The 1153433-nt window shown below is 43.2% G+C and overlaps 2 protein-coding genes and 1 long non-coding RNA gene across 10 annotated transcripts; 2 read left to right on the forward strand and 1 right to left on the reverse strand.

Moving 5' to 3' along the window:
- Positions 1 to 9762: 9762 nt before the first annotated feature.
- Positions 9763 to 10152, forward strand: LOC130276338 (uncharacterized). The gene is made up of 3 exons (XR_008845088.1): positions 9763 to 9812; positions 9888 to 9957; positions 10082 to 10152. It is a non-coding gene; the product is annotated as an uncharacterized LOC130276338 (long non-coding RNA).
- A 36521-nt stretch (positions 10153 to 46673) lies between these two features.
- CA5A (carbonic anhydrase 5A) lies at positions 46674 to 172285 on the reverse strand. Of its 3 annotated transcripts, none has more exons than XM_056525554.1 (7): positions 172083 to 172285; positions 66077 to 66274; positions 60337 to 60455; positions 57529 to 57624; positions 57387 to 57449; positions 55807 to 55962; positions 46674 to 46894 (listed from the first exon to the last, which is right to left on the reverse strand). In XM_056525554.1, exons 1-7 carry the CDS (start codon positions 172207 to 172209, stop codon positions 46727 to 46729), a joined length of 927 nt encoding a protein of 308 aa, XP_056381529.1. In that variant the 5' UTR covers positions 172210 to 172285; the 3' UTR covers positions 46674 to 46726. The 3 variants fall into 3 exon arrangements, with proteins under 3 accessions (XP_056381529.1, XP_056381528.1, XP_056381527.1); XM_056525553.1 differs by lacking the exon at positions 172083 to 172285 and adding an exon at positions 97130 to 97373; XM_056525552.1 differs by lacking the exon at positions 172083 to 172285 and adding an exon at positions 91562 to 91812.
- Positions 172286 to 231880: 59595 nt separating this feature from the next.
- BANP (BTG3 associated nuclear protein) lies at positions 231881 to 942267 on the forward strand. Of its 6 annotated transcripts, XR_008845087.1 has the most exons (16): positions 231881 to 232089; positions 295135 to 295254; positions 312258 to 312352; positions 313371 to 313570; positions 402874 to 402948; positions 416224 to 416346; positions 416743 to 416912; positions 558439 to 558678; positions 634446 to 634613; positions 685150 to 685280; positions 708082 to 708144; positions 709406 to 709450; positions 725976 to 726071; positions 733049 to 733220; positions 841419 to 841495; positions 929087 to 929168. XR_008845087.1 is itself a non-coding variant. In XM_056525545.1 (14 exons), exons 2-14 carry the CDS (start codon positions 295182 to 295184, stop codon positions 941724 to 941726), a joined length of 1602 nt encoding a protein of 533 aa, XP_056381520.1. In that variant the 5' UTR covers positions 231881 to 232089; positions 295135 to 295181; the 3' UTR covers positions 941727 to 942267. The 6 variants fall into 6 exon arrangements, 5 of the variants coding, with proteins under 5 accessions (XP_056381520.1, XP_056381523.1, XP_056381525.1 ...); XM_056525545.1 differs by lacking the exons at positions 725976 to 726071; positions 733049 to 733220; positions 841419 to 841495 and adding an exon at positions 941652 to 942267 and having other exon boundaries at positions 929087 to 929230; XM_056525548.1 differs by lacking the exons at positions 725976 to 726071; positions 733049 to 733220; positions 841419 to 841495 and adding an exon at positions 941652 to 942267 and having other exon boundaries at positions 685150 to 685277; positions 929087 to 929230.
- The last annotated feature ends 211166 nt before the right edge of the window (positions 942268 to 1153433 follow it).

The following is a 1153433-nucleotide window of genomic DNA, read 5'->3' on the forward strand; positions in this document are numbered from 1 at the left end:
TGAGGAAAAGCATTGTACCAACATATACAGCTGAATAAGAGAATATACCTGTTAGGGTGCACGAACACCACGTTTTTGCTATACATTTCAAGTTAAAAACCGTGCAGAACCGTATAGCAAACTGTATGCATTGACTTAACATTGTAAACCGTATGTCAAACGCTGGGTTCACATCACATTTTCAGCCATACCGGGCCGCATGTATGTAATGAAACGTGTGAAACGCTGACTCCGGTCGGCTCATTTTTGCCCCGTATGGGATTTTCCCACTGGACCTAAAACCGTGGTCAACCATGGTTTTAGTTCCGGTTGAAAACCGCATACGGGGCAAAAATGAGCCGACCAAAGTCAGCGTTTCACTCCGATCGGCTCATTGAAATGAATTACATACGGGTGGCATACGGCAGAGATACGCGAGTGCCCGGTTTTAGCTCCCCCCAGCCAAACTTTATTTAAAGGGTAGCTCCCACCATCCTATTTTTTTTTTTGTTAGCCCGAACTGTATTGCAAAAATGTAGTGTGCATGCACCCTCATTCTGTATCGACCTGAATCAGGGGCGGACTGACAGTTGGGGCTGGGGTCTTCCTGTCTCTCAAGATCATGGAGTATACAAGCTGGATATATACAGACCTACAGCATGCATGCTCCCTGATCTTCAAACATCTAATGCAGGAGGAAAGCAAGGGGATGGGGACATGTTCCCAGGGGTAGTTCATTATATCTTACTTCACTGCAGGAACTCCTCCCCTTCATGATCCGTGTAGGAGAGTGCTTAAAGGGGTTGTGCACTGCCCTGAATTTCAGAGCTCCGCTCACAGAGTCCGGAAGTTCATTACTCCGAATGTTGTGTGTGGGCTTCCGTGTTCACGGCCTCCAGGCGTGACGTCACGCCCGGCCCCTAGTGATGTCTCACCCGCCCCCTCTACCAAAGTCTATGGGAAGGTGGCGTGACAGCGGTCGTGACCCCTTCCCATAGACTTTCGTTGAGGGGGCGGGCGAGACGTCACGAGGGGGCGGGCGAGACGTCACGCCTGGAGGCCGCGAACATGGAAGCCCGCACACAGTGTTCGGAGTAATGAACTTCCGGACGCTGTGAGCGGAGTTCCGAAATTCAGGGCTGCGCACAACCCCTTTAATGGGGTTTATAGGATAGGGCATAAGATGTCTGATCACGGGGGTCTGCTTTTGTATTATACCTTATGCTCTTGTCACCTCCAGAGCTGCACTCACTATTCTGCTTTTGCATCATATCTTATCCTCCTGCTACCTCTAGAGCTGCACTCACTATTCTGCTGTCTTATACTGCAGTCAACTCCAGAGCTGCAACGGCTGTCTGGGAGTAATAGTAATGTGATTGCTGTATTCACACTCCTATCACTATCAGCTGTCCACCCCAGGTGCCATCTTACAATCCACAGCTTTGTAACTTACAGGCTGTAAGTGTAAGTTTCACTGTACAGAATAGGGACATCACACTTACAGCCTGTACTCACTGCAGTGCTGCCTACACTTACAGCCTGTACTCACTGCAGTGCTGCCTACACTTACAGCCTGTACTCACTGCAGTGCTGCCTACACTTACAGCCTGTACTCACTGCTGTGCTGCCTACACTTACAGCCTGTACTCACTGCTGTGCTGCCTACACTTACAGCCTGTACTCACTGCTGTGCTGCCTACACTTACAGCCTGTACTCACTGCTGTGCTGCCTACACTTACAGCCTGTACTCACTGCTGTGCTGCCTACACTTACAGCCTGTACTCACTGCTGTGCTGCCTACACTTACAGCCTGTACTCACTGCTGTGCTGCCTACACTTACAGCCTGTACTCACTGCTGTGCTGCCTACACTTACAGCCTGTACTCACTGCTGTGCTGCCTACACTTACAGCCTGTACTCACTGCTGTGCTGCCTACACTTACAGCCTGTACTCACTGCTGTGCTGCCTACACTTACAGCCTGTACTCACTGCTGTGCTGCCTACACTTACAGCCTGTACTCACTGCTGTGCTGCCTACACTTACAGCCTGTACTCACTGCTGTGCTGCCTACACTTACAGCCTGTACTCACTGCTGTGCTGCCTACACTTACAGCCTGTACTCACTGCTGTGCTGCCTACACTTACAGCCTGTTCTCACTGCTGTGGTGGTGGTGGTGGTGGAATGAGCATTGCCAAACTTCAGGTATTGGAGAATGCCTTTCTCTCTAGTGCCCGAAGCCAGGCTGCGCTGATTCCACCTCCCCGTAAGTGTACATCAGTGAGGCAGGCAGTTCCAGCATTGCGACTTCTTACTGGCCGTCAATTAGCACATTCCTATCACTGTAAGATCTCAGCATGTACAGTCTGCCTAAGAGTGACAGGAGTCTGGACTGAAGAACCACGGTACTATCACCCCCAGCAGTCTGTATAGGAGAAGAAATAAATTATATTTTATGTTGGCAGGGTGTTTATAAAGGGTGGGCAAATAGGGGGCCCATGAACTTCTATTTCCTGGGGTCCCATGAGGTGTAAGTCCACCCTGCCCACTGCTGTAGACCAAGTATACCCTTCATTGTAGTGGTATTCCTTAACGGCAGTCCCCCTTTTCTGCAGGATAATGCACCTGCTACATGCAAAAACTGTAGAGGAATGATTTGAGGGACAGGACCAAGAGTTCCAGGTGTTGGCACCTGATTCCTTAGATTTCCATATGGGATGAATAAACAAGTACGATCCATGAAGGTGCCACCTCACCATTTACATGATATAAAGGATCTTCTAATAACATCTTAGTGCCAGATACCACACAACACTATCATAGTTCTTTTGGCCTCCATGGGGAATCTACTTTTCATTAGGCATGTGGTTAAAGCAATGACTATTCGGTGTATACAGCAATGACATACCTCCTTTGGAACCACAGGGGTTAATCAGCAAGTTCTGGGAATAAGAGGCTATTGGATGATGTCCAAACAACTTGACTGATTATACAAGGGACACTGTTCAAATAATTGTATCTTAATAACCTGTGACTATGCTGGGAGCTAAACTTGTAAATGGTACTGAACATGACAAGGCACGCCATCTGCTGGTAATGAGTTGTACAGCCTTGTACATGGAGCCAAAACTGCAAGAATAAGGCTGGGTTCACACTACGTTTTCTCCCATACGGGAGCGCATACGGCAGGGGGGAGCTAAAACCTCACGCTCCCGTATGCGCTCCCGTATGTAATTCATTTCAATGAGCCGGCCGGAGTGAAACGTTCGGTCCGGTCGGCTCATTTTTGTGCCGTATGCGCTTTTACAACCGGACCTAAAACTGTGGTCAACCACGGTTTGAGGTCTGGTCGTAAAAGCGCATACGGCGCAAAAATGAGCCGACCGAACGTTTCACTCCGGCCGGCTCATTGAAATGAATTACATACGGGAGCGCGAGGTTTTAGCTCCCCCCTGCCGTATGCGCTCCCGTATGGGAGAAAACGTAGTGTGAACCCACCCTAAGCTACATTTTAAAACAGCATAGTGTATTATAACTATTTAAAGGGGTAGTCCAGGGAACTGAACTTATCAGACACTAATCCCCTATTTACGCAATTGAACCCCCCGCGAGTCAGATCCCAGCTGTCAGACCCCCACAATCTCCTGTATGGGGCCTCTTCTATTTACCTGTCCTCAGCGCACTCTGACCCCAACTTCCAGGACAAGTGCAAGTGACGGCCCACTCTGCCAATCACCGGCCGCCGTGATGTTCCGCCGCAGCCAGTGATTGGCTGAACGGGTCATCGCTTGCACTTGTCCAGGAAGGTGGGGGCTGGAGCACACTGAGGACAGGTAAGTAGACGGGGCCCCAGTGGTTGGACCCCCCTGCGGTCAGACACTTATCCTCTATCCTTTGTATAGGGGATAAGCAGCTGACAAGTTTTGTTCCCCGGACCACCCCTTTAATGAGGACACAGTGTATTATAATTAAAGGGAGCACAATGTATGGTATCTCAATAAGAGGGCACAGTATATTATATTTTAAATTATCTCTCATTAAGGGAGCACACATTAAGGGGGAACAGTGCATTATGACTTATTAAAAGGGAACGCGTTACCAATTTTTTTTTATTGCATAATAAATAAGAAAATTGTATTTAGTCAGCTACCAATTGTGCAAGTTCTCCCACTTAAAAAGATGAGAGGCTTGTAATTTTCATCATAGGTATACCTCAACTATGAGAGACATAAGGAGAAAAAAAAATCCATAATATCACATTGTCTGATTTTTTAAGAATTTATTTGCAAATTATGGTGGAAAATAAGAATTTGGTCAATAACAAAAGTTCATCTCAATACTTTGTTATATACCCTTTGGTATATAAAGTTTACCATTATCATTGTTGCTGGTATTTTGGAGCAATTCCTCCATGCAAATCTCCTCTAGAGCAGTGATGTTTTTGGGCCATCGCTGGGCAACATGGACTTTCAACTCTCTCCAAAGGTTTTCTATGGGATTGAGATCTGTAGAATGGCTAGGCCAGTCCAGGACCTTGAAATGCTTCTTACGAAGCCACTCCTTTGTTGCCCGGGCGGTGTGTTTGGGATCATTGTCATGCTGAAAGACCCAGCCATGTTTCATCTTTGATGCCCTTGCTGATGGAAGGAGGTTTTCACTCAAAATCTCACAATACATGACCCCATTCGTTCTTTCCTTTACATGGATCAGTTGTCCTGGTCCTTTTGCAGAAAAACAGCCCCAAAGCATGATGTTTCCACCCCTGTGCTTCAAAGTAGGTATGGTGTTTTTTGGATGCAACTCAGCATTCTTTCTCCTCCAAACATGACGAGTTGAATTTTTACCAAAAAGTTCTACTTTGGTTTCATCTGACCATATGACATTCTCCCAATCCTCTTCTGGATCATCCAAATGCCAGATGGCTATTATCAATGTATACACACGGAGGTAATTTAAATCTAAGTAGCACAGTTGAGCTGATATGCAAACTGTATTGATAAATTATAGTTTATTAATTTATACCACTATATTTTCCTTAAGTTAAAAGGGGCCATCGTTGAGGAAGAAAATAATTGTATTTATTAGCCCACTTCATATCATATGGGCATTCCTTGCTGTATTTTGATATTCAGGTACTTTTCATAATTATTCTATTCTTTGTGCCTAACTGTTTGTGTATTTGTATCTTGCCATTTGATATTCTTTGTTGTATGTGCTTGATGTGCTTGAGCAATATGTGTGCTTATTATTTTTTATTTGCTTTCTTCAGTTTGTCTGGTCTTAGTCCGTTTATTTTATTTTTTAACGGCTATATGTCTTGATGTCACTTTCCTGCTAGTTTGCTTTTTTGCTTTTCAGGAAGTGGAACTAAATCTGGAGGTCATATCAAGGACCTTGGCTCTATTGTTTATCAAATACATCTTTGGAGACTAGATACGAAGAGGAATCCCACAGAAACTATATTACACACTAACTAACCCTGCTTGCTATATGCTATATGTTTTATGTGCCTATCCTGTCTGTTACACATTTGAATAGAATAAGGTATATTTCTCCACTGTGTATCCGGGGTTTAAGTATAACCCCTGATGAACCGTGGACTTATCTAACCCACGGGGAAACGCGTCGGGTTTTGACAAGGGTGTTAAATAGGGGATTGACCCTGGAGGGAATTTACCCTGTTTTGAGTCTTTATATACTGTAGACCGATGACTCTGTATCCATTTTATAGTAAATATAGGTTTTAACTGGATTAAATAAAAGTTGTTAAATTTTAGCTATTTTGGTTGGTTTTGAGTTAATAATTAGCTAAATTGGATTCATGTTCCATATATCAGTGATTTGTTGAGTGATATGGCAAGCTTTCTCACGGGGTCTGTGGACTTTCAAAAATGGACAGCGGATGCTGTAGACGTATTCTCGGAACAAGAGACAGATACTGAGGATGGTTCTGTTATATCATTGAAGGCCTTATTTAAAGAACTGTATGAGGCCTACAAGGATAATTTGAAGTCATTTTGGGAAGTTCAATCCCTTGAGAATTACCTAAAAAATAACATAATACCTAAAGGTCTTAGAATTAATATTCTACCCGCTGAGAGGTCCCGGTCAGCGAATTTGCTTACAAAGTGGGAACAGGAGTCTATGATAGGCTCCTTCAGGTTTATGAATCTCCTGTTAGAGGAGGAAAAAATTACATTGGAAAAAACCAGTAAACGCTTGAGTGATCTGATTGAGGAGACTATTAAACATAAGTCAGATTCTGATTATACAAGGAGGGAGGCGATATTAGAATCATCAGTAGACAGATTCTACACTTCCTTAAAAACCCGTAAGCATAAACAATTTGTACGGGACCTAGCGGAATTTAGGGAGAAAAGGGCCTTTCACTTCCAAGATAAACCAGTCAGAGAGAGAACAGCGGGGGAGGTCTCCACCTCGGACATTGAATCTTCGGATTCAGAGAGAAGGGATTTTGGTCATCCACCAGCATCCCCACGGGACCGAAGGAACCGCGGTCGAGGTAGGGGCAGAGGGAGATGGGCAAATCGAAGGGGGAGGGGAGGTTATCCCTCCTCGCCCTCTTCTTCTTCAGTCCCATCATCCTCTACTTCATCTTTTTTAGAGGGGAGAGGAACCCCATACGGCTTACGGGAGAAACCATATCCCACGGTCACACAGAAAACCAAGTCCTAAATCTATCCTCAAAGACTCTGTCTTCCTCAGAGCTATCAGTCCTTACTAAAGGACTGGGGTTTGTGCCTACCACACAATATAAAGCATTCGAGTGGATCAAGGACATCAACTTGTTCATTCGGAAGCTTAAATGGAAAAAATTCTTTAGAAAGAATGATCGTGAGAAATGTGAGGAATTTGGTATCTCTGAGGAAGATATGACTGAAGTTATGACTTTGGTTGATCTACTAGAGGAAGGTGAGAGGGTGAGTGGACGAGGTCCGTTCACCGATCTAAAAGTCAAAAGTACAAAGACTCCACCTCAGATGGAGACATCCAATTTGGATGTATTCCTTGATATAGTGACGAGTGAGCTGGAGAAAATACCCCCTTGGAATCACAAGGTGAAATCCAATCTGACAGAAGTTGAAATGTCTGCGTTACAAACCCTGGAAAAGAATTCCAGCATAACCATCAAGCCCTCCGATAAAGGGGGGAATTTGGTGGTTATGGATACATCAAGATATCGGGAAATGACCCTCTCCTTACTCAAGGATAGAGCCTCCTATAGGATTATTCCAAGAGACCCTACAGAAATATTTAAATCTAAACTAGTACATCTACTTGATTGGGGTCTAAATGAGGGACTTATCTCTTGCCATGAGCATAAATTCATGCTCCCAGAGGAACCACAAATTCCTACCTTCTACTCTCTCCCCAAAGTTCACAAAGGGCTGTCCCCATTGAAGGGACGCCCAATTGTGTCCGGGGTGGACTCCATAACACATCATGTTGGTATCTATCTGGATCGGGTATTGCGGGGCCATGTGTCCTCTTTACCGTCATATATACGTGACACCAGCGACTTGCTCAGAAAGATCGATGGCATCCAATTGGATGCTGATATGCTTCTGGCATCGATAGATGTGGAAGCTTTGTATAGTTCCATCCATCATGAGAATGGCATCAGAGCAGTCGCATCATTCCTGCAGACCAGAGGTGTCCAGTTCCGGGCACACAATGAATACGTCATCCAACTCCTCGATTTTTTGTTAAAACATAATTATTTTTTGTTTGATTCAAAGTACTACCACCAGCTCAGGGGTACTGCAATGGGGAGCCCAGTGGCTCCCTCATATGCAAACCTCACCGTGGGCTGGTGGGAGAGTACCATCGTTTTTTCTGAGGAGGAGAGTAGCTGGTCCCCACATATCATCTATTGGGGACGCTACATAGATGACGTGTTCATTGTGTGGTCCGGAACTGAGGACCTCTTTAAGAGGTTCGTTAGACATCTCAATGATAATCCTCTGGATTTGAAGTTTACCTTCGAGATCCATAGAGATGAATTGCCATTCCTGGATGTATACATCAGGAGGGGCAATTTGGGTTTTCTCGAGACCTCCACACATAGAAAATCCACAGCGACGAACAGCTTGCTCCGTTGGGAAAGTTATCATCCACATCCCCTGAAGAAGGGTATCCCAACGGGGCAATATTTACGAGTTCGTCGTAATTGTTCGTCGCTGGCCTCATTTAGATCTCAATCTAGAGACCTACGTGATAGATTTCTGCAGAGAGGTTACCCTATCCGGACATTATCTTCAGCGTATAAAAGAGCTCTATTCACGGAGAGACAAGATCTTCTTACTCCTAAACAGAAGGAGGAGGGAAATAATCAAATACGTTTGATTGGGACGTTTGACAACCAAGTTGATAGGGTTCAGGCGATTCTACAGAGACACTGGCCCATCCTCTTACACGACGAGGACATCAGTGACGTGCTACCTACATACCCCTCCATTACGTTTAGAAAGGGAAGATCATTGAGAGAAAGACTAGTACGCAGCCACTTCCAAGGTATCAAGAGGGAGGGTACCTGGCTTGAAAGACGCCCTTTGGGAACGTTCCGCTGCGGGAAATGTAAGGCATGTGCCTCTGTGTTACAAACTAAAACTTTCTTCAGTGCAGTAACAAATAAGACCTACCAGATCCGGGATTTTGCTAACTGTGACACTGAGGGGGTAGTTTATTTGTGCACATGCACATGCCCAAGACAATATGTAGGGAAGACCAGGAGAGCATTCAAGAAACGTGTGAGGGAGCATATTTGTGACATTGAAAATCAAAGAGATACCCCACTTGCCGTACATGTTCTTGATAAACATGGGGGTAATGTGGGGGAGATCTCGTTTTGTGTGATGGAAGTGGTCCTGAAATCCCCGAGGAAGGGAAAATGGGATAGGAGGATATTACAAAAGGAAGCAGAGTGGATTCATAGGTTAAAATCAGTGACACCACAAGGACTAAATGAGCAATTGTCGTTTAGTTGTTTTATTTGAATACGTCTTCAGCATTCAAGTTAATGTATCTTGTTCATTGTGTATATATTTGAAGACCTTAGGGATACTTAGAGTATCGATATTTGGCAACAGTATCATACACAGACCCATGCTCTCTGATGTAGTGAGTGAGTGGTAATAATTGGCTCAAATGAGCGTTAATCAGAGTTATAGTTTAAAATGTATCGTTACCAATGAGGGTGGGGAAATTTACACCCCAGTATATCCTAATATTATATCAATGCCTATTTATAAGTCGATTAAAAGGTTGGTGGGGAGAGGAGCAATTAGATCTGAGAGTCCTCTCACTTCCACATGTACAGTATTTAGTTGTGTATTTTGATCAGTTAATGTCACTAGTTATGTTTCATTTGTAATCATCAATGGCCCCTGTATCTAAATTATTAATCCCTCCGTGTGTCTATAATGATATAGTGAAATCAGTACTTATACCATACTTAACCATTCAGTTTATCCGTGGTGGGGAAGTACAGACGAGTGAGGTGTAGAACACACTTAGATCATCTGACACGCAAACATTGACGAGAGGGAGTTGTGGAACGCATTAGTTCATTCTGATGCGGAAACCGGAAATAGAGGCCTAAATAGGAGTGAGGTGTGGAACGCATGCAATCCAGCTAGTGATATTCAATCATGATACACGACCGGAAGTGACGCAGTTGGCGTCCTGATCCGGTGCGTGTATCAACACATGGAAGGAGGCATATATAAGGAGCAGGTGAGCTCCGCATAGATGCCGCCAGCCTGGATCGGAGTCTGGTATGGTCATTATCTGCACCCGGATCATAGTGGAGGTGAGGATTATTTTGGCCGTCTTACTATACAGGTTTCATACCATCTGGTTTCATTATAGCATATGTTTTATTCAGACAGGGTAGACCCCAAGTAAGCAGGGGAGTTTGATCTGTGTGGATTTGTGGCAGTCAGGGATATATTGAGGTAAGATTGAATTCTTCTGTGGCATCATGGTATATGTCTTGGTAGAGATTACTAGTAATAATACAGTTGTGGATCTTTCCCCCCCCCCCACTCCCCTCCCCTTCTTTCATTAGCCTTTCTGCAGTGAAGGATAGGAAGTGTGAGAATTATTATGGGCTATTTAGTCCCTCACATGGAGGAAACCTATCTTTAAAGGTAATGTTATATTATCATATTGTCACATTACTTGGTATTTAATGGGGTCTTACTGACGAGTGGTTTATTTATTATTTTTAGTGTGGATTTTGTGGGAACCATAACATTACCATGGCTATTATCAATGTATACACACGGAGGTAATTTAAATCTAAGTAGCACAGTTGAGCTGATATGCAAACTGAATTGATAAATTATAGTTTATTAATTTATACCACTATATTTTCCTTAAGTTAAAAGGGGCCATCGTTGAGGAAGAAAATAATTGTATTTATTAGCCCACTTCATATCATATGGGCATTCCTTGCTGTATTTTGATATTCAGGTACTTTTCATAATTATTCTATTCTTTGTGCCTAACTGTTTGTGTATTTGTATCTTGCCATTTGATATTCTTTGTTGTATGTGCTTGATGTGCTTGAGCAATATGTGTGCTTATTATTTTTTATTTGCTTTCTTCAGTTTGTCTGGTCTTAGTCCGTTTATTTTATTTTTTAACGGCTATATGTCTTGATGTCACTTTCCTGCTAGTTTGCTTTTTTGCTTTTCAGGAAGTGGAACTAAATCTGGAGGTCATATCAAGGACCTTGGCTCTATTGTTTATCAAATACATCTTTGGAGACTAGATACGAAGAGGAATCCCACAGAAACTATATTACACACTAACTAACCCTGCTTGCTATATGCTATATGTTTTATGTGCCTATCCTGTCTGTTACACATTTGAATAGAATAAGGTATATTTCTCCACTGTGTATCCGGGGTTTAAGTATAACCCCTGATGAACCGTGGACTTATCTAACCCACGGGGAAACGCGTCGGGTTTTGACAAGGGTGTTAAATAGGGGATTGACCCTGGAGGGAATTTACCGTTTTGAGTCTTTATATACTGTAGACCGATGACTCTGTATCCATGTTATAGTAAATATAGGTTTTAACTGGATTAAATAAAAGTTGTTAAATTTTAGCTATTTTGGTTGGTTTTGAATCATCCAAATGCTCTCTATCAAACTTCAGATGGGCCAGACATGTACTGGCTTAAGCAGGGGGACACGTCTGGCACTGCATGATTTGAGTCCCTGGCAGCATAGTGTGTTACTGATGGTAGCATTTGTTATTTTGGTCGCAGCTCTCTGTAGATCATTCACTAGGTCCCCCCCTGTGGTTCTGGGATTTTTTCTCACCATTCTTGTGATAATTTTGACACCACGGGATGAAATTTTGCGTGGAGCCCCAGATCGAGTGGTCTTGTATGTCTTCCATTTTCTAATAATTGCTCCCACAGTTGATTTCTTCACACCAAGCTGCTTACCTATTGCAGATTCAGTCTTCCCAGCCTTGTGCAGGTCTACAATTTTGTTTCTGGTGTCCTTTGACAGCTCTTTGGTCTTGGCCATAGTGTAGTTTGGAGTGTGAACTTAATCAGTATAAAAGACACCTGTCCACATCCTCAAACAGTCAAACAGGTGCTATTAATACAGGTAACAAGTGAAGAACAGAGGAGACTCTTAAAGAAGAAGTTACAGGTCTGTGAGAGACAGAAATCTTGCTTGTTTGTAGGTGACCAAATACTTATTTTCCACCATAATTTGCAAATAAATTCCTAAAAAATCAGACAGTGATTTTTATGGATTTTTTTTTTATTATGTCTCTCATAGTTGAGGTATACCTATGATGAAAATTACAGGCCTCTCATCTTTTTAAGTAAGAGAACTTGCACAATTGGTGGCTGGCTAAATACTTTTTTTTTGCCCCACTGTGTGTGTGTGTGTGTGTGTGTGTGTGTGTGTATATATATATATATATATATATATATATATATATATACACACATACATATATATATATATATATATAAACAAATGTAGTATGATCACAGCAGGAAACCAAAAAGGTCTGGTATTTTTAAATCAGCTAAAGATTTATTGCACCATAACACAAGTAATGCAATGTTTTGGCAGCAGCAGGGGCGTAGCTATAGAGGTAGCAGAGTTAGTAGTCGCACCTGGACCCTGGTGCCTAAGGGGGCCCCCAAAGCACATCTGCCCCATTAGAGACCAGTAATATAATGTGGCATAGGGACCCTGTTGAAGATTTTGCATCGGGGCCAAGAAGCTATAAGCTACGCCTCTGGGCAGTAGTGTCTTTTTAAAGCTTAGTAAACAATAGAGTTATATCTACAAAAAGAATAAAATGATTAAACATTTGTATTCCATTCATTTTATTGGTAAAACCTCCTCCTACACACAATTAGCTAAAATTGAATTAATCGCATGATTCAGATTTATAGGCATTAAGTATATGCTTATAACAACTCCACATGAAAACGGAAAGAAAAGTTAAAAAAAAAAAAAAAAAAAAAAAAGAGTTTTAAGAGGAAAAAAAAAACATGAAGCAAGAAGAGATATAACAATGTAACAAGGGTAACTTACATATTCGGTTTTAAAGGGGTACTCCGCCCCTAGACATCTTATCCCCTATTCAAGGATTGGGGATAAGATTTCTGATCGCGGGGGTCCCGCCGCTGATGACCCCCACGATCTCTCCTACAGTCCCCTAGTCATCTGCAGCACGAAGCCAAAGTTTGCTCCGTGCCCGATGACTCACGATACAGGGGGTGGCGCTTCGTGATGTCATAGCACCGCCCCCTCATTACGTCCCACGCCGCCCCCGTAATGCAAGTCCATGGGAGGGGGCGTGGTCGCTCCCTGAGATCAGACATCTTATCCCGTATCCTAGGATGGGGGATAAGATATCTAGGGGCGGAGTACCCCTTCAAGCTTAAGTCCACATTCAAGCCAGTCGGCTGTAGAGTAATTAACGTGTATCCACTTAAGTTCCTCCTTTGTTAACAATTTTTCCCGCTCACCTCCTCTCTCAGTATCAGGACAAGGTCAATAATTCTAAACCTTAACTGACTAAAATGTCCTGCCTCTAGAAAATGTTTTGAGATGGGAAGGTCAACCTTGGCCTTTCTAATAGAGGGACTTGTGGCTATTTAGATTAAGGCTACTTTCACACTGCCATTGCGCCCTGTCAAGAACAGCCATCAAACTCTTTTTTTTTTTTAGTTTGACGGGGCACAACTGGCAACAGCGGGTCCTCAATTGGGTCCATCGGGTGCCGCTGTTTTTCAGCGGGAGTATCGGGAGAAAAAGACTGTGCAAGCAGTATTTTTTCTCCTGCTATTCTCACCGACGGCCGTCACACTACTATATGACAACTATAGTGTGAAAGTAGCCTTAGGGTAGGTTCACACTACGATTTCACTCTACCGCTGCCGGACTGTATCTAATCCGTTTCAATGAGCCAACCAGAGTAAAACAGTGACTTCGGTCGCCTCATTTTTGCCCCATACCTGGTTTGGTGACCGGACCTAAAACCGTGGCATACCACAATTTTAGGTCCGGTCAGAAAACCGAATACGGGGCAATAATGAGCTGACTGGAGTCACCGTTTGACTTCGGTCGGCTCATTGAAATGAATTAGATATGGGCCAGGTCTGGCTGTGATACGGGAGCATCTGGTTTTCACTCCCCCAGCCGTGAAATCGTAGTGTGAACCCACCCTAATTCTGCACTCATTGGTAGTTTTGCCAAAGTAATACAGTCTGCAATGGCAATACAGCAAATATATAATGTAAGATGACCTACAGGTGTATCTTCCTTTTATTTTAAACATACATCCAGTTTGTGGTTGATAAAATGTGTTACATTTCCTATACTGTTGCATATGGATATGCATATACTGTTGCATATGTATTACGGCAGAGGTGAAGTGGATCCGCTGAACCTGTGTGGATGATGGCGTGGGCTGTACCAGGGAGCGGAGTCTAAGGTGCCGCTGGTGTTTACCAGAGCCGCCGCAAAGCGGGATGGACTTGCTGCGGCAGGCGGCACTCAGGTCGCTACCCCTGATATGATTCATCCACACAAGCGGCCGGGTGTAACGTGGCACAGGAAGGATGAGGCAACTTGAAGTCAGAACAGGCAGGAGGTCAGGACTGGCGGCACAGAAGCAAGGTCAGGTCACGTAGCTAGAGGTCAGAAGGCAGGCGGCACAGGAGCAAGGTCAGGAAGCAAAGCAATAGGGTCAGATACACAGCAAGGCAAGACACAAACTGAATGCTTTCTCTAAGGCAATAATGGCACAAAGATCAGGCAAGGGTCAAAAAGAAGTGCTTATACTTCTAGGGTCTTGGACCAGCAAGAACCAATTAAGTGAGTCAAATGTGAAAGACAGAGCGCTCGGCACAGCTCCAGTAAACCCGCAAATGGCTGATATGACGCCCAAGGACACCTGGTCTGTATACACTTCAGCGGGGTGATAATTCCGGAATTCAGAGCAAGATACACACAAAAGAATGGAGATGGCACTCACCACAGTTGAAGTAACGGCTGTTCTTTATTCGGTGACCGGCAGACTTACAGCATGGGGAGGAGGAATGCCAAGAGTGTGATAGCTATTTCGTGCAACAAGTGCACTTCTTCAGACCTCTCCCCCACTGTAGTCAGTGCCTGTGTAAAATACCTGGCAGTGATGTCAGTGGGCGTATGCCTTCAAAAATACACCAATAAGTGAAAACAGTGTAATAAAGGTTAAAAACATACATACAGACCAACACAATGCGAAACATAGTGTAACTTCATAAAAATATACTTAGATCCACTTTATCATTCAGGCCAGCTGGACCCTGCGCACGCATGTGCAGAATCCACATTGCCTCCTTCTGCAGTAACAGCCTCCTTCTGTCTCTCCCAGCAACGGGGAGGACTCTTAATTCCAAAGAACTTTAACACGGAGGTATCACCTTTATGTTCATTATTAATATGCTCAATAATTCTGGGACAGCCCTTTAAAGTTTTTACTGAACGCACGTGTTCACGGAAGCGAGTGTGAATGGGACGTATAGTGCTCCCTATATAGAAGCGGCTGCATGCACACTCTATTCCATAAACTATGTGATCAGTGCGGCATGTGATAAGGTCTTTCACGAATACCTCGATCCACCTAGTATGAAGCTTTTTTCCTTTTTTCAAGCTTGGACACCATTTACAGCTCTCACAACAATGATTCCTCATGGGTGCTGTGCCACTCAGCCAATCTAGATCTCTTTTCTTTGCTGACACATAATGGCTTCGTGTAAGGAGATTACCGATGTTCTTCACTTTCTGAAAGGCTATTATGGGTCTTGGGTGTTGGAAAGGGGGCTAAAGTAGAACACAATAGAGAATTTTTTCATGTTTTCTCCTTATTCTCAATAAAGCATTACAATCCTGTGAGGCTGCTCTAGTGAAGGTGGCATCTATAATATTCTGGGGATAACCTCTAAGGGTTAATCTTTGCTCAAGATCTTTCGCCTGTATTAAGAAGCCATCATCCAAGCTGTTAATCCGCCGTAGGCGCAAGAATTGGCAATAAAGTAAAGCGGTTTTAATGTGGCTCAGATGATAGCTCTGAAAATGGAGAAGGGCATTCCCAGCAGTGGGCTTCCTGTAACCCCTTGTGTGGAGTACACCATTTACTGGTTTAACTACCACGTCAAGAAATTCCACTGTGCTGGTTTTATGTGTGAATTTAAAATTAATGTTGTTACTATTGATGTGGTTGACAAAATCTGTGAAGCCCTCGCTCGTGCCCCGCCAGACGATAAAAATATCGTCCACGAATCTGTGGTAACTATCAATCCACTTATGGTATGGGTTAGTTGCGGAAAAAAAGTTTCTCAAAAACCGCAACAAACAGATTAGCCAGAGTACAGGCCACGGGAGAACCATGGCCACTCCGCTAATCTGTTTATACCATACCTGGTCAAACTGAAAAGATTTACTGGTGAGGATTAGAGAGATGGCGTCACAGATAAAGTCAACACACAGAGGAGTATTATTAGATTTTGATAAAATCTCACGGATACATTGAATACTGAGGGATTGTACAATGTTGGTGTAAAGACTTTCTATATCTATTGCTGCCAGCAGATAACCTTCCTGCCACTTACATTCTTGGATCTTAGATAAGAAATCGTTGGCATCCTTTACCAGTGCATGTATATCATTCAGAAGTGGATGGAGTAGCCAATCCACATATTTGGATAAAGGCTCAAGGATGGACCCCATCTCGGACACAATAGGGCGTCCGGGAGGGAAGTCCAGCGTCTTTAGGCAAAAAGTACCAACAAGGATAATTAGGATGTTTAGGGAACAATTTGCCAACTGTTTTATTGCTTAACCTCTTAAGGACGTAGGGCGTACCTACGCCCGGTCCAGGTATTTAAAACGGGGTCACGCCGTGTCCTCGCGTCATACCGGGTCGGTCCCGGCGGCTAATGATAGCTGGGACCCTGGGCTAATAGCGTGTGGCACCGATCGTAAGGTCTCACTACCTTGCTCCGTCGCGTCCGATCGGCGTTTGATTGCTCAATCGACCGCCTATAAACAATGATCCATGCAAATCTATGGTTAAAGGTAATTTAACCCCTTCCCTAATAAAAGTTTGAATCACCCACCTTTTTCCATAAAAAAAGACTGTGTAAATAAAAAGAAACACATGTGGTATCGCCACGTGCGGAAATGTCCGAATTATAAAAAATATATCGTTAATTAAACCGCACAGTCAATGGCGTACGCGCAAAAAAGTCCAAAATAACGTATTTTTGGTCACTTTTTATACAAAAATGGTACCGATAAAAACCTCAGATTACGGCACAAAAAATGAGCCCTCATAGTTATAGGGATCAGAAGATGAGAATTTTTAACGTATACATTTTCCTGCATGTAGTTATGCTTTTTTTCAGATGTACGACAAAATCAAACCTATATAAGTAGGGTATCATTTTAACCGTATGGACCTAGAAAATAAAGATAAGGTGTAATTTTTTAACGAAAAAATGCACTGCGTAGAAACGGAAACCCCCAAAAGTTAGAAAATGGAATTTTTTCTTCAATTTTATCCCACAGTGAATTTTTGTTTTCCGTTTCGCTGTGGATTTTTTGGTAAAATGACTAATTTCACTGCAAAGTAGAATTAGTGGCGCAAAATATAAGCCATCATATGGAATTTTATGTGCAAAATTTTAAGCGTTCTGATTTTTAGAAGGCGATGAGGAAAAAATGAAAATGCAAAAACGGAAAAACCCTGCGTCCTTAAGGGGTTAAGATGCCTTTTTCCACATACATTCTCAGAAGGGTCTGGAGTCTGGAACTGTATTTTTGAGTAGGATTTTCTTTCAGAACCTCGTAGTTATTGGGATTTCTTAATTGGCGAAGTGCCTCAGCTACATAGTATGTTTCACTCATCATAACTACGTTTCCCACGTTATCAGATTTCTTAAAAACAACCACTTTTAATGCTCTTAATTGTTTCAGGGCTGTCATTTCCTCTGGAGATAAGTTTGGGGGGTCTGTCGGATAGCACAGAGCTCGGACCCCGTCCAGCACTTTGTGCTGGAAAAAGTCCAAGCTACTGCCCGGGGCCCTTTAAATGTCACAGAGCCAGCGTGCCCTAGGAGGTGGGGGCGTGCGTGTTGGCAAGCAGGCAGAACAGAGGAGACATGGGGGCGATGGGGGAGGTTAGGAGCAGTGTGCTGAATGCAATCGCATCGCGAGATGCGAATCACAGTGCGGACCGCGCCAGGCAGCGGAGAAGGAGTGCGTCTGCAGCCAGCATATCTGACCACGGCACGACTCCTGACAGTATCCCCCCCCCTTAGGTCTCCCCCTCTTTTTAGGCCTGAGCACCAGATCTCGGTCTAGGATGTTCTCCTCCAGTTCCCAGGACCTCTCCTCAGGACCAAAACCCTTCCAATCAACCAGGAAGTAGAGTTTTTCCCTGATGGTCTTGGTGGCGAGAATCTCCTTTACTTCAAACACATCAGAGGCCCGGAAACAGGGGTAGGAGAGAGATACTTCTGAGAAAAACAGTTAAGGACCAACAGCTTCTGGAGGGAGACGTGGAAGGAGTTTGGGATGCGGAAAGAAGGGGGAAGATGTAACTTGTACACAACCAGATTAATGAGACGTAGGACTTTAAAAGGACCCAAGAACCATGGGCCCAGTTTGTAACTAGGTTGCTTCAGATGAAAATACTTCACAGAGAGCCAAACCTTGTCCCCGGGGGGGGGGGGGGGGGGGGGATGGTGGAGACCTCCTCTTCTTGTCAGCCTGGGACTTCATGCAGAAGTAGGCAAAAGCTAAAGAACACCGGGTTTCCTGCCAAATAGTTTGAAAGTCCGGAACCAAAACATCAACTGCTGTTACTCCAGAGGAAGGGTGCAGAGGTAGAGGAGGACGAAGATGATGACCGTAAACAATAAGGAATGGAGAGGTACTTGTAGAGTCAGAGTCATGATGATTGTAAGAGAACTCTGCCCAGGGTAGTAGATTAGACCAGTCGTCCTGCCAGGCAGAAATGAAATGGCGAAGATACTCTCCGAGAATTTGGTTCACCCGCTCTACCTGTCCGTTGGTTTGTGGGTGGTATGCTGATGTAAAATCCATTTTGACTTTGAGGTGAGAGCAGAGGGCCCGCCAAAACTTGGAAACGAACTGAACCCCTCTGTCAGAAACGATGTGAAGCGGTAGTCAATGCGGGCGGAAAATGTCGGAAAAATTGATCTGCCAACTGAGGAGCTGAAGGAAGTCCAGGCAGAGGTACGAAATGAGTCATCTTATAGAAACGGTCAACAACCACCCAAATTACCGTGCAATTGGAGGAGGACAGTTAATCAGTGATAAAATCCATGGCAATGTGGGTCCACCGAAACTCAGGGACGGGTAAAGGCTGTAAGAGACCCACCGGTTTGCTATGAGGAGTCTTGTCACGAGCACAAATTATGCAGGTATGGACAAAATCAGCAACATCGCGCTCCAGATGAGCAAAGTTGACTTCCGTATTTCAGGGTAACTGGCCAATAAGAATGTCCACAGTTAAGCACCTTAATCCTAAGGCAAGTTGGCACAAAAGTCTTTCCTGGGGGAACTTGCTGAAGATTGACCGGAGCTTCCGTAACCAATCGATCTGGAGGCACAATATGAAGAAGTATAGGTTCCTAGCCCACCACATCGGAAGCTCGAGAGAGGGCATCGGCTCTGACGTTCTTGTGTGCAGGTCGAAAATGAATGAGAAAATTAAACCGGGAAAAGAAAAACTGACCACCTGACCCCCGGTTCAGACGTTGTGCGGACTGTAAGTATGGTCCGTATAGATATTGATAGGATGAGTAGCTCCCTCTAGCAAGTGACGCCATTCTTCCAGAGCGAGCTTAATGGCGAAGAGTTCCCGATCACCGATGGTGTAATTCCTCTCAGCAGGAGAGAATGTTTTAGAGAAGCCGCAAGTCACAGTTTTGCACTTGGAAGACTTCTGAGTCAAAACTGCTCTGGCTCCTACAGAAGAGGCATCCACTTAAAGGTAGAACGGCTGGTCCAGGTCAGGTGTCGTCAGAACAGGTGCGGAGGCAAATGCTGACTTCAAACAAAAAAAAGCCTCCTCCACAGTAGGCGGCCAGGACTTGGGATTGGCAGCTTTCTTGGTAAGAGCCACAATCTGAGCAACCAGGGTGTAGAAGTGCAGAATAAACTGTCGATAAAAGATGGCAAAGTCAAGGAAGTGTTGAATAGCCCCCAGACCAGAAGGTCGTGGCCAGGTTAGAACCGAAGACAGTCGACTTCTCAAAGAGACATTTCTTGAGCTTGGCATAGAGGCGGTTGCTCTGAAGGCATCGCAGGACCTGTCGCACATGAGTGCGATGAACTTCCAAGTTGGGTGTGAAGATCAAAGATATTGTCTAGATACACCACAACGCAAGTGTAAAGGGGAGCTCGGAAAATGTCATTGACAAATTCTTGAAAAATGGCCGGGGCGTTACAGAGACCAAACAGAATCACAAGGTACTCATAATGCCCATCAAGGGTATAAAAGCCATCTTCCACTCGTCTCCTTCCCGGATTCTGATAAGGTTATACGACCCTCGCAAGTCCAACTTGGTGAAAATCTTGGCTCCCGTAGGCAATCAAATAGGGACGATGAGGAGGAAGACTCTCTGCTTGCTTCTTGCAAAACATGTCAGCGAAATCTTGGTACAGGGTAGGCAGACCCGGCAGAGAGGAGCTAGGAATTGGATGCTTCAGTTGAATTGTCTCCAGGCAGCGGTTCAGACAATCCTGACCCCAACGAGAGACTTCTACGGAGCGCCAATCTAGAACCGGTGCATGGCATTGCAGCCATGACAGACCAAGGAGAACTGAGGAAGAACAGTAAGGGAGCACATAAAACTTGATCCACTCCTTGTGCACAGCACCCACTAGCATCTTCAGAGGTTCAGGGATATTCTTCACTGCAGATATCAGGCACTCCCCATTGATAGTAGAGATGTACAAAGGCTCAGCGAGCTGTGAGACTGGGCGATTATATTTATGGACCAGAGAGGCATCCATAAAGTTCCCTGCTGAACCAGAGTCCACAAAAGCAGAAACAAGGAACGAGAAACCGGGAGAGGAAAAAACCCGGACTGGCATATATAAGCGAGGAGAGGGAGTATTCACACCTAGAGACGTCTCTCCAACGTGCTCTAGGTGTGTGCGTTTCCCGGTCACTGAGGCCAAAGAAGGCAGTTATTGTGAAAATGCTCCAGGATGGCACAGTACAGGCACAGATTCTCTTCCCGTCGGCATGATCTCTCTTGCGGAGACAGCTGAGCTCTTCGGCAGAAGTCAAAGAAGTAGGCAGGGGCGGCAGCTGAAACACCGGAGCCAAATGGGGAAGACGACGTGAACGAGCAGGTTCGCGTTCTTGACGGAGCTCCTCTTGCCTCTCGGCAAAACGCACATCAATGCGGGTAGCCAGCGAATCAATTCAGGCAGGGAAGATGGTGGGTCCCGTGTGGCCAGGGCATCCTTTACCCTGCTAGAAAGTCCCTTCTTGAAGGTGGCACATAGGGCTGCATCATTCCAATCCAATTCAGAAGCAAGAGTACGGAATTGGACCGCATAGTCGCCTACAGAGGAATCATCTTGAAGGAGGTTCAGGAGCATGGTTTCAGCCAAAGAAGAACGTGCTGGCTCCACAAAGACACTGCAGAATTCCGAAAGGAAAGCTTGCAGATCGGTCGTCACTGGATCACCTTTGTCCCAGAGTGAAGTAGCCCAGGCCAGCGCCTTACCGGAAAGAAGGCTCACCACAAAAGCCACTTAAGCACATTCAGATGGGAACTGGTCTGACAGGAGTTCCACGTGCATTGAGCTCTGGATGACTAACATTCTGCACAATTTAGGGTCCCCTTCATACTTGGTTGGCAGAGACAAGCGAAGTTTGGGTCCAAGGGATGCCCCGGAAGTTGCTGTCCCTGAAGGAGCCGCAGGAGCGGGTGGCCGCTGTTGCTGCTAATCAGAAAGGAGCTGTTGCATCATGGTGGACAGCTGATTCAGTTGCTGGCCCTTTGAGCTAGCTGTTGTGAATACTGAGCCACAATTGAGGAGAGATCCTCAACACTAGGCACCTTGGCGGGATCCATGGCCGGATCTTACTGTTACGGCAGAGGTGAAGTGGATCTGCGGAATCTGTGTGGATGATGGCGTGGGCCACACCAGGGAGTGGGAGTCTAAGGTGCCACTGGTTTTCACCAGAGCCTGCCGCAAAGCGGGATGGACTTGCGGCGGCAGGCGGCACCCAGGTCGCTATCCGATATGACTCGCCCATACAAGTGGCCGAGGTGTAACGTGGCACAGGAAGGATGAGGCAACACAAAATCACAACAGGCAGAAGTTCAGGGTTGGTCAGGTCACGTAGCTAGAGGTCAGAAGGCAGGCGGCACAGGAGCAAGGTAAGGATACGAAGCAATGGGGGTCAGATACACGGCAAGGCAAGACACAAATTGAATGCTGTCTCTAAGGCAATAATGGCACAAGGATCCTGCAAGGGTCAAAAGGAAGTGCTTATAGGGTCATGGAGCAACAAGAACCAATTAAGTGAGTACTGGCCCTTTAAATTTCAGAGCCGGTGCGCACGCACCAGCAGGTAGGCAGGGCAGAGGAGACACAGGGATGATGGGGGAGGTAAGGAGCAGTGTGCTGAATGCGTTCGCATTGCGGGATGCGAATCGCAGTGCAGAACGCGCCGGGCAGCGGAGAAAGAGTGCTCCGCGGCCAGAATGTCTGACCGCGGCATGACTTCTGACAATATGGATATGGACATGGATATGCATGTTGAATAGTCTACAGCTAGCTGGTTTGAATGTATCCACATTTTCTTACCATTGGAAGATAACATAAATCAAGTTCATTGCACATTTGACATATATTTATCTGGTCTATGCACTTTATTCAATTGAATTCAATTTATTTAATTGAATTACTTAACCGATAGATTGCCCGCCATTAAGCATAGATTATGATCATAATTGTAACTAGATACAGGCGCAGGGGGCCATCACAGAGACGTTCCATATATTACAACGAGGGTAAGGTCATTGAGTGGATAGGCTCACGGAGTGTGGAGGTGGAACCAGTGATGCCAATGCTCCAAAGCAAGCGCACTGGGTATGTTTCATGTCGATAGCAACAGAAGGCTTTTATTATATAGGACAGAATGGGAATGATTGGAGGACTAATCGGACATCCTGAGGTAATGTGGATCCCTCAAGCTCAATGCACTTTATAACATACTGGGCCTAATTTACTAATAGTGTCAGTTTTTTTTCTAGTGGGAAATGTTGTTTGAGACTTGCAGGTTTCCACCCTATTTACTATGGGGATCACAGATTTACAAGTCGGGAAAGTTTTCTGACCAGCTTTTGCTAGGTGGAAATTTTCAGCCATTTATTCACAGGATTTTTTGTGAATTCAATAGTAAATAGGTTGGGTTGTGAAACCACGCCCTTTTTGGGACGACCACGCCCCTTTTTCGGCTCGTCACAAGGCAATATCAGGTTAGTTGGATTTTCCTGGTGCACACTGTCGCACGGTGTCTCAGATAGTCTCAGACATGTCTCAGACACTATGCACCAAAATAACTTGTGGTCAGGACTTTGAACCGTGCATGGGCTTACCTGTTAACTCCTGCCAAGGCCACCTGCAAGAAACTAGATTTACCAAGAACTAACCCAAAACTCTACTTATAACATAGAACAGCGGTTGAGGTGTGCCTGAAAACCGCGTCGAGGGTCAGCCTATAGAGGGCATTCCCTTATGTATGGTGATGAAGAAAAGGGTGAGGAGGGTGGGTTTCGCCAACCCAGCATACGCCCAGAGGGAGGGGCCGATGGATGTTAAATAGCCAAAGCCCCTCCCACAAATTCAGCCTGATAGGCTTCCCACTTGTGGTCAGGACTTTGAACCGTGCATGGGCTTACCTGTTAACTCCTGCCAAGGCCACCTGCAAGAAACTAGATTTACCAAGAACTAACCAAAAAACTCTACTTATAACATAGAACAGCGGTTGAGGTGTGCCTGAAAACCGCGTCGAGGGTCAGCCTATAGAGGGCAAAAATACACCACCAGTTAGGGTAATTAAGTATCATTTATTTATAGTGCCAAAAATTGAAATGCCTCTGCCATTTCCCTTGAGGGATCTGGGACATAAGTGGTATATGCATCAGACCGCCACCTCCCCAACTTCTGGATGACATGTACAGGCACTTTGTGCCTGGAGGCCGCCGATGCTGCTCCTATGCGGAATGAGTGACCTGAGAACTCTCTGGGGTTGTGTCCTAAATTACCAAGCAGCGTGCGGACATGCGATGTGAAAAGAGAAGTGGTAAGAGCACCCCCACCGAAAGGCAACAGTGGCGACTCCGGAGGCTTATCATGGAGGAACTCAACCAGTTGTGCCAACACCGCCACCGGGCACCAGTTATTGTCTGAAGGAAAATACTTAACCACCGCCCCCCACCTACAAGTTTTTGTGACAGACAGTGAAACTTCGAACCAAGAACCCTGCCACCTTAAATGAGCCTTCTGTGGATGTGTCGCTCCCCGCCTGACACATGAAAATTCACCCGGCCGGAGGAAGCCATAGAAGGCTAGATAAATGGCAGATTTGATTATCAGACTGCGCTCGAAGCCAAACGGGTTATTGGCTAATGCGTCAGACATGGCTCGGAACAGCTCGCCGCTGATCGGTTTCCTGAGAGTTGGCGCTGTGGCGCTACGAGCCACCACCCCTCTGAGCGCAGCCTTGACAGCCTGAGATGATAAGATAGATAGCCTGTCTGGGTGGGATAAAGAAATGAAATGCTGAATGCCCGAAAGGTAAGATTTGATAGTGCTATGAGACAGGTGCAGAGAAGAGTGGCAGAAACCGATGAAAGATAGAATGATAGTGGTGTCGTAAGAAAAGGGGATGCTATGTTGCGACAGATATGCCCTGAAGGTGTCGTGTGCTGCATGATAGGCCTTCCTGGTATTGGGGGCTCAGGCGTCCGACATTAACTCCCGGGCCACCTGTGTGTAATAATTCAGTCCAAGATTAATTGTGCCAGGCAAGGAGGTTGTGTCCCTACTGCGTCTGCTTGCGGAGCCACCTGTGAAAAGAGATGGAAATTAGCCCTGGACAGAGCATCTGCGGCCGTGTTGTCTACCCCCGGTATGTGTCTGGCTACAAAATTGAAGTTATGTTGTAAGGACACCCAGACTAGTCTGCGCATGAATGACATGACAGTAGCATGCCCGGAACTGCCCTTGTTGACTATGGCAACTGTCGCCTGATTGTCACACTGAAACTCCACCGTCTGCCCTGACCACTTGTCGCCCCATGTCACTGCAGCTGCTACAATGGGGAAAACCTCAAAAGTGCCGAAGTGCTGCTGAAGCCTGCCAGAGCCAATACCTGCTTGGACCATTGGCCCGCCATCCACCTGCTGCCCCACACTGCACCATAACCGATGGAAGATGACGCATCGGTGCAGATCTTGGGGAACAACTCGGAGGCTGGCGGGACAAACATAGCCCTCCCATTCCATTGTGCCATGAACCTGTCCCACATGTTCAGGTCAGCCAGGGCTTGGCAATCTAACCAAACCCTACTGTGTTGATGAGGGACACCATGCAGCAAAGACAATATTCTGGATACGAACGCTCTGCCCTGCGGGACTGCTCGCATAGCAAATGCCAGCATTCCCAGCAAGCTCTGCAACTCGCCCTTGGTCGTGACCTGGGAGACCGTGTACTTGTGGATAGTGTCTCTGATACGGTTGAGTTTGTCAGTGGGCAAGCTGACTTGCATTGCGACTGAATCTAGGATTACTCCCAGAAAGGTGAGACACTTAGTTGGACCGACCGTTTTCTTGGGAGACACTGGCACCCCAATATCAGTGAACAGTTTCAGCAATCTGACCAACTGGTCCGGCTCTTCCCTCGGGCGACTGAGCAGAAGAAAGTCATCCAAGTAATGGATGACCTGGCTGCATCCAGAGACATTAACCAGCAGCCAGTGCAATGCCTGGGCCAGTTGGTCAAACAGCCACGGGCTGCTCTTGCATCCGAAAGTCAACTTGGAAGCAAAGTAATATGCCCCTTGCCATTTGAGCCCAAACCATTGCCACTGGTCCCTGTGCAATGGCAGCAACTTGAAGGCGTCAGTGATATCCGCCTTCGCCATCCAAGTCCCTGGGCCGAGCGCCAAGATGACCTGAATAGCCTGGTCTATGGAAGAATAATGCATGCTAAACTCCTCGGATGGAATGAGAGAGTTGATACTGGGGACAATTGACCCATGAGGAGCCGACAAGTCACATATCAGTCTCTTTTTCCCATTGAACTTGCCTGTTACCACCCCTACCGGACTGACCCTCCAAGACCTGAATGGAGAAACTAACAAGGGGCCAATCATATAACCTTTCATTAGCTCAGCATTTATTAATTCAGTGACAACAGCGGGATCGTTTACGGCAGACAGCAGATTGTCGCATTCAAATGTGGCCTGCGGCAGTGTGACCATGCCGGCGTGGAAGCCTCTATCAAAACTATTGATCAACCATTGGACCCAATCTGGGTCCGGGTGATCCGCGAGCAGAGCGGCCAGGACTGGGGTACGTACCCCGCCTAGTCATGCTGGCCCTTTCTGCCTACATGCAGAGCCCGGATGTGCCCTGAAGCAGTAGAAGCAGACGTGTAATAACCTGCAATTGCTGAAGTTGCACGAAGACATGTTATAGTTGTTACAAATTTGTGAGCCTCCGAGGTAGTGTACTGGACGGCCCAACTTATCCACGGAAGGTGCGGACCTGCTGAAACTGTCCGTGGAAGTGGACGGTCTGGTAGCGCCTTGCTCGCCCTGTTGAGCCAGCCCTACACACCACGCCGTAGTATGCGTGATTGATTGACAGGCGGCACATGCGGGGAATTTGAGATTTGCGAAGTGGCTGCAGAACATCTGTGAATCTTCGATGCTCCAGTCCGTGAGGTACCCATCTTGGCTGAAGGCCGCCGCTGCCATGGCTGAGAAACTTCTATGATAATCGTAGAAATGGGTACCACCGTATTTGTATGCGTATTCAGTAACCCTCAGCAAATACAGGTCGAGCTCCTCTCTGCGCTCCGGCCTGGCTGAGCATATCACCTCCCTGTATTTGCTGAAGGCAATCACAAACTCATGGATATTTACCTTCCGTTTCAGCCTGGTGTCCTTACTCTTAAGGACAACAGATAAGTCAGCGCATGCTACCGTTCTAATGTCCTCAACGTCGAAGGCGGATAGCAACAGGGCCGCCAAATTGATGTCCTTCCCTTCCAGTATGTCTTTTCTCAGGGCCGCTGGGACAAAATGGACTGGTGACACCCTTGGTGGCCCAGAGCGCCTACCTGGGTTGCCTACCGGAACAGGGGCAGACATCTGTGTAGGCGTTGGCGCCTGCAATGCTGCTGGAGGCCCCTGAATGCCCCTTCTCTCCAGAGAATCCAGCCTGCCCAACATGGAAGTCATCATTGCATGCAGTTCAGAGAGGGTGGACTGGCTCGAGGTCCCCTCCTGACTGTCGCCAGCCCCCTGATCCACCATGAGGAGTTTGTACAACTCTGCTTTTCGGGCGGTTGCTGGAAACGGAATTGCTCTCTTGCGCAACTCCTCCATCAATTAGGGGATCGTCCAAGCCCTGTAAGCTGCAGAGGAGGGCGTCCCTCGCACGGAGCTTCTAGCTGGTGTATCAGGGATGGACATCGGGTCCTCTATGTCTGACACGTGAGACATGACCTGTCCGGGCCGTAACGGGTGCCGGGGAAACAAAACGGTAATCGTGAGTCACCAGATATGAGAAACGTGTACCCCCCTTGCTGAGTACTGACTGACCTTACCACCACTGTAACACAACAGTAAGACGTCTGATGAACAGCAAATCGACTGTAACCCTGCAAACAACCGAATACATACTTAATGTTAACTTACAGCTGCAGACTGCCCGTACAATGTGGCCGAACCCAAGAGTGCTGACCGTAGTGCCAGTGCGACCCAGAGTACCACCTGAATAGTTTGAAACGAGGCCTGACCGTGTGTCTGACCGAGAACGTGTGCATGACGCGTATAGTCATGAATAATTAAACCGTGAACACCTCCTGACTGCGAGTCAAGATTACAGTGTGCACCGTTTCTAACTAACTAACTAGCGATGGCTCTGAAGACGTGTCAGCAACCACCGCAGGCGAGTGGTCACCCTTGAAGAAGAGTCAAGATCGCAGTGACCACTACCCGTGTAAACGAAATGCTCTGTATGCGTGACAGTAGCAATGACGCCTTGAACCCTATCTGACATGTCGAGTCAGATATACAGTGATTCAGGGCCTATGTGTAACGGCGGTAGTGCGTAACATTAACTAATGTAACTGGAGTATTAAGCATTTGACGTGAACTAGCGTCTGCTAGCGAAAGTGATGACCACCGCGAAACGTGCATAAATAACATGAACAACCGCCGTACGGTTGGTACTGACCGTAGCCAAATTTGCAATGACCAGGAACGTAACGACCACCTAACTGGATACAGCCCACCTAAACTGCAAGAGAAACCAACAGTGTACTAACCATATGGTTTACGCGCCACCTACCACCTCTGACCCATACATGCTGACCCCCCTTACCCCCCCCCCCTATGCCTGAAACTACCCCAACCCCACTAATTACTTGACTACCCCAAGCTTCTGACCCGGTACCCCGATATGCATGACCACCCCCCCCCCCCCCCTAAACCGAAGATACAGTGATATGGATTATCGTATTATTAACTTTACAAGCTGCCCCTTGTCTGCAACAGTGCATGTGTCAGGAACTGTGGCCTGACACCGGTGCACCATGGGCCAGCCCCTATTACTGCATGGTACCAATAACATTTCCTCACACACACATTTTTTTTTTTTTTTCAGCGCCACCTGTTGGCCATCCGTGGAGCTATACCGCCGGCTCACTGGCATGCTGTGACTCCGCCCGTTCAGAGCCCCGTGTTTGCACGTGAGACGCCGGCACAGGGAGACCCACGTGGGTCGCGTCTCCCCGCGCCTGCCATGCCGCCAGCTGTCGCTGGATCCAGAGGCCGTGTTCACTGCGGCCAGCCCGGGCATGCGCTGCACCGACGGACCGCCGCCTACATAACACGCTGGGTGCCGGAGCCTGCCCGCCAAACGAGGGGAGCAATAGCAACAGACCAGGGCCCCAGTAAAAGAAACCTGCCGGTCACCCGGCACTTACCTGCACCACCACACACCTGACCCAGCGTACGCAACGAAAGAACCCCCGCAATTTCGCCAACCCAGCATACGCCCAGAGGGAGGGGCCGATGGATGTTAAATAGCCAAAGCCCCTCCCACAAATTCAGCCTGATAAGCTTCCCACTTAGAAAAAAAACGACAAAAACTTGTGGGTTTTAGCTTAGTAAATGAGGCACATTATGTTATAAACATATATTTGAGAAATTTAAGAAGTGACATATGCTAATGAAAGGGGGTCATGTGACTAAAACACTTTTAGCCAATTATGTTTATAGGGAAGTTTTACCAATAATATGGATATTTTTGTAGATATAACTCTTTTGTTTACTATGCTTGAGAAAGGCACTGCTGCTGAATGTTGCATTACTTGTGCTATAATGCAATAAATCTGTAGCTGTTGTGAAAATACTCGACCTCTGGTTTCTGTAAAATTCCCTACAATTTTATTTCCACGGTATTCACTAAGGTTTCCCTATATTTTTTTTTTTTTTTTTTTTTTTTTTTTTTTTTACACATGCTCTGACCTGTCGGGTTTTCCTCAGCTCAAATCCACTACATTTTCTGTGGAAACCTTAGTAAATATGTTGGGTTTTTGTGAAAATTATTGGGTTTTTTGGTGGCCACGCCCACTTTCCCCAGTGGCCGTGCGCCTTTTTCTCAGTAAAATGGAGAGATAGTCGGGTTTTTTATTTATTTATTTCAATTCTGGCACACATTCTGGCACAGAAAAGCATTTCCTCTGTAGCATACAGATGCTAATAAGTACTGGAAGGATGAAAACATTTAAAAAAAAAAAGTAATTTACAAATCTGTTTAACTTTCAGTTGATTTAAAAAAAAAAAAAAAAAAGTTTTCCACCAGAGTACCCCTTTTAGAAGATGCTTCCAGTTTGATGCAGAGTGTGGCATATGGTCTGAACACTGAAAAGCTGCCCCCCCCCCCCCCCATTTAACCTCTGCAGCAATGCTGGCAGCACTCATACATCTATTTCTCAAAGACAATTTCTGGATATGATGCTGGGCATGTGCACTCAACTTTCTTGGTTGACCATGGCGAGCCCTGTTCTGAGTGAAACCTGTCCTGTGAAGCCTCTCTATGATTATTGTCCACCGTGCTCTAGCTCAGTGTCAGGGTCATGGAAATCTTCTTATAGCATAGACCATCTTTTTTTTTATTTTTTTATTTTTTTTTAAACACCAATTTATATCAAGCAGATCAATTCCTTAACCTCCTCCCCTGCATGCCCCCCACCACAAAAAAAAAAAAAAAAAGTCTAGACCATCTTTATGTAGATCCTCAGAGTTCTTTACCATGTTGAATTTACAGTGACCAGTATTAGAGTGTGGGAGAGAGAGATAAAACCAAATTTAAGGCAAATGCTATCCATTCACACCTGAGACCTTGTAACATTCACAGGGCGGGGATAACAGGGAGAGAAAATAGCTAACTGGGCCCAATTTGGACATTTCCGCTTAGGGGTATTCACTTTTGTTAACAAGGTTTAGACATTAAAAAGGATATTCAGGGATAGAAACACAGAGCTAATTTCTTCCAACACAGCACCATTTCTGTCCTCAGGTTCTGTGTGGTACAATGTAATAGAGCTAAAATACCACACACAACCTAAGGACAGGAGTGGTGCTGTTTTTGGTAGGAATTAGCTCTGTGTTTCTATCCCTGAATAACCCCTTTATTGGCTGTGTGTTGAGTTATTTTGAGGAGACATAACATTAAACACTGACATACAGGCTGTGCACTCACTACTTTACATTGTAGCAGTGTGTCATCTCTTCAATGTTGCCACATGAAAAAATAAAATATTATAATATTTACAAAAATGGTAGGAGTGTACTCACTTATGAGATTATATTATATACACACACACACACACACACACAAACAGACACACACAATTCCCTTTAGCAGGAATCCTGCAGGATCAGCCCTTGAATGGAAATCTTAGTTGAGTTCCCACACTTCTTTTTCCAGGACTTGACCCCCTGTATACAGTCATGTCCGTAAATGTTGGCACCCCTGAAGTTTTTCTAGAGAATTAAGTATTTCTCACAGAAAAGGATTGCAGTAGCACGTGTTTTACTATACACATGTTTATTCCCTTTGTGTGTATTGGAACTAAACAGAAAAAAGCTAATTGGACATAATGTCACACCAAACTCAAAAAATGGGCTGGACAAAATTATTGGCACCCTTTTAAAATTGTGGAAAAATAAGATTGTTTCAAGCATGTGATGCTCCTTTAAACTCACCTGGGGCAAGTAACAGGTGTGGGTAATATAAAAAAAATCACACCTGAAAGCAGATAAAAAGGAGAGAAGTTCTTAGTCTTTGCATTGTGTGTCTGTATGTGTGGCACACTAATTGTGGGAAAACATGAACAATCTCAAGGTTACAAGTCCATCTCCAGAGATCTAGATTTGCCTTGGTCCACAGTGCGCAACATTATCAAAAAGTTTGCAACCCATGGCACAGTAGCTAATCTCCGTGAGCGTGGACGGAAGAGAAAATTTTATGAAAAGGTGTCAACGCAGGATAGCCCGGATATTTTTTTCTAGAGAATTAAGTATTTCTCACAGAAAAGGATTGCAGTAGCACGTGTTTTACTATACATATGTTTATTCCCGTTGTGTGTATTGGAACTAAACAAAAAAAAAAAAAAAAAAAAAAAATGGATAAGCAGCCCAAAACAAGTTCCAAAGATATTCAAGCTGTACTGCAGGCTCAGGGAGCATCAGTGTCAGTGTGAAGTATCCATAGACATTTAAATGAAATGAAACGCTATGGCAGAAGACTCAGGAGGACCCCACTGCTGACACAGAGACATTAAAAAGCAAGACTACATTTTGCCAAAATGAACCTGAGTAAGCCAAAATCCTTCTGGGTTAAATGTCTTGTGGACAGATGAGACCAAGATAGAGGTTTTTGGTAAAGCACATCATTCTACTGTTTCCCGAAAATGAAATGAGGCCTACAAAGAAAAGAACACAGTAACTACAGTGAAATATGGTGGAGGTTCAATGATGTTTTGGGGTTGTTTTGCTGCCTCTGGCACTGGGTGCCTTGAATGTGTGCAAGGCATCATGAAATCTGAGGATTACCAATGGATTTTGGGTCCCGCCGTACAGCCCAGTGTCAGAAAGCTGGGTTTGTGTCCGAGATCTTGGGTCTTCCAACAGGACAATGACTTCAAACAAACGTCAAAAAGCACCCAGAAATGGATGGCAACAAAGCGCTGGAGAGTTTTGAAATGGCCAGCAATGAGTCTGAATCTAAATCCCATTGAACACCTGTGGAGGTATCTTAAAATTGTTGTTGGGATAAGGCGCCCTACTAATAAGAGAGACCTGGAGCAGTTTGCAAAGGAAGAGTCATCCAACATTCCGGCTGAGAGGTGTAAGAGGATTATTGATGGTTATAGGAAGCGACTGATTTTGTCGTTTTTTTCCAAAGGGTATGAAACCAAATATTAAAGTTAAGGGTGCAAATAATTTTGTCCAGACCATTTTTGGAGTTTGGTGTGACATAATGTCTAATTAGCTTTTTTTCCTCCCTTTTTTGGTTTAGTTCCAATACACACAAATGGAATAAACATGTGTATAGCAAAATGTGTCACTGCAATTCTTTTCTGTGAGAAATACTTCATTTTCATGAAAAATGTCAGGGGCGCCAACATTTACGGCCATGACTGTATATATGTTTTTTTTTCCCTTCACATTTTTAATTTACATGTTGACCTCACATTGATCACACTCTGCTGTAGACCTGGCTGCTGCATACCTCCTCTTATGACCCACCAGTATTTCAACCATACACTGCTTCAGAAGAGAGGTGTTAGCCAATCCCTGCACCTGTTTCACTGTTTGCTGATAAAGAATGTATCTTCACTAGCAGCAGAGGCAACATTTAGATCATGTCTAATCTTAGATGTCACCATCAGCTTTAGGGGAGTAATAAACCACTTTGCTGAAACTGAGCTGGGTGCACATAGTATTACTTGACAACACAGTAGTGTCGCAAGGCCTGTGTAAGTCTGCTCTACAGCTGTTGTGGCAAATTGATTTGTATGAGTTTTATAGTATTTTACTCTTGTCACTTATGCACAGTTCAATGTGGAAGTTTTTGTATGCCTTTTGCTTACCTCTTTTTGCTGATATGGCATAGGCTCCATTTGATTTACAAATACACAATGTGGGTTCTGTAATGCAGCCTACATTAAAGAATACAAATGAACGTAAAAAAAATAGTACCTAATTTTGATTAAAGTTGCATTCCTTTTTTATTGTATGCATCACGCATATTAGTATAGGTTTTGCATAGGTTCTAAACATACCAAAAGACTATAGAAAAACAATATAGCAGCTGAACCAAGCAGGATTGACGCCACCCCAACGATCGTTTCGTTGATACCTTCGTCCTGGGGGCCACTCCCAGGATGAAGGTATCGCCGAAACGATCGTTGGGGTGGCGTCACTCCTGCTTGGTTCAGCTGCTATATTGTTTTTCTATAGTCTTTTGGTATGTATGCTGGTTCTTAGACATGATCATGCACTCTATGGAAGCTGTAATAGCCCCTATTATGCACTTTATCCTTGTGTTAATGTATTATGCGCAAGCAGGTAGTGTCGCCCCTTTTGTCTAGTCTCCCCCAGTAGCTGCAATCCTCCCCCTCTTTTATGTCTCATGAACTATACGTTTTTAATACAATCAATAAAATCATGTATATTTTATATTCTACTTAAATGACTCCTTTTGTATTTGTGGTATAACTAATTTTATGGAGATCATATATGAAGCCGCAGTCACTTTAGTCCTATCAATTTTTAGATATCTATGATATCCCAATTATATAACACAGGCACTATTGTATGTATGCTGCTGATTGCGTTTACATAGGTTCTAAACGTATACATTTATTTTTTATGTAGTCATGTCATACAGGATGGGGTAGTTTGCAAAGGGAGTGGTTAATGTACAGAGAGGTCCGCAGTTCCCCATATATATTGTGTTGAAAATGGCTTCTAAAGCCTCTGATGCCCTTTGTGCAGCTTCTAGATTGAAAGAAAGTTCCTGCTATGCAACTTCACAGGAGCCTACTGCAAAATGTAGCTGAAAATGTTTGCTTTTTTATTGTATTTCACACGTATGCCAATATGACAACATAATTCACTAATACATTTTAATAGGAAAACCTTTGTAAACAACCTTCTTGTGGTACAGTAAAGCATAGGAATGTGCATGTATCTTAATCAATTTAAAGCCTACAAGGACAAGTAAGAATGCCCAAAATTTACAGCACTATTACTCATTTAGTGTACTGACAGATGAAACCAGTGAGTGCAAAATGTTGGGTGGTGCTGGTTCACTATACTACTCTATACCACTTGGTAATATGTTAAAGGGGTACTCCGGCCCTAAGATATCTTATCCCCTATCCAAAGGATAGGGGATAAGATGTCTGACCGCGGGGGTCCCGCCGCTGGGGACCCACGCAATCTTGCATTCGGCACCCACCTCTTTGAGCTGCACGCCACGCTGCCAGCTCACAAACTGCGGGGTGCCGACCACAGGGCCGGAGTCGTGAAGTCACAATACTCCGGCCCCGTGGTCGGCACCCGGCAGTTTGTGAGCTGGCACCACGGCGTGCAGCTCAAAGAGGTCGGTGCCGAATGCAATATTGCGGGGGTCTCCAGCAGTCAGACATTTTATCCCAAAGGGGAAAGGGGATAAGATGTCTTAGAGCCGGAGAACCCCTTTAATTATACATTTTTTTTGTTTTTTTCCAAAAATGTATTGATCTTTCAGCATTTGTGTTTATTGCAACACCTTTTTAGGACTTAGCTATTTATTTTTTCCGTGCCATAATTTTTGGGCTAGGCATAGGTCTTTAGAGTGCGCATTACTATTCAATTTTCATTTATTTATTTTTTCAACAAATATTCATTCATTTGTTTTGTCATACTCCCCTTTTGAATTGCGCCACCACCATATTTTGTCTCTGTAGCCATATGGGTTCTCTCTCTGCTTTATATTTGTGATTTTACTTTATTTGAAATGTTCGTCATTTTTTCAGTATCTATGTCAATAAACTACTTTTGATCTTACATGATAAGCTTTTACTTTTCTTTGGGAATATCATTTACTGTACTGTAATGCATCTTACATTGGATAACGTGTCTAGGGAAAAGCAGAGATTAGTATTTTATTTTATTTTTTTTTTATTTTTTTTTAGGGTTAGCAATAGGAGGGTTGATCTGGTTTAGGGTGGAACATTGGGATATGATTGCACATTTATGCACTTTTCTTAGCAACCCAGGCTGAGGTGGATTATGGATAAAGAAACTATAGTTGGGAAGTCCCAGAGCGATCAGGTCTAGGTAGATACAGGAACTGTGGAGAATATTAAAGTGAAGCATTGCTCTTGGAATGAGAAGACTAACCCTGACCCTTGTGCAGCATTGGTCTTGTATAGCCAGGGCTGCCATCAGAATTTTTGGGGCACCTTATACAGCTTGTAGTCTGGGTCCCCTCTCATCCTTGTCCTCATATATAGTAATGCCCCCTCACATTGCCCCCATATATAATAATGTCCCTGTACACATCCCCCATACATAATAATGGCTCCTCACATTGCCCCCATATATATAGTAATGCCCTCCCAGACCCAAGTCATAATATATATATTTATATATTATTTTCTCAAATTTATGACTCCAGTCTCCAAGCTCAAGCTCGTTTGCTGCTGCCACCACTCACCTCTTTGTTAGGCAGCCAGCAGCACCGCACAGTAGCAGCAGAGCAACTCTCCCCTGCTCCGCCACAGCGCTACTGTGTGTGAGGGGCAGGGCCGGCGTGCTGTATCAATGCGCAGTGGCCGTGCATGCATGAGAAAGTATTACCTCGCGCCGGCCACTGCAGATTTAAAGAGGAAGCGGCACGCTGCTGCATTCTGTCTGATTGACTGACTACATACAGTCAGTCAGCGAGCAGTGTACAGTGGCGGGCCCACAGCAGTCAGTGAGTGACAAACAGTCACTGACAAGCAAAAAATAAAAAAGGGACAGGGCCGACCGGTCCCCCCTGAAGCTTCGGGCCACTTACAGGAGTATGGGTTGCCTGATGGTGGCAAAAAAAAATTAATTACTTTTTTTTTCTTACAATTTCCATAACCCAGTATTGTGAACTCTGGAGTAATACTAGGCTTTACCTCTAGTCACAGAGTAGAGATATGTGTTACAGGGAATGTGAGTGACCACTTTAAAGCTCACAATGTGGAACACAGAGAAACATTTGGGAGGGTGGGATGTCTCCGAGTCATGTGACTGAATACTTGAGACACAATCCTTAGGAGGTACTTTACTAAGCTGTAAGGCCCCTTCACGTTGGTAATCAGCAGATCCCAATGTTATAAGATAAGGTAGTACACTCACCACTGCCTTTAACAAGGAAATTTGTAAATATCCACATGAAAAGGTTTGGGTTATACTGTAAGCATTCAGTTAGTTACTTTTGTAATATGTTACATAGCTATAGATTACTTGTCAGTTATGGAGTCAATGCAGTGTCAGACAAATCCTGGCCATAAAAGGTACACAGATAGATTTTTTGCTTAATGAGGTTAGGTGGAACCTCTCTTGTGCCAGGAACATTACTCTACCAGTAATGTACATAGGTACAGCTTAGTGGGGGAGATTTATCAAAGCCTACCCAGAGGAAAAGTTGATGAGTTGCCCATCACAACCAATCAGATTTATTGCTCCATTTTTCAAAAGGCCTCTGAAAAATTAAAGAAGCGATCTGATTGGTTGCTATGGGCAACTCAACAACTTTTTCTCTGGACAGGTTTTGATAAATCTCCCCTTGTGTTCTTTTTGTGGGGAAAGATAGGGCTGAATTTTTTTCATGCCACATCAATGAAAAGCAGCATCACCTGTCTAACGGTGGCAATACACATTGTATAGAAGTAGGTTAATATTTTAATTAACCATTGAACAAACAATCGTTATGCCATTTAAGTTCATATTGGCTGAAACAGTTGCTCAAAACGGACCGTATATGTTCAGGGACACCCAGTGCAGAATGAATGATCTTACTGGGAACACTGGCCCAGATTTATTAAAATAAGTGTTTGATTTTTGTCTTTGACAGATAGCAACCAATCATGGCTCATCTTGATGAAAGATGAACTGTAATTTGGCTGCTATCTGTCAGAGACAAAATCGGTCCATGAAAGAATGGCCTTATCATGAAAGAATGGATTTATCAATCTTTCTGAAAAAAAAATAAATAAATAAAAAATATTTCCAGACAAAAATTTCAAAACATGGGCAACACAATGATCCACCTTTCTCACTCACCGCCAGTATGAAAGCGCTCTGGTTCCTGCTGTGCAGCACTTCTCAGTTTGGTGACATCAAACACCCATTTAGACAATCTGCGGTGGCAGTAAGGTCCAACCTCAGTCACTGGTTGGCTGAGTGGGTGTGTGACATCACGTCCCCGAACCAGGAAGTACAGCTCAGGGTGAACCCTCATACTGGCGGTAGTGCAGGAGTGAGGAAGGTAAACGTGGGTTCTTTTTTTATTCACCCCCCTCCATGGCCAAATGTGTAAAGAGGAAAACTCTGCCTGATCAATTCCATTAAATATTCAGCTGTGCGTTTGTGTTGCATTTCTAACATACAGTCATGGCCGTAAATGTTGGCAACCCTGAAATTTTTCAAGCAAATGAAGGATTTCTCACAGACAAGGATTGCAGTAACATGTTTTGCTATAAATATGTTTATTCCCTTTGTGTGTATTGGAACTAAACCAAAAAAAGGAGGGGAAAAAAAAAAAAGCAAAAATTGGACATAATGTCACACTAAATGGTCTGGACAAAATTATTGGCACCCTTTCAAAATTGTGGAACAATAAAATTATTTCAAGCATGTGATGCTCCTTTAAACTCACCTGGGGCAAGTAACAGGTGTGGGCAATATAAAAATCACACCTGAAAGCAGATAAAAAGCTGAGAAGTTCACTTAGTCTTTGCATTGTGTGTCTGTGTGTGCCACACTAAGCATGGACAACAGAAAGAGGAGAAGAGAACTGTCTGAGGACTTGAGAACCAAAATTGTGGAAAAAGATCAACAACCTCAAGGTTACAAGTCCGTCTCCAGAGATCTAGATTTGCCTTTGTCCACAGTGTGCAACATTATCAAGAAGTTTGCAACCCGTGGCACTGTAGCTAATCTCCCTGGGCGTGGACAGAAGAGAAACATTTATTAAAAGGTGTCAACGCAGGATAGTTCGGATGGTAGATAAGCAGCCCCAAACAAGTTCCAAAGATATTCAAGCTGTCCTGCAGGCTCAGGGAGCATCAGTGTCAATGCGAACTATCCATCAACATTTAAATGAAATGAAACGCTATGGCAGGAAACCCAGGAGGACCCCACTGCTGACACAAGAGACATAAAAAAGCAAGACTACATTTTGCCAAAATGAACTTGAGTAAGCCAAAATTCTTCTGGGGAAATGTCTTGCGGACAGATGAGACCAAGATAGAGCTTTTTGGTAAAGCACATCATTCTACTGTTTACTGAAAACAGAATGAGTCCTACAAAGAAAAGAACACAGTATCTACAGTGAAATATGGTCGAGGTTTCAATGATGTTTTGGGGTTGTTTTGCTGCCTCTGGCACTGGGTGCCTTGAATGTGTGCAAGGCATCATGAATCTGAGGATTACCAACGGATTTTGGGTCCCACTGTACAGCCCAGTGTCAGAAAGCTGGGTTTGCGTACGAGATCTTTGGTCTTCCAGCAGGACAATGACCCCAAACATACGTCAAAAAGCACCCAGAAATGGATGGCAACAAAGCGCTGGAGAATTCTGAAGTGGCCAGCAATGAGTCCAGATCCAAATCCCATTGAACACCTGAGGAGAGATCTTAAAATTGCTGTTGGGAAAAGGCGCCCTTCCAATAAGAGAGACCTGGAGCAGTTAGCAAAGGAAGAGTGGTCCAACATTCTGGCTGAGAAGTGTAAGAAGCTTATTGATGGTTATAGTAAGTGACTGATTTCAGTTATTCTTTCCAAAGGGTGTTCAACCAAATATTAAGTTTTTTATATTTTTTATGTTTCTTAAAATTTTTTCCAAATTTATAAACATTAACAAATAAAAATCGTGATTACAGTAAAAGCACTTCAACATTTTACAATATAAATATATAGGACCCCATATACAGTGACCCCCCGACTTATGATGGCCCCGACATATGATCATTTCAACATATGATGGCCTCTCAGAGCCCATCGTATGTTGAAGGCAGCATCGACATATGATGCTGCTGTGTGTCGGGGCCATCGTACAAACAGCTATCTGACAGCGCTGACAACTTCAGCAACTGACAGATAGTTGTTTAATGTGCCCCCTGTGCCCCGTTCTGCCTCCTGTTACTCACATGCTGTCCTGCTAACTCACGGAGGTTTCCACTGTGAGCTCTGTGTAAGCCCCCCCCCCCCCCAGTGCAGCCATAGCCAATAGCCTGTAGCATCTTGCTGCAGGCATCCAATGAGCTGCTGGCTGCCCTCCCCTTCCTTTCCTATAGAGCTGTAGTCGGCAGGATCGTAATGGAGGACATTCTGTCCCCCCTGAAGGTATTTAAAGAACTGTACAGTACTGTATGCAATGTCACACATCACATACAATACATATACACACTATACATCAATGTTTCCCTATCAGTGTGCCTCCAGCTGTTGCAAAACTATAACTCCCAGCATGCCCAGACAGTCAATGGCTGTACATGCATGCTGGGAGTTGTAGTTGTGCAACAGCTGGAGGCACCCTGGTTTGTTAAACACTCCCCATACACTCCACATACAATGGTCATCCCAGAACCAATTGTCAGTTTCCCATAGAGATATGTATTCAACATACAATTGTTCCGAGGCCCCAGAACCAATTACCATTTTTACATAGACATATGTACTCGACATATGATGGTTTCAACATATGATGGTTATCCTGGAACCAATTAATATCATATGTTGAAGGACCACTGTATTAAAATCTCAGATCCTCCTTCTCCAACACAATTTCTTAAATCTCCCAACAACAATAATTCAATGCCATCCCAACCTAGAAAAAAATAGTTTATGTTGAGTTTCCTCTCTAATAAATTCACTATATTTTTGATGATTCTCTCTTAATAACGAGAAACTGCTCTCAGTGGAGTTTTTACTATAATGCTTTTTGTTGTAATTCCACCTCCCTCCTAGGTATATCCTCTTTTTCATTCCATTCCTTCTTTTTCCTACTAATTTTTTTAAGATTTACCCCTCTCCTATAAGCTTTTAAAGTATCCCATAACACCAATCCATCCGTTGTACCTAGGTTAATTGCCCAAAACTCTTTAAGGGGATAAGAGGTCTGATCGTGGGGGTCCCACCACTGGGGACCCCCGCAATATAGCACGCAGCACCCACCTGTTACTGCTCCGGAAGCGCTGGAGGGTCTGGCTCCCGACCACGGAGACGGAAGATCGTGACGTCACGACTCCGCCCCCGTGTGACGTCATGCCCCGCCCCCTCAATGCAAGTCTATGGGAGGGGGTGTGACTGCTGTTCTTCTCACATTCTTTCCTCAACACTGCATCTCTGTCATTTGAACAGAGTATTTTAATCAACAGGGTACGTGGTGGTGTACTCGGTATAAGGAGTTTTGCAGGGACTCTATGCACTCTCTCTAGACCAAGGAGGGGTGATAGTGTCTCAGGGCAAAGAGTTTCTCTGATCACATTCTGTATGAACTGAATGGGATTTAATCTCCCTCCATGCCCAACTATCCTAACATTGCACCTGCAGGCCCGATCTTCTAGGTCAACCTTAATTCCATTTTAGGTAATTGTTTTTCCAAAGCTAATACTCTGTCCTTCGTTTCCTTACAGTCCTGTCATATTAAGGATATATCAGAGGAGATGCTGCCAACTTGCATATTTAACCCATTTTTAGCCTTATTGGATTCCATCACTTCCACTAAGATGTCATTCCATAACGGTATCAGCAAATTTATTTGATCCCACTGTTTACCAAGGGCTGAAGATGATTCTAAAGTATTTTTATCTAGTAGAGGTGGAAGAATTAAAAAACGTATCAATTTTATTACCAAAGTTTTTTTTCCCCTTAGGGGACCCACCTCCCGCCGATCTTCTATTTTGCGGTTTAGGGGGCATACTCAGGGACTATATAACCCTAGGAAATGATATATCAACAGATATTAAAGCAGTTCTATATGCATATACTTTGATTATAATAGCAGTTTCATATCAAAAAGATATACAACTATTTACTAGAGCATGAGGTATCACAGTGCCAATACGTAATGTCAGATTTTCCCGAATTTGATAAGTAGGTTTATTCCTAGTGATAGATCCAGCATTATTTTCAATAAGGAGGGAGATGATTCCCTTTATGTTAAAGTTAGTTTAATGCATTGTCCCAGGGGGACATACAACAAGGTATAGAACAAAGTTTCATGCATACCTCAGGTTATTAAAGTTCTGTTCAGAACTTGGGTGGTAGACCAAACAGACAAAAGTGCTGAAAACAACCTATTTTCCCCGCTTAGAGTTTCCAGGTTAATTTGTCCCCAGTAATTCTCCGATTTAGCCGCATATATTCAATATTCAGTGGCTGACCACAGAAAGCATGACCACTTGAGGACACTAATCTTACATGCCGCTTTAATTCATTGCAAAGAAAGACGAGACTTCATGCATACCTTGTTTTAGTTCTGCAACTTTATGCATTCATTATTCAGTAGCTGCGAGACATGAACATTACAGCATTATATACAGCACTTTCAAACTCTCAGAACGTGTCTTACTTCACAAGTTAGGAGTAGTTCTACACCAGAGTAGCGAAACAATCAGGGTATCCATCAGTCCCAGCCTGGCTGGCCTTCTCCTGGCATCCCTCAGGGCTTTCTGTGTGGGATCCGCCATTTTCTGGCATACCACATGTGTTTTTATACCCTCTAGCTGCCCTGCCCCCACCAGCATTCTACAGTCTCTCTTTCTTCTTCCCCCGATCCCGTGATCCACTTAAACAGGGGCCGGGACCTTCGGCACGGGTAATGTAAAGACCCGGCAAGGAAGCGGGGACCAGGGATCTTCACCGGTCCCGCTTCCCACGGCAAACTGCCGGATCTGTCCCACGGGGCTCCCGAAGCTGGTGGGGGGCAGCTCCCTCACATCACTCCCACGATACCTCCGGGCAGCAATACTTCCGGTCCTCCAGCACGTCGCTCCTCCGTGCATCACCACCTCCACCATCGCTCACTCCGAGCCACGCATGCCAGTGACGACGCCCAGACACCCGGCTCCATGGCACTCAATCCCGCCAGCATGAAGAGCGGGCAGGGCACCCAGAGCGTAGAGGACCAATGCAGCAGCAGGAACACTGATCACATCCTGCCGTACGCTCCGCCCCTATGTCTGACCAAATATTAAGATAAGGGTGCCAATCAATCATTTTGTCCAGCCCATTTTTGGAGTTTGGAGTGACATTATGTGCTTTTTTTTCCCTCCCTTTTTTGGTTTAGTTCCAATACACACAAAGGGAATAAACATCTGTATAGCAAAACATGTGTTACTGCAATCCTTTTCTGTGAGAAATACTTCATTTCCTTCAAAAACTTCAGGGGTGCCAACATTAACGGCCATGACTGTTTTTTATTTCGACTGGTGAAGTCCTTGAGAGACATGGACAATCAAAACAAAAATATACAGTAAGAACACAACTTAAAGACCTCTTCCACATATGGGGGCTGCAACACAAACAATTATTAGAATAATGAGGAGAAATTTACTAATAATGTCTAATTCTATTCTTCTTTAGATTCATCAATGTGTCAGGCTGTTTGAAAAACCTGGTGTTTCTGAAGAATGTCCAAGTTTTGACTAAGCATAGTGGGCTTTCTTAAAGTTGATTTATCAGAACCGTTGTTGCTATGGGCCACTTTTCCACTTTTCCGCTACTAATCAGATCGTTTGTTCTATTTCCGAGTGGCAATCTGATTGGTTGCTAGAGGCAACTTGTCAACTTTTCCACTGCACAGGTTTTTGTAAATCTCCCCAATTGTGTGCATTTTTAGACTCATTTAGTTTACAAAAAAAAATAAAAAATAAAAAATCGAATTTGAAGCTAGTCATGTAAGGCTATGTTTACAGGAAGCTTTTGGTCCAGTATTTTACCCACATTATGTAAACATAAATAAATATATATTTTATTTATTTATTTTTTAGCTTTATGTCTTTCGAACTGTAAATTGAACATAACCCCAGCTCTTTTTGGTGCAAAAGATGACAAAAAAAAAATTTTGTTAGTTAAATAAAATCATATGTGAACATAGTCCAAGACAGTTTTCTGCCACATTTGCAATCTGGGGCTACATTATTTTGGTCAAAAGATTAGTATTTTTTTTTCCAGTGTTTTGGGGCCACTTTTGGTTTTGGCTGCAGATACTGACCAAAATACTATTTATGAAAGTAGTATGACAGCTGTTATTTCAGTAGAAGGACTGAGATAAGGACCATCTTATGTGTAAGGCCACATAATAAGACCCTGGCAGGGAAAGGGTTACAGATTATGCAGATGACTGGAGCAGCCAGCATTACAAGGGGAGAGAACCACTCTTCATACAACATATGCTTTCCTCTCAGACACTGTTCTATTCTGCGAAAAAGGTCCACATGGTCAGTCATACAAGTTTGGACTCTATCTCTACTTCTGTAATTTTTCCCAATGCTCCCACGCTGGTTCCCAGAATACAGGCTGCCTATTTATTACAATCAGTGCTGAAATTGCAGATAGTAATCTGCAAGGTTCAGCTGACAGAATTTTTCAGATAAGTTTGTACAACAGAACGTCCTCAACAATGCCAATTGTAACACCCCACTCTACGCTCAAAAATAAAATCCCTATTATATCTGAGTACTTCAGTTACCCTCTTCTGTTTAAACATATATAAAAATCTGAGAAACTGTTAATGCCCTCAGTTACAGTTCCTGGAGGTGTCATTACCCAGCTTTCCTAGGCTTCTGCACACAAATTTATCAAGATATAGGCTCTGCAGCAGCATTGATATTTATTGTTAACTATACCACTGGGACTAGCGTTCCTACAGCGGAAAAAGTAAATCATTTTTATATGGTGGTAAAGTTTATATGATGGGGAGAGCGTTTCAGCTCTTCATCACCCTTTCCAGTCTCCTGAATAGAAAGTCTACCTGGACCTGGACTACAACACTGCAGGGGACAAGCAACGGTGAACAACTCCTATGGGTTTTCCCTTTATTCTTCTGTTAGGAGACGTTCTTAAGGGAAAGCATAGGCAAGATATGACAAAGAAATGTTTCCCTATGCTGCATCCATGTTTACAATACATAATGTGCCATTAAACAACCCCCCTTATCTTAATGGCTTTTCCTGGTTGTGTCCTATGCCAAAGCTAGAAGTAAGATTACACAATGCAGGACTTGATTGCTGGCATTTATAATCTGCATTGAATTAACCCCATCCTTCTCTGACTTTCCCGGCCTTCTAGCCATGAAAAAAAAAATACCACTAATTGGATTATACATGACTGGCAGAATTAAGTCTTTACACTTTGTAGGATCGACCTATATTTGGCAGCCAAAGAGCAGACATGTCCAGCGTGGCCTCCATCTGAGGCTGAATAGAGTCCCCTCTAATTATCTCCTCTTATAAAAAAAAGATCCAGTTTCCCACAAAGCTGGAGGAAGCACAGTTAATCCACACAGAAAATGTTCAATGGCTGAATTGTTGCAAGAAACAAATAGGTCGGATTGTCTTATGTATGAGAATCGGAGCTCGCTCTTTGTGGGATTGTGAGCTGAAAACACAACTTAAAGAGACAGTATACTTCAATTACCCTTGTAGTCAGCTCAGCCAGGTATATTCCTGTTCCTTGGGGATAAGTGTCTGCCAAACAACTCTGAGCCACTGATCTCTAAGAATGTGTCCTAATGTTACTGAATTAAAGGAGTAGTTATACTCCCTATCCCTCCATTCAATGTCAGGATCAGCTCTAAAAATAAAACAATGATCTGTATACATATTGTGACATATCAGAAGTTGAAGCGTGAGCCTTCACAATTATTCTGCTCATCATCAACAGGTTCAAGAAATATTCCCACCTCTCCATTCAAGGAAATGGGACACTTATCACTCAGACATCATGGCATATGCTGTTGACATGTCATAATGTGGGAATAAAAGTCAGACTACAAAATACGAATTCAAGTAAAAAAATTACACATTTATTTAAAGTGATTATTTTTAGATCATGAGACTAACAAAAAAAAGAAATCCATTCATTATTGTGCACCTTAGCTCCTGGACCCATGTAAACCACATTATTCATAATATCCTCTATTAAATCACTATTATCATAAACTTTACAGAAAAGACACTGTTTAAACTAAACCCATCTTCTGTACCTAAGAGATATACAGCATTGACAGCTCTATGCAGTTTGCAACAAGTGGCTGTGGACCTACAGCAAGACTAAGGCTATGTTCACATGGTCAGAAAACATGTGGAATGTCCGCAAAGAAAACACGTGCAGACATTCCGCACATTTGACTAACCGGCAAGCGCTAGGACTGCTCGGAAATACGCTTATGGATAGAAATGCATTTCCTTGATGAATCCGCAGAAAGAATAGACTGGTCTATTCTTTCTGCAGACACTGGAATCAGATTTTTCATGCCAGAAATTCTGCCGTGTGAACAATGCAGCAGAATCCTATTGAAATCAATGGGACTCTGCAGCAAGGGAAGGTCAGTGCAGAATATTCGGTGCAGACATTCAACATTTTTCGCCCATGTGAACCTGACCTTAGTAGTTCAGCAGCAGCTGGTAATGGACAGGTCTCAGCACTAAAGCCAGACTAAGAAAAGGCTCCCCGCAGTGCCTCTTACAGAAGTGAGCTTACAGAGATATCTTACAAATATCATTAAATGCATCTATCATGTAAATATAACTACAACACCCTGTGGAAAACATGCTCTATAGGAGGTATATCATTTACTATAACCAGATGAACATTTTCAAACAGATCTCTCTCTATATATAAACATAAAATTCAAGATGGAAATCATCAACTAGGACTAATGCCTACTGCACACCAAAACAACTTAGACACAATGAATGTCCATCATATAAAAATGTAAAATTACACCACAGGTTGGACGTGTGTGTGTGTGTGTGTTTGTGTGTCAGAACTGCACTGTGCATATTATAGAAGCACCATTACGGATTCTAGGCACAACATAATGGTCCAGCACACCATGGTCCATCAGTCCTCAAGTCTAACAAGAATATTTATGGCCAGCCCATGCGGTCTGGGTTTAGGACACCTGATGTTATTCTAAGGTCACTTAAAATCAGTTATTTCTCTCTAAAAACTGCAGAAAAAAAAATAATTCCTCAAAGTAATATAAAATAAGGCACCAATGTTGAGCTCAGACGTGCCTGTAAACGTAACTGTAAGCTATAAAAAGACAGAAAAGTATAGAAACAGCATTGCAGTGTGAACATTAGAGGCAGTATCGGTTCTATACTAATGCAGAAAGAGGTCACGTACAGTATCACTATGTCATGTAGAATGCGCACATGGCTGTTGTAGATTGTGACATTATCTAGAGCAGTGGTCTTCAACCTGTGGACCTCCAGATGTCGCAAAACTACAACTCCCAGCATGCCCGGACAGCCAACGGCTGTCCGGGCATACTGGGAGTTGTAGTTTTGCAACATCTGGAGGTCCGCAGGTTGAAGACCACTTATCAAGAGCAAAAGATACACACTTTAGCCAGCCTGAACATCAGTCTTTTTGAAGTCAGACATCTTTATGGCTGGTTTGAAGGTGGAATGGACTGTGCGGTTCATGAGAGGCTGCAGAGGACGGAAGTTGTCCACCATGTACTTCTCTTCTTCGCCCACAGCAGTGTATAGCAGACTGCGAAAAACTGCCAACTAAAAAGGAAGAAAGAAATGCTGGCATAAATAAATCTGTCAAACCTGTCATGATAGTATATGTTATCTCTAATCCTCACTTTATATACTGGTACACAGGCTAGATCTCCATAAGGACTATTGTCACAGACTCTATTCACAGCGTGCATGGCACCTGGCAGGCTCCTATTCTACTTTAACCTCGGCAACAGTCTGGTATTATTCTGATAAAAAGGTCCAGATGGGACCGAAACATACATTTTTGTACATAAGGACTGCACACAAAAAAATTACTCTGCATTGCAAACTGTTTGCAAAAAGTTTATTTTGAAGCTATTACAAGGAGAGGGATTCCTACTTGAGCACCAATCAGGGAGGGCCATATATATTCTCTTCACTTACATCTGCAAACTTGCCAGCTGCGACACTCAAAGGGGGCGTGGCCTCCAGATTTATCACAATATCAGACAAAGAACTGCCGTAAATTTTAGCTGTAATCTATGACTGTAGATTTCAGTAAGGAACACTAGGCAGCCACAGATGTGTCCAAATAAATCTGACAACGTACACTAGCAGGATTTTACCTCAGACCAGTGTATGAAATGATAGTCTTTGTAAATCCCTCCCTAAAATATGAATCCCTGTGTACATACACTACTTCTCTCTTATTAATTCTTAGTTACAGCCTGTATTACACTTCGGAGCTGCACTCCCTATTCTGCAGTTTCAGTGCTTAAATCTCCCAACACTAATTCAGCAGGGACTTAGATTTATCAAAACCTGTTCAGAGGAAAAGTTGCTGAATTGCCCTAGCTACCAATGAGATCGCTTCTTTCATTTTTAAGTAATTAAAGAAGCGATTTGATTGATTGCTATGGGCAACTCAACTTTTCCTCTTGACAGGTTTTGATCAATCTCCCCCTTAAATTTTGAGAATTGTTGTCTTTACACCAAGTGCTTTGCAGTCATTTGAGAGGACAAATGAACTTCCCCCTCCCTGCACTATAGGAGCTCAACTAAACTGGCAGCAAACTTAAAATGGGTACTCCGCTGAAAAACTTTTTTTTTTTTTTTTTTTTATCAGAAATTTAGCCAGAAAGTTAAACAGATTTGTAAATTTCTTTTATTTAAAAATCTTAATCCTTCCATTACTTATCAGCTGCTATTTGCACCACAGGAAGTTCTTTTCTTTTTGGATTTCCTTTCTGTCTGACCACAGTGCTTTCTGCTGACAACGCTGTCCATTTCAGGAACTGTCCAGAGCAGGATAGGTTTGTTATGGGGATTTTCTTCTACTCTGGACAGAGGTGTCAGCAAAGAGCACTGTGGTCAGACGGAAAGGAAATCCAAAAAGAAAAGAACTTCCTGTGGAGGAAATAGCAGCTGATTAGTAGTGGAAGGATTAAGATTTTTAAACAAAAGAGATTTTTTAGACTTATCGTAAAATCTCTTTCTCGAAGGATCCATTGGGGGACACAGACTCTGGGTATATGCTGCTGTCTCTAGGAGGTCGACACTATGGTAACCAAAAAGTCGGCTCCTCCCAGCAGGATATACCCACCTCCAAGCCACTGAGCAATTCAGTTTAGTCTCAGAGCAATAGGAGGAGACCGACAGGTCAAAGGAAAAAAAAACATGAACTGTCCGAGAACCCGAAGAAACAATAACTGAACACTCCCTCGGACAGATAACCGAAAAAGGAACCCCAGAAAAGGGCGGGAGCTGTGTCCCCCAATGGATCCTTCGAGAAAGAGATTTTACGGTAAGTCTAAAAAATCTCCTTTTCTCTATCGGCTCCATTGGGGGACACAGACTCTGGTATGTACAAAATCCGTCCCTTGGGTGGGCAGAGAATAAAAAAGGTCAGGCAGGAAAGCGGAATGGCAGGAGAGAGCTGCCAGTTCAGAAACTCTCCTAATGAAGGTAATAGCTATAAAAAAAAGCCACTTTCCAGGAAAGGAGGCGAAGGGGAACCACCCTAAGGGTGCGCCCTGGAGAGCGCCTAGAACTAAGTTCACAGGGGGAGAAGGGGACCGGTAAGGAGGGGCCGCATGTGCCACTCCTTGGAGAAAGGTCCGGACATGAGAATTGGAAGCCAGAGGACGCTGAAAAAGAATAGAAAGGGCCGAAACCTGACCCTTAAGGGAACTGAGAGCCAGCCCTAGTTCCAACCCTGACTGTAAAAAGCAAAGGAGAAGGGGCACGGAAAAGGTAACTGGAGAAAAAGATTGCGCTTCGCACCAACGAAAGTAAGACCACCAGGTATGGTGGTAAATTTTCGCAGAGGAGGGCTTGCGAGCCCTAAGCATGGTGCAAATTACCTGGGAGGAGAAGCCGCGGGCCCTTAGAACCCCGGTCTCAACCGCCATGCCGTCAAATGGAGAGACTGTAAATTGGGGTGGCAAAGGGGACCCTGTGACAGTAGGTCTGGACAAAGGGGAAGGCGGAACGGAACGTCATCCAGAAGCCAGACCACGTCTGCGTACGATGCCCTTCAAGGCCAGTCTGGAGCCACCAGAATGGCGGGGACTCCTGCTGCCTTGAGCTTCCTCAGAACCCTGGGAAGGAGAGTGAAAGGAGGGAACAGGTAGGGTAGGACAAAGCCCAACCACGGAATTACTAAAGGCATCCGCAGCTAGAGCCAGGGGGTCCTCTGTCTTTGACAAACTTCGGAACTTTCCGGTTGTGTCGAGACACGAAGAGATCCACGTCCGGGGTCCCCCAGAGGTCGCAGATCTGCGCGAACACCTCCAGAAAAAGAGACCACTCTCCGGGGTCGGCTGAGGACCGACTGAGGAAATCCGCTTCCCAATTGAGAACTCCGGGAATGTGAATTGCCGAAATGGCTGGAACCACTCGTTCCGCCCAGAGGAGGATCTTTGACACCTCGGACATGGCCGCTGAGCTGAGAGTGCCGCCCTGCCAATTGATGTATGCAACAGCCGTGGCATTGTCCGACTGGACAAGGACAGGGTGACCCAGAAGCAGGGACTCCCAAAGCTTCAGACACAGATAAATTGCCCTCAGTACCAGAATGTTTATGGAAAGAAGGGCTACTTGGGGAGGCCAGAGACCCTGAACCGTCTGATTCCTGAAAATACCCCCCCAGCCCGACAGGCTGGCGTCCGTCGTGACCACCTGCCAGTGGAGGGGGAGGAACAAACTCCCCTGAAGAAGAATAGGGGAGCAGAGCCTCCAGCGCAGAGACTGCCGAGTCCGGAACGGGAGAAGAATCCTACGATCGAGAGAGGGGACCTGTCCCATCGTGCAAGAATCGCCAGCTGAAGAGGACGGTAATGAAACTGGGCAAAGAGTATGGCCTCCATGGCTGCCACCATCCGACCCAGGACTTCCATGCAAGTATGGATGGAGACCAGGGATGGTGTCTGGAGGGAGCGGACTCCCGACAAGAGGGCCAAACGTTTGTCCGGCGGAAAGCGAATCCGAGCCGAGGCAGAGTCGAACTGAAGCCCCAAGAAGACCAGAGACTGGGTGGAGGAGAGAACTGACTTGACCATCCACCCAAAGCGACATAAGGTCTGAAGAGTGAGGCTCACATTCTCCAGAGCTTGGGCTCTGGTGGGGGCTTTGATGAGAAGGTCGTCTAAGTAGGGTATCACTGAGACCCCTCTTAACCGTAACAGAGCTACCACCGGCGCCAGAATCTTGGAAAAGACTCGTGGCGCTGTGGCCAGACTGAAAGGGAGAGCCGCAAATTGATAATGACCTTCCGGAACCGCAAAGCGGAGGTACCGCTGGTGTCCAGTAAAAATTGGAACGTGGAGGTAGGCATCCTTGATGTCCACCGAGGAAAGAAACTCCCCTTGATCCATAGATGCCACCACTGAACGGAGAGAGATTCCATTCGGAAATGGCGGATCAGAATATGTTGGTTGAGACGTTTGAGATCCAGGATTGGCCGCACAGACCCGCCTTTCTTAGGAACCATGAAAAGATTGGAATAAAACCCTGAAAGCATTCCCTTGAAGGAACTGGGATATTGACACCCTGGACGAGAAGGGACTGAAGAGCCTCCCGAAATCCCCTCGCAAGCGAGGGAGATCTGGGAGCATGGGACTGGAAAAAACGATCCCTTGGAAGGGAGGCAAATTCTATCCGGTATCCATAGGACACCACGTCCCTGACCCAGAGTCCTGAATGTGCGTGGTCCAAACGTCCCGAAAAAACAAGAGTCGACCTCCCACCCAAAAAAAAGGCTGCGGGTGGGGGCGTCCCTTCATGCAGAAGTGGGCTTGCGGTTGCCCGCTTTGGCCGCAAAACGGTCGGGCCGGTTGGTGTCCGACTTCCACGATGGAGGCGCATGGTTGGACCCTTTAGAGGGGCCAGACGTCCGAAAGGAAGAAGCGCTAGATTTGTTTTGAGGTAATAAAGAGCTCTTGCCCCCTGTCGTCTCAGAGATAATCTCATCCAGGCGCTTGCCAAAAAGACGGGAACCAGTAAAAGGAATCTCGGTGAGAGACTTCTTAGATGCAGCGTCCGCGTTCCAAGTTTTAAGCCAAATGGAACGTCAGAGGGCCACTAAATTACCGGTGGCATAGACAGCGCAGCGAGCTGAGTGCAAGGAAGCAGAACACAGGAAATCTCCAGCTTTGGAACATTGGAGGGCCAGAGCAGACAGGGCATTCTTTCAGCTTCTCCTCCGGAAGAACTGACGGAGTTGGGCAGGGAGCAGGGAAGAACCCGCTGCTTCAAAGGCATAATTCGCCAACAACTCAACCTTTTCGTCTGCAGGATCCTTGAAGGCCGCTGCATCCGCCAGCGGCAAAGTAGTAGCTTTAGAAAGGCGGGAAATGGGAGGATCCACCGACGGAGAGGAAGTCACTTTGGAAACAAAGTCCTTGGCGAAAGGATATCGCGCTTGGATTCGCTTCAGTCCCTGAAACTTCTTCTCAGGGTGCTTCCAGGCAGATTCTAGAATGGCCTCAAATTCAGAGTGAGAGCTGAAGACTTTGGGTCCCGGACGGGCACGATGAAAGGATACTTCTGGAGCTGTGTCCGAAGTTCCTGGGTCCTCTAGGTTAAAGGTGTCTCTTATGGCCATAACCAATGAGTTCACCGTGTCAACTGAGTCCGAACGGTCCTCCAAATCGGAACCCTCGGCCGCTAGCTCTCCAGGAGAGTGCGAACGAGTGGAGGCGGCCCTGGAAGAGGGGGACTCCGACCTGGTACGAGGTTCAGGAGAGCCAGAGCGGCGACCACAGGAATGTCCTCTAGAAAAGTGACGCGTGTGGCCTGAAGCAGTGGTCAAGCGAGACTTGCGAGAGGAAAGCCCCTGCCTACCAGTAGACTCTTGGGAAGAGTCAGAGGAGACACCCCTATTACGCTTATGCGAAGCGTAAGGTGAAGGGGAACGGGACCTTCTAGAGGGCCGGTGAAGGGTAGACCTCTCCAAGGCAGTCACCACAGAACGGGAGACTTGTGCCAAGTCGGACATAGACTGGGAGAGGGAGGAAACCCAGGCTGGAGGGGCGGCCACACCCACCAGGTCTGAAGGGGCACCTGGGTTAGAAATAGCAGGGGGGTCTGGGGGAGCAGTGGAGCAGGCAGGACAAGTGGGTTCAGCAGAACCTGACATTTTTGCAGGCAGCTTTTACAAGCGTAATGGGTAACTAATATTCCTGGAATCTGCTTGGAAGGAGGAACAGTTCTGGGCACGGACATAGTCAAAAAATTTACATTCTCACCCAGAGTCTGTGTCCCGAGGCAGCTGCTGTGAGGAGAACTCTGCACCGTGCTGAGGGAGAGAAAAAAGAAACAAAAAAAACTCCAGCCAATAGGAGGTAGAGGCTGGGTCAGAGCCAGGAGCTCTGTGATTGGCCCCTGCACGGCCCCAACAAGCGCACAGCCCTGATTGGTGGCTCTTTTCGAGCTGCTGAGGCGCTTATGCGGCCAGGTGGGCGGAGCTAACATCCGCCGGGCCGAGAAGATATACGGCAAAGTGCCGTCGGCAGCCGCGGCTGCCGAAGTGAAAGTAAGGGGCGCAAGCCGCCCGCAGCGTGTACAGTTACACACACGCCTCTAATAAAGTGCCCATGTAGACAAAACACTGCCCCAAGCTGCACTGCCCCCCATATAATAAAAAATTACTTTCCCTGCAGGGAAAAGTATCCCCCGGCCAGTCCAGCCTCTGTAGGATAGGGCCAAAAAAACAGAGGGTCTCCAGCTGTTGCAAGACCTAGGGAGAAAAAGATACTCACCTATGCTGAAGAACTTACCTAAGGAAGTCTTCAGACTGTAGTCTTCAGACTGTAGTCTTCAGACTGTAGTCTTCAGACTGTAGTCTTCAGACTGTAGTCTTCAGACTGTAGTCTTCAGACTGTAGTCTTCAGACTGTAGTCTTCAGACTGTAGTCTTCAGTCAGCATTTTCACCTGCGGCAAGCCAAGCTCATAGCGAGGCGAACAGGGAGGTGGGGGACCCGGACCCATGATGTACAACCCCAAGCGCTGACCGTTGGCGAGAGGGGGTTAACAGTACATCCAAGATGCCTGCCACCTCTCACAATGGGGAAACAGTGAACATTGCGTTCCTGAGTCCCCACCTGAAAACAGAAATAAAAAGGAATAAAGAACTAAAACAGTCCCTAAACCTAATAAAAAAAAATATGAGACTTGGTCTGGAGAAAACCAGACCATGTCCACCTCCTTAAGACACTAAGCAAAAACTGAATTGCTCAGTGGCCTGGAGGCGGGTATATCCTGCTGGGAACTTTTTGGTTACCATAGTGTCAACCTCCTAGAGACAGCAGCATATACCCAGAGTCTGTGTCCCCCAATGGAGCCGATAAAGTAATTTACAAATCTGTTTAACTGGCACCAGTTGATTTAAAGAAAAATGTTTTCCTGCACAGTACCCCCTTTAAAGCATACCTGTCAGAGCCCACAAAGAAGAAAAAAAAAAAAAAAACTGTTATATGTTACTCAGTACCTCATCCTGAACATGTACATTAGAGCTGGGCGGTATGACCAAAGATGTGTATCACGGTATTTTTGTAACTTATGGCGGTTCCACGGTATATAGCCGGCCGGCATCTTAAATGACAGTGCGCTCAACCTATCACCGGCCGAGGCAGAACATTGCTGCGGCCGGTGATAGGCTGACGGCTCTCTGACGTTCCCATCCCCAGGAAGAAGGTCTGGATCGACGGGGGAAGGAGAGTTAAAATCTACTTTGTTTATCTTTTGCAGCCTGGGCATAGGGACACAGCGTACAGTATAGAGTGTCAGCGCCGGCGGCCCACAACAAACAGGAGGACGAGAAGGGCAGCGCTTGCGGGTGACGTTGAGTAGTACCCCGATGGGAATAGCGCAGCGCTGGCCTGATAATTGAGGGGGGGGGGGGGGGGGGGGAGAAGCAGAACAGCACTCGCAGGTCACATATGATTAGTTCCCCGATGTGGTGACAGCGCAGCACTGGGTTGACAATTCATTCATTCCAGAGGGGGAGAGGCCCAACCGGTATTGCGGTATGGGAAAAATTAATATCATGCAGCACAAAAATTTCGGTATTCGGTATGAACCGGTATACCATCCAGCACTAATGTACATATTTTTATTTGTCTACGACCTATATTTCTCTCAGAATTACCCTCACTGTGATGACTCCTACCACTCCCACTGGTCTCAGGAGAGAGTATGGCAGCCAGCCAATCACTGCACCGTTTCCTCTCTGGTTTTATGCTGTAGACACACACACACACACCTGAAATGTTGGCAATTGAAAACTACAACTCTCAGCATGCCCAAACATCCTTGGAGTTGTAGTTTTGCAACAGCTGGAGGCACGATTGGTATAACTGAGTTACAAAAATGTTGCTGCAAGCTGGGTCCCTCCTGCTGTTGCAAAACTACAACTCCCAGCATGCCTGCACATCATTTGGCTGTCCAGGGATGCTGGAAGGTGTAGTATTGCAACAGCTGGAGTCACATGTGGTAAAAAAGCAGTATTGACAGTCATCCCCAATCTGTCACTCTCATGCTGTTATACAGGCTATAAGGGCATGATGGAAGTTGTAGTTTTATAAAAGCAGGAGAGCGACAGGTTGGGAATGACTGACATGCAGGCTGTCAGGGCATGATGGGAGATGGTTTTATATGAATCCTCGGCAAACAGTCACATCCCATCCGTTATAAAACTACAACTCCTATCAGGCCCTGACAGAGTGTATATCACTCTCCTGCTGTTATAAAAGTACAACTCCCATCATGCCCTCATAGCCCGTATAACAGATGGGGGATGACTGTATGGGGAGGACTCCTATAAAACTACAACTCCTATCAAGCCCTTTATACCAGTCATCCCCAACATGTCACTCTTCTGCTGTTATAAAGGCTATCAAGGCATTATGGGAGTTGTAGTTTTGGAAAAACTAGAGAGAGTGACAGGTTAGGGCAGTGTTTTCCAAACTATGTGCCTCCAGCTGTAGCAAAACTACAACTTCCAGCATGCTGGGAGTTGTAGTGGGAACACTGTTTGGAAAACACTAGGTTAGGGAGAGAACATTAGATAAATGTGAGTAGAGTGGTATATTTTTGTAGCAGGGGTGGTAGCTTGTGCTGCTCACAGCCAATCAACTGAATAAAAAGTTTTTTTTTATCTGTCAGTGCCCATTTAAACAGGTTATCCAACATTAGAAAAAAAATAGCTGCTTTCTTCCAAAAACAGTGCCACTATTATCTACAGGTTATGCGTAGTACTACAGCTATGCTCCCTAGATAACCCCTTTAAACCTAAAATGCAGAAAAGCATATTGTTTTACCTACATCCAAATGCTAGATACCCACTTGGGACATAAACTATTGTACAGAGGGGTCTTTAACATAATTTTGACCCTGTACTGTCACATATCTAGGGGTTAGAGGTTGGGTCACTGCATGGAATTTAACTAAAAAAAAATTGATGCAGACAAGTCACCTGACTGTGGTCGACTTCAATCGGCTTTTTCATTATAATCCAAGTCACGGACTCTGTCAGCGGTGGCGTGGTCAGCGAGCCAGAGTATGTCCAGTAATCATTGCAGGTTGGCAAAAGGCAGGAGGCGTCGAAATAATTAAACTCAGTAAGAGAATCCTTAAAAAAAGAAAATATACAAAAACAGTGTGTCATTACAGTTTTATCGTTTCAATAAAGAAATATTAAAATACAATAAAAAAAAATATTTAAAAAACTGTTCTAAAGAATGAGAGGCTTTCGGCTTTATTGCCATTTAGTTATACACTCTGTTGTATGCATGCTTTTTGCATTACTTGTAAACCGGGTTTATTTCTTTGCTTAATTCTCACTGTTTGGATATCTATTTCATAACCTACTTGCTAACATCTACCTAATGTAATGCCACTGTATTAGTTTTATCTCACTCTCTCTGCATTCCATTTTTAATATGAATTACAATAAGCAGTTTGAATGTCTCATGCATTTTATACCACTCTGTTCATGATCCTACGTGACAGACTTTTCCACCTATGACTCTTAATGCTTTTTTTTCCATAAAAATGGATTACATAAAAAACTGAATTAATAAATAAGGGAGGCATGAAAAATATCCTACAATTTTTTTGTGCAGGACGGAATATTTTTTTTTAAATGCAAGCTACCAGAAATGCAAGCTGGCCAGAATTGGGAATGACATACTTCTAGTAACAAGGTGCTAAATATTGTCCAAGAGACTTCAAAACTAACATTACTAGGAAAAAAAATAATCCCTTCTTATTTTCATGTAATTACATAAACAAGCTTTTAAATTAGTGGATTGCAATTTGCATTGCCCATCAATACTGCATATACATGCGTTCTACAAAATTATATACGTATACACACACACACGCTTTATCTAGTAATATGGTATGGTGTTATGGTGCCTCCTTGTGGCCAAATCAACAGGCTACAGACAATTGGTATTTAAACGGTCTAATCGCTAACAGCATCCACAATTTTTTTTTTTTTTTTTAAAGACATAGCTTCTCCTATTTTATTTAACAGCAAACATGAATACAGCCTGCACACTCAAAATACAAAATAAATTCCCACTAGTCCAAGTGCTAACTATACAATAATCCAAAGAGGATAGGGGATAAGGGGTCTGATTGCAGGGGTCCGACCCCTGCCCCCCCCCCCCCCCCCATGTTCTCCTTGCAGTCACCTGGCATTCTGACCCCCGCGTCCAGACATCTTATCATCTATCCTTTTTACGGGATAAGATGTCTAGGGGCAGAGTACCCCTTTATAACCCTTTACCCAGCTTTCTTCAGCATCGGGACTGGCCACAAAGTGACTGGAAGGCCCCCGCTTACGAACCTGCCTTTCATTCCATAAAAATCTAGCCTTGAAAACAGACTTAATTGACGTTATGAGCAGCTATGGTCTGCTAGGGATTCAACCAAACTCTTCCTGAAACCTGGTAGCTACAAATATAGTGATCCCCGACTACCATTTTTGTCACTGCCTCACAAATTATATATGTAGATAAACATGCACACACTACAACAACAACTTACCTTATATCGAACAGAAGGCAATATGTCTACCAGCTTTTGCAGCTTTTCATTGTGCCTTCCAAGCTGTTGGAAACAAAATATATCTGTGTCACACAACAGAGAAAAATTCATTGTAAGTTTTTCCACACAAACCAAGAATTACCTTTAGAAAGATGCCAATAACAGCCAAGCCGTTCTCCTCCATGATGGCTTCCTCGAAACTCTGATACTTTGAGCAATTCCAATGGACCAGGTGGAGCTAAAAATAGTAGAAGGTTCAAATTTTAAAATACAAATAGAGCCATATGTGGCATTGCAGGTTTTCTGCAAAGGACTTCAATGCATAGAAAACAGCGTTTACAATTAAATTTGAAGAAATCTTATCCATGTGCTGTGGAAAAAAAATCCACAACATGGAAACTGACCTGTTGTGTGGATTTGAACTCTGTTGAAGATACACTGCAGATTTGTTGTAGATTTTCCCTAACTTAACAATTGAAGTCAAAGCAGATTTATTACATTTGTGTTTCCTGCACACAAAAAATCCACCATATGATGCAGACCTTACCTTACACGGGGTAATAAGACAACGTTATGTTAGGTCACTGGTGCAATATGAGACATACTACTGCGCTAGTCTCCTTCTGACTGACTGGCTATTTTTTCAATCATGGCAATAGACTACACAAAGCAAGAGGCAATACTGGAAATAATGTTATTACTTTTCTACTGCACAGTATAAAAGTGAACAAATAGGGGATTTATCAAAACCTGTGTAATAGAACAGTGGAGCAGTTACCCATAGCAGCCTTTTTTTAAAATAGAAGAAGCAATCTGGTTGGTTGTTATGGGCAACTGTTCCACTTTTCCTCTTCACGGGTTTTGAATCTCCCCAAAGTGACAGCTGACTGCTTATGATCCCTCAACATGTGCAATAGTGGTGGGGGAACGTTGACACATTGAATTCCACCTGGACTCCATGATTAAGTTGTAACCATCAGTTTATGTATTGGATAATGTATTATGGTTTAAGGCAACTGCTCTATATTAAACATTTGTATGTATTTACTATAAAAATCAGGAAGTATTATGCATACTTCCTGATTATAGATATTGAGATTTTTATATGGAGTGTATACTGTATATATTGATGCAATTGAAGGAGGGGGAGAGAAGACTGAATGACGTATTCCGCCCCCCCCCCCTTCACTGCCAAGAGTTGTCTGTATACACCATCGAGCTGCTGGACAAAGGGGGAGGGAATCTGAGAGCAGGAGAGTAAAGTGACAGCATGTAAGAGGGGAGTGAAAAGCTGCTCTTCAGTGCTTGTGTCAGGCAAACTGACAGAACATGACAGGGAATAGGAAAACCAACTGAGCATGCATGACCTAGACTTCTCAGGAGCGATGTGAGACATAAGAAACAACAACGACATACACAACAAGGCAATACAGGTTGGGGAATTACTTGAACAAGGCAATAGATAAAAATGGAAGTAGTGGGTAATATTGTTGTCTCAACAAGCACTATATAATTACATATATTACATTTGGTAGGACAACCCTAATAATTCTTCCCTATGTTTATAGGGGAGATCAACATGCCTTGAAGAAGCTGAAGTGTTAAAGGGGTTCTACGGTGCTTACACATCTTATCCCCTATCCAAAGGATAGGGGATAAGATGCCTGATAGCGGGAGTCCTGCCGCTGGGGACGCCCGTGATCATGCACGCGACACCCCGTTTGTAATCAGTCCCCCTCCTGTAGGCTTGCATTGAGGGGCGGAGCGTGACGTCACACGGGGATTTTTTTCTGCCGACCCCATTGTTCTGGGAGGGATTACAGCGCTCTCTCTCTCTCTGCCTCTAGTGAAAGCAGAAGCAGCGCATCAAGAGAAGAAAGAAGAGGAGAACGGGCACTGTATTTCATATATCATAAAGGTGCACATAATATGTATAGGCTCAGTGGAGTCACACCGGACTGCACATCATGGACATCAAGGGGTGGGGACCTGTGTGTCAATCATACAATGGTCCCAGCACTCACAGGGGATAAGCGTGGCGGAGGTGGGGCATTACGATCCCCAGCCACGCCTATCCGACAGTTGCTGACCGCATGATAAAACTATTTTCCTGCTGATAAAGAGCAGCCAAAAGGTATAGGTGCATTATAAGTGTCATCATCTATACTATCATGCTATTAGTCTGGGGGGGGGGGGGGGGTAAAATATCCATGACAGTTGCGCTTTAAGCTGGCAGTTATTGAAAGTGTATGGCTAGTTTTAGAGAAACAGTCATTGCTTACGCATCTATGACCCTATTTTATTAAAAGACAAATGCTCTGAATCAGCGAGTGCTGCAGCCTTTTGTCACTAACTGTGATTGTGATGAAACATACCACCCCTCACACCTATAAGTACAACAGCAAACAAAGTTTTGTATCAATATATCAAGATAGTACTTATTACAATCAACCTATTGTGTACTCCTACACAAATATCGCAGCAGAAAGAGAATGGAGACACTTATAATATAAAAATTAAATAATTTTATTGAGTATGCATTAAAAAGTTCATTTAAAATCACATATGGGGAGAAGCATCCACAAAGTGGAGCGACAAAGGCATTGCTCACAGACAGATCCACATTAATAAGTTGCATAAGGAAAAGTAACATGGTGCATAGTCACACATGTGTGCATTAACAGCGCATATATAGGCAAAACAATGCTCTAACTATCATACAGTACAATGCACACAGTGAAGACAATAGGCATACCAAACTGTAACATCCAGTTTCTATCAGGGTCTGCTGGAGCAACGCCACCCCAACGCACGTTTCGGCGAGTCCTAATGCATACTCAATAAAATTATGTAATTTTTATATTATAGGTGTCTCCATTCTCTTTTTCTGCTGTGACACCCCTCACACCTGAATACTGCACCAGCCCATAATAATTAACCACAATCTTACCTCTGCAGGAAACACTTTGCTGTCCACTGTGTGCTCAGAGCCCCAGTCATTATTTATCCCCCAATGGAAATGGAACTGTTTAAGTCTGAAGGGGTTCTCCAGGGGACCGCCACTCACCACTGTGACCAACGAGAGAAACACAATGACATGTCAGAATTAGGCACACGCTGTTTCATTTTTTCTTTAGGCTAAAAATACAGACCAAAAAACAAAACATGAGAAATATGAAACTATGAAAAGAATGTAAAATAAATAGTGATATTGGCTATTTTGTGGTCTGTTATTTACTTTGCCTTACAGAGAAGTCATAGTTTATAAAAGCCGCTGATACTCAGCTAAGTCACAGAAAGTAGTCCCTGCAGCTGCTCCTCACACCGCTGGCCCAATTAAAAAGGGTTTCTTCCTGTCTGTGTGCAGAGAGACATGTCGCTTAGGGCCAGCAAGAGGGGCCATGGCCCAATGAATAAATAGTGTCCAAGAGGACACACCCCAATGACTGAATACTGGGGTCCAGGTGGCTTTTTTTTTTTTTTACTATAATTTTTCTGAAATGCTCGAACCCAACCTCGCTCCATGCCCCCGTTTTATGCTACCCAAAGATTCCCTTTAATGTTCTGGCTAATCTGTGCAGGTGACACATTGACTTGAATTCTCCATTAACTAGTTGCATGGAGGAGGTTGAATAGGTTTTATCAACAATAAATGGTGTGAACACAATCTCTGAGTTCCTACTGATAACTTTCATACAGCACGTGCAGGGACATTACATATCAACGACACAAGTGCATTACATCTGTACACAGTCAACAGGCTGCAGTAAATATTAGAGCAGCGAGTCACATGAGTCCCAGTCATTTACAATGGGGGGTATGTAAAGATTTAATTTATTTACCAGGATATAGAAGTAGGAATCAGCATTGTGAAGTTCGACAGTGACACAACAAGCTAACCAGACAAGTGCCTGAGACTTGAGAACACATCTCTAGAGATTACAACAGGCTCCTGGTCACAAGCTGATCAGAAAAAAAGGATTGGAAAATAAAAATGTTAATGACCCTCACAGGTTATAGCGCAACTTCACCTAAATATGAGGACTCATCCTCAATAACAACCTCCCATGCACAAAGGAAGCTGAGATAGGAGGAGCTGTTTGTATGTGATGGGAGACGACAGGTAGTCACGAGTTTGTTTTCCCCGAAAATAAATAAAAATTTAATTTAAAAAAATGAAGAGATGAATTGGCCACATAGGCACATGTAAATAGCCCCTGTTCAAGACAGCCCCAGTCACTGACCCAAAAAAAACGCACAATAATAATGAAAGCAATGTATATGATCTCATTGAACCAATGACAGCTGCCCTTTAACAATTCAGAAGCTGTAAGGTCCAATGACAATCCAAATGAAAGGTTTCTAGTGTAGACGATTAGAGATTTTGTCCAGGGCTGATGGAGCGGAATGTACTGGCCAAAGGCCAAAAGGAAAATCTGCTTATTAGACCTCAAATGTCACAAAAGCTCCCAATATTAGAGCTGGAAGAAGATGTGGGAGAAAGAAGCAGTGACCTGTAGAATATGGCATGGAGAAGTGTGTACACAACATTTTACCAACCAAGTCACTTCAAAGCCAAATCAGGAGGGCAAGAAGAAAATTTAACCAGATGTTGTTCCTCAATAAAAGGAATTGAAGGACATGGAGATACCTTGCTGTCCCCATGAACACCACTTTCTGTCACATATCTCCAGTGCCAGGAACCTCTAGAGACTGTTACAATACATGGGTGACCAATACACAATATTACAATGCATTCATAAAGTTTTCAGATCCCTTCACTTTTTACACATTGTGTTGTTATGTTGTAACTAGAATTTTAGAAAAAGGAAATAAAATTTCTCATAGCCATAAGTATTCATACCTTTGGAAATTTAGCTTTGTGGTCTCCCTTTTCTCTTGATCATCTTTTAGATGTTTCTACACCTTGACTGGAGGAGAATTAGGGGATGGGAGAGCTGCCTGTACAGCTCAGGATTGTATGAAGGCACGGATCTGCAGAAGGGTCCAGTAAAAAATAAAAATAAATGATGCACTGAAAGGTTGGATATGGGGGCGGGGGAGGGCCCTGGTAAGAGAAGTGACACAGAACCCAACAGTCACTCTGGCTGAGCTTTACATGATTCTGTGCGCAGATGGCAGAAATTCTGAGTAATTCAACCATCTCTGCAGCACTCCACAAATTTGGGCTTTATGGCCGAGATGCCAGAAAAAAGCCCCACCTTGGCAAAAAGTACATGAAAGTTGCCTGGAGTTGCCAAGAAAAAAATTAAATAAAAATAATAAAGGCACTAATGAAGGACACGGTGTACTCTCTGGTCAAAGCAAGGTTAAAGTTTTCACGATTTTGGCCTCAATTCTAAGAGTCATGCCTAAAGCAAATCAGGTGATGGTGGCAGAATCATGCTGTGCAGGCGCTTTTATGCAGCTAGGACAGCGAGACTGATCAGGGTTAAGGGAAAGCTGAATGCAGCAAAGTACAGAGATATTTCTAATGAAAATCCGATCCAGAGTCCTTTGAACCTCAGACTGGGCAGAAGATTCCCTTTCCAACAAGACAACAGGGAAGTTTTATTTAAATCTTGTTTAATTTTTAAAAAGGCCTCTGAAATATGAAAGAAATCTGATTAGTTGCTAAAGGCAACTGTACTACTATTCTCTGCACAAGTCTTGATAAATCTCCAAATTATTCTAAGCACACAGCCAAAACAACAAAGCAGTGGCTTAAAGACAACTAAATGTCCCTGAGTGATTCAGCAAGAGCCCTGATTTGAACATCTCTGGAAAAAAATGAAAATGGGGTCCACCGACGGTCCTCATGCAACCTGATAGTGCTTGAGAGGATCTGCAGTGAAAAAATAGCAGAAAATCCCAGTGTGAAAACCTTGTGGCATTATACCCAAGAACACTGGAGACTGTAATCGTTGCGAAAGGTGCTTCAACTAAGCACTGGATAAAGGGTCTGAATACTTATGTCAATGCAATATTTTAGTTTTTTTCTTTTCAATAACAGAGAATTCTAATATTCTTTTTTCACTATTATGGGTATTGAGTGCCGAATGATAGAGGAAAACGTATTAGTTTCTTTAAGCACAAGGGTGCAATAAATGTGAAAACATTTGAAAGGGTCTGAAGACTTTCCGAATGTACTGTATGACTGCAGCGGTTCTATTGCTCCAGCACTGTTATAACCTGCTGACTTTCAGGTAGTGGCCTTTATATAATGCAGCAAGAATCCTTGTGCAAATATTTACTCTATTAAAGTGAATGCCTCTGGGGCACATTAGGCTTAGTACGTCTATACATTGTCCAATGCACAAAATAAAGAAAGATTTAGTAATTTCACAACCAGCAAATTTCAAAGTACAGGCTTAAAGGACTGTCTCACTATTACCCTACTCAGGCACATGAACAGCATACAGGGTTTTACCACTGGTGGACTTCGGTCACCCATGAATGGCAGAAATGGCAATTCATCTGCAATGCTACATTTTCATTTCAAAATCAGAATGTTGTAAATTCTTGTAATGTCCTTATTGCATTTCTATCACTGGACTAATACAGCAACTCCAAACTACTGCACATTTTTCTTGCAAGAGATCTGCTGGCCACAACTATCTCTACATAAAGCAGCAGTTGACCAGGGATCTTCACATCAAACCAGTGGCAACCAGCAGATCTCACATTAAAAAGGGTTCTAGCAAGCCAAAATACAGCTTCACAAAAGTCTTGATGAGATTATATACAGTCATGGACGTAAATGTTGGCACTAGAGATGAGCGAACTTACAGTAAATTCGATTCGTCACGAACTTCTCAGCTCGGCAGTTGATGACTTAGCCTGCATAAATTAGTTCAGCTTTCAGGTGCTCCGGTGGGCTGGAAAAGGTGGATACACAGTCCAAGGAGACTCTTTCCTAAGACTGTATCCACCTTTTCCAGCCCACCGGAGCACCTGAAAGCTGAACTAATTTAAGCCATCAACTGCCGAGCCGAGAAGTTTGTGACGAATCGAATTTACTGTAAGTTCGCTCATCTCTAGTTGGCACCCCTGACATTTTTTAAGAAAATGAAGTATTTCTCACAGAAAAGGATTGCAGTAACACATGTTTTGCTATACACATGTTTTCCCCTTTGTGTGTATTAGAACTAAACCAAAAAAGGGAGGAAAAAAGCAAATTGGACATAATGTCATACCAAACTCCAAAAATGGTCTGGACAAAATTATTGGCACCCTTAACTTAATATTTGGTTGCACACCCTTTGGAAAAAATAACTGAAATCAGTTATAACTTCCTATAACCATCAATAGGCTACTTACACCCCTCAGCCGGAATGTTGGACCACTCTTCCTTTGCAAGGTGCTCCAGATCTCCCTTATTGGAAGGGAGCCTTTTCCCAACAGCAATTTTAGGATCTCTCCACAGGTGTTCAATAGTATTTAGATCTGGACTCATTGCTGGCCACTTCAGAATTCTCCAGCGCTTTGTTGCCATCCATTTCTGGGTGCTTTTTGACATATGTTTGGGGTCATTGTCCTGCTGGAAGACTTAAGATCTCAGACCCAAACCCAGCTTTCTGACACAGGCTGTACAGTGCGACCCAAAATCCGTTGGTAATCCTCAGATTTCATGATGCCTTGCACACATTCAAGGCACCCAGTGCCAGCAAAACAACCCCGAAACATCATTGAACCTCCACCATATTTCACTGTAGGTACTGTGTTCTTTTCTTTGTAGGACTCATTCCGTTTTCGGTAAACAGAAGAATGATGTGCTTTACCAAAAAGCTCCATCTTGGTCTCATCTGTCCACAAGACGTTTTCCTAGAAGGATTTTTGCTTACTCAAGTTCATTTTGGCAAAATGTAGTCTTGCTTTTTTATGTATCTGCATCAGCAGTGGGGTCCTCCTGGGTCTCCTGCCATAGCGTTTCATTTCATTTAAATGTTGACAGTTCGCGCTAACCCTGATTCTCCCTGAGCCTGCAGCACAGCTTGAATATCTTTGGAACTTGTTTGGGGCTGCTTATTCACCATCCAGACTATCCTGCGTTGTCACCTTTCATCAATTTGGGTTGCAAACTTCTTGATAATGTTGTGCACTGTGGATAAAGGCAAATCTAGATCTGGGGAGATGGACATGTAACCTTGAGATTGTTGATATTTTTCCATAATTTTGGTTCTCAAGTCTTCAGACCATACTCTTCTCCTCTTTCTGTTGTCCATGCTTAGTGTGGTACACACAGACACACAATGCAAAGACTAAGTGAACTTCTCTCCTTTTTATCTGCTTTCAGGTGTGATTTTTATATTGCCCACACCTGTTACTTGCCCCAGGTGAGTTTAAAGGAGCATCACATGCTTGAAACAATCTTATTTATCCACAATTTTGAAAGGGTGCCAATAATTTTGTCCAGCCCATGTTTGGTGCAACATTATGTCCAATTTGCTTTTTTGCCTCCCTTTTTTGGTTTAGTTCCAATGCACACAAAGTGAATAAACATGGGTATAGCAAAACATGTGTTACTGCAATCCTTTTCTGTGAGAAAAACGTAATTTTCTTGAAAAATTTCAGGGGTGCCAACATTTACGGCCATGACTGTATATGAATGGAAAGCAGAAACCTTAGTCAAATCTAAAAGGACCTGCTTATTATTAAAGACAGATAAATAAATTAGGAGTTCTTTTTACCTGACTTGTTAGTACTGTCATCATACTCCACCAGGAAGGAATATCCGTTGTTCCAAACGTGAAGACATGTATTCGGGTCATACTGGGTAGAGATAGGCGCAAGATTTGGATGAAAAACACTATCCCGTACACGAATGTCAATAGGGGACTGGCGCGATCCTCCGGGGATATCTAGAGGTCCTTTCCATAGTGGGTGCACTGTAAAAATGTAATTACTGGATTAATCACTGGATCCTTTTTGCCATTACATTAGCTTATTTAACATCTGTACCTAAGCGCAACAAAGAAAGGAGTTATCCAAGCTTGCAAAATTAAGGATACATAATTCGGATTGGCCATCCATATTACATCAGTAGATGTCACACAGTCATGTCAAAAATTTTGATTAAAGGGAGGGTCTCAACACTGAGATCCTGACCAAACGTTAAATACAGTGTCTTGCACAAGTACTCAACCTCATGGACTTTTTGCTTATTTTTCTACGGTTAAAAAGTGGAATTTAAAAGGGAAAATTCTGGCCAATTATTTTATTCTATCAAGGGCATTAACAAGGTGAGGCTATACTGCTGCACTGCTCACAGTCTCACTGCACTTTCTCTGCAATTCACCCGGCTCTGGTCCCACCGTGCTGCTTTGTGCCCTCCATTCATGTCTATGGAGGGGGGCGTGATGGCTGTCCGATAGACATGAATGGGGGGGGGGGGGGGGGCATGGCGTGATGTCACATCTCCAGTCCCTGAAACACAGAGGTTTCCAAGACTGGCCCTGCAGCCCCGCACAGAATGCTGTGCTGCACAGAGATCGCATGGGGTCACAGAGGCAGGCCCCCTGTGATCAGACATCTTATCCTCTATTCTTTGGGGAGGTCTGTCCAGAATACCCCTTTAAATTCCACTTTGTAAGAGTGGCATAATGGGCAAAAAGTCCAAGAGGGGGAGTACTTATACAAATCACACTAACAATTAAAAGGGGGTTTCATCAATGAGACCCGAACAAATCTAATATAGTCACATGTATGTACAAAGTGCCATAAATGAATTTAATTGACAGTAACACTTTATATTCAGATTGATAATGCTGAGGAATGCATAAATACATGTATTAGAAAGTTGCTGAATTTTTCATTACTCAAGAATCAAACTGACATGAAAACCAGATAAGAGATTTGGAATTTCAGATAGGCTATTGAGCTGCGGTGTAAACTAGTTTAACTAGATCCCCAAGAAATAACCCCTGGGGTCACTTGTCCTGTTTCTTGTTTTTTACCCCGTGTATAATATAGAACGGTCACTCCAACTTGAGAACACCTTGTCCTGTAACCTGTAGCACATAACAAGGATAATAAACATCTTGTTTACAAGAGAAGCTGCAAACCCCAGCAGATCATCTCAGTGCCTATCCCTTGTGTGACAGCATTCGGGATGGTTATAGCATCACAGGGACTCCAGGCAGTGTCATGCAATGATCTTAGGTGCACAGTAAAAGGTTGTATAAGTTCAATTACAAGAACACAATAGGAAGGCTATCGTACATAAAACAAAGAGGTGCTCAGAATCCACACATACAAATATATACCGTATATACTCGAGTATAGGCAGAGTTTTTCAGCACGATTTTTCGTGCTGAAAACACCCCCCTCGGCTTATACTCGAGTGAACTCCCCCACCCGCAGTGGTCTTCAACCTGCGGACCTCCAGAGGTTTCAAAACTACAACTCCCAGCAAGCCCGGGCAGCCATCGGCTGTCCGGGCTTGCTGGGAGTTGTAGTTTTGAAACCTCCGGAGGTCCGCAGGTTGAAGACCACTGCGGCCTTCAACATCATCCAGCCCCCTCTCACCCCCTTTAGTTCTGAGTACTCACCTCCGCTCGGCGCTGGTCCGGTCCTGCAGGACTGTCCGGTGAGGAGGTGGTCCGGTGGGATAGTGTTCCGGGCTGCTATCTTCACCGGGGAGGCCTCTTCTAAGCGCTTCGGGCCCGGCCTCAGAATAGTCACGTTGCCGTGACAACGACGCAGAGGTGCGTTCATTGCCAACGTAATTCTGCGTCATTGTCAAGGCAACGCCTCTATTCCGGGCCGGAAGCGCGGAGAAGAGGCGCCCCCGGTGAAGATAGCAGCCCGGACCACCTCCTCACCGGACAGCCCTGCAGGACCGGACCAGCGCCGAGCGGAGGTGAGTACTCAGAACTAAAGGGGGTGAGAGGGGGCTGGATGATGTTGAAGGCCGCAGTGGTCTTCAACCTGCGGACCTCCGGAGCGGAGGTTTCAAAACTACAACTCCCAGCAAGCCCGGACAGCCGATGGCTGCCCGGGCTTGCTGGGAGTTGTAGTTTTGAAACCTCTGGAGGTCCGCAGGTTGAAGACCACTGAGGGCGAATGATGAGAAGAGGATGATGAAGGGGGGGTGTGGGGATGATGAAGGGGGGTGGGGATGATGAAGGGGGGGGGTGTGGGATGATAAGGGGATGATGAAGGGGGGATGTGTGGGATGATGACAAGGGGATGATGAAGGGGGGATGTGTGGGATGATAAGGGGATGATGAAGGGGGGATGTGTGGGATGATAAGAGGATGATGAAGGGGGGATGTGTGGGATGATGACAAGGGGATGATGATGAGGATGTTAATGACGGGTCTGGATGATGACAGGGGGGGATGAGGTATTTCCCACCCTAGGCTTATACTCGAGTCAATAACTTTTCCTGGGATTTTGGGTTGAAATTAGGGGTCTCGGCTTATACTCGGGTCGGCTTATACTCGAGTATATACGGTAAGCTAAAGAGACAAGTAAATACTGTACCAGTCCCTACGCCAAGCCAAGTCTTTCTTTGCCATTTGGCTATGATAAACATTTATATGGTTTCAAAGTAGAGATGAGGGCGAGTTCACACTGCATCTTTGTCTCAGTTTCACTGTTTCTGCTAGAATGTGTGTACATCAAGGAATATCCGCCTGGACATTCAGAGTGCAGCAGGTGCTGCCGAATTTATCTGTGCTAACACAGCGAGGACCTATGCCGTCCCTACTGACTGTAATGCTCTCCAGGTAGCATTCTGCTGAGAGATTTAACATGTTCATTCTTTTGTTGGAGTTGGAATTTGAAATTCTGCCACAGAAATTTGGCAGTATTCTTAGTGCAGCGAAATTCCATTGTAGACAATATGAGGCTACTGTACCCAACTCTTCGCCTGGAGAAATACAGTAGTGTGCAAGGGTCCTTAGGGTATGTTTACATGTGCGTATTTTGCTGCAGACTTTCTGCTGATAAGACAATGATAAAATATGCAGCAGAAATTCCATTGATGGGGCCATGTTTTCTCTCTAATGGCCAAGTCCACAGCGCAGCAAGGTCTGTAAATCAATTCCATTTTAAAGAGGTACTCCTGTGGAAAAGTATTTTTTTCTCTTTAACATCAACTGGTGCCAGAAAGTTAAATTTGTAAATTACTTCTATTCAAACATCTCAATCCTTCCAGTACTTATCAGCTGCTGAATACTAGAGGAAGTGCTTTTCTTTTTGATTTCTTTTCTGTCTGACCACAGTGCTCTCTGCTGGCACATCTGTCCATGTCAGGAACTGTCCAGAGCAGGACAGGTTTGCTATGGAGATTTGCTCTTGCTCTGGACAGAGGTGTCAGCAGAGAGCACTGTGGTCATATAGAAAATAAATTTGAAAAGAACTTCCTCTGGAGCATACAGCAGCTGATAAGTACTGGAAGGATTAAGATTTTTAAATAGAAGTAATTTACAAATCTGTTTAACTTTCTGGCACCAGTTGATTTAAAAAACAAAAAATGAACGGTCTTCCACCGGAGTACCCCTATAAATGCCAGACTAGCATTTAAGACTTTGCAAAATAGAAATATGAAAGCTTCTACATTTCAAAAATACAGCCAATGCCATGGCATGTCCCTAGCGGAATTCACGTCGAATGACACTTCGAGCAAGCATTTGTGAACACAGACCACAAGCGCAGCACTGATGAACCAGGCTGACCCAGCAGTAAAAACCTCCCGGCTTCTCAAAGATGTGGCCTTCATCGCACTTGCACACATCCAGTGTTCTGCTGTAAAAGCCAAAAGTACCCCACATCTTTGCAGCAGTGGCTTCTCAGCATTCTTAGTTTACTTCTACCAATGTGGATGTAAACTTACACTGCTGCAGAGAAGAAGAAAAAAAAATACTAAATAAGTCAGCTAATACCATAAATTCCATGCAAACCATTTATTCCATCAATTAGCATATTTTTCCACCAAATAGTTGCACTACTGAAAAGCTCAGTTGTCAGGAACGATCAGCTTCACTTACAATTGCTAGGTGTTCACAAGGACCGGCTCTTCTGTGTCTTGGGAGATCAGTCCAACTCAACTCTTTCCTGTCCGCCCATTAGGATTGCATCCTGCAGAAGCTTCCCCAAGAGGGTAACAATCTTCCCAAACCTTCATGGCCCAATGTAAAAAAGTAACTGCCCCTAAACCTAATAACTGGTTGTGCTACCCTCAGTATCAACGACAAATCAAGTGTTTGCCATAACTGTGCAGGAGTCTTTCACATTACTGTGGAGGAACTCTAAATTAAAAAAAAATTATCAATAAACAAAACCTCTACTTTTACCCAGTCTTCTGCACTGGTCCCTGACTGCAATCTTCTTCATGACAAAAAGCTTGGGCACAAAGTAACATTGGTGCCTAGAGTGTCATACAGCCTCTCAGCCAATCACTGGCTGAGGCAGGACATCGCTGTGGCCAGTGACTGGCTTTCTATCAGAAAGGTGATCACAGTGAGGCACTGGACGAAAATAGAGGTTTGATGGTATTGATTTATTTCACACTGTAGAATGGGCATTCTTTAAATTAAAAAATAAATAAAAGGGGGGCGTGGCTAGCCATGTAGGAAGACAGTCGCACGCTGCCTGAGCTCCGACCCACGGCCGCAATAACGGGTGATATCTTGCCTTCTACATGGGCACCAGGAGATCTGGACGGAACCGCCATTCCAGAGGGACACCACAGCACTCAGTGGTCCCGATTTCGAACTTCTTTGCCGCCATTGCATGGAACTGCCTGAGGGCCAGAGCGCCATGCCCGGACTCTCCAAGATGGCGCGGGACCAGCCGGAGGGCTCCACTCCCACCCCCTCCTTGCCCGCCAAGAAACAGAAGAAGAAGGAGGAAGAGGCTGCCCGGGGATCGGGAGGCCACCTGGCTGCGCTGCAGGACCTACCTATGAGACTGCCTGGGAGTGAAGGATCGACGGGTCCGCGCGCTTCCCCACATGTGCCGACAGCAGTAAGAGCGCCGGAAAGCGCGCGGTCCTCGCTGCCGCTTGCTGAGCGCAGCTCTTCGCCCCGGGAACCGCAGACACCCCCGGATCTGTCTGCTGCAGGACACCACTCCGTTCGGTGTGAGAGGGAGGTGAGTGCTGACAGGGAGTCTGCTGTGCTCTCTGACCCCGGGGGCGCTGTACTGGAGTCGGCCATGCTGTTTGTGGGGGGTAGGCCCTCCCCCTCCCAGAGCGTCCCCTCACTGTTCCGGAGCCCTTCAGGCTCCCCCACATCCTGCCAGCACTCACTGTCATCCGAGGGGGGTATGGGGAGAGAGGACCTGGACTTTGCGTATAAAGGAGGCCCCAGAGAAGAACCACCTATGAAGCGACCCCCTGACCACTTGGGGGCCCCGACCGTACACCCAGTGACTGTCCACCATGGAGGTCCTCCACCTCACCCTTATGGGCTGCAGCCTCCGGCCACCAGTTTGCCAGCCCTGGAGACTAGAGGTGACCTCCTTTCCTCCTCTCTGCCACAACCAGCCCAGGCGGTCGCCCTACTAAAGGGACACCCAGAACTCAACCCACAAAATCTGACATGTCCGCATTAGCCTCGGATTTGAAATTTGCTTGGGGCAGGAGTTGCAGCCTGTTAAAAATGATGTTGCAGAGCTCCAGGGGAAAGTTAGGGCGCGTGAGGACATCCAGGGGACTGTTATGGACTGTGAAAGAGATGCAGGCGACATTGCAGCTCCATGACTCGAGGAACCAGGCGCTGGCTAACCACCTAGATGATATCGAGAACAGAAGTCACCGGAACAATGTCCGGATCAGAGGGCTCCCTGAGGCAACCCGTACCCGACCTTTTGCTCACTGTCACAGGTATCTTCAATATGCTACTAGGCCGCCCTCTGGATACACACAGAGATTGACCGGGTGCATCAGGGCACCCAGCAACGACCCCACAAATCCACGTGATGTCATCTGCAGAATCCATCGCTATTCTTCGAAAGAACAGATCATGCAAAAAATGCGCCAAAGAGACGATCTGGACTTTGATGGGGCCACAATACAGATTTACCCTGACTTGTCAAGTACACTCCGGCAATGGGCCTTATTGAAACCTCTCTTAAGACTCTTGCAGGAGAGGAGCATGCCATATAGGTGGGGATTCCCCTTTTCCCTTCTTGTCACCGCTGGAGATACGACGACATCGCTCCGGTCTCCTGAGGACTTACCACAGTTTTTGTCAGCCCTTAATCTCCCAGAGCTATCTCTCCCTGACTGGCAGGCGTACCTGCGTGATCCTTACGCAGCCCCGCCGGGGCCGCGGGCCTCTCAGCGTTCCCCAAACAGGAGACGAGGTCCTGAACCTCTCCCGCAGAGACAGCAGCGCCTCCCTCAACGCTCACCGAGGCCGCTGTTCAAACCCTGAATTCTGCTGTGACCTGATTTAGCCTTGAACTGGAACTGATAATGTGGAGCTTTTCTGGCAACCGACTGGGCGCTGTATTAAGGGTCCCTAATTTCAGTTGGACGTACGATGAAAGGGACTCTGACCCATCACTGTGTTGACCCAGAACTCATCCTCTATTGCTGGTCTGTTGTCCTCTCATGGTTTCTCTGCACTGACCTTGATACTCCCCCCTCCCCCTCCTCCCAATTGTCCCTCTCCTTGCATCTTCCACCTGCCCCCCCCCCCCCTCCTGCCCTCCCGGGTGCCTGCCGCCCCCCCCCCCCTCTAACTGTGCTCATCGTTGTTAGGTCTCCTTCCCCTCCTGTCACCCCTCCACTCAGTAGGCCCCTGCTCCCGCTTCCCTTTATCTATAGCACACTTGTTTTCAGTTTTTTTCTCCCTACTTGAGGGGGGCCATCCTGACCCCTTGCTCCTCTCTCCTCTTCTTCTGCCTTCTTACTAATACTCTGGCTTTCTCCCCTCCCCCCCCCCCCATTTGTTTCCCTCCTGCTGGTCCATACTCTTTGTTCTGCCCCCTATTGTCTGCCTGTGTGGACTCCCCCCTCTTTCTCCCAATCCCCTTCTGCTGCCCCACTACGCCCTCTCCACTGCCCTTCTCCTCCCTCCCCCCCTTGTACCACGCCTGGATACTTTTCCCAGTCCTAACCCTTTCTACTAGCCCTCATTGGTCTGCCGGAACCCTCTGGTCTTCTTCCGTTACCCTCCCAATATTTCCCAACCCCCTTGTGATAGCTTATCTGACTCCCTTATGGAGGTCTGGAATTATTAACTGCCCATGGGTGGACCAGTGCACCTGTACTTTGAGATTATAACCTTACTGGCTCATACCTGAGGTGATTTGCCTCTGATTCACCCGACACATAGGTAGGGTGCGCATTTAGTGCACCTGTTGGACAGCAGATTGGACGCTGTCAGTAGTCCCCTTGCAAAACTACTTGTTTTTGCTTTATTGTTTTGCTAGTTCTTGTCTTTGCCTTATTTATTTGTTCTTGTTTTTTACGCTTTTACTTTATACACAGGACCTGTTTCCGGCGGGCCGTGGGCCACACCCTTCGTAGTCGCCTGGGTCGGTGACTCCACTGCTTCCTCCCCGGGACCATGGATGCTGTTAAGATCACTTCCTTGAATGTCCAGGGATTCAATGTTCCGGAGAAGAGGTCCAAGATCCTTTATCATATGCATAAACTGAAGGTTAGCATGATTTGTTTACAGGAGACACACTTTAAAGTAGGGCATATCCCCGACCGCATCAGCAGATACTTCCCCACTTGGTATTATAGTCCCAATCCTGACTCACGCACTAATAGGGCATACACAGAACTCTTCCCTTTACAATACAGGACGTGAAGACTGACAGGGAGGCTAGGTACTTATTCATTAAGGATAAAATTCTAGATCAGGTGGTGACAATAGCGACAGTCTATGCTCCCAATACTGCGCAGGTCCCCTTTATGCTACATGTCCTTGAAGAATTGACGTCTTTGGCCCAGGGTATGCCACGCCTCACGGGAGACTTCAATCTTGCCCTCCATTCGATGCTGGACTCCTCCACGCAGCGCTCAGTTGTTTCCTACTGCCAGCTCAGTCGTCTCAGACGTCAACGTCATGCTCTACAGTTGTGCGATGTGTGGCGCCTCCAGCATCTGGAAGATAGAGACTACACCCACTACTCCAGCCCCCATGGTACCTATTCTAGATTCACCATCACTTACCACGTCTGTCCTCGTCCCAGATAGGAAATCTCTTTCTCTCTGATCATGCTCCAGTACATTGTACGCCAAGTATTCCCTCGCTCAGCACTCCGAAGTTTTCGTGGAAACTTAATGAGTCTCTCCTTCTGGATGTGCTTTGCATGACGGACCTGATAAAGGCCATAGCAGACTTCCGGACTGATCATGAGCAGGACATGACCTCTGGGCCGGTCCAGTGGGAAGCCCTGAAATGCGTGCCGAGAGGTGTCCTCATCAGTCACAGATCCCGCCTCAAAGCTGCCAAATTGAAGTCACTATTGGGACAGCTCAATGAGCTGGAGGCCCAACACAAGCGATCCCACTTGGATGCCACTTTACGAGAACTCATCAAGGTCCGACATGAGGTCTGAACTCTGCTGAACGACAAGTATAAATTTTTTTAGACAGCGTTGCTCTAAAGCCTTCTACGAGTGGGGAAACAAACCTGGTAGGCTATTGGCCCGGGCTCTGCGAGACCAGCGCGCTGCCCTATACATCCCTTCCATCTCAACACCGGGAGGGGGGAAAATCGCACCTTACCTCAGACATTTTGGAGGAGTTTGTGAAGTACTTTACAGACCTCTACAATCTTCCTGTCCCGACCTCCACTCCCCAAGCCCCACTCCCGCAGGTCACCCTAGCAGACTACATACACCACACGTCCCTCCCCCGACTGTCGGAGTCTGCCATTGAACTCCTGGAAGCTCCTTTCACGGTAGAGGAGGTTGCTGAAGCAATAACGAACCTACCCTCTGTGAAGAGCCCGGGCCCCAACGGCTATACTGCCAAATTCTTTAAATCGCTGAAGGCAGAGCTCCTCCCTGTCCTTTGCATCGCATTTAATAGCATTTCCCCTGATACAGGGTTTCCCTCAGCCGCGCTCTCAGCCTTTATCACAGTCATTCCCAAGGAGGGTAAGGACCCCAACCTTTGTGCCAGCTACCGCCCCATCTCCCTCCTCAATACAGACACCAAGCTGTTTGCCAAGTTACTGGCGGACCGCCTGGCGGCGGTCCTTGGGCCTTTGGTCCACCCGGATCAATCGGGTTTCATACGCACAAGGGAGGCGAGGGATAACACGGTCCAAGCCTTTTACGTTATCCACAGAGCCCTTTCTGATCGAACCCCCTTGATGCTACTGTCATTAGACGCCGAAAAGGCATTTGATCGGGTGGACTGGAGGTTCATGGAGAGCTCGCTGGCTCAGATCGGTCTAGGACCCTCCATGTTGAGCCGAGTAGCGGCCCTCTACAGAGACCCCCAGGCCAGGGTGAGAGTCAACGGCTCGCTCTCCTCGGTCATTAGAATACGCAATGGCACGCGCCAGGGTTGCCCTCTCTCCCCCTTGCTATACACCATTTGCATGGAACACCTTTTGATTGCGCTCCGCCGCGACCCAGATATCAGGAGCTTTTCTGGGGGGGGGGGGGGGGGTGCGCAAGATGCACCTATGCTCGGCCTTTGCAGACGACTTGCTCATGTATGTATCATCACCACACACCTCCCTACCGGCCAGCTCCCGGACACTTCAATTGTATTCCCACTTTAGTAACCATAAAATTAATGTATCTAAGAGTATGGCCCTCAACATCTCCCTATCGCAGTCTGATGTCACCCGTTTGCAACGTGAATAACCCTTCTAATGGGCTCAGCAGTCGTTCCGATATTTGGGGATCCAGGTCCCGAATAAACTAACGGATCCCTTTTCCCTCAACTTTCTCCCCTTGCTTGCCACTCTGGAAAGGGACCTAGATAAGTGGAGTAGGGGTACGTTTTCCTGGGTGGGCAGGATCAATATCCTCAAGATGAATGCGCTCCCTAGATTACTGTATCTCTTCCAAGCTGTCCCGATTGATATCCCCCCTATTTATTTCCGGAAATTAGACAGACTTCGGCCGCTTTGTCTGGGCGGGGAGGCCGTCGAGGATCTCCAGGAAGGTGCTGACTAGAAGGAAGCAGACGGGTGGGTTGGCGGTCCCCGACTGCAGGGCCTACTATATCGCTGCCACTCTGACTCGGTTCCTGGACTTCCTCCACGGCCGGTCGGCCAGACCATGGGTTGGTGTAGAACTGGCTGCCTCAGGACCCTTAGTTCAGGCTTTTCCGTGGCTGTCTCCCCGACTCTGCTTACTTCCCTACCTTGGGTTTCCAAGGAGCTTCTCACTGCACTTGGGCACCACCTACACTCATCGGGACTCTTAACACCAGACGGCCCTCTCACCCCTGTTCTGGGCAATCCTGCTTTCGCCCCGGGACTGACTGCCACCTCCTTTCTGGGCATGACTGATCCTCAGACCCTTCCCCTCAGGACCTTTTTAAGTGGAACTTAACTGTGCTCTTATGAAGACATAGTGCCAGAAAACACTAGAACACCAGCTAGATATGTGCAATATCTACAACTTAAACATTTTGTAGACACACAGGGCCGTGCTCTCAAACTAGAGAGACCTCTCCACCCATTCGAGGAGTTGTGCTCTTCCTCCTCCCCAGTACCTAGAGCTGTATCACAGATATACGGCCTACTGCTTGAAGCGATGGCCCAGGAATTACCCACATTTGCGAGGTCTTGGGAGGAAGAGTTACACGCCATTTTTGCTGGAACAGATTGGTCAACTGCATTCTCACTATGCCATAAGATGTCCATCTCCTGTAGAGCACTTCTTTCCAGATGGTATAGGACCCCAGCTATTCTTCACAGAATGTACCCAGAGGTGTCAGAACAATGTTGGAGATGTGGGAGAGAGATGAGCACGATGTCCCACATATGGTGGTCATGCACATTCTTGAGCTCTTTCTGGACTTCAGTGACCTCCCATATACACTATCACTGGGGTGTCCTTTTCCAATGAATCTAAGGTGTTACGCCTGTCAATTCTGCCGTCCACTAGACGGATGCCAGCCAAGAAATTAGCGCATTTCCTATTAGTGACATCCAGAGCAGTGATCCCCAGACGATGGAAGGTTATAGACTCCCTCCCCCCCCCCCCCCCGACTGTCGGATTGGTTTAAGGAGGTCCTCTTCATTAACCATATGGAGGAGTTGATGGCTGATTCCCACGGGGCAACTGATAGGTATACTGCCGTTTGGGGCCCCTGGCTCACCTTCCTTGAGTCTCCTCAGTACAGGACAGCGTGAGCGATATTCCATAATAGATAAGGGATCTCCTCTCGGACCATATCCCTGGACTATTCGTAACTTGTCATGTCCTCCTTTGGGGTGGCTGCGCGGCTCGGTCGGACACAGGTCAGTAGTTTGGAAGTGTATTTTCCGTTTTTTCTTTCCTTCCCCTTATGACCCACACTCTGTTATGTTCCCCTCATGTACGTGACCTGTTGAAACCACTGGACCTGATATGCTTTACATATTGCATGCAACCTTTGATGTATGTTTATTCTGGAGAGATTACCTGTTTGGTTGTCTGTTGTTGCTGATTTTTCTCAATTGGAATAAAAAGTTTAAAAAATAAATAAATAAATAAAAACAGCCTCCTGCCGGCTAACCTCCTTAACTGGCAAGTGAGCTCTGCAGTTCATTAGATGTTGTGGGTTCTTTGTGACCATTTGGATGAGTCTTCACTGCGCTCTTGGGGTAATTTTGGTAGGCCAACTGCTGGGAAGGTTCACCACTGTTTCTCATCTGTTCTCCTCCGAGCGGTCCCATGTCTTTTCTGTGCTTCCATCTTTTGAGACAAGCAGCAGGTTGCAGGACCTTCCTGCTTAGTCAATCACTGTCCAAGACTGGGCACGTCATTTTGTATGTGATGTATTGTTGTGAACTTTGAGGTTGGCTTTACTACCACAATTACTCTATTTACTTACTGCATGTGGAATAGATGATCATCCATTCACTAAAGGATTAGAAAAAAGTGGGGGAGATCGCAAAACCTGTCCAGAGGAAAAGTTGTTATGTTTTTAATAATTGCCGAGATCAGAAAATGTTTCCTCTATCCTGTGGTTAGGAGATATGCTTTAAAGTGCTGGATTGATTATACTTTTAACTTACATCTCATAGACATCCTATTAATTTCTACACAGGAAAAAGGACAATGAGCGACGAGCAGTAAAGGTAGTAGCACACATTATAATACACATACATCCACGGGCTTACATAAGGATGGTTACAGCTGCAACTTTATGACCGAGCTTTAAAACACACAAATAAGGCAGTACAAATTAAAAATATGGATCAGAGTTGAGATCAGGCCAGTCACATATTACCTTGAAGGTGTACTCACACATTCTGCAAAATAGTGCTTTATTGCTCTGGTTCACGTGAGAACACAACCTTTAACAAAAGGGCAAAATGATCGACTAGTGAAAGATAGGGGGAGATTTATAAAACCATTTGAAAAGGTACTAAGGGGTATCTGCCCAAACATATCACAATGATCTGCAACAAGGGGTTCTGAAGACACCAAGGAAATATAAGCTACGAACAGACAAATTTTGTTTGGCTTTTTTAGGTCTTAAAAAAAAAAAAAAAAAAAAAGGCCTCACTTTTTTCTCCTCCTGCAATTTTTGTGACTTTCTTTAAAAAAAAAAAAATAAAAAAAATAAAAAAAAATAGTGTGTATTAGTATAGGTGTTTTTAAGCCTTTGTTTTTAAAGGGGTTCACCGGTGCCTACACATCTTATCCCCTATCCAAAGGATAGGGGATAAGATGCCTGATCGCGGGTGTCCCGCTGCTGGGGACGCCCGCGATCAAGCACGCTGCACCCAGTTTGTAATCAGTCCCGGAGCGTGTTCGCTCCGAGTCTGATAACGGACGACTACAGGGTCAGCAGGGTGTAACACGCCTCCGCCGCTCAATGCAAGCCTACGGGAGGGGGCGTGATAGCTATCACACCCCCTCCCGTAGGCTTGCATTGAGGGGCGGCACGTGATGTCACACGGCGCCGGCCCTGTAGTCGCCCGTAATCAGACCCAGAGCGAACACGCTCCGGGGACTGATTACAAACGGGGTGCCACGTACATGACCACGGGCGTCCCCAGCTGCGGGACTCCCGCGATCAGGCATCTTATCCCCTATCCTTTAGATAGGGGATAAGATGTGTAAGCACCGGAGAACCCCTTTAAGCCTTTTCCCACTTTGTTTTCCTCATTACAAGCCATATGATTTTTAAATCATGGGAGAAAAAAAAACTCCAAGCTAGCATCTGGCTGCAGGATCTTTTGGCCCAAAAAATAAAATAAAATAAAAAAAGCCAATAAATATTCTATATTGCAGAATATTTGACACAGTCCTGACCTCAGTATCTGAGGAAAGGGATTTAGGAGTAATTATTTCAGAAGATTTAAAGGTAGGAAGACAATGTAATAGAGCAGCAGGAAACGCTAGCAGAATGTTTGGATGTATAGAGAGAGGTATAAGCACTAGAAAGAGAGAAGTGCTCATGCTGCTGTACAGAACACTGGTGAGACCTCACTTGGATCATTGTGCACAGTACAGAACACTGGTGAGGCCTCACTTGGAGTATTGTGCGCAGTACTGGAGGCCATATCTCCAGAAGGATATAGATACTCTAGAAGGGGTTCAGAGAAGAGTTACTAAACTAGTACATGGATTGCAGGACAAAAAAAAAAACTTACCAGGAAAGGTTAAAGGACCTTAATATGACATTTAATTTTTTTTTCTGTCCCTGCCTATTCCCTAACCCCCTCCCTGCCTTTTTTTTTTTACTATATTAAAATCTCTGCTCACTACTAGGCAGACTTCCCCAGCAAGCACCACGTCACTGATGCCTGCTGGCGCCGACACTTCCGCCCTTAGTTCACTATACAGAGTGCCTCCAGCTGTTTCACCAGCTTGCCCTGACATCTACTGGCTGTCAGGGCATGCTGGGAGTTGTAGTGGTAAAACAGCTGGAGGCACCCTGTGGTGAAAACAATAACTTTGTGCAGAGCGGCGGCATGTAGATGCTGGGAGGCAGGGCGGGCATGTCAAGCAGCGGCGGTGTGAGGTGAAACCCCTCGCATCGGCGCTCCCCCAAACCCCCCCCCCCCCCCCAATACCTCTAGTGCAGAGCGGCGGCGGCGTGTAGAGGCTGGGCCGGCGTGTCAAGCCAGGGAGCCAATGCGCTCTCAGCACTCGCCCCCCCTGTCTGATTGACAGGCAGGGAGCGAGCACAGGCAGAATGAATTAGGACTGATGCCCGGCCAGCATCAGTCCGAATTCAGGCGTGATGTCACGCCAGCCTGCAGCTGGCGTGACATCAGTATTACTTTACTGAGAGAGTAGTGGATGCATGGAATAGCCTTCCTGCAAAAAAGAAAGGACCAGGAACTATTGATAGTATTTAGATTATTGGGCAGACAAGATGGGCCAAATGGTTCTCATCTGTCGACACATTCTATGCTTCTAGGTCAGGTGGAGAGTATGCAGTTTTCGCTTTCTGTGTCTGTTTCCAGCCTTTGGAAACAAACAAAAAGAAAGCCGACAGCCATAAAGTGATTTTTTAATCAATACAATATATAAAAAAAAAAAAGGGAGCATACAAAAGATTAAAAACAATGTATCTGGCGGAGGAGCATAGTCATAGTCAACGCCCACCCCTTACTGAAAGGGGAAATGTAGCCCCACAAAATATGACAGGCTAGCCTGACCATATACCAACACCCAAAATCATGTACCAGACTCCCCTATAAAATACCTATATTTATATGCACCCTAATACAAGAAACTATATATTACTGATGCAAGAAAAAAAAAAATGATTTGCGCGATTATCACGTTTTTTTGTTCCGCGATACTGAATCGATTTTAAAATTCTGAGAATCGATTTTTTTTTTATAAATTATTATAATTATTATTTACTGTATTTCACTCACTGAGTCACAGTCCTATTTGTCTGTCTTATTTTTTTTATAACACTTAACAGGACTGCTAACTAGTGGTCAGGAGTTTATCAGCTCTGTCCCACTCGCAGGCTGCTACCGCGAGACTACAGACTCAGAACAAACAGGAAGGAGAACGTACGCACTCACAGGACAACTCTCGTGGGATCTTGTTCTTTCTCAGCTGCGAGTCGCAGCTGAGAAAGAACAAGATCCCGCGAGAGTTGTCCTGTGAGTGCGTGCGTTCTCCTTCCTGTTTGGTCTGAGTCTGTAGTCTCGCGGTAGCTGCTGCAGAGTGAACGCTGAATCAACATAACTGGCAATGAAAAAGAGATCCGGGACGCGCCAGGGAGTTATAAGGCGGGCATTTGGACTCATTTTGGATTCTACAATAAACCAGGGAGTAAGGAGTATGACAAGAGCCACGCAGTGTGCAAAATAGGTCATGCCAGAATCAAATACTGCGGGAATACGACAAACCTACGTGCCCACATGGCCAGGCATCATGGCAACATAGAGGTAAACTTAAAGCTAGTACCACTACCTCCGCTTCTCAGATTACTCTTGACCAAGCTAATACTGCCAAGTTTCCACCAGGCTCAATTCGTGCAACAAGAATAACGCAATCTGTGCTCTATTTCATTTGCAAAAACCTGCGCTCTCTTAGTGTGGCGGAGAACGAGTGCTTTCAGATTATGGTGAATGAGATGGAGCCCCGCTTTGCCATACCCTCCTGACAACACATCACAGACATCGCCTTACCCAAGATGTACAAAGATGTAAAGAAGGTTGTGCTGGAAGAACTGAGTTCTGCCAGGAGAGTGGCTTTGACATTTGATGCTTGGACTTCCAGATGCACCGAGTCGTACGTGACCATAACAGCTCATCACACTACAGGCGAGTGGAAGTTAGTCTCACACGTGCTGCAAACGTGAGCCATATATGACAGCCACACTGGCGAAAACATTGCAGGTTTGCTCCGTGGTGCTCTTGATGAATGGGGCTTGACTACTAAAGATCCCGTTGTAGTCACAGATAATGCTGCCAATATGGCTGTGGCTGCTAGACTTGCACAGGTTAGCCACATTCAGTGTTTTGCTCACAGCCTAAACCTAGCCTCACAGAAAGCACTTAAACTACCATCAGTGGCCAGACTGCTTGGAATAATTAGGCGTGTCACTGGCTTTTTTAGGCGCAGTGCAATAGCCAGTCACCAGCTAAATCTCAAACAGGACCAACTCCAGCTACCGAAGTACAGGCTCATTACAGATGTCATTACACGCTGGAATAGCTCCTATGACATGACTGAGAGGTTTTTAGAACAGCAACCAGCAATATATGCAGCACTTCTTTCCAATGAGGTCAGGAGAAATTAAAAAAGGACATCTTCACATTGACTAAGTTAGACATCACATGTGCAGAAGAGGTCCTCAAAGCACTAAAGAGTATGAAAGATGAGGCTGATGACATCTACGCACGACTGACTGAAGCTGTGGAGGTTGAGATACAAAAGCTAACTACTACTTCTACTATGGTATTGGTAGGTGAGTGAAAGCATCAAAGCAATATTGAGTTTGACATTATGCTATTTATATCTTAAGTTTCAATTACTAATGATTGATTACCGCTTGTTTTTGTTTTTCAGCAGCAAGAAGAGGAGGACAAAGAAGACAATCAACCAGCAACCAACATCCAGACACCCATGAAGAAACCCAGAGCATCATGTGCATTGGCTGAGCTGCTTGGACAAACTTTTTCCTTTGACAAACACAATCGAGCACAAAAATCTGCACATGATGTTGCAGCAACTGAAGTTAGAATGTTTAGAGATGAAACCCCCTTGCCTCTCAATGATGACCCTCTTGACTGGTGGAGGAAGCACATTGCAGAGTATCCTCACATAGGTAGAGTAGCAAAGTGTTTCCTCTCAGTAGCTCACATGTTCCATCCTTTTAGTCATAGCCATGGGAGCTATTCCAGGCGTTGGCGTTTGTTATACTGCAAACATGTTTTGCTGACGTTGCACTTTTAACTTAGTGTAGGGTTTATAATAGTTGTCTAACTTGTCTTACTACCGGTACGTCTACTACAGATGTACATATTCTGCAGAAACACTTGTACCAGGGATGCAGACAAAACACTTTGTAGTGTACTCTACCTTTTTGAGGAGGATACTCTACTATTCCAGACGTTGGCCTTTGTTTTATACTGCACAGATGTTTTGCGGTGCCTGTTGCACTTTTAAGTGTAGAGTTTATAATTGTTGTGTTACTGTTATTAATAACAGTAAGACAACTATAATAAACTCTACACTTAAAAGTGTAACAGCTAAACATCTGAGCATTATAAAAAAAATGTCCTGGAATAGCAGAGTATCCTCCTCACATAGGATTACAATATTGCGCATAATGGCCCAGATTTATCAAACTGTGTGACAGAAAAAATTGAGAAATTTTACCCCAGCAACCAATCACAGCTCAGCTAACGAGCTCTGGTAAAGTGAAAGCTGAGCTGTGATTGGTTGCTGTGGGGAAATCTCTCCACTTTCTCTCACACAGTTTGATAAATCTGGGCCAATGAGTTTTCTCCACTGCAGGAGACATTGGGGGAGATTTATCAAAACCTGTGCAGAGGAAAAGTTGCCCAGTTGCCGATAGCAACCAATCAGATCGCTTCTTTCATTTTTATGAAGGCCTGTGAAAAATGAAAGAAGCGATCTGATCGGTTGCTATGGCCAACTGGGCAAGTTTTCCTCTGCACAGGTTTTGATAAATCTCCCCCATTGTGTCTGCACAAAGAAGTGTCTTTATAGCTGGGCATGTAGATCAGCTTGTGTTCCTCAACAAGAATCTTAGTAGATTACATAACATTACAATGCAAAAAAAAAACCCTCACACGTTCCATCCTTTTATACTTTCTTATAGTCATAGGAGCTATTCCAGGCGATGGCCTTATACTCCTAGTACTGCACAAATGTTTTGCTGTTGCACTTCTAAGTTTAGGGTTTCATAATAGTTGTCCAACTTGTACCACGTCTAGTATGTACTTATTCTGCAGAGACACTTGTAGCGGGGATGCAGACAAAACACTTTGCTAGTACTGTGAGGAGGATAGTCTACTATTCCAGACGTTGGCCTTTCTAAGGCTGGGTCCACACTACGTTTTGTCCCATACGGGAGCGCATACGGCAGGAGGGAGCTAAAACCTCGCGCTCCCGTATGGGACCGTATGCGCTCCCGTATGCCATTCACTTCAATGAGCCGACCGGAGTGAAACGTTCGGTCCGGTCGGCTCATTTTTGCGCCGTATGCGCTTTTACAACCGGACCTAAAACTGTGGTCAACCACGGTTTTAGGTCCGGTTGTAAAAGCGCATACGGCGCAAAAATGAGCCGACCGGACCGAACGTTTCACTCCGGTCGGCTCATTGAAGTGAATGGCATACGGGAGCGCATACGGTCACATACGGGAGCGCGAGGTTTTAGCTCCCTCCTGCCGTATGCGCTCCCGTATGGGACAAAACGTAGTGTGGACCCAGCCTTATACTGCAACTGCACAGATGTTCAGCTGTTGCACTTTTCAAAACATCTGTGCAGTTGCAGTATAAGAAAGGCCAACGTCTGGAATAGCAGCCTATCCTCCTCACATGGGATTAGAATATTGCAGGAGACATTGTGTCTTCACAAAGTGTCCTTATAGCGGGGCATGTAGATCAGCTTGTGTTCCTCATCAAGAACCAGCATCAATGCATAAAAACCCCTCACACGTTCCATACGTTTATGTTCATAGTGATGTCATGTCATAGGAGCTATTCCAGGCGTTGGCCTTTCTGCAAACATGTTTTGCTGTTGCACTTTTATGTTTAGGGTAAATAGTTGTCTAACTTGTACTACGTCAACTACTGTACTTAATCCACAGAAACACTTGGAGCAGGGATGCAGACAAAACACTTTGCTAGAACTCTCTTACTCTGTGAGGAGGAAGATACTCTGCTATTCTAGGCATTGGCCTTTTTTGTGTTAATGCTCTCCCCGCTGTTTTCCTATTACACTAGTGTAGAGTTTATATAGTTGTCTCCACTCTTACTGTGCTTGTAGTACAGTAAGGCAACTATAAAAAAAATTCTACACCAGTGCAACAGCAAAACAGCTGTGCAGTATAACAAAGGCCAACGCCTGGAATAGCAGAGTCGTATGTGTGAGGACTAGGATTATGGATACTCTGCTATTCCAGGCGTTGGCCTTTTGTGTTACTGAACAGATATTTTGCTGTTGCACCTTTAAGTGTAGAGTTTGTCTACTGTTATATATTGCACCTTAAATTCGTAGCCTTTTTTGTTAACTCTGTAAATGCATTAAAGCAGGATTGCACTTTATTTTATTTCTTTGTAAAAAGCATACTGGAAAGAATAACCTTATTGATAAGGCACATGCCTTGGTATTTTATTTATGTTATACAGAATTGTATTTATTTGTGAAATCTAGTATCAAACCTCAGCTAAGCTGTCAAAAAGTATTAGGTTTGTTATAAAAAATAAATCCTGCAAGCACAAGAGTTTATTGCTTAAACATTTGTTTGACTCTGTAAGTCCTCATTGTTCTTAAGAAAAAATAAATGTATATTTAATACAGTACATCTTTGTGTGAATGTAGTATTGATGTGTAGAATAACCCAAGCTTTTAATAGGGAATATCGCGATATATATCGTGATATATCGCCAACTAGACAGTATCGCGATATATCGAATCGCCACCCTGGTATCGCGATTCGAACCAAATGGCCAAATTATTGGCGATTCACACCCCTACTATATATGCACTCTGATTCAAGCAAATAACCTAGTGCTGAAAACGTACCATGTCACAGAATTGTAACAATATCCACTAATAATAACAGCAATAAGCAAACACCAATGTGTAGAATTATGTATATATAACCTAAACCCAAGAAATTAAAGATAGATATGAAGTGCTATATACAACAGGTCAGTCAGGCACATATAAGGAGATATAAAGTATCATACAAAACAGGTCAGTCAGGTACATGTAGGGAGATATCACCAATAAAAAGCGGCATCTAAGTCAGGGCCAGGGCATCTTGTGTCTCAGTACGGGGGAAATCTGACCCCACACGTTCCGCCTCCAGCAACGGAGGCTTCCTCAGGTTTCCAGCCTTTGGCATGCCCACATTTATTATCTGTATAAGGCTTGTTTCACACTACAAAATTACCCAATTTTAAAGATCCGTAAGAAGTGCAATCTGAAAATCAGCTGAAAACGGCAGTTACAAAATTCTATACGGCCATTAGATAAATTCCATAGACTATAATGGGATTTTCTAATAGCGGTTTGAACCAGTTATTGATAATGGACGTTATTTTATGATGGATGATAGTAACAGGAGAAATAGTGCATGTACTGGAATACTGACAAAAAAAAGGCTACATCTAATCTGCTTCACACACACACATATACATATATATTTATTTATATTTATATTACACATATACACACACACATATACATACACACACTGTATATATAAAACAAAAAATAGTTCCAGCTGGCCGTCTGGTCCGACTTCAGCCGACTGTTACTTACAACTGTAGCAGGTCTCAGGACAGAGACCCAAAGCAATCTAAACGTTTGATATGTCTGGATAACATGTCAAAGTTTATATCAATGTCACTAATCCTTTAACCCTATGGACATAGAAATACCTTTAGACAGTATGCCAACGTCTACCACCGACGCAGGCCTTATCCTAAGGATATGCTAAGACTAGAAGTTTCACAACAGTTAATAGATCAGTGCTCAGACTTATGAACTACCTGCTATAAGCTTTTCCTCTTTCAGCGAAGGCTGTAGCGATGTACAGAGCCCTGTGCTACTGTCCTAATAAAATGTGTACCAAAATCCTACCAAGTCATCCAGTCCTGCTCGTTGCCCATCATTGTCTTTTCTTCTCAATGGGAGAGATTTATCAAACCTGTGCGGTCACGCCCGCGCCCACAGACTTGCATTGAGGGGGGCGGGGTGTGACATCACATGGGGGCGGAGTTGTGACGTCACGATACTCCGGCCCGGTAGTCGTGACCCTGCAGACTCGGAGGCTGAAGCGCTGCATGCAGCTCCCACAGGTGGTTGCTGCATGTGACATACGGGGACCCCCGCCATCAGGCATCTTATAAGATGTCTTAGGGCCGGAGTACCCCTTTAAGATTTCTGGCAAATATTGAAAACAAAGCCAGGAACAGATCATAAATGGAGGACATGTGTAAAGGAAAGGCTGAGGGGGGAGATTTATTCATTTTTCAATGGGATTCTCCTGCGGAAACTCAAAATCCAATGTCCGCAGAAAGAATAGATATGTCTATTCCTTCTGTGGACAATGCATGGAATGTATTGCCATCTATGAGATGGTGCATTCCCAAGCGTCCTATCGCCACATTGTCTGCATGAATACTCTTTGTGCAAACATTTCCCTGTATGAACATATCCTTACAGTAAGGGTCTCTGTTACCCATACCAACCAATCACAGCTCAGCTTTTATTTCTCATATTGCTCTTGTAAAATGAAAGCTGAGCTGTAATTGGTTGCTATAGGCAAAGGATCTTACTGTAAGAAAGATTGATTAATCTTCCCAAGACTTCACCACTTTTCAAATCCATTCCTCGTTTTGTATTTAGTAGCTGCAATTAAAAACATGAATGTGTGAACACACCCTTACACCCCCTTACAGTGGCAGCAATGTCTTACATGTTGTAGCAGTTACAGGTGGTGGCTATACCTCCCTGCAGACACCCAAATCGGGGATTAGGGAATAGATTTCTGTGGGGCTTGGCTTGTCTTATTTTGGTTAAACCTGTTCTCCTCACGCAAGGTTCTAGTCTTATTGCAAGTGACACTTTGTTAACAGCCACAAGTAGAAAATAAATGTTATTCTACTGAATGGATACATAGAATCAAAATGTAAAGATCTGAAGTGTCTTAATGGAGAAGTATCATGGACAAAATCGTATCCTCTATCTGCAGGATAGGTGATAAGTTCTAGATCAGTGGTCTTCAACCTGCGGACCTCCAGATGTTGCAAAACTACAACTCCCAGCATGCCCAGACAGCCAACGGCTGTCCGGGCATGCTGGGAGTGGTAGTTTTGCAACATCTGGAGGTCCCCCCCCCCCCTCCCCCCCGTGATCTCCTGTACAGGGCTCCAGCTCTCCCCGGGAACGTTATGTGATGACCCCCACAAGAAGCGGTGGCTGACAAGCCCCCTCCATATATCTCTGTGGGAGAGCTGAAGATAACCAAATGTCTGTCCCCACACAGGTGATCGCAGGTGGTCCCAGCGGTCGAGCCCCCTGCGATCTAATACTTATCCCCTATCCTGCGGATAGGATATGAGTTTTTGTGCAGGATATATCTCCTTTAAGATTTTGTGATTCAATTCCCACCTACTTTCAGTGAATGGAATCCTCCTTATTTACATCCAGAAGCTGAACGGTTCTCAAACAAGTTGAGTTTTTTTTTCCCCCTTTAACCCATTAAGGACTCAGGGTTTTCCGTTTTTTGCACTTTCGTTTTTTCCTCCTTACCTTTTAAAAATCATAACCCTTTCAATTTTCCACCTAAAAATCCATATTATGGCTTATTTTTTGCGTCGCCAATTCTACTTTGCATTGACATTAGTCATTTTACCCAAAAATGCACGGCGAAACGGAAAAAAAAAATCATTGTGCGACAAAATCGAAGAAAAAAAATGCCATTTTGTAACTTTTGGGGGCTTCCGTTTCTACGCAGTGCATATTTCGGCAAAAATTACACCTTATTATTCTGTAGGTCCATACGGTTAAAATGATACCCTACTTATATAGGTTTGATTTTGTCGCACTTCTGGAAAAAATCATAACTACATGCAGGAAAATTTATACGTTTAAAAATGTTCTCTTCTGACCCCTATAACTTTTTTATTTTTCCACGTACAGGGCGGTATGAGGACTCATTTTTTGCGCCGTGATCTGAAGTTTTTATCGGTATGATTTTTGTTTTGATTGGACTTTTTGATCACTTTTTATTCATTTTTTAATGGTATAAGAAGTGACCAAAATACGCTTTTTTGGACTTTTGAATTTTTTTGCGCGTACGCCATTGACCGTGCGGTTTAATTAATGATATATTTTTATAGTTCGGACATTTACGCACGCGGCGATACCACATATGTTTATTTTTTTTACACGGTTTTATTTTTTTTATGGGAAAAGGGGGGTGATTCAAACTTTTATTAGGGAAGGGGTTAAATGACCTTTATTAACACTTTTTTTTTACTTTTTTTTTTGCAGTGTTACAGCCCACATAGGGACCTATAACACTGCACACACTGATCTCTCATCCTGATCACAGGCGTGTATTAACACGCCTGTGATCAGTGTTATCGGCGCTTGACTGCTCCTGCCTGGATCTCAGGCACGGAGCAGTCATTCGCCGATCGGATACCGAGGAGGCAGGTAAGGGCCCTCCCGGTGTCCGGTCAGCTGTTCGGGACGCCGCGATTTCACCGCGGTGGTCCCGAACAGCCCGACTGAGCAGCCGCGTCACTTTCACTTTCGCAGCGGCGGTCAGCTTTGACCGCCGCTTCTAAAGGGTTAATACCGCACATCGCCGATGTGTGGTATTAGCCGCGGGTCCCAGCCGTTGATGGGCGCCGGGACCGACGCGATATGATGCGGGGTCGCAGCACGACCCCGCTTCATATCGCGGGAGCCGGCGCAGGACGTAAATATATGTCCTGCGTCGTTAAGGGGTTAAAAACCGACCACTAGGGTTCTCCCTCCTATTGGCCGGCTGCAGCCTGGCGTGACGTCACGCTTGAATTCGGACCAATGCCAGCCGAAAGCCGGCGCAGGACGTAAATATACGTCCTGCGTCGTTAAGGGGTTAAAGGGGTTATCCAGGAAAACATTTTTTTTTTTTATATATATATATATATATATATATCTCAACTGGTTCTAGAAAGTTAAACAGATTTGTAAATTACTTCTATTAAAAAATCTTAATCCTTTCAGTACTTATGAGCTTCTGAAATTAAAGTTGTTCTTTTCTGTCTAAGTCCTCTCTGATGGCACCTGTCTCGGGAAGCAAATCCCCATAGCAAACCTCTTCTAAACTGGGCGGTTCCCGAGACACGTGTCATCAGAGAACACTTAGACAGAAAAGAACAACCTTAATCCTTTCAGTACTCATGAGCTTCTGAAGTTAAGATTTTTTAATAGAAGTAATTTACAAATCTGTTTAAATTTCTGGAACCAGTTGATATATAAAAAAAAGTTTTTCCCTGGATAACCCCTATAAGTTACAGTTATATCCAGTATAGAGAATACTTTGAGACCACGATCTGTGCCTCCGAGTCAAGGACACTTCGGGTCAAAATGACATATCTGATCTCCGATAGGTACGGGCCCCATTTATTTTACTGGTCTAAGTTTGTGTCATTTTCCGAAAGTATCCGCGCATGCCACGTTTCTCAAATCTGAGCCAAACCTTGTACACGCTCGGTGAATTACCCAAACGTAGTCACTAGCTGACTCCGCTCGAGCCATTGAAATGAATGGGGCCCCATACTTCTCCGAGCACAGAAATGCCAACATGTCATTTCGACAGTTCCCTGACGTACCCGTGCGTCTGAGGCACAGATCGTGTGTGAACGGAGCCTTACTCACACTTTTACTACGTAAATCAGAATAAAAGATATTTTGTTGCCAACATGTGCTGCTCTTCTGATGCCAAACTTCTCTGGAGCAGTGTTTTCCAAGCAGTATGTCTTCAGCTGTTTCAAATCAACAATTCCCACCATGTTTTGCTAACGGCTGTCCGGGCATGCTGGGAGTTGTAGTTTTGCAACATCTGGAGGTCCGCAGGTTGAAGACCACTGCTCTACCAGATAAGGGCTGTAGTATATAATGCTTTGGAGAGATTATAGCATTACACAATACCCACAATGACCCTACATGGGTTGCACCAAGTTCTTCAGTGCAAAGGAATGGGCAGCAGCTCCAATGAGAAGAGGGGGAGGGGCAGGAACCCCAATCTACATGGTTGTCCTAAGTGCCCCCCTTTAAACCATCATCCCAGTACAGCAGTGAAATCTGCCCCCACCCTGCCACACCGCACAGCAGCTGTCACTCACAGTCCACGTTTCGCAGCTTGTAGGAGCAGGCAGAGATGTTACAAGCCCTGGAGGGCACCCTGCCCGGGTGTCTGAGGACCCTTCCCGTCCAGCCGGGGTTCAGCAGCGGTAAGAGAAGCCTCCTGCAGCCGTGCGTCATCATGTCAACAGCCCGCTCCTTACTAAAGCATTAGCTCTGCAATAACCATAGAAATAAACAACACAGAACACCTACGACCACACCTGACCCGCCCACCAGAGTTTAGGCTCCACCCAGCAACAGATAACCGAGGCTTCCTAGCCAATCACGGCCAGGAAATGGCTGCGAGGTTTGGAATGCATGCTTCCGGGTTGTAGTGAACTGAGAATTTACTAGCCAATGAGCGCTAGCGAACCGAGAGTGTACTAGCCTATCAGCGCTGGTGTTTACCCTCCTCATTCTGAGCCGTTTTATAAGTCACATGTAGTTGTGGTTATTAACCCCTTAAGGACTGGGCCATTTTTCATTTTTGCACTTTCGTTTTTTTCCTCCTCACCTTCTAAAAATCGTAAGGCTAGGAATCACACTGCGGAATGTACAGGCAGATAATTTCCGCCCAGAGATTCAGAGTGCGGCCAGCGCCGACTGAATCAGTCGGCACTAGGACCGCATGGACACTGCAGTCTCCAATAGACTGCAATGTGTTCCGCGAGTATTTCTGTCTAAGGCCCCGTTCACACTACAGAATCTCCGCTCGCTGAATTCTGCGAGCAGAGATTCCGCCTGGCGGCCGCCGCCGGAGAAGCTTCAGCGCTAGGGCCGCGGGGCACTGAGCCATCACCATTGACGGCTATGGAGTGCTCGCAGAATCCGCGCAAAGAATTAACATGTTCTTTCTTTGCGCAGAACAATTTCAGAGGCGGAATTGTCTGCCGCGGAAATTCTGCAGTGTGAACGGGTCTCGCGGAGACCCATTCACACTAATGTTAAGTTCACACCGTGGAATTCAGCTCGCGGAGTTCCGCTCGTGGAATGCCGCGAGAATTCCGTAGTGTGAACATAGCCTGAACAATGAGCAAAGCCATTCTTCAGGCGGAAATTTCCAAGCGGATTTTCCGGTCACAAATTCCGAAGTGTGAATTTGTGAACGGAAACCCATTCACTGTACTATACATTTTAGCAAGTGGAATTTCCACCTGAAATTTCAAAGAGGAATTGCAGGCAGAAATTCCATAGTCTGAACCTAGCCTAACGTTTTAAATTTTCCACCTACAAATCCATATGAGGGCTTTTTTTTTTTTTTTTTTTTTGTGCCACCAATTTTACTTTGTAATGACATCAATCCTTTCACCACCAAATCAAAGGCGAAACCCGAAAAAAATATTTGTGAGGCAAAATTGAAAAACAAAATGCAATTTTGTAACTTTTGGGGGCTTCCCATTCTACGCAGTGCATTTTTTCGGTAAAAATGACACCATGGGGGGGGATTTATCAAAGGATTTAGACTGGTTTTTCCTGTACAAAATTGTCGCACAAAAAGTCGCAGTCTAAATACGTGCGACTTTTACGCAACTTTTTCTATAGAGGATTTTTAGTACATGATGCATTCTTGTCTATTTTAGATTGAAAACTGCATTGGTGCTGAATTTATCAATTGCGACTTTTCGGCAAAAATTCACATCAGGCTAAAATATGCTGAAATGTCAGACCATGCTGAAGCAGGTGTAAATACAGTCTAAACTGTAGATCCTAAGTCCGTGCGCAGAATTTATCAATAGCCGTGTGACTTTGGTAAATTAGGCGCACAATAGACCAGCCTAGCGCTCTGTAGATTGGTCTATAATAATGCGGGAAATAGACAGCTTTAATAAATCCACCCCCCATATCTTTATTCTGTAGGTCCATACGGTCACAAGGATACCTAATTTATATACCGTATATACTTGAGTATAAGCCGAGTTTTTCAGCTGAAAAAACCCCCCTCGGCTTAAACTCGAGTGAACTCTCCGCCCTCAGTGGTCTTCAACCTGCGGACCTCCAGATGTTTCAAAACTACAACTACCAGCATGCCCGGACAGCCATCGGGCAGGGTGTGACATCACATGGGGGCGGAGTTGTGATGTCACGATACTCCGGCCCGGTAGTCGTGACCCTGCAGACTCGGAGGCTGAAGCGCTGCATGCAGCTCCCACAGGTGGTTGCTGCATGTGACATTGCGGGGACCCCCGCCATCAGGCATCTTATAAGAGGTCTTAGGGCCGGAGTACCCCTTTAAGATTTCTAGCAAATATTGAAAACAAAGCCAGGAACAGATCATAAATGGAGGAAATGTGTAAAGGAAAGGCTGAGGGGGGAGATTTATTCATTTTTCAATGGGATTCTGCTGCGGAAACTCAAAATCCAATGTCCGCAGAAAGAATAGATATGTCTATTCCTTCTGTGGACAATGCATGGAATGTATTGCCATCTATGAGATGGTGCATTCCCAAGCGTCCTATCGCCACATTGTCTGCATGGATACTCTTTGTGCAAACATTTCCCTGTGTGAACATATCCTTACAGTAAGGGTCTCTGTTACCCATACCAACCAATCAAAGCTCAGCTTTTATTTCTCATATTGCTCTTGTAAAATGAAAGCTGAGCTGTAATTGGTTGCTATTAGAGATGAGCGAACTTACAGTAAATTCGATTCGTCACGAACTTCTCGGCTCGGCAGTTGATGTCTTTTCCTGCATAAATTAGTTCAGCTTTCAGGTGCTCCCGTGGGCAGGAAAAGGTGGATACAGTCCTAGGAGACTCTTTCTTAGGACTCTAACCGCCTTTTCCAGCCCACTGGAACACTGGAAAGCTGAACTAATTTATGCAGGAAAAGGCATCAACTGCCAAGCCGAGAAGTTCGTGATGAATCGAATTTACTGTAAGTTCGCTCATCTCTAGTTGCTCTGGGCAAAGGATCTTACTGTAAGAAAGATTGATTAATCTTCCCAAGACTTCACCACTTTTCAAATCCATTCCTCGTTTTGTATTTAGTAGCTACAATTAAAAAACATGAATGTGTGAACACACCCTTACACCCCCTTACAGTGGCAGCAATGTCTTACATGTTGTAGCAGTTACAGGTGGTGGCTATACCTCCCTGCAGACACCCAAATCGGGGATTAGGGAATAGATTTCTGTGGGGCTTGGCTTGTCTTATTTTGGTTAAACCTGTTCTCCTCACGCAAGGTTCTAGTCTTATTGCAAGTGACACTTTGTTAACAGCCACAAGTAGAAAATAAATGTTATTCTACTGAATGGATACATAGAATCAAAATGTAAAGATCTGAAGTGTCTTAATGGAGAAGTATCATGGACAAAATCGTATCCTCTATCTGCAGGATAGGTGATAAGTTCTAGATCAGTGGTCTTCAACCTGCGGACCTCCAGATGTTGCAAAACTACAACTCCCAGCATGCCCGGACAGCCAACGGCTGTCCGGGCATGCTGGGAGTTGTAGTTTTGCAACATCTGGAGGTCCACAGGTTGAAGACCACTGTTCTAGATCGTGGGAGATCCGACCACTGGGACCCCCCCCAGGGACCCCTCCCTCCCCCCGTGATCTCCTGTACAGGGCTCCAGCTCTCCCCGGGAACGTTATGTGATGACCCCCACAAGAAGCTGTGGCTGACAAGCCCCCTCCATAAATCTCTGTGGGAGAGCTGAAGATAACCAAATGTCTGTCCCCACACAGGTGATCGCAGGTGGTCCCAGCGGTCGAGCCCCCTGCGATCTAATACTTATCCCCTATCCTGCGGATAGGGTATGAGTTTTATGCAGGATATATCTCCTTTAAGATTTTGTGATTCAATTCCCACCTACTTTCAGTGAATGGAATCCTCCTTATTTACATCCAGAAGCTGAACCTTACCTTGGGGCCTCATCAAACAAGTTGTTTCCCCCCCCCCACCTTTAAAAAGGGGTTATCCAGGGAAAAACTTTTTTTTATATATATCAACTGGTTCCAGAAAGTTAAACAGATTTGTAAATTACTTCTATTAAAAAAATCTTAATCCTTTCAGTACTTATGAGCTTCTGAAATTAAAGTTGTTCTTTTCTGTCTAAATCCTCTCTAATGATACCTGTCTCGGGAACCGCCCAGTTTAGAAGCAAATCCCCATAGCAAACCTTTTCTAAACTGGGCGTTTCCCGAGACAGGTGTCATCAGAGAGCACTTAGACAGAAAAGAACAACCTTAACTTCAGAAGCTCATAAGTACTGAAAGGATTAAGATTTTTTCATAGAAGTAATTTACAAATCTGTTTAACTTTCTGGAACCAGTTGATATATAAAAAAAAGTTTTTCCCTGGATAACCCCTATAAGTTACAGTTATATCCAGTATAGAGAATACTTTGAGACCACGATCTGTGCCTCAGAGTCAAGGACACTTCGGGTCAAAATGACATATCTGATCTCTGATAGGTACGGGCCCCATTTATTTTACTGGTCTAAGTTTGTGTCATTTTCCGAAAGTATCCGCGCAAGCCACGTTTCTCAAGTCTGAGCCAAACCTTGTACACGCTCGGTGAATTACCCAAACGTAGTCACTATCTGACTCCACTCGCGCCATTGAAATGAATGGGGCCCCATACTTCTCCGAGCACAGAAATGCCAACATGTCATTTCGACAGTTCCCTGACAGTTCTCTGAGGCACAGATCGTGGTGTGAACGGAGCCTTACTCACACTTTTACTACGTAAATCAGGATAAAAGAGATTTTGTTGCCAACATGTGCTGCTCTTCTGATGCCAAACTTCTCTGGAGCAGTGTTTTCCAAGCAGTATGTCTTCAGCTGTTTCAAATCAACAATTCCCACCATGTTTTGCCAACGGCTGTCCGGGCATGCTGGGAGTTGTAGTTTTGCAACAGGTGGAGGCACACTGTTTAGAAAGCACTGCTCTAGAGTACCATCTGTTGCAAGACTACAACTCCCAGCATGCCCTGACAACCTTCAGCTGTGGGGCATGCTGAGAGCTGTAGTTTTGCAATATCTGGGGAGACTACTATTTTAGACACAGAATAGCGCAATACCGATCGATCTGCTGTATGGGGACCTCAAAATTACATTAGTCCCTCATGACCAGGATGTGTTCACACTACCGAACAGTAAAAAATTATTAATTATAACAAAACTTCTCTTTTTCCCCTCATTCACCCAAAACAAACCCAAGCCTCTACCACAGTGGTCTTCAACCTGCGGACCTCCAGATGTTGCAAAACTACAACTCCCAGCATGCCCGGACAGCCGTTGGCTGTCCGGGCATGATGGGAGTTGTAGTTTTGCAACATCTGGAGGTCTGCAGGTTGAAGACCACTGCTCTACCAGATAAGGGCTGTAGTATATAATGCTTTGGAGAGATTATAGCATTACACAATACCCACAATGACCCTACATGGGTTGCACCAAGTTCTTCAGTGCAAAGGAATGGGCAGCAGCTCCAATGAGAAGAGGGGGAGGGGCAGGAACCCCAATCTACATGGTTGTCCTAAGTGCCCCCCTTTAAACCATCATCCCAGTACAGCAGTGAAAGCTGCCCCCACCCTGCCACACCGCACAGCAGCTGTCACTCACAGTCCACGTTTCGCAGCTTGTAGGAGCAGGCAGAGATGTTACAAGCCCGGGAGGGCACCCTGCCCGGGTGTCTGAGGACCCTTCCCGTCCAGCCGGGGTTCAGCAGCGGTAAGAGAAGCCTCCTGCAGCCGTGCGTCATCATGTCAACAGCCCGCTCCTTACTAAAGCATTAGCTCTGCAATAACCATAGAAATAAGCAACACAGAACACCTACGACCACACCTGACCCGCCCACCAGAGTTTAGGCTCCACCCAGCAACAGATAACCGAGGCTTCCTAGCCAATCACGGCCAGGAAATGGCTGTGAGGTTTGGAATGCATGCTTCCGGGTTGTAGTGAACTGAGAATTTACTAGCCAATGAGCGCTAGCGAACCGAGAGTGTACTAGCCTATCAGCGCTGGTGTTTACCCTCCTCATTCTGAGCCGTTTTTATAAGTCACATGTAGTTGTGGTTATTAACCCCTTAAGGACCGGGCCATTTTTGCACTTTCGTTTTTTTCCTCCTCACCTTCTAAAAATCGTAAGGCTAGGAATCACACTGCGGAATGTACAGGCAGAAAATTTCCGCCCAGAGATTCTGAGTGCAGACTGAATCAGTCGGCACTAGGACCGCATGGACACTGCAGTCTCCAATAGACTGCAATGTGTTCCGCGAGTATTTCTGTCTAAGGCCCCGTTCACACTACAGAATCTCCGCTCGCTGAATTTCGCGAGCAGAGATTCCGCCTGGCAGACGCCGCCGAAGAAGCTTCAGCGCTAGGGCCGCGGGGCACTGAGCCATCACCATTGACGGCTATGCAGTGCTCGCAGAATCCGTGCAAAGAATGAACATGTTCTTTCTTTGCGCGGAACAATTTCACTGGCGAATTGTCTGCCGCGGAAATTCCGCAGTGTGAACGGGTCTCGCGGAGACCCATTCACACTAATGTTAAGTTCACACCGCGAGAATTCCGTAGTGTGAACATAGCCTGAAGAATGAGCAAAGCCATTCTTCAGGAGGAAATTTCCAAGCGGATTTTCCGTTCACAAATTCCGCTTCACAAATTCCGAAGTGTGAATTTGTGAACGGAAACAAATTCACTACACTATGCATTTTAGTAAGCGGAATTTCTGCCTGCAATTTCAAAGCGGAATTGCAGGCGGAAATTCCGTAGTGTGAACCTAGCATTAGGCTAGGTTCACACTGTGGAATCTCCGGGAAGAAAATTTCCACCCGGAGATTCCGAGTGCGGCCAGCACCGACTGAATCAGTCGGTGCTAGGACCACGCGGACATTGCAGTCTCCAATAGACTGCAATGTGTTCCTCGCGGATTTCCGCCTGAAGAAAGAGCAACCCCTTTCTTCAGGCGGAAATTTCCAAGCGGATTTTCCGTTCACAAATTCCGCTTCACAAATTCCGAAGTGTGAATTTGTGAACGGAAACTTATTCACTATACTATACATTTTAGCAAGTGGAATTTCCGCCTGAAATTTCAAAGAGGAATTGCAGGTGGAAATTCCATAGTCTGAACCTAGCCTAACGTTTTAAATTTTCCACCTACAAATCCATATGAGGGCTTTTTTTTTTGTTTTGTTTTTTTTGTGCCACCAATTTTACTTTGTAATGACATCTATCATTTCACCACCAAAAAGGCAAAACCCGAAAAAAATATTTGTGAGGCAAAATTGAAAAACAAAATGCAATTTTGTAACTTTTGGGGGCTTCCCATTCTACGCAGTGCATTTTTTCAGTAAAAATGACACCATGGGGGGGATTTATCAAATGATTTAGACTGTTTTTTCCTGTCTAAAATTGTCGCACAGAAAGTCGCAGTCTAAATACGTGCGACTTTTTCTATAGAGGCTTTTTAGTACATGATGCATTCTAGGCTATTTTAGATTGAAAAATGCATTGGTGCTGAATTTATCAATTGCGACTTTTCGGCAAAAATTCACATCAGGCTCAAATATGCTGAAATGTCAGACCATGCTGAAGCAGGTGTAAATACAGTCTAAACTGTAGATCCTAAGTCCGTGCGCAGAATTTATCAATAGCCGTGTGACTTTGGTAAATTAGGCGCACAATAGACCAGCCTAGCGCTCTGTAGATTGGTCTATATTAATGCGGGAAATAGACAGCTTTGATAAATACCCCCCCCCCCCCCATATCTTTATTCTGTAGGTCCATACGGTCACAAGGATACCTAATTTATATACCGTATATACTCGAGTATAAGCCGAGTGAACTCTCAGCCCTCAGTGGTCTTCAACCTGCGGACCTCCAGATGTTTCAAAACTACAACTACCAGCATGCCCGGAGTTATAGTGTTGAAACATCTGGAGGTCCGCAGGTTGAAGACCACTGCCCTGGCCTTCGTCATCATCCACCCCCCCCCCCTCCCCCCTTTAGTTTTGTACTCACCTCCGCTCGGCGGGACGTTCGGGTGAGCTGGTCCGGGCCATCTGTGCTGCAGGACCGTCCGGTGCGGAGGGATATTCGTTCCGGGCTGTCCATCTTCAGCGGGTGGGCCTCTTCTCCGTGCTTCACGCCCGGCCCCGGAGTAATAACGTTGCCTTGACGACGGCGCACAGGGACGCAACGTCACTATCCCGGGGCCGGGCGCGAAGCGCGGAGAAGAGGCCCACCCAGTGAAGATGGACAGCCCGGAACGAATATCCCTCCCCACCGGACGGTCCTACAGCACAGATGGCCCGGACCAGCTCACCCGAATGTCCCGCCGAGCGGAGGTGAGTACAAAACTAAAGGGGGGAGGGGTGGCTGGATGATGACGAAGGCCCGGGCAGTGGTCTTCAACCTGCGGACCTCCAGATGTTTCAAAACTAAAACTCCCAGCATGCCCGGACAGCCGATGGCTGTCCGAGCATGCTGGGAGTTGTAGTTTTGGAACATCTGGAGGTCCGCAGGTTGAAGACCACAGTTAAATCAGACATTGACAAGCGGTGATGATGAAGGGGGTGGTGTGGGATGATGACAGGGTAATGATGAAGGGGGGATGATGACAGGGTAATGATGAAGGGGGGAATGATGAAGGGGGGATGATGACAGGGTAATGATGAAGGGGGGATGATGACAGGACATCCCTCCCCACCGGACGGTCCTAAAGCACAGATGGCCCGGACCAGCTTACCCGAACGTCCCGCCGAGCGGAGGTGAGTACAAAACTAAAGGGGGGAGGGGGGGGCTGGATGATGACGAAGGCCCGGGCAGTGGTCTTCAACCTGCGGACCTCCAGATGTTTCAAAACTAAAACTCCCAGCATGCCCGGACAGCCAATGGCCAATGATGACAGGGTAATGATGAAGGGGGGAATGATGAAGGGGGATGATGACAGGGTAATGATGAAGGGGGGATGATGACAGGGTAATGATGAAGGGGGGGATGATGAAGGGGGGGATGATGACAGGGTAATGATGAAGGGGGGAATGATGAAGGGGGGATGATGACACGGTAATGATGAAGGGGGGATGATGACAGGTTAATGATGAAGGGGGGATGATGACAGGGTAATGATGAAGGGGGGATGATGACAGGTGATGATGAAGGGGGGATGATGACAGGGTGATGATGAAGGGGTAATGATGAAGGGGGGATGATGAAGGGGAGGATGATGACAGGGTAATGATCAAGGGGGATGATGACAGGGTAATGATGAAGGGGGGATGATGACAGGGTAATGATGAAGGGGGGATGATGACAGGTGATGATGATGAAGGGGGGATGATGACAGGGTGATGATGAAGGGGTAATGATGAAGGGGGGATGATGAAGGGGGGATGATGACAGGGTAATGATGAAAGGGGGAATGATGACAGGGTAATGATGAAAGGGGGGATGATGAAGGGGGGATGATGACAGGGTAATGATGAAGGGGGGGATGATGACAGGGTAATGATGAAGGTGGGGATGATGAAGGGGGGATGATGACAGGGTAATGATGAAGGGGGGATGATGACAGGTGATGATGATGAAGGGGGGATGATGACAGGGTGATGATGATGAGGGTGTTAATGACGGGGGTCTGGATGATGACAGGGGGGATGATGTATTTCCCACCCTAGGCTTATAGTCGAGTCAATAACTTTTCCTGGGTTATTGGGGTGAAATTAGGGGCCTCGGTTTATATTCGGGTCGGCTTATACTCGAGTATATACGGTAGGTTTTATTTAATTTTACTACTTAAAACAAATTCTAACTAAAATTAATATGTTTAAAATTGTCATTTTCTGACCCCTATAACTTATTTATTTTTCCGCACACATGTATGAGGGCTAATTTTTTGCGCCGTGATCAGAAGCTTTTATGTGTGCCATTTTTGTTTTTATAGGACTTTTTGATTACTTTTTATTAGTTTTTTAGGGTATACAAAATTACCAAAAATACGCAAGTTCGGACATTTACGCACGCGACGATACCACATATGTTAAAGTTTATTTTTATAAAAAAAAAAATTTTAAATGGGAAAATGGGGGTGATTCAAACTTTTATTAGGAAAGGGGTTAAATCACATTTGTTAATTTTTTTTTTACTTTGTTTACACCATTTTTTAGTCCCCATAGGGGACTATTACATACAATCTTCTGATTGCATACACTGTACATTACTATGCCATAGCATAGGATTGATCAATGTTATCGGCGCTCTCAGCTGTTCGGGACGCCTCTCAGTTGTTTGGGATGCCGCAATTTCACCACAGCGGTCCCAAACAGCCCGACTGACCTGCTGGGAACTGTTTACTTTAATTTTAGATGCGTCTAAGGGGTTGATGCCGGGCATCACCGCAATCAGTGATGTCCGGCATTAGACACAGGTCCTGGTGGCTGATAGCCGCTGGGACCACCCAGCTATGACGCGGGATCAGCCCGTGACCCTACGTCATAGCAGGGGAGCGGGACCAGGGCGTACAGGTACACCCTTGGTTCTTAAGGTGTTAAGTCATTTTTTTTGCATTTGCGTTTTTTGTTGCGGTTCTTTATTTACATAATTAAAGCCTAAAGGGTATACATAGGCGATTAGCATTATCAGATTGTTTATGATAAGAAAAACTCCTTTCCACATGGTTAAGGCGAGACAGTAAATTTAGACAACAAAGTCAATTAGATTGGGATGTAAAAAAAAAAAAACACGCAGCAAATACACAAATGTGGTTGCACTGCCTAAGTCCTGACCTCATTAATTGTATCCTGCCATAAACGGGATGTCGATGTTTACTGTTAACAGGAGCAGCGGACCCTGTTGACTTCGTCACCTATTAGCAATAATGCAGCTAATTACTGCTTGGGTTTTTGCCACAAATTATCAAAGTTTTGGTAAAAATGGGGTATAATAAGCATAATTGTGATAAATGAATCATTTTTACAGGTAGTGTGAACCTGCATGTTCACAAGGGCTCTGTGACCTACCAGTTAATTGTACATATTATTATTTATAATACATTTTTACTAGTTGTTCTCATATCATATTGTCCTAGGGCGCTAACCTTACAAAACTGGCACTCTTGTAGGGTGGGTTCAGGTATGCTTTTATAATTGAAAAGATAAAAACATATATGTTAAAAAAAAAAGTATGCAATGTATGTATACTTTTGTAACAGAAACAGTGGATCAGAGACAAAAACGCCGTGTGAACCCCCCCCCCCCCCCCCCCTTGGAAAGCTTATCAGCTGTGTGAGAAGTATAAGGCCAGAAAGGATTTTCAGCATTTGGATGTCATCAAGTAAGTTTTCATACGCTGACAGAAACACTATGCAAAAAAGGAAATGTCCAGCGCTGCAAACTTCTTTAAGAACAATGCTTCTTTATTGTATAAAAACTCACAAGGTACAACAAATCAATGAAGTGTGGTAATGGCGGGGTGTGTAGTGCAGGGCAGATATTGTTGCCCTAGGGGCAGATGGTATTAACCCCTTGTGTTCGTGATGCCAGGGCGTGGTGTAACCTTAACCACACGAAGGTATAACGCTGGATCCTGGGCTAGGCATGGGGGCAATGAAGACACCGATGCCAAATTACGTACAACGGTAGCTTTACTGAGGGTAAACAGTTGTTACAGTCTATGCAGAACAGCTAGGGCCCAAGGAGGTGACCAGAGACACAGAGACCTTGAGGTTGCTGGGACTTGCAGTAGACAGGAGAATTTAGTGCAGGCGACGCTGGATAGACAGAAGACTTGACTGACAGGACTGTGACTTTAGCTTACTTTGCACTTGACTTGTGGCTTCAGGGCTTGACTTAAGGCCTTCAATGTTCTGGACACACACACTAAGACGACTTGACTGCACAGGACCTCAGGAACAAGAGAGCGAGCTAGCTCCACCCAGGGTTCATATGGGGAAGATAAGCAGGGAGGCCATAGGTCACCTTTGGGGTCAGCTGGTCACTAGTACCTCCTGGGTAACAATCACATGGTACATGTATTAAAGATGCAACACACAATATAATACACAACATATTTACATGGGGGAAACAATGACAGGGGGCACTGGGGACACTGAGGGACACTGAGGGACACTGCCTGACAGGGCAGGAAAGGAACGGGAAACACCATCCTGTATTGGGCCAACACAGAAGTGACGCGTTTCAGCCGAAAAGCTTCACTTCCATTTGATCTGTTGTACCTTGGGAGTTTTTTATACAATAAAGAAGCATTGTTCTCAAACAAGTTTGCACCACTGGACATTTTCTTTTTTGCACAGTGCAATTACAGTGAATCCACACCTGTCCGTGCAGCTGCAGGATGGAGGGGTGAGCTGGTTTACACAACTTGGACTTGTTGACGAAACAGATATCTTATAAATGGGGAGGAACAGAAGTCAAAGGTATTCATACTATGGGGTGGATTTATCAAAACCTGTACAGAGGAAAAGTTGACCAGGTATCCAAAGTAACCAATCAGATCGCTTTTTTTTTTTTTTTTTCATTTTTCAGAGGACTTTTCAAAAACAAAAGAAGCAATCTGATTGGTTGCTATGGGCAACTGGTCAACTTTTCCTCTGCACAGGTTTTGAAAAATCTCCCCTATATGTGTAGTCTGCCAGAGCAAGAACTGTCCTTTGCAACAGCTCTACTGTCTTAGAGGACCTCAAGGACCTCAGCAGAGCACCACTTTTATAAGGCTAGGATACCACTTGGTTTCACAGAAATAAATGCCAGAAAAAACGCCAGTGCAATTTCCTGCGTCTCACGTTTTTTCTGGCGTTTTTGCATTTGAGTGGAAATTGCATTTTTGGCCCCTTTGGCGTTTTTTTTTTATTTATTTGTTGGATACCAAAAAAAGGATGCAGTAGGGATGGGAAAAAATGTATTTAACAATGTGTTTCACATTTTTTTCTCTATTTTTTACATCTTTTAGGTAGTACTACTACTCTCAGCATTTAACAGACTGTTCTATAATGGGAGTAGTAGCACCTGTACTAATAGACATATCGCCCCGGGCGTCACTCTTGACACCCAATGCGATTGTCCTATCTATTGCAGAGATGCGGAGCAGCTCTATACAGCGCTCGCATATCTGCTCTGTACTCCGGGCCGGTCAGTGATGTGAATAGAAATTCACATCACTCATTCATACTTTCCGCCCAGGGTGGGGATTGGCCGGATGAGTGCAGCCATTCCCCGCTCTCAGAAGAAAAGCCGCTCCGCATCTCTGCAATAGATAGGACGATCGCATCGGGTGTCAGGAGTGATACCCACTGTGATCTGTCCTTAACTGCAGGTACTACTACTCCCAACATGGAGCACACTCTGCTCCATGCTGGGAGCTGTAGTACCTGTATTAATAGACAGATCGTAGCGAGTGTAACTTCTGAAACCTGTTTTAATCTGTCTATTAATGCAGGTACTACAGCTCCCTGCATGGAACAGAGTGTGCTCCATGTTGGGAGCAGTAGTACCTGCAGTTAAGGAAAGATTACAGCGGATTTTACTCCTGTATAATGTATAGATGCGGCCGGCCGCTCTTCTATGGTCCCCTGCACTGACGTATATATACACCTATTCATATTTCCCACAGAGAGTTGTGATTGGTTGGAACCATCTGGCCAATCACAGCTCTATGTGGGAAATATGAATAGGTGTATATATACAGCAGTGCAGGGGACCATAGAAGAGCAGCCGGCCGCATCTTTACATTTATACAGGAGGATTGAAACTGACCCGGGTGATCTGTCAATTAGTACAGGTACTGCTACTCCCATCATGGAACAGTGTGTTCCATGCTGGGAGTAGTAGTACTACCTAAAAATTGTGAAAAACCTAAAAAGTTAAAAACACACACACACTACATTTTTATTATTGTCGGCAAAATTTTTAGTGCCCTACCGGCCCACATAAATTGATCCCTGTTTAAAAATTAATAAAAATGTTGTTATAAAAAGATACATTTAGTTAAATACAATTTTTTCCATCACTACTGTATCTTTTTTTTTATAATTTTTATTAAAAAAAGGTATCTCCATCACTTTTTTGGATTGCTAAAGTCCAAAAAAGAATGAAAACCGCCTGCAAAAAAGTTAAAATCGACATGGCGTTTTTCTTGACGTTTTTTTTTTTACTCTCATAGATTTCTATGAGAGAAAAACATCACGATTTCAGGGATAAAAACTCCATAGGCTCAACATGCTGTAATTTAGCAAAACCGCCAAGGAGCTGAAAAAGAGTGAATAAACACCAAAAGGATAAAAAAAAATAAAACGCCCAACTGAAAAATGCTAAGTGGAAAAGAATTAGCGTTTTTTCATTGGCCGAAAAAATGCGGCAGAATTGGCATTTTCCTTGGCGTTTTTCCCAAACAGAAAACCAAGCGGAATTTCAGCCTAATGCTTATGTTCTCAAATACGGCCAATAGAATGGGGTCTGAGATGTGACCTAAAGTAATGCTAAGGCTCCACAGTGATCATACATGTATGTTAAGTGCACTGTGCTGGAGGAACTGACAAAGTCACCTCCAGTTATTATAATATATCCAAAACAATTAAAGATAGATTTTTATGTTGGTGCATTTTATAATTTCACCACTAGAGGATAGCATGGCCTTTATTTACATGAGGACAAGTCTAATAGAACTGTCGTTGTAAGACTATGTCAGACATTCCGCAGACTGCACAGGATCACACAGGAATGTGCTGTCTCATAGACGGCAATTTATTCCATGCAGAGTCCGCAGAAAGAATGGACAGGTTCATTCTTTCTGCAGACACCAGAATCAAAAATTCTGAGGTGTGAACATAGTCTAAGCCTTAATAAACAACAAACTTGCCTACAAATAAATGGTGAAGTCCTCTTTCTATAACATTTTATCCAGTGTTTCAGAAAACTGCTGCAAGCCCTAAACACATTACAAAACTGTCAGGGGGGAAAACCAGGCTTATTATCCGTAGCAACCAGTTAGAGCACTGCTTTACATTTTTTTCACAGCAGTTTAATCCCCTTACACTTTAAAAACGTTTTACATGTTCTAAAGACAAAAGTTTTGATTGGTCATTACATACATCCAGGAGAAGTGCTTGCTTGAGTACTTCTCTCCCTGGCTCACTGGAATCTCCATCCCACTGCAGGAAACAGGCTCTATAGACTTACAATGGAACCCATCTTCTATAGTGAGAAAAAAATGGCACCAAGAGTAAAGTGCTTCTAACAATCATAGGAGGTCTCAGCACTGAGACCCTGATCGAACAAACTTTTGACAAATCTCAAAAGTGTAAGGAGGTTAATTGCTATGGAAAAATGTAAGCTGTGGTTAAAAAAAAAAAAGATTTTAAATATATATCCCATGGAAATCTAGTTGGTGTACATATGACTACTTACAGTTAACTAGACTGTCTTCTCATTTATACATATCCATTCAAATCTAGCACAGGCATCATGTAATTACTCAACGTATCTCCTTCTGCACACGGATGAGGACTAGGCTAGGACATTCCTCACTCAGTCTGTCCTGGACTACACATACTGTATAATGAGGCTGGACTGAACTCCTTTCAGTAGAGAGGCTGCACTCCCACTGAACTATCTCTCTTTTCTTCTCAATAGAGAGGCTGGATCAGAGGATGATCTTATTCCCCTTCTGGAAGGTTCCTAGCTGTGTGAGTGTGTGTAGGTTAAGAGTTACATAGCTCTCAGCCTTGCTTATGACGCTTATGCACGCTTATGACTGGCGGCGCAGGGGGGAAGGGAAGCCCTGCGTCCCACTACGTCCCCTACTTCCAACTGCGTCTGCCCCCCCCCCCTGGGTCCCCCTCCCCCCTGCGTTCCCCTCCCCCTTCTACCTTGCGGTGCAGTGAGCCGAAAATGCTGCGGGCCGGCTTGCTTAAGGTACTGTACCCTTTCCACTCCTCTGTTACCCCTTCTCAACCCTGTCCAAACTCCCCCCACCACCGTCACCCAGGTCCACCCTCTACCCCCCCGTCACTCATGTCCACCCCCCTGTCATCCATGTCCGCCTTGTCCACCTCCCTGTCCATCCCTGTCACCCATGTCCACCCCCCTGTCACCCATGTCCACCCCCCCTGTCACCCATGTCCACCCTCCTCTACACCCCTCTGTCACCCATGTTCACTCCTCTACACCCCTCTGTCACCCATGTTCACTCCTCTAAACCCCCATCACTCATGTACACTCCTCTACACCCCTCTGTACACTCCTCTACACCCCTCTGTCACCCATGTACACTCCTCTACACCCCTCTGTCACTCATGTCCACTCCTCTACACCCCTCTGTACACTCCTCTAAACCCCTCTGTACACTCCTCTACACCCTTCTGTCACCCATGTACACTCCTCTACACCCCTCTGTCACCCATGTACACTCCTCTACACCCCTCTGTCACCCATGTACACTCCTCTACACCCCTCTGTCACCCATGTACACTCCTCTACACCCCTCTGTCACTCATGTACACTCCTCTAAACCCCACTGTACACTCCTCTACACCCCTCTGTACACTCCTCTACACCCCTCTGTCACCCATGTACACTCCTCTACACCCCTCTGTCACTCATGTACACTCCTCTACACCCCTCTGTACACTCCTCTACACCCCTCTGTACACTCCTCTACACCCTTCTGTCACCCATGTACACACCTCTACACCCGTCACCCATGTACACTCCTCTACACCCCTCTGTCACCCATGTACACTCCTCTACACTCCTCTGTCACTCATGTACACTCCTCTACACCCCACTGTACACTCCTCTACACCCCTCTGTACACTCCTCTACACCCCTCTGTCACCCATGTACACTCCTCTACACCCCTCTGTCACCCATGTACACTCCTCTACACCCCTCTGTCACCCATGTACACTCCTCTATACCCCTCTGTCACCCATGTACACTCCTCTATACCCCTCTGTCACCCATGTACACTCCTCTACACCCCTCTGTCACCCATGTACACTCCTCTACACCTCTCTGTCACCCATGTACACTCCTCTATACCCCTCTGTCATCCATGTACACTCCTCTACACCCCTCTGTCACCCATATCCACTCCTCTACACCCCTCTGTACACTCCTCTACACCCCTCTTTCACCCATGTATACTCCTCTACACCCCTCTGTCACCCATGTACACTCCTCTACACCCCTCTTTCACCCATGTACACTCCTCTACACCCCTCTTTCATCCATGTACACTCCTCTACACCTCTTTCATCCATGTACACTCCTCTACATCCATCTGTCACCCATGTACACTCCTCTACACCCCTCTGTCACCCATGTACACTCCTCTACACCCCTCTGAACCCATGTACACTCCTCTACACCCCTCTGAACCCATGTAAACTCCTCTACACCCCTCTGTCACCCATGTACACTCCTCTACACCCCTCTGTCACCCATGTACACTCCTCTACACTCCTCTGTCACCCATGTACACTCCTCTATACCCCTCTGTCACCCATGTATAAAAAGAAAAGAAAAAAAGCACGGAGCCTAATAGGTTTGTTTTGCAGGTTTAACGGTGGAGAATTGTGTGTGGAAGAAATTGTGATGATGGCCCAGACCAGATGGAGAAGAGAAGGCAACGATGCAAATTAGAGAAGACGTCATTGGTGAGTTGCTGTATAAAGCAGCACTTTAAACTACATACCCACTGATCAATAGATATAGTGCAGTGCGTTTTTTTTTCCTTTTTTTTTTTTTTGCTCGTCAACCTTGGTAGCGGTGCCCCGCGGAATTTTTTTTTTCCAAGCTGTGCTCCGACCCGAAAAAGGTTGGGAAACACTGGTCTATGTCATGCACCGGATTCAGCTATTAACTAAGTACTAAGCAGAGTTCTATGCAAATTACTGCTTAATGAAGAGGAGCATAAAGCTAAGTTTCCATTTGTTTTTTTTTCTGCCAGTTTTTGGAAAACTGCCACTGCAGTTTTTGAGCCAAAGCCAGAAGTGGATCCATAAGGAATAGGAAATATAAAGGAAGGACTTATACTTCTCCTTTCTTATGGACCCACTTCTGACTTTGGCTCAAAAACTGCTGGGGCAGTTTTCCAAAAACTGCCAGAAAAAAAAACAAGTGGAAACTTAGCCTAACACCTGTCAGAATGATAGGTGTTTGGTCCCCCTATAGGGGGGGACCTTTAACCCTTACCAACTCGAGCTGGGTTCAGGATGACATCTTCAGCTGCACACCAGTCTATGGACATCACCTGATGGTCACTAGAGACTGCAGTGAAGAGGAGGCAAGGACAAGGAAGGGGTGAATATTTGTCTGTGTTCGCACATTGTGTTTGTGTTGTGTTTAGCATGCTATTTCTCAGAAAATGCATGTTAAATACATACTTTTTGTCCAATCTGCGGCTACCGTGTTCAGTTCTGTAATGCAGGAGGGACCTGGACTTGCCACTGTTTAAATCGGCAAGTCCAGATCCTGCATGCATTTAACAACTGCATGTACTAGCTGTGACTACTGGCGCAGCAGAAGAGTGCCCTTCATTTACTAATGTTTTACTTTTTTTTCTTTTTGTTAAGAGGGACCTTTACTTTCTAAAAATTTTTCTTTCAGATTACCACATGCAGAGGACTATGTTGGATTCCACGGATGTGGATGACAGGCAGTTTTTGATTTTTTTAAATAAAATGCTCAACAAGCTTAGTAGTGGAGCTACCTGCCTACTTTATTGCTAAGCTGGGGCTTAATTAGCTCGTAAAGGTTAGCACTAAGAACCCATTGTTACCCCAGTACTCAATTCTACAGGGGTACTGGGAAGAGATGAGTACCATTTGGCCCGGAGTGTCAAAAAAAATGTAGCTTTATCATTTTAAGGTACTGCCTAGATGGTACCTGTGCCCAGAACATTTACATGAGATGTTCCCGATGGCCCCTGTAACTTGTTGGAGCTGTGATTAGGCGGTAGGTATTTATTAACATACTTAGTGGGACTGTCCGCTCCTTCTGCGCTTCTGGATTGCAATGTTTGAACTTTATAAAAAGGTGTTCTCTGACTCGATTACGCCCTCTCCTAAAATTTCTCTTCTTTCCATCTTTACAAGCTCGCCTATGCAGGCGAAGAAAGGTATCCTGTGACATTTTCTTGGTGCCGCTAGAGCTGTCATTCCTCGGCACTAAAAATCTTCTGTGATGCTGCCCAGTGTAGAATTTGAGGAGACTTTAAATCAGTTTTGTAGAATGGAGGAGCTAGTAGCATTTGATACTGACAAATCTGACACCTTTGTTGGCCTATGGTTGCCTTGGGACACTTTTCGGGAGTCTTCTGAATTTATCTCCTGGGTCAGTTGATTTTAGTTGGTGTGTCTAGTTCTGTAGGATTGTCCCCTTCATCCCTTAGCCCCCTGCCCCCTCACTCCCTTTTCCCTCCTTCTTTTTAAGTTCTTCTCTGTTGTTTCTCCTTTCTCTTGTCCTTTTCTTGTTCTACCTGTAACCAGGGGTTTCTTCACTCTGCCTTTGACGCTGGTCCACAGCCATACTGGTGCACTGACCATTGGGGGCTGCAACTGTCATCCATGATTCCTAACCTGCCTGTTACCTGGGGTTGCTGGGTGTGGTGTATTCTTTCTCTGCAATTGATTCAGATGGATCTTCCACCTTTTGTCATTTTGTATTCTACATGTTTTTACTGTTTTTATTTGTTGAAACTTTCAATAAATATAGATTTGCCACTGGCATTTGCAGGCCAGTATTATTAGACCAGGAAGGGTCATTTCATTTGGCCCTTCTCATCCTGATAGTACCAGGCTGATGCTGTTGTTTTGTTTTTTTTTTTTCTTTACCAGCTTGGTTATGGAATAGAGGTGAAACTCCCTTCCCAGCTTAATCATACCAGCCTGCCACCACCTGAGACCTGGGGTCATCTGTGCCTGATGATATCCAGCTCTTCCTAGTATCCCTGTGGCAGTGCATACTGGGGTAATATGCAGTTAGCTTCAGCCATTTTATGGGCAAAAACTAAGCACCAGCTTAGTTATGGATGCTATCAGATGGTTCTATTACTTAAAGGGGAACTCCAGTGGGAAAAAAAATGTTTCCAAATCAACTGGTGCCAGAAAGTTAAACAGATTGGTAAATTATGGAAAAAACTGGTATTGTGCAGCTCACAAATAATTAGTCGAGGCTAAATGGGGAAGGATTCACAATAATAAGAATAAATTGGATAGAACTGTACTTCACTTTGATGATGAAAAAATATTTTTTATTTTAAAATATATAAAAATATAATAATAATAACAACCTCCTTACACAGGGCCCTTGTGGGGAGGTGAAATATATACCATACAAAGATATGCAATAAGAAAAAAAATAAAAAAACGCTATATAGATGTAAAATTCCACTAATCCGACACTTGAAGGACCGGCATACTTTACTGTCCGTGATAGATAGAATACAGTCCGTATAAATATCTGATGGGTATCCAAATTTAAGCAGAAATCACCATTTATAGTTACCAGCTATTGATAGAGAAGGGAATTCGTGATATATACCGTGATGCTAGACTTTCAGGAGTTAGTTGGTATGCAGAGGCCGGAAGAAGCACACATACACATGTGAAACAGCCAGCGTTGCCTCCGAGCGCCTATCTACCTGCACTGATGCTGTGACCCAGCCTTTCGTGGACCGGACTTCCAAGCCGAACTGTCTCCGTTGAGCGGTGAGTGCACACACCTGTCTTTGTTGTTATAATTTACAAATCTGTTTAACTTTCTGGCACCAGTTGATTTGAAAGCATTTGTTTTCCACTTGTTTCCGCCAGAGTTCCCCTTTAAGCCTGTAAAGTGAATTTAACCATAGATAACAGTTAATTTTTTTTAAATTGAAATAAAAAATAGTTCCACACTCCACATTTTTATTGAGAATAAAGTATGTAGGTCATACAGGAATCTGACAAGAAAACAAAAAGAAAAACATGTTGTACATGAAGGGTACCTTGACTTGCTAATATAAACAGTGGCAAGTCCAGGTCTGTCCTGCAGTCCACAAAATACAGTGGCAGCTAGCACAACGGGGAAGAGCGGCCAATAGCTGCTGGAAGGCTGTGTTCCCATACTGTGTATTTAACATGCGTTTTCTGAAAAATGCATGTTAAAAACAACATAAATGCTGACATCTCTGTCCATTTTAGGAACTGTCCAAAGTAGGATAAAATCCTCATAGCAAACATATGCTGCTCTGGACAGTTCCTAAAATGGACAGAGATCTCAGTGTGATAAGGTGAACTCCTCAGTACAGGTCACCGGTCTAACCCAGGAAGAAGTACAGTGCCGCCTACAAAAATCAAAACAGACAAATCACCAGGTCCAGATGGCATTCACCCCCCGTGTTCTAAAGGAATTAAGTAATGTTATAGACAGACCCCTATTTTTTATATTCCGGGACTCTATAGCAACAGGGACTGTTCCCCAGGACTGGCGCATAGCAAATGTGGTAACAATATTTAAAAAGGGAACAAAAGGTGACCCAGGGAATTATAGGCCTGTTAGTTTAACCTCCGTTGTATGTAAATCGTTTGAGGGTTTTCTAAGAGATGCTATTTTGGAGTATCTTAATAAAAATAAACGTATGACCCCATATCAACATGGCTTTATGAGGGATCGGTCCTGCCAGACTAACCTGATCAGCTTCTATGAGGAGGTGAGCTCCAGACTGGACCAGGGGGAATCGCTGGATGTCGTATATCTGGATTTTTCCAAAGCATTTGATACGGTGCCACATAAAAGGTTGGTGCACAAAATGAGAAGGATGGGGCTGGGGGAGAATGTGTGTAAGTGGGTAAGTAACTGGCTCAGTGATTGGAAACAGAGGGTGGTTATTAATGGTACTTATTCTGATTGGTTGACTGTTACTAGTGGGGTACCACAGGGGTTCGTCTTGGGTCCTGTTCTGTTTAATATATTTATTAATGACCTTGTAGAGGGGTTGAATAGTAAAGTAACAATCTTTGCAGATGATACTAAGCTCTGTAAACACTATAGAGGACAGTGCACTGTTACAAATGGATCTGGATAGGTTGGAGGTTTGGGCTGGGAAGTGGCAAATGAGGTTCAACACTGATAAATGTAAGGTAATTCACATGGGGAGGAAAAATCTGGGCTGGGGTTATGTATTAAATGGGAGAACACTTGGGACGACTGACATGGAAAAGGACTTAGGAGTCTTAGTTAACAGTAAATTTAGCTGTAGTGACCAGTGTCGGGCAGCTGCTGCCAAGGCTAATAAAATCATAGGGTGCATCAATAGGGGCATAGATGCCCACCACAAGGAAATAATTCTACCGTTGTACAAATCACTAGTCAGACCTCACATGGAATACAGTACTGGGCACCAGTGTACAAGAAAGATATAGTGGAGCTGGAGAGGGTTCAAAGATGTGCAACCAGGGTAATACGGGGAATGGGAGGACTACAGTACCCAGAAAGATTATCAGAATTAGGGTTATTTAGTTTAGAAAAAAGAAGGCTTAGGGGTGACCTAATAACTATGTATAAATATATCAGGGGACAGTACAGAGATCTCTCCCATGATCTATTTATACCCAGGACTGTATCTATAACAAGGGGGCATCCTCTACGTTTAGAGGAAGGAAGGTTTCTACACCAGCACAGATGGGGATTCTTTACTGTAAGAGCAATGAGACTGTGGAATTCTCTGCCTGAGGAGGTGGTCATGGTGAACTCTGTAAAAGAGTTCAAAGCGGGTCTGGATGCATTCTTGGAGAATAATAACATCGCTGGTTATGTATACTAGATTTATAGGGACAGAACGTTGATCCAGGGATTTATTCTGATGCCATATTTGGAGTCGGGAAGGAATTTTTACCTCTAGTATGAGGGTTTTTTGCCTTTCTCTGGATCAACTCAGTAGGGACTCATTAGGGATATAGGTTGAACTTAATGGACTCTGGTCTTTTTTTCAACCTCATGAACTATGTTTCTATATCATGAACTATGTCAACAGATAGCACTGTACTCATGATGTCAGCAGAGAGCTCTGTGTTCCAAAAAGAAAAGAATTTCCTCTGTAGTATTCAGCAGCTAATAAGTACTGGAAGGATGAATTAATTTTTTTAATAGAAGTAATTTCCAAATCTGTTTAACTTTCTGGCACCAGTTGATTAAAAAAAAAAAAAAAGTTTTACACCGGAGTACCCCTTTAACACCCCACAGGTGTTTTGACGAATATTTCAATAACTTTGGACGTGAAAATGAAAATTTTAATTTTTTTCACTAAAATGCTGATGTTACCCCAAATGTTTCATTTTCACAAGGGGTAATAGGTGAAAATGTCCCCCAAAATTTTAAACCGCATTTCTCTCGAGTAAGGAAATACCTCATATGTGGATGTAAAGTGATCTGCGGGTGCACTAGAGGGCTCAGAAGGGAAGGAGCGACATTGGAAAGCGAATTTTGCTGAAACAGTTTTTGGGGGGCATGTCTCATTTAGGAAGCCCCCATGGTGCCAGAACAGCAAATAACCCCACATGGCACATTATTTTGGTAAACTACACCCCTCAAGGAATGTAACAAGGGGTACAATGAGCCTTAACAACCCACAGGTCTTTGACGACTTTGCGTTGAAGTTGGATGTGAAAATAAATTTTTTTTTTTTTTTTACAAAAATGTTGATGTTGCCCCAAATTTTTCATTTTCACAAAGGGCTTTTGGAAAGCGAATTTTGCTAAAATGGGTTTGGGGGGCATGTCTCATTTAGGAAGCCTCTATGGTGAGAGAACAGCAAAAAACACCCCACATGGCACAATATTTGGGAAACGAAACCCCTCAAGGAACATAACAAGGGGTACAGTGAGCCTTAACACCCCACAGGTGTGTGACTAATTTGCATTGAATTTGGACGTGAAAATGTAAAATTAGATTTTTTTTTTACTAAAATGCTGATGTTCATTTTTACAAGGGGTAATAGGTGAAATGTCCCCCAAAATTTGTAACCCCATTTTTCTTGAGTGAGAAAATACCTCATATGTGGATGTAAAGTGCTTGTGGGTGCTGTGGCAGTGTGGCAAGGAAAGGGTGTATTTCCTTGGCTCACCCTGCAGAAGCTCTCACCTGCTTCTTAAGTAATGAGGCAGGAGGGAAGGGAGGTGTATATGAGATGGAGACTCAGTGTAATTGGGGCTCTTCCTAGGAGACAGCTTGTGGGCTGTAGGGAAGAGACAGAGCCTGCTGAGGAGTACAAAGCCCGAGCTATGAGGGGCTCAAAGAAAGTGATAAGAAATGTGAGTAGAAGGTTGCAGGGGACATCTGTTTAACCGGCTGAGGGAAGCTCAGCGGTTGTTAGTCAGGACAAGCTGATCTGTTTAGTCAGTGACCAGACGGCCTAGGATTTTGTTTGTTCCTGTTTTTTTTGTTTATTTCTTACCCTGCAACCTGTCTAATAAAACTGGCAAGGTGCCAGATTTGCATTATAAGCGTTTGTTTGCTGGTTTATTGAGAAGAAACGCATCCTGTGGCGTGGTCCAGGACGATCCCAGAGCTAATACCCAAGACGGATCGTCACATTATTGGTGGACGATGCGGGCAAACACGTTGCTAGGAGCAACCAGTGGTCGAGTTGCAGTGAAGTTGTTGCCAAGAGCAGGACTGAGCCTGTGGTGAAGTTGTTGCTAAGGGCAACAGATCGCATCAAGCGAGTGGGCGCTCTTTCTCAAGTAAGGAGACAGGTGGACGGGCCACCTGCAGAGTGCAGATTACGTTTTGAGACTGTGTATAAAGGCGTTGCTAGGGGCAATGGACAATTTTGTTGGCAAGTGGCTGACATTTTGGCAGAGGACTGTACTGTGTTTGCAAGGTTTGAAGTGTTGCAAGATGGATGTCCTGATAAGTGCTTTGTTGCAGACGGCTGCAGCGCAAGAGGAAGCAAGCTTTGCAGAGTTTGAAAGGATTGCTACACATGAGGCATGGCCCAAGACACACTGGGGAAACTTGGTGTTTGGATTCATTGGAGGAGATGCCCAAAAAGTTCATTGTGAACTGGATCCAAAGATATTACGGGACTATGAGAAAGTCAAGACAGAGATCCTGACTAAAGTGGGAGTAAGCCAAGCTGCAAGACTACAGTGTGCACTGCAGCCTAACAGTGACGCTGGGTTTAAGGTTGCAGAGCTACTTAAAGAACAAGTGGAGCGATGTTCTGCAGCAGAGAAGCTGGTGAGAGGTGTCCAGCACCAGCCCTTAACTGACTGGACGGCAAGAGATTCTGGTAAGACTGTTCCAGGGGTTATGGGGGCCATGTTTAGTCACTATGAGACTGTGCATAAAAATGATGGGACTGTGCATAAAAAGGCTGAGTCGGAGGGTGGTGTTTCCCTAGTTGACTGTGTGAACAGTGTTCAAGGTGGTACCAACCTATGTCCAGTTGCAAAATCATGTGAGGGTGGAGAACCCCTCATGGAGACTGATGGGACTGTTCACACTGTGCAGATCGGATTGAAAAAATCTGGTGAACAGAAAATGTTAAATGCAGGACTGGGAGAAAATGTAACAAAACACACTTTGCCTGAGTTAGGTCCTAGTGCTATGAACTGTCCTGTAAATTTTGAACATGTGCAATCTGATAATGGTTTTTGTTGAAAAACTTATGTTGATGTGTTCAGATGTAAAGAGAACTGCTGCCACCTCTGACAGGACAAAAGAAAACCTGTGTGAGCTGGAAATAGAAGGTAAAAAGATGACGGTTTTGTTAGACCCTAGATGTGTAATAAGTCTGGTAAAGTCCAGCAGGAGAAAGCCAGACCCCGCTATAGTGTCTATGCAGGCTGGTATTTGGGGTTGTAAAATGGTTAATGTCTGTATTTCTACTCCCTATGGTACTATAGATCACAAGGTTGCAATAGAGCCCTCCTTGGAGTATGATGCAGTACTGGGGACGGATTTTCAATTTTTTTCAGCAGTTGTGGGAAGATAGTCAGGTGACTAGAGCAGGAACACGTGATAGGCTCACAACACTTGGTTTTCACCACATAGCAGGGGACAGTAACTCAGCTGAGGACAGGGAGTGTCAGCAGACCCTAGGTATATGTCAGGTGGGAGTGTGCCAGACCACTAGGGGAGCTGAAGAACAGTCCGCGAGTCAAGTTAAAGTGGTGACTGGAATAGAAGCTCCAGAGATGGCTGTGGAAAAACCAAAACTCCAGAAAAGAGTACCAGTGGAGCTGGGGGCTGCACTTACGGTCACAGACAGAGTCCTAAGTGAAGGAGACTGTGACAAGACAAAAGAAAAGTCTGCCAAGAAGCCGAGAGACAGTTCAGAGGAACTGATCAGGAATCTCCCTGACTCGCTGGTGCCAAGAGCCATTGAAGTTGTTGCTAGGGGCAACAAACTTACCGCCAAGGGATTGCCGGTCCGACGGGAGTGTTTAGCGAGAGTCTCCAGAGTTGCCAACGTGGTGGGAGAGGAAGAGTGCCAGGTGTCAGTGGCACCTGTTGTGGATGATAATAATGAGGCACAAGTGGCCGCAACCCCGGAAAAGGGGGAGACTTCATCTAGAGATGGAGAAGAGCTGGTTCGAGTGTCTGACAGAGGACCAGAGGATGTCTCAAGGTCTAACAGCGAGAGTGAGGAGACCGCTGTCAGTAAAAGGTCTCGGAAAAGACGAGCTGGCCTTGGGAAAAAACTGGAGCAGATCCAGAATCTGGAAGAAACCTTGCAGATGGTTTCTGTGAAGTTGTTGGAGAAAGAAAAAGAGGTACATCGCTTGACAGAGGAGAGGGACAAATCACTTGCTGACTTTAAAAAAGAGCAAGAAGTGAGGCTTCAGCTGGAAAAAGTCATGGAGCATCACAGAAGTGAGTTTGTGGCTCTGCAGGATGAACTGTCCCGCTCCCAGGGTCTTGTGACCAGCAAGGAGAGTGAAGTGCAGAGTCTGGCCAAGCAGATGTCCTTCCAGGAAGAAGTGAGTCTTCTACATGGTGCATATCATGTTCTGCAGAGTGATCACAAGGCTAGCCTGGTAGCCATGGAAAAAATAGAAAAAGAGAAGAATGAAATGAAGATGGAAGCTGAAGCTCTTGCCAGCAATCTGGAGAGTGTCTCTAAAGCTAAGAGACAACTTGAGGAGGAAGTCAAGGTGAAGAATGCCCTTGCACATGCTCTTCAATCTGCTCGTCATGACAATGTCTTGCTCCGTGAGCAGTATGAGGAGGCCCTGGAACAAGTTGAGACTCTGCAACATGAAAACAAGAACTTGCAACAGGAGATCTCAGATCTGTCTCAACACATTGGTGAGAGTGGAAAATCTATCAATGAGTTAGTGAAGTCCAAGAAACAGTTGCTGGACAGTGAGAAGGTGATCTCCGCACAACTCAAGAGTGAGCAGCTGAGATATATAAAGCTGGAAGATGACATGAAGATCTTAAAAGAGAGCCTGGAAGCACAGAACGAAACGCGCAGAAGGTCCCACGTAGCTGCTTTGGTTTTGCTGGGAGCGCAACTCTACGAGCAGGTGGCTGTGCTGGCGGACAATGAACAATTGAGGAAACGATTGCTGTCTTCGGAAGATACTGTCAGGGACTTGACAGAGTTACTTGACAGTGAGAGGATGAAGTCCGCTAAGCTCCAGTGTAAGCTGCGAAAATGTGAGAAAAAGGAAGAGGACCAGGAAGTCCTAAAAGTGAGCAGAGACCAAGATATGGCGGAATTGGCTCAAGAAAGGCTTCTGGGGCCGAAGTTACAGGATACAGTTATGCTTTCTCTGATTGCGAAAAAGTCCTCTAAAGCTAAGATTGAGGTGAAGTCCTGTAAGAAGTCTCCTGAAGCTAGGACTGAGCTGAAACCTGGTGGGAAATCCTCTGAAGTGAAGACTAAGGAGAAGAGGTGGGAAATCCTCTGAACCTGAGCAGACCAAAAATTCTGAAGGTAATGCTGAGGCAGAGAAATCCTCTGAAGCAGAAGCTAAACCAGAGTCAACCTCAAAAGCTGTGAGTAAAGAGAATCGCACAACTGAAGCTAAAGGTGAAGAGAAGAGTAAGCCTGAAGAAGCTGCAGTAGTAGAAGCTGATTCTAGACAAGAATCTGAAGGAGCCAAAGACTCTGAAGCCAAACCTGAGGAAGCTGGTGCCCCTGAAGAGAAAGCTGGAAGGGATGAGGTGAAACCACGTGAGAAATCCACTGAAGTCAAGACTAAGTTGAAACCAGGTGGGAAGTCCTCTAAAGTTGAAACTGAGATGGACCCGTGTCAGAGGTCCTCTGACGGTACAGAGAACAAGACAGTGGTTGGTGAAGCCTCTGAGGCCGAAAGATTCTCTAAAGCAGAGGCAGAGGTCCGGCAAGCCAGAGGTTAGAAGCATCGGTCCTCTCACTCCTTAATTTCAAGAACCCTGCCCACACCAGGGTGAAGAACCTGGTACTGGAGAGGTGTGACCGAGTGACTTGCAATTGGTGGCTGGTAAAAGTCCAGAAGAAAAAAGTCAAGGACTTCAGAGACTGTGGGACAAAAGTTGTCCAAGAGAAAGGAAAGGCAGATGGTTTCTGCCTTTCAAATACATGTGCTCCTTCCCGGTGGTCTGAGCAAGGGGGGGGGGGGGGGAAATGTGGCAGTGTGGCAAGGAAAGGGTGTATTTCCTTGGCTCACCCTGCAGAAGCTCTCACCTGCTTCTTAAGTAATGAGGCAGGAGGGAAGGGAGGTGTATATGAGATGGAGACTCAGTGTAATGGGGGCTCTTCCTAGGAGACAGCTTGTGGGCTGTAGGGAAGAGACAGAGCCTGCTGAGGAGTACAAAGCCCGAGCTATGAGGGGCTCAAAGAAAGTGATAAGAAATGTGAGTAGAAGGTTGCAGGGGACATCTGTTTAACCGGCTGAGGGAAGCTCAGCGGTTGTTAGTCAGGACAAGCTGATCTGTTTAGTCAGTGACCAGACGGCCTAGGATTTTGTTTGTTCCTGTTTTTTTTGTTTATTTCTTACCCTGCAACCTGTCTAATAAAACTGGCAAGGTGCCAGATTTGCATTATAAGCGTTTGTTTGCTGGTTTATTGAGAAGAAACGCATCCTGTGGCGTGGTCCAGGACGATCCCAGAGCTAATCCCCAAGACGGATCGTCACAGTGCACTACAATGCTCAGAAGAGAAGGAGCGACAATGGAATTTTGGAGAGAGTATTTGGTTGCATTAGAAGTCTGGGGCCATGTGTGTTTACAAAGCCCTCGTTGTGCCAGAAGAGTGGACCCCCCCCCCCCCCCTCATGTGACCCCATTTCGGAAACTACACCCCTGACGAAACGTAACAAGGGGTGCAGTGAGCATTTTCACCTCACTAGCGTTTGACAGATCTTTATAACAGTGGGCTGTGCAAATGAAAAATTTAATTTTTCATTTTCACGGACCACTGTTCCAAAAATCTGTCAGACACCTGTGTGGTGTAAATGCTCACTGAACCCCTTGTTACGTTCCATGAGGGGTGTAGTTTGCGAAATGTGGTCAAATTTTTTTCCCATTTATTTCAGAACCACTGTAATCAGCAGCCACCCCTGTGCAAATCACCAATTTAGGCCTCAAATGGACATAGTGCACTGAGCCATGTTGTTCACCCGCAGAGCACTTTACGTCCACATATGGGGTATTTTGGTACTTAGGAGAAATTGTGTTACAAATTTTTGCGGTCTTTTTTTCCTTTTACCTCTTATGAAAATGAAAAGTATGGGGCAACACCAGCATGTTAGTGTAAAAAAAATAAAAAATAAATTTACACTAACATGCTGGTGTAGACCCCAACTTTACCTTTTCATAAGGGGTAAAAGGAGAAAAAGCCCCTAGAAATTTGTTATGCAATTTCTCCCAAGTACGGAGATACCGCATATGTGGCTCTAAACTGTTGCCTTGAAATACGACAGGGCTCCGAAGTGAGAGAGCGCCATGCGCATTTAAGGCCTAAATTAGTGATTTTCATAGGGGTGGACCCGGATGTAACTTTTACATTTGCCTCCTCCACCAAAAATACTGTATGTCAGTTTTCCCAAAACATGGTGTCTCCAACTGTTGCAAAACTCCCAACATGCCTGGATAGTCAACGGCTGTCCGGCAATACTGGGAGTTGTTCTTTTGCAACAGCTGGAGGTTCTGTTTTGGAAACACTGCCGTACAAGACGTTTTTATTGGGGGGGGGCAACAGTATAACAGTATAAGGGTGTAGCGTGTATGTAGTGTTTCACTCTAGGCAAACCTTCAGCTGTTGCAAAACTACAAGTACCTGCATGCATTGGCAGACCATGCATGCTGGGAGTTGTAGTTGTGCAACAGCTAGCGGCATATTGGTCTGGTTAGGAAACATTGGGTTATGTAACAGACTACCGCAGTGTTTCTGCACCACTGTCTGTTTCCTAACTCAGCAGGGAGCTCATAGGTTACTCTTGGGATCACCTGGTCACTGGTACTTCCTGTGTAACAGTCACATGACATAACTCTTTAAGATACAACACATTTTATAATACAATACACTGCAGAACATAAGTACAGGGGGTAAACAGGTGCAAGGTGCCCTGGGGACACTGAAGGAGGCTGCTTGACAGGGCAGCAAGGGTACGGGGCAACATCTCCTGTACTGGGCCACCACAAACTCCCCCTCTAAAATATAATTGTCCTGGAGGGAGGAGGACTGAAGTGGCCACTGGGGCCTAGTGACAGCTCCTGGGGCATTATGCAAAATGTCCTTCACAGGTCTGGTTATAGAAAACGGTAGAAACAAGTCCATGTAGCACTTTTTAAATGTCCATACATGCATTATAGGACTTTAAATATCCATACAAAGTTTGGTAAACATGTGGGATTAACGAGCTTTGCAACTGCTCTAGGAACACATTTTAGACCAAAATACACACATGTATGAAGATTGGGCTGCCTGAGACTATCTACCCAAGGCTTTGGCTACTGGGGCTCCTTCGGTTCTTAACACTTCTCCCCAGAAATCAACAAGTAGTGTGATACTATATAACCATTTTACTTCTGCATAATGTACTCTGCCTCTATACATGTCTTACTTGGTTAGTTTAGTTTCAGGGGAACCCTCTGGCCAGTAGAGTACCCTGTACACGAGGACATAAAAATGTTAGACATATATACATTGGACATTTGTGGACTGGGACTACAAGTAATGTTACAGTCCTAACTTAAGTATTTACATATGAACTGACTATGTGTGGTACATAACCTTGTACACTTTATTGTGAGCTAATCATTGTACCTTGCAGGAATTTGTCCTTGTGTTGAGGTAGTGGCCAGGCTTTTCCTGACCGGGTCAGGATACCTCCTGTATAAATTGCCATGCACAACAGACACTGTACACCTTGACATTTTGTACAAACACATTCTATACATTGCATTACAATACACAATAACCATTATAGTACACTAACATAAGTATTTACTTGTGCTAAGAGAATGAGCAAAAATATATTACTTTAACGGTATATACAGTCATGGCCGTAAATGTTGGCACCCCTGTAATTTTTCTATACACATGTTTATTCCCTTTGTGTGTATTGGAACTAAACCAACAAAGGAAGGAAAAAATGCAAATTGGGCATAATGTCACACCAAACTCCAAAAATGGGCTGGACAAAATTATTGGCTCCCTTGACTTAATATTTGGTTGCACACCCTTTGGAAAAAAAAGCTGAAATCAGTCACTTCCTATAACCATCAATAAGTTTCTTACACCTCTCAGCCGGAATGTTGGACTACTCTTCCTTTGCAAACTGCTCCAGGTCTCTCTTATTGGAAGGGCGCCTTTTCCCAACAGCAATTTTAAGATCTCTCCACAGGTGTTCAATGGCATTTAGATCTGGACTCATTGCTGGCCACTTCAGAACTCTCCAGCGCTTTGTTGCCATCCATTTCTGGTGCTTTTTGATGTATGTTTGAGGTCATTGTCCTGCTGGAAGACCCAAGATCTCGGACACAAACCCAGCTTTCTGACACTGGGATGTACAGTGCGACCCAAAATCTGTTGGTAATTCTCAGTTTTCATGATGCCTTGCACACATTCAAGGCACCCAGTGCCAGAGGCAGCAAAACAACCCCAAAACATCATTGAACCTCCACCATATTTCACTGTAGGTACTGTGTTCTTTTCTTTGTGCCTCATTCTGTTTTAGGTAAACAGTAGAATGACGTGATTTACCAAAAAGCTCTGCCTTGGTCTCATATGTCCACAAGACGTTTTCCCAGAAGGATTTTGGCTTACTCAAGTTCATTTTGGCAAAATGTAGTCGTCTTCCTTTTTTGTGTCTCTTGTGTCAGCAATAGGGCCATCCTGGGTGTCCTGCCATAGCATTTCATTTAAGTGTCGACGGATAGTTCGCGCTGACACTGATGCTCGCTGAGCCTGCAGGACAGCTTGAATATCTTTGGAACTTGTTTAGGGCTGCTTATCCACCATCCGGACTATCCTGCGTTGACATCTTTTATAAATTTTTCTCTTCCGTCCACGCCCATGGAGATTAGCTACAAAGCCATGGGTTGTAAACTTCTTGATAATGTTGCGCACTGTGGACAAAGGCAAATGTAGATCTCTGGAGATGGACTTGTAACCTTCAGATTGTTGATATTTTTCCACAGACAGTTCTCCTCTCCTCTTTCTGTTGCCCATGCTTAGTGTGGCACACACAGACACACAATGCAAAGACTAAGTGAACTTATCTCCTTTTTTATCTGCTTACAGGTGTGATTGTCACGATTCGGCTAGCTGGTTGTGGATCCTCTGTGACAGCGAGGGATTGGCGTGGACCATGCCGGTGGACCGGTTCTAAGATGCTACTGGTATTCACCAGAGCCCGCCGCAAAGCGGGATGGTCTTGCTGCGGCAGTAGCAACCAGGTCGTATCCACTGGCAACGGCTCAACCTCGCTGACTGCTGAGAAGGCGTGGGACAGAAGGACTAGGCAGAGACAAGGTCAGACGTAGCAGAAGGTCGGGGCAGGCGGCAAGGTTCGTAGTCAATATGGATAGCAGAAGATCTGGAAACACAGGCTTTGGACAACACTAAACGCTTTCACTGGCACAAGGCAACAAGATCCGGCAAGGGAGTGCAGGGGAAGTGAGGTATTATAGCCAGGGAGCAGGTGGAAGCTAATTAAGCTGATTGGGCCAGGCACCAATCATTGGTGCACTGGCCCTTTAAATCTTAGAGAGCTGGCGCGCGCGCGCCCTAGAGAGCGGAGCCGCGCGCACCAGCACATGACAGCCGGGGACCGGGACGGGTAAGTGACTTGGGATGCGATTCGCGAGCAGGCGCGTCCCGCTATGCGAATCGCATCACCACCGGCAAAGTCAGTGCAGCGCTCCCGGTCAGCGGGTCTGACCGGGGCGCTGCAGAGAGAGGAACACCGCGAGCGCTCCGGGGAGGAACAGGGACCTGGAGCGCTCGGCGTAACAGTGATTTTTATATTTACCACACCTGCTACTTGCCCCAGGTTAGTTTATAGGAGCATTACATGCTTGAAACCATCTCATATTTCCACAATTTTTTTTCCTACCTTTTTTGGTTTAGTTACATTACACACAAAGAGAATAAACATAGCAAAACATGTGTTACTGCAATCCTTTTCTGTGAGAAATACTTTTTCAGGAGTGCCAAAAACTCAGGGGTGCCAACATTTATGGCCATGACTGTACATATTTTCATTGTACCATATTTTCCTGGTACACTTTGGGAGTTCTTAGTAAGCAATCACAGCTAAAAGCCGGGCACATACACTTATGCAAATGGTTACAAATAAACTTCTTGACAAGTTTGTCAGGCACTTCATCTTAAACATTGTATACCCTGTGGAGAACAAAAGTACTTCACAAGGAAAGTTAGTGATATACAGTAGAATTTTCACGGGTAGACTCCTTTAACTTGGGAACTTGCCATCCCAGCCTCGCTGGTCGTACTGCTTCCGAAGCTGGGACATGTAACAGGGTCCACGGGCCTGTGTTCCCTCTAATGGACTCACTCTGGTGTTCCAATTCACCTGGGACAACGTGGACTCTGTAATGATGGGGCTGATGGTGACCACCATTTGTACTGCTGCGGCTTTTGCCACTGGGGGAACAGCAGTTCGTGCCTGTTGGGCCAGCCAAACCTCCTCTGCGGGAGTAGGCCGAGGCACTTCAGTATGTGCCCACTGGTTAGGCCAAACCTCCTTGACCACAGGAGTAGGCCTGGGCACAGTCACAGATGACTTTTGAAGGTACTTCGGTGCCATAACAGGCACCTCGGGCATGTAAACCTCCTCCTCCTGGATGGTACCTCTGACTTTAGGCGGCAGCAACCCAAAGGGATCGGCGTCCCAGTTGTACGATGGCAAATGGAATCTGAGTTGGATTCTTCGGACAGGTCCCCACAGCTGCCCACTCTCCTCATGATCTCCCTGCTCTCTAAAGAATGCAATGATGGAGGGAGATAGTCTCTCTGCATTGCCTGACGATCAACCAAGATGGTCCCACCATGTCGACAGTCCATGAGGGTGCCGAACCCCATCACTTTGTCATCACTTTGTCAAATTTTATGACTGTGGCTCTGCAATGTTACAGGGGCTCTCCCTCTCGGGGATGTTGTAGCTTCCTAATGTACAGGGCCTCCAATGTTTTTGTGTCCTGTTGCTGCGCTTGTCGCACCTCATATGACAGCAGCATTAGCCCATATGTTCCCATTCTTTGTGCCCTCAGCCCCTCTACAATCTCGGCCACCTGGGCTTCTCTTTTGGCCCTCTCAGACTGGGCCAGTGGGACTGGGGGATGGGACTTCCCTGGCAAGCGAAAAAGGTGCTCCCTTATGTATTGTATTAGTCCAGGCTCATCGCCAAACAACCACTTTGGTAAAGGTGGGGACCGGGGACGTGCTGCAGACTTCTGGGCCTGGGAGGTTTTCTCTGGGCTAAGGGTAGAAGGAGGGGTAGAGAACGCAACCTCAGACGGGGTACTCACTTCTAACTCCTCAGTGTGAATTTCGGCCCAGGACCCCTAAGTCCGGTGGTGAGGAGAAAGCCTCACCGGCAATGATGCACAAGAAGATGCCGGCTTTCCCTCCTCCAGTTTTCATCATCCTCGGGCAGCGGGACTTGGTAGTAGGCCTCTTCGGCCCCCCGGCCCCCCTAGGGAGATGCACTGTAAATGATCTGCCAGCTCCTGAAACATTTTTGCCGCGGCCATGGCAACTTTCCAGGCCTCCGGCACCATCTTGGGACTCTCTGCACATGTGGTTGCCTCTTTCACCATGTTGCTCCTCTGACTAACTTCTGGCAAACTGAGAGGATCCAGAAGCGCTGCACCTTTTATACAGGGCTTCAGGAAAATGGCTGCCAGCCAGAAGTGCGGCCCCCGCCAACAAAGGGGGGATCTTCACAGTTCCACTTCGGCATGGATACAGCACTGTGGCTTCCACGCCCAAGGGCGGGAGGCTGACCAGCGCGGGAAATTTTTGCACGCTTCTGCGGCCATTCTTTAACCCTTGCAGGTACAGAATATACTTGGCAAAGTAACATAGCTTTAGACCTAATCTTGCACATGGTTGACACAGTACTTTTCTTCACCTCCCCCTCTATTTCACAAGCAACACAAGTAAACCACTTTTCATTTGCAAAGTCCCATAGACTTTCTGATGCAGACTTAAACCAGATCGGCATGCGGTTTTTGCAGACAATATTGGACACAGTTCAGACTAGGGGAGGACTTGTGGTATGAGGCGCACACCCATATCCTGTTCATAGGATGCCAAAAGTTGTGGTAGCAGATGGTATTAACCCCTTGTATTCAGGAAGACAGGGCGTGGTTTAACATAAAACCACCAGAAGGTATACTGCTGGATCCTGAGCTAGGCACGGGGGCAATAAAGACTCCAACGCCAAGTTACGGACAATGGTAGCTTTACCGAGGCTAGACAGTCCGTAAAGTCTATAAAGTTGACCCAAGGAGGTGACCAGTGATGCAGAGACCTTAACCCCTTAAGGACTCAGCCCATTTTGGGCTTAAGGACTCAATAGAATTTTTACGTTTTCATTTTTTCCTCCTCGCCTTCTAAAAATCATAACTTTTATATTTTCATCCACAGACTAGTATGAGGGCTTGTTTTTGCGCGACCAGTTGTCCTTTGTAATGACATCACTCATTATATCATAAAATGTATGGCGCAACCAAAAAACACTATTTTTGTGGGGAAATTAAAACAAAAAACGCAATTTTGCTAATTTTGAAAGGTTTCGTTTTCACGCCGTACAATTTATGGTAAAAATGACATGTGTTCTTTATTCTGAGGGTCAATACGATTAAAATGATACCCATTATTACATACTTTTATATTATTGTTGCGCTTAAAAAAAATCACAAACTTTTTAATCAAATTAGTACGTTTATAATCCCTTTATTTTGATGACCTCTAACTTTTTTATTTTTCGGTATAAGCGGCGGTATGGGGGCTCATTTTTTTTGCCATGATCTGTACTTTTTTTTGATACCACATTTGCATATGAAAAACTTTTAATTAATTTTTTATAATTTTTTTTTAAATAAAATGTATTACAAAAGTAGGAATTTTGGACTTTTTTTTTTTCGTTCACGTCGTTCACCGTACGGGATCATTAACATTTTATCTTAATAGTTCGGACATTTATGCACGCGGCGATACCAAATATATCTATAAAAAAATGTTTTACGCTTTTTGGGGGTAAAATAGGAAAAAACTGACGTTTTACTTTTTTATTGGGGGAGGGGATTTTTCACTTTTTTTTTTTTTTTACTTTAACTTTTACATTTTTTTTTACACTTGAATAGTCCCCATAGGGGACTATTCATAGTAATACCATGATTGCTAATACTGATCTGTTCTATGTATAGGACATAGAACAGATCAGTATTATCGGTCATCTTCTGCTCTGGTCTGCTCGATCACAGACCAGAGCAGGAGACGCCGGGAGCCGGACGGAGGCAGGAGAGGGGACCTCCGTGCGGTGTTATGAATGATCGGATCCCCGCAGCAACGCTGTGGGCGATCCGATCATTCATTCAAATCGCGAACTGCCGCAGATGCCGGGATCTGTATTGATCCCGGCACCTGAGGGGTTAATGGCGGACGCCCGCGAGATCGCGGGCGTCGGCCATTGCCGGTGGGTCCCTGGCTGCGATCAGCAGCCGGGATCAGCCGCGCATGACACGGGCATCGCTCCGATGCCCGCGGTTATGCATAGGACGTAAATGTACGTCCTGGTGCGTTAAGTACCACCTCACCAGGACGTACATTTACGTCCTGCGTCCTTAAGGGGTTAAGGGCTTGCTGGGACTTGTAGTAGGACTGGACAACTGAATGCAAACCACGCTGACTTGACAGATGACAGGGACTGACTTGACTCATAGAGCTGCGACTTTAGCTTACTTGAATTGATGGTGGCTGCAGGACTTGACTTTGTGGCCTCCAACACTCTGGACACACACACTAGGCACGACTGCACTGGACCTCAGCAGGAAGCAAGAGAGAGAAGCTAACTCCACCCAGGGCTTATATGGGGGAGACTAGCAGGGAGCCCATAGGTCACTCTTGGGATCACCTGGTCACTGGTACCTCCTGGGTAACAGTCACATGACATAACTCTTAAAGATACAACACATTTTATAATACAATACACTGCAGAACAGATGTACAGGGGGGGAAACAGGTGCAAGGGGCCCTGGGGACATTGAAGGAGGCTGCCTGACAGGGCAGCAAGGGTATGGGGCAACATCTCCCGTACTGAGCCACCACAGTTTTACTTTGTTATATACTGAAATTTCATTTGTCCCAGGCATGGCTAGGAGCTGAAGAGTTGTCATGCACACTTACACATAGCTAAGAACCCTCAAGAGGGAAGGAAATAGTTTATTCTCAGCCAGCCTCTCTACTGAGAGGGACAGGAAGGTAAGGGAGTGTAGATGCTCCTAGTAAGAGGTGGTATAATGCAGCCTTTCTCTCCTGGGAGGACTGCAGGTTAGCCTCTTCACATAGTTGGGAGAAGATTTCAGCTGAGAATTCCTTTTTTTTTTTTTTTTTTTCTACACCTTAATCCCTTAGGGGACTTTTAGGAGGAATCATTAGATTCCTCATACAGATCAATGCAGTTCTATTGAACTCTATTGATCTGTGTGCTCTGTGCTCCACTGATAAATCCTGGTCCAGCCATCAATAACAGAGCTCTGTTCCCTAGGGAAGCAGAGGTAAGCCCTCTGGCTACCTCTACAGTGGATCGCCCCCCAACATTCTCGCTGCAAGGGAGGGCTCCACCCCACTAGACCACCAGGGTGCACTTTCATGTCCCTTTAGATGCCGCTGTCAGCTTTGACAGTCGCAATCTAAAGGGTTAATAGCCATCCGCCGCAATCGCTGCATGCTGGCTATTAGCGGCGACCCCCAGCTACTGAAATCAGCTTTGGGCTGCCGGGTATGTAGCAGGCTTGATTCAGGAGCCTGCTCCATACACCCTGAACGCTACCGTACTTGTCGGGGGCTTTCAGGTCCGGCCCTGCTTGCCTGAAGCAGGGCTAAAGGCCTGAAAAATTCACTTGCCTGGTGCCCGGAACTGCATGTCCCGGGAGCTGGGTGATATGATTTTCACATCCCTGCTCCTTTGTGAAAACATAGAAAGATATAAAGTCTTGAAAGATAAGAATCATGCGGCCCATCTAGTCTGAATATTCTGAATAGTATCAATAGTTCTCTACCTTATCTTATATGCAGGATAACCTCATGCATATGCCATGCATGCTTAAACTCCTTCACTTAAACTCCTTTACTTGCAGCGACCACTTCAACAGAAAGCTATTCCATGCATCCACTAGGTCCTTTAAAGGGGTACTCCAGTGAAAACTTTTTTTCTTTTAACCCCTTAAGGACCGGAGGTTTTTCCGTTTTTGCATTTTCGTTTTTTGCTCCTTGCCTTTAAAAAAATCATAACTCTTTCAAATTTATACCTAAAAATCCATATGATGGCTTATTTTTTGCGCCACCAATTCTACTTTGTAATGACGTCAGTCATTTTGCCCAAAAATCTATGGTGAAGCGGGAAAAAAAATCATTGTGCGACAAAATTGAAGAAAAAACGCCATTTTGTAACTTTTGGGGGCTTCCGTTTCTACGTAGTACATTTTTCGGTAAAAATGACACCTGATATGTATTCTGTAGGTCCATACGATTAAAATGATACCCTACTTATATAGGTTTGATTTTGTCGGACTTCAGGAAAAAATCATAACTACATGCAGGAAAATTAATACGTTTAAAATTGTCATCTTCTGACCCCTATAACTTTTTTATTTTTCCGTGTATGGGGCGGTATGAGGGCTCAATTTTTGCGCCGTGATCTGAAGTTTTTAACGGTACCATTTTTGCATTGATAGGACTTATTGATCATTTTTAAATGATATAAAAAGTGACACAAAATGCACTATTTTGGACTTTGGAATTTTTTTGCGCGCACGCCATTGACCGAGCGGTTTCATTAATGATATATTTTTATAATTCGGACATTTCCGCACGCGGTGATACCACATATGTTTATTTTTATTTTTATTTACACTGTTTTTTTTTTTATTGGAAAAGGGGGGTGATTCAAACTTTTAATAGGGGAGGAGTTAAATGATCTTTATTCACTTTTTTTTTTCACTTTTTTTTTGCAGTGTTATAGGTCCCATAGGGACCTATAACACTGCACACACTGATCTTCTATGTTGATCACTGGTTTCTCATAAGAAACCAGTGATCAACGATTCTGCCGCATGACTGCTCATGCCTGGATCTCAGGCACTGAGCAGTCATTCGGCGATCGGACAGCGAGGAGGCAGGAAGGGGCCCTCCCGCTGTCCTGTCAGCTGTTCGGGATGCCGCGATTAGCCGCGGCTATCCCGAACAGCCCGACTGAGCTAGCCGGGAACTTTCACTTTCACTTTTAGCCGCGCGGCTCAGCTTTGAGCGCGCGGCTAAAGGGTTAATAGCGCGCGGCGCCGCGATCGGCGCTGCGCGCTATTAGAGGCGGGTCCCGGCTTCACTATGACGCCGGGCCCGCCACGATATGACGCGGGGTTACTGTGTAACCCCGTGTTATATCAGAAGAGCAGGACCAAGGACGTACCGGTACGTCCTTGGTCCTTAAGGGGTTAAATCAACTGGTGCCAGAAAGTTAAACATATTTGTAAATTACTTCTATTAAAAAAAATCTTAATCCTTCCAGTACTTATTAGCTGCTGAATGCTACAGAGGAAATTCCTTTCTTTTTGGAACATTGATGACATCACGAGCACAGTGCTCTCTGCTGACATCTCTGTCTATTTTAGCAACTGTGCATAGCAGATGTATGCTAAGGGCAGCATGGTGGCTTAGTGATTAGCACTGCTGCCTTGCAGTGCTGGGGCCTTGGGTTCAAATCCCACTAAGGACAACAATAAATAAATAAAGACTTATTATTATTATTATAACGTCAGCAGAGAGCACTGTGCTCGTGATGTCATCAGAGAGCATTCCAAAAAGAAAAGAATTTCCTCTGTAGTATTCAGCAGCTAATAAGTACAGGAAGGATTAAGATTTTTTAATAGAAGTAATGTAAAAATATGTTATCTTTCCGGAGCCAGTTGATTTAAAAGAAAAAAGGTTTTCACCGGAGTACCCCTTTAACCTTTTGTGGTCAGTTTCATCCTGCAATCCATCTACTACTTAGTAGCTTTTCTCTGAACCCTCTAAAGTATCTATATCCTTCTGGTGATACGATGTCCAGTACTGCGCTCAATACTCCAAGGGAGGTCTCACCAGTGCTATGTACAGCGGCATGTGCACTTCCCTATTTCTACTGCTAATACCTCTCCCTATACACCCAAGCATTCTGCTAGCATTTCCTGCTGCTCTGTTACATTGCCTACTTTTAAAGGGAAATTGACTGGTTTACCCGCACTAAACCCAATACACAAAGTTATAGTGAGGGTGAACTGGATTAAAATGATGTAATAAATACCAATTAAGGCTGGAGGCGGTGATCCGAGCCTCCCTACCTTCATCCTCTTTGCTACGATATGCTCACCCACCTCATAAATATTCATGGAGCTTAAGAAGGGGGATTATTAATTGAGGCAGTCAGCTGACCCCTTATCATCTTCTTTGTACCTTCCTTTTTTTTATTTAAATATTAGTTGTTTTGATTTTTTGGGGGAAGAACCTGTTATTTTCAGTAAAGAACAATGAGTTTGTTCAAGTTGCACCTGACCATCACAGGCACCCTAAACAACCTCACCAACATCAAACAACCCCCTGATCATTGTGCCAGCCTGGTGAACTGAGAGTACTAGATTTAGTCATCTTAAAAAAAAATACCATTCAGACTTTACGGTCCCTGTGGACATCTGTAAACAGGGTATCAAGGTATAACAGATAAGAAAGGACACCCAATTGAATAGATTTTTCTGAAGTATAGTCAGCTGACCACACTACCGGGCAATGCAGAATATTGTGCATCCCCACGCAGCTTGTGTCACTCACCAGGGGCGCACACAGGATTTTCACATTGACTAATATCATCATGCTGTTATTAAATAAAAGACACTATACACTGATCATTACTATACAAAGGACAAATCATTGCACCACACCATGACCACAACCCTTACTACCATATAGTGACGGGATAATACTAATACTGACTAAAACCACTAAACACAGACCAGTATCACCAATAACAGCACTATACACAGGACAAATAATACCGCCACACCATGACCACTACCATTACCACCATAAAATGACGGGATAATATTACCATACTGATACTGAATAAAACCACCATAGACAGACTGAAATCCCCCATACAGTGACCATATAGAGGGACATTTATCAATTTTTGCTTATGTATTCTTTTTTTTAGTAATTTTTTCCTTACTTTTTTTTTTTTTTGCTTATGTGTGACTTATTTATCAACTGGTTTCAGCCTGTTGATAATTTTCTTTCACGTAAGCAATTTTTCATTTTTTACTTTGGTAGTAGCTTTTTCTGCTCCATGTTTGAGCTGGAGTAAATTTAGTAAATTTTTAACCCTGTTGCGACTTTTTTTTGCGCAGTTGCGACTGTCGCAGTTAATAAATACCTGACTACCCGTAGTCCATTTTAAAATTATTACTACGTAGTAAATTTTTGGAAAACTTGCTTTTCTCATTTTCCAGTCAAAATGTTGCACGAAAAATCGCGTAGTCGCAGTTGCGACAATTTTGCGACAATTATAGTAAATAAAACCTGACTAAACCCGTTGATAAATGTCCATAATAGTGACCCAGGCTCTGTAAAGGCTCTGCAGACTATATTACGTAAAGATACACCAGGTGGCGTCTTCTCTGATCAGACTCGTTCACTTTGCTTTTTCTTCTCCATCTGGCCCAGACCGTCATATTTATCCTTCCATCCACAACTCATCCACGGAATCTGCCAGACAAATATTTTAGGATCCGCACTCTTTAACCCCTTAATGACCAAGCCCATTTTCACCTCAAGGACCAGGCCAATTTTATTTTAGCATTTTCGTTTTTTCCTCCTCACCTTCTAAAATCCATAACTCCTTTATATTTCCATGTACAGACCCATATAAGGGCTTGTTTTTTGCATGACCAATTGTACTTTGTAATGAAACCTTTCATTTTACCATCAAATGTACGGTGAACCCCCCCAAAAAAATTTTTAGGGAGGAAATTTAAATGAAAACCAAAATTTGGCACATTTTGGAGGGTTTTGTTTTCACACTGTAAAAATGACATGTGTTCTTTATTCTGTGGGTCAATACAATTAAAATGGTACCCATGGCTAGATACTTTTATATTTTTGTACCGCTTAAAAAAAATCTAAAACTTTTTGTACAAAATCAGTAATCTAAAATCGCCCTATATTGACCACCTATAACTTTTTCGTTTTTCCGTATATAGGGCGGTATGAGGGCTCATTTTTTGCACCGTCATCTGTACTTTTATACCACATTTGCATATATAAAAGTTTTAGATCATTTTTAATAAACTTTTTAAAATAAAATGTGACAAAAAAGCAGCATTTGTGGACTTTTTAAATTTTTAACATTTACGCCATTCATCATACAGGATCATTAACATTATATTTTGATAGGTCGGACATTTACGCACACGGCGATACCAAATATGTTTATTAAAAAAAATGTTTTACGCTTTTTGGGGGTAAAATGGGAAAAACTGACAATTTTCATTTTTATTGGGGGAGGGGATTTTTCACTTTTTTTTTCACTTTTTTTAAAAAAAATTTTCAACTTTTTTTTAACACTTTTTATGTCCCCAAAGGGGAATATCTATAGCAATCGTTTGATTGCTAATACTGTGCAGTGCTATGCATAGGACACAGCACTGCTCAGTATTATCGGTGATCTTCTGCTCTGGTCTGCTCAATCTCAGACCAGAGCAGAAGACCCCGGGAGACGGCCGGAACAAGGTAAGGGGACCTCCGGCTGTCATGATGGATGATCGGATCCCCGCGGCAGCACTGCGGGCGATCCGATCATCCAATCAAATTGCCGCAATGCCGCAGATGCCGTGATCACGGCATCGGAGGGGTTAATGGCGGACATCCGCGCGATGGCGGATGTTGGCCATTACGGGCGGGTCCCCGGCTGCTGCTAGCAGCCGGAACCTGCCGTGTATGACGCGAGCACCCTTCCGATGCTCGCGGTCATACACAGGACGTAAATGTACATCCTGGTGCGGGAAGTCCCGCCAAAAAAAAAAAATTCAGTCTGACAACAGTGCTCTCTGCTGACACTTCTGCCTATGTCAGGAACTTTTGTAGAAGTAGAAAAAGACCCAGATTCGACGCCTCGTGCGTTACCCTAATACAAAGGAAGAAAGAAAAAAGAACTCCACATATGGGGGGGGGGGGGGGGGGAGTCTAAGACTCTATAGAATGGCCGCTCACCTTCAGCTTAACAGTATATATGCATGTAACCTCTTGCAGGTACAACTGATGGATGTGGGTCCTGTGCAAGCTCAGAGGTCTCAGAAGATATCCAAGGGAAGTCCTGTATCAATACTTTATAGGCAGGAGTAAAAGTGACCTTATACCAGGCGCTCAAACATGCAGGAAAATAGCACAACCAGATCAGGATGTGAAGATAAAGTTTCTTGTTTATTGTATACGGCAATAACGCATTATGGGGTAACACACCTCTTCTTCAGATTGAAAGGGTACATAAAATACAACAGAGATGTGGCCTTTATATATGCTTACTCATAAAAAACAAAAAGGTGGCAGGGTCAGGGGTCAAAGTTACAAAACAGGAGAAAAGGGATATATAAAACCATATTTCAATATATGATAGATAGATACTGGCTAAAATGAGACAGAGAGCATTGCATTTATAAAGAACAACATATATAAATATATAAAATCAAGATTAGCAGTAATCTAACATGCTCTGTGTCCGGTGGAGATGAGAGAGAGAGGCTTGATAAGCAGATGACACCGAACTCCGTGCGGTCCATGGAGTGTAAACAGTTCCGACGTGACGAAACTCTGTAGTAAGAGAAGCGGAGTAAATGGTTGTGAGGGTCGCATTGCTAAGAAGTGGATTCCGTTATCCTAAAAAGCCAATAGATATAGTCTTGCTCCGTTCTTATATCACTCCTAGTGATCAAGCATCAAACATACACACACATAATACATGCACACATAATACACGCATATACATTCACGCATAATACATACACATCATACATGTACCCACATCATACATACATCCGTCTAGCTTACACACATCTATCATACATACACATCTTACACACACATAATACATACTTGTACACATTATCCATACATACTTCTAGCTTACACGCATCTATCATACATACACACATCATACATACACCTCACATCATACACGCAATAAAAATGCTTTTATTGGGTTTAAATAACACTTTGGGGACGGAGGGTTTTCCCGTTTTTGCACTTTAGTTTTTTTCCTCCTTACCTTTTAAAAATCATAACCCTTTCAATTTTGCACCTAAAAATCCATATGATAGCTTATTTTTGGCACCACCAATTCTACTTTGTAATGACATTAGTAATTTTACCCAAAAATCTACGGCAAAACGAAAAAGAAAATCATTGTGCGCCAAAATTGAAGAAAAAAATGCCATTTTGTAATTTTTTGTGATATGGAAGATGGGAAAAAGACCTCTAAAGGCGCTGCAGACTCCAACGGAATAAAACCGAAGCCAGAGATGTAGCAATGGTACAAAACACTGGGAGGTTTATTGCAATAGATAAAACAATAAAGTGGATTACGCGTTTCGGGGGAGCCACCCCCTTCTTCAGATCAGAATACATGCAGTAAGATATGCAGAGTTTAAATATGTACAAAATGGGCGCCAACCACTTAAGTGGGAGGAGCCAAACATGTTTATGTCACATGATGCAAAAAACAAAATATAATAAATGAGTCTAAGAGAAACATCCAGTATACATTTAACAATTGTATCGGACCGTTGTGAATATAAAATTACAAAAGCCATCTTAATAATACAGTAAGGAATGTAAAACAAGCATACAGAACATAGATCTCCGTTGGCAGTGTCCGGACCGTCAAAGGTAAACATCCGGCGCATGCTGGATGAGCCGATGCTAATACCAGATGTAAACATCCGGACAATGCCGCGGTCCGGATGCTGTCACAGACGCCACCCCCTTACACGCACCAGTATTGTTGATAAACAAATACTATGGTCACGGGCATCGGGCCGGACGTCATAGGACCAAAAACAGCCAACGAATACAAGGGCCACAGATGCGTTACTATGAGACGATCGTCACGTGACCGGAATGAACAAATAGGCGTTCAGAGACAACGGAATTGACCGATGTTGAGCTGTCAGAGGTAATTTGGAAGAAGGTAAGATAATGTAGTGAAACTGATGGAAGTGCAAAGATGCATAAAGTCAATATATAATGAATGGAAGAAAATAGGCTACTAGACATATATGCCATATCAATGGGGAAATTGAAAAATTCACTACATAAAAGAGCTCATCTATTCAAGACTTTAGTTACAACGGATCCTTTGGATTGCAATAGGGACAATGACATCCCTGTTGTGGAAGGTACTAATACGGCTTTAGACTTTGATAAAATGAAGTCACTTTTCTTTGAATTGGAAAGATTGCTATTTGATGAAACACAACACCAACTCGATGGTGCCTTTATTGACATTTACAAGATGGAAGACATCATCCCGAGAGGCTTGAGGTTACATCCTCTGGCTACGTTTACTAATGATAATGACTTCTACAATGATTGGGAGAAAGCTCTCAAACTTTGCTCCAATACATTGTTGGATCTACTTTCCAAAAAACGTAACACTTTGGTTAATGATATCTCAGACAAAATCGACATATGTCTAAACTCACTCTCTGATTTTCGACATATGCCTGATTATAACAATTGGCTATCTACTCTTTCCAATAAGGTACACAAGTGGGAGAGAGATGTGATCTCTAAAAAAAATACATAAACTATCTAGAGACCGAGCTGACTACCAATCAGGTAATATTAAATATTGGCTCAAGCCCTCTTTACCACCCAAATCCACTATTCAGGAACCTATTATTTCCACACAAAGTAACATACAGAGTTCACATACACACTCGGCTAGACACCAGAAGAGGGCTCCACTCCAGAGACGTGGCCCACAGAAACGTACCTCCTATAAAGACTCCAACATTGTGAACAATAATCCCAATGGCAATACACACTACCAACCACCCAGGACTTTTATTGCCTCCAAATCACACAATAAAACACAACAGTCCTCTGTCCTCACTACGGACAATATACCTACTGTTAGAATGCAACCAATTTGCACTATCACGACAGCTAACCTATCTACCTCTACCCTACCAGGTACACATTTACCATCCGTGTCTTCATCCAATGCTGTTCGACCGCCCAACATATTACCACCCACTCGGTCTCCCACCTTATTGAACAATGGCGCATCACCCTCAACTGGTACATTGTCCACACATTCATCTTGTTCTCCACCTCCTGGTCCCTCCACATCCTTTGGTTTAGTACATCTTACATCCATTACTCATACACACTCTGGTCTAATACATTCCACAGACGTCCCTTCTTCTGGTGTATCTTCACCCCATCAACACGTTTCTGGTCTAGCTCCTAACATCAAATCCATCTCTCACTCTACTAATCCCAATTCCGTCTCATCATCCTTTTCTCAAGATATTGCCACACAAGATCTACTGGATCTTATGGGTCACATCAACAACTCACAATCCAACCTGCCTTCGGGCAGATACTGTAATGATTCCGATACCACTTTAGATGATTCCCTCAGCATCAACGCTCACTTAGATACCACTTCTAGACGAGCCTCCACACAGCTATTTTTCACTCCCACTGGTACTACTCACAGTCCAGTTTACAATACTACACATAACTCAGTATCATCAGATGGTTCCCCCAGTAATAACACCACGGTTTTTTTAGGTCTACCATCTCTCATCAAGACCCCACCACTGGTAGTGAACCCGGTGGATTTCCCCCCCCTGGAGCACGTCCACATTGCACTCCCTTTGGGTACAAAAAGGAAAAACCGAGAAAGAGGGGATGCAGAGGAGGACGTGCAGTCAGGGAGAGAAAAGAAACTAAAAGAACATATACTAAGAAAAACATGAACCTAGTCAAAATATTTAACCTCTCCACTTATGCGTTGGATGAGGTACAACAAAGGGTCCTTGAAAAAGGGCTCTCTTTTTGCCCCACTTCGAAATCAAACAACTTCGACCTGTTCATGGATCTAAATAATTTCATACGCAAAATCACTATTAAGAGATTTTTCTCTCTTAAAGAGCATGATGGCTATTCATCAGCCATCACTGCCAGTCAGGACTCTGACATGACACCTCCACCTATACATACAGAGCTTCGTCCTAAATCTTCTTTTTATCCCGTTCATGCGAAGGGCCACTTTATAGACACTTTCTCTAATCTAGTCCAAACAGACTTTGATAGACTAACCAAGGACACCACAAAGAAATATTCTTCTAATCTTACACATGTCGAAAGTATAGCGATAAAATCGCTTTCTGATAACAAATCTATCATTATCCGCCCTGCCGATAAGGGGGGCGGGATAGTCATACTCAATAGGGATGACTATATCACAGAGGCTCACAGACTCCTGTCAGATAGCATGTACTATCGCCCCATCTCACACAATCCTACGAAGCAATTTTGTAAGGAATTGTTACTATTGGTTGAGTCGGGTGTCTCCCAAGGCATTCTATCCAAGTCTGAGAGGGACTTCATACTCATTGAGGAACCTGCCCTGCCATTATTCTACTATCTACCTAAAATCCACAAAAACATCACTAACCCCCCTGGCAGACCCATAATTTCAGGAATCAATTCCCTGTCCTCTAACCTTGCTCACTATATTGACCTACTTCTACAGAACCATGTCACCAATCTCAAATCGCATCTTAAAGACACCACAGAGTTCATCAAATCCATTTTGGAAGTTCCATGGTCTACAGATTATCTTTTTGTTACAATGGATATTGCATCTTTATACACAGTGATTGAACACCAAGCAGGTATCAAAGCCGTTGCACATTTCATCTCCAATGACCCCAATATGCCCGCAGCCCAGGTAGATTTTATTCTACAAGGGCTCAATTTCATTTTAACACACAATTATTTTGAATTTCTGGGCCAACTGTACATGCAACATACAGGCACTGCCATGGGGTCAAAGGTAGCCCCTAGCTTCGCAAATTTATTTGTGGGGCTATTCGAGGAACTTTTTGTTTACACACACCCTTTGTTCATTAACTGTATATACTATCGGAGATACATCGACGATATATTCATAATCTGGAAGGGCGATAGGTCTGCACTGGATGAGTATCTTTCATATCTTAATACCAATGATTGGTCTCTACGGTTTACACAGTCAGTTTACACCAATCATGCTGAGTTTCTAGACGTTTTGGTTTCCCATGATGACACGTCAATTTTTACAAAAACATACTTCAAGCCGGTTGACAGTAATAGTTACCTCAATTTTGATAGTAGCCATTTCAAAAAGTGGCTGGTTAATGTACCTTTTGGGCAATTTAAAAGAATAAGGAGAAATTGCACAAGGGAGGAGGATTTTATTTCTCAGAGTAATATCCTAAAAGCCAGGTTCAAAGCGAAAGGCTATCCTACCTCCCTTGTGCAATCTTCTTTCAGTAGAGCTCTCTCTCTCGACCAAGCTAAATGTCTACTTCCCAAGGCGGATGTTGCATCTACTAGCATCATTAATCGTTCTACAAATTTCATAACTACTTACAGTAGAGAACACCAAGACATCAGAAAGATTCTAACCAAGCATTGGTCCATCTTAACCGCAGACCCCCATCTCAACAGCCTTCTTCCATCTAAACCTCCCATCACATTTCGTAGAGCTCGTACCTTGCGTAATCTGGTAGCTCCCAGTAAGCTGAAATCTCAGATTACATTTTCTTCCACCTTTCTTGACACTATAGGGAGCTATCGTTGCGGTTTGGCACGGTGTAAATGCTGTTCCAATATTGCACATAAATGCAAAACCTTTACCTCCACTACTACGGGGGATACTTTCCCCATAAAATCATTGTTGAACTGTGGATCTCAATACATTGTATATGTATTGCAGTGCCCTTGTGGCTTGCAATACGTGGGAAGGACGATCAGATGTTTTAGGGAACGCCTCAACAAACATCGGAGCAATACAGCTCATGGTTTTCTCCTACACAGTGTTTCTCGACATCTGACTGAGAAACACAGTGGGGATTTCAATTGTATTTTGGCTACCCCCATTGAACAGATTACAAAGAGTGTGAACCAGAGATTCAATACGTTAAGGAGGAGGGAAAATTTCTGGATTCACACCCTGGGCACTCTAACTCCCAGAGGTCTGAATGAAATGATAGAATGTAATCTGTAATACGCTAAATTAAGAATATTACTATTACTATTTTTAAAAAAATTTTTTGAATATTTTAAACATTTAACATATCTTATAAATATATATTTTCTTCATACACCTTCTTATCCCAGATCGGACATGTTCTGTTTTACATATCACCTTGTGTTTTTAGCTTATAATAATCCGCACTAAGGGATATTATATATCTATATATTTTTATATATATTTCTCTATTATAGTTTTAGAACGCTAGGACATATATCATCCATACGTAGGGATATATGTTGGTCTCTATTTGGCTTTAATCTTTTACCTTGTTTAACATATTTCTTTTTAATTGGGCCTTTTTGCTTATTCTAACCCTATGAGTACCACAGTCTAATATTCCATGTGGGCGCTACACCAGAAAAATCGGTGTGAGCACTACATGATCCATTCATTCATACATGTATGTTTATATGCTAAATTTGCGCATACTTTGAATTTTTCAATTTCCCCATTGATATGGCATATATGTCTAGTAGCCTATTTTCTTCCATTCATTATATATTGACTTTATGCATCTTTGCACTTCCATCAGTTTCACTACATTATCTTACCTTCTTCCAAATTACCTCTGACAGCTCAACATCGGTCAATTCCGTTGTCTCTGAACGCCTATTTGTTCATTCCGGTCACGTGACGATCGTCTCATAGTAACGCATCTGTGGCCCTTGTATTCGTTGGCTGTTTTTGGTCCTATGACGTCCGGCCCGATGCCCGTGACCATAGTATTTGTTTATCAACAATACTGGTGCGTGTAAGGGGGTGGCGTCTGTGACAGCATCCGGACCGCGGCATTGTCCGGATGTTTACATCTGGTATTAGCATCGGCTCATCCAGCATGCGCCGGATGTTTACCTTTGACGGTCCGGACACTGCCAACGGAGATCTATGTTCTGTATGCTTGTTTTACATTCCTTACTGTATTATTAAGATGGCTTTTGTAATTTTATATTCACAACGGTCCGATACAATTGTTAAATGTATACTGGATGTTTCTCTTAGACTCATTTATTATATTTTGTTTTTTGCATCATGTGACATAAACATGTTTGGCTCCTCCCACTTAAGTGGTTGGCGCCCATTTTGTACATATTTAAACTCTGCATATCTTACTGCATGTATTCTGATCTGAAGAAGGGGGTGGCTCCCCCGAAACGCGTAATCCACTTTATTGTTTTATCTATTGCAATAAACCTCCCAGTGTTTTGTACCATTGCTACATCTCTGGCTTCGGTTTTATTCCGTTGGAGTCTGCAGCGCCTTTAGAGGTCTTTTTCCCATCTTCCATATCACAAGCTTTATCAGGATTGGTCTTCCTCCTTTTCCTGTGACCTCCGGCTTAGCAGCGGTTCCAGTACTCCGTGAATTTTTGTAACCCCACTGTGGGTTGATATGCAAGTTCTGACTTGCTCTCAGGTGAGCAGCCACTACCTAGGGGTCATTCATTTTGACCACAAACTGCTGTAATATTCCATTCCCATACGGTATCACACGAGGCGCCTCCCTCTGGTCTCCCCTTTTTTCTTTCTACAGGTCATTTTGTAATTTTGGGGGCTTCCATTTCTATGCAGTGCATTTTTCGGTAAAAATTACACCTTATCGTTATTCTGTAGGTCCATACAATTAAAATGATACCCTACTTATATAGGTTTGATTTTGTCTTACACCTGGAAAAAAATCATAACTACATGCAGGAAAATTTATATGTTTAAAATTGTAATTTTCTGACCCCAATAACTTTTCTAATTTTCCGCGTACGGGGTGGTATGAGGGCTCATTTTTTGCGCTGTGATCTGGAGTTTTTAGGGGTTCTATTTATGTATTGATTGGAGTTTTTGATCACTTTTTATAAATTTTTTCATGAGATGAAAAGTGACCAAAAATACGCTATTTTGGACTTTGGATTTTTTTTGCGCGTACGCCATTGACCGGGCATTTAATTAATGATATATTTTTTAAATTCATAAATTTCTGCACGTGGCAATACCACATATGTTTATTTTTATTTTCACAGGTTTTTTTTTTAAATGGGAAAAGGGGGTGATTCAAACTTTTTAGTGAAGGGGTTAAATGATCTTTTACACTGCACACACTGATCTTTTACATTGATCAATGGTTTCTCATAGGAAACCATTGATCAATGATTCTGCCGTTTGATTGCTCATGCCTTGATCTCAGGCACTGAGCAGTCATTCAGCGGTCGGACAGTGAGGAGGAAGGTAGGGACCCTCCTGCTGTCCTGTAAGTTGTTCAGGATGCCGCGATTTCATCACGGCGATCCCGAACAGCCTTCTGATCTAACCGGCAATGTCTTATTTTCACTTTAGACGCATTCAAGTTTGAACGCCGCCTCTAAAGGGTTAATAGCACGTGACACCGCAATCAGTGGCGCGCCCTGTTGTTAGAGGCCGGGCCCGACCCGCTATGACGCGGGGCCAAGGCATGGCCCCGCATTAAAGAAAGGGAGTGGGCGAAGGGCGTATAGGTACGCCCTCCGTCCCCAACAGGTTAAAATTAAATTGAATTAAAATACACCCCAAAACACTGTGTTAATTATAGATATTAAAATTACTCCACATACAAAAGTACAAAAAGTCTTAAATATACAATTGCATTGCACAGACCGTGGGCCAAAAATTCACAATATTATACACAGGCAGCCACCACAATCATAAACTACCTGGTAGCATGAAATATTTCAAAATGTAATTATATAATGTATGTGTAATCTCTCAACGTGTTTCTGCCAGTTGTTAAATTGGCTTCCTTAGGAAAGATAATAGAGAGGGACTTAATAACCATAATATTACAACCATGCCCTTGTATCAAGATACGGTTGTCACCCACAAGGACATAGAGATCTCTATCCAAGACGGAATAAGAGAAACTTAAATGGCCACTATCATCAAAACTATATTTCTAAAAACAATAGAGCCATAGAAAATAAGTATCTCTAATACTTTTTCATATCTTTCCCCACTGTTTCCCTTAGAAAACTGCTCCTATAAAAGTGGCCACTAGAGGTCCTGATAAAATGCCCCACACCTGTTACTATGGTCTTTCCGATGTTAACAACATCAGCGTCTCAGTCGGAATACAGGAAGTGAGGGGGAGGCTTTATAAGCCTGTGTGCGCTCCCTGTGTGAGGATCTCCAAACACAGAGAGCAGGGGAGAGCTGCAGTGAGTGAGCTGCTGTCATTGGCTGAGAGGAGGCCACACCCCCTCACAACTCCCAAGCTCTCTGCAGCATCCGGAAGGATAATGATTCAGTGCAGAACTCCGTCCATAGCATAGAGGAGAAGAGGGAGCAAGTGTGACAGCATGTTCACCCTCATACAGCAACATGTACCTCAGTAGTAAAAAAAAAGAGAACGTTTGTTACAGTGTGCCAGCCTAGTAGTAAGGAGATGGGATAAGGAAGGGGGTGTTACTGTGTGTTATCAGTGTGTGATCCAATTAGTAATGAGATTACATGGGGAGGAGGTTTGTTACAGTGTGTCAAACCAGTAGTAATGAGATTGCAGGAGGAGAATAGGGAGCACAAGTGTGACAGCATGTTCACCCTCATACAGCAACATGTACCCAGTAGTAAGGAGATGGGAGGGGGTTTGTTACAGTGTGCCAGCCCAGTAGTAAGGAGATGGCAAGGGGAAGGGATTTGCTACAGTGTGTACCTCAGTAGTAAAAAAAGATGTAATGAGGAGGAGGTTGGTTACAGTGTGTCACCCCAGTAGTAGTGAGATTACCATGGTAGCCTCAATATAAGTCAGACTCAGTGACAATCTCACAGTGCTCCTCCCAGTCCTCAGTGTCAGCATTGGTGCCATAGCGTTTCATTTCATTTAAATTTACATGGATAGTTTGCGCGGACACTGATGCTCCCTGAGCCTGTAGGACAGCTTGAATATCTTTGGAACTTGTTTGGGGCTGCTTATCCACCATCCGCACTATCCTGCGTTGACACCTTTCATGAATTTTTCTCTTCTGTCCACGCTCAGAGAGATTAGCTACAGTGCCATGGGTTGCGAACTTCTTGATAATGTTGCGCACTGTGGACAAAGGCAAATTTAGATCTCTGGAGATGGATTTGTAACCTTGAGATTGTTGATATTTTTCCACAATTTTGGTTCTGAAGTCCTCAGACAGTTCTCTTCTCCTCTTTTTGTTGTCCATGCTTAGGGTGTGGCACACACAGACACACAATGCAAATACTAATTGAACTTCTCTCCTTATTAATCTGCTTTCAGGTGTGATTTTTATATTGCCCACACCTGCTACTTGTCCCAGGTGAGTTTAAAGGAGCATCACATGCTTGAAACGGTGTTATTTTTCCACAATTTTGAAAGGTTGCCAATAATTTTCCCAGCCCATTTTTGTAGTTTGGTGTGACATTATGTCCAATTAGCTTTTTTCCTCCCTTTTTTGGTTTAGTTCCAATACACACAAAGGGAATAAACATGTGTATAGCAAAATATGTATTATGTCTCCAGTTCACTTATGAGCGCCTGCTAGAGCGGCATCTGACATCATGGGGACCCACCCAGAGCTCCTGGCGCATAGTATCATCACCTGCCCACTCCAATGCTCTGATAATTAAGTCCCAGCTTTTGCAGTGAGCAAAGGATGCCACACCCCCTACCGCCCCGGGGGTGCCCTGGCAGCGATTGTAAACACACTGCTGTCAGTAGCTCAGTGCTCATCCAAAGTTATTTAGGGTGGTAAGGCATCCAGTGTTATAATACATACACGCATAATACATACGGTACTTGCACATATCATACATACATCTAGCTTACACACATCTATCATACATACACACATCATACATCCATACACATCTTACACACATCCTACAAACACACACATCATACAATCATACATATACACATTATACGTACACACACATCATACATACACCTGCAGCCGTCCCCCCCACATCATACATTGCATACATACACACATTCTGCACACATCATACATACACTGACATCATACATACATACCTGACACCACAGGGGCTAGGAGCAGACGTGCATGCCTACACGGGGCACATCTGCACGTCGTAGGCAGACGGCTTGTGCCACAGCAGTGCCACACGGGGTGGTGGGGGGCATGCGGATGCGGAGGCCTGGAAGGGGGGGCTTTGCGGATTGACAGTGCAGCTTTAGCGGTGGCTGCGGTCAGGGTGTTGTGTTGTGGGGAGGTGGCTTGCTGTAGTCAGTGTTAAAGTTGCAATGGTGGGCCTGTGATCTGGATCCCTTGCCAGTGGCTAGGAATTCGGATTTTTAGTATTTTTAGTATAATGTTTCCTACCCTTATGACATGATAAACTTCGAGTCAATAGAACACTGACAAAGATGCTGCACTATTACTGCCAAGCTTTCTATTAAGGTACAATTCTGTACAGTAATAATAAGGCAATGTTATGAAGTACACAATCTTGTGTGCACCAGCTTGTTGAAAACAGTTGGTGCAAATTTTCACAAATAAAAAAAAAGACAAAATAACTGTCAATATAACAACCTTGGGGATATGAGTCCCCTCAGGGAAACCCTGAATAAAGACCCTCTCTAGTCTAAAACTTAACTTTTAATCTTTTTGCAATTAATAATTAAGGGTGCTCATATCCCCAAGGATGCTATATTGCTTTAGTAGCCCATAGATCCCTCAGGGGGTATTTTGGTTAGTTAAAATAACTGTCAATCTCAATCGGTCGGGGCTCTATGCAAGATCTCACCTTGTGAAGTTTCAGTGATCATGATGGTGAGGAATCAGCCCAGCCCAGAAATACACCATAAGATCTTGTCAATGATTTCAAGGCAGCTGGGTCCATAGTTACCAAGAAAACTATTGGCAACACATTACTCGACACAGGACTGAAATCCTGAGGTGCACACAAGGTCCCCCTTCTCAATAAAGCACCAGTACAGGCCTGTCTGAAGTTTGCCAATAAAAACCTGAATGATTCAGATGTTCGTTGGCAAACTTCAGACAGGCCTGTACATGAGCTTTCCTGAGCAGGGGGACATTGCAGGCCCGGCAGGATTTCAGTCCTTCACGGCGTAGTGTGTTACCAATTGTTTTCTTGGTGACTATGATCCCAGCTGCACTGACAAGATCATCCAGTGTAGTACTGGACTGATTCCTCACCGTTCTCATGATTATTAAAACGCTATGAGATGAGACCTTGCATAAAGGCTTTGCAGGCACGGCAAGATTTCATTCCTTCACGGCGTAGTGTGTTACCAATTGTTTTCTTGGTGACTATGGGGGAGATTTATCAAAACCTGTGCAGAGGAAGAGAGATGCAGTTGCCCATAGCAACCAATCAGATCGCTTCTTTCATTTTTCAGAGGCCTTTTAAAAAAAAAGAAAGAAACAATCTGATTGGTTGCTATGGGCAACTGCACCACTCTTACTCTGCACAGGTTTTGATAAATCTCCCCCTATGTTCCCAGCTGCATTGACAAAATCATCCAGTGGAGTTCTGGACTAATTCTTCACCGTTCTAATGATTATTAAAACGCTATGAGATGAGATCTTGCATAAAGCCCTCGACTGAAGGAGACTGACAGTTATCTTGTCTTTCTTCCATTTGTGAACAATCGCACCAACTGTTGTTAACTTTTCTCCAAGCTGCTTAACAATGGTCTTGTAGCCCGTTTCAGTCTTGCGTAGATCTACAATGTTGTCATTGACATCCTTGGACAGCTCCTTGGTTTAATCTGATTGTTTAATTGCCTCTGTGAACAGATGTGTAACACTCACGTTTCAGAAGACAGGAACTCCGGTGGATGTGGATCCGCTGGACCTGTGTGGCAGATGACTCGGACCGTACCAGGGAGTGGAGTCTAAGGTGCCGCAGGTTTTCACCAGAGCCCGCCGCAAAGCGGGATGGACTTGCTGCAGCAGGCGGCACCCAGGTTGCTACCCCTGGCACGGCTTGACCACACAGATAGCTGAGGAGATGCGAGGCACAGGAGGGATAAGGAGCTCATAGTCAGGATAGCAGAACGTCAAGGCAGGTGGCAAAGTAGCGTAGTCAGGACATAGCAGGAGGTCAGTAGGCAGGCGGCAGAGGAGCAAGGTCAGGTCACAGAGCAAAGGATCAGATACACGGTAAGGCAACTTTAAGGAATGCTTTCTCTCAGGCACAAGGCAACAAAGATCCGGCAGGGAAGTGAGGAGGGTGGAGGAATTAATCAATGAGCCACAGGTGAATTACACTAATGAGTGCACTGGCCCTTTAAATCTTAAAGCTCCGGCGTGCATGCCCTAGGGGACGGGGACACGTGCGCCGGAGCAGAGAGGCAGAGGCTGGGGCAGGAGAAGCACCAGGTGAGTGACAGCCTGGGGCTCGCATGCGGGCGTGTCCCGCTCCGCCGGCAGCAGCCGGTAACGGGACCATGCGCTCAGGGCCAGCGTGTGCGGCCGGAGCGCATAACGTAATAAGATGTATTTTATACAAGTAAAAAGCTGAGATTAGTAGCATTCCCTTTAACCCCTTAAGGACCAAGGACGTACCGGTACGTCCTTGGTCCTGCTCTCCTGATATAACGCGGGGTTACACAGTAACCCCGCATCATATCACAGTGGGCCCGGCGTCATAGTGAAGCCGGGACCCACCTCTAATAGCGTGCAGCGCTGATCACGGCGCCGCGCGCTATTAACCCTAAAAGCGAAAGTTGCCGGCTAGCTCAGTGGGCTGTTCGGGATAGCCGCGGCGAAATCGCGGCATCCTGAACAGCTAACAGGATCGCCGAATGACTGCTCAGTGCCTGAGATCCAGGCATGAGCAATCATGCGGTAGAATCGTCGATCACTGGTTTCCTATGAGAAACCAGTGATCAATGATGATCAGTGTGTGCAGTGTTATAGGTCCCTATGGGACCTATAACACTGCAAAAAAAAAAGTGAAAAAAAAAAAAGTGAATAAAGATCATTTAACTCCTCCCCTATTAAAAGTTTGAATCACCCCCCTTTTTCAATAAAAAAAAAAAAAAAGTGTAAATAAAAATAAACATATATGGTATCACCGCGTGCAGAAATGTCCGAATTATAAAAATATATCATTAACCCCTACAGGACCCATGACGTAACGGTACGTCCCGACACCCTGGGTCTTAAGGACCAAGGACGTACATTTACGTCATGGGCAGTTTTAGTCCCCGCCGGGCGGGGATCGGAGCGGGATGCCTGCTGAAATCATTCAGCAGGCATCCCGTGCAAATGCCCAGGGGGGGTCATCAGACCCCCCCATGTCGGCGATCGCGGCAAATCGCAAGTGAATTCACACTTGAGATTTGCGCGATTCCGGGTCATTACGGGTCTATAGTGACCCGGTGACCCGGAATGTAAGGGGGATCGCGGGTGTCTAAGACACCCACGATCCCCATGAAGCGATAGGAGTGAGGTGGCAGGGTTGCCACCCCTCCTATCCCTGCTAATGGTGGTCTAGACGCGACCACCAATAGCAGATCGGAGGCGGGGGGGGTTTACTTTCGTTTTCCCCGTCCTGCCCTCCCACAATAGGCGGAGCAGGACGGGGAAACGACGGGGACCGGCGCCGAAGATCCACTTACCGATACAGGCGGGCGTTGGAGGCTGCAGGCGACTGAGATCGGCGGGCGGCGATGACGTGCGGCTGGATCCGACGGAAGCCGGTGAGTTGCCTAGCAACATCTGGAGGGTACAGTTTGAGACCATTATACAGTGGTCTCTAACTGTAGCCCTCCAGATGTTGCAAAACTACAACTCCCAGCATGCCCAGACAGCTGTTTGGGCATGCTGGAATATGTAGTTTTGCAACAGCTGGAGGGCTACAGTTTGAGACCACTATATAGTGGTCCCTAAACTGTAGCCCTCCAGATCTTGCAAAACTACAACTCCTAGCATGCTCAAACAACTGTTTGCTGTCAGGGCATGCTGGGAATTGTAGTTTTGCAACAGCTGGAGGTCCACAGTTTGGAGATCGCTTTGCAGTGTTCTCTAAAACTGTAGCCCTCCAGATGTTGCAAAACTGCAAATCCCAGCATGTCCAAACAGCAATCAGCTGTCTCGGCATGCTGGGAGTTGTAGTTGCGTACCTCCAGCTATTGCATAACTACATCTCCCAGCATGCCCTTCGGCGATCAGTACATGCTGGGAGTTGTAGTTTTGCAACAGCTGGAGGCACACTGGTTAGAAAATACTGAGTTAGGTAACAGAACCTAACTGAAGGTTTTCCAACCAGTGTGCCTCCAGCTGTTGCAAAAGTACAACTCCCAGCATGCACGGTCTGTCAGTACATGCTGGGAGTTGTAGTTTTGAAACAGCTGGAGGTTTGCCCCCCCATGTGAACGTACAGGGTACATTCACACGGGCAGGCTTACAGTAAGTTTCCTGCTTCAAGTTTGGGCTGTGGCAAATTTTTCGCCGCAGCTCAAACTTCTAGCGAGAAACTCACCGTAACCCGCCAGTGCGAATGTACCCTAAAAACACTACACTACACTAACACATAATAAAGGGTAAAACACTACATATACACCCCCTTACACTGTCCCCCCAATAAAAATGAAAAACTTATTGTATGGCAGTGTTTCCAAAACGGAGCCTCCAGCTGTTGCAAAACAACAACTCCCAGCATTTCCGGACAGCCACTGACTGTCCAGGCATGCTGGGAATTTAGCAACAGCTGGAGGCACCCTGTTTGGGAATCACTGGCATAGAATACCCCTATGTCCACCCCTGTGCAATCCCTAATTTAGTCCTCAAATGCGCATGGTGCTCTCTCACTTCGGAGCCCTGTCGTATTTCAAGGAAACAGTTTAGGGCCACATATGGGGTATCTCCGTACTCGGGAGAAATTGCACTACAAATTTTGGGGGTCTTTTTCTCCTTTTACCCCTTATGAAAAGGAAAAGTTGGGGCTACACCAGCTTGTTAGTGTAAAAAAATAAAAACATTTACACTAACATGCCGGTGTTGCCCTTTACTTTTTATTTTCACAAGCGTTAAAAGGAAAAAAAGACCCCCAAAATTTGTAACGCAATTTCTCCTGAGTACGGAAATACCCCACATGTGGGCGTAAAATGCTCTGCGGACACACAACAAGGCTCAGGAGTGAGAGGGGTGGCTGATTTTACAGCGGTTCTGACATAAACCCCCCCCAAAAAAATACCCACATGTGACCCCATTTTGGAAACTACACCCCTCACGTAATGTAATAAGGGGTACAGTGAGCATTTACGCCCCACAGGTGTCTGACAGATTTTTGGAACAGTGGTCCGTGAAAATGAAAAATTTTATTTTTCATTTGCACAGCCCACTGTTCCAAAGATCTGTCAAACGCCAGTGGGGTGTAAATACTCACTGCACCCCTTATTAAATTCTGTGAGGGGTGTAGTTTCCAAAATAGGGTCACATGTGGGGGGTTCCACTGTTCTGGCACCACGGGGGGCTTTGTAAACGCACATGGCCCCTGACTTCCATTCCAAACAATTTTTTTCCCAAAATCTCAATGGCGCTCCTTCTCTTCTGAGCATTTTAGTGCGCCAGCAGAGCACTTGACGTTCACACATGGGGTATTTCCATACTCAGAAGAGATGGGGTTACAAATTTTGGGGGGTCTTTTCTGCTATTAACCCTTGCAAAAATGTGAAATTTGGGGGGAAACACACATTTTTGTGAATTTTTTTTATTTTTTTTACATATGCAAAAGTCGTGAAACACCTGTGGGGTATTAAGGCTCACTTAATTCCTTGTTACGTTCCTCAAGGGGTCTAGTTTCCAAAATAGTATGGCATGTGTTTTTTTTGCTGTTCTGGCACCATAGGGGCTTCCTAAATGCAACATGCCCCCCAAAAACGATTTCAGAAAAACGTACTCTCCAAAATCCCCTTGTCGCTCCTTCGCTTCTGAGGCCTCTACTGCGCCCGCCGAACAATTTACATAGACATTGTTACGCCTAGCGCTCCGGGTCCCTGCTCCTCCCTGGAGCGCTCACGGCGTCTCTCTCCCCGCAGCGCCCCGGTCAGTCCCGCTGACCGGGAGCGCTGCACTGTCATGGCCGTTGGGGATGCGATTCGCACAGCGGGACGCGCCCGCTCGCGAATCGCATCCCAGGTCACTTACCCGTCCCGGTCCCCTGCTGTCATGTGCTGGCGCGCGCGGCTGCGCTCTCTAGGGCACGCGCGCGCCAGCTCTCTGAGACTTAAAGGGCCAGTGCACCAATGATTGGTGCCTGGCCCAATTAGCTTAATTGGCTCCCACCTGCTCCCAGACTATATCTGCTCACTGCCCCTGCACTCCCTTGCCGGATCTTGTTGCCTTGTGCCAGTGAAAGCGATTAGTGTGTCCAAAGCCTGTGTTACCTGAACTTCTGCTATCCATCTTGACTACGAACCTTGCCGCCTGCCCCGACCTTCTGCTACGTCTGACCTTGCCTCTGCCTAGTCCTTCTGTCCCACGCCTTCTCAGCAGTCAGCGAGGTTGAGCCGTTGCTAGTGGATACGACCTGGTTGCTACTGCCGCAGCAAGACCATCCCGCTTTGCGGCGGGCTCTGGTGAACACCAGTAGCCGCTTAGAACCGGTCCACTAGCACGGTCCACACCAATCCCTCGCTGACACAGAGGATCCACTACCTGCGAGCCGAATCGTGACAGACATGAGGTATGTGTTTACTCGAGAGAAATTGGGCTACAAATATAAGTATAAATTTTCTCCTTTTACCCCTTGTAAAAATAAAAAATTGGGTCTACAAGAACATGCGAGTGTAAAAATTGAAGATTGTGAATTTTCTCCTTCACTTTGCTGCTATTCCTGTGAAACACCTAAAGGGTTAAAACACTGACTGAATGTCATTTTGAATACTTTGGGGGGTGCAGTTTTTATAATGGGGTCATTTGTGGGGTATTTCTAATATGAAGACCCTTCAAATCCACTTCAAATCTGAACTGGTCCCTGAAAAATAGTGAGTTTGAAAATTTTGTGAAAAATTGGAAAATTGCTGCTGAACTTTGAAGCCCTCTGGTGTCTTCCAAAAGTAAAAACTCATAAATTTTATGATGCAAACATAAAGTAGACATATTGTATATGTGAATCAAATTTTTTTATTTGGAATATCCATTTTCCTTACAAGCAGAGAGCTTCAAAGTTAGAAAAATGCAAATAGAATATGTCACGAAAAAACAATCTCGGAATCAGAATGATAACTAAAAGCATTCCAGAGTTATTAATGTTTAAAGTGACAGTGGTCAGATGTGCAAAAAACGCTCTTGTCCTGAGGTGTAAAATGGCCTGGCCCTTAAGGGGTTAATTAAACTGCTCGGTCAATGGCGTGCGCGCAAAAAAATTCCAAAGTCCAAAATAGTGCATTTTTGGTCACTTTTTATATCATTTAAAAATGAATAAAAAGATCAATAAGTCCTATCAATGCAAAAATGGTACCGTTAAAAACTTCAGATCACTGCGCAAAAAATTAGCCCTCATACCGCCCCATACACGGAAAAATAAAAAAGTTATAGGGGTCAGAAGATATGTGTATATATATATATATATATATATATATACGTCAGTGCAGGGGACCATAGAAGAGCGGCCGCCGCATCTATATATTATACACAAAGATCGCAGCGGGCAATCTGTCTATTAGTACAGGTAGTACTACTCCCATCATGGAACAGTGTGTTCCATGCTGGGAGTAGTAGTACTAACAAAAATTTTTTTTTTAAAATAAAGCAAAAAAGTGAAAAACACACACACAATACATTTTTATAATTGTCGGCTACATTTGTATTTCCCCGCACACATAAATTGATCCCTGTTTAAAAAGTAATTTATTTTTTCCAATAATATACATTTCGTTAGATACAATTTTTTCCTTCACTACTGTATATTTTTGATAAGCATTTTTTAATGGTACCCTACGAAGTTTTATTAAAAACAGCTATCTACATCACTTTTTTGGATCGCTAAAGTCCAAGAAAGATTAAAAACCGCCTGCAAAAACGCCAAAGTTAAAATCCACATAGCGTTTTTCTTGGTGTTTTCTCACTCCCATAGACTTCTATTGGAGCAAAATGCCACAATTTTGACAAAAAACACCGGTTTGAGGGAACTACAGTGTTTTTTTCAAAACGCCAAAGAGCAGGGAAAAAAACACAGAAAAAGTGAAAAAACGCCAAAAGGATTAAAAAAACGCCAAAGTGAAAAAACGCAAAGTGGAATTCGAAATTTGCGATTTCTCATTGACTTACAGCTAACATCTGGCCGCAGCGTTTTCTGACCAAAAAAACGCCATGCGGCAGAACTTAAGTTTTTCTTTGCGTTTTGCAAGTGGAGACTTAGCCTAAAAAGAACAAAAAAGTTTAGCATATTGAAAACAAACATGTCAGCAGAAAAACAGGGTGTACATAAGCCCATGGCTTGATAGGGCTTCTCATCAGAATGCTAGGCATACCAAGGATTCTTCACAATCCATTCAATTGGTGAGATATAAGTCTTTTTTATTAATATGTAAAAGTGGCCCGTGTGTGCAGGTGGGCTGCCCTAGCATGGCAAGTGCCCAGGTAAGTCCAACCCACCTCTCTTTATCTATTGGCCGTCAGTCAAACAGAGAAAATGGATGCAAGCAGGCCAGGGGGTTGTGATAAATAGGCTGGACTTGTCCCGCATCCCCCCCCCCCCCCCCAACCGCCCCCCCCCCCCCCCCCCCGGGCACGTAAGCCTTGTGTACACATTGACAGAACGGTTTATAATTCGGAGATGGAGAGGACTACTGAAATAAAAAGGTATGCCAGCTCTATCTAGCCATGGACTTATTTACACCCCAGTTTTCCTGATGACAGGTCTGCTTTAAGGTTTGCTTTAATAAAAAGTTTAACATTGTATCCTTAAGCTGCTTGCCTTGTGTGAGTAAAATGCAGTGGAGCAGCTTCAACCCCCCTTCTTCCGTTCTATCCAGTACATAATGTTCCTAGCGTCCTGAGTTCAAAAGCTCCAACAGAATAAATGCCAAGAACATCAAAAAAACCACACCCAAATCCACATTTTACCATCAGGCCTATCAGGGCTGCTTACAAAAACAATTCAAAATTTTCATACAAAGTAAGGAAACTAGATGCGGGGGACCTGGAGAGGAGGAAAAGGAGGAGAAACAAGAACTTTACATTTAATTATTATTGATCTACTTTACAATTTAACACCTGTAAATACCGTACTAATTGTCCATGTAAAGAAGCTTTACTTATCTATTTGAGAAATGCATAAATACTCATTCAGGGTTGTCGCATTAACAAAACCCCTGTTCATTTGTCATTTTGGGGCATATTGCTCCTACAGGGGGTAGAATCACATGATCAAGTATCTGCTTGTTCACAGGGTGCTGTTTGTGGCAGCCTGTATTCTGTCTAAAGCAGCAGATTCACAGCCTTTGTCTGTTAAACAGAAAAGACATACAGTCTTTACATGGCCGTAAATGTTGGCACCCCTGAAATTTTTCTAGAAAATGAAGTATTTCTCACAGAAAAGGATTGCAGTAACACATATTTTGCTATACACATGTTTATTCCCTTTGTGTGTATTGGAACTAAACCAAAAAATGGAGGGAAAAAAGCTAATTGGGCATAATGTCACACCAAACTCCAAAAATGGGCTGGACAAAATTATTGGCAACCTTTCAAAATTGAGGAAAAATAAGATTGTTTCAAGCATGTGATGCTCCTTTAAACTCACCTGTGGCAAGTAACAGGTATGGGCAATATAAAAATCACACCTTAAAGCAGATAAAAAGGAGAGAAGTTCACTTAGTCTTTGCATTGTGTGTCTGTGTGTGTGGCACACTAAGCATGGACAACAGAAAGAGGAGAAGAGAACTGTCTGAGGACTTGAGAACCAAAATTGTGGAAAAAAATCAACAATCTCAAGATTACAAGTCCATCTCCAGAAATCTCGATTTTCCATTTTCCACAGTGCGCAACATTATCAAGAAGTTTGCAACCCATGACACTGTAGCTAATCTACCTGGGTGTGGACGGAAGAGAAAAATTTATGAAAGGTGTCAACGCAGGATTGTCTGGATGGTGGATAAGCAGCCTCAAACAAGTTCCAAAGAAATTCAAGCTGTCCTGCAGGCTCAAGGAGCATCAGTGTCAGTGCAAGCTATCCTTCGACATTTAAAGGGGTATTCCAGGATTTCTTTTATTTGACTATGCTACAGGGGCTGTGAAGTTAGCGTAGTTCATAATATAGTCTCTGTACCTTTGTGTGACGGCTTTCTCACAATTCTTCTGTGATTTTATCTCCAATATTTATTTTCACCAGCATACAAAATTACTGTTGTTTCAGATTTTTCCCAGCTTGCAATGCGGCCGAGACCTGACCCACTAGTCAGCTGATGACAGGGAGCCTGTCTGCTTCAATGGATGGAGGGATCAATCTGCAACTAATGCAACAGCTGTAGGCACCCTGATTGAAAACCACATGGATTTGAATGGATGCAGCTCATTTATGTTTCAATGGGTGGTGTGGGAGGGAGGAAGATGGAATTGTGGGATTTGTAGTCAAAAAAAGAAAAGTCAAACAGGAAATACTGGTTCACAAACAGCTAGCCACAGTGTTAAGGTAATCTCATAACATAGCCATTTAGCCTAAGCATGTCCATTACGGTCTGCCAGGTACGTACTAAAATCACCTTATGTTGGATAACCCCTTTAAATGAAATAAAACACTATGGCAGGAGACCCAGGAGGACCCCAGTGCTGAAACGGAGACATAGAAAAGCAAGACTACATTTTGCCAAAATGAACTTGAGTAAGCCAAAATCCTTCTGGGAAAAGGTCTTGTGGACACATGAGACCAAGATAGAGCTATCTGGTAAAGCACATCATTCTACTGTTTACCAAAAACGGAATGAGGCCTACAAAGAAAAGAACACAGTACCTGCATTCAATGATGTTTTGCTGCCTCTGGCACTGGGTGCCTTGAATGTGTGCAAGGCATCATGAAATCTGAGGATTACCAACAGATTTTGGGTCGCACTGTACAGCCCAGTGTCAGAAAGCTGAGTTTGTGTCCGAAATCTTGGGTCTTCCAGCAGGACAATGACCCCAAACATACATCAAAAAGCACCCAGAAATTGATGACAACAAAGCGCTGGAGAGTTCTGAAGTGGCCAGCAATGAGTCCAGATCTAAATCCCATTGGACACCTGTGGAGAAATCTTAAAATTGCTGTTGGGAAAAGGCGCCCTTCCAATAAGAGAGACCTGGAGGTGTAAGAAGCTTATTCATGGCTATAGGAAGCGACTGATTTCAGTTATTTTTTCCAAAGGGTGTGCAACCAAAGGGGTACTCCGGTGGAAAACTTTTTTTTTTTAAATCAACTGGTGCCAGAAAGTTAAACAGATTTGTAAAATACTTCTATTAAAAAATCTTACTCCTTCCAGTACTTATTAGCTGCTGAATACTACAGAGGAAATTATTTTCTTTTGGAACACAGTGTTTTCTACTGACATCATGACCACAGTGCTCTCTGCTGACATCTCTGTCCATTTAAGGAACTGTCCAGAGCAGCATATGTTTTCTATGGGGATTTTCTACTGCTCTGGACAGTTCTTAAAATGGACAGAGGTGTCAGCAGAGAGCACTGTGGTCATGATGTCACCAGAGAGCTCAGCTAATAAGTATTGGAAGGATTAAGATTTTTTTTAATAGAAGTAATTTACAAATCTGTTTAACTTTGTGGTACCAGTTGATAAAAAAAAAAAAGAAAGTTTTCCACCGGAGTACCCCCTTAATTTAAGGGTGCCAATAATTTTGTCCAGCCCATTTTTGGAGTTTGTTGTGACAGTATGTCCAAATTTGATTTTTCCCCTCCCTTTTTTGGTTTAGTTCCAAAGTGAATAAACATGTGTATAGCAAAACATGCGTTACTGCAAACCTTTTCTGTGAGAAATACTTCATATTCTAGAAAAATTTCAGGGGTGCCAACATTTATGGCCATGACTGTATGAAAACCCTTAGGCTAGGTTTCCACTTGGTTTTATTTCTGTTAACATTGTCCGTTTTGGATTATGTGAACAGACCCTTTTTCCAGTGTCTACCCAGACAGGGAGACTCCAGCTGTTGCTAAACTACAACTCCCAGCATTCCCAGACAGCCAAACACTTTCTGGGCATGCTGGGAGTAGTAGTTTTGCACGAATTGGAGGCTCCCTGTTTAAGTAGACATTGTTTTATGGGCGCTCTCCCCTGCAGAGAGTGCAAAAATTGTCCTAACCCATTTTTTTGTGTATGTTTTTTTTCTTCTCGTTTCGGATCCATATATGCATAGGATTACGGCGGATTTGATGTGTCACGATTCGGCTTCCAGGTAGTGGATCCTCTGTGCCAGAGAGGGATTGGCGTGGACCGTGCTAGTGGACCGGTTCTAAGCCACTACTGGTTTTCACCAGAGCCCGCCGCAAAGCGGGATGGTCTTGCTGCGGCGGTAGTGACCAGGTCGTATCCACTAGCAACGGCTCACCTCTCTGGCTGCTGAAGATAGGCGCGGTACAAGGGAGTAGGCAGAAGCAAGGTCAGACGTAGCAGAAGGTCGGGGGCAGGCGGCAAGGTTCGTAGTCAGGATGGGTAGCAGAAGTTCAGGTACACAGGCTTTGGACACACTAAACGCTTTCACTGGCACAAGGCAACAAGATCCGGCAAGGGAGTGCAAGGGAGGAGACTAGATAAAGGCAGGGAGCAGGTGGGAGCCAATTAAGCTAATTGGGCCAGGCACCAATCATTGGTGCACTGGCCCTTTAAGTCTCAGAGAGCTGGCGCGCGCGCGCCCTAGAGAGCGGAGCCGCGCGCGCCAGCACATGACAGCAGGGGACCGGGACGGGTAAGTGACCTGGGATGCGATTCGCGAGCGGGCGCGTCCCGCTGTGCGAATCGCATCCCCAACGGCCAGAACAGTGCAGCGCTCCCGGTCAGCGGGACTGACCGGGGCGCTGCAGGGAGAAAGACGCCGTGAGCGCTCCGGGGAGGAGCGGGGACCCGGAGCGCTAGGCGTAACAGTACCCCCCCCCTTAGGTCTCCCCTTCTCTTTGTCCGGTAACTGCCTCCCCTGGGATGAGGACACCGGGAAAGAATGGAGGGTTTCCTCAACGGCAGGCAGTACAGCAGGAGTGGGAATGGGGAGGGAGGGCAGAGGGCGAGGCCTGGCACGGGGCAGTGTGACACCAGGACGGGGGCCATGGGGAGGCACAGAGGCTTGCCTGATGGGACTGGGAGGGGGGGAGAGGCACTTCCTGTGGCAGGCAGAGTCCCAGTTCCTGATCTCCCCGGTGGTCCAATCAATGGTGGGGGAATGAAGCCGGAGCCAAGGCAGACCGAGGAGGACCTCAGAGGTACAGTTGGGGAGAATGAAGAACTCAATCCTTTCGTGGTGGGGTCCGATAGACATCAGGAGGGGTTCTGTGCGGTAACGCACGGTGCAGTCCAATCTGGCTCCGTTGACCGCGGAAATGTAGAGCGGTTTGACGAGACGGGTCACCGGGATGCTGAATCTATTAACAAAGGACTCCAACATAAAATTCCCGGAGGCACCAGAGTCCAAGCAGGCCACGGCTGAGATGGAGGAGTTGGCTGTAGGGGAAATCCGCACGGGCACCGTGAGACGTGGAGAAGAAGACTTAGAAGCAAAAGATGCCACACCCACGTGAGCTGGGTGCGTGCGTGCGTTTCCCAGGCGTGGAGGACGGATAGGGCAATCCACCAAGAAATGCTCAGTACTGGCACAGTACAGACAGAGATTTTCTTCTCTACGGCGATTCCTCTCTTCCTGGGTCAGGCGAGACCGATCCACTTGCATGGCCTCCTCGGCGGGAGGCCCAGGCGAAGACTGCAAAGGATGCTGTGGGAGAGGTGCCCAGAGATCTAAGTCTTTTTCCTGGCGGAGCTCTTGGTGTCGCTCAGAAAAACGCATGTCAATGCGGGTAGCCAAATGGATGAGTTCTTGGAGGTTGGCAGGAATCTCTCGTGCGGCCAGCACATCCTTGATGCGACTGGATAGGCCTTTTTTAAAGGTCGCGCAGAGAGCCTCATTATTCCAGGATAGTTCAGAAGCAAAAGTACGGAATTGTATGGCGTACTCGCCAACGGAAGAATTACCCTGGACCAGGTTCAGCAAGGCAGTCTCAGCAGAAGAGGCTCGGGCAGGTTCCTCAAAGACACTTCGGACTTCAGCAAAGAAGGACTGGACTGTGGCTGTGGCAGGATCATTGCGGTCCCAGAGCGGTGTGGCCCAAGACAAGGCCTTTCCTGAAAGAAGGCTTACTACGAACGCCACCTTAGACCGTTCTGTAGGAAACAAGTCTGACAACATCTCCATATGCAGGGAACACTGAGACAAAAATCCACGGCAGAGTCTGGAGTCCCCATCAAATTTGTCCGGCAGGGACAAGCGGAGGTTAGGAGCGGCCACTCGCTGCGGAGGAGGTGCAGGAGCTGGCGGAGGAGATGGTTGCTGCTGTAGCAGAGGCAGAATTTGCTGTAACATGGCGGTCAACTGCGACAGCTGCTGTCCTTGTTGGGCAATCTGCTGCGATTGCTGAGCGACCACCGTGGGAAGATCAGCGAGACTTGGCAGCGGCACCTCAGCGGGATCCATGGCCGGATCTACTGTCACGATTCGGCTTCCAGGTAGTGGATCCTCTGTGCCAGAGAGGGATTGGCGTGGACCGTGCTAGTGGACCGGTTCTAAGCCACTACTGGTTTTCACCAGAGCCCGCCGCAAAGCGGGATGGTCTTGCTGCGGCGGTAGTGACCAGGTCGTATCCACTAGCAACGGCTCACCTCTCTGGCTGCTGAAGATAGGCGCGGTACAAGGGAGTAGGCAGAAGCAAGGTCAGACGTAGCAGAAGGTCGGGGGCAGGCGGCAAGGTTCGTAGTCAGGATGGGTAGCAGAAGTTCAGGTACACAGGCTTTGGACACACTAAACGCTTTCACTGGCACAAGGCAACAAGATCCGGCAAGGGAGTGCAAGGGAGGAGACTAGATAAAGGCAGGGAGCAGGTGGGAGCCAATTAAGCTAATTGGGCCAGGCACCAATCATTGGTGCACTGGCCCTTTAAGTCTCAGAGAGCTGGCGCGCGCGCGCCCTAGAGAGCGGAGCCGCGCGCGCCAGCACATGACAGCAGGGGACCGGGACGGGTAAGTGACCTGGGATGCGATTCGCGAGCGGGCGCGTCCCGCTGTGCGAATCGCATCCCCAACGGCCAGAACAGTGCAGCGCTCCCGGTCAGCGGGACTGACCGGGGCGCTGCAGGGAGAAAGACGCCGTGAGCGCTCCGGGGAGGAGCGGGGACCCGGAGCGCTAGGCGTAACATGATGGATTATGACGTATTAACTGGATTTTTTTATTTTAATAAAATGGTTAATGAGGGCTGTGGGGGAGTGTTTTTTAAAATAAAATAATTTTTCCAATGTGTTGCGTTTTTTTTAAATAGAATTTTCAGGCTTAGTAATGGAGGCTGTCTAATAGACGGAATCCATTACTAAGCCGGGGCTTAGCTTTAGCCCCAAAAACAGCTAGTGCTTATTACCCCGGTACCCACCGCCACAGGGGTTCTGGGAAGAGCCGGTACCAACAGGCCCGGAGTGTCAGAAATGGCGCTCCTGGGCCTAGGCAGTAACAGGCTGTCGTTATTTAGGCTGGGGAGGGCAAGTAACAATGGTCCTCGCCCACCCTGGTAATGTCAGGCTGTTGCTGCTTTGTTGGTATATGGCTGATACTAAAAATAGGTGGAACCCAATGCTTTCTTTTTTGTTTTTTTATTAATTTATTTATGAAAAAAAAAACGCATAGGGTTCCCTGTATATTCAGTATCAGCCAGATACCAACAAAGCAGCAACAGCCTGAGGTTACCAGGGTGGGCGAGGACCATTGTTACTGGCCCTCCTCAGCCTAAATAATGCCAGCTGTTACAGCCTAGGCCCAGGAGCGCCATTTTTTATGCTCAGGGCCTGTTGGTACAGGCTCTTTTCCGCACCCCTGTGGCGGTGGGTACCAGGGTAATAATTGGGGGTTAGCGCTAGCTGTTTTTGGGGCTAACGCTAAGCCCCAGCTTAGTAATGGATTCCGTCTATTAGACAGCCTCCATTACTGAGCCTGAAAATTCAATAAAAAAAAAAAAACAACACATTGGAAAAATTATTTTATTTAAAAAAACACTCCCACACAGCCCTCCTTAACCATTTTATTAAAATAAAAAAAATCCAGTTAATCTGTCGTAATCCATCGAATCCGCCGTAATCCTCTGCATACATAGATCTGAAACGAGAAGAAAAAAACGCAAAAAAATGGGTTAGGACATTTTTTGCGCTCTCCGCAGGGGAGAGCGCCCATAATACAATGTCTCCCCAAACAGGGAGCCTCCAATTGGTGCAAAACTACAACTCCAAGTACGCCCAGACAGCCTTTGGCTGTCTGGGCATGCTGGGAGTTGTAGTTTAGCAACAGCTGGAGTTTCCCTGTCTGGGTAGACACTGGCAGAAGGGTCTGTTCACATTATCCAAAGCGGACAATGTTAACAGAGCTTCAGACTTACTAGCCTGGATCCCGTCTGTAGCTTCGCCCTCTAATGACATCATCACTAGGTGGTGGAGCTACACGGACCCGCGGGGACTGGACGGAGGTAAGGGGACTTCATCTTCTGTATACACTATATACAGCTATCTATATATAGCTGTATATAGTGTATACCGCCCAAAGGGTTAACCTACACTGTCCAGCAGTGTAAGTTAACTCTTTCCTTACCGGGCTGGCTTAGCGCACAGCTCAGCAAGGGGTTAAGTGAGCCAGCAATGTGAATCCTGTATACACATTGCAGGCTCACTGTAAGTTCTTGCTGGGCATCAGCTGTTCACCCTGCTCTGTACCCTTGAGAACAGCTGATCCCAACATTCACTTCAGGAGGATCGCAGCGGGTGTCAGGAGAAGTGACATCCGCTGTGATCTGTCCCTTACTGCAGGTACTACTACTCCCAACATGGAGCACACTCTGCTCCATGCTGGGAGCTGTAGTACCTGCATAAATAGACAGATCGCAGCGAGTGTAACTTCTAACACCCGCTGTGATCCTCCTGTATAATGTATAGATGCGGCCGCTCTTCTATGGTCCCCTGCACTGCCGTATATATACACATTCACCAATTTTCTACAGGAGTTGTGATCTCCATCACGTTTTTGGATCGCTAAAGTCCAAAAGAGAATAAAAAACGCCTGAAAAAACGCCAAAGTTAAAACCCACATGGTGTTTTTCTTGGTGTTTTTTCACTCCCATAGACTTCTATGGGAGAAAAACGCCAAGATTTTCCCGAAAAAACGCCAAAGTCTCGACAAGAGGTCGTTTCTTAAAAACTGCCAAGGAGACCAAAAACGCCAAAAGGATTAAAAAAAACACAAAACTGAAATCGCCAAGTGGATTTGGCATTTTGCAGTTTACTATTGACTTGCAGCTAACATCTGGCCGCAGCGTTTTTTCACAAAAAAACGCCATGCGGCAGAATGGGCGTTTTTATTGGTGTTTTTGTAAAAAAAAAAAAAAAAACACGTGGAAACGTGGAAACCTAGCCTTAGTCTCAAGGGTTGTACCTGAGCCTGTATTATTGCTATCATACATCTACTTACTAGCTGCTATAGCTTACTCTGCTTGGGCTGTGCAATAACACCTAGGTCACATAACATGTTTCAGGTCAGCACGAGGGGACAGAGGACAGGTGAACATTCAAGGCTGCAAGTGCAACCACTGCACATGAACTTTTTCCCAATTACTCATAAACTCTCTGAACTGACACAATGATAACCAAATCCTGAAACAGGACATTTTCCTTCTAAAAATCGATAGGGTAAGTTGGTAATACTGAATACTGGTCTATGTACAAAAAAGAACTACTATAATACCACTTATAATTATGAATATAACTACTATAATACAACCCCTTTGTGCAAGTATCTAATTGCTACAACACTGTGCTATATAACCAAGTATATAACTATAATACAGCCCCTGTGTAGAAGAGTAAAACCGCTATCTTACACAAACCCCCTTTGTACAAGAATTTAACTACTAAACAAGAATATGACTACTTTACGATTGCTGTCAGGGGCACTGCAAGGAAATATATATATATATATATATATATATATATATATATATATATGGATATATATATATATATATATGGATATATATATATATAATATGGATATAGATGTCACGACATAGTGTGGGTTGGAAGCACCCAGGCAAGTCAGAGTATTGTTCTTCCCCCTGGTTTGTGATTGTACGAGAATGGTGGTACATACCATTCATTGCCGCTTACCAGGATTTTCTTACAGGTTGGAATTTAGAGACATGAAATAATACCTCGTCACCAAAACAACATATTACTCCTGCAGTGACTAATACCATCATATTGTTATCAAATAAAAAAACACTTTACAGAGACCAATATCAATATACAATACAGAGAATAAGCTTGCACTCACCGTTCCAGTAGTATAATCTTCAGACGGTCATTCCGTTCGGTGAAGCTTCCGTTTGAAGCTTTGCACCCTTCCGAAGTGAGTTATATGAGGATACCTGCCGCTGTCCTGCTCTCAGCTGATTCACCCAATTACCTGACAGGTGTGTAGCCAGACAATTGTGCTCTTTGGTTTCTATATCTCGTTTATATATGTCAATATCAATATACAATAGACAAATAATTGCACCACATCTTGACTACCATATAGAGCCTGGATAATACCACCATACTGATACTGAATAAACCCACTATACACAGACTAGTATTACCAATAACACCACTATACAAGGGACAAGAAATTGCTCCACATCAAGATTACACATTACTCCACATAGTGACTGAATAATACCACCATACTGATTCTAAATAAAAACCACTGACCACAGACTAGTATCTACCATACAGTGACCATATAGCGGTGACCACAGCTCTTCACAGGCTTTGCAGACCATAAAACAGATTTCAGTACAGTTATATGTAGTGACTCAGAGGGGAGCGTCTTAGTGACTTTGTGGAGTCGTTAAATAGATACTACAAGTATATAGGTAGGGAATCTCAATGGTAGATAGGGAATTAGGTAATCACCCCTGGTGGGTAGGCAATGCCCCACTTGTAGGAGGTAATGCCCCCAGTAGGTAGGTAGGTAGCCATTAAAATTTACCAAACACAGTCCTTTAAGTTATAATATATAAATGTATTTCATTGTACAGATAAAAGAATAATAATCATACTAGTAAACCACATGGCCCTTGTGGACAAAACCAGTGAAGATTTTTACCATAGAATATAGCCATTAATAGAAATAATAAAATGCTCCTATAATTCCAACATATAGTCACATACTATACAAAGTTACAATATTTTGCTATATTATGCTATATTAAGTTGCAACGTGTTGGATGTTGGAATTATAGGAGCATTTTATTATTATTATTATTATTATTATATATGTAATGCCCCCCTGGTAGGTAGATAGCTAATGGCACCTGGTAGGTAAATAGGTAATGTTCCTGGTAAGTAAAAATGTAATGCCCCCCCCCCCCCAATAAGTGGGTAGCTAATGCCCACAGGTAAGTAGGTATTGCCCCTTTGTAAGTAGGTAATGTGCCCCGCTAGGTAATGTTCCCTAGTAGATAGATGATTAATGCCCCTTGGTGGGTAGATAGGTATTGCCCCCTGGTAGATAGGTAATGTCCCCTCGCAGATAGCAAATGGCCCAGTAGTTAGGTAGTGCACCCTGATAGATAGGCAATGCCCTCTGGCAGGTAGGTAGTGCCCCCTGGTAGGTAGATAGTAATTCAAGGAGGGTAAATATTGCCCCCTGGTAAGTAGGCAATGCCCCCTGGTACATAGGTAGGGCCATCCTGGTTGATAGGTGGTGCCCGCTGGTAGTTAGTGCCCCTGGTTTGTAGGTAGTGGCCCCTGGTAAGTATATAGTGCCCCCTGGTAGGTATATAATGCCCCTGGTTGGTTGGTAGGGATTCCACTCTCTCCCCACCCCCTCCCCTTAAATAAAAATCCCACTCACCTTCCCTTCATTCCTGCGCGAACGCCAGAGTCTCCTCTTCCTCCTTTATGATGCACCACATTCTGCTTAGCCTGCATACGGCACATGATGATGTCATACAGTCACGGCCGTAAATGTTAGCACCCCTGAAATTGTTCAAGAAAATGAAGTATTTCTCACAGAAAAGGATTGCAGTGACACGTTTTGCTAAACACATGTTTATTCCCTTTGTGTATATTGGAACTAAACCAAAAAAGGAAGGAAAAAAAGCAAATTGGACATAGTGTCACACCAAACTCCATTATATGGACTAAATTATTGGCACCCTTAACTTAATATTTGGTTGCACACCCTTTGGAAAAAATAACTGAAATCAGTCGCTTCCTATAACCATCAATAAGCTTCTTACACCTCTCAGCCGGAATGTTGGACCACTCTTCCTTTGCAAACTGCTCCAGGTTTCTCTTATTTCCCAACAGCAACTTTAAAATCTCTCCACAGGTGTTTAATGGGATTTAGATCTGGACTCATTGCCGGTCACTTCAGAACTCTCCAGCGTTTTGTTGCCATTTTTGACTTTTTGACGTATGTTTGGGGTCATTGTCCTGCTGGAAGACTCAAGATCACGGACGCAAACCCAGCTTTCTGACACTGGGCTGTACAGTGCGACCCAAAATCCATTGGTAATCCTCAGATTTCATGATGCCTTGCACACATTCAAGGCACCCAGTGCCAGAGGATGCAAAACAACCCTAAAACATCATTGAACCTCCACCATATTTCACTGTAGGTACTGTGTTCTTTTCTTTGTAGGTCTCATTCCATTTTCGGTAAACAGTAGAATGATGTGCTTTACCAAAAAGCTCTATCTTGGTCTCATCTGTCCACAAGACATTTAACCCAGAAGGATTTTGGCATACTCAAGTTCATTTTGGCAAAATGTAGTCTTGCTTTTTTATGTCTCTGTGTCAGCAGTGGGGTCCCCCTGGGTCTCCTGCCATAGCGTTTCATTTCATTTAATGTCGGATGACACTGGTGCTCCCTGAGCCTGCAGTACAGTGCCATGGGTTGCAAACTTCTTGATAATGTTGCGCACTGTGGACAAAGGCAAATCTAGATCTCTGGAGACGGACTTGTAACCTTGAGGTTGTTGATATGTTTCCACAATTTTGGTTCTCAAGTCCTCAGACAGTTCTCATCTCCTCTTTCTGTTGTCCATGCTTAGTGTGGCACACACAGACACACAATGCAAAGACTAAGTGAACTTCTCTCCTTTTTATCTGCTTTCAGGTGTGATTTGTATATTGCCCACACCTTTTACTTGCCCCAGGTGAGTTTAAAGGAGCATCACATGCTGGAAACAATCTTATTTTTCCACAATTTTGAAAGGGTGCCAATAATTTTGCCCAGCCCATTTTTGGAGTTTGGTGTGACATTATGTCCAATTTTCTTTTTTTCCTCCTTTTTTTTGTTTAGTTTCAATACACAAAAAGGGAATAAACATGTGTATAGACAAAACATGTGTTACTACAATCCTTTTCTGAGAGAAATACTTCATTTTCTTGAACAATTTCAGGGGTGTCAGCATTTACGGCCATGACTGTATCATTGAACATGTCATGCAGGGTAAGCAGAACACTGCCAGGATACAGTACTGGAGCAGGGATTCATGTTCCCTGCTCCTGTACAGTATTGAGTGGCGATTCGTACATGGTGGTGCCCCTTCTGATCCGAATCTCCTGCCACTGGCTGGGGATTCAGATTCCCCCCCCCCCCACCAATGGTGACCCAAGGCAGCTGCCTTGTCCTAGCGCCAGCCCTGACTGTTGCCTATGTACAAGCACAACTTTGAAATTGCCTTCAATGGACAAATATAACCACCATAATACTGCAGTTAATATGTTAAAATCAGTGCTTAAGGGCTCTCAAAGACAGTATTACTGAAATAGCTTTAATTTTAATTAAAATACAATAAAATTACTATCTGCTGGATTTTATACTACTAAGTGCTGGATTTTATATTTGAGTCTCTGGATGTATGATGCCCTTATGCTGAGATATATGGATAGATAGATATATAGATAGATAGGAACTGCTATGATATCACCTAACACTACCTATTATGTACAAGAACCTAACTACTATAACATTGTGTGCAACAGTATATACAAGATTATAAAAGCTATAATATTATTGTTTACTCATTATATTACAATATAAATGCTTAAGTATGGTCTCAGTAGGTTGAATAACTTTTATACTTCACTTCCTTAAGATACTAAGTGCATTTATATTTCCTAATTTGTTCCTTGAAGCCTTATGAAGAAGAACATTCAGCAACACAAATATTCAGTAAACACGATGAATCATAAAACCTACAAAATGAGTCACAGAGAGAAAGTTGATTCTATTTAAGGGAAATAAGTTTTTCCTATTAGAGTTCTCTAGTTGAGGAATTTGAAGACCGGTCTAGTAGCGGTAACACCAAAGGACAATGCAGACTATGCCATCTTTTTAGGATGTGAACATATTGACTGAGACACAAAACACTATAAAACCGGTAAAGAAGCCAGAAAAGTTCTCCAAGTAAAAATTGAAGAGAGAAGGAAGCGTTTTCTTCGCTGCTAGGGGTGATATCACTGTTATCTATGACTACTATTCTATATGAATACCTTTATTAGTTTTTCATGTATGCTTGAACCAGGTCGGGTTTCCAATAGTAAATCAGGGCCTATGAGTTTGCTCATGGAACAGCCAGAACAAGAAGACTGCATGAAAGTCATGAGCATCAATTATGTCTAATGTATATGGGGCCTTCCATCTTTCCCCACAGATAATGTTGAAGGACAGAAGGATTGGACATGTTGAATTTACACTGTCCAATCTTATTGTTCTCAGAAAGATAAGCCACAGCAAAAAAAAAAAAAAAAAGTCTGTCAGCAGCTTACAACACATTCGAAATACATACATACAATCATATGTGTGTGGGGAGAGATAGCCATTGGATGGGCCAGCACTTATCGCATGTGTATGGGTGCCACCTCTTTGAGAAGAACACTCCTTTATACAGGCCAAATATTTTATAATAGGTTTTCAGTCTGCATTATGCATCCGGCCATTTTTTTTTTTTTTTGAGAATACCACCTTCATAGAGGACCACCTCCATTTTAAGTGCAATTTTGAGCTGCCTTCTGAAAGAGATTTCAGTTGAGGTCCATGTATACATAGCAATATCTGCATACTGACACTCAGTGTCCTGATGGTTCTGCTCTACTGAGCCAAAGACACCCTGGCAATATCTCCAGCATGTAATGGAGCATGCCCACCCACTTTTTTTTTACACCCACAGATTCTGTGCAATATCATAAATACAGTATAGAACCGTAGAACTGGATTGCTGCAGTATTACAGGTCTGGATTGCAGGCATCTGTATGCATTCACACGACGTTTTGGACATACAGGTGCCGGATCCGGCGGGGGGAGGGGCAAACCGGGCGCTCCCGTACCAAAGCCGGATCAGCCTGTGACTCCATTTACTTTCATGATCCGACCGGAGTGAAACGGTGACTGCGGTCGTCTCAGTTTTGACCCGTATGCGGTTTTAGACCGGACCTAAAACCATAGTATACTACGGTTTTAGGTCTGGTCAGGAAACCGGATATGGGTCAAAACTGAGCCGACCGGAGTCACCGTTTGACTCCAATCGGGTCATTAAAGTAAATGGAGTCACGGGCTGATCCGCCCGGGGTACGGGAGCGCCCGGTTTGCCCCTCCCCCCGCCGGATCCGGCACCTGTATGTCCAAAACCAAAACATGGTGTGAATGCACCCCAATACATCCATGGGCACGAGCCCTTATACATTGTAACACTGTCATGTATCAATGTCATCACATACAACTGAATGCAGCTAGGTGGAACCAAAAAGCTGCTGGATGCTAAGAACATATTGTTATATAGATGTATTTTGTTACATTGTTTTATACATTAACATCTGATAGTCTTTGTAGGGAAAATGGTTAAAGGGGTACTCTGGTGGAAAACTTTTTTTTTATTTTTTAAATGAACTGGTGCCAGAAAGTCAAACAGATTAAATAACTTCTATTAAAAAAATCTTAATCCTTTTAGTACTTTTTAGCAGCTGTATGCTACAGAGGAAATTCTTAACTTTTTGAATTTCTTTTTTGTCCACAGTGCTCTCTGCTGACACCTCTGTCTGTGTCAGGAACTGACCAGAGCAGCATAGGTTTGTTATGGGGATTTTCTCCTGCTCTGGACAGTTCCTGATACGGGCATCAGGTGTCAATAGAGAGCACTGTGGACAACACAAAAAAGAAATTAAAAAAATAAAGATTTTCCTCTGTAGCAAACAGCTGCTAAAAAGTACTGAAAGGATTAAGATTTTTTATATAGAAGCAATTTATAAATCTGTTTAAAGGGGTACTCCGGTGAAAACCTTTTTTTTTTTTTTAAATCAACTGGTGGCAGAAAGTTAAACATATTTGTAAATTACTTCTATTAAAAAATCGTAATCCTTCCAGTACTTATTAGCTGCTGAATGCTACAGAGGAAATTCCTTTCTTTTTGGAACACTGATGACATCACGAACACAGTGCTCTCTGCTGACATCTCTGTCCATTTTAGCAACCATGCATAGCAGATGTATGCATAGCAGATGTATGCATTGCGGATGTATGCTAAGGGCAGCATGGTAGCTCAGTGGTTAGCACTGCCGCCTTGCAGTGTGGGGGACTTGGGTTCAAATCCCACTAAGGACAACAATAAATAAAGTGTTATTATTATTATTATTATTACATCAGCAGAGAGAACTGTGTTCGTGATGTCATCAGAGAGCATTCCAAAACGAAAAGAATTCCCTCTGTAGTATTCAGCAGCTAATAAGTACAGGAAGGATTAAGATTTTTTAATAGAAGTAATTTACAAATATGTTTAACTTTCTGCCACCAGTTGATTTAAAAGAAAAAAGGTTTTCACCGGAGTACCCCTTTAACTTTCTGGCACCAGTTCATTTAAAAAAAAAACAGCACTACCCTGCATTACACAGATACCCACTGACTTCAATGGGTGCTGGTTAGACATAACAGCTAGTTTCTAGGGTTCAATTTTAGAAGTACGCAATCACTTTAACCTGAAAAAAATTAACTTAAATCACTATAACCTTAAAATCAAAAATTAAATTGCCAGGATGGACGTACAAAAATGAACAGAACTAAGGGGGTAAGGGGTGTTTGTCTTAAAGGGACCCTCCAGTTGCGTTACTTTCAGGTATCAGAACATTGGTTGTCAGATGATTAGTTTTACATTTAGGACCACTTTAGAATCCTGTTGGTGCATATGATACATCTGTATTTCCTAGGTTACAATCATACCCCTGGCCATAGCATAGCATACTCACTAGTACTCATAGTTACTCACAGTTTGCATCCTTGTGCTGGAGGGAACATGCAGCCAGGTTGCAGTGTCTGACTTGTAGCTTCTTTTGAGGATAGAGAATACATTTTGCCAGCTGTCTGCTTAGAGTCAGGATAGAGCTGGTCCTCATCACTGTGTTCTACCTGGAGCTGGGTTATCAGATGCAGGAGGGAATGCCTCTGACACATGAGTGCTACTCTGATATCTACTCAGATGCTGAGTGTCTGTTCTGAGCAGCACAGCTAATATTCCACCCAGGTCTCCTCATTGGCTCCAAGTTTCCCTGGGTGGAGACATATGTGAGACTGTTTTCCTTTCATTAAGTCTTAGGTTTGAATGTAATTCAGAATATCACTGCAGTCTACTATGAAATCTATATAATATCACATTAACTCTTCACACAGAAAACCTAGTAATGCATTGGACATACCTTGGCCATTAGTACTGCTGCAAATTATTGTGGCATAGATTCTATTAGATGTTAAAATTATTCAGCAAAAATAATGAACCATGTGGACAGGATAGCTTCCTACAGTTGCCACACATTAGGTAAGCATCCTGACATACTCTGGACAGCCTGTCGTACCTCATCCGAGAGATGCTCTATAAGATCAAGGGCCATTCACAGGTACCACAGATGTGCCAAGAGAATATTCCCCACACCATTACAGTAGATACAGCACCCTAAACTGTTGACACCTAACAGAGAGGATTCATCAATTCATGCTGCTTGCACCCAATTCTGACCCTCTCATCAGCTCGGTGCAACAGACATCTAGATTCAACTGACCAACACGTTTTTTTCTACAGTTCACTTTTGTCGTAAGTATTATATTAATTAAATCCATAGGGTGCAGTATTATGTCATTTTCATTTTTGTACATAGTGGGCGTTATTATAGTTGATGAATTCTTGTGCGTAGGAGACAGTATTGTAGTAATTGCAGTCTTGTACATGAAGGCAGTATTATAGCAATAATATTTTGTAAATAGGTAATTATTATAAAATATATAGTATTGTAAATAGGAAACATTAAATTTTTTTTAACTTAGTGGGTAGTATTGATATTGCTGGTGAAGTATAGTTTGATTTGGCAGGATAATAGTTTGATATCATTTTTGGGTTTGTTTGCATGGTCTGTGCAGTCACATGGTCATCTAAAACATTTTTTTTACATTTTATTCCTTAGGGTAGGGTCACACACAGCACATGCACAGCTCTGTGACTGCCGACATCGCATCCGCAGTGTCAAATACGCTTCAAATGCGTTGTGTGTAATCCTACTGTAAAACTCTCTGTTTGTCCAGTCCACCCTGCTTAACAACATCTACATCATGAGAAAACAGAATGATGGGTTATATTTTGGACATGTACCTAGACATGTACTTAGATCAATTTTAACTGATCAAATTCGACTGCATTATAGACATCTGAAAGCAGCCTTGCAGCTCATTCACAGAGCTAATATGGATGTGCAATATTTGTTACATTTTGTTCCCATATTTTGTTTTGAGTTGTCTATTTCTGATCCATGTTTTATCTGTTTATTCTTCAACCCCTTGAGGACGCAGTGATTTTTCATTTTTGGACTTTTGCTTTTTTTTGTCCTTGCCTTCTAGAGCGGTAATGCTTTTAATTTTCCAACTACAGCCCCATATGAGGGATTGATTTTTTTTTTGCTTTTTCCTTTGGGTTGAAGTTGAATGTTGAATGTCTTACATGCTTTATTTTACGAGTATTCCCGGTCTGTTTTATTTGATTTTGATTTTACAATCTGTTTTATTTGATGCTTGTCAAATAATTGTATTTTTCTATTTTAAAACTCTTTAAAAATAAACAAATAAAGGCGAGGACAAAAAAAAAGCAAAAGTCCAAAAATGAAAAATTTTAGTCAGCTGATGTCAGGGAGCCTGGCTGCTTCAATGGGTGAAGGGATCAATCTGCAACTAATGCAACAGCTGGAGGCACCCTGATTGAAAACCACAGGTCTGCAGCTCATTTATGTTTCAATGGGTGGGGTGGCTGATGTGTGGGGAGGAGGAAAATAGAATTGTGGTATTTTTAGTCAAAAAAAGAAAAGTCAAACAGGAAATACAAGTTCACAAAAAGCTAGCCACAGTGTTATGGTAATCTCACAACATAGCCATTTAGCCCCAAGACAAGCGCAGATCCTTCCTAAGCATGTCCATTACTGTCTGCCAGGTACGTACTAAAATCACCTTATGGTGGATGTTACGCCGAGCGCTCCAGGTCCCCGCTCCTCCCCGGAGCGCTCGCAGCATCCTCTCATTCGCAGCGCCCCGGTCAGACCTGCTGACCGGGTGCGCTGCAATATCCCTCCCAGCCGGGATGCGATTCGCGATGCGGGAGGCGCCCGCTCGCGATGCGCATCCCGGCTCCCGTACCTGACCCGTTCCCCGTCTGTCTTGTCTCGGCGCGCGCGGCCCCGCTCCTTAGGGCGCGCGTGCGCCGGGTCTCTGCAATTTAAAGGGCCACTGCGCCACTGATTGGTGCAGCAGGCTTAATCAGTATGTTCACCTGTGCACTCCCTACTTATACCTCACTTCCCCTGCACTCCCTCGCCGGATCTTGTTGCCATTGTGCCAGTGAAAGCGTTTCCTTGTGTGTTCCTAGCCTGTGTTCCAGACCTCCTGCCGTTGCCCCTGACTACGATCCTTGCTGCCTGCCCTGACCTTCTGCTACGTACGACCTTGCTCTTGTCTACTCCCTTGTACCGCGCTTATCTTCAGCAGTCAGAGAGGTTGAGCCGTTGCTGGTGGATACGACCTGGTTGCTACCGCCGCTGTAAGACCATCCCGCTTTGCGGCGGGCTCTGGTGAATACCAGTAGCAACTTAGAACCGGTCCACCAACACGGTCCACGCCAATCCCTCTCTGGCACAGAGGATCCACCTCCAGCCAGCCGAATCGTGACATTGGATAACCCCTTTAACTGTTTGTGCTTTGTATTAATGTTGCAGATCTTAGTGTATTATATATTATGTTTCAGTGTGGTTTGCTCTTGGACGCAATAGGACTGAAGGTAGTAACTAGCAGAAAATAGCATCGGGAGCCTACTTTGTGACTGGGATCGTTAAATTTCGATGTCACCATTACATGGGCCAGGATTGGGTGGTTTCCCACTAGAGTTAGTAAATTGGTTGTAGCTGAAGTGTGCTGATGGTTTGCTGAACTTGAGTGGACAGTGTGAGGGAAATGAGAAGTGACAAGAGAAGGTTCTCAGCTCATGAGCCCTAGTAGCAACCATCGCTGGTACAGTGGTGTTTGCTACAAACAGCCAAAACTGGGGCTGCTGGAACTCACATGGGATTTGCAGCACTACATAAATGAAAGCACATAGGCCCAAATTTATCATTGTCTTTAGACTGTTTTTTGTGTCTAAAAAAGGGGCAAAAAAGGTGCAAGCAGGTTTTTTTGCGCCTTTTTTTGCCCCTTTTTGTTTACACATTTCTGCTGATTTTGAGTTGCAATCCACTGATTTTGAGTTGCAATCCACTGATTTTGGCAATAGACATGATATGGAAGGGATTTATCATTTATCTTTTTGTAAAAAGGAGCAAAAAAAGGCACAAAGCCACTGAAAAGTCTAAAACTACACCAGCCCAGACAAGGTGTAGCTTTTTGGTGTATGTGTAGACAGAAATTTCAGAAAATGTGGACCTGCACAAAATTTATCAAAACTCTTTTGCCTTTTAATAAATTTGGTGCTCCTACACATTATCAGCACACACAAAAAAAAAGGTGTAAAAAAATGCTTCACTTGCACTGCAATGATAAATGTGGGCCAAAGTACGCATTTTGCTCTCACTCAGCAGAGGATTTTTCATAGTTCCGTCCAGATGTCCAGGCCAGGGACATGCACAGACATTTTAAAGGGCAGAGGCTCAAGTTTAAAAAAAAAAAAAGGAGCACTTCACTGTGTTTATTATCCCTGTACTGTGACATCACTGTGCGCATTATCTTTTGCACTGTGACATCACTGTTAATTAAATCTGTACTGTGACATCACTGTATTTATTACCTCTGCACTGTAACATCACTGTTTATTATCCCTGTATGGTGACATCACTGTGTGCATTGTCCATGCACTGTGACTTCACTGTATGCATTATTCCTGTACTGTGACATCACTGTTAATTATCCCTGCACTGTGACACCACTGTGTTTATTATCCTTGTACTGTGACATCACTGTGTGTATTATACCTGTACTGGGACATCACTGGGCACATTATGCCTGTACTGTAACATCACTGTTTACTATGCCTGTACTGTGATATCACTGTATGTATAATGCCTTTACTGTGACATCACTGTGTTTATTGTCTCTGTACTGTGACATCACTGTTTATTATCCCTGTAAAGTGACATAACTGTGTGTATTAAAGGAGTAGTCCAGTCCTGAAAAACTTATCCCCTATCCTAAGAATAGGAAATAAGTTTCAGATAGCGGGGGGTCCAACGGCTGGGACCCCCCGCGATCTCTCGTACGAGGCCCGGCTCTTTGACCCGATAGCATGTGTCGACCAACGCACGAAGCAGCGGCCGAAACACCACCTCAATACCGTGCTATGGCAGAGCCGGAGATTGCTGAAGGCAGCACTCTGGCTCTGCCATAGAGTTGTATTAAGGGGGGTGTGTCAGCCGCCGCTTTGTGTGGTGGTCGACACGCCCCCTTCCTGTGAGCTGCCGGGGCCCCGTATGGTCCCTGCGATCTGACCCCCCACTATCTAAAATGTATCCCCTATCCTTAGGATAGGGGATACGTTTTTCAGGACTGGACTACCCCTTTAACCGTGTACTGTGACTTCACTGTTTATTAGCCCTGTACTGTGACATCACTGTATATTATCCCTGTACTGTGACATTATTTATTATCTGTGTACTGTAATGTTTCTGTGTGTATTTTCCCTGCACTGTGACGTCACTATGCATATTAACCCTGTACTGTGACATCTCTGTACTTTACAGGGGATAATGTGTACAGTGACAATACAGTACAGGGTTAATATGCATAGTGACATCACTGTATGGGGTTAATATATGCACCCCATACTAAGAATAGGAAATAACATTACAGGGTTAATATATGCACAGTAATATCACAGTACAGTTATAATACACAATGATATCACAGTACAGGGATAATACATAGTGATGTCACAGAATCGGGAAAATACACACAGTGATGTCCCATTACAGAGATAATATACACAGTGATTTTACAGTACAGAAATAATATACAGTGATGTCACAGTACAGAGATAATACACAATTATGTCACAGTACAGGAATAATACACATTGATGTGACAGAACAGGACAGGGATAATACACACAGTGATGTCATAGTACAGGGATAATACACAGTGATATCACAGTACAGAGATAATACACAGTGATGTCATATTACAGAGATAATGCACACAGTGATGTCACAGTATAGGGATAATATACACAGTGATGTCACAGTACAGAGGAAATACACACGGTGATGTTATACTGCAGGAATAATAAACATTGATATAACAGTACTGGGATAATATAAACAGTGATGCCACATTACACAGAAAATACACACAGTGATGTCACAGAACCGGGATAATATACACAGTGATGACACAGTCCATTGATAATACAGAGTGATGTCCCAATACAGGGATATTACACACAGTGATGTCACAGTACAGGGATAATATGCACAGTACAGGGATAATACACACAGTGATATCAGAGTGCAGGAATAATAAACACAGTGATGTCACAGTACAGGGATAATGGCTCACAGTGATGTCACAGTACGGGGATAATATACACAGTAATGTCACAGTATAGGGATAATGCTCACAGTGATGTCAGAAGAAATTAATAAAAAGTGGTGCAAAAATAAAATAAAATGGTAGCAATAAAAATAAAAGATAATAATAGATAATAAAAAAAAGAAAAAAAATGACCCCATTCATAGATAAATTAGAAAGATATAGGGTTCAGAATAGGGCAATTTTAAACATAGTTGTTTTGTTTGAAAAGTTTGAGTATTTTTAAAAGCAGAACAATAATAGAAAAGCATGTAATCATGGGTATCATTATAATCGAATTGACCCACAGAATAAAGAGGACCTGTCAGGTTAACCATAAAGTGCCCTGCACCCCCCCCCCCTCCCCAAATTAGCAAAATTGTGGTTTTCTTTTCGATTTCTCCCCAGTTATAATATTGTTGTTGCTATGCCACACATTTTATGGTAAAATGAAAGGTGTAACTACAAAGTACAATTTGTTTAGCAAAAAACAATAAGCCTTGTATGGGTCTAGAGATGGGAAAAAAAGAGTTATGGCTTTTAGCTGGTGAAGAGGAAAAATGGAAATTGGCTGTGTCCTTACAGGGTTAATCTTGGTGGGACCTTAATCTTTGTACAGCCCAAACAGCTATAGGAAAAAAATCATTTTATTGCAACTTGCCGCTTTTGCAAAAATCACAGCAAAATGCAATAAAATTTTGCCACAATTCCTATCAGTAGGGAATCAAAGGGCAGGTGCATAAAAAAGGACAGGGCTTCAAGCCTCCTTTGATGCCTTTGTGTGCAAGTCCCTAGTCCAAGCTGTATTACATAGCACACATTCACTTATTTATCCATTGTTGTCACTGTGCCATGTTTTGTGGTCGTTTGTCCACTTGTTTGTATTGGTTAGAGTGCGGTAGCCCTTCTGCGTGTCTTTCCTGCCAGTCTAGGGAAGGTGCGTGTGGCCATCAGGTTCCTCACCTCCTTGAAATCCCCAGGTGTTCCTGCTTCGGCAGGGATGCCAACCGTTTTTTTACGGCTCCCCCGTTAAAATCCGGGCTAATGCTTAGGTGGATGCCAAGAGCACTTTTAGTCCCCTAGTAGCTTTGGCGAAAAGGGACTTTGAACCTGGAACCTTGAAGGGGCCCTTTGGAGATGAGGCAAAGGGTGGGTTTGTTGGGGGGGGTGCCTCTCTCATGTCAGAGAAGAACGTGCGAAAGACCACATCCACATTAGCATTTTTTCATGCACTTGGGTGATTAAGCACTTTCCCTGGCTTTAATATATATATATATATATATATATATATATATATATATATATATATATATTTTTTTTTAATAAGCCAAAACTGAGGCTGGGCTGACACAGAGACTGAAAGAGCTTGGTCATACAAAGAGAATACTGAGCCTTGTAAACAGTTACTGAAAAGGCAGTGGCAATAGTGAGCGATGATTACATTGGCATGCAGCTGGAGGAACAGCTTGGTAAGAGTACTCCTGGTACAGGAATGGAACATGCGTGACATCAGTACCATCAGTGGCATCCAAGTGAGTAGCTTTGGTATAGCACTTGACTGCAGAGTATTTTGCCCTGAAGTCACAGGAGGCCGGAACAGCAATGTGTGGCGGGTGGTAAGCAAAGGTTTGCATTTTTAATAGTATAGTATGTACAAAATAATGGATCAGCTCACCATTCCCTCCATGCATCGATATCTCCAGCACATGTGACAAGATCAAGCATTATATACCTATTAATTCTCAGGACATCATCAATACCTATACACGCCTACCTTGGGGCATTCCCAAAGGGCATGGAATCCACATAATATAAAGCATAAATACATACGTAATTATGTATTTATGCTTTATATTCTGTGGATTTTATCGTTGGGAGCCGGAAGTGTACCTTCATTGTTACTGATTTCACTTTTAATGCATTCAGCCTGAGCTTATTGAAAAAAATTAGTTTTCCCCAGAGTACCCCTTTAAGGTCCTGACCTTTAACAGTATAGTACATATAATTAAAGGGTAATCAAACTATACTAAAACATCCCTTCTTTATGACGGTTCCCGCCTTATCCACAGATGTTTATTAGAAGCAGATAATATTCAGCATGAATGAATATGTTCCAGCTGCACACAGCTGATGACAGGGTGATTGGTTAATATTTATCTAGTATATCTCTGCTGGCCTCATGATTTTGGGAGATAATGGAGTGATATGTACAGCATCAAACATATGACTGTGCTGAGCAATAGGTGTCCAAGTGGCATTTAACCAAGACAAATAAGCTATGACACAACAAGGACACAGCTAGCCCCAAAAACAACATGATATGGAAACTGATGGCCAGAAAACACAATCAGCAGAAAGAGATTTGGTATCATTAACCAATCTGTAACACTATGACAGCTCTAAAACACAGCTGGCTCCCTTAGGGCACATATACTGCACAAAAAGGCTCGGTTTCCACTACAGCATTTCGGAGTGGAATTCCGCTGTAATATTCTGCTCGGAAATTCTGATGATGTCAATAGGATTCTGCTGCACAGTGCACACAACAGAATATCAGGTGCGGAAAGCCAAAATAATTTACTTGGTCATGGAGACAGCAATGTCCACATGGTCCGCGTGAACCCAGCTTTAATGTCTCCCAGATAGCCAGTGTGGTGTCCCGGTACAGTATTGCATACGGTACCTAGTGTAGAGGTCCCCAAGGTCAGAGTAACTATGTTCAGGTAGGGTTCCTCAGGTGGAACAGCCCCTAGTCACCTCTCCTAAAGTTTATCTTTAATAATAATAAATGTATATGTTTAATAATTATATATGTTCTATAGTAATGTATAGTACTTACCTTGTTCAGCGTCGCAGGACCTTCGGTCATGTGACCATGCTAGTAACCTCTATGGTATGTTGCAGAACCTTAGGAGGTCCTTGGGTGACGTGTTACCCACAAATCTCTGTAATGGGGATTGACATCAGTATGGACCAATTAGCATTAGTCCAGCCCCTGCCCATATAAGGGAGCTGCGTCCAATTATCGTTCTCTTGGGTTGCTGCTCTCGTGAATGCCGGACTAACAGGACGGTGTGCTACGCAACTTTCAAAGACATGTTAGGCCTCAAAACCTACGGCCTCAGCAGAACCAAAAATAGTGAGTTTTACTCTAATTCCTGCTAATGCTAGCGTGACTGCTGGACCGCAACTAACTCCCCTAAATCCAGTGGAACAGCGCAATAGACTAAAAGACTCTTAATGCTAAAGTCCCAACCATTGTCAATCTCCAAAGGAAGCTGTTGTTATGCTAAGAGACTGTTATGTTAATGAAGTGTACAGGAAATCTTCAGTAAAATTTAACTCTGTTTACAGAAGCTTTCCGGTTGTGGACAATCCATTATTATTAGCTACCTTAAACCTATTATCATCTACCTCCATATCGTTCCTGGGAAGGGCGGCGGTAGGAAAAGCTTTATTGAGTAGCCCTCACCCTGGCATCACGAATAGTAAGGGTTAACAAGCACCCTTTAATTACTGCACAGCTATACTCCCCATACCCTACACCGCCTAAGGTATCACACCAGATTTTGCACAACACACCAAAATAAACATGTCAGTGCAGCACAAAGCTGCAGCACAATGCTGCACTCAAAGCACTTACTGGCTCAAAGCCCCTCCTCCATTCTTAGCTAGGGATTGTACCTCAGATTCCTGGATGTGTGCCCCGAACCATGACACCATCATTATTATTAATATTCCAGTAAAAGAAGCCACCCCTTTCCTGACAGTTGATGACATGATGGCTGCATTAAAGGAGATAGGTTTCACGATTCGGCTAGCTGGATGTGGATCCTCTGTGTCAGCGAGGGATTGGCGTGGACTGTGTCGGTGGACCGGTTCTAAGATGCTACTGGTATTCACCAGAGCCCGCCGCAAAGCGGGATGGTCTTGCTGCGGCGGTAGCAACCAGGTCGTATCCACCGGCAACGGCTCAACCTCGCTGACTGCTGAGAAGGAGTGGGACAGAAGGACTAGGCAGAGGCAAGGTCAGACGTGGCAGAAGGTCGGGGCAGGCGGCAAGGTTCGTAGTCAAATGGAATAGCAGAAGATCTGGAACACAGGCTTGGGACAACACTAAACGCTTTCACTGGCACAAGGCAACAAGATCCGGCAAGGAAGTGCAGGGGAAGTGAGGTAATATAGCCAGGGAGCAGGTGGAAGCTAATTAGGCTGATTGGGCCAGGCACCAATCATTGGTGCACTGGCCCTTTAAATCTTAGAGAGCTGGCGCGCGCGCACCCTAAGGAACGGAGCCGCACGTGCCAGGACATGACAGCCGGGGGCTGGGACAGGTGAGTGACTTGGGATGCGATTCGCGAGCGGGCGCGTCCCGCTATGCGAATCGCATCCCCGCCGACAGTGTCAGTGCAGCGCTCCCGGTCAGCGGGTCTGACCAGGGCGCTGCAGAGAGAGAAACGCCCCGAGCGCTCCGGAGAGGAGCAGGGACCCGGAGCGCTCGGCGTAACAGTACCCCCCCCCCTTAGGTCTCCCCCTTTTTTTGTCCGGCAATTGCTTCACGTGGGACGAGGACACTGGGAGTGATTGTAGGGTTACCTCATCAAATGCAGGCAGTTCAGCAGGAGTGGGAATGGGGAGGGAGGGCAGAGGGTGAAGCTTGGCACGGGGCAGAGTGTTACCAGGACAGGGGCTATGAGGAGGCAAAGCATAGTCCTGATAGGCTTTGGGGAGACCAGGTGTATGAGGAGGCACCGAGGCTTGCCTGACGGGACTGGGAGGAGACGTGAGGCATTTCTTGCGGCAAGCAGGGCCCCAATTCTTCATCTCCCCGGTGGTCCAGTCAAGGGTGGGAGAATGATGCTGGAGCCATGGCAGACCGAGGAGGACTTCAGAGGTACAGTTGGGAAGGACGAACAATTCAATCTTTTCGTGATGGGGTCCAATGCACATTAAGAGGGGTTCTGTGCGGTAACGCACGGTGCAGTCCAATTTAACTTCGTTGACCGAGGAAATGTAGAGCGGCTTGACGAGACGAGTCACCGGGATGCAGTACTTATTCACCAAAGAGTCCAGAATAAAATTTCCAGAGGCACCAGAGTCCAAGCAGGCCACGGCTGAGAGGGAGGAGTTGGCAGAAGGAGAAATCTGCACGGGCACCGTGAGACGTGGAGAAGCAGACTTCGTACCGAGAGATGCCACACCCACGTGAGCTGGGTGCGTGCGTGCGTTTCCCAGACGTGGAGGACGAATAGGGCAATCCACCAAGAAATGTTCGGTACTAGCGCAGTACAGACAAAGATTTTTTTCCCTACGGCGAGTCCTCTCTTCCTGGGTCAGGCGAGACCGATCCACTTGCATAGCCTCCTCGGCGGGAGGCACAGGCGTAGATTGCAAAGGATACTGTAGGAGAGGTGCCCAGAGATCAAGGTCTTTTTCCTGGCGGAGCTCCTGGTGTCTCTCAGAAAAACGCATGTCAATGCGGGTGGCCAAATGGATAAGTTCTTGCAGGTTGGCAGGAATCTCTCGTGCGGCCAGCACATCCTTGATGTTACTGGATAGGCCTTTTTTAAAGGTCGCGCAGAGAGACTCGTTATTCCAAGATAATTCGGAAGCGAGAGTACGAAATTGGATGGCGTATTCGCCTACTGAAGAATTACCCTGGACCAGGTTCAGCAGGGCAGTCTCGGCAGAAGAAGCTCGGGCTGGTTCCTCGAAGACACTACGGACTTCAGCGAAGAAGGACTGGACTGTGGCTGTGGCAGGATCATTGCGGTCCCAGAGCGGTGTGGCCCAAGACAAGGCCTTTCCAGAAAGAAGACTCACTACGAACGCCACCTTAGACCGTTCTGTGGGAAATTGGTCCGACAACATCTCCATATGTAGGGAACATTGAGACAGAAAGCCACGACAGAGTCTAGAGTCCCCATCAAATTTGTCCGGCAGGGACAAGCGGAGGCTAGGAGCGGCCACTCGCTACGGGGGAGGTGCAGGAGCTGGCGGAGGAGATGGTTGCTGCTGTAGCAGTGGCAGAAGTTGCTGTAACGTGGCGGTCAACTGCGACAGCTGCTGTCCTTGTTGGGCAATTTGCTGCGATTGCTGAGCGACCACCGTGGATAGGCACCTCAGCGGGATCCATGGCCGGATCTACTGTCACGATTCGGCTAGCTGGATGTGGATCCTCTGTGTCAGCGAGGGATTGGCGTGGACCGTGTCGGTGGACCGGTTCTAAGATGCTACTGGTATTCACCAGAGCCCGCCGCAAAGCGGGTCGTATCCACCGCAACCAGGTCGTATCCACCGGCAACGGCTCAACCTCGCTGACTGCTGAGAAGGCGTGGGACAGATGGACTAGGCAGAGGCAAGGTCAGACATGGCAGAAGGTCGGGGCAGGCGGCAAGGTTCGTAGTCAAATGGAATAGCAGAAGCTCTGGAACACAGGCTTTGCACAACACTAAATGCTTTCACTGGCACAAGGCAACAAGATCCGGCAAGGAAGTGCAGGGGAAGTGAGGTAATATAGCCAGGGAGCAGGTGGAAGCTAATTAGGCTGATTGGGCCAGGCACCAATCATTGGTGCACTGGACCTTTAAATCTTAGAGAGCTGGCGCGCGCACGCCCTAAGGAACGGAGCCGCGCGTGCCAGGACATGACAGCCGGGGGCTGGGACAGGTGAGTGATTTGGGATGCGATTCGCGAGCGGGCGCGTCCCGCTATGGAAATCGCATCCCCGCCGACAGTGTCAGTGCAGCGCTCCCGGTCAGCGGGTCTGACCAGGGCGCTGCAGAGAGAGAAACGCCGCGAGCGCTCCGGGGAGGAGCAGGGACCCGGAGCGCTCGGCGTAACAATAGGGGATAAGTTTTAGATTGCAGGGGTCCGACTGCTGCGACCCCCTGTGATCTCCTGTACAGCGTCCCGACTCTCCCCTGGAATGGGGTGTGGCAACCCCCACATGAAGAGATGGTTGACATGCATAAATCCATCTATCTCTATGGAAGAGCTGTTCGCCTATCTTTGGCTCTCCCATACAGCCGTATCTTCGTGCAGGGGTTGACAAGCTCCATTCCTAGGAAGAGGTTGGGCCCCATAAGGAGATCACAGGGGTCCCGGCGATCTATCTTAAACTTATCCCCTATCCGCAGGAGATAAGTTATAAGACATGATACATACTTATCCTTTAAAATCACAACATAGTGAATGGCGGTTCAATGGGTAAATGAGAAGCAAAATTACTCAATTACTGTAGCACTCTGATGACTGGGAACTTCATACACCTAAGACTGAAGTGTGCTGGTCCCTAATTCAGAACTGGACACTCAAATAAAGAGGGAGTTAAGAACACAATTGGGTGTCACCAATCTAATTCGTATAGAAAATTGGGGGTTACGTTAAAAATATATTTTAAAAATAGAGTACTGCTATTCATATCCATTCAAACCAAACATCAAGAACAAAATACAAGAGGACAATGAAACATATAAATCACATACCCAAATCAGATGAAGCAAAAATGTCACACTTTATTGAATAAAAAGCATAACATCAAAAGACACTAAATTGATTAAAATCACTTAAAAAGCTCACATAGAGCTGAACACAACATCATGAGAGGGCTCACAATCCTAAAGGGATACATGGCAAGAACCCAAAGTAACACCCAAGATCAAAGAGCTGTCCAAAAATTCATGCATATATACACATCAAATCTGTAACTATATATGCAATATAAATAAAGCGCAAAAGTAATATATATATATATATATATACACAATTAATGAGTGCAGTATAGCAAAGTCAGTCTAACAGCCATGTAAGATTCCCTCCTGTCTGGGATCACTATCCTCAGAATATGCCTTTGTGTTGGCCAATGTAATAAAATGTGCCCATTTAATAACTCATCCCTATTATGACTTGTGGGTGCAGCACATGTTTATTATAGAATATTGAGATATAAAGCGGAGGGTAACATTATTAATCAGTATATACTGTAGTAGTTTACAGACAGGACCTCATCTGGACCTGCCTTGTACCTGTCATTACTCTGCACTAAGCACAGCTACATGGTGCCCCCTGCTAACACCAACCACCACACTCCTAATAGCCTGTCCCAGAAGCACTTGATGCTTGTCTGTACCTTTATCTCTTTTATATAGGATTAACTCTATTCAATCCTGTTTAATAACACTATAGGGCTTGTACCTCTGCTCAGTTTTTCATCAGAATAAGGTAAGCGGCCGCCCTGATTTGGGCTCAGTCTATCTAGAGTCCCCATAATGGCCAGATAGCCTGTCTTTCTAGTACATATGCCATTTTCTTGAACTCTTCAACTGAGAATCAAGGGAGACGAACAGCCATATAATAAAAAAAATTCTCAGTTTATCTCTTTACTGCGTGCACAATTATGTGTGACCGTACCATTAAGATTAATTTTATAATTGAACAACTACAGGGGTCTCCATCAAGCCAAAATGTTAATAAACTGAATGAAAAAGGAAAATTTTCCCATCTTACTTGTTTATTTTCATCTGTTAACCCCTTCTAACTATAGGACGTATGCAAACGTCCTATCTTCCAACAGGTTAGCGAAATATGACATATGCATACGTCCCATTGATTTCCTGCTCTGCGCTGCAGGAGATCAGTAGCAGGACCCAGCTGTCAATCACACCCAGACAGCAAATGGCCTCCAGTCTGCCAAGTACGGCAACCTGTGAGGTCCAGACATATGTATGTCTGGTGCCACTAGATGGCTCTGTAGCTGAGAGGTTCACAAGTAGTGTAACAATGTAGTATAATGTCAATTATGTTTGTCCCATATGTAAATATCTCTTTGGTTTTCTTGTTCAGTCTCCATTTTGTTTGTCCAGTAAAAGACATAAACCAATGCTGTCGCATCGTATAAATTATCAACAATAATTAAGTACAAGACATAACACCACAATCCAGCATAACCTTTATCTGTCAATTACCAACAACTCATTTTATCTACCTACAAAGGAAATCGCAACATAAATTTCAATATATGATCCTTTATTATACCAAAATGACATAGTTAGTATGGTTGAAAAAAGACATACGTCCATCAAGTCCAACCAGGGAATTGAAGTGAAGGGTGTAAGGGGATAAGGGGAAGGGATGTAGTTTTATAATTCTGCATAAGCATTAATGTTATTTTGTTCCAGGAATGTATCGAACCCTGTTTTAAAGCTGTTAATTGTTCCTGCTGTGACCAGTTCCTGAGGTAGACCGTTCCATAAATTCACAGTCCTCACGGTAAAGAAGGCGTGTCTCCCCTTTAGACTAAACCTTTTCCTCTCCAGATGGAGGGGGTGCCCCTCGTCCTTTGGGGGGGTTTAACCTGGAACAGTTTTTCTCCATATTTTTTGTATGGGCCATTTATATACATATATACGTTTATCATATCCCCCCTTAAACGTCTCTTCTCAAGACTAAACAATTGTAACTCCTTTAATCGCTCCTCATAGCTAAGATGTTCCATGCCTGTCAGGATCCGGATACTGTGAGGATGCTGGTGGTGGATCCTCTATGTCAGTGGGGTAATGACGTGGGCCGTACCAGGGGAACGGAGTCTAAGGGGTTATTGGTTTTCACCAGAGCCCGCCGCAAAGCGGGATGGACTTGCTGCGGCAGGTAGCCCCAGGTCGTTCCACCCGATAGCGACTCAACCCCAACTGACGGCTGAGATAGGCGCGGTACAAGGGATTAGGCAAGAGCAAGGTCGGACGTAGCAGAAGGTCAGGGCAGGCAGCAAGGATCGTAGTCAGGGGCAATGGCAGAGGGTCTGGAACACTGGCTTGGGACATACAAGGAACGCTTTCACTGGCACAAGGGCAACAAGATCCGGCAATGCTGGGAAGGGGAAGTGAGTTTAAATAGAGAGGGCACAGGTGTGATCACTAATTGGGCCAGGCGCCAATCAGAGGCACACTGGCCCTTTAAATCGCAGAGAGCCTGCGCGTGCGCACCCTAGGGAGCGGTGCCATGCGCGCCGGGACTGAGCCGTCGGAGGACTGGACGCGTAAGGAGACTGGGATGCGAGCCGGCGCGTCCCGCTACGCGGGTCGTATCCCCGCCGGTGACATTAATGCAGCGCTCCCGGTCAGCGGGTTTGACCGGGGCGCTGCGAGAAGGCGAACTCCGCGGGTGCTCCGGGGAGGAGTGGGGACCCGGAGCGCTCGGCGTAACAGTACCCCCCCCCTTGGGTCTCCCTCTCTTTGTTATCCTCGGGTTCCCAAGACCTCTCTTCAGGTCCACAATTCTCCCAATCTACGAGAATTTTTTTTTTTTTTTACCTCTGACTGTTTTGAATGCGAGAATTTCCTTAACAGCGAAGACATCGGAGGAGCCAGAGACAGGAGCTGGAGCGACAACCTTGGGAGAGAAGCGGTTAAGGACAAGAGGTTTGAGAAGAGAAACATGAAAAGAGTTAGGAATACGGAGAGAAGGGGAAGAAGAAGTTTGTAGGAGACAGGATTGATTAGACTCTTGATTTTAAAAGGTCCAAGATAACGTGGGGACACGGAAGCGGATATACTTGGCAGAGAGCCACAATTTATCCCCAGGAGCGAAGACAGGAGGAGTTCTTCTTTTTTCATCGGCATGTCTCTTCATGCGAGACGAGGCCAGTAGGAGGGACTTTTGAGTTTCCTTCCAGATGATGGAGAAGTCCCGGGTAACTTCATCAACAGCAGGCAATCCAGAAGAAGTGGGAATGGGGAGGGGGGGCAGAGGGTGACGGCCGTACACCACAAAGAACGGGGATTTGGCGGAGGATTCAGCGTTCTTGAAATTGTACGAGAATTCAGCCCAGGGTAGAAGATCGACCCAATCGTCTTGGCGGGAGGAAACAAAATGTCGCACATAGTCACCAAGGATCTGGTTAACTCTCTCTACTTGCCCATTGGATTGGGGATGATAGGAGGACGAGAAATTTAATTTGATTTTTAATTGATTACAGAGAGCTCTCCAAAATTTTGATACAAATTGAACGCCTCTATCCGAGACGATATGCGTGGGAAGCCCGTGAAGGCGAAAAATGTGCACAAAAAATTGTTTCGCCAACTGTGGTGCTGAAGGTAGACCTGGGAGGGAAATAAAATGTGCCATCTTGGAGAAACGATCAACGACCACCCAGATGACTGTGTTGCCATGGGATAAAGGCAAATCCGTAATAAAATCCATGGCAATTTGAGACCATGGTAGCTCAGGAACAGGTAAAGGAAGGAGGAGTCCAGCAGGCTTCTGGCGAGGAGTCTTGTCCTGGGCACAAACTGTACAGGCCTGAATGAATTCCGCGACATCAGCCTCCAGGGTAGGCCACCAATGTAAACGAGAAATGAGTTGGATGGACTTTTTGACACCAGCATGGCGAGCGAGGTGCGAGGAGTGACCCCACTTGAGGATCTTGAGGCGCTGGCGTGGAGGGACGAAGGTCTTCCCAGGAGGAATTTGTCTGATAGAAGCTGGAGCAGAGGAGATCAGGCGCTCAGGAGGTATAATGTGTTGCAGAGGGGCTTCAGATTCGGTAGAATCAGAGGAACGTGAAAGGGCGTCAGCCCTGACGTTTTTGTCAGCAGGACGAAAATGAATCTCGAAGTTAAAGCGGGCAAAAAACAACGACCACCTAGCCTGGCGTGGGTTCAGACGTTGGGCAGACTGGAGATACGAGAGATTCTTGTGATCAGTATAGATGACAATTGGATGTTTGGAACCTTCCAGTAGGTGCCTCCATTCTTCGAGAGCTAGTTTAATGGCCAGAAGTTCACGATCACCAATAGAGTAATTTTTCTCCGCCGGAGAGAAGGTTTTAGAAAAGAAACCACAAGTAATATTATGTCCGGTAGAGTTTTTTTTGGAGGAGTACGGCTCCGGCTCCGACCGAGGAGGCGTCCACTTCCAGCAAGAAGGGTTTTGATGGATCAGGTCTGGAAAGTACTGGTGCAGAAGCGAAGGCAGTTTTGAGGCGATTGAAGGCCTCATCCGCTTGGGTAGGCCAGGACTTAGGGTTGGCATTCTTCCTGGTTAGAGCCACAACTGGAGCCACTATGGTGGAAAAATTAGGAATAAACTGTCGGTAGTAATTGGCAAATCCTAAGAGGCTTTGGATAGCCCGGAGTCCAGAAGGGCGTGGCAAATCTAAAACGGCTGACAGTTTGTCTGGGTCCATTTGAAGTCCCTGGCCAGAGACTAGGTAACCTAGGAAGGGAAGAGATTGGCATTCAAAGAGATATTTCTCCATCTTGGCATATAGCTGATTTTCACAGAGTCTCTGTAGCACTAGGCGGACATGGCGACGGTGTTCTTCAAGGCTAGAGGAAAAAATCAGGATGTCATCCAGGTAAACCACAACACAGGTATATAACAAATCTCGAAATATTTCATTAACGAAATCCTGGAAGACAGCAGGGGCATTGCAGAGCCCAAAGGGCATAACGAGATATTCAAAATGGCCGTCTCTGGTATTAAATGCGGTTTTCCACTCCTCCCCTTCTCTGATGCGAATGAGATTATATGCGCCTCTTAAGTCCAATTTAGTGAAGATGTTAGCGCCACGAAGGCGGTCAAAGAGTTCCGAGATAAGAGGCAGGGGATAGCGGTTTTTGATAGTAATTTTATTTAAACCGCAATAGTCAATACACGGCCGTAAGGTACCATCTTTTTTAGAAACAAAGAAGAACCCCGCTCCGGCAGGGGATGAGGACTTGCGAATGAATCCCCTCTTTAAATTTTCCTGGATGTAATCCGACATGGCTTGAGTCTCAGGAGCGGATAGGGGATAGATCCTGCCCTGGGGTGGAGTAGTACCAGGGAGGAGGTCAATTGGGCAGTCATAAGGCCTATGAGGTGGCAAAGTCTCTGCTTGTTTTTTGCAAAAAACATCGGCATAGTCCTGGTAGGCCTTGGGAAGACCTGGTATAGGAGGAGCCACAGGAGTTTGACTGACGGAGGCGGGAGCAGACGTGAGGCATTTTTTGAGGCAAGAAGAACCCCAGCTCTTGATCTCCCCAGTGGTCCAGTAAAGGGTAGGAGAATGACGTTGGAGCCAAGGCAAGCCGAGGAGAATTTCAGAAGTGCAGTTGGGTAGGACCAGAAATTAAATTTTTTCGTGATGAAGTCCAATGCACATTAACAGGGGTTCTGTGCGGTAACGCACAGTGCAGTCCAATTTTTCTCCATTAACTGAAGAGATGTAGAGTGGTCTGACGAGACTGGTCACTGGAATGTTGAACCTATTAACGAAAGAGGCCAAAATAAAATTTCCTGCAGAGCCTGAATCCAAGAAGGCCACAGCTGAGAAGGAGGAGTTAACAGAAGAAGAAATCCGCACAGGCACAGTAAGACGTGGAGAAGCAGAGTTCACACCTAGAGCTCTCTCACCTTTGTGCGAAATCGGGGTGCGTCTTTCCTGACGCGGAGAACGGATAGGACAATCCTTCAGGAAGTGTTCGGTACTAGCACAGTACAGGCATAGATTCTCATTGTGGCGGCGAGTCCTCTCTTGTAGGGTCAGGCGAGACCGGTCTACTTGCATAGCCTCCACGGCAGAAGGCACAGGAACAGATTGCAGTGGACTTGAGAAGAGAGGAGCCGGGGAGAGAAATCGCCTGATGCGAACAAAGTCCATATCCTGACGGAGCTCCTGGCGTCTTTCAGAAAAACGCATGTCAATGCGGGTGGCCAAATGGATAAGTTCATGCAGGTTGGCAGGAATTTCTTGTGCGGCCAGCACATCCTTGATGTTACTGGATAGGCCTTTTTTGAACGTCGCGCAGAGGGCCTCATTGTTCCAAGATAATTCAGAGGCGAGGGTCCGAAATTGGATGGCGTTTTCGCCCACAGAAGAATTTCCCTGGACAAGGTTCAACAAGGCAGTCTCGGCAGAAGAGGCTCGGGCTGGTTCCTCGAAGACACTACGAACCTCAGCGAAGAAGGACTGGACAGTGGCAGGATCATTGCAGTCCCAGAGTGGTGTGTGGCCCATGACAAGGCCTTCCCAGACAGGAGACTAACCATGAAAGCCACTTTAGACCGTTCTGTGGGAAATTGGTCCGACATCATCTCCAAATGTAGAGAACATTGTGACAGGAAACCACAGCATAGTCTAGAGTCTCCATCAAATTTGTCCGGCAGGGACAAGCAGAGACTGGAAGCGGCCACTCGCTGCGGAGGAGGTGCAGGAGCTGGCGGAGGAGATGGTTGCTGAAGTTGTGGCAAAAGTTGTTGCAGCATGACTGTCAGTTGGGACAGCTGATGTCCTTGTTGCGCTATCTGTTGAGATTGCTGGGCGACCACCGTGGTAAGGTCAGTGACAACTGGCAGCGGGACCTCAGCGGAATCCATGGCCGGATCTACTGTCAGGATCCGGGTACTGTGAGGATACTGGTGGTGGATCCTCTGTGTCAGTGGGGTGATGACGTGGGCCGTACCAGGGGAACGGAGTCTAAGGGGTTACTGGTTTTCACCAGAGCCCGCCGCAAAGCGGGATGGACTTGCTGCGGCAGGTAACCCCCAGGTCGTTCCACCTGATAGCGACTAAACCCCAACTGACGGCTGAGATAGGCGCGGTACAAGGGATTAGGCAAGAGCAAGGTCGGACGTAGCAGAAGGTCAGGGCAGGCAACAAGGATCCTAGTCAGGGGCAAAGGCAGAGGGTCTGGAACACTGGCTTGGGACAAACACAGGAACGCTTTCACTGGCACAAGGGCAACAAGATCCGGCGATGCTGGGAAGGGGAAGTGAGGTTTTATACTGAGGCCACAGGTGAGAGCACTGATTGAGCCATGCACCAATCAGTGGCGCACTGGCCCTTTAAATCGGAGAGAGCCGGCGCGCGCGCGCGCCCTAGGGAGCGGGGCCGCGCGTGCCTGAGCCGACGGGGAACAGGAGAGGTGAGGTGACTGGGACGCGCCGGGCCTGAGCCGACGGGGAACAGGAGAGGTGAGGTGACTGGGACGCTACGCGGGTCGCGTCCCCACCGGTCACATAGATGCAGCGCTCCCGGTCAGCGGGTCTGACCGGGGCGCTGCGAGAAGGTGAAAGCCGCGAGCACTCCGGGGAGGAGCGGGGACCCGGAGTGCTCGGCGTAACATCAGTCACCCATCGTTTTCTCGGACGCAGCCTCTACAGTGAGTTTCGCAGGAATATGGGGCATTCATTGGTTTTCCAGTCCTTGGCCACCAGAAATCTTGCAGTTGGAAGGTTTCAGACAAAACTCTGCATTATTTGAATTGTACCCCATAGTGGCTGCAGCTCAGTTGTGGGGTCAAGCCTGGCAGAAATCTACAGTACTATTTGTTTCTGATAACATGGCTACCGTAGAAATTCTTTTAAAAGGTAGATCTAGGTGCCCGATAATCATGTCACTAGCGAGATGCTTAGTGTGGATATCACTACGATATTCCTTTAATTTCACATGTGCCCATATCAGTGGAATTCAAAATATTGCTTCCGACGCATTATCTAGACAAAACTTTTCACGTTTCTTTCAGATCATCCCAGAGGCCGATATCACGGGAGCTCAGCTTCCCCCATACCATTCTCTGATCCTGAACTAAATGAACACTTCCATGTGGCACAACATCTGATCACTAACTCATTATCGATTTAATACCCGGAGAATTTATGATGTAGCTTGGAATTCATTCAAAAAATTTCAAGCTAATCATCCTGAAGGGAAGAGGCATTCAATTTCTTTCATACTGGCATATATAGGGTTTTGCCACTCTACAATGCACCTTACTTACAATACCATAAAGAGTTACTTATCAGGCATTCAGCATAAGTTATCCTTAACTATGCCTAACAGTCATTCATTGTTTTCTTCTCATCTAATTAAGGCAGCATTGAAGGGTGTTCAGAAAGGTGAGGTTCCACAAAACACGGCAAGGCAACCTATTTCAGGGGAACATTTTAGGAAATTATCAGACATTCTAGACACATCCCCATTTGGCTTCCACGATAGTCTATCTTTGAAGGTAGCCATATATCTGGCATATTATGGTTTCTTACGACCGGGGGAATTTACTGCCAGAACCATTAATGGACCTTACCTGAAGGTTAAACAATTAACGAAGGTAGCACAGTATTATGAATTATCGTTGATTAATACGAAAACATCTCGGCCAGGACAGATTGTGACCGTACGGTATTTTGCTACATCTCATAAGTGGTGTCCAGTTAAAGTGTTTGATACATTGATGAATGTAGGTTCAGGTCGTAGCCCTGAGGCACCTCTATTAATTTTCAAGCACGAAGCATTAACCACATCACTGTTTATTAAATATCTTCGTATTCTCATTAGACCTTTAGGAGGTGATCCATCTGCCCTTTCAGGGCACTCTTTCAGAATTGGTGCCGCTATGGGCCGCTTCCCAGAACGGAGTCTCAGCACATGTTATCAAGAAAATGGGACGATGGAAATCTGGGTGCTACATGAGATATATTCCGAACCCTCACAAAGAGATGGCAAATGCATTTCAATCCTTAGTTATGTAAAATGTTGTAATAAACAAATCTTTGTTTACATACGGGTTTTGCCCTCTTTTTTCAGGTATATCCTATACATGGCAGTTATGGCACAATTCCGAATGCATAGTTAGGATAAGGGGTTTGGTAATTATGGTTTGCTATAGGGGAGGTAGGTACGCACAACGAGTCATGAGCTCTGACCACAAGTGGTAAGGCAGACGTAGTCTGCCTGAGCTTGTGGGAGGAGCGGGATGACTATAAGAACCCGCGGCAGCTACCACCATGACGCTGCGGGTGTTTGCTATGGGGATTTGTTCCTACTCTGGGCAGTTCCTGACATGGACAGAGGTGTCAGCAGAGAGCACTGTGGTCAGACAGAAAATTATTCCTGTGGACAATACAGCAGCTGATAAGTACTAGAAGGATCAAGATTTTTAAACAGAACTAATTTACAAATGTTTTTAACTTTCTGGCACCAGTTGATTTAAAAAAAATATATACATAGTTTTCCACCGGAGTACCCCTTTAAGGCAAAAATTTAATATATCCTTAAGGCATTAAACACTCCTCCACCCTTCTAACCATCTTCTTCCCAAACACAGCTGCACCCTCCCCATTGAGGTGCAACCCGTCCCTACAGAGGAGTCTGTATGCGACAGCGAAGTCGGCCCAGTTCTCCATGAACCCAAACCCCTCCTTTCTACACCAGTTTCTAAGCCACATGCTTACCTCCCTAATCTCCCACTGCCTCTCTGGTGTGGCATGTGGTACAGGAAATATTTCCGAGAATACTACCCTGGAGGCCCTTGCTTTAACTCCTTAAGGACGTAGGGCATACCTGTACGCCCTTCGCCCGGTCCCGGTGTTTAAAACGGGGTCACGCTGTGACCCCGCATCACACCGGGTCGGTCCCGGCTGCTAATCATAGCCGGGATCCTGGGCTAACAGCGCGCGGCAACGATCGTTGTGCCGCGCACTGTTAACCCTTCAGACGTGGCGATCAAAGTTAACCTCCGCGTCTGAAAACGAAAGTAAACGCTTCGCGCCAGCTCAGTCGGGCTGATCAGGACATCGTGATAAAATCGCGATGTTCCGATCAGCTGGGATGCAGGCGGAGGTCTCCTTACCTGACTCCGCGGCTTCCGATCGTCAATTGATTGCTCCAAGACAGGCTTGAGCAATCAAGCCCCTATCTGACTGATCCGTGCAAAGCTATGGTTTTGTAGGGATCAGCATAGAAGATCAGTGTGTGCAGTGTTATAGCTCCCATAGGGAGAGTGAAAAGAGTGAAAAAAAAGTTAACAAAGGTCATTTAACCCCTTCCCTAATAAAAGTTTGAATCACCACGTTTTCCCATAAAAAAAACTGTGTAAATAAAAAAAAACATATGTGGTATCGCCGCGTGCGAAAATGTCCGAACTATAAAAATATATCGTTAATTAAATCGCACGGTCAATGGCGTGCGCGCAAAAAAATTCCAAAGTACAAAATAGTGTCTTTTTGGTAACTTTTTATATCATGAAAAAATGAATAAAAAGTGACCAAAAAGTCTGATCAATACAAAAAATGATACCGATAAAAACTTCAGAACACGGCACAAAAAATTAGCCCTCATAGGTGGAAAAATAAAAAAGTTATAGGGGTTAGAAGATGAGGATTTTTAACATAGAAATTTTCCTGCATGTAGTTATGATTTTTTTCCGAAGTACGACAATATCTAACCTATATAAGTAGGGGATTATTTTAACTGTATGGACCTACAGAATAAACATAAGGTGTTATTTTTACCGAAAAATGTACTGCTTAGAAACGGAAGCCCCCAAAAGTTACAAAATGACATTTTTTCTTCAATTTTGTCGCACAATGCATTTTTTTTTCTGTTTTGCCGTTTTGCTGGGGATTGTTGGGTAAAATGACTAATGTCACTGCAAAGTAGAATTGGTGGCACAAAAAATAAGCCATCATATGGAATTTTAGGTGCAAAATTTGAAAGCGTTATGATTTTTAGAAGGTGATGAGGAAAAAAGGAAAATGCAAAAACTTAAAAACCCTGCGTCCTTAAGGGGTTAAGCTTACTGCCTAAATCCTTGAAATCATTTCTAAGGACACTCCACCTATCATGACAATTTTAAAGGAGTAGTCCAGTGGTGACCCAGTGGTGAACAACTTATCCCCTATCCTAAGGATAGGGGATAAGTTGCAGATCGCGGGGGGTCCGACTGCTGGGGCCCCCTGCCTTCTCCTGTACGGAGCCCCGACAGCCGCGGGAAGGGGGCGTGTCGACCTCCGCACGAAGCGGTGGCCGACACGCCCCCTCAATACAACTCTATGGCAGAGCCGAAGCGCTGCCTTCGGCAATCTCCGTCTCTGCCATAGAGATGTATTGAGGGGGCGTGTCGGCCGCCGATTCATGCGGGGGTCGACACCCGCTATCTGGCCGGAGAGCCGGGGCCCCGTACAGAGAGATCGCAGGGGGCCCCAGCGGTCGGACCACCCGCGATCTCAAACTTATCCCCTATCCTTAGGATAGGGGATACGTTTTTCACCACTGGACTACCCCTTTAAAGTTTACGGTATTAAAACAAAACCCTCCAAAAGCTGCAAAAAAGTTTTCTTTTCAATTTCCCCACACAAATAATCAGGGGTATTTATGAAACGTTTTACTCCTTTATTTTGGCTGTGTTTTGTCTCTTTATTTTGGCACAGTTGTTTTTTGCAACAAAGTATTGCTACAATACAAATGGAAAAATTTTGAAAACCGATATTACATGTCGTGATTTCAGTTGATATCATGCAGTAATCAGGAATTTATGATGTGCAACTTTTCAGTTTGTCGCATCGTTTGGCACAACCGCAGTAACTGAGGCGCCAGACCTGACTAGGCTTAGAATCGACAGTGGACAGCATTAATAAATTTGCATGTAATACATTTGGTGCAGGAATACAGTTTCCACCAGTTGAATTAATGAAGTAAAAAGACATTCACCTACACCACTTTTCATGAATATCCCCAAAATGTTTTCGTTTTCGACATACATTTATGTTAAAATGAACAAAGTCTTTACAGAGTACAATTGGTCACGAAAAAAGCACACCCTCATATGGGTCTGTAAATGGAAAAATTTAAAATGTATGGCTCTTTGAAGGCGAGTAGGAAAAATGAAAACACAAAAACTTAATTTTAATGTATCCCAAAACCAAAATGGACTGCTCCACGGCAGAAGGCACAGGAACAGATTGCAGTGGACTTGAGAAGAGAGGAGCCGGGGAGAGAAATCGCCTGATGCGAACAAAGTCCATATCCTGACGGAGCTCCTGGCGTCTTTCAGAAAAACGCATGTCAATGCGGGTGGCCAAATGGATAAGTTCATGCAGGTTGGCAGGAATTTCTTGTGCGGCCAGCACATCCTTGATGTTACTGGATAGGCCTTTTTTGAACGTCGCGCAGAGGGCCTCATTGTTCCAAGATAATTCAGAGGCGAGGGTCCGAAATTGGATGGCGTTTTCGCCCACAGAAGAATTTCCCTGGACAAGGTTCAACAAGGCAGTCTCGGCAGAAGAGGCTCGGGCTGGTTCCTCGAAGACACTACGAACCTCAGCGAAGAAGGACTGGACAGTGGCAGGATCATTGCAGTCCCAGAGTGGTGTGTGGCCCATGACAAGGCCTTCCCAGACAGGAGACTAACCATGAAAGCCACTTTAGACCGTTCTGTGGGAAATTGGTCCGACATCATCTCCAAATGTAGAGAACATTGTGACAGGAAACCACAGCATAGTCTAGAGTCTCCATCAAATTTGTCCGGCAGGGACAAGCAGAGACTGGAAGCGGCCACTCGCTGCGGAGGAGGTGCAGGAGCTGGCGGAGGAGATGGTTGCTGAAGTTGTGGCAAAAGTTGTTGCAGCATGACTGTCAGTTGGGACAGCTGATGTCCTTGTTGCGCTATCTGTTGAGATTGCTGGGCGACCACCGTGGTAAGGTCAGTGACAACTGGCAGCGGGACCTCAGCGGAATCCATGGCCGGATCTACTGTCAGGATCCGGGTACTGTGAGGATACTGGTGGTGGATCCTCTGTGTCAGTGGGGTGATGACGTGGGCCGTACCAGGGGAACGGAGTCTAAGGGGTTACTGGTTTTCACCAGAGCCCGCCGCAAAGCGGGATGGACTTGCTGCGGCAGGTAACCCCCAGGTCGTTCCACCTGATAGCGACTAAACCCCAACTGACGGCTGAGATAGGCGCGGTACAAGGGATTAGGCAAGAGCAAGGTCGGACGTAGCAGAAGGTCAGGGCAGGCAACAAGGATCCTAGTCAGGGGCAAAGGCAGAGGGTCTGGAACACTGGCTTGGGACAAACACAGGAACGCTTTCACTGGCACAAGGGCAACAAGATCCGGCGATGCTGGGAAGGGGAAGTGAGGTTTTATACTGAGGCCACAGGTGAGAGCACTGATTGAGCCATGCACCAATCAGTGGCGCACTGGCCCTTTAAATCGGAGAGAGCCGGCGCGCGCGCGCGCCCTAGGGAGCGGGGCCCGCGCGTGCCTGAGCCGACGGGGAACAGGAGAGGTGAGGTGACTGGGACGCGCCGGGCCTGAGCCGACGGGGAACAGGAGAGGTGAGGTGACTGGGACGCTACGCGGGTCGCGTCCCCACCGGTCACATAGATGCAGCGCTCCCGGTCAGCGGGTCTGACCGGGGCGCTGCGAGAAGGTGAAAGCCGCGAGCACTCCGGGGAGGAGCGGGGACCCGGAGTGCTCGGCGTAACATCAGTCACCCATCGTTTTCTCGGACGCAGCCTCTACAGTGAGTTTCGCAGGAATATGGGGCATTCATTGGTTTTCCAGTCCTTGGCCACCAGAAATCTTGCAGTTGGAAGGTTTCAGACAAAACTCTGCATTATTTGAATTGTACCCCATAGTGGCTGCAGCTCAGTTGTGGGGTCAAGCCTGGCAGAAATCTACAGTACTATTTGTTTCTGATAACATGGCTACCGTAGAAATTCTTTTAAAAGGTAGATCTAGGTGCCCGATAATCATGTCACTAGCGAGATGCTTAGTGTGGATATCACTACGATATTCCTTTAATTTCACATGTGCCCATATCAGTGGAATTCAAAATATTGCTTCCGACGCATTATCTAGACAAAACTTTTCACGTTTCTTTCAGATCATCCCAGAGGCCGATATCACGGGAGCTCAGCTTCCCCCATACCATTCTCTGATCCTGAACTAAATGAACACTTCCATGTGGCACAACATCTGATCACTAACTCATTATCGATTTAATACCCGGAGAATTTATGATGTAGCTTGGAATTCATTCAAAAAATTTCAAGCTAATCATCCTGAAGGGAAGAGGCATTCAATTTCTTTCATACTGGCATATATAGGGTTTTGCCACTCTACAATGCACCTTACTTACAATACCATAAAGAGTTACTTATCAGGCATTCAGCATAAGTTATCCTTAACTATGCCTAACAGTCATTCATTGTTTTCTTCTCATCTAATTAAGGCAGCATTGAAGGGTGTTCAGAAAGGTGAGGTTCCACAAAACACGGCAAGGCAACCTATTTCAGGGGAACATTTTAGGAAATTATCAGACATTCTAGACACATCCCCATTTGGCTTCCACGATAGTCTATCTTTGAAGGTAGCCATATATCTGGCATATTATGGTTTCTTACGACCGGGGGAATTTACTGCCAGAACCATTAATGGACCTTACCTGAAGGTTAAACAATTAACGAAGGTAGCACAGTATTATGAATTATCGTTGATTAATACGAAAACATCTCGGCCAGGACAGATTGTGACCGTACGGTATTTTGCTACATCTCATAAGTGGTGTCCAGTTAAAGTGTTTGATACATTGATGAATGTAGGTTCAGGTCGTAGCCCTGAGGCACCTCTATTAATTTTCAAGCACGAAGCATTAACCACATCACTGTTTATTAAATATCTTCGTATTCTCATTAGACCTTTAGGAGGTGATCCATCTGCCCTTTCAGGGCACTCTTTCAGAATTGGTGCCGCTATGGGCCGCTTCCCAGAACGGAGTCTCAGCACATGTTATCAAGAAAATGGGACGATGGAAATCTGGGTGCTACATGAGATATATTCCGAACCCTCACAAAGAGATGGCAAATGCATTTCAATCCTTAGTTATGTAAAATGTTGTAATAAACAAATCTTTGTTTACATACGGGTTTTGCCCTCTTTTTTCAGGTATATCCTATACATGGCAGTTATGGCACAATTCCGAATGCATAGTTAGGATAAGGGGTTTGGTAATTATGGTTTGCTATAGGGGAGGTAGGTACGCACAACGAGTCATGAGCTCTGACCACAAGTGGTAAGGCAGACGTAGTCTGCCTGAGCTTGTGGGAGGAGCGGGATGACTATAAGAACCCGCGGCAGCTACCACCATGACGCTGCGGGTGTTTGCTATGGGGATTTGTTCCTACTCTGGGCAGTTCCTGACATGGACAGAGGTGTCAGCAGAGAGCACTGTGGTCAGACAGAAAATTATTCCTGTGGACAATACAGCAGCTGATAAGTACTAGAAGGATCAAGATTTTTAAACAGAACTAATTTACAAATGTTTTTAACTTTCTGGCACCAGTTGATTTAAAAAAAATATATACATAGTTTTCCACCGGAGTACCCCTTTAAGGCAAAAATTTAATATATCCTTAAGGCATTAAACACTCCTCCACCCTTCTAACCATCTTCTTCCCAAACACAGCTGCACCCTCCCCATTGAGGTGCAACCCGTCCCTACAGAGGAGTCTGTATGCGACAGCGAAGTCGGCCCAGTTCTCCATGAACCCAAACCCCTCCTTTCTACACCAGTTTCTAAGCCACATGCTTACCTCCCTAATCTCCCACTGCCTCTCTGGTGTGGCATGTGGTACAGGAAATATTTCCGAGAATACTACCCTGGAGGCCCTTGCTTTAACTCCTTAAGGACGTAGGGCATACCTGTACGCCCTTCGCCCGGTCCCGGTGTTTAAAACGGGGTCACGCTGTGACCCCGCATCACACCGGGTCGGTCCCGGCTGCTAATCATAGCCGGGATCCTGGGCTAACAGCGCGCGGCAACGATCGTTGTGCCGCGCACTGTTAACCCTTCAGACGTGGCGATCAAAGTTAACCTCCGCGTCTGAAAACGAAAGTAAACGCTTCGCGCCAGCTCAGTCGGGCTGATCAGGACATCGTGATAAAATCGCGATGTTCCGATCAGCTGGGATGCAGGCGGAGGTCTCCTTACCTGACTCCGCGGCTTCCGATCGTCAATTGATTGCTCCAAGACAGGCTTGAGCAATCAAGCCCCTATCTGACTGATCCGTGCAAAGCTATGGTTTTGTAGGGATCAGCATAGAAGATCAGTGTGTGCAGTGTTATAGCTCCCATAGGGAGAGTGAAAAGAGTGAAAAAAAAGTTAACAAAGGTCATTTAACCCCTTCCCTAATAAAAGTTTGAATCACCACGTTTTCCCATAAAAAAAACTGTGTAAATAAAAAAAAACATATGTGGTATCGCCGCGTGCGAAAATGTCCGAACTATAAAAATATATCGTTAATTAAATCGCACGGTCAATGGCGTGCGCGCAAAAAAATTCCAAAGTACAAAATAGTGTCTTTTTGGTAACTTTTTATATCATGAAAAAATGAATAAAAAGTGACCAAAAAGTCTGATCAATACAAAAAATGATACCGATAAAAACTTCAGAACACGGCACAAAAAATTAGCCCTCATAGGTGGAAAAATAAAAAAGTTATAGGGGTTAGAAGATGAGGATTTTTAACATAGAAATTTTCCTGCATGTAGTTATGATTTTTTTCCGAAGTACGACAATATCTAACCTATATAAGTAGGGGATTATTTTAACTGTATGGACCTACAGAATAAACATAAGGTGTTATTTTTACCGAAAAATGTACTGCTTAGAAACGGAAGCCCCCAAAAGTTACAAAATGACATTTTTTCTTCAATTTTGTCGCACAATGCATTTTTTTTTCTGTTTTGCCGTTTTGCTGGGGATTGTTGGGTAAAATGACTAATGTCACTGCAAAGTAGAATTGGTGGCACAAAAAATAAGCCATCATATGGAATTTTAGGTGCAAAATTTGAAAGCGTTATGATTTTTAGAAGGTGATGAGGAAAAAAGGAAAATGCAAAAACTTAAAAACCCTGCGTCCTTAAGGGGTTAAGCTTACTGCCTAAATCCTTGAAATCATTTCTAAGGACACTCCACCTATCATGACAATTTTAAAGGAGTAGTCCAGTGGTGACCCAGTGGTGAACAACTTATCCCCTATCCTAAGGATAGGGGATAAGTTGCAGATCGCGGGGGGTCCGACTGCTGGGGCCCCCTGCCTTCTCCTGTACGGAGCCCCGACAGCCGCGGGAAGGGGGCGTGTCGACCTCCGCACGAAGCGGTGGCCGACACGCCCCCTCAATACAACTCTATGGCAGAGCCGAAGCGCTGCCTTCGGCAATCTCCGTCTCTGCCATAGAGATGTATTGAGGGGGCGTGTCGGCCGCCGATTCATGCGGGGGTCGACACCCGCTATCTGGCCGGAGAGCCGGGGCCCCGTACAGAGAGATCGCAGGGGGCCCCAGCGGTCGGACCACCCGCGATCTCAAACTTATCCCCTATCCTTAGGATAGGGGATACGTTTTTCACCACTGGACTACCCCTTTAAAGTTTACGGTATTAAAACAAAACCCTCCAAAAGCTGCAAAAAAGTTTTCTTTTCAATTTCCCCACACAAATAATCAGGGGTATTTATGAAACGTTTTACTCCTTTATTTTGGCTGTGTTTTGTCTCTTTATTTTGGCACAGTTGTTTTTTGCAACAAAGTATTGCTACAATACAAATGGAAAAATTTTGAAAACCGATATTACATGTCGTGATTTCAGTTGATATCATGCAGTAATCAGGAATTTATGATGTGCAACTTTTCAGTTTGTCGCATCGTTTGGCACAACCGCAGTAACTGAGGCGCCAGACCTGACTAGGCTTAGAATCGACAGTGGACAGCATTAATAAATTTGCATGTAATACATTTGGTGCAGGAATACAGTTTCCACCAGTTGAATTAATGAAGTAAAAAGACATTCACCTACACCACTTTTCATGAATATCCCCAAAATGTTTTCGTTTTCGACATACATTTATGTTAAAATGAACAAAGTCTTTACAGAGTACAATTGGTCACGAAAAAAGCACACCCTCATATGGGTCTGTAAATGGAAAAATTTAAAATGTATGGCTCTTTGAAGGCGAGTAGGAAAAATGAAAACACAAAAACTTAATTTTAATGTATCCCAAAACCAAAATGGACTGGGTCCTTAGGGGGTTAAGATATATGTAAACAAGCTGCAAAAATGTTTAGAATAAAGGGTGCACTGTGGACTGTGAACTAATGGTTACTATTTATTTTTATATTTTCTTTCTAATGCTGCCATCTAGTGTCCCCAGTACGTATTAAACCTGTCAAAAATGTTTTTATTGTAGTCTTAATTGTTGTTTTACCAACAAGTTGCCAACAATAATGACAGAGTCTGGTAAGTTTTAAAAACGTGTGTAGCTAAACACACAGTGGTAAATCTCCCCCAGTGTGCTTGTATATATCCTGTATCTATCTATGCACTTTATATGAATAAAAGTATTTGAACACCTATATATTGGACCTTCAGTAGCTTTTACAATATCCATAGATATTTTCCTTTAAATCCATAAATATTTACACTGGGTGAAATAAGTATTAATATGGCAATACATAAAAAAGCTAATAAATGCTGCACTCACCATTGATAGCAGCTTTTTCTTCTTTTATTGAAGCATGTAGAAGATAAAATACATTCCACAGTAGGAAGGCATAAGCGGGAAGTGAGAGACGCCACTCTCAGGTGCAAAGGGGGCGTACCATAGAGACTAGTTTTGCGTCATGATGATGCTTCTTCCCTTCAGGTGTACGTCCTCCTGTATCAAGACACTTATTTATATACATAGACAATGACTTGTAACCATAGTGACGATGAATGCCAAACTAAGAAACATAAATTAATAAATAAGAAAGTATCACTATACAGGATCAGTGACTTGAATAAACGAGGAGAGGTAATTCCGTTCATTGATCCCAAAAGGGCCCAAGGCACAAAGTTTCATTAACAAATAGGCTTCTTTGGGAAGCAAAAACAGATTATGATCCTCTCCTTGTAAAGAGACTTCAACTCTCTCCAAATAGGCAAACCTTAAAGGGGTAGTCCAGTGGTGAAAAACTTATCCCCTATCCTAAGGATAGGGGATAAGTTTGAGATCGCGGGGGGGTCCGACCGCTGGGGCCCCCTGCGATCTCTCTGTACGGGGCCCCAGCTCTCCGGCCAGATAGCGGGTGTCGACCCCCGCATGAAGCGGCGGCCGACAAGCCCCCTCAATACATCTCTATGGCAGAGACGGAGATTGCCGAAGGCAGCGCTTCGGCTCTGCCATAGAGTTGTATTGAGGGGGCGTGTCGGCCGCCGCTTCGTGCGGAGGTTGACACGCCCCCTTCCCGCGGGCTGTCGGGGCTCCGTACAGGAGATCGCAGGGGGCCCCAGCGGTCGGACCCCCCGCGATCTCAAACTTATCCCACTGGGTCACCACTGGACTACTCCTTTAATTACTCAGCAAAAAATACAGAAAGTGTATGCCAGTCCTCTAGGGATAGCAGAAAAATAGAAAAAAGGTAAAAAAAAAAAAAAGGAGAAAAAAGGAGAAAGGAAAGAGAGAAGAAGATAAAATGGTACAAAGAAATGGTAAAAAGATAAAGAGAGAAGAGAAAAAGGTGATAAAGGGGTGAATAGAGAATGAATAGATATATATGTGTATAAGTTAAAGGTTGAATGACAACCTGAGTTTATGGGAGGGGCCTGGGTGGTATAAATACCAGTACGTGCAGGTTCAGGTGCACGTTAGACCTCACGCTGTAGGGGATCAGCTGACACGCGAGTCAGCTGATGCACAGGAGTTCCGGTTTTCAGGGTAATGGTAAGCGGCCGGGGCCAGCCGGGGTGCCGACATCCGTGGCAGCCCACTCTCCGGAGGTAAGCCGGAGCACGGAGGGCGCCCTCGGTCAGCCCCGGCCCCGGTTTCAGCACCTCCAGTCCTTTAATTATGTTCCCACGCACCGGGTTCCCGCACTCCGTCCCCAGTTCCCCCGTCCCGGACTCTCCTCCGCTCTCTTCGCGGTGGCCCCTGAACCCCCCCCCGTTTTAGCTCTGCTGGGCGGTGCATGGGGGGGGCCTTGGCGGCGACTGGGCTGCCGGAGCGGCGGAGGAGATTCTGGCCTCTGCGGGTGGGCGCGAATCCCTTGCCTGGGAGTTTCCCCAGGGTCCCCGCCCCTCTCGCCCTCCGTGGCCGAGTGGCAAGATCGGCTTACCCCCCCCACCTTGCTCACCGGAGCGGTGCCGCCGGGTCACGTGGTGTGCAGAGGGGTGGGGCCCACTGCCGTCTTGGTGCCCGGCTGGTCCCTCACCTGAATTTCTGCACCGGGTCACCTCTGTCACGATGCCGGCTGGCAGGTAGTGGACCCTCTGTGCCAGAGAGGGATGGCGTGGACCGTGCTAGGGGACCGGTTCTAAGCCACTACTGGTTTTCACCAGAGCCCGCCGCAAAGCGGGATGGTCTTGCTGCGGCGGTAGTGACCAGGTCGTATCCACTAGCAACGGCTCACCTCTCTGGCTGCTGAAGATAGGCGCGGTACAAGGGAGTAGGCAGAAGCAAGGTCGGACGTAGCAGAAGGTCGGGGCAGGCAGCAAGGATCGTAGTCAGGGGCAACGGCAGAAGGTCTGGAAACACTGGCAAAGAACACACAAGGAACGCTTTCACTGGCACTAAGGCAACAAGATCCGGCAAGGGAGTGCAAGGGAAGTGAGGTAATATAGGGAAGTGCACAGGTGATAATCCTAATTGGAACCACTGCGCCAATCAGCGGCGCAGTGGCCCTTTAAATCGCAGAGACCCGGCGCGCGCGCGCCCTAGGGAGCGGGGCCGCGCGCGCCGGGACAGAACAGACGGGGAGCGAGTCAGGTAGGGGAGCCGGGGTGCGCATCGCGAGCGGGCGCTACCCGCATCGCGAATCGCATCCCGGCTGGCAGCAGGATCGCAGCGCCCCGAGTCAGAGGACGTGACCGGAGCGCTGCAGCGGAGGGGGAGAAGCGAGCGCTCCGGGGAGGAGCGGGAACCCGGAGCGCTCGGCGTAACAGTACCCCCCCCCTTGGGTCTCCCCCTCTTCTTGGAGCCTGAGAACCTGAGGAGCAGACTTTTGTCAAGGATGTTGTCCTCAGGTTCCCAGGATCTCTCTTCAGGACCACAACCCTCCCAGTCTACTAAAAAAAAATTTTTTCCTCTGACCTTTTTGGCAGCCAAAATCTCCTTGACCGAGAAGACGTCCGAGGAGCCGGAAACAGGAGTGGGAGGAACAGATTTGGGAGAAAAACGGTTGAGGATGAGTGGTTTGAGAAGAGAGACGTGAAAGGCATTAGGGATACGAAGAGAAGGAGGAAGAAGAAGTTTATAAGAGACAGGATTAATTTGACACAAAATTTTGAAAGGACCAAGATAGCGTGGTCCCAACTTGTAGCTAGGGACACGGAAGCGGACATATTTAGCGGAGAGCCATACCTTGTCTCCAGGGGAAAAAACGGGGGGAGCTCTTCTTTTCTTATCCGCGAATCTCTTCATGCGTGAAGAAGCCTGTAAGAGAGAATTTTGGGTCTCTCTCCATATAATGGAAAGGTCACGAGAAATTTCATCCACAGCGGGCAGACCAGAGGGCAAGGGGGTAGGGAGGGGGGGAAGAGGGTGACGGCCGTACACCACGAAAAATGGGGATTTGGAGGAAGATTCAGAGACCCTGAAGTTATACGAGAATTCGGCCCATGGAAGGAGATCTGCCCAGTCATCCTGGCGGGAGGAAACAAAATGTCGCAAATAATCACCCAGGATCTGGTTAATTCTTTCTACTTGTCCATTGGACTGGGGATGATATGCAGAGGAAAAATTTAATTTAATCTTAAGTTGTTTACAGAGAGCTCTCCAGAATTTAGACACGAATTGGACCCCTCTATCCGAGACAATCTGCGTAGGCAACCCGTGAAGACGAAAAATGTGTACAAAAAATTGTTTAGCCAACTGAGGCGCAGAAGGAAGACCAGGAAGAGGGATGAAATGTGCCATTTTGGAGAATCGATCAACGACCACCCAAATAACGGTGTTGCCACGGGAAGGGGGTAAATCAGTAATAAAATCCATACCAATCAGAGACCAAGGCTGTTCGGGGACAGGCAGAGGATGAAGAAGACCAGCGGGCTTCTGGCGGGGAGTCTTATCCCGGGCACAGATAGTGCAGGCTCGCACAAAGTCCCCAACATCCGTCTCCAGAGTCGGCCACCAATAGAAGCGGGAGATGAGTTGCACAGATTTCTTGATGCCCGCATGACCTGCGAGATGGGAGGAGTGACCCCATTTGAGGATTCCGAGGCGTTGGCGTGGAGAAACAAAGGTCTTTCCTGGAGGAGTCTGCCTGATGGAGGCAGGAGAAGTGGAGATCAGGCAGTCAGGTGGAATGATGTGTTGCGGAGGGAGATCAACTTCTGAGGCATCCGAGGAACGAGAGAGAGCATCGGCCCTAATGTTCTTATCGGCAGGACGAAAGTGAATCTCAAAATTAAATCGGGCAAAGAACAGAGACCACCGGGCCTGGCGAGGATTCAGCCGTTGGGCCGACTGGAGGTAGGAGAGGTTCTTGTGGTCGGTGTAGATGATAACAGGAAATCTTGATCCCTCCAGCAGATGCCTCCATTCCTCAAGTGCTAATTTAATGGCTAGAAGCTCTCGATCCCCGATGGAGTAGTTCCTCTCCGCTGGAGAGAAGGTCCTAGAGAAAAAACCACAAGTGACAGCATGCCCGGAAGAATTTTTTTGTAGAAGAACAGCTCCAGCTCCTACTGAGGAGGCATCAACCTCCAATAGGAAGGGTTTGGAAGGGTCAGGTCTGGAGAGCACGGGAGCCGAAGAAAAGGCAGACTTGAGTCGTTTAAAGGAGTCTTCTGCTTGAGGAGGCCAGGACTTGGGATCAGCATTTTTTTTGGTTAAAGCCACGATAGGAGCCACAATGGTAGAAAAATGTGGAATAAATTGCCTGTAATAATTGGCGAACCCCAAAAAGCGTTGGATAGCACGGAGTCCGGAGGGGCGTGGCCAATTTAAGACGGCAGAGAGTTTGTCAGGATCCATCTGTAGTCCCTGGCCAGAGACCAAATATCCTAGAAAAGGAAGAGATTGGCATTCGAACAGACATTTCTCAATTTTGGCATAGAGTTGGTTGTCACGAAGTCTCTGAAGAACCATACGGACATGCTGGCGGTGTTCTTCTAGATTGGCAGAAAAAATTAGGATATCGTCCAGATATACCACAACACAGGAGTATAACAGATCACGAAAAATTTCATTGACAAAGTCTTGGAAGACGGCAGGGGCATTGCACAGTCCAAAGGGCATGACCAGATATTCAAAGTGTCCATCTCTGGTGTTAAATGCCGTTTTCCACTCGTCCCCCTCTCTGATGCGGATGAGGTTATAGGCGCCTCTTAAGTCCAATTTAGTGAAGATGTGGGCACCTTGGAGGCGATCAAAGAGTTCAGAGATGAGGGGTAAGGGGTAGCGGTTCTTAACCGTGATTTTATTAAGACCGCGGTAGTCAATGCAAGGACGTAGGGAGCCATCTTTTTTGGACACGAAGAAAAATCCGGCTCCGGCAGGAGAGGAAGATTTACGGATAAAGCCCTTTTTTAGACTCTCCTGGACGTATTCGGACATGGCAAGAGTCTCTGGGGCAGAGAGAGGATAAATTCTGCCCCGGGGTGGAGTAGTACCCGGGAGGAGGTCGATAGGGCAATCATAAGGCCTGTGAGGAGGTAGAGTCTCAGCTTGCTTTTTGCAGAAAACATCCGCGAAGTCCATATAGGCCTTAGGGAGACCGGTTACTGGAGGAACCACAGAGTTACGGCAAGGGTTACTGGGAACCGGTTTTAGACAGTTCTTGGAACAAGAGGACCCCCAACTCTTGATCTCCCCAGTGGACCAATCCAGGGTTGGGGAATGAAGTTGAAGCCAGGGTAGTCCAAGGAGAATCTCCGAGGTGCAATTGGGGAGGACCAAAAGTTCAATCCTCTCATGATGAGATCCGATGCTCATAAGAAGGGGCTCCGTACGGAAACGTATGGTACAGTCCAATCTTTCATTATTTACACAATTGATGTAGAGGGGTCTGGCGAGACTGGTCACTGGGATGTTGAACCTGTTGACGAGAGAGGCCAAAATAAAATTTCCTGCAGATCCAGAGTCCAAGAAGGCCACTGTAGAGAAGGAGAAGGCAGAGGCAGACATCCGCACAGGCACAGTAAGACGTGGAGAAGCAGAGTAGACATCAAGGACTGTCTCACCTTTGTGCGGAGTCAGCGTACGTCTTTCCAGGCGAGGAGGACGGATAGGACAATCCCTCAGGAAGTGTTCGGTACTAGCACAGTACAGGCAGAGGTTCTCCATACGGCGTCGTGTCCTCTCTTGAGGTGTCAGGCGAGACCGGTCGACCTGCATAGCCTCCACGGCGGGAGGCACAGGAACAGATTGCAGGGGACCAGAGGAGAGAGGAGCCGAGGAGACGAAACGCCTCGTGCGAACAGAGTCCATATCTTGGCGGAGTTCCTGACGCCTTTCAGAAAAACGCATGTCAATGCGAGTGGCTAGGTGAATAAGTTCATGTAGATTAGCAGGAATTTCTCGTGCGGCCAGAACATCTTTAATGTTGCTGGATAGGCCTTTTTTGAAGGTCGCGCAGAGGGCCTCATTATTCCAGGACAGTTCTGAAGCAAGTGTACGGAATTGTACGGCATACTCGCCAACGGAAGAATTACCCTGGACCAGGTTCAACAGGGCAGTCTCAGCAGAAGAGGCTCGGGCAGGTTCCTCAAAGACACTTCGGATTTCCGAGAAGAAGGAGTGTACAGAGGCAGTGACGGGGTCATTGCGGTCCCAGAGCGGTGTGGCCCATGACAGGGCTTTTCCGGACAGAAGACTGACTACGAAAGCCACCTTAGACCTTTCAGTGGGAAACAGGTCCGACATCATCTCCAGATGCAGGGAACATTGGGAAAGAAAGCCACGGCAAAACTTAGAGTCCCCATCAAATTTATCCGGCAAGGATAAACGTATCCCAGGAGCGGCCACTCGCTGCGGAGGAGGTGCAGGAGCTGGCGGAGGAGATGACTGCTGAAGCTGTGGTAGCAACTGTTGTAGCATAACGGTCAGTTGAGACAGCTGTTGGCCTTGTTGCGCAATCTGTTGTGACTGCTGGGCGACCACCGTGGTGAGGTCAGCGACAACTGGCAGAGGAACTTCAGCGGGATCCATGGCCGGATCTACTGTCACGATGCCGGCTGGCAGGTAGTGGACCCTCTGTGCCAGAGAGGGATGGCGTGGACCGTGCTAGGGGACCGGTTCTAAGCCACTACTGGTTTTCACCAGAGCCCGCCGCAAAGCGGGATGGTCTTGCTGCGGCGGTAGTGACCAGGTCGTATCCACTAGCAACGGCTCACCTCTCTGGCTGCTGAAGATAGGCGCGGTACAAGGGAGTAGGCAGAAGCAAGGTCGGACGTAGCAGAAGGTCGGGGCAGGCAGCAAGGATCGTAGTCAGGGGCAACGGCAGAAGGTCTGGAAACACTGGCAAAGAACACACAAGGAACGCTTTCACTGGCACTAAGGCAACAAGATCCGGCAAGGGAGTGCAAGGGAAGTGAGGTAATATAGGGAAGTGCACAGGTGATAATCCTAATTGGAACCACTGCGCCAATCAGCGGCGCAGTGGCCCTTTAAATCGCAGAGACCCGGCGCGCGCGCGCCCTAGGGAGCGGGGCCGCGCGCGCCGGGACAGAACAGACGGGGAGCGAGTCAGGTAGGGGAGCCGGGGTGCGCATCGCGAGCGGGCGCTACCCGCATCGCGAATCGCATCCCGGCTGGCAGCAGGATCGCAGCGCCCCGAGTCAGAGGACGTGACCGGAGCGCTGCAGCGGAGGGGGAGAAGCGAGCGCTCCGGGGAGGAGCGGGAACCCGGAGCGCTCGGCGTAACAACCTCCTCCTTGCTCGGCCTCGTTTCGGTTGCACGGCCGAGTGGTGCGGGGGGGGGGGGGCGGAGCCCACGGCCGTCACGGTGCCCGGCCTGGTTCTTGCGCTGGGCCCTCCTCCTCCTCGCTCCCCGTGGCCACGTGGTGTGCAAGGGGGCAGAGCTAAAACTTGCAAACAACCGGGCGGCCGGGTCAGTACACCGGCTTCCCTATAGACGGGGGACTCATCTAAGGGCTTGGCTACCCGCGACCACCGGGCCGCGGGTGTGGCAAGGGGGAAGTCTCCAGTGCAATTCCCCTCCTCCAGTTCTCACACCCGAGATTTCCCTGCTGGACTCAGGGTCACCACGGACCACGTTTAGTGGTGGCTGACGGTTCACGTAGCGGCTATGCCACGCAGCTGCTCACAACGTTGTGCCGTACAGTCACTCATAACAGTTATATCGCACAGTCACTCACAGAATTTCATTTCGTACAGTCATTTGGCATTCATATCTGGCAGTCACCTAGCATTTATACCGTCCAGTCACTCATAGCTTTCACTCCGTGCAGTCACCTATAGCATTCACACCATGCAGTCACTACATGTTACCATACAGTATACACGCATATATTTTCATTCAGTATACACTTACATTTACCATACAGTATACACACCTGCATTTACCATATAGCATACACACTTGCATTTTCCACACAGTATACACGCTTGTATTTTCCATACAGTATACACGCTGGTATTTTCCATACAGTATATACGCTTGTTTTTTCCATACAGTATACACGCTTGTATTTTCCATACAGTATACACGCTTGTATTTTCCATACAGTATACACGCTTGTATTTTCTATACAGTATACACGCTTGTATTTTCCATACAGTATACACGCTTGTATTTTCCATACAGTATACATGCTTATATTTACATACAGTATACACGCTTGTATTGACCATACAGTATACACGCTCGTATTGTCCTTACAGTACATGTTTGTATTTTCATACAATAGAACACGCTTGTATTTTCATACAATAGAACACGCTTGTATTTTCATACAATAGAACACGCTTGTATTTTCATTCAATAGAACACGCTTGTATTTTCATACAATAGAACACGCTTGTATTTTCGTACAAGAGAACACGCTTGTATTTTTGTACAATAGAACACGCTGGTATTTTCATACAATAGAACACGCTGGTATTTTCATACAGTAGGACACGTTCGTATTTCCATACAGTTTGACACACTTGTATTTTCATACAGTAGGACACACTTGTATTTTCATACAGTAGGACACGCTTGGGTTTTCATACAATGACACGCCCGTATTGTCATACAGTATGACACGCTTGTATTTTCAAGAACACGCTTGGATTTTCATACAGGGTACACGCTTGGATTTTCATACAGTGTATACGCTGTGTTTTCTACAGTGTAGGTGCTTTTATCATCCAGGTAGAATGCTCGCTTGTCTTGCATACAGTATATATGCTTGTATTTGCATACAGTATACACGCTTGTTTTTCTCATAGAACATGGGATTGTATTTGCATACAAATATGCGATTGTATATTCACACAGTATATGCGCTTGTAAGGTAGGCACGCTTGCATTTTCCATATAGATTACACGCTTGGGTTTCTTACGATATACACGCTCGTGTTTCTCATGCAATATTTACACTGGTGTTTCATACGGTACACATGACTGTATTTCCGGACAGTATGAACGCTTACTCTTTCACACAGTGTACATGCTCGTATTTCCAGTACAGTGTACATGCTCGTATTTCCAGTACAGTATGCACGTTTATATTTTCATACAGTATACACGCTCGTATTTCCAGTACAGGGTAAGTGAACTCGGGATGCGGCGTGTGTGCGGGGACCGGTCACCACACTAACCGCATGCCCGACAGAGGAAACACTGCAGGGAAGTCGCAGACTGGGACAGAGGCAGTGAGCACTCCCATCCAGAGAATGGGACCGGAGTGCTCACTGTAACAGTACCCCCCCCCCCTTAGGTCTCCCCTCCTTTTGGAACCAAGAAAGCTGGGGATGAGGCTGTGGTCCAAGATGTTCTCCTCAGGCTCCCAAGATCTCTCCTCAGGACAGCAGCCCTCCCAGTCGACCAAAAAAAATCTTCCCCGGATGAGCTTGGACGAAAAAATTTCCTTGACAGAGAACACATCCGTAGTGCCGGACACAGGGATAGGAGTAGAGACCTTGGGGGAGAAGCGATTAAAAATGGCAGGCTTTAGGAGGGAGACATGGAAGGAATTGGGAATCCTGAGGGAGGGAGATGGAGTTGGTAGGACACCGTATTGATTCGCTTCTTGATTCTATAGGGTCCCAAGTAGCGGGGACCCAATTTGTAGCTTGGGACCCTAAAACGTATATATTTGGAGGAGAGCCACACCGGGGAAAAACCCTAGAGGAGCTCTGCGTTTCTTGTCCGCCTGAGACTTCATGCGGGCAGAGGCTTTGAGGAGAGCGGTGCAAGTCTCTCATCAGACAGAAGAGAAATCCTGGACAAGGTCGTCAACTGCAGGTACGAGAGAAGGGGAAGTCAGCGGCAGCGGTGGAAGAGGATGGCGACCAAAGACTACAAAAAATGGAGACTTGTAATTATAGGAAAAATCTGCCCAGGGAAGCAGATTGGACCAGTCATTGTGGCGTGAGGAGAGGAAGTGGCGTAGGTGTTCTCCCAAAATTTGATTCACCCGTTCCACTTAGCCATTGGACTGAGGGTAATGGGAAGATGAAAAGTCCAACTTGACTCCGAGCTGACCGCATAGCGCCCTCCAGAATTTAGAAACAAACTGTACCCCTCGTTCAGAGACAATGTGCTTGGGGAGGCCATGGAGGCGGAAGAAGTGTTGGAAAAACTGTTTGGCCAACACTGGCGCAGACGGAAGACCAGGCAGAGGTACAAAGTGGGCCATCTTCGAGAAGCGATCTACTACGACCCAAATGACCGTCATTCCGTTGGAGGAGGGAAGGTCGGTAACAAAGTCCATGGGGATATGAGACCATGGAGTCTCAGGAATAGGGAGGGGCAAGAGAAAACCAGCCGGCTTCAGGCGAGGTGACTTGTCCCGAGCACAAATCATACAGGCTTGGACGTAGTCCGAGACATCTTTTTCCATAGTAGGCCACCAGTATCTTTGGGAGATAAGCTGGAGAAACTTCTGTACCCCAGGATGACCTGCAAATAAAGAGGCATGGCCCCACTTGAGGACAGGTAGCCGCTGCCGTGGAGGCACATAGGACTTGCCTGGAGGGAGAGCGCAGATCCACAGGAGCAACTGCAATTATGCCCTCAGTTTCGTCGCCCGCCACATCGGAAGAGTGGGAAAGGGCGTCCGCCCTGATATTCTTGCTGGACGAAAATGAATCAGAAAATTAAAGCGAGCAAAGAACAACGACCAGCGAGCCTGACGTGGATTCAGCCTTTGAGCGGATTGGAGGTAGGCAAGGTTCTTGTGGTCCGTGAAAATACACACAGGGTGGATGGAACCCTCGAGAAGATGCCTCCACTCCTCGAGTGCCAATTTTATGGCCAAGAGTTCCCTGTCACCAGGCGGGAGTGAAGATCTTGGAGTAGAAGCCGCAAGTGAGAGTCTTGCCCCTGGGTGACTTTTGGGTGAGTACAGCTCCAGCTCCCACAGAGGAGAGGTCTGGAGAGTACAGGTGCTGTGGCAAAAGAGGCTTTCAAAGACTGGAAAGCTTGAGAAGGCCATGATTTAGGATTAGCCCCTTTCTTGGTCAAAGCTACTATGGGAGACACCAGAGTGGAATAATGGGGAATGAATTGCCTAAAATAATTGGCAAAACCCAAAAATCTTTGAATGGCACGGAGTCCAGAGGGGCGTGGCCAGTCCAGTACGGCTGAGAGCTTGGCTGGGTCCATCTGTAGACCCCGGGCTGAAATGATGTACCCTAAGAAGGGCAAGCTGGGCCACTCGAACAGGCACTTCTTGAGCTTAGCATACAGTCGATTCTTTCTTAGGCGCGAAAGAACAAGACGGACATGGACCCGATGTTGGTCCAGGTTGGTGGAGAAGATGAGGATGTCGTCAAGGTATACAACCACGCAGGTGTAGAGCAAGTCTCTAAAAATGTCATTGACAAATTCCTGAAACACAGCTGGCGCTTTGCAAAGACCGAATGGCATCACTAGGTATTCAAAGTGCCCATCCCGTGTGTTGAAAGCGGTCTTCCATTCATCCCCCTCACGGATTCGGATCAGGTTATAAGCTCCTCGCAGATCCAATTTGGTGAAGATCCTAGCCCCTCGGAGTCAAATAGCTCGGTCAAATAGCTCGGAGAACAAAGGGAGAGGGAAACGATTCTTGACCGTAATCTTGTTTAGTCCTCTGTAGTCAATGCAAGGACGGAGGGATCCGTCCTTTTTGGAAACAAAGAAAAAACCAGCCCAAGCAGGAGAGGAGGATTTTCTTATAAAACCTCTTTGTAGATTTTCACGAATGTACTCCGACATGGCGAGAGTCTCTGGTGGTGAGAGTGGGTAGATTCTACCTCGGGGTGGGGTAGTCCCAGGCACCAAGTCGATAGGACAATCGTATGGTCTATGAGGTGGAAGAACTTCGGCTTGTTTCTTGCAAAAAACATCAGCAAAGCAGTGGTAAGGCTCCGGAAGACCAGGTGGTGGAGGAACAGTGGGGTGTTGCTTGACAAAAACAGACTTGAGACAACGGCCAGAACAAGAGGAATCCCACTTCAGGATCTCTCCGGAGAACCAATCCAGGATGGGACAGTGACGCTGAAGCCATGGCAAGCCCAAGAGGAGTTCAGAGGAGCAGTATGGAAGAACCAAGAACTCCAAAGTCTCTGTATGCGAAAACCCGATATTCATCTGTAAAGGCAAAGTACGGTACTGCACAGTGGCAGAAGTCTCTCACCGTTGACAGTAGAAATGAAGAGTTGCTTGGGCAAACGGACCACAGGTATCTGGAACGTATCAACCAGAGAGGCGTGGATGAAGTTGCCGGCAGATCCATAATCCAGGAATGCGGTAGCAGTGAAGGTAGACTTGGCAGGCACAGTGAGCTGTACAGATAATGTAAGACGTGGAGAGGAGGAATCCACACCTAGCAACGCCTCTCTCACGTTCACTAGGTGCGTGCGTTTCCCGAACGCGGAGGACGGAGAGGACAATCTTTAAGGAAGTGCTCGGTACTGGCGCAGTACAGACACAGATTCTCATTTCTACGACGACTCCGTTCTTGGGGGATCAAGCGAGACCGACCCACCTGCATGGCCTCCACGGCGGGAGGCCCAGAGAAGGGTTGCGGTGGACACTGAAAAACCGAAGCCAGCTGAGGATAGCGTCTTGGACTAGCTTTCTCCTTTACTTGCTGCAGTTCCTCTTTTCTCTCCAGGAAACGCTTGTCAATACTAGTGGCCAGCAGTATAAGCTCACTAAGGGTAGTTAGCATCTCACGTGCCGCCAGGACGTCCTTGATTTCACTGCATAGTCCCTTCTTAAACGTGGCACATAGAGCATCATCATTCCAATTCAAATCTGAGGCAAGGGTGCGGAATTGGATGGCGTAATCACCCACGGTAGAACCTCCTTGGGTCAGGTTCAGCAAAGCAGTCTCAGCAGAGGACACCCGGGCAGGTTCCTCGAATACGCTGCGGAACTCTTGGCAAAAATTCTGGACGGAGGTAGTGGCTGGATCAGAGCGGTCCGACAAAGGTGTAGCCCAGGCCAGGGCCTTCCCAGTTAACAGACTGAGAATGAAGGCCACCTTGGCACGTTCAGACGGAAACTGGTCGGCCATTAATTCAAGGTGGAGTGAGCACTACGACAGGAACCCACGGCACTGCTTCGGATCTCCGCCATACTTGTCTGGCAGGGACAAGCGGATTCTGGAAGAGTAGACGGCTGCTGGCTGAGGCGGAGCAACCGGCACAGGTGGAGGAGACGGCTGTTGCTGGACAGGCAGGAGCTGCTGCACCATGGCGGTCAACTGGGCCAGCTGTTGACCTTGCTGGGCGATCTGCTGCGTCTGCTGAGCCACTACGGTAGTGAGATCCGCAAGGCTAGGAAGAGGTACCTCAGCGGGATCCATGGCCGGATCTTACTGTAACGGTCCGGACAGGTGACTGGAGGTGGATCCACTGGACCAGAGGAGTGATGGTGTGGGCCGTACCCAGGGAACGGAATCTAAGGAGCTACTGGTCTTTACCAGAGCCCGCAGCAAAGCGGGATGGTCTTGCTGCGGCAGGTAGCCCCCAGGTCGTTCCACCAGATAGCGACTCAACCCCTCTGGTTGCTGAGATAGGCGCGGTACAGGAGGAACGGACAGAAGCGTAGTCAGACGTAGCAAAGGTCAGGGCAGGCGGCACAGGTTCAGAAGCGGTAGTCACTAGCAACAGGTCTAGGCAGGCAGCAAAGGTTCAGAGGCGGTGGTCACGGGCAATGGTCGGCAACAGGCAGGGAACACTATAATAATGGGAACGCTTTCTCTGAGGCACGAGGCACAAAGATCCGGCGAGGGCAGAAAGGGGCTGGAGACTTTTATAGACAGTAAGGGCCAGGCACCAATCAATTGTGCGCTGGCCCTTTAAATTTCATGAAGCCGGCACACGCGCGCCCTAAGGAGCGGGGCCGCGCGTGCCGGGAGGAAGAGGCAGCGCAATGGGACAGGACCGCGGGTAAGTGGACTCGGGATGCGGCGTGTGTGCGTGGACCGGCCGCCACACTAACCGCATCCCCGATGGAGGAAACCCTGCGCTCCCGGTCAGCGTGTCTGACCGGGACGCGCAGGGAAGCTGCAGACTGGGGCAGAGGCAGTGAGCGCTCCGATCCAGAGGAGGGGACTGGAGCGCTCACTGCAACAGTGCTTACTTTCATGGTAACCACAGTGCACGAATCTTACACGTGATGGTCATTTGCATCATGCACATAGGCGCATTATCAACCATTTTGGATCAGGTTACGTTTACAGGTTATGGATATTCTCAGACTGCCTGCCACGTCTGCAGGGGAATACATAATTTGGGCTATTGTTTTGGACACGTTTTCCCGAGCAGTAGCAGCAGGACACATAGAGGAGTATATACCTGACATGCCTAACACGTTCTCAGGTGGGATATACTACTTGGTTATTGTTGCTGACACGTTTTCAGAGCAATAACGGCACTACACATAGGCAGCTGTATACCCGTCATGCCTGTCACGTTCTCAGGTGGGATGCACTGCATAGTTGTATGTTCTGACACGTTTGCAGCATCCGACTGCTATACCGGTATTAAGTGATCATTTACAGGTGACCTATGCACACATGGTAACATGGTTCAGTTAGTTGTTTTCTCCCATAGTTATGGTCGTTGATTTAGGGAATAGTTCGTGGTTTCGACAGTATACGTCTGTAATGTTCTGTGCCTCATGACACTTGGGTTTCTTTCTAGGGTTTCCCTATGGTTTGTCAGGTTTGGCCATAATCCTGGAAACTACATTCTAGGTTTTACGGATAGTGGGTCATGTGGTACAGTAGGATAGGGAGCGGGTTGGTCAGTCCATTCAGCAAGTTCAGGTGGCGAATATGCACGCGGTGTCTAGATGGTAGCTATGACTTCTGGTGAGGTAGGTGTCATTATAGGGATGTCCGCAGTAATATCGGATACTCGCTGAGGGGGTTGGGAACATGGCCTGAAGGCTGGGTCGGCAGCTCAGGCTCTGGTATCACAAGGGCATATTATATACCACTCTCCTAGGCATGCTGTTTTTGCCCCCTTAAGGTGTACCCCCGATGGCGGCCCGGGCACACCTCTGCCGCAGATTAGGTAAGGTAGGTTATATCTGGTATTCTTGTTACAGGATAGGAAATAGGGTTAAAGTTATCATGGTATGTTAGGTTAGGTAGGCGTACGTTCCATACGCACTGAAAGGCCCTGACCATAAGTTAAAGGTTGAATGACAACCTGAGTTTATGGGAGGGGCCTGGGTGGTATAAATACCAGTACGTGCAGGTTCAGGTGCACGTTGGACGTCACGCTGTCCCACCCATCAGCCCTCCCTCTTTTTTCAGGTCTTCCTTCAGCCTCATTCAGGGTATGCCCCCTTAAGGTGTACCCCCGACGGCGGCCCAGGCACACCTCTCCCGCAGATTAGGTAAGGTAGGTTATGTCTCTTCTAACCAACCTAGGTTTTCTCATCAATCACAAAAAATCCATTCTTCAACCTTCTCAAGAGGTAGAATACCTGGGGTTTGTGATCAACACTCGATCGTCCTCTTTGAGTCTCCACCCCCCCCCCCCCCCAGAAGATTAAAAACCATACGGAAAGAGATTCGCCAAATTCTTCACAAGGATCTCATTTCTCTGAGAGCTATTGCTCGGATTGTGGGCCTTCTTTCAGCTTCCATTAAAGCTGTTTTTCCAGCTCCTCTCCATTATCGAGCCCTACAACGTTTGAAAATCCGACATCTGAGAGAATGTCTGGGATATTCAGACGAAGTTCGTCTATCCTCAGACGCCAAAGAGGAACTTCTTTGGTGGTTATCTCACATCCAAACATGGAACAGCAAGAGGCAAGTCTTGTTGGATGGGAAACTCGCTGCGATTCCCTCTCTACTGGAAGGAAATGGTCTCCTTCCGAATCCAGACTACACATCAACTGTCTGGAGCTTTTGGCTGGGTCCTTTGCACTAAAAAGCTTTGTGAAGGATTTTTCTCATTGTTGTGTCTCACTACGCATGGACAACATCTCTGCGGTCCAGTAGATAAATCATCTTGGTGGCACAACATCCAAAGCCCTTGTTGACATTGCTAAAGATATTTGGCATTTCTGTCTGGACAGACATATCACTCTGAAGGCAGAATGCCTTTCGGGAATTTCCAATTCAATCGCAGATTGGAATTCCAGATTCCTGACGGACTTCAGCGATTGGAAGCTCCGTCCCAAAGTTTTCCAATATATATCAACGAACTATGGGGCCTGGTACATCTCGACATTTTAGCTTCTCGTCTGAACTGTCAAATTCAACAGTTCTTCAGCTGGACACCAGGCCCAGAAGCCTTAGGAGTAGATGCCTTCCTCCAATTTTGGCCTCAAGAAACTTTATACGCGTTTCCTCCTTTCAATCTTGTTCCACGTCTACTACTTCAAACCTCACTTCAGAAATCAACTATAGTTCTCATCACCCCTTGTTGGCCATCTCAGTCTTTGTTCCCTCAACTACTTCATCTATTAATAGATTATCCTTGAATTCTCCCTTCCATTCTGGATTTACTCCAGGACCCTCTTGGCAACTTTCATCCATTAATCTTGTCAGAACAACTAGTTCTATTCGCCTGGTTGATTTCGGGTCTTCCAGACCACCCTCTCCATTTTCTCTCACAACTAGAGAACTCCTCTCCGATGCTTCGTCTCCAGGTACCAGATCTGCTTACAGATCAGCCTGGAAAATTTGGCTTCATTGGTGCTCTCAACGGGATTTGGACCCCTTACAAACATCTATCTCTAACATTTAAAATTTTCTCTCAGCATCTATTGATGATGGTAAAGCCTATAGAATCATCAATCTATATCGTTCTGCTATTTCGGCCAGACATTCTCTTATTGATTCCATACCAATAGGCAAACACCCTCTTGTATTTAAACTTTTGAAAGGCATACGTTTTCAATGCCCTCCCTTACCTAAATAAAATTACCGATGTCAGAGCCTTAGATATATCTAGAAAACAATACTCACCTTAAGGTGTTATCTTTACTGTTTATCGCCGTACAAAAACCAACCTACATTCTGTATTTTATCCAGCCTTTCCTCACCAACACAAATATTGCGTAGTACGTTGTCTACGTTCTTATGAATCTAGGACTGAATCTTTAAAGAGTAGCTCCCACCATCCCTTTTTTTTTTGTCCCTGCCTATTGGCCATCTATCCCTAACCACCTCACTGCCTTTAACATTTTTTTTAACTATATTCAAAATGCCTTTTTTGTCTGCCTGGTAGTGTGCTCACTTACCAGGCAGACTTCCCCAGCAGGCACAACGTCACTGATGCCTGCTGGGGGGCCGATTTCCGCCCTTAGTTCACCTATATAATGTACCTCCAGCTGTTTCCCCACTACAACTTCCAGCTTGCCCTGACATCTATTGGCTGTCAGGGCATACTGGGAGTTGTAGTGGGGAAACAACTGGAGGCACACTGTGGTGAAAACAGTATCTGTGATGGCCGCAGCTGCCGCACATCCCGCTCCCCAGAACCCTGCCGCGCAACCCGCTCCCCCCCTCCGCCCGCCCAAAAAAGAAAAAAGTGCAGGGCAGTCCTAGTGCAGCAATGCGTAGCAGCAGCGGCGCATGAAGTTTTACCTGATACCGGGAGCCGGGGCTGGTGTGCAGGACCAGGGAGCCTGTTCAAAGCGCTTGCTTCCGCCTGTCTGATTGACAGGCAGGGAGCAAGCGCAGGCTGAATGAATTAGGACCGATTTCCCGGCTGGCATCGGTCCGAATTCAAGCGTGACGTCACGCCAGGCTGCAGCCGGCCAATAGGAGGGAGAACCCTAGTGGTCGGTTTTTAACCCCTTAACGACGCAGGACAAATATTTACGTCCTGCGCCGGCTCCCGCGATATGAAGCGGGGTCGCGCTGCGACCCCGCATCACATCGCGTCGGTCCCGGCGCTCATCAATGGCCGGGACCCGCGGCTAATACCGCCGATCGCGGCAATGTGTGGTATCAACCCTTTAGAAGTGGCGGTCAAAGCTGACCACCGCTTCTAAAGTGAAAGTGAAAGTATCCCGGGTAGTCAGTCAGGCTGTTCGGGACCACTGCGGTGAAATCGCGGCGTCCCGAACAGCTTACAGGACACTGGGGGGGCCCTTACCTGCCTCCCCGATCGACGAATGACTGCTCCGTGCCTGAGATCCAGGCAGGAGTAGTCAAGCGCCAATAACACTGATCACAGGCGTGTTAATACACGCCAGTGATCAGCATGACTACAGGTGACATCTTCTCTATACTGTGCCCCTGAATATAATACTGCCACATACTATACTCTCTGAATATAATACCACCACACACTGTGCCTCTGAATATAATAATGCTACACTAATACGGGCATAGATGCTCACGACAAGGAAATAATTCTACCGCTGTACAAATCACTAGTCAGACCACACATAGAATACTGTGTACAGTACTGGGCACCAGTGTACAAGAAAGATATAGTGGAGCTGGAGAGGGTTCAAAGACGGGCAATAAGAGTAATACAGTGAATGTGAGGACTACAGTGCCCAAAAAGATTATCAGAATTAGGGTTATTTAATTTAGAAAAAAGAAGGCTTAATGGTGACCTAATAACTATGTATACATATATCAGGGGACAGGACAGAGATGTCTTCCATTATGTATTTATACCCAGGACTGTATCTATAACAAGGGGCATCCTCTATGTCTTGAGGAAAGAAGGTTTCTACATCAGCACAGACAAGTGTTCTTTACTGGAACTCTCTGCCAGAGAAGGTGGTCATGGTGAACTCTGTAAAAGAGTTCAAAAGGGGTCTGGATGCATTTTTGCAGAGTAATAGCACTGTACCCTCTGAATATAATGCTACCACACACTGTATCCTCTGAATATAATACTACTATACACTGTACCCTCTGAATATAATACTTCCACACACTACTAGTGATGTCCCGAATAGTTTGCCGGCGAATAGTTGCCGGCGAACATAGCAATGTTCGGTTCACCCCCTATTCACCGCGTGGTGGATGGGGGGGGGACACGTTTTGATCAAAAAGTGCGCTAAGAGCCTTCATTTTGTTGACCAAGTGTGCTGCTGTCATTTTCTCTTTTTTGCATGTTTTGTACTTGCCACAGCAGCGTGCACCCGTGTATTGGGTTTAGGTGCTGGTTACATTTTTTTTTTTTTTTGTTTTTGCTGTGCAATTTGGGGTGAGTGGCTCCCTCTGTAGCCGTGCATCACCTCCCCTAATTTCACAGGAGGTGGTTTTAGGTTGTTAGTGGATCCAGCATGTCACCCAGCCTGAGGTTAGTGAATGTTAGGGTCCCATCCGATATGAGGCCACCTTCGCGTGGTGGATGGGGGAACACATTTTGATCAAAAAGTGCGCTAAGAGCCTCCATTTTGTTGACCAAGTGTGCTGCTGCCATTTTTTCTTTTTTTTTTTTACATGTTTTGTACTTGGCACAGCAGCGTGCACCCGTGTATTGGGTTTAGGTGCTGGCTACATTTTAGTTTTTTTTTGTTTTTGCTGTGCAAGTTGACACATGTGCCGTGCATGGCACATGTGTGTAATCTGATCATACAACGCTTTGTGCATAAAAGGGGTGTGTTAAGTAGTACTATTCTTATCAGTTTAATCCCTGTTACTTCGCCTATCAGGGGACATGTATATGGCATCGATTTTAGGAACCGGGAGAAAGATGCTTGGTCCGACCTCCTACTTCAAATTTGGGGCACTGCGTGTGCAATCTATTGTGCCACCAGATAGGAATAGTACTACTTTACACACCACTCCTATCTGGTGGAACATGCGCAGTGCCCCAAATTTGAAGTAGGAGGTCGGACCAAGCATCTTTTTCCATCTTTATCTCCCGGTTCCTAAAATCAATGCCATATAAACATCCCCTGATAGGGGACATAACAGGGATTATACTGATAAGAATAGTACTACTTAACACACCACTCCTATCTGGTGGCACATTAGATTGCACGCACAGTGCCCCAAATTTGAAGTAGGAGGACCAACCAAGCATCTTTTTCCATCTCCCAGTTCCTAAAATCGATGCCATATACACGTCCCCTGAAAGGGAACGTAACAGGGATTAAACTGATAGGAATAGTACTACTTAACACACCTTATAATAACGCAGAGAGAGGCAAAGCAGAGAGAGGAGTCTGAAGAAGAGGAGTCAGAGGAGGAAGGTGGCTTTGAGGAGGTGGAAGACCAAACACAGCAGGTGTCCCAGGGGGCTTGTTGTCACCTTTCGGGGGGGACCATTGGTGTTGTACGTGGCTGGGTGGAGGAAGAGACCTTCAATGACATCAGTGAGGACAAGGAACGGGACATGGCTAACTTGGTATCCAACCTTGTGCAAATGGGGAGTTTACGGTTGTGCAAATGGACTGTTTGAGGTTGTTTGCGGTGCGTTAAACGGGGAGTTTGGTCTGTCACTGCGAAGCTGGCGTAACCCTTAAACTACCTGATCGATACAACATCATACCTGATGTTTTAAAGCATGTTATTCCAAACTATTTAGGAATGTTAGGTGATTTATGCCCTTTATGGATTAAAACCAGACTCTGCATCAACTATGCAATATTCCATGGGAGTTTTGCCATGGATCCCCCTACGGCACGCCACAGTCCAGGTGTTAGTCCCCTTGAAACAACTTTTCTATCACTATTGTGGCCAGAAAGAGTCCCTGTTGGTTTTAAAATTCGCCTGCCTATTTAACGCCTTCCCGACCTATGACATACCTGTACGTCATGAGTGGCAAGGTGTTCCCGACCCATGACATACAGGTACGTCATGAACATTTTTGCCGCTACTCGCGGCATCCCGCAGCGCCCGGTAAGATGGTGGCTATCACTGATAGCCAGCCATCTTACCATGCGACCACAGGGGATTTCATCCCCCCCCCCCCCCCCCCCAGCTATCGCTGCTATCAGCTAGTCAAATCTGACTAGCTGATAGCAGCGTTTCGCTATGAGAATACTTAGCAGCGCGGTGTGTGAGTCCCGATCACGGGGATCGAGACACACACCGCTCTGCTAAGTGTCCCTTACCCGTCCCCCGGCATCACTTACCCGGCCATGCGGTGTCCCGAGTGGTCCCGGAGGTGGTGCGTCCCGGCGGTGAGTTTGCAGCAGCAGGGCGGCATCTTCATTGGCAGCAGTGAGATCACCGTAAAGCGATCTCACCGCTGCCTCTGGGAGTTTCAAAACTGCAACTCCCAGCATGCCCAGACAGCCTTTGGCTTTCTGTGCATGCTGGGAGTGGTAGTTTTGCAACATCTGGAGGTCCACAGTTTGGAGACCACTGTATAATGGTCTCCAATCTGTGATATTCCAGATGTTGCAAAACTACAAATCTCAGCATGCTCAGTCTGTCCAGGCATGCTGGGAGTTGTAGTTCTGTAACATCTGGAAGAGAACAGAATGGAGACCATTATACAGTGGTCTCCAAACTGTGGACCTCCAGATGTTGCAAAACTACAACTCCCAGCATACCAGACTGCCCAAGCATGCTGGAAGTTGTAGTTCGACAACATCTGATCCTTCAGATATTGCCGAACTACAACTTCCAGCATGCCTGGGCAGTCTGGGCATGCTGGGAGTTGTAGTTTTGCAACAACTGGAGGCACAATAGTTGGGAAACATTGTCCGTTTCCTACCTCAGTTCCTGTTGCAATTGTTGCAAAACTATAACTCCCAGCATGCACTGACAGACCATGCATGCTGGGAGTTGTAGTTTTGCAACAGCTGGAGGCACACTGGTTTGGAAACCCTAAGTTAAGTAATAAACTTTCAAGTGTTTTGCAACCAGTGTGCCTTCAGCTGTTAGATAACTACAACCCCCAGCATGCACGGACAGCCAAAGGGCATGCTGGGAGTTGTAGCAGTATGCCTCTAGCTTTTGCATAACTACAAGTCCGAGCATGCCCTTCTGCTGTAACTGCATGCTGAGATTTGTAGTTTTTGCAACAGCTGAAGGCACACTGGTGGCGAAACACCAGTTTGCTATCTAACTCCATGTTTTGCAACCAGTGTGCCTCCAGCTGTTGCAAAACTACAACTCCAGTACCAGCATGCAAAACCAAAGGGCATGCTCGGAGTTGTAGTTTTGCAACAGCTGGATGTTTGCCCCCCCTCCCCCCAATGTGAATGTACAGGGTACACTCACATGGGCGGAGGTTTACAGTGAGTGCTGCAAGTTTGAGATGGCGCAAATTTTGCACTGCAGCTCAAATTCCCAGCTGCAAACTTGCTGTGAACCTCTGCCCATGTGACTGTACCCTAAAAACACTACACTTACACTAACCTAAAATAAAAAGTAAAAAACACTACATATACACATACCCCTACACAGCCCCCCTCCCCTCCCCAATAAAAATGAAAAACATCTGGTACGCTACTGTTTCCAAAACGGAGCCTCCAGCTGTTGCAAAACAACAACTTTCAGTATTGCCGGATAGCCATTGACTGTCCAGGCAGGCTGGGAGTTTTGCAACAGCTGGAGGCACCCTGTTTGGGAATCACTGGCATAGAATACCCCTATGTCCACCCCTATGCAAATCCCCAATTTAGGTCTCAAATGCGCATGGCGCTCTCTCACTTTGGAGCCCTGTCGTATTTCAGGGCAACAGTTTTGGGACACATATGGGGTATCTCCATACTCAGGAGAAATTGCCTTACAAATTTTCTTCTTTAACCCCTATGAAAAGGTGAAGTTGGGGTCTACACCAGCATGTTAGTGTATAAAAATTTAATTTTTTACACTGACATGCTGGTGTAGCCGCATGCTTTTCATTTTCACAAGAGGTAAAAGGTAAAAAAAGACCCTCAAAATTTGTAATGCAATTTCTCCCGAGTACGGAGATACCTCATATGTGGGCGCAAAGTGCTCTGGGGGCACACAACAAAGCTCAGAAGGGAGACTGCGCCATGTACATTTGAGGTGATTTGCACAGGGGTGGCTGATTTTTCATTTGCACAGTCCACTGTTTCAAATATCTGTCAAACGCCAGTGGGGTGTAAATGCTCACTGCACCCCTTATTAAATTCCATGAGGGGTGTAGTTTCGAAAATGGGGTCACATGTAGGGGGGTCCACTGTTCTGGCACCGTAATGATAATAACAATATTATTAATATTATTATTAACACCTTAAGGACCAAGGGCGTACAGCGTGAAAACGAAACCTTCCAAAATTGTGGTTTTCTTTTCAATTTCCCCAAACAAATAGTATTTTTTTTATTTCAAAAATAGAAAGTAGAAGAATGGAGAGGTTCTCAAGGACTGTGAATGGGTCTGTGTATAGTATATGAGAATTATTACATAGGGATAAGACTTAGATGGTGGTGTTGATTGTGAAAAAATGGTAGTATTATTGTAATAGGATGTTCAAATATAAAGCAAGTGTTGTGTAGAATGTGTAATGTAGCTGTGGGATATGAAATGTAACTGTATCAAACTGAGCAGAATGTGTCAAGTGTATTGATAGCTGTGTGTTGTAGCTAGTGACAATATATCTAAAATAAAAATGTAACTAAATGACACAAAAACTAAAGGTCCAAGGTACAAGAATATTTATTCAATTAAAGGGTAGCTCCCACCATCCTCTTTTTTTTTTCTTCTGTCCCTGTCTATTGCCCATCTATCCCTAACCCCCTCCCTGCCTTTATTTATTTTTTTATTATGCTAAAAATGGCATTTTTTCTGCCTGGTAGTGTGCTCACTACCAGGCAGACTTCCCCAGCAGGCACCACGTCACTGATGCCTGCTGGGGGCCGACTTCCGCCCTTAGTTCTCCTGACAGGATGCCTCCAGCTGTTTCACCACTACAACTCCCAGCATGCCCTGACATCTATTTGCTGTCAGGGCATGCTGGGAGTTGTAGTGGTGAAACAACTGGAGGCACCCTGTGTTGGAAGACAACCAGCCCCTGACCAATATCGCCCCTCCCCCCCCCCCCCCTCACCTGTGCCGGACCATGAGCGGGGGTCCGTAGCAAGCAACAAGCGTGTGCCCGGCTTCCTGTCATGCCCGTACACTCTGGAAACTGTCTCTATGCTTCTGGAGGATTGAAAGTCCTCCAGAAACATAGAGAGAGTTACCAGAGTGTAGGAGCATGACAGGAGGCCGGGCACACGCTTGTTGCTCAGTGTGTGATGGGCCCTCCTGTAAATGGTGCTCCCCTCTCCGTATAACGCGCTCCCCCTGGTAATGACAGGACAAAGCTGCGAGGAGCAGTGAGGAGGCGGCGTATCCCCACTGGAGCCGCGGCTGTAAGGAGAGGTAAGAGCCATGTGCCTCCCTGCTGCAGGGAGAATATGCAGCAGGGAGGCGGCCAGTGTGTGAGTCCAGGGAGCCAATGCGCAGCCCTGGATTTCACTGTGCTCGCTCTCGCCTGTTTGATTGACAGGCGGGAGCGAGCACCGCAGTGACTGAATTTCGACTAGTTGCCAGGCTCAAATGAGATGAAATTCTGTAGTGACGTCACTGTCGAATGCATTCGGACACTAGGAGGGCGACCCCTACTGGCCGAAATTAAAAGTGATTTTAAACTTTTTTTTATTAAACTATATTAGGCTGGGTCCACACTACGTTTTGTCCCATACGGGAGCGCATACGGCAGGGGGGAGCTAAAAGCTCGCGCTCCCGTATGTGACCGTATGCGCTCCCGTATGTCATTCATTTCAATGAGCCGACCGGAGTGAAACGTTCGGTCCGGTCGGCTCATTTTTGCGCCGTATGCGCTTTTACAACCGGACCTAAAACTGTGGTCAACCACGGTTTTAGGTCCGGTTGTAAATGCGCATACGGCGCAAAAATGAGCCGACCGGACCGAACGTTTCACTCCGGTTGGCTCATTGAAATGAATGACATACGGGAGCGCATACGGTAACATACGGGAGCGCAAGCTTTTAGCTCCCCCCTGCCGTATGCGCTCCCGTATGGGACAAAACGTAGTGTGGACCCAGCCTAAGAGATATGTTGTAGTACTTAAGTACTACAACATATCAATTTTTTGATTTCATGACAGTTACCATTTAAATAATCAAAAGACAGTGTGGAGAGGGAGATGCAGGGCCCTTGCACTCCTCTCCTATACACACAATACAAATAATTAAGATAATAAAGGAAATATAGTAAATACAGATGACAAAATTGTGAATAATGCCACAAAAAATAATCAATGGGTATGGTATGCCACAGTTCTTATGTGAGAATGGCTTAAAGTCTTGATTACAGAACAACAGTTTACAACCTCTGGAGCTACATGAAAAATAGCCCACTGTTTCCAGAGTATCGCACGGCAGCAATAGAACAATAGAAAAATAGGACAGACAAATCCTTCAATGCTGTTACTAAGTTCAATGATAGTGCAGTGGTACTTCCCCTTATGGTGGCACAGCGGTCACACAAGTCAGGTGGGGGAAAGTGCCAGGACAGCTGCAAGGCGGCTCGGCGGCCGGTCTATGTAGGGCGGCTCGGTGGCCTCAATCTAATTTGTAAGCCTCATGGTACAATGTACCGCTTACCTGACCATAGAGGGACTGGGGTCCTCGGTGTCCTGATGGCTGCGGCGGAGTGGGATCCAGCGGCGGGGTCTGTCTTCCAACAGACCGGTCATTGGCTGAGCTCGCCGCCTCCAAGGTTGATTCACCGGTCTCCCTTCCTTGTGGTGGTATCGGTCTACGTTGTGAGAGGTCAGCGTTGTCAGAGGTCAGATGGTTGTAGGTAAGTTGGTTGCCTGATAGCAATGTAGTTCTTTCCAAATGGTAGATGTAGTTCTTTTTATGATGTGTGTCTGTGGCAATAAGATCAGATGTGTTTCGGACCTACGTGATGATCACTGAGGATGGACCACTTAGGTCCGAAACGCGTCTTATCCCTATGTAATAATTCTTATATACTATACACAGACCCATTCACAGTCCTTGAGAACCTCTCAATTCTTCTACTTTCTATTTTTTCAATATTTAAGGTGGGTTGAGGATACAACCAGGCGAAAGTTCTCGGACCATCACACAGATTGAGTACATCCACATCAAAAAAAAATTTTCACCATACAATTTATGGTATAATGATTGATGTCATTACAAAGGACAACTGGTCACACAAAAAACAAGCCTTCATACTCGTCTGTGGATGGAAATATAAAAGAGTTATGCTTTTTAGAAGGAAAAAATGAAAATGCAAAAATAAAATTGTCTGTGTCCTTAAGGCCAAAAATGGTCTGTGTCATTAACCTGTTGGGGACGTAGGGCATATGTGTACGCCCTTGCGTACCGGTACTTAAGGACGGAGGGCGTACCTGTATGCACTGAGTCCCGTTACCAGGGTTTGAAGCATTCTCACGAGCAAAGTACACGTCAAACCTGGTGGGTCCCGATCGCTATCAGCAGCTAGGAACCAGGGTTAATGTCGGGCACCGCCGATCGGGCCGATGCCCGGCATTAACCCTTTAGACGCAGCGATCAAAGTTGATTGCGGCGCCTAAAAATTAAGGAAAATGTCCTGGCAGCTCAGCGGAGCTGATCGGGACCATCGTGGTGAAACCGCGATGTCCTGATCAGCTATCTGGACAGCAGGAGGTTCCTCACCTGCCTCCTCACTGTCCGATCTGTGATCTGCTGCTCCATGCCTGCTCAGCAGGCTGAAATAGCAGAGCGCCAATAACACTGATCAATGCTATTTTATGGCATAGCATTGATCAGTATATGCAATCAAAAGATTGCTAAAAATAAATAAATTAAGTGTTAAAAAAAGTTTATAATAGTTTATTAACCCCTTCCTAATAAAAGTTTGAATCCCCCCCACCGTTTCCCATTTTGTAAAAATAAAATAAAAAAAATAAAAATAATCATATCAGGTACTGCTGCATGCGTAAATGTCCGAATTATTAAAATATAAGGGTAAACTGCACAATCGATGGCGTACACGAAAAAAATAAATACAAGTCCAAAATTGTGCATTTTTGGTCACTTCCCATACCATAAATTTTTTTATAAAAAGTGATCAAAATGTCCAATCAAAACAAAAATGGAACTGATAAAGACTACAGACCACGGTGCAAAAAATGAGCCCTCATATAGCATCATATACGGAAAAAAAAGTTATAGGGGTCAGAAGAAAACAATTTTAAACATATCAATTTTGGTGCATGTAATTATTATTTTTTTAAGTAGTAAAATAAAATAAAACCTACATAAATTGGGTATCTTTGTAACTGTATGGACCTACAAAATAAAGAAAAGGTGTTGTTACTTTTACCAAAAAGTGCACTGCGTAGAAACGGAAGCCCCCATAAGTTACAAAATGGCGGTTTTTTTTTTTTACTCCACCCCACAAATACTTTTTTTTTGTTTGTTTGACCACAGATTATGTTATAAAATAAGTGATGTCAGGTGTGATGTCTGTAGGTGGAAAATTGAAAGCATTATGATTTTTAGAAGGGGAGGAGGAAAAAATGAAAGTGCAAACACGACAATTGGCCTCGTCCTTAAGGTCAAAATGGGCTTCATCCCCAAGGGGTTAATAATAAAAATATTAATAATAATAATGTCAAGTGATCGGACTCCTTACGTGCTCACAAACGTTCCTGGAGTTGCACTTCCACGTTTTGACCATTAGGTGGCATGCGTCGCCCAATGTGGAATTGCGCTTGCGTTCCCCACCGCAGGCCGAGCAGGCGCAGTCTGGTAACCGCGGCAGCGAGGAGTAGAGGAGGTGCTGGATTCTCTCGCGAGGAAGGACGCCATTATCGCCCACAAAACACCACGAGAACTCGCCCCCAAACGGTAACTGGTGACGAGCGGTGGAGTTGCGGGTTCTTAGGGATATCGGGGCCTACTCGCCGTTCTCCCCGGCTCCCCAGAGATCGTCCGTTCTTCCCGGGGATAAGGAGAGAGCGGGGAGGAGGGCGGGAAGGGAGGCCTGATGCAGACTGAGGCAGACTGAGGGAAATTGTCGCTGAGGCCTAGTGTACACCCGGCACTGCCTCCTCCGAGGCCTAACTAAGAAATTATTGTCATGTAAAGCTGCAATGGCCTCGTCAAGTGACCTTGTGAATAGGAGTGTGAGGGGTTAATACCTACTGGTGATGGATATTTGTGTGGAGTGGTATCGTGTGGTAATTTCATATATGTCTTGAGTTGTGGAGAAGTTTTAGCGCAGTAAATTGCGACGGTGGTGAGGCGGTGGTCTGCGTGGTTGCTATGGGTAACCCTGCCATCTGCTTCACAATAGTCGTCTTCTAAAGATAAAGGGCAGGTCTGCAGCAGTTTATGTGCTGGAGTAGGAGTGCTTCTTATGCATATATTACTTCAACTTTGCATATGTATTCAGAAGAGATTTGTATTGTATTTGATTCACATAAACATACTGGTGGAGATATATCAAAACCTGTGCAAAGGAAAAGTTGCCCATAGCAACCAGTCAGATTGCTTCTTTCATTTTACAGAGGCCTTGTTAAAAATGCAATTAGTGATCTGATTGGTTGCTTTGGCCAACGTTTCCTCTGGACAGGTTTTGATCTCCCCCACTACGTTTTGGTCCTGAACAGGCATACCTTCCGCAGACAGATTGCTGTCCTGGAGCTTACTCCACATAGAGAAAACAGGCTGCGGAAGGTTACTGCCCTGTTGGCTATTGGGTATGCGTATAAACTAGAACACTTGTGTGCACTCAGGACACCAAATCATTTAAACTGATGACTTAAAGGGGTACTCTAGTATGAAGCAATTTCTTTTTAAAGGAGTACTCCGGTGCACACTTTTTTCCTTTTATCCCGTCCGGGCTGCAAAATAAAAGAAAACACACTTTCTCTTACCTGCCAACGAGCCCCCGGAGCTCCGGTACAGGTGTTCAGTCCCCGGGCTGTATTCTTCTTACTTCCTGTTAGGCCGGCACGTCACACGGAGCTTCAGCCTATCACCGGCCGCAGCGATATCCCGCCTCGGCCGGTGATAGGCTGAAGCTCCGTTTGACGTGCTGGCCTAACAGGAAGTAAGAAGAATACAGCCCGGGGACTGAACACCTGTACCGGAGTGTACCGGAGCTCCGGGGGCTCGTTGGCAGGTAAGAGAAAGTGTGTTTTCTTTTATTTTGCAGCCCGGACGAGATAAAATGAAAAAAGTGTACACCGGAGTACTCCTTTAACCCCTTAAGGACTCAGCGTTTTTCAGTTTTTGCATTCATTTTTTCCTCATCACCTTCTAAAAATCATAACGCTTTCATTTTTGCACATAAAATTCCATATGATGGCTTATTTTTTTGTGCCACCAATTCTACTTTGCAGTGACATTAGTCATTTTACCTGAAAATCTACGGCAAAACGGAAACATTTTTTATTGAGCGACAAAATTGAAGAAAAAATGTCATTTTTTAACTTTCGTTTCTACCCAGTGCATTTTTCTGTAAAAATTACACCTTATCTTTATTCTGTAGGTCCATACAGTTAAAATGATACCCGGTATGAGGGCTCATTTTTTGCGCCTTGTTCTGAAGTTATCGGTACTATTTTTGCATTGATAGGACTTTTTGATCGCTTTTTATTCATTTTTTTTAATGATGTAAAAAGTGACCAAAAATAAGCTATTTTGGACTTTGGAATTTTTTTGCGCGTACGCCATTGACCGTGTGGTTTAATTATATATTTTTATAGTTCGAAAATTTATTCACGCAGCGATACCATGTTTTTATTTACAGGTTTTTTTTTTTTTATGGGAAAAGAGGGGGTGATTGAAACTTTTATTAGGGAAGTGGTTAAATTACCTTTTATTTTTTATTTTTGCAGTGTTATAGCTCCCATGGGGGGCTATAACACTGCACACACTAATTTTTTTACCCTGATCCCTGCAAAGCCATAGCTTTGCATGGATCAGCGTAATAGGGGGTTGATTGCTCAAGCCTGTAGCTCAGGTGATTTTATTGCAATAGTCCCGATCAGCCCGAAGGGTTGAAGGGTTAATAGTGGGCGGCACAACAATCTGTGCCGCGCGCTATTAGCCCAGGGCCCCCGCTATCAATAGCAGCCGGGACTGACACGGCGTGATGCGGGATAACAGCGTGACCCAGTTTTAAGCGCAGGGCGTATAGGTACGCCCTGCGTCCTTAATCAACTGGTGCCAGAAAGGTAAAAGGATTTGTATTTTACTTATATAAAAAAAATCTTAATCCTTCCAGTACTTATCAGCTGCTGTATGATCTAGAGGAAGTTGAGTTGTTCTTTTCAGTCTGACCACAGTGCTCTCTGCTAACACCTCCACCCATGTCAGGAACTGACCAGAATAGGAGCAAATCCCCATAGCAAACATCTCCTGCTCTGCACAGTTCCTGACATGGACAGAGGTGTCAGCAGAGAGCACTGTGGTCAGATGGAAAAGAACAACTCTAATTCCTCTATAGTAAAACAGCAGCTAAGTACTTAACAAGTAATATACAAATCTGTTTCACTTTCTGGAGGCAGTTTACATATACATACATACACACACACACACACACACACACACACACACACACAACAAAAAAGTTTTTCACTTGGAGTACACCTTTTAAGCCACACATGCCCTTTAACAACTACTGAAATATCAGTATGTCTTAGTATTGTTAGGGCATGTTCACACGCTCAGGTTTTTTGAACGTAAATTTTTCAACAGAAAGCCAGGAATTAAAAGGACAAATCTCTTTCCTTTTATATGTTCCTGTATCATTTCAGGACGTACATGCATGTCCTTCTCCCTCCATATTAAGCGTACTCAGCAGCTATATCATGCATTAACCCTTTAGACGCTGCAATCAGTTATTTTGTCTAAATGTGGTAAACTTTGTTTCCTATCTCGGAGCTCATGGAAACCACCAAAACCAAATCGTGGGGTCCCAATCAGCTGAGGGGATGGCAGCAGGGCCGATACCTGCCTCCTCATGCTCTTATGCTGCAGGAAGCCATAGCAGCCTAAAGCAATGGCGCGCTGATAACACTGATCAATGCTGAACAGCATTGAACAGTGTATGCAGTCTAAAGAAAGTCTCCTATGGTGAAAAAAAAGTTAATAAATATGAAGTAACCTGTTCCAAAAAATAGTTTGAATCACCCCCATTTTGCAAATAAAATAATGTGAACAAATATAAGGGTACATTCACACTGCGGAATTTCTGGCAGCTGCCGCAAAATACTTAATTGGTAAGACCGTGCAGCACTGCACCGTCACCGTTGACGGCTATGCAGTGCTTGTGGACTTTCGAGCTAAGAATGAACATGTTCTTTCTTTGCACAGAACAATTTCAGCTGTGAAATTGTCCTCTGCTTAAATTCCTCAGTGTGAAAGGGTTTCGCGGAAGACCCATTCACACTGATGCTAATGTTCACTGCATGTAATTCCGCTTGTGGAATTTCGCAGTGTGAACATACCCTAAACGTGGAATTGACACATTTGTAAATGTATTATGGACGCAGGGCGTACCTGTACTCCTTGCGCCCGCTCACTTTTTATGACTGGGGCTCAGGAGCTGAGCCCGCGTCATAGAGTGGGACCTGTGTCTAATGACGGACATCTCCGATTGCGGTGATGCATGGCATTAAGCCCTTAGATGCCGCAATCAAAGTTGACTGCGGCATCTAAGTAGAGAAAAAAAATCAATTCCCGGAGCTCATCGGAGCTGATCAGGACCACCACTTTAAAAACGCAGTGTCCGCTGAGCTGATAGGACTTGAAAAGGCACTTACCTGCCTCGTCACCATCCGATCATTGACTCGATGCTCCAGGAATCCTCAGCAGCCTGGAGCAATTGAGCACCAATAACACTGATCTATGTTATGGCATAGCATTGAACAGTGTTTGCAATTCATGGATTGCATGTAATAGTCCCCTTTGGGGACTAAAAAATGATGTTAAGAAAATGTTAATAAATGTGAATTAACCCCTTCCCTCATAAAAATTTGAATATCCCCCTTTTCCCATTTAAAAAAAAATTGTAAACGAAAATAAACATGTGGTATCGCTGCATGCGTAAATGTCCTTAAGGACCCGGGGTTTTTCCGTTTTTGCATTTTCGTTTTTTCCTCCTTACCTTTAAAAAATCATAACTCTTTCAATTTTGCACCTAAAAATCCATATGATGGCTTATTTTTTGCGCCACCAATTCTTCTTTGTAAAGACATCAGTCATTTTACCCAAAAATGTACGGCGAAATGGAAAAAAAAGTAATTGTGAGACAAAATTGGAAAAAAAACACGCCATTTTGTACATTTTGGGGGCTTCCGTTTCTAAACAGTACATTTTTCGGAAAAAATGAGACCTTCTCTTTATTCTGTAGGTCCATATGATTAAAATGATACCCAACTTATTAGGGATCGACCGATATCGTTTTTTTTAGGGCCGATAATCAGTGGAGGTTAGGGCAGATGGCCGATAACTTATACCGATATTCCGGTATAAGTTATCGGCTATTTATCCCCCCGCGACACCGCTGCAGATCATTGATTTAAAGCGGGCGCTTTAAATCAATGCACTGCAGTGGCTTTTGCGGTGCCATAGGCCGCTGCCGCCACCCGCTTCTCTCCCCTGCCTGTCCGGGGGTCCTGAGACCTATCACCGCTCCCCACACCGTGACCGCCCCACCGATCCGCGACCGACCCCCGCACCGCACCGGCCCCATTGCCTCCGCCATCCCCGGTTTTATAATTACCTGTTCCCGGGGTCCACTCCACATCTGGCTCCGGTGGCGTCCTCCTGAACTGTCACTGTGCGCACTGATGGTCACGTCGCGCACGTCACGTCACTGGTAATTGCGCACAGCGTAACGCAGGACGCAGCAGGAGCAAGAAGTAGCGTGGGCTCCGGGAACAGGTAATTATAAAACTGGTGGTGGGGGCGGGGCAATATCGGCTTATCGGCAAGGTAATTGCCGATACGGATAATGCCCCAAATCGTGATTATCGGCCGATAATATTGGCCATACCGATAATCGTTCGATTCCTACTACTTATGTAGATTTAATTTTGTCGTACTTCTGGAAAAAATCATAACTACATGCAGGAAAATGTATACGTTTAAAATTGTCATCTTCTTCTGACCCATATAACTTTTTTATTTATATGCGTATGGGGCGGTATGAGGGCTCATTTTTTTATCTGAATTTTATAGCTGTACCATTTTTGCTTTGATAGGACTTATTGATCGCTTTTTATTAATTTTTTCATGATATAAAAAGTGACCAAAATGCACTAATTTTTTTGGCATACGCCATTGACCGTGTGGTTTAATTAATGATATATTTTTATAATTCGGACATTTTTTTTTTTTTTTATGGGAAAAGGGGGGTGATTCAAACTTTTATTAGGGGAGGGGTTAAATGATCTTTATTCACTTTTTTTTTTTTTTTTTGCAGTGTCATAGCTCCCATAGGGAATCCACGTTGAGGAAAAAATAGAGGAGGCACTGGATTGCAGTTACTTGGTACTTTATTCCTCAGGTCACGGATACATACATGGCCGGTCCCCATAGGGACCTATAACACTGCACACACTGATCTTTTACATTGATCACTGGTTTCTCATAAGAAACCAGTGATCGATGATTCTGCCGCTTGACTGCTCATGCCTGGATCTCAGGCACTGAGCAGTCATTCGGCTATCGGACACCAGGAGACAAGGTAGGAGACCCTCCTCGTGTCCTACAGCTGTTCGGGATGCCATGATTTCGCCGCAGTGATCCCGAACAGCCCCTGAGCTAACGGGCAGTGATTTTGTTTCACTTTAGAAGCAGCATTCAACTTTGAACGCCGCGTCTAAAGGGTTAATAGCACGCGTGATCAATGCCGCGTGCTATATTAGCCACGGGTCCTGGCCGTTGTTAGAGGCCGGGCCCGACCCGCTATGACGCGGGGCCACGCCGTGGTCCCGTGTTATAGAACGGGAGCGGACTCAGGACGTACAGGTACGCTCTTGGACCGTAACAGGTTAAGGGGCTACTCTGGAAAACATATCTTTTTTTTTTTTTTTATAAACTGATGACATTACTTCTATTTAAAAATCTTAACCCTTCTAGTACATATCAGCTGCTATATGTTCCACAGAAAGTTCTTTTTGAGTTTCCTTTCTGTCTGACCACAGTGCTCTTTGCTGACACCTTTGTCCATGTCGGGAACTGTTCGGAGCAGGATAGGTTTTCTATGGGGATTTGCTCCTACTCTGGACAGCTCATATCTTTTATATTTTCATCCACAAACTAGTATGAGGGCTTCTTTTTTGCACAACCAGTTGTCCGTCGTAATGCCATCACTCACTTTACCATAAAATGTATGGCGCAACCAAAAAAAATACTATTTTTGTGTGAAAATTAAAAAGATTTAGCAAATTTTGGAAGGTTTCGTTTTCACGCCGTACAATTTACGGTAAAAATTACATGTGTTCTTTATTCTTTGGGTCAATACGATTAAAATTTATACCCCTGATTACATACTGTTCTATTAATGTTGCGCTTAAAAAAAAAAAAAAGGCGCAAAATTAGTACGTTTAAAATCCCCCTATTTTGAAGACCTATAACTTTTTCATTTTTCCGTATAAGCGGCGGTATGAGGGCTCATTTATTGCGCCGTTATCTGTACTTTTTATTGATACCATATTTGTATATATAAAACTGGAATAAAATGTTATAAAAAGCAGCAATTTGGGGAGTTTTTATATATTTTTTACGGTCTCACTGTACGGTATCAGGAACATATGTATTTTAATCGGATATTTGCGAGCGTAGCGATACCAAATATGTTTATACATTTTTTTTTTTTTTAACACTTATTGGGGGTGAAATGGGGAAAATGGTACAATTTACGTTTTTATTGGGGGAGGGGGAATTTTTCAAAAATTTTTTTTTACACACATATATATATATATATATATATATATCTCTTTTACACTTTAATAGACTCCATAAAAGTCATTCGATTGTTAATACTGTTCAGTGCTATGCATAGGGCATAGCACTGATCATTGTTATGGGTCATCTTCTGCTCTGGTCTGCTCGATCTCAGACAAGCGCAGAAGACCCTTGGAAGGCAGCTGAGGCAGGAGAGGGGATCTCTGTCTGCCGTTCCAGATTATCGGATCGCTGCGGCAGCGCTGTGGGCGATCCGTTCATCCATTTTAGTCACCGCACTGCCGCAGATGCCGTGATATGTATTGATCACGGCACCTGAGGGGTTAATGGCGGACATCTGCGCGAATGTCCGCTATTACCGGCGGGACCTGCCGCGCATGACCTGAGCATCGCTCTGATGCTCGCAGTTATGTATAGGACGTAAATGTACGTCCTGGTGCGTTAAGTACCACTTCACCAGGACATACATTTACGTCCTGCCTCGTTAAGGGGTTAAAGGGTTACTCCACTCTTAAAATCTTATCCCTTATCCAAAGGATAGGGGATAAGATGTTAGATCGCAGGGATCTTGTTGCTGGGACCCCCGCAATATCTGGGCTGGCGCCTGTGGTGTCCGGAACACGGAAGCGCGTAGCTTCCGCGTTCATGACTCCTTGCCATGCTTCCTCCATTCATGTGTATGGAAGGGGGCGTGGCGGCTAGTACGTAGCCGTCACGCCTCCTCCCATAGAGGTGAATGGAGGGGGCGTGGGGGTGGCATGTCCAGTCATCGGGCACGGAACGGAGTTTGCTCTGTGCACCGAATGACGTGTGCTGCAGCAGTGATCGATGGGGTGCCCAGCGGCCTGACCCCCACAGTAGGGATAAGATGTTTACAACGGAGGACACAAGGGCATATCTGTACAGCCTTCATCCTTTTACAGGTTAAAATTAATGTTATTTTGTAACTTCTAACACTAGAAAGAAAATAAATTTAAAGATCAATCAAAGCAAATATGGTACCAATTAAATATGCAGATCATGTGCTTAGTTTACATTGAAATCTGCAGCAGAAAATCATGTGCATAAAATCCTGCGCATCAAATCTGTGTACGTGTGAACGTCCCTTAAGTGTTCCCTTAATTTTTTTGAGCAGTGTACAATTGGTGGTGTAGAAAACTAGCCCTCAAATGGGTCTGTAGATGGAAAATTGAAAAAGCATTATGGTTCTTAGAAGGCGAGGAGGAAAAAACCATAGTGAAAAAGCAAAAAATCACCTAAAGGGTTTAATTTATTATCTGTTACTGGTTTTGTTTTTAGTGATTGCATTTAAAAGCCTGAATGTGTGAACTGTCAGAGAAACTTTTCACATGTTTCCAACATGTCAGAATTTTTTTTTTTATCTTATTGCGTCTCACTTTGGGACCCTCTGGGATCTCTAGTTATAATCTGGGGCATTGAGCTGCAGCGTGCTCCAATCCCCGGCTGGCCCGCAGATCTGACCTTTTAGGCTAGGTTTATACTGAAGAATCTTGGAAAAAATTCTGGAGACATTAGATGACAATGTATTCTGTGCAGATTGCATTTAAAGACCAAGATCATTCTTTTGGCTGTGGAAATTCAGCAGTAGAAGTTCCGCAGTGTCTACTCTGTGTGTTGCGGAATCCCTTTGACAGCAATGGGACTCTTCTGCATCAGAATTTCTGAGCGTAATAATGCTTGGAAATTCTTCAGTCCGAACCTACCCTTACAAGTCTGCATAGACTTGAAGTGAGAAAAGGTTGGATTTGATTGACAGCTTGGGAGTGAGCGGCACGTTGCTGCTTCCTTCCCCAGCTAATAATTAGTGATCACAACGGGTCTCAGGAGTGATACCGGGTGTGTTCAGACTTTTGACATGTGTGGTCAACATGTCATAGTTGTTTTTATTTATTTATTTTTTTTTTTTCCTAGTGTCAATAACCCTTAGGCTAGGTTCAGACTACGGAATTTCCGAAAGAAATTCAGTCGTAAAATTTTCGTCAGAAATTCCGCTTGCTAAAAGGTCTAGTGTAGTGAATGGGTTTCCGTTCACAAATTCACACTTTGGAATTTGTGAAGCCGAAAATCCGCTTGGAAAATCCGCTTAGAAATTACCACCTGAAGAAAGACGTTGCTCCTCCTTCAGGCGGAAATCCGCGCGGAACACATTGCAGTCTATTGGAGACCGCAGTGTCCGCGCAGTCCTAGCGCCGACTGATTCAGCCGGCACTGGCCGCACTCGGAATCTCCGGGCGGAAATTTTCTGCCTGGAGATTCCGTAGTCTGAACCTAGCCTTAAAGCGGTATTCCGCTCCTAACATTTGATAAATGTTCCCAAAAATCTCCAAGCTTCCGCATTCGAAAATCTGTGGTGCCGGCCCAGAGATCCTTTGGATAGGGGATAAGATGCCTAGAGGCAGAGTACCCCTTTAACCCCTTAAGGACTCAGCCCATTTTGGCCTTAAGGACTCAGACAATTTAATTTTTACGTTTTCATTTTTTCCTCCTCGCCTTCTAAAAATCATAACTTTTATATTTTCATCCACAGACTAGTATGAAGGCTTGTTTTTTGCGCGACCAGTTGTCCTTTGTAATGACATCACTCATTATATCATAAAATGTATGGCGCAACCAAAAAACACTATTTTTGTGGGGAAATTAAAACGAAAAACGCAATTTTGCTAATTTTGGAATGTTTCGTTTTCACGCCGTACAATTTATGGTAAAAATGACATGTGTTCTTTATTCTGAGGGTCAATACGATTAAAATCATACCCATTATTACATACTTTTATATTATTGTTGCGCTTAAAAAAAATCACAAACTTTTTAACCAAATTAGTACGTTTATAATCCCTTTATTTTTATGACCTCCAACTTTTTTATTTTTCCGTATAAGTGGCGGTATGGGGGCTCATTTTTTTGCGCCATGATCTGTACTTTTTTTGATACCACATTTGCATATAAAAAACTTTTAATACATTTTTTATAATTTTTTTTTTAATAAAATGTATTAAAAAAGTAGGAATTTTGGACTTTTTTTTATTTTTTTTCGTTCACGCCGTTCACCGTACGGGATCATTAACATTTTATTTTAATAGTTCGGACATTTACGCACGCGGCGATACCAAATATGTCTATAAAAATGTTTTTTTACACTTTTTGGGGGTAAAATAGGAAAAACGGACGTTTTACTTTTTTATTGGGGGAGGGGGTTTTTCACTTTTTTTTTACTTTTACTTTAACATTTTTTTACATTTTTTTTTTACACTTGAATAGTCCCCATAGGAGACTATTCATAGCAATACCATGATTGCTAATACTGATCTGTTCTATGTATAGGACATAGAACAGATCAGTATTATCGGTCATCTCCTGCTCTGGTCTGCTCGATCACAGACCAGAGCAGGAGACGCCGGGAGCCGCACGGAGGAAGGAGAGGGGACCTCCGTGCGGCGTTATGAATGATCGGATCCCCGCAGCAGCGCTGCGGGCGATCCGATCGTTCATTTAAATCGCGAACTGCCGCAGATGCTGGGATCTGTATTGATCCCGGCACCTGAGGGGTTAATGGCGGACGCCCGCGAGATCACGGGCGTCGGCCATTGCCGGCGGGTCCCTGGCTGCGATCAGCAGCCGGGATCAGCCGCGCATGACACGGGCATCGCTCCGATGCCCGCGGTTATGCTTAGGACGTAAATGTACGTCCTGGTGCGTTAAGTACCACCTCACCAGGACGTACATTTACGTCCTGCGTCCTTAAGGGGTTAAAGGTGTTATCTAACAGGAGGTTTTTATTTACCCAAACTATGGCCATTGTGTGGGATATGTAAAAAAAAAAAGTAAACCTTTTACTTACTTCCAGCGATGTCCCAGGTGTACTGCACTGATCATCATGCACGTGTCGTTGCTGTAAAGCACCGAGGCCCAATGTGTCACACTGCAGCTACAATATGAAACATTGGGCCCGGGTGCTCCTCCGGGACGACAGTCGCGCTTCCGCTCAGAAAGAAGATTGCATAGTGGTAGAGCATCAGGTGAACAAATGTTTCTTTTTATTAATTTTTTTTTTTATATCCTGCACAATGGCCATAGTTTGAACAACCCCTATCCTGCTAGATAACGTCTTTTAGGGCAAGGTCACGTGTAAAATATGCCTGCAATTCGTTGACTACAGATGGACTGCACAGCAGGCGCCTGGCCACAGCCGGGAGCTCGCTCTGCAGTCTCTGGGATTACCGTCGGTGCATCCACTGAGTGAAATACACTGCAGATGCACCTCGTGTTACCTTGCCCTAAGGGTGTATTTACACGTACAGTATCCTGCGCATATTTGATGCTCAGGATTTGAAGCTGCAGATTTATTGCTGTATTCAGTCATTTTGTTTACATTTAACTCTGCAGCTTCAAATCCTGCACATTAAATTTGTGCAGGATACTGTACGTGTGAATACACCCTAAAGATAATATGGGGATGGTTTAGTAGCAGATCCCTCCTCATACACAGTGGCTGACAGTAGCATCCTAGGTGGTTAGAAACTGTTCAGGGTCCGATCGGCTACCCTGTAATGCAATGGAAAAGTTATCGTTGCAGCCTGAGGCCTTCTCATGGTTTTCATAGCTGTCATGACAGGTCTATTAGAGCCTGCCATGCCATAGGCAAGCTGTACTAGTAGATCACCTATCTCACATTTCACTGTAGTACATGTGTTTAAGTATAATACATATGTTTGACCTGTGTAAGCAATTGCATAATAAAGTCTCTTAAAATAACTAAACAAGTAAAAAAAGCTTATTTTTTTTTTTTTATTATTATTGAAAAAAAAAACAAACCCATAGTAAAATCTCAAAAAAAAAGTAAGCACATTTGGTGTAGCTGTGTAAATGTCTAAACTATAAAAATATAAAGTTATTGATCCTACACTGTAATGGCATAAGGGGGGAAAAAAGATACCAAGTACCAGATTTGTGGATTTTTTTTTTGACATCCTAGAAAAAAACAAACTAAAATGGTCAAACAGCTCCATATATGCTCAAATGATAGATTTAAAAAACACCAATCGCAGTACAAAAAAAGAGCCTTTAACCCTTTAAAGGGGTATTCCAGGAAAAAACTTTTTATATATATATCAACTGGCTCCAGAAAGTTAAACAGATTTGTAAATTACTTCTATTAAAAAATCTTAATCCTCTCAGTACTTATGAGCTTCTGAAGTTAAGGTTGTTCTTTTCTGTCTAAGTCCTCTCTGATGGCACCTGTCTCGGGAAATGCCCAGTTTAGAAGAGGTTTGCTATGGGGATTTGCTTCTAAACTGGGCGGTTCCCGAGACAGGTGTCATCAGAGAGGACTTAGCCAGAAAAGAACAACCTTAACTTCAGAAGCTCATAAGTACTGAAAGGATTAAGATTTTTTAATAGAAGTAATTTGCAAATCTGTTTAACTTTCTGGAGCCAGTTGATATATATAGAAAAGTTTTTTCCTGGAATACCCCTTTAAGGACCAAGCGTTTTTGCACTTTCGTTTTTTCCTCCTTATTTAAAAAAAAAAAAAATCATAACCCTTTCAGTTTTTCTCCTAAAAATCCATATTATGGCTTTTTTTTTGCGCCACTAATTCTACTTTGTATTGACATCAGTCATTTTATCCAAAAATCTATGGCGAAACGGAAAAAAAAATCATGGTGCAACAAAATTGAAGAATAAACACCATTTTGTAACTTTTGGGGGCTTCTGTGTCTACGCAGTGCATTTTTCGGTAAAAATGCAACCTTATGTTTATTCTGTAGGTCCTTACGATTAAAATTATATCCTACTTATATAGGTTTGATTTTGTCGTACTTCTGGAAAAAATCACAACTACATGCACGAAAATGAATACGTTTACAATTGTAATCTTCTGACCCCTATTACTTTTTTATTTTTCCGTGTATGGGGTGGTATGAGGGCTCATATTACGCACGCGGTGATACCACATATGTTTATTTTTAGGTTTTTTTAAATGGTAAAAGTTTGAATCCCCCCTTTTTTTAGGGAAGGGGTTAAATCACATTTATTAACTCTTTTTTTTTTTTTTGTTTTTTTTTTTGCAATGTTATAGCTCCCATAGGGGGCTATAACATGCTTTACACTGATTGCAGGCACTGATGGCATTGATCAGTGTTATCTGCACTTGATTACTCAAGCCTGGATCTCAGGCTTGGAGAAATCAAATGCCGAACGGACAGCGTGGAGCCAGGATCTGAGAGTCCTCTCAGCTGTTCGGAATGCCGTGATTTCACCGTGGTGGTCCCGAACAGCTCCACTGAGCTAACCAGCAGCATAGTCTCCCGTTTTAGACACCACGATCAACTTTGATCGCTGCGTCTAAAGGGTTAATCCCGGACATCAGCCCGATTGGCTATAACCGGGATCCTGCAGATACGAAGCGCGCTTCACAGATCGGGAACCGGCCCTGGGCGTAAATATACAGCATGCAAGGAGTTTTCATGTCGGATGAGCAAGTGAGCAGGGAAACCCCACCGGTACATTACTTTGAGTGGAGAGCTGCAGTGATAAGAAGGGCCTTGCGTGCCTGCAGGGTGGCGGCAGACATGTCAGCATATACTGTAAATCTGTCATGGAGCCGGTAAGCCATTATTGCGACGTCCATATTCCATCAATTTCTCCAGGTGCTTAGGTCTGGGGATCATGTGAGCCCTGTCCATAATGAGGTCAGTTGCTAGGCAATCAGCTAATGTAGTTTTTAATCAAGGAGAGGACAAAGTCCGGTATGTCAGATACGCAACTTAACATTATTGCGACGGCTCCTATTTTCTGGGTCTGCCACTTTTAGTTTTAAAGCGAGAACTTCGTCCTCCAGTTCATCATTTTTATCAATAAGAGAGTTAAAAGATGTGGCGAATTCACCAAACTTCTGTTCAACCTGGTCCGTTCTGTCCCCTATAGCCTGGACTGAAGCTTGGATAGGGTTAACTAGCTTGTGCATATCTTGCATAAACGTGGTGCGTAATATCAGCAACATGTCCCTGAGGGTAGTATCTATAAGAGACTGATTAAAAACTGTCATGTTTGCCAGGGGGTCATCTGTTCTAGGGTCCCCAAGTGAAGGAGTTTCCCAAATTCCTACCTCGATGCCAGCAGCAGAAGATAGCAGTCGAGAGCGCCTGGACTCTGAGCTGTGCAGAGGCGAGTCACCAGCAGGGGAGGCCGTGGATCTCTGTGAAGGAGCCTGGCCCTTGTAATTTGCTGCATCACTGCAGCTGGGGTCCCTCACCCATGGCGATTCTGTCCTCACCACAACCGGAGCTGAAGCATCAGTGGCAGTGTGCAGGGTCGGGTCTGAGGAGGTTCTGCGGTGGAGCAACGGAGACAGGTGGGCTTTATCTCCCGTTCTCGGCGGAGTCCTCGTCACTGAGGCAACAGGGCCATAGTTGCCATCTTACGGGATACAAAGTGAAATTGAAGGGTGCAGATCTACGCCTGCCTTCTACGCTACACAGGCATGGCAGCTGATGTTCCGGAGTCAGTAGGTAGCAATTTGGAGTGGTGTCTTGTGGTATCTTAGCCGCTAGAGCTGGGCGGTATGACCAAATATGTGTATCACGGTATTTTTGTAACTTATGGCAGTTCCACGGTATATAACGGTATTTCTTTCACCCCCCCCCCCCCAATCATGTTACCCGCCAGCGCTGTTCTGCTCCCCCCCCCACCCCAATAAATTATCAGCCCAGCGGAGTTCTACTCACATATGCCACCCGCAAGCACTGCCCTCCTCCTCTTTGTTGCGGGCCGCCAGTGGTTACTAACTTGCGGAACTCCAAATGTTGCAAAACTACAACTCCCAGCATGCCCGGACATGCTGGGAGTTGTAGTTCTGCAACAGCTGGAGGTCCGCAGGTTTGAGACCACTGCTGTACGCTGTATCCCTATTCCCGGGCTGCAAAAGATAAGAAAAATAAGCTTTAACTTACCTACGTCGGCCTCACGCTGTTCCTTGGGACTGGAACGTTAGACAGCCGTCAGCCTATCACCGGCCGCAGCGATGTCCCGCCCCGGCCAGTGATAGGTTAAACGCACTGTCATGTAAGAAGCCGGCCAGAGCTCCTTATATGACAGTGGGCTCAGCCTTTCATTGGCCGGGGCGGGACATCGCTGCGGTCGGTGATAGGCTGATGGCTGTCCGATGTTCCCGTCCCCAGCGTAAGGCCGATGTAGGTAAGTTAAAGTTAATTTTCTTTATCTTTTGCAGCCCGGGCATAGGGATACAGCGCAAAGCAGTGGTCTCAAACCTGCGGACCTCCAGCTGTTGCAAAACTACAACTCCCAGCTGGCTGTCCGGGCATGCTGGGAGTTGTAGTTTTTCAACATTTGGAGGTCCGCAAGTTGGAGGCCACTGGCGTACAGTATAGAGTTCCATCGCCGCCGGCCCGCAACAAAGAGGAGGAGGGCAGTGCTTGCGGGTGACATATGTGAGTAGTACCCTGCTGGGCTGATAGTTAATTGGGGGGGAGCAGAACAGCGCTGGGGGGGGGGGGGGGAGTAGAACAGCGTTGGCGGGTAACATGATTTGGTGGTGGGGGGGAGGAGCTGAACAGCGCTGGCAGATAACATGATTTGGGGGGAAGCAGAACAGCGCTGGCGGGTCACATATGATTAGTTCCCCGATGTGGAGACAGCGCTGCTAATTCATTCACAAGGGGGAGGGGCCCAACCGGTATTGCGGTATGGGAAAAATTCATATCGTGCAGCCCAAAAATTTCGGTATTCGGTATGAACCGGTATACAGCCCAGCACTATTAGTCACTATAGCGGGCTTTAGTGCGGAGCTCTCTGTCTGCGACCATGCCCCCCCTCTGTGCGACTTTTGAGTCAGGGTATGTGCGACTTTTGAGTCAGGGTATATGCGACTTTTCACACGAAATCTGCAACTTTTTTAGAAGTTGCATAAGCAAAATTTATCAATGTCCGTCCACAACTATTACAGCAACTTTTGTGCTCTTAAATAGTAAAAAATTCACAACACTCTTTGTAAATGCCCCCCACAGTGTTTACAAATACGCTCTTATGTCCTGGTATTTAAGGACCAATGGAGTTTGGAGCAAGTGCTTGAGCTGTGCTCGCTTCAAACAGTAATTGTCGGCTACTTTGAGTAGCCCGACACACTGCTAATAACAGGTAGCAGTAATCCCATCAGTGCCCACCATTTAACTCTTTAGATGCTGTGATCAATGCTGATCACGGTGTCTAAAATTAAAGCTGCTGGTAGCTCAGCTGAGCTCACCGGAAACCCTGGGACATGATCCAGGGGTATCAGTAAGGAAATATGCAGCGGATGTGTGCTATGTAAGGAGGACCTGTGGGCCAACCCCCAAAAAGCTTAGGATGCCCTAATCACACACACTTTTACAGTCTCTTAATACACTTTTCCATTCATGAGACTTATTGGTTTATAGTTTGGAAATCAGTCATTTGGGTATGAATGTAATTTTAATTATGAGTAAAAATCAGGTGGAATTATACAGTCAGGGGGTGTGTACTAGGCAATGTACAAAATTTACACCCCCTGACTATACAATCAGACCCATCACACATATTAAAGCTAAGTTTGCGTCCATCTGATGGACTTTTAAATCCTCATATCTCAGGAACGGAAGGGTGTATAAAGGAAATGTGAAAGGTTTTTGATCGGGGCACCCTAAGCTATTTTTTGGGTTTGGCCACAGGTCCCCTTTAAAAAGGAGGAGTTTTAGTTTTAATGTGGACTTCACATTTAGTCTTGTTTTACCCATTACATATGTAAGGGCGGTGCAAGATATTTGGCTTAAATCTAAACTGCAAGTTTTATGTATCCAGCTGTGATAATCAAAACCCTTTATACGGTTTCGATTCATCGACCATCAACACTACATGTTTGAAGTACGAACTGTCCTCCCAAGCTCTGATGTTTCTGTGTAACTTTATATACAGGGCCAGATGGCTCTTTCCAAAATCATTTTTTCATCTCTAAGCTCTCATGGGTTGTCTGTCATAAGTCTTGTAGAGCTTTCAAAAGTACCGTCTTCCAGAGATATTTGCTGTTGTGAACCGGTTTATGGATGGGTTTTTCCCAATGAGACATCTTTGCAGAATGGTGTAGGAATGTGTTTGTCCATCTACAAGTTATAGTTGCAAGCTTTTAGACATTGATCATCAGACATACTTACTTTTATTTTTGCAATACATTAGACCGAGTTCACACTATGGAATTTCCAATCAGAATTCTGTTTTGAAATTCCGTTGGAAATTCCGTAGCAGCAGAATCCCATTGCTGGCAGTGAGATTCCGCTACACAGTGCAGACTACGGAAATTTAGCGGCGGATATTCTGCTGCTCAAATTCCACCTCCAAAAGAATAGACTTGTCCGTTCTTTGGGCAGAATATTCTCCGTAGATATTGCCATCTATGAAGACAGCAATGTCTGATTTAGCCGGCACTGGTCACACTTGGAAGCTTTGCACAGAAGTTTTCTCTCCTTCCATGGCTGCCCCCTTGGATCTGTATTTGATTGAGCCTGCCTTGAGCAGGCTCAACTAAATGAACACAGATCAATGGAGTTCAATAGAATTGATATGTATGAGGAATCCAATAATTTATCCTAATGAAGTGTATTAAAAAAAAAAAAAAAAGTTTAATGAATGCAACCCCTTCCATATTAAAAGTTCATATCACCCCTCTTTTTCCATTTTACATGTAACCTCTTAAGGACCCAGGGCATACCTGTACGCCCTGAGTCCGCTCCCGTTCTATAACGCGGGGCCACAGCATCATAGTGGGTCGGGCCCGGCTAATAGCGCACAGCACTGATCGCGGTGCCGCGCGCTATTAACCTTTTAGACGCGGCATTCAAAGTTGAACGCTGCGTCTAAAGTGAAAGTAAATCATTGCCGGTTAGCTCAGGTGGCTGTTCGGGATTGCTGCGGCGAAATCGCGACATCCCGAACAGCTGAGACACAGTCCCTTACCTTGCCTCCTGGTGTCTGATCACCGAATGACTGCTCAGTGCCTGAGATCCAGGCATGAGCAGTCAAGCGGCAGAATCATTGATCAATGGTTTCCTATGAGAAACAATTGAACAATGTAAAAGATCATTGTGTGCAGTGTTATAGACCCATGTGGGAGCTATAACATTGCAAAAAAACAGTGAAAACAAAAGTGAATAAAGATTTAACCCCTCCCCTAATAAAAGTTTGAATCACCCCCCTTTTCCCATAAAAAAAAAAAAAAAAACTGTGTAAATAAACATATGTGGTAGGGCTGCACGATATATCGCAAAAGCAATCGAATCGCGATTTTTGCTTTTTGCGATAAAGCGATACGGCCCCCCGGGAAAACATGCAATTATATGCTCGGGTCGGCTCGAGCAGGTAAAAGCAAATGTAAATACCTGTATTTATCGGCGTATGACACGCACCCCTGCCTGCGTGTTATATGCCGATAAATCTTCTGGTCACTGATTTAAAGCGGCCGCAGTAGCGGCTGCTTGTGAAATATTAGCAGCCCTGCCATGGCCACTTTAAATCAGTGACCAGCGGCGGCTCCTCCCCGCTGTGCTTTTAATTTTCCTTACCTCCCCCCTCCCTCATCATTCTCCCTTTTCCCCTGCTTTTTTCCCTATACCTGACTGCGGTTTGGCAGGCCAGGCCAGGCCAGACGGCGGGTCTTGCGGCCTGTGTAATCATGAAGCAGATGAATGACGTCCTCCCCGGCTCCTCTGCGCGGCATCAGTGATGTAACTTTTCATTTCCTGCAGCTGCCGCGAGTCAGAGTTCGGAGTGCAGCGACTGCAGGAAATGAAAAGGGACGTCACTGATGTCGCGCAGAGAAGCCGGCAGAGGACGTCACTCATCTGTTTCACTGACCACACAGCCCGCAAGACCTGCCGCGGGAGGGGGGAAGTGATGAGGGAGGGGGAGGTAAGGAAAATAAAAATATAAAAAGCAGGGGGGGAAGTGATAAACGAGGGGGAGGTAGGGAAAAAAAATAAATATATATATATATATATATATATATATATAATCCCAAAATAAAGCAGCACTACTTATCCAGTCCAACCAAAAAATTGGTGCCAGCGTCCCAAAGGACTTGATCAGAGTCCATCCAAGATAAAAACCAGATACAGGCGCAGCACTCCAACAAAATAAGTGATTTAATGTCTCATGTCAGCATTACAACGTTTCAGCTCCTCCTGGAGCCTTTTTCAAGCATAGTGATACACAAACCTATGAGGGCTTTTATGGCCATTTATGCCGCGGGAGGGGGGAAGTGATGAGGGAGGGGGGAGGTAAGGAAAATAAAAATATAAAAAGCAGGGGGGGGAAGTGATAAACGAGGGGGAGGTAGGGAAAAAAAAAAAAAAAAAAAAAAAAAAAATATATATATATATATATATATATATATATATATATATATATTAAAAACGGGGGGGTAGGGAAAATAAAAATAAAAAATATATAAAAAGCAGGTTAAAAGGGGGAATGATGAATCATGGGGTGGGAATGATGAGGCATGGGAAGAATGGCATAGGAGGAACATGATTGGGGGATGATGACACGGGGAAATGATGAGGGGGGGGGATTATAAGACATGGGAGGAGGCAATGAGAGGGGTAAATGTGGCACAAGGACTGATAGGTAGGTGTGAAATGTGGGCGATTGGACATGAAATGGGGGGGATTTCACCCCCTTTTTTTTATTATATCCCATATTGAAATCGCTATTTTTAGGCCCAAAATGGTCAAGCATACGCGCAAAAAAATTCCAATGTCCAAAATAGTGCATTTTTGGTCACTTTTTATATCATGAAAAAATGAATAAAAAGCCATCAATAAGTCCTATCAATGCAAAAATGGTACAGCTAAAAACTTCAGATCACGGCGCAAAAAATGAGCTTTGATACCGCCCCATACGTGGAAAAAAAACAGTTATAGGGGTCAGAACAGATGACAATTTTAAACGTATAAATTTTCCTGCGTGTAGTTATGATTTTTTTTTTCCAGAAGTACGACAAAATAAAACCTATATAAGTAGGGTATCATTTTTAATCGTATGGACCTACAGAATAAAGAGAAGGTGTAATTTTTACCGAAAAATTTACTGTGTAGAAACGTAAGCCCCCAAAAGTTACAAAATTGCATGTTTTTTTTTTCTTTCAATTTTGTCTCGCAATGATTTTTTTTTTCCGTTTCACCGTAAATTTTTGGGTAAAATGACTGATGTCATTACAAAGCAGAATTGGTTCTGTAAAAAATAAGCCATCATATGGATTTTTAGGTGCAAATTTGAAAGAGTTATGATTTTTAAAGGTAAATGGAAAATCCCTGGGGTTACCCAGGGGTTAAAAAATATGTAAACTTAATAAAAACAAACAAATTTGGTATTGGTGTGTGTGTAATTGTCCGAACTATTAAAATATAACATTATATATCTCATACAGTCAATGGCGTTAACGTAAACAAAAATACCAAATCATAGAATTGATTTTTTTTTATGCTTATTGCATCCTATCAAAAATTAGGTAAAAAGTGTTTAAAAAAAAAAAAAAGCCTGATCAATACCAAAACAACAGATTACGGCCCAAAAAATGAGCCATCGTACAGCCTGGTATACGGATAAATTTTAATGTTATAGGGGTCAGGATTTTTTCTTATTTTTATTAAAAAGTTAAAAAAAATAATAAAAAATTGTAAAACATGACTGAGACTAAACAAATTTGGTATTGCTGTAATCAGACTGACCTAAAGTATCAAAATAACATTTAAGTTTGACCATAAGGAGAATTGTGAAAAAAAGAACCTCAAATTTGCGTTTTTGGTTTTCAATTTCAACTGATAAATATTATTTTAGTTTTTTTTTTGTTTCCGAGCATAAGTTATGGGAAAATGAAAGGTGTCATTACAAAGTACAATTGGTCCTGCAAAAAACAAGCGTCATATGGGTCTGTAGATGGAAAAATTTTCATGGCTATTATAGAGCAAGGAGGAAAAAATAAAAGAGCGAAAATTATTAAAACTAATAAAGACCTTATTTACTACTATTTTGGTTGAAATTATTTTGTCTACTAGGGCATGTGGATTTTCATGAGGGACAAGTAGATTGTGTTACTTTTTAGATTCCCCCCCCCCCCCCCACACCCCTTTTCACACCAGAGCACTCTGGCCCCCCGCTTGTGAGATGCTCTGGTGCTGAATCACCAGCTGAGGCAGAACCCTGTCTCAGCCATTGATTGGCTAAGTGGTCCATCCCTGCTGTTTAGTAGCAGCGCTTCTCCGAAGGGGGGTAGAGCGCTCTTGTGAGAAGAAGCAGCTGCCATCATTCATTTCGAAGGTCAGAGCCGGGCCACATTCAGAGACTAGACCGTTTAAGTCTCTGTAGTAACTGAATGGAAAGTAACCTACAGTAGAACCTCCAAAAAAAACCTGGGGGAGATTTATCAAAACCCGTGGAGAGGCAAAGTTGCCCAGAGCAACCAATCAGCTTGCATCTTACATACGGCCACTGAAAAATGAAAGAAGCAAACTGATTGGTTGCTATGGGCAACATTGCCTCTCCACAGGTTTTGATAAATCTCTCCCCCTGTCTTTTTGCTTGAGATTCTGAAGGACCAATGATTAATCCCACCACTGTGTTTTGAAAGCTACCACTGACAGAAGTGAAGAATAACAGCATGAAATAAAGCATTGTAGGCATAGTGGGGGAGATTTATTATAACCAGTGCAAAGGAAAAGTTGCCCAGTTGCCCATAGCAACCAATCAGATCGCTTCTTTCATTTTGCAGAGGCCTTGTTTAAAATGAAAGAAGCGAGCTGATTGGTTGCTATGGGCAACTCAGCAACTTTCCCTCTGCACAGGTTTTGATAAATCTTCCCCAGTGTTATTGGTTTTATAATATACTTTTTTAAGGAGTGGCAGAAATGTTTTTTTTTTTTTTTTATATAAAAATTTTAATCATCCAAGTTAAATATGCACAATGCCAAAGTGTACTGTACAGGTATCCAGAGCATTAAAACTTCTCAAGGATTCAATTAAAGCTGTTTCTTCTAGACTTTGTAATCCTCATACACTCTACATAGAAAGGAGTTTTCATGATGTAAAATGTAAGTTGGGACCAGTTTCTGGCCAGCCAAGAGTCTCCTATTTCACTTGCACTCTTCCACCTCCCTGATTTGCATGTATACAAGCTAAATAGAAAAATGAAATAATATATTCTGTAAGGGTGAATGCACACTACATTTCTTAAGATTCGGGACCGTATACGGCTGGAGAGTCGGGGGCGGAGCAACTGCACGCTGCCATATGTGGTCCCGTATCTAATGTATTTCAATGAGCGACCGGAGTGAAACGCTGCCTCCGGTCGGCTCCGTTTTGGCCCGTATACGGTTTCCCGACCGGACCTAAAAACGTAGTCAACAGCGTTTTTACGTCCGGTCGGGAAACCATATACAGGGCAAAACGGAGCCAACCGGAGGCAGCGTTTCACTCCGGTCGCTCATTGAAATACATTAGATACGGGACCTCATACAGCAGTGTGCGGTTGCCCTGCCCCCCTCTCCCCAGCCGTAGTCCTTGTACAAAATAATTTAGATGTTTCTCTGATAACTAAGCTTGGGGAGGAGTGGGCATTTACTATTACAGAAGGTTGCTTTGTGCACACACAGCTGATTAAGTCAACACTGAAATCTATGATTACTGAATAATTTAATTTTGACTTCATATATTGCCAAATATGTTAATAATTCTAGATTGCAATACATTGTTTGTAGATGACATGGTTAGAAGTTACAATAGATTGTAGATTAATTGTGCCATTAATTCAGGTAATGAGTGGTGGACCGAGGAGAATCTTAACCCCTTAAGGACCAGGCCATTTTATACCTTAAGGACGGAGCGTTTTTTTCAATTCTGACCACTGTCACTTTAAACATTAATAACTCTGGAATGCTTTTAGTTATCATTCTGATTCAGAGATTTTTTTCGTGACATATTCTTCTTTAACTTAGTGGTAAAATTTTATGGTAACTTGCATCCTTTCTTGGTGAAAAATCCCAAAATTGAAAAAATGAAAATTTTGCATTTTTCTAACTTTGAAGCTCTCTGCTTGTAAGGAAAATGGATATTCAAAATATATTTTTTTTGGGTTCACATATACAATATGTCTACTTTATGTTTGCATCATAAAATTTATGAGTTTTTACTTTTGGAAGACACCAGAGGGCTTCAAAGTTCAGCAGCAATTTTGAAAATTTTCACAAAATTTTCACACTCACTATTTTTCAGGGACCAGTTCAGTTTTGAAGTGGATTTGAAGGGTCTTCATATTAGAAATACCCCATAAAAGACCCCATTATAAAAACTACACCCCCTAAAGTATTCAAAATGACATTCAGTAAGTGTATTTACCCTTGAGGTGTTTCACAGGAATAGCAGCAAAGTGAAGGAGAAAATTCAAAATCTTCATTTTTTACACTCGCATGTTCTTGTAGACCCAATTTTTGAATTTTTGCAAGGGGTAAAAAGGAGAAAATTTTTACTTGTATTTGAAACCCAATTTCTCTTGAGTAAGCACATACCTCATATGTCTATATTAATTGTTCGGCGGGCGCAGTAGAGGGCTCAGAAGGGAAGGAGCGACAAATGGTTTTTGGGGGGCATGCCGCATTTAGGAAGCCCCATGGTGCCAGGACAGCAAAAAAAAACACATGGCATACCATTTTGGAAACTAGACCCCTCAGGGAACGTAACAAGGGGTAAAGTGAACCTTAATACCCTACAGGTGATTCACGACTTTTGCATATGTAAAAAAATATATATATATTTTTTACCTAAAATGTTTGGTTTCCCAAAATGTTTACATTTTTAAAAAGGGTAATAGCGGAAAATACCCCCCAAAATTTGAAGCCCAATTTCTCCCGATTCAGAAAACATCCCATATGGGGGTGAAAAGTGCTCTGCTGGCGCACTACAGGTCTCAGAAGAGGAGTCACATTTGGCTTTTTGAAAGCGAATTTTGCTCTGGGGGCATGCCGCATTTAGGAAGCCCCTATGGTGCCAGGACAGCAAAAAAAAAACACATGGCATACCATTTTGGAAACTAGACCCCTCGGGGAACGTAACAAGGGATAATTTGAACCTTAATACCCTACAGGTGTTTCACGACTTTTGCATATGTAAAAAAATATATATTTTTTTTACCTAAAATGCTTGTTTTCCCAAAAATTTTACATTTTTTAAAAGGGTAATAGCAGAAAATACCCCCCAAAATTTTTGAGCCAATTTCTCCCGAGTACGGCGATACCCCATATGTGGCCCTAAACTGTTGCCATGAAATACGACAGGGCTCCAAAGTGAGAGCGCCGTGCGCATTTGAGGCCTAAATTAGGGACTTGCATAGGGGTGGACATAGGGGTATTCTACGCCAGGGATTCCCAAACAGGGTGCCTCCAGCTGTTGTAAAACTCCCAGCATGCCTAGAAAGTCAACGGCTATCTGGCAATACTGGGAGTAGTTGTTTTGCAACAGCTGGAGGCTCCGTTTTGGAAACAGTGGCGTACCAGACGTTTTTCATTTTTATTGGGGAGGGGGGCTGTGTAGGGGAATGTGTATACATAGTGTTTTTTACTTTTTATTTTATTGTGTGTTAGTGTAGTGTAGTGTTTTTAGGGTACAGTCGCACGGGCGGGGGTTCACAGTACTTTCTCGCTGGCAGTTTGAGCTGCGGCAGAAACTCAAACTTGCAGCCGGATACTTACTGTAATCCTCCGCCCATGTGAGTGTACCCTGTACATTCACATTGGGGGGGGGGGGGGGGGGGAACATCCAGCTGTTGCAAAACTACAACTCCCAGCATGTACGGTCTATCAGTGCATGCTGGGAGTTGTAGTTTTGCAACAGCTGGAGGCACACTGGTTGTGAAACACCGAGTTTGGTAACAAACTCAGTGTTTTGCAACCAGTGTGCCTTTGTGCCTTCAGCTGTTGCAAAAGCTACAACCCCCAGCATGTACGGACAGCGGAAGGGCATGCTGGGTGTTGTAGTTATGCAACAGCTGGAGGCATACTACTTTGGCTGGGGATGCTGGGGATTGTAGTTATGCAACAGCTGGAGACACACTGGTTTGCTACTTAACTCAGTGTGCCTTCAGCTGTTGCAAAACTACAACTCTCAGCAGTCAGCGACTGCCAACGGGCATGCTGGGAGTTGTAGTTATGCAACCACCAGATGCACCACTACAACTCCCAGCATGCACTTTTAGCTGATTGTGCAAGCTGGGAGTTGTAGTTATACAACAGCTGAAGGTACACTTTTCCATAGAAAGAATGTGCCTCCAGCTGTTGCAAAACTACAAGTCCCAGCATGCCCATAAGGGAATGCTGGGAGTTGTGGTGGTCTGCCTCCTGCTGTTGCATAACTACAGCTCCCAGCATGCCCTTTTTGCATGCTGGGAGCTGTTGCTAAGCAACAGCAGGAGGCTGTCACTCACCTCCAACGATCCTCGCCGCACAGGTCAGTCCCTCGTCGTCGCCGCCGCCGCCGCTGCTCCTGGGGCCCCGATCCCAACATTGACGCCGGGGATCGGGGTCCCCAGCACCTGGGGTGCACGTCCCGCACCCGCTCACGTCCTCCGGAAGAGGGGCGGAGCGGGTTGCGGGAGTGACACCCGCAGCAGGCGCCCTAATTGGTCGTCCGGTAATCCGGCCGACGAATCAGGGCGATCGTGAGGTGGCACCAGTGCCACCTCACCCCTGCTGGGTCTGGCTGTTCGGGGCCGTCTCTGATCAGCCAATAATTCCGGGTCACTGGAGACCCGATTGACCCGGAATCCGCCGCAGATCGCTGGACTGAATTGTCCAGCGATCTGCGGCCATCGCCGACATGGGGGGGGGGGGTCATAATGACCCTCCAGGGCGATATGCCCCGATGCCTGCTGAACGATTTCACCAAGCATCGGGCACCGGCTCCGCTCCAGATGGTTGCGGGGGGCCGGTAAAAAACATGACGTTCTCATACGTCATGTGTCCTTAAGGACTCGGAAATGGAGACGTATGAGAACGTCATGTGTCCTTAAGGGGTTAAAGGGGTACTCCGGTGAAAATTTTTTTTTTTTTTTTTTTAAATCAACTGTTGCCAGAAAGTTAAAAAAATTTGTAAATGATTTCTATTAAAAAATCTTTACCCTTCCAGTACTTTTTAGCAGCTGTATTTCCTACAGAGGAAATTATTTTCTTTTTTAATTTCTTTTTTTTTTGTCTTGTCCACAGTGCTCTCTGCTGACACCTGATGCCCGTATCAGGAACTGTCCAGAGCAGGAGAAAATCCCCATTGCAAACCTATTCTGCTCCGGACAGTTCCTGACATGGACAGAGGTGTCAGCAGAAGTCATATATAAATCTGTTTTAATTTCTGGCACCAGTTGATTTAAAAAATAAATAAATAAATAAATTCCACCGGAGTACCGGAGGTTTTCCCATCCTATCACGTACATGTACTTCATGCAGATATTGGCCGCTACTCGCGGCATCCTGCCACACCAGGTAAGATGGTGGCTATCACTGATAGCCAGCCATCTTGCCTCGGGACCTGGGGGGTTTCGTGCCCCCCTCACAGCGATCGCTCCTGTCAGCTAGTCAAATCTGACTAGCTGATGGCAGCATTTCGCACAGAAAAATCCTGAGCAGCGCAGTGTGTGTCTCCTGATCACAGGGATTGGGACATACACACTGCTCTGCTAGGAGACCCCAGTGCCCCTTACCTGTCCCCCCCCCTTACCCGTCCTGAGCTGCCGACGCTGTGCCCGCCGTCATGCTTTAGTTTTACTTTGACTTTCCTTTCCTTACTTTTTTTCTTTTTTTTTGTAAAGGGGCCTAAACCTGTTACTGCATGTTTTGTGCACTAGACACTAGGGAGGAGCTGTTCACAGAAGTAAAAAAATAAAAATAAATGTGTGTGTGTGTGTGTATATATATATATATATATATATATATATATATATATATATACTCGTATATACTGTGTGTGTGTGTGTGTGTGTGTGTATATGTATATATATATATATATATATATATATATATATATATATATTAATAATCCGTATATACTCAAGTATAAGCCGAGTTTTTCATTAGCATTTTTTGTGCTGAAAACGTCCCCCTCGGCTTATACTCGAGTGATGGGAAAAATAAAAATAAATCGCAGGCATACCGTGGGGGTGGCGAGGTAATGGGGCGGGGCGACGATGGACGCCCCGCCCCATTCCATCGCCACCCCCACGGTATGCCTCTTCTCCGCTCTGGTCCGGCCCTGGACTAGATGACGCTGCATTGATGCCGCCGTGCAGGGACGTCCGTGCGCAGCAGATATCTGTGACGTCGGGGGAGTCCCTACGCGGCGTCAATGCAGTGTCACTAGTCCGGGGCCAGCCCACAGTGGAGGAGAGGGCCTCAGTCAAGATGGATGGCCCACCCTCCCCACTAGAAGCCGGACGGTCCCTGCAGTGACATTGAATGGCTACTAGGGAAGGACCAACAGAGCTGCAACTGGGGAGGTGAGTAGAGAACAAGAGAAGGGGGTCTGGATGATGACAGGGGGTATGAGGGGGATCTGGATAATGATATGGGGGGGCAAGGGGGATCTGGATGATGGGGGATGAGGGGGGTCTGGATGATGACAGGAGGGCTGGGGGGGGGGGGGTCTGGATGATGACCAGGGGAATGATGACGGGTGATGGGGGGGGGGGGGGGATAGATGATGTATTTTCCACTCTGGGCTTATACTCGAGTCAATAGGTTTTCCTGGGTTTTTGGGGTGAAATTAGGGGCCTCGGCTTATATTCGGAACGGCTAATACTCGAGTATATATGTTGTGTGTGTGTGTGTGTGTGTGTGTATATATATGTATGTATATATATATATATATATATATATATATATATATATTAAATGTTATTCCCCCAAATAATGTGATTTTAAACTTTTGTAGAAAATTTTAAAAAATGCTCATAATAATATAAGCCTTCTAATGTCGTAAAAAAGTTAAAGAATGTATAACAAATGATGCCAACATAAAGTAGACATGTTGTGAATTAATAACTACATTTATTTGGCATGACTATTTCTCAAGTATTTTACAAAAATCACTTCATGTATCAACAAAAATTTACAGCTAATATAAAGTACAATATGTCTCGAAAAAACACTCTGAATCACTTTGCCAGGTAAAAGCAGTTCAAAGTTATTACCACTTAAAGAGACACATGTCAGATTTGAAAAAATGGACTGGGTCACGAAGGCCAAACCTAGCTGGGTCATGAAGGGGTTAACCATGACCCAGCTAGTTTTAAGGTCCGGTCAGAAAACCGTATACGGGGCAAAAATGAGACAACCAGAGTCAGCGTTTGACTCAGGTCGGCTCATTGAAATGAATGGGGTTCGGGCCGAATCCGGCTGGGATATGGGAGCGGACGGACGGTTTTTGCGCCTCCCAATCGGATCCAGCACCCGTACACTACAAATGTAGTGTGAACGCACCTTAACACAGTTGTTTAAGGCTGCGTTCTTTCCTCATATATTTAAGATTTCTGGTCATCATCTACTTGTAGACTTGAACTCACTGCTAGGGATCGACCGATTATCTGTTTGGCCCGGACCCCAGGACAGGCAGGGGGAGAGAAGCAGGTGGCAGCGGCGGTCTCTGGCAGCTGCGGTGGTTGCACTCAGGACCCTAGGACAGGCAGGGGGAGAGAAGCGGGCGGCGGCCTCTTGCCCCGCAAAAGCCGCTGTAGTTCATTGATTTAAAGCGCCCGGTGGGGGGGGGGGGGGGGGGGGAATGTTGATTAAAATGCACGGAAGATCGGTTTAAGTTATCGACCTGAAAGTTCACAGGTTATCGGCTCTAAGAAATCAATATCGGTCGATCCCTACTCACTGCTGTCAAAGCATTCACTGAAACTCTAGAACTTGATTATGTATTTTTTTGTCAATGTCACCATAGAAAACAATGCAAATTTAGTTTTGATGGTGAAGATATAAAAGTTGAAGCTTCATTGCGAATTAGAAGTGCACCTATCATTACATACGTTCCGTCATAAGTGCCTGGCATATGGGAAAATAATCCATCTCTTAATGTGATGCACTAAGTTACAGATCACACAAGGCAAAAAAAATAATTAGAGGTGGCCACAACTAGAGAAATCTGTGTGTGCAGGAATAAGCTGCTGTAATTAGTAGAAATAAAGCTCAAGCTTTTGTTAAGAAATATATGCTTCATGTATAATTTGCCATAAATACATGGAAAATAGGCAATGAATGGTACAGGCACAGGTATATTCTTTGGCTCTTAAATATGTATGCTTAACAATCGTAAAGCAGGACGGGTCTACTACTTGGCTGTGTTGCATCTTTACATCTAGAACAAAATATACTGTATAAAGAGGTATAAAAAGTGGACTTAAAAAAAAAAAAAAAAAAAAAAAATTTTTTTTTTTTAAATAAAATTGTGTGCCCAAGGTCATAACAGTATTTCAACAAGGTGCAGTAATAATTGTGTTAGCTTGAAGTTTCCTCCTTACCTCATCCTCTAATCACTTTGACTTGGAAACAATGCATTCTGTTTTATGTTCTATAGTTCATTTTTGGTACAAGAAAAAGTTGAAGAGAATGTTAAGCTGTGAATGTTGAACTTAATGTTAGAAATATATAGGCTGAACTGGATCTAATTTTAATGACTAAGACATATTGTTAAAGACAATAAATGAAGGATCACATACTGCAAGTGGTTTATTTGATTGTGCATCCCAGAACAATATGTATATGTTCGAAATTTTTGCTGTTTACGTGTATTACAGAACATCCACTACCAGTGAATTAAGTGAGGAAACGCCTTTTTATATTCTCTTTGCTACCAGGGCAGACTTTGCTGGAGCCCCTGTATTACTTTTATAGCCTGTGATATTGGGGATTGATAAATTTATCTTTTGATCTGAAGGCAATTGTGAACATGTTTTTCCACATCTATTAGCATTGTCATACAGTAATATCTGCCACATAAACAGAAAGATAGGAGGGGGCAGATAAAGTGTAGTTAAGGCTGCATTCACATCACAATTTCTCCAATTTCTCCATCCGACCTGAGTACACGATTTTTATAACTTAAAATCGTATGAAATCGTATATAAAGTCGGATCCATTGTCCTCTATTAAAAAATCTGATCCATTACACACATCCGATTTGATCCGCATCCGATTTCACACAATTTTTGTTCAGGTCTGAAATTGTGGTCAACCCCTATTTCAGACCCGAACAAAAATTGTGTGAAAATCGGATGCGGATCAAATTGGATGGTTCTAATGGATCCGATTTTTTAATGGAGGTCAATGGATCCAACTTTATATACGATTTCATTCAATTTTAAGTTATAAAAATCGTGTACTCAGGTCAGATGGAGAAATCGTGATGTGAATGTAGCCTAACACTTGACTGTATCAGAATACAGGGGTTGTTTGTTGTTAATTTGCTGGGAGGAGCTCCTTGGTCATATAGTTCTGCTTCAGTACTGTATGCACAGAATGGTAGGAATTTTTTTAGTCTATGTGGCTAGCTTTTTAAATGTCTTTCAGTGTGTTTCCAACATCGTATTTACAGAGCAAATGTGTGTTTTATAGGATGACCTACAAAAAAAAAACTAAAAACTTAACCCAGTAACATGTGATTTGATCAAAAGAAAAATCATCCTATACACTGTACTGTAATACAAAAACTAATAAAGCTGATTTGGTTTCCTGGGTGTTTGGTGCTGGCCAATTCCACTCCTCATCGGCTCTTCTCTATTAACACCTTAACGACACAGGGCATATATGTACACCCTGGTCGCTCTCCAGGTGTATGAAGCGTTTTTGTTCTGTGTAGTTCTTTTCAGTCTGACCACAGTGCTCTCTGCTGACACCCATGTCCGTATCAAGAACTGTCCAGAGTAGGAGCAAATCCACATATCAAACCTCTCCTGCTCCGGACAGTTCCTGACATGGACAGCAGACAGCACTGTTGTCAGACTGAAAATAACTCAACTTTCTGTAGTATACTGGAAGGATTAAGATGAGAGATGAGCGAACTTACAGTAAATTCGATTCGTCATGAACTTCTTGGCTCGGCAGTTGATGACTTTTCCTGCATAAATTAGTTCAGCTTTCTGGTGCTCCGGTGGGCTGGAAAAGGTGGATACAGTCCTAGGAGACTCTTTCCTAGGAATGTATCCACCTTTTCCAGCCCACCGGAGCACCTGAAAGCTGAACTAATTTACGCAGGAAAAGTCATCAACTGCCGAGCCGAGAAGTTCATGACGAATCGAATTTACTGTAAGTTCGCTCATCTATAATTAAGATCTTTTAATAGAAGTAATTTACAAATCTATAACTATCTGGAGCCAGTTGATATGAAAAAAAAGAAGCATTTTAACCGGAGTACCCCTTTAACCCTTCAGATGCCGTGATCAGAGTCGAGAAAGTCATCTAAAAGTGTTCAAATATTGGTCCCGTTCTCTTAGGGAAGCTGATCAGGACCTCTGCAGCCTAATCACAGGGTTCTGATCAGTTAAGACAGGCGAAGGTCACTTGCCCTCCTCCCTGACATCGGATCGGCTTATACAGGCTGCTTCAGCAGGATCTATATAAGGCAGAGCACTGATAACTCTGTTATGCTGTAGCATTGAACTGTGTTTTTAATCAAAAGATTGCATGTAATAGACCCCTATGGTGACTTAACCCCTAGAGGTCAGCCAATTTTAATTTAGCAATTTTGTATTTTTTGCCTCCTTGCATTTTATTAGCCAGAAGTCTTATAATTTTCCATCTATGATGAGGGCCAAAATTGTAAACCCCCTCAAATGTTGCAAATTTTGGGCATTTAAATTTCTATGCAGTTTGCTTTATGGTTAAAATGACATGTTATCTTTATTATGTAGGTCAATATGATTATAACTACACCAAATTAATATAGGTTTTGTTTAAAGGAAAACGGTCAGATATTTTCTCCCACACTATCCTGGTGGATAGTGTGGGAGACGCTAATTCCAACGAGCCCTATCTTGCCTGGATCCGCTTGGCCGTTTGCCCGCAATTGTATTTTTATTCTATGTCTATATCTTGCTGTAACTGGCACGGTTGGGGCTTCTGCAGCTAACTGGCACTGACGTTAGTAGTGCACTTTTCGGTAAACATTACACCTTATATTTATTCTGTAGGTCCATACGGTTACAAGGATACACAATTTATGTAGGTTTTATTTTGAGTTTAAAAAAATTATAACTACATGCACCAAAATGACTGTACAGTAACCCCCCGACATGCGATGGCCCCGACATATGATCAAATCGACATACGATGGCCTCTCAGAGGCCATCGCATGTCGATGTCAGCATCAACATACAATGCTTTTGTATGTCGGGGCCATCGCATTAACTGCTATCCGACAGCGCAAAATGCTTAAGCTGCTGTCGGATAGCAGTTTAAGCATCCCAGACAGGTTCACTTACCTATCCCCGCTGCTCCGGGTCCACTTCGCGATCCTCCGGAGGATCCTTCATCTTCTCCGGGGTCCGGGCCTCGCTTTCCGGCGTCGTTATTACGTCGCTACACACGCCGTCCCGGCACACCAACGTAATAACGTCACCAGAAAGCGAGGCCCGGACACTGGAGAAGATGCCCCTGGGACAGCATCGGGAGTGGTGAGGACCCGGTCCGGAGCAGCGGGGACAGGTGAGTATTAAATGCACATTTTACATTGCATGGATCCCTCAACATACGATGGATTGCCATCGTATGTTGAGGGACCACTGTATTATGTTTAAAATCGCCATTTTCTAACCCCCCTATAACTTTTTTTTTTTTCAACATACGGGGCTATATGAGGCCTCATTGTTTGCGATGTGGTCTGCAGTTTTTATCAGTACCATTTTTGTTTTGATGGGATTTATTGATCGCTTTTTATTATAATTTTTTTTTCTAGGGTAAACAAAATTAACAAAAATACACAATTTTGGACTTTGGAAATTTTTACGTGTTCGCCATTGACCGGGCGGTTTAATTAACATTATATTTTTATAGTTCGTACACTTACGCATGCGGCAATATCTCATATCTTTATTTTTATTATGTTAACATATTTTTTATATGGGATTTGGGAAAAGGAGGGTGATTTAAGGTTTTAGGAGGGAAGGGGTTAATTCACATTTATTAACATTTTATGTTTTTTACACTATTTTTAGTCCCCATAGGGGACTATTTCATGCAATCTTCTGATTGCATACTCTGTTCAGGGCTATCCATCGCATAGCCTTGATCAGTGTTATCTGCGCTTGATTGCTTTAGCCTGGTGAGCCAGGCTGGAGCATCGCAGAGGAGGCAGGTAAGGACCCTCCCGCAGCAAAGTGGAGGAGACAAGTCAAAATCTTCATTTTGGAGATATTCCGGTTTTATAAAATTTTCTTCCTAACACAACAGCTGTTCTCCGTAACGTTAACCTGTTAAGGACCAAGGGCTTAAACTTACGCCCCTAGTCCCGCTCCCGTGATATAACGCGGGGGTACATCATATCACGGCGGGCCCGGCGTCATAGCGCGGCTAAAAGTGAAAGTAAAATGTGTTGGTTGGCTCAGGGAGCTGTTCGGGATCGCCGGGTATAATCGCGGCATCCCGAACAGCTGTACTTCAGGAGGAAGGTCTCTTACCTTCCTTCCTGCAGTCCGATCGCCGAATGAATGCTTCAAGCCTGAGATCCAGGCTTGAGCATTCAATCGCCGAAAACACTGATTGATGCATTCCTATGGAGATGCATCAATCAGTGGTAAAGATCAGTACATGCAATGTTATAGCCCCCCCTGGGGGCTATAATATGACGTAAGAAAAGTGTAAAAAAATCATTAAGTCTTTCAATGATCCCTTCCCCTAATAAAAGTTTGAATCACCTGGCATTTCCAAGAATAAAAAAATGAGTAAATAAAAATAAACACATGCGGTATCGCGGCGTGCGTAAATGTCCGAATTATAAAAAATATACCGCTTGTTAAACCGCATGTTCAATGACGTACGCGCAAAAAAATTCCAAAGTCCAAAATAGCGTATTTTTGTTCACTTTTTATATCATGAAAAGATGAATAAAAAGCGATCAAAAAGTCCGATCAAGGGGAAAAGGGGGGTGATTTGGACTTTTATAGGGGAGGGGTTAAATGATTTTACTTTTTTTATGCAGTGTTATAGCCCCCTCTAGGGGCTATAACACTGCACACACTGATCTCTTACACTGATCATTGTTATCCCATAGGATAACATTGATCAGTGATTCTGCCTCTGGATCTCAGGCACGGAGCAGTCATTCGGCGATCGGATGCACAGGAGGGCAGGTAAGGGACCCTCCAGATGTGTCCTAGCTGATCGGGACATCGCAGTTTCACCGCAGTGGTCCCGATCAGCCCCCGACTAAGCTTCCGGGGGTGCATTTTTACAACTTCAGATGTGGCGATCAACTTTGAACGCTGCGTCTAAAGGGTTAATTGCACGCGGCACCACTATTGATGACGCGCACTATTAGCCACGGGTCCCGGCCGTTGTTAGATACCAGGCCCGACCCGCTATGACACTGGGTCATGGCGTGACCCCACATTATAGAAAGGGAACGGACTCAGGGCGAACATGTACGCCCTTTGTCCTTAAGGGGTTAACACAAAAATGCAGCTCAATATTTATTACTCTAATTCTGCAGTTTTTATAAATAGCCCATATGTGGCCTTAGTGCGCTACTTAGCCATAGGCCTCAGACATGAAAAAGAACTAAGTGGATTTTGAGGCCTCCTCTTAAATTGGGTATTTTTTGCAGTACATGCTTTTACAGGTCATGTTAGCAGAGACCTAAGTAAATATCCCATATGCTGACGTAAAGGTCTGTGTAGGCAATGGCAAGCTCAGAAGGGAAGCAGCACCATTTGGCTCCTGGAGAAAGAATTTGGCTGGAATTGTTTTTGGGAGCCATGTAGCCTATTTGGAAAGTAGACCCCTCAAGGAATATAATACAATACACAGGTATTTGACACAATTTTAGAACAGTGGACAATAAAAATTTCAAATTACTTTTTTTCTACACTAAAATGCTGCTGTAACCCTATTTTATTTTCGCCAGGGATGAAAGGAAAAAGAGCCCCACACATTTTGTAAGCTATTTATCCTGACTCCTGAAATACTCTATAAATGGAGTATGGAGTAAATTGCTGTGCAGGCACATGTCAAAGCTTAGGCTGCTTTCACACTATGAGCATTCATCCGTTATTAAATGTCAGTTTTCTGTGTAAAAACGGACGTTTAATAACGGATTAAATAAAGGGTGCTAATGGCTGAATAAATATTCATCCGTTAAGACCCGTTATCCCTCATGTATGGCCAAACACCTCTGCCTACAGACTCCCACAGCCGGGACTACTACTACTCCCATCATGGAACAGACTTGTTTCCATGATGGGAGTAGAAATTCCCTGGCTGCAGGAGTCTGCAGACAGCTGGAGAGGCTACATTAGTGCTCTTTTAGGACTCTGTTCCATGATGGGGGTTGTAGTACAGGGGCTGAGGGATTGATCGCACTGGGTTTCACTTCTGAGACCCAATGCGATCAAGTTATTAAGCAGGGGAGCAGGCGGCATGCTGTGCAACCCTGCGATGTATAGTGTGTTTTTTAACTTCCATTTTTGAATTCCCCCGCGGGGAGCCCTGAATGGCCGGTACTGAGGAGCCAATCAGGGCTCTCAGCGGGAGATTTAAAAATGAACTTTGGGATTAGCAGGGGCCATATGTATATTAAAAGCTTTGTGGGGGGGGGGGGCAAGATATATAGCGCTGCAGAGGGGGCAGACATATAGCCTATATATCTAGCCCCCCAGCAGTGCATTGGATAGAACCCCCGCCTGCGCATTAAATATATACCCCCCTGCCGGTGCATTAAATATATGCCCCCGCAGCGCATGTGTATGCTTCACATGCAGCGCATGTGTATGCCACTGCAACGCTATATGTGAAAAGCATTGTAGCAGCAGCATCGGCCGCACGATGCTGCTGATAGAAATACTTTTCATACATAGTGCTGTAGTGGCATATGCATATCGAAACGCTGTGGGGGGCAGATAACGCTATTTGTCTTCCCCCCCCCCCCCCCCCACAGCTCTTCTATATACATATACCCGTGACGCCGTATGAATGAAAAATACTTCTATTAGCAGCGCATAGAGCCGGCTCCCGGCACTATGCGCTGCTAATAGAAATACATTTCATTCATACGGCGGCAGGGGTATATGTATATAGAAGCACTGGGGGAGGGGGTGGGGGCAGACATATAGCGTTATCTGCCCCCCCCCCCCAGTGCTTCTATATACATATAGACCTGCTGCCATATGAATGAAAGGTATTTCTATTAGCGGCGCATAGTGCCGGGAGCTGGCTCTATGCGCTGCTAATAGAAATACTTTTCATTCATACGGCGGTAGGGGCATATGTATATAGAAGAGCTGCGAGGGCACATATACATGCGCTGCGGGGGTATATATTTAATGCGCTGGCGGGGGGTATATATTTAATGCGCCAGCGGGTATATATTTAATGCACAGGCGGGGGTCATATCTAATTCGCTGCTTGGGGGCTAGATATATAGGCTATATGTCTGCCACATTTCCCCCCCCCCCCCTCTGCAGCGCTATATATCTTGCCCCCCACAGTACTCTTAGGCCCCTGCTACTCTTAAAGTTCATTTTTCAATCTCTCGCTGAGAGCCCTGATCGGCCATTCAGGGCTCCCCGCGGGGATTCAAAAATGGAAGCTAAAACACACTGATACATCGCAGGGTTGCAGACCATGCCGCCCGCTCCCCTGCTTAATAACTTTTGATCGCAGCGGGTCTCAGAAGTGAAACCCAGTGCAATCAATCCCTCAGCCCCTGTACTACAACCCCCATCATGGAACAGACTCTGTCCCATGATGGGGGTTGTAGTACAAACACTAATCTAGACTCCCCAGGTGTCTGCAGACTCCAGCAGCTGGGGAAATACTACTCCCATCATGGAAACAAGTCTGTTCCATGATGGGAGTAGTAGTAGTCCCTCAGCACTGCAGGAGTCTGCTGTTGTCACCTCTTCTGAGCTCAGAAGTTATAACGGATATTATAAACCAGGTGCAAACGGATGGCATAAAGGCTCATCCGTTTGCCATAGACTTCAATGTTAAAAATAATGGCCGTTAATTTACCCGTTTCTTGTGACGGAAGAAAAATTAGTGCATGTGCGGTTATTTCTTCTGTCACAACTAGCGGCCGTTATTCATGACGGACTATAACGGGTCATATGGGATAATCAAAAAATCCTATAGACTTTAATGGGATTGTTTAACAGCCGTTTACCAGGGATTTTCAGACGGACGTTTGTAACGGATGGATATTTATAGTGTGAAAGCAGCCTTAGAAGGGAAGAAGCAACATTTTGGAGAGAGGATTTGACTTTAATGGAGGCTAGAGGCGCCTTGTTGCATTTACAAAATCCCCTTGGTACCAGAACAGTGGAAACCTCCCATGTGACACCATTTTCAAAACTTCACCCCTAAAGTAATGTAACAAGGAGTACAGTGAGCATTTACACCTCACTGGTGTTTGACAGACAGACTTTTGGAAAAAAAAATTTTTCATTTTTACGGCCTGCTGTTCAAAAAAATCTAATGCTCGCTGCCTCCCTTGTTACATTCGGGGGGTGTAGTTTCCAAAAGGGGCTCAGGAGTTAGAGAGCTCCATGCATATTTGAGGCCTACATGTTGGACCTGCATGAGGTGGCTGACAGTTGCAGATATTGCCCTTCCCACATGTGACTTCAGGACCAACTTGCGACATCTAATGTTGCATAAATATATACCACTTCTATAGGTGGTGTATATTTCTGAGCCCTACAGAAGACAGCTATAGAGCCGCTGGTTTTAATAAGAAATGTGTGTCTCTTAGTAAATCTAGCGTACCGAAAATGGTCAGAGCGTTACTTATGTGCGTCAAACCAAAACACAGCATCCCCCCACCTTTTCTTCACTTTGTTAATCCAGAAGACAAAGAACGCTAATGAGGCTGATGCCAGTTGCCCCATTCCAGATGGAAAAATTCCATCTCAATTCCTAATATGGCAATCAGAATAAATCCTTGGATCAACATTCTTGGGCCTTTTATTTTTACTTCCAGGGACTGAAGGAATATCCCTGCGTTGACAGCGTGTTGGAAAAGCGTTGTACAATGCTGCATATCACAAATTTATTAATTTATGACTGACTTTATTTTGAACAGGTGATCATGTGTAGAATAATCTTGGCAGGGAGTGTGCATGTTTAATTATCAGCGTAATTCAAACCTTTTCGGATCACTTCAAAACTACCCCTTTCATGGCCATACGGTAATGCAAGGTGTTGTAAACAACATCCCCACTCTATTTTTGCCTGATCTTTGTTTTGTTTTTGTGTTTTAACTAGGCCTATATGCAAGACAAGGCCCCAATGTGTCCTCATCTCGGCTGCATTAACGGGGTCCATCTATAGAGCCTAACCAAAAAAGCATCGGGGAAGTCCTCACTGAATGAAAAAAACTTAGAATACCTCTTATGATCTTGTTAAATTTTATAATCCTCCCAGTTCCCTGCCCCCATCATGATAAACCACCCCCTGCCCTTATTTATTTTTGTTTTCTACCTTGATATTGCTTTGTATTTTCTGCTCAGTCTCAGTCAGATTCACAGACTGGGAAGGGGCATTACCCACCAATTGTGACCGTCTGAAGCCATACAGGGGAGAACTTTCTCCCTCACTCTGTTACACATAGCCCACAGCAGTTCAGTGTGTATGATGAGCTATGATTGGCTAATGCTGCACCCCCCCCCCCTCAGCACTCCAGACTGCATTTCCTGATTTTGGACTTCTCCCAGGCCAACAGGAGTCCAAAGTCCGTGCAAGAGATAGGGGGAAATGTGTTCTGGACAAGTAGGGAGACACATAGTGGCAGCTTTTTTAAGCACAAATAAAACTTCATTTAAAAAAAAAATTTAGTACATTAGAATTTTTTTTTATTTACCATAAGGAGCGCAATAAATTTTTTTAATGAGTGCCCATTTAAAGGGGTACTCCACTGGAAAAATTTTTTTTAAATCAACACAGACTTCCAGTACTTATCAGCTGCTATATTCTTCACAGGAAGTTATTTTCTTTTTTTGAATTTCCTTTCTGTCTGACCACAGTTCTAGGGGTGTGAATCGCCAAGAATTTGGCGATACGATTCGAATCGCGATACCAGTGTGGCGATTCGATATATCGCGATTCCGTCTGGGTGACGATACATCGCAATATATCCCGATTCTGTCTAAAAAAACAATGTCTTTTACACTTTTATTAAAACTTTATTTTTATTTTATTTTTTTATACACTTTATTAGTCTTTTAGGAATCATTAGATTCCTCAGACAGATGAATAGAGTTCTATTGAACTCCATTGATCTGCGATCCATTGATAGAGCCTGGTCCAGCCAGGCTCTATCAATAACAGAGCCACGGAGAGCAGGGAAGCTGAGGTAAGCCCTCCGGCTACCTCCACTGTGGATCGCCCGCGATCACGCTGCTGGGGGGCGATCTAGCCCACCAGGGAGCATTCACAGATCCCTTTAGACGCCGCTGTCAGCTTTGACAGCGGCTATCTAAAGGGTTAATAGCCAGCCACGGCGATCGCCAAATGCTGGCTATTAGCATCAGCCCCCGGCTACTGAGAACAGCCGGGGGTTGCAGAGTATGGAGTGGGCACCACTCGGGAGCCCGCTCCATACACACTGCAGAGCACCGCATGCTGGATATTAGCGGCGGTGATGCATCAGTGGCCCCCGACTACTGAAATCAGCTGGGGGCCGCAGAGTATGGAGCGGGCACGAGTCGGAGCCCGCTCCATACACCCAGAGCGACGCCGCGTCAGATCCGGCTGACAAAATGAGGAACTTGTATCTCCTGATGCCCGGGACATGCTGTTCCGGGCGTGAGGAGATACAAATTCCACATCACTAAAAGAATCGATTCAAAAATATTTTGAATCGATTCAGTATCGGCAAATGAAAAATCGCGATAATCGCGCAAATCTATTTTTTCTTACATCCCTACACAGTTCTCTTTGCTGACACCTCTGTCCATTTTAGGAACTGTCGATAGTAGGAGCTAATCCCCATAGCAAACCTATCCTACTCTGGACAGTTCCTGACATGGACAGAGGTGTCAACAGAGAGCACTGTGGTCAGACAGAAAGGAAATTTATTAAGATTTTTTTTTTAATAGAAGTAATTTACAAATCTGTTTAACTTTCTGGCACTAGTTGACTGTTCCCGTTTTTGCACTTTCGTCTTTTCATCCTTACCTTTTTAAAAATCATTACCCTTTCAATTTTGCACCTAAAATTCCATATTATGGATTGTGTTTTGCGCCACCAATTCTACTTTGCAGGTGACATGAGTAATTTTACCAAAAATTCCACGCGAAATGAAGAAGAAAAAAAAATAATTGTGCGACAAAATTGAAGAAAAAAATTCAATTTTGTAACTTTTGGGGCTTCCTTTTCTATGCAGTAAATTTTTTGGTAAAAATTACACCTTTTCTTTATACTGTAGGTCCATACGATTAAAATTATACCCTACTTATAAACAGTCATGGCCTTAAATGTTTGTACCCCTGAAATTTTTCAAGAAAATGAAGTATTTCTCACAGAGAAGGATTGCAGTAATACATGTTTTGCTATACACATGTTTATTCCCTTTGTGTGTATTGGAAATAAACCAAAAAAGGGAGGAAAAAAAGAACATTGGACATAATGTCACACCAAACTCCAAAAATGGGTGGACAAAATTATTGTCATCCTTTGAAAATTGTGGAAAAATAAGATTGTTTCAAGCATGGGATGCTCCTTTAAGTTTTTTAGGGGGCAGCATGTTTCATAGGGTTGGTGCTCTCCTGTAGGTTATGTTGGGTTTTTCTTGAAGAATGGGATTTTAGCACTTGGTCTGCTACACAAATTATAATGCATACTTGAATGGGAAATCTTACTCAATGAATGTTCTAATCTTATGAAGCAGCACATATTCTAAAAAAGAACTGCAATTCCCGACCAGATGAACAGTGAAATATCACTAGTCATTACACAGCTTATTTCACATCTAATAGTGAATATGTCACAAAGGTTAATGCAATAGGAATATCAGTAATTGGTAATAGGAATACTGTACCTAAGTCAAAATGGAGTTCCTTGCTTCATCATAAGTTATAAGAAATAGCATATTAAAATGTAACTTTTATTTGACCAGTTAAAATGTCCTTTGGATCAAAGATAAACATCAAGGAGAAAACCAAAGGTGATATTTTTGTAAAACAAAAATACTCAATGACATTTAAGTGGTCAGGGCCGGTGGCGGAGCCAGTGTAGGTTGGGCAAATGGCGGGCGGTCAGGTGCTAAACTTACCCTATATGACTAGCCCTGGAACACTCTTCTTATCAAGTGTTGCATCGCACTGAAAAGGGCGGCCCCACAGAGGAAACTGACCCTGATGCACACTATTCCTCAGAGGAATAGTCAGGGATATAAAATAGAAAATGGTATAGCATATACAAAGCATAAATTGACACACAGGTGAAACGTACTATATGGTCCAAACAATTGACATCTGAGCATGAGTATATGTGTGTGTGCGTGTGTGTGTGTGTGTGTGTATGTATGTGTGTATATATATATATATATATATATATATATATATATATATATATATATGCCGAGTATCAGTAATGTGGTAGTATAAATGTCACTTTCCATATCATAATATCAAGTATTGTCTCTCCTAGTGGCTACAAAGCATGCACAGTATTCCTATAGTAAAAATAGTAATATCAAATGGCAAACTGCATAAACACCATGCTTAAGCACAATTGCTAGATCAAGAGAAATCCCCTTGGGATACTCACAGTACCAAGCTGTGGGACTTAGAGTACTCCGCCCCTAGCATCAGATCGCCGGGGTCTCTCTCCTGGGGACCCCCGGGATCACCGCTGCGGCACCCCACTATCATTACTTCACAGAGCAAACTCTTGATGCAAGTCCATGGGAGAAGGTGTGGCGGCGTGACGTCATGAGGGGGTGGAACCGTGACATCACAATGCTCCGGTCCCTGTATCGCCGGTCATTACGCACAGAGCGATCATGCTCCGTGCAGTAATGATAGCTGGGTGCCACAGCCGAGATCCCGGGGGTCCCCAGCAGCGGGACACCGGCGATCTGACATCTTATCCCCTATCCTAGAGGATAAGATGTCTAGGGGCAGAGTATCCTTTTAAACCCACAGACCCGGGAGGTGAGCCTTAATGCCATGGTCTCAGTGTACTCTAGAGCACAGTGGTGCTCACAGGAGGAGAGATCCCCACTCTCCCTGATCAGTGGTATTTGCTATTACTATCTTGACTACTGTGCATCATGCTTTGTAGCCACTAGGAGAGATGACACTTGATATTAACCCCTTGGGGACGGAGCCCATTTGGACCCTAAGGACGGGAGCATTTTTTGCAAATCTGACATGTCACTTTAAAGGGGTACTCTGCCCCTAGCATCTTATCCCCTATCCAAAGGATAGGGGATAAAATGTCAGATCGCGGGGGCCCGCCGTCAGGGACCCCCGGGATCTCTGCTGCAGCACCCCGCTATCATGGCCGCCATGCCCCATCCCATAGACTTGCATTGAGGGCGCGGGCCGTGACGTCACGAGGGGGCGGGTCCGTGATATAACGATGCCCTGGCCCCTGTATCGCCGGTCATTACACACAGAGCGAGTTTGCTCTGTGCAGTAATGATAGCGGGGTGCTACAGCGGAGATCCCGGCGGCGGTGGTTGGGAGGACCCCCGGACAGGGAGGGGGAGAGAAGCGGGTGGTGGCGGTGGTCTCTGATTCAGCCAAAGCCGCTGCAGTTCATTGATTTAAAGTGCCCGCTTTAAATCCATGATCTGCAGCGGCTTCTTGGGGGGTGGAGAAATAGCCGATATATACCCGAATATCGGTATAAGTTATCGGCTATCGGCCTGAAAGGCCACAGATTATCGGTATCAGCCCTAAAAAAACGATATCGGTCGATCCCTATTTGAAACTCTCTGCTTGTAAGGAAAATGGTCATACCAAATAAATTATATATTGATTCACAATATTTTCTTGAAAAATTCAAAATCAGAATTTTTCATGGCCCAGTTCAGTTGGATGAAATCCCCCATAATTGACCCCAATATGAAAACAGCACCCCTGAAAGTATTCAAAATGACATTCAGAAAATTTGTTAACCATTTAGGTGTTGCACAGGAATTGCAGCAATGTGGAGGAGAAAACTCAATATCTCCAATTTTTACATTAACATATTCTTTTATTTTTACATGGGGTAAAAGGAGAAAAATCACCCCAAAATTTGATTTGTAACCCGATTTCTCTAGAGTATGGCAATACCTTTATGTGCATGTAAAGTGCTATGGGAGCTCACAACATAGTTCAGGAGGGAAGGAGCAACTTTTGGATTTTGGAGAACGAATATTGCACTTTTGGGGGGCATGTTGCATTAAGGAAGTCCCCAGGGTGCCAGAGCAGCAAAAAAAAAAAATAAAATAAACACACATGGCACACTATTTGTTGAACTACACCCCTCAAGGCTCATAACAAGGGGTATAGCGAGCCTTAACACTAATGCTGCAACGATTAATCGATTACAATCGATAACTGGATTCGTTGTCGACGAATCCCGTTATCGAATAATCGCCCAATTCGTTGTCTGCCTTCAGTGGCGGCAGTGAATGAATGAAGCCAACATGTCTCCGCCGCTGCCCTGCTCCTAGTGCAATCAGCGCACCGCCGGGACATGTATATTCTCTGCTGCTCATCACCGTCGGGTACAGAAATGAGCAGCAGAGAATAGACATGTCCCGGCGGTGCGCTAGGAGCAAGGCAGCAGTGGGGACATGTCGGGCGGCATAAGCAGGGCCCCCCTTTAGACCGCAGCCCCAACCTTGTAGACAGCTCACCTACAGCTGTCCTCTGTCGGGTGCTGCCGCTGCGCTGCTCCGTTCTCCCGTCCGCATCACATGGTCCTCCATAGCACAACGTGATGCGGATGGGAGAACTGTGCAGCGGAGCGACAGCCTCTGACAGAGGACAGCTGTAGGTGAGCTGTCTACAAGGGGGGGGGCTCTGCGGTCTAAAGGGGGGGCCGCTGCTGTCTAAAGGGGGGGGGGGCCCTGCTGTCTAAAGGGGTCTGTAAAAGAAATGGTCTGCAGTCTGCACATACACGTGTGTGTATAGGAGTGATATATATATATATAAAAGAAGAAAAGATTTAAATTTACTGCTCCCCCAATAAAAATTAGCTCCCGCTTTTCCTATTGCTATACAAAAAAAGTTAAATAATTTTTTCTTTTACATATTTGATACTACCGCATGGCTGAACTATTAAAATCTTAGTGAATCATTTTTTTTAAATAGTTCAGACAGTTACCCATGCGACAGTATCCAATTTACGCTGGTTTCTGTACAGGATCATTAATAATGATCCTGTACAGCAACCGGCTTAAACTTAAAAAAAAAAAAAAATTAATAAAATTGCTGCTGTTTGGTCACATCACAGGCTAGAAACTTTTAATAATTGAATATGAATAATTGTATTTTTAACACTAAAATACTGGTGTTACCCCAAATTTTTCATTTTCACATGAGGTAATAGGAGAAAATGCCCCCCAAAATTTAAAACTTAATTTCTCCCAAGTAAGGAAATACCCCATATATGGTTGTAAATTGCTCTGCTGGAGCACTACAGGTCTCAGAAGAGAAGGAGCGCCATTGGGCTGTGGGAGAGAGAATTTGGCTGGAATTGAAGTCGGGGTCCTTGTGCGTTTACAAAGCTCCCATTGTGCCAGAATAGTGGACCCCCCCCCACACACACACACATGTGACACCATTTTGGAAACTACACCAGTCACAGAATTTAATAAGGGGTGCAGTGAGCATTTACACCCCACTGGCATTTGACAGATCTTTGGAACAGTGGGTTGTGCATTTTCTCCTTTTACCTTTTGTGAAAATGAAAAGTATGGGGCAACACCAGCATGTTGGTGTAAAAATAAAACATTTTTGCACAAACATGCTGGTGAAGCCCCCAACTTTTCCTTTTCTTAAGTGGTAAAAGGAGAAAAAGCCTTCCAAATTTTTTAACGCAATTGCTCCCGAGTACGGAAATACCCCATATGTAGCCCTAAACTGTTGCCTTTAAATAAGACAGGGCTCAGGAGTGAGAGAGCCCAATGCCCATTTGAGGCCTACATTAGGGATTTGCATGTGGGCGGACCCAGATGCAAGCCTCCTGCAGCACAAATACCGTACGGCAGTGTTTCCCAAACAGGGTGCCTCCAGCTGTTGCAAAACTCCCAGCATGCCTGGACAGTCAATGGCTGTCTGGCAATACTGAGAGTTCTTGTTTTGCAACAGCTGGAGGCTCCGTTTCGGATACAGTGGCGTACAAGGCATTTTTTAATTTTTATATTTTTTGGTTGGGGCTGTGTAAGGGTGTGAATATGTAATGTTTTACTCTTTATTTCATGTAAGTGTAGTGTAGTGTTTTAAGCTTACATTCTCACGGACAGGGGTTTACAACTAGTTTCCCGCTGGGAGTTTGAGCAGCAGCGGTAAATTTTCTGCAGCTCAAACTCACACCTGGAAACTCACTGTAAACCCCCATCCGTGTGAATGTACCCTGTACATTCACATGGGGGGAGGCGTGTGCAAACCTCCAGCTGTTGGAAAGCTACAACTCCCAGCCTGCACTGACAGACCATGCATGCTGGGAGTTGTACTTTTGCCACAGCTGGAGGCACACTGGTGGGGAAACAACAAATTAGGTAACAGACTAACTCAGTTCCTTCCCAGTGTCCCTCCAGCTGTGGCAAAATTGAACTCCCAGCATGCACGGTCTGTAGTTCGGCATCATCTGAAGGGCCAGATTTTGCAGAACTGCAATGCCCAGAATGCCTGACAGTTTGGACATGCTGGGAGTTGTAGTTTTGCAATATCTGGAGGTCTACAGTTTGGAGACAACTGTATAGCGGTCTCCAAACTGTGCCTCTCCAGATGTTGCAAAACTACTACTCCCAGTATGCCAAGACTGTCCAGGCATGCTGGGAGTTGTTGTTTTTTCTGCAAAATCTGAAGGGCCAGATGTTACAGAACTACAACTCCCAGCATGCCGGGACTGTCTGGGCATGCTGAGAGTTGTGGTTTTGCAACTTATTGAGGGCCACAGTTAAAGATCACTTACCAGAGATCTTCATACTATGGCCCCCCCAGGCCAATCGTCCCCGCCGCCGGTCACGCGATCGTCGTTCCACCGCTGACATCCTGCTGCTGTTGCCGCCGGCGGTGAGTGACGCCGCATCATTCTTCAGTTACCCCTGCTCTCCCCGGACTTCCATTGGTGGGCAGAGCGGGGGATCTTGTCTTTTGACCCCCCGCTCCCTACTGTCATTGGTCAGTCAGTCCTGGCAGGGGATAGCCACCTCACTCCTATCCTTGAGATTGATCTATGCTGTCTTGGACAGCATCGATCATCCTTATCTTCCGGGCAATCGGGTCACCAGAGACCCAATCAGCCCTGAAAAGCTGTTATTGAACAGTCAAGAACCAGGACGTGAGGGCGTACCTGTACGCCCTTCATCCCCAACAGGTTAATTGGACAGTGACATTTATACTGCCCATTACTGATTACTGTCCCATTACTGATACTGCCCCATTACTGATACTTATATATACTCATGCTCAAATGTCAATTGTTTAGACCATATACGTTTCACCTGTGTATCCATTTATACTTTGTGTATGCTATACCACTTTCTATTTTATATCCCTGACTATTCCTCTGAGGACTCTGCAGTTACAGGCAGAAGAAACGCGTAGGGAGGTCATGTAGGGTGAAAAAGGGTGCATCAGGGTCAGGTTCCTCTGTGGGGCCACCCTTTTCAGGGCGAAGCAACACTTGCCTAAGAGCACCCTATAAAGAATAGATCTAAATTCTACCCCATACACAGTGAAGGTCACCTCCATGATCTTATTGCCAAGGAGTTGAAACATATACTGACAACAGCCACCAAAACCCAGAAAGAAGGAATAATCACAAGATTAAAACAATGTGCCCTCAAAGAACAAAGAGAATGAAAATATAGTAATTAGACCCGCAGATAAGGGTGGGGGACTTGTAATTCAAGACTACAAAGAAGCATTGAATATCCTCAATGATCCAGAGAACTACAGTAAACTAGACTTTAATTATTTTCCGCCATTACAAGAAAAACTACATTACATGTTGAACTAGGCTCTTAGCCTTAACATCATCAGCAAAAATAAAAAACACTATTCATCAATAATCCATCTATATCATACTACTACCACCTACCGAAAATTCAAAAGAACACCAAAAATCCTACCCGGATGACGGATCATTGCAGGTATAAACAGCCCTGCGTCGCAAATATCACACACTCTGGACTTCATTCTCAAAGAATATGTCAAACTACTCCCCAGCTACTTGAAGAGCTCTGATGACTTGATCAAACTACTGTACTACATCCCCTGAAATGGGAAGAAGACTACAGATTCATCACGATGGATGTCACTGCACTCTACTCTAATATTAAGCATAACATTGGCCTCAATTGCATCAGAAGTACTCTGGATAACGACACCATGTTACCCTCTAATCAAAAAGCGTTTCTTCTCAACTGCCTCCGGATTATCTTAACTAACAACTACTTCCACTATGACAGCACCACCTAGCACCTGACACACGGCACCGCTTTGGGAACTCCGGTGGCACCATCATCTGCTAATCTGGTGATGGGGTCCTTCGAACAGAAGTTCATAATATCTGACACTGTATAAGGGCAATGTGATCGTCTATCGACGACCTTTTCCTGACATGGAAAGGGCCCTCACACCTCATCCAACTTTTTACTGAAAATATTAACCATAATGACTGGGGGATCAAGCTTACATTAAATCATTCCAATGAGAAAATAGAATTTCTAGATCTGGTAATCCGCAATGAGAGTGGAGAAATAATCACTGCAACTCATTTTAAGCAAGTGGATTCTAACAGCTATTTGGCATTTGACTGCGGTCATTTCAAAAAGTGGCATACTTACATCCCATTTAGTCAGCACAAGAGAATTCGCAAAGAACTGTACCAGGGATGAAACCTTAAAACAACAAGCTAACCCTACAGTAGAAATTTAAAGCAAAAGGATACCCGGAACCACTCCTGAAAGAAGCCTACGAAAAACCAAGAGACTCACCCAAGAAGAATGCCTCAAACTTAAAGAACCCCACACTACTATCACTGATGCGTCAGTAAACGCCAGTCTAAACTTTATTACCACATACAACTGTGACATAATGCCGTCGGCACAGCACTCAGGAGAGATTGGCACGTACTGATAGCCGACCCAGTGCTTAAACCCATTCTTCCAGAGAAACCCAACATAACCTACAAGAAAGCGCCAACACTATGAAACAAGCTGGCTCCTAGCAAACTTAAACAACATAAACCCAAGAAGATTACCAGCACTCAATCTATAAAAGGAGCATATGAATGCGGGAGCACCAAATGTCTATGTTGCAACAGCATAGCACATAACCAGAAAACTTTCAGAAGCACCTCTAGTGGGGAAGAATTCCCAATCAAAACCTTTTTCAACTGCAGATCCAGCTTCATTATCTAATCACCTGCAAATGCCATAAGCAGTATGTTGGAAGGACGACACAAGAACTCCAACCCCGCCCCGACAAGCATGAGTCCAAAGTCTGTGCAAGAGATAGGGGGAAATGTGCTTTGGACAAGTCGGGAGACACCTAGTGGCAACTTTTAGTTTTTTTTTAAACACAAAACATAGAAAACGTAATTTTTTTTAAACAAAAGTACATTAGAAAGATTTTTTATTTGCCATAAGGAGTGCAATAGCAAAAATTTGTTTTAGTCAGAGTGCCCATTTAAGCTGAATTTTCCTGTTATCTCACCAATTGGTCTGCACTTTTATGATGACTCTGCTTTGGCTTCCTAGACAAGGGTCTGTATCCTATGGATATGCTATAATTGTCAGTATCTTTACTAACTTTATACCCCATGTTACACTACTGATGTACTAAATTCACAGTGTAACTATTCCTACAACTTTGTTCTTTTTTTTCTTTACATCATATACCCTAGGGACAGAAACATTTTGTGAGCTATAAATCTGATTGTCTTATACTTCCAGGCTGGAAGGGTTTATATGTGTATTTTTGTCTCTTTTCTATCCCTATGAGATACACAACAAGCTTAGACTTTCCTCAGAGCGTTTGATGTCTGCTGATTTATGCAACAGCTTTAGTGAAATCTATTACTTGTTACATTTATTATACCAGTATTCTTTTTTAAATTAATCCCTAATGTGGAATAAAATAACAACAAAAAGATTCTGTCTCTGTGTCTGTTTTCAGTTAAGTAACACTATGTCTGTGGTATCTGGACAGTGTATGGTAAATACAGCTTCATTGAGTAAGTCAAGGGAATTTCTAAAGGGCTGCTGCAAATTTCTGTGACTCAAGTAGCATTGCAGACCTTTCCATGGTGGGAGTACCTGGGACACCTGTTAACACTCTGCAACCATTTGCATATGCTCTTGTTGTTTCATCAAATTGCACACTCCAGGACAGTCATCAGTTTCAAATATGATGAACCACTTTGAGCTGCGGGATCTTATGTTAAATAGGGTAGTGTCAGAATTAAGTTGACTTATCAGTTTAAAATGTCATTTTTGGAATTGGGTATTTAATAACATCATGAAGATATACATGGGATGCCTCTCATTGGATGTACGGTAACAGGGAATGAAAAGCTTTCTGCCTTAATAAATGTAGCACACCATACACTGGAATGCAATGGTGGCCAAGTGTGCACATTTCCACTCCATTTACTTGGACGAACAACTATAGAGGTAGCCGGAGGACTTACCTCTTCTTCCATGGCTGCTGTGCATCTACATTTGATTAAGCCTGCTTAGAGCTTGTTCTGCCAAGTGAGCACAGATAACACATATCAATGCAGTTCAATAGAACTGCATTGATCTCTATGAGGAATCTAATGTAAAAAAGAAAAAAAAAAGGTTTAATAAAAGTTTTAAAAAAAAATCAACCCCTTCCATATTAAAAGGTCAAATCACCCTCCTTTTCCCATTTTCCTTATAAAAAACATGTAAATTTAAACATTTGGTATTGTCGCATATGTAATTGTCCGAACTATTAAAATATAACATTATACATCCTGTACGGTAAATGGCTAAAAGTTCAAAAATACCAAACCCCAGAAAAAGCGATAAAAAAATCAGATCAGTGCCAAAAAGGTACTGATAAAAATAAGATTATAGAAGTTTTTTTTAAATAAAAAAAATGATGGGAACTGTACAAATTTGGTATTGCTGTAATCAGACTGACCTAAAGTACCAAAATAACATGGTTTAACCCCAAGATGAATTTGCTAAATTCCTTTTTTTTTTCTTTCAATATCACCTCACAAATAATTATTATTTTTTTGTTTCAGAGCATAAGTAATGGAAAAATAAAAGGTGTCATTACAACGTACAAGTGGTCCCCCAAAGCACTCATATGGGTCTGTAGATGGAAAAATAGGAGTTATGGCTGTTATGGGCGGAGAGGAAACTATTGATAAACTCCTTATTTACATACTATTTTGGTTTCAAATATTTTGTGCACCAGGGCAAGTGGATTGTCATGAGGGACAAGTAGATTGTGCTCCTATTTCCGTGCCCTAGAAAAGTTTTTTTTCCACAACCCTGCATTTACTTTGTTTTGCAATAACTTTCTCATTTATCTGACAATTCAGTTAAAAGTACAGATAGTTAATCAAATAGTAAAACCATTATACCATTATAACTAGGGAGCATAGCAAGAACATTAAATGGGTACTTTGGTGAAAACCTTTTTTCTTTTAAATCAACTGGTGCCAGAAAGTTATACAGATTTGTAAATTACTTCTATTAAAAAATCTTAATCCTTCCTGTACTTATTAGCTGCTGAATACTACAGAGGAAATTCTTTTCTTTTTGGAATTCTCTCTGATGACATCACGAGCACAGTTCTCTCTGCTGACGTTATTATAATAATAATAACGCTTTATTTATTGTTGTCCTCAGTGGGATTTGATCCCAAGGCCCCAGCACTGCATGGCAGCAGTGCTAACCACTGAGCCACCATGCTGCCCTTCGCATACATCTGCTATGCATGGTTGCTAAAATTGACAGAGATGTCAGCAGAGAGCACTGTGCTCGTGATGTCATCAGTGTTCCAAAAAGAAAGGAATTTCCTCTGTAGCATTCAGCAGCTAATAAGTACTGGAAGGATTAAGATTTTTTAATAGAAGTAATTTACAAATATGTTTAACTTTCTGCCACCAGTTGATTTAAATGAAAAAAGGTTTTCACCGGAGTACCCCTTTAAAATCAGGGCACTCAAGGCTATATTGTGGGGGAATATGGCTATCCGAGCTGGACCACTGGTGCTTTTTAAAGGACAGAATATGAAAGGGGTACTCCAGGGACCTGATGAGTGTATGATTGCGAGGTTCCAACCCTTGGGGCCCCCCGGCAATCTACTGTACTGGGCCCTTCCTCAGCCTGCTCTGGCCCCCACCTTCCTAAACATGGGCAAGTGATGGCCCGCTCATTCAATCACTGGCTGAAGAAATGTCCCACCTTAGCTGGGGATTGGCTGAGCAGGCTGTCACTTGCCTAAATTCAGAAAGGTCTATCTGATGCTGTACTGTAAGCGTTGTTGCTAGTTTGGAATGTTATGTGAAAATGGGGGAAGCTGCCATAAAGTGTTATAGGATGGAACCCACTGTGGCTGTGAGTCTAGAATGACTTTACAGGTGAATTGTAGAGAAACTAATAATGATACAGTTTATAAAGTTGCATGTTAAGGTTTGTAATTGTCTGGTGTAACATGCTGAATAATGCAAATATTTCACCAGATGTTTATGCATTTCATTATAGGCAATGTTTCTCCACATAATTTGATTGACTCCATCTGAAATCAATCCCAGACGTTCCAAGGGGCTAACACCCACCTTAAAACGTTCTTCCCTGTCCTGATTGATATCCAGGGAATTAAATTCCTTTTTGTTGTTTCATATCAGAGCCCTGTGTTTAGACTTTCCTATTTTTGGGGTCTGTGGAAAATAACAGATTGTACCATTTTATCTAGCTAATTTGTGCATTATTGACGAAACAAAGCCATCATTATGATGGAAACATTACAGTCATTTGAGGTTCAGCCCTTTAAAAAAAAAATCCCCTTGGCTTGTGATTTGGCGCTTTGTTTTGTGTGCAAGACAGCTGTTCAGAAGTTGTCAGTGAGTGCACCCTAGCAGAACGCTGGTAATCTCTCTCCCTTTACAGAAGAGGAACTTGCATTAAACATCAGAGCCAATTCTCTTAATTCTTTTACTTTATCTCCCGATGCCAGCTTCTTGTTGCCAATGTAAGGTGGCTGAACTCATTGTCCTGGAAGCTATTAACTCACTATTGCCAACAACCAATTGGACTGGAATTTGTTAGTGAAAACCTTTCTGTTGTCTAATACTTGACATAGAAACACATTTGTTATTCATTCTGGTAAACAAATAGTACGAATGGAAAGTTATGATGATTAGTGTCTTCTACAGGGGTGTGGAAATAAAAAAAAAACAAAAAAAAAACAAAACACTTGTCCAAGGGACTAAAACAAAGCACAATCTATTTGTCCCTCATCACAATCCACTTGTCCAGGCCAATTTGTTTTTTGCTCTCGTTTTTTTCTTCCTTGCCCTATAACAGCCATAACTCTTATTTTTCACCCTACAGACCCATATTAGGGCTTGTTTATTTGTGGGACCAATTGTAATTTGTAATGACACCTTTCATTTTTCCATAACATATGCTCCGAATTTTTTTTTACTGGTGAGGTGAAATTGAAATAAAAAAATTATAATTTAGCAAATTTGGTGGTTTTCCTTTTACGTAATTTACCTTGTGGTCAAAATAACATGTTATTTTGTTACTTTAGGTCAGCCTGATTACAGCAATACCACATTTATATAGTTTCCATCACGTTTTACTAATTTACTTTTTTTTTTTTTTTTATTATTATTTTTTTTGTATACCAGGCTGTATGATGGCTCATGTTTTTGCTCCATAATATTGGTACCATTTTATTGTTCTGACTTTTTAATAGCTTTTTACTTTATTTTGTCTAGGATCTGATTTTTACTGTAGAAGATATGTTATATTTTAATAGTTAGGAAAACTGTGCACGATACCACATGTTTGTTTTTATTATGTTTACATGTTTTTATATAGGAAAAGGGGAGTGATTTGAACTTTTAATATGTAAGGGGTTATGTGTGTCTTAAAATTTTTTATCAAACTTTTTTTACACTTTATTAGTCCAATTAAGGGAATTTTAGGAGGAATCGTTAGATTCCTCATACAGGTCAATGCAGTTCTATTGAACTCTATTGATCTGTGTGCTTTGCGCTCCATTGATAAAGCCTTGTCCAGCCAGTTTCTATTAATGACAGATTCATGGTCCCTATTAAGCAAAGGTAAGCCCTCTGGCTACCACCCCACTAGACCACTAGGGAGCATTTACTTGTCCCTTTAGATGATCTAAAAGATTAATAGCTGGCCGCAGCTATTAGTGGCGGCCCCCAGCTACAGGAATCAGCTTGGGGTCGCAGGGTATGGAGCGGACTTGAGTCAGGAGCCCGTTCCATACACCCTGAGCACCGCCATACTCATCGAGGGCCTTCAGGTCCGCCCCTGCTTGCCCAAAGCAGGGCTAAAGGCCTGAAAAATTCGCTTGCCCAGTCCCCAGAACTGCATGTTCTGGGGGTCTGGCAGTAGGATTTCCACATCCCTGCTTTTATTATTATTATTATTATTATTATTATATGATGCATATTACATCCCAGTATCTTGAAGGCAAGGAACTGTAACCATTGAACCACTTTTAGCACTTCCCTTATGCAAACATACTCAGTAGTATAGAAATGTAAAATCATACTGCAATTAATCTGTGCTATTTGCTGTTCATAGCTGCAGACACTGTTTGGTAGCTGTCAGGATAGGTTCATGCTAAAGCAAAATTTCACTTTGAATTTCCACTCCAATTCTAATTCAGGTGCAGCAGAATTGCATTGCTGTTTTTTCATCTGTTGCTATTGCGCTCCTGTGAGCAGTGAAAGCAGGGAGCCAGCTTGTCAAGCTCCCCTCCCTCATCAATATTCAGTGCCTGTAATGAATATGCAAATGCTTCACTTTTTATGCCACTAGGATGTGAGAGCCTGCATAGGGGCAAGAACGGGGGTGAGTGATCGCTCTGTTCCTTGAGCAGAGTCCATTATTGTTCATATGCACATATCTTTACAACGTACATGCTCCAGGGGAAATGCTCCTCTGAAGCCTTTGTATACCCGACTTCCTGCTCCCTGAGCAGGGTGCTAACCCCCACCCCCGCATGCTCTCATGTGTTAGTGACAGGAGAGTGAACCGGTTGCATATCCTTTACGGGCAGTGAATGTTGATGAGGAGCACAGGAGCGCAATAGCAACAGAGGAAAAAATGGCCATAACTTGTGAAATAAGACACCAACTCTGGTAAGTGATGACTGTTTTTAAAGCTGTTAAGCCACACTATAACTCAGTATTGTTGGGTTTAGTGCAGATGAACAACTTGTCAGTTTCTTTTAACCCCTTAAGGACCCGGCCATTTTTTTGCACCACTGTCACTTTAAGCATTAATAACTTTTGGATGCTTTTACCTTTTCATTCTGATTGTGATATAGTTTTTTCGTGACATATTCTACTTTATGTTAGTGGTAAAATTTCATCGATACTTGCATCATTTCTTGGTGAAAAATTCCAAAATTTGATGAAAAAATTGAAAATTTAGCATTTTTTTTTTTTAACTTTTGAAGTTCTCTGCTTATAAGGAAATGGATATTCCAAATAAATTTTATATTGATTCACATATACAATATGTCTACTTTATGTTGGCATCATAAAGTTGACATGTGTTTACTTTTGGAAGACATCAGAGGGCTTCAAAGTTCAGCAGCAATTTTCCAATTTTTCACAAAATTTTCAAAATTGAAATTTTTCAGGGATCAGTCCAGTTTTGAAGTGGATTTGATGGGCCTTCTTATTAGGAATACCCCATAAATGATGCCATTATAAAAACTGCACCCCTCAAAGTATTCAAAATGGCATTCAAAAAGTTTAACGCTTTAAGTGTTTCACAGGAATAGCTGCAAATTGAAGGAGAAACTTCAAAATCTTTATTTTTTACTCTGGCATGTTCCTGTAGACTTAGTTTTTGAATTTTTACAAGAGGTGAAAGGTGAGAAATCTTCCTAAAATTTCTAAACCAATTTCTCTCGAGTAAGGAAATGCCTCACATGTGTACGTCAAGTGCTCTGTGGGTGCATTAGAGGGCTCAAAAGGGAAGGAGCTACATTGGAATTTTGGAGAGTGAGTTTGTCTGAATTGTTTTTTTGGGGGGGGGGGGGGCACGTCACATTTAAGAAGCCCCTATGGTGCCAGAACAGCAACCCCCCCCCCCTATGGCATACTATTTAGGAAACTACACCCCTCAAGAAACGTAACAAGGGGTACAGTGAGCCTTAAAGGGGTATTCCAGGGAAAAAACTTTTTTTTTTATATATCAACTGGCTCCAGAAAGTTAAACAGATTTGTAAATTACTTCTATTAAAAAATCTTAATACTTTCAGTAATTATGAGCTTCTGAAGTTAAGGTTGTTCTTTTCTGTCTAAGTAATCTCTGATGTCACGTGTCTCAGGAACCGCCCAGTTTAGAAGCAAATTCCCATAGCAAACCTCTTCTAAACTGGGCGGTTCCTGAGACAAGTGTCATCAGAGAGCACTTAGACAGAAAAGAACAACCTAAACTTCAGAAGCTCATAAGTACTGAAAGGATTAAGATTTTTTTAATAGAAGTAATTTACAAATCTGTTTAACTTTCTGGAGCCAGTTGATATATAAAAAAAAGTTTTTCCCTGGATAACCCCTTTAACACCCCCAGGTGTTTGAAGACTTTGTTGAATGTGTAAATTATTATTATTATTTTTTTCACTAAAATGCTTGTTTTCCCCCAAATTTAAAATTTTTACAAGTGGTAATAGGAGAAAATGCCCCCCAAAATTTGTAACCCCATCTCTTGAGTATGGAAATACCCATTGTGTAGATGTCAAGTGCTCTGCTGGTGCACTACAACGCTCAGAAGAGAATGAGTCACATTTGGCTTTTGGAAAGCAAATTTTGCTGAAATGGTTTTTGAGGGCATGTTGCATTTAAGAAGCCCCTATGGTGCCAGAACAGCAAAAAAAAAAAAAAAAAAAACACACACATGGCATACTATTTTGGAAACTACACCCCTCAAGGATTGTAACAAGGGGTACAGTGAGCATTAACACCCCACAGGTGTTTGACAAATTTCCGCTAAAGTTGGACGTGAAAATGAAAAATTAGATTTTTTTCACTAAAATGCTGTTGTTACCCCAAATTTTTCATTTTCACAAGGGGTAATAGGAGAAAAAAACTCCCAAAATGTGTAACCCCATTTCTTCTGAGTATGGAAATACCCCATATGTTGATGTAAAGTGCTCTGTGGGCGAACTACAATGCTCAGAAGAGAAGGAGCGCCATTGAACTTTTGGAGAGAGAATTTATTTGGAATAGAAGTCGGGGGCAATGTGCGTTTACAAAGCCCCCCGTGATGCCAGAACAGTGGACCCCCCCCACATGTGACCCCATTTTGGAAACTACACCCTTCACAGAATTTAATAAGCAGTGAGCACTTACACCCCACTGGCATTTGACAGATCTTTGGAACAGTGGGCTGTGCAAATGAAAAATTGAATTTTTCATTTTCATGGACCACTGTTCCAAAAATCTGTCAGACATCTACGGGCTCACTATACCCCTTATTAAATTCTGTGAGGGGTGTAGTTTCCAAAATTGGGTCACGTGGGGGGGTTGAAAATCCACTGTTCTGGCACCATGTGGGCTTTGTAAACACACATGGCCTTCAATTTCGGACACATTCTCTCTCCAAAATCCCAATGGCACGCCCACTTTTCTGAGTATTGTAGTCTGCCCGCAGGGCACTTTACATCCGCATATGGGGTATGTTCTTACTAAGAAGAAATGGGGTAACAAATTTTGGGGGGATTTTTCCTATTCTCCCTTGTGAAAATGAAAAATTTAGGGTAACACCAGCATTTTATTGAAATTTTTTATTTTTTTTATTTTCACATCCAACTTTAACAAAAATTCGTCAAACACCTGTGGGTTGTTAAAGGGGTATTCCAGGCAAAAACTTTTTTATATATATCAACTGGCTCCAGAAAGTTAAACAGATTTGTAAATTACTTCTATTAAAAAATCTTAAACCTTTCAGTACTTATGAGCTTCTGAAGTTAAGGTTGTTCTTTTCTGTCTAAGTAATCTCTGATGACACGTGTCTCAGGAACCGCCCAGTTTAGAAGCAAATTCCCATGGGAATATGCTTCTAAACTGGGCGGTTCCCGAGACACGTGTCATCAGAGAGCACTTAGACAAGGGCCCGACCGCAGCTGAAGATCTACTCACCTGTTGCCGCCGCCGCCATCTTCCTCGCCGGGATCCGGGTCTTCAGGGACGAGGTAAGTACCGGGGCTGGTCCCCAGCACTCCTCCGTCCCCCGCTGCGTCCTCCGGTCTTCCTCCCGTCCTCTCCGGACTTCCAGGGGCCGGGCAGGGCGGGAGGAAGTAACCCCCCCCCCTTGCGATTGGTCGGTTAGTTAACCGACGGATCGCCGGAGATCGGAGGAGGTGGCAGGCTTGCCACCTCGCTCCGATACTTCAGCATGGTCCTGGCTGTCTGTGACAGCCGGGATCATGCGAAATTACCGGGCGGTCGGGTCCCAGAGACCCCATCAGCCCGGTATCGCCGCAGATCGCAAGGTTGATTTCCCTTGCGATTTGCGGCGATCGCCGACATGGGGGGCCTACATGGCCCCCCTCGGCGTTTGCCCTGGATGCCTGCTGAAGGATTTCAGCAGGCATCCAGTTCCGATCTCTGCCCGGCGAGCGGCAGAGATCGGAAATACAACAGGACGTTCTCTAACGTCCCCACTACCTGGGCTTTAATGCCCAAGGACGTTAGAGAACGTCCTATGTCCTTAACAGGTTAAGGCTCACTATACCCCTTGTTACATTTCGTGTGGGGTGTAGTTTCCAAAATGGGGTCACATGTGGGTATTTATTATTTTGCGTTTATGTCAGAACCGCTGTAATATCAGCCGCCCCTGTGCAAATCACCAATTTAGACCTCAAATGTACATAGTGCACTCTCACTCCTGAGCCTTGTTATGCGCCCGCAGATCACTTTACGCCCACATATTTCCATACTCAGGAGAAATTGCATTACAAATTTTGGGGTCTTTTTTTCCTTTTACTGTTTGTGAAAATTTTAAGTATGGGGCAACACCAGTATGTTAGTGTAAAAAATACAAAAATGTTACACTAACATGCTGGTGTAGACCCCAACTTTTCCTAAGGGGTAAAAGGAGAAAAAGACCCCCAAAATTTGTAGTGCAATTTCTCCCAAGTATGGAAATACCCCATATGTGGCCCTAAACAATTTTACTTGAAATACAACGGGGCTCCTAAACGAGAGAACGTCATGCGCATTTTAGGCCTATTTTGGGGATTTGCATCCGCCACCAAAGTATCCTACGGCAGTGATACCCAAACAGTGTCTCCAGCCGTTGCAAAACTCCCAGCATGCCTTGACAGTCAGTGGCTGGCTGGCAATACTGGGAGTTGTAGTTTTTCAACAGCTGGAGGCTCCGTTTTGGAAACAGTGCCGTACAAGACGTTTGTTTTCTTTTTATTGGGTGAGGGGGGGGGAAGAGACTGTGTAGGGGTGTATGTAGTGTTTTACTTTCTATTTAGTGTAGCGTACTGTTTTTTGTTTTTAGAGTACATTCACACGAGCGGGTTTACAGTGAGTTTCTCGCTGGGAGATTGAGCTGCAGCGGAAAATTTGCCACATCTCAAACTTGCAGCAGAAAAATCGCTGTAAACCCGCCCATGTGTATGTACCCTGTACATTCACAAGGGGGTGGGATAGCAAACCTCCAGCTCTTGCAAAACTACAATTCCCAGCATGCACTGATGGACCATACATGCTGGGAGTTGTAGTTATGCAACAGCTGGAGGCATATTGGTTGCACAGCACTGAGAGTTTGTTACTTAACTCAGTGTTTTGCAACCAGTGTGCTACCAGCTGTTGCAAAACTAGAACTCCCAGCATGTACAGTCTCTCAGTGCATGCTGCGAGTTGTATTTTTGACACAGCTGGAGGCACACTGGTTGCGAAATACTGAGTTAGGACTCAAACTCTGTTTTACAACCAATATGTCTCCAGCTGTTGCAAAACTGCAAAACTCAGCATGCATTGACAGTCGAAGGGCATGCTGAGAGTTGTAGTTTTGCAACAGCTGGAAGCACACTGTTACAACTCCCAGCATGCCCTTTGGTAGTCTGTACATGCTGGGAGTTGTAATTATGCAACAGCTGGATGCACATTTTTCATAGAAAAAATGTGCCTCCAGCTGTTGCATAACTACAACCCCCAGCATGCCCTTCGGTAGTCTGTGCATGCTGGGGGTTGTAGTTATGCAACAGCTGGAGGCACATTTTTTCTATGAAAAATGTGCCTCCAGCTGTTGCATAATTACAACTCCCAGCTCGTACAGACTACCAAAGGGCATGCTGGGAGTTTTAGTTGGAACTCCAGCTGTTGTAAAACTACAACTCCCAGCATGCCTTTTGGCTGTGCATGCTGAGAGTTGTTGCTAAGCAACAGCAGGAGTTGAACAGGCCTCACCTCCTACTGTATCCTGTACCGCTGCTGCCACCGCTCCTGCCGCCATGACCGCCGCCGCTTCTGAGGGGACCCCTGCCTGACCAGGGAAAGGTAGGAGACCCCTGCCGGCCCTGATCGCCGCCCCAATAGCCGCCCAGCAGGACCGACCGTTCCGACCGATCAATCACGTGATCATGAGGTGGCACCCGTGCCACCTCACTCCTGCTGGGTAAGGGTGAATGGGGCAGCCCCATTCACTTTTTTTTTTTTCCGGGTCACCAGAGACCCGACTAACCCGGAATCGCTGATCTGTATTGACCGGCAATTTGCGGCGATTGCAGACCTTGGGGGGCGGAGGGATCAGGACCCCCCCTGGGCATTTGCACGTGATGCCTGCTGGTCCGGTCCCCGCCTGGTACGCCCTGGGTCCTTAAGGGGTTAAAATATACTCTCCTCCTTTACAGTGTTGATTCCCTTTATATATTTAGAAGTCTCTCATATCTCCTCTGTCTCGTCTTTGTTCCAAGCTATACATTTTAAGGTCCTGTAACCTTTCCTGGTAGGGTTTATCCAGCAGTCCATATACTAGTTTATTAGCTCTTCTCTGAAGTATCTATATCCTTCTGGTGATACAGTCTACAGTACTGTGCACAATTCTCCTAATGATGTCTCACCAGTAGGGTTGGGCGCGAATATTCGAATTTCGAATTTTTATTGCGAATTCACGAATATTGTGAATATATGTGAATTCCAAATTATGAATATTCGTTTTTTTCCGAATATGCGCATATTCGCATATGCCTTCTTTTAACTTGTGGGTCAATTAGAATTATGCAAATACACTTGTCAGAGGTTATCAACGACATCCCTAGCAACCAATAGTAAAGTTGTCCACCCCCTCACTGTTTTTTTTCTCGAATATAACGAATACGCGAAATTCGCGAATATAGGTCGAATATTCGTCTATTTGCGAAATATTGCGAATTCGAATATGGCCAATGCCGCTCATCACTACTCACCACCACTCTGTATAACGTCTTAAGCACTTCCTGCTTTCTACTGCTAATAACTCTTCCTATACCCTAAAGAAAGTGAACTTAATCTGGCTTTCATATTATAAATGGATCTGAGATACCAAAATTGATTGATTTAACTTAATAATCACTTCAGAGATTTCTCATTATACCCTGCCCCCCATTTCATGTCAAATACCCTAATTTCATATAGCCAACCCCCGTCCCAATTTTATGTTCATTAACTAAACACAAAATTGAGGGGATTGAATATGAAATGGGAAGAAATTAGCCTAATTCCTTCTCCGCGTTTTATATGGCTGGTATAGTATAGTCTGGACACTCTCCGGTGTTATTGTTTTGCTCTATGGTGCAGCAAAGCTGCTGAAAGGGGGGGGGGGGGATTAATTTTTTCCTTCGCGCCTTCCTATTTTTCCACAGAATCTATAGCAAAACAAAAAAAAATGTCTTTTGGAGAAATTGAAAAAAAAAAAAAAGTTTGTGTGTGTGACTCTACACAGTGCACTTTTTGGTAACTATAACACATTATCTTTTTTCTGGAGGTCCATGTGATTACAATTATATTCAATTTATAGTTTTTTTTTTATTTTTATATATTCCTACATTAAAAAAATCTACTTTTTGTGCAAACATTTGTATGCTTAATTGTCCTCTTCTGACCCCTATAACCTTCTTATTTTTCCGAATACTGGGATGTATGAGGGTTTATCTTTTGTGCCATGATCTTAATTTTTTTTTTCAGTTCCCTTCTTGTTTTGATGGGACTTTTTGATTACTTTTTATTAAAAAGGAAAAGTCCCCGTAGAGCAGGGTTTTCCAAATAGTGTGTTTCCAGTCATTGCAATACTACAACTCCCAGCATGCCTGGATAGCCAAGGGCTGTCCATGCATGCTGTTAGTTGTAGTTTTTCAACCGCTTTAGACACCCTGTTAGGAAAAAAACTGCCATGGGGACTATTACTTGCAATTTTTTTTATTGCATACACTGATTAATGCTGTGCCCATAGCACATTATTGGTCATTGTTATCGGTGCTCCATTACTACAGGCTGCTAAGGCTGCCAGTATTATTGGAGTGCCGATCGAACAGGAAGGAGGCAGGTAGGGACTCCTTTTTAGCTGAAAGGTACCCAGCAGCATTTTGCTGCGTGTGTCTCGATTAGCTCCATTGAGCTGACGGCAGTTGCTTCAGCATTTTAGAGGCTGCAATCAACTTTGATTGCAGCGTCTAAAGGGTTAGTGCCGGACATCACCTGGATCCGTGATGTTCGTCATTAGCCAGCATGAAGCAAGCTCCGCTCCTGAGCTCTCTTCATAGGCCCGCTGCTTGGCTGTTCCATTTATTAACTGTGGTGGGGTTAACCTCCACCCAGCGTTTGGCTCTGCTGCGAGGAGAAACAGTGGGTTGTCACACACTGAAGGTGTCCTAGGCCGCACTGCACGGGAGCTAAGGCTAGGCTCTGTTCCAGTGTCTCACCTGGTTGTTGGCTCCTGTGCGGCACGGCCTGGCCCCTCCATTGTGCGTTTCACCTTTCAGAAGTCCTTAGATAATAAAAATGTGTTAATGGTTAAATCGACATATTGCAATCCGCAGTTATTTTGTTATTGTGATATATCGTGCATCACAAATTCATATGTTGTCTAGATACTGTCAACACATGGCCACAAAAAGTTATCTGCCTGTTTAAGCTTTGTCATTTCCTTGATGATCATTTTGGTGTTATGATAGTTGCATTAGGTATAACTTGCTACATGTTCAGTGTTTTTGGTTTTATTGTAAGTTAAAAAGGATTCAACTCTATTTCTTTCTTGCAGAAACATCAAAAACTGTGTGCCGTACAGAACCTAGAAACAATTTATAAATGATGTCAGGACAGGAGCTGGCAGAAGTTGTTCAGATAGCAGTAGAAGACCTACATCCTGATCATCACCCTGGTGAGTTTTTATTTTCTCTTGGTACCTGAGCCAAATACAGATTTACTATTGTAAACCCGACCTGTTTTGTCGGGATGTGTGCATAACGTATGGAAACAGTAAATACCGTGGAAACATATCTGTAGGGGATTAAAACCCACAAAGAAAACATCACTCCAGTCTTAGTAAATCAGGGCCATTGTCTGAGATATATGGATCTCCTTTCTACTGGAATAGTAATCGGGCATCCGTCAGAAAGTGTAGGTTAAATTAGGTGTTGGGGAGTACAAGTTTGTGTCTATATAATTTTCACTAAAATACATAGACACTGAACAGATCAAGAAATGCAGGTTGATTGACTCATGATTATACAACAGTGTGAACTACCACATGTTTATAAGGCAACAAGCTAGGCCATCAACACACAGCACCCCCACAGATCAGCTGTTCAGTGCCCTGCACTACTCAGTAATTGGGGCCAGAAGCCTTACGCCTCTCATTGGTGACATCAGGTAATTGCAGTTCAGCTCCCATTCCTTCCGTGGGAACTGTGCTGGTGTTACTCAGTGCCACTACTATACAATGAACAGCACAGGGATTTCTGCCCCGTTCAGTGTGGAATGAGGGGTGCTGAACAGCTGATCTCTGGTGAATACACCACTAATCATATAGGGGGAGATTTATTATTGCTGTCTTTGGAAAGTGAGTTTTGAAGTCTTTTTTTGCTTTGGTTTTGCTTATATAGTACATATTTATCATTCTAGGGGGTTAATAATTGTATTAAGGGGGTTGATAAATTTGGCACACATAAGCAAAAAACAATAAATCGCTTCAGAACACCACTTTGATTCCTCTCCTCTATGATTTTTCTGCACAAAAAGTCTTAGTTGCGATTTTTTGTGAGACTTTTCAAAAGTGCTCTCAAATGGCAGTTTTGTAAGCCAGGTCTGACCAAGCTTTGACTTGTAGCTTTTTGGAAGGATTTGTGACTTTTCATTAAAACTGAAATTTGCTTAGTTAACCTGTTAAGGAAGAAGGGTGTACCTGCATGCCCTGAATCCTTAAGTGAGTTTGAAGCAAGCACAGGAGCTGCACTTGCTTCAGAGCAGTGTCAGTGGATCCCCTTACCTGCCTCCTGCCACCCGATAACCAGTTCAATGATGTAGCCTGTCTTAGCCTGGCTATATCAGTGGATTTCTGATGTTACTGTGTAAATCTTTGCCATAGGTAAAGCATTTTACAGTAAGTGCAATATAAAATCATATACAAGTCCTTAAAAAGGGGACATAAAAAGTGTAAAATAAAAATTCTAAAATTATATAAAACTCCCTCCCCTAATAAAAAGTAAAATCCCCCTCATTTACCCATTTTACAAAAAAAGAAAAAATTTACATATTTGGGATCGCCACGAGCGTAAATGTCCTATCTATTAAAATATAATCTTCACACGAGCATTAAAGTCTTGCACCACTAATGTAAATGGTTATATGAGAGCATCGATGTGAGAAATAAAACACAGCTAGTGAATATGTCTGTCCGGGCAGTGGTTGCTGTGGGTAACGGTGGTGCTATTATCAAAGAAAGTCCAGAAATGCAGCACATTCATCAAATGTGGAAAGAATGAAGATAAAGCACTCACCGCAGCCGGAGTTGCAACAGCAAAATGTAGATTTATTCCAGTGCTTGGATACATATAGCAGGACAGACACACAGGGAGGAATGGAAGGAACAGGTGAGGCGGGGTGGAATGAATAAAAGTTTTAGAGAATGACAATTTAGTCAAAGTCAAAGCTGTCTATGTCCCGTCTCAATATAGACCAAACTACAGAGGGTTAGGCGGTCTATTGTGCGCCTAATTTATCAAAAGGAGCACGGCTCTTGATAACTTCTGTGCATGGACTTCGATATCTATGCTTTAGACTGTATTTAAACCTGCTCCAACATGGGCTGACATTTTTGCGTACTTTTAGCCAATGCGAGTTGTCGCACTTGATAAATTCAGCACCAATGCATTTTCCAATGCATTTCCGTCTAAAATAGACTAGCATGCATCATGTTCTAAAAATCCTCAGAGCAAAAGTCGCAGAAAAGTCACACATATTTAGACTGCGACTTTCTGTGCGACAAATTTAGACAGGAAAAACCAGTCTAAATCCTTTGATAAATATCCCCCAATGTATAATTTTTGCCATAAAGTTCACTACGTAAAAAACAAAACCCCCAAAAGTTGCAAAATTGTAGTTTTCTTTTTCTATTTTTTTGGGATGCGCCATACATTTTATGGTAAAATGAAAGATGTCATTACAAAGTACAATTGTTTGCAAAAAACAAGCCCCATATGGGTCTGTAGGTGAAAAAAAAAAGAAATTTGGATTTTGAAAGGAAAGGAGAAAAAAAACAAAAAAAAGCAAAAATGAAAATTAGCCTGGTCCTTAAGGGATTAAGGCTGTTTGCTACTTTATCCCCTTCCCGACCCATGACATACATGTACGTCATGGGTTCGGTAAGCGGACAGGACGCGGGTCGGGTCAGCGTCCTAACTGGGAGATTCCCGCAGCGATCTGCAGCTGACATCTGCCGCTAATGACGGATGTAGTAGATTGCTCCGATGTCCGTCATTTAACTGGTTAAATGCCATGATCTATACAGATGACCACATTTAAACATTAAATACCGCTATGCCTGGTCCTCGGGCATCTTCACTGGCACTGTGAGTGCTTAAAGGGGTACTCCACTCCCCAGCATTGAGAACATTTAGTTCCAAATGCTGGTGCGGGCTTCGGAGGTCGCCATGCTCCCTTGTGATGTCACGCTCTGCCCCTCATGATGTCACGGCCATGCCCCCTCAATGCAAATCTATGGGAAGGGGCCATTGACTTACATTGAGGGACGTGGCCATGATGTCATGAGTGGTGTGGACGACCCCCGCAGCACAAAAACAGCGTTTGGAACATTTAGTTACGAATGCTGGCCAGTGGAGTACCCCTTTAATCCCTTAAGGACTCGGTGTTTTTCAGTTTTTGCATTTTCGTTTTTTTACTCCTTACCTTTTAAAAATCATAACCCTTTAAATTTTCCACCTAAAAATCCATGTGATCCTTATTTTTTGTGCCACCTATTATACTTTGTAATGGCATCAGTCATTTTACCCAAAAATCTGCGGCAAACCCCCCCCCCCCCCAAAAAAAAATTGGGGTTAAATCACATTAATTAACTTTTTTTTTTACACTTTTTTATTTTTATTTGCAGTGTTATAGCCCCCATAGGGGACTATAGCATGCAGTACATTGACTGCAGGCACTGATCAATGCTATGCCATAGCATTGCATTGATCAGTGTTATCGGCAATCAATTGCTCAAACCTGGATCTCAGGTTTTGAGCAATCAATAGCCGATCAGATGCACAGGAGGCAGGTAACAGACCCTCCTTGTGCATCCTAGCCAATCGGGACACCGTGGTTGTCCTGATAAGCCCAACTGAGCAGCCGGGAATGCTTTTTTCTTACGCGACTATCAACTTTGACATCAACATGGGTTACCTATTACCCCTTGTGAAAATGTAAAATTTGGGGTAACACCAGCATTTTTGTGATAAAAATCAAATTTTTCATTTTCACGTCCAACTTTAGTGAAAATTCGTCAAACACCTGTGGAGTGTTAAGGCTCACTCTACCCCTTGTTACGGTCTTTGAGGGGTGTAGTTTCCCAAACAGTGTGCCATGTGTTTTTTTTTGTTTTTTGTTTTTTTGTTTTTTTTGCTGTTCTGGCACCATGGGGACTTCCTAAATGAGACATGCCCCCAAAAACCATTTCAGCAAAATTCACTCTCCAAAATCCCAATGTTGCTCCTTCCCTTCTGAGCCCTCTAGTGTACCCGCAGATCACTTTACATTCACATATCAGATATTTCCTTACTCAAGAGAAATAGGGTTACAAATTTTGGGGGACATTTTTACATATTACCCCTTGTAAAAAGGGAAAAAATGGGTCTACAAGAACATGCTAGTGTATAACAAACTTTCTGAATGTCATTTTGAATACTTTAAAGGGTTCAGTTTTCATAATGGGGTCCATTTATAGGGTATTTCTAACATAGAGACCCTCAAATTCACTTTGAAAGTGAACTGGTCCCTGAAAAATCCCGATTTTGAAACAAAAATTATTCAAGTAGTGTGTAATAAAATCGTACTGACCCATAGAATTAAAGGGGTATTCCAGGATTTTTTTTTCATTTGACTATGCTACAGGGGCTGTAAAGTTAGTGCAGTTCATAAAATAGTGTCTGTACCTGTGTGTGATGGATTTCTCACAATTCTTCTGTGATTTTCACTTCAATATTTATTTTTTATCAGCATACAAAATGACTGTTGTCTAAGATTTTTCCCAGCTTGCAATGCGGCCGAGACCTGACTCACCAGTCAGCTGATGACAGGGAGCCGGTCTGCTTCAATGGGTGGAGGGATCGCTTGGTGGGAGAGGGATCAATCTGCAACAGCTGTAGGCATCCTGATTGAAAACCACACTGATTTGAATGGATGCAGCTCATTTATGTTTCAATGGGTGGGGTGGCTGATGTGTGGGAGGGAGCAAAATGGAATTATGGGATTTGTAGTCAAAAAAAGAAAAGTCAAACAGGAAATACAAGTTCACAAAAAGCTATCCACAGTGTTATGTAATCTCACAACATAGCCATTTAGCCCCAAGACAAGTGCAGATCATTCCTAATCATGTCCATTACTGTCTGCCAGGTAAGTACTAAAATCACCTTATGGTGGATAACCCCTTTAAGATAGCATGTCAGTTTTACCGTATCTTGAACACCGAAAACAATTATTGCCCCACATAATTGTGCAATTCCTTTATTTTGAAATGTTTCCCTACATATAATTTTTTTCTGGCTGCGTAATACATTGTATGATAAAATAAAAATGTATCGATGGAAAGTACAATTTGTCACGCAGAATATTAGCCCTATTACAACTTTGTCAGTCGAAAAATAAAAAAGGTATGGATCTGAGAATGTAAGGTGGAAAAAAATGTGAGCCAGAATTTTTTTTTTTTTGCTGGGTCATGAAGGGGGTTAAGCCACCCACAAAAGTTGCAAAAAGTGCTTAGGTGCTCGTACCACATTTTATGCGCCCGGTGTAAGCAAAAAAGAAGCTCTAAATGCAATTATAAATCTCCCCCATAGTCCCTGGAAATCACTTTTAAATGTCTGGTAAGAATAGGTCTCTACTGGGGGAACAGGATTACATTGACACCCATTTGCAGTTTTTTCTTTTTATACAATGCATGCTCCATTGAGTTCAGAACACAAGTGCCTGTGCTTGTGCAGGAGATATGTGATGCTTGCATGGTGTGTTTTAGTACACTTTTTAAATCTCTGCCCAAGGCAGGAAATATTAGATGGATGGGAAGAATACTTATACCTAACACTACTCTATGTAAAAGTTCTTGGTAGCTGTTATTAAATATACTGCATTAACAGTTTAATGCTATTATACATTGTTTGAGAAGTAGCTGCATGCACTTTTGTATTAAGCACCGAGATATAACTTGTAATGGTTCTCTTAGTTTATTTTTATTGGCTAATAAAACATTTTTCAAAATAATTGTTATTAACCACTAAACTGAGTTTTTTCATTTGCAGTTTATTTGTGAGCTAATTAAATTACTTGTATGCCATGCAGATCGCTCATTGTAGTCTTTGCTGCGTCCTGAGTAGACTTAGATGGCCTTGTCTTGTTTCCCTGCCTGCTTTTAAGGTGTCTTAAAGATTTGTGATGCAAGTCCTTATCTCCTTTTTAAGCAACCATTTCAATTTTATTTTAATATAAACATTATCTACTTGTGCAGCTGTAACTAAGAAAGAGCACATGAGAGGAAGAGTTTATTATTATTATTTTTTTATTATAAAGGGTTTTAATCACTCCACTTTAATAGGAAGTATCCTTGTTTTTATTTGTTGGAGACAAAACGATACAGTGCATTCGGATAGTTTTCATACACTTTCCATTTTTTAACCTTTTTGTTATATTGCGGACTTGTGCTTTCAAGTTTTCTCCCATCATTCTGCACTAAATATCCATAATGACAAGGTGTACAAAATTCTCAGATCGGCTGAGCATTTATGTGTTCTGCATAGTTTATTCCAATGCCAGACACCTGGCATCCATCCTGTCAGATCAGTGTAAGTCAGCTGGATGGGATTGTTGGTTCCTGTCAAAATCCTTAAAGGGGTACTCCCACCCTAGACATCTTATCCCCTATCCAAAGGATTATCCAAACATTATTGCATGCGGCACTCACCTGTTTTTTCCCCGGAACCGCTGGAGGGTTTGAGTCGCGACTACAGGAACGGAAGTCCGTGACGTCAGGACTCTGCCCATAGACTTGCATTGAGGGGACGGGCGTGACATCACACGGGGGCAGAGTCCTGACGTCACGGACTTACGTAGTCGCGACTCAGACCCTCCAGCGGTTCCGGTGAAAAAACAGGTGAGTACCGCATGCAATAATGCGGGGGTCCCCAGCGGTGGGACCCCCGCGATTAGACATCTTATCCCCTATCCTTTGGATAGGAAATAAGATGTCTAGGGTGGGAGTACCCATTTAAGATTTAAATCTAGAAACTCTGTTTTATGAGCCACTTAAAGGGGTACTCCAGTTGTAAACTTTTTTTTTTTTTAATGATCTGATGTCAGAAAGATAAACAGATTTGTAAATTACTTATATCAAAAAAATATTTTTAGCAGCTGTATGCTACAGAGGACATTTTTTTTTTTTTTTTGTCTTGTCCACAGTGCTCTCTGCTGTCACCTCTGTCCAGTGCAGCATAAGTTTGCTATGGGGATTTTCTCCTGCTCTGGACAGTTCCTGATATGGGCATCAGGTGTCAGCAGAGAACACTGTGGACAAGACAAAAAACAAATTCAAAAGGAGAAGAATTTCCTCTGTAGCATACAGCTGCTATAAAGTACTGGAAGGGTAAAGATTTTTTAACCCCTTAACAACACAGGATGTAAATGCCCGTCTTGGTGAGCTGGTACTTAACGCACCAGGACGTACATTTACACCCTATACATAACCGTGAGCATCGGAGCCTTGCTCGGGTCATGCATGGCAGGTCCTGGCTGTTGATAGCAGCCAGGGACCCACCGGTAATGGCGAACATCTGCGATCACGCGGATGTCTGCCATTAACCCCTCAGATGCCGTGATATGCAATCACGGCACCTGCGGCAGTGTGGTCACTAAAATGGATGATCGGATCACCCGCAGCACTGCCGCGGCGATCCGATCATCCAGAACGGCAGACGGAGGTCCCCTCACCTGCCTCTGCTGCCTTCCACGGGTCTTCTGCTCTGGTCTGTGATCGAGCAGACCAGAGCAGAAGATGACCGATACTACTGATCAGTGCTATGTCTATGCATAGCACTGAACAGTATTAGCAATCGAATGATTGCTGTAAAAAGTCCCCTATGGGGACTATTAACCCCTTAAGGACGCGGGGCGTATCCATACGCCCCCATTTTAAAGTCCTTAAGGACTGAGGGCATATAAGTACACCCGTGGGAATTCCGGTCCCCACCGCTCGCTGGGCAGGCACTGGCCCGGGGTGACTGCTGATATCTATCAGCAGGCAACCCGTGCAAACCCCTGGGGGGGTCCTGAGACCCGCCTATGTCGGCGATTTGCGGCTATTCTGGGTCAATCGGGTGAACCGGTAACCAACAAAAAAAAAAAAAAAAGGAGAATGGGGCTGTCCAGGACAGCCCCATTCACCCTTACCCAGCAGGAGTGAGGTGGCAAGAGTGCCGCCTCACGATCACGTGATTGATCGGTCGGAACGACCGACCAATCACTACCCTGCTGGGTGGCGATCAGGACGGTGAAGATAGTGGACGATCGGGGCCAGCGGGGGTCTCCTACCTTGGCGGGGGTCCCCTCGGGACCGTTGGCTGCAACAGGAGCAGCAGGATCGGCGGCAGGATACAACAGGAGGTGATGCCTGTTAACCTCATGCTGTTGCTTAGCAGCAAATCGCAGCATGCACAGCCAAAGGGCAACAGCAACAGCTGGAGCTCCAACTACAACTCCCAGCATGCCCTTTGGTAGTCTGTGCATGCTGGGGGTTGTAGTTATGCAACAGATGGAGGCACATTTTTTCTATGAAAAAGTGTGCATCCAGCTGTTGCAAAACTACAACTCTTAGCATGCCCTTCGACTGTCAATGCATTCTGATTGTTGCGGTTTTGGAGACATAGTTTATGAAACAGAGTTTGTTACCTAACTCAGTGTTTTACAATCAGTGTGCCTCCAGCTGTTGCAAAAGTACAGCTCCCAGCATGTACTGAGAGACTGTACATGCTGGGAGTTCGGTTTTTGCAACAGCTGGAGGCACACTGGTTGCGAAACACTGAGTTAAGTAACAAACTCTCACTGTTTTGTAACCAATGTACCTCCAGCTGTTGCATAACTACAACTCCTAGCATGTATGGTCTTTCAGTGCATGCTGTGAGTTGTAGTTTTGCAACAGCTGGAGGTTTTCCCTCCACAATATGTGAATGTACATGGGCGGGTTTACATAGAGTTCTGCTACAAGGTTGAGATGCGGCACATTTTCCGCTGCAGCTCAAACTCCCAGCGAGAAACTCACTGTAAACCTGACCTTGTGTATGTACCCTAAAAACACTACACTACACCTACACAAAATAAAAAGTAAAACGCTACATATACACTAGGGATCGACCGATTATCGGTATGGCCGATATTATCGGCCGATAATCACGATTTTGGGCATTATTGGTATCGGCAATTATCTTGCCGATAATGCCACGCCCCCGCACCGCGACCGCCACCCCCCGACCCGCCGCACCGCACTCCCGCTATACCGGTCGGGCCCCTCCCCCACCCTCCGAGTCAATAAAAAAATTTAACTTACCCGTAATGGGGGTGGTCCGGGCCATCCATCCTTCCTGTAGTGTCCGGGGGCGTTCCGGGTGGAGGGTGAACCGTTCCGGGCTGTCCTTCTTCTCCGGCGGTCATCTTCTCCACTCCGGGCAGGCTCCGGCCTAGTACACTGCATAGACGCCGCTACGCCGTGACGTCAGGTGCGTCGCTGCGCACAAGCGTCACTGCGCAGCGGCGTCTATGCAGCGTACTAGGCCGGAGCCTGCCCGGAGTGGAGAAGATGACCGCCGGAGAAGGACAGCCCGGACCGATTCACCCTCCACCCGGAACGCCCCCGGACACTACAGAAACGATGAATGGATGGCCCGGACCACCCTGACAGGTAGGGGGAGAGAAGCGGGTGGCGGCGGCCTATGGCCCCGCAAAAGCCACTGCAGATCATTGATTTAAAGCGCCCGCTTTAAATCAATGATCTGCAGCGGTGTCGCAGGGGGTTAAATAGCCGATAACTTATACCGGAATATCGGTATAAGTTATCGGCTATCGGCCCTAACCTGCACCCATTATCGGTATCGGCCCTAAAAAAACGATATCGGTCGATCCCTAATATACACATACCCCTACATAGTCCCCCCCCCCCCCACACCAATTAAAAAATAAATAAATAAATAAAGTCTTGTACGGCACTGTTTCCAAAACGGAGCCTCCAGCTTTTGAAAAACAACAACTCACAGTATTGCTGGACAGCCACTGACTGTCAAGGCATGCTGGGAGTTTTGCAACAGCTGGAGGCACCCTGTTTGATAAACTCTGCCATAGGGTATTTTTGTGCCGGATTCCAATTTAGTCCTCCAATGCGCATGGTGCTCTCTCACTTCGGAGCCCTGTCGTATTTCAAGGGAAACAGTTTAGGGCCACATATGGGGTATCTCCAGCATGTTAGTTTAAAAAAAAAATTTTTTTTTACACTAACATGCTGGTGTTGCCCCATACTTTTAATTTTCACAAGCCGTAAAAGGGAAAAAAGACCCCCAAAATTTGTAACGCAATTTCTCCTGAGTACAGAACTACCCCATATGTGGGCATAAAGTGCTCTGCGGGCGCACAACATGGCTCAGAAGGGAGAGCGTGCCATGTACATTTGAGGTCTAAATTTGAACAAGGGTGGCTGATTTTACAGCGGTTCTGACATAAACGCAAAACAATAAATACCCATATGTGACCACATTTTGGAAACTGCACCCCTCACGGAATGTAACAAGGGGTATAGTGAGCCTCAACACCCCACAGGTGTTTGTCAAATTTCTGTTAAAGTTGGATGTGAAAAAAAAAAAAAAAAAAAAAAAATATTTCACTTAACCCCTTAAGGACTCAGCCCATTTTGGCCTTAAGGACTCAGACAATTTAATTTTTACATTTTCATTTTTTCCTCCTCGCCTTCTAAAAATCATAACTCTTTTATATTTTCATCCACAGACTAGTATGAGGGCTTGTTTTTTGCGCGACCAGTTGTCCTTTGTAATGACATAACTCATTATATCATAAAATGTATGGCGCAACCAAAAAACACTATTTTTGTGGGGAAATTAAAACGAAAAACGCAATTTTGCAAATTTTGTAAGGTTTTGTTTTCACGCCGTACAATTTATGGTAAAAATGACGTGTGTTCTTTATTCTGAGGGTCAATACGATTAAAATGATACCCATTATTACATACTTTTCTATTATTATTGCGCTTAAAAAAAATCACAAACTTTTTAACCAAATTAGTACGTTTATATTCCCTTTATTTTGATGACCTATAACTTTTTAATTTTTCCGTATAAGCGGCGGTATGGGGGCTCATTTTTTGCGCCATGATCTGTACTTTTTTTTGATACCACATTTGCATATAAAAAACTTTTAATACATTTTTTATAATTTTTTTTTTTAATAAAATGCATTAAAAAAGTAGGAATTTTGGACTTTTTAATATTTTTTTTCGTTCACGCCGTTCACCGTACGGGATCATTAACATTTTATTTTAATAGTTCGGACATTTACGCACGCGGCAATACCAAATATGTCTATTAAAAAAAAAATTTTACGCTTTTTGGGGGTAAAATAGGAAAAAACGGACGTTTAACTTTTTTATTGGGGGAGGGGATTTTTCACTTTTTTTTTAACTTTTACATTTTTTAACATTTTTTTTTACACTTGAATAGTCCCCATAGGGGACTATTCATAGCAATACCATGATTGCTAATACTGATCTGTTCTATGTATAGGACATAGAACAGATCAGTGTTTTCGGTCATCTTCTGCTCTGGTCTGCTCGATCACAGACCAGAGCAGGAGACGCCGGGAGCCGCACGGAGGAAGGAGAGGGGACCTCCGTGCGGCGTTATGAATGATCGGATCCCCGCAGCAGCGCTGCGGGCGATCCGATCATTCATTCAAATCGCGCACTGCCGCAGATGCCAGGGATCTGTATTGATCCCGGCACCTGAGGGGTTAATGGCGGACGCCCGCGAGATCAGCAGCCGGGATCAGCCGCGCATGACACGGGCATCGCTCCGATGCCCGCGGTTATGCTTAGGACGTAAATGTACGTCCTGGTGCGTTAAGTACCACCGCACCAGGACGTACATTTACGTCCTGCGTCCTTAAGGGGTTAAATGCTGGTGTTACACTACATTTTTCATTTTCACAAGGGAGAATAAGAAAAAAAAAATGTGTAGCCCCATTTCCTCTGAGTAAGAACATAGCCCATATGTGGATGTAAAGTGCTCTGCGGGCGAACTACAATCCTCAGAAGAGAAGGAGCACCATTGGGCTTCTGGAGAGAGAATGTGTCCGAAATTGTGTTTACAAAGCCCCCATAGTGCCAGAACAATGGACCCCCCCCCCCCCACATGTGACCCCATTTTGCAAACTACACCCCTCACGTATTGTAATAAGGGGTACAGTGAGCATTTACACCCCACAGCTGTCTTACAGATTTTTGGAACAGTGGTCCGTGAAAATTTAAATGTGAATTTTTCCTTTGCACAGCCCACTGTTCCAAAGATCTGTCAAAAGCCGGTGTGGTGTAAATGTTCACTGCACCCCTTATTAAATTCTGTGAGAGGTTTAGTTTCCAAAATGGGGTCACATGTGGGAGGGTCCACTGTTCTGGCACCACGGGGGGCTTTGTAAACACACATGGCCCCTGACTTCTATTCCAACCAAATTCTCTCACCTACAGCTCAATGGCACTCCTTCTCTTCTGAGCATTGTAGTGTGCCCGTAGAGCACTTTACATCCACATATGGGGTATTTCCATACTCAGAAGAAATGGGATTACAAATTTTAGGGGCTTTTTCTCCAATTACCCCTTGTGAAAATGAAAAATTTGGGGTAAAACCAGCATTTTAGTGAAAAAAATCAAATTTTTCATTTTCACGTCCAACTTTAGCGGAAATTTGTCAAGCACCTGTGGGGTGTTAAGGCTCACTGTACCCCTTGTTACGTTACTTGAGGGGTGTCATTAACAAAATAGTATGCCATATGTTTTTTTTTTTTTTTTTTTTTGCTGTTCTGGCACCATAGGGGCTACCTAAATGTGACATGCCCCCCAGAAAACCAAATTTGCTTTACAAAAGCCAAATGTGACTTCTTCTCTTCTAAGCATTGTAGTGCGCCCGCAGTGCACTTGACGTCCACTTGTGTGGTTACAAATAATTTTGGGGGGCATTTTTCTCCTATAACCCCTTGTAAAAAATTTTAATTTTGGGGAAAACCAACATTTTAGTGAAAAAAAAAAATTTCATTTACACATCCAACTTTAACGAAAATTTTTCAAACACCTGTGGGGTGTTAAGGCTCAGCAGACCCCTTTTTAAGTTCCTTGAGGGGTGTAGTTTCCAAAATAGTATGCCATTTTGTTGTTTTTTTGCTGTTCTGGCACCATAGGGGCTTCCTAAATGGGACATGCCCCCAAAAAGCCACTTCGGAAAAACTCATACTCTAAAATCCCATTGTTGCTCCTTCCCTTCTGAGGCCTCTAATGCACCCACAGAGGACTTGACATACACATATGAGGTATTTCCTTACTCGAGAGAAATTGGGTTACTCATTTTGGGGGGCTTTTTCTCCTTTTACCCCTTGTCAAATTTAAAAAACTGGGTCTACAAGAACATTTGAGTGTAAAAAATGAAGATTTTGAATTTTCTCCTTTACCTTGCTGTTATTCCTGTGAAACACCAAAAGGGTTAACACACACTTTCTGAATGTCATTTTGAATACTTTGGGGGGGTGCAGTTTTTATAATGGGGTAATTTATGGGGTATTTCTAATATGAAGACCCATCAAATCCACTTCAAAACTCAATTAGTCCCTGAAAAATTCCAATTTAGAAAATTTTGTAAAAAATTTTAAAGATGCTGCTGAACTTTGAAAGCCCTCTGATGTCTTCCAAAAGTAAAAACATGTCAACTTTATGATGTAAATATAAAGTAGACATATTGTATATGTGAATCAATACATAATTTATTTGGAATATCCATTTTCCTCACAAGAGAGTTTCAAAGTTAGAAAAATGCAACATTTTCAAAATTTTTATGAAATTTTGGGATTTTTCATCAAGAAAGGATGCAAGTAACGACGAAAAATTTCCACTGTGTTAAAGTAGAATATGTCACAAAAAACTATCTCTGAATCAGAATAATCGGTAAAGCATCCCAGAGTTATTAATGCATAAAGTGACAGTGGTCAGAATTGCAAAAAAGGGCTCAGTCCTTAAGGGGTTAAAGCGTAAAAATAAAAGTAAAGTTTTTTTTGAAAAAAAGTGAAAAACCCCCTCGCCTAATAAAAACGTAAATTGTCCCATTTTCCCTATTTCACCCCCCAAAAGTGTGAAAAAAAATATTTTATATACATATTTGGTATCGCCGTGTGCGTAAATATCCGGTCTATTAAAATAAAATGTTAATAATACCGTACCGTGAACATTAAAAAAAAAGTCCAAAATAGCTGCTTTTTTTTTTTTCAAAAAAATTTGATAAAAAGTGTATTCAAAGTTTTATATAAGCAAATATGGTGTACAAAAAAAAAAAAAAGTACAGATCACGGCACCAAAAAATTAGCCCTCATACCGCCGCTTATACGGAGAAATGAAAGTTTTAGGTCTTCAAAATAGGGGGGATTTTAAACGTACTAATTTGGTAAAAAAGTTTGCGATTTTTCTTAAGCGCAACAGTAATGGAAAAGTATGTTATCATGGGTATCATTTTAATCTCTTAAGGATGCAGGGCGTACCTGTACGCCCTGCGCCCATTCTTGGTGTTTAAAACGGGGTCACGTCGTGACCCTGCATCACACCGGGTCGGTCCTGGCTGCTATTGATAGCCAGACCCTGGGCTAATAGCATGCGGCACAGATCGTTGTGCCGCATGCTATTAACCCTTCATACGCGACGATCAAAGTTGATCGCCGCTTTGAAGACGAAAGTAAAAGCTTCCTGGCAGCTCAGTCGGGCTGATCGGGACTATTGCAAAAATCGGGCTGATCGGGACTATCTGAAGCGTGGCTGCGTCTGCTTTTTCTGAAAGCTCCGGGCTTCCTAGACTGGGACGTGACGTCACGCCACGTTGCGGCCTCAGCGCCCTCTCCCATAGAAATGAATGGAGGGGGCGTTGCGTGACGTAACGTCCCCGACTTGGAAGCCCGGAGCTTTCAGAAAAAGCAGACGCAGCCACGCATAGAAGCCACGCATAGAATGCGAGCTGCTGCAGGGAGATCGCAGGGGTTCCCAGCGGAGAGCCACCCCGCGATCAGACATCTTATCACCTACCCTTTGGATAGGGGATAAGATGTTTTTGGCCGGAGTACCCCTTTTAAGTCCAAATGGGCTGAGTCCTTAAGCGGTTAATTGAAGTAATTTACAAATCTGTTTAACTTTTTGGCACCAGTTAATTTAAAAAAAAAATTGTTTTCTACCGGAGCACCCCTTTAACCTCTTTGGGACGCAGGGCATATGCACACGACCTGCTTCCCCGATCCTTAAGGACTGAGGGCATACCTGTACGCCCTGTTCCCGTTTACCGGATTTAAACTGTTCTCACCAGGAGAGAACGGGTTAAACCCGGTGGGTCCTGGTTGCTAGGGGCAGCCAGGACCCATGGCTAATGCCGTGCACAGCCGATCGGGTCGATGCCCGACATAAACCCTTTAGACGCCGCGATCAAACGAAAGTAAAAGAATCCCGGCAGCTCAGCTGACAAAATCGGGATGTCCTGATCAGCTTACTGGACGACAGGACGGTCCTCACCTGCCTCTCCATTGTCCGACCGGCGATCTATTGCTCCATGACCCCTTCCCTATTAGAAGTTTAAATCACCCCCCTTTTCCCTTTTTTTAAATAAAATAATGTAATAAAGAATAAAAATAATCATATGAGGTACCGCCGTGTGCATAAATGTCCGAACTATTAAAATATTAGGTTAGCTTAACCACACGGTCGTTGGCGTAGACGTAAAAAAGAAACCAAAGTCAAAAAGTGTGCATTTTTTGTCACTTCATACACCATAAAATATCAATACAAAGCGATCAGAAAGTCCCATCAAAACAAAAATGGCACCGATAAAAACTACAGATGACGGCACAAAAAATTAGCCCTCATACCGCCCCGTACACGGAAAAATTAAAAAGTTATAGAGGTCATAAGGTGCCAATTTTAAACATACTTATTTTGGTGCATTTACCGTATATACTCGAGTATAAGCCGACCCGAATATAAGCGGAGGCCCCTAATTTCACCCCAAAAACCCAGGAAAAGTTATTGACTCGACTATAAGCTTAGGGTGGGAAATACATCATCCCCCCATGTCATCATCATCATCATCATCCACCCCTTCATCATCCACCCCTTCATCATCCCCCCCCTTCATCATCCACCCCTTCATCATCCCCCCCCCTTCATCATCACCGCCTGTCATCATCCCCCCCCTGTCATCATCCCGTCATCATCCCACACCCCCCCCCTCCATCATCACTGCCTGTCATCATTACCCTGTCATCATCCCACACCCCCCCTTCATCTTCACCGCCTGTCATCATCTGGATGATGTCGAAGGCCGCAGTGGTCTTCAACCTGCGGACCTCCAGTTGTTTCAAAACTACAACTACCAGCATGTCCGGACAGCCGATGACTGTCCGGGCTTGCTGGGAGTTGTAGTTTTAAAACATCTGGAGGTCCGCAGGTTGAAGACCACTGAGGGCGGAGAGTTCACTCGAATATAAGCCGAGGGGGGGTGTTTTCTGCACAAAAAATCGTGCTGAAAAACTCTGCTTATACTCGAGTATATACGGTAGTTTAATTTTTTTTTAAGTATTAAAATAAAATCTATATAAATTGGGTGGACCTAAAGACTAAAGATAAGGTGTCATTTTTAACAAATCTTTCACTGCGTAGAAACGGGAGCCCCCAAAAGTTATTTCACCACACAAATAATTTTTTTTGTTTCGCCGCAGGTTATATTATAAGATAAGTGATGTCATTGCAAAGTACAATTGTTGACGCAAAAAACAAGCCCTTAAATGGGTCTGTAGGTGCACAATTGAAAGCTTTATAAATTTTAGAAAGGAAGGAGGAAAAAGCGAAAATGCGAAAATTAGCTGAGTCCTTATGTTAAGAGCCTGTCTGCCAATACATTTATATTAACCACTATTTGATCTTCACATGCAGATACTGACTATCTGATTGCATGGTCTTCACTTATAAATGAGCTTAGTGGCTAAGGGCCAGATGTGTGGTCACTTGAGGGGGGAAAAAACCACTTGGATTTTGAACAGATGCTTGCAAGAATAATTTATTCTTTCTAGGTTTTACAAACTGTTTACTTATTGATCAGTTGTAGCCAACAGAGGTTTGGACTTGTGTAGAGCCAGAAGAACGTCTTATCGCCTGCCATCACCACACCCATTGTTTGTCATCTGTAAGACGTGTGTGTTTACAAGCTGACTTAGGACACAGGGTCAGAGAGTGTACACTGCAGGCAAGTTGCCAACTGACCTGCACATCATACAGGATAATAAACTTCTCTCCTTATAAATGATTTGTTTTCATTTTTTTTTTAAATCTTTTTTTTACAGTTGTCTTAGAGAATCATGAAGTCACGGAGGATGACATGACTCCCTCACTGAAACGACAGCGCATAGAAATCAACTGTCAGGATCCATCCATAAAGGTTTGTGTTTGCCATATTTCACCTTCTCTTACCCTTATTTGTTTACTGAAAATGTCTTCCTGGAAGATAAAATGAGATGAGTTTAGATACTTCATGGACACATCTGAATGATCATCATGTAATACGTAATTTCTCCTCCATACCACTGCTTTTTTTTTTTTTTGTAGAGGAGGGAGGTGTGATTCTAGTAAATTAAAATGCATTAGTGTGGAAAAGTGTTCACAAGTGCTGTCATTTCTTTCTGTTGTGGCTAGAAATCCAACCTAAGTTTTAATGTTAATACATTTTTTTTAACTTTTTTTTTCCTAATGTTTGCCACTAGATGGCAAACTTGCTGTTTCTGATGGTTATGCCTGAAGATTGTATTTTTAATTGAAATTATTTGTATGCAAGGTCAGAGATTAAATTCTTTTCTTTACCTACATTTTTCGGTCAGCAAGTCTGAAAAAAAAAATGAGTTATGCCCCAGCCTAATCTCAAAACTGGATGTATTTCTAAAAATTCTAAATCTTAATATAGGTTATGATTTTTACAGCATTGCAGGAAACATAATATGACTAACACTTGTAAATATTCTTAATCTGGGCATTAAAATGTTCAGTTCCTATGTTATAAATAATACTTTCTGCAAAGGGTCAGCAAGAATCAGCAGCTAGGCCATTTAGGGAGTGATATAGAGATATACAGTATATGTAGCTATACTAACAGATTTTGCTTATTTTTTTTTATTATTACTCAGCAACTTCTTAAACCTTTGTTAATGTTTTATTAATAGGGGTTCTTTAGCACCTGTATGTTTAGGAGTATGCATTGAAAGCTATCCAAAAGACCACTTCTTTGAATAGACCACCCTTGTGTAGATCAGATTTATTTTTAAGTGAATTTTCAGTTCTGTCTTTTGTGTATACTGCCACTACCTCAACATAATTTTTCATTGTAATTTTGGGAGGATCAAAGTACCTTTATTTTGTGTCCACTGAAGGCTCATGTTCTAGTACTTTTTTTTTTTTTTTTCTAGTCCTTCTTGTTCTCCATCAACCAAACAATTTGCCTGCGGCTGGACAGCATTGAGTCTAAGTTACAAGTTCTAGAGGCAACTTGTAAGTCTTTAGAGGAGAAGCTGGACCTGATCATGAACAAACAACCTACACCAATCCAAGTGCCCATGGTGGCTGGGTCCCCACTTGGAGCTACTCAGACATGGAACAAAGTCCGATGGTAGGTGAACTATTATAAAATCCTTTGCCCGTGTAATGTTATTGAATATATTTAGTATGTATTGGTTTATAATTTACATTACCATTAACATGACCAGAGCCTACAGGAGTCTGGTTGTATACTATATTTTACTTATACACTAAAACTAAGGAATTTGCCCACCAATATTTATCACTTATCTACATGATAGGTGGCAAATGTAAGATTGCTAGGAGTCCACCCACTTGGACCTTCACTGGTCAAAAGAATGATACCCTACTTATATAGGTTTGATTTTGTCGTACTTCTAGAAAAAATCCTAACTACATGCAGGAAAATGTATATGTTTAAAATTGTCATCTTCTGACCCCTATAACTTTTTTATTTTTCCACATACGGGCCGGTGTGAGGGCTAATTTATTCCACCGAGATCTCAAGTTGTTAGTTAGTTGTATTGATCGGACTTTTTGATCACTTTTTATTCATTTTTTCATGATATAAAAAGTGACCAAAAATACGCTATTTTGGACTTTGGAATTTTTTTTGCGCGTATGCCATTGATTGTGTGGTTTAATTAATTATAGATTTTTATAATTCGAACATTTCTGCACGCGGCCATATCACATATGTTTATTTTTATTTACACAGTTTGTTTTTTTAATATGAAAAAGGGGGTGATTCAAACTTTTATTAGGGAAGGGGTTAAATGATCTTTGTTAACTTTTTTTTCACTTTTTTTTTGCAATGTCATAGCTCCCATAGGGGACTATAATACTGCACACACTGATCTTTTACATTGATCAATGTTTTCTTATAGGAAACCATTGATCAATAATTCTGCCGCTTGACTGCTCATGCCTGGATCTCAGGCACTGAGCAGTCATTCGGCGATTGGACAGCGAGGAAGAAGGTAGGGGACACCCCCTGAGCTAACCGGCATTAGTTTACTTTCACTTTAGATGCGGCGTTCAACTTTGAACACCGCGTCTAAAGGGTTAATAGCGCGCGGCACTGCGATCAATGCCACACGCTGTTAGCCACAGGTCCCGCACGTTGTTAGAGGCCGGGTCCGACCCGCTATGATGCGGGGCACGGCATGGCCCCGCGTTATAGGAAGGGAGTGGGCGGAGGGCGGACAGGTATACCCTTCGTCCCCAACAGGTTAAAGGGGTTATCCACCATAAAGGCGATTTTAGTACGTACCTGCCATATAGTAATGGACATGCTTAGGATGGCTCTGTGCTTGTCTTTGGGCTAAATGGCTATGTTGTCAGATTACCATAACACTGTGGCTAGCTTTTTGTGAACTTGTATTTCCTGTTTGATTTTTCTTTTTTTTTATACTACAAATCCCATAATTCCATTTTCCTCCCTCCCACACATCAGCCACTCCACCCATTGAAACATAAATGAGCTGCATCCATTCAAAAGACCTGTGGTTTTCAATTAAGGTTGCCTACAGCTGTTGCATTAGTTGCAGATTGATCTCTCTCCCACCAAGCAATCGCTCCACCCATTGAAGCAGACAGGCTCCCTGTCATCAGCTGACTAGGGAGTCAGGTCTCGGCTGCATTGCAACCTCGGAAAAATCTGAGACAACAGTAATTTTGTATGCTGTTAAAAATAAATATTGGGGTGAAAATCCCAAACGAATTGTGAGAAAACCATCACACAAGTACAGACTCTATATTATGAACTACACTAACTTTACAGCACCTGTAGCATAGTCAAATAAAAAAAAAAATCCTGGAATACTCCTTTAACCCCTTGAGGGCCAGGCCATTTTTCATTTTTGCACTTTAGTTTCCCCCCCCCTTTAAAAATCATAACGCTTTCAATTTTCCACCTACAGACCCATATGAGGGCTTTTGTTTTGCGCCACCAATTTTACTCTTATACTATAGACAGGGGAAAACACAAGACAGAGCTTCCCATTGGGCAGTATGTTTGGTACCGTTGGTATTACAGGTGAGTAATGTAATAAAACTCACTCATCTTGTTAGGTTGTGTTTGGCACACAGCAATCTTAAAAGCATTTAAGCATATTGGGGTAATGGTGCAGCCGTCCGGATTTTTCGAGTGGATCCTCTTCACACTCGATGGATAAATATGGCAGTGGAAAAAAAATTGTCCGGAAAGTCTGCCCAAGACGTTTTGCTTGTACAAACTTCAGAAATAGACTTGTTAATAATCCAAATATTCCTTTATTTGCCTTCTCAGACATGTTTTGAGGTTTCAAACCTCTTTTTCAATGACCACAGCAGTTATAAACACAATTTTACTTTCTTAATAAAATCAATCCTTTCACCACAAAATCTATGGCGAAACCAAAATAAAATTATTTGTGTGGCAAAATAAAATAAAATAAAAAAAAACAAAAATTTTTGGGAGTTTTTTGGAGCTTTCAATTCCACGCAGTGCACAAAAATGGTTTCTTATATTTTTTCTGTAGGTCCATATGATTAAAATGATGCCCAACTTATATAGGTTTAATTTTGTTTAACTTCTTTTTAAAAAATTATAACTTTTTATATGAAAATTTGCATGTTTAAAAATGTCCTCTTCCGACCCCTATAACTATAAATTTTTCCGTATACGGGGATGTGTGAGGTGGGGCTGGGCGGTATACCGGTTCATACCGAATACCGAAATTTTTTCCCTGCACGATATGAATTTTTCCCGTACCGCAATATCGGTCGTGCCCCTCCCCCTCAAATAAGTGAATTATCAGCCGCAGCGGCTGTCCCCACATCGGGGGAATCATCATCATAATAGTCCTGTGAACCGCCCGCGCTTTAAATTAATGAGATGCAGGCCGCGGTGCTATAAATGGTTAAGATGCCGGCCATGGTGCCATAACTGGTTAAGATGCCGTCCGCATTCGCAATGAATGGTTAAGATGCCGTCCGCATGCGCTATAAATGGTTAAGATGTCAGCTGCGGTGCTATAAATGGTTAAGATGCCAGCCGCGGTGCTTTAAATGTTTAAGATTCCGGCCGCCTGTGCTATAAATGAATAAGATGCGGCCACGGCAAGCTGTCACCTCCCCCTGCAAGCGCTAAAAGCCGGGCTTTTAGCACTTACATGGGGAGCTGACAGCTTTCCGCTCGCAACTTATCAGCAGGTTGCAAGCAGGACGTAAATTTACATTCTTGGTTGTTAAGGGGATAAAGGTGAATTACTGTAACTCTCAATGATAGTTTCCTTAAGGGTCCTTAAAGAAATTAATGTGCATATGCTCATTGGGGGAGATTTATCAAAACCTGAAAAAGTTGCTGAATTGCCCATAGCAACCAATCAGATCGCTTCTTTCATTTTGAAAAGGCCTCTGAAAAATATAAGAAGCGATCTGATTGGTTGCTATGGGCAACTCAACAACTTTTCCTCTGGACGGGTTTTGATAAATCTGCCCCATGGTCTTCATCCACCATTGTTGATTTGAGTCTATTATGAACAGCTTTGTGTAGATGTGTAGAAATGATGCAGGAAGTGCACATATCACTGCCATTTTGTGACCGATTTAGTTTTTTGTTTTACTGTCGGGGATGGTCAGTAGGCATGTATAGCTACATGCATTGAAACCAAGTGGAAGCACTTCTATAACATTTGTTGGAGGAATAGGGAGGAAATATTACACCCTATTGATTAGATCATTAAAATTGTAGTTTATATGTTGATAAATGCCCCAAAACAGACACATATGCTTTGATTGTTGTTTGGGTTGAGTTACAAAGCCCACTAATACTGAACGTGATCCTTGAAGGGAATTTGTCAGCATGAAAATTCTTTAAGTCAGTAGTTTTTAATAACATTTTGTAAATGTAACAAACAACTACAAAAATACTCGGCAAACACAGAAATTTTTTTTTTTTTTTACACAAAACTCACATATTCACGTGTGAAGCAGCACAAGGAAAACTTCAGCAGACAATAGAGGTACTTTCCAGCACAAAGATAAAAAAAGGCACATGTACAATACATGAAAATGCTTTTGTGGTGTCCCACTACAGGTACATAGTCTTGTATTACATGTAGGCCCTGTCAGGTTAAGTCCCTCAGTGACCTGGGGGCTCCCCTGCAGTGACTCCTTGTGTTATCTTGCTGATTTATTAAATGTGGTGTATGTTACCTTAAGAACATAGATAGGATTCTAATGTATAGATAGTATATAGGACTCCAGGACCTGTGTGAGTAAGCCTGATCACATGTTATGTTATACTGTTATATGATTTGTTGCAATATGTAATCCCAGAGATCACCAGGTTTAACCTATGACCCACAGCTTGACCAATGGGCAATAGTCCAGCCCCCTCACTATATAAGGGGTAGCCATCTTTAACTCAGTCTTTCTCTTTGAGGTATGTGCTCATAGCTACAACATCAAAGCCTTTGCTGAAGCAGCTACCAGAGAATCTCAGGACAGTGTTCAGCATCTGGAGTTCCACAAAGCTACAACTCTCCAGTAAGTCAAGTCTATGTCTGCTGTCACTGCATCTAGTCAAGTCTTGCACATAGTCAAGTCCAGTCCAATAACAGTGAAGTCTAAATTACAAGTCCAAGTTAATTACAAGTATTGGTCCAGCAAGCTGCAAGGTCCTCTGGGTAGAGCTGGGCAGTATGACCAAATATGTGTATCACAGTATTTTTGTAACTTATGGCGGTTCCACGGTATATAACGGTATTTCTTTCACCCCCCCCAAAATCATGGGACCTACGAGCAATGTTTTGCTCTCCCCCCCCCCCCCCCCCCCCCAAAATCATGTTACCCGCCAGCGCTGTTCAGCTCCCCCCCAATTAATTATGAGCCCAGCGGGGTACTACTCACATATGTCAAGCACTGCCCTCCTCCTCTTTGTTGGGGCCGTTGGCGCTGGAACTCACTGTACGCCAGTGGTCTCCAACCTGCGGACCTGCAGCTGTTGCAAAACTACAACTCCCAACATGCCCGGACAACCAACGGCTGTCCGGGAATGCTGGGAGTTGTAGTTTTGCAACAGCTGGAGATCCGCAGGTTGGAGACCACTGCTGTATGCTGAATCCCTAGGCCCGGGCTGCAAAAGATAAAGAAAATAAACTTTAACTCACCTACGTCGGCCTTACGCTGGGGACTGGAACGTCGGACAGCAGTCAGCCTATCACCGGCCAGAGCGATGCCCCGCCCCGGCCAGTGATAGACTGAGCCCAGTGTCATGTAAGAAGCCTGCTTCTTATATGACAGTGGGCTCAGCCTATCACTGGCCCGGGGGAGGACATCGCTCCGGCCGGTGATAGGCTGACTGCTGTCCGACTGATCGTGCAGCCCAAAAATGTCGGTATTTGGTATGAACCGGTATACAGCCCAGCCCTACCTCTGGGTACTGGTCACATCTCTGGGACAATCTGGCCATAGCTGTGAAGATAATTACAACTGTCTTCTATTCAGTAAAGCCTTCGTTTACCTGCAACTGGTTGTGGACTCTTTATTCACTACTAGCCCGTGGGATAGCGGAGAATCTGGGCATGTTGTGTTCCGGAACCCGAAAACCACACTGGCGTCATGAACACATAGAGGTTAATACCGTCCGACTCCCGGGGTTAATAACATCTGATCCCACCACTCATTGCAACACCTGTGGCCCTGCCACTACTCACTATAGTGGCACACAACACTTTCTAATCTATTGGTATCATGTTATAGAGCAAAAGGAGCTGCCATATTGAAATGCACTCAATGGCCAGTTTATTATGTACACCTGTTCAATTGCTTTTAGCACAGATAGTTAGTCAGCTAGCAACGTGGCAGCAACTCAATGCATTTAGGCATCTAGACGTGGCCAAAACAACTTGCTGAAGTTCAAACAGCATCAGAATGGGGAAGAAAGGGAATTTAGGTTACTTTGACCGTGGCATGGTTGTTGGTGCCAAACAGGATGGTCTGAGTATTTAAAAAAACTGTTGATCTACTGGGATTTGAATTTACAAACATCTCTAGGGTTTACAGAGAATGGTCTGAACAAAATATCCAGTGACTGGCAATTGTGTGGGCGAAAATGCCTTGTTTAAATCAGAGGATTGAAGAGGATGGTCAGATCGGTTCGATATGACAGAAAGGCAACTGTAACTTAAAAACCACTTGTTACATGCAGAATAACATCTCTGAACACACATCATGTTGAACCTTTAAACATATGGGCTACAGCAGGAGAAGACCACACTGGGTGACACTTCTGTAAGCTAAGAACAGGAAACTGAGGCTACAATTCGCATAGGCTCATCGAAACTGGACAAGATGGGAAGATTGGATGAACATTGCCTAGTCTGATGAATTTCATTTACAGCTGTGACATTCAGATGGCAGGATCAGAATTAGGCATAAACATCATTAATGCATGGATGCATCCTGACTTGTACCAACGGTTCAGGCATGGTGGTGATGTTGTAATGGTGTGGGGGACATTTTATTTGCATACTTTGGGCCCTTTAGTACCATTTAAGAATAATTTTAACCTGTAAGCCTACCTGAGTATTGTTGCGGACTATGTCCATCCCTTTATGACCACAAGGTACCATCTTCTGGTTTCTTGAACACGACATGATTTCACTGTACTCTGAAGGCCTCCACAGTCACCAGATCTCAATCCAATAGAAAATTATTGGGATGTAGTTGAATGGGATATTAACATCATGGATGTGCAGCCGACAAATTTGGAGGAACTAAATGATGCCATCATGTCCATATGGACCATAATTTCTGAGGATTTTTTCCAGCACCTTGTAGAAAGTATGCCACCAAGAATGAAGGCTGTTCTGAGGGCAAAGTGGGGGTCCAACCTGGTGGTCACAAGGTGTACCTAATAAAGTGGCCAGTGAGTGTATATATCTGTGTGGAAAAAGACTCTGTATAAATTGTCATTTATTGATTGACATCTCTGATCTTGCCATGCTTAGTAAAACGAACATCCACTGGACTCCTAAGTGGCATTGTCCACCTGGATCCTAAGCATTGAAAGAACAGGTTTCAATCAATGATATATAAAATATTTTCCCCTAAAGATAGATATATATGTATATTTATATATATGCTCATCTCTTCCTGCATTATAATAAGAGAAGGATAGATTACATATAATTTTCATGGTGAAAGAAATTGTCTTGTAAATGAAAGTTTATATAATTTTCTTCAGTAAAGTATCTGTTATTTGTATGTGTATGTATTTTCATATACACTCCTGCCTTCCTGCATCTATCTTATGAAAACTTTTGTCTTCGATTTGGCAACTTCTTGCTAGCTTCCTTAGGGCATCTGTGAACTCTGTTTGTTTTTTAGGAAAAATAAATAAATAATGTTCTCAGTCAAATACAGGGTGAGCCATTTATATGGAAACACCTTAATAAAATGGGAATGGTTGGTGATATTGACTTCCTGTTTGTGGCACATTAGTATATGTGAGGTGGGAAACTTTTCAAGATGGGTGGTGACCATGGCGTCCATTTTGATGTCAGCCATTTTGAATCAAACTTTAGTTTTTTCAATAGGAAGAGGGTCATGTGGCACATCAAACTTATTGGGGAATTTCACAAGAAAAACAATGATGTGCTTGGTTTTAACATAACTTTATTCTTTCATGAGTTATTAACAAGCTTCTCTTTGTTTACAGCCATTGACATATCGTCGAGGTTAACACGTGAGGAGTGGATAGAAATTGTGTTGATGTCTGGTGAACGCAGTAACCGGGTCATTGCAGCAGATTTCAATGCAAGACACCCTACGAGACCACCCATCTCCCATGTTACAGTTAGCAAACTGCTTGCTAAGTTTCGTGAAACTGGTTCAGTGTTGGATTTGCCATAATGTGGACGCATGAAATCTGTCACTAATGAAGAAACATCAGTGGCTGTCCTAGCTTCATTCAGAAAGAGCCCACAGCGTAGCACTCGCCGCATGTCACTGGAGAGTGGCATTAGTCAAACATCCCTTCGGCGGATATTAGCTACTCACAAATGGCACCCTTACAAACTCCAGCTACTGGAACATCTCAACGAGGATGACCCAGATCGGCGCACTGAATTTGCAGAATGGGCAAAACAAAAATTGGAACAGGACCCTCAGTTTACGCAGAAGATTTTGTTCAGTGATGAGGCAAACTTTTATGTGAATGGTGAAGTTAACAAACAAAACCACCGCTATTGGTCTGACACTAACCCACATTGGATAGAAACCTCCAAGACTGTTGGAACACAAAAATTGATGGTATGGTGTGGTATATGGGGTACAAAGATAGTGGGGCCATTCTTCATCAATGGAAACCTTAAGGCCACTGGATATGTGAAATTGCTACATGATGATGTGTTTCCCTCTTTATGCACTGAAGCTGGCACGTTCCCTATGTTTTTCCAGCAAGATGGTGCACCACCACATTATGAGTGACAGGTCTGAGCATTCCTAGATGAACAGTTACCTGGAAAGTGGATTGGTCATCATGGGCCAGTTGAATGGCCCCCAAGGTCTCCCGATCTGACCCCCTTAGACTTTTATCTTTGGGGTCATCTGAAGGCAATTGTCTATGCTGTGAAGATACAAAATGTGCAACACCTGAAACTATGGATACTGGAAGCCTGTGCTAGCATTTCTCCTGCGGTGTTGCCATCAGTGTGTGAAGAGGGTTGCATTGACAATCCAACACAATGGGCAGCACATTGAACGCATTTTATAAGTGGTCAGAAACTTGTAAATAACTCATGAAAGAATAAAGTTACGTTACAACCAAGCACATCATTGTTTTTCTTGTGAAATTCGCAATAAGTTTGAGGTGTCACATCACCCTCTTCCTATTGAAAAAACAAAAGTTGGATTCAAAATGGCCGACTTCAAAATGGCCGCCATGGTCACCACCCATCTTGAAAAGTTTCCCCCCTCACATATACTGATGTGCCACAAACAGGAAGTTAATATCACCAACCATTCCTATTTTATTAACTCCTTGGGGACGGAGCCCATTATAACCCTAAGGATGGGAGCATTTTTTGCAATTCTGACCACTGTCACTTTAAGCATTAATAACTCTGGGATGCTTTTAATTTTCATTCTGATTCCGAGATTGTTTTTTCGTGACATATTCTACTTTATGTTAGTGATAAATTTTTGTCGATACTTGCATCATTTCTTAGTGAATTTAGCATTTTTCTAATTTTGTAGCTCTCTGCTTGTAAGGAAAACAGACATTCCAAATAAATTATATACTAATTCACAAATACAATATGTCTACTTTATGTTTGCATCATAAAGTTGACGTGTTTTTACTTTTGGAAGACACCAATGGGCTTCAACGTTCAGAAGCAATTTTCCAATTTTTCACAAAATTTCCAAAATCTGAATTTTTCAGGGACCAGTTCAGTTTTGAAGTGGATTTGAAGGGCCTTCATATTAGAAATACCCCATAAATTACCCCATTATAAAAACTGCACCCCTCAAAGTATTCAAAATGACATTCAAAAAGTTTGTTAACCCTTTAGGTGTTTCACAGGAATAGCAGCAAAGTGAAGGAGAAAATTCAAAATCTTCATTTTTTACACTCGCATGTTCTTGTAGACCCAGTTTTTGAAACTTTTCAAGGGGTAATAGGAGAAAAAGCCCCCCAAAATTTGTAACCCAATTTCTCTCGAGTAAGGAAATACCTCATATGTGTATGTCAAGTGTTCGGCGGGCGCAGTAGAGGGCTCAGAAGGGAAGGAGCGACAACGGGATTTTGGAGAGTGAATTTTGCTGAAATGGTTTTTGGGGGCATGTCACATTTAGGAAGCCCCTATGGTGCCAGAACAGCAAAAAAAAAAAAAAAAAAAAATGCCATGGCATACTATTTTAGAAACTACACCCCTCAAGGCACTTAACAAGGGGTCTGGTGAGCCTTAACACCCCACAGGTGTTTGACGACTTTTCGTTAAATTCGGATGTGTAAATGAAAATAACATTTTTTCACTAAAGTGCAGTTTTGTTTCCAAAATTTACCATTTCTACAAAGGGTAATGGGAGAAAAATCCCCCCAAAATTTGTAACGCAATTTTTCCCGAGTACGGACATACCCCATATGAGGCCCTAAACTGTTGCCTTGAAATACGACAGGGCTCTGAAGTGAGAGAGCGCCATGTGCATTTGAGGCCTAAATTAGGAATTTGCAATAGTGGTGGACCCGGTTACAAGGATGGGGCTTGTCTCCACCAAAACCCTACAGCAGTGTTTCCCAAACAGGGTGCCTCCAGCTGTTGCAAGCCTCCCAGGACAGTCTATGGCTGTCCGGCAACACTGGGAGTTGTGGTTTTGCAACAGCTGGAGGCGCCGTTTAGGAAACACGGCCGTATGAGACGTTTTTCATTTTTATTGGGGGGGGGGGAGCGACATGTAAGGGGGTGTATGTGTAGTGTTTAACTTTTTATTATTTGTTAGTGTAGTGTAGTGTTTTTAGGGTACATTCACACAGGCAGGGGTTCACAGTAAGTTTCCTTGAAGGAAACCCACTGTATACCCGCCCGTGTGAATGTACCCTGTACATTCACATTGGGGGGCGCCCCAAACCTTCAGCTGTGGCAAAATGACAACTCCCAGAATGCACTGACAGACCGTACATGCTGGGAGTTAGTTTTGCAACAGCTGTAGGCACACTGGTGGGGAACCACTGAGTTAGAAAACAGACTCTAGCTCAGTGATTCCAACCCATGTGCCTCCAGCTGTTGCAAGACTACAACTCCCAGCTTGTACGGTCTGTCAGATCACTCTGGAAGTTATAGTTTTGCAACAGCTGGAGGCACACGGGTTGGAATCAGACTTTAGCTCAGTGTTTCCCAACCAGTGTGCCTACAGCTGTTGCAAAACTAGAATTCCCAGAACGGCCAGACAGTCAGGGATGCTGGGTGTGTAGTTCTGCAATATCTGGCCCTTCAGATGTTGCAGAACTACAATTCCCAGCATGCCTGGACAGTCTGGGCATGCTAGGAGTTGTAGTTATGCAACAACTGGGGAAGAACAGTTTGGAGACCGCTAAGTAGTGGCCGCCAAACTATAGCCCTCCAGATGTTGCAAAACTACAACTCCAAGCATGCCTAGACTGTCCAGGCATGCTGAGAGTTGTAGTTCTGCAACATCTGAAGGGCCAGATATTGCAGAACTACATGCTCAGCATCCCTGTCTGTCTGGCCATACTGGGAGTTATAGTTTTGCAACATCTGGAGGGCTACAGTTTGGGGACCACCATATAGTGGTCTCCAAACTGCCACTTCAGATGTTGCAAAACTACAACTCCCAGCATGCCCAGTCAGTCAGTGCATGCTGAAAGTTGTAGTTTTGCAACATCTGGAGGACCACAGTTTAGAGACCACTACACAGCCTTTGGCTGTGTGGGCATGCTGGGAGTTGTAGTTTTGCAGCTTTTAGAGGGCCACAGTGAAGATCACTTATCGCGATCGTCACTGCAGCCTTCTCCGACGCACTTTCAGGCCGCCGCTCAGATGATGACACCGCTGCTCGGGGATGACGCCACCTCCGCAGGTCCGGGTAAGCCGGGCCATGTTCCCCCCCCCCCCCCCTCCCTCGTCGCCCGTGTTACATTTTTCTTATCAGGCTGCCAAAAGATCATTGTAATGTGTGTGGGAACACAGTTGTAGGCAGAGGCACATTATATTAAAACAATATTGGATAACCACAAGTCCAATCAACGCTATTGTTTTTTATTGACTTTACATTGTTTAATACACTGCTCAAAAAAAATAAAGGGAACACTAAGATAACACATCCTAGATCTGAATGAATGAACTAATAGTATGAAATACTGTTCGTCTTTACATAGTTGAATGTGCTGACAACAAAATCACACAAAAAATATCAATGGAAATCAGATTTATCAACCCATGAAGGTCGAGATATGGATCATGTGCAATCCCAAAAAAAGATTTTTTTTATGATGTTTTGGTCCACACTGGACCTTCACATAACCATGCTTATACCTCCGCAGCAATCTGGTCTGATGAAGGTCCAGTGTGGACCGAAACGTCGTTAAAAATCTTTTTTGGGATTGCACTAAAGCTACCTTGATTCAATTCCAAAGTGGTGTGCGAAGTTTTATCTATATAATAAAGGATTGGGATTCCTACTCCTGCACCCACAACTAATTTGAGAGTGACCTATCTCTACACAAGGTCTGGATATGGAGTCACACTCAAAATCAAAGTGGAAAACCAAACTACAGGCTAATCCAACTTTGATGTAATGTCCTTAAAACAAGTCAAAATGAGGCACAGTAGTGTGTGTGGCCTCCACGTGCCCGTATTACCTCCCTACAATGCCTGGGCATGCTTCTGATGATGTGGCGGGATGTCCTGCCAGACCTGGACTAAAGCATCCGCCAACTCCTGGACAGTCTGTGGTGCAACGTGGCATTGGTGGATGGAGCGAGACATGATGTCCCACATGGGATGGAGTGAGACATGATGTCCCAGATGGGATGGAGCGAGACATGATGTCCCAGATGTGCTCAATCCGATTCAGCTATATAAACAACCTTGGGGATGTAGGTCCCCTCAGGGAAACCCTGAATAAAGACCCTCCGGTCTAAAACTTAACTTTTAATATTTTCAACTAATAATTAAAGGTGCTCATTTGCCATCAGGTGGCAGTGTGTGATTAAAATTACAATCCCTTATTTGTTAAATTTCAGTTCTATAGCATGCTATGCTTGGATGTAATGACCACAGAGATGTGTTTGCAGTATTCTGCTCTGATGCTGTCTACAGACTTGGCATCACGCATCTCCGTGGTCCAACCAATTTCAAAGACCGGGATTGAGCTAAAATCTATTATCCTCTGACTCAACGTTTTGCCAGTAGGAACTGGCTTTTTCAAGAGTGTGAGGTACACGGAGTTATGGCGCCTCTTGCTATTTATGCCCTCTCTACTGATTGCGCTAATTGTTCGCCGTTCTCATTAGCCAATCATTCATCGTACATCATCTTACATCATGCGCATCATAGGTTTGTGTCTCGCTCATTGGCGGATGTTGTTTCAGTATTACCCAATAGTAATGATGTCTCTGCGCATGACATCGGACTTCATCTTACCACGTGCCCGTATTACCTCCCTACAATGTCTGGGCATGCTTCTGATGATGTGGCGGGATGTCCTGCCAGACCTGGACTAAAGCATCCGCCAACTCCTGGACAGTCTGTGGTGCAACGTGGCATTGGTGGATGGAGCGAGACATGATGTCCCAGATGGGATGGAGCGAGACATGATGTCCCAGATGGGATGGAGCGAGACATGATGTCCCAGATGTGCTCAATCCGATTCAGGTCTGGGGAACGGGCGGGCCAGTCCATAGCATTAAATGAGATCTGTAGTGCTGTGAACTTAGCCCCTATCCAAAGTATAGGGGATAAGTAATAGATCGCTGGGGGCTAGAGCGCTGGGTCCCCCAATCTCCTGTATGGGGCCGCTGCAATGTACGGAAAGGGGGAATTCCGTCACCGCATGACGCAGCAGGCGTAGCACCCCTCCATGAATCCCATAGAGATACATGGAGGGGACATGCCGGCTGCCGCGTCATGCGGGGACGGAACGCCCATTTTCCTGTACATTGCCTCGGCCCCGTACAGGAGATTGCGGTGGACCCAGCTCTCGGACCGCCCGCAATCCTTCAGATAGGGGATAAGTTCAGAGCACTACAGATCTCCTTTAACCTCTTAAGGAAGCAGGGCATACCTGTACGCCCTGCGCCTGGTCCCGGTATATAACGAGGGGTCACTCTGTGACGCCGCGTCATACCGGGTCGGTCCCAGCGGCTACTGAAAGCAGGGACCCTGGGCTAATAGCGTGCGGGACCGATCATTGTGCAGTGCGCTATTAACCCTTTAGATGCAGCGTTCAAAGTTGATCGCGTCTAAAATGAAAGTAAAAGCTTCCCAGCAGCTCAGTCAGGCTGATTGGGACCATCATAATAAATGAATAAAAAGCGATCAAAAAGTCCAATCAATACAATAATGGTACCGATAAAAACTTCAGATCACGGCTCAAAAAATGAGCCCTCATACTGTCCCGTTCACGGAAAAATAAAAAAGTTAAGGAGATAGCGTTTTTCCGTTTTTGCACTTTCGTTTTTCCTCACCTTTTAAAAATCATAACCCTTTCAGTTTTGCACCTAAAAATCCAAATGATGGCTTATTTTTTGTACCACTTATTCTACTTTGTAATGACATCAGTCATTTTACCCAAACATCTACGACGAAACGGAAAAAAAATAATTGTGCGACAAAATGGAAGAAAAAATCCCCCCCAACCTGTCTCATCATGGCCTGTCTCATCATCTTTGATTGCCTTGTCTAAAGAGTTAATGCAGGACATCAGCCGGAACATCGATGTCCGGCATTAGCCACGGGTTCTGGCTGCTGATAGCAGCTGGGACTGTGCGGGTATGATGCGAGCTCAGCTCCTGAGCTCGTTTCATAACCCTCCTGTGCTGCAGCACCGGTTATACCTGGCATTCTGCGGCAAGGGGTTAGACGTATACATTTTAGTTATGATTTTTTACAAAAGTAATACAAAATCAAACCTATATGAGTAGGGTATCATTTTAACCGTATGGACCTACAAAATAAAGATAAGGTGTCATTATTACCCCAAAATGCACTGCGTAGAAATGGAAGCCCCCAAAAGTTACAAAATTGCATTGATTTCTTCAATTTTGTTGCACAATGAATTTTTTTTCTGTTTCGCCGTGGATTTTTTTGTAAAATGACGAATGTCACTGCAAAGTAGAATTGGTGGCGCAAAAAATAAGCCATAATATGGAATTTTTGGTGCAAAATTGAAAGTGTTAGGATTTTTAGAAACCCTGCGTCCTTAAGGGGTTAATGCCTTCCTCTTGCAGGAACTGCTGACACACTCCAGCCACATGAGGTCTAGCATTGTCTTGCATTAGGAGGAACCCAGGGCCAACCGCACCAGCATATGGTCTCACAAGGGGTCTGAGGATCTCATCTTGGTACCTAATGGCAGTCAGGCTACCTCTGTCATGCACTTGGAGGGCTGTGTGGCCTAACAAAGAAATGCCACCCCACACCATTACTAACCCTCCACCAAACCGGTCATGCTGGAGGATGTTGCAGGCAGCAGAACGTTCTCCATGGCGTCTCCAGTCTCTGTCACATGTGCTCAGTGTGAACCTTCATTCATCTGTGAAGAGCACAGGGCGCCAATGTCGAATTTGCCAATCTTGGTGTTCTCTGGCAAATGCCAAACGTCCTGCACGGTGTTGGGCTGTAAGCACAACCCCTACCAGATGACGTTGGGCCCTCAAAATGCCCTCATGGAGTCTGTTTCTGACCGTTTGAGTGCACACATGCACATTTGTGGCCAGCTGGACCTCATTTTGCAGGGCTCTGGCAGTGCTTCTCCTGCTCCTCCTTGCACAAAGGCGGAGGTAGCGGTCCTGCTGTTGGGTTGTTGCTCTCCTACACGTCTCCTGATGTACTGGCCTGTCTCCTGGTAGCACCTTCATGCTCTGGACACTACGCTGGCAGACACAGCAAACCTTCTTGCCACAGCTCGCATTGATGTGCCATCCTGCATGAGTTACACTACCTGAGCCACTTGTGTGGGTTTTGACTCTGTTTCATGCTACCACTAGAGTAAAAGCACTGCTAGCATTCAAAAGTGACCAAAACATCAGCCAGGAAGCATAGGAACTGAGAAGTGGTCTGTGGTCACCACCTGCAGAACCATTCCTTTATTGGGGGTGTCTTGCTTATTGCCTATAATTTCCAACTGTCTGTTCCATTTGCACAACAGCATGTGACATTGATTGTCAATTAGTGTTGCTTCCTGGGTGGACAGCGTGATTTCACAGAAGTGTGATTGACTTCGAGTTACTTTGTGTTATTTGTCTTCCCTTTATTTTTTTGAGCAGTGTACAATAAGTGGTGAGCAGGGTCCCACTTTTATAACAAACGGCAGGAATCTTGGCATTATTAGTATTTTTATTATACAAAAGTGCTGGTGTAATAAACTATTATTATTTTATTGTTTTATAAAGGCTCTGTTGTCTGTGTAGTTTCTGATTGGCTGGTTGTACAGGTTGTATGGTATATTTTCAAGTTATCTTTTGTAATTGCCACTGTTGAACTCTTGGTTTCTGTTTGTTTCTACTGATTTAAGGTAGGTGTATGTGATAAACTGGTTTTAATGTGAGAAGCACAAATCAAGGAATTGTACCTTATCAGGACTGGATTTACAGTAAGGCTACATTTCCACTGGCGTTTTCTCCCCCAAAAAACGCCAGTGGAAAAAACGCTGCGGCCAGATGTTGGCTGTAAATCAATGAGAGATTGCAAAAAAAAAATTCCACTTTGCGTTTTTATTTATTTGAATTTTTTTTATCCTTTTGTCGTTTTTTCACTTTTTTTTTTTTTCAGCTCCTTGGTGGTTTTGCAAGTTGCAGCATGTTGAGTCTATGGCTTTTCCCCCACTCAAATCGTGGCATTTTTCTCCCATAGAAAAGTTTCTGGGAGTAAATAAAAGCCAAGAAAAACGACATTTGGGTTTTAACTTTGGCATTTTTGCAGGCGGTTTTTATTCTTTTTTGGGCTTTAGCAATCCAAAAAAAGTGATGGTTACCTTTTTTAATAAAATTTCGTAGGGTACCATTAAAAAAAAAAATGTATTTAACAAAATTTTTCTTTTTTATAATAACATTTTAATTTTTAATCAGGGATCAATTTATGTGGGCGGGCAGGACCCTAAAAATGTAGCCGACAATAATAAAAATTTAGTGTGTGTGTGTTTTTCACTTCTTTTACTTTTTTTAAAAACTTTTTTTAGGTAGTACTACTACTCCCAGCATGGAACACACTGATCCATGATGGGAGAAATAGTATATGTACTAATTGACAGATTGTACCCTGTGTCATTTCTGACACCTATTGTGATCCTCCTGTATAATGTATAGATGCGGCCGGTTACTCTTCTATGGTCCCCTGCGCTGACTTATATATACACCTATTCATATTTTTTTTTTTTTTTTTTTTTTTTATAAGCAGTTTTGCTTTGGCTTATCTTGTGAGATTTCATTCCATAATTGGCAGGAGGGCAACACATACGTTTATGTGGAGTTTGCTTATGAGCTGTTCTTCTGAAGTTTTACAAGTGTGTGGATATGCAGAGCCAGACATTTAAGCTTTTTATTTTATGAACAGAGAAACATCAGCTTGGTGTCTGCTGGGAAATGGATGAAATAATGGTTTATTAGTTTATTTTCCTTGGATGTTGTTGTTTTGAAGGCTTCCTCCAGCTATTGTTTATTACAACAGTGCCAACATTTTCCATAGGTAAGTCCCTGTTGTCTGGTTTTGATTATTGTGCATCTTCTAGAAGATTGTACATTAAATGTAATCATATTAAAGAAAATATGTCAAACACAGTTCACACCAGTCACAAAAGACCCTATTTAATAGGTTTTAATGTTATAATTGGGGTACCCTGCTTTAAAAAGTTAAAAGATGTACCTGTTGAGCACGAAAGGCGTACCCTGGTCCCGTTACCTCAGTTTAAAGTGTGCTCATGAGCTTAGCGCTTCATACCCCGGTTGTTCCGACTGCTATAAGCAGCCAGAACCCATGGTTTAAGCTGGGAATCGCCGATCGGGCCAATGCCCAGCATTAACCCTTTAGATTCTGCGATCAAAGATAATAGCAGTGTCTAAATGCAGGATCTACCATTACAGGTAGGTCAGTGGAGTAAAAAGTTTAAAAAAACAAACAAAAAAAAGTTAATGAAGGTGAATTAACCCCTTCCCTAAGTGTGAATCGCCCGCTATTTCAAATTTTTTTAAATAATATAATGTAAGCAAAAATAGACCTAAACATATGTGGTTCTGCCACTTGCGTAAATGTCTGAACTATAAAAATATAAGGTTAATTAAATTGCATGGTCGAAAATTGTGCATTTTTGGTCACTTCATATACCATAAAAAAATGTATAAAAAGTGATTAAAAAAGTCTTAAAGTCAACAAAAATGATACAGTTGAAAACAACTAATCATGGCGCAAAAAATTAGCCCTCCTATATCACCGTTTGCAGAAAAATAACAAAGTTATAGGGGTCAGAAGAGGACAATTTTCAGCATACTAATTTTGGTGCACAATTTGACCATGCGTCCCTATCGTAATAGATCTATGCCATAAGGAATATGAGCAAACAAACCATGAAGACAAGCATATAGCGAGCAAAGTAAATATAAATTTTATTAATCATTTATGCACAGCGGAAAAGGCCCTTCCATGGCATGCACAGCATGTCATACAGGGGAGGGGTCAAGTACCGGCGCTCGATGCGAGTGACGGCACGGGTGCTCTGCCCCTCCCCCTGTATGACGCGCTGTGCGCATCATGGGAGGGATAGCCTTTTGCCGCTGTGGGATTGGTTAACGCCTTTTATTGTCTTCCTTCTCCCTCTGGTTGACGCGGTTCTAGCTTCACCCAGGGGTGGATGGTGACCAAACATCCGGGGTATTTTTTTTTTAGGTTTTCCAACTTTTTCTTTTTTTTTTTTTTTATAACATGGATTGTATGCTAGCTTTAGCCCCTAATCACCTGACTGTAAGGCTAAGTTTCTATTTGGTTTTTTGTCCTGCAATTTTTGGGTAAAAAAAAAAGGCATAAAAAAATGCCTGAAAACACACCAGTGCAATTTCCTGTGTCTGGCTTTTTTCTGCCGTTTTTTTTCTGCCGTTTTTTCATTTGTGTGGAAATTGCACCTTGGCAGTTTTTTTTTTGGTACCCAAAATTTGTTGGGTACCAAAAAAAAAAAGGACGCAGTAGTGATGGAAAAAATTTTATTTAACGAAATTTATATATTTTATTACTAAATGTTTATTATTTTTTAATAAAGTGTGTGTGTTTCACTTTTTTTCTCTATTTTTGGGAGTAGTAGTACCTGTACTAATAGACAGATCGCCCCTGGTGTCAGTCGTGGCACCCGATGCGATCGTCCATAATATAGCAGAGATGCATAGCGGCTCTACACAGTGCTCGCATCTCTGCACTGTACTCCGGCCAGTGATGTGAATAGAACATCACTCATTCATTTTTTCCGCCCAGAGTGGGGATTGCCGGATGGTTGCAGCCAATCACCGCTCTGAAGGAAATATGAATGAGTGAGTGGCCATCCGGAGTATAGTACAGAGATGTGGGGTGCAGGAGAAAGCCGTTCCATCTCTGCAATAGACAGGACGATTGCAGCGGGTGTCAGTAGTGATACCCACTGTGATCTGTTCTTACCTGCAGGTACTACTACTCCCAACATGGAGCACACTCTTCTCTATGCTGGGAGCTGTAGTATCTGCATTGATAGACAAATCGCAACAAGTATAATTTCTGACACCTGTTGCGATCTGTCTATTAATGCAGGTACTACAGCTCCCAGCATGGAGCAGAGTGTGCTCCATATTGGGAGTAGTAGTACCTGCAGTTAAGGAAAGATCACAGTGGATTTCACCCCTGACATAATGTATAGATGTTTAATGTATAGATGCGGTCGGCCGCTCTTCGATGGTCCCCTGCACTGACGTATATATACACCTATTCATATTTCCCACATAGAGATGTGATTGGCTGGATTCCTTATCTGTCAATTAGTACAGGTACTACTACTCTCATCATGGAACAGTGTGTTCCATGCTGGGAGTAGTAGTACTACCTAAAAAAAAAAAAATAAAGAAAAAAAGTGAAAAACACACACACTACATTTTTCAGTTCAGTTTCTACAGTTCAAAAAAGAATAAAAACCGCCTGAAAAAACGCCAAAGTTAAAACCCACATATCATTTTTCTTGGTGTTTTTTCACTCCCATAGACTTCTATAGGAGAAAAACACCACGATTTTGACCAAAAAAAAAATCGCCAGTGGCTTAACATGCTGCAATTTTGGAAAACCGTCAAGGAGCTGAAAAACGCAAAAAAAAGAGTGAAAAAAATGCCGAAAGGATAAAAAATACAAAACGCCAAAGTGAAAAAGTCAAGTGGAATTACAATTTTGCGATTTCTCATTGATTTACAGCTAACATCTGGCCGCAACGTTTTTTTGACGAAAAACGCCATGCGGCAGAATTGGCGTTTTTCTTGGCGTTTTTCCAAAAAAATTAAATAAAAAAAACAAGTAGAAACTTAGCTTTATGGAGGTATAGCCTATTTATTCATTGGCCTATCATGGGCTGCTATAGGAAGATTTTCTTCCTTTTTGATCACATTATGCACTTTAGGCGCAAACTCATTTGTCAGGTGTTCATAGAACCTGTCTGTTATTGGTTGTTGCACCATATATTAAGGAGGGTTGTTTGTTTTATGACCATACCCTGGATGAAGCCTTTGAGCGATACGTTGGGTTGTGGAGGCTCACATGCTTTACCTTCTCCATTGTGGTAATGATGTCTATTACCTAGTGATGCATGCTTTACCAGTACTCTTAGTCACTTTGACCTTGTGATATATATATATATATATATGTGTTGGATGCACTTTGCCATTTTACTTGTTACTTATATACCACAATCACTATGGTCTTTATTTATTATTATTGTCATCTGTATTACTGACCTGTATGTATCATATATGTATTCTATGTGCGTAGTCCCCGCTTGTTAGTCAGTTCCACCAGTGACATTTTGCTAATTACTCCATCTACCTCTCAACATTCTTTTCTGACTTTTAAATGTATTTTTGTGCATAAATGTTTAATAAAATTTATATTGTCTTCGCTATACGCTTGTCTTGATGGTTTTTTTTGCCAATTTTGTCGCATTTAGTTAACATTTTTTTTTAAAGTAGAAAAATAAAATAAAACCTATATAAATTGTGTATTGATGTAATAGTATTGATTGACAGAATAAAGATAAGGCGTTATTTTTTACCAAAAAGTGCACTGCTTAGAAACGGAAGCCCCCCAAATTTACAAAATTTATAAAATAAGTGATGTCATTACAATGTACATTTGGTGGCGCAAAAACAAGCCCTTATATGGGTCTGCAAATTTTAAAGCATTATGATTTTTAGAAGGGGAGGAAGAAAAAACTAAAGTGCAAAAATTTAAATTGGTCTGGTCCTCAAGACCAAAATGGGCTTGGTCTTTAAGAGGTTAATTGGTTGCAGGATGACCATTTTATGTCACCAAAACTCTTTGGAATTCTATTAATTGGTTGTTAAGCCCTAGAATGTGATCTAAAAATAGGAAAAAATCGGTTAACTAAGTAGATAACTTATACAGATAAAACAAGTCATTACATAGAAAAGTAAGAGAGAGTGGCTGGAAGTTGTAAATCACCATCAATGTAGATGACAGGAGCTTCTTCAAGTCCTGTACAATATACAGTGTCCCAAAAAAGGAAAATGAAGCTGCTCCCACCTAGTGTTCAAAGGAGAAGCTGACCCTGGCAAAGGTAAAGAGTAGAGATGAGCGAACTTACAGTAAATTCGATTCGTCACGAACATCTCGGCTCGGCAGTTGATGACTTTTCCTACATAAATTAGTTGAGCTTTCAGGTGCTCCGGTGGGCTGGAAAAGGTGGATACAGTCCTAGGAGACTCTTTCTTAGGAATGTATCCACCTTTTCCAGCCCACCGGAGCACCTGAAGGCTGAACTAATTTATGCAGGATAAGTCATCAACTGCCGAGCCAAGAAAGTTCGTGACGAATCGAATTAACTGTAAGTTCGGTCATCTCTAGTAAAGAGTATTCCAGAACCTGCTGATACTGTAAAGAGGTGCTACCAAACAGCCAGTCTGCAGTGATTCAGTTTTACCAGTGATATGCCCATTCAAAGTCAGTTCTTCCAGCCAATTACAATGGCCCAGGAAAGACCATTGTATGTAAAAAATATTGTAACCTGAGACCATTGTGAGTTGAGGGAACACTGTATGTTAGAAGGGTCCTTTGACTAAAAGCTGAAAGCAGTGTCCCCATGCTGGAACATCTAGTGGGTCATCTGTAATTGGAGAAGCCTGGCAATAAATGTTTAACCCCTTAATGACTACTGACGTAAATGTACGTCCTGGTTTGGCGGGACTTCCCGCACCAGGACGTACATTTACATCCTATGACCGCGAGCATCGGAGCGGTGCTCGCGCCATACACTGCAGGTTCCGGTTGCTATCAGCAGCCAGGGACCCGCCGCAAATGGCCGACATCCGCGATCGCGCGCATGTCCTCCATTAACCCCTCAGATGCCGTGATCTGTACAGATCACGGGATCTGCAGCAATGCGCATAATAAAATAGATGATCAGATTGCCCACAGCGCTGTCGCAGCGATCCGATCATCTGTAATGGCAGCCGGAGGTCCCCTCACCTGGCTCCGGCCGTCTCCCGGCATCTCCTGCTCTGGTCTGAGATCGAGCAGACCAGAGCAGGAGATAGCCGATAATACTGATCAGTGCTATGTCCTATGCATAGCGCTGAACAGTATTAGCAATCAAAGGATTGCTATAGATAGTCCCCTATGAGGACATAAAAAGTGTAAAAAAAAAAAAAAAAAAAGTTGAAAAATGTAAAAACAAAAAGGGAAATATCCCCTCCCCCAATAAAAATTGTCTGTTTTTTTTCCCATTTTACCCCCAAAAAGAGTAATTTTTTTTTATAAGTGGGAAGCCTATCAGGCTGAATTTGTGCGAAGGGGCAGGAATTCCCACACCCCTCACACCTCTAGGCGGATTGGATCCCTTTGCCTACACAGGCCTACTCTGCCATCTAGTTTGGTGCACAGCTGGCATAAAACACTGCAGGACCTAATAAAAAATACATTCTCTCATCAGGCACAGAAGAGTGTACAGGATTGTTACAATTACCTGTTGGGCCGGTATAGAATAGTGAGGTTCCTAATAGTATATCTCACAAATTAATGTGGCTAATAAATATAGATAAAAAATTTAAATTGAAGAGATTATTCCTATTAATTTAATTAAATCTCAATGTTTGTAAATCATACGAACCATTCATAGGGTATGTTCACATTTACAGGATCTGCTGCATATTTTGTGCAGCTGATTTTTGCTACCCCTTAACTTCAATGGGTAGCAAAATCAGCTGCAGAATATATGCAGCAAAAATATGCAGCAGATCCTGTATGTGTGAACGTACCCTTACTGTGTATGCATGATTTCATACACCCTTTTCACTAACTTAGCAAAATGCCAGCAATTTCATCCTCTGAAATTATTTTAGAATTTCTTATTTTGTATTGGGATTTTGTTATAGAATATCTGACCTCTTAAATGATACTTGCACAAGTGATACAGCTTCATACATGGTAATCATTATGTAACTTGTGGGATACATTTTGTGTAATTGAATGCTTTTGTTGGATAATTTTTCTCTTCTTCTTTGTCCCATATGTGAACTTTAGCATAGCAAACTTATTTTAAAATTATTGCAAATGGGAAGGGTGCATAATGACCAAGGGTCTCTATGGCAACACCAGCCTTAAACAGATCTGCTGTTTGGATTGTTCCTATCCCTGCAAGACTGTGACCTTTTACTCTGTTTTTTTCTCTTGTCTTTATCATATTAATGGTAATTTCAGATATATTTTATACTCTTGGCCCCGTGGTGGATTTCAAGTTTTGTGAACTATCTCATTAGTTTAGTGTAAGGGGGTAGTGGGGAGAGCTTTGTCTGTGAGTCATAGAGATAAGGTCATGTGTAATATATGAGTTTATATTGAACAAATAAAATATTCCGGTTTTTAGAAGTAAGGCAAGATTATACTTGCGGGAAGACAACTGGTGATGATCCATTTGAAATAAGATTCCTAGGAAGTCAAAGACATACTCTTTGTATTTTCCATGGTTGAAAATTGTTTTGCTTGTTTGGGAGGAGAGATAACCAGTCTATGTTATTACCAGAGTGTTACCTAGTTATGTTACTATGACACTTCAAAATTGTTACTATGACACCCTCAAAATTAGAGAAAACTCTGATTACTGCAGATCAGTTTATTTGGAGTATGCTTAAATGGGGTTTTCATTTCATAATGTGATGCCATATTGCTAGGTTATGCCTACACTTTGACTCGTAAAGATCTGACTGTTGAAACTAATTTCTTGTTCCTCTTAACAAATTAAACCAGGTTGCAGGCAAGGACAGGAAAAAACATATTTACCCCCAACTTGCTCTTGGTCCTGTGCTGCTGCTCTGGACAGCTCCGTGGTAGTGCCCAGATAGTGTTCTTGTACACTCTACGTGGGATTCTCCAGCCAATCATCAGGGCTGCAAAACACCCTTAAAGGACAACTGCAGCGGCATTACACTTATCCCCTATCCACAGGATAGGGCATAAGTGTTTGATCGCGGGGGGTCCGATCGCTGGGACCCCCCCGATCTCCCTAACTGGGCGCCTCCATAAGCGCTCATGGTGAGCGCTAAGGCGCATAGCGTCGCCCCGTCTCCTCCCCGTCCCCATACAGTTCTATGGGGGATGCGGGGAGGCACGAATGCTGCCTCTCCCATAGAGATGTATGGAGGAGGCGTGCTTGCTGCAACGTCGTGCTGCGGCCGGCACGCCCCCTGCACGGGAGAGCCGCGGCCCCGTACAGGAGATCGCCGGAGGCCCCAGCGTTCGGACCCCCGCGATCAAACACTTATCCCCTATCTTGAGGATAGGGGATCAGTGTTTGTAATGCTGCAGATGTCCTTTAAAAGAAATCTGTCATCAGTGTCACCTGCACTAACCTGTTGGTACAGACAGATAGTGCAAGTGACACTGATGACAACGGTACTTACCTTGTCCCATCCTGTACTGTGATTCTCCGGCAATTCTCATGGGTATCATCTGCTTCAGGCCCGACTTGGAGCATGGGCGGAGCTTAGTGACATCATCACTGCTGTTCTCTGCTGAGTCCCGCTGATAGCAAACTTTTGCAACTTGCAACTTTTGGATGGTTTAATTTTTACGCACTGTACTTTACAATAAAACATTAAATATTCTATTTTATTCTGTGGCTCAATACGATTAAAGGAGTACTATGGTGTTTTTTTTTTACTATAGCTCTGTGCCTGGGCTTCCAAACGAAAAAACAAAAACAAAACTTTAACTCACCTTCCTACGTTCCCCTGTTGTGTCGATATCGGTGTCCCGTTCTCTCGTCCCTGTCTTCTTTTGCTTCCTGCGGGACGGTGAGTCATAGCACCAATAACCCGCTGCGACTGGTAATACACTGAGCACAGTGTGACTCACCCTCCCGCAGGAAGCGTAAGAACACAGGGACCGGAGAACGGGACACAGATGTCGGCACAACAGGGGAATGTAGGAAGGTGAGTTAAAGTTTGCTTTGTTTCGTTTGGCAGCCCAGGCACAGAGGGATAGTAAAAAATAACAAAAAACGCCATAGTACAGTGACCCCCCGACCTGCGATGGCCCCGACATACGATAATTTCAACATACGATGGCCTCTCAGAGGCCATCGCATGCTGAAGGCAGCATCAACATACAATGCTTTGTATGTCGGGGCCATCACATAAACTGCTATCCGGCAGCGCAGACTGCTTCATCTGCCGCCGCACAGCCGTTTAAAGTGCCCCGTGTGGTCCGGTGATGGTCACTCACCTGTCCCCGGCGCTCCGGACCGTCCTCTTCAGGATCCCCTGCATCGCCGTCGCTCTCCTTCGTCGTCAACATGTCGGCGTGCGCAGCGACGTGATGACGGCGATTAAGACCGACCATCCCTGCCAGCAGAGACGGTCTGGAGCGGCGGGGACACCCTGGGGACGCGGCGACAGTCATGGAGTGCGATGTCCAGGGCAACGGTGACGGTCCGGAGCGGCGGGGACAGGTGAGTATAACTTCCTACACTTTACATTGCACGGATCCCTCAACATACGATGGTTTCAACTAATGATGGTTCATTTGTTGAGGGACCACTGTACTCCTTTAAAATGATACCCATGTTTTCACACTTTACTATTATTGTACTACTATTACTACTACTATTAAAACAAAATTAGTATGTTTTAACCCCTTAAGGACTGGGCCCATTTTGACCTTAAGGACCAGAGCGTTTTTTGCACATCTGACCATTTAAGCATTAATAACTCTGGGATGCTTTTACCTTTCATTCTGATTCAGAGATTGTTTTTTCGTGACATATTCTACTTTGTTAGTGGTAAATTTCATCGATACTTGCATCATTTTTTGGTGAAAAATTCAAAAATTTGATGAAAAAATAGAAAATTTAGCATTTTTCTAACTTTGACACTCTCTGCTTATCAGGAAAATAGACATTCCAAATAAATTATATATTGATTCACATATATAATATGTCTACTTTATGTTTACATCATAAAGTTGACATGTTTTTACTTTTGGAAGGCATCAGAGGGCTTCAAAGTACAGCAGCAATTTTCCAATTTTTCACAAAATTTTCAAAAACAGAATTTTGGAGGGACCAGTTCAGTTTTGAAGTGGATTTGAAGGGCCCAAACCTCCAGCTGTTTCTAAACTATAACTCCCAGCATGTATTGACACACCGTGCATGCTGGGAGTTGTACTTTTGCAACAGCTGGTGGCACACTGCTTGGAAAACCTTCAGTTAGGTTCTGTTACCTAACTCAGTATTTTCCAACCAGTGTGCCTTCAGCTGTTGCAAAACTATAACTTCCAGCATGTACTGATCACCGAAGGGCATGCTGGGAGATGTAGTTATGCAACAGCTGGAGGTACGCAACTACATCTCCCAGCATGACGAGACAGCTGTTTGGACATGCTGGGATTTGCAGTTTTGCAACATCTGGAGGGCTACAGTTAGAGACCACTGCACAGTGATCTCCAAACTGTGGTCCTCCAGATGTTGCAAAGCTACAAATCCCAGCATGCCCAGACAGCCAACTGCTATGTGGGCATGCTGGGAGTTGTAGTTTTGCAAGATCCAGAGTGTTACAGTATAGAGATCACTGCAAAGTGATCTCCAAACTGTGGCACTCCAGCTGTTGCAAAACTACAACTCCCAGCATGCCCAAACAGCTGTCTGGGCATGCTGGGAGTTGTAGTTTTGCAACATCTGGAGGGCTACAGGTTAGAGACCACCGTATAGTGGTCTCAGACTGTAGCCCTCCAGATGTTACTAGGCAACTCACCGGCTTCCGTACGATCCAGGGAGCCACATCGCCGTCCTCTTCTGTTGCCTGCTGCCACCACTGTTCGCGTCCCGCTGCCATCACTGATGGGTAAGTGGACTTCGGTGCCCGGTCCTCTGTCGTTTCCCCGTTCTGCCCCGCCTATTGTAGGTGGGCAGAACGGGGAAAACGAAAGTAAACCCTCCCGCCCCCCGATCTGATATTGGTCGTCGCTTTTGACGACCAAAAGCAGGGATAGGAGGGGTGGCACCCCGCCATCTCACTCCTATGCCTTCAGGGGGATCGTGGGTGTCTTAGACAACCACAATCTCCCTTATATTCCGGTCAACATAGACCCGGAATGACTGGAATCGCGCAAATCGCAAGTGTGAATTCACTTGCGATTTGCGCCGATCGCCGACATCTGATGACCCCCTGGGCATTTGTGCGGGGTGCCTGCTGATAGATATCAGCAGTCACCCCGGTCCCTGCCCGGCGCGCGGCAGGGCCAAAATTCTCCATGACGTACGCGTACGTTCTTGGTCCTTAAGTTCCAGGGAGCTAGGAGGTACGCATAAGTCCATGGTCCTTAACAGGTTAAATCGCCCTATTCTGACCCCACTAACTCTCAAATTTTTCTATGAGCTATATGAGAGCTACATTTTTGCACCATGATCTGTAGTTTTTATCTGTACCACTTTTGCGTGCATGTGACTTTTTGATAACTTTTTATATAATTTTTTTGGGATATGATCTGACCAAAAAGCAGCAATTTGTGACTTTTTTTTTAATGTTTATGCTGTTCATCGTACGGGATCATTAACATAATGATTTGATAGTTCGGATATTTACGCATGCTGAGATACCAAATATGTTTAACTATTTTGTATGCTTTTTTTTTATTTTTTTTATTTTTTTCACATTTATTTTTACACTTTTTAAGTCACCATAAGGGACTATTTATGGCACTGATCAGTATTATTGGCGATCTTCTTCTGTGGTCTGCAGGAAGGCAGACCAGAGAAGATGACGCCAAGAGGACATACAGAGGATGGTGAGGGGACCATCCTGCCGTGCATGATGCGAACACTACTCTGGTGGTCGTATCATGTAATGGATGTAAATGTACGTTCTGGTGAGCGAAGTTATGCGCGTGAAACCCAGCGCATCAGGACATACAGTTACGTCAGTTGTCCTTAAGGGTTTAAGCACCACCCCTACAACCATATTACAGGTGTGCACCTGTTGATGGATGTGAAACTTTATATTGGCTGAAAAGTTACATTCTGTATGAGGTTGCATGCTGCTTCCAGAGGTTAAACCAGTGTTTCCCAACCAGGGTGCCTCCAGGTATTGCAAAACTACAACTCCCAGCATGCCCGGATATCCTTTGGTTGGGAAACAATGGGTTAAACTGAGGAGATGTGATAAATATTGTATGGTTTCTAACTAGTCCTTTATCTAGTTGTGACCATCATTTCAAATCCCCTTAAAAAATCTGCAGCCCTGCTGTTCACTGTTATCATATGATCTGTTTATGTAGCAACAGCAGCATTTGTAGTTCATTGAAATTGTTTGTGGGAGGGAGGATCAATGTTTTTACTGCCTTGCCTAAATCTCCACATAGAGTGCACACACCTTCATACTGGGGGTCAAGAGACAGATTCCCATGACCTCTTATTAAATCACATTTACTGCAATTGTTATAATACTCTGTTTTGATTAAATAGAAAATGTGTCAGTTTCTTGTTGATCAAATTAACCCCTTAACGACGCAGGACGTAAATGTACGTCCTGGTGAGGTGGTACTTAACGCACCAGGACGTACATTTACGTCCTAAGCATAACCGCGGGCATCGGAGCGATGCCCGGATCATGCACGGCAGGTCCCGGCTGTTGATCGCAGCCAGGGACCTGCCGGTAATGGCGGACACCCGCGATCCCGCGGATGTCCGCCATTAACCCCTCAGATGCTGTGATCAATACCGATCACGGCATCTGCAGGATCGCGGTCACTTAATTGAATGATCGGATCGCCCGCAGCGCTGCCGCGGCGATCCGATCAGCCAGCACCGCAGACGGGGGTCCCCTCACTTGCCTCCGCTGCCTTCCGGGAGTCTTCTGCTCTGATCTGCCTTCCCACAGACCAGAGCAGATGACCGATAACGCTGATCAGTGCTATGTCCTATACATAGCACTGAACAGGATTAGCAATCGAATTATTGCTATAAATAGTCCCCTATGGGGACTATTAAAGTGTAAAAATAAAAGTAAAAAAAGTGAAAAACCCCCTCCCCCAATAAAAACGTAAATTGACCCATTTTCCCTATTTCACCCCCAAAAAGTGTTAAAAGATATTTTATATACATATTTGGTATCGCCGCGTGCATAAATATCTGAACTGTGAATGATACCGTACGGTGAACTGCGTGAACGTAAAAAAAAAAGTCCAAAATAGCTGCTTTTTTTATAACATTTTATTCCCAAAAAATTTATAAAAATGTATTAAAAGTTTTATATAAGCAAATATGGTATTAATAAAAAGTACAGATGAGCCCTCATACCGCCGCTTATACGGAAAAATGAAAAAGTTATAGGTCTTCAAAATAGGGGGATCTTAAAAAAAATCACTAACTTTTTAACCAAATTAGTACATTTAAGTGCAACAGTAATAGAAAAGTATGTTATCACGGGTATCATTTTAATCGTATTGACCCAAAGAATAAAGAACACATGTCACTTTTACCGTAAATTGTACGGCGTGAAAACGAAACCTTCCAAAATTATCAAAATTGCGGTTTTCTATTTAATTTCCCCACACAAATAGTATTTTTTTGGTTGCGCCATATATTTTATGCTAAAGTGAGGGATGGCATTACAACGAACAACTGGTCGCGCAAAAAACAAGCACTCATTCTAGTCTGTGGACGAAAATATAAAAGAGTTATGATTTTTGGAAAGCGAGGAGGAAAAAATGAAAACGTAAAAATAAAATTTTCTGCGTCCTTAAGGCCAAAATGGGCTTCGTCCTTAAGGGGTTAAGATGGAGGTTTTATGTTTGTTGAGTGTATACTCTTAACCCCTTAAGGACCAATCCCATCTTGACCTTAAGGACCAGGCCAATTTTATTTTAGTGTTTTCGTTTTTTCTTCCTCGCCTTCTAAAATCCTTAACTATTTTATGTTTCCATCTACAGACCCATATAAGGGTTTTTTATTTTTTTCCGTGAGCAATTGTAATGAAACCTCTCATTTTACCAATACATATATGGCGAACCCAAAAAATTATGTTTTAGGAGGGTTTCGTTTTTACACCGTACACTTTACGGTAAAAAATTACATGTGTTCTTCATTCTGTGGGTCAATACGATTAAAATGATACCCATGGCTAGATACTTTTCTATTTTTGAACCGCTTAAAAAAAATCTCAAACTTTTTGTACAAAATCAGTAATATAAAATTATCCTATCTTGACCACCTATAACTTTTTCAATTTTTCGTATATGAGGTGGTATGACGGCTCCTTTTTTGCGCTGTCATCTGTACTTTTTATTGATATTACATTTGCATATACAAAACTTTTAGATCACTGTTTATAAAAAAATTTTGGAATAAAATGTGACAATAAAGCAGCATTTTGGACTATTTTAATTTTTTTTTAAGTTTACGCCATTCACCGTACGGGATCATTAACATTATATTTTGATAGTTCGGACATTTAATGCATTTGGCGATACCAAATATGTTTATTAAAAAAAATTATGCTTTTTGGGGGTAAAATGGGAAAAAGGGACAATTTATTGGGGAGAGTATTTTTTACTTTTTATTTTTACATTTTTCAACTTTTTTTATTTTATTATTATTTTTTTTTACACTTTTTATGTCCTCATAGGGGACTATCCATAGCAATCAGTTGATTGCTAATACTGTTCAGTGCTATGAATAGGGCATAGCACTGATCAGTATTATCGGCTATCTTCTGCTCTGGTCTGCTCGATCTCAGACCAGAGCAGAAGAAGCCGGGAGAAGGCCAAAGGCAGATGAGGGGACCTCTGGTCGCCATTACAGATGATTGGATCGCCGCGGCAGCTCTGCGGGCGCTTTGATCCTCTATTTTAACATGTGCATTGCCACAGATGCTGTGATCTGTATTAATCACGGCATCTGAGGGGTTAATGGCCGACATCCGCGTAATCGTGGATGCCGGCCATTACCAGCGGGTCCTCGGCTGCTGATAGCAGCCGGGACCTGCAGAGTATGATGCGAGCACCGCTCCGATGCTCGCGGTCATACACAAGACGTAAATGTACATCCTGGTGCGCTAAGTACGTTTACGTCCGTGGTCGTTAAGGGATTAAGGACCAAGTCCATTTTCACCTTAAGGACCAGAGCACTTTTTGCACATCTGACCACTATCATTTTAAGCATTAATAACTCTGGGATGCTTTTACTTATGATTTTGATTCCAAGAATGTTTTTCGTGACATATTCTACTTCAACATGGTAAATTTTCGTCGATACTTACATCATTGCTTGGTGAAAAATTCCAAAATGTCATGAATGATTTGAAAATGTTGCATTTTTCTAACTTTGAAGCTCTCTGCTTGTAAGGAAAATACCAGATAAATGATATATTGATTCACATATACAATATATTAACTTTATGTTGGCATCATAAAGTTGACATGTTTTTCCTTTTGGAAGACATCAGAGGGCTTCAAAGTTTAGCAGCAATTTTTCAAGGACGAGTGAAGTTTGAAGTGGATTTAAAGGGCCTTCATATTATAAATACTCCATAAATGACCCCATTATAGAAACTGCACCCCTCAAAGTATTCAAAATGACATTCAGAAAGTATAACCCGTTAGGTGTTTCATAGGAATAGCAGCAAAGTGAAGCAGAAAATGCAAAATCTTCATTTTTTACACTAGCATGTTCTTGTAGACCCATTTTTTTCATTTTTACAAGGGGTAAAAGGAGAGAAAGGCCCCAAAATTTGTATCCCAATTTCTCCCGAGTAAGGAAATACCTCATATGTGGATGTAAAGTGCTCTGCGTGTGCACTACAAGGCTCAGAAGGGAAGGAGCGACAGTGGGATTTTGGAGAGTGAATTTTGCTGAAATGGTTTTTGGGGGGCATGTTGCATTTAGAAAGCCCCTATGGTGCCAGAACGGCAATAAATTAATAAATAACTAAAAATAAAAAAAACACACAGTGCAAACTATTTTGGAAACTACACCCCTCAAGGAACATAACAAGGGGTACAGCAAGCCTTTACACCTCACAGATGTTTGACAAATTTTCGCTAAAGTTGGACGTGAAAATGAAAAATTGCATGTTTTACCCCACATTTTTTTTATTTTCACAAGGGGTAATAGGAGAAAAAGTCCCTCCAAAATTTTAACACCAAATTTGTAAGGAAATACCCCATATGTGGATGTAAAGTGCTCTGCTGGCGCACTACAGGGCTCAGAAGGGAAGGAGCGCCATTGGGCTTTTGGAGAGAGAATTTGGTTTGAATGAAAGCTGGGCGCCATGTGCGTTTACAAAGCCCCCGTGCTACCAGAACAGTGGACCCCCCCACCTGTGACCCTATTTCGTAGACTACTCCCTTCACATAATGTAACAATGGGTGCAGTGAGCATTTACACCCCACTGGCGTTTGACAGACCTTTGTAACAGTGAGCTATGCAAATGAAAAATAAAATTTTTCATTTTCACGGACCACTGTTCCAAAAATCTGTCAGACACCTGTGAGGTGTAAATGCTCACTGCACCCCTTGTTAAATTCCATGAGGGGTGTAGTTTCCAAAATGGGGTCACGTGTGTGTGGGGTGGGGGGTTACTGTTCTGGCACCATGGGGACTTTGTAAACGCACATGGCCTTCAAAAACCACTAGAGTTTGATTCTATAGAAATATCAATTTTATTCCAATAAAAATATTAACAACACATTGTTTAAAATATTACAGGCAGGCATTCCCATATAATACGAGGCCAGAAGACACTTAAAAAATTATACTCTCTATAGTCACAGTGTAAAATGGATACAGCTCATAAATGGCATAACAGTAGTAAAGTGCGTATCAATAGTACATTCCTGTCCTACTACCACTAATCTACCACTTGCTCTTAAAGAAATCACATGCTATTCATGAGCCAATATAGGTCTCAGAGAGTGAGTCCATATGCATGAGTACTGTAATATCCAATTTTACAAAGTATCTTATCCATTTGTAGAACAGTGTTTGCTTGCCACCGCTACGCCTACAGCTGTTTTTGCGCCTTCTTTAGGGGGCACACTACTTATTTGTCCTTTGCTCCCTTATATACTAATCTGCCTGTATTCTACTTCCAGAACGCCACTTTCATTTTCCTCCCACTCGGCGATCACATGACCTGGCGCACTTCCCGTAAGATGCAGGAGAATCATGCCCAAGTCCGCTTGCATCATCGTATCCATGCGCATGCCCAGACAATAGCATTAATTGCAGGTTGAAAATCACCAATCTACAGTAAAATTTAGCTTTTACTTCAAATTAATAAAATGACAATAAACAGTTTATCACAGAAAAGAAAACCAAAAAGGACAGGGAAGGGATACAGGTGAAAACCTACACTAGTTGTGTAGTTTTCTTTGTGGGTTTTAATTCCCTACAATTTATTTTCCATGGTATTTACTAAGGTTTCCCTTTTTTTTTTACACATGCTCTGATCTGTCTGTTTTTCCACAGCTCAAATCCACCACATTTTCTGTGGAAACCTTAGTAAATAGGTTGGGTTTTTGTGAAAATTTCGGGAACACGCCCCCTTTCTGTGACCACGCCCCCTTTTCCCGACTGCTGTGCCCTTTTTTCGGGTTTTCTTAGCAAAATGGAGAGTAAGGTTTTTTCAATTCTGGCGCAGACAGAATTTCTGGTGCAAAATCTGGTGGCAAACCTCTTTTTCCAACACGTTTCGCCTCCTGTTTGTAGGGGCTCATCAGAGAGTAAGAGGAAACCACAATAGGGTACATAGATTAGTAATAATAGAAAATAATATTGTTAGTACAGCGGGTTAGTATATGTCAACCAGTCAAGTGTATATGGTTATGTATAGGTCATAGTTGGAGTCAGTGTATAGCGAGAGACAGGTAATACGTAGGTGACAAGATAAATCACTGACAGTAGGTTGCAATAGTTAGTACACAGTGGTGATCATGAACCGCATCTAAAACAAGTCCATGTAGCTTCATACATGTGAGACTCTTTTTGGACTCCTGTGGGAATTTTACACTGAATCTTTGATATGGACACAATAATAGCAAGCTACTGGAAATGTAGCAACCTAGTGTCAGAGATACTGTCCTCTCATCTTATGATACACAGATAGGAGGGCAGGGGGGTGCATGATAATGACCCTATAAATGCAACAGACTTCAAATAGCAATGCTGGCACAGAAATAGCTCTGACTTTACAATGATTAAGTATCCTATTCAGATACATAATAATGCTGTATACTGGCCCACTGAATAAATTAGTGCTCAGGTGAGGTATCCATGTGCAAGAGCTCAAGCAAACACACTTAGATATCAAGGTGATGCTAATGCCAGGCTGGTAGGAAGAGTGGTGGGGTGATGTCCACAGAGGCACCAAGGATGTTGCTAATGCATCGGGAGTGCCGTTCTCCCGGCACAGTATACTAATAGCCGCCACCGTCATTAGCACCCCCACATAAACGCTCAGCATGCAATGACAGCCAAAGGGTATGCTGGGACTTGTAGTTATGTAAGAGGCACACTACTACAACTCCCAGCATGCCCTTTGGCTGTCTGTGCATGCTTGGGGTTGTAGTTATGCAACAGCTGGAGGCACACTGGTTGCAAAACACTGAGAGGTTGTTACTTAATTCAGTGTTTCGCAACCAGTGTGCCTCCAGCTGTTGCAAACCTACAATTCCCAGCATGTACGGTCTACCAGTGCATGCTTGGAGTTGTAGTTTGTCACAGCTGGAGGCACACTGGTTGCGAAAACTGAGTTAGGTAACAAACCCTGTGCTTTCAGCTGGTAACGGATGCTAAAGGGTAATAGGTGCCATCTCCGACTGGTTTGACCTGAAAAAGTTGCAAATCACCCATCTGAATTGATCAGCGATTTGCGGCGATCGCCGACATGGTGGGGTGTCAGGACCTCCCCAGGGGTTTGCACAGGGTGCCTGCTGAATGATTTTCGCAGGTGTCCCGTTCCGTTCACCGCCGGTAATTCGGCAGTGAACGGAAACGTCCACGGCGAACAGGTACGCCTGGTGTCCTTAAATACCAGGACGTCGGGGCATACCTGTACGCCCTGTGTCCTTAAGGGGTTAATCTCTGTTCAGCACTGAACTGTATTCTGACATGTCAACTGTGTTTTCTTAATTTTTAATAGTCAAAGCTTTGCTATGTAAAGCTGTATTTACATTATGTTTGCAGCCTGCGGCTGCTGAATTCAGCTGGGAAATTTCAAAACCGTAGTATACCGCGGTTTTAGGTCCGGTCACCAATCCAGATACGGGGCAAAAATAAGATAGTGACTCCGGTCATTAAAGTGAATGAGAAGCTGCGTGGGTTTGGCTGGGATACGGGAACACCCGGTTTTGAAGTTTCCCAGTCAGACACGGCAGCCGTAGGCTGCAAACATAGTGTGAATGCAGCCTAAGTCAATAGCATTGTTGTTCATCTAAATGACTGCATCTATTATAATTTAATACCCTCTTTCAGTCAAAGTTGAGCCTTCAATCTGTCATCATAACAGATCCGTGATCTTAATCCTTTCACAATCCAAAACTTTTGTATTAGGGCTTATTATTTGCGGGATAAGTTGTACTTTTCATTGGCACACTTTGTTATAATGCATTGTAAAACCAAAAGTTCAATGTAGGACAAAATTTAAAAAATATAGACTTGCGCAATTTTACAATATTGTAAAACTGAGATGCCGCCTCACACGTTGAATTATGCTATTAATTGCTGGACCTCTTCAGGGTGGGTGCTATTGACTGTTGGTCCCTATAATGTTTTACATTTATGCCATGCTCCCACACATGGGGGCGGGACTTAGACTGGCATGTGTCATTATAGAACATGCCTCTTAGGTCACATGTTTGATTAGGTGACACTTTATGGGCACGTACTACCAGGTCATGTGGTCATCAGATCAATCTGTGATTGGTTATTTATCAGGGAGGGCTGGTCTCTTGATGACCACGCCCTGAATGAAACCTTGAGCGAAACGTTGGGTGGTGGAGGCTCGCACGTTTTTTCCTCTCAATTTTGGTAATGATGTTCGGTTTTTGCATTTCTTTTTACACTTGCATCCTGATTTTTAGACTTTATGCACTGTGTCACCTTGCCTATATCTAATGCACTGCAATAATTATGGTCCCTATTGATTACATTTTTTTACTAGGCTGTAGGCCAAGTGCATGGTCTCCACTTGCAAGTCGGTTCCTCCAGCACCTTTTCTACTTCTTCATTATTTTGTCATATTTTATATGCTTTTAAATGCATGTCAATTGGAGTTATTTGTTTAATAAAGTATTGTATTAATATTCCTTGAGATCGTTATGCACTTATTTCTTGGTGTTTCACTTATTATTTGCAGGACAAGTTGTACTTTTCATTGGCACACTTTGTTACAATGCATTGTAAAGCCAAATATTTGATGTAGGGCAAAATTGAAAAAAATATAGACTTGCACAATTTTACAATATTCTAAGACTGACATGCTAACCTTATTATATGTGTCAGTAAATTCCAATGATGCCAAACTTGGTAAAAAAAAACAAACATGAAAAAAATAACAAAAAAACAACTGTTCATTGCTGTGTGCCGAACCCGATGGGGGAGATTTATCAAGCTGTGTTAGAGGAAAAAATGGAGTGAGTTTCCCACAGCAGCCAATCACAGCTCAACTATAAAGCTCTGTAGGCGCTATATAAATAAATAAAATAAAATAAAGCTCTGGTAAAGTGAAAGCTGAGCTGTGATTGGTTGCTGTGGGAAAATCACTCCATTTTTTTCTCGCAATAGTTTGATAAATCTGGGCCCATAACTTTATTTTTCTACCTTCTGAGCTATGGTAGTATTTATTTTTTTCACCATGAGCTGTAGTTTTTAACTATACCACTTTTGTGTAGGTGTGGCTTTTTTTAATGACTTTTTATAACATTTTTCTGGGATGTGATCTGACCAAAAAACAGCAATTGTGGCGTTGACCATGCAGGATCAGGAATCTAATGATTTAGCCATAACTCTTTTATTTTTCCATCTACAGACCCATATGAGAGCTTGTTTTTTGGGGGACTGATTGCACTTTGTAAAGACACCTTTTATTTTTCCAAAACCTATGCCCTGAAGCAAAAAAAATAAAATATTGGTGAGAAGTAATTGAAAAACATAATTTTGCAAATTTCGTGGTTTTCTTTTTTACACCATTTACCTTGTGGTCAAACTTACCGTATATACTCGAGTATAAGCCGAGTTTTTCAGCACGATTTTTCGTGCTGAAAACACCCCCCTCGGCTTATACTCGAGTGAACTCCCCCACCCGCAGTGGTCTTCAACCTGCGGACCTCCAGAGGTTTCAAAACTACAACTCCCAGCAAGCCCGGGCAGCCATCGGCTGTCCGGGCTTGCTGGGAGTTGTAGTTTTGAAACCTCCGGAGGTCCGCAGGTTGAAGACCACTGCGGCCTTCAACATCATCCAGCCCCCTCTCACCCCCTTTAGTTCTGAGTACTCACCTCCGCTCGGCGCTGGTCCGGTCCTGCAGGGCTGTCCGGTGAGGAGGTGGTCCGGTGAGGAGGTGGTCCGGGCTGCTATCTTCACCGGGGGCGCCTCTTCTAAGCGCTTCGGGCCCGGCCTCAGAATAGTCACGTTGCCTTGACAACGACGCAGAGGTGCGTTCATTGCCAACGTACTTCTGCGTCATTGTCAAGGCAACGCCTCTATTCCGGGCCGGAAGCGCGGAGAAGAGGCGCCTCCAGTGAAGATAGCAGCCCGGACCACCTCCTCACCGGACCACCTCCTCACCGGACAGCCCTGCAGGACCGGACCAGCGCCGAGCGGAGGTGAGTACTCAGAACTAAAGGGGGTGAGAGGGGGCTGGATGATGTTGAAGGCCGCAGTGGTCTTCAACCTGCGGACCTCCGGAGGTTTCAAAACTACAACTCCCAGCAAGCCCGGACAGCCGATGGCTGCCCGGGCTTGCTGGGAGTTGTAGTTTTGAAACCTCTGGAGGTCCGCAGGTTGAAGACCACTGAGGGCGAATGATGAGAAGAGGATGATGAAGGGGGGGGGGGTGGGGATGATGAAGGGGGGGGTGTGGGATGATTACAAGGGGATGATGAAGGGGGGATGTGTGGGATGATAAGGGGATGATGAAGGGGGGATGTGCGGGATGATAAGGGGATGATGAAGGGGGGATGTGTGGGATGATGACAAGGGGATGATGAAGGGGGGATGTGCGATGATAAGGGGATGATGAAGGGGGGATGTGTGGGATGATGACAAGGGGATGATGATGAGGATGTTAATGACGGGTCTGGATGATGACAGGGGGGGATGAGGTATTTCCCACCCTAGGCTTATACTCGAGTCAATAACTTTTCCTGGGATTTTGGGTTGAAATTAGGGGTCTCGGCTTATACTCGGGTCGGCTTATACTCGAGTATATACGGTACATGTTATTTTGATACTTTAAAACACAAAAATGCTGGTGCTCAAGGTCTACAAATAATTGGGTCTCACCTACAGTAAATTCCCCTACAGTAAATTAACCCCTTAAGGATGAAGCCCATTTTGGCCTTAAGGATGCAGAAAATTTTATTTTTAAGTTTTCATTTTTTCCTCCTCGCCTTCAAAAAATCATAACTCTTTTATATTTTCATTCATAGACTAGTGTGAGGGCTTGTTTTTTGCGCGACCAGTTGTCCGTTGTAATGCCATCACTCACTTTACCATAAAATGTATTCCGCAACCAAAAAAATACTATTTGTGTGGGGAAATTAAAAAGAAAACCGCAACTTTTGGAAGGTTTCGTTTTCACACCGTACAATTTATGGTAAAAGTGACATGTGTTCTTTATTCTTTGGGTCAATACGATTAAAATGATACCTGTGATAACATACTTTTCTATTACTGTTGCGCTTAAAAAAATCACAAACTTTTAAACCAAATTAGTACGTTTAAGATCCCCCTATTTTGAAGACCTATAACTTTTTCATTTTTCCGTATAAGCGGCGGTATGAGGGCTAATATTTTGCGCCGTGATCTGTACTTTGTGATCTGTAAAAATGTAATTTTTCATTTGCACAGCCCTCTGTTCCAAAGATCTGTCAAACGCCAGTGGGGTGTAAATACTCACTGAACCCCTTATTAAATTCTGTGAGGGGTGTAGATTCCAAAATGGGGTCACATGTGGGAGGGGGGTCCACTGTTCTGGCACGATGGAGGGCTTTCTAAACTCACATGGCCCCTGACTTCCATTCCAAACAAATTCACTCTCCAAAAGCTCAATTGCGCTCCTTCTCTTCTGAGCATTGTAGTTCGCCAGCAGAGCACTTGACGTCCACACATGGGGTATTTCCATACTCAAAACAAATGGGGTTACAAATTTTGAGGGTAATTTTCTCCTATTACCCCTTGTAAAAATGTAAAATTAGTGAAAAAAATGTTCACTGTACCCCTTGTTACGTTCCTTGAGGGGTGTAGTTTCTAAAATAGTAGGCCATGTGGGTTGTTTTTTGCTGTGCTGGCACCATAAGGGCTTCCTAAATGCGACATGTACACCAAAAACCATTTCAGCAAAATTTGCTTTCCAAATGTGACTCCTCTTTTGAGCATTGTAGTTCGCCCACAGAGCATTTTACATCCTAACATGGGGTATTTCCATACTCAGAAGAGATGGAGTTACAAATTTTGGGGGGCATTTTCTCCCATTACCTTTCGTAAAAATGGTAAATTTTGGAAAAAAAATGCACTTTAGTGACCCCTTGTTATGTTCCTTGAGGGGTGTAGTCTCTAAAATGGTATGCCATGTGGGGGGTTTTCTGCTGTTCTGGCACCATAGGGGCTTCCTAAATATGACATGCCCCCCAAAAACCGTTTAATCAAAATTCACTCTCCAAAATCCCATTGTTGCCCCTTCCCTTCTGAGCCCTCTACTGCGCCCGCCGAACACTTGACATACAAAATGTCATTTTGAATACTTTGAGCAGTGCAGTTTTTATAATGGGGTCATTTGTGGGGTATTTCTAATATGAAGGCCCTTCAAATCCACTTCAAATCTGAACTGGTGCCTGAAAAATTCTGATTTTGAAAATTTTGTGAAAAATTGGAAAATTGCTGCTGAACTTTGAAGCCCTCTGATGTCTTCCAAAAGTAAAAACATGTCAACTTTATGATGCCAACATAAAGTAGACATATTGTATATGTGAATCAATATATAATTTATTTGGTATGTCTATTTTCCTTACAAGCAGAGAGCTTCAAAGTAAAAAAAAAATAAAATAAAAAAAAGCCAAATTTTCAATTTTTTCATCAAATTTGTAAGAAATTATGTAAGAATCGACAAAAATTTACCACTAACAAAGTAGAATATGTCACGAAATTCATCTCTGAATCAGAATGAAAAGTAACAGCATCCCAGAGTTATTAAAGTGACAGATGTGCAAAAATGGCCGGGTCCTACACTGAAAAGGGTTTAAATCAGTAAATATATTAATTACAATAACAGATGGGTCACAGGGCCCTCTATATATAACCAATTAGAAAAACAATGAAATAAAATCTAATTACGGTATTTTTCGCCGTATAAGACGCACTTTTTCTTCCCCAAAACTGGGGGGAAAAAGTCGGTGCGTCTTATACGGCGAATACACCCCTATCGCGGCGGTCCCTGCGGCCATCAACGGCCGGGACCCGCGGCTAATACAGGACATCACCGATCGCGGTGATGCCCTGTATTAACCCTTCAAACGCGGCGATCATTTTTTTCTTTTCTCCTCTCCTCTTTTCTTCCCATCTTTCTCTCTTTCCTTCCTTTGCTTTTTCTTTTTAAGGCCATTAGATATTGTAAGTAGTACCTGAATACCCTTGATGATTTTCTTTTTTCTAATAATTTTGTTTCTCTCTATACTGTTATTGTATTCTTATTTAATATTGCATATGCTTATTGTTCTGCAATTTATTATTTTGCAGAAAAAATGGTTTGTAATGTTATACAATGTAATAAAAAACAAAAAAAAATAAAACGCGGCGATCAAAGCTGACCGCTGCGTCTGAAGGGAAAGTGACACTAACCCGGCTGTTCAGTCGGGCTGTTCGGGACCGACGTGATTTCACCGCGGCGGTCCCGAACAGCCCGACTGAATAGCCAGGTTAGTGCTTACAGGACACCGGGAGGGACCTTACCTGCCTCCTTGGTGTCTTCTCCGTTCAGGGATCCCCTGTATGGCCGGCGCTCTCCTTCCTTGTCATCGCGTACGTGCGTCGGCGTGCGTAATGACGTGATGGCGGCGACGGAGAGCGAGAATACCCGGCCGGCAGCAGAGAAGTTCCGGAGCGACGGGGACACGGCGACAGCGATGGAGCGACAGAGCGAGGATACCCGTCCGGCAGCGGTGACTGGTCCAGAGCGGCGGGGACACGTGAGTATTACCTCCTATGCAGTGGTCTTCAATCTGCGGACCTCCAGATGTTGCAAAACTAAAACTCCCAGCATGCCCGGACAGCCAACGGCTGTCCGGGTATGCTGGGAGTTGTAGTTTTGCAACATCTGGAGGTCCGCAGGTTGAAGACCACTATTGGGTTCAAAATCTTTATTTTTTTTTAGATTTTGCACCTCTAAATTGGGTGCGTCTTATACGCCGGTGCGTCCTATAGGGCGAAAAATATGGTATATGAAATCAGTCCAACACAAAAGCTACCCGGCACTGTTACGTCACAGTGGGGAAAATTCATCAAACTCCTGCAGCTGTAAGACCATTCAAGTGCTCGCATATAAAATGTGCAATATATATCCAGTGCAGAGATGTAGAAAAATGGAGCACTCACCCGGTCTTTTGATTAAGAAATCTTGCCGTTCTCGTCGAGTGCGGGCGAGCGGACAGGAACAGGGGGGTGGGGAAGTGGGATGGGTGACGGTCCATTATCGCGCAGATGGCGCTTCATCAGGCTCCTAACTTGATTACACAGGAGGAGGTGTTTTAAAATACAAGGTGTGCATTACCAATGTAACCAGGTAAACAACCAACAATTATATACAGTGATTATTTATGCTTAAAAACAAAAGACCCCTTAAGTGTGAATGCATTAACATTTGTCTGTTCATGCATTCACACTTCAGGAGTCTTTTGCTTTTAAGCATAAATAATCACTGTATAAAATTGTTGGTTGGTTATTATGGCAATGCACACCTTGTTTTTAAAACCCCTCCTCCTGTGTAATCAAGTTAGGGGCCTGACGAAGCGCTGCGATAACAGACCGTCGCCCATCCCACTTCCCCACTCCCCTGTTCCTGTCCACTCTCCCGCACTCCATGACTGGGTGAGTGCTCTATTTTTCTACATCTCTGCACTAGATATCTAATGAAATTAAATTGGCACCAGTATATCTCAAAGTATTTCAATAATGCAAGTCCACTGCATAGTACTTTGCAAGATATGAATTGTCTTTATTCAGTGGTATTAGTCACAGTGTAACTGTCTACATGTGGTCGAATCCACAGGGATGTACAAATCTCTTACTAATATTTAGATCCATAGCGATAACTTTCCATATAGTGCTGTAGCCATAGAGCAAAGTCCTGCTCAGATATTATACAGACTGCTTGCAGTTAGTTATATTGGATGTAACTCACCCACCAGGGGGGCCCTCTGGCAAGGGGATCCACTATAGGATAAGAAGACTGGTGCAGCGCACCTCTCACATGACCCGTCCTCCGTAAACTCCGCACAGGCTGTGATTTTGTCAGCGTGGCTGGCAAAGTTCACGCGTCTGGTATCGCACTCCTATCAAGTGAGAGTGCCGAAGTAGGCTCCTCTTGTCTCCGCAGTCTATGATGGGCTGGTGCCCTCGTGGATACCGAGCGCACGCTTGGAAAGCCTTGATGAACGGATGTAAGACAAGTGATTGTCAGCGGCTTCTCAGTATCACTTTCAGTGGAATTGGCAGCAAATGTCCATTATCCAGTATGGTTATAGAGATACTGTGGTGGGATAACTAATAATGGTTAGGCTGGACGCGTTTCAGAACCGCCTTAGGTTTTTTCCTCAGCAGCAATATTTAAAGTGGGGGTCTCAGTCTTGGCTATATAAAGGGAATAGCCCTCCCATTGATTAAAATAATAACAATTAGTAGTAAAACAAGGACTGGATCGGAGAAAGAAGACAAAGCGGATAATACTAGTAGATATCCACATATAACATTAATGGTATAAATGACATATAAAAATCACACCTCTGAAAATACCTAGACAATGACAATGAAAATGAAAATAACTGAACAGTGAAAAAATTGCAAATAACAGTTAACCAAAATAAGAATACAAATAAACACTTGCTGCCAATTTCACTGAAAGTGATACTAAGAAGCCGTTGTTAATCACTTGTCTTACATCCGTGCACTCGGTATCCACAAAGGCACCAGCCCATCATAGACTGCAGAGACCAGAGGAGCCTACTTCGGCACGCTCACTTGATAGGAGCGTGATACCAGACGCGCTGACAACATCAAAGTCAGTGCTTTTACAGTTTACGCTTGGAGGCCGGGTCAGGTAAGAGGGGTGCTGCACCAGTCTTCTTGTCCTGTAGCGGATCCCCTTGTCAGAGGGTCCCCATGCGGATGAGTTACATCCAATATCACTAACTGCAAGCGGTCTGTATAATATCCGAGCAGGACTTTGCTCTATTTCAATTGCTCTGTGGCTACAGCACTGTATGGAGCATTACTTTGCTCTATATCTATTGATCTATGGCTACAACACTGTATGGAAAGTTATTGCTCTGGATCTAAATATCAGTAAGAGTTTTGTGCATGTGGATATGGTCGAATATAGACACATACCGTCGCTGCAGGCTTCTCTGCCCCTGCCTGTCCTGGGGTCTAGAGCCCTGCTGCTGGCCCTTCTCTCCCCCTGGCTATTGGTGCCGCTGCCCGTTCTCTCCCCCGGCTATCGGAGCCGCTGCCCCATTGCCAGCGCCGATAGCCAGGTGGGTCGGGTCCGCGCTGCTTCAGGCCTCCAGTGTGCATCCCCTGCGTCGTTGCTATGCGCTGCGAGACGCAATGACATCACTCGTCATTGCGCCGCGCCGTGCATAGCAACGACGCTTGGGACTCGCACTGGAGGCCTGAAGCAGCGCGGACCCAACCCCGGCAACAGGTAATTATACAACCGGGGATGGGGAAGGCAACGCGGCAGCGGCGCCGGCAATGGGTGCCGCTGCCCCTTCTCTCCCCCTGGCTATCGGCGCCGCTGCCCCATTGCCGGCGCAGCTTCTCTCCCCCTGGCTATCGGCGCTGGCACCGATAGTCAGGGGGAGAGAACGGGCAGCGGCGCAGATAGCCAGCGGGAGAGAAGCGGCGGCAGCAGGGCTCTAGACCCCAGGAAAGGCAGGGGGAGAGAAGCGGACAGTGACTGCCTCTCTCCCCCTGCCTTTCCTGGGGGTGTATCGGGGTATACGCATGCACACACACGCACCCTCATTTTACCAAGGATATTTGGGTAAAAAACTTTTTTTACCCAAATATTCTTGGTAAAATGAGGGTGCGTGTTATAGGCCATTGCGTGGTATACCCCGATAAATACGGTATTTTTTTTTAAATGTTTTTTTTATATAGGAAAAGGGGGTGATTTGAACTTTTAATATGGGAGGTTTTCATGTGTGTCTTTTAAACTTTTTTTATTTAAAGCGTACCTGTCATAGTGCAAAAAAAAAAAAGTTATAGAGGTCATGATAAGATAATTGCTTCATTATTTATTATTTTTTGTTTTTTTAAAGAATTAAAGCACAACAAAAACTATATGAATTATGTATTAATGTAATCATATTATGTATTATTGTAGTACCGTAATATTACTGATCTACAGAATAAAGTAAAAATTTTAGTTTTACTGCACTGTTTCACATAAGAATGAAAGTTTGCCGGATTGTTGTGGGGGGGTTGACTTTACCCCACAATTTTTTTTAGCTTCTTATTACATTATATGGCAAAAGGAAGAATGTCACTTAATGTACTATTAGAGTTATGGCCCCTTTAATGTGAGGATGAAAAAACAAAACTTTGTGTCCTGAGGGTGTTAATGCACCTGTTTTTTTCTGTATCCCTTATCTGCACATTTTTGGTCATATTACTACACCATGATTTGATCTGCAGCTTTCACCAGTTTGTGATGTTAAAGGAGTACTCCAGGATCTGAAAACGTATCCCCCATCATCCTAAGGATAGTGGATAAGTGTCAGATCGCGGGGGATCCGAGCAGTGGCGTCTCCAGATTTCAAGTTTTGGGGGGCACGCTGGGGGCCAGGGCAAAAAGAAGGGGGGCAATTATGACAACGTTTCATTTACACACTGCCTTTCTCCTTATATACCAGTAGATAAGGAGGAATATTGGGGGAGATTCATCAAAATTTGTGCACAGGAAAAGTTGACCAGTTGCCCATATCAACCAATCAGATTTCTCCTTTCATTTTTATAAAATTTTAAAATGAAAGAATTAATCTGGTTACTATGGGCAACTGATCAACTTTTCCTAGCATAGGCCTTGATGAATCTCCTCCATTATCACCATACATATTACCATCATACTGTTACTGACCAAATCCTGAATACTGGAACCAATATTACCCATAATACCATTATGTAAGGAGGAAATATTCCCCCCCCTCTCCCCCCCCCCCCCCACAGTGACATATAATGTTAGATATAAGCTCTACACAGGCTCTAGGGACCATATAAGTGATTATGTACAGTTCGCAGGTGACGTCTTCTCTAATTGGAGTCGTTCTCTTTACTTTTTCTTCTCCATCTGGCCGAGACTATCATTTCTTCCAGCCACAACTCTTCTGGACAGAATCTGCCAGACAAATATTTAAGGCTATGCACTTTTCCAGAACCTATAGCACTTCAAACAGTGATAATAACCCCATTGGTGTGTCTCATAGTAGAGTGAATAGATATGTGGGTCCCCCCCATTAAGCAGATAGTTTGTTCCAGTAGTTAGACAGGTCCATTTAGGTAGTAGCAGTAGCATCAGTAGCCCCCCTTTAGGTAGAAAAAGTAGTAGCCCCCTTTAGGTAATAGTTGCAGTAGCCCCCTTTAGGTAGTAAGAGCAGTTGCCCCCTTTAGATAGTAAAAGCAGTTGTCCCCTTTTAGGTAGTAAAAGCAGTAGTCCACTTTAAATAGTAGTAGCACTAGCCCCCTTTTAGCTAGTAAAATCAGTAGCCCTATTTTAGCTAGTAAAATCAGTAACTCCCTTTAGGTAGTAACATCAGTAGCCCCCTTTAACCCCTTAACGACCAAGGACGTTTATTTACATCCTTGGCCGGCTCCCGCGATATAACGGGTCGGTCCCGGCATGTATCTGAAGCCGGGACCCGGGGCCACTAGCGCGCGGCAGCGATCGCGGTGCCGCACGCTATTAACCCTTTAGACACTGCGTTAAAAGTAAAACGCCTCATCTAAAACAAAAGTGAAAGCTGCCCGGCTGCTCAGTGGGGCTGATGGGGACCACCGCAGTGAAATTGCAGTGTCCCGAACAGCTGGGACATGAGCGGAGGTCCTCTTACCTTCCTCCGGGCGCGTCCCTTCTACGATTGAGTGCTCCAAGCCTGAGATGTAGGCTTGAGCAATCGACCGCCGATAACACCGATCAATGCAAAGCTATGGCTTTGCAGTGAAAAGTGTATAAGATTAGTGTGTGCAGTGTTATAGCCCCCTATGGGAGCTATACCACTGTAAAAAAAAGTTAATAAATGTAATTTAACCCTTTCCCTAATAAAAGTTTGAATCACCCCCTTTTCCCATAAAAAAAAACATGTAAATAAAAATAAATAAAAACATATGTGGTATCGCCGCGTGCATAAATGTCCAAACTATAAACTTTAGGTAGAACAATCAGTGTAGTGAGAAATAGAAAAAAATCTTCAGCTCACCTCTGCTGTGCGTGCACTGGATCCTCACTTGGCCAAGTGATTAATGGGGGGGGTCGGGGGGGGGGGGGGTGTTCGGGTGGCATAGAGTCAGACCACTTAGACTCTCAGCGATCATCTGTACGCTCCCCCCCCCCCCCTGCAGTACGCAGAAAGGGGGCAGGTTGACCTCAGCACACCCCATTTCTGCTGACTGCCTGGACTCCGTATGGGAGATAAGTTTTCAGATCTAGAAGTACTCCTTTAAGACCCATGTACTAATCGCATGATACAACACAATACAGGCAGACAGCAAAGCACTTTTAGTTACTCATCATGAATGTTTTACTAGGGTTTTTTTTTTAATTCTGTTTTCACTTATACCAGAAAAATATATATATAAAACATTAACAATGGCTTTTTCTTGGCTACACTGTACCCACTTCTGACAAACAGAAAGGAATTTATGCATCCTAGTTTTAGTCCTTTAGTCTGGCTGTAATATACCATTAATCAGCAAAAACAAAAATACACTGCTGAACAATAGTATCAGTCCCCCATCAAAACTGATCTGAATAACTTTGCAATGGTCTGCACATTTGAGGGAGAAAGAATTTTAATCGACAGATGGAATAGTTTGAATATGCTTTTGTACAGCTTGAACGTGGCCCAATTCATTTGCAAGTATGTAGTCTTCTATAAAATATGTAGGTTTGCACAAGGGAAGGGTGAAATTAGGTCATGAACAATTTGATACCTGTAAGCCAAAATCTGAAATATGGGTGGAGTGAAGTATAGGCCAGAAATATCCTTTTTTTTTTTTTTTTTTTTATGGCATTGTCCCGAGTCTGGGAGATGTGATTTCACAGGCCTTTATATAGCATGTACAAGTATTTACATTAGAGTGCTTAATGTATCATTACATACAGTATTTCTGTGGTATAATGTAAGCCTTTTTGTGTGTTCTTTTGCACTAGTCAGGCCTTGGGAATAATAAGCACAGTATCCAAAATTTTTAAATAGAAAACATGGACTTGCTTATATAGTTAAGATTGAATTTGTGAATGTTGCTGAAGAAAGTGTTAACATAACACAGGTACACATTGGTATTGATAGGTTTTTGAACTTCCACGGTATTTGGGTTGACTGTTGTCACCTTCCTGTTTGTGTACCCACTAAATGGCCCCAGGTAGTGGAACATGCCCAGACTGATAATTCATATTCATACAGAGAGGGTTGTTAACCATATTATATCTATTAAAACATGTTTGACTGTAGGGACTGGCATATATAGGGATATGTTCAAATGTTGGCAAAAACTGTATTTGCCTGCAACCTATGAACACACCTATATGGCAGAGATATACAGAGGAAGAAAATACAGTGCACACTATACAACTACATTAGCGTGGTCTAAAGTGATAAGAGGTGCTCAACCCCAAATGCAGATGTGTGCCTAAGTTGGAGTGGAGGACCTCCACTTATGGACCACATTATGGTTTCACTCCTGTGATAGATGCAAACAATGGCATTAGCTAACCCTGAAAACTGATGTAAAAATGAGACATTAGCCAGTATATCCTTATGTGAAGGACACACCTGAGCCCACACACCCCGCCAAGGTTTCTCATATGGTGCAGGACCTAACACTAGCCTACCTGTGCCAGATGAACAAAGCCAGGAACCAAATTACAGCAGCCTTAGGTCTGACTTGTAGACTGCTCCCCAGGTTACCTCCAGTGTGACTAAACACACATACAATGGGAGGGGGGAGAGACGGGCTACAAGCCCCACCCTGGTTGTTTCATATATTGCCGGCTTCACAGGTGAAACATTAATGCTACACAATATGATAAAAAGGTGCATTAGTAAGTTTTAAGCATCAACTTTAAGCTCAGAAAACGGCTCACATTAAACTTTAACGTGGTCATGGCAGGACACAATCAACCCCGAGTGCAGTTGTGCACCTAAGCTGGGGTGGAGGTCCTGCACTTGTGATCCGTTGCCATGGGCGATCCCCAGCATAATATGCATACAACGGAGGATGCCTGCAAACGGTCACAAGTACCACATCTCATCCTACACCAAATAAATGTGTATGTGGATGCGTATTACATAATTTACACATTAAACAACTACATTAGCTTGGTATAAAGTGATAAGAGGTGCTCAACCCCAAGTGCAGTTGTGCACCTAAGTTGGAGTGGAGGACCTGCACTTATGGACCACATTCTGGTTTCACTCCTGTGGTAGATGCAAACAATGGCATTAGCTAACCTCCACCCCAGCTTAGGTGCACAACTGCACTTGGGGTTGATTGTGTCCTGCCATGACCATGTTAAAGTTTAATGTGTGCACACTATAGTCATCTTTCATGAAAGTTAGTATAACATTACCAGTACACTTAAAGAAGAAACGGCTGTCAAGATACAAACTATAAATATTACGAGAAGAGACAATTGTGCAAGAAGAGACAATAGAGTTAGATATTACGGCTTTCAGTCTTCTGAGTTTTAAAAACTGATAATATCCAAGAGAAAATGCCACTTTAAGAGCTCAGGGATCATGTTGGTCTTAAAGTTAGAGCAAATTGCTGTTTTATTATCATGGAAGTTGAGTTAATGGGAGGTTGTAAATAATTTTGACAGTTCTGTCGTGTATATTAGAGTTTGTTTTTCTCTTCCACTTTATAGGATCAGACATTTCCGTAAAACACCTTTTACAAGTGTTTCTTTTTGTGGTTGTTTTATTCATGGAACCATTTGTACATGCAATAATACAGTTGTAAGTGCAGAACAGCTCTCCAAAGTCAGAGTAACTGAATTTCATTCACACATCAAGGCCAGAAGAGCATATGCCAGAAAGAGAATTGGGTGTCCATATGATGTATGTGTTTTGTGAGCTTTGGCGTAATCTTTTGTTCTCCATAGAACCTCTCTATAAGCCTGCTTTATGTCCTTTTCTTACACATCTCCTCCTTCCTAGGGCCAGCCATACGTTTGTAACATTCAGTCAGGAAATATGTTTTTAATTTGTCTGCAGTGCAGTAATCATTAGAAGGCCAGCATTTTACCTCATCGATGTGGTTCCATACATTAAAACATTCTCTATAATTAACCATGTGGGTACCAGCCTTGTAAAGGCATTGCATAGGATAGTTGCTTAGAATTTGTCTAAAAGCAATCTTTTTTAAACTTGTTCTTTAGTAATGACAAAAGTAGAAAACTAAAATGAAGGGGTCCGTAGAGAAGAGAAAAGAAAACCAGGGCAACTCACCAATTACGTAAACTTCAAGCTTCTTTATTGATCCATGAAGGGTATAAACTGTGCAAGACACGGGTGGACAAACAACAAGGGGACGTTCGTTCGAACGTCCCCTTGTTGTTTGTCCACCCGTGTCTTGCACAGTTTATACCCTTCATGGATCAATAAAGAAGCTTGAAGTTTACGTAATTGGTGAGTTGCCCTGGTTTTCTTTTCTCTTCTCTACGGATTATTTGCATTGGACTTTGCTATTTACCAGTGAGCACCATCAGACGTGGTTGAGCCAGCAGAGGCATTGGATGTCAGGTGCTAATAATTAAGGAAGCAGTGCCGAGTTTGTTTCTTTCTACTATTGAATAAAATGAAGGGGTGCTCTCTTGTGTAATATGTTATCATCACAAAGGGGAGAGGCCAAATGTCAATTATAGTTGTGTATAATAGGGTACATAATGGAAAAAAATGAATGAATTAAATATATATATACACACACCTATTTGTTATTCAGGTTGGCCTGATAACAGCAATACCAGATTTGTATAGTTTCCCTAATGTTTTACTAAATAAAAAAAAACACTCCACTAGACCACCAGGGCGCATTTGAAAGTCCCTTTAGACAACGCTGTCAGCGGCGATCTAAAGTGTAAATAGCCGGCTGCGGTGAATGCCGCATGCCAGCTATTAGCGGTGGCCCCAAGTGACTAAAATCAGAGTCAGGAGCCCACTCCATACACCCTGAACGCCGCCGTACTTGTCAGGGGATTGTAGGTTCCACCTGTGCTTGCCCAAAGCAGGGCTAAAGTTGACCAAAGTAGGGCTAAAAAAATTCACCTGTCCGGCGCCCGGAACTGTGCTATGCATACACAAGAAGGAATATTACTACCATATATATTACCATCATTACCACTGTTACGGACCAAATCCTGTTTACTGAGACCAACATTATCAATAATACCAGTATATAAGGAGGAATATTATCACCATATATAATACCATCATACTGTTCTCGGCCAAATCATGTTTATTGACCCCAATAATAATAATGTCTAAGGAGGAATATGATTACCATACATATTACCATCATACTGTTAGGGATTAAATCCTGTTTACTGAGACCAATATTACCCACAATATCAGTATAAAAGGAGGAAATATTACCCCCATACGGTGATCATATGGTTGGAGATATAAGCTCTACACAGACTCTATAGATCATATAAATGATTACATACAGTAATATCAGGCAACGTTCACTTTCCTTTTCCTTCTCCATTCCGCCCAGACAGTCATGGTGATTTCTTTCAACCACAACTTGTTTCCATTTTAGGGTTCTCTTACAGCACCTGTAGCGCTACAAACAGTAATAATAACCCCCTTGGTGTGCCAAACACTGGGTAGATAATTGGGTTGGGGAAGAGTAGGTAGGTCTCCCACATTAAGTAGTTAGGTTGCTTCAGTAGGTAGAAAGGCCCCTTCACATGGTTTCCCCCATTACGTAGGTGCCCTGAGTTGCTAGGTGCCACCTGTTGGTAGGTCCCATTTTAGATATTCATAGTACCACAGAAGGGGTAGTAATAGTAACGTTAGGTAATAGCAGTAGCAGCCCCCTTTAGGCAGTACGGTAGTAGTAGCAGCCCCCTTAAGGTAGTAATAGCAGCCCTTTCTAGGTTGTAGTAGTAGGTTTGCACCTACAGACTCATTAAATAGGTGGAAAAAAACGCAATTTTGTAACTTTTGGGGGATTCCGATTCTACGCAGTGCACTTTTTGTTAAAAAAAAAAAAGACACCATATTTTATTCTGTAGGCCCATACGGTTACAATGATACCCAATTTATATAGGTTTTCTTAATTTTTCTGCTTAAAAAAATAAATAAAAAACCTACATGCACCAAAATTTGTATGTTTACAAATGTCCTCTTCTGACCCCTATAACTTTTTTTTATTTTTCCGTATACGGGGTGGTATGAGGACTCATTTTTTGCACCGTGATATGAAGTTTTTATTGGTACCATTTTTGTTTTGATCGGTCTTTTTGATCACTTTGTATACATTTTTTTTAAGGTATGCAAAGTGACCAAAAATATGCAGTTTTGATCACCACGGCGGTCCCGAACAGCTCTGCTGATCTAACCGGCAGTGTATTCTCCCAGAAAGCGACCTCTAAAGGGTTAATACTGGACATCAGCCCGATCAATGATGTCCGGTATTAGCCGCGAGTCCTGGTTGCCGATAGCAACAGGGACCCAGCAGATAGGAAGCGCGCTTCACTTTATGGGAGCTGGCCACGAACGTAAATATATGTCCGTGGTCATTAAGGACAGTGGACGTAAATGTACGTCCTGATGCGTTGGTACTTACTGCACATACATTTATATCTTATACTTTAAGAGAGTGCAGGAGCTACTCTAGCTTAATTGTGTTTTTCTTTTCATTTACCCCACAAAATATTTTTTGCTTGTGCCATACATATTAGGCTAAAACTAAAGGTGTCATTACAAATTGCAATTGGTCTCACAAAAAAACAATCCCTCTTATGGGTCGGTGGATGGTAAAATAAGTTATGGGCAAGGAGGAAAAAACTAAAATGCAAAAATGAAATTGGCTCGATCCTTAAGGCCAAAATGGTCTGTGTCCTTAAGGGGTTAAGGTACTAGTAGTCTAGTAGCCCCTTCATGTAGCCAAGATTTAATAAAAAACAAAAACATACGCACTTGCTCCCTCGTAGCTTGTCCTTTCTTCTGTCTTCTCCTCCAGTTTGTGCTCTGGCACATGTTGACATCACTCATGCGCTGGAGTGTAGAGGAAGGGTGCTTGGACCTTTGGTTGCGAGGAGCCACTGGCTCTTTTCTCTGTCAATCAGCCGAGTGCCACAATTAACTAGGTGTGTCTTATAGTTAAATAAGTTCCGGACCGGCCTACCCTGCATATGGACCGGCCTGGCAAATGCCTAGTGTGCCCAATGGTTAGTCCATCCCTGGTTTTACAGTACTATAGATCGCATGTGGAGGGAGAAGGCGTGTCTGGCTTTACAACAGGCAGTGAACAACAGATTGCAGGGAAGTAAGACTCCTAGTGGCCAATACTTTAGTGCTGTTTCTGTTGATGCTATACTAAAAGATGCTATACTAAAATACTCATCCCTGAATAAAAAGCAGGATGTATGCAGCACCACTTTAACAGCATAAATTTGATTTAGCTGGGATCAGTCAAGACATTTTTATGTCCTCTTCTCCACAGCAGATATTGCTGCTGACCTGTGAGATGCTTAACTATTAATATAAGAAATCCTACAGAATTCCCTGTAGCTCTGTTACTCTTGAGTAATGGGCTCTTAGCACTTGGCTTGGTATGTTGTTATTTCATAGACTTCTTCTTAAAATAAACAGGCTGATTTCAGACCAATAGCTTTCCAATTAGCATTTTCTCAGCATGCTCCTCCAGCAGAAGAACATGGGAAATCACCATTAAGCCAACATAACTACAAGGCCCAAGCTTGTGTTAAAACAAGACTAATGTTTAACGTATATAGTTGATTTCAGTGGCAGCACATCAGCTCCCCCTCAATGATACAGAGGGGAGCAAAAGCCCTTGGGCTGTTCCCTCTCTCTCTTTTTATTAGGTTTATTGAAGAAAAAAAAAAAAAAAAAAACATCAGCAATATATGTGCCAGACAATAGAACAGAACCATAGGCATGGGTGCATGAAATACATCCAGTAATGGAAAACCGCAATGGTAGCATAAGATTGCACATGTCCTGCCTTAAAGGGGTACTCCGGTGGAAAACTTTTTTTTTTTCTTTTTTTTTTAAATCAACGGGTGCCATTAAGTTAAACAGATTTGTAAATTACTTCTATTAAAAAATCTTAATCCTTCTAGTACTAATTAGCTTCTGAATACTACAGAGGAAATTATTTTCTTTTTGGAACACAGAGCTCTCTGCTGACATCATGACCACAGTGCTCTCTGCTGACATCTCTGTCCATATCATTCAGCAGGCATCCCATGCAAATGCCTGGGGGGGACCCGGGGGGGGGGGGGACCCAGATCGGCAATTTGCTGATGACCCGACAGCCCAGAAAATAGGGATGATCGGAGCTGTCAGAGACAGCCCCGATCATTCAAGAGGATAGGAGCGAGGTGGCAGGGTGCCACCTCCTCCTATCCCCTGCAATTGGCCGTTCGACGGACTGATCGGCCAATCGCCAATACTCACTTGTTACATTCCTTGAGGGGTGTAGTTTCCCAAATATCGTGCCATGTGGGATGTTTTTCGCTGTTTTGGCACCATGGGGGCTTCCTAAATGAGATATGCCCCTCAAAAACCATTTTGGCTAAATTCACTTTCCAAAAGCCCATTGTCGCTCCTTCTCTTCTGAGCCCTCTAGTGCGCCCACATCCACATATGAGTTATTTCCTTACTCGAGAGAAATTGGGTTACAAATTTTGGGGGGCTTTTTTCTCCTTTTACCTCTTGTAAAAATTAAAAATATGGGTCTACAAGAACACATTAGTGTAAAAAATGCAGATTTTGATTTTTCTCCTCCACTTTGCTGCTATTCTTATGAAACACCTAAAGGGTTAATAAACTTTCTGAATGTCATTTTGAATACTTTGAGGGGTGTAGTTTCTATAATGGGGTCATTTATGGGGTATTTTTCACAGAAAGGCCCCTCAAATCCACTTCAAACTTAACTGGTCCCTGAAATATTCAGATTTTGAAATTCTCGTGAAAATTTTGAAAATTGCTGCTATACTTTGAAGCCTTCTAATGTCTTCAAAAAGTAAAAACATGTCAACTTTATGATGTCAACATAAAGTAGACATATTGTATTTGTGAATCAATATATACTTTATTTGGAATATCCATTTTCCATACAGGCAGAGAGTTTCAAAGTTAGGAAAAAATGCAAAATTTTCAACATTTTCAGGAAATTTGGGATTTTTCGCCAAAAAAGGAAGCAGATATTGACAAAAATTTACCACTATGTTAAAGTAGAATATGTCACGAAAAAACAATCCCTGAATCAGAATGAAAGGTTAAAGCATCCCAGAGTTATTAATGTTTAAAATGACAGTGGTCAGAAATGCAAAAAATGCTCTGGTCCTTAGGGTCAAAATGGACTTGGTCCCCAAGGGGTTAAGGACCCAGCCAATTTTCACTGTAGGACCCGGCTATTTTTTGCACATCTGACCACTGTCACTTTAAGCATTAATAACTCTGAGATGCTTTTATCTTTCGTTCTGATTCAGAGACAGTTTTTTCGTCACATATTCCACTTTATGTTAGTGGTAAAATGTTGTCGATACTTGCATAATTTCTTTTCAGCAAATAGAAAATTTTGCATTATTATTTTTTTTTTTACTTTGAAGCTCTCTGCTTATAAGGAAAATGGATATTCCAAATAAATTATAAATTGATTCACAAATACAATATGTCTACTTTATGTTTGCATCATAAAGTTGAGATGTTTTTACTTTTGGAAGACATCAGAGGGCTTCAAAGTGTAGCAGCAATTTTAAAATTTTTCACAAAGTTTTAAAAATCTTAATTGTTCCGGGACCAGTTTAGTTTTGAAGTGGATTTGAAGGGCCTTCTTATTAGAAATGCCCAATAAATGACCCCATTATAAAACTGCACCCCTCAAAGTATTAAAAATGACATTCAAAAGGTTTGTTAACCCTTTAGGTGTTTCACAGGAATAGCAGCAAATTGAAGGAGAAAATTCAAAATCTGCATTTTTTACACTGGCATGTTCTTGTAGACCCAGTTTTAGAATTTTTACAAGGGGTAAAAGGAGAGAAATCTTCCTAAAATGTGTAACCCAATTTCTCTCGAGTAAGGAAATACCTCATATGTGTATGTCAAGTTCTCTGTGGGTGCACTAGAGGGCTCAGAAAAGGAGCGTCAGAGGGATTTTGGAGAGTGAGTTTTTCAGAAATGGGTTTTGGGGGGCATGTCACATTTAAGAAGCCCCTATGGTGCCAGAACAGCAAAAAGAAAAAACACATGGCATACTATTTTGTAAACTACACCCCTCAAGGAATGTAACAAGGGGTACAGTGAGCCTTAATACCCCACAGGTCTTTGACGACTTTTCGTTAAATTTGGATATGTAAATTCTTTTATTTTTTTCACTAAAATGCTAGTTTTTCCCCACATTTTTTTTTTTACAAGGGGTAATAGGAGAAAATGCCCCCCAAAATTTGTAACCCCATCTCTCCTGAGTATGGAAATACCCAATGTGTGGACATCAAGGGCTCTGTTGGCACACTACAATGCTCAGAAGAGGAGTCACATTTCGCTTTTGGAAAGCAAATTTAGCTGAAATGGTTTTTGGGGGGCATGTTGCATTTAAGAAGTCTCTCTGGTGCCTGAACAGCAAAAAAATTAATAAATACATAAAAAAAGGCATGCTATTTTGGAAACTACACCCTCAAGGGGAACGTAATAAGGGGTCCAGTGAGCCTTTACACCTCACAGGTGTTTGACGACTTTTTGTTAAAGTTGGATGTGTAAATGCAAAAAAATTTTTTTCACAAAAATGCTGGTTTTTCCCCAGATTTTAACCCCAAAATTTGTAACCCCATTTATTCTGAGAATGGAAATACCCCATGTGTGGATGTCAAGTGCTCTGCTGGCACACTACAATGCTCTGAGAAGGAGGAGCGGCATTGAGTTTTTGGAAAGAGAATCTGTTTGGAATGGAAGTCAGGGGCCATGTGCTTTTAAAACCCCCCCCCATGGTGCCAGAACAGTGAACCCCCGCCCCCCCCCACATGTGACCCCATTTTGGAAACTACACCCCTCACAGAATTTAATAAGGGGTGCAGTGAGCATTTACACCCCAGACAGATCATTGGAACAGTGAGCTGTGCAAAATTTTTCATTTTCAAGGACCACTGTTCCAAAAATCTGTCAGACACCTGTGGGGCGCAAATGCTCACTGTACCCCTTATTACATTACGTGAGGGTCGTAGTTTCCAAAATGGGGTCTAGTTGGGGGGGGGGGGGTCCATTGTTCTGGCACTATGAGGACTTTTTAAACACACGTGGCCTTCAATTCCAGACACAATTTTTTCTTCAAAAGCCCAATGGCGCTCCCTCTCTTCTGAGCATTGTAGTGCACCCGCAGAGCACTTTACATCCACATATGGGGTATGTTCTTGCTCAGAAGAAAATTATAGGGGGGGGGGGGGTTCCTGTTTCCCCTTGTGAAAATGAAAAATTTGGGGTAATACCAGCATTTTAGTAAATATATATTTTTTTTCATTTTCCCATCCAACTTTAATGAAAATTCTTCAAACACCTGTGGGGTGTTAAGGCTCACTATACCCTTTGTTACATTCCGTGAGGGGTGTAGTTTCCAAAATGTGGTCACATGTGGGTGTGCAAATCACCAATTTAGGCCTCAAATGTACATAGTGCGCTCTCACTCCTGAGCCTTGTTGTGCGTCCTCAGAGCATTTTATGCCCACATATGGGGTATTTTCGTACTCAGGAGAAATTTTGGGGGTCTTTTTTTCCCTTTTACTGCATGTGAAAATAAAAAGTATAGGGCAACACCAGCATGTTAAATTTTTAATTTGTTTACACTAACATGCTGGTGTAGCCCCCAACTTTTCCTTTTCATAAGGGGTAAAAGGAGAAAAAGCCCCGGAGTAGGGAAATACCCCATATGTGGCCCTAAATAATTTCCTTGAGATACGACAGGGCTACGTAGTGAGAGAGCGCCATGCGCATTTGAGGACTAAATTAGGGATTGCATAGGGGTGGACATTGGGGCATTCTACCCCAATGATTGCCAAACAGGGTGTCTCCAGGGACCGGCGCCTAAGGCCACTTACCCATCGGCGACCCTATATAAATGGGGCCAACAAGGATTGAAGCGTCTAGAAAAATTATTTAGGGACAGGTACAGTCGAGTGTCCCAAGATATACAAACATTTAGGCAGGATCATTAATTTTATGACGGTAATACAGCTACAGCCACTCCCGTATATAAGGGAGTACTGTAAAGGATCCACATTCAATTTCAGGTCTAGGGACGGATCTCTATTAATGTGGCTACCTAAATATTTAAACGTTAAGACCACTGTAAGACGACACATCACCGATGGCCACGACCTACCCAATAAAGGCATAACCACAGATTTAGTCCAGTTAATGTACAGGCCATAAATGTTTGCAAACTGGTTCATCCACTGAATGACATATGGCAAAGTAATATCAGGTTTACACTTAAATAAAATCAATCCTATACGTTCCTCACCCCATCCGATATCTATTTCCTATATGTTCCTCACCCCGTTCTCTCTTTTTATTTTAATTTTGTCTATGTGCCATATCATTATTGGCACAGATGTTATTTACTATTCCACATCCTGCTCATCTTTAAAATGACTCTTAGTCATATACATTTCTTTAACTCTTTAACAGGTTTCTTAGTCCACTCTTCATAGGAAAACTGCACCCAGCTGTCTCAGAATTATAGGGTGTCTTCTCCAGACTGAATGTTTCAACTCGTTTCACTGATTTTCAATAGGATTCAGATCAGGGCTTATAGAAGGTCACTTAAGAACAGTCAAATATTTTGCAGTGTGTTTTGGGCCATTATTCTGTTGGAAAACCCACTCCCTTGAGATTTCATTGTAGTCTGTACAGATTCAAGAAACCCTGTGCCACTAGTAGAAAAGCAATCCTGAAACATAATTGAGCCTCCTCAATGCTTCACAGTAGGTACAGTATTCTATTCTTTGTATACTTCATTTATGCGTCTTTTAACATAGAGCTGATGTGACTTGACAAAAAGCTCCAGTTTTGTCTCATCTGTCCAAAGGACATTCTCCAAGAAGCTTTGTGGCTTGTCCTTTGAACTTAGCAGACTACTGGGATCAGGCGTACACTCAGGTTACAAAATAGAGTTCAGGAGTCTTCACCTAGACAACTTCCAGATAACAGCCCCTCCTTAATTCTAGAGACTTCTCTGATGCTGAGGGGTGTTTAAGATCTTCTGTCCCTTGGGCTATTATTCCAGTCCCCCCGCCAGGGCAGAAAGGTCAGGGCCACAATTAATGACATCCTGGAGAGATCCAGTCAGTTTGTCAAACGAGATATAGTTGATCCATTCACCAATTCTGCTGAATCGGGATGCAAGTATAAGATGCTAGGGAGCCTATACTCCCAACCGGACAGCTCATGGGATTTGGTTTCCAAAAAAACAGCCAAGAGTCCTCAAATCACAGTACTAAGAGCAGTCTGGGAGGCAATAAGATTCCTGAAATCCCACCTTTTAAGCAGTCATCTAATTGTCTATTCAGACAACATGGCTACAGTCTACTTCCTCAAACATTTAGGAGCAACTCATCACCCACATCTACAAAGACTAGCCAGAAATATCTTTGCATTGACAGACAGATTGATCTGTTTTTTCCCCTCTATCTACAATTCACCTAGAACATTTAAACAACATCCAAGCATACGGTACTCTTTGAGTTGTGTACTAGTTGACCAGGTGGAGTGGGAAGTTCAACAGACATTGAAAATCCAACAGGGTTGGAAACTTTGGTTCAGCCTGGGGTTGGTCTCTGGCTTATGCTTTCCCTCAGTTTCCCTGAATACCTTCAGTTTTGAGAAAAATTGGATTTAAATGGCCCCTATAATCCTGGCTATCCCTTGTTGGATGTAAATACGCTGGTTTCCTCAGGTGAAGGCTCAGGGAGATGCTTGCCCACTTCACTTCCCACACAGACCAGATCTCATTCTCCAGGGTCCTCTCTGATTTCTGGTTGTTGAGAGATTGCAACGGTTAGCCTGGATCCTGAATGGCAACTGTTAAAGCATACGGTCCTTTCAGGTAGTCATTACTACCATTTCCAAGGGATGGAAAGAATCTACAAACTCTGAACTCTAGAATGTGGAATTTTGTCCCTGGTTAGGTTCAAATAACATAAATAAAAAGTGTAAATATTTCCTTGATTTTAGAATTTCTCCAAGCAGGGGTAGACAATGGCCTTTTTTTTTTTTTGCAGATCTATTAAAAGGGGTTGCCCAATTAGGTAATAATTATCCCTATCCACAGGATTGGGAATAGGTGTCTGATAGCATGGAGTCCCATTGCTGAGACTTCCACGATCTTCCGAAGTGCTTCAGCCCCACCTTCAGAGACAAACTGGTCTCTGGAGTGACGGCCTGCCCTTTCAATCACTAGTTGAAGACTGACATTGTTCCAGAAGGTGATTGGCGATATGAGCTTTTATTCTTGATACCATTTCATTCTGGAAGTTGGAGGCAAGAGCGAGCTGAGGTAAGTGTTGGGCTATTTCATGCTCATGGGCAGAAAAAGCTGATGCTTCACCAAAACAAATTTGCAGGGCATCTACATTGTTTCCATACTTTTGCCCATCATTACGGCTTTGGACGTAAGGTACTTAAAGCAGTAGTCCTGCCCTGAGTTTCTTATCTGGTATGGCTCTTTTTATGTTGCCATCATGAGGTAGGATGCTGTTGAAGATTAATGAAACCAATAATTGAGCTTTCCGCAAATTCTGATGACAACACCTTTAGGTTGGTGATGATCAACTAACTACCTATAGTTATTTGGAAAAGCCCTGAGGTGTTTCAGGGAGGGGCTTCTTTTTAACCTCTCTGTTTTGTGTGTCTACAGTGATGTGGAATCACCCTCCTTTCATGGTGCTGTCATTAAGGATTTTTGGAAACTAAATTTTAACTGTAGGAATAATTCCTATTTTCGGCTGCTTGCAAAATAACACACTCGGGATAAGTCATTCCTTTGCACAGTGAAACTGTCCAGGCGCACCTCTTCATTAAAGTTTCCATCATCACCTAGCCAAACAATCCTAAAGAGAGCAGGCTTTACTGTAAGTGATGCTTGGGAAAAAATAAAGAGTAGACCCTTTAAAGGGAATATTAAAAGGGTTAAATACTATTTTACTAGGATGAGTAATGTCCCCTACCCCCTGTATATTAACTCCATCTTTTTGCTTGCCAAAGCACCCTCAACATGTTTTATGGCTTCCTCGGAGACACTTAAAAACAGCTAATAACTATTACTATTAATCAAAAATGTATGTTGGAAGATTGACATCCCTCTTCTTTAAGTGTTCAGGGAAAACTTATAAAAAGAGCCAGCAATGGTGTATCTGGCATTAAGGGTTATGGGAGAATGAGGGAGGGTTCACACAAGGTCATGGGCTACTCTATTTAATGCATAAGACACACAAAAATGATTTTGCCTTGCCAGCACAGCCCATGATATAAAATGTGTAATTTTATGAATGCCCACTGTGACATGCCAACCTCAAAGCAACTTTCTTCAAAGGAGAATTAAACGCAACAAGTTCTGTCCAAACAGCTTCCATATTGGTTGGCAGCGCTTACCTAGCAGTGTTTAATCACCTCCATATATTTGTCAGCTAGATCAAGTACTCTTTGTGTACAGTTCCAGCCTGCATAATCACTGTCCATCCTGCACAGACCATGGCATAGATGTCTTTTCTAACTACTGAAAAATCACCTAAATGTGGCTCTCTGCACAGGTTAATAAAGATGAATTTGTTAATTATCTAGGAAGGGTGTGAGGGCACCAAGCTCAGGTTTTATTTCTTCTGTCCTAAATAAGATGCATTTAAAAGTTCAAATGTGCAGTCAGAAAGCTCTCATCATTACATTAAACAGCATGCTTTACCCTGTGGTGGTTTTTTAAAAGACTTGAAAAAGCTTTGGTGCATCTGCCTGTTGTTGCTGATAAGAGGGATGATCTGTTAACTGATTTTAATTTAATAGGTAGTCCAGTTTCAAAAAAATGAAGTGTCTCATCACTGCCTGGTGCCCTGGCTCTCTGCATGAATTCAGTGTGTCGACCACAACACAAAGCTGTATCTCCGGCTCTCACATGTGGTGGCCGACATGCCTCCATTCATGCAGAATGTAGGGCGCCATACGGGAGAGTGCGGGGGATCCCAGCCATCGTACGCTTAGTGATCTGACACTTATCCCCTATCCTGCAGATATGTTTTTTGGAACTGTATAACTCCTTTGAGACGCCAAATACAGCTGTTTGTAGATCATACCCCTAATGGCAACAACAAGTTGCCATGATTTTGCTATAATTTTTATGGGGTTACAGTGAAACTGCTTTGTACAGAACAAACATACAGCAGTTCTATTTGATATTTTAGTAAAAACAATCAATTTTTCTACTGGGTTTTACACAATATCCTGTTCAAATAAAGTTATTTTGTGCATTTCACCAAACTATTCAGTTTCTTAGTTACAGAATTGCACTTGGCCTGCAAATCAAAATTAACCCCTTAAGGACCAAGCGTTCTTCTGTTTCTGCACTTTTGTTTTTTCCTCCTTACATTTTAAAAATCATAACCCTTTCCATTTTGTACCTAAAAATCCAAATGATGGCTTATTTTTTGCGCCACAAATTCTACTTTGTAACGACATCAGTCATTTTACCCAAAAATTTACGAAGAAACGGGAAAAATATCGCTGTGCAACAAAATTGAAGAAAAAACACAATTTTGTAACGATTGGGGCTTCCGTTTCTACGCAGTGCATTTTTCGGTACAAAATGACACCTTATCTTTATTTTGTAGGTCCATACAATTAAAATGATACCCTACTTGTATAGGTAAAAAATTTTCGTACTTTTGGAAAAAAATCATAACTACATGCACGAAAATTAATACATTTAAATACATTTTTAATATTTCCTCTTCTGACCCCTATAACTGTTACAGATTTCTGCATACGGGGCGGTACGAGGACTCATATTTTGCGACATGATCTGAAGTTTTAATCAGTACCATTTTTGTTTTGATCGGACTTTTTGATCGCTTTTTATAAAAAAAAAATGTTATGGTATAAAAAGCAACCAAAAATGCCTTATTTTGGACTTTGGATTTTTTTTGCGCGTACGCCATTGACCGTGCGGTTTAAAAAGTTTGTTTTTTTTTTACTTTTATTAAACTTTTTTTTTTAATACTTTATTAGTCCCCTTAGGGACCTTTAGGAGGAATCATTAGATTCCTCATACAGATCAATGTGGTTCCATAGAACCACATTGATCTGTGTGATCTGCACTTGATTGATGAAGCCTAGAGAGGTAAGCCCTCCGGCTTCCTCCACAGTGGATCGCGCTGCGAACCACCAGAGAGCGTTTACAGGGTTCTTTAGATGCTGCTGTCTAAAGGATTAATAGCCGGCCGTGGCAATCGCTGCATGTCGGCTATTAACGATGGCCCTGAGCTACAAGAGTCAGCTGAGGGTTGGCCGGTATGATGTGGGCTCGAGTCGGGAGCCCGCGTCATTCTCGGTTAACGGCCATTGGACGAGTATACACGTCCATGGTCGTTAACCAGTTAAAGGAGTACTCTGAAGCAAACTTCTCTTATCCCATTCTAAAGCCAGCAATAAGTTATATAACAACCTCAATTACCTCCATTGTCTTCCACGCATCCCCGACTTTTCCGAAATCCGGAATTACAGGCTGTCTGTCACAATTGTGAATTTCGTTCCCGGGCCGCAGCCATCTTGGTAACGAAACGTCACCTTGTTCAGGATCCTCCCCACTCTATGCCGGCCCCCTCGATCACTCCCACCATTTACATATTCATACAATCTTTGTTTGCACAGCCGTCATTCGCTGGGCTGTGCAAACACCTCACAATGCCCCTAGCCTATTAGCGCGAGCCGGACGCACCTGCGCACTAATCCTTTCCCGGGACCGGACATGTGATCTCTTTAGGCCAATGATATCTCTGATAGTTACGCTGTTGTAACTACCAGGGATATTCTCAAAAATACTTAGTAAGTTTTACATAGCGGGCAAGCTCCTGCGCCAGACGCGCCTGCGCACTGCGCATCCCGGGATCGGTCATCTGTAGTCCAATGATATCCCTGATAGTTACGCTGGTGTAACTACCAGGGATATTCTAGTAGCAAGTTAGTTATCTTCATATTGTAGCCAGGGAATGGAGGGGGAGGTAGACACAGATGATTGGGGTGGGTTTAGGGGCATGGGCGGCGTTACTATTGACATTATTAGGGAGGGGAGAGCAGGAAGGAGGAGAGGGGTTGCGGAGAAGGGAGGCATGGAGGGACAGGAACTTGCAGCAAAGCAGCATGGGGGATAACGATTTTTACGTCATCCTCCACACCACAATTAACCAGGAAGTGCCATGAAATACCGAGCACCACACCAGGAGAAAGGCTTGACCGATTGGAGTAAAAAGTACATGGCCAGAGAGGTACAGCCATGGGGGACATTTGGGGGGTATACATTTTTAAATCAGAGTACTCCTTTAAAGGGGTTTGAGCTTACGGGAACCCGGCCCATATCTCATTCATTTCAATGAGGTTGGGAGTTGTAGTTCGGCAACATCTGAAGGGCCAGATGTTGCCGAGCTACAACTCCCAGCATGCCCCGACAGTCTTGGCATGCGTTGAATTGACATCTGGAGCGCAACAGTTTGGACACCACTGTATAGTGGTCTCCAAACAGTGCCCTTCCAGATGTTGCAAAACTACAACTCCCAGCATGCTGAGACTGTCCAAGCATGCTGGGAGTTGTAGTTCTGCAACATCTGAAGGGCAGATGTAACAGAACTACAACTCCCAGCATGCCTGGACTGTCTGGGCATGCTGAGAGTTGTAGTTTTGCACCATCTGCGAGGACAGTGGTCTCCAAACTGTGGCCCTCCAGATGATGCAAAACTACAACTCCCAGCATGCCCAGCGCCGGCGCTCCCCGACACATCTACAGGCCAAAGGCTGTCTGGGCATGCTGGGAGTTGTAGTTTTGAAACTCCTAGATACAGCAGTGAAGATCACTTTATGGCAATCTTCACTGCTGCATCTGGGAAACCGCCACCGCTGCCTCCACTTGCCTGCGCACCATGTTAGCCGCCGGTCCCTGGTTCTCTGTCCCCGCGTGAAGCCAGGTAACCGGCGCCGGCGGTCCCCGACGCATCTACAGGACCCCCTCAGACATTTGCACAGGATGCCTGCTGAATGATTTCAGCAGGCATCCTGTTCCGATCCATGTCCTGCTAGCGGCGGGGATCGAAATTCCCACAGGCATACAGTTAAGCCCTTGGTCCTTAAGTATCAGGATGCAAGGGCATATTCATACGCCCGTGGTCACCAACACGCTAATGACAGAGGGTGTATGGGACGGGGACCGGACCGGGATGCCTGCTGAAATCATTCAGCAGACATCCCGGCACATCGCAGAGGGGGGTGCTGGGTCAATTCAGACCGGCGATCCTGGGTCATACGGGTCTCTGGTGACCCGGAAAATAAGGGGGGTGTCCAAGACACCCACAATCCCACTGAAGGGATAGGAGTGAGGTGTCCAGGGTGCCACCCCTCCTCTCCCTGCTATTGGTCGGTCAGAAGCGACCGACCAATAGCTGTGTGTTTAAAGTTTGATTCCCCCTTTCTGCCCACCCACAGTACAGTAGTCCGGGCAGAATGGGGGAACCGATGGTGACCGGTGCCAGAGGTCATTTACCATCTGCTGCGGGCGGCGATCACGTGCGGCTGGCTCCCTGGTGCAGACTACGGAAGCCAGTGAGTTGCCTTGCAACATCTGGAGGGCTACCGTTTGGAGACCACTATACAGTGGTCTCTAAGCTGTAGCCCTCCAGATGTTGCAAAACTACAACTCCCAGCATGCCCAAACAGCTTTTTGGGCATGGTAGGATTTGTATTTTTTCAACAGCTAAAGGGCTACAGTTTGGAGATCACTGTGCAGTGGGCTCTAAACTGTGGCCCTCTAGATCTTGCAAAACTACAACTCCCAGCATGCACGATCAGCAAACGGCTGTCTCTAAATGCTGGGAGTTGTTGTAGTTGCATACCTTCAGCTGTTGCATAACTAAATCTCCTTTGGCGATCATTACATGCTGGAAGTTGTAGTTTTGCAACAGCTGGAGGCACACTGGTTGGAAAATACTGAGTTAGATAACAGAACCTAACTGAAGGTCTTCCAACCAGTGTGCCTCCAGCTGTTGCAAAAGTATGTGTGACACCATTTTGGAAACTAAATCCCTAATGGAACGTAACAAGGGGTATAGGGGGCCTTAACACCCCACAGGTGTTTGATGAATTTTTGTAAATGTTGGATGGAAAAATGAAATCATTTTATGTTTTAACTAAATTGCTGGTGTTACCCTAAATTTTTCATTTTCACAAGGGAAAATAGGAAAAATAGCCCCCCAAAACTTGTAACCCCATTTCTAGTAAGAACATACCCCATATGTGGATGTAAAGTGATCTGCGGGCGAACTACAATGCACAGAAGAGAAGGAGCGGCATTGGGCTTTTGGAGAGAAAATTTGTCCGGAACTGAAGGCCATGTGTGTTTACAAAGCCCAGATAGTGCCAGAACAATGCCCCCCCCCCCCCCCCCCCCCACAAGCGTCTGACAGATTTTTGGAACAGTGGTCTGTGGAAACAGCCCACTGTTCCAAAGATCTGTCAAACGCCGGTTGGGTTTAAATGCTCACTGCACTGCTTATTAAATTCTGTGAGGGTGTAGTTTCTGAAATGGGGTCATATGGGGGGGGGGGGTCCATTGTTCTGGCACTTATAGGGGCTTCCTAAATGCGACATGCCCCCCAAAAACCATTTCAGGAAAATTTGCTTTCCAAAAGCCAAATGTGACTCCTTCTATTCTCCAAGCACTTGTATATGCGCTGGCTTTAAGAGCGAGTCCACAGCTAAGAGCTATATAAAAAAAGAGTGGAAGTCTGATATACTAGTGGACGCACAGATCCAACTAACTGAGCACGGGTGTTTTTAATAATCACCAAACTCATATTTTGTTCTCTATGTGTTTCATTTGAAGTGATTTAATAAAACATTGAAGTTTTAAAAGGGTGGATTTCTAGTTTTAGGGTTAAGCCCTATTGGGGAGTATCCCTAAAAGTTGTTGCTTGCATTTTTACTCTGGAATCCCAAGGGGATTTGTTGTTGTTCCTTCTATTCTGAGCATTGTAGTGTGCCAGCAGAGCATTTGACGTCCACACATGGGGTATTTCCATACTCAGAAGAAATGGGGTTATAAATTTTGGGGGGCATTTTCTCCTATTAGCCCTTATAAAAATGTGAAATTTGGGGAAGCAACTGCATTTTAGTGAAAACATTTTTTTTTTTCATTTACAAATTCGAATTTAACGAAAAGTGGTCAAATACCTGTGAAGTGTTAAGGCTCACTGTACCACTTTTTATGTTCTTTGAGGGGTGTAGTTTCCTTAATAGTATGCCATGTGTTTTTTTTTTTTTGTTTTTTTTTTCTGTTCTGGCACCATAAGGGCTTCCTAAATGCGACATGCCCCCCAAAAACCATTTCGGCTAATTTCACTCTCCAAAATCACATTGTTGCTCCTTCCCTTTTGAGCCCTCTAGTGCACCCACGGAGCACTTTGCATACACATATGAGGTATTTCCTTACTCAGGAGAGATGGGGTTACAAATTTTGAGGGGATTTCTCTCCTTTTACCCCTTGTAAAAAAAAATTTAAAAAAATGGCTCTGTTAGAACATGCGAGTGTAAAAAATGAAGATTCCTGTGAAACACCTAAAGGGTTGACAAACTTACTGAATGTCATTTTGAATACTTTGAGGGGTGCACTTCTTATAATGGAGTAATTTATGGGGTATTTCTAACATGAAAGCCCCTCAAATCCACTTCAAAATTGAACTGGTCCCCGAAAAATTCCGAATTTGAAATTTTCGTGAAAAATTGGAAAATTGCTGCTGAACTTTGAAGCCCTCTGGTGTCTTCCAAAAGTAAAAACATGTCAACTTTATGATGCCAACATAAAGTAGACATATTGTATATGAGAATCAATATAAAATTTATTTGTAATATCCATTTTCCTTACAAGCAGAGAGTTTCAAAGTTAGAAAAATGCTAAATTTTCAAGAAATTTGGGGATTTTTCATCAAGAAAGGATGCAAGTAACAACGGAAATTTACCACTATGTTAAAGTAGACTTTGTTACGAAAAAACTGTTTCGGAATCAGAATAAACGGTAAAAGCATCCTAGAGTTATTAATGCATAAAGTGACATTGGTCAGAATTGCATAAAAGGGCTCAGTCCTTAAGGGGTTAAAATGCCTGGCCACAGTTGTCTCTCTGTATTGCGGTACCGCACAAGCCACAGATTCTTCATGTGTATAACAACTTATCGCAGACTTATGTTTTAATCATTCTTGCGATCTGTCCTACATAGACAAAACCGCACGGACACTTCAAGATATAGATCACATTGGTACTGTTGCATGTGTGACAACCTCTAATAGGGGTTTTGTGACCCTTAGTCAGATGTAAAATGTCACCACCTTTTATAATGCCATTGCACTTTGTGTACAAGAGAGACACGAAAAAGTAAAAATGTTTCTTGCTGCCATAAATGTTTGTTTTTACGTTTTTTCACAATGTCACTTCTCACCAGTTTATCACCTATAGTTTTCCCTTTTTTTGTATGTAAACATGGGGGATCTCTAAACAATTATCCATACTTCTTGTCAGTAGATAGCAACTTCCAATTCCATACATAATAGTATGTTGGATAATAGACAAACGTTTACATATTTACCAACATATATAATGCGTTCATTTTTCTGTTTGCTGACACAACTGCTTTTACTCTCTTAACACATCTCTACTGTTTTTTTTCCAACTTCAATCCCTATCTTTTCAACCATTTTTTATTATATCCTTTAGATGCAAATTTCTCTACAATCTTAGTTTTATTTTTTACGTACTCAGTATCATTACTTGAAATTCGCCATGCCCTCATAAATTGGCTTTTGGGGAGTCCCTTAAAAACTGTAGGGGCGTGATAACTGCGTCGGTGTAGCATACTATTTCTATCTAGGTTTTGTAAATAATGTGGTCTCAAATCCTTTTTCTGTTTCTGTTTTTCTTACCTCCACATCTAGGAAACAAATACTATGCGTAGGTCAGTGTGAACTTGATAGTACTGTGACACAAATTTAACTACTCCATAAATGACATTAATGATTCCTCCGAATCCCTCCATAGCATGAAGACGTCATCCATATAGCGAAGCCACGTGGACGACGTCTCCAGGCCAAGGGATCCGAAGACATAAATATTTTCAAAGTTAGCCATAAAGGCATTAGCCAATCCTGGGGCCACTGAGGATACCATTGAAACACCAACTTGACATCTTGAGACAATAACTCTAATATGTTGCATCCCTTCAGCCTGGGGTATGTTAGTGTACAAACTTTGTACATCAAGGGTACACAAAAAAGTAACTCCCTCACTGTTGGTTGCTTCTAATCTATCAAGAAAATCATTTGCATTAACAAGACATCTCTCTAACTTTTTGATCCATGGTTGGATTTAACTATCCACAAGGATAGGTGATAAACTGGTGAGAAGTGACATTGTGAAAGAACGTAAATACAAACCTACATTTGTGGCAGCAAGAAAAATTTTTACTTTTTCGTGTCTCTCTTGTACACAGTGCAATGGCATAATAAAAGGTGGTGATATTTTACATCTGACTAAGGGCCACAAAATCCCTACACATGCAACAGTACCAATATGATTTATCTCTTGAAGTGTCCGTGCGGTTTTGTCTATGTAGGACAGAACGCATGGATTATTAAATCTAGAGTCAGCGAATATAAGTCTGCAATAAGACTTTATACAAGTGAAGAATCTGTGGCATGTGAGGTGCTGCAATACGGAGAGACAACTCTGGCCAGGCATTTTAAAGAACATGGACGTGTAGTCTTTGATCTAAGATGGCAAGTTATTGAAGAGTTAAAGGTGAACAGTATTGTGGATGTGAAAAAAAAATTCTGAAGAGGGAAACATTTTGGATAGTAGACCTGGAATCTTTTGAACCGGAAGGACTGAATGAAACTCTTAAAATAAGTTGTTGCAGGTCTGTGAGAGCCAGAAATCTTGCTTCTTTGTAGGTGACCAAATACTTATTTTCCACCATAATTTGCAAATAAATTCTTTAAGAATCAGACAATGTGATTTTATGGATTTTTTTTTCTCATTATGTTTCTCATAGTTGAGGTATACCTATGATGCAAATTACAAGCCTCTCTCATCTTTTTAAGTGGGAGAACTTGCACAATTGGTGGCTGACTAAATACTTTTTTGCCCCACTATATACAGTACAGACCAAAAGTTTGGACACACCTTCTCATTCAGTGTTTTGTTTATTTTCATGACTATGAAAATTGTATATTCACACTGAAGGCATCAAAACTATGAATTAACACATGTGGAATTATATACATAACAAAAAATTGTGAAACAATGCAGCCAAATTGAAGACATTTTGGGGCCTTTTGCTGTATATGGGCTTAGTCAGGCAGTACTGGAGCAGGGACATCCTCTACAAGACCCGCTTTACAGTATGGCCATAACAGGGAAGTGGTTTGAGGCCATTCGGAAGGGCTTGCATTACGCTGATAATTTGGCATGTCTGTTTCCCCCGCACCCCCCAAAGAGGTGATCCCGCCTATGGCCGGCTTTACAAAGTGAGATCACTTTGGGGTCAAATTTTTGAAGGCCTACATACCGTTTAGGGAGCTCTCGGTAGAGGAGTCTCTTATCAGTTTTAAGAGGAGGTATATTCCCTCGAAGTGGGTGCGGTATAGCGTGAAACTCTGCAAACTTTGTGAGAATGCCTCTGGGTACGGGTTACCACGTGTACGTGGACAACTTTTGTACCAGCATACCTCTGTTCACAACCCTTGCCGCCAAATCCACGTCCGCTTGTGGGACTGTGCGGAAGAAGCAGAGAAGCTTCCCTCTAAATTTGATCCAGACCCCTATGCCCAAAGGTGAGTACCGTGCCCTTACCCATGAAAACCTGTTGCTGTCCAGGTATTAGGATAAGAGGGATGTCCTTATGCTGACCACAATTCATGGTAACTGCAGCTCACCTGTCCCTTTGCGAGGTACCACAACAATGGACCTCAAGCCTGATTGTGTTCTGAACTACAATCAGTATATGATCAGTGCTCAAGCCATACATGGGCCATGTGGAAAACACCGAAATTTTACAAAAAAGTTGCAGTCTACTTGGTACAGGTTGCCATGTACAACTCTTTTGTACTGTCCCAGTATGCTGGCAACACAGGGACATTTCTCCAGTTCCAAGAAAAAGTCCTAAAGGCCCTGATCTTTGGTGCCCGGGAAAGAGCAGGTCGGAGTTCCCAAGGAACTGGAGTTATAGGTGCCAGGATCATCCCAGGCCAACACTTTCCAGGTGAAGTCCCCCACACTGGAAAGAAGGGACGATCCCAGAAAAAATTTAGTGTGTGTCACAAGAGGGGGATATGGAAGGACACCATCACACAATGTGTGACATCTGGGCCTCTGCATTAAAAACTGCTTCAGGTAGTATCTCACTTCCATGCTGTACAAAATTTTCCCTATTCATTTTACTTTCCCATAATTTGACCCCAATGTACCAAGTCCAGAGTACATTCCAAATTTTACCCCATAAACCACTAAATTGCCCAAAAAAATCTTCCATAAAAAAACTAAAACAAAAAACCTGATAAGACTACTGGGGATGTTTTTTCCCAAAATGGGTCATTGAGTCACTATCATCGGGGATTTTTTCATGTTGCCTCAAATGTGCAGCGCTTTTGAGGCAACAGGTTAGGGACAGCCACACACATCACATTCCTAGAATGATGATTCAGAGCATAGGGTTTGGGGTGGACGTATTTTTAGTTTTGGCCATGCTCAGGGCCATCATTCTGGGAACGTAACCTATTTTATGTCCCACTGTACCCCACTTTATCAAGTCAGTATACACCATCTAACATTCCTTGAGGGTGGGTCCCGCTGTTCTTGCTCCATAAGTAGCTATGTAAATGCTTAAGGCCCTTGACTGCGCTCCTGCTGGTGTTCACCTGCAGAGCGGTTTACATCCCAATATGAGGTATGTCCTTACTCCAAAGAAATGTATTTACAAATTTACGGTAACATTTTCTTCTGTTACCACTTGTGAAAATGAAAAATTTGGGGTAACCCCAGCATTTTAGTGTAAAAAATAAAATCTTTACCTTTTCACATCCCACTTTAATAAACATTTATCAAACACCTATGGGGTGCTAAGGCTCAATGTACTGCTTGTTATGTTCCTTGAGTGGTGTAGTTTCCAAATTAGTGTGTCATGTGTTTTATTTATTTATTTATTTTTTTGCTGTTCTGGCACCATAGGGGCTTCCTAAATGCGACAGGCCCCCGCCCCCATTTCAGCAAAATTTGCAAATGCGACTCCTTCTCTTCTGAGCATTATACAGGATGGGCCATTAAATGGATACACCTTAAATGGGCACTGTCACCAACTTTATTTTTTGATATGTTGTAGTACTTATGTACTACAACATATCTCTAATATACTTTTATAATTTTTTTTTAAATTAAAATAGTTTAATTTACATTTGAAAACCGGCCACTAGGGGTCTCCCTCCTAGTGGCCGGCTGCAGCCTGGCGTGATGTCACGCCTGAAAAAGGACCGATGCGGCCGGGCATTGGTCCTTTTTCATTCAGCCTGCACTCTCTCCCTGCCTGTCAATCAGACAGGCAGGGAGCGAGCGCATTGGCTTCCCGGCCACTGGCTGGGAGGCTACTCCTCCCGCACATCGCCGCCGCCTCCGCCGCTGTGAGGTGGTTGGACCTGCCGTGGAGATTTATTTCCTCAGGGAGGGGAGATGAGGGAGGGGACCTGCTGTGGCGATCTATGTCCTCTGCCGCAGAGATCTGCGTCCAGCCGAGCTCAGGGAGGGGAGATGAAGGAGGGGGCGTAAACCTCCTCCCTCCCCTTGCTCTGCCCTCCCCCAGCTCTAGCTTCGGAAATCTTCGGAGAGCCGGGGGAGGAGCGGACACATGGATCTACGGGGGCGCAAAAAACCACCTCACGCCGCCGCCGCTGACCCTGCACGCCCGCTGCCAGACTCTGCAGTAAGTGTAATTGGGGGGGTTGTGATGGAGGGAACGGGGCATTTGGGGGTTGGGAGACGGAGGGGACGGGCTAGCGCCGCATGTAACTAATAGTTTATCTACACAGGGTGCCTCCAGCTGTTTCAATACTACAACTCCCAGCATGCCCTGACAGCCAATAGATGTGAGGGCAAGCTGGGAGTTGTAGTGATGAAACAGCTGGAGGCACCCTATGTGGATGAACTAAGGGCGGAAGTCCCCCCCAGCAGGCATCAGTGACGTGGTGCCTGCTGGGGAAGTCTGCCTGGTAGTGAGCACACTGCCAGGCAGACAAAAAGCATTTTTAATATAGTAAAAATACAAATTTAAAGTTAGGGATAGATGTGCAATAGACAGGGACAGAAAACAAAAATAGGATGTGGGAGCTACCCTTTAATAAAAGGGGAATGGTTGGTGATATTAACTTCCTGTTTGTGGCACATTAGTATGTGTGAGGGGGGAAGCTTTTCAAGATGGGCGGTGACCATGGCGGCCATTTTGACGTCAGCCATTTTGATCTTTTGTTTTTTCAATATGAAGAGGGTCATGTGACACATCAAACTTATTGGGAATTTCACAAGAAAAACAATGATGTGCTTGGTTGTAATGCAACTTTATTCTTTCATGAGTTGTTCACAAGTTTCTCTTTGTTTACAGCCGTTGACATGTTGTTGAGGTTAACACGTGAGGAGTGGATAGAAATTGTGTTGATGTCTGGTGAACGCAGTAACCGGGTCATTGCAGCAGATTTCAGCAGATTTCAATGCAAGACCACCCATCTCCCATGCTACAGTTGGCAAACTGCTTGCCTAAGTTTTGTGAAACTGGTTCAGTGTTGGATTTGCCAAAATGTAGACGCATGAAATCTGTCACTTATGAAGAAACATCAGTCGCTGTCCTAGCTTCATTCAGAAAGAGCCCACAGCGTAGCACTCGCCGCATGTCACTGGAGAGTGGCATTAGTCGAACATCCCTTCGGCGGATATTAGCTACTCACAAATGGCACCCTTACAAACTCCAGCTACTGCAGCATCTCAACGAGGATGACCCAGATCGGCGCACTGAATTTACAGAGTGGGCAAAACAAAAATTGGAACAGGACCCTCAGTTTACGCAGAACATTTTGTTCAGTGATGAGGCAAACTTTTATGTGAATGGTGAAGTTAACAAACAAAACCACCGCTATTGGTCTGACACTAACACACATTGGATAGCTCCCTCCAAGACTGTTGGAACACAAAAATTGATGGTATGGTGTGGTATATGGGGTACAAAGATAGTGGGGCCATTCTTCATCAATGGAAACCTTAAGGCCACTGGATATGCAAAAGTGTACATGATGATGTGTTTCCCTCTTTATGCACTGAAGCTGGCACGTTCCCTATGTTTTTCCAGCAAGATGGTGCACCACCACATTATGAGTGACAGGTCCTAGCATTCCTAGATGAACAGTTACCTGGAAAGTGGATTGGTCATCATGGGCCAGTTGATTGGCCCCCAAGGTCTACCGATCTGACCCACTGACCACCTGAAACTACGGATACTGGAAGCCTGTGTTAGCATTTCTCCTGCGGTGTTGCTATCGGTGTGTGATGAGTGGGAGAAGAGGGTTGCATTGACAATCCAACACAATGGGCAGCACATGGAACACATTTTATAAGTGGTCAGAAACTTGTAAATAACTCATGAAAGAATAAAGTTACGTTAAAACCAAGCACATCATTGTTTTTCTTGGAAATTCCCAATAAGTTTGATGTGTCACATGACCCTCTTCCTATCGAAAAAACAAAAGTTGGATTCAAAATGTCCGACTTCAAAATGGCTGCCATGATCACCACCCATCTTGAAAAGTTTCCCCCCCTCACATAAACTAATGTGCCACAAACAGGAAGTTAATATCACCACCCATTCCCATTTTATTAAGCTGAATCTATATAAATGGCCCACCCTGTAGTTTGCCCACAGTTCACTTGACGTCCACACATGGGGTATTTCCATAATCAGAAGAGATGGGGTTACAAATTTTGGGGGGCATTTTCTCCTATTATCCCTTGTAAAAATGTAAAAATTTTTGGGGAAAAAAATAATAATCATTTACACATCCAAATTGAACAGAAAGTTGTCCAACACAAGTAGAGTGTTAAGACTCACTGTACCCCTTGTTACCCCTTTTTATGTTCCTTAAAGGGTGTAGTTTCCAAAATAGTATGCCATGTGTTTTTTTTTTTTTGCCAAACAGTCTTAAAGTCTTGAAGGTTCTGTGGGCCTCTTCTATGAATTATGATCTTGAGTTGGGTGATAGATAATTGGAGCTTTATTTTCTTTATTTTTAAACCGTATGAGATTTTCCTTGGCTGTTAGGGATCATTGTCTTGCTAAAATGTTCTACCTTGTTTCATCTTCACCATCCTGGTAGATGGCAGCAGATTTTTGTGAAGAGTATCTTGGCAGATTTGCCTATTCATCCTTCCTGCAATTATGTGCAGTTTGCCAGTACCACTTGCAGAAAAGCAGCCCCTCACCATGATGTTCCAACCTCGAAAGTTCACTGTTGGTATGGTGTTTTTAGGGTGAAGTACAGTGCCATTTCTCCTCCAAACATGGGGTGTATTATGGTATCCTAACAGTTATATTTTGCTTTCATCTGACCACACTATGGCGGCGGAGTGCATTACTTACTTTTTCTTTGAGACAACAGTACGTGCTAATTCCAGATCATTTTAAAGCTCTCCACAAGTGGTCCTTGGTTCATGGGCAACTCTTCTGACTATGCTTTTCACTTCTCTGTCACAAACCTTGCAAAGAGCACCTGGTCTAGGCCAATTTATTGTCCCAACAGAACTCACTGGAGCTTTTAGAATATTGTTCACTGTTATGGTTTGCAACAATTTAAATTGCAAAGGTCTTCAGACAGCTTTGCTTTTACCCATCATGCTATGTGTCTTTTGTGACACCTTGGCAATAAGACCTTTTTGTAGGCCATTAGTTGGGACTGAACCAACTGATATTAATTTGCACTGCCAAAGGTCTGGAATGCGTTTTACTTAATTATAGATTTCAACAGTTTTCTTGGCTTTCCATGTCTTTACATTTTCATGTGTTTAATACTTTTTCCTTCTGTCGTTTCACATTAATACACACAATTACTTAGCTTATTTTCTTTTATTTATTACGTTTATGTATGAATTACTTGCTTTTTTACCAGCATCTAGTGAAAATGTCATGTTAATGGCACCATTGGAAATATATTTCGTGAGATACTTTTTTCACCTGCTGTACACACATCACCAGTTTAGGCCTCAAATGTACTCGGTGCGCTCTCACTCCTGAGCCCTCAGAGCACTTTACATCCACATATGGGGTATTTACGTATTGGGGAGGAATTGTGTTACAATTTTTTGGGGTCTTTTTTTTTTTTCTTTTACCTCTTATGAAAATTAAAAGTATGCGGCAACACCATCATGTTAGTGTAAAAAAAAAATTTACGTTTCTTTACACTAACAGGCTGGTTTAGACCCCAACTTTACCTTTTTATAAGGAGAAAATGCCCCTCAAAATTTGTAGCGCAATTCCTCCCGAGTACGGAAATACCCCATATGTGGCCCTAAACTGTTGCCTTGAAATACAACAGGGCTCCGGAGTGAGAGAGCGCCATGTGCATGTGAGGCCTAAATAGGGATTTGCTTAGGGGTTGACCCGGATGCAAGCATAGCGCTTGCCTCCTCCACCAAAAAAAATCCCCTATGGCAGCGTTCAGGGTCCCTCCAGCTGTTGCAAACCTCCCAACAGGCCTGGACAGTCAATGGCTGTCCTGCAATGCTAGGAGTTGTGCTCCATTTTGGAAACAGTGCCATACGAGACGTTTTGCGTTTTTATTTGGGGGAGGGGGGGTTAACTGTGTAAGGGTGTGTATATGTAGTGTTTTACTCTTTATTTTGTGTAGGTGTAGTAGTTTTAGGGTACATTCACATGGGTGGAAGTTTACAGAGATTTTCCCGCTGGGAGTTTGAGTTGCAGCAGAAAATTTTCCACAGCTCACACTTGAAGCGGGAAACTCAATGAAAACCCCCGCCCGTGTGAATGTAGAAATGAGGGGGAGGGGGCAAATCGCAGGGGATAGGAGGTGGCACGTCCTTTGTCCCAAACAGGTTAAAGATGTTTGTAAAATAATTGAAAAATATATTCCAACTGTAGCTAATGACAGCCAATACACCAAAAAATTTCAACATGCTTTTAAATTTATTTCCAAAAGGGCACGAACAGTAGGACAATTCATTTCCCCTAGCTTGTTTTGCTTAGAGGCTAAAAAGAAACCGACATGCTTAAAGGGGTATTCCAGGCAAAACCTTTTTTTTATATATATCAACTGGCTCTGGTAAGTCAAACAGATTTGTGAATTACTTCTATTCAAAAATCTTAATCCAATAGTTATTAGCTTCTGAAGTTTTCTGTCTAACTGCTCAATGATGATGTCACATCCCGGGAGCTTTGCATGATGGGAGAATATCCCCATAGGAACTGTACAGCTCCCGGGACGTGAGCCATCAGAGAGCAGTTAGACAGAAAACAACAACTCCACTTCAGAAGCTAATTACTATTGGAAGGATTAAGATTTTTTTAATAGAAGTAATTTACAAATCTGTTTCACTTTCTGGAGCCAGTTGATATATATAAAAAAGTTTTGGCCTGGAATACCCCTTTAAATACCAAAGGTAACTATAAGTGTGGACATTTAAAACGCACATGCTGTAGAATTATCAAAAATACGATGCCCTTCACATCCTCTGTAATGAAACAAACATTTAACATAAAAAAATACATTAACTGTAATACAGTGAATGTGATTTATCTCTTGACGTGTGACTTTTGTTTGACACAATATGTGGGGTGCAAACCAAATCCCTTGAAGGTGAGGATCAGGAAGCATTTATCGGATATCCCTCATTTCCACTCAAGATATGTGTCTATGGCCACAAGACACTGTGCAGAAGTGCATAGGAAGGATGTTTCAACCCTTAGCCTTTAGGGGATTTGAAAGAATATCGGCACCAACAAGAGGAGGTAGCATGAAACAAAAACTGTTAGATAGAGAAGTCTATTGGATAATTAAATTGCAGACTCGTTATTCCAAAGGATTAAATCAAAGACAGGACGTGATTTTACACTATTAATAATAACTCGCGTTGTAATGGACTTTAGATAATTATCATGTCAGGATATTGTAACGTAATATCCATATTGTAAATACATCCGTTTAAGTGAAGTTATGTTTTTCTTTGTACATTCTCTTTATTTTTAGTGTAGGCTTTAAATAATAAACATACTATATTTTGTATTGTACGAGATTATACAACAGATTGATTAAATATATATAGTTCAGTCAATCTCTGGGCTGTAGCTATATGCAGCCTTTTAAAACATTTTAGGAAGTGTCTTTAAATAGGAGATATTTTGCTATTATATAGGATATGCATATTCCACCTGTTTTTGTAAGGTAATTGCGATCTCAGAGAAAGAGATCAAATGGGATTTTATCAGTAATGTTATTTGTAATATATATTGTGGCAGTGTGGCAAGGAAAGGGTGCATTTCCTTGGCTCACCCTGCAGAAGCTCTCACCTGCTTCTTAAGTAATGAGGCAGGAGGGAAGGGAAGTGTATATGAGATGGAGACTCAGTCTATTGTGGGCTCTTCCTAGGAGACAGCATGTGGGCTGTAGGGAAGAGACAGAGCCTGCTGAGGAGTACACAGCCTGAGCTATGAGTGGCTCAAAGAGAGTGACATGAAGTATGAATAGAAGGTTGCAGGGGACATATGTTTAACCGGCTGAGGGAAGCTCAGCGGTTGTTAGTCAGGACAAGCTGATCTGTTTAGTCAGTGACCAGACGGTCTAGGATTTTGTTTTGTTCCTGCTTTTTGTTTATTTCTTTCCCTGCAACCTGTCTAATAAAACTGGCAAGGTGCCAGATTTGCATTATAAGCGTTTGTTTGCTGGTTTATTGAGAAGAAACGCATCCTGTGGCGTGGTCCAGGACGATCCCAGAGCTAATCCCCAAGACAGATCGTCACAATATATATATATATATATATATATATATATATATATATATATGTGTGTGTGTGTATGGTTTTAACTGCACATATATGGGGGAAGTGAGTGGGTTAACTCCCAGGTGTCTTTTCCTGGGTGGAGATCCCACCCCCTTCTCCTATTAAAAGGATTCACTTATGCCTGTTCTTTGTATGACTAAGGCTGCACACTGTGGTTGAAATGTGTCACCTGTGCATCTCCATGTTTGTTTGATTGCTGAATAAATTAAACACGAATTGCATCGAGATTGTGCTGGACATTCTGTGGTGTCCCAGTACTGTATTGCATACCGTACCTTTGTTGGGGGTCCCCAAAGTCAGAGTTCCTAGGAACTGTGGGGGTCCACTTCCATAGTCATCCCCTAGTCACCCCTCATCTAGTTAATATTCTAGTAAATTACATGTAAATGCTGTATATAATATGTATGCTTACCTTTATAGCGTCACAGGGCCTTAGGTCATGTGACTCGGGTTAGTACTCTTTGGTAGGTAAAAGGACCTTTGGAGGTTCATGGGTCATGTGATTTCTCATAACACTTTGTAAAGCTGATTTGACAGATGGTTTGGACCAATCCTAAAACGGCCAGCCCCTGCCCATATAAGGGAGCTGCGTCCAATAATCTCTCTTGGGATCCTGATTCTTGATGAGTAAAGACCTATGCTACTGCTACAGACAACTACTGGGCCAAAGCCTGCCAGCCGTGGTCCGAATTAAGCAGTGAGTTCATATTACTTACATATTCCCCGCAAATGCTTGCAGGATCACCTAAATAAGGCGGATCTGTGCTTACAAAATCCTACTAAGCTAAAGAACTTACAAAAGTCCCAACCATATGTCAATCTCTGGTAAGCTGTATATAGACTTTGTTATAAGGACTGTTCCCTGTTATCCCATGTTACAGAAAATCTTCAGTAAAGTTTCCGAAAGTTTTCAGCAAAGCTCTGGTTGTGAACATTATTCTACATCTCCCTATCGCTTTTAGGAAGGGTGGTGATAGGCCAAGCTATACAGTATTAACCCTCACCCTGGTGTCACGACTGACAAGGGTTAATTACACCCTTAATATACCGCATAGCAACACCCCCCCCCCAAGGCACCATTTGTATCCACATGTACTTTATGTACCAAATGTTGTTAATATATTCAGTGTTTATTTGTGACAAACACCAAAGTTTAGTATAAATTTGGGAAATGATCATCTTGTTAGAAAGATGCCACATAAATAAGGTAATAATGAATATTTACTCTGTCTGTGTTGACATCAATTGTTAAACTTCCTTTTTTTTATTTTTAGGCTAAGACTTATGATTTTAGCAGAATTTTTTACATTTTCAAGAAAATTTGCAAAATCTGTTTTAAGGACCACCTAAGTTAAGAGGAAGCTTTGAGATGTTATGTTAAAAACCCCAAATAAATCGCCCTATTTTAAAAACTTCACATCTCAAAGAAATTGCAGCTAAATTTGAGAAGTCTTTAAATCCTATAGGTGACTCAGACTAATTAACCTGTTAAGAACCCATGACGTAAAGTTACGTCATGAGTCCGCTCCCGATCTATAACGCGGGGCCACGGTATGGCCCCACGTCATAGCGGGTCGTGCCCAGCATCTAACAACGGGCGGGACCCGTGGCTAATAGCGTGCGGCACTGATCGCAGTGCGGCACACTATTAACCCTTTGGACGCAGCATTCAAAGTTGAACGCCGCGTCTAATGTGAAAGTAAAACCATGCCAGTTAGCTCAGGGAGCTGTTCGGGATCGCCGCGGCGTAATCGCGGCATCCCGAACATCTGCAGGACACAAGGAGGGTCTCCTACCTTGCCTCCTGGTGTCCGATCGCCGAATGACTGCTCAGTGCCTGAGATACAGGCATGAGCAGTCAAGCGGCAGAATCATTGATCAATGCTTTTCTATGAGAAACAGTTTTTGGATACGTTTAAAAAAAAAAAAAAAAAACATATTCAACTGTACAGAAAACCGCGCCCATAGACTTTCCATTCAAAACCGTATGCACCGTATTGCATACGGTTGTCTCCGTTTTTCACACCACACGTTTTCTTTACTTTTCTTTTCTGGACTTAAAACCGTGACCTACCACGGTTTTTGGTCCAGGTGAAAAACCGTATAGACCCGTATACGTTTTTTTTTAACATGGGAGTCAATGGGAACCATACAGAACTGTATGTGTGTACAGTTCCATCCAGTTTTTCCCATACAGTTTTTCCCATACAGTTTTTGACTTTGCAGTTTTTTTTTCTTGGAATTTCAATTAAACAAGTGAAACTTCATTCATAATGGAGTGAAAAGTTCAAAACGTATGCGTTTTTTTTCTTAAAAAACGGATGCAACTGGACATCACTTTTCAACCGTATACAGATAAAACTTTGTGCACATGTTTTGATACAGTTTAGTTAGGTTTTGAGGAATCCGTTTTTTTATCAAAAACCTGAAAAAAAACTGTATTGCAAAAACGTGGCGTGAACCCAGCCTAAGTAGGGTATCATTTTAACCACATGGACCTACAAAATAAAGAGAATGTGTAATTTTTACCGAAAAATGTACTGTGTAAAAACGGAAGCCCCCAAAAGTTACAAAATGGCATTTTTTTTTCAATTTTGTCTCGCTATGATTTTTTTTTTCCGTTTTGCTGTAGATTTTTGGGTAAAATGACTGATGTCATTATAAAGTAGAATTGGTGGCGCAAAAAATAAGCCATCATATGGATTTTTAGGTGTAACATTGATTTTTTAAAGGTAAGGAGCAAAAACCGAAAATGCAGAAACGGAAAAACCCCTGGTCCTTAAGGGGTTAAGGCAGACTGTAGGTTTAATTTAGATATTTGTGGTTTATTGTGTACATTATTTTTTCCATGTGACAGCAGATATTAAAAGAAAAAAATCTCCTAATGTTTTACTCAGATCTGGATTTTGGGGGCCTCCTTTTTTATTAGGGTGTTTTTCAGACACCATGGGGGAGATTCATCAAAACCTGTGCAGAGAAAATGTTGTCCAGTTGCCCATAGCAACCAATCAGATCGTTTCTTTCATTTTTCACAGGAATTTTAAAAAATGAAAGAAGCGAGCTGATTGGTCGCTATGGGCAACTCAGCAACTTTTCCTTTGGACAGGTTTTGATAAATCTCCCCCTATATTGGGTTTGCAAATGATTTAAGCTGCCAAAACATAATAAACATACATCAGTTGTGGAAACTGCACCCCTCAAGGATTTTATCTTGAGGTATATTGAACATTTGACCCCTACAGGTTTTACATACTGTTTTTTTTAGCATTGCGCCATAGAAATAGAAAAAGGAAATATTTTTCAATAATATATTATTTTAGCTTAGCTTAGTTTGGACTGATCACTAGACTAGAGTGAGCGGGTAGAGAAGTGCCTGGCTGCACGCTTCTTTTGCTGCTTGCAGTCAAAGGGGTGTAGTGAACATTAAACCCAACAGGTGTTTGAGTAAATTTTTTAGCATTAGACAGTAAAAATGAAAATTCAAATTTTTTCTAATAGTATGTACATTTAGTTCATACTTATTCACATCAAAAGGAACAAAGAGAATATTCACCTCTAAATGTGTTATGCAGTTTCTGCTTTTTTGCACGCTGCAGTGCTCAGAAAGAAATTAGCGCTATTTAGAGTACAGATTTTACTGTAATAGTTTTAAGGTGCCATGTCCCATGTACGGTAGGAACCCCTGGTCAGTGACTCCAATTTGGAAACTCCACCCGCCAAGGGTTTTTTTGTAGGCAGGATTTTGATATGACGAAACACTTAAAGGTGTTTTCCAGATCTTAATGCAATTTAGATGCTGCTACTGCAAAAAAAAGAAAAAGAAAAAAAAAGTGTTTGCTTTTCAATTATGCTAACAGCTAAAACATTTTTAATTTTTACATTGATGTTGTATTTAATAATGGCACCATTTTGTAGGCATATATTGGGGTATTTGTCATAACCTATGCAGAAAAAAAGTTGAACCATTGCCCATAGCAGCCAACCAGATCGCTTCTTTAATTTTTAAAAAGGCCTCTGAAAAATAAAAGAAGTTATTTGATTAGTTCCTATCGGCAACTGGTCATTTGTGGTTGTGTACCCAATTGTAGGTGTACCCTTACTTCATTATGGCAGGTTTTCTACAATAGAGCATTCAAGTTTAGAGTCTTAGCAGAAGCAGTGCAGGTATTTACTATCAAGAACTTACCTCTTCATCAGTTTGAGATCCAGACAGCCTTTAAGAATCACACTTAAACCTTTAAACAACAGATTAAAGCTTGGTGCGAGATAGCCCGTTTGGAGACTTACGTCAAAAAAATATTGTATATAGGGGGTTCAGAATTCCCATTATGCCAAATCCTTATAAAGAGGACCCAGCTTTCAATCAGGGGTGGGAGAAACTATTAACAGAACTTAGGATTGTTAGTGAACACCTGTATCTCCCTCAGCTCCTTTTCCAATGGTTCCTGTACTTGATTAAAATAGGCCTTTTTGTAATCAAGAAGCTACAGATTAGGTACCTTCTTGATTACAAAAAGGCCTATTATAATCAGGTACAGAAACCATTGGGAGATACAGGTGTTCTCTAACAATCCTAAGTTCCAACGGTTGGAAATCATCTTACAGTGACATAAAGGAACAATATAAAGGAGTGATATAAAGGAATGTAAGCACAAGACTTTATCATGGATTGGGGAGACTTTAAAAGTGGCCACATAAGAGAAAAATAAAATATTCAATACAGAATACATACACAAATATTTCTGCATTAGATACCTCTGGTCCAAAGGCATTGGGTTTGGACCATAGGGGACCCAAACATTCCAGAACATAATTTAACCCCTTCCCGACCTATGACATACCTGTACGTCATGGGTGGCAAGGTGTTCCCGACCCATGACATACAGGTACGTCATGGACATTACTGCCGCTACTCGCGGCATCCCGCAGCGCCTGGAAAGATGGTGGCTATCACTGATAGCCAGCCATCTTACCATGCGACCACGGGGGGTTTCGTCGTCCCCCCCCCCCCCCCCCCCCCCCCAGCGATCGCTGCTATCAGCTGGTCAAATCTGACTAGTTGATAGCAGCGTTTCGCTATAAAAATACTTAGCAGCGCGGTGTGTGAGTTCCGATCACGGGGATCGGGACACACACCGCTTTGCTAAGTGTCCCTGACCCGTCCCCCGGCGTCACTTACACGTCGGAGCGGTGTCCCGTGCGGTCCCGGCGTCCTCCGTGCGGTCCCGGCGTCCTCCGTGCGGTCCCGGCGTCCTCCGTGCGGTCCCGGCTGCGCTGCGTCCCGGAGGTGAGTTTCCGGCAGCAGTGCGGCATCTTCATTGGCAGCAGTGAGATCGCCGTAAAGCGATCTCACTGCTGCCTCTGAGAGTTTCAAAACTGCAACTCCCAGCATGCCCAGACAGCCTTTGGCTTTCTGGGCATGCTGGGAGTTGTAGTTTTGCAACATCTGGAGGTCCACAGTTTGGAGACCACTGTATAATGGTCTCCAATCTGTGCTCTTCCAGATGTTGCAAAACTACAAATCTCAGCATGCTCAGTCTGTCCAGGCATGCTGGGAGTTGTAGTTCTCTAACATCTGGAAGAGCACAGATTGGAGACCATTATACAGTGGTCTCCAAACTGTGGACCTCCAGATGTTGCAAAACTACAACTCCCAGCATGCCCAGACTGCCCAAGCATGCTGGAAGTTGTAGTTCGGCAACATCTGATCCTTCAGATATTGCCGAACTACAACTTCCAGCATGCCTTGGCAGTCTGGGCATGCTGGGAGTTGTAGTTTTGCAACAACTGGAGGCACACTAGTTGGGAAACATTGTCCGTTTCCTACCTCAGTGCCTCCAGCTGTTGCAATTGTTGCAAAACTATAACTCCCAGCATGCACTGACAGACCATGCATGCTGGGAGTTGTAGTTTTGCAACAGCTGGAGGCACACTGGTTTGGAAACACTAAGTTTGGTTGCAAAACACTTGAAAGTTTATTACTTAACTTAGTGTTTCCAAACCAGTGTTCCTCCAGCTGTTGCAAAACTACAACTCCCAGCATGCACGGACAGCCAAAGGGCATGCTCGGAGTTTGCAACAGCTGGATGTTTGCCCCCTCCCCCCAATGTGAATGTACAGGGTACACTCACATGGGCGGAGGTTTACAGTGAGTGCTGCAAGTTTGAGATAGCGCAAATTATGCGCTGCAGCTCAAACTTCCAGCGGCAAACTTGCTGTGAACCTCTGCCCATGTGACTGTACCCTAAAAACACTACACTACACTTACACTAACCTAAAATAAAAAGTAAAAAACACTACATATACACATACCCCTACACAGCCCCCCTCCCCCCAAAAAATGAAAAACGTCTGGTACGCTACTGTTTCCAAAACGGAGCCTCCAGCTGTTGCAAAATAATAACTCCCAGTATTGCCGGACAGCCATTAACTGTCCAGGCATGCTGGGAGTTTTGCAACAGCTGGAGGCACCCTGTTTGGGAATCATTGGCAAAGAATACCCCTATGTCCACCCCTATGCAAATCCCTAATTCAGGCCTCAAATGCGCATGGCGCTCTCTCACTTTGGAGCCCTGTCGTATTTCAGGGCAACAGTTTTGGGACACATATGGGGTATGGCCGTACTCGGGAGAAATTGCCTTTCAAATTTTGGGGGGCTTTTTCTTCTTTAACCCCTTATGAAAAGGTGAAGTTGGGGTCTACACCAGCATGTTAGTGTAAAATAATAAATTTTTTACACTGACATGCTGGTGTTGCCCTATACTTTTCATTTTCACAAGAGGTAAAAGGGAAAAAAGACCCTCTAAATTTGTAACGCAATTTCTCATGAGTACGGAGATACCCCATATGTGGGCGCAAAGTGCTCTGGGGGCGCACAACAAGGCCCAGAAGGGAGAGTGCACCATGTACATTTGAGGCGATTTGCACAGGGGTGGCTGATTGTTACAGCAGTTCTGACAAACGCAAAACAATAAATATCCATATGTGACCCCATTTTGGAAACTACACCCCTCACGGAATGTAATAAGGGGTGCAGTGAGCATTTACACCCCACTGGTGTATGACAGATTTTTGGAACAGTGGTCTGTGAAAATGAAAAATAAAATTTTTGATTTGCACAGTCCACTGTTTCAAATATCTGTCAAACGCCAGTGGGGTGTAAATGCTCACTGCACCCCTTATTAAATTCCATGAGGGGTATAGTTTCCAAAATGGGGTCACATGTGGGGGGGTCCACTGTTCTGGCACCATAGGGGCTTCCTAAATGGGACATGCCCCCCAAAAACCCTTTCAGAAAAACTCACTCTCCAAAATCCCATTGTCGCTCCTTCCCTTCTGAGCCCTCTACTGCGCCCGCCGAACACTTTACATACGCATATGAGGTATTTCCTTACTCAAGAGAAATTGGGTTACCAATTTTAGGGTGATTTCTCTCCTTTTACCCCTTGTAAAAATTCAAAAATTGGGTCTACAAGAAAATGCGAGTGTAAAAAATGAAGATTTAGAATTTTCTCCTTCACTTTGCTGCTATTCCTGTGAAACACCTAAAGGGTTAAAACACTTACTGAATGTCATTTTGAATACTTTGGGGGGTGCAGTTTTTATAATGGGGTCATTTATGGGGTATTTCTAATATGAAGATCCTTAAAATCCACTTCCAACCTGAACTGGGCCCTGAAAAATTACGATTTTGAAAATCTTGAGAAAAATTTGAAAATTGCTGCGGAACTTTGAAGCCCTCTGGTGTCTTCCAAAAGTAAAAACTTGTCAATTTTTTTAATGCAAACACAAAGTAGACATATTGTATATGTGAATCAATATGTAATTTATTTGGAATATCCATTTTCCTTTCAAGCAGAGACTTTCAAAGTTAGAAAAATGCTAAATTTTCAAAATTTTCATGGCATTTTTAGATTTTTTACCAAGAAAGGATGCAAATATCAGTGAAATTTTACCGATAACATAAAGTAGAATATGTCACGAAAAAACAATCTCGGAATCAGAATGATAAGTAAAAGCATTCCAAAGTTATTAATGTTTAAAGTGACAGTGGTCAGATTTTCAAAAAATGCCCAGGTCATGAAGGTGAAAATGGGCTGGGTCATGAAGGGGTTAAAGGGGGGCGATTTCAACATAACAACACGTCCACAAAAAAGTTAACCAATACCCTTAGAATCTTAAGATATTTGGTCGAACAGAATGTCTGAGCTACAACTGTATCCTTTTCTCCTCGCCTGTTTCTGTTGGTTTGTCTGTTCCTCCATTCAGTCCTATTTCAATGATGGCAATGGGTCCGACACAGTGGTCCTGATTTATCAATCTGTCTGAGACAGAAACTGGAGTGATTTTCCCAAGCATTCAATCACGGCTTAGCTTTCATTTTACCAGAGCTCCTTAAGATATAAAACATTCATTGTAATTGGTTGCTCTAGTTTCTGTCTCAGACAGATTGATAAATCAGGGCCCGTGTGCCACCCCACTCTTAATACAGAATTTATCCGATCGTATATTACCAATACCTCTGTGTGCACATATAGGAGCACAACCCATTCAGGGCAACACCTTTCCTTTACAGACCCATTTTTAGGCATGAACACTCTCTCCCTTTGTAGATATTGTTCTTTCATAAAAGTTTCTTGTTTACACCTGTCCTGAAATTTGATGAATTCATCTGGGCTAAAGATATTAATCTGTTTGCCAGAAAATGAGTTCTACATAAATAGCATGTTAATAGGGATCAGGATGTACGTACTTTGAGAGATAGAGAGTTGGGGATGGAAAAGATTTTCACCAACAAATTTTAAACCTAGGCAAGAGAAGATTCACTCTAACTTGACTAGGGGAGCAGATGGCAGATGGCATTGGATGAATTAAGCAGTATGGAGAAAGCTGACTATGTTACTGTTGGTAAACACAATTACTTCATCCTCTCACACATTTTTTTTCTGTATGACTCCACCTTTTATCTCCAAACTAAAGGTACAGCCATGGGGAGCATGTGTATCTTGTTTCTAATGATTTGTCTTTTTACACCAGTCACATTTTGTTTTAAGGGGCGACAGATTGACGATATTTTGGTTTTATGGAATGGGGATAGTATACTTTAAGAAGATACTAAATAAAAATAATTTTAACGCGAGTTTCACTCAGATGTTTCATGCAAAGCAGATCAACTTCCTTGGTATTACTATTTACATTGATGATTGGTTGAAAATCCTGACTAATATTTTCAGGAAGCCTACTTCAACAAAAAGCTTATTACATTGGAATAGTCATCATCCCAAATCCAGAGAGTGCTTTATATGTGGTCTGTACCAATGTTGAGGATAGGTTTTGCTCAGGCAATACTGATGCATGGATAGGATCATATGATTCAAAAATTAGGGGGGGGGGGGGGGGGGGGGCAGGGTATTAACAGTGGTCCTTGCCCACCCTGGTAACATCAGGCTGTTGCTGTTTGGTTCCAAGAGAGCCTTTGGCTGTCTGGGAATGTTGGGGGTTGTAGTTTAGCAACAGCTGGAGGCTCCTTGTTTGGAAACACATTGACAGAAAGGGTCTGGTCACAGTATTTATTTTTAACATGCCTTTTTAAAACAAGTGAAATGTGAACAGACCCATACTAACCAACCTTGTTTCTGTCTGATTGTCTTCTCCTTTAGCTACCCCTCCAGTGATGTCATCATTAGGGGTGGGGCTACAGAAGAGGAGCCCCGGACCAGGAAGGAGGTTCGTAAGTAAGTATACAGTAAAGGATGTATACTGTATACAACCCGTAATCATGAGTAAATAAGCAGGAGAAGCAAGTGGCATTGCAGGAAAGGCTATTTATTGATATCGTTTTTGATAATTTTTTGGGGGAAAGCAGGGTGACCAAAACCAGCAATTATGGCATTGTTTTATTTATTTTTTCCTATGGCGTTATTTTTTGAAGGATAAATATTTTTATAGGGCGAGTAGTTACAGCAGTGGCAATACTAGTTATATGTTCTTTTCTCTCTCTATTTTACAACAAAGGGCCTTAAAGGCAAATGGACAATTTTCATACTTTGGAACTTAAACATCTGTACACTACAGTATATCTGTCCTGCAGCTGACTATACCTATCAGTTTTCATACTGATTGGTAGCCTGTGAGAATCTGCCTGTAGATGTCGCTTAGAAATTTACATATCTGGCTTACCCAGAGGCCATGATTTGGCCTCTGGCTGCCTTGACAACCACCAGAACTCATATCAAAGGGATGACTAATGGGTCCCTCCTGTTAACCCTATAGATGCAACAGCTGCTATTGCTCTGGTCTCAAAACTTGCAGTGTGAGCCCACCTGTGTATATTAGGAGGCTCCCATCAACAATCTTGGGGGCTCAGTTTCTAAGCCCCCAGAACATCTGGGATATCAATGTGTAACCCAGACAGTTAACTACATTCCTTCTGGGACATCCATTTACATCCCAAAACAAGAAAAGGTTTAAGGATGATCCTACACCAAACCTGTTCTAGAGGGAGAGGGCGTAGTCGGCTCACTACCAATAATGCCACTGTTTCCTAAAAATCATGCATAGAATAATGAGAGTACTAACCACAGCCTCAAATGTTTTGGATTACTTTATCTCATCCTGCTTTTCCTGGGTGAGAAGGGCTTTTTTTGGCTTTCTGAATTTTTTTTTTTTTTTATATACACATGTTGCACATTGTTTTTATATTTTAACATGGATAAATAAAAATTATATTTTATTCTGAAAGCCATTCTAGACACTAGTGCTCGAGTTTCTTTTCCATGTATTCTGACTGTTTTTACTTTAGAATTTCTCTATAGAAACCGTGTAAAATGTTGATATAATGTATTGGGACTTGTAAAAAGCTTGAATTTGATAGGGGATAAGATGTTTTGCCAGGAATACCCCTTTAAATGTCTGGCTGGTCCAGACATTACTTTAGTAACTCAATCAGTGCTGTGTACACAGTATTGCCTGGGATCATGTGATCACAGAGTAGCTGCATGAGCTGCTGCAGTCCCAGAACAGTCCCATTCCTTGCAGTAATTGTCAAGGGCTGTATTTCCTCTTTAATGCAGACTAATATGTCAGCCCAAGTTACATGAGAAATTGGCTATAACAAACAAAAACATAATATTGTAATGTTAATATGTTATTACCCTAGGGTAGGAGCATAAGGCCAGGTTCACATTGGCGTTCGGAGCTCCGTTATTGAGCTTTGTTCACTGATTCCAATGTAATGACGGAAAAAAAAACACTGAGTGTCAGTTTTTTCCCCTGCTAAAAGTCATTAAAAATAACGAGCATCTTATAGTACCCTGACAGACCCCATTCAAAGTGAAGGGACCTGTTGGGTTCTGTTAATGCCTGCTTTCACAACCTCCGTCCCAGCCCCATTATCATCTGTTGTAACAGAGCTCCACAACGCTGATGTGAACATAGCCTAACATGTAAAATATGACATGCAAAATAAAAAAAAATAATAGATAAAGCTTCCTTACATGGAAACCACCGTAAAAGAAAGGGGGCACACTTTTTGTTGTTAAAGGACAACTGTAGTGCAAGACTTTTATATATTGCTGTGCCCGAGCTGCAAAAATAAACAAAATAAACTTTAACATTCCTTCCTACATGCCCCCGTCGTTCCGGTACTGGCCTCACGGTCCAGCGGTGCGAACCGCATTCAACTTCCTGGGGACGGAGACGTCACAGACCCATCGGCGTATCACCGGCCACACCGGCCACACTTAAGGAGCTCTGGCCGGCTTCTTACATCACCGGCTGGGGCTGGACATCGCTGCAGCCGGTGATACGCAGACGGCTCTGTGACATCTTCGTCGCTAGGAAGTTGAATGAGGTTAGCACCGCTGGACCGTGAGGCCGGTACCGGACCGATGGAGGCACGTAGTTAGGTATGTTAAAGTTTATTTTGTTTCTTTTTGCAGCCCGGGCACAGCAATATAAAAAAGTCTTGCACTACAGTTGCCCTTTAATAAAAAAAAAAAAAAAAAAAAAATTTTAAACCTATTTATATGCATGTTTTTTTTTCATTTCTCTCATATCACAGAAAAATTTAAATTTACTAGTAAAAAATTGAAATAAAAAATACAGCACTGTGTAACAGAAGTAAATAAGTATTATTTCAATAACTAAACAAGCTTTTAAGTCTGCTTGTACTAAAAACCAAAGTGTGTTTGGTCAGGAAAGAGACTGGCCCAGTCTACAAATGTTAACTTTCATTATGCATACTATTTCAACTACATTCAGAGCTGAATGCATGTTTTGTTGATTTAATCCGACTCTCTGAATCTTGCTAGATGAGATCCTATACTTCTGCCACATTGCATCTTAACATATGTAGTTTACACCTTAAATGGGCACTGTCAGATACAATATCTGTTTATATGTTGTAAAACATTAACCTTTCTAATATACTTCATAAGAAAATGTTATTTCCTTTTTATAGAAATCATGGCTTATAAAATCAATATTTTGTCCAAGCTAAATCACATGCATGGTCAAAGTCCAGTAAGTGAGGGTGGGCTAGCACTCCTCTATGTTCTCCCCTGTCTGATATTACTCCTCTGTGCTGTCTCCTGTCTAATAGCACTCCTCTATGTTCTCCCCTGTCTGATATTACTCCTGTGTTCTCTCCTGTCCTATCAGACAGCACAAAGGAGTGCTATCAGACCAGAGAGAGCACAGAGGAGTGCTATCAGACAGGAGAGAGCACAGAGGAGTCCTGTCAGACAGGAGAACACAGAGGAGTACTATCAGACAGGAGAGAGCACCATCGGGGAGGTCCCTGTGCAGGATGACTTAGTTCCTGCCGCTCCGTCTGACTCCTCGTTCTACTGGCCTCGCTCACTCCTCCCTCCTGTTCACCCTGCCACCTTGCCCGGCCGCCTGGCTCAAGCCCTACTCCTCTATGTTCTCCCCTGTCTGATATTACTCCTCTGTGCTGTCTCCTGTCTAATAGCACTCCTCTATGTTCTCCCCTGTCTGATATTACTCCTGTGTTCTCTCCTGTCCTATCAGACAGCACAAAGGAGTGCTATCAGACCAGAGAGAGCACAGATGAGTGCTATCAGACAGGAGAGAGCACAGAGGAGTCCTATCAGACAGGAGAACACAGAGGAGTACTATCAGACAGGAGAGAGCACCATCGGGGAGGTCCCTGTGCAGGATGACTTAGTTCCTGCCGCTCCGTCTGACTCCGTCCTCCCCCCTGTTCACCCTGCCACCTTGCCCGGCCGCCTGGCTCAAGCCCTACGGTAGAGGGATGGAAGCCTGCCCTGGACCAATCCCTGACGAGCAGCCTGGAGAGGCCGGAACTCAACTCAGCCATGCGGAAGTATCCAACAGGTGCCGCACATTGGCCCCCGCTGCGTATGGGGCTAGGCCTGAGAGCCTCTGGACCCAGGACTCCGGCCCCGAATGATTTTGGCTCATAGAGGTATGAGGGAGGGCGAGCGGTGTTTTGAAGGGGCACGGCTGTCACCGTTGCCCCCAGTGTGCAGGAGCGTACAGCCGGGCTTGTTTTTTTTTTCTGCAGAGGAGGATAGTGTGATGAGGCAGCAGCGGCAAAAGGGCCAGCTGTTGCTCTGTATATTTGGAAACGGGCTTGGCTCGCACAGCTCACTACACGCTGCCGCGCCTCCCCCCCCCCACATGAGGCTAGAGCCTGGGCTCTCGGAGATAAAAAAAAAAAAAAAAAAAACTATTCACGTAAAAACTTTTTTTTTAAGATGTTGTTTGACTTTGCTGAGGGAAGATTGGTATGGGAATGACTGTGATAAACAGGACCTGGTCAAACAAGATGTTATAGGCTGCAAGCTGTGAGGTGGCCAGCGTTTTTCACTTTGCACTCTGCGATATATGGCATTCCATTTGTTTGAACAGTCTAAACATAGCAACGTATGTGCTCAGGAGTAATCTTGGGATCATCTGCCGGGTTATTGATATGTTCTATTATGACACTCACAGGAGGGGGTTTGTAATGAATCAGCAGGTGCTGGAAAATCGCCGTTGTGCTGAAGGGAGTTTGCGAAAGCTGAGCACAGAATTGGTTTTTCTGGATGTGCCAGCCAGGTGGAACATTATCATCCTTGCTCTCTTTTTTTTGTAAAGTTTGCATCTTCAACTATTGAACTCTGGAAGAGAACCTCTGAGATCTAATGTTGTAAGATCTAATGCTGCAAGGTACAGGAACTTAAAAAAGGAAAAAATTAGAAGGGGATTTATGAAGGATTGTACTGGCTATATATTACACTCCTTCTCTATTCTAGAGTCTGCATGGGTACCTCCCAACAAGTTAATCAAAATCTGCGACTATTTTATAAGTAGATGCCACCCAAAGTAAATCCCAGAAGGTCGTGAGGAGGGAGCCCTGGAAAAGATAAGCAAGGCAATGGGAGACTGGATAAATACCTGAAATCCCCCCTGGCAACCACAAGGGCTAAAACCTCGAAAGATAAAGTGACTGGCGAATCAATGGCGGGGTCCAGATATGCTGTGTTGGAGGTGGAGGAGGGAGTAGACCCAACTGAGGGACCAGAAAGACACCCCGCTATACTGGAAGAAATATTACATGAAATTCAGATTAATAATAAAAAAACTACACAAACTCTCTCTACAAGTTGGGGCAGTATCATCTGATGTGACTTTAATTAGATCTGACCTGAGCAAAATTAAGGATCGGGTTAACAATATAGAAGCTTTGATCCCCCAGATGGAAGAAAAGATTAAAATCTCAAATACCGCTACCGATAGAATGGTTGAACAGAATGAGTCTCTTAGAAAAAAGTTGCAGGATATGGAGGATTTAGATAGGAGATGTAATATTCGTTTTATAGGTTTTCAAGAGGCCGCTGGTGATAAAAATATGTGTGATTTCTTGGAGGGCTGGATCAAAGAAAATTTGCCAGAAGCCAAATTATCATCATTGTTTGGTATAGAGAGAGCGCACCGTTTCCCTTTTAAAAAACCTGTACCTGGTGGCTTGCCTAGAACTATACTGGCAAAATGCTCGGCCTTTGCTGACGATCTTTTAGTATATCTTTCAAACGCTATGGTATCACTGCCTAATCTAATGGCCTGTATTCGTGAGTTTGGTGCTTGGTCCAATTTTAAAATCAACCTTTCTAAGTCTGAGGCGCTCAATGTCTCCTTGCCCGGACATACAGTAGAATCCCTCCATTCTGCTTTCCCATTCACTTGGCCCTCCCGAGGTGTAACATACTTAGGAACTAAAATGTCTTCTGAGTTATCCCATCTATTCTCTCTCAACTTTTCTCCCCTTCTTGCACAGTTTAAATTGGATTTAGCTGCCTGTGACAAACGGGAGTTTTCCTTGTTTGGCCGGATCAGCATCATAAAAATGAACCTTTTGCCTAGACTGTTATATTTCCTACAGACTGTGCCCATCCACCTCCCCTCCTCCTATTGGCGTGCTATCCAACGCTTCTTTGGATTGTTCGTCTGGTCTTCGACGTGGCCTCTCTTGAACAGCCTTCTCCTCTCCAGGCCTAAATTGTCTGGTGGAGCGGGTATTCTCGATTGCCGTACATACTTCATGGCTTGTGTATGCTCGAGTCCTTGACTGGTCGCACAGTTCCGAATCTAAGCTTTGGGTTCGCCTGGCCCAGGATCTCGGCCCTAAGGCTTTAGCTACTCTCCCGCGGACCTGGTCCCTGGCCCACCTGACTTCCTTCCCTACCTCCTACTCTACCAGACACACCCTGGCTTCTTTACATTCCGCAGGCAGTGGACACAGTCTAGTTGACCGTCAGGGTCCCCTTCTGCCCATCACTGACCATCCTGACTTTCCGCCTGGGGCTACTGCTGCTGGCTCCTTTTTTGGTGCCACTCGGTCCTCTCCCCTGCGTTTTCGACATGACCTGCACGCGCGCCAGCTGAAACCTCTGGAAGCTCTGTTGGAGGACTACCCTTCCTCTGCCAGAGCCCCTTTTGCCTATATCCAGTTGCGTCATTTCTACTCATCCGTCCCTGTCCACTTGGCCCTGGACCACGACTTGCAGCCCTTCGAGCGCCTTTGCCTCGCCTCATCGTACCTCCGCCACTCCATCTCTATTCTTTATGAACTTTTGCTGTCCCAGAGATCGTCTTCCCTTCCAGTTTTTGTCATGCTTGAGAAACAGAGTTAGGCAAGACGTTCTTTCCTGAGGACTGGGCCAGATTCTTTTTTTTTTACTCATGAGGCAGTAATTGCCACCAAAGCACAAGAAACCAGTTACAAAATTCTCACTCGTTGGTACCCTTCGGTTCCGGCTGAATGTTGGCGCTGTGGCGTTGCGGAGGGTACGATGACGCACGTTTGGTGGAGTTGCCCTGTGCTTGCCCTGTTTTGGCACTCAGTTTTACAGGTAATTCATGAGGTAACGGGAGTGCGTGTCCCTGACACCCCTGAGGCAGCCTTGCTCTTTATGTTCCCTGTGGCACAGGCGAAATACAAGAAGTCCTTGGCACGACACCACCTTCAGGCAGCGAAAACAGTCATCCCCCGGAGATGGTGGTCCGCAGACCCCCCCCCCCCCACTGTAGATTAATGCCTGGCGGAGGTTGCCAATTCCCGTCGTATGGCGGTCCTCCCTGCAGACGTTGTTCGTGTTGAGACCACATGGCTCCCGTGGGCACAGTTTTGCCCTTCCCAGAGGTGTAGATCCCTGTGATGCCCTACTGAGGTCGCGATTACGGGTTTCCCTCATGTGTTGACCTTGTGGGATGTTGGGGACTCCGCTGACTCCCACCCCCCCCCCCCCCTACCGCTGCCTCTTTCCTTCACATACTACTTTTTACTTTTGCTGCCCCCCTCTTTGCTCCCTCTCCCCTTCTCTCTCTCTTCCTTTTCAGTGTGTGTTTTATTTTATCTTCTCTTGCTCCGCTAGACATACTGACAATGTGCCTTGTTTTCCTAAACCAGCATCTACCATTATCGCATGTCTTATTGATGTTACTCTCACATGTTTTATCTGGGGCGCCCCAGCTCTTTTGACTGGGGTGCTGAATGATGCTCCTTTATTAGTAATATTGTCTAGTTTATCTATGTATTTCTTGTAATTGCCCACATAGTTTTATTATGCTTACTGTTTCTTTGTCAATATGGCCTCCCTGGACCGTCGGACATATTTCTTATGACTTGTCTGTGTTATTGCATACACAAAGTCTGTATTCTTGTTCCTTCATATTTTTCAATAAATGTTCTTGAATTTGAAAAAAAAATATATATACTGGCAAAAGTGTTATCATCAAAGGATAGAGACACTATGTTGCAATCGGCAAGGGGCAAAGGAGAGTCATTGTGCTATAATAATTCTACAATTAGCCTGTTTCCTGACTTCTCCAGGGAAACTCAAAGAGAAAGGATGTCTTATAGGGAGGTCAAGAAAAGGCTGGTGACGGCAGGAATCAAGTTTTCATTACTATTTCCAGCAAAGCTTAGAATTGTATATAAGGAATCCGTCCTCTTTTTTTCAGTCAGCAGCTGAAGCTTCAGCATGGTTGGAAGGGCAGGGGTTTTAAATATTAACTAATAGAGTGATTATAATGAGATATGTTAATTATTGCTCAAATTTTTTCGTCTTTGTAAGGGGGAAGGGGGGTGGGGCTATGGGTACATGGGAGAGTGAGGGTCAGGGGTACCTAGTTGAGAGTCTCATATGTTAGGTGAGACAATATGGGGGTGGGGGGGTGGCAGGGGTGTTTTTTTTTTTTCTCTCTCTCTCCTCTCACTTCTCTGTGTATTGAACACTAAATGGGAATTAGGGTAGTAATGTGGAATATCCGGGGACTTAAAGATAAGAGCAAAAGATGTGCCATTTTTGATAGCATCAAACGAAACTTACCAGCTATTGTGTGCCTTGTAGAAACTCATTTGACCAAAGAAGGGACAGTGCTGGTTAGGAAAAAATGGGCAACACAGGAATTCCATGCGTTTGGTTCTAGTTTCTCCGCAGTGGTCTCTGTTCTTGTCAATTTAGGCATTGATTTAGAGGTCCAATTTAAAGAAATTTGTCCTTTCTGGACACGGTTATGGAAGGAAGACAGGTGGTCTTAGCTTTTGTATATATTCCTCCCCCTTTCTCTAATCAGGTGTTGGCTGCTTTAGTGGCCTTTTTGAAGAATAGGGACAGACATGAGCATTGTAGTATGAATCTAAGAATATGTGGGGAAAAAGGGGAGAAGTACAACTAGAATGCTCAAGATCAACCCTCATTGGCTAAGTATCCTGAATGATTGGGAAAAGTTAAAAGGGGAAATAGACGAATTTTGGGCAGTCAACAAGGGCACGGCAGAGGTGGGCATAGTATGGGATGCCCTGAAAGCATTTATCAGAGGTTTGCTATATAGGGAGATCTGTAGGAAGAAGAGGAGGTTTAGTTTAAAAGAAAAAGAGCTGGAAAAAGAAATCGCTAGGGCAGAGGTTGAGCTGTCCAGAGATGCCTCTGTTGACAATTTAAAAAAGTTAGAAAAAAAAATCAGGATCTTAAAGTATATTTAGAAGCGAAAGCCCTAAATCAGATTTTTTTTTTTTTTTAAATCAAAAATTATATTATGAAGGGGGGGGGGGGCAAAGAAATTCCTGAGTCAACTCATAAGAAATCAGAAAAGGGGGAACTTTATAAAATCTATTAAGGATAATAAAGATGGCTTTCTCAGGTCTCCTGCAGAAGTGGAAGCAAGTTTTGTTCGTTTCTTTTCAGAAGTGCAACATTCCAAGGAGGATATTGAAGAATTAAAAAAAAAATAATCAAATTACTGAGTTTGGGTCCACCCAGGGGGTGGAGTTGGATTCTAAAATTCAGCTCCATGAGCTGGAGCAGGCCTTCAGATCTTTATCTGGGAACACAGCTCCAGGGATGGATGGGCTCCCGTTTGAGATATATTGTAAACTGGGTAAGTCATTGTTAGGGAAACTCCAAGAGGTGTTAGATGAATCCTGCAGATAGGGGTCCCTTCCGCAGTCAATGCGGGAAGCAATGATGGTATTAATCCCGAAAAAGGGTAAAGATCTAAGCGAGATGGGCTCATATAGACCCATCTCGCTTTTAAATACAGACACAAACATTTTTGCGAAGGTATTAACATTGCGCCTGAAGGGAGTAATTGGGAACCTGGTGGGGAGAGATCAGGTTGGATTTATGAAGAACAGGAATGGAATGGATAACATTAGGCGAGTTTTTTCTGTCATCCAGCTAGGGGAGACAGGGGGGCCCGCTCCATCCTGTCACTAGACGCTGACAGGGTGGAGTGGGCCTTCTTATGGAAACGTTGGAACAGTTTGGGTTAGGGCAGAGCTTTATAAATTATATTAAGCTGTTATACGACCACCCCAGGGCAAGAATTAAAATAAACGATACTATATCTAGACAATTTAGCCTCACCAGGGGCACAAGACAAGAATGTCCCCTGTCACCATTATTATTTCTTTTATTTATTGAACCTCTGGCTGTTTTTCTCAAAAATCATTCCCAATACCAGGGTTTTGGTCCTGGAGGAGATGAAGGAAAAATTGCATTATATGCGGTTGATTTATTACTGTTTGTCAGGAACCCGAAGATTCATTTAGTTGACATTATTCAGGACATTCAGGAATTTGGTTGTATCTCGGGACTCTCAATCAACTGGAGAAAATCTTCATTAATGATTGTGGAAGGCATAGGTGAAGAAAGGTTTAGTGAATTAAAAGTAATAAAATATCCAGAGACCATGGAATACCTGGGGATTAGCATTAGTAGCAATCCAAAGGACTATATCAAGTTAAATCTAGCTCCGCTGTTGGTAAAAATTTAAAAGAAAATTGATATCTGGTTAAAACTACCTTGGGAATGTCCGACCGTATAGCATTGAAAAAAATAGTGGTTCTGCCGCAACTTTTATACTATTTAACAGCATCCCCGGTAATTATAGGTGAAGTATGGTTCAGGAAAATTGATGGTTTGGTGAATACATTAATTTGGGGTAAGTAAAAGGTTAGGATTAGATTAGACACATTCACGCTGCCCATAGATAGGGGGCTGGTGGGGGTTAGGGGTTCCAAACTTTAGACTGTATTACTAGGCGGCTCAGCTATCACAGCTCACGTGTGATCAAGGTCAGCTGATTCATGACCTCTTAAAATTTAAATATAAGGTGTATAGGAAGCTCGTGTTTGAAGTATGGAGGAAAGTTAAAAGTGTTTTAAACATTATAGGGAGTGTTAAATTTACTCCATTGTGGGAAAATAATAATTTGAATGAAATAAGTAAAATTGAGCATTATGGTTTATGGTTAAGAAAGGGGATAGTATATGTTGAGCAAATGTTCAGTGAAGGAAAATTAAAAAATTCGAAGATCTGCAGAGGGAGTTTGGGTTAGATGATAAATTTTAATTTGGTTTCCTCCAACTAGAACATGCTGTAAAGTATACTAAGGATACAAGGGCTCTTAGTATCCAGAACCATCCCTTGATTGGATTGGTGGATGGGGGTAGGAAATTGGGGCTGTCTGCAGTATATAAAATTCTTCGATTAGGGAAAGTTAAAAGTAAAGCAGAGTGGGCAAAAGAAGGAATGCTGTCGGATGAGACCACTTGGAAGGGAATGACTGCGAGTGTGGTCAAGATGTCGGAAAATGAAAAATTTCGAACCTCCCAGTTTATGCTATTGCATAGACTATATTATACCCCTAAAGATCTATGCAAATGGAAAATTTGTGCCCATGCAGACTGCCCAAAATGTGGAAGGGCCGAAGCGAATTTGCTTCATATGCTGTGGGAGTGCCCATATGTAAACGATTTTTGGTTTGAAATTAAAGAACAGATTAAAAGAAAAATAGGTGTTAGTTTGGAGTGGAAACCAGGAGTTTTCCTGTTTGGTCTAATCCCTAACCTTCCTGTGGCCAAAAAGAAGTTGATGAATGCATTGAGTACAGGGAGGTTGTTTATAATGAGGAATTGGATTTCTAACAAAAACCCGAGTAGTCTAGAATGGAAACTAGAGTTGCAAAGGGTTAAAGGTTTTGAAAAGGTTAAAGCAAAAAGTCAGAAAAAATGTTTGATATATGGAAGAAAAAGTGGGGACTATGGGACACTGATAATTAGGATGATTCCGGAATTTCCAGAGAGAGGTGCGGATAAGAGAAATTTCCAATTTTTTTTTTCTGCCATTGTGGTCGGAGGGTGGGGTGGGTTATAATAGGACCAAATAAATGCATATGCATTTGTAACTTGTTGTATTGTAATTGTAAGAACTTGTATTTTTGTTCTGTAAGCGTTGAATAAAAAATAATGTTAATATAAAAAAAAAAAAGACAGAGCACAGATGAGTTCTATCAGACAGGGGAGAGCACAGAGGAGTCCTATCAGACAGGAGAGAGCACAGAGGAGTGCTATCAGACAGGAGAGAGCACAGAGGAGTCCTATCAGACAGGCGAGAACACAGAGGAGTCCTATCAGACAGACGAGAACACAGAGGATTGCTATTAGACAGGAGAGAGCACAGAGGAGTCCTATCAGACAGGAGAGAGCACAGAGGAGTGCTATCAGACAGGAGAGAGCACAGAGAAGTCAATTAAATGGGAGAGAGCACAGAGGAATGCTATTAGACAGGAGAGAGCACAGAGGACTACTATCAGACAGGAGAGAACACAAAAGAGTGCTATCAGACAGGAGATAGCACAGAGGAGTGCTAGCCCCACCGTCCATGCCTGTGATTCAGCTTGGACAAAGCCATGATTTTCTAAGCCATAATTTCTATAAAAAAAATTCTTATGACGTATATTAGAAAAGTAAATGTTTTGCCAAGATGTACAACATCTAAAAAGTTTTCGAATATGACAGTGCCCATTTAAGTTGAACACAGAAGTCTATACTAGATATTGAACCCAATTCAGCAGGTACTTCTATGACAATTTGAGGTCAAAACCTTGACCCAGATTTATCAGTCTGTCTGAGGACAAAAACTGCATCCAATAACAGCTCAGCTTTAGTTTTACCGGAGCATGTTGAGAAATGAAAGCTGACCTTTGAGTGGTTGCTATGGGTAAATTGGACCCAGACACAATGATAAATGTGCCTAAATGTCCAGCACTTAACATCACTGAAATATAAACTTAGTTACTGAGATAACTTAGTTTTCAGTCTTTTTTTTATTTTTATTTTTTTTTTTTTACATCCTAGCTTATTAGAATTTTTCTGTATTTAAGAAACTAGGGGAAAAGCATTTTTAACTTGGTAGTTCAGTGTAGTATCTGTTGTCATTAAAACTGATCTTGGACTTACCTATGTGGCTTGCTGTAGTTATTTTTCCACGTTGTATGCCAGTGTTTTTATGTGGAACAAAGTAGACTATAATACTTTGTGGTGAGAACTCGGAAACTGAAGCCCAACCAGTTCCCCTGTTAAGATGTTTGTTTTGGGGGCAGTGTTCGGAGCACTGGAATATTGTGACAAGTGCTAAACTGCTGCAAGGTGATAAGACAGAGTGTAAAAATCCGGGAACTGACACAACTTGGCTCAGTTGAGCACTCTTGAAATTGTAGGTTTTCTCAACGTAGAAATGCAGATTACACTCTAGCCATACACACAATTACTACGTTATATTAAGGCTTTAACAAGTTGTATTTTCTTAACAATTGTTTCCTTCCCTGTTAGGATGATGGGCCTGTACTGGACCACTCTGGATTAAGGAAAATAATTTATAAAATTTTTTTTTTCTTGAAGAAAATTGTATTATGTATGTTAGATAAATTATACTTGATTCTATTTTGAGTTAAGCTAGTCCCACATGTTGACATTGATCAAGCATGCTCAGTATGAAAGTGAGGTTTGGGGGAAAATCTTTGGCTTTGTCTGCTGGTGGCACCTATGAAGCTCTGTGGGTGAGATGATGCTAATTGATCAAATTATGAATGCACATTATTTTGAATGCTTATGTTTATCAATTCTATATTCTGATGTATTGTGTAGGTCTGACTGATATCTGGTGTGATCCTTTAAATCATTGTTTCTCTCATAGTGTTGTTCCTCAGACAACTGTAATCCTAAATAACGAAAGACAGAACTCTGTAGTGGCCAAACTGGAGGGTCAGGAGGATTCAATGAACAGAGCAACAGAAAGCCTGGAAAATATGCTCAATAGGTAATATGTTTATATACAACTTATCAACTATCATGTTGTTTTCTGGTTGTCAGGCTAGGGATCACATTATCCAGCTGTAGCAATGAAATTTATGGATGCAGCAGAGCTGTAATGAAAAGTATGCCACTGCAGGAATACAGAGAGTGAATGTGCAATATATGGGCAAAAAAGAGCAAAAACATGAAGTGCGTCTTCAAACATGATTTTCTAGCAACAATCTGACACTTTCTCTTATAATAAGAGGGATGCCTCTTGTTGCATTTGATCTATTGCGCAGTATTGCAGAATGTTATGGTACTATAGATACTAATGGCTAATATGATGACAAATAATCATGCTCAGTAGCATATGGTATAAACACTGAACTAAAATAAGAAATGTCCAATTATGTTCTAGTGCTAGCGGACGAAGACACAATACCATTGTCGTAAAGGTCCCAGGCCCAGATGATAGCCACAATGATGATGATAGTGGATCTGAAGCCAGCGACACATTGTCCAACTGTGGGCACTCAGGGAACTCTAACATGGGAAACAATGTGACTCTTATCACCCTCAATGCTGAAGGTGTGTATTGTTTAACCTGCTTTCAGGGATGAATAGCCAGTTATTTATTTTTGTCAGTATGTACTGTGCTATGAGAATGAAGATCTATAGATTACAGGATTTTAGATATTTCCACATAACTGTATTGTCTGGTGATCCTGTTATGTAGTGATATCATAATATTTTGGCAGTGTTTCTTATTCATGCTTATTAATTCTGTCCCAGTAATGGATCACTCCCACCCTCCCCCTTTTTCCCCCCACCTTTATTTATCATGCTAGACGTTAAAGGGGTATTCCCGTGGAAAACAAAGTTTTTAAAATCAACTGGTGCCATAAAGTTTACAAAAAGATTTGTAAATTACTTCTATTTAAAAATCTTAATCCTTCCAGTACTTGTCAGCTGCAGTATGCTGCAGAGGAAGTTGTATAGCTCTTTTCTGTCTGACCACAGTGCTCTCTGCTGACACCTTTGTCCATGTCAGTTACTGTCCAGAGCAGAAGATGTTTGCTATGGGGATTTTCTCCTACTCTGAACACTTCCGGTCACAGACAGAGGCGTCAGCAGAGAGCACTGTGGTCATACAGAAAAGAACTATACAACTCCCTCTGTAGTATACAGCAGCTAATAAGCTAAGAAGCTAATAAGTACTGAAAGGATTAAGATTTTTATTTAGAAATAATTTACAAATCTGTTTAACTTTTTGGCATCAGTTGATTACAAAAAAAAGTTTTCCACCGGAGTACCCCTTTAAGCACTGATTTGTCATGGTTTCAGCAGTCTTTTGCTTACGTTTCTACTCTTGTGGGTGTGAGTTTTGAGACTGATGATCAGTTTCTCTGGTTAGAGAAAGAGTCTTGTTCTAGATTCCCACTCATGCAGTGTGTCCAGACCGCATTTGGCTGTAGTGCAGTTGGGTATGGTTTCTGTCAGAAAGACAAGCATGCAATGTTTGATTGGTTGGCCTTGGGCAGCAAATACATTGGAAACATGGCAGCATGCGGAAAAGCTCACTCTTTTCCTATGAGTTCATGTTGAATATACACAAATGGTTTTAAGCATAAAAGCCTGAAAGCTTAAATCTACTGGCTTGAATGAATGTGTTTGGTGGTTGCTGGAAGTTTTTAAGTGCAAGCCTAGCGGCTGGTTGCATTTCTAATCATGCCAGGACATTGGCATGAGTTACCCTTTAAAAAAACAAACACTTACATTGGCAATGATGTGCTTTTCTCCCAGCAGAAAATTCAAATCAGAACGTTGTGAAGTTAGGTAATTTGCTTACTGCTTTTATTCCCTCTTTTCTTAAAAAGTGTTATTGGTTGCAAATACAAATATAAATCATAATTTGAGCAAATTAGAAAATTCCTTGGCAATGAAATTTTGAAGATCCTGGTACTTTCTCACTTTTCCTCTTTCTTAATTGTGAATGCTGTCCATAGCATAATAGAGCAGACCATATATGAAATGTGAGGCATGTATTCACAACGTAAACAAATCTAAAAGTTGTTTGTACGTTGCAGAGACAACTGTAGCATTTCTGTTTTCCTGTTAACTATTGCAGTTATGAAATGCCCATTACAAATGCTATAAACCACCTTTCCCAAAAAGAACTTGTACACAAACTTTGTTTTCTGCCAGCAATTTCCCCAACTAGAAGACATTAGTCTTTCCTGGTGTCCCTCAAGCTGTTCTAGTGTGACCCAGAAGAGATGAGAAATTCAGCATTGTACAGTGGCTTTGCTGGCTTCCCCTTGACAGAAGTCTTCTTGATAATCCCAGGGCATTCAGCAATGTCAGAGCATTAGTATCGCTTATCACAGTGCAGTGTATTACATGGGTCAAGCACTATGAAAAAATCTGATTTCCCAGCATTATACATGATAATCCATTAGTTTTGTTTCACAGGATAATAGAAAATAAGATATTCATGAGTGATACTGTAAGCTGCAAACAATTCATCTACTTCCTAGAGGCAGCTTCCACATTGAACATCAGTGGTCTCTTCAGATTTTATCCACTGACTGGGTAGAAGTTGTTTTTTTCTGATCTGGGGACAGATTTGTTTTCATTTGCTTGCTTTCTTGCAGATGTGGACTTGTTGCCTGATTCTGTAATAAAGCCAAGTCGGCCTTGATTTTGCATAAAATGTGGTAAAACACAAGTTCCAGAGCTCTGGGCCTTTTCAAATTAGATGAGACTTTTGAAGTCTTCTCAAGATAGTTTTAGTAAAGCATTGTGGGATGTTCTCATAGGGAAAAAAATATACTATTTATTATTAGAGAGTGGTAAGCAGGTTCTGAAGGTCAGATGTGTAACATGTTCCATAAGTGTTAAATCTGTCTCTGCAGTACTGTATTAAACATAATAATAATAATATAATAATATTATTAGTTTTAATATTGTAATGGGCAATCATGTGATACAGAGGTTTGCCATAGCCATGGATTCATCTTCTTTTTATTTAAAGGAGTACTGACTACTTTAATACAAGAAGAACAGTTATCTAGATGTTTTTTAAGTGAACCTGCCTCTGCAACTGATTTCTTTAATGAGAACATTGGTGGGAAACCCTAATGGAGCTATATCAGTGGACTAACTAGATATCCCTTCTGAGTGCCAAATGGGAGGATGAAAACAAAGCACTTCCTAGTTATGTGGTGTCACATGATGAAACAACTGAATTTTCTTGAAAAGGATATGGATTAGGATACAGATTAGCTGGAAGTCACATAGACTTGCTCCATATCCTACTCTTTTAAACCTTGTGCAAATTTTGGGCTTGGAAGTTGCTGCGAAATTTAAACACATATCCTTCTGCTGTGGCCATTATGGAATGAACCCTTAGGTACGTTTCGATGAACGGATCCACATCGTATTTTAAGATGCGGATCTGCCGCCAATGGACCCCTATAGGGTGCCTCAGATGTGCCTGCTCCGAGTAGCAATCACACTGCAAATGTGCAAGTTGCCATGCACATGCACAGTATACTGCGCATGCGCAGCCGTGTGTCTTCTCGTAGCGGCGGATTGCTGCTCCAAGCAGGCACATCTGAGGCACCCTGTAGGGGTCCTTTGGAGGCGGATTCGCAAAGTAAAATACGCTGTGGATCCGTTCGTCTGAACGTACCCCTAAAATAAAAGTCTTGTAGGATCCTCCACATTGCATTGAGCACATTGTGCAGTTATGGCTGGTTCCTAGTAAGGTGATTGGACCTGATCTTTGCTGCTGCAGACCTCAGACCCACCGTCTCCACTTCTATTTAGTCATGAACTCATTTTGAAGTTGCATTGTTTGTTTGTTTTTTTTTTTTTTTTTTTTTATAGATATATAATGGTTTCCTACTCCAGTCTGTTGCTCTCATTTTTGAATTTTTTTTATGTAGTGGAAATTATTTGATACAGTCTATTCGGTGTGCATGGTTACTTGGCACACTGCTTTCTTGAACAGATGTTTCTGGCCTTTTATGTGCTCGCTTCATATGTTAATGTCGAGGAAACTGCCAATCCGTTAATATTTCTTGGGAATGGTTGTAACAATGCACTATGAAATATCTATTTGAGTCTGATGGAGCCTTCGAGCCATTGCTTGCCTCCCACCTCTGTAATTAAGTGAGGCTGTGATCAGCTATAAGAAATAAAGAGCGCTAGACGCTTGCATCATCTTAGAGGGTCAGCTTAAAGGAGTATCAGCTTAGAGAAAAAACAACAAGGCTGCTGAGAAGTGTTAAACTTTAGCTGCAGACAACATAGTTATAATGATGAACTGCATTTACTAAGGTGCGATTCATCTGTATTAAAAACGCCATTTCGTTAATCTCCTCCCGGGTGTATCTCTGCAGTGATTCACATGGACCTTACAGTAGAGCCTCTGCCCTAGAAGTAATTATGGTCACAGAAATTACACAGGATAGCGTCCAATTTGCAGACTTTACAGTCCAAGGTGTTTTTGTGACTTCATTCTTTTTATGCCTGAAATGAAATAATACAGTCATTAACACCTAAACCCCAGTAGTTTTAAAAGCAAACTGCAAACAGGCATATTTAGGGGGCATTGAAAACATTTGCATTTGGTCTTTATCTGGTTGCACTCATTGGAATTCATATACTAAAAAAAAGATTTAGTGGAGCACAATATTTATTTTTCAAATCACTTAAAATGTTTTATAATTACGATTAAAAAAAAAGTGGCCATAATGTAACTCTATAATAGAATGCACTCTGAATAAGAATCATAACGCGTTCTTGGAATGATGCCTTGCTTCGTGCTATTTTGTCTCCTGTTGATTTTACTTTGCTTTCTTTGGGCAGACGCATGGGCATGGAGTTGTCCAGGAATGAAGAAATGTAATACTTTACTAGTGCTAGTATGCTAATATATTTCAGAAGTCTCACCCCTTTCAAGGTGAATCCTTGTATTAAGTGTGTTTTTATTTTGACATTTACATCAGATTGCATTATCAGCTTAACGTGAAGAAGCTGATGATGTTGGACAACTACTGTAAGTCAAGTCTCATAGTATTGTTCCTAACTGACACTGGGGGTATAAGTCAAATATATGTATTTTTTATGTATTTATTAATGTTTTGCATAAAATAAACAAACAACACAATAAAGTGCAACCCACAACATTTGCCTCTGAGGTCCACAGGTACACTCCATCACTATGAAAGGGATAAAATAACAGGAATGAAAATCATGCACATAAGTAAAGAGCATCCTCAGTACCATCCAGAGAAGCCCCACACTAATAGACAATCATACATTCACACTACCACACATCCTAATGATGCCGACCTCCTCCTGCAAGATCAATATCCTATTATAGAAAACTTAATGGGCCACTCCAGATGGAGGGTCAGCCGACACATCCAGTAAAGACCAGGGAGTCCATACCTTGTCAAATTTCTTCGGGCACCTACGACTCTTACACAACTCTCGGTACAACGGGACATATATATTTACCAAATTCAGCCAGTGAGACAAAGGGGGAGGGGAAGTATCCTTCCACGTCATTACAACCACTTTACGGGCACAGAATAGCAAGAAACGGATCAATTCACATCTATGCGAACCAGAGACCACCTCATTGAGAACTCCCATCAAGCACACCACCGGGGTAAGCAGGAAGGAGAAATCCAGATTATCTGCCAAAAACCCCATCACCTTCCTCCAAAAAGAGGCTATAACAGGACACTCCTAAACCGCATGCAGGAACCTGCCAACCTCTGCAGAACAGCGAAAACATTAGTCTGACGGGGAAACCCCTATACGCTACAGCTTAGCAGGGGTATAATATAACCTAAAAACATACCGAGACTGAATCAATATATCCCAACTACTAACCACGGTGGAGTAATATGAGCCATCAACTTCCATCCATTGGCACACAGACAGATCAGGAATATCAGCCACCCATTTATTATAAGCGTTTGAGAACGGGCTAGGCCCCAGTGTCTGGAGGAGAGCATAGGACTGAGTAAGGGGTTTAGAGAGATCCGTGGTGCCCAGGAAAACACGTCAGAAAACACAGGAGTAAACATCAGGGAGCCAAATTGTGCTTGGACCACATGCCTAAGCTGAAGATACGCATAAAAGGCACTTCCAGGGATACCATTAAATTCTTTCATTTCCGCAAAGGATAAGAAGACTTCGGAACAAATGAATCACAAATTTGAGTCCGTGAGAACCCCAGAAGCTGGCCTCCTGTAACCCATGTAAGTGAGGTAAATGTACATTCCCCCACAAGGGTGCCCTAGCAGACCCCAAAGGCTGTGGAAATTTCCTCGCCACCACAGACCACACTTAAGCTATAGTTTGCAGGGGAAGAGGATTAAAGGAGCAAGAATGGTACCTGTATAGAGAGTTAGTGAGAGCTTCATAGGAGCCCATAAGCGCTCCAGCCAAGGCAGTCGAGTTTGACAGATCCAGATCAATCCACCACGCTGCATAGACCAACTGAGAGGCAAGGAAATAGTTATATACATCAGGAGCAGCTAAACCACCATGCCGTATAGGAGCCTGAAGGAGAGCCCGACCGAGTCTGGTAGACTTTCCCTGCCAATAGAAGGATCCCAGAGCACCACACAGTTTATTTAAATATTTCTTAGGGGGAACCACAGGAGCTAAATGAAAGAGATAAAGGAATTTAGGTAGGTAAACCATTTAAAAAATATTAATCCTTCCAGCTAGGGAGAGAGGGAGGCATGTAACCGATTCACTGTGGAAATCAAGAGCAGGTCTAAATTCAGGGATGTATAATCAGAAAATGCAGTAATTCAGAAATGCAGTAACCTCTACCCCAAGATACATAAAGCGGGAGACCACTCGTACCCCTGCTGGAAGAGGAGAGGGAAGTGGAATGTGTGGTGAGAAGGCCATGAGAGAGGATTTAACCCAATTTATCTGCATGCCTGAAATAGAGCTAAACCTATAAAGTAGGTCAATCAGAGAAACGAGGGAGGCCCCTGCATCTGCTAAATATACTAGTGTGTCATCTGTATAAAGGGAAACCTTCCCGACAATTGACCCCCTGGGAATACCACAGATAGTGGGGTCTATACGTATGGCTGCTGCCAAAGGCTCAATCGCCAGTGCAAAAAGGAAGAGATATAGTGGGCACCCTTGCCTTGTCCCCTGGCCCAAGGGAAAGGGGGCAGAAACAGCTAGATTAGTGCGAATATGAGTCCTGGGACAATCATACAACAAGCAGACCCAGGCACAAAACCTAGGGCCAAACCCAATGACGCCCAAGACCTCCCAGAGATATGGCCACAGTACAGAATCAAAAGCTTTATAGATATCTAGACTAACCTCCACCCCTGTAGAAAAGCCTTCCCCCAACTGATGCGATATTAAGCTGTAGGTGTTTCACTTTAACATCAGTAGCCCTACCCGGCATGAACCCGGTTTGGTCAGGATGAACGATAGAGCTAATGACCCCACATAGGCGAGTAACCAGTATTTAAGCAAAGACCTTAAAGGGGTATTCCAGGCCTAAACTTTTTTTTTAATATATATATATATATATATATATATATATATATATATATCAACTGGCTCCGGAAAGTTAAACAGATTTGTAAATTACTTCTATTAAAAAATCTTAATCCTTCCAATAGTTATTAGCTTCTGAAGTTGAGTTGTTGTTTTCTGTCTAACTGCTCTCTGATGACTCGGGTCCCGGGAGCTGTGCAGTTCCTATGGGGATATTCTCCCATCATGCACAGCTCCCGGGACGTGACCTCATCATTGAGCAGTTAGACAGAAAACTTCAGAAGCTATTAACTATTGGAAGGATTAAGATTTTTTAATAGAAGTAACTGTTTAACTTTCCGGAGCCAGTTGATATGTATCAAAAAAAGGTTTTGCCTGGAATACCCCTTTAATATCAACATTCAATAGGGAGATAGGTCTGTAGGAATCCAGTAGCAACGGATCCTTCCCAGGCTTGGGGAGTACCACTATCAACGTCCGGAAGAAAGTCAGCCTCAGCCACCAATTGAAACAATTTAAGGAGTATAGGGGCCAAAAGCTCTTCATTCATCCCATACCAATGACCTATGAGCCCATCTAAACCTGGTGTCTGGGGGAAGATGCCTAATAGCCTGTGCCACCTCCTCCATCATAAAAGGGATATCTAACACATCCGCTTGAGCACGACTGAGCTTTGGAAGGGATAGGTCCTGTAGAAAAAACTGAATTTCCCCCTGAAAGGGTCTAAAAGGAGCAGAATATAAGGAGGAGTAGAAATCCCTAAAGACAGTGTTGATTAACTAAGGGTCAGACAATATAGAACGACCCCCCCCCCCCCTTAATACAAGGAATAGAAGTGGCAGGGCGACTAGCCTTTGCTAAGTACCCTAAAAGCCTCCCATTCTTATGCCCAAATGCAAAAAGTGCCGCTTCCCTATCTGCCAACCTCAATTGAACCCTATCTTTCTGGACAACCAACAGAGACTTCTGCGCTTTAGCCCACACCCTTTCACTATCAGGTGTAGGATCTCTAATATATGTCTCCTCTAAAGCACTAGCTTCTTGCAACAACTTATTCTCTTTGGCCGACCTGAGCTTCCGCTGACCCGCTACCCCCGCTATAAAAGCACCCCTGATCGTAGCCTTGTAAGCATCCCACTGATTTAGGGGATCAGGATATGAAGCATTATGCTCCCAGTACTCAGTATGGGTAACCCCTAAAGCCTCCACCACCGCCTCAGCCTGTAGTCAACCAGCGTGCATGCACCAAATACGGGAAGGGGGACTAGGACCTAAATTGAGGACTACCAATACAGCGGAGTGGTCTGAGATCACCCTAGTGGTGTAGGAAACTTCTCTTGCCGCCTAGAGGAGATCTTCGGATGCCAGAGCAAGATCAATGTGAGAGAAGGATCTATGGGCAGCAGAGTAGGAGAAAACAGATGCAGTGGGAAATTTCCACTTCCAGAGGTAAGTCAGGCCCAACGCCATGTGCCAGTTATTAAAATGAGAGGAGCAAGGGTCAATAGCAGTGGTGCGATAGAGCAGAGGATCAGGAACGACATTGAAATCTCCTACAGGCAAAACAGAATCAGAGGGAAAAAGACAAAAGTTGTTAGTAATTGACTCCAATACAGAGACCTGAAATGGAGGAGGTACATAAACAGAAACAAGAACAAATGAGAAAGAACCTATAGCACAATGCAGTGTCACAAACCTCCAAAAGTGGTTACAATCTACCTACCTGGGAATCCACCAATGAAAGCGACATAGTATCTAAAACAGAGACACCCCTGACATAGCTAGAGTAGGAGGCATGGTATCCCTGTGCTATTCATGCCCTCTTTAGGGCAAGTACCTTCTGGCCGTGATGTGAGTTTCCTGTAAGCAAATAATGTGGGGCGACTGACGTTTCACAAAGTCTAAACATAAGGCCCTCTCCTCTTGAACGGTTAAGGCCCCAGACATTCCAGCTAATAACTTTTAAGGTCCCCATCACTAGACATTGCCAAATATATTAACAGTAGGAAGCAAAGGAAGACCAGGACGAGGAAGGACAGAACACCAGGACCACACATACCACACACATACAACAAAAAGACAAGCTGGATACAGACACTGAACAGAAAAACAAAATAAACAAAGTATAAACAGAACAATCCCATTAGTTCCCTGTCTAGCACTAAATGGGACATAGTAACTACTATCCTTTAACACTGTGCAGACCTATGGCCAAAAAATACAACTACTGCGGGGCGTCCACAAAACGCCAAGCAAACTAAAAAAGGAAAACCCTACTTAAACAGAGCACTCTCACTACCCCACCCACATTAAAGGGGTATTCCAGGCAAAAACTTTTTTTATATATATCAACTGGCTCCAGAAAGTTAAACAGATTTGTAAATTACTTCTATTAAAAAATCTTAATCCTTCCAATAGTTATTAGCTTCTGAAGTTTTCTGTCTAACTGCTCTATGATGATGTCACGTCCCTGGAGCTGTGCATGATGGGAAAATTTCCCCATATGAACTGCACAGCTCCTGGGACGTGAGTCATCATTGAGCAGTTAGACAGAAAACAACAACTCAACTTCAGAAGCTAATAACTATTGGAAGGATTAAGATTTTTTAATAGAAGTAATTTACAAATCTCAAAACAATGTAGAAAAAAAACGCACTCACCCGTGCATCGTGCACTAATATCTTTATTCCATGGAACATAAACGTAGAACACAAGACAGGCAGTCGGCAGGTATGCCAGGAAACACGAGGTGTAGTTACAGCTGTTTCACGGGAACTCAGCCCGCTTTGTCAGACTCCGCCCTCTGGTGTAGCGTCACAGGTTATATCTACACCTGCGTTCACCTCAGCAGAAGGGCGTACACATACAGGTACGTGACTTAAAAACATAGAAAATGTTAAAAACAACACATCTTTGCAATCTTAATAATTCCTTTGGACAGACAAGTACTTTTTTATAGAGACACACTAAAATCCAACTTGTCATTAAGACCGAGGTTGCCCTGGGCATCCGTGCGCAAGATAAGCTCTGCCTCTGCACGTAACAATAATTTGTTTCTATCTATACCCTCTTTTGGCATTATTCTTTTTATCCCAAAAAATCTGAGGGCAGAAGGATCGTTGTTATGGGCAACTTTCAGATGTTCGAGTACTCGTGGACACCCTTTTCCTGAGCGGACCGAGTAAAGGTGTTTTCTGAATCTGATGTTTAGTGACCTAGTGGTGCTACCAATAGAGTAGCGACCACAGTCACAAAACATACAGTAAACGATGTGATTCATTTTGCAGTTAATAAACTCCCTCACTTGGATATGTGTACCTCCAATAGTGAATATCTTACCTACTTTGAGTTTGGGACACCATTTACAGCTCCCACAGCGGTAATTACCGCACACTGTGGGGCTGCTTAGCCAGCTTGTATTCTCTTTACCAGAGTATTTACTGCTAGTTAACATGTCGCCTAAATTAGTGACTCTTTTGTAGGAAATAAGGGGTTTATCGTCAAAATTGCAAAGATTGCAAACATGTGTTGTTTTTAACATTTTCTATGTTTTTAAGTCACGTACCTGTATGTGTACGCCCTTCTGCTGACGTGAACGCAGGTGTAGATATAACCTGTGACGTGACACCAGAGGGCGGAGTCAGACGAAGCGGGCTGAGTTCCCGTGAAACAGCTGTAACTACACCTCGTGTTTCCTGGCGTACCTGCCGACTGCCTGTCTTGTGTTCCACGTAATAAAGATATTAGTGCACGATGCACGGGTGAGTGCGTTTTTTTTCTAAATTGTTTTGATGTTGCAAGCGACTTGTGCCTTTCTAACCAGCACTCCGGCATACCACACCCTCATTGGTCTCTATACCTCCCTGTAAAACGGATACCATGTCACGCTACCTATACCAGTATAGCGGTGCCGGACTGATTTCTTTCTGCTTCTACCTTAAGCTGGATGTTGCAATTGCGTTTTTCTAAAGTCCAGAGCACGCTGTACTTATTAAGGTAACCGATCCCAAGGAACTACATTGAGAAAATTTGCATTTGTGTTCCGGATTGAAATGGATGTGGATACCGCAACAGGCTCAACAGAGACCAGTATGAACACAGACCAAGCGATTAAGGCAGGTCGTCAGGACGCAGGAACATTCTTCAGTCTTTGCAATGACTTGGACTCACTTCAGTTCACAAGTACAAAAAATTTGGAATTTAAAATCAGTCAACTAGCTGAAAAAGAGATGAAACTGTTTTGGACGATTAATTCCCTAAAGTCCTATAGAGACTGTAAAAGGGTCCCTAGGGGCCTTAGAAATTACAAGGAACCTTCCCAATACCTGGACAATACTGTGTTCATGCACACATGGGAGCAGATACATTTGGATTATTCAATGAACATGTTGACCACTATTTTAGAGAGGAATGAAAAGGAATATACTAGTGTGTCTGAAGCTTTAGACAAAGCGAAGATGGAATTAAAAACCCGCCTGTCAGAATCGCAAAGACAAGCCTTTACAAAAAAACTAGACACTAAACTTCTCAATTTGCAGAGTACCCTTAAAGAGGTAAAAAGAGATAAATACCTAAGGGACATGCAGGATTTCGTAAGTGGGAAAATCTTCGTTAAAAGATCCAACAACCCTGGTCCTAAAGGAAGGAAACCGCGGAATCATTACAATAAAGGCAATAAAAAACATCAGAAAAAAAGTGAGCGAACAACTTCGGATTTCTTGACCACAGACTCGGACTCCAGTGATCCAGAGGCAGCAACTTCTAGCAATCAAGCGAGTGTAACCCCAAAGGGACACCCTTTAGAGCAAAGATCAGGACAGGAGGAAAGAAACATAGAAAAAGGAGGGGCCGTAAAAAGAAAAACTGTCTCCTGTAGGTCATAAATGACCCACAACATATTGCTCCTGCTGGACCCCCTACTTGTATGGACACCGCCCCCCTTCTGGGGACTCCCCCGAGCTTGATCTCCCCTAACGATCTAACCCCTTTGAGTCCTGCTACCATAGTTAATTTGACTGACCTAGTGTTGAGTGACGATGTACTCTCCTTGTTACGAAAAGGTTTAAATTATTGTCCCACTAGTGACTTCGACTTGGTGTCTTTTGAAGTGGATTTGTTTAAAAGTATGCGAAAACATAATTTAAAAAAAGTATTTATTAACAAGGATAGCAGTGTACCCAAGAGTGAGGGAGATACCCCAGTACAGATAGGCCTGTTGGGTTTTAGCCCCCTTATTAACCCTAGTGCCTCTGAAAATGAGTGTCTATTGGCGTTGACTGATTTGTTGGGGGAAAATGAAGTTCTCTTTGGGGAAACCCCTTTGGGAGGTGCCATGGTTGGCAGTTTCATTAACCATGGTTATTTTGCAGGTGGAATTAAATCGACATATAACCCCCCCCCCCATAGCACCGGGCAGTAACTTAGATATATTTCAACAAAAAGTTATGGAGGATATGAAGGCGCTTATATACCCCCAGGACAATTCAAACCTTACAGCCAAGGAGAAAGAAGCCCTCAAGTGGCTAAAAGCCCAAAAAGGGGTTATTATTAAAAAATCGGACAAAGGGGGCAATATCGTACTTATGTGGGAGAGTTATTATTTGTCTGAAGCTTATCGACAGTTGTCTAACATAAAACATTATGGGGCCCTGTCCTTTAATCCCATACCAAAGCTGTCCTCACGTCTACAGTCCTTTTTGCGGAGGGCTGTGGAGGTGGGGACAATTTCTAATGCCACCGCCGTGAAATTATTCCCTACTACACCTACATACCCGGGGTGGTATTTCCTACCAAAAATACATAAAACATTGAAGACCCCACCCGGACGACCTATTGTCTCCGGTGTGGGGTCTCTAATGGAGCCTCTGTCCAAATACATTGATTGGGTTTTACACCCTATCCTTAAAGAAATCCCACACATGGTGAAGGACACCAACCACTTCCTACAGATTTTAAAAGATATACAGTGGCAGTCCAACTATACCCTTGGAGCCATCGACATCGAAAGTCTATATACTAACATAGATCAAGAAAAAGCAATTCAGTGCGTCAGGGAGTTGTTGGTGTCCTCTAACAAAAGTGAGTCCTTTGTTACATTCATTTGTGAAGCCTTAAACCTTATTCTTACCAACAATGTATTCCAATTTAACAATATATGGTATACACAAAAGAGTGGAGTTGCCATGGGTACACCAGTGGCATGTACCCTGGCAAACATCTATGTAGCCTTCCTAGAAAATAAATTTATTCTTTCAGAAGTTAACCCCTTCAGAAAACTGATTGTCAATTACATTAGATTCGTGGACGACGTCCTAATAACATGGGCAGGCACTGGGATGGAGTTCACGAATTTTATAACATGGTTGAATACTAATAACAATATGTGTCTAAATTTTACAAGCAACAGCAGTAAAGAAAAAATAGAGTTTTTAGACGTTTTGGTAAAAGTGATAATAAATTGTGTACGGAAAGTTATCGCAAACCCACGGCGGGAAAATCCCTTCTTCCCTTTAACAGTTATCACCCCAGCCATGTGAGTCTGCCATCCCGTATGGACAATTTCTTCGTTTACGAACAATTAATGACACACAAAATAGTTTTGATAAACAGGCGAGGGAACTTACTATACGGTTGCTAGAAAGAGGATATCCATCCTCGGTTATACAAACGGCATATAATAGGGCAAACAGACAAGATAGGAATTCCCTCTTACAAAATAGTGGTTCACGGAAAACTAAAAAAAAGTAAACAAAAACCAGAAAACAACAATCAAAGATTTTGCTTCACTTTCACGCACAGCCCAATGGCTGAGAAAGTGAAGCAAAGTATTCATAAACATTGGTATTTGATCCAAAATGATCCAATCCTTTCCAAACATTTTGACAATAAACCCCTTATTTCCTACAAAAGAGTCACTAATTTAGGCAACATGTTAACTAGCAGTAAATACTCTGGTAAAGAGAATACAGGCTGGCTAAGCAGCCCCACAGTGTGCGGTAATTACCGCTGTGGGAGCTGTAAATGGTGTCCCAAACTCAAAGTAGGTAAGATATTCACTATTGGAGGTACACATATCCAAGTGAGGGAGTTTATTAACTGCAAAATGAATCACATCGTTTACTGTATGTTTTGTGACTGTGGTCACTACTATATTGGCAGCACCACTATGTCACTAAACATCAGATTCAGAGAACACCTTTACTCGGTCCGCTCAGGAAAAGGGTGTCCACGAGTACTCGAACATCTGAAGGTTGCCCATAACAACGATCCTTCTGCCCTCAGATTTTTTGGGATAAAAAGAATAATGCCAAAAGAGGGTATTGATAGAAAAAAAATTATTGTTATGTGCAGAGGCAGAGCTTATCTTGCGCACGGATGCCCAGGGCAACCTCGGTCTTAATGACCAATTGGATTTTAGTGTGTATCTATAAAAAAGTACTTGTCTGTCCAAAGGAATTATTAAGATTGCAAAGATGTGTTGTTTTTAACATTTTCTGTGTTTTTAAGTCACGTACCTGTATGTGTATGCCCTTCTGCTGACGTGAACGCAGGTGTAGAAATAACCTGTGACGCGACACCAGAGGGTGGAGTCTGACGAAGCGGGCTGAGTTCCCGTGAAACAGCTGTAACTACACCTCGTGTTTCCTGGCGTACCTGCCGACTGCCTGTCTTGTGTTCTACGTTGATGTTCCACGTAATAAAGATATTAGTGCACGGGTGAGTGCGTTTTTTTTCTAAATTGTTTTGATGTTACAAGCGACTAGTGCCTTTCTAACCAGCACCACGGCATCGCACACCCTCATTGGTCTCTATACCTCCCTGTTAAACGGATACCATGTCACGCTACCTATACCAGTATAGCGGTGCCGGACTGATTTCTTTCTGCTTCTACCTTAAGCTGAATTTACAAATCTGTTTATCTTTCCGGAGCCAGTTGATATATAAAAAAAAAGTTTTTGCCTGGAATACCCCTTTAAATCTGCCGGTAACTAAGAAATACCCAAGGAAACCTCAAGGAGACATGGAACCTAGGGGGTCCCTAATAATCTAACTCCTTTCCGCTAGCTAAAAACATGGTGGGAGGAGTCATGAGCAGGGCAGTCCATGAAAATTCAGTCCAGAGGCCTGAGAAGAGGCGCAGCATCCACCCAGTGAAGTGCGTCCATCAGGGAGGTGAAGAACTTAGTTGAAGTCCCATCTACCTCTCGCAGGCGAGCAGAATAGAGCATGAAATAGCAATAACCTTTAGCACCTAGCTTCGACCGGACCACGGTAAACTGCACCCTTTGCTTGCCGAGCTCCACAGAGAAGTCAGGATAGAAGGATACTCTGCTCCCTTCATAAATGACCTCTCCCTTAATTCTGACCGCTCGCAAAATAGCATCTCTATCCTTGAAATGGAGAAGCTTGGCCAGAAAAGGATGTGGGGGACTCCACTGGAGGAGGAGGTCTAGCCAGGACTCTGTGCGCTTGTTCGACTGAGAAGTAAGGAGAGAGTGTCCACTGGAAGAATTTCTTTCAAGGAAGAGCACCTGATCATTCCCTTCCACCTTTTCAGGAAGGCCCACCTTGTGTATATTTTTGCGCCGCAGGAGATTCTCCATATCGTCCAACCGATGCAGAACTCCCGTCACCTGTCGCTGTAGTGAGTCCACTCTGTTCGTCAAAGGATGAAGAGTATCTTCCTCCATAGAGACCCTACGTTCCACTTCCTCAGTACGCTCACGTATCTTCTGGGTCTCATGGCACATGAATTCTTGCAGCAGTTTGTCAACTTTCGGCACCATGATGGATTGACAACAAGTAAATGCAGTCAACAATTCGGAAAACCTCTGATCCAGAGCACCTGCATCATAAACAGGTCTTTCAGAGGATAAATTCTTTGGAGAAGTCGGAAAAACATTCAGCAAGGACAATGGTGGAACAGGAGAGGCACCCCAAGGTCTGTCTGGAGGTCTGGAAAACTGTCTCAGCGCTTTCACCGCATGCACAGATACTTTAGTAGCAAGTGGGGTCTGAGCTCCAGGATCCCGGTGAGAAGGGCCAGAGGAATGAGAGGACCCATCATGAGAGGAGGCATCTTCATTCGAGGTCGGCCTGGAGGCATCAGCATTCAGTTGAGATTTCTTATGTCCACGTTTACCACAGGAGCCACCCATGGCTAGCAGGGCACACTGAGCAGGTAGAAAGACACTAGTAGTAAAGTCCCAAAAGCACTGCACTCCCTTGATGCCTTGGTGAGTTGAACTGTTGTCTGCAGCTATTAGGGAAGGCACCACCAGGGGGGGGGGGGGGCTGAATGTGTCTACTCTGGGAGGGACCTGAGGACAGTCCAAGTAAAGTACCTCCCGATGCTGGCCAGACAGCAACAAGCAGCTGTAAAGCAGGGCCAGAGAGAGGGCTAGCAAGGTCGGCTCACAGCAAGCAGGATGTCCGTAGCACTTCTTCACAGCAGGGCTAAGTCAACTATAGTTATTACTCTAGAGTTGGTGACCAGTGTGGACAGGAACTAGCTGATGTGACGAGCACCAGTGATGAACATATGATCCTTTCTTTGGATATGGTGAGGCTACTGTATTGGCGTTTAGTTTTCTCTCCACCTTGTAATCTAAAATGTTTTTCTTGTCTGTATAAAGACTTATTGTCATGTTGTAGTATACTTGTAAGTAACATATTCTCTGCCTCATATATACAATAGCATTTTTTCCTACTTGTCATCCTTGCCTCCTTTTTCTGCAAATGTACAGTTATATATCCCTATTGGCGGCTTTTCCAAATCCTACTTTTACAGTACCTGCTCTCCTACAGCATAGGGGTACCAGATGGCTGATTCCTGCATACAATATGAGAAATACCTATTCATAACTGGGCCCGGAGAACAATCCCTAGCCAAGACATTTTCTCCCATAAGGCATTACGCTCTATTAAGGAATATAAAAGCCAGTTATCTTAGAATGATGAATGATGTGCTCTGTCATTAAATCCTTCTACAGTGAACAATAAACACGGATTTTGATTTGGTTCTTCATAACTTGCTCTACTTACTTTTCCCATTTTTTTTGCTTGCAACATATTATAGTCCTGGGCTATTTATATTGAAGAATTTGCCAGTGCAATTTGTAACATTCTGTGTCCTCTGGAGCAAATTACATCAGTTTGCTTCCTAATTTTATCAGATCCTTTTCAGGGTCAATAGTTTGCACGCAAAGTTAAGTAATCCCATATGCATCTGGCTTGACTATATGTTTAATTTTGAGCTTAAAGGGGTTATCCACCATATGGTGATTTTAGTATGTACCTGGCAGGCAGTAAAGGGCATTCTTAGGAAGGATCTATGCTTGTCTTGGGGCTAAATGGCTATGGTGTGAGATTACCATAACACTGTAGCTTGCTTTTTGTGAACTGGTATTTCCTGTTTGAATTTTCTTTTTTTGACTACAAATCCCACAATTCAATTTTCCTCCCTCCAGCACATCAGCCACCCCACCCATTGAAACAGAAATGAGCTGCATCCATTCAAAGACCTGTGGTTTTCAATCAGGGTACCTACAGCTGTTGCATTAGTTGCAGATTGATCTCTGAAGCAGACAGGCTCCCTGTCATCAGCTGACTAGTGAGTCAGGTCTCGGCCTTATTGCAAGCTGGGAAAAATCCGAGACAACTGTCATTTTGTATGCTGGTAAAAATAAATATTGGAGTGAAAATCACAGAATAATTGTGAGAAAACCTTCACACACAGGTACAGACACTTTATTATCAACTACACTAACTTTACAGCCCCTGTAGCATAGTCAAATAAAAAAATTCTGTGAATACCCCTTTAAATATACACAAACTAGTCCCCATTGTACTGCTCAAGTGCCTGTCTGTGTCCCTGCATTATATTAAAGGGGTACTCCACTGGAAAACATTTTTTTGTTTTAAATCTACATGTGCCAGAAAGTTAAACAGATTTGTAATTTAATTCTATTAAAAAAATCTTAATCCTTCTTGTACCAGCTGCTGTTATGATCCGCAGGAAGTTCTTTTCTTTTTTAATTTCCTTTCTGCCTGACCACAGTGCTCTCCTAAAATGGACAGAGGTGTCAGCAGAGAGCACTGCGGTCAGTCAGAAAGGAAATTCAAAAATAAAAGAACTTCCTGTGGATCATAACCGCAGCTGATAAGTACTGAAAGGTAAGGTTACAAGTAATTTACAAATCTGTTTAACTTTCTGGCTCCAGTTGATTTAAAAATATTTTTTTCAGTGGAGTACCCCTTTAACCCCTTAAGGACCAAGGACGTACCGGTACGTCCTTGGTCCTGCTCTTCTGATATAACGCGGGGTTACACAGTAACCCCGCGTCATATCATGGCGGGCCCGGCGTCATAGTGAAGCCGGGACCCGCCTCTAATAGCGCGCAGCGCCGATCGCGGCGCCGCGCGCTATTAACCCTTTAGCCGCGCGCTCAAAGCTGAGCCGCGCGGCTAAAAGTGAAAGGGAAAGTTCCCGGCTAGCTCAGTCGGGCTGTTCGGGATAGCCGCGGCTAATCGCGGCATCCCGAACAGCTGACAGGACAGCGGGAGGGCCCCTTCCTGCCTCCTCGCTGTCCGATCGCCGAATGACTGCTCAGTGCCTGAGATCCAGGCATGAGCAGTCATCCGGCAGAATCGTTGATCACTGGTTTCTTATGAGAAACCAGTGATCAACATAGAAGATCAGTGTGTGCAGTGTTATAGGTCCCTATGGGACCTATAACACTGCAAAAAAAAAGTGAAAAAAAAAAGTGAATAAAGATCATTTAACTCCTCCCCTATTAAAAGTTTGAATCACCCCCCTTTTCCAATAAAAAAAAAAACACAGTGTAAATAAAAATAAACATATGTGGTATCACCGCGTGCAGAAATGTCCGAATTATAAAAATATATCATTAATTAAACCGCTTGGTCAATGGCGTGCGCGCAAAAAAATTCCAAAGTCCAAAATAGTGCATTTTTGGTCACTTTTTATATCATTTAAAAATGAATAAAAAGTGATCAATAAGTCCTATCAATGCAAAAATGGTACCGTTAAAAACTTCAGATCACGGCGCAAAAAATGAGCCCTCATACCGCCCCATACACGGAAAAATAAAAAAGTTATAGGGGTCAGAAGATGACAATTTTAAACGTATTAATTTTCCTGCATGTAGTTATGATTTTTTCCAGAAGTCCGACAAAATCAAACCTATATAAGTAGGGTATCATTTTAATCGTATGGACCTACAGAATACATTTCAGGTGTCATTTTTACCGAAAAATGTACTACGTAGAAACGGAAGCCCCCAAAAGTTACAAAACAGCGTTTTTTTTTCAATTTTGTCGCACAATGATTTTTTTTCCCGCTTCACCATAGATTTTTGGGCAAAATGACTGACGTCATTACAAAGTAGAATTGGTGGCTCAAAAAATAAGCCATCATATGGATTTTTAGGTGTAAATTTGAAAGAGTTATGATTTTATAAAGGCAAGGAGCAAAAAACGAAAATGCAAAAACGGAAAAACCTCCGGTCCTTAAGGGGTTAAGTATACACCTTTATCGAACCAGCCTTTGTTATTGTGCATCTGTGACAGCTGGCTGTGACTTCACTGCTGATTCATGGTATATGATTGACATGTGAATTGGTACGGCTTACAATGATTTAACATGTGTCACTGTCATTTTTCCTTCCTCTTCTGCCTGGGGCCAACGTACTATAGACGTTTTATGACTGATTCCATTCCCAATGTATAATAATCATATTTAGAATTCTGTTGCTTGTCTGCTCATCCAGATGTTAAGTTCTGTGTGTTTTTTATTGGAACTAGTTGTAATTCTTGTCCAATAAGCATACAGTGTTTATAGGCATTGTAAATAGCTCTAGATCTCAGAAGAAGAAAAAAAATGACAGGGTGGGGTGTGTACTTTACAGTCATAAATGTCACTTTCCAAGCCCCTTGTCCAAGTCATTAATACACAGATTAGAACATTCTGAGATAGTTGTGAAAGGGGTCTAACTATTAAACAGTGAGGTTTCAACTTCCTTTCAACTCCCTAGTGTTTTGAAGGATGAGTTTTGTTTTTTGGTGGTATTACTTTGGGGTACATATAAGCTACTAGACCTTTTTTTATTAGGTGTGGCTTATGAAAACAAAACCTGAAATTATACCTTTGCAAGATGTTTTTCATCATGCAGTATAAATAAAAAAATGTTTTTGGTGTGATACCATCAATACCAAATGTAAGGAATTTTTTTGTATTTTGTACATATCTATGTGCATATGTCAGGATTTATTGTATGGGTCTGCATTATTCCTACTAGTATATGTATTGATTACTATTGATTGGGGCATATGAGTTAACGTTGAGAAACAGCAAAAGAACAGTTTTGACTATTAAACCACTATGGGCCTTTCCTGAGAAAAAAAACGTGGGATGGGGTGGTTAAATTTTCTCATTGTTAATCTAAAGCCCTCAAACACATTAGAAGTAAGTTGGCCTCAACTCAACAACGGTCTAATGTGTATGGGATCCCCTCTGACATATGAAGATGAGGAATAGAAAGATCAGGAAATAATTTCACCTGCCCTACCCTGTTTGTTCTAAGGTAAACTGGCACCATAGGAGTCTGTTAAGAGTGTGATAGTGAGACAGTGTTATCATCTGGTGAGATAAACATTTGTCCAACAGCTATTGTGTATGGCTGGCTAAAGTTTTACTCAAAATTACAAAGAGTATTTATATATCTGTGAAGGCAGAAGGGTGCAGTAGCAAGAAAGAAATTAGAAGATAATTTACAGCTATAAACCATAAGGACCACAGGAAATACCTGACACTTGTACAGGTTTGGGGTTGAGATCGAGTAATAGAGGAAATCCTTTTTACTTGTACTTTGTACAGTGTTCATTCACATCATCTTACATATAAAACCCTGATTTTGTTTCTTCTGGGATAACTAGCAGCATGTTTCTAAATGGCAGGCCAAATAAATGTGATCACAGTCTTCTCATCTACTCTCATAGTTCTCCACTTAAGAACCCTGCGTAGTCTCTGTTCATACTGGTTTCCCTTACAATAAAGGAAATTTACTCAAAAATATAAATTGCCCCCTGTATGTGCATTTCCTAAAATTCTATCCTGTTTGGTTAATATGATGTCCATTTTAGGACATAGTCAGTCATCAGCCACAACTCCTTCCCCCGTCAAGTGAAACACCGTCCCGCCTCCTCCCTCACATCAATCTCCATCCTCCTTGAGCCTAAACTCCCTCCTCTGTCATCCAAAATTCCCTCAGACGTTTCTCCCTAAGAGCTCAGACAAAACTTCCTGCCGTATAGCAGAGACGACTTCACAGCATGTATAGCAGAGTAGAAACTGTGAAACTGCACATGTATTACGGAGACACTACATAATCTACAGAGCCTATATAGCAGAGCCGACACTGAATAGCATGTATAGCGGAACCCATATAGCAGAGCCGACACTGAATAACATGTATAGCACAACCCGTGTAGCAGAGCTAACGGCACAACATGCACTACAGAGCCTGTATAGCAGAGCCAACACTGCTCAGCATGTATAAAAGACCCTGTATAGTAGAGCTTTGTAATGACATCAGTCATGTTACCCAAAAATCTACGTAGGAACAAGAAAAAAAATAAAATAAAAATTAATGTGTGACAAAATTGAAGAAAAACTGAATTTTGTAACTTTGGGGGGCTTCCGTTTCTACGCAGTACATTTTTGGTAAAAATGACACCTCTGTTTATTTTAGTTATGGTTACATATTTTTCATATGGATTTTGGGAAAAGGGGGTGTTTTAAACTTTTAATAAGAAAGGGGTTAATGGATGTTTAAAAAAAAAAAATTTTTATTAAACTTTTTTTTTTTACACTTTTAGTCCCCTTAGGGGACTTTTAGGAGGAATCATTAGATTCCTCATACAGATCAATGTGGTTTCATAGAACCACATTGATCTGTGTGCTCTGCGCTCGATTGATAAAGCCTGGCCCTGCCAGGCTTTATCATTCTCAGCGCAGCAGCCGCTGTCAACTTTTACAGCGGTGAAAGGGTTAATAGCAGGCAGCAGCAATTGCCACATATCTGCTATGAACGCCGGCCCCCAGCTACAGGAATCAGCTGGGGGCTGGCCGTTATGACATGGGCTTGAGACCGTAAATCGCCCATCAATTCAGATCAGTGATTTGCGGCTATTCTGGGTCAATCGGGACCCGATGACCAGGAAAAAAAGGAGGATAGGTGCCGTCTGAGATGGAACCTGTCATCCTTTAGCAGCAGGAGTGAGGTGGTGCCACCTTACGATCGTCCTGATTCGTCGGCCGTTACCGGACGACGAATCAGGACGCCTTCTATGGAGGGGTTCCTAACGGCACCTGCTCCGCCTCTGTTCTGGAGGGTGAGAGCGGGGGCCAGGAGCCCTCACCTGAGGCTGGGGCCCGATCCCTGGCATCGGCGGCGGGACTGGGCATCGGGGCCCTAGCAGCGAAGGCGGCGACGGCAGGCGGATCTTCACTGCGTAGCAGTAGGAGGTAAGGCTGGCCTTCTGCTGTTGCTAAGCATGCACACAAGGGCAATAGAAACAGAGCACTCCCTGTGTGGAATCAGTGGTGGAACCACAGTGAAAGAGATCTTGTAAGAAACTCGCACACCTGGTTCTGTTGTGCTGAGAAGGCACAACTCTCAAACGAGTATGTTAAATCCAATAGACTGCAGTGGCTTCCCACGCCGACCAGCGAGCGTGACGATAATGGAGGATGAAAAAAAGGCTAAGGAAATAGAAGCTGAGACCACGCTGTCAGGAAGGAAGGTAGGTGGATCCAGGATAGTGATATTGAAATCTTTTTAATCTTGTGCATGCAACGCGTTTCAAAACCATCCGTTTTTTTCATTAGACGCCTGATTGAAAAAAACGGATGGTTTTGAAATGCGTTGCGTACACTTATTGCAAGAATAAAAGGTTTCAATATCACTATCCTTGATCCACCTACCTTTCTTTCTGACAGGGCGGTCTCAGCTTCTATTTCCTTAGCCTTTCTTCATCCTCCAGCATGCCCTTTGATAGTTTGTGCATTCTAGGAGTTGTAGTTATGCAACAACTGGAGGCACATTTTTGTGCCTCCAGCTGTTGCATAACTACAACCCCCAGCATGCACGGACAGCCAAAGGGCATGCTGGGAGTTGCAGTGGTGTGCCTCCAGCTGTTGCATAACTACAAGTTTCAGCATGCCCTTCAGCTGTAAATGCATGCTGAGAGTTATAGTTTTTCAACAGCTGAAGGCACACTGGTTGCAAAACACTTAGTTTGTTACCTAACAGTGTTTTACAACCAGTGTGCCTCCAGCCGTTGCGAACTAAAACTCCCTGCATGCACTGTTAGACCGTACATGCTGGGAGTTGTAGTTTTGCAACAGCTGGAGGCACACTGGTTGCGAAACACTGAGTTAAGTAACAAACTCCCAGTGTTTTGCAACTAGTGTGCTTCCAGTTGTTGCATAACTTCAACCCCCAGCATGCACATGCAACCAAAGGGCATGCTGGGAGTTTTAATAGTATGCCTCCTGCTGTTGCATAACTACAAGTCCCAGCATGGCCACTGCATGCTGAAAGTTGTAGCTTTTTGCAACAGCTGAAGGCACACAGGTTGCGAAACACTGATTTAAGTAACAAACTCTGTTTTGCAACCAGTGTGCCTCCAGCTTTTGCATACCTACAACCCCCAGCATGCACGACAACCAAAGGGCATGCTGGGAGTTGTAGTTTAGCAACAGCTGGAGGTTTATAGTGAGTTTCTCGCTGCAAGTTTGAGATGCAGCAAATTTTTCGCTGCAGCTTAAACTCCCAGCTTAAACTCTCTGTTAACCTCCACCAGTGTGAATGTACCCTAAAAACACTACACTACACAAAATTAAAAGTAAAACACTACATATACACATAATCCTACGCAGTTACACCCCCCCCCCCCCCCCAATAAAAATGAAAACGTCTTGTACGGCACTGATTCCATAACTGAGCCTCCAGCTGTTGCAAAACAACAACTCCCAGTATTGCCGGACATCCATTGTTTGTCCAGGCATCCCGGGAGTTTTGCAACAGCTGGAGGCACCCTGTTTGGGATACACTGCTGTAATAGGGTAATTTTGGTATCGGAGGCAAGTGTAATTCTTGCATCCGGGTCCGTCCCTATGCAAATCCCTAATTTAGGCCTCAAATGTGCATGGCGCACTCTCACTTTGGAGCCCTGTCGTATTTCAAGGCAACAATTTAGTGCCACATATGGGGTAATTCCGTACTCGGGAGAAATATTGTGGGGCTTTTTCTCCTTTTACCACTTATGAAAAGGTAAAGTTGGGGTCTACACTTGCATGTTATTGAAGAAAAAAAACTAAAAACATTTTTACACTAACATGCTGGTGTTTCCCCATACTTTGCATTTTCACAAGAGGTAAAAGTAAAAAAAAGACCCCCATAATTTGTAACGCAATTTCTCCTGAGTACGAAAATACCCCATATGTGGAAAGCACCGAAATAAGAAAAGATCCAGGGACTGCACACCAAAAAGCTGGCATAGTGATGAGAGAAAACGGGCCGTGGGGGGGGGGGGGGGGGGCACTGATTGCCAAAAAGGAAAGAGTAAAAGAATTGCGAGGGGACAACACACCCACAGCGGTCCCCAGCCTACGTTAGTGCTCTATAACCCCCAGATGTGCAGAATTCTGCCCAAGGGAGCCAAGTGGCACCTATCCTGGAGACATCAGCCGGGAGAACTGCTAACAGTTCTTCCATGTGATGGGTCTGCGTTACTTCTGCAAACCATTCCTCTAGGGTGGGAGAATCGTGCGCCAAAAGTGCGAGAGCGCCGGGCATGCCCACCAGATATGCGTTATCGTACCCTCCGCAATGCCACATCGCCAACATACACTGGGTACAGGAGGGTACCAACGGTGTAACATTGTCTGTACGCGGTACATCGGGATAAGACTTTATAACAAGTTTCCTGAGCCTTTGTGGCAATGACTGCTTTATGAGTCAAATAGAAGCAACGAAACCAGTCCTCCTCAGAAAAGGACTTATTCAATTCAGTTTCCCAAGCACGACAGATAGCCGGTAGGGAACGGTTTCTAGGTGACATTAAGAATTCATATAAGATAGAAATGGCATGCCGAGGGTAGGAGGAGGCAAGACAGAGGCATTCAAAAGGCTGTAGGTCACAATGAACTTTAGAATGGGGTGGAAGCGAGGCATAAAAATGGCGCAGCTGGAGATATGTAAAAGGGGCACGCCGAGAGGTGGAACCATCCGAAGCCAGATTTAAACCTTCCTTCAATCACGACATGACGGAACCGAAGGGGGTTCGTCAGGGAGGCTCCAAAAAAGTCGCCTCCGGGTAGGTCACCAGGTGGGAACGCTGGATTACAGGACGCAGGAAGAAGCGGGCCCAACCTATCTATTAAGCTCTCACCCCCCCCAGTGGCGTACAGGGAAGCTAGAGTGTGGCGTGTGGAGAACGAGGAAGGGAACTGGGCTTGTCTGGAGGGGGACCAGGTCCATGGCAAAGTGGCTAGAGCCCGTGGGGAACGGTCTTGGGCCAAGCGCACCTACAACTTAGTGTCGAAGTTATGCGACCAGTCAACGACACGGGCATTCGCGCAAGCCAAAAAGTACATCCGGCAATCAGGTAACCCTGTCCCTCCAGACAATTGGGTCTGGAAAGAAAGGGCCGGTTCAGGCGAGGCCGTGTCGAAGACCAGATGAATAATCCAAAACACCGACGCAGCAGGCGCCAAAAAGATTCAGGGATATGAAGGGGCAAGGTCTGCAGGAGATATAGCAACCGCGGCATGAGGGTCATTTTTAGAATGCTTATCCGACCAAACCAAGAGAACTCCCTCTTATTCCAGGCAGCCAAATCAGTATTAAAGCGCGCCAATAAAGGGGAGAAGTTGAGGGAGAACAATTGGGATAGGTCCGATGATATTCTAGTACCCAGGTATGAAATCCCCCGAGACGGCCAACTAAAGGGAAAGGCTGAACGAAGGGAGGCTTCCACATGTCTAGGTAATGAAACATTAAGAGCCTCGGATTTCGAGAATTTTATTTTGAAACTAGACCATGCTCCAAACTCAGTAAGTTTGCTCATGAGATTAGGCAGGGATACCAGGGGGTCCGACAGATAGACCAAAAGGTCGTCCGCGAAGGCCGAGCACTTATATTCATGGTCCCCAACAACCACCCCGTGAATATTAGGATCAGCTCAAATTGAGGCTAGCAGATGCTCCATCACCAAGACATAGAGAAGGAGTGATAAGGGGCAGCCCTGGCGCGTACCATTAGCGATGGGAAAAGAGGGAGATAGGGAGCCGTTTATTTTCAGGCGGGCCGCGGGGGAATGGTAAAGGGCCATGATTTTAGCCGTCAAAACGGGACCCAACCCGACGTGTCTCAGGGTTTGTGCCAGGGAGGACCAGGAAATACGATCAAACGCCTTTTCGGCATCTAGGGAAAGGATCATTAGAGGCAATTTGGAGGTTTGAGCATGGTGAATGATATCCAAAGTTTTGATTGTATTATCCCTGGCTTCCCTCCCATGCACAAAGCCCACCTGATCCAAATGAATTAATGAGGGGAGAACGGAATTTAAACGTGTAGCTAACAACTTAGAGTAAATTTTGAGATCTACGTTCAACAGGGAGATAGGCCGGTAGCTCCCACAAACCTGAGGGTCCTTCCCGGGTTTCGGGAGAACTACTATGTGAGCTAGAGTGGATGAAGCGGGAATAGGCTGTGTGGGTGAGACTGAATTAAAAGTTTTCAACATAAGAGGGCCAAGGGCATCAAAAAGGGTTTTATAAAATTTAACCGTGTATCCGTCCGGGCCAGGGCTCTTCCCACCCGGGAGGTCCCGAACAACGTGGTCCGGTTCTTCTAGGGAAAAAGGAGCCTCAAGCAAGTCAGCAGTGTCAGAAGACAGGGGGGTAAAGGGAGAGGCCTGGGGACCAGGTGGGGGCGGAGGGAGGAGGAAGGTTATATAGGTCAGAAAAAAAGGCACGAAAGGTGGAGGCTATATCCTCGGTAGAGTGAACTACAGGGCCAGCAGGGGATCGGATACAAGGGATATGTGATTGGACTATTTTCGAACGCAACGCCCTAGCCAGCATGCGTCCACTTGTGTTCCCATATTCATAAAACCGGCTACGTCCCATCCGAAGCCAGCGCCACCACGATTCCTCCAGCAACCGTTTCACCTCAAGTCTAGCAAGCTGCAGGTCCCGAAGGACTGGCTGGGAGAGAGATCTTTTATGTAGTAATTCGAGGGAGGAAACTGCAAGGAGAGCCTTGCGTAAATCCTGGGCTTTACCCTGTTTAAGGCGAGAGCCATGTTTAATGAGAACCCCACTCAGAACACACTTGAGCGCCTCCCATTGAAGGAATGGGTTGGTAGGATCGTTGGAATGGTCCCTCTTAAAATTGGCAACAGTCGCCGTCAGGTCCGCTAAACAAGGTGGGTCTAGTAATAAGGATTCATTCAATCTCCACGTCCAAGTCGATCTAGTCAGAAAAGGTTGATGGAGAGAGCAGAATGTAGGGGCATGATCCGACCACAGAATGTTGACAATGGAAGTAGAGACCACCCAGGGGAGGGCACTATGGTGAACCAACACATAATCCAAACGACAGTAAGATCCATGTGGGGAGGAGAAGAAACTATAGTCTCGTTTCACTCTTTTGATGGCAGCATAGGACAGGCTAGAGCGACCCGTGGAATTATCCAGAGTTGGGTCAAGAGTCAGGTTCAAATCCCCACACAGAATCACCGTCCCCTGGACCAAGGGTAGGGCCACGTCCACCAAATTGACTAGAAAATCTACCTGACCTTGATTGGGAGCATATGCATCAATGATAGTAAATAGCCTCCCACCCAGAGAAATAGACAAAATGACATACTGCGCATGCACGTCGACAGTAGCATTAAGGACCTGATGGGCCAAGGTCCTATGAATAGCAATAGCTACCCCTTTAGCACGAGCCAAAGAGTTTTTGGAGCAGAACCAAACCGGGTAATGCCTATTATTAGAGAGCACCGGCACATGGCCCGTCTTAAAATGGGTTTCCTGAAAGCAGGCTATCTGTACCTTACGTTTGTGGAGATGATGAAGGATTTGAGTCCGCTTCGCTGGTGCGTTGAACCCCTTAGCGTTAAATGAAGCAATGTTAAGATCCGCCATCGGGATCTAACCTTCCGGCGCCAGCACACCCCCCGAGCACCGCTATAGTAGAATGAGCCAAGCAGGAGAACAGTCACTGGAGAAAGGAAAGAGAACAGTAAGAAAAAGGAAAACAAAGGGAAAACTAGGCAGATAGTAAAGATCAAACAGGGACAGGAAGGGAGTAGCAGCAGAGATACTGCCGCGGCACACACTATATAGCACCTGGTTCAAGACCCACGAGACCACAAACCGAGAAGAACACGGAGAGGCCTCCAACCTACGTGGGGAAAGCGGACAGCAAAGAAGCAGAAGGTGAGCCCGGGCCCAACGTCCCAAGAAAGGAATGCGACAGAAGGACGATGAGAAAGAAGTACACAGGCAGACATTAAAGAGGCAAGTCAAGGAGAAAAGGGTAGACACAGGGAACACCAAGAAATAAGTAAAAGTGAGAGCATATGAAACACGGAAGGAAGAAGGGAGATTGACACGGTGAAAAAACTTGTCCCTCTCAGGCCTGCAAAGACAAGAGAGAGAAGGCAATCAAAAGAATCAGGCAATTAATACAACAACAATAAAAATGGAATCAGTCGTCTGGAGCACGGTCAGCCCTGGAGGAGGTGGGGACAGACTCCCAGCGTGAAGTCCACCTCTGACGGCGGCGACCCCTGGAGGGGGCGCCTGACCTGGCTTGTTTGGGGGATGCCTGTGGAGATCTTTGAAGCGGTCTCTTAGGGGCAGAGGAGGCCAGGGTGGGCCAATCAGGCAAGGATATAGGAGGAATGTTCAAGTCCCGAAATAGGCCAGGTAAGTCCTCAGCAGAGCGCAGGGTATACGTCTTGCCATCTTTCCGAACCATAAGAGCAAATGGGAATCCCCACCGGTATGAAAGATCCCTTCCTCTAAGGACCTCAAGAAGGGGCTGCAGGGCTGCGCGTTGGTCTAGTGTGAGACGAGAGAGATCAGGGAACAACTGAATTTCAATGTCTTTGCAGAGAATACATCGACGTGCCCGGGCAGAACGAAGGATGTCCTCCTTAATGGCATAGAAGTGCACTCTGCAGATGATGTCCCTAGGATGGCGGTCATCAGGGTGAGGGGGTCGTAGAGCCCATGAGCCCTATCCAGTTCTATATGAGCATCTGGCGGCCTGTCCAAGAGGTAATTGAAAATAGCTAAAAGTGCAGGATACAGTTCATCCGGGCTAACCATCTCCGGCAGGCCACAGACGCGTATATTGTTGTGCCTATTGCGGTTCTCAACATCGTCCAAATGTTGCTGCAGCACAAAGAGTTGATTACTATGCTTCTGAACCGTTTCCTGGAGCGTTTAACAGTAGCAGAATTATAATCCTGAGCAGTCTCAATCTCCATAATTTTAGATAAGGTAGACACTTCAGTGCGAAGATGAAGAAATTCTTGTTTACACTCCTCCACCAGTTGTTTAGCCATGGTAGAGAAGTCCTCTTTTGTAGGCAATGAAGTAAGCAGGGAGCGAAGATCTGCTAAGGTCACCGGCCTAACCTGACTGGCTACCGGAGAAGGAGCCGCTTGGGGGGGCTCTAGGGGAGCAGTCCCTGAGGTGAGGGAAGGCAAACCAGTGGCCGGAATACAGAAGGGGTCCCCTGGAGGCTAGGGGGCAGGCCCCCAGAATTGTAACAGGGGGTTACAATGTCCAAAGCCATAGCCATGCCATGTTGTGCGGGAGATGAAGGTGTCGCCCCCGGGCTAGGTTGAGGAGAGGGTCTCATCATTGTGGGCCCCCAGGTGAAGCCCGATGACCACTGAGGAGAAGGTGGCCCCACTACTGAGTGGTGTCCTTGGCAGGATGGGGGCACAGTGTAGAAGGCCACTACTAGTGAGGGCCCTGTAGCCATAGCAGGGGCACAGTCCCCAAGGGCCAATGCGGGGCCTGGAGGGGGACCACCCTGCACAATTGTGGGTAAGCCCATGGTGGTGGTTGGGGCCAGCTTAGGGGCCCATGAGGGAGCCTGCACTCTGAGGGGGGTAGATAGTGGTCTCCCAGAGAGACCATGAGAGGGGAGAGCAACATTACCCCCTTTATTGATGTCCCCCCTGCAGGCATGCAGCCGGGGCCTGGGAGCAGGAGGGCGGATTGTGCACCGGCGGGGCCTGCGACTCGCTCACCTGAAGAAAGTCCCGAGCTGGATCAGCGAGGTCGTGGCTCTGCGCCGGGGAAGCTCCTGGAGCCAGCGCAGGAGTGCAGCGTCTTCATGCGCAGCGCCGGCCGCGCTGTGCACCTTTTCCACCTCCGACCACGACCGTGGCAGGAGGGCGGCAGTCGCGATCCGGGCAGGCTCAGCGGAGAAAGTCCCAGGGTCCGGTGTGGGGATCGGGATCAGCCCGGCAGAGGAGGATGGAGGCAGCCCGCCAGCAGGCCGCAGCACAGGAGCGGGAGCAGCAGAGGCAGGAGTGGGCGCCGCCGCCATCTTGGAGGGAGGTAGGGAAGAGCTCCTCCGTGGCTGAGAACGGGTGAAATAGCCCGAAATATCACAGTGGGGGGATGAGGGACGAGTCTGGTTCACCTTCTTCATCTTCCTTTTCTTATTTCCCATATAATCTGCCGGTGATTCAGGGCAAAATAGGGTGCAGGGCCCGGAGCTCAGTCCACACACACGTCTCCACAGCTTCATAGCTGGCCACGCCCCCCCCAAGCCATGTGGGTTTTAAAAAAATAAACATTTTCTTCCAAATCGAACTTTTCTTTTAGGTCCTCCCATCTTTTTTTTTAGGTCCTCCCAGCTTACCCTCTTTTATCAATTCCGAAATGTTCCTAATTTCTTTCTCTTCTATATTTTTTAATGATCCTAATTTATCGAATTCCTCTATCTTTTTATTATGCCATATTGTAGATATTTCCAAACAATTTTGGACTCCCTCAATCTTTTTAAGCCTTGCCCAGGTCTTGATCAAACAATCCACCCCTGGGTTTTTCCTGTACTCCCCCATTCCATTACACCAGATTCCAAAATTTCAAATATATTATTAAACTTCCAGTGGAAACCTTCAAATACATATCTCAACAATCCATCAATAAACCAAGCAAGTTGGGTGGATAAAAAATCATTTTTAATATCTGGGAAAAATAATCCACCTTTATCTTTTGGTACACAAAGGCATTCCACCTTTATTCTTGTATGCTTAAGGAGTTAAAAATAGCAATAATTGGCTTAAATATTTGATCTCCAAACCATATGGGAGTCCCACAGAACAAATATAGCAGTTTTGGAATTGGTTCAATTTCATATTACTCATTGAATAAAGCTAAGTCGCAAGACCTTCCAATTAATGTTTCAAATACAGTTGAATTGTCGCTTACACGCTTACACACCAGTTAGACTGGCAGATAATTTGGATCAAATATTTGGGAATTTGGATTACAACAACTTTTCATTCTCTAGAAGAAATGAATTATATACCATTTATTAAACAATTACAATCAGTTTAATCAATACAGGAGGGTAGAGGTGTCCTAGTTGGGGAGAATTGTGGCCTTTAACCCCTTAAGGACCAAGCCCATTTTAACCTTTAAGGGCCAGGCCAATTTTATTTTTGCGTTTTCGTTTTTTCCTCCTCGCCTTATAAAATCCATAACTCTTTTACATTTCCATCCATAGACCCATATAAGGGCTTGTTTCTTGTGTGACCAATTGTACTTTGTAAAGAAACCTCTAACTTTACCATAAAATGTATGGTGAACCCAAAAAAAAAAATTTTTTTGAGGGAGGAAATTTAAATAAAAACCACAATTTTGCACATTTTGGAGTGTTTCGTTTTCACATTGTACACTTTATGGTAAATATTATATGTGTTCTTTATTCTGTGGGTCAATACGATTAAAATGATACCCATGGCTAGATACTTTTATATTTTTGTACCGCTTAAAAAAAATCTTAAACTTTTTGTTCAAAATCAGCAATCTAAAATTGCCCTATTTTGACCACCTATAACTTTTTCATTTTTCCCGTATATAGGGCGGTATGAGGGCTCATTTTTTGCATCATCATCTGTACTTTTAATCAGTACCACATTTGGTTATATAAAACTTTTAGATCATTTCTTATGTTTTTTTTTTATAAAATGTGACTAAAAAGCAGCATTTTTAAACTTTTTTTTTTACATTTACGCCGTTCACCATACGGGATCATTAACATTATATTTTGATAGTTCGGACATTTATGCATGCGGCGATACCAAATATGTTTATTAAAAAAAAAAAATACGCTTTTTTGGGGGAAAATGGGAAAACGGACAATTTTAATTTTTATTGGGGGAGGGGATTTTTCCCTTTTTTTTTATGTCCCCATAGGGGGCTATCTGTAGCAATCATTTGATTGCTAATACTGTTCAGTGCTATACATAGGGCATAGCACTGATCAGTATTATCATCTATCTTCTGCTCTGGTCTGCTCGATCTCAGACCTCCCTCCGCCCTTACAAATGACCGGATCCCCGCGGCAATGCTGCCGGCGATCCGATCATCTATTTTAACATGCGCACTGCCGCAGATGCCGTGATCTGTACTGATCACGGCATCTGAGGGGTTAATGGCAGACATCCGCGCGATCGTGGATGTCTGCCATTACCGGTCGGGTCCTTGGCCGGGTATGACACGAGCACCGCTCCTATGCTCGCGGTCATACACAGGACGTAAATGTACTTCGTGGTATGCTAAGTACCACCGCACCAGGACGTACATTTACGTCAGTGGTCGTTAAGGGGTTAAAATGATGTCTTTACCAAAACTTCTATATCGAGTTCTCCCCATCAGGATCCCGATATAGTTCTTTAGGAAGGTCAAAACAATGATATCTCGGTATATTTGGTTAAATCACAAACCTAGAATAACATTTTTGTTAATGACTAAACATAGGGTGGCAGGAGGATTTGGTCTACCAGATGTTTTTTTATTATTACTTAGCATCAGTGGTAGCACAGATTAAGGCATGGCGGACGCACTCATATGACATTCATTGGGTGCAGATTGAATGAACTTCTCTTAAGAAAAATGATACACTTATTCTTTTTTTTTCTTCTTCCTCTTCTGGGAAGGAGGAAAGATGAATGAAATACCTCCATTGGTAGCCAACAGCATAAGATGTTGGGTGTTATGCCACAAATTAATGGTTCAAACATTATTGGAATACAGAGAATATATACCTTTACAACTTTTTTTTCTTATATTATTGAAGATTTGGATTTACAGGGGTGGGTAAAGATGGGTTTAACAGAAATTACATTTATAAACAATTATACACAATTATACACAAAAGATACTATAATGCCTTTCACAGAATTGCAGAATAAGTATGGATTATTACTACGAGAGACTTTTAAGTATCTTAGAATTACTCACTATTTACAGTCCTGTAAAGTAACCCCACATTATTGTTCTCTGGTACTATTTCCATATGTAAATAACCTAGCATTAAATATGTGGGGAAATGAATAACCGATCGGTGTTTCAACATATAGGGCCTTGTTAACATGGGAACGAAATTTTGCCCAAACATACACAGATCAATAATGGATTTATGCGTATAAATTGGCACACTCCTCCCTGTTAGCAGTGTCTAATAGAGAGGCTATTATTAAAACCAACTTATGGTGGTATTACTCCCCCGACAGGCTCCATAGGATGTCTTCCGCAAACTCGAAGGGGTGCTGGCGAGGATGTGGGGAGATATGATCACTGATACACATTCTGTGGCAATGCCCTGTCATACGGCATTATTAGCACAGGGTGGTTTTATTATTAACAAAAATCACCCATATCTCTACTATTCTAGTACGCCAAAGAGCATTGTTACTAGAGATGAGCGAACTTACAGTAAATTCTATTCGTCACGAACTTCTCGGCTCGGCGGTTGCTGACCTTTCCTGCATAAATTAGTTCAGCTTTCCGGTGCTCTGATGGGCTAGAAAAGGTGGATACAGTCCTAGGAAAGAGTCTCCTAGGACTGTATTCACCTTTTCCAGCCCACGGGAGCACCTGAAAGCTGAACTAATTTATGCAGGAAAAGTCATCAACTGCCGAGCCGAGAAGTTCGTGACAAATCGAATTTACTGTAAGTTCGCTCATTTGGAGGAGGTACTAAATACAGTATAATATTGTTATAAATTAGAAGAAATAATAGTGATTGGTAAAAATGAAAGTACATCCTACATCAAAGTGGGCACATTGGAGAGAGTTTATGGTAGAAATAGGGAGTTTTTAATAAATTACTGGAATGGAATAAGAAGTAATAAGAGATTTTAGATACATAAATATGAGACATGACAAGAGAAAAGGGGAAGGGAGAAAGGAGATGGAGACACCACTAGATGTGAGTTAGATATAAATGTATTGGTTGGAGGGATTTTATGTATAATATATTGAAGTATGTGATGGTGTAATTGTTTATTCTGAAATTAAGAATAAAAACTAATGAAAGAATAAAAGACAGGGTAACCAACTAACACCGTTAAGTTTTTATTTAAAGGCGTCTGCCTATGACACAATATACTGCGGTGCAAAACTTATGCCCTAGATGGTGGAGGGGGGTGAGGAATAGGATAGGTCTGACCACTGGGACCCCTGCAATCTGCTGCACAGCATACTGGCTCTCCTCAGGAAAGGAGCGTGTGGACCCCTGCATGAAGTAGCAGCTGCACGCCCTCCTCCATGAATTTCTATAAGAGAGCTGTATAGGATACAAGAAAAAAGACGGTGCGCACCTCGTGCAGGTAACCAAGATAACTTTGTGTGTAGATGGTTAGAGAAATGGGCCAGCAGGGTGGTCCCTTACCTTACGGTGTTATGCTCAGAGCATAACACCTGTAGTCACTTAGAGATTGGAGAGGGGTCGCGGCATCCAGGTTCCTCTGGGCTCTGGGTAACAGGGTCCAGTACATCAATAGAAAGGTGGAGCGGATAATCCGATCGCAAAAAAAAAGGGGGGAACTTCTGAAGGAGCGCAGACCTCTAAGGGTTAGGTTAAAATGAACGATTTATTTATAAAAGATGCATCTTTTATAAATAAATCGTTCATTTTAACCTAACCCTTAGAGGTCTGCGCTCCTTCAGAAGTTCCCCCCTTTTTTTTTGCGATCGGATTATCCGCTCCACCTTTCTATAAGAGAGCTGGAGATACCCAAACACTGTATCTCCGGCTCTCTCATAGAGATACATAGAGGGGGCATGTCAGCTGCTGCATGGTGCAGGTTCGACACGCTCCCATCCTGGGCAGAGCCGGAGATCACAGGGGTCCCAGCAGTTGGACCTCCCACGATCTAAGACATATTACCTATCTTTTGGATAGAGTGTAGGTTTTACTGCACCACAGTACTCCTTTACAGGTTTGGATCTTAAACCCTCTTTTTGTTCTTTCCTCTAATACAGGGTGTTTATTTAAGTCACCTGCAGGGGGAGCTGTAAATCTCAGTCCTTTACAGGTTTGGATCTTAAACCCTCTTTTTGTTCTTTCCTCTAATTCAGGGTGTTTATTTAAGTCACCTGCAGGGGGAGCTGTAAATCTCTGTTTTAGTCAAAGCCTTGTCAATCCCTGTAAAACCACAGCTGTGTTGCAGAAAGTTTGTTTGCCCACTTAAGAAACAAGCTAAAATTAGTTGATCCCCCAAAGAATTTTGAATGATAATCAGTTCCGTTTTTGTTTATAAGCAGGGAATGTGTATGTGAAGATTCAGTTTCAATATAAACACAATAATGGAGGGAAACAGTCTGGATGAGGAATACACCATATTCCTGCAGTCTGCTCTGTCTGCTGACCTGTCATTTACATTTCATATGTTCGCTGTTCTTTAACAATTAAAAGTTTAGTCTCAAGATTAAATAATAGGTTTTTATTAGAATCATCTTAACTCTTTATTGACTAGGATTTTTTGTTCCAAGTGACCAGTGTCAAGTCTATAATTCTATATACAGCACGCTTTAGTTGAGTGGACCAGAAGCAAAAGGACACAGAGACTAGAGTAGCACACTGTTTTCAAATAATTTTATTAAATGTATTATATTTTTTTATTTATATTTAACTGAAGTTATTTACATAATTTTTACACATAAAATGTCCCACATGAGGCCATAAAATACTTCTGGAAAACATTCACACATTTTATTTTGTATTGCTCCACTGTAACTTGGGGCATCCATAGGAGCCCTAGTTACAGAAAATAAATAGCTACCTGTCGTGACATTAGTTACATGCAGAGCTTATCTCTGTTAAGACCTTGCAGCACTGCCATACTGTGAAGCATCAAATGATACCGTATTCATTACATAGAATTCTTCGAGCACTCTGTAGATTGCAAAACTGAAGACCTAAGTCATTACAAACTACTTCTGTTTTTTCCACATGGTCCCCAGCTGCAGGGCACCAAACCTGCTCCAGCTAAAAGACAATAGCTTTACAACTGTGGCGCACATTTACAGTGGCATTAGTTTAAAGCCCAGGACCATGCATGACACCTGATGTGCCCAGTGCTGAGAAATCATCACAGTGCCCATGCATCTGCCATTTGGGCTTGAAAAATACGGCTGAATACAGTCATGTTACTCACAGGTGATGCCTTCTAGTTGTAGCTGTTCACTTTACCTTTTCTTTTCTATACAACATAGGAACTTGTCAGCAGCAGAAGGCCCACCTGGTCCATCTAGTCTACCCATATATTTATTTCATTTTTATCTTGGAATATATATATATATATATATATATATATATATATATATATATATATATATTTATCTTAGGTAAGATTACATTTACTAACATTTCACTTAATAGTGTGACACTTGCAAACCTACATAGTATAGATCTTTTATTGTCTTACTTTCCATCATGTTTGTTCAGTCTTTGATGGTCTCAAAGCTAAAGTCTTCCTCTCTATGGATTCATGTGTTTGGCAGAGAGAGGGCTTTAATTATAAGACTGGAACACAAACAAACTAATGATATGTATGATGACCGTGCTGCTTCTCTGTGGTACAAGCATCTACCATTAACACTAATCCTGTTATGATTAGAGCATTAATCCCATTTTTATGTTTGCTTTGCTCCTGCTCCCTGTGAGTGCTCCAAGCAGAACAGTAAGTGCAGCTCTGGAGTATAATATAACTTTAACAAAAGAGAAGTTTTATAGTTATATAATAACATTTAATGTGTGTAAGCAGCAACTCAACTTTAATAAAGATTACCTCAAAATGTAAACGGTATAATAATGATCAGAGGTCAACATGGGCTTTAAATAGTGAAATATAAAAATGATGTCCATAGCAACCAATCAGATTGCTTCTTTATTTTTTATATTTATTAAATGCCTCTTAGAAATAAAAGGCAATCTGATTGTTTGCTGTGGGCAACCGGACAACATTTCCTGTGCACAGGTTTTAAGAAAATCTCCCCATTTGTCTTTGCTTGAGGAGAAATTATAGTCTGCTCTGTCCTGGCCCCATTGTTTTTTGGGCTAAAGATTATAGGAAATTTATAACTGTCCCATTCTTGCTTAAACTGCCTGCATAGCTTCAAAATCAAAGTATTTTGACCCCTATCATAAAGAAACAGCCTGGATTTGTTTAATGGCTGTGTACGTTTATACAGAGACCAAGTTAGTTTATGTTACAAATGTGCAAGTTTATTTTATCTGATTGCTCAATGTTTAATTTCACGTTCATGTGCTCCATTGTCTTTTATAGAAGTCATGTGTCTTGGATGTTTCAGAAATCCCATCACAGCCAGAATGGTTTTTATAATGTGCTGAGTACTTATAAATACCAAGGTAAATTAAAATGTCCAGCAATTCTTTTATGAAAAGTTCAAAGAGACGATTACAGCATTTTGTTGTAGTAGCAAAGTTATGTGGAGAATGACAACAGTGTTAGGTATTGTATAGATAAATGGACCAAAGATAATTAATGTTTAATGTGGAGCTGCAGATTGGAGACTTTAACCCCTTAAAGACAAAGGACGTAAATGTACGTCCTGGTCTAGAGGTACTTCGCGCTGATAGCAGCCAGGGACCCACCGGTAATGGCCGACATCTGCAAACGATGTCTGCCATTAACCCCTCAGATGCCGTGATCAATACAGATCACGGCATCTGCGGCAGTGCGGCTACATTTTATGCTGATTTGATCGATCGCGGCAAGGCTGCGGGGATCAAATCAGCTAACATGGTGGACGGAGGTCCCCCCACCTTCCTCCGCTGCCTTCCCGGATTCTTCTGCTTTGATCTGCCTTCTAGCAGACCAGAGCAGAAGATAGCCGATAATGCTGATCAGTGCTATGCCCTATGCATAACACTGAACAGTATTAGCAATAAAATTATTGCTATAAATAGTTCCCTATGGGGACATAAAAAGTGTAGTAAAAAAATTAGAAAAATCCCCTCCCCCAATAAAAATGTAAAATGTCCCTTTTTCCCATTTTACCCCCAAAAAGTGTAAAAAATAAAATAATTTATAAACATATTTGGCATGTGTAAATGTCCGAACTATTAAAATATAATGTTAATGATCCCATACGGTGAACGTAAAAAAAAAATAAAGTCCATAATTGCTGCTTTTTTGTCACATTTTATAAAAAAAAAATATGATATAAAAAATGTATAAAAGTTTTTTCGTATTGACCCACAGAATAAAGATCACATGTCATTTTACCTTAAATTGTATGGTGTGGAAACAAAACCTTCCAAAATTTGCAAAATTGTGGTTTTCTTTTTAATTTCCCAACACAAATAGTATTTTTTTGTTTGCGCCATACATTTTATGGTAAAATGAGTGATGTCATTACAAAGGACAACTGGTCATGCAAAAAACAAGCCCTCATACTTGTCTGTGGAGAAAAATACAAGAGTTTACGATTTTTAGAAGGCGAGGAGGAAAAAACGAAAATGCAAAAATAAAACTGGCCTGGGCCTTAAGGTCAAAATGGGCTTGGTCCTTAAGGGGTTAAACATTGAATGGGGGTTTTCAGTTTTGTCTTTAATAATATTCCATAAGGAAATTCATATGTTACGCATTCCAATTAAAAACGAATAGAAAAAGTATTGTGCATTACATAAACAAAAAGTATCAGATATTATGCTGTGTTTAATTTCTTTAGGTTACAAGATCATTGCATTTAGAGCCTAAACCCCTTAACCCCTTAAGGACCAGGCCATTTTACACCTTAGGACCAGAGCGTTTTTTGAACATCTGACCACTGTCACTTTAACCACTTAAGGACGCAGGACGTAAATGTACGTCCTGGTGAGGTGGTACTTAACGCACCAGGACTTACATTTACGTCCTGTACATAACCGCGGGCATCGGAGCGATGCAAACGTGGTCATGCGCGGCTGATCCCGGCTGCTGATCGCAGCCAGGGACCCGCCGGCAATGGCCGACGCCCGCTATCTCGCGGGGGTCCGCCATTAACCCCTCAGATGCTGGGATCAATACAGATCCCGGCATCTGCGGCAGTATGCGATTTAAATGAATGAACTGATCGCCCGCAGCGCTGCTGCGGGGATCCGATCATTCAGAAGGCCGCACGGAGGTCCCCTCACCTGCCTCTGTCCAAATCTCGGCATCTTCTGCTCTGGTCTGAGATCGAGCAGACCAGAGCAGAAGATAACCGATAACACTGATCTGTTCTATGTCCTATACATAGAACAGATCAGTATTAGCAATCATGGTATTGCTATGAATAGTCCCCTATGGGGACTATTCAAGTGTAAAAAAAAAATGTAAAATTAGAAGTAAAAAAAAAGTGAAAAATCCCCTCCCCAAATAAAAAAAGTAAAACGTCTGTTTTTTCCTATTTTACCCCCAAAAAGCGTAAAAAATTTATTTAATAGACATATTTGGTATCGCCGCCTGCGTAAATATCCGAACTATTTAAATAGAATGTTAATGATCCCATACGGTGAACGGCGTGAACGTAAAAAAAAAAAAAAAAGTCAAAAATTGCTACTTTTTAATACATTTTATTAAAAAAAATTATAACAAAATGTATTAAAAGTTTTTTATATGCAATTGTGGTATAAAAAAAAAAGTACAGATCATGGCGCAAAAAATGAGCCCTCATACCGCCGCTTATACGGAAAAATGAAAAAGTTATAGGTCATCAAAATAAAAGGATTATAAATGTACTAATTTGGTTAAAAAGTTTGTGATTTTTTTTTAAGCACAACAATAATATAAAAGTATATAATAATGGGTATCATTTTAATCGTATTGACCCTCAGAATAAAGAACACACGTAATTTTTACTGTAAATTGTACGGCGTGAAAACGAAACCTTCCAAAGTTAGCAAAATTGCGTTTTTCTTTTTAATTTCCCCACAAAAATAGTGTTTTTTGGTTGTGCCATACATTTTATGATATAATGAGTGATGTCATTATGAAGGACAACTGGTCATGCAAAAAACAAGCCCTCATACTAGTCTGGCGATGAAAATCTAAAAGAGTTATGATTTTTTGAAGGCGAGGAAGAAAAAACGAAAACGTAAACATTTTATTGTCTGAGTCCTTAAGGCCAAAATGGGCTCAGTCCTTAAGGGGTTAAGCATTAATAACTCTGGAATGCTTTTACTTATCATTCTGATATTATTTTTTCGTGACATATTCTACTTTATTTTGGTGGTAAATTTTCGGCGTTACTTGCATCTTTTTTTGGTGAAAAATCCCCAAATTTCATGAAAATTTATAAAATTTAGCATTTTTCTAACTTTGAAGCTCTCTGCTTGTAAGGAAAATGGATATTCCCAATAAATTTTATTTTTATTCACAAATACAATATATCTACTTTATGTTCGCATCATAAAATGGACATATTTTTGATTTTTGAAAAAATTAGAGGGCTTCAAAGTAAAACAACAATTTTAAAAAAATTCATGAAAATTGCTAAATCTGAAGGGACAGATGTTACAGAACTACAACTCCCAGCATGCTTGGGCAGTCTAGGCATGCTGAGAGTTGTAGTTTGGCAACATCTGGAGGGCTACCGTTTGGGCACCACTGTAACAGTGGTCTCCAAACTGTGACCCTCCAGATGTTGCAAAACTACAACTCCCAGCATGCCCAGACAGCCTTTGGCTGTCTGGGCATGCTGGGAGTTGCAGTTTGGCCTTCCTAGCGGTTGCCACAGTAAAGATCACTTTACTTTCACTTTCAATTCCCCCCTCCCTCACAGTAGTTTCCCTACCTGACCCAGGATCCAGCAGTCTCCAGCAACGATCGGGGTCTCCAGGCATCTTCTCCTGCAGGTACCGACCTCCAGGGGACATCCAGGGGTGGCCAGAACGGGGGGTTGCCATGGCAACCCACTATCCTGCTCTGCCATTGGTCAGAATCAAAACTGCAATTTTGAAAATTTGTGTGTAAAACTAACTTATTCTTTTTATTCTGTGGGTCAATACAATTAAAAGATACCCATGTTTACATGGGACCCTCTGCAGAAATTTTAGTTAAAAGGACTCTTGCAATCACGTCAGGGGCGTCTGATGAGCCTACTGAGTTAACCGGCATGTAGCATTTAATAATCTATCAGCTAAACGGCATCTATGATAATATGATAAGCTGTGTAAGCATGGGTGTTATTTTAATTGTATTGATTAGCGGAATAAAAATAACACTGCATAAAAATTAAACCATTAAATAAAATAAAAAATTACATTTTAATTACATTTTAATTAAATTAAATTAAATAAAAAAAAAAAATTGGCCAATTTGTGAGATTTATTTTTAATTTGTAGGGTTTATTTATTTTTCTGTACTTTTTATTGTAAAATGAAAAGTGTCATTGCAAAGTACATTTTGCAACTGAAAAGTATGGGAAATGAATGGCCTACCTAGCGTGGCAGAGTCACTTATTGGCTTCGATTCCTTGCATACAAGGCTAGGGTGGGTCTTTGCTGACTTTTCCTGTGGCCATTAATAAGGTTTTAAGAGACTTTTATAGCAACCTCTATTCTTCTAAGTCTCATTACATCCTGGATAGGATCCTACCCTTCCTTGAGAGTTTGCCCCTTACTCCCTTGACCCAGTCCTCTGCCTTAGATGCTCCTTTTTTGATGGAGGAGTTTGCTCATACCATTTGGAATTTTCCACCAAGGAATACTCAGAGTCTAGATGGAGTGGGTGACTGGTACAGGATGAAAGAGGAGAAGCTGGTTCCCATTCTGTTGAAACCATATCGCTAAGCTGCTGAAAAAAACCCACATGGCATACCATTTTGGAAACTAGACCCCTCAGGGAACATAACAAGGGGTAAAGTGATCCTTAATACCCCACATGTGATTCCCGACTTTTGCATATGTAAAAAAAAAAAATTTGTTTTCCTTAAAATGCTTGGTTTCCCAAAAGTTTAACATTTTTAAAAAGGGTAATAGCAGATAATACACCCCAAAATTTGAAGCCCAATTTCTCACGATTCATAAAACACCCCATATGGGGGTGAAAAGTGCTCTGCTGGCGCACTACAGGTCTCAGAAGAGGAGGAGTCACATTTGGCTTTTTGAAAGCAAATTTTGCTCTGGGGGCATGCCACATTTAGGAAGCCCCTATGGTGCCAGAACAGCAAATAAAAACCCACATGGCATACTATTGTGGAAACTAGACCCCTCTGGGAACGTAACAAGGGGTTAAGTGAACCTTTATACCCCACAGGTGTTTCACGACTTTTGCATATGTAAAAAAAAAAAAATTTTTTAACCTAAAATGCTTCTTTTCCCAAAAATTTTACATTTTTAAAAAGGGTAAAAGCAGAAAATACCCCCCAAAATTTGTAACACAATTTCTCCCGAGTACGGCGATACCCCATATGTGACCCTAAACTGTTGCCTTGAAATACGACAGGGCTCCAAAGTGAGAGCGCCATGCGCATTTGAGGCCTAAATTAGGGATTGCATAGGGGTGGACATAGGGGTATTCTACTCCAGTGATTCCCAAACAGGGTGCCTCCAGCTGTTGTAAAACTCCCAGCATGCCTGGACTGTCAGTGGCTGTCTGGTAATACTGGGAGTAGTTGTTTTGCAACAGCTGGAGGCTCCGTTTTGGAAACAGTGGCCTACCAGACGTTTTTCATTTTTATTGGGGAGGGGAGGGGGGCTGTGTAGGGGTATGTGTATATGTAGTGTTTTTTTACTTTTTATTTTATTTTGTGTTGTGTAGTGTTTTTAGGGTACAGTCGCACGCGCAGGGGTTCACAGTAGTTACTCGCTGGCAGTTTGAGCTGCGGCAGAAAGTTTGCCGCAGCTCAAACTTGCAGCCGGATACTTACTGTAAACCTCCGCCCATGTGAGTGTACCCTGTACATTCACATTGGTGGTGGTGGGGGACGGGGGGACGGACATCCAGCTGTTTCAAAACTACAACTCCCAGCATGCGCTGACAGACAGTACATGCTGAGAGTTTTAGTTTTCCAATAGCTGTAGGCACACTGGTTGTGTATCACTGAGTTTGTGACCTAACTCAGTGTTTCACAACCAGTGTGCCTCCAGCTGTTGCAAAACGACAACTCCCAGTATGTACGGTGCATGCTGGGAGTTGTAGTTTGCCACAGCCGGAGGCACACTGGTCGTGAAACACTGAGTTTCACAACCAGTGTGCCTTCAGCTGTTGCAAAACTAAAACTCTCAGCAGTCACCGACAGCCAACGGGCATGTTGGGAGTTGAAGTTATGCAACCAGCAGATGCACCACTACAACTCCCAGCATGCACTTTAGCTGTTTGTGCAAGCTGGGAGTTGTAGTTATACAACAGCTGAAGGTACACTTTTCCATAGAAAAAATGTGCCTCCAGCTGCTACAAAACTATAAGTCCCAGCATGCCCATAAGGGAATGCTGGGAGTTGTGGTCAGAAAGGTGAGCTCCTATATTTAGAGATCAAAGACCAGAGCTGATTAATTAAACATTTAATCTGATAAAAGATATCACAGTGCTATGCATAAAAATAAACAAATGACATACAGTTATAAAAATATGAAAGAGTTTAGCAAGGCAAGTTCAAGCATTTGTTTCAAGGTGCCATTGTTACCGGACACTCTGCCCAACCAATGTAGAGGGTTGTGATCAGTTATGACAGTAAAATCCCTGCCATACAGGTATGGCTGTAATGTTTGCAAAGCCCAGACCACAGCTAGACATTCCTTCTCTATGACCGCATAGGCCACTCCCAAATGTCCTGCAAGGGGGGTCTCATGGGCCAACCTCAGCAGCTCTTTCCTGTACTGCCTAGGAACCACTAACTGCCTTTCTCTCTCCTGGGCCCCTAGCATGCCTTTGGAAAAGGACTCCCAGTACAAGATATCATTTTCCCAATATACCCGATGCTCATCTGTGTCAACACCTGTATGTTCAGCACGTTGTCTCAGCCCTTCAAGGGAAGGGTCACTGCGCGGAGCTTCCCGGAAATGCTCATTTCCCTCCCCCCATCTCGTAGTATCAGGGAGCACATTTCCCCCAGGTGAACTAGCATCTCCACCTTCCTCTGCTGGGGCTTGCAAGTCACACAGCTTGCCCCTTGTATCACCATCCTCCCTTCCTGTTAAAGCTGCAGCCCTCCCTGGGGGTTACCTTCCTTCCCCTCAGTTCCAGACATAACAATACAGGCATCATACACAGGGCTATCACTCCCTCCTCCTCCTCCTTAGGTTCACAGGATTGGGATATATCACTCACTTCTGGTCCCTCATCCTTACATGTCACCAGGGGCACACCAACCCCTCCCCCTAGCCCATCTCCACTAGGTTTTGGCATTGGCAATGCATTGTCACCACATTTTACAATACACCCCATTCCACTTTTGGAAAACATTACTGGTTCAGTCACAGGTAAACAATTATCAATCCCCTGCACTCCCTCCCAGTTACCACGTTTCGCAGTGTCTCCCAAAGTCTCGCACAGTACCTCAGAATGAACAGGCTCTCTCCTAGCCCTTCCGGTGTGCAGGTGGTGTCCTCTGGAGCATAATGACAGAGCATCCGACCCAAATCATTCCCCAGCAGAACATTAACAGGGATGTCCTCAGAGACCCCCACCTCCCGCAAACCTTTGCCTGTACCCCTAATCCAGGTACACACGAGCCATGGGCACAGCAGGCCGCACACCTCCAATTCCTTTTAAAGCCATGGTTCTTTCAGGGATGATGTCCTCTGTATCCAACACTTCAGGCCGCACCAAGGTAAAGGAGGCTCCAGAATCTCGCAAACCCACTGTCACCCGATCAGCCACAGTTACACTCTGCAGGTTATCCGCTCTTTTCTCCACCACTCCGGAAACCAGAAGAACGGCTGTGTGTCCTCCAGCTACTGGTGGAGAATTCTTTTTGTTGGGGCAAGTGGCACTCAGGTGCCCAATATTGTTGCATCTGTAACATCGGCGGGTGTCCCCCTGACCCAATGTTGCTCCTGTTGCTTTTGGGAATGATGGCAAGAATTTCCCGGCTGACCTGGTGGTGCTTTGTGGTTGTGTGGCTCCCCTCCAGGTACTTGCTCCAGCTTGTGCAGATCCACGCTTTGCTGCTGGTGCCCGGTTGTTGGCAAAGTAATCTCCTAGTTCTGCTGCTTCCATGGCTGTCTTGGGCTTGCGGTCCAAAATCCACTCTCTGGCTTCAAAGCTCCGTGTTTGGAGAAACTGATCCAGGACCATCAAGTCCTCCAGGGCCTCGTAGGTAGTGACTTGTAGGCCCCCAGTCCTTAGCTGACCTGCATGTTGAGTGCAGCTTTCTGTGGCGCTTTGTTGCAAAGTCCTAAATCTTTTCCGATAAGCCTCTGGAGTCAGATTAAAACTTTTTAGCAGGGCAGATTTTATTGCCTCATAGTCCTGGTCACTTTCAGAGGGAAGCGAAGCAAACACATCCAGAGCTTTCCCTCGCAGCCGTGGGGTTAGATATCGTCCCCACTGTTCCTTAGGTAGATGGAACTGCCGGAAAACCTTTTCAAATCCCCTCAGGAACACATCCAGATCACCATCTTTCTCCAACATCGGGAAATGTTCCAAGCAGGGTTTGTGGTCTCCTTGATCCTTCACATCACTGCGTGCAGATAAAGCATCCCCTCTCAGCCTCAGAACCTCCAGTTCATGCCTCCGCTGGGCCTCTCTGCCGCCTCTCTCTCTGCGGCTCGTGCCTGGGCCTCTCTCTCTGCCGCCTCTCTCTCTGTGGCTCGTGCCTCTCTCTCTGCAGTTTGGTACTGGAAAAGCAGTTGGAGTTTCATATTGGCATCCACATTCCTAAGGTGTTGTAAAGCAGTCCGCATATAAGAGCCCAAGGCCTCATGTGGAGTACTGTCCTGATGGGGAGTAATGTTGTATTCCCCAGGAGATATCAGTCCTTGGATGGCAGTTCCAGCTGTAGGACTTTGTCTCATGTCACAAAGCTCTTCTGCACGGGCATCATACTCCACAAGATCAGCAATAAGTTGTTCCTTGTTCTTTCCTGCAGTAGGGATGTCCTTTTCTTGGCACATTAGCTCCAGTGCAGGCTTGGACTGCTTGCGATATGTCTCCATATTTCCGAGATGAGACAGAGGAGGTAAAACAGGAGATGGGGAGGACAGAACTGTCTTGCACTCTTATTGTATGTCTTTTAAACCAGCACTGAGCTCTGTCTTTGGAATTTACACACAAGAAGATGTATGCAATTTATTTTTTAGTGCTAAGATTTCCTTACAGGTAAAATCCAGCAAGCACTAAAAATCTCTAAATATATCCCGATGCTGCCACCAGTTGTCACGATCACACCCTGTCGGTCCAGCTAAGATGCTAGAGAGAGTGTGATGGTGCAAGGGTTAAGGCCGCCAGACCCCTGGGTATCCACTACTAGTCCCAGCAAGTCACCAAATTAACCCTTAGATAAACGTGTTTCCACCAGAGCTGCCTTCAGAAAGGTGAGCTCCTATATTTAGAGATGAAAGACCAGAGCTGATTAATTAAACATTTAATCTGATAAAAGGTATCACAGTGCTATGCATAAAAATAAACAAATTACATACAGTTACAAAAATATGAAAGAGTTTAGCAAGGCAAGTTCAGAAAACAAAACATGAAGTTCTTACAGCATGTTGATATAGCAGTCCATGAGAGTGAGTTCCAGCTGATCTTAGGATCTTGTCAGCTTGTTGCACAGCATTGAACACCCTGAGTCTAGCATTGTTAAAATATTATATATCTTCCTTTTTGGAGGGAGACTCCATTCCCCCCTCCCCTCTGATCCCACCAGGGGGGGCATCTCTGTTCCTGGCCCTCTTATCTGGTTGATTATATGATGGGACCAGAGTGCACTTACATCCTGCTTCTTCAAAAGAGCCTCTGACTTCAAACGAGATACAAACAAACAGCCAGACCCCCAATAAAACCCTCCAATGTCTTGGATAATCCATCACACACAGTTATAATTTATAATACACATATAGGATTTTAATAATCAGTCCTTGGGCCTGACACCACCCCTCAAGGCATGTAACAAGGAGTACAGTGAGCCTTTACACCCCACAGGTGTTTGACAAATTTCTGCTAAAGTTGGACATGAAAATGAAAATTTTAATTTTTTTCACTAAAATGCTGGTGTTATCCCAAATTTTTCTTTTTCACAAAGGGTAGTAGGAGAAAACGCCTCCTAAAATTTTAACCCCATTTCTTCTGAGTATGGAGATACCCCATATATCTATGTTAAGTCCACTGCGGGCGAACGACAATGCTCAGAAGAGAAGGAGCGCCATTGGACTTTTGGAGAGAGAATTTGTTTGGAATGGAAGTTGGGTCCATTTGCGTTTACAAAGCCCCCATGGTTCCAGAACAGTGGACCCCACCCACATGTGACCCTATTTTGGAAACTACACCCCTCACGGAATGTAATAAGGGGTGCAGTGAGCATTTACACCCTACTGGCTTTTGACAAATGTTTGGAACAGTGGGCTGTGCAAAAATAATTTTTTTCGGTCAAATGTTCAAAAAAAATCTGTCAGACTCCTGGTGGGGTGTAAATGCTCACTGCACCCCTTATCATATTCCTTTAGGGGTGTAGTTTCCAAAATTGGGACATGTGGGGGGGGGGGATCCACTGTCCTGGCACCATGGGGGCTTTGTTAATGCACATGGCCTTCAATTCCAGACACAATCTCTCCAAAAGCCCAATGGAGCTTCTTCTGAGTATTGTAGTTCGCCCACAGAGTACTTTACATCCAGACATGGTGTATTTATATATTCAGAAAAAAAGAGTGTTACAAATTTTGGGGGGCTATTTTCCTATTACCCCTTGTGAAAATGAAAAATTTGGGATAACAACAGCATTTTAGTGAAAAAATGTAAATTTTTCATTTTCACGTCAAACTTTAACGAAAAATTTGTAAAACACCTGTGGGGTGTTAAGGCTCACTGTACCCCTTTTTACGTTCCATAAGGGGTGTAGTTTCCAAAATGTGGTCACATGTGTTTTATGTCCATATATGGGGTATTTCCGTACTCAAAAGAAATTGCATTACAAATTTTGGGGGTCTTTTTTTTTTTTCTTTACCTCTTTAAAGTATGGGGCAACACCAGCATGTTAGTGTAAAAAATTTATTTTTTTCCCAATAAAATGCTGGAGTATACCCCAACTTTACCTTTTTTTATAAGGGGTAAAAGAAGAAAAATTTGTTGGGCAATTTCTCCCGTGTATGTGGCCCTAAACTGTTGCCTTGAAATACAACAGGGCTCCAAAGTGAGAGAGCACCATGCGCATTTGAGGCCTAAATTAGGGATTTGCATGTGACGGACCTAGATGCAAGAATAAGACTTTCCTCCTATACTAAAATGTTTCCCAAACAGGGTGCTTCCAACTGTTGCAAAACTCCCAGCATGCCTGGACAGTCAATGGCTGTCCGGCAATACTGGGAGTTTTTTTTGCAACAGCAGAAGGCTCCGTTTTGGAAATTGTGTTGTACGAGACATTTTTTATTTTTAATTGGGGGGTAACTGTGTAGGGATAAATGTAGTATTTTTCCCTTTATTTTGTGTAGTGTAGTGTTTTTAGGGTACATTCACATGGGCAGGGGTTTACAGCGAGTTTCCCGCTGGGAGTTTGAGCTGCAGCAGAAAGTTTGCTGCATCTCAAACCTCCAGGTTTCCGGGACTGTTGACGCCACGCCAACCAATGCTCCCTCCGTTTATATCTAATGGGAGGGGGCGTGATGGCCACGCCCCCTCCCATAGACATGAATGGATAGGGCGTGGCGTGACATCATGTCCCCAGAGGTTTCTGAAACTGGAGATTCAGCACCCGCATAGAATACGGGTGCTGCAGGGAGATCGCGGGGTGTCTCAGCAGCGGGCCCCCCGCAGTCAGACATCTTATGCCCTATCCTTTGGATAGGGGATAAAATGTTTTTGCCCGGAATACCCCTTTAAACATTGTAATGCTTCAGCCTTCTTTTTCTGGGGATTGTGGGAATTTCCAGGTCATACGTTCTCACTTGAGAAACGAAACGGCCGAAGGTGTCCGGCAATCACTCACCTGTTTACCCCTTCGTGAGAGGAAGGAATGAAAGTCAGCTCAGTTTTGCCCCCTGAAGGGTGAAATCTACACCTGAGGTCGGACGTTTTAGAGAGCACTGTGGGTGAAATATATTTTTGTATCTATATGCATTTGGAAAATGGAGAACTCTCCGTATTTGTATTTGCAATAATAACTACTAAAAAGCATTGTGGTTGCCATTAGTTACGAAGTTGGAGCCTTCATTTATTCACACTTATACCCCAGTGCCGAACTATAAGGTTTGTCTCCCTGTTCATATATGGTTTCAGTATTGTGGACAACTTGTATAACTTAAGGCAGTATGTCTATTCAGATGAACTGCCCTAAAGTTAAAGTCATTCCTTGTTCTACATACAGAGATCCAGCTTTGTGCATACAGCTGAGATAAGAATGTTGATAGCAGAAAAGGTTTCAGCAATTCAGTCCATTGAATTGTATCACATCCTGACATATGATTTATGTTCTATCACTGAATCATCTCATTTACTATTTTCTCCTAGAATAGCTGCACACCCCCACCCTCTCCCCCCACTCTGGGGAGAAATAAATAAAATGCAGGATGCTTCCTCTCAGTGATCTTACTGGCTGCATCTACTTCCATTGGAGGAGAAGTATGGAATAACAGATGTTGTGTGTACAAGGCAGAAAGAAATGGCAGATCCCCAGCAAGGGTCATGTTTGCTCTTCAGGTTACACTGTACTGTTATCAGCGACTATACAAACATTGTGCTTTTTCAATGTGCAGACAAAGATTGTATTGATGAGGAACAGTCAGCAGTGCCATTTTGAAGTGTCCACTTTGAAATATGTGGGAAGGTTACTCAGTATTGGACAAAGATGAGTTGTCAAATCCCTTTACTGTTTTAATACAGTACCATGCTGTGAAGGAACTGGGCACAATATTTGTATAATTAACTTAGAGGGTTTTCTGTTACCTATTGAAAATAGTAACAAACAACAAAAAACGTGGTCTCAAATGGCTGGAGGTGCTCAACCCCAAATGGGGTTGTGCATTTATACTGGGGGAGCAGATCCTGCCCTTGTAGTCCGTTGCTAGGGGCGATCCCCAGCATAAAAATGCATACAATGGAGGATGCCTGCAGCGGACTACAAGTGCCACAATAGAATCCTACACCAGATAAACGGTGTGGATGTGTAACAATTAGAATACAGTACAGGAATATGGGTGCACTACTGTGGTAGATGTAAACAATCTACCACAGTAGTGCACCCATATTCCTGTACTATTGAAAATAGTAAAATAAAAAAAGTCTTAGCTAATTTTTTGCAATAACTGTTTCTGGGCAAGTTGATGCCAGAAGAAAAGCAGACCTGCCTAGGTATCTGGTATATGCTGCTTTTATGTCTCCTCTTGCAACCTGGAGTAGTTGTGTCCAAGATATTGGCTTAAAGACAAAAATTTGTGTTTAAAAATTTAGCTTTTCTTGCCATGTCTTCACTTGGCTTGTGATCCATCAATACATCAATGCTAATGAGCAAACTGTACATTTGAAGCAAGAAATTTGGTGTTTTTAGTCTCCATGTTCAGTCCCAACACATCAGTCTTTACCTAGATTCCTGACCTTCCCTGTTTTTTAGAGGTAAAGCAGACATTAGTGAAACATTTGACTATCCTATTAGCAGCAATGTAAAGAAACCCATGAAAATGTACCACAACACTAGAGTTGAGAGATTTAATCAGAAAAATGTAGTGATAAAATCAGTTTTACCTTGTTTGTTGACAGTCAGGTATCATTGAAGTGTTCCTTAATTTATTGTGCCAATGAACACTGAGAGCTTGACACAGAACTCAGACACTTAGTACATTTCTTCCCTGGATGCTAATCTTTGCTTTGTGTAATTAACTCTTTAGGATGAATAAACTGTTACCTGGTGACAATGCAAACTCTATCCCCTAACAGTGCCCTGACTTTGTAAGAAATGTTAATAAAACCAGTAAAGCCTTGGAAAGAATGTGTTAGCAACATGTAAATGTTTGGTTACAGGTGGCATCTCTATGGAAATAGAAGCAGGCAGACTTAAAGGGGTACGCCGGTGGAAACCCTTTTTTTTTTTTTTTTTTATTAACTGGTGCCAGAAAGTTAAACAGATTTGTAAATTACTTCTATTAAAAAATCTTAAAGGAAATCTGTCATCAGAATCACCCGCACTAAACCTGTTACACAGGCTTGTAGTGCGGGTGATCCTGATTAAAACGTTTCTTACCTGGTTAAAAATGGTTCAGCGGTTCTTCAGATATCTTTATTTTTAGTTTTCTGTTATTCCCTGGCTTGGGACTCAGTGGGAGGTGTTATCATCTGGGACTCGGCTACACGTCACTCTAGCTGGGCGGAGCTGCCGCCCGGCTCATGAATATTCATGACCTTATCCTCGTGCACCAGACCTAGAAAAAGGAGTTAGAGGATAAGGTCATGAATATTCATGAGCCGGGCGGCAGCTCCGCCCAGCTAGAGTGACGTGTAGCCGAGTCCCAGATGATAAGACCTCCCACTGAGTCCCAAGCCTGGGAATAACAGAAAACTAAAAATAAAGATATCTGAAGAACCGCTGAACCATTTTTAACCAGGGAAGAAGCGTTTTTAATCAGGATCACCCGCACTACAAGCCTGTGTAACAGGTTTAGTGCGGGTGATTCTGATGACAGATTTCCTTTAATATTTTCAATGCTTATTAGCTGCTGAATACTACAGAGAAAATTATTTTCTTTTTGGAACACAGAGCTCTCTGCTGACATCATGACCACAGTGCTCTCTGCCGATACCTTTGTCCATTTTAATAACTGTCCAGAGTAGGAGAAAATCCCCATAGAAAACATGTACTGCTCTGGACAGTTCCTAAAATGGACAGAGATGTCTGCAGAGAGCACTGTGGTCATGATGTCAGCCGAGAGCACGGTGTTCCAAAAAGAAAAGAATTTCCTCTGAAGTATTCAGCAGCTAATAAGTACTGGAAGGTTTCATTTTTTTTAATAGAAGTAATTTACAAATCTATTTAACTTTCTGACACCAATTGTACCTGGATGTGCAGTCAAACAAACTATACAGAGTAAATGATTCAAAGATCTTTTGGGGAACAGTAATCAGTTTACTTGTGTGATTGTAGAGCGCACAGAGATGTGGCATTGTCATGAGGTGAGGGTGCACATTTATTGACAAATACAACTTTTTTGTTCAATGTAGTTAAGCCACAAAGCTGGAGTTATTGCAATACTACATTTTAGCCAGTTCTTAACCCCTTCTCGCCTGCCTTACGTAACTATACAAAGCTGTCATATGAATTCAGTCCCCATTCCCCTGACAATAGTAGGGTTCCTGCTTTAGGATGGGTCACATGTATAGCTGTGACTAACAGCCTCTGGCCCAGTTGCAGTCATCAGGACATTTTATATCTAGATAACTTCATTAAGACTAGAGCAGTGATGGCAAACCTTTTTGAGCCCAAGTGCCCAAACCGTAACGCACGCCAACTTTTTTTCCTTCTAAGTGCCAGCACAGCAATTAAATCAGAATGCTGATGTGCGTGGGGTGCTGTGTGTGTCTGAGGGGTGCTGTGTGTTTGTCTGTGGGGGGTGCTGTGTGTGAGAGGTGATGTGTGTTTGAGGGGTGCTGTGTATTTGCCTGAGGGGCGCTGTGTGTCTGAGGTGCTGAGTGTGGGGGTGGTGTGTGTGTGTGTGTTTGGGGGGTGCTGTGTGTGTGAGGTGCTGGGTTTGAGGTTTGGTGCTGTGTGTGTTTGAGGGGTGCTGTGTGTGTTTGAGGGGTGCTGTGTGTGGGTGTTTGAGGGGTGCTGTGTGTCTAAAGGTGCTGTGTGTGGGGGTGTGGGGGGGTGCTGTGTGTGTGGGGGGTGCTGTGTGTGGGTGTTTGAGGGGTGCTGTGTGTGTGAGGTGCTGTGTGTGTGAGGTGCTGTGTGTGTGGGGGGGTACTGTGTGTGTGAGGTGCTGTGTGTGTGTGTGTGTGGGGGGGTGCTGTGGGTGCTGTGTGGGGGATTGGGTACATAATACATACATAATATAAAATACATACATAATACATATGTATTTGTTATTTCAGCTACTGGGTTGGATGCTAGGTCGGTGCTGTAGTAGTTTTTAGTATATTTGCTGGTAGAAGAGCACGGACTGCAGAGAGTGGGTTGTGTCCCATGTATCAGAACAAAGGAAAAAAGAAAGTTGCCTCTTTCAAAGTGCTTGTAGTATTAACCCCTTAAGGACCCGGGCTTTTTCCGTTTTTTCATTTTCAATTTTTCCTCCTTAACTTTAAAAAATCATAACTCTTAAAAATTTTCACCTAAAATTATATATAATGGCTTAATTTTTGCGTCACTAATTCTACTTTGTAATGACATTAGTCATTTTACCCAAAAATCTACGGTGAAACGGGAAAAAAAATCAATGTGCGACAAAATTGATGAAAAAACACTATTTTGTAAGTTTTGGGGGCTTCTGTTTATACGCAGTACATTTTTTGTCAAAAATGATACCTTATCTTTATTCTGTAGGTCCATACGGTTAAAATGATACCTTACTTGTATAGGTTTGAATTTGTATCACTTCCGAAAAAAATCATGAATACATGCAGGAAAATTTATACATTTAAAATGGTAATCTTTTGACCCCTATAACTTTTTTTATTTTTCTGTGTTCAGGGCGGTTTGAGGACTCATTTTTTGCGCCGTCATGAGGTTTTTAGCAGTACCATTTTTGTTCTGATCAGACTTTTTGATCACTTTTTATTCACTTTTTTGTGGTATAAAAAGTGATCAAAAATGCGCTATTTGGGACTTTGAATTTTTTTTGCGCGTACGCCATTGAACGAGCGGTTTAAAAAGTGGTATATTTTTTATAATTCGGACATTTCCGCAAGCGGCGATACCACATATGTTTATTTTTATTATTATTTACATAATGTTTTTTTTATTTTTGGAAATGCCGGGTGATTCAAACTTTTATTAGGGGAAGGGATAATTGAAAGGGTTAATGATTTTTTTACACTTTTCTTATGCAATATTATAGCTCCTATAGGGGGCTATAATATTGCATTAACTGATCTTTTACTCTGATTGATCCATCTCCATAGGAATGGATCAATCAGGGTTTTCGGCGATTGAATGCTCAAGCCTGGATCTCAGGCTTGAAGCATTCATTCGGCGATCGGATAGCACAGGAGAAGGTAAGAAGACCTCCTCCTGTGCTACAGCTGTTCGGGATGCCGCAGTTATACCGCGGCGATCCCGAACAGCTCCCTGAGCTAGCTGGGCACTTTTACTTTTGTTTTTAGCCGCGTGGCTCAGCTTTGAGCGCGCGGCTAAAGGGTTAATAGCGCGCGGCACAGCGATCAGTGCCGCGCGCTATTAGAGGCGGGTCCTGGCTTCACTATGACGCCGGGCCCGCCGCGATATGATGCGGGGTCACCGTGTGACCCCGCGTTATATCGCAGGACCGGGACTCATGACGTATGCATACGTCATGGGTCCTTAAGAGGTTAAAACATCAAACCTTTAATCTGTATACATTAAAAATAGAAAAAGGTTTTGAGCAAAATGTAGCTCATAATCATTGCTACATGTAGCCCAAAACACATTGGAGTTTCACTTTTCTTTTTCAATTTTTAATGCATACTTTTTAAAGATTTGATATTTTAATACTACATGCACTGTTATCCTTGGAAGAGCTGGAGGCAACTTTCTTTTTTCTTTTGTTCTGATTCATAATACATATATACATACAAACATACATACACACATCATACATACATAACACACACACATACACATACACATACACACACACACACATATACATACACACACACATCATACATACATAATTCATAAATACATACTATATGCATATATAATACATGCGTACATCATCCATAGATAATGCATGCATCATACATATATAGTACATACATACATCATACATATATAATACATATATCATACATACATATGCACATATGGTGTGCATATGTATGTATGATGTATGTATGGATTATATATGTATAATGTTTGTATTTATGCATTATGTATATATATATATATATATATATATATATATTATACATACATAATGCATAAATACAAACCTCATACATATATATTACATACATACATACATAATATACAAATGCACACATCATACATAATACATCATACATCCATAATACATACATAATACACACCATACATACATATTACACACACCATACACACATAATACACATCATACATACATCCCACCCCCCTCCCGTCCTCGGTCTGTGCACTTTTCTCACCTGCGGCAGCCATGTTTGGTTCAGAGGCCGGGCGCGTCCACTCCCATCTGCTGCACACTTTGCACCATCGCCCACTTCTTCCTCATGCCGAGGAATGGACACTTGATGCCAGGAGTTGCGGCCAGGAGCATCTCAGGAGGTGGAAGGAGATGTGTGCAGCTGCGGGGCAGCCCCTGCGCCTGCAGTTAGCGCAGCAGTGTGCGCGGCCGGGGAAGGGGGGGAGAAGCGGCCTGGAGGAAGGGGGAAAGAGTGGCCCAGAGGAAGGGGGGATAGAGCGGCTGGAGGACAGGGTATAGAGTGGCCGGAGGACGGGGGATAGAGCGGCCGGACCCGCAAATTTAAGAAAAATGCATTTTTAAACATTCCCCAGACGGCCCGACCATCCGGTGTGCCCTGAAAGACATCCATGGCAAACTATGGCCGCGTGCCCACAGAGGGGGCTCGGCTTGCCACCTGTGGCACGCGTGCCATAGGTTTGCCATCACTGGAATAGAGGCTTTCAGTTGCATCCATATTTGACCATCTTCTAATGCTGGAAATCCACAATTGCTTGGTTTCTGCAAGAAAAGACTGTTCAGTTTTAGATGTAACTAATATTTTCGGGTATGATTTGTAATGCTTTCATCTGGTCCTGGTGCTGCTAGTTATTGTAGAACTTGCACATTCTAATGCTGCAGAGGTGTGTTCTCGCAGCAGAGGTGTGTTTAGCTGTGGATATAGCTTACACACTCTTTCCTTGGTGTTGTTATTGGGGCCTGAAACAATCAGGTCCAGTGACAGCACCTATACCAGAGGTTGTCAAAGGGACCTGCCAGCAGCCCCAGCTAAACAAGCATACAAATAAGCCAATCGCTAATCGTATGCTCTTACCATCCTGGAGAATGCTCCATGGGTGCTTAAACGGGTTCTCCGGTGAAAACCTTTTTTGTTTTAAATCAACTGGTGGCAGAAAGTTGAACATATTTGTGAATTACTTCTATTAAAAAATCTTAATCCTTCCTGTACTTATTAGCTGCTGAATACTACAGAGGAAATTTATTGTTGTCCTTAGTGGGATTTGAACCCAAGTCCCCAGCACTGCAAGGCAGCAGTGCTAACCACTGAGCCACTATGCTGCCCTAAGCATGCATCTGCTATGCATGGTTGCTAAAATGGACAGAGATGTCAGCAGAGAGCACTGTGCTCGTGATGTCATCAGTGTTCCAAAAAGAAAGGAATTTCCTCTGTAGCATTCAGAAGCTAATAAGTACTGGAAGGATTAAGATTTTTTAATAGAAGTAATTTACAAATATGTTTAACTTTCTGCCACCAGTTGATTTAAAAGAAAAAAGGTTTTTACCGGAGTACCCATTTAAGCTTCGAAAGTGCTTTTATTGCAAAGTTGGGAAGAACTGTAGAGATTTTAAAAAGTATGCCTGAAATCCTAATGAGTACTCCATGTACTTATTTTTACCACTGTTTAGCCACTGACAGGTGACTTTCATAGTTGGTGTGTGTGTGCCTGTTTTTTTTTATTTTTATAAACAAAAAAAAAAAAACGTAACAAAATCCAGTATGTCCCACACAAAAAAATGCAACATTCCAAAAGGTGGTCATAAAAGAGTTAATGACACCCCTGGTCATGAAAGAGTTAGTTAGTTAGCAGTAAAGGGCCTGTGCAATGCTTTGGCAATGTGACAACTAGATTCTTTTTTTTCCTTTTTTTTTTATAACTGATTAAAGTACACTAAATCATGTCTACTAAAAAACAGAAAACTAGCCTGTCAATTTAACCCTTTAGGTGTTTTACAGGAATAGCAGCAGGGAGGAGAGAATTCAAAACAGCAGCAGTGGAGGAGAGAATGCAAAACCTTCATTTTTACACTAACCTGTTATTTATAACCCCATATGTGGATGTAAAGTGCTCTGCGAGTGCACTACAGGGTTCAGAAGGGAAGGAGCAACAATGGGATTTTTCGTACAAAATCCACAACCCCCCTAGAAATTATTCAATGAAAAAATTTAATGAAGACCAAAATGGTCTTATACAGTAGTGTGCACTGAGTTTGTATCAATAATTCATTATTAGTACACATTCCATATGTATAATAATGTTTTATATACTCATTTTTTTAAAACTATATTTACCTGTACATATTTGCATGTTCTTGTTTTCTAATCTATGGTCTGTTTGTAATTTTTTAGTTCATTATCATGGGGCAGCTATCCTTTCTGAGCTGTTTTTAACAGTTTTTATGCTTCACTATTACCGTATATACTCGAGTATAAGCCGAGTTTTTCAGCACGATTTTTCGTGCTGAAAACACCCCCCTCGGCTTATACTCGAGTGAACTCCCCCACCCGCAGTGGTCTTCAACCTGCGGACTTCCAGAGGTTTCAAAACTACAACTCCCAGCACGCCAGGGCAGCCATCGGCTGTCCGGGCTTGCTGGGAGTTGTAGTTTTGAAACCTCCGGAGGTCCGCAGGTTGAAGACCACTGCGGCCTTCAACATCATCCAGCCCCCTCTCACCCCCTTTAGTTCTGAGTACTCACCTCCGCTCGGCGCTGGTCCGGTCCTGCAGGGCTGTCCGGTAAGGAGGTGGTCCGGTGAGGAGGTGGTCCGGGCTGCTATCTTCACCGGGGAGGCCTCTTCTAAGCGCTTCGGGCCCGGCCTCAGAATAGTCACGTTGCCTTGACAACGACGCAGATACGTCGTTGTCAAGGCAACGGCTCTATTCCGGGCCGGAAGCGCGGAGAAGAGGCGCCCCCGGTGAAGATAGCAGCCCGGACCACCTCCTCACCGGACCACCTCCTTACCGGACAGCCCTGCAGGACCGGACCAGCGCCGAGCGGAGGTGAGTACTCAGAACTAAAGGGGGTGAGAGGGGGCTGGATGATGTTGAAGGCCGCAGTGGTCTTCAACCTGCGGACCTCCGGAGGTTTCAAAACTACAACTCCCAGCAAGCCCGGACAGCCGATGGCTGCCCGGGCTTGCTGGGAGTTGTAGTTTTGAAACCTCTGGAGGTCCGCAGGTTGAAGACCACTGAGGGCGAATGATGAGAAGAGGATGATGAAGGGGGGGGGGGTGTGGGGATGATGAAGGGGGGTGGGGATGATGAAGGGGGGGGGTGTGGGATGATTACAAGGGGATGATGAAGGGGGGATGTGTGGGATGATAAGGGGATGTGTGGGATGATGACAAGGGGATGATGAAGGGGGGATGTGTGGGATGATGACAAGGGGATGATGAAGGGGGGATGTGTGGGATAAGGGGATGTGTGGGATGATGACAAGGGGATGATGAAGGGGGGATGTGTGGGATAAGGGGATGTGTGGGATGATGACAAGGGGATGATGAAGGGGGGATGTGTGGGATGATGACAAGGGGATGATGAAGGGGGGATGTGTGGGATGATAAGGGGATGTGTGGGATGATGACAAGGGGATGATGAAGGGGGGATGTGTGGGATGATGACAAGGGGATGATGAGGATGTTAATGACGGGTCTGGATGATGACAGGGGGGGATGAGGTATTTCCCACCCTAGGCTTATACTCGAGTCAATAACTTTTCCTGGGATTTTGGGTTGAAATTAGGGGTCTCGGCTTATACTCGGGTCGGCTTATACTCGAGTATATACGGTACCTCATGGTCATAGAAACAATAGCCTGGAGCTGACCTAATTCTCTTCTATGAGAGAGTTGTCTAGGCATGCCCTACGATCTGTGGAGAGCTGCAGGGAGGTGCATCACCTAATGTGAATGACCTGATCTAATGGCTGGTGTTATCTCTCACTGTAATCCTGCATGTGATAATACAGAAGAATTTGCTGAAAAGTCATCTTTGCAGAATTAAGTGTTAACTTCCTATGAGGCTTAAAAGCTAGAAAAAAAATCTATTTTATGATTTAAAAAAAGTCCAAATAGAAGCATCACTTCCAAAAGAAAAAAATATAAAATAAAAATGAGAAAAATAATGAAGAGGGGTTCACGCATGCATAGGACTGCAGTTACCAGGTCCAACACAACAGTATGTGGATAAATGCAGCATTTCAAGCGGATGGAAAAGAAATGGTTTGTCTAAACCTATCGAGTGGAAAAATTGCTGAGTTGTTTATAGCAACCAATCAGATCGCTTTTTTCATTTCTGAAAAGGCCTCTAGAAAATGAAAGAAGCGATCTGGTTGGTTGCTCTGGACAACTGGTCAGATTTTTCTCTACACAGGTTTTGATAAATCTCCCCCCAACGTTTCCATAGCCTCCCGCTACCTTTTTTAAGTGACTTGAAAAAAGGTAGCAGGAGGCTACTGAAAAATTGTCTAAATCATGGAATTAACAACCATTTTTGTTTTCCTTCTTCTTCGTATGCTGCATTTATTCATATACTATATTATAATTTAAAGAGACTAGAAAATTAGAAAACACATTACTGAAAATGATTTAAAAATGTTTAACAGAAGTTCTTTCTTCACTGTTTTATAGAGAACAGTAAAAAAAAAATCAATCCTCTTACTGGAATTGGCAGGGGAATGTTCTGACGCGCTTTCAGTATTTATATGTGTGTTTAATAACCTATAATTCATGCTACATAGACCTGCAGCAGCGTGTAGCTGAAAAAGAATCTCAGCACGATAACACACACCTGAGTGATTGACACTTAATATGATCTGTCAGCTCTTCTTAGAACCCTAAGTAGCAGCAAGGAAAGGGGCTGAAGTATAAACCCCTTGAAGCAATGGGTCCTGCTCTCATCTAGATTATTTTGTTTGGGGAGGTGGCTGAAAATACAAATGTACAAATCCTAGCCACTGGCTCCAGCTATTGTTTCCTTTATTTGAAAATATCAAAATACATAACTTGTATGTACATAACATAATTCATGCTATTCAGATCTTTCAGCAAGGGAGATTTTCACACTGGAGATTATGCTTTCATAGTGCTAAATATATTTATATCTATACACACACACACACACACTGGGGAAAAAATTATTTTGTCAGTCACCAATTGTGCAAGTTCTCCCACTTAAATAGATGAGAGGCCTGTAATTTCCATCATAGGTATACCTCAACTATGAGAGACATAATGAGAAAAAAAATCACATTGTTTGATTTTTAAAGAATTTATTTACAAATTATGTTAGAAAAAAGTATTTGGTCAATAACAAAAGTTAATCTCAATACTTTGTTATATACCCTTTGTTGGCAATGACAGAGGTCAAACATTTTCTGTAAGTCTTCACAAGGTTTTCACACACTGTTGCTGGCCCAATCGGTTTACTATGGGGTTGAGATCTGGAGACTGGCTAGGCCACTCCAGGACCTTGAAATGCTTCTTATAAAGCCACTCCTTTGTTGCTGGTCGGTGTGTTTGGGATCATTGTCATGCTGAAAGACCCAGCCACGTTTCATCTTCAATGCCCTTGCTGATGGAAGGAAGTTTTCACTCAAAATCTCACGATACGTGGCCCCATTCATTCTTTCCTTTACATGGATCAGTCGTCCTGGTCCCTTGGCAGAAAAACAGCCCCAAAGCATGATGTTCCACCCCATGCTTCACAGTAGGTAGGGTGTTATTTGGATGCAACTCAGCATTCTTTTTTCTCCAAACATGACAAGTTGACCAAAGTTCTACTTTGGTTTCATCTGGCCATATGACATTCTCCCAGTCCTCTTCTGGTTCATCCAAATGCTCTCTAGAAAACTTCAGATGGTCCCGGACATGTACTGGCTTAAGTAAAGGGACACGTCTGGAACTGCATGATTTAGGTCCCTGGTGGCGTAGTGTGTTACTAATGGTAGCCTTTGTTACTTTGGTCCTGGCTCTCTGCAGGTCATTCGTTAGGTCCCCCCGTGTTGTTCTGGGATTTTTGCTCACTGTTCTTGTGATCATTTTGACACCACGGGGTGAGATCTTGCGTGGAGCTCCAGATTCAGGGAGATTGAGTGGTCTTGTATGTCTTCCATTTTCTAATAATTGTTCCCACAGTTGATTTCTTCACACCAAGATGCTTGCCTATTGCAGATTCAATCTTCCCAGCCTGATGCAGGTCCACAGTTTTTTGTTTCTGGTGTCCTTCGACAGCTCTTTGGTCTTGGCCATAGTGGAGTTTGGCGTGTGACTTTTAATACTCGCCTTCTCACATACCCCCCCCCTCCTTTTTTTTTTCAAGCCTGAGCGGTTGAACACTTGTGCAACAATGGACTTGTGATAGGGCATCGGCATTGCCTAGCAAACGACCCGCTCTGTGTTCAACCCTAAACTTGAAATTCTATAATCACAGAAACCACCTGGTGACCCTGGCATTTTTGTCCTTGGCTTGGCACATCCACTTAAGGGGGGAATGATCCTTCACGAGACAAAACTTCCTCCCCAACAAATAATAGCAGAGAGACTCGAGTGCCTACTAAATAGCCAGGCACTCTCTCTCCACTATACTATACCTGGTCTCGGCCGGGGTCAGTTTGCGGCTGAGAAAGACAAAGGGATGCTCTTCCCCGTTGACTTTCTGGGAGAGTACAGCACCGAGACCTACCTCAGAGGCATCAGTCTGTACCACAAATTCCCTTTTGAAGTCTTGTGTCACCAACATCGGAGACCCACATAGGCCTGACTTCAAAGTGGAAAACGCCTCCTCTGCCTGTTCATTATAACGCAGCATTACGGACTTGCGTTCCTTCAGGAGGTCTGTTAAGGGTGCAGCCGCCGTAGCAAAAAGGAGGATGAACCTCATATCGTAACCCACCATTCCTAGAAACTTCTTCACCTGTCGGGTAGTGACAGGTCAGGGCCAATTATGGATGGCCTCTATTATGTTTTACCTGGGGTTTGACAACTCCACGCCCAATGACATACCCAAGGTATTTGGTCTCTTCCAACCCTATGGCACATTTTTTGGGGTTAGCGGTTAACCCAGCCTTCCTAAAGGTGTCTACCACTTCCTGTACTTTTGGAAGGTGACTTTCCCAGTCTGTACTGTAGATGATGATCTTGTCCAGATAAGCTGAGACATACCGACGATGTGGCCTAAGTACAATATCCATTAGCCTTTCAAACGTAGCGGGAGCGCCATGTAAACCAAAGGGTAACACCTTGTACTGAAGTAAACATTCTGGTGTGACAAAGGCTGTTTTCTCTTTGGCAGCCTCCATCAAGGGTACCTGCCAGTACTCTTTTGTGAGGTCTAAAACAGAAAAATACAGAGCCTGTCCTAGTTTCTCAATAAGCTCATCCACTCTGGGCATGGGATATGCATCAAACTTGGACACCTCATTAAGTTTGCGGAAATCGTTACAGAACTGCAAAGTACCATCTGGCTTGGGATTAAGACTATCGGACTGGCCCAATCACTCTGACTCCTCGATGACATCCAATTTTAACATCTGCTGTACTTCTTCAGTGCGACTCAGGTACCCGGTATGGTTTCATCCTTATTTTATCCTGGGATTCAGTGACAATATCATGGAGGATGACAAAAGTACGTCCAGGAAGGTCTGAGAACACATCGGTGTTCCTACTGACGAACTCCCTGGCCTCCTGAGTCTGTGCCGAAGAAAGGTTATCAGCAATTTTCACTGTGGCAACTGCTTCCTCCGTACCAGACTGAGGGGCGGGAAACTCCACCCCTAACAAACCTGGCTGGGGGCTGTCATCCACACTAGTCTCCCTATCTTTCCAAGGTTTCAATAAGTTTACATGGTACACTTGCTCTGGCTTCCTCCGTCCGTCAATCGCTTCGTAGGGACCTTGCCACCTAGACAGAAACTTACTGTCGACCATGAGTACCAGAACCAAAACCCGATCTACCGGGTTAAAATTCCAAATCCGAGCCTGGTGGTTATAGACTCTGTTCTGGGCTCCCTGAGCTACCTCTATATGTTCCCTAACCAAGAGCAATACTGTTTCCATCCATTCCTGTAACTGAGTGACATACTCAACTACACTTTTGTGTCGCATGGGCTGGTGTTCCCACGCCTCATTGGCTATGTCTAACAGACCACGTGGATGTCTGTCGTACAGCAGTTCATAGGGTGAGAACCCAGTAGAGGTCTGGGGCACTTCTCACACTGCAAACATGAGATAGGGCAGCAAAAGATACCAATACTTTCAATCTCCAGCCACCACCCGCTTCAACTTATTTTTTAATGTTTGATTAAACCTTTCTGCCAGGCCGGCCGTCTGTGGTGATACACGGAGGTTCGTAGCTGTTTTACCTGCAGTAATTTACTGAGCTCTTTCATTACTTTTGACAAAAACTGGGTGCCCTGGCCAGTCAATACTTTTTAAGGTAAGCCCACTCTAGAAAACATCTCCATTAGCTCCTTAGCTATGAGTTTGGCCGAGGTATATCGCAGAGGCAGCACCTCGGAATACCGAGTCACATAGTCCAGGACTACCAGGATGTGTTGGTGCCCCCTAGCGGATTTCGGCAACGGGTCTACCAGTTCCATAGCGATCCGTTCAAATGGGACCTTGATAATCGGGAGGGGAACCAGGGGACTACGGTAATGTGGCTGGGGTCTAGTTATTTGGCACATTGGGCAAGACTCGCAATACCTTTCGACCTCTTTATACACACTGGGCCAATAAAAGTGCTGCAAAATTCGGTCCTGCGTCTTCTGCTGGCCCAGGTGCCCCCCTAGAACATGTTGATGGGCTTACTCTAACACCAGTCTCCGATATGCTTTAGGCACCACCAGTTATTCTACATTCCAGGGCGAGGAGTCTGAGTCGGACTAAATCTTGGTTACCTGGAGTCGGAGTCGGCAAACAATGCACCGACTCCTACTAAATTTAGATTGCAGTAAAAATAAAGCAAGTTTAAATGTCCCAATTCACAAAAAGTTATAATTAATGACTTCTCTACTTTAAGAATAAAGACCAATGCATGCAGTGCATGCAGTACCACAAAACGAACACGTTAAGTGACCATGAAGAAGCTTTTCATGTGCTTTACTATATGGCACACAACGCACAATAAGGAGCGACAATACTTATACTTTCCATAGTGTTGTATTCTGCTGTTACAGGGAACCCATGGGTAACCTAGCCTCTCACTGATAAGGGATTAAAGGAAATCTGTCATCAGAATCACCGGCCACACGTCATTCTAGCTGGGCGGAGCTGACGCCCAGCTCATGAATATTCATGAACTTAGACCGAGAAAGAAGAATTAGACCAGGAGGATAAGGTCATGAATATTCATGAGCCGGGCGGCAGCTCCGCCCAGCTAGAATGACGTGTGGCCGAGTCCCAGATGATAACACCTCCCACTGAGTCCCAAGCCAGGGAATAACAGAAAACTAAAAATATAGATATCTTAAGAAGCGCTGAACCATTTTTACCCAGGTAAGGAGCGTTTTAATCAGGATCACCCGCACTACAAGCCTGTGTAACAGGTTAAGTGCGGGTGATTCTGATGACAGATTTCCTTTAAGTAAATATTTTTTTTGCAGGACTAGAGACACTTGTATAAGTGAAGGGAATGGAGGGTCAATAATTCAAGACTGAAGCTGTAAACCATTGGAAAAACTGCTGCCATTCAGCTAAGGCTATAAAAACTTGTAAACTCGATTGTTAGCTTAAAGGGGTACTCCGCCCCTAGACATCTTATCCTCTATCCCAAGGATAGGGGATAAGATGTCAGATCACCGGGGTCCCGCTGTTGGGGACCCCCAGGATTGCCGCTGTGGCACTGCGCTATCGTTACTGCACAGAGCGAGTTCGCTCTGTACGTAATGACGGGCGATACAGGGGCCGGAGCATCGTTACGTCACAGCTCCGCCCCTCATGATGTCACTGCCAGCCCCCTCAATACAAGTCTATGGGAGGGGGTGTGGTAGTCGTCACGCCCCCTGCCGTAGACTTGCATTAAGGGGGTGGGCCATGATGTCACAAGGGGCGGAGCCATGACGTCACACTGCTCCGTCCCCTGTATCGCCCCTCATTACGCACAGAGCAAACTCGCTCTGTGTAGTAATGAAAGCACGGTGCCGCAGCAGCGGGACCCTGGCTATCTGACATCTTATCCCCTATCCTTTGGATAGGGGATAAGATGTCTAGGGGCGGAGTACCCCTTTAAACTTTAAACATAACTATGGGATTCTACTAGGGAAACCATGATCCACCCACTGCCCTATCTTCAGTAGCAGATCAGCACACAAACTGTTCAATACAGTGAACTGTTTGCTTCCCAGCCAGTAGTCCTGTGGTAATGACATGTATGTTGCCTTCCTTTCCTTCAAGGAATGTATAAAATATATTTGCATATTAATACAGAGGAGTCGGAGTTGGAAGTACAGATAACTCCGGAGTCGGAATATTTATCTACCGACTCCACCGCCCTGCTACATTCTCACCCGAACCTGATTTACCCGGTACAGCATCCCCTGGTAGACCACAAAGCGGGGGTACACAGTCTCGGCCCCCGGTTGTTCTGGTGCACCTTCTACAATTAAGACATTTTCCCAGGCCCGAGATAATGTCGGGTTTTGGTGCTGTGCTGTATAAAAATTTTCTCCCGGGATATTGAGGTCAGCCAACTTGGGTTCTGACGGCAGCTCCTCCACATCTCCTACCAGTACATTCAGTGGAGATGACTCCTTCTCTTCCACCGTAGTGGTGGTCACCCCGACTGCTGTTGCTTCTAACTCAGGTTTCCAGGGTCACCCCTGAGTACGGCCAATCTATTGGGGACACCCCTGCCTTGCAGGTCTTGGGAGCTCTTATTTGGGGGCACAAATCCTGGAAAGTCTCTCCCAATTATCAGTTCATGTGGTAACTTTGTGGCAACGGCCACCTCATGAGTCCAATGGCCGATTGTGGTTGACAGTCACCAGAGTGGTGAGGTAATCTTTTAAGTCACCGTGAATGCACAACACTCCAGCCTGTTGTCCCGTGTAGTCCGTGGACGGCACCAGGTTGGACCCCGCCAAGGTCACCATACTCCCTGAATCCAAAAACACCTCCACGACACTACCTCCCACCTTCACCTGGCAGAGGTGGCCGGAGTCTCCTGCCCTGGGGATACTGGTGGCACACAGTCTTTGGGCATATAGTGACGGCCGGAGTGCATGATTAGTGTCCATTGGTTCTTGATGCCGGGGGCAATTAAATTAAAATGTCCCAGTTCATGACAGTCCCAACATAGCAACAGGGTGGGGCTTTTAGGCCTTTCCAGCCGCCTGGGCAAGGGTGTGGACCTCCTGGGTTTAACTGCCCCTCCCGCACTTTTACAGTGGCCTAAAACCTTTCTACGAGGTCTACCATTCCCTGTGTGTTGCTAGGGGTCGCCTCTGAAGGGAGTAAGGCAGAGCCCTCCAGAACATATCGGCCAGGAGACGGTCCAGCATGGCAGTGGGACTCAGCACCTCCAGCTGCAGGTGTTGCAACAAATCATAATATTGCGGTCAGGCAGGCTCAGCCGGCTTATATTGCCACTGCCTTACCCGCTGGGCCCGGACCCACACATTCACCCCCAGTCTTCCCAGGATCTCACACCATGAAGGTGTCATAATCAGCAGCCTGGTCATCGGGCACGTCAAAGTACGCCTGCTGGGACCCCGTTGTCAGGAACGGGGCAATAACCTCAGCCCACTGGTCTCGGGGGAACCTCTCCCTCGTGGCCACCTTCTCGAAGACCGCTAGGTAGGTCTCGACATCATCCAAGGGGGTCATCTTGGATCTTGGGGATCGCCATCCTAACCGCCTTCCAGGCATCCGGGTTGGTCCGGGTCATCGCTGCAGCTTGTAGCGTCATTATGTGCTGTAACAGTAGCTGGTTGGTCTCCTGTTGATGCTTGTTGGACTCCTACTGTTGCCTGTTGAACTGCTGCTGTTGCCTGGTGGCCTCTTGCTGGAGCTTGTTGGTCTCCCGCTGTTGCAAGTTGGCCTCCATGAGTGCTTTTATAACCAGCTCCATTTTGGCAACACTGCTTTGCCTTGTCTCTTTGGAGAAAACACTCCCACTGTACTGTCAGTCACTTGTCGGCAGGGTCGTTGCCCCTAGCAACCACTCCAACAGGTTATCACAGGTGCAGCAACTCAATCGCTGACCTCTCTGCGTTGGCCTCATCCTCTCCTCCACCAAATGTGATGACTCGCGTTTGCATACAGGTGCCGTTGCAGTATAGAGGCACGGAAACAGGGATTTCAACACAAAATTCAGTGTTTTATTCACACTTGGCACAGAGCAAACAGTCTTAAATGCCGAACAAAGGAAAAAGAAACAGAAAGTCCACCTGCCTTCCTTAGGTGTTTGTCCACACCTGAGTTCATGCCATGCGGCATCAAGCATGTCTTTTCCAGGCCTGCTGGGTGTCTGCTCACCAGCTTCCAAGCTCTGAGGGATGAACTCCACTCTCAGCTCTCTCTGGTAGTGTGGGCTGCAACTAGCAAATCCCCCCCCAGAGCTGGTGAGGCAGCCTAGCTTTAAGGCCAAACAAAGACGGCCTGGATTGTGGGGAATGGCCCCCACCCTACACTTCACTATTCCCAGTAAGAGCCATCCCGGATTGGTCTTCCAGCCATACCACAGCAACAGTGTCAGTCTGCATCGCAGCACAGACACTGAAAAAATACCGGCTTTTACTTCAAGGCCAGGAGCCTTGGTGACACACATCGCCCATCAACCACCATGCCTTTCACCGTCTCACAGGTAGTTAAAGTTTAAAGTCCCATACAAATCTACGGGAAATGTATGTTCCAGCATAGCTTCCGTATGCCTGGAGATATTTCAATAAAAATTGGTACCCATATTACTTAAATGTTAAATAAACATATAGGATAGTTAAGTTAACCCCAACCTATCCCTTTATGTGAGGAATGGGGTTTTTGTTTCAAGTCCCATGCAAGTATATGGGACTTCTGGTACCTTACTCCACAAGCTCCACTCTGCATCCCCTGGTGAATGTGTCAGACTGGCTTGTATTGACTGACACAGAATTGAGGTCAGGACGCGAGGACGGGATATGTGGACGGGATATGAGGAAAAAATAGGAGGACAAGATATGAGGTCAGAATATGAGGAGGGGTTTTGGGGTCACGATATGAGGATGGGATATAAAGACATAAGCTTCCTTCTTTGTTGCTTTTCCTTCCCCACAAGGATTAGGTCGGAAAAAACTGGATACGCCAGGTACTTAGCTAGTGTATGTATATGTGTGTGTGTGTGTGTATATATATATATATATATGTATATATATATATATAGCTGACATAAGGTCAGAGAAACATTGTATCAGAGGGATGGGTGAATAAAATACACGTCCTTTTCACTATTGGAGTGCTGCGGAACCTCTTTTGTATTTGGCCAATTCTGACAGACCGTGACCTGGACTGTTTGCTCCTGCTGGCACCCACTGCATCAAAAGACACCTTGGTTAGTGCTGCTTCCTTACGTGGATATATATAGCGGGTCGGGCTCGGCACCTAGCAACGGCCGGGACCTGTGGCTAACAGCACGCTGCACAGATCGCTGGACCGTGCGCTCTTAACCTTTAGACGCGGCGTTCAAAGTTGATCTAAAGTGTCTAAAGTGAAAGCTTATAAGTGCCGGTTAGCTCAGTGGGCTGTTTGGGACCACCGCAGCAAAATTGTGGTGTCCCGAACAGCTGAAGGACACGAGGAGGGTGCCTTAACATCCTCCTCCGTGTCCGATCGCCGAATGACTGCTCTGTGCCAGACATGAGCAGTCAAGCGGCAGAAACACTGATCAATGCTATGCTATGGCATAGCATTGAACAGTATGAGAGATCAATGTACTGCATGTTATAGTGCCCTTTTGGGGCTATAACATTGCAAAAAAAAAAAAAAGTTAATAAAGATAATTTAACACTTTCCCTAATAAAAGTAAGAATCAACCAATCCCATAAAAAAAAGTGTAACTAAAAATAAACATGTGGTATCGCCACATGTGGAATTGTAAAAATATACTGTTAATTAAACCGCACGGTCCATGGCGTACACGGAAAAAAATTCCAAAGTCCAAAATAGCGTATTTTTGGTCACTTTTTATATCATGAAAGAATTTATAAAAAGCGATCAAAAAGTCCAATCAAGGGGGGCGTGGTCTGGCTGCCTAGCTGAATGCACGTCTGAGCGCTGAGCTCCGGCTCCTGCACCGCCAAAAAGCGACTTACACAGCACCCAGCATCTTGATTTCAGCATCTTCGGGTGTCCGAAGCTTCCCACAATGCCCACAAGGAAGAAGAGGGCCACAAATCAGGCCAAATTAGCGAAATTTCATTTCACAAGAAGACCGGAGGATCCTCAAGATGGCCGCTGGAGATGCGGAGTGCGCGCACTGCCTGACAACGCTCACCTGCTCCGAACCTCCGCAGATCTTCATCGGTGCCTGCGCTGCTGTCGGACACAGAGGAGCCTCGCTTCCCCACCGACAACCGGAGCTCTAGTCGTTCCCCAGCACGCAGGAGTGGCGTTGAGGAGGTGAGTGAATCTCTGCAGCCCCTTACTGCTGATGCGCGCTCTGCGGCCTCCTCTCCCTCACACAGCCCTCTTAAGCAATGGCAGCGCCTGGAAACGCATGATTCCTCTCCCCTGTCCCACACATCCCCGGCCCGCACTGTGACTGAATTCCCAGGGGAAGCCATCCTTAAAGCTCTGCCCGTCTCCAATGTCCCTCTTACTGATGCAGCTATGAAGGACATGTTGCTCCTCCAGAATCGCTCTATGCTCCAATCTATGCAGGCGCTGATTAACCCCTTACATACTGAGGTGGCAGAGTTAGGGGACAGAGTTCACCACATGGAGGAAAAGTTTGGGGACTTTGCCGACTCACACAACACCCTGATTGATGCCCATAATACCATGGAAGATGAGGTCACCTATTTGAAAGCCAAAATGGCTGACCTAGAGGACAGAGGCAGGCGCAACAATATTAAGCTCCGGGGAGTGCCAGAGTCTGTCCTGCCTCAAGATATTACCACATATGTACAAGCGCTAATTAAAGCGGCCTTACCTGATTGCACTAACCGGGACTTGGAAGTAGATCGGGGACATAGGGTGCCTCGCCACAGACACCTCGCAGAGACCATCCCGAGGGACATACTGGCCAGAGTGCATTTTTTTTGAGTGTAGGAGGCACTTATGTCTTTTGCTAGGAAAAATGGAGGACTTCCAGCACCATACCATGGAGTACAATTATACGCGGACCTCTCCGCGGTGACTTTGCAACTTCGGCGAGACTTAACCCCTGTTACCACAGCCTTACGCCAAGCAAAGATCCCCTATAAGTGGGGCTTCCCCGTGCGCCTTGTGATCCATTTTAAAAATGAACTTCATATCATCCGGTCTATTGAGGAGAGACGGAAGATACTGCAACAATGGAAAGTGTCTATCCCCACTCCAGCGACGAGATCTCCACCGAAGCTACACGAGGATTGGACCACTGTGCGTTGATGCTGGACTGCCACCTCATGTGCGGAGTCGCCGATGACTCGGCTGTCTTATGGTGTGACCAGATATAGGCTGCAGTAGGGACTTTTACCCCCGAACCACGGATAGACCTTGGTCTATGTTGACCCAGTTTCATATCCTTTTTGTGCATTACATTTGCATTTGTTTTTGTTGTGTATGTCTGTTCATTTGTTTGTTTGTCGGTATTTGTCCTGACTATGCTAAAGTGTGCATTGCTGTTTACCCTGGAAGACTGTCGCCCTCGCTGGGAGGCGCTCGGTCTCAAAGTCATGATGATCTCTTTATCTTGATATTCATGCTGTATTTACTATTATATAATGGTGTTATTATTTGCTAGTTTGAACGCTAATTGCCTCAATAGTCCGATGCGGAGGGCACACCTTTGGAAGGAAGCAAAAACTTTGCAATGTGATATTCTATGCATCCAGGAGACGCACCTATTAGAGAGTGATGCTTTTAGGTTGCCTAACAAATTGTTTCCTCATATTTACCAGGCACACTACACGTCTAAATCGCGTGGAGTTGCCATAGCAATCAAGAACACGGTAGCCTTTACTTTGACTGATATTCATTTAGATCCCATGGGAAGGTACATCATCTTGATATGTTCTATCAACAACACTGTATACACTGTGGTGTCCCTATATGCCCCGAACACTGCACAGCTGCCATTTTTAAGGAAACTCCTACGCAAAATACGAGAAATACGCAAGGGACAGCTGATCCTTAGTGGGGACTATAATCTCACAGTGGACCCTCTGATAGATACCACCTCCCCCCCTATGAGACAGGTACACACATTAGCTGACACTCTATGAAGAGAGGAGTTATACGATGCATGGCGCGTACACCACGAAGGAGAGCGAGACTACACCTTTTACTCAGGGGTTCATAATGTTTATTCCCGACTGGACCTTTTCTTAGTGGAAAGATCTCTACTCACACAAATATTCAACACCACCATAGAGACCATTAAGTGGTCTGACCACGCCGCAATTACCCTATCCATACATGAACAATCTAACCCAAAACCGACATATATTTGGCGCAGTAACCCCTTTTTGTTGTCACACCCTCAACACAAAACGGCCATAGAGACTGATCTCATAGAATTCTTTGATTTTAATGCCACACAACACATTGATCCTAGCTTGCTTTGGAATGCCCACAAAGCGAGCATCAGGGGCTCTTTTATAAAACAAGTGGCGATCTGTAAAAAACTTAGAGAAAAGAATATAACGGATGTCCTCCACCAGATACATATAGTGGAATCACAAAATAAAACAACTCCCTCAGAGACGCTAGCCCGCTCCCTCAGGGAACTTAGATCACATCTTAGAGGCCTACTCCTGACCTCCTATGAAAATGCCCTACGGAAAACTAGAGCCACGTATTACTCTCAAAATAATAAGGCTGCCAAATTGCTGGCAGCCCGTCTAAAGTCACAACACATTAAAAGCAGAATCCCCCATCTGATCCACCCTGTCACCGGCTATAAAGTATACTCCCCCACTGCTATAGCTAATGGATTCAAAGACTATTAGTCACATCTTTACAATCTTAGGGACACCATACCCACACCTCCAACGCTACAGGATAGCATTTCCTCTTTTCTAACTAAATTGACTTTACCTAAGCTATTACCATCTCATTTGGAGACTTTAAACACACCCATCACTTTAGAAGATGTAGAAAACACGATCAAAACACTCACGAAAGACAAAGAGCCGGGCACCGATGGTTTTGCCAACCACTATTACAAACAGTTCAGACAGATCCTGGCCCCCCACTTGACGAATTTCTTCCAATCTGTGTTGGTGTCGGGCTCCTTCACGGACGAGAACTCACGGGCACTAATTATCACCCTCCCGAAACCTGGAAAGTCCCCAGATAAACCCCAGAACTTTAGGCCCATTTCGCTACTGAATAAAGATCTAAAAATTTTTGCAAAAATAATAGCCTCTAGGATAGCAAAACTACTCCCTTACCTCATTGATGTGGACCAAGCAGGATTTGTTCCTAATAGACAAACTTTCTTTAATACTAGAAGGATGCTGGGGGTGTTTCACCACGTTGCCCAAAAAAAGATGCCGGTGTTGGCTCTGGCGCTGGATGCGGAGAAGGCGTTCGACTGGCTTCGCTGGTCGTTCGCCTTCTCTGTACTGCACCACATGGGATTTGGGGGCCCCATAGTAACTGCTATTACAGCCCTGTATAAGAACCCTACGGCCCGGACTTATGTAAATGGAGCCTTGTCAGAGGACTTTGCCCTTACAAATGGCACGCGGCAAGGATGCCCGCTGTCCCCTTTCATTTTTATACTGGCTATGGAACCTTTAGCACAAGCAATCAGGGAAGACAGCCGCATCACGGGGGTGGTAATCGGAGATAAATCTCATCTCATATTTCTTTATGCAGACAACGTTTTTTTTAGCCCTGACGAACCCTGACACGTCATTACCTGCCTTAATGGACCTTATAGACTTATACGGGACTCTATCATACTACCACCTAAATTCTGCAAAAACACAAGCTTTGCCACTGAATATGACTCCACAACAAACTCGCCGCTTAAAATCTCTTTACTCTTTTGACTGGCAAGAGGAGGGCATAAAATACTTGGGCATCACATTGGCGGGCATTCACACACCTTTATATAAGTTAAACTACGAAACACTACTCATGACCATCCAGGAGGACTGCCAGCGACTGTCACAACATGAAATCTCATGGACTGGCAGAGTAGCGACGTTTAAAATGTTTGTTCTGCCAAAAATCTTATACATATACCGTACATTACCTATTGTTCTGCCTGAAAAGTTTTTTGCACGAGCACATTCGCTCCTTTCCAGCTTTGTTTGGGGGGACAGAAAACCAAGGATTGCTCGCCATATTCTAGTCAGAGACAGGAACACAGCAGGTCTGGCACTGCCGGATCTTAAATTATACTATGTAGCCACCCTGGTATCCATGTTAAGATACTGGCAACAGACTGATCTTACACTGCCATGGGTCCACTTGGAACAAACATTAGCATGCCCATTTACGCTCAGGAACTTGCTATATCTACCCTTTTTGAACACTCCACCTAGCAGTGGCATGGGCCCTACGATTACAGCAGCCCTTAAGGCTTGGCAGTGCTTCCACACTATATCTGACTCAGATTCCCTATTCGACGTTCTAGACTTGCCCTTCACAGTAGTGCAAGCATTACTACCTCACACTGACCTAGCCGGATGGTTGAGCAATGGCATCACTACAGTAGGAGATATTTTTACCTCTGGCACCCTATCAACATACCATGACATAAGCAAAGCTTACGCCCTGCCAGTCAGGGAATTTTATAAATATTTGCAAATTCGCCACTTATTGCAAACTCTCATGCCCTCGGGAATTAAAAGGAATAAATTAGCTATGGTGTACTTATCCGGCAAACAGAAGGGATTGAAAATCTTATACAATTTGCTAAACCATGCTGCCCGATTTACTAAATCACACCCGCTCAGGAGCTGGGAAAAAGAACTCAAATTATCATTTACGCAGGAGGAGTGGCAGGGTTCTTTTAAGATGATCAGATTACACCTACACTGTTCACAACACTTAGAATCTGCATCCAAATCGATACTTAGGTGGTATTACACCCCTGACAGGCTGGCTAACATATATCCTTCGGCTTCTCCGGAATGTTGGAGGAAATGCGGATGCAGGGGTACATTACTACATGTCTTATGGACCTGCCCTAAAATACAGACTTATTGGCATACTTGCAAACAAATATTGACCAGGATCTTGCCCTGGTCTATAGAATGGACGCCTCAATTAGTACTGTTGCTGATTGGAATAGCTGACTGGCCGATGAAGGGTAGGGCACTGACATGCAAGATATGTGTGATAGCAAAGACAATTTTGCTTCGCAGATGGAAGTCAGAGGAAATACCTAACTCGGAAGAATTGCCTACAGCTATTAATCTTACATGTGATTTCGAAAAAATTATTTCCCTGGGTAATGGCACATACCAAGAGTTTAGATCCAAATGGTATTACTGGATGGACTCCTCCTATTATGTCAGAAACGATAGGCCTTGACACCTTTAAACACTTTTAAACACCTTTAAACACCTTTAAACAGCTTTTCATATGTCTGTTGCAGCAATGTACTGAAACATGATTTTGTGTTCACTATTATAGTCAGTTGAGATGTTAATCCACAGACCGACTAACCACCGAATTATGTTGGTTTTATATTTATCTTTTTTTTCTTTTTTTTTTCTGTATGTTATTGTTATTACCTATGCTCTAACTCTACATGCCGGGTATGCCTAGCTTACTTGTAAACTGAAACCCTTTAATAAAAACTATTTGTTAAAAAAAAAAAGTCCAATCAATACATGGTAATACATGTAATAATGGTACCGCTAAAAACTTCAGATCACGGTGCAAAAAATTAGGCCTCATACCGCCCTGTACACGGAAAAATAAAAAAGTTATAGGGGTCAGAAGATGACAATTTTAAAGGGGTACTCTGCTCTCTGCTGACATCTCTGTCCATTTTAGGAACTGTCCAGAGCAGCATTTTTTTGCTATGGGGATTTTCTCTTACTCTGGACAGTTCCTAAAATGTACAGAGATGTCAGCAGAGAGCACTGTGCTCGTGATATTAGCAGAGAGCTCTGTGTTCCAAAAAGAAAACAATTTCCTCTGCAATATTCAGAGGCTAATAAGTACTGGAAGGATTAAGATTCTTTAATATAAGTAATTTACAAATCTGTGTAACTTTCTGGCACCAGTTGATAAAAAAAAAAAGTTTTCCACCGGAGTACCTCTTTAACCCCTTAAGGACGCCGTATGGGTACGCCCGTGGGAATTCCGGTCCCTGCCACTCGCCAGGCAGGGACCAGACCGGGGTGACTGCTGATATCCATCAGCAGGCACCCCATGCAAACTCCTGGAGGAGTCCCCCCACCCCCATGTCGGCGATCGTTGCAAATCGCTGGCCAGTTCAGACCAATGATTTGCGGCTTTTCCGGGTCAATCGGGTCTCTGATGACCCGGAAAAAAAGGGTGAATGGGGCGGTCCGAGACGGCCCCATTCCCCCTTACCCAGCAGGAGTGAGGTGGCATGGGTGCCGCTTCACCATCACGTGATTGATCGGTCATAACGACCAACCAATCACGACCCTGCTGGGCGGCGATCGGGACGGCGAAGATGGTGGCAATCTTCGCCGGCGGGGGTCACCTACATTGCCTTGGTCCGACAGGGGTCCCCTTGGGTTCAGTGGCGGCGACAGGAGCAGCAGGATCGGCGACGGCGGTCCCGGCGGCAGGATACAGCAGGTGACGCCTGTTCACCTCCTGCTGTTGCTTAGCAACAACCCGCAGCATGCACCGCCAAAGCAGGCTGGGAGTTGTAGTTTTGCAACTGCTGGAGTTCTAACTACAACTCCCAGCATGCCCTTCGGTAGTCTGTGCATGCTGGGGGTTGTAGTTATGAAACAGCTGGAGGCACATTTTTTCTATGAAAAAGTGTGCATCCAACTGTTGCGTAACTACAACTCCCAGCATGCACAGACTACCAAAGGGCATGCTGGGAGTTGTAGCAGTGTGCCTCCAGCTGTTGCAAAACTACAACTCCCAGCATGCCTTTCGACTGTCAATGCATGCTGAGTTCGACAGAATTCATAGGGTGCTTGCCAGGCAAAAGAACCCTGACACTCCCAGAGATGTTGTCTTGAAATTGCATTATCCGGAGGTTCGGAACACTTTGTTGCGCCGGCTAGGAATGTTCCCGTGCTACCCGGCGTGGCGCCTACTGTCCGCCTATACTCTGACCTGGCTCCCTCTACATTGGCACGCTGCCGAGAATTCAGGCCGGTCACCCTGGCACTTCAACGGGAGGGAGTGAGATACCGCTGGGGTTTCCCCTTCTCCCTCACATTTCAGCTACAAGTTCGGACTCCACCCTGACGCCATTTGTTTACAAGAAACACATTTTGTTAGTGACTCCTGCCCTCGTTTTTTCCATAAATCTTATGCCCATTTTTATATATCCTCTTATGTCTCTAAGTGTAGAGGGGTGATGATTCTTCTCCACAACTCATTTCCTTTTCAGGTTCAGGAGACCAGGATGGACCCGGAGGGCAGATATTTGATATTGTTGGGGAACTTGTATGACAAAGTTTTGTTTTATTGTTTCTTATGCTCCTACTGACCATTGGTCTTTTTTCAGGCTATTTGTGATGTGGTTGCGTCCCTGACTTTCGATATCTTGATTTGGGCCGGCGACTTCAATATGGTTTTATGTTAAGCTGGACCGTTCTAGTACTGCCCCATTTCGTAGGTCAGGTACGCAACAGAGGCTACTTACCTCCCTATTCACCGAAAACCCCCTGGTAGATGTTTGGCGGGAGCATAATGGGACTATGAGGGGATATTCATATTATTCTCCTGCCCACCATCATTACACTAGGATAGATTGGGTTCTGTCCAATACACGTATCTTACCTCAATTACTATGTGCTCGCCATATCCCCGCTGCATGGTCTGACCATGATATGGATATGGTGGCCTTCAATTTTATGAGTCTCCTTTCCTTTCCGTTTAGATGGCGCCTTAATGAGTCATTGCGGACTATGTCTATTGTGCAGAGGACCTTATCACCTACTTCACAGTTAATGTACAGCCTGCCTCTCCTTCTCATTGGGTTTGGTTGGCTCACAAATCTTTCATCAGGGGCCGAATAATTTCTTTGGCTACTGGGATTAAACGTGATAGGACAGGTACACAATGGGCGTTAGAGGCTTAATTGCTTAGATTGACATATGCACACCAGCAGGAGGCCTCTCCGTATCTCTTTCGCCAACTTCAGGTCACCAGGGCCCAGTTGGACGCTCTCCAATCCACGGTAGTGGTGAGAGCCCTTCGCGGGACTAAGGCGACTTACTATAAATTTGCTAACAAGCCCGATCGCCTCCTAGCGTCCATGCTAAAAAAGACATCATCTTTTAATAGAGTGCATAGCCTCCAGCTGTGCCCTGGTGTACGTTCTTCACATCCTGATAAGATTTATGTGACTTTCCTCTCTTACTTTTCCACTCTTTACACCGAACCTCACCGCCCTTCTTCTTTCTCGTCTTCACTTACTGCCTTTCTCTCACCAATACCTCTTCCTCAACTCTCCTCTGACGCCAGAGAGACCTTGAATGCCCCCTTTTCCCCCGAGGAGGTCTCTGCGGCTATATCTAAACTTAATTTGGGAAAGTCCACTGGCCCTGACGGGCTTACAGCTGCGTATTACAAAAAATTTGCCTCGCTACCTATTCCCCATTTAGTTTTGCTCTTTAACTCCTTGATAGCACCTGACCCTCTCCCTCCTGAGTTCCTAGATGCCCTCATAACTGTTCTCCCCAAGCCCCACAAGCATCCCCTCCAGACCACCAACTATCGCCCCATATCTCTCTTAAATGTAGATTCCAAAATATTGACCTCTATTTTGGCTGCCCGCTTAAACAGATACTTGCCTACCTTGATTGATCTGAACCAGGTTGGTTTTGTGCCTGGCCGCCAGGTACCTGACAATATTAGGAAAGTTCTTAACTTAATCCAATGGGCGAATGCTTCTTCGATACCCCTCTCGATTTTATCGTTGGATATAGAGAAAGCATTTGATTGTGTCTCGTGGCAATATTTGTTTGCGGTGCTTTCAAAATTTGGGTTTTCAGGTCCCTTTGCCCAAATCCTTCATCACTTATATTCTTCCCCGACAGCTTTTCTGAAATTGCCCTCCACAGCCCCCCAGTCCCTGCAGATTAGAAGGGGGACCCTCCAGGGCTGCCCTCTCTCTCCGACGCTTTTTGCGTTGGTGATGGAGCCTCTGGCAGCCATAATCCGCCAAAATCCCAATATCCGGTACTGTACTATCCTCTGAGTATAAGGTTAATCTGTTTGCGGATGGCCTTCTCGTAACACTGACGGAGCCACTGACGTCTTTGCCTAATCTTTTCTCTGTTTTAGATGACTTTTCGGCCTGCTCAGGTTTGACTGTTAATGTGAATAAATCTGAAATCCTCTACTGTAATGTCCCGCTACCTTTGCAACATCTAATTTCTCTTAACTTCAGCTTTAAAAATTCCTCCCGGGGCCTCTCTTATCTTGGTATCACCCTTACTTCTTCTCTACGCTCTTTATATGCCTGTAACTATGTACCCCTTTACCGCTCTGTTCGAGCGGACCTGGCGAAATGGAATTACCCCTATTTGTCTTGGATGGGCAGAGTCACACTAATTAAGATTGTCATATTGCACCGCTTATTATACCTTTTCCGCTCGCTCCCGATACCACCAAATCTGATTTGCTTGGACTACAGAAGGATATATTTGCTTATATCTGGGCTTATAAAAAAATCCACGTATTGCTAGAACGGTGATGTACTACCATAAACGACTGGGTGGCCTGTCTGTCCCTAACCTTTTAAAGTACTATTACACGGCCCGCAATGCACAATTAGCCCTGGTTCATGTCTCCCCGGGAGCTCCTAAATGGGTCTTTCTAGAAAATTCCATGCTTGCCCCGTACTCGTACACAGCGTTCATTTGGTCCTCCTGTCCTGTTTCTACGCTGTTGCCCTCTTCTGCCCTTGTAGCCCTATATTCACTGTCTCTCTGGCGTCAGGTTTGCTTTGTTTTGCCTTCAATCTCCTGTCTCTCCGCTGCTGCCTATTCTCTCTAACCCTCTCTTTCCTCCAGGTCTGGACCCATCGAGCTTCACTTGGTGGAGTTCGGCCAAACTCACTAAGCTCTATGATTTCTTGGTCTCCCATACTCTTCCTTCTCTCACGTCCTTTATCTTATCTCGCTCTGTCCCTCATCCTGAACTCTTTCGAGCTCACCAGATATTCTCCGCACTCAGGTGCGTCCTGCATGCACTGTTCGCACCACTTTCTTTGAAGCACGCACTTTGTATACACCTCACCTCCCAGGCTTACTGTCTTTGTTATACTCCCATCTTAATGCACCTCCTTCTGATACAAAATTGAAGTATATGTTGGAATGGGAATCTGATCTTCACATGGTTTTTTCCCCATCCCAGTGGCGGGATGGTTGTACTGCGCTGAGCCGAGGTAGTTGGCAGGTGGTCTTGATGGAAACGGCCTTGAAGGTTCTTCATAGGACGTATTTGGTCCCTGTCCGGTTGCATTCTATTTATCCCACTGTATCACCTCTTTGTTTTCGGTCATGTGGTATGTTAGGTACATTTTATCACACTTGGTGGTCCTGTCCTGCGGTTTCAACCTTTTTGACGCGGGTACTTGACCTTCTTGATTCTATTCTACCTAGTCGAGTTCCGAGGATGCCTGCCTTCTGCCTCCTAGGCTCCCGGCCTCACAGGATGCGCTATAAGCCATTTAGACTTGCTCAGCACATCCTGATGGCTGCCAGGATCCACATAGCCTCACAGTGGAAACAATCGAGTCTTCATATTGGGACTGTAATCTCTAGAATAAACCAAATAATGATTTGCGAAAAACTGTCCGCAATTCGGGATGATATGGTGGAAAACTTACACACAGTATGGGACCCCTGGCTGTCCTCTACATATAGCCCTAATATGTCGCACTGCTTATCACTTTATTGATAGCAGCTACTCGGGAACTCCGTTTGGGTGTCAGCCTGTGATTGTACTTTGCCGTCCTAATTCTCACTTATATTTCAGGGGGAAGCCGACTTGTGCCTATATTCCTTGTGCTATTAATAACCTTCGTTTTATGTTTTATTGGTCCACGGACCATTTTTGTTATGTTGTTTGAAGCAATATTTCTGTCTCAATAAAAGCTTCATGGTTTGACTTAAAAAAAGACCATATGTTTTCTTTTTTCTTGTATACGTCTTCGGAATATGTTTCTTCTTTTTTCTGAATGTCATATTGTAAAATTATTTACAAAATATATAAATAAACAGTTAAATAAAAAATAAAAAAAGACCCCCAAAATTTGTAACACAATTTTTTCTGAGTACAAAACTACCCCATATGTGGGCATAAAGTGCTCTGCTGGCGCACATGTCTCAGAAGTGAGAGCGTGCCATGTACATTTGAGGTCTAAATTGGTGATTTGCACAGGGGTGGCTGATTTTACAGCGGTTCTGACATAACAGCAAAACAAAATTTAAAAAAATAAATACGCAGATGTGACCCCATTTTGCAAACTACACCCCTCACGGAATGTAACAAGGGGTAAAGTGAGCCTTAACACCCCACAAGTGTTTAACATATTTCCGTTAAAGGTGGATGTGAAAATGAAAAAAAATAAACTTTTTTTTCACTAAAATGCTCCCCAAAATGTGTAGCACCATTTCCTTTGAGTAAGAACATACCCCATATGTGGATGTAAAGTGCTCTGCGGGGAAACTAAAATGCTCAGAAGAGAAAGAGCGCCATTGGGCTTCTGGAGAGAGAATGTATCCGAATTTGAAGGCCATGTGTGTTTACAAAGCCCCCATAGTGCCAGAACAGTGGACACCCCCCCCCCCACATGTGACCCCATTTTGGAAACTACACCCCTCATATATTGTAGGGGTACAGTGAGCATTTAAACCCCACAGGTGTCTGAAATTTTTCATTTGCACAGCCCACTGTTCCAAAGATCTGTCAAATGCCAGTGGGTGTAAATGTTCACTGCGCCCTTATTAAATTCTGTGAGGGGTGTTGTTTCCAAAATGGGGTTACATGTGGGGGGGGGGGTCGTCCACTTTTCTGGCACCCCGGGAGGGGGGGGTGTCTTTGTAAACGCACATTGCCTCCCACTTCTATTCCAACCAAATTTTCTCACCAAAAGCTCAATGGCGCTCCTTCTCTTCTGAGCATTGTAGTTTGCCCGCAGAGCACTTTACATCCACATATGGGGTATTTCCATACTCAGAATTTTGGGAGCCTTTTTCTCCTATTACCCCTTGTGAAAATGAAAAATTTGGGGTAAAACCAGCATTTTAGTGAAAACAATCAAATTTTTCATTTTCACGTACAAATTTAGCGGAAATTTGTCAAGCACATGTGGGGTATTAAAGCTCACTGTACCCCTTGTTACGTACCTTGAGGGGTGTAGTTTCCAAAATAGTATGCCATGTGTTTTTTTTTTTTTTTTTTGCTGTTCTGGAACCATAGAGGCTTCCTAAATGGGACATGCCCCCCCAAAACCATTTCAGCAAAATTTGCATTTACACATCCAACTTTAACGAAAAGTCATCAAACACCTGTGGGGTGTTAAGGCTCAGCGGACCCCTTGTTACGTTCCTTGTGGGGTGTAGTTTCCAAAATGGTATGCCATTTTGGGTTATTGTTTTTTGCTGTTCTGGCACCATAGGGGCTTCCTAAATGGGACATGCCCCCCCCCAAAAAGCCATTTCAGAAAAACTCACTCTCCAAAATCCCATTGTCGCTCCTTCCCTTCTGAGGCCTCTAGTTCACCCTCAGAGGACTTGACATACACATATGAGGTATTTCCTTACTCGAGAGAAATTAGTTACAAATTTTGGGGGGCTTTTTCTCCTTTTACCCCTTGTAAAATTTCAAAAACTGGGTCTAAAAGAACATGCGAGTGTAAAAAATGCAGATGTGAATTTTCTCCTTCACTTTGCTGCTATTCCTGTGAAACACCTAAAGGGTTAACACACTTTCTGAATGCCATTTTGAATACTTGGGGGGGGTGAAGTTTTTATAATGGCGTAATTTATGGGGTATTTCTAATATGAAGACCCTTCAAATCCACTTCGAAACTGAACTGGTCCCGGAAAAATTCCAATTTTGAAAATTTTGTGGAAAATAGCTGCTGAACTTTGAAGCCCTCTGAGGTCTTCCAAAAGTAAAAACATGTCAACTTTATGATGCAAATATTAAGTAGACATATTGTATTTGTGAATCAAAATATAATTTATTTGGAATATTCATTTTCCTTACAAGCAGAGAGTTTGAAAGTTTTCATGAATTTTTGGGATTTTTCACCAAGAAAGAATGCAAGTAACAACAAAAATTTACCACTGTATTAAAGTAGAAAATGTCACCAAAAAAGCTCTTCTGGAATCCGAATAATCTGTGAAAGCATCCCAGAGTTATTAATGCATAAAGTGACAGTGGTCAGAATTGCAAAAAAGGCTCAGTCCTTAAGGGGTTAAACATATACATTTTTCTGCATATAGCTATGATTTTTCCCAGAAGTACAACTAAATTAAACCTATATTGTACCTACAGAACAATTGGACCTACAGAATAAAGAGAAGGTGCCATTTTTACAGAAAAATTTACTGCATAGAAAATGGAAGGCCCCAAAAGTAACAAATTGGTGTTTTTCTTCAATTTTGTTGCACAATTACCTTTTTTTTCATTTCACTTTAGATTAGAGATGAGCGAACTTCTATTCCATTCGTCACAAACTTTTCGGCTCGGCAGTTGCTGACTTATCCTGCATAAATTAGTTCAGTTTTCAGGTGCTACGGTGGGCTGGAAAAGGTTGATACAGTCCTAGGAAAGAGTCTCCTAGGCCTGTATCCACCCCTCTTCCGGACCGATCCGCCCCTCTTCCGGAGGACGTGATCAGGTGCGGGACGTGGACCCCGGAAGCTGGGGACCCCGATCCTCGGCGTCATTGTTGGGATCGGGGCCCCAGGAGCGGCGGCAAGGGACTGACCTGTGTCCCTGAGCAGCAGCAGGAGGTGAGTGACAGCCTCCTGCTGTTGCTTAGCAACAGCTCCCAGCATGCAAAAAGGGCATGCTGGGAGCTGTAGTTATGCAACAGCAGGAGGCAGACAACCACAACTCCCTGCATTCCCTTATGGGCATGCTGGGACTTATGGTTTTGCAACAGCTGGAGGCATATTTTTTCTATGGAAAAGTGTACCTTCAGCTGTTGTATAACTACAACTCCCAGCTTGCACAATCAGCTAAAGTGCATGCTGGGAGTTGTAGTGGTGCATCTGCTGGTTGCATAGCTACAACTCCCAGCATGCCCGTTGGCTGTCGGTGACTGCTGAGAGTTGTAGTTTTGCAACAGCTGAAGGCACTGAGTTTTTTTTTTTTACCAAACTCAGTGTTTCACGACTGGTGTGCCTCCAGCTGTTGCAAACTACAACTCTCAGCAGTCACCATATACCATGCACCGTACATGCTGGGAGTTGTAGTTTTGCAACAGCTGGAGGTACACTGGTTGTGAAACACTGAGTTAGGTCACAAACTCAGTGATACACAACCAGTGTGCTTACAGCTGTTGCAAAACTAAAACTCTCAGCATGTACAGTCTGTCAGCGCATGCTGGGAATTGTAGTTTTGCAACAGCTGGATGTTCCCCCCCCCTCCCCCCCAATGTAAACGTACAGGGTACACTCACATGGGCAGAGGTTTACAGTAAGTATCCGGCTGCAAGCGAGAAACTACTGTGAACCCCCGCCCGTGCGACTGTACCCTAAAAACACTACACTAACACAAAATAAAATAAAAAGTAAAAAACACTACATATACACATACCCCTACACAGCCCCCTCCCCTCCCCAATAAAAATGAAAAACATCTGGTACGCCACTGTTTCCAAAACAGAGCCTCCAGCTGTTGTAAAACAACAACTCCCAGTATTGTCGGACAGCTGTTGACTGTCCAGGCATGCTGGGAGTTTTACAACAGCTGGAGGCACCCTGTTTGGGAATCACTGGCGTAGAATTCCCCTATGTCCACCCCTATGCAAATCCCTAATGTAGGCCTCAAATGCACATGGCGCTCTCACTTTGGAGCCCTGTCGTATTTCAAGGCAACAGTTTAGGGTCATCATATGGGGTATCGCCGTACTCGGGAGAAATTGTGTTACAAATTTTGGGGAGTATTTTCTGCTTTTACCCTTTTTAAAAATGTTAAATTTTTGGGAAAAGAAGCAAATGCAAAAGTCGTGAAACACCTGTGGGGTATAAAGGTTCACTTAACCCCTTGTTACGTTCCCCGAGGGGTCTAGTTTCCAAAATAGTATGCCATGTGTTTTTTTTTTATTTTTTTTTTTTGCTGTCCTGGCATAGGGGCTTCCTAAATGTGGCATGCCCCCAGAGCAAAATTTGCTTCCAAAAAGCCAAATGTGACTACTCCTCTTCTGAGACCTGTAGTGCGCCAGCAGAGCACTTTTCACCCCCATATGGGGTGTTATCTGAATCGGGAGAAATTGGGCTTCAGATTTTGAGGGGTATTTTCTGCTATTACCCTTTTTAAAAATGTAAACATTTTGGGAAAACATTTGTAAAAGTAATAAAACCCCAGAGGGGTATTAAGGCTCACTTTATCCCATGTTACGTTCCCCGAGGGGTCTAGTTTCCAAAATGGTATGCCATGTGTTTTTTATTTGCGGTTCTGGCACCATAGGGGCTTCCTAAATGCAACATGCCCCCCAAAAACCATTTTAGAAAAACGTACTCTCCAAAATCCCCTTGTCGCTCTTTCCCTTCTGAGCCCTCTACTGCGCCCGCCGAACACTTTACATAGACAGACATATGAGGTATGTGCTTACTCGAGAGAAATTGGGCTACAAATACAAGTAAAAATTTTCTCCTTTTACCCCTTGCAAAAATTGGGTCTACAAGAACATGCGAGTGTAAAAAATGAAGATATTGAATTTTCTCCTTCACTTTGCTGCTATTCCTGTGAAACACCTAAAGGGTTAAAACACTGACTGAATGTCATTTTGAATACTTTGGGGGGGTGTAGTTTTTATATTGTGGTCATTTATTGGGTATTTCTCATATGAAGACCCTTCAAATCCACTTCAAAACTGAACTGGTCCCTGAAAAATATCGAGTTTGAAATTTTTTTGAAAAATTGATGCTGAACTTTGAAGCCCTCTGGTGTCTTCCAAAAGTAAAAACTTGTCAATTTTATGATGCAAACATAAAGTAGACATATTGTATATGTGAATCCAAAAAAAATGTATTCGTAATATCCATTTTCCTTACAAGCAGAAAGCTTCAAAGTTAGAAAAATGCAAAATGTTCTAATTTTTCATCAAATTTACGGATTTTTCACCAAGAAAGGATGCAAGTTACCACAAAAATTTACCACTATGTTAAAGTAGAATATGTCACGAAAAAACAGTCTCGGAATCAGAATGATAACTAAAAGCATTCCAGAGTTATTAATGTTTAAAGTGACAGTGGTCAGATGTGCAAAAAGCGCTCCGGTCCTTAAGGCCAAAATGGGCTTGGTCCTGAAGGGGTTAATCGTATGGACCTACAGAATAAAGAGGTGTCCTTTTTACAGAAAAATGTACTGCATAGAAAAGGAAGCCCACAAAAGTTACGGTTTCGCCGTAGATTTTCGGGTAAAATGACTGACGTCATTACAAAGTAGAATTGGTGGCACAAAAAATAAGCCATCATATGGATTTTTAGGTGCAAAATTTAAAGAGTTATGATTTTTTAAAGGTAAGGAGGAAAAAATTAAAGTGCAAGAACGGGAAAACCCCTGGTCCTTAAGGGGTTAAGAAGTTTGTGCAGAACAGCACAGAAAATCCTATGTCACTTTGATTCTTTTATACTCCTCATTATGTTAAGACAAAATAGCATGAGGATTTGGTTTTCTATGATCACTCACTCTTTAATATGCTTTATTATTTCTCAACTGATTTGTTCCAGTTTCTAAAGCTCATAGATCGACCTGTGAATCAATAATTTAAGTTATTGACCAATAAATAACCAGCAGATATAGACGTGTTGCTTGTTCTGCACGTTTCCCTTAACAGATTATAACTTTTTCCATGCCAAATGTCTATAGAGGATTGGGAGAATGAATAAATAGATTTATGATTATATTACTATTTTCGGGCGCCAGCATCCTGTAATGTGATTTTTGTACAGCTGTGTATCCAGATGTAGGCTTCTTATCGCATGCATCTATAACAGAGGTAAATCTCCAGCTGTACCAATTAAAGTACACCTCTCTGCTTTCCTGGGAGCTCCAGTGTAATGGATTTTAATTTCTTTAATATCTTTCATGGCATCACAGCGAAACGGAAAAAAATCATTGTGCGACAAAATTGAAGAAATAATGCCATTTTGTAACTTTTGGGGGCTTCCGTTTCTACGCAGTACATTTTTCGGTAAAAGGATACCGTACTTAGATAGGTTTGATTTTGTCGTAATTCTGGAAAAAAATCATAACTACATGTAGGAAAATGTATACGTTTAAAATTGTCATCTTCTAGCTGGCACTCACACACACATGATAAATTTAAAACTCTATGGCAGCCGTGGCTCTCACATAAACTCCGACTCGCCATACCCAACTGGATAGGCCCTTTACTGCTTACATGTAACCTTTTTTCTCTCCGAACTTAAAGGGGTATTCAGGAAAAAACTTTTTTTATATATATCAACAGGCTTCAGAAAGTTAAACAGATTTGTAAATTAATATAAAGTAGAGAAAAGATGGTGGCTATGGCACCTGACGGTCTATTGAACAATGCAATGAATAGAATTATAAGAGGTCCCACAATTATCCAAGAAAGTGTATAGTGGTAGTCCATATACATGAAAAATGTCCTGCGTAACAGTGGTGCCTGGACAGAATAAATGCAGTACAAAAAATGCCAGTAATAAAGAAAAGGGGTCCGGCAACTCACAGTAAGACGCTAGCTGCTAATCGATACGAGGTCCGTCCATGGGGCAGGAGAAGGTGAGGGAAGCTCAGGAGGCTGATTAACTGGTTGATTTCGTGCACATGCACTTCATCCGGCCTCTAAAATTACGTCATCACAACCCCACTTTTATATCCGGATCAATTCGGTCACGTGACCCAGTATATGTGGAAAAAATCAAAAACTTTATTAAAGTCCTCAAATAATCAAAAAAGTGCAAAAACTTCATAAAATATATAATAGAGCACAGGACAAATTTTCATATCCAAAAATAGTTATTCAATAAAAAGTAGTTATTCTATAAAGGGAGAGAGATCAACTTTATCATTCAAGCCTGCCGGCCCTTGAGCTCCGAGGCTAATAATCCACTTGGCTTCTGCACGGATCAACATTGCATCCCGGTCTCCACCATTCTCGGGTGGTTTAACTCTTTCTAGGCCTCCGAATCTCAGATGATTGGTATTACTGTTCTGACATTCTTGCATATGTGATATAAAACGGGTTGTACCGCGGCCGGTTCTAATTGTATATAAATGTTCACGAAACCTGGTGTTCAAATTTCTTTTTGTTTTTCCAATATAAAATCTCCCACATTTACATAATATGAAATATACTACAAAAGTAGATTTAAAAGTTATTAATTCCGGAACTTTGTGCATATAACCTCCCAAGGACACTGTTTCAGTAGCTGTGTTAAATTTACAATAACCGCATCCACCACATTTTTTGTTACCTTTCGGTTCATATTTAGTTTTACCAGTTCCTTTGCGTTTTTTGCACAGTATTCTTTCTTTTATTCTTTTTGATGTAATCAGAAATGGTTCAATTTTTTCTGTACGTAATAATGGGATACTCCTTAGTTATTTCAGCGATGTCAATATCGTTTTGGAGCAAAAACCAATTATTCAAAATAGCACGTCTTATTGCATAATTCATTTGACTATTCTTGAATGCAAAAAAAATCTTTCATTATTTTTGTTCTCATTTTTCTTTCTACTTCCCTGTATTAATTCTTTCCTAGAACAATTATCAATTTTATTCCTTGCTTGTCGCAAAACCTGGTTGGGATAGCCTATTTTTCTTAATCTAGAAGTGAGTTCATTTAGTTGCTGTTCTCATTTATTCTCATCACTATTTATCCTTTTAAATCTTGTCATCTGGCTAAATGGTATAGAGTCTTTTATATTAATTGGATGTGAACTATCGTAATGTAAATATGCATTTTTTGCTATTTCTTTGCGAAAACCTTCTGTTTGAATAACATTATTTCTGATAGTGATACGTACATCCAAAAAATCCAAAGTGTTGCCCCCAAATGCACTGGTGAAAGTCATAATTTTATCATTGACCAAATTCAGATAATTAACAAAATCATCAAACCCCTCTTTTGAACCCTCCCATACAATCAATATATCGTCTATATATCTCATGTAGCCTTTAATATTTCTGATGAATGGATTAGATGTTGTATATATATATTCTCGTTCAAAGATTGCCAAAAATAGATTTGCATAAGTGCAAGATGTAGGTGTCCCCATGGCCGCTCCATATTTTTGCTTATACCAACTACCGTCATATCGGAACGTGTTGTTTGTTAAAATAAACATTAATGCCTCACATATGAAATGTGTAAATTGTGGAGATTTATCAGTCTCAGAAAGGGCTTGTCGAATCGCCTGTATTCCCGCACAGTGTGGTATGCGAGTATACAGGCTCTCGACATCAATAGAGCATAACTGGTATTCTGGTTGCCAAGGGAAACTACCTAGAAAATCAAGTAAATCTCCCATATCTTTTAGGTAGGACGGAGTAGTTTCCAAAATAGGGCTCAATATCCAATCTATATATTTAGATAGGTACTCAGTCACGCTGCCCATACTTGCTACAATTGGTCGACCAGGTGGATTAATTAACGTCTTATGTACCTTGGGCAGTATGTATATTTTAGGTTTCGAGGGATTGAGTGGAATCAATTTCTCAGCTTCTTTTGTATTCAATACTCCTTTACTTACTTGATCTCTGAGAAAGGTACGTAATTTTTCTAAGGTTTTTTTTAGTGGGATCGCTAATTAATTTTTCATAAGTATTCTGGTCACTAAGTTGGCGTGTGACCTCTTTGTCGTATTGTTCAGCGGACAATATAACAAAACTCCCGCCCTTGTCAGAACGGATTACTATGATATCAGGTCTCGAGGCAATCCAGTCCAGTGCTTTTTTCTCCTGTATGGATAAATTAGGAGTCTGATCAGGGTAAATCAGTGCTTTAACTTCCCTTAAAACTGCATTACCAAATAAATCTAGACGGGATCCAGGGGCTATTGGAGGGTTAAAGGAGGAGGGTTTCCCTTTAGTAAACCTAGTCCCATCACTCTCGCCATGTGTATTAACATCTGCGACCCTGGTGGAAATTTCACTTTCAGCCAAATTGGCGAGTCCATGTACAATCTGTAACTCTGAACTGGTAAAGTCATACGAAGGTATAAAACCCAATGGTCCAATAGTGCATGGGACATTATCATTCTTTTTAAAATCTTCACCAGTGCATTTGGAAAAAAACTTCTTAAGATGAATCTTTCTCATAGCTCTTAAAAGATCTATTTCAAATGCCACAAAATCAAAATTTTCCCTAATTCCATAGTTCAAGCCTTTAGACAAAACTTCGTAGCACATCTGCGGTATTTCTATATCTGACAGGTTAAGAACTAATCTATCTTCTTCTAATTCCTCCAAGATACCGTTTTGCGTTTGTAATAGGGACGGTGTTAATACATTTCTCTGTTTCTTTCTTCTTTTTCTTCCACCCCTCCTCGTTCTTTTTCTAAAGGGCCACTTGCTCCCTGTTCACACCTTGAGTTAGGGGTGTCTTTAGACGATTCATCTGAGGTGTCTGACTCAGTGGTCCAATAATCGGGGCTTCTTTTCTTTTTATTATTTATTTTCCTATAATTAGTGTTCCTACCTTTATTATTCATATTGCTTCGCCAAGAAAATTCATTATTAGTGTCATAATCTCTTTTATCTCTAAGAAATGTATCCCTTTTCTTCTCTTTTATTTCTGCTTGGGGTACCAAATTCTTTTTCTCTAGATTTTAAAAAAAATTCTCATATTGACTTGCTGATACTCTTGTTTTATATTCCTTTTTTGATTTAATCAAATCTTCTGTAATATTATTGTATTCTTGTTGGTTCTTCTCCAAAATAATCTTAACTAAATTATTAGCATGAGTAATATGTGCTGATTTCCATGTTGCTATAAATGTGGGGTCATTGAGGAATTGTGAAGGTATTTTATATGCTCGTAAACCTCGAGGTGCCCGTCCGCAATCATAATAGGCTTTTAGCGAGTTAATTGTCCAGAATGTACGTATCTCTCTCTCCATAAGATTAAAAATCCTGTGTTCTAGTGTTTTAACACTTAAAATCTGAATTTCATTCTGTGTGTTGCAAACGTTAAAAAAACCTTCCGCATCTGATCTACCTGCCTCCATGGATGTAGGTGCAGTCAGGACTGTATTAGACTCCTCTATATCCATTATTCTAATTAAGCATAAGACCGAGAGTGCACACGCCCAAATGATCAGAATGTCCAATAATATAAAGTAGAGAAAAGATGGTGGCTATGGCACCTGACGGTCTATTGAACAATGCAATGAATAGAATTATAAGAGGTCCCACAATTATCCAAGAAAGTGTATAGTGGTAGTCCATATACATGAAAAATGTCCTGCGTAACAGTGGTGCCTGGACAGAATAAATGCAGTATAAAAAATGCCAGTAATAAAGAAAAGGGGTCTGGCAACTCACAGTAAGACGCTAGCTGCTAATCGACACGAGGTCCGTTCATGGGGCAGGAGAAGGTGAGGGAAGCTCAGGAGCTTCCCTGAGCTTCCCTCACCTTCTCTTGCCCCATGGACGGACCTCGTGTCGATTAGCAGCTAGCGTCTTACTGTGAGTTGCCGAACCCCTTTTCTTTATTACTGACAGATTTGTAAATTACTTCTATTAAAAAATCTTGATCCTTTAAGTACTTATGAGCTTCTGAAGTTAAGGTTGTTCTTTTCTGTCTAAGTAATCTCTGATGACACGTGTCTCGGGAAATGCCCAGTTTAGAAGATGTTTGCTATGGGGATTTGCTTCTAAACTGGGCGTTTACCGAGACAGGTGTCATCAGAGATCACTGTGTAGGCGCACTGTGTAGCTAAGAATATGGATCCATATTCTTAGCTGCTGAAGAAAGGACTGAGACAGTCCTGAAACGCGTCCAGCATCCCCCTAATATCTATTGAGACCACCAGTGTACTTGCCCTGCTTAGCAACTAGCAGTCCGATACCGGAAAACAAAACTGTCAATCAACCGACACCCGGTAAAGGAGACATCCGCGCCTCGTTGCCACGAGGACGCCACCGACATACCAGCATACTCACCTGTAGAACCGCTGCAGTACCACCTCCCGGAACCCACTGTCTTCCAGCATCACCACCGTGGGAGACGCCCGAGTCTCCGGTGATGCTGTCTCATGCCACGAGAGCCACTCAGTGTTAACACACTGCGGGATTCCATAGCGTAACTGGAGGAGATCGCAGCATCCCCGTGAAGTCAAACGCATCAGTGCCCGGGAGCGGTGAGATACAAAGTATCCTAAAAATATGCATGCATACTAACAGTGACTGTACACAAGCATATACGTTGAACATTGTCTGCAAATAGCAAGTATATTATCTGCTAAGGTGTTTAATTGCGAACCACTACTATAGCCGGACACATTTAAGTGGTTGCTATGGGTTACTAACCTTATGCTTGCTATTGGTTACAAAAATACTGGAATCTGCCTATACTTGCAGTACTTTTCAACAGAGGAGATAATTGATGATTGTGGATTGACTAAGACTCTCCCACCCAGATTCCTCTCCCTATATATATTTATGGTGGTCTCAATTTGTTTAATAATTTTTATAATAATTTTTAGTATTTTATACATTATGATATACATATATTTTAATTTTTAATAGTTGGTGCTGCACCTATACAAGGGCCCTGTGAGACGCAGTCGCTACTATTTGCATTCATTTTATACTCTATTGTCACATTGCATATTATTAATAAATTGAATTACTATCTGTCCAGTTGTCTCAAACCCTGAGCCCTAATATATATATTTCTACAGACAAACTACTTTTTGACACCTCGGGGATAGGTGTCTAATTAGGTAGCCCGGGTTTATTTGGTGGGTAGTTGGACAAGAGCCTCTCCAACTCCTTTATAATTTACAAATCTGTTTAACTTTCTGGAGCCAGTTGATATATAAAAAAAAAGGTTTTTCCTAGATAACCCCTTTAAGGTTGGTGCTCATAACCTTAGCAGTTCTATTCCCCCCCTCCAGTTTTTGGCTATATGCCACAAACATACATTTTGCTGGCCGGGCGATACACTACCCTACTCCACAACCCCTTCCTCCGTACCTATTAAAGGGGTATTCCGCCCCTAGACATTTTATCCCCTATCCAAAGGATAGGGGATAAGATGTCAGATCGCCGCGGTCCCGCTGCTGGGGACCCCCGGGATCCCCGCTGCGGCACTGCGCTATCATTACAGCACAGAGCGAGTTCGCTCTGTGCGTAATGACGGGCGATACAGGGGACGGAGACGTCACGTGACGTCATGGCGCCGCCCCTCGTGACATCACGGCCCGTCCCCTTAATGCAAGTCTATGGGAGGGGGCGTGATGACCGCCACGCCCCCTCCCATAGACTTGTATTGAAAGGGGCGGGCCGTGACATCACGAGGGGCGGAGCCGTGACGTTACGATGCTCCGGCCCCTGTATCGCCCATCATTACGTGCAGAGCAAACTCCGCAGTGGGACCGCGGCGATCTGACATCTTATCCCCTATCCTTTGGATAGGGGATAAAATGTCTAGGTGCGGAATATCCCTTTAACCAAGTTCCTCTCCCTATGGTTAAACCCTTTTGCATCTCCACACCTGTGTTAGTAGCCACTTATACACCTACGTTTTTCGCTGATGTAGACAGGTTTGGGCTTTATTGTTCATTAGTTATGTGATAGTTATGTTATGTTTAACTTGTTGGCGATGCTGCTTCCACCTACATCTGTATTGGCGTGCCTCTATCTGATGACAATACTGTGTAGATTCTGCTGTGTATGGAGACATCACCGCTGAATTCTTACATCGCATTTTTATTTTACTCGATTTCTTATGACTTTCAATAAAAAGAGATTTGTGAAAAAAAAATTGTCATCTTCTGACCCCTATAACTATACGCTATTTTGGACTTTGGTGTGTACGCCATATACGTTAATTATGCGGTTTAATTAACAAAATATTTTAACAGACTCATGTGAGGGCTGTTTTTTCGTGACCAATTGTACTTTGTAATGACACCTTATTTTACCATAAAACGTACGACAAACCTAAAACATTTTTTTTTTTTGTAAGGAAATTTAAAGGAAAACCACAATTTTGCTAATTTTGGAGGGTTTCGTTTTCACACTGTGCACTTTAGGGTAAAGATGACATGTTTTCTTCTGTGGGTCAATATGATTAAAATGATAACCATACTTATATTACTGTACGGCTTTAAAAAAATATCAAATATTTTTACAAAATCAGTATGTTTAAAATTGCCCTATTTTGACCACCTATAACTTTATAAAAAAATTTGTTATATGGGGCTGTATGAGGGCTAATTTTTTGGGCCATGACCTGTAGTTTTTTTTAGTACCACATTTGTGAGAATATGACTTTTTGATCGCTTTTTATACATTTCTTGTGAATACAATGTGACTGAAAAGCAGCAATTTTGTATTTTTTGTTAACGATTACGCCGTTTGCCGTAATTATTATTTTTTATGCTTTTTAGGGGTAAAAATGGGGAAAAGAGGTGATTAAAATTTTACACAGGGTAAAGCATACCTGTCATTTCATGTGACTTTTCGGGATAAGCAGCTCTGTGTGTGTGTGTACATTTGTGGCCAATTTCTATGTGGTATCTTTCTGCAGATTTCTGCAGACTTCATCTCCAATTTTCAGCTCCCCCTCTTCACTCCATAGACTTGTATAGTTTGAACATGGCTGAGGTTGATTGTCTGAGATGATTGGTGGGGAGTCAGGTTGTTGGAAATACAATCTATTCGCTTGTACTGTTGATTTATTCAAAGTTTGTTCAAATGAAAGAGCCTGAGAACAGGGTTGATGCCTATTTTGTATATAGAGTGATTTAGCTGTATAAGGGAACATGCAATTCTCAGGCCCATGTTGGAGATGACTTGTTTGCATATTACATTTAACAGAATAATTAGTAAGACTCCCACCCTTTTTTCTTACTTTCCTAAAGTTTCTTTTTATCTGTCAGTGACTAAGACTACATGCCTTCACTGTGAGAATATATTCAACTTCCACAATTATCAACTTCTTCAAAATGCAGACAGTGTGTACACATGGAAATGTTGTTTTTATGCTGTAATGGTGAAATTTATCATAAGCATTCCTCACATATGACTGGCCTGAATGTGCACTGATTTACTGCTAGGACTCTCTTTTCCTTTGCTCTCTTTAATGTTTTAGTCACCATCCTGCTGCTTACAAGTTCTATTTTTGATGCCCTGACTTTACACACTGCTTTCTTTTATTAGCCAAGTGTGTTAGCATATTATGTGCACTAGTAACTGGCTGCTGTGAGATCTGTTACCTATACTATTCGGCCAATAACGGAAATTCCTGCTGATAATTTTGGGGGGCAGGGGCTTAACCCCTAGAGGATGCAGGGCATACTGGGCGCCTGCTATCAGCAGCCAGGGACCCACGTCGGTAATGGCGAACATCAGTGATTGCACTGATGTCTGCCATTAACCCCTTAGATACCATGATCAATATTGATTACGGCATCGACGGTGGTTCCGGTGGCTGATCTGAACACCTGCGGCTCTGCTGGGGGAACAGATCAGCTAATATGGTAGCCCAAGGTCTCCTTACCTGTCTCCTGCTGCCATCATGAGAGTCTTCTTCTCTGGTAATGCAGACTCCATACAGTCATGGCCATAAATGTTGGCACCCCTGAACTTTTTCAGGAAAATGAAGTTTTCCTCACAGAAAAGGATTGCAGTAACACGTGTTTTGCTATACACGTTTATTCCCTTTGTGTGTATTGGAACTAAACCAAAAAAAGGAGGGGAAAAAATAAACAAATTGGACATAATGTCACACCAAACTCTAAAAATGGGCTGGACAAAATTATCCTTAACTTAACCCCTTAAGGACCAGGCCATTTTACACCTTAAGGACCAGAGCGTTTTTTGCAATTCTGACCACTGTCACTTTAAACATTAATAACTCTGGAATGCTTTTAGTTATCATTCTGATTCCGAGATTGTTTTTTCGTGACATATTCTACTTTAACTTAGTGGTAAAATTTTATGGTAACTTGCATCCTTTCTTGGTGAAAAATCCCAAAATTTGATGAAAAAAATGAAAATTTTGCATTTTTCTAACTTTGAAGCTCTCTGCTTGTAAGGAAAATGGATATTCAAAATAAAACATTTTTGGGTTCACATATACAATATGTCTACTTTATGTTTGCATCATAAAATTTATGAGTTTTTACTTTTGGAAGACACCAGAGGGCTTCAAAGTTCAGCAGCAATTTGGAAATTTTTCACAAAATTTTCAAACTCGCTATTTTTCATGGACCAGTTCAGGTTTGAAGTGGATTTGAAGGGTCTTCATATTAGAAATATTTAGGTGTTTCACAGGAATAGCAGAAAAGTGAAGGAGAAAATTCACAATCTTCATTTTTTACACTCGCATGTTCTTGTAGACCCAACTTTTGAATTTTTGCAAGGGGTAAAAAGGAGAAAATTTTTACTTGTATTTGAAACCCAATTTCTCTCGAGTAAGCACATACCTCATATGTCTATGTTAATTGTTCAGCGGGCGCAGTAGAGGGCTCAGAAGGAAAGGAGCGACAAATGGTTTTTGGGGGGCATGTCACCTTTAGGAAGCCCCTATGGTGCCAGGACAGCAAAAAAAAAAACACATGGCATACCATTTTGGAAACTAGACCCCTCAGGGAACGTAACAAGGGGTAAAGTGAACCTTAATACCCCACAGGTGATTCACGACTTTTGCATATGTAAAAAAAAAAAAAATGTTTTACCTAAAATGCTTGGTTTCCCAAAAATGTTACATTTTTAAAAAGGATAATAGCAGAAAATACCCCCCAAAATTTGAAGCCCAATTTCTTCCGATTCAGAAAACACCCCATATGGGGGTGAGAAGTGCTCTGCTGGCGCACTACAGGTCTCAGAAGAGAAGGAGTCACATTTGGCTTTTTGAAAGCAAATTTTGCTCTGGGGGCATGCCGCATTTAGGAAGCCCCTATGGTGCCAGAACCGCAAAAAAAAACACATGGCATACCATTTTGGAAACCAGACCCCTCGGGGAACGTAAAAAGGGGTAAAGTGAACCTTAATACCCTACAGGTGTTTCACGACTTTTGCATATGTTAAAAAAAAACATTTTTTTTTACCTAAAATGCTTGGTTTCCCAAAATGTTTACATTTTTAAAAAGGGTAATAGCAGAAAATACCCCCCAAAATTTGAAGCCCAATTTCTCCCGATTCAGAAAACACCCCATATGGGGGTGAGAAGTGCTCTGCTGGCGCACTACAGGTCTCAGAAGAGAAGGAGTCACATTTGGCTTTTTGAAAGCAAATTTTGCTCTGGGGGCATGCCGCATTTAGGAAGCCCCTATGGTGCCAGAACCGCAAAAAAAAACACATGGCATACCATTTTGGAAACCAGACCCCTCGGGGAACGTAAAAAGGGGTAAAGTGAACCTTAATACCCTACAGGTGTTTCACGACTTTTGCATATGTTAAAAAAAAAACATTTTTTTTTACCTAAAATGCTTGGTTTCCCAAAATGTTTACATTTTTAAAAAGGGTAATAGCAGAAAATACCCCCCAAAATTTGAAGCCCAATTTCTCCCGATTCAGAAAACACCCCATATGGGATTGAGATGTGCTCTGCTGGCGCACTACAGGTCTCAGAAGAGAAGGAGTCACATTTGGCTTTTTGACAGCAAATTTTGCTCTGGGGGCATGCCGCATTTAGGAAGCCCCTATGGTGCCAGAACCGCAAAAAAAAACACATGGCATACCATTTTGGAAACCAGACCCCTCAGGGAACGTAAAAAGGGGTAAAGTGAACCTTAATACCCTACAGGTGTTTCACGACTTTTGCATATGTTTAAAAAAAAAAATTTTACCTAAAATGCTTGGTTTCCCAAAATGTTTACATTTTTTAAAAGGGTAATAGCAGAAAATACCCCCCAAAATTTGAAGCCCAATTTCTCCCGATTCAGAAAACACCCCATATGGGATTGAGATGTGCTCTGCTGGCGCACTACAGGTCTCAGAAGAGAAGGAGTCACATTTGGCTTTTTGACAGCAAATTTTGCTCTGGGGGCATGCCGCATTTAGGAAGCCCCTATGGTGCCAGAACCGCAAAAAAAAAACACATGGCATACCATTTTGGAAACCAGACCCCTCGGGGAACGTAAAAAGGGGTAAAGTGAACCTTAATACCCTACAGGTGTTTCACGACTTTTGCATATGTTTAAAAAAAAAAATTTTTTTACCTAAAATGCTTGGTTTCCCAAAATTTTTACATTTTTAAAAAGGGTAATAGCAGAAAATACCCCCCAAAATTTGAAGCCCAATTTCTCCCGATTCAGAAAACACCCCATATGGGGGTGAGAAGTGCTCTGCTGGCGCACTACAGGTCTCAGAAGAGAAGGAGTCACATTTGGCTTTTTGAAACCAAATTTTGCTCTGGGGGAATGCCGCATTTAGGAAGCCCCTATGGTGCCAGGACAGCAAAAAAAAAAAAACACATGGCATACCATTTTGGAAACTAGACCCCTCGGGGAACGTAACAAGGGGTAATGTGAACCTTAATACCCCACAGGTGATTCACAACTTTTGCATATGTAAAAAAAAAAATAAAATGTTTTACCTAAAATGTTGGTTTCCCAAAAATGTTAGATTTTTAAAAACGGTAATAGCAGAAAATACCCCCCATAATTTGTAACACAATTTCTCCCGAGTACGGCGATACCCCATATGTGACCCTTAACTGTTGCCTTGAAATACGACAGGGCTCCAAAGTGAGAGCGCCATGCGTATTTGAGGCCTAAATTAGGGATTGCATAGGGGTGGACATAGGGGTATTCTACGCCAGTGATTCCCAAATAGGGTGCCTCCAGCTGTTGTAAAAGTCCCAGCATGCCTGGACAGTCAGTGGCTATCTGGTAATACTGGGAGTAGTTGTTTTGCAACAGCTGGAGGCTCCGTTTTGGAAACAGTGGCGTACCAGACGTTTTTCATTTTTATTGGGGAGGGGAGGGGGGCTGTGTAGGGGTATGTGTATATGTAGTGTTTTTTAATTTTTATTTTGTGTTAGTGTAGTGTTTTCTAGGGTACAGTCACACGGGCGGGGGTTCACAGTAGTTTCTCGCTGGCAGTTTGAGCTGCAGCAGAAAATTTGCTGCAGCTCAAACTTGCAGCCGGATACTTACTGTAATCCTCCGCCCATGTGAGTGTACCCTGTACGTTCACATTGGGGGGGGGGGGGAACATCCAGCTGTTGCAAAACTACAACTCCCAGCATGTAGGGTCTATAAGTGCATGCTGGGAGTTGTAGTTTTGCAACAGCTGGAGACACACAGGTTGTGAAACACCGAGTTTGGCAACAAACTCAGTGTTTTGCAACCAGTGTGCCTTCAGCTGTTGCAAAAGCTACAACCCCCAGCATGTACGGACAGCTGTCACTCACCTCCTGCTGCTGCTTGATCGCCGCACAGGTCAGTCCCGCCGCCGCCGTCGCTCCTGGGGCCCCGATCCCAACATTAACGCCGGGGATCGGGGTCCCCAGCACCAGGGGTGCACGTCCCGCACCCGCTCACGTCCTCCGGAAGAGGGGCGGAGCGGGTGCGGGAGTGACACCCGCAGCAGGCGCCCTGATTGGTCGGCCAGTAATCCGGCCGACGAATCAGGGCGATCATGAGGTGGCACCAGTGCCACCTCACCCCTGCAGGCTCTGGCTGTTCGGGGCCGTCTCTGACGGCCCCGATCAGCCAGTAATTCCGGGTCACTGGAGACCCGATTGACACGGAATCGCCGCAGATCGCTGGACTGAATTGTCCAGCGATCTGCGGCCATCGCCGACATGGGGGGGCATAATGACCCCCCTGGGCGATATGCCGCGATGCCTGCTGAACGATTTCAGCAGGCATCGGGCACCTGCTCCCCTCCGGCTAGCAGCAGGGGGCCGGGAAAGGACAGGACGTACTCCTACGTCCTCGGTCCTTAAGGACTCGGAAACGGGGGCGTAGGAGTACGTCCTTTGTCCTTAAGGGGTTAATATTTGGTTGCACACGCTTTGGAAAAAATAACTGAAATCAGTCGCTTCCTATAACCATCAATAAGCTTCTTACACCTCTCAGTCGGAATGTTGAACCACTCTTCCTTGGCAAACTGCTCCAGGTCTCTCTTATTGGAAGGGTGCCTTTTCCCAACAGCAATTTAAAATCTCTTCACAGGTGTTCAATGGGATTTAGATCCGGACTCATTGCTGGCCACTTCAGAACTTTTCAGCACTTTGTTGCCATCCATTTCTGGGTGTCATTGTCCTGCTGGAAGATCCAAGATCTCGGATGCAAACCCAGCTTTCTGACACTGGGCTGTACAGTGCGACCCAAAATCTGTTAGTAATCCTCAGATTTCATGCTGCCTTGCACACATTGAAGGCACCCAGTGCCAGAGGCAGCAAAACAGCCCCAGAATATCATTGAACCTCCACCATATTTCACTGTAGGTACTGTGTTCTTTTCTTTGTAGGCCTCATTCCTTTTTCGGTAAACAGTAAAATGATGTGTTTTACCAAAAAGCTCTTCTCTTGGTCTCATCTGTCCACAAGACGTTTTCCCAGAAGGATTTTGGCTTACTCAAGTTCATTTTGGCAAAATGTAGTCTTGCTTTTTTATGTCTCTGTGTCAGCAGTGGGGTCCCTCCTGGGTCTCCTGCAATACTGTTTCATTTTATTTAAACATTGATGGATAGTTTGCGTTGACACTGATTCTCCCTGAGCCTGCAGGATAGCTTGAATATCTTTGGAACTTGTTTGGGGCTGCTAATCCACCATCATGACTATCCTGCATTGACACCTTTCATCAATTTTTCTCTCCCGTCCAAGCCCAGAGAGATTAGCTACAGTGCCATGGGTTGCAAACTTCTTAACCTCTTAAGGACACGGGGTTTTTCCATTTTTGCATTTTCATTTTTTCCTCCTTACCTTTAAAAAATCATAACAATTCTACTTTGTAATGATGTCAGTCATTTTACCCAAAAATCTACGGAAAAACTGAGAAAAAAATCATTGTGAGATAAAATTTAAAAAAAAAAGCCATTTTGTAACTTTTGGGGGCTTCTACACAGTATATTTTGCGGTAAAAATGACACCTTTTCTTTATTCTGTAGGTCCATACGATTAAAATGATAGCCTACTTATGTAGGTTTGATTTTGTCGTACTTCTGGAAAAAATCATAACTACATGCATGAAAATGTATACGTTTAAAATTGTCATCTTCTGACCCCTATAACTTTTTTATTTTTCTGCGTAAGGGATGGTATGAAGGCAAATTTTGTGCCTTTTTTGACATCTGAAGTTTTTAGCGGTACCATTTTTGCTTTGATAGGACTTATTGATCATTTTTTCATGATATAAAAGTGACCAAAAATTTACTATTTTGTGCTTTGGAATTTTTTTGCGCGTACGTCATTGACCGTGAGGTTCAATTAACTATATATTTTTATAACTCGGAAATTTCCGCACGCGGCGATACCACATATGTTTATTTTTATTTACACAGTTTTTTTTATGGGGAAAAGGGGAGGGGGTGATTCAAACTTTTATTAGGGAAGGTGTTCAATGATATTCACTTTTTTTTTTTGCAATGTTATAGCTCCCATTGGGGACTATAACACTGCACACTTTGATCTTTTACATTGATCAGTGGTTTCTCATAAGAAACCACCGATCGATGATTCTGCCGCTTTACTGCTCATGCCTGGATCTCAGGCACTGAACAGTCATTCGGCGATTGGACAGCATGGATGTAGGTAGGGACCCTCCGGCTGTCATGTAAGCTGTTCGGGTTGCTGCAATTTTGCGGCGGCGATCCCGAACAGCTCCCTGAGCTAACCGGCATGGTTTTACTTTCACTTCTTTCATGTCTAAAGGGTTAATAGCGCTCGGCACCGTGATCAGTGCTGCGCCCTATTAGCCACGGGTCCGGCTATGCCGGGGCCCCGCGTTATAGAACGGGAGCGGACTCATGACGTACCGGTACGTCATGGGTCCTTAAGAGTTTAATAATGTTGCGCATTGTGGACAAAGGCTTGTTGATATTTTTCCACAATTTTGGTTCTCAAGTCCTCAGACAGTTCACTTCTCCGCTTTCTGTTTTCCATGCTTAGTGTGGCACACACAGACACACAATGCAAAGACTTAGTGAACTTCTCTCCTTTTTATCTGCATTCAGGTATGATTTTTATATTGCCCACACCTGTTACTTGCCCCCAGGTAAGTTTAAAGGAGCATCACATGCTTGAAACAATCTTATTTTTACACAATTTTGAAAGGGTGGCAATAATTTTGTCCAGCCCATTTTTGGAGTTTGGTGTGACATTGAGTCCAATTTGCTTTTTTTTCTCCCTTTTTTGGTTTAGTTCCAATACACACAAAGGGAATAAACATGTGTATAGCAAAACATGTGTTACTGCAATCCTTTTCTGTGAGAAATGCTTCATTTTCTTGAATAATTTCAGGGGTGCCAACATTTACGGCCATGACTATATATAATACAGTACATATTGGATGGCTATCCATTGTTCTACTTAATAATCGCTGACTGTGTAGAGACAGTTAGGTTTTAATTTCGTATGTTGGCACCAATTTACTTTATTCTATTTTGGACTGAGACAATAAAGTTATGTGATCGTTTAATATTTAAGATTCCTGTCTATCCTTTGGGGAATATTGTGTTTAGTTCTGCTCGATGGCATACCAAAGATGTAGATCACAGATAACGCTGATCCGGTCTATGTATATACATAGCACTGATCAGTATCTGTAATCTATAGATTGCAATTAGAGATGAGCAAACTTACAGTAAATTCGATTCGTCACAAACTGCTCGGCGGTTGCTGACTTTTCCTGCATAAATTAGTTCATCTTTCTGGTGCTCCGGTGGGCTGGAAAAGGTGGATACAGTCCTAGGAAAGAGTCTCCTAGGACTGTATCCACCTTTTCCAGCCCACGGGAGCACCTGAAAGCTGAACTAATTTATACAGGAAAAGTCAGCAACCGCCGAGCCGAGAAGTTGGTGACGAACCGAATTTACTGTAAGTTCGCTCATCTCTAATTGCAATATATAGTCCCCTGTGTTTAAAAAAAAAAAAAAAAGTTTTAATGAAAATGAAGCAAAATCTTCCCAAATAAAAAATTATTAAAAAAATAAATAAGAAAAAAAGTTAAAAATTTCAAATAAATCAACAACCTTGATATCGCCAGGTGCGGAAATGTCCAATCTATAATAACAATATGTTAAAGATCTTGTACAATGAACGACGTGCAAAAAATTAGCCCTTATACATCCCCGTATACGGAAAAATAAAAAAAAGTTGGGTCAGAGGAGGACAATTTTAAATAGGAATATACCAAATTATTCTAATTTTGTTCAATAAAGTTTGACGTCTTATAAAAGTAGAGCAATATTAGAAAAACTATTGGGTATCATTTTAATTGCTTTGAACTACGGAATAATGATAACCTATCATTTTAACCATAAAGTGCACTGCCTAAAAACAAAACTCCCCAGAAGTTTTTTTTTTTTTTTTTTGTTCACCTTACATTTTATGATAAAATTAAAGGTGTCATTGCAATGGCAAGAACAGTAGTAAGGCAAAAAAAAAAAAAGCCCTTATATTGGTCTGTAGGGGGAAAATTAAAAAAGTTATGGCTCTTAGCAGGCGAGGAGGAAAAAGTGTAAACTCAAAATTTGAGTTTTCCTGTGTTTCCCCAAAATGGGCTGTGTCCTTTAAGGGTTAATGTATGGGCATCGCTTGCAACTTACTTAGGCGAGACTGGCAGAAGAAGCGCCCTTGGCTCCAAGTACCAGCAGGCTTACTACATCTCCCCCAGGATCTGCACATCTGAAGCAGGGCCAGTACATAATGCTTGCTGCATTTTTCCCACATTGGCCCATAGTTTTATAAGGGGCAGAGGCCAGTTTAGTGTACAGGGAGTGACGTTTATTTTATTATTACTAGCATGGAGTTTTACATTTCAGATTACTTAAATTCACAAATTTATTTAAAGGGGTTATCCACCATAAAGTGATATCAGTACATACCTGCCAGACAGTAATGACATGCTTAGGAAGGATCTGTGCTTGTTTTAGAGTTAAATGGCTATGTTGTGAGATCACCATAATGCTGAGGCTATCCTTTTTGTGAACATGCTGTTTTCTGTTGGTTTGTTCTCTCAAACTACAAATCCCATACTTCCTTGTTTGTTAGTGTGAGGTCAGTTGTCTTCCTCCCACACATCAGCCACCCCACCCATTGAAACACACCTGTCCTGCTGCAATGCAATAGACCAGTGTTTTCTGACCAGGGTGCTCCCAGCTGTTGCAAATTCATGCACAATGATCTCCCACCTAATGGTCGCTCCACCCATTGAAGCAAAGACAGGCCCGTGTTTTCCGGCATATAAGACGACTGGGCATATTAGACGACCCCCGACTTTTACAGTTAAAATATAGAGTTTGGGATTTACTGGCCGTATAAGACTACCCCTCTACCGCGATGATGGTACCTTACCAGTGATGTGGTCATCTTACCGTGGTGGGATGGTCCAAACTATTTGGCCACCAAATCGTGAGCTAAGTACCTATTTTTTCATTTTTTGAAGTGTAGCAATATAGTATTTCATATTTTATCTGTATCTTTGTGCTAGCAGTGTGCTGCTGTATTCTCCTGTTTATGTATATTCAGGCTAGCAGCATGCACCTGTATGCCAGGTCCATGCAGTAGTTTCGGTATCAGTATGTACTGGCCAACTTGTTCCTGTTTATATATATATATATATATATATATATATATATATATATATTAGGGGTGTGAATCGCCAAGAATTTGGCGATTCGATTCGAATCGCGATACCAGTGTGGCGATTCGATATATCCCGATATATCGCGATACCGTCTAGGTGACGATACATCGCGATATATCCCGATACATCGCCCACCTGGGAGCATTCATAGATCCCAATAGACGCCGCTGTCAGCTTTGACAGCGGCGATCTAGTACTCCTGTGCTCACTTTTCTCATGTTATCCCGTCTGGGCTGCAAAATAAAAGAAAACGCACTTTATCTTACCTGCCAACGAGCCCCCGGAGCTCCGGTACAGGTGTTGGGTCCCCGGGCTGTATTCTTCTTCTTTCCTGTTAGCCCGGCACATCACATGGAGCTTCAGCCTATCACCAGCAGAGGCGGGACATCGCTGCGGCCAGTGATAGGCTGAAGCTCCGTGTGATGTGCCGGGCTAACAGGAAGTAAGAAGAATACAGCCCGGGGACCCAACACCTGTACCGGAGCTCCGGGGGCTCGTTGGCAGGTAAGATAAAGTGCGTTTTCTTTTAATTTGCAGCCCGGACGGGATAACATGAGAAAAGTGTGCACCGGAGTACTCCTTTAATAGCCAGCCGCGGCGATCGCCGCATGCTGGCTATTAGCGGCGGCCCCCAGCTACTAAAATCAGCCGGGGGTCGCATAGTACGGAGCGGGCACGAGTCGGAGCCCGCTCCATACACCCAGAGCGACGCCGTGTCAGATCCGGCCTGCCTGGGTCCACAAATGTGGAACTTTTATCTCCTGATGCCCAGGACATGCTGTTCCGGGCGTCAGGAGATAAAAATTCCACATCCCTAAAAGAATCGATTCAAGAATATTTTGAATCGATTAAGTATCGGCAAATGAAAAAAATCGCGATTATCGCGAGAATCGATTTTTTCTTACATCCCTAATATATATATATATATATATATATATATATATGAATAATGTTTTAGATTTATCGTAATGCATTCATGTTTCAAAACTAAACTGTATTATAAATCCTCTTTTTTTATTTTTATCGTGAATTACATTCATCTCATGTTGGTAAGAGATGATATGACCATCAAGCACTTCCATGATGGTTGTCACATATGGTTGTGACCTAATTTTCTTTAAAGGTCTGTAAGGATTCCTCCTTGGGGATTAGCTCTGGGATCGTCCTGGTCACTTGCCACGGGACACGTTCCTCACAATAACACCACAGACCACAGTTCCGCATACAAGTCTGGCTCCTCGCCAGCTTTATTTCCACAGGTTGCAGGTAAAACAAAACATAAACAGAAACAAAATAAAGTCCTAGACCGTCTGGTCACTGACTACACATATCAGCATGCCCTGACTACGAACTGGTGAGCTACCCTCGGCCAGTTAAACATATAACTCCTGCAACCTGTTACTCACAGTTCACACCACTTCTTGAAGCACTCGCAGCACCTTCTGCGTGTTACCTAAACAGGGCCCGTGTGTCACCCCCTCTAACAGCCAGCATACAGTTTCCAAGGGAGAGCCCCAACTATTCTGTTTCTTTTCCTTTTAAAACACACTTTCCCTTCCTGATACCTCATTAATCAGGCCACAGGTGGAGCATTCTGCAGAGTTAGCAAGGGAAATAACCCTTTCCTTGCCACACTGCCACATATCCCCCCCCCCTCCCCTCTGCTCAGACCACCGGGAAGGAGCACTTGTATTCAAAAGGCAGAGTCCAACTGCCTTTCATTTTCCTTTAACAACTACGCCCAACAGGTTTTGAGGCACTTGGCTTCCTTTATCAGTAGATTTTATCTGCACCACTTCAATGGTGCACCCTTCTTTCATTCGCACTTTCACCAGCCACCAAGCACAAGACTTTTGGTCACCTTTGACAAATTCCTTGTAAAAAGCTCCATTCATGTCACACCTTTCCAACACCAGGTTCTTCATCTTGGTCTGTGCAGTGCTCTGGTCTCAGTTTCCATCTGAGACACTTTTAAGCTCTCGTTAGCCAGTTCTACTATAGCTTGGTCACGGCTTTCTTTTTGGACCTTCATGTCCCCTTCCAGCTTTAAACATTTCTGCTGCTCACTCTTGAGCTTAGCAGAGTTCTTCTTCACACTTTCCAGCAATTCTGTCAATTTTTTGACAGTATCCTCCAGGGACAGCAGTTGTTCTCTCATCTGCTCATTGTCTTTATTCAGTTGTGCCATCTTGGACACTTTTTGCTCATAGATTTTTAGCTGAGCCTCTTGTTCAGAGAGCAGAGTACCCAGTGAATCCAAGGCAGCTGCGCGAGACTTAATGTGCGTTTCGTTCTGCGCCTCCAGGATATGCACCTTATGAGCCATTACCACTTTCTCTTTCTCCAGCTCTTCCATGACTACCAACCGAGCCTTGTGATCACTTTGTAGAGCCAGATATGCCCCACACAGGACATTCACTTCTTCATCCTTGAATGAGATCTGCTTGGCCAGAATCTCCAATTTTCTCTCCTTGCTGGTCATAAGACCCTGGGAGCGGGACAGTTCATCCTTCAGAGCCGCAAACTCACTTTTGTGGAGCTCCATATCTTTCTGCAACTGAAGCGTCGCTTCCTGCTCTTAATTCAAGTCTGCAAGCGTTTTTTCTTTCTCCTCTGTCAGGTGATGAACCACTTCTTCCTTTTGAGACAATTTAGCAGAAACCATCTGTAAGGTTTCTTCAAGGTTCTGGATCTGCTCCCTTTTTTTTTTTTACCAAGACCAGTGCGTTTTTTCAGAGATCTCTTACTTACAGCGGTCTCCTTACTCTCGCTGCTGGACCTTGAGACATTCTCTTGTCGTCTGACAGTCACCTGTCCTTGGCCTGTCTCTTCCTTCAAGCCAACTCGTTCAGACTCTTTTCCACCTTTAGGAGTAGTCTCCCCCTTTTCAAGGGTCTTGGCCACTTGGGCTTCAGGGTAGTTCCTGGACAGTCTCTCTGGACTGTCTCTCTGCTCACTAGCAGACTTCTCTTTAACTTCAACACTGTCTCTGCGCTGCCCAGCAGAAAGGTCTAGGGCTCCTGGGTCTGCAACAACATCTGGTCCAGTGGTTCGACCTTCCTGGTCACGATCCATCTCTTGTCCAGATGTCACATCTCCTTCACTCAGGACTCTGTCTGTGACAGTAAGCGTAGCACCCAGCTCTACATGATCTGGTCTTCAGCTCCCCCAGCAGTCTGGCAGACCCCTATCTGACATATATCTAGTGACTGCTGACACTCCCCGTCCTCAGCCACACTGCCACAGGGCCCTATAAATGTTATGATAGCTAACAGCTTTTTTAAATGGGGAGAATGGAGTAAGCTTATCTCTTTTAGGTACAAAGGAGTGGGCTTGTAGAAATCTGTTATGCTAAACCTTTCTTTCTTCATGACATTTGCTGTTTGGGAGACATTCTGACCACCCCTACATATGTTAGATATGGATTAACTGACATCTACTTAATGTGCATGAGCACTTTCACTCACGGATTGAAAATTTGCTTAAAGGGGTACTCCGGTGGAAATTATATTTTTTAAATCAACTGGTGCCAGAAAGTTAAACAGATTTGTAAATTAGACAAAAGAAAAAGAATGTGTGCAGCTCACAACCAAGTATCCAAGGTTTAATGCAGCTAAAAGATCGATTCACACCGATCAAAATGAATAAATAATAAATGCAAATTTACTGCACCTCAAGGGTACTGCCCTACTGGGCACACAATAAAAATGAATAGAAACAGTTGGTTCAGAAAATATGTGGAATATTTATTAAAATTTTAAATGACCTAAAATGAATATGCTATTATAACATATTATTAGTTAATAAATTAGATTACAATTCTTATGCCATTGGGCTCTAATGGCAAGAATAATGAGAAAGTGAATATAGCCCTGCCAATATAATAGTCAGCAATAAAAAAAATTTCGTTTCGTTTTTTTATAAAATTTTCGGTTCAGTAATATTTTCAGTTTTAATTTTCAGATACATTCGGTATTCGGGTGTCTAGGTTTCATTTTTTTTCGGATACATTCGGTATTCGGGTGTCTGGTGGGTTAATTTTTTCGGATACATTCGGTATTCGGGTGTCGGGGTTTGATTTTTTTCGGATACATTCGTATTCGGGTGGGTTTGATTTTTCGTATACATTCGGTATTCGAGTACATTCGGGTAAATCTTTTTTAAGCAGGGGACCATTATCGGGAGTGTGTGCAGGAAAAGAGGGCAGCCGCAGAGATCGGAACATTGGAAGACAGGTAAGATAATATTATTTTATGTGATTTATATTCATACATAATGTAATGTTGAATGAATGAATGAGTAAATGAAGGATTGATGTGTTTGATCGATGTGTTTGATTGTCGGGTGATTTATGTATAACATGATGTTATACATAAATCACCCAACAATCAAACGCATCTATCAAACTGTTGCAAAACTAAAACACCCACCCAGCATGCGGCTGTCTGGGCATGCTGGGAGTTGTAGTTTTGCAACAGCTGGAGGCACACTTTGGCAAACACACGCATTAGCGCAATGCTTTTTAATTCATTTTCAAATTCCGCTGGCTTTTGTCAGAAATGGGTTACCAGATCAAGGACATGCATAGTAATTGCTGTGGGAACATTTTTCATTCATAAAACCGCAGACTTAATTGTATAATTGCAGTGTAGAATGTTTGGTGTCCTAAGCGTTCTACACGGCAATTATCCAATTAAGCCTGCAGTTTTATGAATGAAAAATGTTCCCACTGCAATTACTATGCATGTCATTGACCTCAATCACCCGACGATCAAACACATCAATCATTCATACAGCATTCATTCATTAATTCATTCATTTACTCATTCATTCAACATTACATTATGTATTAATAAATTAATACATAAAGAAATGTTGAATGAATGAGTGAGTGAATGAATGAATGAATGCTGTATGAATGATTGATGTGTTTGATCGATGTGTTTGATTGTCGGGTGATTGAGGTCAAGGACATGCATAGTAATTGCCGTGGGAACATTTTTCATTCATAAAACCGCAGACTTAATTGGATAATTGCAGTGTAGAATGTTTGGTGTCCTAAGCGTTCTACATGGCAATTATCCAATTAAGCCTGCAGTTTTATGAATGAAAAATGTTCCCACGGCAATTACTATGCATGTCATTGACCTGGTAACCCATTTCTGACAAAAACCAGCGGAATTTCAAAATGAATTAAAAAGCATTGCGCGAATGTAAAGTGTGCCTCCAGCTGTTGCAAAACTACAACTCCCAGCATGCCCAGACAGCCACATGCTGGGTGGGTGTTGTAGTTTTGCAACAGCTGGAGGCACCCTAGTAACAGTAAAACAGTAACTAACAGAAACAGTGTAGCGCAAGGAACAATAAAAAAATTAGAAAGAATTCTTTACTTTTGTTTCTTTACCGCATGCATTCGGTAAATAATTAATGCTTTTGTTTTCGGATAACGAATGCATTTGTTTTTTTACCGCATGCATTCGGAGAATAACGAATGCATTCGTTATGTTGCTATTCGTTTTATCGGTGCTATTCGGAAATATTAAAAAAAAAATGTTTTCGTGCATTCGGAACGGCCCGAATGCACGAAAACGGCAAAATTCTGTAAATTAGACATTCGTGCCGAACCGAATTGCACATGTCTACTGCGGAGGTTACAATATGCTGCCCGTGTTCTTTTCACAAATGTATGGTTATCTCACCGTGTCCAGAACCGCTGGTCCTGTACTTCGGCGGGCCGATGTTAGCAGATCCTGCGGCTGCTGGAGAGTTACCGGCAGTTGTTATATAGGAGGATCCCTACGAGCCTACGGAGCTCTGGCATGGGACTCCTCTGTGTGGGGTCCATGCTGGCAATATGACCATGTTGGGGTGTCGGACCCTCGCTGCAGATCTTGCTGCAAGGTGCTCGTGGTGGGAGCGGATATACTGGAAGTGAGTATGACAGCTGACTTGAAAAGCAGGTGCAATGGGCGGCCTCCTACTGTTCTTTGTATGTCAGCTATAGTATAGTCGGCAGTGCTGTTTTGTATCGCTCAGTTCAGATTTAAATATAAGCCTAGACTCGTTTCAGGGTGCTGTGGGCACTCAGTAGGCAAATGAGGAAGTAATTTGCTTACTGTGGAAGGGGTCGTTCCTCACCTGTTAACAGAAGTAGGAGGATGAGCACCATCACCCATTGTGCTTTTTATGCTACCTCTTCCTGACTTTTAATTCCAGCTTCCCACGGGAAGGGAAAAAGAAATTGTTTCTGTAGATATAGCCACGACACATGTAAGTGAGGGTGAGATTTGTCACGTTTCTGTGGAATCATTAATACGCGTGACCTGTAACTCTGCTTTATGACGTGTTGTCACTGATGATTTCTCTTTGCTTAATCCCACTTGACAATCTTTTTCCTTTGATATGTAATTTTATTATTGCTTTCATCTTTCTTTTAAGTTTTCTTATAAATTCCACTTCTGAATGGAAAATTGTTTTTATGCAGCCTGTATAATTGGACAAAGCATACAAAAAATACATTGCGTGTGCTGTTTAATCTGATTTAATGAAAAAAACTGCACATGACTTCCCAGATCTCACTGGAAAATGCCTGAAACGCAGCTCAGCATTTTCAGTTGTCACGACTGACAGCATCAGGGCTCTGAGCTCCACAGCCTCACTCTCTATAATGTTGGCCATGGAGTTAAAGAGAAGAAATTATCTGGATGCACTTCAGTCACTGGCAAATTATTTGTGATAAAAAGACTTCCTCAGCTTAATTAAGAAAATAAATTTTATTTTACTCTCTTCCTTTTTGCTGTTCCCAAACCTTTATAGATTCAGGGAAGTAGTTTATTTCTACAAATTGTGCAGGGAATTGTTTTGCAATGAACTACTTAACACAGCACATTTTGGCCATAAGGACACAATTTAAATTTTTGTGTTATTGTTCCCCCCCACTCCTGCTAAGAGACATTATTTTTTTTTATTTTTCCATACACAGAGACTTTTGAAGGCTTGTTTTTTGTCTGATCAATTGTACTTTGAAATCTTACCTTTCTATTTTACCATAAAAATGTATGGCGCAACCCAAATATTATATAATAATAAAATATTATATAACCAGTCCTCAAGGGGTAGTGGAAAAAAAAAAAAAGAAAAAAACGGAAAAGGAATAGGAGAAAAGGGGGTGACAATAAACAATATACAGTAATAGTGATAATAAAAATAAATATGGTAATAAAAAGCCTGAAAGGGTACAATGTATTAAATAATCTTAAACATTTATTAAATATTAATAATACAATCAATACCCGAGCAGGGCCCTTGCTCAGGCATTAAAAATATAGAATAAAGTAACCTAAAATATGATGCTAAAATATGGCAATTTTTTGCATCATATTTTAGGTCACTTTATTCTATATTTTTAATGCCTGAGCAAGGGCCCTGCTCGGGTATTGATTGTATTATTAATATTTAATAAATGTTTAAGATTATTTAATTCATTGTACCCTTTCAGGCTTTTTTTATTACCATATTTATTTTTATTATCACTATAACTGTATATTGTTTATTGTTTTTTCTCCTATTCCTTTTCCCTTTTTTCTTTTTCTTTTTTCCACTACCCCTTGAGGACTGGTTGTATAATATTTTATTATTATATAATTTTTCTCTGCCTACTATTTGGTCTTTTGGGGTTCTTAGACCATACCAGTTAACCTCGGGTTAGAATATTGATTGAGCTGCACTAAATCTATTCTATATTCGCAACCCAAATATTATTTGCGGAGGAAAATTGAAAATAGAAATGCCATTTTTCAACTTTTTTTTTGAGAGAGGGGGATGTTCGTTATAAAGCAGTGGCCCTGACTTACTTTTGTGAACTCACAATTTGGCACATTGTGCCACAAATTCTAACTACAAACCTGGAAATAGAGGGAAAAATAAAAAACTTAGAAGGCGAGAGAACAAGTAAAAACTCAAAATTGGAATTGTCCTGTGTCCACAAGGCCAAAATGGGCTGTGTGCTTTAAAGGGTTAGTGCAGGGGCGTGGCTTGGAACTTAGGCAAGTCCGGCAGAAGAAGCGCTGTTGGCGCCAAGTATCGTCAGGATTACTACATCTCCCCCAGGATCTGCACATCTGAAGCAGGGCCAGTACATAATGCTTGTTGCATTTTTCCCACATTGGCCCATAGTTTTATAAGGGGGCAGGGGCCTGTTTAGTGTACAGGGAGTGATGTTTATTTTATTATTACTAGCATGGAGTTAAAAATTTTAGATTACTTAAATTCACAAATTTATTTAAAGGGGTTATCCACTGATATCAGTACGTACCTGCCAGACAGTAATGGACATGCTTAAGAAGGATCTGTGCTTGTTTTAGAGATAAAGGGGTACTCCGGTGCTTAGACATCTTATCCCCTATCCAAAGGATAGGGGATAAGATGCCTGACTGCGGGAGTCCCGCCGCTGGGGACCCCCGTGATTTTGCACGCGGCACCCCGTTTGTAATCAGTCCCCGGAGCGTGTTTGCTCCGGGTCTGATTACGGGCGATCACTGGGCGGGCGGCGTGTGACATCACGCTCCGCCCCTCAATGCAAGCCTATGGGAGGGGGCGTGACAGCTATCACGCCCCCTCCCGTAGGCTTGCATTGAGGGGCAGTCAGGCATCTTATCCCCTATCCTTTGGATAAGGGATAAGATGTCTAAGCACCGGAGTACCCCTTTAAATGGCTATGTTGTGAGATTACCATAATGCTGAGGCCATCCTTTTGTGAACATGCTATTTCCTGTTGAAGTTTGTTCTCTCAAACTACAAATCCCATACTTCCTTGTTTGTTAGTGTGAGGTCAGTTGTCTTCCTCCCACACATCAACCACTCCACCCATTGAAACACACCTGTCCTGCTGCAATACATTAGACAGTGTTTTCTGATCAGGGTGCCCCCAGCTGTTGCAAATTCATGCACAATGATCTCCCACCCAGTGATCACTCCACCCATTAAAGCAAAGACAGGCTCCCTCTGAACACCTGACTAGTGTTGTAATGTCTCGAGCCTCAGTGCAACCTGGGAAAACCTTTGACAACAGTCATTTTTTATGCTGATAAGAATAAATATAGGATCAAATATCACATGAAACATGGGTATAGACACTATACACTAACTTTCCAGCTCCTGTAGCATAGTCAAATGAAAATAATAAACCCAGAATACCCTTTTAACTTAAAAAAAATCTGATAATACAGTTTTTCAAAAACTATATAAAAAAAAATATAGTTGGTGGGGCACTATATAATGATGCACCGGAAGAAAAAATTTTGGCCCGAAACCGCAAATTTCGGCTGTGCTCAGCTAATAAACAAAAATGTATTGCCCCGCCCACCTTTTTTTTTAAATCAGATTTTTAAAGTTAAAAGGGTATTCTGGGTTTCTTTCATTTTTTTATTTGACTATGCTACAGGAGCTGGAAAGTTAGTGTATAGTATATGTACCTACATATATGTGTGTATGCATGTGTGTGTGTAAAATATATATATACACACATTCACACACAGCAGAATCTCCCAATAGTGGACACTAACAGGGAATAAAAGTGTCCGCTATTGAGAGATGTCCATATTGGGGGGAAAAGGCTCAAAAATCTTTCTAAGGGTGCATGCACACCACTTTATTGCCATACAGTCGCCGTATCAGTTTTTTTTTTATGAAAAACGGATTCCTCAAAACCGGACTAAACTGTATCAAAACGTGTGTTCAAATTTCAACCCGTATATGGTTAAAAACCTTATATGGTTTGAAAAATTATGTCCGGTTGCATCCTTATTTTTTGTCAGTTCCCATCTGTCAGTTCCCATTGACTCCCATGTTAAAAAAAAAAAAAAAAAAAACATATACAGTTTGATACGGTTTTTCACCCTGACCAAAAAACGTAGACTATGGTTTTGGGTACGGGTAAAAAAATGGACAAAACCGTATAGGATGCAAAACGGACTAAACCGGATGATGCATTTGACATACGGTTTACAATGCATACGGTTTTCTATATGGTTCCGTATGGTTTTTAACATGAACCTGTATACGGGAACTGTATAGCAAAAACGTGGTGTGCATGGACCCTAAATGACCGAATACTGTACTGTACTCCAGAGTGTAATTGCCTATAAAACATATTAAAAAAAGCAATATTACAGTAGAATCTCCCAGTGTCGTTTAATCTCCTCTATCACCTCCGTATAATTTCATCCCCCCTTTTATACCCTGTGCCATCTTATTCCCCCCATACATTGGGCCAAATTATCCCCCCCTTACCTCCTGTGCCACATAATTTCCTCTTGATCCCCCTTTACCCTTTCATCCCCCCTGCCATTTTATTACACATTACCCTCTGTGTAAATTCATCACCCCCCTCTTTATGAAGTGGCACAGGGGGATAAATGGGGAATAAATGGAACAGGGAGTGCTAAAGAGGGAGTGGTAATAAAGGGGGGATGATTTGGCACAGGGGAATAAAGTGGCTCAAGGGGGATCATGGAAGGAGGGAGGTGAATGATGTGGCTGGCAGACATACAGAAGCAGAAGACCACTGTTTAAACATTGGTCTTCTGCTTCTGTGCTGGGGCTTCTGCAGGTAGGTGCAACGGAGGCCTTGGCCCCTTACTGGGGTATTGGCTGTACCCCCTGATGGCAGCCCTGTGTACAAGGTAGGGCCAGCACATTAGCATGGTTGTCCCCTATTGTGAGTGCCTTGTCCCCTATTGTGTTTTGTCCCCTATTGGGTGTGTCCGCATCCGCTATTGGGAACGTCCCCTATTGAAGTAGCTGATTGAGGGTACGTTCCCACACGGCGTATTTTGCTGCGTATTTGCTGCGTATTTTCCTACCCATTGACTTCAACAGAGAAAATAAAATACGCAGCAGCAAATACGCCGTGTGGGAATGTACCCTGAAGTAGTAACACGTGCTGTGGCGGTGTCAAGGACGATCCCAGAGCTATCCCCAGGGAGAAATCATTACAATTGGTGGAGGATGTGGGCAGCATGTTGCTAACAGCAACCATCAGTTGTGTTGCAGTGAAGTTGTTGCCAGGAGCAACTAACTGTGCATGTTGCAAGTGGGACAAGCCCATCTGTGGAGTACAAGAGCAGGACTGAGCCTGTGGTGAAAGCGTTGCTAGGGCCAACGGATCGCGTCAAGCAAGTGAGTGCTCTCTCAGCTATGGAGACAGGTGGATGGGCCACCTGCGCAACGCAATAGCAGTAAGCCGTTTTTGATTGTTTTGCAAAGATGTGTCGAAGTTTAAATGCCGCTGCTAGGAGCAACCAACATGGCCAGCAATCAGTTGTCACCTTAAAGAGATCAGCTGCAGCTCAGCAAGAGGACAACTTCACACCTGATGATCCTCTGGTCAGGAGGCCCGAAAAGATGGATGTGAGGATCCGTGAGTTGATGGTGGGTGGTATCCCGCTGTACCTGGAACTGGACTGTCACCAGGCGGTATCCAGAGTCATGCCGGACCCTGTCATAGTGTCTATACAGGCAGTTATTTTGAGTTATAAAACTGTTAATGTCTGTTTTTCTACTCCCTATGGTACTGTGAGTCACAAAGTTGCAATAGAGCCCTCCTTGGAGTATGATTTAGTACTGGGGACGGATTTTCCATTTTTTCAGCAGTTATGAAGACTGTCAGGTGACTAGAACAGGTACACCTGATAGGCTTAGAACACTTGAATTGCACCACACACTAGTTGAGTTACTCAGCAGATGCTGAGGATAGGGAATGTCTGCAGTCACTAGAGTTATGTCAAATAGGGGTCTGCCAGACTGCTAGGGGAGCTGAAGAACAGACCGAGAGTCAAGTCCAAGAGGATCCAGAGACTCAAGTGGAAAGTGTGCCTCTGACAGAAACATAATCTCCAGTAATACTAGAAACGGATCAAGTACAGGAACATGGGTTTCATCCGCCAGCTGAAGATGAGCCCAAGGTGGGTCTAGAGTTGCACTGTCACCTGGAAGAAGTGACCGAGAAAGAGAACGCCATGCTTAACCTTGTGAATAAAGATGAGCCCAAAGGGGGTTGAAATTGCGTGTTCATCTGGAAGAGGTGACTGGAAAAGAAGCTACAGAGATGTCTGTGGATAATGCAGAAATACTGAAGAAAGTACATGTGGAGCTGGGTGCTGCGCTTACTGTCAAAGACAGAGTCCTGAGTGAAGGAGATGTTATGTCTGGACCAAAGATGGATCGTGACCAGGAAGGTCGAACCACTAGACCAGATGTTGTTGTTGCAGACCCAGGATCTCTTGACATTTCTGCGAGTGAGCGGAGAGACGGTGGTGAAGTGAAAGAGAAGTCTGCCGGAGAGCAGAGAAACAGTCAAGAGAGACTGTCTGGGGACTTCCCTGAGGCTCAAGGGGCCAAGATCCTTGCAAAGGGGATGACAACACCTAAAAGAGGAGAAGAACTGGAACAAGTTGGCTTGAAAGAGCAGGAAGCAAAGCTTCAGCTGCAGAAAAATTAGTTTGCGGCTCTGCAGGATGAACTGTCCTGCTCCCAGGATCTTGTGAACGGCAACGAGAGTGAATTGGAGAGTCCGGCCAAGCAGGTCTCATTCAAGGATGAAGTGAATGTCCTGTGGGAGGCACATCTGGCTCTACGAAGTGATCACAAGGCTAGAGAGAAAGGAGAAGGTAGTAATGGCTCATAAGATGCAGAGCCTGGAGGCGCAGATCAACACGCACCTTAAATCTCATGCCGCTACCTTGGATTCACCGGGAACGCAGGTCTCTGAACAAGAGGCTCAGCTAAAAGTCTATGATCAGAAAGTGTTCAAGATGGTGCAGCTGAATCAAGACAATGAGCAGATGAGAAAACTGCTGCTGTCCCTGGAGGATACTTTCAAAAATTTGACAGAATTGCTGGAAAGTGAGACGGTGAACTCTGCTAAGCTCAAGAGTGAGCAGCAGAAACATTTTAACGCTACTGGAGACTGAGATGCTTTTACAAAGTGGCAGAGTTTGAGCAATGGACTCAAGAAGCTGTAGAGTCTGAAGACCATGAGAGGAAGCCATATGAGAAGTTCTCTAAGGCAGAAGCTAAACCAAAGATAACTGCAGAAGTCCTGCAAATGGGTGATACAGGCTTGGTTGGCCACCAGCAAAGTTTGGGGATAGCCGTACCGGTGATGACAAAGGCCTGGAGCAACTAGTGCCTTGTCCTCACCTAGTGTCCAGAGCACTGCACAGACCAAAGGGAAGAACATGGTGTTGGAAAGGTGTAACAAGAATAGAGCCTTTTACAAGGAATTTGTCAAAGGTGACCAAAAGTCTTGTACTTGCTGGCTGATGAAAGTGCGAAAGAAAGAAGGGTGCACCATTGAAGTGGTGCAGATAAATTCTGCTGAAGAAGGAAGCAAAATGCCTCAAAACCTGTTGGACGGAGTTGTTCAAGGAAAGGCAGTTGGACTCTGCATTTGAATACAAGACCTCTTTCCTGGTGGTCTGAGCATCGGGGGAGATATGTGACACTGTGGCAAGGGAAAGGGTGTATTTCCCTAGCTCACCCTGGAGAAACCTCTACCTGTGGCCTAATTAATGAGGTAGCAGAAAGAAGAAGTGTGTTTAAAAAGAAGACAGACACAATAGTTGGGGCTCTCCCCAGAAGACAGCAAGGTTGCTGTCGGGGGAGGCAGTGGTCCTGGTGAGGAACACACTGCCCGAGCTGTGAGTGCCCCAAGTGTGGGCGAGACACACAGCAAGACGTTGCAAACGTGTTAACAGTGAGTAGAAGGTTGTAGGAGGCCTAAGTTTAACTGGCCGGGAAAAGCCCAACAGTTGATAGGCAGGGCATGCTGATTGAAGTAGTATTGTGTAGTATTGTGTCCTGTGGCGGTGTCAAGGACGATCTCAGAGCTATCCCCAGGGAGAAATCCTTAAAATATTTGTGATAACATGTGATGTGATAACTTCTTAGGGAAGGAGCTTTTTTTTAATGTTTTTCTTTTTTGTTTTATTTTTTGAAAGGCTACATTTTTTTTTTTTAATTATATGCAATCATTAAATTGCATTTACTATTTAGTGATATTGGCAGCATGCAAAGTAGCCCATTAGGGAAACGGCACATTTTGACCTTAAAGGGGTACTCCGCCCCTAGACATCTTATCCCCTATCCAAAGGATAGGGGATAAGGTGTCAGATCGCCGCGGTCCCGCTGCTGGGGTGCCCCGGGATCCCCGCTGCGGCACTGCGCTATCATTACAGCACAGAGCGAGTTAGCTCTGCACGTAATGACGGGCAATACAGGGGCCGGAGCATTCTTACGTCACGGCTCCGCCCCTCTGATGTCACAGCCCACCCCTTTCAATACAAGTCTATGGGAGGGGCGTGGCGGTTGTCACGCCCCCTCCCATAGACTTGCATTAAGGGGACGTGATGTTACGAATGGCGGAGCCGTGACGTCACGCTGCTCCGTCCCTTGTATCGCCCGTCATTACGCACAGAGCGAACTCGCGGGGTGCCGCAGCGGGGATCCGGGGGCTCCCCAGCAGCGGGACCGTGGCAATCTGACATCTTATCCCCTATCCTTTGAATAGGGGATAAGATGTCTAGGGGCGGAGTACCCCTTTAAGCACAAAACCAGTTAAATTTTTGCGTGTTTGTTTTTTCTTCCTTGTCTTCTAAAATCCATAATTTTTTTTATTTTTTCATCCATACACCCATATGAGGGCTTTATTTATGTGCATGGCCAGTTGTGCTTTGTAATGATTTTACCATAAAATGTACAACTAAACCAAATAAAATATTATTTTGGGAGAAAATTTAATAGAAAAACACAATTTTGAAAGTTTTTGGAAGGTTTTGTTTTCACGCAGTGCACTATATAGTAAAAATGACATGTTTTATTTATTTTGAGGGTCAATGCGATTAAAATTATATCCACTGTTATGTTTTTTTATTCTCATTATTGTACCATTTAAAAAAAATAAAAAATAAAAAAAAAATCACCTCATGTAATCTCCTTACTACTGGGGTGACACACTGTAAGAAACCTCCTCATGTAATCTCCTTACTACTGGGGTGAAGCACTGTAACAAACCTCCTTCTCATGTAATCTCCTTACTACTGGGGTGAAACACTGTAACAAACCTCCCTTTTCATTTCATCATCATGACAGCACCACCATGAGATTGTCCCCTGTAGCTCTAATAGAAACAGGAAACACAGAGAGGTTAAAAAGGCCCCTCCCCATCCACCTCTCAGTATTTTCTGTTCCTAGGAGCATACACAGAGAGGTGAGTTTCTTACCTCTGATGGGCTGGTTTCTGCTCCGGACTGGGCTGCCAGGCAGCGGGGGTTTCGGTCACGATGCTTCTCCCTCCCCCTGTGCTGCATCGGGTCGTGCCTCTTTAGGGTTGTTGCCTCCTGGTCCCTTCCTCCTGGAAGGCTGGTCTCTGATCTCCCTGGAGCTCCCTGGCTGTTACGGCTCTATGCTGCTGGGGTGTGCGCGCGTCTGACGTTGGGCGCACGTGTGTGATGTCACGCGCGCGCATGGACGCGAGTGTTCTCTGGCATTCGCTGGGGACCAGAAGTCCCTCCCCAAGATGGTGGCGCCCACCGGTATGCCGGGGAAGCATGGAGGGGTGCCAAATTTGAACGGAGGGGTATAAATTGCTCCTCTGTTCCATCATGCATCCCTCTGAACCATGAATTTGTCTGCTGCCTCCCGCTCTGCTCATCTGGAGCGCTCGGCATCAGCATTAACTTGTAGTTAGCTGGCCCTTAGAGGGTTCACTTACTTTTATACTGCTTCTTGCTTATGTATCACTTGGTGTCTCGTATAGCAGTGGTTTCTTTGGGATTAGCACCATATTGCTTGCACTATGCTGCTTTTTTTCCTTTATTCTACTCTCTGAAGTAGCATATAGCTTTGATTCTTATGGGTACTCCTTTTCCCACTTAGGGAGACAAGGAGGCCCCGAAGAAATCAAAAGAGAATTAATCCTCTAAAGAAACTTCTAAGGAACCTAAGTCCCAAAAATTGGCATTTGTTCAGTTGTACTACCAGATACCCATCCTAAACCCCTTTGTAAAGCCTGCACTGACAAAACAGTTTTCCAATAATTTCCATCCTTTATGGATGAGCTTCGTTTACTTATAAATCAACAAGTACAGTCTGCCACAGCTACTGCACTGCCTAGTTCTTCAGCTACCTTTACTGCTGATACACCTGTGGCTGAACCTCCTCCACCAAAACGGCAAAAAAAATGCTATTGTTTTGTACTCAGACTCTGATTATAATGAAGATTTAAATTCTGGTCTTTCTTACTTTGAAGAGGGTGAAATTCAAGACACTCCTCCTAAGAGGGATGATGATTATTCTTTTTCTTCTGAAGATACAGATATTGTACTTACCGCTATGAGGCTAAGTTTCTACTTGTTTTTTTTGTCCCGCGTTTTTTGGTTTGAAAAAAAACGCTAGTGCAATTTCATGCAATTTACCCAAAATTTGTTGGGTACCAAAAAAAAAAAGGATGCAGTAGTGATGAAAAAAAATTATTTAACCAAAATTTTTTTTTTATAACGAAATTTTAATTAATTTTTAATTAAGTGTGTGTGTTTCACTTCCCCCCCCCCCTTTTTTTGGACATTTTTTAGATAGTACTACTACTCCCAGGATGGAACACACTGTTCCATGAAGGGAGTAGTAGTTAGTACCTGTACTAATAGACATATCGCCTGATGCGATTGTCCATAATATAGCAGAGATGCGGAGCGGCTCTATACAGCACTCGCATCTCTGCACTATACTCCGGCCAGTGATGTGAATAGAACATCACTCATTCGTATTTTCCTCCCAGAGTGGGGATTGGCCGGATGGTTGCAGCCAATCACAGCTCTCAGCAGGAAATATGAATGAGTGATGTTCTATTCACATCACTGGCTGGAGTATAGTGCAGAGATGCGAGCACTGTATAGAGCCGCTCCACATCTCTGCAAAAGGAAGGATGATCAAAGGGGATGTCAGGAGTGACACCCTCTGTGATCTGTCTTTGACCGCAGGTACTACTACTCCCAACATGGAGCACACTCTGTTCCATGTTGGGAGCTGTAGTACCTGCAGTTAAGGAAAGATCACAATGAATGTCAATTCTGACACCCGCTGTGATCCTCCTGTATAATGCATAGATGCAGGAGGCCGCTCTTCTCTGGTCCCCTGTACTGATGTATTCATCTCCTATTCATATTTCCCACAGAGAGTTGTGATTGGCTGGAACCATCTGGACAATCACAACTCTCTGCAGGAAATATGAATATGTGTGTGTGTATATATATATATATATATATATATATATATATATATAGCAGTGCAAAGGACCATAGAAAAGCGGCCAGCCGCATCCATAAATTATACAGGAGGATCGCAACAGAACCCGGGGCGATCTGTCAATTAGTTCAGGTACTACTACTCCTATCATGGAACAGTGTGTGTTCCATGCTGGGAGTAGTAGCACCATCTAAAAAATAAAGAATAAAAAGTGAAAAACACACACACACACACACACTACATTTTTCAATTGTCATTTATATTTTTAGTGCCCTGTCCGCCAACATAAATTGATCCCTGTTTAAGAATTAATTAAAATTTTCTTATTTTTTCCATCACTACTGTATCTTGTTTGTTTGTTTTTGTTTTTTTTAATGGTACCCTACGAAATTTTATTAAAAAGGTATCTCCATCACTTTTTGGATTGCTAAAGTCTAAAAGAGAATAAAAAGCGCCTGAAAAAACGCCAAAGTTAAAACCCACATGGCGTTTTTCTTGGCATTTTTTTTTTACTCCCATAGACTTGTATGGGAGAAAAACGCCACGATTTCAGGGGGAAAAACGCCAGTGGCTCAACATGCTGCAATTTTGCAAAACCGCCAAGGAGCTGAAAAACGCCAAAAAAAAAGTGAAAAAACGCCAAAAGGATTAAAAAAACGCAATTTGAAAAACAATTTTGCGATTTCTCATTGATTTACAGCTAACATCTGTTGGCCGAAAAAACGCCATGCGGCAGAATCCACATTTTTCTTGGCGTAAAAACAAGTAGAAACTTAGCCTAAGAAGTGCTATGAATATAATAGATACTCCAGAACCTACGTCCTCAAAAAAACTAAAGTTTTTTTGGTTCATGGTAGCATTAAAATGCTTATTACAGATGAGTGGCAGACTCCAGAGAGGCGCTTGCAGATTTCTAAAGAATTTTGCATCCATTTCTCCTTTGACCCAATGATGTAAATCTGTGGAGTGAGCCTCCAAAAATGGATGTGCAACTTTCTAAAGTTGTTAAAAGTACTGCACTTCCGTTTGAGGAGGCTGCTCAGCTTAAAGACACCTTAGACTGCAAAATGAATGGTCTTCTAAGAAGATCCTGGGAAGCCTCATCGGCTTCAATAAACCCCAATATTGCGGCTACTACTGTAACCAGGTCTTCATTTGATTAGAGAGCCATTTGCTCAACAAAACATCTAGGGAAAGTATTTTATATTCCATCCCAATGGATGCATCAGCTGAATCATTTAGATTTGCAGCAAAAGCCACCGCCTTATCGAACTCTGCTAGAAGGGCCCTATGGGTTAAAAACTGGTAAGGAGACTCTACCTCTAAGGTTAAACTTTGTGCTATCCCCTTTCAGGGTAATCTTGTGTTCGGCTTGGTCCTTTAAAAAAAAATCTGGAACAGGCGGCTGACAGGAAAAAAAGATTTCCCTATTCAGAAAAAACCTAAAAAATAAAAAAAAAATTGTTCCTTTAATAGGAACAAAAAGTTTAAAGGAAAAGTTAAAGGAGGTCGTTGGAGCTATCCCAAAAGAGGAAGAAGAAGAGATTTTATCCTCAATCCCAATTCCGAAAAAAACAACAACAATGACAGTCTTGTGGGGGGAAGGCTGTCTCTATTCAGTCACTAGTGGTCTCAGGTCACAAAAAATCCCTTAATTATAAATTCCATATCTCAGGGATACGGGATAGAGTTTATCAGCCTTCCTCCTCCAAAATTTTGTTTTACAAATCTCTGATCAGACACCTTAAACAAACGTCTTATTTTCAGGCATAAAGGATCTTTTGTCTCTAGGAGCTGTCATTCCTGTCCCCATCTTGGAACAAGGTCTTGGTCACTATTCCCATCTCTTTTTGGTGCCCAAGCCAAACGGTACCTTCACAACAATTATCTAAAAAATCTAAACAAGTTAAAGGGGTACTCTGGGCAAAAACATTTTTCCCCTACCCAAAGGATAGGGGATAATATGTCTGATTGCGAGGGGCCCTCCGCTGGAACGCCAAGCGATCTCCCTGCAGCACCCAAATTCTATCCGGGAGCTGCGTCTCCAGTTTCGGAAACCTCCGGGTTGCCGAAACTGGAGACGCAGTTCCCGCATAGAATGCGGGTGCTGCAGGGAGATCCGGAGGTTTCCGAAACTGGAGACGCAGCTCCCGCATAGAATGCGGGTGCTGCAGGGAGATCGTGGGGGGGTCCCAGCGGTGGCCCCCCTGCAATCAGACATCTTATCAGGATAGGGGATAAAATGTTTTTGCCCGGAATACCCCTTTAATTTCTTACAAAAGGTTCAAGATGGAGATCCTGAAGACCTCTGATAAAAAGAGACTCCTGAATGTGTACTATCTATCTAAATTATACCTACTTTCACCTACCAATTCATCCCTGTCACCAAAAATATCTCAGGTTTGCAATTCAATACAATCCCTCTACTCTTCATTTTCAATTTCAGGCCCTTCCTTTTGGAATATCCTCCGCCCCGAGGATATTTGCGAAAGTAATGGTAGAGGTGGTTGCTCAGACAAAAAGGAATTTTTTTTTCCCTGCGACAAAAGGAACTTTAATAATTCCTTACTTAGGGTATGTTCACACTACGGAGTGTGAACAGAATCTCTGCTCGCAGAATTCCGCGAGCGGAGATTCAGCCTGGCAGCCGAAGGTGGCGGCAGGACCGAGCGGCACTGCGCCGCTACCATTGACGGCTATGTAGTACTCGCGGACTTCCGCGCAAAGAATGAACATGTTCTTTCTTTGCGTGGAACATTTTCAGCGGTGGAATTGTCTCGCGGAGACCCATTCACACTAATGTTAAGTTCACACAACGGAATTCCGCGGGAATTCCGTAGTGTGAACATACCCTTAGACGACTTAGTGATCATTGCCCAGTTAAAAGAAATGCTTCATTAGCACCTTCTTCTAACTTTGTCCTGTATTAACAACAACGGCTGGATCATAAACTGGCAGAAGTCAGACTTAATTCCAGCAAGGAAGCAGAAGTTTCTGGGCATGATCTTAGACTCTGAGAAACAAAAGACCTTTCTCCCAGAAGACAAGATTCTCTCGCTTCAGCTGAAAATAAAAGATCTGATACAGAGAAAATCTTGTACCATAAGAACAGCCATGTCAGTCTTGGGATCAATGAGATCCAGTATACCAGCAGTATCTTGGGCTCAAAGCCATTCGAGACTTCTTCAATCCCTAATCTTGAAAGTGTGGGACAATTCCCAACTGTCCCTAGAGAAGAGATTACAGATACCACATCAGGTAAAAGCCTCATTAGCATGGTGGCTGAAGAAAAATAATCTCTCTATGGGAATTCATTGGATTCTCTCTCCTGCTGTTACGGTGACAACAGACGCAAGTCTTTAAGGTTGGGGTGCTCACGTCAAGCACCCTTATCTTCAAGGTTCCTGGTCCCAGAAAACCCGATGTCACTCCTCCAACTTTTGGGAATTGAAGGCAGCTTTAATGGCATCAAAAACTTCAGAACATCTCTTAAAAAATCATCATGTGAAGGGATATTCCGACGATATAACCACAGTGGCCTTTCTCAACCATCAAGGGATCTCTCCTCTAAAATATTTATATGGGCAGAGGAAAATGTTCTTTCCCTTACAGCTATACACCTGAGGGGTGTAGAAAATCAGGAAGCAGACTTCCTAAGCCGGAACCAAGTGGATCCAGGAGAATGGGAACTAAATTCTCAAGTTTTTCAATCACTGGTGAGAGTTTGAGGGGTATCCGGAAATAGATCTATTTGCCAGCAAGAAAAATTGCTAAGTCCAGAACTTCTCTCTCAATCCGAGAGAGAAACCTCTCACAGTAGATGCCCTTGAACAAGTTTGGGACTTCTCTCTTGCTTATGCATTTCCTCCTCTTTTTTCTGCTATTTCTAGATTAAAATCTAAGACTTTACTCTCCATGGGATCTGAATTTAGTTTTTTCTGCCTTAACCAATCATCCTGTCGAGCCATTGTCTGAGACCTCTGTTAAATTATTGACTTGCAAAACTGCGTTGTAAGTTGCCATAACTTCAGCAAGAAGAATAGGAGAAATTCAAGCTCTTTCTATTGAGGAACCATATTGTATCATACTGGACGATAGGATTATTTTCAAACTTAATCCAGCTTTTCTTCCAAAGGTGTTCACTAATTTTCACAGCTCTCAAGATATTATATTGCGCTCATTCTGCAATAATCCCAAAAATCAGAAGGAAGAAGTCTTACATAACCTAGATGTCAGAAGATGTGTTATTCACTACTTGGAGACTACAAAATCTTGGAGAAAAGATTCTAACCTCTTCATGCAATTTCAAGGGCCCAACAAGGGCAACAGAGCTTCAGAAAATTCAATTTTTAGGTGACTGAAGATAGCTATCCAGGAGGCCTATAAATCAAGTCCCTGAATATAATCGTGCTCACTCAACTAGGGAGCTAGCTGTCGCCTTGGCCGAATAAGCCTCAGCCTCCATGGAACTGATTTGCAGAGCACAAAAGTGGTCATCTCCGCTTACCTTTTTCAACCATTATAAGTTGAATGTAACATCTTCCCAAGATCTGTCTTTCGGCCGGAAGGTGTAGCAAGCTGTGTCCCTCCCTAAAGTCACCTGTTTATCTGGTATGTCTCATGGTGCTGTCATGATGATGAAATGAAAAGTTGGAATTATTACTTACCAATAATTCGTTTTTTCATGAGTTCATCATGACAGCACCCTTTAATTCCCACCCTTCAATGTGGATATTTATTATAGAAGTATTGTTTATGCTCTAGTTAATTTAAAACCTGTGAGGGGGGATAGGGAGGGACCTACAGGGGTGTGGAAATTTTATAAAAAACTACTTGTTCACGGGACTAAAATGGAGCAAAATCTACTTGTCCCTCATGACGATCCACTTGTCCTGGCCAATTTTCGCTTTTACGCACTTGTTTTTTCCTCCTCGCCCTATAATAGCCTTAACTACCTACTATAATGATACCTTTTAATTTTTTCAATAACATATTCTTTGGAAAAAAATATATAAATATATATTAAGGGAAGTGAAATTGAAATAGTAAAAGATAATTTTGCAGATTTGGTGGTTTTCTTTTCTGCGCCATTTACCTTGTGGTTGAGATAACATGTTGGTTTTATACTTTAGGCGCCTGATTACAGCAATACCAGATTTGTATCGTTTACATCATGTTTTACTAATTCTGGACTTTTTCTTATTTTTTTTAATTGCCATTTTTTAACCCCTGTAGCTTTATTTTTTTCCGCATACCAGGCTGTATGAGGGCTCATTTTTTGCGCCATAATCTGTTTTTTGTATCGGTACCATTTTGGTATTGATCTGACTTTTTAATCGCTTTTTAACTTTTTTTTTTCTGGGATATTATAAAAATTTCAAATCTGTGGTTTGGTATTTTTATTACATTTACTGTACGGAATACATAATGTTATATTTTAATAGATTGTACAATTACGCATGAAGCGATACCAAATATGTTAATTTTTATTATGTTTGCATGTTATTATATAGGAAAAGGGGATGATTTGAAGTTTTAACATGGAAGGGGTTAATGCAGCGGTCTTCAAACTGTGGCCCTCCAGATGTTGCAAAACTACAACTCCCAGCATGCCCGGACAGCCAACGGCTGTCCTGGCATGCTGGGAATTGTAGTTTTGTAACATCTGGAGGGGCACAGTTTGAAGACCACTGGGTTAATGTGTGTCTTTCAAACTTCTTTTATTAAAACTTTTATTTATTATTATAATTTTTTTTTTTGACACTTTATTAGACTTATGAGGAATCATTGGATTCCTCAGACAGATGAATAGAGTTCTATTGAACTCTATTAATCTGTGTGCTCTGTGATCCATTGATAGAGCCTGGTCCAGCCAGGATCTATCACTGACAGAGCTGGGACAGGAGGAAGCAGAGGTAAGTCGTCCGGCTACCTCCATAATGGATCGCCCCCCTGCGATCATGCTGCAGGGGGGCGATCCACCCCACTAGCCCACCAGGGAGCATTCACATCTCCCTTTAGACGCCACTGTCAGCTTTGACAGCGGCGATCTAAAGGGTTAATAGCCAGTCGCGGCGCTCGCCGCATGCTGGCTATTAGTGGCGGCCCCCGGCTACTGAGAACAGCCGGGGGCTGCAGAGTATGGAGCGGGCAGGAATTCCGAGCCCGCTCCATACTCTCCTGTGAGCGCCGCATGCAGTCTCCCCGTGCAGACGTGCGGGGAGCGAAGGCAGAGGACGCAGGTCTGCACGGGGAGCAATAAGCCACGCCCCCTCATCTCCCCCCGCACGTCTGCAGAGCAGGGGAGATAAGACAAATACACAGCTTCTCATCTCCCCTGCTCTGCTTCGGAGGACACAGGCTGCAGAGTATGGAGCGGGCAGGAGTCGGCAGCCCGCTCCATACAGACTGCAGATCCGCCGCACTTGTCAGGTCCGGCCCTGCTTGCCCGGCGCCCAAAACTGCTAGTCCCGGGCATCGGGCGATAGAAATTCCACATCCCTGGTATTTGATGCCAACTGTGCTTCTTCTGCCGAACTTGCCTAAGTAAGTTCCAAGCCACGCCCCTACTATAACCCCTTAAGGACACAGCCCATTTTGGCCTTGGGACACAGGAAAATTCCAATTTAGAATTTCCGTTTTTTTTCTCTGGGCCTTCTAAGAGCCATTTATTTTTCCCCCTATAGACCCATATGAAGGCTTGTTTTTTGCGTGACCAATTGTACTTTGTAATGACACATTTCATTTTACCATAAAATGTACGGCGAAACCATTTGTGGGGGAAAATTGATGAAAAAAATGCAATTTTGCAATTTTTGGGGGATTTTGTTTTTATGTTCTGCACCATATGGTTAAAATCATAGGTTATCCTTATTCTGTAGGTCAATGCGATTAAAATGATACGCAATTTATATTGTTTTTCTACTTTTATAAGAAGTCAAACTTTATTGAACAAAATTGGTATATTTAACCATTTAAGGATTCAGGGTGTACAGGTACGCCCTGGTATATAAGGACCCAGGGCGTACCTGTACGCCTGTGGGAATTCCGGTCCCCGCTGCTCGATGGGTGAGGACTGGACCGGGATGCCTGCGGAAATCGTTCAGCAGGCACCCCGTGCAAACCCCTGAGGGGTCCTGAGTCCTGGCCAATTTAGACCGACCAATAGCAGATCGGGGGGGGGTTAATGTTCGGTTCCCCCCGCTCTGCCCACCCACGGTAGTCAGGGCAGAACCGGGCAACTGTGGTGTGTCCAGCAACAGAGGTCCCTTACCGATCCTCTCCCTGGTGCGGCATGCAGCGATCCTGCTGACTACGGAAGCCGGTGAGTTATTGCCTAGCAACATCTGGAGGGCTACATTTTGGAGACCATTAAACTGTAGCCATCCAGATGTTGCAAAACTACATCTCCCAGCATGCCAAGGCAGCTGTTTGCTGTGTGGGCATGCTGGGATTTTTAGTTTTGCAACAGCTGGAGGGCTACCGTTTGGAGATCACTGAGCGGTGGTTTCTAAACCTAGGCCCTCTAAATCTTGCAAAACTACAAAACCAGCATGCACGAATAACAAACGGCTGTCTCACCATGCTGGGAGTTGTAGTTCCGTACCTCTAGCTGTTGCAAAACTACATCTCCCAGCATGCCTTTCGGTGATCAGTACATGCTGGGATTTGTAGTTTTGCAACATCTGGAGGCACACTGGTTGGAAAATACTGAGTTAGATAAGAGAACTTGACGGAAGATTTTCCAACCAGTGTGCCTCCAGCTGTTGCAAAAGTACAACTCCCAGCATGCACGGTCTGTCAGTGCATGCTGGGCGTTGTAATTTTGAAACAGCTGGAGATTTGCGCCCCCCAGTGTGAATGTACAGGGTACATTCACACGGGCGGGTTTACAGTGAGTTTCCTGCTTCAAGTTTGAGCTGTGGCAAATTTTATGCTGCAGCGCAAACTTCTAGCGGAAACTCACCGTAAACTCCTGCCACTGCAAATGTACCCTAAATACACTACACTAACACATAATAAAGGGTAAAACACTACATATACACCCCTTTACACTGTTCCCCCCCCCCCCCAATAAAAAAAAAAATGTATCATACAGCAGAAGTGTTTCCAAAACGGAGCCTCCAGCTGTTGCAAAACAACAACTCCCAGCATTTCCGCACAGCCTCAGACTGTCCAGGCATGCTGGGAGTTTATCAACAGCTGGAGGCACCCTGTTTGGGAATCACTGGCGTAGTATACCCCAATATCTACCCCCTATGCAATCCCTAATTTATTCCTAAAATGCGTATGGTGCTCTCTCACTTCGGAGCCCTGTTGTATTTCAAGGAAACAGTTTAGGGTCACATATGGGGTATCTCCGTACTCTGGAGCAATTGCGTTACACATTTTGGGGGGATTTTTCTCCTTTTACCCCTTATGAAAAGAAAAAGTTGGGGTCTACACCACCCTCTTAGTGTAAAAAAAAAAAAAAAAATTACAATAACATGCTGGTGTTGCCCCATACTTTTTATTTTCACAAGGCTCAGGAGTGAGAGTGCACCATGTACATTTGAGGCCTAAATTAGTTATTTGCAAAGGATTGTATGATTTTACAGCGGTTCTGAAATAAATGCAAAAAAAAAAATACCCACTTGTCACCCCATTTTGCAAAATACACCCCTCACGGAATGTAACAAGGATTAAAGTGAGCCTGAACACCTCACAAGTGTTTGCCGAATTTTTGTTAAAGTTGGATGGGAAAATGAAAAAAAAAAAAATGTTTTTTTTAACAAAAATGCTGGTGTTAGCTTACATTTTTCACAAGGGAAAATAGGAAAAAAAAAGCCCCTAAAGTTTGTAACCCTATTTCTTCTCAGTAAGAACATACCCTATATGAGGATGTAAAGTGCTCTGCGGGCGAACTACATGAGAATGAGCGCCACTGGGCTTTTGGAGAGAAAATTTGTCTGGAATTGAAGGCCACGTGTGTTTACAAAGCTCCCATAGTGCCAGAACAATGGACCCCCCCACATGTGACCCCATTTTGGAAACTACACACCTCACGTAATGTAAAAAGGGGTACAGTGAACATTTACGTCCCACAGGTGTCTGACAGATTTTTGGCATAGAGGTACGTGAAAGTAAAAATGTAATTTTTCATTTGCACAGTCCACTGTTCCAAAGATATTAAATTCTGGGAGGGGTGTAGTTTCCAAAATGGGGTCACATGTGGGGGGGAGGGGGGGGTCCACTGTTCTGGCAACAGGGGTCTTTGTAAATGCACAGGGCCCCCGACTTCTATTCCAACCAAATTCTCCAAAAGCTCAATGGCGCTCCTTCTCTTCTGAGCATTGTAGTGCGCCAGCAGAACGCTTGACGTCCACACATGTTGTATTTCCTTACTCCTTGCTATTCCTGTGAAACACCTAAAGAGTTGGCACACTTACTGAATGTCATTTTGGATACTTTGAGGGGTGAAGTTTTTATAATGGGGTCATTTATGGGGTATTTCTAATATGATGTATATGCAAATCAATACATAATTTATTTGGTATGTCTATTTTCCATACAAGCAGAGAGCTTCAATGTAAAAAAGAAAATGCTACATTTTCTTATATTTCATAATATTTTGGAATTTTTCACCAAGAAATGATGCAAGTATCATTTAGTAGTGAAAATTTACCACTAACATAAAGTAGAATATGTCACAAAAAACTGTCTTAGAATCAGAATGAAAAGTAAAAGCATCCCAGAGTTATTAATACATAAAGTGACAGTGGTCAAAAGTGCAAAAAATTTTAATTAAGGTGAAAATGTGCTGGGTCATTGAGGGGTTAAAAATGTCCACTTCTGACGCCTATCCGTATATGGGGATTTATGACTGCTCATTTTTTGTGCCGTGATCTTTTTTTATAGATACCATTCTTTTTTTTATGTTTTTTTTTTTTTTTTTATTGCTTTTGATTAATATTTTCTGATGTATGATGTGGTTAAAAATCTATATTTTTTTCTCTTTGGTATTTTTTTCATGTTTACGCCGCTCACTCTACAGGATCATTAACATAATGTTTTTATAGATCAGATATTTCTGCACCCTGCAATACCAAATATTTTGCCACAATAGAGGTAGATTTGCAGATTTTTCTTCAGACCCATTTAAGTCAATGGTAGCAAAATCCACTGTGGGGATCAGATCAATCAGATCAACTAAGGTGGAGTCCGAAGGGCTGCTTACCTGCCACCTGCTGCCATCATGGGGTCTTCTTTTCTGGTCTGCTATCAAGCAGACCAGTGAAGTAGATCACAGATAACACTGATCAGTGCCATGCATGTGCATAGCACTGATCAATATCTGCAATCTAAAGATTTCAATATATAGTCTCCTATAGAATAAAAGTGAATAGGCCCCTGTGCCAATAAAAAATAATCTACCCGTGTGAACGTACCCTGCTAGCAGATTTTGCTACCCATTGAAGTCAATGGGCAGCAAGTCTGCAGGAGATCTGCAGCATAAATACGCATATGTAAAAGCACCCTAAAGGTAGTGTCACACGCACCGTATTTTGCTGTGTATTTGCTGCTGCGTATTTTCCCACCCATTGAAGTCAATAGGTAGCAATATACGCAGCTGATTTTGCTACCTATTTACTTCTACGGGTAGGAAAATACGCTGCAGCAAAATTTGGCACCTACCCTAAACAAGCATTCACACATACACAAGCCTACCCTAAACATACATTCACACACACACACTGAATCCGCGGCAGAAGTTAGGGTTCTGCAATTGTGAATTTTACAACTGATGATCCACAGTGGACCCAGTGTTTCTGAATGTACCCTTATTATGAATTCAAATAATAGATAATAAAAAATGAGAGAATAGAAGTACTGCAGATTGTAGGTCTAATCTCATAATCTGAAAATACTTAAATACAGGGACTTCAGTTCCTATTGTTTGTAACCTAACTTCTTTTTACTTAAAGGATAAAAGCATTTTAAAGGTAAAAAGCTATAGATCTTTTTTTAGTATATTGCAACTTTGTTTAGGAGAAAGTTTTAATAATTATGGATGAAAGTGACTTTTATGTGGTAAACCCAGTAACACCTAAGACAAGCAGATGAACAAGATGTCTGGAGGGCCAAGAGTAGATATAATTTGCGCACCCTCTCATTTATTCACCCATATGAGACAATCTTGACAGCTGTGCCTTTCTCATATTTATTTCTTATTGTCCCAAATAGATTTTCATTATCCGGAGTTTCTCCCTTTGAAGTAAAAGTAAGCAATATTGTCCGAAATGGAGAACAGCTCACAGAAATATCTTGTTACTCTAGTAGAGGCATTCTGCCGGGCATAGTTACATGTTTACATTAATAACTTTACTCAATTAATCATGACTACGGTTAGTGTACAGTACCTAGAAAAACATAGCAGAACACTGGAGGGTTCTGTGGATTTATAATATAATACCCCAGACCACTTAAGATGAGCACTTATGTTATCTAACACCTAGGAACTTGTAGCATTAATGTATTGTTTGTTTGCTTTGTTTTTTTATAGCATACTGCTTGGATAAAATAGTTTATATAATATAAAATTGTGCATTACTTTTGTAATTTAGTGCACAAACTGTAAATATTGCTTTGTCTTTTAGAACTTACATGGCTACTCTGCTCCTAGACATCTTATGCCCTATCCAAGGGATAGGGGATAAGATGTCTTGATCACGGGGGTCCTGGCGATGGGAACCCCCGAGATCTCCTTCACACCACCCCAGCATTCTGAACTTTTTGCCGGGGTGGGGTTCCCAGATCAGAATGCCGGGGTGGGGGTCCCAGAGGCAGGACCACTGCGATCAGACATCTTATCCCCTATCCTTTGGATAGGGAATAAGGTGTCTGGACGGCAGAGTACCCCTTTAAATGATAACTGTTTCAAAAAACTTCCTCCATTTGTTATCCTATGTGATTCCTAACAATTTTGAAAATCTCCTAATTTACAAAAAAATGCCCCTACCTCAGTAAGTTTGGGTAAGGCTTAGTATGCGCTCTGTTTTCTGTTTTCAGCTTACAATGCAGACAATTGTGCTGCTTTGTAAAGTAGCATTTTATAAGTCACAATTAATTAGCACTTGCAGTACTGGTATGTAGTTTACATGTGTGTAAATGAGGGTGTTTATCACTCAAATTAAGTTGATAGATCCCCTTTAAAGTTATTCTGCATGTTCTGGCTTCCTCCTGGGCTTAGTTACTGCAGATAATTCGACCACGCAGAGCTGCACTGTAAGTCACAGAGTGGCAAAGCATCTAATAGGTTTTTTTTTATGAGTTAGAAGGGGAATTTTAGACAACTCCTGATGACACTTTGGCTAACCTTTTGTCACTGTTAATAGCTATGTTAAAAGGGAGCAGAGCTGTGTTATTAGCCTCTGATGAGATAGTATGGAGAGTTTACACTACATCAGACTTGAACAGACAATGCAGCATGCTTTAGTGATTTTTGATGCTGTGTTCAGTTCAGTAGAAACGTGTAAGATCCAGATATTACTTCCAACATGCTGGTGCTGTGCAGGGGTTTCTAGGGACTATCGTATTGGTAATTTTTTTAGAATAGTTAATCAATATCAGATTGGTTGGGGTCGATCTCCCAGCATTCCTGACGATAACCAGATTCAAGGGTTCATGTGACTTTAACAAGGTTAAAGGGGAACTCCGAAACAAGTGGAAAATAAGTTTTTTTCAAATCAACTGGTGCCAGAAAGTTTAACAGATTTGTAAATTACTTCTATTTCAAAATATGAAGCCTTCTAGTACTTATCAGCTGCTGTATACCACAGATATACTAATGAGAAATTTGTGTGAGGTTCTTTCCTGTCTGATAACAATGCTCTCTGCTGACACCTCTGTCCATGTCAGGAACTGTCCAGATTAGAAGCAAATCCCCATAGAAAACCTCTCCTGCTCACACGGACAGAGGTGTCTGCAGAGGGCACTGTGATAAGACTGGAAGGAACTTGACACATTTCTCTGAAGTATATCTGTAGTATACTGCAGCTAATATGTACTTTAGGGGTTTAGATTTTTTAATAGATGTAATTTACAACTCTATTTAATTGTATGGCACCAGTTGATTTGAAAACATTGTAATTCCACTGGAGATCCCCTTTAATGTCACCTTCATTGTTTTGCAGTCAGCAGCTCTGGAAATGTTGTAGGGCAATAGCCTAATCATTTTTTGGTTTTGCGGTACATTTTATGGCAAAATGAAAGATGTCATTACAAAGTACAATTGGTCGTGCAAAAAACAAGCGTCATATGGATCTGTGGGTGGAAGAATAAAAGAGTTAGGAATTTTAAAGGGGAGAAGGAAAAAATGAAAATGCAAAAATGAAAATTGGACATTATACTGATGAGCCAATGTATCTATGCCTATTATTTGTGATACTATCACCTAAGCTAGAACTAAAACCCAGCAGAAAAGCTGAGGGTTCACCTTCGTGAGCTCAAAAACAGTATTTAGCTGTAGTTCTTTACAACAGCAGTGATGCTAACAGGAATGCTACTTCATTCTGCAGTAGTCACACTATATGCCTGTACTCTTATCCAGAAGTGGAAAAATATCATTAGGGCCTAAGAGAAAGCCACAAAGTGCAGACCATCCAATTTAAGTATCTAAACTTTGTGTTTTTTATATTGTCATAAGATAAAAGGACCAATCCTAAACATTCCAAAGGCTCCAAAGCATTCACAGCCCGACCTAGGATATTGCCACATGGCTTCTTCAAAGGCTTACAGGTTTCTATAGGAGACATTTAGATCACTATTGGAATAAAGCTAAGTACTTTTTTGAGCTCCGTAAGGTAAATTCCCAGGTCTTCTTCTGGGTTATAGTGCTTATAATATTTTTACATTCATACAATTGTGCTCAAAATTTTTTTTTTATTTGATAACTCCTGATCCAATCTTATCCTGCTGTATCAAATACTATCATGTGTGATACTGTAGTTTGAGCCATTGTATTCAGACCTATTATGTATGATACGGTCTGCTAAGCCACTGTATCTTTCATATGTGATGCTGTTTACTGAGCTGTGTATCTAATATTATTGTTGTATTTGAGAATAACAATGCATAGCATTTCATTTTCTCTAAAGTTACTTAAATCCTCAGTCTAGTTTAGAGAAGGGAAATAAAAATCTCCTCTTTTCCCCAAAAATAGTAATAGCATTGCAACCGTGTTGGATTGAGAGAATCAAAGACAAAGGTCTGACACAAAATTTAATCTCTCAGGACTCAGCTTGGTGGCCAATGTTGTGTGTATAACTAAAAGGCATTTGTGGACCCTTAAAGCTTACCCGTCAGATCCAACAATTTTTTTTTTTACATATATCCCTCAGTACCTAATCCTGACCATGTAAATCTAATTGTTATGTGTCTAGCACCTTTATTATTTTTTTTAGTACACTTTTAATGCAGCTCACTAGTCTGAATTCCTCTCAAAGGGAGGGGGCGTGACTTCATTGTACAAGTCTCCTCCCCCACCTCAGTATGCTGTCTACTCACATCTCCTCTAGCATTAGTAAAACTACAACTCCCAGCTTGTCCTCACTGACAGTAGCTGGACACAAGCTGACAGTGGGAGGATTTTTCCTCCAGCTGTGAGCCCTGAGCTCACAGCTGTCAATCAAGGAAGTGTGTCCATGACATAGGTGATGACGCATGGACACAGCGGAACTAGTATGTGTCCAAGCAGGCAGGGGGGCAGTTGTTTGACTGGCTTTTTCAGTATGAAATACTGAAAATGTTCTGATGAAAGCAATTGCAAAACGTATTGGTTTTGCATGCTTTACAAAACTCAAAAGTTTTTGTATCTGACAGTGCCCATTTAAACAAATGCCATATGAATGCTGTTTTCCTGTATGGTGGGTGGAGCACTGACTGCAAACTGGCGATACACTCTGTAGCTCTTACTTCGCGTTATAAAATTCCTCTTACTTTTATACTGTTCCAGCTCAGCTATCATAGCTTAGGAATCCTTCAGATGATGGGATATTTTATTGCTCAGTCCAGCAGTAAGCTTATTTTCAGAAATGCCATTTACACTCCACACCAGTGACTATTTTTACATTCTTTTCCTCTCAATTTCAGTAGTAATAGGAAAGTAACCAAGAAAAAGCCACAGGTTCCATCAACATTGCACAGCTCTGTTTATTCCTCTGACATTCAGATACAACCTTATATTTACTGTTAAGCTTCATACTTTCCATATTTTAAGGAGTCTTAATTTTCCAATTGGATATCTGGATGGAAGCAAATCAGACTCCATTCTGTCCATGACCAGTTAGACTGCTGTTATTGGTCCTGGCAAGCATTTCACCCTGGGTTTTTGTTGAGTGGCACATTTGAGGCATTAGAAGTGATTCATTGCACCATGCAGGAGACAGACCTGAAACTTGGAATTTTAAATTACAGCCTTCAGTTTAGATCACCTTAGACAAATCACAATTACTTTGTCAGTGTATATATATATATATATATATTTGTCTGCCATCAACTTTTCCGTTTTCAGTCCGTAAGACGTATAACTATATAATTCAGTTGTTGCTGCCTCAAAGACATAAGACATTCTGCAAATGGGTCAGACAGACTTTGCCAATAGAGGAACAGTTTATAAATAAGCTTCTACTATCCAGTTTGCAGAGTAGCATATTTTAGGTTTAGGCCTATGATCAGTAGATGGCTGGAATACCCAGCTAATTAGAAATGGATTTAAATTTTCCCATCCAGGGAACACATAAATGAACCTCACAATTGAGTTGTGTTCAGTCTAATGTAGATATCTAAGCTATTTCACAGATTGTTCAGCAGTGCCAGTACACATAATATATGCCCCCTCCGATAGACTTGCATTGAGGGGGCGGGGCGTGACATTACACATTTGGACCTCAAACCCCCCGGCAAGCATGGCAGCGTTCACAGGGGAGTATGGAACGTGCTCCCGACTCCAGCCCGCTCCGTACTCTGCAGCCTCCAGCTGATTTCAGTTGCTGGGGGCCGCCGTTAATTGCCAGCATGCAGCGATCACCACAGCAGATCAATGGAGTTCAATAGAACACTATTGATCTGTATGAGGAATCTAATGATTCCTCCTAAAAGTCCCCTAAGGGAATAATAACGTGTGAAAATTTTTTTTAATAAAAGATACACATTATCCTGTTCCATATTAAAAGTTCAAATCAAGCCCTTTTCCTATATATAAACATGTAAACATAATAAAAATAAACATATTTGGTATCGATGCATGCGTAATTGTTTGAACTATTAAAAAATAACATTATGTCTCCCGTACAGTAAATTACGTAAATGTTAAAAAAAAAAAAAAAAAAAAACACAGAATTGCAATTTTGATATCCCAGAAAAAAAGTTAAAAGCTATTAAAAAGTCAGATCAATACCAAAAATGTACCGATACAAAAAACAGATTATGGTGCAAAAAATGAGCCCTCACATAGCCTGGTATGCGAAAAATTTTGCAAATATGGTGTTGCTGTAATCAGGCCGGTCTAAAGTATCAAAATAACATGTTAACTCAACCACAAGGTAAAAAGCGTAGAAAAGAAAACCACCAAATCTGCAAAATTATCTTTTACTATTTCACTTCACTAATGTTTTTGTTTCGGAGAATGTGTTATGGAAAAATTAAAAGGAATCATTATAGTAGTTAGTTATGGCTTTTATAGGGCAAGGAGGAAAAAACGAGAGTGTAAAAGTGAAAATTGGCCAAGACAATTGGATCATCATGAGGAACAAGTAGATTTTGTTCCGTTTTAGTCCTGTGGACAAGTAGTTTTTATTAAATTTCCACACCCCTGTAGTATTTTAACAGGATGTACAATAGGATGCACACAGGGCCTAGCATGACCCACCACGTTGCGGACAAAGAGAACTTTACTGCCAAAGGGGGTTACTCGGTCTCCAACCAGTCCATTCCATAGATGATGTGGTAGGCTAAGGCGTACGGCGAAGATCTATAATCATTGGATCCGTAGTCTGCCCAGACGACCAACTTTTTCCCTAGTCAGCTACCATGTTGTGTCTTTGAACGACCTTATGACCTTAGCTAGCTTGTCGTCTGTGAGAAAGGTAAGTACCAAGGTCTTCCACTTTCTGAAGAAGGCCTTGGCTGACTTCTCTATCATGCAGCTCAGTTAGGTCACGAAAGAGGTAGCGCTTAAGCTGCTGGAGCACCTTCACACAGGTGGGCATATCTGCTACCAACCAATGATTGAGCAGACACCTCTTTGCCTCCAGGATGGCTAGATGCATGAGTAAGGAGACTTGGACATCATCAGGTGCGATATGAAGTACAATGAGAGTCTGGTCCACAGGGAGATTTACTCCTAATTTAACATGCAAAAGAGTATAGAAGTCCTCCCAAAATGCCTGAGACGTCGAACAAGTTACCAGTTCATGGAGCAAGTCAGAGCAGTGGTCATCACAGTTGGGGCAATCCTCCAATCTGTCAGGTGTAAAATTATGTAACTAGTATGACATCTGTGTCAGAGCTCCGTTTAGGGAGCACTATTCACAGATTCTGTTCAAATGTTGTAGGCGGAGAAGAGAAAACTTTACTCTCCTCAAATAATGCAAAACAGCAGACACCAGACAGACCCCATTCAAAGTTAATGAAAGCCATTAGTGTCCCGATAACGGGCGTTGAAGGCTAACAAAAAAAGACACCCTAACGGACGTTTTTGGATGGGGCACAAGTAGCCTAATAATGTCATCTTGCAGTATTCAAGTCAGACCACTTCCTGTGGGTCAGGCTGGTGATCTCCTGACTAAGTTACGCTTGGTTCACACTGCAGAATTTCTGCCAGAGATCGCGCCGGCGGCGCTAGGACCGAGCAGACTGCATTGTTGCCCCCCATAGACTGCAATGCATTTCTGGGTGAATCTTTTGGGAGATCTGCTCAGAAATGCATTGCCATCTATGGGGACGGCAATGTAGTCCACGTGGTCCTAGTGCCGCCTGCTCGATCTCCGGCAGAAATTCTGCAGTGTGAACCTAGACTTAGAGTAATAAATGGCATAGATTCAACTTTGCTGAAACTAAACAAATGGCCCTGTGTGATTAGTAATAAATGTGCATGATATGGCAAAAAAAAAACAAAAAACTGGAGTGCTTCTTATGTTTTTGCTAAATTTTAAATAGCTAATGTGTTTTGTGAACAGTATCTGTGCTCCCAGTGTATCCAGCTTCAGAGACCACTAAAAGTAGTAAAAAGGCTATATATCAGATGTTTCTTATTGGGGACCTTTTTTCATATATATGTCTTGGAATAAATTGTTCTTTTCAGAATCTCTACATTTATAGTTTGTTGTTGCGTATAATCGCCACTATATGCATTTGGTTAACTTAGTGGTAGTACTTTAAATCAGCAGACAAAGAACAAATGCATGTCTTTTTCTGAATTCTGCTAGTTGTTCTTCCTGTTAATGCCAATAAAAGTCAAATACCCACAATGTGTCACTCTGCTGGTTATTAATGCTTTCTGCCTACTATTAAACTATGGATCCTTGGTATTGACAATGGCTCCACAGGAAGTCTTCTGACTCTAGAACATACCTCAGATGTAGGACAACCCACAACTGCTTCAACCTGATGAACAAACACAGACTTTTCGATTCCAAGTAACTGAATGTTCTACCACGATAGCTTGTGTGATGTTTGTAGGTTATGCATCAAGGGGCTACACTGTAATATTATAGGATTCATGGCTGTAGAGGAGACCTCAAAGTGGGAAAAATTTATTTTAGATAGCCCTGATTGATCTACGATAAAATGATTCTGCAACTGGTGATAATCCCTCTGAAAATGCACTGATGTTGAATAAATCTGTCAGATATTTGTAACAAGTTTAAAATTTTTCTCCAATAGAGGATTTCCCAAACGGCACCTGGCTAGGAGATGAGAATAATCCTGAGATGCGCGTGAGATGTCCTGTGACAGCCGCCGATATGCTTCACATTAGCACAAATTGCCGGACAGCAGAAAAGATGGCTCTAACGCTGCTCGACTACCTTTTCCATCGCGAGGTGCAAGCAGTCTCCAACCTTTCTGGGCAAGGAAAACATGGGAAAAAGCAGCTTGATCCCTTGATGATTTATGGAATACGCTGTGAGTAGAATGAATGCTTACAATTCTGTGCTATTTTGATATTTTTTTGCCCTATCACATGAACTCAGTAACATATAGTGTCAAAATTGTGTCACTGTTTACATTTGGTTTTAACAGTAGCCTGATATGCCAACTAATATCCAATGTATATTGATTCCTTTAGGCTTTCATTTTTTTTTTGGAATATATTTCCAAATACAACAAATATTTAGTTCCTGGGAATACTTCTGTCAGGAGACAATTTCAAACCTTCCTCAGAGTAGTTCTGTGTATTTTAAGGGGTTATCCACCATAAGGTGATTTTAGTACGTACCTGGCAGGCAGTAATGGACATGCTTAGGAAGGATCTGCGCTTGTCTTGGAGCTAAATGGCTATGTTGTGAGATTACCATAACACTGTGGCTAGCTGTTTGTGAAAAGGTATTTCCTATTTGACTTTTGTTTTTTTGACTACAAATCCCACAATTCCATCTTCCACCCTCCTACACATCAGCCACCCCACCCATTGAAACATAAATGAGCTTCATCCATTCAAATCAGTGTGGTTTTCAATTAAGGTGCCTCCAGCTGTTGCATTAGTTGCAGATTGATCCCTCCACCCATTGAAGCAGACAGGCTCCCTGTCATCAGCTGACTAGTGAGTCAGGTCTCAGCTGCATTGCAAGCTGGGAAAAATCTGAGACAACAGTCATTTTGTATGCTGGTAAAAATAAATATTGGAGTGAAAATCACAAAAGAATTGTGAGAAAACCGTCACACACAGGTACAGACACTATATTATGAACTACACTAACTTTACAGCCCCTGTAGCATAGTCAAATAAAAAAAAATCCTGGAATACCCCTTTAATATTGTTACCCCATCAACCACAGCTAATGCCTGCATTTTGGTCCATGTGGCTGTAGTTTCTCATTTTCAGGAGGTTTGTTTTGATCGGGGAAAGGTTTGTCATTTTCCATGTTGCTTTAAACAGCAGATGCTAAATGCAACTGGTCGGAATCCTATTATTATTGTATTAATAATACCAGAAATTGCTCAAAGCCGTTTCTGATTCTGAATTTGCTAAATCCACATATTGAAAAAAGCTAACTTTAACATCTGGAATTTTATGAAAGTTGTCACATACATTTGTTCTATTGCATAAAGCATAAGTAAATGTATAGGACATTGATGATGGATGGTTTTCAAATAGCTATTTTATGTTCCGCAGTGGATTACCTTGACAGGCTTGTGTCTTTCTGAAAAAAAAAAAAAAACACACTCAACTATGTAACATAAATCTCTTAGACTTTTCAAGAATCACTCTGTTCCCGTAACCTGTTGTAAAAAAATTTTATGAGTCAAAATTGGAAGAATCAAATACACCCCAACTCCTTTCATTTCTTATTATAATTTCCAGCACTCATGTTTCAAGGGTCACTTAAAAAATGTGCTTTTTCACAGCAGAGTGCAGTATGTGTGGGAGTCATCTTCGGTCAGTGTGAGTTCTGAATCTGTGGGTCTTGCCCCTCTCCTCTGTCTATTCTCAGTTTAAGGCTCTTGGGCTTTTAGTAGGTTGAAAGTTGGAAGCTGCTTAAATCCATAAGGAAGGATTTCAACCTCCATTGTCCATGACTAATGATTTCCCACCCAGATAGAAGCGCACACACACTGCCTTTTCATCTGGAGATCTCTTAAAGGAGCCATAAGTACTTCCTGTCATGCTGTATATAAATTATCCTACTTGTGTATTTAATTTAAAGGTACAGTCTTAAGCTGCCTTTGTCTCTTTTCTTTTAGTCACAGATTTGGTTTTTCTACATAAATAAAGCATTTTGTTGCCCAGCAGGATTTGTCTACTTTCTTGCTCCAGTTGTTTGTGTTTAAAGTTGCAAACAAAATGGAATAACGAAAACAAACAAGTTGTATTCTGGCGTAAGCAATCTGTACCTAATTAAGACTTATTTCTCTTGATGTTGAGAGTTTTTTTTTTCATGTAGACCTACCTATTATACAGTATTGCCAATACCATGTTAATTCTTCTATAAGAGTTTCATGTGACCATGATGGTCAGTAAAACCAGAGTTCTAGTGAATGCTTGCTAGTCATCTGTATTTTTTCCCTTCAGAGGGAGTAGTGCTTGTGCTGTTCACCTACACTAAACCCAATATACTGGGTTATAGCGCGGGTGAACAGCTTTACAAAATGTTCTCACATGCTTGAATCAAAACAGTATTTGAAGAGTTAATGCACGTTAATTTTTCAATGGCACAGCACAGCTCTGAGCAATGCAGACTGGGAGCCAGCTCGCCTAGCTCCCACGCCACCTCCATATTCTCCATCCTCCCTGCCTCTGTCATGAAAATGCAGATGGTTTCCAGGTGTAAACGCTCTGCATATTCATGACAAGGGCAGATGCTTCCCAAGCGCTCACCCCCGGCAACCATTTGCATATTCATGAAGCGCTAGCCTGGACGGAGAATGTGGAGGAGGTGAGGGGGCTGGGCGAGGTTCCTCCCCACCTCCATTGCTCAGAGCTTTGCAATACAGCTGAATGATTTACCTTCTTTTACTCTTCAGATACTGCCCGGATTCAAGTAAGTGAGGACTTGTGGTTAAGCTCCACACCTGCACTTTAAAGGAGTACTCTGGTGCAGAGTATTCCTGCACCGTCCTGCTCGGCCACTACAGATGATCGGTCCTCCGGTCCATCTTCTTCATACTTCCGTGTGTAACGAAGCGTCACATGGCGCTCAACCTATCGCCGGCCGCCGCAATGTTCTGCCTTGGCCAGCGATAGGCTGAGCGCCATGTGACGCTTCGTTACACACGGAAGTATGAAGAGGATGGACCGGAGGACCGATCAGCTGTAGTGGCGCTCCGCGGGAACCCAGGAAGGTGAGAGATGGTTTATTTTCATTTTTTGCAGCCCGGGCAGGACGGTGCAGGAATACTCTGCACCAGAGTACTCCTTTAACCCAGTATATTGGGTTAAGTGCGGGTGAATAGCCTTTCAGATTCTCTTAATTGCAGCTTATAGGGAATCAATAGCCTTCACCTCCTGTTGTTTTTTTCTGACCTTCAACAGATTTAGGATCATATGAAATTAATTTTGGTAGTTTCGGAATGAGGTAGGAAAGTAAGAAAGAGCACAGGTAAGGGGACCAAAGACGAGGAGAACTAGCCATAATTTTCACATGGAGGTATTATCTAACGCAACTCCATAGGTATTATGTGTTATTGCATTGGAGACACAGACTTCTTTATGTCTCTTGCTTTTAAAGGGGTACTCTGCCCCTGGCATCTTATCCCCTATCCAAAGGATAGGGGATAAGATGTTAGATCGCCGCGGTCCCGCTGCTGGGGACCCCGGGGATCGCCGCTGCGGCACCCCGCTATCATTACTGCGCAGAGCGAGTTCGCTCTGTGCGTAATGACGGGCGATACAGGGGCCGGAGCAGCGTGACGTTATGGCTCCGCCCCTCGTGACGTCACGACCCGCCCCCGTCAATACAAGTCTATAGGAGGGGGCGTGGCGGACGTCACGCCCCCTCCCATAGACTTGTATTGACGGGTCGGGCCGTATCGTCACGAGGGGCGGAGCTGTGACGTATCGACGCTCCGGCCCCTGTTTTGCCCGTCATTATGTGCAGAGCAATCTCGCTCTGCGCAGTAATGATAGCGGGGTGCTGCAGCAGCGATCCCCGGGGTCCCCAGCAGCGGGACCCCGGCGATCTGACATCTTATCCCCTATCCTTTGGATAGGGGATAAGATGTCTAGGGGCGGAGTACCCCTTTAAGAGTACCTCTACTGAAGTTTTCCTGCCCGACCTAATATTAGGCATGGAAAGATTTAACTGTATGCTTGATGTTTCTGTTACTTTGGTAAACTTTCATTTAATCATAGTGAATGCTTTTTAGACGTGTTAGTCTGCACTACCATCATTAAGAGATCATGTATACTTACTCACTGGCCACTTTATGTACAACTGTTCTAGTGCTTGTTAATAGAAATAGCTATTATATTACACACACATAAATATACAGTCATTGCCGTAAATATTGGCACCCCTGAAATTTTTCAAGAAATTGAAGTATTTCTCACAGAAAAAGGATTGCAGTAACACATGTTTTACTACACACATGTTTATTCCCTTTGTGTGTGTTGGAACGAAACCAAAAAAGTGAGGAAAAAAAGCAAATTGGACATAATGTCACACCAAACGCCATCAATGGGCTGGACAAAATTATTGGCACCCTTTCAAAATTGTGGATAAATAAGATTGTTTCAAGCACACTGTACAGCCCAGTGTCAGAAAGCAGGGTTTGCGTCTGAGATCTTGGGTCTCCCAGCAGGACATTGACCCCAAACATACATCAAAAAGCACCCAGAAATGGATGGCAACAAAGCGCTGGAGAGTTCTGAAGTGGTCAGCAATTAGTCCAAATCTAAATCTCATTGAACACCTGTAGAGAGATCTTAAAATTGCTGTTGGGAAATGGCACCCTTCCAATAAGAGAGACCTGGAGCAGTTTGCAAAGGAAGAGTGGTGCAACACTCCGGCTGAGAGGTGTAAGAAGCTTATTGATGGTTATAGGAAGCAACTGATTTCAGTAATTTTTTCCAATAGGTGTGCAACCAAATAATGAGTTTAATGTACCCATAATTTTGTCCAGTCCATTTTTGGAGTTTGGTGTGACATTTTGTCAAATTAGCTTTATTTCCCTCCCTTTTTTGATTTAGTTCCAATACACGCAAAGGGAATAAACATGTGTATAGCAAAACAGGTGTAACTGCAATCCTTTTCTGTTCGAAATACTTTTTGTTTAACCCCTTAACAACGCAGGACGTATATTTACGTCCTGCGCCGGCTTCAGGGACATGAAGCGGGATCGCGCCGCGATCCCGCATCATATCGCGTCGGTCCCGGCGCTCATCAGCGGCCGGGACCCGTGGCTAATACCACACATCGATGATCGCGGCGATGTGCGGTATTAACCCTTTAGAAGCGGTGACCGCCGCTTCTAAAGTGAAAGTGACCCGGCTGCTCAGTCGGGCTGTTCGGGACCGCCGCGGTGAAATCGCGGCGTCCCGAACAGCTTGCAGGACACCGGGAGGGCCCTTCCCTGCCTCCTCCATGTCCGATCGGCGAATGACTGCTCTGTGCCTGAGATCCAGGCAGGAGCAGTCAAGCGCCGATAACACTGATCACAGGTGTATTAATACACGCCTGTGATCAGGATGAGAGATTAGTGTGTGCAGTGTTATAGGTCCCTATGGGACCTATAACACTGCAAAAAAAAAAGTAAAAATAAAGTGTTAATAAAGGTCATTTAACCCCTTCCCTAATAAAAGTTTGAATCACCCCCCTTTTCCCATAAAAAAAATAACAGTGTAAAAAAGAAAAAATAAACATATGTGGTATCGCCGCGTGCGTAAATGTCCGAACTATAAAAATATATCATTAATTAAACCGCACGGTCAATGGCGTACGCGCAAAAAAATTCCAAAGTCAAAAAAAGCGCATTTTTGGTCACTTTTTATACCATTAAAAAAATGAATAAAAAGTGATCAAAAAGTCCGATCAAAACAAAAATCATACCGATAAAAACTTCAGATCACGGCGGAAAAAATGAGTCCTCATACCGCCCTGTACGTGGAAAAATAAAAAAGTTATAGGGGTCAGAAGATGACATTTTTAAACGTATAAATTTTCCTGCATGTAGTTATGATTTTTTCCAGAAGTACGACAATATCCAACCTATATAAGTAGGGTATCATTTTAACCGTATGGACCTACAGAATAATAAGGTGTAATTTTTACCTAAATATGCACTGCGTAGAAACTGAAGCCCCCAAAAGTTACAAAATAGCGTTTTTTCTTCGATTTTGTCGCACAATGATTTTTTTTTTCCGTTTCGCCGTGCATTTTTGGGTAAAATGACTAATGTCACTGCAAAGTAGAATTGGCGACGCAAAAAATAAGCCATAATATGGATTTTTAGGTGGAAAATTGAAAGGGTTATGATTTTTAAAGGTAAGGAGGAAAAAACGAAAGTGCAAAAACTGAAAAACCCTAAGTCCTTAAGGGGTTAAAGTCCCATACAAGTCTATGTGAAATATATGTTCCAGCATAACTTCCGTATGGCTGGCGATATTTTGATAATACTTGGTCACCTGTTACTTATAATTCCACTTAAAATATTGGATAATTAATTTAACCCTTATCTACTGCCATTTGTGAGGGTCTGGGTTTTTATTTATAGTCCCATGCAAATCAATGGGAAATGTATGTTCCCACATAACTTCCGTGCGGCTGGATATATTTCATTGTTACCTGGTACACAGATTACTTATATGTCAAATACAAATATATGATCATTAATTAACCCTTACCTACACCCTTATATAAAAGATGGGTTTTGGTTTCAAGTCCCATGCGAGTATATGGGACTTCCAGTACCTTACTTCACAAGCTCCCCTCTGCATCTCCTGGTGAATGTGTCAGTCCGGCTTGCAAGCCACACCCCATCTCACAAAGACGGGATGGTATATGGGGTCGGGACATGGGGATGGGCTATGAAGTCGGGATAGGAGGACGGGATATGAGGTCAGGATTGGGGGTTGAGATATGAGGATGGGATATGAGATCGGGATATGAGGACAGGATATGAGGTCGAGATAGGAGGATGGGAAAGGAGGACAGGATATGAGGTCGAGATATGAGGACGGGATAGGAGGACAGGATATGAGGTTGATATATGAGGATGTGATATGACAACAATATATGAGGATGCAATATGAAGTCAAAAGCTTCCCCCTTTGTTGATTTTCCTCCCCAACAAGGATTAGGAAGGAAAACCCGGCCAACTCTGGGTACTCAGCTAGTAAATTAATAAACAGTAGAAAAGTGACTTATTGTTGACCAAATAGGAAGTCATTTTTAGTGTATAGAATGCCTGGGATGACATCTTTTGTGCACAAAAATAAAAACACCATAAAACCATTCCATATATAAATAGAATTGGTGGATTAGTCCAATGGATAGTTATAGAGGAACCATGCCAGGAATAGGATCTGCGAAAGAATGTCTCTAATTGCAGCTGATGTAAAACTTTAGTTTTAAAAGGGCTGTATTTAAAAAAGATCAAACAGCAATGTTATTCCAGCAGTGAAATTATATATTAGCAATTTTATTGTAATAGGAATAGGTGAATATATTTGTTGCCAGGTTTCCCAATGGTATAATATACAACAGTGATTCTGGGTTGTGTTACAAGGAACTTCTCTTTGCTCAGCATTATGGATTTGGGGTTTTAATGATTTGCTGTCTGCTGTTAGTTTTCATATAAATAATAGTCCTTTGTCAGACTCATGGAGAAAACTGTGGTTGAGGCACATGGTTGGTATTATTAATTTGGCATTTCCTTGGCATTCTTTCATGAATTCAGAGACATTTCTGGGCCTTCTTTACTTCTGGGCACTCTTCCCTTTTATTTGATTCCCTCTGCCTTTATCTCTCTGCACATATTGCATAACCCTTTCCCCTTTTCTTGTGGTTTTATTTGGTGCTTAGTAATTTCTATTTATTTATTTATTCATTTATTTATTTACATATATTATTGATTTTTATTCCCCTTCTCCCTTTTTTCCTTTCCCCTTTCTACTTCTCTGTTATCTTCTCTGCTTTATGTATTCTTTTTTTCTCCCTTCACTGTCTTCCATGGTTTGGCTGTATCTCTATTTTCTCCTGACTCTCATCGATAGCCTCGAAATATGTTATTGTAGTCTCATCTTGCCCATAATATGCTCTATTCTGTCTGTATCCCACCCTAGCCTAGTGCCAGGATGAGCATAACATTTCCACTTGCCTTCTATGGGCCTAATTGTCCTAGCGTTCTCTATACAAAAATTGAAATTGGACATTATATATATATATATATATATATATATATATATATATATATAGTATACACTGTTATTTGACTAAATGCCATTGTTCTTTTTTTTATTATGCATTGTGACACATTTTTGACATTGTTTGGATTAGCGCCATTGTACTGTGTTTAATTTTGTGCCATCAAAGGGGTACTCCGGCGGGAAGCTTTTTTTTTTTATTTTCTTTTTTTTATGAACTGGTGCCAGAAAGTTAAACAGATTTGTAAATTACTTCTATTAAAAAAATCTTAATCATTCCAGTACTTATTAGCTGCTGAATACTACAGAGGAAATTATTTCTGCTGACATCTCTGTCCATTTTAGGAACTGCCCAAAGCAGAATATGTTTTCTATGGGGATTTTCTCCTACTCTGGACAGTTCTTAAAATGGACAGAGATGTCAGTAGAGAGCACTGTGGTCATGATGTCAGCAATGTTCCCCTTGATATACCCCTTTAAAATATGATTACACATAAATAATAGTAATTTGTCCAATAAATAAGGGTTATTAACACTGATTAATTGTTGTAGATAGCAGGGTATGATCTTATCCCTGTACAGTCTGGCCCATGTCTTTGCTAGTGAGTCGGCATGGGTACCTGTAGGGTGGTGGTTATGTAGATGAAAATATAGGGGATCTCCCACTCACTTGGGTGAAGCAAGTAGATTATGCAGAATTTCTCATAAGCTGACAGCAGGAGGCATCTAATGACACTTTAGTAGCTAAGTCCATGGAAGGAGTAGCCGTATTGGCTGCCTCAACCATTCGCAATTAAGATAAAGAGTCGGGGGAGTTGTTCTTTGCTTTTTTAAGGCTGAACTGTATTTGATACACAAACCTTGAATAACTGCTTTATGACCATTCCAAAGAAATATAGGGTTGGACACAGAGCCCTTGTTCTGGACGAAGTATTCAGTAATGACACATTTCAAATAATCAGCATATTTCGGATGAGACCAGAGGAAGGGATTACTGCACCACATGAATAAAGGGGGTGAGGAAGGGCCATCCCTCAACTGCAGTATGACAGCCATGTGGTCAGACCACAGGACAAGTTCTATAGCGGAGGAAAGAGCATTAGAGAGCAGCCACCTATCCAGTATGAACATATCGATACGGGAATAGGAGTTTTAAACACCCCCAATAAAAAGGTGTAATCTTTTTTTGTGATGTGGTGCATGCGCCATATGTTATAGAGATCATTTTTCCATAGTAGGGAAAAAAAAGAGGGGGCAGAGCGAGAGAGAAGTCAAGTCTAGTACAGAGTCAGAAACAGTACTAAAGTCCCCACTGTAAACCAAAGAACCCCAGTGGATCTGCAAACAATTCTCAAGATGAGGTGAAGAAGAGTTGACCTGGGTTAGGTGTGTATAGGGTTAATAGCGAGAGTGAGGAGGGTGGCATTAATAGTACATAGAAGGATCACATACCTTCCCTGTACAACTGACATGACTTCCTGTAGGGTAAATGGAACTGTTGTTTCCGACCGGTATCATGACTCATCTGGACTTGGAGCTGTAGGGAGAATGAATAAACATGGGGGTAAGTTGGATGATGCAGTCTATGCACATCTCTGGATAAAAGGTGGGTCTGCTGAACGCATAAGATATCCCAGCCAAGAGACCGCGCTTTCCTCCAGAGATGAGGGCGCTTGTGCGGAACATTCAAACCATTCCCATTTAAGCTGGCTAAAGTGATAACCATAATACAAACAGTACATGAGTGATAGAAATAGAGAAGCTAGATACATGAAAAAGGGGACAGAGCACACCTTCCAGCCCTGTGTGCACCTGTCAAGCAGACAAGCAGAGGTAGACAGCGTACCAGAGGAACAGAACATGATATGGAACAGGATTTAATCAGACAGCAAAACATGTAGAGAACATGGCACATCAAGAGAAGCACCATCTGTATGGAAGTGGGGGTTAGAGTCCACTCTGAAATTAAGGGCAGAGCACACAACAGCAGAGCCTGCTATGCAGTAAAAGAAAAGGTCACGGCAGATAAGGTGAGGTCGTCAACCAGTCCTTCTCCTTCGGGGTGCAACAAGAGACTTGCTGTGAATCTGTAGAGGAGGAAGGAGAAATGTCCCAAGATTTCAGCAGAGCAAGGCTATCCTTAAGTGTATGAACAACATGAAGCAAGTCGTTAAGCTTGATGAACAGGTGTATTGGGAATCCCCAGTGGTAAGCCACTTGAGGGCAGAAGTTGCAGGGAGCAGAGCTCTACGGGCTTGTAGCATAGTTGCAGAAAGGGCCTATAAACAGACCCGGTGGAATGGGGCTGGCAGGCTGTAATTTTTCCTAGGAAATTCCTTCAGATCCTTGGTGGTAACAAAAAAAAATGCAAGCCTGCACATCACGGGAGACTAGGGGTTTTGGATGTGGGATCCGATGGGCCCGATCAATTTCCAGCTCTTGTGATGTGCATGTAAGGAGAGCCACTTTCAATAGGTAGTGGACATAGGCCAAAATGTACCCCGGGGCAACAGACTCAGGGATACCGTTCAGCTTGATGTTATGGCGGCTACCTGTCCCCCAAGTCTGCAACCTTTGCATTCAGTGCTAGTAAATCTTCTGCCATGTCATTTCGAGAATCAACCAGACAGTTGTGGGAAACTGCAAAACCACCAAACTTATTCTCCACATGGGTTAATCTGTCGCCCAACACTTTCACCGTTTCTTGGAGAGGGTTAACCATGACATGCATGTCCATTACGAATGTTTTGTGCAAAACCACAAGAATATCTTTCATCGTGGTATCCGTCAAAGATTGATTAGCAACGGCTATAGCCTCCAAGTGGTTCACCCCAGGGGACTGATCCAGTAAGAGAGTGTCCCAATCGCTTAACATGGCAGCAGTGGCTTCAGATGCAAGCCGTGGGCAATGCTTCTCCGGACTGTGGGTAGGAGTCCTGGCTATAGACCTGGAGGATGCGCCCAGGGAGGAACAGCTACTCTCAGCTGCAGAGATGTCCTCTGCACTATGGTTGACTTGTGGCAAAGCCCCCGACTGCAACCCCGGTAATTGCATGTGGATGGTGCAAAGCAGGGTCCGAGGAGGATCGCCTGTGAAGGGCTAAGGAGTCTGAATTGCCTCCATTAGGGCCTGTGGGCTGTAAGGTGCCATATTGGCTGGAGGCTTCCTGGGGGATAAAACTGAATATCTCCAGCCTACCTTGCCGAATTGGTTTCCTACATCTGCCAGGCATCTTAGGTGAAGGAAGGACAGCAGATAAAGTCCAAAATGTGCGGTGTTTCACTGCAGAGAAGTCGCTTTAACAGGCTCAAACACGGATCTCCTCTATCGTGCAACCATGCACCTTGGCAGCAATCCCCCCCCCTTCAATTGAGCATTATTTAAATGCAACAACCTACCTGAGTATTGTTGCTTACCATGTTACCATGTCCATCCCTATGACCAAAGAGGACCCAGAATAATGCCACAAAGCTCACATCATCTCAGATTGGTTTCTTGATAGATCAAACCAGTTGAGCACATTTGGGATGTGGTGGAATGGAAGATTCACATCATGGATGTGCAGCCGACAAAATTGCAGAATTATATACAGTATATAAGCTTATATATGCATGATGCCAAAAAGGGTTGTATGAGATTAGAAAAACATGGCTGCTTTCTTCTAAAACAGCACCAGTCTTGTCTAGTTTATTAGCTATGTCTAGTACGCAAGTAAATAGGGAGGATACAATACCAGAAACAGTCTGTTGACTAATGTAGGCAAATGAAGAACGCCAGCATCTTTGCATTATTTAATAGCCGTGTTACAGCACACCTAACAGGAGTATTGCTATCTCAAAAATCCTATTTGATATTGTAGTGCATTTCAAAATAAAAAAAAATTGTAATTACCGTAGCTATATTTACCTTTCTTGCATCCTTTAAGCATTTGGTACAAACTTGTGACTTTTAAAAGAAAAGTCACACTTCATAAATCAGCAACCATAAAATCACTTTAGCAAAAAGTTGTACAAATGTTGCACAACACAGACAATAAAGGCTCTAAACCTGTTGATAGATTCCCCCTATAAACTTTTTTCACCTTCCTTTGTTGGCAGCTCATTTTCTAGATTACAGACCACCTCTGTGCTGTAGAATCAGTGCTTGGGCTGGTGGTGATATTCACTTTCCAGTAGGTGATGATGGTGATATTCACTTTTCATTACTAGTGACAGCTGTCTCAGTCCTGTATATATCTGAGATTTCCTCCCCATTCTCATTCTCACAGTGAGAGCAGGAGCAGGATCTTTGATCATGTGATCATAAAGTACTCAATAGTTAGAATAAGCTGTGTGAGCAAGATAAGAAGTAGTTGTCTATGTGTCTGTCTGTATATATGTGTGTGTGTGTGTATGTATGGAATTGTGTGTGTTTATATGTGACTGTGTCTTGAACTCTGTGAGACTGCCCACACACCTCAGGGCCAAACCTGCGAGCTGCAGTTGGTAATACCCCTTTAACTGATGCTGATGCATTTTAGGACTATTGGGCCCTCAGTCATGGATTAGGGCTTGTTGTGCCTAAAACGCATTGGCTACTGTTAAGTTTTGTGCATTTCCTCTGTATCAATAAGCTGTTACCACACCTGTTAAATAACCTTTATGTGCCCGCTCTGCTACATTTTGTCCACACCTCCGTGAGCTCCTTTTGCTGCACTAGTGAGCTGTTGACTAATGTAAACTAATATAATTTTTTAAACTTTATTACACTTAATATAACTAATATAAATTGCCAGAATCTCTAAGAATGATGATACTAAAAAAGCTAAACTTTTTCTGAAAGTATCACACAGATTTGTAGTCTACAAAAAAATGTTCTGACTGCTGAATCAGACCAAATAGATTGCCCTGCTAGTTAGAAGTAAAGGCTTTTCCCCATGATTGTTAGCATGTCCCTAGCATAGTTAGATTAGCTTTAGAAAGCGGTGCGAGGGAGGTAGACAAGTGTAGCTGCATGTCATGTGGTGGTGTTAACGTAGATTAGTTTTACAGTAAAGGGCCTAGCACTTCCAGAATGCCGAGACAGCGAATTGCGCTCTGCTATGTTAGTCTAGCAGAGTTGACTGCGCTCTTCAACATTAATGTAGCAGAGGCAACTGCACTCTTCAACATTAATGAAGCAAAGGAAACTGCACTCTACTACGTTAATGTAGCAGAACGAGTCCGCCCTGCTATGTTAATGTAGCAGAGGTGAGTTCATCCTGCTATGTAATGTGTGTTCTGCTACGTTAATGTAGTAGAAGTGAGTGTGCTCTGGTACATTAATGTAGCGGAAGCAATTGTGCCCTGCTATACTAATGTAGCAGAGACGAATTTGCACTGAGCAGAGCTAGTTAATTCATTAAAGGGGTACTCCACTGGAAAACATTTTATTTTAATCAAGTGGTGCCAGAAAGTTAAACAGATTTTTAAATTACTTCTATTAAAAATATTAACCCGTACAGTACAGCTGCTCCAAATGAAGTTTTTTTTCTGTTTGAATTTCCTTTCTGCCTTACCACAGTGCTCTTTGCTGACACCTCTGTCCATTTTAGAAACTGTCCAGAGTAGGAGGAAATCCCCATAGCAAACCTATCCTGCTCCGGACAATTCCTGACAAGGACAGAGGTGTCAGCAGAGAGCATTTCTGGTCAGACAGAAAAGAAATTTAAAAATAAAAGAACTTCCTCTGTAGTATACAGCAGCTGATAAGTATTGGAAGGATTAAGATTTTTACCCCTTTAAAGGTATAAAGCCATCTATATAGATAGCAGTATACTGTGTTCAGAAGTCCACTTACCCACCTCTGTTCCTGTTCCATCACTAGAGGCGGAGCTACATAGGAAAATGACAGAACTGGAACAGGGTTGGTAAGTTAGGTTCTCCATGGGGAGAACACCCAAAAATGTACTAACCCATTTTGTATTATACAATGGTTAAAGAGGGCTGTGGGGCAGTGCTTTTTTAATTTTTTTTTTATAATAATACAAAAAGTTTTAGCTTGTGTGTTTTTTTAACCCCTTAAGGACGGACCCATTTTTTTTACCTCAATGACCAGGCTTTTTTTTTTTTTTTTACATATTTCTTTTTAAATGGTAATAACTTTAGAATGCTTTTTCTGAACAGAGCGATTCTGAGATTGTTTTTTCATGACATATTGTACTTTTTATAAGTGGTGCATTTTTGTTGACACATGCAGCATTTTTTTGTGAAAAACTTCAAAATATTGTGAAAAACTGGAAAATTTCTGGCGTTTTTTTATGGTGTACATTGAGCGGTAAAAGTGATGTTATATTTATTCTGTGGGTCAGTACGATTATGGCGATGCCCATTTTATATAGCTTTCTATGTTCTTTTTCCTTTTCTGAGCAAAATTCTTTTTCTGCCATTCATTTTCCTACAGGCGTAACTGATTTATTTTTCATCCGACACAATTGAGTAAGGGCTTATTTTTTGCGGGATGAGCTGTACTTTTTATTGGTATCATTTTTGCGATACATGCTACCTTTTGATTTTTTTATTCCCCTATTTGTACCAAAATTGGCAAATTTAGCGCTTTTTTTATGTTTTTTTTTTATGGCGTTTACCGTTCGGGATAATTGATATTATAATTTTATAGTACACGTCATTAAGGATATGGCAATAACTATTATGTATATGATTAGTTTTTTTGATCTTTTTTGGTAATAATACAGGGCTTTTATTAGATTTTTTACAGTTTATACTATGCTGCAGTACATTTGTACTGCGGCACAGTATGACCTGATGAGCTGCACACACACTACAGCCTGTGCGATCCAGCCTGTTGCTGGAACTCACAGGCTTCCGTAGCAGGCAGACAGGAGGTCATGATCTGACCACCTGCTGCCATAGCAACCATTGGCGACCCACGATCGTATCAAGGCGCCGCCGTTGGTGAACAGGGGGAGAGTGCTCCCCCTGTCAACACCATAGATGCCGTGATCAGGATTGATCACAGCATCTAGGGGGATAACGCTGCCGGGACCGGCGCGACCGCAGCTCCAGCAGCTGCGGCGGGACTCCGGCTGTGATTAACAGCCGGGTCCCGTCACCGATCTCCGAACGTGTCGAACGCGTTGCAAGTTTGGACGTATGCATACATCCTATAGCGGGAAGGGGTTCAATCACTTTACAGGCTTAGTGGAAGCCGTCTTATAGACAGAATCCGTTACTAAGCTGAGGCTTAGGGCTAGCCCCAAAAACAGCTATGCACTAAGCCCCAATTATTACCCCAGTTACCACTGCCACAGGGGTACTAGGATGAGCCGATATATATATATATATATATAGGACCAGATAAAAACGTATGGGCCAGTGGAAAGACTACAGGGAACATTCAATCATTTCATTGAGATCTGAGGGAAACCAGGGTATGTAGCTTGTATATCCAATAGTTCTCTCTCTTCCGGAGGGTATTAAACCTATGAGGATTGTCTTTGGATATATTTTCTATAGGGGTAATAGAAATCACGTTGACGTTTTGGTTATGGTGTTGAGTTATGTGCCTGGAGACGCTATGAAGGAGAAAACAATTGGTGGCGTTATTTCTGTGTTTCTTGATTCTCTCCTGTAGGCACCTAATGGTTCTCCCTACATATTGTACACCACATTGGCATTCGAGGAGATAGATGACATATTGAGAGGAACGATTTAGTAGTGTTTTAATTGGAAAGGTGTCTCCCGTGGTTTCGGTTGAGAAGGTTTTAGCATGGGGTTTTAGATTGGCACAGCATTTGGAGCAGACATGCCCACATCTATAAGAACCTATGGTCGAGAGGAAGCTCACGGGTTGAGGATTGTGAGTCTTAAGTCTACTGGGAGCTACAATATTGTGGAGTGTTTTGCCTCTCCTGTATGTTACTCCAGGTTTCTGGGGGAGTGTATCTCGTAGAAAGGGGATGTTCTTCAGGATAGGCCAGTGTTTATGTAGGATCTGTTTGTGTTCCCTGGTGTAGGTGGTAATGAAGTTAATTGACCAATCCTTTTCACTACTTATGGTTTCTTGCACCTTTGTTAGACATTCGTGTTGTGATAGGTTCCTAGCCCTCTTAACCCCTTGGGGACAGAGCCCATTATAACCCTAAGGACAGGAGCATTTTTTGCAAATCTGACCACTGTCACTTTAAGCATTAATAACTCTGGGATGCTTTTACTTTTCATTCTGATTCCGACATTGTTTTTTCGAGACATATTCTACTATGTTAGTGGTAAATTTGTGTTGATACTTGCATCATTTCTTGGTGGAAAAATTCCAAAATTTTATGATAAAAATTGAAAATTTTGCATTTTTCTAACTTTGAAGCTCTCTGCTTGTAAGGAAAACGGACATTCCAAATAAATTATATATCGATTCACATATACAATATGTCTACTTTATGATTGCATCATAAAGTTGACATGTTTTTACTTTTGAAGATTGTGCACTTTTCCGGTGCACAGGTGATAGGGATATTACAGCGCTGTCCACAACCAGGGTGAGTAGTTTGAAAGTATTTATTTTACATGTAACGCGTTTCAAGGACGCTCCGTCCTCTTCCTCAGACATGTATAAGACTAAAAGTACGGCAATATATACAGCTGATCACATGATCAGTGATGACATCATAGTGCATTTGCATAACATTAACATAAAGTTTACATAAAAGAGACATAGAAAAAAACAGAAAAAAAACCATTTGTGATAAGTAAATTAATTATTTCCAAGCCACCAGTACATGGCTAAAAATACAAATAAATAAAAAATATAAAATAAGAACATAAAACATCCCCCATAAGAGTATATATATTCTCTTATATTTAACATGTTTTTTAGATTGTTTCATTAAGCCCTCTCGGCCATAACGTGTTAAGTGTGAAAATCCAAAAGGATTCTCTATTCACTAATTTTCGAAAGCGGTCAGATTGGTCAGGGGAAATACTTTCTAAAATGGAAAGTTTTATACAAGTAGGATCACTATTATGCATAGTCATAATGTGCCTAGAGATGCTATGTAGCATCTCTAGGCACATTATGACTATGCATAATAGTGATCCTACTTGTTGAAAGTTTTTCCCCCCACATATATACACTTCATCCCCCGTTAGAGTAGGGAAATGGCCCGCAGTGCGTTTTCAGTGGAGGAGGCATATGCCTTACTTGCCTCTGACTCTGAAAGCGTCACAGAGGACGAGGAAGACCCCACCTTCCATATTTCCTCGTCCTCCTCCTCATCTAGTTCTGATGATTAGCCACCAAGGCGGCGGAGACGCCGACAAGCAAAGCCGCAAACCTCCTCTGCTCCTGACCCTGTGCCCCATGCTAGTATGAGTCCACCTGGTGCTCATGCTAGTCAAGCCCCCCAGCCAAGTTTACTGGTGCACCGTACTGGTGAACTTGTCTGGACTGAGCCAGCGGACCACGAGCCCATGATTCCTGAGTTTGTTGGCAACTCAGGAATCAAGATTGATATCGTCAGGTTCACTGAAATGGACTGTTTCCGGGTTTTTTTCAGTGACTACTTTGTCAATCTGATGGTTGACCAGACAAACCTGTACGCCCAACAGTTCATCGCTGAAAACCCGGGCTCATTTTAAGCTAGACCAAATGGATGGTACGCCGTCAATGCAGCCAAAATGAGGACCTTTTGGGGCCTCGTGCTGCATATGGGTCTAGTTAAAAAACCCAGTGTCAGGCAATATTGTAGTGGGGATGTCCTCTACCAGACCCCACACTACGGTATGGCCATGACACATCCCTGGTTCAAGGCCATTTGGAAATGTTTGCATTATGCTGATAATGCGGCATGTCATTCCCCCCCCCCCCTTGTATAAAATTAGGCCGGTCATCAATCACTTTGGGGCCAAATTTTGGGAGGCCTATGTCCCTGGGCATCAGCATTAAAGGAGTACTCTGGTGCAGAGTATTCCTGCTCCATCCTGCCCGGGCTGCAAAAAAAATATGAAAATGAACCATCTCTTACCTTCCTGGGTTCCCGCGGAGCGCCACTACAGCTGATCGGTCCTCCGGTCCATCCTCTTCATACTTCTGTGTGTAATGAAGCGTCACATGGCGCTCAGCCTGTTATGGGCCAAGGCTGAACATCGCGGCGGCCGGCAATAGGCTGAGCGCCATGTGACGCTTCGTTACACACGGAAGTATGAAGAGGATGGACTGGAGGACCGATCAGCTGTAGTGGCGCTCCGCGGGAACCCAGGAAGGTGAGAGATGGTTCATTTTCATTTTTTTTTTGCAGCCTGGGCAGGACGGAGCAGGAATACTCTGCACCAGAATACTCCTTTAAGGGGAGACTCAGCTTCCGACAATTCATCCCAACCAAGCGAGCGCGGTATGGCGTGAAGATTTATAAACTTTGTGAGTGTACCTCAGGGTACACTTGCAAGTTTATGGTGTATGAGGGACGAGATTCCCGTATTGAACCCCCAGAATTTCCCCCCACTCTGGGTGTTAGCGGGAAAATCGTTTGGGGCCTTTTGCACCCATTACTAGATAAAGGTTAACACCTTTACGTGGACAACATTTACACTAGTATCCCTCTCTTCACATCCCTCGTCGCCAGATCCACGGTCGCTTGTGGGACAGTCCGGAAGAATCAAAGAGGCCTTCCGCCCCATCCCCTACACGCTCCTTTCCCCTGGGGTGAGTCCTGTGCCTTTTCCCATGAAAACCTGTTGCTGGTCAGGTATAAGGACAAGAGGGTTGTCCTTATGCTCACCACAATTCATGGGAACGGCAGCACCCCTGTCCCTGTGTGAGGTACCGTGGGACCGATCCTCAAGCCTGATTGTATTCTGGACTACAATCAGTATATGGGGGGAGTTGATCTCTCTGATCAAGTCCTCAAGCCATATGATGCCATGTGCAAAACACGGACATGGTACAAAAAAGTTACTGTCTACTTGGTACAAGTTGCTATGTATAACTCATTTGTACTGTTCCAGCACTCTGGCAACACAGGGACATTCCTGCAGTTTCAAGAAGAAGTTCTAATATGTCATGTAAAATCAGTCTTGGAATCAGAATAAAAGGTGAAAGCATCCCAGAGTTATTAATGCATAAAGTGACAGTAGTCAGAATTGCAAAAAAAAGGTCTAAGGACTTAATATTTGGTTGCACACACTTTGGAAAAAATAATTGAAATCAGTCACTTCCTGTAACCATCAATAAGCTTCTTACACCTCTCAGCCAGAATGTTGGACCACTCTTACTTTGCAAACTGCTCCAGGTCTCTCTTATTGGAAGGGCACCTTTTCCCGACAGCAATTTTAAAGGGGTATTCCGGGAATTTTTTTTATTTGACTATGCTACAGGGGCTGTAAAGTTAGTGTAGTTCATAATATAGTGTCTTTACCTGTGTGTGACGGTTTTCTCACAATTCTTATGTGATTTTCACCCCAATATTTATTTTTAACAGCATACAGAATGAATGCTGTCTCGGAATTTCTCCCAGCTTGCAATGCGGTCGAGACCTGACTCACTAGTCGGATGATGACAGGGAGCCTGTCTGCTTCAATGGGTGGAGAGAGCAATCTGCAAGTAATGCAACAGCTGTAGGCATCCTGATTGAAGACCACAGGTCTGCAGCTCATTTAGTTTCAATGCGTGGGGTAGCTGATGTGTGGGAAGGAGGAAAATGGAATCATGGGATTTGTAGGCAAACAAGAAAACAGGAAATACAAGTTCACAGAAAGCTAGCCACAGTGTTATGGTAATCCCAAGACAAGCGCAGATCCTTCCTAAGCATGTCCATTACTGTCTGCCAGGTACGTACTTAAATCACCTTATGGTGGATAACCCCTTTAAGATCTTTCCACAGGTATTTAATGGGATTTAGATCTGGATTCATTGCTGACCACTTCAGAACTCTCCAACGCTTTGTTGCCATCCCTTTCTGGGTGCTTTTTGACATATGTTTGGGGTATTTGTCCTGCTGGAAGATCCAAGATCTCAGATGCAAACCCAGCTTTCTGACACTGGGATGTACAGTGTGTCCCAAAATCCATTGGTAATCCTCAGATTTCATAATGCCTTGCACACATTCAAGGCACCCAGTGCCAGAGGCAGCAAAACAACCCCAAAACATAATTGAACCTCCACCATATTACACTGTAGGTACTGTGTTCTTTTCTTTGTAGGCCGCATTTCATTTTCGGTAAACAGTAGAATTATGTTCTTTACCAAAAAGCTCTATCTTGGTCTCATCTGTCCACAAGACATTTTCCCAGAAGGATTTTGGCTTACTCAAGTTCATTTTGGCAAAATGTAGTCTTGCTTTTTTATGTCTCTGTGTCAGCAGTGGGGTCCTCCTGGGTCTCCTGCCATAGCATTTCATTTCATTTACATGTCGACAGACAGTTTGCCCTGACACTGATGCTCCTTGAGCCCTCAGGACAGCTTGAATATCTTTGGAACTTGATTGGGGCTGCTTATCCACCATCCGGACTATCCTGCGTTGACACCTTTCATCAATTTTTCTTTTCCGTTCACACCCAGGAAGATTAGCTACAGTGCCATGGGTTGCAAACTTCTTGATAATTTTGTGCACTGTGGACAAAGGCAAATCTAGATCTCTGGAGATGGACTTGTAACCTTGAGATTGTTGATATTTTTCCACAATTTTGGTTCTCAAGTCCTCAGACAGTTCTCTTCTCCTATTTCTGTTGTCCATGCTTAGTGCGGCACACACAGACACACTAAGACTAAGTGAACTTCTCTTCTTTTTATCTGCTTTCAGATGTGATTTTTATATTGCCCACACCTGTTACTTGCCCCAGGTGAGTTCAAAGGAGCATCACATGCTTGAAACAATCTTATTTTTCCACAATTTTGAAAGGGTGCCAATCATTTTTTCCATCCCATTTTTGGAGTTTGGTGTGACATTATGTCCAATTTGTTTTTTTTCCTCCTTTTTTTTTGGTTTAGTTCTATTACACACAAAGGGAATAAATGTGTGTATAGCAAAACATGTGTTACTGCAATCCTTTTTGTTAGAAATACTTGATTTTCTAGAAACATTTCAGGGGTGCCAACATTTACAGCCATGACTGTACATTATAATTACTTTTGATGTCTTTGTAAAAAATAAAAATGGTTTAGGGCCTACTTGGGAAGATTTATTACATTCACTTGAATAAGAGCGATTCTGCTCATCCAGGGAAATATGAGCAACTGAATATCTTTAATTTTACCATTTATATGGTTAGTTTATCTCGTAGGTCTTCAGCCATGCAGTCTGGAATTCGACATAATGATTTTTGCCTCTGGCAAGTTTTTAGTGTTCATCACTCATCAATGTAATCCATTCCTGCAGATAGTAGCAGCTGCCATTAGCAGGGCTGCGGGCACTAACTTGTATTATCCTAGCATAAATTATATCACTAGTAGAACTTTATTCCTGGAAATCTAGAGTTTCAGTGATTGTAACATGATAGAACTAAAAAATACTTCAGAAGTATTTCCATACAGTATAAAAATTCACAGTAAATACAAATGCTTTAGTTGTCATTAAAAGCAAGATATTAAACATGTCTGCTGGACCATTTCTTATTTTGTCTATTCTTGGAAAATGTAAGGGACAATCAGGACAGACGCTGTTACTAAAGGCATTCTGCCAAAATAATCTGCTATAGGCTTTTTATTTATACCCCACAGAATCTTGTCAGTATATCAGCCCTGGGCCTTTTTTTAATACATGTGAATACAGTTTGTCCATCTGACATGAAAATTTTATCGAATGAACATTTTTTAAAAATACCGTATATACTCGAGTATAAGCCGAGTTTTTCAGCACGATTTTTCGTGCTGAAAACACCCCCCTCGGCTTATACTCGAGTGAACTCCCCCACCCGCAGTGGTCTTCAACCTGCGGACCTCCAGAGGTTTCAAAACTACAACTCCCAGCAAGCCCGGGCAGCCATCGGCTGTCCGGGCTTGCTGGGAGTTGTAGTTTTGAAACCTCCGGAGGTCCGCAGGTTGAAGACCACTGCGGCCTTCGACATCATCCAGCCCCCTCTCACCCCCCTTTAGTTCTGTACAGTACTCACCTCCGCTCGGCGCTGGTCCGGTCCTGCAGGACTGTCCGGTGAGGAGGTGTCCGGTGGGATAGTGGTTCCGGGCTGCTATCTTCACCGGGGAGGCCTCTTCTAAGCGCTTTGGGCCCGGCCTCAGAATAGTCACGTTGCCTTGACAACGACGCAGAGGTGCGTTCATTGCCAACGTACTTCTGCGTCGTTGTCAAGGCAACGCCTCTATTCCGGGCCGGAAGCGCGGAGAAGAGGCGCCCTCGGTGAAGATAGCAGCCCGGAACCACTATCCCACCGGACCACCTCCTCACCGGACAGCCCTGCAGGACCGGACCAGCGCCGAGCGGAGGTGAGTACTCAGAACTAAAGGGGGTGAGAGGGGGCTGGATGATGTCGAAGGCCGCAGTGGTCTTCAACCTGCGGACCTCCGGAGGTTTCAAAACTACAACTCCCAGCAAGCCCGGACAGCCGATGGCTGCCCGGGCTTGCTGGGAGTTGTAGTTTTGAAACCTCTGGAGGTCCGCAGGTTGAAGACCACTGAGGGCGAATGATGAGAAGAGGATGATGAAGGGGGGGGGGGTGTGGGATGATGACAAGGGGATGATGAAGGGGGGATGTGCGGGATGATAAGGGGATGATGAAGGGGGGGATGTGTGGGATGATGACATGGGGATGATGAAGGGGGGATGTGTGGGATGATAAGGGGATGATGAAGGGGGGATGTGTGGGATGATAAGGGGATGATGAAGGGGGGATGTGTGGGATGATGAAGGGGGGATGTGCGGGATGATAAGGGGATGATGAAGGGGGGATGTGTGGGATGATGACAAGGGGATGATGAAGGGGGGATGTGTGGGATGATGACAAGGGGATGATGAAGGGGGGATGTGTGGGATGATAAGGGGATGATGAAGGGGGGATGTGTGGGATGATAAGGGGATGATGAAGGGGGGATGTGTGGGATGATGAAGGGGGGATGTGTGGGATGATGACAAGGGGATGATGATGAGGATGTTAATGACGGGTCTGGATGATGACAGGGGGGGATGATGTATTTCCCACCCTAGGCTTATACTCGAGTCAATAACTTTTCCTGGGATTTTGGGTTGAAATTAGGGGTCTCGGCTTATACTCGGGTCGGCTTATACTCGAGTATATACGGTAGTTTTTACCACAAAACAGCCTGTGTGTGTCATCACATCTGTCTGTTCAAGACCCTTGCAGTCTAACCTAAAAAGGTGCATGTAATCCCATTCTCAAAATCTCCCTAATATTATGTATACCAGGGTCCAAGAAGCAGAGATTTTGGCTGCTGTATTCAACAACTTTACAAAGTAGCGTAAGGCTATGTTCCACCAACAGCGGAGTGCCGGCAAAAAATGCCGGTGCTAGGACCGCTTGGAAATTATTGGTGCATACTGTGCAGAATTAATTGACACGTCTATACTTTCTGCGGACGCCGGAATCTGGAGTTCAGCTGCAAAAAACATCTGGAAATTCCGCCATATGTGCAGTGCAGCAGAATCACATTGAAATCAATGTGACTTTGCCGCAACAGAATTCCACTTGGAAATTTCATTTTGTGAACATAGCCTTAGGCTTCAATCACATCATGTTTTAAGCCCTACGTTGGGTTGACAGTAGACTTCCTGTCAAAAAGGGATGCCAGACTTGATATAAGACTTGATGTGAAAGAAGTCTTTCATGAAATGCTTGCCCTACAATTAAATATTAAATTACTGTTGCATACTTGGTATGGTGTCACCTTGTGTTCTTTTGATGCTTTCTCATCATTTAGGATCTATATTGTGCCTAGTGCTGGTGGCCACAGATTACTTGATAGCTCAGTCTCACTATCTGGATCCTGTTTTAAGGTACAGTCCCACTTACTGCTTAAGAAGTGTTTTTCACACTTCGCAAAATCATCTGCAGCAGAGGAAAATACACTGCGTATTCTCAGATGATCATACACACAGGGCTAGCCGGAAGCAGCCCTCCGTTTTCAGTGAAGATTGTAGGCGGGCAGTGGGCGTCACAGTCATGCTGGCACGCAGCTACACCTCAAATCTACATTGAAAACGCAGGGCTGCTGCTGGCTAGCCTTTGTGTATTATCATCTGAGAAAATGCAGCATATTTCCCGCTGCTGCAGACGATTTTGTGCAGCATGAAATACGCTGCGTAAGTGGTACATGAGACCATACCCTAACAAGGTGGTGTTGAGAGATTCCTGCTATTGTGCAAGTCATACAATAAGGGGGAGATTTATCAAAACTTGCCCAGAGGAAAAATTTCTGAGTTGCCCATAGCAACCAATCAGATCGCTTCTTTACACCTCTAACAAAGGCCTTGTTAAAAAGGAAAGACGTGATCTGATTGGTTGCTATGGGCAACTCAGCAACTTTTCCTCTGGCCTGCTTTTGATAAATCTTCCCCTAAGAGTTTACACATAGTATTTTTGTCAGTCTAAGGCCATAGTACCACTTTGAAATAATCTGACTGGAAAGATTCTGGGTCAACACTCCACAGGAGGCTGGTGCTAAGACCGCTCAAATACACCGTTTCAGAATTTGAATTTCCACAGCAGATGTTTCCACCGCAAAAATTCTGCCGTGTACACAGTGCAGCAGAATCCCATTGAAAACAATGGGAGTCTGCTGCAACTGCATTCCCCAGCTGATTTTTTCTGCCGGATTCTGCTTTAAATAGGACCTGAACACACTACAAATGGCTTCTCACTTGCACTGGACTTTCTTAATTCAAAAGAACATCATTATAATTATGTAACCGCAATATCTAAACATTTTAACAAATATTTCTATTGGCTGAGTGGGTTTTCACTCCTGCACATCTCCAAGGGTGGGGGTATTTCTGCTCAGAGGATAGTGAGTGATCTGTCATTGCTTCGATTTTCGTTTCCTGCTTCTATGACAGAGCAGAACAATGGCAATTGTAACACAGATGTGATCAAACCCTAAATTTTTGTTATTCGCATAAAACCAACAGTTTGGGCGACAGTGAATATTGACAGCTATTAACCAAGAGACACCAAGTGTTTGCAAATAATCTGGCTCATATGTTAAATGGAAAAATGATTTCCAGTAAAACAGGGATGGAAGTGTTTATTGCATCATTAGAGTCTCAAGCTTGAGTTCAGCAGGATATTTTCTTTGCCTTGAAGGCCTGTGCTGCATTAACAGTTTCTTTTTTTTTTTCTTTTTTTTTTTTTTGTTTGTTTTTTAGGCTAAATTTTAATCCATATTTACTAGTCGGCTTGAAATCCAAACTGTCTGGTTTTGTTTATAGCAACTAACTACTCAGCTTTCATATCTTAACTAAAGAGCTCTGGTAAAGTGAAAGCTAAGTCATGATTGGTTGCTATGAGCAAAACAAGACTGTTTGGGTTTCCATCAAATTGGTATATCTGGGCCATTGTTTCTATAATCTTTACCTATTTCTATAATATTAGATAACTCTGCCATCTATTACTATGCATTAATCACTAATTACATGATTTTACAACGATTTCAGATAAAAGCTGTAAAAATGCACTGGTACTGCAATGTGGAACCACTTATTAAACGCTACATCATCATATATATATTCATGTCATTTAACATCCTTACCTTGTTATTTTCACTACCATTGTTATCTTGTAAGCCAAAAAAAAAACATTTGCACAAATATACACAGCAACTATACATAATTTGTTTGCAGCACATGAGATATATTATAATATAATACACAAATAAGAAATATTTAAAATAACAAAATGCCCAGTGCTTTTCTGCATATAAAATACTCCCTGATAATAACGATTTTTAATATTCCCAAACAGTTAATAGGATCCTAACCACACAAAAAAGTATTAGGCTGCTTTTACATGTTGAGGTATGTTGTGGTATTTATTCGCAGAACACAGCCTTAGATTTTGGTTCAGTTGACATTTACCTGGATTGTGTGTGATTCATCTAAAGTGCTACTGCACCCATCAGAACAAACATTATCCATTGATCAATTGAGACGGCAAGAAAGATGAAGCACTCACCCCAAAACGTAGTCTATTTTGGATGCTTTATTCCATATTGGACATCACAATACACGATAAGGAGCTGGGTATACAGGTGCAAACATGAGGCGGGGGGAGACAAACGAACGGAGGAGCAACAATTGTTTCACGCTGTGTAGAGCTTCCTCTGGCTCCAAACTGACGTCATCAAGTAACAGCACGTTTAAATGCACCAGGTATCATCATTTGCAATGGATACAAACAGGTGAATGATAAACAATAAAATATAAAAACAACAAGTGCATAGAAAAGAACAATTCTTAAAACCAATCTAACTCAGATAATTCTTCATATAAATACTCCTAATTCATTCTTATCATTAAAGGGGTTATCCACCATAGGGTGATTTTAGTACGTACCTGGCAGACAGTAATGGACATGCTTAGGAAGGATCTGCGCTTGTCTTGGGGCTAAATGGCTTTGTTGTGAGATTACCATAACACTGTGGCTAGCTTTTTGTGAACTGGTATTTCCTGTTCGAGTTTTATTCTTTCGCCTACAAATCCCATAATTCCATTTTCCTCCCTCCTACACATCAGCCACCCACCCATTGAAACATAAATGAACTGCATCCATTCAAAGGACCTCTGGTTTTTAATCAGGGTGCATACAGTTGTATTAGTTGCAGATTGATCTCTATCCCACCAAGTATCCCTCCATCCATTGAAGCAGACAGGTTCCCTGTCATCAGCTGACTAGTGAGGTCAGGTCTCGGCCACATTTCAACCTGGGAAAAATCTGAGACAACAGTCATTTTGTATGCTGTTAAAAATAAATATTGGGGTGAAAATCACATAATGCACTAACTTTACAGCCCCTGTAGCATAGTCAAATAAAATAAATCTTTGGAATACCCTTTTAAATCAGAGTGGTCCCATAGCGTTTAACCTCATGATCTAGCGGGCTTCCGATTGTATAAGCAACATATGCCAGTCTTCGCCCTGGTCTGACATTTCGACTCATTCAATGCCTGCAAATTGTAAACATGAGGTGTTGCCTGCATGGACCTGTCTCACGTGATTTATTAATTTATAGACACCTACAGCAGTACGTACAGATCGGAAGTGTTTTTTAATTCTTACAATCAATTGTCTCTTTGTCTTCCCGACATAAATAACACCGCAAGGACAAAGAAGACAATATACAACGTAATATGTCTAACTTGTATAAACTCACTTCCCAGTTTCAAAATATTGCTAGCCAAATTGGAATGGCATAAAGCGTAATTTCCACATCTGAAATTTCCCACTGGATGGGAATCTGTCAGCCAGTTACTTAAGTTACTTAAGTTTCATTCTTCCCTTGGTGCTTTTTATCAAATTGTATATTGTCCTATTCCTGATATAGGTTATATTATAGGTCTTTGAGAAAGTACATCTTTTAAAGGGGTTCTCCGGTGCTTAGACATCTTATCCCCTATCCAAAGGATTGATTACGTGCCTTTTTTTCTCTTTTTTTTTTTTTTTTTACTGCTTAAGAGTTCTTCTCTAGTTTTTCTCTCTACTTTATTAAAATATACTATTGATTGTATGAATTAAAGAACACTTCCGATCTATAAGTACTGGTGTAGGTGTTCATAAATTAATAAATCACATGAGACCGGTCCATGCAGGCGACTCATGTATAAAATTTGCCAGCATTTATAAAGTCAAAATGTCAGACTGGGGCGGAGACAGGCATATGTTGTACATGCAATCAGATCATGAGGTTAAACGCTATGGGACCACTTGGATTTAATGATAAGAATGAATTAGGAGTATTTATATGAAGAAGAATTAGCTGAGTTAGATTGGTTTTAAGCATTGTTGTTTTTTTTTTTATCTTTTATTGTTTTTCACTCACCCGTTTGTATTCATTGCGAGTGACAATACCTGTGATACGATTGCACCTGTATACCCTGCTCCTTATCGTGTATTGTGATGTCAGAAATGGAATAAAGCATCCAAAATAGACTACGTTTTGGGGTGTGTGCACTATCTTTCTTGCCATCTCAATTGATTATTTTGCTAGAACTGTATCCTGCGGATGTGAGCACCTCTATAGTCTTACACATGTGCCATTATGCCAGATCTGTGGAAATCAATTATTGTTTGAATATTGTTCTCTATATATGAGATATATGGGAAAAGCAGTGCTAGTTTCTATTGTATCTATTGAGGTATGTCCACATTTGTTTTTTTACAATCGGTTACACGCTACTACCTAACCATGGAAATTGACATTCAAACTTCTACAGCTGAAATGGCAATTCATTCAAGGCGAGCTGAGGCCGGGGCGTTCTGCTCAGCTTGTGAATCTAAAAACGAGTTGCAAGTTCTTAGTACCAAAACCTTGGAATATAGGATTGGTACACTTGCTGAAAAAGAGACTTGTCTTTTATGGACAATTCATTTTTTAAAAGCTTATGTTGAGTGTGAACGGACACCGAGAGGATTAAGGATTTATAAATCCCCCTCCCAGTTTGGAGATGATCCTGTTTTTCTTGCTGCCTGGAATGAAGCACATCTAAATCATTCCCTGAAATTATTGAAGCTTATCTTATAAGAAAACTGTCAGATATTTTCTCTCTCACTATCCACAGTACTGGTGGATAGTCTGGGAGACGCTGATTAAAACAAGCCCTACCTTACCCGGATCCGCCTGGCCATTCTCCCGCAATTGTAGTTTTATTATCTGTTGAAATCTTTCTGTAACTGGCACGGGCGGGGCTTCTGAGCTTAACTGGCACTGACGTCAGCGTGGCTTATGTATATTCATCCCCCCTCCCTTTAGTTCTCCCTCTCTTTGCTGCTCCTAACTGGGGGGAGGGCGGATGAATATTCATAAGCGGCGCTGACGTCAGTGCCAATTAAGCGCAGAAGCCCCGCCGTGCCAGTTACAGGAAGATTTCAACAGATAATAAAACTACAATTGCCGGAGATTGGCCGGGCGGATCCGGGTAAGGTAGGGCTCGTTTTAGCGTCTCCCGCACTATCCACCAGTACCTGTGGATAGTGCGGGAGAAAATATGTGACAGTTTTCCTTTAAATAAAAATGATCAAGAACATGAAAAGATCACAATGGAACTGTGTAAATCCAAAACTGAACTGAGAACTCTATCAGAGCCCAAATTTGCTACCTTTGCTGAGAATCTTGAAAAAAAAAAAATTACAATTACAAGTTACTTTGAAGAAATCAAACGCGACAAATATATAAGAGACAAATGAGATTTTGAAACACATACTGAGTTTTCTTGGGCGAAGAACAAATTTAATCAAGGTCTAAGAAATAGAAGCGGCAATAATAGATATTCTAAGAAAACACAACGAAAAAGAAACAAAGTTCTGACTTTTTAACTACGGTAAAAAAGTCTGTCCGATGAAGGTATAAAGACGGTGCGATTATAGAAAGAGCAACTACCTCCACCGGCCAATTCCCTTTAGGAAAAGGACCCGTCGTGGAGGTAGGAGAAAACCACCCTGGAGAAATGTCAGGAAGAACAAAAAGACTGTAACTTGGAAAAGTTAGATGCAAATCGATTATCTTTGAATACTGATGATTTTGGACATGATTCGTTAATCACTAACCTTACCGATATTGCCCTGAATGAATCTTGTATCTCTGCTCTTGAGAAGGGGTTCAATTTTGGCATTACTGAGCCTTACAAGTATAAGCAATTTGAGATCAATTTTCAGGGCAATACACAAACTGAATTTAAAGAAACATTTTTCATTTATGGGTAATATAGATGTGCACACTGAGCAAAAAAAAAGAGAGGAATCACCTTGTTATATAGGTTCCTTAGGTTTTTCTGTACCGAAAGAGTTTACTCAACAAGATATTGATTGTACCAAAACATTGGTTTAACTATCTGAGGGTGATTTTTACTTTGCCTCGCCCATGCCTGCGGATGCTGAGGTATTCTGAGGGGGGAACAATTCGACTTTTAACCCCCCCTCCAACTATACCTGGTAGCACTATTGATATCTTCAGCAAAACAGTCATGCATGTGGTAAGGGCTCTTAAGTGAACACTCAAGTGTCACAATATAACACAAAGGGGGAGATTTATCAAAACATGACCAAAGTAAAAATTGCTGAGTTAACCATAGAAACCAATTATACTGCTTCTTTCATTTTTCACAGAACTTTTACAAAAAAAATGAAAGAAGCAATCTGATTGGTTGCTATGGGCAACTCAGCAACTTTTCCTCAGGACAGATTTTGATAAATCTCCCCCAAAGTCCTTTAATCCCTTAAGGACCACGGAGTACGTCCCTGCACCCTGGGTCTTAAGGACCAGGGACGTACTCATACGTCCCAGCGAATTTTGCATCCCGCCGGGCGGGTTGCGAAACTGGACGCCTGCTGAAATCATTCAGCAGGCGTCCCAGGCAAACGCCTAGGGGGGTCCCGGGACCCCCACATGTCGACGATCACCGCAGATCGTCTGCAAAATCGCGCGGGCGCTCTGCAGTGATTCTGGTCATTCGGGTCAGTGATGACCCGATGACCTGGAAATAAATGGTGATCGGCGGAGTACAATACCCCGCCAATCACCTACCGTTGCTGGGGAGCGGTGACAATACTGTCACCACCCCAGCAATGCTGTTATTGGCCGGCGATCGTCCAGCCAATAGCAGAGCGGCAGAGGAGGGGTTAACGGCTCCTTTCCGCTGCTGTACCCGCTTTCTGCGTTCAGTCAGTGGGAGCCGCAGTTTGGAGAAGCCGTGGATCCCCCTCGGAGCCAGAGCCCCCTCAGGAGCCGTTACAATAGGGAGAGCAGTGTATAGGGACAGGTAGGAGTAATAACGTTACAAAAGTGAAAAAAAAGTACCCCCCCAACCCCCTAATAGGTCCCCAAGGGTCCTATTAGGGTCTGATCCCTATTAGGGGTTCAGGGAGCTGCGTTCAGGGAGCCCCCATTTTTTTGGGCCGCAGCGTTTTCCCGCCCCCAATTATAACACACCGTTATATAAAGTAGTACACCAAGCACCACATACACACTTCCCCGCCCTCCCCGCACACACACCCTCCCCCCGCCACCGTAGAAAAAAGGTGATGGCCCGCCGGGCATTTTCGGCAGTGGAGGCTTACACTTTTTTAGCCTCCGACTCCGAATCTGCCAGTGAGGACGATGAAGATCCTACATTTTTGTGTCCTTCATCACCCTCCTCATCATCTAGCAGTGATGATGAGTCCCCTGTACGGCGGCAGAGACGCAGCCAGGCGAGGCCACGCACCCCCCATGAGAGTGACAAAATGGCCGACACTTTGCCGCTCGTAATAGTAGTCCGGCCCCCCAGACAAGTGCACCGGAGCCCCCTTCCGATGACCCTGTCTGGAGCCCCCCCCCCCAGAGGATTATCAGCGACGGATTCCTGAGTTTGTTGGCGACTCAGGAATCCGGATTGACCATGCTGGCTTCACTGATCTGGACTTTTTAAAGTTTTTTTTCAGTGACAGCCTGGTCAATCTAAGGGTGGAGCAAACAAACTTGTATGCCCAGCAGTTCATTGCCCACCACCAAGATTCCTTTTTGGCCAGGTCCAATGAATGGCGCGCCTTTGATGCAGTGGAAATTAGGACATTTTGGGGCCTCACGCTGCATATGGGCCTGGACAAAAAACCAAGTGCTCGTCATTACTGGAGCGGGGACGTCCTCTACCAGACCCCACTTTACAGTATGGCAATGTCACGGAGGCGGTTCGAGGCTATTCGGAAATGCCTGCATTATGCAGATAATGCGGCATGTCCGCCCCGAGGTGATCCCGCCTATGACCGGCTTTACAAAGTGAGGCCGGTCATCGATCACTTTGGGGCCAAATTTTTGGAGGCCTAGGTACCGCTCAGGGATCTCTTGGTAGATGAGTCTCTCATCAGTTTTAAGGGGAGACTCACCTTCCGCCAGTATATTCCCTCGAAGCGGACGCAGTATGGCGTGAAGCTCTATAAACTCTGCGAGAGTACCTTCGGGTACACTTGCAAATTTAGAGTATATGAGGGATGAGATTCCCGTATTGAACCCCCAGAATGTCCCCCCACTCTGGGTGTTAGCGGGAAACTCGTTTGGGACCTTTGGCACCCATTGCTGGATAAGGGTTTCCACGTATATGTGGATAACTTTTATACTAGCATCCCTCTGTTCAAATCCCTTTCCGCCAGATCCACATCCGCTTGTGGGACCGTGCGGAAAAACCAGAGAGGCCTCCCTCTAAATTTGGTCAAGACGCCTATTCCCCGTGCCCTGACCCATGATAACCTGTTGTTGGTGAAGTATAAGGATAAGAGGGATGTCCTTATACTCACCACTATTCATGGGAATGGCAGCACCCCTGTCCCTGTGCGAGGTACCGTGGGACCGGTCCTCAAACCCGATTGTATTCTGGACTACAATCGGTATATGGGGGAAGTTGATCTCTCAGATCAAGTCCTCAAGCCATACAACGCCATGCGGAAAACACGGGCATGGTACAAAAAAGTTGCGGTCTACATGGTACAGGTTGCCATGTACAACGCCTTTGTACTATCCCAGTACGCTGGCAACACAGGGACATTCCTCCAGTACCAAGAAGAATTCCTAAGGTTCCTGATCTTTGGTGACTGGGAAAGATCAGGCCGGACTTCCCAAGGGTCTGGAGTTATAGGCGCCAGGATCGTCCCCGGCCAGCACTTTCCAAGTGTGATCCCCCCCACTGGAAAGAAGGGGCGAACCCAGAAAAAATGCAGAGTGTGTTTCAGGAAGGGGATGCGCAAGGACACCACATATCAATGTGACACTTGCCCAGATAATCCGGGCCTCTGCATAGGCTGCTTCAGGGAGTATCACACTTCCATGGAGCACTAAATTTTCCCTTTTCATTAGAATTTTCCATAATTTGACCAATGTACCAAGTCCAGAGTACATTCCAAAATTTAACCCCCATAAAATCACTAAATTGCCCAAAAAAACCTGAAAAAAAAAACCAAAACCTGATAAGACCTCTGGGGGTGTTTTTTCAAAAATGGGTCATAGGTTACTGAGTCACTATCATCGGGGACTTTTTATGTTGCCTCAAATGCGCAGTGCTCCACCTGAGCGGGTGCGCATTTGAGGCAACAGGTTAGGGACGGCCACACACATCACATTCCCAGAATGATGACTCAGAGCATAGGGTTTGGGGCGAGCATATTTTTTTTAGTTTTGCCTATGCTCTGGGTCATCATTCTGGGAACATATCCTGTTTTATTATGTTTTATAATTTTCTGGCCCACTGTACCCCATATTACGGTCCTCTGTACCCCACCTGTCTATCCCAGTTACAGCCCATTGTCCCCCATAGTGTTCCCCTATTTTAGGGCTCAGTGCTCCCCCCATTAGCGCTCCTTGAGGGGGTTCCCACATCCTGGCTCCATATCAAGCTCAAGGTCCCTGACTGCACTCCCACTCAAGCAAGACCTGCTGTGCACCCGCCAAGCCTAAATCATCAAAAAATTAGGTATGTCCTTACAACAAAGAAATGTATTTACAAATTGTGGGGTGTCTTTTCTGCTATTAACCCTTGTAAAAATGTAAAATTTCGGGGGAAACACACTTTAGTGAAAACATTTTTTTTTTTACTTATGCAAAAGTGGTGAAACCCCTGTGGGGTATTAAGACTTAGTTTACCCCTTGTTACATTCCTCAAGTGGTCTAGTTTCCAAAATGGTATGGTATGTGGGGGGTATTTTGCTGTCCTGGCACCATAGGGGCTTCCTAAATGCGACATGTCCCCCCCCCCCATTTTAGCAAAGTTTGCAAATGTGACTCCTTCTCTTCTGAGCATTGTGGCGCTCCTGCAGTGCACTTGACGTCCACTTATGGGGTACCTTCATACTAAGAAGGGATGGGGTTACAAATTTTGGGGGGGTCTTTTTGACTATTAACCCTTGCAAAAATTTGAAATTTGTGGGGAAACCCACATTTTAGTGAAAAAAAAAATATTGTTTTTTTACATATGCAAAAGTCGTGAAATCCCTGTCAGGTATTAAGGTTCACTTTACCCCTTGTTACGTTCCCCAAGGGGTCTAGTTTCCAAAATATAATGCCATGTGTTTGTTTTTTGTTTTTTTGCTGTCCTGGCACCATAGGGGCTTCCTAAGTGCGGCATGCCCCTAGAACAAAATTTGCTTCCAAAAAGCCAAATGTGACTACTCCTCTTCTGAGACCTGTAGTGCGCCAGCAGAGCACTTTTCACCCCCACATGGGGTGTTTTCTGAATCGGGAGAAATTGGGCTTCAAATTTTATGGGGTATTTTCTGCTTTAACCCTTTGTAAAAATGTAATTTTTTTGGGAAAACGAGCATTTTATGTAAAAATGTTTTTTTTTTTTTTTTTTTTTACATTTGCAAAAGTCATGAAACACCTGTGGGGTATTAAGGCTCACTTAATTCCTTGTTACGTTCCCCGAGGGGTCTAGTTTCCAAAATGGTATGCCATGTGTCTTTTTTTTTTTTGCTGTTTTGGCACCCTAGGGGCTTCCTAAAGGTGACATGCCCCCCAAAAACCATTTCAGTAAAATGTTCTCTCCAAAATCCCCTTGTCGCTCCTTCCCTTCTGAGCCCTCTACTGCGCCCGCTGAACAATTTACATAGTCATATGAGGTATGTGCTTACTCGAGAGAAATTGGGCTACAAATCCCAGTAAAAATGTTCTCCTTTTACCCCTTGCAAAAATTCAAAAATTGGGTCTACAAGAACATGCGAATGTAAAAAATGAAGATTTTGAATTTTCTCCTTCACTTTGCTGCTATTCCTGTGAAACACCTAAAGGGTTAAAACGCTGACTGAATGTCATTTTGAATACTTTGGGGGGTGTAGTTTTTATAATGGGGTCATTTATGGGGTATTTCTAATATGAAGACCCTTCAAATCCACTTCAAAATTGAACTGGTCACTGAAAAATAGTGAGTTGCTGCTGAACTTTGAAGCCCTCTGGTGTCTTCCAAAAGTAAAAACTCATCAATTTTATGATGCAAACATAAAGTAGACATATTGTATATGTGATCCAAAAAAAATTTATTTTGAATATCCATTTTCCTTACAAGCAGAGAGCTTCAAAGTTAGAAAAATGCAAAATTTTCATTTTTTTCATAAAATTTTGGGATTTTTCACCATGAAAGGATGTAAGTTGCCGCTAAATTTTACCACTATGTTAAAATAGAATATGTCACGAAAAAACTATCTCGGAATCAGATTGATAACTAAAAGCATTCCAGAGTTATTAATGTTTAAAGTGACAGTGGTCAGATGTGCAAAAAACGCTCTGGTCCTAAGGTGTAAAATGGCCTGGTCCTTAAGGGGTTAAAAGGGTTATCCAGCTTTTCCACATGGATGACCTATCCTCTATTGAAAAGGCTACAGCTCTCACATAAGCTCTTTTGCCCTTTCAAACAGGTGATCAGCTGGGGTGCAGAAACAGACTCCATCAGAGCCAAACTTTTTTTGGGGATGAGGATCTGTGCTTACAGCTTAGCACAATATAGCCATCGGAACCCTGTTCCCTTCACAGATGAGAACATGTTCATCCTGAGCATACGTGAAAGTGTCTGGAACCACAAGTGAATGTCATACTGCATGCAACATCATGCAGCATGATTAATTTGGTGGTAGGTCACTGTTAGTCTTGGAAGCATTTTCTTGAGATGATGATCTCTTATCACTATGTGGTAGTCAGTTGTACCCTATCGGCTGTTTGGTACCTGGTTTCTTCTTGGTGCAAGACAATCCACTGCCTCATATGACCAAAGTGTGTAGGCTGTACCTGGATGATGAAAGCATTGATGCCACTGACTGCTTCTCACAATTCCCCAAACCTTAATCCAATTAGGAATCATTGGCACCCTATGTTTCAGTGCACGTGATACTGCCAAGTGGGACCACAAACTTTCCGTGAGCTCATTGATGCCCTGATCCAGGTATGGGAGAAACACCAGGACACCATCTGCCACATCAATAGGCTCCTGCCCAGACATTATTGGGATTGGATATATGGGGGGGTGGGGAAATCATATACATACTTGCTAACCAGTATCTAAAGCTGCAGTCCAAAGGACTACACTCAGTTGTATGCAATCTTATGGACCACAGTTGACACTCAGAAGTTAAAATCTATCAGTAGTGCTACAAAAAGTTGCAGTGTAACCCTAGCTTTAATTGCGAACATCTGATGCCAGGCATTGCCCATGACTTTGCCAAGAGGATTTATTTTCATCTTCCAAATGAAAGTCTGTTTACCTTTGCAAATTTCATGTACCGTATCCATAACACCACAAAGGAATTTCCGTATATATTTTCAGTATCCTTAATGATGGGATTATGTCTTTGTTGGTGGCAGGATTTCTTAAATAAAATGTGGTCTGGTCACTGATGCTACAAAAGCTATTTACAGCAATAGTAACAATGTGTTCCCTTACAAGAATTGCAGCATGCCAGGACCATGTTTCCACAAGGATTATATTGTCATAGTCATCAGGCCAGCATGTTAAATACTTGCGGACTTGTTGACCGTCTTTGAAACACTCTCTGGTCAGGGGACACTACCAGCAACTCTGACAGCATCCCCCTGAGTATGTCTTAATGGGAAAGCCATAAATTTCATGCCTAATGCTTCTCTGAGTCAGAAAAGGCGTTTTCCTGTTGGATATTATCTGTATACACAAACTCAACTGTTTATAGACTGTGGGTAACAAAATACAGCTAATAAAACCATTTACCTGCAACTGTTAGTTACTGCACATGGATTTTCATATACAATCTATAACCCCATTCAGACCAGCGTATGAACTTAAGAAGAGAAAACCTCCTTATTATAGTCCTAGAACAAAGGTTAGGCTGAAGTGTCAACCCTGACTTGTAAAAAAAAAAAAAATAATAATAATAATCATAATGTAAAAAAGGACAGCACATTGGCCCAGAATTATCAACCTAGTTATTCATTTTCTTTTATTTCTATTTATTTTTAAAACAAATGAGCATAAATGGGAACAACGTAGTGACCAAACTGGCAATGTACTGAACTTAAATGGGTATTCCAGGAAAAAAAAATGTTTTATATATTAACTGGCTCCAGAAAGTTAAACAGATTTGTAAATTACTTCTATTAAAAAATCTTAATCCTTCCAATAATTATCAGCTGCTGAAGTTGAGTTGTTCTTTTCTGTCTGGCAACAATGCTCTTTGCTGACTTCTCTGCTTGTCTCGGGAACTGCACAGAGTAGAAGAGGTTTGCTATGGGGATTTTCTTCTACTCTGGACAGTTCCCGAGACACGTGTCATCAGAGAGCACTTTGTCAGAAAAGAACAACTCATCTTCGGCAGCTCATAAGTACTGAAAGGATTAAGATTTTTTAATTGAAGTAATTTACAAATCTGTTTATATTTCTGGAGCCAGTTGATATATAAAAAAAGTTTTTTCCTGGATAACCCCTTTAATAGACATAGCACAGGTACACTACATGGTATAGGCCGACTGCAGACTGCATTTTTAAAATAGTATACAACCCAAAATGCATTAACAGAACAGACTATCTGATAGCTCCGCAATCCTGTGCTTATTCCCCAATCAGCCTCCGGACTTCAGGAGTGGAGGACACCTGACTTCTGCAGTCAATTATCCATGGCGACTATACTCAGTACTCCTTGCATCACTGCTCAGTGATGGTAGCCATGATGTCTGGAGTACAGAGCGTAACTGCCAAGGCCGCTGATCGACTATGGCACTCCAGAAGTCAGACCGGAGTTCCGACTGGGAGCAGAGAGGGGTATCAGCACAGGATTTCAGAGGTAAGTATCAGTTAGTTTGATATTTAAATGCATTTGGAGCCTTTAAAAAATAAAATAAAAAATATGTTCTTAGGAACACTGCTTTGCCCAATAATCAGCATGTGTAAATGGACCTTTATGCCCAAAACTTAGCATCTTTTTCAGATGTAAATGTAATCAAAGCATGTGCACATTTCCATCCTTTGTTTGGCTCCAATGCATCTTGAATAAAAAGCAAAGCAACTTTGCAAGCATCCTTGCTTTAAAAAAATCCTTTGTGTCTACAACTACCGTACTTTGAAGAGCTCTGTGTCTTCATGGTAACAGACTACAAAAACCACTGTATATCCCAATCCTGCAGTCATGTGTTTCTCTCTTCCTGGTAGCCTACAGACAAAAGGAGATTTGGATGGAAAGAAAAAAAATTGAATAACACTTTACTGGATTCAAAACACTGTTCACGGCTCTCAGTAGCTGCTACAGGGATACTTGCTTCTAATTTTAGAAGGAAAATATACATTGTGAACATTTTTATATATGTATGAAAACCCCTTCCTTATTTGATTAAACTACTCAGTGTTAATCACAGCTTCCATGACTTCATTTTATTAAGCTGCTGTTCACCAAAGACAGTAATAAAATACCCGTGAGCGAGTTGAGGGACCTCATCCAGAATAGTTCAAATGTAGTATTTCTAATAAAACTTCTGGACAGAGGCCAAATCATTTGTAATTCTTGGGAGTTTCTTGTACAAAAAGCTAAATATTTTAAGTCTTTCTTCTATCTTTCCCACCAAAGGTGTTGGTTTTTCCATACTGGGAGCAATTCTTATTTTGATAGTACATAAAGTAACACGCTTGAACCCTTTCCAACTAAGAAAGTCCATAGAAACAGAGGCTTCCTTTTGTGGCTGCTCATCCTTCAGGCAGTTGGGTTTAGTGTGGATCACTGTCAGCAGGCTGCATTGTGTACACACTTGTGCCAAATTGTATTGTGAACATGTGGTAAAGTAATTTCCTCCTTTTTTTTTTTTTTTTTTTTTTTGATCAGTGATGAGCTCTGTGGAGTGTGGGCTTTCAGCTTAGTTTCACCATGTGTTAATGTCGTCATATTTGTGTATGTTATGACAACCTTCAACCCAAGTTTTTAGGATATTGTATGCTAAGCACATGTACATAGAGATATGCCGCTATTCCTCTATTTTAGAATCAAGAAAAGCTGAATGACACTTTGAGACTTGTATTGTTGGCAGTGCTTGTTGTCACCTATCTCTCCTTGAAAGATAAACTAAGATGATGTTAAAGGGGTTATCCAGGAATAAAAAACATAACTTTTTTAAAATCTAAAACAGCCTTACACATGTCTTTAGGTTGTATGTGGTATTTCAACTTGGTGGTATTTCAACAAGTTGAACTGAGCTGTATTACCACATAAAACCTGAGGACAGGAGTGGAGCTGTTTTGGGGGGGAAAAATAGATTTTTTTACTCTGAATAAACCCTAACAATGTACTGTTCATAAAAAAAAACACTGCTTGGGCTACCTAGCATGGCTTTGCTGTTTAATTTTAAATTTTCTCACTCTTGGGTCCCTGTTTCAGCCAGTTTGTGCCACTGGCATTCATGAATTCATGAGAGAGGAGTGGACGTTACCCTGGAAGTGCTGATGTGCCTGGACCAGAGCAGCCAACTAGCGTTTCCTGCGTCTCCTCTTCTCATTCAGTATGCAGATTAGCCTTGGAGCCAGTGCTGAGCCGTTAAAAAGCTGCAGGTACCACATGCACATTAGGCACTGCGTACCAGTCATACTGTACCCGTTACCCAAAGTGCTGCAAAGAAGGGATGCTTAAGTGTCCTAAACTATTAATACCCCCTAATGGTTGCCTAAGACCGTTTTTGAGGGACATTAGATTAGAGATTAGTTAATAAATTATATTTACTAACTGTCATAACTTTTGCTATAGAGCAACATACAGTGCCCAGTTAAAGTAGATTTTGTAGCTACTTGAGAAGTGAACGTTTGGTCTTATATGTATCAGCTGTAGGCATAAATACTGGTGTTATCGTTCAGAGCGGTGCATCAGTCCTGCGTCAGAGCCACACTGACACATAGGTCTGGTGAGTAATGGTACAGTGGAGGATCAAGGAGTGGGGGAGGGGAATCAAGGAGAAAAATGAAGTGACACAGGGGTGACAAGGGGGGAAATAAAGTGTCATGGGGTATCAAGGGGGGGAATGAAGTGTCACAGGCTGGATTACTGGGTGGAGTGAAGTGGCACAGGGGGTGATCAAGTGGAAGAATTAAGTGGCACAGGGGGTGTTCAAGGGGGAGAATGAAGTGGCAGAGAGGGTGAGCAAGTGGGTGGGGAATTAATGGCACAGGGGTTCATGAAGTGGCATGGAGGATTAAGGGAGTGATGAAGTAGCAATGGGGGTGATAAGGGGAGAAAAAAGTGGCACAGGGGGATCAAGGGGGATAATGAAGTGGCACAGGGGGGAGATCAAGTGGGGGTAAATGAAATGGCATGGGATGAAGTGGCACAGGGATTAAGGGGGGGAATGAAATGGCACAGGGGATGATAAAGGGTGAAATAAAGTAGCACAGGGGGAGCAAGGGGAAGAATGAAGTGACAAGGGGGATCAAGGAAGGTGAAGAATTGGCCCAGGGGTGAACAAAGGCGAAATGAAGTAGTAAAGGGGTGATTAGGGGGAGGAATGAAGTGGGAAAGGGGGTGATGAAGAGGCAAAGGGGATTGAGGGGGGAATGAAATGGCACAGGGGGTGATATAGGGGGGAATGAAGTAGCACAGGGGGATCAAGGGGGGATGAAGTAGCACAGGGGGATCAAGGGGGGAATTAAGTGGCATAGGAGGTGGGAAGGGAGAAAATAAAGTGGCACAAGGGCTGATCAAGGGAAGGAATGAAGTGACATAGAGGGTGATCAAGGTGGCGGTGATGAAGTAACAAGAGGGGGATTAGGGGGGAGTGAAATGGCACAGTGAGTGATCAAGGAAGTGATAGAAAGGGGGGATGAATTGGCACAGGGGGGTAGCAACACACATTTGTGATGCTGATACTAGAACACAGAGTTCCCACAAAGGCAAATATCTGTTTCAGGTCAAATGCTGTCTGTATTTAAACTAGACACATTTTAGAAGCAGTTTTTCTCTTCAGTAGATATCCCCCATTATTTATCTTCAGGTTTCAGTTTTTTAGAGCTTTTGCCAATTGTGACACCCTGGCGTAAGACTTGTCCTGTCTGTTTTTTCTATTTCGTCCCACCTTTCTCAAAAGTGGTTATAATAATAGGGTGTCTGCTGTAAAGTTCCATTAGGCAGAAACTGCTCCAGGATGGTGACTGGCCAATAGTCAGAGCTGGCCAAAAAAATAAAATAAAGGGGATTGTGTTAACCCCTTACGGACCTAGGGTGTACCGGTACGCCCTGCCTCCCTGGTACTTAAGGAGCCAGGGCGTACCTGTACGCCCGTGGGAATTTTGGTCCCCGCCGTGCGCTGGGCGGGGACTGGAACGGGATGCCTGCTGAAATCATTCAATTCAATTCAGATTGGTGATTTGTGGCAATTCCGGGCTGATCGGGTTTCAGGTACCCAATCGCCTGGAAAATAGGGATGATTGGAGCTGTCAGAGACAATTCCGACTATCCTGAAGGGTAGGAGCGAGGTGGCAGGGGTGCCACCTCCTATCCCCTACGATTGGCTGGTCAGTACTGACTGGAGAATCTCAGGGCAGGTGTGGGGGTGACGGTTCATTTCCCCTGCTCTGCCCACCCCTGGAAGTCCGGGCAGAGCAGGGGAAGATTGCGGCGATGGCTGCGGGGGCAAGCATGGCGAGGGGACCGGTGGCAGTTATCTGATCACCGGTGCAGGCAAGTTGATGCAGCAGCAGTGTCAGATGCAGCAGTGAGGATTGCCATAAAGTGATCTTCACTGCTGCTTCTAGGTGTTTCAAATCTACAACTCCAAGCAGGCTGGGAGCTGTAGTTTTGCAACATCTGTGCAGTGGTCTCCAAACAGTGCCCTTTTAGATGTTGCAAAACTACAACTCTCAGCATGGCCAGACAGTCCAGGCATGCTGGGAGTTGTAGTTCTGTAACATATGGCCCCTCAGATGTTGCAGAACTACAGCTCCCAGCATGCCTGGACAGTCTCGGCATGCAGTGAAAAAAAAAATCATTTACACATCCGAATTTAACGAAAAGTCGTCGAACACCTGTGGGTTGTTACGGCTCAGTGTAGCCCTTGTTAAGTTCCTTTAGGGGTGTAGTTTCCAAAATAGTATGCCATGTGGAGTTATTTATTTATTTTATCTGTTTTGCTGTTCTGGCACCATAAGGGCTTCCTAAATGCGACATGCCCCCCCCCCCCAAAAAAAAAAAACAACAACAAACAAAAAACATTTCAGCAAAATTTGCTTTCCAAAATCCAAGTGTGACTCCTTTTCTTCTGAGCATTGTAGTGCGCCAGCAGAGCACTTGACGTCTACACATGGGGTATTTCCATACTCAGAAGAGATGGGGTTAAAATCCCACTGTTGATCCTTCCCTTCTGAGCCCTCTAGTGCACCTGCAGAGCACTTTTTATGTACACATGCGAGGTATTTCCTTACTCAAGAGAAATTGGGTTACAAATGGAGATTTTGGGTTTTATGGAGATTTCTCTCCTTTTACCCCTTGTAAAAATTCAAAAACAGAGAACATGAGTTTAAAAAATGAAGATTTTGAATTTTCTCCTTCACTTTGCTGCTATTCCTGTGAAACACCTAAAGGGTTAACAAACTTTCTGAATGTCCTTTTGAATACTGCAGTTTTGAGGGGTGCAGTTTTTAAAATGGGGTCATTTTTTAGGTATTTCTAACATGAAGGCCCTTCAAATCCACTTCAAAACTGAACTGGTCCCTTAAAAATGTGGGTATTGAAAATTTTGTGAAAGATTGGAAAATTGCTGTTGAGTTTTAAAGCCCTCTGGTGTCTTCCAAAAGTATAAACATGTCAACTTTATGATGCCAACATAAAGTAGACATATTGTATATGTGAATCAATATATAATTTATTTGGGGTGTCCATTTTCCTTATAAGCAGAGAGTTTCAAAGTAAAAAAAAAAAAAAAAAAAGCAAAATTTCCAAATTTTTCACCAAGAAATGATGCAAGTATCGACGAACATTTACCATTAACATAAAGTAGAATATGTCACGAACAAACTATCTCAGAATCAGAATGAAATGTATAAGCATCCCAGAGTTAAAAAAAAATGCTCAGGTCCTTAAGGTGAAAATGGGCTGGGTCCTTAATGGGTTAAAGGAGACTTTTGACAGCTAGGGACAGATCGGAAACTTTGTTGATCAAGCATAGACAACTCGCCCACCCTCCTCACCTTTCTTCACCTCCTAAGTCTTTAACACAGAAAATAGCAGGACAGGATATAGCATATTAAAACTAAGAACGCCAGAGACTGACATGTTGCTGCAATTGACAAACATATTATGCACTTTTTAATGTATATAGGTTATATGAAATTACAAAAATGTGTCTTTATACCTCTACACAACTGAGGGGACACCATTAGTCAATGTGTCCTTTTAATTTATTGTAGTCCTTGCATTTATGTTTAAAAGCAGCGTCTTGATATTGGTTATTAATTTTGAATGGTGTTAGGTGATACAGTTATAAAACAAAAAATATTATCAAAAGAAAAGACTGTTCTTCTTGATGAAATCTTGCCTTTTTTTTAACCGAAGTTTATTACTTTACTCTCATTGCTGTTACACACACTATTGTCTTCTTAATCTAATGGATAAATGCAACTGAAAATATTCTTATGGTGCTTATAAAGACATATAGATAATTGAGTCACTATGTTGACCAAGCGTAGGCATCTTGCCCCACCCTCCTCACCATTCCTCACCTGTTAACATGTTAGCTTTATTTTCGGATAAGAGCTGCATAAGGATATAAAGTTTGATTTATACCTTATCAGCTATCCAACAGTATCTGCAGCTCTTCTTTTTTTTTTTTTGTGTTCAGCATGTGGTATAATGTCATGATAATTTAATTCAGCAGGTCGGTACAATTATGGCATTACCTTATTTGTGTACTTTATTTTATGGTTTATTATATTTACGTTGCCATTTCCTGAGAACCGTATATTTTTTTACTTTTTATACCGACAATGTTGTGTGAGGGCAAATTTTTTCTGAGATGAGTTGACATTGTTAGTGGCACATATATTTTGTTCACTTTTTATTTAAGTTTTACAGAGGCGGCATTAATGTTAAGAAGTAAATTTGGCTCCCTCCCTCCCTCACCTTGATCAATGCTGTGGTCACACTGACTGCAGAATTGAAGGGGTAACTGTTAAGATTGGAGCTTCGCTCTACTCCTAACAGTTGCGGCGGGTGTCCAGCAATACGCGATTGCCGACTCCCGCTCGCCCAGCTGCAGTGCTGTGATTGAAGTCACTGGAAAAATGGATGTACATTAACGTCCATTTGCGGGAAGAGGTAAAGTAACTGCTCAAACCGGAAGCACAGTAATCATCTGACATAGGAAGAAACCCATAGGTATACAAACAGATAGATTTTTAGTAGTTTCAGAACTAGGGCAGACAGGTACTACTATATGCTTCTGCAGAATTTTTATTTTTTTACCTGACATCGGAAAACTCTCTGAAGTGCAAACATACAATAATAATCAACACAATATTTCCCTTTGTATTTTAAAATACTGTAAAATTTAGCAAAAAGTGTGCAAATGTGGTGACTAGTTCGCTTTGTAGCAGTTGCGAATAAAGCTGTTTTTTTTTTTTTTGTTTTTTTTATTCTACAGTACATGCAGGCTCCATAGCTCTGGAAAACAGCTGATAAGTGGGAGTGCCCAGTGTCAGACCACCACCGATTAAATATTAATGACTTGACATGAGCATATGTTATCAATAAAATGAAGTCCTGGAAAACCCTTTTCATACTTCCCACTTTACATTTTATAACACATCTGTATGAATTAGGGATCGACCGATATTGATTTTTTAGGGCCGATAGCCGATAACTTATACCTATATTCTGGTATAAGTTATCGGCTATTTATCCCCCCCTCCCGCTGCAGATCATTGATTTAAAGCGGGCGCTTTAAATCAATGAACTGCAGCGGCTTTTGCGGTGCTATAGGCCGCCGCCGACACCACCCGCTTCTCTCCCCCTGCCTGTCCGGGGGTCCTCCTGAGTCCTATCACCGCCACCGCGCCCCCCCACCACCGAACTGCGCCGTGCCCCCCACCGCCACACCGCGTCGCACCCCCCACCGCCGGGGCGGTGTGGTGGGTGGTGCGGCGGGGGGCAGGGCATTATTGGATTATCGGCAAGGTAGTTGCCGATACCGAAAACACCCAAAATCGTGAATATCGGCCAAACCGATGATCGGTCGATCCCTAGTATGAATGTATGCTAAATGTATGCTTGGCCTTTGCCATATTAAGTTACATTAATAGCATGCAAACATGTATTCTGTTCTAGTATGCTAGTAGAGAAAAAGCTTTGCAGGCACTACTTGCTGTGTAAGGATAACAGTCTTTAAATGGGAGCTGAAGTTTGCAGCGGAGACAGCATAGTTTTAGGTGGTGCTCATTTGTGAAAGTAGTAGTAGTGCTCATTTGTGCTGTAATGAGTTCAGAACACCAGTGTGGTGTTCTAAACTCATTACGGCAAGCCACCGTTATCCTGTTTTATGCACAATGAATAAAAGATGAATGCTTCACAGCACTGGGTGAGTGCCTTTGACTTTTTCTACTGTTGAAATGTATTCTGTTCTGCAGGCTTTGGTGAGGGTTCCCAGTTATGAATGTTGCTGGATTTCAGGTAATTTTAATGGTTAATGGGGTTTCCCACTAACAACACTCATCACCTTTCTACAGCATTGGCAATAAGTATCTAATTCTAGATATTATCCTATTGGGGTCTAACTGCTGGGTTTTCCCATATTTTCCTTGTTAAAGGGGTACCTCGTTGGAAAACCTTCTTTTTTTAATCAACTGGTGCCAGAAAGTTAAACAGATTTGTAAATAACTTCTATTAAAAATTCTTAATCCTTCCAGTACTTATTAGCTGCTGTATACTACAGAGGAAATTCTTTTCTATTTGGATTTCTTTTCTGTCTGACCACAGTGCTTTCTGCTGACACCTCTGCTGTCCAGAGCAGGAGAAAAACCCCTTAGCAAACATATGCTGCTCTGGACAGTTCCTAAAATGGACAGAGGTGTCCCCAGAGAGCACTGTGGACCGACAGAAAAGAAATCCAAAAAGAAAATAATTTCCTCTGTAGTATACAGATGGTAATAAGTACTGGAAGGATTAAGATTTTTTCTATTTTTTTTTTTTTTTTATAAAAGTCATTTACAAATCTGTTTAACTTTTTGGCAAAAAAAATATATCATTGTAAAAATATAATTGCACTTACAACCATGATGAACATAGCTGAACCATATACTTTAGTTAACTTTGCTATTTCCATAGAATTAAAGGGGTATTCCAGGCCAAAACTTTTTTTTATGTATCAACTGGCTCCAGAAAGTTAAACAGATTTGTAAATTACTTCTATTAAAAAATCTTAATCCTTCCAATAGTTATTAGCTTCTGAAGTTGAGTAGTTGTTTTCTGTCTAACTGCTCTCTGATGTCTCATGTCCCGGGAGTTGTGTAGTTCCTATGGGGATATTCTCCCATCATGCACAGCTCCCGGGTCGTGACATAATCATTGAGCAGTTGGCACTAAAACTTCAGAAGCTAATAACTATTGGAAGGATTAAGATTTTTTAATAGAAGTAATTTACAAATCTGTTTAACTTTCCGGAGCCAGTTGATATATATAAAAAAAGGTTTTGCCTGGAATACCCCTTTAACCCCTTAACGACGCAGGACGTATATTTACGTCCTGCGCCGGCTCCCGCGATATGAAGCGGGATCGCGCCGCGATCCCGCATCATATCGCGTCGGTCCCGGCGGTAATCAACGGCCGGGACCCGCGGCTAATACCACACATCGCCGATCGCGGCGATGTGCGGTATTAACCCTTTAGAAGCGGCGGTCAAAGCTGACCGCCGCTTCTAAAGTGAAAGTGAAAGTGACCCGGCTGCTCAGTCGGGCTGTTCGGGACCGCCGCGGTGAAATCGCGGCGTCCCGAACAGCTGATCGGACACCGGGAGGGCTCTTACCTGCCTCCCCGGTGTCCGATCGACGAATGACTGCTCCGTGCCTGAGATCCAGGCAGGAGCAGTCAAGCGCCGATAATGCTGATCACAGGCGTGTTAATGCACGCCAGTGATCAGCATTAGAGATCAGTGTGTGCAGTGTTACAGGTCCCTATGGGACCTATAACACTGCAAAAAAAATGTAAAAAAAAAGTGTTAATAAAGGTCATTTAACCCCTTCCCTAATAAAAGTTTGAATCACCCCCCTTTTCCCATAAAAAAAATAAAACAGTGTAAAAAAAATAAAAAATAAACATATGTGGTATCGCCGCGTGCGTAAATGTCCGAACTATAAAAATATATCATTAATTAAGCCGTACGGTCAATGGCGTACGCGCAAAAAAATTCCAAAGTCCAAAAAAGCGTATTTTGGTCACTTTTTATATCATTAAAAAATGAATAAAAAGTGATCAAAAAGTCCGATCAAAACAAAAATCATACCGATAAAAACTTCAGATCACGGCGCAAAAAATGAGTCCTCATACCACCCCATACGTGGAAAAATAAAAAAGTTATAGGGGTCAGAAGATGACATTTTTAAACGTATAAATTTTCCTGCATGTAGTTATGATTTTTTCCAGAAGTGCGACAAAATCAAACCTATATAAGTAGGGTATCATTTTAACCGTATGGACCTACAGAATAATGATAAGGTGTAATTTTTACCGAAATATGCACTGCGTAGAAACAAAAGCCCCCAAAAGTTACAAAATGGCGTTTTTTTTTCGATTTTGTCGCACAATGATTTTTTTTTCCGTTTCGCCGTGCATTTTTGGGTAAAATGACTAATGTCACTGCAAAGTAGAATTGGCGACGCAAAAAATAAGCCATAATATGGATTTTTAGGTGGAAAATTGAAAGGGTTATGATTTTTAAAAGGTAAGGAGGAAAAAACGAAAGTGCAAAAACGGAAAAACCCTGAGTCCTTAAGGGGTTAAGGACCAAGGGCGTACCTGTTCGCCCGTGGGAATTTCGGTCCCTGCCGGACGGGGGTGACTGCTGATATCTATTAGCAGGCACCCCGCGCAAATGCCCAGGGGGGTCATCAGACCCCCCCATGTCGGCGAATGCCGCAAATCGCAAGTGAATTCACATTTTCGATTTGCTGCTATTCCGGGTCATACGGGTCTATGGTGACCTGGTGACCCGGAATATAATGGGGATCGCGGTTGTCCAAGACACCCACGATCCCCCTGAAGGCATAGGAGTGAGGTGGCAGAGGTGCCACTCCTCCTATCCCTGCTATTGGTGGTCTAGACGCGACCACCAATAGCAGATCGGGGGCGGGGGGCTTTACTTTCGGTTTCCCCGTTCTGCCCACCCACAATAGGTGGGGCAGAACGGGGAACCGACAGAGGATCGGCGCCGACGTCCACTTACCCCGCGGGCAAGGCTGCAGGCGACCATCGGTGGAGGAGATTGGAGTCCGGCGATGTCGTGCGGCTGGCTCCCTGGATCCGACGGAAGAGGTAAGTTGCCTAGCAACATCTGGAGAGTACAGTTTGAGACCACTATACAGTGGTCTCTAAACTGTAACCCTCCAGATGTTGCAAAACTACAACTCCCAGCATGCCCAGACAGCTGTTAGGGCATGCAGGGATTTGTAGTTTTGCAACAGCTGGAGGGCCCCAGTTTGGAGATCACTGGCAGTGATCTCTAACTGTGGCCCTCCAGATGTTGCAAAACTGCAACTCCTAGCATGCCCAAACAGCAGTTTGCTGTCAGGACATGCTGGGATTTGTAGTTTTGCAACAGCTGGAGGTCCACAGTTTGGAGATCTCTAAATTGTAGCCCTCCAGATGTAGCAAAACTGCAAATCCCTGCATGCCCTAACAGCAAACAGCTGTCTCGGCATGCTGGGAGTTGTAGTTGTGTACCTCCAGCTGTTGCATAACTATATCTCCCAGCATGCCCTTCGGCGTTCAGTACATGCTGGGAGTTGTAGTTTTGCAACAGCTGGATGCACACTGGTTGGTAAATACTGAGTTAGGTAACAGAACCTAACTGAAGGTTTTCCAACCAGTGTGCCTCCAGCTGTTGCAAAAGTACAACTCCCAGCATGCACTGTCTGTCAGTGCATGCGGGAGTTGTAGTTTTGAAACAGCTGGAGGTTCCCCCCCCCCCCCCCCCCCCAATATGAATGTACAGGGTACATTCACACAGACAGGTTTACAGTAAGTGTCCTGCATCAAGTATGAGATGCCGCAAATTTTTTGCCGCAGCACATACTCCTAGCTGTAAGCTCACTGTAAACCGCCGCCAGTGTGAATGTACCCTAAAAACACCACACTACACTACACTAACACAAAATAAAGGGTAAAACACAACATATACACCCCCTTATACTGTCCCCCCCCCCCCCAATAAAAATGAAAAACGTATTGTACTGCAGTGTTTCCAAAACGGAGCATCCAGCTGTTACAAAACAACAACTCCCAGCATTTCCGGACAGCCACTGACTGTCCAGGCATGCTGGGAATTTAGCAACAGCTGGAGGCACCCTGTTTGGGAATCACTGGCGTAGAATACCCCTATGTCCACCCCTATGCAATCCCTAATTTAGTCCTCAAATGCGCATGGCGCTCTCTTACTTCGGAGCCCTGTCGTATTTCAAGGAAGCAGTTTAGGGCGACATATGGGGTATTTCCGTACTCGGGAGAAATTGCACTACAAATTTTGGGGGGCTTTGTCTCCTTTTACCCCTTATGAAAAAGAAAAGTCGGGGTCTACACCAGCCTGTTAGTGTAAAAAAATAAAAAAAATTACACTAACATGCTGGTGTTGTCCTTTACTTTTTATTTTCACAAGAGGTAAAAGGAAAAAAAGACCCCCAAAATTTGTAACACAATTTCTCCTGAGTACGGAAATACCCCATATGTGGGCGTAAAATGCTCGGCGGGCGCACAACAAGGCTCAGGAGTGAGAGTGCACTATGTTCATTTGAGGCCTAAATTGGTGATTTGCACAGGGGTGGCTGATTTTACAGCGGTTCTGACATAAACGCAAAACAATAAATACCCACATGTGACCCCATTTTGGAAACTACACCCCTCATGTAATGTAATAAGGGGTACAGTGAGCATTTACGCCCCACAGGGGTCTGACGGATTTTTGGAACAGTGGTCCGTGAAAATTGTAATTTTTCATTTGCTCAGCCCACTGTTCCAAAGATCTGTCAAATGCCAGTGGGGTGTAAATGCTCACTGCACCCCTTATTAAATTCTGTGAGGGGTGTAGTTTCCAAAATGGGGTCACATGTGTGGGGGGGGGGTCCACTGTTCTGGCACCACAGGGGGCTTTGTAAATGCACATGGCCCCTGACTTTCATTCCAAACAAATTCCCTTTTCAAAAGCTTAATGGTGCTCCTTCTCATCTGAGCATTGTAGTGCACCAGCAGAGCACTTGATGTCCACACATGGGGTATTTCCATACTACATGGGGTTACAAATTTTGTGGGTAATTTTCTCCTATTACCCCTTGTAAAATGTAAAATTTGGGGAAAAACAGCATTTTAGTGAAAAAAAATTTTTTTTTCATTTACACATCCGATTTTAACAAAAAGTCGTGAAATACCTGTGAGGTGTTAAGGCTCACTGTATGCCTCGTTACATTCCTTGAGTGGTGTAGTTTCCAAAATAGTATGCCATGTGTTTTTTTTTTTTTTTTTGCTGTTCTGGCACCATAGGGGCTTCCTAAATGTGGCATGCACCCCAAAAACCATTTCACAAAAACTCACTCTCCAAAATCCCATTGTCGCTCCTTCCCTTCTGAGCCCTCTACTGCGCCCGCCGAACACTTGACATACACATATGAGGTATTTTCTTACTCGAGAGAAATTGGGTTACACAATAAATATTCTGCGGATAAGGTGTTAAGTGATGTTGATGGGAAAATCATTTAATATAACTTCATTTTTTGAAGAAGACAACTTATTATTACAACATTTAAGCTTCTTTTAAGAATGTTCATTTACAAAGTTACAAGGACCCTTAGAAGAGCTGAAACTCTTGTTGGTGATTCATAACCTTGTTTGTCTTGGTGTCCGGTTTAAAGATTTCTTGCCATCCAGATGGATTTCTGAAATGCTCTGGAAAGGACTTATGTAACAGGATGTCTAGGGAGCATTTTAGAAAATATGTAACTGTATAAATATGAATCTGAATGTGCACACACTTCTGTTTGTCTTGTAGGTGCCTCAGTAAATGCGTATTTATCTGTGACTCAGTCACTTATCCTCATATTAAAAGGAGGAATCTGTAAAGACATCCCTGGCCTCTGCAGGAATGAGGGAAATAGAAATCTTTGAGGCTTAGTCAGTGCCTTCTGTGACTGCTATCCATTCCCAAACAGCAATTGCCATAGTTTTCCTTTTAATATGTCTTAAGGCTTCTGCCAGAGTACAAAATCATTGTTAAAGCCACTCCTCAAAGTAAATGGCACTTCTGTATGAGCTGTTATTATGGGATATTTACAGGCTTATTGGTAATGTTTTTATTTAAAAAATAAATATTTGTAGATTTGTGTTTCTTGGGATTTAAATAATTCCTTTTGACTTCTAGTTTCTTCCCTGTGACCACAGAGCTGTTTCTGTGAATGGGCATAGGTTTTTCCTTTTTAACCCCTTGGGGACAGAGGGTTTTTCCATTTTTGCACTTTCGTTTTTTTCCTCCTTACATTAAAAAAATCATAACCCTTTCAATGTTGCACCTAAAAATCCATATGATGGCTTATTTTTTGTGCCACCAATTCTACTTTGTAATGACATCAGTCATTTTACCCAAACATCTACGGCGAAATGGAAAAAAAATCATTGTGTGACAAAAATGTAAGAAAAAATGCCATTTTGTAATTTTGGGGGCTTCCGTTTCTATGCAGTACATTTTCCGATAAAAATGACACCTTCTCTTTATTCTGTAGGTCCATACGATTGAATTGATATCCTACTTATATAGGTTTCATTTTGTTGTACTTCTGGAAAAAATCATAACTACATGCAGAAAAATTTATATGTTTAAAATTGGCATCTTCTGACCCCTATAACTTTTTTATTTTTCTACTTACGGGGCGGTATGAAGGCTCATTTTTTGCGCAGTGATCTGAAGTTTTTAGCGGTACCACTTTTGTATTGATCAGACTTTTTGATCACTTTTTATTCATTTTTTGCATGATATAAAAAGTGACCAAAAATACGCTATTTTGGACAAAAATAAGTTTTTTTGGGCATATGGCATTGACCGTGTGGTTTAATTAACAATATATTTTTATTATACGGACATTTCCACACGCGACTATATCACATATGTTTATTATTATGTACACAGTTTTTTTTTAAATGGGACAAGGGCGGGTGATTCAAACTTTAATTAGGGAAGGGGTTAAATGATCTTTATTAACTTTTTTTTTTTTTTTTTTGCAATGTTATAGCCTCCATAGGGACCTATAACACTGCACACACTGATCTTTTACATTGATCAATGGTTTCTCATAGGAAACCATTGATCAATAATTCTGCCACTTGACTGCTCATGCCTGGATCTCAAGCACTGAGCAGTCATTCGGCGATCGGACACTAGGAGGCAAGGTAAGGGACCCTCATGCTGTGTCACAGCTGTTCAGTATGCTGTGATTTCGCTGTGGCAATCCCAAACAGCCCCCTGAGCTAACCGGCATTTGTTTACTATCACTTTGAACACTGCGTCTAAAGGTTTAATAGCGCGCGGCACCACGATCTTGTGACAAGTTATGCTTTTAGATGTTACCCTTAAAAGAGACGGTACCAGTCACATTGACACCTGTGTCTTGACAGCTGGGAATAGTCTTCTTAGATGGGAAAGTCACCACCCAGTACATCTATAGAAGGGTATTCCCAAAGCTCAGTATCTGTGTGTTAGAACAAATTGTTCTTACACCAATACTTTCAGGAAAGAAGCTTGTGACTTACATGACAGATTTAGGGACCGATGGTATCCAGATACTATCTTAGAAAAGGCATATAATGAATCTTGCAAGCGCGATCGTAGTTCCTTATTAACCCCTTGGGGACGGAGCCCATTATAACCCTAAGGACTGGAGCATTTTTTGCAAATCTGACCACTGTCACTTTAAGCATTAATAACTCTGGGATGCTTTTAATTATAAATTTGATTCAGAGATAGTTTTTTCGTGACATATTCTACTTTATGGTAGTGGTAAATTTTTGTCGATACTTGCATCATTTCTTGGTGAAAAATTCCAAAATTTTATGAAAAATGTGAAAATGTTGCATTTTTCTAACTTTGAAGCTCTCTGCTTGTAAGGAAAATAGACATTCCAAATAAATTATATATTGATTCACAAATACAATATGTCTACTTTATATTTGCATCATAAAGTTGAGATGTTTTTACTTTTGGAAGACATCAGAGGGCTTCAAAGTTCAGCAGCAATTTTCCAATTTTTCACAAAATTTTCAAAATCAAAATTTTTCAGGGACCAGTTCAGGTTTGAAGTGGATTTGAAGGGCCTTCCTATTAGAAATACCCCACAAATGACCCAATTATAAAAACTGCACCTCTCAAAGTATTCAGAATGACATTCAGTAAGTTTGTTAACCCTTTAGGTGTTTCACAGGAATAGCAGCAAAGTGAAGGAGAGAATTCAAAATCTTCATTTTTTACACTCGCATGTTCTTGTAGACCCAGTTTTTGAATTTTTACAAGTGGTAATAGGAGAAAAAGCCTCCAAAAACTTGCAACCCAATTTCTCTCGAGTAAGGAAATACCTCATATGTGTATGTCAAGTTTTCGGCGGGCGCAGTAGAGGGCTCAGAAGGGAAGGAACAACAATGGGATTTTGGAGAGTGAATTTTTCCGAAATGGTTTTTGGGTGGCATGTCACATTTAGGAAGCCCCTATGGTGCCAGAACAGCAGAAACCCCCACATGGCATACCATTTTGGAAACTACACCCCTCAAGGCACTTAACAAGGGGTCCTGTGAGCCTTAACACCACGCAGGTGTTTGACGACTTTTCATTAAAATCGGATGTGTAAATGAAAAAATAATTTTTTCACTAAAGTGCAGTTTCTTCCCCAAATTTACCATTTTTACAAAGGGTTATGGGAGAGAATGCCCCCCAAAATGTGTACCCCTTCTCTTCTGAGTATGGAATTACCCCATGTTAGGACATAAAATGCTCTGCGGGCGAAATACAATGCTCAGAAGAGGAGGAGCTCCATTGAGCTTTTGGAAAGAGAATTCGTTTGGAATGGTAGTCAGGGGCCATGTGCTTTACAAAGCCCCCTGTGGTGCCAGAACAGTGGACCCCCCACATGTGACCCCATTTTGGAAACTACATCCCTCACAGAATTTAATAAGGGGTGCAGTGAGTATTTACACCCCACTGGCGTTTAACAGATCTTTGGAACAGTGGTCTGTGCAAATGAAAAATACAAATTTTAATTTTCACGGACCACTGTTCCAAAAATCTGTCAGACACATGTGGGGTGTAAATGCTCACTGTACCCCTTATTACATTACATGAGGGGTGTAGTTTCCAAAATGGGGTCACATGTGGGGGGGTTCCATTGTTCTGACACTATGGGGGCTTTGTAAACTCATGTGGCCTTCAATTCCGGACACATTTTCTCTTCAAAATCCCAATGGCGCTCCTTCTCTTCTGAGCATTGTAGTGCGCCCGCCGAGCACTTTACATCCACATATGGGGTATGTTCTTACTCAGAGGAAATAGGGTTACAAATTTTGGGGGGCTTTTTTCCTATTTTCCCTTGTGAAAATGAAAAATTTAGGGTAACACCAGCATTTTAGTGAAAACAACTACAACTCCCAGCATGCCGAGACAGCTGTTTTCTGTTTCAGCATGCTGGGATTTGCAGTTTTGCAACATCTGGAGGGCTACAGTTTATAGACCACTGCCCAGTGATTTCCAAACTGTGACCCTTCAAATGTTGCAAAACTACAAATCCCAGCATGTCCAGCCAGCAAAGAGCTGTTTGAGCATGCTAGGAGTTGTAGTTTTGCAAGATCTGGAGGGATACAGTTTAGAGACCGCTATATAGTGGTCTCAAACTGCAGCCCTCCAGCTGTTGCAAAACTACATATTCCAGTATACCCAAACAGCTGTCTGGGCATGCTGGGAGTTGTAGTTTTGCAACATCTGGAGGGCTACAGTCTCAGACTGTAGCCCTCCAGATGTTGCTTGGCAACTTACCGGCTTCCGTAGGATCCAGGGAGCCGTCTTCTTCTGCCGCGCGCCGATCTCCGTCGCTGCCCGCCGATCACCGTCGCCCGCAGCCTTCGCAGGGGTAAGTGGACCTTCGGCGTTCGGTCCCCGTTGTTTTCCCCGTCCTGCCCCGCCTATTGTGGGTGGGCAGGACGGGGAAAACGAAAGTAAACCCCTCCGCCCCTGATCTGCTATTGGTGGTCGCGTCTAGACCACCAATAGCAGAGATAGGAGGGGTTGCACCCCTGCCACCTCACTCCTATCGCTGTACGGGGATCGTGGTTGTCTTAGACAACCACTATCCCCCTTCTATTCCGGGTCACCATAGACCCGTAATGACCCGGAATCGCGCAAATCACAAGTGTGAATTGATTTGCGATTTGCGCCGATCGCCGACATGGGGGGGGTCTAATGACCCCCCAGGGCATTTGCACGGGGTGACTGCTGATATCTATCAGCAGTCACCCCGGCCCGGTCCCCGCCCGGCGCGCGGTGGGGACCGAAATTCCCACAGGCGTATGGGTACGCCCTTCGTCCTTAAGTACCAGGACGCAAGGGCGTATGCATACGCCCTTCCTCCCCAACAGGTTAAAAGGGTACTCCGGTGAAAACCTTTTTTCTTTTAAATCAACTGGTGCCAGAAAGTTAAACATATTTGTAAATTACTTCTATTAAAAAAATCTTAATCCTTCCAGTACTTATTAGCTGCTGAATGCTACAGAGGAAATTCCTTTCTTTTTGGAACACTGATGACATCACGAGCACAGTGCTCTCTGCTGACATCTCTGTCCATTTTAGCAATCGTGCATAGCAGATGTATGCTAAGGGCAGCATGGTGGCTCAGTGGTTAGCACTGCTGCCTTGCAGTGCTGGGGCCTTGGGTTCAAATCCCACTAAAGACAACAATAAATAAAGAGCACTGTGCTCGTGATGTCATCAGAGAGAATTCCAAAAAGAAAAGAATTTCCTCTGTAGTATTGTCTTGAGGCTAAATGGCTATGTTGTGAGATTACCATAATACTCTGGCTAGCTTTTTGTGAACTGGTATTTCCTGTTTTAGTTTTCTTTTTTTGACTACAAATCCCATAATTCCATTTTCCTCCCTCACACACATCAGCCACCCCATGCATTGAAACATGAATGAGCTGCATCCATTAAAAATACCGGCGGTTTTCAATCAGGGTGCCTTCAGCTGTTGCATTAGTTGCAGATTGATCTCTCTCCCACCAAGCGATCCCTCCACCCATTGAAGAAGACAGGCTCCCTGTCATCAGCTGACTAGTGAGTCAGGTCTTGGCCGCATTGTAACCTGGGAAAAATCTGAGACAACAGTCATTTTGTATGCTGTTAAAATAAATATTGGGTTGAAAATCACATAAGAATCATGAGAAAACAGTCACACACAGGTACAGACACTATATTATGAACTTTGATAACTTTACAGCCCCTGTAACATAGTCAAATAAAAAAAAAAATACTGGAATACCCCTATAATCCCAAAGACGCGGACAGAGGGGGTGGACCAGGATGTTCTAAGGATAATAGGCACATTTGACACTGCAGCCAGGGATATAAGACAAATGATCACCCGGTTTTGGCCTATTCTTGCATCAGATCCCATATTAGCGAATATTGTAGAAAACTACCCTGCCATCATCTATAGACGAGGCAGAAATTTGGGCCATCACCTTGTCCATAGCTACTTTACACCACCACCAAGAAAAGGCACTTGGTTAAACAAGAGAACTGTGGGCACTTATCGTTGTGGAGCCTGCAAGGCATGTACCTATGTTAAGGTAGTTAAAGGGGTATTCCAGGCCAAAACTTTTTTATATATATATATATATATATATATATATATATATATCAACTGGCTCCGGAAAGTTAAACAGATTTGTAAATTACTTCTATTAAAAAATCTTAAGCTTTCCAATAGTTATTAGCTTCTGAAGTTGAGTTGTTGTTTTCTGTCTAACTGCTCTCTGATGACTCACTTCCCGGGAGCTGTGCAGTTCCTATGGGGATATTCTCCCATCATGCACAGCTCCCGGGACGTGACATCATCATTGAGAAGTTAGACAGAAAACTTCAGAAGCTAATAACTATTGGAAGGATTAAGATTTTTTAATAGAAGTAATTTACCACTCTAGATAGGTGGCCTTGACGTGGCGAGTGGGCTTGTACTTTTTGATCAAAAATGTATACTAACAACCTGTTAGTTTTTGATATTATGCTGAGAAGCAGTCAGATCATTATACAAGATTGTAGATGTGCACCATGTCTGTTTTTCTACCCGAATTTACACTGTGACTTCTATCCCCTCCTTTTTTTTGTTTTAACATGTACTGCACTCTTCCCCACCCCCTCAGCCCAATCCTATATAAGTAGTAGTTAGCTACACATGGGTCATTTCTTTCCTAGCAGCCTCCCAGTCTGACTGGGAGAGCATGGTAAGTGAGCTATTGGACCTTGTTCACACTGGTGTGGTGCTGTGCGGTGTCCGTTTCTGCCATGGCGCCGTGTCTGCGGGGGTGCGGCCCATAGACTGGTTTGAGTGGCATTGGGGCTGCTCTGCCGGTGGGTTGTTCCCCCCTGTGGGCATTGGTGTTGCGGCGGCGGTGGTCACCGCCCGGTGCTACGCCATTTTATGCTAGGGACGTTAGGGACCCACTCTAGATAGGTGGCCTTGACGTGGCGAGTGGGCTTGTACTTTTTGATCAAAAATGTATACTAACAACCTGTTAGTTTTTGATATTATGCTGAGAAGAAGTCAGATCATTATACAAGATTGTAGATGTGCACCATGTCTGTTTTTCTACCCGAATTTACACTGTGACTTCTATCCCCTCCTTTTTTTTGTTTTAACATGTACTGCACTCTTCCCCACCCCCTCAGCCCAATCCTATATAAGTAGTAGTTAGCTACACATGGGTCATTTCTTTCCTAGCAGCCTCCCAGTCTGACTGGGAGAGCATGGTAAGTGAGCTATTGGACCTTGTTCACACTGGTGTGGTGCTGTGCGGTGTCCGTTTCTGCCATGGCGCCGTGTCTGCGGGGGTGCGGCCCATAGACTGGTTTGAGTGGCATTGGGGCTGCTCTGCCGGTGGGTTGTTCCCCCCTGTGGGCATTGGTGTTGCGGCGGCGGTGGTCACCGCCCGGTGCTACGCCATTTTATGCTAGGGACGTTAGGGACCCACTCTAGATAGGTGGCCTTGACGTGGCGAGTGGGCTTGTACTTTTTGATCAAAAATGTATACTAACAACCTGTTAGTTTTTGATATTATGCTGAGAAGAAGTCAGATCATTATACAAGATTGTAGATGTGCACCATGTCTGTTTTTCTACCCGAATAATTTACAAATCTGTTTAACTTTCCGGAGCCAGTTGATATATATATAAAAAGGTTTTGCCTGGAATACCCCTTTAAATCCTTCCAGGGAGCGAAAGATGGTAAACGCTTTTTGTTTTGTGAATTTGTAAAATGCAAAGGGGGAGATTTATCAAAACCTGTCCAGAGCAAAAGTTGCTGAGTTGCCCATAGCAACCAATCAGATGACTACTTTCATTTTTGAAACCACCCCTGAGAAATGAAAGAAGCGACCTGATTGGTTGCTATGGGCAGCTCAGCAACTTTTCCTCTGGACAGGTTTTGATAAATCTCTCCCAAAATGTTATCTATCTGTGTAGTTGCCCATGCCCACTGGACTATGTGGGCAAAACCAAGAGGGAATTTTTGCCGTTGCTTATTAGAACATATTGGCGACATAAGCCATCATCGAGATAACCCTTTGGCTAAGCATATGAGACAGACTCACCCAGAGATACCCTTTGTTGTTACCTTCCAAGCCTTCGAGGTAATCAATATTAACATCAGGGGCAAAGATGTTGATCGCCGCCTATACCAAAAAGAGGCCCAGTGGATTAACAGACTTGAATGACTCATTAACCCTTGTATCTGTTATACAATAAGTCAGGGGTTCACAACCAGGAGTTTGCCAAGGGTCATGCGGGGGGTACGGCAATTCGCTGACAAATACCTTCCATGTATTGGCCAGTATTTGTCAGTGCAGATCAGTGACTGGACGCCGCAGCAGCTCACTATATTGTACTGCGGCCGGAGCCGCGGCCACTTTACGTGGGCTGCAGTGGCTGCTGGGCCTGATGTGTGATGTCCCTGACGGTACAGGGAAGTGTCAGCACAGCGCAGAAGGACGTCACCCATCAGTGTGACTCTCCGACTCCGCCGAATGGGATCGACACAGGCCTGGTAAGCATGTTAAACTAAGTGTAACAGCAGTATGGGAGGGCGTTATTGTATGCATTTCTTACATTGGCCCAGGGGGGGGGGGGTGAGATAATGGCAAAAGGGCATTAAGATGGAGGGGGAAATTGGCAAAGGGGGATCAGAGGGAGGGGGAAATAATGGCACAAGGGGATTAATATGGAGGGGGGGGGGGTAATCATTACCCCCCTCCATTTTAATCCCCTTGTGCCATTATTCTCACCTCACTCTGCTTCCCTTTTGCCACTATCCGATTGTGGCAAAAGGGGAACAGAGGGAGGGGGGAATAAAGGCACAAGGGGATTAAGTATCGCATTAGTATCACATTAGAAAGGTAAGCACACGCCATTATGAAATTAAGTACTTTTATGACTTATTTTGTCCACGGGTACCCCTTGCGCGTAAGTTCCTATATAAAGGATACCTATACATATTTATACATGGGACATGATGGTATACAAGCAATTACATAATGTACTGTGTATATATATATATATATATATATATATATACACCCCATACTTGGGGCACCAACATATGAGTGGTTATTGTTATACTACCTCTAGGCTACACACAGTTTGTCATCTCTGTTTATATTTACATGGCATCTTTTTCATGAATCACTAACCAAAAGGTTCCCTGATGAACCCAACCCAATTGGCACGGGAGAAACACGTCAGAACTAGCAATAAATAACTGACACCTTTAAATTGGATGCAAGTATTTGGTGTCCATTGGTTTTAATCACGATTTGGTGTGATTTTTATTTCTTTGTGGTTTGCGGGGACACTCCTGAGCCCTTGGAACACTCTAAAATTATCATTATTGCATTTTCTGTCTTTCTTGATTTTTTTTTGACATGTTAGGGAACGGCACTGTGGTTGAGGTCACCCTGTTAAGGACGGGTGGCCCTCAAAAGGCAGGGACAGAAGTGGGTGTACTCTACTGTTAGAGGGCACAACTCCCCTTCTCTTTGCCGTACATCTGCAGCCCCACAGGGTAGGCCACCACAACACGTGGCAATGTAATGTAGACACATTTAATGATAATAGCAATTATCTATCCCTGGTCTACCTGCCATTATCTATACATTTACCAATCCGATGTTCCTATAGGGCTCTGAGTTATCCCTGGTTGTGTGTACACAGTGATTTGTGATATTATTTTGTGTATTTTGAGTTCTTTAATATATATTTATATATATGTGACTCTTATGCAGCACTACTATTAAGAGTTATTTTTTATCTAAAGAGTTGGACCAGTGGTCAATAGTCAGTGATTATTTTGTTCAGATTATGTCTTGTACAAGTATTGCTGTGAAGTTGGGGACTCCTATACTGTATAGCCCCTATTCGATAATTGATATGCATTGCAAAAGAATCCTGACTTTGTTAAAAGGGGACATTGCTTAAAGGGTTTGTCCATTAAAAGAAAAAAACCTGTGTATAGTGCCAAAATGTATAATACAGCAACTTACTATTATAGATTTATTATCCAAAGTGAACAAATCATCCATTTCAGCTGTAGGTTTCTGTCTGTAAGCTTTGAAGTCCCGTCAATGAGCAAAGTTCCATCCCTTCTCCTCTCCCTTCCTGTCCGCACGGAACAAGACCAGTGATGTGAAGGGACAGCTGGTATTACTGCTTTTAGATTGAGAACTCATTAGATAAGGCAGCAGGGAGCCCTTTTGATGGAATCTACTGTGACTAAGCACAGCTTCCTGCTGCCTTATCTAATAAGTCATATATCTAATGAACAGTAATACAAGCACCCCCTTCACATCACTGGTGTTGTACTGTGCTGACAGGAGGGGAAGGGGTGGAGGAACAGAAGCTCTTCTCTTTGTGATGTCATGGCTAACAGTAAGAAACCCACAGCAGATATGGATGATCAGTTCACTTTGGATCTGCTTCAATAGGTGCCTTTATTATACATTTCAACACAGGTTGTTTCTTTCAACAGATAACCCCTTTACACTGCACCAAAAGAGATTTTCCAGAATTCTGGGGCAAGTTTCTTACACAGTTTAAAGGGGTACTCCGGTGCTTAGACATCTTATCCCCTATCCAAAGGATAGGGCATAAGATGCCTGATCGCTGGAGTCCCGCCGCTGGGGACCCACGTGATCTTGCACGCGGCACCCCGTTTGTAATCAGTCACGCCTCCACCCCCGTGTGATGTCACGCTCCGCCCCTCAATGCAAGTCTATGGGAGGGGGCGTGACAGCTATCACACGCCGCCCGCGATGTAGTCGCCGGTAATCAGACCCGGAGCGATCACGCTCCGGGGACTGATTACAAACTGGGTGCCGCATGCAAGATCACGGGGGTCCCCAGTGGCGGGACTCCCGCGATCAGGCATCTTATCCCCTATCCTTTGGATAGGGGATAAGATGTCTAAGCACCGGAGTACCCCTTTAAGCCAACTAATAGTTGATCGAAACTTAGACAAGTCTATCTAAGAATAAAACAAATACCCTTAGTCACAGTGATAATTCTGGCGCCATCTTAGACTGTCTAGTCTAAGGGTATGTTTACACTGCGTTATTCCCGCAAAATTCCATGAGCGGAATTCCGCAAGTTAAATTTTGTGCTGTGAACATTAGCATCAGTGTAAATGGGTCTTCCGTGAGACCCGTTCACACTGAGGAATTGTCTGCCGCTGAAATTGTACTGCACAAACAACATATTAAACAGATTTGTAAATTACTTATATTTAAAAATATTAATCCTTCCAGTACTTATCAGCTGTTATATGCTCCACAGGAAGTTCTTTTCCTTTTGAATTTCCTTTCTGTCTTACCACAGTGCTCTCTGCTGACACCTCTGTCCATTTTAGGAACTGTCCAGAGTACAAGCAAATCCCCATAGCAAACCTCTCCTGCTCTGGACAGCTCCTGATATGGACAGAGGTGTCAGCAGAGAACACTGTGGTCAGACAGAAAGGAAATTCAAAAAGAAAAGACTGGAAGGATTAAGATTTTTTAAAAGAAGTAATTTAGAAATATGTTTAATTTTCTGGCACCAGTTGATTTAAAAAAAATATATTTGTTTTCCAGTGGAATACCCCTTTAACCTGTTAAGGACCAAGGACGTACCAGTACGTCCTGAGTCCTTTCCCTTTCTATAACGCGGGGCCACGTCTTAGTGGGTCGGGCCCGGCCTCTAACAACGGCCGGGACCCGTGACTAATAGCGAGCGGCAATGATCGCGGTGCGCACGCTATTAACCCTTTAGACGCGGTGTTCAAAGTTGAACGCCATGTCTAAAGTGAAAGTAAATCACTGCCAGTTAGCTCAGGGGGCTCAGGGGGATCACCTTGGCGAAATCCCGAACAGCTCTGGGACACGAGGAGGGTCTCCTACCTTACCTCCTGGTGTCCGATTGCCAAATCACTGCTCAGTGCCTGAGATCCAGGCATGAGCAATCAAGCGGCAGAATCATTGATCACTGGTTTCCTATGAGAAACCAGTGATCAATGTAAAAGATCAGTGTGTGCAGTGTTATAGGTCCCTATGGGAGCTATAACATTGCAAAAAAAAAAAAAGGGAATAAAGATCATTTAACACCTCCCCTAATAAAAGTTTGAATCCCCTTTTCCCATAAAAAAATAAAAAATAAACTGTGTAAATAAAAATAAACATATGTGGTATCGAAGCGTGCGGAAATGTCCGAATGATAAAAATATATCATTAATTAAACCGCACATTCAATGGCGTACGTGCAAAAAAATTCAAAGTCCAAAATAGTGTTTTTTTGGTCACTTTTTATATCATGAAAAAATGAATAAAAAGGATCAACAAGTCCGATCAGTACAAAAATTGTACAGCTAAAAACTTCAGATCATGGCGCATAAAATGAGCCCTCATACCGCCCCATACGCTGTAAAATAAAAAAGTTATAGGGGTCAGAAGATTTTTTAAAGACAATTTTAAACGTATACATTTTCCTGCATGTAGTTATGATTTTTTTCAGAAGTACGACAAAATAAAACCTATATAAGTAGGGTATCATTTTAATCGTATAGATCTACAGAATAAAAAGAATGTCATTTTTACCGAAAAATGTACTATGTAGAAATGGAAGCCCCCAAAAGTTACAAAATGGTGTTTTTTAAAATTTTTGTCTCACTATGAATTTTTTTTCCGTTTCGCCATAGATTTTTGGGTAAAATGACTGATGTCATTACAAAGTAGAATTGCTGGCACAAAAAATAAGCCATCATATGGATTTTTAGGTGCAAAATTGAAAGGGTTATGATTTTTTAAAGGTAAGGAGGAAAAAATGGAAGTGCAAAAACGGAAAAAACCCTGGTCCTTAAGGGGTTAATATATCAGGACCATAGAATAGAAAACTGCAGAATGTTTAAGATTTAGCTCTATACCATCACAACTGTATCAGGAATTTTCTGTGTTGCACACACAGCATAATCACATGCGTTGTTGGCATCTATTAATGTGTAATATCCCCACCTGGAAATTGTTATCAATTGGATCATTGCTGATCACCCCAGAAATATCGGATGTCACCAGCAAGGGTTAAAGCTGCAACATGAACAGGCTCAGCTGGCAGAATATTAGTTTGGCTGGACCTATATCTTGATTAGATGAGAAAAGAGTTTAGTTGTTACTTTCTTTCCAGGCTTTTGTCATGTTAGTAAAGATTTCAGTTCTGCATATAATATGGAACAGCCTAGTACTCGAAGCCTGTTTCATATAATACACATTTTGGAATCAATGGCAACGCATTTTATGATTTCATCACCAAAACCAAAGATGATTGCAGCCTATTATCTGATTGTAATAGAAGATGATCTGGGAGGTAAATAGTATCTGCCATCCACTCCCCAAATCCAGATATGAACTTTTAATAAGCAGTACATGCACTGCTATTCTTATGCTGTTACAGCCCATAAAGCTTTTATTCTTGTGTTGTCATAATCCTTGGTAGAGCCGATTAAGCCTTTCTAATTTCCGGTGAAAAACTATTTTTTTTTTAAATCAACTGGTGCCAGAAAGTTAAACAGATTTGTAAATTACCGTACTTTTATTTAAAAATCTTAATCCTTTCAGTACTTATGAGCTTCTGAAGTTAAAGTTGTTATTTTCTGTCTAAGTTCTCTCTGATGACACGTGTCTCGGGAAACGCCCAGTTTAGAAGAGGTTTGCTACGGGGATTTGCTTCTAAACTGGGCGGTTCCTGAGACACGTGTCATCAGAGAGAACTTAGACAGAAAAGAACAACCTTTACTTCAGAAGCTCATAAGTACTGAAAGGATTAAGATTTTTTAATAGAAGTAATTTACAAATCTGTTTAACTTTCTGGAGCAAGTTCATATATAAAAAAAAGTTTTTTCCTGGATAACCCCTTTAATTTATTGTCCTGGTATTTTGAGAATGGCTCTCATTTACCATAAAATAAAACAGAAAAACTGTTGGTTTGGGGGTCTTAAAAACCCTTTGAAACCCAGAAACTTTTTCCAGACTCATAAATAACAGCAAAAAACAATATTGTTGTTATGTAAATGTTGTTATGTATTTACTATTGCTTCGGTTCAGGTGGAGCAGAGTTGACTAGTTTTTTTTTATTTTTTTAACTATGATGGAAAATCTGAAGTTTACTTTGGGTATATTGTAGAGCCTAGGGATCATTCCTTCCCACTCCTGGATAGTAATCATACTACATTAATCCCTTACAATTTTTGTTTTAATTCACAGGAAGCTAGAGAGTCACTTCCCTTGTTATCTTCGATTAGTATCTGTAAGATATACTGCATTAATCTGCAACAGCAATACATTTTTTATAGCCATTTCTGGAAAGTATTTAATTTTTATTTTTTTTGCTAGAATGCTTTCTAAACTAACTCAGATTATATTCCATAACTACTCCTAACACCGCTCCTGCCCTTAATTTTTTTTGGCTTTAAATAGCTCTTTATCATACCTTTCCCCTTGCTCATATTGTTTGAGCTCCCGGGAGGTAAAGTGGGTGTTGGTAAGATTAAATTTTGATATCTATATTCCCTGTATTCATATAAATATATATATATATATATATATATATATATATATATACATAATAATATCTAACTAAATATGGCGTCAGCTGGTGGTTTTTCCCCTTAGCTTCAATGAACTATTATTTTAGTTCTGGCCAGCGCCCACTGATGCTTGAAACTATGAAACGGACCTTGGATAGTAGACTAATGAAGATAATATATGAAAATTTGCTACATAAAGAAAGATTTGTAAAAGGGGCACTGTGATTGGTAATAAAGCTACCAGTGTTCCTTAGCCAATCAGCTCACACTCTGAGTTTTTCCATATAAAAAGGCTGTAATCTAACTTTGGGCATGTTTTCTTCTGCGGAGCTGTTTTTCTGCATGTAGGAGAACATCCACCTGCTGTCTGCTAATCAACACGACTGGACTTGACTGATCACAGGGAGAAATTGATCCTAACAGTGGGTGTTCCCCAGCAGGCATGACGTCACTGAAGCCTCTGAGAGCTGTGCCTCGCCATGCCCCGCTTGCACTTCCTGAGTTTGGTCTCCTGCCAGGCTGGGAGGAGAATAAACTAACTGTTTGACTTGCGGTAGGGAACAGAACAGAGCCACCTGGCAGTTTTTTTCAATCCCATTAATAACATATAAAGGTTGAGAATTTTCACAGCAAGTGAATAGAAAAGTGTCTTAAAATAACATAAGGAACAATATATTAAAAGTTTAGTTTGGTGATAGGTACTCTTTAATAATGTGAAACAGTTGTTTAAATTGAAAACAGTCCCTTCACTTGAGGGCTAAAGATGAAAATGAGGAACATGACACACCCTCCCTGGACATTAAATAAGCCTGGAAACAAACAACAAACTTAGTCGTATTAACAACCACAAACAATTATAAACGCTGCTCTTGGCTTCCTATGCAGATCACTGTAACCAGAAGAAAGGTTAAACTGGATTGGGGAGGGAAAAAGAATGGGTTAGTAGAAGAAAGAGGAGGAGAATGACAGAATAAGAGAGGAGAAAAAAAATATTCCCAGTTTGCTTAGGTCAATTTACTATTAAGAGACCAGAAATACATTCACACGTCCAAAATGTCTGTGCAGAATTCCGCTGGAGATTCCAGATTAATAGAATCTCATTGTATTCAACTGGATTCTTCTGCATTGTGCACGGAAATTCTGATTTCCGTGTTGGCAGAAAGAATGAACCTGTCCATTCTTTCTGCGGACCCTGCACGGAATGCATAGCTATCTATGAGATGGCACATTCCCGTGTGATCTTAGCATAACATGTTGACATCCACAGTCAACAGAATGTCCGCATGGAGATTTTCCGTGCGGACATTCCGGATGTGTGAACATTGCCTTGGGAAACTGGGCAGACTAACCCACTTAAGGATAATAAGTGGTACTAGGATATGAGGGTTTAAAAAAAAAAATCATAAAAGAGTAACTCTTTTATGACTTGAGCCTATATAAAGCATCTCAAAAGCTGATCGAGCAGCTAAGTTTCCTAGGGTGACGTTGGGAGCATATGACATGGGGTAATTTATATGAGCCTATTCCGTTATATAGTATATTGCTAAGCATTGTATTAAAATACAGGTTTTAAAACCATTGCCCCACAATAATTGGAAGAGCCCACAGAACTTGTGTAACTTTGATAGGGTGTAACGATTATCAAGTGATTGCAAAATGATTGTATCACTCACCATTCTCTGGCTGGATCTCGCAGGCTTCCATAGCTGGCAGACCGGAGGCCATCAGCTGGTCTCCTGCTGCCATAGCAACCAACGTCGATCCGCGGTCATATCTTGGCGCCGCCTTTGGTGAACAGGGGAAGCACCCTCCCCCTGTCAACACCATAGATGCCGTGATCAGGACTGATCACGGCATCTATTGGGTTAATGCTGCCAGGACCGGCGCCATCACGGCCCCAGCAGCTGCGGCGGGGGCCACGGCAGCTGCGGCGGGGACCCCAGCTGTGATTGACAGCTGGGTCCCTCTGCCGATCTCCTGAGCAGGAGATCAGCAGGACGTAGGCATACTTCCCAACGCGCAAATGTGTCTGGTGCTGGGGTGGATGCACACGTCCTATAGCGGGAAAGGGTTAAGCCCATAAAGTGAATCAAAATGACTTGGCTGACTGTGCTGGAATAGTTAATCCACTTGAGTGATTCCTACTGTAACTCTAACCATAACTAAAAATCTTTAATATTATAAAATTCTACCAAATTTAGGTAATTCCATAGTGTGGCACAGGGCAACACACCCACAATCCCCATCCATTTCTTACCTTGTACCCATGTTCTGTGCCAACCCCATATTGTGTCCCATTTTTTAAACATTTTCATTGATAATAAACCTGATTCCATCACCTCTAACACATTTGTAAATTTCCAGCTGACGTCTTTAACCAAATATTGAAACCAGCTGCTTACCAAGCTACCTGTGATAAAGTGCATCTGTGTAAAGCTAAACAGAGGTGTCAGCAGAGTTTCACAAGACAGAAAAGAAATTCAAAAAGAAAAGAATATCCTCTGTAGCATACATCTGCTAAAAAGTACTGGAAGGGTAAAGGTTTTTTAATAGAAGTCATTTACAAATCTGTTTAACTTTTTGGCGCCAGTTGATTTAAAAAAAAAAAAATGTTTTCTACCGGAGTACCCCTTTAACCTCATAACGACGCAGGGCGTATGGATACGCCCTGCATTCTGAGACCTTAAGGACGCAGGGCGTATCCATACGCCCGTGGGAATTCCGAACAGCCCCTGATGGCCCCGAACAGCCAGAGCCTGCAGGGGTGAGGTGGCACTGGTGCCACCTCACAATCGCCCTGATTCGTCGGCCGGATTACCGGCCGACCAATCAGGGCGCCTGCTGCGGGTGTCACTCCCGCACCCGCTCCGCCCCTCTTCCGGAGGGCGTGAGCGGGTGCGGGAAGACGACCCCGGGTGCTGGGGACCCCGATCCCCGGCGTCCATGTTGGGATCGGGGCCCCAGGAGCGATGGCGGCGAGGGACAGTCCTGCGATGGAGCAGCAGCAGGAGGTGAGTTACAGCCTCCTGCTGTTGCTTAGCAACAGCTTCCAGCATGCAAAAAGGGCATGCTGGGAGCTGTAGTTATGCAACAGCAGGAGGCAGACCACCACAACTCCCAGCATTCCCTTATGGGCATGCTGGGACTTATGGTTTTGCAACAGCTGGAGGCACATTTTTTCTATGGAAAAGTGTACCTTCAGCTGTTGTACAACTACAACTCCCAGCTTGCACAAACAGCTAAAGTGCATGCTGGGAGTTGCAGTGGTGCATCTGCTGGTTGCATAACTACAATTCCCAGCATGCCCGTTGGCTGTCGGTGACTGCTGAGAGTTACATAGTTACATAGTTAGTACGGTCGAAAAAAGACATATGTCCATCAAGTTCAACCAGGGAATTAAGGGGTAGGGGTGTGGCGCGATATTGGGGAAGGGATGAGATTTTATATTTCTTCATAAGCATTAATCTTATTTTGTTCCAGGAATGTATCTAATCCTGTTTTAAAGCTGTTAATTGTTCCTGCTGTGACCAGTTCCTGAGGTAGACCGTTCCATAAATTCACAGTCCTCACGGTAAAGAAGGCGTGTCGCCCCTTGAGACTAAACTTTTTTTTCTCCAGACGGAGGGAGTGCCCCCTCGTCCTTTGGGGGGGTTTAACCTGGAACAGTTTTTCTCCATATTTTTTGTATGGGCCATTAATATACTTATATACGTTTATCATATCCCCCCTTAAACGTCTCTTCTCAAGACTAAACAATTGTAACTCCTTTAATCGCTCCTCATAGCTAAGATGTTCCATGCCCCATATTAGTTTAGTCGCGCGTCTCTGCACCCTTTCCAACTCCGCAGTGTCCCTTTTATGGACAGGTGACCAAAACTGAACAGCATATTCCAGGTGAGGCCGTACCAATGCTTTATAAAGGGGGAGTATTATGTCCCTGTCCCTTGAGTCCATGCCTCTTTTGATACATGACAATATCCTGCCGGCTTTGGAAGCAGCAGCCTGACATTGCATGCTATTCTGTAGTCTGTGATCTACAAGTACACCCAGATCCTTCTCTACCAGTGACTCTGCCAGTTTAATCCCCCCTAAGACATACGATGCATGCAGGTTATTAGTACCCAGATGCATAACTTTACATTTATCCACATTGAACCTCATTTGCCAAGTGGATGCCCAGACACTTAGTCTATCCAAGTCATCTTGTAACTTATGCACATCCTCTATAGACTGTACCGTGCTACAAAGCTTGGTGTCATCTGCAAAGATAGAAACAGAGCTGTTAATACCATCCTCTATATCATTGATAAAAGTTGTAGTTTTGCAACAGCTGGTTGTGAAACCCATTTTTTTTTCCACCCAACTCAGTGTTTCACGACCAGTGTGCCTCCAGCTGTTGCAAACTACAACTCCCAGCAGTCACCTTACACCATGCACCGTACATGCTGGGAGTTGTAGTTTTGCAACAGCTGGAGGCACACTGGTTTTGAAACACTGAGTAAGGTCAAAAACTCAGTGATACATAACCAGTGTGCCTACAGCTGTTGCAAAACTAAAACTCTCAGCAGTCACCGACAGCCAACGGGCATGCTGGGTGTTGTAGTTATGCAACAGCTGGATGTCCCCCCCAATGTGAATGTACAGGGTACACTCACATGGGCGGAGGCTTACAGTAAGTATCTGGCTGCAAGTTTGAGCTGCAGCAAATTTTCTGCAACAGCTCAAACTGCCAGAAACTACTGTGAACCCCCGCCCGTGCGACTGTACCCTAAAAACACTACACTACCACAAAAAATAAAATAAAAGTAAAAAACACTACATATACACATACCCCTACACAGCCCCCCTCCCCAATAAAAATGAAAAACGTCTGGTACGCCACGGTTTCCAAAACGGAGCCCCCAGCTGTTGCAAAACAACAACTCCCAGTATCGTCGGACAGCCGTTGACTGTCCAGGCATGCTGGGAGTTTTAAAACAGCTGGAGGCACCCTGTTTGGGAATCACTGGCGTAGAATTCCCCTATGTCCACCCCTATGCAATCCCTAATTTAGGCCTCAAATGCGCATGGCACTCTCACTTTGGAGCCCTGTCGTATTTCAAGGCAACAGTTAAGGGTCACATATGGGGTATCGCCGTACTCGGGAGAAATTGTGTTACAAATTTTGGGGGGTATTTTCTGCTTTTACCCTTTTTAAAAATGTAAACTTTTTGGGAAAAGAAGCATTTTAGGTAAAAAATTATTTTTATTTTTTTACATATGCAATAGTCGTGAAACGCCTGTGGGGTATTAAGGTTCACTTAACCCCTTGTTACATTCCCCGAGGGCTCTAGTTTCCAAAATGATATGGCATGTGGGTTTTTTTTTTTGCTGTCCTGGCACCATAGGGGCTTCCTAAATGCGGCATGCCCCCAGAGCAAAATTTGCTTTCAAAAAGCCAAATGTGACTCCTTCTCTTCTGAGACCTGTAGTGCACCAACAGAGCACTTTTCGCCCCCATATGGGGTGTTTTATGAATCGGGAGAAATTGGGCTTCAAATTTTGGGGGGTATTTTCTGCTTTAACCTTTTGTATAAATGTAAATTTTTGGGGAAACCAAGCATTTTAGGTAAATTTTTTATTTATTTTTTACATATGCAAAAGTCGTGAAACACCTGTAGGGTATTAAGGTTCACTTTACCCCTTGTTACGTTCCCCGAGGGGTCTAGTTTCCAAAATGGTATGCCATGTGTTTTTTTTTTTGCTGTCCTGGCACCATAGGGGCTTCCTAAAGGTGACATGCCCCCTAAAAACCATTTGACGCTCCTTCCCTTCTGAGCCCTCTACTGCGCCCGCCGAACAATTAACATAGACATATGAGGTATGTGCTTACTCGAGAGAAATTGGGTTTCAAATACAAGTAAAAATTTTCTCCTTTTTACCCCTTGCAGAAATTCAAAAATTGGGTCTACAAGAACATGCGAGTGTAAAAAATGAAGATTGTGAATTTTCTCCTTCACTTTGCTGCTATTCCTGTGAAACCCCTAAAGGGTTAAAACGCTTACTGAATGTCATTTTGAATACTTTGGGGGGGTGCAGTTTTTTTTTTATAATAGGGTCATTTATGGGGTATTTCTAATATGAAGACCCTTCAAATCCACTTCAAACCTGAACTGGTCCCTGAAAAAAAGCGAGTTTCAAAATTTTGTGAAAAAGGGCTCAGTCCTTAAGGGGTTAAGGACCCATCCCCTTTTCAGCTTAAGGACACAAGCATTTTTTGCACATCTGACCACTATCACTTTAATTATTAATATATCTGGGATGCTTTTACTTTTCCGATTCAGAGATAGGTTTTTTGTGACATTCTACAGGGTGGGCCATTTATATGGATACACCTTAATAAAATGGGAATGGTTGGTGATATTAACTTCCTGTTTGTGGCACATTAGTATATGTGAGGGGGGAAACTTTTCAAGATGGGTGGTGACCATGGAGGCCATTTTGAAGTCAGCCATTTTGAATCCAACTTTAGTTTTTTCAAAAGGAAGAGGGTCATGTGACACATCATACTTATTGGGAATTTCACAGGAAAAACAATGATGTGCTTGGTTTTAACGTAACGTTATTCTTTCATGAGTTATTTACAAGTTTCTGACCACTTATAAAATGTGTTCAATGTGCTGCCCATTGTGTTGGATTGTCAATGCAACCCTCTTCTCCCACTCTTCACACACTGATAGCAACACCGCAGGAGAAATGCTAGCACAGACTTCCAGTATCCGTAGTTTCAGGTGCTGCACATCTTGTATCTTCACAGATTGCCTTCAGATGACCCCAAAGATAAAAGTCTAAGGGGGTCAGATCGGTAGACCTTGGGGGCCATTCAACTGTCCCACGATGACCAATCCACTTTCCAGGAAACTGTTCATCCAGGAATGCTCGGACCTGACACCCATAATGTGGTGGTGCACCATCTTGCTGGAAAAACTCAGAGAACGTGCCAGCTTCAGTGCATAAAGAGGGAAACACATCATCATGTAGCAATTTTGCATATCCAGTGGCCTTGAGGTTTCCATTGATGAAGAATGGCCCCACTATCTTTGTACCCCATATACCACACCATACCATCAATTTTTGTGTTCCAACAGTCTTGGAGGGATCTATCCAATGTGGGTTAGTGTCAGACCAATAGCGGTGGTTTTGTTTGGTAACTTCACCATTCACATAAAAGTTTGCCTCATCACTGAACAAAATCTTTAGCGTAAACTGAGGGTCCTGTCCAATTTTTGTTTTGCCCATTCTGCAAATGCAGTGTGCCGATCTGGGTCATCCTCGTTGAGATGCTGCAGTAGCTGGAGTTTGTAAGGGTGTCATTTGTGATTAGCTAATATCAGCCAACTGGATGTTTGACTAATGCCACTCTCCAGTGACATGTGGCGAGTGCTACTCTGACGGCTCTTGCTGAATGAAGCTAGGACAGCCACTGATGTTTCTTCATTAGTGACAGATTTCATGCGTCTACATTTTGGCAAATCCAACACTGAACCAGTTTCACTAAACTTAGCAAGCAGTTTGCTAACTGAAGCATGGGAGATGGGTGGTCTCGTAGGGTGTCTTGCATTGAAATCTGCTGCAATGACCCGGTTACTGTGTTCACCAGACATCAACACAATTTCTATCCGCTCCTCACGTGTTAACCTCGACGACATGTCAATGGCTGTAAACAAAGAGAAACTTGTAAATAACTCATGAAAGTATAAAGTTACGTTAAAACCAAGTGCATCCTTGTTTTTCTTGTGAAATTCCCAATAAGTTTGATGTGTCATATGTCCCTCTTCCTATTGAAAAAACAAAATTTGGATTCAAAATGGCTGACTTCAAAATGGCCGCCATGGTCACCACCCATCTTGAAAAGTTTCCCTCCTCACATATACTAATGTGCCACAAACAGGAAGTTAATATCACAAACCATTCCCATTTTATTAAGGTGCATCCAGATAAATGGCCCACCCTATACTTTATGTTAATGGTAAATTTTTGTCGATACTTGCATAATTTCTTGGTGAAAAATTCCAAAATTTTATGAAATATTTAAAAATGTTGCATTTTTTTTTACTTTGAAACTCTCTGCTTATAAGGAAAATGGACATCCCAAATAAATTATATATTGATTCACATATACAATATGTCTACTTTATGTCTGCATCATAAAGTTGACATGTTCTTACTTTTGGAAAACATCAGAGGACTTCAAAGTATAGCACCAATTTTAAAAATTTTCACAAAATGTTCAAATTCTGAATTTTTAAGGGACCAGTTCAGTTTGGAAGTGGATTTGAAGGGCCTTCATATTGGAAATACTCCCTAAATTGCCCCATTATAAAAAAATACACCCCTCAAAGTATACAAAATTACACCCTTTAGGTGTTTTACAGGTATAGCAGCAAAGTGAAGGAGAAAATTCAAAATCTTCATTTTTTACACATATTTTAGAATTTTTTTCAAGTAGTAAAAGGAGAAAGAAAAATCACCCTAAAATTTGTAACCCAATTTCTCTCAAGTAAGGAAATACCTAATATGTGGATGTTAAGTGCTCTGTGGGTGCACTAGAGGGCTCAGAGAAGGAAGGAGGGAAATTATGATTTTGGAAAGTGAAATGGTTTCTGGGGGGCATGTCATATTTTGGAAGCCCCTATGGTGCCAGAACAGCAAAAAACTAAAAAAAGAACACATGGCATACTATTTTGGAAACTACACCCCTCAAGGAACATAACAAGGGGTACAGTGAGCCTTTATACCCCACAGGTGTTTGACGACTTTTGGTTAAAGTTGGATGTGTAAATGATAATTTTTTCACTAAAATGCAGTTTTTTCCCCAAATTTTACATTTTTACAAGGGGTTATAGGAGAAAATGTCCCCCAAAATGTGTAACCCCATCACTACGGGTGCACTACAATGCTGAGAAGAGGAGCAGTCACATTTGGATTTTGGAAAAGCAAATTTAGCTAAAATGGTTTTTGGGAGGATTTGTTTTTTTCCTATTTTCCCTTATGAAAAGGAAAAATGTAGGGTAACACCAGCATTTTAGTGAATTTTTTTTTTAAATTTTCGCATCCAACTTTAACAAAAATTCGTCACTCACCTGTGGGGTGTTAAGGCTCATAATACCACTTGTTACGTTCCGTGAGAGGTGTAGTTTCCAAAATGGGGTCACATGAGGGTATTTATTGTTTTGCGTTTACGTCAGAACTGCTGGTTGTTGCAGTTATGCTTCATAGAAAAAAAGTGCCTCCAGCTGTTGCATAACTACAAGCCCCAGCATGCACAAACAGCCAAATGGCATGCTGGGAGTTGTAGTTTTGCAACTAGCTGTTTCAAAACTACAACTCCCAGCATGCCCTTTGGCTGTGCATGCTTTGAGTTTTCTCTTAGCAACAGCAGGAGACGAACAACTCACCTCCTGCTGTATCCTGCCACCGCCACTGAGGATGCTGCTGTCGCCGCTGCCCGCAACCTCTGCCAACTCCAGGGGCCCTCCAAGTCGATACCAGGGACCCCCACCATCCCCGATGGACAGGTAATGGACCCCCGACTTGCCTGATCGCCGCCCGATCACCTCCCAGCAGGCTCAGTGACACCCGTGCCACCTCACCCTGCTGGAAAAGGGTGATAAGTGGCATCTCGGATGCTATCTATCACCCTTTTTTTACTGGGCCCTCAGAGACCCGATTGACCCGGAAACGCCGCTAATCGCTGGTCTGAATTGGCGATTTGCGGTGATCACCGACATGGAGGGGTCTCAGGACCTCCCATGGGTTTGCATGGGGGGCCTGCTAAACTATTTCATGAGGCATCCCAATCCAGTCCCCGCCCGGCGAGTGACAGGGACCGGAATTCCCACGGGCGTACAGGTACCCCCTGGGTCCTTAAGTACCAGGGAGTACCTGTACGCCCAGGGTCCTTAAGTGGTTAAAAAATATCTAAATATGCGACGCTAATAATATGCACTATATTTTAAGAAAAACTATTCTGTTCCACTTATAGCTTTCCTTTGTTTCTTATGTATTGCTACTGGGACAGCTGTCTAGTTGAACTTTACCTGTTCTATTATGAATTGTATGTGGCAATGTTCTATCTTTGTGTTAAATGTTAAAACATTTATTGGTAGTGAGGACAGCAGTGCATTATAGAGCTTTTCTTTCTTCACTCAGGTCACCTTTTCCACAAATTCAGAATCACAGAATCAGATTGGTATAGGATCAAACAGAGCATTGATTCGAAGTGCCGCACAGCCTGGCGCAGGAAACAAAGAGGACAAAGCCTGGCTGTTAAGAGCTTCTCCAGACGAACTCCATCCAATTCTTCATACAGCACGACAGGTGAGTGGCCACCATACACAGTACCATTATTGTTTTCTACAGTTATCATTTCTTAAATGAGAAGTCCCCTGTTGAAAAACGTATCCCCTAGGGGATGAGTTTTAGATCGCGGGGGGTTTCGACCGCTGATGAGAATTCGAATCAAGATCCCCCTGTGATCTAAAACATATGCATGTTCATATACATTTTTCGGTATGGGACTTCTCCTTTAATTTTTAATATAGCATTTGGCCTCTGAGGGACTTGTTGGGTTTGCAAAACCTAATCTCAAATTCTTGTTATGAAATTTTTAATTTATTGATGGAGGGTTTGTCATTCAGGACAAAGGACAAAGGGCCTACAGGTACGCCCTTGGTGCCTGGTACTTAAGGACTAAGAGCATACCTGTACGCCCTGCGGTTTTCCCATCACCACCGCAGGTTGAACGTGATTAGAATGAGATGACTGCTGTAATCACACATCGTCCAAATCGGGGATCGCGGTGAATGGCTGGTCAATTCTGAACAGTGAATCACAGCACTTCCTTGCCTGTTGGCTCTCTGGTGACGCGGTACAGGAGATGAGGGTGATTGGTGCTTTAGCAGCAGCAGTCGTGCCACCTTCCGATTGCTGCTATTGGTCGGTCAGACCACCCCTGTGCAAATCCATAATTTTGGCCTTAAATGCGCATGGACTTTTCTAACTCTGAAGCCCTGTGGCTCCCTGGTACTTATGGACCACGGGCGTACCTGTACCCCGTGGGAATTCCGGTCCCCGCCGCTCACGGGGCAGGGACCAGACCGAGATGCCTGCTGAAATCATTCAGCAGGCACCCTGTGCAAACCCCTGGGGGGGTCCTGAGACCCCATGTCGGCGATTGCCGCAAATCGCCGGTCAATTCAGACCGTCGATCTGCTGCGATTCCGGGTCATATGGGTCTCTGGTGACCCGGAAAATAAGAGGGATTGGGGGTGTCCAAGGCACCTCGATCCCCCTGAAGGGTTAGGAGTGAGGTGACAGGGGTACCACCCCTCCTATCCCTTCTATTGGTCAGTCAGAAGTGACCAACCAATAGCATATCAGTGGTGGGGGGGTTAAAGTTCGGTTCCTCCGTTCTGCCCACCCACAGTAGTCCGGGCAGAATGGGGGAACTGTCATGTTACCGGTGCCGGAGGGTCACTTACCAGCGGCAGCGGGCCGTGATGACGTGCGGCTTGCTCCCTGGTGCAGACTATGGAAGCCGGTGAGTTGCCTAGCAACATCTGGAGGGCTACAGTTTGGAGATCACTGTGCATTGGTCTCTAAACTGTGGCCCTTCAAATCTTGCAAAACTACAACTCCCAGCATGCACGAACAGCAAACGGCTGTTGTAGTTGCGTACCTCCAGCTGTTACATAACTACATCTCCCAGCATACCGTTTGGCAATCAGTACATGCTGGGAGTTGTAGTTTTGCAACAGCTGGAGGCACACTGGTTGGAAAATACTGACTTAACCATCGTGCCTCCAGCTGTTGCAAAGTACAACTCCCAGCATGCACGGTCTGTCAGTGCTGGAAGTTGTAGTTTTGAAACAGCTGGAGGTTTGCCCCCCCCCCCCCCATGCGAATGTACAGGGTACATACACACGGGCAAGTTTACAGTGAGTTTCCTGCTTCAAGTTAGAGCTGTGGCAAATTTTCCGCCTCAGCGCAAACTCCTAGCGAGAACCGTGAATCCCTGCCTGTGTGAATGTACCCTAAAAACACTTCACTACACTAACACAAAATAAAGGGTATAAATACACACACACACACGGGACCCTATTTCGGAAACTACACCCCCCACGTAACCAGGAGTGTGGAAATTTAAAAAAAAAAACTACTTGTCCAAGGGATTAAAGCGGAACACAATCTTCTTGTCCCTCAAGAAAATCCACTTGTCCTGATAGATGAAATAATTTCAACCAAAATAATACGAAAATAGGGTCTTAATTAGTTTCCGCACTTTCGTTTTTTCCTCCTCGCCCAATAACAGCCATAACACTTATTTTTCCATCTACAGACCCATATGCGGCTTGTTTTTTGTTGGGAAGTATACTTTGCAATGACACCTTTCATTTTTCCATAATTTATGCTCTGAAACAAGAAAAAATTAGATTTGTGAGGTGAAATTGAAAAAAAAAATGCAAATTTTGAGGGTATTTTTTTTCGCAATTCATCTTGTGGTCAAAATTACATATTATTTTGATACTTAACGTCGGCCTGATTACACCAATACCAAATGTTAGTTTCCGTCACGTTTTAATAATTATTTTTTAATTTAAAAAAGAAAATCCCTGACCCCTATAATATTTTTATTTTTTCGTATACTGGGCTTTATGAGGGCTTATTTTTTGGGCCGTAATACGCTGTTTGTATCGGTACCATTTTGGCATTGATCAGACTTTTTGAACACTTTTTTACTTCATTTTTTCTGGGATATGATGTTATAAACATAAAAAAGCTATTCTGTGATTTGGTATTTTTTAACGTTAACACCATTTACCGTACGGGATATAAAATGTTTTTTTTTAATAGTTCAGTCAATTATTCACGCACCAATACCAAATATGTTTATTTTTATTATTATTTTTTTATTATGTTTACATATTTTTATATGGAAAAGGGGGGGGGGATATGAACTTTTAGGGTACATTCACACGGGCGGATTTATTTGCGGGTTTCCCGCTGCGTATTTGAAAGGGGGCAAACTCTTCTCAGCTGTCCGCAGCAGATTTTCCGAGGCAGAATTTATGGTGTGGAAAATCCTCTGCAAGCCCCATTCAAGTCAGAAGGGTCTGCGGCGAATTCCGCTGCGGAAAATCTGCTGTGGACAGCAGAGAAGAGACCTCCCCCTTTCAAAAACACAGCGGAAAACCTGCAAATAAATCCGCCCGTGTGAACGTACCTCTAATACACTTTATTAGGAGGAATCATTTAGATTCCCCATACATCAATCAATAAATCAATACATCAGGCTCAGTCAAATACAGATCTATGGGGGCAGCCACGGATGCAGAGGTAAGCCCTCTGGCTACCTCCACAGGCGATCCACCCCTCTTGACCACCAGGGATGGTTAAAAGATCCCTTTAGACACTACTGTCAACTTTGACAGCCATGATCTAAAAGGTTAATAAGCTATGAAAAATTCACCTGCCCGGCGCCTGGAACTACATGATAGGATTTCCACATCCCTGCGTAATGTAATAAGGGGTTCAGTGAGCGTTTATGCCCCCCAGGTGTCTGGCAGATTTTTGGAACAGTGGTCAGTGAAAATGAAAAAATGTAATTTTTCATTTGCACAGCCCACTGTTCCAAAGATCTGTCAAATGCCAGTGGGGTGTAAATGCTCACCGCTCCCTTTATTAAATTCTGTGAGGGGTGTAGTTTCCAAAATGGAGTCACATGTAGGGGGGGGGGGGGGTCCATTGTTCTGGCACCACGGGGGTTTCAGAACAGTGGCTCAGTAATATGATAGCAACATTGTTCATCTATCTATTGTTACATATACCTCATAACAACATTTTTCCTTTTTATCTCCCCCTATTTGGATCATATGTTATAAGTACATTTTGTTACAGCTATTTATGTATCCATCTTTTTCTGTTATGTGATTACCTGCTTCAACCATATTGTTTCTTCCTGTGAGGAGTTAATCCCTGCCGGTCACATGACCCGTGATCGACCGGAATTGCTCCAACTCTATATAAACCCACATGTACCATGCAAGAATTGTATGACTAAGAGCGCGTACAGAGCTTGAAACGCGTTACTTGTATCCTCCTTGTCCTATGGATTAAAGTTGATTTTACCTTTTATTGAGCCGGATCCATTCTCCTTTGTTCTTTATATTGTATATGTGAATCATTATAAAATTTATTTGGAATGTCTATTTTCCTTACAAGCAGAGCATTCAATGATGCAAGTATCGATGAAAATGTACCACTATCTTAAAGTAGAATATGTCACGAAAAAACTATCTCAGAATCAGACTGCATACAGGTCAGATTTTCAAAAATGTGTGATGTTCTTAAGGCCAAAATGGGCTATGTCCTTAATGGGTTAAATGTGCCCAATGTAATACTTTTCCTATGCAATATTGCTGGGAATTTAAATAAATTCTTGCTTCTTAGTTCCTCTGAAGACTGTTGCTGATCCCATAGTTTCCTTGTAGTGAGACACTCTGTTTTTAGCTTAAAGGGGTACTCTGCCCTAGACATCTTATCCCCCATTTAAAGGATAGGGGATAAGATGTCTGATCGCAGTGGTTCCAAACTCCGGGACTCAGCTGTCACGCCCCCTCCCATCAACATGAATGGAGGGCACCCTGCAATAAAACATCTTATCTCCTATTGTTTGCATAGGGAATAAGACGTATAGAGGTGGAGTCCCCCTTTAAAGTGGTTATCCATAAATAAAAAAGCAGAGCATATTTCTTCCAAATAACCTCACCACGCCTGTTCTTAGGTTGTGTGGGGTATTACAACTTGGCTCCATTCACTTCAGTGGAACTGAGCTGCAATACCACATCCAACCTGAGGACAAATGTGGTGCTGTTATTTATATTCCTGGATAGCCCCTTTAATTTCAGAATTGCTTTGTGAAAAAAAAATATTTTACAAACTCAAGATGTGATCCTAAAAAATGCTATCCTTGGAGTCATGAGTTTAAAATATGCTTTTGTAACCTTATTGTATAATATAATCACCAGATTGTAGTAGTCTGTTGACAGGATCTGAGTATATCTTCAGTTATTATATTTTATGGTAATGGTGGGTGTAGCTGTGAGATAACGGCACAGCATCCTTTTTACCCCATCATCAGTTGACCCCAGTATTCTCTATCCTCTGTTAATAAGACATTCGATTTTCCTTGCATGTTTCCTGTGTGTACTTTCTTCATCACTAGTCTCTGCCTGTCTTTCAATAGCAAAGTTGTGGAAGAGCTGTATGTCTTATATTAAAAGCAGCATTTTGGAGTGTTTCCCAGATACAAGGGGAGCAAAATGTATTCACTGTACCGGTCTTTTGGCTGCAAAGAATAACCACTGTATCTTTAGCATTAGAAGCCAAAACTTGATTTTAATGGAAAAATTCAACTCTCTAAATATTACTTAATTCCAAGAGACTGAAATGATGTTAAATGTTATTATTACAAAGATTTTTTTCTATACTAGTAGCATCACTGTATCAGGGAGTCTGCAAAGGTGCTGTAGTTGTACGAGTTAGGACAACAGCAAAGAAAATGGGCACAATGTTATCCTGTGTTTTTTGTGTGCAACATTTTAAGTCTGATAGTGACACATGAGCCCAGAGGTACATTGGAAGTGTTGCACACCCATTGCAGTAAAATGAGTGCAGTTGGGGTTTAGCTGCTGTATTCACACATTCTGCAATGGCAAATGAACAGGAATAAGACCTTCCCCTTTTCATGTAATGTGAAATCCACTACTGTAATTGTCCCAACAGAATCACTTCCCAGTGGTAGATGACCTTACACTAGTGCAGGCACAGGCAACCTTCGGCACTGCAGATGCTTTGCACTACATCTCCCATGATGCTTTGGCAGCATTTTGGTTGTAAGAGGATCATGGGAGATGTAGTCCAAAACATCTGCAGTGCTGAAGGTTGCCTATGCCTGCACTAGTGTCATATAACAGGTCCTGTATATTGCTGTAAAGGGAACTTGTCACTTAGGTAGTACTATGACATGTTGTTTTCAGGATCTCTCTCTTATGCCAGAATGTACTGTTGGCTAGGAAAACCTATAGCAATATTCAGATAAAGATGTGGTCTATGTACAAGTATATAGAGAAAGCAGCTGCTTTGTGCACATCTCTCTCCCATAACACTAAGATGGCAGTAAACCCTTTTGACTGATTCTTCATATCTCTGGGCAGCAGCTAAATAATAGGAAAAATTTAATAAAGAATATTTAGAAAGTTGCTTGATTTTGCATTCAGGAAACAAGTAATAAAAACATATATCTCTTAACACCTTAAAGGGGAATTCCACCCATAGACATCTTATCCCCTATCCAAAGGTCCCAGTGGCCAGACCCCCACGATCTCTGGGCCAGCACCCTGGCTTTTTGAACATTTATGTTCAGAATGCCGGTTTCGGGTGGCCGTGGTCGTGACATCACGCCCCACCCACTATATTCATGTCTTTGGGAGGTGGCATGACAGCTATGGTAGCTCGCCACGCCCCCTCCCATAGACATGCATGGAGGGGGAGAGGCGTGATATCACGACCACGGCCGCCCGAACCCGGCATTCTGAACATAAATGTTCAAAAAGTCGGGGTGCTGGCCCAGAGATTGGGGGGTCCCAGTGGCCAGACCCCCTGCGATCAGACATCTTATGCCCTATCCTTTGGATGGAATACCCCTTTAAGGATGTCGGGCGTACCTGTATGCCCTAGTCCTGCTTCTGTTATATAAAACATGCTCAGGAGCTGAGCACGCTTCATACCTGGAGAGTCCTGGAGTAAAAAAAAGTTTAAAAAAAAATTAATAAATGTGAATAAGCTCCCTCACTAATAAAAGTTTGAATCACCCTGCCACACCTGCTGTTGTAAAGATGCATTACACCTTCCTCCAGTACAGTGGCACAGGGGTTAATTACTGTTACATGATATATGTTGTCTGTTCCAGGAGATTTTCTGGAATGTAATATATTTGACTGGGGCTTAATATCACCATGCAGTCACTTCTTTTCCTTTCCTCACTGCAGCCCTGTGCCAGCTGAACACTCTCCATAGGCAGAGTGGAACTTGGTGTAGGCCCCCTTTAAAGGGGTACTCCGGCCCCAAGACATCTTATCCCCTATCCAAAGGATAGGGGATAAGATGTCTGTTCGCGGGGGTCCCGCCGCTGGGAACCCCCGCAATCTAGCATGCAGTACCCACCTGTAAGCACTGCTGGAAGCGCTGGAGGTTCTCAGTCTTTTGCCTCCCGACCACAGGGACGGAGTATCGTGATGTCACGACTCTGCCCCGTGTGATGTCACGCCCCGCCTCCTCAATGCAAGTCTATGGGAGGGGGCGTGACGGCTAGATTGCGGGGGTCCCCAGCGGCGGGACCCCCTGCGATCAAACATCTTTTGTGGATATCACATCTGCAAACAAAATATAAATTTAGCTTAATATAAAATAGTTATCCTAGATTTGCTGTTGGCATTTGAACTCTTATTACTTACATTCCATGAACAGTGATTTAACCCCTTAAGGACGCAGCCCTTTTTCACTTTAAGGACTGAGCCCTTTTTCGCAATTCTGACCACCGTTGCTTTATGAATTAATAACGTGAAAATGCTTTTACCAAATATTCTGATTCTGAGATTGTTTTTTCATGACATATTCTACTTTATTTTTGTGGTAAATTTTTGGCGCTACTTGCATCCTTTTTTGGTGAAAAATCCCCAAATTTCATGAAAATTTTGCATTTTTCTAACTTTGAAGCTCTCTACTTGTAAAGAAAATGGATATTCACAATAAATTTTATTTTTCTTCACAAATACAATATGTCCACTTTATGTTGACATCATAAAATGGACATATTTTTGCTTTTTGAAAAAATTAGAGGGCTTCTAAGTAGAGCAGCAATTTTCAAAAAATTCATGAAAATTGCTAAATCTGAAGGGACAGATGTTACAGAACTACAACTCCCAGCATGCCTGGGCAGTCCAGACATGCTGAGAGTTGTAGTTTGGCAACATCTGGAGGGCTACCGTTTGGGCACCACTGTAACAGTGGTCTCCAAACTGTGACCCTCCAGATGTTGCAAAACTACTACTCCCAGCATGCCCAGACAGCCTTTGGCTGTCTGGGCATGCTGGGAGTTGTAGTTTGGCCTTCCTAGTGGTTGCCACAGTAAAGATTGTTTTACTTTCACTTTCAATTCCCCCCCACACCGACGATTCCATACCTAAGCCAGGATCCAACAGTCTCCAGCGAAGATCCCGGGTCCCCAGGCATCTTTTCCTGCAGGTACGGCCTCCATCTTCTTCCCACGATCCCCTCGACATCCTGGGGCGGGCAGAACGGGGGGTTTCCATGGCAACCCCCTGTCCTGCGCTGCCATTGGTCAGAACTCTGTTCTGCCAATGGCAGGGGATAGGAGGAGATCGCAGCTTTGCGATTTCACTTCTATCCCTTAGGCTGATCGGGGCTGTCGCTGACAACTCCGATCAGCCCTATTTTCCGGGTGATCGGGTCACCAGAGACCCGATCAGCCCGGAATTGGAGAAAATCGCATGTCTGAATTGACATGCGATTTTCTCAGATCGACGCCGGGGGGGGGGGGGTGATTTTCCGGGATGCCTGCTGTATGATTTCAGCAGGCAACCCGACCCGGTCCCCAACCGGCTAGCGGCGGGGACCGGAATTCCCGCGAGCGTATCCATACGCCCTCAGTCCTTAGGGACTCGGGATGCAGGGCTTATGCATACGCCCTGTGTCCTGAACAGGTTAAGAAGACCCATTAAAGCATTACTCTCATGATGTTCTGGCGGTAGGGTATGTTTAAACTTCCTGGACTATCTCATAGCTACGAGATTGCCCGGGAAGTTTAAATGGGCACTGTCATTAAAACAAATTTTTGCTATTGCACTCCTTATGGTAAAAAAAAAAAATATATATATATATATATATATATATATATATATATATATATAAAGTACTTCGTTGGAAAAAAATAAGTTTTCTACGTTTTATTTGTGTTTAAAAAAAGCTGCCACTAGCCTGGCCTGGCAGAAATCCAAAAGCAGGAAATGCTGAAGGTGTGTGTGTGCAGCATTATCCAATCAGAGCTCATCTCACACACTGAACTGCTCTGGGCTGTGTGTAGCAGAGTGAGGGAGGAAGTTCTCCCCTGTATGGCTTCAGATGATGTCACGCCTGCTGGGGAAAGCCCTTTCACAGTCTGTAAATGCAGAAAATGCAGAGCAATATCAAGGTAGAAAACTAAAAGATAATAAAAATAAAGGCAGTTTTTTTTTTATCATGATGGGGGCAGTGAACTGCGAAGATTATAAAATTTAACATGATCCCGACAGGTACTCTTTAACCGGTTGCCATCTAAGGACGTGTTGCCTCGTCCTACAATGGCAAGAGATGTATGGCGCAGGCTCCTGATTCCTGTAGCTGGGAACTGCCGTTAATAGCCTACATGCGGTGATTGCGGCTATTAACCCTTTAGATTGCCTCGGCAGCGGCATTTAAAGGGACCTTTATCCAGCACGATTTCGAGGGGCGATCCACTGTGGAGTTAGCCGGAGGGCTTACCCCTCCTCAGGTGCTGGTCCCAGCTCTGTGATTGATAGAGCCTGGCTGAACCATTCTATGGAACTACAGTGATCTGTATGAGGAATCTACTGATGTAGATGATAATAGATTATGTAGATTATAATAAACATTGTGATTATACTAAAGTGTAAAAAAAAAAAAAAAGTTGAACAAAAAGCTTTAAAAATAAAACTCTCATTAACCCCCTCCAAATTAAAAGTTTGAATCTCCCCCCTTTTCCCAAATTCCATATAAAAATATGTTAACATAATAAAAATAAATATATTTGGTATTGCCGCTTGTGCGAATGTCCAAACTATAAAAATATCACGTTAATTAAACCACACGGTCAATGGCGTTTACGTAAAAAAATACCAAAGTAAAAAATTGAATATTTTTGGTCACTTTGTATACCCTAGAAAAATTTATAAAAAGCGATCAAAAAGTCCCATCAAAACAAAAATGTTATCGAAAAAAACTTCAGATGACAGCCCAAAAAAATGAGCCCTCACAGATCCCTGTGTATGGAAAAATAAAAAAGTTATAGGGGTTTAGAAAATGACAATTTTCAACATACAAATTTGATGGATGTAGTTATAATTTTTTTAGGTATTAAAATAAAAGCTTCATAAATTCGGTATCTTTGTAACCATATGGACCTATAGAATAAAGATAAGGTGTCATTTTTATTGGTTGTTCAAATAAATAAATAAAAGTGTTATGATTTTTAGAAGGTGAGGAGGAAATAACGAAAGTGCAAAAATGAAAAATGGCCCGGTCCTTAACCCCTTAACGACGCAGGACGTATATTTACGTCCTGCGCCGGCTCCCGCGATATGAAGCGGGATCGCGCCGCGATCCCGCATCATATCGCGTCGGTCCCGGCGCTAATCAACTGCCGGGACCCGTGGCTAATACCACACATCGCCGATCGCGGCGATGTGCGGTATTAACCCTTTAGAAGCGGCGGTCAAAGCTGACCGCCGCTTCTAAAGTGAAAGTGACCCGGCTGCTCAGTCGGGCTGTTCGGGACCGCCGCGGTGAAATCGCGGCGTCCCGAACAGCTGATCGGACACCGGGAGGGCTCTTACCTGCCTCCCCGGTGTCCGATCGACGAATGACTGCTCCGTGCCTGAGATCCAGGCAGGAGCAGTCAAGCGCCGATAATGCTGATCACAGGCGTGTTAATGCACGCCAGTGATCAGCATTAGAGATCAGTGTGTGCAGTGTTATAGGTCCCTATGGGACTTATAACACTGCAAAAAAAATGTAAAAAAAAAGTGTTAATAAAGGTCATTTAACCCCTTCCCTAATAAAAGTTTGAATCCACCCCCCTTTTCCCATAAAAAAAATAAAACAGTGTAAAAAAAATAAAAAATAAACATATGTGGTATCGCCGCGTGCTTAAATGTCCGAACTATAAAAATATATCATTAATTAAGCCGTACGGTCAATGGCGTACGTGCAAAAAAATTCCAAAGTCCAAAAAAGCGTATTTTGGTCACTTTTTATATCATTAAAAAATGAATAAAAAGTGATCAAAAAGTCCGATCAAAACAAAAATCATACCGATAAAAACTTCAGATCACGGCGCAAAATATGAGTCCTCATACCACCCCATACATGGAAAAATAAAAAAGTTATAGGGGTCAGAAGATGACATTTTTAAACGTATAAAGTTTCCTGCATGTAGTTATGATTTTTTCCAGAAGTGCGACAAAATCAAACCTATATAAGTAGGGTATCATTTTAACCGTATGGACCTACAGAATAATGATAAGGTGTAATTTTTACCGAAATATGCACTGCGTAGAAACGAAAGCCCCCAAAAGTTACAAAATGGCGTTTTTTTTTTTTCGATTTTGTCGCACAATGATTTTTTTTTCCGTTTCGCCGTGCATTTTTGGGTAAAATGGCTAATGTCACTGCAAAGTAGAATTGGCGACGCAAAAAATAAGCCATAATATGGATTTTTAGGTGGAAAATTGAAAGGGTTATGATTTTTAAAAGGTAAGGAGGAAAAAACGAAAGTGCAAAAACGGAAAAACCCTGAGTCCTTAAGGGGTTAAGGAGTTAAACATATCCTGCCACCAGAATATCATGACGGTAACGCTTTAAGACGTGAATGGGCCTAGTCAGACTGATTTACCTGGTGATCATTCAAACTGAGTACCAAATTACTCAAACAGCAACTCCCTAATGTAGTCATCACAAATACATGCAAAATACAAGTTGTTCGCTTTTTAAGGTCAATAGAGAGGAATTGTACACATCTATTTACCTGTGTTATCTGAAGGCATCTAACTGTAATGTGAATAATTTTAGTGGGAATTGCTGTTTATGCAGTTCCCCAAAATATAATTGAACTGACATCAGAGCTCAAAGACTTTTTAGTTTTTCTCACTTTGAATTCAAATCTTACCAGTAATTTTCATCTTTGTAAAATAACAATTTAGCATTAGGTCAAAAAACACATAAAGAGGCTGAAGCTTCAAAGAGATGATCACAATAATTGTTCTCCATGAAGACAGACTCTGCCTGACAGACAATTGTTTGACTTGGATATTGTTGGTCCATGGTGTCCAGTGAATGTTGGAGGAACATGTGATATTTTCCTGCCATCAGAATTGACCTGAGCCATTTTATGATCTCATCTTTAAAGATATTATCATAAGTCTAGTTCTAATCTTACTTTTTTCATAAAACAAATGTGCATTGTGTGCTTCTGTTCTGTCAGTCAGCTGTATTCCAGCATGTGTGGGCTTATTGTCAATCAATCTGGGACATCTGGCTCCTTCCAGTCCTTGCCACAAGCATATTCTGGTTAGATTTAAATGTTTTTATTAATATGCTGCTTTATTTACCACCATGTCCTGGACATTATTAATGTTAACGAGAATGTTGAAAACCTAGAAGCTTGTGAACTCTGTGATTCAACCTGGAGTTCTATATTCCCATCTGAATGTCTTGTGTCAAACAGAGATAATCTCCAACAAATCTTGTAAAGTGGATTAAACATTTAATGGAAAATATTCACTGTTAACTTGGAAGATGTTGACAGCAGCTTTTGCTAAATGTAGAATGTCACTCAAGAGATGTGAGCCTGGGACAAATAAACAAAGCATTACATTTCCTATAAGTTATAATCATTGGCCCAGATTTATCAAACTGTGTGAGAAAGTGGAGAGATGTTCTCACAGCAGCCAATCACAGCTCAGCTAACAAGCTGAGGTAAAGTGAAAGCTGAGCTGTGATTGGTTGCTGTGGGAAAATCTTCCCACTTGTTCTCTCACACAGTTTGAGAAATCTGGGCAATTGTCTGGGAAACTAGAAGCTCCAGGATACCCAGTTAAATTCTTATTTCGAATGTACACATTTTTTTTTTTACGACTAGAGTTAAATAATTTTGAATGTTTTCTTCAGTTGCAAAGGTTATCAGGCATGTTGTAATGTATTTTTCTTTGCTTTGGTTATTATTAATTAACCCCTTTCTTTACTCAGTAGCCTGTATTGACCTTAATGACCGAGGCAAATTGTCAAAATCTGACATGCGTCCACTTATTTGGTAATAACTTAGGAACGCTTTTACTTATGAAAGTGATTCTGAGACAGTTTTTTCGTAACATATTGTACTTTACATTAGTGGCAAATTTTGATTGATTTCCATGGATTATAACTAAAGAAAAGTCCTGCGAGACTAACCATTGTGTAATATGGATTAAGAAAATAAAGTCAGAAGAATCTTCCATTTTTCAAGATACGTGAGTCATGTCTTTTAAAGTCACTCACCATATGAAATATTTAAATTGGCGTGCTGCTAGCATTTAATTGCCCTACACGTGTGTTATATTCAGTTGCTATGAAGAGTTGCATGGAGCGCTTGTTTATGGGCATTTGTTATATTTAACTTTTCAAGTGGGGACTCAACTGATCCTTTGTCTATTTCAAATTTTGATTGATAGATTTAGATGTTTTTGTAAAAAAAAAAAAATCCAAAGATCTGCGGAAAAAAAATGAAAAATTTGCATTTTTCGAGACTTTACATTTTCTGTTCGTACGAGAAATAGTCATACTGTAGCAAATTAATGATTAATTCACATCTACAATGCGTCTACTTTATGTTCCTATCATTTCATAAACATTCTTTAAAGGGGTACTCCGGTGAAAACCTTTTTTCTTTTAAATCAACTGGTGGCAGAAAGTTAAACATATTTGCAAATTACTTCTATTAAAAAATCTTAATTCTTCCTGTACTTCTTAGCTGCTGAATACTACAGAGGAAATTATTTTCTTTATGGAATGCTCCCTGATGACATCACGAGCACAGTGCTCTCTGCTGACGTTATTATAATAATAATAGCGCTGTATTTATTATTGTTGTCCTTAGTGGGATTTGAACCCAAGTCCCCATCACTGCAAGGCAGCAGTGCTAACCACTGAGCCACCATGCTGCCCTTAGCATACATCTGCTGTGCATGGTTGCTAAAATGGACAGAGATGTCAGCAGAGAGCACTGTGCTCGTGATGTCATCAGTGTTCCAAAAAGAAAGGAATTTCCTCTGTAGCATTCAGCAGCTAATAAGTACTGGAAGAATTAAGATTTTTTAATAGAAGTAATTTACAAATATGTTAAACTTTCTGCCACCAGTTGATTTAAAAGAAAAAAGGTTTTCACCGGAGTACCCCTTTAACTTTTTTAAAATGTTAGAAGGTTTATAGGTTTAGCAGCAATTTTCCCGATTTTCAAGAAAATTTCTAAATCCGATTTTTCAGGGACCATTTCAGTTCTGAAGTGGAATTGAGGGGCCTGTATGTTAGATACCCCCATAAATCACACCATGTTATAAACTTCACCCCTTAAAGTACTCAGTATTACATTAAAGAAGTTTATTAACCCTTTTACAGGCATTTCACAGAAATGAAAGCGAAGTGGAGGCTGAATAAAAAAAAAAATTTTTTTGCAGATTTTTCATTTTAATCAATTTTTTCTGTAACACAGTAGGTGTCGACAGAGAAATACAACTCAAGATTTATTTCCTGAATTCTGACGTATTCAGAAATATCCCATGTGTGTCTCTCGCACAGGCCTCAGATATGAAAGTGTGCTATGTGGATTTTGGGGCGTCCATTTAATTTAGGATATTTTTTTGAAATCATATAAAGTCGCAGAGGCCTGGGGTTCAAAAATATTTTTGGGAGAAAAGTTGACGTTTTCATTGGTACTGTACCATTCTGGGGTACATGTAACATGCTGATTGTTTTTAATTTTTTTATGAGGTGGTATACATAAAAAAAATCTATTCTGCGGCTGTTTTTTATTTTAAAAAAATGTAGGTAGTTTGTCATTAGATATAAATGACATGTTAACTTCACTCTGCAGGTTGATACCGTTATTCCAATATCAAATTTCTATACATTTTTTATAGTTTTTGTTCATTTATAACATAAAAACTATTTTTGTAAAAAAAAAAAAAAAATCACGTTTGTAAGTCACCGTATTCTGTGAGCCATAACTTTTTTATTTTTTCACTGACGCAATTGTGTGAGGACTCTTTTTTTTTTTTTTGGGGGTACTATTTTTGGGTGTATTTTGGGTGTAATATATATATATATATATACATACACATTTTTTATTTAATTTTTGTAACTTTTTTTTCACATTTAACTTTATTTTTTTTTTTTTTTTTTTTTTACTATTATACACATAATTCAATGGAGTACACATCTGTACTCCATTGAATTATGCCTATGTCTGTCATAGACATAGGATAGATCAGTCACTATCTTAGGTAAAGACTGATCTGTTGCCATGATAGGCCACTGTCAGTCCTCCAGTTGCCATGGCAACCATCAGCGTTCTGCTTTCATTTTGCAGAGCGCCGATCGGTGACAGAGGGAGCTCCCTCCCTCTGTTACCCTAATAGACGCTGTGGTTACAGTGACCGCAGCGTCTACAGGGGCAACTCTGGATCAGAGCGATGGAGAAGAGGGGGAAGGAGGAGACCCCCGCCAGATTCCTGCTATTGGTCCATCTGCAGTGACGGGCCAATAGCTGCGATTGCTGGCCAGGGACCGCTGCGATTGGTCCCCGGCCGGCTTCTGGGAGGCTCAGCTTCAGGGAGGCTTGGCTGTGCTGTCCTCCCTGAAGCAGCGCTGTGACAGTTTATTTCCATCAGGTACATGTACCTGATGATGCGGGAAGTCAGCGCTAATCATCAGGTACATGTACCTGATTTTACGGGTTAAGGAATTGCAGCATATAAATTGGACATGTCCAAAATTCGATATACAAGACACAACCAAATTGTTTAGGACTTGGTGAAAGATATTTGTGTGGCATTTCCCCTAGTGTTTTAAATGATCCTGCCAGCTCCTAAATATTAGTGACTGACAACTGAGAGCATGTGAGTAAAATTTCTGCAGACATTTGATGAGAACTCTGGCTGCCGTTTAAACTCCTTCACAGAAAGCGACACAGCTGCCTTTCTAAAACACTTTGTTTTGTTTATGGCCAGAACAGTTCCTGTCTCCCAGTGCAATATTCACTATGTAGATTTTTTAGCCATATACAATTATTCCTAAACTCAAAAAACAAATGACAAAAACAATGACAAAGCTCCAAACCGCACAAGTCCATCCAGAACAAAGATCACTGGAGGCTGATGAATGTTGTCGGTTCCTTGCGAGATGCCTTGATTTTACATTTGGCTGTGCTGCTCTTTGTGACTGATGTGTCTCTCATCTGCACAAAGGTAATACTACAGCCACAGCCTGTATGAAGGTTTTTTTACAGAAATCTGAAAAGCATTGCTTTCATACAGGAGGATTAATTTGTCAAAAATGGCTAAAACATAATTTTTTATGTGAAAACCTAAAATCAGATAGAAGCATGTTGCCCTAGCAATATGGCCCTAGCTTGTAATTTGCAGAATGACAAGCTGCACTCCCCAAGCTGTAAAGGGATGGGGCAGTGAAGGGAATTCCCCTAGTAGTGAGTATTTTGTAAAACATTAGGGTGGGAAAGGGGGGTTTACCATTACCTTCCTGACATTTTATTGGCTTAAATTTGGTGCAGAATTTTTGCGCAGTTAGTTTTTGCGCGATTTCAAAATGGACAACTTTAGCAAAAGTGACTGTGACATGCAGTTCTTCATACCTTGACTATGCAGTGGACAAGATTTATTAGTTGCGTCTTTTTTAAAAAGACGCAAAAATATTGCACAAACGTTAAAATTTAGAAAAATGCTAATTCATACCACCTCTGACTTGCTTTAGAAAAACGACTGCAAGTTCTGAGGTGATTTTTCATTTGTACAAAATTTATCAAAGCCTTTCACCATTTTAGTAAATTTAACGCACATTAAGCCAAAAATACAGCGTAAAAATAAAAAGGCTGTGAAGGGGCTGCGTACAGACACATATTAAAAAATCTCCCCCTAGGTGAACATGATAGGGATCTAAATCTTTCTAGGCCAGCTTGCAGCCATGGGACTTATGTGGTGTAAAAATTGACTGATGGTTTTACTTCCCTTCCTAGACTTTGGGACTGTGTACCAGTCTTTAACCCCGTATGAGTACGTCCATGGTCCCGCTCCCGTGATATAACGCGGGGTCCCACGGTGACCCTGCATCATATCATGGCAGGCCCGGCGTCATAGTGAAGCCGGGACCCGGCCGCTAATAGCGCGCGGCACTGATCGCGGTGCCGCGCGCTATTAAGCCTTTAGTCGCGCACTCAAAGCTGAGCCACGCGGCTAAAAGTGAAAGTAAAAACTGCCGGTTAGCTCAGTGGGCTGTTCGGGATAGCCGCGGTGATATCGCGGCATCCCGAACATCTTACAGGACAGCCGGAGGGGTCCCTACCTGCCTCCTCACTGTCCGATCGCCGAATGACTGCTCAGTGCCTGAGATCCAGGCATGAGCAGTCAAGCGGCAAAATCATCGATCACTGGTTTCCTATGAGAAACCAGTGATCAATGTGAAAGATCAGTGTGTGCAGTGTTATAGGTCCCTATGGAAGCTATAACACTGCAAAAAAAAAAAGTGAAGATCATTTAACCCCTTCCCTATTAAAAGTTTGAATCACCCCCCTTTTCCCATAAAAAAAACAGTGTAAATAAAAATAAACATATATGGTATCACCGCATGTGGAAATGTCCGAATTATAAAAATATATTGTTAATTAAACCGCACGGTCAATGGCGTACGCGCAAAAAAGTCCAAAATAGTGCATTTTTGGTCACTTTTTATATCATGAAAAAATGATCAATAAGTCCTATCAATGCAAAAATGGTACCGTTAAAAACTTCAGATCATGGCGCAAAAAATTAGCCCTCACACCGCCCCATACGCGGAAAAATAAAAAAGTTATAGGGGTCAGAGGATGACCATTTTAAACGTATTAATTTTCCTGCATGTAGTTATGTTTTTTTTCCAGAAGTACGGCAAAATCAAACCTATATAAGTAGGGTATCATTTTAATCGTATGGACCTACAGAACAAAGATAACGTGTCATTTTTACCGAAAAATATACTACGTAGAAACGGAAGCCCCCAAAAGTTACAAAACAGCTGTTTTTTTTTCAATTTTGTCGCACAATGATTTTTTTTTCCGTTTCACCGTAGATTTTTGGGCAAAATGACTGATGTCATTACAAAGTAGAATTGGTGGCGCAAAAAATAATCAATCATGTGGATTTTTAGGTGCAAAATTGAAAGAGTTATGATCTTTTAAAGGCAAGGAGCAAAAAACGAAAGTGCAAAAACGGAAAAAACCCCGGTCCTTAAGGGGTTAAATTTATAAAAGAATGTGTTCAAGTCAGGAACTGCAAATGCTAATTGGAGCCTTGTGTTACCACACAGATGTGATTATTCATCAGCTAAGTGGCCTCTGTCTCCATGGAGATCACAATCCACTACACCAGATACTCATGATTTGGCGCTCATGTCCCTCTCATCTTCTTTGGCATTTTACAAATACTCCTTTTAAAGAATTACCTTGTTGGATTTCCCTAATTTAAAACATACAGTTTATTACTGCATAAAAAACAAAACAAAATGTAAATGGCAGAATCTTGAAAGCAAAATTGAGTATTTCCTTTCCACTGCTTTTCGATTTGACTAAAAGATTGCACATTAAGATCTGTCTGCTTGAACTTTCATTGACTTTTCATGTCCATTTTCTGCTGGAGGGGTCAGAAAACAGAGGACCAGTAATAAGACAACACAAACTATTAAATGTTATTGAAAATACTGGATGTAAAATCTTAGCAGAAGGTTTGAAGAAGAGTGCCTCCATGTGTGATGTGCAGAGAAAAAGGAGCTGTTTATTCAGTGTTCACCCTATACCTAGACATGGGCATCCTGTCGAATAAACCTCTATCAAGTCATTAATAGGTCAAGGCTTATTTGACTGTAACATGGCTGGCTACTCAGCAGACATTTTTATTACCTTTCAGCTTCACTTAAAGCAGAATAAAAAAAGCAGTGGTTAGCGCTGGACTTGGCATGTACAAACACGGGCTCGTCGTTAGAATAGATTGGTACAATATGTTTTCAGCTTTTGATTGGCAAACGTTTGTTTGTAATGTTTTTCTACGCGTTTGACCCGTCAAGCCACATTAGCTCTGAAATTCCATTTACAGAGGAGAGATGGAGGAAAAATAATAAAATGTAGACTGCTGTACTTTTGTAGGCAAGTTGAATTTTTGTGTGGTCCATTTCTTTTTTTTTTTTGTTTAAAGGTGAATATTGATGGATTTCTGTTTTCTCTATTGGGGGTTAAATTTAAAACCGGAATCAACAGATGTTTTTGATTAACCCCTTAACGACCCTTGACGTACGCGTACGTCATGACAACCTAGTACTTAAGGACCCATGACGTACGTGTACGTCATGGAGAATTCCGGCCTCTGACGCGCGCCGGGCAGGGATCGGACCGGGATGCCTGCTGAAATCGTTCAGCAGGCATCCTGTGAAAACGCCCAGGGGGGTCACCCCCCCCATGTCGGCAATCGCGGCAAATCGCAAGTGAATTCTCACGTGCGATTTGCGCGATTACGGGTCTATAGTGACCCGGAATATAAGGGGGATCGTGGTTGTCTAAGACACCCACGATCCCCCTGAAGGCATAGGAGTGAGGTGGCAGGGGTGCCACCCCTCCTATCCCTGCTATTGGTGGTCTAGACTCGACCACCAATAGCAGATCGGGGGCGGGGGGGGGGGTTAAATTTTGTTTTCCCCGTCCTGCCCACCCACAATAGGAGGGGCAGAATGGGGAACGAAAGGAGACCGGCGCCGAAGATCCACTTGACAATCCGGGCGGGCGACGGAGGCTGCGGGCGACCGAGATTGGCGGGCGGCGATGACGTGCGGCTGGATCCGACGGAAGCCGGTGAGTTGCCTAGCAACATCTGGAGGGTACAGTTTGAAACCATTATACAGTGGTCTCTAACTGTAGCCCTCCAGATGTTGCAAAACTACAACTCCCAGTATGCCCAGACAGCTGTTTGGGCATGCTGGAATATGTAGTTTTGCAACAGCTGGAGGGCTACAGTTTGAGACCACTATATAGTGGTCCCTAAACTGTAGCCCTCCAGATCTTGCAAAACTACAACTCCTAGCATGCCCAAACAACTGTTTGCTGTCTGGGCAAGCTGGGATTTGTAGTTTTGCAACAGCTAGAGGACCACAGTTTGGAGATCACTTAAGTGTTCTCTAAAACTGAAGCCCTCCAGATGTTGCAAAACTGCAAATCCCAGCATGCACGGTCTGTCAGTACATGCTGGGAGTTGTAGTTTTGAAACAGCTGGAGGTTTGCCACCCCCATGTGAACGTACAGGGTACATTCACACGGGCAGGCTTACAGTAAGTTTCCTGCTTCAAGTTTGGGCTGCGTCAAATTTTTCACTGCAGCACAAACTCCTAGCGGGAAACTCACCGTAACACGCCAGTGCGAATGTACCCTAAAAACACTACACTAACACATAATAAAGAGTAAAACACTACATATACACTCCCTTATACTGCCCCCCCCAATAAAAATGAAAAACTTATTGTATAGCAGTGTATCCAAAACGGAGCCTCCAGCTGTTGCAAAACAAAAACTCCCAGCATTTCCGGACAGCCACTGACTGTCCAGGCATGCTGGGAATTTAGCAACAGCTGGCGGCACGCTGTTCGGGAATCACTGGCGTAGAATACCCCTCTGTCCCCCCCTATGCGATCCCTAATTTAGTCCTCAAATGCGCATGGAGCTCTCTCACTTCGGAGCCCTGTCGTATTTCAAGGAAACAGTTAAGGGCCACATATGGGGTATCTCCGTACTCGGGAGAAATTGCACTACAAATTTTGGGGGGCTTTTTCTCCTTTTACCCCTTATGAAAAGGAAAAGTTGGTGGCTACACCAGCTTGTTAGTGTAAAAAAAAAAAAAATGTTACACTAAAATGCTGGTGTTGCCCCATACTTTTCATTTTCACAAGCGTTAAAAGGAAAAAAAGGCCCCCCAAATTTGTAACGCTATTTCTCCTGAGTACAGAGATACCCCATATGTGTGCGTTAAATGCTCTGCGGGCGCACAACATGCCTCAGGAGTGAGAGTGCACCATGTACATTTGAGGCCTAAATTGGTGATTTGCACAGGGGTGGCCGATTTTACAGCGGTTCTGACATAAACGCAAAAAAATAAATACCGATATGTGACCCCATTTTGGAAACTACACCGTCACGTAATGTAAAAAGGGGTACAGTGAGCATTTACGCCCCACAGGTGTCTGGCAGATTTTTGGAACAGTGGTCCATAAAAATGTAATTTTTCATTCGCATAGCCCACTGTTCCAAAGATCTGTCAAACGCCAGTGGGGTGTAAATACTCACTGCACCCCTTATTAAATTCTGTGAAGGGTGTAGTTTCCAAAATAGGGTCACATGTGGGGGGGTGGTCCACTGTTCTGGCACCATGGGGGCTTTGTAAATGCACATGGCCCTGACTTCCATTCCAAACAATTTTTATCCCAAAAGCTCAATGGCGCTCCTTCTCTTCTGAGCAATGTAGTGCGCCAGCAGAGCACTTGACGCCCACACATAGGGTATTTCCATACTCAGAGGAGATGGGGTTTCAAATTTTGGGGGGCATTTTGTCCTATTACCCCTTATAAAAATGTTTAATTTGAGGGAAAACTAGCATTTTAGTGAAAAAAATAATAATAATTTACACATCCAACTTTCACGAAAAGTCATCAAACACCTGTGGGGTGTTAAGGCTCACTTGACCCCTTGTTACGTGCCTTGAGGGTGTAGTTTCCAAAATAGTATGCCATGTGGTTTTTTTTTTTTTGCTGTCCTGGAACCTTAGGGGCTTCCTAAATGTGACATGCCCCCCAAAAACCATTTCAGCAAATTTTGCTTTTCAAAAGCTAAATGTGACTCCTTCTCTTCTGAGCATTGTAGTTTGCCTGCAAAGCATATTACGTCCTAACATGGGGTATTTCCATACTGGGAAGAGATGGGGTTACACATTTTGGAGGTCATTTTGTCCTATTATCCCTTGTAAAAAAAAAAAAAAATTTGAGGGAAAACTAGCATTTTAGTGAAAAAAATAATAATAATTTTCACGTCCAACTTTAACGAAAAGTCGTCAAACACCTGTGGGGTATTAAGGCTCACTGGACCTCTTGTTACATGCCTTGAGGGGTGTAGTTTCCAAAATAGTATGACGTGGCTTTTTTTTGCTGTTCTGGCACCATAGGGGCTTTCGAAATGTGACATGCCCCCCAAAAACCATTTCAGAAAAACTCACTCTACAAAATCCCACTGTCGCTCCTTCCCTTCTGAGCCCTCTACTGCGCCCGCCGAACACTTGACATATACATATGAGGTATTTCCTTACTCGATAGAAATTGGGTTATACATTTTAGTAAGATTTCTCTCCTTTTACCCCTTGTAAAAATTCAATAACTGGGTCTAAAAGAACATGCCAGTGTAAAAAATGAAGATTTAGAATTTTCTCCTTCAATTTGCTTCTATTCCTGTGAAACACCTAAAGGGTTAACAAACCTTTTGAATGTCATTTTGAATACTTTGAGGGGTGCAGTTTTTATAATGGGGTCATTTGTGGGCTATTTCTAATAAGAAGGCCCTTCAAATCCACTTCAAAACAGAACTAGTCCCTGAAACATTTCCATTTTGAAAATTTTGTGAAAAATTGGAAAATTGCTGCTATACTTTGAAGCCCTCTGGTGTCTTCCAAAAGTAAAAACATGTCAACTTTATGATGGAAACATAAAGTAGACATATTGTATATGTGAATCATGCATGTAGACGACAAAATTATGCATTATGCATGTATCGACAAAATTTTACCACTAACATAAGGTAGTATATGTCATGAAAAAACTGTCTCGGTATCAGAATGAAAGGTAAAAGCATCCCAGAGTTATTAATGTTTAAAGTAACAGTGGCCAGATGTGCAAAAAATGGCCATGTCCTACAGTGAAAATCGGCTGGATCCTTAAGGGGTTAAAGGGGTATTCCTAGTATTGTAAGAAATGGAAATAAAAGTTCTTCAACTTCCTAATATTCTTTGGGTTTCAGTTTGTCATCATTTTCAAGAACTCATGATGAATGGGAATGTTCTTGAAATCTATAATCTTATAACAAAGTTTTGATACACTGTAAGGAGTTATGCCCCTGTGTGAGTAGGACTAGGTAAGGATGTTTTTTTTTTAGCTGCTGAAGTACTGTATGTTTCATAAACTTTATTTATGTAACAGTGGAAAAAACTTTGAAAAGGACATGTGGCTTCTCCCTACCTGTCGGTTCTCGAAAAAATGTTGATCCTACTAGACATATTTGACTAAATAGCCAACTGGGTGTTATCACTTGAGGGCATGTCTCTGCTCTAAATATAATCTTAGACAGCGTAGGGACATGGCCTCAACGGTAGCACCTTGTTGGCTTGTTGCCCGTTTTTTCCTACCTAATCCTTGTGGGGGAGGAAAAGCAACAAAGGAGGAAGCTCTTGTGCTCATATCCCTTCCTCATATCCTGACCCTCATATCACGTCCTCATTTCTCGACGCCAAATCTGATCCTCAGATCCAAGCCTTATATCCTGATGTCATATGCCATCCTCATATCCCGTCCTCATATCCGAACCTTATAGCCTGACCTCATATCACAACCTCATATCCCGTCCCTGGTGCCACAGCCATATTCCGTGCTCATATGCCAACCTTTTATCCCGACCTCATATTCCATCCCCATATCCCAACCCCGTTATGCCGTCCTCATATCCTGACCTCATATCCCGTCTCTATATTCTGTCTCCATATGCCGACCTTTTATCCCAACCTCATACCGTCCCCATATCCCATCCTCATGTGGCTTGGCTTTGTTGGAGTGGGCGTGATTTGTAAGCCAGACTGGATGCACAAAAAAGGGGTGTGGCTAAAATGGTAGGTCTGTCTTTTTAGATGGGATGTGGCATGTGAGGAGGGTGTGGCTTGCCAACCAGACTGATGCACTCACCAGGAGATGCAGAGAGGAGCTTGTTGTGTTAGGTACTGGAAGTCCCATATATTTGCTTCATGTAAGGGGGTAGTTAAGTGTTAATTTAACTGTCTTATATATTTTAAGTGGACATATAATTAGCATGTGTATTATCAAAATATCTCCAACCATATGGAAGTTATGCTGGAGCACACATTTCCCATAGACTTGCATGGGACTTTAACCCCTTAACCTTTTAAGGACTCAGGGCGTACCTGTACGCCCTGAGCCCGGTGTGAAAAACGGGGTCACGCCGTGACCCTGCATCACACCGGGTCGGTCCCGGCTGCTGATGATAGCCAGGACCCTGGGCTAACAGCGTGCGGCACCGATCGTTGTGCCACGCGCTGTTAACCCTTCAGATGTGGCAATCAAAGTTGATTGCCGCATCTGAAAACGAAAGTAAACGCTTCCTGGCAGCTCAGTCAGGTTGATCGGGACATCGCGATAAAATCGCAATGTTCCGATCAGCTGGAGCGCAGGCGGGGGTCTCCTTACCTGACTCCGCGGTGTCCAATCGGGGTTTGATTGCTCCAAGCCTGAGCTACAGTCTTGAGCAATCGAGCCCCTATCTCGCTGATCAGTGCAAAGCTATGGCTTTGCAGGGCTCAGCATAAGAGATCAGTGTGTGCAGTGCTATAGCTCCCTATGGGAGCTATAGCACTGCAAAAAAAAAGTGAAAAAAAAGGTAACAAAGGTCATTTAACCCCTTCCCTAATAAAAGTTTGAATCACCCCCCTTTTCCCATAAAAAAACTGTGTAGATAAAAATTAAAATTTACATAGGTGGTATCGCCACGTGCGTAAATGTCTGACCTATAAAATTATATCATTAATTAAACCGCACGGTCAATGGTGTACGCGCAAAACAATTCCAAAGTCCAAAATAGTGTATTTTTGGTCACTTTTTATATCATAAAAAAAAATTAATAAAAAGCAATCAAAAGTCCGATCAACACAAGTATGGTACCGATAAAAACTTCAGAACACGGCGCAAAAAATGAGCCCTCATCTCGGCCTGTATGCGGAAAAATACAAAAGTTACAGGGGTCAGAAAATGACAATTTTAAACGTATAAATTATTCTGCATGTAATTCTGATTTTTTTCAGAAGCGTGACAAAATCAAACCTATATAAGTAGGGTATCATTTTAACCGTATGGACCAACAGACTAAAGATAAGGTGTAATTTTGACCAAAAAATGCACTGCGTAGAAACGGAAGCCCCCAAAAGTTACAAAATGAAATTTTTTCTTCAATTTTGTCGCACAATGATTTTTTTTTCCGTTTCACCATGGATTTTTTTGTAAAATGACTAATGTCACTGCAAAGTAGAATTGGTGACGCAAAAAATAAGCCATCATATAGAATTTTATGTGCAAAATTGAAAGCGTTATGATTTTTAGAAGGTGATGAGGAAAAAATGGAAAACCGCTGAGTCCTTAAGGGGTTAACCACCCAGCCCATTTATACCTTAAAGGGGTACACCGTTGAAAACCTTTTCTTTTAAATCAACTGGTGGCAGAAAGTTAAACATACTTGTAAATTACTTCTATTAAAAAATCTTAATCCTTCGTGTACTTCTTAGCTGCTGAATACTACAGAGGAAATTCTTTTCTTTTTGGAATGCTCTCTGATGACATCACGAGCACAGTTTTCTCTGCTGACGTTATTATAATAATAATAAGTCTTTATTTATTGTTGTCCTTAGTGGGATTTGAACCCAAGTCCCCAGCACTGCGAGGCTAACCTCTGAGCCACCATGCTGCCCTTAGCATACATCTGCTATGCATGGTTGCTAAAATGGACAGAGATGTCAGCAGAGAGCACTGTGCTCGTGATGTCATCAGTGTTCCAAAAAGAAAGGAATTTCCTCTGTAGCATTCAGCAGCTAATAAGTACTGGAAGGATTAAGATTTTTTAATAGAAGTAATTTACAAATATGTTTAACTTTCTGCCACCAGTTGATTTAAAAGAAAAAAGGTTTTCACCAGAGTACCCCTTTAAGGCCCTGGCCATTTTTGAACATCTGACCACTTTCACTTTAAACATTAATAACTCTGGCATGCTTTTACTTTTCATTCTGATTCCGAGATAGTTTTTTCGTGACATATTCTACTTTATGTCAGTGGTAAATTTTTGTTGATACATGCATCATTTCTTGGTGAAAAATTCCAAAATTTAATGAAAAAATTGAACATTTTGCATCTTTTTTTTTTTTACTTTGAAGCCCTCTGCTTATATGGAAAATAGATATTCCAAATAAATTATATATTGATTCACATATACAATATGTCTACTTTATGATTGCATCATAAAATTGACGTGTTTTACTTTTGGAAGACATCAGAGGGCTTCAAAGTTCAGCAGCAATTTTCTAATCTTTCACAGCATTTTCAAAATCAGAATTTTTCATGGACCAGTTCCATTTTGAAGTGGATTTGAAGGGCCTTCATATTAGAAATACCCCACAAATGACCCCATTATAAAACCTACACCCCTCAAAGTATCCAAAATGACATTCAGTAAGTGTGTTAACCCTTTAGGTGTTTCACAGGAATAGCAGCAAACTGAAAGAGAAGATTCAAAATACACTCGGATGTTCTTGTAGATCCAGTTTTTTTTTTTTTTACAAGTAGTAATAGGAGAAAAAGCCCCCAAAATTTGTAACCCAATTTCTCTCGAGTGAAGAAATACCTCATATGTGTATGTCAAGTGTTCGGAGGGCGGAGTAGAGGGCTCAGAAGAGAAGGAGCAACAATGGGATTTTGGAGAGTGAATTTTGCTGAAATGTCTTTTGGGGGGCATGTCACATTTTAGCAGAAAACCCCACATGGCAAACCATTTTGGAAACTACACTCCTTAAGGCATGTAACAAGGGGTCCAGTGAGCCTTAACACCCCACAGGTGTTTGCCGACTTTTCATTAACCCCTTCCCGCAGAATGTCATATATAAACGCCGGGTTGTGCAGTGCGTTCGCGCATCCCGGCGTTTATAAATGACATGCAGTTAACCCGGCGATGCGCAGCATCGCACGGGTTAACTGGCAGAAGTCCCGCTGTTTCCAGCAGGGGACAACTTCTGCTTCACCCCCAGGACCATCAATTGATGGTCCTGGTCAGCGATCACTGTGATTGGTCCCTGTGGACCAATCACAGTGATCTGGGGTGAAAGTTCAGATCCCCCGCACTGCCCGCCCCTGGAAGTCGGGCAGAACGGGGGACGAAGGCTGCAGGGGCTCGTGGGGACCTGCGGCACACGGGGGGAACACGTGGGGACCGGCGGACTTACCTGGAGCAGCGGCAGGACCGAGGAGCAGCGGCAGGACCGGCCACGTGGGCGAGCAGCGACGGGACCAGCAGGTAAGTATGTAGTCCTCAGAGGCAGCAGTGAAGATCTTCACTGCTGCTTCTAGGAGTCTGAAAACTACAACTCCCAGCATGCCTAGACAGCCTTTGGCTGTCTGGGCATGCTGGGAGTTGTAGTTTTGCAACATCTGGAGGGCCCCAGTTTGGAGACCATTGTATAATGGTCTCCAATCTGTGCTCTTCCAGCTGTTGCAAAACTACAACTCCTAGCATGCACTGACTGTCCAGGCATGCTGGGAGTTTTAGTTAAGCAACATCTGGCCCTTCAGATGTTGCCGAACTACAACTCCCTGCATGCCCTTCAGCTGTCTGGGCATGCTGGGAGTTGTAGTTTTGCAACAGCTGGAGACACACTGGTTGGGAAACATTGTTTCTAACTCAGTGTTTCCTAACCTGTGTGCCTCCAGCTGTTGCAAAACTATAACTCCCAGCATGCACTAAAAGACCATGCATGCTGGGAGTTGTAGTTTTGCAACATCTGGAGGGCCCCAGTTTGGAGACCATTGTATAATTGTCTCCAATCTGTGCTCTTCCAGCTGTTGCAAAACTACAACTCCCAGTATGCACTGACTGTCCAGGCATGCTGGGAGTTTTAGTTCAGCAACATCTGGCCCTTCAGATGTTGCCGAACTACAACTCCCAGCATGCCCTTCAGCTGTCTGGGCATGCTGGGAGTTGTAGTTTTGCAACAACTGGAGACACACTGGTTGGGAAACATTGTCTGTTTCTAACTCAGTGTTTCCTAACCTGTGTGCCTCCAGCTGTTGCAAAACTATGACTCCCAGCATGCACTAACAGACCATGCATGCTGGGAGTTGTGGTTTTGCAACAGCTGATGCAAGCCCCCCCCCCCCCCCCCCCCCCGCCCCGCCACCCCCGTGAATGTACAGGGTACATTCACATGGGCGAGGCTTTTACAGTGGCTTTCTCGCATCTTGAGATGCAGCAAATTTTGCGCTGGGAAACGCGCTGTAATCCCCCGCCCATGTGACTGTACCCTAAAAACACTACACTACACTAACACAAAATAAAATAAAAAGTTAAAAACACTACATATACACATACCCTTACACAGCCCCCCTCCCCCAATAAGAACGTCCGGTACACCACTGTTTCCAAAGCAGAGCCTCCAGCTGTTGAAAAACAACAACTCCCAGTATTGTCGGACAGCCGTTGACTGTCCAGGCATGCTGGGAGTTTTGCAACAGCTGGAGGCACCCTGTTTGGGAATCACTGGCGTAGAATACCCCTATGTCCACCCCTATGCAAATCCCTAATTTAGGCCTCAAATGCACATGGCGCTCTCACTTTGGAGCCCTGTCGTATTTCAGGGCAACAGTTTAGGGCGACATATGGGGTATCGCTGTACTCGGGAGAAATTGCGTTACAAGGTTTGGGGGGCTTTTTCTTCTTTAACCCTTCATGAAAAGGAAATGTTGGGGTCTACACCAGAATGTCAGTGTAAAAATTTTTTCTTTTTTACACTAACATGCTGATGTTGCCCTATACTTTACATTTTCACAAGAGGTAAAAGGGAAAAAAGCCCCCCAAAATTTGTAACGCAATTTCTCCCGACTACAGAGATACCCCATATGTGAGCGCAAAGTGCTCTGGGGGCGCACAACAAGGCCCAGAAGGGAGAGCGCACCATGTACGTTTGAGGTGATTTGCACAGGGGTGGCTGATTGTTACATCGGTTTTGACAAACGCAAAAAAAACAAAACCCCACATGTGACCCCATTTCGGAAACGACACCCCTCACGGAATGTAATGAGGGGTGCAGTGAGAATTTACCCCCCACAGGTGTCTGACGGATCTTTGGAACAGTGGTCCATGAAAATGAAAACTTGTACAGCCCACTGTTCCAAAGATCTGTCAGACACCAGTGGGGGGCAAATGCTCACTGTACCCCTTGTTACGTTCCTCAAGGGGTCTAGTTTCCAAAATGGTATGCCATGTGTGTTTTTTTTTTGCTGTTCTGGCACCTTAGGGGCTTCCTAAATGCGACATGCTCCCCGAGCAAAATTTGCTCTCAAAAAGCCAAATATGACTCCTTCTCTTCTGAGCATTGTAGTTCGCCCATAGTGCACTTCAGGTCAACTTATGGGGTATCTCCATACTCAGAAGAGATGGGGTTACAAATTTTGGGGGGTATTTTCTGCTATTAACCCTTGCAAAAAGGTGAAATTAGGGGGGAAACACACATTTTTGTGGCATTTTTTTTATTTTTTTTTACATATGCAAAAGTCATGAAACACCTGTGGGGTAATAAGGCTCACTTTATTCCTTATTACATTCCTCAAGGGGTCTAGTTTCCAAAATGGTATGCCATGTGGGTATTTTTTGCTGTTCTGGCACCATAGGGGCTTCCTAAATGCGACATGCCCCCCGAGCAAAATTTGCTCTCAAAAAGCCAAATATGACTCCTTCTCTTCTGAGCATTGTAGTTCGCCCATAGTGCACTTCAGGTCAACTTATGGGGTACCTCCATACTCAGAAGAGAAGGGGTTACAAATATTGGGGGGTATTTCCTGCTATTAACCCTTGGAAAAATGTGAAATTTGGGGGGAAACACACATTTTAGTGAAAAAAAAATTTTTTTTTTACATATGCAAAAGTCGTGAAACGCCTGTGGGGGGTATTAAGGCTCACTTTATTCCTTGTTACGTACCTCAAGGGGTCTAGTTTCCAAAATGGTATGCCATGTGAGGGTTTTTTGCTGTTCTGGCACCATAAGGGCTTCCTAAATGCAACATGCCCCCAAAAACCATTTCAGAAAAACGTACTCTCCAAAATCCCCTTATCGCTCTTTCCCTTCTGAGCCCTCTACTGCGCCCGCCGAACACTTTACATAGACATATGAGGTATGTGCTTACTCGAGAGCAATTGGGCTACAAATATAAGTATACATTTTCTCCTTTTACCCCTTGGAAAAATTTAAAAATTGGGTCTACAAGAACATGTGAGTGTAAAAAATGAAGATTGTGAATTTTCTCCTTCACTTTGCTTCTATTCCTGTGAAACACCTAAAGGGTTAAAATAATGACTGAATGTCATTTTGAATACTTTGGGGGGTGCAGTTTTTATAATGGGGTCTTTTGTGGGGTATTTCTAATAAGAAGACCCTTCAAATCCACTTCAAACCTGAACTGGTCCCTGAAAAATAGTGAGTTTGAAAATTTTGTGAAAAATTGGAAAATTGCTGCTGAACTTTGAAGCCCTCTGGTGTCTTCCAAAAGTAAAAACTCGTCACTTTTATGATGCAGACATAAAGTAGACATATTGTATATGTGAATAAAAAATTTTTTTATTTGTAATATACATTTTCCTTACAAGCAGAGAGCTTCAAAGTTAGAAAAATGCAAAATTTTCAAATTTTTCATCAAATTTTAGGATTTTTCACAAGGAAAGGATGCAAGTTACCACAAAAATTTACCACCATGTTAAAGTAGAATATGTCACGAAAAAACAGTCTCGGAATCAGAATGATAACTAAAAGCATTCCAGAGTTATTAATGTTTAAAGTGACAGTGGTCAGATGTGCAAAAAACGCTCTGGTCCTTAAGGCCAAAATGGGCTTGGTCCTGAAGGGGTTAAAGTTGGATGTGTAAATGAAAAAAAAAAAATTTCACTCAAGTGCATTTTTTTTCCCCAAATTTACAATTTTACAAAGGGTAATGGGAGAAAATGCCCCCCAAAATTTGTAACCTCATCTCTTCTGAGTATGGAAATACCCCATGTTAGGATGTAAAATGCTCTGTGGCCGAACTACAAAGATCAGTAGAGAAGGAGTCACATTTGGCTTTTGGAAAGCAAATTTAGCTGAAATGTTTTTTGGGGGGCATGTGACATTTAGGAAGACCCTGTGGTGCCAGAACAGCAAAAAAAGAAACACATGGCATACTATTTTGGAAACTACACCCCTTAAGGAACGGAACAAGGGGTACAGTGAGCCTTAAAACCTCACCGGTGTTTGACGACTTTTTGTTAACCCTTTAGGTGTTTCACAGGAGTAGCAGCAAAGTGAGGGAGAAAATTCTAAATCTTTTTACACTCGCATGTTCTTGTAGATCCAGTTTTTGAATTTTTACAAGGGATAATAGGAGAAAAAGCCCCCCAAAATTTGTAACCCAATTTCTCTTGAGTAAGGAAATACCTCATGTGTATGTGAAGTGTTCGGCGGGCGCAGTAGAGGGCTCAGAAAGGAAGGAGCGACAATGGGATTTTGGAGAGTGAATTTTGCTGAAATGGTTTTGGGGGGCATGTCGCATTTAGAAAGCCCCTATTGTGCCAGAAACGCAAAAAAATAAAATAAAATAAAAACACATGGCATACTATTTTGGAAACTACACCCCTTAAGGCACGTAACAAGGGGTCCAGTGAGCCTTAACACTCCAAAGGTGTTTGACAACTTTCGTTAAAGTCGGATGTGTAAATGAAAATTATTTTTATACTAAAGTGCAGTTTTTTCCCCAAATGTAACATTTTTACAAGGGGTAATAGGAGAAAAAGACCCCCAAAATTTGTAACCCCATTTCTTCTGAGTATGGAAATACCACATGTGTGGACGGCAAGTGCTCTGCTGGCACACTACAATGCTCAGAAGAGGAGGAGCGACATTGAGCTTTTGGAAAGAGAATTTGTTTGGAATGGAAGTCAGGGGCCATGTGCGTTTACAAAGCCCCCCGTGGGGCCAGAACAGTGAACCCCCGCCCCTCCCCCCACATGTGACCCCATTTACCCCTCACAGAATTTAATAAGAGGTGCAGTAAGTATTTACACCCCACTGGCGTTTGACAGATCTTTGGAACAGTGGGCTGTGCAAATGAAAAATTTAATTCATTTTCACGGACCACTGTTCCAAAACTCTGTCAGACACCTGTGGGGCGTAAATGCTCACTGTACCCCTTATTACATTACGTGAAGGGTGTAGCTTCCAAAATGGGGTCGCATATGGGGGGGGGGGGTCCATTGTTCTGGCACTATCGGCGTTTTGTAAACACACGTGGCCTTCAAATCTGGCCAAATCTTCTCTTCAAAATCCCAATGGTGCTCCTCTTCTGAGCATTGTAGTGCACCCGCAGCACTTTACATCCACAAATGGGGTATTTTCTTACTCAGAAGAAATGAGGTTACAAATTTTCGGGGGCTTTTTTCCTATTTTCCGTTGTGAAAATGAAAAATTTAGGGTAAGACCAGCATTTTTGTGAAAACATTTTTCTTTTCATTTTCCCAACCAACTTTAATGAAAATTTGTCATACACCTGTGGGGTGTTGTTTCCACAATGGGGTCACATGTGGGTATTTATTTTTTGTGTTAATGTCAGAACTGCTGTAAAGTCAGCCCCCCTGTGCAAATCACCAATTTATGCCTCAAATGTACATGGTTCGCTCTCACTCCCAAGCCTTGTTGTGTTTCCATATTCAGGAGAATTTGCATTACAAATTTTGGGGGTCTTTTTATTTTTTTCCTTTTACCGCTTGTGAAAATAAAAAGTATGGGGCAACACCAGCATGTTAGTGTAAAAATTTACATTTTATTACACTAGCAGGCTGGTGTAGCTCCCAACTTTTCCTTTTCATAAGGGGTAAAATGAGAAAAAGCCCCCCCAAAATTTGTAGTGCAATTTCTCCCGAGTACGGAAATACCTTATATGTGGCCCTAAACTGTTTCCTTGAAATACGACAGGGCTCCGAAGTGAGAGAGCGCCATGCTCATTTGAGGACTAAATTAGGGATTGCATAGGGGTGGACATAGGGGTATTCTACGCCAGTGAGTCCCAAACAGGGTGCCTCCAGCTGTTGCTAAACTCCCAGCATGCCTGGACAATCTCTGTCTGTCCGGAAATGCTGGGAGGAGTTGTTTTGCAACAGCTGGAGGCACACTGGTTGGAAAATACTGAGTTAGATAACAGAACCTAACTGAAGGTTTTCCAACCAGTGTGCCTCCAGCTGTTGCAAAAGTACAACTCCCAGCATGCACGGTCTGTCAGTACATGACAGGGTACATTCACACGGTCAGGTTTACAGTAAGTTTCCTTCTAAACTGCAACCCCAACGGTGTCCCTTGTGTAATTAATAAATCAGGTGGTAATGTTTCGCACATTTTGGATAGTGCACAACCCTAAAGTAGTGCTTCAGTGCTGTGCTCTATGTACTAATGACTAGGATTTTTTTTTTTGTCATGATTCTAAGGGCATTATTGGATCATCAAGAACGTTTATTTCAATTTCTACTATAGGTGGCAGGATACACATTTGAGTAGTCTCCTTTCACCAAACAAATTTAACAGATTGTTGGAATCACAGAGACTTTGCGCCTCAGTATTTCCTCTGGCAGGATGAGTTGGAAACAATGCACTTGGTTGTGCAAGAGGCTGTGAGCGTTGCAGTTTGTGCTGCGCTTTCTACAGCCAGCTTCTAATCTTCACAGCATATGTGTTCTGTTTTATTTTTCTCCTCTTGAAGGCAATGTGCCTGGCCTTGTCACAAGCTGTTAGCAGTCAATGGCAAAGCTTCTCTGGTAATTCACATCCTTGGTCTCTAACTTTTTTCCTGTACCTAGAAGGATTTCTGAGGTCATATTGAACTTTGCTGCAAATTTCAAAGCTTTTCATTTACAGTTCAATAAGTTTTGCAGTTGGTAAAGGCTCCAGATTTGGTCAACAAATGAACTGTGAAGCCGCAGTAAAACCAAATATCGTGCCAAATCGTTCTTCCAAGCCTGCATAACAAATTACTTTGATTGTTTAACTTTGCTGATATTTTCCTATGGGATTCTTTTGTGCTGGATGGAGAGAATGGCTCCTAATTATCAAGCCCATGTCTATGCTCTGTTGCTTTCCAGAACTGATGTCACCACCATGTGCCTCCATGCATACTTGCACGAATACGGTAGATAGATCACTTTTCACTTTTTTCCCCTCTACTCTGCATCTAGAGGGAGGGTTAGATTGGTCATTGGTGCTTAATCTTAGTTTGGGACTAAGTTCTGAGCTTGCTCTGTCTGAGTGTTGCTTTGGAAGAGAGGCAGTTGAAAGAGAGTTGTAAAACAGGAGATTGAAAGCAGGAGTTTGAGATCGCTGTGAGTGTTACTTTGTGAAATCCCCATAACTAGATAGCCTCCTTGTTGGAAAATGCAGTTCGAAAACAGGGTAGAGGGAAAAGTGTCAGGGAGGCTAGTCCTGATCTGGCACACCCCAATAACTTTGCCCGATTGGCAGATGAGGGGGATGCCATTTCAGAGCTAGCAGTACTGCAGCAGGCCTATGCCTCTGACTGCCAAGGGGGTGTCTGCTCCAGTAAGGAGGGAAGGAGGAGTGCAGGGCAGGCCAGACAGGTACTGGTAGTGGGGGACTCAATTATTAGGGGGACAGGGCGATCTGTCACAAAGACCGGGATTGCCGACCAGTGTGTTGTCTACCTGGTGCTCAAGTTTGGCACATCGCAGATCAGATTGGCAGGTTGCTGGGTGGGGCTGGAGAGGACCCAGCGGTCATAGTACATATTGGCACCAATGACAAAGTAAGAGGTAGGTGGAGTGTCCTTAAAAATTATTTCAGGGACTTAGGTTGCAAGCTTAAGGCATGGACCTCCAAGGTAATATTTTCTGAAATATTGCCTGTACCACGAGCCACAGCAGAGAGGCAGTGGGAGATTAGGGAGGTAAGCTGGTGTGGGAAGGAGGGGTTTGGGTTCATGGAGAACTTGGCCGACTTCTCTGTCAGATACCGGCTCCTACCGTAGGGATGGGCTGCACCTCAATGGGGAGGGTGCAGCTGGGCTTGGGGAGAAGATAGCTAGAAGGGTGGAGGAGTGTTTAAACTAGGGACTGCGGGGGAGGGAACCTACAACATGGAGGGGGAAGATAGTGTAGATAGAGAGGGGGGTGGAGTGGAGGGAGGGATTAGAATAGTTAATAGGGATAGGCTTCATAGGGAAAAAAACATACACCATTGAATTGCATGTTGACCAATGCCAGAAGTCTGATCAATAAAACTGACGAACTGGAGTTGATAATGTCTGAGGAGAATTATGACATAGTGGGTATAACAGAGACTTGGTTGGACGATAGCTGCGACTGGGCGGTCTATTTAGGAAGGATCAGACAAAACAGAAAGGGGGAGGAGTTTGTCTTTATGTAAAGTCCAGTATGAAGGCCGCACTGCAGGAGGATATACGGGAGGGAAACGATAATGTGGAGTTATTATTGGTAGAAATATGTGGAGATAAAAATGTAAAAAAATTCTGATAGGGGTTTGCTGTAAGCCACCAAACATAATGGAAGAAGCAGAAGATTAATTACTGAGGTAAATAAACAAGGCAGCAAATCAGAATGAGGTGATAATAATGGGGGACTTTATCCGGATATAAACTGGGAGACTGAGACCTGTGAATCTCATAAAGGAAACAGGTTTCTGACTATAGCTAAAGACCATTATCTGTCCCAAATGGTGGGGGGTCCAACCAGAGGGGGCACCCTACTAGACTTAATATTAGCCAACAGACCTGACAGAGTAACTAATGTGCAGGTAGAAGGACACCTAGGAAATAGGGATGATAATATATTACATTATAACTTGTTCTTCAATAAGGGAATCTCTCGAGGGGCCACAAAAACAATGAACTTTAGGAAGGCAAAGTTTGATCAACTCAGAGAAGCCCTTAACAATATAAAATGGGATAATGTTCTCAAAAACAAGAATACTGACACCAAATGGGAAACTTATAAGAATATTTTAAATTCTCACTGTATAAGAGGTATATATACCTTATGGGAATAAAAGGGTGAGGAATAAAAGAAAACCAATGTTGATGAATAAATTGTTAAGGGGGCAATAAATGACAAAAATAAAACATTTCAACTACTAATACAGGATGGCAGTGAAGAAGCATTAACCCCTTAAAGGGGTTATCCAGGAAAAAAAACTTTTTTTTAATATATCAACTGGCTCTAGAAAGTTAAACAGATTTGTAAATTACTTCTATTAAAAAATCTTAATCCTCTCAGTACTTATGAACTGTTGAGGTTCAGTTGTTCTTTTCTATCTAAATGCTCTCTGATGGCACCTGTCTCGGAAACTGTCCAGAAGCAAATCCCCATAGCAAACCTCTTCTACTCTGTGCAGTTCCCAAGACAAGCAGAGAGGTCAGCAAAGATCACTGTTGCCAGACAGAAAAGAACAACTCAACTTCAGCAGCTGATAATTATTGTAAGGATTAAGATTTTTTAACAGAAGTAATTTACAAATCTGTTTAACCTTTAACCCCTTAAAGAAGCAGCCCTTTTTCACCTTAAGGACTGAGCCCTTTTTCGCAATTCTGACCACCGTCGATTTACGCATTAAAAACTCTAAAACGTTTTTACTGAATATTCTGATTCTGAGATAGTTTTTTCGTGACATATTCTATTTTATTTTGGTGGTAAATTTTCATCGTTACTTGCATCCTTTTTTGGTGAAAAATCCCAAAATGTCATGAAATTTTTGAAAATGTTGCATTTTTTTTTTTAACTTTGAAGCTCTCTGCTTGTAAGGAAAATGGATATTCCTAATAAATTTTATTTTTCTTCACAAATACAATATGTCCACTTTATGTTGGCATCATAAAATGGATATATTTTTACCTTTTGAAAAAATTAGAGGGCTTCTAAGTAGAGCAGCAATTTTCAAAAATGTCATGAAAATTGCTAGATCTGAAGGGACAGATGTTACAGAACTACAACTCCCAGCATGCCTGGGCAGTCTAGGCATGCTGAGAGTTGTAGTTTGGCAACTTCGGGAGGGCTACCGATTGGGCACCACTGTAACAGTGGTCTCCAAACTGTGACCCTCCAGATGCTGCAAAACTACAACTCCCAGCATGCATGCTGGGAGTTGCAGTTCTGCCTTCCTAGTGGTTGCCACAGTAAAGATCGCTTTACTTTCACTTTCATTTACGCCCCCACCACCACCACCGTCGTTTCCCTACCTGAGCCGGGATCTCTGCAGTCTCCATGATGATCTTCGGACCTCACGCCATCTTCAGTTAAGGTACCGGTTTCCATCTTCTCCCCCTGTTCTGCCCGACATCCAGGGGTGGGCAGAACGAGGGGTTGCCATGGCAACCCACTGTATTGCGCTGCCATTGGTCAGAATCAGTTCAGACCAATGGCAAGGGATAGGAGGAGATCGCAGCACTGCAACCTCGCTTCTATCCCTCAGGATGATCAAGGCTGTCACTGACAGCTCCGATCATCCTATTTTCCGGGTGATCGGGTCACCAGAGACCCGATCAGCCCAGAATAGCAGAAAATCGCATGTCTGAATTGACATGCGATTTTCTACGATCGCCGACTTGGGGGGTCTCAGGCCCCCCCCTCGGCGATGTGCCGGGATGCCTGCTGAATGATTTCAGCAGGCATCCCGGTCCGGTCCCCAACTGGCTAGCGGCGGGGACAGGAATTCCCACGGGCGTATGCATAGGCCCCACGTCCTTAAGGACTCGGGATGCAGGCGTATGCATACGCCCGGCGTCCTGAAGAGGTTAAGCCCTTTTCACCTTAAGGACCAGAGCGTTTTTTGCACAACTGACCACTGTCACTTTAAGCATTAATAACTCTTGGATGCTTTAACTTATGAATTTGATTCTGAGAGTTTTTTTGAGGCATATTCTACTCTAACATAGTGGTAAATTCTCACCGATACTTGCATCATTTTTGGGTGAAAAATTCCAAAATTTCATGAAAAATTTGAATATTTTGCATTTTTCTAACTTTGAAGCTCTCTGCTTGTAAGAGAAATAGACGTACTAAATAAACATGTTCATTGATGACATTTTTTTTACTTTTGGAAGACATCAGAGGGCTTCAAAGTTTGGCAGCAATTTTCAAATTTTTCACAACATTTTCTAAATTGTAATTTTTAAGGGACCAGTTCAGTTTTGAAGTAGATTTGAAGGGCCTTAATATTAAAAATACCCCATAAATGACCCCATTATAAAAACTGCACCCCTCAAAGTATTCAAAATTACATTCAGTAAGTGTGATAAGCCTTTAAGTGTTTCACAGGAATAGCAGCAAAGTTAAGGAGAAAATTCACAATCTGCATTTTTTACACTAGCATGTTCTTGTAGACCCAGTTTTTGAACTTTTACAAGGGGAAAAATGAGAGAAATCCCTTACCACCGCTCTTCACTGCTGCCTCCACCGCTCCCTTCGCCTCCTTACTGCCGCTGTCCTCCTTCACTCTGGTACCTGCCACCTCACTCCTATCCTTCAGGAGGATTGGGGCTGTCTCTGACAGCTCCGATCACCCCTATTTTCCAGGCTATCGGTTCACCAGAGACCCGATCAGCCTGGAATCGCTTACGGACTGGCCAATGACAACAATCAGCATCAGGGCACCATTCTGATTGGTCCCCAGCTGCATAGTAACATAGGTCAGCTGTTCAGAACAGCTGCGATGACGTTTCTATCACCATGTCCAGCGGCATGAGACCCCAAAATGTCCTAATTTCGGCTGCATTGATGGCGTACCATTCATTGGGCCTAGACTAAAACAAATCTGGGTGGTTGGTATTGAACTGTTGGGCATACAGATTTGTCTGCTCCACAATATGATTGACAAAGTAGTGTCTGAAATAATAACTAAAAAAAAGTCTATTTCCGTGTATCCGGCTGTGTCAATCCGGATTCTTTTTTTTTTTTTTTACAACTCCTACCTGTCCCTCCACACAAACTCACCCTGAGCTACAGGTGGCAGGAGGCCACTTCTTCTGACCAATATCATCTGACCAATAGCAGCTCATTTGGGGAGGTGACATGATCGCCACCTCCCCTCAGCAACAGCAGGTGATTGGTGGTGTATAGTACACCGAAGATCACCTTCTAATTCCAGGTCATCGGGTCACACGTGACCCATATGACCGGAATCGCCGGTGTGAATTCACCCCCCCAGGCATTGTCACGGGATGCCTGCTGAATGATTTCAGCAGGCATCCCGGTCCCCGCGAATTCCCACAGGCGTACAGGTACGCCCTGGGTCCTTAACTCCTTCAGGACGAAGGGCGTAGCTGTAAGCCCCTCGCCCAGTCCCGGTGTTTAAAACAGGCTCACACCGTGATCCCGCATCACACCGGGTCGTTCCCGGCTATTGTTACCGGTAAGGATAGCCGGGTCGGTCCCGGCTATCGTAACCGGTAACGATAGCCGGGACCCTGGGCTAATAGCGTGCGACACCGATCATTGTGCCGTGCGCTATTAACCCTTTAGACGCGGCGATCAAAGTTGATCACTGCGTCTAAAAATGAAAGTAAGTGCTTCCTGGCAGCTCAGTCGGGCTGATCGGTACATCGCGATAAAATCGCGATGTCCAGATCAGCTAGGACGCGAGCAGAGACCCCCTTACCTTGCTCCGTCGCATCCGATCTGCGTTTGATTGCTCCAAGCCTGAGCTACAGGCTTGAGCAATCGAGCCCTATCTCGCTGATCCATGCAAAGCTATGGCTTTGCAGGGATCAGGGTAAAAGATCAGTGTGTGTAGTGCTATAGCCCCCTATGGGAGCTAGAGCACTGCAAAAAAAAAAAGTGAAAAAAAAAGTTAACAAAGGTAATTTAACCCCTTCCCTAATTAAAGTTTGAATCACCCCCCTTTTCCCATAAAAAAAAAACTGTGTAAATAAAAATATTATGAAAAAATGAATAAAAAGCGATCAAAAAGTCCGATCAATACAAATGGTACCGATAACAACTTCAGAACACGGCGCAACAAAGGAGTCGTCAAACCGGCCCGTACGCAGAAAAATTAAAAAGTTATAGGGGTTAGAAGATGAGAATTTTTAACATATAAATTTTCCTGCATGTAGTTATAAGTTTTGTTCCGACGTACGACAATATTCAAGTAGGGTATTATTTTAACCGTATGGACCTGCAGAATAAAGATAAGGTGTTCTTTTTACCGAAAATGCACTGCGTAGAAACGGAAGCCCCCAAAATTTACAAAATGAATTTTTTTCTTCAATTTTGTCGCACAATGATTTATTTTTTCCGTTTCGCTGTGGATGTTCGGTAAAATGACTAATGTCACTACAAATTAGAATTGGTGGCGCAAAAAATAAGCCATCATATAGAATTTTATGTGCAAAATTGAAAACGTTATGATTTTTAGAAGGTGATGAGGAAAAAATGAAAATGCAAAAACGGAAAAACCCTGTGTCCTTAAGGGGTTAAGTCCCAGGATGTCAGGGCATACCTGTACGCCCTTGGTCCTTAAAGGGTTAAAAACTGTACTGTATGGGAGAAATTTATCAAAACCTGGGGAAAATTTACTGAGTTGCCCATAGCAACCAATCAGATTGCTTCTTTTATTTTTCAGAGGCCAGAAATGAAAGAAGCGATATGATGGGTTGCAATGGGAAACTCAGCAACTTTTCTTCTAGACAGGTTTCGATAAATCTTCCTCTGTAAGAGCACACTTGAGGGGAGATTTATCAAAATCTGTGGAGTGGAAAAGTTGACCAGTTGCCCATAGCAACCAATCTGATTGGTTCTTTTATTTTGCAGAGGCCTTATTAATACTGAAAGAAGCAATCTGATTGGTTGCTTCTGGTTAGTTGCAACTAGTCTACTTTGCCTCTCCAAAGTTTTGATAACTCTCCCCCTTATTATATTAAAAACACAACATGTTAGGACTTCCGGTTCCGGCACGGACATGTGAGGAGCTAGGAGACGGAGCTCCCTCATGCCATACCCCATACCCGCACCGTACCGACATTAACCAGACGAGATTTCCACCTGGCTGTCAGGGGGAAACATAGAAGAAGGAGGGGAACGCTCTGAGAGACGCCTGAATCTTGCAGGAGGTAGCTGCCGAACAGCCGCAGGAACGACGGCCTCCTCACCTTTCTTACCCGCCGCCATCTTCACTGCTTCAACGGCTGTGGACCAGAAGAGATCGCGGCGCACTCGCCCGCACGGCGCGGGGTTGTCAAGTGTCCAGCTGCTCTATTTACTCATCGGACTGTCCTCCGAGCTGTCGCGCGGTGGGGGAGCACACAGAGGGGATTCCGGACCCTGCCTTGTGAACTCCGCTGCTTGACCACAGGTACTGCTGCTCCCCCCTCCCCCACCGCTACTCCCGCCCGCTGCTCCCGCCTGCCATCTTCTCATCACTCAGCTGAGGCCACAGGAGCCGGGACTTCGCAGTGTGATAGCGCTTGTCTGTGAGGCCGGAAAGGGCTGCAGTGAACTGCTGATGGAGGGGTCTACCAAAGGAGCCAGCCTTTTAATTAACGGCACCCCCAACACTGAGGTGCCTAGCCATGGACTGATCCAGCCCCTACTTCAGCTTCAGCTGTAGTCTCACAGGAGATTGCGATTGGTGTCCTTGCAGCTACATTTTCAGAGGAGTCTCTCTGGACACTGACTATTTTATTCTACTACTGAGAAGGGCATAGGGGATTGCCCGCAGTCATTCTGCAAGGGGAGCTTCTGTGATCTGTGCTGACTGGCCTCCTGCAGCAACCTTTAGGGTATCCATCCCACTCTGCCTTTACAAACTTGAGCACCATCAGCTGCACTGTAATCCCAGATCTCTTGTGCTCCACATCTAGAGGACTTTATCAACCCACTACAGCTTCTATGGACCGTTTTGTAAACAAGGGCTCACAACGCCATACTGCCTCTGGCCCCATGCTGCCAGCGGTCTCGTACAATATTCTCTCTGACACAGCTGCTCAGGTCTCCAAGCCACGACACTCTTTGGAGGTGATGGAGGTTGCTGACACCATGTTAACTTTCTCTCAACCAGCAGCCGCTACCACGGCAGTAATTGATTCGCCCTCTACCCCTGCTTCGCAGGCGCTGGAAAATGTCCTGACAAACCCTGGGGATCTCCAGTCTCTGGCAGCGGCTCTGATCAAATTAATTGCTCCAACTATACAGCAGACCATGGAAAACACGATGAGGGCCACACTGGTACAAATACAGAAAGACCTATCGGCGCAGGACGGTCGCCTAGGGGAGGCTGAAAAAAGAATTATGGCGCTTGAAGATGAGAATAGTGGATTAGCTACCAGTCTGCGCCAAACGCAAACAGATTTATGCTACGTCAGTGAGAAATTAGACGATTTGGAGAACCGCTCTCGCCGAAACAACCTACGGCTGGTTGGTGTGAGTGAGTCCCTCCTGCAGTCAGACTTGCAAAACTTTTGTGAAAGTGACCTCCCAAAGGCTTTGGGTCTTCTTTATAAGTGTCGGGTGGAACGAGCTCACCGTCTGGGTAAACTGCCTCCTACCCGCCCACATCGTCCAGAAGAGACTGCTCCTCGCCCAAGACAAGTGATTCTGAAACTACTGGATTACAATGACAAAGTTGCTATACTCAGAGCTTTCCGCAGGAGGTCTACACCCTTAACCTTTCGCAATCAGAAATTGTTGATCTTTGAAGATTTCTCTGCAGAGGTGTCTAAACGACGTAAGGCATACAGTAAGCTATGTACTACACTGTTCCAGGCGAAAACAAGATTCCAGCTTCAATACCCGGCCACCCTGAAGGTCTTTCTCCCAGATGGGACTTTCAAGACTTTTCCAACCCCAGAGGCAGCTGAAGCGGCTCTCCCGGAGCTATTACCTGCTCCAACTCATCAGTCTCAACGTCCCTCCTCATCTCCAGCTGACCGAGGTGTACCACCGCCCAGATCTAACCGACGACAAGATGACAGGCACCGCTCTCCGGATGACTCCAGAAAGAGAAAAAAGTCTCCAGGGAGACGTAGCAGAAGCCGTAGCAGTCGCTCTTCCTCCCCAGACTAAGTACTCACCTGTTGTCTCTTACATGATGTTCTATTTTCTGGGGGTGCGTGGGTGGTGGGGGGTGTACTGATATGGGTACTGGTACACGCCATTATCACTGCCCACTGCACGGGACTGCTTAGATTGTACAAACGGACTTTCTCACTGGTGTCCTTCCCTTTTACATGGGATATCTCAGTTAGCTTTCTTCAATCAGTGAGTTACACTTACCAGAAATTTGTATGCTTGTTTTAGTGTTGCACTTTATCTTTAGAGTAGCCTATGCCTTAGATACCTGGTTCAGTGGGGGTGTGGGGTGTGGATCCTAGTCTCCTCATGTGCCTGAAAAAAGTGAAGTCATATAACAATTTGGTGGCGCTCTATATACCATCATGGACGCCATGTCCCACTGGGTATTTATGTTTTATGTTCTGGTTGTTAGTTCTTCCTTTGTTTTATCTTTGCCTTCTTCCTCTTCTAATTGTATTTCTGTACCTCCAATCTGCAGTTCTGATGAAGTTTCTGATGACGGCACCCCTTTTAAGATCTGTGGGACCTACTAGACCCTTCATACTTCTCTTTTTCGTTTATTCCACCTCCCATCCACGTGTCTCACTTATCCTATTTTCTCCATGTCGGTCTGTGTGTCTACCTACTTAGGTATCTACCATCCTCTCCTCCCCCAGCATGTGCCTAGGTTGGGGGTTTATATTGCGATATGTGCAGAGTAGTCTCATGGAATGTGAAGGGATTGAGGTCTCCGCAAAAACGTATGTCAATTCTACGCTACTTGAAGCGCCTACGCCCTGATATTGTCCTATAGCAGGAAACTCATCTTACTTAGAGTGATTTTCACAGGATACATAAAATGTGGGTGGGCAAGGTGTTGGGCTCCCCAGCAGTTGAAGGGAAATCAGGTGTCCTCACACTGTTTCATAAGTCTTTTCCGCACCAGGTGTTCTCCCATGTCCATGATGCTGAAGGTCGTATTTCCCATATTCAGTTAGAACATCTGGGTCAAGTGTATAATATTTTTAATGTATACGCTCCTAATGGAGATAATGTCTCTTTTTTTCAATCCCTGGCAGAGGCTGTTAATCGCACTGCGGGTCCACACACGCTGCTGGGAGGGGACTTGAACACGGTAGCCGACCCCCATGTTGACAGGACGAGTACGCGGGCGACACCAGTGGCCCACCGTCGAAGTGATAAGGTCCTCCCCCCTCTTCTTGCCCAGACAGGTTTGAGGGACGCATGGCGGCACCTTCACCCTGATGGACGTGAATATTCACATTTCTCACATGCACACAACACCTGGTCACGCATTGACTATTTCTTAATTAGCTCCCCACTTTGCCCGAGGTTGCTTGAGACAGAGTTCCAGGAGATGGTCATTTCGGATCATTCCCCAGTAGTCCTGGAGCTGCGGCCATCGTCCCCCAGAGGTTCGGACTATCTATGGCGTTTCCCTTCCTATCTAACGAAGGATGAGTCGTTTCTGGACCTGTTGGGTGGCTGGTGGCTGGAGTTCGAGTCAGATAATACTAATCACATTGATAATCCCACCCTCTATTGGGAAACCGCTAAGGCGGTATTAAGAGGCAAAATATTGGCCTACAGCTCTTCCCTAAAACGAAAGACGCAGGACGGCCATGCGGCTGCTAGTGCTGTGCTGGCGGAAACTTACTCGCACTTTGTTGACTCCCCCACCCCACTTAACAAACTGAAATGGCAGGAGGCTCGCTCCACCTACGAACTCTGGATGGACAGAAGGGAACGAATTTACAGGTCACACTTTGAGGTAAACATGTTCAAACATGGGAACAAGTCTGGTCGTCTATTGGCGAGACTGGCAAAAGGTACATATACCCCCTCTCATATTCTGGCGTTAAGGGACTCCCAGGGCCAAATTACTCATAGTCCTAGCGCGATAAATTCTATAGTGGGTTCATACTATACTTCCCTGTACTCGGAGCCTCAGGCCTCGGACGGGGAGGGTGAGAGGTTTTTACAGGGCCTTGCTCTTCCGTCTCTCATGGAGGAGCAACGACAAGAACTAAATGCAGTAATAACAGAGGAAGAGGTTCGGTCGGTAATTAAATCGTTGGCGAATGGAAAGGCCCCAGGCCCCGATGGTTATCCGGGAGAATTTTATAAGCCCTTAGTCAACAATATTGTCCATCCTCTAACGGCCTCCTTTAATGACATCATACAGACGGGTCGTTTGTCATCGACGGCCAAACTAGCTTACATTAAAGTACTCCCGAAACAGGACAAGGACCCTTTAAATCCAGGCTCCTATCGCCCCATATCCTTGATTAATCAGGATGTTAAGTTACTCACTAAGATCCTGGCGGATAGGTTAGCATGCTTCCTGCCGGCCCTAGTGGGAGACCAGCAGGTGGGCTTTGTAAAGGGGAGGTCTGCAGTTACTAACATCAGAAAGGTGCTGGCGGTGCTAGATGGGACCGGGGGCCGGTCCCGGCCCGATTCCCACCCGGCATTGTTGACTCTTGACGTGGAAAAGGCGTTCGATAATGTCCGGTGGGACTGGCTGAACCTGGTTCTAGAACGTTTTGGGATAACAGGCAGATTCAGTTCCTTTTTGTCGGGTCTATATGATGGGCTTTCAGCGAGAGTCTACACACCGGACTTTCTTTCCGCCCCTATTCCGCTATTGAGGGGTACTAGGCAAGGATGCCCTTTGTCACCGTTGCTATTCGATCTGGCAATCGAGCCCTTGGCGCATGCCTTGCTCAAGGGCGACGTATTTAGTGGTATTAAAGTGGGGACACGGGACTTAAAACTGTCCATGTTTGCTGACGATGTCCTTCTCTACCTCAGTGAACCTGTGAGAGATGTGCCCAAAATCTTAGACTTTCTGGACACAGTTGGCCGCTTCACGGGGTACAAGGTGAATGCCTCTAAGAGCATGCTCTTGCCATTGGGGAATCCTCCTCCTAGGTGGCTTCCTTCATTGGGGGAGTTGGGAGTCAAACTTTGTACGTCACATATCATATATTTGGGCATACAAATAGGGCGAACATCTGACACGTTGTACTCTCTAAACTATGCCCCGTTGTTCCGGAAAATCTCTACGGAATTGAAGAGGTGGGAAAATTTGCCACTCTCTTTTCTGGGCCGCTGCCACCTGGTGAAAATGATTAGTTTTCCGAGATTACTTTACCCACTCCAAACCCTCCCCCTATTGCTGAAACACGTGGATGTTCGTAGTCTAAATCAAGCTTTTACCCGATTCTTGTGGCAGAACAAGTGCCCGCGGATTGCCCTGCAAAAACTAATGATGGGCAAGTCGGAGGGGGGAGTCAACTTTCCGAACATTCGGGGTTATAATTTGGCATGTCTCTTCCGTCATGTTATAGACTGGTTACAGAATACTACATTTTACTCCAACCTGTTGGTGGAGGGTGCGCTGGCAGCCCCGTGGTCCCTCCCTGCACTATTACACACGGCCTTTGCCAAATTGCCGAGCCCTGTTAAGAGCTCTGTTTTACTCAGGGACACCATTGTCACATGGAAAGAGATACGTAAGGCCTTCGGCCTTCCTTTCCTCCTTTCCAAAAGAATGCCATTTCGGGGTCATCCGGAATTTCCAAATGCTAATTCCTCCCCATGGTTACACATCTGGGAAACCAAGGGGGTGAAAACAGCGAGCAGTATAATGAATGTAGACACTCACCAGTGGCTATCCCCTACAGACATTCTACGAACCTTTAATCTCCCACCCACTCACTACCTTTATGCAAACCAGATTTATTCGTTTTGTTTGTCCAGACTGAGAGATCTTTCGCGGGAGGCCACCATACATCCATTAGATAGCATTATTGGCCAGGAGCCGAGGAGAGCATCCATTTCGACGCTTTACTGGTCTTTCCGGGATCGCTTTCTTAAGCTGGACTCTCAAAATATCTTTAAAATATTGGAGAAATGGACAGGCGACCCTGACATACATAATACGATACTAGCGGGCTGGGATAAAATACGCAAAAATATTATTAATGAGAGGTGGCGGGAGACTTATTTAAAACTGTCGCACACAGCCTTATATGGTTTCAACATTCTCCCTTTGCCCACTTTCCCGGATAGAATCACTAGCTGCCCCAAATGTGCCTCCCCACTGACAAACCTGTGTCACGGCGTATGGACTTGCCAGCATTCGGCTGAATACTGGCGGATGATTAACACTTATATATATGATCATTGGCGGGTGTCCCTTCCTTTCACTCCTCAGGCTCTATTATTTCATCAATTCAGACCTCCTGAGGGAGAGAAGATGAAGGGAGGAGAGGGTTCCACGCATAATACATGTGGTTCTGTTAGTTGCACTCAGATGCCTATTTCTAAGATGGTTAGAGGCGCAGACACCCGACCTAGGCCTATTGATGACCCAAATGAAGGTTTTCATGGGAGTGGATAGACTGGATGCTGAACGTCATCTTAACTCAGGCACCAAGACATTTTTCTCGAAATGGAAATCCTTTATAGTGACCCACTTCGACTCAGAGGGGATAGCTGACATAGTCAGACCTTTTCGCAACACAGTATGGTACAATGTAGAATCCCTGAAAGGCACACTGGGAGCACTGAGACTACCTGATAGTTAGCCATTTCTTTGCTGACTACCTCTGTTTGTGTAGGGATGGGAGGGGGAAATTTTTCGAGGGGTTACATATGCCTGTTATGATTGTGCTGACAGTGACAATCTCCTGTTCGCATGTTCTTTTCTGTATTATCTTGAAATGTTAATAAAAATATATTTAAAAAAAAAAAAACACAACATGTTGGCCCAGATTTATTAATCTGTTTGAGACTTAAACTCCACTTTCCTTTTACCAGAGCTTGTGAAACTATAAGGCTAGGTTCAGACTACAGAATCTCCGGGCAGAAAATTTCACCCGGAGATTCCGAGTGCGGCCAGCGCTGACTGAATCAGTCGGTGCTAGGACCGCTCGGACACTGCAGTCTCCAAACAGACTGCAATGTGTTCCGCGCGGATTTCTGCCTGAAGAAAGAGCAACGCCTTTCTTCAGGCGGAAATTTCCAAGCGGATTTTCCTTTCACAAATTCCGCTTCACAAATTCCTAAGTGTGAATTTGTGAACGGAAAACCATTCACTACACTATGCATTTTAGCAAGTGGAATTTCCCCCTTCAATTTCAAAGCGAAATTGCAGGCAGAAATTCCGTATTCTGAACCTAGCCTAAAAGCTGAGCTGTGATTGGTTGCTATGGGCAGATCATTTCAGTTTTTGTCTCATTATTATATCATGTACATCTGATGAGCTGATCATTTATTAATCTGAGACAAAAATGTGTCTGATATTGTGTCTCAGATAGCAGCCAATCACAGCTCATCCTTTATTTTATCAAAGCAAATTGAGAAACCATATATGAACTGTGATTCGTTGCTATCTGTCTTAGATAAAAATCAGACACATTTTTGTCTGACAGATTAATAAATGATCAGCTCATCAGATGTACATGATATGACTGAGCTTTCTGATGTGCTATTATCTGATATTTATTTGTGTCTTCTTTGTAAAATATATGGTAGGTAGGGATTTGAAGACAGAAAGAAAGGTTTTCAAATATTTCTTGTTTTTAAATGATTGATTCAAGGTGTGTATGAAGAGCTGTGGAAAAAAGCCAGAGGAGACTGGCCCTGGGGTGAGGAATGTTAGTAATGGGGTTACAGGGGAGAAACCAGTTCCACCTTATTGGCAGGTCAGAGCATGATTATGAAAGTCTCAGCCCTGTGTGAATGTTAAAGAGAAAAAAATGCTTTCGTTGAGGGGATTGGAAATGTGACAAAAGAGAACTACTCCTGGATTGTACAGTGCATAAAACAGACATAAGGCCTTGGTAGTACAATAGTATGTTTATCTAAGCCATTACCTGCATCTCATGTTGAGCTCTGGCGAAACCTCGTCTCTGACAATCCACAAAGTTAGTCTGCCTACAAATATCTCCAACTAACTTACTTGACTGGCCATAGGAGTGTGTGACCTATGCATCCCCTATCACTACTGAAGGGGACACCACAGGTTCTGACAACATTCGTAGTGCCCAAACCTAAAAAAATGGCAGCTGCCTAGAATGCACTTTCATTACCCAGTCTATAGATTTGGTATTATTTGAATAGTTTATCTGTAATAAAGGTTTTGCACAAGGCACAATATTAACTTAAATGGGCACTGTCAGATACATACATTTTTGATATGTTGTAAAGCATGCAAAACTAATAGGTTTGCAATTGCTTTCATTAGAAAATGTTCAGTATTTCACCCTGAAAAAGCCAGTCAAACAACTACCCCCCCTGCTTAGACACATACTAATCCTTCTGTGTCCATGCATCATCACCTATGTCATGGACACACTTCCTTGATTGACAGCTGTGAGCGCAGGGCTCACAGCTGAAGGAACAATCCTCCCACTGTCAGCTTGTGTCCCGCTACTGTCAGTGAGGATAAGCTGGGAGTTGTAGTTTTGCTAATGCTAGGGGAGATGTGAGCAGACAGCATACTGAGGGAGGAGGTGGAGACCTTCACAGTGAAGCCACGCCCCTCCCTTTGAGAGGAATTCAGACTAGTGAGCTAAACTAAGTGTAATAAAAAAATTAATAAAGGTGCTAGACACTTACAAATTAGATGTACATGGCCAGGATTAGGTACTGAGTGATATATTTAAAAAAAAGTGTTTTGTTGGATCTGACGGGTACGCTTTAAAGGTATATTTGTATTACTGACCTATTCAAATGATATTCAGATAACTGTGTATTAGATGTGAGTTCCACCTCTATGACCTGAAGCAATGTTGAAAACTGTGGTTGTTCAACATGCTTGGGGAGATGCATGGGAATTGTGGGAACTGCTGAGTAAGATGGGGACCTTATTCTTCGCATAGGTGGAATATAAATTTAGTCAGCACCTCCTAGCAACATCCCACCTGTAGGATGCATGGTCGCACTCCTTATGCCAAATATTTCCTCACATATCAAAATGGTAAATTCAGAGCCAGAAAGTTTACTTTATGGTGACTTGTAAGTGCAGAGAAATCCTCCCACATTGTTCTGTGTCTGTTGATTTTTATGGAAAAAAATAAAAGGTTTTAAAAAATAGATATATATGAAAATTCCATAGACAACTGTGATTTCTTCTTGAAGGGTCTGCAAATTTGATTCAAGGCCACGCAGCCAAATATAAGTGCTTGATGTTTTTTTAACTGTAGGATGGTCATATCATAGTTGGTTTACATATACACCAGTATTTTTTCCTTTAAAATGTAGCACATCAATAATACATTTTAGCGCTGTTGTGAACAACTATTTAGCCATGCCCCTTTGAATCTTCATCAAATCTGTCCTGCATGTCAAAAACAGAAATAAATCTGGTAATAAACTTTTACAAATATAGCAAATATATCACAACCTATTGACAGAGCATCAAAGAGAAAAAGGTTTATGCTGACTGAGTTTTATTACATTCTGAACTGTTGTTACTTTACTGTAAATTTTTATTCAAAGTTTCCGTGTTTTGTCTATTTCACATTCCAGATGGAGTTCAAAATACTGTGTCGTCCTCCAGTGACCTACAGCAGGCTCCACCCCAGGCCCTGCACTACGCGTTGGCTAATGCCCAGCAAGTGCAGATCCACCAGATTGGAGAGGACGGTCAAGTTCAGGTGGTATGTTTCTAAACACTTTTCGAGTAGGACTTAAGTTTGAGTAACTTTTTTTTTACACTTTTTATGTGTTTAGTCTTCTTTTAATCTTTGTGGACAACAAATGCTGGCTGATACCCACTAATGGGAAACATAGGAAATTGTCAGCAAAAATAGACCACATAGTCCATCTAGTCTACTCTTACATTATTTCCTTAATATTTTTTTCTTAGTTTAGATATATGTTAGTCCCATGCTTGTTTAATTTCAGTTACTATTGATTTACCAACCACATGTGCTGGAAGTTTAAGTAAGATAATATTTTCTCATGTTGCTCCTGATCATTCTGTAAACCAACCACAGATTGTGTTTTATAAAAACACTTTCCTCCTGAACCTTATTTAACCATTTAAGATATTTAAAGGTTTTTATCATGTCAATCCTTCCCCTTCTTTAATGTAGAGAACACAGCTTTAGTTTATGATTTAACTAATATGTTTTATGCTTAAGACCTTGCACCATTTTTGTAGCCAGTGTTTGAACCTGTTCTATCATTTTGGAAGTGAAGCCTCCTGAACTGAACACAGTATTCCAAACGGGGTATCACTATAGCTTTATACAGTGGAATCACAATCTCTCTCTTTTTTTTTACTGGTTATACTTCTAGCTATGCAGCCAAGCATTCTATTTGCTGTGCCCCTGCTGCCTGGCTGGACTGTTGACTCATTTTAAGGCTGACCGAGTTCACAGTCACTAGATCATTTTCCATATTGCATATGCCCCTAGGAACATCATCTTTATTGCACAGATTAATGTTATCAGCAAACAGGTAAACCTTACCTACCAAACATTTTCCTATGTCAGTTTCCAACATAGTAAAAGAATAGGACCCAGGACAGACCCTTGCTGCACACTACTTGTTACCAGTCTCTGCTCAGAATACATAAAATTAACATCAACCTTCTACAATCTATCCTTCAGGCAAATGTAAATACACTGACCTATCCAGGGATCGCTGGAGTACCACTTTAATCTATCAGCTCTTTGTGGGCAATCATTTCAAAGGCTTTCCTGATTTCCTTATGGGAGATACCCAAAGCACTACCTTTTCCAGCACTTTTGTGACATAGTCAAAGAAATCAATGCGATCAGTTTGACTTAGTAAAGCAATACTGGTTTGGATCCATTAAGTTGTTGGTTTTAAGGTGGTCAATTATCCTCTTTTATGTCTAGCTGACTGTCCTTTAGTTACCAGCTTCTTCTCTACTACCATTCTTGAGAATGGGTAAAACATTGGCCATTCTTTAATGATCAGGAACTGAAGGTGATACTTTGTCCAACCATTAACCATCTTCTGAAAAAGCAGAAGTAGCCATGGTCAGCAACTGCCTTATCCCAATCAATATACTGTATTTATCAGCGTATAACACGCACTTTTGAGGCAAAATTTTTTAGCCTAAAGTCTACCTGCGTGTTATACGCCGATAAGCCGCTGCAGTTCAATGATTTAAAGCGGGCGGCGCTGCCGGCTTCTCTGCCCCTGCCTGTCCTGGGGTCTAGAACCCTGCTGCCAGCCTCTCTCTCCCCCTGGCTATTGGTGCCGCGGCCTGTTCTCTCCCCCTGGCTATCAGTGCCGCTGCTCCATTGCCGGCGCCGATAGCCAGGGGGAGAGGAGCGGCGCCGGCAATGGGGCAGCGGTGCCGACAGACAGGGGGAGAGAAGGGGCAGCGGCACCCATTGCCGGCGCCGCTGCCCCGTTGCCTCCCCCATCCCCGGTTGTATAATTACCTGTTGCATGCAGTGCATAACAACGACGCAGGGGACGCACACCGGAGGCCTGAAGCAGCGCGGACCCGACCCCGGCAACAGGTAATTATACAACCGGGGATGGGGGAGGCAACGGGGCAGCGGCGCCGGCAATGGGTGCCGCTGCCCCTTCTCTCCCCCTGGCTATCGGCGCCGGCAATGGGGCACCGGCACCGATAGTCAGGGGGAGAGAACGGGCAGCAGCGCAGATAGCCAGCGGGAGAGAAGCGGCGGCAGCAGGGCTCTAGACTCCAGGAAAGGCAGGGGGAGAGAAGCGGGCAACGACGGCCTCTCTCCCCCTGCCTTTCCTGGGGTTGTATCGGGGTATACGCATGCACACACACGCACCCTCATTTTACCAAGGATATTTGGGTAAAAAACTTTTTTTACCCAAATATCCTTGGTAAAATGAGGGTGCGTGTTATAGGCCGGTGTGTGGTATACCCCGATAAATACGGTAGGTATTTTCTCCATTACTAATTTCTGTAATGAGATATTTTTTCTTCTTCTTGGCACTAATCCATCTGAAGAATGTTTTATTCCCCTCTCTAAAGGCAGTGTTCCCCTGTGTCTTTAGCACCACTTCCCATTTCTCTGGTTATAATGCGGAGTGGTGGGCTTGGGCCTTATTGACAGTTCAAACAAGTGTCGCTCTGGTGATCTACTGCTTATGTGTTTATTGTGCGTTTTAATGAGAACCCATGATAGCAGTGGCGGTCATAACCCTAGGCAACAAGCAATTAACAATAGAAAGGAATACTTTGCCATAATTGCAAAATGGTACATTTTTAGAAAAATTGACATAATTAGTAAGTTTATTTTATTATTTTAGGCCTATTCACATTAATCTTATGTGATTGGAATACCCCTTTAGCAGATTTGGCCATGTCTTCCACTTATGAGGCTTTAGCAGCATTTATAATTTGTTTTGCTTTTATAGCTCATTTTTTCCTTCACTATAATTCTTACATTTCTAGTAAACCATAGAGGTTTCTTCTTCATTTTATTTTTGATAATTTGTTGTACATATTGTCTGGTTGCCTTTAAGATGGCTTCTTTTAATGCTATCACTTGCTCACTCCCACTGTTTTATCCCACCTTTTAAACATTGTCATGTACATAAAGTTTTTCACTCAGAGGTATACTAGAGGCAAGTTTGACCACACTTGTCCTCCCCTACTGTGAAAGAAAATAGAATTACAATATAGGTCACTCAGAGGTACTTACATTTACAGACACTTAAAATGTAGAAATGTAGAGACAGAGGGGTGCACACCATCAAGGGTGAAGGGTTATAAATTCAGCAAGAGATCCGTCCAATAAAAAGAAGTTTATTTCCTCTGGCGGCTGATTTTTCCCAGAGAATGTAAGATTATCTTGCAGACATATCTCTGCTAAAGTCAGCCAATCAGCGATATAACAATGACACATAATTTCAGGGCTTGGAGCAGCGTCATATTGATTTAAGTCTTGCATGGAGATCACAAAGTCAGTGTAGAGAAGTAAAATGAATAAATCATTATTTTTTGAGGTTATGGAGTCCCTTCTGAGACCAACCTGGCTGCTTTAATTTCCTTACTCTATGACTCGTAAATGCTCCTTATCACAAACATAAGGTATACTTGTGACTGAGTAGTTTTTCTACAGCGTCTGGATATGAAGAATTGTATTTGTAGATATGTAGAATTTCTTAGAAGACAACCATTTGACGGGATAGTGGTGGCAGTGGGGTCTTTTAGTTATGTTATTCAGTATAAATACAATAGTTTTTATGAAATCATGACAGAATGACTTTGCCCATCTCATTGGCTATCCACATTGAAAGAATAGAATTGTTTAGTTCTCAGACATGTAGATAGAAACATCATTTGACCATAGTGATAAAGCAACATTAGCCCTATAGTGTTTATTGGGAGCATCTGAGCTATCATCAGACATCCATTACAGAGATATAAATGAATGTCACCAAGTTCTCTTCTGCGATAAATTACACTCAATATTTACACCCGGAGGATGTTTTCTTCCTGAAGTGTGTAGTGTTTGGCTTATTCCCTTCCAGTCGTTGAATCCCAGAATATAAGATTGAATGCATCAAAGCCAACTCTGTATTAATGCCCATTGTTTTAGATTATGATGTCAGGCACACGAAGACTTGGTTCTTAACATCCATGATGGAATGACTCGAATCTTATCTTTCTAAATAGGTTTTTAAGCTCAATGTTCAGTCTCAATTGCAGTTTACCACCAAAGATCATCACAGCTGCTTCTCCTATTTTAAACTTCTGTGGTGTAGCCATTATCATCATTGGATGTACCCAACCTGTTTAATAACTTTTCATTTCATTATATTTAAAGTAGATTTCAGGTCTGAATAGATTAAAATTCATTTTTGGCTGCCTATTATGGTCCAATATGGTAGACTTCGGGTCCTCTAGTCTTCTCTAGGCAGCAGGGAACATAAGAAAAGTCTCTTATCAAGTCTGAATGGAGCTTGGGCTGAACATTTTCCTTGGAGTTGCTATTGTCAGTTTGATAAGTTCAGTTTGTTTTGTTTTGCATCTTATGAATAGGATGACTTCCTTCGAAAGGAAATGAAGCTGTTTGATATAGAGGGAGCTGTGTTTCTTTGAAATTCACAGGCAATTGTGCTTGTATAAAAAGTGGAAAAAAAAAGTTAAATTAATTCATCAGAGGCTTTTTGACTGAATTCCAAATTTATTTCTTTGAAAACAAAATCAGTGGGAAAATTTGAATTTTCGTTGTTGAAGAACTAGAAGTGTCAACAGTATGTGTACCATTCTATTCACCTGCCCATCAATACTTTTCACTGATTAAAGGTCATTGTGCCTGTAGTGTAATTGGTCTGGACAGTATACCATTACTTTAACTTATTAGCTGATCGTAGGCGACCCTCACCATTCCTGAGAATAGAAGACAGATGTCCCCCGAACAAATGAAGCAGTAGTGCGCATGTAAGCTCAGCCCCCCATTTATTCTTCATTAGACTTCTGATCATTGCACTGAGCTCTTGGAATAACCCATTTAACCTTGTTCAGTCTCTTTTTCTTAACATGAACATGCCTGTGTTCTAGAGATTTCCTCTATTGATTGGAAGTAAGAGCTTGCTTTAGAGGTTGTTCGAAAAGCATAGGTTTGTCTGTATGCGCCTGTAGATACTTTTGTTTTAATTTTTTTTTTTGTTTTGATATAAATACCTCAGTATTGTATTAATGTAAATATATTTGCTGATCCTGTATTGTATTCTAAAGCTACACTCACTCTTCTTTTGGTGTATTCTGCATGTAGAGTCACTGGGGGAGATTTATCAATGTGTCTGTGTGCAGCCACTTCACAGCCTTTTTTTAATTTATTTTTTTTTCTCTGTTGTTTTTTGTGCGCCAAGTTTTTCAAAACGGCGCACAGACTTTGATAAATTTTGCGCAAATCAAAAATCACCTCACAACTTCCTTTAGGATGTCACCTTTCTAAGGCAAGGTAGTGGTGGAATGTTTGGGCATTATTTTTGCACCCTTTTAATCACTTAAGGACCACGGGCGTACAGGTACTCCCTGACGCCCTGGTACTTAAGGACCAAGGGCGTACCTGTGCGCCCGTGGGAATTTCGGGGACCGGGCCAGGATGCCTGCTGAAATCATTCAGCAGGTATCCTGTGACAATGCCCAGGGGGATCCTGAGACACCCCCCCCCCCCCCCCATGTCAGCAATTGCCACAAATCGCCGGTGAATTGACAAAGGCGATTTGCGGTGATTGCGGGTCATACTAGTCTCCGGTGACCTGGAAAATAAGGGGGATCGGGTTTGTCCAAGAAACCCACAATCCCCCTGAAGGGATACGAGTGAGGTGGCAGGGGTGCCACCCCTCCTATCCTCTGCTATTGGTCGGTCAGGGGGGGTTAAAGTTTGGTTCCCCCGCTCTACCCACCCACTGTAGTCTGGGCAGAGCAGGAGAACCGGCGGTGACCGGTGCAGGAGGTCCGCTTAACATCGGTGATCGGCGGCAGGTGGCAGAGGACGGCAATGCGGCGATCCTACGAAAGCCGGTGAGTTGTTGCCTAGCAACATCTGAAGGACTACAGTTTGGAGACCACTATACAGTGGTCTCTAAACTGTATCCCTCCAGATGTTGCAAAACTACAATTCCCAGCATGCCCAAACAGCTGTCTCGGCATGCTGGGAGTTGTAGTTGCGTATCTCAGCTGCTGCATAACTACATAAGTTGAAGTTTTGCAACAGCTGGAGGCACACTGGTTGGAAAATACTGAGTTAGGTAACAGAACCTAACTGAAGATCTTCCAACCAGTGTTCCTCCAGCTGTTGCAAAAGTACAACTCCCAGCATGCACGGTCTGTCAGTGCATGCAGGGAGTTGTAGTTTTGAAACAGCTGGAGGTTTGCCCTCCCCCCCCCCATGTGAATGATACCGGGTACATTCACAAGTTTACAGTGAGTTTCCTGCTTCAAGTTTGAGCTGCGGCAAATTTTCCTCCGCAGCGCAAACGCCTAGCGGGAAGCTCACCCTAAACCCCCGCCCGTGCGAATGTACCCTAAAAACACTACACTACCATATAATAAAGGGTAAAACACTACATATACACCCCCTTACACTGTCCCCCCCACCCCCACCTACCCACCAATAAAAATGAAAAGTATCGTACGGCAGTGTTTTCAAAACAGAGCCTCCAGCTGGGAAAAAACAACAACTCCCAGCATTTCCGGACATCCACTGACTGTCCAGGCATTCTGGGAGTTTAGCAACAGCTGGAGGCACCATGTTTGGAAATCACTGGCGTAGAATACCCCTATGTCCACCCCAATGCAATCCCTAATTTAGTCCTCAAATGTGCATGACGCTCTCTCACTTACAGGGGTACTCCGGTGGTTAAGATTTTTGGCTATATTGCATCTTCTTTTAATGTTCATGATTTTTGCAATTGACATGTATTATATGTTTTTCTTAACTGTTTGTAGGCCAGGAAGTTCTGTAGTTCTGTGTTGGATCTCTTACTGTTGTCCACAGGTTAGGATTAGGCTGTGGACAAGATGCCATAGCTTTTTTTTTCTCTGTTCTTTCAGAACTGCATGAGAGAGATAGGCCACGCCCCCTCATCTCCCCCTCCTGGAGGACGCAGGTGTGCATGAGAGCAAGAAGCTCCTACACAGCTTCTCATCTCCCCTTCCCCTGCTCTGTCTTCTGAGGACGCAGGTCTGTACTGAAAGATGCAATATAAATTTCCTCCAAACAGGCAGAGATCAAGAAGGCGCTGGAGACCAGGTAAAATGCAGCTTTTCTTTATTCCGACAATGCGACGCGTTTCGCGGAACTTCCACTTCATCAGGCATAAGGGTTACAACAAGCTGTGTGGTTTTTATAGGGAAAAGGCTTAACCCCTTAAAGGGGTACTCCGCCCCTAGACATCTTATCCCCTATCCAAAGGATAGGGGATAAGATGTCAGATCGCCGCGGTCCCGCTGCTGGGGAGCCCTGGGATCCCCGCTGCGGCACCCCGCTCTCATTACAGCACAGAGCGAGTTCGCTCTGCACATAATAACGGGCAGTACAGGGGCCGGAGCATCGTTACGGCACGGCTCCGCCCCTCGTGATGTCATGGCCCGCCCCTTTCAATACAAGTCTATGTGAGGGGGCGTGGCAGTTGTCACGCCCCCTCCCATAGACTTGCATTAAGGGGATGGGCCGTGATGTCACGAGGGGCGGAGCCGTGACGTAACAATGCTCCGTCCCCCGTATCGCCCGTCATTACGCACAGAGCGAACTCGCTCTGTGCTGTAATGAGAGCGGGGTGCCGCAGCGGGGATCCCAGGGCTCCCCAGCAGTGGGACCACGGCGATCTGACATCTTATCCCCTATCCTTTGGATAGGGGATAAGATGTCTAGGGGCAGAGTACCCCTTTAAGGGAAAACATTAACCCTTTACAATATCTCTAGTACATACATATTTTAACATTTAAAATCTACATGATAATACATAAGAAAATATATATAAGGTTATTATATCAGTAGACAATTCCACAAAAATTTCATAGAAAAAAATAAGTTATAAAAAATATATTTATATAACAAAATAATTTTTTATATATATTATTACCCCACAACCGGGTGTTACCTTTCGCAGATCCCCTAATTTGAGAAATCTTATTGCCCCCAGTAGACTAAAAATGATTAATGTCCCTCCTGGTCCGACAGCGGCAGTTGCACCTGACACTTTTCCCTGCAAACATCAAAAATGTGTTGATGAATTAAAGTTATTTATACTGGAGATAATACCACTCAATTCTCCAAACCGTATACAGAAGCTAAATAATAGGGAAGCATTTTGGATATTTACTTTGTCAACTTTGGTTCCGGATGGTTTGAATGAAACCCTTGAAAATGCTTGCTAGGATTTGAAGATATAAATATATTTTTAATTTTTTATTAATAAAATGTTTTCTTTAATAATTTTTTATATATATAAAAAATTATTTTGTTATATAAATATATATTTTTTATAATTTACATTTTTTTCTATGAAATTTTTGTGGTTTTGTCTACTGATATAATAACCTTATATATCTTCTCTTATGTATTATCATGTAGATTTTATATGTTAAAATATATATGTATGTACTCGAGATATTGTAAAGGTTTAATGTTTTTCCCTTAAGGGTTTAAGCATTTTCCCTATAAAAACCACACACCTTTTTGTAACCCTTATGCCTGATGAACGCTTTGCATTGTGGGAATAAAGAAAAGCTGCATTTTACCTGATCTTCAGCGCCTTCTTGATCTCTGCCTGTTTGGAGGAAATTTATATTGCATCTGTGGTTCTGTGAAGCAGAGCGGCTGCTGAGACCCTATTTCTAAACATACTCTCTTCCATGGTTGTACTTGGATGGAGTACAACCGCATCTGGTAAGCGCTAATTCATATTGAGCGTTACCACATTTTATTTGGGTATCACACAAGGGAGCACATCCTTTTGTCTTCTTTTTCTTCTTTAGTTTGCACTGAAAGATGACAGAGAAGATGTATGTGAAGGGGAGGAAATGTTATGTGAAGGGGAGGATAACAAGGTGCATGGGCTGGGGAATAGACTATAGACTGCAGGGGAATAAATCTCGAACTGGGGATGATTTCTATGTGTGAAGGAGGGGGGGACGACTCCTGAATGACACATGCTGGGAGTTGTAGTCCCGATTATGTGTGTGTATGCTAGTGTTTACAAACCAGTGTGCCTCCCGCTATTGCAAAACTACAACTCCCAGCATGCCTGGACAGACTTTGGGCATGCTGGGACTTGTAGTTTTGCAACAGCTGGAGGCACACTGGTTGGGAAACACTGTCCTAGCCTATTCAGCATACAGAAGGAGCGCCATTGGGCTTTTGGAGAGAAAATCTGTCCGGAATTGAAGGGATTGTGTGTTTACAAAGCCCCATAGTGCCAGAACAATGGACCCCACCCCCCACACGCACACAGACACACACATGTGACCCCATTTTGGAAACTACACCCCGCATGTAATGTAATAAGGGGTTCAGGGAGCATCTACGCCCCACAGGTGTCTAACAGATTTTTGGAACAGTGGTCCGTGAAAATGAAAAATGTAAATTTTCATTTGCACAGCCCACTGTTCCAAAGATCTGTCAAACGCCAGTGGGGTATAAATGCTCACTGCAACTGCACCCCTTATTAAATTCTGTGAGGGGTGTAGTTTCCAAAATGGGGTCACATGTGGGGGGTTCCACTGTTCTGGCACAATGGGGGGCTTTGTAAATGCACATGGCCCCCTGACTTCCATTCCAAACAAATTCTCTCTCCAAAAGCTCAATATCGCTCCTCCTCTTCTGAGCATTGTAGTGCACCAGCAGAACACAATGTCCACACATGAGGTATTTCTATACTAAGAAGAAATGGGGTTACCAATTTGGGGGGGGGGCATTTGTCCTATTACCCCTTGTAAAAACGTAAAATTTGGGGAGAAACCAACATTTTAGTGAATTTTTTTTTCTCATTTACACACAAGTCTTCAAACACCCGTGGGGTGTTAAGGCTCATTGTACCCCTTGTTACATTCCTTGAGACTTGTGACTCCTTCTCTTCTGAGCATTGGAGTTCGCCCGCAAAGCATTTTACGTCCTAACATGGGGTATTTCCATACTCAGAAGAGATGGGGTTACAAATTTTGGGGGGCATTTTCTCCCATTACCCTTTGTAAAAAAAAATTATTTGGGGAAAAAACTGCACTTTAGTATAAAATTTTTTTTCATTTACACATCCGACTTTAACGAAAGTTGTCAAACACCTTTGGAGTGTTAAGGCTCACTGGACCCCTTGTTACGTGCATTGAGGGGTGTAGTTTCCAAAATAGTATGCCATGTGTTTTTATTTTATTAATTTTTTTGCGTTTCTGGCACAATAGGGGCTTTCTAAATGCGACATGCCCCCAAAACCATTTCAGCAAAATTCACTCTCCAAAATCCCATTGTCGCTCCTTCCTTTCTGAGCCCTCTATTACGCCCGCCGAACACTTCACATACACATGAGGTATTTCCTTACTCAAGAGAAATTGGGTTACAAATTTTGGGGGGGGGTTTTCTCCTATTACTCCTTGTAAAAATTCAAAAACTGGGTCTACAAGAACATGCGAGTGTAAAAAGATTTAGAATTTTCTCCTTCACTTTGCTGCTATTCCTGTGAAACACCTAAAGGGTTAACAAACTTTCTGAATGTCATTTTGAATACTTTGAGGGGTGCAGTTTCTATAATGGGGTCATTTATGGGGTATTTCTAATACGAAGGCCCTTCAAATCCACTTCAAAACTGAACTGGTCCCTGAAAAATTCTGATTTTGAAAATTTTGTGAAAAATTTGAAAATTGCTGCTGAACTTTGAAGTCCTCTGATGTCTTCCAAAAGTAAAAACATGTCAACTTTATGATGTCAACATAAAGTAGACATATTTTATATGTGAATCAATATAAAATGTATTTGGAATGTCTATTTTCCTTACAAGCAGAGAGCTTCAAAGTTAGAAAAATGCATTTTCATGAAATTTTGGAATTTTTCACCAAGAAATGATGCAAGTATTGACAAAAATTTACCACTATGTTAAAGTATATGTCACACAAAAAAAAATCTCAGAATCAAATTCATAAGTAAAAGCATCCCAAAGTTATTAATGCTTAAAGTGACAGTGGTCAGATGTGCAAAAAATGCTCTGGTCCTTAAGGTGAAAATGGGCTTGGTCCTTAAGGGGTTAAGAGACGCAGCTAATAAATCTCGTCCACTGCATAGTCAAGAATGAATCACTGCATTTCACAATCACTTTTGCCAAAGTTGTCTGTTTTGAACGTGTGCAAAATGTAAGTGAAAAAACTAACTGCACAAGAATTTTGGGCCAAATTACAGCCAATAAAATTTTCAGGAAGGCAATGATAAATCTCCCCCAGTGTGTACTTAGATTACATTAGTTAGCTATACTGATCATAAATTACATCCTGAAATATTCCAAAGCTGCACTTACTATTTTGCTGGTGAAGTCACTGGGGGAGAATCATAAAAACTTGTGCAGAGGGAAAGTTGACCAGTTGCCCATAGCAACCAATCAGATCGCTTCTTTAATTTTTTAGAAAGCCTCTGAAAAATAAAACAAATAGTCAACTTTTCCCTTAGCACAGGTCTTGATAAATCTCCCCCACTATGTATATACATTACTTATCCTGTACAGATCCTGATGTGAAGCCTAAATTATACTATTATATTTCAAAGTTGCATTCACTATTCTGAATGTGTATTCATATACATTCTCAGTGTCTACCTTAAAGGAATTATCTTACAGTGATCCTGAGTTGCAGCCTGTATTGACATCAGGCTCTGTATAGTCATCTGTTAAAGGGATAGCTAACTGTCACCCTGCAGGGTATGTTCACACCTACGCAAATTTGATGTGCAGGATTTGATGCACAGGCTTTTCTGCTGCAGATTTCAATGCAAACTAAATGACTGAGCACAGCTTCTAATCGGCAGTTACAAATCCTGCGCATCAAATCTACTCAGGATCCTGTACGTGTGAATGTACCCTTAAAGAATCTTAACTTAGATGTAATGTGAAGTTCCAATATCCAAAGAATGAGATGGTACTCTTCCAAATGGAAAACTGTTGTTTATTTGGATAACATCATCTGGTTACAGACAGCACATGGCCGACGGGCCGTTTCTCACCACACAGGGCGCTTAATGGTGACCTTTGACATTAGTCCAAATCCCTCCCTTATATTCAAAAACCTTATTAGTGTAACACCTTTAAAACTTGACATACACATAGTGCAACTTTAAAACAATAATTGGGGTTACATGCACATACAGTCATGGCCGTAAATGTTGGCACCCCTGAAATTTTTCTAGAAAATGAAGTATTTCTCACAGAAAAGGATTGCAGTAACACATGTTTTTCTATACACATGTTTATTCCCTTTGTGTGTATTGGAACTAAACCGAAAAAAGGGAGGAAAAAAAGCAAATTGGACATAATTTAAAATTTAAAACTCCAAAAATGGGCTGGACAAAATTATTGGCACCCTTAACTTTATATTTGGTTGCACACCCTTTGGAAAAAAAATAACTGAAATCAGTCGCTTCCTATAACCATCAATAAGCTTCTTACACCTCTCAACCGGAATGTTGGACTACTCTTCCTTTGCAAACTGCTCCAGGTCTCTCTTATTGGAAGGGCGCCTTCTCCCAACAGCAATTTTAAGATCTCTCCACAGGTGTTAAATGAAATCTGGACTCATTGCGGGCCACTTTAGAACTCTCCAGTGCTTTGTTGCCATCCATTTCTGGGTGCTTTTTGACGTATGTTTGGGGTCATTGTCCTGCTGGAAGACCCAAGATCTCGTACGCAAACCCAGCTTTCTGACACTGGGCTTTACAGTGCGACCCAAAATCCTTTAGTAATCCTCAGATTTCATGATGCCTTGCACACATTCAAGGCACCCAGTGCCAGAGGCAGCAAAACAACCCCAAAACATCATTGAATCTCCACCCTATTTCACTGTAGATACTGTGTTCTTTTCTTTGTAGGCCTCATTCCGTTTTCGGTAAACAGTAGAATAATGTGCTTTACCAAAAAGCTCTATCTTGGTCTCATCTGTCCACAAGATGTTTTCCCAGAAGGATTTTGGCTTATGCAAGTGTATTTTGGCAAAATGTTGTCTTGCTTTTTTATGTCTCTGTGTCAACAGTGGGGTTCTCCTGGGTCTCCTGCCATAGCATTTAATTTCATTTAAATGTTGATGGGACGTTCGTGCTGACACTGATGCTCCCTGAACCTGCAAGACAGCTTGAATATCTTTGGAACTTGTTTGGGGCTGCTTATCCACCATCCAGACTATCCTGTGTTGACACCTTTCATCAATTTTTCTCTTTCATCCATGCCCAGGGAGATCAGCTACAGTGTCATGGGTTGTAAACTTCTTGATAATTGACAAAGGCAAATCTAGATCTCTGGAGATGGACATGTAACCTTGAGATTGTTGATATTTTGCCACAATTTTGGTTCTCAAGTCCTCAGACAGTTCTCTTCTCCTCTTTCTGTTGTCCATGCTTAGTGTGGCACACACAGACACACAATGCAAAGCCTAAGTGAACGTCTCTCCTTTTTATCTGCTTCCAGGTGGGATTTTCATATTGCCCACACCTGTTACTTGTCCCAGGTGATTTTAAAGGAGCTTCACATGCTTGAAACAATCTTATTTTTCCACAATTTTGAAAGGGTGCCAATAATTTTGTCCAGACCATTTTTGGAGTTTGGTGACATTATGTTCAATTTGCTTTTTTTTTCTCCCTTTTTTGGTTTAGTTCCAATACACACAAAGGGAATAAACATGTGTATAGCAAAACATGTGTTACTGCAATCCTTTTCTGTGAGAAATACTTCAGGGGTGCCAAAATTTACAGCTATGACTGTATAGATAGTTCAGGTGGGGAGTTAATATGTAATTAATTACCTTCATAATGTTAAGACAAGTAAAAACCAACTTTCCCTCGCTCACTAAGGAAAGACATTAATCATACACCTGCTGTCAGTGAGAAAAGACACTCAGGTCTCCACGCTCGTTCAGACCTAGCGGTCCCAATGTGTCTGCCCTAAGTATTAGCTCTGTCTCTTTCTGCAATAATCGTTTGTGCCTATCCCCTCCAGCTGCTTGTATGTTCTCGACTGCAAGTCCTAGAAAGCATACATTTTCTTTTTTCTTGTTAGGAACGGTCTTCATCACCCGCGGACATCCCCGTCTTGTTGGTAAGGATCTGAAGTGTTCACGGATTTGCATATGAAGAGGTCTTATTGTTTTTCCCATGTAATATCGTCCGCATGTGCAGATTAAAGCATAAACTACATAGCATAAATTATAGTATGCATACCTAGCCGGACTTGCTTCACATCAGAAAAATAATTACACATGTTACATTGGCCACCCTTATGATTAACCTGGGGGAGTTGTCTCTCTATCCTATTTTCTTGGAGGATTTTTAAATGCCCCTTGACCAAGATGTCCCGTATGGTTTTGGACCTACGGAACGCAATTAGTGGTTCAACTATATTTTCCATGCTAAGAACATGATCGTTCTGTAACATATACCAGTTGTTATGCATGGCTGTAAACACCATATTATTGGTATTGTTGTTCATATATCTTATAAATTCAGAAAATTGATCCTTGTTCCCTGACCATATCACTAGGATATCGTCTACATAAAGGATATATAGAGCTATGTTGTGTACAAATGGGTTCTTTTCAGAGTAAATTAAATTTTTCTCAAGGACACCCAAATATTTGTTTGCAAAAACAGGGGCTACCAGGGTCCCCATCACAGTTCCGCCTGAATTGGTATACCACTGACTATTGAACTGAATTGCGTTGTGGCTCAATACAAAAGATAACATTTCACATATGTAATCAACATATACCTGTGTATATTGGGGCAAGGTGCTCATACGATGCCGTACAGCCTGTACACTAGCATCCCGTAGATGATATCCTAGGGATATGATCAGGGAACAAGGATCAATTTTCTGAATTTATAAGATATATGAACAACAATACCAAAACAAGGTGTTTACAAGTAAATATGGTGGTGATGAAATTGAGTTTTTAGACACCAAGCTAGTGGTCCATAATAACAAGTTGGAAATAGGTTATCGTAAGCCCACGGCGACGAATAGTTACAGTATGATAACTAACATCCATTACATGTAAAATGCTCATTGCCCTTTGGACAGTTTGTCCGGTTACGAAGGATTAATTCTAGCAACCAAACATTTTAGTTACAAGCACATGAGTTACGGTGTAGATTGAGGCGCAGAGGTTACCAAGAAAATGAATTAAATAAAGCATTGGAAAAAGTAAGAGCAATCACCCGTAATCAGTTACTTTTGGGGGGAAAAGAAACAGTAGGAAAATAGCTTCATCTGAATGGGAACCAAATGAAACTGACAGTGAAGCAGTAAAAGATTATTTTTTTTTTTTGTTTGCTTTTGGTCCTATGGAACATACTATAAAAACAGCCATACATAAAAACTGGCATCGGTTACAGAGAGATGATGTTCTAAGCATGGAAAATATAGGTAAACCACTAATTGCGTTCCGTAGATCCAAATACATACGGGACATCCTGGTCAAGAGGCGTTTAAAAAAACCTCCAAGAAAGTTGAATAGAGAGACAGGTCCCCCAGGGTAATCATAAGTGTGGCCAATGTAACATGTGTAATTATTTTTCAGGTGTGAAGCAAGCCCGCCTTGGTATGCATACTATAAAGATTTGTGACTTTATCACGTGCACAACAAAATATGTAGTTTTTGCACATGCCGACGATATTACATGGGAAAAACGATAAGACCTCTTCATATGCACATCCGCAAACACTTCAGATCCTTACAAACAGGACGGGGATGTCCACGGGTAATCGATCATATGAAGACCGTTCATAACAAGAAAAAAAGATGATTTATGCTTTCTAGGACTTGCAGTCGAGAAGATACAAGCAGCTGGAGGGGATAGGCACAAACTATTATTGCAGAAAGAGAGCTAATACTTAGGGCAGACGCATCGGGACCACTCGGTCTGAATGAGCGTGGAGACCTGAGCATCTATTCTCACTGACAGCAAGTGCATGATTAACGTCTTTCCTCACTGAGCGATGGATGGCAGCGCTCGGGGAAAGTTGGTGTTTACCGATCTTAACAATATGAAGGCAATTTATTAGATGATAATAACTCCCCACCTGAACTATGTGCATGTAACCCCAATTATTGTTTTTAAGTTGCACTATGTGTATGTCGAGTTTTTAACACCTTAAAACAACCATGGACGTCTATACTGGGTATGGCGCGGGCTCCCGACTCGAGCCCGCATCATACCGACATTAATAGCCGACATGCGATCGCCGCGGCCAGCTATTAACTCTTTAAATCACCGCTGTCAAAGCTGACAGCTGCATCTAAAGGTGCCTTTATCCCGTCCCTGGGGGTCCAGTGGGGTGGATCGCCCCCCCCCCCATATCGCAATCCTCTTATCCACTGTTGAGGCAGCCGTAAGGTGCCGCTGCTGCGGCTCTGAAAATGATAAAGCCTTGCAGGACCAGGCTTTATCAATCAAGCACAGAGCACACAGATCAATAGGGTTTTATGGAACCACATTGATCTGTATGAGGTATCAAATGATTCCTCCTAAAAGTCCCCTAAGAGTACTAAAAGTGTAATAATAAATAAAAAATATTGAAAAAGTTTAAAAACACACACATTAAACCCTTCCTTATTAAAAGTTAAAATCATCCCCCTTTTCCTAAATTCCATATAAAACTATAAAAATATAAGGTCAATTAAACCGCACGGTCAATGTTGTATGCACCAAAAAATTCCAAAGTCCAAAATAGCATATTTTTGGTCATAATTTATACCATAAAAAATTAGCAAAATATGAGCCCTCATATAACCCAGTACGCAGAAAAATAAAAAAATTTAAGGGGTCAGAAGAGGATGAATTTAAATGTATTATTTTTCGTGCATGTATGTACATAGTTACATAGTTACATAGTTAGTACGGTCGAAAAAAGACATATGTCCATCAAGTTCAACCAGGGAATTAAGGGGTAGGGTAGTTATGATTTTTACCAAAAGTAGGGTATCATTTTAATCGTATGGACCTACAGAATAAAGATAAGGTGACATTTTTACCGATAAATGTACTGCATAGAAACGGAAGCCCCCAAAATTTACAAAATGGCGTTTTTTCTTCAATTTTGTTACACAATGATTTTTTTTTTCCCGTTCCGCCGTAGATTTTTGGGTAAAATTACTGATGTCATTACAAAGTAGAATTGGTGGCACAAGAAATAAGCCATCATATGGATTTTAGGTGCAAAATTGAAAGGGTTATGATTTTTAAAAGGTAAAAACGAAAGTGCAAAAACAGAAAAACGCTTGGTCCTTAAGGGGTTAAAGGTGTTGAACTAATAAAGTTTTTGTATATAAGGGAGGGGTTTGGACTAATGTCAAAGGTCATGATTAAGCGCCCTGTGTGGCGAGGAACGGCTCGTCAGCCATGTGCTGTCTGTAACCGGACAATGTTATCCAAATAAACAACAGTTTACCATTTGGAAGAGTGCCATCTCATTCTTTGGATATTGGAACGTCGCATACTTTACCTATGAAGATAGAGCACCATCCAAGGTAACAGTTGGACTGATTGTGTACACTGCTCGAGGCTCTTAGGTGTGCTTGGGGAGGAAGCAGCAGTGCCGGCTGTATGCTGTTCCTTGTATAGGACTAAGATGTAATGTGCTTGACAATCAACAGGATTGTGTTTGCATCTGTACATTACTGTATCTTCATTGTTACTCAACCATTATGCAGACTTATCCGTTCATGTGTGTGTGCTCAGCTAATCGCTATATGGACTCATCTACTACCACAGCACTCTTGATCCCACAAAGCAACAGCAGAGGAGCTGGGGGGGGGGGGGTGTTATCTGATAGGTAATAATTTAATCCTGCAGATAAACCACTTCCTGTTACACATAAAAGCATGCCATTTTCTGGTGGTCTGAATGGTGGTCACATTACCCAGCTGCAGTAATGAAATTGCTGGGGTAAAGCAGATGTCATTGCAGGAATACTGATAGAAAAAACAAACTTATGGTATAGATAATAGGTACCACAACCTTACAACGATATAGAACTCTTGGTGACGAGAATTACATTTCAGGCACCACTTAGTATAGACACCATTCGAGTTTGGTTAAAACATAACTTTTACTCATATCAGTAAAAAGTGATAATAAGGGGTACACACATAAATTGGGGGCATGAGGAAAAAAGGGGTACAGGTGAAGCCCTATTCTTAAAGTCCCTAATAAATTCTACTCCTAATATAAGTGTGGAAATAGAAAGAAAAAAAATTAATAAGGGGGTAGTACAATACAATCTTAAAATTGTGGTAGGTCTCTTTTACCTACGCGTTTCGCCCTCCTTAATGATGGGGGGACTCATCAGGGATAAGAGAACCACAAACACATAATATAAATGGGTGTACCTAATAGAACAGACACGATAAAGTAATCAGTATTATGATAAAGGGTAAGAGAAGTAAGCAGGCGTCTCAAAAAGGAAGTTTGTGTCAGTCTTAGTCAGTGGTCTGTCATAGAAATATGGTAACAGTTGCACAATAAATAGTACAGATACAGTAATGATACACATCCGCTGCAAAAATTGATGGCTTCAGAGGGTGTTCTACAGATAGTAGCCTGTATTGTACATATAAAAGATGACAGCCGCACCAAGATTAGATATTGCACAAAAGCTGACAGATATATTATTCAAGTAACCACATATAAGATCACAGATTCCTGGACAATAAGCCGGGATGAGATGATAAAACTAGGTATGTGACACATCCAATGGAGACAGATGTATGTTAGCCTAGGGCTCTGAAAAAGATATATGTACAATGATTGCGGCGTCCTCGTGGCACATCCAGATTCATACACGGCAGCATCATCAGTGCGGGATATCATACCGCCAAACGGCACGATTCCACCACCATCATCAGGTGTAGCTTCTCCTACCATATATCTTTTTCAGAGCCCTAGGCTAACATACATCTGTCTCCATTGGATGTGCCACATACCTAGTTTTATCATCTCATCCCGGCTTATTGTCCAGGAATCTGTGATCTTATATGTGGTTACTTGAATAATATATCTGTCAGCCTTTGTGCAATACCTAATCTTGGTGCGGCTGTCATTTTATATGTACAATACAGGCTACTATCTGTAGAACACCCTCTGAAGCCATCAATTTTTGCAGCGGATGTGTATCATTACTGTATCTGTACTATTTGTTGTGCAACTGTTACCATATTTCTATGACAGACCACTGACTAAGACTGACACAGACTTCCTTTTTGAGACGCCTGCTTACTTTTCTTACCCTTTATCATAATACTGATTACTTTATCGTGTCTGTTCTATTAGGTACACCCATTTATATTATTTGTGTTTGTGGTTCTCTTATCCCTGATGAGTCCCCCCATCATTAAGGAGGGCGAAACGCGTAGGTAAAAGAGACCTACCACAATTTTAAGATTGTATTGTACTACCCCCTTATTTATTTTTTTCTTTCTATTTCCACACTTATATTAGGAGTAGAATTTATTAGGGACTTTAAGAATAGGGCTTCACCTGTACCCCTTTTTTCCTCATGCCTCCAATTTATGTGTGTACCCCTTATTATTACTTTTTACTGATATGAGTAAAAGGTATGTTTTAACCAAACTCGAATGGTGTCTATACTAAGGAATACTGATAGTTAACATAATATAGTGGTCCCTCAAGTTACAGTATTAATTGGTTTCAGGATGACCATTGTATGTTGAAACCATTGTATGTTAAGACCATAACTCTATGGAAACCTGATAATTAGTTTTGAAGCCACCAAAATACCATCCAAAAATAGGTAAAAGTGAGGATTAAACAAATATACGTAGATAACTAATATGGATAAAACAAGTCCTTGCATATAAAAGTAAGAAAGAGCTGCTGGGAGCTGTAAATCACTGTCTATGTAGAGGACAGGAGCTTCTCCAGGGTACTGTACAGTACACACAATGAGGGACATTTATCATTAAAGAGGCACTTTCATTGTTAAAAACTTTTCATATGTTGCAGGACTCCTTATAATATGACATTTCACAATATACACCTGTTAAAAAAATTCAAATTTTCACCTGAAATTCAAGTTCAAAATAGCCACCACTAGGGGTCGCCTGTCTTTTAGCCAGACAGACTAGTCTGATTTTACAGCATACTGGATACCGGCCGTAAAGCATACCGGTATCCAGTATAGGAGATTTCTATTGTGTATGCAAAACTACAGATAAAGGATGTGTGGACATGCTGGGAGCTGTAGTTTTAAAACAGCTGGAGGCAACACTGCTCTAACACAGTTATTTACAAACATTGCAGCTTCAGTTGTTACTAAACTACAACTCCCAGCATGCTGAATAGTCAAAGCTTTCTCAGACTCCTGAATGACAAAGAAGTTGATCAGACTTTCAGGAGTCTGTGAAAGATGAATGACACACATAGTGACATCTATGCTGATTAGCATCCAGCTTTACTAGGAGAAGATAAAACAGATAGAACATGTATTCATAAAAATGCTGTACTTTTATCTAAAAAATCCTTTCACTAATTTTATAAAGATCTATTCTGTATACATTTTTACCTGTTATGAATTCACCATAATGTCTTCTGATTACTGCAGGCAAGCTCCAAGTATCTTTCTCTGTGTAACATGACACAGAATAAAACCAGAGAGGAAAGGGTTACAGAGTAGAGAGCACTGATTGGCTGACTGCCCAGACTTGCTCCTGTGAGGGAGACAGACTGACACGCCCCCTCCAGCCTGCACAATGAAAAAGTAACTCACCAGCAGATAAATGCTTATATCTCTGGATATATAGGTCAGAGCTACATAAAAAATTATATGCACATGATCAGGATTGGGTCATGAGTAACATATCACTTTTTTTCTTTTTTTTGCACTATGACAGGTACGCTTTAAGTGTCTATTGTAGACACAGTTCTACCCCTTTTACACTGCTTGTCTAATTTACACTCCTGCTCAAAATTTACAAAAGTTGTGCACGTCCTTTGATACATTTTGTGCAACTATGGAAATTTTTTTTACAATCCTTTATCACCCGTTTGCACACGTTTTGCTTTTTTGATGGGAGAAAAGACGGTACATGCAGTATTTTTTCTCTCGTTAAAAATAATGGAATAGAAACGTATATTATAGATTTGACATTGAAGTCTATGGCAAATGGATGAACCTTTAATGTCATCCGTTTGCCCCCAGTTTATAATATCCGTTTCTGATCTATTACTTTTGAGCATGCTCAGGAGATGTAACATCAGCAGACTCCATCAGTGCTGAGGGACTACTACTACTACTCCCAACATGGAACAGGCTCATTTCCATGATGAGAGTAGTAGTTCCCCCAGCTGCTGGCAGCTGGGGAGGCTATATTGGTGTTTGTACTACTACCCCCATCATGGAACAGTGTCTGTTCCATGTTGGGGGTAGTAGTACAAGGGATTGATTGCACTGGGTCTCACTACTGAGACCCAATGCGATCAGCAGTTATAAAGCAGGGGAGCTGGCGGCATGCTGCTCTCCCCTGCGATGTATATGCTACTGTGTAAACTTTCATTTTGAAATCCCCCGCCGGGAGCCCTGAATGTCCGGCACCGAGGAGCCATTCAGGGCTCCCGACTTGGCTTTTAAACTACTACTTTGACCCCCAAATGTATGCCTCCATGCATATTTATAATAATTAATTGGCCCCAGTGTGTTTATAATAATTAATTGGCCTCAGTGTGTTTATAATAATTCATTGGCCCCAGTGTGTTTATAATAATTCATTGGCCCCAGTGTGTTTATAATAATTCATTGGCCCCAGTGTGTTTATAATAATTCATTGGCCCCAGTGTGTTTATAATAATTCATTGGTCCCAGTGTGTTTACAATAATTCATTGGCCCCAGTGTGTTTACAATAATTCATTGGCCCCAGGCAGCGGGAGGGGAAATAAGGACACTGTTCCATGATGGGGGTAGTAGTACAAACACTAATTTAGCCTCCCCAGCCGCCTGCAGACTCCCACAGACAGGGAACTACTACTCCCATCATGGAAAGGAATCTGTTTCATGATTAGAGTAATAGTAGTCTGGCTGCAGGAGTCTACAGGCGGCTGGTACGTGTGCTCCTTGATGTTCTATATTTGCGTAAAAAATGTTGGCAATACGCAAAGTTTGGCAGCGTAAACAAACCTTGCGCAGGTAATAAATTAGTACCCACTGCATTTTTCGCTCCACGGTGCACAAACAATAGACAACATCTGTACATGTTCCACCAAAAAAGATGCACAAAAAATCGCAACGAGTGACATTGCGCAAAATTATGCGTCAAGAAATAAGCATCAAAAATGGATAAAATCATTGATAAATGTCCCACAATGTCCTGAAAAAATTAAGTGGAGTCTCCCTTACATGGTGTCCAGAGGAGCAGCTAACTGTGGCACAGGTAAAGAGTAGTACAGAACATGTAATATCTCCCTGTACTGTAGGGGGCGCTACCAGACAGGAATTCAGTGCATATGCCTTAGTAATACACTGTAGCATTGTATGTTGAGTCTGGTTTTAAGTTACAATGGTCCAGAAAAGTCCATTATATGTTTAAACTATTGTATGTTGAGGCCATTGTAAGTTGAAGGATCACTGTATTGTCAAAATACCTGTAGTGCTTAAAACTATTTTGGTGCTATAAAAATACAAGTATCATAACATGGTAAAGCTCATATGATGTTTTTGTTATCACTGTAACATATATGTGGCCATTGAGAATAAACTATGACTTCTACATCTTTTATTTTTTGCAGGGACATCTGCATATCGCACAGGTTCCCCAGGGAGAGCAGGTGCAGATAACCCAGGACAGCGAGGTATTTTACTGCAAACCCTGTGCGAGATTAAGGGACATTAGTAATTGTTTATGGTCTGCAAGATTTAAAAGCTATTTACCATTTTGCATCTGTCTGTCAACTTTGGTTTTGTCTTGTGATCTACACTACATACCAAGAAAAGCACCGTAACTACCAGAACTTATTTGTGTTTCTGATACTTGGGGAAAAAACTGATGATGTTACTGGAAAAAATCTAATACATGAGCTGCTGTGGTTTTTAAAGACCTGTTTCATATCTTGCAGTTAGCAAGTTTGGTCAGTTATAAGTTTCCAATGAGCCGTAGACTTATGGGTGTTTTTCAAGCATCAGTTTGGTTTCTGCACGTGAATGTGCAGTCTCAGGACAATGGAGTGGAAGGTGTTACATAGCGAGGTGGTTTTTCTATATTGCTTTGTTGGCAGCCAATGTCTTAACTCACTTCACAGCTGTTTAGATTGTTGCTTTGCATTTAAAGGGGCTGTAAAGATGGCAAAAAAGTCTTCCTTCAGAACAATTACATTTCTATAGCAATCACAATGTGAAATAAAAATCTGCTATGTAAACTTGAAAGTAAAATGTCGTTCCTATGAGAATATCACATAATACCTCTATACACAAAACAGTTATGAAAAAATAGCAAAAACCTGGTATAGATTTCAATAAGATATGTAAAACCATAAGTATGGCAACCTACATGGGAGGTGTTGCTCTGACGCCCTCATTTGATGTTTGCAGAGCCCTTTTTCTTTAGATTAAGATTTTATGCAGGTGGATGAGCTGCTAGCTATAGAGAATTACCTTTCATTGGCAGCAACTTGCTCAGCTGATGACGGTTTTTCTGTTTTTAACTCCTAATTTTCTGGAAAAAATTAACTTACAAGTAGTTCTGTAAATAGTTCTGTGATTTGCTGAAAGAATGATACATTTCACAGAAGCCCTTGAAAATTATTTCCACGTTTTTGAATTAATCAACTGTCCTCTAAGATAAGTAATAAAAAGTAGAGCATTTACAACTCCGTAAGTACTGGGCACCAGCTGTGGTAAAGCCTTCTAAACACTGTTAGATATGAGTCTTATTTTATTATTAATAATAATAATAATTTGCAGCACCAATATGACATTTAAGGATTAATAGACTTTCTAATGAAAACAGCCATAAGCTGTTCTAATTTTTATTTATTTTTTTTTATTTTTATTTTTTTGCAATGTTCAAACTGCTCCTCATTAATTCCATGTCTAACATCCATTTGTGTTTTACAGGGGAACCTGCAGATCCATCAAGTCCATGTGGGTCAGGACGGTCAGGTAAAATCAAAATTAACACCACTTTTCCTGTTCAGATACAGTGTTTGGTTTTCATCTCAGAAAACATGCAACCGCCAACCAAACATAAATTCCACATATGTTACAAAGTTGTTTATAAAGAGTAATCTTGTATATAATATGAACATGAGCTATATTCCTTTAGCTGTGACCTGAGTGGTGAGGGGAGGGGTAAGGAGAAGTGCCAAGTTTACATTCCCTTGTTATCTTCAAAGATAAAATGTTTAAAGAGAAAGGATACAAAAAGATCTGATACAAGAAAAGGAAAAAGTAATGTTTGTCTTTAAAAGCCATTAAACAGGACAAATTACCTACCGCCGGACATAGTATTTCAGGAAAGCAGTGAGCTATTCTTGTTGAAGTTTACAGACTGAGTGTTGTAGTGCATAGTTGGAAGTGCTGGGCCCCCAGCATCAGATTTGCAGGGTGGTTGGGTGTGTTGATCTTGTTATGATCTATACGATCACCTGACATTGTTATCAAAGACAAAATTGCTTGTTACAGGCAGCATCTTTATGCAAGGAGGGTGATGAGTATAACCATTTCTATCTAATATTCTAATCTGTCATTGCACACCCACCTTTGTGAGCTCTCCGCAGTGCTGGAGGCTCCGAGTGTGTAGCGTGACGACCACGGGGCCGGAATATCGTGATGTCACCCCCTCAATGGAAGTCATGCCCCCTACAATAGACTTGCATTGAGGGGGCGAGGTGTGAGGTCACACTGGGGCGGAGTTGTGACATCACGATACTCCGGACCTGTGGTTGTCACGCTACACACTCGCTACACACTAAGATGTATTAGGGCCGGAGTACCCTTTAATGCTTCCCATAGGGAACTATTATAACAAATCACTGGATTGCTAATATTGAATAATGCTTTGCCTAAGGCAGACTAAGTCAGCAGATAGCCCTGGGACTGGCACCGGCTAGATTGCAGATCTCTGGAGGGCATAGAAACTGATCAGACACCCACATTAATGTTACAGATCGGGTAGCAGACACATCATTCAGGCTTTTAAGTGCTGTGATCGCTATTGATCATGGCACTTACAGGGTTATTGGCGGACATTGGCAGGATTGCTGATAGCAGCTGTCACTCATAGTCTATGAAGTGAGTGCAGCTCTTGGGTTAGACTGTAAACACGGCATAATGCAAATGTACGTCCCATCCCATGGCACCATGATTCATGTGGCCATTTACTTCCATCAGTGTGGGGAGTACATCCTGGTTTGCACAGGGAGATGTGCTGCCAAATAACCATGGGGGAGATTTATCAAAACCAGTGTAGAGGTAGAGTGGTGCAGTTGTCCATAGCAACCAATCAGATCACTTCTTTCATTTTTCACAGGCCTCTGTGAAAATGAAAGATGCAATCTGATTGGTTGCTATGGACAACTGCACCACTCTCCATTTACACAGGTTTTGATAAATATCCCCCAATGTTTTTTTGCCCTGCATGATCCCACTAGCCTAGGAAATACTGTACATAGGACTGAATAGCACCTATATATACAAAACAGAGCTTATTTATTGTTAGAGCTAGTGCATGTAGCCCTATTGTGCACATGGTGATCTGTTTGTGGACAGGCAAGTGCTGCTTTAAAAACCTAGCTAATGATTTCAGCGCCATTTAAAGGGATATTCCGGAATCAGAACATTGGTCGGCATTTATCATTGTAGGTGTAAGTGAAGCTTTTTTCTACACCTTTTATGAGTGCTGGTAATGTGTAGGAGCACCAAATTTATTAAATATTCGCAGAGCATTTGTTACATTTTGTGCAGGTCACATTTTCTGAACTTTCTCTCTTCACATACACCAAAAAGCTAAGCGAAGTCTGGGCTGGTGTAGTTTTAGAGACTTTTCAGTGGCTTTCCTTTTTTGTGCCTTTTCACAAAAAGGCGCAGTTCATAAAACCCTTCCATATCATGTGTATTGCCAAAATCAGTGGATTGCAACTCAAAATCACCAGAAATGTGGAAACAAAAAGGCGCAAATAAACTATTACTCCAAGATATACAAGCTGCCAATATAGTATTATCGATAATTTTTCTGGCTTCAGCTTGCTTTCACATGAATCACCCCTGACAGGAAGTTGTGCACTTCTGTCTCAGAAGATGAGACTGTATCTTGTTTCTGAGCTGAAGTCTTGCCCCCTGGGTGATGTCACCAACACTGACAGCCCCTATAGCCTACATCCCCATCTTCTGGCCATATACACACATATATTGAGGGAACAATGAGGTGTGTTTATACCAACTTGCCTTGTGATCAGTGGCGTAACTATAGTTGGTAAAGAGGTTGCATCTGCCCCATAATAGTCCAGTATTATAAATGGCACATGGTAGACATGGAGCCCTGCAGCTGCCCTTTTGCACTGGATCCCAAAGCTACAATTTACTCCTCAGCTATGATGAACAGTGCCACAGATAGGGGAGCTGACAGTGAATGAAGACAGCAGCTTTAGATTCTTGCTGTGTGTAGAAATTGTCTCCTGTGTAGCGCATTGTTCTTAAGCAGCTCTTAGTGGGAAAGTGCTGTGGGAGGGGAGTGTGTAGGGTATGATTAACCCCTTAAAGGGGTACTCCGCCCCTAGACATCTTATCCCCTATCCAAAGGATAGGGGATAAGATGTCAGATCGCCAGGGTCCCGCTGCTGGGGACCCCGGGGATCGCCGCTGCAGCACCCCGCTATCATTACTGCGCAGAACAAGATCGCTCTGCATGTAATGACGGGCAATACAGGGGCCGGAGCATCGTGACCTCACGGGTCCACCCCTCGTGACGTCACGGCCCGCCACCGTCAATACGAGTCTATGGGAGGGGCGTGGCGTCACGCCCCCTGCCATAGACTTGCATTAAGGGGACTGGCCGTGATGTCATGAGGGGCGGGGCCATGATGTCACGCTGCTCCGGCCCCTGTATCGCACGTCATTACGCACAGAGCGAAGTCGCTCTGCGCAGTAATGATGGCGGAGTGCCGCAGCGGCGATCCCAGGCGTCCCCAGCAGCGGGACCGCGGTGATCTAACATCTTATACCCTATCCTTTGGCCCATTCATTTCAATGAGCCGACCGGAGTCAAACGCTGACTCCGGTTGTCTCATTTTTGCCACGTATACAGTTTTCTGACTGGACCTAAACTCTTGGTATACCACGGTACTAGGTCCGGTCAGAAAACCGTATTTGGGGGAAAATGAGACAACCGGAGTCAGCGTTTGACTCCGGTCGGCTAATTGAAATGAATGGGGTCGGGGCTTTTCGCCCCTTCCAACCGGATCCAACAACCGTACACTACAATCGTACTGTGAAAGCACCCTAAATCTAGTTTTTGGAGTTTTTCTGTCTTGTCCTTAGATTTGGTTGCAGACAGTAAAACACTTCTGGGGATGACTTTCTAAATGGCAGTGTGGTCTGAATGAGCTTCATTCTGATACCTCCATTCTTTATTGTGGCTAACTGCAGAAGGGAGAGTTCTAGAGTTTTCAAAGGGGAAGAATTTTTTATTTGGATTCTACATACTAAACCACTTTGTGTGTGTGTGCAGAATATAGGTTCATTATGATCTTCTTATGACTACAGGTCTGAGAACTTATCGGTTGGATGTGGATAATGACCTTTTTACAAATAGCCATAAAATAATGGTTAGTGAAATGAAGGTTAATTTTATATATTTTAATTGATCTTTGTTTTAGAAATTCTGGAGAATATAATATTTCAAACATAACAATGTTGGATTCACACAGCGTTTTCCTGTGAATTGCATGTGCCATTATTTTCAAAGGGAATTCATACCAGTTACCATTGTCAACTGCAATGCTTATATATTTGAGCATACATTTCAAATGCTCTGGAATAAATGACACACCACTTATTTATACGGCTGTAAAAATACGGCCAGATTTTTTACATATTGTTTGCACAGGCAACCACGTTCCCATAGACTTACATAGAGAAAAAACACTATGTGAACATAGCGTAAAAGATTCTGTGGCCGGTAGTTATCGTGACATCCATTAGTAGTCTATGCGACCCATCTAGTGCAACTGGATGGAGATCACAACAAGAAAGGAGCGAAGCACACATCTGCATGCTTCTCCCAGCTCCCTTGCTGATTACATCCGGATGCTGAAATATTTTCTAAGCTGTACAGATCATTTTCCAGCAGCCTCCTCATTACAGAACAGTAAGTCTCAACTAAATTTTATTCTTAGTGATGAAAAAAAAAAATATGTTATCAAATGTCTGCATTATTTGATAATATAGATAGAAAAATGGAAAAAAAGAAAAAAAAAACTTCAAAAATGTTTAACCTCTTCATGACCCAGCCCATTTTCACCTTCAGGACCTTGGCATTTTTTGAAAATCTGACCACTGTTACTTTAAACATTAATAACTCTGGGATGCTTTTACTTATCATTCTGATTCCAAGATTGTATTCTACTTTATGTTATTGGTAACATTTCACTAATATTTGCATCCTTTCTTGGTAAAAAATCTAAAAATTTCATGAAAATTTAGCATTTTTCTAACTTTGAAAGTCTCTGCTTGTAAGGAAAATGGATATTCCAAATAAATTACATATTGATTCACATATACAATATGTCTACTTTATGTTTGCATCAAAAAATTTACAAGTTTTTACTTTTGGAAAACACCAGAGGGCTTCAAAGTTTCCAATTTTCCAATTTTTCTCAAGATTTTCAAAATCGTACTTTTTCAGGGACCAGTTCAGGTTGGAAGTGGATTTTAAGGGTCTTCATATTAGAAATACCATATAAATTACCCCATTATAAAAACTGCACCCCCAAAAGTATTCAAAATGATATTCAGTAAGTGGTTTAACCCTTTAGGTGTTTCACAGGAATAGCAGCAAAGTGAAGGAGAAAATTCTAAATCTTCATTTTTTTTACACTCGCATGTTCTTGTAGACCCAATTTTTGAATTTTTACAAGGGGTAAAAGGAGAGAAATCACCCTAAAATTTGTAACCCAATTTCTCTCGAGTAAAGAAATACCTCATATGTGTATGTCAAGTGTTCGGCGGGCGCACTAGAGGACTCAGAAGGGAAGGAGCGACAATGGGATTTTGGAGAATGAGTTTTTCTGAAAGGGTTTTTGGGGGGCTTGTCCCATTTAGGAAGCCCCTATGGTGCCAGAATAGTGGACCCCCCCACATGTGACCCCATTTTGGAAACTACACCCCTCATGGAATTTAATAAGGGGTGCAGTGAGCATTTACACCCCACTGGCGTTTGACAGATATTTGAAACAGTGGACTGTGCAAATGAAAAATTGTATTTTCCATTTTCACAGACCACTGTTCCAAAAATCTATCATACACCAGTGGGGTGTAAATGCTCACTGCACCCCTTATTAAATTCCATGAGGGGTGTAGTTTCCAAAATGGGGTTACATATGGATATTTATTGTTTTGCGTTTGTCAGAACTGCTGTAACAATCAGCCACCCCTGTGCAAATCACCTCAAATGTACATGGTGCACTCTCCCTTCTAGGCCTTGTTGTGCACCCCCAGAGCACTTTGCGCCCACATATGGGGTATCTCTGTAGTCGGGAGAAATTGCATTACAAATTTTGAGGGTCTTTTCTCCCTTTTACCTATTGTGAAAATGAAAAGTATAGGGCAACACCAGCATGTCAGTGTAAAAAAATAAATTTTTATACACTAACATGCTGGTGTAGACCCCAACTTCGCCTTTTCATAAGGGGTTAAAGAAGAAAAAGCCCCCAAAATTTGTAAGGCAATTTCTCCCGAGTACGGAGATACCCCATATGTGTCCCAAAACTGTTGCCCTGAAATACGACAGGGCTCCAAAGTGAGAGAGCGCCATGCGCATTTGAGGGATTTGGGATTTGCATAGGGGTATTCTATGCCAATGATTCCCAAACAGGGTGCCTCCAGCTGTTGCAAAACTCCCAGCATGCCTGGACAGTCATTGGCATTCCGGCAATACTGGGAGTAGTTGTTTTTCAACAGCTGGATGCTCCGTTTTGGAAACAGTAGCGTACCAGACGTTTTTCTTTTTTTGGGTGGAGGGGGGCTGTGTAGGGGTATGTGTATGTGTAGTGTTTTTTACTTTTTATTTTAGGTTAGTGTAAGTGTAGTGTAGTGTTTTTAGGGTACAGTCACATGAGCAGAGGTTCACAGCAAGTTTGCCGCTGGGAGTTTGAGCTGCAGCGCAAAATTTGCGCCATCTCAAACTTGCAGCACTCACTGTAAACCTCCGCCCATGTGAGTGTACCCTGTACATTCACATTGGGGGCAAACATCCAGCTGTTGCAAACTCCGAGCATGCCCTTTGGCTGTTCGTGCATGCTGGGAGTTGTAGTTTTGCAACAGCTGGAGGCACACTGGTTTGGAAACACTAAGTTAAGTAATAAACTTTCAAGTGTTTTGCAACCAAACTTAGTGTTTCCAAACCAGTGTGCCTCCAGCTGTTGCAAAACTACAACTCCCAGCATGCATGGTCTGTCAGTGCATGGTGGGAGTTATAGTTTTGCAACAATTGCAACAGCTGGAGGCACTGAGGTAGGAAACGGACAATGTTTCCCAACTAGTGTGCCTCCAGTTGTTGCAAAACTACAACTCCCAGACTGCCCAGGCATGCTGGAAGTTGTAGTTCGGCAATATCTGAAGGATCAGATGTTGCCGAACTACAACTTCCAGCATGCTTGGGCAGTCTGGTATGCTGGGAGTTGTAGTTTTGCAACATCTGGAGGTCCACAGTTTGGAGACCACTGTATAATGGTCTCTAATCTGTGCTCTTCCAGATGTTACAGAACTACAACTCCCAGCATGCCTGGACAGACTGAGCATGCTGAGATTTGTAGTTTTGCAACATCTGGAAGAGCACAGATTGGAGACCATTATACAGTGGTCTCCAAACTGTGGACCTCCAGATGTTGCAAAACTGCAACTCCCAGCATGCACAGAAAGTCAAAGGCTGTCTGGGCATGCTGGGAGTTGCAGTTTTGAAACTCTCAGAGGCAGCGGTGAGATCGCTTTACGGCGATCTCACTGCTGCCAATGAAGATGCTGCACTGCTGCCGGAAACTCACCGCCGGGACCGCCTGGAGGACGCCACTCGCGCCGGGACCGCTCGGGACACCGCATGGACGGGTAAGGGACACTTAGCAGAGCGGTGTGTGTCCCGATCCCCGTGATCGGGACTCACACACCGCGCTGCTAAGTATTCTGATAGCGAAACGCTGCTATCAGCTAGTCAGGTCTGGGGGGGTGGGGGATGAAACCCCCCGTGGTCGCATGGTAAGATGGCTGGCTATCAGTGATAACCACCATCTTACCAGGCGCTGCGGGATGCCGCGAGTAGCGGCAAAAATGTTCATGATGTACCTGTATGTCATGGGTCGGGAACACCTTCCCACTCATGACGTACAGGTATGTCATAGGTCGGGAAGGGGTTAAAGGGGTTATCCAGGAAAAAACATATTTTTTTTATAACTGTTTTTTTATTAAAGAATTTTTCTATAAAACAGATATTTGAGAATAAGAAAATAAAAGTACATAGAATCATAAACAGAGTCATTACATATTAAAAAGACCAGGTTACAATATGATAACATAGATCCGGCTGTAAAGATGTTGTTAAGTCCAGGAAAAAACTGTTTTATATATCAACTGGCTCCAGAAAAGTTAAACAGATTTAATAATAATTAATAATAATTTTATTTATATAGCGCCTACAGATTCCGCAGTGCGGAAATTACTTATTAAAAATGATTTCTATTAAAAATCTTAATCATTTCAGTACTTATGACCTTCTGAAGTTAAGGTTGTTCTTTTCTGTCTAAGTGCTCTCTGATGACACGTGTCTCGGGAACTGTCCAGAGTAGAAGCAATTCCCCATAGCAAACCTATTCTACTCTGTGCAGTTCACGAGACAAGCAGAGATGTCAGCAGAGAGCACTGTTACAAAACAGAAAAGAACAACTCAACTTCAGCATCTGATAATTATTGTAAGGATTAAGATTTTTTTATAGAAGTAATATACAAATCTGTTTAACTTTTTGGAGCCAGTTGATATATAAAAAAAATTTTTTCCTGGAATTCCCCTTTAACGTATAGAGTTGATTTAACACCTGGCATTCCTTTGGGGCCTTAATGCACATTGTGTTGTAACTTTTTTAATTTTCCATCAACAAAACCACACAAGGGCTTGTTTTTTACAGGGCAAATTGTACTTTTTAATGCCACCATTTTGGGGTTCATATATTTACTCTTTTGACCACTGTAAGAGGTGTATCGGCAGTCTTTAAGAGGTCAAATGATAGGTAATTTTGTGATGACAAGTTTAATTAAATGACAGGGATCCTTTAAGGAATCTGTGCCTGCCGAATATCTGCCTGGTGTTTATGTATTCTTATTTTTTATCTAAATTCCTAGAAAATATTAGTATGTTTTTAGAGTTAGAGTTTTGTAGAACATACAAACTTCATGCAAATGTTGTCAATGGTCAGTGTAGAACCCACAAATTCAGCACTGCACTAGCTTTATTTAGGGTGATGCTAGTTTTCTGAGCAGATTTTGGACACATTAATAGCACATGTATTTAGCATAAAGAACATAACAGGAATGGTTCGGACAATATCCCTTTAACAAAGTCTGTGTCCGATTTAAAAATAGCACTCAGTGCTGTGAGACTTCTGAGCTGCCTTTATTTGCTGGAGCTTTGATGTCAAACTAAAACCACAAGACCCGTTGTTGTTTTAAGTCTGGCAGCTCGAACTGATTCAGCACTCAGTAGCTTTTCTAGCAAACAATCACAGTATATACAGTATCTCACATAAGTGAATACTCCCCGTACATTTTTGTATATATTTTATTATATCTTTTCATGTGACAATACTGAAGAAATGACACTCTGCTATAATGTAAAGTAGTAAGTTTACAAGTAGAGATGAGCGAACTTACAGTAAATTCGATTAGTCACAAACTTCTCGGCTCGGCAGTTGATGACTTATCCTGCGTAAATTAGTTCAGCCTTCAGGTGCTCCGGTGGGCTGGAAAAGGTGGATACATTCCTAGGAAAGAGTCTCCTAGGACTGTATCCACCTTTTCCAGCCCACCGGAGCACCTGAAAGCTGAACTAATTTATACAGGAAAAGTCATCAACTGCGGAGCCGAGAAGTTCGTGACGAATCGAATTTACTGTAAGTTCGCTCATCTCTATTTACAAGATGTCTAACAGTGTTTAATTATGTGTCCTCTCAAAATAAGTTAACACACAGCCATTAATGTCTAAACCTTGGCAACAAAAGTGAGTAAGTCTCTAAGTGAAAATGTCCAAAATGGGCCCAATTATCCATTTACCCTCCCTAGTGTCATGTGATTCACTAGTGTTAAGAGGTCTCAGGGGTGAATGGGCAGCTGGTGTCTTAAGTTTGGTCTTATCACTCTCACACAATACACAGTCACAGTTCAACATGGCAAAAGTGTAGGGGGGGTCAGGCTGTCAGTGCTCAGACCATACGCTGTACACTGCGTTAAATTGGTCTGCATGGATGTCATTCCAGAAGGAAGCCTTTTCTAAAGATTATGCAGAAGAAAGCCCATATACAGTTTGCTGAAGACAAGCAGACTAAGGATTACTGGAACCATGTCCTGTGGTCCGATGAGACCAAGATAAACTTATTTGGTTCAAATAGTGTCAATCGTGTGTGGCGGCAACCAGGTGGGCAGTACAAAGAAAAGTTTGTCTTGCCTACAGTCAAACATGGGGGTTGGATTGTCATGGTCTTGGCCTGCATGAGTGCTGCTGGCACTGGGGAGCTACAGTTCATTGAGGGGACCATGAATGGAAACATATGCTATGAGTTAGAGTATGATCCCTTCCCTTCAGAAACATGGCCCGCAGGGTAGCATTCCAGCATGATAACCACCCCAAACACACCTTCAAGATGACTACTGCCTTGCTAAAGAAGCTAAGGGTAAAGCTTATGGTTAAATAGTTCAATTCCTTGGACGAGGTGTGAAAACATTAGATATTTCACGAAAATTAATTGTGATCCTCACACTGTTAAGAGATTTGTGGCTGATTCAGAGCACAGACTGGTTTGTGCAGATAAAGGCGCATTGAGGAAGATTTCTGCCAGATCCATGCATTGGATCAAGAGAGCAACTGCTAAAATACCCTTACATAGCAGCAAACAGATATTTGAAGCTGCTGGTGCCTCTGGAGTCCCACGGACATCAAGGTGTAGAGTCCTCCAGAGTCTTGCAACTGTGCCTAAACCTTCTATTTGGCCACCAATAACCAATGCTCACAAGCAGAAACTGCTGCATTGGGCAGAAAGATGCATGAAGACTAATTTTCAAACAGTCCTGTTCACTGATGAGTGCTGTGCAATCCTGAAACGACCAGATGGATGGAGTAATGGATGATTGCTGGACAGCCACCCTGTTCCAACAAGGCTGCGACATCAGCAAGGCGGTGGTGGAGTCATGTTTTAGGCCGGAATCATGGAAAGAGAGCTGGTTGGCTCCTATAGGGTCCCCAAAGGTGTAAAGATGACCTCTGAAAAGTTTGTGGCGTTTCTGACCGACCACTTTTTTCCCTGGTATAGAAGGAAGAACTATGCATTCCATAATAAAATCATCTTCATGCGTGACAATGCACCATCTCATGCTGCAAAGAATACCAATGCATCAATGGCTGCTATGGGGTTAAAAGGAGAGAAAATCATAGTGTGGCCTGCATCCTCCCCTGACTTCAATCCTTTTGAGAACCTTTGGAGCATCCTCAAGCAAAAGATCTATGAGAGTGGGAGGCAGTTTACATCTAAACAGCAGCTCTGGGAAGCTATTCTGACATAAGCAGAAACTGTCCAAAAACTCACAAGTTCAATGGATGCAAGACTTGTGAAGCTGCTATCAAATAAGGGGTCCTATGTTAAAATATAACGTGACCTGTTAACATGTTTAAAAAGTAAAAAAAAATGCTGTTAAAAGTTTGATTGAAACAGCTTTTGATTTCAGTAAATATGCTGCAACAAATGACAATTTTCAGTTCTTTACAACCTATAAAGTGTTTTGAGACTTACTGTGTGTAATAATTTGGAACAGTGCATTGTAAGTTTTTTATGTTTACAAATAAATACTGTTATCATTAGTGAGTTTGTTAACTAAAATTTGAATTGTACTCTTAAAGGGGTATTCCGGCTTTAGGGGATAAGATGTGTGATCACAGGGGTGCTATCCATTAGTGCTGAAAAAGTATCCAGATGGTGCAATAGATTTTTCATCACTTATTAGTTACAAGTGGGGCATAGAAGGTTTTTATCCTAATGGCCTGTTGTATAGGTAAATCTAATGTCTATCACTAGCTTTAAAGAGTACCTGTCCTCAAACCATATTTTCTAAACTAACTCAGATTATATTCACTAACTTCTCCTAATTCCCCTCCTGCCTTAAAAAAAATTCTGAGCTTTAAAAAGCTGTGTATCATACCTTTGCCCTTGCTCAGATTGTGTGAGCTTCTGGCAGGAGAAAGCGGGCATTTCCCAGCAGGAGTGACGTCACTAAAGCCTACAAGAGCTGTGCCTCACCATGCCCCAAAGGCACCTCCTGAGTTTGGACTCCTGCAAGTCTGGGTGGAGACCAAATTAACTGTTTGGGAACAGAACAGAGCCACCTAGTGGGCGTTTTGTCAATCACATTGAAAACATAGGTTGAGGGTTTTAACAGCAAGTACATAGCAAAGTGTCTTATAATAAAAAATAGGTTATTATAAGGCAATATATTAAAGGAACAATATATTAAAAGTTTAGTTTGGTGACGGGTAATCTTTAACCACTAGCCGGCTCGTCCTAATCAGCGAGTGCTTAATGTGTTTGGATGAGCCGGCTCGTCCTCAAGTTAAACTGTCACAGCGTGTAAACACGCTGTGACAAAAAAGTGAGCCTGCAGCTGGCCCCGCCCCCTGATTGCTGTGATTGGCTGTGAATCCACATTGACCAATCACAGCAAAGGTAGTTGAAAAAACTGCCTTTCACAGCTCCGATCTCCTCAGTGCAGGGAGATCAGTGAGGAGATCGGAGCTGTGTGAGCTCTGTGTGAAATAAAACATCACACCAGCTCACACAGACCCCAATAACCCCCCCATAGCCATCCTAGTGTTCCTGCATAGGTGACATCAGCTGATGACATCTTGGACAGCTGATTGTCACCATGCAGTGATTTCTGCAAACTTTGAGCCTCCTTATGTTGCTAAACTACATCTCCCAGCATGCCCAGACAGCTGTTGGCTGTCAGGGCATGCTGGGATTTGTAGTTTTGCAACAGCTGGAGGGCTACAGTTTGGAGATCACTGTGCAGATGTTGTAAAACTACAACTCCCAGCATGCACGAACATCAAACAGCTGTCTTGGCATGCTGGGAGTTATAGTTGCGTGCCTCAAGCTGTTGCATAACTACAACTCCCAGAATGCCCTTTGGCTATCAGTGCATGCTGGGAGTTGTAGTTTTGCCACAGCTGGAGGCACACTGGTGAGGAAACAGAGTTAGGTAACAGAACCTAACTCAGTGTTTCCCCACCAGTGTGCCTCCAGCTGCTGCAAAACTACAACTCCTAGCATGCACTGACAGACCGTGCATGCTGGGAGTGGTAGTTTTATAACAGCTGGAGGCACACTGGTGGGGAAGCACTGAGTTTGTCTGTTACCTAAGACGGTGTTTCCTCGCCAGTGTGCCTCCAGCTGTGGCAAAACTACAACTCCCAGCATGCACGGTCTGTCAGTCCATACTGATAGTTGAAGTTTTGCAACAGCTGGAGGTTTGCCCCCCTCCCAATGTGAATGTACAGGGTACATTCACACGAGCTGGGGTTTACAGTAAGTTTCCCGGTACAAATTTGAGCTGCAGCAAATTTTCCACCACAGCTCAATCTCGCTGTGGACCCCCTAAACTCGCTGTGAGTGTACCCTAAAACACTACACTACGCTACCACAAAATAAAAAGTAAAGCACTACATATACACTACACCCTTACACAGTCCCGTCTCTTCCCCCCCCCCCCCCCCCCATAAAAATTCAAAACGTCTGGTATGGCACTGTTTCCAAAAATTAGCCTCCAGCTGTTGCAAAACAACAACTACCATTGACTGTCCAAGCATGCTGGGAGTTTTGCAACAGCTGGAGACACCCTGTTTGGGAAACAATGCTGTAGGGTATTTGTGATGGCGGAGGCAATTGTAATGCTTGCATCCAGGTCCGCCCCTATGCAAATCCCTAATTTAGCCCTCAAATGCGCATGGCGCTTTCTTCTCACTTCGGAGCCCCGTCATTTTTCAAGGAAACAGTTTAGGGCCACATATGGGGTATTTCCGTACCCGGGAGCAATTGTGTTACAAATTTTGGGGGGCTTCATCTCCTTTTACTCCTTATGAAAAGGTGAAGTTGGGGTCTACACCAACATGTTAGTGTAAAAAAAATAAATGTTTATACTAACATGCTAGTGTTGCCCCATACTTTTAATTTTCACAAGCGGTAAAAGGAAAAAAAAGACCCCCAAAATTTGTAACGCAATTTCTCCTGAGTACGGAAATACCCCATATGTGGGCATAAAATGTTCTGCGGACGCACAACAAGGCTCAGGAGTGAGAGCGCACCATGTACATTTGAGGTCTAAATTGGTGATTTGCACAGGGGTGGCTGATTTTTTAGCGGTTCTGACATAAACGCAAAACAATAAATACCCAGATGTGACCCCATTTTGGAAACTACACCCCTCACGGAATGTAACAAGGGGTATAGTGAGCCTTAACAGCCCACAGGTGTTTGACAAATTTTCGTTAAAGTTGGATGTGAAAATGAAGAAAAACTTTTTTTTCACGAAAATGCTGGTGTTACCCTACATTTTTCATTTTCACATGGGAGAATCGGAAAAAAGCCCCCCAAAATTGGTAACCCCATTTCTTCTGAGTAAGAACATACCCCATATGTGGATGTAAAGTGCTCTGTGGGTGCACTACAATGATCAGAAGAGAAGAAGTGCCATTGGGCTTTTGGAGAGAGAATGTGTCTGAAATTGAAGGCCATGTGTGTTTACAAAGCCCCCATAGTGCCACAACAGTGGACCCCCCACATGTGACCCCATTTTGGAAACTACATCCCTCCTGTAATGTAATAAGGGGTGCAGTGAGCATTTACACCCCACAGGTGTCTGACAGATTTTTGGAACAGTCATCCGTAAAAATGAAAAATGTAATTTTTCATTTGCACAACCCACTGTTCTAAAGATCTGTCTAACGCCAGTGGGGTGTAAATGCTCACTGCACCCTTATTAAATTCTGTGTGGGGTGTCGTTTCCAAAATGGGGTCACATGGGGGGGTCCACTGTTCAGGCACTACTGGGGGGCTTTGTAAATGCTTCTATTCCAACCAAATTCTCTCACCAAACGCTCAATGGCGCTCCTTCTCTTCTGAGCATTGTAGTTCGCCCTCAGAGCACTTTACATCCACATATGGGATATTTCCATATTCAGAAGAAATGGGGGTACACATTTTGGGAGGCTTTTTCTCCAATTACCCCTTATCAAAATGAAAAATTTGGGGTAACATCAGCATTTTAGTGACAAAAATCTAATTTTTTATTTTCCTGTCCAACTTTAGCGGAAATTTGTCAAACACGTGTGGGGTGTTAAGGCTCATTGTACCCCTTGTTACGTTTCCAAAATAGTATGCCATGTGTTTTTTTGTTTTTTTTTGCTGTTCTGGCAACCATAGTGGCTTCCTAAATGCGACATGCCCCCCGAAAACCATTTCAGCAAAATTTGCTTTCCAAAAGCCAAATGTGACTACTTTTCTTCTGAGCATTGTAGTGCACCAGCAGTGCACTTGACGTCCACACATGGGGTATTTCCATACTCAGAAGAGATGGGGTTACAAATTTTGGGTGGCATTTTCTCCTATAACCCCTTGCAAAAAATTTTACATTTTGGGGAAACCAGCATTTTAGTGAAAAAAAAAAATTATTATACACCTCTGACTTTAACAAAAAGTCGTCAAACACCTGTGGGGTGTTAAGGCTCAGCTGACCCCTTGTTACATTCCTTGAGGGGTGTAGTTTCCAAAATAGTATGCCATGTTGTTTGTTTGTTTTTTTGCTGTTCTGGCACCATAGGGGCTTCCTAAATGTGACATGAAAACCATTTCAGAAAAACATACTCTCCAAAATCCCATTGTCGCTCCTTCCCTTCTGAGCCTTGTAGTGCACCCACAGAGCACTTGATATCCACCTATGAGGTATGTCCTTACTCGAGAGAAATTGGGTTAAAAATTTTGGGGGCTTTTTCTCCTTTTACCCCTTGTAAAATAATGCGAGTGTAAAAAATGAATATTTTGAATTTTTTTCCTTCATTTTGCCGTTATTCCTATGTAGCACCTAAAGGGTTAACACACTTTCTGAATGTCATTTTGAATACTTTGGGGGGGGGGGGTGCAGTTTTTATAATGGGGTCATTTATGGGGTATTTCTAATATGAAGACCCTCTCAAATCTACTTCAAATCTGAACTGGCCCCTGAAAAATTCTGATTATGAAAATTTTGTGGAAAATTGCTGCTATACTTTGAAGCCCTCTGATGTCTTCCAAAAGTAAAAACATGTCAATTTTATCATGCAAACATAAAGTAGACATATTGTATATGTGAATAAATATATAATTTATTTTGAATATCCATTTTCCTTACAAGCAGAGAGTTTCAAAGTTAGAAAATTGCTAAATTTTCCAAATTTTTATGACATTTTGGGATTTTTCACCAAGAAAGGATGCAAGTAACGACGAAAATTTACCACTGTGTTAAATTACAATATGTCACGAAAAAACTATCTCAGAATCAGAATAAGCGGTAAAAGCATCCAAGAGTTATTAATGCATAAAGTGATAGTGGTTAGAATTGCAAAAAAGGGCTGCGTCCTTAAGGGGTTAAAGAAAACTCTGTGTAAAAGGGTTGAGATATAATGGCCAAGAGTTTCTGCAAGGTAGAAAAGATACTTACTGTAATAGTAACTACTACATAAGGAAGGCAATTGAAGAAACACTGGTATTTCAATTTTGCCTGTAGTTTGAGATTTCTACTTCTGGAGTAGTCATGGTCAGGTAATACTGGGTTATCTGAACATCTTGGTGAACCTTTCTTTCCATTTAAATACATTGCAATTGTCTCATGTATTATAATAGTAGCATTTTTTTTAGCCTGCAGTTATTTGTACCTTATTTCCTCTTGAAAGTAGTGAAATCTTGGCTATAGTCCCACTTCCTCTCTGTAACTTATATCTGGCTGTGTCCAGTGTAAATTTCTCTGACCAGTAGAGGGCACTGGAATGTAGTTCAATATCAATATTTTCATAATGCACAAGAATATTCACCATCTCTTAGCAGCAAGGCACATTCCTGACCTGTCCCAATCATTGTTTGCTGATTATAGGACTATTTAACATCTCTTTTCCTTTTGGCTCTCAAACTTTTAGCAACAAAAATGGATCCTAAAGTAAACAGCATGCCTGTAATAGCAGTAATCTGGCAGCTATGAGAATGACAGTCAGCGATTTACTACACAAATTGGGGTAAGATTAACTGTAAATGAATCAATGTCTGGGCATTATTGAGTAGGGTTAGTCCCAGGTATAGAGAATCCACCTGATAATCTGCAACTTATTCTGTTTCCTACCCTCTAGAACCCTCACTAACAATCCACTTTAAAGGGGTATTCCTGGCCAAAACTTTTTTTTTTAAATCAACTGGCTCTGGAAAGTTAAACAGATTTGTAAATTACTTCTATTAAAAAATCTGAATCCTTCCAATAGTTATTAGCTTCTGAAGTTGAGTTGTTGTTTTCTGTCTAACTAGCTGTGCAGTTCCTATGGGGAGATTCTCCCATCATGCACAGCTCCCGGGACGTGACATCATCATTGAGCAGTTAGACAGAAAATTTCAGAAGCTAATAACTATTGGAAGGATTAAGATTTTTTGATAGAAGTAATTTACAAATCTGTTTAACTTTCTGGAGCCAGTTGATATATATAAAAAAAGATTTTGCCTGGAACACCCCGTTAACCCCTTAACGACCCAGGACGTAAATGTACGTCCTGGTGACGTGGTACTTAACGCACCAGGACGTTCATTTACGTCCTAAGCATAACCGCGGGCATCGGGGCGATGCCGGCATCATGCCCGGCAGGTCCCGGCTGTGGATCGCAGTCAGGAACCCGCCGGTAATGGCGGACACCCGCGATCCCGCGGATGTCCGCCATTAACCCCTCAGATGCCATGATCAATACCGATCACGGCATCTGCAGCATCGCGGTCACTTAACAGGATGATTGGATCGCCCGCAGCGCTGCCGCGGCGATCCGATCATCCTGCACAGCAGACGGAGGTCCCCTCACCTGCCTCCGCTGTCTTCCGGGAGTCTTCTGCTCTGATCTGCCTTCCCACAGACCAGAGCAGAAGATCACCGATAACCCTGATCAGTGCTGTGTCCTATACATAGCACTGAACAGGATTAGCAATCGAGTGATTGCTTTAAATAGTCCCCTATGGGGACTATTAAAGTGTAAAAATAAAAAAAAGTTAAAAAAATAAAGTAAAAAAAATGTGAAAAACCCCCTCCCCCAATAAAAAAAACCTTCCCCCAATAAAAACGTAAATTGTCCCATTTTCCCTATTTTACCCCCAAAAAGTGTAAAAAAAAAATATTTTATATACATATTTGGTATCGCCGCGTGCGTAAATATCCAAACTATTGAAATAAAATGTAAATGATCCCCTACGGTGAATGGCGTGCACGTAAAAAAAAAAGTCCACAATAGCATCTTTTTTATAACATTTTATTCCCAAAAAAATTAATAAAAAATGTAATAAAAGTTTTGTATAAGCAAATATGGTATTAATAAAAAGTACAGATCACGGCGCAAAAAATGAGCCCTCATACCGCCGCTTATACAGAAAAATGAAAAAGTTATAGGTCTTCAAAATAGGGGGATTTTAAACTTACTAATTTGGTTAAAAAGTTTGCGATTCTTTTTTTAAGCGCAACAGTAATAGAAAAGTGTATATTTATGGGTATCATTTTAATCGTATTGACCCAAAGAATAAAAAACACATGTCATTTTTGCCATAAATTGTACGGCGAGAAAACAAAACCTTCCAAAATTAGCAAAATTGCGGTTTTCTTTTTAATTTCCCCACACAAATAGTATTTTTTTGGTTGCGCCATACATTTTATGATAAAGTGAGTGATGGCATTACAACGGACAACTGGTCGCGCAAAAAACAAGCCCTCATACTAGTCTGTGGATGAAAATATAAAAGAGTTATGATTTTTTGAAGGGGAGGAGGAAAAAACGAAAACGTAAAAATAAAATTGTCTGAGTCCTTACGGTCCAAATGGGCTGAGTCCTTAAGTGGTTAAGGTCCATACCGTCATCCCATTCTCACTGAGTGGAACAGTTGTTTACTGGCCACGGGCTAACCTGCCAGTTTCCTTATCACTTTGTTACTTGGCTTCCTCATTTCCTATCAGGGGGACTTTAACATCCCTTCTGCCTTCCAGTTCTATTTTCAACCTGTTTTCTAGGACTTTCACAACCTTTTCTGCATATCACAATTGTCTTGACTTCTGACTTTATTAACTCTCCTGTTCTCCACAACTATTTGCCCTTTACTATTAAAACTTTTCAGACTTATTGGCATACGCATACATTAAGAAGTATCACTTAGATAAATCTACATTCCATCAATAGCTCTCTGTTACATGATGTTGTGATGTCTGATTCAGTAAACAAGTTCAAGGGGGGCCTGGATGTTTTTATGGAAAAATATAGCATTCCAGATTATGGATATTATGGATATTATATTTATGTGGATAGTGCATTGATATGGATATTATATTTATGTGGATAGTGCATTGATCCAGGGATTTATTCTGATTGCCATATTGGAGTCAGGAAGGAATTTCTCCTCTCTCATGGGGCAATTGGCATGGGCCTCTTTGGAGGGGGTTGCCTTCCTCTGGATCAGCAAAGTAGGGTTCTAGGTTGAACTCAATGGACTCTTGTCTTTTTTCAATCTTACAAACTATGTTACCTTCAACATAACACACGGTGGTAAACTTTGCACATGCCTTAAACTCTTGGGCCGAACATCTATGAAGAAAATCACATGTCAGCAAGGGAATGTGTCATCAGAAAATTACGCATTTTTAATCAAGGTTTTAAGTTAATTATATTTTTAAGGATTTTCTTTTCTAATTGTCCATTTTACTTTCTCCTGAAACCTTGCAGTTTTTATTCTGGCCTCTAAGCTGATTAATAAATTGACCTGTTATGTAGAGAAAATGTTTTAGCAGTGTCCTCGATATCATCTCAGACAGGATTACAATGATCGTGACACCAGTATGCAGATAAGATGGGATCAAGTCATTCCCCATAGGTGATGATCAGACCTCAGACCCCAACCACCTATCCACACAATGACCTCAGCACAGGTCACAGAGCATGCCCAGAAAACTCCCCAATAGAAGTCTATAGAGTGCCTTCCAGTCTATTGTGTCCTATGACTATATGGCTGCTGTAAAACATATATCTAAAGGCTGAGCTGAAAGCTCAGGCATTATTGCATCCCCATATAATGTACAAACATTTAAATAAATAAAAAGTTATCATCCGAAAATAAAAAGAGATTAGAAATACAATAAAAATACATACTTCTTCCTGTGATGTCACTTCTGTGCTACTACAAATCCCCAGGTGCTGCCTCTAACATCATATCTTTTCTCAAGCTTATACCAAACCCAAAAAATAAACATCTTGTAGTTCTGCTGTCTGCTAACCTGCCTGGCTAGTAGGATGCAGATGTGTGGTATCACCATAAATCCAAAGCAGGTTGACCACACTCCCGGGGATATGTTAGACCTCCCCTATAGAGAGTGATTTGCATCTGAACCAGAAACATTTTCAGAACTTTTCCTTACTTTTATTATTGTTGCTTTGTTTCATTTTTATCTTGATTCTTGCAAATCATTACTAATCCCTCTTCCTACCTACAAAACCTCCTGGATCCGTCCTGGTTTTTATATTTAATGCCTTTCTCCCCTGTGAAATCTCTCTCGCGAGCAGAGAGATTTCACTTTATATCTCCTGGAGCCACATCTGCACATGCTCAATCGTCACTGACAGTCAATTTGAAGTGTAATCTCGCTACTCGTGATTTCACAGGAGAGGAAGATCAGCACAGGGGAGAAGGGTGTTAACTATGAAGATCAAGGATGGACGTCACTTGCACTTGGGGCTTAGGAATGCCCCCACGTGCACCAAGCTACCTCATTTGCATATGAATATATATAATTTAAAATAATGGAAGAAGGAAGCCATTGTTCAGCAAATGGTAAGTACCATTGTTATCAGCGTCACCTGCACTACAAGCCTATACAAATAGGTTAGTGCGGGTGATGCTGCTGATGACTGATTACTTTTACATGCAGCAGCCTGGTTAATTTTCCTGACCAACCACTATACTGATGCCTCCACCCCTGTGCCCTTCACCACTGCACTGGTTGCCCATTCACTTTACACTGTATGATCACTGCATTAGCAAAAGCTAACACCTGACATCATGTGCCTTATAATGCAATACTATGTGATGACCTCATCAAAATAAATTCCCATACAATGTGTTTACCTCTCCTTTGCACAACAGGAGGCAACATTTTCCAGTCATGGGTAAACATGGTAACTTGAGTGTCTTTAACCACGGGCAGATTGATGGGACTCAGAGGTGTGGTGCAAGTTTTTCTGATAAAACCACTTGTTGACTGTTCCTGAACCACAGTATTAAGAGTGCATGAACAGTAGCTAAGCCATAGACAGATCGCCAACAGAAAATTACACAGCGAAAAGGTGAACGTTTGGTATCTAAGCAGTCATGAACTACACTGGATGAACTGACCCAGCAATATAACAGTGGACAAGACAAATTTCCACAATAACCATGTGACATACTTTGAATTGACTAGGTTATATTAGCCGAACACTGACAAAGGGTTCCCCAGGCAATCCCTCATCATTGCAGACAACGCCTTACATGGGCCAAGAAAACATATCAATAGAATTTGGACACACAGCAGAAGGTCTCATGACTAATGAACTTACATAGTATTAAAAAAAAATAGTGCAGAGCACCTCATTGTAACATTGGTGTGCTCGTAACTAATAGAAACATGCTCACCTTATTGGGTTGGGTGGGACCACAACACCTATGATAGCCTTATTGACGAAAGGGTCTTTCTGCATTCCAACGGAGGGAGCTGCAGTCTCAACACCAGCACCAAATATTCTCACTGGTTTGTGCCTCCCCCTATGCATCACTAAAAACACTTTCATATATATGGGTAACTGTTTAAAATCTCAATTATACCCAAATTAACCATGGAAAACAGACCAACCTGTTAGAGAAAGAGATCAATCAGTGCTTCTCATTATAGAATACTTCCATTTTGTTGGAGCTGGAAGTCAATTCCTTCACGACCACTACATGTAGCGTCTAACTTAGCAGTGGTCATAAAGGAATCAACTCCAGGCTTCAACAAAATGTAAGCATGTTATGATAACAAGCACTCCTGTATTGCCAAAAAGAAGAATAAATGAAAAAGAAAAATGCAGAACCAATTCAAGTTTGTGAGTTCCTTTATTCAAATATTCTATTATACGATTGCTGTTTGCTCTATGATTGCTGTCCAGAGCAGGATAGAGCTCTGAAGGTAGAGTTGGCTGAATTGATTAGCAACACATGTACAGGTTGGTGCACAAGTGGTATCTGTAAAGAGATGGATGCACACAAATATTGCACTTATATCTCATCAGGTTGGTTTGTTTTATATGTTTTACAGTGTTAATTTGGGTGATGATTAAGATTTTAAACAAAGTTACCTATATATTCAAGACTTTTTAACAGAACTTTTATGTAGTGATGCATTCCCTATAATTCTGAGAAACACATTGTTTACAGACAATAAAGAACACATGAGAACCCTAAAAGTATGTTCACACAGCAGAATTCCGACAGAAATTCTGCCGTAATTTACTGCCTGTTGTTTTAAATGGGATTCCACAGTCCCATTCAGGCAGCAGAATTTCCTCATTTCTCAAAAATATAAGACCAGTCTTCTATTTTTGCGGAATTCTATTGCAGAATTTTGCAGAATTGCGGAAATATCACACTGTGAACATACCCTAACTGTGACATAGTAACATAGTTCATAAGGTTGAAAAAAGACCAGAGTCCATCAAGTTCAATCTATAACCCTAATGAGTCCTACTGAGTTGATATGGACCTAGAATCCATAACCTGTAATGTTATTATATCTGAGGAGTTGTTATATCTGAATGGTATCCAGGACTGTATCCAGGCATTTTCTTCTTGGTGATGTCCTGTAGTCATGCATCCTGTTTCCTGCTGAACCATATGGATGGCTGAGAATGCATATTGCCTAAACTGCAGGAAGTTATTTTCCATGGGATGTGATATCTGCTCCCAGTCCTCCTTAAAATGTTTGCCAACTGACAGGGTTGCTGCAGCAGGCATGGGTCAAGTTAAGTTATGGTGGATGTTTACCACCTTATGAAATCCCCTGTTGAGGAAGTTTTACCTGCTCAGAAGAATGGCAGAATAAAAAATAAATAAAAAAAAGGACTTACCTCCCACTGCTTTTCCATTGCCTCAGGTGTTTTGCTCCTGGCCAGCGCTGCAGTCTTCATTATACTTCATCGTGGATGACTTGTCACACTGAGACTCTGCTAATTGCCGGCCGAAGTGATGTCCCGCATCGGCTAGTGATAGACTGAGTGGCAGTGTGAAATATTGAACTCCGGCATCAGGAAGAAGAGCGGAGCCAGGGCCCAACACGTGACACTGACGCTCAGCCTATCACCTGCCGAGACAGGACATTGCTGCGGCCATTGATTAGCTGTGCTGCATTTTGATGAGTCAACCTCAAGAAGCAGGAAAAGCGGGATAACAGAGGGAATGGCGAGTGGTAAGACTAGTTTTGTTTTTTAATGCCGCCATTCTGGGCAGGTAAAAAAAAAAAATTGCATCCTGGAGTACTCTTTTATGTAGCTCTTCATAAGGCATAGGTATTTCAAGAAGGAATATGTTCCAAAGAGTAAAATTGTCCTCTAAATAAATGGATAGCAGCGTAAGGTTAGCACTCTGTACAACCTCCATGGGTCTTCCCAACATTGAGCTCAGCTTATAGAAAAATTAACTGTGCGCTGGCCGTGTACTACATTTTTTTTTATTTTTACTATTGTTGGAATAATTTGGAATTTCAGCATTCTGAATTCCTCTGATTAGCTTTTTATTCCCTATTCTGTGAATAAGGAATACCCCATTAAGTAATAACTTGTGTGTGTCTTTGGTTTATGTCGGTGGTCATTGTGGCACCTAATTAAATATAATAAAGTATTTGAGCAATGATACTTTTTATTAAATGTTTTTTTCCTCTTTATGAATATCACCAGAACATTTTTCACTTGATTGGTAGGGATCCAATGCCAGGATTCTAAATGATGGTCAGAATTAAGTGGCTTCTTCAGCGTCTTTCACTGCACAGCCAAGTTCATGGCCACCACCCACACAGGGATCTGCATGTTGCCATGAGAGGCTACATGCAAGTTAAAGCTGCCTTTGTTCTCTTGATGGGCAGTGTTACAAAGGTCAGACACTGAATAACTTAGAATTGTATTACTTATTCTCTAAATATCATTTAAATATTCAGCAATTTAAGATTTGGTGGATCTTGTGGACTTTGTTCTATACCAGGTGTATGATGTAGGATTCTAACTAATAGTGCTTTATGGTTTATTTTTAAATATCCATTCCCCTTTAATTCTTGAAACCCTGCACTTCAGGGCCAGCTGTGAGTAGATATAAAGGGCAGTTCCTCAGATACAGTACATCTGCTTTAAATAATCAACACAGGGAAACAAACAGGATTGTTAGAAAGAAAAAAAGGGAAAATTATAAAGTAAACATCATACAGCTGGAAATGCAGCACTCGTACCTTTGTTTTGAGAAGGGAAAGGAGATTATTTAGAATCATTTGTAACATGATTGTATTTTTACAAGGCACAGGAATATTCCAGAGTTACTGTAATTGCAGTAGATTATTCTCCTCAAGACAGAATCCATCAGAAACCTGAAATTCCTATTTTATGAATAGATATTCTGAGATTTATGGGATTGGCTGCCACTCTAGTGAAGAACATTCATAAACATTGTGCTAGCTGCAGTAAAAGTGTAAACATCATAGATATATGTTACACACATATATGATATTTATCACTAGGATTAGGAGTTGGTATAAAAATGGCTTTCACATTATTTAACCCATTGGAAATCTGGGACAGCATTTGCTGCATATGGTGCTAGGGATCATTTTGCTACAGTAAATACTAATTATTGGTCATGGTTACAAAGTTCTGCCTGTTAACCCCTTCCCGACCTATGACATACCTGTACGTCATGGGTGGCAAGGTGTTCCCGACCCATGACATACAGGTACGTCATGGACATTACTGCCACTACTCGCGGCATCCCGCAGCGCCCGGAAAGATGGTGGCTATCACTGATAGCCAGCCATCTTACCGTGCGACCACGGGGGGTTTCGTCCCCCACCCCCCCCAGCGATCGCTGCTATCAGCTGGTCAAATCTGACTAGCTGATAGCAGCGTTTCGCTATGAAAATACTTAGCAGCGCGGTGTGTGAGTCCCGATCACGGGGATCGGGACACACACCGCTCTGCTAAGTGTCCCTGACCCGTCCCCCGGCATCACTTACCCGGCCATGCGATGTCCCGAGCGGTCCCGGCGTCCTCCGTGCGGTCCCGGCTGCGCTGCGTCCCGGAGGTGAGTTTCCGGCAGCAGTGCGGCATCTTCATTGGCAGCAGTGAGATCGCCGTAAAGCGATCTCACTGCTGCCTCTGAGAGTTTCAAAACTGCAACTGCCAGCATGCCCAGACAGCCTTTGGCTTTCTGGGCATGCTGGGAGTTGTAGTTTTGCAACATCTGGAGGTCCACAGTTTGGAGACCACTGTATAATGGTCTCCAATCTGTGCTCTTCCAGATGTTGCAAAACTACAAATCTCAGCATGCTCAGTCTGTCCAGGCATGCTGGGAGTTGTAGTTCTCTAACATCTGGAAGAGCACAGATTGGAGACCATTATACAGAGGTCTCCAAACTGTGGACCTCCAGATGTTGCAAAACTACAACTCCCAGCATGCCCAGACTGCCCAAGCATGCTGGAAGTTGTAGTTCGGCAACATCTGATCCTTCAGATATTGCCGAACTACAACTTCCAGCATGCCTTGGCAGTCTGGGCATGCTGGGAGTTGTAGTTTTGCAACAACTGGAGGCACACTAGTTGGGGAACATTGTCCGTTTCCTACCTCAGTGCCTCCAGCTGTTGCAATTGTTGCAAAACTATAACTCCCAGCATGCACTGACAGACCATGCATGCTGGGAGTTGTAGTTTTGCAACAGCTGGAGGCTGGTTTGGAAACACTAAGTTTGGTTGCAAAACACTTGAAAGTTTATTACTTAACTTAGTGTTTCCAAACCAGTGTTCCTCCAGCTGTTGCAAAACTACAACTCCCAGCATGCACGGACAGCCAAAGGGCATGCTCGGAGTTTGCAACAGCTGGATGTTTGCCCCCTCCCCCCAATGTGAATGTACAGGGTACACTCACATGGGCGGAGGTTTACAGTGAGTGCTGCAAGTTTGAGATGGCGCAAATTTTGCGCTGCAGCTCAAACTTCCAGCGGCAAACTTGCTGTGAACCTCTGCCCATGTGACTGTACCCTAAAAACACTACACTACACTGACACTAACCTAAAATAAAAAGTAAAAAACACTACATATACACATACCCCTACACAGCCCCCCTCCCCCCAAAAAATGAAAAACGTCTGGTACGCTACTGTTTCCAAAACGGAGCCTCCAGCTGTTGCAAAATAATAACTCCCAGTATTGCCGGACAGCCATTGACTGTCCAGGCATGCTGGGAGTTTTGCAACAGCTGGAGGCACCCTGTCTGGGAATCACTGGCGTAGAATACCCCTATGTCCACCCCTATGCAAATCCCTAATTCAGGCCTCAAATGCGCATGGCGCTCTCTCACTTTGGAGCCCTGTCGTATTTCAGGGCAACAGTTTTGGGACACATATGGGGTATCGCCGTACTCGGGAGAAATTGCCTTACAAATTTTGGGGGGCTTTTTCTTCTTTAACCCCTTATGAAAAGGTGAAGTTGGGGTCTACACCAGCATGTTAGTGTAAAAAAATAATTTTTTTACACTGACATGCTGGTGTTGCCCTATACTTTTCATTTTCACAAGAGGTAAAAGGGAAAAAAGACCCTCTAAATTTGTAACACAATTTCTCCTGAGTACGGAGATACCCCATATGTGGGCGCAAAGTGCTCTGGGGGCGCACAACAAGGCCCAGAAGGGAGAGTGCACCATGTACATTTGAGGCGATTTGCACAGGGGTGGCTGATAGTTACAGCAGTTCTGACAAACGCAAAACAATAAATATCCACATGTGACCCCATTTTGGAAACTACACCCCTCACGGAATGTAATAAGGGGTGCAGTGAGCATTTACACCCCACTGGTGTATGACAGATTTTTGGAACAGTGGTCTGTGAAAATGAAAAATAAAATTTTTGATTTGCACAGTCCACTGTTTCAAATATCTGTCAAACGCCAGTGGGGTGTAAATGCTCACTGCACCCCTTATTAAATTCCATGAGGGGTATAGTTTCCAAAATGGGGTCACATGTGTGGGGGGTCCACTGTTCTGGCACCATAGGGGCTTCCTAAATGGGACATGCCCCCCAAAAACCCTTTCAGAAAAACTCACTCTCCAAAATCCCATTGTCGCTCCTTCCCTTCTGAGCCCTCTACTGCGCCCGCCGAACACTTTACATACGCATATGAGGTATTTCCTTACTCAAGAGAAATTGGGTTACCAATTTTAGGGTGATTTCTCTCCTTTTACCCCTTGTAAAAATTCAAAAATTTGGTCTACAAGAAAATGCGAGTGTAAAAAATTAAGATTTAGAATTTTCTCCTTCACTTTGCTGCTATTCCTGTGAAACACCTAAAGGGTTAAAACACTTACTGAATGTCATTTTGAATACTTTGGGGGGTGCAGTTTTTATAATGGGGTCATGTATGGGGTATTTCTAATATGAAGATCCTTAAAATCCACTTCCAACCTGAACTGGGCCCTGAAAAATTACGATTTTGAAAATCTTGAGAAAAATTGGAAAATTGCTGCGGAACTTTGAAGCCCTCTGGTGTCTTCCAAAAGTAAAAACTTGTCAATTTTTTTATGCAAACACAAAGTAGACATGTTGTATATGTGAATCAATATGTAATTTATTTGGAATATCCATTTTCCTTTCAAGCAGACACTTTCAAAGTTAGAAAAATGCTAAATTTTCAAAATTTTCATGAAATTTTTAGATTTTTTACCAAGAAAGGATACAAATATCAGTGAAATTTTACCGATAACATAAAGTAGAATATGTCACGAAAAAACAATCTCGGAATCAAAATGATAAGTAAAAGCATTCCAAAGTTATTAATGTTTAAAGTGACAGTGGTCAGATTTTCAAAAAATGCCCAGGTCATGAAGGTGAAAATGGGCTGGGTCATGAAGGGGTTAAAGTGCACCTTTCTAACGATTAGTGGTGTGTGTGTTTAGACCCCCACTAATCACTAGAACAAGTAGAGAGGTGCACTCTTCTAAACCGATACTTCTCCCCACTCTGTGCGCAACAGGAGGAAGTCTCAGACTTACTACAGAAGTCTGTCTTGGTCACCTGGGAGAGAACACACTTAGCGCACTCTTCTGCTGTCTCCTACTAGTGATTGAGGAGAAGCAGGAAACATATATGTTTGAGTGTGTGGCTTAAAAATAGTTCATGTAAAATGCTCAGCTATTAATACATAAATTATCATGATCACTAATTAGTGCCTGGCGCAGAGCCAGAAATTCCAATACAGAGACTGTAGTAATAATTGAATGAGACACAGACAACTCTGCTGATTTCAAAGAGCACATGCCATGTGCTTGATACATTTTATAATCCTCCCAGTTTACTCCCCTATCATGATAAACCATCCCCTGCCCTGCCTTTATTTTTGTTATTTTTAGTTTTCTACCTTGATATTGTTCTGTATCTTCTGCTCAGTCTCAATGAGCTCCACAGACTGGGAAGGGTGTTCCTCAGCAGGTGTGATGTCATTGGAAGCTCTGCTGGGGAGAACTTCCTCTCTCATTCTGCTATGCTGCTCTTTATATACAGCCGAGAGCAGTTTAGTGTGTGATTGGCTGAGGCCGCACCCCCCCCCCCTCCCCCCGCAATGAACTCTATTGTGTTTAAGCTCCTCCAGCAGCTTGTAAAGGGAGCAGGAATATTCAGCACTATTCCCTAAAGGCATCATGGCTCTAAGGCTGGGTTCACAGTACGTTTTTCAACTACGGTTCCCGCATACGTTTTCTATCAAAAACCGTATGGGAAAAAAAACGGATGGAACAGTATGGGAAAAAGTAAACCGTATGGGTTTTTAAACAGTATACTGTTTTTAAAAGTGCATACTGTCCCGTCCGTTTTTGTAGAAAAAAAAAACCATACGTTTTTGAAAATTTTGTCCATTTTTAATGGGAGGTGTCTTATGTGGGGACTTTAGGATTTAAATGCGCATTTGCAAAGTAAAAACGTATATGTTTTTCCCGTATGGAACCGTATACATGTGCGTTTCCCATTGACGTCCATGTTAAAAAAAAACGTATGCGGTTGCAGTATCGTTTTTAAACCGGAGACAAAATCGTGGTCAACCACAGTTTTGACTCCGGTTTAAAAACCGTACTGCAACCGCATGTTTTTTTTAACATGGACGTCAATGGGAAACGCACATGTATACGGTTCCATACGGGATAAACGTATACGTTTTTACTTTGCACATGCGCATTTGAATCCTAAAGTCCCCACCCAAGACCCCTCCCATTAAAAATGTACAAAATTTTAATAAACGTATGGGTTTTTTTTCTATAAAAACTGACGGAACTATATGTACTTTTAAAAACAGTATACTGTTTAAAAACGCATACGGTTTACTTTTTCCCATACTGTTCCATCCATTTTTTTTCCCATACGGTTTTTGATGCGGGAACCGTAGTTGAAAAACGTAGTGTGAACCCAGCCTAACTAAGGTTTTAATTGCTGCTTGATTGATAGATCTCCCTCTGTACACAATTAGAGATAGATATATCAATCAAAGCCATAAGGGTGGGAAGCAGCTGTCTGGCACTGACCCCGGATGATTTAGAAACTATCATGAATACCTGTTATAAGGAAACCTGTCCCTGGATTACAGTGAAAGGTAACACATATATATAGATAACAAAGAATCACACCAATCACTATAGGCAATGTCACAGCTCCCCTCTCTACACAGGTGATCATGCAGAGACTACAATAAGTCTGCTGACTACAGGTTCCTATTGTCCATTTTGGGACCATAAAGGGTAACTCTGAATGCTGTAATTGGTAGCTCAGACAAGATGGCCTCCCCCATAATCATGTACTAAAAAAAATAGTACAGTAAAAAATAAAAACTGATTAGAAAAAGAGTATATATGCCAGTATCTGGTTTTAGTTATTAACCCCTTGCCTCCCCAGGACGTATGGGTATGTCCTGGGAAGGGGAGGCAGATACGGAGTGGGATTGTGAGATCATCCCGCTCTGTACCACGCGGCCCCCAGCTGGAATCAACAGCCAGGGGCCACAGCTAATAGCCTGCTATTGCCGCGCTGGTAATTTCACAGTCCTAATCACCTTATATGGCAGTTAGCTGGTCCCCCCCTGCCTCCGTACCGTCCGATCTTCTCTCTTGTACTTTTTTGTCACTTTATATAGCAGAAAAACATTAATAAATAGTGGTTAAAAAGTTCCATCAAACAGAACAAAGATAATGTGTAATTTTTAATGAAAAGTGCACTGCATAGAAACTAAACCCCCCAAAATTGCATACTTTGTTTTGTTTGTTTTTCAGTTTCGCCACAGAAAACTTTTTTTTTTTGCTTCACCATAAATATTATGGTAAAATGAGTAATGCCTTTACAATGTACAATTAGTCTTGTGAACATTAAGATCCCTATAGATGGAAAATTGATGAAAAAGTTATATTTCCAAATTTCCATATTATTTTAAAATATGAGGAGGAAAAAATTAACTCTTCTGTCTTAGGTGAAGAGTATAAAATAGACTCTGGGTAAAAACATATTAGAAAGTTATTTATACTATATTTTAACATATGTTTGCACTCTCTGCGGATACCGGTACCAGGATGTGATTGGCTCTCTACGAGTCTTTGCTATGCTTTTCTCCTTATAGTATTTCTAAAAATAAGTGACAGGACATCACTAGGCAGAGTAACGTTCTGGTGCTTGACTGAAATTCTGAGAATTTAATGTTGGATTTGCATCCGAAGTAGCTGACTCCCAGTCCTGCATCATAATCCATAAGTGAGAGCTGTAAATAACAGGACATCTTTATCTTCAATCTCTGCAATAGGAATATCTACGGAAATATCACTAAGGGTCTTGTCTGCGATGAAGGTTTTCTGGCACCAACTGAGATCCATGACTTATTTTTACGTCTTTTCTTTTGCATTTGCCAGCTGCTCTTTATATTGTGGACTGTAAATAACACATTGCTGAGCTGTATGATGAAGAACCTGCTCTGGGTGAGATGGAGTGAGCAGGCCACTGCTCTGGCACTCATGTACGTAATACATATCACAAATGCAGCCATGTCAAGCAATGCTGACAACCCGTGTCCAAGAGGAGAATTGCTCATGAAATTTGTGTCTCACAGGGGCCGTTTCTCCATTTTTCAACATGTAATATGGCTAGATTGTTTACCTATAATACCCAGTGAAGATTAAGGGCAGTTAGTTATCCGTCCCTCTGCTTCAGTTTCTACTGAGCTGTCACCATTTCTAGATCTTTGTGCTTTCCCTTCCTGTCAGACATTCTTCAGTCCTGTCGGCAACATTTCCTCCTCTAGTCCCATGTTTTCACCTGAGATGTCTACTGTAATTTAGTGTAGCTTTGCCCTTCTCCTTTCTCCCGATGAAACAACATATCATCCATCTGGTCCCTGCAGATCCCTAAGAAATTTTAGCCATCTCTTACTTGCTAAGCTGCCTCTCAGAAGATTTAAGCAATGTGAAAGGTGTTTAGGTACAGCTATACCTATTTTCCATGATAAAGATTAAGGCACATCTGCTTAACTCGGTGTACCATTTTTGGTTTGTTAGTTAATTGCAGGACAGACTATGTGTAGAAATGGTCTTAAATCATCATTGACATAGTTCAACTGCAAATACAATACATAGAAACATAGAATGTGTTGGTAAATAACAACCATTCGGCCCATCTAGTCTGCCCAATATTCTGAATACAATCACTGTTCCCTAGCCCTATCTTATATGAAGGATAGCCTTATGTCTATCCCGTGCATGCTTGTCTTTGCAGCTACCACTTCTGCAGGAAGGCTATTCAATGTATCCACTACTCTCTCAGTTATATAATACTTCCAAAAATTAGCTTTTCGCCGAACTCTCTTCACAGTATCTACAGCAAGTGAAATAAATATAGAAAACATCACAAATTTTCTTGCTCCAAAAAATGTGAGGGGTGTACTCACATTTTTGAGATACTATATATAAGTCTGCTTGTCCCTTCAGGTTACATTTTAGAATAAGCTGTTGTGTACATGAGTAGCTCTATTTCTTACTATTGTATGACTTCTATCTGGCATTTTTATCAGATTTCAGGTCTGCAGGCTTCATCTCTGTAATTTTCAGTTGTTCCTGAGATACTGGGTAAAGACTAGCTGTGTGATGTCTCCCATTCACTGCACACACAAAGTAGAGGGGAATCTTGTTCCTCTATAGCAAATGCTCTAACGTAGCAGAATGAGTGACATTCATACCTCCCAACTTTTGCTGAGAGCAAAGAGGGACAATCCATGCCCACTAATCACGCCCTCATCACACCTGCACATGCAGAATGGGGATACTTCTTTAACAGCAATAACATTGTCAATCTGTCATCCAAGTTTAGGAGGCCATACAACAGCCGGAGGCATGCAACTACAGTTATACAACAGCTGGAGGTATGCAACTACAACTCCCAGCATGGCGAGACAGCAGTTTGATGTGTGGGAATGCTGGGAGTTGAATTTTTTGCAAGATCTGAAGGGCCACAGTTTAGAGACCACTGCACAGTGGTGGGCCACTGCTGTGGGTGGGCAGAACGGGGGAACCAAAATTTAACCTCCCTGCCCCCGATCTTCTATTGGTCAGTCGCTTCTGACCGACCAATAGCAGATGATAGGAGGGGTGGCACCCCTGCCACCTAACTCCTATCCCTTCAGGGGGACCGGGGATGTCTTGGACACCCCCGATCCCCATTAGTCTCCGGGTCACCGGAGACCTGTAGGGCCCGGAATCACCACAGCAGGCATCCCGGTCCGGTCCCCGACCGGCTAGCGGCGGGGACTGAAATTCCCACGGGCGTACCCATATGCCCTCAGTCCTTATGGACTCTTTAAGAACTCTTTGCCTTAAGGCATCCTTAAGGGGTTAAACATACTAATTTTCACATAAAGAAATTGTAATAGAAAAAACAAAACCTGTATATATTGGGTATCATTTTAATTGTACATACCTACAGAATAAAGATAGCGTAATTTTTAACAAAAAGTGCACTGCATAGAAACAAAAGACCCCAGAAGTTAAAAAATCCAAAATAATTTGGATTTCACCGTAGATATTGTGGTAAAAGGAGTAATGTCACTACAAAGTACATTTATTGATGCAAAAACAAGCCTTCCTATGGCTCTGTAATTGAAAAAATGAAAGCATTATGGCTATTAGAAGGTGAGAAGGAAAAAGCAAAAGTGGGGGAAAAATAAAGTCCGTAAGAGGTTAATTTTTCCATAAAGATTTAATAAACAGCTTTTTACCTATTTCTGAACAGTTTTTCCCTAAAACCATTTGCTCAGTTTTAAAACAATTAGAAAGTCTAATGTGTCTGCAACAGAAAATACCTTCCGAATGCAGCATTCCAAAAGTTGCAATTATGGTTCGCACGTGATGGAAATATTAACTTTACTAGAGTCTGTGCAGAGAGTTGCTGCAGGATAACATTGAATTGACCAGTATTCTGTAGCAGTCTATGCTGAAAGATCAGGGCATATTCACAGTGGCTCTGGAATGAGAAGGATCAATTATTCCTTATATTTATTACTCTTACAGACAGAGTGGTACTGAAGATTAATCGCTCAAGATGATAGAAGATGCAGGTGCAGTAGTACATTAAATGACATCAGCTCCTAAATCTTTGAAGATCACTATAACTATCGCTATAACTGCAATACATTAATGCTGGATTATTAGATATCAAAAGCTCATGCCTAACTTCAATGAGATTCCTGCACACCAATGAATCTGATATGTAACATACATCTGTGTATGACTGGTGTTATACAGATGTAGTGATGTAAAGTTAATTTACAGCTTGGTGGAGTAAAGGGGTACTCTGGCAAAAAGTTGTTTTTGTTTTTTATATGCCCAGATTACCTGCTGAACCACTTAATGACACATCCCATTTTGGCCTTAAAGACCCAGCCAGCTTCACTTTACATTTTGCTTTCTAATTTTTTTTTGTGTGACCAATTGTACTTTGTAATGACACCTTTCTTTTTACCATAAAATATTATTTTGTGGAGAAATAAGGAAAGAAAACAAATTTTGGAGTGTTTTGTTTATACGCAAGCACTTTACTGTAAAACTGACATGTTCTTTTTATTCTGTGGGTCAATACGATTGAAAAGCCATGTTTACCCATGTTTACATGCCTTCCTATTATATTTCTACAACTTAAAAAAAAAATGTTTTGAACTTTTTAACCAAAGTTAGTATGTTTCAAATTATCTTATTCTGACCCCTATATGTTTTTCTAATTTTTGCACCGTGATCTGTAGTCTTTATTGGTATCACGTTTATACAGTAGAATCTCCCAATAGCGCACACTTCAAAGGCAGGAAAGGTGAAAAAAGTAGGGATTCTGAAGAGCGCTACTGGGTAGGAATGTTGAATGAATATCAATGGATGCCAGCGGTAACACAGGACTGATGTTTATTCAAAAGATAGTTAAAATGATAAAGGGGAACGTGTTCCCCATTCACGCCTTCCTCAAGTCCACACAATTTACTAGGGAACAGATATACAAATGCAGGAGTTAGTATATAAAATATAGTAAAAATACAGGGGGCATCACATTGTTAAAAAATAAATATGCATATGTTGCCCCACATGAGCAGATTAAGAGTATTTAAAAAAAGTTAAATTATAAAATATACACTGGAGAAAAATGGAAATAACTATATATATATATATATATATATATATATATATATATATATATATATATATACAGGGTGTGCCATTTATATGGATACACCTTAATAAAATGCGAATGATTGGTGATATTAACTTCCTGTTAGTGGCACATTAGTATATGTGAGGGGGGAAACTTTTCAAGTTGGGTGGTGACCATGGCAGTCATTTTGAAGTCGGCCACTTTGAATCCAACTTTTGTTTTTTCAATAGGAAGAGGGTCATGTGTCACATCAAACTTATTGAGAATTTCACAAGAAAAAATAATGTTCTTGGTTTTAACGTAACTTTATTCTTTCATAAGTTATTTACAAGTTTCTGACCACTTATAAAATGTGTTTTTTATATGCCCGGATTACCTGCTGAATCACTTAAAGGGGTACTCCGCCCCTGGCATCTTATCTCCTATCCAAGGATAGGGGATAAGATGTTAGATCGCCGCGGTCCCGCTGCTGGGGACCCCGGGGATCGCCGCTGCGGCACCCTGCCATCATTACTACACAGAGCGAGTTCGCTCTTTGCGTAATGACGGGCGATACAGGGGCCGGAGCAGCGTGACATCATGGCTCCTGGCTCCGCCCCTCATGACATCACGGCCCGTCCCCTTAATGCAAGTCTATGGCAGGGGGCGTGACAACCACCACGCCCTCTTCCCATAGACTTGTATTGACGGGGGCGGGCCATGATGTCACGAGGGGCGGAGCCGTGACGTAACAATGCTCCGGCCCCTGTATTGCCCGTCATTACGTACAGTACGATCTCGCTCTGCGCAGTAATGATAGCGGGGTGCCGCAGCAGCGATCCCCGGGGTCCCCAGCAGCGGGACCCCGGCGATCTCACATCTTATCCCCTATCCTTTGGATAGGGGATAAGATGCCTAGGGGCGGAGTACCCCTTTAAGGACACATCCCATTTTTGCCTTAACCCCTTAATGACGCAGGACGTATATTTACGTCTTGCGCCGGCTCCCGCAATATGAAGCGGGGTCGCGCTGCAACCCTGCATCACATCGCGGTCCCTCATCAACGGCCGGGACCCGCGGTTAATACCACACATCGCCGATCGCGGCAGTGTCCGGTATTAACCCTTTAGAAGCGATGGTCAAAGTTGACCGCCGCTTCTAAAGTGAAAGTGAAACTATCCCGGCTAGTCAGTCGGGCTGTTCGGGAACGCCGCTTTGAAATCGCGGCGTCCCGAACAGCTTACAGGACCCCGGGAGGGCCCTAACCTGCCTCCTCTGTGTCCAATCGACGAATGACTGCTCCGTGCCTGAGATTCAGGCAGGAGCAGTCAAGCACCGATAACACTGATCACAGGCGTGTTAATACACGCCAATGATCAGCATAGGAGATCAGTGTGTACAGTTGTTATAGGTCCCTATGGGACCTATAACACTGCAAAGAAAAAGTGGTAATAAAGGTCATTTAACCCCTTCCCTAATAAAAGTTTGAAGTTGAAGTTTTCCCATAAAAAAAATAAAACAGTGTAAATAAAAAAAAAATAAACATGTGGTATCGCCACGTGCGTTAATGTCCGAACTAGAAAAATATATAATTAATTAAACCGCACGGTCAATGGCGTACACACAAAAAAATTCCAAAGTCCAAAAAAGCTTATTTTTGGTCACTTTTTATACCATTAAAAAATTCATAAAAAGTGATCAAAAAGTCTGATCAAAACAAAAATCATACCGATAAAAACTTCAGATCACGGCGCAAAAAATGAGTCCTCATGATGCCCTTTACGTGGAAAAATAAAAAAAGTTATAGGGGTCAGAAGATTACATTTTTAAATGTATAAATTTTCCTGCATGTAGTTATGATTTTTTCCAGAAGTACGACAAAATCAAACCTATATAAATAGGGCATCATTTTGACCGTATGGACCTACAGAATAATAATAAGGTGTCATTTTTACTGAAATAAGCACTGCGTAGAAACGGAAGCCCCCAAAAATTACAAAATGGCGTTTTTTCTTCGATTTTGTCGCACAATGATTTTTTTTCCGTTTCGCCGTGAATTTTTGGGTAAAATGACTAATGTCACTGCAAAGTAGAATTGGTGACGCAAAAAATAAGCCATAATATGGATTTTTAGGTGGAAAATTGAAAGGGTTATGATTTTTAAAAGGTAAGAGGAAAAAACGAAAGTGCAAAAACTGAAAAACCCTGAGTCCTTAAAGGAGTAGTCCAATGGTGAAAAATTCTATACAGTTAGCAACAGTTTAAAAAGTTATATAACTTTGTAGTATACTCACATAACCCATCTGGAAAGGAAAGTACCTTTTTCAGTGATTTCTCTCTAGACAGGAAGCGCTGCATAATCCAGCATCTCGACCTACACTTCTTCTACAGCCTGTGGTCAGCTCCTCATTCCTTTCCTCATAGTTCTCAATATGTGAGTGCTCACCAATCACAGCACTCACACATTGAACCAATCACAGCAGTCCTGCTTGAGCCTGGTCATGTGGGTGCCGTGCTGTAAGCCAGGAGAAGTGTGAGGGGGAGAATGAGGACGTACACAGCCCCTCCCCTCCCAGCTCTTTTTACACAGGACCTAACTTATCATGGGGAGGTTTCAAGTTTGCATGGGGGGGAGGGAGGGGAGGGAGGACGTGTCTGAGGAGACATATTACACAGGCTGGGGATGTATAGACTGCAGGGGAATAAATATCATACTGGGGATGATTTATATGTGTGAGGGGGGATCTCCTGAATGACATGCTGGGAGTTGTAGTTCTTGTTATGTGTGTGTATGCTAGTGTTTCCAAACCAGTGTGCCTCCAGCTGTTGAAAAACTACAACTCCCTGCATGCCCTGACAGACTTTGGGCATGCTGGGAGTTGTAGATTTGCAACAGCTGGAGGCACACTGGTTGGGAAACACTGTTCTAGCCTATTCAGCATACACATCATGTTACACCTGTGTTTCCCAACCAGGGTGCCTCCAGATGTTGCAAAACCACTACTACCAGCATTCCCTGGTTGGGAATCATTAGCATACACACACATAACAGGGATTACAACTCCCAGCATGTCATTCAGGAGTCCCGTCCCCCCCTCACACATAGAAATCATCCCAGTATGATATTTATTCCCTGTAGTCTATACACCACCAGCCCCTGCAGTGTAATATGTCTCCTCACATATAGAAATCATCCCGAGCCCGTGCAGTGCAGTATGTCTCCTCACACATCTCTTGCTCAGTGCTTTCCCTGTGCAAACTTGAAACCTCCCCATGATAAGTTAGGTCCTGTGTAAACAGAGCAGGGGGGGAGGAGCTGTAAGCAATAAGAAGGGCAGAGATTTAGCACAGTAGGGCGTGATATGGGCAGGCTTTGGGGGCGGACATTATGTTACAGATTTGAGAGAAAGTAATTGTTTTCAGAGTGAAGAGGATGATGGTAGCTCAGGCTCCATAACCAGGAAGTGCTGCTATTTTCACAGTGGCATAGCATACAAACGGGATGGGGCAGACATATAATGAAAAGTGCGGTGACATCATGGAGTCAAGGTCTAACCTGTGGCAGGTACTTATTTTCAGATTTTTCACTATTGGATATCTCCTTTAAGGGGTTAAAGACTCAGCCAGCCTAATTTTACATTGTACTTTGTAATGACACCTTTCTTTTTACCATAAAATATAATTTTGGGGAGAAATTAGGAAAGAAAACAAATTTTGGAGTGTTTTGTTTATACGCAAGCACTTTACTGTAAAACTGACATGTTCTTTTTATTCTGTGGGTCAATACGATTGAAAAGTTACCCATGTTTACATGCCTTCCTATTATATTTCTACTACTTAAAAAAAAAATGTTTTGAAATTTTTAACCAAAATTTGTATGTTTAAAATTTTTCTTATTCTGACCCCTATATGTTTTTCTCATTTTTGCACCGTGATCTGTAGTCTTTATTGGTATCATGTTTATACAGTAGAATCTCCCAATAGCGGACACTCGCGGGGAATAAAAAAGGCAGGAAAGGCAAAAAAAGTAGGGATTCTGAAGAGCGCTACTGGGTAGGAATGTTGAATGAATATCAACGGATGCCAGCGGTAACACAGGACTGATGTTTATTCAAAAGATAGTTAAAATGATAAAGGGGAACGTGTTTCCCACTCACGCCTTCCTCAAGTCCACACAATTTACTAGAGAACAGATATACAAATGCAGGAGTTAGTATATAAAATATAGTAAAAATACAGGGGGGCATCACATTGTTAAAAAATAAATATGCATATGTCGCCCCACATGAGCAGGAGTATTTATCTTTGACTTTTATCTTTGGGGTCATCTGAAGTAAATTGTCTATGCTGTGAAGATGCGAGATGTGCAGCACCTTAAACTACGGATACTGGAAGCCTGTGCTAGCATTTCTCCTGCGGTTTTGCTATTAGTGTGTGAAGAGTGGGAGAAGAGGGTTGCATTGACAATCCAACGCAATGGGCAGCACATTGAACACATTTTATAAGTGGTCAGAAACTTGTAATTAGCTCATGAAAGAATATAGTTATGTTAAAACCAAGCACAACATTGTTTTTCTTCGAAATTCCCAATAAGTTTGATGTGTCACATGACCCTCTTCCTATTGAAAAAACAAAAGTTGGATACAAAATGTCCAACTTCATAATGGCCACCATGGTCACCACCCATCTTGAAAAGTTTCCCCCTCACATTTACTAATGTGCCACAAACAGGAAGTTAATATCACCAACCATTCCCATTTTTATTAAAATGTATCCATATAAATAGCCCACCCTGTGTGTATATATATATAGATATTTGGCAGTGACATAGTTCAGATATATCGCAGTTCATACTGGTCCAAAATTATGAGTCCAATTATAAATGGTGTTGCAGGCAAATCCACATAGATGAAAAACATATATTGCATAAAGTGAAAAGTGGCTATGACAAAGTTCTGTTGTAAAGCAGTTCACAATGGTTAATAGTTATAAATCCAATTGTAGCTGGTTGTGACATGAACACCCATAGAACATCCATCACATTCAATTATAGCATGCTGGTGAATAAACTCCATAGAGCATCCAACAACAACATTAAAAAAAAAACATCCCAACGTGAAAAAAAGGGGGCTATGGGAATATTTCCCAGTTGTACTGGGGCCAAAGGTACCTGTGATTTTGAAAGAGACTGGAAGGACCTTACTTACCAGTCTGTAGTCCTGATGTGTTTCCTGTGTGCCAGCATGGGTTCCTCGATGTCAGGGTGCTGTTATATGTGCTAGAGCCACCGCCTCTCACCTGTGGCGCGGTGCCGGCATCACTTCTGGTTTTGTGCATGAGTGCGATCAGCTGTCGGCAGCATGAGAAGAAGCAGCGGCACCAGTAGCGCTTGTCACAATGTGCTGGGGGCTGTCACAACCAGGCTGTGATCTTATTCAACTTGATTAAAGTGTATTTGAAAGAATCGGCATATAGGGAGTGTGCTAGGTGGGGTGGGTCAGGGCTTGGTATTATGTAGGGGCATGAAATGTGAAGAGGAAGATGGTAAATGTAATGAAAAAGAGTAAGATATGAAAGTGGAGGCGGAATGAAATGACATAGGTTGTATGGATATTGAAATGTGATGGTAAATCATATGAAAAACGGGATGGATATATGAAACTCTGTGATGGGACATAGGGAGGTGTGATGGAAGTGAGGAAGGAAAAATAAAAATGATGAAAAAAAATAAGAAAAAATGGAAATAAAGATAAAAATGAAAATAAGAAAAAATTATATATAATGATGAAAACCATAAGACAAAAAATCTGAAAGAGAAGGAATGGAACGGTACAGTAGAAGGTAAATGTGAGAAAGGAGATGAGCTGAGGTGAGCTGAGAAATGTGGTGAAGGTGTGGAGAAATGATTCACTGATTAGGTGACCTTATGTAGAGAAAGGAAGGGAAGAAGGTGATGATCTCCGGAACGTAATGGATGTACAGAGTTCATATTTCTATGCATTCATTTAGCCCATCAGGAACGAGACATTTCAACTTGTAAATCCAGTAGGCTTCCCTTTTGTTGAGGGCTGCTTGTCTATTGTCTAGGTCTTCTGAAATGTGCTCAATGGGGGTTATCTTCAGGCAAGCAAAATCTCTGTTGTGGTCTTCTATTACGTGTCTCGAGACGCTCTGTTTCAAATGACCAATATGGCAATTGTGTCTATGGCCGTTAAGCCGTTTTCTCAGGGTCTGAGTGGTCCTTCCGATGTAGTAGGTGCCACAGAAACAGTCAATCAGATAGATTACTTATGAGGACCCACAGTCCATTCGTGTTTTGATTTCGAAGGTTGTGGTGATGTTTATTGATGTGAACGATTTTCTTCCATATATGGGACCTATAACACTGCAAAAAAAAAAGTGAAAAAAAAAAGTGAATAAAGATCATTTAACTCCTCCCCTATTAAAAGTTTGAATCACCCCCCTTTTCCAATAAAAAAAACAGTGTAAATAAAAATAAACATATGTGGTATCACCGCGTGCGGAAATGTCCGAATTATAAAAATATATCATTAATTAAACCGCTCGCTCAATGGCGTGCGCGCAAAAAAATTCCAAAGTCCAAAATAGTGCATTTTTGGTCACTTTTTATATCATTTAAAAATGAATAAAAAGTGATCAATAAGTCCTATCAATGCAAAAATGGTACCGTTAAAAACTTCAGATCACGGCGCAAAAAATTAGCCCTCATACCGCCCCATACACGGAAAAATAAAAAAGTGATAGGGGTCAGAAGATGACAATTTTAAACGTATTAATTTTCCTGCATGTAGTTATGATTTTTTCCAGAAGTCCGACAAAATCAAACCTATATAAGTAGGGTATCATTTTAATCGTATGGACCTACAGAATATATATCAGGTGTCATTTTTACCGAAAAATGTACTACGTAGAAACGGAAGCCCCCAAAAGTTACAAAACAGCGTTTTTTTTTCAATTTTGTCGCACAATGATTTTTTTTCCCGCTTCACCATAGATTTTTGTGCAAAATGAATGACGTCATTACAAAGTAGAATTGGTGGCGCAAAAAATAAGCCATCATATGGATTTTTAGGTGTAAATTTGAAAGAGTTATGATTTTTTAAAGGCAAGGAGCAAAAAACGAAAATGCAAAAACGGAAAAAACCCCGGTCCTTAAGGGGTTAAATGTACAATACTACAAAAGTATATTATCACAGGTTTTCAAATTCAACAGTCTTAGTGGCCTGAGGAGGAAAAAAAAAAGGGTTCCGCAACCAGTATTACTGTCTATCTATCCACTTATTCCAAATCAAACAAAATACTAGTACCATCCTTGCATATATAGCGTTCTCCCATGCTACCACTTTCTCCATCTTCTTAATAAATTGTTTTTTGGTTGGGGGATTCGGGTCTTTCCAGAACTGAGCTATTCATTTTCTGGCATTGTATAGCAGCCTCCCAAAGGCTATTTTGGGATAAGCTAATATGTTTAAATTTTCAATTTCAATATCCCAGTATACATATTTTTAATTCTATAGGTATATCGATTTCCCACACAATCCCAATATATTCTATAATTGATTTCCAGTAGCATTGAATTCATGAGCAATCCCAGAACATATGTATAATGTCTGCAGGGTCTTTCAAGCACCGAGGGCATTTTGCATCTTTTCCATATCCAATTTTAAGAAGAAGAGCAGGGATTCTATAAGATCTATACAGAATATATAATTGTGTTAATCTCGCCCCTTCCCCTATTGCTTGGCTTGGGATATTATTGAGAACAAGTTTCCACTGTTCTTCATCAATATCCGCTCCCATTTGCCATTTATGGAATGCCCGTACCAACTGTGTCATCCAACCCTTCATAGCTAGTAACTGATATATTTTAGAGATAAACCCCACCTGTTTCTTTTCTTTTATTATTGAATCCAAGACTGGATCACTAGTTATAAACAAAGAAAAGTACTTTTGCTGGGCAGCAATCGCGTGCCTTAACTGAAAATATTGAAAAAATGCTTCACCGGGTATGTGAAATTCATCTTAGAAATCCCTATAGGAGCAGAGAGTATCAAATTTAAAAAGATCTTTTACCCAAATCACCCCCAGCCTTCTCCAGTTATCAAAACCTTCCAATTTATTTCGTTCTGGGAGCAGTGGATTATCCCATAACTGGGTATATTTGTTGATTTTGCCCACCCCACTAATTTGTTTTACTTTATTCCAAATTCTATGTATTAAATTGAAGGTTGGGAGGGAGAGGTGTTTTTTCTTCTTAAATTCACTTTTCTCAAGGGCCATAATTAGATTGGTACCTGAAAGTACTCTTGCTACCATAACCATATTAGAGTTTGAAGAATCTAGGTTATTCCAACCCCTAAGATGCTAGCATTGGGCTGCAAGAAAATACAGCCATGGATTGGGCAAAGCCAGCCCTCCGTCCTGTTTCTGATGTTGTAAATATTCTAATTTTAATTTAGGTTTACGTTCAAGATCAAGTCATGAAATTGGGTATTGATTCTCTGAAAGACGGCAAATGTTAACCAAATAGGGGAATTGTGTAGCAGATATAGCAGTTGTGGCATCACAATCATTTTAATAAGGTTTACTCTTCCGACATGGGATAAACTTAATTTCCGCCATGCAGTGCTTTTATTCTTAATATGGTTAAGCATGGGAGTTTTATTTAGTTTGTCATATTCAATGGACAATGCTACTTCTATACCCAGGTACTTGATTGGGGTAGCACATTCTATACTTAATTTCTCATTTACCTGTACATGGGAAGCTAATCTATGCAGAGGCATTAAGTACGATTTGTCCCAATTTATAGCAATTCCAGAGAATTTGGCAAAATGAGTAAACACTTCTATCACAGCATTAAGGGATGGCCCCATATCATTCAGAAACAACAAGGCGTCATCTGCATATAACAAAATCTTATTTGAATAATCTCTGTACTGAAACCCTTTTATTTCCAGGCTAAAATGGATTAGTTCCGCCAGAGGCTCCATTACAATCGCAAATAACAGCGGAGATAATGGACAACCCTGTCTTGTTCCGCAATGCAATGGAAAACTCTGGAGAACATCTATACCAGGTGTTTTATTATTAGCGGATATATTGACAGCTTGTTCTTGCTCTCCTAGCGTTTGTTCAGCTTCTAGAAAGTTGTAATCATACCCTGAAAGTTGAGGAAGTCTAACTTATCTAAAGAATTGCTGCATATAACTGGAAGAATATTCACCCCCTAGAGTTATATAATAATGAGTAAAATTACACAAAAAGTATATGTGACTTTTTGATCGCTTTTTAACAAAAATCTTTGCAGTTTGATGTGACAAAAAAGCAGACATTTAAAAAAAAAAAATTTTTTACGTTTACGCCGTTCGCCGTATGGGGTCATTAACATATATTTATAGTTCAGACGTTTACGCATACCAAATATGTTTATTATTTATCTTTTTATATGCTTTTTTGTATTGATATGGGGAAAAGGGGTGATTTGAAACTTTATTGGGGGAGGGGCTTTAAAAAAAAAAATTTTTTGACATTTATTTTACATTTTTTTTAGTCCCCATAGGGGACTATTTATAGCAATCATTAGATTGCTAATACTGTTCAGTGCTATGCATATTGTCGATCTTCTGCTCTGGCCTACTGAAAGGCAGATCAGTGCAGAAGACTCCGGGAGACAGACAGAGGCAGGTGAGGGGACCTCCGTCTGCCACCTTGGCAGATCTGACCCCCGCGGCAGTGCCGCAGGCTATCAGATCAGCCATTATAAGTGCCGCAGATGCTGTGATCTATGATCTATATTGATCACGGCATCTGAGGGATTAATGGCAGACTTCAGCACGATCGCTGATGTCCGCCATTACTGACAGGCCTACCGTCACAGGGGTGCCGTAAATGTACAGCGTTGTCCGCTAAGTAAGACTATGCAGTGCCATACAGTGGATAATTAATCAGCTCTGGTCTTTGATCTCTAAATATAGGAGCTCACCTTTCTGAAGGAAGCTCTGGTAAAACACGTTTATCAAAGGGTTAATTTGGTGACTTGCTGGGACTAGTAGTGGATACCCAGAGGCCTGGTGGCTTTAACCCTTGCACCATGACACTCTATCTACTGTCTTGGCTGGATCGATAGGATGTGATCGTGACACAGCTGTGGGATATATTTAGAGATTTTTAGTGCTTGCTGGATTTTACCTGTAAGAAAAACTTAGCACTAAAAGAATTTGCATACATATTCTTGTGTGTAAATTCCAAAGACAAAGCTCAGTGCTGGTTTAAAATACATTAAAAAAAAGAGTGCAAGACAGTTCTGCCCTCCCCATCTCCTGTTTTACCTCCTCTGTCTTATCTCGGAAATATGGAGGCATATCTTAAGCAGTTCAAGCCTGCACTGGAGCTAATGTGCCAAGAAAATGAGATCCTTACTGCGGTAAAGAACAAAGAACAGCTTATTGCTGATCTTGTGAAGTTTAATGCCCATGCAGCAGAGCTGAGTGACATTAGACAAAGTCTTACAGCTGGAACTGCCATCCAATGACTGATATCTCCAGTACCAAACTGCAGAGAGAGAGAGACACAAAGCGCAGAGAGGGAGGCGGCAGAAAGAGAGGCCCAGCGGAGGCATGAATTGGAGGTTCTGAGGCTGGGAGGGGATGCTTTATCTGCACACAGTGATGTGCAGGATCAAGGAGACCACAAACCTGGCTTGGAACATTTCCCTATGTTGGAGAAAGATGGTGATCTGGATGTGTTCCTGAGGGGATTTGAAAAGGTTTGCCGGCAGTACCATCTACCTTAGGAACAGTGGGGACGATATCTAACCCCACGGTTGCAAGGGAAAGCTCTGGATGTGTTTGCTTCTATTCCCTCTGAACGTGACCAGGACTATGAGGCAATAAAATGTGCCCTGCTAAAAAGTTTTAATCTAACTCTAGATACTTATCGGAAAAGATTTCAGACTTTGCAAAAAAGCGCCACAGAAAGCTGTACTGAACATGCAGGTCAGCTAAGGACTGCATTCAGGCAATGGACTGTGAGCCTACAAGTTACTACTTATGAGGCCCTGGAGGACTTGATGGTCCTGGATCAGTTTCTCCAAACACGGAGCTTTGAAGCCAGAGAGTGGATTTTGGACCGCAAGCCCAAGATAGCAATGGAAGCAGCAGAACTAGGAGATGACTTTTCCATTAACCGGGCGCCAGCAGCAAAGCATGGATCTGCACAAGCTGGAACAAGTACCTGGAAGGGAGGCACACCACCACAAAGCACCACCAGGCTAGCTGGGAAATTCTTGCCATCATTACCAAAAGCAACAGGAGCCACATTGGGTCAGGGGGACACCCGCCGATGTTACGGATGCAATAAGATTGGGCACCTGAGTGCCACTTGCCCCAACAAGAAGAATTCTCCACCGGCAGCTGGAGGACACACAGCCGTTCTTCTGGTGTCTGGAGTGGTGGAGAAAAGAGCGGATAACCTACAGAGTGTAACTGTGGGTGACCAGGTGACAGTGGGTTTACAAGATTCTGGAGCCTCATTTACCTTGGATCGGCCTGAAGTGGTGGATACAGAGGACATCATCCCTGGAAGAACCATGGCTTTAAAAGGAATTGGAGGTGTGCGACCTGCTGTGCCCATGGCCCTTGTGTACCTGGATTGGGGTACAGGCAAAGGTTTGCGGGAGGTGGGGGTCTCTGAGGACATCCCTGTTAATGTTCTGCTGGGTAATGTTTTGGGTCGGACCACCAGATGGGCTAGGAGAGAGCCTGGTTTGTTCTGAGGTACTTTGGGAGACACAGTGAAATGTGATAACTGGGAGGGAGTGCAGGGGATTGATAAATGTTTACCTGTGACTGAACCAGTAATTTTTTCCAAAACTTAAATGGAGTGTATTGTAAAATGTGACGACAATAAATTACCAATGCCAAGACCTAGTGGAGATGGGCTAGGGGAAGGGTTTGGTGTGCCCCTGGTGACATGTAAGGATGAGGGACCAGCAGTGAGTGATATGTCCCAATCCTGTGAGCCTAAGATAGCTGAGGAGGAGGGAAGGAGTGATGGGCCTGTGTATGATGCCTGTAACATTGTTATGTCTTGGACTGAGGGGGAGGAAGGTAAACCCCAAGGAGGCATACCAATGGTGCCAGTGGTAACACGTCAACAGTGTGCCAGGGCTGCAGCTGTAAAAAGAAGGCATGCTTGTAGTTCCTAGGCAGTACAGGAAAGAGCTGCTGAGGTTAGTCTATGAGACCCCCCTGGCAGGACATTTGGGAGTGGCCAAGACAAAGTCCAGGTTGGCACACAATTTCTACTGGCAAGGTATGGGTACTGCTGTTGCAAATTACTGTAGATCCTGTTGTGTCTGCCAGAAGGGGGTTAAGTCGCGGGATGTTACTCGTGTTCCCCTAGTGCCCCAACCAGTCATATCTGTACCTTTTGAACAAGTGGCAGTAAATATTTTGGGGCCTTTAGCTATATCCAGCAGCACAGGGAAACAATATATTCTTACTGTGATGGCTTATGCAACCAGGTACCCTGAGGCTGTTGCCTTATCCTCCATTCAGGCAGATAAGGTGTCAGATGCACTGATCAGTATATTCTGCAGGGTGGGGTTCACTGATCAGGGCACACAGCTCATGTCCAATCGTAGTATTGTAGACTTTACAAAGGAAATAAACATAATTTGCTTTTTGTTTTAACCTCTTGGGGACACAGGGCGTATACGCGTACGCCCTGCATACCCAATCCTTAAGGACTCAGGGCGTATCTGTACGCCCTGGTCCAGTTTAACGGGTTCAAACTGTTCTCACTGGCGGAGAACAGGTTAAACCCGGTGGTTCCCGGTTGCTATGGGCAGCCAGGACCTACGACTAATGCCGGGCCCGGACGATCTGGCTTATGCCCGGCATTAACCCTTTAGATGCCGACACTGTGTCTAAAGCGAAAGTAGAAGAATCCCGGCAGCTGATCGGGACTATCACGACAAAATTGCGATGTCCTGATCAGCTTACCGGACTACTGGAAGGTCCTCACCTGCCGCTGCGTCGTCCAATCAGCGATCTACTGCTCCATGCCTGCGCAGCAGGCTAGAGCAGCAGATCGCCGGTTACACTGATCAGTGCTTTGCAATGGCATAACCCTGATTAGCGTATGCAATCAGAAGTTTGCATGTTTTAGCCCCCTAAAAAAAAGTGGAAAATCTTTTTTTTATAAAAGTTAATTAACCCCTTCCCTATTAAAAGTTTAAATCACCCCCCTTTTCCCATTTTTTAAATAAAATAATGTAATAAAGAATAAAATAATCATATGTGGTACCGCCGTGTGCGTAAATGTCCGAACTATTAAAATATAAGGTTATCTAAACCACACGGTCGATGGCGGGCACGTAAAAAAATACCAAAGTCCAAAATTGTCACTTCATATACCATAAAAATATTAATAGAAAGGGATCAAAAAGTCCCATCAAAATAAAAACGGTACCGATAAAAACTACTGACAACTACAGTGCAACAAATAAGTCCTCATACCGCCCCGTACACAGAAAAATAAAACAGTTATAGTGGTTAGAAGATGCCAATTTTAAACATACTAATTTTTGTCCCATAGACTTGCATAGCGGGGGCAGGGGCTGAGGTCACACGGGGGCGGAGTTGTGACGTCATGATACTCCGGCCTTGTGGTCGCCACCCGGCTGTTTGTGAACTGGCACCAAACAGGTGGGTGCAGCTCAAACAGGTGGGTGGCGAATTCACGATTGCGGGGGTCCCCAACGGTGGGACCCCTGCTGTGAGACATCTTATCCCCTATCCTTTGGATAGAGGATAAGATGTCTCAGGGCCAGAGTACCCCTTTAAAATAAAATAAAACCTATATAAATTGTGTATCCTTGTAACCGTATGGAACTACAGAATAAAGATGAGATGTCATTTTTGCCAAAAAGTGCACTGAGTAGAAACAGAAGTTTCAAATTACAAAATTGAGTTTTTTTATTTCACCCCACAAATATTTTTTTTTTTGTTTTGCCGCAGGTTATATTATAAAATCAGTGATGTCATTACAAAGTACAATTGGTGACGCAAAGCCCTTATATGGGTCTGTAGCTGCAACATTGAAAGCGTTATGATTTTTAGAAGGGGAGGAGGAAAAAACGGAAATGCAAAAATGAGAATTTGATGAGTCCTTAAAGGGGAAGTCCAGGAAAAAATATATTTTTATAAATCAACTGGCTCCAGAAAGTTAAACAGATTTGTAAATTACCTCTATTAAAAAATCTTAATCCTTCTAATAATTATCAGCTGCTGAAGTTGAGTTGTTCTTTTCTGACAACAGTTCTCTCTGCTTACATCTCTGTCTCTCGGGAACTGCACAGAGCAGAATAGGTTTGCTATGGGGATTTGCTTCTACTCTGGACAGTTCCCGAGACAGGTGTCATCAGAGAACATTTAGGCAGAAAAGAACTCAATTTCAGCAGCTCATAAGTACTGAAAGGATTAAGATTATTTAATAGAAGTAATTTACAAATCTGTTTAACTTTCTGAAGCCAGTTGATATATAAAAAAAAGTTTTTATCCTGGATAAGCCCTTTAAGGTGAAAATAGGCTGAGTTCCTAAGGGGTTAAAGATGTCCAGTGCTATGGAATTGATCCCTGTGAAATAGCTGTCAGTTTCTCTGAATAGCTGAAAAAGAAGTGTTATGTACTCATATCACCAGTTATCACCAGAGTTAGTAATTGCGTTTCGATTGCCCTCCAGCTCAACCAAACTGTAGCTAGGCAGGCTCATGCTTAATCATGATACTAGTCCTTTAAGGATGATGGGTGTACCTGCACGTCCTTGTCCCGTTCCCCTTCTATAACTCAGGGACAAGAGCTGACCCCACGTCATAGCAGGGTGGTCCCGAAAGCTATCAGCCGCTTGCGGTTATGTCTGGCATTAACCCCTTAGACCCCGCAATCCAAGTTGATCGCAGCATCTAAAAAAACAGTCCGAGCAGCTCAGTGGAAATGATCGGGACCACCACGGTAAAACCAATGTGACCTGATCAGCTTAGAGGACGGCGGGAGGACCCTTATCTGCCTCCTTGCCGTCCGATCGTTGGTCTGATGCTCCAGCCAGGCTCTGCAGGCTGGAGCAGCAGAGCACCGATAACACTGATTATTGCTATGCTATGGCATATCATTGAATTGTAGTCCCCTATGGGGACTGCAAGATGGTGTAAAAAAAAAAAAAAAAAGAGTAAAAAAAAAGTTAAATAAATGTGAATAAACCCCTTCCCTAATACGTTTTAATCACCCCCCTTTTCCCATAAAAGAAAAAGGAAACACAATTAAACATAAACATATGTAGTATCGGGGCATGCGTAAATGTATGAACTATAAAAATATAACGTTAATTAAACCGCACAGTCAATGGCGTTTACTTAAAACAAAAATTGGATATTTTTGGTTACTTTGTATACCCTAAAAATTTTTATAAAAAGCAATCAAAAAGTCCCACCAAAAGAAAAATGGTACCGATAAAAACTTCAGATCAAGGCACAAAAATGAGCCCTCATATATCCCTGTATGAGGAAAAATAAAAATGTTATAGAGGTCAGAAAATGAAAATTTTAAACATACTAACTTTGTTCATGTAGTTATAATTTTTTTTTTTAAGTACCTATCTAAATTAGGTATCCTTGTAACCATAAAGAACCATAACAGAATAAAGATAAGGTGTAATTTTTACCGAAAAGTGCTCTGCGTAGAATCGGAAGCCCCCAAAAATTTTGCCTCACAAATATTTTTTTATTTGTTTCACCGTAGATTTTGTCGTGAAATGATTGATGGCATTACAAGTAAAATTGGTGGTGCAAAAAACAAGCCCTCATATTGGTCTGTAGGTTGAAAATTGAAAGTGTTATGATTTTTAGAATGTGAGGAGGAAAAAAACAAAAGTGCAAAATTGAAAAATGGCCGGGTCCTTAAGGGGTAATGATCACTTTTTATATTAATTTTACAGAGGTGGCATTAACATAAAGCAGTAAAGTTAGCAAGTTTTTTATTTATTGTTTTTACAGCGTTCATTTTGCGGGTCAAGAATTGGGATAGTTTTATTGCTTGGGTTCATATGTTCAGTTCTTATGTTTATATGATTTTGGGGGGGCTACAAACATAATTCATAATGTAGGAATGGGAGATTGTGTATATTTATATTTTATTAATAATTATTGTTTATTTAGCATTTATTTAGTCGTTTTCCTTTTTTTTCTTTTTTTTTCAAATACGGTCCCATTAGGGAATTTGACACTTATAAGACATGACTGTACAGATCTGTACTGCAATGTATTATGCCTGATTGGCTTCTGTAGTCAAAGACTGTTCAGAGGTCACTGGTTGCCATGGCTACCATCAGGACCCCATGATCACATTGCGAGGTCCCAATGGAGAACAGAGGGAGCTCCCTCCCTTAGCCACCCTGATCAATGCTGTGATCACACTTAACGCCACATTGAATCACTGCCTACTCATCTGCGGGGCCATTACATATATAAATTCATTTAAGGAGTCACGCAATTGCGGAGCGATGATCGTTTACTATGACAGCCCTAAAAAAGCAGGTTTTACTAGAAGATTGGCAATTAAAGACTATAAAAAGAATCTCTGAAAACAGCATGGTACCAATAAAATGTACAAATCTTTAATTTAGATATCCCTGTTACTGTACTGATCTGTAGGATAAAGATAACTTATCAGTTTTACTAGGCTGCAAAAAATAAATCCCTCAAAAGTTGCAAAATTGTAGGGAGTTTTTTTTCTATTTCATCCCACAAATATATATTTTGTTGTTTTGAAGTTTATTTTATGGATAATCAAGGGTGTTATTAAAAAGTACAATTAGTACCGTATAAGCCCTCATGTGGCTCTTTATGTGGAAAAATAAGAGTTATGGCTCTTAGAAGATGGTGAAAATCGCTGTCTGGGAAAGTGTTTAATTGTTAACTAATCCCATCAGTCGGCATATGTCACATTTAAACAGTGGGGCTACATACTAAAGGCCAAAACTGGCTCTGCCAGTTTAATTTTTGCTTTCTTGTTTTTTCCTCCTTGCCTTCTAAGATCCATAACTTTTTAATATTTCCATCCACAGACCCAAATGAGGGCTTGTTTTTTCCATGACCAATTGTACTTTGTAATGACTTTGTAATTCTACCATAAAATATATGGCACAACCATAAAAATATATTTTTGGAGAAAATTGAAAAGAAAACCGCAATTTTGCAAGTTTTGGAGGGTTTTGTTTTTACACAGTTCACTTTTCCGTAAAAATGACATGTTTTCTTAATTCTGTGGGTCAATACGATTAAAATTATACTCATGTTTACATGCTTTACTATTATTGTACTACTTAAAATTAGTATTTTTTAAATTGCCCCATTCTAAACCCTCTAACTCTCTCATTTTTCTGTATATGGGACTGCATGAGGGCTCTTTTTTGCACCTAGACTTTACTGGTACAACTTTTGCATATTTTTGACTTTTTGATCACTTTTTATTTAGGTTTTCTGGGATGTGATGTGATCAAAAGAAGCATTCACCATACAAGATCATTAACATTTTATTTTGATAGTTTGGACATTTACGCACGCAGCTATACCAAAAATGTTTATTATTTTGTTGTTTACACTTTTTTTTTTTTGTAAATGGGAAAAAGGGTCAATTGACATATTTATTGGGGAAGGGCCTTTTTCACATTTTTTTTTACTTTTTTTCCCCACATTTATGTTACACTCTTTATGTCCTCATAGGGGACCATTTATAGCAGTCATTAGATTGCAGATACTGATTAGTATTATCTGCAATCTTCTTCTCTGGTCCGCTGAAAGGCAGTGCCTTTGGCGATCAGATCATCCATTAAAACGCCCTCCCTGCCGCAGATGGCATGATCTGAATTTATTGCGGCATCTGACTGGTTAATGGCAGAAATCCGCATGATCTGATATCTGTTGCACAATGGATCCTGAAAGATCCCATTGACTTTAAGAGAGTCCATCAGTGACTGATTTTCAGTGGAGAGCCATGAACTTACACCCCAGAAGAAGCCGGATTGGTGAAACGTTGGGTGTGGGCATTAGAGGTGTTACGCCATAATCCACTTAGTAATTACTATTCCATTGTTATTTTTTTCTTGTTTCTCATCTTTTAGCTGCAATTGCCTTATGGCGACATATACAAATGTGAGGCTTTGCTTCATATGTTCTTTTTTGTTTTTTTTTGTGGTGACTATATATTTATGTAGATTTTCTTTACATCTTGTATTTGGCTGTACTATATTGAGGGACTTTATTTGTATCTCTGCCTGTTATTTCTGCTGATTCGGAGTAATATCTTTGTGATTCACTGTGTGTTTTAATCTCTTTTAAATGTATGTGACTTTTTGCAGTTATGTCTAATAAAATATTTATTTTTAATTTGATCCATGTACGTTTTTATCTATGGTATATAATTTGGTATTTAACATAGGATCGTATGATATTTTTGAGGCAATTCTTTGTATATACTTTAGATGTGAGCTTAACTTAAGCTGATACATAGTTTTAGAGAAAATTTTTAGCATTCTCCTTATTATCACCACAGGCAGAAATAAAGTGAAATTTGACACCAGTAGATAAGGCCAATTTTGACACAGGATCAGGCCATTCAAATTAGATTATGGTCACAGCTCACCACCTTTCCCTCCCTGCTTACTGACCCTGTGTAGAGATCAAACAGCATACCTAGAAAACTTTCCTATAAAAGTAAATAGCATCCCTTTTAGTCTGTTTTTACAACAGCACCCTGGACATTGGAAAGGAGCATATCTCTAAATGCAGTGCAGTGCAGTGATTGGTGGCACTCGCAGGGAACATACAGCCTATTAGTGGCAGTATAGCATTTGTTGCAAGAACAACTCTTGTTGCAACAATCTTCAATCTTCTAACATTTCTGTATTTCATTCAGGATTTTTCACTTTAATAGAATACAGTATTTGGTCCGTATGTGAATGTCTTTGGCAGGGGAGTGTGCTCACAAGAATTTTTTCCAGGTGTATGTTGGCCACAGTAATTGTATTTTCTGCACACATTACACTTTTTGTGACTTTGTTGTACTCCGTGCTCATGGCTGGTAAAGCAACTGCATGTTCACATTACTGAACTGTGGCCGAACAGCTTGACAGCACCTGTACATCCCTGTCAATGCTTCACGTGTATGTCAGATTCTCCTAAAGAAATCAGGGTCCAACCTCTCAGCACTTCCCTAATGAATATGGAGTCCTTTCAGCTCACTCTCATTGAAACCACCAAAAGGATTATCTAACAATAAATGTATCATCTGATATGAAGTGGCATATGTCCTATCTGGCAATATTAATCATGATCCCAGGTTATTAAAGCTAGCCCTACAACACTATTTATCTACGTCCTCAAAAGCAAGGTATCGCATAGCTTACAAAGATTATCTTTTTACAGATTGCATTTATTGGCAGTTTATTTTTTCAGCTTACTCATTCTTATTCTTCTTATAGTAACATTTAGATTTAACCATTATCAGCATTAGGCAGTTGACTGCACCCTAAGGCCTTAGAGTCTGTCCACCAGACTGTAAAGGGTGATGAATGTGTGTTATAGTCACAAACATCTGATCTGTGTAGTAAAAGCCAAGTGTGGCTACAAAAATAATCTATTTGTTTTTTCTGTATTTGGTCTTGACAGCCTAAGTGTGAAGAGTGGGCAAAGGTTACTTCAGTGGGGAAGTTAACAAAATGTATGTTAAGCTGACCTCAATATAATACCTTGATAGGCATCAGCTGAGCTTGCAATAAAATCCTCTAAGCCATAGGGGCAATCTTAGTGGCCGATGTATGGCTAAACATTTGGGAGCATTTCTATTGCAAGTAATGTGATGACGTATTTTGCTGCATATTTTTTGCAGCTGATTTTGCTACCCGTTGACTTCAATAAGTAGGAAAATATGCAGCAGCAAATACACAGCAAAATATGCAGCAAACCCTAAAGAAGCATTCTAGGTATAGGGAGTGATTTACTAAGATTGGTGTTATGCTCACAAGTCTTTAGGAAACTCCTGGTGACCGCAGCATTTGGTCGCTTCATTAATAAGCTTCAGCCTCTAAATGATTTAGGCATTGCTGCTCTTGTCCCACACGCTGCACTTTAATATCTACACCAGCTCTGAGCTAGTTTAGCACTGAGCTACAATGTACACCAATTCTATGGCATATATTGTAATAAATTAGACATGTGATTAGGCCATGCCCCCCTTTAGACAGACACTTTAAAAAAAGGTTTGAGTGGTTTAAAAGGGCAAAAAATAAATTTTTGCGCAAACAAGGGCTTGTTTCAAAATTTGTGATGTAAAAAGCAGGTGTATCAGCATAATAAATCACCCAACTGTGTTTTATAGTTCCCTGTTGATTTCTGGTTAACATCTGGCTACAGTATAGGTAAAAAGCATCTGGAATAGGACAGCATAAAAGTGGATTTGTTTGGAAAAACGCCATGTGTGAAACCACCCTTATAGTACTACTTAGACAAAAAAAATTCAGAGAGATTTTTTATTTTTTTTTACATTATGCTGGACAGAATATAGAAAATGATGAATTGTTGGTGCAAAGAAAATTAACTTTACATATAACCACTTATGGACCCAGGGCGTACAGGTATGCCTTCGCTCCCTGGTACTTACGGACCCAGGGCGTACCTGTACGCCGGTGGGAATTCCGGTCCCTGCCGCTCACCGGGCGGGGACCATATGGGGATGACTGCTGATATCTATCAGCAGGCATCCCGTGCAAACCCCTGGGGGGGTCCTGAGACCAGCGATCTGCGGCGATTCCGGGTCTCCGGTGACCCAGAAAATAAGGGGGATCGGGGTTGTCGAATACACCCTGAAGGGATAGGAGGGAGGTGACCGGGGTGCCACCCCTCCTATCCCTGCTATTGGTCAGTCAGAAGCGACCGAGCAATAGATTGGGGGTGTGGGGGTTAAAGTTTGGTTCCCCTGCTCTGCCCACCCACTGTAGTCCGGGCAGAACGGGGGTACCGATGGTGACAGACGCCGGAGGTCCACTTACCATTGGCAGCGTGTGGCAGAGGATGGTGATGCGGCATTCTGGTGCGGCGATCCTGCGGAAGCCGGTGAGTTGTTGCCTAGCAACATCTGGAGGGCAACAGTTTGGAGACCACTATACAGTGGGCTATAAACTGTAGCCCTCCAGATGTTGCAAAACTACAACTCCCAGCATGCCCAGACAGCTGTTTGGGCATGCTGGATTTGCAGTTTTGCTACAGCTGGAGGGCTACAGTTTGGAGATCGCTGTGCAGTGGTCTCTAAACTGTGGCCCTTCAGATCTTGCAAAACTACAACTCCCAGCATGCCCACACAGCAAACAACTGTCTTGCCATGCTAGGAGTTGTAGTTGCGTACCTCCAGCTGTTGCATAACTACATCTCCCAGCATGCCCTTTGGCGATGATTACATGCTGGAAGTTGTAGCTTTGCAACAGCTGGAGGCACACTGGTTGGAAAATACTGAGTTAGGTAACAGAACCTAACTGAAGGTTTTCCAACCTGTGTGCCTCCAGCTGTTGCAAAAGTACAACTCCCAGCATGCACAGTCTGTCAGTGCATGCTGGGAGTTGTAGTTTTGAAACAGCTGGAGGTTTGGCCCCCCCCCCCATCAACATGTGAATGTACACAGGCGGGTTTACAGTGAATTTCCTGCTTCAAGTTTGAGCTGCAACAAATTTTCCACCGCAGTGCAAACTCCTGGCGGGAAACTCATTGTAAACCCCCGCTAGTGCGAATGTACCCTATAAACACTACACTAACACATAATAAAGGGTTCAACACTACATATACACCCCTTTACACTCTTTCCCCCCAATAAAAATGAAAAAGGTATCGTACGGCAGCGTTTCCAAAACGGAGCCTTCAGCTGTTGCAAAACAACTGCCAGCATTTCCGGACAGCCAATGACTGTCCAGGCATGCTGGGAGTTTAGCAACAGCCCTGTTTGGGAATCACTGGCGTCGAATATCCACCCCTATGCAATTCCTAATTTAGTCTTCAAATGCGCATGGCTCTCTCACTTCGGAGCCCTGTCGTATTTCAAGGAAACAGTTTAGGGCCACATATGGGGTATTTCCAACCTCGGGAGCAATTGCACTACAAATTTTGGGGGTCTTTTTCTCCTTTTACCCCTTATGAAAAGGAAAAGTTGGGGTCTACACAGCCTGTTAGTGTAAAAAAATAAAAAAATTACACTAACATGCTGTTGTTGCCCCATACTTTTTATTTTTACAAGAGGTAAAAGGAAGAAAAGACCCCCAAAATTTGTTACGCAATTTCTCCTGAGTACGGAAATACTCCATATGTGGGCCTCAAATGCTCTGCAGATGCACAACAAGGCTAAGGAGTGAGAGCGCACTATGTACATTTGAGGCCTAAATTGGTCATTTGCACAGGGGTGGCTGATTTTACAGCAGTTCTGACATAAACGTAAAAAATAAATACCCACATGTGACCCATTTTGGAAACTACACCCCTCACAGAACATAACAAGGGGTATAGTGAGCCTTAACACCCCACAGGTGTTTGACAAATTTTTGTTTAAGTTGGATGGAAAAATGAATTTTTTTTTTACTAAAATGCTGGTGTTATCCTAAATTTTTTCATTGTCACAAGTGAAAATAGGAAAAAATGCCCCCCAAAATTTGTAACCTCTTTTCTTTTGAGTAAGAAAATACCCCATATGTGGATGTAAAGTGCTCTGCGGGCGAACTACAATGCTCAGAAGAGAGGGAGCGCCATTGGGCTTTTGGAGAGAAAATTTGTCCGGAATTGAAGGCAACATGTGTTTACAAGCCCCCATAGTGCCAGAACAATGGACCCCCCACATGTGACCTCATTTTGGAAACTACACCTCTCACGTAATGTAATAGGGATACAGTGAGCATTTACGTCCCACAGGTGTCTGACAGATATTTGGAACAGTGGTCCATGAAAATTAAATTTTTCATTTGCACAACCCACTGTTCCAAAATTCTGTCAAAAGTCAGTGGGGGGTAAATGCTCACTGCACTCCTTATTACATGTGGGGGGTCCACTGTTCTGGCACCACGGGGGGCTTTGTAAACGCACCTGACTTCCATTCCCAAAAAATTCTCTCACCAAAACCCCAATGGCGCTCCTCTTCTGAGCATTGTAGTGTGCCAGCAGAGCACTTGACATCCACACATGGGGTATTTCCATACCAAATGCCCCCCAAAATTTGTAACCCCATTTCTTCTATTACCCCTTGTAAAAATATAAGATTTGGGGAAAATCCAGCATTTTAGTGAAAAAAAATTTCTTTCATTTACACATCCGACATTAACAAAATGTCGTCAAACACCTGTGGGGTGTTAAAGCTCATTGTAACCCTTGTTACGTTCCTTGAGTGGTGTAGTTTCCAAAATAGTATCCATGTGTTTTTTTCACTCTCTATTCTGGCACCATAGGGGCTTCCTAAAGGCGACATGCCACAAAAAAACCAATTCAGCAAAATTTGCTTTCCAAAAGCCAAATGTGACTCCTCTTCTGAGCGTTGTAGTTCGCCCGCAGAGCATTTTACGTCCTAACATGGGGTATTTCCATGGGGGGTTACAAATTTTGGGGGACATTTTCTTATATTACCCTTTGTAAAAATTGTAAATTTGTGAAAAAAAACTGCACTTTAGTGGGAAAAAAAATGTAATTTACACATCGGACTTTAACGAAAAGTCGTCAAACGCCTGTGCGGTGTTAAGGCTCACTGTACCCCTTGTTACGTGCCTTGAGGGGTGTAGTTTCCAAAATAGTATGCCACAATAGGGGCTTCCTAAATGCGACATGCCCCCCAAAAACCATTTCAGCAAAATTCACCCTCCAAAATCCCATTGACGCTCCTTCCCTTCTGAGCCCTCTACTGGGCCCGCCAAACACTTCACATACACATATGAGGTATTTCCTTACTCAAGCGTAATTGGGTTACAAATTCTGGGGATCTTTTTCTCCTTTTACCCCTTGTAAAAATTCAAAAATTGGATCTAGAAGAACATGCGAGTGCAAAAAATTAAGATTTTGAATTTTCTCCTTCACTTTGCTGCTATTCCTGTGAAACACCGAAAGGGTAAACAAACTTTCGGAATGTCGTTTTGAATACTTTGAGGGTGCAGTTTCTATAATGGGGTAATTTATGGGGTATTTCTAATATGAAGGCCCTTCAAATCCACTTCAAAACTGAACTGGTCCCTGAAATATTCCAATTTTGAAAACTTTGTGAAAAATTAGAAAATTGCTGCTGAATTTTGAAGCCCCCTGATGTCTTCCACAACTAAAAACATGTCAACTTTATGATGCCAACATAAAGTAGACATATTGTATATGTGAATCAATATAAAAAAAATTTGGAATATCTATTTTCCTTACAAGCAGAGAGCTTCAAATTTTTCATGAAATTTTGGAATTTTTCACCAAGAAATTATGCAAGTATCGACAAAAATTTTACACTATGTTAAAGTAGAATATGTCACAAAAAACTGTCTCTGAATCAGAATGAAAAGTAAAAGCATCCCAAAGTTATTAATGCTTAAAGTGACAGTGGTCAGATGTGCAAAAAATGCCCGGTCCTTAAGGTGAAAATGGGCTGGGTCCTCAAGGGGTTAAAGGGCTTGTCATGTTTTTTGTTAATAACACAAAACTGCACTGTATAAAGTGGGGGAGATTTATCAAACCTGTGCAAAGGAAAAGTTGACCAGTTTTGCGGCTTTTATTTTTCAGAGGCCTTTTTAAAAATGAAAGAAGCAATCTGATTGGTTTTTATGGGCAACACACTACTATTTCTCTACACAGGTTTTGATAAATGTCCACTCACGTGCTAAAATAGACCACTTCTTGGTGGTGCAGATCTGCTGAGGAAATGCCATACCGAATTTCCTCAGTATATGTGGGCCCTAATGGTCTATTCACTTGGCAGAATTTCTGCAAATCTGCACCAATTCTGCTTCCACATTCATTTGGGTGGTTTCTGGCTTGTTTGGATTCAGTGCGGAATCCGGATGCGTAAATTCAGAAGTGTGAATGGCAGTGCGGAATCTCATAGCAGTCTATTAGGCTTTAATTTGAGGCAGAATCCACATGCAGAATCTGTGCAGAATTCTGAGTCTGGAAAGACCCTAAGGCTAGGTTTATACTGAGGAATCTCTTGCCGCAGAGTCTGAGGGCGGTGCTCAGACCGCGCGGACATAGACTGCAATGTATTCCACGCTCTATTTTTCTGAAATGGGCAAAATCATTATTTCAGTGGCAGAAACTCCACCACTGAAATTCCATAGTGTACATCCATTGACAGCAATGGGATCTGCTGCAGCGAAATTTCCAAACAGACTTTCTGCTAAAGTAGAATTACATTCAGGAATTCTGAAGTGTGACCACTGTTCTCTTTTCAATCATTACAATTTTGTGAATACAAGCAATAACACAACACATGCAGAAAAGAAGCATGAGGTTACATTGAAGAAAAATCCTTCAAGTTCAGAGTTTTTTTTTCTGCATTAACCTGTTAAGACTTGGGTTGAACGTGAGCTCAGTCACTTCGAGACATCCTTCAGCACTTCTATTAAGTTGAATTTACGGTATTTCTCTCAGGACATTTTTCTGTGGTTTATAACCTGTGGTAATTACTGCCCTCAGTATCCAAACAAAACTCATTTATGTGATAACTATCTCTCTCCACCACTCACTTAACAAAACATTTACCTAAGTGCTGAGGATTTGCTCAGGGTGATCCTCACATCTTCCTGTGTTTGAATGCCTTCTCTAAAGCCCTTTTCAGCTTTCTATCAAGCCTATTCAATATAATTATTATTAACTTCTCTCTGCTGAATAAATTGTCCACACAGTAAAGCCTGAACTGCAGTCATGTGCTAGGCCTGTTCCACTGTTTTATTAGGGAACAATAATTTCACTTTGTAAACTATCTGTAGAAGATTAGGACTGCAGAATTGTGACCACCATCCTACTGATAATTGAGATTCTGTACCATGTTATGTTCCCACTAGTTGCCATCTCTTCAGCTTCCTTGAGGATGCTGTCAGGGATACCAGGCATTGGATGTGCAGTGCCATGTGGTCAATATTGGCAATATTGCCATTTTGTTCGGGTCAGGTAGTTGCTAGTTATTGTCCTTGTTTTCTTTTTCTTTCTTTTTTTTTTCTTTTTCTTAGACTGCTCTACTGGATCAACTCTTGTCTGACTTTTGGTATTATTCTTAGATTGCTTGACCATTTCTTTGCCTGTTTTTTTCCAATTGTGCTTTCTTGGTTTGACCTTTCTATCCACTAAGGCCTCATTCACATTGTGGAATTTCCAAACGAAATCCGGCAGAAAAATTCTGCTTGTGAATTACTGTTACAGCCAACTCCGATTGTTTTCAATGGGATTCTGCCGCACTGTGTACATGACAGATATTCTATGTCTGGGGCCCACTGAACATGGAGCCTAACTCTGTTCTTGGTTTTGGCTGTGACTTTTTTTCCTGCTGTTTTCCAGTCCTGACGCAGACCACTATTCAGGGGTTAACATTTAAAAAAAAATGTAGCTATCCTTACTCTGCTTACCAGAAGTCCCTTTCTGATATTTTTGTCATGTTCTATATATAGTATTACATATGCTGATGACATTATCAGCTTAGATACAATTGTTTACCAATCAGCATCACACTTTGGAGGTTTAGGCTAGGTTCACATCATGTTTTTCTGGTATGTTTGGGGTTATACATCTGCACCACAGATGGCCCAATAAGTTATATGGGCTGGACATAGTCAAATAGTAACTACATTCGGTCCATTCATGCATTTTGCAAGATTGTGCTAGACCATGGGTCTCAAACTCAAATTATCTGGGGGCCACTGGAGGTGGAGCATGTGCCCCTCACATATAATGCCCCCATCATGCGCCCCTCACATATAATGCCCCCATCATGCGCCCCTCACATATAATGCCCCCATCATGCGCCTCTCACATATAATGCCCCCATCATGCGCTCCTCACATATAATGCCCCCATCATGCGCCCCTCACATATAATGCCCCCATCATGCGCCCCTCATATATAATGCCCTCATCATTCTCTGAATTTAACTCTGCCACACACTGCGTCCACACACTGCGCCCTCTGAATTTATACACATTACAATGCTTCAAGCCTTCACCTCCCCTTCCCCTCCATTACTGTTCCTCAATCTTGCACTGCCCTCACACCCTTTCACTGTGCCTTACTTATTCCTGCACTCCCTCACCTCCTCTATATTACTGTTTACCATGCACCCATCCACCCTAAAACAACCACTATGTAACGTACCGAGGAGGCTCCTGTGGCTCCACTGCTGCTATGTTTGCTAATGCTGTCTTCCTTCCAGACATCGCCGTCGTCCTCAGCGTGGCACAGCTAGACTCCCCCCACCGACGTACAAGCATACAACCTCTACGTCCGATGTGCGGCAGCGGTCACACCACTACAAGCTGTATTAACACCACTCGCAACTGCGCTCAGTGTTCTGTGACCGCAGTCGCAACGGCAGATGCTGTGCAAGCACCTGACGGCCTATGCTGCAGGCCACCTATGCGGGCCTCTTGGCCTATTTTAAAAAAAGGGCCTGCAGCTGTAGCTCCATCCGGCCCTGTGCAGCGGGCCACAAAATTTCGTTCCGTGGGCCGTTGGTTTGAGATCCCCTGTGCTAGACGGTGCTTCTTACTCCTGCAAAATTGATTTACACATTCAGATATAGGGGGACATTTATTAAAACCCGTTCAGAGGAAAAGTCGACCAGTTGCCCATAGCAACCAAATCAGATTTTAATTTCATTTTGAACTTCTTTCATTTTTGAAAAGGCCTCTGAAAAATGAAAGAAGTGATCTGATTGGTTGCTATGGGCAACTGGGCAACTTTTCCTCTGGACAGGTTTTGATAAATCTACCCCATAGTCACTAATTGACTATATTTAGCCCATTATCCTAATTATGTCTCCTGTCTGTGTGCTGCAGTTTATGCTGGCACCTCTTTTTGAGAGGTAGTCAATGAATATTGAAGATATATAAAGAAAACATAAGTTAAAAAAGCCCCAGAAGGGATAAGGGCAAATGCTGCCAGGACCAAAGTTACCTCTTTGTTTTGACCAAGAGAGGTTCAAGATTCAGTGCTAGATATTGCCTCAAATCTAGTGGCACCTCTGGTCGGCAGGGCGGTAAGTACTAGACAGAGGAAGCAAGGCCTATTTTGTCCAGTTGGCCTTAGGGCTAGAGAAACAACCAAAGAATTGGAACAGGTTCAGCAGAGCAATCATCTGCCAATTTAGAAGGCTATCATTCTCATAAGGTTAGACTTTCTCAACAAGAAAACCTTGAGTAGCCCTGAATTGAAGGGAACTGGCAAATCACCTGTGCTAGCAGCTATAGGGCAAAAGTAAAAAAAGCGTAAGAGATAGCGGCCAGCCCTGCCTTGTCCCCCTTCCCAGATGTAAGGGATCAAAGACATCCAAGTTAGTATGGATCCTGGCTCTAGGGGATTCATATAGATACAAGGGGAATTTTATCAATATGCTGTCCAAAGGAAAAGTTGGCCAGTTGCCCATAGAAACCAATCAGCTTGCTGCTTTCATTTTTAACCAGGCCTCTGCATAATGAAAGAAGCAATTGGATTAGTTGCTACTGGGCAACTTTTCCTCTGGACAGGTTTTGAGAAATCTCCCCCATAGAGTTTAGTTTTGTCAAAAGGTCACACAAATACCACCTTTTCACAGTTGAGTTGAAAGCTATATAAGTGTCCAGAAACAAAGCAAAGACGATATTTAAGAAGAGCCTCTGAATATTGACATCCACGGCTCTCCCGGGTGTAAAGCCTATCTGGTCATGGTGAATTAAAGAGAGGAATAATATATTCAATGATGCATATCGTGATTGAGGATAACCAAGACCTGTTACAGCTTGTCCACCTTAGTAACCGCTTAGACTGACAGGTATGGCTATCCCTTAAAATTTCAGTAAACTTTTGGTAAGTATTCCCTACCGAGTATTGAGAGGAGAGTGCAGCTGTTGAGGATTATGGGATCTTTCAAAAAAGGACAGCGTTGGATCTGGAGAAAAACACAGATTCTGAGTTGCAGAGTATTTTTCCAATTTTATGGGTGCTTTGGCCTATACCTGACCTAGTAGGGCAGGGGTCTCAAACTCAAATTATCTTGGGGCCACTGGAGGTAGCGGCTGGGTGAGGCTGGGCCGCATGCTCCCCTCACATATAATGCCCCCATCATGTGCCCCTCATATATAATGCCCCCATCATGCGCTCCTTACATATAATGCCCCCATCATGCGCCCCTCACATATAATGCCCCATCATATATAATGCCCTCACCATGCTCTGAATTTAACTGCCACACACTGTGTCCTATAAATATAACAATACCACACACTGCGTCCTATGAATATAATACTGTCACACACTGCGCCCTCTGAATTTATACACAATACAATGCTTCACACCTTCAACCCCCCCTCCATTACTATTCCTCATGCCTGAACCCCCTCTTCCTATCCAATACTGTTCCTCATGCCTGCATCCCCCCTTCCACTCCATTACAGTTCCTCAATCTTGCACTGCTCTCACACCCGTTCACTGTGCCTTATTCCTGCACTCCCTCACCCCTTCTCTATATAACTGTTCCCCATGCCCCATCCACCCTAAAACAATGCAGTGAAAGCGCCTGGCGGCCTATGCAGCAGGCCACCTATGCGGGCATGTTTTAGCTGGAGCTCCATCTGACCCTTTGAAATGGGCCGAAAAATTTCGTTCCACAGGCCACAAAATTTCATTCCGCGGGCTGTGAGTTTGAGACCCCTGTAGTAGGGAATAGGAAGTAGAGAGGTTATCATGCAGGTCGTTCACAGAGTGATAGATAAGGTTTCCAGCTATCCACTCCTAATCCAATGGGGGTGAGGATGTGCAGAATGGTGTAGGTTTCTCCTTTCAGATCTTTATGCTCCTTGTGGTCACCATGAGAAAGCTGGAGGGAGCCCCCCCCCCCCAGAAATCCAAACTCATGAAATGAGTACAGTCCAGGAGAGCTGCAGACTATAAGACTGTTCGCGCTGTACCATTTCTCTGAAATACAATACTCTAAAACCTCAGACTTATACCCAACATATACAGTTTTAAACATGCTAAACATCTCTTTAAGATGGAGATATTAAAAGTGCCATATTTGACAATGCCCCTCCCCATGCTCAATGCACTGTATACATTAAAAATTTTGTTGGTGAAGCATTTTCTTCCTTTTTACCCCTTACCGGAAATGGCGGACATCAGTGATCGCGCTGATGTCCGCCATTTACCCCTCAGATGCTGTGATCAATACAGATCTGGGCAATGCAGCACTTGTAATGGATGATCAGATCGCCCACTGCACTGGCGTGGGGATCCGATCATACAAGATGGCGGAAAGAGTTCCCCTCACCTCCTCTGGCCGTCATCCCGGGGTCTTCTTCTCTGGTCTGACATCGTGCTTTTTAGTCACATCACATCCCAAAAAAAATTTTATTAAAATTATTAAAAACTTAAATGTATGCAAAAGTGGTACCGATAAAAATTTGAGATCATGGCGCAAAAAATATAAGTATCTAAACATGTGTATTATTTTAATCGTATTAACCCACAGAATAAAGGAAACATGTCCTTTTTTTTTACTGTAAAGTGTACAGCCTGAAAAAGACACCTTCCAAAATTAGCAAAATTGTGGTTTTCTTTTCAATTTCTCCACACAAATATAAATTTTTTTAGTAAAATTAGTGATGTCATTACAAAGTACAATTGGTCACGCAAAAAAGAAGCCCTTATATGGTTCTGTGGATGGAAATATAAAAGAGTTATGATTTTTAGAAGATGAAGAGGAAAAAACGGAAATGCCAAAAAATTGGCTGTGTCCTTAGAGCCAAAATGGTCTGTGTCCTTAACACCTTGGGGATGGAGGGTTTTTCCATTTTTGTACTTACCTTTTAAAACTCATAACCCTTCCAATTTTGCACCTAAAAATCCATATCATGGCTTATTTTTTGCGCCGCCAATTCTACTTTGAAAATCTACGACAAAACAGAAAAAAAAATCATTGTGCAACAAAATTGAAGAAAAAAATGCAATTTTGTAACTTTTGGGGGGCTTCCATTTCTACGCAGTACATTTTTGGGTATAAATGACACCACCCCATTATTCTGTAGGTCCATACAATTAAAATGATACCCTATTTATATAGGTTTGATTTTGTCGTACTTTTGGAAAAAATCATAACTACATTCAGGAAAATGTATACGTTTAACCCCTTGGGTACGGAGCCCATTATAACCCAGAGGACGGGAGCATTTTTTGCAATTCTGACCACTAGAGATGAGCGAACTTACAGTAAATTTGATTCGTCACGAACTTCTCGGCTCGGCAGTTGATGACTTATCCTGCATAAATTAGTTCAGCCTTCAGGTGCTCCGGTGGGCTGGAAAAGTTGGATGCATTCCTAGGAAAGAGTCTCCTAGGACTGTATCCACCTTTTCCAGCTCATCTCTACTGACCACTGTCATTTTAAGCATTAATAACTCTGGGGTGCTTTTACTTTTCATTCTGATTCCGAGATTGTTTTTTCGTGACATAGTCTACTTTTTGTTAGTGGTAAATTTTTTGTTGATGCTTGCATCATTTCTTCAAAATGCATCAAAAATTGCATTAAAAAAATTGAAAATTTTGCATTTTACTAACTTTGAATCTCTCTGCTTGTAAGGAAAATAGACATTCCAAATACATTATATATTGATTCACATATACAATATGTCTACTTTATGTTTGCATCATAAAGTTGAGATGTTTTTACTTTTGGAAGACATCAGAGGGCTTCAAAGTTCAGCAACAGTTTTCAAAATTTTTCACAAAATTTTCAAAATCGTAATTTTTCAGGGACCAGTTCAGTTTTGAAGTGGATTTGAAGGGCCTTCATATTAGAAATACCCCATAAATGACCCCATTATAAAAACTGCACCTATCAAAGTATTCATAATGACATTCAGAACGTTTAACCCTTTAGGTGTTTCACAGGAATAGCAGAAAAGTGAAGAAGAAAATTCAAAATCTTCATTTTGTACACTCGCATGTTCTTGTAGACCCAGTTTTCGAATTTTTTACAAGGGGTAATAGGAGTAAAAACCCCCCCAAAATTTGTAACCCAATTTCTCTCGAGTAAGGAAATACCTCATATGGGTATGTGAAGTGCTCGGCGAGCGCAGTAGAGGGCTCAGAAGGGAAGGAGCAACAATGGGATTTTGGAGAGTGAGTTTTTCTGAAATGGTTTTTGAGGGGGCACTTAGGAAGCCCCTATGGTGCCAGAACAGCAAGAAAAAAAAAACACATGGCCTACTATTTTGGAAACTACACCCTTCAAGGAACGTAACAAGGGGTACAGTGAGTGAGCCTTAACACCCCACAGGTGTTTGATGACTTTTCGTTAAAGTCGGATGTGTAAATGAAAAAAAAAAAGAAAAGTAAATTTTTTCCCCCCAAATTTACAATTTTTACAAAAGGTAATGGGAGAAAATGCCCCCCAAAATGCGTAACCCCATCTCTTCTGAGTATGGAAATACCCCATGTTAGGACGTAAAATGCTCTGCGGGCAAACTACAATGCTCAGAAGAGAAGGGGTCACATTTGGCTTTTGGAAAGCAAATTTTGCTGAAATTTTTTTGGGGGACATGTCGCATTTAGGAAGCCCCTATGGTGCCAGAACAGCAAAAAAAAAAAAAAAACACATGGCCCACTATTTTGGAAACACCCCTCAAGGAATGTAACGAGGGGTACAGTGAGCCTTAACACTCCACAGGTGTTTGCCGACTTTTTTTTTAAATCGGATGTGTAAATGAAAAAAAAAAATTTCACTAAAATACTGGTTTTTCCACAAATAAAAAATTTTTACAAGGGGTAATAGGAGAAAATGCCCCCCCAAAATTGTAACCCCATTTCTTCTGAGTATGGAAATACCCCATGTGTGGATGTCAAGTGCTCTGCTGGCGCACTACAATGCTCAGAAGAGAAGGAACGCCATTGCTCTTTTGGAGAGTGAATTTGTTTACAAAGCCCCCCATGATGCCAGAACAGTGAACCCCCCCCCCCACATGTGACCCCATTTTGGAAACTACACACCTCACAGAATTTAATATGGGGTACAGTGAGCATTTACACCCCACTGGCGCTTGACAGATCTTTGGAACAGTGGGCTGTGTAAATGAAAAATTAAATTTTTCATTTTCACGGACCACTGTTCCAAAAATCTGTCTGACACCTGTGGGGCGTAAATGCTCACTTTACCCCTTATGACATTCCGTGAGGAGGGGTGTAGTTTCCAAAATGGGGTCAAATGTGTGTGTGTGGGGGGGGGGGCATTGTTCTGGCACTATGGGGGATTTGTAGACACATGTGGCCTTCAATTCCGGACAAATTTTCTCTCCAAAATCCCAATGGCGCTCCTTCTCTTCTGAGCATTGTGGTGCACCCGCAGAGTACTTTACATCCACATATGGGCTATGCTCTTACTCAGCAGAAATGGGGTTACAAATTTTGGGGGGCTTTTTTCCTATTTTCCCTTGTGAAAATGAATAATTTTTTCATGATATAAAAAGTGACCAAAAATACGCAATTTTAGACTTTGGAATTTCTTTGCGCATACGATATATTTTTATAATTTGGATATTTCCGCACGTGGTGTTACCACATATGTTTCTTTTTCTTTTTATTTACACTGTTTTTTTATGGGAAAAGGTGTGTGATTCAAACTTTTATTAGGGAAGGGGAAGCTAAAACATTGCAAAAAAAAAAAAAAAAAAGTGAATTAAGATCTTTTACAATTATTAATGGTTTCTCATAGGAAACCACTGATCAATGATTCTGCCACTTGACTGCTCATGCCTGGATTTCAGGCACTGAGCAGACATTTGGTGATCGGACAGTGAGGAGGAAGGTAGGGACCCTCCTGCTGTCCTACAGCTGTTCGGGATGCCGCGATTTTGACATCGCATTTCCAAACAGCCCACTGAGCTAGCCGCCATTAATTTACTTTCATTTTAGATGCGACATTCAAAGTTGAAAAGTCTAAAGGGTTAATAGCGCACGGCACCGCGATCAGTGCCACGGGTTAGCCATGGGTCCTGGCCGTTGTTAGAGGCCGGGGCCCGCCGCTGTGGTTCCACGTTATAGAACAGGAGTGGGCGAAGGACATACAGGTAGCTTTGCATGGATCAGCAAGATAGGGTCTTGATTGCTCAAGCCTCATGCTCAGGCTTGGAGCAATCAAACCCAGATCGGATGCGACGGAGCAAGGTAAGGTGGTCTCCGCTCGCGTTCTAGCTGATCGGGACATCGCGATTTTATTGCGATGTCCCGATCAGCCCGACTGAGCTGCCGGGAAGCGTTTACTTTCACTTTCAGACGCGGCCGTCAACTTTGATCGCCGCGTCTTAAGGGTTAATAGTGCGCGGCACAACGATCGGTGTTGCGTGCAGTTAGCCCAGGGTCCCGGCTATGAATAGCAGCCGGGACCGAACCGGTGTGATGCGGGGTCACACAGTGTTTTAAACACTACGCCCTACGTCCTTAACAGGTGAAAGGGTAATATGCATATGCCCCATCATACCTAATGAGGAAGTTCTGCCCTATCCATCCTTTGTACTATCCATAACATGACACCCTATAGAGGAGCATGTGACCATATAATGTCACTTGTTCTCTACTACTCTGCCTACACTAGTTTCTTATGTGTAGTGGATGCCTATGGAGGAGGCCAAGTGAAGTTATGTTCACATGCTCCTCCATAGGGTGCCATAGTATTTACAGAACAGAAGGATAAGGGGGGGGGGGGGGGGGTTGAGGGGCAGAGCTTACTCATTAGGCAGGACAGGGCACATGTATATTAACCTGTTCAGGACCCAGGGCGTACGGGTACATCCTGATACCCTGGTACTTAAGGACCCAGGACGTACATGTACGCCCATGGTAATTTCGGGAGAGAGAGAAAGAGGATATCGATCAGTAGGCACCCTGCGCAAATGCCCAAGGGGTCATCAGAAATTAACGGAACAGAGTCAATTGTATTTTCATTGTGCATGGCTTTGAATCTTGTAAACGAGTTCCAACCCGCATCATAGATTCTTTGAGTGTTGGTAGAAAGTGATTGATTGATCAATCGTTGTGTTGCTTGAAAATGTAGATTCAGTTCCGGATTAGTAAATGGTAAGGCGGGACCTGGGCCACTAGGACATCTGCTTCTGGTATTATCTGAAAGAAGCTGGAGAGATTATTTCTAGATAAGGCATCCGCTGCTATGTTCTGAACACCGCTAATGTGGGTGCAAGTGAAGTTAAATGCATGATGCAGGGATAGCCAAACTAACCGCCTTGCTAAAGCCATGATAAGAGGACAACTAGATCGGCCTTTCAACAAGATATCCACTGTAGCTGCGTTGTCTGACACAAACACAACTGTGGATTTCCTCCAAGCGTGACCACACACCTGGGCTTCCGCCACTATGGGGTAGAGCTCAAAGGCTGCTGAATTGCTTGTGAACCCGTCCAGCTGAGCAATCTCGGTAGGCCAAGATGCAGCAAACCAGTGAGTGCCCCAGATTGCAGCGAAAGTGGAAGCTGCGTCAGAAAAAATCATGGGGGACTGATTATCTACTGTCGGTATGAAAAAAGATCTGCCATTCCAACCAGTCAAGAATGCTTCCCACATGGCCAGGTCGGCCAGCGCTTGTTGGTCTAGGTGTATGATGCTATTCTGCTGGGGCGCAGAGGGAAGCAGGCTTAACAGACGGGAAATGAAGGTGCGACCTTGCGGGATGATCCGCATGGCGAAATTGAGCATACCCAAGATAGACTGCAGTTCTACCTTAGGTATATGGGGGTTGTCTCTGAAATTGCGAATGGCAGTTCTAATCCTAAGTAGCTTAGCTTCAGGGAGCCTGGCTTCCATCTTTTGCGAATCGAGCACCACTCCGAGGAAGGTAATGACTGTTGAGGGGCCCTCGGTCTTTGTCGGTGACACGGGCACTTTTAGCTGATGGAACACAGCTCTTAGGATGTCTAAGTCCCTAGGGATGGAGTTGGGTGGCTCGATTAGCAAAAAAAAATCATCCAGGTAGTGTATAACGTGTCTACAATCGAACCTGTTTTCAAGTAGCCAATGTAAAGCCGAAGCGAAACTGTTGAACAGCCATGGACTGCTTCGAGCACCGAACGTCAGCTTAGTGGCGAAATAATACTGACTCTGCCAACGAATGCCGTGCCATCTCCATAGTTGTGGCATAATGGGGAGGAGCTTAAAGGCGTCCATGATGTCAGCCTTAGACAACCACGCTCCCTGCCCCATGGAGAGAATGATGGCAATGGCTTCGTCGACAGAGGAGTATTTTAACGCCACTTCATCCGCAGGAATTAAAGAGTTAATATTCGGGACCGAGGAAGAATACGGGGCAGACAGGTCATATATTAGCCGCTTTTTATTGTTAAATTTGCCGGTAACAAGGCCAACAGGACTGACTCTCCAGGAGTCATATGGGGAATGGGAAAATGGACCAATCACAAAACCTTTCTCTACTTCAATTTGAATAAGAGACGATACGGTGACAGGATCAGCCAGGGCTGACTTTAGGTTCCTGCATTCATAGGTCTTATCAGGCAGGGCCACCAGACCCACGTGGAAACCAGACTGGAATCCAAATATTAAGTGCTGCACAAATTGCTGGTCTGGATGGCCCTGCAAAAACTGACCCAGGAAGACAGTATCAACCACAGCTAGTCAGGATTTTTCAATTTTTTGACCACATGCGGTTTTAGGGTGGGCCCTATAGCAGATGAAGCAAATATGTAAGAGTCTGCATAGACTGTAAGTGCAAGACGTGTAATTGAAATTATTACATATTTGCGACTTTCCTAAATACCGGATTGGCCTACCTAACTTGCCTGTTAAACCTGAAGTTTTGGGACCCTTGGCCTGGCTAACAGCTGAAGTGCTAGGAGGAGTTTCTTCGTTCACCGAGGCACACCACTCTGTGGTGTGGGAGGATGAATGACAGTTGGCGCAAACCGGGGCCTTGAGTCCTGCGAAATGATTGCAGTACAACTCAGTGTCCACAATTGCCCAGTTGACATTGTAATTGAACTGACTGAGGGCGGCCGCGGCTTTGGCCGCAAAGGATTTGTGATACTCGTAAAAGGAATACCCTCCAAATTTATGGTATAGCTCGGTGATTTTGTGCAGGTATTGATCCAGCTCCTCCCTTCTTTCAGGTTTCACCGTGCATAGAATATCATGGTATATGCTGAAAGTAATTATGAATTCTGACAGGGTTAACTTCCTATTCAACCTGACGTCTTTGGACTTCAATACGACAGATACGTCACCACAGGCTATAGTTTTGTTTTAGTTCAGGTCGTGCGTGGCTATCAATAACAAAGCTAAATTGACCTCTTTGCCTTCCAGTATATCCTTTTTTATGTGTGCCGGTATGAAGTGGGCTGGCGCGATGTGAGGGACGGCAGAGGCAGTACCTGAGGTGCTAGCTTGAGGCTGGAATGGTGGAGGGAGGGTTATAGCCGGCAGTGAAGTAGCTGTGGCATTCCTGTTCTCCATAGCGTCCATCCTATTTTGCATTTCAGACATGTTAGACGTGAGATTATTAATCATGGCATGTAGCTGCGTGAGGGAAGTCTGCAAGGTGGACATAGAAACTTCCTCAGGGTTAAGCCCTGCAGCCTCGTTTGTCAAGATCCTATATAATTCTGCCTTACGGGCAGAGGCCGGGAAGGGTATACCCCTCCTGACCAACTCAGCAGTGAGTTTCGGCACAGTCCATGTTCTTAAGGAGGGAAGACTGGCATGCTCAGAAGTTCTGGCTGTATTTTCCAGCACCGAGGTGGAGTCCTTTATGTCGGAGGCGTGAGAAATTCTGAAACAATCCAAACCAAACTGCAGTGAATCTCTGAGCCTAGACTGAGCTGCCACCAACACCACAACTCACTTCACCTATTCACTTATCCACCTGAAATGACCTATAAAGGGTGACAGAACATCCGAGGGCGTGTCGGATAATGGTTCGTATGCGTAGGGGGGCTTATCAAATATACGTTAGTGATGAGTGAAAAACGGACTATCGCTCAACCAACACACCCTGTACTACTTACAAGTACGTGACTTATGACGTGAAATAGGTGCACCGAAATTTTTTTTTTTTTAAGTAACCACAACCTGAAGGCGTGTCAGGTTCATGAGGTGACTACTTAATCTGAGCGACTGATATTCTTACCCGAGATAGATGTCTTGATGCAACCTAGAACTGAAACATAACACGCAACGTCATGCAGACCCGGAACAGACCTAATAAACTCAGTGCCAGGCTACACTTGCCATAGACCACTCTGCCACCAACACCACGACTTACCTTACCTACTCACCTGTTTGCCTGTAATACTAAAAGGGGACAAAACATCCGAAGACGTGTCGGAGACTGGACTGATGCGTAAGGGGCCTAAACAACTGTGTTAGTGACACGTGTGCTAAATGGATCAGCCAGAAGTTAACCAACGACACCCTGTACTATGAAGTACGTGACTAGTGAAGTGGATTAAGTGCACCGAAAGAAATAAGTAATCACAACCTGAAGGCGTGTCAGGTTCATGAGGTGATTACTTAATATGAACTTGAGACACTCTTACCGGAGACAGGTCTTGGCACAACCTGGAATAAACATGACATGCGACTTCACCTTAACCCAATATATAAGAGGAACCTACTAGAGAAATCTGAATTGACGTACCTTAAGCCTGCACAACCTATCAGGAAAGGATACAAGAAATGCTGAGTGGTGACCCGATGCAATGACAACCGATGAGACAAGATACTTGAGGACCAAGACACTCCAAAACGCTGGGTTAGAAGCTGAAACAGAGACCAGGTATAAGCTACAACAAGGAGCACCAGGCTAAACCTACCTAAATCACGTACCTGACCTAAGATGGTAAACAGGATGAGAGAGAGTAGGACCGGAACTTGGCGTTTGTTCAGGACACACCGGATCTACGCAGAAATGTCCGTATTAGCTATGTACAAATCACCAAGAAACCAAAGAACAGAGCATACCTGGACCTTATGGGAACCTTGAACCGAGTAAGACCAGACAACGCAACCTGTAACAAAGTATTCCTAACTATGAACAGAATAAAGGAGGCCCCAGCTGACAAAAGCACTAGAACATACCTGAATATAACCAATTGCCAAATTAACGATCTCTGACCAATCACAAGAAAGACACTGACTGAAGACACTGGTTGACACAGACCTGTGAACTAAATTTGACATGTAGTAGTGACTGAAACCCCCGACAACATTCCTGTAAGTAAAGTACTAACCCTAATATTGGTAACTTGCTAAGAAGATCTCAGAAGCAGACAACGAACATGACCTATGATAAACAAAAGAGCGTCATGTGACTGACGTACTCAGATTCATACTGAAACTACCTACTGTTAGAAATTATGCGAATAGAGAAACAAAAGACTGGATTGTTTGTATGCGTAAATGAAAAACAAATGTGCAAAATCGTTTGTGCAAATACAGGTTACCCCTGCCGCGGTTATTCCGAGCAACACCACAAGTAAGACAGTGACTCACGTGTGTAACACATATCCATGCACACTGCTGTTATGATATATTACTTTTTTTTATTTTATATGTATAAATATATATACATATATAAATACATGCACATACACACATATATATGCCTATATGTGCACACATGCACACCCATACACATACCTACCCCCTATATATATATATATATATATATATATATTTTATTTTTTATATATATATATATATATATTTTTTTTAAATAAACGCATGAGGATGTGCGGAAAGGGTGCGTAAAGATATGTGATCCCGCCTATGTGTGACCGAGGCAAGGCCATAGGATTGACATGATATGAGGCTACTTGTCTTGGATATAGTTAGAAAAGATGACCAGTATGAAGATTAAGAACCACACACCTCATGGTAGACACTATGCCATATACATAATGATAAGACGTCAGACACCACCCTGCATCGATAGGAATGAATGATTGTGATATGGGCAGATGAGGTTAAGGAGCCAGGTGCGTGTAGGACAGCAACTACTGAGGTAGCAAGTGACGCATCATAACATTCAGTGCTTGCATTGTTTGTGAGCAGTGGGGCGCCGTGATACGGGATAGCACACCCACTGGGCCAATGCGGCCCTGTGGCAGGTGAGCTACCCCGGCCCTGAACACACAAACACGACGTCCCAGGGCCAACATGCAGGCCGGGAGTCCGCCGTACCCCGCTTATCAGGGCGGCAGGCTGGCGCGACTAGCCGACCCGGCATTAGCGGCAAAATGCTAACGGACCCGCAATTGTATACCACAAAATGTATATGCTGGGTGAGTCGGGAGGTTGCCGGGCTAACCATATGGCGCAACGGAAATCAGGCGGCCCGACAACGCGACTCCCGGCGTCCCCAGCAACTCACCACCCGAAGCGCTGCTCCGTGCGCACGCGTAGACGCCGACTTCCGGTCAGCTTGAACGGGAATCAGCTGACACCCGGAACTGAAGGATCGAAGAACCCACCGCGCCTGGATGTGACGCCGCCGTGGGTTCTTAAAGCAGCCTGCTCCTCCCACAAACTCAGGCCAGCTGCGCAGGCCTAAACACTTATCATACAGTCCTAACCTTGTTTAAGACTCTTAGGCCATGTTCACGTCAGAATAATTATCAAATATACCAATTGCCGCAGAATGGGAAAGTGCTAAAGAGGTTTTTACCATTTAAAACTACAGCTCCCAGTATGACCTAAGCAGTGGTAAGGGGATGCTGGGAGTTGTTGTTTCACCCATCATTACTGCAGAACTTACAAGTGACTCCAGCTCTGATGGGACATAGTGAGGAGAATACAGAATGATATCAGTGACTACAGGTGACGTCTTCTCTATAGTCTTTCCTTATCTAATTCAGATGTACATACCGCCTGGAATTGTTCCAGCTATATTTTCTCTCAGCAGAACTTGACGCCCAGATGGTTTCTATGTCAGCGGATTCTGATCCTCTATATGAAAACAATAATTATTATAATACTGCCAAACACTGTATTCTTCTAATACAGTACCACCACACACCCTCTGAATATAATTCTGACACACTGTACCCCCTGAATATACAACACACTGTACCCTCTGAATATAATACCGCCACACACTGTACCCTCTGTATATAATACCGCCACACACCGTACCCTCTGTATATAATACTATCACACACTGCACCCTCTGAATATAATACCGCCACACCGTACCCTCTGTATATAATACTATCACACACTGCACCCTCTGAATATAATACTATCACACACTGCACCCTCTGAATATAATACTACCACACACTGTGTTCTCTAAATTTAATACTACCACACACTGCACTCTGTGAATATAACTTGCTGTGCAGTGCACCCTCTGAATAAAATACCCAAATGTTTTGTGGCCCATAAAAAACGTACCACCCCAGAAATTACTCATCATATACACTATACTTCTGAAATGCAGAACACTCTGTGCCTTCACATATAGTAATAATGCCCCATCTTGTGCCCCTACATATAATAATTATGACCCGTCCTGTTCCCCCCCACATAATAATAATGCCTTCTGTCCTGTGCCCCTAACATATATTGCCCCCTGTGCTGTGCCCCTCACATATAATGCCCCCATCATGCGCCCCTCACATATAATGCCCCGTGCTGTGCCCTTCACATTTAATGCCCCTGTTCTTTGCCCCTCATATATAATGCCCCCATCATGCGCCCCTCACATATAATGCCCCGTGCTGTGCCCTTCACATATAATGCCCCCGTTTTTTGCCCCTCACATATAATGCCCCCATCATGTGCCCCTCACATATAATGCCCCCTGTGTTGTGCCCCTCACATATAATGCCCCCTGTGCTGTGCCCCTCACATATAATGCCCCCATCCTGTCCCCTCAGGGGGCATTATATGTGAGGGGGACAGCAGAGGGGGCATTTTATGTTTGGGGCACGTGACAGGAGCATTATTTGTGAGGGGCACAGCAGAGGGAGCATTATATGTGAGGGGCACATGACGGGGGCATTATATGTGTAGGGCGCATGATGGGGGCATTATATATGAGGGGTGCATGATGGGGGCATCATATGTGAGGGGTGCATGATGGGGGCATTATATATGAGGGGTGCATTATGGGGCATTATATGTGATGTGCACAGCAAAGGGGGCATTATATGTGTGGGGCAAAGCACGGGGCATATGTGTGGGGCACAGCACAGGTGGCATTATTTGTGTGGAGCACAGCACAGGGGGCATTATATGAAATAATGCCTCCTGTGCTGTGCCCCTCACATATAATGCCCCCTGTGCTGTGCCCCTCACTTATAATGCCCCCTGTGGCCCACACATATAATTTATATGTGTGGGGCACAGCACAAGGGGCATTATATGTGAGGGGCACAGCACAGGGGACATTATATGTGTGGGGCAAAGCACGGGGCATTATATGTGTGGGGCACAGCACAGGTGGCATTATATGTGTGGGGCACATCACAGGTGGCATTATATGTGTGGAGCACAGCACAGGGGGCATTATATGAAATAATGCCTCCTGTGCTGTGCCCCTCACATATAATGGCCCCTGTGCTGTGCCCCTCACATATAATGCCCCCTGTGCTGTGCCCCACACATATAATTTATATGTGTGGGGCACAGCACAGGGGGCATTATATGTGAGGGGCACAGCACAGGGGGCATTATATGAAATAATGCCTCCTGTGCCCCTCACATATAATGCCCCCTGTGCTGTGCCCCTCACATATAATGCCCCCTGTGCCCCACACATATAATTTATATGTGTGTGGGACACAGCACAGGGGGCATTATATGTGAGGGGCACAGCACAGGGGGCATTATATGTGTGGGGCACAGCACATGGGGCATTATATGTGAGGGGCACAGCACGGGGCATTATATGTGTGGAGCACAGCACAGGGGACATTATATGAAATAATGCCCCCTGTGCTGTGCCCCTCACATATAATGCCCCCTGTGCTGTGCCCCTCACATATAATGCCCCCTGTGCTGTGCCCCTCACATATAATGCCCCCTGTGCCCCACACATATAATTTATATGTGTGGGACACAGCACAGGGGGCATTATATGTTAGGGGCACAGCACAGTGGGCATTATATGTGAGGGGCACAGCACAGGAGGCATTATTTCATATAATGCCCCCTGTGCTGTGCTCCACACATATAATGCCCCCTGTGCTATGCCCCTCACATATAATGCCCCCTGTGCTGTGCCCCACACATATAATTTATATGTGTGGGACACAGCACAGGGGGCATTATATGTGAGGGGCACAGCACAGGGGGGCCCCCTGCCATGTGCTCTTCCCATATAATGCCCCCTGTGCTTTGCCCTGTAGCCCCTCACATTAAATATTCCCTTTTTCCAAGTTTTTAAATCCACCTCCCCCTCCTCCTGTACAATATAGTTACCCAAATCCCCTGGGCCCTGAGCATACTCTTCACTACTTACAGTATGCGGGCTGCGGGGACAGGATCTGCGGGTGCCGACGCGATGATGTGACGTCATCGCGCCGGCATCTAGTGGATCGCGTCCCCGCAGCTCACACACTGTAATCACAGCATGTGAAAGTTTAGTGAATGGTGGAGCTGGAGCTTACAGCTTCGGCTCCACCATGCAAGGTGGTGGGGCGGGTGCTGCATACTGCAATCTCGGGGGGGGGCAATTGCCCCATTGCCCCCCCCCCCCCCCCTGCATCCGCCACTGTGTCCACCCCTATGCAATCCCCAATTTAGTCCTTAAATGCGCATGGCGCTCTCTCACTTAAGAGTCCTGTCGTATTTCAAGGAAACAGTTTTCAAGGGCCACATATGGGGTATTTCCTTACTCGGGAGAAATTTCACTACAAATTTTGGGGGGCTTTTTCTCCTTTTACCCCTTATGAAAAGGAAAAGTTGGGGGCTACAACAGGCTGTTAGTGTAAAAAAAATTAAAAATGTTACACTAACATGCTGGTGTTGCCCCATACTTTTTATTTTCACAAGCGGTAAAAGGGAAAAAAAGACCCCCAAAATTTGTGATGCAATTTCTCCTGAGTACGGAAATACCCCGTATGTGGGCGTCAAATGCTCTGCGGACACACAACAAGGCTCAGGAGTGAGAGCGCACTATGTACATTTGAGGCCTAAATTGGTGATTTGCACAGGGGTGGCTGATTTTACAGCGGTTCAGACATAAACGCAAAAAAAAGAAATACCCACACGTGACCCCATTTTAGAAACTACACCCCTCATGGAACGTAACAAGGGGTATGATGAGTCTTAACACCCAACAGGTGTTTAATGAAAATTCTTCAAAGTTGAATGGAAAACTAAAAAAAAAACTAAAACATTTTTCACTAAAATGCTGGTGTTACCCTAAATTTTTCATTTTCACAAGGGAAAATAGGAAAAAAAAGCCCCCCAAAATTTGTAACCCAATTTCTTTTGAGTAAGAACATACCCCATTATGTGGATGTAAAGTGCTCTGCGGGCGAACTACAATGCTCAGAAGAGAGGGAGCGCCATTGGGCTTTTGAAGAGAAAAATCTTCCGGAATTGAAGGCCAGGTGTGTTTACAAAGCCCCCATAGTGCCAGACCAATGGACCCCCCACATGTGACCCCATTTTGTAAACTACACCCCTCACGTAATGCAATAAGGGGTGCAGTGAGGATTTACGCCCCACAGGTGTCTGACAGATTTTTGGAACAGTGGTCCATGAAAAAGAAAAATGTTATTTTTCATTTACTGTTCCAAAGATCTGTCAAACACCAGTGGAGTGTAAATACTCACTGCACCCCTTATTAAATTCTGTCAGGGGTGTAGTTTCCAAAATGGGGTCACATGTGGGGGGGGGGTCCACTATTCTGGCACCACGGGGGACTTTGTAAACGCACATGGCCCCTGACTTCCATTCCAAACAATTTTTTTCCAAAAGCTCAATGGCGCTCTTCCTCTGAGCAATGTAGTGCGCCAGCAGAGCACTTGATGTCCACACATGGGGTATTTTTATACTCAGAAGAAATGGTGTTACAAATTTTGGGGGTCATTTTCTCCTATTACCCCTTGTAAAAAATGTAAAATTTGGGGAAAAACCAGCATTTTAGTGATTTTTTTATTTTTATTCATTTACACATCCAACTTTAACAAAAAGTCGTCAAATACCTGTGAGTTGTTAAGTTCCTTGTTACGTTCCTTGAGAGGTGTAGTTTTCAAAATAGCATGCCATGTTTTTTTTTTGTTTTTTGCTGTTCTGGCAGCATAGGGGCTTCCTAAGTGCTACATGCCCCCCAAAAACCATTTCAGCTAAATTTGCTTTCCAAAAGCCAAATGTGACTCCTTCCCTTCTGAGCATTGTAGTGTGCCAGCAGAGCACTTGATGTCCACACATGGGGTATTTCCATACTCAGATGAGATGGGGTGACAAATTTTGGTGGGCATTTTCTCCTATTACCCCTTGTAAAAATAAAAAATTTGGGGGTAAAGTAGCATTTTAGTTGGAAAAAATAAATAATCATTTACACATCCAAATTTTACGAAAAGTCGTCAAACACCTGTGGGGTGTTAAGGCTCACTGTACTCCTTGTTAAGTTCATTGAGGGGTGTAGTTTCCAAAATAGTATGCCATGTGTTTTTTGTTTTTGTTTTGTTGTTCTAGCACCATAAGGGCTTCTTAAATGTGACATGCCCCCCAAAAACCATTTCAGAAAAACTCACTCTCCAAAATCCCACTGTCCCTCCTTCCCTTCTGAGCCCTCTAGTGCACCCACCGAACGCTTGACACACACATATGAGGTATTTCCTTACTCGAGAGAAATTGGGTTACACATTTTAGGAAGATTTCTCTCCTTTTACCCCTTGTAAAAAAAAAAAAAAAATTGGTTCTACAAGAACATGCCAGTGTAAAAAATGAAGATTTTGAATTTTCTCCTTAAATTTGCTGCTATTCCTGTGAAACACCCAAAGGGTTAACAAACCTTTTGAATGTCACATTGAATACTTTGACAGGTGCAGTTTTTATAGTGGGGTATTTCTAATACAAATGCCCTTTTAATCCATTTCAAAACTGAACTGGTCCCTGAAAATGTTCGATTTTGAAAATTTTGTGGAAAATTGCTGCTATACTTTGAAGCCCCCTGTTGTCTTCCAAACGTAAAAACATGTCAACTTTATGATACATACAGCAAAAAGAACAGATGGGCACCGCTGGTATTAAACTGCGGGTGCTGACACGGTTGTAAAAATTAGACAATACAAAAAAAGGAGAAAAAAGTTGACAACCTAAGTGAATGCACACCAATCACTGTATAAATGTAATATAATAAATATAATCTTTATTTAAAGACACAAAAGGGGAGTACAGACACCATTAAAACCACTTAAAAACATACAACAAGATACATAGAGCCTAGGAATATAGTCCTATCTCTATCCCCTGACTCATGCAAAATAAGCAAAGAGGGTGAATCTGTTAAATGCAAATACATAAGCAACCATATATGCACGCCAGAACCTCAACATATATAGCAGCAAAAAGTAGTTGTATAAAGTGCCTAGTGCACCCAATAAATAAGCCTAGCAACATATGAAAAATAGAAGATAATGTGAGCAACATCCACAAAATATAAGTGCATGAAAATCCCTAACCCCAAAAACCATTTAAAAAGAATTATGATGAGCTCTGGCAGCTAAAAAGTGGTGATCGCTTAAGGTAAACAATAAGACATGAGGACAGTATCACCCAGGGTCAGGGGTCTGGCTTGCTTCTCACGTTCCGCCACACCCAGTGGTGGCTTCCTCAGGAGTGATCACAAACTCCTCCCCAATGTCTTATATATGCTAATGATCATAACATTTACACCTGTAAGGGTCCAACAATTATCTGCAGTCTGTTAGGTCCACCATGGCTCCCGTACATTCTCCTCATGCAGCACGCCATCAACGGAAGTGGGGCAATCATAATGCATTGGGAGCCACCGGATGTGTGGCGGCCCCTCAACAGAGGGCGCATGCGCACATACGCGCATATGCGCCCACGTACACTGAACATGTCGAATTCGCAAAGCGCCAGTGCGCATATGCGTGCGCCGTCACCGGAAGTGGGGCAACCAAAATACACTAGGAGCCTTCAGAAGTGTGGCGGCTTCACAACGGTGGCCGCATGCGCACATATGCGCTAATGCGCCCACCTGGATTACAAACATAAAGTAGACATATTGTATATGTGAATCAATATATGATTTATTTGGAATATTCATTTTCCTTATAAGCAGAGAGCTTCAAAGTTTAAAAAATAAATAAATAAAATCAAAATTTTCAATTTTTTCATCAAATTTTGGATTTTTTCACCAAGAAATGATGCAAGTATCGACAAAATTTTACCACTAACATAAAGTAGAATATGTCACGAAAAAACTTTCTCGGAATCGGAATGAAAGGAAAAAGCATCCCTGAGTTATTAATGCTTAAAGTGACAGTGGTCAGATGTGCAAAAAATGGCCGGGTCCAAGCTGAAAATTGGCTGGGTCACAATCACAGCTCAGCTTTCACTTTACCAAAGTTTGTTAACATAGAAAAGCTGAGCTGTGATTGGTTGCTGTGGGCAAAATCTCTTCAGTTTTTCTCTCTAATTTTTTGATAAATCAGGGTCATTGAGTAAGTTACATAGTATTATCATTTCTACACATTTTAATAAAAAAAACATAAGAACTTGCCAACCCGCTAAACCAAGAAAATATACAAATATTGGTACAATTTTAAAGGTGCTGTACATATGTTAAGTAGCTAAAATACATATAAAACACATGGAGAAGGAGAAATGTCGGCACAGCCGCACTCACGATACTGCCGGAGTATACTGGATCACTGCACCGTCAGGTCCAAATGCCACAAATCCGGTGCTCAGTCCGCAATAAGCATAAGCGTAGATAACTTGAAAGAAGAGATCGCAGACGGCACCTTTTTTTTTGTGTGCTGATAATGTGTAGGAGCACCAAATTTATGAAAAGGTAAAAGAGCTTTGCTAAATTTTGTGCAGGTCCACATTTTCTGAAATTTCTGTCTACACATATACCAAAATGCTACACCATATCTGGGCTGGTGTACTTTTAGAGACTTTTCAGTGGCTTTGCGCCTTTTTTTTGCTCCTTTTTACAAAAAGGGGCAATGATAAATCCCTTCCATATCATGTCTATTGCCAAAATCAGTGGATTGCAACTCAAAATCAGTGGATTGCAACTCAAAATCTGCAGAAATGTGTAAACAAAAAGGGGCAAAAAAAGGCGCAAAAAAACCCTGCTTGCGCCTTTTTTGCCCCTTTTTTAGACACAAAAAAAGGTCTAAAGACAATGATAAATGTGGGCCTTCATGAGTGGCATGTGTATGTGTCTGCTGCCTTGGAGCAATATACTAGATGTAAACCACGAGCACAGCTTCACATCTTTCCTTTAAATAATATATTTTTATAAAATTTTAATAAAATATTAAATCCACCTTTTCTCTTATAAGGGCATAAGGGACTGAATAGGTTTCCTGTAGTAGTATATAAACAGTTGTATACTGATACCCTGTTGTATGTGAATTAGTATGCAAGCTTTAGTTAACATAATGTATATCAGATGGCATTTGTGTCCTCCCCAGATAATACCACTTCAGCCTCATCATGATTTACTCGTCTATGTCGCAGCTCATTAATACTGTGACTTTTGTGTGTTTGTATATCAGCCATATAGAATTATAGGATTCTGCTATTAGATAAACACCATTTATCCTTCTAATCTGTTTATAGGATGTATTTATTCTCTGAATGAACTGGTGTTTATTCCTGTTGTGTTTAAGTGAATTGCTCTTTGTCCCACAACATCCGCTGTTCCAAGTATCTACTGACCTAAGGGAAATTAGAAGAATCTTTTAACACTGATAAGACTAGAACATCTTAAGGACGCAGGGCATCTGCTCCTGCTGTTTGAAGCATGCTCAGGAGCTGAGCATACTTCACACACTGTGGGTCCCACGCAGTGCTGTGCAGTCTGAGTCGGACGAAATTTTGGGTACCTGGAGTCGGAGTCGGCAAACAATGCACCGGCTCCTACTAAATTTAGATTGGAATAAAAAAAAAGCAAGTTTAAATGTCCCAATTCACAAAAGGTTATAATTAAAGGACAACTGCAGCGCAATATACACTTATTCTATATCTACAAGATAGGGGATAAGTGTTTGATCATGGGGGGTCCGACCGCTGGGACCCCCCGAGATCTCCCTAACAGGGCGCCACCATTAGCACTCATAGTGAGCGCTAAGGCGCGTAGCGTCGACCTAGAGGTCGACGGTGACACCCCGTCTCCTCCCCATCCCCATACAGTTCTATGGGGGAGCCGGGGAGGCACGAACGCTGCCTCCCCGCCTCTCCCATAGAGATGCATGGAGGAGGCGTGCCGGCCGTGACGTCATGCTGCGGCAGGCACGCCCCCTGCACGGGAGATCGTTGGGGGTCCCAGCGGTCGGACCCCCCGCAATCAAACACTTATCCCCTATCTTGTAAATAGGGGATAAGTGTATATTGCTCTGCAGTTGTCCTTTAACGACTTCTCTACTTTAAGAATAAAGACCAATGCATGCAGTGCCTCACATAACCGCAAAACGAACATGTTAAGTGACCGTGAAGAAGCATGCTTTTCATGTGCTTCACTATATGGCACGCAACACACAATTAGGAGCGGCAATACTTATACTTTCCATAGTGTTGTGTTCTGCTGTTACAGGGAACCCATGGGTAACCTAGCCTCTAACTGATAAGGGATTAGGTAAATATGTATTTTGCAGGACTAGAGACACTTGTACAAGACTGAAGCTGTAAACCATTGGGAAAACTGCTGTCATTCAGCAAAGGCTATAAAAACTTGTAAACTCGATTGTTAGCATGACTAGCATGACTAAACATGACTATGGGATTCTACTAGGGAAATCATGTTTTATAATAAATGCTCCTTCCTGGATCCTCCCACTGCCTTATCTTCAGCAGCAGATCAGCACACAAACTGTTCAATACAGTAGACTGTTGGCTGCCCAGCCAGTAGTCCTGTGGTAATGACATGTATGTTGCCTTTCTTTCCTTCAAGGAATGTATAAAATACATTTGCATATTAAAATAGAGAAGTCGGAGTCAGAAGTACAAAAAACTGCGGAGTCGGAACATTTATCTACCGACTCCACAGCCCTGGTCCCACGGGAAGATGTCCGGCATTAACCCTTTAGATGCCACAATCAAAGTTGATCACAGTATGTAAATGCTGGAAAAATCATTGCGTACTAAGTGAACTTATCAACCACTGTGTCTAAACCGAAGTTTCCCGATCAGCTAAGAGGATGGGCAGAGGGTCCCTATCTGCCTCCATCCTGTCTGATCAATGCAACCAGCCTTAGCAGCCTGCTCAAATGAAGAGACGATAACACTGATCAATGCTGTGCTATGGCACAGCATTGTTCAGTGTATGCAATTGTTGCATGTAATAGTAGCCAGTGGGGACTAAAAATAAATGATTAAAAAAAATAAAAAAAAATAAAATAAACAGGCAATAATAATAATAGGTAGTAAATTAAATAAGCCCCTTCCCTGATAAAAGTTTTAATCACCCATCTTTTCAAATTAAATAATGTAAACAAAAATAAACATCACCACATGTGGAAATGTCTGAACTAATAAAATATAATGGTAATTTAACTGCATGATCAATAGCGTGAATGTAAAAAAAATACCAAAGTCTAGAATTGCTGATTTTTGGTCACCACATATATTAATTAAAAAATAAGAAAAAACGTTCAAAAAATTCCATCCAAACAAAAATCATACCAATAAATAAAAAAATTAGCCCTCATTCATCCCTGTAAAAAGAAAGAGTCAGAAGAGGACAATTTTAAGCATATTAAAATCAAAAAACAAAACCTATCATATAAATCTACAAAATAAAAATAATTGCCCTCATTTACTAAGAGTGGAGTTAAGGTTTCTTTGTGGGTTTTAATTCCCTACAATTTATCTTCCACGGTACTTACTAAGGTTTCCCTACATTTTCCAATTTTCCTACACTTTGCTTTTTTTTTACACATGCTCTGATCTGTCGGGTTTTCCTCAGCTCAAATCCACCACATTTTATGTGGAAATCTTAGTAAATATGTTGGGTTTTTGTGAAAATGTCGGGAACAAGCCCCTTTTTGGAGACCACACCCCCTTTTCCCAGCAGGCCATGCCCCTTTTCGGGTTTTCTCAGCAAAATGGAGAGTTAGTCGGGGTTTCTTCAATTCTGGCGCAAATTCTGGCGCAGACAGAATTTCTGGCGCAATGCGACAGAATCTGGCGCACAACCCGACAAAACATGTCGGGTTTGCAATAGTAAATGAGTGCCAATGTGTAATTATCCCTGCATCCTTTGTGGGACACCGTCATGCAAGACATGCTCTGAGTAGTAAAAAGTTCACAATTATGTGATGTATATCACCTTGACCCTGCTCTGCTGTTTTACCCTAGATTTTAATAATAATCAGAATTGTTTCTTGAGAAACCTGGAAAGATTGTCAAAAATTCTTCCCTTGTTAGATACAGTCTCCACTGTAGCCTGCCAGTCACAAAGCTCAGGGCTGGATGAGCACCATACTGTTAACTAGAGAAGAAGAAAAACAGTTTGGTTACTGATATTAACCCTCCATCTCATGGCTTTTTCCAGCTTTTTGATGAAAATGTAATCCTGCAGTAGGCTGAAAGAAAGAAAAGTGTAGACTGCATTGTATGTATCTGTGTTTCTCAAACTTTCTAAGCTTAGTATTCCAGGAAAATTAGGTAAGTGCTCCCCCAAACTGTTTGATTGCAATATTAAAATTACTCAGCTGAGAGCATATATACAAGTTCATGCATAAATAAAGCACAAAAAAAAAAATATAATAGGCATAAGCACCAACACAAGAGAAAGCTGATGTCACTTTGATCTCACTTTCTGATTAATCCCACTATATAGTATAGCACCAGAAGACAGTGCTCAATAAACCCCCCTCATACATTTATTGATCAATTATTGTTGTCATTCAGTACCCAATTTATGTTTTATTATTTATGCTTATTTACTTTATATTTATTTTATGCTTCTATCTGCAATACGATTAATTATACTATTTAGTGGTTATTTAAAGGGGTTGTGCCAAGGGGTTGTGCGCTGCCCTAATTTTCGGAGCTCCGCTCACAGCGTCCAGAAGTAAATTTCTCCGAACGCTGTGTGCAGGCTTCCGTGTTCGCGGCCGCCGGGCGTGACGTCACGCCCGGCCCCTCGCCCGCCCCCTCGTGACGTCACGCCCGGCCCCTCACCTGCCCACTCGTGACGTCACGCCCGGCCCCTCGCCCGCCCCCTCGTGACGTCTCGCAGGCCCCCTCGTGACTTCACGCCCGGCCCCTCTACCAAAGTCTATGGGAAGGGGGCGTGACAGCGGTCGCGCCCCCTTCCCATAGATTTTCGTTGAGGGGGCGGGCGAGACGTCGCGAGGGGCCGGGCATGACATCACGCCCGGCGGCTGCGAACACGGAAGCCCGCACACAGCGTTCGGAATAATGAACTTCCGGACGCTGTGAGCGGAGCTCCGAAAGTCAGGGCAGCGTACAACCTCTTTAAGTGAATTCTGCCACCCACACTAAATTACTGTCATTAAAATTACTTTTTGACACACAGAAATATAAAAAGTTACATAGTTTATAAGGTTGAAAAAAGACAAGAGTCCATCAAATTCAACCAAAAACCCTATTGTGTTGATCCAGAGGAAGGCAAAAAAAACATGAGGCTGATTCCACTTGCCCCATGAGAGTCAAAATTCCTTACAGGTTATAGTTCCCAGGATTCCTTTTTTGACCCCTTTTCAAATATTGGTATCACATTTGCTAAGCTCTAGTCCTGTGGAACACTCCCTTTATATTTAAATATAAGGAATAAAGGCCTGTCTAACACGGTACTTAATTCCTGCAAAACTGGTATGAATTCCATCTGGGCCCGGTGATTTGTGTGTTTTAAAACTAGAAGAATGGTCAGAACTCTGGCCACTGAAATTTAATGTAAAATAGTAACATAGTTCATAAGGTTGAAAAAAGACCAGAGTCCATCTAGTTCAACCTATATCCCTAATGAGTCCCTACTGAGTTGATCCAGAGGAAGGCAAAAAACCCTCATACTAGAGGTAAAATTTCCTTCCCGACTCCAAATATGACAGTCAGAATACATTTCTGGATCACCATGCTGTCCCTATAAATCTAGTATACATAACCCCATCAATGTTATTATTCTCCAAAAATGCATCCAGACCCCTTTTGAACTCTTTTACAGAGTTCACCATGACCACCTCCTCCGGGAGAGAATTCCACAGTCTCACTGCTCAGTGGTGGTGTAGAAACCTTGTTTCCTCTAAACATAGAGGAGGCCCCATTGTTATAGATACAGTCCTGGGTATAAATAGATCATGAGAGAGATCTCTGTACTGTCCCCTGATATATTTATACATAGTTATTAGGTCTCCCCTAAGCCTTTTTTTTTCTAAACTAAATAACCCCAATTCTGATCTTTCTGGGTACTGTAGTCCTCCCATTCCCCGTTTTACCCTGATTGCCCATCTTTGAACCCTCTCCAGCTCCACTATATCTTTCTTGTACACTAGTGCCCAGTACTGTACACAGTATTCTATGTGTGGTCTGACTAGTAATTTTTACAGCAGTAGAATTATTTCCTTGTCGTGGGCATTTATGCACCCCATGATTTTATTTGCCTTGGCAGCAGCTGCCCGACACTGGTCACTACAGCTAAGTTTACTATTAACTAAGACCCTGAAGTCCTTTTCCACGTCAGTCCGTCCCAAGTGTTCTCCCATTTTTTATATAACCCCATCCCGGATTTTTCCTCCCCATGTGCATTACCTTACATTTATCAGTGTTGAACCTCATCTGCCACTTCTCAGCCCAAACCTCCAACCTATCCAGGTCCATTTGTAACAGTTCACTGTCCTCTATAGTGTTTACCGCTTTACAGAGTTTAGTATCATCTGCAAAGATTGCTACTTTACTATTCAACCCCTCTACAAGGTCATTAATAAATATATTAAGTAGAACAGGACCCAAGACTGACCCCTGTGGTACCCCAATAGTAACAGTCACCCAATCAGAATAAGTACCATTAATAACCACCCTCTGTTTCCTATCACTGAGCCAGTTATTTACCCACTTACACACATTCTCCCCCAGCCCGAGCATTCTCATTTTATGTACCAATCTTTTATGTGGCACTGTATCAAATGCTTTGAAAAAATCCAGATATACGACATCCAGCTATTGCCCCTGGTCCAGTCTGGAGCTCACCTCCTCATAAAAGCTGATCAGGTTAGTTTGGCAGGACCAATCCCTCATAAAGCCATGCTGATATGGTGTCATACATTTATTTTTATCAATATACTCCAAAATAGCATCTCTTAGAAAACCCTCAAACAATTTACATACAACAGAGGTTAAACTAACAGGTCTGTAATTCCCGGGGTCACCCTTTGTCACCTTTTTAAAGCGCAACTGTCATGGAAATTATACCCCCAGACTAATAACATGATAGTATAGATGATGATATGTGTAATGCAGCTGCACTTTTGGCTGCTGTTTCACTCTTTATCAGCAGGAAAATAGTTTTATCGTGCGGTCAGCAACAGTCGGATAGGCGTGGCTGGGGATCGTAATGCCCCACCTCCGCCACGCCTATCCCCTGTAAGTGAGCGCTGGACCACTGTGTGATTGACACACAGGTCCCCACCCCCCGATGTCCATTATGTGCAGGCTGGCGTGACTCCACTGAGCCTATACATATAATGTGCACCTTTATGTTATATGAAATACAGTGCCCGTACTCCTCTTCTTTCTTCTCATGGTGCCGGAGACGCGCTGTTTCTGCTTTCACTATAGGCAGAGAGCTCGCTCCCTGCCTCTAGCACTGCGCAGGCGCACTGAGCTGGCGGCAGACAACGAGAGCGAGCTCACTGCCTGTAGTGAAAGCAGAAGCAGCGCGTCTCCGGCACCATGAGAAGAAAGAAGAGGAGTACGGGCACTGTATTTCATATAACATAAAGGTGCACATTATATGTATAGGTTCAGTGGAGTCACGCCGGCCCGCACATCATGGACATCGGGGGGTGGGGACCTGTGTGTCAATCACACAGTGGTCCAGCGCTCACTTACACAGGATAGGCGGGGCATTACGATCCCCAGCCACGCCTATCCGTCTGTTGCTGACCGCACGATAAAACTATTTTCCTGCTGATAAAGAGTGATAAACAGCAGCCAAAAGTGCAGCTGCATTACACGTATCATCATCTATACTATCATGTTATTAGTCTGGGGGGTATAATTTCCATGACAGTTGCGCTTTAAATATTGCCACCACATTTGCCATGTGCCAGTCCTGGGGTACAGTCCCTGTTACTATAGAGTCCCTGAATATTAACCCCTTAAGGACATAGGGCGTATCCATACGCCCCCGTTTCCAAGTCCTTAAGGACCGAGGGCGTATGGATACGCCCTGAGCATTTCCGGCCCCCACCGCTAGCCGGAGGGGAGCCGGAGCCGGATGCCTGCTGAAATCGTTCAGCAGGCATCCCGGCATATCGCCCAGGGGGGTCATTATGTCCCCCCATGTCGGCGATTGCCGCAGATCGCTGGACAATTCAGTCCAGCGATCTGCGGCGGATTCCGGGTCAATCGGGTCTCCAGTGACCCGATGACCCGGAATTACTGGCTAATCGGGGCCGTCAGACACGGCCCCGAACAGCCAGAGCCTGCAGGAGTGAGGTGGCACTGGTGCCACCTCACGATCGCCCTGATTCGTCGGCCGGATTACCGGCCGACCAATCAGGGCGCCTGCTGCGGGTGTCACTCCCGCAACCCGCTCCGCCCCTCTTCCGGAGGACGTGAGCGGGTGCGGGAAGACGAGACCGGGTGCTGGGGACCCCGATCCCCGGCGTCCCTGTTGGGATCGGGGCCCCAGGAGCGACGGCGGCGAGGGACAGTCCTGTGTGGATCGTTGGAGGTGAGTGACAGCCTCTTGCTGTTGCTTAGCAACAGCTCCCAGCATGCAACAAGGGCATGCTGGGAGCTGTAGTTATGCAACAGCAGGAGGCAGACCACCACAACTCCCAGCATGCCCTTATGGGCATGCAGGGACTTGTAGTTTTGCAACAGCTGGAGGCACATTCTTTCTATGAAAAAGTGTACCTTCAGCTGTTGTGTAACTACAACTCCCAGCTTGCACAAACAGCTCAAGTGCATGCTGGGAGTTGTAGTGGTGCATCTGGTGGTTGCATAACTACAACTCCCAGCATGCCCGTTGGCTGTCGGTGACTGCTGAGAGTTGTAGTTTTGCAACAGCTGAAGGCACACTGAGTTAAGTAGTAAACCAGTGTGTCTCCAGCTGTTTCATAACTACAATCCCCAGCATCCCCAGCCAATGTAGTATGCCTCCGGCTGTTGCATAACTACAAGACCCAGCATGCCCTTCCGCTGTCCGTACATGCTGGGGGTTGTAGCTTTTGCAACAGCTGAAGGCACACTGGTTGCAAAACACTGAGTTTGTTACCAAACTCGGTGTTTCACAACCTGTGTGTCTCCAGCTGTTGCAAAACTACATCTCCCAGCATGCACTGATAGACCGTCCATGCTGGGAGTTGTAGTTTTGCAACAGCTGGATGTTCCCCCCCCCCCCAATGTGAATGTACAGGGTACACTCACATGGGCGGAGGATTACAGTAAGTATCCGGCTGCAAGTTTGAGCTGCAGCAAATTTTCTGCCGCTGCTCAAACTGCCAGCGAGAAACTACTGTGAACCCCCGCCCGTGCGACTGTACCCTAAAAACACTACACTACACTACCACAAAATAAAATAAAAAGTAAAAAACACTACATATACACATACCCCTACACAGCCCCCCTCCCCTCCCCAATAAAAATGAAAAACGTCTGGTACGCCACTGTTTCCAGAACGGAGCCTCCAGCTGTTGCAAAACAACTACTCCCAGTATTGCCAGATAGCCACTGACTGTCCAGGCATGCTGGGAGTTTTACAACAGCTGGAGGCACCCTGTTTGGGAATCACTGGCGTAGAATACCCCTATGTCCACCCCTATGCAAGTCCCTAATTTAGGCCTCAAATGCGCATGGCGCTCTCACTTTGGAGCCCTGTCGTATTTCAAGGCAACAGTTTAGGGACACATATGGGGTATCGCCGTACTCGGGAGAAATTGGGCTTCAAATTTTTCTGCTATTACCCTTTTTAAAAATGTAAAATTTTTGGGAAAACAGGCATTTTAGGTAAAAAAAAATTTTTTTTTTTACATATACAAAAGTCATGAAACACCTGTGGGGTATAAAGGTTCACTTAACCCCTTGTTACGTTCCCCGAGGGGTCTAGTTTCCAAAATGGTATGCCATGTGTTTTTTTTTTTGCTGTCCTGGCACCATAGGGGCTTCCTAAATGCGGCATGCCCCCATAGCAAAATTTGCTTTCAAAAAGCCAAATGTGACTCCTTCTCTTCTGAGACCTGTAGTGCGCCAGCAAAGCAATTTTCATCCCCATATGGGGTGTTTTCTGAATCGGGAGAAATGGGGCTTCAAATTTTGGGGGGTATTTTCTGCTATTACACTTTTTAAAAATGTAAAATTTTGGGGAAATCAAGCATTTTAGGTAAAAAAAAAAATATTATTTTTACATATGCAAAAGTCGTGAAACACCTGTGGGGTATTAAGGTTCACTTTACCCCTTGTTACGTTCCCTGAGGGGTCTAGTTTCCAAAATGGTATGCCATGTGTGTTTTTTTGCTGTCCTGGCACCATAGGGGCTTCCTAAAGGTGACATGCCCCCCAAAAACCATTTGTCGCTCCTTCCCTTCTGAGCCCTCTACTGCGCCCGCCGAACAATTAACATAGACATATGAGGTATGTGCTTACTCGAGAGAAATTGGGTTTCAAATACAAGTAAAAATTTTCTCCTTTTTATCCCTTGCAAAAATTCAAAAATTGGGTCTACAAGAACATGCGAGTGTAAAAAAATGAAGATTTTGAATTTTCTCCTTCACTTTGCTGCTATTCCTGTGAAACACCTAAAGGGTTAATACACTTACTGAATGTCATTTTGAATACTTTGGGGGGTGTAGTTTTTATAATGGGGTCTTTTATGGGGTATTTCTAATATGAAGACCCTTCAAATCCACTTCAAACCTGAACTGGTTCATGAAAAATAGCGAGTTTGAAAATTTTGTGAAAAATTTCAAAATTGCTGCTGAACTTTGAAGCCCTCTGGTGTCTTCCAAAAGTAAAAACTCATAAATTTTATGATGCAAACATAAAGTAGACATATTGTATATGTGAACCCAAAAAAAAATTATTTTGAATATCCATTTTCCTTACAAGCAGAGAGCTTCAAAGTTAGAAAAATGCAAAATTTTCATTTTTTTCATCAAATTTGGGGATTTTTCACCAAGAAAGGATGCAAGTTACCATAAAATTTTACCACTAAGTTAAAGTAGAATATGTCACGAAAAAACAATCTCGAAATCAGAATGATAACTAAAAGCATTCCAGAGTTATTAATGTTTAAAGTGACAGTGGTCAGAATTGCAAAAAACGCTCCGGTCCTTAAGGTGAAAAAGGGCTCGGTCCTTAAGGGGTTAAAAATAGAGGCCTGTCTATTACAATACTTAATTCCTTTAGAACTCGGGGGGGGGGGGGGATGCCATCTGGACCTGGTGATTTATCTATTTTGATTTTTTGTAGGTGGTACTGTACTTCTTCCTGGGTTACTTCCTGGGTTTACTATTTTTCCCATCGCCATGACAGCACCACCTGAGAGAAGGACTTTGCTCCTAGGGACAGGAAACATTGGAGAATAAAAGGAAGTCCTCTCCTCTCCATCCACAGTGGTTTCCTGTCCCTATGGGAAACCTGAAGGAGCCCTGGGGCTCAAGTGGGGCTTTAGGAAATGGCTTTGTGCCATTTCTTTATGCTGGGCCCCTCGGTGTAGGTGGTTTAGAATCCCTTATGATCCCTGGTTGGGATTCTTAGCTAAGCTCACCTTCTTTCCTCTATTTCAAATCTCCCACCCTTCCCCCACTCTCCTCAGTTGGCAGCCCGTGACAGCAGACAGCTGTGAAATGGCTGCGGACCAAATGGGGGGCGGGGATTAGCATCATCACTGCTAGCAAGTGATGATGTGAGAGGAAGCCAGAGGTCAAAGGGGGGCGGTTGTGATGTCACACGCCGGGCCTCCGGTGCTCAGGAGGCGGCAGATTTAAAAGAAGACTCTTTTCTGCTGTTCTTCCTCCTGTCGTGAGCTGGCCAGTCATTCATACCTGTCTAGCATTGGAGTGGAGGATTTTTTCCTGTGTTCAGCATGAGTACCAGCGGTGACAACCCAAGGCATACTCCTTCTGACTCATGTGCAAAGACGCCATCTTCTGTCTCGGCGGTTTCTGAATGAGTGTATGTTTTCTATGTCACAAACTTCTTTGCTAAGTTGTGGTCTTTTTGGTTATTTTCAGCACGGTGATGAAGCACCTAGGAAATCTTCCAAAAAGACAAAAAATCGTGAATGTAACATATGTAAAGAGTTGTATGATGGCCCAGCGCTGAAGTAATTTGCTCAGCTGCAGGGGGACTTTGATTTACCACATTCTTTTTTCTTCCGATACCTGCAGCTACAACATGCACTAGATGTGCAGTCACGAGCGGGTGACTTGACTGTCGATTCCTCGCTGGTAGTGAATGACTTGTTCAATCGGGTCTCTACTAAAGGAGGGATATCAGTGTTGTATAAAGAACTGTTGTTTTCTTACCATGAGGCTTACCCCCTCCATGTTAAGGAAAAATGGGAGGCAGATGTGGGTTCTCTGTTAGATTAACAATGGGCACAGATCCTGACTATGACCCCACGCCTTGCCATGTCAGAGGCTCACCCAGTGTCCCAAATTTTCTTGATACATTGGGTGTATCGCACTCCCGTATTCTTACATAGAATTGGGGTGCGCCTGGATTCCTGCTGTCCCAGATGCTCTCTGCCTGATGGCCATTTACTTTATATGATGTGGGACTGTACTTCTCTAACGCAGTTTTGGGCTGATGTGGGACAGCTGTTACGGAGAGTTTTTGGTTGTCCATTCCATTTGTCTGCCTTGTCGTGTATCTTGGGACACTTAGATGGTTTGGATGAGGATGGGGGTTTGTATATTGGTACCAGTAGAATCTTATATCAGGCTCGTAAGCTAATTGCACAACACTGGCTGAGGGCCTCTCCGCCTACTATATCCGAGCTCGTCACAAAATTAAACCATATCTTCAGGTTAGAGAAGGGTGTTTATCTTAAACGGAAAGCCATGCATACATATTTGGGGACCATGGATTGATACTCCAGGTATACCTTCCATGTATTTGTGGAGAACCCTATGGAAGTATTGTTGGGGGGTGGGAGATAATTTGCCTGTCTCTGTTTCCCGTTGTTTTTCCTGTGTCGCCTTTGTTGTCTGTGTATCTTAGTCCTGTGTTTGTCCGGTATGCTGCTTTGCTTTGGGAGTGTGAGACACTCTCTCTGCTTCTGACTGGGGCTCTACCTGTGATTTTGTTTAATCTTCTATGGGTGAGCTTTCTATAGACTCTTTGGGATTGTGACCCTTCTCTTTTGTTGTGCATTATTTAATTCTACTTTTTACGCTCTGACTGTACTACGTCTGTGCACTCTATTGCATTATTGCACAATTTTTCTAATTGAAATGTTATACTTATTCTTATGTGTGGGTAGGACACGGGACTTGGGGTTGGTGGGTATTTTGTGTGGGTGGGGGAGAGGGGAAGGGTTTTGGGGTTTTGTTTTGTTGTTTGTTTCTATAATGTGAAAAGTTCAATAAAAATTGCTGATTAAAAAAAAAAAATGTGTAAAGAAATACTAGCTCCTGAATATGGGAACGCTTCATGTCAGTCCTGTATTAATAAGCTGATCACTTTGGAGGTTCCAGCCTTAGTTCCGTCTCTTCTGGCAAAAATGAAGGATCTTATTAGAAAGGAGATCCAGTCATCCATTCAGAGTTTAACAGCAGCTGCTAATCCTGTAGTTACGGATTCCGCACCTCTTCCCACTGCTTCAAATATCTGATGGCTTTTATTCCAACAGGAGTATACTTGATAGTCAGGGTAACATATCCTCCATAGATCTATTAATTCCAATTTCTGACTAACAATCGCCAATGGGGTTGGACCCATTTTTGGGTTCGGTCTCCCTACCCTAAATCTATCAACATTTTAATCCATTACCCCATTAAAGTCTCCTATTAACAAGGTAGGGAGATCACCTTTTCCTTTACAGAAATTGACAAATTCTGCAATAATTTTAGTGGAGAACAGAGGAGGATTATATGGAAATGCCATCAAGTATTCAACTACATCCCATTTTACCTGAAAAAAAAAAATCTTCCCTTCTTATCAATTCTAACTTCCCTCTCTTCCCATTTAACCTCCCTGTGTACAAGCAGTGATACCCCCTTGAGTATGAAGAATATGTCGCATGATATTGATACCCCCACCTATTATTATACGCTATCCTTATTGTGTCCTTCGTAAAATGTGTCTCTGTCAAACATATTATCCCTGGTATGTATTTATTAATATAGCTCATTACCGCTACTCTTTTAACCCTCTCCCCTAATCCACGTACATTCCATGTTATTATTCTGGTAAACATTCCCTTTTGTGTATTTTATTAGTGTCTTCACACAAATACTATGTTAAGGGCCCCAAAAGTAACTAATGTGTAAAAAAAGAGAAAAATAAATAAATAAGCATCAAAAAGGAGGGGAGGGAGAGAAAGAAAAAGAAAAAGAAAGAAGAGGGGGGGGGGACAACACACACATATATTTTCCCTATAATGCCCTCCCTACTGCAGCCCCCCCCCCCCCTGTCCCCCCCAGTGGTTCGAGTCTTTTTTTTATAGGACGCGAACCTCTAACCTACGTCTAACCCCCCCCCCCCCCCCCATGCCTCCGCCACTTATTTATTTAAGTCCTTCCTTGTCCATCCGAGCCAAAGCATCTTTTGGGGTATCGAAAAACCAGGCCTTCTCTTTGTGTATCACCCGAAGTTTAGCAGGAAACATTAATCTATACTTAAATCTTTTTAACCTCAAATTTGTTTGTTTTTTGAGTCTCCACTGCATTACTAAATTGCAGACTCCCCATAGTCCTTGTTTTCCTAAGTATAATGTCTCTGCCTTTGTAGCTCTGTGTTTTACTAATGATGGGCCTTGGAGCAGATCCAGTTACGGCCTGTCTTGTTGGTATTCTGTGGGCTCTTTCCATGTTGTTAAAGAAAGGGGACAGAAGTTCTTTCCCCACTGTCTCAGCTATCCAAGTTTGAATAACATTTTTTCGGACCCCTCAGGGATACCAAGGATCCTCAAATTACACCGTCTTGACCTGTCTTCTAAGGCTCCTTTCATTAATGATATGAATTTCTCCGTTTACAAACTTCCGTCACATGTTCCGTCACTACAGCTGCAAAACCCGGCCGTTACAAAACCCCTGACGTCCGTGACTAAATTGCATTGCAGCCTATGGGGTTTTGTAACTGCCCATTTGCACCCGTATATGCCTGTAATTCATTACGGGCGTTATACAGTGACAGGACATTGTGGCGGAAAAATTACTGCATTCAAACACTCTTTAGCATAAGATGTCGCTACCCTGACACTCCTCACATCACATTAGGGGATTTTCCCCAAAAAATTTTGTTTACAGACTCTCCAGTAGGTAGTATATCACACACCACCAATATATCAGCTGCTGTTGGATAATTCATCAGACTATGCCCATTCAAATTCCAGTGTGGCAAGTCTGGGTTAGGCTGGGTTCACACCACGTTTTTCAAATACGTTTACCGTATACAGTTTTCCGCAAAAAAAACGTATGGCAAAAACCGTATGCAGCCTATTAAAACGTATGACTCCAAATTAAAACGTATCCGTTTTTTCCCCGTACAGTTCTATCCGTTTGCATCAGTTTTTGACAACGGTTTTGCTATTTTGTTGGAATTAGTTTTCCAGCAATTTAATAAAGTTACTATTGTTCTATTGAAATTCCAATCTGCGCATGTGTCAACTCCAAAAACGGATTAGAAAAACCGTGTGCAACAGTATTCGGAAATTCTGTGTACGGTTCTCATAGACAACAATGTTAAAAGAACCGCATACGGTTCGCATACCGTTTTCCAACCGGAGGCAAAAACGTGGTCGACAGCGTTTTTGCCTACGGTTGAAAAATCGGCAAAACCGTATCCGAGGCAAAACGGATGCAACCGTACACAACATTTGGAATACGGTTTACAATGCATTCTCTATGCATGTGGTTTCGGATACGGTCGTATATGTTTTTTTGCGGAAAACCGTATACGGTTACTGTATTTGAAAAACGTGGTGTGAACCCAGCCTTACACAGTGTATTTCATATGCTCCTGCAGAGCTATATATCAATTAAAGGGGTACTCCGCCCCTAGACATCTTATCCCCTATCCAAAGGATAGGGGATAAGATGTCAGTACGCCGCGGTCCCGCTGCTGGGGAGCCCCGGGATCCCCGCTGCGGCACTGTGCTATTATTACAGCACAGAGCGAGTTCGCTCTGTGCGTAATGACGGGCGATACAGGGGACGGAGCCATGTGATGTCATGGCTCCGCCCCTCGTAACATCCCCTTAATGCAAGTCTATGGCAGGGGGCGTGACGAGCGCCACGCCTCCTCCCCATGACTTGTATTGAAAGGGGCGGGCCGTGACGTCACGAGGGGCGGAGCCGTGACGTAACGATGCTCCGGCCCCTGTATTGCGCGTCATTACGTGCAGAGAGAACTCGCTCTTTGCTGTAATGATAGCGCAATGCCGCAGCGGGGATCCCGGGGCTCCCCAGCAGCGGGACCGCGGTGTACTGACATCTTATCCCCTATCCTTTGGATAGGGGATAAGATGTCTAGGGGCGGATTATCCCTTTAAGCAGGTCAGCAAATGAGAGGACAGTTTAAATTATTTAGGGATATACTGTTCAGACATTCAATTCTGACTCTTTTGAGCCACCATTGTGTATCACTACAGCAAACAGTCCATATTTAAGAGTTTTTTCCATAAGCTCCCATCAAACAACTACTGAGCTCTGCACATTCAGATTCCAATGAAGCAAGTCTGGAAAGCACAAGATTCCATTAAGTATTCATCTATAGCTGCTCAACAAGTGAGAAATATTAGGGGGCATATTAATGTTATCGGGTGTAATATCCCCATTCCTGGCTTTACCTTCTTCCGTCAGCGCTTTCCCCCAGAGCCTTTCACACTCCAGGGCTTCCACTTCAGTTCAAACCCCCCGCTACCTGACTCTTGCTCCACAGCTCCGCCCCTCCACCTCTTCCAGTAGCTCCAATACTGGCCTCAGTCACGGCACCTGCTCCCCCTCCAGTCCTCTCTTGTGCTCATCCGACACTGGGGCTCTTAAGTTGTTCCCCCCCCCGGCGGTTGCAGCCTCCTCTGGCTTACTGCCCCCATTGGACTGGCCCCATCAGCTCAAGACAAGCCAGCAGGTTAGCAGCGGTTATGGCGTGGGGGGAGAGGAGGAGCCTCCTAGCCTCTCCTCATGAGGTTACTTCCCCCGTGTGAATGTACTCTTAGTGAGAAAATATTGCATCATATTTATCAATCTGTCTGAAACAAAAATGTGGGTGATTTTTGTCTCAGTTAGCAACCAATCACTGTTCAACTTCTGTTTCATATAATGAGCTATGATTGGTTGCTTCTTGTCTGAGACAAAAATTACACACATTTTTGTCTGACAGCTTGACAAATCTGCCATTGTGTTATTTTTCTGAGTGGATGCCTCCCCTGAACCTCTTTGATGGGCTAAGATCCCTTACCATACTGTGACACAGATGTCTTTAAAAATCTGTTTGGTGAAGACATCAGCTGGGCTCTTCTATGCTTTTAATATTGAGGTTTATTTATACCCCTTGAAACAACTATTGTGCCCGACAAAGGTCCTACAGTATCTGTCTGCAGCCTTAATCATCATGTTTGTATTGGATGGATTTCTTCAAACGCCTTACTCAAAACATTTGCTTGTTTATCTCATGTTGCCAAAAAGCTCGAAACATTGGCTCTATGCTTGAAGTTATAATTAAGCTTTGAAACTTTCAGACTATTTTTTTCCAGTACTTTGGTGCAGAATTTCTTCACCAAATATAATGCCTCAGTATTTTCATATCCATTTTTAAAATTAGTTTACAGCGCTCTGGCTGGGTCTTCGGTTTTATGGCATGATTAAAGAGTGCCTGTCACCAAACTGAACTTTTAATATATTATTCCATGTGTAATTATAAGACACTTTGCTATTTACATGCTGTTAAAATTCTCAACCTTTATATATTTTTATGTGATTGAAAAAACAGCCACTAGGTGGCTCTGTTCTGTTCCCTGCAGCAAGTCAAACAGTTAGTTTGGTCTTCACCCAGACTTGCAGATGTCCAAACTCAGGAAGTGTGTGTGGGGCATGGTGAGGCACAGCTCTCGCAGGCTTCAGTGATGTCATGCCTGCCAGAGAATGCCCACTTTCTCCTGCAGGGAGCTCAGACAATGTGAGCAAGGGGTAAGGTATGATATACAGTTTTTTAACCCCTCGGGCACCAAGCCCATTTTGCCCTTAACCTCTTAAGGATGCAGGGCGTACCTCTACGCCCTGCGCCCGGTCCCGGTAAAAGCCGCCATCATACCGGGTCAATACCGATGGCTAATGACAGCCAGGACCCTGGGCTAATAGCGTGTGGCACCGATCATTGTGCCACACGCTATTAACCCTTTAGACGCGGCATTCAAAGTTGATCACCGCGTCTAAAATTAAAGTAAAAGCTTCCCGGCAGCTCAGTCGGGCTGATCGGGACTATTGCGGTGAAATCACGATGTCCCAATCAGCTAGAACACGAGCGGAGATCCCCTCACCTGCCTCAGTCAGAATAAAGATAAGATGTCATTTTTACTGAAAAATGTACTACATATATACGGAAGCCCTCAACATTTACCAAATGGCTTTTTTTCTTCAATTTTGTCGCACAATTAATTATTTTTTCTGCTTTGCCGTGGATATTTTGGGAAAATGACTGTCACTGCAAAGTAGAATTGGTGGCACAAAAAATAAGCCATAAAATAGAATTTTAGGTTCAAAATTTAAAGTGTTATGATTTTTAGAAGGTGATGAGGAAAAAATGAAAATGCAAAAACGGAAAAACCCTGCGTCCTTAAGGGGTTAAAGACTAAAGCATTTTTAGCAATTATGACCACTGTCACTTTAAGCATTAATAACGCTGGGATGCTTGTACTTATGAATTTGATTCCGAGACTGTTTTTTCGTGACATATTCTACTTTATGTTGGTGGTAAAGTTCCATCAATACTTGCATAATTTCTTGGTGAAAAATTCCAATATTTCATGAAAAATGTCAAAATGTAACATTTTTATAACTTTGAAGCTCTCTGCTTGTAAGGAAAATTGACATTCCAAATAAATTATATATTGATTCACATACACAATATGTCTACTATATGTTTGCATCATAAAGTTGACATGTTTTTACTTTTTGAAGACATTAGAGGTCTTCAAAGTATAGCAGCGATTATTCAAGTAAATTTCAAAATCTGAAATTTTTCAGGGACCAGTTCAGTTTTGAAGGGAATTTGAGGGTCTTTATGTTATAAACACCCCAATGGACCCCATTTTGAAAAGTGCACCCCTCAACGTATTAAAAATGACATTCAAAAAGTGTGTTAACCCTTTAGGTGTTTCACAGGAATAGCAGCAATGTGGAGGCTCAAATTACACTAACATGTTCTTGTAGACTCATATTTTTATTTTATTTTTACAAGGGGTAAAAGGAGAAAAAGCCCCCAAAATTTGTAACCCAATATCTCTCAAGTAAGGAAATACTTTATATGTGGATGTAAAGTGTTCTGTGGGTGCACTAGGGGGCTCAGAAGGGAAGGTGCGACAATGAGATTTTGGAGAGCAAATTTTGCTGAAATTGTTTTTGCGGGGCATGTTGAATTTAGGAAGCTCCCATGGTGCCAGAACAGCGAGAAACACCCCACATAGCATACTACTTGGGAAACTACACCCCTCAAGGAACGTAACAAGAGGAACAGTGAGTTTTGACACCCCACAGGTGCTTGACAAATTTTCAATAAAGTTGGACGTGAAAATGAAAAAAAAAAATTTCACTAAAATGCTGATGTTACCCCAAATTTTTCATTTTCACAAGGGGTAATAGGTGAAATGTCTCCCAAAATTTGAAACCCCAGTTCTCTAGAGTAGGGAAATACCTCATATGTGGATGTAAAGTGCTCTATGGGTGCCCTAGAGGGCTCAGAAGGGAAGGAGCAACAATGGTTTTGTGGGCATGTCTCATTTAGGAAGCCCTTATGGTGCCAGAGCAGCAAAAATATCCCACATGGCATACTATTTGGGAAACTACACCCCTCTAGGAATGTAACAAGTGGTACAGTGAGCCTTAACACCCCACAGGTGTTTGACGACTTTGCGTTGAATTTGGATGTGAAAATGAAAATTGTAATTTTTTTAACTAAAATGCTGATGTTACACCAAATTTTTTATTTTTACAAGGGGTGAAAATGTCCCACAAAATTTGTAATCCCATTTCTCTTGAGCAAGGAAATATCTCATATGTAGATGTAAAGTGCTCTGTGGGTGCACTACAATGCTCGGATGGGAAGGAGCTACATTGGAATTTTGAAGAGAGTATTTTTTGGGAATATAAGTCTGGGGCCATGTGCGTTTACAAAGCCCCCATGGTGCCAGAACAGTGAATCCCCCCACATGTGGGTATTTATTTTTTTGCGTTTATGTCAGAACCACTGTAACCAGCAGCCACCCCGATGCAAATCACCAGTTTAGGCCTCAAATGTGCATAGTGTGCTCTCACTCCTGAGCCCTGTTGTGCATCCACAGAGCATACAAATTTTGGGGGTCTTTTTTTCCTTTTACCTCATATGAAAATGAAAAGTATGGGGCAACACCAGCATGTTAGTGTGAAAAATTAAAACATTTTTGGCTAACATGCTGGTGTAGACCCCAACTTTACCTTTTCATAAGGGGTAAAAGGAGAAAAAGCTACCAAAAATTTGTAGCACAATTTCTCTAGAGTACGGAAATACCCCATGTGTTGCCCTAAACTGTTGCCTTTAAATACAACAGGGCTCCGAAGTGAGAGACCGCCATGCGCATTTGAGGCCTGAACTAGGGATTTTCATAGGGGTGTACCCGGATGCAAGCGTTACACTTGCCTCCTGGACCAAAAATACTGTACGTCAATTTTCCCCAAACTGGGTGCCTCCAGCTGTTGCAAAACTCCCAAAATGCCTGGACAGTTAATGGCTGTACAGCAATACTGGGAGTTGTTATTTTGCAACGGCTGGAGGCTCCTTTTTGGATAAACTGATGTACAAGAGGTTTTACATTTTTATTGGGGGGGGGGGGCACAGAGTAAGGGTGTAGTGTTTTATTCTTTATTTAGGGTAGTGTAGTGTTTTTAGAGTACATTCACACAAGCGGGGGTTTACAGTGAGCTTCCCTCTGCAGCGGAAAATTTGCCGCATCTCAAAATTGAAGCGGGAAACTTGTTGTAAACCCCCGCCCATGTGAATGTACCCTGTACATTCACATGGGGGGGGGGGGGGGGCAAGACTAGAACTAGGTTCAGCCATAGAATGGATCACACAGGCTTAGTGTCAGGCAATCCTGACAGTTATGCTGTACTGCAGCATAGTAAAACCTGTAAAAAGTTAAGTGTAAAAAATAAAAGGTATTTCATTAAGTAATGAGTGTATAAAAAAAAAAATGCCCCTTTCCTGTATTATCACCGGGAAAAAAAAAAAACACACCCAAACCTATATATAATAGGTATTGCCAATTTGGCATTTTTTTTTAGCATATAACAGATGCTTTTCTTCTTAAATTGATGTCCACCTGAGGTGGACTGATGGTGGTCTACTGTGCAGTTCTCCCAGGTACTGAGATCATTTCACTTAAGAGATCCTGTCAGGTGATTTATGGTGCCTTATCAAAATAAAGGATCTGAGAGCTCTGTGATATATGATTTATAGGATTTTGAGCAGGATTTCTGAGTAAAAAGAAGCATAAACCCTAGCAGGACTCCTAGGAAAGACTTAATTACCCTTCTACACAGAGGGATATTCTTATATCGCAGAGCTTAACTTCGCTCACACTATCATATACTTTTCTCAGATAGGGTTGCATAAATCACTTGACCGACTCACATGGAGCTTTTTGTATTTGATTTATACTCTTGGTGCTTTCATTGATCTTAATGTGAGTACTGTAAAGCAGAACTGACAATGTACTTAACAAGTTAGGTTGATGGGCCACAGTGCAGACCTTCATTCTGTCAGTGTTGAAGAAATCTGAAGGGGCAAGGTTTGTCCCGTGTCACTGACCCCATGCATGTGATCACCTTGGAGGAGATTTATCAAAACCTGTTAAGTGGAAAAGATGGCGAGTTGCCCATAGCAACCAATCAGATCTCGTCTTTCCTTTTTAACAAGGACTGCAAAATAATAGAAGCGATCTGATTGGTTGCTATGGGTAACTCAGCAACTTTTCCTCTGGAAAGGTTTTGATAAATCTCCCCCCTTGTATTTATCAGTGAACTGCCAAAAGATATGCTATGTTCACACTGCAAAATTCTGCTGTGTAAATGAGGCAGTGAAATCCCATTGAAGTGTATTGGTTATAAATTCATGCAGAATTTTCAGGCAGAATTACATGCAGAAATTCTGGCGTGCAAACATTGTTTCTGTGAACTTATTCAGTAAGAAATCTGCTTTTCTGAAAACTTCAGAGAAGGCTTTATTCCTGGTACTCTCCCACCTGCATTAGGTAATAAAACAAAATTAACCAAAATAAAGAATTTTGCTATCTCTGGTTTTGCTTGTGGAAACGGTTTTGCTGAAGTGTTTTTGAAAGTCACAATTTGCTCAACAGTCCTTAAAAGGGTACACCGGTGGAAAACAATGTTTTTAAAATCAACTGGTGCCAGAAAGTTAAACAGATTTGTAAATTAAGAAAGGAAATATTGTCCAGCATTCAGGTGAAGTCCGACAGGGTATAACTTTATTCTGAGGCATGCAAATACACGATTAAAACACTCTGAAGCCGTGCGAAGCTGGAGGCGGGTCCGGCGGGTCCGCGGACAGGTGGTGCTCCAATCTGGGTGAGCTGTCCTCATTTTGCTGTATTAGATTTGTAAATTACTTCTATTTAAGAATCCTAATCCTTACAGTACTAATCAGCTGCTGTATGCTCCACAGGAAGTTATTTTCTTTTTTAATTTCTTTTCTGTCTGACCACAGTGCTTTCTGCTGTCACCTCTGTCCATGTCAGGAACTGTCCATAGCAGGAACAAATCCTTATAGCAAACCTATCCTACTCTGGACAGTTCCTGACATGGACAGAGGTGTCAGCAGAGAGCACTGTGATCAGACAGAAAATAAATTAAAAAAGAAAAGAACTTCCTCTGAGCATACAGCAGCTGATAAGTACCAGAAGGATTAAGATTTTTATAAAAAGTAATTTACAAATCTGTTTAACTTTCTGGCACCAGTTGATTTAAAGAAAAAAAAAATTCCCCTGGATTACCATTTAAATTTTATAAGGCTGAGTTCACACAACAGAATTTGTATGGATCAGTGCCCGATCTGGTAGGTGCTAGGACCGCTCGGAGAGGTGCTATCCTTGCGAAGTCCGCAGAAAGAATAGACATGTTTATTATCAGAATTTCTGCTTCAGAAACATCTGCACAGTGCAGCAGAATCCCATTGAAATCAATATTCAGCGCAAACATTCTGCACAAATTCCACCATGTAAACATACCCTAATGGTAACAACTCACCTTGTTATCTGGATAATTAGCAAGATTTTGTTACACCGCCACCACTTTTTGTAAAACCACTTTAACACTACATCATTTTGCATCAGTCTTTATAAGCCAAACCCAGGGGCAAGTCAAAAACTTGGATGAGGTGTAAATTTGTGCATTGTATGTTTCCTCTCTTTGGGCGGAATTTACTATTGGTTTCACTTTATTTGTTGTCAAAAAAAGTTGCACATTTTTTGCGCAGGTCATTTAGACTCTTTCCAGAAAACATAAAATATTAGAATAAAGGATACAGACCTCTAGGTGTACAGATGTGAAAATGTGTGAAGGTGATAGTGGTGGTGTATATAATATTGTTAGACAGTGGTGTGAATCTGTTTTGTGTTGGTATATTATACCGTGGTTCAGTATGTGTTTTGTTTATGGGTACGTAGTTTTGAGTGTTAGTGGTATGTGTTTTATTTGAGTTGTTAGACAACCAGTTTAGTTTCTTAGATTTTTTTGGGATGATTTCTGTTTCTAGTCTATATAGTTTTTGACATAGGGTATCTTGGAGTCTCAGATAGTTGCTATTTCTGTCTTGTTTTTCTAAATCCTCTTTCCAGAAAACCACTTGTATTCGCTTTGCTATTTATAATAAAAATTCATCTCTGTGATAAATGTAGGCAAAGTCACATGGTGTACACAGACAAACGGGGGTAAAAAATGTAATTTTCACACAATGATAAATCCCCCCTTTATCTTCTACTCCAGAGTTTGGTTGACAAATACTGATATAACATACTGACCAAAATACATCTATGTGAAACATATTCTATTGACAGACTTTTTCTTTTTGTATTGAAATTATTTTTAAGACACAGATATGCATTTAGCTCATGTCTAATGTTTTATGTTTTCTTTTTAAATAAATAGCCTTCAAAATTTTAATGTGGGTAATAAATATACATAACCAGTGCCAGCAGGCACAGCAAGTTTGGCATCACATGTTCTCAGCTGTTCTTTAACAAAATTATCCAATTAGTTAAATTTCAGGGATATTGGTTCTCCCCTAATTTACTGGAGGCAAAATATCAAATTTACAAAAGTGAAGCAAAAGGGAAATGCTGTTGCCTTTAGCTGTATCGCCAAGTCTCTGCAAAATGTAGACATCCGCTATCATTTTTCTCCTGATAATGTCGATCTGTTCAGTGTATGGCTTTCCAGTTATTCACAACAATGGCATTTAAAAGTCTTCTCCTTCCAAATATCTTAGTTTTTTTCCTTAAATGCCATTAACAGCTTCCCCAGAGTGATAAGAGGAATGACCCCAGACTGAAATGTTACATAGTTGGACACTCTTGTAATTCTGCGCTATAGCTTTAATTTAGATTAATAACACATTGAACATAACTTTCCATCCTGAGGTAAGGAGAGAACCAGCTTCCTTGAATTGTGACAGAGACATTTGTTGCATAAACAAAAATAGGATCTGACTAACTACTGTTAAGAATTGATGGATGTGTGGTACTAAAGGGATTATGTGTATAGTTTGACTTTTAATATGGAGCAGATGCTCATGTTGAGGTGAGATCACCATTGTTATTGCTGATTAGTTGTTTGTCTTAAGTATTGGAATAGAAGCTCACAGTATAAAGAAGAATATTGTGATTCTCCTGACTAAGCACTTTGAGCACAGCCACAACATTTATTCCACAATGATTCACAAGCTGGTGGTATTTTTAGAACTTTAAAAAATTCAGTCATTCTATAGTAAGAGGAGAAGCTCCTGGGCTGGATGCAATAAAGAGAAAACATGTTCATTTAAATGCAGGATAAAACTACCTGAGACTTGTGTGGAACTTTAAGGGGTACATTTTCAATAAGATGAATGGAGTTGATTTGTTAAAACTAGTTCAAATAAAGTACTGGGAACTATGTTTAAGTTGCAGTTTGCTGTAGAAAAGTCCCTTATTGTCACCATCCAGAAATCTCATCAGCTTTTCTGTAACCAGGGAATGTGACATGTATTGTTAGCTTAAAATGGAAGCTTTTAACAGTATTTCCTATCTAATGCTGTTACCGGAGTACTACTTCTGGCTGTGTACATTATCCTCATAAGACAACCCCATTTAAAGGGGTACTCTGCCCCTAGACATCTTATCCCCGGGGTGAGCGAAACCCCCGGGATCTCGGCTGCGGCAACCCGCTGTCATTACTACACAGAGCAAACTCGCTCTGTGCGTAATGACTGGTCAGCGGGACCCCCGGGATCTCGGCAGAGGCAACCCGCTGTCATTACTGCACATAGCAAACTCGCTCTGTGCATAATGACTGGCAATACAGGGGTCGGAGCATCGTAACATCACGGCTCCGCCCCTCGTGATGGCATGGCCCTCCCCTTAATGCAAGTCTATGGGAGGGGGCGTGACAGCTGCCACACCCCCTCCCATAGACTTGTATTGAGGGGGGCGGACTGTAACGTCACAAGGGGCAGAGTACTCCTTTAAGCTTTATTTCTATAGTAACAACATATTTCACTAAGTTTTACATGAAAAATAACAATATGTAGTTCTGCTTTACAGTTGAGCTCTACTTTTAAAATGTAAAAATTAAAATAATGCAGTGTGAATCACTTACCTGTCAAGAAATCTTTTATCAGACTTAGTAGTCTGCAACTACAGTGCAGCTATACATAGTTAAATGGGTGCACTCATTAAAACAAATTTTTTCTATTGCACTCTTTATGATAAATTAAAAAAATTATAATGTACTTTGTTTTTAAAAAAATGACGTTTTCTGTGTTTTATGTGTTTAAACAAGATGTTACTACGTGACTCCCTACTTGTCCAGAGCACATTTTCCCCCCCAACTTTTGCACAGACTTTGAACTCCTGCTGGCCTGGCCGAAGTCCAAAATCAGGAAATGCTGAGGGGGATGTATGCAGCCTTATCCAATCATAGCTCATCTCACACTAAACTGCTCTGGACTGTGTGTAGCAGAGTGAGGGAGGAAGTTCTCCCCTGTATGGCTACACATGATATCACGCCTGCTGGGTAACGCCCCCTTCCTATTCTGTGAATCTGACTGAGACTTAGCAGAAAATACAGAGCAATATCAAGGTCTGAAACTAACAAATAATATAAATAAAGGCAGGGGGAGTTTTATCATAAGGGGGCAGTGAACTGGGAGGATTATAACATTTAACAAGATCATGAGAGGTACTCTTTAAATAGAATCCCCCTTTGACTCTTTGGGGGAATTGTTTCAAGAGTTTCCTATATACCGGTTTCACACCAGCGTATTACATGTACTGCTGATGCAAGTCCTGGCCTGACAGCTATCAGGCCAGGATTTGCATCTGTAATACTGAAAAAATTTGCAAGTAATACACATGTGTGAATTGAGCCATAGACTGCATTATATTATTTATACCCCAGATTAGATTTTATAACTGTATCTATAATGCACATCTTAGATCATCAATATTTCTTTTGTGAATTTTCACAGTGTATTTTAGACCATCTTAACACGGCTGAAAATGTGCAGAATGTCTGCCGGAAAATACAGGTGGACATTCCACACATTTACTTGATGCAGTAGCACTAGGACTGTTCGGAAATGCCCTGTAACCATAGATGGTAATGCATTTCTGAGCAGAATCCGCAGAAACATTAAACACATTCAATGTTTATGCAGATACCAAAATTAGAATTTCCTTAGCAGGAACATCAGCCACAGAAATTCCATCATGTGCACAGTGCAGCAGAATCCCATTGAAATCAATGTGACCGGAATTTCCGAGCTGAACGTTCCCGCAGAATTCCACTTGGAAATTCCACCTTATGAACATATTAGCTGGGAGTCAATAGGGAAATATGAAATGTCATACCTACATGTCATTTTTATTTGTGGTGTTTTTTGGCTCAGTGGCAGTTTTTCAAAATCACAGCAAGCTCTGGCAATTGACTTTGCATTTTTCCTTCTATAGACTACTATAGATGGGGGGGAAAAGCCTTAAAGGGGTAGCAAAAATGATTCATATTTTGTCCCCTCATGGCCAGACCAACTGTATTGTAATATACACTTGTTACCAGTACTGGGCTGTTTTCCCACTGGAATATGCTGTGACAGGCAGGAAGTGAAGAAAAACCTGCCATCCTCTGTCCATTTTGTCTCCTCTCTCCCTACTCCCCTCCTCCTGACTAACACAGAGATCATGTGAAACTTTGTCCTGGCTTTCAGAATCCTCATCTTGTAAGGGTGCATTCACACCACAAATCTTTCATATGGTGACCCTATCCGACTGGGAGATGTGAAAACTGGGCACTCCCGTATCCAAGCTGGACCCGGCCCACATCTCGTTCATTTAAATGAGCTGACATGAGTCAGATAGTGACCCGGTCGGCTCATTTTTGGCCCGTATTCGGTTTTCTGACCAGACTGAAAACCATGGTATACTACGGGTTTCAGTCAGGTCACAGAACCGGATATGGGGCAGAAATGAGCCGACTGAAGCCACTATCTGACTCCAGTCGGCTCATTCAAATGAATGTGCCGGGGGCGGGGTCTGGCTGGGGTATGGAAGTGCCCGTTTTTTTACATATCCCAGCCTGATCCGGTCACCTGAAGAAAGAATCACGGTGTGAATGCACCCTAAGCCAGGCTACTTTATGGCATCATACCATCAAGCTAGGCCCTATTTCTAACATCGTCCAACCAAGTCACCCCCTCTCTATCATAGCTAGTCAGGCAAGGGCCCATATGATACTATACCAATAAGCCACACCCCTTTTCTTCCCGTCTCTGTAGTGAGGACTGCTTGTAAATTTTTGGTCCCCGGATAACCCATTAAAAGAATTCATGTGTGCATGTATGTTGATGCCCCTCCCATTCTTCAATAGAAATCCCTGAGTCACTTAATAAAAGAATCACATGAATTATAATGAGAAAAACACCACATAAAACCTGTTTAGGCTAATACACACTATTTTGGGAAAAAAGCCACAAAAACCGCTATATGGTGGAGAAAAAGCATGGGGTGTTTTGCTTTCAGGTCAAAAATGACAAAACAAATGTATGTCTTGTAGCATTAATCAATTACTATTTACCGGTTGACATCTCTCATTTACTGGTCACAAGATGTCACCGGATTGCTCTGTACTTGTCTCTAAGCCTATTTTGGGACATCCGATGTCATTCATCATGTGACAGAGCTATGTAAGATTCTTCTTGAATTTGGCAAGCTTGGTCATCGAATAACTGACATTCGTCATAGTCGTAAATACTTGAAAGTATTTATTTTGTTCTGTGTACTTTTATCATCTCTCGCACATTCTCCCCTTTCATTTAATCTCTGAGCTCTGACATCTCCTAAAGTATGGCTGGTAGTTCAGTAGAAATTGCCACATATATCATTGTTGAGCCATAAATATGTTGAGATAGATAAAAAAAATTTAAGTTGACGTGTATTATAAATTTGTTGCTTAGAGTATATTCACATGCACAGATATGATTATGCAAATTTCAATGTAGCAAATATGCAGCATCAAATATGCAGCAGATTCTGGGTTTGTAAATACACCCTTAAATGTTAAAAGAAGGCGCTGTTCTCCCGACCACATATCGCTATTTATCAAGTGGAGTCTCGCACTGGAGACAACTGCTATGGGGACAGAAGCTCCATCTCATATGAATAGTGATATGTGGTGGTGAGATCAGCAACCAGCTCAGGCATTTAAGTTTTTGAAAAATGCACAGTGCTGCTCGATAGTCATCGATAGTCATCAATATCACACAAAAATTATCAATGGAAATCAAATTTATCAAGCCATGGAGGTCTGGATTTGAAGTCACACTAAATCAAAGTGGAAAACCACACTATAGGCTGATCCAACTTTGATGTAATGTACTTAAAACAAATCAAAAGGCTCAGTAGTGTGTGTAGCCTCCACGTGCCCGTTTGACCTCCCTACAACACCTGGGAATGCTCCTGATGAGGTGGCGGATGGTCTCCTGAGGGATGTCCTCATTAATGCCTTCCTCTTGTAGGAACTGCTGACACACTGTAACACTCACGTTTCAGAAGACAGGAACTCCGGTGGATATGGATCCGCTGGACCTGTGTGGCAGATGACTCGGACCGTACCAGGTAGCAGAGTCTAAGGTGCCACTGGTTTTCACCAGAGCCCGCCGCAAAGCGGGATGGACTTGCTGCGGTAGGCGGCACCCAGGCCGCTACCCCTGGCACAGCTCGACCACACAGGCGGCTGAGGAGATGTGAGGCACAGGAGAGATTAGGCAGCTCGTAGTCAGGATAGCAGAAGGTCAAGGCAGGCGGCAAAGTAGCATAGTCAGGACGTAGCAGGAGGTCAGTAGGCAGGTGGCAGAGGAGCAAGGCCAAGTAACAGAGCAAAGGATCAGATACACGGTAAGGCAACTCTCAGGAATGCTTTCTCTCAAGCACAAGGCAACAAAGATCCAGCAGGGAAGTGAGGAGGGTGGAGGAATTTATCAATGAGTCACAGGTGAATTACACTAATGAGCGCACTGGCCCTTTAAATCTTAAAGGGGTACTCCGGTGAAAACCTTTTTTCTTTTAAATCAACTGGTGGCAGAAAGTTAAACATATTTATAAATTACTTCTATTAAAAAATCTTAATCCTTCCAGTACTTATTAGCTGCTGAATGCTACAGAGGAAATTCCTTTATTTTTGGAACACTGATGACATCACGAGCACAGTGCTCTCTGCTGACATCTCTGTCCATTTTAGCAACCATGCATAGCAGTTTTATGCTAAGGGCAGCATGGTGGCTTAGTGGTTAGCATTACTGCCTTGCAGTGCTGGGGACTTGGGTTCAAATCCCACTAAGGACAACAATAAATAGAGCGTTATTATTATTATAATAACCTCAGCAGAGAGAACTGTGCTCGTGATGTCATCAGAGAGCATTCCAAAAAGAAAAGAATTTCCTCTGTAGTATTCAGCAGCTAATAAGTACAGGAAGGATTAAGATTTTTTAATAGAAGTAATTTATAAATATGTTTAACTTTCTGCCACCAGTTGATTTAAAAGAAAAAAGGTTTTCACTGGAGTACCCCTTTAAAGCTCTGGCGTGCGTGCGCCCTAGGGGACGGGGACACGAGTGCCGGAGCAGAGATGCACAGGCTGGGGCAGGAGACCATGCAGGTAATGGGACCATGCACTCACGGCCAGCGTGTGCGGCCGGAGCGCATAACGTAACACACACTCCAGACGCATTAGGTCTAGGATTGTCTTGCATTAGGAGGAACCCATGGCCAACCAGACCAGCATATTGTCTCACAAGGGGTCTGAAGATCTCATCTAGGTACCTAATGGCAGTCAGGCTACCTCTGGCAAGCACATGGAGGGCTGTGTGGCCCCCCGAAGAAATGTCACCGCACACCATTACTAACCCACCGCCAAACCGGTCATGCTGGAAGATGTTGCAGGCAACAGAACATTCTCCACGGCGTCTCCAGACTCTGTGACGTCTGTCACATGAGCTCAGTGTGAACCTGCTTTCATCTGTGAGGAGCACAGGGCGCCAGTGGCAAATTTGCCAATCTTGGTGTTCTCTGGTAAATGCCAAACGTCCTGCACGGTGTAAGGCTGTAAGCACAACCCCACCTGTGGATGTCTGGCCCTCATACCACCCACATGGAGTCTGTTTCTGACCGTTTGAGTGGACCCATGCACATTTGTGGCCTGCTGGAGGTCATTTTCAGGGCTCTGGACGTGCTCCTCCTTGCACAAAGGCAGAGGTAGCAGTCCTGCTGCTGGGTTGTTGCCCTCCTACGGCCTCCTACACATCTCCTGATGTACTAGCCTGTCTTCTAGTAGCGCCTCCATGCTCTGGACACTATGCTGAAAGACACAGCAAACCTTCTTTCCACAGCTCGCATTGATGTGCCATCCTGGATGAGCTGCACTACCTGAGCCACTTGTGTGGGTTGTAGACTCCGTCTCATGCTACCACTAGAGTGAAAGCACCACCAGCATTCAAAACATCAGCCAGGAAGCATAGGAACTGAGAAGTGGTCCGTGGTCACTACCTGCAGAACCACTCTTTTATTGGGGGTGTCTTGCTAATTGCCTATAATTTCCACCTGTTGTCTGTTCCATTTGCACAACAGCATGTGAAATTGATTGTCAATCAGTGTTGCTTCCTGAGTGGACAGTTTGATTTCACAGAAGTGTGATTGACTTGGAGTTACATTGTGTTGTTTAAATGTTCCCTTTGTTTTTTTGAGCAGTGTGTGTATGTATATATATATACATATATTTGTGGTCGTGGCTTACATTACCGTAACAAACCCACCTAACTACCACTTAAGCTAACTAAGCAGCTTGAATTGTACCTTAGCCTATGCACTCTCACATTATCTACATGTAGCGCTAGTGTATCTCCGGCTCTCCCATAGAGATGCATGGAGGGGCGTTTCCTTAATCCTTATAGGACTAACGATACAGGTGACATTCAAATAATTTATTACTCTGGATTCACAGTTTGTGCTTGTTTGGATTTGGCGGACTATAAACATGTCAGATGTTCAAGGTCGATAGGCGGTCTGTCTCCCAACCTTCTCTAATTTCATATGGGATCTTTGTGCCGGTTTGATTTACTTTGTTACAGCATGAAAGTCTTTCCCTTTGCCCCTTTTTGTGTGGATTTGATGTCAGATAAGCTGTGAAAGAAATGGCCATCCCTGAGTTTCCTAATGAGCTGTTTGGGAATAGTCTTCTGACCTCCTCTCTAGACACATTGCTATGTGGCCAGCTGGATCCCAGGGCTGCAGCTATTCACAAGCTTCTCTGTCTGGCCTTGAATTTAGTTGGATGTTTTTTCTGCTTTAATAATAAAAAAATAAAAAATAAAAATGACTTTCTTTAAAAATCATGATAATATGAATTGGGTCTCACAGTGCAGGTGTTTATTTGTAGTATTGTTTCAGTGCAAAACTGTGTTTTTTTTTTTTTTTAACTATATGTGATTATAGTTTTTGCCACACATTTGTTAAATGCAGTTATTTTGATTTCCTCTACCTCTACTGAACTTGCAGTTATTAAAAAAAAAAAAAAAAAACTGTACAATTGATGTAAAACATAAAGAATATTATTTTAATGAGGTATATACCAAATACTTGGTGTGATTTTGAATTAGCCATTTACCTCTATGGAAAAGGGCCTTGCTACAGTTTGGAAAACACAAAGCCACAACTGTTTAGCATGCAGCTTCTGCTACAAGACTCTACCTATAAAGCATTGTTAGGATAAAAGCACACAGAGTAACTGGCAGCATAGAACAAAAAATATGCCCATGTAAGCTGTTAGATTGTTAACAGGCACATCATTTTGAAGGTAAAATGCTTTTTCTTCTGCAAAATCACATAGCTATTGGCCAAATTGTGGTGTAAGGGTGCTCTTACACACAGCACTACTGGCTGTGGCTACCACATGCATTCTTTAATTGCAGGCAGGACCTGAACTTGCTACTTTAGGGTATGTTCACACATACATAATCCACTGCAGAATTCAGCATGCGGTATCGTTTTTGCAGTGAATAATGTACGTGTGAATGTACCCTAAATCAGTAGAAAGTCCAGGTGGAGCACTAATGGCCACGGCTAGCACATGCTACTCGCCTATAATTGTGGGCTGCACTTGCCACTGTTTAAAGTGACAAGTCCAGGTCCCGCCTGCCATTAAGGAATACACATTGTAGCCCCAGCCGATAGCACTTCTGATAAGAGCACCCTTAAACAGCAGTTTACCTGCAAAATTGTGTGGCTATTACCTAGCTACAGGAGAACTCCAGCCAAAATAAATTACCTTTTATATAGCTGCACATGCTAAAGTTGTATTACTTTGTTATGTACAAGTGTAATAATTGCTGAGCACATACCCTGTTTCTCTCAGCTTTTCCTAGATAGATAGATATGACTTAGATATAGATATGAGATAGATAGATAGATAGATAGATAGATAGGCAAATAACAGTCCAGGGTGAGCGGCACATCAGTCAGAGTAGAAGGTGGGGTGCAAGCAGTATTGTAGCCCAGGTCAACAGGTATCCACAAAAACAGAGGTGAACTGCAGTACAAAAATGGGGTTAAAGGGGTTATCCACCATAAGGTTATTTTAGTACGTACCTGGCAGGCAGTAATGGACATGCTTAGGAAGGATCTGCGCTTGTCTTGGGGCTAAACTGATCTGTGGGTTCTTTGTTGTATGCAATGGAGGCAGCTGCTGTAGTATGAGCCAAGATTTCTCTCTTCTCCATTGGGAAAAACAAAGAATTTGCATTGGCGGCAGTATCCCCTTACAGACATTAGCAGCAGCCCCCTGTAGACATTAGTAGCAGCCTTCCTGTAGAACCCGTCCCCCTCTTGTAGACAGCGCCCCCCCTGTAGACATTAGTAGCAGCCCCCCTGTAGACCGCAGCCCCTCCCTTGTAAACAGCAGGCTGCAGGGCCCCCCTTGTAGACGGCAGACCCCCCCCTTTAGACAGCAGAGGCCCCCTTTAGGCATTAGTAGCAGGCCCCCTGTAGACAGCAGCCCCCACCCTTGTAGATAGCTCACCTGCGGCTGTCCTCTGGGTGCTGCCGCTCCGCTGCCCCATTCTCCTGTCCTCATCATAGTGTTCTATGGAGGAGCATGTGACATACAGCTTGTGACATACACATCACTCTTCTTCCTCCGTAGCGTTACGCTAGACGCAGTGATGGAGGTGGAGTGATGTGTGTCATATGCTCCTCCATGGAACGACATGATGCAGATGCGAGAACGGGGCAGCGGAGCGGCAGTAGGAATCTGATTTGGTATCGGGGACATTGAACGAGTCCGCAATACCATGGAAATGGCTAGTATCGGCCCCGATACTAGTATTGGTATCGAGACATCCCTACCAACAAGCGATCGCTCCAACCATTGAAGCAGACATCAGCTGACTAGTAAGTCTGGTCTCGGCCTTGCAACCTGGGAAAAATCTGAGCAAACAGTCATTTTTTATGCTGTTGACAATAAATATTTGGGTCAAATTGGAGAAGAATTGTGAGAAAACCGTCACACACAGGTACAGACACTATATTATTAACTACACTAACTTTACAGCCCCAGCAGCGGTCAAATAAAATAAATTCTTGAAATACGCCTTTAACCCCTTAACGACAATGGACGTAAATGTACGTCATGGTGACATGGTACTTAACGCACCATGACGTACATTTAGGCGCCGTCATGCCCGGCAGGTCCCGGCTGCTATCAGCAGCCAGGGACCCGCCGGTAATGGTGGACATCCACGATCGCGCCGATGTCCGCCATTAACCCCTCTGAAGCCGTGATCAATACAGATCACGGCATCTGCAGCAGTGCGGTACTTTGCACGGATGATCGGATTGCCTGCAGCGGGGATCCAATCATCCAGCATGGCGGCCGGAGATCCCCTCACCTGGCTCCGGCCGTCTCCCGGGGTCTTCTGCTCTGGTCTGAGATCGGGCAGACCAGAGCAGAAGATCACCGATAATACTGAGCAGTGCTGTGTCCTATACATAGCACTGCACAGTATTAGCAATCAACTGATTGCAATGAATAGTCCCCTATGAGGACATTAAAAAGTGTAAAAAAAAGGAAAAAAAATGTAAAAAAAAAAAAAATTTGAAAAATCCCCTCCCCCAATAACAAAGTAAAACGTCTGTTTTTCCCATTTTACCTCCAAAAAAGCGTTAAAAAAAATTAATACACATATTTGGTATCGCCGCGTGCGTAAATGTCTGAATTATTAAAATATATTGTTAATCATCCCGTACGGTGAACGGCATAAACGTAAAAAACTTTGACAAAAAAGCTGCAATTTTGGACTTTTTTTTAAAACATTTTATTCCAATAAAAAGTAAAGCCTAAGCAAAAGTGATACTGATAAAATCAGATCAGATCAGTGATACTGATAAAATCAGATCATGGCGCAAAAAATGAGCCCTCATATCGACCCATGTACGGAAAAATGAGAAAGTTATAGGTAGTCAAAATAGGGCAATTTCAAACATACTAATTTTGTTAAAGTGGTTTGAGATTTTTTTTAAGCGGTACAATTATAGAAAAGCATATAACATGGGTATCATTTTAATTGAATTGACCCACATAATAAAGAAAACATGTCATTTTTACCGGAAAGTGTACAGCGTGAAAACAAAACCTTCCAAAATTTGCTAAATTGCGGTTTTCTTTTCAATTTTCCCTCATAAATAATATTTGTTTGGTTGCGCTGTACATTTTATGGTAAAATAAGTTATGTAATTACGAAGTACAATTGGTGACGCAAAAAACAAGCCCTCATATGGGTCTGTGGATGGAAATCTAAGAGAGTTATGATTTTTAGAAGGGGAGGAGGAAAAAACTGGTCCTTAAGGCCAAAATGGGCCCGGTCCTTAAAGGGGTAAGTAAAGTAGCTTTATTCCGTTCCAAGATAGCAACGTTTCAGCTGCCCATGCGGTCTTATTCAAGCACGAAAAAGGCCACATGGGCAGCTAAAAAGTAGCTATTTGGAATGGAATAAAGCTACTCGACTTCACCCCATTTTTGTATTGCAGTTCACCTCTGTTTTTGTAGATAGATAGATATGAGATAGATAGATAGTTATGAGATAGATAGATAGACATGAGATATAACACCATTGACCCAGGGACAAGACCCTGGGTCACTAATACCCTTCTAAATCCCACCCCCCTAAAACTTAACTTTTATTAAAGTCACAGTAATAATAATAGTGATATGGTGATCAACTAAATTAAAATAAACCTCCTTGTGTGTATATAACTATATAATTGGTGAACTATGAGCTGGTTGCTTCCTAGTAGTTAGTCATAGCCAGTGATCTGCAGTCTCACTGGTTAATAAGACACAAGGGAGGTTTTAATAAAAACTGAATATGCCCCCTCTACATGTTTCGTTGCAGCAGCAACGTCTTCAGGAGGGAAATGGGCATCAACCTGTGTTGTCAACTCCCCAGCTATTTATGGACCAGACCCTCATGCTGACACCGCCCCAGACATCATCATTAGTAGCATGCGCTATTTAGAATACTAACAGAATAATCCTAAGTGCCGTCCGATATCCTGTGCGCCTGCGCTAAGATAGGAACGAGCCGAGCGGTAATGCGCATGCGCCGACTCGAAAACGAAAGTAAACAAAGACACGCTGATGAACGTAGGTGAAAGCGCCAGGAGGCGTGCACGGATGAGGTACGAGGTAAGCCCTGATCTGATTGGTGGTACTGTAGAGGTGTCATCAACGGCAGGTGTGTATGACAACTTGACAGGATTAGCGAATACTGATTGGTCAGAATGATGTCTCGGGCGGTGTCAGCATGAGGGTCTGGTCCATAAATAGCTGGGGAGTTGACAACACAGGTTGATGCCCATTTCCCTCCTGAAGACGTTGCTGCTGCAACGAAACATGTAGAGGGGGCATATTCAGTTTTTATCAAAACCTCCCTTGTGTCTTATTAACCAGTGAGACTGCAGATCACTGGCTATGACTAACTACTAGGAAGCAACCAGCTCATAGTTCACCAATTATATAGTTATATACACACAAGGAGGTTTATTTTAATTTAGTTGATCACCATATCATTATTATTATTATTGTGACTTAAATAAAAGTTAAGTTTTAGGGGGGTGGGATTAAGAAGGGTATTAGTGACCCAGGGTCTTGTCCCTGGGTCAATGGTGTTATGTTTAATTGACCCTAACCCATTCCGGGGTAAATAATTGTTGTTTAGATATGAGATATGTAGATAGATATGAGATAGATAGATAGATAGATATGAGATAGATAGATAGATATGAGGTAGATAGATATAAGATAGATATGAAATTCGTAGATAGATAATGAGATTTATATTAGATAGATAGCTATGAGATAGATAGATAAATATGAGATAGATAGAAAGATATGAGATAGATAGATAGATAGATAGATAGATAGATAAGGCCTATAGCCAGTCCTGGCGTCTAGTGAGTAGGGGCCCTTTGGGAGTGAGAGAGATAGATAAATAGATATGAGAAAGACAGATGATTAGATATAGATAGAAAATTGTTTTACAAATAGGTTGCCTCCAGCTGTTGCAAAACAACAACTCCCAGCATGCTCACACAGCCAAATGCATGCTGGGAGTTGTAGTTTTGCAATAGCTGGAGGCAGCCTGGTTGAGGAACAAAGAAATGGAGGTAAGTAGAGGCACCATCTCATTGTTTCTCAACCAGGTTGCCTCCAGTTATTGCAAAACTACAACTCCCAGCATGCCCACACAGCCAAAGGTATGCTGGGAGTTGTAGTTTTGCAACAGCTTAAGGCACCCTGGTTGAGAAACAATGAGATTGGGGTAAATAGGCACTTTATTATTGTTTCTCAGCCAGGGTGCTTTCAGCTGTTGCATAAGATAGTGCCTATTCACCTTCCACTAATCCCCAAATTGCAACCCCTCTCCCCAGAAAGTTACTTGCTTTGATGGGCAGGACCCAGCTGGGAGCATGGGAGGTCTTTCTCATCTCAGTAGCCACTTGGTCTCAGGATCGTTGGTGGAGAACAGGAAGCACAAAGCATGTGCCTGCTCCACCAGTAGTGTGAGGGGAGGGGCCGCTCTCTGCTCTCCTCTCCTGTCCTCCTACCAGTCAGTCAGTGCAGCAGCGGCCCCTGCGCTGATATTACTGGGCCTGCATGCCGCAGATTTAAAAAAAATATTTCTCTGGCAGCGGCGGGCCCCCTCTGTCCACCCCTGGGAGCAAGACACCGCTTTAAACAGCGGTCTCCTGCTTCTGTGGTGGGGCTGCAGGGGGGTGCAGCTGGGGCCTGGGCCTCCTGGGAGCTCAGGCCGCTTACTGGATTACTGGTTGTACCCCCCTTATGGCGGCCCTGGCTCTGTGCCACAGTATACGTCTGCATCCAGTTCTCAGCGGGATGTCAGTGGATGCTTGTGGCAGCAAATGAAAACACAGTATGAACCTAGCGAAACAGAAAGATTTGCTTTCTGGACCAACCATTGGCTTTCTTTGACTTACAACTATTAATGCTAAATACTGACTGAAATGCTGCTATGTGAAAGTGACCTAAAATGTAAACCTTACCCAATGTGTAGGGAGACAGGGAAGGGTAGGCTACACATTCCCACCCTCTAAATAACAAACTATTGATGTATTGGGGTCTCTGATCCTCAGCCACATACAGGACTAGATCCATCCATATGTTCTGCTCGTAATGGGCGATTTATGATATCAAGAAAATTTCAGTGTGATGAAGATTTGTTATTAGTGAAAACAGCTTTTTATCTGGGCTCTGTAACCTCTTATTCTTTGGAAACAGTGTCTCAGGGTAACATTGTTGTGGCTTATGTTTCTGGCAGTCTACGCATGGACATATGGAGGAAGTTAACCAATTAACCCTGTCATTGTCAGCAGAGCCAGGATCACCAAAATGCACAAATTCCCACCTGAAGATTAATTGGGATGCCAGCTAGCCCAGCATTTGTACGACAATGATGATGCCATATACTGTTGATGACAGCACCACATATTTCTAGTTATGTATCACCCAGATTTAGTCTGTACTGCCATATTATAGTGTAGACTAATAATTATATTTAATGGGGGATATTTATCAATAGGTGTCCGTGTGCAGCCACTTCACAGCCTTTTTCCTGTCTTTTTGGCTTGAGTGCACAAAATTTATCAAAATGTCACTTTTCTGAGGTAAGGCAGAAGTGGTAGGAATTTATTTGTTTGTTTTTTTGCCTATTATTTTTACACCTTTTTAAAAAAAGGTTGCAGTTAATAAATCTTGTCCACTGCATAGTCAAGATTGAAGCACTGCATCTCACCTTCACTTCTGCCGAAGTAATCTATTTTACATTTGCGCAATATTTGTGCACAAAATGAACTGCACAAAAATGTTGTGCCAAATTACAGTAAAAAAAAAAAACAATGATAAATCTCCCCCAATGTGTGTGTTTTTAAAACAGCATGATTCCTTAAATGGGTTGTTTGGTGGAATTTATTATTTTACATTGTTTCCCAGACTGCCTAGAAGCATAAAACTTTAACATAAAATAATTTACATGTCCGTTTTATTAATATAAATAGCATCAGAGACTCCTCTTTTTGTTGTAGTCAGCAACTCAAGCAGCTATTCTCAGTGGTGCCACTCCTTTTGTAAATAGTTTCTTTCCATTTTCCACAATCTGGGGATCTGGTGATTGTGCCCCCCTGTCCTAATTCTTCACCGAATAGTTTTTGCTTAGCTTAGTGTACTTAAAGGAGTACTCCACAGGAAAACGTTTTTTTTTTTTAATCAATCAACTGGAGTCAGAAAATTAAACAGATTTGTAAATTACTTCTGTTAAAACATCTTAATCCTTCCAGTACTTATCAGCTGCTGTGTGCTCCACAGGAAGTTCTTTTCTTTTTAAATGTATTTTCTGTCTGACCACAGTGCTCTCTGCTGACACCTCTGTCTGTCTCAGGAACTGTCAAGAGCAGGGTAGGTTTGCTATGGGGATTTGCTCCTGCTCTTGACAGTTCCTGAGACAGACAGACAGGTGTCAGCAGAGAGCACTGTGGTCAGACAGAAAATACATTTAAAAAGAAAAGAACTTCCTGTGGAGCATACAGCAGCTGATAAAGAGCTCATACTCCTAGCTAGTGTTTGAACTGTATCTTGTATTTCTGGCATATATGACCTATTGACTTTGCTCTCTGACTCCTATCCTGTTTCTGCGACTTGGCATTTCTGTTATATTTTGGTACTGACTCGGTGTGTGGACTGTGGCTTATTTTGTATGTATGTTTAGTAATTATTTCTGTTAATGTGTGTGTTTCCATAGAGTGTCCCGACCTCCGACTGTATTATAGTTTATTTTGTTGATGTTTAAATCCCTGCACTTATTCAGGAAGGGACTGTCACCAAGGTTGTGGACCCATCACTTAGGGCAGGTAAGTAAGTAGGCAGGGCAAGCGGGAGCTATTGAGTTTAAGGCTTCACTCTTCCCTTCCCAGATGTGACAGGCACCAGTTGATTTAACCCCTTCATGACCCAGGCCATTTTCACCTTCAGGACCTGGGCATTTTTTGAATCTGACCACTGTTATTTTAAACATTAATAACTCTGGGATGCTTTAACTTATCATTCGGATTCCGAGAATGTTTTTTCGTGACATATTCTACTTTATGTTATTGGTAAAATTTCACTGATATTTGCATCCTTTCTTGGTAAAAAATCTAAAAATTTCATGAAAATTTTGCATTTTTCTAACTTTGAAAGTCTCTGCTTGTAAGGAAAATGGATATTCCAAATAAATTACATATTGATTCACATATACAACATGTCTACTTTATGTTTGCATCATAAAGTTGACATGTTTTTACTTTTGGAAGACACCAGAGGGCTTCAAAGTTCCGCAGCAATTTTCCAATTTTTCACAAGATTTTCAAAATTGTACTTTTTCAGGGACCAGTTCAGGTTGGAAGTGGATTTTAAGGGTCTTTATGTTAGAAATACATTATAAATTACCCCATTATAAAAACTGCAGCCCCCCAAAGTATTCAAAATGACACTCAGTAAGTGTTTTAACCCTTTAGGTGTTTCACAGGAATAGCAGCAAAGTGAAGGAGAAAATTCTAAATCTTCATTTTTTACACTCGCATGTTCTTGTAGACCCAATTTTTGAATTTTTACAAGGGGTAAAAGGAGAGAAATCTAAAATTTGTAACCCAATTTCTCTCGAGTAAGGAAATACCTCATATGTGTATGTCAAGTGTTCGGCGGGCGCAGTAGAGGGCTCAGAAGGGAAGGAGCGACAATGGGATTTTGGAGAGTGAGTTTTTCTGAAAAGGTTTTTGGGGGGCATGTCACATTTGGGAAGCCCCTATGGTGCAAGAATAGTGGACCCCCCCACATGTGACCCCATTTTGGAAGCTACACCCCTCATGGAATTTAATAAGGGGTGCAGTGAGCATTTACACCCCACTGGCGTTTGACAGATATTTGAAACAGTGGACTGTGCAAATGAAAAATTTTATTTTTCATTTTCACAGACCACTGTTCCAAAAATCTATCATACACCAGTGGGGTGTAAATGCTCACTGCACCCCTTATTAAATTCCATGAGGGGTGTAGTTTCCAAAATGGAGTCACATATGGATATTTATTGTTTTGCGTTTATGTCAGAACCGCTGTAACAATCAGCCACCCCTGTGCAAATCACCTCAAATGTACATGGTGCACTCTCCCTTCTGAGCTTTGTTGTGCGCCCCCAGAGCACTTTGCGCCCACATATGGGGTATCTCCGTAGTCGGGAGAAATTGCATTACAAATTTTGAGGGTCTTTTTTCCCTTTTACCTCTTGTGAAAATGAAAAGTATAGGACAACACCAGCATGTCAGTGTAAAAAATTTAATTTTTATACACTAAGATGCTGGTGTAGACCTCAACTTCACCTTTTCATAAGGGGTTAAAGAAGAAAAAGCCCCCCAAAATTTGTAAGGCAATTTCTCCCGAGTACGGAGATACCCCATATGTGACCCAAAACTGTTGCCCTGAAATACGACAGGGCTCCAAAGTGAGAGAGCGCCATGCGCATTTGTGACCTAAATTAGGGATTTGCATAGGGGTATTCTATGCCAATGATTCCCAAACAGGGTGCCTCCAGCTGTTGCAAAACTCCCAGCATGCCTGGACAGTCAATTGCTGTCCGGCAATACTGGGAGTTGTTGTTTTGCAACAGCTGGAGGCTCTGTTTTGGAAAGAGTAGCGTACCAGACATTTTTCATCTTTTTTCGGGAGGGGGGCTGTGTAGGGGTATATGTATATGTAGTGTTTTTTACTTTTTATTTTAGGTTAGTGTAAGTGTAGTGTAGTGTTTTTAGGGTACAATCACATGGGCAGAGGTTCACAGCAAGTTTGCCGCTGGGAGTTTGAGCTGCAGCGCAAAATTTGCGCCATCTCAAACTTGCAGCACTCATTGTAAACCTCCGCCCATGTGAGTGTACCCTGTACATTCACATTGGGGGGAGGGGGCAAACATCCAGCTGTTGCAAACTCCGAGCATGCCCTTTGGCTGTCCGTGCATGCTGGGAGTTGTAGTTTTGCAACAGCTGGAGGCATACTGGTTTGGAAACACTAAGTTAAGTAATAAACTTTCAAGTGTTTTGCAACCAAACTTAGTGTTTCCAAACCAGTGTGCCTCCAGCTGTTGCAAAACTACAACTCCCAGCATGCATGGTCTGTCAGTGCATGCTGGGAGTTATAGTTTTGCAACAATTGCAACAGCTGGAGGCACTGAGGTAGGAAACGGACAATGTTTCCCAACTAGTGTGCCTCCAGTTGTTGCAAAACTACAACTCCCAGCATGCCCAGACTGCCCAAGCATGCTGGAAGTTGTAGTTCGGCAATATCTGAAGGATCTGATGTTGCCGAACTACAACTTCCAGCATGCTTGGGCAGTCTGGTATGCTGGGAGTTGTAGTTTTGCAACATCTGGAGGTCCACAGTTTGGAGACCACTGTATAATAGTCTCCAATCTGTGCTCTTCCAGATGTTACAGAACTACAACTCCCAGCATGCCTGTACAGACTGAGCATGCTGAGATTTGTAGTTTAGCAACATCTGGAAGAGCACAGATTGGAGACCATTATACAGTGGTCTCCAAACTGTGGACCTCCAGATGTTGCAAAACTTCAACTCCCAGCATGCACAGAAAGCCAAAGGCTGTCTGGGCATGCTTGGAGTTGCAGTTTTGAAACTCCCAGAGGCAGCAGTGAGATCGCTTTACGGCGATCTCACTGCTGCCAATAAAGATGCCGCCCTGCTGCCGGAAACTCACCGCAGGGACGCACCACCGCCGGGACCACCTGGAGGACGACGCTCGCGCCAGGACCGCTCGGGACACCGCATGGCCGGGTAAGTGACGCCGGGGGATGGGTAAGGGACACTTAGCAGAGCGGTGTGTCCCGATCCCCATGATCCGGACTCACACACCGCGCTGCTAAGTATTCTCATAGCGAAACGCTGCTATCAGCTAGTCAGATTTGACTAGCTGATAGCAGCGATCGCTGGGGGGGGGGGGGGGGGGGGGATGAAACCCCCCGTGGTCGCATGGTAAGATGGCTGGCTATCAGTGATAACCACCATCTTACCGGGCGCTGCGGGGTGCCGCGAGTAGCGGCAAAAATGTTCATGACGTACCTGTATGTCATTGGTCGGGAAGGGGTTAAAAAAATTGTTTTTCACCGGAGTACCCCTTTAATTATTGTCCACAAGAAAGAGTGCAACATTGTTATAGTATCTAGGGATCCGTGCCATAATTCTTTAATAACCACAATGTTCTCTTCTTTAGATACAATTACTTGAGTGTCTTTGTTGTTTAAGTCTGCAATTTAGGATCCAAAGACCAGAATAAATTAAACTGAAATTGTGCGTATTATGCTGCAGGTTTGCTGCAGTGGATTTTGCTGCCCATTAGTTAAATTAACCCTAATTCACCCACTTCTGCAAGGGTGGGGATTTTTGTCTAAAGTTCCATGCAAGTCTGTGGGACTTCCAGTAGCTTACTCCATGATCTCTGATCTGCATCTCCTGGTGGCTTTGTCGGTCCAGCTTGCAAGCTACACCTTTCCTACAAGCTGCATCCCTCTCATGAGCCATGCTCGTTCTATTTTCACCCCAATTTTTTGTTTAAGCTCAAGGCCAAAAACATAATTTTTGCCTGCTTTACCCACATTACAGGTCCTTCAACCACAAATTTTTCATCATAGCTCAGTCTCACCTTTCTCCACAAGCTCTGCATCTCCAGATGAATGTGCCGATCTGACTACGCCCCCTCCCACAAGCCACAGGAAGATCAGGCAACTCTAGGTACTTTGCTTGCGTAAACTAAATTATTGAACACAACTTGAAATTTGCTGAATCAAATATGCAGCAGATCCTGTGTATGAAAACACCCTAAGGGTCATTTCACACATCCTTATTTTTTCTGCAGATTTTGAAGTCAATGAGCAGCAAATCTGTAGCAAAAATAAGAACATGTGAACCGACCCTCCAGTGTCCACTCCTGTGTTGTCTTAGTTGTATGCTTTGGATCATTATCTTATTGGACGCTAAACCTTTGGCTCAGTTTGGATCAGGTTTTCCTCAGGAATAACTCTGTGCTTTGCTTGATTTAGATTTCCCTCAACCTTGATCATTGTCCCTGTCCCAGCCACTGAAAATCACCCCCCAGCATGATGCTGCCACCATTATGCTTCACTGTAGAGATGGTTTGGGCAGGGGATGAACAATGTCTAGTTTCCCTCAGACATGACACTTAAATTTGACACCAAAAAGTTAAATCTTGGTTTCACCAGAACAAAAAAATCCTATTTCTTAAAGCCCAAGAGTACTTAAGGGGCTTTTTTAGACCAGGTTTACACACCATGATGTGTGCCTCTGAGGCACGAACATGTTGAGAAACTGTCAAAATTACATGCCAGTGTATCTGTGATCAGACAGGCCAAGGCCCCATTAATTAATCAGTTTTGTCTCACACTGAAAATTACTGCAAGCCACGTTTCCTAGTTGGATTTAAAACCTGCATATGTTTGGGAAATTACCCAAACTTAGTCACTAGCTGACTACTTTCACATCATTTAAATGAATGGAGCCCGTGCATGCCAAACTACGAATACATCAGCATGTCATTTTGACAGTTTTCCAGTGTATCCATTCCTCAGAAGCACAAATCGTGATGTGAATGAGGCCTTAACCCCTTAACGACAAAGGACATAACATACATTTAAGTCCTATGCATAACCGCGAGCATCAGAGCGATGCTCACGACATGCACGGCAGGTCGTGCGGATGTCCGCCATTAACCCCTCAGATGCCGTGATCAATACAGATCACGGCATCTGCAGCATCGCTGTACTTTGAATGGATGATCGAATCGCCCGCAGCGCTGCCGTGGCAATCCGATCATCCAGCATGGCGGCCGGAGGTCCCCTCACCTGGCTCCGGCCGTCTCCCGGGGTCTTCTGCTCTGGTCTGCGATCGAGCAGACCAGAGCAGAAGATGACCGATAATGCTGATCAGTGCTATGTCCTATACATAGCACTGAACAGTATTAGCAATCGAATGATTGCTATAAATAATCCCCAATGGGGACATAAAAAGTGTAAAAATAAAAATAAAAAAAAGTAAAAAATAAAAGTAAAAAAATGTGAAAAACCCCTCCCTCAATAAAAACGTAAATTGTCCCATTTTCTCTATTTCACCCCCAAAAAGTGTAAAAAATAATATTTTATATACATATTTGGTATCACTGCGTGCGTAAATGTAAGTATTAAAATAAAATGTTAATGATACCGTACGGTGAACGGCGTGAATGTAAAAAAAAGAAAAAAGTCCAAAATAGCTGCTTTTTTTTTTATAACATTTTATTCCAAAAAAAATGAATCAAAAAAGGATTAAAAGTTGTGTATAAGCAAATATGGTATCAATAAAAAGTACAGATCATGGCGCAAAAAATTAGCCCTCATACCGCCGCTTATACGGAAAAATGAAAAAGTTATAGGTCTTGAAAATAGGGGGATTTTAAACTTACTAATTTGGTTAAACAGTTTGCGATTTTTTTTAAGCGCAACAGTAATAGAAAAGTATATTTTCATGGGTATAATTTTAATCGTATTGACCCAAGGAATAAAGAACACGTCATTTTTACCGTAAATTGTACGGCGTAAAAACTAAATCTTCAAAAATTAGCAAAATTGCAGTTTTCTTTTTAATTTCCTCACACATATAGTATTTTTTTGGTTGCGTCATACATTTTATGGTAAAGTGAGTGATGGCATTACAACGGACAACTGGTCACGCAAAAAAACAAGCCCTCATACTAGTCTGTGGATGAAATTATAAAAGAGTTATGATATTTTGAAGGCGAGGAGGAAAAAAGGAAAACGTAAAAATAAAATTGTCTGCGTCCTTAATGCCCAAATGGGCTTTGTCCTTAAGGGGTTAAAGGGGTACTCAGCCCCTAGACATCTTATTCCCGATCTGCGATCTCTCTACTGCTTCGCTCCATGCCTGATGATTGGCAATGCTGCTGCATGTTTCAGAGAAAGTAGAGTTGTTCTGTTCAATCTGACCACAGTGCTCTCTGCTGAAACCTCTGTCCGTGTCAGGAACTGTTCAGAGTAGAAGCAAATCCCCATAGCAAACCTCACCTGCTTTGGAAAGTTCCTGATACGGACAGAGGTGTCAACAGAGAGCCCTGTGGACAGAAAAGAACAACAACAAAGAACTCCACTTCCTCTGGAGCATACAGCAACTGATAAGTACTGGAAGGATTAAGATTTTTTTATAGAAGTAATATATATATATATATATATATATATATATATATAATTTTTATTATTATTTTTTTTCCCACTGTAGTACCCCTTTAACCTTCTGGAACTGTGCAGAGGACAACTTGCCAAGTTGCCCATAGCAAAAATGAAAGAAGCAAGCTGATTGGTTGCTATGAGCAACTAAGCAAGTATTTCTCTGCACAGTTAGAAACTTTCAGTGTATCACAATTTTTTGTCCTATTCTCCAGATCTGTGCAAATACTGGAAAAATGACCGTGGAGAGGCGCTGCTGTATCCAAGTGAAGTAGATTAAGTAAACCCAGACCAGAAAAGCAGGATGTTAGATCACTGGAGGGTTTATTGAAATTTAAATAACAAACCGAGATTACGCGTTTCGGGGGAGCCACCCCCTTATTCAGATCAGTATGCCAGAGTATCTGAACATGCAGGTATTTATACAGGTACAAACAGGTGGACAAATTAAGATGGGAGGAGCCAGGTACAAACACAACAGAAGTCACCGCGATATGTAGTATAAAAAAACAAAAGTAGAAATAAAATGTAGGCTTATAAATACACATGAAGACGTGTGACATGAAGCAATATATTAATTGACAAAATACTAAAAAAAAAAAAAGTGCAAAAGGCAGAGCATTTTTTGTGTGACATGATAGTTGTGTCACATGATAATCATTTGCTCCATACGAAAACATTCTTCAAACCGGTTGATAGCAATAGCTATTTGAGCTTTGACAGCGGTCATTTAAAAAATGGCTTTGTAATGTACCATGTGGACAATTTAAAGGGGTTATCCAGGAAAAAACTTTTTTTATATATCAACTGGCTCCAGAAAGTTATACAGATTTGTAAATTACTTCTATTAAAAAATCTTAATCCTTTCAGTACTTATGAGCTTCTGAAGTTACTTATGAGCTGCTGAAGTTGAGTTGTTCTTTTCTGTCTAAGTGCTCTCTGATGACACGTGTCTCGGGAACCGCCCAGTTTAGAAGCAAATTCCCATAGCAAACCTCTTCTAAACTGGGCTGTTCCCGAGACGCGTGTCATCAGAGAGCACTTAGACAGAAAAGAACAACCTTAACTTCAGAAGCTCATAAGTACTGAAAGGATTAATGTTTGTTAATAGAAGTGATTTACAAATCTGTTTAACTTTCTGGAGCCAGTTGATATATATAAAAAAAAAAGTTTTTTCCTGGATAACCACTTTAAGAGGATCAGGAGGAATTGCACTAGAAAGGGGGATTTCATCTCTCAAAGTAATATACTCAAAGCCTGTTTTAAAGTCAACGGCTCCCCCGGTCTCTGCTACATTCCTCCTACAACAAGGCCATTTCTCTCACACAAGATGAGTGCCTTCTCCCAAAAACTCACCCTTCAGAATCCACTATAGAGCGTTCAACCAATTTCATTACAACATTCAGTAGAGAAAATAAAGACATTAGGAGAATTCTGACCAAACATCGGTCTATTCTGTTAAAAGATCCATACCTGGGTAAAATTCTACCTCCTAATTTCACAGGAGTCGCAATTTGGTAGCTCCGAGTAAACTAAAATCTAAACCGCAGAAGCCTAATCCCACTAACTTTTTAAATATAACTGGATGTTTCCGCTGTGGACTCCCACGCTGCAAATGCTGCTTGCACATGATACCTAAATGCAAATCATTCTCCTCTACGGTTACTGGTGAAACGTTCCAGATCAAATCAACACTTAATTTTGGTTCCCATATACCTCTCACAATGTCCTTGTAACCTACAATACGTGGAGAGAACCATACGTTGTTTCAGAGAAAGGATGAATAAATATTGTAGTAATACAGCGCATGGTTTCACGCCATATGTTTGAATGCCATGATGGTGATTTCAATCTCATCCGAGCCATTCCTATCAAGCAGATTGCTAAAGCTGTAAATTGGAAGTTTGTTACATTAAGAAAAAGTGAGAAATTTTGGATTCACACCCTCTGTACATTATCCCCCGGTGGGCTAAATGAAATGATTGAATGCAATTTCTAGCAATCTGTAACGGCTGTCCCCATGCATTCAGCACATGTCTTTTCTAACTATTGCTATTATTATCGATTTATTTATTTATCTATTTATTTATATATTGAGGTATACTCAGTCAATGATTTTTAACAATTTAATTTTGTGTACAAATAGTGCTGCCATCTTTGTGACCGTTATTATCAATTGTGATACTCAGATCTGTAATACTTTTGTTATCAATATTTTGTATATGGGCCATGACACCTTTTGTTTGATTTTTAATATATTCTTTACGAGTATGCGTGCATACATATAGACATCAATTTTTCTTCTGTATATTTTCATTCAATTAATGTGTGGTGTCCCGGTACAGGACCTTGTCCTGTTCCTGCTTTAAGTCCCCTCCGGAGAAGTCCCTGCATTTCATAGGGCTCGCCTGCAGGACTTTACCCCTTACTCATCAGTTCCTGCCTCATATAAATTCATTTTAAGTGCATTGTACATATTGTTCAGTATGTATAAAGGTTGTACAAATGTATAGGACCTTCCTGGATCATGTGATACTGTCATGTGATGTACCCAGAGTTCCCTGAATACAGGACCTACTGGCTTAGCAACCAATGGGATTAGTCCAGCCCCCCTAGTTTATGAGGGGCTATAGTCTCTAAATTCAATCTCTTATCTCCTGGATTTCAGCCAAGAACAATCGGCATATACTACTAAATTCATCTCATCTAGACCAAAGTCTCAGGAACCTGCAGCCACTAAAAAACGTGAGTTACCAAGCTCTATCTACAATTCCTAGTGACTACTATTCAACTCAAGCATATAATTAGTAGCACAGTGGCCTGCATAAATCTCAATCCTAGATCCGCAGCTGTTGCATGGTAGCTCTGTGTGCCCAATTGTAGTATCGGATATCCCTCTGTAGAGATCCGCTGCTACGAGCCAATACTCAGACCCAGGTTTTGAAAAATCTCCCCTCTGGTGTGAAACTAACCTGATGCCTGTCAACACCTGTGATTCACAAATTGTAGCCTTTATTTTATTGGCATTAGCCCATGTGTTTTGAGAAAGACACTGCATAATCTTGAAATGCATTTGTTTTATGGCTTTAATAAACCAGTTTTATATAAATTTATTTAATTACTGGCGTGATTGGCGCCGACGAGACCCGGACATTTACACTGGAATCGATAGACTGCAGCTTTTATTTAATGTTAGTCTACAGAGACCTTGGTCAATAGCAAAGAAGGAGAATACCAGGTAAATCCTGCACTTCTACATTCAAACTATGTACTAACAACATTCTCACTTCCTCACTTCCGTTATCTTTTCAAGACTATGATGCTGCAAAGTTTTCCAGGTTAAAAATATGCTGCCAGTTCTGTTCGTATAAAACTGTCCTAGGTAAAACATTCCTTCTCAGCATAGCAACAACCAAAAATGTGTGGCGGGATGCAAAGCTTAGGAAGAAGTCAATTACAGGAAGCCATTGCCAAAAAGAGCAGACAAAATTTCTTATAGCTATATATGCTGGTGAATGGGTTAAAAATAGGAGCTGTGCAATGGATTGTGAACCAGGTGGGTTCTACTAAATCAAGGAAGTAGTGGGATATGCTGGGATGCATTATATTTTGCTAATTTTGACAGATTTCTTCTCTTTTCAGTAATTACAAATTATCTCACAAGTGTCAAACAAACTCATATCAGGCTGTAATATTGCTGTACAAAGCACATCATGAAGGACAACAGGGTCAGCTGACCATACAGTTATAAAAACATTCAAGATTTAACCCCTTAAGGACCCAGCCAATTTTCACTGTAGGCCACGGCCATTTTTTGCACATCTGACCACTGTCACTTTAAACATTAATAATTCTGGGATGCTTTTACCTTTCATTCTGATTCCGAGATTGTTTTTTCGTGACATATTCTACTTTATGTTAGTGGTAAAATTTTGTCAATACTTGCATAATTTCTTGGTGAAAAATGTTTTTACTTTTGGAAGACATCAGAGGGCTTCAAAGTATAGCAGCAATTTTCCACAAAATTTTCAAAATCTAAATTTTTCAGGGACCAGTTCTGTTTTGAAGTGGATTTGAAGGGCCTTCTTATTAGAAATACCCCACAAATGACCCCATTATAAAAACTGCACCCCTCAAAGTATTCAAAATGACATTCAGAAGGTTTGTTAACCCTTTAGGTGTTTCACAGAAATAGCAGCAAATTGAAGGGGAAAATTCAAAATCTTAATTTTTTACACTCGCATGTTCTTGTAGACCCAGTTATTGAATTTTTACAAGGGGTAAAAGGAGAGAAATCTTCCTAAAATGTGTAACCCAATTTCTCTCGAGTTAGAAAATACCTTATATGTGTATGCCAAGTGTACTATTTTGGAAACTACACCCCTCAAGGCACGTAACAAGGGGTCCAGTGAGCTTTGACAACTTTTCGTTATTTTTTCACTAAAATGCTATTCTTCCCTCAAATTTTAAATTTTTACAAGGGGTAATAGGACAAAATGCCCCCCAAAATTTGAAACCCCATCTCTTCTGAGTATGGAAATACCCCATGTGTGGACGTCAAGTGCTCTGCTGGCGCACTACAATGCTCAGAAGAGAAGGGGTGCCATTGAGCTTTTGGGAAAAAATTGTTTGGAATGGAAGTCAGGGACCATGTGCGTTTACTAAGCCCCCCGTGGTGCCAGAACAGTGGACCCACCCACATGTGACCCTATTTTGGAAACTACACCCCTCACAGAATTTAATAAGGGGTGCAGTGAGTATTTACACCCCACTGGCGTTTGACAGATCTTTGGAACAGTGGGCTGTGCAAATGAAAAATTACATTTTTCATTTTCACGGACCACTGTTCCAAAAATCTGCCAGACCCCTGTGGGGCGTAAATGCTCACTGTACCCCTTATTACATTACGTGAGGGGTGTAGTTTCCACATTGGGGTCACATGTGGGTATTTATTTTTTTGCGTTTATGTCAGAACCGCTGTAAAATCGGCCACCCCTGTGCAAATCACCAATTTAGGCCTCAAATGTGCATGGTGCGCTCTCACTCTTGAGCCTTGTTGTGCGCCCACATAGCATTTTATGCCCACATATGGGGTATTTCTGTACTCAGGAGAAATTGCGCTACAAATTTTGGGGGTCTTTCTTTTCCTTTTAACGCTTGTGAAAATAAAAAGTATGGGGCAACACCAGCATGTTAGTGTAAAATGTTTTAATTTTTTTACACTAACAAGCTGGTGTAGACCCCAACTTTTTCTTTTCATAAGGGGTAAAAGGAGAAAAAGCCCCCTAAAATTTGTAGTGCAATTTCTCCCGAGTACGGAGATACCCCATATGTGGCCCTAAACTGTTTCCTTGAAATACGACAGGGCTCCGAAGTGAAAGAGCTCCATGCACATTTAAGGACTAAATTAGGGATTGCATAGGGGTGGACATAGGGGTATTCTACGCCAGTGATTCCCAAACAGGGTGCCTCCAGCTGTTTCTAAATTCCCAGCATGCCTGGACAGTCAGTGGCTGTCCGGAAATGCTGGGAGTTGTTGTTTTGCAACAGCTGGAGGCTCCAATTTGGAAACACTGCCATGCAATACGTTTTTCATTTTTATTGGGGGGGGACAATGTAAGGGGGTGTATATGTAGTGTTTTACTCTTTATTATGTGTTAGTGTAGTGTAGTGTTTTTAGGGTACATTCGCACTAGTGTGTTACGGTGAGTTTCCCGCTAGGAGTTTGTGCTGCGGTGAAAAATTGCCGCAGCCCAAACTTGAAGCAGGAAACTTACTGTAAGCCTGCCCGTGTAAATGTACCCTGTACGTTCACACGGGGGAGCAAACCTCCAGCTGTTTCAAAACTACAACACCCAGCATGTACTGACAGACCATGCATGCTGGGAGTTGTACTTTTGCAACAGCTAGAGACACACTGGTTGGAAAACCTTCAGTTAGGTTCTGTTACCTAACTCAGTACTTTCCAACCAGTGTGCCTCCAGCTGTTGCAAAATGTGAAATGTAGTTATGCAATAGCTGGAGGTACGCAACTACAACTCCCAGTATGCCGAGACAGCTGTTTGGACATGCTGGGATTTGCAGTTTTGCAACATCTGGAGGGCTACAGTTTTAGAGAACACTGCAAGGTGATCTCCAAACTGTGGTCCTCCAGCTGTTGCAAAACTACAAATTCCAGCATGTCCTGACAGCAAACAGTTGTTTGGGCATGCTAGGAGTTGTAGTTTTGCAACATCTGGAGGGCTACGGTTAGAGACCACTGTATAATGGTCTCAAACTGTACCCTCCAGATGTTGCTAGGCAACTAACTGGCTTCCGTCGGATCCTGCCGCACGTCATCACCGCCCGCCGATCTCCGTCGCCGGCAGCCTCTGTCGCCCGCCCGTATCGGTAAGTGGATCTTGTAGGTGGGCAGGACGGGGAAAACGAAAGTTAACCCCCCCTGCCCCGGATCTGCTATTGGTGGTCGCGTCTAGACCACCAATAGCAGGGATAGGAGGGGTGGCACCCCTGCCACCTCGCTCCTATGCCTTCAGGGGGATCGTGGGTGTCTTAGACAACCGCAATCCCCCTTATATACCGGGTCACTATAGACCCGTAATGACCCGGAATCGCGCAAATCGCAAGTGTGAATTCACTTGCGATTTGCCGCGATCGCCGACATGGGGAGGTCTGATGACCCCCCTGGGCATTTGCACAGGATGCCTGCTGAATGATTTCAGCAGGCATCCCGGTCCGATCCCCGCCCGGTGCGCAGCGGGGGCCGGAATTCTCCATGACGTACGCGTACGTCCTGGGTCCTTAAGTACAGACTACTGTCCGTGCTGATATGGATCCTGTCTGTTGGTTGTGCCGGCGTGTGACTACACTCCGGCACCACCAACAGACAGGATCCATATCGGCACGCTCCTACAGCACCACCAGCGAAGTGTGACATTTTATTGGACCTGAGGAAGGCATCAGAAGTATGCCGAAACGCGTTGTCCATCTTTGTCCATCTTTACCTGAATAAAATCAATTGATATCCTGTGCCGGTCTGTACTCTCGATTCTTGACGCCACACAAGCAGCGCCTCCACCAAACCGCCTTTTTCCTTTGCATTATCTATACTGGTTACCTTTGGTTCAACCAGTGGCAGTCATGAGTGTGGCAGCGCATTTACCTCTACCCTATTCCTAATAGAATACAGTGCTGTTGGTTCGTGGTCACCCTACAGAAAACCACCTTAAGGTCAGTATATCACTTGGGTGTGGTGGAGGGCACACACCTTTTTGATATACATTACAAGGGAGCGCCCCCTGTTTTGTCTCTTTGTTTCTCTTTCCTACTATTTCACAGAAGTGTGATTGACTTGGAGTTACATTGTGTTGTTTAAGTGTTTCCTTAATTTTTTTGAGCAGTGCATATAGATTATCTCCCGAACTTCCGAAAGCAGAGATGCAGGAAATTCTTGACTCTACTTTTTCATAGCAGTGATACTGAAAACAGCCATACAACACACATTCTACTTATAATTGCTGCAGGAAAATAACATTGGACGTTAAGTGGAAGCCTGGAAAATTCTAACTCAATTACAGCAGCTATCACAAATATGTGTATTTAGTCAAATTCAATTACATCTGGTATTTGGCTCGTTGTTTTGTGTTCTCAGACATATTAATTGATTCAGTCTGGCCCTCACCTTTTCATGATGACAAATGATGGGATGGCCCATAGCAGGAAAAACCTCTGGGTAGCATCATTGTCTGCTAAATCATACCTGAAATTTAGAGATGAGTAGGGATCTTTTATGTGATTATTCTGCACTCACATCTTTACTTAGATGTATATAACATATATAGAGGTATACTAGCTGTATAAGTTTGTAAAATTTCACTAATGTCACTAGTCTTATCTATATGGAATAGCATCCGGTCTCAATGTACAGTAAATCATGTTATGGCTTAGGATACAGCTTGTGTTTGGTCAATAGCTGAAATACCAGTGTTATGCCATCATAATTTAATGTGTTACATGAGAATCCTACCATCTGCATTTCCAGCCTTCTCTATTGCTCTGCCATTTATAGCTTTTAATTTCAGTCATACTTATTGCATTCATTTGGTGGAAACTCCACATAATTCCATAGAATCTTTTGTGAATAGTGTTTTTTTTTTTTTTTTTTTTTTTTTTTTGTGGAGACCATAAGCTGGCATAGGGATTTTTATAGACCAGGAATTGCCTCTTATTCCATTAGATTGTTCTATTCTTTCCAGTTCTCAGATACAGTCAGGTCCATAAATATTGGGACATCAACACTATTCTAACATGTTTGGCTCTATACACCACCACAGTGGATTTGAAATGAAAAAAACAAGATGTGCTTTAACTGCAGACTGTCAGCTTTAATTTGAGGGTATTTACATCCAAATCAGGTGAACAGTGTAGGAATACAACAGTTTGCATATGTGCCTCCCACTTGTTAAGGGGCCAAAAGTAATAGGACAATTGGCTTCTCAGCTCTTCCATGGCCAGGTGTATGTTATTCTCTCGTTATCCAAATTACAATGAGCAGATAAAAGGTCCAGAGTTCAAGTGTGCTATTAGCTTTTAAAATATGTTGCTGTCAACTCTCAAGATGAGATCAAAAGAGCTGTCGCTATCAATGAAGCAAGCCATCATTAGGCTGAAAAAACAAAACTAACCCATCAGAGAGATAGCCAAAACATTAGGCATGGCCAAAACAACTGTTTTGAACATTCTTAAAAAGAAGGAATGCACCAGTGAGGTCAGCAACACCAAAAGACCCGTAACACCAATGAAAACAACTGTGGTGGAAGAAAACCCTTTACAACAGTTGGCCAGATCAAGAACACTCTCCAGGAGATAGGTGTATGTGTGTCAAAGTCAGCAATCAAGAGAAGACTTCACCAGAGTGAATACAGAGGGCTCACCACAATATGTAAACCATTGGGGAGCCTCAAAGACAGGAAGGCCAGATTAGAGTTTGACAAATGACATCTAAAAAAGCCTTCACAGTTCTGGAACAACATCCTATGGACAGATGAGACCAAGATCATCTTGTACCAGACTGATGGGAAGAGAAGAGTATGGAAGGAAAGGAAGTGTTTATGATCCTAAGCATACCGCCTCATCAGTGAAGCGTGGTGGTAGTGTCATGGTGTGGGCATGTATGGCTGCCAATGGAACTGGTTCCCTTGTATTTATTGATAATGTGACTGCTGACAAAAGCAGCAGGATGAATTCTGAAGTGTTTCGGGCAATATTATCTGCTTATATTCAGCAAAATGCTTCAGAACTCATTGGACAGCGCTTCACAGTGCAGATGGACAATGACCTAAAGCATGCTGCAAAAGCAACCAGAGTTCTTTAAGGGAAAGAAGTAAAATGTTATGTAATGGCCACGTCAATCACCTGACCTGAATCCGATTGAGCATGCATTTCACTTACTGTAAAAAAAAAACTGAAGGAAAAATGCCCCAAGAACAAGCAGGAACTGAAGACAGTTGCAGAAGTGGCCTGGCAGAGCATCACCATGGATGAAACCCAGCGTCTGGTGATGTCTATGCGTTCCAGACTTCAGGCTGTAATTGTGCAAATTATTTGCAACCAAGTATTAAAGGGTACCTCTCATCAAAAAAACTTTTTATATTTTATACATTGAAGTATTCTGAATAACTTTAAGGAATTATCTTCCTTTCTGTTTTTATTTTTAAGTTGAAAAAGTGACCACTAGGGGTCTTCCTAGCTGTCCCGGCTATAGATTTTGGACTCATGCAGGCCTGGCATGAGTCCGAAATCTCATAGTGCAGCCAGGACACATGAGGAGCACAGCACAGCTCCCTGCCTGCCAATCAGACAGGTGGGAGCGAGCGCTGTGCTTGTGGCGCTTCAGCGCTCCACAAGCATCAGGTCTGCCTTCCCTGCGCTGATTGAGGTCTTCCTATGCATTATTATGGATAAAGGCAGTTATAATCGCTGCACAGGAAGAATGGCAGAAGTGAGCCTAGGCAGCTTCACATGGCGTTTCCCCTGCCGGGCAACTCCCCCTTCCTCCCTCACTCTCGGCCAGCAGAAGGAGCAGTAAAGAAGAAAAATCAGATACAAAGAGGGGGTTTTAATCCATTAATGACCGTGGAAGTCTATACTTGTCCATGTGCCATTAACGGGGTATGACGTGGGCTCCCGAATCGAGCCCACATCATACCGGCCGGTCCCCAGCTGATTCCTGTAGCTGGGGGTCGGCGTTAATAGCCGACATTCGGCGATCACCACTGCCGGCTATTACCCCTTTACATCGCCACTGTCAAAGTTGACAACGGCGTCTAAAGGTACCTTTATCCCGTCTCTGGTGGTCCAGTGGGGGGGAATTGCCCGAAACCCCACCCCCCACAGTGTGATCACGGGGGGGAGAGGAGGTGGGGGAGCGCTCCACTGCTGAGGTAGCCAGAGGGCATACCTCTCCTGTAGTGCCGGCTCCTGCCAGGCCAGGCTTTATCAATCGAGCGCAGAGCACACAGATCAATATGGTTTTATGGAACCACATTGATGTGTATGAGGAATCAAATGATTCCTCCTAAAAGTCCCCTAAGTGGACTAAAAGTGTAAATAAAAAAAAAAAAGTTTAACCTCTTAAGTACTCAGGGCGTACCTGTACGCCCTGAGCCCGGTCCCGGTGTTTAAAATGGGGTCACGCCATGACCCCGCATCACACCGGGTCGGTCCCGGCTGCTATTCATAGCCGGGACCCTGGGCTAACAGTGCGCGGCACCGATCGATGTGCCGTGCGCTATTAACCCTTCAGACGTGGCGGTCAAAGTTGACCGCCGCGTCTGAAAGTGAAAGTAAACGCTTCCCTTTAGCACAGTCGGGCTGATCGGGACTTTGCGATAAAATCGCGATGTTCCGATCAGCTGGGACGCAGGCGGAATTGTCCTTACCTGTCTCAAGCTACAGGCTTGAGCAATCGAGCCCCTATCTCACTGATCCATGCAAAGCTATGGCTTTGCAGGGATCAGCATAAGAGATCAGTGTGTGCAGTGTTATAGGTCCCTATGGGAGATACAGCACTGCGAAAAAAAAAGTTAACAAAGGTCATTTAACCCCTTCCCTTATAAAAGTTTGAATCACCCCCCTTTTCCCATAAAAAAACCAGTGTAAATAAAAATAAACATATGTGGTATTGCCGCGTACGGAAATGTCCGAACTATAAAAATATATAGTTAATTAAATCGCACGGTCAATGGTGTACGCAAAAAATTCCAAAGTCCAAAATAGCGTATTTTTGGTCACTTTTTATATCATGAAAAAATGAATAAAAAGCGATCAAAAATTCCGATCAATACAACAATGGTACCGATAAAAACTTCAGAACACGACGCAAAAAACGAGCCCTTATACAGGCCCGTATGCTGAAAAATAAAAAAGTTATAGGGGTTAGAAGATGAGAATTTTTAACATAGAAATTTTCCTGCATGTAGTTATGAATTTTTTCAGAAGTACGACAAAATCAAACCTATATAAGTAGGCTATCATTTTAACTGTATGGACTTACAGAATAAAGAAAAGGTGTTATTTTTACCAAAAAATGCACTGCGTAGAAACGGAAGCCCCCAAAATTAACAAAATGAAATTTTTTCTTCAATTTTGTCGCACAATGAATTTTTTTTCCGTTTCGCCGTGGATTTTTGGGTAAAATGACTAATGTCACTGCAAGATAGAATTGGTGGCGCAAAAAATAAGCCATCATATAGAATTTTATGCGCAAAATTGAAAGCGTTATATTTTTAGAAGGCGATGAGGAGAAAATGAAAATGCAAAAACGGAAAAACGCAGCCAAAAATGTTTAGAATTGGATGTCCCAATATTTATGGACTTGACTGTATGTGATCACTGCTTCCTATGGGGCATAGAAACAACTAAATAATATGTTCAACTCAAAAAATATATGTTTGCTGTCCGTGTTTTTTGTGAGATACCTATGGCTGCCTCTGAAAAGAAGCAAACAAAATACTTTCAAGTGAAATATAAAGATAGAAAACTATCCACAAAGTAAAGTAGCCACACGGTGACCTGCAGGGCCTGATCATCATTGGTGCTCATGGAGCGCCTGCTCGGGGCCCCATGTCTGCAGGGGGCCCCCCATCACATTTGGGACATCCCTGGGAAATCTTTTGGGAAATCTTTTAAGGACACAAGGATGTTACCTCTCTCTGCGGCCCCACAGCAGAGAGGAGCGGAGAAGAGAGGAGGACATGCACGCGCATGGTAAGTATCCAGCACCAGCTGGCAGCACGTCATTTTCAGTGTTCTGACCTCGGAATAAACAGGCATACAGCCTCCAGTCATACACTGTATATGGCTGAAGGCTGTATGTCTGTGGGGGAACTGTACTGCACCTAATGTGGGGAACTATACTGCGCCTAATCTGGGGGAACTGTACCTCACCTAATGTGGGGAACTATACTGCACCTAATTTGGGGGAACTATACTGCACCTAATTTGGGGGAACTGTACTGCACCTAATGTGGGGAACTATACTGCACCTAATGTGGGGGAACTATACTGCACCTAATGTGGGGGAACTATATTGCACCTAATGTGGGGAACTATACTGCACCTAATGTGGTGGAACTGTACTGCACCTAATGTGGGGGAACTGTACTGCACCTAATGTGGGGGAACTATACTGCCAACCTAATTAACTATACTACACCTAATGTGGGGCAACTGTCATGGCAGGGGCATCATAATTAAGTGCTCCGTCTTCCAGGCAGCCTTAATATTGCTCTGGTGACCTGGATTCGCAGGAGAATCAGAGAGGTCCTGGTAGCAGGTGGGTGGTCTTCAAGGGTTAACCCTAATAACCTGCTATGACAGACTGACAATTATATGCTCTGAAAACATATTACTATCTGTGACGGTGAAGGTTTGGGTATAATGCAAAGTAAGATTGTGTATAAATATTTATTCTGTAGGAAGACCTGTGCTACAAGCTAAAGATGTATGATACTTCCTTCATAACTATCCTCTAGTTATCTGCGCTGTCTTGCATATCCACTATACATCATACTATCCACAAATAGATAAATTTCGGGCGGCATATTTCTGAAGTATAAAACACTTACTGTATCATAGTTGTAAATTATGTCAGTGTCATGTCTCTAATTGTCATAGAAAACTGCAATAAAACACCTCTGAACAGGCATTCAACCAAGTAATACTTCTCTGCCTTATAAGTAATTAAGTATGTGTTTAATGATATGCTAAGATTTTACACCATGGCCAAATGGAAAAATGCATTCAATCATCATTTAAGAGTTCGGAGAAAAACATATATTTCCAAAAACTGATTCCATAACAAGAATAAAATAATATACTTTGAATAAGTAAGATTGTTAATAGATAGGAAGGAATATTTGCAGTAAAAATGGTAGATGCCACAAACTGCAGTTGGAAAGGGACAGGACCATAACACCAAAACTAGTTACAAAACAAACTCTATGAGGTCCTATATGCAAAGAAGCAATGTTCCAAAACATACACATTGCAGTACTGCTTCAGAAAAGTTTGCATTTTTCAGTTACAATGTAGAGCTGATTCAGCTGTTTCTGTCAACATTTAACTGAGACTGTACAATACCAAAAAGTCACAGCGGTAGTGGCTGTGACTAGCAAAGTGTTAAAGGGGTTATCAACCATAAGGTGATTTTAGTATGTACCTGGCAGACAGTAATGGACATGCTTAGGAAGGATCTGTACTTGTCTCGGGGCTAAATGGCTATGTTGTGAAATTACCATAATACCATGGCTAGCTTTTTGTGAACTGGTATTTCATGTTTGAATTTTTTCTTTTGCCTACAAATCCCATAATTCCATTCTCCTCCCTCCCACACATCAGCCACCCCACCTATTGAAACATAAATGAGCTGCATCCATTCAAAAGACCTGTGGTTTTCAATCAGGGTGCCTACAGCTGTTGCATTAGTTGCAGATTGGTCTCAGTCCCACCAAGCGATCACTCCATGCATTGAAGCAGACAGGCTCCCTGTCATCAGCTGACTAGTGAGTCAGGTCTCAGCCTCATTGCAACCTGGGAAAAATCTAAGACAACAGTTATTTTGTATGCTGTTAAAAATAAATATTGGGGTGACAATTACATAAGAATTGTGAGATAACTGTCACACACAGGTACAGACACTATATTATGAACTACATTAACTTTTCAGCCCCTGTAGCATAGTCAAATAAAAAAAATTCCTGGAATACCCCTTTAATGATAATTGCAGACTGGTCTTTGAGTTTGATCAGATGCAGCCCGCAGTTATCGATAATTTGCCAGCATTGGCCGCTACTAGACTTGTCGTTGCTTAAAGCAGCACTCCAGCATCAGCAATAATTGTAGCATGTATTAAATCAGCCTTTAGCTGTACTGTGTAACAAAAAAATACATGCGTTTTTCAAGCAGTACTGCACTGTTAAAGAGCACCCTAAGGGTTATAAAAATGAAAATCTTCTCCATCATCATTGGATACAATATTTCTTCAGCCGTTAGTAATAATGTTGGAGTTAAGCTAGTATATGATCTCTCCCATAATACAGTGACCTTAACATCCCAGGACTAGGAAAGAAGGTCTGAATACCATGCCCTTTCCTCTTCTGACACATCAGATAAGAGAGCTAGCAGATATATATCAGCCACCCAGTTCTTCTACACAGTGATATGTTATACCTAGGTACACAACAGGTTCACCACTATCTTTATGGATCTCCTTAGATTAACTGGCAGAGAACTTGCATTGAGAGATAAGAGTGCATTCTGAGTCCAGTCCAGTGACACAAGGTTATTCCATAAGAAAAAATAATCACCAATTAGGTCAGTAACTTAACCTTTACTAGATCCTCATTTAAAACATTATCGCTATATTTACTGTCCCCCACTGTCCCCATCTGAGGAAGGAACCCTAAATCGGGTTCACTGACCCTCCCTAGTCTAAAGTGTGAAATGGGAGGGGAGGGAAGAAAAAGAGCACATATACATTAACAGAATCATCACATAGGTGCTGTCTGCAATCTATCTGGATGAAAAATATATCCGTTAAAACATACTCAAACAATAGGTCATTGTTAAAATGTCATGGGCTCATCAGGGTTGGAGGGGTATAGAATGATACAAATGTATATGTATAACATATAAAAAATGAACTAAGTGGGTAATATAGATAAGATAGCACGAATGGTGGATCATGAACGCCTGAGGTAAATTGTATAATAACCTTGAGCTGAATACCACCATAAATTTCAGCAATCATAAAAGCCCAGATGTTACATGGGGAGCAGGTATATGTCTAAGTGGCTACTAGATCTATTCCTTTCTCCCTCTGTTCTGTCTAATTGTTTCCTATCTTAGCAGTAGCATTGCAGTCATTGCTTTCTAGTAAACTACATCCTTTGCGTTTAAATAAATATTTAACATTTGATGCAAGAATAATTTGTTCATCCTAGAACAGTGCAGCCTAGAACACATTACAATCTATCTGATCTAAGGATTTTATTTTAAATTTGATTTCCAGCAGCTGTGAATAGAACTTGCATCCGCCCCAAATCTCCTTACCATCAAGCTACTAATGTCATTAAAAAGCTTTAAATCATTAAAGTTTTTTGGAGTCAACAATAGTGGCTATTGAGAAGCGTAATTGCCATTGCTGGCGGATATGTTATAACTGCGTGGTAAGCAGAGACCGCTCATTGGATGGACATTGTTTAGCAGCAGGATGCAATTCTAAATCCACTTCATTAAATCAATTAATCTCACATGCTAATGAAACCTGATGAACATTCACATAAAAAATATATTTACTGCTGAGCCAAAGTTACAATGTTTTTATTTTTATAAATAAAATTTTTGTACCATTTTTTTGCAGCATGGATGATACAAGTTAAGTGCTGTACAGATGTGAGTTGTCAGAGTGCATTCTTTTTTCTTATTGTTTTATTTATTATGTATAGAATAGGAAATTATACTTTTTTCTAATATACTGTACATATTTTTTAAATTCTGCTCACATACCTTTCTTATTCGAGTGTCTATCTAGAAATAAAAATGGTATTGCCAACAGATTAGTCCATGAATCAACTCAGTGAACTGAACATAAATAACATAATTCATGTGATCCCCCCACAAACAGTACCTGGTACTTAGGTAACACTGTCTAGGTATCTGTAGTAGAGGTGCACCGAAATGGAAATTTCAGAACCGAAACGAAACCGAAATAAAGAAAAATGTCCGGCCGAAACCGAAAATGACTTCACCCCGTCTTCTGGTAAAATGCAGCGCTCCGCTCATTAGATTCCCCCACATTAGATTGCCAGCTCCCATCACATTAGGTCGGGATTTCCCCCACATTAATAGGCAGCTCCCCCACAATAGTAGGCAGCTCCCCCACAATAGTAGGCAGCTCCCCCACAATAGTAGGCAGCATTTCCCCCACAATATTAGGCAACTCCCCCCCCCCATATTAGGTCAGCAGCTCCCCCCCACATTAGGTCAGCAGTTCCCCCACAATAGTAGGCAGTTCCCCCACAATATTAGGCAGCTCCCCACAACAATATTAGGCAGCTCCCCCCACATTTGTAGGCAGCTCCCCCCCCCCCCCACAATATTAGGCAGCTCCCCACAACAATATTAGGCAGCTCCCCCCACATTTGTAGGCAGCTCCCCCCACATTTGTAGGCAGCTCCCCCCCCCACAATATTAGGCAGCTCCCCCCCAACAATATTAGGCAGCTCCCCCCCAACAATATTAGGCAGCTCCCCCCCCCCCACAATATTAGGCAGCTCCCCCCCCCCACAATATTAGGCAGCCCCCCCCCACAATAGTAGGCAGCTCCCCCCCAACAATATTAGGCAGCTCCCCCCCCCACACATTTGTAGGCAGCTGCCCCCCAACAATATTAGGCAGCTCCCCCACAATAGTAGGCAGCTCCCCCCCAACAATATTAGGCAGCTCCCCCACATTTGTAGGCAGCTGCCCCCCAACAATATTAGGCAGCTCCCCCACAATAGTAGGCAGCTCCCCCCAACAATATTAGGCAGCTCCCCCCCCCCACATTTGTAGGCAGCTGCCCCCCAACAATATTAGGCAGCTCCCCCACAATAGTAGGCAGCTTCCCCCCACCCCACAGACATACAGCTTCCAGCCATATACAGTGTATGGCTGGAGGCTGTATGTCTGTGCTGCTTCCCCCACAGTGTTTCGGTCACCGCTCCTCCGGCCCGGGGTCACCATCTACTGCTATGGCCTAAGGACCATAGCAGTAGGTGCCGGGACCGGGGGAGCGGTGACCGGAACACTGAACAAGATGATGCGGTCACTTACCAGGCCCCGGCCGGCGTGCGTTCTCCTGCGACGATCCTGCGGTCCGCCTGCGTCTCTATGGTTGTACGCACGGGACGTCAGTGACGTCCCGTGCGTACGACCATAGAGGCGGAGAAGCGAAGGACCGAAGGAGTATCGCAGGAGGACGCCGGGGAATGGTGAGTGACCGGCGGACATCCTTATGTCCCGAAAAGATTTTTCGGGACACAGGGATGTCCGGGATAGGAATACTTCTTTTTATGTGCCCGGGCCGGCTCCCGTGTGTGGCTGCAGGCGGGGGCCGACCAGAGCATATAAAACCTAATACTGTATACTAAAAACCAGGGGGCCTCCAGCTGTTGTGAAACTACAACTCCCAGCATGCCCGGCCCGGCAAAGTCTGTCCGGGCATGCTGGGAGTTGTAGTTTCACAACAGCTGGAGGCCCCCTGGTTTTTAGTATACAGTATTAGGTTTTATATGCGCTGGCCGGCCCCCGCCTGCAGCCACACACGGGAGCCGGCCCGGGCACATAAAAAGAAGTATTCCTATCCCGGAGAGCGCGCCCCCCCCCCCCCCAGATGTTGCGCCCGCCCCCCCCCCCCCTGCACCCCCCACGAGTGCCTCTGCCACTGGCAGTGTTTGTAACTTGTGCTGTGGGCGGGCAGGAGAGGTGGGTCATTATCGGCACATTTTTTGTTGTTTCGGCATTTCCCCGAAACAGCTATTTTCGGCCGATATATCGGTGCATCCCTAATCTGTAGTTTACTGAGGAACAGAATGTAATATATCTATAGCTATATCTTGCCATCATGTCTTTCAGTGTCTGTGTAGAAGCAGATCTTATATTCTTCTGGCCTTTCTTTGTGATTTTTTTTTTTGTCACAATTAGCTTTGTTGTGTGTGGTATTACAACTCGATTCACTTCAATGGAACAGAGCTAAACTACCACACATAACTTGGGGACAAATGTTTTACTGTTTTTGGAAGAAATCAGCTCTGTTTTTCTGATCCTGGATAACCCTTCTTAGCAGGGTCCTCTCTCATTCCCAGTCAGTGGACTCCTCTCTCCTGAAGAGGGTGAGCTATCAATGTCAGCAGGGTCCTCTCTCCAAGATATTGTCAGCTCTTATGGACATGGTTCTTTTTTGTTTTCTCTCATAAGTTGTTTCTATGTTCAGTTATGTCCCCAGTGGTAACATAGAATATACATTATTCTTTTCACCTTTAGCTCAGAGTCAGTAAAGACTTATTGTTGTGATTTGTCTTTGACTTGTCCCTGGAGCCAGCTAAAGATTACTTCAGCTATATGGTTGGCATTTCTGAAACAAAATACTGTATATGCTCAAGTTCTACTCTGTATCAATAAACCAATCAATGTCCTTCGGTTTATGTGGTTTTCTGAGGTTGGCTTAGATGTGTGCACAGAATGTGCTTGGTAATTTGCTGTGCATGACTTTTTTCAAGTGTCATAAATATCTCACTGATGTTGTACAAGCATCTTCCATATTGTTTGTAAATACATTGTTCTCTCAAGTTAAAATAATAATTGCTTCCACGACTACCATTGCACCATTGTATCTTGAGACCATAACTCTAGGGAAAATTTGTAATTGTTTCTGAAACCCCTAAAACTTTAACTAAGGGAAAACTGTGGATTAAAGGAAAATAAGCAGATAACGAATACAGATAAAGCCATTCCCTACATTTAAAAGTCAGAAAGAGCTGCTGGAAGCTGTAAATAACTCTGTGTAGAGAACCAGACTCTGTACAGTACACACAGTGTCCCAGAAAGTAAAATGGAGCATTCTCAACCAGTGTCCAATTGAGCAGCTCACCCTAACATAAGTAAAGGTTAATATAGGACAGACAGTACCATACTGTACTGTAGAGAAGCATTACTAGACAACCAATCAGTTCAAGCACTAAGGTAATACAGGTGGTTTACCAGTGAAATTACCACTCTGAGGGACTAACTGGAGGGATCCCTGTAGTAATATTAGTTTCATGTTAGAGGCTGTGAACAAGATTAGAGATGAGCGAACTTTTCAAAAATTGGATTCGGCCGATTCGCCGAATTTTCCCAAAAAGTTTGTTTCGATCCAAATTTTTTCGGGGTGAATCTATATTAAAAAAGGCTATTTCTAGCCTACATACAGCCTCTATAGGGTGTGCTGGGGTAGTGAAATAATACTGTTATTCAGAATAACATGCAGATTACCGGCATCACTTTTAGAATCACTGCCGCACAGCAGCACAATGACAGAGCCTGGTGGTGGCATCAGTGTCAGGAGACCATATAGTGACTGAATGACATAGCGTGGAGGTGTTGGCAGCATGAGGAGACCATATAGCGGCTGAATGGCACAGCGTGGAGGTGGTGGCAGCATGAGGACACCAGATAGTGGCTGAATGACACAGCTAGGATGAGGCTGAAGCATGAGGACACCATATAGTGGCTGAATGACACAGCATGGAGGTGTTGGCAGCATGAGGAGACCATATAGTGGCTGAATGGCACAGCGTGGAGGTGTTGGCAGCATGAGGAGACCATATAGTGGATGAATGGCACAGCCCGGAGTTGCCAGCAGCATGAGTAGGCACTAGGCCTTGACAATCCCTAAGATTAAAAGATAAATTAAGAAATGTAAACCGAAGATTTTGGATAGCGGGTGCTACCTATGATAAAATGTAAAATTCCCAGACCCAGGCCCCACAGCGGCATCAGTAAACCATATATTGCCTGAATGACACAGCCTGGAGTTGGCTGATGCACGAGTACACAGCAGGGCTTCACAATTACCCCCCCCCCCCCCAAAAAAAACAAAATTTTAGAAATTTTTGAAAAAGATTTTGGATAGCGGGTGCTACCTATGAGAAAATTTGAAATTCCCAGACCCAGGCCCAGCAGCGCCATCATTTTTTTTTATTTGAAAATTAAAACAAACTTTGAGTGTCCTGGACCCCATCATGTGGGTGTGAAGGACCAAATCCAACAAGCCCCCACAGCAACATCAGTAAAGCATATATTTCCTGAATGACACAGCCTGGAGTTGGCTGATTCACGAGTACACAGCAGGGCATCACAATTCCCCTCCAAAAAAACACAATTTTAGAAAAAAATGTAAAAGATTTTGGATAGCGGGTGCTACCTATGAGAAAATTTGAAATTCCCAGACCCAGGCCCAGCAGCGCCATCAGTAAACCATATATTGCCTGAATGACACAGGCTGGAGTTGGCTGATGCATGAGTACGCACCAAAGCTTCACAATTCCTAATAAAAAAGACAAACATTTTTGACGAACAATTTTAACGGAAATTTAGGACAGCGAGTGCTCTCTATATATTACCAGAATGATGCAGCCTGGAGTTGGCTGCAGCATGAGGAGACCATTGAAATGTGTGATTTTTTTTTTTTAAATTTAAATCAAAATTTGTGTCCCGGACCCCGCCGTGTTGGTACAGAGGACCTAATCTCACAAGCACCCACAGGGCTCATGTGGCCGTAAGATGTAGGCGCAACCTCTCCATAGCCCTGACCGGACATTTTTGGCTTTTGTACCTTTGTTTAAGAACAAGCGCATATCCAAGAGTCCAGAAGACTCTATAATGCAGGACGGTGGACCACCAAAAGACATTCTTCTATAAAATAATTTTTTATGAAATAAAGAAGCACAGTTCATCCCTTCCCCTTTTTTGGGAAAATTTTACTTAAAAATTCACATGCAACAAGCGTTCAATAGTGTAATGGTCATTATTCTGGAAAGTTCGTTTATTACAGTGATAATTATTAGAAAATTTGAAAAACACACTACCGAAGAGTGTTTAATAACCCCATACATTGCACCATAAATGTTGAAATTTAAATTAAGCATGTATGTATGTATTTCAAAAATCCTAAAATTAAAGGCCCAAGCCCAGAAGCATCATGAAGTCAAGTAGTTCCTGAAAGACACAGGAGCAGTCAGGGAAGGCATCAGCAGTACCCGAGAGGCTTTAATAACCCCTTACATTGCACGATCAATCGCGAGATCGAGCAATAACTGGTGTGTTATGCCCTCAGATGTCCGGGGCTGCACGCGCGCTACACTGAACGGACCAGCGTGTGTCTATCTTTCACAGAAAGGTGCGGGTAACCCGCTGAACCCCGTTCGCGATAGGGATCAAGGATTGCAATTATTAGCCAGGAAAGAAGAATCACAACTAAGTGCGGGTCATAAGCTCGGGTTCATTAATTCCCTGCCCTTTGTACATACCGCATGTCTCTACTACCAATTGGATGGTTTACTGAGGTCCTCAGATCGTCCCCGGCGGGGTAGGAGAAGGCCCTGGCAGAGCGCAGAGAATTTAAAGATCATTGTTGAAATTTGCATTAAGCATGTATTAGCTACTGATAAACTTCCAAAAATTAAAGGCCCAAGGCCAGAAGTGTCAGTGAGGCAAGTAGTTCCTGAAAGACACAGGATGAGTCAGGAGCAGGCATTCGCAGTACCCAAGAGGGTTTCATAACCCCTTACATTTAAAGATCAATGTTGAAATTTGCATTAAGCATGTATTTAGCTACTGCTAAACATCCAAAAATTGAAGGCCCAAGGCCTGAGGCATCAGGGAGGCAAGTAGTTCCTGAAAGACACAAGATGAGTCAGGAGCAGGAATTCGCAGTACCCAAGAGGGTTTCATAACCTCTTACATTTAAAGATGAATGTTGAAATTTGCATTAAGCATGTATTTAGCTACTGCTAAACATCCAAAAATTGAAGGCTTGAGGCATCAGGGAGGCAAGTAGTTCCTGAAAGACACAGGATGAGTCAGGAGCAGGCATTCGCAGTACCCAAGAGGGTTTCATAACCCCTTACATTTAAAGATCAATGTTGAAATTTGCATTAAGCATGTATTTAGCTACTGCTAAACATCCAAAAATTGAAGGCCCAAGGCCTGAGGCATCAGGGAGGCAAGTAGTTCCTGAAAGACACAAGATGAGTCAGGAGCAGGCATTCGCAGTACCCAAGAGGGTTTCATAACCTCTTACATTTAAAGATCAATGTTGAAATTTGCATTAAGCATGTATTTAGCTACTGCTAAACATCCAAAAATTGAAGGCTTGAGGCATCAGGGAGGCAAGTAGTTCCTGAAAGACACAGGATGAGTCAGGAGCAGGCATTCGCAGTACCCAAGAGGGTTTCATAACCCCCTACATTTAAAGATCAATGTTGACATTTGCATTAAGCATGTATTTAGCTACTGCTAAACTTCCAAAAGTTAAAGGCCCAAGGCCAGAAGCATCAGTGAGGCAAGTAGCTCCTGAAAGACACCGGATGAGCCAGGAGCAGGCAATGGCAGTACCAAAGAGAGTTTCATAACCCTAATTGATAACTCACGAGGGTTTCATAACCAACCATAATTGGGAAATGTTGGTGTAGCAGCATGGTCAATCTACTCTGAGGCATCTGGCATTGGTGGCTGGAAATCCTGGCTGATCCATCCCTGATTCATCTTGACAAACGTCAGTCTCTCCACATTTTTAGTGGACAGACGAGTTTGCCGTGGGGTGACTATGGCCCCAGCTGCACTAAACACCTGCTCTGATGGAACACTACTGGCCGGGCAGGACATCTTTTCCAGGGCAAACTCTGCTAGATGCGTCCATAAATCAAGTTTGGCTGCCCAGAAGTCCAGCGGATCTTCAATGGTTGTTGGCGTGGTCATGTCAAGGTATGCCACCACCTGCTGGTTCAGGTCCTGCTCCATGTCTACCTGCTGCTGATGAATTGCTTCACTATGCGGGTGAAGAAAGCTACTCATCAGCGATTGTAGACTCAGGCTGCTGCTGATTGAGCTGGTACTGCTCCTGCCACCCCTCCCCTCCCAGCAGCCATGGCAGTGGAAGGTGAGCGCAGAGGGCCCCCCGAGTCAGACCTGCGAGTGGATGGACCATTGGCCAACTGACTATGTAGAATCTCTCTGTAGTAGGTCAATTTGTCCTCCCTCTCAGTGGGTGTAAAAAATGCCCCCATTCTAGGACGGTAGCGAGGGTCTAATAAGGTGGAGATCCAGAAGTCATCCCGCTGAGGAATTTTGACAATTAAGGGGTCACTACACAAGCAACTGAGCATGCATCGTGCCATTTGTGCCAGTGACTTGGAGGGACTACCTGCCTCCATCTCCACTGCATACTGCCACGGTGTATCTGGGTCCTCTGTCTCGCCTTCCTCATAACCCTCCAGCTCCTCTGGCTGCTCCTCCTCTCCTGTCCGATGACTAGAAACACAGGCCATCTCATCCAAACTAAACTGTGCTCCGCTCTGCCCCTCATCATCCTCCTCCTCCAGTTCAGCCCCCACAGGGCTCATGTAGCCTTGAGATGTAGGCGCAACGTCTCCATTGCCGTGACAAGCCATGGTTTCAATCATTTGTTGTAGGAAATGTAGAAGTGGAATTAGGTTGTTCATGGCGTAATCCAAGCGACTTACAAATAATGTGGCTTCCTCAAAGGGCCTCAGCAAACGGCAGGTGTCACGTATGAGCTGCCTCTGATTCACATTGAAGTTACACAGGGGAGTACTCCTATCTGCTTGGATCATCGAGAAATCGGTGATGGCTTTTCTTTGTTCGTATAGTCTGTCCAACATATGGAGGGTGGAATTCCAACGTGTGGCAATGTCACAAATAAGACTATGTTGTGGGATACCGTTCTGACGCTGCAGCTCAAGGAAAGTGTGCTTGGCGGTGTACGAGTGGCTAAAGTGCATGCACAGTTTCCTTGCCATTTTCAGGATGTTTTGCAAATGGAGTGAAGACTTGAGGAAGTGCTTGACAACCAGATTCAACACATGTGCCATGCAGGGTGCATGTTTCACACTTCCTTGTTGCAGCGCGGACACAATGTTCTTCCCATTGTCGGTCACCAGGGTTCCCATTTCCAGATTTCATGGAGTAAGCCATACTCGGATTTCTTTACGAATGAACTTTAGCAGTTCCTCCCCTGTGTGACTCCGTTTGCCAAGGCAAACCATGTGAAGAACAGCTTGACACCGCCGTGCCCTACACACATGGTACGATGAAGGGCCACCGAGATTTGGTCGTGCAGTGGAGGCCGAGGACACGGTGGAGGATGAGGAGGCGGCGTCGCACACTGTAACAGGACCAACTGCCTAGGAGCGAGAGCGTGGAGGAGTAAGAGGTGTGACCTGTCCAAGTTGCTGTTGTGGCTGTGCAGGAACCACATTTACCCAGTGGGCCGTAAAAGACAAGTATTGTCCCTGCCTGTAGTTACAGTTCCACACATCGGCACTGCCATGCACTTTTGAACACACCGACAGGCTCAAAGACTGGCCCATTTTCTCTTGTACAAACTTATGCAGGGCTGGTACTGCCTTCTTCGCAAAGAAATGACGGTTTGGGACTCTCCACCCCGGCTCGGCACAAGCCATCAATTCTCTGAAAGGTGCAGAGTCCACCACTTGAAAAGGGAGGGACTGCAACACCAGCAACTTGGACAGGAGCACATTCAACTTCTGCGCCGTTGGATGAGTGGGCGCATACTGTTGTCTCTTGGACATGGCTTCGCCGATGGATTGTTGACGGAATGGCTGACTAAAAGCGGGAGAAGCAGGAGCGACAGAAGGAGGGTTTGACACACAGCTCCCTTCGGCTGAGGTTGTGGAGCCTTGGCTGGATGAAGGAGGGAGTGCATGGCCACTGGGTGATGCAGCAGGCTGGACCACTACATCGGAGCCACGGTTCTCCCAGGCCGCTTTATGGTGGTGAAGCATGTGTTGACGCAGGGCCGTGGTGCCGACATTGGGACCCTGGCCACGCTTCACCTTCTGCCGACAGATCTTGCATGTGGCTACGTGAACCTCCTCCGGATGCCTTATGAAAAACTTCCACACCGCCAAGTAGCTGATTTTCCCACCCGCAGTCCGCACTAATTGACTGCTACTGGCGCCGTCTCCAGGAACCCCTGTTCCACTACCTCCCGGAAAGGTAGGCTGCCGCGAAGCAGGTGGTCTCCCCTGGGCACGTTTGGCTCCTGGGAGAGGGAATAGCATAGGACAAAGGCAATGGGAGGACAGGGACTGCTCCCGGGTCATGCCAACTAAGGGTTGTGTCTGAGGAACCCACCGCCTGTTGACTGGGAGTGTCAGATGTCACTTGTGATGACGTGGATGAGCGTGTTAACCAATCGACGACGGCAGATGGTTTGCTGGTGGAGACCGGACCGCTGGCTGATAACGGGAGCTCAGGCCTCTAGCTGCGAATCCTGCTGCCACTCGCCCCAAGTCTGCTGCCAACTCTGCCTGAAGTATATAGGCCTCTGTCACTCCTCTGTGCACGTCTTGGCACTTCTCTGCCTGACATACTTAGTGCGTTTATGAGGGTATTACAATACGCTACAATACTCTTTAAACAGTATTTGTCTAGAACAGCAGCAGGTGAGTACTTACGGCTGTCCTTGAACAGTATGAAGGCTCTTTACAGATTAAAAGGTACAAGATGGTACACTACTTGGATGTGCGTATGCGGTATGCACTGATGAAGGCAGTAAGATGCGCAACTATAGGCAGAAAATACTCTGTATTTTTTTAAAACACCAGCCGGTTAATACTATTGTTTGTACTTTGACGGTATGGAGCACCTTGACAGCTTAACAGGTACTAAATGGTACAATACTTGGATGTACCTATGCGGTATGCACTGATGAGGGCAGTAATATGCGTAACTACTGTGTTTCCCTAAAAATAAACCCTACCCTGAAAGTAAGCCCTAGCAGGATTATCAGAGTGGGCTGCAATATAAGCCCTACCCCGAAAATAAGACCCAGGCCAGGGGTAACCAACTGGTGGTCCAGATCCGGACCGCGGCCGCCAGTAATGCCCGCAGACCAGAAACACCCCCCCCCCCCCACCTCACCTTCTTTAGCTGGTCGCGGCAAGTTACTGTAATTGAGCCGGGGCAGGGACGCTGTCACTTTAAAACGTCTGCGCGTATGCACGGCTGACGTCACGGACGTGTCCCTGCCCCCGGCTGCTAAGTAACAGGCAACAGAAGGAGATCCTGTACAGTACAAGTACAGTACAAGTTGCGGACACTACAGTACGGACGAAGGTGGGGAAGTGCTGGTCTCCGCTGGGGATGAAATGTGTAAGGTACCGTAGTTTATTATGGCAGAGGGGTGGGGGACACTGTAGGAGTGTGGAGGTCGACGGGGAAAGGGGAGGATGGGGGGCTGTAGCAGTGTGGAGGATGGGGGGGCTGCAGGAGTGTGGAGGATGGGGGGGGCTGCAGGAGTGTGGAGGATGGGGGGCTGTAGCAGTGTGGAGGATGGGGGGCTGTAGCAGTGTGGAGGATGGGGGGCTGTAGCAGTGTGGAAGATGGGGCGGTGCGGCATCCTCCACACTGCTACAGCCCCCCATCCTCCACATTCCTGCAGCCCCCCATAAATAAATAAACCCTACCCTGGAAATAAGCCCTAGTGTGTTTTTTGGGACTAAAATTAATATAAGACCCGGTCTTATTTTCGGAGAAACACGGTATACGCAGAAAAAACTGTATTTTTTTTAAAACACCAGCCGTTGGATACTATTGTTTGGACTTTGACAGTATGGAGCACCTTGACAGCTTAACAGGTACTAAATGGTACAATACTTGGATGTACCTATGCGGTATGCACTGACGAGGGCAGTAATATGCGTAACTATACGCAGAAAAAACTCTGTATTTTTGTATAACACCAGCCGGTGAATACTATTGTTTGGACTTTGACGGTATGGAGCACCTTGACAGATTAACAGGTGCTAAATGGTACAATACTTGGATGTACCTATGCGGTATGCACTGATGAGGGCAGTAATATGCATAACTATACGCAGAAAAAACTCTGTATTTAAAATAAAAAAAACAGCGGGTGAATACTATTGTTTGGACTTGCACAGTATGTAGCCCCTTGACAGATTAACAGGTACAAAATGGTACAAATGCACTACAGTCCACTGAACAATCACGTATTTCTGAACAGCAGCAGGACCCAACAGTGCAGCACCACAAAAAATACAGGGATTAAACCCTAAATTGCACTCTGTCACACAATTCTGAGCAGCAGAAGATTTGGGGAGCAAAAAAAAAAATTAAGTGGGCTGAAAAATGAGGAGATAAGATGCTTCAGAAAGTTCAGGCAGCTTGGAGATCTGTATGAGGCAGCTGACCGGTATCTGCCCCTCTCTGCTGCAATGCTCAATAACGTGAATAGGAGGTTTAGCTATCAATGATCCTTCTCAGTGTGAACAGCAAAGCACTCTGCACTTCTGTCTTTCCCTAATGCTGATGTGACTAGCAGTTGCAGTGTAACGCTGTGGTATGAGCTAGTCTCACACACACGCAGTCCCGTCCTCTCTATCTGAGTGCATAGATGAAATGAAGAGAGGCAAGATGGCCGCCGATTATATAGGGGCTGTGACATCACAGGGGTCAGTGAACACTGATAGGCTGCATCTCACATGTGATTCAGGGTCAGCCCGCATACCTTCATTCCTGCCGCTGTTTCCCGCCCTCCCATAATCCCCTGCCCCATGTACTCACATGTGGATCTGCCATCTTAGGTCTCCAATAGCCTGGAATGCTGTAAAATGGAGTTTAATTAAGCGATTCGCGTGATCAAATCGCTGCGATATTCGCATTCGTTGCAAATCGAATATTTCATGAAATTCGTAACGAATTCGGGTTCATCAACTTCGATTCGCTCATCTCTAAACAAGATATATCAAAACTGAGACAAAAATTGTCTGATTTGTCCATAACAATGGCCGTGGGAACATCTGGTAGGGATGTTTTTTATTACCAGCTAAGGGTACCATCACACTGCCGTTGGACTCCACTATTCGGAGCTCCGTTGGCAACTCCGTCAGACTGACGGGAGTTCATCAGAGAGAAAAAAGCATGCACTATGTTTTTTTCTCCACTAAATTCCACTAAACTACAGGATCCCTGACGCCCCCTATTCAAGAGAATGGGGTCTGTCGGGACCCGGTAGTTTCGATTGTGCCTCATCACGTTTAAGGGTCCATTCAGGGCAAGAAAAAAAAAGTGCCAAAAGGACCCTGAATGGGATGGATGTGAACAACAGCCTAACCTATCAGGGATATTTATCATCACAGGCTGATCTAGTGTGGATTTCAGTGATTATTGGCACACCTGGCAGGTCAGTCATCATTGCATGTCTGACTTATTGTCTCTGTATCAAGTCTATGGTGACGTACAATAAAAGCCATGATGTCATGCCATCAGATGTAATATATTTTTTTTGTGTGAATCACTCTTATATTTTAAAATCAATTTTTTGATGGTAAAATGACGATTGTCATAGGGAGCTTATCTGTGTAAAATTTGTCAAGTATTTAACTATTAAAACTAATGTTTTTACTCATTATAGTCAGTAACACCACAGCAAAAATGAGACCCAGTGAGGCTATTGGTGTAGTATGGGTACCAGCACCTCTTCATCAGCGAGGGGACCTGCTCAGATGTTCTGTCAGAGATTGTAATAAATCCTTTAAACTTATACATTTAAATATTTACACTGCAGGAAGACTGGATTATGAAGGGAATGACATCCATCCGCTACAGCAGCTGTCTTTCTCTATTGGATTCACGAACACCCTTTTCCCACCATGTCATGGCCATGCTGTTTCCCACCACTGTTATTAATTTTACTTTATGCAAAACTCTGTGGAGCAATGCAGCCTCTGAATCTGCTTGATCAGCAAGAAGATTAAGTTATTTTGGTTATTGCGTTATTTGGATCTCTATAGTCTTGGAAAATATTTAATGCCTTGGCAGAAAGTTCTCTGTGCATTGTGGAGGCTCCAATTACTGCTTTTAAATTTTAAAATGTAAGATTGCCATTTTCTTAATCTATGAGGTATCCAGTTAGATTTTCCTGGGCTATATTATGCCTCAGGGCTGCTAATTCAAAAACGCATAAATACAATATCTAACAATTTCAGAGTAAGGCTAGCCATCATGTCCCCTCCCATAGATATGAATGGAGGAGGCGTGGTGTGACATCACGAACGCGAAAGCTGCAAGCTTCCGTGTTCTGGACGCCGCCGCTGCTGGCCCAGAGATCGCAGGGGTCCCCAGTGGTGGGACCCCCCACGATCTAACATCTTATCCCCTATCCTTTGGATAGGGGATAAGATGTTTAGAGCGGAGTACGCCTTTAAGGTTCCACGCCATGGTTTGGCCTCCAAATACTGATGTTATATACTGACCAGAATACTGGCATGTGTAAGTGACAATAGAGAAATGGTTAAAGGGCTACTCCGTCCCTAAGACATCATATCCCCTATCCAAAGGATAGGGGATAAGATGTCTGATCGCAGGGGTCCTACCACTAGGGACCCCCCCGCAATCTCTCATGCAGCACCCACCTGTGTGAGCTGCATGCAGCCCTGGAGGCTCAGAGTCTGAAGCCTCACAACTACGGGGCCGAAGTATTGTGATGTCACGACTCCGCCCCCATGTAACATCACGCCCCACCCCCTCAATGAAAGTCAAAGGGCCCCCTTTGGATAGGGGATAAGATGTCTTAGGGCCGGAGTACCCCTTTAAGTGCAGTGAACTTTTCAAAAATGGTTTTGCCGAATTTTTTTAATCTGGCTCGGTTTGACGCAGACAGCAATGCAACTAATGTTGTTACTCATTATAGTCAGTAACACCGCAGCACCTCATAGATGAGTCCCAGTGAGGCTATTGGTGTAGTATGGATACCAGCGCCCGCACCTCTTCATCAGCGAGGGGACCTGCTCAGATGTTCTGTCAGAGATTGTAATAAATCCTTTAAACGTATACATTTAAATATTTACACTGCAGGAAGACTCCCAATAAGCCTTGATTATGAAGGGAATGACATCTATCTGCTACAGCAGCTGTCTGTCTCTATTGGATTCACGAACACCCCTTTCCCACCATGTCATTGCCATGCTGTTTCCCACCACTGTTATTAATTTTCCTTTTCCTGGGCTATATCATGCCTCAGGGCTAATTCAAAAACGCATAAATACGATATCTAACAATTTCAGAATATGGCTAGCCATAGACATGAATGGAGGAGGCGTGGCGTGGCGTGACATCATGAACGTGAAAGCTGCAAGCGTCTGTGTTCTAGACCCCCACGATCTAACATCTTATCCCCTATCCTTTGGATGGGGATAAGAGGTTTAGAGCGGAGTACGCCTTTAAGGTTCCACGCCATGGTTTGGTCTACAAATACTAATGTTATATACTGACCAGAATACTGGCATGTGTAAGTGACCATAGAGAAATGGTTAAAGGGGTACTCCAGCCCTAAGACATCTTATACCCTATCCAAAAGGGTTTGTGCTGTTATCACATTTCCTAATGTCAGATCACGACCAGAGAGTCAGTTTGAAACTTCCTGTTGCTCCTCTGCTGTGTGACTTTTCTTGTAACAAAGCATAGCAGTGCTTGATTTTGCAGCGTTTAAGGAGAAGGGGGGGATGGTAAGCTACGTAAGTGATGCAAGATGTCCATGGAGGAGGAGTATCCGTATAAGGAGGAGGATAGGCAGGTGATGTCAGCAATTGAACCTGATCGGCGCAACCATGTAGGTGTCAGTTTAATTTCCCAGCCTTGTTGCGGTGGAACCTCATTCTGCAGGATGTTGACCCGGTGGGCTGTAAGACATGTATTGTCCCTGTTCGTAGCTACTACACCACTTATCTACGGTGACATGCACTGTTATGCAAATGGACAACTGCATAGAATGGCCCACCCTCTCCGCTACATTATTGTGCAAAGGGGGGATGGCAAAATATTCTTGGCAAAATAATGGCGACTAGTTATGCACCACCTGGGCTGGGCACACCCCATCAGTTACCTGAAGGCTGTAGAGTCAACAAGATGGTACTTTTTGATTGGCTGCTATCACACAACTAGGAAGATATAATACATGTTTCAGGAAACCAATAGTATTCACGAAAACTGTGTTAACAGGGAAGATCCCTGTCACATGCATACCCTTTTTTTTTTACTTTGCTGCTATTTAACAACTAGGAAGATATAATGTGTGTTTTATTGAAACAGGAAAGTAAATGCACAATGTCTTTATTAGGCTGATGCGTTTTAATTGCACACACATTTTAGTCTGTTACTATGTTACAAGCTGTAGGTATACTGTTTTTGCAATTAATCCCTGTATATGTGGGTAAAGGTGCTATCCTGCATTTAGGGCACTTTGCTTTGGTATTGCTGTTAGACAGGTCTGCCGCAGCACAGCTTTTCTCTGTTTAGTAATTGTTCTGGTAGTTTTTTTTCTATGAGTCTTGACAAACTCTTGCTGGGCTTTGTAATAAATGATTATGCTTGTGTAGGAATGCTCAGGAGGTCTCCCTATGATCAGCCCACACACAGAGGCTGGGAATGATCTCTTCTTTGCTGTGGATCCTTGGATAGCCCCTATAAGATTTGTGCACTGCAGATGTTATAGTAGGGATAAGGATTCTTGCTCCAGAATAAGGGCTGCAGCACCTGTTCACACACAGTGTCTGTCCTTTCTCCATTTCTCTTTCGGTCTCTCTCTCTTGCTAGTCTCCCTGACATTATGCAACCGCCCCCTGCTTCTCCAGCTTCCTCTGGGCTCCAATACGCCATGCTGTTTATGTGTTTTTGCGCTTTTCCCAGTTTGCGTGAACCTGTAAAAGTTCTAAAGTTTAGTTCAGGTTGAATCCAGGTTCATCCGTCTCTGCTCGCTCAACACTAGTTAATAGGGTTGAGCGAGAATATTCGAATAGCTTATTTTTATCGCGAATATGGGCACTTTGTGATTTTGCGAATATTTAGAATAAAGCGAAATATATTAGTTATGACGGATATTCCTTTTTGTAAAAGTGTGTAAATAAAAAGTGATCATCCCTCCCTACTTCCAGCTTGTGGTCCAAAGAATGCGAATATGCGAAAATTCACGAATATCGGCACTTCCAGAGGACACTGATGCCTCGCTTCTTTTAGCTTGTGGGCTTGAGAAGGATGCAAATACAGTCGACAGAGGTTAGCAACATCGCTAGCAACCAATAGCAAAGTAGTAAGTTGAAAGATATAATCGCGAATGCGCATTTTGCGAATTTAGCATGGAAAAAAGTTAACGAATATGCAAAATTTGTGAATATAGGACAAATATTCATTATATATTCGCAAAATATCGCAAATTCGAATATGGCCTATGCCGCTCATCACTACTAGTTAAATGTGAATTTATATCTACATGAATCCTATGTATCATTCATACCCTTCTATGAATACTTTAAGTGAATACTTTTTATTAGACTTACATTGTAGTTTCTCTCTTACTTTCTGATGCATAAATATCATCCAGTTAAACCAGTTTCCTGTGCGAAAGACTAGAGTGTTCTGTAAGGCTTGGTTCACACAGCGTTATTGCTGAACATAAAAGGTATTAGTTGCCACCCATCAAAAAAAAGTTTCTGATTGCAGAGCACAGCAACAGTACTAAGTGGGCCTTTCACTTTCATTGGCCCAACCTCTTTCAGTAAGCGACTGAGTTTAGGCCACTTCCTGTCTGAACACATTTTTATCCTGTGCATAATAGTGTGGGCTGCTGCACTATTGAATACAACAAAATAAGCGTACACAGTGGCCGAAATGTTTGAGCCATTAAAGTGAATGCAACAGCTGCTGTGTGTTGCAGTGTATGTTAACATCTCTTTTATCACAGGATGCCACTGTATTCCTGGACCCTTCAGCAAATACGTTGTGTGAACTCAGCCCTGGTTGGCATTTTTTTCGAATACAGTGCATTTTCATTTTGTTGATGTTTCCTCTTTAACCCCTTAAGGACTTAGCGTTGTTTTGTTTTTGCATTTTCATTTTTTCCTCATCACCTTCTAAAAATCATAACGCTTTCAATTTTGCACATAAAATTCCATATGATGGCTTATTTTTCTGCTACCAATTCTACTTTGCAGTGACATTAGTCATTTTACCAAAAAATCCACGGTGAAACGGAAAAAAAATTCATTGTGCGACAAAATTGAACAAAAAATGTCATTTTGTAACTTATAGGTTGGATTTTGTCGTACTTCTGAAAAAAATCAAAACTACATGCAGGAAAATTTATACGTTTAAAATTGTCATGTTCTGACCCCTATTACTTTTTTTATTTTTCCGTGTACGGGCCGGTATGAGGACTCATTTTTTGCGCCGTGTTCTGAAATTTTTAATCGGTACCATTTTTGCATTGATCAGACTTTTTGATCGCTTTTTATTCATTTTTTTATGATTTGAAAAGTGACCAAAATACGCTATGTTGTATTTTGGAATTTTCTTGCGCGTACACCATTGACCGTGCGGTTTATTTAACTATATATTTTTATAGTTTGGACATTTACGCACGCGGTGATACCACATATGTTTATTTTTATTTACACAATTTTGTTTTTAAGGGAAAAGGGGGGTGATTCAAACTTTTATTAGGGGAGGGGTTAAATGACCTTTGTTAACTTTCTTTCCCTTTTTTTTTTTTGCAGTGCTATAGCTCCCATAGGGAGCTATAGCATTGCACACACTGATCTTATGCTGATCCCTGGAAAGCCATAGCTTTGCATGGATCAGCAAGATAGGGGCTCGATTGCTCAAGCCTGTAGCTCAGGCTTGGAGCAATCAAACCCAGATCGGACGCGGCGGAGACAGGTAAGGGGACCTCCGCTCACATCCTAGCTGATCGGGACATCGCGATTTTATCACGATGCCCCGATCAGACCGACTGAGCTGCCGGGAAGCGTTTACTTTCACTTTCTGAAGGGTTAATAGTGCGGCACAACGATCAGTGCCTCGCGCTATTAGCCCAGTGTCCCGGCTATGAATAGCAGCCAGGACCGACCCAGTGTGATGCGGGGTCACTGCGTGACCCGGTTTTAAGCACCGGAACCGGGCTCAGGGCACACAGGTACGCCCTGAGTCCTTAAGAGGTTAAAGGGGTATTCTGGTGAAATTTTTTTTTTTTAAATCAACTAGGTTAAACTTCTATTTTGAAATCTTAATCCTTTCAGTACTTATCAGCTGCTGTATGCTAGAGAGGAAGTTATTTTCTTTTTTAATTTCTTTTCTGTCTGACCACCTTTTCTGTGTGCTCTGCTGACACCTCTGTCCATGTTAGGAACTGTCTAAAGCACGAGCAAATCCCCATAGCAAGCCTATCCTGCTCTGGATAGTGCAGAGAGCAGATCTGACAGAAAAGAAATTGAAAAAGAAAAGAACTTCCCCTGGAGCATACAGCAGCTGATATGTACTGGAAGGATTAAGAATCTGGTTAACTTTCTGGCACCAGTTAATAGAAAAAAAATGTTTTCCACCTGAGTACCCCTTTAACCAGTTAAGGACGGAGGGCATACAGGTATAACCCAGTTAAGGACTCAGGGCGTACCTGTACATCCTGAGTCCCGTTACCGGGGTTTAAACCATTCTCCCAAACGGAGAACGCTTCAAACCCATGGGTCCCGACTGCTATCAGCAGTCAGAACCCAGGGTTAATGCCGGGCACTGCCGATCGGGCATTAAACCCTTTAGACAGCGAGATCAAAGTTGATTGCAGCGTCTAAAGTGAACAATCCCGGCAGCTCAGCGGAGCTGATCAGGACTATCGTGACAGAATCGCAATGTCCCGTTCAGCTTACTGGACGACAGGAGGGTCCTCACCTGCCTCGTCATCGTCCGATCGGCCATCTACTGCTCCATGCCTGCTCAGCAGGCTGGAGCAGCAGAGTGCCGATAACACTGATCAATGCTATGTCATTTTTACTGAAAAGTGCACTGCGTAGAAACGGAAGCCCTAAAAAGTAGCAAAATTGCTTTTTTTTTTTTTTTTTTCATTTCACCCCACGAATATTTTTTTTTTATTTTGCCGCAGATTATGTTTCAAAATAATGAAGTGAAAATGGGCTTAAAGGGGTACTCCGGTGAAAAACTTTTTTCTTTTAAATCAACTGGTGCCACAAAGTTAAACATATTTGTAAATTACTTCTATTAAAAAATCTTAATCCTTCCAGTACTTATTAGCTGTGGAATGCTACAGAGGAAATTCCTTTATTTTTGGAACACTGATGACATCACGAGCACAGTGCTCTCTGCTGACTTCTCTATCCATTTTAGCAACAGTGCATAGCAGATGTATGCTAAGGACAGCATGGTGGCTCAGTGGTTAGCACTGCTGCCTTGCAGTGCTGGGGCCTTGGGTTCAAATCCCACTAAGGACAACAATAAATAAATAAATAATAATTATTATTATAATGATGTCAGCAAAGAGCACTGTGCTCGTGATGTCATCAGAGAGAATTCCAAAAAGAAAATAATTTCCTCTGTAGTATTCAGCAGCTAATAAGTACAGGAAGGATTAAGATTTTTTAATAGAAGTAATTTACAAATCTTTTAACTTTCTGGCACCAGTTGATTTAAAAGAAAAAAGGTTTTCACCGGAGTACCCCTTTAACCTCTTAACGACGCAGGACGTATATTTACATCCTGCGCTGGCTCCCGTGATATGAAGCGGGATCGCGCCGCGATCCTGCATCATATCGCGTCGGTCCCGGCACTCATCAACGGCCGGGACCCGCGGCTAATACCACACATCGCCGCTCGAGGCGATGTGCGGTATTAACCCTTTAGAAGCGCCGCTTCGAAAGTGAGAGTACCCGGCTGCTCGGTCGGGTTGTTCGGGACCGCCGTGGTGAAATCGCAGCGTCCCGAACAGCTTACAGGACACCGGGAGGGCACTTACCTGCCTCCTCGGTGTCCGATAGGCGAATGACTGCTCCGTGCCAGAGATCCAGGCAGGAGCAGTCAATCGCCGATAACACTGATCACAGGCGTGTTAATACACGCCAGTGATCTGTGCAAGAGATCAGTGTGTGCAGTGTTATATGTCCCTATGGGACCTATAATACTGCAAGAGAAAAGTTAAAAAAAAAAGTGTTAATAAAGGTCATTTAACCCCTTCCCTAATAAAAGTTTGAATCACCCCCCTTTTCCCATAAAAAAAATAAAAATAAACATGTGGTATCGCCGCGTGCGTAAATGTCCGGACTATAAAAATATATCATTAATTAAACCGCACGGTCAATGGCGTACGCGCAAAAAAATTCAAAAGTCAAAAAAAGTGCATTTTTGGTCACTTTTATACCATTAAAAAATTAATAAAAAGTGATCAAAAAGTCCGATCAAAATAAAAATCATACCAATAAAAACTTCATATCACGGCGCAAAAAATGAGTCCTCATACCGCCCTGTACGTGGAAAAATAAAAAAGTTATAGGGGTCAGAAGATGACATTTTTAAACATATAAATTTTCCTGCATGTAGTTATGATTTTTTCCAGAAGTGCGACAAAATCAAACCTATATAAGTAGGGTATCATTTTAACCGTATGGACCTACAGAATAATGAAAAGGTGTAATTTTTACCGAAATATGCACTGCGTAGAAACGGAAGCCCCCAAAAGTTACAAAATTGCGTTTTTTCTTCGATTTTGTTGCACAATTATTTTTTTTTCCGTTTCGCAGCGCATTTTTGGGTAAAATGACTAATGTTACTGCAAAGTAGAATTGGCGACGCAAAAAATAAGCCATCATATGGATTTTTAGGTGGAAAATTGAAAGGGTTATGATTTTTAAAAGGTAAGGAGGAAAAAACTAAAGTGCAAAAACTGAAAAACCCTGAGTCCTTAAGGGGTTAAGGGCAATGGGCATTTGCTTTGAAAGGTCATCAGTGTAGATAAGACATGTCTGAGCTTTGAAAATAAATGAGTAAGCAACAAAGGGAAGCTTTCTGCATACAAAATAAATGTCACAGCAAAGACCAGGGCACTTAGTGGATAATTTCACACAATCTTCTGTTAATTATTGTATGATTATAGCAGAATCGGGAAGGCAGCAGTAAACCAATCAGATGACACAATAATTCTACAGTTAATGTGGAAGCAAACACATTGTTCTGTTATTGGGGTTATTTCTCAGCAGTGGTGTGGGCACTGAAAGCATTGGTTCTCCTTCCCTATTTCCTTGCTTGGTGCATTTTAGCTGCTATTTTACTGCATAATTTCCAGATTCAGGACACATCTTTATCACCATCATAAATTACCAGGTTTCTGACATTTTGGGAGTCAGAGTTAAAGTTAGCGCTCTATAGTTTATTCCTTTATCCTACTTCCATCCATGACATTGTCTTTACCATACAAACATTTATACAGCTGGCTTAATTGAGGCTCAGCAGGTTCATGGAGGAGAAAGCTGTAACTTGACATGGATCCATCCAGAAGTTCTAGAGTCCATCCCTGGGAAAAACTTATTTGGAATTGAAATGCAACAGGAAATTCCTCTCCTCTTTTCTTACTGTGCACAGACATATCTTTGTGTTATAAATTGAGATTATTTTAGTCTTTCCCCATGCCACAGATGCAACTTTACTCCAATTTGTAGTCTCCCTGGATTTTTTATATTTGCATTATTTGTATATCTGGCTCATTCTTTTCCCTGTGGTCTTCTCACGGCCACAGAACTTGACTCCCAAACAGCCATTTTGTACCTTGGGGATCATTCAACGTGTGAGGGAATTCCTTTTGCATTAGTGAAGAGAAAGAACATAAATTAAGGACTTTGCACCTCCATCACTGACATTTTTCTGAGATTGGTTTCAGTGGGGGTAAATTCCTTCTGCAGGGTGGAATGTGTTCCCCTCTCTATACTTACACTTTAGTGGTACTTGGTTTACTTTGGTTCTAAGATATTCAAGTGCTGTGAACTGGGCAGCCATTAGAGATGTTCTGTTGCCTAGCTGGCTGTAGCTTGACTGACAAACAGATGTGCTTTACTCACTTTTTTTCCTTTCTTTCTGGAAGTTGTGCACCAGTTTCACATTTTCCCTGGTGGGTAGTAAAGTGAGTAACGTTGTTGGCAGCCATTGGGGGAAAACAGATGTGTACTCTAAGAAAGTAATCGTCTTAGACTCTGAGCTTTCATTGAAGTCTGCTTTAAATTCACACCCCATATTACTCTCCTATTGTCTACAGGCTAAAAAAAAAAAATAGAAAACTAAGGGGAGAAAAGAACAATACAGTGATTGGAAATCCTCTTGTGTCTCGAGGTAATGCTGCACATTCACGTCCGAAAGGAAAGAACTTTGGCTGGCCCAGAGTCTTGGCTTTCCTGCTGCAGATCAGGAGTCCAGTTCTAACTGTTTGAACTCTCATGCCTCAAGCCAATAACAGCTGGAAGCTCTGTAGACGGGTCATACTAGGAAAGGGAGGCCAGGAAAAAATGTCTTTATTATTTTGAAATTATGTTGTAGGAACGGCTTTATGATGATTGGAATCATATCCAAGGGTCATTTGAAACAGTATAGAAGATTGATAAGAGGTAGGAGCTCATTTGTGTTTATATGAGGAAAATCTGAATGGGTTTGGTGTTTACCCTCATGTGCTCAGTATGAAATAGGAATTCAAGTAACAGCGAAAGATCTCTCAAATATAACACTGCTGATGCATACAGGCAATCAATACTGATAAAGAGAGCACATGGTATATGTATATGAATTACTGCAGGGGTCTAATAAAAATAGTGAAAAGTTATTTTATAAATACTGTGCTTAATTTAAGGGTACATTCGCATGGACTGACCTCCTGCAAGCTTTCCACTCCAGGTTTATCCACCATGGATAATCCACAGCAGAAAGTCTGCAGCAGATGTTGTTGAATACACTGGGCTTTCTGCAGATTTTACCCAACGGAGATTCTGCTGCTGCTTAACGCGCATTAGGAAAACTTCTGCCTGTGTGAATGTACCGTAAGGGTACATTAACATGTACGCAGGATTTTCTGCTACAGATTTCAATGTAAACTAAATGACTGTTTCTAAATGACTGCTTCTAATCGCCAGTTACAAATCCTGCGCATCAAATCTGCGCAGGATCCTGTATGTGTGAACATACCCTAAGGCTGGTTTTCTGCTTGGCAGTTTATTTTTTTTACGAAAACTGCCATTGTAGTTTTTTAATCAATTGGTAGCAAAATCCACTACGAAAAATATGCACATATCCTTATGACACAGACAGATTTTGGTTCAGATTTTCTGCTGGCAAGTCAATGAGAAAATACGCAGCTGAGAGGAAGCAGAAAATCTACAGCAAAATCTGCCCATGTTAACAGACTTTTAGGGCTCGTTCACACAGGCGGATTTCATTGCGAGTTAGCAATGTTTCTCGCTGTGAGTTTAAATGAAGGCAGGCTTTTCAACAGTGGCAAATCTGCCACAGACCCCATTGACTTCAATTCCAGTGTTGAATATCTGCCGCAGAGAGCTCGCCCCGATTCAAACTCTAAGCAGGAAACGTACTGCTCACAAGGAAATCTGCCCATGTGAACGAGCCCTTAGGATATGTTTACATGTGCCTATTTTTGCTGCAGATTTTGCTACTCATTTACTACAATGGGTTGCAAAATCAGCTGCAGACTATCCACTTATGCATGTATCCTCAGGCTGGATTTCCACTTAGCATTTTATTTATTTTTTTAAACTGACACAACAGTTTTACAACCAATTGCAGATGTGGATTTAGCAGGAAGGAGAAGTCCTTTCTTTATATTTCCCATTCCTTTTGCATACACTTATGGCTTTGGCTCAAAAACTGCAGTGGCAATTTTGTAAAAGTGGAAATCCAGCCTCAGCCCTTCACATTTACTGTAGGATGATGTAACTTGCTGCTTTTTCCTTCATGTTGTGGTGCCTCCTTCTCTCCAGGCATCACTGATTTTCTGTATTGAATATAAGACTGTCTAAATCAATAAGGGGCTACACACACACACACACACACACACACACACACACACACTCACACACTCACACACTCCCAGCTAGACAGAAGCACCCTTTTGCTGCCTCAGTGTCATATATATATATATCCTGTTCAACATATGCACCATGATGTATCAACAGGCCATGATGGGTGCCATATAGTGGGAACTAGGAGAGGGCAGTGTGAAATCTCTGGCACTGTGCTGTTTATATGATGCATATAATTCTCCATGACTGTGATATTCTGTTGGAAGCTGATTGTTGGGGTTATGTAGTATAAGGATTATGTAACAAATTGGAGTCCAGTGCTGCTGCCTGACCTAATAATACTAACCAGTGGATATGCATATAAAAGGGCTTAGATTTTACAACAGGAAAAAGAAACCTCAGAGCGCTCTGCTGTATGGGGACTGCACAGATGTTACCATCCAGTGATGATAGAGGATACTTAGTGTCTTTCAGCAATTATGTCTCCTGCAGTAGCAAGAAAATGACAATCTAGCTTAGAATTAAAGTTATTGTAGTTACAGCTGTAGATATGGTGTTGGTTGCAGCAAATGCCTCTTGCATCATATATGGAAGTAGGGTCTTTGCCATAAGACTTTAGGGACCAAGACTACAGGAGCTCCTGTGTTTTGCTAAATGCGTGTATAAAATATTGAATTGGTATTCTATAAGTACTGTATATATAGTTGCAGCATCCGGGCTCCTTCTTCATCCCCTTCTGATTAGGGTTTAGGAATGTAATACAAGAAAGGGGGTATTCCTTCTCAGAGCAGAGAGACACTGCAAAGAAACACTCTCCCCTCTGGGGAGCTCCTCTCTGCTCGTCATGGACAGCCAATGAATTACAATGGCCTCCAGCCAGAACAACATAGTATCTACATTCTGACAATCCTGTGCCAGTTGTTCTTTTTCTACTCTGTGTACCCTGTTTAATCTGTCTGACATAGGGATTGTGGTGCCCTCGCAGATTACATGAAATAACATTTCTTTCCCCAATTCCTTTACAAATCTCCACCCAGCTTGAAAGAAACAAGAACTTCACAAAGGTTGCAGCTTTCTGTAATTGCTGTAGGCTTTTCTATTTAATCAGAGTTAGAGATTTGACAAAGAGACACCATAGAACAAAGGTACAGAGTTTTGTTGACAGTTGCTTAGGGAAATCCCAGCCTAAAAAGAGACTGGTGTTATCATTAAGAATTCAGTCTTCACTTATTTAGGTTTCTGCTCTTGGCTTAGATGAGATGGGAACTGCACTGTCATAAGCTGCAATGTTGCAGTTATCACCTAAATTGACTTTTATGTCAGCTGCTCAGGGTGTTGTTCTTTACTGGGAAAATCCATCTTTTTCCACTAGAATTTGTTAATTAAAATTTCTTTATTGGTATGTAATGTAACAGAGTTGCTACAAAGAAAATGGCACCTACATTGTTTATTTGCTCTAAGCCATTTTTGCACATGAATCTGAATTGTCAGTCAAGGGAATGGGATGTTTTCATGTTAAACAGCTGAATTCTTAGGTCTTTGGTTAATGGCCATAAGTTTAAGAGTTCCCACCAGCTAAGACATCTGAGTCATCTACAAGTAGCAAAGTGTGACTCACTCCCTGAGTGTTATCTGCATACAAGAGAAAACATTTAAGGAAGGGGAGCTTATGTCTCTTCCCAACTTCCTGCACAAGCTGAGATCTCCCAGGGAAATCATATTATTTGGTGGAGTTTTATCAATGAGTCATTTGTCCTCTAGATTGGTACATTACTGGGAAGTGAATATCAAAGAAAGCATTCGGCATAAAATACTGCATGTAAACTGTCATTGGATTGATCAGACATGTTTACACTCATTTTTGTCTTTATTTAACTTAGTTATCTAAGCAGTTAAATCAAAGAATAAACTTCTTGGCTGCAGAACCAATAATAAAGAAGCATGATTATCTAGTTTAAATTATATCTTATTTCACATATATTACATAGAAGGAAAAAAAAAATACTTATTAGGTATTTCATATGACCATAATGACCTGAGGAATTAATTTAACAGGTTATTTAGTGTGAAGCTTGAACAGTATCACAAATGGCAAAAATATTTTAACTGAGATTTTTTTATATATAAATGATACAATAATTTTTATGTACTGTTTAACAACAGCAATTAAAAAGTTGCAATGGGGCATTATTAACTAAAGGTAAGAAAAGGCAAAATGTAAAAAAAGTTTTATTTTTTTCAGTAAACAAATCTTAAAGGGGTACTCCGGTGGAAAACAATTTTTTTTCATATAAACTGGCTGCAAAAAGTTAAACAGATTTGTAAATTACTTCTATTAAAAAATAATCTTAATCCTTCCAGAATTTATCAACTGGTGCATGCTACAGAGAAAGTTGTTATTTTCAGTCTGACACAGTGCTCTCTGCTGACACCTCTGTCCCTGTAAGGAACTGTCCAGAGAAGGAGCAAATCCCCATAGCAAACCTCTCCTGCTCTGAACAGTTCCTGACATGGACAGAGGTGTCAGCAGAGAGCACTGTGGTTAGACTGATATGAACAACTCAACTTCCTCTGTAGCATACAGCAGCTGATTTTAGCTGATTACTTTAGAAGTAGTTTACAAATCTGTTAAACTTTTTGGCACCAGTTGATTTGAAAAAATGATTTTTTCCACCGGTGTACCCCTTTAAAGGAATATTGTAGTTGAATATAACTTATCCTCTATCCGAAGGATAGGGGATAAGTTATAGATCGTGGGGAGTCCAACCGCTGGCACCCCCACAATCTCCTGAACAGGGCCACAGCAGTCCGCAGAAAGGGGGCGTTCCGTCCCCCCGCATAATGCAAAGGCCGGCACGCCGGGGGGGGCGTGTCTACCGCGGCTTTCTGCGAGGTCAGCACAGCACTTCCAGTGGACTGCCGTGGCCCCGTACAGGAGATTTCAGGGGGTCCCAGCGGTCGGACCCCCACGATCTATAACTTATCCCCTATCCTTCGTATAGAGGATAAGTTATATTCTACTACAGTATTCCTTTAAAGGAGATCTCTAGTGCTCTGAACTTTATCCGAAGGATAGGGGATAAGTTTTAGATAGTGGGGGGTCCGAGCGCTGGGGCCCCCCACGATCTCCTGTACGGGGCCATGGCAATTAACAGGAAAGGAGGTGTTCCGTCCCCGCATGGCGCGGCAGCCGGCATGCCCCTCCATGAATCCCATAGAGATACATGGAAGGGCGTGCCGGCTGCCGCGTCATGCGGGGACGGAACACCTCCTTTCCTGTTAATTGCTGTGGCCCCGTACAGGAGATCGCGGGGGGCCCCAGCGCTCGGACCTCCAGCGATCTAAAAGTTCAGAGCACTACAGATCTCCTTTAAGTCTAAAGGTGGTTAAATACTCATTAGCTGGTTGGCCAGTTCTGCAGAAGACAATGGGTTGGTTTGACATTTGTCATGTACTGTATATGGCCACCTTAAAGGGGTACTCCGGTGGAAAACTTTTTTTTAAATCAACTGGTGCAAGAAAGTTAAACAGATTTATAAATTATCGAGCATGCAGGTAGAGAAAGGAAACAGTCGGCAACTCACCATGGACCAGTTGAAGCACTATGTAGTGCGAAACAGCATTGTCGCCTCTCTGTGGTACCCCCCTGTGTGTCCATCTCCGTTTTCTCCCTGGGCAACATTGTTGTGAAAATGTGCAATAAAGAACTTTGCTGAACAGAAGAATGGTGAGTTGCCAACTGTTTCCTTTCTCTACCTGCATGCTCGATGGATTTATTCTCTGTTAGTCTGAGCACCACCAGCTTCCTATAAATTAACCGCTACAGAGCTACAGCAGTCCCGAGGATCAGAAGTAAGCTGTGCCAATTGTTCTCGAGTCTCTTTGTTATTTGAGATTTGTAAATTACTTCTATTAAAAATTCTTAATCCTTCCAGTACTTATTAGCGGCTGTATACTACAGAGGTGTCTCTGCTGACACCTCTGTGCATTTTAGGAACTGTCCAGAGTAGCATATGTTTGCCATGGGGATTTTCTCCTGCTCTGGGCAGTTCCTGACATGGACAGAGGTGTCAGCAGAGAGTGCTGTGGACAGACAGAAAAGAAATCCAAAAAGAAAATAATTTCCTCTGTAGTATACAACTGCTAATAAGTACTGGAAGGATTAAGATTTTTTAATAGAAGTCATTTACAAATATGTTTAACTTTCTGGCATCAGTTGATTTAAAAAAAAAAATAGTTTTCCACTGTAGTAACCCTTTAAGACTCAGAGTTCTGGAGCTTGTAATGTATTTGTAAATTATACCCTTTATCTAGAAAAGTGTTCATTTCACTTAGTGAGAAAAGCACACATCACCCCGTGGGGATTTCATATTCCCTCCAGATTCATTAAGCAGACTATTCCTCACTACCTTCTAAGAACACATGCATGCTTTGCCATACCCAGTATGCATGTGTGTGGGGGGATTACAACAAAAAGCTGCTAACTGAATGAGCAGCCAGCCAGCTAGCTTGTGTACGTCCCCACTAAGAACATGGGAAGATTTATCAAAACCTGTCCAGAGGAAAAGTTGCTGAGTTGCCCATAGCAACCAATCAGATTGCTTCTTTCATTTTTTTTAAAAGGCCTTTGAAATATTAAAGAAGTGATCTGATTGGTTGCTATGGGCAACTTTTCCTCTGGATAGGTTTTGATGAATCTCCCCCACCGCCAATTTTTGCCTTCATGACACATCCAATTTAAATGTTAGCATTTTTTTCCCTCCTCACCCTAGCCATAGCAGTTTTATTTTTCCATCCACAGGCCACATGAGGGCTTGTTTATTGCACAACCAATTATACTTTCTAATTACACTATTCATTTTACCATAAAATATACGAGGAACTGGAAAAAAAAATGCAATTTAGCAAATTATGGGAGGGTTTAGTTTTGATGGAGTGCACTTTACAGTAAAAGTAACATGTTCTCTTTATTCTGTGGGTCAATACAATTAGCTTTTGTATTATTGCAAGAGGCCATAATTTTAACCCATCAGACCCCTTCAATCCTGTTGCAGGGGTCCAATGGGCAACCCAAACCTACAACACCTCCATTTTCCTACTTTAGATTCTGTGATCAGCATTGATCACATCATCTAAAGGGTTAAGAGAGGCCATCTGCATGATCACTGATGTCAGCCATCAGTGGTGAGTGCCCGGCTGCTGCACTTGCTTTATAGACATTAAAGGAAAACTGTCAGTAAGTTCACCCACACTAATCCCAATACATTGGGTTATAGTGTGGGGGAACAGGAGTCTCTAACGGGTTCACTTTGCAAAGTTTTGTTTTCGCCGAGTTAGCATCCTCTAAAGTGTCCGACATCACCTCCTGTGTTGCGCTCTGCAGAAGGGTCCCCCACCAGCAGTCTTACTTCGGATTACGGAGGAAGGCGGGGAAGCCCACCCCCTTTGTTGCATATTCATTTTTTGCTAATCCTCGTCCTAGTGAGGTGGAGTCATACAGTTTTTACTCAGCTCCCACATCATCTGAAGACAGAGAGCTGTGCTCAGGGGGTGTATGACTCCACATCACTATGACGTGGATTAGCACAAAATGAATATGCAACAAGGGGGGTGGAACTTCGCCGCCTTCCTCTGGAATCCAAAGTAAGACTGCCGGCGGGGGGACCCGCCTGCAGATTGCAACACACGAGGTGATGTCGTACACTTTAGAGTGTACGACATCACCTAGCTTGGTGAAAACAAAACTTTACATAGTAAGTGAACCCGTTAGAGACTTGTATTGGGTTTAGGGTGTGTTTTCCTTAAACAATCTGCAATGTGAATGCAGGACTAAGCAGCATCGCCATACATTTACCACGGGTATCACCTTGTGGTTTAGACATCAATGATGGAAAATATAGAATGTCATTCATTTATCAAAATTGCCCAAGAGAAACACTGGCCTTCGGATTTGTCACTATATGTTAGAAGTTTATACAAAGGATAGGTATCTTTTGAACTGCTTGGAAAATGTGTGGCACGATTCTGTTAATTTACAATCATATTAGTTCTTTGAATAGAAACCTGACTTTCTGTTATGTTGTTCATTTTCTTAAATTGTAATAATGTGAATGAGCAGTAAAGTACCGTCACTGAGGGAATTCCAAAATCAGCAGTGAGATTGTATACAAACAGACATGTACAGAGTAATGAAGGCATTGTATACAAGCTCTGAGAGTTATTAAATAGCATGAGGGTTAATATTTAAAACTGGGTACAGATTTTATCTATTTCACTTCCCATGACGCAATGTTAACAGCCAAGCATTACATTTTGGAGTGCACAGTACATATCACAGATCATAAGGATCTGACAAAGTGTTGGGGTGATTTCAGCTATTAACTCATTAAATACTCAGCAAGGACATAGCAGATGGCAACAGTTCCTAAATACCCGAAGTATGTTCTGTTCTTATTTGATCCTTTAGTTAAAGACATAGGAGATTTATCAAAACCTGTGTAGGGGAAGAGGGACACAGTTGCCCATAGCAACCAATCAGATCGCTTCTTTCATTTATGAAAAGGTCTCTGAAAAATTAAAGAAGCAATCTGTTTGGTTGCTATGGGCAACTGCACACTCTTCCCCATACACAGGTTTTGATAATTATCTGCCATATTCCATTAACCTACATAAGTGCCTGTCCAGAGAATCAAGTCTTCAAAAAAAAAAAAAAAAGACAAACTAACCAAAATGTGTGGCTGTCACTTCCACTGTGATGTCACATTGTGAACTAGATTGAAGACCTAGTTTTGTCTGTGCAGGAGAATGAGTGCAACATGTTTGGTAATGATTTTACATGTGCAAAGGTGATACTAGATGGGTGAATTGCCCCTGTAACTGTGTTCTGGCTCCGTCCAGCTTGTTACAGCAATTGACATGTAAAAATAAATGAAGCTTTGAAAATAACATTGGGATACTCAATTGAAGCTACACTTGGTTTAAACACAGTGCACCACAACCACAGCTAAAATATAAATGCTTGTCTACTGCCAAACACGTTAGTCTCTTATGTTCTGAGTGTATTGTTTACTTACAGCGTTACCCACGATCACTGCTCCTGTGGCACCTTATCCTCATAAAATAAAGCTTATGGCCTTCATCCTCAGACAGATGGAATTTAAAAGAAGGCCCTTTAAATGGCTAGACTGCATTGACTTGTCTTTTCACACTTTGATAAATTTTCAAAATCTAATATCTAAATTATACTAGCAGAGTACCCAGCATTGCCCCTTTTTTCCTACCTAATTTCCCTGTGGGAGAGAAAAAGCAACATAGAAGGACACTCTTGTCCTCATATCCTATATCCCTATATACCCTTCTCATACCAGAAGTCCCTTAGACTTGCATGGGATATCAGACAAAAAAAAAACACCTTCACATAAGGGGATAGGTTAGGGTTAATTTAACTATCCTATATTTTTATTTTACATATAAGTAGCATGTGAACAAAGTATTATTGAACATACATTTTCCATAGACTTGTATGGGACTTTAAACGAAAACCGCCACCCTTGCAAATGGGAGTGAGATAGGATTAATTTTACTACCATATAGGTAACGTGTACCAAGTTTCATCAAAATACAAACATCCGTTTGGAAGTGATGCTGGAACATACATACGTACATACATACACACACACCTATATTATAAGTGCCGAATTACTCCTTTTTCCCACTACACAACGACTCCCACTCCAAAGAAAACTAGGAGGAACTCATAAAGTGGGCTTGAACTCCAGGTCTCCAGCACTACATAAAAATACAAATAAAAACATGGGAGATATAAATAATCGATGCTCTATAATCTACCATTGCGATCCACATAACTAACCGTGTGAATCATGAATGAGATACCATGCACAGCAAGGTGGGCCAGAACTAGGTGGGTCTCCAGTGCTGCAAAAATGCAAAGACTCCGCAGACAAGAATCAACATGACACCTGCTGATTCCAAACCAGGCAAACCGCAATACTTAAGCTAACCTGTAAGGTTTCCTCATATACCTTCACCATGATCCAGGGAGACCCCATCAGAATGTATCTGAACCGGAGCTGTCTTCTCTTTTTTCAGACTTTAAGAAATTGCGATCCCCAGTATACACAAGTGCATCATCAGACAGGGATCGCATTCCTCATGGTACACAAATGTATCTGCAAACAGCTTGTTACAATGAAACAAAACTCCAGCACTTCTCTCAATTTGATTTGAACTAAATATACGATCTTGTAGAGCAGAGTGGGCACCAGAAGGACAAATTCACATCACTCATTCATATTTTCCGCCCAGAGTGGGGATTGGAAAGATGGTTGCAGCCAATCACAGCTCTGAGGGAAATATGAATGGTGAGTGGCCGTCCAGAGTATAGTGCAGAGATGCGAGTGCTGTATACAGCCGCTCTAAATCTCTGCAATAGGACGACCGCAGCCGGTGTCAGTAGTGACACCCATTGTGATCTGTCCTTAACTGCAGGTACTACTACTCCCATCATGGAGCACACTCTGCTCCATGCTGGGAGCTGTAGTACCAGCATTAATAGACAGATCGCAATGAGTGTAACTTCTGACACCTGTTGCGATCTGTCTATTAATTCAGGTGCTACATCTCCCAGCATGGAGCAGTGTGCGCTCCATGTTGGGAGTAGTAGTACCTGCAGTTAAGGAAAGATCACAGCGGATGTCACTCCTGACACCCACTGTGATCCACCTGTATAATTTATAGATGTGGCCGCTCTTCTATGGTCCCCTGCACTGATGTATATATACACATATTAATATTTCCCACAGAGAGTTGTGATTGGCTGGAACCATCTGGCCAATCACAGCTCTGTGGGAAATATGAATGTGTGTATATGTACGGCAGTGCAGGGGACCATAGAAGAGCTGCCGGCCGCATCTATACATTATACAGAAAGATCGCAATGGACCCGGGACGATCTGTAAATTAGTACAGGTATTACTATTCCCATCATGGAACAGTTTGTTCCATGCTGGGAGTTGTAGTACTACCTAAAAAAATTAAGAAAAAAAAGTGAAAAACACACACACACTACATTTTAATTATTGTTGCCTAAATTTTTATGTCCCCGCCCGCCCACATAAATTGTGATATAAAAAAGATACATTTTGTTAGACGCAATTTTTTCCTTCACTACTGTATCTTTTTATTTTTGGTTTTTAATGGTACCCTACAAAATGTTATTAAAAAAGGTATCTCTATCACTTTTATGGATCGCTTAAGTCCAAAAAAGAATAAAATCCACCGACAAAAACGCCAAAGTTAAAACTCACATGTCGTTTTTCTTGGCATTTCCCCCCCCCCCCCCCCCCCCCAAGAAAAAAGCCAAGTAGAAACTTAGTCTTATGGATGCAACAGATTTTACCATGCAACAGAAAACCGTGTGACAGAACCATGTGACAGAATTTTTCCCTGCAACAAAAAATATTGGGAAAAGTGCTACAGATTAGTAAATACCAAGTTAAAAAAAATGTAGAAGCCACAAAACAGAAATACAAACAGACACTCCACTCTTAGTAAATGAGGCCCAATGTATCTTTAACATAGTTTGTAAGGTTGAAGAAAAATATAAAAAAGAATCAATCGAGTTCAACCTAAATCCTACTGTGTTGATCCAGAGGAAGGTCAAAAACCCACTATGAGGCTGATGCCAATTGCCCCATGACAGAGGAAAATTTCCTTCCAGGCTCCAATATGGCAATCAAAATAAATCCCTGAATCATCCTTCTCTTCTTATAAGTCTAGTATCCATAACCTGTAATATTATATTTTTCTAGAAAAACATCCATTCCCTCCTTGAACTTAATTGAGTCAGACATTTCAACATCATGTGGCAGGTAATTCCTTAATCTCACTGCTCTTACAGTAAAGAATTTCTGTCTGTGATGATTAGAGATGAGCGAACTTACAGTAAATGCGATTCGTCACGAACTTCTCGGCTCGGCAGTTGATGACTTATCCTGCATAAATGAGTTCAGCTTTCAGGTGCTCCCGTGGGCTGGAAAAGGTGGATACAGTCCTAGGAGACTCTTTCCTAAGACTGTATCCACCTTTTCCAGCCCACCGGAGCACCTGAAAGCTGAACTAATTTATGCAGGATAAGTCCTCAACTGCCGAGCCGAGAAGTTTGTGACAAATCGAATTTACTGTAAGTTCGCTCATCTCTAGTGATGATGGTAAAAACTTCTTTCCTCTATACCTAGAGGATACCCACTTGTCATGATTACCGGTAGAGATGAGCAAATTTTTTAAAAATTCGATTCGGCCGATTTGCCGAATTAGAAAAAAAAAGTTTCGGTCCGAATTTATGCGCAGGAAATTGCTATAAAAAATTGCTACCGTGTTTCTCCGAAAATAGGACCGGTGCTTATATTACTTTTAGCCACAAAAAACACACTAGGGCCTATTTTCAGGGTAGGGCTTACTTATTTACAGTACAGTATGCACATTAAACAACATGGCGGTTCCATGGTATTTACACCCCCCCCCAATTATTATCATGTGATGGGTGCAGCTCTGAAGCCCAATGTCCCTCCCCCCGCCGGTTTATCAGCCCAGCACCCCACATCGGGGTAATAATCGTTTGTCTCCCGCAAGCGCAGCTTCTCTCCCCCCCAAATAATGATCGCCCGCTGCGCTGTATCTATTCCTGTGCCCGGGCTGCAAATAGGGTATAACAAAACAAACTTTAACTTGCCGTACCTTCGTTCTCCGTTCCCTCGTTGCTAAGGAACCGGCCTCACTGTCCTCCGCTGTTATCGCTGCTTCCTGGTGTTGGGACGTCACAGAGTCTTCAGCCTATCACCGCTCACATCGATGTCCCGCCTCGGCCGATGATGGGCTGAGCCGACTGTCATGTAAGAACCTGTCCGGGCATGCTGGGAGTTGTAGTTTTGCAACATCTGGAGGTCCACAGGTAGCAGACCACTGGCCTAGGTCTTATTTTCGGGGTAGGGCTTATATTGCAGCCCACCCCGATAATACAGCTAGGGCCTATTTTCGGGGTAGGGTGTATTTTCGGGGAAACACAGTATTTTTGGCCTACAGAGAGCCTCAATAGGGGTGTAGAACACTTTGCCTTGCTGTAATACGCATAGGGAGTGTGCTGGGTTAGTGGAACAATACTGTTATTCAGTATGACATGCAGATCAGAGGCATCACTATTAGAATCCCTAATTTAGCGTGAACATGAATATATGCAGATATGCACACTATTTGGGTGTTATATACATATACATTTCTATTAGGTGTATTGGGTGTGTTGGCATGTTCACTAAGTGATGATGGGATTTTACCAACCATGTTCAGATGGTCATAATTTATGTACTTGCTGATATACCTAAGGTGTCCATTGTCCATTGGGAAATGTTATACATCTCTAAGCGCCAGTTGGTTATATTGGGTTGGCACTAGTAAATTTATGCACCTATTTATTTATTTTTTTGTATAATTTTATATCTTATAAGTATACGAATCACAGTTTACGAATAAGTATACGAATCACAGTACATTATCGGTGAAGACAAATGCCTGACGTATGCGTAATATATATGGGCTATTTGATATTTGTTGTGATGATTGCTCATGCGCCAATAATGAAAGAATGAATGATGTGAATACGCACAGGCGCAATACTATGAGGGATGGCATGGCACCTGTAAGACTATGTATTGATGTGCACAGGTGCGTGTGTCACATATCCCATGAGATGTAGGTATCATATGAGATTAGTCATCCAATAGAAAGTAAGCCTATAATATCACATAAGCGGGACTTGGTTCATGCATCTCGCGGGATCTAGTATAGACATAGCAACATGAGGTACCGAAAGCTATATACCTGGACGGATGTAGATGCCGTGAACGCTATCGATGTATGGGGGGAACTTCACCCGCCAGATATTTATCCTAATTAAGGTGTGTGTATATATATATATATATATGTATATATATATATATATATATATAATATATGTATGATGTGGAGACTACTTTGGCACAACACCCCTGAGGAAGTCGCCTGGCGATGGAACGCGTGGGGTTCCTGCGTGGCACCATTCATTGCCATACTGTGTATTGCTTCTACCACACTGGTTCACCATCTTCTTCTCTTTGCCTAAGTATTTTTTCATTTCTGTATTGGTATATAGCGATATCATTTGGTCTAATATTGCAGCAGATAGTATCATGTTATGTGAACTGAGATATATCTATAGCATTTTCTATACCGCTGGTTATTAGGCATTACAGGGTGTCATCTTAACAGGGTCACTTTCCTGGGGGAGGGGGTTCATGACCCCTCTCCAGCATTGTGACATGCTCCTATTGAGCAGTTTTTAAGTGATTTTATATGTATTCTCTGTATTATAGATGCAATTATGTGTATTTTTGGGGATTAAACTTGTGCAATAAATTATTCCATTTGTATTTATGGTAGTACTGTGATGTGCACTTTTTTCATTGTCAGCCTTTCCAGTGTAATTAGCTTAGTCTCTTTCACTGTTCGTAGCACCCCATTTCATCATTTTTGTTGTAGAGCCCATCTTTTCCAGTGTAATTAGCTATTAGAATCACTGTCACAGAATGGCACAATGACAGAGCCTGGAGGTGGCATCAGTATGAGGAGACTATATAGTGGTTGAATGACACAGCGTGGAGGTGACAGAAGCATGAGGAGACCATATAGTGGCTGAATGACACAGCCTGGAGGTGGCATCAGCATGAGGAGAACATATGGTGGCAGAATGAGACAGCCTGGAGGTGGCAGCATCAGGAGTCCTTAAAGTTACCCGGTGACAGAGTGGTGCGGTGGGTGGCAATACCAGTACCCGGTGACAAAGGTGGGTGAAAAAGGAGAACTTGGCATCAGATGTATGGCATCAGGTAGGTGCACAAGTAAGTATTGAGAATATGCATTACGTAAAACTCAACTTTTAATAATATGCTTAGGGTAAAATATATGTACCCAACATTTTTTTTCAAATCATACAAAAGGAAAGGTGTGCAAAAAACACTGTGGGGGAGATTTATCAAAACCTGTGCAAAGGAGAAGTTTCCCAGTTGCCCATAGCAACCAATCAGATCGCTTCTTTCATTTTGCAGAGGCCTTGTTAAAAATGAAAGAAGCTAGCTGATTGGTTGCTATGGGCAACTGGGCAACTTTTCCTCTGTTCAGGTTTTGATAAATCTCCCCCTGTGTGCATCTACACCACCAAGTATTGATGTGATGCAAAGACCTCTAAAAGGTAGAAGGGAACAACATATGGTCCTTTGTAACTGGAGGGGGTAAAATCTTCCCATGTAAGGCCCTACTCTCGCATTATTAATTCCCTTCTTGGCAAGTGTTACTTGCCCTAAAATGGGCGGCCCTAAACAGGAACCTCTCCCTATTTCCACCTACAAACACTGCCATTTCCCAGGGTTTTTAGTTGGAAATAGGGATTGATTCCTGCGTGGGACCGCTCTTTTAAGACAAGTAACACTTTCCTCGAAAAGGTGGAAGGGAACAACGTATTGTCCATTGTAGCAGGTGGGGGTAAAAACTTCCCCTGTAAGGCCCTATTCTCACCCTATTAATTCCCTTCTTGGCAAGTGCTACTCACCCTTAAAAGGGCGGCCCCACACAGGAAACTCTCTATTTCCACCTAAAAACCCTGGGAAATGGCAGTGTTTGTAGGGTGAAATAGGGAGAGGTTCCTATGTGGGGCCACCCTTTTTAGGGCGAGTAACACTTGCCAAGAAGGGAATTAATGCAAGAGTAGGGCCTTACAGGGGAATTTTTTTACCCCCACCAGTCACAATGGACCATACATTGTTCCCTTCCACCTTTTAGAGGTCTTTGCATCACATTAATACTTGGGGGTGTAGGTGGCACATGGTGTTTTTTGCACACCTTTCCTTTTGTTTGATTTCAAAAATATTTTGGGTACATATATTTTATTTTTATCCTAAGAATATTATTAAAAGTTAATTTTTACGTAATGCATATCCTCAATACATACTTATGGTCTGATGCGGAGGAATGTCTGTAACTGGAGAGCAGGTTTTTTTTTTTACTTTTTTTTTTTTTACATCAACTGGTGCCGGAAAGTTAAACAGATTTGTAAATTAAAAAATACAAAATGTAGCCCGGACCTTCTAGGTGAGTAAATGAAAATAGATATACGTGGATCGTGCTTCAATAATAATCAATATTTATTATAAAAATATGAATAAGATTAGGTACTTCTCACAGGGCCCTTGTGAGAAGAACAAACATATTAAAAGGCAACCTAACAATTTATTTAGGCATATAATAGTTAAAACTATAATCCTAGCATAAGATAATAATCCTGGCATAAGATAACAAAATGAGATTTGTACCAAACAAATATGTTAAAGAGTTGCTCTTATGAATATTTAGGGTGGATATGTCCCTTTTAGATACAGTAGCAAACAGTCTGTGGTATTAAAAATTGTTACCGGTCTTTGAATGGTAACTCAGGCGATGGGTGTTGTTCCCGCAATGACTGGGTGTCCGTGGTGCACACAGTCCTCTGTGTAGCGCTTCCAATCGTGGGCCTGGTCCAATATTGTCCGATTGAGAGCGGCGACAGTCGCTAACGGCTGAGGCGCTGGCAGGCGCCGAAGATCGCAATGATGCCCGGGGACTGCTGGCGCTGGCGTGCGCTGGAGTTGGTAATTCCTCACCGCTTTGCTGGTTGGTAAACAGGACCGTATACTGGAAGGCTGGAAGCTCGCCTCGTGTTGCCGGCGTCTGACGTCAGCTGTGGTCAGAGCCGGGATGGCTGCATCGGGATGGATTTGAACTGCTGGACCGGGAAGGTAGCAGAGTAAAAGCACTGATGATGGTACAGTTCATGAAAGGTAACCGGCCTTGAGGTTTGGGCACAGTTCTTCAAGGGTAATACTATGCCAGTAAATGTGCATAAACGACTAGACGCGTTTCAGGGTTGTATAATATAACCCTTTCCTCAGTAGTCATATGAGATGCTTTTACCTTTCATTCTGATTCCGAGATTGTTTTTTCGTGACATATTCTACTTTATGTTAGTGGTAAAATAATGTCGATACTTGCATAATTTCTTGGTGAAAAATTCTGAAATTTGATGAAAAAATTAATAATGACATTCAAAAGGTTTGTTAACCCTTTAGGTGTTTCACAGCAAATTGAAGGAGAAAATTCAAAATCTTCATTTTTTACACTGGCATGTTCTTTTAGACCCAGTTAGTGAATTTTTACAAGGGGTAAAAGGAGAGAAATCTTCCTAAAATGTGTAACCCAATTTCTCTCGAGTAAGAAAATACCTCATATGTGTATGTCAAGTGTTCGGTGGGCACATTAGAGGGCTCAGAAGGGAAGGAGCGACAATGGGATTTTGGAGAGTGAGTTTTTCTAAAATGGTTTTTGGGGGGCATGTCACATTTCGGAAGCCCCTATGGTGCCAGAACAGCAAAAAAAAAAAAACACCACATGGCATACTATTTTGGAAACTACACCCCTCAGGGCACGTAACAAGGGGTCCAGTGAGCCTTAACACCCCACAGGTGTTTGACGACTTTTCGTTAAAGTTGGACGTGAAAAGGATTTTTTTTTTTCACTAAAATGCTAGTTTTCCCTCAAATTTAAATTTTTTACAAGGGATAATAGGACAAAATGACCCCCAAAATTTGTAACCCCATCTCTTCTGAGTATGGAAATACCCCATGTTAAGACGTATAATGCTTTGCGAGCATGTCCCATTTAGGAAGCCACTATGGTTCCAGGACAGCAAAAAAAAAAACCACATGGCATACTATTTTGAAAACTACACCCCTCAAGGCACGTAACAAGGGGTCCAGTGAGCCTTAACACCCCACAGGTGTTTGATGACTTTTCGTGAAAGTGTGATGTGTAAATGATTTTTTTTTTTCACTAAAATGCTAGTTTTCCCTCAAATTTAAAATTTTTACAAGGGGTAATAGGACAAAATGCCCCCCAAAATTTGAAACCCCATCTCTTCTGAGTATGGAAATACCCCATGTGTGGACGTCAAGTGCTCTGCTGGCGCACTACAATGCTCAGAAGGGAAGGAGCGCCATTGAGCTTTTGGGAAAAGAATTGTTTGGAATGGAAGTCAGGGGCCATGTGTGTTTACAAAGCCCCCCGTGGTGCAAGAACAGTGGACCCCCCCACATGTGACCCTATTTTGGAAACTACACCCCTCACAGAATTTAATAAGGGGTGCAGTGAGTATTTACACCTCACTGGCGTTTGACAGATCTTTGGAACAGTGGGCTGTGCAAATGAAAAATTACATTTTTCATTTTCACGTACCACTGTTCCAAAAATCTGCCAGACACCTGTGGGGTGTAAATGCTCACTGCACCCATTATTACATTACGTGAGGGGTGTAGTTTCCAAAATGGGGTCACATATTACACATTTATTTTTTTGCGTTTATGTCAGAACTGCTGTAAAATTGGCCACCCCTGTGCAAATCACCAATTTAGGCCTCAAATGTATATAGTGCGCTCTCACTCCTGAGCCTTGTTGTGCACCCGCAGAGCATTTTATGCCCACATATGGGGTATTTCCGTACTCAGGAGAAATAGCGTTACAAATTTTGGGGGTCTTTTTTTCCTTTTAACACTTGTGAAAATAAAAAGTATGGGGCAACACCAGCATGTTAGTGTAAATATTTTTATTTTTTTTACACTAACAAGCTGGTGTAGCCCCCAACTTTTCCTTTTCATAAGGGGTAAAAGGAGAAAAAGCCCCCCAAAATTTGTAGTGCAATTTCTCCCGAGTACGGAGATACCCCATATGTGGCCCTAAACTGTTTCCTTGAAATACGACAGGGCTCCGAAGTGAGAGAGCGCCATGCGCATTTGAGGACTAAATTAGGGATCGCATAGGGGTGGACATAGGGGAATTCTATGCCAGTGATTCCCAAACAGGGTGCCTCAAGCTGTTGCTAAACTCCCAGCATGCCTGGACAGTCAGTGGCTGTCCGGAAATGCTGGGAGTTGTTGTTTTGCAACAGCTGGAGGCTCCGTTTTGGAAACACTGCCATACAATACGTTTTTCATTTTTATTGGGTGGGACAGTATAAGGGGGTGTATATGTAGTGTTTTACTCTTTATTATGTGTTAATGTAGTGTCTTTAGGGTACATTCGCACTGGCGTGTTACGGTGAGTTTCCCGCTAGGAGTTTGCGCTGCAGCGAAAAATTTGCCGCAGCCCAAACTTGAAGCAGGAAACTTACTGTAAACCTGTCCGTGTGAATGTACCCTGTACGTTCACATGGGGGAGCAAACCTCCAGCTGTTTCAAAACTACAACTCCCAGCATGTACTGACAGACCGTGCATGCTGGGAGTTGTACTTTTGCAACAGCTGGAGACACACTGGTTGGAAAACCTTGATTTAGGTTCTGTTACCTAACTCAGTATTTTCCAACCAGTCTGCCTCCAGCTGTTGCAAAACTACAACTCCCAGCATGCACTGATCGCCGAAGGGCATGCTGGGAGATGTAGTTATGCAATAGCTGGAAGTACGCAACTACAACTCCCAGCATGCCGAGACAGCTGTTTGCTGTCTGTGCATGCTTGGATTTGCAGTTTTGCAACATCTGGAGGGCTTCAGTTTTAGAGAACACTGCAAAGTGATCTCCAAACGGTGGTCCTCCAGCTGTTGCAAAACTACAAATTCCAGCATGCCCAGACAGCAAGCAGTTGTTTGGGCATTCTAGGAGTTGTAGTTTTGCAAGATCTGGAGGGCTACAGTTTAGGGACCACTATATAGTAGGCTGAAGTGACTGGCCGCAAGATGGCTACCGATTATATAGGGCTGTGACATCACAGGGGTGGCTGGATGCTGATAGGCTGCATGCTGGATGTGATTCAGGGTCATCCCGCCTACTCTTGTCCCCCCCCCCCTTCCCAGGATTCCTTGCCCCATGTCCTCACATGTGGATCTGCCATTTTAGATGCCCTGGAGCGTAGACTGCACTAAATGGAGTTTAATGAAGTGATTTGCACGATCGAATCGCGGTGATATTCGCATTCGTTGCAAATCTATTTTTTCCTGAAATTTGTATTTTTTCCTCGTATTTGGATTTGTCAGATTCGATCCGCTCATCCCTAGTTACCGGCCTAGGTATGAAATGATTACTAGAAAGATCTCTGTACTGTCTAGAAAGAAAGTTCATATATTTGTACATCATGATCATATTTTTTCCAAACTAAATTACCCTAAACTTGATAACCTGTCTTGGTCCTGTAATCCTCCCATACCATAAATCCACTATGTTGCCCTCCTCTGCACCCTCACCAGTAAAGCCATATCCTTCTTATATACAGCTGCCCAAAATTGGACACAATACTCCTTATGTGGTCTGATTTATGATTTATACAGAGGCAAAACTATGTACTAGTCATGAGCCTCTATGCCTCTCTTGACACATCCCATGACTTTACCTGATCACTAAACTTGAGTTTACTGTCCACCATTATCCCCTAGTCCTTTTTGGCAGAAGTTTTACCTAATGTTTTATTATTTAGTACATAATTGTACATTTTGTTTTTACTGCAGAAGTGCAAAACCTTACATTTATCCACATTAAATGTAATTTGCCATGTTTTTGTCCAAGTCTCCAGCTTCCCCCCATCCCTCTGTAATATTATGTTATCCTCCTCTGTGGTGATGACCCTACCCAGTTTAGTGTCATCTGCCAAAATTGAAATTCTACTCTGTAATCTCTACAAAATCATTTATAAACATATTGAAAAGAAGTGGACCCAGTACTGACCCCTGTGGTACCCCACTAATAAATGTCACGCATTCAGCTTACTGTTAACAGGATACAGAGCGGACAATCTACTTAACTTGTTGAAATTGCTATGCCGTAGTGATAGAGGATTGGGTACGATGTGGGAAGTCGACCTTTCTTGTGTTCTGTATATGGGTTTTTTATGCATTGTATCATTTGCATATGTGTTTGAGAAAATAATAAAAATTGTTTTAAAAAAATAAATAACTGTCACCCATTTATAGTAAGTTCCATTGACATCCACCCTCTGCTTCCTATCACCAGTTGCTAAACCATTTACATATACTCTCCCCTTGTCCCAGCATCCTCATTTTATGTACCAATCTTTTGTGCAGCACAGTATCAAATGCCCTAGAAAAGTCCAGATATACAACATCCACAGCTTCACCCTAGTCTATAACTGACCTCCTCATAGAAGCTGATCAGATTAGTCTGACAGGGCTGATCCCACATAAACTCATGTTGGTGCTGTGTTAGAAGATTATGTTCGATATTCCCAAATAGCATCTCTTAGAAACCCCTCAAAAGTCTTACCCACAACAGATATTAAATTTACAGGCCTATAGCTCCCTTTTGAATATTGTTACCACATTTGCTAAGCACCTGTCCTGTGGAACAATCTCTGTAGAATCTTTAAATATAAGGACAGAAGCAATGTTCAACTGGTGGGCAACTGATCAACTTTTCTCCTGCCCAGTAGTGTAAAGGCTTATGGTATAGGTTTAATCTTGTTAGTGGGTGGCAGTTGTTGCTCATATGTTGTGTGACAGAAAGTGACTTCTGGTTCATGGAAATCTCTGTATAATTTTTACAAGTTGGCCAAGACCAGGGGTGTGTGGGTACATTACATAGAAGAGATGATGAATGTTTATAGCTTTACACAGTGCATGGCTTTTGTGAAGGATGGGGTTTTTGTTTCAAGTCTCATACAAGTATAGGGAACTTCCGGTACCATACTCCACATGCTCCGCTCTACATCTCCTGGCGATTGCGTCAGTCCGGCTGGCAAGTCACACCCTCCACGCATTCCATGCCCCATGTTGCAATGACACGCCCACCATTTAAGCCACACCCCTTTTATTTCAGTTTACAGTATCTTCATCACAACTCAGCCACAACTGAGGACGGGATATGAGGATTAGAGACAGGGATTAGATATGAGAACAGGATATCGAGATGGGATATGAGGACGGGTTATGAGGTTTAGATATGAGGATAGGATAAGAGGATGGGATATGGGGATAGGATATGGGGACAAGATATGAGATTGTGATATAGGGATGGTATATAAATATGGGATATGAGGTCAGGATATGGGGAAAGGGTATGAGGTCGGGATATGAAGACTGGACATGAGGTCGGGATATGAAGACAGGACATGAGGTCGGGACATGAGGCCGGGACATGAGGCCGGGATATGAGGTCGAGATATTAGGATAGTATATGAGGTCGGAATATGAGGAGGGAATTTGGGGTCAAGATTTGAGGACAACATATGAGGACAAAAGCTTCCTCCTTTGTTGCTTTTCCTCCCCCACAAGGATTAGGTAGGAAAAACCAGGCAGCGCTGGGTACTCAGCTAGTCATAAATAAGTGTATGAACATGGTACAGTACATTTAAAATGATGTGGCTTTCCATTATTATACAAAGTAATGTGAATGGGAAAAGCAGCAGACTTCTGTAGCAGTGTAGTAAAACACGGATCTTCTTTCACATGGTGGTATCTGTGTGCATGAAAATCGTCAGGAAACGCTTGTGTGATGATGTGATAAGTATGAACTTCATAATCTTTTGCAAGATATCAGTCACTTTCCTGACTTAAAAGCATGTTTAAATGGATGTCATAAATGTAATTCTTAGATTTACGTTGAGAGCAATGGGGATTTTAAGGATTGAGTAATGCAGTTTGGATTGTTGTTCTTTTATTTTTTGCTTTCCTAGCAAAAGAATGAGAGTGACAGACAGATGTGTGCAAAACATCTGCATTTCAATTAAAAGCAGCGCTCAATGAGTCATCAAAGACTAACTTAAATTTTTGCCTGTAGGCTCAATCCAGAATCCCCCTTCCCCAACTCCTTAATATTTAATTACAATTTGACATTAAAATGCTTTCCAGGGCCAATTGTTTTCATGGTCTGAGTTAAACCAGTATTTAGTTTAGGATAAATCTCATGGAATTTCTCAGTCTCTTTGATGGGGTGTGGGATGAGAATGGACAGTTACCACATTGTGATGTGGAGTTCAGTCTGCTGAAGTGAACGATTCTCGATGGAGAATGATTTGCACTTTGGTGTTAATAGAAGCTGTGCCAAAGTTATATCAAATGGACAGAAAAAAGACTTGGTCAGGTTCGAAGTCATGTTTTTAGGAATTCAGTCACATGTCATATGACATACATGATGCACCAGGAATGCTGTGTACAGATGTGAGCTGTGCAGCGGCTGCGGGCAAGGCGTAAAATGCATCTTGTGCTTCCTACTGTGTGGCTGTTCCATATATGAATGTATCCATCCATTCAGATAGCCTCTGCAGACATTGTGATTAATACCATGTACATCAGACTGTTGACATAACCTCCATGACTGCTGTTTCTTAGAGGTATCCTACCTCTTGTTCTATACACTGCAAACATCCTCCTTGCTGTATGTTTTGAATGTTACCACCTATTGATACATTAAATATTTTACTGTATGGAGCTTGACAATCACACATTTAATCAAGAGAATGCTTGGTCCAGAGCAAGTGCTGTAAAGATGCTCTTGTTGGAAATGAGGGCTTGTCTAATAGAAAACACGACTGAACAATGCACACTTAGAATATTGTGCACTAATACAATACATGTCACCTCAGAACAGTGACATTAAGAGCACAAACCATTTTATGTACCATGTATTTTCCTTAGGAAAGGCCCTCTCCTACTGGCCCCTCTTTTACCTTTCACCCTCACTGGCAAAAGCAAGGAAGCATTATGCCGGGCTGAAAAGATCATGCAGCCATTGCTCCCATCGCTATCACCTGTCACCTTTCACCTTTATACAAATGCCCCAAGTGACCCTAATACAAGCCATATGTCATGTGGTAAACATGGAGTTTGTGAGTGCAAACGACTGGAGCAGGCTGGACCTAAAATATGCTACATGCCTTGTTTCTGCATTCCCTTTTATTGTCTATTAATTTACTGTAGAAATCTATAGTATAAGGAACTGGTAATACAGACTGATTAATAGAAATATTATAAGATGACCTAGTCCTGCCTTATTAACACTAGAGGTCAAAATACTTCATACTTGTTAATAATTTTTATTACAGAAACTAAGTAGTATGTTTTAGGTATCTGTGTTCTGCAAAAAAAGACATACAGAAAAACATCTTTATATACAGTCATGGCTGTAAATGTTGACACCCCTGAAATTTTTATAGAAAATTAAATGGGCACTGTCACCAACTTTATTTTTTGATATGTTGTAGTACTTATGTACTACAAAATATCTCTAATATACTTTTATTATATATTTTTTCATTAAAAAGGTTTAATTTACATTTAAAAACCGGCCACTGAAAAAGGACTGATTTTGGAGGGGCAATCAGTCCTTTTTCAGTTAGGCTGCACTCGCTCCCTGCCTGTCAATCAGACAGGCGGGAGCGAGCGCATTGGCTCCCCGGCCACTGGCTGGGAGGCCACTCCTCCCGCACATCGCTGCCGCCGCCTCGTTGCCGCTGCTGTCCCTGCACGCCCGCTGCCGGACTCTGCAGTAACTGCAAGTGTAATGACGGAACGGGGTATGCGGGGAGGGGGGAACGGGCTAGTGCCGTAGCGGGGGGGGGGGGGTGACTGGCTAGCAAAAAATTAAATAAATAGGATGGTGGGAGCTACCCTTTAAGTATTTCTCACAGAAAAGGATTGCAGTAACACGTTTTTCTATACATATGTTTATTCCCTTTGAGTGTGTTTGAGCTAAACCAAAAAGGTGAGGAAAAAAAGCAAATTGGACATAATGTCACACCAAACTCCAAAAATGGTCTGGACAAAATTATTGGCACCCTTTCAAAATTGTGGAAAAAAGATGGATTCAAGCATGTGATGCTCCTTTAAACTCACCTGGGACAAGTAGCAGGTGTGGGCAATATAAAAATCATACCTTAAAGCAGATAAAAAGGAGTTTGGTGTGACATTATTTCCAATTAGCTTTTTTTCCTCCCTTTTTTGGTTTCCTCCCACACAAAGGGAATAAACAAGTGTATAGCAAAACATTTCTTACTGCAATCCTTTTCTGTAAGAAATACTTCATTTTCTAGAAACATTTCACGGGTGCCAACATTTACGGCCATGACTGTATCTCCTTCCTCCGCCTGATGATTTATGTCAGGACAGGGGGCGGTGTTGATGAATAGTTTACTCTGTGGTTCTCCACCCATGTGTTGTATTGATGAGACTGTGTATCCAAGTTTTGGGATGTGCCATAGAACTGAGTTAAATTTTATTAATTAGAGTTTATCCAGACAGTACCAATGACGGCTTGTAAGCTTCACTGTAAAGCTCCCCTTGGGAGAAACAAATTTCACTGTCTTCCTCTTCATTCCTTCCTCACCAAGTCATGATGACCTTTCCTGTGAAAACCTTTTTTTTTTACTTAATTCAGAATAATCTATAACATAAACGTACAGTGGTAAATAAAGTAAGTAAAAAGCCACCTTTTTAAATGCATTCATTCTAAATACAGATGAACCATATTTTATAATGTTTTTTATGATCTCAAGAGGTACAGAGGCATTTATGAGATGTCTATAAAGAGCAGTTTAACAAGGGAATATGTCCCAGAGCCTAGATATGGAATCTAAAATACCGTATAATGCACCTAGAATTTAGCTGCAAAGGACATTGGATGGTGTAGTGTGCACTGATATGCGAAACATGGTAAACATGACAGAAGGGTGTATGACAAAAGCACTTAGGTTGGCAATTGGCATCCTAATGGGTCAGTGCAGGCAACAACGATTTGAAATACTATGTATTCCAAAGCATTACATGAGTGTTATTATAATTGCAGCTTGTAGTTTCCTAGTGGGACAATAAACTGAAAATAAAATTTAATTCCATATAGTTTTGTTTTACAACCCCCCCCCCCTCCCCCCCAACCAAACAAAATTGATCTAAATCTTCTTTCAACATATGTGTGTGTGTGTATATATATTTTTATTTGATTAGAATTTCTTCTTCTACCCACCCATACAAAGAAAAATCATAAAGATTAGATCACTTTATCCCACCCCCTTCCCCAATGTCATTTAAAGCTATGCTTATGCAAAAATTAAAAGTTTGACTTTCATACAATAAAAAACAAATTTTTATTGTGCAAAGATGACTAAATGTAACAAAAACTCTATACATATTTTGAGTTACGGCATTCATACTGATCTGTAAAGTAAAAATGCTCTTTTGCCACATAATTAACAACAAAATTAACAAAAGTGCCCCTAAAATCATAAAAATAATTAAAACAATTTTATTAAATTACATGTACTAAAATGGTGTAACAGAAAAATACAACTTCCCCTAAAAACCATTACCTCTTATGGCTACATTGATGGAAAATATGGCTTTTTGAATATAGAGATGAAAAAAGAAAAAATGTATTACTTTATATACAGACTTGGTCAGCTTGGTCCTTAAAAAGTACCTGTCACCAAAAAAAAATTTCTAAACTCAGGCTATGTTCCCTAACTACTCCTAACACTCCTCCCACCGTTAAAAAAAGCTTTAAAAAGCTCTGTATCTTACCTTACCACATGCAGTGCAGTGTCCCAGCAGGAGAAAGTGGGTATTTACCAGCAAGCATGACATCACTGAAGCCTGCTGGGGGACCACTTCCACCCTTACATGGTTGCAGTGCTGTGATGAATAGAAGACCTCATGCTCTGTGCATCTTTCAGTGAGGCTCTATGCATGTTTCAGTGAGGCTCTTTGCAGCTTTCAATGAGGATCTGTGCAGCTTTCAGTGAGGCTCAGTGCAGAGAAGCAATTCCTGAGTTTGGTCTCCTGCAAGGCCAGGAGGAGACCAAACTATTAATTGTGGCAGGGAACAGAACAGAGCCACCTAGTGGTTGTTTTTAAACACATTTTAAACATATTTACGTTGATAATTTTAAAAGCAAGTGAATAGGAAAGTGTCTGCTAATTACACAGGGAACACTATATTAAAAATATTTTTATTTGATGACTGGTACTCTTTAAGGAGTAAAGGCAAAGAGAGAAATGTCTGATGGATGGTTCCCCGCATTCTTCTTTTGTTCCTTCAAAGGTATTGCTCTGTAGAAGGAGGGAAGGCCCATAGTTACCTCTTGGCGATTTTCCCCTCATAATAATGTCTACTAGCAGCTTTGTTTTACCAGGCTGGTAGCACTCATGGCTTTTTTTTCAGTATACTTGTGTCATTCTATTCTGAACCTGGCTTACTGGCTCTTCATTCGTCAAGGCTTAGAAGGTGAACTGTATGAACATCAGAAATGTTTGATATTATTTCCTCACTTATATAAGAAGCAGGTTATGTGCAAAAAGTCTGGACATAATGAGTAACTAAATAGTACAGGAATATCCTGATGGGTATTTGAAAAGGAGGAAATGTATATGGACCAAAAAATTAAGTAAAGTGTGTACTGCCCTGTTACTGAACTCACCTAATTTCTCTTTGTTTAATATGTCTTAAGATACAATAGGTCTACAGAATATTGCTGCATCATTTTGCTCTGCTATGTGAGAGCTCCATAAGGGCTGGTGTACAATATATTTACCATTTCAAAAATGCTACACATATCTGACCGATCAACTCTGCATCCAGCCTTAAAGACAAGTCCCTAAAAGGACACATCTGCCTTGATGTGATGCCAAGCCATGTAAATGTAATCCCAACCAGCTTCCTTTCTCACACATTTGGAAACCTGACAAGAAAAGCTCACAACATACTTCCACATAATTTGGCAAATCAGATTAGATTATATTTTATGACCTCTTTATGACCCATAAAACGCAATTTATTAGAAAAATGTAAGTGAAGTCCATTGTATGATCATTATTCATAGAGCTGGATGAATTAGCAGTGCATTCTTAATACATGGGTCACACTGTTCACAGCAAGTTGAGGGTCCTTTAAAATAAACCTTTTGCGGGGACATAGCTATAAGATTATGTACAGATCATGCCTGGCTCAGTAGCCAATCCACAGCTCCCCTTGAGTGAATCTGCTGTGACTGGATATTGCTGGTGGACATCTGTGTCCTTGGTGGCTGAAATGATTCAGTATCTGCAGCCAGACTACTCCTTGTATGACTCAGCCCAGCTTTAAACATGGTGTGGTTTCTACTGTATACACGTCTGCGATGTGTCACATTCTGCTTAAGAAGGAATGTTTTTTTTTTGGCCGTGACCGATGAATAATCTACTTCATAAATGGGCCTAAAGTTATAGGAAAACTACTCTACTGGACTCTGGTATTGGGGTTCTTCAATTTTATCATAAAATTATTTTCCAGATATTAGCAATGGCTTCGGGTTACAGGTGCTGGACTCGGAGATTATTATTATTTTTTTTTTTCTGCAAGGTTTATCTGTGCAGCGCTTAAAAATCTGAATGGGAGGAACAGTCTGGAATGTATGATCTAGTCCGCAAACTGGTTACAAATATGCCTATTGACTAATCCCCTCTAAATGTGACCATATGCCGGCACATTAAGCATTTCCAGCCTATCTATATATGTGTCATTATAAATGAACTATGTGATTATGGCTATTAACCCAGCAAATAAAAACACTCATTGTACTGGCTACTAAGCGGTGTCTCTTGTCTGCAGTATCTAAATTTCCATGTATATACAGTGTGTGTGTATATATATATATATATATATATATATATACAGTATATCTTTGGTTTACTGAAAATTAAACTTGAAACTTCTGACTGGAGGAGCCCAGATTCTGCCAAATTTTTAGCCGTTTTACCTCTAAAATGCTGGGGGGGGGGGGGGGGTCCTGTCTGTTAGGACTTTTGGCACATTTGTGTTCAGTTCTAAAATTGCTTATGGCAGTTGTTCCCAACTTTTTTTTTCAGCTTTGGCCACCCCTCAAAAAAAAATAATTTCACAGGGCAACCCTACTGAATAATTTTTGGTGCATAACAAAAAAAAATTTGCTAAAAAGAAGCAATGCACAATACCTATATATATATATCTGTTAGCTATATAGATTACAGTGCTGCAAAATGTAGAAACTCACAGATGACGTCTTCTCTGATCAGAGTCTTTCACTTTACTTTTCTATCTGGTCTGGGACATCATGACTATTTCCTCTAGTCACAAAAATATTTGGCTCCACACTGTTCCAGCATCCGCCTCACGCTTTCCCCTAAAATGCCTCCAGACTTTCCCACACACAATGTATTTAACCCTCCAAACACACACACACATCCCTCTAGCCTTTCCTACACGTATTGCCTCCAGCCTTACCCACACACAATGCCTCCTGAATCACCCAAACACAATGCCTCCAGTCTCAGCCAAATGCCTCCAGCCTCGCGCGTACACAATGGCCCTGATTTACTAAGAGTGGAGTGTTTATTGTGGAGTGTTTTCAATATCACCTGTCTTTTTTTTTCAGGCTTATTTACTATTCTATAAAGAAGTTGGAGAGGCTCTTGTCCGACTACCCACCAAATAAACCCGGGCTACCTAATTAGACACCTATACCCAAGGTGTCAAAATGTAGTTTGTCTGTAGAAATATATATATTAGGGCTCAGGGTTTGAAACAACTGGACAGGTAATAATTCAATTTTTAATAATAAGCAATGTGACAATAGAATATAAAATAAAATGTAAATAGCAGCAACTGCGTCTCACAGGGCCCTTGTGTAGGCGCAGTTTCTGCTATTTACATTTTATTTTATATTCTATTGTCACATTGCTTATTATTAAAAATTGAATTATTACCTGTCCAGTTGTCTCAAACCCTGAGCCCTAATATACCGTATTTATCGGGGTATACCACGCACCGGCCTATAACACGCACCCTCATTTTACCAAGGATATTTGGGTAAAAAATATTTTTTACCCAAATATCCATGGTAAAATGAGGGTGCATGTGTGCGCGTGTATACCCCGATACACCCCCAGGAAAGGCAGGGGGAGAGAGGCCGTCGCTGCCCGCTTCTCTCCCCCTGCCTTTCCTGGGGTCTAGAGCCCTGCTGCCGGCCCTTCTCTCCCCCTGGTTACCGGCGCCGCTGCCCGTTCTGTCCCCCTGACTATCTGTGCCGGCGCCCCATTGCCGGCGCCGATAGCCAGGGGGAGAGAAGCGGCGCCGACAGCCAGGAGGAGAGAAGGGGCAGTGGCACCCATTGCCGGCGCCGATGCCCCGTTGCCTCCCCCCATCCCCAGTGGCATAATTACCTGTTGCCGGGGTCGGGTCCGCGCTGCTGCAGGCCTCCGGCGTGAGTCCCCTGCATCGTTGCTATGCACTGCGCGGCGCATTACGTCAGTGCGCCGCGCCATGCACAAACTCCGAGCTAAAGAAGTTAGTTGTGTGAGTCAAAATGGTTTAGACTTGTTTGTTTAAAAATGTTTTAATGAATCAAAAGTATGCATGTGTTATATTTTTTCAAACATTACAACAATTCTCCTTGTTTATCAGCTTGGGTGTTAAATTTATTTAAACCTAATATTGCAAATGTGTTAAAAAGAAAAAAAAATATAGAAACATTAAAGGGGTTATCCAGCATAAGGTGATTTTAGTACTTACCTGGCAGACAGTAATGGACATGCTTAGGAAGGATCTGCACTTTTCTTGGGCTAAATGGCTATGCTGTGAGATTACCAGAACACACTGTGGCTAGCTTTCTGTGAACTTGTATTTCCTGTTTTCTTGTTTGACTACATATCTCATGATACCATTTTCCTCCTTCCCACACATCAGCTACCCCACCCATTGAAACTAAATGAGCTGCAGACCTTTGGTCTTCAATCAGGGTGCCTACAGCTGTTGCATTAGTTGCAGACTGATCGCTCCACCCATTGAAGCAGACAGGCTCCCTGTCATCAGCTGACTAGTGAGTCAGGTCTCGACCGCATTGCAAGCTGGGAAAAATTCTGAGACAGCAGTCATTTTGTATGCTGTTAAAAATAAATATTGGGGTGAAAATCACATAAGAATTGTGAGAAAACTGTCATACACTGGTACAAACACTATATTATGAACTACACTAACTTTGCAGCCCCTGTAGCATAGTCAAATAAAAAAAAAATACCCCTTTAACTATCACAAAAGCATTCAATATTTTATTCAGAAAAGTGTTGAACTGTACAAAATGTTTTCAGGTTATAAAACAAGTTACTTTCACACAAAACACAATGGTAAACAGTCCCTTGTTAGAAATCACTCCATTTTGGGGATTTTGTGTGAGGCAAACTTACACTTTTTCTCAAGTGATTTTGGAAGTACTCCGAATATTTTTTGATTTTTGTCGGTAAAACGCCCATTTTTGCATAAAACACGCCCAATTCAGAGTGAAAAAAAGTGTTTTCTAAAGTGTCGGTTGTGCGACTAAAATTTGGTCGCATAAATAGTCGCACAGATGTTGCAACTTAAATTTAGGCGCAATAACCGAGAAAAAGAGTCGATTGGACTTTAATAAATGAGCCTGTAGATAAAGAAAAAAAGGAAAAAGGCCCAAAGAGGCGCCTGGTGCATTACCCTAGGAAACGAGTAGCACCTCACAAAAAGTGGGGACAAGTCGGGGGTCTAATAGATGGCCGCTCACCTGGAGCGTATATTAAATACGCATATAACCTCAAATTGAGGTAGTGATGTAGGAATCCGTGCAGACCCGCAGGTCTCAGGATGGATCCAAAGAAAATCCTGGGAGTGAACTGGTACAGCAAGGAAAAAATGACCTTTAGCCAGGCACTCGGAGATCCGAATGATGTCACAACCAAGTCATGGAAGTGAATGAAGGTTCAAACCTGAAGGGGTATGCTAACCCCGAAACGCGTTGTTGATATCTACCAATAAAGTTTGAACCTTCATTAACTTCCATGACTTGGTTGTGACATCATTCGGATCTCTGAGCGCCTGGCTAAAGGTAATTTTTTCCTTGCTGTACCAGTTTAATAAATGAGGGCCAATTTTTCCAGTCTCTTCCATATGCATTAAGCCTCACCCACATGCAATGCCTCCTGCTTTACCCAAATGCCTCCAGCCTTACACAAATGCCACAAAGCTCACCCACACGCAATGCCTCCTGCTTTACCCAAATGCCACAAAGCTCACCCACAAACAATGCCTCCAGCCCCACGAACAGTGCCTTCAGCTTAACCCACACACAATGCCTTCAGCCTGTAGGTAGTGAGCTTGGCCCTGGTCTCACCCCTTTTACAGGTGTAGTTGAGTACAGGGGCGTATAGGTGTAAAAATTTGACAAATTGGTGCAAAAGGGTGTACAGGGGTTACAGAGGGGTATAGAGCAGTGTACATGGTGAAAAAGTGGTGTTCATGGGGGACATAGGTGTAGATAAGTGTACATGGGTGACAGAGGGATGTAGAGGAGTGTAGGTGTAACAGAGGGGTGTAAAGGAGTGTATATGGGTGACAGGTGTAGGGTGTGACAGAGGTGTACAGGGGTTACAGAGGGATGTAGTGGAGTGTACATTGGTTTCAGAGGGGAGGGCAGGGATGAAAGAGTGGTGGACGGGTGACAGGGAGGTCAAAGGGGTATATAGGGGGGACAGAGGGGTGGACAGGGGCATGGACAGAGGTGACAGGGGTGGATGGTTGACAGGGGTAACAGGGGGGGTCAGGGGGTGGTTGAAATGGGTGAAAGTGGGTCGACAGGAGGGTGAACAGCTGGCTAAATGGGATGAACAGGGGTTGACAGGGTGAGGGGAGGCTGTATGTGCAGTGTCGCAGTGCCATAAGTCACTGACGCACAGGCTGCGCAGGAAATTCAAGCAAGATTTTTCAGTTGGCACAATATTTCCTACCAGAGCGTCCTGATACCCCTGGCAGTGCCTGGAGAGCCAGGGTACCCTGATTGGGAATTACTAGCTTATGTAGATCCAGTAAAGTTACATGTGTTGTCCACTTTTAGGCCCTGTTAACGCCGCTAGAATGTGACCATGTTTTTGAATATATTTTTTAAAGAAATCATAATTATTAATGGGGTTATCCAGTTGAATGCTGTAAAATGCTGCTCTTCACGAGCAGATATCATGTGACCACTGCATCCAATCAGTAACCTTAGCGGTAAACTGAGCAGGGATGCCAGGAGTACAGAAAGTTACAAATGAGTTCACTGATTGGTTGCAGTGGTCACTTGATGTCCGCTGCATAGGCCACAGGCATCTTATGTGTCATAGGAAAACTCTTGTGCCAATCGCAAATGGTCAAAGTTAAGCACAACTACGAAAACATGAGTCAGTATAGTTGAGTAGCAGGATACTGTAGAGCTGTGAGACTACACTAGGCAAACAGATTAGACTGCATTAGGAGGGATTCAATATTAGCCAAGGAAGCCTGAATCCCCTGTAGAAAGTGACTTTTTTCTTCTTTTAGAAATTCTCCCTCCACACCAAAATGTCAACATTAGATTTCTCAAGGGCCTTTTTAAAAATGAAAGCAATCTGGTTGCTGTGGGCAACTGCTCCACTCTTCCTCTACACAGGTTTTGATAAATTTCCCCCTTAGGCTAGGTTCAGACTACGGAATCTCCGGGCAGAAAATTTCCGCCCGGAGATTCCGAGTGCGGCCAGCGCTGACTGAATCAGTCGGTGCTAGGACCGCGCGGACACTGCAGTCTCCAATAGACTACAATGTGTTCCACACAGATTCCGCCTGAAGAAAGAGCAACCCCTTTCTTCTGGCGGAAATCTCCAAGCGGATTTTCCGTTCACAAATTCCGAAGTGTGAATTTGTGAACGGAAACCCATTCACTATACAGTTCATTTTAGCAAGCGGAATTTCGGCCTTCAATTTCAAAGCAGAATTGCAGGCGGAAATTCCGTAGTCTGAACCTAGCCTTAGTGCATTTACTGACTTGGTTCACAACAAGACACTGTCTCCATCTAACTGGAAATTGGTAAGCTGTAAAACTGAATTACTAGAAGTAAAATGAGCAAGTAGGAATAAAAACTGTGAGAATTGCCTTCACAAACTATAAGCTGTAGAATTTATCTTTGGATAAGAACATTAAAGGAGTATTCTAGTGCCGACTATTCCTCCTCCGTTGTGCCCAGGCTGAAAAAAAAATGAAAATAAACTTTCACTTGCCTTCCTGTTTTCCCACGGAGTTCTGCTACAGCTGACCGGTCCCGTCTTCTTCCTTATTCCGTGTGCACGAATCATCACACAGCTCTCAGCCTTTCACCAGTCGCAGCGACGTCCCACCTCGGCCGGTGATTGGCTGAGCGACTTGTGACGCACTGTGGTCGTGACAGCAAAAGAAATCCAAAAAGAAAAGAATTTCCTCTGCAGTATACAGCCGCTAATAAGTACTGGAAGGATTAAGATTTTTTAATAGAAGTAATTTAGAAATCTACAAAAGAAAATAGAGTACTCAGTCCTCAGCACAACCCAAAAAATTTTTTTTGTACGGTGGATTTATGGTATAGTATGGAAAAGAATAATGGACTTCCAAACCAAAAGTATCATTTTTTAATTTAATACCAAAAAATATCAATGATAAATTAATATAAATTCATATATTAGAAAGAGTTACAGCTGCAGGGCCCTACGGCTGCACAATATTATAATAAAATTGGGCAAGAATTATTATACAAATTCTATACGCGATTTGTTAGAATTTGTATAATAATTCTTGACCAATTTTATTATAATATTGTGCAGCCGTAGGGCCCTGCGGCTGTAACTCTTTCTAATATATGAATTTATATTAATTTATCATTGATATTTTTTGGTATTAAATTTTAAAATTATACTTTTAATTATTTTCTTTTGTGTATTTTTCTATTAATTCTCCATTGGGTGTGAGAATATCTCAGTTAACCTCGCATATTTTTTCTGTGAGTTACACTCATCTATACAATTCTAATTTAGAAATCTGTTTAACTTTCTGGCATCAGTTGATTTAAAAAAAAAAAAAAAAAGGTTTTCCACCAGTTTTGAAAAATCCCCTCCCACAGTGGAAAACTGAAAAAAAGCAGTGTCTAAGGTTCTAGGTTAAAGAGAACCTATCAGGTGGCTACCTTGATTGTCAGCCTGATTGCAGGGGAAGCCCTGCCCTCAAGCTTTCAATCAAGCCTGGCTGATGGGAGATAATGCTGCAAGCATGACTAAAAGCCACAGTGTCTTCTCCCCTGTGGCTGGATACAAATCATGCAAATAATAGATCAATATATACTCCAATGGTAGATTGACACTCCATCAGAAGGATAGAGGAGATGGGCTCTAAAGCTTATACCACCCCAGAGAAAATGGGGGGTGATTTGAACTTTTATTATGGAAGGAATTCATTTTTATTTTATTTTTAATTAATATATTTATATTTTTAAAAATAATTTTTGAATTTACTTATTTAGAAACACTTTTATAATTCTCCTATGGGAGCGATCATTGGATTGCTTATAGAGATCAATGCAGTAGGTGGGCACTTCATTGATCATCTGTGGTCTATAGGTAGGAGCTGCCATAGTAAGAGTCCTGGCTATTACAGTATATAAATTGATAATAAATGGCAGCTAATGGTTAAAGCTGTGTGTGATTTAAATATTTAAGGAAATGGTGAGTAAATGTACCAAAGTAAATATAATAACAAATAATTTGCACCAATATGGAATGGTGGGTAATGTTGTATGTGAACTGGCAGGATTCCTGTGCCAAAAAAGCTTTTTAATTCTAGTCTTACCCTGTCTGAGCTGCTTCCTTCTCAGAGTCAGCAGCTCCCTCAAAGCATCTACTGGGAGCTGACGCATCTGCACTGTTGTCCCCCAACCTTCAAAATGGACACAGTGTAAGGGTACATTCCCACACGGCGTATTTGCTGCGTATTTGCTGCGTATTCGGTGCTGTGTATTTTCCTACCCATTGACTTCAACAGAGAAAATAAAATACGCAGCAGCAAATACGCAGCAAATACGCCGTGTGGGAATGTACCCTAAGGATGTTTTCCAAAGCACCATCTGCCGATCAGTTCCACAAGACAGCATCTGGCGCCAATCAGCAGGCAGAGAAAGACGTGATGGGCTATGTAACAACAGGGACCGGCAAGGCCCCCCACCCCTATTCTTTTGCTGGCCCCCAGTTTTGCCCCAAAATAAAAAAAAGCTGAAGATGCCACTGACCCCATAATCTGTTTTTAACCCCTTACGGACGCAGCCCTTTTTTGCAAATCTAACCACTGTCACTTTAAGCATTTACTTTTCATTCTGATTCAGAGATTGTTTTTTCCTGACATACTCTACTTTTGTTAGTGGTAAATTTTCGTCGATACTTGCATCATTTCTTGGTGAAAAATTCCAAAATTTGATGAAAATCTTGAAAATTTAGCATTTTTCTTTTACTTTGAAACTCTCTGCTTATAAGGAAAATGGACATCCCAAATAAATGATATATTGATTCACATATACAATATGTCTACTTTATGTTTACCTCATAAAGTTCACATGTTTTTACTTTTGGAAGACATCAGAGGGCTTCAAAGTTCAACAGCAATGTTCCAATTTTTCACAAAATGTTCAAAATCGGAATTTTTCAGGGACCAGTTCAGTTTTGAAGTGAATTTGAGGGGCCTTCATATAAGAAATACCCCACAAATGACTCCATTATAAAAACTGCACCCCTCAAAGTATTCAAAATGACATTCAGAAAATGTGCAACCCAATTTGTCTTGAGTAAGGAAATATCTCATGTGTATGTCAAGTGCTCTGTGGGTGTACTCGAGGGCTCCGAAGGGAAGGAGCGACAAGGGGATTTTGGAGAGTGAGTTTTTCTGAAATGGTTTTTGGGAGGCATGTCACATTTAGGAAGCCCCTATGGTGCCAGAACAGCAAAAAAACACATGGCATACTATTTTGGAAACTACACCCCCTCAAGGAACATAACAAGGGGTCCAGTGAGCCTTAACACCCCACAGGTGTTTGACGACTTTTTGTTAAAGTTGGATGTGTAAATAATTATAATTTTTTTCACCAAAATGCAGTTTTTTCTCCAGAATTTACATTTTTACAAATGGTAATAGGAGAAAATGCCCACCAAAATTTGTAACCCCATCTCATCTGAGTATGGAAATACCCCATGTGTGGACGTCAAGTGCACTGTGGGAGCACTACAATCCTCAGAAGAGAAGGAGTCACATTTGGCTTTTGGAAAGCAAATTTTGCTGAAATGGTTTTTGGAGGGCATGTCGCATTTAGGAAGCCCCTATGGTGCCAGAACAGCAAAAAAAAAAAAAAAAAAAAAAAACATAGCCTACTATTTTGGAAACTACACCCCTCAAGGAACGTAACAAGGGGTACAGTAAGCCTTAACACCCCATAGGTGTTTGACGACTTTTTGTTAAAGTCTGATGTGTAAATGAAAAAGAAAATCTTTCACTAAAATGCTGTTTTTACACCAAATTATACATTTTTACAAGGGGTAATAGGAGAAAATGCCCCCCAAAATTTGTAACCCCACTTCTTCTGAGTATGTAAATACCTCATGTGTGGACGTCAAGTGCTCTGCTGGCACACTACAATGCTCAGAAGAGGAGCACCATTGGGCTTTTGGAGAGAGAATTTAGTTGTAATAGAAGCCTTGTGTGTTTGCAAGCCCCCCCCCCCCCCCCCGTGGTGCCAGAACAAAGGACCCCCCCCCCCCCACATAAGGGATGCAGTGAGCATTTACACCCCTCTGGCGTTTGACAGATCTTTGGAACAGTGGGCTGTGCAAAAGCAAAATTTCATTTTTCATTTTCACGGACCGCTGTTCCAAAAATCTGTCAGACACCTGTGAGGCGTAAATGCTCACTGCACCCCTTATTACATTATGTAAGGGGTGTAGTTTCCAAAATGGGCTCACGTGGGGGGGGGTCCATTGTTCTGGCACCATGAGGGCTTTGTAAACACATGTGGCTTTCAATTCAAGACAAATTTTCTCTCCAAAAGCCCAATGGCACACCTTCCCTTCTGAGCATTGTAGTGCGCCAGCAGAGCACTTAACATCCACATATGGGGTTACAAATTTTGGGGGGCTTTTTTTTTCCTATTTTTGCTTGTGAAATTGAAAAGTTTTGGGTATCACCAGCATTTTAGTAAAAAAAAACTTTTTTTTTCCATCCAAATTTAACAAATATTCATCAAACACCTGTGGGGTGTTAAGGCTCACTATACCCCTTGTTACGTTCTGTGAGGGGTGTAGTTTCCAAAATGGGGTCACACGTGGGTATTTATTTTTTCGCATTTATGTCAGAACCACTGTAAAATCAGCCACCCCTGTGCAAAACACCAATTTAGGCCTCAAATGTACATAGTGCGCTCTCACTCCTGAGCCTTGTTGTGCGTCCACAGAGCATTTTACGCCCACATATGGGGAATTTCCGTACTCAGGAGAAATTGCGTTAAAATTTTCTAAACCTCCAGCTGTTGCAAAATTACAACTCCCAGCATGCACTGACAGACCGTGCATGCTGGGAGTTGTACTTTTGCTACAGCTGGAGGCACACTGGTTGGAAAACCTTCAGTTAGGTTCTGTTACCTAACTCAGTATTTTCCAACCAATGTGCTTCCAGCTGTTGCAAAACTGCAACTTCCAGCATGTACTGATGGTCGAAGGGCATGCTGGGAGGTATAGTTATACAACTGCTGAAGGTACGCAACTACAACTCCCAGCATGGCGAGACAGCCATTTGCTGTTTGTGCATGCTGGGAGTTGTGGTTTTGCAAGATATAGAGGCCCACGGTTTAGAAACCACCACACAGTGATCTCCAAACTGTGCCCCTCCAGATGTTGCAAAACTTCAAATCCCAGCATGCGCAGACAGCAAACATCTGTCTGGGCATGCTGGAAGTTGTAGTTTTGCAACATCTGGAGGCCTACAGTTTACAGACCACTGCACAGTGATCTCCAAACTTTAGCCCTCCAAATGTTGCTAGGCAACCATTCACTGGCTTCCATAGTCAGCAGGACTGTTGCACGCTGCACCCGCCGCCGCCGATCGCCACTGGTAAGGGACACCCACCGCCGGTCTCACCACTGTTCCCCCGTTCTGCCCTGACTACCGTGGGTGGGCAGAATGGGGGAACCAGACTTTAATCCCTCTCTCCCCCCCCCCCAATCTGCTATTGGTTGGTCACTTCTGACCGACCGATAGCAGGGATAGGTGGGGTGTCCCCTGATTCCCCTTATTTTGTGGGTCTCCGGAGACCTGTATGATACAGAATTGCTGCAGACTGTCTATTTTCGGCGATCATGCGCCGATATGGGGGTGCTCAGGACGCCCCTGGGTGACGTGCCAGGATGCCTGCTAAATTATTTCAGCAGGTATCCCGGTCCCCGACCGGCTAGCAGCGGGGACCGGAATTCCCACGGGCGTACCTCTATGCCCTACTTCCTTAAGGAATCAGGATGCAGGGCGTATGCATGCGCCCTGCGTGCTGAAGAGGTTAATCTTCTGATTTGCTAATATTGAAGACACACTGTGCAAGTTATTTTTTAACAGTAGTAGAGTAAGAGCAATTCTGAGCCAAATGGACCCTATAGCAGCCAAATGTATTGCCTATTTGGTATATACAACCCTATTCACTTTCCCAATATCATTTGTTTTAGCTTGCAATTTCACCTGATGGGTACTTTAGGGTCTTTTTCTGTACATTTCCTTTGTTGGTTCTTTTTCCATTGTGTAATCTGAATTGTAGTTGTTTCAGCCAGAAGAAATGGCTCACCTACTATTTCTCTTCACCTACTCAGAGCAGTTAATCTGTTTCAGATGCTTTCTGGTTAAAACCAAGAGGAAACATTTCACGTAGTCCTGGGATTCTTTCCCTGAGTTAGTCTTCCTCAGGCGTTAAGCAGCTCACTTGTTACTATGCCTCACCAGCCAGAAGCCTCTCCGAAATTAGAAAATGTGAAATATACTTTGGAAGGAAAATTAACCTTTTTCAATATTTTGGTTCACTTGGGCTGTGGTTCTGTATTATTGGATTAAGCATGAAATTCTTTTTTTTTTGGAGCCTCTCCAACTTCTAGAGTAAATATCCCTTGATATAAATTTATGGATCTAGTTTAACTTCATAATAATATTACTTAAAAAAAAAAAAAAAAAAAAAAGGTAATTACTTTCCAATTTATGTGTTGGTCTGTGGGAGTGATGTGAATTGTCAAATCATTTACAGTGAAGCTTTTCTAATAGATAAATTATAACTGAAATTTACTTATAGCGTTATTAGAATGTCAGTAAAAAAGCTTGGACAATCCAGTAACAGTCATCAGGGCTTCATTATAAGGTCTGAACCAGTTATTGTTTTTACTTAAGAGAAACAACTAAAGGCTTTTTTAGACCTTTTTAAAATGTTTGGTAGTCACTGTAAGAATATATATGTCTTTCTTTATGATGGATATATTTTTGATTTACATTTAAATATCAATTGAGTGACAATGTTTATATGATTACATCAGTGCGGTTACTGTGCTTCGGTGCTCTACACCCATCAATCAAGCTACAATTTGCTGCAGTTGTCCCAATATCAGCGTGAAGGGAAGACACAGGGGGCCGGTGTTTGTCTTATATTAAATACTTGTGCTAGGAATGTTCAGTAGCGAGTCAGAACGCTGCAGCGCTCCAAGCCAAACACATATGGATCTGGCAGAGACTTTTGATAATGAGTCAATACAAATGTTTGAACTTTCTATTCCCTGCAAAATAGATTTTAAGTCCAGACTTTTGTTTTTTAATTATTCCCTTGCTTTATTTTTCTATTTTACTCCATACTAGTTACACAGTGAGGTACAGGAATTTTTTGTTTTTCTCTGCTTTGTAGAATTATCTGTCCTAATACAAATTATTCATAGGAGAATGACTCTGTGCTGTTGGATAGTAATCTTTTTTTTTTCCAGTATTTTGTACATAACTGTATGCGGGTTTTTGCTTAACTACATGCTGCTGTGCGAACTCGCTATGTCTCAACACCTGTATTTATGGGTTTGTTCTGTAAGACATAGGTTGAGTCCTGAATAAGGCCATAAGGGGCATGATCCTAAAAGTCATTCAACATCTAATATGCTGTAGATTTGTCATAGTCGTGTGATGTATGACACTGCTTATGACTGACCCACCTTTTTGATGCTTTCATTAAGAAAAGTGTTTATGTTTAGGCATTAACCGTGGAACCCTGGCTTGTCTATGCTTTTCTTCTCTGATTTTGAACATAGCAGTAGCACAGAGGTTCAAAAAGATATCTAGGGAAACAAAACTCATCCACAGGATAGAAAATAAGTGTCTGATTGCTTGGGCTATGCCCGGAAAAAAACGACCCCTCCATTCATCTTAATGGGAAAGGTTAGACTTCAATTGTCGGTCTTGCCTCTCGTAAAGAGATGAATGAAGGGGGAGTGTTTCAACCAGCTGATGTGCTAGGTGCGAAACGTCATTTCCTGGAGCAAAGCCAGGGCCAAGCAGGGTCCCTGTACAGGAGATTGTGGGGGTTCCAGCGGTCGGACCCTCCTCCCTTCCCCCAAGATAAAGTTTGGTTTCCTTGCATTAGCAGAGCAGAGCCGGGAGTCTTGTCTGCAAGTGCTTGCAGTTTAGGGAATAAAATCATTGAACATAATCAATGGAACAGAATAATACCAGAGTACTCTTTAAATACAGAGAAGGCAAGAAAGGGGGAGGGTTGGCCCTGTATGTGAAAGATAGCATAAAATCTAGATAGCGTAGCAAAGATAGCATAAAATCTAGCCTAATATAAGTGATACCAACATAGTCAGTTTGGGTTACATTGCAATTTGGTAATCATACAGTAACTTGTGTAAGTGTGAAATATAGAACTCCTGGCTATAGAGTAAAGTAAAGTGAAAGATGAGATGATCTATAAGTTGAGAAAATAGCTCAATTGACATTAAAAGATTCCTCCCGTGCCCCAGCGTTCTGAACATTTTGTTCAGAACACTTGGAGCAGGCGGCCGTGATCGTGACATCACAGCCATGCCCCTTGTGACATCATGTCACACCCCCTCAATTTATGTCTATGGGAAGGAGTGTGCGACCGTCTCATAGACACAAATGAAGGAGGCGCTGGGGACCCCATCGATCAGACATCTTATCCCCTATCCTTTAGATAGGGGAAAAGATATCAAGCAGTGGAGTACCCCTTTTAACTTTAAAAGGGTTCTCCAGTGGAAATTTTTTTCTAAAATCAACTGTTATCAGAAAGTTAAACTGATTTGAAAATTACTTTGATTAAAAAATCTTAATCCTTCCAGTACCAGTACTTATTAGCTGCTGTATGCTCCACAAGAAGTTCTTTTCTTTTTGAATTTTTTTTCTGTCTGACCACAGTGCTCTCTGCTGACACTTCGGTCCATGTCAGGAACTGTCCTGACATGGACAGAGGTGTCAGCAGCGATCACTGTGTTGGGACTGAAAATAACTACTCAACTTCCTGTGGAGCATACAGCAGCCAATAAGTACTGGAAGGATTAATACTTTTATACAAATCTGTATAACTTTCTGGCACCAGTTGTTCTGAAAAAAAAAATGCTCGCCGGGTGGGGAGTGGAGCAGGGTGGGAAATCATTCAGCAGGCATCCTGACACAGTGCCGAGGGGGATCCTGAGGTTGCCACCCTCCAGTACAGCTGTGATTGGATGGCCGCAGTGACCGCACCAATCATGGCAGTATGGGGAGGTGGGTGAAAGAGCAGGTTGCATGTTTCAGCACTATTTCAGTGCTTTTCAGCCCTTTTAGCAATTAGGGAAAGCTTTAGGTTAGGCATGGACAGTTTTTAAGAGGTTAAAAGATAGAATAATTTTCTGGTGCACCGTCCGTAGCACCTTTAGCCCAGGGTCTCTGCGGTTTGCCCTTAGCATTTTTTGGGGGGGTGCAGAACTTTTATTTTTTTTGCTAAACGTGTTGCCGGGCCCTCTTATCTATAAAAGGCCGGTCCGCCGCCGTTGGCTAAAGCCCACACGCCGCTGATCAGTTTCGTAGTACTGATCAGCATTTTTTTGTGGTGATGGTGCTTTTTCGGGGATTAAAGCGTCTTTTTTATTTTATTTTTTGCACCTATAGGCGGTCCGTGCCACCAGTAGCAGGCCTGTACCTCTGTGTGCGGCCTGCCCCACTGCTGTCAGTGATTTATCACTGATCAGCCTTTTTTATTTTGGGGTTCAGGCGGGTTCGTGCCACTGTCTGTGTACGTGCCACTGTTCTGGGCTAATGGCCAGACCCTCCACGGACTTCTGCGCTCCCTGCCACCACCAAGCGCTAATCAGTGTGCACACTTTTTGGCGCAGGCTTTTTTGCACTAGGAGTCATTTTTTTTAAGTTTCTTTTTCTTTTTTTAATTTAGTTTTATTTTATATTTTTATATTTTTGTTCTTAGGGCGGGTTAGTTAGTAGTTTAGGGCGGGTTAGAGTAGGAAGTCTCGCACCATTTCAAACGTAGCACACACACCAACAAAGTTTTCCCCCCACATATATACGCTTCACCCCCCGTTTGAGTAGGGAAATGGTTCACAGGGAGTTTTCTACAGAAGAGGAATATGCTTTACTTGCCTCCGACACTGAAAGCGCCACAGAGGATGAGGAAGACCCAACCTTCCTTATTTCCTCATCCTCCTCATCATCTAGTTCTGATGATGATCCACCAAGGCGGCGGAGTCGCCGCCGTGCAAGGACGCAAAACCTCCTCTGCTCCTGACCCTGTGCCCCATGCTAGTAAGAGTCCCCCTGGCACTCATACTAATCAAGCACCCCTGCCAAGTTTACTGGTGCCTGGTACCGGTGAACTTGTCTGGACTGAGCAAGCGGACCACGAGCCCGATATTCCTGAGTTTGTTGGCAACTCAGGAATCAAGATTGACATTGTCAGGTTCACTGAAATGGACTATTTCAGTTTTTTTTCAGTGACGACTTTGTCAATCTGATGGTCTCCCAGACGAACCTGTACACCCAACAGTTCGTCGCTGCAAACTCAGGCTCATTTTTAGCTAGGCCTGGTCAGGCCAGGCCAGTCAGTGCAGCCGAAATGAGGACCTTTTGGGGCCTTGTGCTGCATATGGGCCTACTGGAGCAGGGATGTCCTCTACCATAAGCGGCTCTGCAGTATGGCTATGACACGTCCCCGGTTCGAGGTCATTCGGAAATGTTTGTATTATGCTGATAATGCGTCATGTCCCCCCCCCCCCCCCTGTATAAAATCAGGCCGGTCATCAACTTCGAGGCCAAATTTTGGAAGGCCTTTGTCCACGGGCGGGAGGTCGCTATTGATGAGTCTCTCATCAGCTTTAAGGGGAGACTCAGCTTCTGGCAATACATCCCAACCAAGCGAGCACGGTATGGCGTGAAGATGTATAAACTTTGCGAGAGTACCTCAGGGTACACTTGCAAATTTATGGTGTATGAGGGACGAGATTCCCGCATTGAACGCCAGAATGTCCCCCCACTCTGTGTGTTAGTGGAAAAATCATTTGGGGCTTTTTGCACCCATTGCTAGATAAAGGTTTACATGGATAACTTTTATACTAGTATCCCTCGTTTCACATCCCTCGCCGCCAGATCCACGGTCGCTTGTGGGACAGTCCGGAAGAATCAAAGAGGCCTTCTGCCCCATCCCCCTACATGCTCCTATCCCCCTGGGTGAATCCCGTGCCTTTTCCCATGAAAACCTGTTGCTGGTCCGGTATAAGGACAAGAGGGATGTCCTTATGCTGTCCACAATTCATGGGAATGGCAGCACCCTTGTCCCTGTGCGAGGTACCCCGCAACCAGTCCTCAAGCCTGATTATTGTATTCTAGACTACAATCGGTATATGGGGGGGGTTGATCTCTCTGATCAAGTCCTCAAACCATATGATGCCATGTGGAAAACACGGACATGGTACACAAAAGTTACGGTCTACATGATACAGGTTGCCATGTATAACTCTTTTTTACTGTCCCAGTACGCTGGCAACACAGGGACATTCCTGGAGTTCCAAGAGGAAGTTCTAAAGGCCCTCATCTTTGGTGACCCCGAAGAGTGGGTCAGAGCACCTCTGGAACTTCAAATCCCCAGAAAAAAATGCAGAGAGTATCACAGGAGGGGGATTCGGAAGGACACCCAATGTGACACTTGCCCTGATCATTAGGGCCTCTGCATTAAAAACTGCTTCAGGGAGTATCACACTTCCATGGAGCACTACATTTTTAATCCTTCTCCTTAATTTTAATTCCCCAGAATTATACTCCAATGTACGAGTCCAGAGTCTTCCAAATTTTAAAGCTAAACATCGCCCCCCCTCCCCCCCCAAAAAAAACAAAAAACTAAAACCTTTTCCCCTGATATTTCCCCCCCCCCCCCCCCCCCCCCAAAAAAAAAAATGGGCCATGGGACACAGAGTCAACAGCATTGAGAGTTTGAAAGGTGCCTCAAATGCGCAGCGCTCTCTCCCCACCTAAGAGGGGTGCACATTTGAAGTAACAGGTTAGGGACGGCCACACACATAACATTCCCAGAATGATAATTCAGAGCATAGGGTTTGGGGCAGGCATCATTTTTACGTTTGGCTATACTCTGGGTCATCATTCTGGGAAAATAATTGGCATATCAGTAGTAAAATTGCAATTTTCATTTTCCCCAAACTACACTTCATCCATTCCTGGAAAATAAATTTATGGAACACTGATGTGTTCCAAATATCCACCTCACCCCTATACACCTTCCCTAGGGGGTGTACTGTTTGTAATAGGCTCACATGTGGGTGTTCCTTTCTTGTATTTTCCTCTGAATGTATGTAACTGTTAGGTCCGTAAGAAACATCGGCCTCAAATGCAAAGAGTTCTCTCTCATGAGCTCTGTCGTATTTCCAGGTGACAATTCGGAGTCACATGTTAGTTGTTCCCAGAAAGATGAAGTGGAGCATAGGTTGAAAATTGCTATTTTCAAAAGCTACCCTTACCCTTCATCCATTCCTGGAAAATAAATTTAGGAAACACCCGTGCGTTCAAAATGTCCTCTTTAGCCATACACCCATTCCTCGGGTGTACTTTCTGAAATGGTGTCACATTTGGGTGTTTCATTTTTGTATTTTCCTCTGAATGTATGTAACCGTCAACTACTTATATGCCATAGGCCACAAATGCAAACAGACCTCTATGACTTCTGAGCCTTGTTGTGCACCCGCCCAGCACTTTACCCCATATGTGAATGTATTTCCATAGTCAGGAGAAAAATCCCTCAAAAATTTGTAACAATGTTAAAAATTGGATAACCCCAGCATTTTAGCTTAAAAAAATCAAATTTTTCAATTTACGGCCCACTGTTCAAAAAACCTGTGGTACATTCCTTAAGGGCTGTAGTTTAAAAATTGTGGTCACTTTCCTTTTTTTCAGATTTTATGTCCCACCATTGCAGTGCAAAGCACCACTTTAGGCCTCAAATCTCATCTGTGCTGTCTCACTCCTAAGCCCTGTTTTGCACCCGCATAGTGCTTTTCTGCCTTATATGGGGTATTTCCTTATTGTGGCTACAAATTTTGTGGATATTTTTTCCTCTTACTACTTGTGAAACTAAAAATTTTTTTGTTAATACCAGTAATTCAGTGTTGAAAATCAATTCCTTCACTTTTACGGCCCACTGTTCAAAAAAACATGTGAGGTAAACATAACCCTTATGTTCCTTGAGGGGTGTAGTTTCTAAAATGGTTTCACATGTGTGGGGTTACTGCTGTTCTTGCACAATGGCCCTGACTTAAATTCCAACAAACTTTTCACTCCAAAAGCCCAATGGCGCTTCTTCTATTCTGAGCATTGCAGTGCGCTCGCAGAGCACGTTACATCCACATATGGGGTATTTTCTTTCTCAGGTGAAATTGCTTTACAAATTTTGGGTGCCTTTTGCCCTATTACCCCATGTGAAAATGAAACATTTGGGGTAACTGTGAGGTGTAAGTACTCACTGTTACCCTTGTTACATTCCTGGAGGGGTGTAGTTTCCAAAACGGTGTCACATGTGGCGGGGGGGGGGGGGGGGGGGTTCTGCTGTTCTGGCACAATCTCGGAATCAGAATAAAATGTAAAAGCATCCCAGAGTTATTAATGCATAAAGTGACAGTGGTCAGAATTGCAAAAAAGGGCTGAATCCTTAAGGTGAGTCCTTAAGGCAAGCATGTCAAATTCAAAGGCTAACATGGGCCAAAAAAACAAGATTTAAGTTTATGTGGGCCACATCCAAAAAAGGACGTAGTAATACCGGCCCTTGAAATCTGGGAGCGTGACGTAAGCGAACATCAATACGTGGCCCCCACATTAGGTGCAGTATAGTTCCCCCACATTAGGTGCAGTATAGTTCCCCCACATTAGGTTGGCACTATAGTTCCCCCACATTAGTTGGCAGTATAGTTCCCCCACATTAGGTTGGCAGTATAGTTCCCCCACATTAGGTTGGCAGTATAGTTCCCCCACATTAGGTGCAGTACAGTTCCCCCACATTAGGTGCAGTACAGTTCCCCCACATTAGGTGCAGTACAGTTCCCCACATTAGGTGCAGTACAGTTCCCCCACATTAGGTTCAGTATAGTTCCCCCACATTAGGTGCAGTATAGTTCCCCCACATTAGGCGCAGTATAGTTCCCCCACATTAGGTGCAGTATAGTTCCCCCACATTAGGTGCAGTATAGTTCCCCCACATTAGGTGCAGTATAGTTCCCCACATTAGGTGCAGTACAGTTCCCCCACGGACATACAGCCTCCAGCCATATACAGTGTATGGCTGGAGGCTGTATGCCTGTGTACTAGGGATCGACCGATTATCGGTTTGGCCGATATTATCGGCCAATAATCACAATTTTGGGCATAATCAGTATCGGCAATTACCTTGCCGATAATGCCCCGCACCGCCCCCACCGCACCGCGACGCGCTGCGTCACGCTGTGCTCAATGACAAGTGACGTGCACGACGTGACGTCACCGTCAGTGCGCACAGTGACAGCTCAGGAGGACGCCACCGGTGCCAGATGTAGAGTGGACCCCAAGCCCCGGGAACAGGTAATTATAAAACCGGGGATGGGGAAGGCAATGGGGCCGGGGCGGTGCGGTGGGGGGTTGCGACGCGGCACGGTGGGGGGAGCGGTGGTGGTGATAGGACTCAGGACCCCCTGGCAGGCAGGGGGAGAGAAGCGGGTGGCGGCGGCGGCCTATGGCACCACAAAAGCCACTGCAGTGCATTGATTTAAAGCGCCCGCTTTAAATCAATGATCTGCAGCGGTGTCGCGGGGGGATAAATAGCCGATCACTTATACTGGAATATCGGTATAAGTTATTGGCTATCGGCCCTAAACTCGCCGATTATCGCTGTCGGCCCTAAAAAAACGATATCGGTCAATCCCTACTGTGTACTGCCCCACTTCAGTGTTCTGACCACCACTCCTCCGGTCTGGCCATAGCAGTAGGTCCCAGGACCGGAGGAGTGGTGGTCTGAGCACCGAAGCTGACGTGCCGCTGGTCACTTACCATGCTGGCCAGCGCGTGTCTTCCACCTCCATGTTCCGCTCCTCTGCGCCTCCGTTGCTATGGGCGCACACACGGGACGTCAGTGACTCCCGACGGCACCTGCGTTTTTAAACTTAACGTGGGGCCGCTGAGAGTTGACTGGGGTATCCTTGTGTCCTGAAAACATCTTTTAGGACACAGGGATGTCCTAAATAGTGATGGGGGATCCGCCACTGCAGGGCAAGCACCGGCTCTGCTCGGGCCGCAAAAATATTCATTGTGGGCTGCATGTTTGACACCCATGCCTTAAGGGGTTAAAGGTAGCAGACAATGTCATTAAGCAGCAGGAAATGCTAGCAGAATGCTTGAGTGTATAGTTAGTGGTATTAGTAGTTGAAATAGGGAAGTGCACATGCTGCTGTACAGAGCACTGGTGAGACCTCACTTGGAGCATTGTGCACAGTACTGAAGACTGTATCTCTAGAAGGATATTTTATATAGCTATTTTGGAAAGAGTTCAGAGAAGAGCTACTAAACTAGTACATGGATTGCAGGATAAAACTTACCAGGAAAGGGTAAAGGACCTTAACATGTACAATTTGGAAGAAAGATGAGACAGAGGGAATATGATAGAGACTTTTAAATGCATAAAGGGAATCAACACAGTAAAGTAGGAGATTATATTTAAAAGAGGAAAAACTAGGGGCACAGGTTTAAAATAAATATCAGGAATTATTACTTTACTGAGAGAGTAGTGGATGCACGGAATAGCCTTCCTGCAGAAGTGGTAGCTGCAAATACAGTGAAGGAGTTTAAAGGGGTACTCCGGTGGAAAAAAAACATTTCTTAATCAACTGGTGCCAGAAAGTTAAACAGATTTGTAAATTGCTTCTTTTAAAAAAAATCTTAATCCTTCCAGTACTTAACAGCTGCTGAATACTACAAAGAAAATTATTTTCTTTTTGGAACACAGAGCTCTCTGCTGACATCACGAGCACAGTGCTCTCTGCTGACATCTCTGTCCATTTTAGGAACTGTCCAAAGCAGCATATGTTTGCTATGGGGATTTTCTCCTACTCTGGACAGTTCTTAAAATGAGATGTCAGCAGAGAGCACTGTGCTCGTGATGTCAGCAGAGAGCTCTGTGTTCCAAAAAGAAAACAATTCCCTCTGTAGTATTCAGCAGCTAATAAGTACTGGAAGAATAGAAAATAGAATAGAAATTTTAATAGAAAAAACTTTTTTTTTTTTATCAACTGGTGCCAGAAAGTTACAGATTTGTAAATCACTTCTATTAAAAAAAATCTTAATCCTTCCAGTACTTTTTAGGGGCTGTATACTAAAGAGAAATCCAAAAAAGAAATGCATTTCCTCTGATGTCATGACCACAGTTCTCTCTGCTGTCCATTTTAGGAACTGTCCAGAGCAGCATATGTTTACTATGGGGATTTTCTCCTGCTCTGGACAGTTCCTAAAATGGACAGCAGAGGTCAGCGGAGAGCAATGTGGTCATGACATCATGGGAAATGAATTTATTTTTTGGATTTCTCTTTAGTATACAGCCCCTAAAAAGTACTGCAAGGATTAAGATTTTTTATAGAAGTAATTTACAAATCTAGATAATAATGTGTAGCTCACTTATGATATAGAGAGAATATAGTGCTTGAGGTTAAAGGTGATACCCCCACCCAAGGGGCCTAATCTAATATAGGAAAAAATATATATAAAATATATAAAAACCAGTCCTCTAAAGCACTAGAGGTATGGAAAAAGAAGAAAATGAGTGAATAGAATGTGGATCCAATTGTTTTAGTGAAAATAAAATTGTGTTTATTATGTAGAACAATATAATATACAGCCAATCACCTAGCAGGGTCCTGGAAGGTGAAAGGCAATAAAATGTTAAAATATTAATAAAAAATATAGCACAAAAATACAAAAGATAAATTAATATCCGCTGCAAAGATAAAAAGTCTCTTTTCAATTATCACAAGTCTCCTTGAGAAGAAATAGAAGCAGAATCCATCAATGCTGTATGCTAAATATCACAAATAAAGCGCGGATGCCGGAAGTGTCACAAGTATCGTATAGTCTTGCAGAAACTCAATAGTATCACTTATCAGGGGTAAATCAATTATAAGTCTTGCAACAGTGTTGTGGTCTTGGATACAGTAGCAAGTAAGCTGAATCGGTAAGTATAATTGTAGCGAATGTATCGCGGTGTACAGCACCGCTCACCCTCCTCAACGGCCGCGATGGATACAGTGCCTGTCTGTATTCCGGTCGGGGTGAGTGGCTCTCCGGGGGCTCCGAATGTCCTGGGCTGGCACGGAGAGGCGTCCGGCCTAACGGAGTAGTGTCCAGGAGCTCTGCCGTCCGGGGCGGCGAGTGAATAACCGACAACAGGTGCGTGTACCAATGATGCGCTAGCAGTGCGCGCGTAATGGTGGTCCCGATACCGCAGGCATCCAGCGGTTGCAAGTTGGTAATTGAGCGGATAGGTTCTTTTAAAGTGATATACACTTAATATCTTTGTGCTTTAGACAAGTTCAGACGTGTTTCAAAGCCCCGGGCTTTTTCTTCAGTGACCAAAAATCCGCGCTATATTTGTGATATTTAGCATACAGCATTGATGGATTCTGCTTCTATTTCTTCTCAAGGAGACTTGTGATCATTGAAAAGAGACTTTTTATCTTTGCAGCGGATATTAATTTATCTTTTGTATTTTTGTGCTATATTTTTTATTAATATTTAAACATTTTATTGCTTTTCACCTTCCAGGACCCTGCTAGGTGATTGGCTGTATATTATATTGTTCTACATAATAAACACAATTTTATTTTCAAACAATTGGATCCACATTCTATTCACTCATTTTCTTCTTTTTCCATACCCCTAGTGCTTTAGAGGACTGGTTTTTATATATTTTATATATAAATTTACAAATCTGTTTAACTTTCTGGCACCAGTTGATAAAAAAAAAAAAAAAGTTTTCCATGGGAGTACCCCTTTAAGCAAGCATGGGACAGGCATAAGGCGATCCTTTATATAAGATAGGATTCGGCGTAAGATCATCCTTTATATTAGATAAGAATAGGCATAAGGCTATCCTTCATATAAGATAGGGCCAGGGACTATAGATAGTATTCAGAATATTGGGTAGACACATTCTGTGTTTCTTTGTGTTTCTATAATTTTCATCAGTTGAAAGAAGTAATCAAAGTAATAGTATTTTCATCAGATGGAGCTGCAAGGGTCATGCTTTGGCGGTCTTTTGCAGCAGCTCTGTTTATACATGCCACTCAATGTTTCCTGGCCATTTCGGAAAGCTCAGTGGTTGTCTACTCCGGAATTCCACCCCTGTAATCATTACTGCGGTATGCTTGCTTGGCTGGCATTGAGTATACAATAGTTTTTTGGAGCCTCTCCCAAATTCCTGCTTTGCCTCTTCAGCGATGGAGTAAATCAGCAGACAGGACTTAAATATTCTGGAAGGTTATAAAATCAATAACCAAACAAACACTTAACAGCCCATCCAATAAACATGATCTGCAGTAATATCTGACACCATTATTTTGAGATTTTTCTTTTGTTTCAGGTTCTCCAAGGAGCACAACTTATTGCTGTTGCCTCTGCTGACCCAACGTCTGGTGTAGTCGATGGCTCCCCCCTTCAGGCCAATGATATCCAGGTCCAGTATGTTCAACTTGCACCAGTTAGTGAATCCTCAGCAACAGCTCAGGTAACTGTCAATGATGTATGAAATATGCATGAAATGACTTCAGGAGTGTGGAAATTTAATAAAAAAAACTACTTGTCCACAGGACTAAAATTTTCTGCATACCAGGCTGTTTGAGGGCTAATTTTTTTGCGCCATAGTCAATTTTTTTTGTATCGGTATCATTTTGGTATTCATCTGACTTTTTAATTGCTTTTTAACTTTTTTTCTGGGATATTATAAAAATTTCAATTCTGTGTTTTTTTTTTTTTTTTTCATTTATGTATGGGATTAGAGATGAGCGAACTTACAGTAAATTCGATTCGTCACGAACTTCTCGGCTCAGCAGTTGATGACTTATCCTGCCTAAATTAGTTCAGCTTTCAGGTGCTCCCATGGGCTGGAAAAGGTGGATACAGTCCTAGGAGACTCTTTCCTAGGACTGTATCCACCTTTTCCAGCCCACCGGAGCACCTGAAAGCTGAACTAATTTATGCAGGATAAGTCATCAACTGCCGAGCCGAGAAGTTCGTGATGAATCAAATTTACTGTAAGTTCGCTCATCTCTAAATGGGATACATAACATTATATTTTAATAGTTCGTACAAGTATGCAGGCAGCGATACTAAATATGTTTATTATTATGTTTACATGTTTTTATATAGGAAAAGGGGGTGATTTGAACTATTAAAATGGAAGGGGTTAATGTGTGTCTTTTAAACTTTTATTAACATTTGTTTTTGTTTTTAACACTTTATTAGAGTTTTAGGAGGAATCATAAGATTCCTCATACAGATCAATAGAGTTCTATTGAATGCCATTGATCTGGGATCCATTGATAGAGCCTAGCCAAGCCAGCGATCCACCCCAATAGCCCACCAAGGAGCATTCACATGTCCCTTTAGACGCCGCTGTCAGCTTTGACAGTGGTGATCTAAAGGGTTAATAGCCAGCCACGGCGATCGCCGAACAGCAAACAGCCGGGGACTGCAGAGTATGGAGCGTGCACGAGTCCAGAGCCCAATCCATACAGCTGCTGAAAACAGCCGGGGGCTGCAGACTATGGAGCGGACTGGAGTCGGGAGCCCGCTCCATACAGAGCGCTGAGCGCCGCTGTGCTTGTTAGGTCCGGCCCTGCTTGCCCAAAACCGGGCTAAGGGCAGGAAAAATTCACCTGCCCGGCGCCCGGAACTGCATGTCCCGGGCGTCGGGTGATAGGTATTCCACATCCCCGAACTTCTTTATAAAAAAAAAAAAAAAGTTTAATGTATCTCTGGAGGAGTATAGTATAACTGGGCAATTGATTCAGCCTCACCCTTGGTACATGATTACAGTGGTATCTGTTTATACTAGACACATTTTTAAACACACATGATTTTGAAATTTTATTAACCTTTTGTATTACGTGAATGGCCCTAATGTAAAAACTACCATGCTGGAAGACGAGCTTTGCAGTCTGTTACAATGGGGGACATTTATCAAAACCTGTCCAGTGGAAAAGTTGCCCATAGCAATCAATCAGATGGCTTCTTTCATTTTTGAAAAAGTCTGCAAAAAAATAAAAGAAGCAATCTGATTGAATGCTATGGGCAACTAAGCAACTTTTCCTCTGGACAGGTTTTGATAAATCTCCCCCATTGTAACAGACTGCAAAGCTCGTCTTCCAGCATGGTAGTTTACACGTTGGGGCCATTCACGAAATACAAAAGGTTAATAAAATCACTTTAGACATTACTCTAAAACCCCCTAAAACATTGTGGTGGCTGATGTATGTAAGCTAATGAGGGGAGTCCTATCTCATTGGACAAGAGCATTCACTACAGTATTCAAATAAATATCTCCAAAGAGGATCCCAGGTATTGTCCAGCACTAAGAAAATACCAGGTGCCAGAAAACCCAAATTCTGTTGTTAGGGCACTAGTCAGTTTGAAGAGATAAATGTGCTCAATAATGATAAGAACAGGAAAACACAGCGCATCTTTTCTTGAGATTCCTCTTGTGAGCAGTTACTTTTAGAGTGAATTCAAACACTGCAGATTTGTTGCAAAAATGTCTTACTGCTGTTTCATTTATCTGAATTGGGCTTACAGAAATCAATGAGCTTGCCTCCAAAACAACCCCATTCATATGGACGGAGCTGATTTTCAGTTGCAAACGTATCTGATACAATACTGCCGTGTGTGAATTTAACTTCACAGTGTTTTCTGCAAGTCACATTTTTGTCAACCCTGAGCCTCCCTCTTTGCGACATCACTGTCGCAGAGCGGCACATTGACAGAGTCTGGTGGTGGCATCAGTATGAGGAGACCATATGGCGGCAGAATGACACAGCCTGGAGGTGGGGGCAGAATGAGGAGACCATATAGTGGCTGAATGACATAGCCTGGAGGTGGCAGAAGCATGAGAAGACCATATAGTAGCTAAATGACACAGTCTGGAGGTGGCAGAAGCATGAGGAGACCATATAGTAGCTGAATGACACAGCGTGGAGGTGGCGGCAGCATGAGGAGAACATATGGTGGCAGAATGAGACAGCCTGGAGCTGGCATCAGCATGAGGAGAACATATGGTGGCAGGATGAGACACCCTGGAGCTGGCATCAGCATGAGAGGAACATATGGTGGCAGTATGAGACAGCCTGGAGCTGGCATCAGCATGAGGAGAATATATGGTGGCAGAATGAGACACCCTGGAGCTGGCATCAGCATGAGAGGAACATATGGTGGCAGTATGAGACAGCCTGGAGCTGGCATCAGCATGAGGAGAATATATGGTGGCAGAATGAGACAGCCTGGAGGTAGCATCAGCATGAGGAGAACATATGGTGGCAGAATGAGAGCCTGGAGGTTGCATCAGCAGCATCAGGAGTCCTAAAAGTGACCCGGTAACAGAGTGGGGCGGTGGGTGGCAATACCAGTACCTGGTGACGAAGGGGGGGTGAAAAAAGGTGAACTTGGTATCAGATGTGTGGGATCAGAATAATAGCTGAGGCAGGTAGGCAGAAGAAAATGGTCTCTTTTGTAAAAGTGTTAGTGTACACAAGTAAGTATTGAGGATATGCATTACGTAAAACGTAACTTTTATTAAAAAAAATTTAAAACTTAACTTTTTTATTTATTTATTTATTTATTTTTTAAAGGAAAGGTGTGCAAAAACACAATGTGCCACCTACACCACCAAGTATTTATGTGATGCAAAGACCTCTAAAAGATGGAAGGGAACCAAGCATGGTCCATAGAAATTCCTCAGCATCAGACCACAAGTAAGTATTGAGTATATGCATTAGCTAAAACTTTTCATAGGATAAAATATATGGACCCAGTTTTTTACATCTTAGAAAAGGAGAGGTGTGCAAAAAACGCCATGTGCCACCTACACCACCAAGTATTGATGTGATGCAAAGACCTTTAAAAGGTATAAGGGAGCAACATATGGTCCATTGTAACTGATGGGGGTAAAAATTTCACCTGTAAGGCCCTACTCTCGCATTATTAATTCCCTTCTTGGCAAGTGTTACTTGCCCTAAAAAGGGCTGCCCCACACAGGAACCTCTCCCTATTTCCACTTATAAACACTGCCATTTCTCAGGGTTTTTAGTTGGAAATAGGGATTGATTCCTGTTTGGGGCCGCCCTTTTTAAGACGAGTAACACTTTCCTCGAAAAGGTGGATATATTGTCCATTGTAGCAGGTGGGGGTAAAAACTTCCCCTGTAAGGCCCTACTCTCGCCCTATTAATTCCCTTCTTGGCAAGTTTTACTTGCCCTAAAATGGGCGGCCCTACACAGGAAACTCTCCCTATTTCTACCTAAAAACCCTGGGAAATGGCAGTGTTTGTAGGTGGAAATAGGGAGAAGTTCCAGTGTGGGGCCGCCCTTTTTAGGGCAAGTAACACTTGCCAAGAAGGGAATTAATAATGCGAGAGTAGGGCCTTACAGGGGAAGTTTTTATCCCCATCAGTTACAGTTGCCATACATTGTTCCCTTTCACCTTTTAGAGGTCTTTGCATCATATCAATACTTGGTGGTGTAGGTGCCACATGGTGTTTTTGCACACCTTTACTTTTCTTTGATATAAAAAAAATTGGAGTCCATATATTTTATGCTAAGAAAAGTTACGTTTTACGTAATGCATATCCTCAATACTTACTTTTTGTCTGATCCGGAGGTATTTCTAAATATGTTTTGCATCATCCATATTTGTGAAGTGTTGGTGTGGCACCATGGTCAATCTACTCTGATGCATCAGGCATTGATGGGTGGAAATCCTGGCTGATCCATGCCTGTTTCATCTTCACAAAGGTCAGTCTCTCCACATTTTTCGTGGACAGACGAGTTCTCCTTAGGGTTACTATGGCCCCCGCTGCACTAAACACTGGCTCTGATGGCACACTACTGGCTGGGCAGGACAGCTTTTCCAGGGCAAACTCTGCAAGTTGCGGCCACAAATCAAGTTTGGCTGCCCAGAAGTCCATCGATTCTTCAAAGTGTGTTGACAGGGTCATGTCAAGGTATGCCACCACCTGCTGGTTCAGGTCCTTCTCCAGGTCTACCTGCTGCTGATGAGTTGCTTCACTATGCTGGTGAAGAAAGCTACTCATCAGCGACTGTAGACTCAGGCTGCTGCTGATGGAGCTGGTACTGCTCCTGCCACCCCACCCCTCCCCATCAGCCATGGCAGTGGAAGGTGAGCGCAGAGGACCCCCCGAGTCAGACCTGCGAGAGGAAGGACGATGACGCACATAGGCATCGCCCAACTGACTATGTAGGATGTCTCTGTAGTAGATCAGTTTGTCCTCCCTCTCAGTGGGTGTAAAAAAAAGGCTCTCATTTTGCGCCGGTAGTGAGGGTCCAATAAGGTGAAGAGCCAGAAGTCATCCCGCTGCCGAATGGTGACAATTCGGCGGTCAGTACGCAAGCAATTGAGCATGCATCGTGCCATTTGTGCAAGTGACTTGGAGGGACTCTCTGCCTCCATCTATACTGCATACTGCCACAGTGTGTCTGGGTCCTCTGTCTCGTCTTCCTCATAACCCTTTTGCTCCTCTGGCTGCTCTGGCTCCTCCTTTCGTGTCAGTTGACTATAAAACCCACCCATTTCCTGAAACCTAAACTGTGCTTCACTGTGGCCATGAGATGTAGGCGCCATGTCTCCAGTGCCCTGACCAGCCATCGTTTCCAACATGTGTTGTAGAAAATGAAGCAATGGAATGACGTCATTCATCCCGTAATCCTGGCCACTAATGTGGCTTCCTCAAAGGGCCTGAGCAAACGGCAGGTGCCACGTATGAGCTGCCACTGGTTGACATTGAAGCTACACAGGGGAGTTCCCCTATCCTTTGATCATCAAGAAATCGGTGATAGCTTTTCTCTGTTCGTATAGTTGGTCCAACATATGGAGGGTGGAATTCCAATGTGTGGAAACATTGCAAATCAGTTGGGGAATGCCGTTCTGACACTGCAGTTCAAGGAGGGTGTGCTTTGCGGTGTACGAGTGGCTGAAGTGCATGCAAAGTTTACTTCCCATTGTAAGAATGTCTTGCAGTTGGGGGGAACACTTCAGAAACCGCTTGACAACCAGATTGAACCCTTGTGCCATGCAGGGCGAATGGCTAAGGCTTCCGTGACGCAGCGCAGACAAGATGTTTCTCCCATTGTCGGCCAACATGGTTCCCATTTCAAGTTGTCATGGACTAAGCAATGATTCGATTTCTTGATGAATGACTTTTAGCAGTGTGACTCCGTTTGCCAAGGCAAACCATGTGAAGAATGGCGTGACATGGCTGTGCCTTGCACACATGGTATGCTGGAGGGGCACTGAGACTTGTCCGTGCAGTGAGGCTGAGGACACAATGGAGGATGAGGAGGCAGAGTCGCACACTCACAGGACCAACGGCCTGAGAGCGTGGAGGCGGAAGCAGCGTGACCTGTCCAAGTTGCTGTTGTGGCTGTGCAGGAACCACATTTACCCAGTGGGCCGTAAAGGACATGTATAGTCCCTGACTGTAGTTACAGCTCCACACGTCGGCGCTGCCATGCACTTGGGTACACACCGACAGGCTCAAGGACTGGCCCACCTTCTGTTCCACAAAATTGTGCAGGGCTGGTACTGCTTTTTTCGCAAAGAAATGACGGTTTGGGACTCTTCACCTCAGCTCTGCACGAGCCATCAGTTCTCTGAAAGGTGCACCCCTTGAAAACATAGGGACTGCAGCACCAGCAACTTGGACAGGAGCACATTCAGCTTCTGCGTCGTAGGATGAGTGGGTGCATACTGTTGTGTCTTGGACATGGCTTTGCTGATGGATTGCTGGCGGAATGACTGACTCAAAGTAGGAGGAGCATCTGGAGCAACAGAAGATGGGTATGACAGACAGCTGCCTTCAGCTGAGGTTGGGGAGCCTTGGCTGGCTGAAACAGGGAGCAGCGTGCCACCACATTGGAGCACATTGGAGCCACAGTTCTCCCTGGCCGCTTTATGGTGACGCTACATATGTTGACGCAGGGCTGTGGTGCCAACATTGGGACCCTGCCCACACTTCACTTCACCTTCCGACAACACATCTTGCATGTGGCCAGGTTAACATCCTCCGGATGCTTGATGAAAAACTGCCACACCGTCGAGTAGCTGATTTTCCCCCCAACTGTCCGCACTGATTGACTGCTATTGCCACCTACTCCAGAAACCCCTGTTCTACTACCTCCTGGGAAGGTGGGCTGCTGCAAAGCAGGTGGTCTACCCCTGGTACATTTGGCTCCAGACTTCTCACTTCTGCCACCATGCTGACTGCTACCATGCTACCACCTTGTTGGCTTGGCTGCTGCCTCATGGGCAACCTACAACCCTCTTCTCCTGATGATGATGAAGCCCCTTCTGCACCCAGCTCCCAAGTGCGATCGGCTTCATCATAATCGAGTTGTGTCTGCACATTACTGATGTCCTCAGGTTCCTCAACAGTGTCTGCTTCGGGAGCCTGAACACTTGCAACACCACCTCCCACCCCACTCTCCTCATCACGACTTGCCCGCCTAACGGAGGAAGCGGCGGATGTCTCCTCCACTTCTTGGCGGGGCAGTAGCTGCTGACTCTCCTCTAGTAGATCGTGCTCACTAAATAGTGTAGCTGAACCCACAGCATACAATACTTCTGTGGGGGAGGGAACAACATTGGACAGAGGCAATGGGAGGACAGGGACTGGTCCCGGGCCATGCCAACTGAGGGTTGTGTCTGAGGAACCCACCGACTGTTGACTGGGGGTGTCAGATGTCACTTGTGATAAAGTGGATGACCGAGTTAACCAATTGATGACGGCAGATGAGTTGCTGATCGAGACACGACCGCTAGTGGATTCCGGGAGCTCAGGCCCCTCGCTGCGACTCCTGCTGCCACTCGCCCTAAGTCTGCTGCGACCTCTGCCTGATGAATTTAGGCCTCTGCCACTCCTCTGTGCATGTCCTGGCACTTCTCTGCCATACTTATACACCAGCTGAGTGCGTATGTGTTTCACTTATGAGAGGAGGACAATACGCTCCACTACCCTTAAAACTGTATTAGACTACAGAAACAAGTGTGTAGCTTTGGCTCGGCTTTCACAATAACTAGGCCCAAATTAGTTTAACAGGAAAATATATAAAGGACACCATGTAGGTGTACCTGCACTTTACACTTATGAGAGCTGGAAAAATATGCTCTGCCTAAAATAAGGCTACAGAAACAAGGGTGTAGCTTTGGCTGGCCTTTCACAGTAACTAGGGCCAAATTAGTTTTTCAGTGAAAAAAATGTACACCACGTAGGTGTTTCTACAGTTTACATTTATGGGAGGTGGACAATACGCTCAGCTTAACCCCTTAAGGACCGGGGTTTTTTCCGTTTTTGCATTTTCGTTTTTTGCTCCTTGCCTTTAAAAAATCATAACTCTTTCAATTTTGCACCTAAAAATCCATATGATGGCTTATTTTTTGCACCACCAATTCTACTTTGTAATGACGTCAGTCATTGTGCCCAAAAATCTACAGTGAAACGGGAAAAAAAATCATTGTGAGACAAAATTGAAAAAAAAACGCCATTTTGTAACTTTTGGGGGCTTCCGTTTCTACGTAGTACATTTTTCGGTAAAAATGACACCTTACCTTTATTCTGTAGGTCCATATGATTAAAATGATACCCTACTTATACAGGTTTGAATTTGTCGCACTTCTGGAAAAAATCATAACTTCATGCAGAAAAATTTATACGTTTAAAATTGTCATCTTCTGACCCCTATAACTTTTTTATTTTTCCGTGTATGGGGCGGTATGAGGGCTCATTTTTTGCGCCGTGATCTGAAGTTTTTAACTGTACCATTTTTGCATTGATAGGACTTATTGATCGCTTTTTATTCATTTTTTCATTATATAAAAAGTGACCAAAAATGCACTATTTTGGACTTTGGAATTTTTTTGCGCGCACGCCATTGACCGTGCGGTTTAATTAACGATATATTTTTATAATTCGGACATTTTCGCACGCGGCGATACCATTTATGTTTATTTTTATTTTTATTTACACTGTGTTTTTTCTTTTATGGGAAAAGGGGGGTGATTCAAACTTTTAATAGGGAAGGGGTTAAATGATGTTTATTCACTTTTTTTTTGCACTTTTTTTTTGCAGTGTTATAGCTCCCATAGGGACCTATAACACTGCACACACTGATCTTTTACATTGATCACTGGTTTCTCATAAGAAACCAGTGATCGATGATTCTGCCGCATGACTGCTCATGCCTGGATCTCAGGCACTGAGCTGTCATTCGGCGATCGGACAGCGAGGAGGCAGGTAGGGGCCCTCCCGCTGTCCTGTCAGCTGTTCGGGATGCCGCGATTTCACCGCGGCTATCCCGAACAGCCCACTGAGCTAGCCGGCATGCTTTCGGTTTCACTTTAGACGCGGCGTTCAACTTTGAACGCCGCGTCTAAAGGGTTAATAGCGCGCGGCACAGCGATCAATGCCGCGCGCTATTAGCCACGGGTCCCGGCCGTTGTTAGAGGCCGGGCCCGAACCGCTATGACGCGGGGCCACGCCGTGGCCCCGCGTTATAGATCGGGAGTGGACACATGACGTTCCAGTACGTCATGTGTCCTTAAGGGGTTAAAACTGTATAAGGCTACAGAAACAAGGGTGTAGCTTTGACTGGCCTTTCACAGTAACTAGGGCCAAATTAGTTTTTCAGGAAAAAAAATGTACACCACGTAGGTGTTTCTACAGTTTACACTTATGGGAGCTGGACAATACGCTCCGCTTGAAACTGTATAAGGCTACAGAAACAAGGGTGTAGCTTTGGCTGGCCTTTCACAGTAACTAGGCCAAAATCAGTTTTTCAGGAAAAAAAACATACACCACCAATGTACCCACAGGTTACACTTATGAGAGGAATATAAGCTTCGCTACTTACCCTGTATTAGGCACTGTAATCAGGTGACTATGGCTTTTCGTGCTCACCTTAACTGGCCCCTGTAAGCTTTACAGTTGTTGTACAGAATCGCTGTGAAGTAGAGCCCAGTACAGTACTATTAGACACTATTAGCAGGTGACAATGGCTTTCACTGCTCTGCCTGACCGGCCCCTTTAAGTAAGTTTTAGAGTTGCGGTACACCCCAATGCAGCAGTGGAGTCGCTGTGTATTACACCCAAAAGTATACTCTCTCTCTCTCTCTCTCTGTCAATGCTTTTATGCAGTGATATGGGCTTGTGGTGAATCGCTGTTGTAAAGCTGTTTTTCTGTGCAATGCACACAATGCTCTATCTCTCCCTGCAGTAAAACGCTTTCTCTGAAATAAAGTCGCAAGATAGCTGCCGAATATATAGGGCTGTGAGATCATAGGGGTGGCTGGCTGGTGATAGGCTGCATGCTGCATGTGATTCAGGGTCATTCCGCCTTGCTGCCTTCCCAGAGTTCCTTGCCCCATGTCCTCACATGTGGATCCGCCATTTTAGATGCAGCTAAAGCCTGGACCGCACTAAATGGAGTTTAATGAAGTAATTCGTGCGATCGAATCGCGGCAATATTCGGATTTGGATTCATAAAAAAAAATGTTTTAGTATGTCATAGTTGATTCAGTATTAAACTGCTTTCTAATTGATTTTAATTAAATATTTTGACTTTTTATATGTATTTTGTGTTTGAAAATCTGTCCACAAGGGGTCTCCCTAGGAGTCCCTGGCCGCAAGCATTTCTGTTGATTTCGGACTTACGCTGGCCTGGCAGTGAGTCCTAAATCGCAGACCTCTGGCTGAGCACGTGACCAGCACAGCTTACTGCCTGTCAATCAGACAGGCGGGAGCGCTGTGCTCACTCGCATATCCCACAGCGCTCTGTACACTGAGGACAAGCAGGGCTCTGTACACTGAGGACAAGCAGGGCTCTGCACACTGAGGACAAGCAGGGCTCTGTACACTGAGGACAAGCGGGCCTCTGTACACTGAGGACAAGCGGGGCTCTGTACACTGAGGACAAGCAGGGCTCTGCACACTGAGGACAAGCAGGGCCCTGTACACTGAGGACAAGCGAGGCTCTGTACTCTCAGGAAAAGCAGGGTTCTGTACACTGAGGACAAGCAGGGCTCTGCACACTGAGGACAAGCGGGGCTCTGTACACTGAGGACAAGCGGGGCTCTGTACACTGAGGACAAGCGGGGCTCTGTACACTGAGGACAAGCGGGGCTCTGTACACTGAGGACAAGCGGGGCTCTGTACACTGAGGACAAGCGGGGCTCTGTACACTGAGGACAAGCGGGGCTCTGTACACTGAGGACAAGCTGGGCTCTGTACACTGAGGACAAGCTGGGCTCTGTACACTGAGGACAAGCGGGGCTATGCACACTGAGGACAAGCGGGGCTATGCACACTGAGGACAAGCAGGGCTCTGCACACTGAGGACAAGCAGGGCTCTGCACACTGAGGACAAGCGGGGCTCTGTACGCTGAGGACAAGCGGGGCTCTGTACACTGAGGACAAGCGGGGCTCTGTACACTGAGGACAAGTGGGGCTCTGTACACTGAGGACAAGCTGGGCTCTGTACACTGAGGACAAGCTGTGCCCTGTACACTGAGGACAAGCAGGGCTCTGTACACTGAGGACAAGCAGGGCTCTGTACACTGAGGACAAGCAGGGCTCCCTACACTGAGGACAAGCAGGGCTCTGTACACTGAGGACAAGCAGGGCTCTGTACACTGAGGACAAGCAGGGCTCTGTACACTGAGGACAAGCGGGGCTCTTCCACTGAGGACAAGCGGGGCTCTGCAAATGCGGGCTCATTCACAACACCCTAAATTCATGTAAACGCAAACATCCTCCAATAGTCTACACAAATCCCAGCACTAAGTTTGACTCTGTCAGACACTTTTAGGGGGAGATTTACCATTGCCTTCCTGACATTTTATTGGCTGAAATTTTTGCGCAGTTAGTTTTTGTGCAAAGCTTTTGCGCAAAGATTTTGTGCAATTTCAGAATAGACAACCTTGGCAAAAGTGACTGTAAAATGCAGTGCTTCATTCTTGACTGTGCAGTGGGGAGATTTATTAACTGCATCTTTCTTTTTAAAAGGCTCAAAATTAATGCACAAACATTCAAAAAAATTGGAAATTCATACCAGTTCTGCCTTACCTTAGAGAAATGACATCCTACAGCAAGTTCTGAGTTTTTTTTTCATTTGTGCAAAGTTTATCAAAACGCCAAAAAAAAAAAACAGCTAAATAAAAAAAGGCTGTGAAGTGGCAGACACATATTGATAAATCTCCCCCTTAGTCCTTGTTCAAACTAATATTATGTTGTTAGATTGTTAAATCCAAAGAGTGCCAAGGGTTCTTGTAGAATTCTGTCCACTATATTACTACTTTTGAAATTGAAGAGCAGGTGTATCCCATGATGATTGTCTCGAGAGGTCAATCTGCACACGAGCTTTTATTATGAGCTTATACTGTGGACTTCCTGCTATCAGAACGCCTCACCCGTTATCACCCAGTGCCATCACCTATTCAAAATAGCAGCAGTCTCTGGAACTAGTCAGTAAATCATAGGGGGTGTTCACATGCCCTGGACCTGACAGGACATCTCAGAATAACAAAAGAGTTTTAATCGTTTTAATTAATTGAACTTGTGTATAATTATTGTAGAATTATAACTTTTTATGATGTCTCATATATTGGTAAAACCACAAAGAAGGCACCTTTCTTCTAAAACTTGTCACCAAAGTATATGTAAATATCATCCAGTGAGTAATGACTAATGTGATATTGTTTTGCACCTTAGTGAACAACTACTGCACTAAAGCTCTGTTGTACTTCACCGTTATGTTTGTAAAGGCTCTGTTTTACACTTGTCCTGTGTCATTCATTTTATATACCCTATACTGAGGCGGAATTATATTTTATTGATTATATTTGTGGGCGGGGGGCTTGTTGTTTTTCAGGCAGTGGAACCTCTGCAGTCTGCCCTACAGCCAGAAATGCACATTGAAGCACATGAAGCCATTCAGATCCAGTAACTTGAGCTGTACTATGGACCAAGCACAGCTGCTTAGGACAAAAACCTATTCTGCCAATGGGGACATATCGACATTCGGTCATCTTACAGGACCAGAATGCAGTATACAGGACTAGACGGGAAGCAGCTACAGAATTCATTATTTTCAATGATCTGTACTCTAAAAATGCAATTTTTTTATATTGTTTATAAGTGAACTCTTTCATAGCTTGTCATTTTCTGTTAATATAGATTTGCAGTGCATTATGTAAGTGGATTTTTTTCATGACAGTCGTTTATTCATATACTTCATGATGCATTATGCCTAAAATATATCTATTATATTGCATGTTAGTTTGGGTCATCAGACTTATAGCAACCGTAATACAAACACATATACATGCCAGTAAAATGCTTGTGTGAAGCCAGCCGTAAAGTAACCCACTGAATGTAGAGACTTGTGGGAGAATTGCATTAATTAAAGGGAAACTCCGGTGGAAACAAGTAGAAAACAAATGTTTTCAAATCAACTGGTGCTAGAAAGTTAAACAGATTTGTAAATTACTTCTATTAAAAAGTCTTAATCCTTCCAGTAGTTATTTGCTGCTATATAAACAGAGACATTTGTGAATTTATTTTCTGTCTGACAACAGTGCTCTCTGCTAACACCTCTGTCATTGTCAGGAACTGTCCAGAGTAAAAGCAAATCCCCATAGAAAATCTCTCCTGCTCTGGACAGTTCCTGACACGGACAGAGGTGTCAGCAGTGAGCACTGTGGTCAGACAGAAAATAACTTCCCAAATTTCTCTGTAGTATATCTGTAGTATACAGCAGCTGATAAGTACTAGAAGGGTTAAGATTGTTAAATAGAAGTAATTTACAAATATGTTTAACTTTCTGGCACCAGTTGATTTGGAAAAAAAAATGTTTCCACTGGAGTTTCCCTTTAAGTAAGCTGGGAGTTCCACAGATTGCCAGAACAATGCATCATGACACTCTCCCAAGTATTGTACCCATTCAAGTTTAAGATATAACCAAATGTTGATGTCCCTATAACAGGATTTAAAAGGCTGTGTCTTCCCAGCTATGATGCTTTCTGTCATGTTTCTAAAATTCGAATGCATACTTTATTATCTGTGGATAAGTGAAAGGACCATTATATCTAAAATACTAAAATCCATTCACAAAGCCAAAAGTGAATGGGGACATATACACACACACACACACACACACACACATATATATATATATATATATATATTTAAAAAAAATCCATCTGAAGTCAATGCTAACAATTTGAAGGGACTGCACTGAATTTTTTAGGCATCATTACATAGGTATATTTTTCCATGATCGTAGTACTTTTATATAAAGCAGTTTCTTTTTTAGATTTAGTGGTTCATTCAAAGTTTCCACATTGGGGTTCTTAAATCTATTACAACGTACAAGATGTTTTCTCTATATGTCTGTATGAAGCATTGTTAGCTGCCACTGAGACATTAAAATGTTAAAGGGGCCAAGTGTTTATGTAATTATGAATAAATAAGAAGAAACTTGTATTTTATTTCTAAAATTCAGAAATGATATGGGACATATGAGATTTAAAAAAGTGTTTTGGTTTTTTATTAGCTCCTGCGCGCCACCCCAGCAGTCCCCAGGAATGGGGCATGTTGACCCTTGCACAAAGCAACGCCCCCTCCATGTATCTCTATGGGAGAGCCGGAAATACAGCGTTTGGGTATCTCCAGCTCTCTCGTAGAGATTCATGGAGAGGACATGTTGGGCGAAATTTCGTGTGGGGGTCAACGCACCCCATTCCTGGGGACAGCCGGGGTGCCGTGCAGGAGATCGCGGGGGATCCCAGTGGTCTGACACTATAATGGCTGCAGACAAGATGGGGTTTGCATAAATTTGGCCATATTTGTCAGCTCCTCTGTTCTCTATGTTTTGGCACAGTGTTTAGAGAACAGGAAAGCTGCTCCATCTCTAGCTGCTAAAGTCTGGTCAACACATATTCATCACTGGCTGTCACACAGAGCTGCTGTTTCTTTATTAGGACTCATTCACCATTATGTTTGGTTTTCCACCACAGTATATGTCAGGATACTGTTGAATAGGTATTGCCTGTGGCATAATCATGGGTTTAAATAGACCAAATGAAGTCCTCATGTGAGAATGGTGTGTCTTTTTATTTAGGAACACAAAAGCCTGATAAAGTAAACATTTTCTCACAATAAAATGGTCGTTTTCTTGAACATTGGTTACATACAACAATACTAACACACAATTCCTTATAATTTGATTCTAGACCATAAAATATGTAAGCCTATGTTCTCATTTAGTTATTTATTTATTTTCTTTGTTAAGTGTGTGTGCCAAATGCATCCATAGGCTCTCACATAGTGATCTCACATAATCCAAAATAGTGTCAGTTTGGAAATCTAGTTACCTGTATGGCATATGTGCTGGGGAAAAAAAAGGTGTAAACAGAGCCTAAAGCAAGTGTCATCAGTGATAGCTCTACAGATCATGTATAAGGAATATATGCAGTGTTTCCACCAATGTCATTGTTGCTTCTCTGCATTGTGTAGAATCAAAGAAAGATCTTATATTACAGAGGTATTTCTCAAGGTCAGGAAATAGTGGCCTCTGTGTTAGGATGTAAAAAATGTATCTAACTTCTTTGTTCACTTTACTACTGTTATCAATACTGCATACGCATTGAATGCCTCAATAAATACATATTTATGATGTGTGGCAGTGGTTTCATCTGTGTGAGCAGTCACCTTGCCAGCAGTGGACATGTTAACATTAAGGAGAGATGGACATTTCCCACGTCAGCAGGGGTTGTGTTTATTTATGAGCAGGCTCTGTGGTTGGCTGCAGGCACACAGACAATGTCATAATTTTAGTACAACCACAGGCGTCTTGTCAAGAACAGTAAATGCATAGTATCTTTACAACAAAGCAACACTTGATGACAAGGGCACAAGCTACTACCTTAGCCATTTATAATTACATGAAAGCTCATCTCCGTCACTTACCTGTTTTGTTTTTCTTATTGGACACAAAATGAATAAAAGTTGTAGGTGATCAATACCAGTATACTTATTAAAGAATAGGATTTGTAAGATGCTGGTGACAAACCAGTGTAATCCATATACCAACATCACAGCCTCTATGTACCTCAAGGTATGTCCACCACTATCAAAGCTGACCTCATGTCTCAGCTGCAGTTAACAATTCTGCCAGCCACTATTCTACAACATAAAATTTAACTCTTGCCACAATTCTCTCTCCCCAGGCCATGTAGATGATGGTTAGGTATGGCATGTTATGGATTATCATGTCCGATTTCTGACACAGCAGAAGCAAATGTTCAGTGCCTTATTTACTGCATAATCCTAATAACCACTGTGCATGGAACAACTCCTTCAAAGCTCATGTTTTAAAGTTGGCAACAATGTATTACAATTCTGTAATTGAAGCTGAACTTCCCAATAGCAATCATATTCCAACCACCAAAGAGAGGAAACGCATAAATATATATATAACTAAACCAATATTTTCTGTCCTGTGTCACGGAAAGACTGCTTTTGTTGTCAGAAGTAAAACGCCTCAGTAATGTGAGACATTGCACCGAGATAAACAGTAGACATCTTACTGGAAGTGTAGAAAGTAAAAGACAGCTTCTGGAGATTTCCAATACAGACAGCACCAGTAAAGCCCAGAATATATGAGATATATATTGCACCAATTGAGGTTTATGTGAATGTACACCTTGGATCTTATGGTAAATGCACTTGTGTGCTGGCTCTTTTCTCTTTTTCTCGATTACCAGTGGGGGTGGTCCTACAGTGATACATTCCCAAGTCAATAAGAAGTCAACACAAATTACAGTGAGTGTTATTCCTCTTTATTGCCCTGTGAATCCATTCTCGTGATACAAACAGCTTTAAAACAGGCTTCTGAGGATGGCAGTTTTTATTCGTGAAGGCAATTTCCGCTCCTTCCGTTCTCTATTATAGGCAATGAATGAATATTTATATATTATCTAATACATAACAGTAAGCCCATCAAAACCTATTTTTCAAATAGATTTTTTTTGTCTGTGTTAATAAAGTTCTTTTCACCCCCATTTAACCCACATTTGGGGGGGGGATTTATCAACACCTGTTTACTGTGTAGAGGAAGAGTGATGCAGTTGCCCATAGCAACCAGATTGCTTCTTGCATTTTCAAAGAGGCCTGTGAAAAATTTATGAAGAAATCTGGTTGCTTTGGGCAACTGCACTACTTTTCCTCTACACAGGATTTGATAAATGTCCTTCATTCTCCATAAATAGCAAAGATGCTTAGATGTAGACAAGTTTCTAAGTGTGGTCTTGGCTGGTGAGAGGTTGCACAAAAGGTTTTTGTGCATAAACTTTGCGACAGTTGAAAATAGTTGCAGATGATAAATCACCAACCAGTGCAAAAAGCTAACCGTGCCGCACTACATTTAAGTTGTGTTCTTGAATAAGTCACACAAGTTTTCACCCATTGCACAAAAATTTGTAGCAATTTACCACCAAAAAACAGGATAGAACCAATGATAAATCCCCCCCATTGGAATTTATGTTACTGGTAAATTTTAGTTAATACCTTCAGAAATCATTTGTGAAAAGCTCCATAATTTATCAAAAATTTGCATTTTTTTTAAGTTTGAAATTATGTGCTTTTAAGAAATGTCATATTTTTTGGTGAAAAATTCCGAAATTTGATGAAAACATTTAAAATTTTGCATTTTTCTTACTTTGAAGCTCTCTGCTTGTAAGGAAAATAGACATTCCAAATAAATTATATTTTGATTCACAAATGCAATATGTCTAGTTTATGTTTGCATCATAAAGTTGCCATGTTTTTACTTTTGGAATTTTTGTACCACCGGTGCAGATGGATGGGAATTGACAGCGCTGTCCAAAACCGAGGAAAGTGTTTCTTTTTACTTTATTAAAACATGTAACGCGTTTCAAGGACGCTCCGTTCTCTTCCTCAGGACTTTGTGAGACCATTATGATATTCCTTAATGTGGGAGATTAGTTTTGCGGCTACAATGCCATCTTCAATGACCTAAAATTTTTTCTGATGCGGTGAAAAAGTGGGCATATTGTTTTGCCCACATAAAAAAATCTGCAATAACAAAAAATGGCATATACCACAAAATCTGATCTACACGTTATGAACTGATTAATTTTCACCGTATACCCTCATAGTCGTAATTCCTTGGACTTTGAATTGTGCACACATAAAGAGCAGGACCCACAAGTAAAATTACCTGTAGATCCTTGTTCAGACAGCCATTGCGTTTTTATTTTGTTCTTTCTCTCATTCTTTTTCTTTTGTTTTTTTTTATATAATCCCCAATGGTTGTGCTCTTTCTGTATGTTACAATCGGGAGGTCCGCAGTATATTCCTGTAAAGCATGACCTTGTTGTAGAATAAACCAGTTTTTTGTTATTGCTTTCCTTATTGTTTCATTCATGGGTGTGTTAGCAAAGACAAAAGTGAACCTATTGTTGTTTTTATTTTTTCTGGGTTGAAATAAAGATTTACGATCTATTTTATCTGCTTTGCTTCGGGCTTCAGCAAGAATTTTATTGGTGTAGCCCCGAGCACGAAATCTATCCTCCAATTCTTTTACTTGTTTTTGATAAGTTATTTCATCATTGTTTATTCTTTTCAGGCGTATCATTTGACTAAAGGGGATACTATTTTTAATGGTAATTTTGTGTGATGATGCATAATGTAAGAGTGCGTTTCTGGACGTAGGCTTGCGATACCCGGAGGTAATAATCTTACCCTCCTTATAATTCACATTTACATCCAAAAAAGTATCTCCAAAATGCGAAGTGAACAGCACATTTACCATGTTGACATTATTTAGGTAACTGATGAAATCGTCAAATTGTTGCTTATTACCTGTCCACACGATAAATATTAATTTTTATGTCTTTCAGGAACAATTAACATCTAAATTCCATCTGCTCCCCTGGCGATAGAGAGACAAGAGAAATTCCAATGCAGTTGCAATTACATATTGCATTTTTGTTCATACTTTATATAGCAGCCATTCTTTTATGGGCTTTACTTTTTTCTGCATCTCATGTCCCAAATTCCCTGTTCTCTTTTCCCCTTCTTTCTTCCTTCTCCCCCTTTCCTCTTCCTCCTCCTTTCTCTTTTCTTTTTCTTTTCATTTTGTTCCAACCCACCTTCCCCTCCCCTTCCTTCCTTCCTTCCTTCCCCTTTTTCATTTTTCTTTCTTCTTTTCTTTCTGGTTTCCCCCCTCTTTTTTCCCATTTTTTTTTTCTTCTTTTTTCACTGCACCAGCACTTTATATTTAATTATTCTTGTACATGTATAGATATGCGTGGATATTACAGATACGCACAAATATAACACATTTTTTACATAAACACAATTATCACAATATTATTCACGGTTCTCACAACAATATGTTTTTTTCACATGATTTTGTTCTGTTTTTCATTTTTTTAATATTCACAATATATTTTAATAATTTTTTTATTATACAAATTTTTATTATATGAATTGCCAGCACTTTCAACAATTTTTATCACATTTCACTATTATGAATTATATGTCATTGTATCATTCATTATTATTTTTTATTTGACACCCATGATTTACACACTTAACATATTTCACTGACACTCACTCATTAATTAATCAACTAATATTTTTCACAAATTTTTATTTCTATTTTAATATGTCACCCTTATTATCATTATTTGTCATTATATAATTATTTTCAATGTTATTAACCTCTTAAGGACCCAGGACGTATGAGTACGTCCTGGGTCCCGGTCGTGCGATATAACGCGGGGTCACACGGTGACCCCGCATCATATCGCGGCGGGCCTGGCGTCATAGTGAAGCCGGGACCCGCCTCTAATAGCGCGCGGCACTGATCGCGGTGCCGTGCGCTATTAACCCTTTAGCCGTGCGCTCAAAGCTGAGCCACGCGGCTAAAAGTGAAAGTAAAAAGTGCCGGTTAGCTCAGGGAGCTGTTTGGGATTGCCGCGGTATAATCGCGGCATCCTGAACAGCTTTAGCACAGGAGGAAGGTCTCTTACCTTCCTTCCTGCAGTCCGATCGCCGATTGAATGCTTCAAGCTTGAGATCCAGACTTGAGCATTCAATCGCCGAAAACACTGATTGATCCATTCCTATGGAGATGAATCAATCATTGTTAAAGATCAGTTAATGCAATGTTATAGCCCCCTATAGGAGCTATAATATTGCATTAAAAAAGTGTAAAAAAATCATTAACCCTTTCAATTATCCCTTCCCCTAATAAAAGTTTGAATCACCCGGCATTTCCAAGAATAAAAAAAACACAGTGTAAATAAAAATAAACATATGTGGTATCGCCACGTGCGGAAATGTCCGAATTATAAAAATATACCGCTTTTTAAACCGCATGTTCAATGGAGTACGCGCAAAAAAATTCAAAAGTCCAAAATAGCGCATTTTTGATCACTTTTTATACCACAAAAAAAGTGAATAAAAAGTGATCAAAAAGTCTGATCAGAACAAAAATGGTACCGCTAAAAACTTCAGATCACGGCGCAAAAAATGAGCCCTCATAGCGCCTTGAACACAGAAAAATAAAAAAGTTATAGGGGTCAGAAGATGACCATTTTAAACGTATAAATTTTCCTGCATGTATTCATGATTTTTTTCTGAAGTGATACAAAATCAAACCTATACAAGTAGGGTATCATTTTAACCGTATGGACCTACAGAATAAAGATATGGTATAATTTTTGCCAAAAAATTGTACTGCGTAAAAACGGAAGCCCCCCAAAACTTACAAAATAGTGTTTTTTCATCAACATTGATTTTTTTTTTTTCCGTTTCACCGTAGATTTTTGGGTAAAATGACTAATGTCATTACAAAGTAGAATTAGTGACGCAAAAAATAAGCCATCATATAGAATTTTAGGTGAAAATTTTAAAGAGTTATGATTTTTTAAAGCTAAGGAGGAAAAATTGAAAATGAAAAAATGGAAAAAGCCCGGGTACTTAAGGGGTTAAATTGATTATTATGTATATGGAATATAATATATGGATAAATTGGATGATTTATTATTATATTTTTGCCTTTTGCACACAGAGACACTTTATCACATTTATATTAAATATGTATTATGTATTAGTAATTTGGAATTTTTCATATTGATATACTGATATATTATTTCTATTTTTTGATTGATTTTTTTCCTAGTACTTTTACATTAATTTAATTTGTATGAATATTATATAATAGATTATGCATATATGTACATTTTTCTATTCATTCTGTAATAACCCCCCTTTTTTATAATATATGAATTGCTGTTTAAATAATAGATAACATTCTATATAATAATTAAAAAAAATTTTTTTGCCATTGCATGCATTGTACTCATTGTCCACTATCTATGTAAGCAAACCAGTGCTTTAATGCACTAAGTCCCCTTCCAACTCGAGTGCGCATGCGCCGAGTCCCGGCGCCGTGCGCTTCCGGGTACGCATCATATGCCGCTCCTCATGTAACCATTTTGGATCATGTGATCGGGTGGCGGACGCGAGCGCGGCGTTCGGGCTCGTGCTTCCATGCCAGAGGAGGAACAGGCAGATGAGAAAGGTATACACCTACGATTTTTATTGTTTATGTTCCATGATTGGCTGGTTACAATATAAATAGCTTCCGGCACTGAGAGGACGCCACCCCCAGGACGAAGGACCGTACCGAAACGTACGTTGGGGGGGGCGTCACTCCTGCTGTCTGCACTGTTTGCACTTTGTGATGTAGGTATCCTAGGGCTGATAGGGAACTGCTTTGAGTCATATTTTAAGGCTGATGCCTTTATTTACTATGCTATGCACTTTCCATTGTTTATATTAATATTAGATGATAATATGTAGTGTTTGCAGGTGGTCCCTTTCCCTTTTTTAATATGTTTGCCATATATTGTTTTAATCATGTTATAAATAAATAACTTTTAAACAACAATTGAATGACTTCACGAGTTTTTGGTATTTTTGTACGATAAATATGTAGTCCACATAGCGCTAGATCGTTTTAATGTAACGGACAAAGGGATTAGTAGATGAAAAAATATTATTCCGTTCGAACACTGCCAAAAAGATATTTGCAAAGGCGCATGAGATAGGAGTCCCCATCGCCGTTCCATTGATTTGTTTAAACCACTTTTCCTCAAACTGGAAAATATTATTTGCAAGAATTAATTCAGTGGCTTCTGTTACAAACTCAATAAAATCAGGGGACTTTCCATAACCGGAGAGAAACTCCCTGAGAGCCTGTATACCCGCATCCCAAGGGATGGCAATAGGTGGCAATCCGACTGCCAGTCCATGCCATTGGCAGTTATCAAATATCCCGTATCACGCAAGTAAGTAGGTATATATTTTAGCATAGGGGAGATAAGCCAATCTATCTAGCTGGACAAAAATTCCATTGGACTGCCAATCCTTGCTACAATTGTGTGGCCAAGGGTGTGTGTGCGGTTTTTGTGTGTTTTTGGCAGTGTATACCAGTGGGCATTTTTTTTATTGTTTGGGAACATTCTTATGCTGTTTTGATATCAATGATATGGGTTCGTAAAAAGGATTGAAGTTTGCTTAAAATTTTAGGAATTGGATCACTAGATAATTTCTCATATACTGATGTGTTATTCAACTTGTTATAAGCTTCGGCTAAATAATCCTTTTTGTACCATACAACTACCCCCCCCCCCCTCTGTATCTTTTGGGATGCGGGTATACAGGCTCTCAGGGAGTTTCTCTCCGTTTCTGGAAAGTCCCCTGATTTTGAGTTTGTAACAGAAGCCACTGAATTAATTCTAGCAAATAATGTTTTCCAGTTTGAGGAATAGTGGTTTAAACAAATCAATGGAACGGCGATGGGGACTCCTATCTCATGCGCCTTTGCAAATATCTTTTTGGCAGTGTTGGAATGGAATTATATTTTTTTATCTACTAATCCCTTTGTCCGTTACATTAAAATGATCTGGCGCTATGTGGACGACATATTTATCGTGTGGACAGGTAATAAGCAGCAATTTGACAATTTCGTCAGTTACCTAAATAATGTCCACACGGTAAATGTGCTGTTCACTTCGCATTTTGGAGATACCTGTTTGGAATTTTTGGATGTTAATGTGAATTATAAGGAGGGTAAGATTATTACCTCCGGGTATCGCAAGCCTACGTCCAGAAACACACTCTTACATTATGCATCATCACACAAAATTACCATTAAAAATAGTATCCCCTTTAGACAAATGATACGCCTGAAAAGAAAACAATGATGAAATAACTTATCAAAAACAAGTAAAAGAATTCGAGGATAAATTTTGTGCTCGGGGCTACACCAATAAAATTCTTGCTGAAGCCCTAAGCAAAGCAGATAAAATAGATTGTAAATCTTTATTTCAACCCAGAAAAAATAAAAATAACAATAGGTTCACTTTCGCCTTTGCTAACACACCCATGAATGAAACAATAAGGAAAGCAATAACAAAAACTGTTTTTTTCTACAAGATCATGACTTACAGGAATATACTGCGGGCATCTCGATTGTAACATACAGAAAGAGCACAACCATTGGGGATATAATGATATAAAAAAAACTAAAGAAAAAGAATGAGAGAAAGAACAAAATGAAAACGCATTGGCTGTCTGAACAAGGATCTACAGGTAATTTTACTTGTGGGTCCTGCTCTTTCTGTGTGCACAATTCCAAGGAATTATGACTAGGAGGGTATAAGGTGAAAATGATTCAGTTCATAACGGTGTAGATCAGATTTTGTTGTGTATGCCATTTTTTGTGATCGCAGATTTTTTTATGTTGGCAAAACAATACGCCCACTTTTTCACCGCATCAGAGAACATTTTAGGTCATTGAAGACCGGCATTGGAGCCACAAAACTAATCTCCCACGTTAAGGAACATCATAATGGTCTCACAAAGTCTCTGAAATTTGCAGCTTTAGAAAGAATTGAAAAATCTGGCACAAAAGAGGACCGACATCAACGCCTACTAATCAAGGAGGCCAGGTGGATATCAAGATTAAATGCCACAATGGGCCTAGGCTTAAATGAAAGAATAGAAAAAAGTCATTTTTGATTGTGATGTCTGTTTTTCTAGTGTCTCGCATGTACAGGTGGTGTTCTTTGTTTTTAAAGGTTCTTTTTTCATCTTTTTTATGGTATCACTACAGGTGCTATTTTGTTTATCTTATGTACCTATGGTAACGGTACGGTGTTACTATCCCATTATAGTCTATGGGATTTTTACATTACCCGTTTTAACCCGTCATAGCTGTTATTAATAATGGATGTTATTTTGGTTATTTGGTAACGGAAGAAATAGTGCATGCACTATTTCTTTCGTTCTTTCTCCTGTCACAAAATAACGTCCGTTATTTATGACGGGTTAAAACGGATAATGTAAAAATCCCATAGACTATAATGGGATTTTGTAACTGCCGTTTAACATCCGTTTTTAATGGTTTTGTTAACTGATCGTTATAACGGATCTTTAAAACGGATGCATTTATAGTGTGAAAGGAGCCCCACTTTGTATACCCCAAAAAATTGATTAAAAAGTGCTCAAAAATTCCCATCAAAACAAAAATGGTACCCTCACACATCCCCGTATATGGAAAAAAAAATTTATAGGGGTTGGAAGAGGACATTTTGAAACATGCTAATTTTCATACAAAAAGTTATATTATTTTTTTAAAGAAGTAAAACTAAATCCAACCTATATAAGTTGGGTTTCAGTTTAATCGTATAGATCCACAGAATAAAGATAAGGTGTCATTTTTACCGTAAAGTGCACTGTAGAATTGGAAGCCCCCAAAATGTACAAAATGGCATTTATACGACTCCTCGTGAGGCGGAACGCATGGGGTCTGCTGCCCCTTGTATGGGATGAGGACACCCTGACTACTGCTTAGTGACTAGCTAGGGACGGACATTTCTTACATGTTGTATGTATGTTATTATTTACTTCTGACCTGACCTGCTAGCCACACATGGCATTTGTACATTACAGGTGATTGCCAACCAGTTTACATCTTCTAGATAGTGTGAACTTTGTTTATTTTGCTGTTATTTATTGTGAATATTGTTCATCTTGATGTTATTTTTGTGGATATGATGCATATACTCGTTGTAACATTTGCATGGAAGTAAGATCTGTGTTATCATACAGGGTTGTCCTTTTCCTCAGTAGTGGGTTATTTACCCAGCACGGGGTGGGTATAGTAGGATTATATTCCTCCATCCAGAAGAAATTTTCCGGTTTTAATTAGTTTAAAATGTCTGTATACCCTTTTCTATTCTGTTTATTGTAATAAAGATGACTTTTGTATGGCATGTGAGACTGACATGAGATTTTATTTGGTGTGCAGCATCATATAGTTGCTACCTTTTTTTTTTCTTTGATACAGTATATGCATTTTTAGCAGCTTGCTTGCACCCAAGAGTGTGTCATTTAGGCACTGCCCGTTCCTTTTCTCATGCAAAATGGCATTTATTTCTTTATTATTTTGCCGTACATTTTGTGGTAAAATGACTGATGTCATTACAAGTAAAATTGGTGGCGCAAAAAACAAGCCCTCATATGGGTCTGTAGGGGGAAAATTGAAACCGTTATGATTTTTAGAAGGTAAGGTAGAAAAGACGAAAGTGCAAAAATGAAAAAACATGTGGTCCTTAAGGGGTTAAAGGGGGTATCCCAGAATAGAAACACAGATTTTTTTTCTTTCAAAAACAGCTCCATGTCTGTCCTCAGGTTGTGTGGGGTATTACAACTTGACTCTTCACTTCAATGGAACTGAGCTGCAGAACCACACCCAAAATGGAGACAGACAGGTAGAGCGGATTTTGATAGAATTTTTTGATTTTTGATTCCTGGATAATCACTTTAATGGCGTAAAAAGACATTCACCTTCATTGCTCTTGAGGAATTCCCCCCCCCCCCCCCCCCCCCCAATATGTCTACTTTATGTTTGCATCATTTGGTAAATGTCCTTTTACTTTTTTGGATACTCGAGTGTTTAGAAGTTTAGCAGAATTTTTTTTTTTATACATTTTTTTAGGGACCAATTCATTTTTAAAGTGGATTTGAGGAGCTTTTATACTAGAAACCTCCATAAATCACCCTATTTTAAAAACTGCACCCTTAAAGAATTAAAACAGGAATGTTGTACACAGAGGCATAGCTGGAAAGCACAGGGCCCCCATACAAAAAAATTGCCCTGGGCCCCCCAATTCATGGTCACTACAGACGCCCTCCAGACTGCTGTCTCTTACCTCTGCAGAGTTTGATGCCCAGAAATTGTTGGCTACTCACTTTCTTAGTATAGCCTCATCCTCTTTATGAAGACAAACATTCTCACAACTCTGTGGCAGGGTTACATTCAGGGGTGCAGTGTGTGACAAACTGTACCCTCTGAATATAACCCTGCCACAAACTTTACCCTCTGAATATAACACTGCTACACACTGTGCCCTCTGAACATGTCCCCATATAGCATCAGGTCCCATACTGTCCTCATAAAAAAAAAAATCGAAGCAGTAAAGGGGGCATAACACTAGATAGGGCAGTATAGGGAACCGAACGCTATATTGGGCATTATAGGGGCCTACTACTATATGATATATCTACACCCAAAAAAATAAAAAAAAAAGGCCATGGACCACCAAAAGTTCAATATTAAGACCAACAAAATTTAAACATGTATATGAGTCATTGAAAAAACCCAGAGGCGCAAAACACACATGAAAGTTATACATAATAGCGGAGACTTATCAAATGCTGTGCAGAGGAGGAGTGGTGCAGTTGCCCACAGCAACCAATCAGATTGCTTCTTTAATTTTTCAAAGACCTCCTGATGATTGGAACCCCACAATTTCAGACATCACAGCCTGCAGCATAGGTGTGTGAAGTATACTGTGGTGGGTGTGTTATATGCAGTGTGTGTGAATTATATAGTACAATGTTTTCCAAACAGCGTGTCTCCAGCTGTTGCAAAACTACAACTCCCAGCATGCCTGGACAGCCAAAGTAAAACACAGATAAGGTAATTTGTGTGACCTGCAGTGTATGTGCATATATATATATATATATATATATGTGTTGAGATTGATTATAATTATTCTGATTGTTGATCAATATGTTAATACTTATATGCCATTGCTAATGCTGCAGAAAGATATTTGTTACCCTTAACCCCTTATGGACCGGGGTTTTTTCCGTTTTTGCATTTTCGTTTTTTGCTCCTTGCCTTTAAAAAATCATAACTCCTAAAAATCCATATTATGGCTTATTTTTTGCGCCACCAATTCTACTTTGTAATGACGTCAATCATTGTGCCCAAAAATATACGGTGAAACGGAAAAAAAATCATTGTGAGACAAAATTGAAAAAAAACGCTGTTTTGTAACTTTTGGGGGCTTCCGTTTCTACATAGTACATTTTGCGGTAAAAATGACACCTGATATTTATTCTGTAGGTCCATATGGTTAAAATGATACCCTACTTATATAGGTTTGACTTTGTCGTACTTCTGGAAAAAATCATAACTTCATGCAGGAAAATTAATATGTTTAAAATTGTCATTTCTGACCCCTATAACTTTTTTATTTTTCCATGTATGGGGCGGTATGAGGGCTAATTTTTTGCGCCGTGATCTGAAGTTTTTAACGGTACCATTTTTGCATTGATAGGACTTATTGGTCTTTTTATTGAATAAGATATATATAAAAAAAAGTGATCACTATTTAATTGATAAATATTACCTAAGTAGTTAAAATCAGCTAATGGTTTATTGGATTATAAACAATGCGCATTGAAGGTGATTTTTTTCCCCCAATTTTTTTTTTTTAAAGAGCTCTGTATATTTTTTATTCTTTTACATTACGTCGGTATTGTTACATGTTACATGTGTCTTGTATGTCTCTTGATGTAAAGTAACACAGAAATTCAGTCAGATACTATGTTTATAGTACCTGCATACACAATGTGATATACCTATACATTCTACATTGCATTTATTTGAATAATATCAATTTATGAGATGATAACTTTATAATGATAATTTAGTGTAATCGAAAGATGCTGGAAAAAGAAAAAAAAAAAGACCATTTTTTTCCCCCTTTGGTAGCTTTACTACTCTCAGTTTATGATTAAATTTTTTTGAACTTATGAAGTTTAAGAATTCAAGAGCCATGATAAAATATCAGAGAATCCATGGTTGATGCTGAGTTGTAAATGTAAGCTTGTTAAAAGTTACACAAAGATGTAATACATAAGGCAGGATAGATGGTGACTACATGCAGAATGAAGTTCTACTGCAATAAAACACTCGATCTGAGCTGGTGGTTCAGAAAGTAGAGTTGAAGGTATTCACTGAGATGTGTAAGATATCTGAAGGTATGACATAATGAGTATGGGTACACTTTTATTAGGTGGTCATCATAAAAAACAGACCTACATGAAGGAAATAAACTCAGAAGCCAAGGGGACTGGATGGTGAAGGAGGCTGCCAAGGCTGCAGTGCTCCTGTCCTCCCACAGTTCTGGAACAGAGTGTAAAGGTGGATGGGGAGTGTGGATTTGTCTGGTTGGGTCTCTTGCAGGAACCAGCAATGCATGCTGAGAGAGACCAATGGAAGAAGAACGGTGGTACAGGGCAAAGACGGCATCTGGAGAGTTGAGAAGAAACTGTGTGTGCCAACAGTCTTGTACCCTATGGTAACATACATGGCCTCATACGCTAAACAGAAGGGAGCTATGTGTGTAGTAATATTCGTATATTGGGTGGCCTCAGGATTCAACAATGCAAAAAGGTTTGTACAGACTTCATTATTTGCATCTGTTATCACCTAGGTAAAACAATAAAGGTACCTGACCAACTTACTCCATAATCATCTTACCTGTTTCAGAGACTATGAGTAGATTTCATCTAACTGCCTAAGGTGGGCCAATATAAGTATGTCCTTGTCTGACTACTGATTCTTTGACCATGGATACAGTTAATATGAGAGTGTGAGGCCGGATAAAAGAGGAACATTTTAAAATATATATTCTGTCTAAATAATTCCTGACCAAGTAAAAAATCTCCAATAGCAAGATTATATTCAAATTGGTTACTAATTTGCTATCCAATGCTATTGTAATCACATGTTCTTGCAAAGTCTCTAATTTTTGTGCATGATTTAAAGTTGCGTGTAGAAGATATGCTTACCCCCAGAAGGGGGAGGTGTTTCTAATTATGTCTGTGTTTCAGAACCACGTCCAAAGTAGGTTCACTCCTTTAAGAACTCTCAAGCAGGTACCTGAGACCAGCCCGATAGTGTAAAGAAGAGGCAGAGCTGTATACTTTAACACCTAAGAGCCCCCTTAAGAGCAGGGGGGGGGGGCATAGACACAGAGCAAGGGAGAACCTGCCTGTCACATCTTTGCAGCTTCTTGTAAACATTTTCTTTTTCAGCTCACTGTGAACGTCTTATCAGCATCACAGAGCAGATTGTACATAACCAAGGTCAAATGCACTTCTTAATATTAATAATTAGAATGAAAAGTAGAAGCTTCCTTAACCCCTTCCCGCTATGGGACGTATGCATACGTCCCAGCATCCAACACGTTCACGCAATGGGACGTATGCATACATCCTAGCGATCTCCTGTGCTGCAGCGGGCAGCGCAGGAGATTGGCTTCGGGACCCGGCTGTCAATCACAGCCGGTGTCCCGCCGCAGCTGCCGGGGCCTCTATGGTGTTGACTGGGGGAGCGCGCTCCCCCTGTTCACCAGTGGCGGCACCGCGATAAGATCGTGGGTCGCCGTTGGTTGCTATGGCAGCAGGAGGTCAGATCATGACCTCCTGTCTGCCTGCTATGGAAGCCTGTGAGATCCAGCCACAGGCTGGATCGCACAGGCTGTGGTGTGTGCAGCTCATCAGGTCATACTGTGCTGCAGTACAAATGTATTGCAGCATAGTATAACCTGTACAAAGTGTAAAAAATAAAATAAAAGGTTCTTCAATAAAAGTATGAAGTGTAAAAAATGCCCCTTTCCCAATAAAAGCCATGTATTATCACCAAAAAAGATCAAAAACACAAATCATATACATAATAGGTATTGCCACGCCCATAATTAGAGATGAGCGAACTTACAGTAAATTCGGTTCGTCACGAACTTCTCGGCTCGGCAGTTGATGACTTATCCTGCGTAAATTAGTTCAGCCTTCAGGTGCTCCGGTGGGCTGGAAAAGGTGAATACATTCCTAGGAAAGAGTCTCCTAGGACTGTATCCACCTTTTCCAGCCCACCGGAGCACCTGAAAGCTGAACTAATTTATGCAGGAAAAGTCATCAACTGCTGAGCCGAGAAGTTCGTGACGAATCGAATTTACTGTAAGTTCGCTCATCTCTACCCATAATGACATGTACTATAAAACCATAATGTATATTATCCCGAATACTGAACCCCGTGAAAAAAAAAAGTGCAACATTTGCCAATTTTGGTACAAATGGCAGAAATGTAATGCATTTTGTGTGTCTGTGTGTGCCACATTAAAAGGGTACTCCGGTGCTTACACATCTTATCCCCTATCCAAAGGCTAGGGGATAAGATGCCTGATTGCGGGAGTCCTGCCGCTGGGGACGCCCGTGATCATGCACGCGGCACCCCGTTTGTAATCAGTCCCCGGAGCGTGTTCTCTGCCCCCGTGTAATGTTATGCTCCGCCCCTCAATGCAAGCCTACGGGAGGGGGCGTGATGGCTTGCATTGAGGGGCGGAGCGTGACGGCACACGGGGGCGTGATGTCACACGCCGCCGGCCCTGCGGTTGACCGTAATCAGTCCCGGAGCGAACACGCTCCGGGGACTGATTACAAACGGGGTGCCGTGTGCATGATCACGGGCGTCCCCAGCGGCGGGACTCCCGCGATCAGGCATCTTCTCCCCTATCCTTTGGATAGGGGATAAGATGTGTAAGCACCGGAGTACCCCTTTAAGCATGGACAACAGAAAGAGGAGAAGAGAACTGTCTAAGAACTTGAGAACCAAAATTGTGGAAAAATATCAACAATCTCAAGGTTACAAGTCCATCTATAGATATCTAGATTTGCCTTTGTCCACAGTGCGCAACATTATCAAGAGGACCCCACTGCTGACACAGAGACATAAAAAAACAAGACTACATTTTGCCAAAATGAACTTGAGTAAGCCAAAATCCTTCTGGGAAAACATCTTGTGGACAGATGAGCCCAAGATAGAGCTTTTTGGTAAAGCACATCTTTCTACTGTTTACTGAAAACGGAATGAAGCCTACAAAGAAAAGAACACAGTACCTACAGTGAAATATGGTGGAGGTTCAATAATGTTTTGGGGTTGTTTTGCTGCCTCTGGCACTGTCGGCCTTGAATGTGTGCAAGGCATCATGAAATCTGAGGATTACCAACGGATTTTGGGTTGCACTGTACAGCCCAGTGTCAGAAAGCTGGGTTTGTGTCCGAGATCTTGGGTCTTCCAGCAGAACAATGACCCCAAACATATGTAAAAAAGCACCCAGAAATGGATGGCAACAAAACGCTGCAGAGTTCTGAAGTGGCCAGCAATGAGTCCAGATCTAAATCACATTGAACACCTGTGGAAATATCTTAAAATTGCTGTTGGGAAAAGGCACCCTTCCAATAAGAGAGACCTGGAGCAGTTTGCAAAGGAAGAGTGGTCCATAATTCCAGCTGAGAGGTGTAAGAAGCTTATTAATGGTTATAGGAAGTGTTACTGCAATCCTTTTCTGTGAGAAATACTTCAATTTTCTAGGGTTCAACTTCAGGGGTGCCAACATTTATGGCCATGACTGTATATGTGTGTGTATATATATATATATATATATATTTTTTTTTTTTTTTTTTAAAGTAAATTTCAATAGCTGTATTAGTCCAGTGATGCAGATGCAAATCAAAAGTGTTGCGGTATCTTGTAATACCTTTTTTAATGGACTAACCGAATTTTGTACAAAATTCTGTTAGTCCAATAAAAAAGGTATTACAAGATACTGCGACAATTTTTGATTTGCATCTATATCTATATATATATATATATATATATATATATATATATATATATATATATATATATGGGTATACAAAAAAGAAGATTGCAGCAGCACACATAGGTCAAAAAATTGAGGCTCTTAGCGCACTTTTTTGATAAAAAAACGTGTCCCCCCATCCACCACGGGGAGGTGGCCTCATTTAGGATGGGACCCTAACACACATTCTGAGCCTAACACTCAGATACCAAATCAGGAATAACAATAGCTAAATTTTAAACCTTTTATTACAAAAAATTCTATTACAGAAGGCGTGTATTACGGGGGATTGTCCCTATTACTATTGCACTTTGTAAATTAATTGATATCTACTGTTTTTATGGGGATTTGTGTACGTTATTCTGTAATAGAATTTTTTGTAATAAAAGGTTTAAAATTTAGCTATTGTTATTCCTGATTTGGTAGTCTAGAGCTAGCTAATATTTATCTATATATCAGTGATTGTTGTAACACTCAGATACCAACTCACCTCTGCTGGGCATATAGCCTCTGACTGGGTGACATGCTGGATCCATATACAATTTAAAACACCACCTGAGAGAAAGGGGGAGGGGTGCACAGCTAAAGGTGGTGTTTTAAATTGTATATGGATCCAGCATGTCACCCAGTCAGAGGCTATATGCCCAGCAGAGGTGAGTTGGTATCTGAGTGTTAGGCTCAGAATGTGTGTTAGGGTCCCATCCTAATTGAGGCCACCTCCCCGTGGTGGATGGGGGACACTTTTTTGATCAAAAAAGTGCGCCAAGAGCCTCAATTTTTTGACCAATGTGTGCTGCTGCAATCTTCTTTTTTGTATACTCTGTATCTGCCACAGCAGTGTGCACCCGTGTATTAGGTTGTTGTGCTGGCTATATTTCTTTATGCTTATATATATATATATATATATATATATATATATATATATATATATATACAAAGAAGCAGCAGCACACGAAGTGTAAGGTGCAAAAAAAAAAGTTTTCAAAGAGGTCGCAGAAACGTTGCTCTGTCTACACTGATGCAATAAACCACAAACTTCTTTTTGCACCTTATATTACGTGTGCCGCTGCTTCTTTGGATTTACTTTGTGTTCTGCTGCTTCTTTGGATTTGTAGCAACAGCAGGAGGCTCCCCATTTGGAAACATTGCTTTATGGGCATTCTTCCCAGGGTAGAGCCCTATAAATAACGTATTTTTGTGTTTTTTTTTTCTTATAATTTCAGATCAGTTTATGCAGAGGACTACTTCGGATTCGGAGGACTACAAAGATGACCCACGGTATTTTTTCTTTTTAACCCCTTCCCGACCCATGACATACATGACGGACTTAACCCCATAACGACGCAGGACGTATATTTACGTCCTGCGCCGGCTCCCACGATATGAAGCGGGATTGCGCCGCGATCCTGCATCATATCGCGTCGGTCCCGGCGCTCATCAATGGCCGGGACCCGCGGCTAATACCACACATCGCCGATCGCGGCGATGTGCGGTATTAACCCTTTAGAAGCGGCGGTCAAAGCTGACCGCCGCTTCTAAAGTGAAACTGAAAGTGACCCGGCTGCTCAGTCGGGCTGTTCGGGACCGCCGCGGTGAAATCGCGGCGTCCCGAACAGCTGACCGGACACCGGGAGGGCCCTTACCTGCCTCCTCGGTGTCCAATCGACGAATGACTGCTTCGTGCCTGAGATCCAGGCAGGAGCAGTCAAGCGCCAATAATGCTGATCACAGGCGTGTTAATACACGCCAGTGATCAGCATAGGAGATCAGTGTGTGCAGTGTCATAAGTCCCTATGGGACCTATAACACTGCAAAAAAAATGTAAAAAAAAAGTGTTAATAAAGGTCATTTAACCAATTCCCTAATAAAAGTTTGAATCACCCCCCTTTTCCCATGAAAAAAATAAAACAGTGTAAAAAAAAAAAAAAAAAACATGTGGTATCGCCGCGTGCGTAATTGTCCGAACTATAAAAATATATCATTAATTAAACCGCACGGTCAATGGCGTACGCGCAAAAAAATTCCAAAGTCCAAAAAAGCGTATTTTGGTCACTTTTTATACCATTAAAAAAATTAATAAAAAGTGATCAAAAAGTCCGATCAAAACAAAAATCATACTGATAAAAACTTCAGATCACGGCGCAAAAAATGAGTCCTCATACCGCCCTGTGCATGGAAAAATAAAAAAGTTATAGGGGTTAGAAGTTGACATTTTTAAACGTATACATTTTCCTGCATTTAGTTATGATTTTTTCCAGAAGTGCGACAAAATAAAACCTATATAAGTAGGGTATCATTTTAACCATATGGACCTACAGAATAATGATAAGGTGTAATTTTTACCGAAATATGCACTGCGTAGAAACGAAAGCCCCCAAAAGTGACAAAATGGCGTTTTTTTTTCGATTTTCTCGCACAATTATATTTTTTCCATTTCGCCGTGCATTTTTGGGTAAAATTACTAATGTCACTGCAAAGTAGAATTGGCGACGCAAAAAATAAGCCATAATATGGATTTTTAGGTGGAAAATTGAAAGGGTTATGATTTTTAAAAGGTAAGGAGGAAAAAACGAAAGTGCAAAAACGGAAAAACCCTGAGTCCTTAAGGGGTTAAACGATCGTGCTGAGGTCCGTCATTTAACTGGTTAAATACCGTGAGCTATACAGATCACGGCATTTAATCACTAAATGCTGCTATTCCCTGGTGTCTAGTGGTCCTATAGCCCTCCCCCATGGGGGCCATGAGTTGCTAGACAAGCCCGAGATCTTACCTGTGCCTCGGAATCTTCCCTGGCTCTGAGATTGCTTAGGTCACACTTAGGCAAAGTTTCCACTTGGTTTTTTTTCTGGCAGTTTTTGGAAAACTGCCACTGCAGTTTTTGGAAAACTGCCACTGCAGTTTTTGGAAAACTGCCACTGCAGTTTTTGAGCCAAAGTCAGAAGTGGATCCATAAGGGAGGAGAAGTGTAAGTCCTTCCTTTATATGTCCTATTCCTTTTCAATCCACTTCTGGCTTTGGCTCAAAAACTGCAGTCGTAGATCTCCAAAAACTGCCAGAGAAAAAACCAAGTGGAAACTTAGCCTAAGGCAGCCCTTAGCAATCGAACACAGATTTCATAGATAAATGTAATGCAATAGCATTACCTTGATCTATGTAAGCCATATGGTGATTGCTTATGATAGGCCCCTATCAAATGTGTGTAAAATTTTTTTTTTTAAATTCCCTCCCCTTTTCATGCACGCGGCACCCCGATTGTAATCAGTCCACGGAGCGTGTTCGCTCCGGGTCTGATTACTGTCGACCGCAGGGTCGGCGGCGTGTGACGTCACGCTCCGCCCCCCAATGCAAGTCTACGGGAGGGGGCGTGATAGCTGGTTACATTACATCCCCAAAAAATGTAATAAAAAGTGATAAAAAATCCAGAACTACACAAAAGTGGTACTGTTAAATACTACAGCTCGTGGTGCAAAAAGCAAACCCTAAAACTGCTCTGTAGGTGGAAAAATAAAAAGTTATAGGGGTGAGAAAATAGTAATGAACAAAGTATTTTTTCATTTTTCAAGGTTTGAAATTTTTTTATAACAATAAAACAAATCAAAAATTATTCAAGTTTGGTATAATTGGAATTGTACTGACCCATATAATCAATATGAAATGTCAGATTTACCATATATTAAACTCCGAAAAAATTATTGCCCCACCAAATTGTGCAATTCCATATTCTTTTTCAATTTTGCCCTGCATATAATTTTTTGGGGCATTGTAATACATTGTATGATAAAAAAAGAGTGAACCATTGGAAATTCTAACTTGCCATGCTGAAAATAAGCCCTAATACAACTTTGTCAATCAAAAAACAAAAAAAGTTATGGGTCTTAGAATGTAAAGAGGAAAAAAAACACGAGCCAGAAATCTAAATTTGCTGGGTCATGAAGGGTTAAATATTAATAACATGGTTAACGAGGGCTTGTGAGGGAGTGTTTTTTGGAATAAAATTTTTTCAAACGTGTTGTGTTTTTTTTTATTTACTTTACAGGCTTAGTAGTGGAAGCCATCTTATAGACAGAACCAATTACTAAGCCCAGGCTTAGAATTAGCCTCAAAAACAGCTAGCGCTAAGAGCCGTTACCAAGAGGGCTGGAGCGTCAAAAGTGGTGCTCCTGGGCCTAGGCAGTAACAGGCTGGAGTTATTTAGGAACAATAGTCCTCACCCACCCTGGTAACGTCAGGCTGTTGCTGCTTGGTTGGTATCTGGCTGAGAATGAAAATAGGGGGAACCCTGAACATTATAAAAAAAAAAGTTTAAATTCTTTAATTATTTCCAAAATATGTGTGTGTTTCCCCATATTTTCATTCTCAGCCAGATACCAACCAAGCAGCAACATCATACATAAGCAACACCAAAGCAAGAAACTACAGAACTCGTTTACCAAAGCAACAATGATAAATGTCCCCGATTGTGTCGTGCCATATTCTGTATGCAATACCTTTTTTATTGTTCAGGCAGCATATTTTGTGTGAGACAGCCTCAGCTGGTTTAATTTCAACCAAGCAGTGCTGTTAAAAAGTCACTCTCTGGGTTGTGACGTCACTATGGATGTCATTATTGGGGCTGCAACATATGGGGAAAATCTGCAATTGCGATTATGAGCCTAAATATTGCAATTTCGATATACAATGCGATATAATAAATCAATGGTAAAATCCCGCCATTTCATGTCCGATCTCCTCCATTTTACAACTATCAACTCATTTTATGCCCACCGCCCATTTCACATCTCCCCATTTAATTTCTATCTCCCCCTGTCACATTCTCCCCTCATGGTCACATCTTCTCCCATCACATTTTCCCCCTATGTCAGATTCCCCCCTCCCCCTGCCACATTCTCCCCCCTTGTCACATTCACTCCCGTCACATTCCCCCCTCCCCCTGCCACATTCCCCTCTCCCAGTCACATTCCCCCCTCCCTCTGTCATATTGTCCCCCGTCACTTTCCCCCCCTCCCCGTCACATTCCCCCCTGTCACATTATCCCCGCCCCCCAGTCACATTATCCCCCCGTCACATTCTCCCCCATATCACATCTCCCCCGTCACATTACTGCCCCTGTCACATTCTCCCTCATATCACATCTCCCACCCCGTCACATTTCCCCCGTCACATTCCCTCCCCTATCACATTCCCAACGCCCACCACTCCCCCTTCCCCGTCACATTCCCCCTCCTGTCACATTACCCCCTCGTCACATTATCCCTGCCCCCTGTCACATTATCCCCCCGTCACATTATCTCCGTGACATTCCCCCCCAGTCAAATTCCCCCCCCAGTCACATTCTCCCCCATAACACATCTCCCCCCTGTCACATTCTCCCCCCTGTCACATTCTCCCCCCTGTAGGTAGCTTTTTGTACTGCGGCAATACACTGGGTGGTTTTCAAATCTCCCACCGGATCCGGGAAACCCAGTGTGTTTGCAGCCGAAAAAGACATTTCCCCATCAGCCAATCACTGGCTTGACACGTGACACAGCTGCGGCCAGTGATTGGCTGCAAAGGGAAAGGTCCTACTGCTTGTATGGTAAAGAGGAGACACCGGACGGCACACAGACAAACTGCATCTGTAGGGACCGGGAGTAGGTGAGCAGAAGTTTTTTTTTCATTTTTCTCCCTGTGCCCTTTTACTTAGCTTAGTGTTTTTCTACCAGGGTGCCTACAGCTGTTGTGAAACTACTACTTCCAGCATGCCCGGACAGCCTTTGCCAGTCCAGGCATGCTGGGAGTTGTAGTTTTGCAACAATTGGAGGCACCCTGGTTAGGAAACACTGACTTTAAATTTGTTTTTAACTGCTCTGGCCGGCCCCTGCCTGCAGCGGCACATGTGAGCCGGCCCGAGCAGAAAATCGCAAGTTTTCCCAGGGGGGGGGGGGGGGTGTATCGCTATATCGCAAAAAGCAAAAATCACGATTTGATTGCTTTTGTGATATATCATGCAGCCCTACTGAAAATGATATTGATGCGTTTCAGGGAGGTAGAAATCCAATTCAGACCTGGACGGAAAGAACAAATTTTTTACAGCATTGCTTGGTTGGGACACCAAAGGCTGGGGCTGTCTCTCACAAAAAGCATGCTGTCCGAATGGAGCACTTAGTACTGCTGTAACAGCGTTGGATCCCATTTCTTGATCTGATGTTATATGGATAGCATGTATTTTCTCCTCCATCTGGCAACACTATCTACATTCAGGATAGCTGCTTTTTACACGTACCTGTGACCCGCCGTACTTACAATTAAGCTTGACTACTTTAAAGGGGTCCTCTGGTGAAAAACATTTTTTTTTTTTTTAAATCAACTAATGGCAGAAAGTTAAACAGATTTGTAAATGACTTCTATGAAAAAGATCTTTACCTTTCCAGTACTTTTTCGCAGTTGTATGCTACAGAGGAAATTCTTTTCTTTTTGAATTTCTTTTTTGTCTTGTCCACAGTTCTCTCTGCTGACACCTGTCGGTGTCAGGAACTGTCCAGAGCATCATAGGGGTGCAATGGGGATTTTCTCCTGCTCTGGACAGTTCCTGATAGGGGCATCAGGTGTCAGCAGAGAGCACTGTGGACAAGACAAAAAAGAAATTCAAAAAGAAAAGAATTTCCTCTGTAGCATACAGATGCTAAAAAGTACTGGAAGGGTAAAGATTTCTTAATAGAAGTAATTTACAAATCTGTTTAACTTTCTGGCACCAAGGTACATCTTTAACCTCTACATAACACACTGTTTATACTCTCATTCTCCCTCCTCTACCTTGCACTGTTGGCTAAATATAACAGTTTTGATTGCTATCTATTGACTTTAATGGGTAGAAAAATATGCAGCAGCAACTATGCAGAAATATACGGCATGTGTGACTCTACCCTTATACAGGGTGGGCCATTTATATGGATGCTCCTTAATAAAATGGAAATGGTTGGTGATATTAACTTGCTGTTTGTGGCACATTAGTATATGTGAGGAGGGTTGGGGAACTTTTCAAGATGGGTGGTGACCATGGTGGCCATTTTGAAGTCGGCCATTTTGAATCCAACTTTTGTTTTTTCAATAGGAAGAGGGTCATGTGACACATCAACTTATTGGGAATTTCACAAGAAAAACAATGATGTGCTTGGTTTTAACATAACTTTATTCTTTCATGAGTTATTTACAAGTTTCTGACTACTTATAAAATGTGTTCAATGTGCTGCCCATTGTGTTGGATTGTCAATGCAACCCTCTTCTCCCACTCTTCACACACTAATAGCAACACCGCAGGTCCACCATCTTGCTGCACCACCACATTGTGGGTGTCAGGTCTGAGCATTCCCAGATGAACAGTTTCCTGGAAAGTGGATTGGTCATCGTGGGCCAGTTGAATGGCCCCCAAGGTCTCCCGATCTGACCCCCTAAGACTTTTATCTTTGGGGTCATCTGAAGGCAATTGTCTATGCTGTGAAGATACGAGATGTGCAGCACCTGAAACTACGGATACTGGAAACCTGTGCTAGCATTTCTCCTGCGGTGTTGCTATAAGTGTGTGAAGAGTGGGAGAAGAGGGTTGTATTGACAATCCAACACAATGGGCAGCACATTGAACACATTTTATAAGTGGTCAGAAACTTGTAAATAACTCATGAAAGAATAAAGTTACATTAAAACCAAGCACATCATTGTTTTTCTTCTGAAATTCCCAATAAGTTTGATGTGTCACATCACCCTCTTCCTATTGAAAAAAAACAAAAGTGAGATTCAAAATGGCCGACTTCAAAAAAGGCCGCCATGATCACCACCCATCTTGAAAAGTTTCCCCCCTCACATATACTAAAGTGCCACAAACAGGAAGTTAAAGGGGTACTCTGGTGAAAACCTTTTTTTTTTTTTTTTAAATCAACTGGTGCCAGAAAGTTAAACATATTTGTAAATTACTTCTACTAAAAAATCTTAATCCTTCCAGTACTTATTAGCTGCTGAATGCTACAGAGGAAATTCCATTTGGAACACTGATGACATCACGAGCACAGTGCTCTCTGCTGACATCTCTGTCCATTTAAGCAACCGTGCATAGCAGATGTATGCTAAGGGAAGCATGGTGGCTTAGTGGTTAGCACTCCTGCCTTGCAGCACTGGGGCCTTGGGCTCAAATCCCACTAAGGACAACAACAAATAAATAAAGACTTATTATTATTATTATAATGTCAGTAGAGAGCACTGTGCTCGTGATGTCATCAGAGAGCATTCCAAAAAGAAAATAATTTCCTCTGTAGTATTCAGCAGCTAATAAGTACAGGAAGGATTAAGATTTTTTTTATAGAAGTAATGTAAAAATCTGTTTAACGTTCCGATTCCAGTTGATTTAAAATAAAAAAGATTTTCTCTGGAGTACCCCTTTAAAGGAGTAGTCCAGTGGTGAACAACTTATCCCCTATCCTAAGGATAGGGGATAAGTTTGAGATCACGGGTGGGTCTGACCGCTGGGGCCCCCTGTGATCTCCTGTACGGAGCCCCGACAGCCCGCGGGAAGGGGGGGTGTCGACCTCCGCACAAAGCGGCGGCCGACACGCCCCCTCAATACAACTCTATGGCATACACCCGCTATCTGGCCGGAGAGCCTGGCCCCCGTACAGAGAGATCGCAGGGGGCCCCAGCGGTCAGACCCCCCGCGATCTAAAACTTATCCCCTATCCTTAGGATAGGGGATACGTTTTTCACCACTGGACTACCCCTTTTATTTCACCAACCATTCCCCTTTTATTAAGGTGTATCCATATAAATGGCCCGCTCTGTAGATTTGTTTAGGGCATTTTCTGCAAATATTGTAAGTGTTTTATGCAAAACTTTGCTTGTAGTTGTAACATTTTTGGAGCTTTTACACACAGGGAAATGTGAATTTAATGGGAGGAAGCAGACATATTTTAAAGCCTGAAATACCTATTAACTCCAAAAACTATAAATGAATATAGCCTTACACTTAAAGTAATAATGATGACGACGATTAACTGGAATTTTTTTTGCTATTTTTTTGATCCATCATCTTATAAACTCTATGTTACATAGTTAGTATGGTTGAAAAAAGACATACGTCCATCAAGTCCAACCAGGGAATTGAAATGAAGGGTGTAAGGGGATAAGGGGAAGGGATGTAGTTTTATAATTCTGCATAAGCATTAATGTTATTTTGTTCCAGGAATGTATCTAACCCTGTTTTAAAGCTGTTAATTGTTCCTGCTGTGACCAGTTCCTGAGGTAGACCGTTCCATAAATTCACAGTCCTCACGGTAAAGAAGGCATGTCGCCCCTTTAGACTAAACCTTTTCTTCTCCAGACGGAGGGAGTGCCCCCTCGTCCTTTGGGGGGGTTTAACCTGGAACAGTTTTTCTCCATATTTTTTGTATGGGCCATTTATATACTTATATACGTTTATCATATCCCCCCTTAAACGTCTCTTCTCAAGACTAAACAATTGTAACTCCTTTAATCGCTCCTCATAGCTAAGATGTTCCATGCCCCACATTAGTTTAGTCGCGCGTCTCTGCACCCTTTCCAACTCCACAGTGTCCCTTTTATGAACAGGCGACCAAAACTGAACAGCGTATTCCAGGAGAGGCCGTACCAATGCTTTATAAAGGGGGAGTATTATGTCCCTGTCCCTTGAGTCCATGCCTCTTTTTATACATGACAATATCCTGCCGGCTTTGGAAGCAGCAGCCTGACATTGCATGCTATTCTGTAGTCTGTGATCTACAAGTACACCCAGATCCTTCTCTACCAGTGACTCTGCCAGTTTAATCCCCCCTAAGACATACGATGCATGCATGTTATTAGTAGTGTTGAGCGGCATAGGCCATATTCGAATTCGCGAATATTCGCGAATATATGGACGAATATTCGTCATATATTTGTGAATATTCGCATATTCGTTATATTCTCGTTTTATTTTCGCATATACGAAAATTCGCGTATGCTAAAATTAACATAAGTGAATATTGGCATACACAAAATTAACACGCGCGAAAATTCGCATAAGCGAAAAGTCGCATACGCTAATTTTCGCATATGCGAAGTTTCACATATGCGAATTTTCGCACGCCAGTCTCACACAGTAGTATTACAGCCTTCTTTACACCACACAAGCTGGAAGCAGAGAGGGGTGATCACTGTGATGTGTACTGTGAAGAGAAAAAAATAAAATACGAATATTCTTAATTACGAATATATAGCGCTATATTCGCGAAATTCGCGAATATGCGATATTCGCGAATAATATTCGAATTGCGAATATTCGCGAGCAACACTAGTTATTAGTACCCAGATGCATAACTTTACATTTATCCACATTGAACCTCATTTGCCAAGTGGATGCCCAGACACTTAGTCTATCCAAGTCATCTTGTATCTTATGCACATCCTCTATAGACTGTACCGTGCTACAAAGCTTGGTGTCATCTGCAAAGATAGAAACAGAGCTGTTAATACCATCCTCTATATCATTGATAAATAAATTAAACAACAGCGGTCCCAGTACAGAACCTTGGGGTACACCACTAACAACCGGGGACCAACCAGAGTACGAATCATTGACCACCACTCTCTGGGTACGATCCATGAGCCAGTGTTCAATCCAGTTACAAACTAAAGTTTCCAAGCCCAAAGACCTTAACTTACCTGTCAGACGTCTGTGAGGGACAGTATCAAACGCTTTGGCAAAATCCAGAAACACTATATCCACAGCCATTCCTCTGTCAAGGCTTCTACTCACCTCTTCATAAAAGCAAATAAGATTGGTTTGACAACTTCTATCCTTAGTAAACCCATGCTGGCTATCACTTATAATACAATTATCCCCTATGTATTCCTGTATGTAATCCCTTATAAATCCTTCAAACAATTTACCCACAATGCACGTTAGACTTACCGGTCTATAATTGCCTGGCGAAGACCTAGAGCCCTTCTTGAAGATTGGTACCACATTAGCCTTGCGCCAGTCCCTTGGCACAATACCAGACACCAGAGAATCTCTAAATATAATGAACAGGGGTACAGATATTACTGAACTTACTTCTCTAAGAACTCTTGGGTGTAGTCCATCCGGCCCTGGAGATTTGCTTACATTTATTTACTTAACTTACCTTGTACCATCTCTACATTAAGCCAGTTCAGTACATTACATGATGTGTTACCAGCACTGACCTGGCCAATGTCAGCTCTTTTTTCTATAGTGTATACAGAACTAAAGAACCCATTCAGTAGCTCTGCCTTCTCTTGATCGTCCGTGACAACCTCCCCATTATCATTATTAAGGGGTCCTACATGCTTTGTCCTTGATTTTTTTGTATTTATATATCTAAAAAAATATTTAGGATTAGTTTTGCTTTCTTTGGCCACCTGACTCATTTTAAATTTTTGCTGTTTTTATTACATTTTTACAGATTTTATTAAGCTCCTTGTACTGTTTAAATGTTATAGCTGACCCATCAGATTTGAATTTTTTGAAGGCTATTTTTTGTTGTTTATTGCTCTTTTAACATCATTTGACAGCCATGTAGGATTTAGTTTTAATCGTTTATTGTTCCCCTTTGGTATATATTTAGCTGTATAGTTATTTAGAGTTGATGTAATGACAACAAAGTAAAAGTGATGCACTCTATTTTCCTGTAAAATCCAGTATTATCACCTAAGTTGTATGGTCAAGTGCTGGTGACTCCACTGCTGTTTAACCCTTAAAGGACTCAGCCCATTTTGGCCTTAAGGACTTAAAGGAGAAGTCTCATACCTGGAAGTACAGAAAAACGTATCCCCTATCTGCAGGATTGGGATAAGTTTAAGATTGCAGGTGGTCCGACCACTGGGGCCCCCGTGATCTCATGTATGGGGCCCTGGCTCTCCCCCAGAACGGCACCTCATGACCCCCACCTGAAGCGGGGGCCACCACACCCCCTGCATATGTCTCGATGGGAGAGCCGTTCAGCAATCTTCAGCTCTCGCATAGAGATATATTGAAGGGGTGTGGTTGTTTCCACTTTGGGCAGGAATTGTGATGCGCTGCTCTGGGAGAAAGCCGAGGCCCCATTCAGGAGATCGCGGGGGGCCCCAGCGGTCAGACCTGTGCATAGAGGATAAGTTTTTCTGTACCTCCAGGTATGAGACTTTCCTTTAAGGAATTTTCATTTTTGCGTTTTCGTTTTTTCCTCTTACTCTTTTATTTTTCTACCTACAGACCCATATGAGGGCTTGATTTTTGCATGAACATTTGTACTTTCAATTTAACATAAAATATACCTTAAAAACAAAACAATTATTCTTTGTTGGCAGAAATGTATAAGAAAACTGCAATTGTGCAACTTTTGGGGGGTTTGGTTTTTACGCAGTGCACTTTATGGTAAATATAATCTTTATTCTCTAGGTCAATGTGATTAAAAGTATACACAATTTATTGAGTTTTTCTATTATTGTACTACTTTAAAAATAATTGTAAACAAAACAAAATATGTATGCATATGCATAAAATTGTCCTTTTCTGACCCCTATAACTTTTTTATTTTTCCGTTTACAGGGATGTATAAGGGCTCAATTTTTGTTCCGTGATTTTTTTTATTTTTTTTTATATATTTTTAATAAACCATTTTCAATAAACAAAATACAACAAAATTACAGAATAAAAGAAGGGAAAAGATAACAAAAGTATAAGGCAGCAAAACAGAGTCAGTACAAATGTCCCCCCCCCCCCCACAGGTGCGTGCAGCCCCGCAAGGTGCAAAGAAAAGGCAATAGATGATGCTCCCAACAATGGCACAGTTCCTAGGCAGTCCAAGCTCTGCAACGCCTCTTTTGGGATCCAAACCTGAGCAAAAGTCTTAAAAGAGGTGGACCGATTAGGTTAATCATCAGGAAAACACAGCGCCCCTAGGGAACCTCTTAGAGATTCTATACAATACCAAGTGGTATATCGGAAAGGCCATACAATGTCAGCAATCTCCTGAGAGTTAAAACTAATCACAATAAAAGATTTCCATTTTTGAAAGAAACATTTTGTGCCAGAGTATGTCGCTCGGCATCCAACTTGTCCACTGCTAGAAAGGACTTCAATTTGCCTATCAGCATAGGCAAATCTGGTATGACAGCATCTAACCATTTGGCAAAAAGACATCGCAAGGCCTCTAAAAGGACAACATGGAGGAACCACAGAATTTTCTTCTACCCTTCCCCTCCCTCCTCCGGTGGGCGTTGTTGGTGAAATAACAAGGACTGGGGCATGAACAGGACACGTACACACCAGTGATCCCAGATGTATGTCTGTATGAGCCGCCAATAATCGGCAGTGTGAGAGCAAACCCAGACCCCATGATATATATTAGTAAGCGGTGCCTGACACTTGGGACATTTAGTAATCCTATCCGGGAAGGATGGGGAGGCCAGTATATTAACCCCTTAAGGACGCAGTCCTTTTTCACCTTAAGGACTAAGCCCTTTTTCGCAATTATGACCACCGTCACTTTACGAATTAATAACGCGAAAACGCTTTTATCGAATATTCTGATTCTGAGATTGTTTTTTCGTGACATATTCTACTTTATTTTGGTGGTAAATTTTCTGCGTTAATTGCATCCTTTTTTGGTGAAAAATCCCAAAATTTCATGAAAATTTAGAAAATTTTGCATTTTTCTAACTTTGAAGCTCTCTAATTGTAAGGAAAATGGATATTCCAAATAAATTTAATTTTTCTTCACAAATACAATATGTCCACGTTATGTTGGCATCATAAAATCGACATACTTTTGCTTTTTGAAAAAATTAGAGGGCTTCAAAGTAGAGCAGCAATTTTCAAAAATTTCATGAAAATTGCTAGATCTGAAGGGACAGATGTTACAGAACTACAACTCCCAGCATGCCTGGGCAGTCGAGGCATGCTGAGAGTTGTAGTTTGGCAACATCTGGAGGGCTACTGTTTGGGCGTCACTGTAACAGTCGTCTCCAAACTGTGACCCTCCAGATGTTGCAAAACTACAACTCCTGGGAGTTGCAGTTTGGCCCCCCTTGTGGTTGCCACAGTAAAGATCGTTTTACTTTCACTTTCAATTCCCCCCCCCCACCCCACACTGTCGATTCCCTACCTGAGCAAAGATCCAGCAGGCTCCAGCGAAGATCCCAGGTCCCCAGGCATCTTCTCCTGCAGGTACAGCCTCCATCTTCTTCCCAGATCCCCTCGACATCCAGGGGCGGGCAGAAAGGGGGTTGCCATGGCAACCCCCTGTCCTGCGCTGCCATTGGTCAGAACTCAGTTCTGACATGCCAGGGGATAGGAGGAGATCGCAGCTTTGCGACCTCACTCCTATCCTTTAGGCTGATCGGGGCTGTTGCTGACAGCTCCGATCAGCCCTATTTTCCGGTGATCGGGTCACAAGAGACCCGATCAGCCCGGAATTGGAGAAAATCGCATGTCTGAATTGACATGCAATTTTCTCCGATCGCCGACATGGGGGGGAGGGTCTCAGGACCCCCCTGGGCGATGTGCCAGGGTGCCTGCTGAATGATTTCAGCAGGCATCTGGCTCCGGTCCCCAACCGGCTAGCGGTGGGGACCGGATTTCCCACGGGCGTATGGATACGCCCTCGGTCCTTAAGGACTCGGAATGCAGGGCGTATCCATACGCCCTGTGTCCTGAAGCGGTTAAAGCAGCATGAGCTACCTTAAAATACATCTCCCAATGATGCTTTCCCTTGATGTAAGCTTGGATTTATAGTTCTTGTTTCATTGTCTTTACCAGATCGGGACTTGTATACTTTATTCATAATGTTTATGCCTATATCTGGCTTTATCTATTATGGCTATTATGTGCTTGCCTAATTTGATGTTTTATTTGCCATGCTTGGCTTTTCTGTGTTCTTTGTTTATATGAAAAACCTAATAAATATTACAGTTTAAAAAAAAAAAAGTCTCCCTTCAGCGCTCATTAACCCTTTAAGGACCAAGTGTATTTCTGTTTTTGCACTTTGTTTTTTTCCTCCTTACCTTTTAAAAATCATAACCCTATTGATCAAAGTGGTCCCCTTCTACCCATTTCGGATAATCCACAATTCCCACCTGGGTCCTCCCGGACAGGTGCTTTCTTTGCACGTCCCGGTCTGACCCTCTCCGTTTTCATCATGTCCTAGCTGGAGGCGTGCTTAAGCCTTTGGAAGTTTTATTGGAGGAGCGCCCATTATCTCAATGCGCTCCCTTTGCCTACCTCCAGCTACAACATTTCTACTCTAGTCTCCCGGGGAGAGCCACATTGCATCGCAACCTGACTCCGTTCGAGCGTCTGTGTCTAACTTCCTCGTACCCTCGCCACTCCATTTCCGCCATCTATGGGCTCTTGATGGCTTGCAGATCGGAATTCCTTCTGTCATTTTGCCGGGCTTGGGAGTCCGAGTTGGGCAAGACTTTAACATCCGACCAGTGGTCTCAGTGCTTTTTCCTTGCCCACAAGGCAGTTATAGCCACGAAGGCACGGGAGACAAGTTACAAAATGTTGTCCCGATGGTATCAGGTGCCGACTTCTTTGCACCGCTGGTATCCTTCTTTTCCGAGCTCATGCTGGCGGTGTGGTAATGGTGAGGGTTCGATGTCGCACATCTGGTGGAGCTGCCCCAAACTCCTATCGTTCTGGCAGACTATCTTACAGGTCATCAGTGAGGTGTGTGGGATACATGTCCCTTTTAGTCCAGAAGCCGCTCTACTCTACATGTTTCCAATGGAGCAGGCAAAATATAAGAAATCCCTCGCGAGACATCTCCTTCAGGCCGCTAAAACTGTAATCCCCAGGCGCTGGAAAGATCCTGCCCCCCCTCTCTAGAGGAATGGTTCGCTGAAGTAGCCCATATTAAACACATAGAGGAGCTTCTGGTGGTCCACCCCGAGGATGCTTCTAGATGGGCCGCAACTTGGCTCCCATGGTCTTCCTTTTGCTCTTCCCCCAGATACCAGCTTCTCAGCTAATCTTTGTATAATCGGTTCCCCTCTGTCTTCCCTGGTGCTTAGGGGGGTCTGTTACTGGTCGGTCCCAGCCCCGGACGGATTCTTTTGTTCTGTGTTTTCTTGTCTACTCTCTCTATTATTTCCCCCCTTTTTTTTTCTCTCTTCTTTTTGTTGTCTATGTTGTCTTTTGTTGTCTTTTGTTGTTTCCCACCCTCTCAACGTTTTCTCTATATGCCTTTTCATTCGCACCTCTGCGTCTGTTATACCGTCTTGGTCTTGTATTATATGGCTCTTTTTTCTGTCCCTGTCAGCCCACTTGCCTGGGCAGCCTGGCTTTCTACTTGCTTGCCCCCTCATCTTACTGATTCTATACCCCTGCCCTGGTGTTTGGACGGTTATCACACTTTCTTTTACCTTAATATCTCTTGGTGCTTTTGCACATTTGTTCCAATGTTTTATTTCTTTTACACTACCTGTATGTTTTGATCTGTTCTATTTCGGCCTGTCAGGCCGTTGTTACCGTACATTGCTTGCTTTATTGAGTTTTGTCATTACTGATTTGTTCAATAAACCTTTTTCTGAATTTGAAAAAAAAAAAAAATCATAACCCTTTCAATTTTGCACCTAAAAAACCATATGATGGCTTATATTTTGTGCCACCAATTCTACTTTGTAATGAAATCAGTCATTTTACCTAAAAATCTTCGGCGAAACAGAAAAAGAAATTGTACTACAAAATAGAAGAAAAAAAACGCTATTTTGTAAATTTTAGGGGCTTCCGTTTCAACGCAGTACATTTTTCAGTAAAAACGTACATTTTATCTTTATTCTGTAGGTCCATATGATAAAAATTATAACCTACTTATTTAGGTTTGATTTTGTTGTACTTCTGGAAAAAATCATAACTGCATGCAGGAAAATTAATACATTTCAAATTGTCCTCTTCTGACCCCTATAACTTTAAATTTTTTCACGTACGGGGCTGTTTGAGGGCTTATATTTTGCACTGTGATCTGAAGTTTTTATCGGTACCATTTTTGTTTTGATCAGACTTTTTGATCACATTTTATTCTTTTTTATGGTATAAAAAGTGACCAAAAATTCGCTATTTTGGACTTTGGAATTTTTTTTGCACGTGCGCCATTGACCGTGTGGTTTAATTAATAACGTATTTTTTATATTTCAGGCATTTACGCACGCAGCAATACCACATGTTTATTTTTATTATGTTTATATTTTTTTTTATGGAATTTGGGAAAAGGGGGGTTATTTAAGCTTTTAATAAGGAAGGGGTTAATGTGTGTGTTTTTAAACTGTAATTTTTTCCTCACTTTTAGTCCCCTTAGGGGACTTTTAGGAGGAATCATTTGATTCCTCATACAGATCAATGTGGTTCCATTAAACCACATTGATCTGTGTGCTCTGCGCTCAATAAAGCCTGGTCCTGCCAGGCTTTATCATTCTCAGAGCAGGAGCCGCCGTGGAAGGAGAGTTAAGCCCTCAGGTCATCTCAGCAGTGGATTGCCCCCCCCCCCTGCAATCATGCTGCGGGGGAGCTATCCACCCCACTGGACCACCAGGGATGGGATAAAGGCACCTTTAGATGGCGCTGTCAGCTTTGACAGTGGCGATTTAAAGGGTTAATATCTGCCCGCGGCAATCGCCACATGTCGACTATTAACGCCGGCCCCCAGCTACAGGAATCAGCTGGGGGCCGGCCGGTGTGACACGGGCTCGAGTCAGGAGCTCACGCCATACCCGTTTAACGGCACATGGACGAGTATAGACGTCCATGGTCGTTAACCTATTATTAACATTTTCCCGTACCACCAGCCAACCCGACAAGATAATATCCGTGATGGTCTTGTCCATGGTCCACCGTTTCCATTACGGAACACGCTCTTAGGATCTACTTTTAAAAAGAGGTTGCAGAAAGCTAAATAAAGGTCCGAGATTGATGTTCTGAGGGGGTCATCACCAATTTTGTCATCTAAAGTATGCGTTGGTGCTTCCCCGGAGAGATCCCTTAATCTGAATGAGCAAAAGGCGTGAACCTGGTTGGCGTAGAGCATGTGGGAGGGGGGGGAAGATTGAATTTTTGGAGCATCTCCCCTGATGTAAGCTGCAATCAGCGCCATGTATTAGTCTCCCCACCGTTGTGACCCCTCTTATGAGCCATGAACAAAGCCAGAAGGAGGATCTACTCTGTGGGCATTCTGGATGGTTAAGCAAGGGCAGCCATTTGGACAAGGGGAACGGAAGGCTGTACACCTACCGCACCTCCTTCCAAGCGACTATTGTATCACGGAGCAGCGTTGAATGTTTGGAGGTGTGGACAGCAACCAAGGTGCCGCAAGTGCCGCTTCAACTGCCAGAAGTAAGTCATGAAGCCAATCAAGTACATAACGAAATATGCATGCCAAATTATAGACCCTAACATTTGGGAAAGTAACCCCCCCCGCTCTGCAAAGCATACGTTTTTGCAAAGCAATACGCGGGCGCTTGCCCTGCCACAGGAAGCGTTGGAAGGCAGCATTGAGGAGTTTAATATCGTCATATTTTAGCAGAAGCGGGAGTGTCTGTAGAGGATATAGAAGGTGAGGGAAACTAACCATCTTAACAAGGTGACACCTACCCAGAAAGGATAATGGCAAAGAATCCCAACGCTTCAGATAATTAAAGGAATTAAGGGAATAGAGCGTATCAGGTGTCTTCCCAATGCGAATGCACAGATAAGTGATAAAGGACGGAGCTACCGTTACCCCCTGTGTATGCGCATCTGAAAGCCACCTAGAAGAGGTCGCACCGAGAGGTAATAGCATACTCTTAGCAGCATTCATTTTGTACCACGTGAAGCTCCCTTCATAAGATAAAAAAAATCAAGACCCTTAGGGATAGCTTCTCGAGGTTTGCTATAGTAGAAAAGGACGTCATCTGCAAACATAGACAACTTGATTTCCTGCGTGCCCACCCGTGTGATCTGTAGTTTTTATCAGTACCACTTTTATTTTGAATGGACTTTTTGATCGCTTTTTATTCATTTTAATTTCTATCTATAATGCAATTAAAAAATCAGTATTTTTGGTGTTTGGTATTTTTTTTACATTCATGCCATTTACTGTGCAGGATCATAAACATTATATTTTAGTAGTTTGGACATTTATGCTTCTGGCAATGCCAAATATGTCAATTGTTTTCTTTTTTTTGCAAAAGGGAAAATAAGGGTAATTTTACTTTTTTTTTTATTAGGGGAGGGGTTTTATATGATTTTAGAAACTTTTATTATTTTTTATTTTAGAATTTTTTTTATTTTACATAGGGGACTTTTATATGCAATCATTAGATTGCATTCACTGTATAATGCTATGCCTATTGCATAGCATTACACAGTGGGATCGGTGTTCCACTGATCTAGCCTGGCTATGCTAGGTTATATCAGTGAGTCGGTGACAGGAGGCAGGTAAGGGGACCCTCCTCCTGTACGCTCTGCGTCCTTAAATGGGCACTGTCACCAACTTTAATTTTTGATATGTTGTAGTACATATCTCTAATATACTTTTATTTTAATTTTTTTTATTAAAATGGTTTAATTTACATTTGAAAACCAGCCACTAGGGGTCTCCCTCCTAGTGGCCGGTTGCAGCCTGAACGTCACGCCTGAAAAAGGACTAATTTTGGCCTGGCAATCAGTCCTTTTTCAGTTAGGCTGCACTCGCTCCCTGCCTGTCAATCAGACAGGCAGGGAGCGAGCGCTTTGGCTCCCCGGCCACTGGCTGGAAGGCCACTCCTCCCGCACATCGCCGCCGCCGTCTCGTCGCTGCCGCTGTCCCTGCACGCCTGCTGTCAGACTCTGCAGTAAGTGTAATGAGGGAACGGGGTATGAGGGAGGGGGGTTTGTGATGGAGGGAACGGGGTATGGCGCGGGGGGGGGGGGGAGGGAGACGGAGGGGACCGGCTAGCGCCGCATATAACTAACTAATAGTTTATCTACACAGGGTGTCTCCAGCTGTTTCAATACTACAACTCCCAGCATGCCCTGACAGCCAATAGATGTCAGGGCAAGCTGGGAGTTGTAGTGATGAAACAGCTGGAGGCACGCTGTGTAGATGAACTAAGGGTGGAAGTCCCCCCCAGCAGGCATCAGTGACGTGGTGCCTGCTGGGGAAGTCTGCCTGGTAGTGAGCACACTGCCAGGCAGACGAAAGGCATTTTTAATATAGTAAAAATAAAAATTAAAAGCATGGAAGGGGTTAGGGATAGATTGGCAATAGGCAGGGACAGAAAAAAAAATAGGATAGTGGTGTCAGGATCCGGACTGGTATGCGGAGAGGACACTGGTGGTGGATCCTCTGTGTCAATGAGGTGATGGCGTGGGCCGTACCAGGGGAACGGAGTCTAAGGGGTTACTGCTTTTCACCAGAGCCCGCCGCAAAGCGGGATGGACTTGCAGCGGCAGGTAACCCCCAGGTCGTTCCACCCGATAGCGACTCAACCCCAACTGACAGCTGAGACAGGCGCGGTACACAGGGACAAGGCAAGAGCAAGGTCGGACGTAGCAGAAGGTCAGGGCAGGCAGCAAGAGTCGTAGTCGGGGGCAACAGCAGAAGGTCTGGGTACACAGGCTTGGGAACACACTAAATGCTTTCACAAGGCACTAAGGCAACAAGATCCGGCAAGGACAGGAAGGGGAAGTGGGTTTTTATTCACATAAAGCAGGTGGGAGCTAATTAGGAAGATTGGACCAGGCACCAATTAGCGGTGCGCTGGCCCTTTAAATCTGAGAGCCCCGGTGCACGCGTGCCCTAGAGTGCGTGGCCGCGTGCACCGGGACCCAGCAGAAGAACGGGACAGGTGAGAGGGACGGGGTGCGATCGCATCCCCGCCGGGCCCAGCTGAGCAGCGTCTCCGGTCAGCACTGCTGACCGGAGCGCTGCAGGGCAGGAGACGCCGCGAGCGCTCCGGAGGAGGAGGGGGAGCCGGAGCGCTCGGCATAACAGTACCACCCCCCCTTTGGTCTCCCCCTCTTTTTGGAGCCCAGGAACCTATGGATGAGCTCCTTGTCGAGGATATTGTCCTCGGGCTCCCAAGACCTCTCTTTGGGGCCACAATTCTCCCAGTCAACGAGAATTTTTTTTTTACCTCTGACCACCTTGGAGGCGAGGATTTCTTTTACCGTGAAGACATCAGAGGAGCCAGAGACAGGAGCAGGAGCGGTGACCTTGGGGGAAAAGCGGTTAAGAACGAGAGGTTTGAAAAGGGAAACATGAAAGGAGTTAGGAATGCGAAGAGAAGGAGGAAGATGAAGCTTGTAAGAGACAGAATTGATTTGACTTTTGACTTTAAATGGTCCAAGGTAATGTGGACCCAGCTTGTAGCTAGGAACACGAAACCGGATATATTTGGCAGAGAGCCACACTTTGTCCCCAGGAGCGAAGACAGGAGGAGTTCTTCTCTTCTTATCTGCATGTCTCTTCATACGAGACGAGGCCAGTAGGAGCGACTTTTGAGTCTCCTTCCAGATAACAGAGAAGTCCCTTCATCAACAGCAGGAACTCCAGAAGAAGTGGGAATGGGGAAGGGGGGCAGAGGGTGTACACCACAAAGAATGGGGATTTGGCAGAGGATTCCGAATTTTTGAAATTGTACGAGAATTCAGCCCAGGGCAGAAGGTCGACCCAATCGTCTTGGCGGGAGGAGACAAAATGTCGCAAGTAGTCACCAAGAATCTGGTTTACTCTCTCTACTTGTCCATTGGATTGGGGGTGATAGGAGGACGAGAAATTTAATTAGATTTTTAATTGGTTACAGAGAGCTCTCCAAAATTTCGCCACAAATTGAACGACTCTACCCGAGACGATATGCGTGGGAAGCCCATGAAGGAGAAAAATGTGCAGAAAAAATTGCTTCGCCAACTGTGGCGCAGAAGGAAGACCTGGAAGCGGAATGAAGTGAGCCATTTTGGAAAAACGATCAACGACCACCCAGATGACGGTATTGCCATGGGATACGGGAAGATCAGCAATGAAATCCATGGCAATTTGAGACCATGGTTGCTCAGGAACGGGCAAAGGAAGGAGGAGTCCAGCAGGCTTCTGGCGAGGGGTTTTATCCGGGCACAATTAGTACAGGCCCGAACGAAATCAGTAACGTCACCCTCTAGTGTAGGCCACCAATACAGACGGGAAATGAGCTGGATGGACTTTTTAATGCCAGCCTGACCAGCCAGGTGAGAGGAATGCCCCCATTTGAGGATCTTGAGGTGAAGGCATGGAGGAACAAAAGTCTTTCCAGGGGGGGTTTGTCCCAGTGAGGCTGGAGCAGAGGAGACCAGGCACTCAGGCAGTACGATATGCTGCAGAAGGGTTTCAGATTCGGAGGCATCAGAGAAACGAGAAAGGGCGTCAGCTCTGACATTTTTGTCAGCGGGACGGAAGTGTATCTCGAAGTTAAAGCGGGCAAAAAACAACGACCATCTAGCCTGGCGAGGATTCAGACGCTGAGTGGACTGGAGGTATGAGAGATTCTTGTGGTCAGTGTAAATGACAATGGGGTGTTTGGAACCCTCCAATAGATACCTCCACTCCTTGAGTGCTAACTTGATGGCCAGAAGTTCACGATCTCCAATGCAGTAATTCTTTTCTGCCGGAGAGAAAGTTTTTGAGAAAAAAACATATGTTACGTCCGGTAGCATTTTTTTTTAAGAAGTATGGCTCCGGCTCCGACTGAGGAAGCGTCAACTTCCAGGAAGAATGGCTTCAATGGATCAGGTCTGGACAGCACTGGTGCAGAAGCGAAGGCAGTTTTGAGATGATTGAAGGCCTCATCTGCTTGAGGAGGCCATGACTTAGGATTAGCATTCTTCCTGGTCAGGGCCACAATAGGGGCCACAATGGTGGAGAAGTGGGAAATAATTGGCAAATCCCAGGAAGCGTTGGATAGCGAGGAGTCCAGAAGGGCGTGGCCAATCCAAAACCGCTGACAGTTTATCTGGATCCATTTGAAGCCCTTGGCCAGAGACTAGGTAACCTAGGAAAGGAAGACTGTTGCATTCAAAGAGACATTTTTCAAATTTAGCATACAGGTGGTTTTCACGAAGTCTTTGGAGCACTAGACGGACATGATGACGGTGTTCCTCTAAGTTAGAGGAAAAAATCAAGATGTCGTCCAAGTAAACCACAACACAGGTATACAATAAGTCCCGAAAGATCTCATTAACAAAGTCCTGGAAGACTGTAGGGGCGTTGCAGAGCCCAAAGGGCATAACTAGATATTCAAAATGTCCATCTCTGGTATTGAACGCGGTCTTCCACTCATCACCTTTCCTGATGCGAATAAGATTATACGCGCCCCTTAAGTCCAATTTAGTGAATATATTAGCTCCCCGAAGACTGTCAAAGAGTTCAGAGATCAAAGGCCGGAGATAGTGGTTTTTGATGGTAATTTTATTTAAACCGCGGTAGTCAATACATGGTCGTAAGGATCCATCCTTTTTTGAAACAAAGAAGAACCCCGCTCCAGCAGGGGATGAGGACTTCCGAATAAAACCTCTCTTTAGGTTCTCTTGGATATACTCAGACATGGCTTGAGTCTCTGGGGCAGACAGAGGGTAAATCCTGCCACGGGGCGGAGTGGTACCAGGAAGGAGGTCAATGGGACAATCATAAGGCCTATGAGGTGGTAAGATCTCTGCTTGCATTTTGCAGAAAACATCTGAAAAGTCCTGGTAGGCCTTGGGAAGGCCCGGTATAGGTGGAGCCTCAGGGGTTTGACAAGTTGGAGCAGATGTGAGGCATCATTTGTGACAAGAAGGACCCCAACTTTTGATCTCCCCGGTGGTCCAGTCGTAGGAGCATGACGTTGGAGCCACGGCAGGCCGAGAAGAACTTCAGAGGTGCAGTTGGGCAGAACAAAAAATTAAATGTTTTCATGGTGCAGTCCAATGCTCATAGGCAGGGGTTCTGTGCGGTAGCGCACAGTGCAGTCCAATTTTTCTCCGTTAACAGAAGAGATATAGAGCGGTTTGAAGAGACTGGTTACTGGGATGCTGAACCTATTAACAAAAGAGGCCAAAATAAAGTTTTCTGCAGAACCTGAGTCCAAGAAGGCCACTGCTGAGAAGGAGTAATTGGCGGAAGGAGAAATCCGCACAGGCAGTCAGATGTGGAGAGGCAGAATTCACACCAAGAGTCATCTCACCCTTGTGAAGTAATTGAGTGCGTTTCTCCTGACGCGGAGGGCGGATAGGACAGTCTTTTAGGAAGTGTTCGGTACTAGCACAGTACAGGCACAGATTCTCATTAAGGCGGCGCGTCCTCTCTTGTAGGGTCAGGTCCACTTGCAAAGCCTCCTCGGCGGCAGGCACAGGAACAGATTGCAAAGGACTTTGGAAGAGAGGAGCCGGGGAGAGAAATCGCCTGGTGCGAACAAGATGCTTTTCCTGTCAAAGTTCCTGGCGTCTTTCAGAGAAACGCATGTCGATACGGGTGGCCAAATGGATAAGTTCAGACAGATTTGCAGGAATTTCTCGTGCGGCCAGGACATCTTTGATGTTACTGGATAAGCCTTTCTTGAAGGTCGCGCAGAGGGCCTTATTGTTCCAGGTTAGCTCAGAGGCGAGGGTACGGAACTGGATGGCGTATTCGCCTACAGAAGAACTCCCTTGGACGAGGTTCAGCAAAGCAGTCTCGGCTGAGGAGGCCCGGGCTGGCTCCTCAAAGACACTACGTACTTCTGAGAAGAAGGACTAGATAGTAGCAGTGGCGGGATTGTTGCGGTTCCAGAGGGGTGTGGCCCATGACAAGGCCTTTCCAGACAGGAGACTGACCACGAAAGCCACCTTAGACCGTTCAGTGGGGAATTGGTCCGACATCATCTCCAGGTGTAGGGAACATTGGGACAGGAATCCACGGCATTGTTTAGAGTCCCCATCAAACTTGTCCGGTAGAGACAGGCAGAAGCTGGGAGCAGCCACTTGCTGCGGAGGAGATGCAGGAGCTGGCGGAGGAGATGATTGCTGAAGTTGCGGCAGAAGCTTTTGCAGCATGACGGTCAGTTGAGTCAGCTGCTGTCCTTGTTGCGCGACCTGTTGTGATTGCTGCGCGACCTGTTGTGATTGCTGGGCGACCACCGTGGTTAGGTCAGCGACACTAGGCAGCGGTACCTCAGCGGGATCCATGGCCGGATCTACTGTCAGGATCCGGACTGGTATGCGGAGAGGACACTGGTGGTAGATCCTCTGTGTCAGTGAGGTGATGGCATGGGCCGTACCAGGGGAACGGAGTCTAAGGGGTTACTGGTTTTCACCAGAGCCCGCCGCAAAGCGGGATGGACTTGCAGCGGCAGGTAACCCCCAGGTCGTTCCACCCGATAGCGACTCAACCCCAACTGACAGCTGAGACAGGCGCGGTACACAGGGACAAGGCAAGAGCAAGGTTGGACGTAGCAGAAGGTCAGGGCAGGCAGCAAGAGTCGTAGTCAGGGGCAACAGCAGAAAGTCTGGGTACACAGGCTTGGGAACACAGTAAACGCTTTCACAGGGCACTAAGGCAACAAGATCCAGCAAGGACAGGAAGGGGAAGTAGGTTTTTATTCACATAGAGCAGGTGGGAGCTAATTAGGAAGATTGGACCAGGCACCAATTAGCGGTGCGCTGGCCCTTTAAATCTGAGAGCACTACCGACCGGAGCGCTGCAGGGCAGGTGACGCCGCAAGCACTCCGGAGGAGGAGGGGGAGCCGAAGCGCTCGGCGTAACAGGTGGGAGCTACCCTTTAAGGCTAGGACTCCACTGAGATTTTTGCCCTGCGATTTTTGTGGCATAAAAACGCCAGAAAAACTGCCACAGTTTTCCCCTGCGTTTTGGCGTTTTTTCTGGCGTTTTTACTTTTGTGTGGACTTTGCCTTTTTTGGCCCCTTTTGCGTTTTTTTTAACAAAATAGTTGTGTACCAAAAAAAAAAAAAAAAAAAAAAAAAAGGCTGCAGTAGGGATGTACAAAAGGAATTTAACTAAATGTTTATTTTTTATAACAAAATGTTAATACATTTTTTTTGTAAAGTGTGTGTGTTTACCTTTTTTTTCTCATTTTTTTTTTTCCACATTTTTTATGTAGTACTACTACTCCCAACATGGAACACACTGTTCCATGCTGGGAGTAGTAGTACCTGTACTATAGATATATCGCCCCGGGTGTCAGTCTGACACCCGATGCGATCGTCCATAATATAGCAGAGATGGAGCGGCTCTACACAGCGCTCACATCTCTGCTCTGTACTCTGAGTGATGTTCTATTCATCATTCATATTTTCCGCCCAGAGCTGTGATTGGCCGGATGGTTTCAGCCAATCACAGCTCTGAGGAAAAGATGAATGAATGAGTGGCCGGCCCGGAGTATAGAGCAGAGCAGGGATGCGAGCGATGTATACAGCCGCTCTGCATCTCTGCTATATACACATGTTCCTATTTCCCACAGAGAGCTGTGATTGCCTAGAACAATCTGGCCAATCACAGCTCACAAATATGAATATGTGTAAATATACGTCAGTGCAGGGGACCAAAGAAGAGCGGTCGCCGCATCTATACATTATACAAGAGGATCGCAACGAACCCTGGCGATCTGTCAATTAGTACAGGTACAACTACTCCCATCATGGAACAGTGTGTTCCATGCTGGGAGTAGTAGTACTACCTAAAAAAAATGGAAAAAAAAATGAAAAACACACACAATACATTTTTATTATTGTCGGCTACATTTTTTGTGCTTTACCCGCTCACATAAATTGATCCCTGTTTAAAAATTAATAAACATTTCATAATAAAAAAGATACATTTCGTTAGATACTATTTTTTCCATCACTATTGTATCTATTTTATGAATTTTTATATGGTACACTACGACATTTTAATAAAAAAGGTATCTCCATAATTTTTTGGGATCGTTAAAGTCCAAAAAAGAATAAAAACCGCCTGCAAAAACGCAAAATTTAAAACCAACATGGTGTTTTTCTTTGTGTTTTTGCTCTCCCATAGACTTCTATGGGCTGAAAATGCCACGATTTCAGGGCAAAAAACGCCAAACTAGGTTTTGTCGGGCGATTTGAAAATCCAGCCTGTGAGCCCGAAATTTCTGAAAAACGCCGAAAGGATAAAAAAAAACGCCAAACTGAAAAATGCCAGGTGAATCTGGCATTTTGCAGTTTACTATTGACTTGCAGCTAACATCTGGATGCGGCGTTTTTTCACTGAAGAAACGCTGTGCGGGAAAAAAACCTCAGTGGAGTTTCAGGGGTAACTGAATGAACCAAATAAAAAGTTCACAGATAAGAATTATCTCACGCTTTTTCTGAATTACAGATGGCTGATGAGCATTAAAAACTTTTATTTCCTGCTTTGGTTCTGGTTTGTTTTGGTTCCATTGTAGTTCATGTTTTAAAACTGTTGAGTTTTAATGTGCATATGCTATTTTTGTGCTCCTTGTGTTCTTCTCTATAAATCATTTGACTTCCTGAATTAGACTTAAGGAATTAAGCAACATCATTGCTAAGACATATCTTACGTCAGAAGTGGCTTTGGAAGTGCTGGGAATGGTGCAATCATGAACTAGGAATATTCCATGGCATCTGCACTCAACAAAGAAAACAGCAGTTCCTAAAATAAGAAGGGATTTGACAGAGATACAGATAAATGTGTTCTCCAGCTATTGAGTGTGGCTTCTCCATCTAGCTCGCATTCCTCTACTGGAATATTACAAATGCCTGAGCAAATGATAGAAAAACAGGAATCCAAATCAAAAAGTGTAAAAGAAATTGATCATCAGAGAAATTCGAAAAAGTGTGTGCTAGAAAGCAGAATCTTAATGGAGCAAAATATGAAAAAATAAGGTATAGAATGGACATTTACTGTATTACTAATATGTGTGGATCAAGATGGAACATTAAAATGGTCACTTTTGATTGTTTAACATTTTTGTAAATCACATAATTTACTTGAAATGACTTCTTAACCCAGAAAAAAAAACATCTCTACATTCTTGGCCACTAGGTTTCTGGCTTCCATGTAGTCTGTTGTACACTGCCTATTGTTAGGGGTATTTCACAGGCAGTCGAGGAGGAGCTTACTATTGATTCTATGCTGAAGGAAAAAAAAATGTCTATCTGCATCTGTGAGAGTCCAGAGGATCTACACTGTCCATACAAGGTAAAACAAGACTTCTCTTTCATCTCCGCTGTAGTAGTGCTTAGTGTAACCTTTTCTTTGCCGTGCTGCTTCCTGTTCATTTAGGTTCTTCTCACACAGCTCTTAGCAAAGCCATTGCATCAATAACCCCTTCTCCAGCCACATGCCACTTATTGTAGTGTATTGTATAGAGCATCCGCTACCACAGAACCAGCCTCAGTTCAGTGATTAGGGCAACCCTTGCCTTTCTGCCCTACTATTTCTTTTATGTCTGCTCACAAAGGATCTTGCAAAAACCCAGTGCATCAGTTACCCCTTCCCCCGCGTATCATCAATAGCAGTGTACTGTGTGAATCTGCAGCCTAGAAACACTGCAAGCTTGTTCAGTGCTCGTTTCTTCAGCACTATGTCATGGCATATCAGATTATTATGTTATGTTTTTTTTATTCTGTGGATAGAGTAGTAACAGAGGAAGTAACTATAGGTGGGATTTATGAATCATTTTACCCTGTTGTTTTCTCTGTTCTTTGGCACTTTTCTTTAACGCAGTGATTTTTTTGTGCCAAAATTTAGCAACTTTTCATTTAGAAGGTTTTTCCAATCTAGGTATCACCCTCGCCCCCTCTGAACAGTTTCGGACTACACAAGTCTTCTCCTTTCTACATTCTTGCACTATTCCCTCTGCTATTCACGACACCACCTATTATGAGGTAGTGTTATTATCCAGGAATCGCTCACTTTGCCTGAGTGGCATGCTTGCTCGAACAACTTAGTAAAGGTAGTTGGCAGGTTTCGTTGGTGGATACTGCGCTCAAAATTCTCCACAGGACATATTTTGTCCCCACGAGACTCCACCCCATCTACCCCGAGGTCTCCCCCCAGTATTTTCGGGGCTTTTCTGATTTAGGGTTCATGCACAATATTTGGTGGTCATGTTCTTATGTTGTTTCCTTTTGGTGTCTACTAGTGGACCTTATTTCTAGAGTCACAGGATCCCAGTGCCCCCTCTGCCCTAAGGTTTGTCTCCTCGGCCATAAGCCTGATGGCATTCCTTTTGCCTCCTTCCGTCTCACTCAACATATACTCGTAGGCATGCGCAGCCTATTGCAATAGGGTGTGCACCCTAAAGCACATACTCACGCCGCGCACGCGTGTGTGTTTATGTATATATATATATATATATATATATATATATATATATATATATATACACACACACACTCTTGCTTGCATGCACACATACATAAACAAACCTACACTTTAATTAAAAACTTAAAATTAAAAACTTTATTAAAACTTTTTTTGGGATTGGAGGCTTTTTTTTTTGATTGGAGGCTCCATTATACATACACTGTACAGCAATCATACTTCCATTATACATACACTGACTGTACAGCAATCATACATCCAATCCATTAATAATGGATTGGATGTATGATTGCTGTACAGTCACAGACACAGTGTATGTATAATGGAGGTATGATTGCTGTACAGTGTATGTATAATGGGGGTATGATTGCTGTACAGTGTATGTATAATGGAGGTATGCTTGCTGTATAGTGTATGTATAATGGTGGTATGCTTGCTGTACAGTGTACGTATAATGGTGGTATGCTTGCTGTACAGTGTATGTATAATGGTGGTATGCTTGCTGTACAGTGTATGTATAATGGTGGTATGCTTGCTGTACAGTGTATGTATAATGGATGTATGATTGCTGTACAGTGTATGTATAATGGATGTATGATTGCTGTACAGTGTATGTATAATGGAGGTATGATTGCTGTACAGTGTATGTATAATGGAGGTATGATTGCTGTACAGTGTATGTATAATGGATGTATGATTGCTGTACAGTGTATGTATAATGGAGGTATGATTGCTGTACAGTGTATGTATAATGGATGTATGATTGCTGTACAGTGTATGTATAATGGATGTATGATTGCTGTACAGTGTATGTATAATGGATGTATGATTGCTGTACAGTGTATGTATAATGGAGGTATGATTGCTGTACAGTGTATGTATAATGGAGGTATGATTGCTGTACAGTGTATGTATAATGGTGGTATGATTGCTGTACAGTGTATGTATAATGGTGGTATGATTGCTGTACAGTGTATGTATAATGCAGGGGCGGACATATCATTTGTTCAGCCGGTTCGGCTGCACAGGGGCCCAGCGTGTTAGGGGGCCCACCTAGTGGCCCAGGTCACAGCCTGGGCCTCACAGTCTGGGCCCCTGCAGGGCCCCCTGCCAGTACTTCATACTAAATGCTGCAGCAACAGGTCCCGGACCTGCCGCTGACAGCAGTAATTTACCTTTAAACCGGCCGGGCGAGACGGACAGGCAGGGCCGTCATCAGGGGGGTACAACCGGTACCCCCGTAAGGGGCCCGGACCCTCAAGGAGGCCCGACTGGCCACCACTCTTTCTTGCGAGTCAGTGAGTGACTGTCACTCACTGACGGCTGGGGGGGGGGGGGGGAGGCGGGGGAGCCTTACTTACTTACTGACTACATCACATTATTTTTCCTTATGTTCCAGCCCTGCCCTGTCTGTGGCCCAGACTGGCCAGTGGGGGCTGGAGCGAGAGGGAGCGCGGTACGGAGGGCAGCACTCTGTCACTTTAAAATGTCAGGGGCTGCAGTTGGTGTGAGACATGCCTGTGCGCGGCTCTCAGTTACCAGCAGGGCCTGCTAGTAGCAGCTGGCCAGTGACGTCAGCTCACGTGTCCCTCCTCTTCCTGCCCACTGCCTGCAATAGAGGAGCGGAGCAGCCGGCTACACTGCACACAGGTACTTACTTGTATGGGGGCAGTGTATGATGGCTGTGTGTGTGTGTGTGTGTATGGGGGCAGTGCATGTGTGTATGGGGGCAGAGTGTGTGTGTATGATGGCTGTGTGTTTATAAAGGGGCAGTGTGTGTATAAAGCAGCTGTGTATGTGTATATATAAGCTGTGTATGTTTATATAGAAGCTGTGTATGTGTATATAGAAGCTGTGCATGTGTATGATGGCCATGTGTGTATACAGGGGCAGTGTGTGTATATAGAGGCAGTGTATTTATTTATGGCCATGTGTGTATGATGGCAGTGTGTGTCTATATAGTGGCAGTGTATATGCATATAGAAGCTGTGTATGTGTATGATGGCCATGTGTGTATGATGGCAGTGTGTGTCTATATAGTGGCAGTGTATGTGTATATAGTGGCTGTATATGTGTGTATGATGGCAGTGTGTGTCTATATAGTGGCAGTGTATGTGTATATAGTGGCTATATATGTGTGTATGATGGCAGTGTGTGTCTATATAGTGGCAGTGTATGTGTATATAGTGGCTATATATGTGTGTATGATGGCAGTGTGTGTCTATATAGTGTTTGTGTATAGTGGCTGTATATGTGTGTATGATGGCAGTGTGTGTCTATATAGTGGCAGTGTTTGTGTATAGTGGCTGACATTGATGTTTTGGAGTGTGCTAAAACTCTCAATAATATACTAATAATGAGTGTGACTACAAAACTAACACTACTAATTCTGAATACATGCAAATACATAAAATAACTGACAAGGATTCTTGCGATGGAGGCTGTGTACGCATATGAGGCTGTATATGTGTATTTCCTTAAGGTTGCAGGGTGTAAATGTACGTCCTGCCCCCCTCCAGTTCTATGCTTCATAACCGGTTGGTTAGAGCTGGGACATGTGGCTAATGCCAGAGTTCACCAATCAGGGTGATGTCCAGCATTAACCACATTAGATGCCACAATCAAAGTTCATTGCAGCATCTAAAAGTATGAAAATAGGTTGCCAGATAGCCCAGAGGAGCTGATCAGGACCACAGCAAAATTGTGGTGTCCTGATCAACTCAGCGGAGGGTACCTATCTGCCTCCGGCTCGTCTGATTTGTGCTCCATTAGTGCAGAAAGCTTCAACAGCCTGTAGTAAGGTAGCGCCAATAACACTGACCAATTCTGTGCTATGGCACAGCATTGGTAAGTATATGCAATCTAAAAATTACCTGGGGGCGGGGAGGGGTTGAAGGAAGCCTTGACCTTTGTAAGGGGCCCCAAAATTTCTGACGGCAGCCCTGATGAGAAGGACCGGGGGGGGTGTGAGCTGTGTAATAATGATGAGGTGCTTAAGGTATATGGGGTGATGAGGAGACTGAGGATGGAGTGCGTGGGGTGTATGGGGGTGATGAGGAGACTGAGGATGTAGTGCATGGGGTGATGAGGAGACTGAGGATGGAGTGCATGGGGTGATGAGGAGACTGAGGATGGGGTGCGTGGGGTGTATGGGGTGATGAGGAGACTGAGGATGGGGTGCGTGGGGTATATGGGGTGATGAGGAGACTGAGGATGGAGTGCGTGGGGTGTATGGGATGATTCAGTGGTTAGTACAGTATTTGGCAGTATTATACTCAGGGGTACAGTATTTGGCAGTATTATATTCAGGGGTACAGTATTTGGCAGTATTATATTCAGGGGTACAGTGGTTGGCAGTATTATATTCAGGGGTACAGTGGTTGGCAGTATTCAGGGGGTACAGTGGTTGGCAGTATTATATTCAGGGGGTACAGTATTTGGCAAGGTTATAATGATTATTGTCATCATACAGAGGATGAGGATCTACTGACAAATTAAGGAACCAATGATGTCCAGGTGTCAGACTCTGCAGAGAAGATGGAAGAAATCCTGGTGTCTGGACCAGATGAAGAAGAAAAATAAAGACAACAGAGAAGACGTCACTCAGGTCAGTGATGTCATTGTGTATTTTCCTAACTGTCCCATCAGAGCTGTAGTCACTGATATCATTGTGTAGTCTCCTGACTGTCCCATCAGCTGTAGTCACTTCAGACATGATGGGAGTTGCAGCTTTCCAACATCTGGGGAGCCACTTGAACCAAGGTGATTGGTGGGGGTCCCATGAGTCAGACCCCCACTATAAAAATGGGCTGTTTATTTTAAAATGCCTGGGCCTATTTTTGGTCCCAGTCTGGCCCTGCCTGTAAGTCACTTCTATTACTAAGGAGCCAAGGAACCAGGGGGTGCCAAGGGGTGTCGTGCTAAGTCAAGGGGTGCGAGTGTAAAGGGGAGCACTGCCCTCTGCCTCCCAGCTAGATACGGGTCAGGCTGACCCGGGGGAGTACTCATGGGGCCTGATCCACACACTGAGAGGGACAGGGGCCACCCGGAGCCCACCTCAGGAGCCGTTCCATCCACCTGTGGTGGACAAGGCAAGTGGCGACACTACACGGGCGGGGTAAGTGGAGGCCCTCCGGTGGGGTCTAGGTACATGAGGGGGCACAGTGCTGGGGGGGGGGGGGGGGGGGGGCCCAGGCACATTCTTTGCACATGGGCCCTCTGCTTTCTGTGTCTGCCCCTGGTATAATGGATGCATGATTGCTGTACAGTGTATGTATAATGGATGTATGATTGCTGTACAGTGTATGTATAATGGAGGTATGATTGCTGTACAGTGTATGTATAATGGAGGTATGATTGCTGTACAGTGTATGAATAATGGAGGTATGATTGCTGTACAGTGTATGTATAATGGATGTATGATTGCTGTACAGTCTATGTATAATGGTGGTATGCTTGCTGTACAGTGTATGTATAATGGACAGGGCCGTCTTTAATTTTGATTGGACCCTGGGCAAGCAATTTTTTTTGCCCCCCCCCCCCCCCGGTCCCCCATCCCACACACACTCGTGATTAGTACAGGATCAGTAATGTAATGTATGTACACAGTGACCTCACCAGCAGAATAATGAGTACAGCTCTGGAGTATAATACAGGATATAACTCAGGATCAGTACAGGATAAATAATGTAATGTATGTACACAGTGACACTCACCAGCAGAATAGTGAGTACGGCTCTGGAGTATAATACAGGATATAATCAGGATCAGTACAGAATAAGTAATGTAATGTATGTACACAGTGACCTCACCAGCAGAATAGTGAGTACAGCTCTGGAGTATAATACAGGATATAACTCAGGATCAGTACAGGATAAGTAATGTAATGTATGTACACAGTGACCCCACCAGCAGAATAGTGAGTACAGTTCTGGAGTATAATACAGGATATAACTCAGGATCAGTACAGGATAAGTAATGTAATGTATGTACACAGTGACCCCACCAGCAGAATAGTGAGTACAGTTCTGGAGTATAATACAGGATATAACTCAGGATCAGTACAGGATAAGTAATGTAATGTATGTACACAGTGATCTCACCAGCAGAATAGTGAGTACAGCTCTGGAGTATAATACAGGATATAACTCAGGATCAGTACAGGATAAGTAATGTAATGTATGTACACAGTGACCCCACCAGCAGAATAGTGAGTACAGTTCTGGAGTATAATACAGGATATAACTCAGGATCAGTACAGGATAAGTAATGTAATGTATATACACAGTGATCTCACCAGCAGAATAGTGAGTACAGCTCTGGAGTATAATACAGGATATAACTCAGGACATAAGTAATGTAAAGTGACCCTACAATCATCGCAATAGTGACATCTTGTACAATGTCTGGCACCTATTGTGCAAAATCTAACTATTGCAATACATGAAGGCTCACTACATTACTTATGGTGGAAGCAGCAGGTCACTCACCTCGTCTCCTAAGGAAACTTTGAGATTCGACTGTTGTGATGCTCCTCAGGTTCTGTTATATGAATGGCGGCTCTGGAGTATAATACAGGATATAACTCAGGATCAGTACAGGATAAGTGATGTAATGTATGTACACAGTGACCTCACCAGCAGAATAGTGAGTACAGCTCTGGAGTATAATACAGGATATAACTCAGGACATAAGTAATGTAAAGTGACCCTACAATCATCGCAATAGTGACATCTTGTACAATGTCTGGCACCTATTGTGCAAAATCTAACTATTGCAATACATGAAGGCTCACTACATTACTTATGGTGGAAGCAGCAGGTCACTCACCTCGTCTCCTAAGGAAACTTTGAGATTCGACTGTTGTGAGGCTCCTCAGGTTCTGTTATATGAATGGCGGCTCTGGAGTATAATACAGGATATAACTCAGGATCAGTACAGGATAAGTGATGTAATGTATGTACACAGTGACCTCACCAGCAGAATAGTGAGTACAGCTCTGGAGTATAATACAGGATATAACTCAGTACAGGATAAATACGGGGGGAGGGGATTATCAGATTATACATGTGAGGGGAGGATAATAATGATTATTATAATCCTCCCCTCACATATATGTCACATCTCCCCCTCACATGTATAATCTGATAACCCCCTCCTCACATTGATAATCCCCTCACATAAATAATATCATACTCAGATTATATGTGAAGGGATAATCAATGTGAGGAGGGGATTATCAGATTATACATGTGAGGGGGAGATGTTACATATATGTGAGGGGAGGATGATTATAATCATTATTATCCTTCCCTCACATGTATAATTTCCTCCCTTCTCACATTATATAATAAATCCCCCCTCACATTATATAATAAATCCCCCCCACCCCCACACTATATAATAAATCCCCCCACCCCCCACACACACACTATATAATAAATACCCCCCAACACACACACACGCACGCACACTATATAATAAATACCCCCCCCACACACACACACTATATAATAAATACCCCCCAACACACACACACGCACGCACACTATATAATAAATACCCCCCCCCCACACACACACACACACACTATATAATAAATACCCCCCAACACACACACACGCACGCACACTATATAATAAATACCCCCCAACACACACACGCACGCACACTATATAATAAATACCCCCACACACACACACGCGCACACTATATAATAAATACCCCCACACACACACACATTATACATACTCACATATCCACGGTGTGTCCCCTGCTGCGGCCTGGATCCTGGAAGCGGCCATGAGGGGACTGAGAGGAGCGGGAGACTCTCTCTGCTCCGCTCCTCTCTATGATGCCGCCCGTGACGTCGCACGTCATGTCACGTGACCATCTCCCAGACAGCCTGGGGATGAGTGATGGCGGCGGCGGCGGTGAACGTAAAAAGGTAGCGTGCGGCGCAAAACCGCCCCCCCCCCCCCGGGGCAGCTGCCCCTTTTGCTCCGCGGCCGCGGTGATTAGGGTGTGCCTGGGCACACCCGGCAGACCCTGTGCGCACGCCTATGTATATACTTTTGATCCCTATCAATGGTCATAGCTAGGATTAATGAGATCCTCTTGTTGGAGAAACTGAACACCATAAGGGCAGACACCATGAATAAATTCTCGAAGTTGTGGCGACCCTGGCTATCCTCCTCCCATGCTCCCGACTTGTCATATTATTTGACCTTATAAGCTCTGCCCCATGTTATGGTTGCTCTGCTGGGGCTTTCTCGTGTGGATGTTGTTTTGGTGACTGATCTAGTTTTGGGCGGTTCTTATGTCACTTTTTTCAACTGGAGCTGATGTATCGCTTCCCCCTCCCATCCCATTTTACCTTATTATGATCACTTGGTTATGTCATAGTATGGTTTACCTGTTTCAACGTGATGCCTTTACAACTGTACCATGTTATTGGTACTACTGTAGTCCCAGAGGGATCACCATACAAAGTGGAGTACTGAAGAAAGAAATGTGATCAGCACCATATTTATCAAATGCCCTGCACCATGTAATAAATTTGGTGCAGGTACACAGTTTTCACCACACAAATTCATGGGGTAAAAAGACCACACCTACACCACTCTTGATGAATTCCGCCCTATGGGGGAGATTTATCATTTGTGGCTGTGTGCAGTTATACCTTCTGATTTTTTTTTTTTTTTGCTGTGTTTTTGTCTTTTGCCAAATTTATCAAAATGGTGCACAGACTTTGATACATTTTGCCCAAATGAAAAATCACTTCTGAACTTGCTATAGGCTTTCATTTTTCAAAGGGAAGGCAGATATGTTATGAATTTGTATTTTATTAAACATTTGCACACTCTTTTTGGGCCTTTTTAAAAAGGGGCACATGATAAAGATCTTCCACTGCATTGTCAATAATGATTCACTGCATTTCACAGTTCGTTTTGCCGAAAGTGTGATTGTCCAAAAACTGATTGTGCAAAAACATTTGTGGCAAATTACAGCCAATTCAATTTCAGGAAGGCAATGATAAATCTCCCCCTATATGTGTAATTCTGGCAAACGGCTCAGCTCAGGTCCCACCCTTGAAATGAAGAGAATGACAAACAGCTGAGCACCCTGGAGAAAGGAGTAAAATAACCTTGTCAGCACTTTTAGGGGTTAATCTAATGAAACCATACAGGTTTTTATTTATTTATTTACTAGCTGAGTACCTGGCGCTGCCCAGTTTTTCCTATCTAATCCTTGGTGGGGGGGGGGGGGGGGGAAGCAACAAAGGAGAAAATGTTTGTCCTCATTTCCTGTCCTCAAATCCTGACCCAATATCCCGACTCCAAATCCCCTCCTCATATCCCAACCTCATCTCCCGACCTCATATCCCGTCCTTATATCCCAACCTCATGTTCAGTCCTTATATCCCATCCCCATATCCCGTCCTCATATCCCATCCCCATATCCTGGGTGTGACTTAAAGTGTGGGCGTGTATTTTCAAGATGGGATCATGGAATGCGTGGAGGGTGTGGCTTGCCAGCTGGACTGACACATTCACCAGGAGATGCAGAGCGGAGCTTGTCAAGTAAGATACCGGAAGTCCTATATACTTGCATGGGGTAGGTTAGGGTTAATTTAACTATTATATATTTTTATTTGACATATAAGTCATGTAACCAGTAGTGTTGAGCAGCATAGGCCATATTCGAATTCGCGAATATATGGACGAATATTCGTCATATATTCGCGAATATTCGCATATTCGGAATATTCTCGTCTTATTTTCGCATATGCGAAAATATGCGAAAATTAGCATATACTAAATTAGTGTCACGATGCCGGCTGGCAGGAGGTGGATCCTCTGTGCCAGAGAGGGATTGGCGTGGACCGTGCTAGTGGACCGGTTCTAAGTTACTACTGGTGTTCACCAGAGCCCGCCGCAAAGCGGGATGGTCTTGCTGCGGCGGTAGTAACCAGGTCGTATCCACTAGCAACGGCTCAACCTCTCTGACTGCTGAAGATAGGCGCGGTACAAGGGAGTAGACAAAAGCAAGGTCGGACGTAGCAGAAGGTCGGGGCAGGCAGCAAGGATCGTAGTCAGGGGCAACGGCAGGAGGTCTGGAACACAGGCTAGGAACACACAAGGGAACGCTTTCACTAGGCACAAGGGCAACAAGATCCGGCGAGGGAGTGCAGGGGAAGTGAGGTATACATAGGGAGTGCACAGGTGAAGACACTAATTGGAACCACTGCGCCAATCAGTGGCGCAGTGGCCCTTTAAATCGCAGAGACCCGGCGCGCGCGCGCCCTAGGGAGCGGGGCCGCGCGCCGGGACAGGACGGAGGGAGAGCGAGTCAGGTACGGAAGCCGGGGTGCGCATCGCGAGCGGGCGCCACCCGCATCGCGAATCGCATCCCGGCTGGAGGCGGTATCGCAGCGTACCCGGTCAGTGGATCTGACCGGGGCGCTGCCGTAGCGAGGATGTTGCGAGCGCTCCGGGGAGGAGCGGGGACCCGGAGCGCTCGGCGTAACAGTACCCCCCCCCTTGGGTCTCCCCCTCTTCTTAGAGCCTGAGAACCTGAGGACCAGACTTTTATCTAGGATATTGTCCTCAGGTTCCCAGGATCTCTCTTCAGGACCACAGCCCTCCCAGTCCACTAAAAAAAAAGTTTTTCCTCTGACCTTTTTGGAGGCCAGTATCTCCTTTACGGAGAAGATGTCTGAAGAACCGGAGACAGGAGTAGGAGAAATAAGTTTGGGAGAGAAACGGTTGATGATGAGTGGTTTAAGAAGAGAGACATGAAAGGCATTAGGAATATGAAGAGAAGGAGGAAGAAGAAGTTTGTAAGAGACAGGATTAATTTGGCACAAGATTTTGAAAGGACCAAGATAGCGTGGTCCCAATTTGTAGCTGGGAACACGGAAGCGGACATATTTAGCGGAGAGCCATACCTTGTCTCCGGGAGAAAAAATGGGGGGAGCTCTTCTTTTCTTATCAGCAAACTTCTTCATGCGTGATGAAGCCTGTAAGAGAGAATTTTGGGTCTCTTTCCATATGGTGGAAAGATCATGAGTTATTTCATCCACAGCGGGCAAACCAGAGGGCAAGGGAGTAGGGAGGGGGGGAAGAGGGTGACGGCCCTGGAAGAAGGGAAGAAGATTCAGAGACTCTGAAGTTGTACGAGAATTCGGCCCATGGAAGAAGATCTGCCCAGTCATCCTGGCGGGAGGAAACAAAATGCCGTAAATAATCACCCAGGACCTGGTTAATTCTTTCTACTTGCCCATTGGATTGAGGATGATAAGCAGAAGAAAAGTTTAATTTAATCTTGAGTTGTTTACAGAGAGCCCTCCAGAATTTTGACACGGATTGGACGCCTCTATCCGAGACGATCTGCGTGGGCAACCCGTGAAGACGAAAAATGTGTACAAAAAATTGTTTTGCCAACTGAGGCGCTGAAGGAAGACCAGGAAGAGGAATAAAATGTGCCATCTTGGAAAATCGATCAACGACCACCCAAACAACAGTGTTGCCACGGGATGGGGGTAAGTCTGTAATAAAGTCCATACCAATCAGAGACCAAGGCTGTTCGGGGACAGGCAGAGGATGAAGAAGACCAGCAGGCTTCTGGCGAGGAGTCTTATCCCGGGCACAGACAGTGCAGGCCCGCACAAAATCAACAACATCCGTTTCCAGAGTCGGCCACCAATAGAAACGAGAGATGAGTTGCAAGGATTTCTTGATGCCCGCATGGCCTGCGAGATGGGAGGAGTGACCCCATTTGAGGATTCCGAGGCGTTGGCGTGGAGAAACGAAGGTCTTCCCTGGAGGAGTTTGCCTGATGGAGGCTGGAGAAGTGGAGATCAGGCAGTCAGGAGGAATGATGTGTTGCGGAGAGAGCTCTACTTCCGAGGCATCCGAGGAACGAGAGAGAGCATCGGCCCTAATGTTCTTATCGGCAGGGCGAAAGTGAATTTCAAAATTAAACCGGGCAAAGAACAGAGACCACCTGGCCTGGCGAGGGTTCAGCCGTTGGGCAGACTGGAGATAGGAGAGATTCTTGTGATCGGTGTAAATAATAACTGGAAATTTTGATCCCTCCAGCAGATGCCTCCATTCCTCAAGTGCTAATTTAATGGCCAGTAGCTCTCGATCCCCGATGGAGTAGTTCCTCTCCGCCGGAGAGAAGGTCCTAGAAAAAAACCCACAAGTAACAGCATGCCCAGAAGAATTTTTTTGTAGAAGAACCGCTCCAGCTCCTACTGAGGAGGCATCAACCTCCAATAGGAAGGGTTTAGATGGGTCAGGTCTGGAGAGCACGGGAGCAGAAGAAAAGGCAGACTTGAGCCGTTTAAAGGCGTCTTCCGCTTGAGGAGGCCATGACTTAGGATTGGCATTCTTCTTGGTTAAAGCCACGATAGGAGCCACAATGGTGGAAAAATGTGGAATAAATTGTCTGTAATAATTGGCGAACCCCAAAAAACGTTGGATAGCACGGAGTCCGGAGGGGCGTGGCCAATCTAAGACGGCAGAGAGTTTGTCTGGGTCCATTTGTAGTCCCTGGCCAGAGACCAAGTATCCTAGGAAAGGAAGAGATTGACATTCAAACAGACATTTCTCCATTTTGGCATAAAGTTGATTGTCTCGAAGTCTCTGAAGAACCATGCGGACATGCTGGCGGTGTTCTTCTAGGTTGGCAGAAAAAATCAGAATATCGTCCAGATACACAACAACACAGGAATATAAGAGATCACGAAAAATTTCATTAACAAAGTCTTGGAAGACGGCAGGGGCGTTGCACAGGCCAAAGGGCATGACCAGATACTCAAAGTGTCCATCTCTAGTGTTAAATGCCGTTTTCCATTCGTCCCCCTCCCTGATGCGGATGAGATTATAAGCACCTCTTAAGTCCAGTTTGGTAAAGATGTGGGCACCTTGGAGGCGATCAAAGAGTTCAGAGATAAGAGGTAGAGGGTAGCGGTTCTTTACCGTGATTTTATTAAGTCCGCGGTAGTCAATGCAAGGACGTAGGGAGCCATCTTTTTTGGACACAAAGAAAAATCCAGCTCCGGCAGGAGAGGAGGATTTGCGGATAAACCCCTTTTTTAAATTTTCCTGGATGTACTCAGACATAGCAAGAGTCTCTGGGGCGGACAGAGGATAAATTCTGCCCCGGGGTGGAGTAGTGCCCGGGAGGAGGTCAATAGGACAGTCATAAGGCCTGTGAGGAGGTAGAGTCTCAGCTTGTTTCTTGCAAAATACGTCAGCATAGTCCATATAGGCCTTAGGGAGACCGGTTACAGGGGGAACCACAGGGTCACGGCAGGGAGTACTGGGAACCGGTTTAAGGCAGTCCTTGAAACAAGAGGTACCCCAGCTCTTGATCTCCCCTGTGGACCAATCCAGGGTTGGGGAATGGCGTTGAAGCCACGGTAGTCCAAGGAGAATTTCGGAAGTGCAATTGGGGAGGACCAAAAACTCAATTTTTTCATGATGAGGTCCGATGCACATTAGGAGGGGCTCCGTGCGGTAACGTATGGTACAGTCCAATCTTTCATTGTTAACACAATTGATGTAGAGGGGTCTGGCGAGACTGGTTACCGGGATGTTGAACCTGTTGATGAGAGAGGCCAAAATAAAGTCTCCTGCAGATCCGGAATCCAAGAAGGCCATAGTAGAGAAGGAGAAGGTAGATGCAGATATCCGCACAGGCACAGTAAGACGTGGAGAAGCAGAGTTGACATCAAGGACTGTCTCACCTTTGTGCGGAGTCAGCGTGCGTCTTTCCAGGCGGGGAGGACGGATAGGACAATCCTTCAGGAAGTGTTCGGTACCGGCACAGTACAGGCAGAAATTCTCCATGCGGCGTCGTGTCCTCTCTTGAGGTGTCAGGCGAGACCGGTCAACTTGCATAGCCTCCACGGCGGGAGGCACAGGAACGGATTGCAGAGGACCAGAGGAGAGAGGAGCCGGGGAGAAAAAACGCCTCGTGCGAACAAAGTCCATATCCTGGCGGAGCTCCTGACGCCTTTCGGAAAAACGCATGTCAATGCGAGTGGCAAGATGAATGAGTTCATGTAGATTAGCAGGAATTTCTCGTGCGGCCAGAACATCTTTAATGTTGCTGGATAGGCCTTTTTTAAAGGTCGCGCAGAGGGCCTCATTATTCCAGGATAGTTCAGAAGCAAGAGTACGGAATTGTATGGCGTACTCGCCAACGGAAGAATTACCCTGGACCAGGTTCAGCAGGGCAGTCTCAGCAGAAGAGGCTCGGGCAGGTTCCTCAAAGACACTACGAATTTCCGAGAAGAAGGAGTGTACAGAGGCAGTGACGGGGTCATTGCGGTCCCAGAGCGGTGTAGCCCATGACAGAGCTTTTCCAGACAGAAGGCTGACTACGAAAGCCACCTTAGACCTTTCAGTAGGAAACTGGTCCGACATCATCTCCAAGTGCAGGGAACATTGTGAAAGAAAGCCACGGCAAAACTTAGAGTCCCCATCAAATTTATCCGGCAAGGATAGTCGTAGGCCTGAAGCGGCCACTCGCTGCGGAGGAGGTGCAGGAGCTGGCGGAGGAGATGATTGCTGAAGCTGTGGTAGTAGCTGCTGTAGCATCACGGTCAGTTGAGACAGCTGGTGGCCTTGTTGCGCTATCTGTTGTGACTGCTGGGCGACCACCGTGGTGAGGTCGGCGACAACTGGCAGAGGTACTTCAGCGGGATCCATGGCCGGATCTACTGTCACGATGCCGGCTGGCAGGAGGTGGATCCTCTGTGCCAGAGAGGGATTGGCGTGGACCGTGCTAGTGGACCGGTTCTAAGTTACTACTGGTGTTCACCAGAGCCCGCCGCAAAGCGGGATGGTCTTGCTGCGGCGGTAGTAACCAGGTCGTGTCCACTAGCAACGGCTCAACCTCTCTGACTGCTGAAGATAGGCGCGGTACAAGGGAGTAGACAAAAGCAAGGTCGGACGTAGCAGAAGGTCGGGGCAGGCAGCAAGGATCGTAGTCAGGGGCAACGGCAGGAGGTCTGGAACACAGGCTAGGAACACACAAGGGAACGTTTTCACTAGGCACAAGGGCAACAAGATCCGGCGAGGGAGTGCAGGGGAAGTGAGGTATACATAGGGAGTGCACAGGTGAAGACACTAATTGGAACCACTGCGCCAATCAGTGGCGCAGTGGCCCTTTAAATCGCAGAGACCCGGCGCGCGCGCGCCCTAGGGAGCGGGGCCGCGCGCGCCGGGACAGGACCGAGGGAGAGCGAGTCAGGTACGGAAGCCGGGGTGCGCATCGCGAGCGGGCGCCACCCGCATCGCGAATCGCATCCCGGCTGGAGGCGGTATCGCAGCGCACCCGGTCAGTGGATCTGACCGGGGCGCTGCCGTAGCGAGGATGTTGCGAGCGCTCCGGGGAGGAGCGGGGACCCGGAGCGCTCGGCGTAACAATTAGCATAAGCGAAAATTCGCATATACGAAAATTAGCATATGCGAAAATTCGCACACCAGTCTCACACAGTAGTATTAGAGCCTTCTTTACACCACACAAGCTGGAAGCAGAGAGGGATGATCACTGTGATGTGTACTGTGAAAAAAAAATAAAAAATATTTGTAATTACAAATATATAGCGCTATATTCGCGAATATTCGCGAATTCGTGAATATGCGATATTCGCGAATAAAATTCGTATTGCGAATATTCGCGAGCAACACTAGTAACCAGTGACCAACTATTATCAAAATATCTCCAGCTGTTCAGGAGTTATGCTAGAACATACATTTCCCATAGATTTGCATTGGACTTTAAACAAATATCCTGACCAACGCAAATGAGGGTAGGTTAGGGTTAAATTAACTATCCTATATTTTTAGTGGACATGTGATCGAGTATTTTGGAAATATCTCCAGCTGTTTGGAAGTTATGCTGGTACATATATTTCCCTAGACTTGTATGGGACTTAAAGGGTAGCTTCCACCATCCTATTTTTTTTTTGTTAGCCCGTTCTCCCCCCCCCCCGCTACAGCACTAGCCCGTTCCCTCCTCCCCCCCGCCCCGCCTACCCCGTTCCCTCATTACACTTGCAGTTACTGCAGAGTCCGGCATCGGGCGTGCAGGGACAGCGGCGGCAACGAGGCGGCGGCTGCAATGTGCGGGAGGAGTGGCCTCCCAGCCAGTGGCCGGGGAGCCAATGCACTCGCTCCCGCCTGTCTGATTGCAGCCTAACTGAAAAAGGACTGATTGCCACTCCAAAATCAGTCCTTTTTCAGTAGCCGGTTTTTAAATGTAAATTAAACCTTTTTAATGAAAAAAAAATAATAAAAGTATATTAGAGATATGTTGTAGTACATAAGTACTACAACATATCAAAAAAAAAAGTTGGTGACAGCGCCCATTTAAAACAAAAACCGTGACTCTCGCAAATGGGAGTGGGTAAGGGATAAGTTACCTGTAACATGTGTACCAAGTTTCATTTTCATATCTTCAGCCATTTGGAAGCGATACTGGAACATATACACACACATTGGGGGGGATTTATCAAAGTTGTCTATCTCTAGCATCAGCATAGACCAACCTACAGAGGATTAGGCTGGTCTATTGTGCGCCTAATTTATCAAAAGTTGCACGGCTCTTGATAAATTTTGTGCACGGACTTCGGGATCTACGGCTTAGACTGTATTTAAACCTGCTTCAGCATGGTCTGACATTTCAGCATGTTTTTGGCCGATGCTAATTTTCGCCAAAAAGTCACAATTGATAAATTCAGCAACAATGTTTTTTTCCATCTAAAATAGACTAGAATGCATCATGTACTAAAAATCCTCTAAAGAAAAGGTCGCGAAAAAGTAGCAAGTATTTAGACTGCGACTTTGTGCGACAATTTTAGACGGGAAAAAACTGTCTAAATCCTTTGATAAATCCCCCCCCCATTGAGTTATCTATATATATATATAAAACTCAATGGGCCTCATTTACCAAGAGTTTCGGGTTTTTACTAGTGGGAAAAGTTGTTTCAGACATGCAGGATTCTCTATTTACTCTTGGGAAAAGTCGGGAACATTTTCTGAGCAGCTTTTTCTAGGTCGATATTTCCAGCCCTTTACCCACAGGATTTTCTGTGAATTCCATAGTAAATTGGTCGGGTTGTGAAACCACACCCCTTTTTGGACAGACCCCGCCCCTTTTTCGTGTTTGTCGGATTTTTCAGGCGCACACTGGCGCAGACATGTCTCGGACAAAATGACCAGACAAAAACTGGTCGGTTTCAGCTTAGTAAATGAGGCCCAATGTGTGTATGTATGTGTGTATGTTCCAGCATCACGTCCAAACGGCTAAAGATATTAACATGAAACTTGGCACACATGTTACTTATATGTCAACAACAAACATAGGATAGGTGATTTAACCCTTACTCACCCCCATTTGCCAGGGACAGGGTTTTCGTTTAAAGTTCCATAAAAGTCAATGGGAAATATATGTTACTGCATAACTTCCAAACGGCTGGAGATATTTCGATAATACTTGGTCACATGATACTTATATGTCCACTTAAAATATAGGATAGTTAATTCAACCCTTAACTACCCCCATTTGTGCAGGGTTTTTGTTTAAAGTCCCATGCAAATCAATGGTAAATGTATGTTCCCACATAACTTCCGTACGGCTGGACATATTTCAATACCAGGTACACATATTACGGGTTGGGATAGGAGGACGGGATAGGAGGTTAGGATAGGAGGTTCGAGATATGAGGACGGAATAGGAGGTCGGGGTGGGAGGACGGGATGGGAGGACGGGATAGGATTTTGGGATAGGAGGTCGGGATAGGAGGTCGAGATAGGAGGATGGGATAGGAGGTCGGGATATGAGGATGGGATATGGAGTTGGGATATGATAACAATATATGAGGACAGGATATGAAGTCAAAAGCTTCCTCCTTTGTTTATTTTCCTCCCCAACAAGGATTAGGAAGGAAAACCGGGCAACGCCGGGTACTCAGCTAGTATAAATATTATATATATATATATATATATATATATATATATATATATATATATAGTAGAAGAAGAAGAACAGCACAACCAATGGAAGAAAAATATCGTAGGGGGGTGCACGCAGCTCCTGGATCCTTGGTTAGGGGATCATCTTTCAAACAGAAGAAAAAAGTCTTGTCCACAGCACCAAAATTCATGAAAAAAATGTGTGTTTTATTCCATAAAGGGTGTCAATACAACAGCGACGTTTCAGTCAGCTCAACCTGACCTTTCTCAAGCATGCTTGAGAAAGGTCAGGTTGAGCTGACTGAAACGTTGCTGTTGTATTGACACCCTTTATGGAATAAAACACACATTTTTTTCATGAATTTTGGTGCTGTGGACAAGACTTTTTTCTTCTATGTGGGAAGCCTATCAGGCTGAATTTGTGGGAGGGGCTTTAGCTATTTAACATCCATCGGCCCCTCCCTCTGGGCGTATGCTGGGTTGGGGAAATTGCGGGGGTTCTTTCGTTGCGTACGCTGGGTCAGGTGTGTGGTGGTGCAGGTAAGTGCCGGGTGACCGGCAGGTTTCTTTTACTGGGGCCCTGGTCTGTTGCTATTGCTCCCCTCGTTTGGCGGGCAGGCTCCGGCACCCAGCGGGTTATATAGGCGGCGGTCCGTCGGTGCAGCGTGTGCCCGGGCTGGCCGCAGTGAACACGGCCTCTGGATCCAGCGGCAGCTGGCGGCATGGCAGGCGCGGGGAGACGTGACCCACGTGGGTCTCCCTGTGCCGGCGTCTCACGTATAACACGGGGCTCTGAACGGGCGGAGTCACAGCATGCCAGTGAGCCGGCGGTTTAGCTCCACGGATGGCCAGCAGGTGGCGCTGAAAAAAAAAAAAAAAAAAAATGTGTGTGAGGAAATGTGTTAGGCTTACAGAGTGTATTGGTACCATGCAGTAATAAGGGGCTGGCTCATGGTGCACCGGTGTCAGGCCACAGTTCCTGACACATGCACTGTCGCAGATAAGGGGCAGCTTGTAAAGTTAATAATACGATAATCCATATTACTGTGGCTTCGGTTTAGGTGGGGGGGGGTGGTCATGCATATCGGGGTACCGGGTCAGAGGCTTGGGGTAGTCAAGTAATTAGTGGGGTTGGGGTAGTTTCAGGCATAGGGGGGGGGGGGCTAGGGGGTGCCAGCATGTATGGGTCAGAGGTGGTAGGTGGCGCGTAAACCATATGGTTAGTACACTGTTAGTTTCTCTTGCAGATTAGGTGGGCTGTATCCAGTTAGGTGGTCGTTACGTTCCTGGTCATTGCAAACTTGGCTACGGTCAGTACCAACCGTACGGCGGTTGTTCATGTTATTTATTCACGTTTCACGGTGGTCATCACTTTCGCTAGCAGACGCTAGTTCACGTCATTTCAGTCAAATGCTTAATACTCCTGTTACATTAGTTAATGTTACGCACTGCTGCTGTTACACATAGGCCCTGAATCACTGTATATCTGACTCGACATGTCAGATAGGGTTCAAGGCGTCATTGCTACTGTCACGCATACAGAGCATTTCGTTTACACGGGTAGTGGTCACTGCGATCTTGACTCTTCTTCAAGGGTGACCACTTGCCTGCGGTGGTTGCTGACACGTCTTCAGAGCCATCGCTAGTTAGAAACGGTGCACACTGTAATCTTGACTCGCAGTCAGGAGGTGTTCACGGTTTAATTATTCATGACTATACGCGTCATGCACACGTTCTCGGTCAGACACACGGTCAGGCCTCGTTTCAAACTATTCAGGTGGTACTCTGGGTCGCACTGGCACTACGGTCAGCACTCTTGGGTTCGGCCACATTGCACGGGCAGTCTGCAGCTGTAAGCTAACATTAAGTATGTATTCGGTTGTTTGCAGGGTTACAGTCGATTTGCTGTTCGTTTCAGGCGTCTTACTGTTGTGTCACAGTGGTGGTAAGGTCAGTCAGTACTCAGCAAGGGGGGTAAACGTTTCTCATATCTGGTGACTCACGATTACCGTTTTTTCCCCGGCACCCGTTACGGCCCGGACAGGTCATGTCTCACGTGTCAGACATAGAGGACCCGATGTCCATCCCTGATACACCAGCTAGAAGCTCCGTGCGAGGGACGCCCTCCTCTGCAGCTTTCAGGGCTTGGACGATCCCCAAGTTGATGGAGGAGTTGCGCAAGAGGGCAATTCCATTTCCAGCAACCGCCCGAAAAGCAGAGTTGTACAAACTCCTCATGGCGGATCAGGGGGCTGGCGACAGTCAGGAGGGGACCTCGGGCCAGTCCACCCTCTCTGAACTGCATGCAATGATGACTTCCATGTTGGGCAGGCTGGATTCTCTGGAGAAACGGGGCATTCAGGGGCCCCCAGCTCCAGCAGCATTGCAGGCGCCAACGCCTACACAGATGTCTGCCCCTGTTCCGGTAGGCAACCCAGGTAGGCGCTCTGGGCCACCAAGGGTGTCACCAGTCCATTTTGTCCCAGCGGCCCTGAGAAAGGACATACTGGAAGGGAAGGACATCAATTTGGCTATCTGCCTTCGATGTTGAGGACACTAGAACGGTAGCGTGCGCTGACTTATCTGTTGTCCTTAAGAGTCAGACACCAGGCTGAAACGGAAGCTAAATATCCACGAGTTTGTGATTGCCTTCAGCAAATGCAGGGAGGTGATATGCTCAGCCAGGCCGGAGCGCAGAGAGGAGCTCGACCTGTATTTGCTGAGGGTTACTGAATACGCATACAAATACGGTGGTACCCATTTCTACGATTATCATAGAAGTTTCTCAGCCATGGCAGCGGCGGCCTTCAGCCAAGATGGGTACCTCACGGACTGGAGCATCGAAGATTCACAGATGTTCTGCAGCCACTTCGCAAATCTCAAATTCCCCGCATGTGCCGCCTGTCAATCAATCACGCATACTACGGCGTGGTGTGTAGGGCTGGCTCAACAGGGCGAGCAGGGCGCCACCAGACCGTCCACTTCCACGGACAGTTTCAGCAGGTCCGCACCTTCCGTGGATAAGTTGGGCCGTCCAGTACACTATCTCGGAGGCTCACAAATTTGTAACAACTATAACATGTCTTCGTGCAACTTCAGCAATTGCAGGTTATTACACGTCTGCTTCTACTGCTTCAGGGCACATCCGGGCTCTGCATGTAGGCAGAAAGGGCCAGCATGACTAGGCGGGGTACGTACCCCAGTCCTGGCCACTCTGCTCGCGGATCACCCGGACCCAGATTGGGTCCAATGGTTGATCAATAGTTTTGATAGAGGCTTCCACGGTGGCATGGTCACACTGCCGCAGGCCACATTTGAATGCGACAATCTGCTGTCTGCCGTAAACGATCCCGCTGTTGTCACTGAATTAATAAATGCTGAGCTAATGAAAGGTTATATGATTGGCCCCTTGTTAGTTTTTCCATTCAGGTCTTGGAGGGTCAGTCCGGTAGGGGTGGTAACAGGCAAATGGCAGGGGGCATATTATTTTGCTTCCAAGTTGACTTTCGGATGCAAGAGCAGCCCGTGGCTGTTTGACCAACTGGCCCAGGCATTGCACTGGCTGCTGGTTAATGTCTCTGGATGCAGCCAGGTCATCCATTATTTGGATGACTTTCTTCTGCTCAGTCGCCCGAGGGAAGAGCCGGACCAGTTGGTCAGATTGCTGAAACTGTTCACTGATATTGGGGTGCCAGTGTCTCCCAAGAAAACGGTCGGTCCAACTAAGTGTCTCACCTTTCTGGGAAGCAAAGAGAGAAAAACAGGCGCTCCCTTGTGAAGAACGAACGGATCACAGGTGTGTGGGAGGGGGAGGGAAAAAGTAAGGCTCACCCTGCCAGGTTGTGCGTACTCCCACACAACCAAGATGTACGTTTGGTATGATGATCTCAGTCTGCAGCCTTCCCAGAATTGGCGTAGAGATGTGGGGTGAACTTCAGAAACGATGGGAATATCGGCGCTGACCAAGGAGAGGACAATAGAGCCAGGTGTGTAGCGAACAGATTTAATCCAATGCGACGCGTTTCACCGCGCTTGCGCGGTTTCATCAGGCATAACAAACACTTCTCAGGGAGGGATTTATATACACGCAGGTATTAACCCCTACCTGACAAAATAGATTTTCACAAAAAAGTGTATATATATATATATATATATATACTCATAAACAACATTTAAAAAATAATTAATTAGAATAAGCATATATATTCATAAAATGCATCAAGGAAATGAATAAATAAACAATTAATAAACAAAACAAAAACCAAAAAATTATACTAAGGAAAAAAGGATAATGGAAAATAGGGAAAGGACCAGGTACACATAATGCGTGGGACATAAACCATACACATACATAAAATATATATGCGCATATATACACATATGCACACACACCCGCATGTGTGCCAACCCTACTGTATATGGTCAAGATATGATAATTAACAGACATATATACACACATGCGTACACACACATACATATACACACACATGTACGTAGACACATGCGTGCACATGCACATGGATGCACCCACCCGCATACACATTGAAACATAAATAGAATTAAATTAAAATAAAAATTGAAATTGAAAAAATAAAATAAAAATAAAAATTGAAACAAGAATAATATTACTAATAATAATGGTAATATTAACAATTAATAGAGAATCAAACAAATAAAAAACTTTTTTTACATAAATATATACCTCTGAGAGTATAACACATGAAACAACATAATACATAGCAGCAATCTTATATTGAAAAGTATCAGAACAACCCCAGTGGTCCGAACTGGCGTTACAAGAACTCTAATTTAATAGAATAAAAAACGCTCAATGTGTACTACTACTTGTTGATATTCAGCACTTAGTTAGAGTGCTACGGTAAAATAGGGGGGAAGAAAGAGGGGAGGGAAAAGGAAAGGAAGGGGGGAAGGGAAAAGGATCATTGGTGTGTCATTGTAGAGGTGACCATGTGGGAACAAGTGGCCACAGAGAAACCATCTTTACCAACAGATGGGTATTATTTAACATTCTCTATGGTCTCATTAAGCCCATTAGGGGTCAGTGTTGAGAGCTTATGAATCCAATAGGATTCGCGATTAATAAGACGTTGATACCTATTTAAATGGTCAGATGAAATTGTTTCAAGAATTGTTAATTTTAAGGACTCTAAATTATTATCATGTTTAGAGGTGAAATGTTTTGACACGCTATGTAACAAATATTTATGTTTAATGTTCCAACGATGTTTATTCATACGTGTCCGCACTGTTTGTACAGTGCGGCCTACGTATTGAAGATTACAACTGCATGTTAATAAGTATATAGCAAAGGAAGTATTGCATGTGACTTTATCCTTGATCTTATATGATAATCCAGTTTGTGAAGAAAAAAATGATGTTGTTCGTTCTTTGATTAAACTGCAACAAAGACAGCGTGAAATCCCACAAGGGGTGCAAAAACCGTATCTGGATATTATGGAACATGATTTGGTCTTATATTTACCGGGAGCTACTATATTTTGCAGGGTGTTCGCCCGTCTAAAGGTGACTCTGGGAGTAGGAGGAATCAGCTCCTTGAGAACTGGATCTTGAAGTATGATTGGCCAATGTTTGTGTAATATTTGTTTTATTTGTGAAGCTTCCTTGTTATAGTTAGTCACAAAATTTATTTTAAATTCAGAGGTTTGTACATAAGAATGATTATTTCTATTATTGATAGAACTATTTGGATTATTTATTTTCGGAATAACTAAATCTGATTGTTTTTTATTTTTCACTTTATTGTAGGAATTAGTAAGGAGTTTTTTTGGGTACCCCTTTTCCGCGAAACGTCCCCTAAGGACAGCAGCCTGCGCAACGAAATCCTCATCAGAGGTACAATTTTTCCGAATGCGCAGGTATTGCCCATAGGGGACACCCCTCAGCCATGCCGGATAATGTGCACTGTCGAAATTGAGAAAACTATTAATATCTACTTTTTTAAAAAATGTTTTAGTGGAGATTTGACCTGTTTCTGACCTCGTAAGTTCTAAATCTAGAAATTGGATGGTGTTAGTAGAATAATGCATTGTAAACTGTAAACCCCAAGAATTCTGGTTCAATTCATGGACGAAATTTTCAGCCTCAGAGAAGGTGCCTCCCCAAATAAAGAAAAGGTCATCAATATACCTACGAAAAAAGTAAACTAAATTAGTGAAATCCAGGGACTGTGCCATGACAAGGGACTCGAAACGCCCCATGAAAAGATTTGCATAACTTGGGGCGAAACGAGTCCCCATGGCACAGCCCCGGGTCTGTCTGTACAAATTGTTATCAAAACAAAAAATATTATGTTCTAAAATAAATCTAATAGCTTTTAATAAAAATAAGGATTGATTTGTGGGTAGGGAAGAGTCATTCCCAAATGTATCCCGAATGGCATTCAAACCCAATTCTGTATCGATATTAGAATAAAGAGAACAGACGTCCAAAGTTAAGAAGGAAAAATTTTTGGGCAAAGTTATTGTACTAAGTTCGTGTATGAGTTGAGTGGAATCCTTCAGATAGGAAGGAAGGCAGATGACATATGGCTGTAGAAAAAGATCTATAAAGTGTGAGAGATTAGCTGTCATAGAGCCCACCCCCGAAATAATGGGGCGGCCAGGGGGTTTATTAGGATTTTTATGTAATTTCGGAAGATAATAGAAATACGGTAGATTATAATGTTTAATAGACAGAAAACTTTGTTCTTTTTTATTTAACAGAGAACTATCAAAAGCCTCCTTCACTAGACTACAATATAATATAATTCGAAATAAGTGGTAGATGGGTTGGTAGATAATATCTCGTAATAATTTGTATCTGATAAAATATGAAGTGACTCCTCCACATATGCAACACGATCCAAAATTACAGTTCCGCCCCCTTTATCAGCGGGACGGATAATTACATTTTCATTATTTTGTAAAGTTTTTATAGCCGCCCGTTCGGACTCACTGAGGTTGTCCATACTCTGACTGATTACAGATTTATCACATAATCTATTAAAATCTTTATTCACTAATGAGTAAAAAGTATCTAAGAAATTTCCCCTATGATGCAAAGGATAAAAATTGGATTGAGGTTTTACATCTTCATGTCTAATAAGAGTATCACACTGATGAAGATTAGCATTATCCTTTTTTCCATTATCCTTTTTTCCTTAGTATAATTTTTTGGTTTTTGTTTTGTTTATTAATTGTTTATTTATTCATTTCCTTGATGCATTTTATGAATATATATGCTTATTCTAATTAATTATTTTTTAAATGTAGTTTATGAGTATATATATATATACACTTTTTTGTGAAAATCTATTTTGTCAGGTAGGGGTTAATACTTGCGTGTATATAAATCCCTCCCTGAGAAGTGTTTGTTATGCCTGATGAAACCGCGCAAGCGCGGTGAAACGCGTCGCATTGGATTAAATCTGTTCGCTACACACCTGGCTCTATTGTCCTCTCCTTGGTCACCGCCGATATTCCCATCGTTTCTGAAGTTCACCCCACATCTCTTCACCTTTCTGGGAGTAATCCTAGATTCAGTCGCAATGCAAGTCAGCTTGCCCACTGACAAACTCAACCGTATCAGAGACACTATCCACAAGTACACGGTCTCCCAGGTCACGACCAAGGGCGAGTTGCAGAGCTTGCTGGGAATGCTGGCATTTGCTATGCGAGCAATTCCGCAGGGCAGAGCGTTCGTATCCAGAATATTGTCTTTGCTGCATGGTGTCCCTCATCAACACAGTAGGGTTTGGTTAGATTGCCAAGCCCTGGCTGACCTGAACATGTGGGATAGGTTCATGGCACAATGGAATGGGACGGCTATGTTTGTCCCGCCAGCCTCCGAGTTGTCCCCCAAGATCTGCACCGATGCGTCATCTTCCACCGGTTATGGTGCAGTGTGGGGCGGCAGGTGGATGGCGGGCCAATGGTCCAAGCAGGTATTGGCTCTGGCAGGCTTCAGCAGCACTTCGGCACTTTTTGAGGTTTTCCCCATTGTAGCAGCTGCAGTGACATGGGGCGACAGGTGGTCAGGGCAGACGGTGGAGTTTCAGTGTGACAATCAGGCGACAGTTGCCATAGTCAACAAGGGCAGTTCCAGGCATGCTACTGTCATGTCATTCATGCGCAGGCTAGTCTGGGTGTCCTTACAACACAACTTCAATTTTGTAGCCAGACACATACCGGGGGTAGACAACACGGCCGCAGATGCTCTGTCCAGGGCTAATTTCCATCTCTTTTCACAGGTGGCTCCGCAAGCAGACGCAGTAGGAACACAACCCCCTTGCCTGGCACAATTAATCTTGGACTGAATTATTACACACAGGTGGCCCGGGAGTTAATGTCGGACGCCTTAGCCCCCAATACCAGAAAGGCCTATCATGCAGCACACGACACCTTTAGGTCATATCTGTCGCAACATAGCATCCCCTTTTCTTACGACACCACTATCATTCTATCTTTCATCGGTTTCTGCCACTCTTCTCTGCACCTGTCTCATAGCACTATTAAATCTTACCTTTCGGGCATTCAGCATTTCATTTCTTTATCCCACCCAGACAGGCTATCTATCCTATCATCTCAGGCTGTCAAGGCTGCGCTCAGAGGGGTGGTGGCTCGTAGCGCCACAGCGCCACCTCTCAGGAAACCGATCAGCGGCGAGCTGTTCCGAGCCATGTCTGACGCATTAGCCAATAACCCGTTTGGCTTCGAGCGCAGTCTGATAATCAAATCTGCCATTTATCTAGCCTTCTATGGCTTCCTCCGGCCGGGTGAATTTTCATGTGTCAGGCGGGGAGCGACACATCCACAGAAGGCTAATTTAAGGTGGCAGGGTTCTTGGTTCGAAGTTTCACTGTCTGTCACAAAAACTTGCAGGTGGGGGGCGGTGGTTAAGTATTTTCCTTTAGGCAACAACTGGTGCCCGGTGGCGGTGTTGGCACAACTGGTTGAGTTCCTCCATGATAAGCCTCCGGAGTCGCCACTGTTGCCTTTCGGTGGGGGTCCTCTTACCACTTCTCTTTTCACATCGCATGTCCGCACGCTGCTTGGCAATTTAGGACACAACCCCAGAGAGTTCTCAGGTCACTCATTCCGCATAGGAGCAGCATCGGCGGCCTCCAGGCACAAGGTGCCTGTACATGTCATCCAGAAGTTGGGGAGGTGGCGTTCTGATGCATATACCACTTATGTCCCAGATCCTTCAAGGGAAATGGCAGAGGCATTTCAATTTTTGGCATTATAAATAAATGATACTTAATTACCCTAACTGGTGGTGTATTTTTGCCCTCTATAGGCGGACCCTCGACGCGGTTTTCAGGCACACCTCAACCGCTGTTCTATGTTATAAGTAGAGTTTTGTGTTAGGTCTTGGTAAATCTAGTTTCTTGCAGGTGGCCTTGGCAGGAGATAACAGGTAAGCCCATGCACGGTTCAAAGTCCTGACCACAAATATATATATATATATATATATATTTTTTTTTTTAAACAATAGATACATTCAACTGTTATTATATTTACTGGGTACAGCCGATTGTGCATTAAATGATATAGCTGCAATGCATGCTTGGCTGTACCTAGATCTCTCTCTAAGCAGGTTTACCAGATGCTATAAATAAAAAGCATCTCTGGCACCAGACATAGAGAATAATGGAAGACTTGTGTCCTCATTTTTTAGATCGCAGGAGGTCCCAGAGGTTAGACTCACTGTGAGTGACAGGTATTTCCTATACTCTTATTAGGTAATAGTATGCAATGGTAGAATACCCCCATTTAACCCCTTAACGACGCAGGACGTATATTTACGTCCTGCGCCGGCTCCCGCGATATGAAGCGGGATTGCGCCGCGATCCCGCATCATATCGCGTCGGTCCCGGCGCTCATCAACGGCCGGGACCCGCGGCTAATACCACACATCGCTGATCGCGACGATGTGCTGTATTAACCCTTTAGAAGCGGCGGTCAAAGCTGACCGCCGCTTCTAAAGTGAAAGTGAAAGTGACCCGGCTGCTCAGTCGGGCTGTTCGGGACCGCCGCGATGAAATCGCGGAGTCGCGAACAGCTTGCAGGACACCGGGAGGGGCCTTACCTGCCGCCTCGGTGTCCGATCGGTGAATGACTGCTCCGTGCCTGAGATCCAGGCAGGAGCAATCAAGCGCCGATAACACCGATCACAGGCGTGTTAATACACGCCTGTGATCTGTGTAAAAGATCAGTGTGTGCAGTGTTATAGGTCCCTATGGGACCTATGACACTGCAAAGAAAAAAGTTTAAAAAAGTGTTAATAAAGGTAATTTAACCCCTTCCCTAATAAAAGTTTGAATCACCCCCCTTTTCCCATAAAAAAAATAACAGTGTAAAAAAAAAAAAAATAAACGTGGTATCGCCGCGTGCGTAAATGTCCGAACTATAAAAATATATTATTAATTAAACCGCACGGTCAATGGCGTACGATCATTAATTAAACCGCACGGTCAATGGCGTACGCGCAAAAAAATTCCAAAGTCAAAAAAAGCTAATTTTTGGTCACTTTTTATACCGTTAAAAAATGAATAAAAAGTGATCAAAAAGTCCGATCAAAACAAAAGTCATACGATAAAAACTTCAGATCACGGCGCAAAAAAATGAGTCCTCATTTTTCACCGCACTGTATGTGGAAAAATAAAAAATTTATAGGGGTCAGAAGATGACATTTTTTAAACGTATACATTTTCCTGCATGTAGTTATGATTTTTTCCAGAAGTGCGACAAAATCAAACCTATATAAGTAGGGTATCATTTTAACCGTATGGACCTACAGAATAATGATAAGGTGTAATTTTTACCGAAATATGCACTGCGTAGAAACGTAAGCCCCCAAAATTTACAAAATTGCATTTTTTCTTTGATTTTGTCGCACAATGATTTTTTTTTCCATTTCGCCGTGCATTTTTGGGTAAAATGACTAATGTCACTGCAAAGTAGAATTGGTGATGCAAAAAATAAGCCATAATAGGGATTTTTAGGTGGAAAATTTAAAGGGTTATGATTTTTAAAAGGTAAGGAGGAAAAAACTAAAGTGCAAAAACTGAAAAACCCTGAGTCCTTAATTGTTGGGGTATTCCAGGCCAAAACTTTTTTTATATATCAACTGGCTCCGGAAAGTTAAACAGATTTGTAAATTACTTCTATTAAAAAATCTTAATACTTCCAATAGTTATTAGCTTCTGAAGTTGAGTTGTTGTTTTCTGTCTAACTGCTCTCTGATGACTCACGTCCCGGGAGCTGTGCAGTTCCTATGGGGATATTCTCCCATCATGCACAACTCCCGGGACGTGACATCATCATTGAGCAGTTAGACAGAAAACTTCATATAATGCCCCCTGTGCCCCACACATATAATTTATATGTGTGGGGCACAGCACAGGGGGCATTATATGTGAGGGGCACAGCACAGGGGGCATTATATGTGAGGGGCACAGCACAGGTGGCATTATATGTGAGGGGCACATCACAGGAGGCATTATTTCATATAATGCCCCCTGTGCTTTGCTCCACACATATAATGCCACCTGTGCTGTGCCCCACACATATAATGCCCCGTGCTTTGCCCCACACATATAATGCCCCCTGTGCTGTGCCCATCACATATAATGCCCCATAATGCACCCCTCAAAAATAATGCCCCCATCATGCACCCCTCACATTAAATGCCCCCATCATGCACCCCTCATATATAATGCCCCCATCATGCGCCCTTCACATATAATGCCCCTGTCATGCGCCCCTCACATATAATGCCCCCTGTGCTGTGCCCCTCACAAATAATGCTCCTGTCATGTGCCCCAAACATAAAATTCCCCCTGTGCTGTCCCCCTCACATATAATGCCCCCTGAGGGGACAGGATGGGGTATTATATGTGAGGGGCACAGCACAGGGGGCATTATATGTGAGTGGCACAACACAGGGGGCATTATATGTGAGGGGCGCATGATGGGGGCATTGTATGTGAGGGGCAAAAAACGGGGGCATTATATGTGAAGGGCACAGCACGGGGCATTATATGTGAGGGGCGCATGATGGGGGCATTATATGTGAGGGGCAAAAAACGGGGGCATTATATGTGAAGGGCACAGCACGGGGCATTATATGTGAGGGGCGCATGATGGGGGCATTATATATGAGGGGCAAAGAACAGGGGCATTAAATGTGAAGGGCACAGCACGGGGCATTATATGTGAGGGGCGCATGATGGGGGCATTATATGTGAGGGGCAAAGAACGGGGGCATTATATGTGAAGGGCACAGCACAGGGGGCAATATATGTTAGGGGCACAGGACAGAGGGCATTATTATTATGTGGGGGGAACAGGACGGGTCATCATTATTATATGTAGGGGCACAAGATGGGGCATTATTACTATATGTGAAGGCACAGAGTGTTCTGCATTTCAGAAGTATAGTGTATATGATGAGGAATTTCTGGGGTGGTATGTTTTTTATGGGCCACAAAACATTTGGATATTTTATTCAGAGGGTGCACTGCACAGCAAGTTATATTCACAGAGTGCAGTGTGTGGTAGTATTAAATTTAGAGAACACAGTGTGTGGTAGTATTATATTCAGAGGGTGCAGTGTGTGATAGTATTATATTCACAGAGTGCAGTGTGTGGTAGTATTAAATTTAGAGAACACAGTGTGTGGTAGTATTATATTCAGAGGGTGCAGTGTGTGATAGTATTATATACAGAGGGTACGGTGTGTGGCGGTATTATATTCAGAGGGTACAGTGTGTTGTATATTCAGGGGGTACAGTGTGTCAGAATTATATTCAGAGGGTGTGCGGCGGTACTGTATTAGAAGAATACAGTGTTTGGCAGTATTATAATAATTATTGTTTTCATATAGAGGATCAGAATCCGCTGACATAGAAACCATCTGGGCGTCAAGTTCTGCTGAGAGAAAATATAGCTGGAACAATTACTGGCGGTATGTACCATCTGAATTAGATAAGGAAAGACTATAGAGAAGACGTCACCTGTAGTCACTGATATCATTCTGTATCCTCCTGTGTGTGTCCTATCAGAGCTGGAGTCACTTGTAAGTTCTGCAGTAATGATGGGTGAAACAACAACTCCCAGCATCCCCTTACCACTGCTTAGGTCATACTGAGAGCTGTAGTTTTAAATGGTAAAAACCTCTTTAGCACTTTCCCATTCTGCGGCAATTGGTATATTTGATTATTATTCTGACATGTGAGCACGGCCTAAGAGTCTTAAACAAGGTTAGGACTGTATGATACATTTAATAATATTGTAAGTTCCGTGAGCAACATTTTCTGTCCGCCAACACAAAATACTCTAATAGTGCCCCTCCCGAGACTCGACTCTGGATCCGCCCCTGATCTGATGAATCCGAATTCATTACGACTTTCTGAAAAATTCGATTTGCAACGAATGCGAATATCGCCGCGATTCGATCGCGCAAATCGCTTCATTAAACTCCATTTATTGCGGTCCAGGCTCCAGGGCATCTTAAATGGCGGATCCACACGTGAGGACATGGGGGAAGGAATCCTGGGAAGGCGGGAACAATGGTAGGTGGGATGACCCTGAATCACATGCAGCATGCAGCCTATCACCAGCCAGTCACCCCCTGTGATGTCACAGCCCTATAGAATTGGCAGCCATATTGCGGCCAGTCACTTCAGCCTTTCATTGCAGAGATATAGATAGGGACAGACAGCCTTGTGTGTTGGCCAGCAAAGCTTTTTTCTAGCAGCGATTCACCTCCTAGTCACATCAGTGTTCTGTTGCAAAGAAAGAGGGACAAAGAGCAGTGTGTTTAACAGAACAGCAGCGATTCAGCTAAAGCCCAAATCCTGCCTAGAAGCACTGATAGGGAAGGGAGCGAGATTGAGAGAGAGAGAGAGAGAGAGAGAGTGCAATTTTAACTGTGTGCTGCAGCACTGGTGTGTACTTCTGGTGTTGAACACAAATACTTGATACTGTGAAAGGCCAGGCAAAAGTACACACCCGCTGGTGTTGTACACAAATACTTTTTTAAGCGTACTGTAGCACATTGTACTCCCCTAATAAGTGCTTACCAAATCTGTACATCTCAGTGGTGTACTATTTTGTTCCTGTTAAAGTTTCAAGGGCCTAGATACTGTAAAAGGACAGGCAAAAGTACACACCGGCCGGTGTTGTACACAAATACTTTTTAAGCGTAGTGGATCGTATTGTACTCTCCTCATAGACGCACTAAGTATGTCAGGCAGAGAAGTGGCAGGACGTGCACAGAGGAGTGGCAGAGGCCTTAATTCATCAGGCAGAGGTTGCACCAGTCTATTGACTAGTGGCAGCAGGAGTCACAGCAAGAGGCCAGAGCTCCTGGTATAACCTAGCTGTCGTGTCTCAACTTCTGGCTCTCCACCTTATTGGACCCTCACTACCGGCACAAAATTCACACCCACTGAGAGGGAGGACAAACTGACCTACTGCGGAGACACCCTACGTAGTCATTTGGCCGATGCCTATTTGCGCCATTGTCAATCCTCTCACAAGTCTGACTTGGAAGGGCCCTCTGCGCTCACCTTCCACTGGGGAGGGGTGGGGTGGCAGGAGCATTACCAGCTCCATGAGCAGCAGCCTGAATCTACAGTTGCTGATGAGTAGCTTACTTCAGCCACATAGTGAAGAAACTCATCAGCAGCAGGTAGACCTGGAACAGAATCTGAACCAGCAGGTGGTGGCATACCTTGACATGACCATGCCAACACACCTTGAAGATCCGCTGGACTTCTGGGCAGCCAAACTTGATTTGTGGCCGCAACTAGCAGAATTTGCCCTGGAAAAGCTGTCCTGCCCAGCCAGTAGTGTGCTATCAAAGCGGGTGTTTAGTGAGGCGGGGGCAATAGTAACCCCAAGGAGAACTCGTCTGTCCACGAAAAATGTGGAGAGACTGACCTTTGTGAAGATGAATCTGGCATGGATCAGCCAGGATTTCCACCCACCAATGCCTCATGCATCAGAGTAGATTGACCATGGAGCCACACCAACACTTCACAAATATGGATAGTGAAAAACATGTTTAAGGTGCTGCTCCCCAGTTACAGACATTCCTCACCATCAGACCACAAGTAAGTATTGAGGATATATGAATTAGCTAAAACTTAACTTTTCTTAGGATAAAAAATATGTACTCAAATTTTTTTTTTATCAAACAAAAGGAAAGGTATGCAAAAACACCATTGTGCCACCTACACAACCAAGTACTGATGTGATGCAAAGACCTCTAAAAGGTGGAAGGGAACAACGTATGGTCCATTGTAACCTGTAGGGGTAAAAACTTCCCCAGTAAGGCCCTACTCTTGTATTATTAATTCCCTTCTTGGCAAGTGTTACTCGGCCTAAAAAGGGTGGCCCCACACAGGAACCTCTCCCTATTTCCCCCTACAAACACTGCCATTTGCCAGGGTTTTTAGGTGAAAATAGAGAGAGTTTCCTGTGTGGGGCCACCCTTTTTAGGGTGAGTAACACTTGCCAGGAAGGGAATTAATAGGGCGAGAGTAGGGCCCTACAGGGGAAGTTTTTACCTCCCCCGATTACAATGGACCACATGTTGTTCCCTTCCACCTTTTAGAGGTCTCTGCATCACATCAATACTTGGTGGTGTAGATGGCACATGGTGTTTTTTGCACACCTTTCCTTTTGTTTGATTAAAAAAAATAATAATTTGGTCCATATATTTTATCCTAAGCATATTATTAAAAGTTAAGTTTTCTGTAATTCATATCCTCAATACTTACTTGTGCACACTAACACTTCTACAAAAGAGACTGTTTTCTTCTGCCTACCTGCCTCAGCTACTATTCTGATCCTGTCACCCGCCTGATGCCACATATCTGATGCCAAGTTCTCCTTTTTTCACCCACCTTCATCACTGGTACTGTTATTGCCACCCACCGCACCACTCACTGGGTCACCGGGTCACTTTCAGGACTCCTGATGCTGCTGCCACCTCCAGGCTGTCTTATTCTGCCACCATATGTTCTCCCCATGCTGATGCCACTTCCAGGCTGTCTCATTCGGCCACCATATTTTCTCCTCATGCTGATGCCAGCTCCAGGCTGTCTCATTCTGCCACCATATGTTCTCCTCATGCTGCCACCCATTCCAGGCTGTGTCATTAAGCCACTATATGGTCTCCTCATGCTGCCACCAACTCCACGCTAGGTCATTCAAACACTATGGCCCAGATTTGTCAAAGAATGCCTACAGTAGAGCTATTTTCCCACATTTATTTAAGTGGTGTGTTTGACTAGCTTGCATCTTATTTATCAAGAAGGTGCAGCAGGATGATGAATTTTGTGCAGCTCTGCTGTGGTGGGAAAAGATGTACCACATGCACTTTTTTGTAGATGTTTGTGAGGGAGGGAAGTAGACACTTTTCCGGGCCCTGAATTTGACAGGTCAAGTGTTTTTACTTTCACAGAGCTGCCGGGACATTTTTACTTGCATTTTACTTGCAAATTTAATTGCGGTGTCTAAGGGGTTAAAGCTGGGCATCATTGTAATGTCTGACATTAGAGATGGATCCTGGTGGCAGATAGCCGCCAGGACCACCCAGCTATGACCCGCGCTCAGCTCCTGAGCGCATCATAGAAGAGAAGTGGGGCGCTGTCGTCCACAAAAGGTTAAAGGTTGAATTGCAGAAGGTAGAAGTGATTCTCACGCCTACTGGTAGGTGGTGTAGCTTTGCGCCTAAAAAATTACCTTTGCGCACAAAATACCGACTTTTGGCAAAAGTCGCAAAGAATAAATATGTGACCACTGCATGGTCAAAAAGAGAAAGTTCTACGGGTAGGCAAAAAGAGTGAAACTGTCTATATCAAAAGACGCTTAAAAGTCACTAAATATGCTGCTTGCGCCTGAACTGCGCCAAAACATAGACAAAAAAATGCTCTAAAAGCAATGATAAATCTCCCCCTATATGTTCTCATGCTGCTGCCACCTCCACGCTGTGTCATTCAGCCATTATATGGTCTCCTTGTGCTGATGGGACATTACCTAAAAATGTTAATTTTAGGGATTGTAAGGCCCCTTGGTCTCATCATGCTGCTGGGAGATTACCTAAAAAATTTTATGGTCACACTAGCTACCAAAAATCTTCAATTAAAATTTGAAAATGTATCTTTTAATCTTAGGGATTGTGAGGCACTATGGTCTCATCATGCGGCTGCCACCTCCAGGCTGTGTCATTGTGCCACCATATGGTCTCCTTATGCTGTTGCCACCTTAGATTAAACTTTAAAAAATGTAATGCATCTAAAATCTTCAATTTAAATTTTACAAAAAATCTTTATTATTTTCTATTGTGAGGCCCTATGGTCTCGTCGGGCAGCTGCTTCCTATAAGCATCAATAAACTTCTTACACTTCTCAGCCGGAAGGTTGGACCTCTCTTCCTTTGCAAACTGCTCTAGGTCTCTCTTATTGGAAGGGCGCCTTTTCCCAACAGCAATTTTAAGATCTCTGCACAGGTGTTCACTGGGATTTAGATCTGGACTCATTGCTGGTCACTTAAGAACTCTCCAGCGCTTTGTTGCCTTCCATTTCTGGGTGCTTTTTGACATATGTTTGGGGTCATTGTCCTTCTGGAAGAACCAAGATCTCAGACGCAAACCCAGCTTTCTGACACTGGGCTGTACAGTGCAACCCAAAATTTGTTGGTAATCCTCAGATTTCATGATGCCTTGCACACATTCAAGGCACCCAGTGCCAGAGGCAGCAAAACAACTTCAAAACATCATTGAACCTCCACCATATTTCACTGTAGGTACTGTGTTCTTTGCTTTGTAGGCCTCATTTTGTTTTCGGTAAACAGTAGAATGATATACTTTACCAAAAAGCTCTGTCTTGGTCTCATCTGTCCACAAGACATTTTCCCAGAAGGATTTTGGATTAATCAAGTACATTTTAATGTATTTCTTTTTTTATGTCTCTGTGTCAGCAGTGGGGTCCTCCTGAGTCTCCTGCCATAGCGTTTCATTTAATTTAAATGTCGTCGGATAGTTCGCGCTGACACTGATGCTCCCTGAGCCTGCAGGACAGCTTGAATATCTTTGGAACTTGTTTGGGGCTGCTTATTCACCATCTGGACTATCCTGAAGAATCCAATGAAACAGCTTGGAGAAATAACAATGAACCATAACTGATTAAATGACAGAAGAAAGAGGAGTCCAGCGTCCAGAAACTCGGAGGATAATATTTATTTCACCAGATGGTCACAACAGGAACACAGGGTACAGTGACGCGTTTTGGCCTTACAACAAAGCCTTAGTCATACATCTGTATGACTAAGGCTTTGTTGTAAGGCCGAAACGCGTCACTGTACCCTGTGTTCCTGTTGTGACCATCTGGTGAAATAAATATTATCCTCCGAGTTTCTGGACGCTGGACTCCTCTTTCTTCTGTCGTTCATTTGGGCGAGGTCCGTGCGCACCTGGGGTGAGCTGAAGCACTGTCATTTCTCTATCATAACTGATTAAATGAAACATTCGCACTTCCACAGTCAGGGGGGTGCTGAGAGGCAGGGGCTGGAACAGGTGGTATCTGGCCTGGTGGAGGACCGCCAGCTCTATGCTCACCAGAATGGGTACTCAAAAAATGTAAATAAATTCAAATCAGATTAAGTAAAAATTACAAAAAAAAAAATCTTCAATTTTGATGGCATACGGTCTCCCTGCTGCTACATCCAGACGCTCTGCGGCAGTGATTCTAATAGCGATGCCTGTAATCTGCATGTCATACTGAATAACAGTATTATTTCACTAACACAGTACACTCCCTATGTGTGTTAGGACAAGGCAAAATGTTCTACACCCCTATTGAGGCTATATGGTCTCCTCATGCTGCTGCCACCTTCAGGCTGAGTCATTCAGGCACTATATGCTGCTGCCAACTCCAGGCTGTGTCATTCAGCCACTATGTGGTCTCCTCATGCTGCCGCCACCTCCACGCTGTCTCATTCAGCCACTATATGGTCTCCTCATGCTTCCGCCACCTCCAGGCTGTGTCATTCAGCCACTGTGTTCTCCTCAGTGGCGTTGCTAGGGTTGGTGTCACCCGGTGCGGTAGAAAATGGTGTCACCCCATACCTCCCCCCCCCTCAGTAAGTTTTTAGCCTGTTGCGACAGACACCACTGGTGTAGCGCATTGTGAGAAATTCCAGTATAATAATCAGATATACCAGTTGCCGCAGAATAGGAAAGTGTTAAAGAAGTTTTCACCATTTAAATATACAGCTCCCAGAATTACTTAAAGGGGTACTCCACTGGAAAACATTTACTTTTATATCAACTGGTGCCAGAAAGTTAAACAGATTTTTTAATTACTTCTATTTAAAATCTTAATCCTTACAGTACTTATAAGCTGTTGTATTCTCCACAGGAAGTTGTGTAGTTCTTTCCAGTCTGTCCACAGTGCTCTGTCTGTCCATGTTAGGAACCATCCAGAGCAGGATAGGTTTGCAATGGGGATTTGCTCCTACTATGGACAGTTCTTGACATGGACAGAGGTGTCAGCACAGAGCACAGAGGTGGTCAGACAGAAAATAAATGAAAAAAAGAAAAGAACTTCCTGTGAATCACTTATACAGCAGCTAATAAGTACTGGAAGGATTAAGATTTTTAAGCAGAAGTAATTTATAAATCTGTTTAACTTTGTAGCACCAGTTGATTAAAAAGTATGTTTTCCAGTAGAGTACCCCTTTATGCAGTGGTAAGGTTATGCTGGGAGTTGTAGTTTCACTCACCATAACTGTAGAACTTACAAGTGACTACAGCTCTGATAGGACATAGAGAGGAGAATGTACAATGATATCAGTGACTACAGCTGACATCTTCTCTATAGTCTTTCCTTATCTAATTCAGATGGTACATACTGCCAGGACTTGTTCCAGCTAAAACTTCTGTCTGTAGAATGTGACGCCCAGACGTCTCCTCACTATGTCAGCGCATTCTCATCCTCTATATGAAAACAAGTATTATTATAAACCTACCAGACACTGTATCCTCTAAATATAATACTACTATACACAACACTCTTTGATTATAAACCTTCCATACACCATACCCACTGAACATAATACTACCACACACTGCACATTCTGAATATAATACCAACACATACTGTACCCTCTGAATATAAATCTGGTGGTGTTGCTAGTGGATGATGCGGGTGCTAGTACTGGGGGGGGGTGTTGCTGGAGGATTGTGAGGGTGCTACTGGCCATCCCCCCTGGAAGTATCCCCCCCATCATCCATCAGCAGGATCATCCTCCTGGCAGGAGCACCCCCATCATCCACCATCAGGATCTGCTGATGGAGGTGCTGCTGCTGGGGGGGGGGGGGGGGGTTGCTGGTGGATGATGAGGGTGCTACTGCCAGGGGGGGGGGAGCATTAGGTAGGCAGCAGTTCCCCCACTTAAGGTAGGTAGCAGTTCCCACACATTAGGTAGGTAGCAGTTTCCCCGCATTAGGTAGCATAGATTCCCCACATTTGGTACCAGTTACTCCACATTAGGTAGTAATTTCCCCACATTAGGTAGCACAGATTCCCCACATTAGGTAGCACAGATTCCACACATTAGGTAGCAGTTTCCCCACATTAGGTAGCAATTTTCCCACATTATGTAGCAGCTTTCGCACATTAGGTAGCAGTTTTCCAACATTAGGTAGCAGTTTCCCCACATTAGGTAGCATAGATTCCCCACAATAGGTCAAAGTCTCCCCACATTAGATCGCTGGTTCAAACAAACCCCCCTCCCCTCCCCCCACACAAAAAAAAAAAACACATACACACACAACACAGAGACACACACACACAGATAGATAGAGAGAGACACACACACAGTCAGAGAGACACACACAAACAGAGAGACACACACACACACAGTCACACAGTCACACACACACACACACACACACAGAGTCACACACAGACAGAGAGCCACACACAGACAGAGATGGCGACAGACACACACAAACACACACAGACAGAGAGACACACACTCACAGACAGAGAGACACACACACACACACACAGTCACACACAGACAGAGTCACACACACAGAGTCACACACACTCTCTCTCACACACACACACACACACACACACACAGAGACACACAAACAGAGATAGAGTAAGACAGACACACACTCACTCACCCATCCAGTGCAGAGCTCGAGTGACGTCACGTCCTCCTGCACGGCCCTGCGGAGGCACGTCGGGGCGGCGCAACAGAAGACATGGGGGTGCAGGCCGGTTCACTGTGCAGGTGACGGGGGGGGGGATGGTCCTACTAGTACGGAGACAGCGCAAGTGAGGACGGGGGGGCTGCTATTACAGAGACAGCGCAAGTGATATGACGGGGGGGGGGGGGGGGGGGTTTGCTAGTACGGAGTTACCCCATCAGGATGGTGTCACCTGGTGGCAAAGCCATTGTTTCTCCTCATGTCGCCACCACCGCCACATTGTGTCATTCAGCTACTATATGGTCTCCTCATTCTGATGCCACCTCCAGGCTCTGTCATTGTGCCTCTCTGCGACAGTGATTCTAATAGCGACGCCTCTGATCTGCATGTCATATTGAATAACAGTATTATTTCACTAACACAGCACACTCCCTATGTGTGTTACGACAAGGCAAAGTGTTCTACATCCCTATTGAGGCCCTGTGTAGCCCAGAAATAGCCGTTTTTAATAGTGATTCAACGCAAATAAATTCGGACCGAAACCAATTTCGGCGAATCGGCCTAATCAAATTTTTCAAAAATTCGCTCATCTCAATTTATTTTGTGTAGGATAGAGTAACAGTTGTGTACAGTTTTGAGGGTTTATAGACATATAAATGTTGGCGCACTAGTGAATGTTTTCACAACTCTGCCTGAACAATGAGCTCACTCTGGACCTATGAACATTGTTGATCTTACAGATATATTTAACCTGGAGTTAATAAAATGTAGTTAACTGAAATAGAACCAGATTATGGTCCTGCGGAACATGTATAAAGCTTCACATTTAGGAGACAGAAGCCAGGAAAAACCCACAGGAGGTGGTGAGAACGTGGCTTCAATTTGGGGAAAGTGATATGAGTAGAAGTTTTCCAGACATTAGTAAAAATGCCTCAGTCAGCTGATTCCTTGTGTTTAGAAATAAAATCTCACATGACGTGTCAGGGACAGAATGATACAAGCTAGTAGCTCCACAAATATATGGTTACATATCCTGAGTGGGGGCTGCCATTTTGCACAGCAGTAGTCATCAGAATGCAGCTTACCACCATGAAATGATCTTTCAATATAATTGAGGCACGAAGCCACAATAATGAAATGCAAAGAAGGATTAAGAAGTGCAGCCCCTTGTGTGTATTGGGTTTACAAATGCTGAGATTCAGCAAGGCTCATATGGTACATACAGGGAGGTCCAAATTATAGAAAAGAGACCATTCTTGGGGGGTGCACATAGATAAAGTGTTCACATAGGGTTCTAGTCACAGTGTTATCTGTAGTGCTCCATGCTGGCTTACAGCCTTTTAGTTATGCCCTTACTACAGTGATCCCTTAACTTACAATGGTCTCAACATACAATAGTTTCAACATACAATGGTCTTTTCTGGACCATTGTAAGTTGAAACCAGACTCAGCATACAATGCTACGGACAGTCCAGATCTGTGAAACGTGTCAATGGCTGGAAGAACTGACCAATCAGAATGGACATTCACTGGTAAAACCTCTGTATTACTGATGCGTATGCACTGACTGATGTCTTGTAGTGCCCCCTACAGTACAGGGAGGTATTACATGTTCTGTACTCTTTACCTGTACCAGGGTTACCTGCTCCTCTGGACACCAGGTAAGTTTTTTAGGACACTGCATTTACCGTACAGGACCCCTGAAGAAGCTCCTGTCCTCTACATAGACCAGTGTTTCCCAAGCAGGGTGCCTCCAGCTGTTGCAAAACTACAACTCCCAGCATGCCCGGACAGCCAAAGGCTGTCCGGGCATGCTGGGAGTTGTAGTTTTGCAACAGCTGGAGGCTCCATGCTTGGGAAACACTGACATAGACAGTGATTACAGCTCCCAACAGATCTTTCTTATTTTTATATGTAAGGATTTTCTTTATCTGTATTAGTTATCTACTTATTTTTCTTTAATCCTCACTTTTTCCTATTTTTGGATGACATTTTGGTGCCTTAAGAACCAATAACCAGGTTTCCATAGAGTTCTGGTCTCAACATACAATGGTTTTAACATACAATGGTCGTCCTAGAACCAATTAATATTGTAACTTGAGGGACCACTGTATTTGTATTGATAATGGAAAATAATCTATTTTTTGTGTTCCTGTATATGCAATAATATATGATACCAATAGGTGGCGTTGTGACATGAGTGAATAAAAATGGCTGCCACATTATTAATTTGCCATGTGCTCAAAAGAGTGCAACTCCTAGAAATTACCATCAAATATTGGTTATTTGACCTCTGTGGGTGGACACTGGATTTAACACCTTAAGGACATAGCCCATTTTTGCCTTGAGAACACAGACAATTCTCATTTTTGGGTTTTTGTTTTTTCCTCCTCACCTTTTAAGAGGCATAATTCTTCTTTTTTTCCATCTTCACACCCATGTGGGGGCTTGTTTTCTGGGAGGCCGATTGTACTTTGTAATAACACCTATCATTTTACCATAAAATGTTCTGCGAAACAAAAAAAAAAAAAACATTGTTTGTGGTGGGGGAAAGAAAAAGACATTTTGCAACTTTGGGGGGGGGGGGGGGGGGGGGGGGGGTTGGTTTTTACACAGTGCATTGTATAGGTCAATGCAATTAAACCTTTCTTGTGGGGTAATGTTTCCTTTACTGTATTTAGGTGGATTGATAAATACAGTAAAGGAAACATTACCCCACAAGAAATGAAACATTACCCCGCCAAGAACTTCAGTCCAATAAGGACCTGACCATACGTCCAGCAGATAAGGGGGGTGGTGTGGTACTGTTAAATACTATAGATTACAATAAGGAATGTTGGAGACAGCTTAAAAAAAAAACACATACCAAGAATTATCCAAGGACCCCACTGAAAATTTCACTACACATTTGCTTGATCTTTGTCACACCGTACAGGAGAAGGGTATTATCACCACTAACGAACTTAAATTTATTTTGAGAACCCCGGGGAGATTGCCTGTGTTCTTTTGTCTAACTAAAACCCACAAAAACATCAAAGCACCTCCAAGAAGACCCATCGTATCTGGGATAGGTTCTATAACATCTAACCTATCCCAATACGTTGATAAATTTCTACAACCATTTGTGCAGAAAACAAAATCCTATCTAAGAGACACCACTCAGGTAGTGGCCATGGTGGAGACCTTAAAATGGGAGGAGTATCACATCATGGCCACCCTTGATGTGTCTTCTCTCTAAACTATAATACATCACGATTTGGGCCTTAAAACGGTCAAAAAATTCCTGGAGGAGGGTGATATTAAAACAGAACAGGTAGACTTTATAACACAGGCAATTCACTTTATTCTCACTCACAACTATTTCTTTTTTGAAGGTGATTTTTATTTACAGCAAACTGGTACTGCCATGGGCACGAGATTCGCGGCAAGCTATGCCAATTTATTTATGGCATCATGGGAGGAAGAAGTCATCACCCTCAGACTTGGCGCAAATCTGGTGCTCTGGCGACGGTATATAGATGATATTTTTTTGATTTGGGGAGGGTCTTTACCTGATTTGGAACACTTTATTCACCAATTAAATGACAATGAGCACCATCTTAATTTTACTTCTACTATCAGCACTAGTCACATTTATTTTTTAGATTTACAGATCAAGTCATCCAAAGACCGATTAATTTGCAACACATTAACCAAACCTACAGCCAAAAATAGCTATATTACATACAACAGTTGTCACTTACCACATTGGTTACTCAATGTGCCAACTGGACAGTACCGTCACCTGAAGTGCAATTGCACCAACAATGACAACTTTTTGGAAGAGGCCGATATCCTTACCAAACAATTTACAGATAAGGGCTATCCAGATGAGACACTAAAACAATCTTTAGACAAGGTAAAAACATTAGACAGAACAACTTTTTTCACTGTAGATAATAAAAACAAACAAAAAGAAATACCAGAGTTTAGAATTATTTTGCCATTTAACAGTTCACACAAAAAAGTTGAAAAAGTTATCAATAAACATTGGGAAATAATAAGACAAGCCAAAATTATAGGAGAATCATTACCACACCACCCCCCTATTATATACACGAAGGCGCCGAATTTGGGGATAACAGTTGCCCCTTCCATCAAACCACCCATAAGCAATAAAGACAACAAAACTTGGCTTTCCACCAAAGGCTTTTTCCATTGTGGAACATGTAATAATTGCAACATCACTTCAGATCCCAAAAAAATAGTAGAAGTAAAATCCCGGACCAATAATTTTATATGGAAATTTGATGAGTGCATCACATGCAACACAAAAGGAGTCATATACATCTTAGAATGTGACTGTAAAAAACAGTATGTGGGGAGAACAAAAAGAACATTAAAATTAAGAATAGCAGAACACATTAATAAGATAAAAAAGGAGATTTAAAACATCCATTATCAACAAATTTTTCAATAACCCACAACAGAGATCCATCAAATTAAAAATTTTCAGGACTCCAAATAATTAAACCAGACTGGAGGGGGGGGGGGGGGGGGGGTAGGGGGTAGTCATATGATTAAAATGTCTAGGGCTAAGAGTAAAATGATTTATGAATTTGGATCAATGGTACCAAAAGGTTTGAACTCCAGTTTTGAGCTGTTTGGTTTTCTATGATGTAGTTCCCCTCCAAACATCGCCCGCCGCCATGTTTCTATTCTTGTCGGCGGCCCGTGGTTTGATGGGAACTTCACATTATTCATCTTCCTGCGCCAGATATTCCATGTTCATAATTAAATCTTGATATTGAATATATTATTTTTATTTTTACGTCTTAGTTTATCTCATATTCTTATCTATCTTTTTTATTTAATTATTTTCATTACTGCATTCATTTACTACTTTTATTTTTATTTTTATTCTTATTATTTCTATTTTTTCATATGTATTATTATTTTTATTTATTTTCATTTATATTTATTATTTTTATTTTTCTTATTTATATATACACTTCAATCATAATCACTATTCTTCATATCTCTCTGTAGGTATATATGTAAAATTATTATATTTAATTATGTGATATTGATTATATGTCCTTTTATATGTGTCCATTTAGTACAATAGCTTTTAATCGTCGTGCTACTTGCAGTGAACTCATCTATATAATATTTACAGCAAACATATTTACCGATTTTCACCGTATTGTTGCACTGCAAGTGACATGACTGACCCAATCGTCCGAGAAAGCCGGGTGTGAATAACGTCCTATCCGGTTTTCCCGAGCGATCCAAAAGAGCTGCTCCGCTCCATGGATTTGTTAGATCTAAAAGACAATTCATCATAATCCAAAGACTGTGTTTTCTCAAGTGTTAGTAACCACCAACAGGTGTAAATCTACTATAAAAACAGCGCTACCATTAAATTTCATTATATACACATTTCTACTGAGGAAGGGGTCGGAGGACTACAATTCCCAGCACCCCGAAACGCGTTTAGGAGTCTGGCCCTGTTCATACAGTCTGTACTAGTGTCCGCCTGTAAACTTATAGGTCCCGACAACAGAGGAGTTAATCTAGCCACATTCCGTTCTGCCTGGCCGCAACCATACCTTTAACTATCTCCCACAGCCTACACCTCCCGTAACGCAGGCCTCCACGTGGGACGCCATCCCTGGACTGTCCACCGCTCCCGAACGTACTAATGCCGCCAGACCCACTGTCGCTCCCATGCTAACTGACACTCTTGCCGGAGTGTTAGAACAGTTCGATCTACAGCAAGCCGGGAAGCAAGTGTGGTCTTCAGCACAGAACATTACACTACCCTGTCATCGGAGCCAGCGGTACGGAACACCATACTGCGCCCCCCTGCCATCGGGGCTGCTAGGGAGACGGGAGAATTCAGCGCCCTCCCCCCATTGGGGCACGAGAGGAGTGTAAGGCTGCGATCCACCGTAAAGATCCATCAAGCCGCCAGAAGCAGTGGTGAGAGCTACTATAACAACATTTGTATCATATATCTGGACATTGACTTTATGTTACAAGCATATTGACTTTATGTTACAAGCACATTCTGCCACAAAACTGAACTTTCATTGATTCTATTTTTGCTTGCGGATTAATGGACCTTTTTCTATATACAACGGAACACTAGTACACAGGACATTATTTTTATATTCTTTTACCATTTTTTGATATCCCACTAGGGCCAAGTGGGATTATCACTAGATAGTGCCAGTTTAATGTGTTAATCTGTCATTATTTTATTTATATTTTATTTATATTTTATAAAAATTATTTTATGACTAATGCTGTTATATTCTAATTTATCTCCATCCTTATCATTTTGCACCAAATTGGTGAGGTCCTAGAGGTATAAGCAATTTTTTTGTAATTCATTGTTATTTTGTTGCCGGTGGGGTACGGCTATAGCATTAATTACCTTGGTCCTTCTGTTGTGAGCTGCTCCTAATTTTAAGATTTGTAAATGACTTCTATTAAAAAAATCTTAATCCTTTCAGTACTTATGAGCTGCTGAAGTTGAGTTGTTATTTTCTAAGTGAACACAAAGAAAAAAGGTAATATGCACTCACCGCTGGGTTACGGTCGTTCATCCTAGGAGTCCGGGGACACTGGGGAGATCGGCGTCTTCTAGGAGTGCTTTGAGGCCTCCGAGCGCTCCAAGAAGACGCCGATCTCCCCAGTGTCCCAGGACTCCTAGGATGAACGACCGTAACCCAGCGGTGAGTGCATATTACCTTTTTTCTTTGTGTTCTATTTGATACTGCAGCTTTGTGATGTGCACTCCGCAGGTGGTCGGATAATTAAGATACCTGGACTGCCATTAGTGAAGTACACATGATTCTGTTTCACCGCAGCACATGAGAAGGCTTGAGACATACCTCACGAGTGCCCCCTTCCGATTTCTTACATGTTAGTTATTTTCTAAGTGCTTTCTGATGACACCTGTCTCGGGACTCTCCAGAGAAGAAGCAAATCCCCCTAGCAAACCTATTCTGCTCTGTGCAGTTCCCGAGACAGACAGAGATGTCAGCAGAGAGCACTGTTGTCAGACAGAAAAGAACAACTCAACTTCAGCAGCTGATAATTATTAGAAGTATTAAGATTTTTTAATAGAAGTAATTTACAAATCTGTTTAACTTTCTGGAGCCAGTAATTTTTTTTCTGGAATAAATACCCCTTTAATAACTCTGGGATGCTTCTACTTATGACATTGATTCAACATACTTTAACATAGTGGTAAATACATTTCTTGGTAAAAAATTCCCAAATTTCATGAAAAATTTGAAAAGTTAGAATTTTTTTTTTTATTTGAAGCTTTCTGCTTGTAAGGAAAATAGACATTCCAAATAAATGATATATTGATTCACATATACAATATGTCTACTTTAAGTTTCCATCATAAAGTTGACATGTTTTTACTTTTGGAAGACATCAGAGGGCTTCAAAATTCTGCAGCAATTTTCCAATTTTTCACAAAATGTTATAAATCTGAATTTTCCATGCACCAGTTCAGATTTGAAGTGGATTTGAAGGGCCTTCGTATTAGAAGTACCCCATAAATGACCCCATTATAAAAACTGCGCCCCTCAAAGTATTTAAAATGATATTCAGAAAGTGTGTTAACCCTTTAGGTGTTTCACAGGAATAGCAGAAAAGTGAAGGAGAAAATTCTAAATCTTCATTTTTTTAACCTCGCATGTTCTTGTAGACCCAGTTTTTGATTTTTACAAGGGGTAAAAGGAGAGAAAGCCCACAAAATTTGTAACCCAATCTCTCTCGAGTAAGGAAATACCTCATATGTGTATGTAAAGTGTTCTGCGGGCACAGTAGAGGGCTCAGAAGGAATGGAGCGACAATGGGATTTTGGAGAGTGAGTTTCTCTGAAATGGTTTTTGGGGGGCATGTCACATTAAGAAAGTCCCTATGGTGCTAGAACAGCAAAAAAAATTTAAATAAAAAATAAAACACGGCATACTATTTTGGAAACTACACCCCTCAAGGAAAGTAACAAGGGGTACACTGAGCCTTAACACCCCACAGGTGTTTGACGACTTTTCGTTAAAGTTGGATGTGTAAATGATTTTTTTTTTCACTAAAATGCATTTCCCCCCCCAAATTTTACATTTTTTCAAGGGGTAATAGGAGAAAATGCCCCCCAAAATGTGTAACCCCTTCTCTTCTGAGTATGGAAATATCCAGTGTGTGGACGTCAAGTGCACTGCTGGTGCACTACAATGCTCAGAAGAGAAGGAGTTCCATTTGGCTGTTGGAAAGAAAATTTTGCTGCAATGGTTTTTGGGAGGTATGTCGCATTTGGGAAGCCCCTATGGTGCCAGAACAGAAAAAAAAAATATCCCACATGGCATACTATTTTGGAAACTACACCCCTAAAGGAACGTAACAAGGGGTACAGTGAACCTTAACACCCCACAGGTGTGTGACGACTTTTTGTTAAAGTCAGATGTGTAAATTAATTTTTTTTTCACTAAAATGCTGGTTTCCCCCCCAAATGTTACATTTTAACAAGGGGTAATAGGAGTATCTAAGTATGGAAATACCCCATATATGGATGTAAAGTGCTCTGTGGGCGAACTACAATGCTCAGAAGAGAAGGAGCGCCATTGAGCTTTTGGAGAGGGGGCCATGTGCGTTTTTTTACCCAAATATCCTTGGAAAAATGAGGGTGCGTGTTATAGGCCGGTGCGTGGTATACCCCGATAAATATGGTACCCCATATGTAAACAGTTGCCTTGAAATACGACAGGGCTCCAAAGTGAAAGAGCGGCATGCGCATTTGAGGCCTGAATGTGGGATTTGCATCCGCCACCAAAATACCCTATGGCAGTGTTTCCCAAACAGGGTGTCTCCAGATGTTGCAAAACTCCCAGCATGCCTTGGCAGTCAGTGGCTGTCCGGCAGTACTGGGAGTTGTTGTTTTCAACAGCTGGAGGCTCCGTTTTGGAAACAGTGCCGTACAAGACATTTTTTTATTTTGATTGGGGGGGGGGGGGGGGGGCGGCGCTGTGTAAGGGTGTGTATATGTAGTGTTTTACTTTTTATTTTGTGTTCTGTAGCGTAGTGTAGTGTTTTTAGGGTACATTCGCACCGGCGGGTTTACAGTGAGTTTGAGCTGGGAGTTTGAGCTGCGGTGCAAAATTTACAGCATCTTAATCTTATAAGACACATAAGTCCCAATAAATCAAAGATCTACACTATGAACCTAAGTCACAAACACTAAAGAATGAGCATATACAGATCCAAAATAAGGCTATAAAAAGTTGATTTTTATTAAGCACATATGCTCAAAGGGACATTAATTTTAAAACATTTAAAAGAAAAATGTACGGTAGCATGGTGCTGGAGGAACTGACTGATTTTTTATAACCTTATTTTGGATCGCTATACGCTTATTCTTTGGTGTTTGTGACTTAGCATCTCAATCTTGCAGCAGAAAACTCGCTGTAAACCCCTGCCCAAATCTTCAGCTTTTGCAAAACGACAACTCCCAGCATGCACTAACATACCATACATGCTTGTAGTTGTAGTTATGCAACAGCTGGAGGCACACTGGTTGCGAAACACTGAGTTAGGACACAAACTCTGTTTCACAACCAGTGTGCATGCAGCTGTTGCAAAACGGCAAATCTCAGCATGCATTGACAGCGGAAAGCAGCAAGAAGGCAAGCTGCTACAACTCCCAGCATGCTCTTCGGTTGTCTGTGCATGCTGGGAGTTGTAGTTATGCAAAAGCTGGATGCACACTTTTTCATAGAAAAAATGTGCCTACAGCTGTTGCATAACTACAACCTCCACAACCCATGCACAGACTACCGATGGGCATGCTGGGAGTTGTAGTTTGAACTCCAGCTGTTGCAAAACTACAAGTCCCAGCATGCCCTTTGGCTGTGCATGCTGAAAGTTGTTGCTAAGCAACAGCAGGAGGTGAACAGGCCTCACCTCCTGCTGTATCCTGCCACCTGTCCTGCCGGGACTGCCGCTGCTGCCACTGCTCCTGCGGCTCCTGTTCGCCGCCACTCCTGAAAGGACCCCCGCAGGGCCAGGCAAAGGTAGGAGACCCCCACGGGCCCAGATCACCGCCCAGCAGAGTAGTGATTGGTTGATCATTCTGACCAATCAATCACGTGATCGTGAGGTGGCACCTGTGCCACCTCACTCCTGTCTTGGACAGCCCCATTCACCCTTTTTTTCCAGGTCACCGGAGACTTGATTGACCCGGAATGGCCGCAAATCGCTGTTTTGAATTGACTGGCGATTTGCAGCGATCACTGACAGCAGGCATCTATTTCTGGTCCCTGCCTGGTGAGTGGCAGGGACCGGAATTCCCACGGGCATACAGGTACGCCCTTGGTCCTTAAAGGGGTTATCCAGGAAACAACTTTTTTTTTTAGATATCAACTGGCTCCAAAAAGTTAAACAGATTTGTATATTACTTCTATTAAAAAATGTTAATCCTTTCAGTACTTATGAGCTTCTGAAGTTAAGGCTGCTCTTTTCTGTCTAAGTGCTCTCTGATGACACGTGTCTCGGGAACCGCCCAGTTTAGAAGAGATTTGCTATTTGGATTTGATTCTAAACTGGGCGGTTCCCGAGACACGTGTCATCAGAGAGCACTTTGACAGAAAAGTACAACCTTAACTTCAGAAGCTCATAAGTACTGAAAGGATTAAGATTTTTTAATAGAAGTAATTTACAAATCTGTTTAACTTTCTGGAGCCAGTTGATATATTAAAAAAAGTTTTTTCCTTGAATACCCGTTTAAGTACCAGGACGTCAGGGTGTACCCGTACACCTGTGGTCCTTAAGGGGTTAAAAAATGCTAACTTTTTAAAATCAAAAAGGTACACATAAAATTGGCCTTTCCTGGCTCTATAACTTTTTATTTTTACATATATAGGGATGTATGAGAGCTTTTTTGTGGAATGATCTGTAGGACTTTTTTTTATTGCTTTTTATTCATTTTTTCCTGATATATAAAGTGATAAAATTAGTATTTTTGGTGCTTGGTATTTTTTTTTTTTTATACATATACCCCGTTTAACGTGCAGAATTATAAAATATATATATTTTTTTGTAATATGGGCAAATAAGAAATGAGTGGTTTTATTTTTTATTAGTGGAGGGGGTTTTATATAATTTGAGACTTTTTATTTTATTTTATGGTTTTTAAGTCCATAAATCATTAGATTGCACTCATTGTATAATGCTATGCTCCTACGCTCGCTTGAAAGTCACTTACAGCTTCAGGGTGTACAGGAATGTCCTGGTGCGTTAAGGCTTAGGTTGTAAGGGTGTACATGTACGCCTGATGTCCCCACTGGGTCAAGGTTATTTAAGATTATGCCAACAGCTAGAAGGAGAGTTCCATAACTGGGTCTAAAGAAGCTAGGTATATACTATGGCAAGGAACTTACCTAATTTTCTGTTGTATTATGCTGATCCAAATATCAGCATTCAGTAAGATTCTGTCCCTGTCCCTACTTGCCCATCCGCCCTAAACGGCGGATCAAAAACTTGAAGCCAGTCCCTTCCTAGCGCTAAAGTGCAATGGCATCAAGGTCAACAAAACAAATAGAACTATACATGTCAGATAAAAGGATAAGTATATAACAGATAAAACCAAGAGATGCAGGGGATGAGCAGGTAATCTGAATGTCAGAACACTAAATGGGTCAGGAAATATAAAACACTGTTCATACTGGACTATAAACAGATACAAGTTCAGAGGACACAGATCAGTGCTAATGTACAGAGGACACTATAGATCAATTGTAATGTACAGAGGACACTATAGATAAGTGATCAATGTACACTATGATCAGTGATCATGCACTAAAAACAATAAGGATCAGTAATCATGAACACACTAGACTCCCCACTCCAAACATGGAGGGAAATCAATACCAAAGCCAAATAGACTCCTAGCCAGCTGGCACTCTCCATCGAGTGATCAGGGTACTGGCCTAGAAGGAAACAAAAATACTAAATACAAGTAAACAGGGGTACAGGCACCAGACTAGACTCACTTGTAGATAGAGGTGTGATGTCCCAGTACGGGATGATGTGGCCCCGTACTTTCCTTATGCCCTCTCAGGCAGAGTCACTGCTTGTCCCCAGGGTCCCCCTTATAGTATCACCATAATGTATATATGTTTGTATTATAAAAGTGTACCGGTAATGTTTTTACCACATGGTTGTTACCCAGGAGGCACTAGTGACCAGCTGACCCCCCCCCCAAGTAACTATGGGCTCCTTGCACAGCCCCCCTATATAACCTCAAATCTGTCTCTTTCCATGCTACTTCAAGACCAGTCAAGTTGTTCCACTGTCTGTGTCAAGAGCATTGGAGGCCTCAAGCCTAAAGTCCTGCAGCCACAAGTCGGTAATCAGTAAGTAAAGTCATCTTATTGTCAGTCACCATCTCTGTCAAGTGAAGTCCATCTGTAGTCACCGTGGCCTGCACTAAAGTCAGTCTAACTACTGCAAGTCCCAGCAGACCTGCAAGGTCACTGGTCACCTCCCTGGGATATTTGGCTGTACTGCATAGACTGTACCACCTGCCTCAGTAAAGCTGCCGTTATCCTTAATCTGACGTTGGTGTCTTCATTGCCCCTGCCTAACCCAGGATCAGCGGTATTACCTTCGGGTGGTTAAGGCTAAACCACGCCCGGGCATCACCTCAAGAAGGGATTAATACCATCTGCCCCTTGGGCCATAACATCTGCCCTGCATCTACCCTGCATTGCACCCCGACTCCACAGAGGATAGCACAGGGCTCAGGAATTCTATCCTAGGAGTAGCAGGGTTAAAACAGGACTGACAAAACACAGTGTGAATCCAGACTAAGGCAAAACAAAGCAAATGCAGGGCAAGCATACAGAAATACTAAAACCCTACAAATGTACTAAAATCAAGCAGGATAACATCTATATCTCAAACAGGACAGGTAACCACTGTTAAAAACTCAGGAAATATACTAAAACAGACAGAACATAGCTGCATAGGTGCATAACAAACAGACATGATCTAATTACCAGCCCAGAGTTACAGCAGAGCTCGAGTTTTAACCCCTTAACGACGCAGGACGTATATTTACGTCCTGCGCCGGCTCCCGCGATATGAAGCGGGATCGCGCCGCGATCCCGCATCATATCGCGTGGGTCCCGGCGCTAATCAACGGCCGGGACCCGCGGCTAATACCACACATCGCTGATCGCGGCGATGTGCGGTATTAACCCTTTAGAAGGGGCGGTCAAAGCTGACTGCCGCTTCTAAAGTGAAACTGAAAGTATCCCGGCTGCTCAGTCGGGCTGTTCGGGACCGCCGCGGTGAAATCGCGGCGTCCCGAACAGCTGATCGGACACCGGGAGGGCTCTTACCTGCCTCCTCGGTGTCCGATCAATGAATGACTGCTCCGTGCCTGAGATCCAGGCAGGAGCAGTCAAGCGCCGATAATGCTGATCACAGGCGTGTTAATACACGCCTGTGATCAGGATGAGAGATCAGTGTGTGCAGTGTTATAGGTCCCTATGGGACCTATAACACTGCAAAAAAAATGTAAAAAAAAAGTGTTAATAAAGGTCATTTAACCCCTTCCCTAATAAAAGTTTGAATCACCCCCCTTTTCCCATAAAAAAAATAAAACAGTGTAAAAAAAAATAAAAATAAACATATGTGGTATCGCCGCGTGCGTAAATGTCCGAACTATAAAAATATATCATTAATTAAGCCGTACGGTCAATGGCGTACGCGCAAAAAAATTCCAAAGTCCAAAAAAGCGTATTTTGGTAACTTTTTATAACATTCAAAAATGAATAAAAAGTGATCAAAAAGTAATATCAAAACAAAAATCATACCAATAAAAACTTCAGATCACGGCGCAAAAAATTAGTCCTCATACCGCCCCGTACGTGGAAAAATAAAAAAGTTATAGGGGTCAGAAGATGACATTTTTAAACGTGAAAATTTTCCTGCATGTAGTTATGATTTTTTCCAGAAGTGCGACAAAATCAAACCTATATCAGTAGGGTATCATTTTAACCATATGGACCTACAGAATAATTATAAGGTGTAATTTTTACCGAAATATGCACTGCGTAGAAACGGAAGCCCCCAAAAGTTACAAAATGGCGTTTTTTTTTCGATTTTGTCGCACAATGATTTTTTTTTCCGTTTCGCTGTGCATTTTTGGGTAAAATGACTAATGTCACTGCAAAGTAGAATTGGCGACGCAAAAAATAAGCCATCATATGGATTTTTAGGTGGAAAATTGAAAGGGTTATGATTTTTAAAAGGTAAGGAGGAAAAAACGAAAGTGCAAAAACGGAAAAACCCTGAGTCCTTAAGGGGTTAAAGGGGTACTCTGGTGAAAAACTTTTTTTTTTAAACTCAACTGGGGCCAGAAAGTTAAACAGATTTGTAAATTACTTCTATTAAAAAATCTTAATCCTTCCTGTACTTATTAGCTGCTGAATACTACAGCGGAAATTATTTTCTTTTTATAACACAGAGCTGTCTGCTGACATCATGAGCACAGTGCTCTCTGCTGACATCTCTGTCCATTTTAGGAACTGCCCAGAACAACATATGTTTGCTATGGGGATTTCCTTTTACTCTGCCAGTTCCTAAAATGGACATAGATGTCAGCAGAGAGCACTGTGCTCGTGATGTCAGCAGACAGCTCTGTGTTTCAAACAGAACAGAATTTCCACTGTAGTATTCAGCAGCTAATATGTACAGGAAGGATTAATATGTTTTAATAGAAGTAATTTACAAATATGTTTAACTTTCTGCCACCAGTCGATTTAACAAAAAAAAAGTTTTTCACCGGAGTACCCCTTTAAAGCCATAGGCTGAAAGCATAGCTCTTCCAACTCAAGGAAATATTGGCACAGAAACTGTTCGGACTTAAAAACAAAGTCTGAACAGGACCTAAAACAGAAAAATGCAAAACCACAGAAACGACATTTCAAGCAGTGTATGTTTAACTATTGTCTTGTGTTTTACTTTCGCCAGAACTGTGTTTTGTTCATTCATTCATGATATTCACTTATATAGTTTGATTAACCAGTATATATTTTTTTGGCTTGAGTATTTTACATATCTTTATAACAAGTGCACCACTAAAAGTACTAATACCCCATGGTCCCCTACCTATCGCAAGACCAGACTGCATCCTAAAAAAAACATGACAAACATAAGGTATTTGTTGACTTTTTGGCCAGGAAAGATGCTAAAAGGATTAAAGGAGATATAGCAGACCTATCCTGCTCTTGACAGTTTCTGAGACAGACAGAGGTGTCAGCAGAGATCACTGTGGTCAAACAGAAAAGAAATGCAAATAGAAAAGAAGTTCCTGTGGAACTGATAAGTACTGGAAGGGTTGGGATTTTTGAATAGAAGTAATTTAAAAAAAATAAAATAAAAAAAAAGCCTGTTTGGCTGTGAACAAAGCAGGCTGGCAGCTCTGAGTGTTTAGGACTCCAGCATGAGTCAGAAATGCTTGCTGACAGGACTGATCGGGAAAAATACAATAGAAAGAAGCGTATTTTTCATTAACATGCTATTGGAAAGTTATTCAACATTCATTAATCTAAAATATATCAAAAGTTTATTTGATGAGAGGTACCCTTTAAGCATTAATAACTCTGGAATGCTTTTACTTTTCAATCTGATTCCGAGATTGTTTTTTCGTGACATATTCTACTTAATGTTAGTGGTAAATTTTTGTCGCTACTTACATTATTTCTTGGTGAAAAATTCCAAAATTTGATAAAAAAATTGTCAATTTTTCATTTTTCTAACTTTGAAGCTCTCTGCTTGTAAGGAAAATAGACATTCCAAATAAATTATATATTGATTCACAAATACAATACGTCTACTTTATATTTTCATCATAAAGTTAACATGTTTTTTTTCTTTTGGAAGACATCAGAGGGCTTCAAAATTCAGCAGTAATTATCCATTTTTTCACAAAATTTTCAAAATCTGAATTTTTCAGGGACCAGTTCAGTTTTGAAGTGGATTTGAAGGGCCTTCATTTTAGAAATACCCCACAAATGATGCATTATAAAAACTTCACCCCTCAAAGTATCCAAAAGGACATTCAGTAAGTGTGTTAACCCTTTAGGTGTTTCACAGGAATAGCTGCAAAGTGAAGGAGAAAATTCGAAATCTTAATTTTTTACACTCGCATGTTCTTGTTCTTTAAATTTTTACAAGGGGTAATAGGAGAAAAAGTCCACCAAAATTTGTAAACCAATTTCTCTCGAGTAAGTAAATACCTCATATGTGTATGTCAAGTATTTGGCGGGCGCAGTAGAGAGCTCAGAAGGGAAGGAGCAACAATAGGATTTTGGAGAGTGAATTTTGCTGAAATGGTTTCTGGGGGGCATGTCACATTTAGGAAGCCCCTATGGTGCCAGAACAGCAGAAAACCCCCACATGGCTTACCATTTTGGAAACTACACCCCTCAAGGCACATAACAAGGGGTCCAGTAAGCCTTAACACCCCACAGGTGTTTGATGACTTTTCATTAAAGTCGGATGTGTAAATAATAAAAAAAAAATTCACTAAAGTGCAGTTTTCCCCCAAAAATTTTTACATTTTTACAAAGGGTAATGGGAGAAAATGGCAACCAAAATTTGTAACCTCTTCTCTTCTGAGTATGGAAATATCCCATGTTAGGATGTAAAATGCTCTACGGGCGAACTACAATGCTCAGATGAGAAGGAGAGAAGGAGTCACATTTGGCTTTTGGAAAGCAAATTTTGCTGAAGTGTTTTTGTAGTGTTGGGGGGGGGGGGGGGGATGTCGCATTTAGGAAGCCCCTGTGGTGCCAGACAGACAGACAGCAAAAAAAAAAAAAAAAAACCCACATGGCATACTATTTTGGAAACTGCACCCCTTAAGGAATGTAACAAGGGGTACAAGGGTACAGTGGTGTTTCATGATTTTTTGTTAAAGTTGGATGTGTAAATGAAAAAAAAAAATTTTTTTCACTAAAATTCAGTTTTTTCCCCAAACGTTATATTTTTACAAGGAGTAATAGGAGAAACTGACCCCCAGAATTTGGAACCCCATTTCTTCTTAGTATGGAAATACCTCATGTGTGGACGTCAAGTGCTCTGCTGGTGCACTACAATGCTCAGAAGAGGAGGAGCGCCATTGAGCTTTTGGAAAGAGAATTTGTTTGGAATGGAAGTCAGGGGCCATGTGCGTTTACACAGCCCCCCCTGGTGCCAGAACAGTGGACTCCCCCCCACATGTGACCCCATTTGGAAACTACACCCCTCACAGAATTTAATAAGGGGTGCAGTGAGCATTTACACCCCACTGGTGTTTGACAGTTTTTTAGAACAGTGGGCTGTGCAAATAAAAAATAAAAACACGCTTTGTAAACACACGTGGCCTTCAATTCCGGACAAATTTTCTCTTTTTTCTTACTCAGAAGAAATGGGGTTACACATTTTGGGGGGCTTTTTTCCTATTTTCCCTTGTGAAAATGAAAAATTTAGGGTAACACCAGCATTTTAGTGAAATTTTTTTTTTCATTTTCCCATCCAACTTTAATGAAAATTCTTCAAACACCTGTGGGGTGTTAAGGCTCACTATACCACTTGTTACGTTCCCAGAAAGGTGTAGTTTCCGAAATGGGGTCACATGTGGGTATTTATTTTTTGCGTTTATGTCAGAACAGCTGTAAAATCAGCCACCCCTGTGCAAATCACCAATTTAGGCCTCAAATGTACATGGTGTGCTCTCACTCCTGACCCTTGTTGTGCGTCCACAGAGCATTTTACGCCCACATATGGGGTATTTCCGTACTCAGGAGAAATTGCGTTACAAATTTTGGGGGTCTTTTTTTTGCTTTTACCGCTTGTGAAAATGAAAAATATGGGGCAACACCAGCATTTTTATTTTTTTACACTAACAGGCTGGTGTAGCCCCCAACTTTTCCTATTCATAAGGGGTAAAAGGAGAAAAAGCCCCCCACAATATTTAGTGCAATTTCTCCCGAGTACGGAAATACCCCATATGTGGCCCTAAACTGTTTCCTTGAAATACGACAGGGCTCTGAATTGAGAGAGCGCCATATGCATTTGAGTACAATAGGGATTGCATTAGTGATTGCATGCGGGTGGACATAGAGGTATTCTACGCCAGTGATTCCCAAACAGGGTTCCTCCAGCTGTTGCTAAACTCCCAGCATGCCTGGACAGTCAGTGGCTGTCCGGAAATGCTGGAAGTTGTTGTTTTGCAACAGCTGAAGGCTCCGTTTTGGAAACACTGCCGTACAATACGTTTTTCATTTTTATTGGGGAGGACAGTGTGACGGGGAGTATATGTAGTGTTTTACCCTTTATTATGTGTTAGTGTAGTGTAGTGTAGTGTTTTTATGGTACATTCGCACTGGCAGGTTACGGTGAGTTTCCCGCTAGGAGTTTGCGCTGTGGCAAAAAATTTGCCGCAGCCCAAACTTGAAGCAGAAAACTCACTGTAAACTTGCCCATGTGAATGTACCCTGTACATTCACATGGGGCGGGGGGGCAAACCTCCAGCTTTTTCAAAACTACAACTCCCAGCATGTACTCACAGACGGTGCATGCTGGGAGTTGTGGTTTTGCAACAGCTGGAGGCACCCTGGTTGGAAAACCTTCAGTTAAGTTCTGTTATCTAACCCAGTATTTTCCAACCAGTGTGCCTCCAGCTGTTGCAAAACTTCAACTCCCAGCATCTACTGATGGTCGAAGGGCATGCTGGGAGATGTAGTTATGCAACAGCTGGAGGTGTTACACCGAGCGCTCCGGGTCCCCGCTCCTCCCCGGAGCGTTCGTGGCGTTTACCTGCTCGCAGCGCCCCGGTCAGACCCGCTGACCGGGAGCGCTACGATAATGTCCCTAGCAGGGATGCGATTCGCAATGCGGGACGCGTCCGCTTGCGGTTCGCATCTCAGCTCAGAAGGGAAGGAGCAACAATAGGATTTTGGAGAGTGAATTTTGCTGAAATGGTTTCTGGGGGGCATGTCACATTTAGGAAGCCCCTATGGTGCCAGAACAGCAGAAAACCCCCACATGGCTTACCATTTTGGAAACTACACCCCTCAAGGCACATAACAAGGGGTCCAGTAAGCCTTAACACCCCACAGGTGTTTGATGACTTTTCATTAAATTCGGATGTGTAAATAATAAAAAAAAAATTCACTAAAGTGCAGTTTTCCCCCAAAAATTTTTACATTTTTACAAAGGGTAATGGGAGAAAATGGCAACCAAAATTTGTAACCTCTTCTCTTCTGAGTATGGAAATATCCCATGTTAGGATGTAAAATGCTCTACGGGCGAACTACAATGCTCAGATGAGAAGGAGAGAAGGAGTCACATTTGGCTTTTGGAAAGCAAATTTTGCTGAAGTGTTTTTGTAGTGTTGGGGGGGGGGATGTCGCATTTAGGAAGCCCCTGTGGTGCCAGACAGACAGACAGCAAAAAAAAAAAAAAAAACCCACATGGCATACTATTTTGGAAACTGCACCCCTTAAGGAATGTAACAAGGGGTACAAGGGTACAGTGGTGTTTCATGATTTTTTGTTAAAGTTGGATGTGTAAATGAAAAAAAAAATTTTTTTTCACTAAAATTCAGTTTTTTCCCCAAACGTTATATTTTTACAAGGAGTAATAGGAGAAACTGACCCCCAGAATTTGGAACCCCATTTCTTCTTAGTATGGAAATACCTCATGTGTGGACGTCAAGTGCTCTGCTGGTGCACTACAATGCTCAGAAGAGGAGGAGCGCCATTGAGCTTTTGGAAAGAGAATTTGTTTGGAATGGAAGTCAGGGGCCATGTGCGTTTACACAGCCCCCCCTGGTGCCAGAACAGTGGACTCCCCCCCCACATGTGACCCCATTTGGAAACTACACCCCTCACAGAATTTAATAAGGGGTGCAGTGAGCATTTACACCCCACTGGTGTTTGACAGTTTTTTAGAACAGTGGGCTGTGCAAATAAAAAATAAAAACACGCTTTGTAAACACACGTGGCCTTCAATTCCGGACAAATTTTCTCTTTTTTCTTACTCAGAAGAAATGGGGTTACACATTTTGGGGGGCTTTTTTCCTATTTTCCCTTGTGAAAATGAAAAATTTAGGGTAACACCAGCATTTTAGTGAAATTTTTTTTTTCATTTTCCCATCCAACTTTAATGAAAATTCTTCAAACACCTGTGGGGTGTTAAGGCTCACTATACCACTTGTTACGTTCCCAGAAAGGTGTAGTTTCCGAAATGGGGTCACATGTGGGTATTTATTTTTTGCGTTTATGTCAGAACAGCTGTAAAATCAGCCACCCCTGTGCAAATCACCAATTTAGGCCTCAAATGTACATGGTGTGCTCTCACTCCTGACCCTTGTTGTGCGTCCACAGAGCATTTTACGCCCACATATGGGGTATTTCCGTACTCAGGAGAAATTGCGTTACAAATTTTGGGGGTCTTTTTTTTGCATTTACCGCTTGTGAAAATGAAAAATATGGGGCAACACCAGCATTTTTATTTTTTTTACACTAACAGGCTGGTGTAGCCCCCAACTTTTCCTATTCATAAGGGGTAAAAGGAGAAAAAGCCCCCCACAATATTTAGTGCAATTTCTCCCGAGTACGGAAATACCCCATATGTGGCCCTAAACTGTTTCCTTGAAATACGACAGGGCTCTGAATTGAGAGAGCGCCATATGCATTTGAGTACAATAGGGATTGCATTAGTGATTGCATGCGGGTGGACATAGAGGTATTCTACGCCAGTGATTCCCAAACAGGGTTCCTCCAGCTGTTGCTAAACTCCCAGCATGCCTGGACAGTCAGTGGCTGTCCGGAAATGCTGGAAGTTGTTGTTTTGCAACAGCTGAAGGCTCCGTTTTGGAAACACTGCCGTACAATACGTTTTTCATTTTTATTGGGGAGGACAGTGTGACGGGGAGTATATGTAGTGTTTTACCCTTTATTATGTGTTAGTGTAGTGTAGTGTAGTGTTTTTATGGTACATTCGCACTGGCAGGTTACGGTGAGTTTCCCGCTAGGAGTTTGCGCTGTGGCAAAAAATTTGCCGCAGCCCAAACTTGAAGCAGAAAACTCACTGTAAACTTGCCCATGTGAATGTACCCTGTACATTCACATGGGGCGGGGGGGCAAACCTCCAGCTTTTTCAAAACTACAACTCCCAGCATGTACTCACAGATGGTGCATGCTGGGAGTTGTGGTTTTGCAACAGCTGGAGGCACCCTGGTTGGAAAACCTTCAGTTAAGTTCTGTTATCTAACCCAGTATTTTCCAACCAGTGTGCCTCCAGCTGTTGCAAAACTTCAACTCCCAGCATCTACTGATGGTCGAAGGGCATGCTGGGAGATGTAGTTATGCAACAGCTGGAGGTGTTTCACCGAGCGCTCCGGGTCCCCGCTCCTCCCCGGAGCGTTCGTGGCGTTTACCTGCTCGCAGCGCCCCGGTCAGACCCGCTGACCGGGAGCGCTACGATAATGTCCCTAGCAGGGATGCGATTCGCAATGCGGGACGCGTCCGCTTGCGGTTCGCATCTCAGCCCCCTTACCAGACCTGTTCCCCGTCTGTACGCTCCCTAGGGTGCGCGTGCGCCGGTTCTCTGCGATTTAAAGGGCCAGTGCGCCGCTGATTGGCGCCTGGTCCAAATTAGTGTATCACCTGTGCACCTGTCTATATAACCTCACTTCCCCTTCCCTTCCTTGCCTGATCTTGTTGCCATTGTGCCAGTGAAAGCGTTCTTTGTATGTCCCAAGCCAGTGTTCCAGACCTCCTGCCGTTGCCCCTGACTACGATCCTTGCTGCCTGCCCTGACCTTCTGCTACGTCCGACCTTGCTCTTGCCTAATCCCTTGTACCGCGCCTATCTCAGCAGTCAGTCAGGGTTGAGTCGCTATCGGGTGGAACAACCTGGGGGTTACCTGCCGCAGCAAGTCCATCCCGCTTTGCGGCGGGCTCTGGTGAATACCAGTAACCCCTTAGACTCCGTTCCCCTGGTACGGCCCACGTCATCACCCCACTGACACAGAGGATCCACCACCAGTATCCTCACAGTACCCGGATCCTGACAGGAGGTAGGCAACTACAACTCCCAGCAAGCCGAGACAGCTGTTTGGGCATGCTGGGATTTGCAGTTTTGCAACATCTGGAGGGCTACAGTTCCGTAGGATCCAGGGAGCCACATCGCCGCCCTCTTCTTCCGCCGATCGTCACCTGCTGCCGCCGCTGATCCCTGCCTGCTGATGGGTAAATGGACTTCGGTGACGGTCCCTGTCGGTTTCCCCGTTTTGCCTCGCCTATTGTGGGGGGGCAGAACAGGGAAACCGAAAGTTAACCTCCCCGCACCCGATCTGCTATTGGTCGTCGCTTCTTGACGACCAATAGCAGGGATAGGAGGGGTGGCACCTCTTCCACCTCATTCCTATCCCTACAGGGGGTTCGTGGGTGTCTTGGACAACCACAATCCCCCTTATATTCTTGGTCAACAAGTCACCATAGACCCATATGACCCGGAATCGGTGCAAATCGCCGGTGTGAATTTACCGGCGATTTGCGATGTTCGCTGACATGGGGGTTCTGATGACTGATTATCAGCTGATTATCAGCAGGCACCCCGGTCCAGTCCCCGCCCGGCGTGCGGCGGGGACTGAAATTCCCACGGGGTTCAGGTACGCCCTGGGTCCTTAAGTACCAGGGAGTGAAGGCGTACCTGTATGCTCTGGGTCCTTATGTGGTTAAGGAAGTAGTAGCAGCAGCCCCCATTAGAAAGTAGTAGTAGCAGCCCCCTTTAGGAAGTAGTAGTAGCAGCCCCCTTTAGAAAGTAGTGGTAGCAGTCCCCTTAGGTAGTAGTAGCAGTAGGAGGCCCTTTAGGTAATAGTAGCAGCACCAGCCCCCTAGCCCCCTTTAGGTACTATAAGCAGAAGCCTTCTTTAGGTATTAGTAGCAGTAGCTCCCTTTGGGTAGTAATAGTAGCACCCTTTAGGTATTTATAGAAACCTCCTTTAGGTATGGATAGTAGTCTCCTTTAGGTATTAGAGTAGCCCCATTTAGGTATGAATAGTAACCCCCTTTAGGTATGAATAATAGCCCCCTTTGGGTATGAATATTAGCCCCCTTTAGGTATAAATAGTAACCCCCCTTTAGGCAGTAATAAAAGAAAGAAAAAAAAAAAAGATACTCACCTGGGAACCTGGCTCCAGTGTAGCGTGGCCTCTCTTCTTTTCCCCTCTTGTCTCTGCTCCAACGCATGATGACATCACTCATGGGCTGGAGCGCAGAGAAAGGACACTAGGGCCTCTTGTGGTTGCCTGAAAATTGTGGGCGGCCACAAGAGTGATTGACAGAGTAAGGAGCCAATGGCTCTTCGCTCTGTTGATCAGCTGAACGCCGTATTTAATTATAGACATGCTGTAAGAGGTGATTATAGTTAAAAGAGGCCCAGTAAGCTGGAGACTGTTGTTTACACAGCGGTCTTCTGCTTCTGTGCTGGGCCTTCTGCAGGGGGTGCAGCGGGGGCCCAGGACCCCTTGGAAGCTCAGACCCCTTACTGGAGTACTGGAAGTACCCCCCTGGCGGTGGCCCTGTGTGTAGTGTACAGCTCTGTTTCCCAACCTGTGGCTTTCCAGCTATTGCAAAACTACTACTTCCATCATGCCTGGGGAATTCTAGTATTTTTGTTTTGTTTTACAGCATGAAGACTTTGGATGAAGAAAAGAACTCAAAAGATTATTTTATTTAATAAAAGGGTTAATGCAAGGATTCAGGGTGTTTTTGTTTCAATAACAATTTTTTTTTAAATCTGGTATGTGTGTCTTTTTTTGTACTTGTGTTTTGGCTTTGTACCTGATGTCAGAAATCAGATGGCTTTCACTACTAAGCTGGGGTTTAGCTGTTACCTGTCAGGTCCCCTAGCCCCTATACCTTGTAGCTCTAGTGCACAGAGTTAAGACACTGTGCACATAAGCTTGCTCTGATGCTGCACTATGGAAAAAAAACTACATTAATCACTGCTCCCCACCTCTGGGTAAGAAGGCATGGGGACGAAGCCTCAGTGCATGTAATTACCTCGACCTCGCCCTCTTTCAGCCACTCATACTTAACTGATACACTGAATGCCGGGCCTGGCCCTCAGTGTGTCAGTCAAGTGAGTAGCTGGAAAGAGCGTGGGGGCAAGATGACTGCATCTGCTGCGGCTTTGCCCCTATGTCTACTTACCCAGCAGTGGGGATCAGTGATTAAAGTTTATTTTTTTCATAGTGTGGAATCATGGGAAGCTTATGGGCACAGCGTCCAAACTCTGTGCCCTACATCTACAAGGTACTAGGGAGGAGGGTTTAGAGGGCCTGACAGCTTCCCGTTAAAATGGCTGGCAACGGGCAAAATAAATGGCCCTTGTCACCGTGGTTAGGTCAGACTGCAACTGCTTGGTTTTGTATTTGGCTGGTTATGGAATATAAGGTGGACCCCATGTTAAAAAGAGACATGGATGACATTTTGCATTGTAACAATATTACAAGCTATAGTTACTAGATTCCTAAGAGTTGGATGAAATAGGAAGTTATTATTATTGCCAGAATATGCTACATCTGGAAAACATGATAGATCTTACTACTGCTGTCTTATGGGGAAAACAGATCTAGTCATATACAAGGTAGGATGCGTGAAAACTCTCAAAAATTGCCCCACAAGTCTGTGACATAAAAATAAGTTGCTCTATGTAAAGTACACTTTAAATGTTCATTTAAGAATAAGACATAAATAACTGGGAAAACTTGATAGAAGCCAGACGAAATTCAACACTGGTTCCATGTGACATCTTAAGATGGATGCAGTGTCTTATCTTCTATTCATCATTTTATACTTAATGATGTCCTTTCATGTTACTGAAGCTTTGTGCCATCGATATGTCGGAGGGAATTCTTTTAATCACAGAATTAAGAGATGGGTGGATCCTAGATTTTTAGCTTCTTGACATTTTGAGGAATTTAAAATATGTGAATTAAAGGCGTTCATACTGTTTATTTGCTCTTTTAAAGATCTAAAAGAGTAAAGGTCTTAGAGAGTCCTATTTCCATTGTCTGTAATATCCTTATTACATTAATTGGAGATTTTCCTACCCTTGGTGATGGAAAATATAGATTTTATGAAAGACAGGAGATGAACATTATTGCAATTAATCCTTCTATACTGGACTCAGCAGCAAAATAGTTAATACAAGTAAAGATAAAAAAACTTGAAATGCAACCAAGTGTGCTGTATATAAATATAGGTAGCCAATCAGCATATAGACAGGTAATATAAGCAGGTGTAACGTTAGCTCCTCCTCTTTCTTTGTATCATCAGCAGGAAGATAACAGTACCTAAATAAGTTCCATTAAAGGTAAGTAATGTGTAGATATCGGAAGAATTCAATTTGAACTGGAACAGGAGTGAAGACTTGAAGATGAAGCTTCATCTGTGGTAGTCAAGGGGATTTAAACGTGAAAACTCAGTAGACATCTGGAAACCGGTTAGAAGAGACGAACGGGATCCAGCCAAAGTAGTCTAGTAGGCTATGGTAAAATATATAAGAACAATTAAGGTATAGGGAGGGGCATATGGGAGGCATAATGTTTGTCTCCTGTCTTTCATAAAATCTATATTTTTTCCGTCACCAAGGGTAGGAAAATCTCCAGCTTTATGTCAAGACAGAAGACTTCACATTATTGCAAGTTTAATGTGTAACACTCACGTTTCAGAAGACAGGAACACCGGTGGATGTGGATCTGCTGGACCTGTGTGGCAGATGACTCGGACCGTACCAGGGAGCGGAGACCAAGGTGCCACTAATTTTCACCAGAGCCCGCCACAAAGCGGGACGGACTTGCTGTCGCAGGCGGCACTCAGGTCGCTACCCCTGGCATGGCTCGACCAGTCAGGATAGCAGAAGGTCAGGGCAAGCGGCCCAGTAGCCTATTCAGGACGTAGCAGGAGGTCAGTAGGCAGGCGGCAGCCCTACGGGATGGGGACACGTGCGCCGGAGCAGAGAGGCCGAGGCAGGGGGCAGGAGAAGCACCACATGTGAGTGACGGACTGGGATTCACATGCGGGCACATCCCGGGATGCGAATCCCAGCCCCGCTGGCAGCGGCAGGTAATGGGACTATGCGCTCACAGCCAGCGTGTGCGGCCGTAGTGCATAATGTAACATAAAGCTTAGACAAAAATGTACAATATTATAATTAAATACTAACAATAGTGTAATAACAAAAAGTTATAGGAGAGACATAGGGGAATATTTATCAAAGGATTTAGACTGTTTTTTCCTGTCTAAATTTGTCGCACAGAAAGTCGCAGTCTAAATATGTGCGACTTTTCTGCGACTTTTGCTCTAGAGGATTTTTAGGACATGATGCATGCTAGTCTATTTTAGACTGAAATGCATTGAAAAATGCATTGGTGCTGAATTTATCAAAAGCGACTATTCAGCGACAAGTCGCATCGGCTGAAAGTACGCTGAAATGTCAGACCATGTTGGAGCAGGTTTAAATACAGTCAAAAGCATAGATCTCAAAGTCTGTGCACAGAATTTATCAAGATATATATGATATATTAGGCGCACAATAGACTAGCCTAACCCTCTGTAGTTTGGTCTATATTGATGCGGGACATAGACAGCTTTGATAAATATCCCCCATAGAGACATGGGGTTCAGGTCTGAAATAGAAGGTTTTGAAAGTGGAAACGGATGACAAATTAGCTGCTTTAAGGAGATCAGAGACGGAACCTCCTGATTGAAGAATTTTTGAGGAAAAGGCACCCATAGCAGAATGTACGACCTCGCTAGCGTGGCAGAGGATACAGGGAGATGAGGTTTACAGAAAGAGATGAGAAGTTGAGGAAAGGAAGGGTGACGAAGATATGAAGTTCTGGCTTTGTAAGCTTGAAGACATTTGACAACACAGTTTTTCTTGAAAAGGAAAAGTGGGGTAAAAGACTTGATGGATATTAGTTTTGGTGCGCATGTGTATAGAAAAGAAAAAGCCCTGAGGATAATATGAGAAATATCCAAGGCACGAATGTCAGAAATTCGTTTAATAGAGATACGGCATAAGAGAGAAGTGAGTTTAAAAGACAGATGTTTCAAAGATAGAGATTTGTTGTCATCCCAGGATGAAAAGAGAGATAAAAGTTGTTCAACGTCCCAGGTAGCAAGATATTTAGGTTGTGGAGGACATCTGAAACAAATACCTTTTAGGAAGTTTACATATTGAAGGATGTTTTCCAATAGGACTACAATCCATATGAGTACGATAAAAAGATATCGCTGATCGATATAGATTTAATGTCCTATAAGCTTTGCCCGTGTCAAAAGAAGCTGAAAGATATGGGAAATAGGTGCTTGAACGGGATCCAGATCCCGTTGTGAGTACCAATGAATCCAAAGTTTCCAGGCTGATCTGTAAGCAGATCTGGTACCTGGAGCCTAGGCTCAATTAAGAATGTCTCTAGCCAATCAACCAGGAAGAATTGATTCTCTGATGTGGGTTCCCTGCAGGATCTGTTAGTAGAGTTGGAAAGGATGGAATGATCGTCGGAATGTCCAAGAGCATCCCCAGGATCTGAGGAAACCAAGATTGTACTGGCCACAGCGGAGTGATCAGGACAATCGTCGATCTCTGAAGTAACACCTGAAGAAGAACCCTGGGGATAAGAGCAAAAGGTGGGAATGCATAAAGTATTCCCCGGGGCCATGTCTGTAGAAGTGCATCCACGACCGAAGCCTCCGGATCGGGCGCCAGCTGAAAATGAGTGGAATCTGACGATTAAGACGGGATGCGAAAAAATCCATGTGGGATGGGCCCCAAAGAGAATTGATTTGTTGAAAAATGACCAAAAGAGATTGGATTTGGTGCCTCCGAGGCGATTGACATATTGGACTGCCGAAACATTGTCCATATGAAGAAGTATGCAACAATGTGACTTGTCCTTTGCAAAGGCCTTCAAAGCAAAACAGCCTGCTAACAGTTCTAAGTTTCTGGAGAGGACCATTTTCCTCCTGTGGAAAGGGATCCGCAACGAACACCCCAAACCCAAGAGGATTGGGGTGAGATTCCAAGATGAGATCTCATTTGGCATTGAAAATTGTTTTGCCATTCCAGTCTTGAAATGTGATATTAGAAGTAGAAGGAGTCGGCACTCGTCCGGTGATGTGGTGCTCGTGGACCAGTCAGCATATGGTAGGTAGAAGAAATCCCGGCACACACGAGTAGATGCAAATTACCTGGGGTGTTTATTTACAGCATGGCATAGCATAGCATGACAATGTAGCGACACGCAGGACGCGTTTCGGCCAGCTCGTGACCTTCATCAACTGATCTACCTGGGTATGGGTGTAAACAGTTATATATGGGGGAGAGGAAGCCCGCCCCTTCCGGGTGACAGCCGGAAAGTGTCTCGCCACAACAAACATGGGGAGTGAACAAATCCCAAAACATAAGAAATACATGTAAATAAAGAAATCTTATACATAATACAATAATACGGTACAACCTGGTCTGAGGCTATAAAGTGATTCGAGAGGAACCATTCTGACCATGCTCTATACTTGCAAAGATATCAGCGGTGTGTCTATAAGGAAAATTGAAATGTGATATAACCACCAGAGAAGTTCTTCTCTGGCTTCTGAGGATAGGTGAATTTCGTCCAAATACCCTAATCCTACAGAAGGGCTCTGTAGTGTAGAGGTGCTGGAAAAATCGCTTGTATTGAGGCTGAAAGAAGGCCTACTATCCGAGCTATAGATCTCAGGGATATGTGAGCTTTGTTGAGAAGAGTTCGGATTTTATTTCTTTGTGGGTAGACTCAGTATGGCTGAATGAGTGTTGACAATGAATCCTAAAAATTCGACTTCTTTTGAAGGAGTTGAAATGGATTTGTCGTAAATGATTAAAAATCCGAGATTCGACAGAAGAGATAAGGTCCATTCCATATGAAGATATGCCAATTGGATGGAATGGTCCATGATTAAATTGTCGTCTAGATATATTATCAGACACATACCTCGGGATCGTAGAATAGCTACTACTGGTTTTAATATTTTGGGAAAACACCACGGGGCTGATGAGAGACCAAATGGAAGGCATGTAAATTGCCATCTTTGATTGTTCCATATGAACTGAAGAAAAGTTTGAGAGGTCGGATGTATGAAAGCTGTTAGGTAAGCGTCTTTGAGATCAATTTTTACTAACCAGTCTCCTTGTAGAAGAAGATCTCTGAGAAGGTTAATACCTTCCATTTTGAAGTGTCTGTAAAGAACATAGTTGTTCAACATTTTTATTTATTACTGGTCGGTAACTTCTGCCTTTCTTTTTTACAAGAAAGAGATTGCTGATAAAACCCTCGGAATGGAGGGGAACTGGTATAATATCATTTTTTGCATGGAGATCTTTTATCTCCTCCTCTATGAGGAATTGATCCTCCAATGAGAACTGAATTGGATGGGGTTGGAAATAAATTCTATCAGATAACCCTGAGTGGTGTTGAGAATCCAGTGAACGAAAGAAATCATACTCCAATAGTGGGGAAAATAATGTATGAGTCTTCCGCCCACAGGAAGATGTGAAAAATGTTGTGGAGGAAGACTTACCTGGTGCAGGTCTGGAACGGGTGGAGGAAGGTTGTCCACGTTGTTCTCTGGACCTCCAGGGGCATACCCTATAGGGGAAGGATGGAGGAGGTTGGTATGTAGTGGGTGGGGCAGAGGGACTATCCATTTGGAAGGAGACCCTATGTTTGGATCTGGAATTGTAGGAACGGCTGGGGAAATTATCCCTTCTTTTCCCAGCCCGTCCAAAAATTTTATTAGAAAAGACTCGTTTGAGAGAGGTCTGGGCTTTGTCTAATGAAGAGAACAGCCAAACGTATTTGCTGATTTCTTCAATAAATTGCTCACCAAAGAGCATACCCTTAGTAGTAGTGGAGGGTTCAGAATTGGCTAAATGTGTAAACTGGGGGTCTAGTTTTAGTAGTATGGATCTGCGTCTCTCAGCGCAGAATACTGCATTAGTATTTCTGAAGAAGCATATGGCTCTTTGAGCCCATCCACAGAGTACCGGATGTAATAGCCTCCTCGGTCAGGTCCATTATTTTAGTTAGAGGTCCTAACAAATCTAAAAATTTGTCCTGGCATGCTTTGATGGATCTAGTGATCCCTTTTTTTTTTTGGGGTTGTGCTGGACTTTAATAGGTAACGGACCAGGATGGGGTGCAACTCTGGAGTTTGGGCAGCATTATTAGGAAGGGTGGGGCAAGGATATTCAGCTTTTAATTTATTACGTGTTGTCCTGTCTAAGTTCTTCCTCATCCAGGTAGCCAAATATTGTGCTACCTGAGGATTGGGCACCCACTCACCCGATCTAGGGTGCTTAATGTGGGCCGGGTCAAAGAAAGGGTTACCTGTGCTATTCAAAATGGTAGGTGCAATGTTTGCACCTTCATCAAAAGGATCAATTCCCTCAGAATCCTCAGGACCAAAAGAGGGGTCAATTATGTCAGAGTAGTCAGAATCATTGTCAGAATCAGAGTCTGGTTCTACTAAAGAATTGGGTTTTACCCATCTTGAGGCTTTTTTAACCCGTTTAGTAGTATCTTCGTCACGGTTAGAGGGTATGGGGTGTGTTTGTGTAACACCAGTCACATGACTGCATGATGGTTGCGAGCCTTCAATATTATCTTGACCAGTCCTTGTAGGGGGGAATAAGAAAAAATAGATGATAATATACCGAGAAATATATATTTGTATATTGACAGGGAAAATATGATAATAAGAAAATAATGGGACAATATTTAATAAGAAAAATTTTATAAATACAAGAATATTGTATAAAACAGTAGAGAGCAGGGAGATATACACTTATCTGAACTGCTGAGCAGCAAAGAAAGAGAGGAGCTAACGTTACGCCTGCTCATATTACCTGTCTATATACTGATTGGCTAGCTATATATACAGCATACTTGGTTGCATTTCAAGTTTTTTTTTTATCTTTACTTGTATTAACTATTTTGCTGCTGAGTCCAGTAAAGAAGGATTAATTGCAATAATGTGAAGTCTTGTGTCTTGACATAAAATCATGGCTTGTGTAAGAAAAATGGATTCTAACTCCTTTGTTTTAAAAAGAAAAACATCCCAGGCTCCCTGATGAAACGTCAAGATTGCAGCCACATGTACAACCTACATCCAACTTAAAGAGGTTCAGGTTGATGAAAGATTTGGAAAATCAAAGAACTTAATATAGCCTATCTGTATCTATGTTGTTGGTGATAGAGCAACAAAATGACTAGTGCTTTTTAATATCTGGAATTGATAATATGAGATCATTTTCCCAGAAAATTCTGGTGCTTTCATCCATTCTCTTTTGCAGATCCTGACAATATAACTTCAAATGTCTTCATCTCTCAATTCATCCCCAAACATATATTAGTGTTATCAGCCATGGAATGCAGCCCCAAGTCCTGGTGTGGTCATTTATATGATGGAAAATTATTTTAAAAAAACAAACCCCCGGGACCCAGCACAACGTTGGGCTGTAGGAGGCCATGATTAAAAAAGCTTTGACATGAATGGTCTGTTTTCTTAGACAATTATTTATAATGACACAGGAATTGTGAAATATAAGAAGGCCAGAACCTTACCTTATCTTGATGACAAATTGTAATTTCCCTAGTGATTCATTTCATTGCTTGCAGCAGAATACCAACAATACTACAACACACAAACCAACCAGAGGAAAATCCTGTAGGGTTTTACCTTTAGCCAGAAACAAACCCATGTGCTACACTTACAAAAAACATGGGACCTTCACAGAAGGAGAGGAGGGTGATGAAGCACACTTAGTCAGTGACATTTTGGGGATAGTTCCTCCCCTTTCTTATGCAAGCATGTACATAGTGAGAATCCTCCATCATATATAGTGACAAATCCAGTATAAACAGCGAAATAGCAAAAATAAGAAATATGGGGCTACATATAAAGTTATCTAAGTATTAGATATGATAATAGCTTTTATGTGGTGTTATTTTTGTAATAACCCAAATAGCTCATCCCTCACCAACAATATAGGACACATTGTAATTGCACATTTCATTAGGTCCTTTTGGACTCAGTGTGTCCATCTAACATAAAATAGAAAGTTGTCTAAAGTAATATGTATTTAAAGATTATATGTGATAATAGCTTTTATGAGATGTAATTATTGTTTGTAGCCCTATGTTTCTAATTTGTGCTATTTCTCTGTTTGGTACAGTAGATATAGTTAGCACTGGATTTATCACCATATATATGTTGAAAGGTTCACACTATGGCCATGCGTGCTTCAGAAAAAGGACTATGCCCAAAGTTTTACTGGCTCAATGTGCCTTATCACTCTGGCCTCCTTCTGTGAAAATGGCATCACAAAGCGCAGACTGATGCACACATTGGATGATGTTATGTTATTGTTTTTAGCAATATTGTAACCAGAGTTGTTTACTCAAGAAAAAGTTTATATAAAAACTGCAAACGCTCTTGGCATGTGTACTATGATTGATTTATAGACGGACATTTACCAGTGAAAGGTAACTGAAAGTTTCCGATTCTGTTGGGTAATTTATTTTATACTAGACACTTCCAAGTGAAGGTATATAGCTGGCCAATGACTGATTTGTAGCCACTGAATGTCTCTTGAGTTTTTCTATGTATCAAGCAAAAATATCACTTGCTGCTCTTTATATTTTAACAAAGAATATTCAACAGATTCCAAAAAGACTTTCATATGGAATCCAGATGTAGCTTCAAAAGTTTCCAATTTTTATATTCTAAGTGTTTTGTCAGTGATGATGGTCATGGTACACGTGATATGTATAAGTGCAGTTTACTGGTTCTTTATTAAGACACACAATGGCCCTCATTTACTAAGACTGGAGTGTCGGTTTATGTTTTTGCAAGTCCTTTACTCCTTTTTTTTCTGATGCTATTTACTAATCTGTCGCCCAATTTCCCTTTCTTTCTGTCGCAGGTTTTTTTTCTGTCGCACAAAATGTATTCTGTGCGACAGAAAAAAGTCTCTGCAAATTCTGACTACATTAGTGCTTGTACTACTACCCCCATCATGGAACAGGGTCTGTTCCATGTTGGGGGTAGTAGTAGAGGGGATGAAAGATTGATCGCACTGGGTCTCACTTCTGAGACCCGATCCGATCAGATGTTATTAAGCAGGGGAGCGGGCGGCATGTTCCGATCCCCTGCAATGTACAGTAAACTTTCATTTTTAAATTCCCCACCGAGGAGCCAATCAGGGCTCCTGTCAGGGTTTTAATATAGAAGCGCTGTGGTGGGCAAAGATGTATAGAATTGCTGGTGGGGGGGCTATATATCTGGCCCCTCCAGCGTTTCTATATATCTTTCCCCCTTCTGCGCTATATCAAACTTAGTGCCCACTGCGCTTGAATAAATGTACTGCCCCCCAGCGCTATTATATATCTATACTGACCCCCGTTGCACATATACTGACCCCTGCTGCGCATATTTATATATATATATATATATATATATATATATATGTACTGACCCCCCCCAGCTGCACATATTAATATTCATGCTCTCCCTCCCCTGGCTGCCAATGAATGAAAACTCTATTAGTGGCAGAGCGGAAGGCTGCTGCCCGCTCACGCTGCTAAGAGTTTGTCATTCATAGCGGGCAGCAGCTTCATATCATGCTGTGAGGGTCAGACATATGGATATATGTCTGACCCTCACATCATACATATACGAATGCTGGCTCACCGCTATGAATGACTAGTAAAGCAGTGCAGGGAGGCTCGCGCTGCTGCTCCGAATAGCTTACTTGTCATTCTTAGCGGTGAGCCGGCAATTGTATATGTGTGATGTGAGGGTCAGACATATATCCATATGTCTGACCCCCACAGCATGATATGCAGCTGCTGCCCGCTATGAATGACAAACTCTTAGCAGCGTGAGCGGGCAGCAGCCTTCCGCTCTGCCACTAATAGAGTTTTCATTCATTGGCAGCCAGGGGAGGGAGAAAATATGAATATTAAAGGGGTATTCCAGGCCAAAACTTTTTTTTTATATATCAACTGGCTCTGGAAAGTTAAACAGATTTGTAAATTACTTCTATTAAAAAATCTTAATCCTTCCAATAGTTATTAGCATCTGAAGTTGAGTTGTTGTTTTCTGTCTAACTGCTTTCTGATGATTCACGTCCCAGGAGCTGTCCAGCTCCTATGGGGATATTCTCCCATCATGCACAGCTCCCAGGATGTGACATCATCATTGAGCAGTTAGACAGAAAACTTCAGAAGCTAATAACTATTGGAATGATTAAGATTTTTTAATAGAAGTAATTTACAAATCTGTTTAACTTTCCGGAGCCGGTTGATATATAACAAAAAGTTTTTGCCTGGAATACCCCTTTAATATGCGCAGCTGGGGGGGGGGTCAGTATATATATAAATATGCACAGCGGGGGTCAGTATAGATATATAATAGTGCTGGGGGGGCAGTACATTTATTCAAGCGCAGCGGGCACTAAGTTTGATATAGCGCAGCAGGGGGAAAGATATATAGAAACGCTGGAGGGGCCAGATATATACCCCCCCAGCGATTCTATACATCTTTGCCCACCACAGCGCTTCTATATTAAAACCCTGTCAGGAGCCCTGATTGGCTCCTCGGTGGAGAATTCAAAAATGAAAGTTTACTGTACATTGCAGGGGATCGGACCATGCCGCCCGCTCCCATAGGCGTGCGCAGCCTATTGCATTAGGGTGTGCACCCTAAAGCACAAACTCACGCCGCGCGCGTGCATATCTATATATATATGTATATATATATATATACGCACACATACACACAGTTAGTATAGTTCCCCCACATTAGGTGCACTACAGTTCCCCCACATTAGGTGCAGTATAAGTCCCACCACATTAGGTTGGCAGTACAGTTCCCCCACATTAGGTTTGCAGTACAGTTCCCCCATATTAGGTTGGCAGTACAGTTCCCCCACATTAGGTTGGCAGTTCAGTTCCCCCACATTAGGTGCAGTTCAGTTCCCCCACATTAGGTGCCACCTAGTGTGGGGGAACTGTACTGCACCTAATGTGGGGGAACTGTACTGCACCTAATGAAGGGGAACTGTACTGCATCTAATGAGGGGGCACTGTACTGCACCTAATGTGGGGGAACTGTACTGCACCTAATGTGGGGGAACTGTACTGCACCTAATGTGGGGGAACTGTACTGCACCAGTACAGTTCCCCTACATTAAGTGCAGTGCAGTTCCCGCACATTAGGTGTAGTATAGTTCCCCACATTATGTGCAGTACAGTTCCCCAACATTAGGTGCAGTATAGTTCCCCCACATTAGGTGCAGTATAGTTCTCCACATTAGGAGCAGTATAATTCCCCACATTAGGTGCAGTATAGTTCCCTCACATTAGGTGCAGTATAGTTCCCCCACATTAGGTGCAGTATAGTTCCCCCACATTAGGTGCAGTATAGTTCCCCCACATTAGGTTGGCAGTATAGTTCCCCACATTAGGTGCAGTATAGTTCCCCCACATTAGGTGCAGTATAAGTCCCACCACATTAGGTTGGCAGTATAGTTCCCCCACATTAGGTTAGCAGTACAGTTCCCCCACATTAGGTTGGCAGTACATTTCCCCCACATTAGGTGCAGTTCAGTTCCCCCACATTAGGTGCCACCTAATGTGGGGGAATTGTACTGCACCTAATGTGGGGGAACTGTACTGCACCTAATGTGGGGGAACTGTACTGCACCTAATGAAGGGGAACTGTACTGCATCTAATGTGGGGGAACTGTACTGCACCTAATGTGGGGGAACTGTACTGCACCTAATGTGGGGGAACTGTACTGCACCAGTACAGTTCCCCTACATTAAGTGCAGTACAGTTCCCCCACATTAGGTGTAGTATAGTTCCCCACATTATGTGCAGTACAGTTCCCCTACATTAGGTGCAGTATAGTTCCCCCACATTAGGTGCAGTATAGTTCCCCACATTAGGTGCAGTATAGTTCCCCACATTAGGTGCAGTATAGGTCCCTCACATTAGGTGCAGTATAGTTCCCCCACATTAGGTGCAGTATAGTTCCCCCACATTAGGTGCAGTATAGTTCCCCAACATTGGGTGCAGTACAGTTCCCCACATTAGGTGCAGTACAGTTCCCCACATTAGGTGCAGTACAGTTCCCCACATTAGGTGCAGTACAGTTCCCCACATTAGGTACAGTACAGTTCCCCCACATTAGGTGCAGTATAGTTCCCCCACATAAGGTGCAGTGCAGTTCCCCCACATTAGGTGCAATATAGTTTCCCCCACATTAGGTGCAATATAGTCCCCACATTAGGTGCAGTACAGTTCCCCCACATTATGTGCAATATAGTTTCCCCCACATTAGGTGCAATATAGTTCCCCCACATTAGGTGCAATATAGTCCCGCCACATTAGGTGCAGTATAGTTCCCCCCGCATTAGGTGCAGTACAGTTCCCCCACATTAGGTTGGCAGTATAGTTCCCACATTAGGTGCAGTATAGTTCCCACATTAGGTGCAGTATAGTTCCCCCACATTAGGTGCAGTATAATTCCCCACATTAGGTGCAGTACAGTTCCCTACAAAAGCAAAACAGACATGGAGGCCACCAGAATCTGGGGGTGCTACCTTCCTACTGGCAGGAAGAGGGGGTTAATTTGAGGGTACTAACTTCTTACTGGGGTGGGTAATCTGGGGGTACTACCATCCTACTGGGGGGAGGGGGTTAATCTGGGGGTACTACCTGCCTACTCGGGGCCCCAGATTAACCCCCTCCCCCCCCCCGGTAGTACCCAAGATTAACCCCCTCCCCCCAGCAGGCAGGTAGTACCCCCAGATTAACCCTCTCCCCTCAGCAGGCAGGTAGTAACCCCCAGATTACCCCCCCCCCAGTAGGATGGTAGTACCCCCCAGTTTAACCCCCTCTCCCCCCCTGTAGGAATGCAGTACCCCCCAGATTAACCCTATCCCCCCACCCTGTTAGAAGGTAGTACCCCCCCCCTGTAGGAAGATAGTATGGTGCCCCAGATTAACCCCCTCCCCCCAGATCCAGTAGGCAGGTTGAAGTAACATTCACTCACTCAGCGCGGTAATCCTGCGAGCCGCGTACCGTCACGTCATGCTCTGGGGCCGGCGTCCTTGAATACAGCGTGACGTCCTGATGGTCATGTGACGCCAGTAACGCGCGGAAATACAAATCCGGGACCAACTGAAGGTGAGCCAGAGCGGAGCGGGGCACAAAAAGGAGCAGGAGGCAGCGCTGTGCGGTGCGTCTGACGGACAGGCGCACCGCACAGCGGGGGGAGGGGGAGGGTCTGGGCTGGTGAAGGACGGTCGGGCACAGATGGGGGGTGCTGCGGAGCGTCTTGGTGTCACCTCATTAGGTTGGTGTCACCCGGTGCGGGCCGCACCCGGGTCGCAACGCCACTGGATTAGGGTGTGCCTGGGCACACCCGACACACCCCGTGCGCACGCCTATGCCCGCTCCCCTGCTTAATAACATCTGATCGGATTGGGTCTCAGAAGTGAGACCCGGTGCGATCAATCCCTCAGCCCCTCTACTACTACCCCCAACATGGAACAGACCCTGTTCCATGCTGGGGGTAGCAGGATTCACACCATTTTGAGGAATTTACCGACAGCTCTGAGCTGTCGTTTTTTCGTGAAGCAAAACTCACAGGTTTTCCTGTGAGTTTTCTTCACACTCTGAGTGTTTTTTCTCTTTTTGTCGGGAACACGCCTCTTTTTTCGGGAAAAACGCCCCTTTTGTTTTTGTTTTTTTTCACTCTAAGTGATTTTGATTTTGTCGGGTTGTGCGCCAGATTCTGCCGCAAATTCTGGCGCAAATTCTGGTGCAAAACCCGACAAAAAGTGTCAGGATCCTGTTAGCAAATGAGGGCCAATAAGTTTCCCCTACTGTCTACGTTGTCACTGATTCAATGAGGAAGATACAACTGCAATAAGAAAAGTCATGTGGAAACATAATAATGTACATTGTCCAATATGGAAAAGTCCCTTACCTGTATGACACTGCATTTAAATGTAGATCTGACTCTTGCGACTGGTTGGTCTTCCATTTAGTCTCAGCCCAAGTTATAGAGAAGAGTTCTTTTAAAGATAAAATTTGCTAAAATAAAATTTGCTAAGGGAAAAGCTATTGCAGCAACCAGCCACTTCCACACAGTGTTACTGTTTACTGTAGATGGAGCTTACCACCAAAAAAGGGGTATGTACAGTCCTATATTCAGGGCTGCATAGACACAATGCATAACAATTGATAAATGAAAATGCTGAGTATAATTTTGCTGAACTGTCTTGCAGGACTTGTGTATTAAATCAGTTCCAATAAGTAGAGCCAATACCCAACAAAGTAAAGAGAGAGAATTTCCAAAATGCATCACCTTTTCCTTCTATAAGATGGAGTTTATCTGAATTTGCCATTTAAAGAAATGAAATGCAGTGAACAATTCCCATCAATTCTTCTATTCTCCTGCTAATGGTAATTCCCATTAATGCTTTCACAATTATGTATGAAACTAGTGTTCACTCACACACATGGAGATACATCTTCGTGGTCATGCGTGGCAGCATGCACCTATCATAACCCACAATCAAAGGTGCTGACATTTTTATGCCGCTGTGGTGTCTACCGTACATCTATTCCCAGACAAGAGTGGGTTACTTGAATGGTTCTCTAAGAAGTGAATAGTTTTTGGACTGGATTTATCCCAGATGTAGAAAAGAATAAAACTCACTGGAAATTATTTCAACTTAGTTAGACCTGCATACGCCTCACAACCAAATTATAAAGGATATACTGTATCTGGGTTCATAAGATCTCCTCTTTAATATCGGTCTATACCTAAGATGGTTGGGCTCATGCCAAAAGACACATGGGCTGAGGTAGGATGCAAGATAATGTTTCTCTGAGTCTGGAACACTTGGGTCATCTAACCTGCTGGATCTAAGGAAAGTACAGAGCTTAATCCAAGGTTTATTGCTCTCCTTTATCAGGTTTCTGCAGCAATAAACTGCATCCACGATGATAACATATGAATCAAATAATGGGGGAAATGTAACTTTTTTGTCAGCACATGGCAGGAAAATATACTATATGGGGGGATTTATAATTGTATAAAGAGCTTTTTTTGTCTATTTTTGAACGCAAAAGTTTTTTTTCATCTTTTTTTGCGCAAAATCTGATAGAATTCTTCTTAGTCATGTCTACGGTTAAGTTTAATTCTACTGTAGAATTGAATTTATTAACTGAGTTTTTTTTATGCAAAAAAATGCGCAAAAGCACTTTCTTAAAATATACACCACCTCAGAGGACACATACCAAAGTGTCAGAAAATATCTGAGAAAGTGAAATTATTTTGGTACAGTTAGGACTACTACTCCCATCATGGACAGACTCTACCCATGATGGGAGTTATAGTCCAGGGATTGAGAGGCAGATCGCAGCAGGTCATTCTGCAGAGACCCACTGCGATCCACATTTATTAACTGTAAAAGCTAGCGGTACATGCGGCTATACTGCGCTCCCTGCGTACAATACTATATACAGCTGTCATCATTCATAATCCCCGCTGCCAGGAGATGGGAGCTCTGATTGGTGAAAAGCTATTCACCAATCGGAGCTCCGGTCTCCCAGTGGCGGGGATTATGAATTATGAGAGCTGTATGTAGGAGCTGGTGCAGAGCGCAGTGGAGCCGCATGTGACGCCGGCTTGTTAACTCAATCAATGCGGATCGCAGCGGCTCTCTGGAGAATGTCCCATGCTGGGAGTAGTTTTAGTACCGCAGCACTGAGGGATGGCACTTGCACATCCCCCAGCTACGGGACTTTTAGGACAACTACTCCCATCGTGGACATACTCTGTCCATGATGGGAGTTATAGTCAAGGGGCTGAGGTGCAGATCGCAGCAGGTCATTTTTCAGAGACATGCTGTGATCCGCATTTATTAAGTTAACAAGCCGGTGGCACATGCATCTCCACTGCGCACCCCTGAAAATAGGGGGAACCCTATGCGTTTAAAAAATAAATAAATACATTTAAAAAAGTATGTGGGTCCCCAAATTTTTCAGTATCAGCCAGATACCAACCAAGAAGCAACAGCCTGACATTACCAGAGTGGGCGAGGACCATTGTTACTGGCCCTCCCCAGTCTAAATAATGCCAGCCTGTTACTGCCTAGGCCCAGGAGCACCCTTTTTGATACTCCGGGCCTGTTGGTACCGGCTCTTCCCGGTACCCCTGTGGCGGTGGTAATTGGGGGTTAGTGCTAACTGATTTTGGGGCTAATGCTAAGCCCTGGCTTAGTAATGGATTCCGTCTACAAGACGGCTTCCACTACTAAGCCTGAAAATTCAATAATAAAAAACACAACACTTTGAAAAAATGTTTTTATAAAAAAAAAACACTCCCCTACAGCCCTTGTTAACCCTTTTATTGACATTTAAATAAAACGCTGTTCATCATTGCAATCCACTGAATCTGACATAGTCCTCCGCATTCATGTATCTAAAATTAGAACAAAAAAAAAAAAGAAGAAAAACTACAACACAATTTCTGGGATTTCTACACTATCAAAAAGCTGGTGTGAAATTTTTGATGTAAACTGGACTCTCACCCCTTTGAAAATATCATGTAAAGCAGACAATATACTTGGACAAGCCCACTGTTACAAAACTGACGTGAACAGTGTAAACCGCGGCACAAAATGTTGCCGATACTTTTCGTGCCAAAAGTTTGGCGTGAAATTGTTTTTTTTTTTTATGCAAAATTCTTTGAGACTCTCCCCCTCTGTGTTCTTTATAAATACTTATGATTTTACTATTATGCAGAGTTTTGTTCGGCACAGACTGCTGCTCTGGCACTTCTAGCTATGTGAGCAGTGTACCGCGGGAAAATGCCACAGCTCTGGGAAGTGTGCGGTAGAGAAGGAGTGCATGGTAGAGCGAGGGGGGGGGGGGTTGGCGGGGCGTTCTATATTTGCTCAAAATTTATCAAAGGAGTGCACAACTTTAGTAAATCTTGTGCAAGAGTGTAAATTAGACAAGCAGTGTAAAGGGGTAGATCTGTGTCTACAATAGACGCCTAATGATAAATCTCCCCCTATATGTCTATAAGTCAAGTATAATCATGTAAGGGGAAAATTAAATAAGACAAAAAAATGCAATCTGTTATGACCAGTGTATCCTAACATGCTAACGTCCAAAAAATGTTTTTCCAGCTCTGGTAATTCTGATCACTTCTAGGCAGAAAACCACTGCATCACTGTTGCCCACAATCTTTATAGATCATTCTCTGCTGAGCTACATTGTGGGAGCTATACAATTTACAACATATATTGATGCAGAGAACATTAGATATCATAGTCTAATAAAATAGAGCATAATATAATATTTCAGATAAGTACATAGGAATGTGTCTACAAGTTCAGTGCTGTTCAATTCCAAATTGCAGCAGTAAGAATTTTAAATGCAGTTCTGGGTGTAAATGGAGTACAATAAAAACAAAGTATCTGGAAACTGAACAAGATTTTAAATTCCAATTAAATGTATATTTCTGGCAAAGCATTGCTACCAGGTCTTCCATTCACATTCTTAATAAAATGTTGACCAATATTTCATAGTTGTAGTTAAAACAGATTCCTCACTAGTGTTGAGCGCGAATATTCGAAAAGCACATTTTTTAAGCGAATATCGGCACTTTGCGATTTCACGAATATTTAGAATATAGGGCTATATATTTGTAATGACGGATATTTGTTTTTTTTCTTCACAACAATGATGTGTACTGTGTAAAAAAAAAAAGTCATCATCCCTCCCTGCTTCCAGCTTGTGTTCCAAAGAAGGCTCCAATATTATTTACTGTGTGAGTCAGTGTGGAGAACGAATATTTAGTATATGCAAATATTTGTGAATTTGGGCACTTCCAGAGGACAATGATCCCTCCCTTCTTTTAGCTTTAGGTAGGGTAGGTTAGATTAGCAGATAGGTTCTAATGTGGGGTATAGTGTTAGTTAGTCGAAAGATATAATCGCGCATGTGCACTATACGCATTTCATTACGATTTTCGCATGAAAAAAAAAGTGAACCAACATAGTGAATATGTGAATTTCGTGAACATGGGACAAATATCCGTCCATGTATTTGCGAAATATCGCAAATTCAAATATGGCCCCTACCGCTCATCACTATTTCTTGATATTTTAAGTGTCACTATTGTTTAAGAAAAAAGAAAAAGAAAAGAAAGAAACCTTTTCACATGTCATAGAGGTTAGAATTGAGCAAACTTTTTTCAAAAGTTTGGTTCTGCAGGCTCGTGGAATATTCATAAAAAAGTTTGGTTGGCGGCGAACAGGTTCTTTGTGATAAGCCCTGTATAACACTGCAAGAATCACCTAGAAATGTATTCAAGTTGTTTTAACCCCTTAAGGACCAGACCGATTTTATTTTAGCATTTTCGTTTTTTCCTCCTCGCCTTCTAAAAATCATAACTCTTTTATATTTACATCCACAGACCCATATGAGGGCTTATTTTTTGTGTCACCAATTTTAATTTGTAATGACATCACTTATTTTACCATAAAATGTACGGCACAAAAACATTTTTTATTTATGTGGGAAAATTGAAAAGAAAACAGCAATTTAGCACATTTTGAAAGGTTTTGTTTTCATGCTGTACACTGACATGTTTTCTTTATTCTGTGGGTCAATAAAATTTAAGTGATGCCTATGTTATATGCCTTTTTATAATTGTACTGCTTTAAAAAAATCTCTAACTATTTTAACAAAATTAGTATGTGTTAGGGGAAGCGCTGCCGCCATTCATTCTGGCTGTGAGCACCCCCCCCCCTCCTGTCCCTACTGGTCCCGGGACTCGAAGCACCCGCACGCGTGTCCCAGGCATTGCTAGGGACAATGCTCTGGCCATTCTGTCCGGCCGTGAATGCTCCCCGTCTAATCTCTGCGGCGGCTCCAGGACTCACTATGCGGAACGCATCTACTCACGTATGTACTCACGCATCTACTAACCTCTCGATGCTCCCGGCTCTTCTTCCTATGTGCTTCACTGGCGCAAGCGTCCCCTTCCCTTAGGGTGCGCGCCGGCGTTGCTAGATTTAAAGGGCCAGTATGCCCATAGTTGGTTGTCTGCTGGGCGGACTCTATATTATTCTGGCACCTCCCTATTATGGTGATGGATCTTCGTGTCTTGTGCCTAAGAGAAAGCTTTTCATAGTGTGTGCCATATTAGTGTTCCTGACCTCCAGCCTGTGACGTGACCTTGCTCCTTAGCTGCCAGCCTCCTGACCTTGTGCCTGTGACCTGACCTTGGTTCTTGCCGCCTGCCTTCTGACCTTGTTGGTGTGACCAGACTACACTTCTTTGCTGCCTGCCTTCTGACCTGTGCTTTGTCCTGACTACACTATACCATCTGTGCCAAGTTACATCTGGGCAACCTGTGTGGATGCCGCCATACTGAATCATAAGAAAATGAGTTATGCTCTGAAAGTGTAAGTGAGATGGGGCTGTGATCTGACCAAGAGATCAAACCAATTGTAGTATCTTTAACTTTGTGTATATTTTTCTTTTCAACCAAAAAAAAAGTCTATCCTAGAGTACATGCGGTGAGTAGGTGAATAAAATGTATAATCTTTCTCGCCTGGATGTTGAGTACGCCATGGATCCAGTAGCTGATAATCAGCTAATGTTTTGGCATATAATATTGGTTCTGATCTATTAAATTCTGTAGTTGTGTCTTAAGAGGGCCACACTGCTGTGTTGAAGTCCCCCATTATAACTAGCATCCCCCTTTTAATTTTGTGGACCCGTGTTAAAACTGATGTCAAAAAACGATGTTGCTTAGTGTTTGGACTATAAAGTGCCACCAAAGTGTACTCCATGTTGTTAATGGTACATACAAAGATAACATAACGTCCCATCTCGTCAATTTCTTGGTAGTGAATTTTAATCGCTAATGTGTCTCTAAATAGAATTGATACCCCTCCCTTTTTACCCTCTGCTGGGGAAGAAATTATTACAGGGAACGCTCGGTGCTGTACACGGAACAAATCTTTTTAGTTAAGATGTGTTTCTTGTATGCAGTATATTTCTGCTTTATTTATTTTAAGTTCCTTATACAGGAGCGAGCGTTTAAAAGGGGAGTTCAATCCCCTGACATTGAGCGATACTATTTTAATTACCATTTTTGAATAGTGGATTTCTAATGATCATGGTGGTCTGCTGTTTACCTTGTGAAGAGGCATATTTTTTTAATTTGTATAGTACTCACATACAATAAGTTCTTCCTTGTATTCAATACAATTTCATTACATGCCCCCAACCTAGTTTTAAATAACATAAGAAAAAAAATAATAATTACCATCCGGTACACCCCACACATTTTACCCCAAGAGCACTTCCCCTGTGCCCTATAAGGAGGATATTGGATAAACTCCAACACTTAATTACCCAGAAGCTATTCAGTCCAATAATATTTTTTTTAGGTAACCCCAGAAGCCGTAATAATAATAAAAAGAGAAAACAATAATAAAAAGAGAAAACAAAGATTTCCATTATCTCCTATAAAGGAAAAGAAAAAAAAAAGAATAGAAGGAAAAATTTTTTTTTTGTATTTTCCAGGGACATCTGAGCCGGAAGTTATTGTTTTAAACCCCATTTTCCACATAAAGTCAATAGCTCATGTGGAGTTAATGCCACAAACCTCCCTCCCTCATAGTTGATTATAACTCTGGCTGGGAAACCCCATTTATATATTATCTTATTAGATTTCAAAATAGCAGTACCAGTAGCAAATTCCCTGCGTCTCGCCATGGTAAAGGCAGAGAAGTTGGGGAAGATGTTCAAGTTTTTAAACTTTTCAGGTAATTGAGGTGGAGACCGTGCCGCAGCCAAGATTTTTTCTTTAGTTTGGTAGAAGTGGACACGTAAAATTGTATCCCGAGGCAGAGATTTAGGTACGGCTTTAGGTTTTATTAATCTGTGTACTCGATCTAGAGTTAAGTCCAAGTCTGTAGCCTACGGAATTAGCAGTGAAAAATACTCCTTCAAAAACGCAGAGAGTTCAGCCTCCTTCACTAACTCCGGAGTTTTCATCGGTACCACTTTTGCTTATATTTTACTTTTTATAAATTTTTTATAATTTTTTTTTGGTAATAAATGTTACAAAAAAGCAGTAATTTTGGCCTTTTTTATGTTTACGCTGTTCACCATACAGGATAATCAACAATATATTTTGATTTGAGTTTAGAATGGAGAAAACGGATGGTTTACATTTTTATTGGGGGAGGGGATTTTTCAAGTTTTTTTTACAACTTTTTTTTTTTTTTTTTTTTTATACTTTACTAATCCCCCTAGGGTACTATTTATAGCAATCATTTGATTGCTGATGCTGTTCAGTGCTATGCATAGGGCATAGCTCTGATCAGTGTTATCGGCTATGTTCTGGTCTGCTCAATCTCAGACCAGAGCAGAAGACCCCAGGAGACAGCTGGAGGCAGGTGAGGGGACCTCTGGCCGCTATGCTGAATGATGAGATCCCCCCGGCAGCGCTGCTGGCGATCTGATCATCCATTTAAAGTATTGCACTGCCGCAGATGCCGTGATCTGTATTGATCACTGCATCTGAGGGGTTAATGGTGGACATCCATGTGATTGTGGATGTCCGCCATTACCGGCAGGTCCCTGGCTGCTGATAGCATCCGGGACCTGCAGCACATGACGCGAGCACTGGTCTGGTGCTCGCGGTCATGACAGAGCATAAATATACATCATGGTGCGTTAAGTACCACCACACCATGACGTACATTTACGTCCATTGTTGCTAAGGGGTTAAAGTGGTTTAGGCAGTTAATGTCAAAGTTACGGCAACGTGCAAGAACCCATGGTAACTAACAGCTTGTTTAAAAACATACCGTGTTAGCGGATTTTGTATGCTTTTTAACATTAAAATAAAGCTACATGAAGTATCCCTTTTTATTGACAGATGCATACCCGTGTTTAAATGCACACAGTGGTATCGGAGGATGCAATGACTTTTTCTAAGCATTCCAAAAATGTTGTAACTGGGTTGTAACTGGGTTGATGACTGTGTCCTAAATTAGTGAAGAACTTGTAGTTAATGAAGAAGAAATAGCTATTGTTAATAAAAAGTTGGATATTTTTTTTTTTAAAGTTTCCCTTTTTTGGGAGTTGGAGCAGGTTTTGAGTCTGGCAAGTGAAGATGCAATGGATTCTTTCAAGCATTCCAAACATTCTTCTTTTAGGGAGTTTCAACAGGGTTGATGCTCCAAAATAGTAAAGAAATAACTTTTGTATGAATCAAAAGTGGAAAGAGAATTACTCCTTTTTTGGGGAATCATGGGTTGCATATGTGTAGGCCTGGCTGGTAGTATCGACAGCAATGATGATGGTGGATTAGTTGTAATTGTAGCCAGCAGACAGTAGGCAGTGTTAGACTGGTGGGGGAAGTAGTGGCCAGCAGACAGAGGGCAGTGGTGGACTGGTAAGAGTAATAGTAGCCAGTGGACAGCAGGGGTGGTAGTAATACTGTCGAATCAGTGGCATATGGCACAGGAGGTTTAAATTCCTCACTGATCTATGCCTGATTCATTTTCACAAACATGTTTCCACATTGCTGTCAGACAATCTTGTTCGCTTAAGGGTGACAGTGCTGCCTGCCGCACTGAACACTGTCTCTGATACTACACTAATGGGTGGACAGGACAGAACACCTATTGCAAACTAGGCAAGTTCTGGCCAATGGTCTAATCTGTTGACCAAAAAGTTCTGGTGTCTTTCAGAGAAAGGGCAAAGCTTAGGTATGCATCAACTTGGTTGTTCAGGTGGTGGTGTGCATCCCTTTGGTGATGATTTATGTCAGGGTGGAATACCAAATGTAAAAACATCATCACATATTCCAATGTGAAGATGCTGCTGCTGATACTTCTGTCTCTTGCAAGGGTAGTTCTGGCAGAGGAGTGGAGCATTGACTTAGCCAGTTGCGGAGAGTGGACCCCATTCGTCAGGAGTCTGTTGCTGGAAAGCCAAGTTAAGCTGGCTGCGTAGCTTCTCCCCATAAAAATCCAACTTATACAAGTTCTCGGGAAGTAGAATAAAAATTCACCTATTCTGGCTTCATACCAAAGGTCTAAGAGTTTGGCTTTCCAGTACTCTGTTTCCTTTAAGCCCATAATATGTCTGTAAGTGTGCAAGCAAGAAGACATGCAAATTCTTGTCATTCTTGCCATTCTTGCCAGCTTTTCAGTAGGCCGGCTTTTTCCTCCTCTGTCACATATTGCCGAGGTTAGTCATCATGGTCCTTGTCGTCATATTCATTTAGATTCCTCATCCCCTATCACTTCGACAGATCCATTTCCAATTCCACCTCCTCAGGTCCCACTTCCTCATCCGAGTCCTTCTCAAGAAGAACATCCGTACTTCTGCCAGTCAGAATGGAATCTTTCTTCATCCCACCTTGCTTAATCATAACCATAAGGATTTGCTTCAGATGGAATATCAGCGGAATAACATCTCTAATTCCACTGTTGTCCTTGCTGACAAATCTTGTTGCCTCCATGAAAAGGCATGAGCACATGACAGGTGTCTGTAATTAGCTGCCAATGCCTCAGTTGAAAGTAACTATTTGTTTGCTGCATTAGAAAGTCTGTCCCAGCTCTGCGCTGCTGGTACAGGCAATCCAACAAGTATAATATTCAGTTCCACTGTGTTGGAACGTCTCAAATGAGGCGGTGTTAAGAAATGATCTTAAGTTTGAAAGCATAACAATTGCTAAACCAAAGGCAAAGTTTCCTGCACATAGCCAGCACATCACTAAAACCCCCCACTATTTTTCAAGAAACGTTTGACAACATGATTTAGAACATGTAGAGGGAGTGTGTCAAGCCGCCTAGATTGGCGACCATGTTTCCCAGTCTTAGATTACGATCAGAGAGCCAGTGTGAAACTTCATGCTGCAGACAGGGCAGCAAGCCCTCTGCTGTGTCGCTTTTAGACTTAGCAGATGTAATACAGTATAGCAGCACTTGACTTTGAATGGATGAAAGCAAGGAGAAGGGTAGCCGGGTAGGCTACACACTTCCCTTTGGGGAAGTGCAAGATGTCTGAGGACCTGGATGAGGATAGATGGCTTGGGGCAACCTGGCCTCACTGTGGGGGAACCTCGTTCTGCAGGATAATGACCCAGAGGAACATTAACCCATTTAGGACCATTAAAGCCCATTTTCACCTTAAGGACCAGAGCATTTGCACATCTGACCACTGTCACTTTAAGCATTAATAACTCTGGGATGCTTTTACTTATGAATTTGATTCCGAGATAGTTTTTCGTGATATATTCTACTTTAACATAGTGAAACATTTTTATCGATACTTGCATCATTTCTTGGTAAAAAATTCAAAAATTTCATGAAAAATTTGAAAATTTAAAATTTTTCTAAGTTTGAAGCTCTCTGCTTGTAAATAAAATAGACATACCAAAGAAATAATATATTGATTCACATATACAATATGTCTATAATATGTCTACTATGTTTGCATCATAAAGTTGACATGTTTTTACTTTTTGGAAGACATCAGAGGGCTTCAAAGTTCAGAAGCAATTTTTCACAAAATTTTCGAAATCAGATTTTTTCAGGGACCAGTTCAGTTTTAAGAAGATTTGAGGGGCCTTTATATTTCAAATACCCCATAAATGACCCCGTTATAAAAACTGCACTCCTCAAAGAATACATAATGACCTTCAGAAAGTTTGTTAACCCTTTAGGTGTTTCACAGGAATAGCAGCAAAGTGAAGGAGAAAATTCAAAATCTCAATTTTTTACACTAACATGTTTTTGTAGACCCAGTTTTTGAATTTTTACAAGAATTAAAAAAACAACAACATGTGTAACCCACTTTCTCATATGTGTAACCCAATACCTCATATGTGAACGTAAAGTGCTCTGTGGGTGCAATAGAGGGCTCATAAGGGAAAAAGCAACAATGGGATTTTGGAGAGTGAGTTTTTCTGAAATGGTTTTTGGGGGCATGTTACATTTAGGAAGCCCCCACGATGCCAGAACAGCAAAAAAATCCCAACATGGCATACTATTTTGGAAACTACACCCCCTCAAGGAACGTAACAAGGGGTACAGTGAGCCTTAACACCCCAAAGGTGTTTGACGACTTTTCGTTAAAGTTGCATGTGTAAATGAATTTTCTTTTCACTAAAATGCAGTTTTCCCCCAAAATTTTACATATGGAAATTCTCCATATGTGGATATAAAGTGCTCTGCGGGCGAACTACAATAAACCGAAGAGAAGGAGCACCATTGAGCTTTTGGAGAGAAAATTTGATTGGAATAGAAGTCGGGGGCCATGTGCATTTACAAAGCCCCCGTGGTACCAGAACAGTGGGCCCCCCCACATGTGACCCCATTTGGAAACTAAACCCCTCAGAGAATTTAATAAGGGGTACAGTGAGCATTCACACTCCACTGGCGTTTGACAGATCTAAAAATGTCATTTTTCAATTTCCCGGACCACTGTTCCAAAAATCTGTCAGACACCTGTGAGGTGTAAATTCTCACTGCACCCCTTATTACATTATGTGAGGGGTGTAGTTTCCAAAATGGGGTCACATGTGTGTGTGTGTGTGTGGGGGGGGGGGGGGGGGTGTTCACTGTTCTGGCACTATTGGGGCTTTGTAGACACACATGGCCTTTAATTTCGGATGCATTCTCTCTCCAAAAGCCCCAATGGTGCTCCTTCTATTTTGAGCAATGTAGTGCACCAGCAGAGCACTTTACATCCACATGGAGTACTTCCATACTCAGAAGGAATGAGGCTACAAATTTTGGGGGGCTTTTTTCCTATTTTCCCTTGTGAAAATGAAAAATGTAGGGTAACACTAGCATTTTAGTGAAAATAAAAAAATATATATTTTCACATCTCACTTTAACGAAAATTCGTCAAACACCTGTGGGGTATTAAAGCTCACTATACCCCTTGTTACGTTCCATGAGGGGTGGGGTTTCCAAAATGGGGTCACATGTGGGTATTTATTGTTTTGCGTTTATGTCAGAACCGCTGTAAAATACAGCCACCCCTGTGCAAATCACCAAATTAAACGCTAAAGGGGTACTCCGGTGAAAACCTTTTTTCTTTTAAATCAACTGGTTCCAGAAAGTTAAACCTATTTGTAAATTAGACAAAAGCAAAAGTGGACTCGGCACTGCCAAGTCTGTGTGTGGAGTGGTGTAAATGGGTGAGGGGATCACGGTCTCTGCTGTAGGAACTCGGGTGGTGCTCAGACTAAATCAAACAGTTCAGTATACTTGATAGTAGAAATAGTGAAAAAAGTCGGCAACTCACCAGCGCTGGTTCATGTGAGGTCTTGCTTTCTTGCGACATACTCACTGTACAAAATGCAGGGGAGAGACAGACAGGTGGGGGGTACAAAGGTGGGCAACGGAACCGTTACACACGGTGAAGGTGCTTCTTCGGGCCTGTCTGTCTCTCCCCTGCATTTTGTACAGTGAGTATGTCGCAATAAAGCAAGACCTCACATGAACCAGGTCTGGTGAGTTGCCGACTTTTTTTCGCTATTTCTACTATCAAATATTTGTAAATTACTTCTATTAAAAAATCTTAATCCTTCCAGTACTTGTTAGCTGCTGAATGCTACAGAGGAAATTCCTTTCTGTTTGGAACACTGATGACATCACGAGCACAGTGCTCTCTGCTGACATCTCTGTCCATTTTAGCAACCGATCATAGCAGATGTATGCTAAGGGCAGCATGGTGGCTTAGTGGTTAGCACTGCTGCCTTGCAGTGCTGGGGCCTTGGGTTCAAATCCCACTAAGGACAACAATAAATAAATAAAGACTTATTATTATTATAATAACATCAGCAGAGAGCACTGTGCTTGTGATGTCATCAGAGAGCATTCCAAAAAGAAAAGAATTTCCTCTGTAGTATTCAGCAGCTAATAAGTACAGGAAGGATTAAGATTTTTTTAATAGAAGTAATGCAAAAATCTTTTTAACTTTCCGGAGCCAGTTGATTTAAAAGAAAAAGGGTTTTCACCGGAGTACCCCTTTAAATGTACATGGTGCACTCTCATTCCTAAGCCATGTGGTGCGCCATGGAGCACTTTACCCCACATATGGGGTATGTCCATACTCAGGAGAAATTGCATTACTAATTTTGGGGATCTTTTCTTCTTTTTACCGCTTGTGAAAATTTAAAGTATGGGGCAACACCAGCATGTTAGTGTAAAAAAATTATTTTACACTAACATATTGGTGTAGACCTCAAATTTATCTTTTGATGAGGGGTAAAAGGAGAAAAATCGCCCCCAAATTTGTACCCCAATTCCTCCCAAGTACGGAAATACCCTATATGTGGCACTAAACTGTTGCCTTGAAATACGAAAGGGCTCCAAAGCGAGAGAGCGTCATGTGCATTTGAGGCCTAAATTGGGGATTTGCTTCTGCCACCAAAATACCCTACGGCAGTGTTTCCCAAACAGGGTTTCTCCAACTGTTGCAAAACTCCCAGCATGCCTTGACAGTCAGTGGCTGTCTGGCAATACTGGGAGTTGTTGTTTTTCAACAGCTGGAGGCTCCATTTTGGAAATAGTGCTGTACAACACGGTCAGGGTTTACAGTAAGTTTCACGCTGGGAGTTTGAGATGAGGCAGAAAATTTGCTGCATCTCAAACTTGCAGCAGAAAACTGTAAATCCCCGCCCTTGTGAATGTACCCTGTACAGGGGGCGAACCTTCAGCTGTTGCAAAACTACAACTCCCAGCGTGCACTGACAGACCATGCTTGCTGGGAGTTGTAGTTGTAGAAATAATTTGCAAATTATGGTGGAAAATAAGTATGTGTTCACCTACAAACAAGCAAGATTTCTGGCTCTCACAGACCTGTAAATTCTTCTTTAAGAGTCTCCTCTGTCCTCCACTCGTTACCTGTATTAATGGCACTTGTTATCAGTATAAAAGACACCTGTCCACAACCTCAAACAGTCACACTCACAGTCAAACTTAACTATGGCCAAGACCAAAGAGCTGTCGAAGGACACCATAAACAAAATTGTGGACCTGCACCAGGCTGGGAAGACTGAATCTGCACTAGGCAAACAGCTTGGTGTGAAGAAATCAACTGTGGGAACAATTATTATAAAATGAAAGACATACAAGGCCACTGATAATCTCCCTCAATCTGGGGCTCCACGCAAGATCTCACCCCGTCCATGGTGCCAAAATGATCACAAGAACGTTGAGAAAAAAATCCCAGAAACACCCGGGGGAGACCTAGTGAATGACCTACAGAGAGCTGGGTAGCAAAGGCTACCATCAGTAACACACTATGCAGTCAGGGGCTCAAATCATGCAGTGCCAGACATGTCCCCCTGCTTAAGCCAGTACATGTCCGGGCCAATCTGAAGATTGCTAGAGAGTATTTGGATGATCCAGAAGAGGATTAGGAGAATGTCATATGGTCAGATCAAACCAAAGTAGAACTTTTGGTAAAAACTCAACTCATCTTGTTTGGAGGCGAAAGAATGCTGAGTTGCATCCAAAGAACACCATACCTACTGTGAAGCATGGGGATGGAAACATCATGCTTTGGGGCTGTGTTTCAGCAAAGGGACCAGGACGACTGATCCGTGTAAAGGAAAGAATGAATGGGGCCATGTATTGTGAGATGTTGAGTGAAAACCTCCTTCCATCAGCAAGGGTGTTGACGATAAAATGTGGCTGGATCTTTCAGCTTGACAATGATTGCAAACACACCGCCCTGACAACGAAGGAGTGTCTTTGTAAGAAGCATTTCAAGGTCCTGGAGTAACCTAGCCAGTCTCCAGATCTCAACCCCATAGAAAACCTTTGGAGGGAGTTGAAAATCTGTGTTGCCCAGCAAAAGCCCCCAAACATTACTGCTCTAGAGGAGATCTGTAGGAATCTGGAGGAATGTGCCAAAATACCAACAACAGTGTGTGAAAACTTTGTGAAGACTTACTGAAAATGTCTGATCTCTGTCATTGCTAACAAAGGGTATATAACAAAGTATTGAGATGAACTTTTGTCATTGACCAAATACTTTCCACCATAATTTGCAAATAAATTCTTTAGACAATGTGATTTAATGGATTTTTTTCTCATTATGTCTCTCATAGTTTAGGTATACCTGAAAATGACAGGCCTCTCTCATCTTTTAAGTGGGAGAACTTGCACAATTGGGGAGTGGGAGTGGGGGGAGGGGTGGCTGTACAGCCAGAGCTCTAGGCAAGGCAGAGCTCATGTGGTGTTGTCTTGAAGGGAGGGGGCTAGCTCTCACTGAGGAGACAAGGTGGATTTGAGAACGACATATTTCTCCCACTCCCTGCATGTAAGTGACAGCTGAAGGAGGAAAACTGCTCTATTTAGCTAATGAATGATATTTAGACAAATATATAACTTGGTGAAAGTGAAAGAATGGGCTATGGGTTTAGTTCCCCGGAGTACCCCTTTAAGGATCAAGGGCATACCTGTATTCCCTGAAGGCTTAAGTGACTTTGAAGCAAGATACTCTCTGCTAATGACAGGATCATTTAACCCCTTAAGTGGGTACTCCGCCCCTTAACATCTTATCCTCTATCCAAAGGCCGGACCCCCGCAGTCAGACATCTTATCTCCTATCCTTTACATAAGGGATAAGATGTTAAGGGGTGATGTACCCCATTAAGGATGCAACCTGTTTTTAACTAATGACCGGGCCCAATTTTTGAAATCTGACCTGTGTCTCTTTAAAGGGGTACTCCGCCCCTAGACATCTTATCCCCTATCCAAAGGGCCGCCACGCCCCCTCCCATAGACTTGTATTGAGGGGGTGGGCTGTGACGTCACGATGCTCCGGCCCCTGTATTGACCGTCATTACGCACAGAGCGAGTTTGCTTTGTGCAGTAATGACAAAGGGGTGCTGCAGCCGAGATCCCGAAGGTCCCCAGCGGCAGGCCCCTGCGATCGGAGTTCATGTCCCCTATCTTTTGTATAGGGGGATAAGATGTCTAGGGGAGGAGTACCCCTTTAAGTGTGATTCTGAGATTATGTTTTCATGACACATTGGGCTTTATATTAGAGATAAATCTTTGTTGATACATGCAGCATTTTTTGTGAAAAACTTGAAAATTTCTGGTGTTTTTATTTATTTGTATTTTTTTAATTTTGATTTTAAATTTTTTATAGCATTCACTATGCGTTAAAAATGATCTTCTTCCATTATTCTGTGGATTGGTAGGATTATGGCTATACCCAATTTATATGTTTTTTTTTATGTTCTTTTAGCTTTTCACAACAAAATCCTTTTAATCCTTTTTTGTGTTGCAAGCCATAACTTTTTTATTTTTCGTCCAACAGCATTGTGTGAGGGCATATTTTTTGCAGGATAAGCTGTAATTTTTATTGGTACTATTTTTGTGATACATGCTACCTTGTGAACTGCTCAGCTTATCTTTTTCATTCTACACTTTGGACCAAAATTAGCGATTTCTTTTTCTTTTTTATGGCATTCACTGTGCAGATAAATAACATTATCATTTAATTGTACAAGCCATTACAAACATAGCCATTATTATTATGTATAGGTTTTTATTTTTGTATTGGGGTGATAATACAGGGCTTTATTGGGAAAGGAGCATTTATTTTATTTTTTTTACACTTTTATTATTTATTGATAAACCTTTTATGTTTCATACTTTTCCCTTTTTACAAGTTATACTATACTGTACATGTGTACTGCAGCGCAGGATAACAGTCCGTTATTACTAGCCTATGGCTGGACCTCACAGGCTGCTGTACTAGGCAGACAGGATGCCATCAGCTGACCTCCATTGCAACAAACAGGGCTGATCAGGACCATCTCAATCCTTCCTCCCTCTGATCCCTCTGTGCCAGGCGAGCTGTTGCAGAATGACAACTGCAACAGCTGAAGGCTGCTGGAAGTTGTAGTTTTGCAATAGCTGGAGGCACCCTGTTTGTGAAATACTGGTATATACTGTACTATATACAGCAGACTAAGGAGACCTAAATATGCCAACCCATAAAGGAGTACTCCGGGATATGAAAACTTGTCCAACCGCTGTGACCCCCCTGCGATCTCCCTTATGGGGCCCCTGCAGTCTGAGGGAAGGGGGTGTGTTTGACCACCGCACAAAGGGGCGGCTGACACGCCCCGTCAAAACAGCTCTATGGGGGAGCCAGAGCGCTTCATTCAGCAATCTCGGGCTCCCCCAGAGCACTGCATTTTAGGAGGGGATACATTTTCACATCCCAGAGTACTCCTTTGAGACCAAGAACACCTTCCCAAAATGAAGACAGAGATAATTTTAACTGTACATGGGTGGGGGTAGGCCACAACTTTATTTATCAATAACACATAATATTAAAGGCACTTAAAACCCATGACAAAGTTTGCGAGGTAAGCACTGCCTCCTCCAGCAAGCAAGAGCAACATGAACTGGTCAACTGTGCAACTTTGCTTTAAACCACCGCTGTGACTTATACTGGAAGAAGGCAAAAACATAAAACACAAAAATCACTCAAAACAAAACATCATAACAAAAAGGGAGTGATTGCGGGAAAGCCTCTGGAACCCCTATTGTATAGTATTTTAATTGTTTGTATAAATTGTTCTGATTATGGACGGTTTAACTCCAGAGTATATCTTGCAGCTAGCTGTTCATTTGACATGCCCGATGAAGAAGCTGGTCTACGATGCAAAACGCGTTGCACCTTGGGAATAAACCTGTGTGCTACTACTACCTGTATTGATCTATCCAGCGCCGTGTTTACCCACCACCTCCTTGAAGCAAGCCTGTCGCCTACCTGTATAAATTGGAGCAGTTTAGTGTTAATAGTAGGTGCTAAGCACAAGAGCTTATTCTCAGAAATGCCACCTGCAGGTTATTTTCTGCATTACTCAAAGCAACACAAAGCTTTGCCTGCCATAAAAAATACTGGAACAGTGAATATTAGATCAAAGTTTGTAAAAGTAGATAACAATCTCTACATATGCAAACAGATAAAAACCTTGGTTTGTAAGAATTATACTGTCCTGTATATGCAGAGGTTCCTATTATTTACTATCTGCTAATAAGCGACATAATCTTGTAGTAAAGAATGTAAAAATGCCCTGAGTAAGTTCATGCATTCTTAACTTGTTCATTGCTCTCAGTGATTCACGCTTTCCTCTCCCCTAGTTGGCAGTGGTTCCGGGCCTGGCAGGATTCCCACTTACAACTTATACCGATTTGCTTCTGTGTTTGTACACATGTAATGTCAGCACACCCATCACCTACCAAATGGATTGGTTCATCCTCAGGTCAGTGACTTGGCAGATACCCAGCAGACGTAGGGTATAACCCCCTGTGAGCTGTGACAGGCTTACTTCTCTCATCCAGAGAGTTGTGTAATCTCTGAATTGCTCAGGGATCGGATGAAAAAGTTGTGAATATTCTCATCACAGCATGAAGTGATTAAAGGCGCTGGAATAGCAAAGGGTACAAGGCAGCTCACACACTGCTGGCATGAAGTCCTGAGAGCTTTAGATGCTTAACAGGATGTGTCTGGCTATCCTCTCAGCTGATGCCATCTGATGCTTTTACGTAGAAATAATAGCTTTCCCTAGAGTTTCCAGCTGTAGTAATGAGGGTTCTGTGGTGACACAATACTTAGTTATGATATCCAGGCATTTGTACTTTGTTTGCAGCAGGAATGAGACTTCTGCACTTGTCTACGGGTATCTTTGCCCACTCCTCAAACTGCTCCATCTGTCTCAGGTTTGAAGGGTGCCTCCGCCTTCCACACATGTTTAACCCCTTAAGGACACATGACGTTCTCATACGTCTCCATTTCCGAGTCCTTAAGGACACATGACGTATGAGAACGTCATGTGTTTTACCGGCCCCCCGCAACCATCTGGAGCGGAGCCGGTCCCCAATGCCTGCTGAAATCGTTCAGCAGGCATCGGGGCATATCGCCCAGGGGGGTCATTATGACCCCCCATGTCGGCGATGGCCGCAGATCGCTGGACAATTCAGTCCAGCGATCTGCGGCGGATTCCGGGTCAATCGGGTCTCCAGTGACCCGGTGACCCGGAATTACAGGCTGTTCGGGGCCGTCTACGACGGCCCCGAACAGCCAGAGCCAGCAGGGGTGAGGTGGCACTGGTGCCACCTCACGATCGCCCTGATTTGTCGGCCGGATTACCGGCCGACCAATCAGGGCGCCTGCTGCGGGTGTCACTCCCGCAACCCGCTCCGCCCCTCTTCCGGAGGACGTGAGCGGGTGCGGGACGTGCACCCCGGGTGCTGGGGACCCCGATCCCCGGCGCCCCTGTTGGGATCGGGGCCCCAGGAGCAGCGGCGGCGGCGGAGACGACGAGGGACTGACCTGGTGCAGCGAGGATCGTTGGAGGTGAGTGACAGCCTCCTGCTGTTGCTTAGCAACAGCTCCCAGCATGCAAAAAGGGCATGCTGGGAGCTGTAGTTATGCAACAGCAGGAGGCAGACCACCACAACTCCCAGCATGCCCTTATGGGCATGCTGGGACTTGTAGTTTTGCAACAGCTGGAGGCACATTCTTTCTATGGAAAAGTGTACCTTCAGCTGTTGTGTAACTACAACTCCCAGCTTGCACAATCAGCTAAAGTGCATGCTGGGAGTTGTAGTGGTGCACCTGGTGGTTGCATAACTACAACTCCCAGCATGCCCGTTGGCTGTCGGTGACTGCTGAGAGTTGTAGTTTTGCAACAGCTGAAGGCACACTGAGTTAAGTAGCAAACCAGTGTGTCTCCAGCTGTTGCATAACTACAATCCCCAGCATCCCCAGCCAAAGTAGTATGCCTCCAGCTGTTGCATAACTACAACACCCAGCATGCCCTTCCGCTGTCCGTACATGCTGGGGGTTGTAGCTTTTGCAACAGCTGAAGGCACACTGGTTGCAAAACACTGAGTTTGTTACCAAACTCTGTGTTTCACAACCAGTGTGCCTCCAGCTGTTGCAAAACTACAACTCCCAGCATGCACTGATAGACCGTACATGCTGGGAGTTGTAGTTTTGCAACATCTGGATGTTCCCCCCCCCCAATGTGAACGTACAGGGTACACTCACATGGGCGGAGGATTACAGTAAGTATCCGGCTGCAAGTTTGAGGTGCGGCAAAATTTCTGCCGCAGCTCAAACTGCCAGCGAGAAACTACTGTGAACCCCCCCGCCCGTGTGACTGTACCCTAAAAACACTACACTAACACACAATAAAATAAAAAGTAAAAAACACTACATATACACATACCCCTACACAGCCCCCCTCCCCTCCCCAATAAAAATGAAAAACGTCTGGTACGCCACTGTTTCCAAAACGGAGCCTCCAGCGGTTGCAAAACTACAACTCCCAGCATGCACTGATAGACCGTACATGCTGGGAGTTGTAGTTTTGCACTGATTCCCCCCCCCCCAATGTGAACGTACAGGGTACACTCACATGGGCGGAGGATTACAGTAAGTATCCGGCTGCAAGTTTGAGCTGCGTCAAATTTTCTGCCGTAGCTCAAACTGCCAGCGAGAAACTACTGTGAACCCCCCGCCCGTGCGACTGTACCCTAAAAACACTACACTACACTAACACAAAATAAAATAAAAAGTAAAAAACACTACATATACACATACCCCTATACAACCCCCCTCCCCAATAAAAATTAAAAACGTCTGGTACGCCACTGTTTCCAAAACGGAGCCTCCAGCTGTTGCAAAACAACTACTCCCAGTATTGCCAGATAGCCGTTGACTGTCCAGGCATGCTGGGAGTTTTACAACAGCTGGAGGCACCCTGTTTGGGAATCACTGGCGTAGAATACCCCTATGTCCACCCCTATGCAAGTCCCTAATTTAGGCCTCAAATGCGCATGGCGCTCTCACTTTGGAGCCCTGTCGTATTTCAAGGCAACAGTTTAGGGCCACATATGGGGTATCGCCGTACTCGGGAGAAATTGGGCTTCAAATTTTGGGGGGTATTTTCTGCTATTACCCTTTTAAAAAATGTAAAATTTTTGGGAAAACAAGCATTTTAGGTAAAAAAAAATATATATTTTTTTACATATGCAAAAGTCGTGAAACACCTGTAGGGTATTAAGGTTCAAATTACCCCTTGTTACGTTCCCCGAGGGGTCTAGTTTCCAAAATAGTATGCCATGTGTTTTTTTTTTTGCTGTCCTGGCACCATAGGGGCTTCCTAAATGCGGCATGCCCCCAGAGCAAAATTCGCTTTCAAAAAGCCAAATGTGACTCCTTCTCTTCTGAGACCTGTAGTGCGCCAGCAGAGCACTTTTCACACCCATATGGGGTGTTTTCTGAATCGGGAGAAATTGGGCTTCAAATTTTGGGGGGTATTTTCTGCTATTACCCTTTTTAAAATTGTAAAAATTTTGGGAAACCAAGCATTTTAGGTAAAAAAAATATATATTTTTTTACATATGCAAAAGTCGTGAAACACCTGTAGGGTATTAAGGTTCACATTACCCCTTGTTACGTTCCCCGAGGGGTCTAGTTTCCAAAATGGTATGCCATGTGTTTTTTTTTTGCTGTTCTGGCACCATAGGGGCTTCCTAAATGCGGCATGCCCCCAGAGCAAAATTTGCTTTCAAAAAGCCAAATGTTACTCCTTCTCTTCTGAGACCTGTAGTGCGCCAGCAGAGCACTTTTCACCCCCATATGGGGTGTTTTCTGAATCGGGAGAAATTGGGCTTCAAATTTTGGGGGGTATTTTCCGCTATTACCCTTTTTAAAAATGTAAACATTTTGGGAAAACAAGCATTTTAGGTAAAAAAAAATATTTTTTTTTACATATGCAAAAGTCGTGAAACACCTGTAGGGCATTAAGGTTCACGTTACCCCTTGTTACGTTCCCCGAGGGGTCTAGTTTCCAAAATGGTATGCCATGTGTTTTTTTTTTTGCTGTTCTGGCACCATAGGGGCTTCCTAAATGCGGCATGCCCCCAGAGCAAAATTTGCTTTCAAAAAGCCAAATGTGACTCCTTCTCTTCTGAGACCTGTAGTGCGCCAGCAGAGCACTTTTCACCCCCATGCGAGGTGTTTTCTGTATCGGGAGAAATTGGGCTTCAAATTTTGGGGGGTATTTTCTGCTATTACCCTTTTTAAAAATGTAAAATTTTTGGGAAACCAAGCATTTTAGGTAAAAAATAAATATATTTTTTTTACATATGCAAAAGTCGTGAATCACCTGTAGGGTATTAAGGTTCACTTTACCCCTTGTTACGTTCCCTGAGGGGTCTAGTTTCCAAAATGGTATGCCATGTGTTTTTTTTTGCTGTCCTGGCACCATAGGGGCTTCCTAAATGCGGCATGCCCCCCAAAAACCATTTGTCGCTCCTTCCCTTCTGAGCCCTCTACTGCGCCCACCGAACAATTAACATAGACATATGAGGTATGTGCTTACTCGAGAGAAATTGGGTTTCAAATACAAGTAAAAATTTTCTCCTTTTTATCCCTTGCAAAAATTCAAAAATTGGGTCTACAAGAACATGCGAGTGTAAAAAATGAAGATTTTGAATTTTCTCCTTCACTTTGCTGCTATTCCTGTGAAACACCTAAAGGGTTAATACACTTACTGAATGTTTTTTTGAATACTTTAGGGGGTGTAGTTTTTATAATGGGGTCTTTTATGGGGTATTTCTAATATGAAGACCCTTCAAATCCACTTCAAAACTGAACTGGTCCCTGAAAAATAGTGAGTTTGAAAATTTTGTGAAAAATTTCAAAATTGCTACTGAACTTTGAAGCCCTATGGTGTCTTCCAAAAGTAAAAACTCATAAATTTTATGATGCAAACATAAAGTAGACATATTGTATATGTGAACCCAAAAAATATATATTTTGAATATCCATTTTCCTTACAAGCAGAGAGCTTCAAAGTTAGAAAAATGCAAAATTTTCATTTTTTTCATCAAATTTTGGGATTTTTCACCAAGAAAGGATGCAAGTTACCATAAAATTTTACCACTAAGTTAAAGTAGAATATGTCACGAAAAAACAATCTCGGAATCAGAATGATAACTAAAAGCATTCCAGAGTTATTAATGTTTAAAGTGACAGTGGTCAGAATTGCAAAAAACGCTCCGGTCCTTAAGGTATAAAATGGCCTGGTCCTTAAGGGGTTAATAGGATACAGATCAGGGCTTATAGAAGGCCACTTCAGAATAGTCCGATGTTTTGCTCTTAGCCATTCTGAGGTGTTTTTAGCTTTTGGGTCATTGTCCTGTTGGAGGACCCATGACCTGTGACTGACACCAAGCTTTCTGACACTGGGCAGAATATTTTGCCCCAGCATGCAGCCCAAAAACATAATCAAGCCTTCTGCGTACTTCCCCAAAGGAACAGTTGGGGGCATTTTATCATTGTCTTTAGAGCTGTTTTTGTGTGTAGATTTGTCTCTATTTAGGCGTAGTGCTGCACCTAAGGCTATTTTTTGCACCCTTTCAATTTACACTTAAAAAAAAAGAAAAGAAAAAAAAAAGAGTGTACAGACCAGCTATTAAGGATTAGTTTTATGTAGGGGTAATGAATTTATCAACTGCGACATTCGCAAAACCCACCTAAAAGTCACAATTCTACACCAGCCCAGACCTCACGTTGCTTTTTGCTGTATGTGAAGAGGGAAATTTCAGAAAATGTGTATCCCCCACAAAATTTATCAAATTCCCTGAGACCATTTAATACATTTGTCACACAAAAAAACAAGCAAAAAAAAAAAAAACATCTAAAAAATTAACTAAATGCCCCCCAGTGTTCTTTTCTTTGATGATTCATTTTTGCATTTGTGAACATAGAGCTGATGTGACTTGCCAAAAAGCTCCAGTTTTGTCTCATCTGTCCAAGGGACAAGCCACAAAGCTTCCAGGAGAATTTCCTTTGGACAGATGAGACAGAACTGGAGCTTTATAGCAAGTTACACCAAGTTACACCAACCCTATGTTTGACAAAAAATGGCTTCAAAATAGTGACCAAAATACTGTGTGAACCCAGCTATGAGCCCATAGTACATGGGGAAATGCTTGGCTGAACGAGCTCATGATTTCTCTGGTGTAAAGAACACAGGGTGAGATTTATCAAAACCTGTGTAGAGGAGAAATGGTGCAGTTGCCCATAGCAACCAATCAGATTGCTTCTTTCATTTTTTTTTTAAAACACCTATGAAAAATTAAAGAAGCAATCTGATTGGTTGCTATGGGCATGTTCACTACTCTTCCTCTACACAGGTTTTGATAAATTTCCCTCACAGTGATCAACTAATGAACAAATAAACCCTAGTTTGTTGGCCGGTTGCTAAAATTGTGCAGGACTACAAATCATTATTAGTTGGCAGCAGATTGCCTTGTGTAAACAGGGAATATGCACCCAACAATGATTGAAGTGAACAAAATATCTACACAATCCAGTGACTGTTCAGTGCCAATTATTGGACTGTCCTAAGGGCCTTTTACACAAGTAATAGTCAATAAATAAAATTAATAAGTCAATCTCTCCCATTTCTTCACTAGATTTACCTGATCTCTCTTTCCTTTATACCAAATAAATTCATAATTACTTACTTTCATTACTCGATTTCTCCAATTCTTAATACTTGGTGCCTTTGGGGAAAGAATTCTAAGGATCACAATTCTTGCCAACCAATATTCTTTCCCTTACTCAAATTGTGTCCTAAATTCCTCCCAGCTAATTAATTTTTTGTTATTCACTATTTTTGCCACCCTATTTACTCCAACATTTTCCAATTTTACAAACTCTTGACTTTTCTGAAACTCTGCAATCCATTTATTCTTTAAAAATGGTGTAAACTCAAGACTCCATGCGAAATGAATACATTTCCTCAAAGACCATGTCTTATCATTTTAAGAAATTAATACCCCCATAACTTCAGAGTAGCATTCTATCATACTCTTATTTAAAAAGGAATGACCATGATTATTAATAGGGTCAGATGACACCATGGCTGTCCATAGGCTGTGTCTGATATTAATTTTAATAGAGCTATAAGGCTAAACTGGTGTGGCACTGATTCTGCAAAAAAAAAAAAAAAACACAGATTCATCATTCCTTGAAACTGATTTTTCTAGAAATTTTCTTTTCTATATATTTTGATCACTTGAAATTTGCAAACCCCCAAAGTGAGTATGTTAGTATATTGGGAGACAGGGAAGGTAGGTGCTGTTCCCCCCCTTTCCCCTTATTCAAAGACCATTATCCCTCCTGCTATTTAGTGAAGTAATTGAGCCTCTGGCTCGGTACCTTCTGACCTTGAACTTACACAAAAGGGATCCCAGTTCTTAATACAGAAGTTAAACTCACAATGTTCTCAATTTAAGTTCTGCTGTTCCTTAATGACCCCAGTTGTGCCTTTTCCTCTTTACTAGACTTGTTGTGCCTCTTTGAAAGTCTCTGCAGTTTTAAGTAAATGCATCAAAAGTTACTCCCCTTGGGACTATCAAACGACCCCATCCGCCTTCCCCCGGTGATTGCAATCTATCTGTGACATAGGGATAAAGGTGGCCTCCACCTCTGTAACCTATTTGGGCATCAAAATAGGCAAGACAAAATCACTCTCTATATGCCCTAAATTGTTTCTTGTCAATCACCAAGGGGGTTTAAAACTCAATAGATGAAGGTGAATCTCCCTCTTACATTATTGGGCCACTGCCACCTCTTTAACATGGTGAGCATCCCTTCTTCAGATTATTGTTATTGAAACACTTTAGTAAGCAACTGTATATTGCCCTTTAGAAGCTGTTGCTAAGTAAGGTGAAGTAAAAGCCTATTTTTCCCAATGTTCGGTGGTATAGTTTATTCTCATAAATTGGATTGTAGGAAGAGGAATTGAAATGGTACATGTCATTAGTAATAAAAATGTATATGTTATTGGCACAATGGCATACGGATCATAAGTGCATAAGTGCCCTAAAATTTTGGCTACCAGGGGTCCTCCTTCTAATCTTGCCTGTAGTCCTGCTTGCAAATTTTCTCCTGCAACAGCCTGGCAGAGACAAAAGTCAGGAAATGCAGGTGGAACCTCAGCTCAGCAGAGTATAGAGTGTAGAGTTTTAGAGAGCTGAGGGTGTGTGTGTGCGGCCTCAGCCCATCACAGCCCATCTCACATTGAACTGCTCTGGGCTGTGTGTGTAGAGTGAGGGAGATGTTGCGCCTGTTGGGGAAAGCCCCATCCCAGTTGTGAAGCTAAATGAAACTGGGCAGAAAATACAGGGCAATATCAAGGTAATAAATACAAAGCATGATGGGGTGAAAAACTGGAAGGATTCTAAAAATTATCAAGATCATGAAAGGTACTCTTGAACAAACACATACCCCTATGCGAACATCCAAATTTCTTCTGAGAAGGTCGTCCTGATGGCTGAGGTTGTGGAAGGAACATGGGATTCGAGGTGCAGGTGATCTGATCAATAAAGAGGCTAGGAGCTGGCTTTCACCAAATCATGGTTCAATTTAATCTGTCCCCTCTCATGTTCTCTATGCCAATAAAATCCATTGTTTTTTGTTGCTCTCGGTTATGTGATTTATCTCGCGAATTGTAGCTATATGGGACTGATGATATCATAGTTACCCAATCCCACAAACCTTTTATTTCTCTGTTATATATTGTCTTACATAAAATCTTTCTCTAGGTAGAGCCCAAAAAGCTATACTTCCCCTGGATTGTTGTGACCAATGATGGCGACATTGTAGTATATTGGCGCAATGGCATACGGATCGTAAGTACACCATAAACAAAAAGGTAGAAGAAAACATATTTTAAATTGGCAGACAAGACTTATGTGGTTTTAATATTTTACTTCCCCTTGACCTCTGATCATATCACGGAAGACCCCAAATGCTCAACAAAATGCTCAACCCTGTTGACCAATCTATGGCATGGTGTATAGACATGTCCCCACACTGTTGCATATTGAAAAATGGTTCTTGCATATGTCTACACATACTGACGTTAAAGGGGTATTCCAGGAAAAAAACTTTTTTTTTTTTTTTTTTTTTAGATCAACTGGCTCCAGAAAGTTAAACAGATTTGTAAATTACTTCTATTAAAAAATCTTAATCCTTCCAATAATTATCATCTACTGAAGTTGAGTTGTTCTTATCTGTCTGGAAACAGTGCTCTCTGCTGACATCTCTGCTTGTCTCAGGGACTGCACAGAGCAGAATAGGTTTGCTATGGGAATTTGCTTCTAATCTGAACAGCTCCCAAGACACGTGTCATCAGAGAGCACTTAGACAGAAAAGAACAACTCAACTTCAGCAGCTCATAAGTACTGTAAGGATTAATATTTTTTAATAGAAGTAATTTACAAATCTAAAAAATACAATGTAGCCCGGACCTTCTAGGTGAGTATAAAATGGATATACGTGGATCGTGCTTCAATAATAATTATTTATTTATAAAATATAGATAAGATTTCGACACTTCTCACAGGGCCCTTGTGAGAAGAACATACATATTAAAAGGCAACCTAACAATGTATTAGGCAATAGTATTAAAACTCTAAACTTGGCATAGAATAATAAAATGAAATAGCGAAGTAAGATCTGTACCATGCAAATATATTAGAGAGTTGCTCTTCTAGATATTTAGGGTAGATATGTCCCTTTTAGATACAGTAGCAAACAGTCTGTGTTATTAGAAATTGTTACCGGTCTGTAAATTGTAACTCAGGCGATGGATATTGCTCCCGCAATGGCTGAGTGTCCGTGGTGTGCACAGTTCACTGTGCGGTGCTTCCAATTGTAAGCCTGGTCCAGTAGGATCTGAGCGTGGTGGCAGTCGCTGTCGGCTAAGGCGCTGGCAGGCGCCGAAGATCGTAGTGGTGTCCGGGGACTGCTGGCGCTGGCGTGCGCTGGAGTTGGTATTCCTCACCGCTTTGTTAGTTGGTAGACAGGACCATGTACTGGAGGGCTGGAAGTTCACCTCGTGGTGCCGGCGTCTGACGTCAGAGCCGGGATGGCTACACCAGGATAGTTGCACCGGGATGGATCTGAACTGCTGAACCGGGTAGGTAGCAGAGTGAGAGCACTAATGATGGTACAGTTCATGAAGGGTAACTGGCCATAAATTTGGGCACAGTTCAAATACTACTATGCCAGTAGATAACGACTAGACGCGTTTCAGGGTTGTATAATGTAACCCTTTCCTCAGTAGTCATGATAGTTGCCGTAGATCATCAGTTGTTTTATATGGGCACAAATCCCACCCCTTAACACATTGATAGATAATAATAAAAAGCATAAATGGATTCAATGGATCGGTTCACCTAGAGAGCAGTACTAAGTATAGAGTGGTGTGTGAATTCTGTTGGAAAATTATAACGATGCGTTTTCCCAAACAGATGAATTTTTTTTGTATAATAAAGAGAGATAAGAGATAGCATTAAATAACAAACGGTGTATTGTGAATAAATAAATAAGGGAATACAATAAAATAAAATGAAACAAGAATGAAACAAGAATGAAAATGAAATAAAATAAAAATGATAAAAATAAATATAAATAACCATAGATAAAATTAGTTATAGTAATAAAAATAAAATGAAATGAGAATAGAAATAAGATTAAATAAAATATAAAAAATGAGAAAAAAAATGAAAATAGAATTAAAATAAGAATAAAAATTTAAATATAAAGAATATAAGAAAAATAAGATAAAGATATAAATAAAATAAAAATAAAAATAAAAATAAGAATTAAAAATTAAAAGTAAAAATAAAAATTAATGATGGAAAATAAAAATTAATATAAATAATAATAGAATGAGACAAAATAAAACATAAATAAATAGAAATAAAAATGAAATGAAATGAATAAATAATTGAATAGAAAGATAATAGTGACATAAAATAATAATAATGGATAAAAGGACATCGTTGTAGTTGAATTTATAGGGGATGAGGTCAGCCCATGGGATAACCCCTTAATAACCAAATAGGGGTGTTCCAATGGGCCGAGTGAATCCCCTATAAAAATCCGAAGAGTTCGAAGTTGGAGTTGAGTCCGCCAGGTTCTAATGTTGCAAATTCAAATATTTGTATATTTATTGTATATTTGTATATTTATTATACAAAAAAAATTCATCTGTTTGGGAAAACGCATCGTTATAATTTTCCAACAGAATTCACACACCACTCTATACTTAGTACTGCTCTCTAGGTGAACCGATCCATTGAATCCATTTATGCTTTTTATTATTATCTATCAATGTGTTAAGGGGTGGGATTTGTGCCCATATAAAACAACTGATGATCTACGGCAACTATCATGACTACTGAGGAAAGGGTGACATTATACAACCCTGAAACGCGTCTAGTCGTTATCTACTGGCATAGTAGTATTTGAACTGTGCCCAAATTTATGGCCAGTTACCCTTCATGAACTGTACCATCATTAGTGCTCTCACTCTGCTACCTACCCGGTTCAGCAGTTCAGATCCATCCCGGTGCAACTATCCTGGTGTAGCCATCCCGGCTCTGACGTCAGACGCCGGCACCACGAGGTGAACTTCCAGCCCTCCAGTACATGGTCCTGTCTACCAACTAACAAAGCGGTGAGGAATACCAACTCCAGCGCACGCCAGCGCCAGCAGTCCCCGGACACCACTACGATCTTCGGCGCCTGCCAGCGCCTTAGCCGACAGCGACTGCCACCACGCTCAGATCCTACTGGACCAGGCTTACAATTGGAAGCACCGCACAGTGAACTGTGCACACCACGGACACTCAGCCATTGCGGGAGCAATATCCATCGCCTGAGTTACAATTTACAGACCGGTAACAATTTCTAATAACACAGACTGTTTGCTACTGTATCTAAAAGGGACATATCTACCCTAAATATCTAGAAGAGCAACTCTCTAATATATTTGCATGGTACAGATCTTACTTCGCTATTTCATTTTATTATTCTATGCCAAGTTTATAGTTTTAATACTATTGCCTAATACATTGTTAGGTTGCCTTTTAATATGTATGTTCTTCTCACAAGGGCCCTGTGAGAAGTGTCGAAATCTTATCTATATTTTATAAATAAATAATTATTATTGAAGCACGATCCACGTATATCCATTTTATACTCACCTAGAAGGTCCGGGCTACATTGTATTTTTTGGTTTCCCTTTTTCTAGCAATTAAGGTATAGTTGCTTGCCCAGTTTGACCTCGGTGCGTAATAGTTGTGAGCTGCACACACCTACATAGTTTTTTCTAATTTACAAATCTGTTTAGCTTTCTGGAGCCAGTTGATATATAAAAAAAAACTTTTTTTTTCCTGGATAACCCCTTTAAGTAAACAGATCAGTGGAACAGCCATGGGGACTCCAGTCTCATGCACATATGCAAATGTTTTCCTTGCAGTATTTGAGAGGAGATTCATATTCACCAGCAAAAATCCATTTGTAAGGCACATTAAACGCCTATTGCACTTTGTACATTATGTTTTGGTAGTTTGGGAAGAAGAGAAAATGTTCACTGAATTTGTACAGTGGTTAAATAGTTTTAACTATATTAACATGAGGTTTACCTCAGTGTTTGGCGATTGCAAAACTGATTTTTTAGACATCAGGATCAATATAAAAGAAAATCAGCTGGTTACATCTGGCTTTAGAAAGACAATCATAGCTGTCACCCTCCCCATGTTCGTAAAAGGTCTTCCATATAGTCAGTTCTTGCACTTGAAAAAAAATCTATAGTGATGTTGAGACATACTTTTTGTAACCGCAAGAATTTAGGAACAGATTGTTTGAAAGGGCACATCCTTCTCAGGTAGTAGAAGAAGGTTTTTAGAAAGCAGAAAGGAGTACTAGAGAAAGCATGTCATTTGGCAAATCCAAGAAAAACTAAAAAGATAAAAGATTTACATTTGCTTTTGTAACGCACCTGATAGCGGGCTGTCACGGAGCTGGTAGTGGATCCTCTACCTGTGTGGCTGATGACTAGGATTGTATCGGGGAGCGGAGTCTAAGGTGCCGCTGGTCTTCACCAGAGCCCAGCGCAAAGCAGGATGGATTTGCTGAGGCAGGCGACACCCAGGTCGCTACCCCTGACACGGCTCGACCACACAGGTAACTGGGCAAGGCGAGGTACAGGAGGATGATACAGAGGCGTAGTCAACTTAGCAGAAGGTCAAGGCAGGCGGCAAAGGTTCGGAGTCAATAAACGTAGCAGGAGGGTCTGGAAACACTGGTAGGCAAAACAGGCTATGGGAACGCTTTCTCTTAGGCAATGAGCACTGAAGATCACTGTTCAGGTGCATTACTAATTGTGGGCGTACTGGCCCTTTAAATCTCAGAGCACCAGCGCGCACGCGCCTTAGGAGACGGGGACACGCGCGCTGGAGCTGAGACACAGTGGAGGAGGCAGCAGAGGAACGAGGTAAGTGATGGGCCAGGACTCGCATGCGGGCGCATCCCGCGATGCGAATCCCGGCCCCGCCGGGAGCAGGGACAGTGCGCTCGCGGCCGACATGTGCGGCTGGAGCGCAGGTTTTAACAGCTTTCGCAAATAGCTATATCAATCAGGCCATTAATGCAGGGATCAAAGGAAATTGGTATAAGGTAGAAGCCGCTCCATTACTAAAGGAGTCTGCAAGTAGGCCAACATTAATAACACATTGTAAAAATAAAACCTTAGGAGACATTTTAAAGTGTGCCGAAAAGAGGAATTAAAGAGAGAAATTTGTCAGTCATAATGGTTAACTGATAATGTCCCTATTGGGAACAATCCATGTAAGAACTTTTTTGTACGTATAATTTAGCCTCCATTGTGATAACAATAGGAAGGGTAAGACACAGAGTAAAAAAGTTTATTACCTGTAAAACTTTATTGGTAGTGTATGTGATGCTCTGCCTGCGTGTCTTCTTTTACGTCGGCAAGACTATCAGATGTTTATTTGTTTGCATACCAGAACACCTCCAATCTATCAGGACAGGATCGGGTGCTCCTTGCTTGATTTCCCACGAGAGGACTGAGGTCTGCAGAATTGGAAAGAGTGGAAGTTCCAGAGTACAGTGGCGATCAACATAATTTGTAGCTTCAATGTGAAGCAAGATAATTAAGACAAATGCTCTCGGTCGAATTGGTCTCAATGACCACAAAGATCTAAGTACTTTTTTTTTTTTATAATGTTGCTAATGATTTTTAGTCTTTTGTTACTTTGTTTGTAACTATAGGAATTGTTAAATTGTAACCTGACCGCAATGACATATACCATCGGCCCGAAGAAGTGAGTGCTGACGCAGGAAACCGCTATAGTCGCTATTTATCAGTCATGCTTTCTGTTTTTATGTACTCCTGATGCACATTTGTACATGCCCTATTGAAATAAAGATGTGAATATTTCTATGTATGGGTGAGATCCACTATTCTCCTTAAGGATTATTGCAGAACGTAAAGACTTTTGTATCAGTGAGCCCCACCATAGGAGTCTGAAGTGTATACTTGTATAGATTTGCTCAGGTGTGAACAATATATAGAGGAGCAGCAGTGCCAAACTGATTTCTTGAACATTGTATTATTTATCATACTGACGTTTAGGGATTGCTCTGACACCTCAGTCTGTTCTCTTTTACCAACTGGGGCTTCTACTCATAGCACTTTGCTGTTTGTTTGCCTCTTAGCACAACTCATTTTTTTTCTTTAGAGCGACATAAGTTAACCAAAACCAAGAATTTTTGGACAAATGGAAAAGTACAATTTGGCGGATCTGGGAGACATTCTGAGAGCCTTGAGGATTCCCCTTTATTGTCCTGCATACTTTTTATACTTGAGAATTGTTCTAATTACATTCCTAATTTTCTCTGTATTGTTATCCATTTTCTTTTCTATTATACTGTTTTAGCTGTGGATAATTTACTCTGATTCATCCTCGGAGATTTGCTCTTCTCTCTTATGGTTATATCATTTGGATCCAATTTGCATACATGACTGCTATGTCTTACTGTACAACTTTATGTTTATATACCCAGAAAAACACAACATAGAGTATATGATTCTACAAAAATGCTAATTTTATTGTTGCTAAAATACAATAATATTAAAATATTACAGGCAGGAAATCCCACTACTTGCGGGGCGACAATGTACAAACACTACTTCATCATTATGCACAAAATAATAGCTTACACAACATAGAGACCACTCTTGGTAACCACTACTTACTAATTCTCCACCACATATAGCCTTGGGATATCACTAATATTATGGCTCAGTGAAGGCGGTGGACAGGACGTGATGCGAGGAGGTTGAGAGGCTCCTCCCCCCTGCTTCCTGCCCCCTCCATGGACCAAACACATGCTGCTGGTCCGGGACAACGCTCAGCTCCGCTGAAAGCTGGGATGTGAGTGTGCTGGATGGCGGTGGAGCAGAGGGACCTGACCTGACACAGCAGTAGCGAGCGGGGAGCAGTGGACTGTGAGCATAGTGGGCCCCCACACGAACAACAGCACACACAGGTGCCAACAATGCTGTGATCTGGAGTGGAGGCTCAGAAGAGGCAGTGAGTGGGAGGAACCCAGATCTGTGTTGTGCTGAGAATGCAGGCAGAGTGAGAGTGTGACCCTGGAGCTACTGGAGGAAGACACACTGAATAGGCTGATCCATGGCTGCTCCAGGGACCCAGCTGAGATTCGGGTGAGATCCTCTCATATCTGTGTCGTTATAAGGATGAAACTGCTGCCACAGTGAGCACACTGTACTAAAAGAATAGGTGTGGGGGCAAGCTTTGCTCGCTTAATAATAAATCCCCCTCGTGGTAATTATAGCTGTGGAGGTGAACGCTGCCACGTTCACCTTGTATGTTTAAAGCCGATAAAGAGGGTCCTTCTGCATAAGGTGGGGGGGGCGGGAGGTTTGGGGAACCCTGGGGAAGTTGTTTTTCTTTCACCTTTTTTTTTTCTCAAAAATGTATTATTTTTTTTTTTTTTTATTTAATAAAAAAAAATAATAATTCTCCTTTTTTCTTCCTTCTCAATACGGTGTTTATTGTGTTCAACTGGACTGTAAGAGAATGACTGCGGATGACTGTTAAGGCTGTGGTATGGAATGTACGAGGACTTGGGGATAAAATTTAAAGATCAGCGGTAATGGGAGTTATTATGAAGCACACACCAGGTATAGTCGGGTTAGTTGAGACACATTTAACGAGAGACACAATAAGGCTAGGTTTCCACTTGTTTTTTTTCTGGCAGTTTTTGGAAAACTGCCACTGCAGTTTTTGAGCCAAAGTCAGAAGTGGATCCATAAGGGGGTTTCGGTGTTAATTTGTAGAAACTTAAATTGGGAATTAATTAGAAAAAGGGTAGATGATGAGGGGAGGTTTGTTTTTTTTATATGGGAGACTAGAAAATGTAAGATGTGTATTAGCATTTGTATATACCGTATTTATCGGCGTATAACACGCACTTTTTAGGCTACAATTTTTAGCCTAAAGTCTATGTGCGTGTTATACGCCGATACACCCCCAGGAAAGGGAGGGGGAGAGAGGCCATCGCTGCCGGCTTCTCTCCCCCTGCCTTTCCTGGGGTCTAGAGCCCTGCTGCCGGCCCTTCTCTCCTCCTGGCTATCGGCGCCGCTGCCCGTTCTGTCCCCCTGACTATCGGTGCCGGCGCCCCATTGCCGGCGCCGATAGTCAGAGGGAGAGAAGCGGCGCCGACAGCTCGTGGGAGAGAAGGGGCAGTGGCTCCCATTGCCGGCGCCGCTGCCCCGTTGCCTCCCCCCATCCCCGGTGGCATAATTACCTGTTGCCGGGTCGGGTCCGCGCTGCTGCAGGCCTCCGGCGTGCGTCCCCTGCGTCGTTGCTATGCACGGCGCGGCGCACTGACGTCATGCGCCGCGCCGTGCAGCGCATAGCAACGACGCAGGGTCCTTCTTAAATTATTTGATTTTTGTGTGAGTTGCGGAGAATGCCCTGTGTTTGCCATGGGGGATATGAACTGCGTCCTAGATGAGAGGCTAGATAGATGGAGGGCAAGCGGGAGTAAAGGAGAGGTGGGCTGCACCCCCCTGGCGAAAGGATTTACAACCCTCAAAAGAAAGAATATTCATGTTAGAACAAGACCTGTCAGACTATGTACAGAATAGAGATATGTCTGGGAAATGACTCTAGTTTAAATAAGGGGATAAAAATACATTATTGGGTTAGATGTCTGTCGGACCACGCGGCTGTAGAAGTACTGATAAAAACAGAGGAAGAGGTAAGAGATGGGTTCCAGAAAATTAACCCTCATTGGTTAAATTTGATAGACAATGCCACAATAGAAAAAAACTTGAGGGAGTTTTTTGCAAACAACTGGGGCACAGCAAGTGACCCGGTTGTCTGGGAGACCTGTAAAGCTTACCTAAGAGGGGAAATAATAAGAGCAATAAAGTGGAAAAAAAAAACAAAGAGTTTAAATCAAAAGAGGAGGGCTTAATAAGTAATCTTAGGGATACAGAGAAGGAATATACACAAAATTCATCAGAAGAGAGTAAGGAAAAATTAAATAAGCTACAAAATGAATTTAATGAATATATGTTGGAAAAGAGTAAAAATACATTGATTTTTCAAGGCCAGCAAAGATTTGTACAGGCAGGGAAGCGTAACAAGTATTTGATGTCAATTGTCTCAAATCAACACACTAAGCAAAGAATTTCTGGGATAAGGAATAAAGAAGGAGATTGGTGTATAGAGAAAAAGGAAATAATAAAGGGAATTTAGAGAATATTATGAGTGTTTATATAGATCTAAATATAATAAGGAAAGAAAGGAAACGCAAAATTATTTTGACCAAATGGAACTCCCTAGACTCCCCGAAATGGAAAAACCAACCTTAGATGCTCCATTAACTAGAATAGAACTGAATAAAGCGCTAGATCAGATTAGGGGTAATACATCACCTGGAAGCGATGGACTACCCTTTGAGGTATATAGAAGGTTTGGCGGGATTTTGATCCCGGCATTACATAGACTGATTGAGACCAGCATGGGGACCGGGAAATTACCGGACTCAATGCGGGAAGTGGTTATAATATTGATCCTGAAAGAGGGAAAAGATAAAGAGGATATGGGGTCGTATAGACCCATATCGTTAATTAATACGGATATCAAGATTTTCGCCAAAGCATTAGCCATTAGACTACAGAGTAATATCACAGAGTTAAAAGGGTATTCCAGGCAAAAACTTTTTTTTATATATCAACTGGCTGCGGAAAGTTAAACAGATTTGTATATAACTTCTATTAAAAAATCTTAATCCTTCCAATAGTTATTAGCGTCTGAAGTTTTCTGTCTAACTGCTCAATGATGATGTCACGTCCCGGGAGCTGTGCATGCTGGGAGAATATCCCCATAGGAACTGCACAGCTCCCGGGACGTGAGTCATCAGAAAGCAGTTAGACAGAAAACAGCAAGTCAACTTCAGAAGCTAATAACTATTGGAAGGATTAAGATTTTTTAATAGAAGTTATATACAAATCTGTTTAACTTTCCGCAGCCAGTTGATATATAAAAAAAAGTTTATGGAAAAACAGTCGGATCTGACCGGAGTGATGGAGATTATCAAGGACTATGGGAGTTTCTCAGGGTTAGAAATAAACTGGTCCAAATCAGTAATCCTTCCATTGGGGGAGAATAATATATTCATAGAAAACAAAATAAAAATATTAAAAAAAGATGAGCACTTTAAATACTTAGGTATACAAATCTCAGGTAAATTAGAAGATCATTATAAATTAAACCTAGAACCCTTAATAAAGAAAATTAAAATATGGAGCAACTTCAAAATTTCTAAAGCAGACAGAATCATATTAATTAAAACTATTATGTTGCCGAAAATATTATACGTTTTTAGTGCTTCACCCATTTGGTGTGATGAATTTTTTTTTAAAAGAATGCTGTCAATCTTCAAAAAAAATAAAATAATAATTTGTATAAAATATTGTATTCTTTTTTTTTTGTAATATGTGGTGGTAATAAAAATAAATAAATAAAATATTATGGCTCAGTATAAAAACATTATATTTATGTACTGCTCTGCTGAGCACGTTTTTTCTCATTGTTTTTGTTACTGTCGGCTATTTGTTTTGGAAAATCCAATAAAACATGCTTTTAAAAAGTTCCTCTTAATAAAATACAGTTATGCTCAGTAAAAGAAGTAGAGGTCTGTGCAAGACAGAACCTTGTAGCAATAAGGGTTCAGTCAGTCTACACAGGGGTGGGATTCACATTTTTAACAACAGGTTGTCTACTTGGTTGATGGACATTTGAAGTGTAGTGTGTCAAGGGAAATTATTTCTACCTTAATAATTAAATATACCAATTATTAAGTAAATAAAGCTTTAAGAAGTTTTTACCATGTGAAACTAAAGCTCCTTGTATAACCTAAGCAGTGGTAAGGGCATTCTGGGAGTTGTTTCTCCACCTATCATCACTGCAGAACTTTCAAGTAGCTACAGCACTGATTGGACACATTCAGGCAGAATACACATTAATGGTGCGTTCCCACACGGCGTATACATAGCGTATTTAACGCTGAGCAAAATTTACGGCAGCAGTGGGAAATACGCTGCGTATTCCTTGCTCACTATACTCACTGCGTGTATAGTGAGCAAGGAATACGCAGCGTATTTCCCGCTGCTGCCGTAAATTTTGCGCAGCGTGAAATACGCTGCGTATACGCCGTGTGGGAACGCACCCTTACACCTGTAACTCACAGGTGATGTTTACTTTGCAGTCTTTCCTTTTCTTCTTCATATGGTCCATCTGATGAAAGCAGTGACTCACAAGTGACTGCTTCTTTGAGTCATTCTCTTTCCTTTTTTTTCTCCAAGCCGCCATGACAACTTCTTTCATCCATGACTCTTTTCTGCAGAATATGCCAATTAGCCAGGAAGCTCCTCCAGTAGGAAAGCAGTTAACTCAGTAGGCAAGTTATTCCCTCATTTGGTAAGTAACCCCTACTGCCAGTAAGCAGCAACCCCCCCCCCCCAGTAGGCAGAAATCACCTAGCAGCCAGGTACCCCCCACATTAGGCAGTAATAACCCCATAATAGCCAGTAATCCCCCTCTAGAAGCCGGTAATGCCCCTCCCAGTAGCCAGGAATCCTTCCTAACAGCCAGTAATCCCCCTAGTATGTTTGCTGTTGCATGTTAAAGTGAGCCTTTCACTCATCCCCGTGAACCTAGCCACATTCTGTACTCTCTGAATATAAGAATGCAAACCTGCCACATTTGTACTCTCTAACTATAACTCATTCTTTACCCTCTGAATATAAGCCTGCCACATTCTGTACCCTCTGAATATAACACTGCCATACGCTGTACCTCTGACTATAACCATGCAAGACACAGTTTATTAACCCTGTCACATTGTTTACACTCTGAATATAACCCTGCCACATTCTGTACCCTCTGAACAGAACCCAGCCACACACTACCCTGAGAGATGCATGGAATAGTATGGATGCATGGAACAGCCTTTCAGTATAAGTGGTAGCTACAAACACAGTAAAGAAGTTTAAGCAAGCATGCATCATTGATATAAGATAAGTCCAGGAACTATTGATTATTTAGAATGGTTCTTATCTGCTGACAAATTCTATGTTTTTATTTTTCTTTGAATATAACCCTGCCAGACACTGTATTCTCTGAATATAACACTGGCACATTGTGTAAACCTTCAATATGGTACTGCCACTCACTGCACCTTCTGAATACAATACTGCCATATAATATAGCCCCCAAAACTAGAATCTCTCAGAAATTTCTTTCAAAATTCTTTTTTTTTCTCTTTTTTGTGTTAGCATTTTCTGACAGCTGTAACTTTTTTTTATTTTTCATCCAATGCCATTGAATGAGGGCTTATTTTTTTGCGGGACAAGCTGTACTTTTTATTAGTATAATTTTGTGCGATACATGCTATCTTTTGATCTTTTTAATTCTGCTATTTGCACCAAAATTGGTGAATTTTACGCTTTTTTTCTTGTTGTTTTTTTTATGGCGGGATAATTTACATTATTGCTTTATAGTACATGTCATTATGGACGTGGCAATACCTAGTAGGCTAGTATGTATATGATTTGTGTTTTTTTAAAATGATTATACAGGGCTTTTATTGGGAAAGGGGCATTTATTTATTTCTTTTTTACACTTTATACTTTATTGTAGAACCTTTTAGTATTTTTTTTGCGCTAACAAGATATCAACTTGGACGTATGCATATGTCCTGGAGCAGGAAAGGGTTAATGAAGATAAGCTGTCACTTCTTGGGAGTGGCTCAGGGCCCTTTTAGACACATTTGGAGAGTGTTATCAAAACCTGTGCAGTGGAAGAGTTGACTAGTTGCTCATAGCAACTAATCAGATTGCTTCTTTTATTTTCAGAGGCCTTTTTAAAAACTAAACAAGCAAGCTGATTAGTTGCTATGGCCAACTAGTCAACTTTTCAACTGCACGTGCTTTGATAAATCACCCCAATTGACTGCTGCATGATGTGATCACTGATCTCATAGCTCAGTACTCATTTAGGGTACGTTTCCACACGGCGTATTTTGCTGCGTATTTGCTGCGTATTTGCTGCGTATTTGGTGCTGCGTATTTTCCTACCCATTGACTTCAACAGAGAAAATAAAATACGCAGCAGCAAATACGCAGCAAATACGCCGTGTGGGAATGTACCCTTAGGGAGCTTTTACATGGCTTGATTATCACGCATGTGATGAGTATATTATATATATATATATATTTTTTTATAAATATTTATTGAGATTTTTCACCTTAATACATTTAACAGTAAAGTTAACAATATTACACATAAGATGTATCACATTAATCTAATAACTTCTACAACCCACTCAACAACCCTCGCTCCTCCCCTCTTTGTCCTGCCTGGGTAATTAAAGGGAAAAAAAAAAAAAAAAAAACATATTCATTTAATCACTATTCTACTATTGGACCAAAATGTCAGTAATTATTTGTATGACTGCTGGATTGTGAAAAAAACAAAAACAAATACCAGATCATTTGATTCTTTCTACTGATTGTATAAGGATTGGGATTCTACTTGGGCACCATTGACAAAGGAGAGTGTCATATATTACTTTTATACATACATCATATATACTATGCACATCATATACACTCACATACATACTATGCACATATTATACATATACAATACATCATATATACACTCACCTACATACTCTACACACATCATATATACACTCACATACATACAATGCACATATTATACATGTACATCATATATACACTCACATACACTTATCATATATACAAATAAAAACATAGTAACACATAGTATGCACACACACGCACACATATAAATAGGCTCATATGCACTGCACACACACCATTTATACCTTTCTATATATGCAACACACATCTGTATATACAGATGAATAAGCAGCAAACATATATACTTTATATCCGCTCACATACATTGCTGGTACACCATACGTACATCATATACATGCCCAACCTGTATAAACAAAAACATATTCAACATGTTATGAACACCAACACACAAATAGCACATCTGCCATACATGACCATTTATGCATACATATAATAAAAACCACATACAGTGTGTGTAATAAAGTTATACATGTGCCCTACACATACACTGTGGGGGAGATTTATCAAAACCTGTGCAGAGGAAAAGCTGCTGAGTTGCCCATAGCAACCAATCAGATCGCTTCTTTCATTTTTCAGAGGCCTTTTGAAAAATGAAAGAAGCAATCTGATTGGTTGCTATGGGCAACTGGTTAACTTTTCCTCTGGACAGGTTTTGATAAATCTCCCCCACAATGTCTATCTATCTATTCTAAAGAAGATGCAGTGGCACTCAAATGGTGAATTAAGGTGAATTATTTATTCATCTTGAATGTGCAATAAAGGCGACGTTTCGGCTGACTCACTCAGCCATTATCAAGCCTTTATTGCACATTCAAGATGAATACATAATTCACCTTTATTCACCATTTGAGTGCCACTGCATCTTCTTTGGAATATCTGTGGAGGATCCTGATCCGGGACCCTAGCTAGTGAGCACCTGTACACTGCTTTAGGAGTGCTGCTTTCTTCTTTGGAATATCTATCTATCTACATACACTTTATAAAACATCAGGTTTTACCAAAGGATCAACTGATCCAAAACACACAAGCCATCTGTGTGTTTACTGGCTACCATGGCTTTTATATGTACTTTACAGTTTGTATTTTTACCTGTCCACAATTAAAGCTTAGGCTGCTGGTCAAAAATTAGCCAACCGGAGTCACCGTTTGACTCCAGTCGGCTCATTAAAGTAAATGGATTTCAGTGCTGGTCCGGCTGGGGTACAGGAGCCCCTGGTTTGCCCCTCCCCCAGCCTTATCCGGCACCCGTAACGTAAAAACGAGGTGTGAATGCAGCCGTAAAGATCTTAAAGAGTGCTGCCATTGTGATGTGCATCTATATAAAGCATTGTGCATACACGGTATATACACAGCCATGATGACACCACATACAGTCATGGCTGTAAATGTTGGCACCCCTGACATTTTTCTAGAAAATGAAGTATTTCTCACAGAAAAGGATTGCAGTACACATGTTTTGCTATACACATGTTTATTCCCTTTGTGTGTATTGGAACTAAACAAAAAAAAAAACAAAAAAAAAAACAAAAAACTGAGGAAAAAAAGCAAATTGGACATAATGTCCCACCAAACTCCAAAAATGGGCTGGACAAAATTATTGGCACCCTTAACTCAATATTTGGTTGCACACCCTTTGGAAAAAATAACTGAAATCAGTTGCTTCCTAAAACCATCAATAAGCTTCTTACACCTCTCAGCCGGAATGTTAGACCACTCTTCCTTTGCAAACTGCTCCAGGTCTCTCTTATTGGAAGGGCGCAATTTTAAGATCTCTCCACAGGTGTTCAATGGGATTAAGATCTGGACTCATTGCTGGCCACTTCAGAACTCTCCAGCGCTTTGTTGCCATCCATTTCTGGGTGCTTTTTGACATATGTTTGGGTCATTGTCCTGCTGGAAGACCCAAGATCTTGGACGCAAACTCAGTTTTCTGACACTGGGCTATGCAGTGTGACCCAAAATCCGTTGGTAATCCTCAAATTTTATGATGCCTTGCACACATTCAAGGCACCCAGTGCCAAAGGCAGCAAAACATCCCCAAAACGTAATTGAACCTCCACCATATTTCACTGTAGGTACTGTGCTATTGTCTTTGTAGGCCTAATTCCTTTTTTGGTAAACAGAAGAATGATGTGTTTTACCAAAAAGCTCTATCTTGGTCTCATCTGTCCCCAACACGTTTTGCCAGAAGGATTTTGGCTTACTCAAGTTCATTTTGGCAAAATGCTGTCTTGCTTTTTTATGTCTCTTTGTCAGCAGTGGGGTCCTCCTTGGTCTCCTGCCATAGCATTTCATTTCATTTAAATGTCGACTCTGACACTGATGCTCCCTGAGCCTGCAGGACAGCTTGAATATCTTTGGAACTTGTTTGGGGCTGCTTATCCACCATCCGGACTATCCTGCGTTGACACCTTTCATCAATTTTTTTCTTCCGTCCACACCCAGGGAGATTGGCTACAGTGCCATGGGTTGCAAACTTCTTGATAACACTGCGGACAAAAGCAAATCTAGATCTCTGGAGATGGACTTGTAACCTTGAGATTGTTGATATTTTTCCACAATTTTGGTTCTCAAATCCTCAGACAGTTCTCTTCTTCTCTTTCTGTTGTCCATGCTTAGTGTGGGACACACGGACACACAATGCAAAGACTAAGTGAACTTCTCTCCTTTTTAACCTCTTCAGGACATAGGGCGTATGGATACGCCCTGAATCCCGAGTCCTTAAGGACCGAGGGCATATCCATACGCCCGTGGGAATTCCGGCCCCCACCGCTAGCCGGTTGGGGACCGGAGCCGGATGCCTGCTGAAATCGTTCAGCAGGCATCCCGTCATATCGCCCAGGGGGGTCATTATGCCCCCCCATGTCGGCGATCGCCGCAGATCGCTGGACAATTCAGTCCAGCGATCTGCGGCGATTCCGGGTCAATCGGGTCTCCAGTGACCCGGTGACCCGGAATTACTGGCTGTTCGGGGCCGTCTCTGACGGCCCCGAACAGCCAGAGCCTGCAGGGGTGAGGTGGCACTGGTGCCACCTCACGATCGCCCTGATTCGTCGGCCGGATTACCGGCCGACCAATCAGGGCGCCTGCTGCCGGTGTCACTCCCGCACCCGCTCCGCCCCTCTTCTGGAGGACGTGAGCGGGTGCGGGACGTGCACCCCGGGTGCTGGGGACCCCGATCCCCGGCGCCCCTGTTGGGATCGGGGCCCCAGGAGCAGTTGCGGCGGCGGGACTGACCTGCAGCGTCTGGATCGTTGGAGGTGAGTGACAGCCTCCTGCTGTTGCTTAGCAACAGCTCCCAGCATGCAAAAAGGGCATGCTGGGAGCTGTAGTTATGCAACAGCAGGAGGCAGACCACCACAACTCCCAGCATTCCCTTATGGGCATGCTGGGACTTATGGTTTTGCAACAGCTGGAGGCACATTCTTTCTATGGAAAAGTGTACCTTCAGCTGTTGTCTAACTACAACTCCCAGCTTGCACAAACAGCTAAAATGCATGCTGGGAGTTGTAGTGGTGCATCTGCTGGTTGCATAACTACAACTCCCAGCATGCCCGTTGGCTGTCGGTGACTGCTGAGAGTTGTAGTTTTGCAACAGCTGAAGGCACACTGGTTGTGAAACTCAGAGTTTTTTTTTACCTAACTCAGTGTTTCACGACCGGTATGCCTCCAGCTGTTGCAAACTACAACTCTCAGCAGTCACCGTACACCATGCACCGTACATGCTGGGAGTTGTAGTTTTGCAACAGCTGGAGGCACACTGGTTGTGAAACACTGAGTTAGGTCACAAACTCAGTGATACATAACCAGTGTGCCTACAGTTGTTGCAAAACTGCAACTCTCAGCAGTCACCGACAGCCAACAGGCATGCTGGGAGTTGTAGTTATGCAACAGCTGGATGTCCCCCCCCCCCCCCAATGTGAACGTACAGGGTACACTCACATGGGCGGAGGATTACAGTAAGTATCTGGCTGCAAATTTGAGCTGCCGCAAACTTTCTGCTGCAGCTCAAATTGCCAGCGAGAAACTACTGTGAACCCCCGCCCGTGCGACTGTACCCTAAAAACACTACACTACACTACCACAAAAAATAAAATAAAAAGTAAAAAACACTACGTATACACATACCCCTACACAGACCCCCTCCCCTCCCCAATAAAAATGAAAAACGTCTGGTACGCCACTGTTTCCAGAACGGAGCCTCCAGCTGTTGCAAAACAACTCCCAGTATTGTCGGACAGCCGTTGACTGTCCAGGCATGCTGGGAGTTTTGCAACAGCTGGAGGCACCCTGTTTGGGAATCACTGGCGTAGAATACCCCTATGTCCACCCCTATGCAATCCCTAATTTAGGCCTCAAATGCGCATGGCGCTCTCACTTTGGAGCCCTGTCGTATTTCAAGGCAACAGTTTAGGGTCACATATGGGGTATCGCCGTACTCGGGAGAAATTGTGTTACAAATTTTGGGGGGTATTTTCTGCTTTTACCCTTTTTAAAAATGTAAAATTTTTGGGAAAACAAGCATTTTAGGTAAAAAAAAAATTTTTTTTTTTACATATGCAAAAGTCGTGAAACACCTGTGGGCTATAAAGGTTCACTTAACCCCTTGTTACGTTCCCCGAGGGGTCTAGTTTCCAAAATGGTATGCCATGTGGGTTTTTTTTTTGCTATCCTGGCACCATAGGGGCTTCCTAAATGTGGCATGCCCCCAGAGCAAAATTTGCGTTCAAAAAGCCAAATGTGACTCCTTCTCTTCTGAGACCTGTAGTGCGCCAGCAGAGCACTTTTCACCCCCATATGGGGTGTTTTCTGAATCGGGAGAAATTGGGCTTCAAATTTTTAGGGGTATTTTCTGCTATTACCCTTTTTAAAAATAAAAATTTTTTTGGAAAACAAGCATTTTAGGTAAAATTTTTTTTTTTTTTTTTTTACATTTGCAAAAGTCGTGAAACACCTGTGGGGTATTAAGGTTCACTTTATCCCATGTTACATTCCCCGAGGGGTCTAATTTCCAAAATGGTATGCCATGTGGGTTTTTTTTTTGCTGTTCTGGCACCATAAGGGCTTCCTAAAGGTAACATGCCCCCCAAAAACCATTTCAGAAAAACGTACTCTCCAAAATCCCCTTGTCGCTCCTTCCCTTCTGAGCCCTCTACTGCGCCCGCCGAACACTTTACATAGACATATGAGGTATGTGCTTACTCGAGAGAAATTGGGCTACAAATACAAGTAAAAATTTTGTCCTTTTACCCCTTGTAAAAATTCAAAAATTGGGTCTACAAGAACATGTGAGTGTAAAAAATGAAGATTGTGAATTTTCTCCTTCACTTTGCTGCTATTCGTGTGAAACACCTAAAGGGTTAAAACGCTGACTGAATGTCATTTTGAATACTTTGGGGGGTGTAGATTTTATAATGGGGTCATTTATGGGGTATTTCTAATATGAAGACCCTTCAAATCCACTTCAAACCTGAACTGGTCCCTGAAAAATACTGAGTTTGAAAATTTTGTGAAAAATTGGAAAATTGCTGCTGACCGTTGAAGCCCTCTGGTGTCTTCCAAAAGTAAAAACACGTCAATTTTATGATGCAAACATAAAGTAGACATATTGTATATGTGAACCAAAAAAAAATTTATTCGTAATATCCATTTTCCTTACAAGCAGAGAGCTTCAAAGTTAGAAAAATGCTAAATTTTCAAATTTTTCATCAAATTTACGGATTTTTCACCAAGAAAGGATGCAAGTATCGACAAAAATTTACCACTATGTTAAAGTAGAATATGTCACGAAAAAACAATCTCGGAATCAGAATGATAACTAAAAGCATTCCAGAGTTATTAATGTTTAAAGTGACAGTGGTCAGATGTGCAAAAAACGCTCCGGTCGTTAAGGCCAAAATGGGCTCCGTCCTGAAGGGGTTAATCTGCTTTCAGATGTGATTTATATATTGCCCACACCTGTTACATGCCCCAGGTGAGTTTAACTCCTTAAGGACTCAGCGTTTTTCAGTTTTTGCATTTTTGTTTTTTCCTCCTTACCTTTTAAAAATCATAATATGGATTTTTAGGTGGAAAATTGAAAGGGTTATGGCTAATTTTTTGTGCCACCAATTCTACTTTGCAGTGACATCAGTCATTTTACCCAAAAATCCACGGTGAAGCGGAAAAGAAAATCATTGTGCGACAAAATTGAAGAAAATAAAAAATGTTATAACTTTTGGGGCTTCCGTTTCTACGCAGTGCATTTTTCGGTAAAAATGACACATTTATTATTCTGTAGGTCCATAATGTTAAAATGATACCCTACTTATCAAGGTTTTATTTTGTTGTACCTCTGGAAAAAATCATAGCTACATGCAGGAAAATTTATATGTTTAACCCCTTAGGTACGGTCGGATAGGCGTGGCGCGAGGTACACGATGCCCCGCTGCCGCCACGCCCACCCCATATGTCCGCGATGGGACCTCTGTGTGATTGGCATGCGCCCTTCAGCTAATCTAACCTGCGCGCTGCTGTGTGTCATCCAGCAAGCGCTCGCTCCCGCCACCGTCTTCCTCCTCAGTGCACCTGCGCAGTGCTAGGTGCAGAGAGCGCGCTTCCTCTCTGCACCTAGTATTGAGAACTAACCTGATTGCGTGCTGCTCTGCGCAGGCGCACTGAGGAGGAAGACGGCGGTGGGAGCGAGCACTTGTCAATATCTCTGCAGCTTCAGAGGACTTCCCATATGGTTTCACCTCAGTCTCAGCTTCAGAGGACTTCCCATATGGTTTCACCTCAGTCTCAGCTTCAGAGGACTTCCCATATGGTTTCACCTCAGTCTCAGCTTCAGAGGACTTTCCATATGGTTTCTTCTCATGGTCTTCAGACTCTACTGTTTCTTGGGTCCATTGTTCAGATTCCGCCTTTTTTTTAGAGAAAGCATCCCTGTCTCCAGTAGCTTTTGCCCCACAAGCAGTTTTTCTTCTTTTACACGGACGGCTGTGGCTTCGTCCTCAGTTTCCATCTGAGACACTTTTAACCTCTTGTTAGCCAGTTCTACTATAGCTTGGTCACGGCTTTCTTTTAGGACCTTCATGTCCCCTTCCAGCTTTAAACATTTCTGCTGCTCACTCTTGAGCTTAGCAGAGTTCTTCTTCTCCTCACTTTCCAGCAATTCTGTCAAGTTTTTGACAGTATCCTCCAGGGACAGCAGTTGTTCTCTCATCTGCTCATTGTCTTTATTCAGTTGTGCCATCTTGGACACTTTTTGCTCATAGATTTTTAGCTGAGCCTCTTGTTCAGAGAGCAGAGTACCCAGTGAATCCAAGGCAGCTGCGCGAGACTTAATATGCATTTCGTTCTGCGCCTCCAGGCTCTGCACCTTTTGAGCCATTACCACTTTCTCCTTCTCCAGCTCTTCTATGGCTACCAACCTAGCCTTATGATCACTTTGTAGAGCCAGATATGCCCCACACAGGACATTCACTTCTTCATCCTTGAATGAGATCTACTTGGCCAGAATCTCCAATTCTCTCTCCTTGCTGGTCATAAGACCCTGGGAGCGGGACAGTTCCTCCTGCAGAGCCGCAAACTCACTTTTGTGGAGCTCCATATCTTTCTGCAGCTGAAGCGTCGCTTCCTGCTCTTTATTCAAGTTTGCAAGCGTTTTTTTTCTTTCTCCTCTGTCAGGTGATGAACTACTTCTTCCTTTTGAGACAATTTAGCAGAAACCATCTGTAAGGTTTCTTCAAGGTTCTGGATCTGCTCCCTTTTTTTTTTACCAAGGCCAGCGCGTTTTTTCCGAGATCTCTTACTTACAGCAGTCTCCTTACTCTCGCTGCTGGACCTTGTGACATTCTCTTGTCCTCTGACAGTCACTTGTCCTTGGCCTGTCTCTTCCTTCAAGCCAACTCGTTCAGACTCTTCTCCACCTTTAGGAGTAGTCTCCCCCTTTTCAAGGGTCTTGGCCACATGGGCTTCAGGGTAGTTCCTGGACAGTCTCTCTGGACTGTCTCTCTGCTCACTGGCAGACTTCTCTTTCACTTCAACACTGTCTCTCTGCTGCCCAGCAGAAAGGTCTAGGGCTCCTGGGTCTGCAACAACATCTGGTCCAGTGGTTCGACCTTCCTGGTCACGATCCATCTCTGGTCCAGACGTCACATCTCCTTCACTCAGGACTCTGTCTGTGACAGTAAGCGCAGCACCCAGCTCCCCATGTACTCTCTTCAGTACCTCTGCATTATCCACAGACATCTCTGTAGCTTCTTTTCCAGTCACCTCTTCCAGATGACCGCGCAATTTCAACTCCCCTTTTGGCTCATCTTTATTCACAAGGTTCAGCATAGCTTCCTCTTTTCCAGTCTCATTCACTTCTTCCAAGTGACAGCGCAACTCTAGCCCCACCTTGGGCTCATCTTCAGCTGGCGGATGGAACCCATGTTCCTGTACCTTATCCGTTTTTGGTTTCACTGAAGATTCTCTTTCAGTCAGAGGCACAATTGTCACTTGAGTCGCTGGATCCTCTTGGACTTGACTCACGGTCTGGTCTTCAGCTCCCCCAGCAGTCTGGCAGACCCCTATCTGACCTACATCTAGTGACTGCTGACACTCCCCGTCCTCAGCCTCTGCTGAGTTACTCTCCACTAGTGTGTGGTGCAAGTCAAGTGTTGTGGGCCTATCAGGTGTACCTGCTCTAGTCACCTGACAATCTTCCCATAATTGCTGAAAAAATTGAAAATCCGTCCCCAGTACTACATCACACTCCAAGGAGGGCTCTATTGCAACCTTGTGACCTATAGTACCATAGGGAGTAGAAATACAGACATTAACCGTTTTATATCCCCAAATACCAGCCTGCATAGACACTATAGCGGGGTCTGGCTTTCTGCAGCTGGTCTTTACCAGACTTATTACACATCTAGGGTCTAACAAAACCATCATCTTTTTACCTTCTATTTCCAGCTCACACAGGTTTTCTTTTGTCCTGTCAGAGGTGGCAGCAGTACTCTTTACATCTGAACACATCAACATAAGTTTTTCAACAAAAACATTATCAGATTGCACATGTTCAAAATTTACAGGACAGTTCATAGCACTAGGACCTAACTCAGGCAAAGTGTGTTTTGTTACATTTTCTCCCAGTCCTGCATTCAACATTTTCTGTTCACCAGATTTTTTCAATCCGATCTGCACAGTGTGAACAGTCTCATCAGTCTTCATGAGGGGTTCCTCACCCTCACATGATTTTGCAACTGGACATAGGTTGGTACCACCTTGAACACTGTTCACACAGACAACTAGGGAAACACCACCCTCCGCCTCAGCATTTTTATGCACAGTCCCATCATTTTTATGTACAGTCTCATAGTCTCGAAACATGGCCCCCACAACCCCTGGAACAGTCTTACCAGAATCTCTTGCCGTCCAATCGGTTAAGGGCTGGCGCTGGACACCTCTCACCAGCTTCTCTGCTGCAGAACATCGCTCCACTTGCTCTTTAAGTAGCTCTGCAACTTTAAACCCAGCATCACTGTAGTGCACACTGTAGTCTTGCAGCGCGGCTTACTCCCACTTGAGTCAGGATCTCTGTCTTGACTTTCTCATAGTCTCGTAAGATCTTTGGATCCAGTTCACAATGAACTTTTTGGGCCTCTCCTCCAATGAATCCATACACCAAGTTTGTCTTGGGCCATGCCTCATGCATAGCAATCCTTTCAAACTCTGCAAAGCTTGCTTCCTCCTGCGCTGCAGCCGTCTGCAACACAGCACTTATCAGGACATCATCTTGCAACACTTCAAACCTTGCCAACACAGCACCGTCCTCTGCCAAAATGTCAGCCACTTGGCAACAAAATTTTCCGTTGCCCCTAGCAACGCCTTTATACACAGTCTCAAAACGTAATCTGCACTCTGCAGGTGGCCTGTCCACCAGTCTCCTTACTTGAGAAAGAGCGCCGACTCGCTTGATGCGATCTGTTGCCCCTAGCAACAACTTCACCACAGGCTCAGTCCTGCTCTTGTACTCCACAGCTGGGCTCGTTCCCACTGTCTCCTCTCTGAGAAAAAGAGTTCCCACTTGCAACATGCACTATTATTTTCTCTTGGCAACAACTTCACTGCAACTCTACCACTGGTTGCTCATAGCAACGGGTTTGCCCGCATCCGACACCAATTGTAAGGATTCCTCCTTGGGGATTAGCTCCGGGATCGTCCTGGACACTGCCACGGGACACGTTTTCACTCAATAAACCCGCAGACAACGGTTATTCATGCACGCCTGGCACCTTGCCAGCTTTATTTAGACAGGTTGCAGGTAAAACAAAACATAACTCAGGAACGAACCAAAGTCCTAGACCGTCTGGTCACTGACTACACATATCAGCATGCCCTGACTACTATCTGGTGAGCTACCCTCAGCCAGCATAAAACATGTGCCCCTGCAACCTGTTCTTCACAGTTCACACCACTTCTCCCCCTACAGTGATGTTCTGTTACCCAGGGAGAGCCCCAACTATTCTGTTTCTTTTCCTTTTAAACACACTTTCCCTTCCTGATACCTCATTAATCAGGCCACAGGTGGAGCATTCTGCAGAGATAGCAAGGGAAATACACCCTTTCCTTGCCACACAGCCACAATATATATATATATATATATATATATATACAGCCAAATGGAAGCAGCACCTCCAGACCAAGTGGAAAAGGTAGTGGGTCAAGCACCATAGAGCCTCGGTGCCCCGGTTCTTCTTTAAAGGGGTTGTGCGCTGCCCTGACTTTCGGAGCTCCGCTCACAGCGTCCGGAAGTACATTACTCCAAACGCTGTGTGCGGGCTTCCGTTTTCACGGACGCCGGGCATGACGTCATGCCCGCCCCCTCGTGATGTCTCGCCCGCCCCCTCAACGCAAGTCTATGGGAAGGGGGCACGACCGCTGTTACGCCCCCTTCCCATAGATTTTGGTAGAGGGGGCGGGTGTGACATCACGAGGGGGCAGGCAAGACGTCACAAGGGGCCGGGCGTGATGTCACGCCCGGCGGCCGCGAACACGGAAGCCCGCACACAGCGTTCGGAGTAATGAACTTCCGGACACTGTGAGCAGAGCTCCGAAAGTCAGGGCAGCGCACAACCCCTTTAATAGAGTCGATATACACAGCAAACCAGAAATATACGGTGAAAAAAACTTGTGGTTTTTATTACATGATGTAGCAGACAACGTTTTGGTTATCTCACATCGCCATTTTCAAGTGAATACAAGTGATACAAAGGAGGTTTAAATACACAGTCCCCCAATTAGTGACATCATACAATTTTGCATAATTAGTGACATCATAAATTTACATGATGTTATAAACAAAGTACAAAAATCATAATACAGTGCCCATAAAGTATATCTGCATAGAGTGAAAAGCAAGTGTAATTCATACAGTCATTGAGAATACATTCATATGCGCATCCATATGCATATCCATACATAACATCAACAGATCTACGGATTCTTATAAACATTTGTGATAGCGAGCAGGTGTAATTACTAAAAATCATTACCGTTCACGATTTCAGTGGAAACCAACCGTCCTCGTGGCGTGAGGCCCAATGCCTGCAAACTCAGTACTCCGCCTGAGCCGCTCAGGGACACTTATGGGTACAGAGAAGCTATAGCCAATCACATGGGAGCATCAACTGTTATCATAGTGACAAAGGAGGAGATATCTTGAGTGCAGTTCACTGTTATTCAGCTCATATCTATGACTTTGTGGAGCCACAGAGCGCCATCTTAGTATAGGGCAATCCAGTGCTTGCAAAAAAGAACTAAAGTGAATGATGTAGGTATCGCTATAGCATGAGAATATTCCAATATAGGTATAGTTAACCCCAATGTGCCAACCCCCATTCGCTCTGAAATATGGACATTCACGGACCCAGCAATCTCCCCATTGGAAGGTGCAATAAGGCATGGCAGACAGAATCCAATAACAGACCCTGCCTGACAACATATCACAAGTCCAGTTCTGATGATAAAATCACCACCTAGACTATAGAATACCTCCCTAGGCAACTTTATGTTTAGGGAGAAGTATCTATCGGTTCCCAACCATGCAAAAGTGCAATCAGATCGGGTTATACAGGCACAAGGAGTATAACAGTACAACTGATAATAAATCCGTATTAGAGATGAGCTAATCGAATCTGATGAATCCAAATTTGTTTAGAATTTCCTGAAAAATTCAATTAGCAACAAATATGAATATCGCCGCCATTCTAACGAGCGAATTGCTTCATTAAAGTCCATTTAGTGAGGCCCAGGCTCCAGGGCATCTACATAGGCGGATCCACATGTGGGAAGGCGGGAATAAGGGAAGGTGGGAAGACCCTGAATCACATGCAGGATGCCGCCTATCAGTAGCCAATCACCCCTGTGATGTCACAGCCCTATATAATCGGTAGCCATATTCCGGCTAGTCACTACATCCTTTTCCTGCAGAGAGATAGGACAGCGCTGTGTGTTACACAGAAAAGCTTTTTCTAGCAGCGTTTCACTTCCTAGTCACGTCAGCGTTCTGTTGGAGAGAGAGCAGTGTGTTTTTCAGAGAAAATAATTCTTACTGCAGTGATTAAGCTCCCTGTCCCTGTCTACAGCATTGTATTACATTGTGTGTTGCCTCATACGTTTGAACAAGCTGGCTCAGCTGGAGAAACGTTAGGAGAAGAGGGAGGAATAAGTTTTAAGTGCAACTCTGTGTCTTTGTTCCACAACAAATGGACTGCTGGTTATACTAGTCTGTAGACGGTATAATACATACCCAGCAGTCCATTCCTAATAGTCTGTGTAACAGACTCAAAAGATTAGAGAAACGTAAAAAGTACACACTAGTTGTAATTTTAAAGCACCACTGCCATTCAGTGGCCACTGAGCACATTATTTCAACTTTTAACCATTGAAATAAAGGTTAAGTTTTAATTATTATTTAGGGGGATCTTTAGTCAGGGTTATCCCTGATTGGGCAATTCCCAGAGGAGTTGTATTTTCTATAGTTGTCACCAACTGCCCTAATAAGTGCATACCACATACCTACATCTAAGTGGTGTACTATGTTGTACCTGTTAAACTCTCAAGGGCCTAGATACTGTGAAAGTCCAGGCAAAAGTAATCACCGGCTGGTGTTTTAGTCAAATACTTTTTTAAGCGTACTGTAGCGTATTTTTCTGCCCTCATAAGTTCATACCACATACATACATCTAAGTAGTGTACTATTTTGTAGCTGTTAATGTCTCAAGAGCCTAGATACTGTGAAAGGACAGCCAAAAGTACACATCTGCTGCTGTTCTAGACAAATACTGTAAGCGTAGTGGAGTGCATTCTACTGCCCTCATAAGTACATACCACATACGTACATCTAAGTGTTGTACCATTTTGTTCCTGATAAAATCTTAAGGGCCTAGTTACTGTAAAAGGCCAGACAAAAGTACACACCTGCTGTTGTTCTAGACAAATACTGTTTTAAGCGTAGTGAAGCGTATTGTATTCCCCTCATATACGCACTAAGTATGTCAGGCAGAGAAGTGCCAGGATGTGCACAGAGGAGTGGCAGAGGCCTAAATTCATCAGGCGCAGGCAGAGGCCACAGCAGACTAGGGGCGAGTGGCAGCAGGAGTCGCAGCGAGAGGCCTGATCCCCCGGTATCAGCTAGCGGTCGTGTCTCAACCAGGAACCCATCTGCCGTCATTGATTGGTTTATACGGTCATCCACTTCATCACAAGTGATGTCCGATACCTCCAGTCAACAGTCAGCAGGTTCCTCAGACAAAACCTTCAGTTGACACGGCCTGGGAGCAGTCCCTGTCCTCCCATTGCCTCTGTCCTATGCTGTTCCCTCCCCTACAGAGGAATCTTATGCTGTGGGCTCAGCTCCTCTATTCAGTGAGGACGATCTAATAGAGGACAGCCAGCAGCTACTGCCCAGCCAAAAAGTGGAGGAGACATCCGCCGCTTCCTCCGCTAGGCAGGCGAGTAGTGAGGAGGAGAGTGACATAGGAGGTGGTGTTGCCAGCATTCAGGGTTCTGAAGAAGACACTGTTGAGGAACCTGAAGAGGACATCAGTGATGTGCAGACACTTGTTGATGATGAAGAATCTGATCGCACTTAGGAGCCGGGTGCAGAAGGGGTTTTATCATCATCATCATCATCATCATCATCATCAGGAGAAGAGGGTTGCAGGTGGCCCATGAGGCAGCTGCTTAGCAAGAAAGATGTTAGCATGATTGGCAGCCAGCATGGTGGCAGAAGTGGAAATTCTGGACCCAAACATGCCCAGGGGAGACCACCTGCTTCGCGGCAGCCTACCTTCCTGGGAGGTAGTGGAACAGGGGTTCCTGGAGACGCCGGCAGTAGCAGTCAATTCGTGTGGACTGTTGGTGGGAAAATCAGCTACTCGGTGGTGAGGCAGTTTTTCAGCAAGCATCTGGAGGAGGTTAACATAGCTGTTACGATTCGGCAGGCTGGATGTGGATCCTCTGTGTCAGCGAGGGATTGGCGTGGACCGTGTCGATGGACCGGTTCTAGGTTGCTACTGGTATTCACCAGAGCCCGCCGCAAAGCGGGATGGTCTTGCTGTGGCGGTAGCAACCAGGTCGTATCCACCGGCAACGGCTCAACCTCGCTGACTGCTGAGAGGGCGTGGGACAGTAGGACTAGACAGAGGCAAGGTCAGACGTAGCAGAAGGTTGGGGCAGGCGGCAAGGTTCGTAGTCAATGGATATAGCAAGAGGTCAGGAACACAGTTATGGCAAACACAATAAACGCTTCTCCAGGCACAATGGCAACAAGATCAGGCAAGGAAGTGAAGGGGAAGTGAGGTTAAATAGACAGGGAGCAGGTGGAGGCTAATTAGACAGATTGGGCCAGGCACCAATCATTGGTGCACTGGCCCTTTAAATCTTAGAGAGCTGGCGCTCGCGCGCACCAGGACGTGACAGCCGGGGAACGGGACAGGTAAGTGACTTGGGATGCGATTCGCGAGCGGGCGCGTCCCGCTATGCGAATCGCATCCCCGCCGGCAGTGTCAGTGCAGCACTCCCGGTCAGCGGGTCTGACCGGGGCGCTGCAGAGAAAGGAATGCTGCGAGCGCTCCGGGGAGGAGCAGGGACCCGGAGCGCTCGGCGTAACAATAGCCACATGCAAGATGTGTCGGCAGAAGGTGAAGAATGGCCAGGGTCCCAATGTTTGCACCACGGCCCTTTGTCAACATATGCTGCGCCACCATAAAGCAGCATGGGAGAACCGTGGCTCCGATGTGGTGGTCCAGCCTGCTGCATCACCCAGTGGCATGCCGCTCCCGCTTTCAGCCAACCACTACTCCACCACCTAAGCCGAAGAGAGCTGTTTGTCATACCCTCCTTCTGTCGCTCCAGATTCTTGTGCTCCTCCTAGTCAGTCATTCCGCCAGCAATCAATCAGCGAAGCCATGTCCAAGAGACAACAGTATGCGCCCACTCATCCAATGGCGCAGAAGCTGAATGTGCTCCTGTCCATATTGCTGGTGCGGCAGTCCCTCCCTTTTCAAGTGGTGGACTCTGCACCTTTCAGAGAACTGTTGGCTTGTGCCGAGCAGAGGTGGAGAGTCCCAAGCCGTCCCAAGAAGGAACAGATGGTGGGCCAGTCCTTGATCCTGTCGGTGTGTACCAAATTGCAAGGCAGTGCTGACGTCTGGAGCTGTAACTATGGTTAGGGACAATACATGTCCTTTACAGCCCACTGGGTGAATGTGGTTCCTGCACAGCCACAGCCACAACAGCAACTTGGACAGGTCATGCCGCTTCCTCCCCCACATTCTCAGGCCGTTGGTCCTGTCACAGTGTGCGACTCCGCCTCCTCAGCCTCCACTGCATGGACAAGTCTAAGTGCACCTTCAGCATACCATGTGTGCAGGGCACGGCGGTGTAACGCTGTTCTTCACATGGTTTGCCTTGGCGAACGGAGTCACACAGGAACTGCTAAAAGTCATTCATAAAGAAACTGGAGCATAACTTACTCCACGAAAAATGGAAATGGGAACCATGGTGACTGACAACGGGAAGAGCATCTTGTCTGTGCTGCAACAAGGAAGGCTGAGCAATGCGCCCTGCATGGCACACGTGTTCAATCTGGTTGTCATGCGGTTCCTGAAGTGTTCCCCCCATTTGAAAGACATCCTAAGAATGGGAAGGAAACTTTGTATGCACTTCAGCCACTCGTACAAAGCAAAGCACACCCTCCTTGAGCTGCAGCGTCAGAACGGCATCCCCCAAATTAGTCTGATTTGCGAAGTTGCCACACGTTGGAATTCCACCCTCCATATGTTGGACCGACTATACGAACAGAGAAAAGCCATCAACGATTTCTTGATGATCCAAGCAGATAGGGGTACTCCCCTGGGTAACTTTAATGTCAACCAGTGGCAGCTCATACATGACACCTGCCATTTGCTCAGGCCCTTTGAGGAAGCCACATTATTAGTCAGTTGCCAGGATTACGCGATCAACAACATCATTCCACTGCTTTATTTTCAACAACACGTGTGGGAAACAATGGCTGGTCGGGGCAATGGAGATGTGGCGCCTACATCTCACGTCCACAGAAGCCCTGTGGGGGCTGAACTGGAGGAGGAGGAGAAGGAGGGGAGGGGCAAAGTGGAGCACAGTTTAGGTTTCACAAAATGGGCGGTTTTTCCATTCATCTGACAAGAGAGGAGCAGGAGCAGCCAGAGGAGCTAGAGGGTTATGAGGAAGGCGAGACAGGGGCTCTCCACCTTATTCTACCCTTGCTTCCTGCACAAAATGGGGGCCTTTCTTACACCCACTGAGAGTGAGGACAAACTGACCTACTACAGAGACATCCAAGTAGTCAGTTGGCTGATGCTTATCGGCACAATCTTCCATCCTCTCGCAGGTCTGACGGGGGGCCCTCTGCGCTCACCTTCCACTGCCATGGCTGATGGGGAGGGGTAAGATGGCAGAAGCAGTACCAGCTCCATCAGCAGCAGCCTGAGTTTACAATCGCTGATGAGTACCTTTCTTCACCCAGATAGTGAAGCAACTCATCAGCAGTAGTGTTGAGCGGCATAGGCCATATTCGAATTCGCGAATATATGGACGAATATTCGTCATACATTCGCGAATATTCGCATATTAGTAATATTCTCGTTTTATTTTCGCATATGCGAAAATAACATATGCGAAAATTAGCATATACTAAATTAGCATAAGCAAAAATTTGCATATGCGAAAATTAGCACACAGTAGTATTAGAGGCTTCTTACACCACACAAGCTGGAAGCAGAGAGAAGTGATCACTGTGATGTGTACTGTGAAAAAAAACAAAACAAAAAAAACGAATATTCGTAATTACGAATATATAGCGCTATATTCGCGAATTCGCGAATATGCGATATTCGCGAATATAATTCGTATTGCGAATATTCGCGAGCAACACTAATCAGCAGCAGGTAGACCTGGAGGAGGACCTGAACCAGCAGGTGGTGACATACCTTGACATGCCCATGCCAACACACCTTGAAGATCCGCTGGACTTCTGGGAAGCCAAACTTGATTTGTGGCTGCAACTTGCAGAGTTTGCCCTGGAAAAGTTGTCCTGCCCGGCCAGTAGTGTGCCATCAGAGCAGGTGTTTAGTGCAGCCGGGGCTCTAGTCACCTCAAGGAGAACTCATCTGTCCACAAAGAATATGGAGAGACTGACCTTTGTGAAGATAAGTCAGGCATGGATCAGCCAGGATTTCCACCCACCAATGCCTGATGCATCAGAATAGATTGACCATGCTGCTACACCAACACTTCACAAATATAGTGCCAAACAGATTTAAGGCGCTGCTCCCCAGTTACAAACATTTCTCTGCATCAGACCTTTTTTCACCCACCTTCCTCACTGGGTACTGGTATTGTCACCCACCGCACCACCACCACCACTCCGCAGCCAACTCCAGGCTGTGCCATTCAGCCATTATATGTTCTCCTCATGCTGCCGCCAACTCCAGGTTGTGCCATTCAGCATCTATATGGTCTCCTCGTGCTGCCGCCACCTCCAAGCTGTGTCATTCAGCCACTATATGTTCTATTTATGCTGCCGCCAACTTCAGGATGTGTCATTCATCCACTATATGTTCTTCTCATGCTGCCGCCAACTTCAGGCTGTGTCATTCATCCACTATATGTTCTCCTCCTGCTGCCGCCAACTCCAGGCTGTGCCATTCAGCCACTATATGTTCTCCTCATGCTGCCACCAACTCCAGGCTGTGACATTCAGCCACTATATGTTCTCCTCACGCTGCCGCCAATTCCAGGCTTTGCCATTCACCCACTATATGGTCTTCTCATGCTGCTGCCACCTCCACGCTTTGTCATTCAGCCACTATATGTTCTCCTCATGCTGCTGCCAACTCCATGCTGTGTCATTCAGCCACTATATGTTCTACTCATACTGCCGACAACTCCAGGCTGTGCCATTCCACCACTATATGTTCTCCTTATGCTGCTGCCACCTCCATACTGTGTCATTCTAGCCACTATATGTACTACTCATGCTGCCGCCAACTCCAGGCTATGCCATTCAGCCACTTTTTAGCCTCCTCATGCTGCCGCCAGCTCCACGCTGTGTCAATCAGCTACTACATGTTCTCCTCATGCTGCCATCAACTCCTGGCTGTGCCATTCAGCCACTATATGGTCTCCTCATGCTACCGCCACCTCCACGCTGTGTCATTCAGTCACTATATGGTCTCCTCATGCTGCCGCCAGCTCCAGGCTGTGTCATTCAGCCACTATATAGTTTACTGGTGCTGCTGGGCCTGGGACATTACCTAAATTTTTTTATGGTAGCACTAGCTACCATAAAACTTCAATTTATATTTGAAAATTCACCTTTTAATCTTAGGGATTGTGAAGCCCTATTGTCTCCTCAAGCTGCCGCCAGCTCCAGGCTGTGTCATTCTGCCACTTCATGGTTTACTGGTGCTGCTGGGCCCAGGACGTTACCTAAAATTTTTTATGGTAGCACTAGCTACCAGAAATCTTTAATTTAAGTTTGAAAATTCATCTTTTAATCTTAGAGATTGTGAAACCCTATAGTCTCCCCATGCTGGTGCCAGCTCCAGGCTGTGTCATTCAGCCACTATACGGTTTACTCATGCTGCTGGGCCTGGGACATTACCCAAATATTTTCATAGTAGCACTAGTTATCATAAATCTTCAATTTAAATTTGAAAATTCATCTTTTAATCTTAGGCTGCTTTCACACTATGAAAAGTACCCATTATATAATGCCAGTTATAAAATAGCGGGCGATCGCGCTGTTAAACTGCCATTAGAAAATCCCATTATAGTCTATGTCATTCTTCTAATAACCGCTTTAACCAGTTACCGCCCGTTATTAAAAACAGAAGTTATTTTGTGACGTAAGATAGTAACGGGAGAAATAGTGCATGCACTATTTCTTCTGTTCAATCGCCCTTAAAAAAATTGATGCCGTCTTTTCAAGACTGAGGCCCTATGGTCGTCGACGTTATGTTACCTGTGGAATTATCACAAGAATCCAATAAAACAGCTTGGTGCGATAACAATGAACCTTAAAGCGCAACTGTCATGAGGTTTTAGGCATATAACTAGAGATGAGCGAATCGAAGCTGATGAACCCGAATTAGTTACGAATTTCATGAAATATTCGATTCACAACGAATGGGAATATCGTTGCGATTCTATCGCACAAATCACTTCATTAAACTCCATTTTACAGCGTTACAGGCTCCAGAACACCTAAAATTGTGGATCCACATATCATTACATGGGGCAGGGGATGCTGGGAAGGCGGTAAGGCAAGGTGGGAAGGGAGGTAGGCGGAATGACCCTGAATTACATGCGGGATGCAGCCTATCAGCACTCATTGACCTCTGTGATGTTACAGCCCTATATAATCGGCAGCCATTTTGTGGCTGCTCATTTCATGGCATATACCCTGCAGAAATAGGACGGACTGCATGTCTGTGTGTGTTACACAGACATGCTGAATTGATCATACCGCAGCATTCCACTGCCAACTGCTAGTTACATCAGTTTTGTGGACAGAGAGAAGTGCAGTGCAGTGCTTCATGAACTTTATCACAGGAGGCAGGAAAGATGTTCAGCGCAATTCTGTGTATTTTTTCCACAAGAAATCCTCTGTTGCATATACTAGTCTGTAGATGGTATAAAAACCAGTTCACACCATTCTTAACACTCTGTGACAGAGTGCAATTTAGGGTATAATCCCCATTTTATTTTTTTGTGGTGCTGCACTGTTGTGTCCTGCTGCTGCGCAAAAAGAAGTTTTTTTGAGCGGACTGTAGTGCATTTGTCTGCCCTCATATGTGCATACCACATACCTACATCAAAGCAGTCTACTATTTTGTATCTGTAAATCTGTAACAAGTCTAGATATTGGGAAAGTCTGGGCAAAAGTAATCACCGGCTGGTGTTTTACAAAAATACAGAGTTTTTTTGCGTATTGTAGTGCATTTTTCTGCTCTCATCAGTATATACCACATACCTACATCTAAGTAGTGTACTATTTTTTACCTGTTAATCTGTCAACGGCCTACATACTGTGAAAGTCCAAACAAAATTACACACCTGCTGGTGTCTTACAAAAAGACAGAGTTTTTTGGCATATTGTTGCGCATTTTTCTGCCCTCATCAGCGCATACTGCATACGTACATCTAAGTAGTGTAACATTTTGTACCTGTTAATCTGTCAAGGGCCTACATACTGTGAAAGTCCAATCAATAGTACTCACCGGCTGGTGTTTTCAAAACTTACAGAGTTTTTAGGCTCATTGTAGCGCATTTTTCTGCCCTCCTAAGTGCATAAAGGATATGTACATCTAAGTAGTGTACTATTTTGTACCTGTTAATATGTCAAGGGCCTACATACTGTGAAAGGACAGCCAAAAGTAATAACCGGCTGATGTTTTACAAAACTTACAGAGTTTTTAGGCTCATTGTAGGGCATTTTTCTGCCCTCATAAGTGCATACAAGATACCTACATCAAAGCAGTCTACTATTCTGTATCTGTAAATCTGTAACAAGTCTAGATACTGGGAAAGTCCAGGCAAAAGTAATACATCAAAGCAGTCTGCTATTTTGTATCTGTAAATCTGTAACAATTCTAGATACTGGGAAAGTCCAGGCAAAAGTAATCAATGTTTTCCAAGTGTACTATGAAGCTTTTTTTTCTGTCATATGGGCATACCACATAGCTACATCTAAGTAGTGTACTTTTTTGAGCCTTTTAATCGGCAACAAGCCCACATACAGTGAAAGGCATGTAGTGAAGCGTATTTTACTCCCCTTTTATATGCAATAAGTATGTCAGGCAGAGAAGTGCCAGGACGTGCTCAGAGGAGTGGCAGAGGCCTAAATGTATCAGGCAGAGGTCGCAGCAGACTAGGGGCAAGTGGCAGCAGGAGTCGCAGCGAGAGGCCTGAGCTCCCGGTATCAGCTATCGGTCGTGTCTCTACCATTAACCCATCTGTCGTCGTCGATTGGTTGACGCGGTCATCTACTTCATCACAAGTAACATCTGATACCCCCAGTCAACAGTCGGTGGGTTCCTCAGACACAACCCTCAGTTGGCATGGCCCGGGAGAAGTCCCTGTCCTTTCATTGCCTCTGTCCTATGCTGTTCTTACCCCTAAAGAATTATCTTATGCAATGGATTCAGCTCCACTATTCAGTGAGAGAGATGTATTAGACGACAGTCAGCAGCTACTGCCCAGCCAAGATGTGGAGGAGACATCTGCCGTGGAGGAGGAGGGTGACGTGGGAGGTGGTGTTTCCAGCACTCAGGGTCCTGAATCATACACTGTTGAGGAACCTGAGGAGGACATCAGTGACGTGCCGACAGAACTCGATGATGATGAAGCCGATCGCACTTGGAAGCCGGGTGCAGAGGGGGCTTCATCTTCATCAGCAGAAGAGAGTTGCAGGTTGCCTGTGAGGCAGCAGATGAGACAGCAAGGTGGTAGCATGGTTGGCAGTCAGCATAGTGGCAGAAGTGGAAATGCTGGAGCCAAACGTGCCCGGGGTAGGCCATCTGCTTCGCGGCAGCCTACCTTCCCGGGAGGTAGTGGAACAGGGGTTCCTGGAGATGGCGGTAGTAGCAGTCAATTATTGCGCACTGTTGGTGGTAAAATCAGATACTCGGCTGTCTGGCAGTTTTTAATCAAGCATCCGGAGGAAGTTAATACAGCCACATGCAAGATATGTCGGCAGAAGGTGAAGCGCGGCCAGGGTCCCAATGTCCCTACGTCAACATATGTTGCGCCACCATAAAATGGCCTGGGACAACCGTAGCTCAGATGTGGTGGTCCAGCCTGCCGCATCACCCAGTGGCACGCCACTCCCTCTTTCAGCCAGCCAAGGGTCCACCACCTCAGGCAAAGGGAGCTGTGTGTCATACCCTTCTTCTGTCACTCCAGATGCTTCTGCTCCTCCTACAATTCCACCAACAATCCATAGGCAAAGCCATGTCCAAGAGACAACAGTATGCACCCACTCATCCAATAGCGCAGAAGCTGAATGTGCTCCTTTCCAAGTTGCTGGTGCTGCAGTCCCTCCCTTTTCAAGTGGTGGACTCTGCACCTTTCAGAGAATTGATGGCTTGTGCCGAGCTGAGGTGGAGAGTCCCAAGCCATCATTTCTTTGCGAAAAAGGCAGTACCAACCCTGCATAATTTTGTACAAGAGAAGGTGCGCCAGTCCTTGAGCCTGTCAGTGTGTTCAAAAGTGCACAGCAGCGCCGAAGTGTGGAGCTGTAACTACAGGCAGGGACAATACATGTCTTTTATGGCCCACTGGGTAAATGTGGTTCCTGCACAGCCACAACAGCAACTTGAACAGGTCACACCACTTCCTCCTCCACACTCTCGCTCTCAGGCAGTTGGTCCTGTGACAGTGTGAGACTCCGCCACCCCATCCTCCACCGTGTCCTCGGCCTCCATTGCATTTACTAATCTCAGTGGCCCTTCATCGTACCATGTGTGAACGGCACGGCGGTGTCACGCTGTTCTTCACATGGTTTGCCTTGGCGAACAGAGTCACACAGGGGAGGAACTGCTAAAATTAATTTGTCAAGAAATCAGAGTATGGCGTACTCCACAAAAACTGGAAATGGGAACCATGGTGACCGACAACGGGATGAACATCATGTCCGCGCTGCGACAAGGAAGTGTGAAACATGCTGCAGCGTCAGAACGGTATCCCACAACATTGTCTTATTTGTGACGCATTGGAATTCCACCCTCCATATGTTGGACAGACTATACGAACAAAGAAAAGCCATCACCGATTACTTGATGATCCAAGCAGATAGGGGCACTCACCTGTGTAACTTCAATGTGAACAAGTGGCAGCTCATACGTGACACCTGCCATTTGCTGAGGCCCTTTGAGGAAGCCACATTATTTGTAAATCGCCTGGATTACGGGATGAACAACGTAATTCCACTCCTACATTGCCTACAACAAATGATTGAAACGATGACTGGTCATGGCAATAGAGACTGTTTCTAGTCATCGGACAGGAGAGGAGGAGCATGATCAGCTAGAGGAGCTAGAGGGTTATTATGAGGAAGGCGATACAGAGGACATAGACACACTGTGACAGTATGCAGTGGAGATGGAGACAGGGAGTCCCTCCGAGTCACTGGCGCAAATGGCACGATGCATGCTCAGTTGCTTGCGTAGTGACCCCCGAATTGTCATAATTCATCAGCGGGATGACTTCTGGCTTTCCACCTTATTGGATCCTCGCTACCATCACAGAATGGGGCCTTTTTTACACCCACTGAGAGGGAGGACAAACTGACCTACTACAGAGAGATCCTACGTAGTCAGTTGGCCGATGCCTATCGGCGACATGGTCCATCCTCTCGCAGGTCTGACTCGGGGGGGGGGCACTCTGCGCTCACCTTCCACTGCCATGGCTGCTGGGGAGGTTAGGGGTGGCAGGAGCAGTACCAGCTCCATCATCAGCAGCCTGAGTCTACAGTCGCTGATGAGTAGCTTTCTTCACCCGCATAGTGAAGCAACTCATCAGCAGCAGGTAGACATGAAGCAGTACCTGAATCAGCAGGTGGTGGCATACCTTGACATGGCCAGATCCGCTGGACTTCTGGGCAGCCAAACTTGATTTATGGCCGCAACTAGCAGAGTTTGCCCTGTAAAAGCTGTCCTGCCCGGCCAGTAGTGTGCCATCAGAACGGGTGTTTAGTGCGGCCGGGGCCATAGTCACCCCAAGGCGAACTCGTCTGTCCACAAAAAATGGGGAGAGACTGACCTTTGTGAAGATAAATCAGGCATGGATCAGCCTGGATTTCCACCCACCAATGCCAGATGCCTCAGAGTAGATTGACCATGCATCCACACCAACACTTCACAATTATGGTTATGAAACCCTCTTGGGTTATCAATTAGGGTTATGAAACCCTCTTGGGTACTGTGAATGCCTGCTTCTGACTGATCCTGTCTTTCAGGAACTACTTGCCTCACTGATGCTTCTGGCCTTGGGCCTTTAATTTTTGGATGTTTAGCAGTAGCTAAATACATGCTTAATGCAAATTTCAACATTGATCTTTAAATGTAAGGGGTTATGAAACCCTCTTGGGTACTGCAAATGCCTGCTCCTGACTGATCTTGTGTCTTTCAGGAACTACTTGCCTCACTGATGCTTCTGGCCTTGGGCCTTTAATTTTTTTATGTTTGCACTGGCTACATACATGCTTAATTGAAATTTCAAAATTGATTGTGTAATGTAAGGGGTTATGAAAGCCTCTTGGGTATTGCTGATGCCTGCTCCTGACTGTGTGTTTCAGGAACTACTTGGCTTATTGATGCTTCTCGGCTTGGGCCTTACATTTTGGGATGTTTCAACATGTTTCAACATTGATCTTTCAATGAAACCCTCCTAGGTACTTCTGATGCCTTCCCCTGACTACTCCTGTGTCTTTCAGGAACTACTTGGCTTACTGATGCTTCAGGGCTTGGGCCTTAAATTTATGGATGTTTTACACTAGCTTACATACATGCTTAATTGAGATTTCAACATTGATCTTTCAATCTTAGGGGTTATGAAATCCTCTTGTGTTCTGCTGATACCTTTTTCTGACTGTGACTTTCAGGAACTACTTGGCTTACTGATGCTTCTGGGCTTGGGCCTTACATTTTTGGATGGTAGCACTACCTAACATGTATTTTCAATGGACATTTCAACATTCACCTTTTACTTTTAGGGGTTGTGAACCCCTCTTGTGTAATCATGCTGCTTCCTGCTCCACTCTGTTAGCCCGTTGGTCCTGTGACAGTGTTCAACTCCACCTCCTTATCCTCCACCATGTCCTCAGCCTCCACTGCCCGGACAAGTCTCAGTGGCCCTTTAGCATACCATGTGTACAGGGCATGGCAGTGTCACGCTGTTCTTCACATGTTTGCCTTAGTGAAAATGTTGGAAACAATGGCTGGTCAGGGCAATGGAGACATTGCGCCTACATCTCACGGCCACATGAGCCCTGTGGGGGCTTGTTAGATTTGGTCCTTTGTATCCACACACCGGGGTCCGGGACACTAAAACTTGGGAGTTAAAAGTTAAATTTCAAAATCAGTAAATTAAATTTCAAAATCTTAAATTTAAATAAAAAAATCATACATTTCAATGGTCTCCTCATGCTTCAGCCAACTTCAGGCTGTGTCATTCAGGCAATATATGGTTTACTGATACTGCTGCTGGGCCTGGGTCTGGGACTGAAAATTTTGTTATGGTAGCACTAGCTATCCAAAATCTTCATTTAAAATTTAAATTTTTTTTTTTTTGGCGGGATTGTGAAGGCAATAAATGGTTTACTGATACCGCTGCTGGGCCTGGGTCGGGGAATACAAATTTTGTTACGGTAGGTAGCACTAGCTATGCAAATTCTTCATTTTAAATTTCAAAAATTCTTCATTTTTCTTGGGGATTGTGAAACCCTGGGTCTCCTCATGATTCAGCCAACTCCAGGCTGTGTCATTCAGGCAATATATGGTTTACTGATACCGCTGCTGGGCCTGGGTCTGGCAATAAATATTTTGTTATGGTAGGCAGCACTAGCTATCCAAAATCTTTGGTTTAAATTTCTGAATTCATCTTTTAATCTTAGGGATTGTGAAGGCCTAGTGTCTACTCATGCTGCTGCCCACTCCTGGCTGTGCCGTTCAGCCACTATATGGTTTCTTCATGCTACCAACACCTCCACGCTGTGTCATTCAGCCACTATATGGTCTCCTCATGCGGCGAACACCTCCACGCTGTGTCATTCAGCCACTATATGGTCTCCTCATGCTGCCAATACCTCCACACTGTCTCATTTAGCCACTATATGGTCTCCTCATGTTGCCAACACCTCGACGCTGTGTCATTCAGCCAACATATGGTCTCCTCATGCTGCCACCACCTCCACGCTGTGTCATTCAGCTACTATATGGTCTCCTCATGCTTCAGCCTCAATCCAAGCTGTGTCATTCAGCCACTATATGGTCTCCTCATGCTGCCAACACCTCCACGCTGTGTCATTCAGCCACTATGTGGTCTCCTCATGCTGCCAACACCTCCACGCTGTGCCATTCAGCCACTATATGGTCTCCTCATGCTGCTAAAACCTCCACGCTGTGTCATTCAGCCACTATATGGTCTCCTCATGCTGCCAAAACCTCCACACTGTGTCATTCAACCATTATATGGTCTCTTCATACTGATGCCACCTCCAGGCTCTGTCATTGTGCCGCTCTGCAGCAGTGATTCCAAAAGCGATGCCGGTAATCTGCATGTTATTCTGAATAACAGTATTATTTCACTGCCCCAGCACACTCCATATACGTATTAGAACACAGCAAAGTGTTCTATACCCCTATTGAGGCTCTCTGTAGGCCAGAAATAGCCATTTTTAATATAGTTTCGCTGCAAATAAATTTGGATCAAAACAAATTTTGGGGGAAAATTAGGTGAATTGACTGAAACGAATTTTTGAAAAGTTCGCTCATCTCTACATATAACCTAACCACAGTGTGTGTATGGTGTGTAAAATATGTCTTCAGCCTTGCTTTTATCCCTCTTATTAGGGCTTTTATTAGCTCAAAAAACACTTTTATATGCTGCCACTGACAGTCACCTGTACACCAGCGCTAGGACTGCTGTGTGATTGACACACAGGTCCCAGCACATGCGCCCCTTATCTTTCATATGTGAGCACTGACCAACATTACAGAGCAAGCGCTCTGGCTGACACCTCCAGGCACACGGGCAATACTTGAGGCAGAGAGTGATCACTCTCTGCCTCTAGGGAATGCAGAAGTGCCCAGCGTGTCTCCCGCATGGGGAGAAGTAAGAGGAGAAGGACGGGCACTGTCAGTGCACACAGAGGCATCAGACAGTTGAAGTGAGCGCTCGCACAGCACTGGTGTAAAGGGTATAGGCGGGGAGGCCGTGGGGCATAGCGAACCCCTGACCACGCCTATCCGACTGTCAGTGGCTGAATATAAAAGTGTTTTTTAAACTAATAAAAGCCGTAATAAGAGGGATAAAAGCAAGGCTGCAGATATATTTTACACACCATACACACACTGTGGTTAGGTTATGTGCCCCAAACCTCATGACAGTTGCATTGAATGAAACATTCGCACTTTCACAGTCAGGGGTGCGCTGAGAGGCAGGGGCTGGAACAGGTGCTATGCTCACCAGAATGGGTAATCAAAAAATTTAAGTAAATTCAAATTAAATTAAATTAAATTTAATTAATATTACATAAAAAAATCTGCCTCATCCAGACACTCTTTGGCAGTGATTCTAATAGTGATGCCTGTAATCTGCATGTCATACTGAATAACACTATTAGTTCACTAACACAGCACACTCCCTATGCTTGTTAGGACAAAGCAAAGTGTTCTACACCCCAATTGAGCCTCTCTGTAGGCCAGAAATAGCCATTTTTAATAACGATTTGCTGCGAATAAATTCAGTCTGAACCGAAATTTTCGGAAAACTCTACGAATCAGATGAATTTTTCAGAAATTCACTCATCTCTAATCAGTATAATTTATTAGATAAACAGAATAGTAACAATAATAGCAATATGCAACCAAATGTAAAACATGGTATATGGCGGCGCTATCAGTGTGTTGGCTAATAGTTCACATCTGAAAATAAAAATAATGCTGTGGTAAAAGTACAAAATAAATGTTGTTTCATAAAAAACTGTGGTTGTTTTCTGTTTCTTGTGGCATTGTGACCAGATCAACAAAATTATCTGAAAAAAAATAAAATAAAATATATTTAGTAAATAAGATTAAATATCACTTGACTAATCATATATATACCTGGACACTGTCACCTCCAAGGGCTATACCCAACAATTATGACAACATTTTGTGAGAGACAATAAATTCTACATTGAGTCCATTCGGTTCCAGTGAAGTTAGATCCTAGATTCACTTTAGCTCCCGTTTATGTAAAATGGAGATTCTATCCCCGCCCCTTTTAAGTGGGGGGGATGGAAATAATCTACTACCAAACATTTGAGGTCTTGTTCTGAGTGTCCCACCTCCATAAAGTGTTTGGACACCAGTAAATCGGCCCTATTTTTACTTATAGTGTAACGATGTTGGTTTAGTCTTGTTTTAAATTCACACTTTGTCTCAACCACATAAATGAGATTGCTGGGGCACCATAGAATATACACAACATGGTAACTTTCACACATTAAGTAGAATCTAATAGGGACTGTTTTAGCTGCTCCCGGATTTACAAATGTGTTCCCTTTTTGTAGGTACTTGCAGGGAAAGAAACCTGTCAGATATCTCTGTGTTCCTACTCTTTGTTTAGAGACATCAGCTTTAACAAGGCAATCTTTGAGATTGCGTGTGCTATGGTTTGACAAGGCAATATATATATGCCCCATAGGGGCAGAAACGTTGCTGTATTGAGACATGAACAAATAAATGCACTTTATTTCATTTGAGTGCTGCGCTTGTTGGATTTTCTACATTACAAGGAACCCTGATCAGGTTGGAGCGCTGGCACCACTAATGGACTTTATATATATATATATATATATATATATATATATATATATATATATATCCAAATAAAAAAGAGGGCAAGGGGAGGCATAGTTCATGTGTGTAACAGAAAATATGGAGGCTCCCAATGTATGCAATCATAACAAATGATCGGATGGTGAAGGAGGTGCACGGACTAAATAGGACAAAGCTAAAGAAATATCTTAAATCCAGAAAGAAAATCCCGCACTCACCGTGTCCATCGCTGGGTGTATGGAGTCTCCAAGGAAGAGGAAGGTGGAAGAGGTAGATGGGGCTCAGAGGCAAACACTGGTGGTTTCGTGCTAATTAGCACTTCATCCGGCCTGATGACGTGCAAATTAGCACTGAAATACCGGTGTTTGCCTCTGAGCCCCGTCTACCTCTTACACCTTCCTCTTTCTTGGAGCCTCCACACACCCAGCTATGGACATGGTGAGTGCAGGATTTTCTTTCTGGATTTAAGACATACCGTATTTATCGGGGTAAACCACGCACCGGCCTATAACACGCACCCTCATTTTACCAAGGATATTTGGGTAAAAAAAGTTTTTTACCCAAATATCCATGGTAAAATGAGGGTGCGTGTGTGTGCGCGTGTATACCCCGATACACCCCCAGGAAAGGCAGGGGGAGAGAGGCTGTCGCTGCCCGCTTCTCTCCCCCTGCCTTTCCTGGGGTCTAGAGAACTCCTGCTGGCCCTTCTCTCCCCCTGGCTATCTGCGCCGCTGCCCGTTCTCTCCCCCTGGCTATCGGTGCAGGCGCCCCATTGCCGGCGCCGATAGCTAGGGGGAGAGAAGCAGTGCCGACAGCCAGGGGGAGAGAAGGGGCAGCGGCACCCATTGCCGGCGCCGTTGCCCTGGTGCCTCCCCCCATCCCCGGTTGCATAATTACCTGTTGCCGGGGTCGGGTCCACGCTGCTTCAGGCCTCCGGCGTGCGTCCCCTGTGTCGTTGCTATGCGCTGCACGGGCGGTGCACTGACGTCATGCGCCGCGCCATGCAGCGCATAGCAACGACGCAGGGGACGCACGCCGGAGGCCTGAAGCAGCTCGGACCCGACCCCAGCAACAGGTAATTATGCAACCGGGATGGGGGGAGGCAACGGGGCAGCGGCGCTGGCAATGGGTGCCGTTGCCCCTTCTCTCCCCCTGGCTGTCGGCGCCACTGCCCCATTGCCGGCACCGCTTCTCTCCCCCTGGCTATCAGCGCCGGCAATGGGGCGCCGGCACTGATAGTCAGGGGGAGAGAATGGGCAGCGGCGCCGATAGCCAGGGGGAGAGAAGGGCCAGCAGCAGGGCTCTAGACCCCAGGGCAGGCAGGGGCAGAGAAACCGGCAGCGCTGGCTGTCTCTGCACCTGCAAAGCCGCTGCAGTTCATTGATTTAAAGCGCCCGCTTTAAATCATTGAACTGCAGCGGCTTATCGGCATATAACACGCACATAGACTTTAGGCAAAAAATTTTTGCCTAAAAAGTGCGTGTTATATGCCGATAAATACGGTATATATATATCTATGAACAGGAGGAAGGATTTATTTTTTTGCGCATTTTTTTGCGCACATTTTGGTAGAGCATGTCCTCCAGATGTGGCTGAATCAGGGTACCTTGGAGTGACATCTATAGTACACATGGATTTATTAACTGCGTACTTTTCCTTTACACCAAAAATTTTGGCGCAAGAGCAGTTTTTTTTGCGCAAATATAAGCCATCTTGGACTTAACGTAGCAAGATGCTCTAAATCATCGATTCTATTTTCCAAAGAGTGGATTGAGGAGATTACTATATTTACCCGCAATTTATGAAGCTCATTGCACTTGATTGATAAATTTAGCGCTTCTGCACATAATTTAGAATTCAGGAAAAAGGGTAAAATGCTTCTACCATACACAAATAATGATACATGTCCCCCACTGAGAACAAGGTAATAAGGGAAAAACTAGCTGAATGTCTACTGCCAGAATCCCCCTCAAAACCAAAATGGTATTTAGTCCCTAAAATCCATAAACCAGTTAGCCCCCCTCCTGGCCGACCTATTGTGGCCGGCATTGGTTCACCTACTGAATTTCTTCCTAGTTATGTTGACTGGTTAGTGTCCCCACTCTTGCCTTACATTCCTTCATATGTGCGAGACACAGGAGATCTTATTGCATCCCTCCCTGATTTCCATTGCCAACAAGGCTACACACTGGCATCTATAGACGTGGAGAGCCTGTACACCCGCATCCCTCATGATGCGGGTGTACAGGTTCTCCAGGAGTTTCTGAAGAGCTCCAATAAGTCACAAGAGTTCATTCGCTTTGCATCCGAATCAGTCTCATTCATACTACACAATAACTGATTTCAGTATAATAAACAATGGTATAGACAATGCCTTGGTACAGCAATGGGCATGCCCATATCATGCGCATTTTCTCAATTTTTTTTTAGCCATCTTTGAGCAAAATTATGTTTTCACCCCCACCAACCCATATGCACACCATATAAAAACTTTTTTAAGATTCATAGATTATATCTTTGTGGTGTGGGATAGTATGACATTCACCTTCGTTTTTGGTAATCAAAGTCTAGAGTTCCTGGATTTTAGAATAGAAATCATAAATGGGTCAATAGTCACCTCTGGCTTCAGGAAGCCCACATCCAGGAATTCCATACTCCATTACGCTTTGTCCCATCCCATACACACAAAGAACAGTATTCCAACCAGTCAATTGATCCGCCTCAAAAGAGTTGATAATACAGAAGAATTATATGTTCAACAAGCTGCCGATTTGGAGACTAGTCTCCTTCAGCGTGGCTTTCCACCTAAAGTTCTGAAAATAGCTAAAGAGAAGGTGGCAGCCATCCCCAGATATCAATTATTAAAAAGAAAACCGAAATGTCTCAACTAGAGATGAGCGAATCGAAGTTGACGAACCCGAATTTGTTCCCAATTTCATGAAAAATTTGATTCGCAACGAATACGAATATCGCCGTGATTCTATTGCGTGAATCGCTTAATTAAACTCCATTTTACAGTGTTCCAGGCTATTGGAGACCTAAGATGGCGGATCCACATGTGAGTACATGGGGCAGGGGATTATGGGAGGGCGGGAAACAGCGGCGGGAATGAAGGTAGGTGGGCTGACCCTGAATCACATGTGAGATGCAGCCTATCAGTGTTCACTGACCCCTGTGATGTCACAGGCCCTATATAATCGGCGGCCATCTTGCCTCTCTTCATTTCATCTATGCACTCAGATGGAGAGGATGGGACTGCGTGTGTGTGAATAGCTCATACCACAGCGTTACACTGCAACTGCTAGTCACATCAGCATTAGGGAAAGGCAGGAGTGCAGAGTGCTGTGCTGTCACACTGAGAAGGATCATTGATAGCTAAACCTCCTATTCACGTTATTGAGCATTGCAGCAGAGAGGGGCAGATAGCTGTCAGCTGCCTCATACAGATCTCCAAGCTGCCTGAACTTTCTGAAGTATCTTATCTCCTCATTTTTCAGCCCAATTGAGTTTATTTTTATTTGCTCCACAAATCTTCTGCTGCTCAGAATTGTGTGACAGAGTGCAATTTAGGGTTTAATACCTGGATTTCTTTTTTGTGGTGCTGCACTGTTGGGTCCTGCTGCTGTTCAGAAATACGTGATTGTTCAGTGGACTGTAGTGCATTTGTACCATTTTGTACCTGTTAATCTGTCAAGGGGCTGGCTACATACTGTGCAAGTCCAAACAATACTATTCACCGGCAAGTTTTTTCTGCGTATAGTTACGCCTATATAACTGCCCTCATCAGTGCATACCGAATAGGTACATGCAAGTATTGTACCATTTAGTACCTGTTAAGCTGTCAAGGTGCTCCATACCGTCAAAGTCCAAACAATAGTATCCACCGGCTGGTGTTTTACAAAAATACAGATTTTTTCTGCTAATAAGCATATTACTGCCCTCATCAGTGCATGCCGCATAGATACATCCAAGTATTGTACCATTTAGTACCTGTTAAGCTGTCAAGGTGCTCGATACTGTCAAAGTCCAAACAATAGTATCCACCTGCTGGTGTATTGCAAAAATACAGATTTTTTTCTGCTAATAGTTAGGCATATTACTGCCCTCATCAGTGCATACCGCATACGTACATCCAAGTATTGTACCATTTAGTACCTGTTAATCTGTCAAGGTGCTCCAAATCGTCAAAGTCCAAACAATAGTATCCACCGGCTGGTGTTTTACAAAAATACAGAGTTTTTTCTGCATATAGTTAGGCATATTACTGCCCTCATCAGTGCATACCGCATACGTACATCCAAGTATTGTACCATTTAGTACCTGTTAATCTGTCAAGGTGCTCCAAATCGTCAAAGTCCAAACAATAGTATCCACCGGCTGGTGTTTTACAAAAATACAGAGTTTTTTCTGCATATAGTTAGGCATATTACTGCCCTCATCAGTGCATACCGCATAGGTACATCCAAGTATTGTACCATTTAGTACCTGTTAAGCTGTCAAGGTGCTCCATACCGTCAAAGTCCAAACAATAGTATCCACCGGCTGGTGTTTTACAAAAATACAGAGTTTTTTCTGCTAATAGGCATATTACTGCCCTCATCAGTGCATGCCGCATAGATACATCCAAGTATTGTACCATTTAGTACCTGTTAAGCTGTCAAGGTGCTCCATTCCGTCAAAGTCCAAACAATAGTATCCACCGGCTGGTGTTTTACAAAAAATACAGATTTTTTCTGCTAATAGGCATATTACTGCCCTCATCAGTGCATGCCGCATAGATACATCCAAGTATTGTACCATTTAGTACCTGTTAAGCTGTCAAGGTGCTCCATACTGTCAAAGTCCAAACAATAGTATCCACCGGCTGGTGTATTACAAAAATACAGATTTTTTTCTGCTAATAGTTAGGCATATTACTGCCCTCATCAGTGCATACCGCATACATACATCCAAGTATTGTACCATTTAGTACCTGTTAATCTGTCAAGGTGCTCCAAACCGTCAAAGTCCAAACAATAATATCCACCGGCTGGTGTTTTACAAAAATACAGAGTTTTTTCTGCTAATAGTTAGGCATATTACTGCCCTCATCAGTGCATACCGCATAGGTACATCCAAGTATTGTACCATTTAGTACCTGTTAAGCTGTCAAGGTGCTCCATTCCGTCAAAGTCCAAACAATAGTATCCACCGGCTGGTGTTTTACAAAAATACAGAGTTTTTTTCTGCTAATAGTTAGTAGTGTTGAGCGGCATAGGCCATATTCGAATTCGTGAATATTCGCGAATATATGGACGAATATTCGTCATATTCGCGAATATTCGCATATTCGTAACATTCTCGCTTTATTTTCGCATATGCGAATATTCGCGCGTGCGAAAATTAACATATGCGAAAATTAGCATATGCAAAAATTAACATATGCGAAAATACGCATATGTGAACATTTGCATATGCAAATTTTCGCATATGCGAAAATTCGCACACCGGTCTCACACAGTAGTATTAGAGCCTTCTTTACACCACACAAGCTGGAAGCAGAGAGGGATGATCACTGTGATGTGTACTGTGAAAAAAAAACAAAAAAAACAACGAATATTCGTAATTACGAATATATAGCGCTATATTCGCGAATAAAATTTGAATTGCGAATATTCGCGAGCAACACTAATAGTAAGAATATTACTGCCCTCATCAGTGCATACTGCATAGGTACATCCAAGTATTGTACCATTTAGTACATGTTAAGCTGTCAAGGTGCTCCATACCATCAAAGTCCAAACAATAGTATTCACCGGCTGGTGTTTTACAAAAATACAGAGTTTTTTCTGCTAATAGTTAGGCAAATTACTGCCCTCATCAGTGCATACCGCATAGGTACATCCAAGTATTGTACCATCTAGTACCTGTTAATCTGTCAAGGGCCTACATACTGTTCAAGGACAGCCGTAAGTAATCACCTGCTGCTGTTCTAGACAAATACTGTTTAAAGAGTAGTGTAGCGTATTGTAATACCCTCATAAACGCAGTAAGTATGTCAGGCAGAGAAGTGCCAGGACGTGCACAGAGGAGTGGCAGAGGCCTAAATACTTCAGGCAGAGTTGGCAGCAGACTTGGGGCGAGTGGCAGCAGGAGTAACAGCGAGAGGCCTGAGCTCCCGTTATCAGCCAGCGGTCGTGTCTCCACCAGCAACCCATCTGCCGTCGTGGATTGTTTAACACGCTCATCCACATCATCACAAGTGACATCTGACACCCCCAGTCAACAGTCGGTGGGTTCCTCAGACACAAACCTCAGTTGGCATGGCCCGGGAGCAGTCCGTGTCCTCCCATTGCCTTTGTCCTATGCTGTTCCCTCTCCTAAAGAAGTATCTTATGCTGTGGGTTCAGTTCCACTATTTACTGAGGACGATCTAATAGAGGACAGTCAGGAGCTACTGGACAGCCAAGAAGGGGAGGAGACATGCGCCGCTTGCTCCGCTAGGCGGCCAAGTAGTGATGCGGAGAGTGACGTGGGAGGCGATGTTGCAAGTGTTCAGGGTCCTGAAGCAGACACTGTTGGGGAACCTGAGGAGGACATCAGTGACGTGCACACATCTATTGATGATGATGAAGCCGATCGCAATTGGGAGCCGGGTGCAGAAGGGGCTTCATCATCATCAGGAGAAGAGAGTTGCAGGTTGCCCTTGAGGCAGCAAGGTGGTAGCACGGTTGGCAGTCAGCGTGGTGGCAGTAGTGGAAATTCAGGAGCCAAACGTGCCCGGGGGAGACCACCTGCTTCGCGGCAGCCTACCTTAGTAGTGGAACAGGGGTTCCTGGAGACGGCGCCAGTAGCAGTCAATTAGTGCCGACTGCGGGTGGGAAAATCAGCTACTCGGTGGTGTGGAAGTTTTTCATAAGGCATCCGGAGGAGGTTCACGTAGCCACATGCAAGATCTGTCGGCAGAAGGTGAAGCGTGACCAATGTGCCAATGTCGGCACCACGGCCCTGCGTCAGCACATGCTTCGCCACCATAAAGCGGGCTGGGAGAACCGTGGCTCCGATGTAGGGGTCCAGCCTGCTGCATCACCCAGTGGCCATCCGCTCCCTTCTTCATCCAGCCAAGGCTCCACCACCTCAGCCGAAGGGAGCTGTGTGTCAAACCCTCCTTCTGTCGCTCCTGCTTCTCCCGCTTTTAGTCAGCCATTCCACCAACAATCCATCGGCGAAGCCATGTCCAAGAGACAACAGTATGCACCCACTCATCCAACGGCGCAGAAGTTGAATGTGCTCCTGTCCAAGTTGCTGGTGTTGCAGTCCCTCCCTTTTCAAGTGGTGGACTCTGCACCTTTCAGAGAATTGATGGCATGTGCCGAGTCGAGGTGGAGAGTCCCAAGCCATCATTTCTTTGCGAAGAAGGCAGTACCAGCCCTGCATAAGTTTGTACAAGAAAAGGTGGGCCAGTCCTTGAGCCTGTCGGTGTGTTCAAAAGTGCACGGCAGCGCCGACGTGTGGAGCTGTAACTACGGGCAGGGATAATACTTGTCTTTTACGGCCCACTGGGTAAATGTGGTTCCTGCAAAGCCACAACAGCAACTTGGACAGGTTACACCGCTTCCTCCTCCACGCTCTCGCTCCCAGGCAGTTGGTCCTGTTACAGTGTGCGATGCCGCCTCCTCATCCTCCACCGTGTCCTCGGCCTCCACTGCACGTCCAAATCTCGGTGGCCCTTCATCGTACCATGTGTGTGTAACGCTGAGCGCTCCGGCCCCTGCTCCTGGACCGGAGCGCTCACTGCGTTTGTCCCCGCAGAGTGCCCCGGTCAGACTCACTGACCGGGGACACTCTGTTTCTGTCACCGTGAAAATGGCAAGGAAACTGTGCATGCACTTCAGCCACTCGTACATCGCCAAGCACACCTTCCTTGAGCTGCAGCGTCAGAACGGTATCCCACAACATAGTCTTATCTGTGACGTTGCCACACGTTGGAATTCCACCCTCCATATGTTGGACAGACTATACGAACAAACAAAAGCCATCACCGATTTCTTGATGATCCAAGCAGATAGGAGTACTCCCCTGTGTAACTTCAATGTGAACCAGTGGCAGCTCATACGTGACACCTGCCGTTTGCTGAGGCCCTTTGAGGAAGCCACATTATTTGTGAGTCATCGGGATTACGCCATGAACGACGTAATTCCACTGCAAATGTCAACATTGATCTTTAAATGTAAGGGGTTATGAAACCCTCTTGGGTACTGCGAATGCCTGCTCCATACTCATTCTGTGTCTTTCAGGAACTACTTGCCTCCCTGCCCTCAGGCCTTGGGCCTTCAATTTTTGGATGTTTAGCAGTAGCTGAATACATGCTTAATGCAAATTTCAACATTCATCTTTAAATGTAAGGGGTTGGTTATGAAACCCTTTTGGGTACTGCGATTGCCTGCTCCTGGCTCATCCTGTGTCTTTCAGGAACTACTTGCTTCACTGATGCTTCTGGCCTTGTGCCTTTAATTTTTGCATGTTTAGCAGTAGCTAAATATATGCTTAATGCAAATGTCAACATTGATCTTTAAATGTAAGGGGTTATGAAACCTTCTTGGGTACTGCGAATGCCTGCTCCATACTCATTCTGTGTCTTTCAGGAACTATTTGCCTCCCTGCCCTCAGGCCTTGGGCCTTCAATTTTTGGATGTTTAGCAGTAGCTAAATACATGCTTAATGCAAATTTCAACATTGATCTTTAAATGTAAGGGGATGGTTATGAAACCCTCTTGGGTACTGCTCCTGACTGCTCCTGACTCATTCTGTGTCTTTCAGGAACTACTTGCCTCCCTGATGCCTCAGGCCTTGGGCCTTCAATATTTGGATGTTTTGCAGTAGCTTAATACATACTTAATGCAAATTTCAACATTGATCTTTAAATGTAAGGGGTTGGTTATGAAACCCTCTTGGGTACTGCTCCTGACTGCTCCTGACTCATTCTGTGTCTTTCAGGAAATAATTGCCTCCCTGATGCCTCAGGCCTTGGGCCTTACATTTTTGGAAGTTAAGCAGTAGCTAATACATGCTTAATGCTAATTTCAACAATGATCTTGAAATTCTTGGCGCTCTGCTAGGGCCTTCTCCTACCCCGCCGGGGCCGATTCGAGGACCTCACTAAACCATCCAATCGGTAGTAGAGACATGCGGTGTGTACAAAGGGCAAGGACTTAATGAACCCAAGCTTATGACCGGCGCTTAGTTGTGATTCTTCTTTCCTGGCAAATAATTGCTGATCCCTATCGCGAAGGGGGTTCAGCGGGTTACCCGCACCTGTCGGTGAAAGATAGACACATGCTGGTCCGTTCAGTGTAGCGCGCGTGCAGCCCCGGACATCTGAGGGCATAACACACCTGTTATTGCTCGATCCCGCGAGTGATCGTGCAATGTAAGGGGTTATTAAAGCCTCTTGGGTACTGCTGATGCCTACTCCTGACTGCTCCTGTGTCTTTCAGGAACTACTTGACTTCATGAGGCTTCTGGGCTTTGGCCTTTAATTTTAGGATTTTTTAAATACATACATGCTTAATTTAAATTTCAACATTTATGGTGCAATGTATGGGGTTATTAAACACTCTTGGGTAGTGTTTTTTTCAAATTTTCTGATAATTATCACAGTAATTTACTTGAATTTTCCACAATAATAACCATTACACCATTGAACGATTGTTGCGTGTGATTTTTTTAATAAAATAAAAAAAAAAAAAATACGCAGAGGGATGAACTCTGCTTCATTATTTCATAAAAAATTATTTTATTAGAGAATGTTTTTTGGTGGTCCACCATCCTGCATTATAGAGTCTTCTGGACTCTTGGATATGCGCTTGTTCTTAAACAAAGGTACAAAAACCAAAAATGGCTGGTCAGGGCTATGGAGACGTTGCGCCTACATCTTGCGGCCACATGAGCCCTGTGGGTGCTTGTGAGATTAGGTCCTTTGTACCCACACGGCAGGGTCCAGGACACAAATTTTGATTTCACTTTCAAATAAAAAAGTCACACATTTCAATGGTCTCCTCATGCTGCAGCCAACTCCAGGCTGCGTCATTCTGGTAATATATAGAGAGCACTCGCTGTCCTAAATTTTCATTAAAATTTTTCGTCAAAAATGTTTGTCTAATTTATTAGGGATTGTGAAGCTTTGGTGCGTACTCATGCATCAGCCAACTCCAGCCTGTGTCAATCAGGCAATATATGGTTTACTGATGGCGCTGCTGGGCCTGGGTCTGGGAATTTCAAATTTTCTCATAGGTAGCACCCGCTATCCATAAGTCTTCTTCATAAATTTCTACAATTGTTGTGTTTTTTTGGGAGGGATTGTGAAGCCCTAGTGTGTACTCATGCATCAGCCAACTCCAGGCTGTGTCATTCGGGCAATATATAGGTAGCACCCGCTGTCCTAAATATTCTTAAAATTATTTTAAAAATGGTTGTTTTTTCTTTGGGATTCTGAAGCCCTGGTGTGTACTCAATGCTGCTTCCTGCTATACTCTGTCAACCCGTTGGTCCTGCGACAGTGTGCTACTCGCCTCCACATCCTCCACTGTGTCTTAAGCCTCCATTGCCCGGAAAAAAAATGATGGCGCTGCTGGGCCTGGGTCTGGGAATTTCAAATTTTCTCATGGGTGGCACCCGCTATCCAAAATCTTTTTCAAAAATGTCTAAAATTGTGGTGTTTTTTTGGGGGGATTGTGAAGCCCTGGTGTGAACTCGTGCATCAGCCAACTCCAGGCTGTGTCATTCAGGCAATATATGGGATACTGATGCCGCTATGGGGCCTGGGTCTGGTAATTTCAAATTTTCTCATAGGTAGCACCCGCTATCCAAAATCTTTTTCAAAAATTTCTAAAATTGTGGTGTTTTTGGGGGGGGATTGTGAAGCCCTGGTGTGAACTCGTGCATCAGCCAACTCCAGGCTGTGTCATTCAGGCAATATATGGATTACTGATGCCGCTGTGGGGCCTGGGTCTGGTAATTTCAAATTTTCTCATAGGTAGCACCCGCTATCCAAAATCTTTTTCAAAAATTTCTAAAATTGTGGTGTTTTTGGGGGGATTGTGAAACCCTGGTGTGTACTCGTGCATCAGCCAACTCCAGGCTGTGTCATTCAGGCAATATATGGGTTACTGATGCCGCTGTGGGGCCTGGGTCTGGTAATTTCAAATTTTCTCATAGGTAGCACCCGCTATCCAAAATCTTTTTCAAAAATTTCTAAAATTGTGGTGTTTTTTGGGGGGGATTGTGAAGCCCTGGTGTGTACTCGTGCATCAGCCAACTACAGGTTGTGTCATTCAGGTAATATATGGATTACTGATGCCGCTGTTGGGCCTGGGCCTGGTAATTTCACATTTTCTCATAGGTAGCACCCGCTATCCAAAATCTTTAATTTAAATTTCTTAATTCATCTTTTAATTTTAGGGATTGTGAAGGCCTAGTGCCTACTCATGCTGCTGGCAACTCCGGGCTGTGCCATTCATCCACTTTATGGTCTCCTCATGCTGCCAACACCTCCATGCTGTGTCATTCAGCCACTATATGGTCTCCTCATGCTGACAACATGTCCATGCTGTGTCATTCATCCACTATATGGTGTCCTCATGCTGCCAACACCTCCACACTGTGCCATTCAGCCATCATATGGTGTCCTCATACTGCCAACACCTCCATTCTGTGTCATTCAGCCACTATATGGTGTCCTCATGCTTCAGTCTCATCCAAGCTGTGTCATTCAGCCACTATATGGTGTCCTCATGCTGCCAACACCTCCACGCGGTGCCATTCAGCCACTAAATGGTTTCCTCATGCGGCCAACACCACCACACTATGTTATTCAGCCACTATATGGTCTCCTGACACTGATGCCACCACCAGGCTCTGTCATTGTGCTGCTGTGCGGCAGTGATTCTAAAAGCAATGCCGGTAATCTGCATTTTATTCTGAATAACAGTATTATTTCACTACCCCAGCACACTCCATATGCGTTTTAGAACACAGTAAAGTGTTCTATACTCCTATAGAGGCTGTATGTAGGCTAGAAATAGCCTTTTTAAATATAAATTCGCCGCAAAAAAATTCGGATCGAAATGAACTTTTCCGGAAAATTCAGCGAATTGGCCGAATCAAATTTTTGAAAAGTTCGCTCATCTCTAGTCTCAACAAACTGCAGAGATTCACGTTCACATTCAAAAACACACCCATGAACAATAACATAAGACAAGCCATTTATAACAATTGGTATATCTTACAGCAAGACCCAGACTTAGAATCTGTAACAGTACAGAGTCCAATTTTCACATATAGAAAAAATACTACCATCCAAAATTACATAAACAAGTTGAAAGTCAAGCAATCCAAAACACACAATTGGTTAAATGACACACGATTAAAAGGGTAATTTTTGTTGCGGTTCCTGCAATTTCTGTAAATATAACAGCAAGAACAATTTCCTTACTCTAGGGGGGCACCATATACAGATTCAGCAGTTCGCAATTGTCGCACTCCTTTTGTGGTTTACGGTTTGGTCTGTAGATGCAGCCGGTTTACCTTTGGGAAAACGATCAGACCCCTGTTCCACAGTATTAGAGAACATATTCGCTCTCTCTCCCCACAGGTTCGGGAGCTACTCGTTGGATTTCCCATATGCAAACCCACCATAACAGTGACCCCATTTCATTCACATTTGCAGTCATAGAAAGAGTCGAATATACAGTATGCAAACTGAACAAATACCAACAATTATTATGAAACAAAGTCAGGTGGATAACCCGCACTAACTCTACAGCTCGGACTGAATGACAAAAACGAAATAAGTGCTCTGGTATTATAGATCCCGATCCTTTCTGTAGCAACTTTACTTAAGAGTTTGATTTTAAATACACTGTATCTGTATAACTTGTTATGTTATTTCCTGTTTACCTGTGTAACCGTAGCAACCTGCACATGTTAAAAACACTCCCTTTCCTGCACGTCATCTTACTTGGCCTGATGAAGCGCCTCGGGGCGATAATGGCCCGTGGCCAGTCGATACCCCCACGTCTCCACCACCTGCTTCCATACATACACACATATCATCAACCTGCAGCCTGTTGCAAAACTACAATTTTAATCAAACCCAGAAGGCTGTATGGACATAATAGTAGTTGTACTTTCTTGTACTTTAGGTTGAGAAACTCTGCTGTTTACAGTACACACACAACAAACGCAAATATATAACATATATGTACACACAGTAGGGTGACCTAACCTTAGGCTTAGCTCCTTTAGCAGGGGCTGGATCACCTCCTTCAGGATGGACAGATGTTTCTGGGCTGCAAATAGTGAGTGGTCTCTGGGGTCCTCATAGATGAGCAGACAAGTGGGAGCAATCACTATGGCGCATGCTTATGAAGATGGGGGAGGGGTGACAGCAAGCTAATCACCCAGTCACCCAGCACCTGCAATGCCTCCACGCTCTCATTTCCTAGCAGCAAGGCATGGTAAGGTCATGTGACTTGAGGGGGCAGAGCACAACTAGAAAGTTGCTGTGCAGGGTTAGACTAATTGATACATATCTACAGTACACTGTAGTACACGGCCACAGCAGCAGTAAGCCATGCAGGCAGTGAGAGTATAGAACACTACTGTCTCTCTCTCTCCCTGCCATTTTGTAAGTGAAAGGGTGGGCAGGATGTGGCTAAGGTTCAGAGCACTCAAAAATTCATCAGGCCCCAGATGTTTCTGTCTAGCAATGCCCCTGGCTACAAAACAGCTTTATTTATAGTGTTTTCCAATGTTATCTATATTAAAGGGGTTGGCTGTGCCAAACAAAATTTGCTGCAGGGCTGGGGATTGCATAAAAATAATAAATCTACTATACTCTCCTCCTCTGGTTCGCTGTAGCGGCTGTACAGATACTCCCAGTTCTCCACTGGTTTCTGCTTCTCCCAGGTTCTGTGCCATCCCAACCAACAGGACCTGGCCTGCTCAGCCAATCAGGGGCCACTTTGGTGCTCTGCTCAGTTACTGTCTGGATGAGTGGACAGGTCCTGTGGAGTCGGCAAGACAGGTGCTTGGGACTAAAGGTTAATATAGCATGTTTATTATTTATACAACCCCCACATGTGCAGCAAATTTTTGTTTGCTCAAGTGCTAAGTGCTCAGGCCCCCAACCAAGCAGGGAGAAGTGCATATTTAGCTTGTTCTTACCCAGCTGTGTCAAGGGACCAGGGCTGACCATATTGTAAGTTTATGTCACCAACCTGGTCTCATGGACACAAAGCAGGGAAGGAAGTGAACAGCTCTTGAATGGTCTGGGTCTGAACACTCAGACCCCAAATGATGAAAACTCCTAGTAAAAATAAAAAATAAATGCAAAGTTTTTTTTTTGACAGGTACAGTATTAACAGGTAAGATAAATAAAACTTTACCTCATAGACCAGTCACTGGTTGCATACTCTCCACTGTTTGATGAGCTTCCGTGCAAAATACAAGATGTTCTTTATCACCCATTTTGACTCCAAGCATCCTGTGTAACTAACAGCATCAAAGGTGTAAGGGACATGTAGAACAGGACCCTTCAGACAGCCTTGCCAGCAAACAAACAGACTGTAACAGGCAGGTGTCGCAGTTCAGTAGTCCTGGGTTCTTGCAATTATTCACATATCGTTCCTCTTGAAGCATGCAAAATATAAACATACATTTCCTTCACATCAGGTTCTCTGTACAAACAAAAACTTATGAGATTCTCATTCAAATTCAGAAGATACAGTCCCAAAGACTTGGTGCAGTATAACAGTATCCAACTTACCCCAGACAAGCTGATTTTAGCTTCAGAAAAAACCCTTTCTGCTGCTCTCTGGAAGTACTTACACACCTGTTAGCTGAGGATTAGGATGGCAAGATCCCACAAAATGAAATATTGTAGTGATTTCATGACCAGAACCCTTTAGTCACTCTCAAAACCCAGACCCAAACTTCAGTCTTATATCACTGAGGAAAGGTGCCTAAATGATACATACCTCCCATCCACCATTTTACCAGCTGCTTCTTACATATCTCTCCTCTGCCCAAAGCAAAGGGTCTTGGCACCTACCCCAGTCACACAGTGGACTCTTGACAGAGCATCAGCATGAATATGACATTTACCTGGTCTATGTTCCACCACAAAATCAAAGTCTTGTAATGCCAGGGGCCAACGTGTTACCCTAGCATTATTTCCTTTATTTTGACTCTTTAATGGATCATGGTCTGAGACAAGCCTGAAGTTTCTACCAAGCAGTAAAATCTAGTGCCCACTTTATTGTGAGACACTCTTTCATCAGTTGAATAGTTTTTCTCACAAAATTTTAGTTTTCTGTTCAGGGATATGACCAGATGCTCTCCTATATTAACTATATGACCCCTAGTCCAGCCTCAAAGGCATCTGTTTGAACTATTGTACATTGTATAACTGCACTGGTTTATTTTTTACTGGCTAAAGCACATCGTAATTTACCTCCCCTGCCTTTTCCAGAATCTCAAAAGGTCCCTGCTACTTAGCCAAAAATGACCTTTCAATGGTTGGCACTAGGATTAGAACCTGATCACCTGGCTTTAACTCCCTAACTCTAGGAACAATTGTACACTTCTTTGGGTTTATTGGGCTCTTTGCAGGTTTCTTTACTATTGTGATCACCTTAATAATTATTTTTTGCATTTGTACAACATGACACTTTTAAATGGGGCAATGCATCCTCAGCCGAGCTGCTTGCTAAGTTCCTCCTCCCCATGCCTAATATTGTCGTAGGTGGCCACAGTTTCTGTTGGTTTTTTTAAGGTTCCATTTGCATCCCTGATTTCTGTCCTCCTCCAGTCCCTGCCAGGCAGCACCTATATGAGAGCACTCCTCCCTTCCTGTGGTACCTGAGTAATAGTGTATTTTTACTACTGGTGAGGGTATCTACTGCTGTTTTGATCTACTGTGTTCCCATATTCCTGACACAAGCCTGTTACCTGACTCTGCCTCTGACGGATCCTGCTTGTACCTTCATGATTCTCCAATCCTTGCCCACAATAGACGGCCATGCCTCTGCATGTCTGCTGATCAAGCCTGCTCCACCTGGCTGTATCTGAGCTTCTTAGCACTGCTGTTCTAACAGTTCAGCTATTACACCAACTGTGCTGTGCTTCATTCTGTGGATCTCCCTTGGCAACCCAGAGCTGCACTGTCATAGGCAAAAGACAGGTATAGCAATCCACCACCACTCTCTCTAGCATCTGCTCTGGGGTAAAGGTCTCTAATTGCAACCACTTCTGCACCAAGTAGAACAGATCATACATTTGTGACCTTGGTGGTTTATGCTTGCAGAAAGTCCATTGTTGTACCTCCGGGGCATGGACTGCTAGAATTTTAGCCTTTAACTTGCTGTAGTCTTTAGAGTCCGGCAAAGTGAGATCATAATATGCTTTTAGCTGCTCACCAATCAAGTATGGAGCCAGCACTTCAGCTCTTTGGTCCAAAGGCAATTTTTCTCTGTTTGCAAGTTGTTCAAGTTGGCTGATCACTATGGCTGGAGTGTTGGGACCTGATAAGTAAAGCTCCCAGTCTAAGGGACTACTTATGTGGTGGTCAGGGAGACTTTATAATGTCACATCCACATCATCCCTGGGGGCAAAAATGTCCCCTGGGGATGGTAAGGATAAATATTTTACCATATATAACACATTGCCAATGCTTGATTTCCTTTAGGTAGAGGCTCTAATGTAAACATTTTGTATAACTGTTTTAACTGATGTTATTGTAACAGTGAGCGCTCCAGTCTCCTCCTCTGGATCGGAGTGCTCGCTGTCTCTGCCCCATTCCACGGTGTCCCTGCGCGTCCTGGTCAGACACGCTGACCGGGAGCGCAGGGTCTCCTCCGTCGGGGATGTGGTTAGTGTGGCGGCCGGTCCCTGCACACACGCCGCAATCCATGTCCACTTACCCGCGGCCCCGTCCTCATACACTGCCTCTGCCTCCCGGCGTGCGCGCCGGCTTCATGAAATTTAAAGGGCCAGCGCACCATTGATTGGTGCCTGGCCCTCACTGTTCTATAAAGGTTTCCAGCCCCTTCCTGCCCTCGCCGGATCTTTGTGCCTTGTGCCTAGAGAAAGCATTCCATATCATTATAGTGTTCCCTGCCTGTTGCCAACCCTTGCCTGTGACCTCCGCCTCTGAACCTGCTGCCTGCCTTGACCTGTTGAGTGCCTACCGCTTCTGATTCTGTGCCGCCTGCCCTGACCTTCGCTACGTCTGACTATGCTTCTGCCTGTTCCTCCTGTACCGCGCATATCTCAGCAACCAGAGGGGTCGAGTCGCTATCTGGTGGAACGACCTGGGGGCTACCTGCCGCAGCAAGACCATCCCGCTTTGCGGCGGGCCCTGGTGAAGACCAGTAGCTCCTTAGATTCCGTTCCCTGGGTACGACCCACGTCATCACTCCTCTGGTCCA

This window comes from Hyla sarda, chromosome 6, assembly GCF_029499605.1.
Source record: "Hyla sarda isolate aHylSar1 chromosome 6, aHylSar1.hap1, whole genome shotgun sequence".
Lineage (NCBI taxonomy): Eukaryota > Metazoa > Chordata > Amphibia > Anura > Hylidae > Hyla > Hyla sarda.

Excerpts from the sequence above, each read along its gene's own strand:
- CA5A (XM_056525553.1), bottom strand. The coding sequence starts at position 97,271 with ATGATGACGCACGGCTGCAGGAGGCTTCTCTTACCGCTGCTGAACCCC. Across the intron at positions 66,275-97,129 it reads CAAGCTGCGAAACGTGGACT|TGCACCCACTATGGAAAGGA; the intron begins GTGAGTGACAGC and ends ACATTTTTACAG. Across the intron at positions 46,895-55,806 it reads TTGAAGTCGACCACAGTCAG|TTGGCAGTTTTTCGCAGTCT; the intron begins GTGACTTGTCTG and ends CTTCCTTTTTAG.
- BANP (XM_056525545.1), top strand. The coding sequence starts at position 295,182 with ATGATGTCAGGACAGGAGCTGGCAGAAGTTGTTCAGATAGCAGTAGAA. Across the intron at positions 685,281-708,081 it reads AGGACGGTCAAGTTCAGGTG|GGACATCTGCATATCGCACA; the intron begins GTATGTTTCTAA and ends TATTTTTTGCAG. Across the intron at positions 929,231-941,651 it reads AATCCTCAGCAACAGCTCAG|GCAGTGGAACCTCTGCAGTC; the intron begins GTAACTGTCAAT and ends GTTGTTTTTCAG.